Source organism: Pararge aegeria, chromosome 8 (assembly GCF_905163445.1).
Source record: "Pararge aegeria chromosome 8, ilParAegt1.1, whole genome shotgun sequence".
Lineage (NCBI taxonomy): Eukaryota > Metazoa > Arthropoda > Insecta > Lepidoptera > Nymphalidae > Pararge > Pararge aegeria.
Genome location: NC_053187.1, coordinates 13,560,573 through 14,674,957, shown reverse-complemented (window position 1 = coordinate 14,674,957; position 1,114,385 = coordinate 13,560,573). Strand labels below are relative to the sequence as shown.

At 34.8% G+C, this 1,114,385-nt stretch overlaps 24 protein-coding genes across 47 annotated transcripts; 9 read left to right on the top strand and 15 right to left on the bottom strand.

Moving 5' to 3' along the window:
• The first annotated feature begins 176,637 nt into the window (after positions 1-176,637).
• On the top strand, positions 176,638-182,238 carry LOC120625891 (deoxyribose-phosphate aldolase). The gene is made up of 6 exons (XM_039893151.1): positions 176,638-176,842; positions 176,924-177,117; positions 177,760-177,898; positions 178,623-178,852; positions 179,895-180,041; positions 180,965-182,238. Exons 1-6 carry the CDS (start codon positions 176,815-176,817, stop codon positions 181,151-181,153), a joined length of 927 nt encoding a protein of 308 aa, XP_039749085.1. The 5' UTR covers positions 176,638-176,814; the 3' UTR covers positions 181,154-182,238.
• An 869-nt stretch (positions 182,239-183,107) lies between these two features.
• Positions 183,108-194,708, bottom strand: LOC120626020. The gene is made up of 5 exons (XM_039893299.1): positions 194,540-194,708; positions 185,511-186,398; positions 185,220-185,304; positions 184,373-184,514; positions 183,108-183,768 (listed from the first exon to the last, which is right to left on the bottom strand). Exons 1-5 carry the CDS (start codon positions 194,558-194,560, stop codon positions 183,612-183,614), a joined length of 1,293 nt encoding a protein of 430 aa, XP_039749233.1. The 5' UTR covers positions 194,561-194,708; the 3' UTR covers positions 183,108-183,611.
• Positions 194,709-198,742: 4,034 nt separating this feature from the next.
• LOC120625599 lies at positions 198,743-228,406 on the bottom strand. Of its 2 annotated transcripts, none has more exons than XM_039892663.1 (22): positions 227,274-228,406; positions 225,505-225,660; positions 224,733-224,842; positions 224,376-224,517; positions 223,686-223,818; positions 221,734-221,864; positions 219,421-219,624; positions 218,249-218,392; positions 217,098-217,283; positions 216,545-216,680; positions 215,778-215,912; positions 215,143-215,350; positions 214,307-214,472; positions 213,692-213,853; positions 211,415-213,212; positions 210,904-211,102; positions 209,447-209,630; positions 208,557-208,735; positions 207,790-207,983; positions 206,885-207,079; positions 205,460-206,794; positions 198,743-204,327 (listed from the first exon to the last, which is right to left on the bottom strand). In XM_039892663.1, the coding sequence occupies exons 1-22, from the start codon at positions 228,072-228,074 to the stop codon at positions 204,170-204,172; spliced, it is 7,056 nt and encodes a 2,351-aa protein (XP_039748597.1). In that variant the 5' UTR covers positions 228,075-228,406; the 3' UTR covers positions 198,743-204,169. The 2 variants fall into 2 exon arrangements, with proteins under 2 accessions (XP_039748597.1, XP_039748598.1); XM_039892664.1 differs by having other exon boundaries at positions 205,460-206,788.
• A 3,367-nt stretch (positions 228,407-231,773) lies between these two features.
• On the bottom strand, positions 231,774-233,690 carry LOC120625884 (NADH dehydrogenase [ubiquinone] 1 beta subcomplex subunit 7). Its single transcript, XM_039893140.1, has 3 exons — positions 233,443-233,690; positions 233,122-233,290; positions 231,774-231,928 (listed from the first exon to the last, which is right to left on the bottom strand). Exons 1-3 carry the CDS (start codon positions 233,549-233,551, stop codon positions 231,850-231,852), a joined length of 357 nt encoding a protein of 118 aa, XP_039749074.1. The 5' UTR covers positions 233,552-233,690; the 3' UTR covers positions 231,774-231,849.
• A 190-nt stretch (positions 233,691-233,880) lies between these two features.
• LOC120625883 (serine/threonine-protein kinase Nek8-like) lies at positions 233,881-237,166 on the top strand. 4 transcript variants are annotated; one of them, XM_039893135.1, is made up of 6 exons: positions 233,881-234,084; positions 234,139-234,241; positions 234,462-234,632; positions 234,920-235,080; positions 235,967-236,117; positions 236,870-237,166. In XM_039893135.1, the coding sequence occupies exons 1-6, from the start codon at positions 234,014-234,016 to the stop codon at positions 237,104-237,106; spliced, it is 894 nt and encodes a 297-aa protein (XP_039749069.1). In that variant the 5' UTR covers positions 233,881-234,013; the 3' UTR covers positions 237,107-237,166. The 4 variants fall into 4 exon arrangements, with proteins under 4 accessions (XP_039749069.1, XP_039749072.1, XP_039749070.1 ...); XM_039893136.1 differs by having other exon boundaries at positions 233,883-234,084; positions 234,154-234,241; XM_039893138.1 differs by lacking the exon at positions 234,462-234,632.
• Positions 237,167-238,660: 1,494 nt separating this feature from the next.
• Positions 238,661-244,245, bottom strand: LOC120625852 (U2 small nuclear ribonucleoprotein A'). The gene is made up of 6 exons (XM_039893093.1): positions 244,056-244,245; positions 242,863-243,010; positions 242,204-242,368; positions 241,102-241,286; positions 240,193-240,342; positions 238,661-239,778 (listed from the first exon to the last, which is right to left on the bottom strand). Exons 1-6 carry the CDS (start codon positions 244,135-244,137, stop codon positions 239,732-239,734), a joined length of 777 nt encoding a protein of 258 aa, XP_039749027.1. The 5' UTR covers positions 244,138-244,245; the 3' UTR covers positions 238,661-239,731.
• Positions 244,246-247,362: 3,117 nt separating this feature from the next.
• On the bottom strand, positions 247,363-751,667 carry LOC120625896 (cAMP-specific 3',5'-cyclic phosphodiesterase). Of its 8 annotated transcripts, none has more exons than XM_039893163.1 (11): positions 751,528-751,667; positions 724,508-724,934; positions 376,667-376,864; positions 370,890-370,925; positions 325,658-325,759; positions 317,376-317,440; positions 294,034-294,146; positions 256,214-256,307; positions 251,930-252,039; positions 250,669-251,796; positions 247,363-250,387 (listed from the first exon to the last, which is right to left on the bottom strand). In XM_039893163.1, exons 2-11 carry the CDS (start codon positions 724,594-724,596, stop codon positions 250,325-250,327), a joined length of 1,998 nt encoding a protein of 665 aa, XP_039749097.1. In that variant the 5' UTR covers positions 724,597-724,934; positions 751,528-751,667; the 3' UTR covers positions 247,363-250,324. The 8 variants fall into 8 exon arrangements, with proteins under 8 accessions (XP_039749097.1, XP_039749095.1, XP_039749094.1 ...); XM_039893161.1 differs by lacking the exons at positions 724,508-724,934; positions 751,528-751,667 and adding exons at positions 578,865-579,105; positions 625,187-625,687; XM_039893160.1 differs by lacking the exons at positions 724,508-724,934; positions 751,528-751,667 and adding exons at positions 578,865-579,105; positions 625,520-625,687.
• Positions 465,084-467,150, bottom strand: LOC120625898. The gene is made up of 3 exons (XM_039893165.1): positions 467,002-467,150; positions 465,689-466,065; positions 465,084-465,238 (listed from the first exon to the last, which is right to left on the bottom strand). The coding sequence occupies exon 2, from the start codon at positions 466,046-466,048 to the stop codon at positions 465,698-465,700; it is 351 nt and encodes a 116-aa protein (XP_039749099.1). The 5' UTR covers positions 466,049-466,065; positions 467,002-467,150; the 3' UTR covers positions 465,084-465,238; positions 465,689-465,697.
• Positions 740,463-742,127, bottom strand: LOC120625897. Its single transcript, XM_039893164.1, has 2 exons — positions 741,941-742,127; positions 740,463-741,834 (listed from the first exon to the last, which is right to left on the bottom strand). Exons 1-2 carry the CDS (start codon positions 741,977-741,979, stop codon positions 740,497-740,499), a joined length of 1,377 nt encoding a protein of 458 aa, XP_039749098.1. The 5' UTR covers positions 741,980-742,127; the 3' UTR covers positions 740,463-740,496.
• An 87,587-nt stretch (positions 751,668-839,254) lies between the features above and the next one.
• LOC120626026 lies at positions 839,255-851,824 on the bottom strand. The gene is made up of 4 exons (XM_039893306.1): positions 851,616-851,824; positions 850,606-850,617; positions 844,895-845,054; positions 839,255-839,264 (listed from the first exon to the last, which is right to left on the bottom strand). Exons 1-4 carry the CDS (start codon positions 851,776-851,778, stop codon positions 839,255-839,257), a joined length of 345 nt encoding a protein of 114 aa, XP_039749240.1. The 5' UTR covers positions 851,779-851,824.
• Positions 851,825-932,083: 80,259 nt separating this feature from the next.
• LOC120625847 lies at positions 932,084-934,456 on the top strand. The gene is made up of 2 exons (XM_039893086.1): positions 932,084-932,487; positions 933,738-934,456. The coding sequence occupies exons 1-2, from the start codon at positions 932,316-932,318 to the stop codon at positions 934,430-934,432; spliced, it is 867 nt and encodes a 288-aa protein (XP_039749020.1). The 5' UTR covers positions 932,084-932,315; the 3' UTR covers positions 934,433-934,456.
• Positions 934,457-948,691: 14,235 nt separating this feature from the next.
• Positions 948,692-956,829, top strand: LOC120625662 (methionine aminopeptidase 2). Its single transcript, XM_039892778.1, has 8 exons — positions 948,692-948,887; positions 949,033-949,215; positions 949,921-950,081; positions 950,612-950,786; positions 951,954-952,162; positions 953,672-953,762; positions 954,596-954,770; positions 955,454-956,829. The coding sequence occupies exons 1-8, from the start codon at positions 948,746-948,748 to the stop codon at positions 955,704-955,706; spliced, it is 1,389 nt and encodes a 462-aa protein (XP_039748712.1). The 5' UTR covers positions 948,692-948,745; the 3' UTR covers positions 955,707-956,829.
• Positions 956,830-961,297: 4,468 nt separating this feature from the next.
• On the bottom strand, positions 961,298-966,033 carry LOC120625660 (uncharacterized protein YJR142W). Of its 2 annotated transcripts, XM_039892775.1 has the most exons (8): positions 965,847-966,033; positions 965,653-965,750; positions 965,324-965,464; positions 964,746-964,923; positions 963,733-963,868; positions 963,312-963,541; positions 962,561-962,689; positions 961,298-962,386 (listed from the first exon to the last, which is right to left on the bottom strand). In XM_039892775.1, the coding sequence occupies exons 1-7, from the start codon at positions 965,929-965,931 to the stop codon at positions 962,583-962,585; spliced, it is 975 nt and encodes a 324-aa protein (XP_039748709.1). In that variant the 5' UTR covers positions 965,932-966,033; the 3' UTR covers positions 961,298-962,386; positions 962,561-962,582. The 2 variants fall into 2 exon arrangements, with proteins under 2 accessions (XP_039748709.1, XP_039748708.1); XM_039892774.1 differs by having other exon boundaries at positions 961,298-962,689.
• Positions 966,034-966,451: 418 nt separating this feature from the next.
• Positions 966,452-970,823, top strand: LOC120625659 (BRISC and BRCA1-A complex member 2-like). 2 transcript variants are annotated; one of them, XM_039892773.1, is made up of 7 exons: positions 966,452-966,751; positions 967,302-967,453; positions 967,775-967,950; positions 968,484-968,606; positions 968,690-968,753; positions 968,836-968,989; positions 970,487-970,823. In XM_039892773.1, the coding sequence occupies exons 1-7, from the start codon at positions 966,664-966,666 to the stop codon at positions 970,678-970,680; spliced, it is 951 nt and encodes a 316-aa protein (XP_039748707.1). In that variant the 5' UTR covers positions 966,452-966,663; the 3' UTR covers positions 970,681-970,823. The 2 variants fall into 2 exon arrangements, with proteins under 2 accessions (XP_039748707.1, XP_039748706.1); XM_039892772.1 differs by having other exon boundaries at positions 967,155-967,453.
• Positions 970,824-971,467: 644 nt separating this feature from the next.
• LOC120625661 (holocytochrome c-type synthase) lies at positions 971,468-974,277 on the bottom strand. Its single transcript, XM_039892776.1, has 4 exons — positions 973,992-974,277; positions 973,572-973,808; positions 972,378-972,502; positions 971,468-972,106 (listed from the first exon to the last, which is right to left on the bottom strand). Exons 1-4 carry the CDS (start codon positions 974,163-974,165, stop codon positions 971,869-971,871), a joined length of 774 nt encoding a protein of 257 aa, XP_039748710.1. The 5' UTR covers positions 974,166-974,277; the 3' UTR covers positions 971,468-971,868.
• Positions 974,278-975,257: 980 nt separating this feature from the next.
• LOC120625784 (39S ribosomal protein L55, mitochondrial) lies at positions 975,258-976,099 on the bottom strand. The gene is made up of 2 exons (XM_039892991.1): positions 975,831-976,099; positions 975,258-975,475 (listed from the first exon to the last, which is right to left on the bottom strand). Exons 1-2 carry the CDS (start codon positions 976,023-976,025, stop codon positions 975,332-975,334), a joined length of 339 nt encoding a protein of 112 aa, XP_039748925.1. The 5' UTR covers positions 976,026-976,099; the 3' UTR covers positions 975,258-975,331.
• A 328-nt stretch (positions 976,100-976,427) lies between these two features.
• Positions 976,428-993,546, top strand: LOC120625647 (choline transporter-like 1). 3 transcript variants are annotated; one of them, XR_005658823.1, is made up of 12 exons: positions 976,428-976,843; positions 976,928-977,462; positions 977,805-977,977; positions 978,111-978,170; positions 978,885-979,052; positions 979,236-979,371; positions 979,918-980,053; positions 982,023-982,163; positions 983,867-984,029; positions 987,938-988,159; positions 990,152-990,353; positions 991,540-993,546. XR_005658823.1 is itself a non-coding variant. In XM_039892744.1 (12 exons), the coding sequence occupies exons 1-12, from the start codon at positions 976,739-976,741 to the stop codon at positions 991,541-991,543; spliced, it is 1,995 nt and encodes a 664-aa protein (XP_039748678.1). In that variant the 5' UTR covers positions 976,428-976,738; the 3' UTR covers positions 991,544-993,545. The 3 variants fall into 3 exon arrangements, 1 of the variants encoding a protein (XP_039748678.1); XR_005658822.1 differs by having other exon boundaries at positions 979,906-980,053; positions 991,540-993,545; XM_039892744.1 differs by having other exon boundaries at positions 979,906-980,053; positions 990,152-990,291; positions 991,540-993,545.
• Positions 993,547-993,581: 35 nt separating this feature from the next.
• Positions 993,582-997,043, bottom strand: LOC120625648 (ribosome biogenesis protein BRX1 homolog). Its single transcript, XM_039892746.1, has 5 exons — positions 996,824-997,043; positions 996,395-996,671; positions 995,393-995,676; positions 994,953-995,190; positions 993,582-993,963 (listed from the first exon to the last, which is right to left on the bottom strand). The coding sequence occupies exons 1-5, from the start codon at positions 996,944-996,946 to the stop codon at positions 993,776-993,778; spliced, it is 1,110 nt and encodes a 369-aa protein (XP_039748680.1). The 5' UTR covers positions 996,947-997,043; the 3' UTR covers positions 993,582-993,775.
• A 1,500-nt stretch (positions 997,044-998,543) lies between these two features.
• LOC120626075 (D-2-hydroxyglutarate dehydrogenase, mitochondrial) lies at positions 998,544-1,005,654 on the top strand. The gene is made up of 9 exons (XM_039893361.1): positions 998,544-998,736; positions 999,822-999,969; positions 1,000,499-1,000,696; positions 1,001,091-1,001,284; positions 1,001,526-1,001,694; positions 1,002,369-1,002,498; positions 1,003,266-1,003,422; positions 1,004,011-1,004,176; positions 1,005,199-1,005,654. Exons 1-9 carry the CDS (start codon positions 998,638-998,640, stop codon positions 1,005,462-1,005,464), a joined length of 1,527 nt encoding a protein of 508 aa, XP_039749295.1. The 5' UTR covers positions 998,544-998,637; the 3' UTR covers positions 1,005,465-1,005,654.
• On the bottom strand, positions 1,005,649-1,014,439 carry LOC120626076 (polyadenylate-binding protein-interacting protein 1). The gene is made up of 8 exons (XM_039893363.1): positions 1,014,131-1,014,439; positions 1,013,594-1,013,802; positions 1,013,355-1,013,507; positions 1,012,365-1,012,583; positions 1,011,707-1,011,811; positions 1,010,902-1,011,097; positions 1,010,073-1,010,202; positions 1,005,649-1,009,313 (listed from the first exon to the last, which is right to left on the bottom strand). The coding sequence occupies exons 1-8, from the start codon at positions 1,014,240-1,014,242 to the stop codon at positions 1,009,214-1,009,216; spliced, it is 1,224 nt and encodes a 407-aa protein (XP_039749297.1). The 5' UTR covers positions 1,014,243-1,014,439; the 3' UTR covers positions 1,005,649-1,009,213.
• Positions 1,014,440-1,016,441: 2,002 nt separating this feature from the next.
• Positions 1,016,442-1,017,485, bottom strand: LOC120625738 (iron-sulfur cluster assembly 1 homolog, mitochondrial). 2 transcript variants are annotated; one of them, XM_039892912.1, is made up of 3 exons: positions 1,017,370-1,017,485; positions 1,016,921-1,017,212; positions 1,016,442-1,016,843 (listed from the first exon to the last, which is right to left on the bottom strand). In XM_039892912.1, exons 2-3 carry the CDS (start codon positions 1,017,210-1,017,212, stop codon positions 1,016,740-1,016,742), a joined length of 396 nt encoding a protein of 131 aa, XP_039748846.1. In that variant the 5' UTR covers positions 1,017,370-1,017,485; the 3' UTR covers positions 1,016,442-1,016,739. The 2 variants fall into 2 exon arrangements, with proteins under 2 accessions (XP_039748846.1, XP_039748845.1); XM_039892911.1 differs by having other exon boundaries at positions 1,016,443-1,016,843; positions 1,017,364-1,017,467.
• Positions 1,017,486-1,018,169: 684 nt separating this feature from the next.
• Positions 1,018,170-1,034,006, top strand: LOC120625828 (translocation protein SEC63 homolog). Its single transcript, XM_039893064.1, has 12 exons — positions 1,018,170-1,018,397; positions 1,018,627-1,018,958; positions 1,019,734-1,019,904; positions 1,020,749-1,020,955; positions 1,021,929-1,022,157; positions 1,023,130-1,023,423; positions 1,024,557-1,024,680; positions 1,025,852-1,026,099; positions 1,026,840-1,027,042; positions 1,028,231-1,028,396; positions 1,031,731-1,031,852; positions 1,033,847-1,034,006. Exons 1-12 carry the CDS (start codon positions 1,018,274-1,018,276, stop codon positions 1,033,895-1,033,897), a joined length of 2,271 nt encoding a protein of 756 aa, XP_039748998.1. The 5' UTR covers positions 1,018,170-1,018,273; the 3' UTR covers positions 1,033,898-1,034,006.
• Positions 1,034,007-1,036,039: 2,033 nt separating this feature from the next.
• On the top strand, positions 1,036,040-1,096,705 carry LOC120625744 (PDZ and LIM domain protein Zasp). Of its 7 annotated transcripts, none has more exons than XM_039892919.1 (16): positions 1,036,041-1,036,241; positions 1,056,098-1,056,202; positions 1,076,319-1,076,470; positions 1,078,777-1,078,951; positions 1,079,362-1,079,492; positions 1,079,674-1,079,765; positions 1,080,768-1,081,017; positions 1,083,051-1,083,239; positions 1,084,199-1,084,289; positions 1,085,160-1,085,343; positions 1,088,022-1,088,045; positions 1,088,391-1,090,995; positions 1,092,871-1,093,057; positions 1,093,140-1,093,260; positions 1,094,353-1,094,468; positions 1,096,481-1,096,705. In XM_039892919.1, exons 2-16 carry the CDS (start codon positions 1,056,098-1,056,100, stop codon positions 1,096,556-1,096,558), a joined length of 4,500 nt encoding a protein of 1,499 aa, XP_039748853.1. In that variant the 5' UTR covers positions 1,036,041-1,036,241; the 3' UTR covers positions 1,096,559-1,096,705. The 7 variants fall into 7 exon arrangements, with proteins under 7 accessions (XP_039748856.1, XP_039748853.1, XP_039748857.1 ...); XM_039892923.1 differs by having other exon boundaries at positions 1,080,753-1,081,017; positions 1,090,857-1,090,995; XM_039892918.1 differs by having other exon boundaries at positions 1,080,753-1,081,017.
• Positions 1,096,706-1,105,317: 8,612 nt separating this feature from the next.
• Positions 1,105,318-1,113,234, bottom strand: LOC120625701 (nucleolar protein dao-5). Of its 2 annotated transcripts, none has more exons than XM_039892841.1 (7): positions 1,113,036-1,113,234; positions 1,111,179-1,111,279; positions 1,110,497-1,110,635; positions 1,108,793-1,109,908; positions 1,108,591-1,108,686; positions 1,107,675-1,107,806; positions 1,105,318-1,106,076 (listed from the first exon to the last, which is right to left on the bottom strand). In XM_039892841.1, the coding sequence occupies exons 1-7, from the start codon at positions 1,113,141-1,113,143 to the stop codon at positions 1,105,921-1,105,923; spliced, it is 1,848 nt and encodes a 615-aa protein (XP_039748775.1). In that variant the 5' UTR covers positions 1,113,144-1,113,234; the 3' UTR covers positions 1,105,318-1,105,920. The 2 variants fall into 2 exon arrangements, with proteins under 2 accessions (XP_039748775.1, XP_039748774.1); XM_039892840.1 differs by lacking the exon at positions 1,107,675-1,107,806 and adding an exon at positions 1,107,040-1,107,503 and having other exon boundaries at positions 1,105,949-1,106,076.
• Positions 1,113,235-1,114,385: the final 1,151 nt, after the last annotated feature.

The window sequence follows — 1,114,385 nt, the reverse complement described above, 5'->3', positions numbered from 1 at the left end:
TGGTTGGCCAAACTAATGATATGAGAATTATTAAAGAGTAAATGAAAAATTATTTAATATTAAAATATAAAAAAAAAACTAGTAGGAAATGTGTGATGTATAAAGTATGCGTGGATTACCTTTTTATTACTTACGAAATATAAAATAACTTAATAAAATAATAGAATATATATTATATTATTAAAAATATATTATCCTGATCTAAAATTATCTTCCTTCATTATTTGAGCGAGAGCTATTATATAGGTTACCTATTTTAGAAATGTAACCTTATCAAAGACTGATTACTTATTTATATATTTAAAAAATGTTTGACAAATCTTTTATTTATCCTTTTAGTATGTATGTGTTTAGTGTAAATTATAGTATAATAATTGTTTCGATAGAAAATAATAGTACCTAAATATATGATAAATCAAAATATTTACTTATATGATGCCCTTCATTACACTTATGAGTTAAATAGCAAAGGAGAGTATTGACATAGTCCTTGTTTCGCGAACACCGTTTAGACTCGGCTAAAATTGTGCATTAGTACCGTGTCTTTGGTTTATCCTGCCGATATGGAAATAATACCTTCTAAAATCCTGAGGTTACGCATATTTAAACGTGCATTCATGAAAAAAACTTCAGCTTTTGTTGTACATAACGTTCGTGAGGTAGAGCAATTGTACAATTTCTCGTAATTAAAGTCATAAAAAATACTTGTTCTTTTTTAAAATTGTAGCAAAACTGCCAATATTATTTATATGTGATTTTCATAAATAAATTTCATAGCTGCTATATTCAAAAACAGTCATTTTTTCAACCAAAATAATAAATTCATCTAAAGAAACTTTTTTTATACATAGATCACATAGAGTGTTATTTGTAGGTATCATTACCAAATATTGTTCTCTTCATATAATTTCTGGTATTTACATGGGTGATCAACATTATCGTCCGCAGCCTATTTATGTCCGACCGCTGGGTACAGGCCCCATCTTTCATAGGAAGGATTTAGAGCATAGACCACCTCGCTGCTCTTATTATTGGTAGGCTAATTCACATATTATAAAAACTCACAAATTTATGCAAACTCAAAGTTTTTCTTTTTATTTCACTACAAGCTAGCCCTTAACTACAATCTCACCTGGTGGTAAAAGATGATGCAGTCTAAGATGGTAGCGTGCTAACCTGTTTGGATGTAAGGTAGTCATACCCCTTATCGGATTCTACGCGCCCTAGCCACGACCAAAACCTCCCACCAGACCAGAGCAGAGAAAATTCAGAAATTGTCAATTGAGGGAATTAAATCAGGGACTTCCTACGCGCTACCGTAGCGCCAGGCAGGGAGGGCGTCAAAATGCAATCCAATTTTTTAAAGAAAAGTATTCCGATACGTAGAATTTATACAGCGATTAAGTTTGAATAATACGCATTTTATATTTTTATACGCTCCCGCTTGACCCCTATCACACGTAATATAAAGTCACGATGTAGCTAAAGGTGGAACGCGCATGCTGCAAATTGCCTATTCACTCTTTTATTAAAAGACGTGAGAACATTTTTCAGCTAAACAAGCTAAACTAAGGTGTTTTTCCCGCAATTCGGTAGCGGTCGGAGGTACGTAATCGATGTGCCTTCGATGGTGTTTAGGGATGTTATTGTGGTCTTAGAGGAGGGTCTGGCTCGGCTTGGTTGACCAGATGACGAGTTGCAACACCGTAGAGTGTTCGCACCACAAGAAAAATAAAAGTATTTTTCCCGGAAGCTACGCTTTTTTATATTATACAAGTTAATTATATTTCCTATTTTGCACCAGTAGAGCAATCCTTGACATAATCTATTGTATATCCATCTCCAAGATGCAAGCTGTATATTTTCCAAAAATTAAGGCTGTTGCGGTGGTTGGGCTGAATGTAGGCAACAAACAATTTTAAGCATTTATAATTTATAACATTAGTATTGATTAAATTTCAACGCAAAAATTTAATAGTAGAGTAGCACAAAAAACATAAATGGGTTAATTGAATGATACAAAATGCTATAGTAATACAGCGATCTCGACGGCAGCAAGTCTTTTTAAATTTAAATAAGGAACATTGAAAAGAAGCGGTGATAGCCCAGTGGGTAGGACTTCGACTTCACTTTCGGAGGGGCGAGTTCGAATCCCAGCACGCACCTCTAACTTTTCTAAGTTATGTTAGTTTTAAGCAATGAAAATATCACTTGCTTCAACAGTGAAGGAAAAAATTGTGAAAAAATAGGACTACCTGAGAGTTCTCCATAATTTTCTCAAAAGCGTGTGAAGTCCAACCATCCACAATGGATCAGCCAGGTGGACTAAAACCTTAACCCATTTCCACTGTGCGAGGAGATCCGTGCCCTGTAGTGGGCCGGTAGTGAGTTGATATGATGATGATGATGATGAAGGAACATTTGTCGCATCTTGATAGCATTTCGTTGATCTGCGTTAACAAAACCTAGTCCTCTTTTGTATCAAATTTATAAAAAGCAATGAGCTAAAGAAACACCTCGTAAGATAAGATAAAATTAGTTTCATAAAATGTTTTCAAGAAACGAAGATGGAATTTCATAAAGAAACTTTATTGAATGCACTGTGCCAAGAAAGACTGATAAAGTTCGTTTTTTAAAATACATATTTTGTGTGTACCAAACCAAAGATCCTATGATTGAACTTTGGTTTACTGACACCCTCATTATTCTACCATCTTTCAACCTTTTTCTTTCCTCGTTTCTAATCGCTGCAATAATCTGGAAAGCCCTTCCGGCTTCAGTATTCCCAGTTACCTGTGATATGTGTTTTTGAACGTTTTTTTGACGACCTCCCTGGCGCAGCGTTGAGCGCTGTCGCTTGAAGCTTAAGGAGGTTCCGGGTTCAATTCCCGGCACGGACATTTTGGGAATTTATAATTTCTGAAAAAATCAAACTAAAATCAACTGGACATGGATTTGTCTGGTCATATTGGCACTTCGTAGTTGCAATTAGTGGAAGTGCCGAGGTAACAAACAATGGTGTAATGTGTAGTTATTTATTTAAAAAGAAATTTCGTTCCTTGTTTCTAATACTTCAACTTCAACTTGCAAAAATTCTGATGTCCTTTATTATGAAATATAACACAAGACTTTCTTTTAAGATCGTCATATAATACGAAAAGGAGATAGGTATATCTTCGATCTCTTTCATACGCGCTATATCCCATATTTCCCAAAAGCGGGGTTGACGTCTATAAAGGAAAATGTAGGCTAAACATTGTCTAAACACGTCACGTAGGGCGGTAGCAGTTTGTTCAAACTTTAAGCATTTCTTTCAACTTCTTGTGCACTACGTTCGTAACTAAGTACCTACTTGCAGTTTTGAAAGCATTACGTGCTGAAGTGACTCAATGTATTGTTCTGAATTTGAAATTGGATGCATTACGTTTCGAATAAGTTACGTAAAGAACCATCCAAACAGCGTTAGATAACAGTCGTTATCATCCGATTACCGGCCTACCAGAGGGCCCAGGACTGCAATGACACTGAAAAGGCTTAAGGCAGTGGCTCAAATTAAAATATCAGTATTTCTTAAATATAGTTTAACGGGTACATACCACGATAATATTTTGGATTTGTCGATATTTCGACCCAGTTGCATGGATCGTGGTGGACGGGACTCCCGTCGTGACCCAGTTGCAAGTCGGGAGTCCCGTCCACCACGATCCATGCAACTGGGTCGAGATATCGACAAATCCAAAATATTATCGTGGTATGTACCCGAAGAACTTTATTTAAGAAATGTTGATTAACCACGAAAATGTTAGTTTAAAATCTTTAAAATATCAGTCGCTAACAAGAATGTACGCGATTGTAATTAAAGAATAAACACACCTGCCGAATACTGTATAAATTTCGACCTTTGAAAATGACTCCATAATTGGGTATTATCGTGGTTTCATGTGGAATTATTTCCATATAATAATATGCAGCGTCGTTTAATAATGTTAAAATTCTAAAACGAACGAAACGAAATTTCTTCAGGCGTTTAGAAATTATGGTGGAGTTAACAAACTCACATACATACATACCTACATGAAGTATGACGACATTACACGCTTTTTTGGGTAGTCTTATAATTGTTCTTAATTAAGAAGTTTTGTCTGGTGGGAGGCTTTGGCCGTGGCTAGTTACCACCCTGTTACTGACAAAGACATGCCGCTAAATGATTTAGTGTTCCGGTGCGATGTTGCGTAGAAACCGGTTAGGGGTTAACTACCATACTCCCTAACAGGTTAGCCCGCTACTATCTTAGAATGCATTACTTACCACCAGGTGAGATTGCAGCCAAGAGCTAACTAGTAGTGATAAAAAAAAAATAACACTTTTTTAATTTAAGAAAATTTTATGTTACTTGCTTTAACGGTGAAGGTAAACATCGTGAGGAAACTTGCATGCCTGAGAGTTCTCCATAATGTTCTTAACGGCGTGTTAGACTAAACAAAACCCTTCTCATTCTAAAAGGGGATCCTTGCCCAGTAGTGGGCTGATAAAATGGGTTGATGATGATACCTTTTATCATATTTTGTCATACTAATTTTCAATATGTGATAAGTGAACCTAGTAACAGCTTTACTATAATATAAAATTCTCGCTAGTTTCTACAGGATACTATCCTATCCATTGTAAGGATGCAAACTAAAAATGTGCCAAATTTTGGTAACACCGGTTCAGCGATAACATACAAATCAATAGTATATATATATACATAATTTTCAGCACATCAAAAGCGTGTTTTCAAGAAAACATTAAGTAGATACATCAAAACATTAAATACATTGCCTTAAAAAGCTTATTCCCTGAGATAATCTGAAGCTTAAATGAACGTAATAATATAATATTGAATTTATGTTTTACAAAACTTCTAGAACCATATTGGTTCGGTGAAAGATCAGCAGATTCATTTGTACTTTCTCACTAAGTACATGGTTAATCGAAGACTATCGAAAATTTAATTTGCTTATATTCTTAGTAGGTACCTCGGAAAAACATAACATAAATCACGCAGACATTATATTCTTCTTCTTCTTTTTCGTTTATTGGTTCTGCGCGCTAAGCGATTAAACCATTGTCTAGTGCTTATTCTGTGGTCAAGTGTTATCCTTATTTATACATTTTTTTTAAACGAGGAAACTTTTTACGTCGAAAAAAGAACTAAGTTTTCCTTAAAAAAGCAGACTTTATATTATGTAGTGAAATTGTGTAGTAATGACCATTTTATATCCATAGAATTAAGAACATACAGAAATCGTGTACACGACTAATATTGAAGGATCAAAAACCACTCCACTTTATAAGGGTTTATCGATCAGATGGTTAGTTACTGCATTCCATTTACCAGTTGACAGTAATAATCATTTTACCTCTGTTCGTTTAACGTTTACCATGAAATGTTAAAATCAATAAAAAGTTATGAGGGGCGTTTTCAATGTTTTTGGGCACATATTCTTCATGCAATAATGGCTGTATGAGGGTTCTGTATGATTTTAATTCTATGATTTTATCATATTTCGTTCATAAAAAAAATTATAGCAATACGATATTTAATTTATGTGCCATTTAATTAATAATTAACATTTCTGTTGGTTTGTTATTTTAATGCTGTATGTTTATATATTTAAGTTCCTTGTTCCATTGAGTATTATAACGATATTATGTATGATGTAATATAAGTTTAAGGAACGATTTATAATTGAAATCATATTTCATTGTAAAAAAAAACACTGTATAGAATGCAGAGAAACGTATCGAAGTTACTAAAAATAGAATAAAAGTGTTGAGATAATTTGGCATTTTTATTTTCGAAACACTTTAATCAACTGCGTATACGAAAGCCGTAAAGAGGTTATTGTATTACTGTTGCCAAATTCTAAAGTCGACGTTTACGTCATACTTGACTTGGCGTGCACTAATTTATTTACCAGGGTATGCATACAGCAAGAAGATTGCATCAAATGGCAAAATTCCTCCTATACGAGTTATATATAAATTTTAGGGAAGGCAGTGCTTTTGTGTATGTACGAAGTGCACGCCACTGCTAGTGCGCAATCTAGGTACGAATAACCTGCGTGGCAATATTTTTAAATTTTAAGGCTTTTGTAAAATTCTATTACCTATATTAAGTTGGCTGTTGACTGCAAACTCACCTGGTGGTAAGTGATGATTAGTCCAAAATGGTACCGGGCTAACCTGCTAGGGGTAAGTTAGTTATATTAAGCCGATACCCCTAATCGATTCCTAAGCATCTTCTCATCTCTCGTCATCTTACTGGAACGTTTAATCACTTGGCGGCATGTCTTTGTTGGTGGGATGGTATCTAGCGACTATCGAAACCTCCCACCAAACGATATAATATAAATTCAGAAAATATTAATTCCCAAATTGTCCCTGCTGGGAATCGAACCCGGGACCTCCAACATATAAGACCACAGCGTCCACTACTACGCCAGAGTCGTTATGTAAAAAAAAAGGAATAAACAATTATTACTTTTTTCCAGATCAGACCAAGCAGATGGGTAAAATAAAATTAAAAATTTAAAGAACTAGTCAAGGCCTTTCATTTTATACCTATACAGCACGGCTAGCATTGGCAGGAGACAATTATATCCCCGGGGAAAGAATATAAATTTATCTTCTCCCACAGCTTTATCGACTCAGAGTGCTGGCGCACAAGTGGAAATAATATCCAAATAATATATGTGTATTAATTAACGGGGGTAAACTTCTCCTATTCCATGTTCCAGTGATTTAGCAGGTGGGTACGTTAGTTATATACCTTGTCAGGGGATATAATCGGGGGATATAATTTTTATCTCCCGCCCGTGCTAGCCCAGCTGTGTAGTTGTGGAAAAAAATGTAAGCCGCCATTTTGAGGCGGCGGCCATCTTGGACCGATTTTTATCAAACATAGCTAAGAATATTGCCAACATATTCACCTTTCAAAAAAAACACGATTTATCCGTTCGGGCAATACGATACAGGACACGTACAGACACGTCAAACTTAGAACATCCTGCCGCCTTGCGTCGGGGTTATAGATGGGTAGTGAAAAATCATCGCCTAAGTATAAACAGAGCAAAACTTCGCCGGTCATGTAAGGAGAAGGGGTTAAGGCCGTAGTCCACCACGCTGGCTCAGTGTAAATTGGTGGACTCCACACAACTTTAAGAACATTATGTAAAACTCTCAGGCATATAGGTTTCCTCACTATATTTTCCTTCACCGTTGAAGCAAGTTATATTTTAATTACTTAAAACGCACATAAATCTAAAAGTTTGAGGTGCGTGCTGGGAATCAAACTCGGCCCCCTGACAGCAAAGACGAGCTGCTACCCACTGGGCTATCACCGATTTTTTATAATAACTAAAATTAATAACCTAGATTTTAAATATACGTCTCATGTGCCTGTAATAACACTGGCAAACATAAACATGACGTTGGAGTTTCTCCGGATCACCTCTGTCACAAAAAGCTTTAAAACAGAGCAGTCTTTGAGTATACCAATATGAACAATATCTTTGTAATGAAGTACGATATTATACGATTATATTCCTTAACAAATGCTATAAAAATATTCCTTAATAACATCGTAATTTTGTGTTGGAGAAGTTCTACGAAAGCCGCAATCAATCATAGCCGGAGGTCGGGGCTACAATAAACAGCGAAATACAGCTTTACTTATATAAGGTTTACTGAGTACTTATTGTATAAACATGAAAGACGTGCTCAATTGTAATAATACTTATAGGGGGCCAAAGAATAGTTTGTATATGGACCTTACTATAATGAAAATGACACTATGACTATCATATATTTTGTACTAGCTGTTGCCCGCGACTTCGTCTGTGTTTGTTTTTGTTTTTCGAAAGACATGTGGCATTCAATTTAGGTGTAATTCTACTAAATTTTTTAAGTTGTGTATCCTTATATAAAAAAAAGTAAGTAAGTAATTATTTAAATCGGTTATCATTTGACGCCGTTATGTCGTCCCCTCTCCCACAAGAGCTGAGCTTAATTTCGGGATAAAAAGCATTCTATATTACTTCTAATACTTTCAGGAATATGTGTACATAGTTTCATGATAATCGGTTCAGTAGTTTTTGCGTGAAAGCGTAACAAACAAACTAACATTCACATTTATAATATTAGTAGGGATAGGCATTATGTTCTCGGGCAAAAACACAAAAAAAGCTATTAACTATATTTAAACTTAAAATACATAAAGGCTTCGTATATCATTATTAAAATAATCTATACTGTCTGATTTACATTTTGGGCCAGTGTTACCGATACAGCCTTTAATAGTTAAAGTTAAAATGTGTGCGTGCTTTATTGCATAAAATGTGTGCGTGAGATCATGGCGATAAACATATTCGTTAACATAAAACTAAAGTTACGAGGGTTCCAAACGCGCCCCGGTCTAAAAAGAAGCCCACAGTAAACTTAGCCGTTTGTTATTTTTGTTATCACCATTTTTTTTAATACCACTACAGGTTAGACCCTTACTTCAATCAAATGATTGTAAGTGATGTCCGGTCGTGATGGTAGATGAAGTCTAAGATGGTACCGGGCTAACCTGTTAGAGGTATGACATTAAACCCGTACCTCTACGGTATCTCCGCTGCATCATACAGGAAGGAGAAATCACTTAGTAGCACGTCTTTTTATGGAAGGGCTGTAGGTAACTAGCGACGGCCAAAGCCTCCAACCATACTAGAATAGGAAAAAATCAGAAATTATAAATCCTCAAACTGCTCCTGCCGGGAATCTAACCCGGGACATTCCACTTTTAAGACCAACAGCGCTAACCACTACGCCAGGAGGGTTAAAGCTTAATGAGTTGCGAAGCTACTGAAATAAACAATTTTCAGATGCGATTAGGCAAGTCACGCCGCTGAACAAACGCTACAAAAACAGAGTGTGAAAATGACTACAGAAGAATTATTTATAGCAGTAGAATTCATCGACTGAAAATTCAATGAAACTTTGTGAACTAAAAAACAGGAAATAAATATTTTCTACAACATTTTTAAGTCAGTTCCAAGTAAATTTTTTTACTAACCATATTCAATAATCGAACAGCAACCCAAGTAATTCTTATTATTGAATAGTTCTGGTGGCCATCCGTGGACTTCATCATCAGTTTACCTTGGCCACTTGGCCATGTAGCTTTTCGAAATAAATTCACAAGATTGACGACCGATTGGAGCAGTGAGCAAGGCTCTGAGTCATTCTGACTCAGGCTGTGGGTTTGATTACCATCACTGGAAAATATTTGTGTGATGAACATGAATGTTTTTCAAAGTCTGGATGTTTATCGGCACATAAGTATTTATGTATATTATTTAACCCTCATCTTAGTACCAATAACACAAGCTACGCTTACATTGGGGTTAGATACCGATATGTGTATTGTCGTAGTATATTTATTTGTCATCTATAATTTCTATCAGTTATTATTTTTCTTTTTTTTTTTAATTATTAACAATGCTTAAGAATAAATTGAAAAACACTATTAGAAATTTATAAAAAAAAAAACTTCCACCCTCCGCTTGCGGGGCTTTTGAATGCCCAAGCAACCGGTGGTCAGGGCTCCAGAGTGAGAAACCTCCTCACAATACGCGCCGTTTCAAGGACTACTGCCTTCTGTATCCGACCCTTGATCCAACAACCAAGCGAAAGCTTCTTGAGATGTTGGTCGAAGCTTTTCGCGAGAAGACCATTGACTGAATCGACGATCGGAACAACAACGGTCGACTCAACATTCATCATTATTATTATAAGTTAATTAAAAAATACTTAAATCGCAATAGGCGTGTCTATAATATTTGCACAGTTCCCTCGATTTCTTCGGGATCCCTCCAATAAGTCTTTCCAAAATTATATGGGTCCACTTCTGAGATATAATGTACCAAACAGTCGAATTGAGAACCTTTATTTAAGTCAGTTAATTATATTCATCGTCTTCAGTAGTTTTGGTTTTCAATCCGTTATTATCTCCATTATATTAGTTTACATTGTAATCTTAGTTAATACTTACACATCCCAATCAGTTTTCCTGACTGATTTCGGCCATGTTTGTCAATCTCCAGAGTGATTTTCCAACTACGCGGGAGATATTAGTGCATATGTGTGTGTGTGCAAACATAGGTGCACTCTATATTCTTAGGAGAACTCTCAGGCATGCAGGTTTCCTCACGATGTTTTCCTTCACCGTTAAAGCAAGTGAAAGTAATTTAGAAAAGTTAGGTGCGTCCTGGGATTCGAACTTGCCGCCCCAAAAGTGAAGTCGAAGTGCTACCCACTGGGCCATCACCGCTTCATATAATATTAATTGGTCCCGGGAATCGAAACCGGCACCTCTTTATCTGCAGTCAAACATACTAACCATTTGACCATCGAGGCAGTTGAAAGATAACGCTACATAATTACGTTGTACCGAGGAACACGTACGCGCCTCGCATTCCTAACAAGGTAGAATTGTATAGGCACTGAGACATAGGCATTCCAGCGATAATTTATAGCTGTACGAAATGGTGGAGTCATAGCGACAGAACATGAATAATCACTTCAATCTGAAGCGCTCCTGTGGTTGCGAATGGATTAAATAGAAAGCCCTACTCTCTTTCGCGATTTATTCGTGGAAAGGTCTACAAAGTTATTTTAAAAACCCGACTTCAAAATCCGGTACTTAAAAAAAATATACTACTATAATACACTCATCGCTATCTAGCCCCAAAGCCGTAGCTTGTGTTATGGGTACTAGGTTTATTTTATGAATATAATACACATACATACTTATAATATACAGATAAACACCCAGACACTGAAAAACACTGGGAATCGAATCCAAGGCCTCGGACGCAGAAAGCAGGGTTGCTGCCCACTGCGCCAACCGGCTGTCGAATGAACGATATGTTTGTTGAACATGTAATTTAAGTTTATATCAGAAACCTGCGTGCCTTAGAGTTATCCATAATGTTGTCAAAGGTGTGTGGAGTCCACCAATCCACACTTTGCCAGCGTGGTGGACCACGTCTTTAACCTCTTTTCATCGTGGGGAGAGACCTGCTCTGTAGTGGGCCGGTAACGGGATGATATTATTTTCTTTAAGTTGGGAATCATATACTCAGTTAAAGTTCAAGTTCATCATACTATGAATGCTCCAGGCCCTAATGCACTGTAGGTACTGTCTTCAATAATTATCATCCTATAACAACGACCTCTCTTAACGGAAAGGTTTGCCAATAATCACCACGCCGGGAGAAGGGATAGTGATCGCAGTAGATGCTAGAGCACAGAGGACGCTGCGGCCCCTTCTCCGTTATATTCCCTAAGTCGTCTCGTACGACAACCCACTGAAGAAGAGGGGTGGTTTAACGCAGAAATTTCTTACACTTTCAAGAGTAGTCTTTTAGCGACATAAAAATTTAATTAAGAACAGAATCCTAATTAAGCCATTATTGTATGCAGTGCATTATGTCCAAAATCTGTGAAAACGCGCCGCGCACGTCTCACTTTACACCCGCGGATTTTTGCTTGATCACAATTTTTTCCCATTTTCCTATTTTATGGTGGACTCTTAATTACTGTCAACTGCTAAATGGTAAGAAGCGAATAACAGTTTGTTCGAGCAACCAAACTAAAGTGGAGTGGTTTTGGATGCGTCAATATTAGTCTTGTACACGGCTTCGTTATGCTCTTAATTCTGTGGACATAAGCATGCAGGCCGTTACTTGAGACGGATTGCAAATACCTTTTGCTCCACGCAGCTTGAATATGGGTTGCCGGGTTTGTGACGATTTTTATCACAAGTAGTGACAATAGACGGAACCGAAGCGCGGTGGCTAAACGTGCTATCAAAGGTAAGGTGAAACGCCGAGATCGATAATAAACATGCACTAGTCTTACCCCGCACTTTTATTTACGCAGTATTTAGCTGTTTTCCCACCATCCTGCTAATTCCTGTTACGTTAATCTGTTAAAGGTACTTTGGTAAAGGTCATGCGGTAAAGGTGAGTACGGGTAGCTGGCAGGCAGCTACACAGTAGTTTCTAACTTTCCGAGTCGCTTATTTTTTAAATTAAAGTTATAAAACTATTTAACTCTCATGCAATAAATCACTAGCAAATTCGTTGTTGCAATTTCAAAACAATTTCAAAACAATTGCAAATGATTTTATAAATGTTCATCATATCAACCAATTACCGACCTCGAATACAGGGCTCGGGTCTCCTTCCACAATGAGAAGGGGTTAAGGCCGTAGTCCACCACGCTGGCCCAGTGTGAATTGGTGGACTCCACACACCTTTAAGAACATTATGTAAAACTCTCAGGCATGCAGGTTTCCTTCAAAAGCAAGTGATATTTTAATTAATTAAAACGCACATAACTTTTAAAAGTTCGAGGTGCGTGCTGGGAATCAAACTCGGCCCCCTGATAGCGAAGTCGAGCTCCTTCCCACTGGGCTATCAACGCTTCTTTATAATAACTAAAATTAATAACCTAGATTTTAAATACACCTACCATGGCGTACTAAAGTCTCTAATTCAAATTCTAAAACTAAGAGAAGCAGTGTCATATAAAATTATGCAGTGTAATTAAAAAATAAAATTTAATTAAGCGTGTCCCAAATACAAAAGTGATCTAGCAAGCCAGCATGCACGGCACATTTTTTACTGAATATATTTCTGAAATTTTTCCCCCTTCACTATATTCTTCCATGTAGTAACTGCATATTCATAGTAGGCACCGCCTGGCATTCGTTAGGTGACTTTTCCATTAGCCTTTCATTAGTTAATTAAGCTTCGTTTTCGTTCGATAAAATCATTGGCATGCACGTTTTTCATAAACATTCCAAATAGTATTTATTAATAAAGCTAGCTGTCGCCCGCGTTCTTCGTCAGCGTTTATCACGGTCTTACAAATTCCGGGAGAACCTTTAGTACCTATTACTGGGATAAAAAGTAGCTTGTGTCCTAAGGACAAACAAACAAACACACAACCGTATTTATAATAAAAGTTAGGATTGTTCCAAAGGTTGACCTAAAGCGTAGTACTCAAAACTAGAAACATGAAAAAAAACAGAGTACCTCATCTCCTACACTTTCAAATTAAAAAAAAAACAAAATTCATAATTCATTTATTTCAAGTAGGCCTACTTTATAAGCACTATTGAAACGTCAAGTATGTATGTTCGTAGTGACTCTACCACCGGTTCGGAAAGAAGATTCTACCGAGAAGAGCCGGCAAGAAACTCAGTAGTTGCTCTTTTCCAACATCAACATTTACAATCATTTTTCTATCTTGTGGGAGATGAGAGCGAGGCTGGATTCTTCCAATCTACCTTATCGTTAAGGAATTCATCAAATGTATAGTAACCTCGCTGTAATAGATGTGTGTTTAACCTTTCTTGTTAGAAATGTTCACTTAAATCTGCGAGCTAATAATGACTGCATGTTACAAGTTCCTGCTAGTCGTTCATTGAGGGAAATGAGACAGTCTAAATTATTAAACATCTTTAAATCGCGGTTAAAGGACTATTTCCTGTCTAGTATGTTGTAAAATATCTACGTTATTTTGTGTGTATGTTCAAATGGTATAATGTTTTTAAGTTTATCTTAATATATATAAATCTCCTGTCACGATGTTTGTCCGCGATGGACTCCTAAACTACTGAACCGATTTTAAATTAAATTGGCACACCGTGAGCAGTCTGGTCCAACTTAAGAGATAGGATAGCTTAGATCTTTAAGTAAAGTCACAATTTTATTTTATTGCATATTATTTGTCTATAATTAATTAACAGTCACATGTTATATGTATATACAACTATACTCATTTAAGGCTTAGCGATACTGAATACTTTAAAAACAAAATCAAACGCAGACGAAGTCGCGGGCAACAGCTAGTATATTTATATGTTTTAACTATATATGTAGTATTAGTATGTATAGTAATGTATATAAATTGCAAATTTGGGCATGTATCCCGTTTCATGTAACATGTAATATGATTCTTTAAACAAAGGTGAATCAAATCAAAGGAGAGCGCTTCAAGCGATAAGGCCGCGTTCGCGCATTTCGTATTTTCTTTATTTTTTGTTAACCTAACTTTCTATTAGTATGTGCAATAAAGACTTATTCTTCTTCTTCTCGCGAGAAATCGCGGGCAGCAGCTAGTACACAAATATTTAAAAATTTAATTAATACTTTTTTTTTTATCACACTCATCACTGAAATCTTTCTCCTAGATTATTTAGTATTTTATGAAAGGGTTATTAGGAATCCTTAAATCATATTAAACGTCTCAATTTAACGCTCCGATAATTTTAGTTATTAATAATTATTAATAGTTATAAATAATTTTAGTGGCAAATTAAATTCAAAAACTGTACTACTTTATCTGACAACTTGTTATTTTTCATTACGTTTCGCAATATGTAATTACATCTAGAGGAGACACGAAATTTTTATGTCAAAATGGTTTGCAAAACTGGAATTCACAATTAACACTAGTTAAAAGTCGGTAAACGTTAAGCTATACACTAGCTGTTACTTTACTGACGTTATCTATAGAGGCTTTGGCAAATAATTTTTTAGGCTATATGGAATATTCGTGCATGAAGTTGCGGGCTTCAGCTAGTCTGTTAATGTTTCTAAGGATCACCGTTTCATCACCATCCGCCACAATCAGTTTTCATTAATCTATTTCAACAGTCTCTGTGAGTTAGAGTGACGACTCTTAGTGTAACTACATCTCATTGCTTTCAATTATTACATTACTCAACGAAATAAATTTGAATTAATAGATCTTTGACTTTTAATACGCTTTGAGATTCGTTAATATCGCAAATTACCTCTTAATAAATAACATTAATGTAAAGTAAAATAACTTAATGAGAAAAAAGCTTTTCTGAAATAAGATAGATACTTAAAAGAAGAAATAATTTTGTACATCTCTTCGGGCAGAGCGTTGTTGTCTTATAAATTGGAGGTCTCGGGTTTGGCCCCAGGTAGGGCTAATGAGGTAATTCATTCTGAGTTTTTGTCGTCTATATTTACCAGTCGGTCGTGTGACAAAGACGTGTCGCCGAGCGATTTAGCGTTCCAGTACTATACCATCTTAAAACTGATTAGGGCTATAAAATAACTGCTAAATTCCTTTAAGGTTAGCGCGCTACCATCCCTTGCCATCATTTGAGATCAAGGGGTTTACTTGTCATGGCCTCGGAGGGCATTGAATGACCTCTGGCCTCCATGAATTGCAGGCCTGCCGGTGGCGAAAGGGCAAGTTTGTCACCGAACTAATGGCAGGTTGAGAAAGCGGCGTGCCGTGTAACGCGGGTTTCCCCGGAGGAGTCAACAACGAGGCCATAGACGATGGGACATGCCATGCATTTGCACTTTGGGGGTTCAAAACGTTGGCGAGAATGCGATGAATACGTATAATATGTTTATTTACATTTAGTGTGTGTGAGTCCCACATAACGTTACATACATCTAACATACCACTCCGTTTCCCTCAACGTTGTGGTATGTGCCAGGCATTTTCTCAGTATAAAAAGGGCTTACTTGTCATTAAAAAAACCAAAATCTAATTTATGAAAGCTTAGTTTTGAGCAACTTACATCCATCATCATAATCATCATCTTTGGTTGCCTGGAAGAGATCGCTATTTAGCGATAAGGCCGCCAAATTGTACGTTCTACCTTATTGTGCTGTTGTATTTGTATCTCTGTAAATTTTCTTTGTGGTGTACAATAAAAGTGTATTCATTCATTCATCAAAATCATAATATCAACCCATTTCCGTCCCACTACAGAACATTAATCTCCTTCGACAGGGAGAAGGCCGAGAAGGGATTAAGGCCGTAGTCCACCACGCTGGCAAAGTGCGGATTGGTGGATTCCACACACCGTTGAGAACATTATGGGGAACTCTCAGGCATGCACGTTTCCTCACGATGTTTTCATTCACCGTTGAAGCAAGTGATATTTTAATTGTTTAAATCGCATATGACTTCGGAAATTGCTGGCTGGGTTAACACCGTTTTTTAACTTACACTTATAAGTTATAATCCAGTGGGAGACAAATCTACTTATGTTATGTTCTAAGATCCTACTCGTATATACCTTATTTCCGAAGTAGGTAGTAAAGCTGTATGTGACAGTCGTCCGGTTAAGTAATACCACCATGCTTATTTCTGCTACTAAACAGCATTGCCGCAATCCTGTGTTTCAGTCTGAAAGGAATAGTTGCCGTTGTAATTACACATAAGGCTACAATATTTCTTATTTTCATCTACTTATTCAAATTAGGTTTGCTACTACATATTGCATTTAATATTATGTATATAAAAGGGCATTAGTGAGTTTGCCCCGCAACGCAACTGCGGAAGTCAGCTTGGAAACAATAGTTTCCACAAAACTTCGAATGCAGGGTAAGCTTTAAAAGCAAAGTCCAAAATTTATAATGGAAATGCTTTTGTGCAAAATGACCCCGCGTCAAAGCCATGTGTTTTCTTTGAATAGGTTGTTAGATTGTTTCATTTGGATTTAAAAAAAAATATTTTGATCATAAAATCTCTACTGTGTTAGATAAAAAATGTCAAAAGAGTAATAATTAACTGCTACACTTTTATTAAAAGCATAGACAGATTTTCTTTATACTGGTCCGTGGTAGTGGACATACACGTCATCATGTTCATCACTATTATTACATCAACCGATGGACGCCCACTGCTGGACATAGGTCGATTTGGTATTGTAAGGCGATCAAATATCCACGATCCTGGGCCGCTGGTTTTCAGCGGCTCCCGGCACGACTCTTTTGATTTCGTCTATCCACCTAGTTGGGGGTCGAACAACGCTGCGTTTAGCTGTGGGGTCGCCATTCAAACACCTTGGAACGACGTCTATCGGTTCTCCGAGTGTCGAAGCGCTACTAGCGTATAGAGTACATTGCGGAAAATCAATATAAATTCCTAAATTGCCTCTGCGTCTCACCTACAATCACATCCTGCGCTTACTAGTGGACAATTTCTGTGCATTTAATACTAAGGATACTTAGTGTGCTGAAAAAGCACAGGTACAATTTTCATCAAGTAAAAAAAAACTGTTACCATGAACTGATACAGTTTTATTACAAGTATAGACAGAATTATTTTACTAGACCATGATAGTGGGCATACACATAACTATCACCATTATTAAGTACATCAACTAATTACGTCCACTGCTGGACACACGGGCACATAGGGCGTTCAAAAATCCACGATCCTGGACGCTTCTTTCCAGCGGCTCTCGGCAAATATTTTAATGTTATCCACCTAGTTGGGGGTCGAACAACGCTGCTTTTAGTTGTGGGGTCGCCATTCAAACACCTTGGGACACGACGTCCGGTGGACGTGTTCTGCGAGTGTCCGAGTGTTACTAGCGTAGGGAGTACACTGTGGAAGATCTGTTTGGTGTGTAGAGTAAAAAAAAAAAAAAAATCGCGGCTGATACCAAATTAAACTAGCATAATTTGAGTTATTTCTAGAATAATTCTTACGTTTTAACACTCACATGCAAATTATGGGGCCAGTATCATTTTTGCTATAAAACTTTGTGGTGTGTTTTACGGCATTCTCTAGTATGCCAATAAGTACAAGGTTGCATCCAAGTTAATGCAGAGAGTAAATAAAGAGACACATTTTTGCATTTTTTAATTTTTGTTACATTACTTTTACTTTTTTACATTTTAGGCTTAACCTAAATAATCAATAATCTCATTTTAAAAACAAAGAAAATTAAAACTAATAATGATCATATCTCAATAAATACTAAGTTGTTTTTATAAACTCGCCCAGTTTACAGTAGTTTTTCAGCAACCGTGTTGAATTGACCGCATTTATAATATTACTCAGTCCTTCTTATGTAGCGGCACCTCTATCATAATTTGATTACTTTAGGAGCAATCTCGACCCAGAATTTAAATTTTATAACGAGTAACAAGAACGAAGTCACAGGCGACTGTCTAATAAACAAAACAGCATTAAACTTTGTAGAATATTGCTTAAGAAAACAATAGAGTGAGTAAAACTCGTTAAACTTTTATACTCGGTCTTCAGCAACACGAACTGTTGATCTTATCTCGCTCTACCAAGTGAATTACCAGTTATTAGGTTAATAGGTCTATTTCAACAAGCCAATTAAGTTCATACTAGGAATGGTCTTTTAAAAAAAAAAAACTTTAGCAATGAAAAATAAAAAAGTCCGGTAAAAGTATCTACATTTTGGAAGGACGCGTATGATGTTATTGTATTAATGTTTATGCGATGGAACTAAAAATAAATAGATTATTATTTTTGTTTTAGATAGGATTACTTATATTATTACTTTTCTTAATACAAATCTCACAACGGAACAAATTATCATTAATAATTAAAGATTTTAAACTAAGATTTTCCTGGTTAATCAACATTTCTTAAATATAGTTCAACGGGTAGTATAGTTCCCGTGACATCCAACTTGACATCTCGTACTTACGCAGTCCCGTCGTGACCACGATCCATGCAACTGGGTCGAAATATCGACAAATACAAAAATATTATCGTGGTATGTACCCGTTGAACTATATTTAAGAAATGATCATTAATATATTACAACCAACTGCTGGACAAAAGGCCTCTCCCAATGGTAGAGTGTGCCCATAATCGCCACGGGTTGGTGATCACAGTAGACCGTAGTAGTAGTACAGAGGACGCTGCTGGCCATTTTCCGTTATATTCCTTTATTCGCCTTATACGGTTTGCGGGTAGGTTTGGTGACAACTGTATTCTGATTGGAACTCCACATGGCAAATACACTAAACTATACCAGCAGTAAAAAAACATTTGAATTTATTATTCAACAGAAGACAACTGTTGACTTAACAATTATTCATTCTAAAGTCAACATATCCTGAGGATGCTCCGGTTTTAGAGCGAAACGTGCGTAGGAGATACATTGTCGAAGATTTGTTTGGTGTGGAGTATAAGGATTGAAGAAATTATAAATTACACCATACCGTTTTGACGACCGATTGACGCAGTTTGCAGCGACCCTGTTTTCTGAGTCTTTGACTCCGTGGGTTCGATTCCCACTACTGGAAAAATGTTTGTGTGATGAGCGTGAATGTTTTTCAGTGTCCTGGTGTTTATATGTATATTGCTATTTATTTATGTATATTATTCATATAAATATTCATCAGTCATCTTAGTACCTATAACACAAGCTACGCTTACTTTGGGGCTAGGTGGCGATGTGTGTATTTTTGTAGTATATTTAATTATTTATTTAATTATTTTTACCGTTTCTCCTACTTTTCGCGAAGTTTAGTAAATTAAGTTTAATTTTAAATTTCGCAAAGTAACGCCTGCTTCTATCCAGAGGTAAGCAAAGGTTCCATTGTTATAAACCCTTGAGGGCACTTCTTTAAGTATATGGATAGAACATTGCCTCTTTTTGCAGTAAATGAAAAGTAACCAAAAGTAAATATTAAACAATTTTCCAAAGTGAATCCACAAACGCCAACGTTTGGCGGGTGGCGTCGAGAGCGGGTTAATTAGCTAAAATATTTTTCAACATTTGCATAAATTGAAGGATTAAGTTTTATTCCCTACGCCTTCATGAAATTTTAAAATATTCTTTAGCAATGAAAATTTTATATTTTAATGAGAGTCCCAAAAGACTCATTGGAATTGCGCCAAATAAAAAATCTACGTGGAAATAAACTTTTATTCTACAAATTTGTTCTTCTTTCAGAACTCTTAACCGTGTTATTGCTTATTTAGTATGTTTTACTTAACGTTATTTCGAGAAAACTAGCCATTATAAATATTCCTGCTCATTTTGAGAAATCACGTAAGCCGGTAATTATTGACGCTGGTTCTCTTGGAATATGGACGGGCGCTTTTGTGGGACGCAACATGCGATGACATATTAGCCTCATCCTTTATTAGGGATATAGCATCCAGACTGCCGCAGCTGAGATGTTAGAAGCCCTAAAAGGTGTTAGTATGTCTCTCTAATCGAGAGTTACTCGTATGTATTTGTTCTGATGGAGGTTAGTACAAAAAAGGTTTTGCGAGACATTAAACAGCGGTTGATAGCTTCATCCGGTGATAGAAGGGATGGTTCATTTATTGCGCAAAGGATCTGCCTGGATGTTCATCGCAGAAATGCAGCTAGATTTATTGGCACCATTCCTCTCGGCCATGACTTTTCATAATAAATCCAAAAATAATCTTAATAATTATATCTTAAATAGTTTGTGTTGAAAGTATATAAGTATTCGTAATAATATTGTAACAAAGAACCGCGGAACGTGGTAAGTAAGTTCATAATCGAGTGAGAAAGTAACGTGTAGGTATTTAACGTGTTTGTACCTACCTAAAATAGTAATGTTTTTTAACGTTTCTAGATCATTCCTTGTTTACAATTTCCCAGTTAAGGTTCTTGGCCTCCAAAGTAGTAAAATAACAAGTATAAAAGCGGTTGCACGACGTGACTAAGTCAGTCTGATCTAAGAGCTAAGTAAAATCCAAGACACTTTCGTAAAACAAGTAATTAGTTCGGAACCTAGTAACTTTAGCTACTATTCTGGATTACGTTTGACTTACGATTGTATGTGTGACTCGTACTTTTTAGACTGACTGTACGTTGAAGAGAAGATTAAAGTCTTATAAGAGTCATTAGATGTCATTCAAAATAAACGAAACCTAACACGTAACAATATTATAAATATGAAAATGTGTCTATTTGTTCGTTTATATTTTATCTATGATAAAGTTTTTAACTACGCCGATCTTGATAAAATTCGGCATATATATAGCTTAGCTTTCATCCTGTAAATTAATAAACTTTTAAACCTTAAAAGTTCCCGGATAATGTTTTGTCGTATTTAAAAAAAATCTTTGTAAAATATTTTATTTGCATGCTTTAAAGCTCTTTTTGATCTTAGCATTATTTTGTTTCAATGTAAAACCATAGAATAATTTAATCCCGGAAAAACCGAAAAGCATACGAATAAAGTCGCGGACAAAGCTACTTTACTAATATCCTAAGCATGCACGTCTATCGGTCGGGTGGTTACTAGCCAGGGCCGAAACCCGAACAGGCCAGAGTATATTCAGAAATTATAAATTTTTGCTCTGTCATGTTTCGAACCCGGCTCACCACTGCACCAGGGAGGTCATTGATCCGAACGGACTTTTTACCGAACGAACTGCGGAAAGTAAGTAAGGAAATATTAAGTTAATATTGGTAAATACATTATTTGATTTCACATTTCCTTTTATACGATTAAAGTGCAGAAACTTTTCATTACAGCTAAAAGCCGCAGCGCAAACGGTTTTGGATTCACCGAAAATTGTAACTCAATATATTTTATGGAAATAGGCTTTACAAGCTCTTTTGAGGCTTACAAACTCTGATAATCGATTGGTATCGATTCTACCGTGTTATTAATAATATTTTGAACGTTATACAATTTCTGCAGCAGCGTCTTTTGTACTACTACTAATATCTACATCGTTTCACTAACCTGTTTACCCAGCTTGGTGGTTATGAGCAAGCGCTTTAGTTGGGAGAGGCCTCCAGGAGAAGGAGTCCAGCAGTGGAAAGTTACAGGCTATAGATGATCATGAAAAGCTCTGTATTAAGATACCAGAGTCCTATTTATGCAACGTGTAACTGAATTACGAAATACTGTTGAAGGGTGCATACGTATATTTCATAAGGAATCACACTACATAAATATTAAATCATAATAAGCATATTTATTTTTCCATACAAACTAATTCAAAATATTTTAAGTGTCTACTTATGACAACCCTATTGAAGATAAAAGACTGACACGTAAATAGGTACGTTTGCTAAACTAATATATAAAGTAAGTTCTATACTAATATTATAAAGAGGAAAGAATTGATTGTTTGTTTGTTTGCATCGAATAGGCTTCAAAACTATGTCACTGATTTGAAAAATTATTTCACTGTTGGAATAAAGTGACAGTAGTCACTTGATTTTAATTTTGCATATGATGTTAGGGTTGTATCTAATTTATTTCAGTAAAAACTATGGCATAAATAAAATTAAAAAACAGATTCGGTTTCACAGATAAGTCACAGAGACAGTAACTAATGCATCTCTAAAGCCTGCAAAGTAATATTTCGGTTTTCATTTACACGTTGTATAAGCATTTAAATCAATTCTCAATTTGTTTTATCACATTTTATTAATATCGTACACCAAAACATAATAAAAAGTTTAAAAATAATATAATTACTAATATCAGGCAGTTAAATACGTGGCCTTATCGTTAACAAGCGATCAAAACGAGAATAATGATTTGACGTCCATTCATATCACATTAGTCAAAGCATAAATCTGTTCAATTGCTTCAATGAAATACGGAGGCTCTATAAAAGTTAATCCTGACTTTCTTGAATTATTATTACATTATAAGATAGCAACAGATTTCACGAGTTTTTCACCTGCTTTCAAAATGAATAAACTTATTTCTCGTATGTAAAATCGTTATAAATTGTATGTCGTTTTGTTACATAATATTAGAAAGATTAATACGAAATGAAAATAAAAATTTAACTCAATTTTTTTTAGGTAATTATTAATTTGATACAATATGTAGAAATACCCAAAAACGAGTGAAAGCATCGGGGCATCTTGGTATCTAAACGAAATAATTTAAATTAATATAATGGGTACGTCTAAGTTAATTTTGGAATCACAAACAATTTATTTAGATGTATTTGGAAATGCAGATATCTGCGTTGATGAATGCGATACTAGGCCACATAGCATTATCTGATGATAAAATGGCTTGCTCGTTTATTGAGCTTGGCTGACCAGCATAAAATAAAGTCAGCATTTCTTGGACTTACACAGGCACTTTTATAATTTTATTATATTTCATAGATTTATTATAATTTTTAGCAAACAAGTGAAGGACTACAAGATCCGTAGCGAGTAATAACGATTGTTATTACTCGCTACGGATCTTGTAGTCCTGATACGGATACGGATCTTGTAGTCCTGTTACAGTAGAACTGTAATATGAATTCATATTGGATCATTTAAATATTACCCTATTTTAATTAGCTGTCGCCTGCGCTCTTCGTCCGCGTTTTTAAAGGTAATTTACAGATCCCATTTGAAACGTTTGTTTTTCCTTATAAAAAGGGATAAAAACAACCCTATGCCAAAAATAAAGTGGATTGGTGGCTTAGTGAAAGAAGGACCATTAAATAAACAGACACGCTTTCGCATTTATAAAATTAGTAGATATAGAACTAAAATGTTTTTTTTTTGGTTCACATATAACAATACATATAAGGCGGTGACCTTCTGTTAGGTTTAACAGCTGTGCCAGAAAATCTCGCTCTACCCTTACTTAATACATTGAAAAATCAAATAAGAAATCTCGTAGCTGTACTTTAAATTTACGAATTTGGTTATCGCCATCATCTCAGTACTACATAGGTACATATTTTTCATACCATGTACGCACGAAAGTGCGTATATATATCTTTGGATATTTTTACTTTGACTTTTCATTTAGATTTTAAACTAAGATTTTCGTGGTTAATCAGCAATTCTTAAATAAAGTTCATCGGGTACATACCACGATAATATTTTGGATTTGTCGATATTTCGACCCTGTTGCATGGATCGCGGTCACGACGGGACTACGATCCATGCAACTGGGTGCATAGATGGCACTTTGGTATGCACCTACCCGTTAAACTATATTTAAAAAATACATTTAGAATTTACTTTTGTTTGGAAAAATAAAAGAAGTCAGTAAGTAGTCTTTTGAAAAATTACATGTTAAAATGATATGTTTGACATCTCATTATATTATTATTACCGTTTCGTAATGTAACGAAACTCATTAGGCTCGATTTTGCGCTTTGGAAAGCGTCATAATTCATTCGTCGAACGTAATAAGCTAATCATGAAAGCAATTCCGATATCGGCTTCCCTATGATTTCGCTTTCAGGTTAATCTACTATAATTTGGTTTGAATTATCTTCATACTTAAATGATGATAATAATGGTAAGGAAGACCTATAAAATATTTTATCGTTATTCCTTTCATTACGTTAATTGAAAATTTATGTCCGTAAGCAGGATTATAAAGAGCAAAAGATTGAAGCCGTCGGCAGATTGCTTTAATCACGTTACAGTAATCTTTGCGACTACTTCGTTGCTTCTACCTACCTCGTTGTTACGGTAGTTAGCATAACCGATTCTCAAAACTATTCCTAAATCTGGGAAAAAGTCGTTGTCTATTCGGTTTTATATCGAGATCTTAGCACGAGCAAAGGTGTCAAACTACTGTATTTTTTATATATAGTGGTGGAAGTTAGTTTAAACGTAATTTATGAGGAGCGTACCGTTTAAAACATAACTTTTCGGTAAAAAGTAATTTTTTTCACATAGTGATGATGCAGAGCAAAAGAAAATGTTCTGATTCAGAGTAAAATGGTAGCGGGCTAACCTGTTAGGTTAGGGTAGCAGTCATTTAAAACCCATATCACTGATCGGTTTCTACGAGAAATCGCACAGGAACGCTACGTCGCTTCGCGGCATGGCTTTGTCAGTAGGGTGGTTACTAGCCACGCTCAAAGCCTCCCACCAGAGAAAATTCTGAAAGTATAATACCCAAATTGCCCTGCCGGGAATCGAACCCGGAACCTCCTACTCCTACGTTAAAACTTTCAGTGAATTAAAGTTAAATAATAAAAATCTCAAACCTGGCACCTAATGTAACCTTTTTGTTGCCTAAGGGAAAATTGTTATGAGCGGCATAATTTATTTATTAAGATATTTATTCTTTTCATTTTTTCTAAAAGAATACGTATATTATTACTTAGATGTTGGCCACCGCTATACCCATCAACATCATCGTTTGGTACCATTCTGTACGTTAGGCTTTTTACATTAAATTAAAATTAAAACACAATTTGTATAAAAGCTCGATTCGGGGTAGATGTCTTATGAAATTGCGAGCTCATGAATTGTTCGCATGTCTGGAGTTTGTATTCAAACAACGCACTCTATTTAACGACCATTTTGATTAGGCAAGTAATGACTGCGTAGTAAAATTATAATTGCCCACGCGTTTGAAATGGAAGGTAATCTACACCAACTGAAACGCTTTAGCATCCAGCTTACACTTAGATATTAACGCAACGAATTTTTTTATAATGAAAATATTATCGATGTCAACAAAATCCAAAATCTTTATTTTGGGAATAGTTAACAAATCTTGCTTGTCCCCATCCATACAAAGAATTATAAGCCCGATAATGACCATGCGGAGCAGGCGGGTTGGTCGCAGGGCTAGACTAACTGCACCGCCGCACCGTCGTCGCCCGACTCCGGTCTTTGCCATTTGTTCAGTTTAACCAATTGGAAGAGATTGTACAGCCACTTGTCGGTCGTCACAGCCTCGTTGGTTTGACGGCAGGTTGCACTACAGGCAGGTGAGGTTGGCAGTTTGGGAGGCTGACTGGATTACACCCTACCGTGGATTTTGCAACTCCTTATAAAATACCTATGTTCAGCTGTGTAAGTCTATCGGTTAAAGTGATAATTATGACAACAACGAATCTACCAAACTATTAACTTACTGTTCAATATTAATTATTACTTGCCAGTGTTCTAGCTATATCTATTTAGACACCAGTAGTACCTAATCTAGGCAGACATTACGACCACTTTAAAGACAAGAGTGGTAATGGCAGAATAGGTTTGTGCACTACGATGATTTCAGAGAAATTGCTGATATAATCAATAAACCGATCACTTTTACAAATTTTTTGGAGTTAGCTAATTACAGCTTATTTCTTAGTCCGTACATCTACACGTATCTATATGTCTGATTTAATTTTCAGAATGCCTTGGTCTGGAATATTTGCTTAGGTGTTATGGTGGGTACATTTACACATTTATAAAACGATACAAAACGGTAACCAACACCGCGGACGGAGTTAATGATAACTTCTATATTGTCCAACGTGAGCAAAAATTAAATAAATTAAAAACTATTATTACTTCTTTATAATTATGCTTAGTCGCGTGATGGAGCTGATGGCATTGCTTAGTCGGAAGGGTATTGCTTAGTCGGTACCACCAGACCGGTTCAGAGAAAATTCTGAAGTGAAAAGTGGCCATTTGCCTACCACTTATAAGAACACAGAGCCCACTACTGCGCCGCGGGATATTGACAAGAAATAATAGAGGCTGCAGGTAGAAACCACGCATAATTGAATAATATTCTATGTGGACCTCACTATTTCAACCCTCAAAATGCTCCGCATAACAGTGCATCGTGTAGTAATTTCAGAAATCGTAGAGATGTACTTATAACGAAAATTGTGTTTCTCCTAAAACGTACAAAAAACATTAAGAGTTTTTGAAGATTAATCTAGTTCATCGTTGTTCTAACTCCAAGTTAAGTCGGCAATTGCCTTTTTCTGTAAGGCTGTTAATGAGTTGCCCTAATTTACTCGATTAATGAACTGTTTATACCAAACCATTACTGATCACAATTGCCTCGTTGGTTTAGTGGTTAGCGTGTTCAACTGTTCTTGTTCAATACCCGGGACGGGCCAATAAATAGTATTGCGTTTTTCTATGAATAAATTCTCGCTGCCAGACCGGTGTTAGGAAATTGGCGGTGGCGCACACCCGTGCCTCGGAGAGCACGTACAGCTGTCGGTCCTGCGACTGATCTCTTTTCGATAGTGTCGGAGCTGCCTTCCCATCATACTTTAAAACTGAGGGGCATTACAATATCTGACTGACCACCGCGGCCGATAACGGTCAAGGAAACTGTGTGTTCTACAGAACCATTAATTAAGAAGGACGAGGCATGTTAGAGATCTAAAACATAGTTTAGAACAAATTAGCTTTTCACGGGCTCATACTCTCAAGTCCGAAGTCATGTCAAAGCAAGTATCAAGTGCTATTTACACGAACGCTTCGAGCAATTTCACCTTTACCTCAGTAGGTAGGTGATTTTGGTGCTCCACGTAAAGGTTTTATTAAGTTTGATATAATAATATCGTTGCAGATTCAATGGATCCGAAGTTTCTTAAATTCGGATCTTGAAAAATCCTGTCTCAATATCATCATGCCCTTATATCGACCTCTTTAGCGCACGTCTTAACTGTGAGGTGAAAATGTTAGTAGGTTAAACGTATTGTATATTGGATAGAAATATAATTTGGAATGACACTTAACTGCTTACATTGCTGATTGAACCAAATATTTTGAACTGCGACTCAATGTAATTTAGTTAACATTATGTAAAGTCGAGCCTGCACGGACAAGGGTCACCGTTTTAAACGTGTTAATTTATTGATATTTATTAAACGTAAGTTTTTAGTAAAGTCCTATTATCTAGACTATACTACAAAAAGCTTGGGTGTGAATTATTGCTAAGCCAGGCAGTGGCGTGCACAGGGTCTTCGGCCAGGGTATGCATAAAGCAGATATATAGCGTAAAATAGAAATATTCCCCTCCAATACGAGCTATATAAAATAATTTGGGTATGCAGTGCTTTTTTGTATGAAATGCACGCCACTGAAGCCAGGTTGCTCTTCTAATAATTTTAAATGACAACGTGAGATGGTGATAACAAAAAAGAGCTCTCGGCTTAGTGTGCTGTGGGTCTCTTAGTCCAGGGCGCATTTGGAACTCTTGTAGCTTTGTTTTTAAGTTAAGAATATGATTATCGCCATCATCTCACTACCATGTAGATATTTTCTCATGTAATTTTGAATTGATTTTCACTTTGATAGTGCAATAGTATTTGAAAGAGATCATTGCATATTAAAATCCTATTATAAGTTTTGTAAATGGAATTAAAACTGCAAAACTTACTCGATCTGGAAAACTTCGCGAAGATTTTAAAACGGTTGAATATTATAAATAAAATAAAATAAAAATAAAAATAAAAAAAATAAAAAATAAAAATAAAATAAAAATAAAAAATAAAAATAAAAATAAAAATAAAAAAAATAAAAAATAAAAAAGCCTTTTAATTCTTGCTTACAACATACTGATAACATCAACAATACAAAAATAAACAGAAAAAAATAAATAAAATAACAAGTGATGCAATTAATAAGTGTTATCTGGTGTTATATAACTTCTAGCAGCAACCCCTCTCATGCGAGGGTAAAGGCCTCCTCCAGAGATGACCACCGGTTGAATATTAGCCGCCCATATTGACTATCGTGGGAGACGAAGATCGATGCTATTATATTATATAACTCCCCTTAGATACTGCTTTAAAGTTTGAAGTTACTGCATGATAGATTAGTTTCGTGAACTTCGTAAGCGTAGTGTGCTTGTAACGAACAGCCCTATACAAGTTTTGTCGACAATGGTCTGTGATGATTAATAACCGTACATATTTCGAGGCAGCTAATCTGGGCCGGTGCAGTATTGCGCGCTCCATTTTTTGGGTTCCGTTATCAAACTAGCAACCCTACTTCTATTTTGACGGCCGATTGGCGCAGTGGGCAGCGACCCTGCTTTCTGAGTCCAAGGCCGTTTTTTCGATTCCCACGACTGGACGATGTTTAAGTGATGGACATGAGTGTTTTTCAGTGTCTGGGTGTTTATCTATATATTATAAGTATTTATGTAAGTATATTAGTCATAAAATTATTTATCAGTTATCGTACCCGTAACACGAGCTACGCTTACTTTGGGATTATATGGCGATGTGAGTATTGTCGTAGTACATTTATTTTTATTATTTATATATAGACACTTTATTTATTTATATATACTACACAAACATATTAAAAACAACACATATACAGCGAAATAATTTTAACACAAACATTGGTATTAATAAATAATAAAATAATAAATAAAAATACTACGACAATACACACATCGCCATCTAGCCCCAAAGTAAGCGTAGCTTGTGTTATGGTAGCTTTTGAATATTTCTATGAATATAATACATAAATACTTATAATATACGTATAAACACCCAGACACTGAAAAACATTCATGCTCATCACACAAACATTTTCCCGTTTTGGGAATCGAACCCACGGCCTTGGAAAGGCCTCAGAAAGCAGTGTCGCTGCAAACTGCGCCAATCGGCGGTCAAAAATGATATAAGTTAATGATATAAGTTTATGGTAAGATTCCTTTTTTGAATACGGAACCCTGTTTTATTTGTGAGCCGTTGCGTACTTGACCGTTGTATTATTTTCCTCGGTTGATTAAATTTGTTACGAGCCTAAAAAATAAAGGCACTCCAGGGGGCTACCTGAATGTGATTGTACAAGGTTGATTAAACGCTAACAGTGGTTCTGTTGGGAAATGTAGCAATAAAAGTCAATTCAATTACAAACTCATATTATATATTATATGATAAAAAAAATATTTTCAAAAATGGGACTTCGAAAATAAAAACTCACTGAAAATATAAATTTAAGGAACTTAGAACAAATGAACCTCAGAGAAATAAAAATATAACTTTGCAGTGGCTGTAAAAACAATTATAGAAAACAACTTTCAAAAGCAATTATGAAGTGTGAAGTGTGATATAAAAATTAAATCAACTGGTAGATAAATCAGTTAGGCGTACATAAAAAAAGTTGAGTTTTTCTTTTAGATTGTGTAGTCAAGTGTGGGTCGGCATTTAAATAATTATTGTTTATTATAATAGCGAAAGAATTTATTAAATCTTTGGTAATTCATCACATAAAAATTCAACATGGATTCACTCACCCACATCAAGTTCTGTAACTGCAAGCATTTCAGTAAATTGAGTTGGAATATTAAATCATCAAAATATTAAGTGAAGTATAAGCGAAATCTTCGTGAAAATATTTCAAATATTCAAAAAGATGTCGATACGTAGAATGTGTAATAGAACAATAGCACCATAATTCTCAGTTCTTGACACCACCCGTTGCATACCAGTGCCATTAATCACAAAGCAGTTGCCAGTTTGTGCAATCTAAATATTCAATCTATCTTGAAATACAACTGTAGTATTTATCTTGTGAATAATTTAGTTTGAACTTTAGATTTGCATTAGGATTGACCAGTAGTTATGTGATGAAAAATAGGTTTTCTACCATACCAGATAATACCATTCTTGAGGTAAGATCGTGTCATGGCCAGATTTGATTATTATGAAAATTAAGCTTAATTTGCTATACTCCGCGAATAGCAGGAGAATCTATATGGTGTAATTTATATTTTCATCAATCATTATAATCCATACCAAACAGATCTTCGGCAATTTACCCTCTACGCACGTTTCGCTCCGAAACCGGAGCATCCTCAGGAGATGTTGATTTACAATGAATAATTGTTAATTTAATTTCAGTACTCAACTTTACAATTTGCAATATATAATTTTATTAGTGGTTTGACATCATCATCAAATCATTACTGGCTTACTCAGGGCATGGGTCTTATCTCAGAATGAGAATGATTTCGCCGTAGCCAACACGGTGACCAAGTGCGGGTTGGTAGACTTCACACGCCCTCGGGAATATTTTGGAAAACTCTCAGTCATACAGGTTTGCTCACAATGTATTACTTCACCCTTGAAGTTAGTAATATTGAACTGCTTAAAATCCATAAAACTTCGAAAAGCCAGAGGTGCTAAGGATCCAACTCGATCTCCCAGAAAGGAAAGCCGAAGCCTTACCTACAAAACTATTACTACTAACCGATTGCGTTTTTACATACATTTTAACACTATCTAAAATTATATTGCACTTTTAATTCCTATTATAATGTTAAGCATCACTTAAACGACAAAAAAGCTTGGGTGTTAATTGCTCTAACTTCATAGCTTAATATTTATTTACTGTGAGATGGTGATAACAAAAACAAATACCCAGCTAAGATTGTTGTGAGCTCTTTTTTGACCAGAGCGCTTTTGGAACCCTAACAGCTTTCGTTTGAAGTTGGCGAACGAGGTTATCAACAACCCCTTACAATTATATAAACATACCTATATGTATGAACGCTTTATACGTTATTTCTTTATTCATGTATAAAGAAATTTCGTTTTTTTTAATTGAATGTAAAATCAATAACGCATTTTACTTTTTACCGATACCATAGGTGGATGGCTCTCCAGTGGAGTGTAATAAACTTTGATGCAGTGTGTGATTTTCGAGTGCGGTTTATTTTGAGACAATCGAGCTGACCGTTTTTTGGAGCAAAATCAAGAGAGTGAGTAATATACATCATTCGTTACGAGTAAGTTTTGTTTTATTTCACTACCACCATCACAAATAATAAGTCACTAACACATAAGATTAGAAAGTCCAACACATGAGAACTCTGATCATCTCTAGGATAAGTCTGATATAGTGTATTCTTGAACGGAGTGTCAGTATAAATATTAAGCAAATAGGCCCGCTTACTCTCACTTAGATGTAGCATTATCTAGAGAGTATTCCTTACGAGAGAGTATTCTTTTGCCCAGCATTGGGACATAAACGAGGCTGATGAAGGTGATGATGATGATTCAATTCCTAACATGGATCAGATTTTATTAAGTTAGACACTTGTACGTAATTTCACATTTTTGAACCCGAGGGGTGCGAAAATATTGACAGCTTTGTTTGCCTGTATTTTAGTGTGTGTCATGCCTGTGACATAATTACTTATAGCATATTTCAGTCTTAAAATACCAAAATGTAGAACACTCAGAGTTTTTATTATTATGTTTTTATTATTATGTTATTATTAATCACAAGGAAACCCTGAGAACATTAGCTTTTAGCGAACTAAATTACCATTATATCTTCCTAGGTGTGCTAAATGTTATTTATTTTACAAACATTTGATAAAATAATTATTAAACATTACAATTACGTATCGCTTATTAAAGAAAGCTGAAAAACATAGCTTGATTACCTTTGATGTAAATGTTAACCTTTAAAAACGACATTTGTTCAAGTGTCTCAGCATAATACGCTCTTAAGCCTAGTTTAGAACCAATTCAGGGTACCAATATTTTATAAGCTTGACCGCGCAACGCGTCACATAGAATCGACTCTTAAGTATTCGCTACTGAGTAATTTATAAACACGAAATAGCCATTAAGGAATTAAATGGGAAAATAATTTATATTAAACCTGTTTTTAAAACTCGATTTAAAATGAGTTCAGAAAAGTTCCCGTAAAGAGCCACATTTCTCACGATAATCCTTGCACTTCCTTGGTTAAAATTCTGTATGCATTCTATGAATTTAAAATGCCGTTCATACAAGGTGACTAGTTCTTATCTAAAACACAATATGCTGATGCATGTTTGGTTGGGAGCGTGAACACACTGAATGTGAACCAAACGCGCCGGGAGGTATATCGCTGAACGACACAAAGAGCAATAGAACACTTTTCACTTCGCTCTAGGTTCATGTGTGCCCTCTATGACATTTTATAAATAGACGAAATATACTACTGCTGCCTGATTTCGTTTAATGGCATTAATGGTAACATATTTTCTGTATAATCGCTTCATAAGTTACTTTGACAGGTATACATGAACAAAACATTTTTGAATTTGCATCTGAATTATAGCCTTCTAATCACAGAAGTACACAGCAACATGTCTGTACCCATTGTAATTTTTTTGTGAAAGGCGGCAGTCATCACTTCTTGGCTACTTGCAGATAAGTTACAGAATAAGGGGCTGAATGGAATAGTACAACAGCGGAAACTAAGTAACATTGCGCAGTTAAAGATTCTTGATATAAAATTATTAGGCGTAATCCGCACTACTTGCCAGCTTGTATTATTGAACTTTAAATAGCACGCACTCGCTTAAATAGATATCATTTATTTCTATGTCAATTTTACATAACGTGGAAAAACTAACACACACATACTTATATGAGCCCTATGTCTGTGTTAGCAACGCTGCTATCACTTGAGAAATATCAGCGACTAACAAGCCAAATTAACTTTTCGATATGGTGTCAGTTGAAGGGTAAGTTGAGTTTATTGTAATATACACATCTCGCAATTGCAGATCGTAAGTAATTACGATGACCGATTTTTTTAAATATAGCACTACTTTTTAATAGTACCTAATCAAATAACGTATGCTTGATAGCAGTATGATTCATTTGTTTAGAAAAACGGGAATGCATTTGTACCACAAAGTATTCTCAGTGAAATCATTTAAAGCCACGTGCGACTAAATGACTGTCGGGCCATTACCTTAATTTAATATCGCCGATGTTTAACGCGGTCAACGCGTCTATAAACATACACATCTAAGTCGTGCCCCATATTTTCTAACAAGGTGATATGTGAAAGCGAAATATGATTTTCACTATATTTACGTATTGCGTATTGCAACTGTGTTATTTAAATTTGTATTTATTTTTACCCACGATGAAACTAATACTGTGTAACAAAAAGTTTGAAAAAGGTTCTATGTAAAACTACGCAGTCGAATTTGTTGTGTTTTATCGCCTTACGCAAATATCATTTTACCGCGTCTAAGTTCTTTTTTGCGCCCTGTATGACGGGCGACCAATAACGGGCGCCGGTGTATGAACGTGCAGTTATTGTGATTGGTCGATTTTTGATCGCCAGCACGGAGGCAGGTTGGACAGGGTTGTTTGGTCTTGAGTCGAGGGCCTTATTATAGACGATTTTTTTTTTACTTAAATAAAATAACGTACAAAACTAATTAAAGATTTTGAATTTTTAACGATGCAATTAGTTTAGTCGTTCAGCAGCTTCCTACCAGACTTTTTTCATTGTACTAATTCACGGCACAAGAAGATGGCCCACAAGATAAGTAGAAAACTATCCCTAACAATTTCCACCCTATTTCGCAGGGCATGCGAAAACACGTCCTGTAACGATCCACCCTGTGCCCATCAACTTGAGGCGACGGTATTTAGCCTCATATGCCTATACACAGACAACCACGTCCTCGACACGACCGGAGCATAGCATTGTAAAAATGCTGCTTCCCGGGACGAGCTCCAACACAAAAAGTTCTACTACTAAATTGAACTACTTTTACGTAACGTTACGTTTACGTTACGTTTGTTGGCTTATTTGTTTACTTGAACTCGATGATCTTGGAACTACTGGTCCGATTTGAAAAATTCATTTAGTGTTGGATAGCCCATTTATATCCCAGGCTATAGTAGCATAGCACCAATGAAGAATATTTCGGGGTTTTTATTTCCTTTTGAAAACTGCTGCTGCATGCGCTGCCTAAACGGTTTTGTTTTAAAAGTTCTAAAAATAGTCCGCGCATATGTCTATCTTTTAAGCTTGACTTATACGCGGACGAAGTCGCCAGGGACCGCTAGTACTATTATTATTTTACTAAGTTGCTCTTACCCACAAATAAGTATGGCCGAGTGGAATTTGGGTCAAGCTGTATATCGGGTTTTAGTTAACCAATTTCGATCAAAGTTGAAGCGCTATTCAAGTCAGACTTAAAACTTTCAAACTGCTTTTGTCAATCTTACTCAAGCTAGAGAAGGTTAAAGTTCTAGTTCAGTTAGTGTTAATGAAGTGTTGTTGATATCAAAATAATAATAATAATAATATAATAAATATACTACGACAATACACACACCGCCATCTATTCCCAAAGTAAGCGTAGCTTGTGTTATGGGTACTAAGATAACTGATGAATATTTTTATGAGTTTAATACCCATAAATACTTATAATACGCAGATAAACACCCGGACACTGAAAAACATTCATGTTCATCACACAAACATTAAAAGTATTTATAGTGTATTAAACTCATAAAAATATTCATCAGCTATCTTAGTACCTATAACACAAGCTACGCTTATACTTTGGGGCTAGATGGCGATGTGTGTATTGTCGTAGTATATTTATTTATTTACTTATTTAAAGGTAGATATCAAAGATTTTTTTAAATCCTAAGGGAGGATGATCATGCGGTTTACATCTGCTATTTAAATATAAAACTAATATCTATCTTTATCGAGCAAGAAAAATTATACACGTACAATACACGTACCAAATTTCATCAGAATCGGTAAAGTGTTTGAACGGAACATAGGTAACCAACTTACAATCATGGACTTAAATGCAAATATGAATACAAAGAAATCAATAAACACTTTTGAATTTATATAATAAACTAGCTGTTGCCCGCGACTTCGTCTGCGTTTGATTTTGTTTTTAAAGTATTCAGTATCGCTAAGCTTTAAATGAGTATAGTAGTATATATATATATAACATGTGACTGCCAATTAATTATAGACAAATAATTTGAAATAAAATAAAATTGCGACTATAATTAAAGATCTAAGCTATCCTATCTCTTAAGTTGGACCAGACTGCTCACGGTGTACCAATTTAATTTTAAATCGGTTAAGTAGTTTAGGAGTCCATCGCGGACAAACATCGTGACAGGAGATTTATATATATTAAGATATTAATATACGAAAGGAAAAGAGAAATAAGGCTTTCCCCAGTATAAACTTTCAATGTGGTAAGCAAGCATTTGACGGTTAACCTGTCCTCCAAGGAAGACGGAGAAAAAAGTAAATGGGGAGTTTTAATCAATGTTGAACACTCATCCAAGTACCGATTTAGTTAAGCATTTCATATTTAGGTAGTTTATTTATTTGCGTAGCCACGAATATGGTTCTGGCCACGGGACATTACAAATTATACTTAATACATATATAGCCTCGTAACCGGCACGTAAGCCATACTAAACAATCAACATTGATGGTCAATCAAGAAATCACCATAGTCAAATAAATATATTTATTTAGATTTACAATGCTCCCCCTTTCTCCGTCTCTCCACATTATATCTTTCCTCTCTCTCCCTTGAAAACTCTCGTCCTAAGAAAATATAAAAATGGCACCTAAAAGTTTCACTCTAAAAATCAGTGAGAATAATTATTACTGACATAGGATTAAATGATACAATATGCATCTTTCAATTTCTAATAGAATAGTTTCTTCGGATCTAATAGAGTTTCCAATCTATTGTTAACTCGTCGTACGGTTTAAGATGAGTTGAACTGAAGTTTTGAAACGATATCGTAGGGAGCAATTTCAAATACATTAGAAGTTAGACTTCCTGAGCAAGTTTCTGATGCGCAGATCATCCATCAAATTCGCTAATCGGCCAGTAATCGTTGATCATTTCAATACTGCTTTGCTTGATAAGTGGAATAAATTCATTCTCTTATTAATTTGAGTTGTGTTTAAGTGATGTTTCTAATGGGAAATATAAACAAATACCGGGATGTGTTTGAGCAAAATTTCATTTATTTTCATTCATTCTTAATTTACTAATATTATATAGTATCTGAATGCGTCGGTATTTTTTTTTCACAGAACAGAAAACAGCAGTTCGGCAGTGTGCAGCGACCCCGCTTTCTGAGTCAGTGCTGTGGGCTCGATTCAAACAAATAAAAATATGGATGAATATCGGCTACGGCTAGTAGAAGCATAAAATAGCGCTGATTATGATGATTCATTGTATTTTGACGGCAGATTGGCGCAGTGGGCAGCGACCCTGCTTTCTGTGTCCAGGGCCGTGGGTTCGATTCCCACAACTGGAAAATGTTTGAGTGATGAACATGAATGTTTTTCAATGTGTTGGTGTTTATTTGTTTATTATAAGTATTTATGTATAACCTAAAAGTTAGTGTAGCTTGCGTAATAATAATTCATCAGTCATCTTAGTACCCATAACGCAAACTTTACTTACTTTTAGGCTAGATGGCGATGTGTATATTGTCGTAGTATATTTATTTATTTACTAATGCAACCTCAGTTTCCTGTGATTGTAATCTTCAAGCAATATAAGGTGGCTACGTTTGCGGAGCGCCTATGCGTCTTCAAATCGAATTAGAAAAGCACGTCTAAATAAGCTAATAAATCTTTGGTACCAAATAAAAATAGGTACTTATTATTATTTCAGTCTAACGTTAGGTACAAGATTAAACTCTTATCTACTGTGGTGGGAATCATCATCTACGAAACTAAGACCTAAATAATAACTAGTACGCCAGGCAAAAGAATTGTGTTTCAAACCGCCCCGTTTTGAGTTAATGCCATAAATATGTAACATCCATTTCATAAGGTAGTCGCTTTTTCTTTATAAGTGATGAATTGGTAAAATCTTAGTTATAAAAAGCCACCCTTCTCAATATGATAGTCTTATATGATACTAGCGTACCCAGCCTGCTTCGCCGGGCTAGATTTTGCTTTATTTTATTTAAACAATAAACTTACATCATTAAATTTTTAATTTAAGTCTCATAATATATTAAATCATTTATTTTTCTCCATATTCATTCTCTTCTATTCTATTCTCGAGCGGGTGGAGATCCTACACCCATTTACACCCAACAATAGAATATCATCATAGTAAATAAAAGCTGTATTTGACAGTTTGACAGTTCAAAAATAGGATTACTCCGATTGTCACCAAACTTTACAGGATTACTTGCCAGGTCAATCCGGAGATTCTCTGAAAGTTTCATTGAAATCGGTCCAGCCATTTCGGATCCTATACGGAACATACCCACACATTTTCTCTTTTTTATATATAGATTTCTGACCGATTATTGCAATAGCAACTGTCAGAATTAGTTATAATTGTGCCTCGCTGGGTTAACATAAAACGCACTCTACATTTCACTACCATGTGTATAAAAAGTCCAATTTCCGTTGGCAAAACCCGCTAAGACAAAAGGAAAAACCTTGCCCTTGCGCTAAGTAGATATGATTGAAAAAACCCGACTTAAATCAAAGGCATCAATATACAGGCCTGTGCTGATATGATAAGGGATGGGAAAGGCCGCTTCATTTAATTCGAACGGAGGACAAAGCTTAGTCATTGAGTTAAGGGTCCTTCTTTGATACGAATATGAGTAGGATCGTTTTAATCACTTTCGCGTCAATCAGAATCGTCAATAAAGAAATATACTGTGAGCACTAACTCTAGCTTAAAACTATCTATCTATATATATAAAAGGGAAAGTGGGTATGTTCCGTATAGGCTCCGAAACGGCTGGACCGATTTCAATGAAACTTTCAGGGAATCTCCGGATTGATTTGGCGAGTAATCCTGTAAAGTTTGGTGACGATCGGAGCACTCCTATTTTTGAACTGTCAAACTATCGAATACAGCTTTTATTTCCTATGATGATATTCTATTGTTGGGTATACATGGGTGTAGATAATGATCTTAACCCGCTCGAGAAGAGAATAGAAAAGAATGAATACGAAGAGAAATAAATGATTTAATATATTATGAGACTTAAATAAAAAATTTAATGATGTGAGTTTATTGTTTAAATAAAATAAAGCAAAATCTAGCCCGGCGAAGCGGGCTGTGTACGCTTGTAGTTTATAAAAAGAACTATATTTTCGATAAATTAAACTGTAAATCGAAATAAACTATATTTCGATTTATAGTTAACACCAAGGCAAGGTTAGGAAAGGCAGTGCCCTAAATTATAAAATATAGTGATTATTTAAACATTACTTAAGTAATGCGCTAGACCTTAGAGTATGTTTTCAGGCAAGAATAGAATTGCTCTCTCTGCTCATAAAAATATGAAATTGTTTCATTATTGTTTTATATTTTCTAAACTACCACCAATCGGTTTCCCTTGGTTTTCCTAATCCTAAGGTTGCCTGGAAGGGATCGCTACTAAGCGATAAGGCCGCCCTTTGTATCCTACTTTTAAGTTTATTTTTGTTGTGTCCATTGTTCTTTTTTACTATTTGTGGTGTACAAATAAAGTGTATAAATAAACTACTATTATACTGTGAGTCCTATACGTCAGGTTGGGCGGGCCCTTAATTTAGAAGTTACTGGTGGCAGCTCAAGCGAGTGATATTTTATTCCATTAATAGAAAAACCGTTTGAAACTTTACCTTTTTTTGTATCTGGCAATATGACTGAACCATTTTGTAAAATGGCCTCGCCTCGCTTATTTTAATATAAATAAATAACCTCTACAGTCTATCTATGCAAAAGCTCCTGTGATATTGATATAAATTAACAATTTTTTTTGTAATGAATTATGCTCATACTCGTAAATCAGTTATCCTTTGAATTTGAATAAAAACTATCACATTTTTAATTTACTCCTATTAGTATTATTACAGCATTTTACACTTCTAGTTAATACATGGTTATCCTCGAAATGCCGTGGTGACGGCAGATCAGAATATAATCAGCCCTCTTCGCCTCGCGGGAGTGTCGTACGAGGCGACTAAGGGAATATAATGGACAACGGGCAGCAGCGTCCTCGGTGCTATTACTACCATCTACTGCGATCACCAATCCGTTTAACCAGCGTGGGGATTTTGGGCAAGCCCTCTTGTTGGGAGAAATTGATAAATCTTCGCAAGTGCCGAACCGATTTTGACAAACCTTTTATTTTACTAGAAGGTAGAGGGGTATAAAAATACTGTTATTGACTATATTTTATCGTTTGTATTTAGTTTAGCAAAGATAGTGTGCAATTAAATTATTTTCATCAGTTCAAAGGATTCTATTCACAATTAATTACTAAAGCAGATAACCTACAACAATGTACTGTTACTTAACAATAATCCCGAATACAGTCAATCGTCGGAACACAATTGTTCCGCTTAATCCATCGTAATTACATGCTTAATTGGATAGTCATAATTAATTAGCAATTACAGAATTACCAGTCTGAAAAAAGTGGTAAACTGAAATAAGTAGATCTGTATTTTAAATTGTTTAAATAAGTGAGATTCATAAATAAGCATGTAGAAACATTAAAGTAAGTATAGTTTAACGGGTACATACCTCGATAATATTTTTAACTATATTTAAGAAATGTTGATTAACCACGAAAATCTTGGTTTAAAATCTTTAATCAATAAAGTAAGGCTAATTAAGAACAATTGTTTAAAACTTAATTATTGTAAAGTATACATAAATTCACTTGTTTATGTTTGTTGTACGTAAAAAAATAACTAAACATCAAATAAAATAACAACAAATATTACAAAGCGGCCTAATCGCTAAAGTTGATAACTTCTCTTACTTAGCCCGTATTTTTGCGTTAGGGGTTAAATATTAAGTTCTTTCGCGGAACATTATTAGAGTCGACAACGCTACTTTATATTCAAGAAATAAAGCCACAATTAAAGGAAGGAGTCGCTTTAAATATTAATTACCACTCTCCTTTGTTTCTCAAACCATCTCTTAAAGTTTCAATCAAAATGTTACGAAACTCCACCAATGATTAAAGCCTCTGAATTTACATAGCATAACTACGTAAACAATTGCTAATGAATATGAAAATGATTCCATTAGAGAATGATTACAGATTTGGGTATCTTTAATTACTTTTGCAACGCAATTTGACGGCAATATTCTTTACTAGCGACTTCGGTCTGGTCATCAAGTATATATCGGTTTTTTAACTGACGAGGTGCTTCTCCGAGGAGGCTGTATTAGTCGGTATATTTTCTTATGAACGCTAAGCTAGAACTCGGTCATCATCATCCGCAGGCTATTAATGTATTACTGCTGAGAACAGGCCTCCGCTCTTATTGGACAGACGGTTTTAGCGCCGCTCCAATGTGGGTTGGTGGCCTTATGTTCGAAAGCGATTTATTCCAAAAAACTCATCATCAGAACTGTATGATTTTTTTTAAATGGTGTCCATAACCATTTAAATCTCATAAATTTCTGGTGATGAGTTTCGGAGACGGACAACGGAACTGTTCTAAAAATTACAGCATCACAATCGCGAAAGCCCAACGCGTTCACCAATGCACCAGGGAGGTCGTCAAAAATGCCCATGCGCAGCAGTGGGACACCGTGGACTTATGCTGATAATATACATGGCCATATTTACTAAGTCAGTCTATAAAAGAGACACACGTTTTATAAATAGTATTTAAACCGCACGCTGTGTTCTACGGTAGGAGGATCGAGGATGTTCTCTTCGGTCATATTTTTTATATACCTCCTTTGGTCTGGTTTGTGCCCTGCAGTAAAAGTTAACAAGCTAAAATAATGATGCATTGTAAATGAGGGAGGTTGGGCTATACAGGCAACATAATTAATTATTATTGATATTATAATCCCCTATAGACCTTGGACTGCACGCAATGTATGTCAACACGTCATCCATAATGCTAATTGATTTATAATACGTGGTCATAAGTCAATAGCCGTGGGTTAACGTTTAATGTATATCCAGACTAGCTGTCTCCTGAGAATTCGACCGCGTACAACATCTGATAAGAATCTCCCTGTTGTTTCATTCTAGATCCACCGCATTGTATCGCCCGCTTGTAACGTCGTCGTGCTCGTCTTAGAGTCACGGTAAGTCATGGTGCAGTCTACGGTGGTAGTGGGCTTACTTATAAGGGGTAATTATATTAAAGAAAACCGACTATTAGTTCCAGAGATTACCGCTCTCCTATTTCTGGTTCTCCATAATGATAGCTTTATGCTAATGTGGATGTGACGACGGTTTATACAAAAACTTACTTTAAGGAAACTGTTTCCTTTTTTACTTGGTGCTATTGTTATAAAGAGCTGAAATTTCTCCCAAGGGACAAACAAACCAACTCACTCTCGCTATTATATCATTAGCAAAAAAGGCATGAAATTTTGTTAATACCAAATTTCATCATAACCTGTTCAACCATTTAGTTATTCTTTTTCTTCTATTGGATAGAAGCAAGCCGTACTCTGCGGATTTCTATGATCCATGATATATTAAGCTTAATTTTCATAATTCAATTAGGTTTGAAAATTTAAAAATTCAATTCAATCAATGCGCCATAGATTTGTCCACTGCCCTTGTTTATTAACAATGGTCTGGCTGTACTCATTTATACAAATGATAGCGTAAATTGTGTCTCCATTCAAAGCACCACATGTTACAAACTGGTATATGGAAATGTCATGTACATTGTGGGTTTTAGAAATTCTAATTTTAGTTTCGTATAGTTAGAACAGATCTTGGCATAAATTTTGAGGAAATTAGATTGCGTCGACGGAAACGGACATAGGCCGCTCGGCTCTCATCTCTCACAAGATTTTAAAGATTTCAAAGCTTGTTAAACTGAAAAAATATAACGTTGAAAAAGAGCAATCTGCTGAGTTGAATCAGATTAGTAGAATCTGTCTTCCGAAACGGTGGCGTAGGGTCACTACAAAGAGACTGACTTGACATTTAAAAATTGCTTATAAACTTGAAATGAATTAATTTTGAAATTTTTCGTAGAAAACCAAACAGGTCCCGAAGGATTTTTAAAACAACCATAACCGTGGATGAAGTCTGAGTCAAAAGCTCGTGTATAATATAACGGTCAACCAATAAAGAGGTTTATATCAGCATTATTAAAACATAACCTTACATATTTGATAGTGCTGTTGTTAAACAACAAGAAATTGGTGTAATAAAAAACATCGCTACATTAGCATCGCTTGTAAAACGAAAATGTAACTGAACGAAATGAAAGGCAATAAAATAGTTTTTGAAATAGCTCTAAATGTGTAGTAAAATTGGGCTTTGCATAACATTTGCATGCCTTAGGTTAATATCCAGCCAACGGTTACATTTTTTGACAATGACTGTAATGGCTATTCTGATGTATAAAGGAACTAGCTGTTGCCCACGACTTCGTCTGCGTTTGACTTTGTTTTTAGATGTGGCATTCAATTTAGTTGTAGTTCTAAAAAAATTTAAAGTATTCAGTATCTCTCTATCTCCAACCAAATTCATCAGATCTTCACAAACTTTGGGCAAAATTAAACACATATTATAACCTCTATAGTACAAAAATAATTATTTAAATCGGTTATAATTTGTCGGAGTTATGGTGTAAAATCGTCAAAAACTTTTATCCCCTCTCCCAAAGGAACCGAGCTTAATGTCGGGATGAAAAGTATCTTATATTATATGTATCTAACACTTCCAAGAATATGTTTACAAAGTTTCATGAGCATCGGTTTAGTAGTTTTTGCGTGAAAGCGTAACAAACAAACTTACGTTGACAATTTATAATATTAGTAGGGATAGGGATAGGGATAGGGATGTCGTGGCAGTTACTGTCATTGAAATACTTATTATGATAGACCCAAATATAGATTACTAGTTATTGCCCGCGATATTAATCTGCGTTTAATTTGGTTTTGTTTTCCTGGTATAAAAATAACCCTTCGTTAATCTCCATACTTCGATTAACTCGATGTCAAAAATCAAGTTGATTGATTGCTTGGTAAGGGCGTAAAGAAAGGACAAACGAACAAGCTCACTTTTGCAATTATAATATTAGTAAGAATTTTTGTCTGGTGGGAAGCTTTGATGTGGCTTATTAAAACTCTACCGATAACTTTTTTTTTTTCTAATGCTTGTTTTTTTTTATTTGGTATACAATAAAGTGTATTTCATTCATTCATTCATTCATTCATTCAAGATGTGGCGCAGATTGATTGAGAGTTCCGGTATGAGGCCGCGTAGAAACCTTTGCCCCGGTTCAATTTAACTGCGCACATTATGAGACTACATAATCACTTACCCCGGGGGAGATTGCATCTAACAGCTACTAAACTTATAGTGGTAATAAATAAAAGGTCAAAATTAAAAAAAAAAACAATTAAAATTTAAATTCTTTTTCAGTTGAAAAATACTTTGTCCTTTAAGACTTTAAGACAAAAACGCTATGTATTAGTATAAATTATTATTTGCGCAAAATACCTGTGTTTCTTTCATGAAGCTACGGACCAACGTGATTATTTTCGTATAGACTTAATAAAAGAGTCAGAGAGTATTCAGATGTATATATAGAATGGTAAGCACGTACGTAGCACAAGTAAATAAAATACTGATACTGGTAAATAAAACGTTTCTCAGAAACACAAAGCGTTCTTAGCAGCTTAACACCAGGGGAAGCAGATATGGATTTGCGATCGGCATGTAATATTTAAATTATTTCACTAATGTAAGCAACCGAATAAACGATTTACAGCCAATTCACATAAACACTAGTTTCCTGAGCTTAGTCCACGCTTAGCCCCTTTGTCATTGTATACGCGCACAATGCTCACTCGAAAACTAATCGAACAATATATAGCACGAAATTTGCATTCCAAATAACATTGGCTGAATGTTCGCAGCAGGAGTTGGATGGAGTTTCTCTTTGTTGCGACCAAGTTCTATGTAGGTACAGACGATCTGGATTTGCATAAGAACGTTCAATTCAAAAATATCAATTGTGTCTCCTCGTACAGTGCAATATTTCTAACTGCACACGAACGGCCACCTTAAAATCCGATAACAACCATAAGGTCTGTTCAAGAATAGAATAGTAGTAATTTTTAGTAGCAGAGCTTTTGGTGACGAATTTGGTCTGGGGAAGTACTATCGCCATGCCTATTTCTGCCGCTAAGCAGCATTGTTGCAATGCTGTGTTCTGGTCTGAAGGTCTTGGTAGCCTTTGTAATTTTTTTTTTTTAATATATACTAAATATAATATATACTACGACAATACACACATCGCCATCCAGTCCCAAAGTAAGCGTAACTTGTGTTATGGGTACTAAGATAGCTGTTAAATATTTTTATGAATATAATACATAAATACTTTTAATATATATATATAATTATAATATAAACAGCCAGACGCTGAAAAATATTCATGCTCATCACACAAACATTTTCCAGTTGTGGGAATCGAACCCACGGCCTTGGACTCAGAAAGCAGGGTCGCTGCAAACTGCGCCAATCGGCCATCAAATACAGGCAGATGAGGCTAAAGACGTGCGTCTCACATTGATGGTCACAGAGCGGCATGATGCATGCATGCTCATTGCATGCGCTGAGAAGTGTTGCTCTGTTTAAAGGCGACGATTTTCCGTTTACCATCAGGTGGGTCATCTGCTTGGCCTGTCAATTATTACTATAACAAATCTATATATTACAGACGGATTGCGTTTAAATATCAATAACAAACAATCTGTGTACTGGCATTAGCTGGCGTGCATAGATTACAAAGAATTCATTGCAATCAACACATAAAATATATGCAATTTGAAAACAAATGCAAATAGTATTAATTATAATGAAAGCTAAAAAATAAATTAATTAATTATGCCGGAAATATTGGGTTGAATGTTCATGTAAAATTTCCAGATAAAATACAAATGTCAAAATCGTTTTTTGTCATATTGTTAGATACCCTACAAAGCGTTCCTGTGAATATATTCAGGAAACTGTAGGATTTCCAAAAAAAAATCTTTAGAATCGAATTTATAATCCAACTAAAATTTAAATAGTAGACGTGTGCAAATAGTTTTCCTATCTTGGGGCAGTGTGCTCTCGAATGCATTATTATCTGTAAACTATCGTTAAAACAATACATTCTGAGCTTACTTAAATAATGAGCTTATGTATGTACAAACAACTTTAGTTTATTACGGTCATCGGGAAATAGAAGAACAATAAATAAGAAAGATAGGTTATCGGTGTTTCTCGTTGTAGCTCTGTTCAGAGGATTATTTTATTTTAAAAATGCCACCTAGATTATTTACGTCGTTTGTTAAAATTTATTTATTACATACATGACAATGTTAACTAACTAATGCAAAAATTACTGGGTGTGTATGTGCGTTGCGTGTGTACGCCTGTTTGTGTGGGTATGTTTGTTTCAGTAAGTATGTGTGTGTGTGTGTGTGTATGTATGTGTATGTGTGCGTGTGAGTGTGTGTGTATGTGCATCAAATGATACGGGTATCAAATGTATGGAACCTATCCTACTATGCAAAATTTGAAATCCAAGATGGTCAACACCACAAAATGGCTAATTACATTTGTTTTTATTCTCCTTCAAAAATCAACACAATATTGAGAGTCGGAGGGTTTTCTTTTGATAATCAATTAGAAATGACCATTTTTAAAAGTTATTCTCCATCCCTCTGGAATAGTTGTGGATAAAAGACACTATATATCCTTTTCTGTACCGCTGACTACGTTTATGCTTAATTTCATGAAAATCTTTTCAGTTGTTCAGGCATGTAAGCGTAACAAAAAAAAATTCACATTTACATTTATAGTATTACTTAGGATAATTAGGATTTTCCCCTATTAAGATTGATGACAAAAACATGAACGTATTGTATTTTTGTCGGCCGACTGGCGCAGTGGGCAGCGACCCTGCTTTCTGAGTCCTAGGCCGTGGGTTCGATTCCCACAACTGGAAAATGTTTGTGTGATGACCATGATTGTTTTTCAGTGTCTGGGTATTTATCTGTATATTATAAGTATTTATATGTATTATATTCATAAAAATATTCAACAGCTATCTTAGTACCCATAACACAAGCTACGCTTACTTTGGGGCTAGATGGTTATGTGTGTATTGTCGTAGTATATTTATTTTTTATATATGATTATTGTAATAAACCATAAAACCACCAAAGTTGATAAACGAGTAAAGACTATTCTTGAGAATATTATGAAGGGCTGCTCAATTCTCAATATTAGATTAGTTCAGCACTCGGGCACACAAGTTTCATTTCCTTTTGACAAATGAAAAATTAGTTCGTGCATGAGATTTATGTGCAAATGTAGAAACTCCAACATATTCTACAAGCAAATGAAAAATGAATTTTGGTTTGAAATTTTATGCAGAAGTGTTTAATAGTAGCATAATTATTATTAAATATTAGTTTAGATTTAATCTTTTATCTCTTAAAATAAAGAATTGGTCTATATTTATATACTAATATTAAAAAGGGGAAAAAAAACGTTTGTATCGTTGTTTGTTCCGTATAGACTCCAAAATTAATACCGGTTGGAACCATTTCGACACCTACAGAAAGCTAAACTGTCGCGAAGTAATTTACAAGTTATTTAAAAAAAAAATTGGAAATCCTTGAGAAAATTTTATGAGAATTATGCCTATAAAATTCATTACATGACGTGCATTATTATACGATATTATAAAAATTAATGATACATAAAAGTTATGTATTACATGATTAAACAACTAATTGTTTTATACAAAAAAGTCCGCAAGGGAATATATCTAACTATCATAATTGAGTCGCAATAGCAGATTTTGTATTCTAAATTTTATTAAATCACCGCGAGAAACAAAAGTGGGTTACATTAGTATCGCAGTATGAATTCTCGTTCCAAGAAATAGTTTTATCATTAAGGGTTTTATAGCAGTAAAATACTTTTTAATTTATTCCAATCGGACATTTTATTTAGATGTTATCGTGATATTAAAAAAATTATAAAAAAAAACTAAACACTTAGCTATCACCGCTTTCTACGAACAGAGGGTTACTATTATGTAATATCGGCTTAATTTATATATTTAAGATGCCGAGCACAGAGCGGCAATAGGAATGTAAACTGACGTGCCGAACATAGGATTGTTCGGCATTAGCCCCAGCTATTTCGCTATCCAATAAAAGCTACTGCCGGCTGCCAATATAAATCCACGAACAAAAGCCAAGAATCACATCCCTATATTTATATTAAACTAATGCACTATTATTTTACTAGCCCCGACGTAAAAACGACGGAGTGTCATTAAATGTGTACGTTTGTGTGTGTGTGTGTGTGTGTGTGCGTGTGTGACTAGTCTGTGTGTGTGTGCGTGTGTGACTAGTCTGTGTTTGTGTGTATCTGCTGTGGCATAATATAACCCAAACAAATTTCCCAAACGAATAAAAATATGTTATTTTGTTTGAAAGGTTAATTAGTTAGGAGTGTTCTAAGGTAGGCTTCCTAAAAATCGTTTAAGATGACCGCTGCCACAAAATAGCAGATTACATATTTTTTTTAAATTTCCTCAACATGTGTATTTTATGATTACTAGTGAGATAATGCACATCATATTGAAAGTCAGGCGTTTATGATTTTTTTACCTATAGGTTTTTTTCTGAATTGGTTGAGCTACATGAAATCCAGATGCGTCTGAAGCTAGTTCTGAACGCTTTTATGTATTTTCAAAGGTGGTACGTTTGTAACCATGATAATATAATGAATTACTAAACTTCATGAAATTTGAAACAGTGGACGGTTTCAGCAGAATGCGGAAATTGAAACCGTGTATCTACACGGTGTGCTTCAGGAATAGTGAGTGCCCGGAAAACGAAGCAAATAGAAACTTGAGTTTTAAGTTCAATTAAGTTCGGCTAGGAACAAATATATAACGATAACTAGGCGGGTGGAATTCGTCAGGTGGAAATAATTCTCTGCTGTTTAGATTTGCACTTTGATTTAGATAAAGATAGACAGATTACTGACGTCGAAATAGCTAGGCTTGTTTATTTTGCGTAATTTCATAGAATTATGTCCTACAGAAACAGAAAAACAGAAAAGAGCCATGCGATCAATATAAACTTAATTCACGCGAATCCCACCGTGAGAATTTAAAGTAGTATCTAGTAGTAATAGCTTCACAATGTTTATATAATAATACAGTATTTGTAAGACGAAAGATTTATCTTTAGAAACAAAAATTGATATAAACAATCGACTTACAATGAATAGTCAAAAAATAGTGTCATCTGCATATCGTCTGCAAAAAGTAGGTACAGAAGTCATTTGTGGGATTAAATATACGATTTATAATATTATTCCTAAGGTAATTTTGGACCTATATGTTAAAACACATTTATTACAGGGAAAACATATTTGGTACTATAAATTGATGAATTTCTTAATGAAAAGGTTGCGTGGAAGCATCCGGCTCCGCTTTTATCCCTAACAAGATGGAGAAATAAATGGTAAAACGTCAATTGTTGATGTAGGAAAGGAGCAACTGCTTAGTTTCTTGCCGGCTTCTTATCGAAAGCCTATAATATTAGACCTACCTGCTTCAAATAAATGAATTTTGATTTAAGCAAATATTTCGCTTTAATTCGGCGTTGGACCTATTTACGACCAACGCATGCGTTAATAACCATTTCCCGCTCAATATTGCACTCTCCAAGAATTATAGGGCTTTGTTTTGTTTTATTTCTGAATGATCGAAACGTAAGAAAACTTCCGTTCGCGATTGCGAAATTATTGACACGTAATTCCCGCATGCGGAAATTCCGCTTGATTTGTAATGAACAACAATGAATAGTTTCTTCTTCATCATACATTAAATCGTTATTTAATCAGTAGCTTATTATTCTGAATCAAGACGTGGTGTTAGTACCTACAATATTTGTATAGTATATTTTACCCTTAATGACATCATAATTCTCTGTTGGAGAAGTTCCACGTAGGCCGCAATCAATCATAGACGGAGGTCGGGGCTACAATAAACAGAGGGAAACACTGCTCTATCCTTATGGGAAATACCGTTTATTAAGCACTTGTGGTACAAATGAGATTATTCAATGACGGGTAATGCGTCATAAAAGGTTTGGCAGCAATCTCTATGAACCAGCACATTGGCAAGTATATTGGTAAGTATATTTTTTTTTATTCAACTACAAGCTAGACCTTGGCCGCAATTTCTCTGTTCTCATCGGGTGGGTGGCTTCGGCCATGGCTAACTACGAAGGGTGGTAACTAGCCATAAAGATAGCCGAAGCCACCCACCAGATGAGTACAGAGAAATTGCAGGTAGGGACCAAAGACAATTTAAAAGAAAAAATGAAAGAATTTAGGGTTTCGGTACGATATCGCGTAGAGTTAGGGGTAATGATTTCTAATATAACTAAACTAATTCTAATATAACCCCTAACACGTTAGCCCGTTTCCATCTTAGACTGCATGATCACTGACCATCAGGTGAGATTACAAATAAGCCATACTTCTAATAAAACCCCTAACACGTTAGCCCGTTACCATCTTAGACTACATAATCACTGACTGGTGAGATTGCAGACAATGGCTAATTTGTAGAGTGCTGAATAAATAAAAATAATTTTTTTGTCACTCACTCACAACACATTAAATTTGAGCAAAATAGTAATAATTTATATACTTACTGCTTCGTGATTTCGGACATAAAAAATACACAAACAATGACTCGGTCGATTTAAAACAATATGTATAATAAGACTGTTCCCTTTATGTCCCCACTAAGCCGGAAACCTAATGTTTGGAGAGGCTACTTCAATGGATTGACTTCCGACCTTTCGATTTTCAATCCAACCCTTTACGACATAGCTGTTAAGACTGAAAAATTTAGTTACATATATAGTATATAGTGCTTTATATCGAATACTGATAGTAAAAAAAATTGGCAAAAAAGGACCGACTTTGTTATAAATTTTTTACAACATTTTAAGTCGGTGCCGAGAAAAATAAGCTAACAAATCAAAAAAAAAATACAACCGAATTGAGAACGTTTTGTTGTAAGTCGGTTAACAAAGTGGACGCCAAAACGGTATTCTCAACGATTTTTCTTAGAAAACTTCGGCGTGCTGGGATTCGAACGGGGGCCGAGTTCGAATCCCAGCACGCACTAAGTTTTCTAAGTTATAAGCGTTTTAAGTAATTAAAATATCACTAGCTTCAACGGTAAAAGAAAACATCGATGGGAAACCTGCATGCCTGAGAGTTCTCCATAATGTTTTTAAAGGCCTGTGAAGTCCACCAATCCGCACCGGACCAGCGTGGTGGACTACGGGTCGTTTTCAATTAAACCCAATAATAATCTAAACACATAATTAAAAATGATGTGTATTTATATCAGCATATATAACGTGTGAATGAAAACGGAAATATTACTTCACAGGCCTGAACAATGCACCTCTAGGTGCATTGTTTACTGTTCTAAGACTTAACTGTTAAACCAAAAAGTTTTTAGTTTTTGAGTAAACCACTACAATAGCTTTTACATAAATAAATCAGATACAGCCCTGACATCATCATGAATTGTTCTGAAAAACAATTTCAATGTTTCACATCTGCCAGGCGTCCCGTGACGGCTTACACATTTTTTTGTTTTAAAATTTTGTCCCTCAATAATAAGGACATTTAATTTTAGTTAATTGAATTTCATTATTATTTAGATGCTTATGATTATTGATGAGACTGTTGTATTGACATCTGATAAGTGTATACTACGGTGTTTTTACCCCAAGGGAAATAACATAAGAAATATGTTATATAATGGCTAAAATCTGCAGAAGCTACAATTTGTTAACGGAAGATTAAGATCCTCAGGTAGCTTATATGTACTTAAAAATAACGGATCCAATCTCTTCTACCTCAAGACTTTGACCTTGAGTGGGCTTTGAAGTTCGAAGTGCTCATTTTACAGGAATCGAAGCAAAAGTAATAACACTCCAGCATTTCTCTCGTCAAGCAATTTAACTGTCAAAATGAAATTTATTCACGTAATAAGCTGAATGAAGCAAGAAAATTAATTCAAAGGTAAAGCTTTACAACATTAATTCGTCATAATCCCAAAATTAGCGGCGCGATGTATTTAAATATTATTGTTCTATTTTTTTTAATTGATTCTCCTTCCCAGTATCTGTCGAAATGAAACTGTTAATGAGAAATAGATTAAAATTTGTTTTAAAATATGTTGTGTTATTGTCTCGATGTTAAAATGGATTCCCTTGAAAAATAAACTGGAGGCGGGACGAAAAAATAAGCTAAATCTCTGAGTATTAGCATCAATTTAGATTTCATTTGACTGTTTAATTATGTGCATATACTTTATTATAAATATATACATATATATATATATATATATATTTATACATCTATTATGTGTCACGTGGTTACAGCAGATCAGAACACCTTGTCACCACCCTTCCCGTGGATGTCGTACGAGGCGACTAAAGGAATGTAACGGAGAGCGGGAAGCAACGTCCTCTGAGCTACTACTACCATATACTGTGATCAACAACCTGTCTAGTGTGTTGATTAAGGTCAAATTCTTCCATTGGACGAGGCCTTTAATCCAGCAGTGGACTGTTGTAGGCTATAGATATTATATGTTTACTAATACTATTGGACGGCCGATTGGCGCAGTTTGCAGCGACCCTGCTTTCTGAGTCAAAGGCCGTGGGTTCGATTCCCACAGCTGGAAAATGTTTGTGCGATGAGCATGAATGTTTTTCAGTGTCTGGGTGTTTATATGTATTATAAGTATTTATGTATATTATTATATAATCTCAGTACCCATAACACAAGCTACGCTTACTTTGGGGCTAGATTACGATGTGTGCGTTGTCGTAGTATATGAATATGAATTAATACACATCAGTTAAAGCGGGCGAAGTCGCGGGCTTAGCTACTAGACAATAATGCAAAGTGTATCAACGTCAAACGTCTGATTTACATTTTATTGTGTTATAAAAACACCACTGCAATAATGAAGATACTTTGACTTTTATTAACGTTGCTTTGAAAATTTAATTCGAGGTTTTTTTCTTTCTGTGGAGGTAACTTCTTTGTAAGATAAATTGCATCTGAACTTTTCTTCTTAAGCATTTAACGTTTTATAGAGCATTGAGATAAGTATTCAAATGACTTTTGTTGATTTTCTCCAATTTGAAATTTTCTATTTTAATTTAACACCAAAACTAGTAGATAGAAAACTTTAAAAAAGAAAGAAAACCAATGGAGGCGAACTTCTTGTTCTGAATATTGCACAATATCTACTATGGCGACTTGCTACTTACTCTTTCCGCTCTTATTTCTCACCCACTCTCTGATAGAAGGAATAACTACCTCTCTACGATGCTTCAATATAAAATAGTCAGGTTTAACGATTCAGTCGAGTTGCTTGCGGGCTTCTTCTTGTTAGAATCTGCCTTTCGAACAGGTGGTAGAGTCACTACAAATAGACTTCACGTTTCAAAAATGCTTATATAAGGCCTACTTGAAATAAATAATTTTACATTTAGAATTTTGAAAATTTTAATAACCGTGTTAAATTGGGTGAAATTCTATATTTTTGTTTTCTGTCCGTCTGTTGTACTGTTCGTCATTGGTTGTCAGAGATCTATAACATCTGAATAAAAAACTTAGTCCTAACTCACAAAATAAAGCCCCGAAATCGAGGTCGAAAATCAAAACATAAGTAACATAAGTAACATAATTAGAAGTTTGAAAATTATTTGAATGATAAGTACATAGCATTTTGGGTTATGGCTGCAGTTAACTCTTTAAATATAGCAGCACATGATTATTTTAACTATATCACGATAACTCACTCTTTTGGAGGCTATCAAAATACCTGTTTTTGAGGTATCTAACGGCAAAGGGCATTTTCGAGCAAAAACGCAGCAGGGCCGTACCATCCTTTTATCGAAGTAGTTCAGGCTTTTTATGATCTCCTATAATATTATTTATCTCCTATATATTTATGATCTTCGTTGTGGATAAAACTAAAAACCTTATTTTTTAGTAACCAAACAGGCATTGTATAGACATAGTAGGTATATTTGAATTTTCATTCAATTTGAAGCATTAGTTTAAGAATAACTATTGAAAAGTTCTTAATTTTGTCACTCACACACTGACTGTCTGACTGACAGACGGACTGACTGATCGATCATCAAAACTCTAAGGCACTTGACTTGAAACAATCTAATTGATTAATATAATGTATATATTACTTGTGTGATACACAAGTAATACATATTATATCTGATCTTTTGTTGATCGCAGAAAGTGATTAACAATAGATCTGAAGAATTCCATTTATTCAACAAAAAAGATTATATATTCAAAAACAATCTCTGCAGTAGTAGAAACTCTTTTGTTGTAATAAAATTTGTACTTATGCTTTGCGAAATCGGTCAAGGCGAGCGTGGTGTGGAATATTGCACTTCGTCTAAGCAACTTTGCAAACACTACAAAAGAGTTCTAAACACATAAGGCTTTATAATAAAATATTTAAAGACCGATTTCTCTCTTTCTATCATAAACGATTTAACATTAGAAAGAAGGTGACAAGACAATACAATAAGCATAGTAACAAGGTTTTTACTAAAGAACTTACAGACAGCTGCAACTTTGTCGTCGACAGCTATAACTGTTGACATAGCCGTAAAGACGTTTGGCGCAGTTGCTTTGACCACTGTTATTAATACGTTTAAGAGTGCGGTAGATGACCTACGAGTACCTTGGACATCTTCAATGTGCCAGTCTAAGTTATTTAGCAGTCGTGAACACCGCGACATATAGAAATCAAAATTTTGCTAAGTTACTAAGAATACAGAATTGGTTCTTCTTTTAAAATATAAAAAAAAAGACTTCAACATACGCTCAGGAACTAAGAGATAAAAATAATTGTTACTTTGGGTTACATTATTGGTGGATTTATGGACCACCTGGAAAGTATGCCCTTTTAAACAAAAAAATAATTTTTCAAACCGGTTTAGGCGTTTTCAAGTAATCTAAGTTACATACATATAAAAAAAGATTTCGACGAATTGAGAATATCCTCCTTTTTGAAGTCGGTTGAAATACCTGCCAGCTATAATTCAAATACAATGTTTAAATATTTCTGATTTTCTTAACGCGATATCTTCGTCCCTATAAAATTTTAATCTAGAATAGTGATTAACTTGTCATTTCTATCAATATGTCGGTGCTACCATCACTGGAAAAATCACATAACATTCGGTATGCCGATGATCTGCCGGTCTATGGTCAGCCTGGACGCATTGGATTCGACAACTCAACTACCGGAATTAACACCACGACAGCCTAGTTATTCTACTGTCAATAACGCAGAAGAACCACTATCAGGCTGGTATAGCACCGGCATAACCTCAGCCCCAGATAAATGGCCTGATAACAAAGTCTAGGTTGTAGAGACTGCCTGTGAGGAAAAGCCCAGGCAGTGAGGTGCTTCAAGGCCTGTAACCCCGCTTTGTCTACGACTCAAATGTGTAACCCAGTGACCCGCTGGTCTGTAGACAGCTTCGAAGGTAATAACTGAAATATTTTAATGTCGAATTAAATATATAACCGAAAAGTAATTTGGAATAGCGATAAAGCGATAATTTTTTTGTACCTAAGTTTAAGTCCTCACATAGATTTCATTTCAGTTCAGTTTCACAAAGTTTTTCTAGAACGGTTTGATACAGAAATCAACTAGTTAGTTTCATAACAACTTTGACTTTCTACTACCGTTTTATCGAAGCGTATCGCAAACATTCAGCTGACAACTATAAAGCAGCCATATTTTTTTATTACTGTCAGTTGATGTTCATAACCATAACTGCATTCTATAACTTAAAACTAAAGCTGCGAGGAATTTAAAATCACCCCAGTAAGTTATTTAAAATTTATTAGCTGAGAGCAATTCATACCAAAGTTTTTAAATGATATCAAGACACAAAATATTTTCGAGAAGCTTACATTTTTAAAAGTTTTTGGAATTCCTTAGTTCAGTACAAAGTATCTACCTGAAATATTAATCCGGGTTTGTATTTAATTAGAATCACCAATATAGCGAATCTGACACTATTATTATGTATCTCACAACACTTAATTATTTATTTGTTTAATCTCTTTATTTTTACACGATTCCACAAAAACCGGAGTAGAATACAAAAGACGGCCTTATCGCTTAGAAGAAATCTCTTAGTAAAATAATCTTAAATAATTCTTAATTTATTAAAATCTATCTTTAGAAGGCTGTTTTTATTTTATTTGTTTAAATTATTTTCATTTAAAAAGATGCACAAATATTACATAAAAGAAAATAGAACCAACCCCATATCTTAATCCTTATTAATAAAAATTTTACACAATAATAGAAAAGAAAAACAAAAATTTAAATAAAATAGGTTAAAACAGATGCTTATTAAAGAATGAAAAAATTAGAAAGAGTCCCTACGAAGGTCTAAAGACTAGGAGATATATCCAGTAAACACACTCATATTATAAATGGGAATGTTCGTCACATAATATGTTCAGGAGCTTGCATCGTGAAGACAGAATAATTTATATCGAAAAGCTGCTGTTAAGGTTACCAGCAGTATTTTAAAAAATACCATTCGTTACCTATACAGGGCTTTACCGCCTAGCACATCATGGTAACGTTTTGCATCGATATAGTTTGTATTCTGGACACTGCGACATTGATACATTTTATCCCTGGAAATTAAAGTTGTCCTGCGGGCTTTGTAAAACCAAAATAAACGCTGGTGAAGTCTTGGGCAAATACTAACAAACAATACACAAATATGCATACTTAAAATACACCAAAATCATACAAAATTACACTCTTTCTACTGCGGTTAGATAATTAAAGTAGATAGATAGCCAGTGATTTTCTAAATGAAGTCAGAAAGGTACAAATAATATATTGTAGAGTCTAAGGAATCTTCTCCGAGCTAAAATATATTTTGCTTCGTTCATTTTATTCCTATTCTTTTATCTTCAGTTACAAATGGTTTCGCGATGCGATAACATTGTATAACAAAAGACTGCTATCGTTGGTTTAAATTGTTTAGAAGAATACGGAAATCGAATTGTAAATGCTATGCAACTGTCGTTATATTAATACAAAGAACTTATTATTGAGGTGAGCCGAAGCGGATGCCATTAAAGTGGAGTAGAGTTTGGTGGAGTGAAGCGGTATACTCCATCCCGCTTTACTCCACCAAACTGTTATGGAGTAAGGACATACCCACCACCTGGGTAGTTTGTTTCTAACGGGATTTTTAAATACCGCCCGGAAACTGCTAGATATCTATAAACAAACACTTGTGTAGAATGAGGTGCTCACAAGAAAATACATCTCCGCAAACGTGTCTTTTCTTTATTCTTATAAGGAGCCAAGTCGACTCTTAAAGAAGCCGATCGGAAAAGGATTGAGGCATTTGTAATGTGGCATTTGTAATCATCATCATCATCATATCAACCCATTACCGGCTCACTACAGGGCACGGGTCTCCTCCCACAATGAGAAGGGGCCCAGGTCTAAACACAAGACCAATGTCTCGATGCTGAATGAACTTAAAATAAAAATGCAGCTATAGCCCAAGACGCTGGTCCGATCGCATAAGAGAGGCAGCCAACGCACCCATCGATAGCGCTAAGCACGACCAAAAATAGAAATGGTGAGAAATAGTGAAGTGTTATCTCATAGGAGCCACGATCCTCAAATTTGAGGCAGCGATGCGAGAAGAGAACAATGGGGTACTACGGAGTATTACTGTGCAGAGTAAGATAATACGGCGTTGAGCGGTGCGATGTGGACAGTGGAGTGGGGCTAAGTAACGCGGACTGCTCAGTTAAAACGCCCTATAGATAATCCAAATATAAGCTTAACGAACGTTCGGCGAGTTTAATTTCATAAATAAATATACAATGACACTACACACAGCGCCATCTAGCCTTTACGTAAGCTTAGCTTACTAAGATGTCGGATGAATATTATATACTTAAGTAGATAAGTACTTATTATATACAGATAAACACCCAGACAATTAACAATATCACATAAACATTATTATTATTATAAGGGTGCATTGCGAAGCAGGGACAAGTTGGAGATAGGCTAAGATTCTTTCTTCTTTTTAGTCATGCACTCTTGACAGAGTGGTCGAGGCTGTCGAGATGAATTACATGTCGTTAGTCTTCATTGGATCGCATGGCTTCGCGCGCGAGGCGTCTCCACTTTTGGCGGTTGGTAACGTTATGGAAGCGTTTTACCAGAGTTGTCTGGATGAGATAGGTCAGAGTTTTTTTGAGACACTCGATCGATGCCGTCTAATTTATGAACCAAAACTGACAGCACTTCTAACTAAGAATGGCAAGGAAACCAGAGCAAACCCCTTTACATTTATAACCATAACACAGACAAATGACGCCTCGCATTAGTCTTATAATGTGATTTCAAAATTTCAAAATTGGTTGGTTTACTTTATAAGCACTTTTTTGCAAATTTCAGGTCTCTACTTTTAGTGACTCTAAAACATGTTCAAAGGGCAGATTTTTGCGAAAAGTAGCTGGCATGAAACTAAACTGTTAAGGTTGTCCAACGTGCCATTGGTTTAAAGCTTCCAGTAGCCCGAAAAATGGTAAAGATTTCCGGGTTCCAAAACCCATAAACGACTGAAAGTCAAACCAAATAACGGGTTTGTAAGTTTAATGATTTACGATTGTAATTATATAGCGTTCATGGAATCATCAATTATGTCCATCAAATAATAATCATTATCATGACCTACATTTCAATTTGCATATCGCAATGCGGCGAACAACTAAGCATTTAACGCTTGCTTTAACTCGCTTATAATTTACTAGCAACTTGCCAGCATCCACAGTAATGGAAATTCTGACAAGCCATTTTTCATTTGAATTTATACAGATTTTGCTATTTAACCTGGGACGGCTCGGTCCTTCTCCAAACATTCAACCTCTGCACATTTTACTCAATAATTTAAAATAGGGTAGAGTTACAGTTTAGTGGCGTGCACACTGCACATTACATGTACGGGGCACGTAGTACTGAGGAGCGATGAACGTTGGGATTCCCGGGGGGGAAACGAGCATAGGTGGACGGGTATAATAAAGTGAATTGCTGACAGTTGCTAAACACAAGCGGCACAAAAATTTGGAATTTGGACATCAGTCCAGCAGTGCACGACCATTTAATGATATGATCATGATAATATAGGCTGGATTCACAGGTGTTTAATAAGAGTTTCCGTAGCGGAGCCAGATGTGAGATGCTAGAACATCCTTTGCCAGGGAAATGGATTCTTCGATACACGTACGTACGAATTAACCTAAACACTAAGTTTCGGAATAAGAAAAAATCCTTTTCTCATGACGGCTCGTAACAAAAATTTACGATAAGCATATTTAAATTGCTTGCCACGGTTTAGATAAAAGCCTCTAGCCACTTGACAGACTATCACCATTAGGGTATCTTAAAATTCAAAAATTAAACTCAGCTTTTCGTTAGTCCCACTAAGATTCGAAGACGGCTGGACCGATTTGGCTAATACAGGTCTTAAAAGTTTCGTGGGAGTCTAGGAAAGTTTTAAACGGTGAAAAAATATGGAGACGTTTTAAGGGAAATACGAAAAAATTGAGAAAGTAACATATTAAATTCCCAGATAAGTTGATGGCTGATGCAAAGTTCACAAGTCAAGAAACAAAAACAAAAAGCTTCATACAAGCTTGCGGTGACATCAAACAAAGTGAAGCCGCTTATGTTAACACTCTGTTAACAAGTGACACGTTACGCGTTGCAGTTTCTCTCAGCATCTACATGTTTTTGTTTTTACCCATGAATAAAAAAATGCGACACAGCCATTTAGTACTTAAATAGCCAAGCATTTTGTGTGTGCGTGTGTATTTATCTATTGGCTATATGGTTTATTTCCTAAAAACGATCTATGTTACAGGACTAAGCGCTGCTTTATTCTTTTTATTGTTTGACTATTCGCCGTACGCTAGGCGTAAGCAACTATGCACACAAGCGTGTAGGTGAAGGTTTGAACAATAAAATGAGTGATAATAGCCAAGACTGTCAGCTTACCATACTCTGCGAGGCACGGAGGTGAAAACCGCGAATTAATTAACTGTAATAATCACAAGAGAACCCAGGCAGTCACTAAACAGTCACAAGGCAGTCGCCGAACTACTTGGTCGATTTCAAAACAGATATTTGATGTGTAATCTGGCGCACCTTGGCAGTATATCTGACCCATGTGTCGTCACGGCAAACGGTATGACGTTATCTTATGCTGTCATGCCATTAAACAATTATTACTATTAGTTATGTTACTCCATAAGTTGTTATAATTATTATTATAATTTTTATTAATTAATATTTACTATACTCATGTAATTATGTTGTAACCGGTTTACTGTTCATTATTCACGGTCAAAGAAACTTCAGTATCTTTATGATCACTCCAATAGCATTAAGCACCGGTAGTGTAGTAATTTCCTTAACTTAATCCTTAATATATCATATCGAGAGCATGGTAATGAGAATTTCTTAAAATAAAAAAAATGTGTAACAATGCAAGTACGCCCAGCTTGTGTTATGGGTACTGAAATGACTGTTGAATATTTTTATGACTAATATACATAAATTCTTATAAAATATGGATAAACACTCAGACACTGAAAAACTTACATGTTCATCACACAAACATTTTCCAGTCGTGGGAATCGAACACATGGCCTTGGACTCGAGAAAGCAGGGTCGCTGCCCACTGCGCCACTCGGCCGTCAAAAGACAGTGAATCCGAATAATTTTGGGTCCGACTGGGAACACGGAACACGAGATCCGTAAACAAGCAAGCTTACTACTTCACCAACGCAACATTTATTTACCTAACTATTTGCTTAATCCAAAATCTTCTATTGACCTTTTCTAACTGCGGCAAACAGGAAAATCATTTTCACTTTTACAATAGAAGGCATAACTATAGCATATACTACGTGAAATTTTAAAAAACACTTTCCGTTCGAAAACTACGTTATGGAGTTTTTATTTTTTAATTTTTTATCATCAAAGCAGCAGTTCTAGCGTGATTTTGTTTGAAAGAGAATTTTTATTCAACCGTTAGCATAAATCTATAATAGAAACGAAATCATTCAGAAAACTGGATTTTTAATAGCATTTTGTTTTGTAGCATAATTTAATGCTTAATAACGTGTTTTAAGTTACTTTTATCGTTTTCAGAGTTAATGAAGTAAAAAACGGTAATGAATTTAAATATGATTTATTAAGTTATACAAAATGTTTAACTGCCTTGTTAGTCACTGGAGGGTTCAACTGCGGATCGCGGGTTACAGGGTTTGGTTCCCGGCTTGGGTCACAAATGTTGGGATTGGGATTTCCGGTTCTGGAACCCCGGATTAGGAAATGAACTTTCCGCTCTCGTGCTAGGGAGAGCACTTAAAGCAAAATAGTAAAATGAAGTAAGATTAAGGAATTAGAAACAAACAAAAGAAATATTAAACTCAGATTCAAAGAACAAAATAAATAAAATAAAACCCGTATATAATTACAATTGCAATTCAAATAACTAAATATTTATTTCCAATAAAATCACTTTCACATTTGTTTTATACATATACCCTAAAATAAACTAAAGAAAATCTACAACTTCTTCGAAACCACCGCAGCGAGGCACAGTTCCTAAGATGCTAGCAGCACTGCCCCGTTGGATGGCCAAACTAATTCTTTGGCCAAGGCCTATGGCCAATTCAAATTAAATTTCTTTCATACTAGCTATTGTCCGCAATTATTAAGGTTGTTTAAAATCCCGTGGGAACCGCTTATTTTCCTGGGATAAAAGTAGCTACATGCCAAAAATCAAGTAGATTGGTTGCTAAGGTAGTGCGTTAAGGCAGGTCAAACAAACAAACCATCAAAGAAATAAACACATTTTCGCATTTATGATATTGGGGAAGGATGTTTTACGTTCGGAATCTGATGCATTTTTGCCAATGTTTAAAAGTACGTTGTCAGCTGAGTGATGATTCAAAAAAACTTAATATTAAAATTTTGAAAGGTTTCCCAATAACCCGTAACTATCAAAAAACACCCAGCTTTAGCTTCTAATGGGTAACATTTCCATAATTTTTCCCAGACATATCACCAGCTAGTCTATATTTGCTAGTCATAACCCACCATCATATTATGTTCCCACTGCTGAAGACAGGCCTTGTCTCTCATAGAAGAGATGCCGGTTGGCGGCATTAAAAAGACAATATCACCTGTTAGTGATAACAGTCATCTTAAAAAGCTTTCAAAAGGTTGCCTCAAAACAAGACAAAACCACTTTTTTATTCAATAAATTTCATATTTAGTGGAATCTACGAGAAAAATTATAACTTGCCTTAAAAAATGATAGTATATTAACTTTCGAATGTAATGAATTCAGCCTAGACAGCAAAGGGTTTACATATTTGAAATGCCTGGCAAAACGGACATGGGTTGACTTATCCTTGGCATTATTTGCATAAAACATTCAAGCAATGTTTTTAAGAGGGAACAATATTAAGTACCTACCAACATAATTGGAATTGTGGCCACTTTTTAGGTATTAGTATGGATATACAGAACTTGTGAGTGAGTATAAACCAATATTTCTTACAAGAAGAGCGCTGGTTCATCTCTTCATTGGACAGCATTTATATTCTTCTACGAGTTACCCCTTGACTTCAATCTCAATCTCACTTCACATCATCAGAATATCATCAGATGAGTGTAAGGCCGTAGAGGGCTAACCTGTCAAGGGCATTTATATCAATCCCTAACCCCGGTCGGATCGGTTTCTACGCAAAACTTTTGACTAATTCATCTTTCAAACAAAAAAAAGGTACATAGGTGTGTATGTGTGTGTGTCAATAAATATATGAGTAGTAGCGTCGCGCGATGCGAATATCCTGTGGCCAGCTGGGAAGAGATAAGACCATCATCATATCAAATCATTACCGGGCCACTTTAGAGCACGGGTCTGCACGCTGGCCCGCTGGCCCAGTGCGGATTTGTGGTCTTCACACGCCTTTGAGAACATTATGTAGAACTCTCAGTGATATTTGAATTGCTTAGAACGGACATAACTTAGAAAATTTAGAGGTGCGTGCTGGGATTCGAACTCGTTCCTCGCGAAAGTGAAGTCGAGCTCCTACCCACTGCGAAGCGAAGTGAAGCGGTGATAGCACCGCTTCACTTCGCTTCGAAAAAGGACGCATGGCTCATATTGTCAAAATTATTTCAAAATAAAATACTAGGTTTTTTGATTGTGTTTTTATTTAACATTACATTACGACGCATAGTTAATAGGGGTGGAACATTGAGGAGCAGGTAGAAAGGTATATAGCTGCAAAGTTACGCCTAGTGCGTTTTAATTGCACTGTCCTCTGTGTCAGTTATGTTATGCCTCGAGGCACGTACCTCGGACCTAATAGCCGCCCGGAGAAAACCCACACTCACCCTTCGTTTTATGTTACTAGGATATTTCATAGTAGTACTTCTTGGAACTTCATTCCACTTTAATAACGCATTCTATTGAAAAGAAATCCAAATTTATAAATACTAAATATTGTTAAACTATAAAATGATGTTGGAAAAGAGGAACATGCTGAGTTTCTTGCCGGCTCTTTTTAGTGGAATCTGCCTTCAGAACCGGTGGTAGAGTCACTATAAACAGCCTGACTTGACGTTTCCAAAGTGCTTGTAAACTAGGCCGACTTGAAATAAATGAATTTTGAATTTGCATTTGAAAAATTAGAAATAGCATACAAAAAAAAAATTCTAAAAATCTTTTACGCTAAACGCTATTTTTCTATCATTTATTCTTTTTCATATTTTTTTCAATTTCTTAACAATGCTTAAAAAAAAAATAAAAAACACTATTAAAAATTAAAAAAAAAAAAAAAACACATCCACCCTCCGCTTGCGGGGCTTTTGAAAGCCCAAGCAACCGGCAGTCAGGGCTCCAGAGTGAGGAACCTCCTCACAATACGCGCCGTTTCAAGGACTACTGCCTTCTGTATCCGAGCCTTGATCCAACAACCAAGCGAAAGCTTCTTAAGATGTTGGTCGAAGCTTTTCGCGAGAAGACCATTGACTGAATCGACGATCGGAGCAATAACGGTCGACTGAACATTCCACATGGCGGTAATCTCGTGAGCAAGGTCCAAGCATTTAGATACTTTTCCCTTTTCAGCTTTCACCAGATTATCGTCATTAATAGTTTAAGTCGATGTTGTGTTTTTTGTGACACACCTCGTGCGGGAAAGTAGCACAGCCAAGCTTAATTCTGCCACCAAGCAGCATGGCTGTGTTCCAGGCTTGTGTTCTGAAGGTCGTGGATGCTGGTGTAATTACAGGCACATGAGATTTGACATCTGAGCCTCAGCTTTATAGACACAAGGCAGCTGATTGTTTGGCTGTTCCCTGTGAAGAATTGCTCTGTTTATAGGTATTTGTCTGGTGGAAGGCTTTGGCCGTGGCTAGTTACCACCCTAGACGTGCCGTGCCACAAAGACGTGCCGCTAAGCGCTTTAGTGTTCCGGTGCGATGTCGCATAGAAACCGATAAGGGGTATGACTACCATACTCCCTAACAGGTTAGCCCGCTTAGACTGCATTATCACTTACCACCAGGTGAGATTGCTGGGCTTACTTGTAGTGGAATAAAAAAAACGTGTGAGCCGTCTTTGGACACCTGGCAGATGTGAAACATCGAAATTGTTTTCTGTAATTTATTGCATTATGAAAAGATAAAGCTTTACAAATTTGTTCCACAAATATAAAAAAAATACAACCAAATGGATAACCACTCCTTTTTGTAAGGCGGTTAATAATGACTGTTTAATATTCATTTTTATTGTTAAAAACGAAATACAAAAATTCAATCATATAGCGTGGCGATGCGTCGCCACGGCCTGTGTCGCCACGCCAAAAATCAGGTTTACCCTCGCCTATAGATGTTTCACATCAAAAGTTATGGTTTTTAACTTACCACCTGGTTGGCCGTTTGCTTGGTCCGTCAATTATTCCTATGAAAAAGAATTTTCTATAGATTATCATGGACATATTGATCTCCGTCTTGAATAACCTAATTGCGAAAAATCACTTTGTCCATTGCTCCATTACGCATGAAATATATAACTGAAAATATAACTTTGAAATTTAATAATATCAATAAATAGGGAAGTAGCGATTCTACGTTCATGAAAAGAAAACTCAGAAGTATAAAGCAATGTTTTTACGTCTGCTCTCAAACGAAAGCCGAGTTAACATTGCAATTAACGAAAAATCGCTTAAAACGTTCCAGTAGGTATTTTCTTCCAGGCTTTTTAATATTGAAGATTCTTTGAACCCTTAAGTATTAGAAAGTATTATTACTTTGTGTTTTACTGCGGCTTTTAGAAAAAAGCAAAAAATTCTGTTCCCTTTTCATTCGATAAGAATCTCTACATTTTTGTAATAAATCCCTTTATGAATATTTTCAAAGGATGTTAGATTTTTGTCTATATTGAAAGAGATCGGTTGGATCGTTCTGATCGACTGAGTCAATTAAAAAAAGACATGAAATCAAAGTAGTAGTAGTATAATAGTCCACAGCTCGACTGAAAGCCTCTCTCACTGACTTGAAGTTTCAAAAGTGCTTAAACTACTTGAAATAAATGAATGTATTTTGATTTCTTGATAAATGTCTCGTGAACAGTGGTAAATTTTATGTTTTGGAGGTGGGCGTGATCACTGTTACGCAGTTTCATACTTTTACAGTGATCATCGTTTCATTCATTAGTGGTTAAGTTATGTTATTATTCTCAAATAAATAAATAATAATAAATAAATAAATAAAATAAAATTTCGCATAAGGAAGGTCTGCCAAAAATCACCAAGCTGGGCAAACAAGTTAACTGAGAGCGGACAGCAGCGTCTCTCGCAGTAGTAGCCTAAAAGACGCTGTTGTCCGCTCTCAGTTATATTCCTCGGTCGCCTAGTACGATACCTACGGGAAGAGGTGGGTGGTGACTACTGTACTCTGATCTGCCGTTACCACACGGCATAGTAGTAATGACATAAAAACAGAGTCCCAGTAAATTGGTTTTGGAACTACCTTTCGCAATATAAAATAAAAAAAATGGTAGGTTTGATGGTTGAGAAAGTTAACTCTCAGTAGCTATCTCGCCTGCCTTAGAAAGGGTGGCCTTAAGTGCTTAGTAAAACTTACATTATCTAACAGCAGTTGCGTGCACTTCATACATGAACAAAAGCACTGCATACCCTAAAATTGAAATATAGCCCGTATAAGAGGAAGATTTTTACCAGTTCGGAAGAGAGATTCTACCGAGAAAAAGCGGACAATAAACTCAGAATTTGCTCTTTTCCAACATCAACATTTATTTCCAGTCATGAAATTTACAGAGATTATTGTAAGGTTATACATTTGTGGACCTCTAACAGAATCGGCAACACTTTTAGTAAAATTTCATTACCAAAGATTTACTTAAAAATATTAAGAACACAGATGTCTAACACACAAAACGAGTCGCCAGGGAAATATTGCCTTCTGCCCTACTTTTACACAATACGTAAGAGCACACTCAGTTGTTATATTTTACAACTGCGGCTTAGCAAATATAAGAGCCCTTCCACACAAACGGTTTTTAGGGGACCAATCGCTGCGGCATCACTCAAAATGTCAATGCCACGTTTGGAACAGTAGGGATTAATAGCAAGGTCGTGACATTCTGAAATCGATAAATATGTCGAGCGTAGTAAATCTTTTACTTTATATTGGTTCTAGCTTCTTTATTTTTATCAAATTGTCAGACGTACATACTGAATATAAAGACTTCCAATACTAGTTATAGGTACAGTATAAATATAGTAAAGAGTAAGAGACATATATAGGTTATTCTTAACCAAGTAAAACAAAAACATTCTCGCAATCAAGATATATTGTAGAACCAACAGCTTAAGAAAATATCTAATATTATTAATTCATATTCTACTTCTACAATTCTGATCAAGTTCTTACTCTTTCAAAATCTTACTTACTCGATCTTTTTAAACATAGAAAGTCGTTTCCTTAAACATAACTTAACCGAAAATGATTTCATGTCAACAGAATACCATTGAAAATATAAATGTGTAAATGAGAGCCAAGTTCAATGTTAACATTTATCTGTTGTTGACTTAAGTCTTGTAATTTTTATGGCGGCAAGTAATATTATGACTGATTTTATGGCGTAAGCATCTCAATAGCCGATTAAGATATATTTTTACAATTTTGGGTTCTAGTTGATCAAAAGGATTTAAATAAACACACCAAATTCCACATGTTTCTGTTTAATACTTGGTGCTATGTTACAGGCGGCGGCTGCGTCGCTAGCTCATTTTCTTCGCGTTTGTGGCTTGATTCTAAACTTTCTTACAACAGCGAAAATATTGCTAATTCATGGTACAAAAATCTTTGAACTTAACTAATTTAACAGTTTCAGAAGTAATGCTATCCTTTTCTGAATATTCCCTGTAAAAAGGGACAGCACTATTTGTTTATAACCCATCAATATAGTTTCATTACGACTTTTGTGTATAACAGAATTGGAAGCTTTGCGTGTGTTAAATATATCTAGAGTCCTTATGGGAGTCAATTGACAACGGACGAGTGGGTCGTGAGATATTTTGCGAAATTCCGCTAGTACGTGATCCGTAATCGCTTTACTTAAAACAAGACGCACGTACTGCCAATGAAGAAATGTTTATGTACCCCACAACAAATGTTCGAACTCCCAGAGGATTTACTATGTCTGACTGACGGATTGTTTTCGGTCGCAAAGAACATTTTGTATTTTAATAAAGTATTTTATTAGCCTGCTTAAAACACTAATTCTGTTTGATTGTTTGTTTTATTTAGTCTAGCTAACATACTTTTTCTTTTATAGTTTTTGAAGTTAGACCATTAAAATCTTCATCAATAAGTTAAATATTTCTAAAAGCGTTTGTTAAGTAATTTAGATCACTCCAATTTTTCAGTTGTTCCTTTGAGGTTTCCTAATTTCCTTTTTCTTTAAAACAGGAATATTAAACCAAAATAATGTAATAAAATTACGTAATGAAATAATCTTTAATATAATAATTTTGCAAAATATACGTTTTAAAGCTGTTGCATATTAGAAAATAACAATATTTGAATAGTAAAATTTAAATCATCAATGTCAAAAGTAATTGGCCAAATGTAACAAATGTCATGAATGTTTATTTTTGACAATCACCTTTGTGGATCTTCCAAGTATACGTGACATTAGCGAAATACAACGTGCCGATTTGGTACACCTAAAAGCGAAAAAAAGCAAAAGAAGAAAAGTCATTCACAGTATACTTATCTTGTAACCACTTTTTGAGTTTAGGAATATATTGTATTATCGGAAGTACTTTTTACATTAGTAGGTAATTTATTAAAAAATTTAATGAACAAGGCGTGGTAGTTTGTCTGAAATAAGACTGTATTTGAGAGTCTATGACTAAATTATGTATATGACATATCGTATCATATTTCATTCTTCTGCGGTAATCATTTTCATAGATGAATGAAAAAATAAACATTGTAAATGATTCCCGTCCATTGTACAAATTGTTTTTATGTTTTGTTTGTAGACTGCATCGCTCGAACGAGGTACGGATCCTAACTATTCCTCATACATCCAGATCTGTCAGGTATTTAGAAGTTGTGGGATTCTATAGAATCACACATACATGGGTATACATATATGAACTCTTAAAACATTACATTTCATTTCTTGGTTGAGATACATTTTTTTTTATATCGGACCGATTTTCGAATTTTCGCAATATATACATATATAACACAAAAAATAGATGCTTACATACGAACCTGTTGGCACATCTGTCTGATGCATACAATAGGCCAACGTTATATGTCTACGAGTTACTACATGTTCTACAGTTGGACGCTACGTAGCTACTAGAGTAAAAACTATATTATAATATGGTTAACCAGGGTTATTTTGGAATGGAACCTGATTTATTTGGTTGTGAAGATCGTTCGGTGCCGATGATGCGTGTTCCATGATTTTTGTTCACCCAAAAAGTACTCAACGCGCCTAAAGAATATTTCACTTTAAAAATAGCTAAGAACGAAACCCGGTTCACTTAACTACAAAAGAAAAACCTGTTGGTTAATACTGCTACTTTCAAGACTTCTGGTTCCCTTATTTTTTATACTTTGATCTTGGGAAAATTTATAAGCTATTTAACATCAGACAATTAGAATCTCGACTTCTTTGTACAGATTCTAATTGTGTGATGTTAAATGGCTCATAAAGAATGCTAAGTGAAATTAAGTAAATACACAGGTGGGCGAAGCGACGCGGTAGGTCGGAGATGTAAATAACGGTAAATAAACATTCTATCGCCCGTCTCTTCCAAGCCTTCATATTTGGGTTAGGAAATCCAAATACCTTTATGTACATAGCTGTATTAAGATTTATAAATTCCACAACTGGCATATCCATAAAATTACACGACATTGCACTGACATCAAAAGGTACGCGTATTCAAAGGTAATGAGGGTAACCAACCAACTAGGAAACTAGTAAAGCGTAGAAGATAACTATTTAAAGGATAAAATTTAATAATATTCCACTATTTTCATAAAAGCATCGTTAAACCGCTACAAAAACAAATAAGCAAAGGTTTTACGGTAATTTCCAAGGAAGCGAGGTAAATCTTGCGAAGTAATATTATATTTTAACTCGGGAAATAAGACGTTTCTTGCTTTTTATAACACTAAGCACTTACTTAAGCAGAGGTACAAAGACTGTAAAATCTGTATTAGCGGAGAGTTTTAAAATAAAGATATTCTTTCACAACAGTTTTCTAAAGTCCACATTCAGTCTATGAATAATTTTCTCCTTTATCTTAAAAGTTTTCCACTAATAGCTTTTAAGTTTAAGTCATTTTTATTTTCCTTTAAGGATTAATGTTAAAATCTTCTCTTCTTTTCAATCAAAATCTTTTTATAAAAATCGGTGTACAGGTTTTATCAATCCATAGCCTATTAGACTCCGACTACTTAGCACAGCCTTTGGTCTCGTGGGAAAGTGAAGTATGGTCTTAACTTTTTTGATGCGGGTTGGTGGGTTTTAATTAATTTTAGCACATGTTTCAGATATCTTAATAAATAGATTTTTACGAATTCAACAATAATTCTTATTTAATTCATAGTTCACAGGAGATTTTTATAATACAATCGGTGATAGCTTAGTGGGTAAGGCTTTGGCGTCCCTTTTGGGGAACCTAGTTAGATCTACGGCACGCACCTCTAACTTTTGGGAGCTATGTGCATTTTTTTTTTATTTTAGCTTTTGAATATAACTCGCTCTAACAGGAAGTTAAACATCGTGAGGAAAACTGAATGCCTGAGAGGGTGGAGAGCTCATCACTGTGTTCTTAAAGGCGTGTGTTTTTACTTGGCCAGCGTAGGGGACTACAGCGTAAACTCTTCTCATTCTGAGGGAAGACTGGTTTGATGATGATGACGACGAATTATAATACTGTCTGACACACAACCTAATATAACAGTGTGATTATATACAAAATTCATTCTTTCCCTAAAATAACTAGTAACCAATAAATAAATACCTTTGGAATTTCGGTTGCATTTTGATAAGTGGAGCCATAGCAATCGCTTCCAATCAAATAAATAATGCCTTTAGGTCATCTTAGAATAAATACAGTTAATAATTAATGACCGTTGTTATAACAGATCCCCGCCAGCTTGAATATTAGTAACGAATTGCAATTCGTTCTGTTATTTACCTCAGTCTAGATTTAACAATGAATTTGCATTTTCTTGCCGCGAGTACAATTTAAGTTGAGTTTGATTAAATGATATTAAGATTAAATAATTCATTATAATGGTAATAAAGTTAAATTATAATATTAACATCTCCTGCATCTGATTCATTTGTGTGTATCTTTTAAACAAGACGTTAATAATAATAAAAATTAAATAAGAAATAAAAATCCTTTATTTTGTTTCTTACGTAATAAATCTTATATATGGTGGGAACCTCCTAGTAAGAACTAATAAAAGCTTTCACTGTTTGGATACCGTGATCTCCGAATACTTTCGCACTTAGTCGGTTGGTTAGTTACTTAAAATAATACATTGGATTGGCAGATCCGATTTAAATAATATGGATACTATGTAGTGTTTCATATTGCAGCCTAGTATGGAACACTCCGTGTGCACGTCCAACCTTGCCCTTACCCTTTTTTATATATTCATGGCAAACTATACTTTAGTAGTAAATATTTACCTGAATTGTGCGGTGACGTCTAACAAAAGGAAATCGCTTGTACGTGAATACTCAGCGATCTGCAGTCGGCACCGATTCCTGTTTTACATTTTAAATTCCAACAACTGTGCCTTTTCAACAATAAAACGGCACAGTTTTGTAGGAAATTGTATCTACCTTTAGCAGTTACATTTTCATAAATCGTAGACGACTTAATTTCGAATCTTCTTTTATTTCCTGAAATTCGATCCAAAAATTCTGTTACATGAATGAAATTGGTTATAAATATATAACAATCGTATTTATAATATATAATAATAATAACAATGTCAGCCGCCATTCGTGTTTTGGTTAACGAATTCGACTACGATTTAATGGGTTCGATTTCTCGGAGCAGGGTGGAGTCTCCAATATTGCATTCTGTAAGTCGGAATTTGGCTGTTCTTATCAGTGTTTCTCCTTTAATAATCTGTATTCTAGCCACCCAAATTTGTTATAAGGAATTTTTAAATATAATATTTTTCATTTCTATGCTCTTGTCTTGATTGAGGTTGCCAGTACCCATCAGTAATTGGACATTAATGTGGTATCGGTTGTTAGGATACGAATATTATTGAATATTAACGAAATCACGGTTAAAATGTAATTATATTTATTTTCGTCATCGGTCATATCAATCAATCGGTCAATTTGCCACGACACAAATCCATACCTACGTTCCCACGCATACAGAAATTACTAAATATTTTTCGTTTACCATTTGGGATTCTTCTATAATCCCTATGTTTACAACCTCTTTTAGAAGATATTTACTTGCTGTTAAGTACAAAGGTGCAATAAAATTACCGTTGTTACATCTGCTGTTTTATAACTTTCCTCCGAACACAATACCCAGGGCAATAAAATGACAAAATAGAAAAACTTAAGCCTAAAATCACCATTCCACATTAATAAGCTTAATAATTATGTAAGTACAGCCATGTATTATCTTAATATTTTATTGTAGTAGTGTATTATTATATGAGAAGAAGAAGAAAAAGTCTTTATTGCACATATAAATATAAAACCAGGTAAACAAAAAAAAAACGATAATATACATATCGCTTGAAGCGATCTCCTCCAGACAACCTTTGGTTGAAGAAACATATTAGAGAAAACGGGATAGTGCAATACCTAAATTGTGCTAATTATAAACATTACATAAACAATACATACCAATACTACACATATATAGTAAAAACATGTATTTATATATATGTACATAAATAAATATGAAATAAATGAGCTTGATTATAAGAGGTTTAGTATTGACACGCAATACGGGTGCGGCCGATATATCAGATTTAGTAAAGCTTCTGTATTGTGTCGTATCGACGAACATGACACCATGATATCGCTATAAGTATTTTAACCTTCGCATAACACAAAAGATAGAAAGCTCACACAAACAAAATTCAAGGTCACCGCATCTCCGTGGCTCCTCGTCTTTGAGCTTTAAGGATAAGGCAGGGCTTTATTTAACCTCATAATGGCTTCCTTTTATTAATAAATAATACTGCACAAAATATTATAACAACATTCAAGTTATATAAGGTTAATTTTCGTGCAAATAACTATTTATATTGTTGTCGTGTTTTAAGGATTCGTGTAAAAGTCAAAGTCATAAATATATTTATTCAAGTAGGGCATAGGTGGCACTTTTGATGCGTACATTACATGAGAATTACACGGTAGAGAGGTGATGGCGAAACCATATTCGTTAACTTAAAACTAAAGCTACGAGGGTTCCTAACGCGTCCTGATCTAAGAAGAAGCCCACAACAAACTTAGCCGGGTGTTTTTATTTATATTTTATATAGATGTATGTATTATATAAGAGTATGATATAAGAGTTTCTTTAAATTCTTAAATGCCTGAACAGACCATCCCGAATTACACCGGCTTTATACCTTTTTTTAATATGGTAGGGAGGCCGTTACCATGACCAGCCGTTGCCGTACGTTGCCATTTTCAAATAAAAAAAAATTGCCATCTTTGAGAATCTAAGACCGAAACTTTGTATGGCACATTAAGTTTTTTTTGTTCTACTACACGTTAGCCCTTGACTGCTTGAATAAGATAAATCTAACAAGCTATCCTGCTATATTAAACCCATACCGCTAATCGCTTTCCAAGCGACATCGTACCGGAACGCTCAATAGCTTGCCTTGGCAGCACGTCTTTGTCAGTAGAGCCAATGCCAGCCACGGCCAAAGCCTCCCACTAGACCAAAGCAGAGAAAATTTAAACATTTTAAGTTTCTTCTGCTGGGGATCAAATCCGGGACCTCCCGCTTAAAACCACAGCACTCTGCGCTGCGCCAGAGAGTTCGCAAAAATAACATGTAAAAGTAGAAAGCAAACTGAAAACTAAATCCCTACCTCAGAAATATCTCTGCCAATGATATATATGTAATAAAAATGGATGTCGAACCGACTCTAGTATGATATAAAATGGCATCAATGGAGCCTTCGAGCTTTCGCAAAATGCTACTTGCGATGACAACATCCACTTACCGCATAATTTATCTAACTCGTGAAAGGTATGAGGTTGGATGCTTCCATTTTGTTTGTAAAATATAACCATAATATTTCAAACAAACTTCAAATAATATTACATAAAAGTCAGCGCAAAAATCCATCTAGCGCGGCTATTTTTGCGCTAAATGAAAATGTATATTTTGCGAGCCTACGACTTTTGGTTTTTATCAAGTTTTAACAACTTTACCAAACTATGTGCGATTTATGAGAAATAAGTTCAGTTCCCGTTATAAAGTTGGCGTCATTTCATTGATTTTGGGTTAATATATTGTTTTTACATCTATAACGGTCCGGGTGGCTGTTAAAAACTCACCTGATCATGTAACAAATTATTGATATTACTAATTCCTTAAATTTAAAATTTCAACAGTAGGCTATTTAGAGGTTTCAGGTTTTAATCAATATGATCTGTATGTCTAAAGAAAAAATTTCAATTTTCCTAGTTAGAAAGTAAGTCAACCCCACCAGGCTTGTACCTGAGTAGCCTTAAATTCAAACACAAGCTGAGTGCCCCACTTATTTATGGAGCATTACAAAAACTAAAGTCGATAATGCATTTATTAATAACATTATACAGTTTATACAATGTGGCCGTCAATAAAATATGCGAATGTCACCTCCCGAGAGTAGCAATTCTAGAATCCTGAGTGTTGCGATAGGTTTAAGGGTGCCGGCACGATGACAGCATTACCCCTGCGTTGAATACAGTATTTTTCATATTTGACGATTAATTTGAACAACACCACAATATTAACACGGATATACGAGTAATTCAAAGTAGAGTTCTAGTAGAAGTTCGAGTATTTCAAATAAATTGCGAAAAAGGATTTCAGACCTCTTAAATTCTTATGAATATAATAACTGAGTTTACCTTTAGATAACAAATCTCTTGAAATAAGGCAATGTTGAAAGTGTGTAAAAACAATATTTATTTAATTTCTTTTCCATACAATAATGTTCCCCTGGTTTTTTTTTATATTCAAATAAATGTATCCAGTATTAGGTCAATTGAAAAAAATTGTGCCCGTACCTACTCGTATAACAAAGTTAATTCGATCCAAGCTTTTTCTCATCAAAAGTTTTCTTGTAAAAGTTTGTTGGTTGGCTTTTACCGTAGTACCATTTTCATTTATTGGTTTGAGGTCATGTTGAGGCTGTATTGTTTTTATATTCTGTGCCGGTTATTTCTTTGTTTGATTGGCCACAAAAAATATCCATTTGATTTGATAAAGTTTCTTGCATAAAAACTAGGGTCGTTTAAATGTAAATTGATTTATCATCTAAATAATCAAGAAGGTCTTCTCATCGAATTATAGTCGCATAGTGACTATGGACCTCCTGTCCATAGAGATGAAATGAAATGAAATATTTGTTTGCTATATATGGGTTAGGTATTGGTGTTTAGGATATAAAGTTCCAGCATATCAACATGCAAAAATAAAACATTAAATAATATTAATAATAATATATTTAAATATAAAAAAAAATTGTAAATGTGTTATATTAAATCATTGTATTAGTTATTATTTCACAATTTTAAGTTGTAATGTCAGATAAATACAATTAAAATCAAAATTTAATTAAGATGTCAGAAAGTTGAGGTCATGCACACATGCAAAATGAAGCAGTTATGACAGATATTGTATGATACCCATAGCCGCTAAGGTATTCTGCGATGGTATAAAACGATTTGTCACACGACCATAGATAGAGTTTCCTTATAAGGGTTTGCAAGGGTAGTTTTTTTTTTATATTTATGTCAAGTTTATTATATATTTGGCAGCTCATTCCGTAAGGCGATTTTAAAGTATGTTCAAGTCGGTATTTTTGTATTACTAATTTATTTGGATATCGCGTGATACTATTTGGGTTTAAATCAGTCTATTTTTCAAAATAGTCGATATTTCTTTGTACGAATACACATACCTCATATATGTATAAGGAAGGTAAAGTTAGTATTTTATGTTTTTTAAACACAGTTCTGCATGATTCAGTACGATTCATTAGGAGAATAATTCTGATACATTGTTCTGCTCTATAAAAAGTTTATTTAAATGAATGGATGATCCCCATACAACTAACTATACCGTAGCGTAAATTTGACATAATGTAACCATGGTATGCAGCAAACGCCGCTTCTACAGAGACAATCTGTCTTAATCGTCGAAGTGGGTATATAAATTAATATGATATGTCCAGTCACAGTGTTAATCTAATTTAGTACCTAAAAATTTTACTTTTTTTTTATAGTGAGAATTTTTTGAAAATCATAAATTACTATGTAGCCTCAATAACCGAATAAAGGCCCAATGCAAAAAGTACAATCGGGGTTTGTACGTTTATAACCAAAAAATTTTCGTTACCTTTAACACCTTGTTCAACGACCTACCTTGTTTTATTGATTAAGCAAAATTGAAGTGGAAATATCTGGTTTGAACCCCAGCTGTTATTTTAATACTTATTTATGTCACTTTAATAAAAATAATATAATAAAAACCTAAATACAAATACAAGCTGTGATCCGCAGTCGTACAAACATCGCTAGTTAGTGAGTCAAGTCATATAAAAACACATGTGACCTATAAAAAATGCCTGCAAATAAAAAATAGATGACAACTTTTACACAGGACAAATCTTATTCTAAACCATTCAGAAAACCCATTTAAACCATAATCCTACTTTTACTACGTCATCAGTAAAAAATATCGCTCTATTTTTATGCCTCTTGTAGCGCTGCGGTTTTATAAAAATAGGTCTATAGCAATTTGAAACTAGGCGAGCATCGTTTATGCAGCAATGGCAAAGCACTTCCGCTTTGTTTACTGTAACAGGCAAAGTGAAGTTAAACTTCAACCATTTACTATATTACTTGCCTGCATACCTTGTTAAATATTAATTACTACGCCAATTTACACTGTGTTAATGCCTAGTTATCATGGATTTAGCGCGGCGCTTCACAAGACGTTTTAATATTTCAATTCAGGCTTTTGAATAGTGCAATTATATTACTTGTTGTTAAGATTAAATTACTTTGAAGGGATGTAATATCGTCATGCTTATTTCTCCCGATAAGCAGTATTGTTGTGTAGCGGTCTCCACATTACAGAACTAGGTGTCGCTACAAAAATCCTGCATCGCGCTAGCGAAGTGTTCACAAACTCACTGTAACGGTCTCCACATTACAGAACTAGATGGCGCTAGAGTTGCAATGCTGTGTTCCCGTCTGAAGGGCATAGTTGCTGGTGTAATTACAGACACATGAGGCTCAAATTGGTGGACACAGGGCGGCATATTTTAGGATAGCCCTTGCAAGCCCTGTGCAGTTTTGCTCTGTTTATTGGCGACGATTTTCCACTTACCATCAGGTAGGCCCCATGTTTCAATCCGGTCCGTCAATTATTACTATAAAAAAATGTAGGTTAGGAGCAACGGTCATGCTGTCTAACTCTGTGCGGTTACTAACAGTGTCGAGGTTTACGGGGCTAGTATCTGATAAATGTTTGTATGCAGCTGCCCAATTTAATGGCAATTCCAAAATGTTGCTTGTCGGTCGTCGTCACAGTTCACTCTTTGCAAATTTTATATGGGGTTAATATGTCGATATTTTTGTTAGCGACTCGTAAAAAAATTACTAAATAAGGTAAGCTTAGATAGGAGGTAGAAGTAAGCTGGGCCTACTGCTGTTAAGAAAAAAAATTACCACAACGACGTTTATTGCTGGATTTTCTTATCTAAATCAGGTGCCCAATTTAATGACATTTCCAATAAGTTGCCTATCGGTCGTCGAAAACGATTGTAGTTCACTCTTCGCGCATTTTATATGGGGTTGATATGTCGATATTTTTGTTAGCGACTCGCATAAAAATTACTAAATAAGGTAAGGTTAGGTAGGTAGGAAGAAGTAAACTGGGCTTACTGCTCTTAAGAAAAAAAATTACCGCAACGACGTTTATTGCTCGTAACGTTCAATTACCACGTAAAGACTTTGGAGATGTATTAGTTTTTTAAACTGCCAAACCCATTTGTTACGAATGTACGACATCAATTTGTAAACAGGATTCTTTTACTGTATTATTTGACGTTCAAGTAGATGGCCTACAAGATGGTAATTGGAAAACCATCGCCTATAAACCGAACCAACTTTGCTGGGCATGCAAGAAACACGTCCTGATAAGTGCCTTTCTATGGTCATCAACCCAAAGCGTTAGACCTTATGTGCCCGTAACTACACTGGCAACCTCGCCCTTCAGACAATAAATGCTACTTGGTGGCAGATATAAGCAAGGCGGTAGTAACCCAGACGAGCTCTTTACAAAAAACTCTATTTCTAAATATTAATTGCTCTCAAGTTCAGTGCATAAAAACCTGTTCTTAACTCGATATCGGTTTATTAAAACGGGTCTTAGACTGCTTTTTTACTCACTTTTGGGTGGTATCGCACACTACGTTTAACGCACAAATAGAGCGGAGCATGAGCATTAGATAAATCTTCGTTTTGCTCATCTTTGCTCATATTCTATTCAGCAAATCTGTTGAGATAATCATGCTGATGATGTGTCTTCTAAAGTACCTATTATCGAATAATAATCCACAAAATTAAGATTTTATTTGTCTGGCTTGTGCAAAGTGCACCAAATTAAAATTAAAAGTCTGATATCTTGATATCTTGAAAGGCTCTTGGATTCTCGGTTGTATTTTTATTTTATTGTTAAATATCGGTTTCAACAGAGTTGTTTACTTGGTCTTTTTTCTTTGTTCGGTGTTACCTGTGTCACGGACTGTACATACCACGCTCCCCTACTGCTTTGGACACGCGCTTGATCTCACTCTAGCTAAAGTTAATGTCATCAAAAACATAAATGTGAAAATGGAAGCTGAGTTGAATATTAACATTATGTGTTGATGAAGCAAGAAAAAAACTAAGATCTAATTGGCGAATTCTTTACGTTAATTTCTCAATAAACCGTTTGAGGTGTGTTTATAAAATTTTGGGTTCCAGTTAATGTATCTTTAGAATACCAATAACCAAACAGATTTTGGCTATTCTAAATAGATTTTGAAGTATTAAGAGGACAAAAATCTGCTCCAAACAGTTCCTGTAACATAAACCCGTGGCTACTGATTGAGTTAGTTCTTTTTATGGACTTGGCTTTATACACTATCGCGTGTCTAGATCGCCGCCTGGTTTGTTTAGACTTTCTCCATTTTTGTCTCCCCCATGGGCATGGTGAAAGTGACCTTGATTACAACAAAAGATAAAATTACGTAAAGTACTTTATTAATAACTTGAATCATGATAAATTGGAAACCTATTTCATTTATAGGCAATAAAAACTTCATTCCCCCTATTAATAACAAATTAATCTGCCCACTCATAAAATCAGTATAATTAATCAGTAATTGCCACCAACACCACTTATGATAATGAAATATTCGTATTCGTTGAACGTTTATTTGATGTACGTGATCTGCGTATTAAAATAGTAACAAAGTATATTTGATTTCGCTTATATAGAATTTCGTTAGGCATTGTAGGGGATTCGTTGAAACGTTTTCCATTAATGGGGAACGGTTGGGTGCCGCATACATTTGCATAAATGTGACTTGATGAAATGCATTAAAATGAATGCGACCTGTTCAAAATTTACGCAACGCGTCGGCACGGGTAATATACAAAATGCCACAGCCCAAAACACAGAACACAGATAGCCTTGGTAAGGCCTATTTCAGTTTCAAATTTAGGTATGATACGGGTACATTGGCGCTACGGGTGTAGCGCCAACATTGGGGGTAATTTAGTGAATTTGTGATTACTCACACTGTAGATTTTTTGGTTTTAACGGTTTGACTACTAAATAAATATTTATTCCGAAAAAGTGGTGTTAGCAAAGTTTTAAGTTTATATGTTGTAAACGAGGCTGCGGAAATCAGTCAGCCGTATATGTGTTAAATCTGTCTAGTTTAGTGTTTATTTATAGTTTCGTCTTTACCTTGCAAACACAAAACTAGATATTTTTGATAAAACTATTACGATGCCGCGAACTTTGTTACATCATTACTACATCTTTTCTTATATTATCTATTTATATGAAAGCAAAAAGTCATTAGGCTGTCATCAAATTTAGCAAGTGATTAGTGTATGCCAGCTAAGAAAAAATATTTGCTAAATACAACAAAAAAGTTCAAATTTGTAATAAAATCCTAAATAAAGACACGAAAATCTATCTTAAAACTAAAATTAGTTACCTATGTACGGCTTAGCCGTTATACCATTATCGTCGGTAATTTGCATCCTGGTTATAAACATGGGATACTTTTTTACGTTACTCCCGAGAACTGTTCTCCAAACAAAATGCTCGCGTGGAGTTTAAAAAACAATCGAAACAAACGCGGCTCAAGTTGTGTGGCTAATATTATATAAAAAGCGTACGATGACGTGTCTGGCAGAAAATCGAAAATGGTTGACCTGATTTGAATTATTTCTTTTTACTTCAGTCCAAAGGTGATTAAAAAAGAGAATATGTCCTAAAAATCTAAGCTGGGAATCTTGTATGAAGTTGGTGGTTTCCCGTAAAACTAAGATAATATTATAATATTGAAGATATATTTATTAATCCGATCTTTAAAGTCATTTACGGGCGGTTTTATTATGCCATACGTACTCATCTTTGTACTGAGTATCCATACTGATCCATACCTATATTATAAATGCAGTCTGTGTGATTGTGTATTTATTTGCTTGTTACCAATGTTTGGGTAAACTGGTAAATTTGATCACACCTACCTAGGAATGGACTATGAATGAATGGTTGATGAAAAAACAAATGGCTGATGCCAATGAATGGATAAACCCGTGTAGGTTTTTGTACCGTAATAGACAATAACAAAATTTAAAAAGAAAGTGAATTCTCCTCCCTTTAGTTTTAAGTTAACGAATTCAGTAATCACCATCACTAACATTAGTGTAATCTATTCAATGTATGAACGCTTCATAAGTGGCTGTGATAGACCTGCTACATGAACCAGAAAAAGCAAAAGAAGAAGAAGGGAAGGTCTACATGAATAAAACAATTTTTTGAATTTGAATTATCATGTAATTTTATTTTAGTTTATATTGTAATTATTATTTTAGTGTTATTTATAGTGTATATTTTTATTTAAACCAAAAAATAACAAATTTATCCCGGAAAATCTACTGGTTAGTTAGAGCGAGCTAAAAAAATATCTTTTGTTACCCTGCATGGCCTGACTGCTTAACTAAGCCCATATATTATATCCCGCGTAAATAAAAGGATCCGGTGCTATTTTTATAAAACTCAAAATAAACGCGGACAAAAACAGCTAGGCTATCAGAATATAAATCTGAAATTCTCATTAAAACAATAATATTTTCGTTGAATCTGCTTAATCTTATTCCACTCCCTTAGGTATTCCTGCATTAAAAGGTATGTGACTCCCAGTATACCTCCCTATCTTGTCGATTTCGCTACAATAAAATAAAAATAAAATTTATTGTTATCTTATGAATCTAAGTGTCGAAAACTATGATATAAAGTGGCTATCGACATCGAGAAGCGTCTGGCGAGTTTTGAAAAATGCTATTTGTGACGACGCCGAGCATTAACCGCAGAATTTATCGACGTCTAACGAATCGCCGTCTCACGAATCGCCGTTCAGATTTATCTAGTACAATTGCCCACTCCATGGGTAATAAAATCAAAAGGAGAAAAATATCAGCCATTGCTAGAAATGAAACTGAATTTTTGAAAAAAAAAGGACAATCTATATCCTTCCTAGTAGGTTTAAAGACGTTTACTCTCAAAAGAAACTTTCACTTTCACTTCATAAGAAATTAAAATTAACATAAAGAAGTGGTAATATTTTATCTAGTTAGCGGGATAAAAAAACTGGCAGCTTAATAACAGCTTTTAGTAGTAAAATAAAATCAAACAATTATAAACAATTTAAACAATGCTTTTTTAGCTTATTTTAATGATTTAAAAGATTTATCACAAAACACCTCTTTAGGTTCTCTATTGTATAGTAGTGCTCCCTCAGCGTGTATAGTTTTATTGCCATACTTAGTTCTAGTCTTGGGTAATCTTAATTTATTCCTATTTCCTTTAGTTGGATGTGATTAAGTTTTAAAAGTAATTTGTGTATGAATTACTTCGGTAAGTATTTTATTATTACTGGACACTTTCGCATGAATAATATTATTAATATTAGTAATGCGAAAGTGTCTTTGTTTCTTTGTCAATCAAGCCGATTGGTGAAGGAAGATTGGTATGGTTTTAGTTGAGAGTAACACTCTTTATGCCTAGAAAATAAACGGTTTCAGAGGGATTTGTAAAAAATCGTTTTAAACGCGGTAGAAGAAAGTATCTAGTGGAATAAATAAGTATATAAGTAGTGGCCTCCAAGAGAATCCAATGGAGACCATTTACCTACTTGAAGCTGGGATCTCACCAGGACTACGTCTACAGGAATGAAAAAACGACTAGTAAGAGAGAGAAAGAGAGTAGTACTTAATCAAAAATGTCTTATATCAAGAATTCACTTTAAAAGTTAGTCACAATTTTATTTTTAGGCATTCAAAAAAATAGGGCGTGAATTAAAAAAATACCACATCAAATACAAGAAATTAAAATAAATAACACTACAATAATAAAATAAATATTGATCTCTATTAAAATTCAGTTTTACCTACCTGATTTTCCTAACGCATTAAAACACATCAGGATCGGTTAAAAAAAACTGCAGGAAAACTATTAGCATTTTTTTCATTCCGCTTCAAATTGGCTCATGAATGCAATTGCACCTGGTGCTATATAATGGTGCATCGGGTAGTCCCTGAGATAGTTGCGGGCTTCTTAGGAGTATACCAGTTATATTAAACCCATACATCTAATCGTTTTCTACGTGGCATCGTATCGGATCGCTTTATTGCTTAGCATAGGCGGTAATTAGCCTTGCGATGCCTCGCACCGGACCTGACTAGAAAATAATATTGAATTCCATATTCCAAATTGATTAAATTGGCAGAGATTTTTTCGATTTTTTTTCTGTACTCTTTTGAATGTTCTTCAAATCACCTTCTGGCTGAATAAACAAAAAAAGCACTTCAATCACACTGACACAAACCCGAAAAAAAACTGTATCACAAATTTCACTTTTACGACCACACCGCGCACCCTGTACTAAATTGAGTCATCATGATCAACCCGTTAACGGCCAACGGCCCACTACAGGGCACGGGTCTCCTAGGAGAATGTGGAGGGTTTAGGCCATAGTCCACCACGCTCCACCGAAAAGTTAGAAATGCATCCCAGGGATGGAACTCGGTCACCCCGAAAGGGACGCCGAAGCTGTAAACATTAGACTATCACCACTTTTTTTGACTGATTGGAGTACTTCCCATCAAAAATCGATTATAATTGATACATTCTTGGTATCGGTTCTGCCTATTTTGGATATAATAAATTCAAACCACACAAAAAAGACCTATTCATCCGTCGTGCCTATATTAGCACAGACATGGGTCGACGTACCCTTTTTTATACATCATATTTTGCATAAAACTTTCTATTAAATAATAAAAAGGACACGTTGGTTAATTCCAAGGGTATGCGACACAAATAATACAAAATTAGAATAAACTTTTGTGAATGTTGACTTTAGTATTAACCTAACGTAGTCATCATTACCAACACATTACTTGCCTACTATTCTCTTAGAATCACAAGGGTCGACTGCGATTGTTAGACTTCATACGCCTTTAACAATTTAATGGAGAACTCTATGATCTTCTTCACCGTTAAAGCAAGTAGCAATATGCTTAATTGCGGGATAAGTATCGAACTCGACGTCTCCTATCACAGTTTCATGTAGATTAATATATATTAAACTGTTATATTGTGATAGAAATAGTCCATTATATTATTAGTTATATTGAGTAATACGGGTCCACTGACTATGCTATTTTTACGTGAGATCTATTGTTATCATAATTTCTTGTTCAAAAGCTCACTGGCCCATAACGTTAGAATGTTTTTGAGGTAACTTTCATTTTAACGAGCTCTTCTCTTGCTCTAACAGGGATAACCTAATTTATTTGAGTTTCCGCTAAATGTCTCCCCTATTACCTACTGTGATTATAACATCGCTTAGCTACTTTGCAAAAAATAGGTATTTATAACAATTAGATTTTTCTGCCTTTCTCAATTAAGTCAAGCTTTTATTTCATTATAATTATTTATTTTATCTTTGCGAAAATTTTATTAGCTTGCTTTTTTTTGTTACTTAGTGTTACTAATTGCTTTAGCTTGCATACTACTGATCCATACTTAAATTACAAATGCGAAAGTGTGTATGTTTGTTTGTTACTTATGCTTAGCTTAAACGAGAGTCATTGAGAGATAAATTTAAAGATTTTAAAATAATGACAGTGTATAGTCAGTACATATTTGAAAATTTAATGTACGTTCATAAAAACATTTCACTGCAATAATGTAAACATTAGAAGTAAGAATAAACTTACAGTGTAATATACTAGGTTACATAAAATTCCTAATTCGTTTAAAGGAAATTGCATACAATTCTACAATAAACTACCAATTGACATCTTGGAGATGTCTCTTAAAAAGTTCAAAGTTTGTATTAAACGTAAGCTTATAGAAAAGTCCTATTATAGTATAAAGGACTACGTAAACGATAAAAAAGCTTGGGTGTAAATTATTGCTCTAAACAGGTTGCTCTTCTAATAATTTAAAATGACATTGTGAGATGACGATAACAAAAAAAAAAAAAAAAAAAAACACCCGGCTAAGTTTGTTGTGGGCTTCTTCTTAGACCGGGACGCGTTTGGAACCCTCGTAGCTTTAGTTTTAAGTTTACGAATGTGGTTATCGCCATCATCTCACTACCGTGTAATTCTTATGTACGCATCAAAAGTGCCACCTGTGGGCCCACTTGAATAAAGATATTTTTGACTTTGACTTTGACTTTGATCTTAATGAAATTCTGAACACATGTATAGCATTCTGGAAACAAACATAGGATGATATTTATCCCGATAGATATCCCGAAAAAGCAGCTGGTAGAAATTAACCGATATCATTTGTTACCTTAACATGGCTTGATCGCTTAGCTTATCATGCTGAAATTTGGCATATAAATAGCTATCCTGGAAACATTGAACACAATTTATCCCGGATAATAAAAGGGAAGGACTTACCAGCACCTAATTAACAAATTAATCCCGGATGTAATCGCAAGCCGGCTACTATTATTGTCAGTGTACCTATATGTTCGTTTGTTAGCTTTATTTGGCTTATAACAGAACAGACCTTAGTGTAACTGGGCGCATAGATAGCTTGCATCATGCAGATCAACATAGGATACTTTTAATCCCAGAATACCTTTAGAATAACGTTTAATCCTAAAAAAAAATTGTTACATTTGATAAATTAGTAAACTCAGAATACCTTATGAATAACGTTTAATCCTAAAATAACCATTGTTACATTAGTTGAGGACTGTTTAAAAACAACGTAGTCAGGAGATGCCTGAGCGATGATTCTAATGAGCCCGTAATTCTTTTACAAAAAAAAGGATACTGTGTATTGCCTTAGAATGTCATTGTCAAACCCTTGCTGGCGTATTCAGAGTAAGAACACGCTGGCTGCAGATTGGTAGCCTTAATACCCCTTTGAGCACATTATTAAGAATTCTTAGGCATGCAGGTTACTGCAAGGGGTATTAAGCTCCAAAAATTCTCCAATCTAACTCCATGAAAAGAAGTCTTGTCTAAAACTCGTTTTTTCCCCCTTCTGGATACTTCCTTAATCTTACTGGAAACCAGAAATTCTAGGCGCACCAAGTGAAATGCAACCGCTTCGAAACTCTAAGGGTCCGCTCTCAACATCTATTTAAAAAAATATTTTATGAGATTATTTTAAAAGAAAACGTCCTTTTTACCAAACGGAGCTGAAAAAAAAAATACATGTAGGTACATGCATAAAGGAACTCTAACAATGGAATACTTAGGGTCGTCTGTGAGGGGATGCCGAGTCCTATTTCAGACTATTGGCTGTCTGTTCATCAGGACTGGAACAAAAAATAAATAAATAAAAAATAAGAACCTATGACATCTGAAATAAGTTTAACTATTTCAGTTAGATGTAAGTTTTAATGTATACATTTAATTATATAGTTCTTTGTATATAAAAGCTGATATATGGGTTTATATGCCTTTAAATAAAAACTTTATTATTATTATTATATTAAAGCTGGTGTTTAACCCATTCTGAAAGAGAAATGAATGTTTGTTCAATGTCAACAATGACTTAACGGTGGCATTCGCGAATAGCATTTATTTTAATGAATACAGGCCTCGGTTTAATGGCATGCCTTTAATTATGTAAAGTTTTTGCATAAGTTTCTCTTTGACGATGTTTTATTTCACAAAACGCGGTCTAGGCATTGCTCAGATTTCAGTTGGGGAGGCTCTACATCATCTCATTCACTTGTACACTTTTTAGAGTAGGTACCCGACCCACTGTCAACTTTTAATGAACAAAATTCAATGCCAAAGCAAATCAACTTTAGTACACAAGGTGAAGTGTTTTTTCATACTATTACGAGCTAATATTCAGGGATTGGAAAGGTAACACGAATGCTTTTTCTTTTAATAAAGTACCACGTAACGCGCGTAATACTTTATTAAAATCACAATGTAGTCTTCAGAATAATTAGTTACTTTATTTTAACATATCTACACTTCATTCATAATACATGCTTGAGGCACATATCCTTTATGTTACTAAACCTGTGCACAAATACGTTTATATGTAAATCATAGGTAAATTTGAAATTACATGCTTGAAGAAATCGTTTCACGCATATAATTGCATCGCTATCCTTGATGGGCATCACTGAAACACATCTATAATTTTTTATTTAAACCTCATTTAATTTTTGCACAGGTATCCGGCCTAATACTTTGCTATGTGTCTCTTTCTATCACAAAGAAACCGTTCTTCCTGTCCTTTCTCTGACATCCGCCAACGCCATCTAGCAATCGAATTTTCTATAAAGTAAACACCAAACTTATTTTCGTCATTACGACAGTAACTAGTCATAGGACCAGATAATAGCATATATGGATTGTATAGCTGTGAAAATTCACTATACATAGTTAAAATTCTAAGGACCTGTCAAAGTTGCTGAAAGTAAATTATTCTAAATGATATTTTAGTAAATGGAGAACTTAAGTAAATAAATTTGTATCTGAGAATGCATAGAGTTTCTCTATTATGTTTTAGGAAAATAATTAAGCGTGAACAATGAACCTGCGAGGTTTATTATTACAACTTACGTAGAATAGAAAGTTTTATAGAATGTACAATGTTCGTTATTACAAATAACTACACGATCTCTAAAATACTACCCATTATAAAAGGAATAATACCTTTTTACCTAACAAAAGGATTCGACGAAATATTGTCGCAGGGTACCCGTGCGAAGGTCATCAATATTCTTCCACGTTTGAATCTGATGCACCAATCTGCAACCATGGATTACGGTGTCGGCACCCATGCGAGTCACTCTGGTGTAGTTTGGATATTATCGCCATGCACTAGCCACTATGCTGTTTTACCTCATTTTGTTAGTTTAAAATGTAACTATTTTCCCAACAGAACTTTCCCGGAGTTCCCCAACCGCAACTGATTTTTTTTCATTTTCGACAACATTGTCTACATAAAACAAACATTAATAGGTTTTGGTCATGTTTTACCGCCACAGTAATTGTAACTTTAGTATTTACTTAAATAATTTTGAAAGGGTTTTTCACTCTCACTTTTAACCAAACGCTAGTCATAAATAAGTTAATTTATTAAAACATAAATATCAATAGCGCGCTTCGCATTAGCTTACTTTTTTTTTGAATAAATATTTCATTGCATGCACTTCATGATTTATGATTTCAATATTTTTTTGGTTTTTCGTAGATATTTTTAGTAATTCACATAAAAAAATATCGCTTAGGCCAATGTTGTTAAAGCTCCTAAGGCGGAGTTAGGGTGAAATCACGTTTGTCAGCATTCGTTCGCATTTAGCTGGGTATTTACTATCTCACTGGCACGCAACTTGAGTCAATACCTGCGATAGTTGGTTTGTTAAACTTCTCACTATTCCAAGTATTTTTTATTAGCACTCGAAGCTGAATAGTTGCTATGAACTGAGATGATAAACTATCGAACAAGTTAAGTTTTATAAGGAGTGCACTGTCGCCTATAACACAGGTTTATACCTAGCTTAGGGACAGTTGATTTTGTATATCCATGTTAATTATAACATTAATATAAGTTATACCTATTGTGTAGATGTAATGTAAATTGTACCTATGTTTTATTGAACAAAAAACAAATATTATTATAAGTGTTCAATGGCTTCTTATCTCAGCTCATCATATTCTTTTTTATAGTAATAATTCACGGACCAAGCTGGTGGCACACCTGATGGCAAGTGAAAACCATCGCTTGTAAACGGAGCAACTCTGTAGGGCAAGCAAAAAACACGTCCTACAAAGTGCCGCCCTATATACATCAACCTGAGACGTAAGTGCTAAGGCACATGACGCTTAAGCTAATGCTTGTTAGTGTTATCTGTAATAACACATCATACAGCATACCCTTCATACCATACCACAGCAACGCTGCTCAGTAGCAGAAATAAACATGGCTGTAGTATTTCCCCTGACGAGGTCTGTCACAGAATCTTCTACTACTAGTAAAAAATATTTACTTACAAAATGACGTTTTCAAGCATCTTACACATATTGAAATATAAAAAAAATTAAAGCTTAATCCAAGCGTAAAGGATGAATACGTCTGCATCTTCATCCAAAATATAAACAAAAGGTAAAATGCGTTTCAATGCTGACAAATCTGGTTACACCCCTAACTTTATTTTTGTAAATTAGACGCTTCGTGTTATGTTGTTTTATCCTTTGGAAATTATCTTACACGGAACACAATTTAAAACTTTGTTTTCAGTTCATATGGTAAAGGCTTCTAACAATATTATGAAGTTGAAATTATAAACAGATTGCTAAGTACAAACAAACAACTGCCCCGATAGTCTAGTGGTGAGCATGTCTAACTACGGGTCGCATTTAGTTCTAATCCCGGATCGGACCCAAAATGTAAATGAATTTTCAATACCAGCCCAGCGTAGTCGACCACGCAGACCCAGTGTTAGGTGGACTCCACATGCCTTTGAGAACATTATGGAGAACTCTCAGGCATGCAGGTTTACTCACGATGTTTTCCTTTGCCGATGAAACAAGTGATATTTTTATTGCTTAAAACGCACATGTGCTGGGATTCAAACTTGGCCCTCGAAAGTAAAACCGAAGTCTTAACACGCTACCGACGAAGACGTGCCGCCAAACGAATTAGCGGTCTTGTACGATGCCGTGTAGAAACAGAAGTATGGATTCAATTCAACTGTCATAGCATTAGCCCACTACCATCTTAGACTGCATCATCACGTACTATTAGGTCAGATCGCGTTGCGGTCAACGTGTGGTGATTAAAAAATATATACTGAAGCTGTTTTAACATTTCTAGAGACAATAACATCTCATTTGGCCGATTTTCATCTCGGCCGATTGGCGCAGTGAGCAGCGACCCTGCTTTCTGAGTCCTAGGCCGTGGGTTCGATTCCCACAACTGGAAAATGTTTGTGTGATGAGCATGAATGTTTTTCAGTGTCTGGGTGTTTATATGTATATTCTAAGTATATATGTATGTTATTCATAAAATTATTCATCAGTCATCTTAGTACCTATAACACAAGCTACGCTTACTTTGGGGCTAGATGGCGGTGTGTGTATTGTCGTAATATATTTATTTATATTTATATATTTATTATTTAAACGACCGAACTTGAGATGATGAGTCAAATAGATGTGGGTCGACATTTAGAGGACAACATACAATGTACATCCACAATAAGCTTAAAGACCGCTCGTGCCCACGTAACATCGGTCCTGTTAACTAATTAAGATAATTCGAATAGCCTGAAAAGGTCCACGTAAACCGACGTGCATTGTTACCTAATTACCATTTTATTTATACGGTATATTACGATAATCGTACATGACATCAACTGTGTAATCCCGAACGCACATTACAGCGGGCTGAGCCGACGATACTACAAATTCTATAGGTACTGATGTATAAACGTACTGGCTTATTTATAATACAGGTGTATTATGAATAAACCACTAAAATTTTTTTATACTTTTTTTGTTATTAATGTTCTTTACCTACACTTAAAGAAAATATCAATAATAACTATCATAGAAATTTTTAAATAGAGCAATGCGTCAACTCTTGTTTCAAAAAGTCTCATAGATCGGCAGGGTGATTACGTATCTCGCGACAGGTTTGCGACAGGCGTAAATCTTGCAATCACTGCTGTCAAACGTCACTTTTCCATACAATAAATAAAAAAAAGTAGTATTGTAAAATAGTAAAATTGGTAAAAAAATCTTTTGAGCAAAGTTATATGAATAAGTAAATTCGGTGTTAAATTTCAGTTCATTTTCAGTATTAAGTTATTAGTGTTAAAAGGAAACATCGATTAATATAATTAAATAAAACTAAATCCGCTATCATCACGCGACATCAAGCTAATCGTTGGGAGCCGCTGGAAACAAGAGGCCCAGGACCGTGGATTTTGGAACTCCCTACAAAATACCTATGTCCAGCAGTGGACGTGATGAAATCCGTTATACAACTAAACATTCTCACAACCAAATATTTACTTATATGCAAAACATTGACTTAATTTGTATGTAAAGCACCATGTAATACTGAACGTATTATTTCATAACTAATTCATCGTCATAAGATGCTAATGATCATAACGGGGTCAGGTGGTTTAACTTGGTGTCAGTGACAAGGCGAGTCGGCGTATTAGGGTCAACGTAGCGTTTCCAACACGACCGTTTGACATTGTACACTGTCACAATTAGGTCATACTCCATTAATCCAGAGATGAGACGCTGCAGTGCCAAACTCCTTAGTAAGGGTTGTCAAGTAAAAACACTTCTAGTATTATTAGTAGGTACAAGCCCTCTTCGAAAGCCGAACTCCGCTCGTAGAATTACCAAATGAAATGGTCCTACTACGGATCACGAGGTCACGCGCTCGATTTCCAGTGTGGCGTGTGCAGTGGGATATTTCGCGTGAAAGTTAACTAAGATGTATTAGGAATCAAAGAGTACCATTTGTTACTGGGAAACAGTCACAAGATGGCGTTTTTCCAATCCATACAAACTGTAGTTGAATTTCACGTGATCAAATGATTAGTAAAACTTACATTAATAAACTATGGATTATAAGGTTTTAAAAAAAATCTCAGTACCAGTAGCAAGGAAAAAAATGTAAGGTCCACGACTTTTCGGTGAATCGTGGTTAATCTCACTAACATTTTGTATTTAAAAAATATATTAAAATCTTGAAAAGAAAAAATAATAATTAAAAAGCCTAGGTTTACATGCCACAGAAATATTACACAAACCGAGATCGTTTTATTATACATCTGTTTGGTGTGGAGTATAAGGATTGAAGAAATTATAATTTACACCATACAGATTCTACTAGTTTTCGCGGAGTAAAGCAAATTAAGCTTAACTTTCATAATATATCATGGAATACCGCAAAGTAACGCCTGCTTCTATCTAATATAATAGATCCGCTTTAATTTCTTCTCTATTTTCCCAGACTATAATTTATATTACTAAATTTAACATTAATTATTGTATTTCAAATAAATAATGCAACTGACGCACTGGTTACAGGAATTCATAATTCTAATAAAGATACCGGTGTACTGTAGTAATAAAATAAATAGTGTTTGCCGACGAGCCAAGCGTGGCCCTGCGTGCTTTTGAAAAATGGTACTACCGATATCAAAGTGAATTTATTGAAGAAAATAACGATGTCTATATTGCATGGTACCTATCATTAATATTATTTCTACGGAAGCTGTATTCCTAGAACGTCATTTTTCATCCCTAAGATCTATTGCGCACTGTCGACCACATGCTAGCAACCCAAAATGCAGAGAAATCGCCGCCGACGGTCTCTCGTGTTTAAATACCTTACAATATATTTGATATTTATACACATACATGAATAATAAATGTTAATAAAGCTTTAATTGATATTGTATATCTTCGTGATGTATATAAAATAATACTTGGGAAGATAGTTATAAACTGAAATGTTTTAAATGTTGCTTAAACTTTTTATATTTCTTTAATTAAATCTCATCTTTATATTTATTAAATCTGCTTCGATGCTAAATAAATAAATAATAAATAAAGGTCAATTTCACATTAAGAACAAGTGACTCGCACTCATTTTATTTTCTCGTAGTCTTCATACATTAATAACAATTTAAAAAATACATGTGTCTCATCAATGTTAATAATGTTAAGGTTATTTACTGCTTAGTTGGTTATTTACTGCTTAGTTGGTTATTTAGTGGTTAGTATGTTCAACTACTAAATATACTACGACAATACACACATCGCCATCTAGCCCCAAGTAAGCGTAGCTTGTGTTATGGGTACTAGGATAGCTGATGAATATTTCTATAAATAAAATACACATAAATACTTATAATACACAGAATAATACCCAGACACTGAAAAACATTCATGTTCATCACACACACATTTTTCCAGTTGTGGGAATCAAACCCACAGACTTGGACGCAGAAAGCAGGGTCGCTGCCCACTGCACCAACCGGCTGTCTGTTAAAGAATGTTCAATATAAGCCAGGAGTTGGCAGTTGGAATTGGCCATGTGAAAACCCGTGCCTCAGAGAGCACGTTAAGCCCGTTTATTAGCACTAACTTGTGACAATAGTCTTTAAAGCACACCAATCCGCAATGGAGCAGCTTGGTGGATCTACCTCTCTACAGCAGTCTCTCCTATGTGAGAGGAGGCCTGTGCTGAGAGTTTATAAGCCAAAAGAGTTTGTAATACAAAATACGGTTTTAGAGAATAGTCCTTCCACGTTACTACAACAACAACTGACATTGTATTGATACATTATTTGCATGAAAATGATATCCGAGGAAGCTATTTGATCTGCTCATAATATGAATAGATTGAAAATCGCCCGAGGCAATAAATCACCGGGCTTAGCAAGTATGGTAAATTGTTGGAAGTTTACCTCCACAAAGCGGTACCGCTCCACCTTTTATATTATTAATGCTGGCGGGGTGACAGCTGCAGTCAGCATTGTATCATCAACTTTATAGTTTTATATTTATCAGACCAACAAGAAGCGCATTCTGCAGTTTTATTTTACTGTCTTTGTTTCTGTTCAGTTGCAATTTTATTTCCTTTTAAGGCTAATTAAATTTTCAATCGTGAAATGACCGATCTGAAACCGGAATAATTTCTTGTCTTCATTTCAATCTTAATATATATGATTCCAATGTGCGTATGTTCCTAATTTTTATTTTCCTCCTAAATACAGCCACTACTGATTACGATGGTTTAATTGTATTTATGGGGATTTGGTACTTAGGGAGTGTTTGGTTATTTAAAGCCGAGAGGTGGCGCTGATGTGTGACATTTATATTTTGTCTTAGATAGAAGAAAATTTGACTACCGGTTGGTTTTTAAGTTATCTTTAAGACCATAAAAGAGATTAAAACATGGAAAATACCATGTTCAGAAATTTTCAATGTGTTTATTAAAAACGGGAATTTTTAATAAACCCATTAAATACTTTTGTTTCAGCAAAATATTCTAGAACTGCGGTTAAACTTGCGTCTCAATAAGTAATACTCATCCAAATGTTTCTCTTATCATATTACTTTAATACTTACAATCCATGTATTGAAACTTGTATGGCCTGGCTCCGAGGAACCGAGGAATTAGAAAATCCACTGCATAAAAACTTGTATGTGTTGATGCTTTTCTAATGAAATCCAAGTTTTAATTTCTTTGTGTAAACTAATCCTCTTACTTCTTTACCCACAGCTTTCTGTGGTACTTTTCTGATTAGATAAAGCGTTAAACCAGACTAACCAAAGACTGGTACATTTTTAAAGCTTATGCACTAAAGGGAGGGTTTCAGTTTTTCAACTTTGTCTTGTTTAGCATAATGTATTGGCCGTGAAGAGTGTTAGGTGCCCCGAGCGACTTTGGTGCCAAAGTGTTTTGGCATCGCAACTGCTGCATACTGTTCCACAAACTAGTATTAAGAAACTTTTTAAATTTATTTGACAAAACGATTTCAATCTTTTGTTACTTTAAACGTAGAAGAGTGGTGTTATAAGTTTCACTACATTGACTGCCCATTCGTGTATCGTTTAAGTTCCGCGCTTCTGTACCTATGTGAGAATGTATAATGAATAAAAATAGTTTATTTATTGCATGAACCGTTGATTGGGTGAAGGCCTCCTCGAACGAGGTGTTTTTTTCAATGACCTTTGCCATTTGGGCCAAGTTTGGGCCGGCAATTTTTTTGATTTCGTGCTCAAAAGGACAGGCAGATTTGAATGGTCCCGAGCTTAAACACTTTCCACTGATTGGACCAACAAATAAATCAGCGCCATCTCAAATCGCATTTTTCTAACGAAGTTATACGGCATAACCTTGTTAGAGTACCTATTTAACAAAATGTATTTTTTTTTTTTTGGATAATTACCGTACGCTTGTTTGGAATCACTCCTGTCCCACAAAACAAGCATAACTAAGAAACATTCCTTAGAAAAGAACCTTTATAATTCCTTCCATTTTTGTGTACATCAATGTCCATCTTGGGAATTGTCTACTCTTTCTTGAGATATATTTTGCTAGCTCCTTCTAAGTTAAACATGGGATGGGCTATACCATCCCATGTTTAACTTAGAAGGAGCTTTATCATATAAATAAAAATAGCTGAATCATTTTTTTAATTACTTTTGAAACGTCAAGTCTGATTGTTGTCAGTGATCTGCAAAAATGTGTCAGCTGTTAGGATACGCCCGCCACAATGTAAAAACTCGCAATTTACACAAACAAGCACCTTCCAATCCAAGTAATGGTCCATAAGATAAAAATCGCATTAAGGTAAAAGTTATTTTATTTCTAAAGTAGTAATAAAGATTATCATGGACGATATCTTAAGGTTACTACCAGAAGAACAGTATAAGAAAATTTTATACCAAATCAGATAATAACGGAGGGGCATAAAATAAAGAGCTAGAAATTCTTGATGAATTTAAGTTTAATGGTTAGGACTTTGCCGATAGGTTTTATTTCATAGATAACTTCAGTCTTGTTTAGACTAAGTCATAAACATGCCTATAATTGGTCACGGTCACAATTACATGTAATATTGTTGTTGATTAATTCCCAGTCTTTGAATAAAAATGCATTTTCTGATTATTTTATTCCATTTTACTACTAACGGTTCCTCGGGACATCTTGTGTTGAGTAAATTTTCGGAATAAAAACTGTCATCCGCTATTTTAGATAATGAGCACCTACCCTCAGCGTGACATCGCACGTTATTATTATTTTTTCTGGCTAATGAATGCAAAAAAAAGTATCCAAATCGAATTCTTAGTCAGAGATAAGTGCTTTCAAACAAATTATAAACAAAAATAACTCTTTATCTTTGTTATAAATTGAAGAATAATTAACCTGTAGAATGTAATTTTTAAAAAATAATTTAAGCGTAGCTTGTGTTATGGGTACTAAGATAACTGATGAATAATATACATAAATACTTATAATTTATAGATAAACACCCAGACACTGAAAAACATTTATGTTCATCATACAAATATTATCCAGTTGTGTTAATAAAAATTTCAAAAATTCAAATTCAGATTCATTTATTTCAAGTAGGCCTACTTTATAAGCACTTTTGAAACGTCAAGTATGTATGTTTGTAGTTACTCTACTACCGGTTCGGAAAGCAGATTCTACCGAGAAGAGCCGGCAAGAAACTCAGTAGTTGCTCTTTTCCAACATCAACATTTACAATCATTTTGCTATCTTGCGGGAGATGAGAGCGAGGCTGGCTGCTTCCAATCTACCTTGTCATTGAACCTTCCTTGAAAACCTTCCTTCCTACCTTGAAATCGAACCCACGGCCTTGGACTCAGAAAGCAGGGTCGCTGCCCACTGCGCCAATCGGCCGTCAAACTCTGACTGGTACTTAGAATTTATTTGCAGGAAAACCCAAGCCCCTAACAATTTCTACATCTATACGCAAGCCAGCTCGTTACTATTAGCCCCAAATGGGCTTAAAACTAGTCGGGCAATATCCGACGAAAATTCACGTGAGTTCAGCCATCTCAGCCAGCCATACTATAGTACTAAAATATAATGAATTCAAAAGTTGGTTTGTATGTTTATTTCCTTGTTGGATACTTGTTTGGTTCAACCAATGCCCTCATCTTGATGAAGCACATAACATACAGCTGGAATATTGTTGCGCGGTTTCATCGATAATCTGATTTTAGCAATATTTAGCACCGAGATAACTTGCATGTTAGTGATGGACAGGATATTTTTTATTCCGGGAAAACTAAAAGTTCGACAGACTTTTAAAAAACCGAAAAAACAAGGACCTAGCCGTGACTAGGTCCTTGTTTTTTGTTGCAACATCAAGGTTTTCATAAACTTAGGTAAGAACTTAAATAGGTACGTTTTAGATTAAGCTATTATTAATTACAAACATACCTACTTATATTATTTTATTATTACAGTTCTCATTAAACACACATTTTCTAAAAAAATTTAATTTATAAAAGTTATGAATGAAACGGAAAAGTATGTATTAAAAGCAGTTAATTTCAAAAGCACATACCTTTCAAAACAAGAGATGTTTTTTGCGAACATCTTCGTAATAGAAAAACTTGGAATTCATTGTATTTTTTAAGGTTTTCTCCAGCTGTAAAGTACTTAAGGTACTAAAGCATTCATAAATATTTTAAAAGAATCTCTTCGAATTACCATTGAAAGCACATTTTGATCTTATATAACCTTCTTAATATGGAAATTTATATTCCGCTTTTTTATGTTCCTCAATCTATATTACCAAATTCGTTCGCGTTGAATATACATCAGCACTACCTACAGAAGATATGTTAGATATTGTAAGTAATTATTTATAATTGAATTTAATTATTCTAACTAATTATATTTAACAGCATTTCATATATTGTTTATTTCATTCATTTTTTTTTTAATCTTTCATGTTTATTCTTTAAAATGATTGTTTTATAAATATAACCTAAAATAAACTATTTAAAACTAAATAAAATCTAAAACGTCCTCGAAACCACCGCAGCGAGGCACAGAAAGATGCTCGCAGCATTGCCCCTTTAGATGGCCAAACTAATTTCATTCATTTATATTGTTAATATTATTAGCTGACGAACTGGCTATCCTATCCTAGCTTTATTTTATGAGTTAATATATGAAATATGAAATATATATATATATATATATATATATGAAATATATTTCTGGATTCTAAACAGTTAAGTTTTATTTTTAATTTTTCTGTTCTGTCTGCATACTGTTGATGAAAAAAGAATGCCTACAGGCATCGAGTTCGCTTATGTACAATGTTCTTCCGGTTTATTCAATAAAATAATCGCAAATAAACTACAAACTTTTTCAGAACTGAAAACGCAAATGACTACAGTAAAAATTCATACGTATCTTTTCGAACCACTCGATAAGGTCGACATATTCAGTTCTATGACATAAGTCTGCAATCAACTTAGTCTGCTGACATCATTATATAACATGAAATCCTTAGATTAATGATTGGTCGTCGCTTCGCTTCAACTAGAACGCAATAAAGCTGAAATAATATAGCTTTTTGACTTAATAAAATGTATCAACAGGGAGGGAGTTAGGGGAAAACTGTGCTAAACATCTATTGTCTACCTGACCACGGCACGTGCAGTGCCTCACGGCGACGGTAGTCAATCGGCTGCCGTTGTACTCCGTGCTGGACAACGGACGAGGCTCTCATGATGGCAGTATATCCATACACCCAGCTAGGCAACTTGCAAGAAAATGCAGCAGTGGTCTAGGGTGCAATAAACCCTAATACAACTGGCGAAGAAGGCCACGGGAAACCACTGCAACTATTGTCCCATGAGAGTTGCAAAGATGAATTTACAACTTGTTTCTAACGCCATGCAATTCATCTCAGCAGCCACGACCGCTCTGGCAAGAGTACACGACTAGAACAATGTATCAACTGTTTTTTTTTATAGTTGTAATTATTGACGGACCAAGCAGGTGGTCAACCTCAGTATAAGTGAAAAATAGAGCAATGCTTCGCAGTTTAAGCCAGAAACACGTCCTGAAACGTGTTGCTTTGTATCCGTGAACTATTATTATTATTTTACTTTTTATTTGTACACCACTATGAAGTTAGGGAAACAAAAGAACAATAGAAATACAAAGACAGAAGTAGAATACAAAAGGCGGCCTTATCGCTTAGTAGCGATCTCTGCCAGGCTACCTTTGGATTAGGACAAGATGAGCGAAGCCGGACAGGTTGTGTAAAATTATTATATTCAAATATCTAAATACAAATACTATATTATATTTTTCTTATTAATGCAATACTAACAAAATTGCATTAATAAGAAAAATATAATAAATAAATATGAAATAATAAACTAATATATACTCAATCATACATAAATACTTAAGAACATATTAATAGATTATAAAAATAAACATAAACAAGGTACTGAAAGTCGTTATTAATGAGCAAGATAATATGCTATAACTATCTTTATATATATATTTCTTTTGTGCGTGTGTATATCACTGAACTTCTCCTAAACGGTTGGACCGATTTGAATGAATTTTTTGGTATGCGTTTGGGTGGCATCCTGGATGGTTTAGATTCACAAATCAGCCCGACAGATGGCGCTGGGGTCCGCTAGCATATATATATATAGTTCACGGATACGTCTATGTGCAATTACACGGGCAACCATGCCTTTCGGACCGAAACAAGCGGCAGAAATAAGCATGGCGGTATTACTACCCCGGACGAACTCTGTCACAAACAGTTCTACTACATATAAATATTTCTACGATATTCAAATAAACTTAAAAGTCGTTGATCCGATCAACATAAAATAAGTATTTAATTACATAATTTTCTTTATTCAAATAAGTAACCTAGAAGGCACTTTCGATTCCTACATACATATTATCCACTATAATAAGGTGAACTGTCAAAATAAAATTTATGCTACTAAAATTAGTTTTGTTGTTTCGCCACTCGCATTTTGATTTATTTTCTAGTACTTTCAGTCGAGTAGTTAAAGTTTGTATTATAAATGTTGCATAGAAAATCCATTTGAATATGAAATAACTACTTGACTTTAATAGGTGTACAACTTCGGCGTAGTGTTTGTCTGGTGGGAGGCTTTGGCAGTGGCTAGTTACCACCCTAACGACAAAGACGTGCCACTAAGAGATTTAGTTTTTAGCTAAGAGAGTTCCGTTGCGACGTAACATTACAATATCAGATAAGGTACCTGTTAGGTAAAAAAATTGTGCTAGGACATGTAGCTTTTCCCTTACATAATATGCATTTTTAGTAAAATTTAGTTATATAATTATTATTAATTCTCTTTCGATATGCACATTAAACAAGCAGTGTATATGTATGTAACTATAAGTGCGTGTATGTGTAATCGTGGGTGTATGATCATATATAAACCTATATATGTCAATAAGCAAACGAGATCACTTTCAAACCGTCCTTCATTCTACGTCATAAAACCAAGCTACGATCCAAGTTACATGTTTCTAGCCTCTGAGCCCCGCCACCTTGGCACGACTCCAGTATTTGTCGTAAACTTATCCCAGCCGAACAAAGACGCGGCAAGTAACATGTTGTAAATTATATAAAGTTGTAAGTAAAGGTTTCAATATTGAAAAATGTTATGCCCCACTTCTCAACACCCACAAGCCTTTGAAAACTTCGAAACTTGAAACTGAAGCTGTGTTTCTATAGTGTAGATATTTTCGTTACTTATATATAAAGTTTAAGCTCTGTGATTTTGTAAAGACAAGAACTGCCTCATAACCAGTGGCGTGCATAGAGGGTATGAACAGGGTATGCAGATGATATAAAATGAAGAAAATCTCCAGTACGAGTTATAAATTCTCAGGGTAGGCTTTTTATAACTCTTACAATGCCTATCCTTAAGTTTGGTTGGCATTGTTAGGCATTGCATCAATGTTGCTTGGCTGCAGAAAACTTGGCGGTAAACATGGCGGTAGTACTTTCCCGGACGAGCTCTGGCACAAAAAGTTCCACAGATTTTTTTTTGTAGGCAGTGGCTAAATTCGTGTATGAAGTGCAAGCAACTTGTTACCACCATCAATCAATAAAACAAAGCGTAAGAATCCTCCCGATCCGTTATGTATTGACTGAGAAAGGGAATTATTTTTCAGTTCGCATTCCGTATACTTCCAGATAAAACGCCAAAACAATGTTATGAGATTACTGGAGATTTTCTTCATTTTACATCATCTGCATACCCTGTGCATACCCTCTATGCACGCCACTGCCCATAACTGGACTGGGCATCTTCGTAGCCTCTAACAGTATACTGCTGGACTAAAGGTCTCTCTCAACGGAAGGGTTTGCCCAAAACCACCATGCTGTGTAATTGGTTTGGTTATCGCAGTAGATGGTAGTAGCACATAAAACGTTGCTGCCCGTTTCTTTAGTCGCCTCTAAAGATAATGATTTACTGATCTACCGCCACCTCGTGGTCTATAAGTAATAGTTATAATAATAGTTTTTAAGCGTTGCTCTGTGAGTGCCTACCGTCCAAACGTCACGTCTGGCTTCACGGAAGATCAGCGCTGTGTCGTTAACAGGCACTGCAAACATGCTGAGTGAAGACCATTTTGGAATCACACCGTTCTTATAATTGTTGTATTTACTAAGTTGTATTTAAATTCTAGTATGTGTATATCCAAATAAAGTTTCTTTCTTTCTTATAAAAAAATCTATATTAATTTGTAGAATGGTAGACGGTAGAGCCTACAAAAAGATACTAAATCTCTACAATTTCTCTAAACTACAACGGATTATAAGCTGACTGGCTTTTGGCACGCGGTTTGTTGGATTTTCATACAAATTTCTAACACCAATTTCACCGAAACCTATTTTCCAAAATCTTTTCTTAGAAGACCTCGATGCCATATATATGCTATCGTTAACCAAACTTAGTTCACTCCGTCCATTAGACTGAGGTGTGTAATTATAGAGTAGCCATTCGGTCATCTTTTCCTTTGATATACGTTGATTTTTTTGTCGTCGTACAACAGTTGGTCAGTTAACCTAATACCTACTATTCATTGGTAGAAATTATAAACAAAAACCTAAAAACTTTTCTACGTTACGTGCCCTGTAGTGGACCGGTAATGGGTTGATATGATGATGATGATAAAGAAAAAACAAATAAACAGAAAATTAAATTCAAAGTTTGGTGAATAAAAACATCCTATATCGAGTGTAAGCGGTGCGGTGATGCGGCGTTATCAATTAATTCGATCGCAATTGTTTTTTTGCGGTAGAAGAAATATTCGAATAGGTAGGTAATTTGATCAGCTCATTCCAAATTTCTGAATTTATTTTTCAAATTTTTGATCAGTAGTTTAGTATACTTCAATTATTTTGAATATTGCTTAGAGTTACTGTAGGTCATATAGAATAAAGGGGAAGACGATGTTTGACTTTAAAAAATCACTATGAAATTAGGACAGAATACTTTAGGATAAGTGGGTACATAATGGTTTTAGAGGCTACAAAATTAAAGCAACATTCCCATGAGCCCTAACTTGAACATTAAGTTTAGATTTCGGGCTGTAATCCGTTCTTACTAACTCCGGAATAACTAACAGTAAGCGAATAGACCACCATAATATATTAAGTGGAGGTATACTCTCGGGAAATTTAACTTTCTCTTCCACCAGTTGCAGCTATCAGAAATGTAGGGAAACAAAATAAATCGTGCTCTAAATTTTGATTGCACAGATTTTTTTATTTTGTGCTTTATATCCAACGTTATCATCATCATTGGAACCAGTGGAAAGAAAGAGTGCCACCACACCTGGTCTCTTAGCCTTCCTCATCGATTCACCATCCATCACTCTGTTTGTCTTCGGGGCGTCCTACACTACGCTCGATTGTTCGCATTCTCCACTTTATGTGTCATCTACCTTCTCTGGACTCCAACGCCTATCACACCTAAAATTAGTATGGCCTACCTATTGCTGTTTCAACTAGCTGGTTTGATATCATTCCTAATTTTATTTTTAGGGGACTAACATAACCTTAACCATAGCTCGTTGGACGACTTTCTTCTGAATCAGTCCGTTCGTAAGCACCTACGTTTTGCGCCATTTGTGATAGTTGTTGCTAATACAAGCTTCTATTTGTCATTTTTAGCCTGATAAGAATCATCGTCATCATCATCAGACTGTTAACATTACTCTTTTCTGATGGGGGAGAGCTTTGAGGATAGGGCCGCAATACTGCTCCAGTTTGGGTTGGTGGGTTTTAACAAATATTTAAGATATAGTAAAGGGGACCAATGGCTAGACGTGCTCTCCGGGGTAAAGAGGTGAACACCACTAACTCCCTAACTCAGGAGTTTAAAACTTCATAATTTCGGGCACGACCCAGAACCCAGAACCCAGTGCTTAGTGACTCCGTTTCGAAAGCCAGGCTCCGAGACGTACCGGTAAGAAACTCAGCTATTGCTCTTTTCCAACATCAACATTCTATTATCATTTAATTGGCAGGTTACGTTCTTACGTCGTTAGTCTCGTTGGTCTAGTAGAATAATGTTCAACTGCAGATCATGGGGTTCTAGGTACGATTTACGGGCCGAACCTAATAGAATCAGTACAAGCCTGGGGTTAGAAAATTGACAGTTCCAATACCGTGCTTCGGAGAGCACGTAAAGCCTTCTTTCCTTGGTTTTGCTTCTACAAACAATGACGCAACAGTTGCCTTTGCTATAGTCTAGCCGAATATACACTAATTACGGTTTGAATAAAGTAAAGCTTTTAAGCGACCCTTTCCACAATAGAAATTATCTTAATTAACGAACAGAGGTACGCAAGCACAAGTCACGCCGAAACTCTTTATATGGGGATAATGTCCGGGATACGTCAACCCATGTCCATTAGGGACCTCTCTTGAGTTTGCGAATCCTTTGCCCCCGGGCTTGTTTTCATTTATCAAGTAAATTCGACGAGATGAGGAGAAATTGAGAAGGTATAGTCGGAACAAATCTAATATCCTTTTTATTACTTGGTGTTTTTTAGTTGATTTGTTTTTATTAGTTAAATAACTTTTAGGTATTAAGTAACTTAATAAAATGAAATTAAATACAATAACATTTTCATTATGTACTCTTCAACATATTTATACGTTATACGTATTTTAAATGTAGTGAGTTTTTTCCCCAAACAAAAGTATCTATCTTGATAGTTAGAATGTTTATATTCCCATTTATATATTTTCTTCTAGCGTATGACACAGACCAACGAAAAAGGAACAGAGAGGCCTCGAAAGCAGTTCTTATGTTGTTTGTACCTAAATATAGATGAAGTAAGTTGTACCTAATGCAAATATATGTTAGAGTTACTTGATCCAGCTTGAATTAATTATATTACAATACTTGAGAAAATATTCTTAATTTTATAGCTCATTCACGATCTACAATAAACTTCGAGAGAGTGATAACGAAATACAAAAGTTGACACCAAAAATATAATGAAGAATGAAATTACAAGATTACAATTAATCTTAACTCATACTCTATGTCTTAACATTATAAATGTAAATATGTATTTGTTCGCTCGTATGGTACACTTTGACGCTTTAACTATTCAATCGATCATATCCTGCTATATTATCTCTCACAAGTTAGCTCGTGAACATCTCGGTTTGCCTTATCACTTATCAGGTGAGATTTCAGTCAAGGGCTAACTCTTACAAGTTCGTTAACCTCTCGGTCTGCCTCATCACTTATCAGGTGAGATTTTAGTCAAGGGCTAACTCTTACAAGTTCGTTAACATCTCGGTGTGCCTTATCACTTATCAGGTGAGATTTCAGTCAAGGGCTAACTCTTACAAGTTCGTTAACATCTCGGTATGCCTTATCACTTATCAGGTGAGATTTCAGTCAAGGGCTAACTCATACAAGTTCGTTAACATCTCGGTCTGCCTTATCACTTATCAGGTGAGATTTCAGTCAAGGGCTAACTCTTACAAGTTCGTTAACATCTCGGTCTGCCTTATCACTTATCAGGTGAGATTTCAGTCAAGGGCTAACTTATCAAGGCCTCTTTTGTAATAAAGCTTTTTGTTTTTCCAGAGTTCGTCCGAAATACTGCCGTCATGCTTATTTGTGCCACTAAGCATTTTTATTTATAATAATAACGGACCAAGCAGACGGACTACCTGATCAGGGCAAGGAGAACTTCCTGTATACACCATATATATGCCGCTCTGTGTTCTTCATCAATGGGTAGATGTTGAGCCTCATGGGCCTGTAACTACACCAGCAACCGCGGCCTTCAGCCCGGAACACAGCATCTTTTTTTTTTTTAATAATAATATAAATTAATAAATATACTACGACAAAACACACATCGCCATCTAGCCCCAAAGTAGGCGTAGCTTGTGTTTTGGGTACTAAGATGCCTGATGAATATTTTTATGAATTATATACATAAATACTTAGAATGTACATATAAACACTGAAAAACATTCATGCTCATCACACAAACAAGTCACTGGCGATATTTAAAAAAACCGTTATCCTTTATTATTTGTCCAACTGAAGGCGATGTTTAATAGTATTTATTTACTTTTATCTAAGTATTTATAATATGGTTTATAGTTTATTATTAGTTTTTTTTTTTTATATTTATTATATACTAGATGTATTTGTGTATATTAGTTTATGTATTAGTATTTAGATATTCGTATGTATTTATTTTATATTTTGTACCACATGCGGTTACTTCTCTTCTTTGTTTTTTTTTTTCCTAATTCCAAGGTTGCCTGGCAGAGATCGCTACTAAGCGATAACGCCGCCTTTTGTATTCCGCTTCTATTTTAATGTTCTTTTTTTCTTGTATACTTCTTAATGTGGTATACAAGTAAAGAGTTATATTAATAATAATAATAAACATTTTCCAGTAGTGGAAACTATCGAAACTACTTGCTCAGAAAGCAAGGTCGCTGCAAACTGCGCCAACTGGCCGTCAAATGCATTAATGCTGCTTAGCGGCAGAAGTAAGCATGGCGAACTTCCCCGGACGAGCTCTGTCACAAAAAGATCTACTATTGCTAAAAAGCATCTATAGGGCCGTATAAGATGCCGTGGCAATGACCTATGCTTCAGATTGATGGACACATTGTAAGACGAGTTCCTTGCGTGCTCTAAGAACTGTTGCCCCGGTTATAGGCGATGGTTTTCAACGTACCATCAGGTCGTTTCGTTCGTTAATTATTACAAAAAAAAACTTATTTATAAAAAACTTTATTACTACAAAAAAAAACTTGTAGTTCAATGAAAAAATATATAAAAAAATATTCAATTCACAGATTTCACCCAGCCACAGTTACATTAAATAGCTAGGCTATAGGTAGTAGATATAGGTGCCGAAGGAAATGATCTGCACCGATTTTTTCTAAACGAAATATTAGATTCGCTCGGAGATACTAAATTGTAATCTTGAAATTTCATCTTCTATTATATTTTTGGTGTCAACTTTTATATTACGTTATCACTCTCTCGGAGGTTATTATATAAAAAAATGGTTAAGCGTGACCTGCTGGTTTATTGAAAGGGTTCTGCAACATTAAAGGAATTAAATTTAAAATTCTTAGTAAAATGAAATTTAAATTCATCATTTAAAGTATTATATTAATTATAAAGACAAAAGTAGAACTTCATTACGTACTTACGTACTTTCTTTAAGTATTATATTAATTATATTCGACATATCTTCATCACCATCCACTCATTACTGGCTCGCTGCAGGGCACGGGTTTCCTATCATAGGTATTTCATAACATTGGCCTGGATATTTAACCGCTTTAATTAAAAAAAACCATACATATTTTAAGGTTCTAAAGATAAGACTTATTGTTGGGAAGGAAAATGTCAACAATATTAATATACTACTGCTTTAAGCAATGGCAGTAGTATATTAATATTGTTGACATTTTCAACTTTAGAAGCACAAGAATCGGTGGAACGATGAGATGAGAAAATGATGGAAATCAAGAATGTTCAGTCCAACTTCGAAATATTACAAACAAGAAAACTTATTAATTTAAATTGTAGACTTAGTATTGGACGGAACATTTAGCTTAATTTTGCTATAATCAGCGACACGTATAAATTACGGCTTAATTTCGATTTATTTTATTTTTATACGCTTTAATTTACACACAGATCTTCCAAAACGTACTTACTTGACTGCAATCTCACCTGTAAGTGATGATGCAGTCTAAGATGGAAACGGGCTAAGCTGTTAGGAGTAAAGAAGTTCTATTAAATCTATACCCCTTATTGGTTTGTACGCGCCATCGTACCGGAATGCTCAGTCGCTTAGCGGCACGTCTTTGTCGGTGTATCCACGGCCGAAGCTCATCAGACCAGATACTTGAAACCACAGAGTTCAGCTACGCCAGAGACATCGTTAAAAAAATAAGTTGTATTTAAAACGTGTCTTCTATTTTGTATATACTAAACCTCTAATGATACGGTAATGATATTAAGTATACAACTGATATAGTCTTACTAGTTGGTACATAAGATTACAAGTGTTCCTATATTGGCATTCTGCCACGGAACCATAAAATATTTTGCGGTGAAAGGTGACACAATGGGTAACAAGTCAGTAAATTGGATTCCCACAAGCTACACGTAGACATATCGCGTGTTATTTTTTAGGCAGTATTTTATCACGGCCTTAAACACTGGACATTTATAATATACTAGCGGTGCCCTGCGATTACGAACATTATGTAAAACATCATAAAATGATATTGATACTACTTATTATAGGTTACACTCCACTATAGGTTAGCCCTTGGCTGCAATCTCATCTGATGTTAGGAATACAGCAATCTAAGATGGTAATGGGCTAATCTGTTTCAATCGGACAACTGCTGAGTTTCTTGCAACTGCTTAGTTTCTTGCCGGCTTCTTCTCGGTAGAATCTGCCTTCCGAACCGGTGGTAGAGTCACTACAAACGGACAGACTTGATGTTACATGTGCTTATATTGGGCCTACTTGAAATAAATGAATTTTGAATTTTGAAACCAGAACGCTAATAACCCTGCCAGAAAAAAAAAATGGCACCCCTGGAAATCAACGCCAGGACTCCGCACTTATCAGATCACATACTATTACAATACATGACCTAAAGAGGCACCTGTCTTAAAGATGTAATGCAAAGTGGAGATAGGGGGGAGGTTTTTTAGTCCATAGGCTGTTGGGAAACATTCCCAATAGAGTCGGGCATGCACAAAGCATCTATGAAGACACACATAGATAACGTTTCAAGCGCGGGTTCATTCTAGGACGTCTTCCACCTCCACTTCCCCCACTCGGAGGACAGGTGACATCAAGCAACTAACAACAAGCCCTGAACACAAGAGATACAAGACCTTGGTCAGTTGAGTGTAGGAATAATAGTAGAGTTAGGATTACCAGTATATATAATCAAGACGATTATAAGCTATTATTTATTTTTTTAGCAGCATTGCTAAAGTAAAAATGAAAAATATTGTAGCTTCTTCCATGAAGCTACAATATTAGTTAAAATATTTTTATCAAACATTTTTTTTTTAATTCTATCATACAAGAAACATAGTGTCACCTGATGGTAAGGTAATGATGCAGTCTAAGAGGGTAGCGGGCTAACCAGACGTGCGTTTTCCACATGGCGTCGTACCAGAACGCTAAAAGCGCTTGGCAACAAGTCTTTGTTGGTTTGGTGGTAACTAGCAACAGCTGAAGTCTCTCGCCGTACTAATCCATAAGAAACAGTGGCTGGCATAGTATACAAATGGTATAATTCGAAAATCCTATCCGATATGAATTTCGCGGGTATATGAAGTTCATATATATATACATATATATATATATATACCACTAGTCGAGACGATGCCAATTTTCAATTCTATTAACAAAAGAAAATATAAGCTATTGTTTGCTAGAAGTATTGCCAAAGTAAAAATAAATTCTTTAGTAGGTTCACGGTAGTTTCCGAAATAAATTTTTCCAACAATGGACTTTAAATTAAAGGTTTTCCACCAACTACAACGAAATTTGAACATAGTTGGAATCGAGAGAAAAGAAAGAAAACACTGTATGCGCTGTATATTGGTTTTTCTTGTATTGTGACCAAATCCGTCAAAAGACCGTTCAGAATGGGCACTGAGAGCAACTATTATTAATCCAGTGGAGAAATCAGAGAGTAAAAGCAGAATTTTCCGCTATACACTGTTACAGGGAAGTTCAAACATTTTCAATAGTACAATGTAACGTGCGACAAATACCGACTAAGTATAGATTGGGAGACAAAGGGCATATTGTGAAGTTACGAAAGTTTCTTAGTTGACGTGACCATTGTTTAAATGATTTTTTGCGTTTGGCCACTCTTTGCAAGGAATTTATTTTTCTAATTCCATCACAAGTTAGCCTCGGACTGCAATATGCTGTTAGTATATTTAAATGTGGATATAGGCTTCATAAGAAGGCTCAGAGTCACTCAGTGGGCGATGGAGAGAGCTATGCTAAGAGTATCAATGCTAGTGGCTAACGCGTCCTGGTCTAAAAAGAAGCCTTCAAAAAACTAAGCCGGGTGTTTTTTTTTGTTATCACCATCTCACACATTGTCATTTAAATTATAAGAAGAGCAACCTGGTTAGGGCAATAATTCACAACCATGCATATTTTATACTATAATAGAACTTTTCTATAAACTTACGTTTAATACAAACTTTGAACTTTTTAAGAGACATCTCCAAGTTGACAATGGGTAAAACCACTCAAAAGCTACCCACCAGATCAAATAAAAATTCAGAAAATAAAATTCCCAAATAAACCCTGCTAGGGATCGAATCCGAGACTTTCCACCGCACCAGCTAGGTCAATGAAAAACCAACAAGTCAATTAAATTACATGAAAAACTCACCGTGTGTAAGATAGCAATTCAAATAAAGATTTTTGCGGATACAATACATCGGCACATATTTGTAGTATTAGAAACTAATATTACATGTTACTGCAACAAGAATTAGAGCAACATGAGTTTTTTGTTGGAACACAAAAGCGGAGACCTTGCGGAAAGCATAGACCTTGCCCCACATTGGCACAGAGACAAAAGTCAGTGAAAGATGCTGATTATAATGACGATACATACCTACTTCTTACCACTTGTAAATTATGGAAAGCTATTGCACAAAAACAATCTTAAGGTACTGTGTCTTTAGGTAGATACAAAACAATGTCCTGGAATGTATATAAACCTAAGCCTTAATCCTTCTGAGTGTAATTTTTAGCCTCCTCTTTTGTGGGCCAGAAACTGTTAGGTATCATATTTTGTGTCAATGAAGTCTCAGTACTAGCCCTTAAGAAGACATAAATGGGAGATCGCGGTTTCGATACCCGGAGGGACAAATTTGGGCATTTCTTATTCCTGAACTTTGTCTGGTCTGGTCTGCTGTGCCGCAGACAGATTTACGTTCCGCAAAGATGCCGCATAGAAACCGGTCACTCGCGTACTAACAGGTTAGCCAGTTCCATCTTAGTTCCATTTAAAGTCATGGGCTAGATTTAAGAGAAAATGGAAAAAAAACCATCACTATCATTTGGAAAGCATAACCCTTCGATTCTGTTTTTTATTTAATGCTGCAATTGCCAATACAGTCTTGTCTTATAAAGTTTTACAGTTACTAAAAATTTGGTTAGGCTGAATCATAAAATGTACAAGAAATAAATCCTCTAACCCTGTCATGATGACTAAACAAAATTATTCCGATTATTGTCTTATTGACCTATGACAATAATCAAAAGCGTGTTACTCTAACCTTTAAATTTCTTCTCTTTTAATATAAACTACTTTGAAAATATTTAACTATCTACTTAAATGAAATACTGAGTATCACTATAGTACCTACACTATATTAATATCATGTCTTGTATAATGGTTAATATCATCTTTCATTAATTTGTCTTATCCATAAATTATGTAGTTCTATCTAGTTAGTGTTAGTGGCCCTGCCGTACTAACAAGATGTAAAATAAATAAAGAAAAAAAATACGAGATTAAAATTATACTCAACTTGATTATTAAATACTATTGATTAAAAATAAATAAACTAAAATATATTTACTAAATTATAGAAACGTATTCAATCGCATCTACTTGCATAAATTTTCCATAAGTTGACTATCAGCCCTCCTTTACGTGAAACGTGAAAGTTGTTTCTACGAAAAGACTTAGCATTAAATAGTTTTACTAAGAGTAAAAAATAGTTAGGTACTCCTAAATTAATTTAAAAAATTAGTTTTAACGACGGTAAAGTAATTTAGGACATAAATCACTTGAATCTGGGGTATCACTGTACCCAGGCCACAAAGTAAAATGGAACTTAAGAGCACTTTTCCTAATTAAATAACGTTCACTAAACTGAAACTCATAATATTTTACATAAAATAAAATGTTCTGATTTTTTGTGTATACAATTGTGTATGTTCTAATTATAACAATTGTTTATATGAAATAAGAGATTTTAGTAATTAAAACATTCCATCATCATTATCATATATACATTGTATCCTGGAACGAAAAAATATAGCAAAACTAAATTCAATCTGTGATCTGAAAGTTATTCATTACATTTATTATTCATTGCGAGCGTTAGAATATATTTTGGGAAAATAAGCGGTTTTTTCCCAAACATATAATATGAAAAACCAACCCAGCACGGCTAGCATAGGCAGGAGACAATTATCTCCCCGAGAAAAGGAAAAAAATTATCTTGTCCCAGAACTTTATCAACTCTCCGAGCACTGCGGAATGCGGCTGCACAAGCGGAAATAGTATCCAAATAATATATGTGTAATAATAAACGGGGTAAACTTCTCCTATTCCATATTCCCGTGCTTTAGCGTTACTACGTTAGGGGGATATAATCGGGGGAGCCTGCCTGAGCTAGCAGACTGAGCCACGACTATTAGTCTAAAACAAAAATAAAATTATACCTTATGGTTCTTGACCGAACACTGATACTTTCCGTTGTGCTTTATCAAAAGAACTACACATTCCACAATAAGATACCGTAGGGTTTTATTATAGGGAAGAAAATTTCAAAATGGAAAACAGGAAGTACTGTCAACTGCAGCGCGCAGTTTATTCACGGATAAGCGGTTCCACTTTGTTGGACGTCGCCGCAAGATGCAGGTAAACTACCAGTAAACTACAGTCATTTGTTATGTCACAAGTTGCTAAAATATGACGCTTAACTCATATGGAATATTCTATAAGCTAAGGCGTTGCGCAAACGTAGAAACTTTTGCTATCTTGTAACTTTGCATATATTGTAGATTATTTTGTGACAGATCTTGTCCGGGGAAGGAAACCTTGCTTAATTCTCCCGCCAAACAGGATTGTTGCAATGCTGTGTTCCAGGCTGAAGGGCCCGGTTTACGGCGTTACATTTAAATTCAATATTCATTTATTTCAAGTAGGCCTTTATAAGCACTTTTGAAACGTGAAGTCCGTCTGTTTGTAATGACTCCACCACCGGTCCGAAAGGCAGATTCCACTGCGAAGAGCATGCAAGAATTTCAGCAGATTGCTCTTTTCCAACATAATTTTATAGTTAAACAATCTTTAGAATTTTTCTGGTTAGTGAGAGATGAGAGCGGAGTGGCCTGCTTCCAAGCAGCCTTTTTGTTCTTGTAGTCTCAATCGTGTAGTATCCAATCGTGTATGTTTGTAGTGACTCTACCACCGGTTTGGAAAGCAGATTCTACCGAGCCGGCATGAAACTCAGAAGTTATAACAGGCTCATGAGGCTTAAAGCAAACATCTAGAGAGCGGTTTTCCACTTACCATAAAGTAGGCCGTTGCTCGGTCCACTAGTTATAACTATAAAGAACACAGCTCTCAAAAGATCTCTCTTTTGAGAGCTTAGTAGTTAGGTAGAGCGTTTTAGTTTAGTAGTACTTAGATTAATAACCCACCACGCTGCTAAAATAAGGGTCGGTGAGCTTTAACTATTATTATCACGTTTTAGTAATTATAACCGATCAATTGCTCTACCTGGTGTTCGAACCCAGAACCTCATTATCAGTGGCGTGCATATCTGCATACCCTGTGCATACCCTCTATGCACGCCACTACTCATTATTCATCGAATATGTTAAGCACTAGATCATCAAGGTTATACAGCTGTAGATAACATTGTTTCCAGTTGCTGTAACAAGGCAATGCAATGTTTTTTAGTATCTAGATGTTGATCTGTATATAATAAGTATTCATTTATCATTTTCATAAAAAAAATCATCAGTCACCCCAGTACCTATAACACAAGCTACGTTTAGTTTAGTTGTAGTATATTTATTTATTTATGTCACCACAGTTTCCTGTAATTGTAATCTTTTAGCAATATAAGGTGGCTACGTTTGCGGAGCGCCTATGCTTCTTCAAATTGAGTTAGAAAAGCACGTCTAGATAAGCCAACAAATGTTTTGCCTAAGAATAGGTACTTTAGTATCGTGTTTTTCGTTGTGTCATTAGATAGCACTATTTAACACAATATCTTAATGCCCTGTTCTTTTTTCCAGCGTAATGGCCGGCTCTTTCGAGATATTCCTTTCCTGACTAAGGAAACAATCTTTCCAAATTGACTCTAATCCCCTTCTAATTCAGTTTTAATTGATGCCGCCTCCATACCTTTCCATGAGATCGGTATTTGATTAAATTTTTCTTTCGATAGTTTTGCTACCATCAACCTAAAAGCATAAATTATTTGAAAACTATACATTTATAAAAATTATATATAAGTCTTAGACGGAACATATCTTCGCATAACCCTTATAAGCTAGGTAATAACAACACCCCTTGTGGCCAATAACGGGCATTACCGGTACTCGTTTGTAAGATAACAGTTAGATCTCCTAGCATTAACGTGCACGGTTCCATTGGGAAAATACTCTTACGACTCCACGAGATTATGGCATATGCATTCTGACTGACTCATTGGGTATTATTGGATAGAAGCTGGCCACACTTTGCGGAATTCCATGATAAATATTGAAAATTTAAGCTCAATTTGCTTAAATTTTCATAATATATCCTTGAGTATTGTCAGTGAGTATTATTTGAGTCGGAAAGTTCTCGAGTTACCTTGAGATCTTACCTGGTTTAGAAACTAACAAACAAGTGGCTCGGCTACCCTATAAAGGATCACGCGAACCTGAATGTCAATCTTCAAATAGAATTCTTAAATACTATCTGAAGCTTGACTTTGCTGTAATGTATGAGACATTCAAATAATATAAGCGCATTCAAAACATTCCATCCTTAATGAGTTTCACAAAGAATAACATAAGGAGCTGAATCTTTCACTATGTTAAAGATAAAACTATGTTAAATGGGTATGTGAATTTATTTATTTGTAACAAGTAAGTGATGATAACTGGAACTGAGGGCTAAACGTGCTCTCCAAATTTCAAATCCAAACTTAAATGCAAATTCAAAATTTCTTTATTCATGTAGGCCTATCACAGGCACTTTTAAAGCGTACATACATATATGTTTACACAATTGTAAGGGGATGATGATAACTTCGTCCGCCAACTTAAACCTAAAGCTACGGGTTCCAAACGCGCCCTGATCTAAGAAGAGCCTGCAACAAACTTAGCCGGGATTTTTTTTTTATCGTTATCACTATCTCACAGTAAATTAATATTAAGCTATGAAGTTAGAGTAATTCACCCAAGCTTTTTTATCGTTTAAGTAATCCTTAACATTATAAAATGATTTTTTTGTAAGTCTACGTTTAATAAAAACATTGAATTTATTGAGAGATTTCATTCGGTAATTTGTTATAAATTAATATACAATTGTCCTTCAATGATTTAGCAATTTTATGTAGCCTAGTAAACTGCACGACGAGTTTGTCTTTGCTTTCAATATTGATATGGACATAAATTACATTTTGAAATATATACTGAATAAGTACTAAGCCAATCGGAGATTGACACCGCTAATTTCCTACCTCCAAATAAAATACTGAAAATTCCAAACACAGTACCTATAACAATTTTTGACCTGACCCTAGATTCGAACCCGTCTGTAATTGAACTTCCTAACTACTAGACCAACAAGTCAGTCAGTTTGAACCCTCGCTTAGTATATAATATTAAGAAAAAGCACTTAAGATAGTCCGTATTATTAGTATATATTTGTTACACGTTTAAAACAATTTTATACATTATCCGGATTAAGATGGCTTTAGAATGCAACATTCAACAGAACAGCGTTAAAGCCGGCTTAAGCTTAAACAAAGTCTTAGTTCATTAAAGTTTTATGTTGATTGCTTGGCTGCACTTTCCAAGCTCTTATAGACCTAGTGCAGGATTTTAGAACGTCTGTATTAAATTTTCAAGTACTTACTTAAGGTACGTCTACTGCAAAATTGCGTTAATTTAAATGGACGTCATTAATCAGAAAGGATTCAAACTACAATTTCATTAGCTCTATACAAGATTCCGATACAGATTCACAAAACCGGAGAAGTAATGGTTTAGATATTGAAAATCTTAATATATATAAATCTCCTGTCACGATGTTTGTCCGCGATGGACTCCTAAACTACTGAACCGATTTTAAATTAAATTGGCACACCGTGAGCAGTCTGGTCCAACTTAAGAGATAGGATAGCTTAGATCTTTAAGTAAAGTCACAATTTTATTTTATTGCAAATTATTTGTCTATAATTAATTGACAGTCACATGTTATATGTATATACAACTATACTCATTTAAGGCTTAGCGATACTGAATACTTTAAAAACAAAATCAAACGCAGACGAAGTCGCGGGCAACAGCTAGTCATTTATATATTTTTGACTATAAATAAAAAGTGGATCGGTTGGTAAGTTATGGTGTAAACGACAAACAAATCTACAAACACACTTCCGCATTCATAATATTAGTAAGAATGGTACAACTCCGATTTTAATTCTACTGTCGATGGGCAATCTATTTTACAAGAATTAGTAGACATAGTACTGAAATGGATATCCAATTAAAAAATGCATTTATCTAAAAAATATGCATTTATTTCAATTGATTTCTCGTCAAATATAAGATAACTTGAAAGAAAACCACATAATATTTTGCAGGTATTTTCTGTTCATTAGATAAAGTTACTTAAATGTAACTACATCCAAATATCGGTGAAAAAAAATCACAATCTACATACACCACGCTTCATATACAAGTACCATGTCATCTATAAACACTAAAAATAATAATTATTACTGACAGTATAATCTCTGCTTAAGTCCCGAGTACCATTTAGAAGCACTATTGTGTCTACAAAAAAATAATAATCACCATTTCAACAATCGTGCACAAGCACCATTGGAAGCTTGTGGCAGTAGGTTCCACACGCTTATTTTGTAACTAAAGTTCCCATCTTGAACGTACCTTTGGAAGCATAATTTCAAAAACTTGTTAAAATATTCCAACAACTCTTCCACTTCTTAAGACTCGTTGCCCTTATCGCACGCTAAGTGGGGTACAACATTTCTTCTCCTTCCACAAACTTCAATTTAACATCATCTCACTCTCTTCTTTAGTCTTCCAAGAAGTAAATTCCTTACATTTAACATTCTTCTTGTAATATGCTTTACAGGTACATTTTTGTGACAGCTACGGTATGTATGTATCTTGTGATTATTCCGGAGATGACGCAGGCAGCAATGACGCAACAAAATAATAGAAACTAGGTGACCTAAATGATTTTTTAAATGTTAGTTTTAGAATTTGATTTTAAAACGAAAACGTTAACTTTATTTTATTCTTACTAACACAAATAGTCTTTGTTATCTGAAATAAAATATTGAAATAAATTAAAGTAACCACAATTTTTTTTTATTATTAAGGAGTCAAACCATATCTTGTTTATAACGGTTTGTTTCTACAGCACGTTAAAAAAGCACATGATCTTAAGTTAATTAATTTATTTAAAAAAAAAATTGGAGTGAGAAATAATCTTCAAATGGCTTATCTTCAATTAATTTGATACAGTTTTAAGAAAGCTATTGTGTTCCGATGAAAAACATTTGACACATGTTATATATGACATGTTATATCTGATAACATAAAGAGATGGTGAGATATAATGACGTCACTTATGTTGCAGTTCATAATTCTGTTGGTAGGTAATAGTTGTCCGAAAATGGAGCTATGCTTTTATAGTTAATAATTAGTGAAAGAACTATCAATAATATGACTAAAATCCATATACCAGTTAAAAAAATAGCTTATCAACGACGAACAGTTCTAAACAAACCTTATAACACAAAACATTCGTCAGAACCAAAAGCTGCGTTCTTAGCAAACATTCAGTCGAGCACTTACGAAAATACAACTATATACTGTATGCACAGTACCAAAAAAGCAGTCAAACTTTTCCAACACTTCATCCTCTCAGCATCGGAAGTCGAAAAAAATTAGCGTAACGTTTTGATGTCTACATAAAATATGATATTTTAATAGAAGGAAGGTCTATTGTATTGAGTATTCAATATATTATTTAGGTGTATAAAATTTTACGAATTCAAAAGAAAATTATGAAAAAATATGTAAAAGAGTCCAAACACTTTCCCTAGCTGATGATAGGAACGTGATTTGACATAAAATGTTGTTTGGCGCGCTTGATCTTAAAAACATCGTCAGAAAAACTGGGCGCGAAGTTTATAAATTATGATGATAGTTCAAAACGGAGGCCTTTGTTCAAATTGTATGTAATAATACAAGGGGAAATGGCGTTCGCTGAATTAATTTTAAAGTTAACATAACATAGTTTATAGAGGAGCTTATGGTTTTGTCTGTTTGGATTTTGTGTATTTTTTTTAATCCACTACAAGTAAGTCCTAAAATGCAATCTCGCGTGATGGTAAATGGTGATGCAGTCTAAGATGGTACCGGGCTAACCTGTTAGGAAGTGCGGTAGTTATACCCCTAATAGGTTTCTACGTCAATATGACGTCTAGGCAAGACTTTGTCAATAGTGTAGTAACTAGCCGAACCCGGAACCTCCTACTTAAATTAACAGCGTTCACCGTTGCTCCAGGAAGATCGTATTTTTACATTAGACTAAAATTTTTTAACTGTGTATTTTATTTACTGCCTATTATTATAATTTAAGACGGGAAAGTTGTTGTATTAGATCGATGGGATAGAATATAGAAATACAAAATAATTGTTCGAATTATTTATTTTTTCTGTATCTACTCCTATATTCTAGCACTGTTCAATGTCCACCCACGTGCCTTGCCGAAAAAGGTAAAGTATGCGCGTCGATCCCAGTTATTAAGCTTGCCAACCCTAATTAGTACCTACTGCATAGACGGTACAAGCTTTTAATCTCCTACAAGAGAGGAGTTCAGAGTTGAGAGTCAGTTCCCAGCAGTTTTACATTAATAGGCTGATATAACAATGATCTGCTGGAAAACATCCTACTAAAGTCCCAACATAATACTCTAACGAAGGTGCGAGAAGAAAACCATTTTCACAATATAAATTGTTCAATGATCTGCTGGAAAACATCCTACTAAAGTCCCAACATAATACTCTAACGAAGGTGCGAGAAGAAAACCATTTTCACAATATAAATTGTTCTGCGAGAACGAAGTAGATCTTGCGTTACAAGAAACTAGAAACAAATAGATGCAATTCCTTTAAAGCTTCCTTAAAAGCTAAATACATTTTCTTAGCTCGAAGGCTTGACCACTTTAATGGGACGCCGAAATTTATAGCACCGTGCCACGTCCTGTGGGAAACAATTCTACGGATTTAGACAAATCTTATTGAAAAGAAAAGATTGAGGTACCAGCTTTTCTACTTTTCTTTTAAATTGAAAGAAGAAATCCTACTTTATTGTTAGACACGATTTAGGTAGGTATTCGAATTTAAAAAAGCGCAACCATTTTCAATATATTATAGATTTACTTCATGTAGTGCGTACAGTTGAAAGTATTCCTACTGCATTTTAGCTATTGCACTAATTCAAAATCATCAAGTGGGCCCATAGATGGCACTTATGATGCGTACATTACATGAGAAATGTGAACACGGTAGTGACGTGATGGCGATAACAATATTCGCAGACTTAAAACTAACGCTACAAGGGTTCCAAACGCGTCCTGGTCTAAGAAGAAGCCCACAGTTATGTAATTGCAATAATCATCGTCACGATTACCGGCCCACCACAGGACTCGGGTCTCTCGGAATGAGAAGAGTTTAGTCCGTAGTCCACCACGCTGAACCGGATTAGTAGACTTGACACACCGTTGAGAGCATTATGGAGAACTTTCAGGCATGCAGGTTTCCTCACGATATTTTTCTTCACCGTTTAAAGCAAGTGATATTCAAACGGTTTTTAATTAAAACCCACATAACTCCGAAAGTCAGTGGTGTGTGCCAGCGCTCGAACTCTGACTCCACGAAAGGAAAGCCATCCAATAGGCTATCACCGCTTACTGCTGCGCTTAACTGCAATATAACCTGGCGGTAAGTGAAGTGAAAATGCAGTCCAAGAAATTATATAGCGACCTGTAAGAAATGTGATAGTTACATTAAACCGCGTAAAAATAGGGTGTCCTGATAGGTTAGGAACGGTAAATCGGTTGGTTGCACGATTTTGTTTGCAGGTTGGTAACTAGCCACGAAGACTCTCTTCAGTGACAAGACCAGACAAGACCAGAGCAAAATTCAGAAATTTCAGAAATTATTGAAATATCAATATTGGCCCTTTTTCCGTGGAGAAAACCTCATGGATATCTCCGCACTATGGGGTGGCGCAAAGGTTCAACTCTTATTGACTAACCAAGTGGATTATTTACCCCCTAGCGGTTATTAGGAGAACCGTGGGAACTCACCGCTTGGAGGCAAAGCCACGGGGACACTTTGTTAACCGTTGTTTTCAGGGTGCACAAGATGAACAAAAGGGACCTATAATATCCAGAAACATGTAGAGGTTACCCGAACTGGCACCGATCAATATTCGCCCTGCCGTAGATTTATAACCGGAGCCCACCAACCGCGCTCAACACTGCACCTCGTCAAATGCTATTTTTCCATGACTTTCTATACCTATCCTGGGCTAACTATTACTAAGCTATATAGTTCCTTAGATTATGTGCACTACAATGAAAAACATGCTTAATTTGTGCAGTGCAGTGCTGAATTGAGTTTCTTGAGTGAAATCCTATTGGAATAGTGTAAACTCGTTATTACTAATCAAAAGACCACTCCGACAAAGTTAGGTCTTTAAATAAATACAAACACTAACACACATAAACGTTCAAAAGGTCCTTGGCGTCTTTTACCTTCGTAATAGCCGCACTAAACTTTATGTTAGTGTCGCAACAAATGACCAAACAAACTGAGAGAAGTAATTCCTTTAAAAGTTTGCAAGCCAGGGTGCGTTTCCACAACTCAGCGAAGATTTATCATCTGTCCATGGAACTGTCGGATAGGATCGCATTATTTTATAAACTAGCCAGTTTAAGATTTGGGTGAATGCTTCGCTGTTTAATTACTATACACAGTGACTTTTTAGACTTAAAGAAGTAATTTAATGTTTTCAATGGTAAGTAATCGTGGGTAAATAACTGTTTCCTATGATTATCATCATCTATATAAAGCCACTACCGTACCACTACAGGGTACGGGTATCCTCTTTGCATGAGAAGGATTTAGGACGTAGTCTACCACGCTCGCTAAATGCAGAACTCACATGCACAATTCACACACAAAATTAAAGTGAACTCTCAGGCATGCGGGTTTACTTCCTCGATTTTTTCAGCCTTAGTTTTATTTACCCATTTTAGCTACAAATGTCGATATCTTAGTCGCTATAACGTCTACGGTAAAACGCTATAGTGTTGCTAAATACCGTTTCAGTACACTTTTGCTTTTAAATTAAAATAACCAATAACGTTTAATTTAAACGACTTACTTCTTTTACTTAGATCTTCTTTAATTATTTTTTGGGACTTCAAATCTACTATATTTATGTGGAAAATTCACAAAGTTGGAAAGCTTAGCTTCGCAACTTCGCACCACAAAGTTCTAGTGGATCAGCTACTTAAAACTAGAAACATTTTCTTTGTTGGACCACTTTAATGGCGTGTTGAAATGTTTATGGCGGCCGTTCCGCGTCCAGCGAAAAACAAATCTCCGATCTCGGTAAATCTTATTTGGAACAAAGATTTATTTATGGATTAGCGTCACTATATCGCGAATAAAATGAAATAAGAGGAGACAGTTGGTGTAAACCAAACAAATATATTTTATTATTACAGGCAAACTAAAGTTATGTTATCTACTTTGTGTAATGAGCGAATATTTATTTATTATTCATTCATTACGCAAAGCAGAAAACATAAGTACAACCAGAAATAAAGTAAAACTAGACAATCCCTATCGCTACTTCCCTAATCCCTAACATATTAAAAAAGTGAATGTAAGTTTGTTTGTTACGCTTTCGCGCAAAAACTACTAAACCGATCATCGTGAAACATTGTACACATGTTTTTGAAGGTATTAGGATTAATATAGGTTTTTATCCCGAAATTAAGATCAGTTCTTTTGGGAGAGGAGACGAAAGTGTTTGACGATTTTACACCATAACGCCATCAAATGATAACCGATTTAAATAATTACTTTTGTACTTTAGAGGTTATGTGTGTTTAATTTTGCCCAAATTTCGTGAGATCTGATGAATGTGATTGGAGATAGAGGACACAACTCCTCAGTGAACGGAAACCAACCCGTAATTTAGCTATTCAAAATACATAAAGTGCGTAGAATTACACCTAAATCGAATGCCACATGTCTTTCGAAAAACAAAAACAAACGCAGACGCAGTAATAAATATTTAAACATTTTGTAAACGCATGTGGTGGACACATTCTTTTACAAAATGGGACAATTTTTTTTTTACGCTCTTTTATCACTTAATATATACATATAGTTACAAATAAAAAAATACAATATAAGGTAACATAACAATACGGCAAAGCAAAAACAGCATTATGATGTACATTAGCATGCCCCCGCGATGATCATTTATCATTAAGAATTTAAGAAAATGCGTATTAATTGTAGCCGCATAACTCTTTATTGGCATTGAAAAATGAATATTTATTGCCCGGTTAAATTAGGTAGGTAATATTTTCGATTATTATCGATTTTTAATTCAAATTACTTCAATTTGTTCTTAAGGCTAGTGTAAGCTATTACGAATCACGTACGTAAATACGGTGTCTTGAAAACAACGTAGAAATCAGCTGTAGAGAGCTACGGTACCGTAGAGGGGTCTACGAAACAATACACATTTGGGCTATTATACGCTATAAATGAATAATCTTTCAGCTAAGAACTTAATTTCTATTATAGCTTTGTTTATAATAAAGATATGTTTTTTTACTCCACTACAAATCCGCCCTTGACTGCAATCTCACCTGCTGGTACGTGAAGATGCAGGAAAAGTTGGCAGTTTTATTAAACCCATATCTCTAATTTGTTAATGGTAAACGCGAAATCGTACTGGAACGCTGATTGGCTAGACGGCTCGTCTTTGTCAGTATGTTGGTAACTAGCCATGACCAAAACCTATCAGACCAGACAAGAAAAATTGCCCTCGCCGGGTATCCAACCCAGGACCTACCATTTAAAACCACAGCGCTCACAACTGCGCCAGAGATGCCGTTGAAATATTTTTTATTTATAATTGCCTACTGAATAAAACCATTTTCTTTATGTCAGTGTTTGCGAACATTTTTGTTCTGAACCATACAGCATTGTAAGTATTCCTGAGGGACTTCCAACAAGACTAATTGAGCGTCAGCAACAGAACATTTTTGATTAAAATACTTTTTATAACAAAAAAAGGGGTTATTAGATTATTAAAAAGAAGACGAAATCCATTAGTCGAATGATTACAGCCTCCAGCTTACCAATTTAACTGTGGCGACGTTTTCAACGGAGACTATTCTTCGGGAAATTATAAGACTTTTATACTTATTAATGGAATACGAATTTCCATTTTGTTTGCTAATTAATTATATTTAAATATTTATTTGAGAGGTTTTTCATTTATTAGAGAGAGACAAAAAATGGTTGGATACTGTGAATCGGTTTATGCAGGTATAAAATTTATTTTGACACAAAACGACTTGTATCTATCGCAAAATAAGATGTTGTGTATATTTTTTTGTTTTACTTTAGGTAAAAGCACACTTACCTTGATTTATCGCTAGCAAACTAATACAAATAGGTTCAAATCTTGGGTGAGATCTTATTTTTATTTAAGAGTATATCTCACTGCAGGGCACTCAGGTAGCAGATGAGGTCAACTGACCGCATATCTAGTATAATAATGATCAGGTACTTTGTCTGTTTGAGTTACGGTGGACCAACATGTCTTGGCTATTTTTAACGAACCTATTTAGGATTTTTAGGTATACCAGTTCTTTTCTTAGCGGGCGTAAAGATTTTAATCACATTATAGAATTTTTAAACTCCAATTTGGTCCTCATCCTCAGTTTATTTATGGCCTGCTGCTGGACACAAGCTCCCACTTTTAAAGTAGAGCTACCCGAATTGGAACAACGTCTTTAAATCTTTAAGATTATTATCACATGGTAGTGATAATCAGAATGACTGAGGGCCTAAACTTCTTTGTAAGGCTCAGGTATTCAAAGTTTTTAGTTACAATTATTAATTACAATACTCAATTAACACTTGTACATTTACAACTGAGGGTGAAAGCTGAACATTTTTGCAACTTTGTATGAGAATTGTATGTATAAGTACTGCATACGAACGCGGCGCCATGTAAGCATTCTTAAACTCTTCAACGATGAAACGGCTGGAAATAAAGTTTATGGCCTTGCACGTTCAAAGTAGTGCTTGTAAAATCTTGACGACTGTTCAAATGACTATTGCACTTTTTTTTTACTTACTTTTACATAAATGTGGAGTCTCCTCCCACAATGAGAAAGGTGCAAATCGGTGGACTCCACACACCTTTGAGAACATTATGGAGAGCTCTCAGATATGCAGGTCCTCACGATTTTTTCCTTCATCGTTGAAGCAAGTGATATTTATGTTTTATAAATATAACCTATAATAAACTAAATCAAATCTAAAACGTTTTCAAAAACAACCGCAGTGAGGCACAGTTAATAAGATGCTGGCAACATTGCCCCTTTGGATGGCCAAACTATATTCTTTGGCCAACTTCCCGGTCTAGGATCACCGGTAGACTCGATAACCCTTTTTCATAATTCCATAGTGATATTTTGAAGAAAAGTTATAGGTGCATGCTGGGATATTGAACTGGGAACCCCCAAACTGAAGTCGAAGTCAAACTCACTGGGATATCACGCAGAAACTGATTATGAAGGATTCCAATAGGGTTCCAGTGGAAATACTGTTGGGATAAGAATGCACGACGAGAAGGAGAGTGCTTTGAAAGGGAGATAGATGGTAGGGTCGAAAGCTGTATTCCAATTAAAGTTTATTTAGTTATATGAAATGAGTCTACGTACCCTTTGTACAGGCCCCGTATGTACTTTTTATCAAGATTGGAGGTTGAGTCTGTTCCTTTTTTTTACATATAAAGGTTATACATATATATACCAAAGAAAGACAAACAGGAACTCTTGCTTTTAAAGAATTAGTACGGTTTGTTCATGTATTTTTTTTCACATAAATTTTTAGGGTTCACAGTAATCTATAGGGACTTTTTATTGTCTGGTCTTTCCGTTCGTGGAAGCTCCGCTCTCATCTGCCACAATATAGGAAAAAATTAAAGATTGTAAATTTTAAAATGATGTAGAAAAAGAGCAAATAATCTGCTGAGTTTGTCGTCAGCTTCTTCTCTGTAGAATGTGCCATCCGAACTGGTTGTAGAGTCACTATAAATAGAAACTTATAAACTTTGACTATAAGATTTTTTTAATTTTATAGTTAATCTACAACTATCCAATGATGTAAAAGGTAGATTTTAAGCAGAACAAGCAGCAAAAAATTCAGCAATTATTGAAGTTGGTAGCGCCGTTTTGAAAATGGTGCGATGAGAACAATTTCGAAGATTAAAGATTGATCGCTATCCGAGAATCAACACCACGCAATAATCTGCTCGAATTCAGAAAGTTAAACTTACCTTTACCTCACAGAATATATATCTTTGTAAGTAAATTAACAAAAGAGATTCGCAGTATAATGTAGCTAAAGCAAATATCCATCTCAGTGGATCGTCGCAAAATTACAATTCCAGACTCCACTTAATTTTCCTTGTAACTTTAATACAGTTCAAATTCTTCAAAAGAGCAAAGAACTTCTTCATAAGTAAATTTAATACAACATAAAGTTCTGCATAAAACTCTATTCAAAGTTACGAGAAGAAATGAGAGAATGTGACTTAAACATATGTCAGTAAAACATCATTGTCATCATTCCATGTCTTAAAACTGGAAGTTTCTGGGTCCGAGTTACATTTTTTTTTTCTAAGCATACATACATTTTTTATTTATTTAACCGATTTACAACCAAGGGTTTAGAAAATTTATTTTTATACATGTAAGATTTGACTCCTAACGATACTCGTACCTGTGTGTGTGTGTGATATCATAATAAATCTACCACAAACATTGGGTTCACAAGTACTTATAGTTATATAGTTTATAGGTATTTTTTCTTGTAGCTAACCCTGACATTTAGTTATGTCTAAGCAAATGCGAGCATTAATTACCTATGTTGCACATAACATAATAAACAAACCTATTATTAAAAACACCAACAAGAAATTTAAAATAATTAATGACACTGGAAAACACTGTATTGTAGTATTACAACCAAACGCTCCGGAATTAGTCCAATAGATTCCTATTCGAAAAATTATTTGCTTTTTTATAAATATAAGTGTAATTTTTCTTCTTCTTTATATGAGGAAATGAAAATTGTTTGTGTTTATGTAGGAATAATATCCTAAATATATTAGTTAAGACAATTAAATATCACTTGCTTCAAGGGCGAAACAAAACATCGTAGGGAAGCCTGAATTCCTGAGAGTTCTCGATAAAGTTCTCAAAGACGTGTGAAGTCTTGCAGTTGTGGACCTGGCCTTAACCGTCCTTACGTACTACCATACTTACTTACTCCTTACTTACTACCATGTAGCGGGCCAGAAATGCGTTGCTAATGATAATAATAATAAATTCACACATTAATAAAAAACCTAGTCTAAGACTAGATTACTATGGTTATCCATTTCTATGGTTAACCATTCCTATGGTTAGCCATAGGAACGCAATAATAAATACACATACATCTCCAGATAATATTTAGCACTAGCTGTTGCCCGCGTTCTTCTCCGTTTTAATTACGGTCTTTCACAAAACCCGCGAACTGTTTTTTTTCCAGGGATTAAAAGTAGGCACTCTGCTTATCACTCTCCGGGCCATAAACTATCTCTATGCAAAGATTGACATCAATCCGTGGATCTGTTGCTTTATTGATGGACAAACAAACACACTTTCGCATTTATAATATTAGTATGGATTCATATGTACATAATTCAGATAGTAAAATTTATCATAAATATTATTCACAAACAAAATACGTATATTAAAGACCCAGAAGACATAGGTATTGTCATTATGATTACCATCTTTGGATGCTTTTGTCTCACTTTCAAAGTAGGGCAAGGCCGTTTTCCAAAACATTCGCGACGCTCTATTTTAGATGTTTTTTACGTCAAGGTGCTGCGAGTTTAAAAATATGTAAAACTCTTATAACTCCCCATAATATTAATTGTGTAAAGTAAAAACATTTTTCCGGTTGGACATAATAATATTAACTGTGTAACGTAAAAACGTTTGTCCAGTGGGTGGCTTTAGCTGTGGCTAAAAAAACCACCGTACTGGCTGAGACACCGCCACGCGATTTATTGTTTCGATTACGACACCGCATAGAAACTGATCAGAAGTTTTCTATAACTGCTACAATCCTCAAGGATTAGCCTGCTACTACTACTGCAAGTGAAATTTAAAAAAAATATCCTTACTGCCTCGTTGGTGCAGTGGTCGATTGATATTCAACCATGGATCGCGATTTATTGTGTTCAGTTCATTCTACTATTGTTAGGTAGGTCTTTCTGTTACATTATTCTCAGTACCTAGCCTAGACTTGGAGTATTCGCAACTTGTGTCTGTGCGTCAGACTGCATGCGAAGACATTCCGGTTTCTGACATGCGATAATACTCGTTAATGCCCACAAACCCATGTTAGAGCAGCATGGTGGGTGTACGCTCTAAAAGCCTCTCTACTATGAGTTACAAGGCCGATCCCTGGCAGTAGGAAGATGACGATTCCAATACTTTAATGTACTTTTCTATACACGCAGTAAAAGTAAGGGCCACATAACATGTGCCCCCAAAGTCATTTTCATAATCATCATCACATCAACCTATTATCGGCCCACTATAGAGCAAGGGTCTCCTCCTATATTGAGAAGGGGTTAGGGCCGTAATCCACCAGGCTGGTGGACTCCACGCACCTTTGAGAACATTATGTAGAACTTCTCAGGCATGCTGGTTACCTCACGATGTTTTTCTTAACAGTTGAAGCAAGTGATATTTTGATTGTTTAAAACGCACATCACTTAGAAAAGGTAGAAGTGCGAATTGGGATTCGAACTCGCTACCTCGATAGTCGAGCTTCCACCCAATGCGCTATCACCGCTTCCAAGTTATTTTGCAACTAGGAAATCCTCATGGATACCACCACGCCACGGAGAGGCACGGACTCAACTCCTGGTACCTGAAGAACCCTGGTACCTGCTCGTCTGGAACAACCAGATACCTACCACTCCTCTTCATATTGACGGCCGATTGGCCAGCGACCCTGCTTTCTGAGTCCAAGGCTGTGGGTTCGATTCCCACAACTGGGAAATTTTTGCGTGATGAACATGAATGTTTTTCAGTGTCTGGGTGTTTATATGTATTTTATAAGTATCGTTATCTTAGTACCCATAACACAAGCTACGCTTACTTTGGGACTAGATGGCGGTGTGTGTATTGTCGTAGTGTATTTATTTATTGTTATTTATTATTATTTATTATTATTTATTATTATTTATTATTATTTATTATTATTTAACAGCTAGCCAGATACTTTAAAAACAAAACCGCCGACGTATTTCTGTTTTCATTTTGGACACCGTTAGGCTATAAATTTCCCATCCAAGTTCCTGTGGAGCTGAAAACTTTTCTACAATAGCAGCAATCTGACCGTCGTCGCGTGGGGAAGTTAGACAGGGTTTAAGTATTTTGCTTCGGTATACATAAAATTTATATTTACAAAATAAATCATTACTATTTATAGTATACATTATTCGGTACATAAGAGAGTAAATTCAGGGGTTAGAGCTTTGGCATCACTTTCGGAGGAACGGAGTTCGATGTTCGGCACGCACCTCCAATTTTCCCGAGTAATTTGAATTTTTAATTTAATCACTATAGCGGTGCTAGCCCAGTATGTAGGACTTCACTTTCGGGGGTCGAGGTCGAAACCCAGCTCTAAATTTTTTAACTTGCGTCAACGGTGATGGAAAACATCTTGATTTCAAAGGCGTGTTGAGTCCACCAATCGCATTGTGAGAAAAGACCCATGCCCTGTAGTGGGCCGGTACCCATTACCGGCCCACTACAGGGCATAGGCACCTTAAGAATTTTAAAATACCGTGCATTAACTGCGAAGGAAAACATCTCGAGGACACGTGCCCTGAGAGTTGTCCAAAAGGTTCCCAAAGGTGAGTGTAGCCTATCAATCCTGAAGCCATCGCATTCCTGAGAGAGGACCCGTGCCCTGCAGTGGGCCAAAAATGGCAAATACCACATTGAGGGCTATTGCGATTTGGCTTGATTGTATTTATTTTCAATACTCCTGGGGTAGACATGTAGCAGTGCCTATGCTGGGCGTTACGAAGACTATGTAATGTATTTTAATTTTAGTTTAAATCTCAAAAAATATCAAAAAAGCTCCCTAGTAAATAGATTTTTGAAAAAAAATATCAGTTCTTGTAACTTTACATAGTATAAGGTATTTCTTTTCAGTAGTAGAATATCGTACACTCTTGGTAGTTATTTCGGTATCCCTAGCATAGTTTTAGCGCTGTGGTGTTATGAAGAAAGTCCGGTGCTCATACTCATATATTCTTTATTCATGTAGACCTATCACAGATACTTATAAAGCATTCATACATATATGTTTACATAATTGTTATATGATGGTGATAACTACGTGCGCCAAATTAAACCTAAAGCTACGACGGTTCCAAACGCGCCCTGGTCTAAGAAGATTCCACAACGAACTTAGCCGGATAATTTTTTTTTGTTATGATGTTAAAGCAATTCACAGCTTTTTATGGTAAATCTTTAATGTTATAATAGGATTCTTCTGTAAGCTTGCGTTTTATATAAGCTTTAAACTTTTTGAGACATATCTCAAAGATTTCATTTGGTAAGTTCGATTCCTGGTAGAGGCAGTTTCGCTTGGTTTGGGAAAAACGTTAGTAAGCGATGAAGACAAGGCCATTTTCCAAAACCTTAGCGACTCTCGCCCTCACGGGTTAACCTGCTACCATTTTAGGCTGTATCATTACTTACTTCCAGATGAGATTGCAGCGACCGGCTAATTTGCAATGTAAAAACAAAATCGTTAACTTAATTTCGTTAAAAACCGAATCCAAGAATGTATAGGAGCAAATCAATATATTTTCAATCACAAAAAGGGATTAGTTCTTAATTCAGGCAGCTTTACTAATTCAATCTCACACACGGGTATAACTCGCGTAAGCATCGAATATATTTGCGAGACTTCGAACCTATGGAGTTACTCTCGAACTTAATAAATATCAAATGGAATTTTCATTTCGTACGTGAAAGTTCATCAAAGTAATCGTTAAACAAGGAGCAAACATTTTCATTCGTCCTAAAGTTTTGCCTTCAAAATGATGTTAGATATTTATACATATTCAAGTAGAAATTTTCAAGGACCTAATTAATGTCATACGCTAGCAATTATCGCTCGGTTTTTAACTATATTACGAGTACTAAAACACGACCGTTAGGTCGTGTTTTCTACGCGCCGACTACAGTTCGACAGAACCTCAAAGTTACAGGTTTTATTATACTCGAAAAACAAAGAAATACGCTTAACAAATCATTTAAGAACTAATTACTATATGGCGATGTCGATGTACGACAACGGTAGACGATAAAATGACCCCTAAGGAAGAGTGAGAGTGGTATTTTATAGGAAAATGCAACTGCATTTATACAAAGGAATAAGTTTAATAAACACTGTAAATTTAAACTAATCTTACTATAAACACTAACCAAATCAATATTACAAATGCTTAAGTGTGTTGTTTGTTTATTTACTACCTATGTTTGACTCATCACTGCACGGATTTTGAGGAATTTTAGCACATTTATTTCTCGATTATTAGCGTTTGCATTTTCGGAACCAAAAAATATCTTATATCCATACATAAGATATTTAAATGCACCTGGAATACATTTGCATTGGTTGTACAAAACTTTATCCCTAATCCGCGGCCGACCGTCACGCGACATGCAACACAGAGTCGAAAAAGTCTGAGACGATATAATAAAAGTGTCACTTTAAAACAGATACACCGGGTGACGTGTATTTTTCCTCGTCATGTCGGGTGTGTTTCACAAAAACCACAAATGTTTGATTTCTTTAGAGTTGATAATATTACACATCTCATGTCCAACATGACATCTCGCTACGCCGCAGGCCCGTAATGACGACGCTTCAAAAATTCATATCAGAACTTACTATCGTGGTATACTCAAATACCTGTGTTACATTATAAAAATACAAATTCAGTTACAATCTGTGTAACAAGCCTTCTATTTTTAAAAAACATTATTACTAACTATCAGATGCGATTGTAGTCAAGGGTAGGTAATAATACAAAAAAACCAATAACTATGCAATTTCTTTAAATACAAGTTCATTCAAAACTTAGTTGAAAGTGTGTCAAAAAATTTTTTTTTTTTGGTAACGCGGTAGATATTTTAAATGTACGCGATGTATACTATCTACGATGAAATGTATTTCTAAATGTGACCGTATAGCTTCTTATCTCAATTCTTCTATAATGGAAAATTGCGCAAATAAATTCCAAAGTCATATAACTTAAAAGCGCCCGAGAAAATACTTAGCGAAATCCCTTAAGTGCAATTTACGAATGTTATTCAGAGGAGCAAGGTGATTACGATCGCTGGAAGTTACTGGTGTACACTTGGTTCAATTAGTCCAGAAAATGTATTTTCTAAAAATACATTACAACGTTAGGTAAAACAGCCAATAACTCGTGTTTATAATAAAGTAACGGCGTCTGCTCAAGTAAAAGTAAGCAACGAATTTTCACCAATAGTCAAGTAATTGCGTTAAGTAAGCAATTTCAAAAGTTAGTTAGAACTCTTATCCAAGTAAAATACTTACGTTTTTGTTACTTATTTACAGGTGATTTTAAGGACGAAGGGTCTTTTTTCTGTGATTCTTTTTTTTCATTATACATGCTAGGCTTGCAAAAAAAATATCAAAGCAGTGCGATGGCTTTATTTGCGTCATTTCTCTTGATCATCATCAAGTAAACGTGGACGTATTTTGTACTAGGTCGAGACATGGATTTAATCTTAAATTATACGTACACAAACCAACATAACATTATTATGTATAAAGATTTTATATTATATTAATAAGAATCTATAGGAAAAGATAAATTATAATTTTATGTTTATCGATTTATAACAATTTCTTCCGAATCAATGAGGCTTTGAAAACTAAAAGTAAGGACTAAAAGTGACGTAACTAATAGCGCAAAAAAAGTTTTGAAATTTTCCATCGGCACGGGACCGACTTGGTTGTAATAGACTTTTACTTTACCTATGGCGCCGCTTTTAATTGATAATACCTATTAGGATTTCCCAAAGTTTTATTGCATTTTATATTAAACTAGCTGACCCGCGCAACTTCGTCTGCACCTAGAAATAAACCTAGAAACTAATTGCAGCGCTACCTACCAGGTGGACCTGTTTTATTTCCAAACTATGTTATTCGCGGCCGTACGTGTTATTCTATACCCGTCGCAACTTTCAAGCGATAGGTTCAATTTGAATATTTTAAAACTGAAATTGCAGGTATATAATCAAACTTAATATTTATATTACTTTATTTCTTTCGCATTTATAATATAAGTATTTAGTAGGATGATACGCATGCATTCGATCGTTGTCCCATGTCCTATGTCCTTTATCTCCGACAATATTTATCAGATCTTCATTAAAATTAGACAGATTTGCTTGATAGTATACACTTTCAAATAAAAAAATAATTTTAAAAATTGGTCGATATATAACGGAGCTATGAAGTAAAATTTATAAAAAAAATTATACCATTTCCCGGAGGAAACTGGATTATCGGGATAAAAAGTATCCTATATGTTGACCCGGTATATCAGCTACCACTATTACAAATTTTATTTAAATCCGTTCAGTAGTTTTCACGTAATGCCCGCAGACAGACAGACAGACAGACAAAAAATAGATAAAAATCTGTTTTGGACTCAGTGTCGATTATGAAGCATCCCCCGGTCAAAATTTTCAAAATATATTAAACGTACAGAAATCTTCCAGTTACAGTTTTAGTATAAGTATAGATAGTTTCGCAGACAAAACATGTAAATGAAGTCGTAGTTCTAAAGTAACATAGAGTATCAAAATAAATATATTAATGATATTTGTTTCACATTATTTATTGCTATTATTGCAATGCATTGTTAACGCTTGTATATTTCTACGATGAAAAGTCACATCGCACTTATGTGTTTACATTTTAACTGCTGATATATTTTTATTAAATGAGCCTTACATTTAGGAATTTCAATTTTCACTGCTCAAATAATGAAATTACAAAATACCTATCTTTACGAATAAATTAAGTGAATAATATATTTTGTTAAACTTTTCTTTATCGAAAAAAAATTTTTCCTTTGTTAACAATATGAAAATATAAAAGGGATTCTTTTAGATTCGCAATCTTAAGGGATTCCTGGGTAATTAATTATTTAAGGGACTTTAAGCCCTCACACAGTCGCTGTCGAATTATGTGATATAATTAAGACCAACGAAGCCTTATTAAACACATTTTAAGACCACCCATTAAGCATATTTAGGGTGTATAGTGTATACTCTTACGGTGTATTTGTGATGTAGGACAGCATTACTCACTCTTGTTCGAGTCATGCCAATGGACTTAGAAGCTAAGAAACCCTGAATTCCGTTTATAGTTTTATTCATAAACCTTATCTACACCGTATACTTGGCACGCTGGTCATTTGGTTAGCATGTCTACTACAGATCACTAAGTTCTGTTTTTGATTTACGTGTCGGGTCAAAAATTGTGAAGTATTTAGAAGTAATTGTGAAGTATTTCTCTTCTTAGTCGTGCACTTTTGTCAAAATGGTCCTGGCTGCTGAGATGAATTGCATGGCGTTAGGTATCACTGGATCGCACGGCTTCCAATATTTAATTGAATTGAATTATATTTTATTTAGTTTTGTATGAGTTGTGTTTCTTACAATTCACGATTTGTTATAGAAGCTCCTTCTTTGTGCGATTTTTTTCATTGAGGAAACGGAAAGGAAAAGTAAGAAGCTTTTATTAACTTAAAAAAATTTAATCCCGAGAACTAGGTAGATATATATCAAATTTACGTGAAAAGGTAGCCAAGAAATTACTAAAAATTACCAAAGCATCACTGTATTTAGTAACAAGAATAATTGGGTTCTACCAATTCTACCAATTCTCTGCGTTGAGCTATTTTCACACACGTACAGTAGCTTTCTCACGGAAACACATGCATGGGTGCATGCATTATAGCTAAGCACCTTTCAAAGTATTGTAAATGTTAATGATATTTTTGGCTTTATAACTTAAGTCTCAGCATATTCAACGTCGCGAAAACTTTATATTATTTCCATATTGGATAAACCATCATCCCAACCTTAAGTAACTGTGCGTAAAGGAAAACGGCCTTAGGATTTTATTTGATCTTGACAAGTACACTTGTACTCACTTGTTCGTTACCCCAGCACTGCACTTTTCACTTGCCTTCAAGGATGATTTACGAAAGAATTTGTTGTAGATTATGTCAGCACCTTATTTCTCTTGTAGTGCCGTCTCCTATCGAAGGTTGACGCCATCTATACTTTGGACGCAAATGCAATGAAAACGATCGGGTACTTTATCCAAATCATTGGAGTAAATGTTTCTGATTCTGAAATTGGTCTTATGGTATTTTGCCAGCTATTATCCCCTGAATGATAAGCTAATAATTCTATTGGGGATTTATATACCTTTGTTTAGCCACTTAAATACCGTCGTGTTCCTCATTCTGTAACCTTGAAATTCCTGTTCCTTGGTTCCTGCTAGTGTCTTAGTTCCTACGTCATATAGGAGAAACGAGAAGACATCAGTACCGTGTTACCAAATGGTATTTTAAGAGATAAAATTTGCTCAAACAGTTGCTTGCGCAGTCTGGACCCTGCTAGAGTTTAACTCTTGTGTGCTCGTACCTATCATGTCAAAAACATTCGTGGCTTGTTTACTGCGACCTTTTGACAAATGAAGCTTGTGTTAGGCCAGGGACTAATCTAACGGAAATACAGCGAAATAAATTTAGGTCCAACTAAAAAGCGACAAAATATATAGCACGTCAATTCCGTTGACATTCACAACGTTGATCAAGAGGTCAACATCTAGTAGAGGTATTTATACTCAGCAGTTGAGTGGTGCTAATTTTCGAAATGGCACTGAGAATTTCTTGACCGACTAGCTAAATTGTTTTAGCTGGAACTATGTCCTCTTGTTCTTTAGTTAAACTTGTGTTGTCTATTGACCCAGGTGTGATTTTATTAACCATTGGGTAGCCAAAGCTCTAGGGCTCGATGAAGAGCGCTTAGGAAATCTTTGCTTATGTAACGATTGAAATGGCGTAGGGGTTCAGACAATTAGTGTACGGGACACTTCCAAGGTGTGGTGGGAGCCAACGTCCAGATGTCTTTAGAATACATGAACTCCGGCTTCGCCAAAGGTGACGGTGTGTCTGTGTGTCACAGAAGAGGTTGTAGTTGTGATAACCGCTATCTTGATAGTTGGAAATTTGATCATCTATGTCGTGTTGGATGTGCTAAACGCGCCTCCTTGAAAGAAAAACAATAAAGTTGGGTGTAAAAGTTCGTTGTTGAAGTTCTCGTTTGAAACGTGAGCTAAAACGAAAAGGAAGTTTATTCATTTATTATTACGTATTATAAAAATAAAATTTCGGTTCATTATTTTAGTATACAAAACTACACTTGCTTTCTGACTTTATCTTTCTATGTTCATACAAAGAAAAATATAATAGATAAACCCATCATCAATAACAAACATTTAAAGTTATTCTTGAGAGATAAAAATCTTCAACAAAAACACTGTGGGTACACTTAAAATTTATTTACTAAATAATCTGGTAGATAATGTTTAAGTAGAGATGATGCGTGGGATAATAATTTCCCGTAACTTGAGTAAATTGGCTCCTTACAAAGAGATAAAACTTGTTTATGGCATTGTGAAAGTTCGCGCAGATTTGCGCTACTTGTTAAAAACAACGATTTGTCACAAAGTTAATATTTTTTATTATGCCTTGGTTGTCGTAATGGAATATGTATTATTGAGTTAGCTTAGCCGATTGAATGTAGGATTCGTGAGTTAAATTTCCAGATTTTATCAGTAATAAAATCGAGACCAGATTCCAGAGGAGAGTTAGGAAATTTGCGGTGCCAACGTGCCTCGAAGAGCGTTATAAGGCCTATGTGCAACAGCGGCTTTAATGGACAATAGACACGATAATATACTATTTAAATTAAATGTTAAAAATGACAGTTTTTGTCAAGGTTTGTTGGTCGTGGCAAAAAAGTTAAAAAATGTTTTTTTAAAATTTTTAACTGAATTTTCAAACGCTTTCATGGAGTCATGAATCCTAACCAAGCCCAAGGTCTTAACGCCACTGCTAAACAAGAAAATGACACTTCTTTTGGGTGTACTTGTTTGTGTTGTGTTAATAGGTATTCTACTTTTTTCCTAAGGGATACTTTAACTTTTTAATAGACCTTCTTTTTACCTTTGACATAGTCATCTCTCCTAAGTTTTATAGCCAATTTGTAATTTTATACGACTAACAAATTTTACAGATTGGCGCTACTTGTTTAAATCGGCAATGTGTCACAAAAATAATATTTTTTATTTTGCCTTATTTGTCGTCATGGAGCCTCTTCGAGTAAGTGTATTCGATTACAGCTTACGTTAAGTTCGATTTTCAGATTCCAGCTTATGTTATCGCTGTACGCATATATTTTATATCATAAGTTTGTACAGTTATATCTCTAAAAGTATTTATCTCAGGAAAATTTATTGAAAAAAAGTTTTCTTTGGAACTCTACAACACATATCGGCTTAGTGCCCCTTTCTCATTAGCGTGAGAAAGGGGTACTAGCGTGAGCGTACGGTTTATAGTGTCGTAGTTTAAACCCAACTAGCTGCCAGCCATCAAAACTCGCCCTGTACATGTTTAATTACATTCTTGTTTCCACGGAACCTCATTGCAACTTTAATTTTACCGCAAGTTTTAAATTTAAATTATATAACGACTTCTTTTTAGGTCGAGCCTGCGTAGGTACGTCATTACGTTACTCGTAATCAGACAAGAGTTGTTATTTTATTAGAAAAAATTATATATATTGGAGGAAAGTGGAAAAGTTCGCTGAAACGAGAACTTTTTTTTTCTTTTTTCTGTCAAAGTTCTCTACTAGCTATTTATGCAACAGTTTTATAACAAGGGTCAAATTAATTGGAGTGTTTTTTCTTTAAATAGTTTATATGACTAATTATTTCATAATACTTGACAAGATACATTCAGTCATACAACACAATAATTATAAAAAAAAAAGATAAAAATATATTAGGAAAAAAATCAATAATGTGATATATTTTATATCTGTTTTTTAATATTAGTAGAAAGTAGGATAGTAGCAGTGAGCTACTGCGTTTTTAGTATAAATGGCCACTAAGGCTTCAACCTTTGAAAATTCTTCCATTTCGAAATTGTTGTCAAATTCATAATTGGAACATTTCTTTACCGATGTATGTAATATTTTAGAGTAGTGATGAAGTCTAATAGACACTGATTAGGGACATGGATTTAATAAACAGACACAAAACTTATTTTCCTTTTGATTTAGCCTCTAGTTTGTTTGGTATTGGGATTTTCTCTGAAATCCTCAGTACTAACATAGCATAACAAAGGTTACAATACGAAGACCACTGTGATTTTGTAGCCATCATTGTCTAAACAGCGTCTCGTAGGTAAATAGATGTAATATAGGTCTCTTGCTACTGAGGTTCCTTCCCTTACCTCGCGTTTACCGCACGATTTAGCAGCCTAGACTTCGTCTTTTTAATTTTTTTATTCCACTACAAGTTAGCCCTTGACTGCAATCTCACCTGGTGGTAAGTGATAATCCAGTCTAAGATGGTAGTGTGCTAACCTATGGGAGTATGGTACGATACCCCCTAATCGTTTTCTACTCGAAATCGCACCAGACACACACTTAATCGCTTAGCGGCACGTCTTTTTCGGTAGGGTGGTAACTAGCCACGGCCAAAGCCTCGCACCAGACCAGACCAGAGAAAATTCAGAAATTATAAATTCCCAAATTGCCCTTGCCAGAAATCGAACCCGGTACCTCCTACTTTAATTCACGCTTCGCCGTTGCGCCAGGGTCGTCTTCAGATCTATGAATTTATTTTAAATTGAATAAAGCTAAGCTATGTTACTGGTATGCTCTGCCATTACCATTCTTAAATGCTAAAGGTAAGAAAATCTGGTTTAGAAATGTCCATGAGTAACAAAATGAAACCTTTGGAAAACCTCACAGTATAAATTCATCCAATATACCACATACTTTATTATCGGATTTATGTAAGGTAACTCGAGAGCTGAGCCGGTTTAGAGAGGCCTAGATAAAAGGAATGAAAATTTCCTATCCTGTTAAATCATCCATTTATCAATACCTAGAAGCCTACATTAGAAGCGGAATAGCTTTATAAATTGTGAAGTTAAGAAGGAGACGGCAATAACGTGGTTTTGCGTGTCGTGTGCAAAAGCCAAATTATATATTTTGATAATTTATCAAATGTATGCTATGAACTACCTACTACTTACCTACCGTAGTGTTCCTTGTTTAAAATTAGAAAGATTTGTGCCAAAAACAAAAATCACTATTTGTAGGTATTATACCTATATATGAGTATACCTATAACCATTCTCATTTTTGGAGGCCCGTGCTTTGTAATGGGCCGGTAATGGGCTGATATGATGATGATGAATATATATACAACGAGTAAATGAAAATCGAAATAATACTTTAAAGGCATACTGTAAAACTACATTATTTACAGTCTCTGAGGCTTATCTGTGAAATCGAAACGCTAATAGTTTTTACTAAAAGAAACCAGATACATTCCTAACGCCAAAAGCCAAAGAAAAATCAAGTGACTTCTGTCACTTTATAAGGCACGCGTCTCGTTCTGGGTTTGGGGTTATCATAAGTTTTGAATTCGTTTATATGGAAAAAAAATATTTAATCAAAAAAAATCTTTTGATATAAAAATTTTCCAGGGTGATTTCCTCATGAAATATACTTATGCATCCTTTACCAGTATTTCATAATTCCGTTACACGCTGTATACATAGGAAATAAACTAAACTTCTGTCAAAACAGTCTAGTAACTATTGTTAAAACAAAAGTCAATATTTCTTTTTTTATTTATATCGTGAGTTAATTGATTTGATTGATATTTTTATATTTTCCTTGAGGCAAATTTCTGCCTTATTTTTAAACACAACAGTGATCCTCACTCCACTAGCTTAAACAGTTTAAGTCTTCGGATTAAAAGCTTTGAAGTCTTATGAATTACATGTTCTAGAAGCCTTTTCCGCCTATTTCATTTTTATAATTCCATTCACGTACTCAATTTTCAGATGACCTGTAGAACCAAATACTGTGTAATATATTTAACTACGAATTTTATTTCAGAAAACCGTGGCAACATATTATGCAGACTAATAGAAATACAACCCAAGCATAATTTTGTTAGCAGATGATCTATAGGTAAATGCGAGTGCAATAACAATGTGGAACCTTTGTATATTACCATAACAATATGTAGACTCTAGGAAAAATACCTTAAGAATTCCAAACGGGTCATAGTATTTTTCTGAATATATGTGAAATGAAAAGAAAAGAAGAAAACTGAGAGAATATTGTTGACAAGTGAGACGCCATACGCCATATTATATTATGATGTGAAGTCACTACAAGTTTCATTGATATTTGATTGCTCTTATAATAATCATTTGCTTTTTATACTTTGTTATTTTCATTCAAATAAAATTAATTACTTTAATCTTTGAACAATAACCGAAAACTATTATCTTAAATATTTTAAGATATTAGTTTTATCATTTGATGCTTCTTTTGATGTCTACATTACAAAAGTAGAAACATTGCATTGCGACGTTAATTTCGTAACAACAAGTCTTTAAAGGTTTCATTCGAATAATTATGTTTCAGAAAAAGATAAAGTAGTAGTAGAGTTTTTTTGTGCTATAGATCATCCAGGAAAGAACTACCCCCATGTTTATTTCTACCATCATGAAGTGTTTCTGTTCCTGTCTGCATGCCGTGATAACTGGTGGTGGTTATTCAAGTTTATACCCATGTTCTCGAATTGCAAAGATGAAAACATGAAAATTATTTTAGGGTTACTTTTTAACTCAGGACGCTACTAAGCTATGAGATATGCTATGGGTTTTATGGCTATACTGGCCTCTCGGCAAGGAAATCCCCAAAAAAGCAAAAAATTACTTCGCTATTTGCGAGAGAGTTGCGTTAATGCTTTTCCCAGTATTAAAATAAAAGAATTAATGTGTGCTGTAAAAAAAAGAAATAACCATTCAGAGTAACTGCTTATACATATGACGGAACCGTAAGTACTCTTTTATCGCGACGAGTCAACCTTTGACTGCAATCTCACCTGGCGGTAAATGATGATGCAGTTGTGGATAAACAAGCAGGCTAACCTGTTACGGGTGTTACAGTTATATTAAATACACACCCCTAATTGGTTACTATGCGGCATCGTACTAGGATGCTAAATAACTTTGCGGCACAGCTTTTCCGGAAGAGTATTTACTAGCCACGGCCAAAGCCTCGTACAATACTAGACCAGAAAAAATTCTGAATTGTAAATTTTCAATTTGCTGGTTATTGAATCCGGGACCTTATAAGTATAAGATCGCAGCCCTCGCAACTGCGCCAGAGAGAGTTTATAGAACAACCAGATAAAATTGTAAGATAAAGATTGGCATATTTTTTTACCACCCCATATCCCAATAATCCGAATCTTTTTTACTTTTTATGTAACGTTTATCCCTGCACGTCTCCGCTAAGCTCATAAGTCTCAAGAGTTATTTGAAAATATAGATAACCTTAGGCGTTTTTACACCTTTGACACATATCATATTTACATATATTTTTAGCGTGTAACAACAGCCTTTAAAAGTCCACTGCTGGCTAAACGCCTCTCCCAACGAGAGTGTCCATTATCACGACGCTGAGCAGCCGGATGGTTGTTTCAAGATTCTCGGTCGTATTGCCTAAGTCACCTAGTTCGACACCATTGGAGATACTCTGATCATTTTTCTAAGATATAACCAGAGTTATAAGTATTAATCAGAGTTTTTAGTGATGACTTACGGGTCTGAAACGAGGTTGCTTGCTTTGGGCCTTATAAGGAGGCTCAGAATTACTAAGCGGGCAATGGAGATGGCGATTGGACTACGATACGTGATCAAATCAGAAATTTGGAGATCTGTAGAACTAAAGTTACACAGCTTGGCGAGTCGCGGAGCTACAACGGCATATAGCTCGGGGACTCGAGACGTTGGGGTCCTAAGTTGCTGTAATGGCGACCCCGCGCCGCTGGAAACAAGCGGCCCAGGACTGTGGATTTTGAACCTCCTTCTTGACTATGAAAACTGAGCCTCCTTTATCGAAATACACAACACTACTTAAGCAAACTGTACTGTGATAATTATTTAACAAAAATCTAGAGTCGCGCTATATAAATTCACATAAAATACTATGAATGTAAAAAAATATTTATTAAATCTTTAGAATCATAATATATGTTATGCTTTGGTGGTTGTTATAAAACATAATATCTGTGCAGCTTCTATGCGCCTGAGGCCTCGTTATGCAAAATAAAATATGCTCTACAGTTGGTTGCAGAGCATACCTAATTCATTTGGGGTTTAATTCAAAAGATTTCAGCGCAAGGCGTCGGCTTTCAAGTATTCGCTAATAGAAATATAAATTTCAGACGCGCTCGGTGCGGCGCACAATTTATTGTACGAACCTAACCACCTTTTTATAAGTCACGTTTTCAACATGAAAAATATTCGCTTTTGCACTCCCGGAAAATATATGGATGTATATATAACCGCTCTAAATATACGTCTAAAGGTGCTGTGACACGCGACTCGGGTTTTTCTCGGCTGACCCAGGACTACATGCTCCATCTTTTCCTCACTTTTCCGCCTTTATAGCGTTGGCCTTGTGCAGATATATATTCCGTATCCAGCGATGGTTGCACTGGGATCTAATACTGACTATAAACGCAGAAGTTTGCGAAGTAGAGGTTATGGAGTGAGATTTGGGGGTACAAGCCTCGCAAGTCGGGTTGCCTTGCGTGTCCTGTTCAGGAGCAGTATTTTGTAATTGCGATATGATATTATAAATTAGAACCGCCTCAATTTATTGAAAAGAAGGCATTAAAATCTGCAGTTGAATGAATGGTTTCGATACCTTATTTTTTTTACAACCTATAAATAGGTTTGAACCAATCCAAATATTTTTAAGGTTTTAATAACTCTTATGACTTAGGAGTGGCCTAAGCTCAGTAGCTAATTATTTTTAATTAAGAACAAAGCCACAGTTATTTTAGGAGCAAAAAGATTATCTTCATTTGTATACAATTACACTTGCCAATATAATCCCAAACCCTATCTATAAATATCAAAACAACCAACCGAATTGAGGCTACCGCAGATACAGAGTAAATAAACAGACAATTCAGTTACCAGGGCCCTAAGGCGTCTTTCCTTTGAGTTCTGATAATGTTATTCGGACGTGAAATAAGCAAGAAAATGATAACTATAGTTTCATAGTACGGACGGCCGATTGGCGCAGTTTGCAGCTTGTTTTCTGAGCCGAAGGCCGTGGGTTCGATTCCCACAACTGGAAAATGTTTGTGTGATGAGCATGAATGTTTGCCAGTGTCTGGGTGTTTATATGTATATTCTAATTATTTATGTATATTATTCATAAATATATTCATCAGTCATCTTAGTACCCATACCACAACCTACGCTTACTTTGGGGCTTGGTGGCGATGTGTGTATTGTCGTAGTATATTTATATTTATTTATTTATTAAAAAAAAAAAAAATAGTATCAATACAACGTGTAAATGAAAACAGAAATATTACTTCACCGGCTATAGAGATCTCTGATATTTATCTGTGAAACCGACAACCTAATAGATATGATGTATATAGTGGCTATAGCCTCCAGTAGTAGCTTCACAAATGCTCCACAATTATTATGCATTTAACTTCCAATTTACGCCCGCCCTAGGTACTGGATAGTTGACGCATGGGCATTAAGGGAAAAACTGACCTGATAAGGGCTGACCTAGAATATAATAAATATACTAACAGTTTTGTTTTTTTTTATATGGACATGGTCTGTAATAAATAAATATTATTATAATTAGACAACAAAGAGTTGCACGTATTTTCGAGAAGATGGGATAACTTTCCTTATGTTAACATAAGGAAAGTTATCCCATCTTCTTGAAAAACTCTTAAATAAGCTATTTTGTTTAAATTACAGCTCATTTACTATGAATCCTTGTTTTCAGTATATTAGCTTAAATATATTATAACATACACTCGTAAAAAAAAAGTTTTTAAGATTAAAAAGTCCAAAGAATATTTTTGTAGTCTCGGTACTCAAGGCACCTCAAGGTTTTATAAAAGGACTTTACTTAACATACAAAAGAATATAGACTCCTTTTGCATTTGATATTAGATAAACATTTTAATTGAATCTCTAATTCCGGATACTAGTCAGCCTTCTTTGCTGAATATCGAAATTTCCGCCTTGTAATTGATTTCGTCCGCGAGCTAGATATTTGTGGCATACAAACAGAGAGTCAGACAGCAGAGTGACATTAAAATGGGTCGGTTTTGCCCTTTGGGTATGACTTTAAAAAACGCTTTCAAAATCAATCAGGCTGATTTGGCTTCTGCTTCTTGTACTCTGGGTTTCCGCATTTTCTAATTAACTCTGTCGTTTATAATATTTAAAGTAAAGCTACTTCTAACGTTCGGGATGTTTGGAGTGACTAAACTTACAAAGGAATTATTTTTTATTTGTGCGCCACAAATGATATAGAGAGAGTAGAAATAGGAAAAGGAGGGAACAGCGAGTTTGATACGCACGTACGTATACACATACACACTCGCATTTACATTATACATACATACACACAAACACACATTGCGAAGTTCATTATTTTATCATTAAAAAGCGATTGTTTCCGGTTGGTGATAATAGATCCACGTAGCTGTCGCACGTTGCCTTCTCAGCCTAACTTAGCCATGAGTTTGGAGTAACTTCACACCAAACTACGCATTTTTGAGGCTTAAACTAAATCATTGTATCGATCACGAAACTCTTCCTATACACATTTGATTCTCATAAAAAATACATGTCACTGCCTGCTATTGATTTCACATCTCGGTGCAATTAAATCCGTAGCGCACATAGATATAAATGTACAGGTATGGTCCCGCATAAAGGCATTTATTACTAACAAATAAATCAGCGCCATCTCTTAGAATAGTCACGAACTACCACGTTCAAGGATTTAATAACAGTGTATTTTGTGCCACTGAGTTAAAGGAGTTAGAAGCCTCTTAAAAAAACTAAAACTCTAACTATCGTGCGAGATGACTAATGAATTTTCGTCGGCTTCTGAAAAAGCTTTTAGTAATAGGAGAGCTTTTTGTGCCAGTGCTCGTTAGGGCAAGTTTTACCACCATGCTTATTTATGCCGCAAAGCAGCATTGTTGCAATGCTGTGTTCCGGTCTGAAGGGCGTGGTTGCCGGTGTAGTTTCAGGAACATTCGGCTAAGCACCTACGCCTCATGTTGATGAACGAGTGGCACTTTGTAAAACGTGTTTCCACCATGCTCTGCGAAGACAATGGTTTTCTACCAGTAGAGCCTCTGCTTTGTTAGTCAATTATTTATAAGACAAAAAAGCTTTTCCTCTGTAAAGTATTTCACGACAACGAATAACAAAGGCATCATTAAGGTTCAAAAACTTTAAAGTAATTCATGTAATTTAAAGTAATGCATGTCATTTGTGCCTCCAATACGATTGTGTGTTACCGGTGACGTCATTCGTATTTTCAGTACAGGAAAAGGCTCTTGCGACAGCGTGCGATTAACTTAAAGGAGAACTTTTTATGTGCTTTTTATACGTTACCCATAATACTTCGTCTCTTACAACTCTGTAGAATATCATTCACAGATCACAATGCCTCCGTCTTTTATTAAGGCGCGGCATTTTTATAGGCTTGGAAATATCGTATTAAATATGCGCATCGTGTACAGGGAGCCATGCAGCCTAAGATTACCCGTCTGAATTGCGTCTTATGACGTCATAAAAACCCCCACAGCTACAAAGTATTTTAATGCTGTCATGACTCGTGAGCGGTGTCTCGAGCGTTCGCATACTATACGATTTGAACTACACGCACTTCCGTTTTCAACTATCAAAAGCCCTAAAATTTCAAAGTAAAATGAAGCCTATTTTACACTTGTTTAAGGCTGAAATCGGTCCGCAACCAATTAATTTCAGAAACTGTTGGCCTTGACGCCATTTTTTTTAATTCCGGATATTTCTTCCTGTTATGTGATAACTTTAGTTGTTTTGCAATGGACTCCAAGTAAAGCTTCTGCATAAAGAACGTACTGTTTATATCCTCACCAATAATTATATACAGCAGTGATATCCTGGTGGTTAGGAACTCTGCTCCACTTTCGGGCACACACCTCTAACTTAAACTAAACTTAACTTAAATTTATGTGCGTCTTAAGTATTTAAAATATCACTTGCTTCAACGACAGAAAACGTGCTTGCCTGAGAATTCTCCATAATTTTCTCAAAGGCGTGTAAAGTCCAATTCGCACTGGGCGACCCTTGACCGTTTCATTGTAGGAGACCTCATAGTGGGCCGGTAAAGGAATGATGCGATGGATAGCTTTAAATAAAGTAAACCTCTCAACCTTCGATATGCTACGTCATAATAATAGTTCTCAAAATATAATAATAATAATAAACTCGCGTCTGGATGCTGGAAGTACCCCCCCACCGCGCCTCCTACCGTGCGACTCAGTCATGTCTGAGGTCCATATACACCAGCACGAGGTCTTAAAAACACTTCGCAACCTTGACGTGAGTAAAGCCAGTGGCCCAGATGGTATATCTGCAGTTGTCCTGCGGAACTGTGCTCCTGAGTTGTCTCCTGTGCTGACACGCTTGTTTCGACTCTCTCTAAATTCTGCTCAAGTCCCAAAATCTTGGAAGATTGCGAATGTGCAGCCAGTACCCAAGACAGGTAGTCGTGCGGACCCGGCCAATTACAGACCTATTGCCATCACGTCCATACTCTGTAAAACTATGGAACGTGTACTCAATAACAAGCTCCTCACATACCTAGAAGGGAACGGTCTTTTCGAGTGGTTGTTGATGGCCACTCTTCTGACCTCATGGCTGTCAATGCCGGTGTTCCTCAGGGATCTGTCCTCTCCGCTACTCTCTTTCTGCTGCACATCAACGATCTTTTGAATCCCAATCTTTTTGGGTACGCTGATGACAGCACCGTTACGGAGAGGTACTTGTCCAGCCCTAGGGCCAGTGCTAATGATATCCTTGAGCATAGAGAGTCCTTGGTGGAGCGTATTAACTTGATTCTAAAAGAGGTGTCTGATTGGGGTGACGCCAATTTGGTTAAGTTCAATGCTGCCAAGACGCAGTCGTGTTTATTTTCCGCAAAAAAGAGCCCTTTCACCTTGGCTCCCACTTTCCGGGGTGTATCCGTTCCAATTAGCGACCATATTGAGCTCTTGGGTGTCAACATCTCATCCAATCTCAATTTTGGCAAATGCATCGAGTCCAAAGCCAAAGTGGCAGCTAAAAAACTTGGTATCCTCAATAAGGTTAGGCGGTACTTCACGCCAGGTCAACGCCTCGCACTGTACCAGGCTCAAGTGCGAACCTGCATGGAGTACTGTAGTCACCTGTGGGGTGGCTCTGCCAAGCACCAACTTGAAGCTTTGGATTCGGTGGATCGTCGCGCCAGGAGAATTATAGGTGACAATTCGTTAACGCAGGCGAAACTACATAGTCTCCAGCACCGACGCAATGTTGCCTGTTTATCGGTTTTTTACCGGATATACTTCGGTGAGTGTGCTCAGGAACTTCACAATCTTGTTCCCCCTTCCCCGTTTTACCACAGAACAGCGAGACACCGAGAGCGGTGGCATCCTTATGTGGTTGATATCCCATCAACACGCACGAAACGTTTTTTATCCACGTTTCTGATACGTGCCGCTAAGATGTGGAACGCCCTCCCGGTAACTGTGTTTCCTGCCACGTATAATTTAAGTACCTTCAAGGCTAGAGTGAATAGGCTTTTTCTAGGCAAGCGTGCTCCAACCTAGACCTCATCATTGCTTTCTAACGGGCATGATTGTCGTCAAACGCTGGCCTATCGTTAGTAAAAAAAAAAAAAAAAAAAAAAAGAATCATTTATTCACACGATTATTAAATAATGACAATGAGTTTGGTTAAATCACTGACGCCTAAACTTAGTATAAACTCGTACTATAGATATCAGTGCTCTCCCCAGTATAATTATTTTATATACAAAAACGTAAGACTACGACAAGTATATTTTTATTTTGGATAAACAAAAGGGTTAGATGCTAAATACCTAAATCTATGAGCATGACAGCCAGTATCGTACCAAAACAAGTTTCAAGCGTGTGTTATGAAGTAGCTAAATATATGTCATCCTACTTACAACTCTATGCCATAAGAATAAGTTTGATATTTAAGTGTATGGATTGGCATAACGCTTTTTCATTACGTATAACCCGTATACAGGCAGATAGTAGCTTTACCAAAAATCTAAAAAATCTTTTTCTCGCCTCATTGCTTGAAATCAACATCGACATTCAACACAGCCAGAATTTAGTTGGCCTACGCAGCTACGTAGTTACTACGATTAGTAAGAGGTCGGATTAAATAAATTACTTTAGTTTTAGCAAAGTTTTTGATGAGGGTGTGGTAGAATGGTAGAGTAAGAGAGACTCTGGATTAATTAAATTCGTCAAAGCGTACAATTGGGAGCTTATACAAAAACATCCATTAGGTGTGTCCACACTAGTGCGCTTTCATGCGTTTGGATAATCAGAACTTACCTACCCCTTTGTAAATACGTTGCATGCCGTCGTAAAAGAATTGAGCATTAGAAGCAGAAATAAACTTGCAATGCAATATACTAGACTACAAAAATAAGTAATTCATTTAAAGTATATACAATTTTACAATAAACTACCAGTTGATATCTTGGAGATGTCTCTGAAAAAGTTCAAATTTTGTATTAAACGTAAGCTTATAGAAAAGTCCTATTATAGTATTAAGGACTACGTCAACGATAAAAGTGCTTGGGTGTGAATTATTGCTCTAACCAGGTTGCTTCGTTATTACTTTTAAATGACTATGTAATAACAAAAAAAAATTGCTATGTTTGTTGTGGGCTTCTTTTTAGGCCAGACCGCGTTTAGAACCCTCGTAGCTTTAGGTTTTAAGTTGACGAATTCAGTTATCGCCATCAACTCACTTCTATGTCATATTTCACGTGTAATGTACGCATCAAAAGTGCCAGCTACGTGCTTATTTGAATAAAGAATTATTTGACTTTGACTTTTACTATAGTCTTTGTCACAATTGACACTGCATAAGTCGTAACAGCTTGTTTGACGTTATGATACATTATTAATAAGGTATTTAATGTTCTTATCATCGTAATCCCAACTTACTTATGTCCCACTGCTAGACACAGACGTTCTTGCTCAGAGGAGTGGGTATTTCCGGGTAAAAGATGCTATGGTACCATACTGTTCTCTAAATATTACCAACAATTACCACGTTATAATTAAAATCAACTCGTTTTCAAACAATCAATCAAAAATAATTTTTGCACACAAAACAGAAAATAAAAAATAAAAGTACAAATAAAGACAATTCAAAAACCTTTTTATTTCTGTCAAAGTTCATAAGGTCATTAATACTTTTAATAAATCCATTTAAAATCCGAAATATACGAAGGAACTAATTAAATATGAATAATTCTGTATAAATCTGTCAAATATTTTTACCTTACACTAAACTTTACCCATAAAATATTGCTGAGAATCAAATAACCTACTGACAGAATCAAAGAATCTATTAAAAACTTATTTTTAAAAATATGTTTATTAATAAAGTTATATATTCTGTGGCGTTTTCCAATTTTCACACTTTTACCTGGGTAAGGGCCCAGAGGAGTTAGCTCGTTTATAGAACAATGTCATCGCATTGCAGGTGTTCATCATTTATAACAGAGCACTCTACAAAGAATACAGCGGGTCATATCTCAGGAGAAAACAATCCTAACTTCAAGTTTAAATCAACCTGCTTCAATATAGCTTCAGCTTCATTTTTAAATTAACTAAGTTACTCGTTATTTTTTAACACTAAAAAAAGAGAGGTTCTAAAGTCGACGTTATTTTAAAAGTAAATGCATGTGTGACGTAAAAATGTTGTAGTTAATATTAATATTCATCCCATAAAAAACATATTTATGTAAAGGTAAGGGCTAACATCCACACGAAGAATATGGGTGATTGTCTACATCACCAACAAAAGAATTGAGATGTAAGCGGGTGCAAAGTTCTGTAGATAATCCTGAAATTCTTTTATAAGAACATAGCACCTTCAAAAATTGAATCTAAATATAAATAATAAGAATTTAGAAATATAACTTCTTCAACTTGAACAGATCAATTATATAACCCAATCAGGATAGTAATCGGAATCATAATCGGTCGGGTTCCGCATTACACACTGCTGGCGTACATAAGTATCCCTGTCTTATTGGCAGTTCTAAACTAATATGATAAATAGGATTTCTATTATTTGTACCGCTGCTGACAAAGACGTACCACCAAAACTACAACCGAAATTAAAAACCTAGTAGGGGTATGGGTTTGATAGAACTACCATACCCCTAACAGTTTAGCCCAATTCCATTCTCATATACTACCAAGTTAGATTGCAGTCAAGAACAAACTATCAGGGAATATAAATACAAGAAACTTCTGGCTAGTATTGAGAATTTCCTAACAGAAAGCGTAAACCAAACAATGAAATGCTTGACCTAGGAATCAAACGCAGGACCTCCTTAACCATACCAAACAAGCAAAAAAGAGGAAATATTTTATATGCTTTATGCAATACGAAGGTTGTGTAAACATAATATAAAAAACAAACACGTCGCTGATACAGGAATACGTTGAGAATCAATTTCTTTTAAGAAAAACCTTTTTCCATTAGAGATTCCATAAGGTTTGCCTCTGGATAAGTAATAGACACATAATTCTTTCAGGCAATAAAGCTAACATTATGTAGTCAATAAAGAAAAAGTAGTTCACTTTAAGAGTCTTATTCAAAATCGTCCCCAATAATGGTTTTCTGATAGCACTATCGTTGCGGCAATAATTTTGAGAAAGTGTAAGTCACTCCCATTTTGTCCTTTGAGAAGATTGACCCTATAAATTTACTTCTCAGGCGGTACTATTCAGCCGCTATGTTACCCATTGGAATAATATGTTACCTATACATCGTAAATTAAGTTGTTACCGTTTTTTGGCTTACTTGCAGTCCCAAACCTGCTGACCGTCTAGGTTCAAAATACACGACTCCAAGGCCTGTTGAAGATACTGCTATTGTATTATGAAAATTGAGCTTAATTTGTTATACTCCGCGAACAGCAGGAGAATCTGTATGGTGTAATTTATAATTACTTCAATCCGTATACTCCACACAAAACAGATCCACGGCAGTGTACCTTCTACGCACATTTCGCTCCAGAACCGGAGCATCCTCAGGAGATGTTGACTTTACAATGAACTCACAGTGAGTTCATTGTACACTCACAGTGAGTTTTGAACAACAAAAATCTAATCTAAGATGCTAATTATTTTTTTAATTAAATTAAAAAAAAATTAGGTCCAGGATTCCAAAATTACCTTCTTTTGCGATGAGAATTTAATTAGAAGAAAATACAATTAAAAGCGCTTGGCAATTTTACTGCTGATTAAGTAATTTTAAACAACTCGCGCATCTCTTGATTGATGATATTTTAAAATTAATTTAAGCCTTATTAATATTTTCAATTCATCACTTGCTTTAGGGCGACGAAATAATTGTAGCTTGGGACTAATTATGGGATAACAACATTAAAGAATCGGTTATTTAACCGATCATACCACGTATGTAGGTACTGGACACGAAGTGTTTTACTTTACACTCCTCATTAACTTTATTGCGTACACGGTTTAGTAGTAATAGAGATTTTTGTGACAAAATTTGGCCATGGAAGTACTACCAACATACATATTTCTCCCGCCAATCCGCATTGTTGTATTTTGGTCTCAAGTGCGTGGTTGCCGGTGCAATTATAGGCACATAAGACCTAACATGATGCCTACACCTCAGGTTAATAGCCCAAGTAGGCACTTTTTTAGGTCGTGTCCTAGCATGCCTGGCAACTGTAGCTCTGTTTATATTAAATGGTTTTATATTTATCATCAATTGGGCCATCTGCAGGGTTCGTCAATCATTAATATTTAAAAAAATATGTATTGAACAAATGAATAAATTAACTATGACAATACACACATCGCCATCTAGATCTAAAGTAAGCGTAGCTTGTGTTATGGGTACTAAGATGACTGTTGAATATTTTTATGAATATGTATTACAAAGAAACAGCCAGACATTACAGAAACATTCATGTTCATTGTTGGAATCGAACCTACAGCTTTGGACTCAGAAAGTAGGGGTAGCGACCCTGCTTTCTGAGTCCAAAGCTGTGGGTTGCGCCAATCGGCTTGCAAAATGATATATATATATATATAGGATAGGATAGGATAGATATATTTATATATATGATAGGTGTAATTTTGACCACACAAAGATTACTAGTGATGATAATATGTAGGGTAAGTCTAAAAATTAAATTCGTTTAAAAGGTGCTGTTGAGTTATTAAAAGGAAAATTAATTCCATAAAGCGGAGTAAATTGCAGCCAAGGCCAGTAATTGAGCTGTTAAGACGTCTCAACTCTCAACTCTTAACTAAAGCCTTTCTTTGTGCGACTTACATTTTAACGCCTGAAAAACTTATAAAATTACAAGTGAATTTATTTTTAATTCTTTTTATGCCCTGTACTGTGTATACAACGTGCAACTGAAAACCGAAAATATACTTTATAGGCTTTAGAGGTTCATTATATACTGTCTCACCTGTGAAACCGAAAACCTAATACTAGTACTTCACCGGACGAGTTCTGTCACAAAAAGAATAGAATAGAAACACTTTGTTGCAAAACAACACAATAGGAAAAATACAAGGAAAACAGTAATAGTACTTAGTGCTAGGGTGCAAAGGCGGCCTTATCACTGAAAGTGATCTTTTAAAGGCAACCTGAGCGTATGAAGCCGATAAAGAAGTGGAAAGTGGATGGTGCATAAAGTATGTTACAAAAAAAAAACTTACATGAACATACATACTACATTTACATATTAACTACAAAAATACCGATATAGATTTATATATACTATAATAGATGATATAATAGATCTAACTATTGAATTTTATCGCCGTTTAAGGGTGATGTTTCCGAAATTTATTTTTATCAATGGCCTTCTTTTAAGTTATCCAAATTTCACGTCTATTCATACAGTTACCAAACCCAATTCCTTAACCTTAGAGTAGGATATTCGTAATTTTTTTTTTCAACATGAAGCCCTTAAAGTATCTTACTTTCCAAAGTTAATGTTTGTAAGTTTTATAGTTAATGAAATGTCGCAGATAATCATTACAAAACTTGGTCAATTAGTATGTACTTTAATGGACACTAAAATAAAACCACCTTATAAATCCCTTCTTAATCAAAAATTCCTCACTCGCCTGAAACGTGATTTAACATAAAATGTTGTTTACGCCTGTTTACTAGCAAAAAAATGACAAGGTTTATAACCCATTTCCACTCTTTAAGAGAGACATTACGTAGCGTATGGTATTCGTATTTTAACCGGATCGTAAACAAAGTATTGTTACGAGCTAGGATTCTGGAATTTAAATAATAACATGCAAATCAGTGTCTTTATATACACGTGAGGAATGTACTGCCTCGGTGCTTTAGTGTTCAACTACGAATAACGAATTAGAATTAGAATACCAACAAGCATGAAGAAAGAATAAGAATCTCTGCCAGGCAAACTTAGAATTAGGAAAACAAAAGGAGAACAAGAGGAGAACAGACTATAGGTCGTACAATATAGATGCGAATAACTATAAACATACTAATACATAAAATTATTTACACAAATACATCATAATTCATACAGTATATGATTAATATTTATAAAGATATACTAATATAGGTATATATAAATATTTTTACATACAAAACATAATTAAACAGAAGCACTATTAAAAGTCGTCGTCAATGTGAATATAGTGAGCCTTAACTTCTTTTTTAAATATCGCAAGAGATTTTGATTGCCATATGCTCATTGGAAGCGCATTCCACAATTCCACAGCTTGTACTGTAAACGAACGCTTGTAAAATTCGAACTGTGCGAAAAGGCATACTGAACGTCAACGTCAGACACCATCTTAGATCAGATTGCCCACAGAAAAGTGAACTTATCTTACAAATAAGAGGGAGTTTTTAAAGAAAATAACACTCAGTACAGAAGCAAAAGTACATACAGATCCCGGCGACGACGAATAGGAAGCCACTTAAGTTTATGTCAAATCCCGGCTCGGACCAAAATTATATAAGGTATTGTGCTTTTTTCTGAGGAAGCATTTTCAGTGCCAGCCCGGAGTTAGGAAGTTGGCGGTGTCAACCCCTGTCCATCGAATTGCAAGTTATGCCGTCGGTTTGTACCGGTTATTATCACCTACTTGTGGTAATATTCATTAAAGCCCACCAGCCCGTATTGTCAGCGTGGTGGGTCTATGGTCTAAAACCATCTCTCCTATGAGAGACAAGGCTTGTGCCAGGGTAGTGGGACTTTAATAGGGATGATGAAGAAACTCTACACTGTCAGAATTCTGCGGTAGTTACCTGCTTAATGTTGTCGCGAAATCCTGTGATCCTACTATTAATTTAAAATAATTAATAAACAAAATCTTCTTTTCTTCTAGTTCACTTTTACTTTTATATAGAACAACTGAAGTCGTCTCGATCTTTCGAAACCAAATCCTCTTAGCGTCGTAACTTTGAGATACTTAATCTGGGGTGTCAGAAACATCTGGCCGACCTGGACTGCAATCTCATCTGGAAGTAAGTGATGATGCAGTTTAAGATGGTACTCCAGCCAACCGAGCTCACTCCAAAAGCTTAGTAAGCCGTGCCTAGCCTGCGTGTCGTCGAGTGCCTCATTGAATGTTGCTGAGGAGCCAAGGTGTGCTGCGCATTGTAGCTAGAGGTCTGACAGGGCCTTCTCCGTGTGTTTGCAATCTTTTATCTATTAACACAACTCCGAGTGTGTTGGGCAGTGAGTTATTCTCCTCAACCATTGTCTTCATGTAGCCCCAGGAATGGGGAAACTATTATATCGGACCATATTCCGTGAATAAATTAAGTAAAATTAAAAACGAAAGCATCAACCATCTGCAATCTCTTCGAAGAAATTTACTAAATTCAACGATCTTTAGTCGTAGTCAAACTTTCTCTACACAAGTAGGCCTGTTTCCGCAGACTTTTCAAACTTTCATAAATATTTCTTCCATTGTTCTGAGGTGATGGTAATAATTATACCTACTCATTAACTTAAAACTTCGACGGTTTAAAAAGAATTCTTAAGCCTCAGTGTCAGTTTTCACATTATGAATACCACATCCAATAGTATTTTTTTATTCCACTACAAGTCAGTCCTTGACTACAATCTCTCCTGGTAAGTGATAAACCATTCACCTGTTTAAACATCGCTAAAAAATTATTACTTCTATGTAATTGAGTATTATGTAAGTTTATAATAGCATAAATATATATCATATATATCTATTATAGTATATATAAATTTATATCGGTATTTGTGTAGTTAATATGTAAATGTAGTATGTATGTTCATGTAAGTTTTTTTTTTTTGTAGCATACCTTATGCACCATCCACTTTCCACTTTTTTATCGGCTTCGTACGCTCAGGTTGCCTTTAAAAGATCACTTATAGGCCGATGATAAGGCCGCCTTTGCACCCTAGCACTAAGTACTTTATATTACTGTTTTCTTTGTATTTTTCCTATTGTGTTGTGATGCAATAAAGTTTTTTTATTCTATTCTATTCTATTCTAAGATGGCAGCGGGCTAACCTGTTAGGGATATGGCGTCTTATTAAACCCATACTAGAGGTATGGGTTTCCACGCAACATCGTACCGGAACGATGAATCGCTTAGAGGCACGTCTCTCATGATAACTAGCTACACTCAAAGCCTCCTACCAGACAGAAGTCACACTTAGTAAGATATGAAACCAGTGATCACATCAGCCTGTTCGATAAATAATTATATATTGGTTGTACCGTGACATAACAAAAAATTTATACTATAAAAGAAAAATTCATGCGACAGATTAAATCATTTAACACCTCTTAGTTAAACTGCGGTATGAACACATTTCATTTTTATTGTACACAAAAAACGTAATACAAAGTAATTTAACTAGAATAAGATACCAATATTAGGCACGTACAATAGGCGGCCTTATCGCTAACAAGCGATCTCTACCAGGCAACCTTTCACGGAACAAAAGAAAATTTATAGTTTAGGGATGAAGAAAAAAAAAGTAAGGAAAAGAAATACGAAAAATAAACATAAAAAACACTAGATTTAACCTATAACTAATATCTATTAATACATGTATAATAAAACACATTTAAAAATTGTTATTATATATTAAGTACGTTAAATAATATATTTCAACATAAGTAGGTAAGATACATTATAATAATAAGCCAAGAACATATAGGAAAATGACAGATAGCCACTATAAATAAATACATACACATAATAAAACAAAAGTTAATTCATTTGCCTCGTTATTAAGTTAGGTAAACTAAAAAAACCCTTAGCTAAAATATCTTAACGCAACAAGGTTATATACAAGTATGTTTGCTCTAAGTTCGAAACTTGTATGCAGTGAAAAGTTAGCTTTTATGCTAATAAACCCAATAAAACGATAGAACCACTTAGAAGAATAAGAAAAGATCAACATCACACAAATGCAACCCAGCACTGAGCATAAAACTTTAACGAGTTTTCTCCTCCTTGTTATCTTAAGCCAAAGTTCTGCAAAGTTACAGTTGTTCTGTTTATTAAACATTACTGTTTCCCTTAAACTCAATATAAAATGAGTTTACAGTTCGATTTGGTTTCAATCTTTTGATAACTGAGATGAGTTCATTTATTTTTGTATCAAATTAATTTTAAGGCTCTGTTCAAACAGAGTGGGTTCGATGGTTCGAATAAAGTGGGTTGCGGCCAAACCAACCAATGTGCTGGCCGCGGGACAAATCGCGTCGCGCGCATTGTGCCGTTGTGAACAAATGTATAGTTCATGGCGCCTTATTCTTACATCTTACATTGTCACTAAAGTTAAATAGGTAAGCCAAATGTAAGCACCATTGGATGCTAGCACGCGCAGAATTATCAAGGGGGATTTACCGAGGAAACCCTATTACGCCAAAAATATTATTGCAGCGTATTTTGTAAATTATGTTGAAAAGAACAAGTAATTAAAAACTATGATGAAAAAAAAAGATGGCAATTACATAACTAATTTCACATTACAGATGATTTCGAACCGTAGTTTTTATCACCTTTGTTTACCATGAATTCATTTGCCATTCAAATGAGCCAATAAAATAACAACTTCAAAATAGAATATATTGATTCTAGGTAACGTGGAAAATGAATATTTTTTTAACCGCAACTACGAAACTTTATTCCACTATGTATCGAATATCGATCAACCCTCGCAGTGGTCCCTTTGTCATAAAGGAATTCCCTGTCCAAATTTCAGTTGGCAATTTCGACTTCACTATTTACGGTTCGGCGGTGACGAATCAGTTAACCAATTAGTCGTAGCGTGTGCAATGTAGTCCTCTTTGGGAATACACCACCACCTGGGATTGAGAATTTACCTCAATGTAAACTAGCAATCCGGGCGTTTATTCCTTATGTCATTGACATCTCAACTAAGCTGCGTGGGAATAGATTTCTTGACGTAATATTTTGATTTTCGTAAAACATGCCACTTTGTTTCACCGATACAATTACGTGCGTGCGAGTGCGTGCGTGCGTGCGTGCGTGCGTGCGTTCATGCGTGCAAGCGTGCGTACACGTGTTTTCGTGTGTCAGGCCGTACGTGTGTGTGCGTCTGTCCGTGGCAACGATGCCACGGACAGACGCACACATTATACGTATTTCCCGAACGAATGAACCGATTTAGATTGTTTTTTTTTTGTTTCAAACGTGAATTAGTCGGGATGTTACTTGCTATGTTTAATGAAAATCGGTCCAAGATCCCACCACAAAATGGCTTATTACTTTTTTCCGAAGATTTTAATATTCGTAGTTGAAAATGTCGATCATTAAATCACTGCAGCATTAATAAAAAAATAATAATATATCTTCCAATAGTATGATTTGTACTGAATTTCGACTGACTAAAAATGTAAAAAGGCATGAGTATAACCATAGTTAGAATCGAATTTTAATTTGTAGAAAAAAAAATCCTCTAACCATAAACTAAACATAACGCCACGTAGGGCTGCCTGGACGCAGAAATTCTAATTTGCAACTTTTTGTATATTGCATATTAATATTTCATGTAGGTTTTTTTTTAATTTAGTTTAGGTTAATTATTCTGTTATGTAATAGTGTAGATGAATCATAGTTGCCAAAGAAGAATAAATAAATAAACCTGAAAAAGCTAACTTATAGCTATTAAACTACTTAGCGACGTGTAAAGTACAAAAGATTATTCTCGATGGTCTATATCGTTTAGAACAATACGGACTGACAAAAGCTTTCAGATAACACGGATGCAGCACGTATAAGCGATCCCCGAGGAAATTAGATTACTTTCTAATGTTCATGTAAATATGAATGTGGAATTAAATGGTAAGATTACTTAGCTGTAATAAACTTGTAGCTTTCTTGGTTGTAAATGTAATTGGAATTTTTAATACAATAACCAAACATTATAAGATAATCTAAACATTTTCAAGGCACATTCTAATATGGAATCACAAAATTGAATGCGCCTTAAAATACTTAAAGTAAGTACAACCTAAAAAGTAGATAGGTAGGTTAAATGCAAGGCGTAAACCTCCCTTTGCATGGGCTAGATGGAAGACAAGGTATTCGGCAAATAACTTTTTATCTCGTGCGTGCAATGCTTTTAACAACAAATATTGTGAGACGGACATTTTTCATGTCAAAATTGGCACTTCTAGGAAAATATTATGACAAAATAAGTACTATAGCTTTAAAGTTTTTGTTTTTCATTTTTGTTTTCATTTTTGTTTTAATTAAATTATTATTTTCTCTTTTTTTGTATTATAATTGCTTGCTAGGTACTTATTCCTAAGCAATTGTGGTTAATGTTATCGTATTATATGTATAACCAAGTTGTGGAAACTTCATTGGTTTATGTGATACAAAAATACGGCATTACTTTTAAGTGTAATAATACTGTTTGTTTCCCTTGAAAAGCTAATAAATAAATAAATAAATAAAAAATGTAAGCACTTTTAACAATCTGTAACTGCGGTGGTCTAGTGGTTTGCATATTTAATTTCGGAACACTTGGTCCTTGGTTTGAATCCCGGGTAGTGCCAAGAATTGTTATGTGTACTTGGTGTCCACCTTCGTGCCTCAAAGTAACTTTTCACCATCACTTTATGGTAGCCCTAGTTAACTTACTGAGGAAGTATAAGCCTATATAAAATCTCACTCATCTCGTCAGTAAATTGCCGAGTTTCTAGCTGAAATAACAGTTGTAATAATAAGCAAAACATGATCATTATCATCATATCAACCCATTTCCGACCTACTACAGTGCACGGGTCTCCTCCCACAATGAGAAGGGATAAGTCCACCACGCTGGCACAGTGCGGATTGGTGGAATAAGCAAATGCCATCAATTAATTTCAAAAGTTAAGAACAGTTTCTGAGAAGATCTTACTGTTATAATTTATTAACGATAGCTTTTTTTTACTTACCACTCAAAAAAACCAATCATGTATACAAAAGTAAATTCAAACAACACAGTATTACAAACTCGTAATCATGAAAGTATACATACCTACTTCTTAACAACATTAGTCTCAAAGCGAAGTACGCAAACTCATTAGAAAGTTAAACAACAATGTCGCAACTCACAACTCACCAGAGTGTGAGCAACGGCGGCCAAAATATTTCAACTTGGAAAATGGTGTATAGTAATATTATATGAGTATCGATGAGATGGTTAAGTTATTCAACTCATCACTGCTTAAGAAAACCACTTCATGCTTAACTTAACTCTTAAACTATCTGTTTCCCACGACTTATTTAAAAAAAATCTCGCAAGAGCATTTTGCTCTAGCCCGAAATTGTCCAGCTCCAGTTGGGCTAAGGCGAGATACTGTTGTCCACCCTTTTTCTCGTTATATGCCAAGCGAATGAGAAAATGGAAGATATAATTGACTCGTGGCGCGTATGTTAGCGATACAGGATACAAGTGAACTCTATACAAAATTTTGATTATCGGTTTAGTTGTGCCATGCAGCATAGGCTGTGTTATCAAATATGAGTGCTTTCTGGGATTTAAAGTATGCTATTATGGAAGAGCAGAACATTGACAACGGTCTATGTACTGCTCAACCATATAAAAAAACTGAACCACTTTCACTTTTATAATATTAGTTTTCGCTACTCCTCCACGCCACAATATACTTTAGAAAGTAAATAGATTAGATATTACCTGAATTAAAACAAGTTTCTTAATCTAGTAAAATTATAAAGTTCCCGCAGGAATAACTACTAGTATATTCTGTGTACCTAGTAGCTACACCTATACTACCATAACTAAAACTTTTATTCTAAGTTTTTTTTACGTCTCTCTGGGCCCAGTTCTGAATCGCGGGAAAAATACTAATCTTTATTTATTATTTATAAAATTGTAGTTTGCACGGTCGACTTCCTCGTTCGTCTAGTGGTTAGTATAGCCACTACAGATTACAAGGTCCTAAGTTCGATACCCATTGCGTATCTTGTTTAACAGAATGCTAACCAATCGTCCTCTTACAAAATGCTTCGTTCATCACCACTGGCTAGTGACTAATGGAGAAATTAAACAAAATTGAGAGAGGTCTTAACTAAAAGTGACAATGAGCTAGCAACGCAACTATGGAAAATTCAATTATTAAGATACTTATTTTAAACCGTCTAAGAACTTCTGAGTTTGAACGTTAACCACGCGACTCTGTGAACATAAAACTTGGCTGCTGCATTTTACATTCAGTTTTGTTAAGCGGGAGTTTTATTAATAAAGTTCTAACCAGAATTCGCTAACAGCCACTTTTGGACATTGGAAAAAAAATCAACTTTACTAAATTTTATTTGTTGGGACTTGAGGGTGAATTAAAAATTGCGGGTTATTAAATGTATAAGATGTTTTTTTTGGAGTGAAACTTGTGATATGAAAATTAAGCTTAATTTGCTATACTCCGCGAAAAGCAGGACAATCTATATCATGCATTTCATTCATCAGCATCCTGCGGAGAAGTTGACTTTTACTTACACCATACAGATTCTCCTGCTTTTCGCGGAGTATTGAAAATTAAGCTTAATTTTCATAATATATCATGGATTTAAGCAAAGTAACGCCTGCTTCTATCCAATATTTGCAACTTGTGAAATTTAAGGTCACGATTAGGCATATTTTGTTACAATAAGAGAGAGGAAAAGGAAAACTTAAAGAGATTGATAAAGATATCTGCCAGATAAACATTCTCGGCATGTGAAATACAAACATGAAGTACGTAGTATTTTAATACATAAAGTACCTTTAATTTATACGCAATCGATAAATTTACTGTACCAGCTGTTCCCACCATTTCCCTTGCTGCGTGTGAACCATATGCAATCAACAATTTTAAACATGGAAAAGAGAATACTACTCCTTTAATCACTGAGCGAATCATCAATAGCTTTTCAAAATCATAACTGGTTTAAATATCTATCAAACAAATAAAATAAAATTTTCTTTTGAGAAATGCAACCATTCCATTAGTATTTTCTTAGGACGTTGTCACGTTCAACTATCGTCCGTAAACCGACTTTACAGACAAACGATTTTTTTGTCTGTGTCCAATATGCAAGCTATATTTGCGGTGCGTCGGTGCAGTGGTATTAACCAAACAAAGGAGCAGCTTACTTATATTAGTATATATGAAATTTAATGTCAAGGAACGTGTGACCAAAAATTTAAATCACAAAAACGAACAGATGAAGAGTATTAACAAAACTAAGCCTACTAAACACGCCGTCCTAATAATAGGTGCAATTAAGGCCAAAGAAGGCCTCGGCTTACGAAGCGACCTAAAGCCTGCTTATTAAGCCTCCTTAAAGCGACTAAAAGTCAAATTCTCTTTAATGTCCGATTTTAAGGAGCACTCAGAAGTCAAGCCATTGTGTTAAGCGTAGAGGGTGCCGAATAAAGAAGTGCCTCTTATCCAAAAGTATCAAAAGTCACTTTCTTAGAATTTACTTGGGGAAAAATGTACACGTCGTCCGATTATCCGTCTGTCAAAGCTCTATGATTTCTGACTTAGGAACATAACCCAGTCGGGTTTGTAAAATAGAGGCTTTCAATTGCATTTATTTTTCTCCACAGGAGTTTTATTGCTCTAACCGTTTGGAAGAATTACTGGACAACATTGTATAATAACAAGTGATTCGTTTCGTATTTAAATTGCGTGCTACTAGAAAAGCTGTAACTTACTATATTAAAATTGAATACAATAAAGTATATGGTTTTATACGAAGCAGAGTTGGAAGGTCACTGTTTCATCCACAACGGTGGCCACCGAATACGCCTTTTTTCTAAGCACTTATGTAAAGCTTGTATGTAGCTCAGGTTTAGATTTCTCCAAAATTAAATATATTGAAGAAATCTAAACCCGTATATTAAATTTCTCCATTACTAAGTTTTGGTCTCCTATTTTTGTTATCGTGTTAATTGGCATGCGAATAGATAATGTTAATTAAATAACGAATATAGAATCCCTCTACGAATTTAGCAACTGACTTCACATATTTATGGCAACAGATTAATTTATGCTTCAGCACAAGCAGATGCTAAAATATGCTTATTAAAATCATCAGGGTCGGCAGTGTAGTCGGGGGTTGTACTAGCACCCTGTATTTGCACGTATTTATTCTAAGAAACTTATAATAATATAATCGGTTAGTATTTTAACGAGCCAATAATGTATCGTAAATACTAGAATACTAAACAAGATAATGTTTTATGGCATTTACAAATTAGTAGAAGTAGAGCAGGTGGCGTGCACTTCATACATCCACAAAAGCACTGCATACCCTAAAATTGATATATATAACCCGTATAGGAGGAGAATTTTAGCCGATATATTCAATTTTCCTGTAGTATGCATACCCTGGTAAGGAACCCAATGCACGCCACTGAGTAGAGCTCCTTGTGACAAAGCTCGTCTACTACTACGTTCTTAGATATGCCTATTTTATTTTTATAGAAAGGAGAAAAGAAGAATTTTTTTTTTTTTTACAAGTAGGCCTTCTTTATAAGCACTTGAAACGTCAAGTATGTATGTTTGTAGTGACTCAACCACCGGTTCGGAAAGCAGATTCTACCGAGAAGAGCCGGCAAGAAACTCAGTAGTTGCTCTTTTCCAACATCAATATTTACAATCATTTTTCTATCTTGCGGGAGATGAGAGCGAAGCTGGCAGCTTCCAATCTACCTTGTCATTGAGGAATTCTTCAAATGTATAATAACCTGGCTGTACTATTATAAAACAAACAACAACTAGACGTTTAAGGCTGTAGGACACCAGTGATTACTATGAAAGATTGATCTTGTAATGGGATTTTTATAATTTTTAATGTGGATATTAAAAATACAACGGTAATAAGATTCCATCAACATTGCAAGTGTACCACGATATACAGCATAGACCATTCTACGAGCTGGATTTACAGCCGGGTGACATGATATCGTTAGAGTCACTCCAATTTCAGTTTATCAAACTTGTATCGCTGACGTCACAATTTCATTTTCGACGGCTCGTGGCAGTTTATCCCCTTTCCAGGTCCACTTAAATGTGAAATAAACTGTCTAACAGCAAATCTTGAGTGGCAGAAATAGGAGAAATGTTTGCCTCAAAATAAAGGATACGAGCCCTTTACTTTTCATTTCTTCCGACTAAGAGAAGGTAATGTGTTTAACAGACTATGCATGTATGTACAGATGTTACAATTTTGTGAAGCCTCCATTAGGCTGATTTTAAATTTTAATAATAAGATAGCCGTTGGCTACCACGTTGTGCCACAAGTTCCACTAAACTCAACGACGTTAGTAGTTTTACAGTCACAGTAATTATTACTTGGAAATGTTGGGAAGTCTCCATATAATTCACTACGTCTACGCCCTTTTGTTAAATATACAATCCATGTCATGAAATCATCGTTTCAAACTTTTTTCAGGTTGAGCTTTCACCTATCATAATATAAGCCGAGTTTTAGATTTCCATAAAAAAATGCCCCGAAGCAGGGCTGAACTTTTATATTAAGAATAACCTGTTGATATAATATATATACAAAAGACTCAAAAAAGATTAATACAAAACGCTAATTAGTCAGGTTTGTTGCTTCTCAGTATAAAAAAGGTTCAAAATAACAAAGGTTAACTGAACCTATGGACTTCGTCCGAAATTAAGAAATCTTCAAAAACTAATTAAATAATATCATTCATAAATTACTCCTATATAGAATTATGTCGTACTCTACTTGCGATGTTACTTTCCTCTATTTTTTGAAGACAATTAAATAGAGTTCATTTCGCCCATATTAGGAAAATAAACGAGTTTCCACCAAATAAACGAGTTTTGGCATAGTTCCAAATCTTCATTATACTGGTAGGTAACACTCGTGTATGCGATTGAAGAAATGTAGATATCTATAGATATACAAACATTTTGCTGAGTCGAACAGTTCGAAAGAAATATCCTACATATTATTGGGTTTTCTGTTGAAATGAATTTCTTATTAGATACCAGCCAGCTGCCTGGAGTTAGAAAATTGGCGTTGGCAAGTTAAGACTGAGGTGCCGGTTAAAGCCATTACATCTGTTACTAATAATAATTTTTAGAGCCCGCGAAGTCGTATTGAAGCAGCGTGCCGAGTCTATGGTTCTATCTTTTTTCCTTCAAGAAATTAGGCCAGTTAAAAGCAGTAAGCTATCAATAAACTATTTTTGGCTCGAGCTATCGGTGCATGCTACTAGCACGAGCTACTGGCACAAGCTATATGCACATGCTATTTGAGCAAGTTACGGTAAGGTACTGCCGCAAGCTACTCGCACATGCCGTTCGCAATCCTGGATAGAAAGTCTGGACTCTATGCAACCGCTCTTGCTCCGACTTGGTTTTGCTGCCCTGGGCGATAGCCCGGCTTGCCCCCTTTAGATCGGGCTCTGGTTTCGTGCTTTAAAACACTCATGACTCCACAAGGACATGAGGTTTAATCACTCTCTTTGAAACGGGAAACATGAGTGATGACATTTATATTAATTCCTCACAAACGCGTGTTTTAATTTACGAATGTATTTTGTTTTACAGCTTGGTTAAATTATATAAACACCTTGTCGCGGTGTCTTCATTGTATTATTACCTACTTCGCTCATTCAACTTATTTTCCTAATCTGTATAAAGCCAAGTTAAAGCTAATAACAGAAAGTTTCCAGCCCAGTTTATTATAAATCGAGCGAATAACAAAATATATGGCTACCGCAAATGGAATACTGTGTTATAAGTAACACAGTTAAGACCTTGCGCATGGATGAATAGAAATACTGAATGGGCGATTATAAAATCCGAAGCAATATTGGATAGAAGCAGGCGTTACTTTGCGGAAATCCATGATATATTATCAAAATTAAGCTTAATTTGCTATACTCCGCGAAAAGCAGGAGAATCATTTATTTACATATTCAGAAGCACTAATGAGGTGGGAGGTTAGATAGATAAGGTGGGGGGTCAGAAAGGTATAAAAGGCGACACATTTGGCGAATTTTTCACCTGGGAGTAACGTTCGATCATAGAATGAGCTTCACCGCACACATTCGCAAGGCCCGAAACAAGGCTGCGTATGTGATGGGTCGTCTCTATCCGATGATTTGCCGCAAAAGCAAATTATCCCTCCGTCACAAGGTAACCTTGTATAAAACGTGCATACGTCCCATTATGACATACGCCAGCGTCGTATTCGCCCATCGCCCTCACAGCTCCTACAGGAGCTTTCAAGTCCTGCAGAACAAGTTTATGCGTATGACCACGGACAGTCCGTGGTTCATGCGCAACGTAGATCTTCACCGAGACCTCGATCTTCCCACCATAGCTCAGTACATGAAATCATTATCAAAGACCTACTTTGAAAATGCAGTCCGACACCCCAACCCCCTAGTGGTCAAGGCGTCCACTTACACCCCCGTCCCCGACGTCGAGCTTAAGCGGCGACGTCCGAAGCATGTCCTTGACGACCCTGACGATAAAATAACAACCGACAACGTGTCCCAACAACACACACACACGCAACATACACAGCGTCTTCGCCGGCGAAGACGAGGGCCCCGATTTCTGACGTCATCCGGACGTGGATCCTTACCACGGTCACGGGGGCGTTCGGACTAAACAATGATTAGTCCAAAAGTCCACCAACAGTCAGATTAACGTCGAACCGAGCCGAGGTCCGAGTCCTCGCAGGAGGGACCCTCGGGTCGACGTCTCCCACACTCCCCCCGATGTCGTCGAGCCCTGGGGCTCTTCTCATGGCGAGCTTTCGCGCTCGCCCCACTCCCCCGGTGACGCCGTAGCAACCCCTTAGGTGGTTATCGGCAAGTGTCCTTCCGAAAAAGCAAAGCAAAAGCGAATTTTTCACTTAACAATTATTCATTGTGAAGTCAACATCTCCTGAGGATGCTCCGGTTTCGGAGCGAAACGTGCGTAGAAGGTATATTGCCGAAGATCTGTTTGGTGTGGAGTATAAGGATTGAAGAAATTATAAATTACACCACACAGATTCTCCTGCTTTTCGCGGAGTATACCAAATGAAGCTTAATTTTGATAAAATCCGAAACGATAAATAACGTGCTTCAAATTTTCGTAATTTTGCGTAAAGTTTTGAGTAACCTTAGTTATGGCTGGGTAAGAGTTTCAATTATCACGTGCACTCGAGGTCGAAGTAAGTTCCCATTACAATTTCCGCTGAAAAATTTGTTTTCTTTTTTATTCTGCAATTACGTTTACTGATAGTTCTGAAAATATATCATGTCTTGCTTAACAGCTCTTTAGATGTTGTGTTATTAAAAAGTTCTTTACAAACATAATTTATTTACAACACCCTTTCTTCGAATTTAAACCAAACCCTAATTTGTGGCATGCTTAATTTAAGTCTAAAAATATTTCCAGCCCAATGAAAAGGTTGACAAAAAGAAAAGAAAGAAAATATTGGAATTAAAACCTGCGATATCTTTTATTTACAGAATAACATACTAACTAGTAGTTATACACTAATGATGCAGTCATCTCGCGATGCTGTTATAGAACTAAAGTTTCTATAGAAATTTTCAAGCATCCTGTTTGTTTCTGTATATGATTTATAAATCATCCACACAAAATTGCATTTTCTTCGCAATGGCTGCCTTGAAGAGATCGCTATATATATATATATATATATACAGCGATAAGGCCGCAAAATTGTTAATCTAAACGGTTTATTCTTTTTGTGTTCTTCTGGAATTATCTCTGTGATATTTTTTTTCTCTGTGCATTCATTCAATTGCGCGCACTCTCTAGCCCTAACATTTATCTGAAGTAATTACTTCAGATGTCTACTAACGGAATTAATTAAGCGCTTTATTGTTTGTGAGAGTACACACACTATAGCTATTCAAATTAATTCGCACAAGCACACCTGGCTAGAGCCAATGCTTTTCGAGTGCCAAATCACTATAACGAAAATGGATATGATAGAGATTGACTATAAGATGATTTCATATAACTAATGAAAAAATCAGTAACAAATAGGTATGGGTTATTGTCTTCGGTATAAACTTTTTTTTAAATAGTTTGATATTCTCTGCTAGACGCTTATAGCAACTAGCACTGCTAACGTCTTTCTTTGATTAACACGGTTAAATATAGACTTCCTTCGGGCAGCAACCAAGTATTTCGTTCCCTACCCTCGGCATTCTTTACCATATTATCGGCAAGTTAAAACTATCGCTGTTATTTACTGACTTTTACAAACTTGCGACTTAAAAAAGTAGAAGGAGTCGCAAACGCGGCATGGGACCGTAAAATTCATGAAACCAAGTCAAACCAGCCATGTAGTAATAATATCCATCGTTGTATACAAATATGATTATTTTAAAGAGATCCATCAGTCTGTGCATCTGCTATTACAGAACAAAAATAGTTGAACCGATTTTAACGAGTTTTCTGCTTCAAGAACGTATAACTACTTGTAAGGTCCTTGAATATGGTTGGCATTAATAGGTCACTAAGGGCCACCGAGACTTTATTTTTACTCTTTTATTGTGAGTACACTTTCCTGAAAAACAACTTTTTGCATCACACAAGGAGTAGAAGCTAAATACCGTAAATTAAGCTTCTAACTCTGAGGATGCGAAGTGGTTCATTAGTCGATGAGCACCGACGCTTTCGAGCTGTATTAATTCGTACTAAGGGCACTGCATGTTGGTGAACACCGCGTCAAAGCTTCAAAGGGTGTAACGAAGCCGCAAACGGCTAGTCTAATTTACATATTACGATGTTCGCGATAGTTACTGTACTTGAATTGACGAACTGTATTGTCGTCTTCTGCTATTGTCATTATGTTATCTGTCATAGATTAGCCTGCGGTCACCTGCAGAATATGATCATCATATTATTATTAGTTATGAGGTAACGAATCCATTAACATAATAATCCATATCTAGTTTAGGTAGGTTGAAAAACTCAGACTGCGGTCTTCTGTAAAAAAAGTCTCATCCGTTCATAGAAAGCAATATAACAGTCAGTCATCATATCTAGACAACATGATTAACTAAATTTAGCCTTGTAGAGTTCACATTTTAAACTAGATTCGTGAACTAACAAGAAAAAGGATTAGGTGAAGATTCTAGATCGGATAATAAGTTAGCAGAAATAACGACTGAAGATATTATTTAGTTGGAGAATATTATCTTGTAAGTTGAAATTTAAACGTTAGGTAGGTACGTGACTTTAAGAGAATGGAACTTTGGTGCATTTTGAATAAACTTTGGGCTAATGCGAGTTTTATTAAGAAAGTTTCTTCCGTGAATTAGATAAACTGTAGCACTGTAGAAGCTTCGATGTAACGAGCAAAATTTCTTCTTGCGGAAAAAGTGTACTTTCATATTTTGTTTTGCGTCATTAAGAAACGTAGCTAAAAGACGTTGTAGAAAAGTAAGCGAAAACTGGTGCGCTTTCATCGTCTGCTGCTCTTTACCTTTCCATAAATATTGATAACTTGAACTTGGTACATGAGTCGTGCATGAAGACGGAACATAAGGCTTACGTATTAACCAAACCATGCGCTGAGCAAAGAATAACGTACGTAATTTAGCGAAGAATGAACACAAAAACTTTTTCAAGTAAAAAGTAAGAATGCATTCATACAGTTATACTGTACTGTACTGTACACTCGTAGCGAGCGTAGACGAAGAGCTCGATTTCTTAAGTTACCGGACTTTGTTTCTATCACGAAGTGTTATTAATCTCATTCCACCATTACTCCCAACGTCACCCTAAATCAAGGCCTGTGCCTCACAAGAGTCGCCTCGCCAGCGTCGAGTGCACGAAAAGTATATAAAAAATTATCGACCCATTACCAGCCCATTACAAGTCTCCTCCCAGAATAAGAAGGATTTTCGTAGCTTGTACAGCGCCATTTTGAAACTTAAAAAATCGTAAAAATTTCGTCAGCCATGTTTTTATTTTAGAAATTGATTTAGTTTTTGTATGGTACTGGTACTGCTACTTGCAAAACAACTATGCGTTTGCGAACGTACATTCTCATACTGAAGATACAAGGCCCTGGTGTGGACAAAGGAGTGCATAGGGATCCAGTTTCACAGACACGAGCTAAAATACTTCGTTAGTGCAATAATATTCAACTTAGCATGTATCATAGATGTCGCTAAATAGCACTTTAGTTTTCAACGCAACGGTAACGGTGGCCTCGAAACTGTGTGCAACCTCATTTAAACTGCAATTTTATTACTTCAACAAAAATAAATTTGCTTTTGCTCTGACTTTTTTTTCCTCTCTGCTTTTTTTAGCTGTCACGGAAATCCAGCCATCATAGCAGTAGAATCTACTTGTTAGAATGTTGTTTATTCTATCCATCAACACATTTTCTAGCTGCTGTTAAATCATCATCAATCAAATATGTGTTGATAAGCTACTTAGCAAAGTTGTTATTAGTTAAAAATTGTATGAATATCTTTGGGTAATAACAACGTTGCTAAGTAATAAATCTATCGATTACGGATTGATTGAATATTGAAAATGGACGTGAATCAATACAACTTTGCGTATACCAAACATAATATTAAAAATTTCTGTCTATTTCAGAGATCATAAGACGTTGACATGTACTGTGGACTGCTTCTAACAATGACGAAAAGACGAAATAAGAGCATACAGTATAAACTGTCGAAAACATACGAAACAGTTACTGAGGAAAAAAGGGATATGTCCCTAACATATTCAATTTTCTCCTAGGTAACTGTTTTCATACTTAGACTTTTTTGGATATTTTAATTAGTAACGTTTAGTAGGATGCATTTTTGGGAATATTTCGAGGTTCCTCACAATAATTATGCAGGCTGTTTTCCTGTGTTTTACACTTGTAAATCGTTATAGATCCAGATCGCTTTTATCAATGTTTTCTATCTTCCGTTCTCGTCTTTCTAGGCCGCAATCTGATTACTAGGAATGAGCTGATACTCTGTACCACCTAGCCAATACAAGTAAAAGCTTTTCTGTAATTGAACGTAACTTAAATCACAATCCTGCTTTACTTTGAACAAGACGCGCGTCTCGCTGTTTTAATCCTTCACAAATATGTTTCTAAACCTAGCAGATGTGTTCTGTTTAGATCTTACGGGATTACTTTTGTCAAGGCGACGTGACGTGGTTGCTTTAAAATGGCAACGCTTAGGAATTCTCCCCTAAATCCTTTGGCAGTGATATGTATTTTTATGACATTAACTGATCTTATCATAGCTGTAACTATTCAAAATTAAAAGTAATAAAATACTAGCATTATAGTAAATCGAGGGGAAGAGATGCTTCTATAACATGACACCGAAGGTAATATAAGAATTAAGATCTACTATTTCCTTACTTTAAACAATGTATTAAAACATGTTTAATCAAACTACACGATCGATAATTTTCTTAACGACAAGGCTGCTTGGAAGCAGGCCGCTCCGCTATCATCTCTTACAAGGTAGAACCATTCTAAATATTCACAATCATTTTCAACATCATTTTCGATTTTTTTTAATTTTTGACGACATGGAGGTCCCGGAGTCCCGGGGAAATTTTAAATTCGATTCCCGGCTGGAACAATTGAGGATTTTTTTAATTTCCGAATTAAAAATAAATCTGCTGAGTTTCTTGCCTACACTTCTCGTTAGAATCCGCCTTCCGAACCGGTAGTAAAGTCACTGTGGACAGACTTGAAACATTTTAAAATGGCTTATAAACCTAAGGCCTACTAAAAATAATAAAAATAAATTTGGAACTTAATATTTTGAATCGTTGCTTCAAATTTTCCAATTACAAAAGTGAACTTTACACCGATTTTCGATTTTACAATAGTAGCTGCTAGCCAAGCTAATTCAATATTCAGCGAAATCCGTTTAAATAAAATCGAAAAAAAAGAGATTTTATGGTAATTGAATGTATTTGTATTCGCTCTACGTTCTTTAGGGTGTACGTGAGCTGTTAGTTAATGTTGTTGCAAAGTAATTTTGATTTTCGCTTATGAGACTAAGCTACACATTGTGAGGCATAAATTGTGAGATTTCATTACCCAAGTAATTGTATATGGTAGGTTTATCTGATGACTGTATATCATTTATCTGTATATATTTAATAATTGTACATGTTTTATCCCATAGTAATAACAACACACTAAACTCAGAGGGCCTTATTAATAAACGTGTCATAAAGATAGACTAGCCGCGCAGTATTTTGTCACACTTCGACTGACGTCACCTATCAAATGCGGTGTAATTAAACGTGTTTGTATGTAGTGGAAGAGCTTTTTGTGACATAGCTTGTCCGGGGAAGTTCTACCGCCATACATGCTTATTTCTGCGATGCTTGTCGTTGCGCATTAAGGATTACATGAATGATAAGAAAGGTTCAGTATGAATTGCTCTCACTTTAAAGCTGTATATGAGTGAACCCGAATGAGTTTTGTATCGGCTCTTCTTAGATCAGGGCGCATTTGGAACGCACCAACGTGTGCGGCGTCACCACTTTTTTATAAGTAGAAGAGTTTTGACAGAACTCGTGTTTAGGAAGTAAATCAGCATCAGCAATGTGGCAACCGCGCTCTTCAGACCCAAACACAGCATTATGTTCCGGTCTGGAGGCTTAGTCCGTCAGTTATTACTATGTAAAAAAATACACGGTTTCACTTCAGTTATAACTAAGGGAGAAAATAAACATGTTGGCCTTTCCTTTGGGAAACAAAAATGCTGAATCTGAGACGAAAATACACGGCTTCACTTCAGTTATAACTAAGGGAGAAAAAAAACATGTTAGAATTTCCTGTGAGAAACAAAAATGCTGAAGCTGAGACAACATCTAATTATCACACCAATACCACTTCTAATTACTAAAGAAAACTCAAGGAAACCTAATTCTTACTTAACGTATACAAAGTAAAATAAGTTAAGGAGGAACATTACCAAAGCGGCATACAATAACAAAACTAGTTTTTCTTTCTCTCTTATAGCGGTTCAAATGAACAAGTAAATTGTTAAAGTACCTACTTACGCGGATATGTACGGCGGGCGCTTTTGTAATTTCCCATCTGCCTTTTATCTCACCATCAGGGATCGGTATTGTTGCAACTTTGCCGTACTTTTTTAACCGTAAATGTCTGGACTCTCTTTAAATGGGCTCCTATTTTTTTCTTTTACGTAGACGTGTTTTAAGTGAACTCGATCGATATAATTCGACAGACAATGCTACAGTTTTAAATACTGGTGAACGACGAAATCCAGTTCTATTGCTGAGAGCTAACTATAATTATTAGGGTGTTAAAAGAGGCAAGTAAATCTTTTAAAAACCCTTCCTATTCTGCCTCAACTGGAAAGGTTTATTAGGGAGCAAGATAAACAGGACACTTTGTCTCTTGGACGTGACCAAAAGTATTTTATGAAAATCACGTTTTTTTCATCAACTTTAAGGGAAAATATTTTGTCTACTGTGACGTTATTCTTTCATTTTCCTCGGATGTTTCTTATTTTGCCTTGTATTATGAGAAATATAAGTCACATTAAAAGATTGTCTGATTGTCTGTAAACGTCACGTAAATACTGTTTTCCGGTGTGAAGGGCTGAAGGTTGCTGGTGTAATCTGCCATCTACGCCTCAGGTTGATTGACACAGGACATACGTGTTCATTGCATGCCCTGCTAAGTTTTGCACTATAAATAGGCGTTGGTTTTCCATCGGTCCGTCAATTAAATTAGTACAATAAAAATAAACGCTAAGTATGAGATTTGCATCCTCGCATCGTGAAATTGCTTTCAAATAACGTCAAAGTAAAATGAACGTAACATACTCGTTTTAAAATCCTAAATTCTGTTTATTATTTTGATAAGAGCGCTTGCTGTAGACTGGGCGTTACAAAGTATTATAGTCGAAACCGACCTTTGATTAGGAGCACTCAGTTCTGACACTGAGCGTATACGTATGCACTATGCTCTGTCTATATGCTGATTTGGTACCGATAATGTTTTATCTTGATTTTTACCAATTTTTTTTATAATAACACGGTAAGAAAATTACCCTTATTTCAATTCATAAATTTTGCTTGAGTCTTAGCGATATCTACAATTTTTCATAAAAGAAATATATTTTTGTTACCTAAAGCAAAATTTACCAGGAATCGTAGTGTTCTCATGTAAATAAATTCGACGTACAGACTTGGGACAAAACTGTTTACAAGGGTGCGCAGAGTAACACATAGAGGTCTTTTATGTTAGATTTATAGGCTCATTACGTTTATTTATGCGACCGCAAAAGAATCGTAGCTCAGCCAGGCCTCGCTTGTTTTTAGTGAATTTTCAATAAGTGTCAGAAGTTCTCTTTATTAATATCTACAAAGGCTTTCTACCCTTTTTCATTAAAAATTATAGTGTATTCTATAAATACAAATTAAGCAGTATATGTATGTATTTTAAATACATTTCTCATATTAACATGCCGAACGCCAAACTTATCTTTACTATCTATGCTTTTTACGGCAGTAGCAGATATCGGATTTAATATTTTTTAAATTTTCTCTAGTGGAATTTCTTTCGCATTCTCCTGTGGGAGTTGGTATTTACGCGGAGGTGACATATTTTTTTAAATTTTTTTATTTCATTTTGTGAGCTTACTGGTAACAATTTAAATCAATGGTTTAAGTATTCATTGCAAAGTAATATCAGTGTGCTGAGTACAAGATTTTTCATCTATTCGATCGCGTAAAGTTAACTATGTATTTGTATGGCGTCGAAAGAGTGCCATCTCTGGTCCCTAGATGGCTCTTTTTCGTGCTCGAATAGATGAAAAATCTCGCAATCACAATAATTAATGAATTTTAGTGACAAGAAATCGAATTTACACGTGTGTGCATGTGCGAAATTTATTCGTTTTTCAAGTTTCAAAATAATTTTACCACAAATGTGAACACAGCTGACTTTATGGTTGTCACTGCGTACTTTTATGTCAATTATGTAAATTCTAAAATACTACCCCCTGGTATACTGTAGCTCGAGTGTATATATGTGGTAGCCATTATTTAGATTCCGTTGTAGCGTGTCACGAACATTTGGGCAGACACTGGAGCACTCGATAACTCAGCTTTTAGGATACGTTTAGGCAATAGACAAGCCTGCTAACATATTGTTATGCTGGCACCAAATTGGAATTTAGTGCATTTACATTACCCACGCCGATGTACCGGATACCTGTTTCGGTTAATTCACGTGTTTAACGCATTACGCGTATCCTGTATGGGCTTGAGGTCGTAGCCTGCAGTGGCGCGCACTTCGTTCATGCATAAAAGCACTACCTGCCCTAAAGTTCTTTTATTACTCGTACAGCACGGCTAGCATGGGCAGGAGACAATTGTAACCCCGGGGAAAGGATATAAATTTTTCTTCTCCCACAGCTTTATCAACTCGCAGAGCACTGGCGCACAAGTGGAAATAACTACTCTTATTCCATGTTCTCTTGCTTTGGAAGGTGGACATTTCAATTATATCCCCTGACAGGGAACATAATCGGGGGATATAATTTTTGTCTCCCTGCCCGTGCTAGCCCTGCAGGAGCGGAATTTTCCATTTTATGCCATTTTCCTGCAGTACATCTTGCATGCATTTACTGGTAGAAAACCTTGTGCACGCCACTGGTAGCCTGCATATGGTACAAGTGGGGAAAAGGTAAAATAAATAAAAGGTAGGTTTTTACCTGTGTCGCAACCACTACTATAAATGCGAATGAAAGCTTATTAGTGAGTTTATTTATTACGCTTTTCACTTAACCGATGATCATGAACGTTCTCAAGGGAAGGTCCCTACCTAACATCCACCAAAAAATAACTATTATATAAGTGAAGTAGCATGCGACAGCTTAGAATTTTATCATACTCATGTCCCGGGCTGTCTTTAATAGGAAGTAGCTATTAAAAAGACGTTTCACGTTGCTCTTATGTGGAGTCGAAGGCAGTTTTAACGACTCCTATCGTTTGTCAGTACATTACATAACCGACCGTTTACCATAGTCAAAAATACCTAACAATTATTGCCCGGGGAATCGAACCCAGTACCTCCTGGAACGAAGCCTAACATGCGAACAACCAGGCCAACGAGCTAGTGCCTTCCCAAAACCCTGATAGTAAACAAATAAACAACACAAAATACGTTTGTTCGCGTTTTTCCCCTTTATTCCAGGTGAAATAACATTTAGATCCCAAAACAAAGGGAATACGCCTACAGGCCATAACTAAATTGTTTGTTTACTTTGCTTCTGTGGTAGCCTTCACGTCCAGTGTTGTGTATCACAATGTTGTGTATGAAATAGATCTACCTGCGTCGTCTATTTACACATTATTTTTTATAGGTTTTTGTATGACATAGATGTACCTACGTAGTCTATTTAGACATAACTATATATATGTTTTGTATGAAATAGACCTACCCATGTAGTCTATTTTTTTAAAATGACATTGTGAGATGGCGATAACAAAAAAAAAAAAAAACACCCGGCTAAGTTTGTTGTGGGCTTCTTCTTAGACCGGGACGCGTTTGGAACCCTCGTAGCTTTAGTTTTAAGTTTACGAATGTGGTTATCGCCATCATCTCACTACCGTGTAATTCTTATGTACGCATCAAAAGTGCCACCTGTGGGCCTACTTGAATAAAGATATTTTTGACTTTGACTTTATTAAAACACCACTATTTATAGGTTTTTGTACGAAATAGACATACCTACGAAGTCTATTTAGACATCACTATTTATACGTTTTTGTAGTGCGATCTTATTCTGAATACTTTTCGTACATAATACAGATGTCAGATTTTTAACTGATTTACTAAAATTTTTTTGTTAAAATAAAAATAGTTTTATAAATGCAATTTCATTGTACACTATTCGATAACTAATAAAAAAGTTATCGAAGTGTACACCACAAAAAAATACAGTTAAATTGAAACTACTTCACTTTTTAACTTATATAGTCTTTTAATATATATGAGTTCAAAATAGTTTTTTTAAATAAGTTTGTTTTTGTTTAGCAATCCCAATCAGCTTGCAACCCATTTTAGGATGTATGTTTTTATGTTGGGCAATTCCACCAATCTGCACGGGGCCAGCGTGGTGGACTACGGCCTTCACCACTTCTCACAGCTCACTGTGGGAGAAGTCAATTTACACGATATATTTTTCAAGTAGCCTATTCTGATATATAAGCAACATACTTCTATTCCACTCCAAGTTCGCCCTTAACTGCAATCTCACTTGATGGTAAGTGATGATGCAGGCTAAGATGATAGCGGACTAAACTTTTTTATTTTTTATTTTAATAGCGGGCAAACGAGCAAGTGGGTCACTCTGCAGCAGCAGAGGGGTCACCGATGCGATGCCGGCTTTTAAGGAATTTGTATTTCCGCCCCTTAAATAACCCTAGATTGTATTTTTGAGAAAACACAACAAGCTGCTAGGTGTATTGCATTACAAGCTATACCCCTAATCGATTTCTACGCGACATCGTAACGGAACGCTAAATCGCATGGCGGTACGTCCGTGTCGCTAGGGTGGTAACTAGCTTACTAGGTATTTTACTGTAAAGCTTTATAAAAAAACCGTTCAGTGTTCACGTCTTTGCGTGAAATATTAACGAACAACCAGATAGATATCCATCGTAGGATTTCCTTATTATAATTGACGTTGAAAAGAAAGTTATGCAAAAATATGTAAAAAGGGCCCAAACAGTTTTCTAGGTCGATGATAGGGACGTGGTTTGACATAATTATTCTTCTGCTCTTCAACTGGCTTGGTAACACATACATCCTTAGCCTTATAATAACTAGTGCCTCCTATCTAATATGATGAGGAGATGTATCTTAAAAAGTTCAAAGTTTGTATTAAACGTAAGCTTATTAGAAAGTCCTATTATAGTTTAAACGACTACGTAATTGAGAAAAAAGCTTGGGTGTGATTTATTGCTCTAACCAGGATCTTCTAATAATTTTAAATGACAATGTGAGATGGTGATAACAAAAAAAAACACCCAGCTAAGTTTGTTGTGGGCTACTTCTTAGACCAGGACACGTTGGAACCCTCGTAGCTTTAGTTTTAAGTTTATGAATATGGTTATATCGCCATCATCTCACTACCGTGTAATTCTCATGTAATGTACGCATCAAAAGTGGCACCTATGGGCCTACTTGAATAAAGATATTTTTGACTTTGACTTTAATAAAAAATATATGTCACAAGCTTCGTCTTTTATAGAAGAAAAAGATTAAACTTTAAACCTTCCATGAATGGAATGCGAATAGGGGATAGGTAGGTAGGTATATAATATCCTACAAAAAGCCTTAGGTGATAATTTCTAAGGTAATTTTATCAGGTCATAAGTGTTCCTTATTAAACGCCCCGACGCTGCTTGGAAGTGCTGAGGCTGCTTGGAAGCAGGCCGCTCCGCTTTCATCTGTTACCAGATAGATAAATGAATCCGTACACTAAATGTGCGATTGTGAAGGTAGCTTGCGCACCAAGCGATTAAAGACTATTATCATCTTTGTATTGTATATCTAGTGTTAAGGGTCTGTGGTGTCCTGTCATGTATCTACTCTCTGGTGTCTCTGCGTCAAGTCAAATGTCAGGCCTTAAAGGACTTGAATCCATGGCCGTAAAATAAATTAAAAAAAAAAGCCAAATGTCACTTGTGATTTTAAATTTAAAATAAATTTAGGAATGTTCTTTTGATCGTAGTTTACTCTGTTAACAGATAAGACAAAAGTGGAGAGACTGATAAACATTTTCATTATCGAAACAAAACAGCAAAGAAAACTGTTCATATATTGCTTAATAGAAAAATAACATAGTGAATTAATTTTACAGTACAAAGATGGTTCGAGTTATAGCCAAAAGTTTAGGTATGTTGTTTTACCATAGATTGTTTTGTTTTTGAATTCGAGTTGTAATTAAATTCTTATCTAAACAACTTTACTTCGCAGATACGTCGATTTTGGACAATGTTCACGTGGACAAATACAGTGTTGAGGCTCAAATAGAAAAAATATTATTAAAATATCCAGTACACGAGTCTAAAAATTATGTGCAATGGCTTATCAAAGCTGTATCTCTGATTGATCTGACTACGCTCTCTGGAGATGATACTAGGTCTAATGTCACTAGACTGTGTGCTAAGGTTAAGGTTTTTTTTTTAATATCATTTCACTTGCGCCCATTTATTCCCTAATTCTCATTGTAACACGATTTCTGTTGTGCATAATGCATACTGGATTCCATTGAAATAAAGGCAAAAGAACAGCCGATTGGCGCAGTGGGCAGCAACCCTGCTCTTTGAATCAAGGGCTGTTTGTTTGATGACAACAACTTGAACGTGTTTGTGTGAACATGAATGTTTTTCAGTGTCTGGTTGTTTATATGAATATTATAAAACTATTTATATATATTATTTATAAAAACATTCATCAGTCATCTTAGTACCCTTAACACAAGCTAAGCTTACTTTGGGACTAGATGGCATTACAATATTGTCGTAGTATATTTAATTCCTTTAAAGTACAGACTCACCACAGTATCCCAATGTGGGTGGCAGGTTTTATTGCTTTTTGTAATAAATTACTGTTAATAACTGGAATTGTCTGTTTAATTTGCTTTACTAGGGGCAGAGGTGGAAAACACTAATTTCCTAACTCCAAGCTGGTATACATTTCCTAGTTGAAAAACTGGTTATATAGCAGTGACTGGCCCAATCCTGGAATCTGGCTATGACCTTGATAAATATCTAATTAAGTATCTTAATATTGCACTCTACATTTTCCAGGCTGCTAATCCACTTCCATTTTTAGAAGAAAAAGTAAAAACCAGAACAGCAGCTGTGTGTGTGTATCCAAACAGAGTAGGCAATGCTCATGATGTTATTAACAGGATGAAACTAACCAAAGAAATACAAGTGGCTTCAGGTTAATATATTTATTTATTATTCATACAGCTAATTAATTTTAATATTATTAATAATCACTCATTTTGTTGTAAGAAATGGATGGCAGGTATAAAAAGAATAAAAAAAGCATTTCTAGAGGCAACCGATGAATTTCAGTGCTCTGGATTTGAATAAATTTAAACAAAGTCTAATGTTGCTTCACTGCTGATTTTCGAATGTTTCGAACTCTATTAACATACTTGTGGTAAACAACTATTAAGTTTCATTTTTAATGCCCTATTTAAGTGGACGCTTGAATCACCAAACCCTGTTGCGTACCGGTTTGATGTGTGTAGTTGGAGTTGTAATTATAGCTACATGAAGCTTATCACCTACAATTTTAATGGACACAGGGCAGCATTTTGTAGGATTTCTTCCTTGCAGTGATGCCACACAAGTGGACCTCTGAACCTATATATTAATGAATAAAAAACATATATCTGCCACTTGCCATGCAGTGGCGTGCATACAGGGTATGCAGATGACATAGAATAGAGAAAATCTCTAGTACGAGTCATAAACACTTAAGGGTAGGCTTTTTATAACTCTTACTATGCTTACCCTTAAAGTTTATTATAAAATAAAAAGTACTCATTGTGTTAAATGGTGGATCAGTGAGTGAGCCAAAATTTTCAAAGCCCTTAGAAAATTAAAGAATACTTGAAATGACAAAAATTTATTCTTAAGCATTTCAACCTTTTCAGTTGCAACTGGCTTCCCGTCTGGGTTATATCCTCTACATACAAGACTACAAGAGATCAAATATGCTGTATCAATGGGTGCAACTGAAATAGATGTTGTTCTTGACCGCAGTCTTGTACTTATGGGAAAGTGGGAAACTTTGTACCAGGAAGTGCTACAGATGAAGCAGGAGTGTAGTACAGCCCATTTGAAGGTCATACTCGGTGTTGGTGAACTTGGCACTTATGAGAATGTATGTATAAATTACTTTCAATTATTATTGTATCATTGTGTCATCATTGTGTGTGCACTATTTATGCTAGTGATAAAGCTACCTACGTATCCTAAAATTTTGTTTAGTAAATTAGTTGATTAATTGAGTTGAATTATGTATTTATAAAAAATTATCATCTTTAGGCAACCTCCCTGTAATTGTGATGCACCATGCTCATATTGCACGCACCATGCTCTGTTGGAACTTTCTACTTATAAAAGTAGAAAGTTCAAACAATACCAAGATAGCTTTCCAGTCAACGCTGCACTTTGAACTTTTACTCTACTCTACTCTTCTTTTTAAGGGTAATTGTATATCAGTTATAAGTTCAAAGTTTATATAAAACGTAAGCTTATAGAAAAATCCTATTATAATATTAAGGATTACATGTATGATAAAAAAGCTTGGGTATGAACTGCTGTAGCATCATAGGTAAACATTAACTCAACTGTGAGATGGTGACAACAAAAAAAAACCTGGCTAAGTTTGTTGGGAGCTTTTCTTAGACCAGGGCACATTTGGAACCCCCCGTAGCTGGTAGCTTTAATTTTAAGTTAACAATGCATTTGTTATCACCATCACCTAACATTAGTTTAACACGCCGAATGGGCGCACCAAGCTACTGAAGGAGGCGCCACTGACGCGCGCACTCCGTACCTCAATGTGATAGCCGAGAAGACGGATTTATTTTGTTGCACTCTGAGTGAACTCACAAATATAGCGATTTGGATTTTATAATACATACTATAGTTATATATATTATTAAAATTTACATAACATGCTGCATTGTCGTATTAGGATAACTTTTTCCTGTAATGACAAAAATGTAAGATGTGAATAAATAAATAAATAAATGTTAAATGTCTGTTTTCACAGACTTTTTACATGTTAACCTTGTCAAATTCATTTGAATCGATTTGGGGTATTAATAAGTGCGATATCCCTAAAAGGTAGTAGTTTGAGTCATGCTAAAGGGTTGGTTTGGATTAGATTTAGGTAAAATAATAAAATTTTATTTTAGGTCTATAATGCATCAATGGTGTCCATGTTGGCTGGAGCTGATTTTATTAAAACGTCAACAGGAAAAGAAGCTGTGAACGCAACCTTGCCTGTAGGACTTGTTATGTGCAGAGCAATACGTAATTTCTATCAACAGACTGGTTTCAAGGTAAATTATTTAACTGTTAATAGCCCTTGCACACTTATCCGAGTATCGTGTTCCAACACCTATTTGCTATTATGTGAAATCACGAGTTATATGACTAAAAACGTGCAGGAGTGTACAAGATTTTATCTACAACCAATAAATAAATTAATATAACAGTTAAATCAATTTAGTACATTACTGCAGCGGCCAGCGTAACATTCAACGGTGCACGAACGTGTAAATGCGGGCCGAGACACAGGTCAATCAATGCCTAGGTGTGGTCAAGTCTTATATAGTATGAATGAATGAATGAATACACTTTTATTGTACACCAAAGAAACAAAAATTAGTTACAAAGATATAAATACAAATAAAAGGAGTACAATTTGGTAGCCTTATCGCTACATAGCGATTTCTTCCAAGCAACCAATGGCGTAAAAGGAAGAAATATAGAAAAGAGTATATAGTATATAAGAGTATATAATAGTACTTTACTGAAACTTTTCTTCTCTTGAACTCATTTTGTCAAATACAATTACTTCGAATCAATCAAAATACAATTAATTCAAAAAACAAATGACCAACAACAAACAATAAAAAAAAACTCACTTTAATGTGTTAAGTAATATTTTTTTTTTTCAATAAACAGCTTTCTATTTGCAATCCACAAAAACCTTCGATCAGTTCGCTCTTTGGTTTCCATGTTTCGAAGTAAAATATTAGGCCTTAAAGGACTTGAATCCGAAAATAAGTAAAATATTGTTCCATTTTTAAATGGAAAAACTAAGCCCCAACAGTTCGTTATTTTCATACAGCTTTTGCTGGCTGCTGCTCGTATTTAGTTGATCATACAACAATTTCGATTAATCTTGAAGAAATTAGGATTGAATTGTATGGGAAGAAATGTAAGGGGTATTGTAATGTTTTATTCATTCTATCAACAGGTAGGGTTGAAACCAGCCGGGGGTATAAAGACATCTCGGGATGCAGTCAACTGGCTTGTATTGGTGCATACTGAACTGGGACCCGAATGGCTGACCCCACAACTATTCCGTATAGGAGCCTCTAGTCTCCTCGACGTTTTAGCAAAAGATATAAAACTGACTTGTAACGGAATATGGCCATTTTTTTAACTAAGGCAACGAATAAAATTATTAGTAAGTTACTAATTGCATTTGATAGTTACATTTTTAAGTAAAGTTTCTGTATTTTTTTCAACTTTGAATTGACCAATCGAGAGTTCTACTAGACTCGAACCACCAATAAGATGTTTTCGGTGAATTTTAACAGCCCAACCCCGTTAGACTGCATTATCATTCACCATCAGGTGAGATTGCAGTCAAGGGCTAATGTGTATTAAAATAAAAACAAAAAATTGTCTATAATACAGACTTACCTATCACCTACTGTTTAAGCACTGTGTCATTGAACAGTCAAAATGGCACGGAATGTTTGGTGCTAAACATTAAAAGAGCACCAGACGGGCGCTCGAGATAGCTTTGTATTGCCAACTTGATCCCTGACTTGATACTGACAGTATGGATTTTAGATCCTTTATATAAAATTTATTAACAAATTAGAAAATACGAAGTAATTGTAATTTTTTCGTTCTCCGGTTCACATTCATTTTTCATAACTCGATTGGTGGATTCTACTGATACACGCAGTTCACGCTCGGAAGAGGCGCCTCGTGACGCCGAAGTTTGCTATGAGGTTCAAGGAATTTTAACGATTAGAGACATAATGACTACCCGCGTTATACGATTCAGTAAAATTATCTCGTCTCTTACGAAAATTTGAATAACGTTTTTCTTGTTATTTATTAATAATAAAAAATACATAACAGTATATAGATATATGTAGACATTACTGAGTATTTTAAATAGCAGTCTTGTTGTACACAAAGGTACGACACAAGCGTGTGGAAGTGCCCGTTCTTGCCTCTCGCCACATAACCTATAAACGAGTGAGTCAGTGGCGGATTCCGACAAAAATACTTCGCGTAACCTTAAAATGCGTATTTGGTGCGTTCGGATAATTTGTATGCACTGTGTTTCGAGATATATTTGAATCTATTCAAAGAGAAGACAAACAGTATATGTGTTATTATAGGTTTTGGTCATGTGCCTTTATAATTATTAATACCACAGTTTAATATCCGGTGTTTTATAAATAATAATACAATTACAAATTTTATGATCAAAAATGATATTATAATTAAGACCAAATATTTTTTATATCTCTAAATATTGACTTTATACAAATAAAATCATATAGTTATACACTGGCAGTTTGATTTAATTGTAAATACTTTCCCGCTACACAATATTTTTTGAACAAGTAATCTTTCATGGAAATACAAAATAAAACACAAAAATTTATTTATTAAAGAAATTTTATTTAACTTAGATTGTAAGGACATTAAAAATTAATATAAATAATTAATTTTATATTTACGTAAATTTTATTATAATTCAAGGGTAATACTTAATTATTATAGTACGTCGCAAATGTTGGTTATTATGGCACGGACATACTTTTTTCATGAAAGTTATGCTTTCATTTTTTTTTATTCTCACAAAAAGCTTTCCTAAAAGTTTAAGAAGAATCTTTTAGAACTTTACAAAGGCGAAGTCTCTAAAAATATTATTTGGTGAATAATGAAATGTAAATTTACTATCAAAAATAACCTTATACTTAAGCTATGATAATTATACCGATTTAATTTAAACCTTAATTAATACATAAAAACCAAATACCAAGATATTTGTGAAGCGTCTGATATTCAAAGTAGACTCCGTGATGTTTGTCGTTTTCTGAACTATAGTTTCAATACCTTCTACTAAAGAGTAAAGTCATATCGTAAGATGTCACTTACTAGAAAAGTGTCTATATAAACGTAATTGGTAAACTGGTGGTAAAGTCTCTACAAACAGATTGACTTGACGTTTCAAAAGTGCTTTTAATATAACCTACTCCAGTTCAAAATATTGGGTCAGGTATACTGTTATCTAAACCACCAATGTAGTTTGGATAAAATTATACCTATTCATATTAATCAATTTTATGAATTATGATAAACGCATTTTAGTTAGGTAGGTACTATACCAGAAAATATAATGCTAAAAAAATATTAAGAATCGTTCTGTGATAACGATAAGCGATTGAAACCAAACCAACACACCAAACGGATCTATTGTATTGTTAGACCTATCGCAGACTTGTATGTCATCCAAATCCCAACGATCTATGTTAGGAGTTTCCAGAAACAAAGAGATCTGCGGGAGAACCAAAGTCACTGACACGGCCAAAGCCATGAGCATGTTGAAATGGCAATGGGTCAGCCATGCTTGTTTAAGGACCACTAATAGTGGAGACTTTAAACAAGCAAGCGTAGTGTAGGACGCACGTTGGACCGACGAAATAAAAGTGAATGGCGAAAGCTGGGTGGATGAAGAAAACTGACGACCGGGTATGATGGCGCATTTCGAAAGGCCTATGTGAAGCTGTAGACGTCTGCAGGCTGAAATAAAATTCGATCAGAAAATAAATAATTATGATTTAAGGTGCGATGTGTAGAATACTTTTGTTTCATTCTTTCACCACAGGTGCTTCAGCCCGGAACCCATGTTCAGGGTCCGCATCATAGTTGACCACACGCAGTTTTCCGAACTTGTCCACGTATCCATAATGTCCCCTTACATGACCGTCGTTGTCTCTTTCTTCGTACCGGAACTGACGATTTTTACTAAAAATAAAATCACATTGTTGAGGTGCATTACACAAAATAAAGTCAAATATTTCTTTATTTTAAACAAAGTGTTATTTGACTCTATGGTTATATAGATGGTTAGGATCATGGTGGTGAGATCTTGGCAATAATATATCCGCATATATTAGAATTTAGCGAAATATTATAGAGCATTCCTCTTCAGAAAGCAGGGTAAACTGAATTTACGAGGATTACAAATTAATAAAAGGTGCATCAATAAATAATCTATTAGATTTTCGCAGCGAAAAAAGATATGTTATTCCGACCAAATGATTATCCGCTTTACACGATTCAGTTAAACTAGATAGAAAACAAATACAAGGTTACCGCTAACGAAAAGAAGAACCTATGCTTTTCTTAGTTATTTATTTAAACATTAGGTTAAATAAAGTTATAATTTCTCAATTTTCTCTAGTCTGCCCGTTACCACTCTACCGACAAACGCATGCTTTAAAACTAGAGTTAATGAGAATGTTCTAGTTGGACTCAGAAAGCAGGGTCGCTGCCCACTGCGCCAATCGGCTGTCACAACTACTACTACACGACTAAAACTTAAGTTGAAAAAAATATTTGTATTTACCCTTTTCCAGTATCGTAGCCGAACTGATAACTGTTGGGACCTTTCATTCCATGCATCCGAAACTCTGTACGCTCTCCTTTAGATTTGTGTTCAGGCTTATACTTAAAAGATTCTTTTCTTGAGGGGTTAGAATGTATTTGATCTGTAAAGTTGCAAAAATGTATTGAGGAATTAATTCGCATGTACAGCGTCACGTAGAATTAAGCATTAAGCTTATATAATAATGTGGAAGAATAATCTTCCCACATTATGTAACAGGGAAAACTTTTCACAAAAATCAGGATAGTCGTTTTAAGAAATAATGCCCACTACAGGGCACGGGTCTCACAATGAGAAGGGTTTAGGCCGTAGTCCACCACGCTGGCCCAGTGCGGGTTTGTGGATTTCACACGCCTTTGAGAAAATCATTGAGCACTCTCAGGCATGCAGGTTTCCTCACGATGTTTCCCTTCACCGTTGAAGCAAGTGATATTTTAATTGCTTAAAACGCACATAACTTAGAAAAGTAAGAGGTGCGTGCTGGGATTCGAACTTGAGCCCCAACATGTGAAGCCAAAGTCCTAACTAAAGTAAATGAATAGGTAGGACCGATATCTAAACGTGCTCTTAGAAGTACGGGTATGAATCATCGCCAATTTCAAAACTCCAGGCTGGTACTCAGAATTCTTTAATAGAAAAACCGAATATTATTCATTGGCCCGACCCGATGATCGAATCTAGGATCTCGTGATCTGCATTAGAAAGCTAGATACTAGAACAACGTGAAGACAAAAAAATAAGTAGAGAATCATCTTTTTGCACCCAAAAGATCAATGACTTGAATAAGGAAAACTTAGGTATTTCTTACTTCCAGGGTGTCGGTGGATGGATTCAGAAGTATCTTGTTCTGCAGGACTCACTTCGTCATAGGTGGCACCGTTTGCAGCTAGCGGCTGAAATAATATCATGATAATATAATCCTTAAATATGCCGAAGAATTCAAAAAACGCTATCAGATTAATTTGCTCCATCTTTGGCTGCAATATAAGTTATAAAAGTCTTATTAAGGTCGTATTCATGCATGAGCGCACACTACATAATTTATTCAGATTTGAAATCTCCGCTCTGCTCATAAACTAACGCTAGACCTAATTCTTACCTTCGCAGTATTTTCTTGTGGCTTACGCTTCCTCTGGGATTTTTCGTACAAATTCTTCTTTCCTTTCAAATGCGTCGAAGATTCCGATTGAAGAGGCGTGTCCTGTGGTTCAGTTTTAGCAGTTGGTAAATCATTTTCAGAATCCTCTACATACTGAGACACCGGTATAGGTATTGGCTTGAATTCATTGACGTACTTTTTCGGGTACAACCTCGTCGGAAACTTGAATTCTTGGGGTACATTTCCTGGTGGCTTAATATATGGAACAGGAGATTGTGGATTCACTCTAAAATGTACCGGATATGGTTTCTCTGATGGAAGTCTAAGAATAGGGAGTTCTATATTAGCGTTTTGGTTCAAAGTGTGATCTATTTCTTCTGATGGCAATTCTAATTCAGCTGAAGGAGACAAGACCACAAAATCATTGTGAGCATTTTCCATTGGGGGTAACAGATTTCTTGATGGTACCGTAATAACTTGACCCCTACGTAGTACTTTTCCTGTTCTCAAATTACTGTTCGCGTCACTTGGATCTAATCGTACCTCTTGCTGAATTATCTCCTGTTGAATTGCCGGGGATTCAGCTATGGGATACCATTCGGTTTGCTCTCCAGGTTCTGTAGGTTTTACAAAATACTCGTTTTGTTTGTCCGGTGACGGTGGCAGTAAATATGTAGCAGGAGTAGGAACTATTCCCCGGATAACTTCCTCGGGTGTATGAGGTTCTTGCGGAACCAGGTAACTCTCGCCACTGGTCTCATCTGATTCATAGTAAATCGGTAGAGACTGCTCAGGGAATGTTGGTAATGTCTTCGTTATTGTATGTGCATTTTGTAATGTTTGTAATGGAATATTTATTGCCGCTATGGAAATGGCGCTTATCGAAACCTGAAACGATAAAAAAATACTATTTGATTGCGGTGTAAAAATACTACATTCACTGGCCACCAACCACTTACCTACTTAGAATGATATAATAAGTAGTTTATAAGAATATAAATAAATAACAGCAAATTTATATAGTCTACTAATTCAACCAGCAGCGGCCAAATAGAATAAAGAGTTTTCTATTACATCACATTATGTAATCTGATTGGAAAAAGTGTGCCACGAAAAAAGAAAAAAAAGTGTTCTCATAAAAACGAATAGCAAATACTCGCCGCTGTCTACTGGCGACCGATACAAATAAAATGCTAAGAAGGTGTTGTGGTCCCAACATTCAGTTCTGATTTTTAGATATGTAAGTAAGAACCTACTTAGATTCCTAGCTAGTGCTTAAAAACATGGCATGTTAATTTACCACGGAGCAAGACAAAGACTTAGCAGACACGTAATCCCGGTTCTAAACAAGCTTTTCCCTGTTTGCAAAGCTATTGAAAGTCGATAAATTAACATATAATCAAATAAATATTTTACTATAAGTATAAGGAGTTCATGTAAATTAGATTAAATACTATTAATATAGATACAAGCCATCGAACAACCAGTTGGAGTTGCCAGTGACGACTTGTGGCTCCGAACTATGGAGGGTAGAGGTAAGGAGGATCATCTGTGTATATGAAAAAGTGTCCTTCAAAATGTATTAAATTAGGATGGCGCCACATTTGCATCAAGGTAACTCTTAAAAGAAGCGCCAAATATTGTTAGAGTAGGCTTGAAAAATAAACAAGGAAGTAAGGTTTTCCACAGTATTTTGTACAACGTAAGTTGTTGAAATTCTCAATTATTAACTACTTTAGTCGATAATGACATTAAATTTTTTAACTCTGCATACTTCAATTCATCTACGATTGCTACATTCATACCATACTCTGTGCATCCACCAGCGCCATTGAGGAGGATTTTTGAACTGTTATTTAGCGCATACAACTGGACACTTTTTCAACTTTTCTCCCATATAAGATGACTCTCCTTACCTCTACCCTCCATACTCCGAACCCTGGTCGCTAACTATGGGCTTCATAAGAAGGCTCAGAAACTCTATGCTGTATCTGTACATGTGCAATGAAAAATAAGTAAGAGTAAAGTGGCTCAAATGGCAAGCTCGGAGAACCGATGGAAGATTTTTGTAAGTATATAATATTGTATGTTTCTAAAAAGTGTTTAGAAATAAATTAGAAAATTATTTGTAGATTGTTCTAAATATCGACTCAAGGACAATTCACAGCAGGGTGGAATGGATCAAAAAACAGTTGAAAACTTATTTTGAAATCGAAAGTAAGTTTCACTGTTTATTCAGATTTCATTCAAAGTGAAAATAAGTCCAAACCGTGAAATTGCAGTTCGTTCGACATGACTCGCTCAATGTCAAAGACAAGGTTATTAATTTGGTCAATCATAAAGAATCTTCGGGTTCTTCAGAAAGAAGTCTTGAGTCGTCTTTATAAGAGCTATTATATGTAACGGCTAAGTAGTTGAGAGTTCGTAAATTGTGGAGGCCATTATATAATATTACATTATCTAAGTGTATCACACTGGGAACCTATTCAGAACTACCATTTGTGTCGTAATAATTATCAGTCGGAAAAGGTGGCAAAATCTATGTCACAAAGGCCTAACGCATTGAAGTCGGAAAAGGTGGCAAAATCTATGTCACAAAGGCCTAACGCATTGAAGATTTTAATACTTGTATAATAATTGTAAATGACAAAGTCCTGTCGCTAAACAATTTTGCGGTCCGGATGTCGCATAGGAGATAAGAGAGATACCAATCCTAACAGGTTAGCCCGCTTCCATCTAAGACTCCATCATTAGGGACTTAGCACCAGGTGAGATGGCAGTCAAAGCCAACTTGTAGTGGAGTAAAAAAAACCCACCTACTTGTTGGACAGTAAGTGCGAACTTCATTTTGTTTACTTACTTTGTTGTTGTATTATTTTAAATTCCTTTAATGTGAAGGTTATCTTTGAACAATTAACAAAAAAAGGGTTGAGTTTGAATGACAAAGAGCATTGCGAAGCATTTTCATAATAAGCAATTTGACTTCTCTCTTTAGAAAAAATTTAAATTATTGTGAAATAAAAGCTACGAATAAAAAAAATCGAATCCAATCCAATTATGCGATTTGTGCCTACCTACCTACTATTTCAACAGTGAAATTAAAGAAATATCAGTCTGACTAATAGGAGCTGTAATATTCGGCGGTTTTAAATCTGTACCTTGTAGGTATATATAATATTTATGCTATATATTGTAGGTAGGTACAAGGTCTTCTTCTTCTTAGTCGTTTCAGTCTTGACAGACTGGTCGTGGTCGTCATCTGGGTGTTGTGGCTCGCTTGACAATACTTCGCCACTCTTCTCTAACGGTTACCTTTCTTGCGCATTCATGTAGAGGAACCTCGATTGTAGCCTTCACTTGGTCCGTCCATCTCATCGGTGATCTTCCGCGTGCTCTGGTACCTTCTACTTTACCTTGAACCACAAGTCGCTCAATGGACACGTCATTACGCCTGGACACGTGACCGAAGAAACTAAGAATTCGCACTTGAACTGCAGAAGAAAGGCGCTGTTTGATGCTTAAAACTGTATTATTTTATATGAGGCTCTTATTTCAGAATTAAGTATAAAATCCCTATTTTAGGGGTGAAAGTTTTCATAACAGCTCGTAATTTTTTCCGTTACCTATATCGATGTAAATAAAGTAGACAAAATATAAAATAGCAAAGTATACATGTTTTTGATTTAAAGTTGAAATGGATTGAAGTTTCATTATCAGAACGCGCTAAGCTCTGGAGATATTAGTCAAATGGCCTAAAAAAGACCGCCATGCGATTTAGCGTTCCGGTACGATGTTTCATAGTAACCGTAATATGAGTTAATTAATCAATCTTGAGTTATTTTCCATATTAAACTGCATTATTTTATTATGGGTTCAAAAAGCAATTTTGCATACTGAACTTCAATTCTTTCATTTGGATCATCATTATTAATCGGTTTCCCTTGGTTTTCCTAATCCTAAGGTTGCCTGGAAGAGATCGCTACTAAGCGATAAGGCCGCCCTTTGTATCCTACTTTTTAAGTTTATTTTTGTTGTGTCCATTGTTTTTATTCCTATTTGTGGTGTACAAATAAAGTGAAAATTAACACATGACCAGACCACTACAAGGCACGAGTCGCCTCACCCAATGAGATGGGTAAAGGCCCACCACGCTGGCCCAGTGCGGATTGGTGGACTTCACATACCTTTGAAAACAATAAATAAATAAATATACTACGACAATACACACATCACGATCTAGTCACAAAGAAAGCGCAGCTTGTGTTATGGGTACTAAGATAACTGATATATAATTTTTATGAATAATATACATTAATACTTATAATATATAGATAAACACCCAGACACTGAATAACATTCATATTAATGACACAAATATTGTCCAGTTGTGGGAATCGAACCCACGGCCTTGCACTCAGAAAGCAGGGTCGCTGCCCACTGCGCCAATCGGACGTCATTATGGAGAACTCTTAGGTATGCAGGTTTGCTCACGATGTTATCATTCACCGTTAAAGCAAGTGATATTTTAATTCCTTAAAACGCACATAACATAGAAAATTTACAGGTGCGTGCTGGGATTCGAACTCGGTCTCCGAAAGTGAATTCGAAGTCCTACCCACTGGGCGATTAACGCTTGTGCTATACGTAAACATTAAGATTTCTTAGATTAGCTTAGTTTACCGATTGTTACGATAGCGTGGATATCCACCACTTTGTGGTCAGGGTTAATGGTGCGAATATGTTTACGAGTACTTTCTAGAACTGCCCTAGAAAGTCACAGCTTTCAAAGGCAATAGCCCGCGACACTTCTGCGGTGTCAATGTGTTCAATAAATCGGCTTTCATATCGATTTCGACCAAGTAGGCCCTATATAGGTCAACGGTTATTTGTAATTCAAGACTTAAGGTGCGATTTTTCGGTCGTGGCAAGTTACGGCTCTGAAGGCAAATAGGTACCGAAAAACAATTCAGCGTATCTGCCACTCATTGTCAGACTCTCTGACCAACAACCTAAACGATACCCCCCCTGCGCGGCTAGCTTAATTATAGCCCCGGGGAAAGGATAAAAATGTATCTACTCGCAGAGTTTTATCAACTCTCAGAGCATTGGCGCAACAGTGGAAATAATATCCAAATAATATATCTGTAATTATATCGTTATATACTTATAATTATATATAGATATCCCCGATTATATCCCTTGTAATAATAAATATAATCGGGGATATCATTTTTGTCTCCTGCCCTGCAGGGGTGTGTTTGGCAGAAAGGATTTACTAATGAATCCTACAATGTTCGCCATATTATTTATTAAGTACCAATAATTAAAAATTAACATAAAAAGGACACGACGTGCACAAGGCCAAGTTCTAAAGAGATTTCTTCCAGAAGCCCTCGAATGTGACAAACAATGAAAAGTAAAGCTGAGTACACACCTACAGAAATGACTGATACTATATAAGTAGTAAGTACAATACATAGACATGCACAGATAATAGGTATAGTATAAATATATATAGATCATACCTACGGTAATATATAAAATGCAGAAAGAAAGATATATACTAATAAACTAATTATTACATAGAGAAGCCAGATAGTGCTGCTTCAGCCTTGAATTGAACACAATCTGAGATGGGTTATCACGTAGAATATTGTGTGGAAGAGAATTCCAAAGTCACGCGGCCAGGAATGCAAATGAAGAATAAGTGGTCGCATTTATATTAAATTTTGGTCGACCTCCCTGGCGCTGTGAATTGACTTTGGTCTGCTCTAGTCCGATGCTTCGGACGTGGCTGGCTACTATCCTACCGCCAAGTGATTTTTCGTTTGGCTGCGCTGCCGCATAGTAACTGCATGTACCTACCATGTATACATGGTTTATTTCATCTTACTTGTCTTGTTAAAAAAAATTCATTCAAAAAACAATCTTATCATATAAATAATATTTTTTATTCAGAGAAGAGGCTGTTATTGCCTCGCCATACTGAAGTGGCTTAGCACATTTGATTAAATTTGTTTATTAAGGTAAGGTAGGCAAAAACTTGTTTTTTTTTCTACAAATATGCTTATGTTACAATCAGAACAATGCAGTTTGACCGAAATTAGGTTAAGTAAAAACTTTCATATTATACCTCCTGATTGCCTATTGTGTAAAGACCCTTTTGTTATAATGATAAAGCAAAAATGGCATACACAAATTAGTTTTCTTAGTTGTTCATTTAATATCATTTTAGATGGGTCTTTCAGGTTATATTTGATTGCAGACATGATAAGATTACCCAGTGAGCTTAAAATAGTAACATAATATGTTACTATCAAAGGCTTTACCTTCCTTAACTGTCATAGAAAAGCGTATAACATTGTTGACATAGGTAGGTTCTACGAGCGACCAAACACAGGACTGCTCAAAAGAGCGCATCTTTAGGATTAGTCGCGAGACGAAGGTAACCTTTTGTATGTCAACTAGATTTTACAAAATTCTAGTTTTTATCTGTTCGTGTTTGCGCGATATTGATAATGGCAACAGGTTATAAATATCGAGCAACATACGTTTGAAATACTCACAGAATATTTAGTTCTCCGTTCATTTTAAAAATAAATAATTGTATTCACAAATGAACAATTATTTTATTTATTATCTGCATACAACAGACATGATTTTTTGTACTGTACCAGACAGACGTTTTGCGTTATAAAGAATTAGGGTCCTGTTCCATGGATGGGCTCGCCTCTTTGACTGGGCTAGAAGTACGAATGTAATATCATTTCCATTTCCACTTCTAAGAAAACTAATGGGCTAACTTTTAAGCAATTTTTATTATCGTTGTGTTGGAAATCTCTTTAGTTCTATACCTACTTATCGTTAATCATTTACCGAAAAAGACGATAAGTAGATGTTTTGTTTTCTAATAGGTAAAGTTCTCAATGAGAGTATTTCCGAGCAAACGGGATCAAATATTACTAACAATCTTCTTCGCATCGCTATTAAAATACACATAATCTATTTTAAAGGTCATTATAATTTTAATGAACCATCTCGGCTACCGAGAGAGTTAATAAAATGAAAGTGCAACTAATAAGCCGCGAGTCTCGCCTAGACGAAGCCTTCCCAAGAAAAGCATCATGTTGGAAGCGGAAAAGGCTGCTTTGAAACTCATTACTAGTTGCGTGATACTAAGTTATGTTGCTACGTATCTATGCCTTTTTATAAACAAGTCAACAAGTGTTATTTAATCGGTCGCCGGCGTTTCTCTGGTTGCTATATAATTAATAGATCGATTTCCCGGTAATCATAAAGATACTACCTGGGTATTTATTTAAAGCAAGTATACGGATTGAGTAATCAATAGATACGATTTCAAATAAAAAGTAGTGTACCTAATCATGGAAGTACTGTTTTGTTCATCCATTGAATAGTTACCGAAATATAAAGCTATAGGTATTAAATAATATAATCATAACTACTGAGGAGAATTCTAAAATGATAAAAAAGGAATATCTAGACAACACAACACAAGAACTTTCAATAAACTGGTTTCTATTTCATCGTACACGCTGTTTTTAATATTGAGACCACAAGGATGGATTGATTACCTTATAAGAATGAAAGTTTATTACCTATGAATTTAATTAGATCACCAAAAATCTACTAGTAATACCTACCTACTAAATATTGCGTTGTCTATTATGTTATATATATACCCGCTTCCATTGCATCTAATTTATTCTTGGTACATGGAAGTTAACAAAATATATTACATGTAGGTATTTTACTCTAGCGCACATAATATTAAACATTCGGCTTCACAATACGCTGAGAGCGTTTTAGGGGATTGGAATCCCTTATGCATTCCTACGTATCTCCCCCAAGGTGGGTATGAGATGAGATTTGCCCCGTTAGCAAAAAAAAAGGGTTAGAATTAATTTTTTGAATGGGACAGTAAGGGTCTTAACCGTTTTAGCCGAACGAAAACGTTTTTAGGAATCTGTCCTTAACATTTTGAGACATTACCCTCCATTTACAGATGTCGGAAAACATTTTAAAGTTACCAAGAAAATATGCAGTTGACCAAGTTTTTTTACTGCCAAACAATCTTGCTTCTTATACTTAAGTAAATTTTAATTGAAAGTAAAACTTACTAACTTATAATAGAGCGTTCTCTTACACTCCCAATCACTAGGCCGCTCTCCTCAGGAAATACCCAAAACACGTCCTTTACGACCCGGACGATGAAATAACGGTGGACATCTCAACTTTAAAGTAAGATACAGATAGGTACAACCTCTGCACACTGTCTTCGTTGCAGTGGTTTGCATAGGTAGAGGGTATATAAAATGAAGAAAAACTCGACTAAAATTTAAGCCTAGGCTTATTATAATTCTTACAAAGCCTATCCCTAAGTTTTTTATAACTGTTACTGGAGATTTTTCATTTTAGATTATCTGCATACCATAGTCGCGTGCATACCCTCTATGCACGCCACTGTTCGCTGGCGAAGACCAGTTCCCCGGTTTGAAAATCATATGGGCAAGAGTTTAATACACAGTAAAGTTACTTTACTAGTTGGTCAAAATATCCAATGGGTATAAGTATAGGAAGCTGGTAGATATATAGGTAAGAAAGAATAGGCTACAAAATAAATATAGGTACTAAATCAATTAAATTGAAGTCTATTTGTTATTACGAAATAGATGCCGTCATAAAATAATTGGGAGACTTGAGTTTTGCAAAAAAGACAGCCAGATCTGTTTGTCAGGAGAACTAATCTTTAGAACGGCAGCATTTCACAGGCAGAGTTTAGGGAAACGAATATAGGTAAGCTCGGCTTTTTTTTACTATTTACCGCGGAAAATACGGAATTAGGAGTTTTTGCATAGTCACGGGTAATTGTTAATATGGAAATAAAACTTATAGTGTATGGCCTAAATAGGTTGTAGCTGCGCTGATTTTGATGATTTTCAAAAGTTGCATGTAATACATGCAACTTTTGAATAGATATAAATAATCAGTAAAATTTAATAACTTACTAGTAAATATTGCACCCACATTATCGCAAGAAAAACTAACACGTGGATTACGTCACTGATCTACTTCTTTCACTGTTTTCTTTTTAAATTATAGATCGTCAAAACACTCCGTCGGAGCTTTGCGGTTATTTGATATGCGCTCGCGCAGCCTCTCTCATAGCTATAATGAAGGCGGACGACGGTCACGCTAGCGTTTTATAGATCACCGACTCCGTTTCACAGTAGGTATAGGAAATTAACTTTTGTTTTGTTTGATAATACTTAGTTGGATAAGGTGTTTGCTTGCCTGCTCGTGCATAACTTTCAGAACAGCCTTAGCCCTTAAAATTATGTATATGATTAAGGTTGCTCTATTCGTCCTGCTAGAATTTTTGAAATGTTTGGTTGAGTTTCTTCGCGGTATATATATATATATACTAACAAAAGCAAGTTAAAGACAAATATCCTCCAGATCGTTTCAGTGAGTTTTACGTTCAGAAGTGCCAGAACCACACACTTTTATGAAACACATTTACCATATTAGAGTGGATTTTTCCGATGATTCGAGAAACTCTTTATACTTAGGATATATTTTATAACACTTGTTTCAGGCGATTATCCCACTATATAGGGCACGGAGCTTCTCTCAGAATAAGAAATGTTGAGCCCGAAAAGCATCACTGCATCGTGTGAAATCTACCAATCTGCACTTGGCCAGCGCCAAGTGCAGATTGGTAGATTTCACACGCCTAAGGCACGGCCTAAGCGTTAACAAATGATTTTTTAATTGCTTGAAATGCACTTAACTCAGAAAAGTTAGAGGCAAACCTACTACGACAACACACACACGCCGTCTAGCCCTAAAGTTAGCGTAACTTGTGTTATGGGTAGTAAGATGACCGATCAATATTTTTATGAAAAATGTACATAAACCCTTATAATATATAGATATATAGACACCCGGACACTGAAAATCATTTATATACAACACACAAACATTTTCTAGTTGTGAGAATCGAACTCACAGCCGTGGACTCAGAAAGCAGGGTCGCTGCCCTCTGCGCCAGTCGGCTAGATGTGGGAGGTGCTGTAGGTACCACAAAGGTATCACAATTAGTTAGTGTATTATTATCTATAACCTACTTATAATGTAACAGCTATCAGCAATGAGGTGGCCAAATTTTTCAATTTTTCTTTTGATTTAAAAATTCTGCATTTTCTTTGGGCTGGTCTGGCAGCAAACGATATAGCGTTCTGATACGATGGATACCGTACCTATATAATATTAAAACTGCCATACTCATAACAGGTTAGCCCGTTACGATCTAAGACTATACCAGCATTTACCACCAACTGGGACTGTGTCGAGGGCTAGGTAGTTAAAAAAAAAATACTAGTGACAGTCTTGCCCCTTAAATACACGATGTTACTAGGCTATCACCGGATAGTATATAATATCCTATCAAGCTACAAAATAATAATTCACACACCCTTGTTTTTTTTTTTAAATTTTATTAGGTATGCTGCGCTTCTTGAAGGTTGGTGGACTTAGATTTAAATCAAGACTCATGTCACGATAATGATCAGGTTCTTTGATCATGCTTTTGGAGACATAGGCTTAATGTTGGCTTACTATTTAGGTACCTATTTAACTAATAACTATACTTACATAAAAGTTCATTGGTCAACGTCCTTTCTACTTTACGAACAATGAAATCAAGCAAAAAGTTTTTAACATAATTTATCTTCGCGAGAGCTTTGTTGTCCGTGAATAGACAATTATAGCTACCTCTGTATAATACAGGTACCTTTATTTCACATACATACTATCTGCATAGCTAAGTAGGCCTGCAATAGATACAGAATGTCAATCATTGCAAAAATTCTAATTTAAAATTTACTTACGGAACGCTATTATAAAACACCTAACGTTAGGTAGGTATATAAATATAAAGGGGTAAATTTCGAACGATGGCAATATTTTAAAATTACGATCTAGTGATAAGAAATAAAAAAAAACATTATTAAAGTGTCATAACTAATATTTCGGGGTTATTTAATAATTCGGGTCGTTTAAATAATTAAAACTTGATTTAACGGTGAAGGAAAACATCGCGAGGAAACCTTGCATGCCAGAGTTCTCCTTAACGTTCTTAAAGGCGTGTGAAGTACCTACCTACCCATATAGATTCTATTTACAATTTTGAAACATCTCTGAGAAATGGTCATAGTTCGGAAATTTACCCTGTATATTTACCCCTGTAGAAGCGGCAATATGAAATAAGCATATACTAATATGTAATTTAATATAAAAAATACATATAAATGGGTGTGTATAAATGGAAAAAGAGAGATAGATAGATAATATGCCGACAGAGACGTGCCGCTAAGCGATTAAGCGGTCCTGTACGATGTCGCGTAGAAACCGATTAGCGGTTTATGTGTTTAATATTACTGCCATACCCCCTAGCTCGCTACCTAGACCAAAATTGTATCCCCCGATTATATCTTCTGACAAGGGATATAATAAACGTGCACCTGCTAAATAAAGGGAACATGGAATAGGAGAAGTTAACACCCGTTTTTTAAAACCCATATATTATTTGGATATTATTTTCACTTGTGCGCCAGTGCTCTGAGTAGCCGAGCTGGTGTGATTTTAATCACTGCATAAAAACAATTTCATCGCTTAAAACTGTATTATTATACATGACGCTCTTTACTGGCCCAGTGCGGATTGGTGGACTCCACACACCGTTGAGAACATTATGGAGAACTCTCAGATATGCAGGTTTCCTTCACCGTTGAAGCAAGTGATATTTTAATTGCTTAGAACGCACTTAGAAAAGTAAGAGGTGCGCGTTGAGATTCGAACTCGCTCTCCCCGAAAGTGAAGTCGAAGTCCTACCCACTGGGCTATCACCGCTTCAAAAATATAATATCTATAAACAAATGTATGTAATTAAAATACTTGATTAACATGTAGTATCGACTCTATAATCATATAAGTGTATCATTATAGTAACCTACCTGCTTATTACTGGTGATTAAAAAGAAACACGTGCTGATCGCATCTTTTTAAAATTATCTCAATATATTCTAGAATGTAATAACCCTATTTTAGACTCATCTGATAAAGAAATCTGACAAATAGAAAATTTAAATTTAGTTTTCATTGTTCCTCATTTGTGATATGTATCCAAACAACTCTCCAAACTTGTATTTAAATATAAAACCCTTTACAAGGCATAACTTTTATTTTTATTTGTTAGATCTGAATATCTAAAATATATATTTTTAAATATATACTTCCATAGAAAAGCAGTCGTTTCACAGGAAACTTTATTGTATTATATATAAAAATACACGCTACCAATTTAAGAGCAAATAAATGAAAATGAAAACTCTTTACAGTTTAAGTATCCAGCAAATGAGCAAGCCGGTCACAATTACCGCCGCCGATGAACGTCTGCAGGACCAGAGGAACCAACGTTGGCTTTTACCGTATAAGCATTAGACTAACTTAGTGACAGTTCTACAAGAGAGGGCACTTTTAGGACTGTCAATTTAGTTAAGCTCAGTAGAGATTCGTGGTACAACACTTTTGCCAACAATTTAGAAATAGCCATTTTAAACTAACTTAGTGACAGTTCTACAAGGGAGGGCACTTTTAGAACTCTATTTAGTTAAGCTCAGTAGAGATTCGTGGTACTACACGAATATATAAATATACTCTATTAATATACACTATTGCCAACAATTTAGAAATATCCATAGATACAAATAAGCTCATTTAAAAAATGTAATAAAGACCATTATCGTCACCATCCGCAGTCTATTAACGTCCCACAGCTGGGCACAGGCCCCGTCTCTCACAGGAGATACGGTTGTAGAGCATAGACCCACCACACTGCTCCACTGCAGGTTGGTGGGCTATAATGATGATTATCACAAGTTAGTGTTAATGACCGGCTGGATGATTACGTATCTTGCGACAGGCGTAAATCTTGCAATCACTGCTGTCAAACGTCACTCTTGTTCATTTATTGTATGGAAAACTATAGTAGTACCCATGCCGGACCTACGGCTCAAAGTACCTAATCTCCGAGGTACGGGGGATGACACTACCGATTTTCTAAATCCGGCGGTACTGAAAATTCTTTAACAGAAAAACACAATACCTAACAATTTTTAATAAAGGTCACTTGAATAAAAAACAGCCTATTTACACTTTGTTAGTTTCTTTATTTGATACCGTCAGTACAGTAACTATTTGACCATTTTAAAATGCAAGGTTTATTATAATAATAAATGTATGACTTCGAACATTTGTACACAGGACATCATACAGAATCCAATATTATATAATTACCACAAGTATAAATCATACATACTTTCTACTTCTCCTCTGGCGTGTTTTTAAAATAAATTAATAATATGAAATCAATACAAAATATCTACAAAAATAATTTCTTAAACAGGATAATTTAAAAATATAATTATATCAAAAAAAAACTGGTCTTATAATGAATTTAAGATTAGGATAATGATGCTAGGTTCTGTTAAAAACAGAGCTCTATATTTAACCAAATTGATATTTATCCTATAAATTTTAGATTTGTTTATAATAGTTCAGTTAATTTTTATATAACGGAATAAGCGCCATTATAATCTATACATTTAAGTTTTTCAAAACCGGAATCTTCAAAATAGCGACAAACGGCATTCACTAAGCTTTCAAATGCAAAAACAAAATTAACTATAATAAACTATACTTATGCCCAATTCGACATGGAATGTTTACCAACAAAACGTTGCTTAGCAACCAATGACACGCAGATGTTATGAACCTATTGAAAAATTTTACATTATTTTTAAGAATCCGTGAAACTCGAAATAAATAAATCAATGTTAGAAATATTCTCATAATATTAACTATAATTTTAAAAGTTCAACTAATTTATCGCAGATATCTGGGCTCGCTCTTTTGTATTGCCAAGAAAATGTAAATCAGGATTACTCATCGTAACCAAGTTCGTTAATCAACAAAAAATGACATCATTTCATACTTTCTGAAGCCAATTTGACGATTAATCAAAAAAAAAAATCAAATGTTACTAACCCGCGAAATATGTAGTAAAAAATTAAAAAAAAAAATTGTTGCAATTTTTCTTACGTATTACTTCTACTGGTCGTTATGTTTCAGAATGCGCTGTTAAGCTAAAATTTTAATGTTTAACTTGGAAATTATGATAAAATTATAGTTTTTAACCCTATACATCGTGATTTTTGGTTTGTTTTTATAACTTCCACATCGAGTTTGGCTATAGTATAGAAGGTGTACACTCAGTCAAGGACAGCGACATCTCTTGTCTACAAAATATACCTTACAAGACCACAAGAATACACTTAAGTGTTAAGGTTGGTTGTTCAAATCCACTGAACAGGAATAAAGGGTTTTATTTACAGGCGTAAATAGTATTGAATTTTTTTTTGCTTCTTATTCGATTACACACAGTATACATAAGTAAACTAAATTGACAGGTCAAGAAATACTGCCCTTTCACACTTCCTCAAACACTACATTTTCTTTCTCTCTTGTGAAATTCCCTTGTGAAAAAAGCAAAGCGTTATTTCAAGACCAATAAATTTAATTAACTTATTTAAGTACAACCGAATTTAAGGCTCAGTTCAAAATAAAGATTTTTAAATGAATAAATTGGCTTTAACATTTCATTTCAATTAGGGAAGAATTAAATTGTTATTAATTGTCAAAATCATAAATTATAGACATTTGTACACAACAAGTTTTACATTAGGAAAAGCAAATAAGTTATAAACATAAGTACCTACAACATTAAAAAAAATGTTATTTTACGTTTATTAACGTGAATTTCATTCGAGATTCAGAATTAAAGACAGTCTAAAGAACACACCAAAGAAAAAATACGTTGATGTTTTTTCTCCTATAGTTATAGGTATTATTAAATGAGCACATCAATATGCCCTCAGATAATTTTATGAGATAAATATATGTTTAACTGCTATGCATAATATAGTCAATGCGCCGATAATAGTATGTGTGAGATTTTTTTTGTTTTAATAATATTGAGCTTACTGGCGCGCCACACCCCGGTTACGCACGACAATAAATTTGAAAAAAGAGAGAAGTAACTGCCATTTAAAAGGCTGTAACTTACTGCTCGGCGGTTGCAAGTGTTTTCTTAACTTACAACCAAATATTAATATGATAGTAAGCGGAAAACCATCGTATAAACAGAGCAACACTTCCCAGGGAATCGAAGTCACACGTCATGCACGCCCTGTGTCCGTTAACCTGAAGCGTAATCTGAGGTTTTAAGCATCTTGTGACTGTTATAACATCAGCAACCACGTTCTTCCGACCAAACACATGCACAGCATTGTGGTAGCTTGCTCCGACAGGCTTTCACAGAAAGCTTTACTACTACAAAATTTTCACTATGTATATTATTCTCTTTTAGGTATTATATATTTTTATTTTTAATAACAACGTGGTTTTTCGATCAAATTTTGTAACTTATAATATAAGTAATAAATAAAATTTAGATACATGATATGATCGACGCAGAGACAATATTAATAAACATACATACTACCCATGTTCAAACATCACTGGATTTTAGGCTTCTATTTAGAGATTATAAATTTCTCTAAATGTTTACCTTAGCCCCCTGTGTTACAAAACAAAATCGATACATTACGATCGACGTAATCACCAGATTCGATATATATCAATGCAATTTATTCCAGTTAAAATAGTTAATTCCCTGTTAATTCAGTGAGTAAAGATGAAAAGTTGCTTTAAAAACAAATACACATCAACAAGGCAAAACCGGTGGAATTTGAAAACGCATTTATCTGAGCGCAGCCAGAGAGTAGCATCCACCCGCAGTTGCTAAAACTTCGATTTGCATGTTTAAGTATATATGTAGTAGAAAACATTTTTTTCACCTAAAATAATGTTTATATTTCAACAATACTCTTAAAGAATATATGAATTCTTTATCATAATTATCCACAGCCATCCCACTGCTGGGCTCAGGCCTCCTAATTGATATAAGATAGGATTTTAATCAAATGCAGGTTGGTGAACTTTAATGACTATTTTCACAGGTGAGTAGTAATAATCCGGAACGACCCTTAACGTCCTCTTCGAGGCACGAGGGGTCAACACCGTCAATTTCCTAACTCCGAGCTGGTACTTGGAAAATTCTTCAAACCGAAAAAAAAATGCCTTATATTTTTAGCCTGCTTCAGATTCGAAGTCGAACACGATAGACCAAGAAGGTATTTGATTTATAATCTGTATTTTTTGATTCATTAAAATATACTTTGATCAAAAGTTTCGTAATACAGGGGGTACAATTATTCAAACGACAACCAAAATTTCTAAGAAAACCTAAATTATATATGCCTATCTAAGCTAGTTAAACGATAAATACACCTTACACGCTATACTCGACTTATATGCTAGATTAGCAACATATTATCACATCTACCGACCGAGACATAGCCGCACAAATGGAAATACAGCATTGCAATCACCATTTGCTCTAATGGAGTATACAATTGGAAATATTGAGATTTATTTTTAACATATTACATTTAATTTATTAATTGTAAATATTGTAATTGCTTTTTTTAATTTAATTTTATTCACACATAAAAAAAGACAACAATGAAAACTTTGTTCAAATACAGTCATCGCGTAAACAATTAATAAGTACTGATACATAAAAATATATTTTAAATTCCAAATGTCTTCAAGGTCAAAAGATAATGTACAAAAACAAAGGTTTAATCATTAAATCCCTCTTCCGAACAGATGTAGAGCTCAATACCAAAATTTAATCGCACTGCAATCCCTGTGTTACAATTTTTGTTTATGTGCTTTACTTTTTTGTTATCGGATATATAACATTGATGGGATCCAAAATAAAAAATGAAAATTTTGATGGTAGGATCAAACTGAGATTTAAACACGCGACTAAAATTTTACAATAAGTCGACGAGATGAGCCGATGTAATTCTACCATAGCGTTGCGCAACAGCTTGCTCTGCAATGTCGTATATAGGACGTAGTAATTTATAATTTAAAGGACCACAAAAACACCCGGCTGGTCTCAAAACCTATTAATTATTAAATAAGATCGGGATCTCGCATCTGTTCGATAGAGTTACACTTCATATCATTCATATTATAAATCATTCAAAAACGCAAAACTATATCAATACGCTCACAGATTTCCAAAAATCGATAGAGACGGCGACGCCCGAATTCTGTTCTAATTAATTTATTAAAAAACATCACTATAGTAACTATAAATGGCATAATATTACATAGAGCCTAAGACTTCGGCACACTTAAAACCCAACCTGCACATAAAATCCTAGTATTTATTGACTGGAATCACGTAACTGACATCCCCAACGTTGTGGTAGTTGTTAAAGGTGGTTACTCACCGGGAGAATTCACTTCGCAAACTTCGTGTTACGTTCATGCGTTTGTAACGCAAGAATATTCATTCGCAAATCAAACATCCTCGCAAGCACAACTTTAGGAATTCGTTTTTACATTCTCCGTTTGCGATAAAACAAAAGCTAGGGCATCTTTCGCAAACCTAACATTCTTTCGTGAGCACAACTTTGGAAAATCGTTTATACGTACTCACCAAACTGTAAAGTGTGAGATTATTTATTCGACCGCGTAAAGTTACCCGCGATTTGTATCGTATCGAAGAGCGCCATCTCTGTACTGACTGTAAGGTTTCTTAATATTTTCACTAGATGGCGCTTCTTCGATACCACATAAATCGTAGATACCTTTCAAGAGATCGAATAAGTAAACTTAGGTAGAAAGTCTCAAACTTGGCACTTTGTTTGCAAGCAAATTTTCTAGAGTACCGAACGCTGCGTACAAAAGTTTGCGTAGATAATGCTCGCTGTGAATACCGTCTAGTAGTGTGTAATGGCGTCGGGTCGCGTGACATGTTTTAAGTGTGTCCAGCCTTAGGATTAATAGCTAGTTGGAGACGATCGAATTAGATAACCTAATCGCGTATCACTTAAACACTCACTCGAAATGTAACGTAAGAGATGGCGACAAGATTTCATAAATACCTAGTACATGAAATATTCTGGTGTGAAAGTTTCATGCTCGAAAGAGCAAACTTCTTCACTTAATGTTGCACGTGCGTAAAATTTAAGTGATCTTGCTTTGGAGTTAAACTTTAGTGGTATAACAGCATTACTTATTTAATATTCTCATAGGAAATTACAGAGAAAAGCAAACAAAGTAAAATTTGTTCTGTAATGTCCTGAGCTGAGCTGAATTGTAATATATGTGTCAAGACACTGCGCGGGGCGCCACCTTACTTGATTGACTTGAAGTTGGCTCTAGGAGTAATTTTGCGCATGTACGATGTACAATGTCACTATATAACTCTTTAAACTAGCCAATTAGATCGCGCTTACTATGACCAAGGAACATTTTAATGTATTGATATATATGAATTCTTACGGCCATCTCTAAGATTATTACTTTACAGCGCTTTATGCAAAAAAGACTTAACTGTCCACGAAATGTTTGGAATAATGTCTCTTATAAGTTTACCACTGGGGGTTTGGCGGGGGATAGGGCTCCGCGGGGGCGTGCGGGGTCCCCGCAAACGGGGCGGCGGGACCTGCGCCGTACGGCGGGTAATATCCGCTGCCGTATCCGCCGTAATAAGCTGCGTTCGGATAGGCACCGTAACCCATCCCGTAACCTAAAAGAAACAATAAATACAAATTGCTAAGTTTGTATAGTAGCCATTGTGCTTAAGCCACGAAGATCGGACAAATCTGTAGCTATAACTTTTTTTATATAAGCTACACCACAAAAGTCTTCCAAAATACGCACAGTTTTAAAGTCAACATCCCCTGTCGATCCGTCATCTGAGAGAACAGGTACACAGATTTTTTCGCTTTACACGAATGTGTGAGAAAAAGGAGGATTTTTCTTTTTTTTTTCTTTCAAATTAAGCTGAATGTCCATTGCTTATCATAACTTTTGCAACGTAACGCCTGTTTCTATCCAATAAACAAAAGAAATTTCACGATTAAACCATAACATCAGGACGTTAATTTCAGGACAACAATACGGTTTCTAGATTTAAATAAATTCGTGCTGAAATACCGTCTCGCAAAAATCCAACCGTTATTCGCGCCACGCATAAATTTACCAACAATTTGTCATGCGAGACCATAGTGTGAGATTTTCCACCTATGTTCATTTATTTTGATCATGAACTACGATTTATATGGTTCGAAGGATCTAGTTACAATACAGTAAAACTCACTGTCACTAGACGGCGCTTCTTCGATACAATATACATCGTAGGAAACCTTCACACGAGTCAATAAGAGTCAATAATAGATAGATTAGATTATACATAGGTAGAAAATCTCACACTTGGCACTATGGTCTCGCATGGCAAAGCTTGGTAACGGACATTGGACGGGACGGGACGGGTCTTTGGACACTATGCTATTCAGAGCCACGCTTGACCATTTTATCTCGGCAAAGGCCATCTCTCTCAAAAAAGTAATAAAAGATTAAATTCGTAAAACACAATTTGTGACGTGTCTAAAAGCCCTTAAATGAAGCGGTGTCATAATTTACGACGTAAAATGCAAAATTATTGTCAGAATTTCGTGTACATGTCATATAAAATCAGGCCTTGGACAAATGTATTCTTCTGAAACACAAATTATTTCTATTGATAGTTAATTTGCGTTCAGAAATGAGAATCAGTCACTAGTAAAGTTGGGATGTATTATTCTCTAAAGCGGCAATACTTTCGTATGTTTAATTTGCAAAAATGTATATGTCGCGACTTTAAAAAAATTATGACAAACCTGGATATTGTCCATAAGCTCCGTCGGGTGGCGGATTCCCGGCGTACGGTTGCCCAGGAACAGGAATTGGGTTAGGAGACATTACAGTTGGCGGATGCGGACCACTAATGGCTGAGTTCCCAATACTTTCTCCTTCATTGCCCACCGGCACTGGCGGAACACCAGGAATCATCCCACTATGTCCAACACTTGGCAAAGGCTGGGGCTTAGCCATATTATAAGGTAGAGAATGAGGATCTTGGGCCATAGGCGGCAAACTTCCCGGATTTGGAATCCTACTTTGGGGTACGGAATTTGGCATCACATGTTCCATTCTCGGTTTTTGCGTGTTGCTCAATAGACTAGATACGCTGTGAGACATCGAATTTGCCTGCTTCTCGTTTTGGGAATCGGCAACATCGACTTTATTAGGCGATTTCTTTTTCCTTGAACTGCTCCTTTCCTCAGATCCTGGGGAATATGATTGCGTGATATCGTCTAGATTTTTGCGAAAATCCGGAAGTCCCTCTTTGTTGAGCGTAATGGCAGTTCTTTCAAGCTGACTCAGGCTCGATTCATTCGGTGGCCGACTCACAGGTCGTTGGTGTCTATAGTTCTTTAAGAGGTTGATCTTACTGGACGTTCGGCTAACAAGATTCATTGGTTCATTTGATAAGCTAGCTTGTGAACTCGGAGGAGTTTCTACAATTTTACTTGTACTTTCTAATGGCTTAATCTCTAGAGCTTCTTCCGAAGGGAATTTTTCATCCGTCGTCAAAACCATCGACTTTGTGTCCTCGATATTTGATACTACTGTTTCAGGTGTCTTAATGTTATCTGTTGCATTTTTAGGTTCTTCAGTAACTTTCTCCTCTGCGTCTTTATCAATTAGGTCTTTGTTTTCTGTAAAAGCGTTCTCCTCCTCACCTTTGACATATTCTTTCGTTCTATCAGCTATTTTGTTCCTAGTTTCTTTGGAAGAATCAATTTCTTCGTCACTATCTAAAATTTCAGTTTCTTCATTAACGGTCACAGGTGGGCCATTAACTATATTGTCAGGTCTCTTGATATCTCTAGGTATTTTTGTTATGCTTAGTGAACCAGGTAAATTCGGTCTAAGCATGCGTCCTTGCATTGGAAGTTTGGGACGCATAGCATATGAGCGCATATCTCCTAAGCGATTCCTTATATCGGCAATTCTTTGCCCGGGGAGCATTGGCCTGGATATTTTATTCATTCCTGGTCTTATAACTCGACTGTATGCTGGTCTCGGCCCGGCTTTTGATGTTATTGTAATAGCAGAATTATTTTTCAAAGAACCAGGAATATTCGCAGGTGTTGGACGAGTACCTAAAACTATCGAAAAACACATTTATAACTCACTTTCATCGATAAATTGAACAGTCAATTTTCACTTTCATTAATAATTATAACAAAACCTTTTACCTTTCTTGCCTATTGGACTATCCTTATTTTCCACTCCTTTTTGACCTAAACCCTTGAAAGAAGTTTTGATTGCTATAATCTTGCCAGATTCCAACTGCATGTATATTCCTTTGGGTGATTTCAACACCATGACACGTTGACCAGCTTTTAGCACGATATTGGTCTTCTCGGGTGAATTTGTAGGTATAACAACATCTGCAAGATTATACACAACAAGGTTAACTTGTATTCACAAACCAAAAATATCACCCCATCTGTGAATGTTACGGATCTAGTTATTGACTTAAACAACAAATAAGTATATTTCTTAAGAAAGCACCCTGTTAAAAATGTTAAATCAAAATAAATATTCTAACTTTAAATGTACTTATGACAACCCTTTTGAAGATAAAAGATCGACACATGCATAGGTACCTACGCTATGCGACGCGTACCCAATAAAGTGACAGGAGTCACTAGATTTTACTATTGCATGTGATGTTAGGGCTGTATCCGATTTATTAGAGTAAAAACAAAGAAGAAGAATTCAAAAGGCGCCCTTATCGCTTACTAGCGATCTCTGCCAGGCAACCTTTGAATTGGGAAAAAAAGAAGAGAATAGACTGCTGGTGGTAAACCAAAAAATTACATACATGCGAATAACTACATACTAATAGATAAACTAGTGTACACAAATAGATCAAAAGTACATAATATAATTAATAAATAAATATAAAAATAAAATGGCAATGGTTTACTCAAAAATATTAGCGTTTCGGTTTCACAGGTTAGTCTCAGAGACAGTAAATAATGTACCTACCTCTAAAGACCCTGAAGTATTATTTCGGTTTTCATTTACACGTTGAAGACTAAGTTAAAGACTACGCCACTCCCCGCCCCGATATAGCTCGCAAAGTGTACTTTACCTAGCGGTAACGTCATTTCTTGCGCGGTCATTCCTTGCCGTCGCCATACATCAGCAGGGATCCATCTCGCGCCGTGCTGCATAGGTCGAACTGAGGCCACCGGTCGCTGAACAAGGCTCCCGTCTGCAGTACGCACTGTCCTATACGCTGTAGTCGGTTTCGGAGCTAACGCTGCTTTCTTCTCTAATTCGTACCTAGTAAATTAAACATCCACAATGAAATAAACTATGGTCGTATATTGTTATGACCGGAGAACTTCCCTCCGACATAATCATAACGTCAGTTGCGTTTTTACTGCGAGCACAGGTTTCAAAAGGTGATAATAGTAAATGTGCAAATGCTTTAAACAATTAATGAATACACTATTTGGACATCAAAGGGGAATTATCAAAAATGTAATATAGACCAAATAAGGCTAGAATAATACACCGGAAAGATTCAATCCGGTGGCCTTATCGCCAGTTATAATCTCTTCCGGGCATTCAAAGGCGTAAAAGGAAAATGCTATATATAGCAAGACCCTGGCGGTACAGTGGTACCGCATACAAGACAATTTAAAGAATACATACGTTTACTCAAATTGACCCGCAAACTTTTACTCCTGACTCCAACAAACCTTATAACGCCTCAAGGCATAATCCGCTACAGATGTCTATAGACTAAAATCGCAATCTATTTCAAAACAAGGTTATAGAACTAAATTTTGTTTCAAACTCAAAAAAGAAATACTATGCGTGAGTAAAACAGTGGCGTTGGTATTAACTTACCCTCTTTGCGCAAGCCTCTTTTCGGCACTGGATAATTTCTTCTCCTTTCTGTCAACGAGGAGCGATTCATGCTGGAATGGCTCTTTACACAACAGCTTACTGTGTAGCGTTATGACTCCTTGCATTAAAACATCTATGTATTTATCTTTGTATTCTAACAGGTCTTTTATCTCTGGCACCTAAAATTATTCAGAACTTTGTAATTTATCTACATCCTGCTAGAAAGGATACCTTCCTTATGATCGATGCCTTCTTCATAGACAAGAGAAGTTAAAAGACTTGATGACAATATTTTGTCTTCAAGTCTGCCAAGGAAAGTATATATAATTTATTAAGATAATTATAAAGTAAATTATCTCACAGTATCACAATATTAAAAAAGGTAAAAAATAATAAATTATAATAAACAAACTTATATCAATCTTAAGTATAGACAAATTCTAGAATAAGCTGATAGAATACAAAAAAATAAATAAAATATCTCTATTTTCAAAAAGATTACAAAAATCAATTGCTAGTGGTCTCCACACTAGGTAGCCTGTATCGTGGAGAAAATCCGAATAGTGATAGGTGTTATGTAGATAAATGCTATGTAATTGAGTATCATGTAAGTTTATAATAGCATAAATATCTATTATAGTATATATAAATTTATATCGGTATTTTTGTAGTTAATATGTAAATGAAGTATTTATATTCATGTAAGTTTTTTTTTTAACATCCTTTATGTACCACCCACTTTCCACATTTTTATCGGCTTCGTACGCTCAGGTTGCCTTCAAAAGATCACTATTAGCACTAAGTACTATTACTGTTTTCCTTGTGTTTTTCCTATTGTGTTGTTTTGCAATAAAGTTTTTCTATTCTATTCTATTCTATAAATGGGTTACCTTCTCGTCATTGTCGTAGCACAAATTGGTGATTTCCTTCATTGACAGCACAGCATCCGGGTTACACTCGTCGACAACCCGATCCGCCATACCCTGCTTATTGATTTGTCTATCATATATCTTCCTCTCGAGGCAACAGTCCATTACGAAACGATAGACGAAACACGGTTTCCTTTGGCCATATCTGCAAAAACAGAACGTCACATTCCAGTCAAGCCCGAAAACTGACTATAGTCGTAAAAATGTAATAAGCCCGTTTTGACATTTGTCATCGCGACTTAACTAGTTATGGAACCATAAGACTCTGTACTCTATACTCACGATAAATCAATTCAAATTTGTATCAGTACTTGATTGATATTATTATGTATTGTAAAGTGTTCGTTCGTTCAAAGTATTCCTTTAACTTCACAACCAATACGCGTGACTGATTATACGTCCACTTTTCAACATGTTGAAACAGAGTTAGTACTATATAACAACAAACACAAAAATCGAGTCAAATCACTATGTTTAAATTAATGTCCAAAATAGAAGAGCCATAGTTAACGTAATAGTAAACAATATATCAAACGTAAACGAGCGCACAGTCAACTTTACAAGATGAGGAACGAAAAACTGCGCAGTGCGCGCGGGGACGCTTCAGTCATGTGCCGCTTGGTCAGATACATCATCTCAGACTCATTATTTAGAACCCATTTTGAGAACCAAGCTCATTCTTTGCAGAAAAGATAACTACACAATATTTAATTTCGATATTCAGTAAAAAAATGGTTACAGCTCTAGTATAAAAAAAAAAGACTGAGAACGTAACTGTTTTCGGAACGTTTCGCAACAATTATAAATTGCATGCAACTATGAAGTAAGCGCAAAAAGAATACTCGCGATATATTCTTTCATATTATTTAAGTTCCCAATAAAATTTACGTATTTTTTAAAACACTATGTAATTGATTTTTATTTTTTTGTTTCTTTCAGTTTCGTTCCAAGTTACATTCTATGGTCTTGCACAAATGTCAAAACGGGCCTATTACATTATTCCGACTATAACATTCATATACAAATACATTTATGTTTGGTAAGCCTACTCTTACACTTTTAAAATGTCAAGTCTGTCTGTTTGTACTATATCCGAAAAGAAGTGGACAAGAATATCGTACATAGGTATTACCATGATAGAATTATGGGTCGCTGCTCGCCATTTGAAAGTAATTTCAAAACCTCATATCATATTTTTTTTTAAAAATTATGTTTGTAGTGGATTTCACAAAGTGGGCATGTGCAGGATACGAAGAATTAACATTGTGAATTTTCAATTTTGGTCTTATTCAGAAATAAGGCGTCATATTTTATCAAACTCATAAAACCTTATGATAAACAGAAGTAAAATTACTGGAGACACTTTGCAGAAATCGTATAGCAAAAGGACGAAAATAAGGTCGGGCTTAAACACATACCTATAAACCCTACAAACAGCTTGAGTGTCATGACAAGGATTCCAACTCGCGTCGAACACGATGACGCGATTCGCGCCCACGAGATTTATTCCGAGAGATCCAGCCCGGGTCGACACCAGGAATAAATGAACGTTGGGATTCGCGTTAAACTCATTTATGAGCTTTTCACGTTCCAACGCGTGTGTCGAACCGTCTAAACCTTAAACAAAAAAAATAATTTAGTAAAATTATCCTTATAAGTACTTAGTATGATTTCCATGATCAATGTACGGAAGAAACTAATAAGTTATTAAAAATTTTAACCTTTATTATATATTTTTGGCTTTAAGAGTTAGAACAGAGAATTTTTTTATCAAGTTAAAACGTTTAGTGAAATTAAAATGACGCCATTTTGTAAATTTAACAAGATGGCATTATAGAGTTTAATTGTATTATTTTGTCAAATACTTAATAATTATTATAATCAAAATAAAATTTTCTCTTAGTTTCTTATATTCTATTATTAACTTACGGTAGTAGGACGTATTTCTCTCCCAGAGTTGATTGGTTCCAGGTATGTAGTTTCTTTCCAAGTAATCTTCAATTAGATTCAAAGTAAACAAGCTTTGGCTAAACAGTAGAAGTCTATCGCCGAGTTTTATACTTTCGTTAAGTATGTAAAAGAAGAGCTCCATTTTTGCCGAGTTTTCGATAAGTCCGGGTACATAATCTTTTAGTAACTCCGTTGCCCAGTCATATGTCATTTCCTCTAGTTGCTTCGAAAGAGCCATTTTTTCTTCCTTACTCAATTTTTCTTCCTTTTCACTCTCCTCTGATTCTGAGTCTTCATTCGTTTTTTCTTTGGAAGTTTTGCGATCTTTACGTCCTTTAGCCTTCGGCCGACCTCTGGGTTTCGGTTTATCCGAATCTTTCTTTTCTTTCGCCTTACCTCGTGGCCTACCCCTTTTCACAACTTCTTGTTCTGGCGCCATATCAATTTTTACATTACTCGCTTTAGGAAACATATCATTCTTCTGTGGAAGTTCGTTTGGAACTCTTAGAGGCAACATATTTGGTATTGGTATATTATTATGTTCCTTTTTGATCTCATCCTTTACTATCTTTTTCGTGTCCAAGTCTTCGATTTTAACCTCTCCGTCCGATTCGGATTTAATTTCCAGTTTATCTTCGGCTTTAATACGGTCCAACTCAGTTTTCAGAGTCTCCGTTAGAGGCCAAGAAGTTACAGGACTACCAGAGCCAGCGCTACATAAGGGTGGTTTAGTCTCGAGCGGTGATGTATAATCAGGATATGGGTTATAATTACTGTTTGCATTTTCTGGATATTGCGGATTCTGTTGTTGATAATTATATGGAGCGCCATATGGAACGACCGCGGAATTTGGAGGTACATTTGGTTCTGTTTTAATATCAGAATGTCGATAATTGGCATCCAGGGGACATTCCGGTTTAACTTGGGGCTGATCAGTGATTATGCTGCCTATTTGAGGCTGACTAGATATATTTGCTTGTGGATTAGCATTTGGGTAATTTGGATAATTCTGATGCGGCTCATTCCCATAATTATTGTAAGGAGTAGTAGAGTTTGCATCATATGCGCTACTCGCAGGATATGGGGTAGGATAAGGTTGGTTTGGATAACCTTGTGGCCTTGGAGGTTGATTACCCTGGTATGATCCTTGAGGTGGATTTTGCGCATTATAGTCTGAATATCCCGGTGTATTAGGAAATGGAGCCCGATATTCAGGCCTAGTTTGACTATCATATCCCTCTTGATTGTTCGGGAAGGGAGGAATTGCATTAACTGGTTCTGGATACTGTTGATCGTTCGGAGGTGCGGTATAGTTCGGCGGGTACTGTTGAGTGTTGTTATAAGCCGGAGGTGGATTTGCATTAAATTCTGGTGGGGCTTGATTCGGTCCGTACTGTTGATTACCGTAGTACCCTTGGTTGCCGTAATAATTACTGTTTTGCCAGTAACTCTGGTCATATCCCTGTTCTGGGTTAGCTGGGGGATATTGGTTGGGGTAATTATTGGTGTAAGGCGCTTGTTGGGGATAATAATTGTTTCCGTACTGCTGGTTGTAGTTTTGATTTGGCGGATAGTACCCGGGACCGGAATTCTGGTAAGGTGGGTATTGTGAGTAGGCAGCTCGATCGCCGTCAGGTCGATCTGGATGTGGCTGGTTTTGATAGGTGCCGCCAGGTCCGTAGGGTCCATTTGGAGGGTATAATCCATCACCCTGATTGGCGGGTAAGACCGTTGCCGTAGTATTTGGAGGTATAGTAGCTGCGGGTTTCTTGGACCCCTGTTGTACAACCAAAATTACTTTTTAGTATTTTACATTAAAGCTTAAATGTGATTAAAGCTATTAAGATGAATTGGCTAGAATAACAATTCGGATAAATAGATTTTAAAAATAGATTTTATAAATTTTATATTTATTTACTAAGTTCATAATTTAAAATTAACAAACGAAACGAATACTAAAATAATTAGAAAAAAACGTACGTTAATGTTTATCGCAAGGTCTTTTGGGCTATTTAAGCGCCAGTTCATCGGCCACCAGAAGTTTGGGCCAGTATAGTATACATATTGCTAATTGCTGATTTTTCGCGTCTGATGCTATGGGCTCAAAGTAGCAATCCTTATCTTTATCTTTTCTTTAAAATTGCTATTTTTTTTTGTCAACATAATAACTTTTACTACTGTTATGAGACCTATTATATTACATGCATATTATAAGCCTATTTTCAATTGTTTCAAAAATACAATAACATGACTTACCCTAGGCTTAGCCGCTCGCTTAGGCGTAGCTTTGCTATTCTTAGCGCGACCCGCTTTAGTCACTCCGCCGATTTCTTCCAAATCTAAATCCTCCTCAACAGCACAGTTTATTTCATTGCGTTTCTTCAGGAAGTTGTATAGTACATCTGGGTGATTCCATATCTAAAATGAAACGACCAACCAACTTTGAAGTTTTGAATAAAACATCGCAGGACAGAGTTTTTTGGATAAGTGCTGTCGCTGAAATGACATAACGAAAAGGATGCCACTACTGTAACAACTGACCATTTAGTTTAAATTGGTATGTTGGATGCCTTTTCCTTAGTTATTTATAGAGATGTCACAGTACACGTTTAGCCGAGTGACCGAATACCGAGTTTTACCCGGTCACCAATATAGTACTCGGCCGAGTTATTCGGCAAGTTTCCACATCTTAGAAAAACGAAAACCGGTTCATACAGCCAGGCAGAAAATATTTGTCCTTTATGCAAGTTTAGTACGTCTCGTGTAAAGGAAGCAAATGTCTTTTATGCAAGTTTAGTACGTGTCGTATATATGAAGCAAGTGTCGTTTATGCAAAATAAAACACTTCAATAATTTAGGTTTATTACATACCTTGCAGCAGATAGCGAACGCCTTCAAGGGATTGGGGACGGTGGCAGACCTCACGACTTCGTTCATAAACTGTACGTACAGTTTTCGCTGCAACGGCGTCATGCGAATGAGTAAAACGTACTCTTCTTTCTGAGGCAACGTAGATTGTAGCACTGCGTGAGATCGCCTTTAAAGAAAAGCAAAGAAACTAATGACTACTGTATTTATTTCTACAGAGAATTGTTATAGGTTTTACCTGTTTCTATGCGCCAGTTATTAAGAAACTTATTTGCTCTTAGATATGTTTAGCCAATATATTTCACGAAAAGACGCTTTAATCGTTTCGTTAGTAATTTACTTTTTTTCTGAAAACTAGTTTGACGGGATTTATAAGCATTATGCTGGTAATTTTTGGGATTAAAACAACTATTAAGAATATAAACAAATATATGAGAGGAAGAATGCGGCAATATCAAATATGTTGTACTGTCGAGTATTTATACAAAAATTGCGAGTTCAGTTAAATTTAAGTTGGGCGTTCCAATCAAGAACATATTTAGTATGGATGTCGTAAGTGTTTACTTATGAAAACTCTATTAGACCGACACGTGCATAGTACCTACGCAGTTCTACAGATACGTCTCAAAGACTAAATAAACCTCTTAAGCCTTTGAAGTATTATTTCGGTTTAAATTTACATGTAATATAGACAACTCCCAATGCTCAATGGTTGGACCTCAGTCTCCGAACACGAACACCCGCTCAGAAGATGATCTTGCTATTGTTACCGTCAAGCACAGTACAAACTCCAAAAGCACTCAACTCTTTCCATCTTAATAAAACTCAGTAACATTTACCTTTGAACAAAACCAACGAGTAGGGAATGTAGCACGTGCGCTCTGTATCTCATGAGCCTTATATCTTGCGGCGTGGAGTCTATGCACTGGCCGTTCTGTATCGGCCTCTCGAACATATTGCAGAACTCAGTTTTGCTGCCCAAATAATTCGGACGCACGAAGTCCACCATACACCAGTACTCTAATAGGTTGTTCTGTAGAGGATACCCTATAAAAAACATAAAACATTAAACCTAACCTGCTGCGAAAAAAAATCAGCGCCATTTTTTTCGCGTTTCGGTTGCAAACGACACTTGCAATCAATAATTCAGCAGCTAGAAGATCCATGCCTTGTAGTTGGCCGGTAATGGGTTGATATAATGACGATGCAGTCGGCCTAGTTTATAACCACTTTTGAAACGTCAAGTCGAGAAACATGTCTAGAATTATCCACACTTGCAATTTTAAAATTTCATGCAATACGTTGCGTATGAAATGCGGGCGAGTTTTGTGCGTTTTGAGTTTTACAAAACCCATGGAAACCGTTAGTTTTTCTTGGATATAAAGCAGCCTGTTACTCTCCGCCCGCTTAAATATAGGACAAAAACCGACTTTCGCATTTTATAATATTAATAATTATGACAAATTGAACATACCTGTAAGCACGATACGCCGTTTAGTCCGCATCTGTTTCAAAGCGTACGATATATTTGAGTGTGAGTTCTTGATTCGGTGACCTTCGTCGCAAATCACAAGGTCTGGGCCGGGCCGTACCAACGCTTCGTACATTTCTGAAACAATATAAGGGGGAAAGTTAACATTAAAAAAAAAACATTTAACTAATGTTTTTTTTTTTGTTTATGCTGGATTAAGTATACATATATCTCAATGGGTACGATTTCGACTTCACTTTCGGAGTACCAAATTCGAAGCCTACCACGCACCTCTTACTTTTCTATGTTATTTGCGTTTTTTGAGCAATTTAAATATCGCTTGGTTTATTTAATTTATTTACGGACACAACAAAAATAAACTTAAAAAGTAGGATACAAAGGGCGGCCTTATCGCTTACTAGCGATCTCTTCCAGGCAACCTTAGGATTAGGAAAACCAAGGGAAACCGATTGGTGGGGTGTATTATTAACGGTAAATTGGTTCAACGGAGAATAATAGCAATGCCTGTCCACCAATCCGCACTCGACCAGCGAGGTGGACTACAGCCTTAACCCCTTCTCATTGTGGGAGGAGACCCGTGCCCTGCAGTGGGCCGGTAATGGGTCGATATGATAAACTATATAGGTTCTCCTGGATGGAAGATATTCCTACTCAAAATTGCCTCAAGATCGATGAATCTATTTAGATAATCCGATAGCAAAGAAGAGAGAAGAATAAAGATAAATTGAGAAGAACACAAAGCTACGTACCATCTAAAAGCTTTTTCTCTTCATCATTAGGTGTGTCTTCTTTTTTCTCGTCTTTAGCGTCGGGGTTGAGTAATGAATCGCCATCTTCTTTTTCAGGTCTATTATCTTCTGGTTTGGACTGGTTTGAGTCTACACCCTAAAAGAAATACAGAAAACAAGATTTATTTCACAAGATTACTTTACTATCACTTATCAGCTTTAACTTCTATATTATTTATCTTCTTATACCGAGTAAATAAATGGCGAATTTATATACTCGCTTAAAAATCAAAAGGTTATATTATAAAATAAAGAAATTATACCTCATAAAGATCAACTTATTTTATAGCTTTTTCATTGAGGAATTTGGGTGTTTATTAGGGTTAATTATTTAGGGCCCTATTATAACACATATTATACGTTATATATGCGTGCGAAAGGATTTTTCCGTTCAAATTTAAAATAATTACGACATAAAGCCACCTTTATTGACATTAATAAGGCCCCTAATGTCTTAAAAAAAAGAAAGTGGAGTCGCGGCATTTGGGATGATTTTGATTTGGGATTATCGCACCTGTGAATCTTCGATGCCAGGTTTCCACCCATCAGGTTTTTCGTTCTTCTTCTCATCTTTCTCCTTCTCTTTCTCGTCTTGCTTATCTGCTTTCTTTTTCTTACGAGGTTTTTTGTCCTTTTTCATACAAAGGAGTCTGTATAATTCGTATCCTATCATGAGTACACCGCCTGTAGTTGACCAGTCCTAGAAGTAATAAAACAATAAGAAAGGTTTTCCATATTATCACAGCCAGGAAATTTTAATTTTTATTGAAGGACTGTAAGAAGACAGAGAAATATGTAGTTATAATATAGTTGCAAATGTACTCAATATGTGGTTCATTGAAACTTCGTATAATGCGAAGCGAATCTTATAGAATGATTTGGTTGCAGATTTGGGCAGAAAGCTAGCAATCGTGGCGTCATTTTCGAGTATCGAAACACGGTAACGCCAAAGCAAGATACACCTTATACAACGTGTGAATGAAAACCGAAATAATACCTCACAGGCTATAGAGGTACATTATGTACTGTCTCTGAGACTTATCTGTGATACCGAAAACCAAATAGGTTCGAGTTAACCATAGTTCTTACTGAAAGAAATCAGATACAGCCCTAACATCACATACAAAAAAAATCATGTGACACCCATTAAGTGGCAGGTACAGTGACAGGTATTAGGTACGCATCGCATACTGTATACTATGCGCGCGTCGGTCTTTTATCTTCAATAGGGTTGAAATAAGTAAACACTTGGAATGTTTTGAATTGGTTGGTACGGAATAATAAGAATGCTTCTTTTGATTTAATATTTTTACAGGGTGATTCCTTATGTAATATACTTATGCAGCCTTTAACATTATTTCGTAATTCGGTTACAATTACGAAACTATAACTCGTTCAAGATTCGATAATTGTTCAGTAATCCTGGTTCATATTTTGCCAAATGAATTTGCTGTAGAAGTATATACGAATTTGAGCTTTACAACAAAGAAAGAAAGTTTGATTTTACTCTTGCGTTACACAGTGTCGATAGTCGAAGCCTTCGATTAGGATTATTACAATCAATTCTTATACTAAGGCTTATCCTTAGTAATTCGAACTATTCGATTTCGAACCCGTTGGATTCCTAGAACACATGTAAAATTACAAGAAAAGTCGAAATGTTACCTTGACAACTTTGGCTCGCATCTGCAACGTCTTATGGCTGTCGTTCAGTACGTAGATGGGGAAGTTCCTTGGCCGAACTTCACCGTGCGCCGCTAGGGGGCTATTGGTTGTATCTAGAGGTAGCCACATGTTGAATTCCGCCACCTACAACATCCAAGTATATTATACTAATTCTGACCCTTTACCAACTGTGATGAATTAATATGACAATTTTTGCTTGATTGACGTTTAAGTTTCCACTACAAGATAGTCTTTGTCTGTATTATCACCTGCTGGTAAGTGATAATTAAGTTAAGTTGGTAACGGGCTAAACTGTTAGGGGTATGGCATTTATATTAAACCCATACCCCTAATCGGTTTCTACGCGACATCGTACCGGAACGCTGAATCGCTTAGCAGCACGTCTTTGTCGGTAGTGTTGTAACTAGCCACGGCAGAAGCCCCCCACCAGACAAACAAAGTACAATAACCAATGGCAAGTATCCAATGGTTGCTAGGGCATCTGCACTGAACAGTGGCGTGCATAGAGGGTATGCACAGGCTATGCAGATGATATATAATGAAGAAAATCTCCAGTAAGAGTTATAAAACATTAGGATATGCATTGTAAGAGGTATAAAAAGCCTACCCTTATGTATCTATAACTCGTATTGGAGATTTTCTTAATTTTATATCATCTTCTTACTTGTGCATACCCTCTATGCACGCCACTGGCCCTGAATCAATTTGGCATCTGAAAATCAAAATGTTTAAACTCAATCATTCTCTAGCAATATTGTTTTAAAGACAGTATCAATAGTGACTGTGTAAGACATTTCGTCGATTGTTAATATATAGAATTGTTCATGTACGAATATAAGCCAATTAGTTTTATAAAAATAAAACAATGCCCCGTTTTGAGTCAATTATTTTTACCAACAAATTAACTATCAAAATTATTATCTACGTAGCTTAAAACGTATTTAGCTCCTAATCAGATTTCGCAAAGTATCTATAAAGCCCAAACAATTTGCTGAAAGAAAATGCCTGAGAGTTCTCCATAATGTTCTTAAAGACCCGTTGAGTTTACCAATACGCACTTGGCCAGTGTGCTATACCACAGCCTAAAAACTTCTCATACCGAGAGGAAACCCATTCCCTTCAGTAGGCGGATAATGATGTTACATACGTACCCAATTTTGTAGTGTATTTATAGGCATGATGCACAAGACCGTCTTGGAGTTTGTATGCCGCAGGAATATGTCACAGAAGCAAACTATTTGCAGTGTCTTCCCCAGGCCCATCGAATGCGCCAAAATACACCCGAAACCGGTGGAAGTGGAGAATCGCTGGACGGATTCTATGATGTTATCAAATAAGAATCTCACTCCGCCAATCTGAGGAATAACAATATATCATATATAGTTGATCGAATCAGCAAAGTTTCCTACTAGATGACGTTACAGTCGCTATAAGACTGATGTAAAAGGCATATACTAATTTTCGGCATCGACGGTAGGAGAGCCGTTAATTGGAAAAAGGCTAAGGCCGCGATGGCCCATCCTGTCGGTTCCGAAAAATTTTATATGCTTTTTAAATTTATAAAATTTATAATTCCTTCAAGTGTAGGTAAAAACACTAATAAAAATAATAAAATTATAATAATATATATAACAAACAACTACTTTCGCATTTTTTAAATCGGGGATGATGCGTTCCCCATAGAGAACCTATTTATTTATTTATATAAATAAATAAATATACTAAATAAATATACTACGACAATACACACATCGCAATCTAGCCCCAAAGTAAGCGTAGCTTGTGTTATGGGTACTAAGATAACTGATGAATATTTTTATAAATAATATACATAAAATACTTATAATATACAGATAAACACCCAGACACTGAAAAACTTTCATGTTCATCACACAAACACTTTCCAGTCGTGGAAATCGAACCCACGGCCTTTGACTCAGAAAGCAGGGTCGCTGCAAACTGCGCCAATGGGCCGTCAAAACATCATCCTGTTAGTAAGGCAGGGCCACCTACACTAACAAGATAGAACTACGTAATTTATGGATAACTATAAGACAAATGAATGAAAGATGACAAAAAACATATACTGAAACAGAAATAGTGTACTATAGTGATACGCTGCGAATATTGAAGTTAAAGGTCATTCAGTATTCTCAGTGTATCTCAACAATTCGCGGAACAATGCTGTCCACCCGTCATGGAATAGATCCCATTGAGCATTGCTGTCCAAGAGCGCATCGAATGACGACAATGAACGCGGTATAGTATAGGTGCCATGCCTCAATAAAATTCAAAAATTCAAAATTCATTAACATCGTGGACGAAGGTTTTTTTTCTTTTGGGGCACGTATACAACACCGTCGGCTATAAAGAACAGGGCCTATACATATGATTCAATATACAAAGAATGCTCGTGATAAACGGTCAAAGGTTATCTGGAGGTAATCGCTTCAAGCGATAAGGCCGCCTTTGCGCATATTTTTTTTATTATCGTTTGCTTTGTTAACCTAGCTTTCTATTTATATGTGCAAAAAAGACTTCTTCTTCTTCTTCAAAATTACCTGGTGTTAGTAACAAACAATCATCCATCAATCCAAACGTGCCTATTTGTAACACGCAATGCTCTGAAATCGAATATTTGTTTTAAGCAACATTTCGAGTTATAGCATATTACATATCGCCCAAAATGTTGCCTAAAACTATTTTCTTGCATAGCTAGGATATTATAAAAAGTTAAAAAGCAGAAAGGGAAGTGGTGATATCCAGTGGCGTGCACTTCATACACGCACAAAAGCACTGCCTACCCTAAAATTGATATATAGTGCGCATCGGAGGAGGATTTTATACAATAATCCTGTTGTATGCATACCCTGGTAAGAAACCAAGTGCACGCCACTGGTGATAGCCCAGTGGGTGAGACTTCGACATCACTATCGTGGGGTCGACTTTGAATCCTAGCACGCACTTCTAACTTTTCTGAGTTATGTGCGTTTTAAGGAAAGAAAATATTACATGTTTCAACGGTGAAGGAAAACATCGTGAGGTAACCGACGACGGCCGACAGGCGCAATGGGCAGCGAACCTGCTTTCTGAGTCGTGGCCGTGGGTTCGCTTCCCACAACATGAATGTTTTTCAGTGTCTGGGTGTTTATCTGTATATTATATTTATAACAATATTCATCAGCTGTCTTAGTAGCCATAACACAAGCTACGCTTACTTTGGGGCTAGGTGCCGATGTGTGTACTGTCGTAATATATTTATTTATTTATTTTATTTATGCCTGACAGTTCTCCATAGCGCTCTCAAAGGCGTGTTAAGTCCACCAATCCGCACTGGGCCAGCGTGGTGGACTACGGCCTTTACTCCTTTTCATTGTGTCTCCTACAATGAGAAGGGGTTAAGTCCGTCGTGTCCTGTTCTTAGCCTGTAATGGGTTGATATGATGAAGCAGAAGGAATAATACCTGATGTGGTTTGATAACCCTGGCGATTTGTGGCGCCAAGAATATTCCCTCTTCGTTTTCGGCGTGACCAATGTTTATCAGCACCCTTCCTTGCTCGTCCGGAATATTATACGCATCATTCACGTGCATACCTGAAATATTGGAAAATGCTATCAGCATCATTCTCAGCCTGTTAAATTCCCACAGACAAGCCTTATGCGGCCGGCACTTAATACATGCACAAAAGCACTGACTTGTCTAATATCTTTATAAAACTTATTAGATATAGGAGGATTTTTCAACTATATACCAGTTTCTTTATGCCTATCCTGGTAAAATAAACTTGTGTACGCCACTGCTAATAGGATAATGGGTATTTTAGGTATAGCCGAAATTCCTCCGCGCAGAGCATGCATGGAGGTCGATTAAACACCGACATACGTAGTGCTCCAATGCAACGTAGTAAGCAGAACAACGCGCAGTATGTTCCTAAGCATCACTCCAGAAGTATTTGGCGGCCTGAGCGGCCTTCTAGGCTTCTGGGATGAACACGGCTGGCTGGAGTGACACAGCTGGGACTCTTACCAGTGGCATTACGTACAACGGAACGTTCCGGCATACTAAGTACGGAGACAAAGAAGAAGTTGAGAAGAAGATGGAGACAAGATTTTTTTATATCTCCAAAAGTGACCTCAATCTCCGTTTTTAAATTATGTCGCAGCAAGATGGTTGCAAGCTAACTATTAAACCCACACCCCTAATGGAGTTCTAAGCGGGATCGTAGCGGAACGCTAAATCGCTTGCCGGCAAGTCTTAGTTGGTAGAATGATAACTCGCCACGGCCGAAGCCTTCCAGAAAAGCTTAGAACCTCCACCATATATAATTTACTAGCATTTGCTTGCAATTTCATCCCCTTTTGTTTCGAGTTTAAAAAGTCTCATATTTTCAGAAAATATTTTTTTTTCTGGGATCAAAAATAGATATATGTATATATAAAATCAATCTCAAATCAATTAAGAAAATCAAGCCACATCTTATTCTTCTTAAAAATTTTATATTTCATAAAATGTTGCTAGCAGTAAATATCACCAAGCGCTATTTTGGAAAATGCATGCTATCTCTGTAAAATTTTTCCTATATCTCTTGTTATATTTTAATCCAATTTCAAGCTTAAAATTATTGTATGTAAATCTCCAGGGTGCAAACGTCAAAGTCAAAGTCAAATATTTCTTTATTCAAATAGGCACATAGATGGCACTTTTGATGCGTTTTTACATTACATGTAAAATATGACATAGGAGTGATTTGATGGCGATAACTAAATTCGTCAACTTAAAACTAAAGCTACGAGGGTTCCAAACGCGCCCTGGTCTAAGAAGAAGCCCGCAACAAACTTAGCCGGTTGTTATTTTTTTTTGTTATCACCATCTCACATTGTCTTTTAAAACTTTTAAAGCAACCTGGTGAGAGCAATAATTTACACCCCAGCATTTTTATCGTTGACGTAGTCATTAATACTATAATAGGACTTCTCTATAAGCTTACGTTTAATACAAACTGAACTATTTCAGAGACATCTCCAAGATATCAACTGTTAGTTTATTGTAAAATTGTATACAATTACCTTTAAATGAATTACTTATTTTATAGTGCACTGCAAGTTTATTTTTGCTCCTAATGTTCAAATTATAGCAGTCATCATTATCTCAACTCAGGATGTCCAACGCTGATCATGCCAATGCTCTTGTGTAGTGAATTCCACATGCCCATGAAACCGCATTGGACCAGTTAGGTGACTTAGAGTCTAATCCCCACTCTACTATGAAAAAGTAGGTCTGTGCCTAATGGTGGGTTCATAATAGATGTGTTGATGATGCACAAATGTAAACTAAGCCAACAAAGATGTAACATGCGAAGAAAAGATATAAAATGAAAAGCATGAATCATATCTATATAGAAGTGTTAATCATACCAGAATTGCTCGGATCTTCCTCTGCCCCAGGGCTGGGTGGTAACTCTGAGTCTGACAGCATTATACAATCATCAGAATCAGATGAAGATGATGATGATTCTTCACCACTACTGCTATCCATTATTTCTACAACCTGGGAGGTTTAATGAGTATTATTATTAGAAAGAAATTTAATTAAACTTTGAAATACAAAATTTGGAAAATTTTAATTTAAAAAATTTATATATTTTCCTTGTCCATTCTTATTTTATTCTTTAAGGCACAAGAACTGAAAACTAAGTACTTCAATTTCTTTTTTATAAATACCATGCCTTTTCCAGCCATAATCAGATTATTTTTATTCTTTTATTTAATTTTGTAGGGTATTCTAGCAAATATCCTCTATTTCTGTTGGTCTATTTCCATTACTTGTGCCAAAAAAAATTTTTTTTTTTATTCCATTACAAGTTAGCCCTTGACTGCAATCTCACCTGGTAAGTGACGATGCATTCTAAGTTGTTAGTCAGGAGTATGGTATTCATACGCTAAATCGTTTAGCGGGCACGTCTTTGTCGGTAGGGTGGTAACAAGCCACAGTGAAAGCCTCCCACCAGACCAGACCAGAGAAAGTTCAGAAATTATAAATTTCCAAATTGCCCCTACCAAAAAACGAAAATAAATTAGTTTTTTTATAATATAAATTGACCTTACCTCTTTTTTGTCTGGTTTCTTCTGTAATAAAGATGCACCAGAAGTTGTAGGTTTGACCACCTTTGATACTTCTAGATGCTCCTTGGTAACTGTCCTTTTAACTTCGCCAGATGGTAGTTTTACTAATACTGTATTTGGTAAACTGAAAAATAAGGGCATTTGTTAATGCAAAAGTGCCCAAAAAACTAGCCAAAATCCTTGATCTATTTCAATGCAGAATACAGATCAGCTGGCAGAGAGAACTTTTGGGGTGAAATATTGTAAAAAAAAATTTCTTCTTCAAGTTTATATATTTATAAAAAAAAAACTAATACTGAAAATATTCTTTAATGCTAAAAATATACTAATTATACATACTTAAGTTTCTGCCCTCCTCCCTTCTTTAATAATGAAGAACCACCCTGAAGCAACGATAGTGTCTTTTGATGGATTTTGTTTTGTCGGTTGATAGCTATTTGCCTTTGCACCTAAATAAAGAAAATGTTTTTTGTAAGTATTAATTTACTAAAGAGCTGTTAACTTTAGTGTATTTTTAATTGTATATTTTCAGTAACTAAACACTAAAATCTATCATGATTATTATAATAAAAATAAATAAATATGTTACAACAATATACACATCACCATCTAGCCCCAAAGTAAGAATACCATGTGTTATGGGTACTAAGATAACTGATAAATAGTCTATCTCTGTGTATTACAAGTTTAATATATAAATAATATACATTCATACTTGTAATGGAAAACATACATGACATGGAAAAATATTCATTTTTGAAGTTTATAAAACTATTCATGTTCATCACTCAAACATTTTCCAGTTGCGGGAATTGAACCCACAGCCTTGGACTCGGAAAGCAGACTGGACTGCCCCATTGACTGTCCTAGATTGTCATAATATGATCTATATACACAAAAAAATGCCAACATAACTAAACAACATAACATACTATAGTATTATTAAGACTGTTAATGGAAATTCCCAATTATCGAACTTTAAAAGAAATAAATACATTGTGAAATAAATAAAAGCCATACTCCAGTAAGGCAACATCAAGTTTATTTTCCTTTCATTATGATTTCATTCTTGTTCTCGCTTTATTAAACTCCTACGTAAAACCAAAAGTACCTCTCTTATTATCCTTTGCTGTTCCTGGACTCGTGCCAATCTCTCGGACTCCTGCCTCTGCGCGGCCAATGTTGACGCGTCTAAGTTCTTCTCATCCATGACTTCTCTGATGTTGCGTCGGACGTTCAATGTATTCGGGTTTAATAGCTTTTTTTGCTAAAATTTACCAAAGATAGAGAATTAATATCACTACCGCTTTTGCAGAGTGATTTTATTGAAACCTTACGCAGAAGTAAAATATTGAATCTTAAATAATAGAGAAGACAAAAGTCTCTAAAGAAAATACTTAAATTATATACTTTTATAATATCAATTAAATAGTAAATGGCAGATGTCTGCCATCTTATTCCATAACCTTAATACCCAGTCCACAAAACCCAACCAAACAGTCTAATTAAAAACCTAACCATTCCTTGCTAGAGTACTTCTCCAAAAAGGAAAATATTATCTGGTTGTCGCATTCAGATCAATTCCACAAGGTCCATTTTCCCACATGAGCTTTAAGGGTTATACATTTTTGGCCTGAGAGTGTACAAAATATAAATAAAACTGAACATATTAGTAAATTTATTAACATTGTTATTAGTAGATACCAAGATAATTGTCCATATGAAATATTCATTAATTAGAATTATATAATCCACATAATCTGTAAATATTATAAAATACAATTGTGTCTGTTGGGTAATAGTAACTCAATATACAATTATATACTCAAACTACCTCTCAAATCCTGATAACAGGATAAGAAACCTGCTAGTTGTTGCCTTCAAATTGTCTCACGTTCCTGTTTTTTTTAACTCTAGTATTCCCCAGATTAAAGGTATCCTATGTCTATCTCCAAGATGCAAACTACATATATTTCATTCAGACAAATTTCACCAAGATTGGTGGTGCGGTTAATCCAAAGATATAAAACAAACAAACATACAAACTTTTGCATTTATAATATTAATATGTATTGCTTAAGTTTTGTTAATTTGTCAAACAGGAATGTGTACTATTTCCTGTAGTATACTAAATATAGAATGGTGATAAAAATATGATATATTATATTCATATCTTAAATTTATTTTAAGAGATATATATTTATACATAATATATATATATATACATCTGAAAAAAAATTGCTGAACCTATTGTGAGCATCTTCTATTGGTACAAGAATAGAATGAGTAGCTAAGGTGGAGAACCGAGTGTGCATAAATAACATAAAGCCTACTTAAAACTTATCAAGTTGAGTTGATACTCATGTAACAATATTTGATTATTAAAATCTTTACTTTTATAAATTAATAGCAATTAAATTAAAGTGGATACGAAAATTATTTCTTAATAATATTATATATACAAGGCTAACTTGAAATTATAAAAATCATATTCAAGTAAAGTATTCACAGTTAGGAATTTAGAAGAAGATAAAAGCTTTGTACCACCAGACAAAATCCCAAACCTGGCCCTATGAAGCTTTTATCGAAACAAGGAGAAATGGGTCCAATGTACAGACTTTGCCAAGTCTTTCTACAAATCCAATAAATCTAAACTGACGGATTAAACAACCAGATCATATACTTTGCTTAATATCTTGATGTGCTTGGGTTAAGGTAAAATTTTATAGTTTGTAAATGGCAATAATATATGGAACAGCTATCCAGCTTATTTCTTAATAACATCCAGCTGAAACTGGGGTCAAGCAATTTAGCATATCAACCCATGAATCTTAGTCGTCTTAGTCGAATATTGTCAATGTTTAAGAAGAGCATACATACCTCTTCTTCCGCATCATTTTTGTCATCCGTCTCCTCCTTTCCTCCTTCCACTTCTGCGTCCATAGACTTCCCACTAATTTCATCCATTTCTGTTAGCTTGTCAGCAATATCATAGTCCTGGCTACCTTCGTCCTGTTTGGACATATTTAGTAAATCTTCAGCAGTCTTTCCAGGACACAGTTCACTCTCCTCCACCTCAGATATTTCTACATTTTTCGTTAAATCTAAATCTCCTTCATTAATTATATCACTTATAGTAAGTGTCTTTGGTTCCTCCACACTCGGGACCATAGACTCGGAATCAGGAGATGGTAGGGTTTTCACCTCACTTGGTGCTTCACTCAGCTTACTTTGTACAAAGTCACCAGTCTCAGGGTCAATGTAGCTCTCGTTCTCCTCCTCTAACTCCTGCACTGCACTTGGGTTCACTTCAAAATCTGCGTCAGATAAACCATCACTATCTGTTCTATTGTCTTCACTAGAACAGTCACTTAAATCTAATATATCGTTGCCGATTATACTACGTATCGCTATGCCAGTGTCTTTTTTTAGTTTCTTCGTGAAATTGTGAAAGCTTTTTACTGCTTCCATTTTTCTTTTGCGGCTCATGGGCCGGGGGCGCGAGGTGGACTTCCTCCGAGGGTTCATAGCTGCAGCCTGAGCGAAATGTGCTCGTTGGATACGCGCGATCGTCTCGTCTTCATCCTCGCTGTCGCAGACTTCCTCGTCGGAATCTTCATCATCCTCCACCTTCTTTTTCATTTTGCCTCGCACGGACATCGTCCCACCAGCATCATCCATGTCAATAAACACTCCTTCACAAGTCTTACATTTGTAAATGCATAATGAGTGCTCCACCAGTCATCACATGTTAGTTATCATTTTCGCCAAGTGTATGTTAGTAAGGTTTTAGTCAAAACCGGCAAAGGTTTTGAATCTTCTTCATAAAAGTTTCATTTTCGCGATTTCTTTGTAGCTTTTAACAGACGCGGTATGTGTCTAAAACGATCAGAAATAAGCCGGATGACACAAAAAATTACTGGAAGCACTGCATTTCCTTTAACTTTTCGATGTAGTTTTCGTTCCTGTTTATGAACTTGTCTTATAAATTGAATATCAGCAATTAAATTTTAGGAAGCCATTACTTCCGCAATAAATAGCATTTGCCTATTATACATATAATTTGTGTATTCCACAAGCGTGTTTACAAAAATTATTGTTAGACGATTTGCGAAGCTACAACTTGACTATTCTAATATCATTTAATCTTAAGGTATAAAATTCCATGGCAATAAATAATAACATAAAAGCATTCGGCTATCATTAATTGAATCCCCTCAAACAAAATACATCCCTTCTGCGTTGTGTCATTATGGTAAAAAATACTCGAGCACACATTTTAGAAATGGCAACATTTTTGGTCTTAATCCAAGGGTTGTCACTTGTCATTTTCTTTAGTCTATTGGTAAAGGGATGGGACGTTCAATATCCATGGCATTTAGGAAAGCTAAATGATATATAGATAGATAGATAGATAAATTCTTTATTGCACACTATTAAGGGATAAAGATAATAAATATTGGAAACAGAAATACAAGACAAATAATAATGCGCAAAGGCGGTCTTATCGCTTTAAGCGATCTCCTCCAGACAACCCTTAACGAAAGAAGATAAAAGTTTTTTGAAACGGGATAGTGCAATATTTTAAAAATATGTCATAAACTACATCAGCTTCATAAAACAATAATACATAAATACCTACTACAGATACAAATAATATAGAAATAAATACATATATATACAATTACAAACAAAACACATATAACTTTATGACTCAGTAGATAAATAATATTCTTAACGACTTTTGAAGATGCTTAATGATTTAGCCTGTCTAATGTCCCTTGGCAATGCTTAATTCCAGAGTATTATATAACCACCTTGACTGGGAATGAATTTCTATACTTATGCGAGTGACTGGCAAGAACATAAAACCTGTTGTCATCCTTAGCCCTCAAATAGCACTGAACATTGCTACCAAGAAAGTTGAATCGCTCTTTTAAATTTGGTGGCGTCTGAGGATAAAATAAAATAGAATATAAAAGACAAAGAGCGTGCAAGTTCCTACGGGATCGAATTGGTAACCCCTTTTAACCGAGAACGATACTGGGACTCATGATCAAACTTACGTATACCAAAAATAAACCGTATACATACGTTTTGCAGCCTCTCCATTTTATCGAGCATGTTATCATATAAATCCAAGTAGCAAATATCAGCATAATCTAAAATAGGTTTTAGTTTATAATTTTAGTTTTTAACAGCAGAAAATTCTTCCACCGTCTCAAGTATCCAACAGCGACAAAAATTTTGCGACTCCATTCAGAGACAAGAGGTCCCAAGTCATTATAAAAGGCAAAATAAGTCCCAATAAGGTCTCCGACTGCACTGTCCCAAGGTATAACAGTAGCTTCAAATATAACAGGTGGTAAACTTTTATAAGATAGAGAGGAAAGGAAATAAGTGCTGCCTATTATAGTTACTTGGATTTACCTTGAGACCAAAAGACCAACACCAAGCCGCAATTTTATTTAATTCAGTATTAATAGTTTCAATGGCAACAGCAAGATTATCAACAGCCGCCTATACATAGAACTGAAAATCATCAGTGTAAAAATGATAAGACGAAGATAAAACAAATGACACTGAGTTTATAATTTTTTTTAAATAGAAACGGAGAGAGCACCACCCTGGGGTACTCCGGAAATAAGTGAAAGAAAGGAAGATAGTTTACTGTCCAAACGAAAACATTGCTGACGATTACATAATTAATCCCGGAACCAGTGACAACGTGAGGTGACATGCAAACTGTCTTTAGAACAGCCAAAAGGAATTTCAAAGTCTAAGTTGTTAGACGAATTACTGAAATCTAAGAGAACTAATACAGTAAGGAGGACTAATAGTTATTATCGACAGCGAAACGAATATCATCGCAGACCTTGATCAAGGCAGTTGTTGTACTTAGTTAGGACGACAAAAACCGGACTGGAGCCGGAGGGGGCTTAAAATAACATATCTGGTAAGATAGAGGCTAAGTTGCTGATGCACAATACGTGCAAGAACTTTAGATAGAAACGGAAGAATGGAGATAGGCCGACGGTTTAAAGGATTTATAGAGATATGAACTTAAGGAATAGAAACCACATATGCTTTACACCACACAGTGAAAATGTAGCTGAAGTAATGTGTTCAGTATGTAAGAAAATACTGGTACAACACAGTCAAGTGCAGCAATTATCATTATTCTACGTATCCAATCAACCCCATTCCCATCAGATTTAAAAGCCAAGATATGCTTTTTCAGCGGGGGTATCACTGAACTGTAATTCAGGTCTTTCATGTGCAGGCAATGAGCCAAGATAATAAAGCGTCCCTTGTTTAAAAGCGCATTGAATGAACATGTGGCTATAAAGTGTTTGCTAAAGCTCTCGAAGTCGATGGTTTGCGAAACTGGTTGACGCTGACGACCGATACCCAGTGAAGCCAGAAATTACCTTGCTGGACCCAAAATTCCTATTTAGCGCATATGAAAAAAAAATGTTTGTCAATGAGGATACAAACATTACGTTCAAATATTATCGAGACTAAATATAGAGACATGCAATTCGTATAATTTTCTCCAAAGGCCAACATAATAGGACTGCACCCTGATGGAGTGCCGTCCCATTATGTTGGCCTTTGTACATCCTCTTCACAAATAATAATAAGATAGTTTAAACCTGATCGGTTTCTACGCGACATCGTACCGCAAAGCTTAATCGCTTAGCAGCGTCTTTGTCGGCAGGGTGGTAACTAGCCACGGTCCATAACTTCCACTTGACTAGACATAAGAAAATTCAGAAATTAAAAATTTCTCCTGCCAGTGGTCGAACTGGAACCTTCCACTTAAAACCACAGAGATCACCACTGCGCCAAAAGGTCGTTAAAAATTTCAACTCCATTTGTTTTGTACCACTGCTTTGACCTCTGTAAGACATTACTTAGACCTGTCAATTTAGTTTTAATTTAGCCTAGAGGTTTAAGTTTATGTAATAAATAACAATATTCATTTTAAATTTGGAATTAATGTTTTGACAAGGATTTGGATTGTGATGTAAATTAAGCTCTTTAAGTACGTACATAATACTTATACTGTGATTGTTTCACTTAGTTCTTTATATTGAAGTTTTTAAATAACAATTCCAGATAACAATGTTTTTCTTATTTCTTACATTTTAACATATTATTATTGAGTGTTACTCATTAACTTCAAAGCTCAACCTGTCCCTTACCAACACCTTCTCAAACATTTCAAGTAGCAAGTTCATACAAATTGCAATAATAATAATCATCATCATCATCATCATCATCATCAACTGATAAGCCTCTGAGCCATTTTTCATATAAATAAAAACAATGCAAAAAAATTGATTCAGTGACATTAGTTTAAAAAGAACAATTGAACATTATAAAAGCAGTATTATTGTGGTAATCTATTTATTTCTGTATTTACAGTATGATTTTTCGAATTGATGACAGTTTATGCAACTCTAACAAGATGATTTTCTCGTAGCCGCAAACGACGCTCACGTTCGAATTCTTTCATGCGTAGGACATAACTGGAAGCAAGAAAAAAAAAATTACATTGTGTACCTACAGTTATTTTTTTAACACATCAAATATAAAAATAAAGTAAAATTGATATGTTTTTCCTTTTAGCTTTGCTCAATAGCATTGTAAGGTAAAGGGTATTATTGTAGTCAACTTTTACTTACAATTTACAAATGCATTATTAATGTCTCATATTTGTATTGCTATTAAACTTTAAAAGGCCTCTTCTCACCAAATTCCATTTTTGCTCTTTTCATACACAACCAATTTCAATTGCTATTAAATTGGTAATATACTGTGCACGCGAAAAAAAAACTTGTAATTATTACAAAAAATATAAACAAAGTATTTAATTAAGACTTGAAAGTTTTGGCCTGGCATGCATAAAAGGAAAAATAAACCATATGACAGTCATGACAATGGTGTGACTTAATTAAGTTCTCAGCTTCTGCTTTTTGATTTGGAGGAGAAATTACAAAATAATAAAAATAAATATACTATGACAATACACACATCACCATCTAGCCCCACAGTAAGCGTAGCTTGTGTTATGGGTACTAAGATGACTGATGAATACTTTTATGAATAATATACATAAATACTTATAATATACAGATACAGTAACACCCAGACACTGAAAAACTTGTTCATCACACAAACATTTTCCAGTAGTGGGAATTGAACACACTGCCTTGGACTCAGAAAGCAGGGACGCTGCCCACTGCGCCAGTCGGCCGTCTTATATAGTATTACTATTATTTAAATAAATAAACTGTGCAAATTATATTTCAAAAAAATTGCCTTGGTAAGTGCTAGACACTTTTTGCCTTGATAACTTGTTTTGATGATTTCCTAAGGTAAACATTCCTCTTGTATATGTGCCTATTCCCAAGTGGGCTAGAATCTGTTATTTACAGTTTCAAACAGTGAAATATTATAACTTTGAAACATATGAAATTATATTTTATTGCCTTAATAAGTTTTAGAAATATTTGTTTTGGTTTGCTTCAGGTTTTTATTTTCAGTTAAGAAAGTTTACTTTATTGCTTACCCACATTCCTAAAAATAAGAAATGTGACGCTATCAATCTGAGTAATTATTGTAAACATCTAATAGTCATTTTTAAAAGCTAAATTCAAGCAACATGGAGGGTCTTAGTTCTTTTAAATAAAGAGTCTTTATTCTTAATCCTCTAACTTACTCTTCATGTTCACAATTTAAGTAGTTGTGCTTCTCATGAGCACACTTGTACAACATTGGCATGTTCTTGTAACGGCACACTTGGTAATCAAGGAGATGGTGAGCACAATAGTCTCTATATTTTGGGGGAATACGCGCCGATATCAGGTCCTCTTCCTTGGCTATCATTTCTGAAATCATAGTTTTTATGGGTGAATCTGACATATCTATTATGTAATCCATATTTGTAAAAACAAACTAACTTTTACTCCTACTGTTCTCTACAAATGAAGCAGTAAATACTTAAACAAATAAATTGTTATGTTATACTTAACGTAAATACCTCGTTGTTTTCGTTCATAATTAAATCCTTGTTGGTGTTCAAATGTTGGTTTATCGTCCATGTTGAGATCTACATTTCTAGCCCCGTATGATCCCATAATCTGACCCATTTTGCTGTTTTTTATTTAATTTTGAAAAGATAATATAAAGTTATTATCCCCACTTATGGGACCAAAGTTACCAAATAATAGTTTGCACTTATAAAATATTTTAGGCGATCAATGTTTGTGACAGATTTTGACACTTGACAGGATATGTACCTTGTTGTATAGTTTTTACAGCTGTGGGTTCTAGTCCTTTTGACCCTATTTGGTGGTACTTAGAAGTATTCTAAGGTAATAGGGAAAGAATATACAAATCTTTTGATAAAATATGCGAACAAATTATTTGCATGAAACTATACTACATAAATCATCGGTATGAATATGAATCGTTTCTCATCTTAATTTTAAGCAACCCGCGATTGAAAGTAATGGAGGTATTTTAAAAATTTGCGATTTTATATTGATCATGTAACATTAAGAAACTATCAAGAAGTATTGGTAACTCGTATGGCTGTAAAATAAAAAAAGATGGAACTTTTAAAAAGATTCCAAAACCACAATCTTAAAGTATTGAAGACTATTGGAAAAGGCACCTATGGGTATGTTTAACTTGTATGTAAGATTTTTATACGGTCATCTATTACATATTAAAGGCCATTTTATTACAGAAATGTGTATTTGTGTGAAAACCAAGAAGACACGCATACGATAGTAAAAGACATTGAATTAAACATCAAGTTACAAGATCATAAACAGGTAATTTATTCTTTGACATTCTTCATTTCATCATTTCATCACCTTGAGCGATCGATCAATCGATCGATCGGTGCTGCCACGAAGGAGTCAATCATTTAGGACACTTAAAATGAAGTTGATTTTTTTTTCACTTCAATATTTAAAACAATATTTTAGTTTATTTCTGGGAGCACTATCCAATAAAGTGTAGGTACTTATACGAATGATTTTTTCTTTTTAGGACATAGCAAATGAAATAAAAATACTCTCGAAACTAAATCACCCTAATATAATAAAATTTTACAACTGTTACTATATTGATAATCATGTCATGATATCTATGGAATATGCCACTAGCGGGAATCTAGCTGAATATATGTATCGGCGATGTCCCAAGCTAATAGATCAGAAGGTTTGTAGCAGTAAAAATAGTTATTATAACATTATTTTCATTACATAAAATGATTTCATTATTATAGCATAAAGTATTGTAATCTGCGAAGCTTCAACAATATAAGTAGTAGATATACAAACCCATACCAAGCCGATAGAGACGTGAGAGTTGTACTTGCACATGAAGGGTCCCGTATCTCAGTGCCATATGAAATATCTTTAAATTAACATACCGTAGTAGTACCTACTTTAATGATCGTAATCGTCTTTATATCATGCTTGACTTTATTTTTAATTTGCGAACAGGAAATACTGTTTTTCTTTTGTCAAGTGTTGCTTGGAGTTAATTATATACACAAATTGGACATTATACATAGAGATTTGAAAGCAGAAAACATACTTTTAACTGGAAAAAATGGCGTCCTTGTGAAAATTGGCGACTTTGGTGTATCTAAAATGCTGGCTAGGTGAGTATTTTGCTTCTATTTACATTCACCGTGAAAAAAATCAAGTCTCAACCCTTTTGTGCAAGTATGTTATATTTCGTATGAATGATTACTGGGTTCGGTGCTCCTTCCACCACCGGACACCATACGGATTTTCTGCTTTTCGCAAAGCAAATTAAGCTTAAATAATATTTCCCATTCTGCCTCACATACCTACTGCTGTCCTCCGATCTCGGCACGATAACAGTCTGGTACTCCCATTTTGAAAAACCAGCTGTCTGCTGACATCCGTAAAAGTCAAATTAAGTGTCGTCTTAAAGACTACTATCTGTCTTTGAGTATATATATATTTATTTTATATTTATGTTTATGTATGTCTATTTATTTTCGAATATAAATGTTTATATAACTGCACTATCCCACTCTCTTGCAGCGCTTCCTTCTGACAGATGTTGCCTGTACGAGATTGCTTGCAGCAATAAGGCCACCGTTGCATGCCTACAAATTATTTCATGTATATTTTGATGTTCGTGTGCAATAAAATATTTCTTCTTAATTTTCATATTACTTCCATGTTTTATACAGCTATGTATGTAAAGTAATAGCAATTTTAATTTTAAAAGAAATTCACTTTTCGTGGGCAAGTAACTTAATAAAATAACTAAATAATTACGATAAAACTTGTTTAACAAACTTTAACCGATTTACCTATAGTATGATTATGGCAATGATAACTTGATGTCTCGATCACAACTCGGATCGCCTATTTACTCGATACGACAGAAAAAAAAATCCATCACACTTGTTTCTTGATAAAAAAAATCGTAAACCTGCCAGTTGTTTTAGAAATTAGTAACTAACGAATTTGTTTGTTCCAATAATTAAAGGCGTTGAATTTTAATTCTAGCGCAAAGAAAACTTCGACGGTTATCGGTACACCTTATTATTTAGCACCAGAGTTGTGCGAAGGAAATCCATATGATACAAAAAGCGATGTCTGGGCCTTGGGATGTTTATTATATGAAATGTGCACGCATAAAAGAGCTTTTGAGTCAGAGGTAAGTTTTTCTAATGGTCGCATTTGTGCTTAAGTAAATTAGGTTAATTTAACAACTGCGTTTGAGTCACATGATGATGTTTACAACTGATCATCATTAATATTTAAAGAGATTTGTATACAACAGATCGGCACCAATATGTAGAGAATGACAAATCCATTTTTATAAATTTAAAATGCATATTAATTTACGGAACCGACAGGATTTAAACCTGCGACTCTCTGGCAATCGCGTCCTGAGCGCTTTCTCCAATTAAGCTACGGCTCTCCTACCGTGGATGCCGAAATTAGTAGGTATATGCCTTTTACATCAGTCTTATAGGGACTGTAGCGTCATCTAGTAGGAAACGTTGCAGTTTCAATCTACTTTTTCAAAGCTCCATATTACAATGAGACACGTTTGAAACAAGAGATGAGACAATGCTTGTTTTATAATTTTTATTACTGTTTTTACCTACACTTGGAGGAATTATCAATTTTATAAATTTAAAATGCATATTAAAAACTGCAACGTTTCCTACTAGATGACGCTACAGTCGCTATAAGACTGATGCAAAAGACATATACTAATTTCGACAGCGACGGTAGGTGAGCCGTAGCTTAATTGGAGAAATCGCTCAGGCAGCGATTGCCAGAGTCGCAGGTTCAAATCCTGTCGGTTCCAAAAATTTTTTATATGCATTTTAAATTTATGAAATTGATAAAAACACTAATAAAAATAATAAAAAATTACAATTCCTTTGTTTGTTCCAGACATTGGTAGGACTGGTGAGGGCAATAACAAGTGGTAACGTGCATCCAATTGACTCTACGGTTTATGATCGAGGCATACAGGACCTCGTGGATTCGATGTTATCAGTTCTGCCCGATAAAAGACCTTCTATCGAAAAGTTAATGGGGAAATCGATACTTTTACCAATGATTTATAATGTATTTTTGGATGCCGGTGATGATGAAATGTTAAATTTAAAATATAAGAATCTATTTTAAGAATGTAATAAAATTAGTCTAAAATGGAATTCGGAATAAATTGGGAATCTCTGTGTGTAATTTGTGTTATTTCGATTGTTCGTTAAATCTGTGGTGTGTTGTCACAGCTGATAGTTTCTAAGAACAGCTCCTATATTTGTGCTAATAACAATGATACCTACAGAATCGTAGACAGAAGAGACTTAAGAGAAGTAAATTCTGTCTAAGTACAAAAAAGATAAACTTCCGCGGGGGGGTAACATACTAGGGCGAAAGGGGGTACTTTACTAACCGCTGTCGCCATATTTAATTTTTTTATTTTATTTATTTATTTGGTATCTATGACCCATCACTACGCACTAAACTATAACATAAATAGAATAATTAAAAACTAAACTAAATGCGTCGGGCATGTTTGCCGATGCCGGAGTCCCCGACTTCTACGCTGTGCTCCGTAAGAGAATTGCGAGTTTCTGGGAAGTCGTTGTAAATTCCAACAATAAGCTCCTTAGAGTCGTCGCTCAGGCATCCCCTGACAGCGTATTTATTAAACATTGGCGAAAAGTGCACCAGATTCCAAACACGAAATGATATAAAATAGTTGGATATTAATTTGAATTGAAATTTAATTTATTTTTTAATTGAAATTTAATTTATTGTAATTTTTAATTGTAGATTTTAATTAATTATTGTTTTTTTTTTCTCTTTATTTATTTATTTATAAATCGGTCTTATATTTATTTTGTGTTTATTTTTAAAATCTGTCTTATATGTATATTTATTTTGTGTTAAATTTTGTATATGGGTCCCCGACCTGAAATAAAATGATTTTATTTTTATTTATTTTTTATTTTTTTAAATAAAAAAACTTACATTTAATATTAATATGCAATATAAAAAAAAAAAAGAGTGAACCCATAAATTTAAAAACCGCTGATGTTATCATTGCGTTAATTAAAAACTAAACTAAATAAAAAAACTTACATTAAATATTAATATGCAATATAAAAAAAAAAAAGAGTGAACTGAATGAGTTAATGTGTAATAAGTGAACCCATAAATGTAAAAACCGCTGATGTTATCATTGCGTTTTTTTTTAAACATTGTAGTTAATTCTCTAAAAGTATCTGCAATATCCCATCGGTTTCATAAAACTAGCATTTATGATTAGCACAAGAATGCTTACTGTAGTAGGTAGTGTGGACTAATTAGAGCAATTTTCATTTTACTCTGATGTTGAAAAACAGTCAAAAGCAACCTTCCATTAATAGTGTACATATCAACTGACAACTCCAAATAGTATAGCGGTATAGTCTATAGGGTATATAATAATAATCATTGCCATGTCAATTCATTACCGGCCGAAGGGAGAAGGGGTTAAGGCCATAGTCCACCACGCTGTCCTAGTGCGGATTGGTGTACTAAATTGATATAGGGTATGAAGGTAACGATAATTTCCATCTCATTGCATGTTTCACTTCAGATCACGAGAGGTCTAAAAAATAGCCAATTTGATTTTGTCAAGAAATATTTGGTCGGCCAACAAGGCCAGGGATTGGGAAAATAAAAAAGAAATTTGATAAAAGTTATTTTTATTTTAAAGAAAAGAAATGCTCTTCTCGACCCATTACCTAATCAGCGGTTTTATCCTGTAAGAGTTTAAGACATTTAAGCTGTTCTTATTCTTGCGCTACGTCGGTCTTGTACCTACCTACCCATTAGGTAGGTACTCCAGTTTCCTATTGCCTTTTATAATTATGTAATGAAAAAGAACATACATAAAAATATCTTTTTATTTTATTTGTTATTATTCAATAGATCACGCTTATTTTCGTAACGTCAACTTAGAAAAAATTTAGTGTATTAGCATGTGGTTTGCGAGTAGTACTTGAGTGTAGAACCAATATAACATCGCAGTAAAATGGACCTAAGGTACAATGTACTTAAGTCCCACATCCTGTGTATTAATTTCTTTTATTTTCTATTTTGCTAAAGTTCCCCCATGGAACCTAGATTTTTCTCTGACGAACTACAAAAAATATATAAAAAGGTGGTGATTTCCTGTCAATATGACAGTTTTGTATGAAATAACAGATAGCGCTGCTACTATTAGCTAAATATCAAAAAGATACCTACAGGATAACCTCGCCGGACATAGTGTAGTAAAGTAACACAATAATAAATTATTATTATCATGCTTTTCAACATAAATATCTGATGTTTCTTTCGGCTTCTGTAGTTATGTAGTATCTGTCTTTCTAGCAAAATATTCATGTAGTTCCATTCTTATCAGCTTAAAACTAGAACACTATTTTGTTGTTTTCGAAAGCCAAACAGCGATATATTTCTGCGCGAGTTTCAATTATGCGTAGGTTATGGACTTGCCCATGTTTACATGATCTTCATGATTTCACTTAGATAGTTACAATAAAATATCTAATAGGTTTTTAGGTGCTGACGTATTGCTTAGTATGTATTTATTATAAAGTTTGCATCTCACATACTATAAACATAAAAACACTTGTATGTGTTGCTATGTAATAATATAAAATTTCGTAGAATCGCGACAAAAATATTCACATTTGCTGGCTTTTTCTGAGTGTAGTTCTGTTCTTACAGCTAAAAACCTGCAAACCTGACTTGCGGCTATTGACCATTCGTTTCTTCAGTCTCCATCTCCTCATATTCAGCTTCTGTGAACATAGGATCGTAAAATAAATTTTTAATATCAGTTATATCTTAATTTAGTCAGACTGCACTGTGGTACTCAGCTTGGTCTATGGAAAAAAGAACATTATAATTAATTTTTAATTGGTTAGGGAGGTGACAGGTTTGAATAAACTCCTGGCTTCCTGTCAGACATAATTTTTGGAAAGTGGCCATGTATTAAACCTTAATCATTAGTCGACATTAAAATTTAATATAAGCTATGATTTAAACCAAAATCTTCAGGTTTCTTAGATAGAAGTACCAAATTTTAGAAATAGCAGTATTTATAATCCAAATAATAACTAGGTATCTATATCCTTGCATTGTTAGGTTTGTTATTTAAACCAACAAGGCCTGAGTAGAAATGTTAATTTTAAAAATAAGAAAAATAGTCTTACGTTGTCCATTTGTCTGAGATTGAGGTTGTAATGGTTTTTGTCCAGGGATTTGACCTGACTGCAACATCCTCGTCAGACGTTCCACCTCTTGTAGTGAAGAGGCATTTTTAATGGCCTCCCTAATTTTGTGGATCTCTTGAGGAGTAAGATCTATAAGTAATAATGATTAATGTAAGATTGATGTTTTCTTGTTGCTTTAATGGTAAACGAAAACATTGTGAGGAAACCTGTATGCCCAATAGTTTTCCATGTTCCCAAAGGTGCTTGAAGTTTACCAAAGTTCACATGGTCAGCACAGTGGCTATAGCCTAAATCCTTCTCAATCTTAGTCTAGTATTTCAACAATTTATGAAAAAATATAAAGCTATCTATTACATGACTTTGTCATGCATCAATGTTATTGTGTGCTCTCCTCATAATGTCAGATAAATGGATGTGTCTGTTGTTGTTGGGAGTTTGAATTTTTTTGTTGACTTTTTAATGATTAATTTCTATTTTTTTCCTTAATTTTCTTAATCGAAACCGCTGGATGTGTGGCATAAATCAACAAGCATGCTATTATTAAAGTGAAAAAGATTTTTAAAATGTTATCAATAATATAGTAAATCTATGCTTAGAACATAAGTCCACAAAACTCTGTACTCTACTATGGCTAAGTTAAGCATTAGCTTAGTATTGGGTTGACTTTCAATAAAAGCAGATGTTAAAGTACTCTTTTTACGGTAATGTAATGCTTACAACAAATGCTAAGCTTGCCTTAAGCCATTGCTTCACAACAGCTTTTTTTTCAGGCTTTATGCCTGTTTTCACTAACAATTAACAAGGCAATGCCTATGCGGCCATTACAGTTAAGCTTAGAATAATCTAATGCCCACTCATCTATCATAACCAGTAAATTGAAAAGCTTACTTGTAACTTTTGGATCAGGCATACTTCCTCCAGGCACAAATGTCTTTGCTTTCCTTGAAATTTCCTTCTGCATTTCCTTGCCCTTCTTGCTTTTGAATAAAGTGTTAGCTTCATCTCTTTCTTTCTGCTTTATCTTTCTAAAATCTAACAATCTTAGCTCTGGCAGTTTATATGCAACATATGCTCTGGAATAAAAATAGTGACTATGACTCTCAGACTCTCAAACATTTATAGATTTTAGAAGGTTACACACTAACACCACTGTACACAGCTATAGACTTTGAGGATTTCCCCAGACTCATATAATTGTAATATATAATTTTAGATCTCATAATAATTGCTCCTAATACTCTTCTCCTCTGCATTGTTCCATGAATTGTTGAGGTAGGTGAGGTACTCTGAGAATATTGAATGTCCTTTATTTCAATATTCACAGAGTACCTAGTGGTACTCTGTGAATATTGAAGTACACTGTATTTATGTCATGTCTTGTATAATGTTTAATGTTATCTTTCACTCGATTGTGTGTTATAGTTATCCGTAAATGTAGTTCCACTTAGTTAGTGTAAGTGGCCCTAACAAAAAGTAATAAATAAAATAATATCCTGACTTTGTGACAATCGGATTTGAGTATAACTTCTAAATAATAGAAGAATATTTAAAATTGGGCTGAATAGAATGCTTATTTATTGTAATGAAAAAAAAACAAATGTTATTATCAATGCAATTTTATGTGTTGCATTTGTTAAGTTAAGTGTACACTGCGAAGTTTAAATATGTGTATGTTCTATTAAATCAGTGTGCACAATTACACAGTTTGCACTAAACACTGCTTGCATTTGTTTTCCTTGAATAAATTATAGTCTATGTTACTTTCTGTCCTTTTAACTTTGGGTGTGAAGGTAGAACAAACTAGCAAACACACATTCACATTACCATATTAGTAAGGATATGTGACAATACTTACTTAATATTGTGACTAATTGCGAACAGCTTGTATGTAAAAAAGAATAAAATTCTAGAATATTGTTATTCATGTGCTTAAAATTAAAGAGATTGAAGATCTTGATAAAAACACAAAAAATAAAGATGAATAAATTACCTATAGTGTTGTTTATTGGCCACAGGGTTATGCAACAATGAAAGAGTTTTTAGCTTTGGTAGAGACACTAGTGGATCCAAATCACCAAGTTCCGTTATATTATTGTTAGTTAATATTAAGACCTCCAAATTGGGTATGTACTGTTCCAAATCCTCAGTAAGGCGCCTGGAAAGATAAAAAAAGTGTATTTTGTCATATTTAGTGTCAAATCAATCAAAACAGTGATGGTGCAGTGGGTAGGAGATTGACTTTACTTTGGGGAGCCGAGTTCGAATCCCAGCATGCATCACTAACTTTTCTAAGATATGTGTTTTTTAAGTAATTGAAAATATCACTTGCTTCAATAGTGAAGGAAAACATTGTGAGGAAACCTATGCAGGAAACCTATGCAGGCATGCGCCTGAGAGTTCTGTATAATGTTCTCACAGGTATGTGGAGTCCACCAATCTGCACTGGGCCAGCATTGTGGACTACTGCCTTAACACCTTCTCATTTAGGGAGGATGCCCTGTAGTGGGCCAGTAATGGTTTGATATGATGAATGCCAAATCAATTTAAACAAATCAAAAATAAGGATATAATATCTCAGAATTGAAGGTGATTAGGAATCCCAAAAGCATGAGTTTCTAGATGCAAGCTACAAATAATATTAATACTTACACAATTCTATTGTTGTTAAAGAACAAGCACTTCAACCTTTTCAATAAAGGAAATCCGTCCAACTTTCTGATATCATTGTCAGAGAAGTCTATTGTGTCAAATTGATCTAAAGTAGCACCTAAATTTTCTATTTGAGGTATTTTGTACCCTGTAAACAAAACTTTGCTTAAGTGTTGATAAAAAGCAGTTTATATTAATCAAAATTCAAAATTCATTTATTTCAAGTAGGCCTAATACAAGCACTTTTGAAACGTCAAGTCTGTCCGTGTGTAGTGACTCTACCACCGGTTCGGAAGGCAGATTCTACCGAGAAGAAGCCGGCAAGAAACTCAGCAGTTGCTCTTTTTCAACATCAAAAATTTACATTTTACATTTTAACATTCATTTTTCTATCTTGTGAGAGATGAAAGCGGAGCCGGATGCTTTCAAGCAACCTTGTCATTAAGAAACTCAGATCTGTGATACACAATTTTATTTGCAATCTTTGTAACTATAAACTATGCAATAAGACACATATTATTAAGGGGCAAGGGTTAAAATAACTGCTGTACCCCTAACAGGTTAGCCCGCTACCATTTTAGACTGTATCATCACGTACCAGCTGGGCTACTTGTAATGAAATAAAAATAATAAAAAGATTCCTAAGAGGCAAAAAAGTTGTCATGCTTAGCATGCATTAAACAAAACGATTTAACTTTCTCACTTATTCCTCACACTTGGACATGTGATAGGTGGTTGATGAATGACAAAACACTGTATAAAGTGTCTAAATATGTCAACTCGAATTGAGCTAAATCCAGTTGGATGGAAAAGATTGAATGAGGGTACTGATTTTATTTTATTTTTTCGATACTACCATAGACTGACTTTTATACATACGAATATCTACATAGTAATACAATAGCAATGCAAAAGCTAAAATTACAAAAAACTGCAATCTGCAAACTGCATCATGCGCGGTTGTACCTCACTTTAGAAGGGCAAAATTACCTGATGCGAACCGAAAAAATTCTAGTTTTCAAGGTTTACTTCCTACTTTAGTTCTGGTTAGTTTTACTTCCACGCGGTTTAAACCGCTGGCAATAGTAAATCGGATTGAATTATAAACAATTATTAATAAATAAGTAATTAGCCGCACAATAAAATAAATCAGGGTAAGGTTGATTATTATTTAAACATTTTTTAATTCTAACCTCTAAGATCCAATTCCCGGTCTCTGCATGGGTTGATATACTGCATCGAGTTTTGTATTAACTCATTAGTAAGTTTAACCATTTTGATTGCATTAAACTTACAATGTTGTTCCGAATTATCTCACCAAATTAGCGAAAAGGGTTTATTAGAACTGTTGGAAGACTCAAAACCCATACTCAAAACACCAAACACTAATCAAAGACAAAGCGAATATTATTACCACAGATCATCATTACGTTGTAAAATGATGACCACAAAGGTACAGACCGTAATATTATATTTCATAAAAATAGATGTAACTATTGTTGGTTCATCATAACCTGACGCGTGAACTCACTGGCAATGCTGGAAAATTCAGTGTTGCATGTTTAGACGAAATGCGCGTGCTAAAAAATATAGATATGGAAGGCCAGGTATTCAGATATTCACTATAATACCCACAATGTTCAGGATGGCACTTAAATCTTTCATTAATTAACAGTATTATTGAAGCTAAATACCTAGTTTCTTAGCAGTAATCATTTATTCTCATGACTATTATTCTTCCTTCCTATTAAAGTATTCATTTTATAAAAGAAATCTTTAAAGCCCACCAACCTGCTTTAGAGCAGTGTTGTGGGTCTGTACTCTATAAACCTGACTTCCCAAGGAGTGAAATGAAACAACTGGACTGACTCTAATACTGAAGCTTCTCTATAATTCATATTACTTGTTACCTTCAAATGACTCTACTACCAGTTCGGAATGCTGTCTTCGGCAGAGAAGACCACTGGCAAGAAACTCTACCGTTGCTCTTTTATTCAATCAATTAAAACAAGACTTATAAACACAATTACAACATTATCATATGTTATAACGCTAGGCCCTTTGATACAAGACATATAAGACAGGTCAAACATAATTACTATGATCACTTATAACATCAGGACTTTTGAAACAAATTGTTTGTATAGAGCAACCTCTGCTACATAAGCTTTATGTATGAAACTATGCTAGGGCTCCATATATGATACCTGAATAACCCAAAGGATATAAGAGATATACTTATCTGATGCTACATCAGGTACAACCATAGTACCAACAACTTTTAACAACTTATCTCAACTCCATCACCAGTATATACGACTCTTGTTTTGCCACAACAATATTTCGTTAAGTATGTCGTTTCCATTATAAATCATCTATTCCGAATTTGTAACGTTCTATCCACAATACTTTACTTAATCCTCTATTCTCAATTCATTAATTTTAAATCCGTCCTCACTTTTCTTTGCCGCCAATCTTGTCAAACTCGCGTCTCCCGCCATAGATCCTATACTTTTATTTGACAGTCTACTAAAGTCCATTATTCTATTTTCAATACATTATCAATGAGTATACAAACTATGATTTGTTGATATATTTAATATAATCATCGGGTTTATCATAGATAAAGTGCTGTAATTCCCTATTTCCTAACACGCGCACCAAAATTTTTATCAAAAATTTGTTTCGACTCATTTTTGTTAAACAAAAAATAAAAATAGGCTTTTTAGTTTAATATATTGTTAAAGAATGCAAAAACTTGTAGAATAGTATCTCTTTGGCCCTTTCAGCAATTTAACTAGTAGAAAAAATAAAAAGAGTAAGGAATAGCGACCGAAAAAACTAAAAACATGATGGAAATTTGATTAGTTTAAAAGTTGTATGGCGGCCCGAGAAGGGCTACTTGAAAAGTAAGATACAGTGCTACTAATCACCCACGCGTCTAGTTAAGTTGAATGGACTATAGGCATGATTGGCGTGCCATGTTTTGGGAGACAAATTAACTGACCTCTATTAATCAAAAATTCTCAGATACAAACTTGACTGGTCTTTCATATAAAAATGACAGCTGGAATCTGGTCGGCATTTGAAGCGCCACACTTGATTTACGGAGTACTAATAAAATAGTATCTAAGAATTGATATATAAGGGCATCGAACACGATTTTAATTTTACGTATATTCAAAAGTTTTACCTCCAAGTCTAGGTAAAACTAATAAAGGATACAAAAACTAATTATACTAATAGTAGTAGGTATTATATTACTCAGTTGTGTTTTTATAAAATTAAATTTAAGTTCCTTGAATGCTCGTATTACAGCTTTACAACGTACATCGCCGATATAATCATCATCATCGACCCACTACAGGGCACGAGTTTTCTCTCAGGATGAGAAGAGTAGGCCATAAACCACGCAGGCCAAGTGCAGATGGGTAGACTTCACACGCCTTTGAGAACATTAGGGAATACTCTCAAGTATGCAGGTTTCCTTCATCGTTTAAAGCAAGTGATACTTAAATTGTTGAAATATCTTGAAATTCCTATCTTGTTATATTGGTTTTTACCTGACCTGACGTAAATGAGAAAAAAAAAACAAAATATACCCTCATTCCCTCCCTCGGACCGAACGCTGGACGCACAAGTCCTCGGCGTATCCGAACTCTTGGCACAACATGGCTCTAGCGAACCAGCCCAGAGATCTCCCAAAGCAGCCGTGCCCATAAAGCATAAGGAAACAAGACGCCGTTTTATGCTTCCGTCCAGTCCGAGATTTAAGTTCTAACCTAATCCTAGATATGAGTAATCACACAGGGACAACGAGACTACACTTTTATTCGTTTCAGATTTTTTAGTCGCTCACTTGGTATAAGAGTAGATTCAGATTAATTATTTCACACCATTAGCCACATTAGCAGATCATTTTATATTTTATTTACTGAACTATTATTGTCACTAGTTTAGTAAATTTTTCGCAAACAGAACTTATAATACTGCTTGGTTAAGTATTACAGTACCTATCCGATTAATATGATTTTTTCGCTTGATTTCTAACACTTGGGATATTATTAGTCTTTGTAGTTCAAAAAACGCAGAAAGAATGTGCTTGCGTTTGCGAACCTATCCACTAGCTTCTATGAACGAACGTGCCACATAGCCCCAATTTTTTAATAGTCATGGTACAAAATGTCGAATCTAATTTTGATGTATCATAGTAAAATTGGTATTATTTTTCAAATTATTCCATTTCAAGAGCATTCCAATAATTACTTGATATGTAGCCTGCGGTAGGTTTTATCTTTGGAACAATATTTGAGAAAAAGAAGTGTAAATGGAAAATATTTAATCCGACTTATTCACTAAGAGGAGAAAAAAAGTAAACAAACACGGTTTTCTTCAATTATTTTTTACTCTAAATACATTAATATTCTTTAATTCAACTCAAATATTCATTTTAAACTATTACAAGCTATTTTATTAAACATAAATAATAAGTAATGCACATGACCAGCACTGCACACTTTTATTTCGGTATTTTATAAATTAACTAGGTATTAACCAATCTTAAGTGTTAGTTCTCCATACTGACAAACATATAACACTGAAACCGCACTGCGACATTAACTTACAGGTAAATCTAAACAAGTAATTCGAAAAAGTGACATGCCAGATGCACATAGTATTAATACAATGAAAATAACATTCTTCTTTGGTAGTTAGCTAAAAAGTAACTGTGATAGTCAAAGGCTCAAAAGGGCTAGAAACAGAAGCCATAAGCCGGTAAGAAAAAAAAACCGTGACAAACAAATCAAATGTTTTATAAAAGGCGCGAAAAGTGACGCATTCTGAATATGCATAGTATGATCAAAATTTATTTAACGTACCCATTGCATTATCTATAAAGTTAGGTACATCCAATTATATAGAAATTAATAATAAACAACGAGCATAATATTTATCAACTAGTTACACATTTGATTAGGTTTAAAGTTTTAGTTATTATCGGTAGGTAGTGTTTTGCAGCCGTAGGGTCGGCCTAATTGCGGGCTTATGCTGCAATTTTTCTAGACAGTAAGCTATAATTGCAGTTACCGATTCTTACACAAACGTCATACTGACAGGCAATCTTTGCCGTCATCTAGGCAGTTTAGTATTCATGATGTCAGGGTATTAAACCCGAATTTTGATGGTTCAGTGTAATCTGATTAGCTGACACTCGAAATATATCCGTAACACACATAGGCTAGAGACACTATCGAAAATCCAGCTCATACAATTCTAGATGATTGAAAATTGGATAATCAGATAATCATAAGTTCGGCGTTAGGCCCTTAGGTTGAGTTTGAGTTATTCTCTTGCGCAAGAATAACTCAACGGATGAATTTTCATTTGTCGATAACTCGGTTTATATACAGAATTCGGAAATTATCCGCAGGTATGCTAACGACTAATGGAATTAGCCAGTCGATACACAGCACTCGAGTTAAAGACCAATAAAAATTCACCGCCAATATTATTGGCGTGCGTTTTAGAAACCTGTTGATGAAAACTTTCCCTCATATGAGGAATTTATGTATGCTTTTTAGAAATCTTTCGCATCCCGAATAATTTTCCTGTTGACCAACGTAAATCCCCTGATGCCAAATATTCTTCCAGCATAAGCCCGTTGTTCACTTGTGAACTAGAAAAGGTTGTGCGCACACGTATATATCGCGCGTACATCACACAGATCTAATAGTACAAACATTATTCAAGATAATTTACATATATATTATTATGTATAATAATAACACAAATGTTTCTAAGCGTAATGTTTCTATTACACACAATTGTAGTTATATAAGCGCTTTTATATACTTATTTTTTGTCTTTGTACGACATCATACTCTAATCTATGATCTTTCAATCAGACAATTTAAAGACGTGGCGACATAGCATTCGTACTTATTTTCGCCGAATGAAATCTTAATTTAACTACAAAAACAATGTACATTGGACCTTCATTCTTGATACAGATGAATGATGGAGCGACGACATTTACAATACTTTGTGAAATAATACTTTCGCCAGAGGTACAATGTCTGATGTACAAAAACAAAAAGAAAACATCTAATCAGGTAAACAAATATCTTTTGAGTACATGAAAGTAACTATAGAGACCAGCTCACGATTATTTATAACCATACACTAACATCGATCGATACGTGAAATGCAAACATAATACAGGTAGTTTAGTATTACATTATTATTTTAAAGATAACCATTTATAATCTACAAGTTGCCATTTTAAAGTTAATGATATTAGGATCTGTACCAGACTAGACATCGCGTGGGATCAGATCAGCGATGTCTTTATATTACTCGTGAAATGATCGCAAATTATAATAAGCTTTTCCAAATGAATGATTGTTGTGCGCAAGGTACGGAACCCACTTATAATATGATAGGTACTATTGCAAGACCCGGCCCGCGTGCCATATTAGTTCGCACCTAATTTATTTCACCAAACACTTAAACTCTCAAAGAAAACTTAGTAGCAAACCACGCCAGTGTTAGTACTTATAAAGACGTGTAGTTAGTTGCATACATAAACATTTATTCTAGAAATGACTTGTATTTTTGGGTAATGAACTAGAGTACAGGATGTAATTTATAAAAATAATACATTATTCTAATAAGAAAGAAAGGGGATCGCCAGCGATCCATTATACGAAATGAGGTGCTATAAGGTTACCAAATCAAGTAAAGCTATCTAACACGATAAATACGGTACAAGTCTTATTTATATTCAAGAGACTGACCGAATTTTTTAATATTCAGAAAAAGACATGACAAGAACTCCGAAAGGCATTTTCAAAAAATTACCTTAATATAGTTTTATATATAGGAATACCTATAATGTTAGTATATTTTGGTGAATAACATCATTATCGCAAACCCGTATTAAATGAGAGACGTGGATGATATGACAATATAAATTACCCTTTCATACCAATTAATAAGCGTTTTCAATGTCCTTACTTAGTCAACCCAGTATATACGAGGTCGACGTCTAAAATCTACTTATACGACTTTTAACTTTACGAATCGAAGACGAACTACTCACAGGGATCCAACGAACGTAATGAAGTTGATCTTTGCATCTTTGGTTAGACAAAACAAAACAATAGTCACTAGAAAATCGAATGTTAAATACAATCGTTCGCGTTGGAGGGACACTTTAGTCATTAGGTAAGTCTAAACAACATTGCATAGTAATCACATAGTACAAATAATCATTAGTTCGAAATGTTACGGGGATCGTTCCACTTCGAGGGTAAGCGTCAACAAGTATTATAATACAACAAGAGATACGCCCGGCGTGGTGTGCACTTCGAAAGCGCGCTTTGCGTCCGCCCCACTACCAGAGCTTCCACCACACCTGCATCTTCTCAGACAGTTTCTTACAGATTCCCAATAGTTTCCGTCACATCCCACCATCACCCTCCCCTTCACAGTCTTCGGAACCCTCACCTTCTTCGAGCGTAACCTGTTGAAGACGAAAAAAGGATTATAGACATACGTTGCCGGAATCTATAGTATTTCTTCAGATAATGAAAAGCAATCTTATGTTATCGAATTTGGCTGAAATTAAACTGAAATGTATGTTTAATGTACATGTGATTCTGCCTTTTAAGTATTGTATTTTTTTTTATTAAAATTAGATCGCTTCTTGTTTGAATCGCATGATCAGTATAAAAACATAAGTGATATCTATTGAATTTCTCTGTAAATACAAAAGGAAATTGCTTATATGAAAACTCAACTCACTTGAAATCTTATTTGTTCGGGACGCTCGTCATCGGCTCCTGAATGTGATTGAATGGGTGCTGGCGGTGGTGACGGAGGAATCATGCTTTGGTAGTAATCGCGGTTTTCTTCTAAAGTATCCAGAATGTCTTGGGCATCTGGGTGTACCAGGTCCGCCCACGTCTCCCAAAGTGGATGCACAATGTAGTCAATAAAACCTACTTGAGATTTCTCAATTGTAGCGTTATGTCTGTCGCACATAGGGCTTATATCCATGCCCTGTTCTCGTTCACGGTCTCCTTGCTGGAAGAACTCTTCCATGAGTAACGCCACCCATCGCTTGTATAGCGGTAATGGTTTCGTAGGGTTGCTTAAATCAGCACAGTGTACGAGATTTTCTAGAACCTGTATTCGATCAGTGTAGTTATCCAGTAACAATACTCCACTACCAGCAACCTTTTTAGTCTCTACCATAGTTTTGAGATCTGCCAGTAGGCTCATATGTTTGGACATGTCAGTGGAAAGTACCATATCAATAACCATTTTGCGCAACGTTTGCCTTTGTTTCTTGTGGAGGTTAACGAATATATCGCAGCCATCATTCTGCAGAAGTTTGAAGGCGACAGCGAGATGGTGGTTTTCTAGTACAGATTCATCGTTATACATTAAAGCCAACTCAGAGCTTGAGTTAACGAGAAATTGGTTTGTTAGACCGGGATGGTCAACGTCATGAACACATGCAGCGAATAAAGCTGCACACACTTCAATTGGTGTAAACACAGCATCAAGAGCGGGCGTGTTAAGGAGTACGTTTGTTGATTGTGTGACGTCCGCAGCATGCAGAGAGTTGTGAAATGGATTATCGCGAATGTAGTGCTCCTCGAGGGTCACAGCGAATGCAAGGAAAGTGCGCGATGGTATCTGCAATGTAGTTAACAGCTCTCTGGAGGTGAAGGCAGCGTATGCAACGGCGGTCAGAGGACGGCCGCAAGAAAGATCACCAATCCGGAAAATATCAACGCCCCAGCGATCAATTTCTCCTAAAAGTTGGCCCAACTCTTCTTCGTGTGGAGTTTCAACTCCGTATCTTGGCACACGTTCACCAGTGAAACTGTTTGTGTGAGTAAGTGCCCTTTTAACACCAGATATCTGCAAACGAAGAAACAGATTTGTTATTAAATTTGGTAAAGGTACGTCACCGTTATAAAATTTCACAATTGAATCCACTTATTTCTTCAGTAGTCTATAAGTCCCCTAAAATTTAAATAATCTTTAAACTCACTTGTGACATTGTAGTACCAGGTCCGGCATGGCGTGGCTTCTCCTTCTTCTTGATACGTTCACACGCTTCATCAACTTGCAGTGATGGTATGTCGAGCTCCTGTTGTTTATCTGAAGCAAAACAAAAATTCTTCAATAATGCTTGTTTAAACTCGTGACTGTTAGATAATGTATGTACATATAAAAAAAAGCTCCCATTTTCGTTCAACAGAATAAGGCAAACAATTAAATTGTAATAATAACGCTATGTTAGCTAAGAAAAGGCCTCCAACCGTCATGGCGAAGGATAAGAAGTAGAAAAATTCATAAATATGAACGTATCAACAACGTTGCTTTTTGTATTCACGAAAAAAAACTTAAAAACTGTTAAGTTACGAGATAACGAGTTACGTATCAAAATATGTAGAGATGATAAATTGGCAAACTTGTAAATAAAGTAGATAATAAAAGCCGACGTGCGGTCTAGTTATTTTTATGATGACCTGAAATGGCGGTATAAATAAAAAGGCCGAATTTGCTAAGCATAAGCCTGTTGGACTTATTATCTCCGTCAAAATCGTGTCATTGGGTATCAATGCCGAAAGAAAGTAGGCGAACATGTGAAGTGCTTAATACGTGTTTGATTTATACGCGTTTCTGGGTCACAGTCAGTATTATATAACAAGTAATTTACTACTTCTACCATTTTGACATAGATACAACTTTGCGTCATCTCAGGGACTTATATCACTATACGATTTCGAAGATTTTTTGCAGTTTATTTTTAGAGGGACGTTCCTACTTGAAATTTATCAAATCGCATACGAAGAGATTATAGAAAGTGTGATGAACTAATCCTGGTACGAATACACAACAGATTATGAGGCTCGAGTTATCGCAATTTAAACGATAGCGGGTGACTACTACGCGTCCATTTTACCTATAATATCTAATCATAAAAGCACTGTGCGTTCCGATATAAATTATAATGCAGAAGAAATATAAAAATAGACTGACGAATTTAAAAATAGACATTTTCTCTTGATAAGCATGATAAGAATAAATAATATTACAAATTAAAATCATCAAAAAGAGATTTAAAGTTTGTTTTTATTTCACCATTGCAAAGCAAAGGTTTTCTCTATATTTTTTTTATTATGGGCGGGTACATAGGTCGTAGATCGTAGATGAGCGGTTCGGACAAGTGGGGGTCGTCACTCTAGTACCTTGGGACTCCTAGGCCTAGTGCAGCGGAGTGAGGCCCCCACTGGAAAGCGCAGTGTACAGACCGAGTGAGGTAGACATAATATTTTGCGATGAAAGCGTGTGAATCCAAATCATCTATACCTACCGTCAAAATCATAGCTAGTAGTCCAAACAGAGTAAACAAGTTGATGTTTATATAGAGATAAGTTCTAATCTATGAAATATATTTATGTGCTCTGATCTTCGCTCCGCTTAGTAGGTGCGGCGTACCAGCCCCAATTACCATTAAATAAATTACAGGCCCACTAGATCATGCATGCTATCTTGATGTACTCAATAATATTATGTCAATGAACCAATCTAAATTTCACATTCAAGTTTATTAATAGTCAGTGCAAAGTAACAATAACAATCCCATTTATCGTAAGCAAGATTATTTATTGGCATTCGAAACAGTTGGTGTAATAATTGCTTACTCTAGACATCTTTACATATTTACAATACAGTTCTTAGAAGAATTTAATTTGCGGAATAGACAGTATTTTGGTGCGATTTCAATAATATTATTGTTTGGCCTAAACAACATGAAACTTGATTATTTATTACAAAGTGTTACAGAAGAAATACTTTATAATTCATAAACCATTATTGATTATAGCCCATAGTCTATTATTTACATATTTTATTTTTTATTTCACTACAAGTTAGCCCTTGACAGCAATCTCACCTGGTCGTAAGTGTTAAAGATGGTAGCTGGCTAACCTGTTATGGAGAATGGTAGTCTTTTCCCTTTTGGATTTCCACGCGACAGCGCACCGGAATACTAAATCGCTTAGTGGCACGTCGCGCGTCGCGTCGGTGGGGTTGTAACTAGCCACGGCCAAAGCCTCCCACCAGTCCAGGGAAAATTCAGAAATTATAAATTCCCAAATTGCCCCTACCCGAGAATTGAACCCTACTTAAATTCACCTACTTAATTTACAAAACAAGCCAATTACAAAGTCAACATTCAGTCAGTATGTCAGAAACATTGTAAAAATCAATAGGTACAATTTAACCTTCTAGAAATTACTTAAGGTATAATCCAAAATAGTACCTGTATAGGTACTATTTTTAACTCTTTGATTTGTAATTCAAACAGAGGTTCGGAGGCTATTGTACAAAAATCTCTAAATGAAAGTAAATTGACTTATCGATTTTAAGATGAGAATGAAACTGAGAGAAATTAAGAAGAGAGATGTAAGATTATCTATGTATTAGTGAGCTATTTACATGCAAAGGTTGGTATACAACTCTTTCCTTGACTCTAATAATAGACTGCATTTTATTTATACTGAAATCAATACTGTGAAAGTCTTCTGTCCTCAGTTAATAAATTATAGAAAATTGTGAAACGAGGTTACTAGAGGGGGGAAACGTTACACACCTACTTTTCCCCCTACATAGCATTTGATGACGCACAAAGACTACAGTTCGGGAACTTTAGTTATAGGTATATAGACATAACTGTATTTATTAAACCTTAACTTTTATACTTGCGGAAATAGTTGTATTAAAAATACCAAGTTATTATAAAATGCTATACATTTTTTTGTACGTATAGGTATATAATTCTGCTAAGTTATTTATGGTGGATTTACAAAAGGCTCTTTGGTTCTTCAGATTATAATCTACAATCATTATTGTAATAAATATTGCAATGTGATTTGATATAGGTAGGTAAGTATACTGGAAATAACGAGGAAAAGGGCGCAGTTATGTACCTTATATATTGTGTGTTTATTTCCATTGTATACAAGACAAAAATTTCATAGTTTTTATAGACAAAGTAAACCTTATATTATGTTTTTATATCAAGGATATCAGTTGATACAATGATATTTTATGTACAAGGAGCATATACCTACTACGTATAGATTACGAGCAAAGCCTTTTTAAGTTACGCAGTTGTTCAACACTAAATTAAGGGACTTAGGGTTAAGCCTACTTAGAAAGTCAGTTCAAAAGTTATTCAACCTCACAATACCGTTCCGCTTTCGCAATTTATTTACATAGTTTCTTGACTTATACAATTCACATTAAATTACCTACAAGAAGTGTACAAATTCATGTAAAGTTTCCATAAGGTCCTTTATATTTACTGTTAATACCCAATCCACGATTTTGAACTCACGATTTTATTGAACTAAACCAATAATTCATCAATCATCATTCAATGTATATTATGTTAAATGTTTATTACTTATATTAAATATGCTAAGTGTGGTCGCACTTATGTTATCATCGAACCAATGTTTTGACACTATGCTTTATATAATTCTTCCTCAATGTTTATTAAATACTTAACATAATTTACATTTATTATTTTATAGGTGTGTATATACGCAAAAAAAAAGCCGATAAAAAATATTTGGCAGAAATAAACACCTGACTTGGAGAGTAGTCAACTATTTTGTTATTGTTAAAAGTGATAAATAAGATTTTAAAACAATATATACCTATCTACGTACCTTGTGAACAGACATTTAATTAGTATTTTTATTGCTTATTAGGGGCCATTGCGTTAATGGGGAGGGAGGGTATCACCGAAGTGTGACATCGTGTGACAAGGGGCATGGGGGGTCAAACTTTTGTGACGTCACATGTTAAAATTTAAAATACTATTTAATAAAAATAAGTAAAAAATGAAAATAGCTGTTTTCTCTCGATTATTTTTAAATACATACATAAATTTAAAAAATGTGTGACGTCACTTAAGGGGGGGGGGGGTGGTTATAAAAATATGACAACCTGTGACCAGGACGGGGGGAGGGGTTCAAAAGGCCTAAAATTCGTGTGACGTACTTTATGGATGGCCCCTTAGGTAGGTACCTACATAATATGATTTGTTTCGTAAGGACAAATTCAACCCCAATAATAGCGCTTGTGTAAATTTGGATGCTAATTCTGCCATACACAACATTTCCAAACACACAAACCAGGTATACAAGAAATGCTGATTGAAAAGTAGATCACTATTTTCAGAGATTTCTGTATAACATAATTAGCACAGATTATGAAACTTAAAAATGTAGTAGGTATTAAGTTAATCGATACATACCCAAGAAAGTGGAGCAGATGTATTCCGAGATCTGGTTGCCGGACTTGCTGGACTCCGAGAAATGGCTCAGCTCCTTGTTCAGCATCCGTTTGAACTGGAAATGCAACATCTCGATTGAGTGCGCCACTCGAGAAGCACGCCTCTTAAGCCAGCGGGCCGGCGCACACCGTACACACTGTCTCTCGGCGCACACGCGCATTTCACAACACATGTAGTTTATAAAAAAAAATTAAAACAAAAAAAACAAACTCCGATAAATCAAACGTAATTTAACGCGTAGATAAATTCAAGTCACGGTTACAATACGTCTGCTAGTCGCGAGCGCTATCGGTGTACTGAAGCGCCGTGGATGCGGCGCCTCGAGTTAAGCGTAGCACGATCAGTCATAGCTGCCTACGTACAGAAATATTGCCTTCTTGGTAATTAATGAGTTGCTTGGCTTTCTAGTAATCTTAGTTCAGAGTTTTCTCAGTCCTATGGATGAAGTTTAAACAAAGCAGCCTGTGAATCTTTGTTACTCTACGTCATAAGACCGTTCAGTGCATGGGGTTTTCAGATTAGAGCATCGTTGTCAGCCTGAAAACCCACTTAAAAGCTTGAGATGACCGGATTTGATTTCAACTAAAGCGCGACCTAAAATTCTACGTGCCCTTTTCCAAATTTATTTCTTATAGTTTCCTAAATTACATCGCACGTAAAGATAATAATCAGGTAAGTAGGTAATCGTCGCATAAAGTGTTTTATTATTTTTATCACTAAATTTAGGTACTGCTGGTTAGTAACTGCCTTAGAGGTAGCTTTAACTTTATGTAGAGAATCTTTTACTTAATCGTGTAGCGTGCATGTCCATTTGGTTTTTTTCGCGTCATAAAACTTCTTAAATTTCATAGATACTCGTAGCATCTTAAATGTGTGTTTAGCTTCAGCTAACGACGGATCTGATCAATTTCATCTAGAATTGATTAACAGTACAATTGAAATTGAAAAGTCGCGTACGCAATTGTTTTTAATGAAGGTTTACAGCCAGTTTAACGTTATTGGTTTTAAATTGTTTACATTTCAAATAAAAGCTGGGGTCGCCACTGCATCAGTCTGATTAATAAAATATCTCGAGTAGAAATTGTTGTAGCACTAAGTTAAAATATCTCTTAGAAAACTGTTTGGTAGACAGTTTTCGACAGCGAGTGTGTAACAGAGTAAAAAAAATCAAAGTAAAGTCAGGCGGGGGTAAGGAATGAGGTGACCTCTGACTTGAAAATAACTACATAAACTGAATTTCATTTCTATTTCGCAACAATCATGACAATTTCGTAACACCCATTAATAAAGTGAGTAAAAAATATAATTTAACAAAGTAATCAGGGGATTAAATAAAAGAATGACGGTCTGGTCAGAAATAAGCGTGGAAATTGTAATAGCTACGTATTAAAAAAAACTGCATCGAATTACATTTTTAAAATATACGTCTACATTAAAATAATTTAGAAATAACATTAAAAAAAACTAAATATAATGGGATTTTTCCAGCAGCAGTGCCATCACAACAAAATTAATAACGGAACTCCTATACTGAATTGCGGTTTGCTCATGAACGAGTATGTTAACCGCAATTACTTTTATCGAAGGAGGAAAAGGGGAACACTGTTTTTAATTAAATCTCTGTATACGATGCAGGCTTCATATTAGTATGAAATTGACAAAGCTTCGACTTAAACAACGTGCGTAGACAATTTTCATATTAGACTACTAAAGTAGTTATAATAATGAAAAACTTCTTGATACCTCCTGCACAAAAGCAAGATATAATATAATATAATGTTCGAACATATTGATAAATTGCGGTCTCTTGTATAAGCTTGATATAAGCTGCCTTATGATAGTTATTACAAATAAACGTACTTTATGTTCAAATAGAGCTAATTTAGAATTTCGGAATTTAACAATACTGTTTATAAAATTGTAATGAAATAAAATAAACTAACGCTGGGGAATTTCTCCGTGTAGAAATAATTTAATAAAAACCATTAATAAAATAAATAGGATTTTCCAAACTTTTCCAAGCCCTATTTTAGATAATATCATAGTTGTAGAGGCATTTTTTTATATACATTTTATTCTTCCGATATACACTTATAAAGATTTTAGACCTTTAACAACGTCTGATAAATGGCTTCTGAAAATTTTACACAATCGAAGAATTTTTAAATTAGTTAAATATTAGGTACATATAACATTACTATCTGATAAAGTAAAACATATGTACCAGATAATGTAACGTCGTAGATAACTATTGTAGTACAAATGTTTCTACGCCCAACACACATTATATGCCCATATTATATGCCCATTTGAATCATAATCCTTAGGTTAGCCAGAGGGTTTTATTAAATACTAGCTGTTGCCCGCGAATTCGTCTGCGTTTGTTTTGTTTTTTGATGGGGCGTTAAATATAGTTGTAGTTCTAAAAAAAATTAAAGTACTCAGTATCGCTAAACCTTAAATGAGGGGTTTGCTGCTGTCCGCTGAGGAGTTCTGTCCTCAATCTCCAAGCACAGTTTGGGCATAATTAAACACATATTATAACCTCTATAGTACAAAAATAATTATTTAAATCGGTTATAATATGTCGGAGTTATGGTGTAAAATTGTCGAACACTCATCCCCTCTCCCAAAAGAACCGAGCTTATTGTTGGGATAAAAAGTATCCTATATTACTTCTAACACTTCCAAGAATATGTTTACATAGTTTCATGAGGATCGGTTCAGTAGTTTTCGCGTGAAAGCCTAACAAACAAACTTACATTCACATTTATAATATTAGTAGGGATAGTAGGGATAGGGATAAGTGAGGGGATAGAACAATGGAGAATCAATGCCATCAAAGAAATTTTGACGCTTTGATAAACACCTCATTTTGTAAGGCTGAAAAGGAGGTGGCTTATTAAAAATTGATCCGCTAAAGCGATAAGCAAGTAGCCCTGATGACCGTAGCTTATTGGTAAGTGCAAACAGCGAGTGCGTCACACATTAAATTGCTGGATAACTACGCGACGTTCAAGTTTTGTAAATTTAGACATGCTCTTGACACAGTTTCTTATCACCTCGCCCGTTATCCCTGATGACAGCGGGATAGGAAGTGGAGACGGCCAAGGTCTCCGCCAACTCCGACAAATTGCGATACGTATCTTGCGTGTATAGATAATCGATTGTTGGATGCTAATTTATGCTCGTTGCCTTTTATTGTGATACGGGTGTTTATGCCATCTACCACAGTAAAAAAGTACAGGATGTTTGCATTTTAATGGAACAATTTGAATAATCCTTAACTTTGAAAGAGGATACAGAAATAACGTCTGACGTCTCAGGAGTCAGGAGACATATGCAGATAATCGATTCGTCGATATCTTCTTCAGCCTTTATTCGTTGAGCACCGGCCTCTTCTTATGGAGGCGGGGTTTGGTTATCGATAATTTATCGTTTGTTTCCAACAACAAACGGAACCTATGGCATAACGTGTTCTCCGAGGAAAGGAGGAGGAGAACACCCATCCCCGCATAGATGGGTGTTTATCCACAGACCGAACATTAATTAAACAGTTTTTTTGTACTATTTCCATCGATTATCTACTTAAATAAACGTTTTAATTTAAAGCCTTTAAAAATACTTGGGAAGAAATAGAACTTCCGTTCGATAAATAATATAATACTCACACCGAAAATATAAAAATACATCAAAACGAAAATGAACAAAAAAATCCGATCGCGTCATCACTTTTTTTTGCATACACCACAGCTGAGATGTAGGTATGTGAATTTCAAATGCTACATTCGTATTTACTATTATCTTCTATCAAGTATACTTACACCATAATTATCTTCTATCTTAGTGTAGTTTCTAGCTTCGGCTAGATGTTACTAAGGCCTAGATAAATTAGAAACCTTTTCACTTTAATTCAGTGGCATGCTTGTTGATTTAGGTCACGTCGGAGCGTCGAATATTTGCGGTTGAGGAATTTAAGAAAAAAACAAAATTAATGTTAAAAAATAAACAATAAAAATCCAAACATAGTGTTATAATTAAAACACTATGTTTGGATTCAATTCAATAATATTCATTAAATATTAAAATTAAAAAACCAACAAATTTATTAATTTTACTTCATTTAGATTGCTTAACAATTTTTAGTATGTGAATGCATCCGAAAAATTTAAGGAAAGTTGTACTTTGGCTTGAGCTATGGCTATGTTCGTGGTAAGCAAAGCATTGCCAATAGACCCGTTTATAAGTCGGTATGAGAAACCGTGCTTAGATAAGTCATAGAAGCTCTCTGCGGGGTTATGCTTTCGACTAACGCTAAGCGATGACTATTTATCTGGGTCTAATTATTGTCAAACGTAATGGATGACGAATATCTTTTGGCAGAGAACAAGTTGCGTCCATATTTTTTCTACGAATCATTTTTTCGCAGAATTTCTTATTTATATACCTTGATTATTTTGTTGTACTTAAGCTCTCATAACATACGAGATGAACCCGGATCTTAAAAGCTTCTGAAGGGTCGAAGGACCATTTCGTAGAAGCTTTGTGTGTGATTTGATCTAAATTACTGTGACATAGATAGATATAACAACCGAATTGTATCCTTCATTGAGGGTTAGAGATCATCTTGTAATATCTGTAAACTTATTTTATTGTCGTTTGTCTTTATTGATTAAAAACAGGCCATCCTGTTTTTAGAATTTGGTTTTGACCTGTCACAATTATTTATATATATTTTGTATTGCGTATATCATGATCATAATAAGTGTATCTGTGTATGAGAATTCGTTTGCTTGCTCATAAAACTTATAGAAAAATCAATAGATTTGAGAACATTTTGGACTTATTCCAAATAAAGAACTGCGGACTACCGCATTGTTTGTGCTTTCGCATCTCTATAATAGAGTGAGTCAACAGAATGGATGCCAAATTATATTCATATTTAAAAAAAAAGTTCATCCTGTCTTTTTGATAACGTAAAATATCTTCAACTTGTAGTTTGAATTCTTTTTATTTTGGATTTTGGATCATCAACAGTGTGCCTACCTATGAATAACCTAAAATAAATGAATTAAAATCTTAACTCCGAATTAATTTAGTACTCAAAACTTCTTAAAATAAAATTATCTCTCTCAAAAAAAGACTATATTTCTGTGGTTGTGCAACCGGATAAATTATCGTTTGTCATTCACCATTTTTTCGAGACTACCGTAAAACGGTTCCTTAGCATTAGGTGAATCGATATTCGAAGAAATGCCTTTTACAAAGTTGATACGAGTACGAAAACGAAATAAGATCCTGCTTTTTTTTTATTTGGTGCGAAGTCAACGTTCCGCGAGATCTCAGAGATGGGTAAAGTACTGGATCTCAATTGGTTTTCACCAACTCATAGCCTGATTCTGCGAAGTTAAAGTCTTTAATTTATTAAAGTTAAAAGTAGCTCTGAAATAATGTATGCAGCGTTCGCCAGTAAAGCTATTAGATAGCTGGATTTTTCGCAACTTAATTGACAGTAATTATTATCATAGTAATTATATATTATCATCATACCCATCATTATAAACCCAGTACCAGTCCATGACAGGGCATGGGTCTCCGCTCGGAGTGAAAAGGGGTTATAGCCCATAGACCCTGGGCTAAACCCTGGCTAAGTAAGTGCGTAGGTATTAGACGACTTCACATATCTTTGGGCACATTATGGAGAACTGTCAAGCACTCTGGGCTCCTCATTATATTATCCTTCATCGTAAGTGATGTATTAATTGCTTAAATTAAAAACGCACATAACGCCGAAATCGTAGTAATTACCAATTTAAACAAAGCTTCTTTACATTTATAAAACGTAATTATCACGCAGGATAAAGTTCTCCAGTGATATCTGATATAATTCCGAAAGACAGTCGAGTAGTAATTTCACTGTTGAATCCAAACGCGATCGAGTACGATTAGCTCAGTTTACACGTTCAATTGGATTCAGGGCTGCAATTTGAACATTTAAACGTGCAGCAAATCGTGGTTTAACTAAATTTTGTTTCTAAAGCTAACCCATAAGACGGCGAACATTTTGCTGTCCTTCTCGTCTCGTCAGAGTTATATAAAAACACTGTTTCGTGGAATTGGGCTCCGCAAATATGTAGTTCGAGGCAAATTTCTCAACTGTTCCTCTTGTAAGATTCTGAAAAATATTTGCCAACCAGAAATCAATTCTTTGGCATGGTTTACTGTGCTTCCCCTGCGAAGTCTCAGCCGGTTTCTAGTAGTTACGTAAAATGAAGTAGTAAAATTCAGTTTTACTGCTGAAAAGAGTTAGGAAGAGCTTGCATAACAAGTTAGAAAAGAGCACCTACTGCATACACTTTGGAAAATATCCAAAACACTTATATTAGAAGTGAATGTGGAACAAAAGTATCTAACCCGGTCGTAAGAGTACGTACGCTTTTACCCAGACATTTGAGAAATAAAGTATAACGTAACCTACATTTGTAACTGAGTCAGACTGAGTTCACAGAAGCCTGTAAAAGTATCACGCAAATCAATATTGAAGGGAAATCGAGAACAAACGTTCGCGTATTTACATATCAATATTCGAACCTTTTCTGCTTGTGAAGGATCGAATATTGAAATGTAAACAAAACCTTAAAAACTCGTGTACGTCAGCAAATCCACGTACGCTTTGACGTTATACCGCTCGTTGGAGTTCCGCTTAAAACGATATCCTGTTACATTAAGACTGAATCTACATCTGGCTAAACAATTTGTGAGGCAACTGGGAGAGTGGAATCGTAAAAGTGGCTATTATCTAGCATCGGAGCAGCATGGATGGTCAAAGTTCTATACACTTATTTCCTGGAAGAAGATCTGTGTTCAGTAGCTATTAGTGGCTGATGCGGGTTGCATATTTATCACTCGGTTAGCAAAAGAAACGAAGCCGCGCGTGTATATATTTGAAAACATACGTTTTATTTCTTATAAAGGTTATTTCCGTGTTTAATATTCTATGTCTAATAATGACGATTGAAAATTTCGTTATTTTTTTAGACATAAAACGCGTTAATGGACCAGGGAACTCAATAAGGAGGATCATGTTAAGGGCTACTTATTTGAAACTAAATATATTTTCTATATTCAGCGTATAGGTAAAGATAGTTCTTCTGTTAATAAAAAGTTTTTTAAATAGCCGTGAAAGCGAGCCTATACAATAATTGAAAAATTTACTTGACGTTGTAGATAGCTTTAGAACGCTTATTGCTGATATTTATGTGTTCAAAGCTTCTTTTGAAAAATAAATATTTGTTGGTTACGCTAATTCGGCGGTAAAGGCTCAATATAATCCAACATTGACTATGATATTGGTATAAGGCGTTGCGATGAACATGCATATTATATTTAGGAAAAGGTTGTTTGATTTTTTGCCTCACAAGTCACAAGACATGTCACATCGCGGGTTAATATTTCTCAGCCTTCAAATATTAAAATCAAACATATCAAGGAACAATTTTATTATTTTTAGTTTTAGTTTAAGGCTTACGTGGTATGAAGATTATTTCATAAATTAGATATGTCAAATTTTGCAATATGTTTTGGTAAAAATATGCAATTTAGTTAGTTTTGTATTTACTTCCTTCAAGTTCTTTATTAAAGGTCAAAACCAGAAAGTCAACATTTTGGACTCCCCGACATAAACTTAATGTCGAATGTAACCACAGAACTGGTAGGTAATTGTATATTATTATAACAGATAATTTTGGTTTTGTGGACATGTGGTGCAAAGTGTAAGTTTAAGTCAATGTAAGACATAAACATTTTGCAACTTTCCAAATATATTTCTATAACTTAAACCATCTAAACTGAACTGAAACCTCTTAGAATTTGTAAAACTTTGAATGTTACTTCAAGACAAAGTTCCGGGACTTGTGTCGGTATTATACGGAGCGCTTCTGCGGCTGAACTGTATTACCTTATGTTTTATGTTTGAAGTTTTGATGGATTTGGTCCATTAAGAGTAGGTATATTTAACCTCGTTTTTTATAATTAGCTAGAGCATAATATAATGACCTACTTTAAGATTTTTGTGTCAGACTAACAATGCATATTTTTCAAATCTGGCATAATGATTTATAAGAGCAATTTCCTATACTGATAGAAGAAGTGTTTCTGGGAAATCGTGAAGGGAGGGGACGTTGTTTATGCAAAACAAATACCATTTTGTGAGAATAGAAAAAGTTCCGTATTTTTTCTTGTCTTGCGAATACACGCATCTGACAAAACAATGACCAAATAACGAAAATAATAATAATATTTTTTTCTCGTTCTCGACACTGGCTTATAATACGACCTCTCAGTTTAGCGTTAAGCTTGCACTTAGACGTTCGGTCTTCTTCTTTAACTTATAGAACCCACGTTGCTGTAGTTTTAAGTTTGCGAATATAGTTATCACCATAATCTCATTACCATGCCATACTCTAGGTATTTAAAAACGCATTCACTTTGTTTGTGCCTGCAGTTTTTTCAGACAATTTCAGTCCACCTAACCAATCTTAAACCATAGAGCTAAATGTTGCTGATTTGGAAGGTTTTAAATCCTTTTTCGATAGGTCTTCAACATAATGCAGCATCTCTTTTCCAATATTTTGTTAACAATAGATAGAATATGTGGCCATACTTGTCACTTGGTCACAAGTAAAATTGTGTTAAACTAAAAACTAGCCTCACTGAGCAAATTGTAAGGATATATCACAACAAGGAAAACTTAAGAATATTTTCCAATCGATATATCACGATAAATTGGCGGTAGAATATCTGGGTCAATGATTACGAAAAGAAGAGTCGCAAAATGTAGTATCTCTTTGTATGTGAGGACTTTAGCGTGTCCCATTTACCCATATTTCCATTATTCTTTTAAATTAATAATAAAAGTTAGCTTGTTGGCTATTCTTTTTTTTAATTGATTCATAGGTGGGTTAAGTCATCTGATGCTCAAAATAACTTAATCTATATTATACTATTACAAATAAATGTCTTTTAAATAGATGTCTGTCAGCCGTTTAGAATCTTGTGCCTCTTATGCTAATGATCATCGAAAAAAATTTGACGAGACTTGCAGAGAGGTAGATAATTATTATAAAGAAAGTCCGAAGTGATAAGCTACTTTTTACCGCAGATAGATAATTTGTATTTTTTTTATAATACTATGACAACGCACACATCGCCATCTAGCCCCAAAGTAAGCGTAGCTTGTGTTATGGGTACTGAGATGACTGATGAATATTTTTATGAATAATATGACATATAAACACCCAGACACTGAAAAAAATTCATGCTCATCACACAAACATTTTCCAGTTGTGGGAATCGAACCTACGGCCTTGGACTCAGAAAGCAGGATCGCTGCGCCAATCGGCCGTCCAATGAACAGTTTTAAATAAATATTCCGCGTTGAGTGTATTTAAAAAAAGTATTACCTTATATATACACAACCAATTTTTGTCAAATAATGTTAATAATCAGAAATTGTACGCGGACGAAGTCACAGGCAACCGATAGTTATATATGAAATATTGAAACATAATTATAGTCGGTAGGTATTACGAAAAGCAATTAAGTCTGGGAAATTGAAACGGGTTGAACATTTCTGCATCAGGTACGTTATAAAGGTATACAGTGTGTCACGTAAAAAGAACTGCGAGTTTTCATCCACTCACATAAAGAAGGTATTATGTTTATTAAACAAAATAAACATGAATAGGGTTACAAATATAATCCAGCTCATTCGCGTGCAAATGTAGAATTTTTTTCTTTCCATTGATCGATCGTAGTAGGTATTTTTTCATGAAACAACATATACAAGTGTAATAGACTTTTATCAATAAATTTTTAATTTCATCAGCTTATTTCAGACTCATAGTAGTGATGACATATCATGACACGTTGTCTCTTAAGAATTGAGATCTAAGTAAAACATTATATCATAGCACTCATTCAGTTGCAATTGTAGAAAAATTCAATTGCAATGGTCGATCGTACTCGTATAAGGTTTTTACGTGAAGCGACTCGACCTATATTTACACGCATGAAAAGATTTTTATCAATTAGTTATTGTTTAACGCTCAATCGCATGCAATTAAAAAAAATGTCTAATGCGCTGGTGGAGAGAAGGTACAATTTATACGTGGCACGACCTATCCATGTACCTATGATATAATTTTATCGATAAATTATTATTTTCATCAGCTTATTTATGACTAATAGCAGTCGTGACATATGACGCGTAGTCTCTCACGAGATCTGAGAAAAATGTGAACGTTATGCAAACATTTTATAGTTACGTTCCTTATTTATAAGTTCAGCTTATACGGTCACGTTGGACGTGCCTCCAGCCACGTTGATATCCCTGTTACGTTTGTTTACAATATTAATCGTGTTATCAGATTTATGAAAGCGCATAGTTAAATAGTGTTCCGAGTTTAGCTTTTAATCTAGTGACAACGATGTTTTAAATGAAACAAATAAATACATCTACATTTACATCGATATATATATACATTTTTTTTTTTAATTTAATGGAACAACTATTATATAAAATTGTTCGGGGCCACATATTATTACATGTGCGCAACTACGTAACATTTATTAATTTGTTACAAGGCTAATAAAAAGTTAAACAACGTACTGTTTATTTTCATTATATTTGTATATCTACTTTTGTCCCGATATTACATTATGAATGGTGACCTCTTTGTTGCAGCTGTGTGAATGAATAAGACATACAGAGACAAAGTACTAGGCCAAACTGAATACAATATTATAATATGATGCATATTGTGTCAGAACCTAGTCTTTGGTCGTGGCGGGTTACCACCCTACCGTCATAGTGGTGCCGCCGTGCCGATTCGGTACGATGTCGTGTAGAAACCTATCAGGGATTTCGGTATAATATATCTTCCTAACAGTTTAGCCCGCTATCATCTTAGATCGCGAAAAAGAGATCACTCTATAATATGGCACAAGATATCAACTGTCTCATTCGGCTCATATTTAGAGAGTTCGATCAAGATTAACAGGTGTCGATTAAACTAATGGTATGTGATACTTATAGCAAGCTATAGCAGTTTAAGATGGTAGCGGACAAACCAATAAGGGAGAGGTTGTATTAAATCGTACCGGAATACTATTTGTAGGAATATCGCTTTAATTCATAACATATTTCTGTCGTCTGGTCTCATAGACTAAAAGACAACCGGAAAATCGATGCCCTAGAGATGTGGTGCTGGAGACACCTTTTAAATATCCCATGGACTGCATTCCGCACCAAAAATTCCATTTTCAAAGAACTGAATATAAGGGAATGATTTTCGTCGTTGGTGTTGTTACGAATATTTAAGTTTTTTGGCCACATCTCAAGGAATAAGGGGTCCATTGAACGATTGGTGGTGCAAGGACAGGTTGAAGAAAAAAGGGCAAGAGGGCGGTCTCCTACTCGTTTGACAGATGCGGTGAAATCGTTGACCCAGACAACTGTGGTGGAATGCTTCCGACATGCTACCAACCGCCAAAATGGAAGAAGACTTACGCGGGAAGCCGTGCGATCCAATAATGCCTAATGCCATGGAATTCATCTCAGCAGCCACGACCACACTGCTAAGAGTGCACGACTAAGAAGAAGAAGAAGAATTCTGTCGTGAAACACTTACGTCGTATAGTCCCTTCATTAGCTCTGAGTGCATGTGATCCGAAAGCTGCGCGTTGTACCGACCATTTCTTTAATGATTGGATATAGCTTAGTGCCGGGGCCCTAACTAAACTTCTAACTACTGCCAAACAACCGTTCCATCGTCTATAGACCTCAGAATGACTGCAGAACCCTAAAAAGAGATGATTATTAATATACTCAATTGAGTGTTTTACGGTACAGGTACACTACGATTAATTAATTACTTTTCGATAAGCTAATAAGCTTATCGATGAGACAATGCTAACTCGTGTTGCTAATTTATCTATTCGAATCGAATTTTGAAGTCGCGTGTGAGGAGAACATTATATATCTCCATACTCCTGTCCGACCCAAAGTTGCCATAGGACTATATCGTGTCACAGATGTGTGCGAAAGCATTCCCTTGGCCCAGCCACCAGGCGAGTGGTTGGAACACCGTGGGGTTTTAGTCGGTACGCCTCCCAGTGACGTAGTGTCCATCAGGATTTCCCCCCGAGAAAATAAAAGACTATAACCGTGAAAAATATCTAAGAACTTGTCGATAAGTGGTAAAAGGCCACATCAATTTGTGCGGGCGCTTTGATGACACAGACGTAAAAACAAAGTGGTAAAATTCATAAAACATCTAATTTTCGTCGCGGCAACAAGATAATCGTTTTAGAAGCGCCCGTTCCGCTTTGTTCTGCGAAGCATTGTTTACCAAAGTTTGGCAGCCGTTTCCTTTTCTTTTGCGCACCAATCTATGAGTATGTATTGATTTTATCAAGGATAAAAACTTTGGACGAGCGTAGATAAATAAATTTTCTTACTACGTCTTCCTAGTATATCCGTAATTCTTGGGAACGATGTATCCCGAATTCATCCAGATGTTTCTTGTTCTTTTAAGTTCATATATTTATTGTTGATTATATCGTTGTTTCATACACATTCATTTGTAATTCTAAGTATGTTGCATAGGAACTTTCAATAGATCGACTTCCGTCAGTAGTCCCAAGAAATGTACTTTGTGTGCGGCGATGGCTTGAAGTATGGAAAATGTATATATAAGTATATATTACGAAACGATAACTATAAAGCGAGATGTTTACTGTAATAAGGCGAGACACGTTGTCGTCACTATCAGTTATGTAATATTAACACCTTTACTAACTACTGATTAATATATTCAATAAAATAATTGGTTCAATAAATGGATTTGTTAACGTAGGAGTTCATAAATTACCTACCCGTTGTAAAGACACCCAGGATACAAGCTATATTTGTGCTAAATTTCGTTATAATCGTAGCTGCAAAAAGGCGGTAACATACAAATAAATACACTTTTGAATTTTAAATATTAGTACGGGTAGAATAGAAACAATTCATGAAATGTTAAATAAAACATTTAGTCATGGGTTAATTATGGAATACCGGTAGAAAATAATTATCAATTACAAAATCTAATTAAACTTTATTACAAGTAAATAGACGGGATTATTGCTCCACTGTCCGATGGTAACCTTTGTAAGCTCCGTAAAATTTTATTCGGTATTCAGTTAGAATTAAGATTCATTAATTATAATACTTTGGTTTTATGTTAAAATTATCACGTATAGTTAAGTTGGTGTGTTTTGCATCCATTCCGGCATCATCTTACTCAAACTGGTAGATTTAAAATTCCAGTAAAGGACATAAACTTAATGTAATAGTTGAAATGGCAAAGCATTGACCTTATGACAATGACATTACTATAGGTAGGTAATCTAACAATAGTAAATTATTTGTAAGTATTAATTGTTAGTGGTATAAAGTTAAAGTTTTCAAGAAACTTTAATAATTGGTAGGTTATACATCTATTTCATATGTGGGAAAACTTAATCTCACACTCTGAGACAATGTGTAGAAAATCCGATATAACAACGGAAAATAACCGAAGAGAAAAATAGTCCCAGTTAAGAATTAAAAGCGATTATATCTAAGCCGTTTAATAAACCTTAAGCATACGGTTTAATTTTCTAATTGCATGTCTATAAAGACAAATGTGTTACTACTAAAATGTACGTTCATATCACGTTAAGTTTGATTTTATGCTGACTGTATTATATTGTCATAGATAAGACCTTTCCACATATCGATGTAGATCGGTTGCTATGGGGCATCTTTATCGTTGAATTTTAATAAAAGTAGAGGGTACACACTTCAGACTTACTTATATGGTTAGAACGTTGCCTAAGATATATCCAGAGAAAGTATGAAGGGTGAGTATTAAACTATTCCATTCTCTTTCTACTACCGATGATAAGAGTTCGTTTATCTTGATTCTTGATTCGAATCAAGAATGCCTTAAAGTTTCCCGAGTAGGTGCAAGCTGAGTGGTCCAACATTTTTGTTTTTTTTTTTTATATTACTACAATACACACATCGCAATCTAGACCCAAAGTAAACGTAGCTTGTGTTATGGGTACTAAGATGGCTGATGAATATTTTTATGAATAACATACATAAAAACATAGAATATACATATTAACACCCAGACACTGAAAAACATCAACATGCTCATCACACAGACATTTTCCAGTAGAGGGAATCGAACCCACGGCCTTGGGCTTAGAAAACAGGGTCGCTGCAAACTGCACCGATCGGCCGTCAAAGTTAGTAGTGTTACACGGCAGTGAAAAACTACAATAATTCCTTCGGGCCTTTTTTACATTATTAAACATGGCACAACGCCGGAACAGTTATGCAGTTTTTGTCACACTCCAACTGAGAGCACCTTTAAAATGCCAGAGAGTGACCAAACACTGAATGATTATTCGTACGTTTACCATGTTTATTCGTAAGGCGCGTGGTGCCGTAATAACAAACGTGGCATGAAGTCGGAATAATTAGACAGTGTTTTGTCGCACTTCTGTTTCAAGTTTCAGAGCGTGAAAAAACACTGCATAATCTTCCGACGGTAAGAAACGTTTATTTGTACCTTAGGCTCTTAGAATGTGAAATTATAAGTTGTGTTTTGAGCAACGTTACCTTGTGGTTAAGAATTTTCCTTTGTGTATTTCAAATAAGCATAACATGTTGCTTACTAGGGCAACTTAAGCAATATTTGCATTTGACAATAAAAAGCAGCGCGTGTGCCAACACTCCAAGTCTTGTTTTCAAATAAATATCGCGATAATGATAAGATATAGCTAGTGTCTAAGATAATTTTATGAAACCATGTGCTGTTTACGGCCGTAATCAACCGGCAGTCGGCCCTGACCTAGATTATAGTGCGTAAAACTAAACCACACTATTTACTTCTATATAAATATAGCATTCGGTGGTGTATCACCGTCATCAAACAGTTATGTGTATCGTAGGAAGTGTTTATGACATAATGTAAGAGTACATCAGCTACTACGTGGGTGAGTGGCCTAATTTAAATTTGGCCATTGGAGCTTGTTAAATATTATCTCGTTCTAACTGCCAATTTCAAGTACCTAGTGTATCGAATTTCCACTACATTTATAAAAGGAGGTTCTTTATTCGAATGTTTAATACCTTTTTGAGTCTATGCTACCTGATATTTCCGCCAATTATAAACCGGGTTTAATGATAACTAATTAAGGTATTAATTAGAAAAATTAACTGAGCAAATTTTTTGGACAAACTTTTTTTTTTGAATAGAATAGAATTATCGAAATCGGTTTAGATTTAACGACCATATATATGGTGAATTGTAACCTCGTATAAAAAGAAAACACGTTAAACTGATAACGGACCCAAAAGAACGGAGGAACTTGCGAAAAAGAAGCAGCCCTCAACTTTATGAACGGTTTAAAAAGCTTTTAATTAGTGTTCATTTTAAAACCTCAATACTTAAATCCTAGACGTTGGCTCTACCGCATTGCGGTATTAAATAATAAAATAAACTAATTATGTTCATACATTTTCAACAAAAACCTTTCGTAATTTATTTAATGTACCTGTGGAGAAATTAGAGCGTAAGTATAGCGAAGAAAAGGTTGAAACAAATGTTGGAATGTTGGCAACATTGACATATTTTCTTATACAAGGCTTCGTCCTTTAAAATATATTATGTCCAAAACATTGCTGCAACATGCTGACAACTCACAATTTGGAGTATCCGAAAGTAAATTCCTTCATGATTTATTTTATGAAAAATTTCGTATTCGAATTGTGAATATTCAATATTAGAATAATTTAGCTTAAAGTGATGTTCGAAAAAGTCATCGATCATGATTGAGAAGAAGTTACAGTATTTTTTATTTCATTAGTCGAATAAAGATAACCTATTCTATAAGAAGCTAATTTTCTTGCCGATTGTGGAGCGGTAGAATTATTATGCATTTTGGTATTTTACATATACCTGAAACGATTTTTAGAATTCATTTATTCTCAACAATCTTTCTAAAAGATTAATTAAACCTTTGCTCACTCAAATAAATACACCTAATTTTAATTCTTAGTTGTATAATTGAATAAATCAAGAAAGATGGTAAAAGAAACATTATATTTACCATATTAGCGAACGGTATTTAATTAAGTGCAAATTGTAAGGCAATAATAAAATATATCAGTATCTACTACCTACGTATGCAACTCTAAATGTGACGTCGTATTACGTCACATACAACATCGGTTGTACATTTCCTGAATAAAAATCCTTGATACACAAAGAAGATAATAAAAGACGCGAATTTTATCCATCTTATTTACGCATACTACTTAAACAATTTACGTAATCATGACGTTTTTTAATTTAGTATTTTTAGGCACGTGAAATTTTGTGGTGTTAAGTAGATGTTCCGCAATTTTAATCCCGCGTTTTTGGAATAACGGTAAAATTTCTGCGGGTCTAAAATATTTATAAAAATCATCATCAGCCAAATTGCATCCACTGCTGGATATAGGTTTCTTTAGGCATCGCATCTCTTTCATCCTCATCCTTAATTCAAAATTCAAAATTCAAAACTAGCTGTGCTGGAGTGGATATTCAGACCAGACAGGAATAGTGTGTTCTTGCTGCTTCCAAAAGTAGACAAAGGATTCAAAAATGACAAAAACAGGGTCTTATTATCTCATTATTAAATGTAGCACAACGTACAAATAGTAACGCAGTGTTTTATCACGCTCTTACATTTGAAAGGTGCTGTAAGTTAAATTGCAGCAAAATACTGCATAACGCCCACGTTAAATAATAATTGCCTCAGAACTTTTGGAAATTGTAAAAGTAATTGCGCGTGAAATGAATTCTGTGACGCCAAATTCCATGCCGCTTCTATAAAAACAGTTTTACGTCAAATTATACATTTAGAAGTGATTATGATTGGATGGCTAAGTCAAGAAATAAATTAGTTTACTTTTGCAGAAGTGCTACAAGTATAATGTTCTTTTGACGGTCTATAATGATTCCAAAATACAAATTTGTTTACTATTTGTTTACTATGTTAAAGAAAATCTCGGAAATAACATTAAGTTTTGGGCTAAAAGATACAACACAAACTAGATCCTTATTACCTCTAAACTGGAACCTTAGAAAACAACCACAATTTGTGACGTTGAAATTGTGGATCCTTGTACGAAGTGATGTCAAAATTAACGTCACAAAACGCATTCCGTGCGCTGTATAGAATTCAATGCCGGAGAGAATCAGAGCACAGACTCCACTGGGTTGTGCAATAAAATTGCTCGGACAAACAACATAAGTATAATAACATTCTATTATGAGTTGAAACTCATTCCGACCTTCGTGTGACGATGGCGTACGGTATTACGGCACTGAGGTCGCTAAATACGTCACTCTAACCTGGCCATTCAAGTTGACTGTACGTAGGGTAGGCATACCTATTACCGTCCACCCTTTATTGAAATCTCCGCTAGTTATTAATTTATTATTACTACTACAAAATAATAAAACTAACATCATAAAAATGTTAATACGCCAATAACTGAGCAAATGGGCCTTATTTAATATATATATATAATATTATATATTATTCACGTATGAATAATACCTTAGAGGTAACACTCCGTAGTACTATCTACTACTATTATCTTCTGCTAAAGCATTTAATATTACTAGCAACTCTTAATAGTATTCTAATGTAACATAAATAGTTTTTGAAATGGTATGATGCGTGGGTAACAGGTTGCCCAGTTATTACTCCTTGTATACTACGGGCACAAAAATATAATAACGTTTTTCTTTTTGTGTGAAGCCTTTACCCTATATTAATGTTCCACTACTGGCTACTCAGTTGTGTCAGCTGGCACGATCACATGAGTATCTTATTATAGTATTAAATCACGCGAGGTCATGATTAAAGAGCGATGTTGTTCACGTTTTGAATGTCGCTGCTATAAATCAGTGCGTGTCAGAAATATTGGTGATTTTAAATCTTTATTCAACGGAATGTGCGTAATGTAGAGACAAACAATAAAAAAAAAAACAGAGCACACACAGGGGCATAAAACACACATAAACACATAAACTAACGTAGACAATATATACGATAGATGCAAATAATTTTACATAAAAATGTACTAACTGATCGAAACACCTGATAATCAATAAATACATTACATTTAAGCTCAATATTTAATAGTCCTAAGTTCTTGAAGAAAATTTTACATATTTGGGATTTTCAATTCAGATAAGGATATCAGCTTTATTGTCCTTTTAATTAATGGATTTTTTGAAGTACTGAAATATACATACGATGTAAAAAATATAAGTTACATCAGAGATTACCTTAATAGATAAATATTAAAGATCTATTTTTAAATCATTAATCTATTTGAAGAATACATTCAACAGATCTTTTGGTAATTCGAAAAAACGGCTCTAAGAAGTTTTATAGTGTAATTGCTAAACTTAAAAACCGCTGTATATACAGAAATACGCGGGTCAAGAGACCGGGGTCTACAAACCCATTCACGAAGGTTTCGTTTGGGGGATAATTAATTTTGATCCCGTGCGTTTGAGAGCGTGTACCGAGCTCAGTCAAGTAGACAGTATTCTGTTTACGTAAATTAACATATGTACACATAGTGTTTCAACGTATAACGCTGGAGTTTGACTGTGAAAATTGTTTCACCAAATCTTATTATGCAAATACCACACCGTTTGTTGCCAGCTTTTAACGGCGCTTTAAATCGCAACAACGTATCGTAAATGTCATGCTTTCTTAACATGCGTGCTGAAAAAACTTTCCGTTCCGGCCTCAACGTATTTGGGTGCTGTTAAATTTTTAAATACACTAAATCACACCTGTTGGAATCTTTCGAGTCGTATTTTGTGCTACGTACTACGCTGTTGTGCTATGCTTTGTGGTGTACGGTTGTCTCTGAGAGTCTTAAGCTTGCTGTATTAAGACACACTACCCACCTGACCATAAGCTCACGTAGATTAAAGCCCGAAATTAATAGCACTCAAACTAATACAAAATTTTCAGATCAAAGTGTTCAATTAGCTGACCTTTATTTACTCGTAATATTAGAACGAGATATCATTGATTAATCAGGTATTAATTTCAGGCCCTAGGTAGTCTGTGTTCTAACCTCTTGCGAAAAAGAGAATCAAATTAAAAGGTAATGAGAAATCAACGAAGCAGAGTAGCAGCAAAGAGGAAACAGTGAAAATGAGTGATTAGAAACTAAATAAATAAAATATAAACATAGTGTAACAATTTTTTTGTTTATTTTACTAAAACACAGTTTATAGTTCTTATACCAGCCTAGAATACTGTATTTCCAATTTTTATTAGATTCCCTTCTTACGTATAATATTAATTCAAAGGGGCATTAGATTGTACAATATAACTCTTCTTGATTTTAGAAATGTAAGAGAGATAGATCTAAATAAAGAGACTTCACGAAAATTCCGATTAAAACAATTTGGTAATCGTACAACTATTTGAACTTTGAAGAGTTTTAAACTTTGAAGGGTTTCAAACTATCTTGTTACCTACAAGAGACGATATTCTAATTTAAGTTTGTATAGGCACGCGCCACAAAGTTAAGGAGAATTAATGAGCACGTCAATCTAACGTACTTATTACTTGCCACTTGGATACGGTATGCTAGAGATGTGACAGATATGGATTAAGGCATCTGAAATTAAAGTCGTTATGGAATTTGATTTTAAATTTCGAACGAGCGTAGGAAGGGTAATGAAGTTAGAATTGCAGAGAATATTTAAAACATAAAATCTTATAAGTTGATAGCCGGGTCATGAAATTTAATTTTAATACCTGAATTAATGGCACCAGATGTGTAATTAACAGAACTGCAGACGGAGATGTAAAATTGTGAAAAGTTATCACTTCAGTTAAGCTTTATGAAATACTCGCTAGATTTTCCGTAGTTCAATATCTTAAATTATAAATGATAATTAATTAATTATAATTATTTTCATATAATGACATCATAATTAACCTGCAGTTGAAATCGGAGACAGAACTCAGAAGTGAATTCTCCGAAGAGCTATTGACCCAAACATGGACAATCGTATGGAAGGTCGCTACATCCCTAACTTATCCTATAACAGCAGCTCTCCAATCTTCTCTCTCAAACGTACGGAATTAGGGTCGCCGCGTTATTACTTTAAGTTAAACCATATAAACTTCAAAAGCGTAGAATATATACGTATACAAGCACGAACAAAACCGTCATTACGTATCAAATTATACGGAATACAATATAACTTAATTAACGTAAAGAAAATATGATGTTACATTATGTTATGTTGTTGTATGCATATATCTGGTAGTCGACCGGCCATCCGACAGCTGACCTTCTCCTAGTTACTTGACAATAGTGCCAATTCAGTTGTGCACAGATCTCTACACTAATCTAACTTGACAAATCTAAAAATAGTGCTATCCGTTTCAATTTTGGACATTATGAAAAGGATAGCAATACATTTAAACGTGACCATTTAGTTAGATTTATATACAACAGAATTATTGACATAACTGGCAAACTATGAGAAGCCATAAAGTAGAACAACAAGAAGACAGCAGCTGTCATACAGTTAATAGAACTTTAACTAGAGTCCCACAAACTTATCTCGCCGGGTGTCATGCAAAATGCACATGCAAAATATCAACAAGCTGCAGTACAATTGTCATTCCGAAACAGTATCATTGGTTCAAACTAACGGTTATAAGTTTATAATCCAAATAGGTTTTTGTTCTGCCAAGTTTTACATCTATGCTAGCATATTAGAAGCTAGAAGCCGAGGCTATTCACACTCATATAATAAAAGTCAAAGTATGTCTGTTTGTTTGTTTTTTATCCATGTTCGGCTCAAACATTCAACCATTCTTGGCACACATGAAGCTTGCATCCTGAACATAAGTGATAGTACAATATTTATTTCGGAAAAGCTGCTGATAAAAAAATAGCACTGGTTACCATGACTTGACTGCTCAAATTATCTCGCTGAAACTTTGTATAGAAATAAACTTTGTCCCGTAAAATAAAGGGTTCCGGAATATTAGAAACCTAATATAACCGCGGACGAAGTAGTGGGCAACAGCTCGTTATATTAATTTTTTTTGTATGTTTTTCAATTCCGATTAGTTATATATTTTTTCATGAGATCTGAGAAGGTTTCTAGGATAAATATCATTAATACTCTATCCATAGTTAATGTAGGTGAAATAGTGGCGCTTAGCTAGAATTTAGACGTAGTGATCAGTTTTGTTGCTGTTAACCGTTTGAACGAAATTGTTCGAAAAATATGTTCCTAATGATTTACTCATAAACACCGCGGTAAGTATACTTGCTCCGTATTACCTCTTGTCCGCTCACTTCCATTGGAGAGCACGTTAAGCTGTTTGTTCTGCACTTCGTCTCTTTTCGTATCAGTAGAAGATAAGAAGTAGTAGAAAAGTATTTAAGCACAAAGGGTTTTTGTATATCTGAGTACTGAGTGGAAATATTTTCATATAACAAGATAAGCACATTTATAATTTATAATGCTTGGTTTGTATTATCTCACAAAGTATGCATTACACATAACCAGTAACCACGGTATTTACCTAATTAGATTAATAATGGAAAATGAGTCATTAATTGGAAGCTTTACATTAAATTACTCATTGTACTAATTATTAGGAATGGAAACATTACCTTTTTACAATAATAACATAACGTATTTAATTTTTTGTCTGTTTTGCCGGTTTATAACAGTTAGTTATATGATTATGTAAATTGGAAGCGAATGATAAAATGTTCTTTACAACAAAGTAACAAAAATAAAAGATTTAATTTCGAAATATTTATGCAATAAAATTGAAATTTAAGATATAATATCTTGAAAATTCGAACAGGTATGTAACATAATGTGTCAAAATCTATAAAAATATATTATGTTCATCGGTTTAATGAAAAAAAAAAAATTGTTGTCAGTTATCGATTAAGAACGCTATCTACGTTAACGTACCTTAATGTGGAACTAAGTAGTTAAATCACATTACTAAGCACACTGAAAAATATATACCATAGGTATCATGATTGGGGTTTTCTTTGTTTTAAAGATTTATAGGGCTTGCGTATACTTTCACCTTGGCTGTGTAATAATACGAAACTGCGAGCGTATGTAAATTAATTTGCATTTAAACTGTTACCTACTACTACCGTTTTACGACGAAAAGGTAATTTATGAGCGTTTAAGATAGAATGCGTCTGGTATTCATGCAATTGTAATGCCAGATAATTCAATAAATCAAGGTTGCATGGAGTGAAGGTTATATATGAACCTTTATTTTTATAAAATCGTCACTAAATACTAACTTTGTAAATATAACACTCAAATAATTTACAATAAATAAAAAAATATTTTTGATTACATTTGATGTATTCGTAATTGTATTAAATTAGCGTTTTAAGATTAATTTATTTTCCAAGTTGAAACTTTTCTAGTTGTCTAATATCTCTTTGCAAAACGTCACATCGGCTTCGTCTCTGCGTGATTTAACTTTCGTTAAACTTTCGCTATTAATAATACTGGCACGATTTGGCCAATCCACCTTTAAATACTTTTCCATTGTAACTAGGTCCATCTTTATTCTAAAAATTACAAACTCTTTCAACTCCATAAATACAAAAATCCGTGGCAAAAATGGAATATGAAATATTTAAATTTTAAATAAACAACTCTTCCATAAATATTGAATAAGTAGAGGTCAGTGAGTTGAGGCATTGATTCTGAGAGTTTTACTGCTTTAAAATTATCAATCAACCTCGGATTTTATTAGTGAGACGTCATGTTTGAACATACGCGAGCTTCGTTGGGTATTCTACGGAATTATGTTTCACGAAGAAGTCAGGTGAACCTTGAAGGATTCTGTGAATCTTGTATTATCGTGGCGTATATTGTTTACATGATTACTTCATCTCACAATAATCATAACGGGGGGAATTTTCTCTTGCATTCGTACAGTTTATTCTAAGAAAACACATTTTCCGGAATATTTAAGCAACTGTTTTGTTTGTCTATCTTTTCGACACGCTGTAACAGATCATCGATAGACATGATTTTTTGCTAGGTAACTTATTAGAGGCTACTTGTTTCTTATAGCGTTGATGAAAAATGCCTTTATATATCATAATAATTAAGTACCTATTACCCCTTCGTAATAAAATGATGCGGCCTATGTTTGTATAATAAACTTTATATACTATAAAACCTTCTAATATTGTGTGGAAGTAAATATGTTTGTGTCTTTATCCACGTAGCAGCTTTCGATGAGAAGCAGGGATATAGTACTAACACGCAAAACGCTGACGTCATAAGGTACGCTACATAATGCATATAATAATTGTCATGTTCATAAATCAAAGTCGGGCACAGAACTACTGCCATTCAAGATAAGTTTCTATTTCTGTAGTCTTTATTATTACATAAAGAAGCCACAAAAATCCAGCCATAAGACCTGATAGTTGTTGGACAACACCGAAACCAAGTGTCGTAGAGCTTGAGCATGTTACTGTAATTTAATTACAAACAATATTTTTGGTATATACAAATTTTTTTTATACTTCGACTTTATAAGGTAGAGTGCCTTATAAAGTCGCACTAGTTAAGCAGCGTCTTGTCACACCTCAACTCAAAGCACATTTTAAATGCAAGAATATGACAAAATACTGCATATCTATTCCGACGTTGTGTTACGTTTATTAACAAAAGCCACAAAGTTTATAAGAAAACAGGAAAACTTATTGTGCCACTTTCATGGCGGGTGCAGCGGAATGTAGAAGAATTGCTATTATTTGCTTTACAAAAATAGATATTTTAATTCTATATGAATTAGCCATTTCAAAGACTTAGACGTAGCTTGAATATGGTGTGATACGGCAGATTGTCCATCGTTTCATAAGTAATAAAACCATCGCCTATAATCGGCCAATTCTTGACGAACTCAGCATCAAACAGCGCCTTTCTTCTGCAGTTCAAGTGCAAATTCTTAGTTTCTTTGGTCACGTGTCACACTTGTGGTTCAAGGGAAAGTAGAAGGTTCCAGAGAAGAGATGGATGGACCAAGTGAAGGCCACAATCAAGGCTCCTCTACATTAACGCGCAAGAAAGGCAACCGTTAGAGAAGAGTGGCGAAGTATTGTCAAGCGAGCCACAACACCCAAATGACGACCACGACCAGTCTGTCAAGACTGAAACGACTAAGAAGAAGATAGTCGGGCCAACATTTTGCAGGGCATGTAAGGAACACGCCATGCAACGTGCCACCCGGTGTCAATTAACCTGAGGCGAAGGTGACGAGCCTGGTGTGCCTGTAATTAATTCGGCACCCACACCCTTCAGACCGGATCACAGCGTTGCAAGAATGCTGCTTCGCGGCAGAAATAAACATGGCGCGCGGTAGTACTTTCCCGGAAAAGCTGTATCAAAAAAAGCTCTATATACTACTAAAAGTGTGCGTTTACAAATATAATAGTCTTCATTAAGCGGTCTTTGTAGCAAATTGTTATATAGTAACGTACGGGCCTACGTGACCGGCGTAGCGCACTCTGTCGCGGGCGGCCGTGGACCTTACACCGCCCGTCCACACTTGCTCCATTAAACTAATCTTACCGACGATCGGCCGGTGGGGTTCCTTGTGTGTGTATGAGTGCGTATGTTATCACTTGCATGAAGCACTGGGTAAATTTTTAATACTATCCGCATTTTAATACTTTAAACTTCTTTCATATCTATCACAGAATTAAGAATATACAGAAACCGTGTACATGACTAATATTGAACATAAATCAATCAATCAATCACTCTACTTTAGTAGTGTATCTCGAACAGGCTCATTCACTTCATTCCATTAAGCAGTTGACAGGAATTATTTAACCACTATAGTCGTAAAAATGTAATAGGCCCGTTTTGACATTTGTCATCGCGACGTAACTAGTTATGGACCATAAGACTCGGGACTCGATACTCACGATAAATCAATTCAAGTTTTTATCAGTACTTGATTGATATTATTATGTATTGTAAAGTGTTCGTTCGTTCAAAGTATTCCTTTAACTTCACAACCAATACGCGTGACTGGCTGTTGATTATACGTCCACTTTTCAACATTTTGAAACAGAGTTAGTACTATATAACAACAAACACAAAAATCGAGTCAAATCACTATGTTTAAATTAATGTCCAAAATAGAAGAGCCATAGTTAACGTAATAGTAAACAATATATATCAAACTTAAACGAGCGCACAGTCAACTTTACAAGATGAGGAACGAAAAACTGCGCAGTGCGCGCGGGGACGCTTCAGTCATGTGCCGTTTGGTCAGATACATCAACCCAGACTCATTATTTAGAACCCATTTTGAGAACCAAGCTCATTCTTTGCAGTTAAGATTACTACACAATATTTAATTTCGATATTCAGTAAAAAAATGGTTACAGCTCTAGTATAAAAAAAAAAAAGACTAAGAACGTAACTGTTTTCGGAACGTTTCGCAACAATTATAAATTGCATGCTACGATAAATTAAGCGCAAAAAGAATACTCGCGATATATTCTTTCATATTATTTAACGTCGCAAAAAAATTTACGTATTTTTTAAAACACTGTATGTAATTGATTTTTATTTTATTGTTTCTTTCAGTTTCATTCCAAGTTACATTCTATGGTCTTGCACAAATGTCAAAACGGGCCTATTATATTTTTACGACTATAATATTCTAAACGTTTACCATAAAATGGCGAATATTGGAAAAGTTTGGAAGCTAGCTACTTTCCATGGATGTAAAGTCAGACTAGCGCGGAGCGTGACCACTGTTTATAATTGAATGAGGGTTCTGTATGTTTTTAATTCTATGTTATCTATACTAATGTTAGCAATTCGTGAACCTGCACGCCTGAGAGTTCTCCATAATATACTCAAAGGCGTAGTCTACCTTTACGTACTTGTAGGTAGTCCACCATCCTGGCTTTGGTGGACTACGGCTCAAACCCTTCTCATTCTGAGTGGCCCATGCTCTGCGGTGGCCCGGTAAGAGGTAATAATAATGGATTCTATTAAAATGGATTACCTATGTAGGCCTTTTGATGCTTTACGACCCAACGTGACACTCCTTAAACCCTTCTCAATTATTCTGAGCCTCCATTGATAGATTATATTATATGGCAATATTCTTGACAGTGTTGTAACATTTTAGAGTTTATATCCAAGTAGTGCTGTGTAGAAATTGCTAGAAAATATAACGAATTAGAAAGGTGTGTAAAACATCCAATAGCAAAAAGTAAAGGACCCGGGTATCATAAAAAATCATATTAAATAACATCCCACTATTTTTATCTCTTTATTCTATATGTAAATTGGACCGTTTTATTTTACTATGTAAACTACCTCGGACGGCTTATAGAATCTGAATAACTTTGAGAATAGATCTGTTAAACAGTGCAAGGTCGCAGATCGGCATTGAAATTAACCGGTTAAGATTATTGTCTACCGTTTGCTTTTTGATGATGAGAGTTCTGTTTAACACAATAACAATAACATTATTGTAAGTACTACGGAAACGGCTGAGAAATGTCTATATACAAATGGCATATAGGTTTTTTACAACATAAACACTTATACGTACTTAAATAAGCCATACGCGACTGAAAAATGCTATGCTTAATGTTATCAAATATACCAAACCAATGAGCAAAATTGTGAAGGTTTCTTAAAGTCTAGCTACGCTCGCGGATTTGCCTTTTAGTTCCCTGTTTTATTATACCACTATAATAAATAATTTCTAAGAAATAAATCGAAATGAAATCTTTACTTACAATTCTGTTAGCATTTTATATTAGCATTTGCTGTTAGCGTTTTCCAGCATAAAGTCTATGTAACTCCACAAAATTTCTTATCAAAGTAAGTAAGAAGCTAGAGTGAGTGATTGAAAGTGTAAATAAGCAGTGAAAGTGAAAACATCGCAGTTGATTTAAACTAGAATGAATTACATCAAGTGAATATCTCGAAATAATCGAGATAAGTCGATATATGTTGCGATTGATAATAAAAAAAACCGGGTTATACTTTATTATTTGTTATATTTCTTTCTGCGCATTAGAAGTAGCGCACGTAGCGTATATCTTCACTGTTCAACTTATGAAATGGCGAAATAATGTAATGTTGCGTTAAGCAAATGAGTCTTACAAGCTTTCTGCATATTTGCTTTGTCCGTATGTCATACTGGATTAAAATTTGTATCCCTAGTACCAATATTTTTGCTGGTTTCCGATTATTTATTGAAGCTTGTGGAGAAAGAAAAAAAAACCTAGCTCTTGTCCGCGACTGTACACATTTGTTTTGGTATTTCTATAATCCCACAGGAACAGTAATTGTCCGTCTCAAGGCTGCAAGCTATTTTTAAGGTAAAGTTTTGCTCGGACTATTTAAAAAAAGCGTGAAAACTCGTGCATAGGTTAACAAAGCGTTTTTTTATCCAACAGCATGATACCTGGGACTTATCCGTCAAAAAAATAGAAACACTTTTGCATATATAATATACTACCTGACCGCTGACCCGCCCAACTTCGTCTGCATTAAATTGGTTATTATCGGATTTAATATCTTTTAGCATTTTTATACCCGTAGTAACGTCTAAACGATAGGCCCAATTTGAATAATTTAAAGAGAAATTATTATTTATTTGGATCTTATTGGTCACCATCTTAAGATTGTACCCGTGTTTTGATTGACAAATTATAACAAAAAGTGGTTATTGTGTCCTAACAATTAGGCATTTAGCCTCCCAGACTTTTTTGTAGGTAATAATGATTACTTTAAACATGTCAATCCATCCATCCATACATACATACATCCATCCATCCATACATCCTTACTCACAAACTTTCGCATTTATAATATAAGTAGGATGGTACGCATGCATTCGATCGCTGTCCCATATGCTTTGCGACTCGCTGTTATCTGTGAATTATGTCCTGTATCTCCGACAATATTTATCCGATCTTCATTAAAATGACACAATACACGCTTGATAGTATACACTTTTAAATAAAAAAAGAGTTATTAAAATCAGTACAAATTTAACGGAGATATGAAGTAATATTGATAAAAAATTTCATCTCATTTCCCGGAAGAAGCTTATTGTTTATCGCGGTAAAAAGTAGCCTATATATTGACCCGGAATATCAGCTATCACTATACCAAATTTTATTTAAATCCGTTCAGTAGTTTTCACGTTATGCCCGGACAGACAGACAGACAGACATACATACAGATAGACAAAAATTAAATAAAAATCTGTTCTGGACTCAGTATCGATTATAAAGCATCCCCCGGTCAAAATTTTCTAAATATATTCAATGTACAGAAATCTTCCAGTTACAGTTTTATTATAAGTATAGATAGATGTATGAAATAGCTGAACTTAATCACGTTTAGCTCATTTGGATGTTCGAAACTACATAGAAATACTCTCATATAGAAATGAACGGTTTGTAGAAATTTCAAATCTATAAAATTTGAGTTATGCAAACACTAACATACGGAAGCTGAATTTTTATATATATTTATATAGATGTACATTTTCACACTGTATTGACGTCACTGCCAGATGGTAGAGCTGTCGTGCCCTTCAATAATGACTGTGGCATGTCACGCGCGCCTATCGTTAGAGTATCAATAATAAAGTAATCCCTTCCGTTTTTCGGAGGTCATCCTTACAATTATTTGTTTACTTTTAACTGACTGTCAAAAAAGGCGGAGTTTCAAAATTTTATGCCATCCTTATTTATACTATTATACCTGCCAGATTCAAGCTAGTTTTCATTTCATTTTCCGTTCAATTGAATCTCATCAACGATGGTTTTAAGTATTTTTATGATGATGTGTTATTCTAGTTGTTCCCAAGTAATTATTGCATATATGAAGATTTGGACTATTTCAAACGTAAAAACTAATGACACAATAAGTCAATTTGTTTTTTAATTAAATATAGAGAAATCGATTAATAATATTAATGCTCGATTGACAGTTTTCATGGCTTTCCTAAACGCTTATGCCCGCGACTTTGTTCGCATTTGTTGAGGGTTATAAAAAAATCGTAGGTTATCATAATTTTAAGCCCGGGTACATTAACTGTAAAATATATAAATATAAAATTATGCAATGTCAATGAATGCAAGCCATATCTATGCCAAATTTTAGAAAGATCGGTTTTGCTGTTAAGCCGTTTGAAAATAACACTTTTTTAATCATAAAGCAACTTTAGCTATATTGAAACCCATATAAACCGATCGAACCGTCAGTTATTCAACACTGTTGTTATATGCCAAATTTTAGAGAGTTCGGTTTTGCTGTTAAAACGTTTAAAAATAACACTTTTTTTCCCATACAGAAACTGTAATGATATTTATACCGATATTCAACACCATTGTTATATGCCAAATTTTAGAAAGTTTTTCTATGAAACCGTTTAAAAATAACAGAAACTGTAGCCTGTGGTATTAACACCGATATTCAACAGTATTGTTTTAACCATCGATGTTTATTCCTGAAGGTAATCCTACAACGTTTCGAGGGTCACGTAGTCAGAGCTTGGTTGACCAATTAATCAACCATAATCGTTTCTTAAATTTACTTGATCTAGTAATTAGAACAAGAATAAAAATTGTGCTAAACTACAATCACATAATAGGTATTATTGGCAAATGGCAGTTTCACAACATTTGTTTGGTTTTAATTATTGTTACCACCAACTGGTCTCGATAATATAATTGTAATCAAAATAAAAATTAAAATATTCTCATGTAACGTTTACCAGGTCCAAAATTTTATTTCGCTGTCTGAATTAAATAAAATTTTATCTTATTTTACATTATCTTTAGTATAAAGGAAAATCAGATGCCGCGATTATAATAGAAACCGTTTTTTTCCCTTACACAATATAGAAAATATCAATCGGCTAAAACGAAAATAGATTTTCTATTAAAATTACGGTTTATTTAGACATCAAAGGGGTTTCATCGTTAATCTCAGCGTATCCATGACAACCGGTTCGGTAAATCTTACCTGATTAAGTAGATACCTAATTGTTTTACCCCAAAATCGATTTCAACCATTCATTATATCAAAGTAGGTTATTGTTCGTAATGTCTTAGCCGTGTTTAGCAATCATGTGATGTCATTAAATTGGTATATCTTAGTTGTTATATATTGGAATTCAATTAATTAGTTAATTATACATGAACTATATAGCACTAGTTACAAATGATATAAATACTGAATGCTACTATTACTGTTACTTTATAATAATATTAGGTTAGTCCACTACTATCTTAAATTGCATCATAAAGTGAGATTGCAAACAAAAGGTAAATTGCAATAGAATTAAAAAAAAAACAGAAAATATGCAGAAATTCTAAAATTACATTTTTATATTTTTTTTGACAACCCTACCTATGTACGCCTCACCTGTTTGACAAAGTTTCTGTCGCTCTGTCTTTTGTACAGACAATGTATCTAATTAAGTGCAAACTTTTTAGTCAAACATGGAAACAAAACGTAGACCAGATTGCCTTCCTGCAATGTACGGGAAAACCGGTTTCTGTATTATGATCAACGGCCTAATTAGCTCGCATTGTTTCGTGTAAACTTGCTCACTTATGGGAGAGAAGGAGAATACAGGGCTTTGACTTACCACGCTGCGCAAAGTGGTTTGGCAGGCTTAGGTAACATATTGAAATACTTACTTAACAATATTGTTACCAGGTATCAGGTAACGATTGAATAATAAACGTTGTAAAATGTTTTCTAGTGTTTTCTGTAGTATAGTTAGGGCCAGGGTACGTCGAAGAGCGCGCAAACTTTTTATCTTTACTCAATGTAAATTCATACGCAACTAGAGGTAACTAATACGGATTAGCAGATTTCTCACGTCTAAGTACGTCTTGGAGAAATCTCAGACGCGCAGGTTTCCTACACCGCTAAAGCAAGTGATTTTCTAATTGCTTAACTTAAAATGATAATAACTTCCAAAAGTTATAGGAGCGTGCCAAAGAACAAACTCGCTCCCATCCAATTCAAATCGAATTTTTTAATGTCAAGATTGCATGGAAGCAAAATATCTCTCGCAAGACGGATTTTTTGTTGTAAAAATGATGTTGAAAAAAAGCTCCGAGTTTCTTGCCGGCTTCTTCTCGGTAAATTCTGCTTTTCAAAACGGTGGTAGAGTCATTACAGTGTCAGACTTGACGTCTCAAAAGTGCTTATATTTTTAAACATTATAAGTATTTATGGAAATTATTAATAAAACTATTTCATCAGACATTTTAGTACCCATAACACAAGCTACGTTTACTTTGGGGCTAGATAGATACATATTAGGTTGTAGCGATGTTGCATATATAGATACATATTAGGTTTACACACTTACACTTGAAATAAATGAATTTAGAATTTAGAATTTAGAATTCGACCACCAAACTATCACCGCAATTGAATTAGTTAAAAGAGTTAATATACCGTAATTTGCACAACAGCCTATGTAATCAACAGTAAAGTAGGAGAACACAATTTTCATTTGCCTTTTCTTGCTTGTAAACGAAAATATTGTAAACTAAACTAGATTTCATTTCAGTTCTTACACGTAGATAATGGAATTCTCCTTTGTGGCATTGTGCGTCGGCGTCAGGCGGGAACCGAAAAGCCCGATTGACGTGCGGTTTCGCTCCAAATGGCTGTCACGGGAATTTGCGTGGAATTACTTTCTAAATTCAAGGTTACGAATTGTAAAGACAATTTCGTTCTCTAGGTTCATCTTCACATTTAAAAGTTTGAAACTTTAATCGAAAATCACTTTCTGTTTTTTGTGTACCCTATAATATACCTATTAGGACAACCAAACTGGTGACGTGGTGGGCGTGACGTGGTCTAATGAGTGAAGGTCTCAGATTCGAAATTTGGGATTAAATTATAATTTCTTAATTCTCTGTGTTGTAGTGTAGTTCCAGGCTTCGGCCATTGAAAGTAACAACACTTCGATGGTCGATACTATATGTCTAACAGGTTAGTCTGTTACCATCTTACACTGCATCATCACTTACCACCAGGTGAGATTGCAGTCAAGGGCTCATTTGTAGTGGAATGAAAAAAATACGTCTCTCTCACGTCGATATTATAACGAAGCTATTTTATACTGCTGACCAAATATTGGTGTATATATTTTTTTTTTAAATCTTAAGTATAATATAGCCGTCTGCTGCTTAGCAGCAAGTGCCTATAAAGCTGTAGGTTGGGTATTTAATGGCTTAATTTAATAATATAATCGTAGCGGTGACAGCCCAGTGGATAAGACTTCTACTTCACTTTCGGGGGGCCAAGTTCGAATCCCAGCACGAAACTTTTCTAAGTTATATGCGTTTTTTAAGAAATGAAAATATCATTTGGTTCAACGGTGAAAGAAAACCTGCAAAGCATGCCTGAGAGTTCTCCATAAAGTTCTCAAAGGTGTGTGGAGTCCACTAATCTGCACTGGGCCAGCGTGGCGGACCAATAACCCCTTAACCCTTTCTCATTGTGAGAGGGGACCCGTGCCCTGTAGTGGGCCGATAAAGGGTTGATATGTTGATGATAATGAATTTAATACTTGCTCTTTGATACACCACATTTCATTTCCATCAATATAAAACGCAAGAAAATCTGCATACATTTGATAGGTAAAAAAAAAGTAATAAAGAAATGAGAAAAATCTTCGTTTCGAAGTAGTTACTAGTTATTTATAAATATAGACGTATCTGTATCACCAAATCATTAAAAGTTTTCTGTCTCAAAGCTACGCGTTCGGCATTTACCAAATAAAACCAACAGTCGACACTCAGTATAAAACGAACAGTACCCTTAGTATAAGATTTTCACGCTCGCGAACGTGGAGTCGCTTTCGTGCATCAAAACAATATACCGTCATAGAAAAATTACCCTAGGTATAAAACTCCTTAGGTCACTCGAAACAGAGTCACAAATTCTGTGCAACACATTTTTATTTTAAAAATTCTCTGCCAAAAACCGTGGAATTTTAGACAAAGAATATCCATTCCATCCACTTAGTTCGAAATCTGAAAGGACAACCAAAATAAAATTTGCGATTTATTTTGTTAGACCTTGTCCGCCTTAATATATATTTTTTAGGCACCAAAGCTGTAAGACTATTTAATCCTGGTTTTTTTTTGTGGTCTAAAATCTGTTTTTAAAATGTTTTTAGTGAAAAAAACAGAAATACAGACGTTTATCTATTATATTCTTGAATATGCATATATCAAACATTTCCTTACAAGTTGCAGGTTTCTAAGGAAAAGTGGAGTAAAAAATTATGTTATAATCATCTTCGTTAGTTACTAGTTGTAACAAAATACAGCATTTTTTCTTTCACGGCACTCACACTTTGTACCGAAAATGTATTAGTAGTGGATGATATCCTTTAAGCTTTAAAACAATAATGATGAGTTCTATTGAACTCCGACGGTTAAACTCTTTTTCTTCTGTACGATTGCGAGCTTCGTTTCCTTATTCGTACTAAGGGTAGATAGGTACATACTAGTTCCCGTATTATGTTTTCGAAATTAGAAAAGTAGAACGGTGATTTACGACGCGAATCCCTGTAAACTTTGACATTTACGAAAGTAATTTACTTCAACCTGGTGTATTATGTACACAACAGGATGATTAAAGATTGACCTATTTTCTTTTCAACATAGATTATTATTTATGACTAGCTGTTGCCCGCATTCTTCGCTCGCGTTTATAATGAATGTCGTTTTGCAAATCATGTTTTCCAAAAGAAGCCTAAATGTTACTATACGTTTTTTCAACTAACTCTACAAGTTGATTGTTTGCTTAGTTAGGTCGGGAAGGAAGGACAAACAAACAAACGCACTGTCGCATTTATAACATTAGTAAGAATTAGCACTAGTTAGTATTTAAATGTAATATTCATTTTAGTTATAACTGGTTTGAAACAAGGTTGTACTAGTTTAAAATCTTTTACAAATTAGAAAAACAAAATGCTTATTTACGACGCTAAACCCCGTGAACTTTGACATTTTGAAAAGAAAATTTACTTCAACTTGGAGTATTATGTTGCTTAATGAACGGGATGATTAAAGATTATATTATGTTTTCGGCGTAGATTACGATTTATAGGTAATTTTAAATATTATATTCGCTCGTAAAGCGCCTCTTATTTCACTGCTGTCAGAACGTTAAATTAGGCTTATTACAGTAGAATGAGTAAATATATATCAGGCATTAACCTTTTTTTTTTACTGAAACTGCTTAAATTACAGGTTTAAAACGTAGGAGACGTGAAAACAGAAATTCTTAGCTGTCGACATCCTTTGATTAGTTAGTAGTGAAATTAATAACTTTTGATCACTCTAGTCTAATGCCACTTTGCTGGGCACAGGGGCTAAACCTTAAGAAGATTATACAGCGCAACTTTAATATAACGTCCCTCAATATAAAGACTTCCTTGATTTAAAATCTTCTTAATTTGAATTTTGCATAAGATTCAATGTAAAATATACCTTTACATTGCGAACAACCTCTACATATCGAATTTTAAACAATCTAAACAAGTGTAAATACTTTTAATAAACGAATTTAGTTAACCCAAAACCTTGTCAATATCAAAAACAATGTTACATAGGTGCAATAATTTAACAATTTTTTTTTACCTCTTTATAAAAAATTTTAGACGAAACTTAGCTCAAAATAACAAACCTCGATATAACAAATATTAACTTGATCCCTTCCGATTTGTCATATCGAAGTTGCACTGTGATTAATTATCTTTAAATTGTCATTTTATTAGTTTATCCGCTAGTTGTACCTTCTTAGGCTTAACATGGTGAATTGGGTGAATAAAATAATCACACTAAGGGACTAAGCCGTCATTACTCATTCCACTCTCCCGTGGATATGACGTTCCGAGTACCTCAATCTATTTAATCCTTCTACTAAGATTCCCCTACGCAAGTCTCTCGTAAAATGATTACGGTTTAACTACCTACCTATTACTTACAACAGGGTACGGTCCTTTTGAAATTTAATGTAACAGTAAAACTAATAAAGTAGGTACAAGGGTAATGTATTTCGATTCTCTGCTGGGCACAGTACTTCTCTCTCATGGAAAAGAAGGTTTAAGAGGAAAGACCCACTAATGTTACCTAAGCCTTCCAACCCGCATTAGAACGTGCGTGGCGGGTTTAGCTCTTAGTCCATCACATTCTGAGGATCGTAAAGGTCTTACAAGACTTTTATCTGGTTCGCAACGACAAAATTCACAATACAATATTACGAGCGATTCGGAATAGGGCATGGGGGTCCTAAGGTCATCCTAGTAAACTGGACTCAAATCATATTTTAAGGTAAATATATACATAATAGATGGGGAGCTGACTACGAAATTTACATGTTCTGTAAGGTACATAACAATAAACAAAGCAGCATATTACGTGACTTAAGAAAAATAAAAATGTCCTCCGGGCATTCCTTACGTATAACCCTACTTTCGCATTGAAATATTATTTTTTTATTATCTATAAATATATCACAAATTAAATAGCGCGCGGCAATAATTATACGGCATAGCGGCTGGTAAAAGAATATTAAGAATTCCGATGGAGACTTCGATCAATAATGAGGACGGACTACGGGGGGGATGAAATTTGCTTTTGCGTCGCGGCGTTACGTATGGTATGGATACCGAAAAGGTAGCACACACGGCACACACACACACACACACACACACACGTTTTACATTAGCGACTTTGCTTCTGCATCGAGCATCGATGTAGCGGCAATGTCGCTAATGCGACTGAGTGCCTTTATACGATTTTGTTGCGCACGATATTGTAATCGCTGGTTATAGCATGAATTGCTACAATGTGTCACAGCATTTCGGTTTGATTAAAACGCTGTGCTACAGTAGCACGCGAACGCCTCTGTATCCTATGTTGCGTCTGTATGGCGTCTGTAGTGGGTTTTAGTGCATTGCAATGCATTTCCTAGCGTTTAGAAAAAGGGTTAAGATGCTGCATTTTCTTCTATAAAGCAGGCTGGTTTATTGCAACCGAACTTTGTTAGAGTGCGGATTGGAGCGTCCCGTAATCAAAATTAATTGCCGCTTGCCTATGCGAAAAGGTTTGTGTGTGTTATGACCCTAATCCAAACAACTCTTGATTATAAAGTTCGTAAAGCACACAAAAGTAAGACTCTTGGCGTTCTCGGAACTCGTTAATACTCATGTCAAATTACCAGTTCTGATCAAAAAAATGAACGCTAAGCCAAAGAGCATTCCACTTTCACTTTACTTCCGATAGTTTCCGCAGTGCCATTACTTTTTTGCGGCGTACACTGAGGTTGTAAATAAACTCCCCACAAAGCCCCCTGGTATCTTTAATCTTAAAACATCTCATTATCTAATCTAAAACCGTTTTAGTAGTGCAATAAATAAATCCGCATCAAAATCGCAACAGAAGTTTTTTACCAAAACCGATAACACATTGGGCATATGCACATTGAAGACTCTTTATGAAAAAAAAAAAAATAATAACGTAAATAACACACTGTACTTGCCCCATCAGATTGAACGTTACTAAGAAGCTGAAATTTTCGCACTGCAGATGAAAACGTATCTGTGACTGAAGTCTCCGAACAAATCAATATACAGCTTTTATTAAAAATAATATAAGAAGTTAACTAATCAATATACGATAAAATTTCTCAAGAAATCAATATAAGGATAATAATAGGTTAAGTGTTATAAGACAAAGAGTTTGGCTCTTCTATTAAAATCTTATGCAATTAAAGCCGAGAGACAATACGCATGGGGGCGGTAAGTGACTCAGTGATTGCAAAAACCCTGACCTTAAGTCAAAACTTATTGCCAAGCCTGAGTCACGTTCTCATAATATTTGAAACGATCATTTTATCGTCATATAATCTCACATTCATTGTTTACGAATAGCAATCGATATCTGTAAACATCGATCATGTTGTTACTATCCAGGAAATCGCATTTTTCTAGGTACAACTACGATCGATCATCTTGACTGGAGCGTGTAACGTCGAGTTTCGCAAGCTATAAGATTATAAAATAAAGAAATACTTGTATAATAGCTTAAAAGATACGACGATCTAGACATTTGACGCTGTGTGACGTAATAATAGGTACTTAATTGGTTGAAGATATGTCATTTGTATACGAGGCGTAGAAAAAAAATATTCTAATTAATAATAAGTTCAGTAGAAATAGAATTCCCATGGATAATCAAATACTGTCCACATTAAATAGAAATAGTAAGTAAAAGTATTTAAAACTACACGATTATAACAGAGAAAGGTGATGGACTGAATGGGACGAGCATAGCTTAAAGTGTTATTATTTAAAATAACAGTTTAATTAACAGGCTAAGCAAAACGTTAACTATATTAAATTAATACTAGTTTAAGCGAAAGTAAGGGGGCTAATGTCAAACTAAAAAATGTCTAGAACCAATATTTTTATGATGTCGTCATATCTTGCAAACTATTAGTACATGTATTAAGTATAAATACCTTGAGCGAAGCCATATCAGAGACGGAGCGGTGGGTCTGAATGGTCTCGAGCTGGTCCAAGCACCAGTCCAGCTCTTCAACGGTCTCCAGTGCCAGCTTCATGTATGCTTCGTCTGGAACAAATAAAGAAATTATTGGTACATATAAACCTGGATTTACTGTTACTTTTAGTACTCAGCAAAGTACCTTGTCGCCGATTACCCCGACGCGAACCGTAATACACATTTTGTTATAGGTACGTATAGAAGTTCAGAAGTGGTTACTTGATAAATCAGAGCTACACTTCATGCGATGGACAACGGTGACAGTAATTGTCGTCCTTTAAATAAGTAAATGACCGGCAGTTCTAGACTAACTAAAATTGCAATTTAACGACGCATTGAAAATTGTCATACAATACAACGAGGCAATAGCGCCAGCGTCTTGAGCACCATTTCTATGATTTACCATTCAAGGTGTAGGTATATTGTTTTGTTAAAATGTGGGATGAATTGTTGTTGTGTATATCGTTTTGTAAATATTTTATTAGTTAACTGTTAAATTGTGGGATAAATTGTTAATTGCTATTTTGTAAATTAAAACGAATATATTATGTATATGGTAAAAATTCCAAATTACCGTTAGCCTATAAGGTAGAAAACTTTTAATATCAACGAGTCTGACGCGAAGAGGAGCCTCTCCGAAAGGGTGCGGGCCCGAAAGGGGGACTGACTTTGCGATTGAAATGGAATTACAACCTTAACCCTGTGAACAAAAAGCTGGCGGTTGTTCGTACAACATAAACATTGCTAAGGGGGGTTTCATCAGGAAGGCGGTCAGTCGTAAAATATATGCCGAAACAAAAACAACAAATCAAAATTATTTAAGATAAAAAATAATGAAATCCTTTTTGAATACTTAGTAAGTCTTTTGGCCTAAATTAAAGAGTATAAACCATTATAACTAGTTCCTAAAATAAAGATATATAAATCGTTATTGGTCAACCGAGATATTGCAAATAACAAAAATCTTTCAAGACTGGCCATCTTCCAATGCGTATAACGTTAATTACAAACTATAATGTTTATTACGTTCGTAAATTATGGTTACTTTATCGTATATTGTTATAATTATATTACATAATTTATGGAGGGAGTAATGTCCTGTAGTAAAGACAGCCACACACACACATAATTCTGATATGTTTACATCACATCGTAAAACCTGAATACTCGTATGATAAAGAGACACATAAACAGACGTCTATTAATACTATCCCCAGTGCCACCCATAAATCTTTTGGATTATGAAGACGAATATGCGATGTCGGCTTAACTATCGCAGTTCAAACCACGTATGTGCTTGAGATCATTTTCTACACAAAAAATACAAGATAAAAACAGTATTGAAATCGTTGAAATCCGCTCTCGAAACAAAAGTGTTCTTGAATTATAGTATTTTAAAAACGAGGAAGCTGTAATAGCTTTTAGTGGTTAAGACTTTTCTATTTATTAATAATAATAAATAAATAAATTATTACAATAATACACACATCGCCATCTAGCCCGCATGTAAGCGTAGCTTGTGTTATGACTGATGAATATTTGAATGAATAATATACATATAAAAACCCATACACTGAAAAACAGTCATGTTTATTACAAACATTTTCAGTTGTTGCAGTCGAACCCACGGCCTTGGACTCAGAAAGCAGGGTTGCTGCCCACTGCGCCAATCGACCTTCAACTTTGGTCTCACTTTCGGGGGTTGGTCCCCCGCAAGCTCGATTACAACATGCACCTCTGAATAATCGCAGTTAAGAGTGCTTTAAATATCACTTGCTTTAACTGTTTAGGAAAATATCCGGAGTACCTATCCTACACAAGATTAAAAATAAATTAATATACCATTTCTGAACGCTAACTTGACATGGAATAAAGAAAGCTCTATATGTAATACATAGTGTAACAAAATAATGAAATACTGTTAAAGGATGATAAGCATGTTTCATAACAAAGCACCCTGCAAATATATTTTTTATCGGCTTCGTTCGCTCAGGTTGGCTTTAAAAAGATCACTTTTAGTGATAAGGCCGCCTTTGCACCCTAGCACTAAGTACTATTACAGTTTTCCTATTGTGTTGCAATAAAGTTTTTCTATTCTATTCTTTCAGTAAATACTAAGGCAGTGGTTTCCTCATAATATACTTCTAAACCCTGTCAATTATTATTTCGGTTTTCATTTACACGTTGTACACAGTTGACCCATATGAAATACAACTTATTAACACTAACCAGTCATACCTGAACAAAAGTTTTACGAGGAAAGATGAACTTGTACATTTCGCAAATTACGAGCCCTCGAAGCTTGGTTAGTTAATCAATATAACCACACATTCAATACCGATGTTACATATTCAGAATTCCGATGCGGCGAGAAACACAATACTATAGCCTACCTATAATAACGAAGGTATCGGAATTTCAAGACCAATTATTTTACAAAATACAGACGAATGTAGTTCGATAAATTCAGTGATAAAATGAATAATACTCAAACAGGTTTTTGATGTTGAACTAAATTTTAGCTATATTGTATTAAAATCCTTACTAATATTATAAATGCGAAAGATTTGTAGTATTTGATTGTGTGTTTGCCCTTCCTTTATGCTCTAGCTACCAAAAACCAATCAACTAGTTTCTTGGCATACCGTTAGTTGAAAGGTCGGAGAGCAACAAATTCTACTTTTAATCCCAGCAAAACAAACGGTTTCCAGGATAACATGCGGGCAGTAAGCAGAAAGTCTTAAACTTTTAATTTTTTAATATATCGCTAAATTAATGCAGAACCTAAAACAAGGCCTGGTTAACAATCGAGAACATGCTAAAACGGATAAAAGATTTACTAGACGACCAGCGCTGAGCGCTGTAAAAATAAGAGGTCCCCGGTACGATCTCCGGCAGAGGATTAATATTACTGCCCTAACTTTAACAGATTAGCCCGCTACCATATTAGACTGCATCATTACTTTCCACCGAGTGAAATTGCAATTAAGTATTCCACTGCAAGTAAATTCAAGTCATATATTATTTATATTTATTATTTATGTATTTTTTTAGTGTGTAAATCTATGTAATTCTATGTATAGAATTGTGACATCCTCACGCAGTCTCTCGTCACTCATTGCCTTATTCCATTAGTTAAGGTAGCCTGGAAGAGATCACTTTTAGTGATAAGGATTGAGGTGAGGAAGGATTTTGCACATAATTATGTTCTAGTAAGTGCTCCTGTTTGTGTTTCCTATATTATGCAATAAAGTTGTTTAAATAACTTAATATTTTTGACAAGTCAAGTTGGCTTGGTTCACTTGACAAAAATATAAAATAACTACCTTCTACACAAGACTTCTTGTGCGTGGACTTCAGAATGGGTTAGACCCCATTCTGAAGTCCACTTCAGAATGGGGTCTTCTTCAACTTCGCCCGTTAACAATTTTTGATCTTACCACGGGAACTGTTTGAGACATCGCTATAGAAAGTACATGCCTTTACATAGCATAGGTGACATGACAGCATACCAAATTTCAAAGCTGTCTGCCGCGGCTTAGCTCGTCAAAAATAATTCCTCGGAACTACTTAAGGAATCGGGATAAAAGGTAACCTATGTTTTTTTCCGTGTCAAAGGCTACATGAATGCAAAATTTCATCCAAATCAATCCACACTATCACATTTATAATATTTTATTTTAAAATTTTATATTATATCAGTAGGATTAGTAGGATGACTTTGTTAACGGCTCAGACGTACCAGTAATCGTATAATAATAAACAAAACAGGTCCATTCACGATAAACCCAACGTTGGAGAAGAAGAGATAACTATCACAAATAAATAAATAAATAAATAAATAAATAAATATACTAAGACAATACACACATCGCCACCTAGCCCCAAAGTAAGCGTAGCTTGTGTTATGGGTACTAAGATGACTGATGAATATTTTTAGGAATTATATGTAAATAAATACTTAGAAAATACATATAAACACCCAGACACTGAAAAACACTTATGCTCATCACACAAACATTTTCCAGTTGTGGGAATCGAACCCACGGCCTTGGACTCAGAAAGCAGGGTCGCTGCCCACTGCGCCAGTCGGCCGTCAAGTGTCTCATTAACAACTTATCTTCGAATGGTGGAAAACAAACCATATATGTTAATCTTTATGCATCCGAACTTACCTACGGTCACTTATCAGGCATATCATTGTTTAATATAATTAAATTGGTTGTGTACCTATGCATGTAATAATAAAAAAAAAAACAAGTAACCCGGCTTTGTCAGTATCGATGAAGAACTGGAAAGATATAAACATGATTTTAATTTTATTTTGAATAATCTTAGTTGACAGTGTTCATAAACGCTGTTGGAGGCATAAAGAAAGAAAGAAAGAAAATACATTTATTCATGTTAAGTGTTACAAACAGTACATCTTATAATAATATATTAACAACATTTTAACAATGTCCGTGTGTAACACCAGTCAGAAAGGGTGTACAGCTCAGCATTTGCCATGCATTTTAGGTACATGCATGCCGATGATTTTCTGCTCAATTTTCGCTCTATTATTATACTTTGGTTGATTATATAGGTAGAGCAACAAAATCTCGGAGTGAGCAGATGCCTCCTTCTTTCGCAGTTGGGTAATTAAAAAAAAACCTGCATTTAGACATTTGGTAAATAAATTTTGGTAATTTGGCTAATTTCTAAATTAAGTATCTATAAGAACATCTTTTTCTGCGGCACAAAACCACCGCAAATTAATGAATTCCCACTGCCGCCGCACCGCGCTGCTGTCACTTGTTATAGGATCCTTCCTTTTTAAATATATTTTTCGGATGAATATCAGCCTCATGGTCAATTTCGTGTCGACTACTAACTACGCTTTTATTGGGTAATTTATACCTGTTTAATATTTATACATATGATGCCTGGATAATGGCGGACTCTCTTAGTTTTCTATTATTTGCACCTTTGCGAAGGTTATTGCTAAATAAATAATAGTTTAAAAAAAAAACTAAAAAACATTAGCTTAATAAAAAGCATTAAGCTTTTTATAGAAAACCGAACTAAAAAATAGAAAATAAATTTTAATAAATTTAAATTAAGAATAGTGTTAAAAATTTCAATAAATATAAATTAATAATAGTGTAAATAAAAAAATATTTTATTGTAAAAAAAGCGTGGGGTGCCTGGTGTTAATAGTTATAAATATTTTATTGACAGATATGAGTAGAGTGATTATTATTTTGATAATATCTTAAAAAGCACCGCTCTGTTAAAGCCACTAATTATATTTAGCTTACCGCTACATTGTATAAATCAATTAATTTTTTTGGTTATTTGGATGATATGTTTCCTAAAACCTAAAATATTTATACCGCCAATAGATTCTATCACAAAAAAAAATCCAGTTACGGATATCGAACCCACAGCCTTGGACTCAGAAAGCAGGGCCACTGCCAACAGCTCCAATCGGCCGTCAATATTGACCTGCCACATATATATCAGCTTATAAATAAATAATATTAAATAGGTACGCACAATTACTGACGATTGTTAATTCTTATTATTGGGCGTAAAACAAGCTCTAATTTTAAACTATAATTTTCATACCTTGTTATCCAAATAATCTGAAATTTCATTAGCCTGAGCTTGGCATTCATTTTACGCGAGAGTTCACGTAGAATACGAGGGCGTAGGCTCGGTGGAGGCTCAACATAAGCATATTATACAGACATATCGACGTGTATAGAGTTACCCAATTTTGTGGTAGTCAACGTAGCCAATTTGTGAATGGAAATATATAAAAAACACCTTTTATGTACCTACAATACCTACTACATTGCTTAGTACTCTCATATTATTCCTTAGTACTCTTATATTACCTAATTACTTATTCTACTGTTCTGCTCAATGCGCGTATTTTTTTAAAAATTAAATTATCTTTTTCGGCAATGTTCCGTCTGACAAATTCAATTCATTTATTTCAGGTAGGCCTAGTTTATAAGCACCTTTGAAACGTCACGGTAGTCTGTTTATAGTAACTCTACCATCGGTTCGGAAAGCAGATTCCACTTAGAAGAGCCGGCAAGAAACTCAGCAGATTACTCTTTTCCAACATAACAATACAACAATACAATAAGATTATAATTAAATGTATTAAATAACTTCCATATAATGATTTTTTTGCCACATTGTTCGTCCACTATTGGATACGCAAAATATTACTGGTCACCCGTGATAAATAGACCTCACACAGATTCATTCTAGAATAATGAAGATCGCACTGCTGTTATACCACCCTGTTATCTTTACTTGTAACAGAGGGTGGTGTTAATGTCACGAGAAACAATAATAATAACACCCACGTATATTTAGGTAGGTACTTCAGAGTACTATTAAGTCATATCAGTTAATTTAATTACCTTCTCTACTGTCCCAATAAAAAAAAAAGAATGAAAGATTCACAAAGCTTAAATTGGACATTTTATAGGATTAGTGATCCAAATTATTGTAAAGCATTAATGAACCGAAAACATAACTTGGATTGACGCATTTGTTGACAAATGAAACTACACGCTAACTGACAAATTGATACGATTTATCTTAAACAATCGCACTCGTGGGGGCTTAACTACTATCTCTTTGAAATCAGTGTTATTTTAGGATTATTTACGTTTTGTTTTAGAAGTATAATCTTTATTTTAATGATGTCAAGATCTGTCATATAATTTATTCTAAAATAATACTGCTATAAGCATTTAGCAGGGTTGGGTTTAGTTGGGTTTGTTGATCAACAAATTACGCCGAATCGGAAATACGTGTTATTAAACACATAGCCACAGTTAGAGTAGTAATATGTTATCTTTAACTCAAATGTAGTAAAATACCTTATCAGTTCATAAACAGCCGCAGCCAGTAGGCGTCGGTTAGTCTATCAATCGATTACATCTAACCTTCAGAAATGACGTAAATGGTAGACTAGTTTATTTGACGATTTTTTTACTGAATTATTATAAAAAAATCGCGATACATTACGACTTGAAACCGTCTATAGCAATCACTGCATGCAAATTATTTACTCTTGGGATAGAGACAAAACATCTCTAAACTTTTTTTTTTATTTTATTTTTCTTGATTGAAAATTTTATTAGATGGTGGCTTAAATTTCAGCCTTCCTTTCAGGAGGGCCCAGTCGGATTCACAGGACGCACCTCTAACCAATTACGGATCGGTAGACTTCACACGCTTTTTTAAGAACGTTGTGGAGAACTCTCAAGATAGCAGCAGACTTCCTCACGATGTTTTCCTTCTCCGTTAGAGCCGCTATATTTTAATTGAATTACAAAAGTTCCAGGGATCGGATTTGTTCCCCTCGAAAGGAGACCAAATACCCGCTAGGCTATCACCGTTTCCAAATTCAAAACTACTTTATGTTAATGTAAAACCTTTACCTTGTACCTTAAAGTTGTACCATCAAATTGTGTCTCCGAATATAAAATCCGCTAGTCTTCAAAATATAGTGTACCGCACTGTCATAATTCCGAGAAAGTCTTTGTAGGACAAGAGGAAGCGGTTAAAAAATGACCAGCAAAATCAAATGTTCATGTGAACATGTGTAGGAAAATATTTATTAAAAACATATGAACTGTAAAACATTTTTATTCTGTATCTATAACTTTACAAATTGAAATAACTTCGCGATTTACGTCACTTATCAGTGACCTCAGGTTGCGGTTCCGGTATGAAAGCAATATCTTTTTCCTCGTAAGCATCGATAGTGTCTGCCTGTCAAAGATGCACACATAGGTCCCGATAACAGGTGACCTTCTGCGATTACCCACTGTGTTGACAACAGGCACACTTTTGGAACGTGATATGTGACGTCACAGTTCACACAGATAACTTGTGACTTTAACCTCACAGGAGTAAACACTGTCTGTTACTTCTAGTCGCAGAGCAGATCGTAAAGCTTGCTGTGTTGTTATATATTTGACTATTTGGTCTTGATGCGTTTACTCAAAGAATAAACCTTTTCTTAAGAAGTCTTTTATAGTGACAGCTGTTTTGGAGATCGTAAACTCTTTTTTAACTTTATCAATATTTGTAGAGATACAATAATTTATGCTTATTTATATTTATGCTTCTTCCAGTAAAAGTTATTGCAAAAATATGCTTAACTTGATAGTCTGCAGATATTTCAACTCCTCTACAACTTTCAAACAATATTTAAATTCCTTTCTTGTTATCGATAACAATGTTGAAATTTGGGATATTATACAGTTGTATCCAAATCATAAACTAAACCAAACTGATGGATCAAAAAGCAGTCCGATCCTTTGCTCAATGTTCCCTGTTAAAAAAGGCTTCAATAGTTTAAGAGCGTATAACTGAATAAGTACCAGTGTCTCACAGACTATACAGTTATTGGCTGCATAACAGATTGGCATTACGAATGACGTGTGACTTATATCTAGATAAGATTTGGACTTGGGACTTATAATATTATTGGTCATGTATTACAGAGAATTATTACATAGTATACATACTGTAGCTATACAGTTAGATTAGGCTGTTTTCCCGAGTCACCTGGGGGCGTCATCGCTTGAAGAAGTATGATTTATTATTCTCTTCTTCTACAATTATACGCCCTATTTTAAGGACTATCTCATCTTTAGGAAATACTTAAAGGTCCTTATTTTATCATTTTGAAAAATAATGTTGTAAGCGATGGTAGTACAAGTTTTCATCGCCATTTATTTTAATATTTTAATATCATGCTGCTTGAACTCGCTAATCTTGAATAGTGCATATTGAACATATTGTACTAACTTTCAGAAAATATTAGTTTTCCATATAATGATGAGTTGTAAAAATTTGATTTCAGCCTGAAATAATGGTATTCCTAAACAAAGCCGGAAGGAAAACCGCTTATACCTACTTGGTAGCATTACTTAGAAAGATATATAAAAAACTGTTTATAATGTATGTAATAGTGGTAAGCAAAGAAAATATTATAAATAGTCGACGCTAGTGAATTAGAAAACTTACAATGCTGTCAATGTCAGTCAGTGGCGTGCACTTCATACATGCACAAAAGCACTGCCTACCTTAAAATTGATATATAACTCGTACAGAAGGAGAATTTTTGCCTTTTTTATGCAATTGACCTGCTGAATGCATACCCTGGTATAGAACCCGGTGCACGCCACTGATGTCGGTAGATGTTTTGATGCTGGTTTTGATAGTTTGATGACGAGTGCATTATCGCTGCACTTCAGTGTTGTATTGAGACTCAAACGACGCAAAGATCTCCTCCTGGTGGCTAAGTTGTTAGTGCATAATTCTATTTTTACCTCATTACAATCTGAATCGCAAATTTTACAATTAGTAAATTTAATAAATATTATCTTGTACATATCAAGGATGACCAGACGTGACAGGCATTAAATAATAATAAATAAATATACTACGACAAAAGATTATAACAAAAGTCAATGCCCTTGCCTTCGTGAATCACTTTAATGACGTGAACCTAAGTACACTGCTTAGTATTTATTCCAAACACTAGACTTTAACAGCGTGGAATTGCAATTCATAAATTTTGTCGATATCTACGAGTCTTCCAGTACAGTATCAATTTAATTTTAGACTCTCGTTAACTATTCTTACCTACTATTGGAGGAAATATTTTTTATTTAAAAAAAGTAACAATACACATGAAATTTAATAAGTATCTTAGGGAAACGTTATTTAACGATTCCGTCAGAAATATGGTGAAAAATAACATCGTTTGTTTTTCGTTGTGAACAACGTAGATTTTTAATAGTTTAAGTTCTGTCAAACACATTAAGCAGCTCTCAGCTCCTTAATGTATCCCTGGAAATGACTAGTCTGCGTAGTTACGCGTATGGAATTATATATAATTAAGCACGTACAGAAACCGTGTACACAATAAATATTCAAGCAACAAAAATCACTCTACTTTGGTATTGTTTCTCGAACAAGCCGTAAGTCACTACATACCGTTTAGCAGCTGACCTCTGATGTTCTAAACGTTTATCTTTTTGTAAATGTTTAGAACTTGAGAGGGGAATCTAGGCTTCCATTAGACTAAGATTCTAATGGTTCTATTCTAACAATACTACTAATTCTTACATTGTAATTCGTGACAAGATCGTGAAGGTAAACCCAGACCTCAGGCGAAGAAAAATGATTTCAGTTAATCAGAATGATTGCGATCACATATAAAGGGGTTGGCAAAACATGAATGCGTAAGGTACGTAATTTTAAACCAAATATTTTGTATCATCCTAACCCAGATTTATCGTCTGACCTCCAAGAAGTGCTAATAAATACGCAGTAAACCCATTTGTTATGCCCTCGATACGTAATGCATAAATATTTGGGGTGAAACATAAAGCTCGCATCTATTACTCTGGGTAACTTTCAACGAGCAATAATAAATGTAGGCAATCTTTCGTACCGATTTCCTATGCACGAACTTCTAATGGAGTTTTGTATTGTACTAACATAAAAGTGGTATCTAAAACTAACGTTATGTTCAAAAGTCTAATTTAAAAAAAACAAATTAATACACTTAACGAAGTTTTAAATTGTTTAAATGTTACTAAAGTTTGCACTGCCAATGTTTATTTTCAATTTAAGGATACGTAGGCAATTTTACAAAACGTCACAGGAAATTTAATATTCACCGCTCAAAGTTCACAGCCTAATCGAGAATAGCGATCATAATATGTCATGCGTGCCCCTAATGGAACGTGGCGAAATATTTTCGGCACGCAACAAGATATATTGGACGTGCCTTGTACAGTTGGTATTATTAAGCGATTCTGACGTAAAATTCATATTTCGAGAATGTAGCCACAATACTATTATAAACCACATTTCAATTAATATTATTTTTATTAAAAAGGAGGGTAATTTGTTTATTTCATGAAAGATCAGGTCCAAGTTTCGTTTGCATAAAAATGTCTTTTTACTCTTACCTAGGAAAGACTCAAGTTTTAAGAAACACAACGTCTGTGAAACTAAACAACAAACTGAATTTAAATATCTGTAAGATAAGCATGATCCCATCATAGCATCAGCACGTGACTGTCATTCAGTCAGTTCATTCAAGTGTGCATCGTGAACGTCAATTGACGTATTATTTGTTCTAATCGTAATTAATTTTCTTAGAGATAATTTCATATCAAATGAGGATTTCTACTAAACTAAAAGATGAGACTAAAAGATAAAAAAATGTTTTTGAACTTATCCATGAGCATAATTTCTTAAGTCGTAAGCTCCAACACAAAACTTTCGCCCCTGAAATGTCACCACCTTTATGATTGACTTCATTATTGTTTTTGCTTTGTGAGTTTTATGGAAATATGGCTTTACCAATAAAGATATTATTAGAACGGTTGTATTTTTATCGCAGGTTTTTATCTTCATATCTACAAGTACAGCTTATAGTACGAGCACTTTTATAAATGTTGACCGTATCAAGTCATAAACATGAATATGTCAAAGGTATGTTATTAAGGAGAGGAAACGATCTATCGGGTTTAGCCAAATATAATATAAGGCAAGATAAAACCGAAATAGTAAGGATATTTTGTAAGCTTTGAACACCAACCTAATTACGTCTACCCAGCAGTCCTTTGGTGGAAGTATTATAAAAAATTGGTAAATAAAAAACGTTACGTGTAATTAAAATACGTTCCGAACAATCAATAAATATTCCATTAATAATTCTTAAATATTAAAACAGAAAACTTGCCTAATCCTTCTCATGTACATTTAAATTTATTTATTTTTCTGTTTCTTTATTTTTGTTTCCGTAATTTTTATATGCGGCCTATAAACCGAGTTCATACGCAAAAGCTTAATAGTAACCACGAAATGTTTCACTTGTACGTTACGCTAGCATAAACTCTTTGATGTACGGTTAAAACAAAATAATATTTACATGAACTGGCGCCAATCTGTAATATCGGCATCTTTTAAAAATGTCTAGAACGTAAAAACTTATAAGTATGGATGATATCTCGTAAATTCACTTTTCCAATAAATGATAACAGTTGATTTTATTTTTTATTTATACTCTTTATTTCTACTCCACAATTAGGATAATAAAAGAAAAAATACTCTCTTATCAATCTTTAAGGAAAAAACAGAGATTGGGTTGTGACTTGTGAGTAGCATTCTAGACTAGCATTCTATCACCCAATGTCAATGATCAATCTTATGTAATATTAAAAATAAACTCGGCGTGCAGTTTACTAAGCTACATAAAATTGCTCATTCATTCAAGGACATTGTATATTATTTTATAGGAAATTACCGAATGAAATCTTTAAGATTTCTCTCAAAAAGTTTAAAGTTTATATAAAACGTACTTAAGCATACAGAAAAATCCTATCATAATGTTAAGGATTACTTAAACGATAAAAAAGCTTGGGTTTGAATTTCTCTCACTTTATAGCTTAATATTAATTTACTTAGATGATGATAACAAAAAATATTTCCAGCTTAGTTTTTTGTGATAGACCAGGATGCGTTAAAGCTGACCTGAACCTGAAGCTACAAGGGTTCCCTTGTAGCTTCAGGTTTAAGTTGGCGAACGAAGTAATCACCATCCCCTTACGATTTTGTAAACATATGTATGAACGCTTCATAAGTGCCTGTGATAGATAGGCCTGTATAAAGAAACAATTTTTGAATTTGAATGTTTTTTTAATTTATTAGTAGAGTCATCTATATCGACAGGGCAGAGTAGGAATATAATGGCACTACTAAATTCAATTCCTGATCTGAAAGTTTTGTGTTAGACTGATTATAAATTTTAAGCGTGTATGAGAGATACGCGTATTGTTATACGAGAAGTTTTAATGAATTCTATACTTTCTGTTTTCTTTTGCACACAGCAACGTCACACTTTCTTTTACAGGCAGGAACGTCACAAATTAGAATAAGGGTTTAGCAAGAAACGATTGCAATGCTTAACCAACATTATCTATATTGAATTATGCAATGTATAATAATGTAAAGATAATGACAACGCTGGATTACTGCGTCATCGATAAGTATCATAGACGGGTGTGTAACTATATGAGTAGGTATACGCACTAAAGAAATTGTTTGCGAAATTTGAACCATTAAAAATGGCTACAGTAGCAATTCATTATAATATTGGCAAGTGAGACATTGGTTTTGGCACTAAGATAGAATAGTCTGTGAAAAAAACAAACAAGATAATATCACCATCATATAACCTCGACACAAATTATCTAGAGCGTCGAAATAATATATTTAAATTAATCCACGACATTTAATCTCTGTCTTATATATTTATACCTGCTGGCAAACAGACTATTACTTATGATTACTGAGATAAAAGTAATTTTGGAGTTACAAAAACAAAATACAAACATTCCAAGCTTTTTATTGACTCAGTTAACTCGTAAAAACTTTGTTGTTTGTGTAAATTTTTTGCTTGAAAACAAATAATAAAATAGACAAGAGAAATAGGATTAGGGCTTTGCTTATAAATTCAATCAAAGTATCAGAAGGCTTCAAAGAATGTAGTGAACGATCCGGTACTAAATTGGGTTATGGAACAAAAAAGTTATTTTATATTGTGGGAAACTAAATAGAAATAAAGATGGGCCGTAATCTTTGGAAATGGGATAGAAGGGTATTTAAGAACCACTAAACAATTCCATTGAAGTTCAACATTTAAGGCTCTTATCAAAAAGGTTCTACTATTATATCTGTTGTTCAACAGTAAACTATATGTTTTTTTCTTGCGAGAAAACAAAATATATTTTCCTGAAAAATGAAAAACATTGAACTCTTCAATTTAATAAACATTTAGTAGCTGAAAACGATGAGCCACTTTTATCTTGTTTAGATTCTGATTTATCACTATTTCAACCTATTACCAGGCCACTATGGGGCACGGGCCCCTCCCACAATGAGAAGAGTTTGGTTCAGTGCTGATTGGTGAACTTCACACGCCTTTGGGAACATCATGGAGAACACTCAGGCATGCAGGTTTCCTCACGATAATTTAATGATTTCTTGAAGACTTGCTTCAACGGTGAAGGAAAACAACGTGATATTTTAATTGCTTGTAACGCGCGTAACTTAGAAAAGTTAGAAGGCGGGATCCCCCGAAAGTGAAGCCGATGTCCTATCCATTGGGCGACTTATAAATGTTACTATAACTACTAAACTTATATACTTAATGTGTAAGAGCCATTTAAACGCGTAGACGGAATAAAGCTAAGTAAATGAGGCTCTTTGACTATTTACTAGTAAATATAAAACAGTATTGTTTTTGCGCGATATCAATTTATTGGTGTGAAATGTTATTACCAACATCTGCTCAACCTTTGAGGAAAATTTCCCAGGTTATGCATAGGAAGATTCCAGAAAGTGGTTATCTAAATTCATTTTAAAAGCGAGGAGTTTCCTGCTTCTCATTTTATTTCCTAAAGACCTTTGTACTGCGGTTTGGTCCAAACTATTAACGTGTAAACGCCAACGAAAAACGTCGTCCTCACTTTCAATTTTTTTTTATAGAGATGACGTCCCTTTATACTAGTTACTACCACGAAAAATTACATATGCTGTAGTTTTTCGATAGGCCATCCAGAGTAAATTCAGTATCGATGATGAATTTCTTGAGATCAAGCTTAAGTTCTGTGTAACGCGTACTAATTGCGTGCAAATCGTGAAGTTTTGCAATGGCCTACATATTAAATTCTTGGAAATAACGAGTGACAGTGAGTGTCCTGAATTGAGAGCGCTCAGAGACGGCTCATTAGTACCTGTCACGCTTCAGATTATCTCGCTTTTTTGTTCCAAAGAACTTCATTTGAGAGTTTGAAATAGGTAGAAGTGTAAAAAAATGTTTAGTAGGTATCTATTTCAAAAGGGATCTTGCTGTCAAAGTATTATATAACAATGCTATATAAATATGAGAGTATTATTTTCTCTTTATTATGCAACTAGCTATGCCCTGCGGTTTCAACGCCACATTGTAAAGTTGTATATTTGATCCACAACCTTATAAACGATGGATAAACTTTGGTGTTCGAAGAAGAATTTAACATACAAGTCTCAGCTCGTTACACTTTTTCTAACAACGAATAGTAGGTATGATCATTAAAGTAAACGTGAAAATCTTATTTTTACAAGCAGCAGAAGAAATTAAAATAATGCTTGTATTATCTCTAAGTAAGAAGTTGTCGGTTGTCTGCTCACGACTTCTGTCTCTTCTTCTGGACGTCGGATAATCAACATCACAATCAACATGTATTATTTCATTTAAAAACTTTTTTTTATAAGAAGTGAAATTCGCTTTTCTGGGAGTGTAATCCGATTTAAGATCAGATCGCGCGCTGACTCTGAGTGTGCCTTTTCATAGAACGAAGTTCTACGAGCACTCGTTTACAGTGCAAAGCCATTGAGCTGTGGAATGCGCTCCCAATCGACATTAGGCAGTCTAAATCACTTGTTATATTGATATGTTAAAATATATATTAGTTTATTATTATTTTTATTTATTTTTATTTTTTTTTATTATTTATTATTTTATTTATGTAATCTAGTTCAAGTATTAGTATGTAGTTATTAATACATAGTATATTTTTTAATTATGCACAACCTGCAGTCTGTTATCCTTTTGTTTTCCTTATCCTAAGGTTGCCTGGCAGAGATCGCTACTAAGCGATAAGGACGCCTTTTGTACACTGCTTCTGTCTGTGTTTTTTTTTATTATTCTTCTGTATTTTTTGTGTGCAAATAAAGAGCATAAATAGAAAATAAATAAACATCCATGTTAATATTCTGATTCCAACTCACTTTTTTTTGTATGAATTAAATTTCTGTTCATACCCGTCCTTAATTTTGTGTGTTCTTTTTTCGAATGTGATATAAATATTTCACCGCATTTTTGAGAAAAATTAATTGAAGATCTAAATCATAAAATATTATTGTCAGTTGATTAACAAGGAGCATCGACGTCATATGTAGTGATAAAAGAAACAGCGTGAGCAAATAGTGTTCGATGTTTCAAAATTCAGTTTGCTTTACCTTGTAACTTCAAGGCACTTGTCTTTTTCACTTGAAACTCCAAATCGAGAACCGTTCAAACACAATATACTCCCAGGATCTTCGATCACAGTTTCCACATTTGATTTAGTGTATTTGCTAAAAAATAGAATAAATATATGATATTCACTATATAATCACTATAAAATCGTCATTTGTCGCTTAATCACTGGTTGAAATAGGATAGTCACTGGGTTTTACTGATATTGAGACCTAGAAAAGAGCTCATTTCATATTATACCCGTGTCTTTAGTGTTTGAAAGTGAATATAGAACTGATGTGCGGTACGTAAGTCTAAAACAACTTTTCGTAAGCAGATGTCTAATAATTGAAGGTGACAATGATTTCATCACGACTTATGAAAGATTTCCAGATGTGGCATTTCAACAAAGACTTTTCTCAAGATATATAAATTACATGAGATTTCACAAGATATGATAATAAATGAAGAGGCTTCGAGGAAGAAAATCAAACTATCGTTTTTTTTTTCCAAAACATAACATTTCATTGTGTTTTTAGTATCATATAATATCACATTAATATTATAAAGAAGAAAGTTTGTATGTAAGTATGTATGTTTGTTGCTCCTTCACGCCGCAACTACTGAACCAATTTGACTATATTTTGTAATGGAGATATCCTATTGTTATATGGGAATCTTCATGGATACCATAGCATCAACCATACCATAGCAAGGGTAGGTGCAGTGGTTATGTCGGACTCTTACTGACTATAACCCCACGGTGTTCCAACTCGTCGTCTGATGTCTGGGTCACGGGAACGCTTCCGTCACAACCACAACCCAGCCAGCGGAGAGATTACACTATTTATTAACATATGACTATTTTTTAACCCGGAAAAGTGTATGGTTCAGGCGCGGTTCAGGTACAACAGAAATTTATGTCAATGCACTTTATCTAAAGTTAAATTTAGCCATAACAATCTTCCTCGAAGTAAAATATTAAGTACTAAAGTAAAGAATAAGTCTGTACACGTAATTGTAATTTAAATAAAAATGTGGACGAGCACTTTATCACAGTGGGTGAATTGCAGCGCGGGGCGCGGCTGGCATGGTTATATAAGTATAACTCCTTTGTCGGTCTACTGGTCAGGTTAACATTTAACCGTTCGAATAATCTCAGAACCTGCCCGGAGTAAGGAAGCAGAGCACGTGTGTAGCCCTCGGTTCCGGTTAAAGCGTCTCACATATGATTTGGTGATAATATAATCATAAGAACCTTCATCGAAGCAACATACAGAAATTTGTTACAACTAGCGCCATCTAGCGTCGTAAGGTCACACTAAAGGAGAGAATTTCTGGTATGGTCGTTCGATTTTTACAAAAAACCTGAAGGTCCCTAGCTAAGTCCACAGCACGTATGGTCGTTCTATCCAAGAGCATCTAAGAACATCTTTTCAAGTAAGGGATGATGCGTTGTGAAGGGATCTCCTGATCGGTTACTATATGCGGCATCGTTCCGTAATGCAATTTCTGTTGGCAGGCCTTTTTTCGCTACAGCAGTAACTAACCACGGCCGAAGCCTCCCAGCAGACCGTACCCCATTTTTTTTATTACAGCGATAAAACCAAAAACCGCGCTTTCTGTTAAAAGTTATACTACTCAATGCGTAAAAGATAGCAAATGCCAAATACCCATGTAATAGTGAAAGCAGGAAAAAAATGTTTCAACATTCAGCGTCAAAACATTATCTGCAATAATAAAATCTTTTTCGATAAAATGCGATACACGTGAAATGAATTCCCGGTACAATTGCATTATTCAGGCGTAGGTCGTACTTATGCTTTACCGAGAAATTTATCAGATAGTATAAACAATAACAGTTGTATCGGCAGGAAAACGCAAATATTTTTTCCCAAATGCATATCTACACACCTCATGGGCAAAAGAAGCCAGAGTAACTCAGTATGCGATAGACAGAGCTATGTTAGGAGCAGATCTACGTGATCAGAAATGAGGAGATCCGTTAAAGAACAAAAGCTGAAGTGGAAATGGGCGCGTCACGTACCTCGGAGAACCATATTGGAGCAAAATTTGTAGGTTTTAAACCTTTAAGGCCCCTTCTCTCATAGGAGATAGGGTTTTACCAATCTCCTATGACAGAAGAGGCGTGTTCCCAGGACTGAAACTATAATATATAATGGTGATTAACATTGTTTGGTTCACTCAAGATTTAGATAAGATGTCTTTATGTTTTTAGTTTCATATCCGTGAGTGTAAGTTCCAATCTCTGTGGAGCTCGTTACTTAGGCAAACCCACGGGATAGCAGTGGCGTGCGCAGGGTTTTTGACTAGGGTATGCATAAAGAAGGAAAATGGTGTAAAATCCGGCCACTTTATGAGTTATTCAAAAATTTTAGGGTATGCAGTGCTGTTGTGCTTGTATGAAGTGCACGCCACTGCGGGATAGCCATAGTATGCCTGCTAACCAAGAAGCGGCCGGATCGCATCATTTTCAAGTTACGTCGGCTCTGCAAATTCCGGAGGCTAGCTTTGAATTGTGATGCGAAACCTTTTTTACCACGTTTCCTGTGGGAATTAATTGTAGAACCTAGGCTAGGTAGCTCGTGCAACGAATCGGCCGAGCATAGTTAATAATTTTTTTTTTAATATTATAATAATTAATAATGTAATTCTTAGACTAATAAATTTATATTAGTCTTAACATCTTTTTATTCTGTACCCTGCTGCGATCCTAAATATAAGTTTATTTTACCATTTATTTTCTTTGTAAAAATGAATGTTTTATATACTCAGGCAACCTGATTTAGTGTAAAAATTGCTTCGTCGGTTGAGAATTTCCAAAAATAAACAAGGAAATATATATCTATTAATATTCCCTAAAGGCTGCTGCAAAATAGGATGTAATTCCTGTACATTAAAAATCCATCAAGGCGGAAATAAGATCAAGGTGTCATGGCGTTTGACTTTGATATCTGTTTTATGTCTAACATTTCTTTGGTCTGTAAAGAGGTTGTCATAAAACCTCTATTGTAAAAATAGGGCAAAGGGAGCTGGTAAAATCGTCTGACAATGAAGTGACAGACAGCGCAGTCAGTTAACCTTAAGCTATAATCACTCTTTTCTTCAAAACATAAGTGGTCTAAATAAGTGAGAAGCTTCATTGAAAATATTAAACAATTTTTGAGTAATAACTTTTTTGTATTTAAGATTCCTTATAGGATCACTTGCCCATCTGGTCGTGTGTGACCACCGTTTTTCTAACATACAGATTGAGTTACATCAAATATCGTTAAGTTGAAACAAATATCGCTAACGTGTGTGGTCGGGGGACTCCCGTTAGGATCGAAATTCATTGAAAAACAATTCAATTCCAAGTAGGTTTCCGAGGGACCGCATAACGCTTTTTCCTTACGTAACCTGAACTTAGTTCCAATCAATTAAAATAGTTACTGCCGTACTAGTTGAATCCAGTATAAAGAGCCCTTAATAGCCTATTTTCGTACTTATAGAACGATTGATTATTTTATGAAAACCTTAAGGGTAGGTACTTCTCGGTAACGTCTTGAATTGAGGCACACAAACCGGTCTAAAGAAATGATGATTTCGATTCCAGTTTAATAAAAAACAAAGTCAATAAGTCTTACATACTGTCATTATAATTGGAATTAGTTAACTCTTAACATCTTAATTGCTTGATGCTATTTATACCACTACAAGTTAGACATGCGAATGACTTCAATCATATCTGATGGTAAGTGATGATGCAGTCTAAGATAGTAACGAGCTAACCTGTTCGGGGTATGGCAGTTAAGATAAGCCACAACCTATTCCTCGGTGTCTACGCGACATCGTACCGGAACGCTAAATAAATAAATATACTACGACAATACACACATCGCCATCCAGCCCCAAAGTAAGCGTAGCTTGTGTTATGGGTACTAAGATGCCTGATGAAATTTTTTATGAATAATATACATAAATACTTAGAAAATACACATAAACACCCAGACACTGAAAAACATTCATGCTTATCACACAAACACTTATCGGCACCTCTTTGTAGGTAGGTTGGTAACTATGTCTGAAGCCTTTCACCAGACCAGACCAGAGAAAATTCAGAAAATATATATTTCCAAATTGCCTCTGCCGAGGATTCAACTCGGAACCCCCCACTTGAAACCACAGCAAGCACAGCTGCGCCAGCGAGGTCGTCAAAATGCGTAGATATTTACGCAGTTTCAGAACCGTATCTCTGTACCGCGTTATGTCGGAAACAGGACGTTGATAGTGACTCATCTTTCTCAGGTTCAAAGGAATCCTTTATGCGGTTATCGTCATACTTCTGTGTATTTGACCAATTAACCATTTAGTTAACTCGAATAATATTTAACACACTGCCTCTTTAATCTAGTGTCTTACATGCTCAACTACGTTTAATTGGAACTTACTTACTACTTTTTTTCCGAACCGGGATTGGAAAGGACCTTGTCCTTTCCAATCCCGGTTCGGGAAAAAAGTCTTATTGGTTTCTCTAAAGAGAAATATTGCTGCTGCTGCAGAGTACACATATATTGACAGACTCTGGACAAGCGGAAGTAGCTATGGGGAAGCGAGCGATTTCCAATGAAAATAACACATCAAAAGCGAATGGTTACAGTATTTTTATAAAGTGGATAAATAATTAAACTTTGGATAAGTATAATTTTATTTTATGCCAGGTATTTGTATTTAAAGTGAATAGCATTTTAATAAACGTGCCGATAATTGTTATTTAATTAATATATAGTTTTCAAGAGATAATTACAATTGTATTAGATTCACAGCCAATGTTCATGACTCTGTACCGCTGGGTTTTTTTTTATATAAATACTTTCCGATTTCTGGCGTCACCCGGACATGCATCCTTACCACAGTCACGGATACACCTTACCACAGTCGGACTAAGCCACTCTTGTCCAAAAGTCCACAAACACTAGTCCGATGAACGTAAAACCGAGCCGAGGTCCGAGCCCTCAATGGGAGGCACACTCGGGTCGACGTCACCCCTCCCCCTGAAGTCGTCGAGCCCCGGGGCTCTACACATGGCGAGCTATCGAGCTCGCACCCTCTCCCCCGGTGACGCCGTAGTAACCCCTCAGGTGGTTATCGGCAACTGTCCTTTCGAAAATCCGATACACTCAGATACGATTATAAGATTTATCTCATATTCAAACTTATTTTGTTTTGTATTATTTATTATTATTTATTAGGGAATTTTTGTAAATCGGCCTTGTAGACTGATCATCATTATCATCATCAAATCAACCCATTACCGGCCCACTACAGAGCACGGGTCTCTTCTCACAATGAGAAGGGGCTAAGGCCGTACCACCACGCTGCCCCAGTACGGATTGGTGGACATACACTTAACTTTGAAAAGTTAGAGGTGCGTGCTGGGATTCGAACTCGGCCCCCCAAAGGTTAAGTCAAGCTCCTACCCACTGGCCTACCACCGCTTCAGTGTAGACTGATACAATTTAATAAATAGTTTAAACTCGTCGTAGATATATGTTAGTCACGAAACAATGGCGTCTTGAAATTCCCAAACTTATGAAGCTTTTTTGACCTATAAGGAATAAAATATTATTGCCGGTCGTATCAAATATTTTGTAATTCGATCAGGCAAATCAGTACATCGGAAGACCTTTCGTTAAGTACGTCTCTCTAATCAGCCTCAAAATAGCGGAGGGCCCTGTTGAATCGATATTGAGGTTAAAGGCCATTCATTTCTTTCGCTTTGGTATCGGTACCTACATTTGATCTAATCATCCAATACACGAACGAACGAAGTATAATAAGACTCTTGACTGCCTCGTTTTGTCGAGTGGTTACTACGGTCAACTGCGGATCTCGGGGGTTTCCTGCTAACAATTCCCAGTACAGTCCGAAGTTAGGAAGTTGGTGGACAGAGTGATCAGAGATGTCAACGTTACAATCTATATATATGTTAAATACCTACCATATTTTTTTCAAATGAAGAATTTGTTTTATACCGAGTGATGTTAAAAATACGGAACAAGCCGCAAGATGTGGGATTAGTCGACAGTTACTAAGTAGGAGAATGAAATATCGCAATGCCCGGCAGATATAATGTTATAAATCAGAGCAATCGGTCCACGTCAAAATAGCACAAATGAGAGACTATCTGTTCTGCAGCCATAAATGGTTACTCATTAATCACACGCTCAAAGATCATGTAGCTCGTAGCTTTAGTTTTAAGTTTACGAATGTTGACGCCATTATCTCCTTACCATGTATACGATTTTTAAGATCGAATCGAAAAAATACGTTGCAATGTGCCTAGACATTTTGTTTATCTTAAATCACTGGTTACAAATATGAATTGTTTCTTTTTCATGAATGTAAATTTTAGATATTAATATTTAAGACATGGGGCTGACATTCTTATTGTTAAGAAAAGTCCCGAATAAATAAAGAATAAAAAAAAAAAAAAAAAAAAAAAAAAATATTTAAGACTGTATAAAATGTATCTCCAATAAAAGTTCCTTAGCGCTATACAAAGCACGTTGCTTAAGCGTTTTAACCATATGTTGGGAAGTCAACATGTACCAGTTATCAGAATGAAACGAAAGAGACAGTATAGTATAGTAATTTGTAAAATATGTATGGCATAAAGGTTAAAGAAACTATAAATTTAATTTTAAATTATAGTTACGCTGCGCTTTAAGCTTTATCCACACCTAAAAGCTTGTTTAGGAACATTGTCGATTTAATCATACAACGTGTGCCGTTAATCTGACCCCTGACTCTTAAACGCACGCAGGCGCGATTTGCATCAGATTATCTCCCTTATCTTCTCAAAAGTATATCTCTTCTCTCTTATGCAAAGAAGTAAACCGTCGACGCATCCTTATTATTTTATTCTCAATTCTTTTTCAAATAAATATCATAATCCGAAGTAGTTATCTCTAAAAAAGTGTTATCTCTAAAAAAAAAACTCAAATATCCCTTTTTAATAAACATAGCGTAATGTCGACGAACGATTACGCAGTGTTACGTCACACTTCGACTGACAGCACCTCTCAAATGTCAGAACGTGGCAAACCATTGCGTCGCAATTCCAACGTTATAGCAGGTCTATTATAAATAAGGGAGTTAACGTTACTAATCGACATAATAAATTCACTCACCTCCTGGGTTTAGGTTTTTCGGCTGTGGTGTAACAGCAGTCGCCGCACCCGAAGATCTGCGCGATCTGGAATGATTAAAAAGAATACTTAGTATCAAATCGTAAATCATCATCATCATCATCATCATCATCATCATCATCATTACCAACCCATTACCATCCCACCACAGGGCACAAGACTCCTAAAAGAAATGAGAAGGGGTTAGACCGTCGACGAAGCTTGGTCACTGCGGATTGGTAGATTTCACATGCCTTTGAGAACGAGAACTCTCTGGCATACAGGTTTCCTCGCGATGTTTTCCTTCACCGTTAAAGTATCTATTATTTTAGTTGCTTAAATTAAAAAACGTATATAAATCTGCCGCACTCTGACCCCCCTAAGAGGAGCCGAAGCATCAACAAGGCTATCATCGCTTAAATCCTTAATAACACTAAAAATCCCAAAGTGTGTTTGAGAAGGGCTATGGCCTTTGCCCTTCTCACCACCACGCTGCCCAGTGTGGATTGGTGATATGCGGATAGTTGTAAACGAATCAACTAAAATAATTATTGCCTTTATCATTGTTAAAATCAACATAAATGCATCCAAGGTGGATGACAAGGAATCAATATATAATGAATGGACGCTTCTTACGGTCCTGCGTTCCTGCCATTTAAATACAAAATATTTGTAATAATTGCGATTTCGCGTGACTGTGATTGTACATGTTAACCTCGTTTAATGTTAGATCCCTGTTAAAATTGTACATTTTATGATGGGGTTTTAAAATTTCTATATGCATAGTATTTATTTGAATTGCCTAGTCTCGACTGCATACTGCGAAATTTGAATAGCCAAAGACAGAACTTCACATATTATGTATTCGTACCTTTGTGACGTCAAAACTAGAGAGCACGTTAGCTAGTCGTCGGTGTCAGTTATTAGCACTTATTGTTTAAGCCCGCCTTCTCGCGACGGAGCTGCGTGGAGGGATTAGTAAATTCAATATGACTTTCTCATATTAAAAGAATGACGCCTTTACAGATCTACCTAGTGCAGAAGTGAGCTGTGTGGTCTTATAAATTTTGGAGGCCCCGGGTTAAACCATAGCGGGGGCAATTTGGAAATTTATTATTCACGAATATTTTCTACTGGGAGGCTTCGGCCGTGGCTAGTCACCACTTTACAGGCAATTAAGTGCCGTCATGTGGTTAGGCCGGCCGAAAAAAACCAAATAAAGTAAAATCCGAATAGAGATGGGTTCAATATAGCTGCCATACCCCTGACAGGTTAACCCTCAGCCATCTGAGACTGCATCATCTCTTCCCACCAGGTGATATTGTAGTCAAATACTTATTTGAAGTGAAAAAAATGTAAATAATTTGAACGAAGATTTATATATTGGCAGATTCCGTGATAAAATTATCACGATGGTATACTGAGTAATTTGATTGCTGATTTTAAGCGTGGCTTAAAGTCTGAACTGTTTGTTTCTTAGTTTCTTTGTGTCATTAGTGCACGATTTTGCTCGTTTCAGCTTCAGTAGAAAATCACAATAAAGCTAGAGTCGTATATCAAATAAAGGTATGAATTGAAGCTCTGCTAGAATTCCGGGGTGGATTAACTTCACTATAGCTACTCGTGATAAATGCTTTTCGCTCTTGGTTTATATTATTATGGCGATAAGGCAACCCTTAACAGAAATGTGCATTCACTTTATCGATTTGCTAAAAGCTTTGCTCCATTAGGACCATATCGGCGTAGCTGATGCTATTTTCACATTTATATCTAAGACTAATCTGGACTAGCTGAACACAAAGGTTTTACCCGTATTTAGTGTAAAAAAATACATAGCGTATGAAGTCCCCAATAAGTGAAATTATTAATTTTCTATTTTGTAGCGCTTTCAAACGTTCATACAAATTCTTATGCTTTATTATAAACTTACTTGACTCCACTAATACAAATAAATTAGCCTTCAACTTTCATAAATAAAATAAATGATTCATTGCTGTTTGGCAGAGTATAGGATTTTTTTATTCGTGTAAATTACAAGCTTTCGTACACTAAACGTACAAAGGTGATCATGTAAATATACGATAATATTTGATAAATATTTATAAAAATAAAAAGCGGCTATACAGATTAAAGGTTAAAGAGTATCCCCCATCCCTAATAAAAGATTGCTCCGGTAAAAAAGTCCCTTTCTTTAAGAATATATTTCGTACTCATTTAAATATTTTTTTCGTGAAACCAATGGAATAAAAGCTTATTTTCATATTCGTGTATTGAATGACATATTCAATAATACAAAGGTTATAGGTGGAAGTTTGGGTCCATAACGGCTTTGGCTCACGTATCAATCAGGACACTGGACAATATCCAATACTTGCTAGTCCGCGACTTTATCTGGGGTTGTCACGGTTTAAACGGTTTTAAATGCCCCGAAAATTATTTGTTTTTCTTGTGAAAATATCAATGTTAAAATCTTTTGCATACATAAAAAAAAATTGCCAAAATCCGTTATGTGCCGGCTTTGGGACCAATGCGTCTCGCGAGTATTTATTTGATCTCAAACGTGAATAAATAGTTTTTTTTAAAGACACTTGAAAGGATCATCACCACCATCATGAGCTAATAACTTCTCTGTGCCGGGAAAAGCTTCCACTCTCATAGGAGTCTAATGGTTAAGACTTCTGCCTTCTTTTTCACCTTGGCTTGTTTCATCCCTGGCGCCTTAAACTGTTTGCAGTTAAGTTCGTTGGTAAGCAGTCAATTAAAAAGTCACTTGCTTTAACAGTGAAAAGAACATTCTAAGGAAATTCCTTAAAGTATTCTCTATAATAATCTCAAAGGCGTGCAAAGTCTAACAATCCGCACTTGACCATCGTAGTGGTCTACGGCCTTCTTTAATTTTGTTATGACCAGGTAAATGGGTTGATAATGAGATATGTTTTAATATTGAGAGTTCACTAAGGAAAGCTGCGAAAACTCTATGCGAAAAATCACGTCAATACGTTGATCCTTCCTTACGTAATTGACGGACCAACAAACGCACTAACGCATTTATAATATTAGTAAGGATTATGTTAGAGACTATTTAATTTAAAGGGCGAACCCTTTAACAGCTCGAGGGTACGTATTTCACTCTTATATCGTGACGTCCACGTCGTTCCTGAACAAATATTTACGCATCCTAAAATGTCTCACGAAGCTCGGCCTAAAAACATTTTTCATTAACGTACATTACTTAATCCTTTACTTTTGTTTGCTTTTTATAGTATGGCATAAAATCAGAAAAGCGTTGAATCTAAAATAATGGAATAAATTACGCAAACAACAACCTACAATAGCAAACAAATCTGAGACTAACTTATTTAAAGTTATACCTACTAAAACTTCTCTAAATAATCTGATAAATTGTATCACACATACGCGTTCATCCCACTTTTCTACCTCATAACTATGGATTTTCGAAGAACTTTGTGTGTGTTTTTGTGGCGCTATCTTGATTTTAACAAAGAAATTAGAAGCTATGGGTAAACGTCGACTTAAAGCTTACCAAATACAGAAAATATTAAAAAACCTTACTTGAGATAAACGATAACCTCTTTCTCAAATAAATTAAAAAGTCTAAGCTTTTGGACGAATTAAGTACTTGAAAAGATTCCGCGAAAGGAACGTATGATTTAATTAAAGTAAATTGAAAATACACTGTCGAGTTTTTCTCCTTGTAGATTTAGTCTCAAGCTTTCACTTTCTTCAAAGACGTATACGTGAAAGAAATTCTGCTTATTGAAAAGCATATTTCACTTTACATTACGAAATACAAGTGCTTGTAAGTCAATAGCAAACCTTGACCTCTTGAGTACCTCGATCCTAAACAGAATGCTCTTGCGTAAACAATACGCTTTCTAGAGTTTGCTTTTATGAGATTCCAGTTTATTCTCTAGAACTTATAAAGTGGTTCGGTTGAGGCGTTGTTCATTTTAACATATGGTAAATAAAACAGATCTCTACTTAGGGGCACTCACTTGAAAAATGAACAAGGATGTAGGGATGAACTAAGAAAGGATTTTTAGAAAATAGAAACTACATTTTATATGTGACCGATGTAGTCTGCTTTCCGATGGGAATGTTATATTATATCCATGGAAAAACAGAAATAATTCTCACGCGAGAATAAGCTAATAAAATATGTTTATTTTATCGAGATAAACGAATGAACTTTGAACATGGGGCGATGGCCTCTTTCCTACGAGTATTTTATAGAACATAAACATTAATTCCAATTTAAAAGTTAATGAGTTCCGCTCTGATATCCCTACTATCGAACTGCGAATATTATATCCTACGATATACCGGTACGCGTATTTAATCGTAACAGTGGACGTCCATCGTATTTAGGTATTGTCAACAAAGTTGGGGTGTAAAGTTTATTTAAGCCGTTAGCACATACATTCACCAATTAATGACTTGTTGGAGAGTCGTTAATATCGAGGTTCCCAACCAAGCGATTAAATGACTACGTTCAACTTTACGATACAATGCCCTTTCACATCGACATTATTAAAAAGTTTCTAACAACGAGACACTATTTAAGTATCGCTTTATGTAGTGCTATTTTCGTGTGTAAAAGCTTTTTAGTTAGTTAGTTATCTGATCTATCAACCAATTAACCACGATACTACGTTAAACAAAAATATTCCGGTGTGGTGCCCGTAGATCAGAATACCGTTGTCACCACCCCTCCTTTTCCCGCGGGTGTCTTACGAGGTGAATCAGGGAATACAAAGGAGTACGGCCAGCAACGGCTGCTGTGATCACGAACCCGTCTGCCCAGTGTGGTGATTATGGGCAAACCTTCCTGTTGGGAGAAGCCCTTAGTAAAACAGTGTACTGTTATAAACTACTGATGATACATGAAATATATACCTCCCACTCAGACTTCTTTGGCAGCTCAGACATAATTATCAGATATTCACTACATAAACAAAGCAATGCGTCATTATTGGAAGCATATAAAGTCACAGTAAATTTATGACATGTCTGCTGATAATATAGGCGGAGCTCGAGTACATTCCCGACGTGTTTTCTCTGACGTATGATGACGTAGGCATTACGGATGCTGGCAAGTGTCTTGTAATGAACTCGTAAGTCGTAAGTATTTTTATGACTCAGTAATCAGCAAGCAAAAATGACTTGCAACTGGCTGTTGCCCGCGACTTCGTCCGCGTTTGTTTCGATCACTTAAAACCCGTAGAAACTATTTGTTTTCCAGTATATAAAGTATCCCATGTCTTCAAGAAGGAAGCTATATCTGTACCCTTTTTGCAATGATCGGTGCACCGGTTGAGCCTAGCATGGGTACATACAAACAACTAATTATCAGGCTATCTTAACTATCAGGCAACAGCGTCCCTCCCATTGCTGGGTACATGCCTCTTCCCTCAAAGGAGAAGGGATTAGGTGCATTGACCTACCACGCCGCTTTGATACGGGTTGATGGGGTTTAACGATGATTTATTAGTCAATAACTGGGACCGTCATAGCGCGCCACCTATGTGTTATTTTTAAGACAAATCCGATGTCCTAACTCATTTTATTGAATCTTTGTTAGTACCTAAAATGCGTGGAAATCCGTGTCTATTTCTATTTTGAAAGACTGTATAATAAAGTTATAATTTTAACAGATCAGATGTTATCCGACATTTTTGGATAGTTAAACGTTCGAATACTTATTAATTTTTTAAAGAATCGTAAAAGAAAAATATAAATAGGTGAATTAAATTAACGGAAACAAAGAAATGATTTTTTTTTGTAAGAAAATATCCAAGAACGTATATCCGTCCCATCTACACATTTATACACGCATGTGGTGGAGAATGTCTAGTTTTATTTTTATAGGTTGTTTTTCTTATGTTAATGTTGTCATGATCTGTGTCTGTGTCATGTTTTGCGTGTTAAATAAATAATAAATAAAAAAAAACATTACACTTGGTGCACAAAGATCCCGTAGATCTAAAACCAATCTTAAAATTGATTCTACGTATGTTTGTTGTGTCTTGGTTAAAAATAAACGTTATCTATCTCAGTTTGTTGATCGGCCGTGGACGGATAAATATTTCTTTGGCCAAATACCAATATTGCTTTGGTTGTAGGCGTAGACCATTAGATTTAGATGGTGTGATGAGATAAAAAAAAGATATACCTACATATTCCTAGCAGGAAAATTCACCAATTTATTTTTACTTCTTTCAAATAAGTAGGTATTAAGAGACATATTTTATTGAATCTCTTCTTTATTTATGTCATTTAATACATGTACATTAGTTTGGCTATTCTGTTCCACAAATGCTAACTTACGTTCGCAGGACTTCATGTAATATTGCTCATAAACCTTAAGCACCTTTAAACCTTTGAAGTAATTAAAGGAAATAATCCGATAACTATGGATTTTAGTTACATCAGCAAAAATTGTAATCCCTATAATTACAGTTAGGGTTGAACTTTTTGCATACACTAAAGTATGTACGGAATGTATTATCATTAAAAAGTTGCGACCAGAATTCCAGCTGTAGAAATGAGCTTCAAAATCAGCCAACAATGTCGACTGTGGTCGAAATAAACTCGAAAATTACACCACGATTGTAAGCGTATAAAGAACAAAACTTATACGAACGGCACGTCTGTATGCATTCAACAAATACAAAATTCATATATATATTTTAAATTTATATTTTAAAATATATCCAAGATGTCATCGTTCCTCTACAGAATTCTATTCTAGACTCTTATTTACACTACACAACGTCATTTAACTAGACAGTCATACAACCTTCTGATAAAATTGTCATTGCTTTTATTTATTTAACTTTATTTACCTTGTCAACTAGAAATGCTCCAAAAATAACCTTTTCGAACGGTTCAGACGATGCAATGCTCTTTAACAGATTTTATGAACTTAAATGTTTTGAATGTTTTATTTGTACTGAAATTTTTGGCAAGTGTAGGTACATTGACTGAGACCAAAGTTGTGGTATCTAACGCCAAATGTTAATTATCAATCAGATCCAAATTCTTCGAATGTCAAATTGAATGTGTTAAATGTGGCGGCTTCGCGAAAGCACTAAATACGGATTTTATCTATTTCTTTTTTTGTATTTATATGCGTGTCACGTAGGAGCAATACTTACAATAACTTCAAGTGCAATGCTTCCCAACAAGCACCCTATATAATAGTTTTTATGTCCAAATTGTTGAATTTTATATTTGTATTTATTATTTTTGACACCCGACGCAAAAACGACGTGGTTTTATGTGTCCGTATGTGTTCATAGCGTTGTTTGATGGAAATCGGTCCAAAATGGTAAATGAAAGGGTTTTACTTGTAGAATAATGTACTTTAGTGTATGCAAAAAGTTCAACCCTAACCGTAATTATAGGGATTTCAATTTTTGCTGATATATATATATATATATATATATATATATATATATATATATATATATATATATATATATATATATAATTTTTAGATAATATTTTCTGTGATTAAATAAAAATTACCTAATCAATTCAATATACAGAATATGTATGTTAGAGGTAGCTATGTACCGAGATGAGCATCAAATTATGTACTCTATGCTACGATCATTCATTCATTCATTTTCTTATCCGCTTAGAGCAGCACTACATTAACTATTATATTCTAAACAAATTTGGTTCCATATCGACAGCAGCGCTACATACCGGCTCCAAATAAGGTATTTTTTAAGACAAATAAAAAACAATTTGGTTCTGGATAGGTGCACCCCACTCACTTAATGATATAAATTTGTACTACCTTTTATCATATATAGAAAAAAAACAAGGTTTCGCAGGAGAACAAACGCCGTGACACGAGATTTTTATATATACTGCTTCGCACGGGCCAATGCAGATACTTGTTTTTGGGGTGATATGATAAGTCTATAGATAATTCCGGGATACATTAATTTATTTATTTAACAAAAGGTCTATCTTGGAAGGTTTTGGAAACACTTGCGATATAAGCGCACAAAAGTATTTCTATATATATTTATTTATTTAATATACTTTTATGTCATATATAAAGCATGTTACAATATATAAACCTTCCTCTTTAAATATTCTATCTAATGCTGAAAACTGCATTTAAATCAGTGGCGTAGTGTTCAAAACCCAAGAGTACAAACAGCAGGAATTTTGTTTCATACTATGTAAAGATAATATATTCCCTGTGGTATACAACACTCATTAATTCATTCATTCGGTATACTCACTTAGATGCCGGCACATTCGTGAGGCACAGGAAGTTGGTGCGGACGCTGCGCAGACTCGCCAGCACCTGCGCGAACGGAGTCACGATCAAGTCTTCTCCATGGCTGTGAACAACAAAGTATTTACGTTACTATTAACGCATTTTATCGATAATCTATACTTACAATAATGTTACAATAAATCCTAAAACTGATTTGATTACTATAGAGCTAATGCCCGCCAGGAATGGTGCCAAGAATGCTGGCTGCATTTCTGAGCTGAACAGTCAGGTAGCCTTTGCGCAAAAAAAATGCCAGCCATTCCCACCAGATGAAGCAATCAACCATAGTGGATAAAGTCTCGCAAGATTATTTTGCACTCAGCAGCATGCTCTCAGGGTGAATATAGTAAAGTGAAATAGCTAAATACTAAAATTTTTAAATAAAATACTATTGCTGTTTGAATGATAACTCCAATGACTTTCACTGATGCAAACAAAATGCAGATTCTAAATATTACATGCACATTTATATTAGTCATATCGCCCGAAATTACACTTGAAATAAATTTCCTTTTGTCCCTATAGGCTATATTAATAAAAAAGATGGCGTAAGATTCTAAATATTTCTTTTATTTTGCTTTACTTTAAGCTACTTACTTATCTTTTGTTAAGTTTTCACCTTGTTCATTGGTTCATTATAAATAACACAAAGGCGAGATAATTTCTAAAAGTTATTTCAGGCAACAATAATTTATTTCAAACCAATTTAAATGTTACTGCGAAAATGCTTCTTGATGAAAAAGCAAGTATATGAATATGGAGAAAAAATTAATTTATGAAAACGCTCATGCTAATAAACGATGCGAAATGTTTGAAGGAAAATGAAATGGCAAAGTGAAAACATATTATGTACTGAACAACTTTTATTAAAAGCGTTTGAATGGTTTCATACGAATCTCTAGAGATTGTTCAACAATTTCTAACTAATATAACTATGATAAGCTTGCGACTGTAAAGTTTTCTTCCAAGTTTAATGTGTACCTTGAAGACCCGCCTCAAAGTATAAGGTAACTACGTTACATAGAAGAAAAATATGCATGCAGTTAATTATCTTTGTGTAAATTAAAATAAATGTTACATTTTCATTATTACTATATAGATACTTAGTTAACAGAGATTATGATAAACTAATCATTATCAATGTTACATAGAGTGAGTCATAGAATAGAGCTCTAATCAAAGATAAAGTAATATAACCTTTAGGCGGTTATTTGGTTCAGGAAGTTTTTCGGTGTTCCTAATAAAGCTTACTTACCTTTGGTTTCTTTTTACGTTTTATGGGTTTGCGTTTGCAGGGTGCTAACGGCAAAGCGACTAGCCACTAAAAAAAATGTAAGGAAATAAACCTCTCACTAATGAGTATGATGTAGTTTAAATATCCAAGCATGTCACAGGGTAGCAGTGGCATATTGTGTATATTACCATACATTTCAGTCGCCAGACGCTTTGGCGTTCGCAACGCGCGAATGTTCTTGCGATGCAAACATCGATCGATAACGTCTTAATCGCACTTCCCGAATTCCGTAGCAGAAAGGCTTGGGAGTGGGAGTGAGTTGTTCGCTAGATATATTGCATTATTTTTTTGTGAACTCTTCAAAAAATATATTTGATAATATTTGAGGTTATGTTAACATTTTTATCCGATATCCGATAGAACCAATGTACCCATAAGTATTCTTGTACTAATCTTACCTTACCTATGCTACAACCTTTAGTACTTTCCGTGCTCTCAAAAAGTTACTTTTTACAAACTTAGGTTTGTATAAAAGAAGTAAGAAGAAGAACGCAAGAGAAACGGAATGAATAACGCTAGAATAATGACTTTCATCCAAATTTATATACGTTATTTCTTAAGATTATATTTCAATCAAAGATTTTTAATTATAAACTTATTTTTAAAAAACTTAATAGTTTCGCAGTATTTTAAGTAGTTGATTGAGTAAACCTTTCAAAAATTGCAATTTTTAATTTTCTCAAAAATGGCTTTTCAAAAGCCGTTTGTTCGGAAAAGTGCCTACCCTCTATCGAATGCACTTCACAATATAATAAAATTCAGGACTGACGATATAAAAACCCACCGCTAAAATCCCATGGCCAAGACGTTCAAACTTTAGCTCATTGAACTCGGGATCTGTAACTTGCGGTACGAGTAAGCTTTAAAGTCACACCGTAAATAACACAGTTTCGCATCGAAACAAAACGAAAAGTTGAAAACTTTACCATCTTTAGTTGAAATATGATCGTAATAAATCGTGTTTTTTACATAATCGTTGATAGGTATTCACGTAATGGATTACTGCGTTAACGCGATTCATTCAGATATGACGTGCAGATATAGCGATAAACGTAATATGTATCGAAGTTTTGTGATGTGTTCCTGCTCTATATCTTTATAATTCATACCACAAGAACGAAATATCAATAAAACAAAGCCAGTTCGGTTTTGAAATAAATACGTACACTGATGGCCAGGAATAGGTTATTTTCCTGGGTCGTGTTCAAATTTACCAAGGTTCAAAAAACTTGAACCATTATTTCTCTCTTGTCTTCGTTTAAGTTTTTCATAGTGAAAGAAAGTGGTAAAAAAGTGGTTAGGAGCTTCACTTTCGGGGGACCGAGTTCGAATCCCAATTAAAATATGACTTGCGATGAAGGAAAACATCGTGAGGAAACCTGCATGCCTGAGAGTTCTCGATAATATTATCAACGGTGTGTGGAGTCCACCAATCCGCACTGGGCCAGCGTGGTGGACTACAGCCTTAACCCCTTCTCATTGTGGGAGGAGACCCGTACCCTGTAGTGGGCCTAATAATAATGATGATGATTATAAACGCAAATTTTTCTCTAGTTTTTTACTTAATTATGCAATAAAATATAAAATACTTAACATGTAAGGAAAATAATCAGTATATTTTCCCAAATTACACTGCGACAGGATATCGTCAGAAAACTCTTTAAAATTTTTATATTCTTTTTGTTTATCCAAGTAATTGTGGTACAGTGCTACCAGTAGTAGACAAACGTGCACTTGCTATCTACAAACGACTATGTCGCCATTTTTTATCTCAGCAATCATGACCACTCTGCTAAGACCCATGTACGATTAAGAAGAATACATTTTCGAGTGCATTGATTTGCAGCAGACAGAGGTAGTAACTGACTTTTTAATAACGACGTTACTACCTAGCGAAGCGTATACAAAAGTATGAATTTCAAGTTCCGACATTTCTCGTGACTGTGCAAAGGTATATTCCATATTCAACCGGTCACAAAGAACAGATTATTTTTAAGCTTCTTGGGAGGGCAAGAAATATTTCTATTTGCTTTTATTTCCAAACAAGAAACTCGACTGTCTTGAGTGAGACTTAAGTTGGTTTTACTCTTAACTTCAAGGTAAAAAAAATAATGCTTATAATATAGGTACCTCTTATTTAGTTTCGCTCTTAGACGACACGTCAAGAATAAAATACACTTATTATTTGTAAAGAATATACTTAATCGGTGTATGGTTGATAGTAAACACAGCATAATGGTTTTAGTCTAGAAGTATTTTTAGTGTTTTAGCGTTAATTATTTATGCATGTCATGCATGTTAACATAAATTTTTAAGAACTAAACTTTAGTACTTTGTACAGTCCCGAGCATGACAGTCATATTCATTCATACTCATCGGCCAGAATGTACCTACTAGTACAATAATTGTACCCTATATTATAAGTTTTTATAATTCCCTGTATAATGTAAGTATGTATAATGTTAACTTATGAAAACGCGCTGCCCCTTTTTGTCAACAGGGGTTTTTCAACTCAACTAAAAGTTAGACCTAAACTTTTATGGTAGTTATACTAAACCCTTATCGGTTTCGGCATTATTCCGGAATGCTAGATCGCTTGACGACTCGTCTTTGACGATAACTAGCCACTCTCCTGATGAGATACCTGGGAGACTTCTAGCACTTTAAGTCCCTTCTATGGGCACTCTTAAACTTGTCTTAGATCTCTTTTGAATACATACTGAAGCCGCGCTAATCTACTAGCAAAGCAGTCTTACTTTGAGATATCACTTATGACAGGTTGCTAGCAGCGTTTTGCTATTTTTTAAGTGTTACTTTTTTCTAACGAACTATTCGTTCGATTTCGATGTCAAATTTAGCATACAACACCTTAAAACAGGCTTGGATATTATATTAGTTGAACGGACCACCAGGGGACATTGCAAAAACGTATTTTTTTTATAACATTAGCGACTGTAACCTTGTACTAAATCCCCATATCCCTTAAATACCCAGAAGGCTAATTACAGTTCTGATATAAGGCGGGCAATAATTTTCAAGTCGACTGTAACCGTAACGTTTTCATTTCGAGCATTTGGTAGTTTAGAGCCGTTTTAATGGTCGTTTTTATTGCCGTCGAGTTGTGGTGGATTGTAATCACCCATAAAGAGTGGTTCAGCAGCGCGTAAATTAACACCATCATCTACTTTTCACGTTTAGATATTGTGTTAAAGTAACATAACCGTTTCAAAGTGAAGTTTTCTTGGATCCCTTTATTTGGTATCTTACATACGTACGATATCGTACGTTATCTTAGAGTTATCTTAGAGTGGTTTTGTAGAATTTCTGAATTCTCTTACCTATAGGGTAACGGTGAAGGAAAACATCGTGAGGAAGCCTGCATACCGGGAAGTTCAAGATAGGAAATATACCGAAAGTATCATTGTTCGAAGATATACCGTTTTAGAATCTTGAAAAATATCTTGATAAATGAAGACTTTCATACGAATTACTACGTTAAGCTATTTGGACTATACAAAATATCAGTTAGTCAGGATAAAGCCTTTAATAGTAATAAAAGATAAGTAACGCCCTTTTAGATATTTCATTCAGATGTTGCGTTCTCATTTGATCTGCTGAATTTACACCGCCCTTTTCTTTAATGTTGTAATGATAAAGAAGCAACACATCTAATTTCTTCTTAAATCTTTCATAGCTACGTTCTCTATTTAATGATCTAAGATTAGCACCGCCAATTCTAGGTAACTTAGATCTTACTAATAAACTAATAAATTACAACGCCCACACTTTTCATTATAAGATAAGTATAACAACGTAAAAGTTTGAAGTAACGTCTTCTTAGATCTCAAGAAGATCACAGATTAACACCCAGACACTGAATAACATTCATGTTCATCACACAAACATTTTCCAGTTGGGAAACGAACCCATAGCCACGGAGTCAGAAAGCAGGGTAACTGCTCACTGCGCCTATCGGCCAAATTTATGTTAAAAAGCTTTGCCCCGCTGTTTATGTCAACTTAGAGTTTGATACTCTAAGTTGACATAAACAGCGGGGCATGCTATATAATCCTAAACCTTCCCCAAATGAATGGGCTAGTTAACGCGACCGCTTAAGAGTTTTTCTAAGAGCGAGTTAATCTTGATTGTATGGAGACCATCACAACTGGATCTCACCCGTACATCACCGGATCTCACCGGATCTCTCATAATAATGGAACGGATAATCTCCAACGAATGCAGGACTGCTGGAACATTAACAAAACCTGATATGATGGGAAGCTATAAAAGATCCCAAAATCAGCCAATTCATTTTATCTATCGAGTTCTAGCATATTGTTTCATTGGTTAGGCAGTTAGCGTGTTTGACTCCGGACCAAGATTTCGATTCAATGGTTGTCCATCGGATTGGACCAAAATGATTGAGTCAATGGGTTGCCTAAAGTAAATACATTCTCAATATAAGCCCGGGGTTAGTGAACCACTGAAAGTGTTCCTCTTTATGCAATATCTAGAGTTTGTACTATGGTGTGGATTTTACCACTTTCGTGTGCAAGTGTTTATATAAATACAAAAATTCTAAACGGCTGCAGGCGGAAATTAATATAATGTATTTAAAAAAAAAATCCACTTGCTTTAATGGCGAAGGAAAAGTGAGAAAACTGATGATGATGATGATAATGATCTAAGTTCCCAGGAGAATCGAAAATTATTTCTCAAGGCTGCTAAGAGTAATATCTGTGTCATGCGTAAAATATTAGATATTTATTCATAGACCAAAATATGTTGGAAGAGATACTTGTCGGGAACATTATTCAAATTACACGGGAGACCGGAGCTTTGTTCGGCAAGCTGCCTTATACTGGGAACTTTATTAAGACCATTCAGGTTTGGCCTCCTAGTTTTTATCATATTATATACTAAGGTAAAGCGGTGATAGGCTGGTCGTTTGGACTTCAGCTTCACTTTTAGGAAAACTGAGTTCGAACCGCGTCACGCACTTGATAGATTTTCGAAGTTATGGGCGTTTGAAACTATTAAATGTAACTTGGTTTAACGTTAAAGGAAAACATCGTGCGGATGCCTGCATGCCTGAGAGTAATCCATTTTTTCCTAGTGTTAAAATTAAGTTAAGAAATAGTCAATTTTTATTTTTTTACTTATTTTTTTTTAATTATTATTTTATATTATTTGTTTACAGCACCTGTGGGTTCTAATAGAATTTGCATGCAATGTTAATAACTAAATTAAGGGGATATGACCCAGGACCTAACACATAAAATACCACAGCTTTCACCACTGCGTCAGAGGGAGGTCGTTAATGATGGAGGTCGATGAAAATATAGATGCACTATTTTTATACTCAAACAAAAACCACGCGTATGTTTCACCGATGAAACAATAAATGTTAAAGTTGTGAGTGATAGTTATCACATGATAGGAATCATGCGGATGTAGGCAACTTGGCGCATGGCACTGGAGTGTTGCCCAGTTTGGAACGGGTCACCGGGGAAACGATGAAAACATAATGTGTTTTTAAAACAAATTGGATTTCATAACAATTTACAGAATACCAGACGTGACTGTGAACATTCTAATACTACTAATGCAATAGTGTGTTTGTTGAGTTGTTTTTTTTTTTAACGCAAAAACGGATTGTTTTTGTTTATATACATAGTTTATAGGACGTACTTCTTTTTATGGCAGAAATATGCACTGTTCCCCCGGGATAGACACACAACGAAATGCTGTTATTAGTTATGAACGGATTTCGATTTGATGTCAAGGTAGTTATAAACATATATGTCTCAAGATTTGAAATACCAAAAAAATTGTTTTATATAATAAAAATACTAGCATAGTATGTAGTAACAAGCCCTTCGTTACTACATACTATGCTAGTATTTTTTAGTTTAATGTGAAGAGGTATTTTTAAGGACTGGTCGTTTTCACGTGACAGCGCTCACGCAGGAATGTTGAAACGTCACGACTCACGAGTCTGGAAGTGTGCCCAGTTTCTTACGGCCTGGAGGAGCGATTGAAAGAATACCGTAAAATTTATAGTTGTAACGTCATTCCGAATAGTTGTGACGTTGTTACTTTTTTAACGAAACGTTTACGTGCGAGAAACTGAAACCTTTAAATGTTGCAGTTTATATATTTAGTACTACTAGATATATAAAGGTACCATAAGTATGGACGTACTGGATTTATGTAAGCATACATGCGTTAGGTATATGGTGTAGATATAAGGTTTGGTTTTCAGGTAATGGTTAACCGTTAAGGTTCTCTAAGATATAGTTTTACTAATTATAATATTTGTTTTTATTAATAAGCCTTATTCTGCCTCAAGATTTCTGATTTCAATGCCATGGAAACCGAACAAATTATCACATATGTATGATAAGTTATATGTTCGTTCATCGGTTAAGCCATGCTCCCATATATGGCATGGGTGAATAAATTAATAGAAATTGTATCCAAGTATATTTACTTTTCCAGCGTGAAGGGGCATTGGCCGCTTATATGTATGAACAAACAAAAATAAACACAAGATGAGCTAAGATAAGCTAAAATAGGTACTTTATAAATTATCATAAATCTATTACTATTCCTTTTACTTCATAAAGAGTTAAAAACTCGAAATAACTGTTGTTTTGAGCAATAACAATTCCACCCTAAATTCAAAATGGCGACTTATGCATGGGCAAAATTTGGTATATTAAAAATTAAGACTAACCTATTTTCCTAAAGGTTAAAGCTTTCATATCCCTGTTAGCAATTAATTATTGCAATTTAAAGATTTTATTGGGGCTATGTTTGGATATGACAGAAACTAATATTCTGATTTGAACATTGTTGGCGTCGGTAAAGTTCAAACATTTTTGAAGAACAACTGGTACACAGAACGACTTAATAGATATGTGGATGCTATGTCCACGTCTGCATTCAAATAGACGGCGCCAAATATAAATAAACATTTTACCAAAAGTATTTTGTCAGCCAGTTGACGCAGTGGGCATTAACCCTGAATTCTGAGTCCAAAGCCGATTCTCATTACTGAGAAATGTTTGTGTGATTGAACATAAATGTTTTATGTGTTTTTCAATGTCTGGGTGTTTATCTGTATATTATAAGTATTTATGTATATTAGGCATATTCATAAAAGTATTCATCAGCAACCGTAGTACCAATAACACGAGCTAGGCTTACTTTGGGGCTAGATTGCTATGTGTGTGTTGTCGTAGTAAATATATATATATAGTATATTAAAAGTGATGTTATAATAACAAAAATGTATATAATAAGAAAACATGTTTACGAAAAACAAAGAAGCTAAGCCAGTTAGTAAATGGTAAATTAACTCAGAGAAAAGTAGGTCAATAGCTCCAATTTCATGAATGCAATACATTATCTTTATGTCTGACAAAACGCGTAGGGAATAATAAGAAGATAATAATCCGTTATCCGCTTAGTTAAAGTAACAAAGTAGGATACTGTACTCCTGAATATCCCATGAGATAAATTCGTTGCGAGGTTCATTTGTGTTATTGAATAAGAATTAAATATTGGACACAAAATAAAAAATACAATCGTAAATTTAAAAATAATTAGAACTATAACTTTTATATTTCAAAATAAATTTGAATATTAAACGCATTCAAAATGGTCTTATAATTGACAAAATTACTAAACGAATTCACTAACGGCTAGTTACTAAAAGTGCTGTTACATCAATTTATTATCATATTGTGTTCTATAAGCAGTTGTTGCCTTTTGCTGTTTACTGCATTCGTTTGTCAAAGGTGAAGATGCAAACGAACGCATTGTTAATATTAGACTACTTTATAGATGGCGTCTCTACAGCTACAGTGGTAGGTCATTAACTGGCTGTTATTCAACATAAAAATAATAATAATCTTCTTGCGGTTTTCCTGTGGTAATGGAGTTTATTTATTTTTTCCTTAAAGAAGGTCATTCCATGTAATTAATACGTTAATGTTTTTAACTCAGTACATTTTTATTTCTATTTCGATTCAACACTGGCAGAAATAAAGAAAATGTATCTTGTATTGTTTCATTTGTGCAGTAAAGTCCTCTAAATAAATAAACAAAATAAACAACAATTTTTGGAAAGGTTTAATAAAATGATTAGCATCGTGTGATTTTAATATGCTTTTGCCTTAATATCACAATCCATCGGTGAAATGCGTGACTTCACCTGCTTATCGTTACACTAATATGCGCTTTGGGCCGTTCCAACTGAATACCAACTCGACTCAAATTATAGCATTTAAATGTGGTATAATCATATATCATAAAGTGTTGTTTGCTCCAATGCAGCTTAGATTGAACCATGGGTTTATCCGGAGTAAAAAGTAGCCTATGTATTAATTCAGTCTATTATCTATCTCTATAACAAATTACATTTAAATTGGTGTAGTAGATGCGGCGAGAAGGAGTTACAAACATAGACACCTAAATACAAACTTCGCCTTTATAATATTAGTGTGAGAAGAGAGATATTTGTAAAGCATTAGAGAAATATCAATTTTTTACTTTATAACAAGGATGTTAAAATATGAGTGTAGACACAAAATTAAAGTGGACGACATAAAGTTCTAGTTAGCTATGAGTGAGCCTGGGCAGAATAAAGCTACAACCTAGGCGGTACTTATATAGGTCGTACTCGTAATTCAGCTGATGCGACGCCATTTTGCGCCACTTACCTTGAGTTCAAAGTCTACCTCTACCTATTCGAAATTCGTTCCATCATTATTTTTAATAGCATTTGAGACAATTATAAAACATTATTATTGGTTTGATAATTAGCATGTTCTACCCCGGGCAGCACGAGGTCCTGATGTCAGAGCCACAGAATAATAGCGATTCTTTTTTTATTTAGAAACCGACACAGGTTAACAATTAAGCCCTAATACTCTCTTATGATATCTCATAACTTGATGAACGATTGTGAAGATGATAATTATCGACCAGAGAGACCTATCTCACCTAAAGAGTGCAATAATAACTATTAACTATATAATATTTCAGCTGAAGAAAAAAATTATGCAATATATTTAGCTACTAATATTGAATGTAGAAATAAAATATATTTTTGTGAAACTTAATATAGCAAGAAACTGAGATATTAACTTTCTCTACGAGCTGTGAGTATTTTCCTCTTATTTGCTTTATGTGTAAGTTATACAAGTACTTAAAAGTTCTTATCGTCAAAAAGGAAAATATACAACAAGTCATAGAAGTAGTATTTGCGTGGCTTTAACATGTTTATTCAGATTATTGCGCCGTTTCTTTGTACAAGATAAAAAATCTTGTTGACACAAAATTTTCCGATTGGAAACTGAGCCGTAGAGCAAAAAACATTAAATACGTTTTCTTTTAACATAGAAAATAAGTAATCAATAGTAATAATATTAGGTTGATAGGTAGGTACTTCATATAGTTAATCTCAGGAAATGATGTGGTTATTTGGTCTGATTTGAAAAATTGTGGCATTATTTTCATTCAGGGCAGAGTAAAGGTATTAAGTTATAATATATATTTTTTTAATTTAACGCTAGTAAATACATAGTTAGTGTACAACGTGTAAATGAAAACAGAAATAATACTACACAGGCTTTAGAGGTGCTTTATGTATTGTATCTGAGCCTTATCTGTGAAACCGAAAATCTAATAGTTTTTCAGTAAACCACGGCCATAGCTGAAATAAATCAGATACAGCCCTAACATCACACAGAAAATTAAAATCATGTAGGAGTCACTTTATTAAGTACGTGTCGCGTAGTGTAGGTACTATGCGTGTGTCGGCCTTTTATCTTCAATAGGGGTTTTATAAGTTTACACTAAGAATGCCTTGAATTCGTTTGTATAGACAAATAAATATGCATATTTTGATCTAATATCTTTAAAGGGCGAATCCTTATAAACGAACACCGTTGATCACGGAACATTGATCCTATTATAAAGAATGTTTAAAATGCTACTCTAGGGAATTTAAGAAACTAATTAAGCCTTAGATAGCTTTTTTATTTAAATACAAAAGTCAAAGGAAAGTCTTTAACTCATTTATCTATATACTTATAATAAAACTGTAACTAACGACAATAAACCCAATATTTTGTCATATTATCTTTGTCATTTGAGATCTATTGAAGTCTTTGTTGTTTATTATTTCGCAATTAAGTCATCTGACTCTGATGATATTGACGGATAATTCCTGTTAATTAACAAGATCGTCTCAACATACATCAAATGTCGCATTTAATGGACCTTAATTTGTCTCAACGAACATGTTTGTATCTATAAAAAGTTAATTAACACATGTTTATTTTTAGACGTTTAAAATGGTTGATCAAGTTAACGCAACAATACCTCCAAAGCTAGCTTTTATTAATTATCTAGCAGTCGTCCGCTACTCTGTCAGTGTGCAACTTCTGATAAGTTTTCCCATACAAACTTTCTTTTGTTATCCTAAACAATATACCCCTCCCCACATCATCGTCTTCCCCCTCTGCTTTTCTCAAAAACTGAGCTGTTTGATGGTAAAGTTTATTTTAATGAGACTGATATCTCCAAGTTAACGCATTGTGCAAGAAAAAATATTTAACACCGTGACAGCCAGCCAGTAAAAAATAGCATGTATTTCCACCAGTTTGAAAATTATCAATATCACTTTTAAACGAAAATATTGGCCTAACATTGTTTTATGGACCATACCATAAACCGTAATATTCTATATATGTGCTACACATGGTGCGCATTCTGTGTTATCTTTGCTTTTCTTCACTCTCAGCACAAAATTTATTCGGACGAGTCGTTACGGGTCGTTTAAGGAGTCGTTTAAGAAAAGTCTCTTATTTAATGTCTCTCTAAAAAATAGTTGAATTCGAAGTGTTGCGACTGTTAAAATTGGCCGAAACTAGCTCAGTATATCATGTACACCAAAGAGACAGTATTTCTTTTCAGCCAGGTCGTAGGTATTTCAAGGTTCATATTCTTCACGAATTTCACAGTAATCCATTTCACCATTTTTTTCTCGATAAATACGTCCGATAAAATCCCCAATAAAAAGGATGAATTCCGCACGAAGGACGCCGGCGAGCGTGCAGAGCGTTAAATTGAATTAAACGTAATTTCGAAGTTACGACTATGATTATTGAATTGCGCTCAATCCGTCGGGTAAACAGTTTTATCGATGCACCGATTTGAACGTTGAAGGCTGATAGTTTTCATTAAAATGGCTGTACAGTCCGCGACTAATAAAGCTACTAGGGGTGGCTAGGGATACTAGATTCTAGGAGTTACAATAGTGTTATGAAATATCATGAAATTGGCAGCTGACTTTAACTTGTTAAAGTTTTTGTTAAACTCATACTATAGAGTGAATTTTTAAATTTAAAACGCATAATGTTTACATTGGTTGGCCTCCCCTGGGCATGCAATTGGGGGTTGGTAGCGACTTAAATCTGTCCATTTACCCCCCTCCGCCGTCTTGACCACATCGCCGCGGTCACGTGTCGTAGTGCTGATGTAATGCTGTTAATCGCATTTGACGATAGAACTAAGGTCGAATCATCTGAATCGAATAAGATTCAATCAATTTACAATTATTTACATGGATTTGTGCACAACATGCACGGTAAACAGTTTTATTGATTAAACATGAAGGCTGCTAGTTTCAGTAAGACGTTTGTACATTCAGCATCAAATAAATATGAACTTTCAAACAGAGTACTAATAAAGATACTACAAATATAAAGTTTCATGACTCTGCAGACATGAAGCTATCATTCTATTTGTAAGTAAAATTACAGAATATAAATAAGCCACTATAAAACATTTACAAAAAAATGTACGCCATCCAAATGGTCACCAAGGTGGCCAAGATAGTGGCACTATTTCTTTTTGGACTGAAAATCTCATCCTTCGGGCTAAATAAGCTATATCGCCAGCTCTTGGGACACCACATGCCTCAATTACGTTTTGTGACTTTGAAAAAAAAAACTCTTAAGAAAGAAATGTTTTTCTTTGTCAGTAGGTCCACATAGTGAACATACGAAGTAGTACGAATCGTGGGGAATCGCTGGCCACTAGCGGCTCAAGACGGTGGTTCTAGGAAATTCCCACAAACAACCTAACCTAATCCAGGCCAGATTCTAGATGAAAAATTTATGGGCCCCCGTTATAGGTGGATAATTTGCGTTACACGTGTATTATTGAAGCCGACTGTATCTTTAGTACTCTATCGACCTTATATGCAAAGTGCCAACTACGCTTCTTTTATGAGTGTACGCTTGTAAATAACTTTGTTATGTTAATGTGTTGTTTGTCACAACCGTTGTTGTTGTAATGGTAAAACGCTAAATAATTGAAGAGTTTAGAATAAAAAGGATTTAAGCGACATAATATAGCATTGTGCGGCACAAATTCTTTTTTAGTACAACCTTGAACTCGACATGTTTACTTATTGCAAATAATAGAGCGTGAAGATAATCTTATCTCGATGTGTTGCGATACGAACCTCACGTTATATGAATTTTAACAATTAGACACTTAAAATCCCCGACACAACCTACGTCTCCTGGTTCTATGTATTAAACCAAGATGTACGTCATAAGGTAGACATACATCTTAGTTAGGTAGGTCCTGGGCTATTTAACGGCCTCCTTGGCGCAGCGGTAAACTCTGTGGATTTAAGTAGGTGGTCTCGGGTTCGAAATTTGGGAATTTATAATTTCAGAATCTTCTCTGGTCTGGTCTACTGGGAGGCTTCTGCCGTGGCAAGTTACCTCTCTACCGAGAGAGATCGTTCCCGTACGATGTCGCGTATAAACCGATTAGGGTATGGGCTTAACATAACTGCCAGACAAGAGACCATGAATTGTATCGTTATTAATTTAGGTTTTAGTTTGTATTTTAAGTGACTTATGTTTCCTACTGTAACTTAATTTCAAGTTGACAACGATTGCCGAATAGTGAAGCTTAGTAATTCCGCCTATAACGTGACGTAAGGGTCGAACTACTTTCCTAAAAAACTCTCCCTAAGTTATTCATGGGTCACATATAACCTGAGACCTGCCCCTATGCAGGATGCCCCTGTCCATCCCACATTAATTTCCAGATTCAATCAATACTTGACAGGAAGGAAGGAATACAGGAACAGCGATCCTAGGTAACAGAAGTCGGAGCAGACTAGAAGGGACACCACTTAAAAGAATTGGAAAAATATAAAAGGAGAAGTGGAAGTCGGTAGCCTTCGCTAAGGTTAAAATAAATATTTCATTTCCACGGAAAAAAGTATTAGAAACTAACAAAGGTTACTAGTTTACTGTTAGAAACTACCTGAATCAAAATCTGTATATATTGGAATTAAAGAGAGTGTTTTTTCCCATTTTCATAGTATTTTTAGAACACGACTGTGTGCCTAGATAACGTGGCGCAATAAAAAGTATGTTTTTTTATGAAACTCTACGTGACAGTTTTGTTTTTACGTGCCAGTCGGCGGCGATGGGATTGGAAAATATCCTCGTTTAATTTTACGAAAGGCCAACCGTCGTCAGCTGGAGTAAATATTCAACCCAATTTTTAAAAATAGAAAATGCAGCGACTATTGACACCCGGATGGCGCAGTGGGCGATTTCTGGGTTCGATTCCCACAACTGGAAAATATTTGTGTGATAAACGTGAATATTTGTACCTATGTGTATTCATAAAAATATTCATCAGCTAACTTAGTACCCATAACACAAGCTACGCCTACCTTGGGGCTAGATGGCGATATGTGTATCGTCGTAGTGTATTTATTTATATATTTGCTAACGCGCAGAGAAATGTATTTTAAAGTTAATTTGTTTGATTGTAAAAACTGCATGTTTCAATTGCTGTTGCCTTCGAGTTGCCCGCGTTTGTTTCGGTTGTTTAAAAACTCCGTGGGCAACTGTTTTCTTCTTAATTTTAAAATTATCCCAGAGATCTTAATGCAAATTTTTCTCAACATTAGTTTTTACATAGGTTAGTTTAATAAAGCGCGCAGGAAGGTTTCTGTGTGATTTTCAGGGATAAAAAGTATCTAATGCAGCATGCGAGTTATCTTTGTACCAAATTTTACCGAGATCGATGTAGCGGTAGACTGAATACAGGTAACAACTAAACAAATACTACACTTCCGCATTAATAACACAAGCATTGTAGCTTTCAAGTATTTAGATTTTTAACAAGTCAATAAAGGGGTGTCAAACAGGCAACGAAATGTTTTTTTCGTCAAATGATTCGTCTTTATTACAAGAGGTCGGAAGTCATGACAATCAAAATATGCGCCATAAAGTATGACATTTAATGACAGACAAAAAAAACAAAAAAAAATTGTGAACACTGATCCTTATGCATTGTTCCTAAACGGATAGAATTAAAATTTTGTAAACAACTTAAACAGCAGGAATAATCACGAATTTTATAAACAATTTATTTTTATTTCACATTACCTTAATTCCATATGACCCACTTCGGATTCAAACTCCTGATCACCGAAATCTAACATCTTCAATTATATAATTAGGCACATCCCACTGAAGACCTTTACTGGGATAAATCGAAAAGCTATTTCACAGTAAAATTACTATGCACGAGACTTTGAATTATTATAGTTTTGACATTTAATTTTTCTTCTGCAATTGGGCTATTAATATAATGAAATAAGGTTCCATGTATTTGACAAGCAAAGAGCATACAATATTTTTTCATAGGAAAAAAATTATGTTTGGATATGTTCCTTTTCATGTATGAAGCAAACTCAAAAAAAAAACCTTATCTGCCTCTACTTACTAGTCCGAAATTCATAACTTCGTTTGAATGTTCATAACTTACCTGACCAACTTAGTTAAGTTAGGGGCAGCTTCTCCGCTAAAAGGAAGGACTATCGTAAGATAGCTTCAAGCCCGTAGATTGTCTTCATTGCGCCAAAAGTATAATATTCCTATTTCAAAAAATCTGTCAGCCAGAACATTTTAATTTAGCTTGTGGCATGTTTTTTTACGGTATTTACAATTTAATGAACGAGTTTAATTTCTTTTCATTTACTTTTTTAAATTGCGTCAAGTGAGAAAGGGAGAAGCAAAGCGATTCTACGTGTTGACGGTATTTCAACAACGTGACGGTGCAGATTCTTTCGGTGCCTTGCAGTTAGATGGTAGAAAGGAGATGGTTTAACCAAGTCGAACCATAGCGCTTGAGCACACTCTCCGAAATGTAACTTGTAGAATACCGCTAGACAGGCAATCTTGCGACGGTGTTCAATACTTTGATGTCTACTGACTATAGCGTCGTTACCATTAAGTCCACTAGCAAGACGATCCACCGAATCCAAATTGTTTTATGTAAGTTCATGTCCCGTAATACAATATAGACATAGCAAATAATCTGTGTAATATTTCATCATATAAAATGTGCAGCCCATTCTGAAAAATGGGTTTAAATGTCCTCAGCCACAAGATGAAGAAGGTAAAAGGATAGATAAAAGGTGGAATAGGGTTTGACTTGTAAAAGATTTTGAAGCCTTTGTATTTGGTTCCCTGCTTTGTTTTTATAAGACGCGTCGGTGAATGCTTCGAGCTTTCATGTTTTGTAGTTGACATGAAGTGGAAATTTCACGATGAAACGAAATTACTGAAACGCGTCAAAAATGTCTAGAGAAATGACTAGACACAGTTGAAAAATAAAGGTTTTCGTGAAAGTGGGTTTATGTAAGATAGGTATACCTGTAATAACTAATAATATATATTTTTTTGTCGTGTGAAATTTTTAAGAAAAAGTTCTAGCTAACCCCAGCACTCCTGTTTCGAACACGTCTGGGGTTCTTAGTCACAGCTCGTTTGCGTAAAGTAGCACGAAATAATCTAAGGCTGGAATGGGCACCTTAGGATCTTCGAATGTCACTCCAGTGTTACTAATATCGAAAGGGGAAATGGTGATATGAAAATTTGTAAGTTGAGAAATGTTTCATAGAAAAAAAATATTCCAAAATTTTTCAGGCTATTTGACAGGTTTGTTAATAATTAAAATTATTTTATCTAGTAACTATTATAGATAGTTTACTGTTATTAAAATAAATTGGATAGAATGCTATCGTTCTAAAAATACCTTAAATACCGACAAGCCGACTAGAACGCAGTATTATATTCCCACGTTGCCTCGGGACGCCTACGAGGTAAAGTAAATAAAATAAATGAAAAGGGATTTATATATTGCACGTTTCCAACACAAAATGTTATATTTACTTTGCAGATTTTATCAGAAGTAACATTTGACGATCTCTTTGTTACAGGGTTGCGGTTGTAACCATTTCCAAAAGAAGAGGTCCCATGGTAAATTAAATTATCCTTGTTTGATTTCCAGATTATTGCCAATGGTTCTATGGAACCATTTATACTGGATATTTTTGCTTGTAAGAGCTTTACGTAGAAGTTAAAGGGTATTATTTCCTTTTACATACATACGTAGATAAAAGTAGCTGATAGATTTTTAGACACCCCGTCTACTTCAAGAAGTGCCTATGCAGAGGCATTGTTACGACCATTGCCAACCTACTCTGGTCACTATTTTTACATGCACTGCAAAAGTAAAGGAAATAAAGGAAAACTAGAAATAAAGGAGTAGAATATACTAGGCGGCCTAATATAGGGCTTAGTACCGAGTTTCACATAACCCTAAGATAAGGACAAAATCAGCTTCAGTGTAAATTTATATTACAGATATTGGATAGAAGCAGACGTTACTTTGCAGAAATCCATGATATATTATGAAAATTAAGCTTAATTTGCTACAGTCCGCGAAAAGCAGGAGAATCTGTATGGTGTAATTTATAATTTCTTCAAACTTTATACTCCACACCAAACAGATCTTCGGCAATGTACCCTCTACGCATGTTTCGCACCGAAACCGGAGCATCCTCAAGAGATGTTGACTTAACAATGAATAATTGTTATATTACAGACCAGACAGTTGTTTGCCGCCAGAAACAGTAGCAGTTTCTTGAGTAGCAATTGTTTTTTTTTACATAATATCGAAATCGGCATATCACCGGACTTAGTTTGAACGTAACTTGTCCGATATATTAGCTTATATAAAGGATAAGGTTTCATTTTAGCGCGTCGTGTAAAAGCCAAGCGGGCTGAATACACCATAAGTGCCCGTGCTGGTTTATTTTTAAGACACAGCGTTTCCTCAGCGGGAGTATACGTAAACCTCTGCATAAATGTAACCTTAATGCGAAACCACTGTATTGTTATACGAAGTAAAATCATACAGTCAACACCCTACTGGGTAGGAGTGAAATACGTTGTGAACGTATTTATAACGATTTGTGCGACTTGTATTCTATAATAGGCCGTGGAGAATTGACTTTGTTATATTACAAATTTCGTTATAAACAGCATTATTAGTTTATGTAGCAATGTTGCGAAAAATAATATACTTCAGTGGGTACTTGAGATTGCTACTTTAAAACCAGTGCTTTCATTAGGACGATTGTGTAGGATTTTACATGGATCGTTAATATTTGGTCATGGGTCTTTTCACTACAAATTACAACAAATAATACAAATTTGTTACGTGAAAATGTTCATTGAATGAGCACCTTAAAGTGATCGAGGAAACACCAAATGCATTTCTACATAAAATTCTTAGAAAAGTGAAATAAGTGTAACTCCTCACTTTTACAAACTCAAGATAACGATCTTTATACTAAGGTATTTATAGCATCCTAAGCGTTGATAGCCCTGTGGGTAACTTCACTTCTTCGGCTTCACTTTTGGAGGGTTGAGTTCGAATCCCAGCACGTACCTCTAAACTTATCTAAGTTATGTGTGTTTTACCAATTAAATATCACTTGTTTCAAACGAGAAGGAAAACATCGTGAGGAAACCTGCATGCCTGAGAGTTCTCTATAATGTTCTGAAAGACGTGTGGAGTCCACCAATCCACACTGGGCCAGCGAGGTGGACTAAGACCTAAATCCCTTACGTGCACTTTAGTAGACCGGTGATGAGTTGATATGATGATAGCATTCTATGAAATCCAAACACAATGGCGAATTAGCTGTTTGCAAAATACAACCATACGTCACACGCAACCGCATCGCAGTTTGATTTCAAGACGAATAATGCCGTTTAGCTACGCAATAGTTAAAATGGTACACAACTTTTAATACAGGCAAATAAGGTAAAGCTTATTGGGTTCGACGCAACTTGTATCGATTTTTTCATTTACGATACGCTCCTTTGATACACAAGTTAATCACCGAGATCGTAAACCGTTTCTTGTGTATGCGTTTGAAAAATTGGTTCCTCCAGTCAACATTTACGGCTTTGATTTCGGTATATGTTATTGACAGCTAAATGCTGAGGAATGACTGCCTCGCTACTCTAGTGGTTAGAAATTTCAACTCTTCTCAGTACCCGCCTGGGGTTTTGAAGTTGGCGATGTTCACACCTCGATCACGTTACTATGAGTTTTGGCTGACTTATATTGGTAACATCCTAGGTTACATTAAAATTTCCTTATTCAGGTAGTGAAGTACTACCTAATGCTACTTTAGAAATATCCGATGCTCCAAGGGGGCTCCCAATAGGGCTATAATCTATACTTCTAAAGCTGTAACTAGAAGATTTCTGTACATTTGATACATTTTGAATATTTTGACCGGGGGATGCTTTATAATCGATACTGAGTTCAAAACAGATTTTTATTTAATTTTTGTCTGTCTGTCTGTCCGGGCATCCCGTGAAAACTACTGAATGGATTTACATTTACTGAGTAAAATTTGGTATAGTAGCTGTATATTCATTGGGTGTATTTTCATATGGTTAAATTTGAACTAATTTAAATATTCTTTTTTATTTGAAAGTGTACTTTCAAACACGTTTTGTCTAATTTTAATGAAGATCTGATAAATATTGTCGGAGTTAAAGGACATAACTCTTCGCAAATAAAAGACGCAAGGAATATGGAAACACGATCGAATGCATGCGTACCATCCTTCTAATATTATAAATGCGAAAGTTTGTGAGGATGAATTAATGGAGGGATGTATGTATGGATGTATCCACTAAAATAATGACATCTTAGTAACTCAGTATACCACGTAAAATAATAGTAGGTGCATAGCGAGCCACGATGATTATGATGTTAGCATTAGATCTATTCTAGTTGCTCGATTGACTCACACGCAGACGAAGTCGCGAGGCTCCGCTAGTACCACAAAATAACCACTACGCAAAAAATATCAAGAAGCAAAAAACATACTGCTCCGTGGTTCGAGATTTTCGGAGATAAAATCTAATAACCTACGGCAATATATCGTTTAGTTATTTTATTCGAGTTGTCAAATGTGCGATAAAATCATTTAGTCACAATGTTCAATTAGCTGCAATGTTGTTTTATCAAAAACAAGCTTGCATTTGAATAAAGTGGCTGTAAAATTTGTAATGATAACATTTGATCAAATTAATTCATGCTCAACTAAGGTGATTCAATCACGCTTTCATTTAATCGCAATTTGTATCGTTTTCATGAATCGCATATAATTTGACACTGATTGATACATTTGCCGCACGCTGACATATTGTCGCTGCGTTATAAACTAGATATCGGCGTGGAATACGATCGGTATACACGTAACACTAGATACAAACCTTTCGATAAATCATTTTAAATTGCCGCTATTTATGTAGAAAATCCATATCTGGATACGTGGCATTAATATCTATTTTTAAAACGTCAGCTATGCAGTAAAGAGTTTGTTATTGACCCCCTACGTGTGTAAAGTAATTTTCTTGCTTTTCATAGTTGTACACATGTTTTTCACAAGTAAATCGATAGAAGTTTTTCTTTTGTAGTACATAACTGTAATGAGAACAAAAAAAGAAAGGTGGCTGTTACTCGCTACGGTGCGCTTGCTACCTGGTTACCTTTTGGGCTGTCTATGAACAATGCGTTTTCCAGGGATGCCATTTCAGCACCTTCCGGAATTCAGTTCATTCTTCAATCTATGGACCTCACCAAATTTTACTATAGCTTAGCAACTCGTTAAGCTATGTCAGTAACTCTGATTCTTCTATTATACTTAGCTCCATACTTCTGATTTATGTACACAGAAACTGAAAAAAAATCTACGTAAATAAATCCTCATATCATGAAAATGAAAAGTTGAACGTTCACAAAAAAAATAAAAGGAAATTGAAACTATTATTGGTCTCGCATGTTATAAGTGAAAAGAGCACTTACAAAGAGCGAGAAAAGTCGGAACTTCTTATATTGAACAATAGCGACATAAATATAGAAACCTTTCCTTTACGTTAAAAGAGATAATTAAGTTTGAAAAAACCTTTGTGCATACAGAAGCACAAAATGGATTCACGGTATGTTATTTTTATAAATGTACGTTAAAGCTTTGAGCGCTTTTAAGCACGTAATATTTGTGATGCGTACAATCAGTACGCTTATTTCATTATCGTTATTGTGTATTCATAATCACAATTTCGCTCCACATTTGCATTGTTTGATTAACATTTTAATTGATTTCAATTTTAGGTCGTAGTACCACTACCAAGCGTATTAATTAATTATTTCACCACTGTTCAAGTCCAATATTTTGTTTGTCTAGTCGTGTAGGATATTTGACAACAGATCACGAGGTTCTGAGTGCGATGCCCACGTTGAGAGAGAAATTATTTAGGTATAAGTTTTTTATGTTACGTATTTTTTTGAACCAGTCCATTTTTAAACCTCTCGCTATACATGAAAATAAAACTGAGAGCCCTTCCTTATAAGGACGTATTGCTTATCACTGCGCCACAGGTAAATCGTAGCAATATTGAATTTATATTGAGGAACGAGTGATGTCTAAATTTAGTCCACATTTGCGTAGCAAACATAACTGGAGCGGGTCCCATTTAAATAAAGCTGGAAGACCAACATCAAATTTCCGTTTCGGAACACACAGCGCTCATGAGAAAACCAATAAAGAAAGGCGAAAGATTACTAACTTTTTAACCGACTTACAAATAGGTTTTCTACACAACTACACCAATTTCTTCGAGATTTTCGGACTGCTTTTTGTTTTTGTGCTGCAATATTATAAATGCGAAAGTTCGTATGGATATATTATAAATGCGAAAGTTTGTATGGATGGACGGATGGATATTTGTTGTATCTTTCACGAAAAAACTCCTGAACCAATTTGATTGAATTTTGTAATGGAGATAGATTTTAACCTGGATTAAAACAAAGGCTGCTTTTTATCCCTTAAAAATGTACGGTCTGAAGTCTTGGAATGCGGATGATACTTTGCTACTTTTACACCCCTATTTCATTTCCATTCATTGATATCAGGGTAAGAAATGTCCTCAAGACACCCGGCTACTTCTGTGATATCACGGGTTATGAGGTATTCTTACCCACTAAAACTCTCGGTGGCGACCCTCCGCAAACGGGAGGCTTCTGTCCTTCTCCTAAGAACACACTAGTGCTTTCCTTGTAATATGCCCATGGGGCTCGCTCGGGCGAATCGGTTCACACCCTTCGCTAAGGTTACTTGTGCCAACATAAGTTGAATAAGGTTGGAGAAATAAGGTTTGAAAAAGAGAGTAAGCAGCAAGCGCCTCTTAATGTCGACACTTGTCTTTCCAAAAAATAACTGCGATAGCCAGTTTGTTGGTTCAATATTAATCATTCCCGCAGCAACACTACGAATGTTGCATATTCTTAAAGATTTTAAATATATTATGAAAGAAAATTTAAATGAACATAAACATTCATTATGCATAGAAACGACATATACCTATAACAAGGCACGTACATAACGTGAGGTAGTTTAAAGTCTAGTTTCCCTTTTTAATTGCGAGCCTCTTTGGTGGAAGAGAATAAAATGGCATTGCAGGCATTCTTTGCTACAAAACTTAATTTACCCGCTCGTAGTGCTTTAATGTATCCTACATTGAGAACAGGCTGAAACAAAAGCTAGTTAAGAATGATACTGTAATTTAATAGATAATACTGTTTTATACTAAGAGAAACTTATAACTAGAAGAAGCCTAAAAGTTATTTATAGGTGAATTTAAAATAGCTTACGTCCTAGAGATGGAAATAGTATTAGTGTTTAGGACGCAATTTATATGTATGCAAATTTTCGTTAAGATCGGTCGAAATAGCTGTTATAAGTGACAAATGTTAATTTTAAAGTCCCCGGAACGGTTTTTACGGTTCCTAGATAGAGAATATCCTATGATCTTCACAGCTATCTCTACGTTTGGTGCAGTGGTTGAGCTGAACATAGGCAAAACACAAACAAGTTAACATACAGAATCACTTTCACATTTATAATATGAGTATACCTACTTAGATAGATTATGAAAAATTTTAAAGTATAACTCGACAGATTTAATAGATAGAATTGGTATTTATTAATGGAATTAATTATGTTTTATAAATATTCACAATAAGCCCTTTTTATTTGAGACTAAAGTCTCAATTTATTTACTTTTCTCTGCGTTTTTTTTTATATTCTTCGTTGAGCGTCATTTTGTAAGTCAAATTAAACATTTTCTGATCCCTATAAAATACCTATATCCAGCTGTGTCCATCTATCGTTTGAAATTTTGATTTATCCAAATATTGGTAATGATTTTAAAGTTAACGTGTTTTTCTAAGGATAAAGTTATAAGCAGATATAATAGGTATTTTTTACAAACTCGCTTAGCGACATATCTGACGTCATATTTGTGATACCAAATTACTATAGATCAAAAGGGTGGGTAAAAAGTCAATTAACAATCAGTCATTAAGCAGATTGATTGATTTAAGTACTGTTTATTTGGACGGTGTGGATGGCGCAACAGTTAATGATTCCGATAATGCGAAAACCAGATAATGGTGATAATTTTGTGAGGCACAAATTTTGTAACTAAATAACTAAACTGACAGGTCTAACTGCGGTGTACTGTTAACTGTCAATAGGTTAACCCACTGTTTCTGCCACTTTACCTAATCATTTATGAATTCTATTATATAACCGAATTCGCTTATGATTGGTGTATATTATGTTCGGTGTATTTTACTAAGAAAGGCGTTTAGACCAAAGTAGTTTTATTATAATAATGTTAAGCCTAGCAGTCTTTAACAGTTTTTATTTTTAGTCGAACTCTAAAACTTTTTCAGATCAGAGCTGTTCTTTTTTAAAGGATATAATCATAGGTGTTGCGTGATGCGTCGAGGGCCTGATGAAGGTACTCGTTTTTAGCCGTATACTACAGATAATAACCAATGATTGTTGTGACGTTCAGAAAATGTTTTCATAAACATTAGGTGTACTTTACACCCATTATAAAACATTGTTTTTTTATTCCTTTTTAATAAATACTAGGCTCTGTAGATTAACAGTGATCTGTAGTGTACTTTTTTAGAACCGAAGCAATAAAATAACCATATCTCAACGGGAAGTAGTTACTTATCTTATGAATTAAGAACCCTAGGATTGTCTGAGTAACTACATCAGAGAGATACATACAGTATACGGGTACCGACTTCAATCATTGTTCTTATTTATAGCATTCGTTTGATAAAGAAATTGTTGCTGCTTTGTGTATCAAACTGTTATGCTCCATCACTTCCCATCGCAGTGTTCATTAATATCACTAATAATAATGGATAAACCATTGTAACATAAAATACACCGAGGAAAGTATTAACGGGCCTCAAGGGAAATTTGTATTAGATCTATCCTTGCAATTCATCAGTTATACAAATGTAGAGCGAAGGTTTTGAAGGTCTCTCTTATTTCCCTAGGCATGGAAACGAGTTGCACTTGTTAAATAGGTTTTATAACAATACTTTAGAACCCTGTTAGAGTTCAGAGTAGCATTTTAATTTGCTATCAAGTTAGAAAAGTTAGCGTGATACGAGAAGATACAGCCTAAAGAGCTATTTGGAAGTATTTTACTTCTAATAAGCTTATTTGGAAGGGGAAAAGCTGATAGATTTTAACGTGGCAACCGTGCCGGTTACCAGAGACCGGAACCGGTTGTAATTTGCTGGTAAATTTTGGTAAGTTAAAACGATGTTCGTTGTTAACCCATTTTATTAATTGATCGCTTTGTAAGAAATCTAAGTAATACCGGTATTTAACCGGTATATACCTCATATACAATATAACATGATTCGCCTTATGTTTAAGTAATAACTGGCACCATCAGAGCCTTCCACTGCTTTTATCTATTGTTTGATATTTAGCGGTAATTTCACTTTTCTTCTGCAAACTAGTTAGCGCGTAATATTACACTAACAACTGAATTAAAAGTTTGATAAACCAGTTCATTTATGTAAATTTATCAGTCAGACAGCTAAATTAATTTAAGCGCAACCTTAAACGTAATGATTGTGTTACCTTCCAGGTCTAATGACAATAACCGATTTAAAATTTTTTCCGGTTTCCAAGCCTTCTGCTTGCTACCCTCGATCCTATCTTAATGTAACCAAATCTATCGATTGTAATTTTTTAAATTTTGAAAATGCGTATATAATTTTCGGAACCGACAGATTTTGAACCTCTTCGGCAATCGCGGCCTGAGTGCTTTTCCACTAATCTGTCTAAGTGATACTCATAGTAGTAGCACTAGTAGTTTCCATGCACCGGATTTTAAGAAAAAATAGCTGTAGTTAATATTTGCTAACTGCTAGCAAACTAGTATATTGAAGCTGCAACTGTTGGTACAAAGCTTTCAATTTAATTGAACCCTTCTTATCTAGATTATATTTATTGCACTTAAGTACGTTTACTGTAGCAGATAAGTACCTATGTCAGGGATAGCAAAACTTTTTAGAAGTACGAGCAATATTTGATTAGCCAACTTGGCCATTGTGATTTACTATTTCAAGTAATCCTGAATTTATTTATAAACTTAAATCACATTTATCGTGCTTTGTATATTCAACACCTGAAAAGAATGCTCCGGTATTGGAGCGAAACATTTGTAAATAGCATACTTTTTGAGGATATTTATGTGTAATATTAGGGACGACAAATATATTAAAAGAATTAAAAAAGATAACGACTGTGATAATAAATGTAAAAAGTACCAACTATGTGATGTAAATAAATGATTATTTTATATAATATTTTATTTTAACTTTTTTATGTAGGTGCGATGTAAAATGTTGAATAAATAGGTACATTTATTGCAGCTCTATATTGGCTAACACTATGAACAAAGTACGAGTATATAGTTAAATTTATTATGAAGCTTTGCAGGGACGTAAAGTAAGTGAGTCTTAACAAATATTCATTGTAAAGTCAACAAAAAAAGACGGAGCGAAACCTGCGTAGAGCGTTCATTGCAGAAGATCTGTTTGGCGTGGAGTATAAAGATTGATGAGATTATAAATTATACCATACATATTCTTCTGCTTTTCGCGGGGTATAGCAAATAAAGCTTAATTTCCATAATAAGTCATAAGTGTTTGTACCTACTAGAAGCATAACTTGCAATACTAAAAGTTCATCGTCTTCACAAAGAGTTTGCATAAATTATACAGCTGAGTACATTTAAAAGATAACTTACTATCTGGTCTATTTTAATTAAAATGTTAAACTAAACACCGCAGATAATCGGAAATCATGTATTTGTAATGTAAACGAATTCCTGCACTCATTTGGCGAACGTAGGTAAACAGAGAAGCGCCAGTAACGGAAGCAGTAAAGCTAAACTAGTTTATGGTACAATATTATACCTATAAATAATATTGCTATTTAAAACTGATGTAACAGGTAGGCTGAGAACGACAAGACAAAAAAACCTTGACCCCTGTTTCATGATTAGTGTTCGAACATGCTAAACAATAGTCAAACACCATTCTAGAAAGCAGCCCATCACATGCAAAAAAAAATGAAGTGACCTGTCACTTTATTAGGTACGCGTCGCGTCGTACCTAGGTACTGTGCACTATAGTCGGAAAAATTTAATAGGCCCGTTTTGACATTTGTGCAAGACCATAGAATGTAACTTGGAACAAAACTGAAAGAAACAAAAAAATTCAAATCAATTACATACAGTGTTTTAAAAAATACGTAAATTTTTTTGGGACGTTAACTAATATGAAAGAATATATCGCGTGTATTCTTTTTGCGCTTACTTCATAGTATCATGCAATTTATAATTGTTGCGAAACGTTCCAAAAACAGTTACGTTCTCAGTCTTTTTTTTTTATACTAGAGCTGTAACCATTTTTTTACTGAATATCGAAATTAAATATTGTGTAGTTATCTTTACTGCAAAGAATGAGCTTGGTTCTCAAAATGGGTTCTAAATAATGAGTCTGAGATGATGTATCTGACCAAGCGGCACATGACTGAAGCGTCCCCGCGCGCACTGCGCAGTTTTTCGTTCCTCATCTTGTAAAGTTGACTGTGCGCTCGTTTAAGTTTGATATATATTGTTTACTATTACGTTAACTATGGCTCTTCTATTTTGGACATTAATTTAAACATAGTGATTTGACTCGATTTTTGTGTTTGTTGTTATATAGTACTAACTCTGTTTCAACATATTGAAAAGTGGACGTATAATCAACAGCCAGTCACGCGTATTGGTTGTGAAGTTAAAGGAATACTTTGAACGAACGAACACTTTACAATACATAATAATATCAATCAAGTACTGATACAGACTTGAATTGATTTATCGTGAGTATCGAGTACAGAGTCTTATGGTTCCATAACTAGTTACGTCGCGATGACAAGTGTCAAAACGGGCCTATTACATTTTTACGACTAAAGTCAGTATTTTATCTTTAATAGGGTTGTCATACGTAAAAACTTATAATGTTTTGAATTAGTTTTTATAGAATAATAAAAATGCTTCCTTCGATTTGATTCGATGGTGATTCCTTATGTAAATATACTAATGCATCCTTTAACAGGATTTCATAATTCAGTTACGCGTTGTATTTGGAGTATTCGAAAGTGCAGCAACGGAGTAATTGTTAATGCAATCATTGGCATGGATGTTGTTAGAGAAATATAATTTACTTTTTATCTCGAAAGGCGGACTAAACATTTGCTCTTGCTGAAAGGTCAGCTTTCATCTAAAACATAGGGGACTGACTAAGTGAAATTCTTGAAATTCAATTCCCGATGGGATAGAAACGGGTGGGAAACTTTGTACGGAAAACTATTTAATAGACCCCCGAACCGAATAGAGTAATTAGAGAGATATTTTACTCTAGTCTTAAATAAATTAACGGTTTTAAGCACAATGCGTTAATTTTTTTTGCAGACGTAGTATAAATTGATACTTTATTAAAGCTCGATAAATATCTTACAATAAAACATACTGAGTGTTACTTTAAGTGCGGTTATTCTGACGATAACTTAAACTATTAGAGGATTTGTTATAAACTTAAAGTAGTTTATGAAGCCGTTACGTAATGAGAGTAATTTAAACGTGATACGAGGCTTGCCGTTATAATAATTTCTTATTTTGTGTATAATTTACATTTTATTTCACGTAATTGCAAATGCTGATCATTTCAAGAAACTGTTTTTGAACTACAGTTTGACGAAGTGTTTGTGATGTATCCAACTGTAATAATAATAAATTACTATATCAAATTGCAATCGCAAATTTAAAGAAAGACCTCAGTAAATGTGCTGATAATTGTTTGACAAGCAAACTAACTTTATCAGCATATCTGCTATTGCTCACGAGACCCATTTATTTGAATCATTTATTTATAGAAAGGTGGGCCCTGTCTGCAATACACGTGTTTTCACTTTACCCACGCAGTTATCGAGCGGATGGTAACAGAATAGCTGGGAAGCCGGTGGCTTTTTTGCATATGAATAGTTCATTAAGAGTTAGTTAATAGAGCATGAAAGGCTTGCCTTGTAGGAATCAATGGTCATCAGCTGCGCAGGTTTTTTAACATAATTATATAGACCAGCGCTAGTACCATAAAATCAAGCTAAAATCAACATAAAAATTACAGGACGTGCACAAGAACTACTAATCTCTAAAGAGATTTCTTCCAGAGACCCTCGAATGTAAGAAAAATTGAATGGGTAAATGCTGAGAAGTACTTACAGAAATAACTGATGCTTATAATAATATTTAATGGTAAGTGATGATGAAGCACGTTTAAATACTAAAAAACGCTTGATTTGAAGTTCACGGTTCACGTAGCTGGAAAGGTGTTTCTGATATTTGTGGAATTAGAAATGAGGATGCCCAATTCTTTCTGAGCCGTCTCTGGGATGGATTCTTAGTGCAGATCCTTATATGTATGAAGTAGAAAGAAAATGATTATAGTTACCACTCGATCAGCAAAGCCATATTGTATTCAATTTCGCTTAGAAATCTTTTATTTATGCGAGTTAAACAAACGTCCACGCCCTGCAGATTAGCGCGCTTCCATCTCTATAGCTTCGCTAACTTGTCATCGATTGAAAAAAGGTCGCAAAAAGCTCGTTACAGAGAGTAAACGAGTTAGCGTTAGCAAGGTCAGGTGTCACAGATCTTTCGGTAAAAAAATCATTGAAAAATGCTTTCCTAAACTATTCTGCGACAATGCCACACTTCAATGCAGTTGACTATTTATATTAACATTCAATATTATAAACTTCTGCTAAACGAATGAATGATTCGAATGTTCTAACACCGACTCCTAAGCTTAAACGTAATATTGTTAAAGCGGCGCACTGAAAGCTTTCTACAGGAACTTCTCGGACGCCCTAACTGGATTACTTGAATCAAATTAGTGTTTATCAGCATAGACAATGGACGAAGTTATCTCGTGATTCCTAATATCCTTATAAAGAAACGTTTAGGTGCTTGTCTATGGTACGTGATATTGCATAACGTATAAATAATAATATTCCGCTTATCAAGGTGCGTAATTTCAGATGTAGTTTTTGGTGACTACCGAATATTGTGCGGTACATTGATCTGATCTGGTGATTGATCTTTGTGTTGACCTATCTGCAATACATGTACACAATATCCCGCATAATGTACAGTACATTTATGCCAAGCAGTTGCCTAACTAAACTTAATATTGTGATAGCTGCAAGCTAGTTGATTTATGAAGGAACTTCCCGGACGCTATGAGATTACTTGTATCAAATTAATGTTGGTCAGTGTATACAATGGATGATGTTGGAAATAAGCATTTGCTATGTTTTTGCCGGCTTCTTTTCGGTAGAATCTGCCTTCCAAACCGGTGGTAGAGATATTACAAAGAGACACTGCTTAAGTACTTGACGTTCCAACAGTGCTCATGTTAGGCCTACTTAAATACAAGAATTTTGAATTTTGATCCTCACATTTTTTGAAATAAGCTAAAGGTGGTTTCTTATGGTGCGTATTTTCGGATGTGGAATTCATGTCCCAGATTTTTATTTAAGATAGACTGTGCGTTCGAACTCTTCTTTTTTTGTCCTCCTATTTCTATAAGTCCAGTTGTGGGATGCTATAATGGCAAAGGTCAAAGAATTAAGAACATAAAGAAACAGTGTACACGAATAATATTGAAGCATCAAAAACCACTACACGTTAGTAGTTTTTCTTGAACAGGCACTTCATACCATTTAGTAAATGACAGTAATCAGTAAACCTCTAAGGTTCTAAACGTTTACCAGAAAATGGGGAAAAAAGGAAAATAGTTGCTAGCAACATTCCACATGTTAAATGAGACTTGTGCGGGGCGTTTTCACAATTTTTGGACACAATCACTGCATGCATCATGCAATAATGGCTGAATATGGGTTCCGTCTATTCTCATCATTCATTCATTTATTATATCACAGTGATAGTATCACCAAAGCCTAAGAAGCTATGGGCGTTTTAGATATTTATTTAACTTATGATGAATTGTAAGTCATAACCGAAAAGTGTTGAGACAATAGATTTTATATTCAATTATAACATATCGTGTCTTTGATCTAAATTCTCTGTAAATTAGAAACCATTAACGCTTCTAAAAATCTTCTTTTCATTATATATATGAAAAGGTTTTGTGATATCTCGTTACATCAGAACAATTTTTGCACTTTTCTTAATATCTTAAAATAAGTAATGTTTTTCAGTAATATACACATTCTTGTGGGATGATGGTGATAACAACGTTCGCCAACTTTAACCTAAAGCTACGAGGTTTCCAAACGCGACCTGGTCTAAATAGAGCCTACAACAAACTTAGCCGGGTTCAAACATTCCATATGAGAACAATGGTCATAATGTCTGTGTATCGTAAAATATTGCGTTACAAAGCTCACCGTGGGATGCTGTTCTAAGTTTTATAACGATCATTTCTTTAAGGAATATATTTGTTGTTGCTATCCTTTTATTATTGTATTTCATTATAACATGACGTCTGCAATACGCGTGTTTCTACTTAAACCTACGCCAGATCCAAGTGGGCGGTAATTGGAAATAATATCTTGAAAGAAATTAATAAATAACGAGCTTTACGTTTTGCAGGGTATTCTCAGTTGCTAAGCACCTAAGAGGTTTATTTTTAAACTTGAAAGCTTGGAAAACAGTAAGATAATAAATCTTGGCAATTTCTACTGATGCTGAATTTGCGCTGAAGTGCTATTTCATCTGATTTTTGGTCAAAAAAAATATTCTTAGGAAGCAAGTTTACTTGAAATGTTCATATAAAAAGGTTTTTGTTATTAACATCATCTTCATTAGCTTATTTATATGCCTCGAAGCTGAGCACAGACCACCTCTCTTATAGGAGATACATATTTATAACTTGTTTCTTCTGATGCGTTATTATTTACAAACTGGCATCATCGGTGATTTCCACGACAAAGTTTTTAAGAGACCAATACAGCTTTTTAACTTCAACCTGCTTTCGAAATCGTGAGGGAGAACAATACTGAAATAATTAAAAAAAAAAACAAAAAAACTTGACAAAAGCAAAGCAGTTTATATATAGCAGTTTATTAAATTAATGAATATTAAAGAATCATAAAATCAGCAACGTACAAACGTACCACATCCCCACGGAATTTGGTACGGTATATTGACAGGGTGACAACTAGCCGTAGTCGCACCTTCCATCATATTATGACAACTGATCATATTTAGATAGCCAATTATATATAATATTTTTTACATCACGATATCTTTATAAAATACAATACGTAAAACTCATCTTACTCCGGATTAAAGTACCTCTCTATAGGTCACATAAACAGTTTTACGATTAGGTATAGACAACAGGACGTGCGCTGTCAGTTATGTTTTGTTACTAATGAACGGCTAGCTAATTGTTTTGATTGTAAATAAAAAAAAAAAAATTTTAAAATAAAATGAAAGTCGACCCATCGGTTCTCAAATTATAGGTGTAACTAACACGACTTTGTTTTAAATGTACAGTGACGTGCACTGGTTTTCTTACCACGTTATGCATACACCAGGAAAATTTCCTAAAGCGGCACATGTTCTCCTCCTATATGAGTTAAATATCAATGTTAGGGTATGCAGTGCTTTTGTGCATGTTTGGAGTGCACGCCACTATTAGATAAATATATAAATATATATATAATAAACAATAATTGTTATCTTAAAGTAATAATAAAAAGAATTGGCATTGAGAAACCCAGTTGAAGGCAATAATGGTAGGTAATATTATTATAGAAGAGCTTCACGAGCAGCGAGCTTATGAGTTGCAGGAATTCCTGACTATACGCCATAAGAGGATTAGTCGAATCAAATTATAGCTTGTCGGCGTAGTCAAAGAACAACGTTATAATGTTAGGTAAAGTTAATTTGTACAAGTTTCTACCATCTTTCTGCTTGGTTTTACTTATATAGGTCACCATCATCATCATCGTCAACCGATTGAAGTCCACTGGACATAGCTGCTATGTAGGGAGTTCCAAAATCCACGGCCCTGGGGTCCTGTTGTATGTCCATCTCGTTAGGGGCCGACTTATGCTCTGTTTAACGTCGTGGGATCACCATTCCATTACCTTAGAAACGACAACGAGTATTTGCCCCGCACATTTGCATAGGTACATAGGTATATTATTTGGTTGCCTAATATGTCTGATCCCTTTAGTTATTTGACTTTCGTCTCTTTTTATAATAACCTGATGGTAAGTGAAAAACCATCGCCTATAAACAGAGCAACATTTCGCAGGGCATGCACAGAAAACGTCCTGCAACGTGCGTCCCTGTGTCTATCAACCCTACACGTTGTTAAACCTTATGTACCTGTAATTACACCTGTAACCACATTATAACGATGCTGCTTAGCGGCAGAAATAAGCATAGTGGTAGTACTTCCCCCGACAAGCTTGGTTACAAAGACCTCTACTACTACACCTGCTGCAGTTTATATATATTATTATTTTCTGTTCACCGGGCACGCGTATCGCGCATCTTTGTATCCCTTATCTTAAATCTGTGTTGTAATTATAACACAGAACACCTACAAAGGTATTCTATATATATTCCTGAGATGCTAAGCTCTGTTACTAGCTGTCAAAAACCGAGTGCGGACTTTATAATTGCATTATTTGAGGATGGCAAGAATTGATGCTGTCATGCAAGAATTAATAATGGAAATTATGCTTTTTGTCAAAGTCCACAAAGCATATATCTTAGCTCTAATTACTGGATCTTACTTGTAAAACAAATATTGGCCAATATCAGTTGGTAAATGTAGTTTTGGTATTGAGACAATTATTTATTTAAAGCATGAGCTTGCCATGTACGAACTAGGCGATTAGTAAACGTTGTTTCTGGACTAAAATTCCTTACTTTGCTGTGCTTTTACCAAAAATATATTTGAAAAAAAATAAGCAATTTGTTTTACGATTTATATGTTGTTTGTCTAAAACTGTTGTAAGCCGGTATAAAAATTTTTTTAAAGCTATTATTTCAATGGTTACATAAATATTAATGTACGGGATTTATTTAAGAATAACGCAGCGCATATTTACTTAAGCTTTAGGAGCTCAAGTGTTCTTGTACAAAGGTTTTCTTTGAGTAGTGTGTATACACATTTTATCGCCCCTTTAATCTATTCGATCTGTAGTATCTCTAGGCAATATTTATAATGTGTTTATTTTATTATACCAGTAATTAGAAGATAATAAACTAAAACTTAATGTTTGCGAATAGCTAATCAAATTTGAGTGTATGACGAATATTATTTTTGGTAGAGTGAATTATCTGAACAGTGATAAATAGAGCCGCATACATTCGTTATAGGATATTTTCATATTTATATTTTCTACTATTTTACTAATTTATATTAATGGACAATGTTCAACTGTTTCGCATTGTTAAAAGATACCATATATAGTCATATAATACTATTTATCAATATCGACTTTTTTAAACAAATTTATTTTTAACGCAACACGTAACTTACCTTGGATTATTAAAGGCTGTAACGTTATTTATTCCGTGACGTGGGTCATTTTTTGTCTACCGTTGAAGGGGATTTCCATTTTCATGGGGAGGGATTGGGTTATGTCGGATTTTCACCCACTGAAAGCGTCTTGGTGGCCACCCTCATCCCGCTCCCTATTTATCTTAAGAGGCTCCGATGCCTTCTTAATGCGAGATGCCCGTGACTTGGTCTACCTTTGTGGCAAAGATAACCCTTATTGGGGATTGAGTCATGTCTATGAACTTCAAATTCTTTACTATGTTGCGACCACAGAATTCAGATGGGTGGCATTATGTAGTTAAAACCAAATTGCAACAAGAATTGTAAGATTGAAAGGGTAAATGTACTGAGTTTTTTATTAGTGATTAATTAATTATTCTAATAATTAAGGTAATTGGATAGGTAATTTAGGAAGATAATTTTAGTATTCCTTTTTGGACTGTTTCAGGATGTAAATTTGCTAGTCCTTAAAAGATTGTTGTGTCAATTTATAGTCTGCATACCAAAGTAGCCCTTGGACTGTTTTGTTTTACACAGATAAAGTTTCAAGCTAGTATTGTCAAGCTGGACACTGAATGAAAACTATTTTGAAAAAGAGACTAGAAATGTTTTAAAAGCAAACAGCGAGTCCGATCATCTCTCCGATTAAGGAGCTACCGGTGAGATGAAAAGATACATATCCATAATAACATTCATAGGACTGTGCGTAATTATATCTCTATCTCTGTATCTTTGCGTATATTTAAGCGTGTCTTATCAGAACGCACCGGCTCAATGCGCAAATATCTAGAAGCAACCTAATTAGACTGCACTTTAGAAATAGTTATGTGATTTTTTCAACAGAATATTTTTTTCTCATTTTGTTCACTAGTTCTTAAGCATATTTTCCGTTTTTTACAATGTCCAGTCCATTTCGAAGCATCAAATAACTAACAAGGGCTGAGTTTTGTAATGATAAACGAGTTTAAACAACTCCATGATTCTTAAGGTCTGCAATCTATCTAATCTGCAAATCTGCTATTATTTCTATATACTTATTTTTTAATTCAATTTAGTATTTTAATTCGAATAAAACGCAGTGTACATTTCATGATTCAAAATCCTACTAATATTACTAATGCGAACGTGAGTTATTTGTTTGTCCATATACTTTCTAGGTATAACATGAGTAGTGATGCAGTTCACAAAGGTGGGGCTGCGGACATGTCTAGGTCTTTAGCATGCAAAAAGAATGAGACATAAGTGTATTAAAAGGGTATATTCTTTTAAATTGTGTCTTTAAAAATCACATGCATAAAAGCACTTTTGTGGAATTGTGCTTATGCTGCGTAATTTGCGGAGCTTCGTTAAATTTCTAGGAGTGAGCTACAAATTCTAGTTAACATTTAAAATCTAAAAGAATTGGTTTTTCTCGCGTCGCAAGCACTCTCCAGTAAAAAAACTTATTCTGCATTTATGCCTGTCTCAAGCTATGTTTGTTTAAAAAGGCCCTGCAGCATTGTTGATTTCATCCGTCAATTTTCTATGTAGTGGACTGTGATGTTCTCTGTCATGTTTTTCGGTATTGTTTTATTCGTATTCACTCATTGGATTTACTCTATTTTTTCAAAATTATCATTTCAGCGTGCATTGTTTTTGTTACAATCTTCGTTTAGCTGGAGTACATAGTATAGTTACAAATAAGAGAGTGATAATTGGCAATCCAACGTAAGATGTTTTATAAGCAAAAATCTTTTGTTTGTATTGGCGTTATATAACCAGGTAATTGCCTGCCATACAAAACACGCGCATCGTCCTGTGGTGCAGCTATATTTCACTATTGAGCATTGATTATGAATAAAATTTATCAAATTCTATATCGTTTTATAAAAATTCAGTTCAGTCATAAAAACGTGTATTTATAGTTGTATCACATTTTAAAGCAAAGGAGTCAATTAAAAGAAGCGCCCGTTTCAGCATGATTCCCGCAAAAAGTAAACGTGTACGCCGCTAAAGATGCAGGCACATAACAAATAATAGTACTGCCACGCAGGTTGGACCTGGAGCAATGGCCACCACCTTTGCTTAAAATATAAATATAAATCTTATATGCCCGTTAAGGAAAACATCATAAATACAAAATAGGAAATTAGGATTAAGAAAATTATATTTGACCCTTAACCCTTAACCCTTTGAAAACTGCAAGCAATAATATTATCCACGCTATGTGGGGTCTGCACTTCATGTCTTCTTCTACTATTCACTTCTATCATCTGATATCTTACTATCCTTTTACACGCATATCCTCTTTCACCCAATCCAACCGTCTCTTTTTTCGTCTGCCTCTACTCCTTTGCTCTTCCACATACATAATATTTATTATTCTTCTGTTAACATGATTTTCTTCTCCCTCAGCTAGCCAAACTCATAATTTTTACTGTCACTGTCGCCTCCTTTTAAACTTCCTCTTATATACTTATTTTTTATCTTATCGCACCGCACAGTTTATAGTCGTAAGGCACACCTTTATGTAAAACATTTTTAGAATCCTACAAAGCATTTAAAAATGTCACATGTATTTTTTAGGGAAGAGGTAAATATAATCTCCGGAAAATGAATCTTACATAAAGGGAATTTGTGTTTACTTTGATTTTTATCATGTCAAGTAGATTTTCCTTTGCACACTTTACATCTTTCAATATTGAGTTACATTTTCTTGTCAATAGTCTCATTTTTACATCTACCTGACATCTAAAATAACTGGAAAAAGCTTATTATTAATTGTATTTGCGAATGTTAAGGAATCAGTTATTTCTGCTTTATAATATAAAGTAGGTAGGTATTACTGAGTAAAGTGATACGAATAAATAATCGGTGTCGATTTTCTAGTAATTTAAATAGTTTTTAACTATAACAGTACATGTAAATATACGTATTCAGTACAGTCGATTTAGTTTCTTTTTCATGTATGTATCATTTTATTTGACCAGTCGTGTCCTGTGAAATAAATATTGTTGTTTGCCTTAGACTATTAACAATCAGTATTAAATATCTTCGAACATTTAATAATAATAATAATATTATTTTACTTTCAAACAAGGTATAACATTGTGTTAATATGACCTTGCCGAGTTCTCTAGCGCAGCGGTGTTCCGGAGACAAAACACACAGCGCCAATATAAGTTGAGCAAGCCCAAATGACGCAGTAAGAATATTGTCGGTATCATCTAAATTGGTTAGAAGTCACTTAGCTAATCGTATAAATAATTAGGTTGTATCTAATTAATGTAAAATAGTGTCGTTATATAGAAATGAATAACAGTTTTAAGAATTAACAAGTTAAATAATTTCAGAGTAACAATTACCGATGACGAGAATGTAAAACAAGTGATTAAAAGAATATTACAATGGTAGTTAACAACGAAGAATAAATTTAATTTTTGTCACTGTTGCAAGAAATGTATCCTTTGTTTTTTTAATTTCATTAGAGGACCTTAATTACTTTAAAATGTAAAAAAAAACAAAGGACAAATTTCTTGCAACAGTGACATAAAATCACGTTTGTTTTTCATTGTTAACTACCATTGTAATATACTTTTAATCACTTGTTTTACATTCTCGTCATCGGTAATTGTTACACTAAGATACACGATTCTGTTTTCTGAGTTGTCGCTATTAAAATATATACATTATTGTTGGCTTCAATTCCAGAAATATTAATTTAACAAGTTGGACATAGTTATCTGTCTGTCTGTTGTAGGAAAATAAGTATCAATATACCTCACGATATTATCGAATTAATGAAGATTTGTTTAATTAAGTTTGTGTGAAAATAAGCAATAGAACCAGATCAACTGATATATAATGTCGAAAGGTTGCAAAACTGAAGTGGCAATCGAAGAAGCGCATAGCTAAGTGGATCGATGGATATGGGTGACATTAGATATTGAAATCTTGGTAAAAATATCCAGGATTGTTTACAATAGGTATCTTTTGAATAATCCACATTTATCTTTTAACGTGGGAGTATACAAATCTTAATCTCTAGTTATTTATTTTATTGAAAACATTTATATAATGTTATTTTGAGAAGGCATTTGAAAGAAACTGAGGAATTAAGGACCTAAACCTAATAAGTACTAGTCTAGACAGACTGCCCACACCGATTTATATCATGTTTTGTTATAGTTATATTATTTATTTAGGTATTTTCTGGTACAATAAACATATACAGAAGGTACGATCCTTAGCGTACAATATTTATTATCGCTTCGTGATTAAGGCCAACTTGCGTATACACATTACACAGGGGAAAGTTAAGATTGGGGAACGATTATGTCAAGTCACGCAATAGTATTGTTAGGCTACTATTTCTGGTATCTGCGTTTTGGATGTAAAGAAGTCAAAGGAAAGATTAGAGTCTAATCAAGATTTTTATTACAAAGGGACTGATATACTTTAGCTCCAAAGTTCTTTATTATTTAGCAGGTAACAATAATGATTATGATCTTTTGATATCAACTTCAGAAAATTCATGAAAATGATAACAATTCTAACGTTCATAAAGTGGTTCAATTTGATTTCCAATCGTTATTTTATTTAGTTCAAAGGAATTAATTCCCTCAATTAAGGATATCGAAAGAGATGTGGGCGGTAGTAATTTGAACACACCAAAATTGTTGTTACCAACAGAGATGATTATGCTAAATAGTCTTGCCAGTTGTCTATAAATTAATGACACTTTACTTTTTTGAGCATCCCTGCTGTTAGTGTATAGTAATAAATTACTATTCTGTACCATTTCAGCAATACTTGCAACGTAGTATAATTTTCTGGTAATGCATCGCTAATTAGACTATTACAAGTCAAAACAAAAAGATGTGCTTGGATTTCATACATTGGAATATTTACTTACCGTCTTCTTTTCGTAACATATGACTACGATTCAAACAGGTGGTAAATTACTTACAAACGAAAAATTTCACACGATTCAAAAGAGCTTGTTAAGATACACGTCCTGAATAAAGCTTAATTTGAATTTCAAAGTAAGTAAGTACATGTAATATAAACTGTGTTATGAAAGCTACTCACGCATCACGCCTATTGCGCTCATCCCAGAATTTATCCCAGAAAGTAGATCTGTTTTTGATACGCAACACGCTCGTGCTCAATGTTCGGGGCAGGCTTCCACCGCTGCTGGTGGCCGTCACCCCGGTTGCCATGCTGTGCTCCGAAGCCGAACTCTTAGCGATGAATGTGGGCCCTCCACTGGCACCTAGTCCATCGGATTGAGATCCCGAACGATGCATTTTGATCGCCCGCTTATATTCAAGTCTACGTGACACAATAGGCCATAGTCAGTGCCAATTGACCTATCTAATCCTCTCACAGCGCTTCGAGATTACCCCTGACATCTACGCCATTTAAGATATTTTACGTTCGCCACAATTCACACTTAGCGCGTTAAATTGCTTTCAAGGACTTTCGCTTAATTGCGCGAGGGTCTCTCCGTCACCAAAATGCCAATCTAAATGTCAGACACAACAATTAATGTTCGCAAGCACGCTATCATATCAATATGACGAATGTGCCGGATAATACTTTTTTTTTGTACATTATCTCACTCGTGTGCTCTTATCGAAACAACTCGACTAGTGTTTTTATAACTCGCGAACTTTGGTAAACATCACAACAACGTAATCAATAAAACAATGCGCTACTGTGTATTGTCAAGGTCCACTGATAAGGCCTGCGTTTTCATTCAACATAGGACACTTCTTTGCCAACTCGAAGAATGTGTCTAGTACGACTGAATAGTAAACGGGGCGGACCTGTCGAACCAGTGAATGACCTCGGATCTGTTCAACCGCGGGCTTCATGCACTCATCCAGTACTCTACAATAAGCACGTTTTTTTTGAAAATAAAGATATCCCATTCGCATTAGTTAACGATCACTTGACGTCTCTATATCGGCCCGAGGAGCGTCGTTTGGTGAAGGTAGATGGGAAAGTCACATTTTATTCGGGTTTTGCGTTGTGTGGGGGCTTTGATCACAGCGGAGTCGCAGAAGCGTGTGGCATGGGAGCAACGTGCCGCCGGCGCGCCGCGCGGACTGTCAATGGAGCCAACTGCCGAGGCGGAGGCGGGCTGCCGAGCTCGGCGCAGCGGCCGCGGAGCGTCCCACTCACTCGCCCGGCCAGCGCCGATGGTACGCGACTTTGCCCGAAGATAAATTTGGCGCTAATGAAAACTGGCGGCGGTGGGCGCCGGTAATCAATGTTCGACGAGGAAATCGAGGGCCAGGCCAGGAAGAATATTATCAACCTCAAGGAGGGTTCAGGTGCGCGGAGCTCAGCCGGCGCTTTATTATTATTACGCCGCAGCTAGTAAACGCTCCCGGATAAATTATTATTGTTGTGTACAATTTATACCTTCCTACTTGGGGAAAGCCTCCGGCTATCATCACCATTTGAATTTCATTAACATTCCAATGCACAATATGCTTTTTGTTTTTTCCGTTACTTTATTGAGGGTATGTTCAATTCTGAACTTGGCGTCTTTATCAGAGCTACATAAAACTATAGAATAACTTTTACGGAAGTTGAAACATAGGTAGATAGGTACCTTGTACGTACTTATCATCATCCGCAGTCTATTATCGTTCCACTGCTGGATGCAGGTCTATTATTGTTCCACTGCTGGTTGGAATTGATTATTTATTTCAAAAGGAGCTCAATGAGCATATATAAGAGATTACTGCGTTAACCGCCCTATAATTATTAACTAGCTGACCCGTGCAACTTTGTTGCACCAAATCGGTAATTACCGGAAAACACAAATAAAATGTCATTTTCTAAAAATGAATCCTAGCTAGATCGATTTATCGCACCCGAAACCCCTGTATACAAAATTACATCAAAATCGTTGGAGCCGATTCCGAGAATTGCTCGTTTATAGATATAAGATTAGTCCATCGTGTCATCGAGACATATAATTACAAAAAAGTCAATGCCGTTTCTGCTATTTTTTATAAGCATCACGGACTAGACTAAATAGAAAAGATAGCAGGCAGGTATACGTATGGACTAAACAAGTTACCCGAAAAACACAGAGTAGTGTGGGCTTACTTTACATTATCTTGTTTTCACGAAGATTAAGCGAAGTAATAAACAATATTTTAGCGAGGTTTTTTACTAACTTAGTTAAGGCGTAGAGTACAGAGTTTCACCTATTTATTTTTGTTATATATATAGTTACGAAGTCAAATTTGGCACTTATATTATAATTTTTAAGGGAAAGCAGGCTTAAGTTTTCCAACTTGTCATAAGAATTCCTCTCATTATTGTCAATGAGAAAGCAGCGATCTGGATGAAATTTAACATAGAGATAACTTGAAGTAAAGACTTTAGACTACTAGAATACTTATTATCTCGTAAAAGTGCCCGGGAAACAAATCAAATTTGTTACCTATGCACGGCTTAAAAACCAATATCGAATTTTAACAGCGTTTTGCATGGAGTAAGCTTGCGACTTAGAGACAGACATAATACTATGTAACCAGGAGCCCTAAATTCCCGGGGGATTAAAAACAGCCTTGGGCAGCTTAAGTTATCACTATGATGGAACCAAATAATAATAAAAACAAAAAAAAAATATTACTTATCAATCCTTGTAATTAATATTAATTATTTAGTTTTTCCTAACATCAAAGGTTGTCTGGAAGAGATCGCTTTAGTGATAAGACCGCCTTTGCGCTCTACTTTATCTTCTAAGTTTCTTCTGTATTTGTGTTTAATTTGTTTAAAATGTGTGTGTGCAATAAATATTTCAAACAAACAAACAATCAGTTATAACAGCTTAATTCACATTTAAATTATTATGTTTAATAGTTTTTAGTTCAATGCTTATTTAATTTTTTTTAAATGTTACCGGATATAACAACAATAATTCTATATACACCTATAATTGATTATTTTAATGGCACTATACAGAATTTGTAATTCTACGCATAATTTAATTTTTTTGTAAATGAATAAAAAAACCATAATGAAATATAGTTGGTCAGTTCAGTAGGCCAAACAGAATATTTGAAATTTTTTTTTAATGCATATAAAAACTTCGGAACTAAAGGAATGATTATTTTGTATATAATTATTTTGTATATATAGCTGCTAATGGATCTAAAAAATCTATGTTGTTATATACTCAATGTAACTTCAGAATATATTTATAGTAATACAGTATATATTTGTATTTGTCCGTGAATGGACTAATATCGTAAGCGTGGAAACATTGTTTCGCTTGGCGCTGAACCGCTTGGCCGCGAGAAGTTCGCGCCAAACTCCAGTAATGGAGTGCCTCTCCAGGAGAGGCACAAAAAGAGAGAGAGTTAGAGAGAGTATTTGTAGGACAAAAAATTTGTCTTTATAAGCATAACTCAACTATACAGTTGATGAATTTATTAATTATAAGATTGCTTAGAAGCATGCGGCTGCGTTTTTAGCTCCAAAATGATAGAAAAACTAATGTTCAAATGTAAAATGTAAATTGTTGATATTTTAGAAGTTGATATTGGAAAATATGAGTTTCTTGCCAGCTTCTTATCGGTGGAATCTGCTTTCCCAACCGGTGGTAGTCACTACAAAGAGATGGACTTGACTTTTGAAAAGAGTAAGACAACTTGAAATAAAATAATTTGAAATGTTGATTTACATCATGCTTAAATACACTTTATTCCTAATTTTAATTGTAATAGATTTATTTCCGATACCTATAGACGTGCTGTAAGTATAGCAATTATTTGCTAAAATATCTTATAAATATTGTGTGGTTGATGTCAGTTTAGCGCACTTATAATTTTAGATAATTTATGAACTTTACCCATCCTTGGAGGCGTAGGGTTTACGGTAAAACTCATATTATGAGTTTATGTTTACACCTTATTATTTGTTACATTTCTTTACTGTTTTGAGTAATTTTAAATAAATAAAAATAATATTGTGCTAGCTGAGAACGCACTGAGTTAGATGTATGAAAACTAGACAACCTCACGATAACAGATATTCTTTACATTTAAAAGGATCGAATCCTTCACCAATTCGATTATTTTTGTCTCTGGATTTCGCAACAAAGTTTCGATCACTGTTACTACTACTTGTGGTGTTAGAGTTGTCAAGTCTCTCATCACTGAAGATCACGTAAGCATTTATCGCGTAGTTTCAATATTTATAATAACTTAAAATCGTAACGACGCGAAGTTCGCGTTAGCGTAAAACTGTAATTTTATTTGGATGTCATAGGGCCGATTTCGTATAGAGTTATAAAATCAAACAATCATCAAGCACGATTTTATAACTTGAAAAAAAAGGAAGATTTAAAGTTGCTGTCAGGTTTGCTAAATTGTAACTTTAACGACAAATTTACGTTACTATATGGGGTAAAGTTACGTAAATCTGGAAAATTGATATCATCATCATCATCATTATGAACAACACATTACCGGCCCAAGAGAGATCTCCTCTCAGAATAAGAGTGTCAGAAATTGATAGACGCCCTTCAGAGCATTATGGCGAACTCTCAGGCAGCAGGTTACCTAACATATTTGATTGCTTAAAACGCACTTAAAGAGGTCCATGCCAGGCATCATAATTGGTCAACTTGAACCCTTAATCACTTTGCTATCACCGCTAAAAATTATTAAATGTGTTATGGTGTCAAATCCGGAGATAAGATGGGCCAACCGAAATACTTACGTTAACGCCGATGTGACATTATTAACTTTAAAAATTACATAAAACCTGACATCATTCAATGCATCCCACGCAACAAGACGCTATTTAAAATAATATTTATTGTATAAATTATAGCTCATACGGGTAGATAAACACAACTACAATTGCAAGGACAAATAAAGAACAAGACAGTAGTAACAAATACTGCAACACAACATCAATCAAAACGGGTAGGTTACTTAAATACACAGTGAGATCTTGGTAGCGACCAGTGGAGCCAAAGTAATGCACAAATAATCTAGGCTTTGATTCTACGCCATAAGATAATTTATATTAGGTACATGTATTGAGGTGTTTTAACAAATTTCTAAGCTAAATTAAATTGATCTGTCTAAATACAGATCTATACTTTTTCACGGATAACGTCGTAAAAAAGATAGTATTAGATTTCGGCATGCCAATTTAGTTTAGTTTAAATATACATGGTTAACACATGATGTAAATTGCAATTCTTTATAATCGACGATATGCGATATACCATGAAGTCGTTTTATGTTAACAGTAGTTTTTTACTCACTGACCACTTTCATAATCTCACCGTATACTAAAAGTAGTACAAGCTAAAGTAGATCATGCTATATAAGTCAACAGAAACCAGTGTTTACAAAGCGGACATGCTATATGTAAGTGCACCGATAAAAATACATACGCTCTGTCGAGCTGGGCCGCCTCGACCTCCTTGAATCTGTAAGCAATTAAAAAATATGGAAAAGAAGGTAGATTGCAGATTTGAGACACCTAAGCAAAGTTAGGTCGCGCGTACGATAATGCGGGACATAGCGTCACACCAAGACTGTAGTCTGTGCTTCGTGTAGTGGCAGGCTTGTTGTGGTGGTAATAGCATGGCATCGGGTCGTATCGAGTGTTGGTTTCTTCCAGTCCTAGCGCAAAGGATTTTTTTTATACGCGGCAGTACGTTATGCATGTGCGTCGTGCCGTTAATTCAACCTAAACGTGATGTATGACAGCGTGGTGACGCGTGTCAAGGAGGCGTTGACGCTGCGTGCAGCGTCAGACTCGTAAACGCAAACCTATGATGACATATGGTCTCATTCGCAAAGACGACGCGACGAGTGACGCTTACGATGCTGTTATTGACGCGAATCGGTGGTAGAGATCTCACAAAAAATGTATAAGTGAAGCAACTTTTTGTCTATACTTATAAAGATTTTATTGTATCCAAAAGATATGAGAAGTTATTTTGTTTTTTTTTTTGGTTATTTCAGGCGGACCAAGCCGATGGGCTACCAAATGGATAGCCATCACCTATATACACAGTAACACTTCGTAGGGCATGCAAGGAACACGTCCTACAAAGAGTCACCCTATGTTCATTAATTTGAGGCGTAGATGTTAAGCCTGTAACTACACCGGCAATCTCGCCCTCTCAGACTGGAGCACATCATTGCTTCTTTGCAGCAGAAATAAGTATGGACGTACTTTCTCGGACGAGCTCCGTCACAAAAGCTCTACTACTATTATATTATTATAAGATGTACTGTTTGTAACACTTAACATGAATAAATGTATTTACTTTCTTTCTTTTTTTACTGTTGAAATACTATATCTTTATAATTACATAGAATAACAGAAAGAAGACACACGTCGTAGTCGTAGATTTAAAATTACTAGTTTTCGACAAGAAACCATTTTATGGGTACAGACAAAAAGTTGCTTTAGTTGCACAGTTTTTTTTAGATATTTTCAGTCGGCGCCTTTAAGGCATCTAGGGGTCAATATATGTGACGCAGGTGTTCTTGCAGGGCAAGGTGACCTGCATCGAAAACACTGCCGTTCGGCAAATGTTTTGTTTCCTCGTCTGACGCTGTTGGCAACAACATAGACTTCGTGTCACGTATACCATGAGCTGTCTCTATATACACGGAGTGTTACCGTATATCTAAACACATCTCTCGCGTTTTAAAACACATAGTTTTTAAGCAATGTTCACACCAATGCATCCAACGTGACGCACATTGGTGTTAAAATTTGTGTTCTGAATTGGGATTCCGAATCACTGCTCTCTCTGCAATTATGCTCAAAAAGATGTGTCTTTGGATCGGTCTTACGCCGGACGCAATCCTGCGCGCCGTCGTGGATGCAGGTGGCAGGATTACTAATATAATAATACTCTAAATACGCTAATAACTAATCGATTGCTGATATATCCAGCCGAATAGTAAAGCGATGTTGGATATATCGGATACATGATAATTAGCGGATATCCGTTTCGTCTCTAGAAATTATCGAATTGACTAATTGAATAAGTTAAACCATAGCAAAGTTAATAAACATTTTACAAGACTAAGTGACTGCTTATATTTATCAGCTTAATAACATTGAATTACTCAACAGTAATACCGCGAAGTTTAGAATAGGATTTACTATAGAATAGGTACAATATCCAAGTTTACTACGCAGATAATAGTAGAATTTAAGTTAGATGCTTCGCTTTGGTTGTAAGAAACATGCAATAAATAAATAATAGATAACACGATTTTATTGTTTCGGCTCGATACGACCTGAAAAGTTCTTACTATAAGACGGCACAGGGGTCATTCATACACAGAACTATATCGCATGCTATTACCAGCTGATTTGTATGCTGTGAGTAAGCTCTACTTAAGTTAATCAATCGTTACGCTGGCGCACTTTTAGACTGATCGTGTTAATAGCCTTAGTAAAAGAACTGTCCGCTCGAAATCGAGGAGTTGGTTTCGCACATCAAACTCTGTATCTGTATCTTTAAAGTAAAATTAACCTTATGTCATTCTTTTTAGTGTCGCAAATCCTGTACTTCTAGTTTACAAACGTTCCGTCAATAGCCCGAGCATGTATTTTAGGCAATTTGAGTTTTAAATTAATATAAATAAGATTCATTTTACTCTGATGTTCGAGTATTTTGATACTCGAAAACGACTCTACGATTGCAAGAATCACAAGGGTACAGATCTCATCCTAGCTTTGGAATGCTAGTTTTCTCAACTAGCCTAAAAGTGCGATAGCTATTAGTCGTACACAACATCAATATTACGGCATCGAATTGTAAAAGAGCTTACTTTTTTAACCATTAAAATCACGATATTATATCATATCCTGATTTTATTTTAATTGTGTAGCAAAAGTGGTGGGCACACAGTGTCGTCAAAAGCACGTGGGTTTGTGATATGTGTTCCACCATCAGTTATAAATTTATTAGGGTTTTACTTAATGAGCCGAACCACGGGCCACCCTGCACGTTGCTGGTAATTTGTTTACACTGGTTTGTGTTGAGGCAACATGTAGAGAGGCCATGAAAATAAACGACATCCTTATTTTGGTTAGATATATACTATTTTCATGTAGATCTGGCCGAGATTTATATTATTTACTTACTTTTACCTTTTTTGTGTTTCATGTTGAGGTAATATCTAGAGAAGCCTTAAATATAAAATAAAGTTCTTATTTCGGTTAAATTTTACTATTTTAATGTTAGTATAGTTGAGAGGTTTTGGGCACCAATGTGGTGTTTTATAATTTTTTTGCTATTTTATGTTGAAGTTTTATGTAGAGAGGTCTTAAAATGTATGTATTCACAGAAGTATGTTATGTAGTTATCGATAGGGTTTTCCTAAATTGTATTGTATTATTATGTAGAATCCTTCTAAAAATAAACGGCGTCCTTATTTAGGTATAGTTTTCCATTTTAATGTATATGTAGCCGAGAGGTATATATATGTCTATAAGGTGAATCATAATTCATTTTTAATTCATATTAAACAGTGAATATGAAATAAAAGGACAAAAGCAAAGAAAATTAAATTAAATTTTGATGTTATCTTATGTAAGACGTAGTAAGGCAAGCAAAAATAAAAAAATGATTGATTGAAGAATACAAAAAAAATCAACAGAATTCAGTTCGTCCATTAACTTAAATAGCTTTTTGTTTTCTCTTAAACAATAATATTCTTCGCTTTCTTACAAAAGCCATTCTTAAATATTATAATATTAACTTTCTAACTGTTCTTTAATCAATTTTGACTAGCGAAAGGATTCGTTCTTTGATGATTTTTTCTTAATTTTATGGTAAACAAATCTTTTTGTACCATTAGTGACCAAAGAAATTAGCAAAGGAGGAAGGTCGATACAGTCATTTTTCGCCCATTGACTGCTTGATGTGATATTACGTTCATTTAATAATATGCAATATCTAATCAAACATATATATTTTTTTTTAATTTGTTTAGTTATAAATTGAGAACACGACAAAAGCGAAACACTCTCTTTTTGCTTTGACTTACTCAATTATTTACCATGTAAACCTATAATAAAATGTATACCTAATTTGAAAAATGCTTATGCATTTTAAAATGTTCAGAAACCAAATAATCTTGTTTTCTATATGGGACGGGCCAAAAATGCTTTTTATCCTACTCCTTTTAACCTACATTTAATAATTAATTCTGATTTCAATAAAATTTATTAATTTCTTATAGTTAATTATTTTATTAGCAGAAGGGTTTTCCAAAAATCATTTCCTTGCCAGCAAATATTCAGTAATTTGGATACCGTATTGAGAACTTAATTAATTAGGGTAGCCAGAGAATCTATCAAGTGTATGCTAGCTGCTCTAAATTTTGCTACAATATTAGAATATTGCCGGCCTATAGGTATTATCTCTACGTATTATTTCTCAAAGGTGTTTCATCGTGGGTTTCAAATATTACTACCATTTACTGAATTAATATCAAAATTAATGGATGATACAATATTCAGAAGAATATTTTTTCTAATAACAACATTTCCATTAAAATACTACATCCAGAGGGAACACAAGGCATTACTTATACCAGTCACGAACTTTACCTTTTAAATAATACCTCTAGAGCACAATCTAACTTGCCGAATTAAATTTGGTTTCGTTCCTAAATGTTCAATACAATCGTGACCACACATTTCACATGTCAGAACTTCTGTTCTAGCGTTGTGTGAAACATTATATGATTCAAGACTCGAAGATAAAATCAGCGGCGAGCTACGTGTTTTTTAATGCAAATAGAAATATAAAAGTTAGATTGCTTTGTCGGTATTTCTGTATTTCTGAGTCACGCAGAATAACCGTATACAGAATAACTGACCGAAATAGGGTTTATAATATTTGTTTGGGTTTACAGATTAAACATAGTTATAATTTTTTCAATTGTTCATAAATTTTGCAAACGGATACAAAATTTGTATCCGTTTTCTTTTCGCAGTTTCAGTTAACACGGGTACCATCTTCGAGTGGGTTTTTTTTATTGACCAATAAACCGTGCGAAAACAAATTTATTTTACTATTTTAGCATACACCTGTAACTGAAAAAAAAATTAAGTTATTTTTATGTATAAGGTATAAGTGTAACAGGCAAATGAAGTGAAACTTGTTTGGTTTATGTTTGTTAGTATGCCTAAACTTATACACGTATTAGGAACTCAAGGTTGAGTAAGTCTTGTCGATTTAGTTGAAGCTTGTCTCCAGGTCAAATGGAACTGGTGTCATGGCTGCCACATTAAGAGTTTCACCTCAAAATTACTTTACCACTTCTCACTTCTTCTCACTTTGCTGCAGCTTTTTACGATAACCCTTTGTTCGATTCCCTATTTTATTAAGAAACTGACGTGCAGTTTCTTCATAAAATAGTGTTTAAATCTATGTTTCCAAATTCAAACCCAATTGATTTACCAGCAATATAGTTTGTTTAATAACAGAGGTGAACGCTCGCTCTCGCGGAGCTATGTGTTTATGTAAGATATATTCAGTTGATATACGGTAACTTTGCCCTATTTACATTAAGGATGTAGTCTCCAAGAAATTTGCCTCTATTGATTTCTCTATTTGCTGTTTACCTTTGTGTACAGTGTACATTGATTTCGTGTGAAGGTTTTGGTTAGGATGTACTGTTTCTGTACCTTAAACATAATACTTATTAAATATTGGTAATTTAGAAGAGTGTAGAGCACAGTTTTAAGCATATTGGAATAATAACGCATTAAAATAGAGAGCCTTTCTTAAAAATACTAAACAAAAGTGTTGTTTGGTAACCGTTTTTCCATTGAAAAACTTTTTCAGAACAAGCCGTTAGTACTTGTATATTAGTATAAAATTAACACGTTCACAATCGAGTATCAATATAGCGTCACAGTTAATAAAACCCTGTTGTTTGTTTTAACGTCGTACCTGTAACTGATTTTTAACTTACAATAGCTCTGCTAGGAGCGCTGTTATGTGGATAAAATACTGTTTTAAAATACCGAAAATAATAATACGTTTTACAGGGTTTAGAATTTGACTCAACGATTATGTGCGTGCGAATCTGTAAACTGAGTGTACAGGGTGTACCGTATTCTTGCATCTCAGCATGATGTGTATTGGCTTCTAGGCGTTATTATAACTAAGTTAAGACTCACCTTTCACTGGCAATGGAGCTGTTTCTCGACATGGACTTGGGTGACATTTCGAAGTCGGAATCGGATCGGTAGAGGAAGGACTCGCGGCGCTGCGGCATGGACTGGAGCACCAGCGCGGCGGAGGGCGAACCTCCCTCGAGGGGGGAGCGCGCTCCACCCGCGCCACCGCCGGCACCCGCGCCATTCTCCACATCGAAGCTGGAACAAAGGACAAAGGATTAACAACACGAATATACCACGATAGCTGTCACCCATAGGGTGAGAATCATTGTTAAGGGTAAGTATCTATCCAGGTTAACTTGAGCAGTTTCAACAAGCTAGAAGTTTCATAAGGTATAAATACAAAAGGCTTATATTTAAAATTAAAATCCTTATTAGACTCTAGTACTTACATAGAACACTTAGTCTGGGAAATTATGGTATGGAAAGTTCAAATTACTATAGATGTTGTGTACAAAAAAGTCATCTAACACATTTCAAAACATACGGAAAAAGATTTCGATACTCAGTTAGGTATTAAATTATTCTATACTTTTATAAAATACGTTTATTGTATTTTTAATTATTTTAGCGAAGAACTTAGTAAAAATTTGATCTTGAGACGTTGGTGCTAAACTTCCAAATGTTTTCATCAAATTATTAAATTTGCCAATGGACACCAGTACACAGTGATTTTTTTAAATATAGTGATAGTGTCATTGATTTTACGGCTTATAAATTGTGACGTAGAATAATACCTTATTAAGATATAAATTGAATTTGCCACAAAGAGATTATTTAATGATGCCATATCGATTAGGATTACGCAAATGATAATTATTATTAATTTTGCAATGATCCACAGAGCTTGAGGCCAGCTTAGAAAGTTACGATAAAGTCTGACTTGCTGCCTATAGTGCATAATAGTAATGGCGACATCTACTTCTGTGTAATACAAATAAACTGAATAATAAACCAAAGAAATACCAGAAAAATGATTACACGTTTAACTGGCTGGTTTTATTATAAAAATTGTCTATTGAAAAATAAATTTTAGACACGTTCTTTATTTGCAATATAATATAGTAATAGTATCAAAGCTATCAGCGAATATCTTTATCCCTCGGAATGAGGAGTTCCGCGAAAATTATGTATTCTTGTGACGTTATTTTGTATCTAAGAACAAAAGTAATCATACCTATTATCTATTACTTAAAATTTTTAACAAATTTTAATCATTAGATATTTCGTTTTACTTATATCTACACTTATATTATAAGTGCAAAAGGGTGTTTGTTTGTAACCTATTTCCGACTCAACCGTTTGAAATTTAAAAAAAATTTATGAAATTTGGTATACATGTAGCTTGCATCCTGGATATGAGCAAAAAATAAAACCTATTTATCTGAAAAAACTGCTCGTATAAGAAACTGCACGATTAAAAGAAAATGCATTTGTTACCTGTGTGCATGGCTGACAAATTAACTTATCGAGTTGAACTTTTGCATTGAAATAAATTGCCACCATCCATAGTCACATAAAATATATTAGTTCTGGGACAATAAAAGGTTCCTGGAGGGCTAGCAAAGGTAGGAGACAAAAATTTTATCCCGTGATTATGTCCGCTGACAGGGGATAAAATTAACGTGTCCACCTGCTGAAGACGGGAACATGGAATAGGAGAAGTTTACCCCCGTTTATTACATATTTTATTTGGATATTATTTCCACTTGTGCGCCAGTGCTCTGAGAGTTGATAAAGCTGTCGGGATAATTTTAAAACCCCAAAATAAAAATTCGAAGAGCAGACGTAGTCGCATCCAACAAAGTTGTACAAAACTATTACTTTGGTATGTTTGAATTTATTTGTTGGAGATACTGGAGTTACTTTTTACTTAAAACCAAGTTCATTAAAAACGAAATGTGTTTATGATTTCAAGCATACAATTTTCCATACAATACATGTATAAACCACAAGCTTTCATTCTGCATTCCCTACATCCGAGCGTCCACGCGTTTTTTTTGTTTTTTTAAACCTCTGGTGAGAAACTTTCCTCGAGTTAATAAGTAGGTATTCTATGTTTTGCATCTTCTAAGCTATGCATGGTTCGAATTTCATCAAGATCGGTGCAGTTGATAAGGTGAACTTAGGTTAAAAAGACAAGAAAACAAACAGTCCCATTTGTAATGTTAGTATGGATTTATAAAATAAGTACCTATAAAAAAACATTATGATTTTACGTAATTTAAGAAATTGCTGTTAAGTATTGTGGGCGTTAAAAGAAGCTCGTATTTTTATCTCAGCCACCGTAGGCGGGGATTTTCTTTAAAAATAGAAAGGATTGTCTAATGAATATTTCAGATAAAGTAACTGAAAATAGCTATTCGAGTGAAAATATTTTTAGTAATTATTACATTTTCTTGACATAAAATTCTTTCGAACTTTCATACTAAGAATAAATTAAATTTGAAAATACCATTTGTAACATTTTATGTCTCCATCGTAATTTGTTATTATGAGTATTGCAGAGACATCTGTACCAATTTTCACGAACGAATGAACACTGAAGTCGTACTCTTTCAGATTCGTAGTTCGGTGAGTTGCCACTAGAGGTAGTTCTCCTACGACTGGCTTTGGTATACACACACTAAATTCCAATATCCAAGTATCGATTATATTGTCTTAGCAATTTATACGCTTAGGTGTATAATTAATGTATTCCAAAATCGTCAGTTCGAATTATTAATTTAGTTGTGCTATTCTTTTATCTCCGTACCGTACTGATAAGGATTGCTTTACTAACTTTGTTCTTCGATCAGAAGTTGCGGATAAGATTGATTATTTCAGGCTATAGTCAATAGTATCTGGTCCCACTAGCAAGCCTCATCATCATCTCATAAGTACTATCATCGTGAGTACTATTAGTGGAATCTCGTATCAGACAATTAAAATGCCATCAGAATGGCATTTTTGAGAATACATTATTGAGTGTTTGTGCGATTGATGATTAAGGCATTTAATCACAACTATTGAGTTCTGAGCGTAGAACGGCATTGAGTTAACAACGGAGTATACTAACAATTGACGTGATTTATTTAGCTACACGAACAACTTATATACACTGTTTATCAAATAATCTTATTAGACATGTACTGTATGTTTGTCAATACGAGACCAATACAGATATTCATTAGCTTGTAATTTATACAGATAGAAACGTAAGCGGAAAAACAACAAAAATGAGGATTAACAACTTACATGTATACCTACTTACATCCGCTTTTAATACTCAATGCATGCGCTATCCGATGACAAGCTACCTAGCAAAGTTGCTATTTGTTAAAGATTAAGTATATCTTCTGACAATTACGACGATAAAGAATACAACAATACATTCGTAGGGGTTGGCAGTAACATACTCGTTGACTCCAGTTTTCTTGGAGGTTTTATTATGTAAACAATCTTTTGTTAACATTTTAGTTTAAAGATCGTTTTGAAATATGTATGATAATAGATAATTATCAAATCATAAAAAAATAAATGAAATATTTTTTAAATTTTAACACATTTGTCTTTCTTCCATTTTGAAAATTAAAAATTGACAAAACCAAATGAAGATCGGTAAATAAATAATCAGATCCCATACTGGAACCTCCCGTGTTTTTTTTACTAAAATGAAAATTGTAAGTAAACCAGCGAATAAGAATCTATTTTTCTTCTTATTATTTTAAAATAACTTCATTTCCGCACCGTGATTTAATGTATAAAAGGAATCACGTAAAATTTTATATTATGTACATCACAACCATTCGAAGCTCGGGCTGCGGGCAAATTATTACTCGAAAATCTCTACATTTCACGGCAATAATAATATTATGTTAAAAGCTTCGACCAACATCTTAAGAAGCTTTCGCTTGGTTGTTGGATCAAGGGTCGGATACAGAAGGCAGTAGTCCTTGAAACGACTCGTATTGTGAGGTTCCTCACTCTGGAGCCCTGACCGCCGGTTGCTTGGGCATTCAAAAGCCCCGCAGTAGGGTGGATGTTTTTTTTTTATAAATTTTTAATAGTGTTTTTTATTTTTTTTAAGCATGGTTAAGAATTAAAAAAATCATGAAAAAGAATAAATGATAGAATTTATAAATAATTATGTTAAAAAATTTCCTCAAGTAGTAGTCAAAACACATTCTCAGTAGAAATATCTACATAAGGATCAAAACAAAAGTATCGCTAACGAAGGTATCAAGAGGGAAGTGGGTAGGTTGAGGCGGGGGAGGGCTGTTTGATATCTCGGCAAGCAAATAAGATCTATTCTATGAAAAATAACGTATATTTTAATATTGGTGATTTAATTTCCTTTGAAAATTAATATGTTCATGAAATAAAATAAGATAAAAGTAAATGGAGTGTAGTATCGTATTAAGATAAGTCTAAACACGATATATTTGTTTATCTCATTGTATTCTAAGAATAAAAAATAATGCAAAACAGTTCTGTTAACATTAGTCTCAGCCGTCATAATATATTTACGTTGTTATGAATAAAATTAAAGTCTATTATATATAGTATATTATTATTATACATTTTGTGAACAAAATTAATAATAGCGGTTTGGTTCCTAAATAAGTCGTTATTTGAGAATGGTATCAGGAAACGATTCCGTTCCAATAGGACCTAGAAAATTATCCTCATTAGTAGTAACCTTGTGTGGATGTTGACTGGGTTGATTTACCGCTAGTTTTGTGATTTAGAACTTTGAAAATTCAGCTAAAGAGTAGCGCGATATATTATATTAAAATCAATTATCAATATGCCTTGTGGTAACGGCAGACTAGAATACATTTCTCACCATCTCGCGGGTGCCGTACAAGGGAGTCTGAGATCAAACAGCAGCGTCAGCGCTAAATCTGACGGCCTATTGGCGCAGTGGGCAGCGACCCTGCTTTATGAGTTCAAGGCCGTGGTTTCGATTCCCACTACTGGTAAATGTTTGTGTGATGAGCATAATTTTTTTTCAGTGCATGGGTGTTTATATGTATATTCTAAGTATTTATGCATATTATTCATAAAAATATTCATCTGTCATCCTAGTACCCATAACACAAGCTACGCTTAATTTGGGGCTAGATGGCGATGTGTTTAGTGTCGTAGTATATTTATTTATAAATAAAAAAAAATACTACCATCTATTGCAGTTTGCCCAGTGTGTTGATTGTGGGCAAACTCTTCCGCTAAGAGCGGTCTTTAGTCCATCAGTTGTTAGCTACTGATTAAAATACCTAAAAAAAATTCAAAACCCTGTTGAATAGCAATGCACACGTTCAATACCTGCCGGTAGTACGTCTCCTTGCAGATACCGGCGCGCGTCTCAAGGGTCTCCTCGACGCTCCTCTAGCACTCCACCGGCGAGGGGCTTCACTCCACCTAATATCCCCGGTCAAGTTCAGTATACCAGCTACGACCACCGTTATCATTTAAATCAAATACAACTAAAAATAACTCAAAAGTATGAACCTTAAGTTTTTCAGCTTTTTTATTTCCTTTTGAAAGATAAGCGTGATTCTATTTTTTATTCCACCACATTTTAACTTCGAAGTCAAAGTCAAAGTCAAATATTTCTTTATTCAAATAGGCACATAGATGGCACTTTTGATGCGTTGAATATATACAAAATGTGCAGTGAGGCGTGATGACGATAACTACAATCGTTAACTTAAAACAAAAGCTACGAGGGTTCCAAACGCGCCCTGGTCTAAGAAATAGCCTCCAACAAACTTAGCCGGGTGTTCTTTTTGTTATCACCATCTCACATTGTCAATAGAAAATATTAAAGAAGCAACCTGCTTAGAGCAATTGTTCACATCCAAGCTTTTTTATCGTTTACATAATCCTTTATACTATAATAGGCCTTTTCTATAAGCTTTCGCTTTATACAAACTTTGAACTTTTTTAGTTACATCCCCAAGATATCAACCGGTAATTTATTGTAAAATTGTATACGATGGTTAGAATGTCTGTTTTTTTTAAATTCCACTACGAGTTAGCCCTTGACTCCAATGTCACTTGGTGTCAGTGACGATACAGCCTAAGATAGTGGCGGGCTAACCTGTTAGGGAGTATGGCGGTTATATTGAACCCATCGTGCCGGAACGGTAAATCGCTTAGCGGCACGTCTTCATCGGAAGTGTGGTAACCAGCCACGGTCAAACAAATAGTATTCTTTATTACCTTTCAACCACACAGTGACCAGTAGAGTCTACGACTTATTAAATTTGAGAACGATGCATAACGATCTAATTTAATTCTATAATCCTATTGATTTTATAGTTAAACCACGTGTTTTGTACATAACTTATGTCCGTTTTCACTAACGCCTAACAAGGCAATGCCTAAATAAGTAACGCGTAATCTAAGGATATTCTAAAGAACACACAAACCTTTGACCAAGAGTTATCCCCTAAGATTTGGTGAAATGTTTCTATTCTATGGATAATGCTAAAAACATAAGGCATTCGAGCAAGGCGATTGCTTGGTTTAGTGAAAATTGGTATAAGTACCTAACCTATTATTGATGTGCAGAAATAAAAAAAAAACCATTAAACCATTGGATATATTTTATTGTTAGCGTTATACATTACATTATAATTTATTTCCGGTTTTGTCGGAACTGCCGACTATGAGAGCCTAACTCTCATAATCTGATGAGATGGCAATTACTAGAGAGTGCACCTGCGTTTTCCCATACACTTGTGTACTTTGTACTTGACCACTATGGCCGAGATTAGTCAAGGAAAACTGTTACTGTTATATTTTCATTGGATGCTTTCACTGGATGGAGGAATAAGCTCCTTATGACAAAGCAAGAGATCTTTCCTCTGCTCCGTCGCTGCGTGATAGAAGGACAACCCAAAAACGCGCTGGCAGTATTTTTTTTCTCGTAATTTAAAAAGCAACTGGGAGTAATCTTTGATATGTGACTGTCACGTTTATCTTATCGTAAATATTTTTTTACGCATACGAGTAGTTTACACGGAATTTACATTTCCACGGTATGTAGATTATAGATTGTTACGTCATTTGAAGCCGGATTGTATACTAATCTATCAATACACGTTTACATATTGTAACCGATTGTATCTACGGAATAACTGATAGTAGACAACTGACTTAGTTTTGTTATCTAAAGTGGTTACTACACGGTTAGTTTATGCTTGACTAGCTCTGCCCGCGGCTTTACTCACATTTACAACTGCTGAGTTTTTTAGCCGGTTTTTCCTCGGTACGATTTGCCTTCCGAACGTTGGATAGGTACTTCAAAAAGATCGACTTGACGTTCAAAACTGCTTATATTAGGCCTACTACAAATAAATGAATTATGAATTTGAATTTGTACTTTTTCCATGATACTATCATGGAAAAAGTACAAATTGAATGGAATATTTATCAAATAAGAAAGCACTGCCTACCCTAAAATTTCTATATAACTTGTTCAAAGGATAATTTTATTTACCTTTACATATAGTGTCGGCGGTAGAGTCACTACAAATAGATCGACGTATCAAAGGTGGTTATAGAGATTTGACGTTTCTAAAGTTCCTATATGTAAGCATAGTAGGTCAGAAGTTGTAATTTTTTTAAATTGCCCTCGCTGGGGATCGAATCCAGGCCCTTCTACTTATAAACCACAGCGTCCAGCACTGCACCAAAGAGGTCGTGAATAATTTTCAAAGTATACGGTGTGTTATTCCAAGAAATAAGTTACCATACTAAGTAATTAAATAAATTCTTTAAGTGATTTAAGCACGAAAAGGTATTAACAGAATTGCACTCTAGATCTATCCCCCGGGACAATAGAAATCTCAAAAACTATGTCTATGCAATAAATAAAGTCAAGGGTTGTTCCGTTGCTGCGTTAAAGAAGGAAAAATCAACCAATACACGTTCACATTAATACTATTAGCTGAAGAGTGTATAGGCACTCTATATTCAACTGTTCCCATCTTAGTGTGTTGGTGATCTGAATATTTATCTTTTGTATTTACTGTATTAAGATTAGTTTTATTAGTACTAATTTTATAAGTATTAATTAGTACCTAGTTTATAAGGTAACGTAAATAATAAAACATAAAGAAACCTCTTACTTTCTAGAAATAAAAGGTATATCTCCTCTCCAGAATCAAAGCTGCCTCTGTCCCAATAATCAACAGAATTTAGCGGCTGAGTGGAACATGGGTAACAAATAAACGAACAGACACTGTCTTATTTATAATATCGGAAATATTATAAATGCGTAATTTGACTTACGAACTCTCATTCAAAGCAGGGGTGAAGCAGCTTGTAAAGCATAAGTACTTCATGATTGTTCAAAAGATAAAAGGGATAACCGTTCTTTTGTCATTTTAACTTTTCATTATTGAACTTGAAAAAGATAAATATCTCTCGACAATCTGGTAAGTCAATCGCGAGAACATAGTAGAGCGGAAGGTCTCCCCTTGCTGTAAATTTAAATCTTACGTAAACATTGTTTTCTAACTTTGAAAGGTAAAATGACGTACAAACAACGTTATTGAAATTTGAAGTATGCTCTTTATTATGAAGCTTTGTGCCTACGTAGAGTAACTGAATTATTGCCGGGAGCTCGCCTATGTCTCAGGTTTTGTTATACCTTTGAAATAAATTGTACGTAGTTCCCTACTCCCACATAATCATACACATATAATGCATATAACTCATACTCATAAGTATATATGTATTTATACAATAAACATATAGTTGAAAACAGAACGTAAGCCTAAGGTTTTACAGTATTTATAATACAAAAAATCTTGTCCTACAAATTAACTGAATAAAGTTGCCATACGCAGTGACAACCAAAGATCAGCTGTGCTTACATTCAAGCTCCAATGGGGTCACTGATTACAATGGCAACACATTCAAGTTTATGCTTCTAGATAATATTCCAGTTTGCACAATACAATACACCACCCCTCTTATTTTCGTGGCGCGGGTGTCGCACAAGGCGACTGAGGGGATATACTGGGGAGGAGATATATATACTGAGGGGGACTGAGAACAGGCAGCAGCGCCCTCTGTCCTACTTATACCATCTACTAGAATCACCAACCGTATATTACAGTATTCATAATACTGAAAATCTATTCCTACAAATCAATGCCTACTGAGAATTAACTGGATAAAGTTGCCATACGCAGTGACAAAAAAACATCAGCTGTGCTTACATTCAAGGTATAATGGGGTCACTGATTACAAGGCAACATATTCAAGTTTAAGCTTCTAGATAATATTCCAGTTGACACAATACAATACACCACCCCTCTTATTTTCGTGGCGCGGGTGTCGCACAAGGCGACTGAGGGTATATAACGGAGAACGCGCAGCAGCGTCCTCTATCCTACTTATACCATGTACTAGCATCACCAACCGTGTGGTGATTATGGCTAAACACTCTCGTTATGAGAGGCCTTGAGTACAGCACTCGACTGTTATAGATTATTTGCAGATGATTATTCTTTTTTTTAATAAGACTTAAAATGAGATTCCTGTTATTTTATTACTTTTTGCGTTGTTTGTATATTCACAAATTGAGGAAAGTGCTGCAACCAGTCAATGCTAATTGATTTTTTTTTGTATGAATTAGAGACATATTGAGAGAATTATTGCCCGATTGAGGCCGTCCAAAAACGTGACCAGTACGTAATATCAAATGACGTCTTCATTCCTAACATATTTCTAAGTATTGTAATCTTAACGTTGATTTATATCTTATCACAATGATCACAAAAAGCTATCAATACTATATTTCAAGTCCATAAATCACATTTTAAAATGAGGCAAACATATCTTGTAATATTTTTACATGTTGTTTTCTATAAATAGTAAAGTGTTCACCGCAAAATTAACAGCGAATATCATTAATTCTGTTTTTGTAGAATTTCTTTATTTCATGATCTTACGCTGTGTCGCATTACGTAAACGCCTCCTACATTGTTACGTATGGCCAATACACCTTTACGGATGCGAATCCTGGACCGTCAAAGAGGATCACAATAAACCTCTAAAAGCATTCGAGATGTGGGCCTATCGGCCTAAAATCAGCTGGACTCAAAAGGTTACCAATGAGGAAATCTTTCGACGAGTTGGTTACCAGTGCGAACTTTGGAAGACCGTCAAAAAGACAAAAGTTGCTTATCTAGGGCCACATGCCTTAGGCATGATAGATACAGTATAGTGCAACTGATAATGATGGGCAAGGTTGCTGGAAAGAGGCGCATCGGTCGCAAGAGGAATTCTTGCTTTTGCAACATCAGAAAGTGGACTGGGATCGCGAGTGTCGCCCAGCTGTTTAGCCTCGCAAGAGAAAAGATGAAGTATCAAAAACTGACAGACAACCTTTACTAGTAGTTGAGGCACCTAAAGAAGAAGTTCTACCTAGTACATCAGGAATGCCATTTCTGCTCCTGCGCTTATTAACTTTGATTATTTTATGGATCAATTTTGTTATGATCATGTAAATACTTTGGCGATGGCTTCTTAGGTCGCCTGATGGGTCAGTTTTAATCGGTCGGTTGGGGACTCATCAGTCAACATTTTCGAAACGTACTGAGTGCTTAGCGTATGATTTCTACCCACTCCACCTTAGGCACCCTGTGCGAAGACTGGTCTTCAGCCATTATGAGTTTCAATAACACTTAAACATCAAAATACAATGAAGTTGACTGTTATAGGCTATGAGGATGATTATGGTCTGCAAGGACAATATTAATTATACTGTCCTCAAGCGAAATGTGTAGAAACAGCAGTAAAACAATCAGTAGATAATTAATTTTCAAGGAGCCGTTAAATCGAAGAAGAGTCTGAATTTTATTAACTTTATAACAATGCTTTTTCCTATGAAAAGATGTCACAAATAATAGGAACTAATATGGCACTAAATACTGTCACGTTTCTTGAATTCAGGCCGAATCTTTGTTCCTACGAACGGTTGATTAACTGAATTATTGCCTCACTGCGTCCTGTAATTGAATCTACCAATAGATGTCTTTATTGCCCTTTATATAGCAGTAGATCTATCTATGTTGATACGTTTTTAAACTAATCCGTCAAACTTAAAACGGTGATTGAAACCAAATACCAATTTTAAAAAATATATTGAATCCGGATTGCAGATTTTTCTACAAATAATGGTGAAAATGTTGAATTCGCGCGAATTCGACCAGAATATGAAACGGGTATTAAGGCACGGATATAAATGAAGTAAATATTCAGCTTACAAAATGCTCGGCGCATACTTACGTGATCAAATCAGAAATGAAGAAATTCGTAGTAGACGAACCAGAGCTCAACGTGTCGCAAGGAAAATAATAGCCCAAAAACGGGTGCATTATATCTCGGTCTCTTAGAAACGCTTATATGATGCAAAGAAGTAACAATACCAAAATTTCTTATAATGAAGCATCATCTAAAAAGCTAAGTATAGCTTTTACTCCTAATGGTGCAGTTTTAGACCATAGACCCACAACGCTGCTACAGTGCAGGTTGGTGGGCCATTAATGAATAAATTATTATCTAGTAAGTGATGATAACCGGGATCGACGGCTAACAATCTCGCCAAGTGTTGGCGTCACCCGTGAATTAATCCCAGAATCTCATGATCTGTTGTCTAACATGTTTAATGCTAGATAAATGAGGCTTAGAATTTAAATAAATAAATCATTCTTGGTTCTAAAGTTAAAAAAAAAACTTGCTTTTTAAAATTAAGCAAGTAGCTCATCTGAAAATATGAAAATAAAAATTGTGAAGTTATGACACCAAACTTAACCCAAGTGTTTTTACGTGCTATCACGTGCCAAACCTTAAGTTATATCTCTCAATGGTAGATTAGGGACACCGTTATTACTGATTCCACAATTTTTAAAATCTATTTGTTCAGTTGTAAACAGTAATATTCGCGGTTAGAAATCAAAAAGTGATAATCTAAATCTTGAAATGAATTTAATTAGTGCTCTTAACGATAGGTACTGGCGTAAAAAAATCCAAAATGAGTTTTCTGATTTCCCAAGGAAAAGTAATTTCAATAAAATTGAATAGGGCCCACAGCTAGGGTGCGAGAAATTGGAAATCATGTCGAAATATCTTGCAAAAACGTTAACCCAACTTAGCTCACAGTACCTTTAGTAAATAGCTATCTTTTTGAGATTTTAACTTTATTTATTAATTTTATTTACGTTGATAATTCAGCTTTAAATATATCTAAATCATCATTACCATATTATTATTACCACTGCACCTAACCACTAAACGGCAAGGGTCTCGTTCAAAAATGAGATGGTTTAAGCCGTCTTCACAAGCTTTTGGGAACATAGGAATAGTCTAAATGCAGGTTTCCTTCACCGTTAAAGGCATTTGATGCAATAAATTTAAATATCAGTTTTTATTTAATTGCATAAAACGCATGTATCCCCGTAAAGTGCATGCCGGGTATTGAACCCGGTAACCCCAAATGCGGAACATTTGTCTAAGCAAGACGTGAAATTCTGCGTGTGATCTGGTGTAAGATTGAAGAAATTATAAATTGCAACGTGCAGATTTACCTGTTTTTCACGGATTGTATCAAAATAAGCTTAATGGTTATTGTATACCATGAAACACCGTAAACTAAAACTTGCTTCTATCATATAAGTTTTGTATTTAAATAACTGATGACAGAATCAGTAATAAAGAAGAAAATAAAGTATTATGTAAAATTACAAAGGCAGTAAAACATTTATTAGTAAGTAACACTGTACTTAATAACATCATAAAGATAATGATATTCCCTCATTCACTAAACGAAAGCATTTCAAATCCAATATGAAAAATTCTTTGCACTGGTTTCAGTCGAATATTAACTAGCTGGGCATTTCGATAAAAATACGAGTGCTTTAGCGATACACTTCAGCTTGTATTGAGATTGAGACGACGCAAAGATATTTCCTAGTATCTTAGCCGTTAGCAAAGTATTCTCTCAAGCAAGGGCCAAATCCGCAATGGAGTACAAATTTACGTCCTGCGTGCGATAAATCACGACATTCTCGCACGAACGGACGCTTTTTGTGATTATTCCCTTGTGACGCAGTGTGAAGCCTTGGTCAGACTATCGTTTCATAATCTTTTGTAGGTTCGAGAGATTTGGTAGTGGTTATTTACTACAATAGCGAGAAAGACGTGCTGCCAAGCGATTCAGCGTTTCAGTAAGACGATAAGAGGTATGGGTTTATTGTAACTGCCACACACTAACGCAGGTGAATCCACTACCAACGAAGACTGCATCAACACTTATTGCAATATCACCTGGTGGCAGTGAGATCGAGGCTTGTAGAAGAGTATAAAATATCCAGTCGGTAGCCATTAATAACGCAGTTAATGTTTATCGTTAACTAAATTATAATAGAGAAAATGTGATCGTTGTTGTATCGTATCAACAGAACAACTTACGCGTATTTTTGCACCGATTATTTTCATCTCGAGAAAGTAAATAAAAAGCTAAAAAATGTGTACCTTTACCAAAAATGAATAGTTAAACTTCACACGCGTTTGAGAACTCTCAGACGTGCAGATTGCCTCACGGTTTTCTTCACCGTTAAAGCAACTGATACCAATCGTAAATTAAAAGCGCACATCATTCTGAAATTTTAGAGGTGCATGCTGGATATCGGACTCTGTTCCACAGAAATTCGAAGCCCTAATCATTGAGCTATCACTGCTTTCACAAGCAAACATTCCCAGCCGAATAGTGCTGGATGCTGGACTCCTCTCCTCATCATCACTCGCTTAAATACTCAGCGACCTGGATGGCCTGACCTGGATGGCCTGTTAAACTTGAGTAAGTTGGAATGAGCTCGGCTGGCTGAAGTGACCAAGCGAGAAGCCGTATCAGCGGAACTACGTACAATGGACGGTTCCGGCCAAAGGCATAGGTATAGAAAAAGGAGAATGGCTCTTACATAGAAGAAAGGGTTTTGAGAGGGTAGACCCACCATGCTACTTGAATGCGTTTTTGCGGGCTTTAACGAATATATAATATTCGTATCAAAAAGGTCATGTTAAGGTGATAACTGGTTTTACGGGCTCTCCGACTTAAGTGCGGGATAAAGTAAATTTCCTATAGGCTGTAACTTATAATCGTATCAGGAAAATCCAATTTTGTCAATTTATTGCCCGATGCAGGAAACTCGTGATCCGTGGTGAACATGATAAACGGTTGATCAAGTAGGCGTTTTTTAAGGTCTAGGAGTCGTTTGTTAACCCGGGCTTATGCAATGTCTATCTCCAGGAGGCAAGCTATATTTATGCCATACCCTCAAACCATTGGGGTGGTTTTGCAAAAACTGTTAAAAATATATTCCTTTATTAAGAGCTTACCAAGTTTCATGGATATTACTTGAAAAATGACAGTCTTTCATACAAAATTTAAGCCCCTATTTAGCACAATTAAATTTGCTGCGTTTCCAAAAATTTCTTTTTTAGTGTGCGTTTACATCATAAAAGGAACCAACTGACACAATTTCAAGTCTGTGAGTCTGCGATTTAGGCGATATCTCAAAATAAAATAAAAATATATTCCTTTATTCAGGTCTTTGAATTTTGATAGATAGCCTCGTTGGTCTAATGGTTATCATCTACAACTACGAATTTCGAGGTCCTGGGTTCAAATCCCGGGTATGGCCAAGAATTTTTAGGTATTTATTTTTCTGTTAAATAGTTTTCAGTACTAGCCCGCAGTAGTTAGGAAATTGGCAGGGTCAACCCGCGTACCATCGGTACCGGTTATTATCACTTACTTCTGATGATAGTTGTTAAAGCCTACCAAACCGGATTGGAGCAGCGTCGTGGGTCTGTGCTCTATAATAGTCTCTCCTTTAAGAGACGAGGCCTGTGCCCTGCATTGCGAGGTTGATATACTACGGATTATGATGATATAGATTTTAGATGTGAGAGTTTGTTTGTCCTGCTACAAAGCGACAAATTAACGTGGTTTTTTCATAGAGTCGGAGATTGGCAGGTTTCTTTTTTTGCGCGGATAATAATTATTTAAACATGTAGAATTATGTGCAATAAAACCCTTTAATTATATAATTGAATTGCATCATGCACCTAAATATATCCAATAATAGAAGTTATTATCGCGTCTTGGACATTTGTAATGATGTTGGCTATTGGCGGACGGCCTTCTACGACAATCAACGTCACTTGATTGTAGCTCATTGCAGATAATAAATAATAATTGACGTACTTAGGCACTCCAGTCATATTTTAATGTGCCTTGGGATAACTAATATTTACAATGCAAAGCATAAGGAATAGTAGTTTTGTTTGTATTATTAGAAGTTGAATGACCTTGACGGCGCTCGCGGTTTAAAATACCTCATCATATTTTAAACTCGTAATAAACAAGATCAAATGCTTTTTTATAACTCTGGAAATCTATATGATACCGTAATTGTTGTAGTAGATTGAAGCTTCTATATATAAGAATCATCATCATCATTATCACATCAACCCATCCCTGGGCCACTACAGAGCACGGGTCTCCTCCCACAATGAAAAGGGTTTAAGGCCGTATGCAATGCGCTTCTATGTATAACATAAGGGTAATTTAACGTTTTCCAAAACGGAACATTTTAACATAACATTTTAACTAGTTTTTAGTAAAATTAAATTCTGTAAGAAATATAAAGGACCAATTGATTATGAAGTTAGCTACAAATATTTTTTTTATCTCTAATAGATACCTTAGCTAGTTAGCTTAAGTTATTTTTATTAAATTCAATGTTTATAAACTGAAACACCTAACTCATTTGTATTCAAGGTTCAATTGGCTTAGTAGCTAGAGTCTGTAAAGAAGAGATAACTGTGTTAGGTTTGGTCTTAGATGTTGTAAACTCCGAAGTTGGTTTTATTAGAATCATTTTTGTTTAGGCATACCGTAAACATCATACCGTCATCATCAACAGTGCTTCATTTTGGATCTTTAATTGAACGTCAAAGAAGTTAAAATTAGTCCCATTATTGAAACTGTAAAAAAACTAGTAGGCAATTTTTCCCCCTTACCAAATAAAAAAGAATCACGCAAATCGGTCTACAAACCTAGGAATCGGTGTGCATACAAAAATAAACATTTACTGGAAATGTTAAGGTTAATAAGGGTTCAGTGTTTAATGATAACGATGCGTAGACCTCTTAGGATAGTCTCCGCTACTAGTCTGGCTAGAGCTGGTAGTGGTGGTGCTGAGCGTGGACAGGTCGCTGGAGGCGCGTGCCGAGCGCAGGCGAGGCAGCAAAGGCGCCTCATCCGCCTCGGGGGACGAGGCCGCCTCGCACGCCAGGCCCAGCGCGCGCGCGGCCGACCACACCGCAAACACCAGTGTGATCATGGCGCCTATCGCGCTATCCGACGGACGCGTCTCCGACCCGACCACCACGAATAATTTCCTGCCATATGCATCAGTGTCAGTCCACTGATCCGTCTAGTCACACTCCGCTACTCGGCGCGCCCGGTACGAGTAACGTTCCGGCTGCATGAAGCGCACGTGCTCTACGACGACGATCGGTACACGCGCGGTCGCGACTACGACTGGACTTGCCGATGCGAAGCTACACGCTCTGTGGGATTCGCTTGTTTTGTTGTCATATCAATAGTCAATAAATAAAACATTTCACTTATCGATTCGATTTGAACAGATTATGAAATCTGACTGTTAACTGTTCGCGATACGTATCGATGACGATGATTTCACTGATTAGCCCGTAACAGGGAGCCGCTAGTGGGTACGCGTGCGTGTTGATATTATTTATGTGAAGCGGCCTGCGTGACGCGGCACTGTTGACGTTTCGCGGCGCGGGGAACGTGGGCCGCGGCCACTCGCTTGGCTCACCCGCGCCGCTAACCGAAAGGGCACGTTCTATATTTGTAAGCGGTCCACAATCACATCACTGCTACAGATCAGCACTAGTGCGTCGATTATCGCAACTTTCTGCGCGCTATCACTTGTTGCACGCATGCACGCGCGGTTCGCCCGAGACGCGACGTATCGGAGCAAGCAATAAATCGATGGGACGGCCAGTTTCTATGCGGATGTGCGTGTCAAAATGTACAGGCGGCTGAGAATTCGTGTCAGCGTTGTTTCGAACGAGAGCAGCGTCACGGAGCATCCTGCGGCTGCCCGGCGGCCATGTTGGCATCGCCATTTTGCCGGGGGTCGAAGGGGCGCGCCGCATGCGTACCGCGTACGCCGGCACGCAACCTCCGCGTGAAAAACGTCACAACTCACTGCACCACTTAATGAAAGTCGAACTCTCGTACACCGGAAGAAGGTTCACTTCAGATTGATGTGAAATGTGTGTTCTTTGTAGGTCATGAAACGGGCCTGAAGCTGGTTATGAGTCAGGGGAACTGATTTCAATCAAATATTTTTAAAATACAATACTTTTTTAATATAAAACCCATAGACAAGACTTATATATTGTTAATTGGCTTATTAATAAAGACATAGGCATCATATTAATTAAAAAGGGTAACTAGGTGTTATTTTTGGCTGGAATATTGATAACCGTAATAAATTCAATATTTTTAGTGACCTGTTCATTAATGCAGATTGATACAAACAATTATTATTTACTAACATAGAAAGTGACAGGTATGTAGCAAAATGCAATAATGTGCCAAAACTATAAATAACACAGCTGCTACTCTAATTAGTTATATCAAGAGCTGTTCAATAATAATATTAGTGCCATTCGATTGGGTACAAAGCAGTGGCAAATAAATAGTTATAATATAAACAGGTAAATGAATTTTACATCTAAGACTTACAAAAAAGATCAAATCAGTTATTTGTGCTATCAACTCTACTTGAACATTTAGCTTTTGCTATATTCCGTGATCGAGAAAATCTGACCTGTATGATATATAAATTCTACAAAGATTAGGTATAACTAGCTGACAAATGCAACTTCGTAGCACCAAATCGGTTATTACCGGAAAATATGACTAAAATTACATTTTCTAAAAATGAATCCTCGATCGATTTATCGCCCCCGAATCCCCCTGTATACTAAATTTCATGAAAATCGTTGGAGCCGATTCCGAGATTCCAATTATATATATACAAAAATTGCTCGTTTAAAGATATAAGATAAACAGATCTTCCTAAAAGGACTCTACGCATCTTCAGGAGATGTCGACTTTACAATGAATAGTTGCTAAATGCTTAATGTTCATTGTATATTATGAAATTATGCAAGATAATGCTTCTATCTTCCTCTATTTGAGTATATTTCAAAAGGGAGATTTAGTCAAGTTGGCCTACTTTTGAAACTTCATGTAAGTCTGTTTGCAATGACTCTACCACTGGTTTGGAAGACAGATTCTATCGAGAAGAATCGAGAAGCGGCCATCAAACCAGCCTTGTCGTTAAGAAATTCGTCAATTGCTACCAGTTTAGTATTATTACTAAATCGTTGTTACTACACGGTAATGTTTATACTTAAGCAAATAGTCATAGCACACACCTTTGAAAAGATTATAGAGAACTCTCAGGCACGCAGGTTTCATCACTATGTTTTCCTTTACTGTTGAAGCAAGTGATATTTATCTGCTTAAAACGCACATAGCCTAGAGAGGTTAGCGAAGCCGAAGTCCTAACCACTGCGCTAACACCGCTTGAACTTATTAAAGTAATTATAATACCTATAGTAACGACTTTTATTGGTGGATGATTAATTGATTATATAAATAGAAACTTTAAAGGAAGGCAACTTTTATTTTCAGAAACCTGTGAATGTCTAACCTGGACTTGAATATTTTAAGAACATCCGTAAGGGGTTTTTGAAGTTAAAATATTTTTTTGAAAACAACTCATATGGGAATATCTTAGTAAAGACGGTGAGAGTCAGCATGGGAATATTTTCTTGCTCAGAAATAGCATCGGAACGAAGTAAGACAATCATTAGTTCTAAATAGAAGGTTAAATACACTGGTATTTATTATAAGTATGGCCTAGTTGCGTATTATCTAACCTCGTTAGCCCGCATTGGAGCAAAATGGTGGGTACTTGCTGACGAGAACAAATCAATTGAGATGCAATATGCACTGTTATTTCATGGCAACTAGTTAAAGTATCTATATAGAATAAGCTAGCAGATTGTATGAACAACTTAAACTACGGAAGCAACTCCATAGTTTTATGCCTTCTTAGTTGGCAGTCATTAGGTTAAACGGAACTTTTACCCTATGACTTTAAACCTAATTACTTGATTGATTTAGATTTTTTTCTTGGGTAATTTGCCATTGCCTAGGGCTTCTCTATCCCATTATATACTTCTACTCTAATAATAAAACTGAAGTGTTTGTTTTTTGAGTTGTTTGAATGCGCTTATCTCTTGAACTACCCTGCTATGAAAGTTGCGGATGCCTAATTGCGGATGAAAGTTTATATTGAAAAATTTACTTATCAATAAGTTTTTATCATTTTGGCGCGGGCGATGTTAAAATAAAATAAATAAATATACTACGACAATACACACATCGCCATCTAGCCCCAAAGAAAGCATAATTTGTGTTATGGGTACTCAGATGACTGAAGAAGAATAATATGAATAATATACATAAATACTTATAATATATAGATAAACACCCAGACACTGAAAAACATTCATGTTCATTAAAAAAACATTGTCCAGTTTTGGGAATCGAACCCACGGCCTTGGCTCAGAAAGCAGGGTCGCTGCCCACTGCGCCAATCGGCCGTCAAAGTTGCAAGAATAGACTGGCATTAACATGTAAAATTTCATTTCACAGGAAATCAGATATTATACGCAAAAGACGTCACGGGTTAGGAATAGTTTGAAATAATCTTTTTATATAGGTACTTTTTAATAGTCGGTTTCAATTGTAATAGCTGCTCTTGCCTTAACGTTTAGTTGCGGCTCAAGACAATTACTGTTGGATTGCACGTACATGCAATTATAGTATAACTAAGGTCGCGATTACCCCGAACATAGATAGAACAGAGAGGCTGAATCTAGAGTCGATTTTTTGTTCTGAAGTCTATATCTATTGAAAATGACTCGGTATCGGAGTGAAGTAAGTTATGAGTGTTAGATACAGCAAACTATTAATATCCCAGTGCTGGACAAAGGCTCCTTCTAAGCTTATTGTAGAGACGTATAAAGAGGTTATACCCACCACGCTGCTAGAATGCGGTTTGGTGGAGTATAACCATTATTACCACGTTATCATCATCATCATATAAACCCATTACCGGCCTTTTCAGGGCACGGGTCTCCTCCCAGAATGAAAAAGGGTTAAGGCAGTAGTCCACCACGCTGGCCCAGTGCGGAGTGGTGGACTTCACACACCTTTAAGAACAATATTGAGAACTCTCAGGTATGAAGGTTTCCTCACGATGTTTTTATTCACTGTTGAAGCAAGTGATATTTTAATTGTTTAAAACGCACATAACTTTGAAAAATTAGAGGTGCGATGGATTGGTGTTGGGATTCAAACCCCCGAAAAGTGAAGTCAAAGTCCTACCCACTGGGTTATCATCGCTTATTACCACGTGAATGATGATAATAGTAATGCAGTCACATTCGAGGTATGGGGTTAGAAAACGCCAATTCCTTAGTGCTAAATATATTAAATACTAAATATATTTTTAAAATAGAACAGTAACATAAAAAAATCACGAACATCCAATTAAATAAACCCTTTAAAACATTTTTGGAAATGGAAATGAGCTATCCTCGAACTGGTGTGACTCATAATATTCAAATTAGGTTTATATTCATGCTACATGCTTTGACAACATGTTAAATCTTAAATCGGACAGGATCAGAATGTGAAGATAATCCCAAATATTATTCTTTTTACGAATTGCGTAATAACTAAAGATTGTATGCTAATGCAACAACGTCAACTTCACGTGTAAAATGAAGTTTGCAACGACTGTAACTGAATCTACAAAATCATTTTTCTTCTTTCGACATTTTCAAGTATATTTCGACTTGTTTATTGCTTTATCAGTTTGTAAGTCGCAAGCGCGCGATAATTGCTAAATTTAAAAGCTAGCAAACAGACACGAATGAAAAAAAAACAGTTTTGGGTTCAGTATCGATTGAGTAGAGTGCTACAAAAATAATTAAAAAAATATCTTCATTGTACAGAATTCATAACCTCATTTGACTCAAAGTATAAATAAATTTAATGTTAGGGTTATCGACGCGTTTTTTTGTGGAAAACTTAGTACATTTGGTTCACTAAACTTTTCTAGGAAAACTAAACAAGAACGAAAAAAAATTCATGAATACAAAAACAACTTATGGACGTAAATCCCTTTTACCAACCTTACCAACTAACTTTTCGATGTAAGTAAGTAAAACGTACGTAATGCAAACAACATTTTAGGAAAATTGTAGTAAACAAACACACCTACTCACCAAACTTCTGACCGGGAACGATTCAACGTTTTACAACCGAACCTTAAAATAGGTTTGCATGTAAATGCAATTTCGCACAAGTCTGCAAGTGAAAATACAGTTCAAATTTATTTCCGTTATTCAGATGCTATTATAAATTAATTTTGTGTTCATGTTTTGAATGTACAGCTATATTTATTTGCCGAGGTTCATTATTGCAGAATTGCATGCAGACGCAATTACGGGCCCGTCTTCAGGTAAAATAGGTAAACATTTACAAAGGCAGCTATTAACAACATATAATGAATTCCATGTTGCTTTGAAATTCATTTATTATTCTCTATGCTCGATGGATCTTTATGTTCTAATTAGGGCGCATTTCCACCAGTTGATAGGAAACGTGTTCGGAGTGCGGGAGATTTCTAAAGAGCATGCCATAAGGAAACTGGTTGCCATTCGGGTAACCGCATTTTGCTTTGAAATTATTGTGTTCCGATACTCTGAATTAAGCGCATTGATTGTAAATTATGTTTTCACTCTGATTGCGAGACCACAAATTAAGTAGTAACATTAAAAGTATGAAAATAAAAGTACCTATTGCTAGAAATACTAAGGGTTTTATGGCAATACTTTTCCGACCTGCCAGTTTCGACATTCGAAAAACGCTGAGAAATGTGCGAGCGACGCGGTGTGGTATTTATTACTGTAACAACCATTTATTGTAATGAAAATAATATTTTAATGGATAATTATGATCAAATAGTATATATTTTTTTTTTAATTATACTCTCTTTGTTTTTATTTTCCCAATGTAACGTTAAAAAGAGTAGAAAATAAAAGTGAGGCGATGAAAATTCTTTGTTTCAGAAGAACTTCATCTGACTTTGGAATTCTAACTCTTGTGTTTATTGATACATTGTTTAATATGTTGTAGGTATGTGTACACGATATGTATAGATGGAGTTTTGCGGCTAGAGGTTCGTTACGGCAGAATTGCATGTAGATGCAATTAGGTGCACGTTTGCTGGTGAAATGACCGTGTATAATGAACATTATCTACCTATCTGGGATCTAGAGAACATGATTGTTTGTGAAATATACTCATTATCTAGGGATGACGCTGTGATAGATTATAGCAGGCCTGTTACGTTCCATACTTCAGTTACAAATGTATACCTGCAGGTGGAAAAAACATTGGTGCTTATTACTAACGTGCCTATTACGCGCAGTGATGCGCGTTCCTACAAACATATTATTAGTTTGTTTTATCAATTACTAGCTATTGCCCGCTTTTCTTCCTCAGCATTTATCAGGGTTTTTACCCGTGAGATCCTGTAAGAAAGAAGCCTATGCTAGTGTCCCTCCTTTAAACTAACTCTACGCTAAAAACAAGTTGATTGGTCGCTTGGTTAGAGCGTAAAGGAAGGACAAACAAACAAACAAACACACTTTCGCATATTTTCGCAAGGATTTGTATTTAAATTTAGTTTAAATTAATTGTTATTAACCAAAATCCCTCAGTGCCTGAAGACTAATGGCTTCGAATAGTGCGTTATGTCAGTGATGACTTACGGATCCGAAACGTGGTCGCTTTCGTGGTTGAGCCTCAGAGTCACTCAGCGGGCAATGGAGAGAGCTATGCTTGGAGTATGTCAACGTGATCAAATCAGAAATAAGGAGATCCGCAGAAGAACTAGAGTTACCGACATAGCTCAGCGAGTCTCAAAGCTGCAGTGGCAATGGGCAGGGCACATAGCTCGATGAAATGATTGACGTTGTGGTCCTAAGGTGCTGGAATGTCGGTAAACGCAGCGGAGGTCGGTCCTCAACGAGGGGGACAGATGAGACGCTGGGAGCGGCTGGAGGCAAGCGGTCCAGGACCGTGGGAGTTCCACAACTACCTACAGAATTCCTATATCCAGCAGTGGACGTCAATTGGTTGAAATTATGTTGATGATGAAAGCACCAATTAATTAATTACATGTATGCCTGATTGGTGGGCAACAGCCCATAGATAGTGAGCTAACCCTAACATTTTTTTGAGCGTTGGAGGTAAGTTTGGGGATTCATACTTCTAATAAGCTATTAAGTTAGCTCGAGATGGAACATTCGTTTTCGCATATCGAAACGAGGCAGTGTAATATGAACTTATCATAAAATGGAAATTATTTTTATTTAAATTTCCAAAATTCTACAGCTTGTCTTTTGGTAAAACGTTTGTAAAATAAATATCCAAAATACAATATTTGCGACTCAAAAACGAATGGATTAAGGATTATTTTGCCGTGAAAGTATAATGTTTCGTAACGTGTAAGGGACTCCACGTTTGCAAGCGAGCATATCTCATACTATGATACCCTGGATAGTGTATTGTGCAAAGTTGGTTTGCGGTGTTTAGGTTGATTACTGGGTATAATGTACACGTTGTGCAAATTCAAATTTCTTTTATTTCAAGTAGGCTTAATATAAGCACTTTTGAAACGTCAAGTTTGTCTGTTTATAGTGACTCTACCACCGGTTCGGAAAGCAGATTCTATCGAGAAGAAGCCGGAAAAAAACTCAGCAGTTGCTTTTTTCCATTATCAACAATTAACATTTTACATTTTAACATTCATTTTTCTATCTTGTAAGAGATAAAAGCGGAGCCGGATGCTTTCAAGCAACCTTGTCATTAAGAAATTCATCAATTGTATAGTAACCTAGCTGTATTTAATGTGTTTTAACATATTCTTTAAACTTATGCATTGGTAGATCCAAAATCATCTTAGGAGTCATATTATAAAACATAATATTATTACTTCAATGAAACAATTACATATTTAATTAATTATTTGATATTACTGCTACAGGTACTCTATTGTATAGATTGTCCTCTATTATAAGAATAATATGTAGCACGGAAATACAAAAACATAAATGAAGGTATACATGGAAATAAACATAGCAATATTCTACTGTGTTTTGTAACAATATTACGGCGTTTACATATTATGCAAATGAAGTGGAGAGATCCTTATTTAGTATACGTGTAGTTACGTATTGCATCAAGATACTATTCTAGGCACTATTATCCTCACGTTCCACTTAGTCAATGTCAGACTGTTGTTACGGTATTATGCTGGTATTATACTCCGGAGTTTGTGTGTATTGTGGAAAATTGTTTTAAAATATATTATAGAATTGAAGAGGAAACAGAAGTTTGTAGGTATAAACTGCTGTAGGGTTGCTACATTTTTTAAACAGATAAAAATATATTAAACTAACTGATATCCGCGACTTAGTTCGCGTGGTTTAAGTTTTTTTTTTCCCGCGGGAACTCTCTTATTTCCCGGGATAAAAGGTTGCCTATGTTCTTTGCCATGTCAAATGCTACATACATGCCAACTTTCATCCAAATCCGTTCAGCCGTTATTGCGTGATTGAGTAACAAACATCCACACTTTCACATTTATAATATTAGTAGGATTATTTGCTCTGAAGTGTAGGAGACACTCTAATTCTCTAAACTCTCCTATTAGAGAGGAAGCCAATTCAAACATTTTAAGACTGATGTTGATTATTCGATGTGCAATTCTTATCTTTGTTTATTTTTTGATACGATTAGAACGAAGGTTCACATATAGGTTGTGGGATGTACTAAAGCTGGAATGGCATTTTAGAATTATATAATACATAGCGCTTTGGACGTGTCAATACCCTTACATGAGTTTATAAGCATAAATATAAGCTTCTTCAATTCAATTTTGAAAATGGCACCATACAGTCGACGTATAAATTTTTTCTTGATATAATAGCCTCTATTATATCAAGAAAAAATAGCCTATAGCCTCTAGATTATAGCCTTGATATAATCACTCAGGTTGTTTTAAGGATTCTAACGACCGATACATCTGAATGTTTTGAGTCATTTGGAAGTAAAAATGGAATAAAGGAACTTATATACATATTACAGAATCAAAGATTTACATAAATGAAGCCTAAAAACTTTATTTCCCTTTTTTAGATGAAAAAGTCGTAAAATACTAAACTATTTTCCTTTTTTTATTTCATTTCCTGTCCGTATATTCTCATAAGCAATATATCAACAGTTACGTTGAACGATGATAAAGGATACGCTGCTAACGTGCGCCCGGTGGCAGGGTAAGTGGATAATTGCATCGTAAAAGCCACCGACGGCCATCAAAGTCTTCAATGCGATTATCTGAGGGGCCATCGTAGTAGATACACGAAATGATAATAGGGGATGCTCCTGAATATTACCGTTTTCTAACAGTGCATAAATAAGTTAAGAGAAAGGGTAACGGAGAAAGATAGCTCGGAGTATGAGTAGAAATAAGGAGATCCATAGAAGAAGCAGTGTTACGGACTTTACTATAAAGTAACTCAATGGAGTCGCAAAACTAAAGTAACAATTAGCACAGAGTTGGAAGACCAAAGAGCTGGATCAGTGTCTGATAAATGTCAGCATTGGTGAAAGCCTCATCAAACGATGTCAAGCGTGTCGGGTGTAGTGTGACGTGGACAGATTGAGAAGATGGGGTTGGTGACACTATTCAAAATAACGTAATCAAAAATCTGTATTCACTCTTAGATGATACTACTATGATAATACTATAGATGTCTAAGCAATAACACAATATAATATCAAAAAAATAGGAAGTGGTTACAATTTTATGATTACATTTTTTGTTTTGTTTTTTTTTTTTTTTGTAACTTACTTTATGCACCATCCATTTTCCACTCTTTTATCGGCTTCGTACGCTCAGGTTGCCTTTAAAAGATCACTTTAAGTGATAAGGCCGCCTTTGCACCCTAGCACTAAGTACTATTACTGTTTTCCTTGTATTTTCCTTTTTTTTGTTGTGTTGCAATAAAGTCTTTCTATTCTATTCTATTCTATTCTATTCTAGTCTAGAACACTCCGTGCAAGGAAAGTCTAAAATAATACTGCGCTAAAAAAGCGCTGCGCTTCTCATAGGTATGTAAATCATATATGCAAAACGTAAAAAAATCTTATTTTATATATATAATATAAAGAAGAGGCCCGACACATACGGATAGTTATAATATGCAAAGTGAATATGTTTTCCAGCGTAACTGTGTCAAAGCACAAGATACACGTTACACGTTAGAATATCATTATTCCGGCGTTACGTACGATGATAGAGCAGGAAATCTAATTTCCGCCGTGGGCATGAACATGTATGTGTATGTTTTGATGACATATTATACGTTAACAAAGAATTATGTTAACCTAGCTGCTTCTAGTAGTTTAGATGCCTGACTACGGATCTTGTTATCTTAGGTTCGATTTCCAGCACGGCCATGATACGAGCTTCGAGATAATAATGTATTGGGTATATCTCGTTTTATCGCACAGACGTAGGACGAGAAATTTGTAGACATAAATATGTCGTAAAGTACCTCTCAGCCCTTCAGGTAGGCCTATTGTTTGGTATTATGTTTTTTGAAAAAAATTCTCAGTAATAGACTAGTTAAGTAATGGTCGTTGTCTACCCTCGTGTATCGAGTCGTACTATAACCTGATGATCATCGTTGAAACCTGCTAACCAGCATATGAAAAGCGTACAATTAAATTTTTATCTCTTCTATGAGAGAGAAGAACATTGAGCAGTTAGAATTTAGATTTATGTCAAGCTATTTCGCTCTCAACACAAATGTGTAGAATAATCCTAAATCAAATCTCTTATTCCTTTCTATAAGTCTATAACCCATTTTTTCTGAGTTGTTAGATGGATCTATTGAAATTATTGTAAAGAGAGTGGCCTGAACAAATAAAAAAAATGGTCATTGTTTGAGTAATTTAATAATTTTTAAATTAGCTCAGGTCAGTACGTTACTTAAGATTCAATTTGAAGTATCGATACCAGTGAACTTAAAGTAAGATATGGAAACAATGATTGATCCGGTAACGTTAAATTTACACGGACTCATTACATTACACACATACATTACCCTTCAAATTTAAATTTTAGAAACGTTACGATGCCTGTAATAAGAGAGTTAGTAAGTAAACTCAAGTTTTAAAACATTGTATACAGGGATTCGATATTTGAAAATGACTCTGCACGCTCACAATGAACGTCTATTTCATTTCATGTCAAGGAAGTGTAACGATCAGTACGTTTTTGAGTATCGAAACATCGTAGCGTCACAGTAAATGGACCTAAATCACCTTAGAGCTACTTATCGATCGCTGAAGCACTTAGTTGCTTAGGCAACTATCCCAGCGGCTTACTGCGATTCGCCTGATGTTGTCTCTCTACCTAGGGGGGGGTGTCTATCACTGCGTTTTCCGGTGCGGGCTCGCCATTCAAGCACCTTGAGATCCGAATCTATTTTCCGAGCAATGTTCCGAGCCCCGCCCATCACTACTTTAGCTTCGCAACTCGTTGAGTATTCCTCAATACACACATAAGATAAATAAGATTATAAGATTATATATTTTGTCAGGATTAATATATTATAACTAAAATAACGATTGAACTAAAAATTTATATCGATAAAGTTTGTACAAATTTATCTAAATAAACTTTCTTGTTGCCTTCTTTGAGTAGATCAGGAACGCTTTTCTTCTGGTTTAGAATTATTCACAGATATCAAATTAAATACATAAAACAATCTTTCCTATTTATAACATTAGTATAATAAAAGATAGTAAACCACGACGATTGGTTTTAACATAAGCCGCGCAAGGTTTTAATAAATGTGTTTCCAGCATTGTTGTCAATCTACTGCGGAGGAAGAAACGTAGGCAGTGTGAATATACATAAACTATAAATGGACTATTAAATTTGGAACCAATTCGTCATTTAACTTTGAACGTACATTCGACGGGCTGCGGGTCGTGATGGTATATCTAGACGTATGGTGACATTTTAGATCGAAACCCAAAAAATAAATAAGAGATGTTGAAAGAAAAACTTTCCCAATTACTCGGCCTTAATTCTGATTACATCCTTGCTCAGGTATTGGTAATTTGTGTTCCAAACTTTCCCGTAACTTCTATTTGTAAATATTTTCTTACGTTCTATATATCAGAGTTAGCTATAACCCGTGACTAAGTCGGCGTTGGATTTATTTTCATGGTATAAAAAGTAGTCGATATCATTTTCCGATTCTCTGTCTCTATAAAAAAGAGTTGTTAGTTTGCTGGATAAAAAAAAAGTTAAACAAGCACTTACGCATTTGTAATATATTGACAGGCTTGCGTTAGGCGTAATTCTTGCAATCTTTGTTGTTAAATGTAATTTTTGTATTTGGTTTGTACGCAAAAGTTACGTATGACAGCAATGATCTCGAAATTTACGCCTGTCGCAAACCTTTTTATTATAATACACAATCCCTGTGGGAATGCTATAACCATTCATCCCCGGTTCCACTTCCCGGAGCTGAAACTTTGAAACCTATGTATAAGAGGTTTTAGCCTAATGGTTGTCCTTTTTAAAGAAGACTAGAAAGAATTAACTTGAGCTTATGTCTTCGAATATTTAGGCAATGTTATAACAAGCTTTTTATTAAAAGAACCCAGAAGAATTATCAACCCATTACCGACCCATTGTGGGTACGGGTCTCCTCTTAGAATGAAAACGATTTAGGTCGTAGGTAGACCATGCGGACCAAATTTGGCACCGCCGAAAGGAAAGTCAAAGCTTTGTCCCTACTAGGCTATCACCACTTCGTCTCTACGATTCATTTTTTTTATTCCACTAGGTACTTGACTGCAACCTCACCTGGTGGTAAGTTATGATGCAGATGGTAGCGGGCTAACCTGTTAGGGAGTATGGTAGTCATACCCCTAATCGGTTTCCACGCGACATCGCACCAGAACACTATGTCATTTAGCGGCAGGCATAACAAGCCACGGCCAAAGCCTCCCACCAGATCAGACGAGAGAAAATTTTGAAATTATAAATTCCCGAATTGCCCCTGCAGTGAATCGAACCCGGGACCTCCTACTTTATATTCACAGCGCTCAAAGTTACGATACGAGGTATTGTCTTTTTCTGTATCCCTCACAATGAGTATACAAAACTTCATAATGATCGGTTGAGTAGCTAGCAGCTTAGCAAACAGACTGACATTCGCATTTATAATATTATTAATCATTAGAATTAGGAAATTAGGATAGTTAGATACGAGTAGGCGGTAAGATTCATTATCATCATCATATCAACCGATAGACGTCCACTGCTGGACATAGGTCTTTTGTAGGGAGTTCCAATTTCCACAGTTTTGTGCCGCTTGGATCCAGCGGCTACCTGCGACGCGCTTAATGTCGTCTGTTCATCCCGTTGATCACACCGCAGCGTTGGTCCCGTCGACCAACGCTGCGGTGTGGTGCTGCCATTCCAGCACCTTGGGACACCACCATGCCTCGCCCATTGCCACTTCAGCTTCGCGGTCAGATTCACGAGTAACATAATAAGTGAAAATATTGCAATATATTTATAAGGTATATTTACCTTATGTATTATTTGCATATATCAACTGACAAAGGGATGAGCTTCATCATCTCAGCACTTATGAGTATAGCAGGCATGTGACAGGCTTAAAGCCTCCTCAGAGATTATCAAACAACTCGACGTGACGCTGTAATTTTACGTGATATATTACACCACCTTAAGTATCTACATAAAATGAACTGAAGATGGTGTAATGTATATTTTTAAGATACTAATTAATATTAAAGCGATATCAAATATTTCCAAGAAAATGTTATGTGCTTCTGTACATTTATTTTCATTAATAATTAAGATTGGTTCGTTCACAGTTTTCTATAATTCAATATGCGAAATATGTCTTCCATTATTAATGCGGATAATCAATATTTATTCCATGATTTATTGTCATCCGCAAGTCTTCTCTCATACAAGGGGAAGTTTGGTCGAATATCCCGTACATTTGACCAAATTTTTGCAACAAAAGAGCGGGCAAGTAAAGAGTAGGTACTGTTTAGAAATGTTATAATATGATTATTTGTACGATTTTTTTTAGGGTAGCTTGTTCGACAATGAATCACGAGGTTCAGATATTGATTTCTGATCCGGACAGTAATAAATAAATAAATAAATAAATATACTACGACAATACACACATCGCCACCTAGCCCCAAAGTAAGCGTAGTTTATGTTATGGGTACTAAAGATGACTGATGAATATTTTAATGAATTATATATACATAAATACTTAGAAAATACATATAGACACCCAGACACTGAAAAACACTTATGCTCATCACACAAACATTTTCCAGTTGTGGGAATCGAACCCACGGCCTTGGACTCAGAAAGCAGAGTCGCTGCCCACTGCGCCAGTCGGCCGTCAAACAATACCTAACAATAAATTGTTAGGTATTGGGTATTTCCTTTGAGAACTTTACAGTTCAACCACAGCCTCAGAGAGCACGTTAAAAGTCCGGTTATTAAGTTAGTAATATGAAACATTAAAACCCCCCTACCAAGATTGGACGAGTGCGGTAGGTCTAATCTCTATAAAAGAGCCCGTGCCCAGAAAATTAGACACTAATTGGCTGAAAACAATTTATGTTAATCTACACTTATCCATACTAAATAAAAATGTTTTTATGTTTGTTTGTTACCTATGTTCGGCTTAACCAGTACATTGAGCTTGATGAAATTTTTCACAAATATAGAATCTTCTTCTAATTATGAAAATTAAGCTTAATTTGCTAAACTCCGCTAACAGCAAGAGAATCTGTATGGTGTAATTTATAATTTCTTCAATCCGTATACTCCACACCAAACAGATACCCTCTACGCACGTTTTGCTCCGAAACCGGAGCATCCTCAGGATATGTTGACTTTACAATGAATAATTGGACAAATTAATAATTTAGTCATAAAAGTCTAGCTTCCTTTCTTAAATAATTATCAGATCTAGCCATGTGTACCTGAGTAATATATGTAAGTTGTTTGTATATTTACCGGGTGTGATGCGGTTGGGTATCTTCCTGACTACTGCTACGCTTCCTCTTGCGGCGGAAGCACCAGTCCTGGCCCATCGCATCACAGCCGGCGTGCCGCGACCCGCCCCCGCCCAGCGCGCCTCTCACACTCTCACCATGCCTTCACACTACCACCGTTTAATACACTTTCAATAAACCATATTTTTCGTCCTCTCCTTTGCAAACGTAATGAAATACCTTTCGATACTGATCGTTCACTTTTGAAGCACAAGTTCAACAATATAGGTTTCCAATTGAAATATTTTTCGTCTACCTCAGCTTTTGATACCAATTGTTCACTTTTGAAGCACAAGGTCAATAATATGGTTTTGCGATTCAACTATTTATCGTTTAGCACACTTGAAGAAATAATTAGCAGCTAGTGCTTTTGATAATAATCGTTCACTTTTGAAGCACAAGGTCAGGAATATAGTTTTGCAATTCAACTATTTATCGTTTTGTACACTTGAAAAAATATTTAGCAGCTACTGCTTTTGATATTGATCATTCACTTTTGAAGCACAAGTTCAATAAGACTTTAACAGTATGTTGGTTTTTCGTATCGGAGAAAACTTTTCGTCTTCTTACTTTGAAGATAAGAGATATAAGTGAGGACTCTTGAGAGAACGTAAACAATTTTTTGGTGTGGATGTTTTATTGGGATATTTTCTTTTTTCGTTGCACGTGTTTCTTGTTTTATAATTATAAGTTTTTGGCACTATTACAATTTTTTATATTTTTATGTTATGTTCTGTTTCATTTCGATCCAGTTCGGTGACACTCTTTAAACACTGGTTAGCACTAATTTATTGAATTCATCAATTACTGTCCACTTGATTAAAAACGAGCTTCCGTTTTAATTCAATGTTTGATGATACACAAAGCAACCGACGATTGAGAGATATTTTACCTTTTGCAATATATCGTTGATAGAGGGTTTTTTTTATATCAAATGAAGCGTCTCCTTTCATAAAGCTTTACGTACTGTGAAGTAGGTTTTATTTATTAAAAGTGCTTTTGGGTTTTTTTAAAATATTAAAATATATAAAACATGCTATGATAATAATAAAGTATTTATAAAAGGGAAAACATCCAGTATATAAACAATTCACAAAATATGTAAATTATAATAAAATTAGATTAAATTAATAATAATAAAACTTGAGTACTGTGTAACTTAAAATAACTCTTCCCAGGCGTCGAGGCTATATATTTATTTGTTATTTCTACTCTGGTGTACAGATAGCCAATATGTAACAATATGACTAGGCATTACGTCACAAACGATTTTAAGGATACTGTTTTGTGTTGACCTGATCCTCTCCCAAAAGGAAGCCACACGTGTTCTTATAACAGCATAAAAGTCAGGCACTCATGCCATACGATTCAGCAAACATGCCATAGGCACTGCAGGAAGGAAAACCCATCTACATGTGAAAAGCATCATTGAGTTTCATTAACTAAAATGATAACACGTACTGAATGACTGGGCGATGCGTCGTCCACACTTCTTCCACTATTTCAGTTTTCATCATAAGTTACTTTATGCCCAAAGACATAAAGCTCACTTTTTAATTAGGTAAATTTGGTGTCCATTCGATGTTGTATGTTAAGGACCTCTAACTTCACAATGCATACATTAGTGAAGTGATATAATAAATGGCATGAAACTTATTTGTGTCACTAATTTTGTAATGTAAATCCGATTGGTTGAAAGTTTACTATTTACTGAACTAATGCATTCAATTCAATTCGCTGCTGATCAGATTTTTAACCAATTTGAATTGGCTTTTGTCATTATCTAACCATTTCCACTGAAAAAGGTATCTTCATCTCACTGGTAGGTATCAAATCGGTGAAGATGAAGTAGGAACAACAAAAACATGATTGATTGATTGCATTAAAAAAAAGACTTTCTTTTTATTAATGAGTCCAGATTACAACTTTTTCGTACGAAGGGGTAAAAAACTGGCATCTGTAACTTAACTTTGCTTCTTAAAGAATGTACCTACACAACTCGAGCAAAACAAGTTTTATCACCCGCTAATAACATAGCGGAGTAATCACCTAACTTCCCTCATTAGCAACACGGGCCACAGCATCGTATGATGTATTGCTGGGCTCTTCACTACAATAACACCCAAGTTTACCACAACAGAATACAAAGTGCTTTATTTATCTGGGACAGCTTAGCTCTTTCTTTGAACAATATTGTTACAGATAAAGTTTTGGTCAAGCATGTTCCATCATCATCAGCCTAATTATTAATTAATGTCCCACTGATTAATGCTTTTTTGTTTATAGGGTGTGACATATAGATTACACACACTACTAAAATGAGTGAGTGGGCACTGTTCTAATAATTTTAATGAACTCTTTTTTTATTACGTAAAATTATGCTATAGCACGTAACAAGGTCATTTTTAAACCCGACGGAAAAAGAGGCTGTTGATAGTTTAACTTGTATGTTTATATCTGTCTTTGATAAGATGAGTCCCAAAAATTTATCGATTTTGATGCGGTTTTTTTGTTTTAAAGCTGACGTGAACAAGATAGATTATATAGCTAAGAAGTTTTCTAGGTCGAGATTTTTGGTGTATCAACTATTACTTTGTTAGTACTTTCAAGAAATCCTACCCAACCTTGAACGATGTTGCAGTATCAAGTAATCTTTGGGATATCCAGTCCGTAAGCAACTTAGAGCAGATATAGCGAGTTCGGGCTCATAAGAATGGTCTAAACTTTTAGATGTTAAGTTAATGATGCCGGAAGCCTCTTGGTGGAAGAATCTTGTAAAACCAGATCTTCAGTACATGTCGGGGTTCAATAAAATGATTTATTGTATTTTATTAGACACAAAGACATAAGATAATATCTGGTCATGTCTCGTTATATGTATTTTTACATTTTACTTAAAAAGATTCTCATATATACTGTGAGATGGTGATAACAACATAATTACCCGGTTGAGTTAAGTTTGTTGTGGGCTTTTCTGATTCCAGGGCGCGTTTGGAACCCTTGTAGCTTTAGGCTTAAGTTGGTGAACGACGTTATCCCATTACAATTATGTAAACATATATGTATGAATGTTTCATAAGTGCCTGTGATACATGAATAAAGAATTTTTGAATAGGTATTTAAATATAAATGTCACCTTTAGTAGAAAAATTATGGCAGTTATTCTGTTGTTAGTTTAAAATATGGGTAGTTTAATAATTATAAAATTTGTAAATGATAAGCAAACATTGTAATAAATTCAATTTAGTTTCAGTTTAATTATTTCTACATGACAATGTGCTATTACTGTATGCGCCTACAAAAAGCTCAGAATGAAAGGCATTTCCGAGTATTCATACATGCATATGCATAAAAAGGATGATTGTTGTATCACTATGTGTCTCTTTTTAAAAGGCTTCTTAGAAAAGGCTTTCAAAAGACTCGGACACCTGAGATTGCATCGTGGATTCAAAACGTGCAAGTAGGCACCGTCCTGTTTTTAATGCGAACAAAGCGCAAGATTTACGTTTATATTGTTGAACAAAGAAAATAACTTTACAGATATGAGTTTTTTCAGAATTGTAAAACGAAACTTTTTGAAAGTTTTGTTGAAAAAATCATAAAATCATAGAAATAGAAAATAGGCAAATAAAGTAGGTACTTTTATTTGTATAATGCAAAGATTTTGAATTTATAACAAACTAATATCTCAATTTCTTATATCTTTCATTTATATAGAGTATAAATGACCCTATATTGTGCCCTAATTTTAATTCAAACACATCTCAACAAATAAAACAAACATCTTGCTTAGTTTAAGATATAGAAAAATATATAAATTATCATATTATCACATTATACTTTCTTCATAACATAAAAAATGCTGTTAAGATTTTCACAACTCTGAGAAGGTTGTATTCCTTGGCCAAATGAAAACTTTCTAATTCGATTAAAATATTTGATGTATGATAGAGATTTGAAATCAAAGCTGTAGATTTTGGGTTACATTTAAATAGGATCAGACAAACACCTATATAGGTGTAAAAGGAATGATTGATTATATTGTAAGCCTAAAAGAAGTAGTGGAAATAAAGATAGGAAGATGAAAAACGATCGAATGAGACGAACGAACGACAAGTCGGTTTGTGACTGTGGGTATCGTGTCTGCAGTTGTAGGATGTTGTGTAAACCAGCTAATAATATGATGGATTGGCTTCCGGTACCGATATTGGATAAATTAAGGGAATGAAAATACGTATGTACCTTTTTTTTTATATTTATAGACGAGCGCTTGACTGCAATCACACCTGATGGTAAGCGATGATGCAGCCTAATGTGGAGCGCGCTAAGATGCCTATTCACTCTTGATTTGAAGGTACTCACATCGTAGGTTCTGGGGGAAATAGAAGCTGGAAGGGCATTCCAGATCCTAGCGATGCGGATCAGAAATGACGTATTCGAAATTGGAAAAAATGTTAAATAAGTTCCATAAGATTTTCCTTCTTTTAGTTTTTTATATGACCGTTCCTCTGATGGAAATTCGCGAGTGAAGGATGGATTTAGACCCTGTTAGCCGAAGGCACTACTACTTACGATCCCTCAAGCATATAAACGTACTTAAATATTATATGCAGAGGGAGACAATTGGATGGAGCGATGAAATGCATGGCTCATAGAGTATCTCCTTATTTTATTAGCATTAAAGGCTAGCTTATTTTGTAACTTTATGATACCTTTATGGCAAGGTGCGTCTAAAAATATTTACATTAAGATAAAAAAAAAACTGTGTATCTAATTATGTACACGCGTTAGAAGTTATAGGTACTTCTTTGGCGTATCAAGATAAAAATCTTTCAAAAATTTTATCTTTCGCCTTATTCTACGTTAGTAGAAAAAACGACGATAGAAAAAAGGTATTTAATACATACAAAGTTTTATTATAACGCATTATCTAGTTATTTCGAAATCGGACAACGAAGATTCACTCAACATTTCAATTTAAGCATTTTTGTACGATTAAATCACCGGAATGACCCCTCAGTCTTTGACAATTCAAAGTGTACACTGTCAAACCTTTTATTGAAAAACTAAAATGTTGGCTGTAGTTTACTTCAGGGTGTCGGTTTTTTGTGATGGTGTGCGCGCGTATCGTAAAAATTTACTCTCATCGTTTTCCCCAAACGCGCCAAAAGAAGTATAACTTAAACAAAATTATATAAAAAAATGGTTTATACAAAGAGACTATTATTAGGTCATTGTTCTATTTGGTTTTATAAGGTATATTATGTGCTAATGTAATGATATAATGTTTTTGTTAATATATTGTTGTGCTAACGCATTTGAACATGTTAATTACAATAAGTGCATTTTTAAATATGGCGTTAGTACACTTGCTAATTAAATATACAGGATAGCTTGAAAAATATTTTAGTTAAAAACAAAACGGTCGTATTTTAGGTACGGTGTTTAAGTTAAATTTTTCGTGTTAGGTTGTTCAAAAAACTGACACGGTATTCGATTATTTTCATTGCATAATGCTAATGCAGTATGGAACTATCAATAATACTAATATTATCCTTAGATATCATCCAATTTTTGTCTATCGTTGCCATAGTTAAAGTTAATTGCACACTGACGGAAGAACCACAAGAGAACAGATGGTACACGCAAACCAATTTCTACTAGGTACTGTAATCTGAATGACGTCAGCTTCTGCGAACTTGGAAATTCTAGAGACTCTTTTGAGTTCTGCGGCAGTTTGCCTAAATGGAAACGGGCTTACCTTTTAGATGTACGGCAGTGATTATACCAGTACAAATCGGTACTTTATACGCAGTATATAAGTAGCTGGAAACTGAATCACTTCGCGGGACGTCTTTGAAGTTAGGACGTATAACTAGCCACTACTGAAGCCTCGCACCGGACCAAAGCAAAGAAAATTAAGAAATTATTAATACACAAATCTACCCTACCGGGGTTCGAACGCGAAACCTCCCACTTGAAACCCCAAAGCTCACCGCTGCGCCAGGGAGTTCACCGAATGCCAGTGAGTGTTGGTAGCCTGTTAAAATCAGTACCCTACGGTTTCGATTCCATCCAAGTTCAGGATAAAACGTCCCAAGAGAGCGCGCGTATTCAGCGTATATGGAAAACGACACGTTTTGTCCTGACTCTTCCGTCGACGCCGGGGCTTAGTACGTGTCGACCTAGTTTGCACCTTTATATTTTTCTATACAAAATGCGCTTTAACAATTTTTTATCCCGCAACATCTCTAATGTGTCCGCACGCTTATAATGTGAGATACTTTATGAAAAAATTTTGCTAGGCAAAAATAATAACACATTTACCTATCTCTCCGAATTTCAATCAAATAAAAAAAATCTTTCAGCAACTCTCACCTCCATGTTTTTCAAGAAGCAATATTTGTACTTAACTCAATTGCTACTGTTGCCTACGCAAATAACTACTACGGTATATAATTCAATGTAAGAAAAAATATTTTAATTTAATTAATCTAATAATTTAAAGACTCCGTTAATAATTAAATTAAAAAATTAAATTGAAAAAAATTTAATTGATTTCCTATTCCAATGTTTAGTTTAGGTTTAACATTATACACCAAATTTCCAAATCTAGCTCTTTTTTGGAATTGAATAAATATATTAGGACAATACACACATCGCCATCTAGCCCCAAAGTAAGCGTAGCTTGTGTTATGGGTACTAGGATAATTACTGATGAATATTTTAACAACCAAAAATATTACAAAAATAACTAGTATATTACCTCCGTGTGGTAGCTTTACTGTCGAAGTAGATACCAAAACCGTTTCAGCTGATATAATGATATTCCAGGCTTATCTTTAAGAACTTTGAGGTTATAAATACAAAATGAATATAAATTCGGAAATTTCCCGCTGTTTGAAATATTCACTCGAAAAGAGAAAAAATTATGTTTTAATGCTGTATTAAATTTATAGGACATAGTTAAGTATCATAATCGAAGCGTATGTTTATGTACCGTGCCATTCCTGGCACAATATAAATACTATTTTCGCATTTAATTTGTAAATTGAAAGTAAAAAAAGTAAAATTAATAAATCACATAAGATCAAGCTTATTTAAATAATAAATTGTGATCTTATTAAAAATTAAAAACTGTAGAAATCGCATGCGTGGAAACAACCAAGGTCATAACCCGAAATGTTTACGTACTTAATACATTGAATCTAGCGTTAAAATGGTTATTGTTATTAATAAAAAAAGATCAAAACACTATTATCATAATATAGTAACACACAGCTATGTGAACCGAATCCTTTGAATACTTAGGATTTGTGGTTAGCACCGTTTTCACACAAATGATCAGCGTAACATTTTGTGTTGATATTTCATCAAAGTAGTGCTTTTTATGGGTTTTTTGTTATTGTTGAATTATCGGAAGCTCGTGTTTACAGGGGCGGTAGCGCGTGGCTGGTCGCGCGGTCGCGGGCACTAAGAGCGGCCGGGGTTCTGACGTCAGAGGGCCTGCTACGCGCATGCGCCCAAGCCCCCGTACTCAAAACGTGGAGGGCTCTACACCTCGAGACCTCAACGCTCTGGGACCAAATCGATTTTTGAACTGCAGTTTCGCTATATTAAAATCATCTGATTTTAACCATATGCCGAAGGCCTTATCGATTAGATTGCGAACGCAGCCTTGAATATTGCGTACGTGCTAACATTTTAAGGAATTTAAGGTGGCGCTCGCTATAAAAACCTAACCCCCGCAGAAACCGGCAGGGCCACACCTTAGCACGCTCTGTGTCAAAATTATTTTGAGAAATACAGTTTTGCGATCTCAAGTTTACCCTATTGTTAATATGTATTTATTTTCCAGTTAGCTGCGTTATTGATCTAGTTGCGACCGCAATTCTATGTGTTATACAGAAGCGAAAGGTCACTGAACCATTAAACACGAAATCTCAATAACTACTCGACGTATGAAGCTTATATTTTGCAAGTATAAGGTAGTTTATAGGTAGGAGGTATCGGTAGTTGCCCTTATAGAGACACTGTCGATAAACGACTTGTTTAATTTGCTTACTTCGATAGTATAATATCCTACTGGATCGTATTATGTTGTAAAACCTCTAATAAACTATATTTATATTACAAATCAGCTGTACGATCGATATACAAAGTACACATGAATCCCTACGTGATAATTAAAAGAAATTGGTGTAATTACAGTTAAAGGAATCTCGATAAAGAAAAAGTAGATTTATAAATAAATTGACTAACTAGAAACGGTCATAAACTGATGACATCTGCATATTGACTGTATGTGTGTATTCAGAGGAGCTAGTTCGAATCCCAGCATGCACCTCTAACTTTTCTAAGTAATGTGCGTTTTAAGCAATTAAAATATAACTTGCTTCAGCGGTGAAGGAAAACTGCATAAATGAGAGTTCACCATAATGTTCTCAAAAGTGTGTAAAGTCCACCAATCCGCACTGGGCCAGCGTAGTGGACTACGGCCTTAACCCCTTCACATTGTGGGAGGAACTCCGTGCTCTGTAGTGGATCAGTAATAGGTTGTTATGATGATGATGATGATAATGCTGATATACTAAACCAAGTAATTTTAAACTACCAATACGTAATTTAAACGTTTTTAATCAAATTTATTGTATAAAGTTTATTATATTGATGAATTTGTTACTGACAAGTTTGCTTGAAAGCACGCCGTTCCGCTTTCATCTTTCACAAGATAGAATAATGATTGTGAAATGGCAAAATGTTCCTGATGCAAAAGGAAACTGGTGAGTTTTGTGCCGGCTTCTACTTGTATCTTCCTTTCAAACTGGTGATCACCACAAACAGACAGACTTGACTTGTTTCAAAAATGCTTATATTTGACCCATTTGAGTTGATTGTATTTTTTGAAGAAATCTTAGAAATTGTAATGCAAAAAAAAACAGTGCCTAAGTTGTTAACAGGTACCTGGAAGGTTGTATTAAAATTGGCATTTAGGATTATAATTATAACAAAGATATTCTCTTTGAAATGGTTTGATTAAGCTTGCATTGTTTGTATTTGTTAAACTCATTTCTGTTGATCGTATGATCTGTAATTGTTTACTACAACATAATATATATTTACATGTATAGCCGCCACCCCTAAATGGTAGATTGCATATTTACTTTCAACTTCCTCAATATGTATATTAAATGAAAGGATATAGTTACAAAGACATACTACAACAATAAAATTTTAATTTGTGTAGTTATATAATATGACAATTCGAAAAAAAAAAAATTGTACTGAAAAACTAAACTTATTCATCACCAGTCCATTGCCCAACTCCTAAGGGTCATAGCATAATATTAAATAGCCGGTATTCTTTCTCAAGAATTGGGTTACCATATAACGAGTATATCTATTGCATAAAAGGTATTTCAGAGATTAACGAGCTATAACATATACCTACCTAACTCTTTTAGGGATTGAAATTTTTGTAATTCTTGAAACATGTACATGTGTTTTGATTGTCAATCTAAATGCCAAACTTTAATAATATTACTTGAAAAAATCACTTGATTTTGTGACCTTAGGGGTGAAATTTTAGATACTTTTATAACTCCATAAATTAGGCTATCAGATGCAAGAAAGATATGTATTTCAAATTCGATTATTAGTTCTAGAGATTGGCGCGTTCAATTTAACAAACTAAAGAAAAATAAACTATTCAGATTTATTATGAGCATAGGTAGATATAGTAATACCACTTTTATTTAAATTTACACTAAGGCTAATAACTGAATGTGGCGGTATAAAAGTGTTCAACTAGGATAACGAGTAGAGCATATGCTCTACTTATCCTACTTAATAGGAAATATGTTTCCCAATACGACCTCAAAATTTTTTAAGGATAGGCAGTGATTGTATGCCTCTATTATAAACGCACGCCCAAGTTATTTAACACCACTTAGATTAAATTGTTCTTGCAGTCTCTAGATGTTGGAAAGTCTCACTGGTTTTATCATGTGTATAATATTATCATACAAAGTTATTTCCTAATAACTCCTGGCATATGGAACAAATATGGTAATGTTTATGGGAAAATTTCATATATTTCCTAGCTGTTGACGCTGCGTATATAGTCTAAGACTACTTTAGTGTGTTCGTTCGTGAGTGAAAATTTAACTAAAACGACTTTGCCGTCACGTACGTGAAACTTAGGGTCCTGATACAAAACGAAGTTTGTAGTGTTCTGTTTGTTATTCTATCTTCATCTTAGCAGTAGGTATAATATGTAATACTGATAAAACAAGGCAAACTAATTCTTATTACTTTTACCTTATTGATAAAACCAGTGGTGGCCTACTGGTCGATATTTGACCCTAATTATATACTTTTTCGTTATAATTATAAGTTTGGCTATTAGTAAGGTTCAAAGACTATACTTCTTTAATCACAGATTTCGCCAAGGCTACGTATTTTTTTCAAGAAAGATGCCGGGTTCGATATATCTGCTAAACCACCATAAAATTATATAACCATCTTAGTCTTCACCATCTCTCACCACTAGTGCAATAAAGAATAGTGCATACAAGCATTTTAATCTTATACAAGCTTTCTGAATTATAGAAGAATAATCTTCTACTTTGAACACTTATATTACTTATAGGCAGCTGATTGGGGCAGTGGGCAGCGACTTTGTGTGATGAACATGAATGTTTTTCTGTAGCTGGGTGTTTATCTGTAATTATAAGTAGTTATGTATATTATTCATTAAAATATTCAACAGTCATATTAGTACCAATAACGCAAGCTACGTTTACTTTGGGGCTAGATGGCGATGTGTGTATTGTCGTAGTATATTTATTAATTTATATGTTCGAATATTAATCTGACCCAATGCAGTTTGACACCACTTATACCCATTATTCCTCAACTTTGTACAGTGTCTGTTTTAGTACCACGAAACTTGATTGTTTATCGATGCAAATAGCGTTGAGTAAGCGAGTGTCAATAGTTTAATGGAGCCTACGAACTACCCCGGCAGTTCATCGGGTGATGCTTGACGTAATTTATCGCACGAACAGACATGAAACTTTAAGTTTTGTTCTTTTATGCAATGACAGAACCCTGACTGGGAACTCATCTTACTGTGCCATAAGATGAGAAAAAAATAAAAAATATGTGTTTATTTGCTAAAAATTCTAATGTGTTTTTGTTTGTTTGTTTGTCCTTACTTAACGTCTTAACAAAGCAACGAATTAACTTGTTTTTTGGATGGTAACAGGGGCTACTTTTTATCCCAGGAAAACAAAAGGTTTAAAAAAACCGTAATAAACGGAAAAAAACGCAGGCAAAAAGTAAAAAAGAAATAAAATATACAAAACACGTGTGTGCGTGTGTATTTTAGGATTTACTTCGCCTGCAAAGACGCGGAGGTATATATTATTATTTCCTAGTTAATAAAAAAATGTTGAGCTAATGTTAGCACAGGGAGATACTGAAATAGTCTACAAAACAGCTGTTAGACCAGTGCTTCTGTACGATAGCGAAGCAAGGTTGCACAAATAGCCGATTACACCAAATAGTCCAGAGTGTGATAATACGGTTATTGGTACAAACAAAAATCGTGTAAAAGCCTATCCATAGCTACCAAGAAGAGAAATATCTCAAACAGAATGGATGTCGAAGATCCAAGAGGACGTGAGGGAGATAAGGCTTGGAGAATGACGAACAGGACTTAAATAAATGGCATCGCATGAGGACGGGAAAGCCAATCGTTGCGTTACGTGATAAGGCAAGGCTCAGGAAGTGAGAAATTTATATACCTGTTTAAGAAGACTTCGCCGGAAAAAAATGATTGCAATTTTTTTTTTATATATTTTTTTGTTTATTCCTTTATATTAAAACTATGTTGGTTAAACTACTTACCAAATTAGAGTTGGTTATTAGTTTAACGAACTTTTTTATTAAAAGTAAAAGTTTAAACAACTTTTAAAGTACACTATAAAATTAGCATCACATTTAAGGTTAATTGGGGATTGGGGTATTTAGATGTTTTTTTTCAATCCCGCTGAAACTTTTGCCTGTCGCTTTTACAAGTTTAAAAGTATCACATATCTGCGTTCATATCGCAAGCTATATTTTGTATGTCAAGATTAGTTTTGTGATTGAATCTAAGATAGGTTACAAAAACTTTTGCATTTATAATAAAAATAAAAATGAATGGATTATTCTGTACATTACATAATGTGACCTAACTATTACGCCTAGCGATGCAAATGGCGTTGGGTCAAGCTGTGTTAATGGAGCCTACGGATAAACTGTAGTAGTTTAACGGGCGATACATGACGTAATTTAGCTACAAAGAGCTACGGCGGCTACGCAAAGCTACGCACGTAGTCTGCAAATTTGATAGATTCCAACACGAAAGCAAACGTTACGCAGAGATTTCATTCCTCCAGGCTTTACCTACCCTTCTTTTATATTGCTTAAAGTTCGACTAAAAGCTATTTGTGAGTAAAACCATCAAATTTGTAAGTTACCCAAACATGGATCCACAGTTCAATATTTCATCAAACCCCACTTATATTTGTAACATTTCGATAATATTAAAATTACTAGCGATCTGCTCCGGCTTCGCACGCGGCCATGTACTCGTAGATACTATGTAGAGAGTAATTCATTTTAATATTTTACTATTTACGTAGCTAATGTATTTAATTGGATGAGGAATAATAATGTATTGTTTAAAATGGTAAATAACGCATATTTGTTTGTAAAATGTAAAAGATAAAAATGATTACTGTTGGTTATTTTTTGGAGATAACCATATACAATCGCGGACTTGTTATTGATCTTTTTATTATATGAAATTTCTGGTACATTGATTTAATCAATCACGTAAGGTTTAGCCAGTGTTTCCATCCAAGGACACAAAAATAGGTTTGTTAATTCATATATATTACATATAACATTTAAATTCTTGGCTTTTCTCTACTATAATATGCATGTATGCTGCATATAAACGTTCCTCTTGAGCCACTCTAGCTGTTGCTGAAAAATGTATTGTTAAACTTTACCTGTTAAACTAAACCTGTTGCATAATGTAAAAGATCTAAGTGTACCAGAGGCGGGGACGACTTTGTTTTATACAATGTAAAAATAAATATGACAAATTAAGTAACGAAAGTCTAATAATCGAGTCGGTGTGACGCAGTATTTTTTTACGTTGTACATGTTCCGTAGATAACTGAAAACGGTGCCCCCGTTTCCAGTATACGAAGCAGGTAGTTACATATGGGCATTGGATGACTGTGTCATTCCGAGATTGCTGTATAAGGCCGTTATTAGGGCCTTATTACACTGACGATTTATTAGCATGTTCACGGTGCTATCACACTAATTTTTTAAAAGCAAAGGTTTCTATGTTTGTTACTTCTTTACGCTACAACTACTGAACCAATTTGAGTGAAATTTGGTAAAGAGATAGATTATACACTGAATTGACACTAAGATAAACTTTTATCCTGGAAAAATTCATGGTTCTTGTGTGATATGAAAGAAACTAAACTTTATGTCGATGAGCTTTTAAGGGGTAATAAAGTTTGAAACCAAAATTTCGAAATAAGATTTATAATGGCTGCGCCACAAGGCCATTATGTCGTGTACACGTAATTGCAATAAAAAAACAAACGTTTACTTTAGACTTTATACTTATTCACCACATTTGTCCCTGAGCTATTTACAAAAGTCTGCACACATTGTAATTCATATCTGTCAACCTTCCTGGAGCAGTGCTGAGCACTCCGGTCTTATTAGTGGGAGACCCCAAGTTCGATTTGGGAATTTGAAATTTCAGGGTATTCTGGTCCGTTCAGGTGGGAGGGAGGCTTTGCAAGTGGCTAGTTAAAAATAAACCGATAAAAAGTCCTTCTAAGCGGTTTAACGTTGAAGTACGGTGCCGCGTAGAATCAGAGTAATATCTGATTCTACGCTATATAGACTACATCGTGACGAGATGAGATTACAGTGAAGGACTATATTGTACAAGAATTTTAAATAAAATACACATATATTTTAAGCAGTGGTTGCTTGTGCGCGGGTATGATTGAGTGACTGATATCAAGATACGCTACAATTGTATCGTTAAAAACCTTCTTACAAATCGCAAATGCAAAAAGGCCTTGAAGTCAGCTGCTTAAGTTGTATCTATTTTGACAATTAGCATTCCTCAAATAGGCCACCATGTCGACCAATTGAAACCAACTCGACTCAATAAAAAACAATAAATAGTCAGCTTTATGTTATTTGCCATAAAACATACATTTCTGTATTTTGAGACGGAAAAGTAGAAGACGCGTTGGGTTCCTAGCTAGTGCCATCTTCAATTTTGGAAAATAGTCTTGTCACTAGATGATACCTTTTCGGATTCCATACAAATCCTAACTAACTTTCACGCGATCGAATAGGTAGAAAATCTCACACTAGTCAATCTGGTCAGACTCGCTGTTCATTTCAAACAGCGCTTTATGTTATAAGCATACAACTTTTCTTTGATTGCTTCAATTTGATTTTAGTTGGTGTCAAGTCGATATTTTTAAGAAGACTATTGTCTGACTATGAGATGGTGATAGCAAAAAAAAAACCAGCTAAGTTTGTTGTGGGTTTCTTCTTAGACCTGGGCGCGTTTGGAACCCTACTAGCAAAACAGAGCAAAACTTCACAGGGCATACCGAGGACACATCCTACATCGTGTCGCCTTATCCAACCGCACTCCAACCCATAATGTAAAGTCTCAAGCGTCTGTTATGACACCATCAACGCCCTTCAGGCCGGATTTCTCAGAAATACTGCTGGGTAGCTGAAATGAGCATCGTGGTAATACTTCCCCGGATTACTTCTTTCACAAAATGCTCTACAACTAGGTAAACTATCCCCTTTTTGTTTTTCTTCTGCTTGCGACTCAGGTTCGCCTGGTCCTGGTCGTCGACCGGCTAAGGTCTAGATCTCCCAGCAAGCATTGGTCGCCGCCAGGAATAGCAGCACTTTCCTTGCTGGAAGAAGTTTAGAATCCTCTGGTTGTATTTTATACTTTCCCAAAAGAGTGCTGCGTTTATGCATCAGCACGGGGCAGGAACAGATTAAGTGCAGCGGCGTCTCCGCAGCCTCTTTACAGAGTCTACATAGATCTGTGTCCTGCAGCTGAACCTGAACTACCCCCTACGGAACCCTAAAACCAGCATGTAAACTAATATTCTGCTAGGCGTCAAATAATAAAGTTCACACTATACCATAATACTTAGCCGACTAATAGCTTTCTGTGTAATTTTCTATTTAAAAATCCATTTTAGATCATTTTAATTTGAAATTTGATTGAAGTTGTTAACGAATCTACTTTTACGTCATGATAAAGGCTGAATACGTACAGAAAATCTGTACTTTGAAATGTAGCTCACGGCTATGAAATACCGGTTAGGAGGATGGCGAGGTCTCTGACGTCACTCGAGTGACGTCAACGCAGAGGGCGGGGCACGGCCGACGACCGATACAAAGAGCGCATCAGCTATACAAAATTTGTTCTAATATCAGCTATGATAATGTTGCTTTGCTACCAGTGAGAAATATGCGTATTATATAATATTAAATTTAATTCCGAGCCTTCTTAACATCTATTACAATTTTAAATGTTATTATTTGAAATTTTAATTAAAAATCATTGTATCATTATTTTACACTCATGATTTTCAGTCCTCTAAATTCTATTTATTTATCTTAGTTTGCTAGACATGAATGACTATATGGTAAAGTTTAAAACTATAGTAACATGTTAAATCAATGTTTCAAACTATATTCTGCCACATTTAAAGACATCTGTTTTCCTATACTCTGCGGCATAATCTTCCTACCTTTGTAAATGAATTAATAAATAAAAGAAGAAAAAAAAGGCTTTAAATTTTGAACACCTTTTTATACTAAAGAACAATCGTGCAAAAAAAGCAAAAGCATTCTAATTTTATCATGTTCTGCAGTTTTATTTTAGCGCCATCTCCTGAAAATCGAGCGAACTACGTTACTAACGTGTGAGAACACGGGTTGCTATTGAGGTTTCAGCCCAGCTGAAAACACAGTGCAATGGTTCGTACCGAAAATAAAGTTGACTCCTTACTCGTGGCATAGATGGCGCTGTAAAGAATTCTATACGTTTAAAATTTCGTCCATTATAGTCAACATCATAAAACTGGAAAAAGACCTGAAGTTAATAACATAAAAAATAGTTCGTATTATTTCTTTTCAGAATAATTCTAAAAAAGTATTTTTTTGCATCGGAAATTAACGATTCTTGAATATGGACTAGAAATAGTTTATCGTGACTTTGGCCTAAAGTTTGAATGCAATTGAGCAACAATATGTTTGTTTATACCAGTGAAATACATACTATGTCAGAAAAAAATAGGAAGTTATATAAATAAATAAACCACAGAACCACATCACACATGGTTAAAGTAAAGTAATGAAAAATTTGTGTCAAGAAGATTTAGTAAAATATTTTCTCTTTATAAATACTAAAAATTTTGAGAAGGGAACAGAGACAGTATTTGGACATTTGTTTATTACCTTTTTTATAGAAAACGCCGTCAGAAATTAACAAATGTTTTGGTATTGCGTCTGTATCGCACCTGGTTGAGTTCATAAATATTTGATATGGCTAGAGCCTACGAGCAAGCGCTGGAATCATGTTTTTAATTATATATAACTAGCTTCTGCCCGCGAATTCGTCTGCATGTACTTCAGAATTGGGTCTAAAGCTTCGCTCGATAACAATTTTAAATTTTTACACGGGAACTATTTTAGGAATAAGGATAAAAGGTATACTTTGTTCTTTTCAATGTCAAAGGCTACATTCATGCCAAATTTTATCCAAATCCGTTCAGCCATTTTTGTGTGATTGAGTAACAAACATCCACACTTTCACATTTATAGGATTAGTAGAAAGTAGGATTATGTTGCTGTTCTCCTAAATCTGCGCGGATTTTTCACACTTCTAGGCTTATTTTCGGATATTTTTTGCACCTAGAGGCTATGAGGGTACAGCTAATCTGTAGATCTATCGTTCCATTCCGTGTTTCGCTATTTACCATTTAGTGATATCTTGGTCAAACTCATTGGCAAGTATAAATAAAAATAATTGATTCCAATTCCATAGAAAATAAATTAATTTCATATTATCTAATATGAATCTTCATCAATATATATATATATAAAATGTTTTGTTCTCCACGACTGACTGACTGATCAATGCACAACCTAATCCAATAATCTTAGAGACGCGTTCTGATGCCTGCGATGAAACTTGGAATGTGTATTTTTTGCATGACGTAGGCATCCGATAAGTATGTACTGTCTAAAATTCTACCTTTATGGGTTATGAAAGTCTGTTATTTTTTAAGTCATGCCTATCCATAAACTTTGGTACTTTGTGTTGTCTGCTGGTTAAATATAAAGTTATTTGTTTACACAATCGGTGCATATTACATGCTAACAATAAAGCAATAACAGTTTCTATACAATGGCCGAATGATGTACCCCAATAGCAATAATATATTTTTTTATCTAACATAAATATCTTTGATCGTTCCCGGAAATAATTTTCGCAAAAGAACCTTGTTAGACAGACTTTTGGAACATTTTTCGCCAAAATTCGGGTCAGATTTATGAACGGATGTTGCGCAAAACGAAAAATCCTGATGGAATTTTGCAGTTGATTGAAGAAGCGATTAAAATTAAGGTTGAATTATAACAAGTTATCACGAGAGCGGAGTGTTATGTACAATGTATTAGTAAGTCGTTTAAGAGAAACAGTATACAATTTTACAATAAACTAACTTTTGTCATCTTGGAGAGGTCTTTTGAAAAGTTGTTTTTTTTTTCAAACGCCAGCGTCTAGTAAAGTTTTATTGTAGTATAAAGGGTACGTCCATGATAAAAAGCTTGGGTGTGAATAGACCTTAGACTTATAGCTCTAAAACGTGGTTGCTTACTATAGGCCTCAGATGGAGAGAGCTATAGTGGGAGTATATCCACATGAAATGAGGAGATCCTTGGAAGACCTGGAGTTACTGTCATACCTCAAAGAGCCACGATGAGCCAATTTGTGGGGCACATAGCTTGGACAACTGCTGGAAGTTGGGAATGGCGTGTCTGCACCGGTAAATCCAGCGTTGATAGACTCTCAACGAGATGAACTGACGACATCAAGCGAGTCGCTAGGAGCCGCTGGGAACAAGCGACCCAGGACCGTTTTTGGAACTCCCTACAAAGTACCTATTTTGAACATTGCATGTCAATCGGTTGAAGTGATGATGAAGATGAAGAGATGGTGGTAAGACCCTAAATGACCTATTAGTTGATATACTAATGATAATCACTATCAAATACGTTCATTCATAATATCAAAACTGCTTATTTAAACAACAACGTGCTTATGTCGTGCTGAACTTGAAAGGTTAGGCAAAATGTTTCTAATATTATGAAGTTTGCAAAGAGGTTCGCAAAAGCAAGTTCAAGTTTGTAACTTATTTGAGAGGAGTTCTGACTTTTAAGGTAGCATTTTATATTCAAAAGCCTGCAGGAAAGTTTAGCAATACGGGAAGAAAAACTTTTGTTATTTTATTGACAACTGATTTTTCAATTTGTATAATACGTTGCACCGGATTTTAAGGGAGGGGTTTATATAAAGACAGTGAAATTGATAGGATATTGATAGGTGTTTTATAGTGCTATCTTTTTTTAATCCAAAGCACCAGTATATGAAATACCTACATAGTACATACCAACTCTAATAAAAATTATTTTTAATTGCATGTTAAAAATTACTTTACTATCACCAAAAACCTTTTTCCAGCTTTTTCCATCTACGGACTGTATCAAAATGCGTTGTGCCCAGTTGTAAAGAATAAACGGAATTACCATAGACTAGACTATTTGTTATTGGTTTATTATTTTACTATCCTCATATGTTATTTGGAATTGGAATCGTATGCAGATAAAAGTATTTACCTGCACTCTACGGTAATTAATTGAATCAGCTATTATTGAAAATGATCAAACAAAAACTATTCAATTAAATAACTACGAATTTTAATCAAAATACTAAAATTGCAATTCAATTTTATACATTTTAGGCTGCTGACATTGGAAAGTTTCAGTTTCTGTATATAATTCAGCAAGTGTTTACTATTTTTACCACAGTATGATTACCCTCGGGTGATCACTTTTTGTAAAAGTCGATAAGACCCTTGTCGGGTTAAATGTGGGAGATTCACTTGAAAACTTCTGCAAGTCACATGTATCGTCCGATATTCCTTCATGTAGATACGCGTTTAAATTTTTTTTTTTTTCAAAATTCAAAATTCATTTATTTCAAGTAGGCCTAATACAAGCACTTTTGAAACGTCAAGTCTGTCCGTGTGTAGTGACTCTACCAGCGGTTCGGAAGGCAGATTCTACCGAGAAGAAGCCGGCAAGAAACTCAGCAGTTGCTCTTTTCCAACATCAAAAATTTACATTTTATATTTTAACATTCATTTTTCTATCTTGTGAGAGATGAAAGCGGAGCCGGATGCTTCCAAGCAACCATGTCATTAAGAAACTCATCAATTGTATAATAACCTCGCTGTAATAAATGTGTTTTAACACATTCTTTAAACTTATGGATTGGTAGGTCCAAAATTACCTTAGGAATCATATTATAAAAGCGTATACTCAATCCCCCAAATGACTTCTGCACCTTTCGCAGACGATATGCAGATGTCACTAATTTATGACCATTTCTTGTAAGTCGACTGTTTATATCCACTTTTTGTTTATAAAGACTAATATGTTGTCTTACAAATACTATATTGTTATAAATGTATTGTGAGGCTACCGTAAGTATACCAATTTCTTTAAATTTTTCACGGAGGGATTCACGTGATTTAAGTTTATATATTGACCGTACAGCTCTTTTCTGCAATATGAATATAGTTTCAATATCAGCAGCTTTGCCCCATAATAAGATCCCGTAAGACATCACACTATGAAAGTACGCGAAGTAAACAAGTCTTGCTGTTTCTACGTCAGTAATCTGACAATAAACATCCTCCTTTTTCTTCATAGAACCTAAATTCGCTATCTTAAATGTGGATCTACAAGCAAAGCTGATACCAGAGGGCGCCACAGGAGGTTCGGCTACGTCAAATTGAAAACAAAGTTGTTTAATTTTTTTATAAATCGAATCATTAATAAAGGCGTATGAATGAAATTCGTAGACCGCGGAGTTTATGCTCTAAGGTATAACCGGTTCACTTATGCATCATCTGTCACGATAAATTTGCAGTGTGGACTCTAGTTGGACCACCATCGCAGATTTTTCTAACAGAGTGGCAAAAATTTGGGCTGGCAAAATGGACGAAGCATCTTAAAATCTGTAGGTTATTTTAACCTGAATAAATTTCCAGTATTTTTAAAGATTGGCATTAATACAGATTTTAAGATGCTTCGTCCATTTTGCCAGCCCAAATTTTTGCCGATCGCGATTTTCATCTGGAAAAATGGCAATTAAAGCTATAAGTCCTTATTTTAAAGGGATTAAAGAGCAAATATATGAATTGACAAAGTGAAATTCGGAATGATTGGTAATTCTGGGATATAAGAACCCTTTTTGACTTGGACCTAATGAACAGTTGGATGGACTGATGTAAATTCTATCCCGACCAATTTAATTATTTATTGTCTCCTTGTACCTCCAACAAATTGAGTTAAATGAAAATGGAGAAAGAAACTCACAATTATCACTTCAACCGACTCATTAAATATTAACTGTTATGGTTTTGACATATTATCCATATTTTTGAAAACACTAACACCCTATCAAAATAACTACACTTAAGAATAAAACAGTATTTCAATATTCAGTTACTTACATTTCACTAAAGACCGTTGCCTATCACCATAACCTTTAAAAAAAGCATAGGCCTATACCTATCTGAATTAAGAAGTTTTAATATAAATATTATATTAAAACAAGTATCGCGTATCATGATCGCAATTATTATCAGCCCATTGAAGTTAAACTGCTAGGCACTATAGTAATTTAGAGCTTCCCGCCCCGAATTAAAGTAGCGTGTTATACTTCGCCGCAACAATGCCGGGTAGATCATCATATCAACCCGTTACCGGCCCACTACAGGGCACGGGTCTCCTCCCACAATGTGAAGGGGTACAGGCCATAATCCATCACACTGGCCTAGTGAGGACTGGTGGACTCCACACACCTTTGAGTACATTATGGAGAACTCTAGGCATGCAGGTTTTCTAACGAGGTTTTTCTTCACCGTTGAAGCAAGTTATATTTTAATTGCTTAAAACACACATAAATTAGAAAAGTTACTAGGCTGGGCGGGGAAGATAAAATTATTATTTTTATTTGATTGTCAATTTAAACAATAAGCCTATATCTCACCTGACCTTAAAATAAGCCAGCACCCATTACACACGATTGCAATCTGACCTTTACTCGACTGAAGGCGAATAGCAGCACATTAGCTAGATTGATCGTCTACCCCAGGTGTAACCGATTACCCTCTATTATCGCCACGATATTGCAACACACGCGCGTCAAGTTTTGAACTTGAAATGACTTCCTGCTATTCGGCTGGTTATTTCGGGACTAGATACGTTTGGCAATATCGATCAGCAAGTACTTCGTTGCGATTTAAAAAAAAAAAAATTGTAGAGCTTTTATTTCAGAGCTGGTCCGGGGAAGTACTACAAAGCAGCTTCGCGGCCATCCGTTCTGTAGGGCGTCGTTGCCGGTGTCATTTAAGGCACCTAATGTTTAACACATACTCCTCAGGTTGATGGACACTGATCGGCAGTTTAAAGGACTTCTTCCTGGCATGCCCTTCGTAGTATAAGATAGTACTATAGGCCTCAGAGTCGCATAGCCGGTGATGGACAGAGCTATAGTGAGAATACTCCCAAGTTTCTCCTCATTTCACGTGTATGTATATCCTTGGAAGACAGACATACCTTGGAGTTACAGACACCTCAAAGAGCCACGATGAGGCAATTTATGGGGCTCATAGCTTAGTAGTATTCAGGAGAGTCATCCTGGTAAAAAAGGTACAAAATCATTAATTCTCAGTTAGTGTATAATGTATGTGAATTTGTACTTATAAGTGAGTCATAAGAAGACTCTGATGTTTATGAAAGTGATGATTGATGATGAAAAAACGTCGTCATCTGATGGATAATATCCCTCATCATTCCAGCCTGCATCCATAACTTTTGCGGAACAGTGCAGGCGCTAAATAATTATACATATTACTGCATCTACCTACCTTTAATTGGTCATAATAACTTATTCTGCACCACTTTTTTGGCATAATATTTCATTGGTATATATCTACTTTATTGTTAATAAAACTTAAATTCTTTCTTAGAATACTTTGGCTTCGATTTACATCCAGGCGTATCGATCTCCAAAATTTGTATACGAATTTCAATTCATTAATGACTATACGAATTTTTGTTTTTTACATAGTTACATAGATTAATGTAAAATGAAAAAAATATAAAAATGGGAAAATGAAAAGAATTCGAATAAGTGTTATTGAACATTCAAAAAGAGACCCCATGCTATTACAAACTTGTGATAGCATGGGGTCTCTTATTAATGGTAATATCATCGAATAATATATAATAAACCACACTAACATAAATACAGCGTAAGTGTAGGTAAAGTGTAAAATTGATCCTGAATTGTTAATTCTATCGATGGGAACTAATATTTTGTTGTTTATTTTTAATCTTATAAATAACAAGTCAAAAAATTAAATATAATTAGTGTATGCGTATAGTGTATTCCTTCATCAAAATAGTCAACATGGTGGTATTCGTTTTAACATATGTTTACTGAATAGTACATTACAATAGATTATTTAGTTTCACACTTACTTGAAGTACTAGCTTGTAGTGGAATAAAAATAAAATAACCCAATTTGACTTTGTATGTGTTTTACGCATGCGTATATACCGCATATAATTATAGGCGTCCTTGAATAGTATATACGTGTTATACCGAGTAGATATTATTTCCAAAATCAGTTTGATTCAACTTTCCATATAAGTTGTAGTAAGTTCTTCTTTAAATAACCATATTAATACTATATAGTTATAAATACGATGAACGTAGTATTTTCTAATGACAAGCTGATTGAACCCTTGCCTTGTTATTACTTGCTCTAGACAGCTTGCTAAGGTAATGAGAGATCTTATTTTTCGTAAACTAACCTTAACAAGCTCTGTTAGTTGAATCACAAAATTGTGTTTTAAATTTCACAAAGACAATGGTTTTACAACATTTTTATACAGTAACCAAATAAATATAACGGTACTAAAATATGCCTATGTTAATAATGTAATATGGATGAGCTGATAATAAATTCAATTCAGATTCGCTGGCACTTAGTAGAATAAACTACCAATAAATTACATATTCAAATCCTATTTATGAATACCGCGCTACTCATTCACGGCACTTTAATATTCAATTGTACTAATCAAATGGTTAATTTCAATCAAAATGTTGCCAAAACAATATAATTATTCATGTTCAACCTTGACCAAATTCTATGTAATCATAAAGAGAACTAGAACTAGTTTAAAGTTCAGCTCCTAGGGGGGAAACTACTAAGGCCCTACCCAGGTATCGAACTCAGGACTTCGAGGCCCTATTAGCGTTGATAGCGCTTATAGTAGCTAGTGTATTAAACTAGGGGTCGGAGGAGCTCGAATCCCAGCACGCATCTGTAACTTTTCTAAGCTAATAAGGTCACTTGCTTAAACGGTAAAAGAAAACATCGTGAGGAAACCTGCATGCATGAGAGTACGACATAATGGTGTCAAAGGTGTATGGAGTCCACCAATCTCCACTAGGCCAGCGTGGTGGACAACGGCCTGAATCCCTTCTCATTGTGGGGGTCTGTAGTGGGCCTGTAATGGGTTTATGTGATAATGTGATGATAATAGATCAACGAGACCGTAGGCAAAAGTATCTAACATAAATTTCTATTGTAGTATTATGTAACAAATAAGGTAAAATAACATGTAATCATGTAATCGTACACTTTTCAATCTATTTCATAAAGGTGTAATAGAAGAAGTGAAATATTTAAAAAGGAAAAATTTAAAAATTTAGTAAACTGAGTTGGAAATGATACATAAGCACCGTGAGGGGAAAAACAAACATCAGAAGCATTCTAGGGACCTTTGTTATTTACTGTTTAACTCAAGGTTTTACGAAATGGAGAGTTATTTATTTTTGACGTTACGGTTGGTGCCATTGAAGAATTCAGGTATGAGTTATAACCACTTGTTCAAATAACGCTCGTTACATAAAAGTACGTGGTATGAATGAATCGCTAGATAGTCTATATTTATAAAATTTACATAACAACTTTGCTTTAAACGTAGTCCAAAATGTATCTATCTAATGTTGATTTGTTTTTAATATCAAAAACGCTTCTCGAAACTTTTTACTTGTTTTAAAATAATATTTAAAAAAATCAACCTGTTCATCGTATTTTTAATTAAGATTTTTGTGAAGTAATGAGCAATGTTTAATATTAATTTTATAAAAGAAGATAATACAATTATGATTAACCTTTTAATAAAATTTTCTCTTTATTGCAATATGAACTATGAATGTGTGATTTCAACAATTTTCCTTGTATTTTCCACTGGGTTTGATGTGTGTCTCATTTATTACAGACACACAGCGGCCTGACAGGCTTATTTATTGTTGTGTGGGCGAGATTTAAACGGCAGAAATATTTATGCTTATTCAAGTATAAAAGATAGCTTTGTGTTTATTTTATATCATAAACAATGTTGATTAACTTATATTTTTGTATTATATTTATTTTCCTTAAAGTAATTCATTCATAGAAGGAATTTAGCTAACGGCAATTTATTCGAACTTAATTTACTCTGTATTACTATTATTTGTGTAATTACTATTTATTACAATTTTTTTATTTTTAAAACTAACTTCTTGCAGTGTTTTTATCTTGATTTCAGTAAAAGTGAGCTTGTTTCACACTCGTGCGGATTCATTGTTGATTTTGCGCTCTTGCTTGAAAAACCGTGATCGACAGGCATAGTATATTATTGCCACATCAAAAAACAAAATCAAACGCAGACGAAGTCGCGGGCAACAGCTAGTATATAATAAATATAGGCTTAGAAATTAGATTGTTGCACTTCTTATACACAAAAGAACGAAAAAGAGAGCAGAAGAGGACCGACGGAAAATATCGTACTCCGCTATGCTTAGAACGCCCTATTTCTTAATTTCGCTCAATATGAAGGAGGATTTCAATTTTATGTTTTAACCTGGTTAAAATCCCTATGCATGCCACAGCTATGTAGTATGTACCGGTCTTTTCGCTGCCTATATATCTCTGCATAAAGGGTTGTCTGGAGGACATCGCTTAAAGATATTAGACTGACTTTGCGCATTTTTAATTTAGATTTTTGTAATTCTATTTTTTTTTTGTATTTTAATTGTTTGAAATAAATAATTTATCTATCTGTCTATCTATCTATCTCTGAGATCTAAATTACTTAACCAGTTTCACTAGTAAGTAGTTTTCGTAATATAAATGCACTATAAGCCCCGTGTTTTATCCATGGGAGTCGGTCCTTTCTACTTCATAACCGCGTTACGTGTAATTCGACCTTAAACGACGTAGGTCAACTTTCAGCACTCATTAAAGCAATTTTGCAATTTGCGGTTGATGTACGTCAAATTATAAAGTTGCTTTAACCTCGAAATTCTTATTCTAGGTATCTTTTACGTGTCAAACTCATACATTTCATGATGTAAAATTTGATATCATTTTAATATGTAAGTACCTGAGTACAAAAAAGTGAAACGTGAAAATATAAACCTTTTTAAAGAATAGGGATCAATCACACTGTGAAAGGCAAAACCAGAAGAAAAGAGAATCAATCATATTATGCAGTGGGGCGCAAAAAATCGTTAAACATTTCAGCCTCTGACGTTGCCTAGAGCACAGAATAATTTTATTTACCGTGCCCAAAGTCTCTGTTTACGGACGTCATTGCATAGTATTCCGTTTAAACATGTTATTGCTGAACTTCCCTTCCTATAATTATTCGAGCCGTCCATTTGTCAGCCATTTTCAAATTAAGTAACTTAATTACATGAAATTTATAATAACATAGCCTAAAGGTGAACCTGTAATTAAAAGTTTATATAAGTGGACGCTTATTTAAGCAATACAGGATTAAACAACTTTCCACCCTAAACAGGCACGTGGATTTGTAGGAAATACATTTTTTATCACAGGATATAAGATGTTTGCAAATAACTAACAACATTGCAAATTTACGAGGTTTATAGCAGTTTCTCTTTGAACTCAATGTAATATACAAGAAACTCTTCGGTTGAAAACATGTTGAATGACAACAAATAAGGCTTGTAGAAAAATGCAATTTCTAGAAAGGACCCTGCATTCTTCCATAGATAATACGATAAAGGCACCAACTTACGTATTATTCCAAGCGTGCAAGTTCAGTGGCTTGATACGAAATTGTCAAGGATGGGTCCCAAGATATGTGTTAGATGCTTTCACTTTAGGACTTACTAAAGTATTCCGCCCACTAGAATCTTCGGTATCAAGATGCCAAAAGGATTTATGATTTTGCGGTGTACGTTTTTGTTTAAAAGTAACTTAAATAATCGGAAGATTATAATTTATTTATTTATGTTATTATAGATAGGTATATAGATGGTATCTACATATGATTACATTTTTATCTGCTTTCACAGAAATTTTAATAATTTCATTTTACCGAGGCTCACTTTTTCGACGTTATACTAAAACAGTTAAAATAAAACATGAAAATAACAAATGCCATATAAAAGAAACAAAAAGTTGGTACATAAATAAGCTGCTTAGATTTTTCATTATAAAGTACCTTGTAATGCGATAAAAAGAAAAAAACAAGGAATATAATGTACATTTTAGAAAATCCATGCTCTTATCAATCTTCCTCAGTGCCTCCAGACTAAAATTCGGTAGGAAAGTCTTAATAGGGTCGTATTCAATTGCAAGCTTGAAAAGAAAAATTTAATTTGTCAAACAACAAATTTTGAGGTTCATGGATACTTAACGGTTTGAATCATTAATGATGATAACTGATATGAGAATTTCCTTACCAGGCGCGAGACTTATAAAACATATTTACGATGCCTCGCACATTCCACGCCGAACGTTCGCAGAATGCCACTTGTATTTTCTGTGATCTGTCCAAAGCACTTGTATTTTCTGATTGACTTGAACACAAAACATTGTTATTAAAACTAAGCCACTATGGCATAAAAAACGTTGCACTCAATTTAATTGCCCCTTATCTGAGTGATAGAATTCAAAGGGTATGTATAAAAGACACAAAGTCTAATCATCTACCTTAATGAGTGTCCCACAAGGCTCAATTTTGGGTCCCTTTTTATTTTTTGTGTAAATGAATGACACCATGTCAGAGGCACTTGTGACATTGTACCGTTTGCAAATGATACATCTCTGATTTTCAAGACTCATAGAAATAAAGATCATTTTGACTATGTAAACCGTGCTTTGTCACATGTGTCAAACTGGTTTACTGTTAATAACTTACTTTTAAATGCTAAAAAAACCAAGTGTTTAGAATTTGTTTTACCTAACGTAAAAGAAAAATGATAAAAACATCATAATAAATGGAGAAACACTTAAAATAGAAAACTCCACTGTTTTTCTAGGAGTGACCTTAGATTGTAAGCAAAATTAATAAATGTAAAGAAAATTAATAAAAATATAATGATTAATGGTGAATCACCAAAAATGGAGACCTAAATTTACCTAAATTTAGACCTAAGTTTTTTTGGGCGTGACCTTGGATAATAAGCTTCAGTGGAACCCATATAGAAACCTAGCAAGTAAATTCAGCTCAGCTGCCTATGCAATCAGGAAAATGGGACAGCTTACCTATGATGAAACAGCTAGGCTTGTTTATTTCGCATACTTTCACAGTATTATGTCTTATGGGATCTTGTTGTGTGGAATAGCTTCAGATATTCAAAGTATATTTATACGACAGAAAAGAGCTATACGATCAATATATAAACTGGGATTACGCGAATCGTTTCGTGGAAAATTTAAACAAATAGGTATAGTTACAGTAGCTTCGCAATATATTGATAATCATATAGTCTTTGTGAGATAAAATATTACTATTTATAAACAAAAAGCTGATATTAACAATTGACTCACCTGAAACGGGCATAAATTAGCTATGTCTGCATATCGTCTGCGAAAAGTGCAGAACTCCTTTGTGGGGTTGAGTATACGGTTTTATACCATGATTTCTTAGGTAATTCTGGACCTACCGTTGCATAAATTTAAAAAATGTGTAAAAACACATCTAAAACAGCGAGGTTACTATACGTTTGATGATTTTTTTATGGACAAGCTAGATTAGAAGCCAGCTTCGCTCTCATCTTCCGCAAGATAGAAGAATGATTGTAGATGTTAGAAAAGAGCAACTACTGAATTTCTTGCTGTCTTTTTTCGGTAGAATCTGCTTTCCGAACCGGTGGTAGAGTCACTACAAACAGACATACTTGACGTTTTAAAAGTGCTTATAAAGTAAGCCTACTTGAAATAAATGATTTTGAATTTATACATTTTTCAAAGTGTTGGTAAAAACACTAATAAAAATTATATATTCATAGACACATTCGAATTTTAATGTTAGTTTTTAGAACACTCCTCTTTTTGAATAGAGGGTTAATAAAACTGTTAAATCACGAAGCAAATATAAAAATAAACACAAAGTATTTCAGTAAAGCTTCTTTCATTTTTCAGTACAAAGTACCTTCTAATGCGATGGAAAAGAAAAAAATAAGAGAACGGAGCGCTCTTGTGAAAAATTCCATTCAAGAAATGATTCAAGATAATACACACTGTGTCCGAGAGGTGAGAGGATTTTTCCTTTATGGTTTATTTGAAAATAACATCTTTGTATTATTCAGGTGCTCTGTGGTTACAGCAGATTAGGATACAGTTGTTACCACCCCTCCTCTTTCTAAGGGTGACTTACGAGGTGAGTAAGGGAATATAATGGAGCACGAGCATGAGGATCCTCTGTGCTATCTGTCTGCCCCAGCATCGTGATTTTGGAGAAACCCTCCCGCGGGAAATGTAGTCTACCACAGTGGACTGTTATACGTTATTGAAGATTATTTAGGTAATACAGAATTAAAGTTTTGACCTACAAATTATAGCATAGTGGTGAGTACTTCGGCTCCCCTTTGCATGAATATAGTTATTAAGTACATTAAGTCACATCATAAGTGATATATTATAACACTGTTAACATTAGACTCGCTTACATTATTGCAGGAATTCCTTACATATTAAATGCCAGATAACTAAAAAAGACTTTATAACTCAATAACCAGATATGATAATGTTTTCTCGTTAAAGTACACGACCCCTTTCGAAGAACAACATATTTAATGTAATTTCAAACCCGTGCCGTGTTTACAGCTTTAGAGATATTTCGGCGTCTATAGGGCGAATTTTGAGCAAAGTTTGCATTAACTAAGTGAATATCATACCGTTTCAGGTTCAGGACGCTTGACGACGTTCTGCAACTTACCTGTGAATAGAGAAAACAAATTTAACATACAATAATTATTAAAGTTACAATAACACTTATAGCTAAACGTAACTAAACAAGGCATGCCCACGTAGAATGATGCCAAGACTGCTGGGTGCGTTTCCACGATGAGCAGCCAGGCTGATTCTTTGCGCAAAAAAGTAACCAACCTTTAAGTTAAAACGCAATTTACTATAAAATATCACAATCAAAAGGAAGGTCTTCCAACTGCCAACACAAATGCCATTGCACTGCAAAAAAATAGGCTTGTCTTTATTAGTTATTTACTCTTTAAGACTATAAAGTAGGGTAGTTTATTTATTTTGTCGAATCACTTTTTATTGTGAAGTAAAATGAGACTGTACTATTAATTCAGACAGTAAATTTGTTAATACTTAAAATATTGTGTTAAAAGGTAGAGACTAAATTTTAAACTCGTAATTCGATCTCTTATCTATTTATGGACGTTGTTCCACTTGGCTTAGCCAGCAAAAAATACTTTTGCGATAATAATTAAATTACACCAACAATTTTGTAATAATATATATAATATATATTGTAATAATTTTGTAATAATAATTAAATTACACCTACAATTTTACTACGTGTATAAAGCTGTATCTTATCTTTTCTAGTTAGTTTGAATTACACAAAAGAAGGTGACAGCCTAGCAGTATGGGCTTAGGCTTACGTTTCAGAGGCACCGAGTTCGATCCCTTGTACGTACCTCTTACTTTTCGGAGCTATGTGCGTTTTTGTAATATGAGCAATTAAAATATCACTTTCTTAAACGATGAAAGAAACTATCGTTAGGAATCCTGCATACCCGAGATTTCCCCAAAACGTCAAAGGCGTGTGGATTCTAAAAATCGGGTTGACTATACGGTCCTATAAGCCTATCTAATTTTGAGAAGAGACTCATGCCATTTAGTGGGCCTATAATCGTCTGATAATAATAATAATAATGATTTTGTTACCCTATTATTCATTATCAGGCTGTCTATGTCCCACTGCTGTTCACAGGTTTCTTCTCTCATCGGAGAGAGGCAGTTAGAGCATTTACCCATAAAGCTCTTTCAGTGTGGGTTTGCGGGCTTTAATTACGTCCTCATGTTAGTGACAATAACCGAGATTGACCGCTTCACGCACCTTCTAGGCACGTCGATAGACCGCTACCTTCGAGCCCAATCAAGGAACTCGAAGGATTCGAACATGCTAACGACTGGCCAACGGGGTAGTTATTAATTCACCAACGGTTCTCGAAAGCTTCAGAGCTTTAATTTTATTCGATGATAATAAAAACGCTTAACGTAAAAACAACATCGTACATTGTAACTCATTTATTTTACTGCATTTCCTACAATTCCGAACAAAATGTATGTATGCAATATAAATGTATTTAACTATGTGCCATTCAGGTTAATCGTATGTAAAATGTGTAATTTGGCAACTTCACGCGCGTGCCCGATTAAATAAATGACTCGTAATAGTTCGAGTTAAATTGTCTAAACTAACTTAAACATATTTTATCCAAGCGTGATTATATTCGGCATAAGTAACGTATGCTTTGGTTGGTGTTAGTCTTAAATCTTCTCGAGGCCTTACATTGCTTCGCGATGTGTTACGCGAACGAACTCATTAATATGCTGACTTTTAACAGACTTTTAGCGATCACAAGGTACATTATTAATTTACTATGAACCAGTTTTGCCTTCGACTACTATTCGCGTATACAGTGTATTAACATATCAGCTCTACTGATATGGTATAGTAAAATACCATAAAAAAGTTATACAAACGAACTAAAATTTTCAATAATAATATTAGTAGGGTGTTCGGTATAATAGTATTCGGTACGTATTGTATAACACGTTCTAAAATTACCTATCAAATATCTGTACAAATATCATCAAAATCCGTTCCGCCATTTTAGCATATAATCAACAGGTTACAACAAAAGAACCATGGCGAACTCCCATGCGTCATATAATTTCAAATAAAATCGTTACGGCTTTAGGTAAAAATATTGTATTTAACTCAACGACAGATCACGACTTTGTTTGAGAAATAAATGGAGTTGAAAAGGGGCTCAGGATAACAGATTAATCTCGCACTTTTGTTCGTTATTTCTTTTTGTCCAGCTAATAACTAAAGCGAGGGTTCCAAACGCGCTGTGGTCTACGAATTATACTATTTTCTAAATACCGAAAGACATTTTAGGGATTCCTCTTGATAAGCTCAAAGTTTTTATACAACATAAGTTCATAGAAAATCATTTTAGAATAAAGAATTACATGCTCTACCACGATATTTAGTTTCTAGTTTATCCGTCAGATGGTGATTTAACAAGAGTGAACGGCTAATGTCCATTTCAATATTCAATCAATCCGTAATCTATAAGATCTATTACTTAGCAATGTTGTTATAATCATTTAATATCCATACAATTAAAAAAAAATAACAACTTTGCGAAGCAACTTATCAAAAGATAACAGATGGATTGAATGTAGAAAACAGACGTAAGTTAGTTCCTATCTACCAGCAAGGCTAGAATAGACAAGAGACAAATTTTTTATCCTCCAATTTTATCCACTGACAAGGGACACAATTTACTTGGCCACGCAAGGCAACAGGGAAAAGATAACTTTATCACGTTATACATATTTAATACCACGTATCATCATCATCATCATCATATCAACCCATTGACGGTCAACTACAGGGCACGGGACTCCTCCCACAATGCCGTAGTACACCACGCTGGCCCATTGCGGATTGGTTACACTTACATGAATCTCCATTACCACCTCCGAAAGTCCCTGTGATAGGTTCATTCAAATAAAGAAGGTTTAATTTGTTTTGAATACAAAAAAACAGATTGAAACAGGTTATCTATAATTATCAAGGTGGGTGTAACCTTTAAGTGCGGCTTGTCAAAAATCTAATTAAGACCGTTATCGTGTGTTCTTATCACTCGGCCTCTACATAGGAGATAAAAACTTTGGCACATACGACCTTAAAAATAATAGATACGTGATCAAGTGCGTGTCAGAATACGCTTAAGGTTCTATGGTCTAGTCAATAAGGAAAACGGTACGTTATTATAATCAGTAAGCAAAACTATAGTTATGTAACTATAATCAAAAGGAAAACTAGAATTTTTAGTAGTAGAAGAGCTTTTTGTGACAGAGCTCGTCCGCGGAACTACTACCGCCTACCGATGGACACAGGGCGGCATTTGGCATTCCCTACGAAGTTTTCTATTAAGCATCAAGTGGTCATCAAAAAAACAAAGGTTTGTTGGTCTATATTTTAATATTCGAAAATACTCATTAAAGGAAAAACCTCTTATATTAAGCTAAGACAGTTTTATCACAGGTTTACACAAATGCATGAAGTTTATAGCACTGCTAAATATTTTTCACGAAATTATCATCAACGGATAGGCAGACTGATCCAAAGACATATATATATATATATATATAATACACACACAATATATATAATGTACATAATTAAACCATATTGGTTATTTGTCTAGATATAGACTCTTATAAAATAAAGCATAACATAAATAGCAAATTAGAATAAGGTGAATATTAAATAACTTTTTTATATACACACCTAATGGGCCAAGCTAATAAAGGCAGCATTTTCTATTAAATTAAGGCTATTTATAGAAACTTTTATACTTCGCTTGTTTCGGGGGACCCACGACATCGCATTTTTTTATCATTATTCTTATTTTAAAATCTACATTGCTTAAGCAGTATTACTTTTAAATGCTGGTTAATATGCTTTACACTAAAATTGCGATTTGAATACTACTTTGAGTTATAGTTGGAAGCCTCTGTACATGTTAATTGACAATATATTAAATACTCTATATCTTATTTATTAAAACAGCTAAATAAACTTAAATTCTATCAGCAAAAAGCAGGTTGGATGACCTAATTTACTTGCCGCGAAATAATCAGAGGCCAGTATGAAAGGGGTACAGAGTAAATTTTGCCTGAATACAATATTTCGAAAGTGAAACTTTGGGCGTACATTACTTAGCTTTACAATACTTTAGAAATTCTAGGCTTACTATTTCATTTCAATGTTTGGCCCTTGTGGATTATGAGGCTTTATAAAAAAATAAGTGTTCAACATGGTTCGTAAGTTAAGTTAGTTACCTAAGCAAATAGGTTAATATTTTGACTTTCCTTTATTTTGGCATTCCAGTACTACTGAAAATATGTTTCTTTAAGTAATTACAAAACGCAAGTTATTAAACCGAAGTTTTCCTATATTACTTTGGATTGATTCCTTTTCAAAAGGGATGCTGATAAATAATTATATATATAATAATAATTATAATGTATAAATTAGTTAAGTAATATTTATTAAGGGACCTTGAGCTTAATATTGGACAGTAATATTAGCTCTCTTTGAACATCTGGACTACTAAACAAGCATAGCTAATCCCCGCATGATTCATTGAACATATTTTAGATGAATAATAAAATGGGAAATTTTGTTGATAATTTTTTATCTGGTTGGAGGCTACGGCCTACGGTGTCGCGTAGAAAACGTTTAGGTTTATTATAACCGCTATACCCCCAAATAGGTTCGCTCGTTACCATCTTAGACTGCAGACTGCTTAGTGTAATGTCCTACGGGATCTTGTTACGGGGTAAAGTTGCTGATATCGAAACTATATTTATATGGCAGAAGAGATCAATATATTAACTTAAATCACGCGAATACCTCCGTGAGAAGTTTAAATAAATAGCTATACTTTCTGTAGTTTCGCAATATATTTATAATAGTCTAGTACTTGTAAGACAAACTATTAATCTATATGAACAAAAAGTGGATATAAGCAGTGGACTTACAAGAAATGGTCATAAATTAGTGTCACCTGCATATCGTCTGCGAAAGGTGCAGAAGCCATTTGTGGGATTGAGTATACGCTTTTATTATATAAAGGTAAGGTAAGTACATACTAATGCACAAGTTTAAGGAATATTTTACTATATCTACAATTGATTAATTACTTAAGCCCGCCTTTCATCAGATAGAAAAATTAATGTTAAAATGTTAAATGTAAATACATGGAAAAGAGCAACTGCTGGGTTTCTTGCCGGCTTTTTGTTGGTCGAATTTGCCTTCCGAACCGGTGGTAGAGTCACTACAAACAAACAGACTTCACTTTTCAAAAGAACTTATACTATGTGTCTACTAGAAATAAATGAATTTTGAATTACCAGTATTATCTTGAAGTGGAAGCTTATGTTCCTTAAATAGGATTTGTATATTTCACATAAAACTGTTATTGCATTGCCTTTCACGACAATGTACCTACTAGTAGGATAAAGGGATATTTTCCTCTCGAAAAGACATAGTGAGATGCCACAATTACGTAATTTTCTACGAGACATGTTAGAAAGTCGTGAAGCCATTTTAAAGAAATTTCGCATCCCATTTACCCATTTTACGATAAGATCATGCGAAATGAAGATGGATATTATTTTGCTTCGAGATTGAATTCAGATTGACACCAAAACTGAGCGGAGGGTTTCCTTCTCATTTGAATTTTTATGTTTGTATATAACTTTATATCAAAGATTTAACATAACTTTGATTGATTTGCAATCGTGTATCTAGAATTGCGGCATGGGTTGCGCTTTACTTATAGGTTGAACTTTATAGTTATAATAAAGCTGAAAACAGTATTATACTGATTAAAATTGGTATTCAGGGTCTTAATAAAAACGTGCGTAGAGAGTACCTGGCCGAAGATCTGTTTGGTGTAAATTATTAGTTACACCATACAGATTCTCTTGCTATTCACCGAGTATAGCAAATTAAGCTTAAAGAGCAACTGCTGAGTTTCTTGCCGGCTTCTTCTCGGTAGAATCTGCCTTCCGAACCGGTGGTCACTACACACGGACAGACTTGACGTTTCAAAAGTGCTTGTATTAGGCCTACTTGAAATAAATGAATTTTGAATTTTGAATTTTGAATTTAACATTCATAGTCTAAAATCAAAAACTTGTAAAAGTGATAGTAAAAGTCGAGCGGATCCTTGTATACTATAAAAATGAGATTAAGAATGTGGTTCCAGGTTCAGTTCACAAGCTTTCGTTGACATGACGACGATGACTAGTTTGATAAGCTATTCATGTTCAAAATTACAAAAAACAGAAATTCCATATTGATATCCCTTGACAAAATTAACTTAACTTTTGTCGTACGTGACTATAACCAGTCTGTAGATGCAAGTAGAAATTTTCAATTTCTTGACATATTATCGGGAGAAAAATGTCGCGTTCTTGAACTAAAATTTCTTATTTGAAGTGAAAAGTTAAATCTTATTTGAAGTGAATCGGACGAATTCTCTGAATGATTTCTCTTTGAGTAGAAAAATACTAAAAGAAGTGGGATTTGTCTTTGTGCCTGAGGAATTGAAGCGCTCAAACGGAGGGTTCGGTATAAACATGTTTTTTTGTTCGGAAAAAGGTTTAAAAGCGATTGCAATTTCTTTGCATTTGCAGAGTTACAGGAACAGTCACCTAGATATTAAAGGACTTTTATTTAGGTACTATTTAGTTGAAAGTAGGCCTAAAATATCTAGGTCGCCTTATAAAACATTAAATGTGCTATCCCAAAGTTACCGTTTTCTAGATATTTCACTTAAAAAAAAACATTTTTCTGCTATAATTTTTACGAAAGAAAATTAAAATTAACAGCTTTTTGCCTTTTTTTTTGTTTACAAAGAGGGCACAACAGTTAAAAGGCCGAATAAAAAGAAGTTTATTTATATCCTGTGTAATTCCTTACCTGTTTGTGTAAGTTATGTTTAAAGCGGTACAGTTGTTTCATAGACTAGGCGAGACAAACAAAAAGGCAGGCAAAAAATTCAAAACAGTTTATTTTTAATCAATCTTTCATATGCATTTTGTGAAAAGTTGTTATTTCAAGATAACAGACAATTCAAATTTATTTAATTGTGTAAATGATTTATCTCTGCAGAGTATTGGTGAATGCATCTTTGCCTCCCAACTAGATGGTGAAGCGGCCCAATATAGTATATTTGAAACTCCTTACAGAAGACTTAGTTCAGCAGACTACGTTTATCGATCGATACGATGATGTTGACAGAGACTGATGCTTTGTAGTGTCCATGAATGAAAGCATGAAGTAAAGTCGGCAACTTTCCAGCCAACCAATTTACGTCAACGTTCCTTAACCGATGCTTATGAAATTATTGTGTTGACACAACTAGGTCAAACAACCACCTATAATTATTTAGGACCTAGGCATATATTTTAATATGTATTATTCAAATCGATGTTGCTGAATATATTTGAGTCTATTACACCAATTTTCCTTTTTCATGTTATCGTTAATAATTCATACATGTTTAATTAATTCAAAATGTTCTGCTGGTTTATGCAAAAGTTAGTTTGTTTTCGTGATAGCTTAGTTCTAAAACGTGTTGGTGGTTTGTAAAGTGACATGAGATCGAGTCCAAACTGCCAAGTGCGGGATTTGCTACATACGTTTACGTATTTGATCGCGTTTATGTTACAATCGTACTAATTAAGAATGCAAACGCAGTAACGAGTCAAAGGATCAAGGTGATTATAATTTAGGGCATTGGAAGTATCTGGTCGTATTTATTTTTAAATTAGTAAAATATAGTTAAATTTGCCACGTTTTCATATAGTAATAATAACATCGAAAGAGACATACATATCTGTAGATAGCATAAGGCTTGTATAAATATTTTACTTGTAGCGACCTAACACCTACGCCTCAGGTTGATGGACACAGGGCGGCACTTTGTACTACGAGTTCTTTGCATGCCCTGTGAAGTGGTGCTTACTCTGTTTACATGTTTTTCCACTTGCCATCAGTTGGGTCATCAAAGTCAAAGTCAAAGTCAAAAATATCTTTATTCAAGTAGGCCCATAGTTCTATTCAACAAAGAAACACTGTATCGCATTTATAATATTACTATGCATCCAATTATACGTCTACATTTACATAGAAACAAAATAAATATAGTTTTAATTAATGAAATGTAACTTTGAATGTTTTTAATTTCGGATTCTAGTTTGATATTTTCAATGTGACCTTTTTTTAATGAAAAACAAGTTTGGATACATGCTTTAATTTTAAATTAGACTTTTAAAAAGCTGCTTTATAATGCGTGTATACGTGTTTTTTTATATGTACTTGCATGTATCCAGATGGCATTTATAGATGTAAAAGATAATAGAATCAAAGCCTTGCTAGCTTAACGCACATGCTTATTGAAAAGGTTAAGAAGCATTCCTTCTGTAAAATGCCTTGTATTATTTTAATACAAAGAGACTTAAACTAAGGTAAATAACACGGTCGAAAGTGTGTAAACCATTCACAGTGAGAATGGTTTACACACCTTTAGAACAATATGGAAAACTCACAAGCAAGCTTTCCTTGCAATGCGTTTCCTCACCTTTAACGCAAGTCGTATTGTAATTGTTTAAATTAAAAACGCACATAGTATAGGTCCATCCGAAAGGGAGGGCGAAGCTCTAACCAATAGGCTATCGTTGCTTCATATTATCTCTTGCTTAACACGGAGTAAAGAAAATTAAGCCTAATTTTCATAATACAGTAGAACTACAACAATCAGTTCTACGTACCCCGCACACTGCTACTTTAGCTTCGCAACTCGGTACGATAATGACTGTTCTTTTACGGATCTTCATATTTCTGATTAAACGTTGATACTTTGAGAAAATCTCTCTCTCATAGTTATTTTCGAAGCTATTGCTTTAATATTATATACGTCGGTTTGCCTTCCTTCGGTATAAGGACAAACCAACGTAATATATACGCCACTTTATATATATAACGTGATTTGTGGCTTCTTTTACGTAAGTAAAAGCATGCGAATAAAGTCACGGGTGCACAAATGCTAAATAAAATAAATTGGTAAGCTCGAATTTATTAATAACGCATAACTCTAAATAATCGGTAAACAAATCTGATTGCTGGTTCGAATTATTTATGCTGACGCGAATATTTCATGATATAGATAATAATATATCCTGTGTAATTATAGGATCATTTATCACTCATGATGATATTTCCCGCAGCTGCTGCACCGCGTCAAATTAAACCTAACCGCTCAATATACTAAAATAATCAAAGTGTTTCCGGACATGTTATAGCCGCCAACTGAAATAGATGCACTATGTTTTTGTTAGTTGCAGAGTGCGTTTATAAAATAATCATTGTAACGTTAGCTCCTAAGATGCTAACGCTATTGTAAGTTTTTAAATTAACAAACATAACGTGAGTATAAAGTGAATCTTTCAAATTGGTATGGTATTATGAAATCAATGCTCAGTATACCGTGTAATATTTACGCTTGAAGTTTGCATTACTTGAAAATTTTATCTCTATCACTCTTAATAATACCTAATGTATTCTTTATTGAGGCAATTAGTACCGCATTTCAGTGTCTACACTATTGTTAAACGAAATGAAATATTATATACTAAGTCCACTAATGCGCAATAATCTAGTGTGGTGGACTACAACCTAAACCCTTCTCATTGTGGGAGGAGACCCGTGCTTTGTAATGGGCTGATAATGGGTTGATTACGATGATTATAAAGAATTATACTAGATACTAATATTAAATATACTAGATATGTATGATAAATTAGGTTACAAATCGAGGTTTTTAACTCCAGGTAACCCTACGTGCAGTTTAATATAGTGCTTGTAGTCTGAAGTGCTAATAGGTGCGCTGATGTAGTTTTTTTTCTACATTTTGCAATAAATTACTATTATTATCCTCAGCCTATTAATATCCCACTGCTGGGCTAAGGCCTCCTCTCTCACAGCTTAGCGATTCAAAGCTTTGACCCACCGATTATAATCAAATGTAAATGTTAATAACAGCAACATAATTGCGGCGTTGTTAACGTCCGTGCCTATGCGAGCCCAGATTTCCCAACTCCAAGCTTTTTTCTTGAGAGAAAATTTCGAAAGATGTGTAAAAATATTTGACCCGACCCGTAGATCGAATACTGTGCGAACAATATTTCGGTGATAAGCATTAAACCAGTGAGGAAGCTACGTATACACGGTTACCTTATAAAATCAGGAAAGTCAATTAGTAAATTGGTTGTCTCTATCAAGTTATTACGTTGTTTTTTTGTCCGTTATTTCAGCGGCCCGTATTGTAGTTTTTTATATATCTCGGCTTTTGTTTTCCTGTGATAAAAATAGCTTTTGTAACCGTTCTACTCCTCAGCTATATCTTTACAAAATTAAACATCGATTCGACGTTCCATTGTCTTCCTAAATGATTATACGCTGTACACGATTAAGAGTTATTTATTTATTTATATTAATAACTATAAATATAGCGATTTATCTCATTAATCAAGTAAATATTGCAAAAAAATTGTGCCGAGCAGGCCAAGAGGCGTAAGTATGAAAACCTGGATAGCAGCTTCTTTTTTGTGCCTTTTGGAGTAGAGACTTTGGGACCGTGGGGTCCGGAGGCACGAGCTCTTTTTAAAGAATTACCTTTTATTAATTAGAGCGGGCAGTTACCTTGGCCAACGAATTAGTTTGGCCATCCAAAGGGGCAATGCTGCCAGCATCTTAGGAACTGTACCTCGCTGCGGTGGTTTCGAAGACGTTTTAGATTTTATTTAGTTTTAAATAGTTTATTTTAGGTTATATATATAATATTCTGAAATCGAATCAGGTTGTCATGCTCTTAAGATGATTGTCGGTAGAAGGCGCCGAGATCAGCTCGTAAACAAATTCAATTCTTTAATGTCATATTAAGTAATTCAATGCATACGAGAACGAGTGTCTTTTATAACAAGTTAAACCAGGATTAAGCTCAATATATTTTATCGGCATTTTGAGTCCATGGTACGTAGGTATAATCCACAATTCGTTCCAGTCTCAGTTACATGCGTATAACACACCACGAAAAATGATATGAGATAGAATAAAACGTACCTTTTGACATTATTAGTAACATGAAACCACCTTTTCGCAAAAATATGAAGATATTTTGTTACGATTGCTATACTATTCATCGATAGAGAAAGCCCTTCGGATTTCTTTTACAAAAAAATCATTGATCGATTCGTTCTTTTACATACAGCTTCATTGCATCAAACATCTGACGATAAATTATCATTAATGTGGAGGGCGGGTTGTTACTATATGACCAAGGATGTGAATTTACTTCTTTACGTTCACTAAACCGAAATGATTTTTAATTCAAATAAACTAACAAGTGAGAATAAGAAAATACGGATAAGAAAATACGCATAGTTAAGTTTTACAAGGATTTATTTATCTCTATTTTCTGGCTTGTCTGGTTTCGCTTCGACAATTATGAAATGTAAAAGCTAAATAATTAATTCCTTTAAAAAATTTTTTTGAGTTGTGCAATGTCAAACAATATAACAATAAACTAAATGAGCTCACTACTTTCAAATATTATTAAATTCATCTGTTCAATCATCCATGAATATTTAACAGTTGGTGTCATCATTGAGGTTTGAATTATAACGACAGCAGACAAGCATTGGATGATAACGATAGCAGACAAGCTCGCCTTCAGTCTTTTGTCCTACAGCTGGACAAAGACAACGTCAAAAATATCTTTATTCAAGTAGGCCACATAGATGGCATTTATGATGCGTACATTACATGAAAATCGTTTAAATGGTAGGTGATAACCATATTTCATAACTTAAAGTAGAACAAAGTTACTAAGGTTCCAAACCAGCCTTGGTCTGAGGAAAAGCCCTCAAAAAACTAAGCCAGGTGTTCCTTTAGTGTCAGAAAGAGATTAAACCCTGAACCCTTAATGCGCGCAATTTCCAAACACGTTAGCGATAATAACCGAGACTGAGCACAAAAGATCCTGGAGGGTCCAATTGCATCAGCTGAAGCGGGCCTCAATACAAGATAGATAACTTAACCAAGCTTAACGTAGTACGCTTGACACGTTAGCGAAAAAACCATTTCTAACTCAGAGCTAGTAGAAAAAAATCTATACAGAAACCTACATTTATTTGACTCAACTGGAGAATCTAACTGAGGACATTTTGATCTTTACTACAACTTGCGAGCGGTTAGCTCGACCAACGGGGTAATATTTTTTTAGGCTTCAGCTTAATCTTTATATATATATTTCTCATGTGCGTTGTTTGTCACTAAACTCCTCCTAAACGGCTGGACAGATTTGAATGAATTTTTTGGTATGCGTTTGGGTGGCACCCTGGATTGTTTAGATTCACAAATCAGCCCAACAGTTGGCGCTGGGGTCCGCTAGTACCTATATGAAATAAGAGTCAGTTATGGTTCGTTAAATATATAATTTTTCCATTAGCACTACTGTATATAGGTATATCATCAAAATGTATGTTATCTTTCACAAATTGTTAACTTAAGTTACAATGATGCTCTTAGTTAAGTGTATGATTTTATTATTTGGAACTTTCCTATTAATAACTAGCTGAATATTATACACGGTTGTGTTGTTTCACCTTCGAAAATAGGGACAAAGGGATATTTGAACCATGAAGGGAACAGGTTTTTATGTGTGTTCTCGATATTTTGTTTTAGCTCGCATCTTTGTCCGCATGGAGTTCCTTTTTCCCCACGGGATCAAAGCATTTTCACAGAATAAAAATTGTATGTGCTAAACCAGAATGTGATCTATCTGTGTGCCAAATTTCATTTAAGCCAGCCATTTTGTGATTGAGTAAACAAAGATCAATATCCTATCGGTATCTTTACACAAACCCACTAATTATAATCGGTTAACTTTATTTAAGTCATGGTTTACTAAGTACGAGTCACCAACACCAATACCGACAAGCAGTAAATTAGCATTTATAAATAAGGATTATATTAATGTTATTATTTAAAGCCGCTGACATAGTTCGCAATATTATAATATTTTTAGTTTTGCAGCGCTCTTAAAAACTTAACCATAATTGTGAGAAAATTTCTTATAATAAATACAGCTCTCGTAAAACAAGTCATTATTAGGAGATATTTTGAGTTTAATAGAACAGAAATACATTGATCCGACAAAATTTTTTTCTGACATCAAACAGTAACGCTCTTTGAATAGAATAATGAAATAACATAGAGTATAATTATTATAAAGCAAAACCCGAGGTGGAGTGTTAATAATAAATTTGTATTTCATTACACTTGGATTGCTACTTGCCTCTTTGTTCAGACATTTAATCTAAGGATAATACCTCTCCCCAGGCTCATATCCTTGGGAAGAAGCTATTAAATAATTCAGTCTTGAGGTGGTGTTATTTTTTAGGGTGCGTTTACAAATTACAATTTATTCTCGTCAAATCTTCAGAGAATTCAACAATAACTTCCGTCACCATAAGACACCCTAGGCGTTGAGAAAACTAAGATTATTTTTTTACAAAACTCTACTTCTCATGTAAATTTTACTTACTATGACCTTATTCAATTCGATAGAAGATATATTACTAACACCTAAAATGAAATATACTTGGACGTTGGTAATGTGTTTTTAGAGACACAAAAGTGATTTGGCTAAAAGAGCGTATCGTTATGTGGCATAGAGCAGAGCTAGGAAGGCGTTAGTACACGATATTATATTATTGAAGACACCAGGTTGATTCGTGCTAAGTTATATAGTGCGCGATAAATAATATAAATAAAACTATTACGACGTATTGCCAACACCCGATGTGATGGGTTGTTGAGTATTGTAAACACATTGTCACTCTATTTCGTTACGAAGAAAATACGTCAATTTGATTCGACAAAACACGATGTAGTGCCACGTGGAGCTAGTATTTATGGTAAAGAATAATTACTATCATCCGACATGAAGTGTGGTTTTGTTTGACAAAATATGTGTTAGCAACACAAAATATTCTATTTGACTTAGTACGCTACTCCTGGCAAAACCTGGTGTATAGACGTCATTGCGACTGACTCCTATAAATTACAGTTTTCTTGGCTAGTTAAGTGTTGAGCAATCGTTAAATATGAAATTATTAAATTTAAATAAATTACTCAAAAGTTTTTAACTATGTTTTTCGTAATTATTTACGTTAAAAACGTACGATTATGTATGGAAGAAAGTTTATAAATGTAATTTGAAAAGAAATTTGCGTTCTGAAGCATCTGAAAGAACTTGAACATCTAGCGAGATGAAATGAATAAATAAACTCCACGCTATGTAGTTAATATATAATTTGCCACGTGTAACAACTCAAGTAGGTTATTTTTTATTAATAAAAGAAGTAACATTGTTTAATAACTGTGCTCTTGCTCGTACACCGAGATAAAGTTACGTCATTTAATTTTATAAACAGTTATTTACGTACACAACCCTATTAGGAAAAGGTAAAAGGTGAATTTTATAAAACGTTATCGCTAAGCTTAGGTACCCTATAACGAAGTGCTTACGTATCTTCTAAGAGCAATACCACTACCGTTAGGTGAATTTATAAAAGTATATTTAAAATGTAATAAATACGTTATTTATTGTTAAAAAAATTGTATGTTAAAGGTTCCGTCCAACGGAAATCTATTCAGCCTCCGCTGCCCGTCTGTCCGTCCGTAAGTATGTCAACATAGAGACACGTGTACAGAAAGGCGATCCGAAGGCAGGTTCACGAGATACGGCTTGCTAATCGGTCTACCTCAGGAATCCTAATAGGTACACACTGTACCTAGTGTATACATTTGCTACTAATATAAAACCAAATAACAAAGTTGACCCCACATGCGGTACAATACCAAAAAAGTTGCAAATAAATGGCGCAGATTTGAATTTGGAACTATTTTTGAAGTTATACTTCTTTCGGCGCGTTAGGGAAAATAATGAGAGTATTTTTTAACGATGCGCGTGCACACCTTCACGAAATATCAGTCAAGTCAACAATTTTGTTTTTCAATAAAAGGTTTTACACTGTACACTTTGAATTGGCAAAGTCTGAGGGCTCATTCCGGTGATTTAATTGATTCAATTGTACAAACAAAAATCTCAAATTTTGATAATGAAACTTGGTTTTCTGATAATGAGATAACTAGATAAAGCGTTATAATAAATCTTTCAATGTATTAAATACCTTTTTCTATTGTTAGAGTACGCAAACGCAGAATAAGGCGAAAGATAAAAATTTTGATTTTTTTTTTTATCCTGTTACGCTAAAGAAGTATAACGTCTATCGCAAGTACATAAGTACACGCACGTTTTTTAATATGCTTTTTAATTTAAATCACTGTTCCATAAAGAGTTCTCGTATAATAATAATTCAACCTAAGACTGGGAGGTAACAAGCGCCTACATTTTCCTTACATAGGAAAGTGGAATTTCCGCGAATCGAATTCAGTTTCCCTCGCAAAATATTGCTTTTCCTACACCATTCCCATGCTCAGTGACCTTATTCTAAATCAATAACAATATTACTTTTCCATTGAAAACCATTTCCCTGATGTGTATTGGAAATGCTCTTTGTTTTTAAAACTTTACTCCTTAACTAACTTTACTCTTTGTTTATCATTACTGAGTTTATGAAAAACTTATATGAATGCAAACCACTTTTTTACGTCACCTAAGGGCAGTTTTAGTTTTTGTGACCAGTAAAATAACAACGAGCAGAAGGATATGGACCAAGCTGGCATGGTGATCTACGGTCTTAAACTCTCCTCATTCTGAGAGGAGAACCATGCGTGAGGAGACGCGTGGTAATGGGTTGATATGATGATGATGATGATGATTATGACGATGGTGATGATGAGATGGATGTAATCGACGCTATTATTTTTTAATAATTACCCGGAGATCACTCGAATCGAATAACTACTCGAAGTAAGAAGAAATATATCTGGCCATGTTTAAATTCTCTTTATAATCTCTACTTTTTATTAAATTACAAAATGATCATTGGTCATTAATTTAATAAAAATATTTAACAAAAAGATTTAATAAGAACAAAATAAAGTTTTTTTTTTAATTAACTCAACCAGATCCCCCTTGTGATACACAGCTCTATAATATATCTTTCTATCTATCGATTAATAATAATAATAATAATAATAATAAGGGGGGTAAGGGAGTGCACTTCTATCTTTGCACTCCAATAGCCAACCTCACCTGCACGTGGTGTCCCCTGCTAAGTAACGAACGAGGCTCTGGCGACCGACTGGAGGAGGTATATCCACCAACCTAAGCTGTCTCAGGCTCGAAGACATGGGTGTTCTAAAGAGGCTGAGTCAGAATAGCTTGCATCAGTGTAGGATGTTGGCTCAGGGCGGCGGCGAAAGAGTATCTAGTATACCAACGGCGGCGCTCATAGAGCTTAACTTGCTAGTTAAGTTCACTACGCACCCACGTGGTTTGGACGAACATGATGGGTTTTACAAGTCCACTTCAAAATTATGAAAATGCAAGCAACAGAACATCCCCAAGTGCCCGGTGACCCTGAGAGGAACTTCAATGATGGTAGGAAGATGCCTCGAAGGGTTAGGGGAGAGAAGAATCTCCGGGTGGCGGTCTTTAACCATCAAACAACTCAAGGCGTACCAATGGACTCCGATAATAATCAAACAGAAAGGAAAAACGAAAAGAAAATGATGAGAACAGGCACTACAAGACAAAACACTACAAAATACTATTTAAGATCAAAGAAAACAGCCACAGGTTCAACAGAACACTACCAGGAACAACATTCATCACCATCATCTACTCAAAGTTTATTTGACTCTCCATTATCATCACCACACCAATTTGAAGTACAGGATAGTCTAAGCTCCTCATCATCTAACTCATCTAGGCCAGAGATTGTTGTGCAGGTGGCAACCGCTACAAATTCTGCACCCACCTCTGGCCACAACCGTGCGCGAAAGAAGTGGACTATTGAAATGAATAAATTCATTTGGCGCACATATCTGATAGTTAGTGAATTAGAATCAAAACCTCATTACCTGGACTTATTACATAAAAAATTTACAGACAAATTCAAGGATTTTAAGGTTTCAAAGCAAAGAATAGGTGATCAAAGAAGGGCCATACTAAGGAATAAACTTTTACCTCAAGAAACTATAGATGTAATAAGAAAAGATGTAAATGAAGAACTTCACAACAAGAAAACTCAATCTCAACTTAATACAGCTGGATCCTCCTCAAGAATAAGATGGACTGATGACATCAATGAAGCTATTATAAGAGAATACTATAAAATTACTCAATGTGAGTCAAATAAAACAGCTTATAGGGGACCTTTACACACGGCCATTACTTCACAATTTACACAAATATCACACGTATCGGAGCAAAGAATTGCGGACCAAAGAAGATTTATAGTAAAGAATAATCGTCTTGCAGCAGAAAAAATATTAGAAATTAGAAATGAAGTAGAACACACACTGATAATACCGACCATTACAGTCAATAATAAAAAAGACAGCGAAAACCCGACATCAAGCCAATTGTTATCAACCGAAGATAATTACTCTGCCGCGTTTACAAACAGCAATATCAGTATCTCTAATTATAACAGCGAAACTCAACAGTATATACATGCCACGGTAGATTTCGACAGTAAAATACAAATAACATTTGAAAATACATACGACTTATACAGAAATAGTAATCCAACACAAAGAGCATTTATCCCTAAACAGAACACATCAAGAAAATTATCCCATATTGTAGGTTACATCGATAAAAATATCTTGCCTAAGTACTTATCCATCGATCATGATTTCACCACAACCCAAACCATAATTTACTGTGCGGCATATACTGCGGCTACTTGTAATGGCGCCAAAATTAAAGACATAGAAAGCTATAACACGTTAACACATCATAACAAAACATATACACCACACTGGCAGAACCGCCTTCAGCAGAAAAAAGAATCTCTTAGAAAGGATATCGGTAGAATGACACAATACATTAGAGGAAATAGAAATAATAGGCTTATATCAAAGATAGAAACTATCAAAGAAAAATATAAAGTACACTCACGTTATGAAGAATCCAATATTACTAATGAGCAATACCTAGACAGCTTAAAACAGAGGCTTTCCGCTACTAGTAGCCGACTTAGACGATACGAGAGTTGTACGCTAAGAAAAAAACAAAATACACAATTTGCAGTCAACGAAAAACTATTTTATAGGAAATTAAATCAAAGTACTAACAATACACACCATGCGACAGACACTACTATATCAAAACCGTCGCCATCCCTTGAAGAGGTTAAAGAATATTGGTCAGGTATTTGGGATAACCCAGTACAACATAATAAAAAAGTCGAGTGGCTTCAAATTGAATCACAGAACGAAATAAATACACCACAAATGATATTTGAGAATATTCCGTTAGAAATCTTTTTAAATGTGTTAAAAAAGTCACACAATTGGAAAACACCCGGCCCAGACCACATCCATAACTACTGGTATAAAAAATTTACTACGACACACCCCTTATTACACAATCAGCTAAATCTGTTCATTGGAAACCCAAGCTTAATGCCAACACACATAACACAAGGTACAACTTTTATGATTCCAAAAGATAATAATGATACACAAAACCCAGCAAAATACCGACCAATAACCTGCTTACAATCCATATACAAAATTCTTACAGGATGTATAACACAACTCATAGACAAACATATCACTAGCAAGAATATTTTGGCTCAAGAACAAAAAGGATGTCGTAAGCGTAGCCAAGGCTGTAAGGAACAGCTTATAATAGACTCTGTATACATGAAAAAATTATACGCACAAAAACAGGATACATGCACAATGTATATCGATTATCGTAAGGCCTTTGATTCGGTACCGCATAGCTGGTTAGTTCAAGTTTTGCACCTCTACAAGATACACCCTACACTTATAACTTTCCTTTCACACACAATGCAATCCTGGAGAACTAACCTTAAAATAGGAACTGGAACGGACACTATACAAACTGGTGAAATACCAATGAGGCGAGGAATATTTCAAGGAGATTCACTTAGTCCTCTTTGGTTTTGTCTTGCGTTGAATCCTCTGTCACATCTCTTAAACAGATTTAACTCTTCAAGAGATGAATCATCACCCACTATTTCACTCTCTCATCTCCTATATATGGATGACATAAAATTGTACAGTAGCACTGTAATATCCCTACACCAGCTAGCAGACATAACCCAACAATTTTCAAAAGACATTTGTATGGAATTCGGCATAGACAAATGCAAAACTTTTACACTAAAAAAAGGCAAATTACAACTAAATGATTACACCCTAAGTACAGGAGAAAAAATGAACGCATTAGATCTGAGCGACTCATACAAATATCTAGGTTTCCAACAAGACCGACAAATCCGCCAAACAGATACCAAAATAGAACTTACCCGCAAGTTCTCACATAGAATTAACTCCGTTCTAAAAACTCAATTAAACTCTCGTAACACCATAAAAGCCATAAACTCATACGCTATTCCGGTCCTCACATACTCTTTTGGAATAATAAAGTGGTCACAAACTGATCTCAAAAAACTCCAACGTGTTATTAATACCTCTATGACCAAACAACGCAAACATCACCCACGATCATGCACGGAAAGATTAACACTCCCAAGAGACGAGGGAGGTAGGGGCATAATAGATATAACTAACTTACACAACAGACAAATAACCGCACTTAGAAATTATTTTCATGATCGGGCACATAGTTCTGAACTACATAAATCAATAGTAAGCGCTGATAAAAGCCTAACACCCCTTAATTTATTTGACGGAAACATTCAAATAAATCAGAATCTCACGGATCACCAGGACAAAATAAAAGCGTGGTCTCAGAAATCTCTGCACGGAAGACACCGCTACGACTTACAGCAACAACATGTCGACATGGTAGCGTCGAACGCGTGGCTGAAACGAGGTGATCTATTTCCAGAAACTGAGGGTTTCATGCTTGCCATACAGGATCAAGTAATCGATACAAAGAACTACCAGAAATATATAATACGTAGACCCAACATCAGCGATACATGCAGGCATTGCCATAGCAGTCCCGAGACTATACAGCATATAACCGGCGCATGCAAATCCATAGCACAAACAGACTACAAGCACCGCCATGATCAAGTGGCTGCAATAATTCATCAGAATTTAGCTTTTCAATATAAATTAATATCAGAGAAAGTACCTTATTATAAATACCAACCACAATCAGTCTTAGAAAATAATAGTTACAGGGTTTACTGGGATAGAACTATAGTAACAGATAAAACTATACACAACAACAGACCAGACATAACAATTCTAGATAAAGAAAATAGATCAGTTTATTTGATAGACATTGCAATCTGTAACACCCATAATTTAACCACCACCTACACCGATAAAATCTCAAAATACACAGATCTAGCCATAGAAATAAAAACACAGTGGAAAATCAATAGCCCCAAAACTATCCCTATAATTATTTAATCCACAGGAGTAATACCTCACACTCTCCACGTAGGGCTTAAAACGCTAAATATACATAAGTCTGCATATACACTCCTACAAAAAGCCGTTATATTAAACACATGTCGCTTGGTGCGAAGGTTTTTGACATGATTCCCCTGATTTTGCACTTGGCTCCGGCCCGTGCTCTGTTAATTATACCTTCGTAAAGAAGAGATTTGAATTTAATACAAAAAATATAATAATAATAATAATAAATATACTACGACAATACACACATCGCCATCTAGCCCCGAAGTAAGCGTAGCTTGTGTTATGGGTACTAAGATGCCTGATGAATATTTTTATGAATTATATACATAAATACTTAGAATAATACATATAATGTAAATTTCTGAAATTTCTCTGGTCTCGTAGCAACTTACAACCCTAAGTCGTTCTGCCAAGTGATTTAGAGTTTCAGACCAATGATACTTAAAAACCAATAGGGTGTATAGTTAATATAGCTGCGATAACTATAACAAGTTAGCTCTTAGACTGCATTATCACTCACCACCAAGTGAGATAAGGCTATAGAGGAATAACTTACTAACTATATGCTAACTGGTAGAGGAATTACATTACAACCCAATTTCTATCAGCTAAGTATTTTAATAAAAAAGCTGCAGGAAAGATTCACAGTTTTTTCCGTTCTACCAGACATAGAAAAAAGGTCGTATAAATAAAACTTCTACATCCTAGATATACATAAAATATACATGTAGTTACTATTTATGATAACGGTTACGTCTGTTCTACTTTACGGAACCACCTGTGCAAACAATAACCTAACATTATTTACATAAATTACGTAAAATATATCCAATGGTAGTAATTTTTCAGTAGGTTAAATAAGGATCAGAATTACCTTGATTCCATTCCCGGGACTTGCCAAGCAAGACAAGCCTTCGGTCCCGGTTAATATTACAAATGTGTGACAATAATCGCTAAAATGGCGAACCCCTAATTTTTACAATTCAGTAATAGCTATCGCTTTGTATGAGGCGGCACCCCTATTATTTTATGTTAACTATTCTAGTTTTATGTTTATATTGTGTCATAATCTGTTTTGTGGGTTAAATAAATAAAAACAACAAAAAACAGACGTCTTCTACGTCGACCAACCCATATTGTAGTAGCGTTAACGCACTATGTTCTGGCCTTTGCCCAGCGGTGGGAACATTAGTAGGCTAATAATAAAGTTAATACTTCTCTTCTTAAGTGTAGGTTGCTGTATTACACTGTAAGTTCTAGGATAGTGCGCCAGAAATAATTCATTAATCAAACACAAATGTTGACATGCAATGAGAATAACAAATGAGTTATTTTGGGCGTAAAGATACTGCCAGCCTGGTACTCTAACAGATACCGAAATAGTTTATTTTTCATGATTCACTGCACACACACTTAAAAATTTATAAGTTTAAATTTCTTGAAAGACAATTGCTAAGGTATAGTGTTCGTTGTTTCGTTCGATTATAAATATATTTTTATGTATTATTTTCTTATAATAAACCATCTCAGCTCTTAAATAGTTGATAAACGACTAAGACACCGGGAGGTATCTTTGCATCGTTCGAGTCCATGTAGGACTGAGGTGCATCGATACTGCAGTCGTATTTATATCAAAATACCCACCAACTCAATGTCATGAATATTGGTTGATAATCAAGTATAATTTTTATTGTTTCTTGAAAAATACTAATAACTTAATAAAATATCTGGCAAATATGAATTTATAGTTATCAAAAGTTTAAATATTTACCCACTTTATAAAGTTACTGTAACATAGTAAAAGGTTAATAATAAATAATTATTAAGGAGAAGTTAATATTAAGCTTTAATGCTCTAGATTAATAAAATACTAGCTCATGGCCACGTGTCCGCTAGCTTTGGTGTTCGTTATATTCTATTCCTAAACCAACTTATAACATCTTCAGCAGCTTTCATCAGACCAAAGCATTTTAAGTAAAATGTATGATTATAGATTTTTTTAAATGACCACATCAAAATTAAGTAGTCGTACATCGTGCAGCTGATATGAAACGAAAATATTCATGAAAACATTTTTAAAAAAAATATATAAAAAAAAATATAAAAAAAAAGAATGTTTGATTTTACGTTTAATTTATATGACTACGCCAACAGCTGGTCTGATGGATTAGATGATTCAAATCAACTATTTATTTCACCAATATATTCATTAGAATATAAAAGTTGTAAATGAACCTAAATAAATTAGAGCGCCAATATTTTCGCTCTACCAAAACTAACTTTCTCGTCACGAACTAAAATTTAATGAGCAGTTGTTTAGTTAAAGTTTAAAGGTATATATGTGAAACAAAATAATATCTCATGCGGACCTTGATAATTCATGATAAATAAGAGTAAATACACACTCAGCGATAAACTAAGAGAGCAACCTCGAGCCTTTTCTCACGGATATACTTGTCGATTCATAATTATTTGCAAAAATATTATAGGCATAAAGTAATTCAAGCGTAGGCATACTAATCCCAGGTTTAGGGACAAAAAATATCTCCTTAGTAATGTACAAAAGTATATCACTCGCATCGTTTTAATACTTTAACTTTTAGAATAGCAAATATAATTTCATTTGGGAGTGTGAAAGCTTTGACCTATATTATTAGTTTAACACAAATCATAGCCGAATTGAATGAGCACATTAAACATTAATGTCGAATAGAGTGTTCCTTCTATAGTAGTGTTTAAAATAGCTTAGAAGGATTTTTTTTAAGATTGTCTTTGAGTGAATACCGAAGAATCTATAAAAATAATAGGATATATGGAAAGAGCTATGCTTGGTATTTCTTTGAGGCATAAGATCCATAACGAAGTGATTCGCCAAAGAACGAAAGTAACTGACATAGCCTTTCGTGTGTGTTTCGTGTGAGCATGTGGCAGTAGGCTGGTCACGTTTGTCTGAGGTCCGATGGACGTTGGAGTCGAAAGATCCTCGAGTGGAGACCGCGTGCCGGTAAAAGGAGTGTCGGACAACTGTGCCTCCAACTAGATCGAGCGACGACCTCTGAAAAGTGGCAGGCATCGACTGGATGATGAAGGCCGTTAATAGGGAAAGTTTGCGCTGCTTGAAAGGGCCAGCGGTGGACGCACAATGGCTAATGATGATGATGATGAATAGGATATATAAAACTACTATTACACAGTAATACAATGATGTTTGATGATTGCAAATAGTCTCCGCTCACAATGAGTAGGGCTCAGGCCGTATTCCACCAAGCCAGCACGGTGCGAATTGGTGCATAATGTCCACATGACTCCACATGCCTTTGTGGACATGATGGAGCACTCTCGGGCATGCTGGTTTCTTCCACCGTTTAAGAAAGTGATATTTAATTGATTACATGTGTATGTGAAGCTATAGCCTATATGCCAGCCAATTGGCGTAGTGGGCAGTGACCCTGCTGTCTCAGGTTAGGCTGTGGGTTTATTTCACACAACTGGTAAATATTTGTGTGCTGAACACGAATGTTTTTCAGGGTATGGGTGTTTATCTAGATACTTTAAGTATTATGTATATTATGCATATTTATCAGTTATCTTAGTACCCATAAAACAAGTAACGCTTGCTTTGGGGCTAGATGGTGATGGGTGTATTGTCGTAATATATTTATTGATATTAATACTACCTACTAGATAAACATGTAAAGATGAGAAAGAACATTTCAGTTAAAAAGGTGTAACTGATTATAAGGTACTCATGTTTCGATAAACAGCGGTATTACAACTAAATAGAAGACCACTTTAACATTATCAGCGAAAATGATAAATCGGATGCGAAAATGATAAGATCATAACCACCAATAAAGTACAATAAAATTATCAAACTGTGTTTACTATATTTATATCAGACGAACAACTATCGATTCCAAACACACGAGTAAGTGATAGTTTATCTTTAATATCTGACATACTTTCACTGTGCAATAAATAGTATTTAAAAAAAAACTTATCTGTAAATTAAACACTAAAACGCGTACGTATGGCCAAAAACCATCGAAAATGGGATAGCACATTATTATATATAATTCCGAACCCCACAGGGGTGTATATGTTTTGTATGTTTCAATACAAAATGTAACTATATAAAAGATCACATCCCTGCTCTCGCCCCGGTTAGGGCAGTTGTTAATTTGTCATGATTCCCCCTAACGGTTTGAGCAATAAAATTCCGATCATTTATTGGCAGTTAATACAATTTAGATTTACTAACCTGACAATATTAGTCACTAACATAAACCCGTGCAGTGTCAACTGCTGGAATTCGGAAATTGCGTAAATCATTGATTAGGCTTGCAGAGTGAAAGTGGAGATATTCTAATATAACGACATAGCTGAGAGAACGGATCTGTTTGTTGTACTCTGACTGAACTCACAAAGGTTGCTTTGTGGTGCATTTGCTACTCTGATAAAGTTTAGTGTGTAGGTAGGCATCAGTATCTACGCTAGTGCATGAGGAAATTCCTGTAAACTAGTCGTAAGTTGGAAATAAATAAATAAAATAAATAAATAAATTCTTCCTATTATTTGAAGGCATATTTTGGCAAATCTACATCATTATCGATATCGTCAAGTCATTTAAAGGGAGTTCCAAATACCATAAGTCCTGTGCCGATTCGTTTGATGTCGTGGGTAGATTACCCACCACGTAGTATCTTAAAGTAATAAATACTAGTCGTTTAGATAATAACTCAAGTATATTTACTATGTAGCGCTAATATAAAAATACAGTAATACTGTTGGTGTAAAAATAGTATTGAAATAAGCAAAGAAGCGACCAGCTTTATCAGTGAAACATAAGTGATTTAAAATACTCATTTACAACACTTATTTGTTCTTCTAGCAATAATAAATATAAGATGCGAAGATTAAACCAAAAGTATCTACAAAAAATAAAATATTTGTAACTCTACTTAGTTAAGAAATCTAAGATTCGCGCAAACAAGATGCCTGTTACCCGTAGTAATAAATTGTATACCAAAGTCTGTCTAAAGTTGCTTCATTAAGAGATCTTATTCAATTTGGATATGAAAAGGTTAATTATATTTAACGGGATGTCATAAAACACGGCGCGTTTTGCGTTTTATTTTACAATAAGAATAAAAGAGAAGATATTTTTATCACAATAGAAACGCATTTCGTTTGAGTGATCGGTATGAATTATGTTCTAGGAATAATGTAAACTTGAACATGTTCCAAATTGTTAGCAGTCATTTGTTAGGCATGCAGGGTTAACGATATATTATTTTTTGCAAAGGTGTCTCTCTTAGCCAAGTAGCTCAGTCGGTTGATAGGATTATACCTATTTTACGATATTCTATGGTTAAAACCGTAAGTTACTTGTTTTTCGAACATCTCAATAAACGAAATACTCTTGTCTCGCAATATGAGATATACTTGAATTGATTAGATGATAAGTGATAAAGTTCTCGATTGATTTATCTATCGGCATCTACGAAGTCATAGTTAACAATTTTATAGACAGATATTTAGAAAAGCCTGTACTTGTAAATAATATAAGATTTACATTTAATATATGCAGAAATTGCAAGAATGGATTGCAAACGTTTAAGATAAAATTTTGTAAATATGAACAGAATTCGTCAGCAATATAAGAGAACCGATCGTAATTTTGCAAAAGAAAGATGTGAAAATAATTCAGCGCTCGTTTGATGTAATGTCTAATTCAATGCATACATTTTGCGTAAGTAAAACTGTTTTCTTTAACATAAACACCGTTCTGAGTGACGCACACTTAGTAGCGTGTTTTTCTTGGAAGATTGTTTTAAGGGCAAAAATTATAACCTGAAATATTCAAAGCTTAGTAAAAGTAATTAAATAATAAGCACCTTTCAAAAAATACCTCCGAGCCGTCGGAGTCGCTGCGAGGCAGAATCAATTTCGGGAGAACCATTCCCTTCTTACGCCGACCTCGGATGCCAGAAGGAATAGGCCATTGAAGTTCATTACACGCCATTGGACTGTGTGGACTTAAGATTGTCAATCGACGTTCTGGTGGTGGTAAGCTTAGCTGTTGTAACGCACGCCGCTCCGTTGCAAACAAGCCTCGCCTTTTCTCCGCTGAATTTCCCATGTCTTCACCTGATAAAGCTCTCCGTGCTGGCGCGCCCCGCGTCTCCCTAACATCGCGTTCACTAGCCGTTAAAAACGAACTACGATGGACGCGTATGGATGTGCATGAGCTCGCAGGGCGCGCGGGCGAAGTGTCCTTACAGGGTCTAAGGCTCTCCATCGATCGGGCCGTTTCTACCCTAGCTGCTGCTAAGTATTGGCCGCTTGTAACAGTAGTTTGAGCTACCTCACATTCTTCTTGACTAGAACTGGATGTGCCACTGCGAGAAAATGTGCTCGTTTTTGACACCAAACTCCTATCACTATATTGAGCTGTTGAGATGCTCGAACAGGTGGTGTTTACATCGTTAGACTCAGAGGAGGCTTGTTGCCGAATGTAGCCTTCTTCTAAGGAGGCATGGACGACCCGGGCGTTAAGAGAACTAAAGGCTGCCAGGTTGGGCCGGCGGACCTTTCGTTCGTCGTCTTCCTCCTCCATTTTTAAATTTAACAAGTTACGTTACGTAGGGTAACACCTCACACAAGCACAAAATACTTTAATAGATCATCTTTCATTTCAATATATTTATTTCGTGTATTACAAATTTAAACTTAAATATAACATAAACAATAAGGAACACTGGACACAGTCTTTATCACTTTTCGAGACCACCTCGCGCACTTTCAAACGACACCTGAAACAAATTCATTATATTAGTAATCTAAAATCGAGTTTTAATTGAGGCTTCCGATAAATTGTTCATTCTATTTCAGCGAATAAAGGGGTGAACAGGAAATGAAGGATCAAGTAGAAAATTGGTAAAGGTGTAACTCGAACAACAATTTGCGACCCGTATTGATTGTAACGAAACATTTTGTCAGGTGGCAAACGGATACAGACTTTTATTTATTTCAGTAAAGTTTTTTTTATACTGTGAAATGTGTTTTGTAAAAACCATTAGTGAGTTATACATTCACTACTAATGCTGACTTCCTGCCCTAGTTAGAGGTTGATAAAGGACCTAGATATTAAAGAATGTTTTCTAAATTATTGATGCTATCAGGAATCAACGCGGTGGTTTGTATCTAACGGACAATGTTCACGTTGCAGAGCTTAACAGATTTAAAAATAAACGTTTAATTACATTTTACAATTAGTTGGCAGGCTTTGAATCGAGCGCCAGCTGGCCCGCCTGGTTCGCGCAGTCTGTAAGGGCTTTCATCTGTTCGGCGTTCAATCCACTGGCCTTGACCCTAACATCCGCGCTTCTAGAATGTTCTTTGCTTTCACTGCTAGTTTCAAGTCTCTTTGTGGTTTCATTTCCGTGTTCATCAATAAAGGTTTCTTCCTCCATTTCCTCTTCGTAACTCTCTTGGTACTGTTCGCGGAACTCTTGTCTAGCCTGAATTGATATGTTTTGCTTAACTTCTCTGGTTTGGATCATCTCATCCATAGTCTTCTTAACCAGCAGCTGGCCAGCTTGGAGAGTATTGTTTTCAGACATTTTGGACTGTAGATTTTCTAAAATTATTCAAACAAAAATCAATGTTAATTTTTGGTGACGAAAATATAGCTTTTGAAACGGTTCACATGGGACTATTTTTAAAAACAGAATTATAATTTTCATAAATCCAAAGTATATTGTAGTATTTTGGATATAATGGTTGCTTATATTTGTTTAAGAAATTAATATCTATGCTTTGAATTATAACTCATCGCACTACATCTAGAATATGAGAAATCCTAGTTTGATAGAAATTGATAGCGATTGTTGGCGCAGGGCCAAGTACACAGTGTTTGGACGGCATTTAAATTCGCTTTGTTAGAATTCGGTGAGTCGCTCGTTCTGGTATTTAGCACATATTCTTATTTGTGACTACAAACTTTGTAGGAAGGAACTAATTTTGAAATAAATATATATCTAAGTTAAACCACTGAGTACTGAGCAATGATCTTTAAATTTCTTCGATCGTTCATAAACAATAATATTTTTGAAATACACTATTATTGGTAATTAAATTTGTAAAAATCTTATATGCACACCTAATTCATTCATAAGGTTAGTTTAATTCATCTAGAAGTTTCATAAATAAATCCGTATAAATATAAAGTAATTCAGAAAAGAATTCCATTGTAAACGAGCATTCCTGTTGAGATTACTCGACCTGAATAATGACTTTAGATATCCCTAAAGAGCCTGCTTCAATATTTTTATGGACCTCTCACAGGAAACATTATATTTAGTAGAAAACAAAAAACGCGATAGCTATTGTATGGAAAAATATAAAAAGACGTATAAGTTTTAAGAACGTTCAAAACTAATGAACCACTAATAAAGACCGCTTAAAAATATAATTCGGAAAATTATGTATTGGTGTACAATAAAGTGTATTAAATAACTAAATAAATAAAATAAAACAACTAGCGTCCGATTATTAAATAAAGTGCAGAAATTACCTGGTTAACTTCAAGGTTTCACAACACAAATGGTAAATTCCAGAAAGAATTTCGTTCAATTTGAAAATAGAATATTGTCTGAGAAGTTGCTATAGTGGAGACTGAAAGTATACTGACGGACGGGCGGGCGGTGTCGTTTTGTTTCGTCCGGCAGCTTTGCGTGGGCGCCTATAGGTATGCCATACGTCTGCGCCGGCAAATCGCGACGTGGCCAAAATACTTCACACATACCGTTACCCTTAGTACAAAATTGCACAACTCGCAGATGGTATCTATTTATCGAAACTCTCTACATTTTTGGAAAAATTAGAGCTTTTTCATATTATGATACGCCTGTATGCGGCTTGTACGAGTTGGTTGAACATAGGAGTATTCATAATAAACGAAGTGTACTTAGCAGATTAATTTCGCTCAAATAACTGCCTTCGTCAAATTGGCTACAACTCCATATAAGTACTAACTAAATATATAATTCCCTAGTAGTAAAAACTGGACGTGGAATCTTGAGTTAGGAAAAATTCCAAATGCCACTTCCATCCTTCTACTGTACTAAGGTTTTACAAAATTTGACGTTGACAAAGCCGAACCGGTTTTTGTTTTTACCGTAACAAATACGTTTAAAGCCAGCGTATCCAGGGGAAATATTCTAAAATAAAAATCATGCATGACTTAAAATAGAAGGCACAATGGGTCCATTTTATACTAATGTTTTAGTGTGTCGATTAAGGAAAACTATTTAAGAATGCGAGGGCTGCAATATCGTACTAAGGGGTACTCTTACTGACAAAGATAATTAATCCTGATTTTGACAAGTATTGCATTAATTAATGCACTAGTGTAATTTAAAGGGTGTTTCACGGAAACGAGGCAGATTATTGGCTATTTTATATATTCACACGATAGACGATGTCATATTAACTTAAGTGCAATATAATGAGACGTATAAAGATGTTGTAAGCCTGATATCAATTTATCTATTTGGCCAACGAGCTACAACCTTTTATAAAGCTTAGGTGTAAAATTATCTGGTAATAAAACAATTATCTGAAAAAAAAACATTGCAAATAGATAATTAATCAAAAGAATTAAAGTTGTGCACAAAATTTTTAGCAGTGTAATCAAAAATCCTAAATTATTCAAACAAATTTCCTAAACGACAGTAAAATATTCTTAAATATTTCTCCTAATACAAAGAACTGAAATAAATGCCCCTATCAACATCTCATACTGAAATACTTTCAATCTGTCATCGGACTAAATTTATGGTATTGCAAATAAACAAAACGCAAGAATGCAGTCCGTAAATAAATTTCCAAGAAAGACCTTTCAAACAGATTAATTTAAACTGAAGAATGCCACCAGGGTTGCCAATCTTATTGTTCACATTATTTACTCTACAAAAATGTTATGATATTATATTAAAAACTAATTGAAATTTGAATACACAGTTATAATAATTTCTTCCTTATCTGTGCTTTACGCTCTTGGTAATTGTATGCATTGTGTAAAATAAAAGTGTATCCATTCATTCATAATTAAAAACAAAACTTTTAATAAAACTAAAATCATAATACAACTTTTAAATTCGAGGGAATGTGAAAGGAATTTAAAAGTTTAACATGGGTAGGTACTATAAGCAAAATATATACACATCCCGAAATAAAACCTATGGTTATATATATTATGTAGGTTTATTACGGGTATTTTGAAGAAGTAATTAGGCGTTCTTTGAAGAAGTCTATGGCAACAAAAAAGCTTGCGTGGCGTTGGCGGGTATTAATTAAGAGCAAATTATAAAAAAACTGGATAAAAGTTGCGAATGATTCGACAACAATAAATACGCTATGTAAATATTTTAGGTTCCTTATGATTACGTTTGTAAAAATATATTGAATTTGAAAGTGGATTTGCTTGTTTGTTACCTGTGTTTGGTACATTTGGCTTAAACACTGGACCGATGTTGACAACATTTGGCACAACAGTTATTAGTTTGGCATCTATGAGATGGACATGGGATAAAACATTTTATCTCTTAGGATTTAATGTTATTTGACTGAGAAAAACCGATTACAAAAATTATTCAAAACCACAGCCCAACAGAAAATTGAGCTTGCCTCAATTTTGTAGATAGCCCGGTTCCTGGATACAGACGGGATACTTAATTAGGAAAATAATTGATATCAAAAAGCCAGTACTATGAATTTGAAATTATAAATACGGGACAAAAAAAATCTAAAGTATAATGTGTTTTCGTACTTGTGGTTTCTAATAATAGCATTGAAATTTAAAGTTTGTTTTGCCCGTAATTTCGGGGAAAACCTCTCAGCTGGTCACACCGCTGAAGCTGAAAATAACTGGCACACGTCAGGAGACGGAGAAACACGACTGCATGAGCCATGACTCTTTCTGATAGAGGGGGCGATAAACATGAGTAATGCGTGCCAAAGCTGTGAAATGAGTCAGACTGCCAACGCCAACGATCATCTTGATTTCCTGCAATATGGATTATCATCGTGACGTCTGTTTGTTTATCAAACTTTGAACAAACTTATTTTTAGATATTTTATATTGTGACGTCACATGTGTTACAGTTTAAAAGCGAAATCTATTGTAAGTTCAGTTTAACTAACAGTGCATACAAAAGTATTCACCCATTAAGAAATTGTTCATATTTACTTCTATATTAACATTTCAGAAGATTTTTATATATATTTTCTAAGTAAATGCGCAAATGTGAATAAATGAGGTACAGCTGTTGAAATTTGCACTATTTTTGTGCTGCAAAAGAGGGATGTTCGTGCTATCGATAAAAAAGTCTAAGAGAGTTTTTGACAAATAAATTTATAGATGCTAAAATAACTATATAGAGAAAAAAATGTGACTGCAATAATTTGAACATTAGCGAGAATATACTTGCAGTGCAATATACTAGGGTAGGTAAAATTAGTAATTCGTTAAAAGGAAATTATAGTAATATTATGGAAATCGTAGAAATGCTTTCTATAAAGTTCAAAGTTTGTATCTAACATTATTTTTAAAGCAAAGACTTATTGTAGTCTAAAAGACGACGTAAACGATTAAAAATTGGTCAATGAATTATGGCTCTTACTACTTTGCCTATTAAATTATTCGAAATTGTAATATGAGACGGTGACAACAAAAAGAACACCCAATTACGTTTATTGCGGGTTTCTTCTTCAAAAAAACTTTTATATTTCATTGAAAGGTGTGTTTTTTATTCAGGATCACTAGTTAGCGCTTGACTGCAATTTCACTAAGTATTGTCTCACATTTTCAAACCGAAGCGTGTTAACGTGTAATATAAGAAATACATTTTACATCAAACATAAAATCATTGCCAAAAAGTCGATAAAGCAACATGTGGTGCAAATAATTGCACATTTAAACTTGGCAATTGGAAAACATTCTTGGAAGCTGCCATCTCGGTTGACTCAAAATAGGTCCTGTATGATTCACATATTACAAATTAAATTCTATGTTTCTTATCAACCATTAAATCTTATATCCTTAAACGAGCAATTCTTGTATATATATAATTGGAATCTCGGAATCGGCTCCAACGATTTTCATGAAATTTAGTATCCAGGGGGTTTCTGGGGCGATAAATCGATCTAGCTAGGATTCATTTATATTGGACATACGACTATTTTTTTAAGTCGACTCATTCGCGGACGAAGTCGCGCGGCTTTGCTAGTATAATATTAACTCTTATATCAACACTATTTATGTTTTAATATTACTCATTAAAACATAAACAATGTTGGTTGGGTAGTGGAAGAGATTTAATGAGAAAAGATATAGATAGATATCCTGTAGAAACGTTTAAAAATCCGCTAAGATTTAATGTGGCCATTACTTTAGGAAATAATTTTAAAATAACTATTAAACAATAGAAAAAACTCGCGTTATTTCTCAAGGTGTGTAGGGTCCTACTTAAATTTAAATGTTAACATTCAGGTGGTAAGGACCTTAAAATGAACGAAATACACCATATTTTATTATAATAGATATAGAGTGAAGTAGCTAAGTCAGTCAGGCACGTATTAATCATTAAAGGTAATGAGAAATATACACGAGGAGAGAAACTTGGCTTTTTCAATTATTTCGTGTGCGATATGACGAGAGAGTTATTGACTTTAGTCACAAAACCAAGTTAACCAACGAAGTGAAGTTTATGTTTCTGTGAAATATTAAGCTAATTTCACAAAGCGAGACTTCTACGTATACTTGCTCCTGCTAATTTTTCATATGTTAATATTTTAAAGTGAATTGGAATAAATAAATAAAATACTTTACTCATCCTAGTCCCTTAGCCATTTAACACTAGAAAACTTTAATATCAGCCTTAGCCGCCTTAGCGGTACATAATGATCTCAAGTAATGTATTTTTAGAAAACAAGCTTTCGCTCCTTTCATTCACACCCTCGAGTAAGGATTCTAAAAAGCTTGACCCACCGTTTTAAAAAGTAACTCGTTAGCCAATAAGTTTGCGTGAGAGTTTTATGTAAAGTCAAAGTCATATATGTCTTTGTTCAAGTAGGTACATAGCTGGCACTTTTGATGCGTACATTGCATGTAAAATATGACATAGAAGTGAGTTGATGGCGATATGAGGGTTCCAAAGGCACCCTGGTCTAAGAAAAAGCCCACAACAAACTTAGCCGGTTGTCTATTTTTTGTTACCACCATCTCACATTGTCATTTAAAACTATTTATGTAGAATTCATTATTTGAAAAAGTATAGGTAACTTTAGGTTTTAGTAGTAGTAGAGCTTTTTGTGACAGAGCTCGTCCGGAGAAGTACTATGGCCTTGCTTATTCCTGCCGCTAAGCAGCATTGATGTAATGTTGCGTTCTGGTCTGTAGGGTGCGGTTGCCGGTGTAAATACGGACCCATGAGGCCTAATAGAGCCTAGAGAGAGGCCTATAGAAGTACTATGGCCCACCTACATTTCTTTTGATTTGACGGCCGATTGGCGCAGTTTTCAGCGACCCTGCTTTCTGAGCCCAAGGCCGTGGGCCGTGGGTGTGGGTGGGGAAAATGTTTGTGTGATGAGCTTGAATGTTGTCAGTGTCTGGGTGTTTATATGTATATTATAATTATTTATGTATGTTATTCATAAAAATATTCATCAGTCATCTTTTTACCCATTACACAAGCTACGCTTACTTTGGGGCTAGATGGCGATGTGTGTATTGTCGTAGTATATTTATTTTTATTTATTAATTGATGGACACAGAGCGGCATGTTGCAGGACGTGCTCCTTGTATACACTGTAAATTTTAGCTCTGTTTTAAGACGATGGTGGGCGTTTTAAGGAATGGGCGATCTGATTTTTCCATCAAATATTACTGTAAAAAATAGGTAATATTCAAAAAGTCCCATATAAGTTTAGTTGCCGTAACAAACGAGTGCGTAATTTTAATGTACTTCTTACAATATTCTAACTCCCTATCTAATTTTATAAATGTGAATGTGAGTTTAAGTATTAAAATCAGACTACTTACTCGTCTTAAATTTACATACACTATTGTTTTGTCAGGTGTGCAAGAAAGTCACAGTGCTTTTTAACCGGCAAAAATAAGACGATTTGTTTATCGTCGTAGTATATTTATTAATTTAAATTTATTTAATACTAGATGTGCCCTGAAGCTTCGCCCGCGTAAATTTCGGGACGCAGCGTAATGCTACATAGTCTACACCTATAGTCATATATGAGAATTTTGACAAACATTTTTTCATCGTAAAAAAATATATTTTTTTTTTGATAAAAAGTATCCTTTGTTACTTCTGATACCTCGAAGAATACGTGTATAAAGTATCGTGATGATCGGTTAAGTAGTTTTCGCGCGAAAGCGTAACAAACAAACTTACATTCACATTTATAAAATTAGGAATTAGAAAATTTACGTCAATGGATATAAATTGTGCAATGGATATATTCACCTGATCGAATTCTTGTAAACTTTATTAGTACGTCTTAACATTTTTTTTTTTAATTAAAAAATAACCTTCCATGTTCATATTATCATCCTCAGCATATTTGTGTTTACAGACGCGCACAGGCTATCGTAGGTCCATTTTCATAGGGCAGAGGAAATCAAAGCAATTACCCACCACGCTGCTCCAATGAGGGTTTTCAGCCTATAATTATTACAATCTCAAATAAGTGCTAATAGACGGAACCGACGGCTTAACTTGCTGTCTCTGACGCGGGAATGGGCAACGCCAATCCACATATTCTACAATTACTGGTACTGACAATTTCTAGACAGAAAACTCAATGGAATGATTACAATCTAATGTGATAAAGATATGGAATAACATGGCTAAAAACGTGAATTTATTGTATACATAACTTTTAGTAGTGATGCTTGATGTTTACATGGCGTGATGTTCAGAGATAGCTGAAAAAATATAAGGATTTACTCTTAATAATTTTTTGGCAATGTTTTCTTTGAGCATAGTTACAAGAAAGAAGGTAATGTTAGATAGATGTGTGAGAAGTGTATGATGAAGTGTAGTTTTTTCATAAAGGGCGGGTTGGTAAGACTAAATAGTCGTACTAATATAGTCGTTAAAGCCCACTAACTTCCAATACAGCAGAGAGGTGGAATTCATTAGATATTATTAATGAAATACGTACAAAGTGTAAATAATAATAATATAATAAATAAATTAACGAAAAAAGATTTTTTGTTTGATATCGATAAACTTTAAAACTGCTGAACTGATTATGATAATTCTGTCACCATTAGAAATGTATTTTATGTATGTGTGACATGATACTAGTTAATGGTACACGAAGATCTTCACGTATCTGTTTCTCTTGCCGATAACCACCTGAGGGGTTGCTACGGCGCCACCGGGGGAGTGGAGCGAGCGCGAGAGCTCGCCATGAGAAGAGAGAGCCATGAGAGGGCTCGACGACATCGGGGGGGGAAGGTGGGAGACGTCGACTCAAGGTTGCCTCTTGCAAGGACTCGGTCCTGTGTTCGGTTCGACGTTAATCGGACTTTTGGTGGACTTTTGGACAAATCATTGTTTAGTCTTAACGCTCCCGTGACCGTGCTAAGGGTACACGTCCGGATGACGTCATAAATCGGGGCCATCAGAAATCGGGGCCCTTAGTCTCGACTGAAGCGCGCACCGTCATTTATGACTCGTTTGACCGTCTCCCGACTATTCCTCCAACATTATAACAACAATATAAAATTTCTACAGATCTCCTAAAGCAGGGTGGAAAAGCTAGTTTTAAATATTTACGTAAGCAGTAGCTTATTTTTCTTTGGTAAACTCGTAAACGCTAGTGCGTGACCTTTTGTAAATAAGTTATTTTACCTCGGGGCAAACGCAATTGAACTTACAAATAAGTAAGTTTCTTTGTTTGTACTCGGGACTTAATTTGAAATCATGTAGACTGTATTAAATCTATATCAAAGATAACCAACGTAAGAAATTTAACTCTTAATGATTAATTATTTATTATATGCCAGTATGTGAAACCCTAGAAATAGTTAAAATATTACCTATATATAATATTTATTTTAGCCATTATAACATTAAGAGCCTGATAATCCAAGTCGGTTAAAAGACTACGGTCTGCCCATATCTGATATGCCCGCTTGGTCTTGTGGTTTGCATACTAAATAACAGATCACAATGTTTTGGGTTTAATTCCCGGGGTGTTCTAATATTGTTAGTATAATCACAAAAACAACTCTATATTAAAGAAGCTAATATTATATCTTGTTAGGTTTTCGTATTGTTTATATTTATGTATATATATTAGTATTTTGTTCGAACATTTATACAAATGAGTATATTAGTAGTCTAGATATGTATTTATAGAGTTTTTTTTATAAAATTATCTTTTAGTTTTGTTAATCATTGTATGTATATTTTATATGGGATTTGATGCCAGAATAAACTTAAAAAAAAAGAGTGGAGGCTTATGCCCAGCAGTCAGACATTAATAGGATATCGATGACGACGATAAAAAGATGTTTATCGTTTAACACGGGATAGAGCTGACGTAGATCAACATTCTTTAGGCAATATTGCCCTTTGCAAGGATTATGGGAGCTTTTGGGCACATAAACGTAATGACGGGCCGTTTATGAAAGTCGGATTATCTGCTATATTTTTGTGATCCAATGAGTTAATGTCTCCATTAATTATATTTATTCCTCGAAGGAACGAAGAAGGCAGATGTGCAGAGCTCTTACCTGTGGTTACGTTAATAACTTACTTAATATTTATTATACTATCTTGTTGGCATGAGATGGAAGTGGAACTGAATGCTTCCTAGCAACCTTGTTATTACGAGTAAGAAATCTATGTATAATCAAAAATCAGTTTGTCATAATCGGATTTAATAGTTTTTAAATGACAATGTCAGATGGTGATGACGAAAAAAAAATAACAACCGGCTAAGTTTGTTGTGGGCTTCATCTTAGACCAGGGCGCGTTTGGAACCCTCGTAGCTTTAGTGCAATTGACGCTACATCCGTCACCATAAAAGTGGAATTTATGACCCACTCCTTTTTTAAACTTCAGTTACTAAGTAATTTAATTAAATACCGAATACTAAAAATAGCTCACTGTGTACACTTCGTGTATTACGTAAACAAACGTGAAATAAACTTATTTCCCGGTTGTTTTTGTAATTACCATAATAACAAGTGATGTGTCAAAAGCTCTGTGTCGCGTGCTTTTAACCTGTTATTAGCATTTAAAAATAGAAACAAAACATTTAAAGCCGATGTTGCATGCATATTAGATTTATAGCGCCTACACCAGTAGATTAAAAAATACGTTTCTTTGTTTTTGTGTTGAAAGGTTTTGAATATTTAAAAATACAATGCCTTCGAGCGTATTGATTTACCACAGGATACTCAATGTTTAAAAAATATTTAAAGAATAGTTTACTGTTCTATTTTTAAGTATTATAAAATAAAGAACTCAAGCTAAATGGAAACCGGAGTTGTTCTCTTTACAAATAGAGTAAAACAAACTACGATGCTCTTTATTATCTGGCTAACAGGAGATGTATTTTAAGCTGACCAATAATATTGGTTTATTTTTTTTTGCTAAGTTAAGGGTGACAAGGGTGGAAGGGATTTAACTAATCTGAGTTTTTTATATTGTCGTTAATGCCCGGGCTGAACGATGTCCTCGCTTTACCAAAACACAATTCAGAGTTATATTTAGATCCTCTTCCGGTTACCGCAATCCGATTAAGGAACGCCCTACTTCAAAACGTGCGACAGGTACTGTTCCTAAACTGATTTAAGTCAAGTGTACACAGACACTACTTAAGATTCGAACAAGTTTATATTTAGATATGTAGTTATTATCTTCATATCTAGCATTAGCCTTCTTCTGTGTTTCTTTCATTTTATTTTACGCTCTTGGAACAAGACACACTTTCGATTTTATAATATTAGTATAAGGAATAGGTAGGTTAGGTTTTGGCAAAATATCCTTGGGATATGCAGTCGAGATGTGCGTTCGGTTGGTATCATTCGACGACCTTGGCGACCTAGTTATAGTAACCAAATGTAAACCACATTAGCCACTACGCACAATGGAGAGATTCGGTAAACTAAGTAGGGAAACCGAACCAGCATCAGAAGAATAAGAAGGCTCATCATCAGTCTCTGGGTCAAGCGTCTGCCAAACTTTTTTGTTAAACTGCATAGCTTAGCTGCCTGACTCAGGTATTTCGCCCATCTTATTGCCTCCGTTACATCGTTAAGAATAGATAATACGGTCATGCAGTATATAGCTTAGCTACGCATTCTCAGACCATAAGTAGATAGATTCTATTGGATAGCCAGTGTTAGCCTTCGTTCGCAGTGAATACTTTACTATCATAAAGTTAATTAAAGTTAAAAGTGTCAATAAAAGTATACTTCCTACCCTATTACAACATAAATGATAAAAAGCGTAGGTATTAATTGCTAATTATATTTAAGGTAAACTGTGCGATGGTGATACCATTTACAGTGGGATTATTTTACAACGGCGCACTTTTAAACCCTTGTTCATAGTTTATGCGTTAAGTTAACAAATGTAGTAATCACCATTATCTTAATACAATTGTAAAGTAAGAATGCATAAAAAGTTCCTTCTACAAAAAACCCGAATTTAATAAAGAAAGTTTTGAGTTTTAATTTACGATTAATCTGAAATCAACTGAAATCTGAAATCAACCGTTTCATACGCTGACGCCGTCACAATGTATTTAAGTTGCTTTCATTCGACACTTTGTCCGTCGTTGGATCAATAAATTTTTGGTGTAAGCAACCAAGTATGTTCACCGCTGTTTCTTTCAATTGAGAACTGATTTTGAAGTTATAACTAAATAATATTTGAAAGGATTGCTCTCGTGGTGGTACCATTGTCATCAAGTCGTGGGAACATAGTGAGATATCGTGTGAAAGTATGATTGTTGAATGAGTCAGAAGATCGTTGAAAAATAAAAATTTATACCTATGAATATGGTTGGTCCAGTGGTCGGCTGTTTTGCTGGAAATTACAACGTTCGAAGTTTAACCAAACTTCGGAGATCTGTTAAAAGATTGACAGATTTGAGTTTTATAATCTGTAAAAATAAACACAGTAAAGACACGGTCGCAGACTACGTCAACTAAGATGATCTCCCAGCCAAGAACATGGTCCCCTTTTTTACAGACCCTGCCCTGGAGGATCTAGAGATGAAGAGACCCTCTACTCTCAATCTCTATTCCCTATGAAAAAAGGAGATCTGTGTCCAGCAGTGGGACATCAATTGACTGAGGATGATGGTATTTAATATTATATTGATAGCATAACTGAACTCAGTTATTAAAAACCTGCTTAATTCCTCTGCATAGCAGTAAATTTTTTATTGTTTAATTTTAAATTTTACGCTGAATATTAAATACTTGTCTTGTTTGAAAACGGGTTTTAATAAACCTCTGGTCTTACGCACACTTGTTGGATGAATAAAATTGAATGGAAAATTCATTAAACAAATTGTTTTTATCGTTTTTGAAAGAGCTGTAACGTTATTAACCTTTTAATACTACTCGTAACAACTAAAAGTAAGGGATAAAATGGTTTAGCGTGAAAATAACAGGGAAATATTTGAAAATTTAGAGGTAATAGCTTTCCAAAAGACAATGCATAAGGGTATACAACTTTAAATGAAATACAGCACGTTAAGATAATATTGTAGTAAATTGATGCCGCAATATATTATTCGTTTAACAATCATTCTGAGGTAACGTGCAGGTAACGTTTCGATATGCAAATGATAATATAAAGACTTCGTGGAGAAATTGCTTTCGAGTATCATTACCCGCAGCAGGTGGACTTTATTGAATATTTGTGCCAGTTCTAGCCAGGAATAAGAACTAAATCAGATAAAGGTTCACCTTCACCAGGTAAAGGTTCATTATAAAAATGTCCGATTCCACCACACCACTCCAGTAGGCCATACTTACTACACTGGATTTATCAATATCAATTTATGCATGTCCCTGTTTGTAATTTACCTAGCTTGCAACTGACAACTGATAGGCAGGAGTTCAATTATCAATGCTTATTGCTAACTTTATGAAGCTACGTATAGATTAATTTACATACAACAATGTTTTTGTATAAAATTACGCAGTATCACACAATGGGAGTATATATCTATACTTATTATGATACTGAATGCAGTCATTTGGTATAGGTAATTTAAAGTATTTTAAATCAGACAAAACGGGAGTCTATCCTCAGGACGGGCACTTGCGATTAGCAATTTTGACGTGGTTAGAGGTTTAAAATAGTGGGTGATTAAATCTCCAAGAGCAAGAACAGATACATTGCACACACGTCAGTCGTTTTTTTTTATAGGTTGAAATACTATCCATTATTAGTCTAATCTATGATAATTTGTATATTTTGCACTTCCAGTCGGATTGAAAAAACTTTACGTTTAGTATCTGATTTATTAAGGTTGGTGTAGACTATATTGTAGTACGCTGCAATATAGCCGCGGCGAGGGCACTTCTACTTACTAATAATTATGGAGTTGTTAGAATTATAGATATAGCAAATATAAAAAAATACTTTTTGCCACAGTATTACAACTTGCCGTTTATTTTTATGATAATGGCTCGTGTTCTTAGGTTATTTTTATGATTAAATTTTAGAAATGGTTATTGACTATCTTTCATTTTGATATATAATAATAATAATTCAGACATATTATTGGGTCATATCTTTTAAAATGTTTACATTATTTTTCCTTAAATTTACTCGTGTTACGAGAAATAATCATTATTTAACTTTGGAATTCGGATCCGCAGAAAAGGTTTGCCAAACGACGTACCTGACTGGAGTCCTCCGGCCGCACACGTTTTATTTTAACCAGGACAATACCGAATCGCTTGTAGAAACATAAATTCCGCGCGGATTTAATTGATCTAGAACGTCGAAAAACTAAATAGATTAATACTTCCTTTTTTCGTGTTCTGATTATTCCTTGGTATTATTGTAAGGCCAACAATTTTCCGCAAAAATTACTAGTTGCAACATGTTTATTTCGAGAACGCTACCATTAACGCGGGTGGAAGGGATATGCCTTGAGTAAATTGGCACAACTTTTTCCGTGAGCCACGTTGTTATCGATTCAACTCAGTTCGCCAATATGCACCCTGAAATTGATTACTAGCAAATGTTATCAGTAGAGCTGCTTATTCTAGTTCTAAGAATTCTCAAAAGCTCATTTTTATAAGCTTTTATATCAATATGTAAACCCTACATCGGAGCAGCGTAGAAGGTCTAAACACTAAATATCTCTCTACTGTGAAACACTTGTGCCCAACTGTGGATAGTGAAAATAGACTGGCAAAACGTCAACTATCGTTCTTTTGTAACCATGGTGATCTGCCAGCAGACAACAAAGATAATGAGAGAGAAAAAGTTTGTAATCAATCTGTGGCACTCGATCGCACAGTTTCCGGTGCGTGTCATTTGGATCGAGTTGCAAGTTTACGTCTATGAGTACGCAGTTGGCAAACTATATTCAAATTAGCGTTTGCTCGTATTTTTCGCTTTTAATTATAATTATTATTAATAACTTTTATATAATCGCATAATTTAAATAAAATCTTATGTTATCTCTATTTATCTTAAGTTACTCGCCATCTTTTCAGAAGAAAATGGACAAATAAACACATCTTCACGTTTGTAATATTATTTTAGTTTTATAACAAGGTTGAAAATACGGTGATAGGTATATCTTTTACTATTATAACTTTCATTTCGGCAACGACTCTTCACTTGCAAGAAATCCTTAGAATTGAATCCGCATTGGATTGCAGTAGATAAGGTAAATATACTCGTAACTATCAGGTGTTTGTTAATGACTTGGATCGAGGGCTTAACGTGCTCTCAGAAACATAAAGGAGTGGCGTTAAGTCCAATTGCATCAAAAGCCGGGCTTGGGCTATACATTTTTAATTAAAGTGCGCCCGTCATTACTGCAGCCGAATGATTGTGCACATCTTCATGTAACTTATATGAGGCCAGGTGAATAATGCACAAAAACCATTTGTACACGACATCACGTAAAGATAATTAATGTAACAACTTATAGATAAATGTAACTTTAGTGTATGTTTTCATGTAATCCAATGTCACAACCACGTTGTAATTTATATTATATGGAGTATATACATGGTGTTCTATGACTGTAACACACCTTTGACTTTTCAGAAATATATCCAATGATCGGGGACCCCTGGCGAAGTGGTGAGCGCTTTGGATTTAAGTCGCAGGTTCCGGGTTAGATTCCCCGGCAGGGGCTATTTGGAAATATATGATTTCAGAATTTTCTCTGGTCTGGTCTGGTTAAAGGCTTCAGCAGGGCTAGCACAGGCAGGAGTCAAAAACTATATCCCCATCCTAGCAACATAGAACAGGAAAAGTTTACCTCCGTTTGGGCCTTTTATTATTACACATAATATTACTTCAATATTACTTCCACTTGTGCGCCAGTACCCTGAGAGTTGATAAAGCTGTAGGAGAAGATACATTTTTATCCTTTCCCCGGGGAGATAATTGTCTCCTGCCCATGCTGCCGTGTTGCAGGTACCACCCTATCGACAAAAACGTGCCGCTAAGCGATTAAGCGTTCCGGTACGATGTCGCGTAAAATCCGATCAGGGTTATGGGTTTAATATAAATGCCATAGCCCCAACAGGTGAGCCCGTTACCATCTTAGCCTGCATCATCCCTTAACAGAAAGTGAGATTGGAGTCAAGGGCTAACTTGTAATGAAATAAATAAAATGACGGCCGATTGGAGCAGTGGGCAGCGCACCCTGCTTTCTGAGCCAAGGCCGTGGGTTCGATTCCCATAACTGGACAATGTTTGTGTGATGAACATGAATGTTTTTCAGTTTCTAGGTGTTTATCTATATATTATAAGTCTTTATGTATATTATTAATATTATAATTATTCATCAGTCATCTTAGTTCCTATAACGCAAGCTATGGTTACTTTGGGGCTAGATGGCGATGTGTGTATTGTCGTTGTATATTTATTTTATTTATTTATAAAATATCACATTAATGGTAAAGTAAAACATTTTGAGGGAATATGCATCCCTGAAGATGTGCATAATATTTTCATAAAAGTGTACATCTTAACCAAGCCGTGAACGAGTATTAGAGCAAAGTACTGGGTCTAGTCTTTTTTCAATGCGAAAGGAGTCCTATGGCCAGCAGTGGACATTTAGAGGCTGAGACTCATAATTAAGTTATCTTATTTGTCTAATCAGCCCGTACTGTGAAAAGGAAATACATAAAAGCAGTTCGTAAACTGTTACACTGATATTGATACGAATAAATAAATGACCGGATCGGTTGGGGTTGTCCTTAATAAAAGTTTTACGAGTCCACATATTGTACCTCGGTTTTCAGCCCGACATATATCGCCAAAATAAAACATTGACGGACTAAGTAATACGGTTGTTTAAATTGGATCGTGTTTGGTTGCTCGGGTAGGGAGCTTCGGATTGTTTTCACGGTAGCGGCAAAGTGAAACCGCAACGCGAATTAGCATTCCAATACTGTGCTTTGTAGACTATGTTGTGGTGGGATTACCTATGCGATTAATTGAGTTTAACCAAACCAAGTTAATCGAAGTTATAAAAAGGGATTTGAATCTTTATTTGCCGAATCTGTCGTGTAATAAGATACAAAAAAAAAACCAAACGGAAGAACTGGAAATTTCGGATAAACTAAAAGAAAGGAAAGCTACAGTTAGCGAGTCACTATCATCATTATCAACCCTTTACCGGTATACTACAGGACACAAGTCTCTTTTCAGAATAAGAGAAGTTCAGGCCTTAATCCATCATGCCGGCCAAGTGCGCATTCGTATATGGATTTCACACGTTTGTGAGTACTTAATGGAGAACTCTCAGGTATGTAAGTTTCCTCATGATATTTTCCAACACCGTTAGAGCAAACGGTGTTTAATTGCTAACGTAGCTTCGAAAAGTAAGAGGTGCGTGCCGAAATCAAACTCGGTTCTCCCGAAAGGGAGTTTGGAATCCTGACCACTAGACTATCACATCTGTTTGTTCCGATCGTTATAATATATATCATAAAAATTAAGCTTAATTTGCTATACCCCGCGAAAAGCAGGAAAATCTGTATGGCGAAATTCTTAAATTTTTTATACTCCACACCAAACAGGTCTCGGTAATGTTCAAATCACCACGCACATGTCGCTCCAACACCATAGAATCCTCGGGAGATGTTGACTTTACAATGAATAATTTATTATTCGTTTAGTTATGCTATAATTTATGTAGGTATTTATATTTTCAGTGTATAAATGATATATGTTTTTTATTTTAATGTATGTTATCAGAATAGCATCTCTAGTGTTAGTTATAGTTTACTTCAACATATTATTCATTACACAGCACAATAACGACACTCTTTATAGCCTGACCTCGTGACCTAAGTAGATATTCATCAGCAAAGACGGAAGCCGCTACCTTCGCGTGCATTTTGTGCAGCATAATGTACATTGTTACAACCAGGCCAAAGGTCTAAGATACAAAAAGGTCATCCTGCCCACGTAATTCAGTACTGTTTAAATTACCGGATACCTACCGGTACTATATTATTCTTTTGTAATCTACCTAATGGTATACGGATCGGTTGACTTCGAACAAATAGACTTGGCTGTGTCCTTCTAAGGGCCTTCACATATACCCCAAGTCAAGAAACGGTTATAAGCAAACTTTAATACAATGAAGGCGTATAAAAACAAATATTTATCCATGTACACCTTGCGTGTGCTTTATCTCTATTTTCTGTGTTAAAACATACATAAAGGTATTTTATAACAAAAATAGACGTGCAACGGTGAGCGCTGTGAATTTGAGTGGGAGGTCCCGGGTTCGTTTCCCAGCATGGACAATTTGGGAATTAATAATTTCTGAATTTTCTTTTAGAGGCAATTTTTGTCTGGTGGGAGGCTTTGACAAAGACGTGCCGGTAAGCGATTTAGTGCTCTGGTGCGATGTCGCGTCGAAACCGATTAGGGGCATGACTACCATACTTCCTAACAGGTTAGCCCACTACCATTTTAGACTGCATCATTTGTAGTTGAAAAAATAAAAGCATATAATATGAAACTATGAATACAAATATGATCTCCAGGATGCAAGCTGGAATCTCTACGCAAGATTCAGACGCTTTTCTGAGATAGTAGAATAAAAAGTAAATTTTATCAAGATCGGTAGGTACCTACAGTGGTTGAGCTTACACAATCATATAAACAGACTATCAGACACACTTTAGCATTCGCCTTTTTAAGCTATAGCATTTTCATAATATTAGTATTTTGTTTCGATAAAATATAGGAAATAGCTCAAAGAGCAAGTAGGTTCTCTTTTGTAAAGTCAAGCTTGTCTTATTTTAGTACACCAAAATTTCCTCTCGGAATGCACATTTTACTGAGCTTACAACTCGGCACAAGTTCTCTTAATACGTTTTTTTTTTGTTATTTGAGCAAGTGATAACTGGACAACTTGCATGTGACTTTGTCATTAGGTAATTCATCAATTTTATAGTTAACTTGACTAAATAAAATATGCTTTTTAACCCATTGTTTAACCCTATGCACTATAGCTACATTTCAAGTCAAGGTATGAATAAAAAACCACAAGTTAACACACGTGCATTTTTTTAACTAGTTAGTTTGAATGTATATTTTACGTAATGATAAGTGATACCGCAGCACAAGTTAGCCTTGAACTACCATCTTACCCGGTGGTAAGTGTTAATGCAGTATTAGTTGGTAGCGGGCTAATTAGTTACGGGTATAGTTATATTAAACCCCCGTCTAGAAACGATAAAAAAAATTAAAATATGAATGACTAAGCTCACAAACCTCCAATTTTAAGGCAAATACCGTTACATCAAAGGTTATATTCTGTGGATTATAATGAGTTTGAGCTCTGTGTATATAATGCAGGTTGAGTTTTCAATAAAACCTTGTGAAAACGAAGGCTTGTGATATTTATGGTTCATCACGTAGCCCAAGACTGAGAAATACATCGTTGAAACGAGTGCGTGTAATTCGAAAGATTTTGCATTATGTAAAACCGCAATTACAACTACTGGAGACAAAAATAAAACATTTCTAATAACCTCCTTAGTTTTTTCCTTCTACGAAAATGATAGGAAAGTTTGAAAGTATCTCAGAAGTCAAAAGGTTCTAGGAATTTAGATAGATCTGTTTTATTATTTTATGAAATTATTGTAATGTTTGCGTAGACAGGTGTAGGACAGCAGTGACATCGGATAGAACCTTTAAGGGATAGACATGGCATCAAGTGAGTCACAGGGAATCGCTAAACACAAGTAGCACCGATACTAACTCTTGACGTCCAATAAATCCTTTAAAGCCTCTTTCATCTGTCCTCTATACCTTATTCTCCGAGTTCTCTGGATGGATTCCCATGATCCTTTTTTTTTTTCGAAAAAGAAGTGCACTATCCGAGTGTATATATTTATTAGCATTAAGTAATTAGTTTAGTAGGTTTTAAACTTAGTCATGTGAGGATGATTTTTGTAAAACAGTCAAGTTTTTGCTCACTTTTGGTAGACTCACAACTAGGTGCGTCCTATCAAGCGTGTCACCATCATCATTGGATCACTGGTTTCGCACGCCTTTCATAGAATGAGTTTAGTGCTTATCACAAGTTTGAAGTACTTAAGTAAGTATTATTATAACTTGCTACGGCTTATCGGCTGTGCTTTGCAAAGCACAGTCGACAAATTTGAGTACCAATCTTGAGTATCAGCGTACTGAAAATTATATAAACGGTCAGGTCTACAAACACTGCGTTTACTAGAGCGAGTTCGTCGTTCCAGCACCTTGGGGCCAAAACGTCAATTGGTTCTATAAGTCATAAACAATTATTGATCTGACCGAAGATTTAAATCCAGACCCTCATTATGAAAATTGAACATGCTAATCACTAGACTATTGAGGCAGTTGGGGGTGAATACATAAGATATTATATAAACTGGGAAAATTATTAACACGCGCTATAACAGAAATGCCAAAATTAAATTACTAATAACATTAGCCAGATATTTAAAGCTACTAGCTAGGGTTTAAACGGAAATTGAAGATATATACGAATATGAAGTACTCATAGGTGAACTTCGTCAACTGCGGTAATCCACACGAGACAGCAAATCACTGAACTTGGCTCTACGGGTTTAGTTTCTGAAACAAGCCTTTGGTTCAACTTTATTCAGTTGTCTAACTTTAGCGTCAAACGGTTCGAAGTTAATGATAAACTTGTAATTAGAATACCTACTAAAATTCAATGATTCTATTGCATATTATTTTATTTCCACTCCGAGTAATCCATTGATTGCAATCCCACCTGGTTAGTGATGATACAGCAACGATTGGTATTATAAATGCTAGAGTTACTTTGTGGTTTGGTCTTCCGTTGCGCTACATATTTTACATTTAAAAATAAGTAATTAAATAAACAATTGTAAATGCACACGATACCGTGGCAACTACTGGTAATAGATGATAATTTTTATTTCCTTTTGTATCTTTATCAGTCCTAAACAGCTATTATGGTTTAAACTCTATTGTGGCTTAACTTAAAAATGAAACTTATATCACGGTGCATATCAAATCAATCGGTTATGTGATGCACCATGAAAAACAACAATGTATACAGTCCTTGATGACAACAAAGAGCAGTTTTCATTGTTGTCCAACATCAACATCTAACTCATCGTTGATTCGTTAAAATAGCACGGTTCGTATCAGGAAGGTAGAGTAAGTTTTAGATATTTAATAATAGGTACACATAGATTTGAGCCCACAGAACTTGAATACATGAAATCGGGTCTGAAAAAGTTGCGTTGTATGTTCGATAGACGTTCATTCCTAGACATTAATCTTATGTAAGGACTTCCGCAGGTCTTGTGTCCATCTGGTGTCTATCTAGTGGCTACCAAAACTGCGCAAGAAGAATATTTACACGGCTTGGATAACAACTTATTATACTAGCCCTTAGTAGGTGTAAGTTCATAGTGTTTCACTAAGATAATCTAAACGTAAGTTTTGTCACTGTCTTACTTTATGTAAAGTGACAAAGACAAAACTTGTGAATAAGCTATCCGATATTTATCAAAGGTATTAAAACATGCTCTAAACACAGAATTAAGAACATACAGAATCCTCATTTAGCCATTATTGCTTGCAGTGCGTTGCGTCCAAGTCTTACTTCACACCCGCGGAATGTTGCTAGCCCACAAACTTTTCTCTTTTAATGTTAAACGTTGAGGTAAAAGAATTACTGTCAACTGCTAAATGGAGCCTGTTTGAGAAATACTAAAGTGGAGTGGTTTTTGATGCTTCAAAAAAAGCCTTACACAGTTACTGTATGTATTTAATTCGGTGGCTAATACTTGAAAGGATGCTTTCCAACACTTTTCTATCACTTTTCACTTTTATATCTATAACAACACGATATATATATCAAAAAAAGAATAATCACGAACATCGGTCCAGAGAACTCGAGAGTAATTGGTGTAGCAAAACAAAATAGGCTTTAGTAATGGATTAATTGGACGTCAAGAGTCAGTATCGGAGTAGCTCAATATAGCCATGTCGATTGGTTAACTCTGCCTTTGACGCTTACCGCTGTTTCGAATTGACGGTTTCTCACGGACTAAATTACAATAACACCCACTTTGCAATTCAAAGAGTTAATTAAGGATACATAAAATATTTAACGCAGTTTAATACAGATGACTGTCCCCAGCACCAGATAATTCACAAGTGTCAATGATTGACATGTTTTTATGTTTTAAAGCGCCTCAAAAGCTTCCTGTCCAATTTGCATTTTTTGTACTATCCCCTTTATCTCAAAGCTTATATTTTAAGATATTATTACGGCTAATAGATAAGAAGCGTGGTGCACAATTTTCAGTGTGCTTGTATTAAGTCTCCTAAAACTATACTTGCAATCTTTAATAATGTAAGTATTCGCCAAAGATAGATAGAATATAGATCATGCTATTTAGGAAGGCAGTAACAAAACACGTACATTGAATTATTAGTGTTTAATTTAACACAATATATTTGGCATATAATAGTATTGCTTCACTGAAGGTTAAAATATTGCGTGCCAGCGATAAAAGTTTCAATGTTATGATGGATACCATAAAATTATTTGCTCTGTAATTTTGGTGACCCTAATCTTGATGATAAGCACGCACGTCTATTGCATTGTTTAATTGTTAGCACATTTGACTACGGATCTGAAGTAAAGAAATTCTTAGTACTAAGATAAGTATTTGCGTAGTCCAGCAAATACGTATCTTAGTACTTAGAATATACCACGTGTCTTGGGAGGATTATTGAACTAGTTAAAGCCCAAAAACCCACAAACCACAAATTGGAAGTCCCTTTTGCCTTTAAGGCAGGAGGTCTATAACCAACATTGGTACAACAGTGTTGCATTTATAAGCTGAGAATATTTGTATTTCTCTGACCTCTGCAGCCTATTGAAATTCTATAGAAAAAAATCATTGATCCAGCAGAAGTTCCCGGTAAATTAAAACAACAAAATTATTTATTAGTGGAAGCTGTTTTGCAAAGTGGCATCGTGCTGTTATAACAAGAAACTTCCTTGTGTTAGAATTCCCTTGAATAACCTTGTGCTGTTATCTTGAACAATAATTTCATAGCTTTGTATGATTGTTAAAATAATAACGGACATAAATTAGTGATATCTGCATAGGGTGTGTGAAAGTTGCAGAGCTCCTTTGTGGGGTTAAGTATACGCTTTTACAACATGAATCCTAAGATAATTCTTGACCTGCTAATACATACATTTAAAAAATTTGTAAAACACATCTAATACAGCGAGGTTACTATACATTTGATGAATTCCTTAATATATTGGAATATAGGTATATTGGAAGAAGCCAGCCTCGCTTTCATTGTAAATGTTGATGTTGGAAAAGAGTAACTACTGAGTTTCTTGCCGGCTCTTCTCGTTAGAATCTGCTTTCCGAACCGATGGTAGAGACACTATAAACATACATACTTGACGTTCCAAAAGTGCTTATAAAGTAGGCCTACTTTAAATAAATGAATTTTGAATTCACTTTTATGCCAAGCTTCAGTTAGTAAAAACCAGTGATAAACTAAATTTGTATAACCGGAAACCCATACCTAGTGTTTGAGCAACGAAAGGTGTACAACAAACACACAATGAAAACGCGTGGGTAACGTTCTCGGGAGATTAAAAAATCCTTTGTCACCTAAGCATGGCAACACAGCTATTTTTTTTTATTCTACTACATGTAAGCCATTATCTGCAATCTCACCGAGATGATACTGTCTAAGGTGGTTGTGGACTAACCTGTAAAGGATACGACAGTTTCATTGAACCCCGAAACAGCTTTTACGTTCTGTTAATTGTACTGTTCTAAGCCGATCTTGGAGAGGCACATAGAAAACAAGAAGCACGAGAAATTTATCCGGATGAATTAACGGTTATCGAGAGATTTTAAAAATAATAAAAACAAAACGTGGTGAAAGCCGCGGGCAACAGCTAAATAAATAATTAATATAATACCACTAAAATTTTGTAAATCAAAATGAATGAAAGAATGCTATTTTTATCATATACCTTTTACGATTCGCACCGCACTGTCACTTCTGTAATAAGCTAGAAATATAAAAGCCGTTAAATTTTAGTTTTATCACAATCTGTTAAAGCTACTCATAAACTAACATTTCATATGTTGAAATTATTATAAAATTAAGACCGAGAATACTGCGGCTTCACAGCGGTTTATAAACCGACCATAAAAGCCCAACCGAAGCATCTGAGATTCTAACGTTTTGATAAGTTTTATTATTCAAATAATGTACTCGCCTTTAGATACTATAGTATAAGTGATTTAAAGTGCTTTAGTTTCTTTTAGTTTAATACTTAGAAGTATGCCAGCTATTTGCATTTCAAATAGAGGAAGTAATCCTACAGGCGAGATATTTGAGTGGTTAGCAAGACTATTGCAGAAATAAAAAAAATGGAACCTAGATTTTAATAATGCAGCTTCGATTTAATAGAAACGTTCGCTTTTAAGAAAACTGGATCCAAGAGTTGATAAACGTAGTTAACGAGGTATAAAAGTTTCAAGAGTTCAATTTTTAGATGTATAATACGAATTATTGCTTCTTCCTGACTTCACTTATATAAATCTCTTTATTAAACAGCTCATGCATATTAACTCAAACCCAGTAATACACTAAGTGATTTCCTGCTTTGGATTAGAATCAGAAATATATTTACATTATTTCAGCAATAATCCTTTACTTGATTTGAACGCTGGAGGAGAAATGCTATCGGAATAGTGATAAAAAATATAATTTGTCTTGTCCTACTTTGCTGATATTACTTTGCTTGATGCTTCTTTTTCTTGCTTTTCCAAACCTAAGTGCACGAAATTATTTCTACTTACACTCACTTGTATTATCAGACGTCTAAGTATCCACTCTTTAAACACGCATATCATCTTTTATACAATCAATCCATCTATTTTATTGTCTTTCTTAACATTTAACATTCTGCTAACAAAAATGTCTTCCCTTTGCATCATATGACTTTTTTTCTGTCTGTCACTGATGCTACTTTTAAACGTGTTGTTGAAACGTCATCCAAGCTAATGAAAGGAAATGTACGTCTTTCCCAACTCGCCCCTTTAGCTGTTGAGTTATTGTGACTTTCGTCCTTCAATCAGTCTCATTGACCTAGATTGCAGCAATAGCCATTTTTCAAAGCCCACAAACTTTGGCTACAACCTTTGCTTGGTAGATTAATCAAACTGCCAGGTGTCGTTATCGCTAGTGACCTTTTATTTTAACCTTTCATTTTCACATAAACTTTGTATCTTACCCGATGAATATTCTATAAGCTTTTAACGAAAATAAGCAGTCGTCACGTGTGCAGGAGCGCTTCTTGACATATTTCGACAGTTTCTCAAATTTTTTTTTATTATGTGCTGCTTTTGCTCTGATTTGTTGTTCTTATGGTGAGCATTTTTTACTATAGTTTACGAGATCCTGAGTAATGAGTTTTTAAGTCAATATTTTTTTTGTACCAAACCAGAGTTAGAGAATTGGTCTACGGCAACACCGAGCAAGTAATTCCCTACTAACTGTCATGACTCGTAAAGCACCTTAAGAGTATTACATGCCCATTATTGAAATTAAACATAGATAAATAAAGTCAGTGAAACCAAAATTTTAATAAATAGTCAAGAATACCTTACTGCGAATTTGCATTAAAAGTAACTTTGCCATTTTTGTCGAGAAAATTTTACTTAAATAAGATATGAACATGGTCAAGCAAAACATGATATTTTTTACGCTATTAAGAACTTCTTAGATTTAATAATAGTGTAATATATTGTTTGAATCTCATATTGAATACATCTTAAGATATTATTCACGGTTAATACCACTATAAGAGAAGTGACCTGATATGTTATGTTAATACTAAGCAATGAGACATTAATAGCTAATGATATTTGCTTAGTAGTAGGTATAAAAATATACTATAATATGATTTTTGGAAACTCACTTTCAACTTATTTTTTGCTGTTTACTTATAGTGAGTTTTATTTAATATAATAAATAATTAGTATTTCAATAAGAATTATAATTTTACCAGGTGCTAAAGAGGTCCAAGGTTATTTTCGTAATATAACCATGAATTCGTTATGTTTGAAAGACGGAGTCTTCAATTTGCTTAAGTGGCCGCCCGCCTAAATCTAAATGCAATTTACAGAAATTATAGAGAAAAATAAGCAGTTTTCTTAATAAGGATGATCTTCTTTAAGAATACGGCTATACAAGGTATAGGCACGTGAAATATTTTCAAAAACTCTATATTTTTAAACTAATCCGAATCGAAAAAAAAAATTTAAGCAAAAGTATCTTTTAGAAATAATACAGCATAAAACAACATAACATCATTGTTTATGAGTACAATGCAAAAGTACTCGGAGTTTCTGACCAATTTGCAGCGTTCTATATTCAAAAATTTTTTATCACGAAACAAGCAAAATTGACTTTTGCTCACAAGGTGCACTTGAACTAATAAAAACAAGAGGTTGTAGTTTGTTAAGCCCACATTGGAGCAGAGTGAAAGGTCACTTCCTCATGAAAGTTAAGTCTGATGCGCACATTATTAGGGTGAGGATGAGTTAAAGCTTGTCAATCTTTGATAATCCTTATTCCATTGTAACAATTTACGAAATTATTTTATTTTAGTGGATTGACATTCAATTCATTCAAGGGAACGAATGGAATGAAGAGAGAGAGATTACATGTTCAAGAGACGGTTATATAACGCTTTGTATTGTTACGTGGGATTAAAGCACATAGATGTACTCAACACCATAAAATAAGCAACACACCTACATCTATGCACGTTAGGGAAGCATCACCGGCAAACATAAAGTGATTAATAACGTGGTTTGTAGTTTATATTTTACTAGCTTTTACCCGCGTTCGTATCTAGAACATATAGGTAATTTTCTTAATCCCGCGGTAATATCTTTTGGGTGCTTTTTCGGGATAATAATATTCCATCTTACAGGTTTAGCTGTAGGTATATGTACCAAATAGCAAGGTAAAAAAAAATACATTTGTACTTTTAGTCTGGATTCGTTTTGCAAGTTACGCAATGAAAGGAAAGAAATAAGCCATCAATATCATCACTTGCATTACATATTTAATGAATATTAATTAAATAAAATGTCTACTACGACTCAGTTTACTGCGTAGCACGAACACAAAAAGAGAATAGGCATGACGGAGTAACTTTTTATTTACACTCATCCATACAAGATCGAACATCATATATCGAAGATGAGATTTTATACATAATCTGGATTAAACCTAATATGCTTATCTCGAGGGCCTTTTTGATTATCGGTATGAGATTGCGTTTCTAGTAAATGGATGAAGAAGCAAAGGTCAGCATAAAATCTCAACAAATCAGCTCTTAATAGTGCCTGTGAGGTTACTTGCCATAAAGAAAACTGCCCACAAAACACATCAACTGTGACTAAACATACTGCACCAAAGGGGATAAGAGTTCAAATTAATCTAATGCTCTTGTATAGCCACTATAACAGTTTAGGCTTTGAGGTACTTCATGTTAGCATTCCAATCCGGCCAGGCCCAGCACTCTTTTCTGTTTATTTAAAGATTTTGCCAGACAATAACCAAGACAAAAAGGCAGTCAAGAAGACAAGGTATATTTTGAAGTCTGAAGAAAATAGATGGAATCTAGAATCCTTGAAACAGGCAACTTGATCCATTACCAGCAATAATTATAACAAAGGTAAATTCATTTCTTGCATGTCATGACTTCATAAAACGTTTGCTGTTATCAGAAACCAAAGCTACAGAGCTATAACAGAGTTTTAACGATTTGCGCGAACTACATTCGCACGCTTTATTCGACGTAACGAGGTTTTATCCGATTGAGGCGTATTTAATTGTCTAGTTCGATGTTAATATTGTAGGATAGGATAGGAAATTAAATTCTCAATTAAATATTCCATCTCGAATTCTATGCAACATTTTTTCAACATGGCAACCAAGCTGGCGGTGTCAATACAAAACAAGTACCAAAAAATGAGATGGCAATACACATCATGGCAGTTTGAATGAAACATGTCGTAGACAAAAAAGATATGATCACTTTGTTATATTGTGAAGGGAGTTAAACCAGGGTACCTTACACATAATATAATAATAATAATATATTTAATAGATAATAATTTTACTATCATAATAATATAAATCACTTTGTGAAGGGGAGACCTATAAATATCTTGGAATGTCAGAAGCACTTGGTATTGAGGTAGGGCACATGAAACAGGTAGTGCAGGAACGCTTCTTTAGCCGCCTGAAAAAAGTACTAAAGAGTCTTTTATCAGATGGTAATAAGGTACGTGCCTTTAATAGCTGGGTCATGCCCTTACTCATATACACTTTTGGCATTCTAAAGTGGACTCAAACTGAACTGGACACCCTGGACTGTAAAGTTCGCAAACTGTTGACGGCTTACCGTATGCATCACCCACGTTCCTCTGTAATGAGGTTGTACATCCCAGGCAAGTGTGGAGGACGTGGTCTTCTGAATGCCAAGAACCTTCATAATCGTGAGGTGTGCAATCTTAGAGATCATTTTCTTAGAATGAATATGGGTATATGTAAGGATGTCGTTGCAGTAGATAAGGGTCTTACTCCACTATTCCTTGGCAAAGAGAACTGGCGCAAGCCAAAAGTACTTAGCAACTCAGATCGTGTGGCGGTATGGAAGAGTAAGGTGTTGCATGGCAGATTCTACAAGGCCCTGTGGGGACCAGATGTAGATCAAATCGCATCTGTATCCTGGTTACAGTTCGGTGACCTATTTGGGGAAACCGAGGGTTTTGTCTGTGCAATTATGGACGAAGTCATCAAGACGAGAAACTACCGGAAACACATTATGAAAGATGGCACTCTAGACATATGTCGAGCGTGTCATCGTCCTGGGGAGTCCCTCAGGCATATAGTTTCCGGGTGTTCTCATCTTGCTAACGGCGAATACTTGCACAGACATAATCAAGTAGCCAGGATAGTTCATCAACAATTTGCTCTTCGGTTTGGCCTTATCGATTTTGAGATGCCTTACTATAGGTACGACCCGGCGTCAGTTCTTGAAAATAGCAGTGCATTGCTCTACTGGGATCGTACGATTATCACTGACAGGTATATTACAGCTAATAGACCTGATATAGTGCTAGTCGATCGATCAGTGCGCCGTGCAATAATTGTTGACATAACTATTCCACATGACGATAATCTGATGAAAGCTGAAAAGGAAAAAGTATCTAAATACTTGGACCTTGCTCACGAGATTACCGCCATGTGGAATGTTGAGTCGACCGTTGTTGTTCCGATAGTCGTTTCAGTCAATGGTCTTCTCGCGAAAAGCTTCGACCAACATCTCAAGAAGCTTTCGCTTGGTTGTTAGATCAAGGGTCGGATACAGAAGGCAGTAGTCCTTGAAACGGCGCGTATTGTGAGGAGGTTTCTCACTCTGGAGCCCTGACCACCGGTTGCTTGGACATTCAAAAAAGGGGGGAAGTTTTTTTTTTTTTTATAAATTTTTAATAGTGTTTTTTAATTTATTCTTAAGCATTGTTAATAATTTAAAAAAAAAAAGAAAAATAATAAATGATAGAAAGTTAATTACTATCCTTACAATTATAATCTCTAGATACTAATAGATCAAATCCATTTAAACATTGATATGAATCTACAAATTACTAAAACTAGTTTTCCTGATAACGGAATTATACGTTTAATTTAATTCAGTAAACAATAATATGATAGCGGAAAAAGGAATTTTATATTCATTCTGGCCGTTAATGTTTCCTCACATTTCTGCACATTAATAATTCAATGCTAAGTAAATGCCTCCTCTGCAGCTGAGGGAAGTTTTCACGTGAATCCGTAACGCTGCTTTACTGGGTTTTATAATAAATTCATTATCTCAAAATTTGAACATGCAAGCTTTTCTGTAAAATATTGATTTTCACGTTACGACCGTTATACTTTATTTAGAAACAGACCCAGATACGACATTTAATCTCTAGCACTATTTTAGAATTAATTCATGGTTATTTTATTTGATTTCCCAGCCACGAGACGTGAAACAGCTATAGAAACCACAAGGGATCCATTTCGTTTTATCAATAAATTCTGCTTGGGAAATTTGTAAAGTGACAACCCCGTGCCAAAAAACTTAGGATGACCGCCCACAAGATGGAAAGATCACATGAAACGAGTCGAGAAGCGTTGGACATCCTTCGGTTGGAATCGTGATAGTTCCTAGCAAGAGCAACGAAAGCTGCACGCTGCCGAAAATGCAAATGAGGTCAGCAGATCAGCAACCAACATTTCCATAACTTATCATATATTATAACAGTCATAATCAATATCGTCACTATACTGAGAATATTCCAAATAGAATTGAAACTTATTAAATATTTTGACGTTGCTTAATTAACGCAATGGGTTCATTTCAGCAGTACGAATAAGATCAAGCTTTTGGCTCTCCAGTCCAGAGACAGTCATGGCTCTCCAGCTTTCTGATACAAAAATTTCAATAGTGAATTTCTTTATCAGCCTAAGTAAATATACCTACTACTTATGATGTAATTTTACCTTATAAATAGATTCTACTCTTACGTAGATTACCTGTCCTAGCTCTTTATATCATAAGATTATTCTTTAATTAAGCGCCGTAATTACGTGCTGGTTATAGCTTTAATGTAATCGGCGCCTACTGGTGTAATGTACTTACTATCGATTTATCAACAGCTACGCCCATCTTCGAGCAATTCAGTCGATTGCACTTGATTAATGTCATAAACGTAACGACAGAACGATTTTATGGGATACCGGTTATATGACTAAATGATATAATATTTAACTCTATTGCCATTTCACGGCCTCAGTTGGTTATTAAAATTACATAGTAACTTAACAGTTTAACGGAGGTATTTCTCACGTATGCTTATAAGTTGGATGTGACGCCGATATTGTTAAATATTTATCATTCGAAATAATTAGCAATGTTTTAGTATACGAAATGCTAGGATATTTTTTTTATTCTGACATGTATTTATATCTAAAATTCTCCGTCAGGTGTGTAAAAATATCGAAGGACTGAGCAGGAAGGAGTCAGACAATAGTGCAAAAGGCCATTCAGCACGGAGGCTAACCGATACGCATGTTCACGTAACAGTGTATCACCTCTGATTAGATTTAGGCTAATGGTTTCGGCCACAGCTAGTTACGAATATCTTTGCAAGAGACATACTCGTAGAGCCAAGCGATCTAGCGTTTTACGATGCCACTATAAAGCCATGACTATGTTATTAATAAACTGTCCCTTTCCGGGTTATCAAGCTCACATCTGCACTGCATCATCAAATATGTGAAATAATAGGAATAGTGTTAACTGGTCTTCGAATTACAAAAAATTACAGTCATACCAATTCAGCATTTCAACTATGCTACTGTAAGCTCGTATTTGTCCTGTCGGCACCCACAACGACACAAGCTTGCTGTTACAGTATTGATGTTGTATGTAAGTGTAACGATATATCGATATGATGATACAAAATATTTAGAATCGACAACAACTTTTGTAAATTTTAATTGGAACCTGTGACTTATTCTGCGACAATCGCGTTCTGAGATTGCCTAAGAGTCGCAGGTTCACATCCTGTCAGTTCCTAAATTTTGATATACATCTCATATTTTACAATTTATAAAATTCTGAATTCTTTAGCAGTTTAGCAGGTAGAGTATAAAACTCTACTTATTAGACTTTAACATAAATATTTATTATCATTCATGACCATACACTATAGTCCGGTAAATTTAGACCAAAAAGTGTATGGAAAAAAACACTAACAAACTTTTTACTCCAACTCCCTTTATCCCATTGGGGGAGTGGTGGGGTTTTTATAAATCCTGAGATATTTATTTTATATATATATGACTGATTTTCAGCTTGTTGGGACTTTATGTAACTTCGAATGTCTCAATTGACCGGACTACTATCCCATACAATTTTAATCTTATCTGCCACTAACGCTTCTTTATTTTAAAAAACTATAGATACGGTTTTAATAAAGTAATACGATATTCAATAACGATACTTTTTAGCAATGCCAACATCCCTAAGAGGCTTAAGTGAACGCCTTTGGAACATGCTACCTATCTAATTGTTGCACTCGGACAGTGCTTTGACAATGTACCATGCAATATATAGTGGCACAGAAAGTAGCACTCTTGCTTAGTTACCGTATACTTTGACGTACATTATTTTCCGCGAAAGGATTTTCCGCGAATGGAAATCTTCCGTGTTGATCTTTTACTTTCAGGTTTTATTCTTCTCTCTTCTACTCGATAATTTATATAAAAAAAAATTACGCTAAACTTGAATGTTGTACTTTTGATTGCGAATTCCATTTTAAGAAACCAGTCCCGATTATATTAATCTCTAACAGATCGTTAAAACTACGGATTCCAGTGCCAAAAATCTGAATTCTTCTCTCCTATGTAGAATGAGGCATGAGCCCAACAGTGGGATGATAAAAGAATGACGACGATTCTAAAGGAAGATATATAAAAAATCAATCATAGTGGTTATCCGGCCAAAAAGCATACTACGTATATCACCAACATATTTATATCCATAAATATATTATCAAACATAAACATCACTAACATTATAAATAACCTGCGAGTATATTTACAAAGGTCGAGAACCTTATCTTTTTAAAAATCGAACTAAAATCATTTTTATCCTTGAACACACCTTTCATTTGATAATAAACTCGACACGTTTGCTTAAACTTTATTTGCGTATTTTTTCTGACATATTTGATATTATATACGATATCGGTTTATAAGGTTGTGAGTTTGACAGTTTAATTTATGATTTAATGAGGTTTCATCACACTTGACGTTATTCTAATTAAATTAATAATGTTTTATGTAAAGAATTATATATTACTCTAGAGCTTTCGGTCACACAGAAAATAGCCTAAGGAGACAAGATTCTTAACCGACCTCAAGAGGAGGTTCTCAATTCGGTTGGTATTTTCTTATTAGATTATTTTTTAGTATAATGTGGAATAGTTGACATACGGCCCCATAGAAATTTAACATAGTTTGGTTAATTCGGTGGTGGTTTTTTAAAAAGTGATAATTCTACCGGTAACTAATAATATGCGAGGATCGCATAGGTATTTGTATATTACGTAGCAGGTAGTTTGTCGTGGGCTTCTTCCTTTAACCGAGGAATATTTGTGCCCGTATTCACTAACGACGAAAAAGACTATGTCTATATAAGTAACGCCTAATCTAGGAAGATATATTAGGTATACATAGTTATTCACCAATAGTTATCACCTAAGAGTTGGTAAAAAGTTTTATTATATAGACATCGCCTCAATAATTAGGCATTCGATTAAGGCGATGTCTAGGTTTAGTGACAACGGGCATTGGCCTCGTAGCTGTATTTTTAATTTAACAAATTCGTATCATTACGTCCGTGATCTACAACGGGATGAATTGTTTGTACACATCAATAGTGCCTTATTTATAGATAACTTTTTTTAAATATAAGGTAATTATACAATAATACACCCTTGTCTTTGCACGATATGAAAAACCGTAGACCAGTTTTTTTTTTCTACTATCTGGTTAACACCAATCATAATATGTACCAGGTACCCATAGTTAATACGGGAAACGCATGGCATAAGCTACGAGTACTTACAACCCTGGCTCACGTCTCTCCACTTCAGCGACCATATAAAACACAGTTTCGTAGAACCTTTTTTACCAGTGCTAATCTCAGCTAAGCTATGCAAATGAATTGGTAAACACACATATACTGCGGCTACTGATTCTAGCAACTTAGGTTGTTACTTCTTAAATAATATCAAAGTTTTTACGAAACGTAAGCTTTTTAAAAATCCAATTATAGATATGTGTTATAGATTAAGATTTTTAAAATAGTTTAGCTTAGTTTAGTACTAAGTTAACTATGTTGATACAAGTAAGCTTTAAGATTTTTATTATTTATTAATCTCTTATATGTTTTAAAATCTAACTTAGTTTTATAGTTGACGGCCGACAGTGGGCTTTCTGAGAAACTGAACATGAAAATGTTTGTTTGATAAACATAAATGTTTTTAGTGTCTGGGGTTTATCTGTATCTTATAAGTAATTATGTATATTATTCATAAAAATATTCATCAGTCATCTTAGTACCCATAGCACAAGCTCCGCTTACTTTGGGGCTAGATGGCGATGTGTGTATTGTAATAGTATATTTAGTATATAGTGATAATGAAAAATGGTGATAAATCAATAAAATCCTGGCTAGGATTGTGGTGGGCTTATTCTCAAAACCAGAGTGCGAACCCTCGTATTTTTGGTTAGTGTAGTTATCACAATCGCTTCACAAGATTATAAAATATTCAAAAATTATGTATGACAAGAAACTACCACCATAACTTTTCTGTACTGGAAAATAAGTAAGTGCGCATCTGAAGTGCATATTTCAGAAACAAAAGATTGACTATTTGAATAAAGAACTACCCCACAAAATTCATATCTCTCTACGAGTAGCCAACAAAGTTTATTGTTCTATAAAAATCCAAAAGAAACCTGCTAAATTAAATGAAGATTGCATAAAAGATAAAAAAGTAAAAGAGTAATACCTGCCCTTAGCTACAAATTAGAAGTAAAAGCTTTCAAGCTTTCATATAAAAATAAATGAAAAGGTGTTGGAAAATTGAACTCGATAGATACGGTTAGTTTTAGCTATAAGTAACGTCACGTAAAAAGAGGTCCTCTGTGAATCGACCTATGAAATAGACATTTTATTCATCATTTGCGTGCGAATGAGTGCGACTTTAATATATGTTCATTTATGTATTGATTTATTAATTAATTTTCGTAGCCAAAGAAGTGACATCTTCGCTGGTGTGGCGAGTGCGTAGAGCACTAACTGCATGCTACGGCGGCTCGATTGTGCTTAAATTAACCGCTCCTTTGAATTGTACTTTGCTAACTTAGAAATAAAGATGTGGATAAGAAAATTCCCTCTAGAAGAGATATCTTCGTGTAACTTTAGGGAGTTATAGAGGGAAAGAGAGTAGATAGTAAATCAGCAATAAAAAAGAAAATAAAATAAAGAAAGAAATTAAATGCAATAATTTTCGTTATTTATTTATACTCTTTATTTGCTCACACAACTACAATTCGAAGAAACAAACGAAGAACAGAAAGAGAAGAGCAGAATTGAAAAGGCAGCCTTATCGATCGCTTAGTAGCGATCTCTGCCAGGCAACCTTAGGATTAGGAAAACATAAAATTTTCAGTGTACCATACTCGTACATTTAAATTCCGTAATACTACAACAAAATATGCTTAACTTTATCAATTCTTATGCAATTTGTTTGAGTCCCCCTCTGTGCAGTTTAGATCCAGAGCTCTTTTTACGTGGCATGGCATTTACGGTTATTTAATACGGACTTGGTCACAGACTGGAGATCTCATTCATTAAAGTCTAGAGAACTAGAGAAACGTCCGAGCGACAAAAGGAATAGTACACATGCATTAACTATCCTATTCATACTGTGACGCTAGATTATCATACCAAACAATAGTGCAAAATGATGGGACATTTACAAGGGAAATCAAAGGATGAAAATTTCTGAATATTATGAAGTATGAACATTTAAAACTTGTTATTACGTTAAGTAGAAGGTATAATTACTTAATATCTGTGCTTTTTTTATATTTATAAATTCCGATGGAACCGTATGTATTCCAGGCTAAAAATTACTTAGATATCATCTTTTTTTATCGATGAGAGCGAGCAAGCAGTCAGGCGATTGACAGGAAGTGGCGCTGTGTGCCAGTTTTGATATAAACGACCCCCTTTTTAATTTTATATTGAAACTAAATGGAGCTAGAACAGCACGAATGCACTTGTCCCCTATATGCCATGTAACCATACTCGTATGTCCACGTCGCGGATGCAAGCTATCTCATTGTCAAATTTAGTCAAGATCGGTTCAGCGATTAAAGTCCTGCAAAGTTTATTTCTTAAATCCTGGGAAATCATTCTCATAGGATTCTCCGGGATAAAAGTTGGTATTTAAAAAAAGATGTTGGTAGGTATTTTAGATTTTTGCGTATGTGTGCAAGTTACCCAAAACAATAACGTTTTAATAAAGTAAGCGTTTGTATACCCATAATCATTTGTCTTATTATTTTTTACATTATAAAGCTCGTGGCAAAAATCAACAAAAATAGCGCGGTAATTGGGATTCCAAAAATATATTCATCTACCTGCATCAAGATTATAAGGTAGGTAAGTGTATAAATTTTTTATGTATACTTCTCACTATGTTATGTTTACTCTATAAACATAGGTAGATAGTTGTAAAAAGTATAAATAAGAGTTAATTTAATCAAAACAGTTTTCAATGTGTTTTATTGATTTATACCAATACACCTTTCCCGGAGAGTAGACGGCAAATGTCTACTAGATATTATATTATATTGGTATGTTAAAAGCCACGAAGATAAGCTCCTTATGGCAATTTATTTTGTCTTATAGCTTATGTTTTAACATACCTACAAATGAGAATAGTAAAGATTTTTTGTTCATATTATTTTGGCAATTAAAAAGCTCAGAGTCACCAAGCGCTGAAGAGAGCTACGCTTGATGCATCTCCACGTGATCAAACTGACTGATAAACGTTGGGGGACAAAAGTGCTCGGGTGTATACGTCACATCGGAAAACCAAGCATTGACAGACACTCGCTGGAATGGCTATAGACCACTAGGTAAGTATCTATCAAAATCAAATTCAAGAATGTTTTTTTTCATGTAGGCCTTATCACAGGGACTTATGAAGAGTTCATACATATATAAACTTTGGACTTAACGATAGCCGATACTACCACCACAAAAAAAATCCAATTCGAAACAACAGTTCCTAAGTACAAAGAATAATTAAAATCGGTTCAAATTTACTATAATAATTTTGTTTTACCCGATATTTAGGTCAACATAAACATTTAAATCCGTTCAGTACACGTGATGCCCGGACAGACAGACAGCCAGCCAGACAGACAGACAGACAGAGAGACAAAAACTAAATAAAAATCTGTTTTGGACTCTGTATCGATTATAAAGCATCCCGCGGTCAAAATTTTCAAAATATATTAAATGTACTGAAATCTTCCAGTTACAGTTTTAGTATCAGAATAGTTATATAGATATATCCTTCCTAATATTATAAATGTGAGTGTAAGTCTGTTTCTTAAGTCGCAGGGCATATCTAGTAGATTATATATGTGAAAGCGTGGATGTTTGTTACTTAATCGGGCAAAAACGGCTAAACGGATTGGGATGAAATTTGGCATACATGTAGCCTTTAACATGAAAAAGAACATAGGCTACCTTTTATCCCGATTCCTTAAGAACTTCGAACCTTGAAAATTACGAGCTAGGCCGCGGGCAGGCAGCTTTGAAATTTGGTATGCATGTCACATATCATATGGACAAGGATATGTACTTTCTATATAGATCTCTCACATAGTTCCCGTGGTAAGATTAAATAAACAATAATTCATTATCTTGTTATAAAGGTAGCAGGTACTTAACGCAACTACCTAGTTTAGAATACGATATGAACATATGTTATATTAAAATGTTATCGAGTTATCTGAGTATCTGAGTAATAAACACTGAAATAATATGCAAGCGCTATCTTGTGAAAATAAAGTTAAGTTACAATTATTTTTACTACGCGAATTTCTTATTCCTTTTGATTTTTTAATAACTTTAACTTTTAACTTCCTTTTTTTGACTACTTTGATATTTTCCTTCTATTCACTAAAGTAAACTTGTAATAGGAAAGTAGGTGTCAAAATTTATCCATAATAACCTTAATATTTAGTATGAAAATTATAATACCATAAGATCAATTTTTACTATGATACAAATCTAAATATACTTATATGCCAAATCAAAGAGGCATATCGGTGAACAGAATCCCCTAGCCCAATTCTCATGGGTTCTCCGCGAACTTACCTTTCATAAACTCTCAAAAAAAAAAGAAAAACTACTAAAATGTAGATATTATTATTTTTTTTTAATTCTGGCGTAGTAATTATAATTCATAAACCTTCCAGGCAACGTTCTAAATTATATTAGTCGTCTAAACTATAAGTGATTCTTATTTAGAACTTGCGTGAAATAACATTAGGCACGTATCAATCTAGCGCGAATATCTCTCAATACATAAATACGTTAGGCATGCAGAGATAGACAGAAATTTACAGTAATATGAAATAATAATTACAAGTTCAACCAACTGTCGAGTGATATCTCCTGTTATGACCTCCACTATGGTATACAAATAAATATATATATGTATAAAATAATATATGATGTACCTACATCATTTTAAGTGTCAATGAACGATGGTGATAAACGAAATATAACACCCAGCTAAGTTTGTTGAGGCTTTCTTAAGCAAAGGCACTATAACCTTCGTGGCTTTTGTTTTATCTAATCTTATCTTATTTTATTAAATAAAGCTGAAGAGTTTATTTGTACGCGATGATCTCAGGAACTAGTCCGATTCTGAAAAAATATTTGAGTGTTTGATAGCCCCATTCATTGAGAAACGCTATGGGGTTCAAGTTTCGATAAACAATTTATGACAAAGTTGTCACTCATTAGAAGTTCTAAAACAATATCCGCGACAGCATATGTCCATCTTTTGAGGTTGTGATACGCGGACGAACGACCGCTAGTGTTAAAATAATATTGAAATCACCATAACCTCTCCACAAATATTAAAATGGTATATTTAAATAACGAAAATTTTTACTAAGACTCGTTATATCATACTAAAGTTATATCATACTATTACCCTCTGGGACCTAATATTTGTTGAGTATTACATTCTATTCGCGACACACCCTCGACCAAAATTTAATGCCTTTATGCATTTAAAGGTAAAATATAAATTAACGTACAAACAACGATGCCGTCGTCTTACAGGTATCCGATGATTGGATCCTAAACCATACGTTTGGATACGCTTTGAATTCATAGTTATGTATATGTAAACAGGTGTAAAATATTTGATACACCAATATGTTATATACCCAAAGCTAGCTCGTGGTCGAAGAGATACAGAATCAATTCACTGCAATATAGCAATGCAATAACATGTTTGAATTAATTCTAAGAGTTATATTTATGAACACGACCTAGTCATGCCATTAAAGCGCATCAATAAATATATTTCATGTAAATCCTTTGAGTATTATTGATAGAGAAGACGCCACCCATCTATCTGTGTTCCACCTAGTTGTAGTGCATTTAGGTACTTTACATCTGCGATCGCGAGAAAACTTGTGATTGTTTAAAAGTAAATACGATTAAATTCATATCTTACTTTACTTCAAGTTACCTCTTGATTGCAACTTCCGCTGGTCTTATGAATGTACTGCAACATTAAGATGGTAGCGGGCTACTCAGAATGGCAATTATTTTAATCGCGTAACTCTAATCGGTTTCTGCGTGGCATCACACAGTTTCACATCATACCAAATCCATAGCACTTATCACTTTGTCGTTTATTTATATATATTTGATATATATTTATTTATTTTATTTATTATGTACTCTAGTGATTGAAATTTTCGTAACAAGGGCAGCATAGAGACGTTCATATAATAACCCGTATTGTATTAAGGTATTCTACTAATTTAACTCGCAGACAAAGCGCGGAGGCCGACACTTCGAATAGCGCTTCCATTAAAACAATTCAATGTGCAAATAACGCTTTCGGCAATTCATACAACCTTGTTATAAATTTGTTGCAACGTGTAAAGACTGAAGACTGAATAGTAACTAGTTTCATGTTTTGTGATAAGCCGTACCTAAACTTTACAGTCTCTAGCTCACTCGGAACTGTAATATTGTTTAAGATTGAAGCGGCCTACAAAATACCTATTTGTAGCATTCAACGGCCAACCGTTGGTATATTGATCATAATGGTGGACATTACTTTAAAAACTAATGATTTAATACTTTATTAACATATTTTGCAGTTGAGTAACTGACATACTGGCATATAGCTTGGAGAACCGATAGACATTGGAGGTTATATGTAAATCATTAGTTACGGCAAGAAAAAAATACTGAAGAAAACAAACCAATACAATCCGTTTTCCGTGAACACTCAAAGTTACTCAACTCGACTGTATGCAATACCAACTTTTTATTATGTGTCGTATCTCATCAGCTTTGATAGAAAATTCGAGCCAAGAAAGGTTACATAATATAGTGCTACCAAGTAAGTCTATTTTTAACCCCTGATGCGAAAACGGCGGTGTGTTATAAGTGTGTTTGTTTGTGTGTATTTGTCTGTCTGTGGCATCGCAAACGGAACGGAATTTCCGATGTTGATTTAGATTTTATTTGTTTGAAAGATGAAGAATTCGAGTGTTCTCTGTTTAATTAAATCGGTCCAAGATGGCTGCCGCCACAAAATGGCGGATTACATATTCTGTCACAACTGTCTGAATATGGGTGTTTCAAATAAAAGGGCTTGACTTACTTGGGAGTAGAATAATGTACACGTTATACATATACATGTTACATTGAAATCGGGAGTTATTTTTAATTTGTGTTGAAATAAAAAAGTAACTTTAAATGATCAGTTTTCAATAAATATTGTGATTTTTACTGTTAATTAATTTGAGTTAAGCAGACCTCCGTTAGCAAAATTTTATTAAAACATGTTTAAAAATTCCAAAATATTCGAATTTAAGCTCGAGGAAGTATTTGCAGGGTAAATAAAAAACAGATACTTCGTTTATATACAGATTTCCATACCACACTAGGGAAATAACCGAGTTGGCATATGAAGTGGATTTAAAATGGTTAACGCATTTCATTATTTCGAGTGGGTGCTCTTTTATGAAATCCGCAAATTGCCGTGAAGCGCTTCACCTAATTTAAGAGCTTATATTTAGTTTAATTAATTGTTATTAATTAGATCATTACTATAATATATACTATAACTTTTTGGTGTAGGTACCTAATGCTATGATAGAGTTGAGTAGCTTTATAACTACGACAGTTACAAAGAATATATTTTTTGTAACTGTCATAGTAATACGTAATAACAAATTATTTAACCACTAGCTGTTGGCCACGTTCTTCGTCCGCGTTGATTACGGTTTTTAACAAAGCCTTGTTTGTTTTCCTGGGATAAAAAGTAGCCTATGTTACACTGCGTCCTTTTAAATAACTTTCAATGCCAAAAACAAATTAATCGGTTGCTTGGTTAGTGCGAGAAGGAAGGACAAACAAACAAGCAAACACACTTGTAATTTACATTTATATTTATTTATATAGGATTTCTGTAAGAAAATATTGTGCGCTTCAACTGGTGAATGTTCTTTACTGGACGCATATTGAATTTTTTTTTTTTATATACTACGACAATACACACATCGCCATCCGCCATACGCCAAAGTAAGCGTATCTTGTGTTATGGGTACTAAGATAGCTGATGAATATTTTTTATGAATAATATACATAAATATTTATAATATATAGATAAACACCCAGACACTGAATAACATTCATGTTCATCACACAAATATTGTCCAGTTGTGGAAATCGAACCCACGGCCTTGGACTCAGAAAGCAGGGTCGCTGCCCACTGCGCCAATCGGCCGTCAAATTATTTGTCGCTGGAATTTCCACAGTCCAGTTGCTTCCCGTGTCGAGCTTTATATCGTTAGTCTGGCTAGTGGAGGTTCTAGTAACGCTTTAATTGACAGTGCAGTATTCCAGAAGCTTGGTACCCTCATCCCCCATGTGTAGCGGTCCCCCTTCCTATATGCCCTACCAAGTGCCCCCTCAGCGTTGAGATTGGCTGAACTATGCATATCTCGCACAATAATTGGACTGCTCGAGAATATTGCAAAGGAGTGGACAATTCGAAACTAAGAAAGATTTTTGCATTCCTTTCTTAAGTTTTTTACTGAAACCTAGTTAGGTTAGGTTCTAGATTATTTGTTAAAGTTCAATGTCCGATGTGTTCAATATCCTGCGAACTTTTATAACATCACGTACAGTCGTTAATTAATGAATTACTAAAGACACCAACTTTATTTTACACCGATGTAAGTATCTCGAGAAATCGGAGACTAATAAGAGACATAAAAAAAATATTTTTAATATCGTGACATCTTTCTCCTCCTTTGACTTCGACCTTAAAAGTCACACTATGCTTGTCCTAAGATTAAAGCCTAATATTATGCACTGACGTGCTCGCGGTGCCGTCAAGCCCGACTCCAGGTGACTCTGTTAATCACCGTTTTTTGGTTGCAAGCTTCTTCAGCTTCACTTCATGTGAAACAGTAACTAGGCCATAAAATCTTCAGCAATTTCTAGTAGGTATTGTCTTGTCGAAATTGCTTTTTGTTTCATTAAGCCGGCTAAAAGGTTTTATTTAGTTACTTAGCAATTTCATAGCAAGTGGAAGAAAATGATATTATTCTCTTTAAAGCAGTTTATACTTTTGCAACAATTATAATGTTGTAATGAAGAAGCGGCAAACGTTGAAAAGTACTGTTCAAACACGTACATTACTTTCTTCGCTTTGTCTTCGTCGTATTTCTCAACGGGAGCTAAACTTTACAACAATAAAATACAAACGGAGCAGAAAATGCTCGTTTTTACTTTGTTGTGGAAATGAGACATCCTATGATTGTACTGAACACGAAGAACTTCAACATTATAAAACTTGTTCTTTTTCCAACTTAATTGGTATGAGAAGGATCTGTCGAAATCTTATCTGTGTGGACGGGTCTTATCCCTAAACTAGCTGACCCGTGCAACTTCGTCTGCACCAAATCGGTTATTACCGGAAAACACGAATAAAATGTCAGCTAGCTAGATCGATTTATCGCCCTCGAAACCTCCTGTATACAAAATTTCATGAAAATCGCTGGAGCCAATTCCGAGATTCCAATTATATAGTCGTATATACAAGAATTTCTCGTTTAAAGATATAAGATATACGATGGTAACATATTAAACCAATGCCTATATTATTCTTATTTTAACTTTATTACACAGAAATAAGTTCGACTGCTTTGTCTGTTAGTATGTCTGTTTGGTTGTACCAGTGTGTCTGTGTCATCTTAGCAGTCAAACGGATTAACGAATTGAATGCTATTCATTCACTACATACGACATACTTCTAGCCTGGTTATGATGTATATTTCAGCGAGCATAAAACGTAATTTAAAAGGATATATTTCGTAAATCTTACAAACGCTTCTATTTCATTCAAATTACAAATTCAAATTCAAAAATGTTTTATTCATGTATATTGTATACCTTATCACAGGCACTTATGAAGCGTTTATACATTTAAGATGTTACACTAATGTAAGTGATGGTGATAACTGCATTCGTTAACCTAAAACTAAAGCTAGAAGGATTTTTTAAGTTTTCTATAGGTAAGTATTCAGTTTTATCTCCAAAGCTTCTATGGAGTATATTTAGAAAAACATAAATTTGCCAATAATGTTTTTGGAATGTCACAATTGGATTTTAATTCATCAAATTTTCGTTAAGATGTCCGCTTAAATGAGATCCGAAAACGTTTGGATAGTTTTTATAACCTCGCTGGCGCAGCGCTGTGTCTTATAAGTGGGAGATCTTGGGTTCAATACCTGACGGAGGCAATTCGGGAATTTATACTGGTTACTTGGTTCCCTCGGTACCGAGAAAGACGTGTCGCTAAGTGATTGAGCGTTTCGCTATGGTGTCGCGTAGATACCTGTTAAATCTTTTAGGGGTATAGTAGTTAAGTGTTTTAAACACTTAATTGCTATACCCCCAAAAATATTAGAACGCTACCTTATTGCATCGATACTTATCACCAGGTGAGATGACAGTCAAGGGCTAACTTATAGAGAATGAAAAAAGATGTAACTCATATAACACTGACGTTTTGTTTCTCTCAGAAAATACTCAATTTTACTAGTAATTAATGCAATACGTTAAGATGTGTTGAAGGCCGTTTTAATAATGTTCACGAAACACGTCTTGTACTAACTCGAAATTATTATGTTAGAAAGCAGATAGAAATACCGTAAGATCAATAGCAACTAAAATACAAAGTAGGTCAGCTTTCCAAATTCAGGTAGCCCTATTACTAAACCGATCCCTAGAACTGTAAGAGTTAACATTTTCACAGAATATCTATTTCTATTGAATTAGTAATACAAAATACAAAAAAAAACCGAATTTCTAATTTCACGAGGGCCGCCATGCCAATTAAAAAAAACGATTGTTCTGTCTTGGTGAGCGGGTTCAATCAGAAAATTAAAAAAAAATACCAAGGTGGTGAATTTCTTTTAAGAATGTCATAATATTCCTTTGGGCAAATGTGTCAGTTAGTTCACCAACTTTTCAAAATTGTTCTAGTTTGCTGTTGTTTATACGTACGTTATTTTATTTTTCACTATGTTTTTTTCCCTACAAGCCCTTGACTGCAATCTCACCTGGTCTCAGACCGGAACGCTTAATCGCTTTGCCGGTAGGGTGCAGCACGTCGTTGTCGGTAGGGTGGCAACTAGCCACGGCCGGACTCCCTCCCACCAGACCAGAACAGAAAAAAAATCAGAAGTTATCCCCCAGGTTATGATGTTATGATTTTTAACCCGAGACCTCCACTTATAAGACTACAGTACTCACCACTGCGCCAGGAATGTTTAAAGGGAGGTCGCCGACTCGCCCTTAACCAGATTTCAAAAATAGAGCTTCTGACTTCGTTATAAACTGCAACGTCGGTAACATGACATATCGTTCATGCTGTCAACTCGCGCAATTTCCTGCTTATAATGAGTCAGTGCCGCCATCTCTGGAAAAATCAAAAGTCATACCACTGTCGATATAACTTTTAAACCTTCGTAACGGTTATGTTATACCAAGTTGTTTCAAAAACCTTGGCTTGCGGTGTTATGTCAGACAGCGTAGGTGTAATGTGTTTATTTGCATTGAATTGCGGTTTAGTGCAATTTAACCCCATAGCTATAGAGCTTAGGGGTTAAATTGTGTTTGCTAAGGCCATATTATTACACGATATAAGACAGCAAACGACGGAAATAAATTGCAGCAGTATATTTTTTTTACTAAGTCATCTGGTATGCGGCTTTTAAGGTGGATTTTTGTTATCCTGATATTTTATTTTATAACAATTGTAACTCTCGGTATCTATTATTGAAGACAGGTAAAAAATACAATGGGAGTTAACGAAACTTTAATGTAATAATAAAAGCACGCGGGTCGACCAAGAGAAAGAAAAGTAATCGGTGTTATGAAATATTAACCACATCATAGAATTCTTCTTTTTTTAAAGAAGGTTAATTAAAAAAAAGACTACATTCCAGTACAAAGTTATATTTAAAGTCTAGTTTCCTAAAATTTCAATTCTGGAATAATTGTTTTTCATTGTGCAGTTTCGATAATAGTATGGTTTGCTTTGGCCAGTGTGCTTAATAGTAACATAAAATCATTGGCAGTGGCATTAATATATTAATTTGCCAGCCATTAGTATATTATTTTGCTTGTTTAATGAGTAATGAATAATTTTGTTGTATGTGTACATACATTATGAAGCTTGCATGAAGCATTGTCTTATTGAAACAACAGCTGGCATGCTTCAATGAATGAGAACTATTGGATTTTGTTATACCTACCTAGTTGTATAGGTTATACAGTAAGCGGAAGCACAAGGTGAATTTAAGAGTTAATTTCTAGCTAGCTTTTCGAAGTTTTCATTAACATTGACAATGGCAAATAACCAGCCTGGGGACCTTTAACTACAGTTTAACCTGAACCTATATTTTTCAAAAGATGTGTGGCCCAGTAGCAGCACCAAACTTGACAGTTCAAAGAATAAATTAAAAATGTTTAAGAACAAAAAGAAAGTTAGGGTATATTGTATAGCTCAGATCTTACTCTCAGCTCTTAATGCAAAGTCAACTCATCGACTACTTATACATTCTAATTTAATGACACTTAGTTTAAGATCGTGTACATAGGTTGACAATAATAATAGAAGTACCTACAGTACAATAATTTATAATTTTTAATACAGATAAAAGTAGAAATACTTGTAAGGGAAGTCACTTGACAAGAAAATTATGGAAAATATTAGGAAAAATCGAAATAAAAACAGCAGAAGGCTAAAATTTAAACTAAAACTAAACTTTTGATAAATTTCAATCTCAACATCGCTTAATGGATTAAAGTTATGTTTTCACTGGTGAGTTTCAAGAGTAAGATAAGGTAAATTTAATTTAAAGTAACAAACAGCTGAGAACTTCGGCAACTGCCGGTAGTTAATAGGAATTACATGGCAGGTACAACACACCTTACAAAGTATGGGTGTGTTTATTCACCTATGCGCCAGGGGATTTAGAGCGTTCCAAAGTTACGTAATCCGATATTCTTTTCACGTAAAATTTTGAGAAATATTTGATATAGTCAGTCCTTCCTAATCCTAATAATATTATAAATGTGAAAGTGTTTGTTACTCAATCACGCAAAAACGGCTAAACGGATTTGGATGAAAATTGGCATGCATGTAGCCATGGAAAAGAACAAAGGCTACCTTTTATCCCGGTAAAAAGGAGAGTTCCCGCGGGAAAAAACCTTAATCCAGCGAACGTAGTGGCGGGTATCAGCTAGTATGTATTATAAATATGAATATCTGACTGTTTCTTGCTTTGTTACCTGTGTTTGGTTTGACAATACTGATCTTTACGACATTTGATACTGTGATACCTTGATTTGAAGAGGCGATATGACTTTTGATTTACGTTTTATAAGATTTTACTGAACTACGTGATAGAAAGTTCTTAACAAATATTATAAACTTCAACTCAGTCTTCATTCCTTCCTTTTGCAAAAAAGGACCCTTCTTGTTTCATCAGGATACATGCTATCTCTATAAAAAAATCCACTACGATAAATATCGAAATAGAAGCCAAGGACCATTTCTGCGGGTTTTTTAAATTGACCTTTGTAGCCTCTACTTAGCTACAATATGGTACCTAAATTGATTTTGTTGATATTATTCGTAGCTCGCAACCGAAAGACGGGCAATTGTACCCATCGCGGACGAAGAAACGCGCAATAGGTAGTTTCATATTACATTCTTTGAAACAACACAATATAATCAGCTATGATAATTTGGTATATTTTGAATTTTGGTTGGAAGTATTTGGTTATCCAAGAAGTGCTTATATAAGGTCGAATGCCCAATAATAAGCAAGCCTATCTATGAAAGCTTGTTGTTTATGAATGTAAAATGACTTGCAGTATATTATAAAGACTAAAAGGGTACTAAGCCATGGGTGACTTGCGAATGCAGAAGGGTCTAAACAATTGTCGTTTTAACACAAAGTAGCCACAGTTTTATTATTACTATTATCATATTATTATCACAACACGTTTTAGTTTCAAGGTAAATGTTTTTGAAATTCTTTTGAGAAACAAAGATCTTAAACCATATGATGAAAACTAAATATGTAACTAGGTTGCATCCCGAGGATAGGTAGGCAATACTTTTAATCCAGGAAAAGCAACCGGATTTCGTTTCACAGGAATTTATTATTATCTTCAGATGGCTCGTATGTGGCAAGTGACGTTACTGATAGATAGACCGAGGAAACCAACAGTGGGGTGTGTAAATAACCGAAATAAACACGGATTTAGATGAAGGCTTGGATCAATATCGTAAGTCAAGGAAAAATCTACTCGTAAAATAAAAATTCACTCGCGAATTAGGACCTTATTTTTGTTAGTTAGTGTGTGAAAATAGGTCAGCGGTGTTACCTGCCAAGTACAACCTAAATGCCTTCAAGGCAAGATCGAATAGGCATTTTCTAGGCAAGCGAGCATCAACTTACACCTCATAATTTCTGTCCATCAGGCATGATAGTCGTCCAGCGCAAATCTATAAATTATTAAAAATAGTTACTGAGAAAACTCATGTTTAATTTCCCTAAAAGTATCTTATTTTAAGTACTTTCATAGAAATTCTAAATTATATTTCATATTTTAAAACATTTAACAGATAAACATCAGTTAAAACATGAACCGGACACCTAATCTTTTAGATTTGGAAAAGGACACCATATCCAGAATAATATTTTTGATCGAAGGTGGCTAACAACACAATGAAGTTACAATACAATAAATACATATAGTGTGTTGTAACCAATATACCTATGTAAGTGTATGAAAAAAGAACAAGTACGTTGTGTAAGAGAAAGATAGACATGTACCTCGATACACTAATCAAAGTTGATATTACTAGGTATCTACTCCCGTATTGGTAATAAAATATATTGTACATTCGAGCATTTTATCGCGATCATATTACTATTATCGAGTGATCAATCAGGTACCTAACACGTACGATGCTCTGAAACTGTGTCATTACGGACTGTCGATTTGAATTAAGCATTAAGGTTTTGGATTATAACATGGTATAATATGCAAATATTAGAATCTCTTTATATATTAGTTAAGATTTTATGTATACCTATAAGATTGGGCAAAAAACTCGGGCGTCTTAATGATATTTGTTACCAAAGCAGTTAAGCAGCAAAAACAGTTGAAGGTCAACGCACAAATTATTATCATCATAAGAATTCAGTCGGATCACCTCAATATGAACATTGTACATTATTTACGTAATGGCACTTACTAAATATAATTAATCTCTAATCACTCCCAGTGCCTGAAAGCCTTATCCAATCAACGGCCAACTGGAATAAATGACCAGCGATCAATTAAGAGTGGGTAGCAGAAGTCCCAAAGTAAGCGTAGCTTGTGTTATGGGTACTAAGATAACTGATGAATAATTTTTGTGAATAATATACATAAATACTTATAATATAAAGATAAACACCCAGACGCTGAAAACATTCATGTTCATCACACAAATATTGTCCAGTTGTGGGAATCGAACCCACGGCCTTGGACTCAGAAAACAGGGTCGCTGCCCACTGCGCCAATCGGCCGTCAATGATACATTTATTCATCTCGCCGTAGTAAGTATCATACGAATTAACTCGAAACACGGTAACATAACAATATTATCATTCGTCGAGTAGAAATGCGTCGCTTCGAGTATGAATAATAAAAAAGTTCGCAGACAAAGGTTTTTCACACCAGGTAGCAGGTGTAAATAAATATTAGGTTGACATGATTATAAGAATTATTAGGGGTGGTGATGGCAGATCAGAAGACATTTGCCACCACCCCTCTCTTTCCGTGGGTCTCATACGAGGCGACTAATGGAAAATGAAAGAGAACAGGCAGCAGCGTCATTTGTGCTACTACTGCAATCATCAGCGTGGTGATTACGGGTATCCCTACCGTTGGAAGAGGCCTTTAGTCCAGCAGTGGACTTTATCGTCTATTGTGGAATAATAGTTTGGTATTCTGTTACATTAACCTGTTTCTAATTGAAGAACTATAAGCACAGGGGCAAATCTAAAGTTGATGTAAAACTTAGTGGAACGACTAATAACACTATTCGGCATCTATGCACATTTTGCAACTACATTGAATCATTGATCATGCATTGATCTTTAATGTCTATTTAAGCATACTCCCGATATAAAGCATTTTGCATAGTAAAGTTATCAAAAAGTTTTTTTTGTTCAAATCAGCCCTTGTCTCCAATCTCGCCTGTTTGGGTGATAACCAGCTACGGCCGAAGCCTCCCAGACAAAAGAATAGAATAAAAGAAGTTTTATTATTTACTTTAACTTAATAAAAAAAATCGTAACTATAGCAGGTTAAATAAAATAGTCCTATAGAAAGTTATTCTCAGTGTTTCAGTAAAAATAACTTTAACCGCAAAATGAAGCTTCACTTTATACAAAATTTAAATTTTTTAATGAATTTCAATATTTCAGCCATCATTTACGTTGAATTTGGTATGCAAAGAGTGTTTTAATTGAATTTTTGGCATGAGTTACTCAATATAATATATTGCCATTAAACACAGTTTATTTGCACTTCATAAAAGCGCTATTATTCTATTGAATGGCAAGTAGGTCGATGATGGTATATTCAAAGCTATTGCTCTGTAGTAACAGCCAATTAAAATATTTTGTACTTTTAACGAAATATAGCAATGAGACTATTAGATTTGAATGAATGGACTCAAATGGACATAAATGTATATCAATTCTAGAAATAATGCATTTTCCTTGGTACTCCGATCAAAGAACACATGATGCCTTCGATTCCGATCAGTAGAACATTGTATTGGGCAACCCGCCAACCTTCACTGGAGTAGCGTGGTGGTCTGTGCTGTGGGACTTTAGTTTGCACTGATCATTATCACCATTATCAACCCATTATAGGCCCACTATAAGGCAAAGGTCTCCTCTCAGAATGAGAAGGATAAGAATAGACAAGTTAGTGTTATTAATGCATTTATTAGATTTGCTCTTCATCACTTCATCTTTAGGAAACCTGCATCATCATCCATGATCACCTTCAGAAGGGTTTAGGCCCTAGTCCACCGCGTTGGCCGAGTGCAGTAGATTTCGCACGCCTTTGAGAACGTTATAGAGCACTCTCAGATAAAGACGTTCCGCCTATCAATCAAATTTAGTGTTCTGGTATGATGCCGCGGGGAAACCCCTATCCAACCTAGCATGTTTGCCAGCTGCCAGCCCAGATTGCATCATGATTACCACGAGGTGAAATCGCAGTCAAGGGCTAACTTATAGCAGAATTATAAAACTTCTAAACATCAGCTCACGCTTTTATCCATCGTATGTACGTACATGGCATTCAATGGCCATAATCTACCGCATTAATGTCTGAACTGTGACAAAAACAAAAACTAAATAGATCAGTCAACTTTCACTTTAAATAAGTACAAAAAAATCTTTATCTCGTAGTAGAAGGTTAACAACGTGAACGAGTTCTTACAAAAACACCAATCATTAATAACAATCACAATGTTCGTTATATAAGTTTTTGTTACTTTACCGGTTAAGAGTTCAATGACAATTTATCTCACTGAGGTTAAATTCTTAGTTAATAGGACGAAAGATTTTCAGCATAACCCCACCACGCTGCTCGAATCTGGATTGGTGGATTTTTAGTCCTATAATCACATTTGAAATAGCGAGAACGAAGGCAGAACGAGTTCTCCAGGTCACAGGGGTAAAAAAATTCAAATTTCCTAACTATGAGCTGGTTTTATCATTAAAAATTAAATCTATAAATATTTATATGTTGCATACCTTAATCGTAATATAAATACCTCAGTTAGTGTTATTTGGCCCCATATTGAAATTATTGTGTCCAATGAACTCCAATTATTTTTCTTCTCCTTAGAAAAGAAGTTAAAGGAAGGCTTACTGCCTTCGGAGAATTCGAATTTTTACTATGACAGTAAAATATATCGAGAAGAAATCAAACGACTTCATTCTTCAATATCTAGTCCTTCAACATAAACAGATACGGACATAAGTTAGAGAACCCAACATATTGTCTACGATGAGTAGACAAATCATATGGAATTGGGAATATAAGCTTTTATCCCAAAGGAAATTTTGGAGCTGCCTCTCTAGGTACTTTTAAATAATAATATGTTAAAGTATATTTTTTACGTCAATATTACTATACAATAGGTGCATTCAAAGGTCCTTGTAGGTATTGGCTTTTAATTGCTGGTAGCTAAAAGAGCTCATAAGGGACTCTATTATATTTAAAAGATTTTTCCAACAAATTATAGCCTAATAGCTAAAATACGGTTAAATGCTTAGACGAGGTCTCATAGTTCAATCTAATACGGCTGCAGGTCTCATTCTACCCCTCCCTCATCAAAAAACAAACAGTAAGTAACTTATACCAATCAAAATGATGTACCAAATAATGGCAAGTAAATCAAAACACGTTCCTACGTTAAACAATGACATTACTAAGAAGACAGCTTTAATCCTGATAGACATAATATTAATAATTCATTACGAATATACCTAATTTACATGAAATAATTAAGATAATATTTACGCACTTGATTATTAAGTCATGATAATCAACATTTTCAACCACTACAAAGGATAGGTCTTATCCCAGAATAAGTCCACCATGTAGGGCTATTGGTAAATTTTACAATTTCACATGAATTTGAGAACATTAAATAGAACTAAGCGGCAGCAGCTGCCGAATCTGCTCAAATGCTTAAGCGCCGTAAATACTCCGTTAATTGTAATGACTACGTTTTTGCGCTTGCGTTTGAGACTCTGGGGCTATGGTCTTCGGACACGAAAAATTTTATTAAGATAGTGTCACAAAAATTGGTTCTTACGTCTGGTGACCCAAGAGCTGGCGCTTATTTAGCCCAACGGCTAAGTCCAGCTATTCAAAGGGGCAATAGCGCCAGCATTTTGGGTACCATGCCCATAAATGTTAGACGGTTTATAGTTATTGTAAAAATTAATTTTAGTTTGTAATTATTATTTCCCTAGAAAAATATATTTTTCGTTGGTTTGTTTCAAAATATATAAATTTCATGTAATAAGTAGTGGAACTCTGAGGCATACATTTTTCCTCACGATCTTTTCCGTCTCCGTCAAAGCAAGTTATATTAAATTCCTTAAAACGCGCATAATTCCGAAAAGTAGACCGCTTCTAAAAAACCAAATATTTATTAAATGCGTAAAAAGAAAGGGCAGTTGATGTGTGAAAGAAGGATGAATACATGAACATTGTATTTTTGGGATAAATAGTATCCTATAGGTATATTATTCTAAGTTTCCGAATACATATTTGGCCAGTGTGGTGGACTGCGGCCTTAAACCCTTTTCATTCTGAGGGGTTACCTGTGACCTGTAGATGGCTGGTAATGGCTAGTAATGGCTAGATAATGGTAATGTATATTCAATTCTCTATAATCTGCTCGCTTTTTGAACCAACATTTTAAATGAGGATATCAACAAATAATATTACTCTGATTTTAATCGTGGTTTCTGATAATTTTATTTCGACCCAATTGCGTTGATCGCGGTTGCCAATGGGATTAGTTTGGTATGAACTCGTATTTTTTCATCTTGAACTACTAAATTATGATAAAGTTATAATATATAGTAGCTGTAGCCCGCGAATTGTTTAGGCAGGATTGCAGGTTTTTTTTTTAAAAAGTCCATCTTACATCCGTTTTCAAACTCTGTGAGCAAAATATCGTTACGATCAGATTCCTTGCTAAGGAACGTGAGTTATCTTTTGAAATAATTTCAGAAAAGTACAGAAAACCTTTGTGGGGTTGAGTAAATGCTACCGACGGTAAAATTAGGTTTTCGTTGGCATAAGCTTTACATATTTTATATGTATTAAACCACATTTAATACCTCAAAGTTACTATAAAATTAATGACAAGGTTGCCTGAAACAGACCGATCAGCTTTCATCTAACACAAGATTGAAGAATTATTGTAAAATAGATAAAAATGTTAAAAAAGGACAACTGCTTAGTTTCTTCGCTTAGTAGAATCTTTCTTTCGAACCGGTGCGTGGTAGAGTCACTAATAACCGATATACTTGGCGTTACAAAAGTGCTTGCGTGAAATAAATTAATTTTGAATTTGAAAACCCATATAAAAGCGCAGATTGCTTTTCTTATCGTATGTCTAGGATGTAAACTAAAAAGCCGAACTTAAGTAAGAAAGAAGCAAGTAAAAAAAATAAGGTACACACTTTCGCATTTATATTATTATAATATAAGATATATTATATGACAAAGTATATAGTAGCTATAAATGTCTCTGATATATATCTAAGGTTAGGTACGCAAATAACAAAAAAAAGTGGGGACTTTTTATATGGAATAATATGCGTTATTCTTTTATCATGCTAAATAATTATAATGGACGTCACATAAAAGAGAGAAGGTGATATTTTTTTTAATAAACATTTTATTATGACGACATCATAATGAAATATCGCGAAACCTTGAAATTTAATATCACTTTGGTTAAGTAGTTAAAATTTTTTATGAATACGTAGGTAAATTTTATATACATTTACCTACGTATTCATAAAAATTTCCCTCTCTTGGGAAAGATACCCAGTGCAGATAATTTAACACTATTTATGATTTGTTATTTGGTACAGGTCTAGCTTGCCGGATGGTTTCGGCCGCGGCTAGTTATCTACCTACCGACAAAGTCATACCTACCATATATAATATAGCTTGAGATTGAATAATAATAATATATTCCGTCCTTTATTTAACGGAACATAAATCATAATACATTACCTCAAGTCATACTTAAGTAGGAATTTAATGAATATAAAGTACAAACGTATGAAAAAGCAAGACTATGTATGTAAAATTGTATAGCCCTGAAGATGATTGTTTATTGAAATAATTTAACCCACTAACTCTATGAATACGTCGAACTAAACAATATCGCGTAATAGTAAATATTTGTATTTTATCAACTGCTTCTTAATTTAGAATGAAAGGTAGTGTTGTGCAATTTGAAATAAAAAGATTCTTAACTTCAAAATATTATATCTTCTTTTCTTTTAAGAGCGGTGAGTGAAAACACATTTTAGCACATGACGCCATTCAATAACTTACTCGCACAATACGACGCCAGTGATAAACTCCAGATCAGCCGGAGACACTTCAGAAACTCGATAAGATATTTAAATTGCCTCGATAACGCCGATATCCAAAGTTAGTTCGCAATGCCAAAAACTTTTGCCTTCCTCCATGTAGGTGACAAATTCTTGTTTAGTAATGTTTTCTCGATTTCAGTTCGGTCCCAATGGAACGCTCTTATAAGATCATTTTAATGATGCTGATAACATGACATCAATCTTGATAAGTAGATTAAACTGTGGTTAATCTCAAGGTTGATTTGGATAAGCAGGCCGATATAGTTGTTGAAAACTCCTTTAATAATGGTCCATAATTACATGTAGTACCAGTTTGTAGTTGAACTTTGTACGTTTCCTTTACTCGCTCAGTTTTCAGGGTATTTTCATCAATTAAAAACAGTTCTTGTATAAATCAGTATACAGTTGCACATAATACTTTAAAACTACTGAAATCCGTAATGCTATAATTTAGGCTGGTCCGTAGTTTAATCTTTTATGGGCTAATCAATAACAAAATTGATTTTGATTCTCCCATAATAAATAATCATTTTGATTTACGTCCATTACTGTTTATAGTATGTATATTGAAGTCGCATCGCTATTACCTCATTATCACAGGTAATTTATTCGTAAACAAAAGACACTTGTTCATAGCTGTTACGTTTCAAAAACATATGACAATATACGTCGTTAGTGACAGAATGTCTGTCCGCGATACAAAAATACGCGAAATAATCATCGAAAACGAAGATCACGAATTTTGATCGTTATCCAAATTCACTTGGACACAATACATTATGTAAACAATTATAGATTTTCGTGATTATATTTTAGTTAGTGTTTTTAATTAGTTTTAATGTTGCTTTTCCTTTACGTGTTGTTCGAGCACACGCTTGGAGGGTGGGATTCGGGATGATACACAGTGTGGGGTGTACGGAGCGTGTTTACCTGAGGGTTATACGGCAGAAGCGAGCGCGGAAACAGCGGCGGATTGCGGGCGGCTGCGGGCCGCGATACGCGTGTGGCCGCACTTGCCAACGGAATATAACTGCCGCTGCCGCCGCCGCGCGTTCGGCGCGCTTTGCTCGCCCTGCGCTTATCGGCCGAGCTGCCACTATGCACTACTGTGATAACGATTCAATACTATTTAATTTACCTTTGGCAGTATTGAAAATGTACCAGTTAAGGTAGAACTATCAGGAGGAAGGAAGGCGCTCTACACCCAATGCAGCCGGCATACGCTGCATGGAGGAATATTACGCTTGTTTCACAAAGTGTTATGACAGCGCTTACCTGTCATTATGACAGTTCCGTATATGATGGCAAAGCAGGGCCAAGTAGCAACTAAATCTCCTTTGTTTCTCTTACGTAGTGTTTTGGATGTTTGGATGTTTTAGTGGGTAACCAATGGTCTCCGCAATACAGGCCATCTAGTGTGGGGACCAACGGCAAAGCAATAAAGGCTTCAACTTTCTTTCCATCAAAAGTTTTTATTAATATTTATTTTATTACTATTTTACACGTAGCACGTGATATAAGAAAGTGCTTCACAATTTTTTATATTCAAATGATGAAAGCCACTGATTCCTAATTTAAATAGCTATTCCGTAGGGGATCGGGATAACAAAAGTAATCAAAATTGGTAGAAACAGTTATGAAGATGGCTGGATGTTCTCTGGATGATGGATTAATCTTGAACTTGGCGTTTCAAACCACATTTGCAACGCCAAGTTAGCGTAAGTAAACGTACATAAAAATAAAAATTCTAAAAAACATTGTTTATTAATTTTTTATTCCACTTCAAGTTAGTTCTTTCCTGCAAGCTCACCTGGTGGGGAATGATAATTAGTCTAAGATGTGTCTAGTCCAAGAGCTAACCTATTCGGGATATGTTATATTATATGTTATATTAATACCATATTCCTAAAAGGTTTCTATGCGGCATGGTCGCAAAACGCTAAATGACTTGGAGGGACGTCTTTGTCGGTAGGCTAACTAGCTACAGCCGAAGCCTGTCACATCACCGGACCAGAGGAAAATTTGAATTTCAAAATTCCGAAATCGTCCCTGTCGTCAACAAGACCACAGCGCTAACTAACAGGGTGGTGGTCAAAAAATGGCACATAACATACTCAAGAATTTATAAGAACAAGTAACACGAGTAGGTCAGCACTGCTAGCTGCTTACTTGAATATTGTATAAACGAATTATAAATATGTATTTTATTCCACTTGGGTAAACAACACTGTCATGTTCATAACAAAGTTGAGTATTAAAACGAGAAGGAATTACGTATACTCACTAGTGCCACTATCGGGCACTCTTGTGTACGCAGGGTATTATGAGTTAAATAGTTGAGGTAACTTAAATAATAACAGGATAAAAATCTTTTTTAAAAATTTGATTTTTCGCCTTATTCTACGTTTGTAGAAAAAACGACACTAACAATAGAAAAAAGGTATTGTATGAATTATTAAAAGTCAACTGTCAAACCTTTTTTAGAAAATATACATTTTGACTAAGTATAGCTAACTTCATGGTGTCGGTTTTTTGTGACGGTGCGCGCGCATCGTAAAGCTGTACTCTCACAATTTTTCCCTAGCGCGCCAAAAGATAACTTCAAAAAAACCTTTTCTCTTTTATTCAATATATATCACACCGCTATTTATTTATTTCTTGAACTTCTTGTTAGCACGGCAGGACCACTTACACTAACTAGATAGAACTACATAATTTATGGATAACTATCAGACAAATTAATGAAAGAAGACATTAAACATTATACAAGAGACATGATATTAATATAGCGTACTATAGTGATACTCTGCGAATATTGATGTAAATGTCATTCAATATGTATTCTCAGAGTATCTCAATGATAAAACATATAACTATATTGATATGAATTAACATAGATATGTAGGTACGTTTATATATGTTTATTTTGTATGTTAATTCTTGTAATCATAATATTATTAGGTAACTGAGAACGTTGTAAGTGCTTATTAGATAATCAGGTCGGGCGAAGTTTTTTTTTTAATTTTCCTGTATGTTAACCTCTGATTGCAATCTCAGCTGGTAATACTTTATGTTGGCTGTTGGTTTAAAATGGTAGCTGGCTAAGTGTTTTGGGTGTGGCGGATAAATTTATCCTATACCCCCAAATTATATTATTGATACTTATATCTTAATAACAAAGCATGATGTAATACGTAACTACGAGAAATCCCAATAGGTTCCCAATTAGACTAAGCATAACTCCATCCACTCGTCTGTCTGGTGGGAGGCTTCGGCTGTGGCTAGTTACCACCATACTGGCAACCATAGGGACAACTAAGTCTGGAATTTAAAAAAAACCACACTACTCCTACAAGGATTGGCTGACTTTAAGGATTATGGCTGAATTTATTATCGTAAAGTGCATTTGCTACAATCTAATATTTGAATCCAAAATTAATAGGTTCATCGCCTTCTTTCATCTTATACTTGGAACAAAAGTTTATTAGGTCTATTTTAGTCTATGCTAGTGTTTAAATACTCAAGCTATTGAGATGTGCTATGTTGCAATAGGGCTACATATGTTATAAGCGTATTTGGCAGGTCAGTGAACAGGGCGAATGTTCACCTGTGTGAATGCACCCGCACCGCACTCTACAATAAAATAAACAAATAAACATTTCTTGAAGCAATTGAAGAGTTGTTAATGTACAGAAGGGTAAAACTTTTTATTATTTTAGAGTTAGCTATAGTCTGTAGGAGTTTTTACCTGCTAATAGGTTTGAATATATAAAGTAATGGCTTTTTGTGAGTCTGTAGAGTGGGAGGGCTCTATACCACAAGAATGATATACCGTTTGATGCAAAAATCTTAAGACTTACAATTTTCGTTATCATTTTTCTATAAAAGGTTCGAAATTCTTAAGACGGTTCAAACTCACGTCAATAATCAGTGAGCTTTAAACCCGTCCGGCTCTCTAGTAGTTAGTTTACTTCAAGCCGCGTCATGCGAAAGAGCTTTTGACTATTGACTAAGGACTTCGGAAGGGTTCCAAACTAATTGGGTTTCTATATTATGTGTATAAACATTTGTACCTACACGAACATATTTATAAGCAAAAAGAAATAGTATAAGAACTTTATTCCTTCTCTGAAGTAGATTCTCTTCTTTGAAGTAGATTCTTGTATCCAAAAACTTGTTTGGGGCATGCCATCCGACATTAGCACAATTCTGGCCCGTAATTATAAAGGTAAGGTTTGAGAAAATATATAAGTAAATATAATTCATTAGTTGGTTGCTCTGTTTTTGGCGGTTTTTTTAATTACCGCAGATGTGCCATATTTTTGGCCCGTCAGTTATTACTATAAAAAGGTAACCTTTTTCTCTCAAATCTCAATCCTTCTCTCGCGAAACATATCTTAAAACAAATAGAAATTATTTACTTTTTTTTTACTCTTTTCGAAGCACAACATTATTACTTATATCACTAAGACCAACTTTTACGTTTATTTTCATTAGGATATTAATTTTACTTCAATTATAAATTCAAACCTAATTTATATGAATGCCAATTCAATTTAGGTAGCGGGTTAATGAATTCAATATTAAAATAAGTTAGATAAATTATTATAATAACATAAAGCTTTTGTATCTGATTTTGAATATTCGCAAACTTGAACATTGGTAGCGGTTTACCTAAAATTGTCGTAACGGATAATTAGAACTTATTTTTTAAATATAATATCCCGAATATTCTCACACGAGTTTCTAATAATATTTAATACTATTTGTACGTATGTAGTAATCAACATAATGAGCCAAATGTCAATAGGGAAAAGATAACGAGTGTACTGAAATTCACACTCATAACACTGCTTAACTCTTTTACATTTTGTATGAATTAAAAACACTGAGACCACAAATAGGTAAGTATAATTTTGTTAACCTCTTTGTGTTCGTATATATGTCATACACCTGACTTTGTTTGCACCTTTAGGAAACCCTTCTAATTTTGAAATAGATTTCTTATTCTTATTTTGAATAGACTTGACTTTACAATGAACAATAATTGCTATGTGATTGTGAAGAGCGCCATCGTAATTATGAGCTTATAAACGGTTTTTCATCATTTCATTTGAATGAATATAAAACAAAAGTTAATTTTGGATTTTTCTAAAAGAAAACGAAGCCTTTATTCCTAATTTATGTCAAGCGGCATCTTGTGACGTACCTAAGCGATTACCTGAAGGTACTTGAACTTGAATGAGAGGTACGACAGGAATCTCAAGCAGTATAGGCCCCACAGGATGTTTCGGAACAATGCGCTCTATTTTGGTTAGGACAAACCTATATGGACCGTATGGACAAATCACTTTATCTATCAAATATTGGTTAAAAGCAGGCGTTACTTTGCGGAAATCTATATTATATTGTGAAAATTAAGCTTAATTTGTTACACTCCGCTAAAAACAGGAGAATAGAAGATTAAGCTTAATTTACCCTCCTTGAGGGTACATTGCCGAAGATGGGTTTGGTGTGGAGTGTAAGGATTGAAGAAATTATAAATAACAACATACAGATTCTCCTGCTGTTCGCGGAGGAAATTAAGCTGAATTTTCATAATATGCTTTATCTATCTATATTCTTTACTGATACTAAAAGAGTTTTTTTTTTTCAAAACGTGCGATCTCTGGAATGACCAGTTGAGTAAGCGAAGTAATACCGTGTAACGGGCGATGCAAAGCGGGTCGGGGTATATTGTGAAATTAGCGAGTGAGAGTTTTTAGACATCGCGGCGTACTGCTTACATGTTTTATATATTATCATCATCTTTATTTTTTCAGAAATCTATTTATTGTTCACAACTATTGCTATTTTAGAGAAATAAATAATTGATAGAGATTGAGTTACTGTTAGATCTGTAGCCGCGTGAGAGTTTCATAGAGTGGAAGACGTTATAAAAACAATATGTCGAAAACAACAGCTTTGTTTAAAATCAAACTCATAAATCTGATTTGTAAAAGCGACGTTATAACGGAATACCTATGCATACATTATACCAAACATAGACTGATAAATGCATTACCCTTGCTTTGCAACGCCATAGTTGGGTTAATTTGCACTGGAGGCAATATAAACACTAACGAAGTTCAATGCTAACAAAGATGTAATGCTAGATGGTATGTACATGAAGCTAACATTTGCATGAACCGAGCAGGATACAGATTGAAAACTATTAACGGGGAAAGTTCAGATTATGTATCGATACCGTGGTTAGAAATTTTAGGGGATTTCCAGCAAATATTACATTTATCCATTATCTGTGCAAGGTATGGAACGTAGCGCGATTTTTCAAGAATTGGGCAGTTATAAAAAATTCAGTGATGGACTAGTATTTCCTAAGCTTAGTGTGAAATAAAATTTCATCCATTATTCAACACCTTAGGGATGAACCTTTTCTCTTAAGCTTTTGATATATAGATATAATCAATTTCCTTCCATACTACAAATGCCCTTAAATAATCGTGAAACGTGTGGCCAAGTAGCGTTATCGAGCGTGTAAGCCGGTAGGTATAAACTTAGCACAGATGACTACATCTGTGCTAAGTTTATACATACCGACTTAAAATGTTTGAAAGATAATTGAGGTTAGATAGAGAAGTCTTGCAGACTTAGTGAGAGTGTTTGGACTCCTAACCCTGACTTATAACATTAATAATTTAACCAGGGGAGTGAAATACCATTTATCTACTAAATTTGTCGTAATCATTTTTTATAATTAGATCACTAAAGTTTAATTGCCAATTAATTTAAGGTTTTGAAAACGGAGATGCTTTCAAATGTCTTCCAATCTTGTCTGACCGCAATGCAAAAAACACGCCCTACTTTTTAAAGCACACACAGTAATTTGTTAGTTTAATGAACAATTACAATGAATGGTATAAATAAATGGCTCGTCGGTCGACTAATTAGCAGGTATGACTAAGGTTTACCAGGTCTTACCTCTGAATTTCCGGGTTGAGATTTGTAACATCGATGTTTGTAGTAAAATTTAAGATTAAAAATAAATAATGAACAAAATAAAGCAGAAAAATAAGATACATCAGTATGGTGCCAACACTGTTTTCGAATCTCTAAAGTAAACAAAATAGGTCTAAAAGGGATCTAGAAGCTATCCTATTTAATTATAAAATTAAAAAATATGCAGTGGCATAGAGGGAGGATGGCAGCATAAAGATCGTCATGCCGTTTATTGTGACGGCATATCAGTCGATATTAGTGCCAAGGCACGGCAGTAGATGTTTCACTTCCAAAAATATTGTCGTATATTAAATCCCTCTCTTAAGGTCTGTACATAAGTGCAATAGTCGGCTTTTCATTGTCTGAGATAGATGATAATGATTAAAGGTAATAAAAGGTTACAGCACTCAGTAGATCATTAATAGGACAATATATTAAATGTTACAAGTCTTTAAAAAGATGTTTTTTCGGATGGTTGATTTTTCGCTACAAAGCACAATATTTATTAAACTAACGCTGTTTTCATACATAACATCCATGCCAGTTAAAGTGATTTGCATGAACAAACACAAATAATTATATTTTAAACAAAAATGTTTGGACAGTCATAAAGTTAACTGCATAGCTAAACATGTTTTATTCATATAAATTACCTGTATAACACCTTAGATTTTTGGTTAGTTCTTAACCTGTTAATACTATGTTAAATATACTAGGAATTCAAATAAAATATGTTCTATAAATGATTAATCTTGATTTATTTTTAATAAGATAATATATAATTGTATTTTAGGTTATAATAAGATAATAGATAAATTAAAATATAATCTGAAATTTCAATATATTGTTTTTTTTTAAATACTGTAGTTATTGATGCAGATTTTATTGATTATTAATTTTGCATATTGCTATAATTCTTTTTTTCGTGTGTAACAAAATAGGAAAAAAAATGACGAGTTTTTTTCATGAAGGTAAATAAATATAGCTTCTGTATTTTTTTAAATATAATACGCTCACGTGAACGTCGTTCAGAATTGTAATCTCTTTTGTATACATTAAGGTAAAACTATGCAATATGAAATTACGTTGTTCAGATTTTGCTTCGAAGCCCCTTAAACAAATTGAGCCAAATCACCTACATATTCTCTCGTCCTTACTAGCACGATACGCGCCATCCGTAGAACAGGTAATTTCATCCTTTGTACGTGACTCTCTAACCTTAAAAGGGATCGCTTATTTTGCACTTTCCTCGATTTAGCTTTCCCAACTATGTAATCTTGCATATATCATGTAGTAAGCGTTGATCTATTTTATTTTTATTATTCAATAAATAAATAATAATAAATATAGGTATTATGACAATACACAAATCGCCATCTAGCCCCAAAGTAGCGTTATGGGTAACTGATAAAAAGACTGATTTATATTTTTATGAATAATATGCATGAATACCTATAATATTTATATAAACACCGAAACACTGAAAAAAATTCATGTTAATCACACCGAACATTTTCCAGTTGTGGGAAACCCACGGCCTTGAACTCAGAAAACAGGGTTGCTGCCCACAGCGCTAATCGCCAATCGGCCGATGGTATGAGAGGAATCTAAGAATCTATGAATGAAACGGGCATCCACTAAAAAATTCTTGTAATAGGTTTTCTATAAAAAAAATCTCAGTACTAGACCAGATTTAACCGGGATATATGTGTATATAATACCTTCTTGAAACCACTATATGTGTGCAATTAAATCCCCGATTTCGGACAGCTAGTCGCTATTAACGCAAATGAATATAATATTTCAAAGTTTAACAAGAGCGGTAAATATTATGAAAACAACGAAAAGTTATAAAAGTAACAGAAACTCGATCTGCTAAAATTTTGAAGGCACGAATAATTTTATTAATTTATGAATGATAATAGAGAATAATTTAATTTTCCTCCATACCGGACTATATCCACAAATTATGCAAATGACTTATAGAGATTTCCATTTTTGACTATAATTCTATTTGGTATCTACGACATATCTAGAAAGTATCCAAGCCAGGTAATGTTTAAATTGAAAGGTACATTTTAACTTATCCAAGTACTAAATAACCATAATAATTTATAATTGTAGTAAAATTCTTACCAATCAAGAAACTATCAATTAAACTTTAGTACCATTTTACACTTTTGAGATCTTACTAACTAAGATTCTACTCTAAACGACGTACGAGTACCTAGGTGAGCAAGAATTCCAACCTACATAACACATAATTTGTGGAAACTCACAAAATAGTTCAGTTCTCTGAACGAGACTAGCATCAAGTACACTAATACACACCCAGACAAACATCCTCTTATCTCAAACGCACAAGCTGTAATCGTTTTTTAGAGGGTAAAATTGAAACTCGCAAAAATAGTTTAGTAGTCTAAACGAAAATGGCATCAAGTATACTACTTCGCACACAGACAAACATCCTCTTATCTCAAACGCACAAGCTGTTATCGTTTTGTAGAGGGTAAAATTGAAACTCGCTAAAATAGTTCAGTAGTCTAAACGAGAATGTCATCAAGTATACCACTACACACACATACAAACATCCTCTTATCTAGAACGCACAAGCTGTTATCGTTTTTTAGAGGGTAAAATTGAAACTCGCAAAAATATTTCAGTAATCTAAACGAGAATGGCATCAAGTATACTACTTCGCACATAGACAAACATCCTCTTATCTCAAACGCACAAGCTGTTATCGTTTTTTAGAGGGTAAAATTGAAACTCGCTAAAATAGTTCAGTAGTCTAAACGAGAATGGCATCAAGTATACCACTACACACACATACAAACATCCTCTTATCTCAAACGCACAAGCTGTTATCGTTTTTTAGAGGGTAAAATTGAAACTCGCAAAAATATTTCAGTTGTCTAAACGAGAATGGCATCTACTTCGCACACAGACAAACATCCTCTATATCGTTTTAAGTGGGTAAAATTGATCATAATTGTTAAAAAAGTAAAAATACATTATTAATTAATCAAAAATATTTAATTAAAGTTTTCAACCCAACCCTCTGTAAAGTTGCTGTTTTACCGTACAGATGAAAGTTATTTTTTAAGCTTTCATAAAATCCACTGGGAAGGAGCGGATTAAAGTCTGACATTTTCCATAGTAGTATTATTATTCAACTCTTGGCGTGCTTACGTGAAAAAGCTTTTCTGCAGATGAGTACGAAATTAAGTTTTTTTTTTTAATTTTTTACACACAGCGAAATTGATTAAGGCTTGCTAAATATAATAAGTTAATCATAAAGCGTTAATCCAAAAATCTGCGATATAACTTGCAACAAAATACCTAAATATATTGATTTCTTGCTTCGTGAAAGTGTTTCTACTATATTTGTTTCCATTATTATTTATTTTTATATGGTGAGCGTGGTTGTGTTTAGCTTGCAAGTTTAAAAGTCCCATTGGACTCAATAAGTATATTAAAACCACTTAACACTCTATATGGTATTTAACTATAACCTTCACGCGTGACCAAGCTAAAAATCTAGTCGTCAGACGGTATATAATAGTTTCGAACCATAGCTGGAGCTTCGAAATAAGGAACCTCCCACACGCTCTATAATTTATAGTGGCTTTTAAAAGCTACGTGAGCCTACGGCTGTTCTCAGATTTTCTTATTTTCCAGTGTTTAGTGTAGAGTAATAAATTTTCATCGATAACTTATGGTTCCTAAACTTGGACGCTAACTATGGAATCCATAAAAAGGTTTAGAGCCACTCAGCTGACCATGGCTCTCCCTTATCATTTTTTCATATAAAAAATACTTCTTAATTAATTCGTGTACAGCTTATAACCGTACGTAGTCATATTGTAAAGAATAAAATTTCTTTTTTTTTTCTGTACTTCATAGATTTTATAGTATTTATGTTGTTTGAACCTTATTTTCAATACTCAGCATCTAAATCAAAAATTTAAATCGAACTGTATAATGCCACAAAATGTTAAGAATTATACAATTAAAAGGAAACGTGCCTCCTTAATCACATCACGATAGCAAGATTCCATAAACAATATTAAGGCTTCAACTTTCTTATTATAAGAAAGTTTGTATTGTGGTTTTAACAAGCTAAGTTACTTGTTAACTTTCAATTTTATTTGAATACCTCCTACTTTTGTTACCTTTTTCTGGGGTTCAGACATAAGTTGTAATAAATATGAATAATGCGAGAGCTGGCAACGAATGTGCAATATAATTTACACCAAGCAAGCTTACCTACCTGAAGCAATAGGTACTGCATAATTTTGCAACCTTAGCGAAACAACGTCTCGCAAGTCAGATGAACATAATTTTCAAAAGACGTAAAATCTCTCACTTAATATTTCATACCGAAATTGCATCATGAATTCCTCTCATCATCATATCAACCCATTACCGGCCGACTACAGGGCACAGATCTCCTCCCACAATGAGAGTGGTTTAGGCCGTAGTCCACCAAGCTGGCCCAGTACGGATTTGACTGCATACGCCTTTGAGGACATAATGGAGAACTCTCAGGCATGCCGGTTCCCTCACGATGTTTTCCCTTCACCGTTGAAACAAGTGATATTTTAATTACACACGAAACTTAGAAAAGTTAGACGTGCGAGCTGGGATTCGAAGTCGGCCCCGATGAAGTGAAGCCGAAGCCCTAACTACTGGACTTTCACCGCTTCAATCCCTCTATAATGTTGAAAACAAAAATTTCTTTTTAATATTGATTGCTTTGTTATTTTGAATTAATCCATTAATAAATAATACGAATGTGAAAACTTTACTTATTCGACATGTGCGGTGTTGTTAGGTAGCTAAGAATTATTTTTGTGTGCGGTAACTTAAGAGTCTTTGAGCTTAAGAGGGAACACTTACATCAGTCCCACTACTGGGTGGACCCAGACCCAGGCTCCCTGTCTTATAAGATAGAGAGAAATAGAGATACCCGTCTCGAGTTTTTACGATTATTGTTTTATGTTAGTGGGTTTAAGACTTAAGACCTCTTGATCCGAAGTCAAAAATGCTAATTTCATTAACTTTTAACATCGAATTATCAAATTTTAATTCAGTAACTAACTAGTGGAATTTCAAACCGCTGCAATTACAAATTATTAAAGTATATAATTTCATACTAAAATTACGTAAAGCAATTATATCTCCAGTGCCGGTTTCTCTTCATTTTATTTGTAGACTCCGTTTAAGCATAATATTGCTGAGAATCGTGTCCTTTCAAAGCAAGCCGGATTAGTGCAGAGAGCACCAACCACAGTACCCACACAAGTACCTATACAACCAGTGGCAGCTATAAGCTTCGCCCGGGCCTATATTGAACGGTCGACCCGCGCATGTCGATTTGCCTTGCACCCGGCTATTACTGTAAGTGTATAATGGCTTATTTTTTAACCTATATTATTTAAATGTCTTTTTATATCAGCTCTACGTGCTGCTGACGACTGCACTGTTACTTTGAATGATATCGTAGTCAAGCTGCATCCTATTACTATGAATGACTAGTTCTGTCTGCGGCTTCATCCGGGTGTATTAAGTCTCTATGAATGTTACCTTGGTAGGTAGGTTACCTAATTAGGTGATAGCCAAGTGGGTAAACATTAGAAGTGCGTAAAATAGGCTACGAGTATATTTGATTGCAGTAATAATAAGATTTCAGCCTGAAATCAGTACACTTTTAAAGCAATCGAGGTATTGTATGCGACTGACGTAATAAAAAAAATTGAGGATTCTACATTTACTACAACATTGGTCTTTACTACTAAGTTAACGCGGATGAAAAGGCGGGAAGCCCAGACAACTACTTTTAAGAACTCACAATTGTATATAAAAAATATTGGTGAAAACTTTAATATTATGTAATATATTTTTAATAGCAAACCAACGAATGTTGGTTTCCAGTTCGTGCGTGAATTCTGATATTCGCGTATATCTTTTGACGACTGAGGGTACATCTATTATATTATTGGTCAAGATTGTAAGTTGTGTAACGTTTCGGCTATTCAGTAATCAAGAGACAGTGCCAAGGTATAAAATATAATAATTTTCCTACTCTTCGATTTTAAAAAGATATCGTAGCCACTACTTTTAAATATATTGTAATTTTGTATAAAAGAAGGCGTTAATTTAAAAGTTCATGACATTTCCTTTATTTTGAATTGCGCGTCGTAAAGTCCACATCCGTACGGCTATGAAGGATCACTATCGGAACGAAACGTGCGTAGAGAGCGTATTTTGGAGGATCGATGTGGCGTTAAAAATATACATTACAAAGTACAGATTTGTCTGGTGTTTGCGGATTATAGTAATTTAAACTTAATGTTTATAGCGCTAGATGCTATTTTAAATTGCGATTTGAACACAATCAATTTGTATGGCTTGCTACATGTTTAAATGACGGAGGGTGGTTACGCTTCGTACTGCATGCACTGCACTGTATGGATTTTTCTTTTTGAGTCAGAACTTAGAGCTCAATTTGAATTTATCGATTCCATTCCGAGTATTCTCATTCTTGTATTCATGAACAATGACCGCGTTCAGAATAGGATTGGTTTACGTTTAATTTCGTGCCGTGGATCAAATAATATTATATTTGCAATAGCATACGATTGATTTATTGTTATTATATTAATTTAGGAATATTGATTGGCTTATGGAAACTTGTATTATATCTAGATGGTGTTATTTAATGTTCAGAAGCGTTGATAGCCTAGTGGTTAGGACTGCCTCCGGTTTTCAATACTATATTGAAAACCACGCACATTATCACACACACACACGTACACTCTCACACACACACGGTCTTTTCAATTTACGGTTCATTAGTGCTATTATACATCGTTAGGTTTGATACATTAGCTTGTTTACTACAACGGATACGTTACGTTCGTTGGAAACTAAAACAACTCATCCGACGAATTGATAACTTCACGCAACTTCATTCTCTCTTGTTCACTTTTCGATATCCACATACAGTTCTATTGACAGTTATTGTTTTGATTTTGTAAACTGAGTGTTGGAAATTTTACATAAAGATGCTCCGTCATAGTAGTGAAACTCAGAGTTCGGGTGCATTTAAGACGATCGTGTGGTGTTGCTTAAAAAAATTGTATATTTCCACTGAACAAAATTATGATTATCAAAGGCAACTTTATGTTTATTTGAGTTGTTTTGAAACTTATATGCCTGTATGAATAAACAGTTAGGTACTTAAATAGAATAATTAAACCACTACCACCACTGGAAAAACTTGCGAACATTATTTATATAAACTTTGAAATCACATACAGTAATAAACTATACCTTGAGCTATGGTCGCGTTTACACATACGAGTACATCACCCCAATTTTATATTTGGTTACTAAGTTACCCGATAAATTTGATACCTTTCAACGATCGTGGTAACCAAAGAAACTTTGAATATCTTAATTATTACATACAACTTTATAATTATTAGTGAATATTCATTAGTACTAAATAAATAACAAAGATTGACTATGAAATTTAAGAATCAACTCAAGTCGCGTATTCATGTTTATTTAAGCTATATTTTTAGTTGCATCCAGGTACTGAATAAATATAAATATTCGATACCTACCTCTGTTTAGCGGTCTGTAGGTTTGGATATTGTGATATTAATATTATTTCGGTATTCTGAGTCATTCCTACTTCGCTGGTACGAGGAAGCTGTACTGTTATCTATTACCAAGTGACGTATAAATGTATGGAAATTTTAAGTTAAGTTTAATACGGGGACTAAATTAACTTAACGCATTGTTTTAACATTTTTTGTCAATCTATGAACTTCCAGTGTGAATAGTGACCGGTATATAGAATATTAACGTGCTTCTCGAGGAGAAAATGCTTAAACACGAGAAGATATTACGTCATATTACTTAATGAAATGGTATCATACGAGTAATCCTAAGTATACTTTTATATCGCAATTATTTCGGTATATTTCGGTATATTATATTTTTGGTCATAGTCTATACGAATATAATAATAAGGCAAATGATGATACTTATATTTTTAAATTAAAAAAAAGGCTGCGCCCAAACTGGGTGTAGTTCATACGTTACATTATGTAATTAGATGTACTTTAAATATTGTAGTTTAAATGTAACATTATGTATTTTGCTGAATAAATTGAAATTGATGATGAATGTGAACATGAATAGAATTTTTGTCTTCATTTCTACGGCTCTTTAGTTTAGTTTTCTTCTTTAGTAAACCTCGCTTGGATCAGTTGATACATTTTCCAAGTTAATACAAATTCAAGACGCTATCTTCGGTAACTAGCAAAGCTCGACGGAGGCGGAAACAGGTCATCCGCTTAATTAATAACTCGAGGTAACTTTATTCATAACTCTATTGAATATTATGCTTATCAATGAAAATTTTATTATGGATGCTTTGAATTTATTTCGGTCGAATTCATATCCTGACTAAATAACAATCTTAATCAATCAAATTCAAAAAAGGGGTTTTTTAAATTCTTCTCCTCATGGAGTAAAACAGGCGAACAAAATATTTATGTATTTGTCAACTAATTTAAAAAGAAACGTGGTATTAAGTATTTTGGTTATAAATACAATAAACGTATTTCACCGTTTTTAAAATACAATTCCAAATGCGTGAAATAGGAAACGAAATTTGTATTAATCATTCAAGATATTGCTCAAATTGTATGTACGAAAAATACTTTTTGGTTTTTAGTAACAAAAAAATAAACACGTACAAAGTTCTAAAAACTCCACACCAAGGGTTAAATGGGAGATAAAGTATTTAAATTTTAAGTTGTATGTCACTTTTGATAATTTGACCTTTTTTTCTATTTAACTTTGATAGCAGCTTGCAAACTTACAGGAACCGTGAATACCGATACCAGAAATTTAACGCGTATGAAGTTGTAACACCAAGTGTGTACGAGTACGACTGCGGATGTCTTAATTTAGCCATTACCTTATCTACTTGGCTTGGAGAGCACGTTAATCCATCGATTCCGCTTCTTCTTCTTCTTCCTGGGCTTGTCTCCATACTTGGTCGGCCGGAACCTTCCGTTGTACGTTGTGCATCAGTCCCGCTTATTAACTTAAACACTAAAATAAGCCAATCCCGCCATTCTGCATTAGTTCCCACCAGTTAGCAGTATGGTTGGGTTGAGTTCCCTTTCTATGACATTAAAAACTGAGGATGGATGGCATTTAAATAAGGGAAATTAGCAACAATTTATAAGTTTTATGTCTTTTTATAAAACAATACCACTTATAAATTGTAGCAAATTTCCCTGAACAAATTAAGAAAAAAATTAATTATGAGAAAATACTTTGTGTACAAGCACCTTCAGTGAGTTATATTATGCAAAAAGTTGAATAAAGAATAAAAAAAGTTGTATGCAAATTTGAGGGAATATATTTATTAAGCAAAGTGTCGCTAATAATAGGGTGCAGTTAATATTCGACCAAGTAATGGTACGCCGCGCCATTTTAAATTAAATTCGAGATTGCTTTTTTAAGTCCTTCTGGCAAACAGCCAGAACGATATGAAAATTGGACTCGAATATAAGTGTGTAGAAGTTTAAAGTGAAGTATATAAGGACGAAAGAAGATTTTATACGACTACAAATATGAAAATTGAACTGATACTCTTCTATATATAGTGTTCCTTAAAGGTCTTAAGGTGACGTTTAAGTTTGTCTAAATTGTTATAACATAAGCAACTATAATAATATATGGTCATGTCAAAGCTTGTATAGTTTCACCAATACAATAGAATGGGATTTTAATGGTGAAGCTCACAGCACTGAGCGTGACTTTGTTAATTTTAATGTTAAACGTAAGCACAACTTATTTATAGATCTCGTGCGGCATACCCATAAACAAATAACTGCCTCGATAAATTAGATTCTTAAATTTATAGTTGTTCTGTATAGATAAGGTAAATTAACGAATCCTAAATGCTTTTAAACTTCTTTGTACTTAACTGGGCTGTGATTAAGTGGATAACGTGGATAAGTGGAGTTTAAAAAAATTGAGCAAAACAGTTATTATTAGGTATTTAATTCTATATTTTACGTAAATTAAAAAAAATCTTCTTAAAACCTACACAATTTTTTTACGAGAATATATCTTAAGAATTTCAGTATTAGATACTTTACCTAAGTTGTATGTCACACGTCTCTCAAATAAACTATTTCTACGGGATGCTTTAAAAACAAAAACAAATCCGGACCAAGTCTCGGTCAATGGCTACTGCCTACTATATAAACGCGAAGAAGATTGTGAGGAAACCTGTATGCCTGATTGTTCTTCATAATATTCAAAGGCGTGTGAAGTCCACCAATCTGCACTCGGTCAGCGTGGTGGACTACGGTCAAAAACTTTTATCATTGTGGGAGGAGACCGACAGGTTGATGTGATGCTACTATAAAATATACTAGAGGCTATAATTTACTGTAGCTAAAGGTTTCCTAAATGTCAATTATTTTAAAACATAGTTAAACGTTTTTCCTAAAGATGAGTTCCTCTGCCATAGAAGAAAGAAAAGGTAGAATAAATTTGAAAATAATTTTCTGACCTTACAACGATCTCTTATGTTACACTGTGTGCTTACTAACTTAAGAGTAACATTACTGATAAACGATATCCCTAACTATTAAGTCTTGAGTAATAATATACTACGTACTTGAGACAACGTCTCAAAGCAAGTTGCTGCTCTATATGTATTGTGGTCCGTGATTGCGGTCAACTTGAGCTGTTGACAAGAGTATCAAGACTCCCTGACGATTGCTGTGTCAAGATATGACACCTATAATACTCAAACATTGTTCAAATTCATCAAGTAATTAATATTCTATTATTACTACCGCATAGATCAATTTCCCATCGTAATATAATCTGAAAACTACGATATTTAAGGTAAACGATGGATATTATGCAGAATAGTATAATATTCATCGTTTATTTTCAAGTAACCGTACCATCCCTACACGCTGCTCCAGTTTGGGTTTGTGGGCTTAAACAATAATTCTCATAATATTTTAATTATTCTGATAATATTTAAGTGACAGTAACCGGGACCGATACCGGACCGAACCGGTAGGACAATTTTTAAACTCCAAGCTGGTATTGACATAATATAATCCAGTACCCAATTTACGGTCTGATCTTGGAATCGAACTCGGGTTCTAGTGATAAACACTTAGGCGTCTGAAAATAAAAAGATGCTGTTTTTGATAACGGCTAGAGCCATCAGAATATTGGACCAAAACCTAAATTCATACGGCTTTGTAGGTATGTTATCGGACTGGGACTCCCTACAACTGACGACTCTAAATCCTAAATTGAAAAGGATGGAAAGATACAGGTCACAAAACCTCTTATCCTTTCTACGTATTACTTTATTTAGAATATATTACATACATTTAGGTAAGATAAAGAATGTTCTTACGACCAGACCTTTCTTATGAACTTTCATTAATTTTAAGAAGACTGAACGTGAACTAAACTTGACGTTCTTGGGCTATGAACTTTCTTGTTTATATATTTTCCCAAGACAAATATTAGGTACGCTTTCCAAGGTGTAGACTAGGTATATTTTGACCCGAGCCTGTGCTATCAACCTCCGAGTAATCTATAGCCTAGCTTGATTTATACAAACAATCTTCGTGTTTAAGCGTTCTATTTTGGAAGGCGACTTGTCCTCGGGTTTAACGAAGGGTTATTGTAAGAAAATGCTTAGAGATTGTCAGATTAAAGACGTCCTTAATTTTACAGACTCAATATTCACATTGCTATAATAAATAGAGATCATCTTTCTCTCCATCAATTATATAAAATCCAATAAAAAAAAGTGTGAAATTTAAATGCGTCTTGAGTAATTTACTTTATTACGATGTTTAAATACTTTTTTGAAGTTATGCTTCTTATGTTCATGTTTAAATATGTTGAAAGAAGTTGCATCGCTGCCTCTTATATCTTTACTTAATATCATAGGTTATTATATTTGGCACCATCAATAATCCTGCAAAGTGTTACCATGTGTAAACCTTTGGCGTAGATGTGAAGTCTCATGTGCCTGTAACCACACCCTTCATACCGGAACACAGCATTGTGACAATGCTGTTTAGCGGCAGAAATAAACATGGTGGTAGTACTTCACCGGACGAGCTCTGTCACAAAAAGTGAACTCTGTTACTACAGCTAAAAATTACATTTGTATTTGATTTATTTAGGAAGGTTGACTACGTAGCAGTACGCGGCGTCCCAGATGCAATTTGCACGGGCGAAGCCACAGGGCACAATTTGTGAATAAATAAAACATAATATTTGTCTTGCCTCACAGTTATGGAAAATATTGAAGATAACATTGTATGGCTACTAGCTTGAGTTATTACAACCCCAAATTGATTGGACCCCAGGAAGTTTCCGCAGGATTAAAAACAATAAACATTGTAACCTTTGAACTGTTTATTAACATAATCGATAATGACAACATTTGACATAGCATCCTGGAGCAAGGCAGAATACGCTTTAGACCGGAAGAATAAACAGTTCTCGCGGGATTCTTTAAAAACCAAAATATACTTAGACGCAATTGCAAGCAACAGCTACTGTATTATATACAGCAAAGGTTTGCAAATAGCCGATTCTTCTCAACAGTACGATCGCAGAACATTTACAAATCGCCACCATAAAACACACGCAAAAAGCAATCGTTCTACCCTAAAAATAAAGCGTGTAAGCTCAAAGAATTTATGTGTGGTTTATAGAGATAAGAGAAGAGACGAGTGGCGGAGTTATGGTTTGGAAAAAAATAAATTTATATCCTCCATTGCATGTTTGTTATATCAAAGATAAGGGTAGGCATCACCACGATGTCTTTGACAAAGATACCCGTGTAACAAGATGTGTACAAATAACTTAATAGGGTACACTGATTTTTTTTTTATTGTAGTAAGAATGTTTTTTTTTATAGGTGTAGATGGACCAAGAAGATATCTCACCTGATGGTGAGTGGAAAACCATCGCCTAAAAACAGGGCAACATTAAGTAGGGCATGCAAGGAACACGTCCTGTCACGTGCCGTCCTGTGTCCTTCAACCTGAAGCGTAGATGTTAAGCCCCATGAGCCTGCAATTACACCCGCAACCACGCCCTTCAGAACAAAACACAATATTGAGGGAGGTCAATGGATCATCACAACCCCATTTCATCATTGACCGATGATGGACCAATAGAATTTTTAGTACCCGGAAATGGAAATGATTACATTGATTTATCTCACACCCTACTGCACATAAAAGCCAAAGTGCAGATGACCGATTCAAGTAACATTTCGAGTGCTTCTAATGTTGCTCCGGTTAACAATCGGTTTGACTTACTATTGAGTCAGGTTTACATATGTTTAAATCAAAAGCTCGTAACACCTCCAAACAACACTTATGGGTATCGAGTTTATATAGAGACTTTGCCTAATTATGGTACAAATGGATTCATGTGATGCTACAAACCAGAGATCCGCAAATAGAGAAGAATTAGCAAAGGAAACAATCCTGTGTTCGTCCACGGACGACTTATGTAACATAAAGCTCTGCTACTTCTACTAATATTTGAGTAATGTTACTACTACTATTTTAGCAATGCTACTACTACTGTTTTAGCACTTAAAGATTGTTAATAAGGTTACCGCAACACGTTCCCTCGATTGTTTATTTCCGTGATTTAGCTTGACAATTATAAAATCCTTACAAAAGAACTATTTCCTACATTGGTCAAATATCGCTTGTTAAGATTTTATTGATTACGACGAAAGAAGCATCAAAAGTCTATGAAGAATATCTATCTATCTAAGAACATTTGCCACTTCTATAATATAATCATCCTGATGATTATACACATATTATCGCCCAACTACAAGGCACAAGTCTCCTCCCAGTGAGTCCACCACTCTGGCCAAGTGCGGATAGGTATACTTACACGCCTTTGAGAACATTACGGAAAACCTTCAGGTTTCTTCACGATGTTTTCCTTCACCTTTAAAGTGATATATTAAAAAAAAAAATGCCCGTAATTCCGAAAAGTTAAAGGTATGTACCGAAGACCGAACTGAAAGGATGGAAGTTCGAAGCTCAAAGCACTAGGCTATCCTTAAAACAAACGACGACGACTGAGAAAGTAGACGACTAGAAATAAGATATTTTTTAATCGGTAACTTTATGTATAGTTTTTAGATGGCATAGATTTGAGAACATGCCCCTAACAAGCGTTACTTTGTATTTAATCCAATGAGATGTCTCTTACATATTTACGAAAGAGTCTCATTTCAATCAGCTAGTAATTGAACGTTTTGTAAATATGTACAAGACTTCTTTGGTCGCGGTGACCTTTAACTTAATGAAAAGGAAGAGATACATAATGGAAAAGGAATTTGCAAGTACCAATGGACTCCTGATTCTTGTTATTTATTCAAACATCAAGCACTTTTTAAACTTATTTAAATATAAATGCTAGGTACTTTACGTGTAGCAAAATACAGGAACAATATCAAGTCAATTTCTAAGTCCGCGGGTTCGATTACCACAACTGAAAAATTTTTGCGTGACTATCATAAAAGTTTTTCAGTGTCTGGGTGTTCATTATAAGTATTTATGTATATTATAAATATGCATCAATTATCTTAGTACCCACACAATCTACGCTTACTTACGGGCTAGATGGCGATTTGTACTGTCGTGATATATTCATTTATTAAAAAAAAATCAACTAGGCAATCTATTAAGTTTTTAAATATTAAATATTTTATTTTATAGTATTATGCCGTAAACCTAATAGTACAAGTACGTATTATATTTATACTGCGGGCTATTTTAATACCCCAACGCAAAAAGACAGGGTTTATAATTTTAACGTGTGAAGCTGTATGTCTGTGGCATCGTAGCTCTCAAACGAACGTACCGATTTTGATGCGGGAAAACAAAGGACGGTAAAAATACTGCTTCAAATCAGTGTGTGTGCTCAAGAACTGTTTGATCTAGTTCCCCCATCACCTTTTTACCATTGAACCGCGAGAAGTAAGGATCTGTATCCCTACGTGGTTGATACATCCCGCGGACGCGTACCATCTTCGTTTCTGATTCGCACCGCAAGGATCTGGAATGCCCTTCCTGCTTCCAGTACCTACAATATGAGTACCTTCAAATCAAGAATGAATATGCATCATCTAGGCAAGCACGCTCCACCTTAGGCTGCATCATCACTTACTGTGTGATTGCAGTCAAGCGCTCGTCTATAATCATTAAAAAAACTAGGTAACATGTGTATGTGTAGGTTATTATCTACTATCCAATTCAGTACGTAATTGAGATTACAAGCGGGCGAAGCTCAGCTCGTAATAGATAAATAATTGGGTTTTGGCATTGTAATATGACTTTGAATAGGGAACATCGTGATATGAATTGAAATTTTTAACTCGTAAATGAATTAATCAACAATAAAAAGCTAAAAATGACTTATTTATTTCAAGTAGATGAGAACTTAACTGAACTGCACGTTGCGAGTGGTTTAATTAGTATGTAAATATTGGATAATCTTTCCCATAATAAAGTACACGCGATAAATCACGCGCCAAGTAGCCTACGTTAACTATCCGTCATATTACTGTACGAAATGTTGTTGTTAGCTAATTAATTTCACTAAACCTCAGCTTCTAAAGCACTGATCGTTCATGTAATCAGTAAGTCATTCCATTAATTGTTAATCATTTCCAAAGTGGGATGCCAAAACAGTTTGTTAGCAACAACTTGAGATTCAATATAGTATTTATTATCATGTTACTGAAATTCAGATCTGTTGATACCCTGTAATCCAGTGGTTATTCTTAGATGTTTGATTATTACTGTTCAATCATATGTTTCGTATAAATACAATTTTTTTATCGAAGACCTACTGTTCAATTGTAAAAAATTGATCAATAAAGTATCAATAACGTGAATTCTGCCTGCTAGGACGTTGCGTGTTAAACCTTCAGCTAGACTCAATAACTATTATTATTAACCAACCAATCTGTTATTACGAATTCAATCAATCACTGTACCCCATCAATCTTTCCGAATAGGTACTATGTATTTTGCCAGTAGGTATGACAATAAATCTTGCATGACGTACGATGTAAAGTTCACATCACAAATGCCTATCACAGTCTAATATAATATGAAGGTACAGATAAACTGCAATCTTGTGTTATTTTTGTATTTCTCATATAGCACCTTTACCACACCACCTCGAAGGAGCTACGCAGAATAATCACACGTGGCGTGATGATGTTTAAGTAAAGGTATCGTGTATCAACTAACTTATTGCTGTTAATGCAGTAGAGCGCATTTCGATAAAGACAAGTCAACTATCATTTAATTTAAGCATTGTCTTATACATCGTCTTATTCCATCTCCTGTCACTCAATCTACATATCTCCTCTTTCGTCTTTCTCTACTCTTTTGTTATTTTACATAATTTTTAAACGCACTACACAGAGCACTGCTTCAGTATATTTGATGTAAACATAGACGTGATTCTCTTCGTAACCACGGTTGAACTACCGTAATATAAAGCATAACGTGAGCAGCATTTTTAGCCCTGGCTAGATAAAACACTTACCAAACCTTCTGTCCGAGGAGAGATCGGATCTTTATTTTTACTCCATATTTAATTTACGACTATCTGTGTTCCCGTGCATCTGAGTTCGAAACAGATATTTTACTTATTAATTAATCAACGGCGCAATTTAAAATGTATCAATACAAATATTGCAGCACAGTTGGTAATATTTCGAATGCACTGTATCTCTATAAAGACTGAGGATATATTTTTTTCTTTAACACGGTATTGTGGAGTAGCATATAATTTACTTCTGTTCAAATCAAAACGGGTCCTCAAATAGGCGTGACCTAACCATTGTAGTTTCATTTTCATCTTTGTAAACACGACTGACACTTTTGATTTTTGACTTGTCTGAGATCCGTGGTTTGGAAGTAATTGGAAACTGCTACTGTTTCCTACAAAGTGCAGTGAAACGGTCGCTTAGAATGCAATCAAATTAGAAAGTGCAATTTCAGAATTGGCGGGTTTAGGGACCGTGGCTGTGGCACTTCGACAACCAGAAAGATGCAAGTTCAAATTCCGTGAAGTTTTACTATTTTAATTTTATAATAAAAACATTTATTTACTATTTCTAAGTTGCCTAATCTTGTCTTATACCTTATGTTCGTGTAACACGTTTTTTATGAGTACGTGAGAGACGCAATGTTGCAATGTCCCCGTCTATATCCGTAAGGGCATGGTGCCAAGGAGCCCGGGAAGCGTCACCTGAACCGCATTCCGCTGACGCATCCACATTCTTCTTCATGTTCAATTCACTAAAGTGGTATTTATTAACAGGGATATTATAGATATGAAATTTCGGTACTTTATTTACGAATATGTGAATAATAATATACCGTTTCTAAGTTGCGGACACGAAGTAAATAAGTTATTTAAAACTATTGGATACATAATATTTAGTTACCTTAGCAATTATGCATTGTAAAATCAACATTTCCTAAGGAAGCTCCGCGAAACATGCATAGAGAGTTTTGGAAGTTATTTATTTGGACATTTTAAATAATCCATTTCTTTCTTTTTCCTGTTGATATCCTTAACAATAAAATGAAAAGCATAAATTTAACAATTTGGGACAAAACTAGACTTTGTTAAACAAATAAAAGGCAAGAAATAAATATATTCTACAACATTTATAAGTCCTAGTAAAATGTAGAAAATGACTAGGTACATTCCTTGCTAGGTACTATAAAAAAGGAAACCGTATACAAAGTATATCTATACTAAGTAATTTTAGACTTTACTTGGCACCGACTTAAAAGAGTTGTAGAGATTATATCTTGCTCAGTTTTGTTTTTTAATATTTTTCCACTTTTTTAATGGATACTTTTGTCTTATTATCTATACTAGTCAAATGGCAACTGCTGTTTTTGAGTTGAATTGTTAAACAAATTCGTTTTTTTAGGCAAAAATTTTTTTCACTTCAAACTTATAGTACTGATTTTGAATTGCGTAAATTGAACACTATTCGGTTCAGCTTGCTAATTCTCATATTGCTAAATAAACAATAGATCTGCGAAAAGGAACTACAGAATTGAAAAAGACAATCATGGTCTGATTTTATAGGTTTTTCTCGGCTTGGAACTTTGTACATATTGCAGCACATTCCGAAATTGAGCGAACGAATAAGGATAAAAGGGAGAGTTAAGGCATTTCGATCCAATTTTCACACAACTGTCTTCTCTTATTTTACAAATAAAACTGGAACGTGCCTCTATCAGGTGTACCTAAAGGTGCATTTAAGCTAGATGTCATTTCAGCTAACTATTGGGTGTGATTTTGTGGGTTTTTCCTTTCACGCAGCAAAGGTCCACAGATTGACGTTTTTTATATGCAGAAGATCGGTAATTGGTCAAAGAGTGCGGTAGGCCATCATTTCACAAAAATGGAATGCAATGGAAAACCCAACTGATATTACCTCTTCATGCTCTAAAATGGCTTAACACTGACGAAATGGATTTTGATAAATATAAGTAATTATTAAATTATGTATAATTATGTTTAGACGGCCGACTGGTGCAGTGGGCAGCGACCCTACTTTCTGAATCCAAGGCCATGGGTTCGATTCCCACAACTGGAAAAATGTTTGTGTGATGACCATGAATGTTTTTCAGTGTCTGGGTGTTTATCTGTATATTATAAGTATTAATGTATATTATTCACAAGGAAGCAAGTTCGAAAGCTTTAATCTCAAAGAATTCTGGAGTAAAGATGCTGTAGTTAGACCGTATCACTTGAAAAAGATCTCTTTACTAGCTCCCAAGTAAAAAATAAATATGTAGGTATTTAAAAAGCCATAATATGAGTATAGACATATGGGTAATTGTGCAAGTGACATGACAGTTTTGGAGAGGCTTTTAATAAATTCCAAGTCCCTCGAGATGAAGGCGAATATCGTAAATTGGTTGCGAATGTCTTTACTATAATGCTAAGTGTATTTGTTGACTTGTTTGGTCTTATTGGCATTTCTTCCATTATTGTATTGATTTAAAAAGATAGCTATGGTAAACTAATAGAATTTGCAATTTAATTTGGTCTGTTAACTATGACCTGGCTGGCAGGAGATTGCCACAATCCCTTAAGCAACTACGTAGTAAAATTCCATTCTGTATTGTGTAAGAACACGAATTTATATTTGCTTTTAAAAAGTAGAGCAGTACAAAAAGTAGGGTAGGTGCTAGGGCAAGTTTTTAGTTTTTTAGCCATCTAGTGAGCTAACTAAAATCAATCGTACATACATGTAGTACTAACGATTGATTTAAGTTAGCAAAATGTTTTGGTTTTTTTAAATATTTATACTTATATTATAAATACTTATGTTGGCCTTAACTACTGCACCAATTGTCACTAAATTTAGCGCCAAGATAACTTTGCATAGGTAACACTGTTCGGCTCAACGGTAAACCGTGAACGGATCTTGATGATATCTGGCCCTCATGAAGGAGAGGAGTACTTGAATTCTGGAGATGGACATAGGGCACTCTTGTTGCTCGTAAGCTCCAGAGTAAAGTTCGCAGGGGGCTTCAAGAAATCATTTGATACATATAATGTACAGCTTCAAATTATACCGATCTTTGCGAAATCTTCGCTTCCTGGAATAGACGACTTTTTTTTACAAACGGTTTCCGAGGATTTTTTGAAAACTTGGACGAAGTCACAGGCAACTGCTTGCTTTTAAAATAAAGAATTGCCGCAAATATAATTTTCCATATAATTAAAATCAGGAGATAAAATATTGTTATTTAAATGTATTTGAAAGAAACAAAGTTCTGTAAAGAATTCGAACAATAAACGACCTCGAGAGGGCGCCCTCGGGATACAATGTCGGCCTTAGTTCCCCAATGGTAACTAATTAAAATCGTTTAATAATATGTTTTCTGTAAAACGTGCCTCAGTTTTCAGTTGAACAGTTACGTAGGTAGCTGAATTATCAAAACCAGAGGTTTTATAATTTAAGGCATTAGATTTTAAATTTTAATATAATAAAACCAAGTAATCTAATTTAACATTATATATTATACATTCGTAGATAATTGCTTTGCTGCTGATTGAGAGTTTTATTTTTAATTACACATCACAGATAAACCACGGGTCAGTAAGTATTGCTCGAGGTTCACTCTTACCTAGTCTTTTTAGACTGTTTATTGGCGCAGTAGGCAGCGACCCTGCTTTCTGAGTCAAAGACTGTGGGTTTGTTTCCCACAACTGTAAAATGTTTGTGTGATGACTGTTTTTCAGTGGGTGTTTAGGTGGATATTATATGTATTATTCATTAAATAATAAGAGCTGGCAACGAATGTGCAATATAATTTACACCAAGCAAGCTTACCTACCTGAAGCAATAGGTACTGCATAATTTTGCAACCTTAGCGAAACAACGTCTCGCAAGTCAGATGAACATAATTTTCAAAAGACGTAAAATCTCTCACTTAATATTTCATACCGAAATTGCATCATGAATTCCTCTCATCATCATATCAACCCATTACCGGCCGACTACAGGGCACAGATCTCCTCCCACAATGAGAGTGGTTTAGGCCGTAGTCCACCAAGCTGGCCCAGTACGGATTTGACTGCATACGCCTTTGAGGACATAATGGAGAACTCTCAGGCATGCCGGTTCCCTCACGATGTTTTCCCTTCACCGTTGAAACAAGTGATATTTTAATTACACACGAAACTTAGAAAAGTTAGACGTGCGAGCTGGGATTCGAAGTCGGCCCCGATGAAGTGAAGCCGAAGCCCTAACTACTGGACTTTCACCGCTTCAATCCCTCTATAATGTTGAAAACAAAAATTTCTTTTTAATATTGATTGCTTTGTTATTTTGAATTAATCCATTAATAAATAATACGAATGTGAAAACTTTACTTATTCGACATGTGCGGTGTTGTTAGGTAGCTAAGAATTATTTTTGTGTGCGGTAACTTAAGAGTCTTTGAGCTTAAGAGGGAACACTTACATCAGTCCCACTACTGGGTGGACCCAGACCCAGGCTCCCTGTCTTATAAGATAGAGAGAAATAGAGATACCCGTCTCGAGTTTTTACGATTATTGTTTTATGTTAGTGGGTTTAAGACTTAAGACCTCTTGATCCGAAGTCAAAAATGCTAATTTCATTAACTTTTAACATCGAATTATCAAATTTTAATTCAGTAACTAACTAGTGGAATTTCAAACCGCTGCAATTACAAATTATTAAAGTATATAATTTCATACTAAAATTACGTAAAGCAATTATATCTCCAGTGCCGGTTTCTCTTCATTTTATTTGTAGACTCCGTTTAAGCATAATATTGCTGAGAATCGTGTCCTTTCAAAGCAAGCCGGATTAGTGCAGAGAGCACCAACCACAGTACCCACACAAGTACCTATACAACCAGTGGCAGCTATAAGCTTCGCCCGGGCCTATATTGAACGGTCGACCCGCGCATGTCGATTTGCCTTGCACCCGGCTATTACTGTAAGTGTATAATGGCTTATTTTTTAACCTATATTATTTAAATGTCTTTTTATATCAGCTCTACGTGCTGCTGACGACTGCACTGTTACTTTGAATGATATCGTAGTCAAGCTGCATCCTATTACTATGAATGACTAGTTCTGTCTGCGGCTTCATCCGGGTGTATTAAGTCTCTATGAATGTTACCTTGGTAGGTAGGTTACCTAATTAGGTGATAGCCAAGTGGGTAAACATTAGAAGTGCGTAAAATAGGCTACGAGTATATTTGATTGCAGTAATAATAAGATTTCAGCCTGAAATCAGTACACTTTTAAAGCAATCGAGGTATTGTATGCGACTGACGTAATAAAAAAAATTGAGGATTCTACATTTACTACAACATTGGTCTTTACTACTAAGTTAACGCGGATGAAAAGGCGGGAAGCCCAGACAACTACTTTTAAGAACTCACAATTGTATATAAAAAATATTGGTGAAAACTTTAATATTATGTAATATATTTTTAATAGCAAACCAACGAATGTTGGTTTCCAGTTCGTGCGTGAATTCTGATATTCGCGTATATCTTTTGACGACTGAGGGTACATCTATTATATTATTGGTCAAGATTGTAAGTTGTGTAACGTTTCGGCTATTCAGTAATCAAGAGACAGTGCCAAGGTATAAAATATAATAATTTTCCTACTCTTCGATTTTAAAAAGATATCGTAGCCACTACTTTTAAATATATTGTAATTTTGTATAAAAGAAGGCGTTAATTTAAAAGTTCATGACATTTCCTTTATTTTGAATTGCGCGTCGTAAAGTCCACATCCGTACGGCTATGAAGGATCACTATCGGAACGAAACGTGCGTAGAGAGCGTATTTTGGAGGATCGATGTGGCGTTAAAAATATACATTACAAAGTACAGATTTGTCTGGTGTTTGCGGATTATAGTAATTTAAACTTAATGTTTATAGCGCTAGATGCTATTTTAAATTGCGATTTGAACACAATCAATTTGTATGGCTTGCTACATGTTTAAATGACGGAGGGTGGTTACGCTTCGTACTGCATGCACTGCACTGTATGGATTTTTCTTTTTGAGTCAGAACTTAGAGCTCAATTTGAATTTATCGATTCCATTCCGAGTATTCTCATTCTTGTATTCATGAACAATGACCGCGTTCAGAATAGGATTGGTTTACGTTTAATTTCGTGCCGTGGATCAAATAATATTATATTTGCAATAGCATACGATTGATTTATTGTTATTATATTAATTTAGGAATATTGATTGGCTTATGGAAACTTGTATTATATCTAGATGGTGTTATTTAATGTTCAGAAGCGTTGATAGCCTAGTGGTTAGGACTGCCTCCGGTTTTCAATACTATATTGAAAACCACGCACATTATCACACACACACACGTACACTCTCACACACACACGGTCTTTTCAATTTACGGTTCATTAGTGCTATTATACATCGTTAGGTTTGATACATTAGCTTGTTTACTACAACGGATACGTTACGTTCGTTGGAAACTAAAACAACTCATCCGACGAATTGATAACTTCACGCAACTTCATTCTCTCTTGTTCACTTTTCGATATCCACATACAGTTCTATTGACAGTTATTGTTTTGATTTTGTAAACTGAGTGTTGGAAATTTTACATAAAGATGCTCCGTCATAGTAGTGAAACTCAGAGTTCGGGTGCATTTAAGACGATCGTGTGGTGTTGCTTAAAAAAATTGTATATTTCCACTGAACAAAATTATGATTATCAAAGGCAACTTTATGTTTATTTGAGTTGTTTTGAAACTTATATGCCTGTATGAATAAACAGTTAGGTACTTAAATAGAATAATTAAACCACTACCACCACTGGAAAAACTTGCGAACATTATTTATATAAACTTTGAAATCACATACAGTAATAAACTATACCTTGAGCTATGGTCGCGTTTACACATACGAGTACATCACCCCAATTTTATATTTGGTTACTAAGTTACCCGATAAATTTGATACCTTTCAACGATCGTGGTAACCAAAGAAACTTTGAATATCTTAATTATTACATACAACTTTATAATTATTAGTGAATATTCATTAGTACTAAATAAATAACAAAGATTGACTATGAAATTTAAGAATCAACTCAAGTCGCGTATTCATGTTTATTTAAGCTATATTTTTAGTTGCATCCAGGTACTGAATAAATATAAATATTCGATACCTACCTCTGTTTAGCGGTCTGTAGGTTTGGATATTGTGATATTAATATTATTTCGGTATTCTGAGTCATTCCTACTTCGCTGGTACGAGGAAGCTGTACTGTTATCTATTACCAAGTGACGTATAAATGTATGGAAATTTTAAGTTAAGTTTAATACGGGGACTAAATTAACTTAACGCATTGTTTTAACATTTTTTGTCAATCTATGAACTTCCAGTGTGAATAGTGACCGGTATATAGAATATTAACGTGCTTCTCGAGGAGAAAATGCTTAAACACGAGAAGATATTACGTCATATTACTTAATGAAATGGTATCATACGAGTAATCCTAAGTATACTTTTATATCGCAATTATTTCGGTATATTTCGGTATATTATATTTTTGGTCATAGTCTATACGAATATAATAATAAGGCAAATGATGATACTTATATTTTTAAATTAAAAAAAAGGCTGCGCCCAAACTGGGTGTAGTTCATACGTTACATTATGTAATTAGATGTACTTTAAATATTGTAGTTTAAATGTAACATTATGTATTTTGCTGAATAAATTGAAATTGATGATGAATGTGAACATGAATAGAATTTTTGTCTTCATTTCTACGGCTCTTTAGTTTAGTTTTCTTCTTTAGTAAACCTCGCTTGGATCAGTTGATACATTTTCCAAGTTAATACAAATTCAAGACGCTATCTTCGGTAACTAGCAAAGCTCGACGGAGGCGGAAACAGGTCATCCGCTTAATTAATAACTCGAGGTAACTTTATTCATAACTCTATTGAATATTATGCTTATCAATGAAAATTTTATTATGGATGCTTTGAATTTATTTCGGTCGAATTCATATCCTGACTAAATAACAATCTTAATCAATCAAATTCAAAAAAGGGGTTTTTTAAATTCTTCTCCTCATGGAGTAAAACAGGCGAACAAAATATTTATGTATTTGTCAACTAATTTAAAAAGAAACGTGGTATTAAGTATTTTGGTTATAAATACAATAAACGTATTTCACCGTTTTTAAAATACAATTCCAAATGCGTGAAATAGGAAACGAAATTTGTATTAATCATTCAAGATATTGCTCAAATTGTATGTACGAAAAATACTTTTTGGTTTTTAGTAACAAAAAAATAAACACGTACAAAGTTCTAAAAACTCCACACCAAGGGTTAAATGGGAGATAAAGTATTTAAATTTTAAGTTGTATGTCACTTTTGATAATTTGACCTTTTTTTCTATTTAACTTTGATAGCAGCTTGCAAACTTACAGGAACCGTGAATACCGATACCAGAAATTTAACGCGTATGAAGTTGTAACACCAAGTGTGTACGAGTACGACTGCGGATGTCTTAATTTAGCCATTACCTTATCTACTTGGCTTGGAGAGCACGTTAATCCATCGATTCCGCTTCTTCTTCTTCTTCCTGGGCTTGTCTCCATACTTGGTCGGCCGGAACCTTCCGTTGTACGTTGTGCATCAGTCCCGCTTATTAACTTAAACACTAAAATAAGCCAATCCCGCCATTCTGCATTAGTTCCCACCAGTTAGCAGTATGGTTGGGTTGAGTTCCCTTTCTATGACATTAAAAACTGAGGATGGATGGCATTTAAATAAGGGAAATTAGCAACAATTTATAAGTTTTATGTCTTTTTATAAAACAATACCACTTATAAATTGTAGCAAATTTCCCTGAACAAATTAAGAAAAAAATTAATTATGAGAAAATACTTTGTGTACAAGCACCTTCAGTGAGTTATATTATGCAAAAAGTTGAATAAAGAATAAAAAAAGTTGTATGCAAATTTGAGGGAATATATTTATTAAGCAAAGTGTCGCTAATAATAGGGTGCAGTTAATATTCGACCAAGTAATGGTACGCCGCGCCATTTTAAATTAAATTCGAGATTGCTTTTTTAAGTCCTTCTGGCAAACAGCCAGAACGATATGAAAATTGGACTCGAATATAAGTGTGTAGAAGTTTAAAGTGAAGTATATAAGGACGAAAGAAGATTTTATACGACTACAAATATGAAAATTGAACTGATACTCTTCTATATATAGTGTTCCTTAAAGGTCTTAAGGTGACGTTTAAGTTTGTCTAAATTGTTATAACATAAGCAACTATAATAATATATGGTCATGTCAAAGCTTGTATAGTTTCACCAATACAATAGAATGGGATTTTAATGGTGAAGCTCACAGCACTGAGCGTGACTTTGTTAATTTTAATGTTAAACGTAAGCACAACTTATTTATAGATCTCGTGCGGCATACCCATAAACAAATAACTGCCTCGATAAATTAGATTCTTAAATTTATAGTTGTTCTGTATAGATAAGGTAAATTAACGAATCCTAAATGCTTTTAAACTTCTTTGTACTTAACTGGGCTGTGATTAAGTGGATAACGTGGATAAGTGGAGTTTAAAAAAATTGAGCAAAACAGTTATTATTAGGTATTTAATTCTATATTTTACGTAAATTAAAAAAAATCTTCTTAAAACCTACACAATTTTTTTACGAGAATATATCTTAAGAATTTCAGTATTAGATACTTTACCTAAGTTGTATGTCACACGTCTCTCAAATAAACTATTTCTACGGGATGCTTTAAAAACAAAAACAAATCCGGACCAAGTCTCGGTCAATGGCTACTGCCTACTATATAAACGCGAAGAAGATTGTGAGGAAACCTGTATGCCTGATTGTTCTTCATAATATTCAAAGGCGTGTGAAGTCCACCAATCTGCACTCGGTCAGCGTGGTGGACTACGGTCAAAAACTTTTATCATTGTGGGAGGAGACCGACAGGTTGATGTGATGCTACTATAAAATATACTAGAGGCTATAATTTACTGTAGCTAAAGGTTTCCTAAATGTCAATTATTTTAAAACATAGTTAAACGTTTTTCCTAAAGATGAGTTCCTCTGCCATAGAAGAAAGAAAAGGTAGAATAAATTTGAAAATAATTTTCTGACCTTACAACGATCTCTTATGTTACACTGTGTGCTTACTAACTTAAGAGTAACATTACTGATAAACGATATCCCTAACTATTAAGTCTTGAGTAATAATATACTACGTACTTGAGACAACGTCTCAAAGCAAGTTGCTGCTCTATATGTATTGTGGTCCGTGATTGCGGTCAACTTGAGCTGTTGACAAGAGTATCAAGACTCCCTGACGATTGCTGTGTCAAGATATGACACCTATAATACTCAAACATTGTTCAAATTCATCAAGTAATTAATATTCTATTATTACTACCGCATAGATCAATTTCCCATCGTAATATAATCTGAAAACTACGATATTTAAGGTAAACGATGGATATTATGCAGAATAGTATAATATTCATCGTTTATTTTCAAGTAACCGTACCATCCCTACACGCTGCTCCAGTTTGGGTTTGTGGGCTTAAACAATAATTCTCATAATATTTTAATTATTCTGATAATATTTAAGTGACAGTAACCGGGACCGATACCGGACCGAACCGGTAGGACAATTTTTAAACTCCAAGCTGGTATTGACATAATATAATCCAGTACCCAATTTACGGTCTGATCTTGGAATCGAACTCGGGTTCTAGTGATAAACACTTAGGCGTCTGAAAATAAAAAGATGCTGTTTTTGATAACGGCTAGAGCCATCAGAATATTGGACCAAAACCTAAATTCATACGGCTTTGTAGGTATGTTATCGGACTGGGACTCCCTACAACTGACGACTCTAAATCCTAAATTGAAAAGGATGGAAAGATACAGGTCACAAAACCTCTTATCCTTTCTACGTATTACTTTATTTAGAATATATTACATACATTTAGGTAAGATAAAGAATGTTCTTACGACCAGACCTTTCTTATGAACTTTCATTAATTTTAAGAAGACTGAACGTGAACTAAACTTGACGTTCTTGGGCTATGAACTTTCTTGTTTATATATTTTCCCAAGACAAATATTAGGTACGCTTTCCAAGGTGTAGACTAGGTATATTTTGACCCGAGCCTGTGCTATCAACCTCCGAGTAATCTATAGCCTAGCTTGATTTATACAAACAATCTTCGTGTTTAAGCGTTCTATTTTGGAAGGCGACTTGTCCTCGGGTTTAACGAAGGGTTATTGTAAGAAAATGCTTAGAGATTGTCAGATTAAAGACGTCCTTAATTTTACAGACTCAATATTCACATTGCTATAATAAATAGAGATCATCTTTCTCTCCATCAATTATATAAAATCCAATAAAAAAAAGTGTGAAATTTAAATGCGTCTTGAGTAATTTACTTTATTACGATGTTTAAATACTTTTTTGAAGTTATGCTTCTTATGTTCATGTTTAAATATGTTGAAAGAAGTTGCATCGCTGCCTCTTATATCTTTACTTAATATCATAGGTTATTATATTTGGCACCATCAATAATCCTGCAAAGTGTTACCATGTGTAAACCTTTGGCGTAGATGTGAAGTCTCATGTGCCTGTAACCACACCCTTCATACCGGAACACAGCATTGTGACAATGCTGTTTAGCGGCAGAAATAAACATGGTGGTAGTACTTCACCGGACGAGCTCTGTCACAAAAAGTGAACTCTGTTACTACAGCTAAAAATTACATTTGTATTTGATTTATTTAGGAAGGTTGACTACGTAGCAGTACGCGGCGTCCCAGATGCAATTTGCACGGGCGAAGCCACAGGGCACAATTTGTGAATAAATAAAACATAATATTTGTCTTGCCTCACAGTTATGGAAAATATTGAAGATAACATTGTATGGCTACTAGCTTGAGTTATTACAACCCCAAATTGATTGGACCCCAGGAAGTTTCCGCAGGATTAAAAACAATAAACATTGTAACCTTTGAACTGTTTATTAACATAATCGATAATGACAACATTTGACATAGCATCCTGGAGCAAGGCAGAATACGCTTTAGACCGGAAGAATAAACAGTTCTCGCGGGATTCTTTAAAAACCAAAATATACTTAGACGCAATTGCAAGCAACAGCTACTGTATTATATACAGCAAAGGTTTGCAAATAGCCGATTCTTGTCAACAGTACGATCGCAGAACATTTACAAATCGCCACCATAAAACACACGCAAAAAGCAATCGTTCTACCCTAAAAATAAAGCGTGTAAGCTCAAAGAATTTATGTGTGGTTTATAGAGATAAGAGAAGAGACGAGTGGCGGAGTTATGGTTTGGAAAAAAATAAATTTATATCCTCCATTGCATGTTTGTTATATCAAAGATAAGGGTAGGCATCACCACGATGTCTTTGACAAAGATACCCGTGTAACAAGATGTGTACAAATAACTTAATAGGGTACACTGATTTTTTTTTTATTGTAGTAAGAATGTTTTTTTTTATAGGTGTAGATGGACCAAGAAGATATCTCACCTGATGGTGAGTGGAAAACCATCGCCTAAAAACAGGGCAACATTAAGTAGGGCATGCAAGGAACACGTCCTGTCACGTGCCGTCCTGTGTCCTTCAACCTGAAGCGTAGATGTTAAGCCCCATGAGCCTGCAATTACACCCGCAACCACGCCCTTCAGAACAAAACACAATATTGAGGGAGGTCAATGGATCATCACAACCCCATTTCATCATTGACCGATGATGGACCAATAGAATTTTTAGTACCCGGAAATGGAAATGATTACATTGATTTATCTCACACCCTACTGCACATAAAAGCCAAAGTGCAGATGACCGATTCAAGTAACATTTCGAGTGCTTCTAATGTTGCTCCGGTTAACAATCGGTTTGACTTACTATTGAGTCAGGTTTACATATGTTTAAATCAAAAGCTCGTAACACCTCCAAACAACACTTATGGGTATCGAGTTTATATAGAGACTTTGCCTAATTATGGTACAAATGGATTCATGTGATGCTACAAACCAGAGATCCGCAAATAGAGAAGAATTAGCAAAGGAAACAATCCTGTGTTCGTCCACGGACGACTTATGTAACATAAAGCTCTGCTACTTCTACTAATATTTGAGTAATGTTACTACTACTATTTTAGCAATGCTACTACTACTGTTTTAGCACTTAAAGATTGTTAATAAGGTTACCGCAACACGTTCCCTCGATTGTTTATTTCCGTGATTTAGCTTGACAATTATAAAATCCTTACAAAAGAACTATTTCCTACATTGGTCAAATATCGCTTGTTAAGATTTTATTGATTACGACGAAAGAAGCATCAAAAGTCTATGAAGAATATCTATCTATCTAAGAACATTTGCCACTTCTATAATATAATCATCCTGATGATTATACACATATTATCGCCCAACTACAAGGCACAAGTCTCCTCCCAGTGAGTCCACCACTCTGGCCAAGTGCGGATAGGTATACTTACACGCCTTTGAGAACATTACGGAAAACCTTCAGGTTTCTTCACGATGTTTTCCTTCACCTTTAAAGTGATATATTAAAAAAAAAATGCCCGTAATTCCGAAAAGTTAAAGGTATGTACCGAAGACCGAACTGAAAGGATGGAAGTTCGAAGCTCAAAGCACTAGGCTATCCTTAAAACAAACGACGACGACTGAGAAAGTAGACGACTAGAAATAAGATATTTTTTAATCGGTAACTTTATGTATAGTTTTTAGATGGCATAGATTTGAGAACATGCCCCTAACAAGCGTTACTTTGTATTTAATCCAATGAGATGTCTCTTACATATTTACGAAAGAGTCTCATTTCAATCAGCTAGTAATTGAACGTTTTGTAAATATGTACAAGACTTCTTTGGTCGCGGTGACCTTTAACTTAATGAAAAGGAAGAGATACATAATGGAAAAGGAATTTGCAAGTACCAATGGACTCCTGATTCTTGTTATTTATTCAAACATCAAGCACTTTTTAAACTTATTTAAATATAAATGCTAGGTACTTTACGTGTAGCAAAATACAGGAACAATATCAAGTCAATTTCTAAGTCCGCGGGTTCGATTACCACAACTGAAAAATTTTTGCGTGACTATCATAAAAGTTTTTCAGTGTCTGGGTGTTCATTATAAGTATTTATGTATATTATAAATATGCATCAATTATCTTAGTACCCACACAATCTACGCTTACTTACGGGCTAGATGGCGATTTGTACTGTCGTGATATATTCATTTATTAAAAAAAAATCAACTAGGCAATCTATTAAGTTTTTAAATATTAAATATTTTATTTTATAGTATTATGCCGTAAACCTAATAGTACAAGTACGTATTATATTTATACTGCGGGCTATTTTAATACCCCAACGCAAAAAGACAGGGTTTATAATTTTAACGTGTGAAGCTGTATGTCTGTGGCATCGTAGCTCTCAAACGAACGTACCGATTTTGATGCGGGAAAACAAAGGACGGTAAAAATACTGCTTCAAATCAGTGTGTGTGCTCAAGAACTGTTTGATCTAGTTCCCCCATCACCTTTTTACCATTGAACCGCGAGAAGTAAGGATCTGTATCCCTACGTGGTTGATACATCCCGCGGACGCGTACCATCTTCGTTTCTGATTCGCACCGCAAGGATCTGGAATGCCCTTCCTGCTTCCAGTACCTACAATATGAGTACCTTCAAATCAAGAATGAATATGCATCATCTAGGCAAGCACGCTCCACCTTAGGCTGCATCATCACTTACTGTGTGATTGCAGTCAAGCGCTCGTCTATAATCATTAAAAAAACTAGGTAACATGTGTATGTGTAGGTTATTATCTACTATCCAATTCAGTACGTAATTGAGATTACAAGCGGGCGAAGCTCAGCTCGTAATAGATAAATAATTGGGTTTTGGCATTGTAATATGACTTTGAATAGGGAACATCGTGATATGAATTGAAATTTTTAACTCGTAAATGAATTAATCAACAATAAAAAGCTAAAAATGACTTATTTATTTCAAGTAGATGAGAACTTAACTGAACTGCACGTTGCGAGTGGTTTAATTAGTATGTAAATATTGGATAATCTTTCCCATAATAAAGTACACGCGATAAATCACGCGCCAAGTAGCCTACGTTAACTATCCGTCATATTACTGTACGAAATGTTGTTGTTAGCTAATTAATTTCACTAAACCTCAGCTTCTAAAGCACTGATCGTTCATGTAATCAGTAAGTCATTCCATTAATTGTTAATCATTTCCAAAGTGGGATGCCAAAACAGTTTGTTAGCAACAACTTGAGATTCAATATAGTATTTATTATCATGTTACTGAAATTCAGATCTGTTGATACCCTGTAATCCAGTGGTTATTCTTAGATGTTTGATTATTACTGTTCAATCATATGTTTCGTATAAATACAATTTTTTTATCGAAGACCTACTGTTCAATTGTAAAAAATTGATCAATAAAGTATCAATAACGTGAATTCTGCCTGCTAGGACGTTGCGTGTTAAACCTTCAGCTAGACTCAATAACTATTATTATTAACCAACCAATCTGTTATTACGAATTCAATCAATCACTGTACCCCATCAATCTTTCCGAATAGGTACTATGTATTTTGCCAGTAGGTATGACAATAAATCTTGCATGACGTACGATGTAAAGTTCACATCACAAATGCCTATCACAGTCTAATATAATAATATGAAGGTACAGATAAACTGCAATCTTGTGTTATTTTTGTATTTCTCATATAGCACCTTTACCACACCACCTCGAAGGAGCTACGCAGAATAATCACACGTGGCGTGATGATGTTTAAGTAAAGGTATCGTGTATCAACTAACTTATTGCTGTTAATGCAGTAGAGCGCATTTCGATAAAGACAAGTCAACTATCATTTAATTTAAGCATTGTCTTATACATCGTCTTATTCCATCTCCTGTCACTCAATCTACATATCTCCTCTTTCGTCTTTCTCTACTCTTTTGTTATTTTACATAATTTTTAAACGCACTACACAGAGCACTGCTTCAGTATATTTGATGTAAACATAGACGTGATTCTCTTCGTAACCACGGTTGAACTACCGTAATATAAAGCATAACGTGAGCAGCATTTTTAGCCCTGGCTAGATAAAACACTTACCAAACCTTCTGTCCGAGGAGAGATCGGATCTTTATTTTTACTCCATATTTAATTTACGACTATCTGTGTTCCCGTGCATCTGAGTTCGAAACAGATATTTTACTTATTAATTAATCAACGGCGCAATTTAAAATGTATCAATACAAATATTGCAGCACAGTTGGTAATATTTCGAATGCACTGTATCTCTATAAAGACTGAGGATATATTTTTTTCTTTAACACGGTATTGTGGAGTAGCATATAATTTACTTCTGTTCAAATCAAAACGGGTCCTCAAATAGGCGTGACCTAACCATTGTAGTTTCATTTTCATCTTTGTAAACACGACTGACACTTTTGATTTTTGACTTGTCTGAGATCCGTGGTTTGGAAGTAATTGGAAACTGCTACTGTTTCCTACAAAGTGCAGTGAAACGGTCGCTTAGAATGCAATCAAATTAGAAAGTGCAATTTCAGAATTGGCGGGTTTAGGGACCGTGGCTGTGGCACTTCGACAACCAGAAAGATGCAAGTTCAAATTCCGTGAAGTTTTACTATTTTAATTTTATAATAAAAACATTTATTTACTATTTCTAAGTTGCCTAATCTTGTCTTATACCTTATGTTCGTGTAACACGTTTTTTATGAGTACGTGAGAGACGCAATGTTGCAATGTCCCCGTCTATATCCGTAAGGGCATGGTGCCAAGGAGCCCGGGAAGCGTCACCTGAACCGCATTCCGCTGACGCATCCACATTCTTCTTCATGTTCAATTCACTAAAGTGGTATTTATTAACAGGGATATTATAGATATGAAATTTCGGTACTTTATTTACGAATATGTGAATAATAATATACCGTTTCTAAGTTGCGGACACGAAGTAAATAAGTTATTTAAAACTATTGGATACATAATATTTAGTTACCTTAGCAATTATGCATTGTAAAATCAACATTTCCTAAGGAAGCTCCGCGAAACATGCATAGAGAGTTTTGGAAGTTATTTATTTGGACATTTTAAATAATCCATTTCTTTCTTTTTCCTGTTGATATCCTTAACAATAAAATGAAAAGCATAAATTTAACAATTTGGGACAAAACTAGACTTTGTTAAACAAATAAAAGGCAAGAAATAAATATATTCTACAACATTTATAAGTCCTAGTAAAATGTAGAAAATGACTAGGTACATTCCTTGCTAGGTACTATAAAAAAGGAAACCGTATACAAAGTATATCTATACTAAGTAATTTTAGACTTTACTTGGCACCGACTTAAAAGAGTTGTAGAGATTATATCTTGCTCAGTTTTGTTTTTTAATATTTTTCCACTTTTTTAATGGATACTTTTGTCTTATTATCTATACTAGTCAAATGGCAACTGCTGTTTTTGAGTTGAATTGTTAAACAAATTCGTTTTTTTAGGCAAAAATTTTTTTCACTTCAAACTTATAGTACTGATTTTGAATTGCGTAAATTGAACACTATTCGGTTCAGCTTGCTAATTCTCATATTGCTAAATAAACAATAGATCTGCGAAAAGGAACTACAGAATTGAAAAAGACAATCATGGTCTGATTTTATAGGTTTTTCTCGGCTTGGAACTTTGTACATATTGCAGCACATTCCGAAATTGAGCGAACGAATAAGGATAAAAGGGAGAGTTAAGGCATTTCGATCCAATTTTCACACAACTGTCTTCTCTTATTTTACAAATAAAACTGGAACGTGCCTCTATCAGGTGTACCTAAAGGTGCATTTAAGCTAGATGTCATTTCAGCTAACTATTGGGTGTGATTTTGTGGGTTTTTCCTTTCACGCAGCAAAGGTCCACAGATTGACGTTTTTTATATGCAGAAGATCGGTAATTGGTCAAAGAGTGCGGTAGGCCATCATTTCACAAAAATGGAATGCAATGGAAAACCCAACTGATATTACCTCTTCATGCTCTAAAATGGCTTAACACTGACGAAATGGATTTTGATAAATATAAGTAATTATTAAATTATGTATAATTATGTTTAGACGGCCGACTGGTGCAGTGGGCAGCGACCCTACTTTCTGAATCCAAGGCCATGGGTTCGATTCCCACAACTGGAAAAATGTTTGTGTGATGACCATGAATGTTTTTCAGTGTCTGGGTGTTTATCTGTATATTATAAGTATTAATGTATATTATTCACAAGGAAGCAAGTTCGAAAGCTTTAATCTCAAAGAATTCTGGAGTAAAGATGCTGTAGTTAGACCGTATCACTTGAAAAAGATCTCTTTACTAGCTCCCAAGTAAAAAATAAATATGTAGGTATTTAAAAAGCCATAATATGAGTATAGACATATGGGTAATTGTGCAAGTGACATGACAGTTTTGGAGAGGCTTTTAATAAATTCCAAGTCCCTCGAGATGAAGGCGAATATCGTAAATTGGTTGCGAATGTCTTTACTATAATGCTAAGTGTATTTGTTGACTTGTTTGGTCTTATTGGCATTTCTTCCATTATTGTATTGATTTAAAAAGATAGCTATGGTAAACTAATAGAATTTGCAATTTAATTTGGTCTGTTAACTATGACCTGGCTGGCAGGAGATTGCCACAATCCCTTAAGCAACTACGTAGTAAAATTCCATTCTGTATTGTGTAAGAACACGAATTTATATTTGCTTTTAAAAAGTAGAGCAGTACAAAAAGTAGGGTAGGTGCTAGGGCAAGTTTTTAGTTTTTTAGCCATCTAGTGAGCTAACTAAAATCAATCGTACATACATGTAGTACTAACGATTGATTTAAGTTAGCAAAATGTTTTGGTTTTTTTAAATATTTATACTTATATTATAAATACTTATGTTGGCCTTAACTACTGCACCAATTGTCACTAAATTTAGCGCCAAGATAACTTTGCATAGGTAACACTGTTCGGCTCAACGGTAAACCGTGAACGGATCTTGATGATATCTGGCCCTCATGAAGGAGAGGAGTACTTGAATTCTGGAGATGGACATAGGGCACTCTTGTTGCTCGTAAGCTCCAGAGTAAAGTTCGCAGGGGGCTTCAAGAAATCATTTGATACATATAATGTACAGCTTCAAATTATACCGATCTTTGCGAAATCTTCGCTTCCTGGAATAGACGACTTTTTTTTACAAACGGTTTCCGAGGATTTTTTGAAAACTTGGACGAAGTCACAGGCAACTGCTTGCTTTTAAAATAAAGAATTGCCGCAAATATAATTTTCCATATAATTAAAATCAGGAGATAAAATATTGTTATTTAAATGTATTTGAAAGAAACAAAGTTCTGTAAAGAATTCGAACAATAAACGACCTCGAGAGGGCGCCCTCGGGATACAATGTCGGCCTTAGTTCCCCAATGGTAACTAATTAAAATCGTTTAATAATATGTTTTCTGTAAAACGTGCCTCAGTTTTCAGTTGAACAGTTACGTAGGTAGCTGAATTATCAAAACCAGAGGTTTTATAATTTAAGGCATTAGATTTTAAATTTTAATATAATAAAACCAAGTAATCTAATTTAACATTATATATTATACATTCGTAGATAATTGCTTTGCTGCTGATTGAGAGTTTTATTTTTAATTACACATCACAGATAAACCACGGGTCAGTAAGTATTGCTCGAGGTTCACTCTTACCTAGTCTTTTTAGACTGTTTATTGGCGCAGTAGGCAGCGACCCTGCTTTCTGAGTCAAAGACTGTGGGTTTGTTTCCCACAACTGTAAAATGTTTGTGTGATGACTGTTTTTCAGTGGGTGTTTAGGTGGATATTATATGTATTATTCATTAAATAATATTCATCAATCATCACAGTACCCATAACACAAGCTACGCTTACTTTGGGGCTAGATGGCGATGTGTGAATCGTCGAAGTATATTTATTTATTGTTATTTAGATATTTCTTTAATTATTTATATTTAAGGATCATTATTATCAACCATTTACCAACCCACTCAAGGGCACCTTTAGTGGGCAGGTAATGGGTTTTTCTCAGAATAAGAAGGGCCGTGACCACCACGCTGGCAAAGTGCAGATTGTTAGACTTCTTCACGTCTTTGAGTCCATAGGGGAGGCAGCAGACTAGTCCAGTTTATAAATGTAACATTTTACCAATTTTTTTATATATTCCCTAGAAATAGCTCTAACGAAATAGACAGGTAGGATAAAAACTAACAAAATGTTTCATCTACCTGGAAGATTCTGTTTTTCGTACTCGCTCAAATTGAAGTTTTGAATAAGTAATAAACTTTGACGTGCCCTATCTCGTCTGCGTCCGTAAAAATCTTGTTTTCCATGAATACGAGCGCAAAATCAATTAAAATGACAAAGAACCGCTTACTGAGAGTTTATTTTTATAATAATGATGTTAAGTATATCTTTGCGATTGTATCTAGTAAACGTAAACAAGTAGAGGTATTCTAGTTTATCAAGTATACACTTAGTACTGTATACCTCAGTCCAGTTTCATTTTCATTTGCACCATTTTCCCTTAAAAAATATCCGATAACTGTCTCTAGGATATAGACATTTGTGATTATCTGTTATTTTTTCTTTTTTAAGTATCTACGTGTTAGCCCAAGACCGCAATCTCATCAAATGGTAAGTGATTTTACAGTCTAAAATGGTAGTGGGCCAACCCGTTAGTGGCATTTATGAGACATATTTACGTGACATCATACCTGTCTGAGAGCCTCCCACCAAACCAGACCAGAGAAAATTCCAAACATTACGAAATCCCATTTTACACTAACTCGGTCTAACGGGAACTATCGGAACTAACGGGACTAACAGAAACTCTCCACATAAATGCAGCGCTTAACACAGCGCTCGCTGGGATGTCGTCAAAAATCGGTGTTACTTAGCCTTTAGTCAAAAAAATTACTTTATACAAGTAGGCCCATAGGTGGCACTTTTGATGCGTACATTACAGGAGAAGTACACAGTAGTGAGATGGCGATAACCATATTCGTAAACTTGAACTAAATCTACGAGGGTTCCAAACGCGCCCTGGTCTAATTAGAAGCCCACAACAAACTAAGCCGGGTGTTTTTTTTGTTATAACCATAAAATTATTAGAAGACAATGGTTAGAGCAATAATTCACACCCAAGCTTTTTTATCGATTACGTAGTCCTCTAGCCTTGTTAGCCTGACTTGTGTAACAAAGCATATTTTTTTTACGGTCGGTTGCATAAATGGACTTTTACCCAAAGAACATTGATACACAAGAACAACCAAGTCCATTAAATGGTAAATAATAAATTGACAGGGGCTCTGTCGCTGGCCGATCCGTTCTTTTGCTCGGGCCTAATCCTAATTATTTATGTATGTTATTGTTTATACCTACGGACCTTAAAGAGGTAAAGTTCAAAAACATCCAGTAAAACAAAACTAAGTTACAGCATGAAAAATATATAGATATTTGGAAACTATACCTACAAAGAAGACCCTCTGCATCATTTTGTCTATGATATATTCATCTTATTCAATTTATCATAACGAAATACACATTATGTATTTATTCCAAGAATAGCAATAAAACGAAGCGTATAAAAACCTTGTTTATTGAAGTCGAGGCTGTTATTGTTATTTCAAAGCAATAGCTTCTAAATACTAAACACAAGAACCTCAACGTCTGTCTACTAAAACTAAATCGTGATGAAAAATAAAACTTGAGACCCGAAATTGAAGCAAACATTACAATTTGTATCACATAAATATTAAAAATGTTTAACTCAGGAACAGCGACATCTCTGAGCAAAGCACTAAAACAGGTCTTACCTCGTTTCAGAACCAACAACAGTCCAACCCCGCCTTCGTCGCACGGCGCGAACTTCAGCTGAAACCACGCGGTCTCGAGTTTTCCGGTGCCGATTCGCGTTGGCCATTAGCAGTGCAGTGGCGCCCTCCTCTAGTTCAGCTATAGGCAACATGGTTCAAGTACCAACCAAATGTTCAAAACACCGTTCAGATGTCACCACTGAGCACAATTCTCGGTCACATTTCAGAAGTCTTTCGTTTTGTTTATTTTCGTGATTAAATTTCTTAGACTGTAATACAAAGTAGCAATTAAAACTGATTCCCAAATTTTATGTTAGCCGTATTACCTTGGTTTATAGCTTGTTCCAATTTGTTTTACTTCCAAAATGGTTTATTCAGTTTATTCACTTGCGCTTTATCACAATATCGAAGCGCGTATAAATCTATAAGCAACATAATTACGAGGTTTGAAAGTTGGGCTTTTTTTCTGTGTAGAATATTCCTTATGTGAAAGGATATTTTTTACTTATGGAACTATAAGAGATAGCGTAGTACATAGTGTGCTTCAGTAGTCTATTTTAAAGGAAGTCCGGAAGTCTAGGTTGGTGAAATTTTCCAGTCTATTTATTACGTCCAAAGGCACAATTTTATTATGGTAATTTAGGGTCTTTAGGCTGAATAAAACTTAGCTTAAATTATATTTGAAAGTCTGATTATGTTTAAATGAACATATTTGGGTTGATTTAAATTGGTCGAGCTTAGGTATTAAATCCTTGAATACAATTATACTTTATATCCCGGTGTATTTTTAAATATGCCTTTTGGTGGTACAAAATGTAAAGAAGGCTGAGATTACATTGCGGCTGTCCTTATTTCTTTGTATACAAACAAAATGAAAAATGATGCCCCAGTTTTGACTCTATATAAAGTTTGAGTCGTAAAAACGTTATTTTTGCCGACAATAATTTGTGTGAAAAATGGTGGTTTAAGATATTGTGTACACCAAAAGGAACTTTTACATAGCATAGCAAGAAAGTAAAAAAACATTAAGATTCATTTTATCGCCGTCCAGGGACAAAGTACCGCTCTGTATCCGCCAATTTGAGGGTATACAGGCTTTACCAATTATTATCGTACTATTACTTAGTAATTTAGTAATAATAATCGTGACGCAAAGTACAGTAGTAGTAATAAGTAAAAAGAGTATCTTCACGACACGAGGGTGAATTTATTCTTATTTAAAATTTCTTGACAGAATAACCAAATTACGAATGATGTCATGACAATCAACTGCCTCGGCGGTCTAGATAGTTAAAGTTATTTGAATTACGGCTAGTTCTCAATTAATCTTTAACTAAGATATAAAGACAGTATGGCAGGTTCAATGGCGCAATTTGAGAAAGCTATCCCTGACATAAATTATCTAACGATTGAAAAGCTTGCCCTCAAGGGAATAGTTTTCTTTATTAAACCTAAACTACAAATATAGTAGACAAGCGATTGACAATTTATTAGGTTTTAGAATCAAGCAAAAATGAAAATGAAAATCATGACCCAGTTTTCAACCTATTTAAACTTTTTGAGCACACAAAGCTTTCCTTTGTCCGGAGTTCCGGACAATTAATGATGGACATAAACATGTCAAAGATGCTTATTGCATGAAGGTAATAAATCTGACTTTCGTTCAATTGTGCATAGCGTTAAGAATAAATTACATTCTATTATTCATGGAATGTATATATGTCGTAATTAATTAATTCACATGTGACATGAACAAGACGTCACTGTATTATAATCTGTAGATTTTTTTTATAATATGGGAAGACCATCAACCTTTAAAATAGCAATGGTAATAAATTATCTAAAATTGGCACCAAATAACTTTGATCTTGAAGCAATCCAAGAATAACTCAACTATCAAGCAGTTAGCACAGAAAACTCTTTTTATTAATAGATGGATACTATTTATATAAGCTCTAAACCATCAAGTCAAATTATAATTGACTTGATGGTCTATAAAGTGATATAATTTCACCACACTATTTCTAATTACGTACTATAATTTTTAGTAGCTATGCGCTAAGCAATAAATGTCTTCATATCTTTGAATCTTTTGAATATAAGTAATTTAGTTTTGTAAATTTTTGACCTTTTCTCACTTATTATTAAGTAAATCAAGGTATTCGTAGGTTTTAATGTGTTTAAGTTTATGTCACTCTTTATTAATTTGCATAAAATACGCAAAGCATCTGATGAAAGTGACCAACGAACAAATTGCTTTTATATCTATTCCTAGCCCTACATTAACAGTACCTGACATGAACAGCTGATACTGCAGCTGGTGACATATTGGTAATTAAAGGAATGCATCGTACAATGATGTATATCTAAACGATTTCTTCTCATACATATTTTATTAATAATATGGTGGATAATTGTTACAAATTATAAAGAAATTACGAAAGGTGCCAACAGGTCTTTAGTATTAAGCCTCCGCTGTCCGTCTGTCCGGCCGTTTGATTGTCAGTAAGCTGTATCTCATGAACCGTATATCCATATACCCGTATAACAAGAAATAATAATAATGTCAAAAATGCAAAATTAAAGGGGCTCTACCAGAAATATATTTCTTTGGTGTTTTTTGCTTGACCTTAATAATTTTAAACGGTACCATTTAGTGTTTTATAGTGAACTTTGTTACGAAATCATTTGTTTGTACGTCCAACTCTTTTTGAATAATTTATAATGGCTGTGTCATACAAAATACAGACAAATGATTGGTACCAAGTACTATTATAAGCGTTAAAGTAGCGTAATAACTATAAACGTTTCTTTTATTCCGTAGTCAACTACGGAACGCTAAAAAAGAGGTTGTACATAAAAAATAATTAACAGCGACTTTTGTAACACATACCCTTGTAAAAGTAATTTCCTCAAAAAGATCACCAGGCAGTGAGACAAGTGTGTTTTATTTCAAAAGAAAAAAAACATTTTCAGTTTTTAATATTCAGAACGCGGTACATGTAAAATATTACTGACATAATCCATATTCTTCTTATTCAGCGAGAGTTTGCTACAACCCGAGGGCAAGCTATTCCCAAATCACATCATGGAGTTTTTCGTGACACCAGGCCTTTTTCTCATTGTGATGTTAAAATATATATTTTAGCGATAAAATAACAATTGGTATCGCTGGCCCTTGTATTTCTTTTTTTACTGGCGAAATTTGTATAAATGAATAAAGGGATGACAAATACCTATAGAATATTAAATTTAATTTTAAATAAACTCACTTTCAGTTAGTTTTGTAAACATGACTATTTCCTTTACATTTTTATTACTGGTGTTATTTTTTTTTATTCCGCTATATTGTTTTTTTTATATTACATATAACAATTTTATTTTAATTTTAGAATTACATTAAGAGTGTATCTTCAAACCTAATGCATTAGTTTATATTTCGATTCACGTTCTCAGATTTAATTGCTACTTTACGAAAACTAACATCCAATTCACTGCATCGCAAGATCACTATCACACAGAAATTTAGCACCAATGACGAATCAAATTAATGCACTTAACACACTTGTCTCAATTAGCCCATGAATACGAGCATACTTTATCAGTATATTTCAGTTTTGAAGTTATGTTGACCAGCGCGTCGTATAGACTGCGCGGGCGCCTTGGCACGTGTACTGCAAGCTCTAGCGCCGAGAAAGCGAAGGCGTCGACGCAAACACTCCGCAGTAATTTCCGTCAAAATCGGAAAAATTGACGGTAATATATCAACGTCTGACAATTACTCTAGCGGCGCAAAAAAAAACTGAAGCATCCAAAAAAACTGTTCGTATCACATATACAAACTTTTTTCACCCTCAAACCTGTAGGCGATAGGTTTGTGCTTTTTTCAGAAAATGGCTTCATTAATTACTATATGATTAATGTATATATTTTTATTGTTAATGAAAAATTTCCTAAACTTCATTTTTTGTTATTCAATGTAGTGTAGTATTTAACACTGCTCGCGTTAGTTCTAAAAAGTAAGGTTTTTGGTGTTTCTGCCAATTAATAGTACACTGACCAGAGCGAAGAAATAGCGCCTCAGGAAGCATCTACAAGCCTGCCATTTCACTTTGGAGTAGCATTGTGGAATTGAATAAATCTATCTTATACAGTATATGCAGGGTAATCTTTTCGCGGAACGACACGATAGGAAGGAAATGTTTTAGGAAATCGATTGCTAAAGGGTTGACGGATGCGTAATAAATTCGAATTCCAATGCGACGAATGTTCATGAGTCTCACGCGACCAAATGGCTTTGCCAGTTTTCGAAAATTTATCTATTTGAACCGCAGATCCATTTAGTTTATCTTTAATATAAATCAAATGTATACCAATTAATTATACTAGTTATTCTATGAATCATCTGATACATCTATTACTGCTGTGAGCTACATCTGTACCCGTGGCTTCTCCCTTTTTGTGTAGATAAAAGCATGAATTGGTACAAAATCTATCTAGGATACAGTAATAGACTTTTTTTATGTCAAGTTGTTCAGTGGGTGAGCCATGCATTGGTTACAAAAATGAGCAAACAGCTTCCACATAATATGGATTTCATTTAAGTCTTTATCAATAGCGTAGCTTCATCAATATATACTATATATAATACTTTGTTTAGATTTTCGGACTTCATAATGGAAAAACAGAACCCATATAGGATCTCTTTGTTATATGCTGTATGTACGTCCTTACCACGTCAAGGCCCTTTTTTATTTGAAGTATTATCTGCGTAAACAATATCTATTGGAAAAATTTTATCCGATTTATTGAAGCACATGCAACTTCCCTTTGCCTTGCAGGCACTATTTAAACTCCGATCGAGAATAAATTGAGGATGAAAATGCTCATGTTGGAAAGCGATTTTTCGGTAGGTTGCTTCCCTATGAAACAGCTGTAGGCACTCAAGGTTTATACCGTAGGTCTTCTGGGATATATTAAACTGGAATATATTATCTACTATCTAAAAGATGGTCGGGTGGACTTGGTACCACCTTTTCCCATCCAAAACTACCTTCGTAATTTATTGATTGTTTCCGATTTTCAGCTGTTCCTTTGAGTTTCTCCTTTTATTTTTTTAAATTTATTTTAAGCCACCCTAACATTAAGGCAAAAAAAAATACATTCGGTTATGCAGTTTCTGAGTGAATTCCACTTAGACCAAGAATTCAATTTTTTTTTATATATATTTTTTACATTCACATTAAGTACATCGTAAACATAAAATTGACTCGTTGTTGGTGGTTTGAATATTGGACTAAAGATTACGAAAACCTAGATTTTATTTCGGCCTCGAATGAAATTGTTTAATTATCCTATAGGAACAGTTTATTTGAGAGATAGATATGTGATCACGAATAAAAATTAATAGAGACAATTGCCTATTACTTAATTTAACTATTCTGTAAAATTATTCTGTAAATTTTTAAGTAAGTGTGTACAAAAATCAGATGTAAGTTATTTATAAAAATAACTTTTTCAATAGCTACACTTAGTAGCTCTTAAATATCTGTTTTGTTTAGATTTAGTCCTTAAACTCGCTATAACTTCTAAATGAAATGTTTGATTAAAATGAATTAAAAAGTAAATACCCTTAATGATGAAACTATTTATTTGGATGAGAAATAATACTGGGATACAAATGATACCCACTATTGCTTCTACCGGCAATCCAATTAAATTTTAGAACACCAAAGCTGTTATTGAGACTTAACTATATACTATATACTACATAAGTGATGTATTCAATAATGAATACATTAATTATGTAGTACATATATTTTATGTATAAACAATAGTTTTTTGGTGCACGCAAACTAATGAATTTTATAGGCAAAATTTGCTACTTTGCGTTAAATTATTGCAATTTACTCAAGGATCTCAAATATTATAGCCTTTTTTACTTCCTGAAAACTTAGCTTTATTTAAGAAAAAAAGTTGTTAAAATCGGCCCTGTTGTTTCGGAGTCAAACAAACAAACAAAAATCTTTCCTCTTTATGATATTAGTATAGATATGAAATAACCATTTTTGTAAATGAAAAATAAGACCACTACTAGTGTTATTTTTTTAGTACCTACTGCTTTTATGACGGCTAGTAAAAAATATTTACAAACGGAAAAAATAGCAGCGTATATTTTCGCGCTTCGGATATCTATAGACGCATATAAAGAGATTGATCCCACAAATGTACGGTTTTATGAATATTGGATATGAAGATGGTACTATTCATATAATCGTCTACGTGCGGCGTGTTTACGCGCAGCGAGACTCGGGAGACGAAAATAGACGGTGGCAGAGTTTCAAATATGTCGCACTGTCCTAAACTTCAACTCATCAATTTCCCGTAATGTCATAATAGCAGTAAAATATTTCATATTTGAAGTGTTCTTAAAAAAAAATTGCGAGTAAGTGTGCCCACGTGAAAGAAGTGAAAATTCTTACGCTTATTTTCATTCGCTCACTTAGCCACTGAGTTGTGTATACTTCATTATTATCACATTACCAGCCCACTACAGAGCATAGGTCTCCCCTTAGAATGAGAAAGGTGTAGTAGCCCCTAGAGCACTTTCAGGCACGCAGGTTAAGATTAGGACCTATGTCGCAGCGGCAGGCGGCCACTAATCACTTCACATCATTTTATATGTATTAATGAAGTTCGCAAGTTCTTAACCATAAAGAAGTTTTAATAGCATCAATCATCAAGAAACAACTAAGAAATGGATATACATAATAAAAAGATGCATCGAATTGAAAATAAAAAAATAAAAAAATATAATCATTATCATCATTATCATCACCCTATCAATGACAACGTCAGGTTAGGTTTGGTTTTAGGTTTTTACCACCATTTCATTCTTATGCTTAAATGATTACTATAACATTTCAGTGATAATATCCGTGACCAACTGCTTAACGAAAATACTAACCACAACTCCAACGAGGCAGTTAAAATATAATCGTCTTCATTCATTCAAGCAATCTAAACATATTACGTACGACTAATAACAACGCTAATGTATTTTTCTTTCATTCTTTAAAAATGCTTTGAATTTCTTTCTCGAATAAAAAAATAGTTTGAAAGTTTTTACAATGCATTATTTGCCAAGAATTCGCTACGCTTTTTAGAGATCTTTTGATGAGAAATCAGCGGCATCATAAAGCGACAAGAGCATTTTGACAAATGAGTTCTAGACGCAAAGCTTTTTATTTAAAACTTTTTTGAAGATACTGAAAAAATTATTTCACAATATTTATTATCTAGGAATGGAAAAAAGAGCGGTATAGCCTACTGGTTAACTGAGTGATTTGCGTTTGTAATTGCAAACATTAAATATCATTTTCAACACCGGTAAAGAAAAACATAGTGAAAAACTTGCATGCCTGAGAATTCTCCATAATGTTCTCATAGGCGTGTGAAGTCTACCTAGTGAAGTCTATCTAGTCTAGTGGACTACGGCCTTATCCCCTTCTTGTTGTGGGAGGTGACCCTTGCCCTTTATTAGGCCGACAATGAGTTGATATGATGATATTGATACAGAATATGCGAATGAGTACATAATGTATATATGTCTATAAACCAGGGCTTAACCGTTCATATGAACGGTGAAGCCACAGGGCGCTCATAGTTAGGAGGACAAACAATAATGATAGAGAATTTTGTTATTAATTTAGAACTGCAAAAATACTCCTACTTTTGTAATTTAATTTACCCAATACTTTCCGTTGGTTTGGCAACACTGCTCGACAACGCCACCTAACTTAACTTTTTTTAATTATAAGTAACATATTGAATCTGTTTATATTTTTGTTTTATGTTGACATGGACGTTGTAACAGTCCTTCGCCTATAATAGCGCCATGAATTCTCAGTCAATTCCTGCTATAAAATTAGTGGTTGAGACAAAGATAGGTTTTCATTATGTAAGAATGTAGGAAGTCTCCATTTTCTAGACATAAAAAGGATCTTTTGTCCGTCCCCAGAACGCGAGACCGGATCTCAGTGCCGAAGTTTGTCTAAGATTTGTGCGGCGGCTATGCCTAATATTGGTAACAAACTAACAGACTCAGTTTGCCATTTATAATATTAGTATTGATAATATAAAGCTATCCACCCATGTGTACCGGATTTAAAGCAATTTAATGATTCAATTATCTTTATACATCTATCATGAAAAGGTGACTTTATACTACCCACGTTAAAGTATAACGAACTAAATGAATTTAAACTCGCTCTCGACGTAGCAGGTAAGTAAATCGAATCATGCAGCTGCCATCGATGTTTAACCCATACGCCAATTTATACCGTATCGCTTTAAAGGGGTTTGTATAAGCTTACGTAACTTAATAAAGAAACACATTTTCAGTTGGCCTACAAAACTTGTTACAACTTTGAAACGAATTGGCAAATAGTTTTTCGATAGATTTTTTGCATTTAGATCGCAAAACTGGTATTCTAACATCATTTTCATAGAAGTAGTGTATTACAATAGATAAAGGCTTGCTATATAATGCAATAAGCTGCAACGCTGTGGAATGCACTCCCTGACGATATATCTATATATCTTATTTTATTTATCTCTTTTAATAATTTATTATATTAGTTATTAGTAGTAAGTGTGTAAATTTATGTATTGTTGATTATAATTGCGATTTCCCGTCTCTCATGTATTATTGTGTATTATCGTTAAGGTTACCTGGCAGAGATCACTTTTAGTGATAAGGTCGCTTTTTGTTTTTTATTTGTTTTTTAAGTATATTTGTAATTTCTCCTTTACTACGCAATAAAGATGTTTAAATAAAATAAATAAATGATGTAGAATGTTTATACGTGTAGTTAAACCTACACGTATAAACACATCAACCTATTGGATTTCTTTGTTTGGAGAAACCATCAAACCTCTGGCTTCATGTAAAATAAGCTATTAAGTTTTTAGATTAATGAACTGTTAACATGAGCAGACTATATTATGTCAATAACACTAATTACGTTGATTAAACGCAATGCATCAAATTAAGGTGTCGTAATGCAGTGGCTTTTTGCGAATGTAAAATTTAAGTTAACTTTCCCAGATCAATCTAGTATAATGTACCTCTCTCGTATGATGGTAAAATGTCAAAATCGATTATTAATACGTATGCTGTCTGTTTTATGAGGATTTGTAGGAATAGTATTAGTTATTTTCATTGTTAATCCGTAGTGTTAAGTAAACTGGTTGGGCCTTAATAAATAAAAGTAAAATAAAATGATGAGTGTAACAAATAATAAATCTGAGTTGCTAGAAACAATATGTATATTCGCATTAAGTTGAATCTTGAATAGTTATAACTATTTACTCGCATCGTAGTATCTTAAAAACAAAGCTACTATCTTGAATTTTAATTGCATTGTTAATATGACATATTACCATTTTATGGAAATATCTTAATGCTGCTATCTGATATAAAATCACAAGAGATAGCAATGTCTATTACTAAATGCCAAAGAATCTTGAAAATTGAAGTCAATCAGTATTATTCGCGCTATACGAGTAGCATTCCGCGATGGGACGCGAAAACAGTGATTGGAATCAAACTGCTATTTCCTTCTTCCCAGATTGACTCATTTCCCACTAATCTTGTCAGTATGAATTGTTCCATACAAAGTTTGATAAACAATGTGCTAGGGTTGCTAGTCACATAAAAAAACTGGCAGAAAAATTGACTAGCTTTTGTAAATCCTTAAAGTTTTCTGTTGAAACGCGAAATAAATATGCAGTGTGTTTTCACGTTCTCACATTTAAACTGCGTAAAAACAGTGCACAGCTTTTGAAACATCAAACCACATCTATGCTTATAATAATGTATTAATAAGACCAATGATGTTTTGTAGAGCTGGTCCGCTGAGGCTCTTTATTTTAGCAAATCAAAAACAAAACTGTATTTATAAATAAGTCGGAGTTTATGAATAGTCGTAAATGAGTCGAAGAAAGAATATTGTCAAGAATCTGCTTGTAAACGCAATATTGCTAAGATTGCGGCAGGATACAATCATTCAGGTCTTGTCGTCAATGTTAGACGATTCAAACATTGTTTTGGAGGCATTATTCTGTAACTGTATAGATCAATACTACCAATACAAGAAAAAAGACGACCACTGACGCAGTCGCGACACTTATCTGTCCCTTAGCTCTCCTCAGTGCAAGAACATCAAGCCATCATCAGGAGAGATGTCATGAATCCACAACCTTTGAAAATTTTAAATTAAAGAAATACAAGTCCAAATCTTTAAAATCTAATTTTAAAAATACTCCACATCTTTTCAGGTGAAACTACCAAATGACTGGACTAAAGTTAGGCATGTCTCAGTAAGACAAATACATGACAAAAAACAGTTGAAGACATCGCTCTCAATACAATAGCCGAGGTTAAGATGACGCTCACATAGCTTGCCGTCTTTTGTTTTACTAATGTTCACGACAGGCGACTAGAGTATCTCATGAATATCTGATATTATTAATTGTTTTACAGACGGACAGTTGAAAACACCAGCACAATACCAGCACGACATATTCTTGAGTCATGTTGCAGCAATAATAACATACATATTCAAACCATTACTAACTCATTATCATTTTCCCAATGTCGTGGGGAAATTACAAAACACTTCTATCTATTATTAATATCTATTTTCATTCCATATATTTTGGAGGCTGCAAAACTTATGAAGTGAGTTTGAATAAAACAATAAACTCATAAAGGAACATAAGTATATCCACCTATATCTTTATTTCAAGGAAAATCTGATTTTTTGACTTTCAGTGCCAAACACCTGAATCATTGTTCAAGACACATTCAGGCTTATAAAATTTGAGGACTTCCTCCGATTTCCATGGAATCACCTTATCCATTTCTGACTTGATAACAACGGGATTACCTCGAAATGTTCCCAATAAAAGAATTTACAAAATTAAACGCATGAAAAGATGAAAAATTAAACATCAATACAGAACCACGTCATGTCCGTTAGTAAGGAAGTTTATTTCTTGAAAAATCGTTTTCCTCCAAAAATAAGGATTTCAGTACTACTTTTTAAGACTTAAATATTCATAGATAAATGTTATTTTATAAGTTTTGTGCAGTCTTAAATTAGCATTTTCAATCTCGGCGTATTGTAGTGTTTGCGACACTATCATAGAAACTGTCGAACTGTGCCCTTCTTAATTGAGTGCCCCTTCCCACATAGAATGGGTACGGACTTAGATTTACGCAGTTTAGGAACTCTGATCAATGATGAGGACGCCAGACTGCTTTGCTGGGCTATGTTCTGGAACATTAGGAGGGCAGTTAGAGCTAATGGGTCCATTATATAGTCCCTAGAGCATTCTTGGATCCATTTGCCAGTTGTCATCTACAAGTTGTTTCCAAAAAATCAGAGTAAACATTTACAAAGATAATATAAAAAATACCTAGGCAAGTTAGCTAAAACTGTTCACATGTGTTGTGTAACTCAAAAACTTTTATCTGCCACATTTCACTACAATGTCAAGTTAGCGTGACGTTAGAAAATTATGTAAATATGTTCTCTACTTTTTATCATCCCTAATGATTTTTATGCGTGATTTTAACCTATCTATCTTTTTGAGCGCACATCCTTATTATTCACAATAAAAAATCCTGTTTATTTAGTTAATGTGTAGCGAAATTTAGAACAGACCTTAATAGAATTCTAAAATAAAAGAACATAACTTTTAAACCTAGTAGTTAAATATTGGATTAAAGCAGCAAGCAAACCAGAATTTGTGACTGATTTTTCGCAGGCAACCCGTTCAAACCCGGCAAAATATACCACCGTGTTCATAGTTAAATAATCTTTATTTTCATTTAATTTTAATTCAATAATCAGACCGGTGCAAAATGCTAGTATCGATTTACCTGATTATACCTGGCTACCCGAGAGTTGTGACCGGAAAAGAATAGGCAACCTAACGTTTGCATATTCTATGGGCTTCATACTTTCGATTGGTATAGAATTTGTCTAATAATTAATCAAACTGGTGAAATGTTCAAAAACATTTTTTTTTTTAAATCATTAATTAATCATATCCTGGACTGAAATTTGTTAGACCACCCATATGCAATATAATTAAATATAAAATACGTTTCATCAAATAACCATCTCGGTGAAGGTCGCTTTATATCGGGATCCTATACTAACATAACATAGTGATAAGGCCGCTTTGTACCCTAGCACTAAGTACTATTACTGTTTTCTTTGTATTTTTCCTATTTTTTTGTGTTGCAATAAAGTTTTTCTATTCTATTCTATAACACTACTAATGTGCCTGTCCCCTTGTAAGTTTTAACTGTTAAACATATGAAATAAACCAGCCTAAATGTTCATCAGAATGATTTTCAAAACACACTATACGATACACTAAAACGTAATTAACACATAAGCACAATCTCCACAGTTTTCAGAAAATAAATCTCGAGTCAAATAATTGAACATTATTAGTTGTACCAAACAAAAATACAAGCACTATCGTTAAGTGAAGCATGTGATACAAATAAAGAAAATAACACTACAACTTTATGTATGTAAATGTCATTACATATTTTTCACATACGACCGGGATCATTGGACTCATCGCCGCCGGCATTTCTAACCAAATAGCCTGAAATAAGCCTCTTACGCACTGCAAGAATACAGATTTGTTTTAAGTCGACCTTCGGGCGTATTTGCCTCTTTTCTGTATAGATAATGAAATTGGTTGCTGGCATCCCAAAAACAACGCGAGTAACGTAAAAAACGAGTAACAAGACTTTTATTTAGAATAAACACAAATAACAAAAAGTGCTTGTTCTCTACAATTCTTCGAGTTGAATAAAACCTATAACAAAAAGGTACAATTATTGGTAGGCTAGTAATTAAGCAAGAAGCAAAAGGCTGTATGCCTTTTCCGCAAAATATCGATTCAATCCAATCAAAACATAAATGGCACCAGCTCTGCTCATACTATTTCTCAATACGGAATATTTAGTTGTACTGAACGTTTTGAGAGTACATCAATCTGAAAGTCTTTACTTAATCAAGAACTTACCCACATATCCACGAATGCCTTCGTCTAGGTATCGAAGCGAGCGTGAGTGCGAATGGTGGTAAAGCGGATGGCGGGTTGTCCGGCTCCTCCTGCTCAGGCGCACCGCTCACCCGCAACTCCGGCACTCGCAACTGGTGGCGACTCATCACAACGCTTTTTTTACAACATTTTTGCCACTTTGTAACCACTAGTCTTATTGCAACCAAACACTAATTATATCACTTGGGAAACTCCACAATCACTATAAGAAAAAAACATCGTATTAATATTCCTTACCGTTGTGTGCACATGTCTACGAAATATACAGTTTTTTTAATTTCTGATTAGATTCTTGCATGCATTAATGGAGTGTGTCTTCTTTATAAATATAATGATTTTTCTATTTAATTTTGTCATAATATGTTGCTACGCAGCTTCGTAGAGTACAGTTAATGCTCTTGGCGATGCCCTAGCTTTCACTAATTATATTATTATTGAAATAAATCCTTTCGTAGAGCTATCAGCAACGCTGTAAATAACTAAACTAAAAGGTTTCTTTACGCTTATATATAAGAGCGTTATACTTGTAATATATTTAACAAATTCACTTTTGAAAAGGTATATAAAGATAAGGGATTACTGGGGATGGGTAAAATATTTCGTCCTTTCAGCCTTTAATGCCTAGGCCTACGAGGTAATTACGAAATTTGGTTGGCTTTTTACTTTTAGGTGTATTGGAAAACGTACTATAATACACGCGTGCATTAATTAAGTCTTTGGCGCTATTAAAGTTCTCGCCAACGACCCACCTGGCTTGGAATTTATCGTCGGCTGCAAATTCAATTTTCGTAGACACAGGCCAGAACTCTCGTTTAAGTTAAGGGTACGGTGGAAGACAACACAGATGGTAATTTATTGTTTCTTAGATATAAGTAGGAGATCGTTATCTAGTCACGCTAGCCTTTATCACAGCAGCCTCGTGAATCTGTGTCTATATCTTTTTCTCGAGGAAAATGACAAGCTGTGGAATAATTATAATGATGCTGATATTATTGTGCTAAAATGTAGCTAAAGATGTTGTACGTAATTATAAAGGTGCAACTAAACAAATTGGGGTTAAGTATATGTTTTATAACTTTTATTACCAGATTCATTTTGGGCCTACAAATCTATACTATTAAACAATTGTGATAAAACACATTTATTATAAGGTTATGATGATGAATAATGATGACAAAGCTGCTTGGAAGCACACCGCTCCGCTTTCATCTCTCGAAAGTCAAAATAATTATTGTAAAAATGATAATGTATAAAATAGCTAAGTTTCTTGCCAGCTTCGTCACGGTAGAATCTGCCTACCAAACCAATGGTAGAGTCACTAAAAACAGCCACACTTGACGTTTCAAAAGTGCTTATATATTTATTAAATTAATTTTGAATTTGGAATCTTTGAATTTTACGCACAATGGTCACCGCTATCATACCGGGCACACTTTGTCTTTTGCTGGGCACACGTTTGGTAAAGAAGGGAAGGACTAAGAACCCACAAGCTAAAGTCCGCCAACTCGCATTGGAGCTGCCAAGGCCAGGGCTGCGAAGATTTTACCATTTAGTATAAAAGTGTGACTGACAATTATTATTGACGAAAAAGCCGATAACTATCGACTTTTCGACCGGGAGTCAGTCAGTCAGTATATAAGTACAGTATTCAAGATAAAATAACTGTTGCTGAATGTACGAGTACATAAATTATAATATTTCTACGAACATTGTCGCATCTGTTGGCTTTATGCCGACTCCGAAGCGCCGCGACCCTGCCTTCAGGGCTACCAATATTTCACGTCAGATCTTAAAAGCAAATAGACGTAATTAAAGATACAGGTGGGCGTCTACCTAACGATTGCGTTACGCTGTAGAAATGGGATGTTGCCTTTCCTATAATTTAAGTTGATTTTGGTTTTGGTTAACTTTTTTAATCGTTCTCAATTCTATGTTTAGAATGGCATGGTTGGCTCTCGTTAGTAGCTGTAACAAAGCTGACAATAATTGATAGCGTGTTCAAAGTAGGGATCATTAACTAGGCTGTTTTATTGTCTTAAACTAATACTGCCCACTAAGTTTATATTTACGCCTACTAGAAATTAATTAAATTTGAATTTGAATTTATAAAGTGATGGTACGAAGACTATCATTTGAGAGAGGAAACCTGTGCCTTAGTTTTTATTCTTAAATTAGGCTTAATTTACTTTTCCTTAACTAAAGTATAAAGAATACTGTATACTACGCGTGGGACACATCTCACGCAGTAGATAAGAAGTCTTGGTGAAGTGCGTCTAGATTATTCATATAAATAAAATCTATTAAGTATATCTCAGAGCATACTGCGATTTTTATATTGGCATCTTTTAGAAACTAAGTCATACTTCCAGATTAAGTCTACCACAATGCAATTAATAACACAAATTAATTTGTCAAACCATTAAATAAGACTTTACGATCTGTCTATGAGTAAATACATTTTGAATAAACAGTCAAACATCAAGCTATGAAGCTCTGTGCAAATAACTACATCTCGGTCGTATTAATTGATACGCGTTTCTCTACTCATAGAAATAGGTCACTTGTAAGAATTTCACACATCAATGTCGTGTTCTGATTGTGCCTAGTGGCTTAATTAAAATCGTATGACAATTTTGTGGCATCTACCAACGACTTGTTTTCCATTGCGTGGTTGCCATTCCAGTACCTTGGAATTGAGGTTAATAATAGTAATCTGCCATATCATTATATTACCGATCCACAACGGGGCAAAGTTTCCTTCTCAGAATAAGAAGGTATAAGCCATAGTCTATCCACCACGCTGGCCAATTATGGATTGATGGACTTCACATGTCTTCCAGAATAATATGGAAATTTCTTTGGCATGCAAGTTTGCTCACGATGTTTTCCTTCACTGTTAAACATAGTTTAATTGCTTGAAATGCACAGTATAACTTAAAAATTCGGTAACTCAGATCGAATTTGGTCCCGCGAAAGGGAGGCTTGAAGTCTTACCCACTAGGCTATCACCGCATCATTATAACTATAACTCCAAATGAATGCCTCATAACTTCTTTATTTGAGTTGTAAGATCAGTTAGTTTTATTAACAACTTTGCGGTTTCTATTTTAATTGGCTTATTTGTTTCTCATATTGTGTTTATAAAAATACCTGATCTTTATTTTGTCAGTTTGCACAAATATACCAGTAATACACGTACCTAAATACCCTTGGTTCTAGGTAAAACATATTATTATTTTGGGTTGCCATATTTTACGCCGCAACAGAGAAATGGATTGCAGTAATAATAGTTTATATTCCGGAAAGGGCTACAGGCGTCTTTGCATCCCGGAAAAATTTACGGTTCGTATGGGATAAATAGAAAGCGTGAAGCTGTTTTCAACTATTTTTGCTAAAGTGACTCATCGTTTTTTAATGATATTATTTTTAGGAAAGTATCTTCAGTCTTGGAATAACACAAAAGATCCTTTCTGCAAAGTGAATTTGTTTTTTTGCCCACTACAACTTATAGCACTTGATATTTTTTTTATTTTCCTTAACTTTTTGCATAGGAAAATAAACAACCATAAGAAAAACGGACAAAGAGCGAGGGCAGCTGGTCGAACATGAATGTGTGATATTTAATACAAGATAATATCTAAATGAATGATTCTACAGGGAAAATAGTTACCTGTAAAATTGGCTGCTAAATTCGACGTCGATTAAAAACAATCCCATTTATCGCTTATCTTTAATCAAAATCTATCGCACTGTGGGAATTGGGATAGGATAGGTAGGCAACCACGGATATCAATGTTTAATAAACAAGGGTGGAGCCGGTGAACGTATTTGCATTTAAAGCTGGAAGGTTTTAGGTGGGCATTAACAGATTAAAAATAAACTACTGGTACTAGTTACGTCCGATATTGCCTTTGCGAATAAGAGCCGTATATCGTTTTAAACATTAATGTAACGAGAATTTCAGCAAATGCCATACTACAAAACAAACGAAAGTGTATTTTCACGATAAGATTTGTGTAATAATTTAAGATAGCAACACATAGCCGTAATAAATGGTAATTTATTAATATGGCTACAAAGATTAATTGGGGTAATATAAGATATCTTTATACCGAAAAATCTAGTCATCATATCAACCCATTACCGGCCCACTACAGGGCAAGGCTATTCTCCCACAATGGGAAGGGCTTAGGCCGCAGTCCATAACGCTGGCTCATTGGACTCCACACGCCTTTAAGAACATTATGGAGAAGTCGCACGCATGCAGGTTTTCTCACGATCTTTTCCTTCACCGCTGAAGCAAGTGATTTTATAATTACTTTAAAATAAAGTTATTAATCTAAAATTGGGCCTCGTGGGTGGTACCTTCGTCTACGAAACATTTTAGGAATTGATAACATTACATGCGGATAGTAGGTAAACATAATATTTAAGTTTTGTTGTAAATTTTATAGGTAAATGTGTGTTAGTTTGGCCTTTCTTCACGCTCTAAATAAGCAATCGATCTTCTTGATTTTGGCAAAGAGTTAGTTAAGAGGACGGAAAGTAAATCTAGGATACTTTTTACGCCTGGAAAAAGAAGTGGTTCCCACGGGATTACTAAAAAACTGCACTAAACGCGGGCGAAGAACGCGGACAATAGATAGTGAAACATAAACCCGAGTCCGAAAATATAAGCAACTGAATACATCCTATTTTTTATCCTAAGAGTTTACAGGTGAAACTGTAGCGAACTTGGCCGTAATATAATCGATGATCCTCCGATGACCTTAACATTGTCAGTCAAAGCGCCTGTCGCGGATATCGGAGCAATAAGTCGAGTAGGGCGCAGTGTTGAGTAATCGGGGAGCGACCTTTGCGTGCGCGCCTTACGGACAGTTGCACGCACGCTGTAGCTACTTGCGATTTTAAGTCGACAGGCGCTTCCTTTTACACGCTTTTCACACGTCAATGTGAAATCTGTTTGCTTACTACCAATGCTTAAAGGAGTATTATGTTCAAATTACAGTTTATTTAACAACCATTAACTATTGAAATTAAGAGTTATAATAGGTAATTATAAATGATTCTGAGATTATGAATAAATAAATAAATATACTACGACAATACACACATCGCCATCTAGCACTAGCAAAGTAAGCGTAGCTTGTCATTGTGTGTTTATGAATAATATTTTTATGAATAATATACATAAACACTTAGAATATACATATACACACCCATAAAACTGAAAAACATTCATGCTCATCACACAAACATTTTCCAGTAGTGGGAATCGAACCCACGTCCTTGGACTCAAAATGCAGGGTCGCTGCAAACTGCGCCAATTGGCCGTCAATTACAATTCTTTTATTAATACTATACTTAATAATCTGTAAGCATCGGTAGTAAGAAGGCTGAACCTTTTAATATTATTGAGCTGGAATCTAATTTCCTTATTGTTAGTCAATAGGTTGAGTTTGTAACACGAAAATTAGACACAATATGTGCGGTAAGAAGTTACAGTAATTTTATAAAGATGTGTCAATTATATAAATATTTTTTTTTTTTTTATATAGTATCCTGTTAAATGGCAAAATAAAAAATATCGTAACTGGCAGGGTTTGAACTCTCATCTCTCCGGCAATCGCAGCCTAAATGCATTGCCAACTAAGCTAATAATGTGGTGTGTGATGTGTCAACATTGACATCGCAAAATACGTCTGCTCGTAGTTAACATTTTTCTGTCATAGATAACCGACACGTTTAACGCGCGATTACTACCAGTCGTATATGAAAACAAGCATAAATATTTTTTATGTTTTATATATTATTATTTACTATAAATGAAATGTAATGTTCTTAAAACCATAAACGTCATCGATACGAATCAAACAAGACAAAACTCGATGGGGCTGTTTCTACGTTTAGCTCCATCATGTCTGCAGATCAGCTATGTGTTGTTATAGTACTGAATTTCGATGCGATTTTACCATCAACCCTTTACCGGCCCGCTACAGGAGTCGGGTCTCCTCGCAGAATGAGAAGGGCTTAGGCGGTGATGGACAGCACGCTGGCCAAGAGCGGATTGTATACTTCACATACCGTTAAGAAGATTATGGAGAACTCTAAGGCATGCAACTTTCCTCACGTTGTTTTTATTCATCGATTAAAGCGAGTGATATTTAAATTGCTTAAGTTAAAAATGCACATAACTCCGAAAGTCAGTGGTGCGTGCCGGGTCTCGACTCCATGAAAGGAAAGCCTAAGCCGTAGCCACTACTACCGTAGCCGCTTCTCATCCAATTTACTATGCATGTAATGAGGGTCTTTAACTTGCAAGATTTGAGTTCGACAGACTCCGGGACAGGTGAGGCAAAGTAAATAAAAGCTTTTAAAATACTGTTGCGTTGAATAGACAGTTTAGAGAGAAATTTATGTGTATATTTATTGAAACCTATGAGTACCTAAAGAGTTCCTTTATTCATTGCTCTCCCAAAATACTACCTACTACGTATTGGCTAATCCAGCAACACTAGACAAGCTACATAAGCTTGTTGGTTTGTACAATGCAAAAAGAGTAGAAACGCCGATTGTAATGAGTGAGACAGTTCTCTTTTCACCTCACTAGCTCAGTAAACACGCCTTTGTTGCTTTTAAACCCAATGAGCAAAGTCACTGTTGCTCGCTCAGTGAAAAAGTGTTCTGAAGTTTAGAATGGTGTAAATCCGATATTCCTACTTTCATTGGTTTACAGATCTTACAGTTCATACTATGCTTTTAAGACGACCAGTTTTGGAAATAATTCATCCCAAAGTGTTGTTTCTTACAACTTGCATTTCTTACCTAGTGTGGTAAAAAATATAATTAGGTATGTGTTATAAAAGAGGATTGCGATTGATTTCTTATCCATTTGAGTCCACACTTTCCTTTATGGATTCTGACTAACGCTATGTTCATGATGCAATTAGAGAAATGCAAAAAATAAAAAATAAATGGAATATAGAAAATCTAATTGTACCTTGCGTTTAATAAAATATCTTCTTATTACCTACAGAAAAACTTAACCTTTGTTATCTAATTCCACTTTATTAATAACAACGTTTTGTATAGATTCATTAAACATTAACTAATTATTTATATTATAATTTCAACTTATAAAATAATACTGTAAATAGGTAGAATACAGTCGACTAGTAAATATGGAACTACTATCTATAATGAACAGTCTAGAATCAATATTTTGTACGTGATGGCCGGTCCGTCACACAACTTTCGGACAGATATTAAATCGCAGTTATTATTCAAAACACTATTCGCAAATCATTGACACGATTAAGACCACCGCGATCAAAGCCATGCCTAATTCGGGCATCGCAAACCGAATGACACCCTTTGTAAACAAAGGGTGTCAGTTCCGAATGTCGTTAGCAAATTAGAAAACCGCTCACAGAATTTTCAATGCGCAACTATGACATTATTATTTAGCCGTAAAACATATAATGGCAAAGTGTTTTTATATTGGCGAATAAATAAATGCAACAAAATAATGAGAAACAATACTGAAACACAGTTTATACTAGTTCAGTAGTCAATGAACAATTGAATGGTTTTACAATTACTCATAGGTATATTGCGATGTAAATGTACCTACCTAATAACGATAACCTATAAATATTATACATCTAAATAACTTGTGAAGTTTTACAAATTTATATTTTGTAGTTGCTATGTGTACAATATATAATTAATTTAATTAATTAATAAATAAAATAAACTTGAAATAATAGTTAACCATGCTTAAATAAAAAATATTTATCGTGTCATTAAGGATAAGATAATATTATGAGAAATAATTGCATTTATTCAATTTCACTTTCAATTGGGTAAAAACTAAATTGAAAAGCAATTTGTAATGCATTAATATTATATCTTGTATAATGCTTATATAATATGATCAATAAATTACATTCCAATTCTCTAGATAAAATGTCCTCAATTACATAAGATAAGATTAATATCTACTAGCTACCTACGTAAAATTCATTTGTCGCCACCTAGACGTTACTGCTACTTGAATTGAGTGATTTAATTAAAACACTCAATAATATTCTATTTTTACTAAACTTCGAATATAGAAATAAAAAATATGCCTTAGTACATAATTCTTTAGTCAGTGTAATGTAAATAACGTATTTTGGCGTTAAATATAATAAACTTAATAAAACGAAAAGTATAAATATAGGTGCCAGTCACATCATGAAAACATGATAAAAATAATCTCGTCGAACAGCGGCGGTTAAACGATTTATTTATTTACTGCGGGTAATAGTGCAAAATTAAATCTTCAAACAAATCTAGTTTTAAAATTCATAGAGACGAAGGGTTCATAAATAGAGACTATTCTAGCTTTCTCTCTCTTTTCAAGACGCTGTTGGCATTTAACGAGCCGCGATGGCTGTTGCTCTGCAGTCATGCAGCTTAGACAAAATATTTATTTTTTACACTATAGCTGGGAACGCTAATGAAATGAATGCTCTACTTACAGAGTGGATAGCTTACCTGTCAGTAATCGACTCGCACCCGAATTTAATTGTTGATTGAATTTAGTTATACTTTCTATTTGCTACTCTTCCTTAATAAAGATTCAATCTGCCATGATTTTGGATTAGATTCGTGCATTAATTTGTTCTGGTGTCTAGCTTTAATGCTATAGGTTTGAAGGTTTGATACCTTTAGTTTCATGTTTGATTAAACCGAGATATTATATTGAAAGCAATTAAGTTTATACACGTGTATAAGTTTATTAATTTCGTTTAAAGAGAACTGACTAGCAGGATAAGTTAAACCAAAGCTTATAGAGCGAATGACATTTGAAACAATTAATTCGTCACTTAATACAGACATGTATTTAATTTAATTAACTTACTCGAAAATGCCTTCGGGATATGTTTAATATAATATCAACTTGCTATATTAACGTTACAAATTGATTCATAATAATTGTAACAGAAAATACAGTGTGATTAATATTGGTTGAATGAACATGATGAATGTAATAATTGGTTATTTCTTATTCAACTTGTAATGTATGAATGCCTACCGTTAATGATGGAGAACTTTGTAAAATGATTCAAGTGTAATTATTGTCTTCCTAACGGATATAAGCAATAGACCTTTTATCATCATCAATATAATGAGTGTTTATCTATTTGTTTGTGGTGTGAATATTTTTAATTATCTTTTCTCGGTTAAGTCAAAAATCTGAAGATCGTATATAGTCTACTACTATTTACGGTTTTTTTTAATTATCTTTTTACGGTTAAGTCAAATATCTGAAAATCGATATAGTCTACAACTGCGGGAAGATGTGTTAGGTCCAAAACGTACATTCTAAGTAAACAAAGAAAACTGCCAGCTGGTATCTGGTTATTATTAGTAATAACCAGATACCAGCTGGCAGTTTTCTGGTTATTATTAGTAATAACCAGACACAATTTAAACATCTTGTTGGCCTTTTTCTTTTTAGCATAGTCGGCATCATCATCATCATCAGTAGGCTATAAATATTCCACTTCTGGGCATAGGCTTCCTGTTGTATAGGGGCAAGGGATTTAGAGCTTCTAACTACAATGCTGTTCTAGAGCAAGTTCTAGAGCAATCTATTCCCATACTCTTTTCTACTTCTATTCTTATTTTTTTTTTTTATTTTTTTTTTAGTTCTGTTTATTAATTTTGATTTTGTTGATTTAATTTAATTTAATTTTTAATGTATTTTTTTTGACATATATCTTTCTTAATTTATATAAATTTATTTTGGTGACCATCTAACCCATGACTTAGTATTGTTAACGGCTTTAATTAATACCATTAAAAATATACCGTTGAACTTAATACCCTTTTCACTATCCAGTTAATTTTGTAGGCAACGTACTCGTAAAGAAAGTTTATGTAGGAGATGGATATTGCTCGAATTCTAAGTCGTACCAGTCACCCGCATATCGGAATACTCTAAGGTACTTGAACCTTTAGATATTGGTACGAGTGCTTCACTGGGTACGTACTTATCTTATAGAGTAGAAATTGAGAGTACCTTCGTATCATTTAGAATATTAATTTAAAACACTACTTGGCTCTGATATAATGATATAATCTGATATAATCTTTTTTTCTCACCTATCTGATAATGTTTACGTGTGTGTTTGTGTGTACATTGTGTCACATTGTTTGTATCTAAATGTCTTTTGTTTTGTTTATTTTATCAATTGTATTTTTTTTTGTATCTTTAAAACATATCTACTTCACACTAAAAAGGTATTGTTTTTTTTTTTACATTATATGACAAATAAAAAATATAATGGAGTGTACCTAAATTAACAGTAATGTTAATAAAAGAGTAATAATCTGATATAATCTACTTAAATAACATCTAGAGTATCTTCATAACCTCCCACCAGACCAGGTAAGAAAATAATCAGAAATTAATAATTCCCCAATTTCCCCTGCCGGGGATCGAACTCGGGGCTCCTTGAAACCACAGCGGTTACCACTTTGCCAAGGAGGTGATCAAAAACATGATGTATATAACCTATATAATATGGTATATATACATCATGTTGTGTAACAGCATATTCAATGAATGTAATGCTACAAAACTAGGTTTAAAACAAAATAAAGATCAAAATACTCGCAAAGAAAAAATGGAAAGGTTTTAACTAATTTATATAACTTATTCTCGGAATTTTCTCAATGAGACCTTTCATTTAATAACAAACTCGAAACAGTGTTTCTACTGTTCATTTGTTTCTTGCGTATTTTACTCTTTATATTAGCCATAGGAGACCTTTTTTATACGTTCAATGAGGTAATTTCTTTATTCAAAATTTATTAGTAGTTAAGAGTTATGATGATACAGATGTACTTAATGCTACACAGAGGCAAATAAACAGGTGTTATCGCCCTATTAAATTTAAAAAAAAAATATCCTACTCAAGTAAAGTTACTACTGATTAAAAAAAATAATAGTATTTAGTCATGGGTATTAATGGAATGTAATAATCTACCCATCTCCACATTTTTTTACTTGATACTAACCAGATTAAATTCAAAAAGTTATAATGGCCGAACTGAGGTAAAGTATAATAAATACCTACTCGAATTAAAAAACTTTTTCGTCGGAGTAATTTGCATTCATCACTCCTTTTTATCTTCTACAGAGTTTCTGCATATAAAACTGAGACATTAAGTTGCTAGGCATTGTACGGTACCTACATATATAAAATTCGCTTGTTAACTTGACAAACTTATCAAAAAAAAGTTCTGTTCATTACCAAGACCTGGAGGTACGAGCGAGATTTCTACGTATTTTAGATCAGCCGTTAAAGCAGCTTATGGTGTAAGGTTTACATCTTATGTTTAAAAAGCTAATTGAAATTTCAAAACCAGCAGGATGTGTATCCGCATCTCATCAGCTTTCTTTTTTTATATACTTACGATTGACGGACTAACGAGGTAGCCTATAACGAGGTATCATCAATGACTATCTCTGCCACAAAAAATAAGGTAATATTAAAAAAAGTAACCAAGTCGTTAAATATTATATTTCTTTCTCGACCTTGACCAAAGATACCTAGAAAGAATTTAGATATTTAAAAAATGTTTCATAATGAAATCTTGTTCTTCACAGCCAATAAATAAAGAATTGAATAAACTGCCGACTCAGACGTAAAGACCGTATTTATTTAACCTGAGAAGTACTATTAATTATTCTGTTTTTCAAGGTAACGTTAAGTTTTTCAGCCGTCGACTGAATCAAGCTCTAAAGAGGGAGAAAATAATTTAAATATATTTTAACAAGTTTTCTTTATTGGGATACGATACGATTGCTTACGCGTGGTCTAATATTCACTCGATCAAATCATCATTACCATCGTATGAGTATAGTATAACTCAGTGGCGTGCATAGAGGGTATGCACAGGGTATGCTGATGATATAAAATGAAGAAAATGTCTAGTACGAGTTAAAAATACTTAAGGGTAGGCTTTTCATAACTCTAACAATGCCTATCTTTAGGATTTTTATAAACTTTTACTGCAGATTATCTTCATTTTATTTCATCTGCATACCCTGTGCATACCCTCTATGCACGCCACTGGTATAACTGTATAAGTTGTACGATATAACTGCTGTATAATCATCATCATACGGCGCACATCACAACATCATTACCGGTCCCACTCCTCAGCCCCTCTCTCCTATCCAAATAACGTATGCAAAGCTTCTATCCCGTACGCTACTAAAGTGTGTGCTATGCTCTAACGATTAATTATTATCACATGTAAGTGATACCGGAGACCCACGCTTCGTACTCTCCGAATCATAAGGGTCAATTTTCGTCAATTTTCTTACTCTAATAGCAAATAATTATGTGCCTAACCCGGAAATCGAACTTTAAGTAATTACAATTACAAAAAGAAATGCATCCCTAGTAGCAAACGTGACCCTAAAACTGAAATTTCTTATGTGCAGTACCAGTGGTGAAATATTCATTTCAATAGGAAAAAGTAATTAACTGAATCAACATAAATAAAGCGAAGTTGAGGTATAACGTAGCTTTCTTAGTAATAAGAAAGTGTGTGTGTTTATTTATTTGTTTATCCTTCTTTTACTTCCGAACTAAGTAACCAATCAACTTGATTTTTGGCATGGAGTTAGTTGAAAGGATCGAGAGTAATATTTTATCCCAGAAAAAACGGTTCTCACAGGATTTGTAAAAAACTGTAATAAACGAACCCGCTAGGTTCGTATATGCAGTATCGGTGGTAAAGTCATAAATTGGAAACTGTGTCTGACTGAATCTGTGTAAATAAACCAAAGCCTAGGTATAACGTAGCTTCCTAATAGCATGTCGAGATGAGATCAAACACGGCACTGTTACACAGAAATGCAATCACAGTCCCACTTCTGCTTTCCCAATCGAATTTAACCCGACAACACTGTTTCTGTAACTGAATTTCTCACGTTAATAACTTAATCACAATATGAACTCTACTTCAATTTATATATCGAATAATTTACATTAAATTGTATATCTATGAAAGTTTGTTAGTTAATTTATGAAATCCTCTAAAGCCCTCTGTTTTTCGAGACAGGAGACCAGATGGTGGTGATGATGATAATGAATAACTCTTTAAACTATACTTAATATTTTGAAGATTGTAGATATGTATTTCTATTAATTTTAATGATAATAAAATAAATAAAAAGATAGATTTCCCGTTATGCAAAACTAAAAACAACCAAAAATTACAAACGTGAAACCTTGTCTTTTAACTTATTTTTGTAGTATAAAAAATATAAACATGATATAAAATCCAAGAAATTAAACGATTTTATAACTTTACCAGCGCACAAAGAATATAAAAACTATTTGAAATTTACAAAAAAAAACAAATAATCCGTTAGCCACATTTCATCTAGAAACGCAAACATACAGAAACTAGTTGTATATATTACTACATTACTGCGTTATATACACATAAAGCCATCATATGTAATATATCAATAAACAGCTGTTTTATTAAAACAATTTAATAAAACAGCTGTTATTGCAAAAAATTGCGCATCAAACACACAATCAAGATATAATTATCTAAGCAAGTGCACATTACATCACAATGACACAGAAAGTCACAAGTGTACGTTACGTCACAATGGTTACCATTAAAATAATTGATGGCTGTGTTCTAAACAATACAATAAAACTATGGCATAGTTAAATTAAACACACTGCATGAAATCATTAAGTATATATTTATTTTATTCATAGAAAAATATAGAAAAAAACCAATGAAATAAGAACAGTTAGATAATAAAAATCAAATTAAATAACCTCGCGAGAACCAAAACATAAAAATATATGTATGTTATACATTCACAGTATGTAATAGAAAAAATATTGACAAATTATTTTTAGGTAAAAATCTAACGGTAAACGGTTCTATATAAGTATATTGATGGTTCATATAATATAAAGGCGGAAATAAATACGATAATAATGTAGAAATATTAACTATTTTATAAATTGAAATAAATAGCTCAGTTTCTGGACATTTATGTGCGATATTTTAAACAAATTAACACAGCACAAACATTTGCCGACGTACCTAACAACAGTCTTCATTCTCGAGAAAACTGTGTCTGATTGAAACATATTGTAAATATTTGTTTAGTATAACAGCAAGTCAGTTTGGTTCACAAACAATCCTCCCTTCTCTTGCTTATGTGATCGTTTATTCCCGATATAGCTAGGATTTATGGGAATCTTCAAACACCACATGATTTTGACACACATTAGACTTTGTTTGTAACCCCAGACGCAAAAACGATGGGGTGTTATGAGTGCGTGCGAGCGTGCGTCCGTGCGCCTGTGCGTATGTGTGTGTCTGTGAGTGTGTGTCTGCGAGTGTGTGTCTCTGTGTGTGAGGCTATGTTTGTGTGTGTGTGTGTGTGTGTATTTTGATTTTTTTGAGGGTGAATAAGGGAGCGTTCTTACCTAAGTTTGATAAAATATAGGAACAATTGCCACAAAATGATGGATTTAATATTTTTGCACAACTCTTCCTCCTCCTCAATATGGGTATCAAATGAAAGGGCTTGACTAGTAGAATAATGTACACTATAATAAAAGACGGGAATTTTTAATACTTTGAATTTATTTATTATATTTTTAAGGCTGTTGTAAATATGAAAGAAACAATTTTAATTTCTGTTGAAGGTAATCTGGAGAGGATCGATTTAAACAATTCGGCCCCCGTTGCGCATGGTTTTTTTTATTTTCTGTTTCCGTATCACAGTTTCGCTAAGAACAATAAATACTTTTATCTATTTATCTTTCTATCTGTACAAAACGTTAACGTTAGTTCAGTGCTTGCGCCGATTATAGATAACGAAGAGACACATATACGCATTCTAAATTCGAAGTATGGATTGACTAAACGCGTCTTAAGAACTTCTTATTAAAATTTTTTTATTCAATCTTTCACCCGATATTCTACACCATGAACATTATCACCGCGTTAAATCGCACGCCTCGCTATTAGGTTTTCGCTTTCTTATTTTTCTCTTTGCTCGGCTTCTGAGGATCGTAGTAAGATTTTAAATAGCCTGTTCTATTTTAAATAACCTTTCACAATAACAAGACTATCAAAAAGAGAAATGCAAAGATTGAGATTTCAAATCCGACTGGTTGTGCAAGAGATTAGAGCGTTCAAACAAAACACAATCTCTACAGCTTTTATATATTAAGTATACAAAATATACTCTATGTATAAAGCAGTTGTCTCTTTATCTTGTATATCGCTTGCTTATGCATATCAGCGTAAATACAATTGTAACTGCAAATTTTATTAACAACTTTAAGCGTATGAACCAGACTATTTTATTTTAATTTTACTGCTGACCAGGCGTACGTGCCATTACAAAGATTCAAGCGGTTTGCAAACTAAACACCTACATAGATATTTATATACACCAGACCATCCATTTTAATTTGCATACACAAAATATTTTTGCACATTGAAATGTTTAAATTATCATACATAATATAACTAAGTACGCTTGGCTTAAAATAATAAAACAGTTAAAAGTAATTTTCACATACTAACACTTAAAACTATTTAAAAAAATGCAACTTCACATTACCTAAGTTACATCATCTGTTGATTAAAAAGTTTAATTTCCCATACTAATTTAGCGTACAAACGAGTAGATGTTATGGCAAAATTTATTTTTAATATTATTAGCCTTATTATTTATTTGTTTTTATTATTTTTATTAACTTGAAAAAAAATAAACAATACAATATCTGATGTCATTTAAGAGATCCCTCGTATTCCTTATATTTTTTATGCATTAACTTATAAAAACATTACTATGAAATAAAGTATACCAAAGCTTCTTATGAATTTCACGAACAAGGTGGTGTTCAGTTTAAGTTTTAATGACAATTTGCGATAGTGATAGTAATAATAATACTGGACTAAATTGTTTTAAGGTTCTACTTAGACCAGGGCAAGTTTGGAAGTCTCGTAAGCCCCTATGGTGATAGATAAACATAACCTGAAATTTATATCAATTGACATATTTTGTGAAAATAAAAAATAATCATCTTCTAATATGATGTACGTACGGATTTCTCTTTATTTGATTTAAAAATCTGAACTAATATTAACAACTGGTGTATTTATATGAAGACGTCATCTTCAGTATTGCCAAGATCATTAATTATAATTTCTAAGCGATATACATTAAACATCTAAGGTTCTGGACGTCATTCACGTGTTTTAGCAGAAATAGTTTAACGATATTGGAACTTGTCAGAATAAGTTTCCAACCTGCCAAATATGTAATCCGCTAAATCTTTACTTCAAACTAATAGGACTTAGATTTAAATCGGCTTGAACTATTCATATTAAAAGGATACCTGAAATTTAATCTCTTTTTTTCAATCCACGGAAACAATCAGACTCGGATAACTATCTCTATGTCAACATCTCTCCAGAACGATTCCAAACGTTATATATTTGCTATATATGGTCAAGAATTGAAATATTCCGCAGACTCTTGGATTTGCGAGGTTGCATCATTAGGTGCGATATAAATTGCATTATGATATTAAAATATGTCAGTAAGACACATGAAGTTAGTATAACCACTTATACTAAGAGTTTTGGACGACCAATTTGGAGCGCGCATAACAAAACATTTCCCGGCTATGAAACTTCTATTAGGTTTTCTAAAGTTCACCTACCTAGTTTGTGTATGAACAATGTTAACGGATCAACAGTTTACACTCTGGTACGTTCGTACCTACTTAATCTTTATTATCTGAACCGGAGAAAGAAAGACAGAAAACACATTTTTTTTAATTCGGCAACATACAAAAGAGATGGGTAAAATAAAAACAAAAGAAAAAACATTAATTAATACATTTGTTTCTGCGATATGTGTTCATGGGCATAAAGAAATAAAATAATCGCGACTCAGCATATTGCTGCAGGTTTTTTTAATGAAACCTGAGCGCTGCCATCGATCTGAACAGGTATTTCCGAATTCCTCTGTCTTGCGCCACCGGTGTTCAGTGGCTACACGTTTAATGTCATCCGTCCAACTAATGGGATACCCATCAACACATTTTTCAGCGTACCACCCGCATTCCAACACCTTCGGTCGAACGTCTATATCGGTTTTCTAAGCTATGCGCTCCTTACATTCTTACTTTAATTTTGCAATTCCTTGTTCTAAAACTTTGTTTTTGGGGCACTGACTTGACTTTGAGTGAATAACATGGACTAAACTCTATCGATCTTAGTTGAACCAATTGTTCGTGGTCGTACATACGAACCCTTCTACTAAAGCTGTATAATATATACCTACAATATACCGTGGTAGAGTGGCTATTTTTACGATAATAAATAATACTTTCATATCTTGTTTAGCATTTCACAGCCAAATCAGGTTTTTGTCTATTGGAAACAAAATATCATGCAATAGCTGTGGGTACCCATTCACAAAGTACCCTGCCACAGAGGCTAAGCACAAAGAGGGTAATATTATATTATGAAGGGTAAAATAGGGCACTTTTTTATTAAGCGACATAAGGGCGCTGCGCAAGGGAATTGTGGAGTTCCGTGACGGTCCTCGTTCAATAAGTCAGATTATTGCCAGTAGGGTTCGAAATTTAGAAAAATAACACAAGTACGTCGTTTGTACGGTAAATTAGTATGGGAAATGCACCTTCAGATTAGTATTAACAGATGGCGTTAATTAGGTGATATGAAGTTACATTTTTTTAAAATCGTGTTAGTGTGTCAAAATTACTTTTAACTAATTGATTAATTTAAGCCACAGAACTGTTTCATAGTAGGTACCTAACCACTTATTTCGTACTTAGTGATATTTTGATTATGTAAACATTTCAATGTGCAAAAATATTTTGCAATTTTAACCAACGTCCCTGACCGTTGAGATTTTGTAGTACTAGAATAATAATAGGAAGATTTCAAGAAGTAATTAATTGTTAGCGGGCATTTGATAATGCACAGTAACCCAAGTGGTTTTTTTTTTATAAAAAAAATACGTAGGGATATCATGACCACCGAGTGAACGGGATCAAAATAGCCACAGAGTGGAATTTGGAACTCCCTACAAACGACCTATGTCCAGCAGAGGAAGCTCATTTGTTGACATGTTAGTGATAATGATAAAGTTCAAAGAATTACAATTCCACTTCACGATATGACCTTGCGTATCATCGCGCCATTTTGAAAACGGCTACATGCTTGAACTATAATGTCGGTAACATGACATCTCGATATTTTCGTTAAAGCGCCGAAGTGTCGATATCATTGTATAGCATCAAGTTATCGACACGAAGGTTGGTCATAAGGCAAAGCGCAATCACTTTTTTATTAACCAAAAAACATGCACCGCTTGACACAGGTGTTTTGTAGAATGTTTAACTACACAGTGTTGTGACGTATTTTGTACGCCAGCGGGAAGTCGTCAATCCAGCAACTTCGGTTGCCGGGAGGAACAACAGTAGGCAAATGAAAGCCGGTTTTGACAGCCGGTTGGCGCAGTAGGCAGCGACTTGCTTTCTGCGTCTAAGGCAGTGCGTTCGATTCCCACAACTAAAAAATGATTTTGCGATGAACATGAATGTTTTTCAGTGTCTGGGTGTTTATATGTATCTCATATTATGAGTATTTATGTGTATTATATTCATAAAAAAATATTCATCAGTTATCTTAGTACCCATAACACAAGCTACTCTTACTATGGTGCTAGATGGCGATGTGTGTGTCATCGTAGTATATTTATTATTTATTTATTATTTTATCCTCATAACTGAATTTATTTCTTCGTGTCTGTGGCCTTGGTGGTAATCATGTGTCATTACAGCAATCGGACACTGCTTCCGCCTTTTATTGTGTCGTTACAGTAAAACGTAGTATCTGCATTCGCAGAAAGCCTTAGGGTTCATTCGGTTAGCTCCTTTTAAAAAGTAAACTAAAACGATATTTTCTTTAGGTACATTTTTATTCACTTGCTTTTAGCTTCATTCGCGAGAAATACTCGAAATGTAATATGCAAAAAATCTGGAATATTTCTGTTTAGGCAGCTAAAGAAATTTTCTCACAAATTGAATTTCCTATCGGCAGTGGATACCATTGCTGCTAATATAATGGCATTCAGATTCGAAGGCCACCTAAAAGAATTTATGGCGCATGTCAGATAAGACAAATGGCAAAATTATGTTATCATAGTAGCTACGCTAGGCTCAGAACCGGCAAGTAAAATGTTGCTAAAGATTTAAATAATTAGATATGACATACGCCCTGACCTTAATTTAATATTGCACAATCACGTCCACTGTAAAAAAATGCACTGCACCTCTTGTGTATCATATTCTTAAATTAAAAAACCTGTCCTTAAATGGAATTCGATGCAAAAATCCAAATAGAAATCGTTCCTGTATTTTACGAGAAAATGGTAACATTGAAAAATAAAAAATTTAAAAATTCACTCCACACATTTCAAAAATCCTTATTAAAAATGAATTTAATATTTTTTTGTATACTAATAGTTATAATTAGATAACATTGACTCAGACAGCCATTTTCGATAGGACATAAACCGATGTCAAAAGGAGTGGTACTGATATTTATGGCACACACATATATCAAAAACTTTAAGCCAAAATATTCTTTAATATGTATTGTTTTTAGTAAAAAATTTAATGTGTTTAAAAAATATCAATTTGCTAATGCAATTCTATGGATTATTCTTGCTATAATAATAAAGCTTTAGTATTCTTTACAACGGTTTAACCTCTTTTGGGGTGGAATTCATAAAAGTCCTGAAATATTTTAATTGTAAGCCTAGATACTCATGTTCATCGATATAGCTTAGAAATTGCGGGCTTTTATACAAACTTTCCTCCCCAATTAAACCCCCTGAGAGGAAATATAAAAACGCATTAGAATGCAACGAATTAGGCAACCAAGTGAAAAAAAGGTTTTTAGAATAAGACTGGCAGCTCAGGATAGTGGCGCGTTAAGTCGAATGAACAAACAAAAGGTGTTGTATAAGTACATAGATTTATTGTTCTGTGGCGGGTTTAAATCTCAATAAGATACCTAATATTAATTTATAGTATTCTATACGATCTTGCAAGCAGGTAAAACAATTAATTCTCATACGTGTTACTGTAACAAAGACATTGAGGATTTTCTTATAATGATAATTCGGGTAATGAAAACAAGATTTCGGCCTGTGGCTGGAAAAAAATATTTTGGGGTCAAAGAATTAAACGAATGTCGCAAGCTCTTGTGAAAATCACGGAACAAAGAATTTAGTGGCTAACCTATAACCGCTTTAACTTATGCACATTTCGTAAACTCTACACGAGTATGTGTGCCACAACAACAACTTAGGTGAGTACATTGGTTAACTATATATTTTATGATCTCAATCGATTCCAGTGAGCTTACATATACTAGTAACAAATTAAATCAATGGTTGATTTTCTAACAACTTTATTAATTTGAAATTTCATACGCATAAAAACCTGGCTATCACCAAAACATATACCAGAAAATATAGTTACACGTTGCTATGTGACATAAATAACGCACTGCAATTTAAAAGGTTATCGATGTTGATTGAAAAAAAGAAACATTTCAAATAAAATAACTGAAAAACTGGATTCGGCTGTAAAAATATACACTGAAATACTTTCCATTCATGTCAGCGCTTTACCATCAAGTTTGATCTTTCTACCCTTACGAGACGTGATCTACGTACGTGAGGTGGATTAAACTTTTATCTTTCGATACATCGCTATACGTAAGTATATACGTAATATAACTTACGTATAGCGACGTATATATGCAAATAAATCAAACGGAAATAGTTTCAAAAAATCAACCAAAAGCCAATTTACAATGTATAAAAAGAAATTATGTATTAAACTAGACGGAATTAATGAGACGGCCGACTTTAAAATATCTATGCACTTATCTATGTGACTTTTATTGCGGTTTTTAGAGAAAAAAAATTATTTTAGAATTTTTAGTAATCCACCGATTCTGAGAAACAACTAACTATTTAGCAATAAATAATACAGTAACATTTGTCAGAGGTGTAAAAAGACGAAGAAGAAGTAAGCATAGTCAGTACCGAGGTACTGAGAATTTCTTGACGGAGAAACCTAATACCACACATGAATATTGGAAGATACCTTTGTTTTCGAAATAAACGAGTTGGTGGTTTAAGTATACTTATAAGTTTATCTACAAAACCACAGTGCTCTGCAGTCTTCTATTTTAACTTTACCAAAAATAAAGCGAAGTGATTGATTGATGAGTAAATTGAAAAGTCTATGTAGGCAAATCACACAAGTTCGTAAAAGTCAAACAAAGAAAGTCAAGTTCATACTTATGTTCAGAAAGAAAGCAAAATTTTTGTGTCGTAGAACTTAGGGCCACCTTTTTCATACTGTACCGCCCTTGATTAGCCCGTGTTATAATCCCTTGATGGGTTAATCTTAGTTTAGGTTACAGTTTAAATAAATATCACTATACGAGCTGTTGCCCACGACTTCGTCTGCGTTTGATTTTGTTTTTTGATGAGGCATTAAATTTAGTTGTAGATCTAAAAAACTTTAAAGTATTCAGTATCGCTAGGCCTTAAATGAGGGGTTTTCTGCTGTCCGCTGAGGAGTTCTGTCCTATATTTCCAACCACAGTTTGGGCAAAATTAAACACATATTATAAACTCTATAGTACAAAAATAAATAAAAATCGGTTAAAATTTGTCTGAGTTATGGTGTAAAATCGTCAAACACTCATCCCCTCTCCCAAAGGAACCGAGCTTAATGTCGGGATAAAAAGTATCCTATACACTTCCAAGAATATGTGTACAAAGTTTCATGAGGATCGGTTTAGTAGTTTTTGCGTGAAAGCGTAACAAAAAAACTTACATTGACATTTATAATAATAGTAGGGATTATGTAAGTAGTGATAGAATTAAATGATATCTTTACAAAGTGTAAGAACGTTACTAGATATTACTGCGTATATGGTTCAAAGGATATCGTGTAGTCTTTTATATTGATCCCGCGGATTCCGTAACACTGGAAACTATCACTTGCGGATAAACCTCAAGAATTTCGTGTCCGACATATCATATCATAATATGTACCGACTCGTATGATATGATTAATTTTTTGAGCCTCATAGTATTTTTTTAAAGTGAAACTTTTTTTACATCGTCTCGGACTTTTTCGACTGTGGGTTGCATGTAGTTCGCATCAGCTGACCGTGTAGTAAATATAAATAATAATAATAATAAATATACTACAACATTACTGCGAAACTCATGATAAAGATGGAATTGATAATAGAATGATTGAATTGAATATGTGTGTATCTTCAAAATTTCAAAGTATTATGTATTGCCTACTTTAAAATACAGAGTTCAATAAAAATATTAGTTGGAGACCTAGTCTACTTTTATCATTTCCCATTGTCATTCCCAATTTCTAAGTATAAAATTAAATACTGGATTCCTCACGATATTTTCGTTCACCGTCGTAGCAAGTGATATTTTTAATTACTTAAACACACAAAACTTAGAAAAGTTACAGGTGCGTGCTGGAGTTCGAACTCGCCCCCCCGAAAGCAAAGTCGAGCACATACCCACTGCGCTATCACAGTTTAAAAGCGATACTAAATTACAATATGTAACTAAATTTTTATTTACCCGATTGAATGTGAGTTTTACCAAATACCTGTTAAACATTATGCCAAGTATTTTATTTGTAACTAACCTAAACAAAAACACAGGGAGGTTTAATTGTATATCGCAGGACGGATTTTTATATTCAAGGGGCTTTGAAGCAAGGGTTATACGACCTCCGAAATACGGACGCCTTTACTACGGGCCCTGTGAACTACGTGACTGGTACATTTTATGGCGATCTTAACTTTAAAGCACACTTTTACCTCGGAAAATGGTCTTCGTACCTGATTGTGGCCTGAGCAATTGGTTTTATAAAGAAAATTGTTATTTTGTGGGCACCCGTTTTACATCTAAAGTTTTTTTTTTTATTCCACTACAAGTTAGCCCATGACTTCAATCTTAGGTTTTTTAGGTACGCGACATCGCAACGGAGTGCTAAACCGCTTAGCGTCACGTATATGTCGGTAACAAGAGGTGAGTGCAGAGAAAAATCAGAACTTATAAATTCTCGAATTTGCCATGCTGGTAATCGTGCTCAGGACCTCCCATTAAAACGACAGGGCGCTCCGCAGCACCAGGAAGTCAAACATAAAAAATATATAAATATCGTGAATTAAAGAAATATCGCAAAAATATATATTATAATATATAATATATATTAGGATTTTATATTTAATATATATTAGGATATCTTTAAGAATACCCGTTAATAGGCTGACAAAAAGGTTAATTAACAAGGTCATAGATAAAGGATAATCTCTTGATCGATTCCAGCTAAGATCAATTGACCAATCAATATTTTCTTAATCAGTTCGGGTCAGATGTCATCACGTAGGTAGCCAATTGGATGTCTAGATGACATTGTAATAAACAAACGTATAATCGGGCAATGGTAAAACGTAGATAAATAGTTGATGGTAGCGGGCTAACCTTTTTGACGTGGTGGTTATATAAAACCAATATCCCTAATCGGTTTCCACGTGGCCTCGTACCGGAACCGTAAATAACTTGATGGCACTAGGTGGTAACTAGCCAAAGCCGAAGCCTTTCACCAGACATTATGTAAATGAAGCTTATTATCCAGCTAAAAAAACGTAGTTATAATATGCTAAACTACAGTTCTATGAGAAATATACATATAAAAAAAGCTAAAATGTTTGTGTGTGTTTATTCCAACGCCCTGATCTCTGAAACTACGTGTAAGATATCAAGCTTTTTTTGTATTTAATTGCCTAATTATTGAGGCTGCACGCTAAACATCATGCTTCGTTGTTTTTCTGATCAAATTTACACAGAAGTTATAAACGCATTACTTCTGCCATTACTTCATATTAATGTCAATTCAGTACCCGATAATCTATTAATAGCATGCTGCTTAAAACGACGATAATTATTGATCAACCAATACAGTGTTTTCTTAAATTAATACAGATCAGAAGTCATGGTCTTGGCAACCAACTGACATAAGAACATTCTGGAGTCACGCAATAGTAAAGAGTAGATCATTACAATAGATGACTGGGTAAGGTCTAAAAGAATGTTATAAAGTCATAATGTGTCCAGCTTTACATTCGGAGCATGACTCGTTAATCTGGTTACAGATCTTAGCAAATACATGCTCCTTGCAGCAAGTTGTAGCTGCTATGCTATGTTTCAAAACTTAGCGGTACGTATCAGAAATTTCGATGAAAAGCGCTTTGTACGTCTTGAATGTCAACCACATAAGGATGCCACCGTTCACGGCATCTCGCTATTCTGTGGTAGAATGGTAAACTTGAATAAATTTGGTAAATTTTTATTTCTCATTAATGTTAATTGTAATAATTATTATTTCTCTGAAAATTCTGTTTTTACTGCTTTTTTTTTTACTTGGCTGTTATACTCTTAAACTTAGGTGAACGACGAACTCTCTACAAATTCCAATTTTTTCGTAGATACATCTCCGTTAGAGGTAAAAATCGTGGATCGAAAAGAAAGTTGTATTGGAAACTCAACGATCACTTCAAAAGCGTTCCAGTGCAGATTATAGACATCGTACGTATATGATATAGCCTCGCCCGAGGTGATTATTCAGTTCTGCCACTTGCCCGCCCTACCCCTTGTTTGAGTAGTCATTGAGCCCCAAGGGATATGTCAATCAATTCGACGTTCAAGACGCGTCGGCGAAAAGATTGGTGTATTCATACCAGACGTTGTTATAAGGTTATAAGGTTATATTGAAACATTATATTGTTATTTGTTATTGCTATTATATCAACCTCGTTATGGAATAATTGTGATGGGGTGAAGACCGACCCACTCGACTCACGACTTAGCTCAACTGCAACTCTTGTGGATGTACGACTATATTACTGAAATTGTTTTTTTGTCGTTAAGTTCGAACGCGCTTATCTCTGAAACTACCAGTCGGATATAAAAAAAACATTGTTACTAATACCTGCATTCTTGAATGAGGTTGAAAACTATTTAATATCACGCTACGACTCTTTAGAGATGGGAAATGGGCGGGCGATGTGGCGCGGTGGGACGTAAAATTAAAGTTTGTTCCCGACAAATTTACTTACCGGAACTTTCCGTACAAGACGTGGGAAACTGTAACTGTGAGTTCAATAATGAGTTATTATTTGAGTTTTTAACTAATTACTGCTGGTTGTTTTCGCCATGACTAGTTAGACTAGTTTTCGCCGTGTCTAACGGATACGTTAATAGGGAATTACAGAATAACTGCGCTTTATATTTATATCCGCTGGAAGCAAGCGGCCCAGGATCGTGGATTTTGGCTTTTACAAAAGACCTATGTCCAGCAGTGGACTTCAATCGGTTGAAGTGATGATGATAATGATATTTATCTCTATGAAATCGTGAATCTGTAGGGGACATTAAGTAGCCTATTTGACAATAAAGTCCATCAAACAAATCACACTACGAGTAAGTATGTCTATAAACACATTTTTGCTTTTTAATATGCATTGAGTTGGAAGTCATTTGTATAAATAACATTAAAAAAATGAGGCAAATAAACTTTTAAATTACTAAGAGAACTATATTTTATTTTGATAACAATATTAATTAATTTAAAAAAGCTTTGTTAAGAGATTTATGGAATATGTTACATAACCCGGTGAACTTCGTACCATCTTAAATTGATTTGACTGTAACAGATTTGTAAGCCATTATTTTATCAACCCGAACGCTATCTTCGAAACGTAATGCGAAGTGGTAATTGTCATATACCAAATTTCATACCTTTTTCGTGTTATTCACTATTTTCTTTTTTCAAAAATCACCCCAGTAATTAATACGATCAAATAAAGTTATTTGCGAGTTTTTGCGATATACATGCATGGCGCATTGATTTTAATGACTAAAACAGATAAATAATCAAAATAAAACTAAGAAATCCTGATAAATAAAAATAGATCATTGAGAGTAAATCTCATTAAAATTAACTTTATTGATAGTTTATGCACTAGAACAGATAGCCTTTATTAATGCATTCAATGTTTCTAACCTACCAGAGGAACAGTTTAAAAACTAGTTACGAGTAGGCCTATCTACTACTGCACCGGCATTTGTTCAGCACTTTTAGTTCCAAAATATTTTCTAGTTTAAATACTCCGGGGGTTTTAACAGGAACAGCTGGTGTCTGACCTCAATTTATTATTTGCAGAGCGTTTAGTAGCTGTTTTGTTTTGAAGCAGTCTAAAGAGAGGCATACAATGGCCACGATTATTACGGGCCAGCTTAAAGCATTCAATATTGAAAACGGACTCGCAGGTATAAAGACAATTGATCTATATCCACACTAACATTTTAAAGAGGAAATATTAGATTTTCATACGTTAATCTATACTCATATTATAAAGACGAAAGATATTTTTGTTTGTTTGTTTGTACCCAATAGACTCTGAACGAACTGGACCGATTAATAACATTACTTCGCCTTAAATATTGCAATAATATAGCTCAAAGTGGAAAAATGTTGCCTATAAAATTCATTACTTACATTCATTAATACGACAGGCAAAATCGCTTGATATGTTTAAAAATGCAGTTAAAGCTTATTATCTTGCGCAATAAGACGACTGGTTTTTATTTTTATATCACTATTAATTAATATAGCTTTTCAGAATATATATTAGTTTATTATTTTTAAATTTATTTATAAATATTTTATTTTATGTTTTTATTTGTGTATATTTTGTTTATGTATTCGTATGTAGTTATTGGTATGTAGGTTTATAATAATTTTACACCACCTATTTGTTCTCGCTCTTGTTGTCTCCTAATCTTAAGGTTGCCTGGCAGAGATCGCTTTTTAGCGATAAGGCCGCCTTTTGTATTCTACTCCAGTTTTTTTTTTTTTTTTTGTTTGTGTTTCTCTCTATTCGTCCTTTATTTTCCTAACTGTGTAGTGGTGTACAAATAAAGAGTTTAAATAAATAAATAATACTTTTTTTAAGAGATAAGTGAGTTTTAAAAACTACACTTTATAATTTTTCACAAGAATACACATCTTAAAATATGCTTTAAAAACAAAAACAAAAGCTAACGAAGTCGCGGGCAACAGCAAGTTAATTAGTATGTAGTGGATAAACCCAAAAATACTGTCACACACTTCCTGAGAGCTGCAAAATCAACAAGTAATATGGGCTATATTTTATTTTAGTAAAAATTAGATTTCAGTTCGTAATAATAGTTAGTAGCTGCTTAATCTGCGTGTGCTGACTAAATGGCCAAAAGAAATAAATTTTAGTTGATTGCCAGATGTGACCTTTAGATCTACTAAAAACCACAGACCAAAACAAATCTTCATCATAATCCTCACCCATTACCGGCCCACTACAGAGCAGGGGGCTCCTCCCACAATGAGAAGGTTAGGGAACAAGCATTAAAATCTAGGGAAAATCCTAATTATGTTACACATTATTGATGAAGCGAACTTCTGCATGTAGTCAAGCAAACTCATCAAAATATCTGCGTATGGTTTATCATCAGATGATGATGGCTGATAAATCCAAAAAAAAAAGAAGAAAACTCACGACAAACCTACGTTAATTACTGTGGCAATGTTGCAGTGCATTTATTTCGCGTGTAAAATACGCAGTGGTTTTTTATCCGCGGATAACGATTCCGCAAATGTCGGTTTCGCGAACAACGAATGCAAACTGATATACTTATTTGAGATGCAAGCGACGTGAGCACGGTTGGAATCGTCGCGATGATCAGCATATTTTATTTTCCATATGAAAACAACAGGATTATTTATGTTGTATTATATAGGGAGCAAAGATATAAAAGCAGATTGACTGTCTATTATTATTGTACGTTAATTTATAACAGTGGTAAAAGCAGGCGTTACTTTGCTAAATTCCATGATATATTATGAAATTTAAGCTTAATTTGCTATATTCCGCGAAAAGCGTCAGAATATGTATGGTGTAATTTATAATTTCTTCAATCCTTATACTCCACACAGATCTTCAGCAATGTACCCTCTACGCACATTTCGCTCCGAAACTGGAGTATCCTCAGGAGATGTTAACTTTACAATGAATGAAGTGTTTAATTTTCATAAGAATTGACTTGTTATGTTCCATTAAAGTATTACTACTTATTTCCTGAATTTACTAAGCAGTATTTTTTTTTAATTCAAATACTAGTTAGCGCTTAGCTGCAACAGTTCAAATACGTAGCAATGTGATCTTGTAAAGCAAATTCCTTTATATTCATATGAATTGCTGAAAAGTGTAAACAGGGCAACGAAACGAAATAGCTCCTCGGTTTCAATGTCGAGTAATAAATCTAATCTAATGTTTTCCATAAATTTGTAGGTGTTGCAAGAGACAAAACACGTGCAATAAGGACAGGTGGATTTATCTTATTCCAGAACATAGAATTATTCAAATGTAAATGCCGCGTAAACGACGTTTTATATGAGATGTGATGTAATCTGACAACAAAATGAGATAGCATTGTTGTAAGATAATTTTTTTATAATAAAATACCTACGTACTTTCCTTTTTTATGCTTTTTAATTACTGGATCATTTTTGTCTGATAACATATAAATATTACAAAAAACATTGAAGGCTATTTGGTTTTTGGGCCTCTTTTTCCAATACGGTTAAAGTGTCTGTCACTGGACTCAATCAAGTTATCTACGCCATTTTTTCTGAATTGTAATATTAATGTGCCAAAAACTAAGCTTTTCTTTGATAAACATAAGAAAATAATTACTCAGCCTGAAAAGCAGTGTCCGTCTGAGACTGAGTTTGATTTTATTTAATTACAATTGAAAAACAACTTAGAGCTACTTTTTTAAAAGAGCTAGAATTGTGAGACCCACTACAATATAAAACATATCAACTGAACGCATTTATAAATGAAATGGAACAGTAAAGTTTTTATCGATGTCAGTTTTACGCTTGAATAAGATCATACCTGTTGAGAAGTAACGGTATACACCTACATGATGGAACGCGATAGAGTTACAATACATGATAGATTTACAACACATGAATCAGTTGTAGATTCCTAAATCCATTTGTTACCTTACCAAAAATAGTTAAGTGATATTTCTGAATAAATTTAAAGATAACATATCGAGTCAGTCTTGCAAATTGAACCTTTTTTACAATCTGCATGAATATCCAGCGAGGGCTTGTCTTTTTTCTTCGTGGTTGTCTCACCTAAAGGATGCTCTTTGCTAGATGTAGGTAGGGAATTCCACGTTTCATAACACGCTTGATATGATTCACTTATGGAAATACTTTTTCCTAATCCCCGATGTAATAAAAAGGGGGTAATAAATGGCATCCTATTTTGCGACGGGTTAAGTTTGATCGCTCTGTCTGTGCCTTCGTAACTTTCAAACTGATAGACATACTATATTGTGGTAACATAATTATTTAAAGAGGTTGATCAAAATGTTTTGAGCTGATGTTTGATAATTATTTGTTTAGACGTTTGTAGGTCATTAGCTCTATACTTAACTGGTATAGAACTTTGGTGGTATCAGTTGTATAACTTGGGATTATCAAAAAATTAGTTGTCTGTAAAGTCGGCTCACTGACTATAGTTGAACGTGACAACGTCGTAAGAAAATACTGATGGAATGGTTGCAGTTTTCAAAAGAAAATTTTAATTTTATTTGTTTGATAGATATTATCGTTGCTATAAACAATTGACACCACATTCACTTTTCACTGCACTTCATCCTTGCCGAAAACATGTAAATGTATTATTGTAAAGAAGCTGTCGAGGCGGACGCATCGCTCACTCAAGTAGGAGAGAGACAGATGTCGAACGCGGAGGCCGACTGTGCCTCTTTGTCGTTCGTTCCGCTTTCTCTCTTGCACTTCAATCCTTGAATGAAACGCCTCAGAGCGAGGTAACGCCGCATAAGTCATGTTTTTTCGTGCGTGCAGCCGGCTTCATCGAATTATAAGACGTTGTCACGTCAAAATGAAATATGCCGCACTAAGTTACCTAAATGTCACTGCTGAAACCAATACATATAAGACTATTCAACTCCTTGCAAATGTGTCTTGTTACGATTCATTGTTAATTGGCCTCGTTACAAGTCAATTACAGGCGATAGTTATATGCTAACAGAGGGCTTTTTATTTTAATGTATCACTTTTCTGTGGTCAACTATGGAGTTTCCGAAATTATTTTTATGTAGGTACTAAATTTACCTACATAATTTATTATATTTAAACAAGTATTTAGTAAACATATTTGTGTGGTTTAAATATTAAAATAATACCTAATACAAAATATGACAGGTAATTGATATAAAATATTCTGTCGTAGTAACACGATAGTGCGTCAGCCAAGGTCCAGCCAAGAATACAAAACTGCCGACGCAGCTACCGTGTGTAATATTACACGAACCATTTAGAGCCGCTTTTGTATTCTTAATAACTCAAAATCTATTTTACATAAACACAATTGCGTTTGATGGTTAAGAATTGTTTTGGTTTCCACCCAAGAATTGTAATAATTAACCCTAATTGGTATATTTAAATATACATTTTAATATTATTCAAAAATAAATCCAAGATCTACCAAAGTAAGTAAATTGTGATAAAATCTTCTTGTCCGTTCGACAAAGGCGGATAATTAACTCTTTCCTTTATCACTATCATTAGCAGCCCTCTTAAGCAGCAAGTTTACACGCTGTAGCAATACCGTCCGACTTTTTGTGCTTCAAATTAATGGCCCGCTCCAAGATTAAAGCGTTAATTACAATTTACTTGAGAATTTACCTGCTTACTGTAAAAGATTTAGGTAACTTTATCTGCGTTTTCTAGTCTTCATTGTATGAAGTAGTTTTCTTTACTTTGTATATTAAATGTAAATATTATAGTATTCCTTAACAAATCTATATTTTCCCATATCAAATACTTCAGACAGAAAAAGATGATAATTTAATGAAAAAGACAGGCTTAATTCGTTTTCATAGATCCTGAAACTAAGACAAACACTCAAATAGTAATATCAGTCAAATATCAAATATTAATAAATGTTATACGCCCCAAAGGTTACATAACAACTTTTTCGTTAGAACGCAAGGTCTTCGGTACAATTTGTTTTGTTGTTTACCACTGTTTACAAGTGCTAATGACCGCATCAAGTTGAAAGGCCGACAGCAATTGCGGACGATATCAGAAAAACCATTATACCTATGTTCTAACTAGTGATGTGACAAATGTAATTTTGTATGTTTTGGCGAATTCGAATGCTCACCGTCCTTTCATCTAACTCTATAGAAACCGTCAAGTTGATTGGTAGGTCACTTAGGGCAACTAGCAACTAAACATCAACAAATTCACATTCGCATTTAGAAAGTTAGCAAGGGCAAATTAGTTCTTGACTACAATCCATTTTGGTGGTGAGAAAATAATAACAAGTTAACCTAGTTAGCGCTATGTTATAGTTAAACCCCATACCGTAATTGTATGCATTGCATTTTTCCCAAATACTTAATCACTTGGCAGGACTTCTATGTTGGTTTAATCAAAACTAGTCACAGCTGAAGCCTCCCACAGAACTGGGCCAAATTTTTCCTGCCGAGGATGGAAATATACAGTTATGTTTGTAAATTTTATTGAAAAAAATAAAAGCACGACTTTTGTGACAGCTGATGCTAATTTAAAAGAAACATGCGAATATTCATTACAACACTAATTCCCACATACGGTTACAGAACATAAAGCCGTTACGGTCTGCAGCTTATCTGTGTCGTGTTTGACACCATCAAAGTGCCCGACGGGTTTACGAGTGTGCCACGCTGGTCGAATTTGCCAATATTTTGCAAATACGACCGATTCCAGTCGGTGAAGGAAACGAATATATTTGATGTTTTACGATTTCACGGACAGACGATCAGGGGGTATTTTTACAGACTCAGGGAAAACCCTCGCTCGAAAAAAATTTGCATGCTCGCAGGCTTGGTGTCGTTTTAGAGTAGGAATCGCAACTGTAACGTCAATGCAAAATGGACATAATGTTTATCTTTTTAAAGACTCAAATTCATATCCTGTTTTTTATGTTGCTAATAGCGCTTGATATAGAAGTGTGGTCGAATTTGTGCTTTAAAATAAGTGATATAAATTCCATTTTCGCCCCCACTTGATCGAACCATTGCACTTTATTATAATAGTACAAATAGTATACTTAAGGGTGTAGCCTTAGAACGAATTACTTGTGGAATCTACACACGCTAGTTTCTTATTTACATTTAATGTAACAAACATAACTGCCCAGGCTATGTAAGTGTGACACCACTAGAATTGCCATGTTGTGTCCTTTATTAACCTTTATGTGTATCGAGTTCGACTCGATCAAAACAACCGCCAGGTTCCTTGCCTATCAATTTGTGCCTCGCCGTTCAAATTTGCCAATATATCTTATTTTACCAAAGGAAGAAATGATTTTGATTTTAACACGGACAACGGTCAGAAACCAGACTCAATGAATCCTCATTAGTGCTCGGGACAAAATACTTATGAAATTAACGCCCGTCAGTCATCATCATCATCATCACCATATACAACCCGCTACACCCAGTCTTCCTCAAATCAAACATAGAGATTACTGATTTTCTTAAATTTTGATAATAAAAAAAATAGAACGGCCAGGGCCAGTAATTATATATCCTAAATATCAATTAACTTTTTCAGCTTTTTATCTATTGGTAAGCCAGATGTCCCAACCTACATAAGGTTGTCGGCTTCACTTTAAGGGGGACCATTTCATCCCAGCACGCGCTTTTAACTTTTTTCAATTTTATGTGCGTTTTAAATAATTGAAATGTGAGGAAACCTGCATGTCAGAGAGTTCTCCATAATATTCTCAAAGGCATGTGAAGTCCAACAAACAACACTGGGCTAGCTTTGTGGACTACGGCCCAAACTCTTCTCAGTGTGGGAGGAGACCCATGCCCTGTATTGGGCCAGTAATTGGTTGATTGGTTGAATGTGAAAATAGGGTTATTGTATACATGATAAGGATCTTAAAGCAAAGCAATAAATGATCCCGACGAAACTGGTTTCATTTTCTGGTGTCGTATTTCACCAAGAATGAGTAAAAGAACTAGGTTAATGTGGAAATGTACCAAAGTAACTAGCCGTGGTTATCTAATTAAAGCTTTTGAGAGCTCGACGCCCACTTCAAACGTGAAAGTAAGATAATTATGCAGAAAATAAACACTTGTGTGTTAAACGAATACCTTTCCCGAGACGCAAAATAAATCTTTGAACATTTTTGCCTGCCTAATGTGTTCTTACGGCTAGACACTGCTCCATATAGCATTAATTTATAGCATTTTTTTTTCTTTTATTAAAGGGTTTGTTCAACACTGAACATGTCACTCTCATAGGTTTACACTTTGTTGTATTTACACTTACTTCTAACTACTCTCTACGCCTCATTGTTATATAAATCATTTTGTATAGCTTTCTAGCCTCTCGTGAAAACGGAGCATTTTTGTTGATATTCGAATCGAAACTCGAGATATTAAGCACTATCATATCTTTGTGTTATGGTTATGTAACATGGTATTAGATTATGATCTGGTTAAATCGCGTATTTCATAGATGATGCGTTTACAAATATTGTTATACGGGACCTATCATTTATAAAAACGCTTAGACATTGACAAATTAGTCGATTGAATAGAATTAGTCAACGAATTATTTCATGTTTGGTTTGGAAAAGTTATTTTTGTTCAGTTACCCCATATAATAATATGCACTTCTGCATAAAATTTAACGTTATAATTGACTTTTTGGTCTGGGTTGTAGTATAGTTGGCATACCTAAACTTTAAGTTTTTTTTTTATGCAAAGGGTCTATGTTATTTGGTATAATGTTTTGTTATGTTTTTAAAAAAAATTGGCGCATAATGAGTTATTTTAACTTTTTTAGAAATAATTTAGTTTATTATTTATAATTAATTTAGAATATTATATGAAAACAGTGCTAAATTCTTGTTTAAAACCCATTTTATCGTTCAATTAAACATCAACTTTGTATCTGACCCGGATATGCTTGTGCCGGAGTGCTCATGTAGCACAATCTACTATTTTCACATCAGGCCTTAAACTTTTTGTTTATTGTTAATATGTGCCTGAAAACAATAATGTCATATGTTACTATCGTTCTGAAAACATCACAATGATATTTCATTATCCAACTGCTCCCTGCTTCCGCTTGCTTATTACATAAAACTTGGAACGACCAAATGGATGATACTTGTACTTTCGCACTTTGCTTCCTTAAATAACCACCGGCTCTATAAATGTGAATGGCAACCACGGTGTATAACTGGTTAAACTTTTGACTCATTGAGCGTTTACTCACAGCTCTATACTTACTGCAAGTACCTACTTTTTTCCTTTTGCTTATAGATTAGGTTAGGTTTGTCTAGTGGGAGGTTTCGGCGGCGGCTAGTTACCACCGTACTGAAAAAGACGTGCCGCTAAGCGATTAGTGTTCCAGTACGATGTCGCGTAGAAACCGCAAAGAGGAATGGGCTTAATATAACTACCATACTCCTTAACAGGTTAGCCCGCTAACATCTTAGATGGCTTCATCATTTTCTATCAGGTGAGAGTGCAGTGCAGGGTTTAGTTGTAGTGAAAAAGGTTAGCCTAACTTTTTTATTTTAGGTTTGGTGTTTTTTTTTTATGATAAGTTGATACTTAAAGCAAATCCTATTAGTATAATAAATACTAATATAGTTTTTCTATTTATTATAGCTTGATACGGCAGAAGCAGTTTGATTCCATGCAATATTTCAAAGGATATCGCGGTTTGACTACTGCATTCCGATCCTAATGCCCACTGATGCTGAAATTTGGTATGCCTCGTTAACATTCTAAGCGACTGTAGTGCAGTGCTTACAAAAATTATATATTACAGTTTGAATGCACTAAAGGTCTTAACCTCATTCTAATTGATATTTCCTTTTCTACGTGGCGTAGTAATAATATCAATTATGCAATATACTAGGTTACATAAAATTCATAATTCGTTTAAAGGAAATTGCAAACAATTCTACAATAAACTACCCATTGACATTTTGGAGATGTCTCTAAAAAAGTTCTTAGTTTGTATTAAACGTAAGCTTATAAAAAAAGTCCTATTATAGTATAAAGAACTACGTAATCGATAAAAAAGCTTGGGTGTGCATGATTGCTCTAACCAGGTTGCTCTTCTAATAATTTTAAATGACAATGTGAGATGGAAACGAACACCCGGCAAAGTGTGTTGTGGGCTTCTTAGACCAGGACGCGTTTGGTACCCTCGTAGCTTTAACCCCTCGTTTTAAGTTTACGAATATGGTTATACTCATGTAAAGTACGCATCAAAAGTGCCACCTATGGGCCTACTTGAATAAATATATTTTTGACTTTGACTTTGACTTTATCAATTAATACATTCAATTATTCCTTTGACGTAAAAATATATAACAAATTTCTTTAATTAGCAGCGTTAAAACTCTAAACAAGAAAATAAAGATTAACCTTCTATTAAGCATTCTACTATTAGGAGGGCTTTTTGTTTAAGCCTAAAAAGGGATGGAAACTGAATTTTCAAATTATGCTAACTGATGAGAAAATAAGCTTTTACGTAAAAGGGTATTCGAGTATGTTGTTTGTAGACGCTGTTGATATGTTCTTCTTTTGCTAGACAGGTTTTTATATTAAACAGTACCTATATATCGCCTATACCTACCTACCTACTGGTGCGTTTAAAATTTATAGGCCGCAAGAGAGCACCACATTCGTGGCTTATCAAATATTGCTCCAAAGTTCTTTTAGTTATTTCTTAAAAAGATACATTGAAAAATTCAATTCTATCGACCTGTATATTATCATAGACGGTTAGTTATTGAAAGTTGTTGGAGATCTTGTTATTTCTAAGCTCACTTGAACATAATATTATTTTACTAGTCGAAGCCACAGATCAGTCAACTGTGGTTGAAACTAATATCCTATCGAACTTATTATGATATCGAAAATTTCCGATTATGATTACGCGTGCGAGTGTAAATACCAAATGATGTCGAATAAATTAAATTACAAAAGTACCCACTAACTTTTGCAGGCGACTGCGTCCGCGAGTCCTGTGAATTTCCCGGCGTAAAAGTAGCATATGCCTCTTTTCAATCACCGCCTTGCCAACAAGTAAGTTAAGTTTTAGCGCACTAATATCTGTAATTCCCACTCAGATATCAAAGAACTTTTCATCGTTTCGTATCGATGCTACGATACTTGGTATTGGTTCGAAATAGGCATACAATAATATTCATCCCGGGAAAAAAGCGGTTCGCGCGAACTATTGAAAAATCTTACAAAATCTTATTCGCGGGCACTAGCAAGTTTTTTACAATCTTACTATAAAATGCACGTAACGTCTCATACAAAGTATTGCCTCAATGTTGGCGAAAAACTTGTTCAAAAACAACAAAAAAAATGCCGCTTAGAACTAAAATAACCTTAATGGTACATAATAATGTATGTGGGTAATGGGTAATACGTAATATATCATCTCTTGTAATTTGCAACTTCAAGTATTTATTAATTTGTTAAACTTTGTTTTTGTCCTTGGTTTGCAATAAAAAGTTATTGTTATCTTCAGGTTGTTAGATCATTAAACTATCAAACTCCGAACGAAAAGGTACCACTAGCCTAATCGTTGCCTACCGACCTTTGCAGCACAAGGGGAGCTACAAGTGTATTGCCGTCTTTTAAGGAGTTCATAAAACCTACCTTCCTGCATCAGAGATTATAAATATTGTAACAATGTCTTGTCTATTCCAATATTGATTTGCAAAGCCATTTTCCGAGTGCATAGCAAACTTTTAAACCGTCTTCACTAGGGATGTGAAATGCACCATTTGATAATAATAAAATGTATCGACTCTTTATAATATTTATATCTAAATTATTACTTAAAACAAATATTATTGGCTTTGTAAACAATAATTCTTATACATAACCAATACTCATTATACATATCATATATATAAAATTGCCGTGACACAGTCTCAACTAGTTCGGAGAACAGGTACACTTTTTATCTGTGCAAAATAAAACAAAATTTGTATATATTTTATGTGTTATGTTTAAGTACTTTTGATCCTGTTTTGTTTTTCTTTATGACAATAAAGCATTTTTTTATTTATTTATTTTAGTTGTATGCGTGTAGAACTCCTAAAGTGTTGCCTTAGAAGGCACCGTTGGCAGAGTTGCGATGTACCAGTCACCAGTCGACGAGTTGGAACACCGTCTGTTTTAGTCATCGGAAATCCGACATGTTTCACTCAATAAAAAAAATTAACTCGATCCGAAGTAAAATGCTTGCTCCTTATAAATTGATATTTATTTGAACTGATATCTCATACAATCTACGTTTCACATTGGTAAGGTTTAGTACAATAAATCTGTAAAGGGGCATTGTCAACCGTGATTTAAAGATAGTTCACAAAGATATATATTTGGGACAGGTTAATTTACGTTTGGGCGTAACCGATTGCCTCAAACAGCAATTGTACTGTGGCAAGAGAATAGACAAATAAGAGTATAGTAAACTCATCGGTTATCGGTTAGTCCTTTTGCCTGAACCCAGAAGTTTGACAGTGATGAGCTGCAATACTGCTAATCAGCAATATAACAATGCTTAAAACTTTGTTATTACAATGTTTAACTGCTCAATATCAGTTTTTTTTTTCTTTAGTTTCTCCTTGTGGGAGGAGATCCGTGCCTTGTAGTGGGTCGGTCGGCCCGCCGGTGGGTTTATATGATGATGATGATGATGATGATGATAATGCACTAATTTATTGTAGGACATTATCCCATTTTCAATTTAGTTATAATAAATATGCTGTCATCTTCACACCAGTAGCGGTATTTATCGTATATTTTGACATATTCGATACGAGTTTTTTAATCCACAACACTAGTCGACATGGCACGGTGAACTCCTCCCGCCTTTAATGTGAATTTAACTACGAGTTCTAAACTCTGAACTCATGCTTGCCCCTTTCAAACGTAGCCTAATTTATACGTTTTGAGGGCCTTGACGGGTAATACAGGGGTAGCCTTGGTGTTATAACAAGTTAGCCTTTGACATTCCCAATCTAAGTATTTTGGAGCTGATATTATCGATATGGCATTACTAAAACGCAAATTGGAACGTAATTAAGTTTTTTGTTCATAGAAATAACTCAGCTTTAATCGAATTTTCGCGTGAACTTACCCAAGCTTTACTACAAAATTAAAATAATAGGTGACAAAACGGTTCGGCAACAGTTTTTTTTGATATTGGGAAAAGGAAGCCAATAAAATAAAAGGTAACCTAACCTACTGTTTGTTTGGTTTTGTTTCTCCAAGCAATTTTGCTGGGAGTTTGTTGGAGTAATAAATTACCGAAATTCAATCTACGATCGTTTTATTTAACTATCTATAAATATATATTATTTCTATCTTTAATTATCTTTTACCCTTTGTCTAACAATTGAAAAACAATTGAGGAGAATCATTCTAATGTTAGTTTTTCAATAATTTTAATTTCTGAAAATATCAAAAGGGAACCCTATGGTTCTTTCAGAAACAGAATTTTTTTATTAATAGGTAACCTGATCCAGGCAAAAGGTAATCGCAATTTAATGCTAAGTGAATAATTATGATAGCTTTAGTTTAAATTGATAATTTACTGAAATAAGATTAGGTTTAGTAGCGATAACTCCGTAACCGATCACTAAATTTTAAAAGCTTTTAACGAAATCAAGCTATCCATTAGTGCTAGCTAAATGAAAACCCGGCTATGGTTTTGCTAATCTTACAAGTAAGATTAGCATGCACAGCTAGTGAAACTTGGTGAAAGAACTGTTTTATAATATTATGCAGTTTAAGGTAATGGATTAGCCTAAGCTCATCTAAGAGTACTTTGAGGAGCCCTGCAGGAGTTTTATATATAGCTTCTGAAGTATTTTACACATTATAATTTACATTTGGGACAGGTAAAATGTTGTGTGAGAGTTCAAAAACTTCCGTTGGTCAGAGTTTACTTAAATTCTCGTCGAATCGATTTATTTTCGAGCCAATCAATTTTTAAATGCTTACTTGTTTTGAAGAATGCTGTAATATCACATCATAAATATTAAAAGGGTGAAGCTAGTTAGAAATACTCCTCATTAAAACCTTCGTAAACTAATTTCACGTAAACGAAGCGAACCCCATATACCAAAACATTGATACCCAGATACCTACATCAATTTTACGTGTTTGAACAGTGACCTTATAAATCATATTCATGTGCAAGTATTATCAGCAAATGTCACGGCAGCGATATTGTTTGGAACTGCGATCATCCGCAAAATTTGTAATATGTTACATAAATGCCTCCACACATAACATAACTCCAGCGAAACTCACAATAAATACCATGGAAATTCTAACTCTTTGATAGATCCATATAACGATAGCTCAAGCAAAATAAAACGTTTAGTTTAGTAGCTTCGTTGTATACTCGTACGTATGTTGTATTGAGTTGCAATATTACCTTAAAATTATATTGAACTGAATATCAAAATTTGTTATGATTGCGTATAAAAATGTTTATGTTATAGCCTTTGTTTCATGTCCAAGTTCTTCATAACTAAAACAAACGGTTCGAGAAATCCCCATTAAAACCGACAGTCCAATTTCCACGTTATTTTCACAATTCAGTCATATTCCAAACAATAGTAAAAGTTGTATTTGACAGCTAAGAAAATATTTATGTTAACTGAAATAAAAAAAGAAATGGATTACAATCTGCTAAATAGTTCTAGACATACCTCTTGGCAGTAAACAGCGTGTACTTTTAAACTACTATCAAAACTGAAGTTTTTAATTTAAGATTTTGCATTGAATATATTAAAACACATCTAGTCTTTAATGAAGTTTTATATCCAGCCGTGTCCAGCGCAGACTGACATAATGACGATTTTTTTTGCTTTCATTTTCAATTTAGGCCACGACAAAATCTGTTAAATTAGCTTCTTCAGAAATAATTTTAGGGCTAATAAAAATACTTTTAAAATAGAGGAAATTAAAATACATTTTTTTCTGTCTTACTTTTTTAGGTGACTCCTGTTACTGTGCTGACCAATTAATTTTATGATTTGTTTTTATACACATAAAACAGTGAGGTAAAATAATAAATATTTTAATTTATTTAAATTGCCTCTAAAATAATAAAATACATTGGACATTGTGAATAGAGAATAATGAGTTGGACACTGTTACGTTCAATTTGGAAGTTACTGCGTACCCCTCTTGAGATAAACTATTATAGATGTGTATAGCTCCAAGAATTTAAAATATCACTACTTCACGGTTAAAACATCGTAAGCAAATCTGCATGCCAAAGAGTTCTCCATAATCTTCTCACCACCACGCGCTGGTTCAGCCTGGTAGACCACGGTCTCATTGAGGGAGGAGGCCTGTGCCCTGTAATAGACCGATATGATGATGATGATGATGATTACTCCAAGTCCTAAAATACCTTGATACCACATTTCATTAAATCCTTTGCCCATTTTAATGTGAAGACTTAATAATAGAATAAAGAATTATCATTAAAACCGTGCATTTTTCTATGAGATCTCATATCATTCTCCGGCTTGTGAAATAATTATATTTAACACATTTCCATCTGTTGCCCCTTCTGCTTGAAAAAAGAGTTATCAACAAAAACATTTTCGGATTTATAATATTTGTAGAATTTTAGCATTCGCACACGAGTTGGCAATCGGCTTTCGAAGTGAAAACATAAACAAGTCTCCTTGGTAAAGTCGTGATGGGCCTTCTAAGTTCTCAGACATTTCACTGCCAAGTTTGCCATGCGAAGGAATTCTCCATTTAAAGCGAAATTCGTGCTGTGAAATACTTTTAAAGTTCCATACTTATTACAGTGAGATATAAGTGTCTCTAGTCTAGTCCAGTCTGATATGCAAAACTGATTTAACTTTGACTGATATCTACTTTCAGTGCTGTTGAATAACTAGAAATCGCGAGGATACTGGCTAGCCGAATATAGCTTTATTTACTAACCGAATATAGCATTTATCTCTAATTTAGTTAAGCTACTCGTAGCTTAACTTTTAAAAAGGTGGAGGTCCTCGATTAGGTCGTTTGTTTTATTTGTTATGTAAAATGATGAGTTGAATATGTTAAATACTTAAGTAAACGTAATATCATATTATAATAGTACATTGAATAACTAATGGAGTGGCATACTACCACAATAACATTAACAAACATCTTGTAAGATTTTGTTACATGTTTTCATTGATGCCACCCATAATTTGGACTGCGGTGTAGCAGCACCTTTACTAAGAAGTTGGTTTGATTTTACTTTCACTATCCTATTATTTATCAATTTCCGTAGCTTAACTCAACTCTAACGACACGAAAGAACGTAATGTGAAAATGATGCAGGTAAATATTATGAGACTTCTGTTAGTTCAAGCTCATGCGATCGCTAGGCTGATCCGCTTTTTAAAATTTGATGTACAGAACTAACATATCGGGCTAATAACATCTCAGTGGCTTAAGGTAATTTTATTTTTAGTTAACAAATAAGAGGCATGTCTTCTCGGTACTTAAGGCAAAAAGGGTTGCTTCTACAAAGACTAATATAGCGTAAAATCAAAGAAATTTATAAAACACATGTGATGTATTTCGTGTATGTTTTTGGTAACAAATGAAAAGTTTTGTTTACATTATATTGTTTGTATTTGACTTTCGGGGAATCCCTAACTCATAAACCCTTTTTAAATAGATTCCACACAAGGTATTAAAAGTTACAAAAATACATTTAATTTAACGCTGCTAAATATTTACATATTTACTAAAATAAAGAAATAAAAAATAACTAACAAGGAATTATTTCATCATCAGTCTAATTAAAAATCCAACACTGGGCCCCTTCACTCATAGAAAAGAAGGATATAAAGCTCATTCCCACCACGCTGCCCCAATGCGAATTTAATAAAAATTTAATAAAATAATGGTAATTAAATCTTGATACATATTATTACAAAAATACTCACAACATATTCTTGCAGTTTCATTTTTCAGCCGTCAAGTTATATTTATAAAAACGTGATTTAATACGTAGTACTAACAAAATATTTTAGATTGCATTTAGTTTAGTGTTGTGCACAATGCATAGTTGTACATATTCATTGATTATATACCGCGAGCTTCTGCTTAAACTTGAAGCGAATTTGCTTAAAATTAGTACTATTTGTATGGGCTACACCATAAATAAATTGCATTAACAGATTTATTTATTTAGCAAAAACACACCCCGTGAAGACTTACAGTTGCCCAATTCGTCTCCCCTGGGATATACGTATATAGACCCACGTCTATTCTCTGAAACTATCTCCTGCGTTCCATTGCTGGGGACACGCTGCAAGCAGTATTATAAAAAAATTGCTTATTTACTTGCAAAGAAGATATTCTATATGGTTGGGTGAACTAAAAATAAAACAAGTGGGTACATCCACCCAATTTCAAGGACGCGTTCCTTCAAACGCGGTACTTGCACGATGACACTTAAAAACCGGACCTATTGTTTCCTAGTCACTCAAGTAAAGTCACCAAGCCATTTAACCAACGCCGTAGTGGAATTTAAATTTGCGTCCTGCTTGCATCCAAACACAAAATTACTCTTTAAAGAGAGCCACTCCGCGTTGTAGAATCTTTGTCCTTAGCGGCGTTTAAATTTACGTTCTGCAAATCACAGAACTTGCTCAAACGGGCACGCCTTGTGATTGGACCCCGCTTGGAACGCAGTTTGTATACCGCGGTTTAGTCTTGCCTTTAGTTATTCAAACGGGCTTATATTGTCATTGGACGTTTGTTTAGTAAAAACCAAACCTTGGTTTTTTCTTAAAATACATACACAAATACTGCCAACTTGACCGACAGCACATTGCGATATTCGCAGTTATTGTTGTTGTTTGGCTTAAACTTTCTAAAACTATGCATATATAAACTATGCCATCATCATTCGCAGCCTGTTAACGTCCTATGGCTGGGCGCAGGTCTCCTCTCTCTAGGAGAGACTGTTTTAGAGCATAGACCAACCACGCTGCTCTAATGTAGGTTGGTAGGCTGTAACTAAGTCTAGAGGACAAGAGTAAGCCAGATCGGGAAGCAATACTTTCACAATTTTAGATTCAATGTATACTTCTGCGGCAACTTTTATATCTAAACTAATTCTTTGAGCAAAACCTAAAATCTGTGCAACCGATTATTGTTTATTGTAGGTACATAAGTAAATTTTTCTTGCTAAACTCAGATTGGTCTACTTTCTTTCTCAATTTCCTTTCTCAATTTCTCTCTTCTGTATTAAGGTTTACTTTGACACAATATAATATCTTGGAAACTATAAATCGTTTAAAACTTATATGCAGTACGCAGTGTTACAGTAATTTTATAAAGTGGGTAAATAATTAAACATTTGATTTATACTCAATGTACATGACATTTTGATATAAATACGACTGCATTATCGATGCACCGTAGGCCTACATGGACTCGAACGATGCAAAGATAACTCCCGGTGACTCAATCGTTAATCAGTTGTTTAATAATTTAAAATTTAAATTAATTATATAAATTTAATTTGTAATGTAGGCAAACATTTAAAGGGAGAAAAGAAAGAAATAACGAGGGTGGGGAAGGATTCACTCATTAATTACCCTACGTTATTTCTTATACACAATATAATTCCAAACAATTAAGAGTTTCACGTTTTGTAGACATAGAAAACTCGAATGAATAACCTACTACTTGGATAAATAGGAGGTTACTCTTACGGAAACCAAGAAAGTCAAAAGAGAGTATAAAGCAGTCTTTTTTAAAAGGTACTGAAAGGTCCGCCATTTAAATTTGAGTTGAGTTGCATACAACATGGATATTTAGAAGCATGAATAACACCAATTTGCGACTCTTAGGCGCGGCACAAAACTAGAAATTTTAGTGTATTGTTTGAGATACTAAATTGGCAATCAGAAGTCAATATTTTATGTTCTGTATAATCAACTATTTCTAATTCTAACGCCGACTCAGTCAGTGGTGACCTGGTTCGGTATTGTTAAGTCATTTTACATTTTTTTATATGAATTGTCGAATATATTGTCCACCAACTGGGTCATCGTGATGGACTACGGCCTTAACCCCTTCTCATTGTGGGTTCGGGACCCGTGCTCTGTAGTGGTCAGGTGATGGGTTGATGTGATGATGATGATGGTTGTACACCTAAACAAATGAAGTGATTCTTTATTGCAAGTCTTCCTGATATTCGAAAAATAAACAAGGAATTGTTAACAGTCATAGTAACCACGATTTTCTTTGGTGGTGTACTATGTTGATTACAAAATGTGTCTAAGTTTGTACATCACCTAAAAGCCCTCGGCGAAATTTATGCGCACGCCCTCCCTCGAAACGTCTGGCAAGGTCAATGGATTCAATAGCATTTTAAAACTTATATCGGAATATATATATCGGACGCGCCTCACTTGCAGTGATTGAATAATTATAATGTGTAAAGGCATAGATAAAACAATACATAAATGAATACAAGATCGTGAAACAATGCATTACACACTCGTATCTGAATAAAACAATGTAAGTCGTTATATTGTGGGCCCACCGAGATTGCGGTGTTAGTAATAAAATAAATAACAGGCGAACAAACGGTTGCCTGCTACATTTAATAAGGATAATTACATCGTATCGAGAATTTAGACTGTTGTAGTAGGTTCTTTGCAAAATCCATTTGCGTTTTTACGAATTTGATCTTATTTAGTATTTATTTTATTAAATGGTTCAGGAAAATAATTATAATAATATTTGCGAGTTCGGCGAAAGTTTATTTCACGTGATGTTTGTGGGTATTTTTGTATAAATATATCGGTGCGATATAATAACTTCGGACAGTGAATAACCTCTGCCTAATTAATTAAATAACATCCAGAATACCTTCCGCTTAATGATATTGTTTGACAATTGTAAGGAGGTGGTATAGTCCATTATAAACCGATTACCTTATGCTTCAAATTTACGTTGATCGTGTAGTGTCTACAATTCATACTTATAGATACTAAAAATTTCTACGATTTAAGTAGAATCGACTACAAGTTCGATATTTCATCGACATAGTCTTGCTATATTTATAAACTTTCCCTGAGAGTAAAACATTTTCCTACGTATTCATCTAGAATATGATCTATCTCTATTCTCTATGCTAATTTTCCAGACGTAACTATAAGCGTGATTGAATAAAACCACTTTGACGTATTTTACAGTAGGTATATTGAGAGTACACCGAAATTAAGTATTTGTCCTTGTCGATACGATCCCACAAAGCCCTTTGTACTAAGGACACGTTTGTTACGCTACGCTGCACCCTAGAGAGGTCTACATTTTTGAACTTTCTCGCATTGTTTTTTAATTTGAATATGATCAAGTATTATAGTGTTTATAACATGAAATATAAATCGTTTAGAATCATTTTCTTAATCTTGATCATCAATATTAATAACTTAACCCAGCCTGGTTTCTCTCTTGTAGTAGAGAAGATTAAAGCTTAGCACCTTCCGTGCCATTCTAATATAGATCGGCGATTCTCTTTTTACTATTTCGCAGAATTAAAAAAATATACAATTAAAGAAAAAACATTTAATGTTACTCAGAATTTAAGATCTGTTTCTGCTCGTTCTTTCATTACCTACAATATAATATGCTTAACGATTTTATTTATAAACCCTAAGATATGCCTTTATAGGCTTGATTTAATAGGTATTATGTTATGAAACGGTCTGAAACCCGATTAACGCTAACGTGTAATTACGTGAGTGCCTATTTAAGTTTTTTTTATTCATTTATTATGCTTTTTATGTTGCTTTGTTTGTATTCTTACCGTCAAGGTCACTATTGGCAGCGGATCATAAAAACCGGATCGAGGAACTCACTATCAAATTTATCATATCCAACATCGTCACATGAGCTATTCTTTACGTAAACGCGTTAATTTTAACAATAACAACAATTTCCTGCTTCAGTTACTTTAGTTACTGAGTGCGTCAAACGAAAACACAACACACACGCGGTTATGTTAATTACGAGCGACGCGATCAACGAATAGAAGGCGCACAAAAAATAGCATAATATAATAGTTCCAAGGTTTTGAATTTAAACAACACATTCCATTAATGCAAGAGACACTCATTCGGATATATTTTTCTCAGGATACATTTTAATACTGGAGAGACTCCGGACAATAGCGGCACCCGGCGTGCTCTTAAGCGGTACTAATCGCTAATCGGACGTTATCGGGAAATGTATGTAGGTAGGTGACATTTCGTAGGCATGTGCCTCTTGCGATGTGCGGAGGGCGCGCCGCGGGAGGCAGCGCGCTCACTCGCGGTTAAGAGAGGACTGGGTGCGTTCCGCTAAGTGGAGCGGGCCACGAGTGGAGCGCGCAGCGGGCGCCGGAGCGGACCGGAGCAGCTTGACCACTGGAGCGGAGCGGAAGAGAGCGTGTTAACGCTCACTAGTACCAGGGCACACGCGATACTTTTATAATTTGCGGTCAGCGATTTCGCAGCAGCGCCGCCTGCTTCGCTTTTTGACGTGTTTATTTACTGACCTTTAGCGTCAGAGAACGCCGAATAAGTTTATTTTCGATAAAGTTAACCTCACTTACGCCGTACAACTCATTCACCACTGCCGCGAAAATGAAGTGGTTTTATAAGTTTGTCTGTGTGTATCTGTGTTTCTATCTGTGGCATTTCCTTTTTGATTTTTTTTTTTTTCTTTTGAAAAGTATTCTTAGCTATGTTTGACGAAAATCAGTCCAAGATAGACGCTGCGACAAAAAAATATAATAGGGAGCAAATGAAAGGGCTCGACTAGTCAAAAGTCGGGGGTTTTTTAATTTTATAATTTGAAATATTATTTTCTTTATTATAGCAAAATTCTTATAAGTAGGTATGTGAAAAGCGAGCTCCAACTAAGGCTGCATCAGTTCACATCAGCTGTTATTACAGTAATTAAACGCTGGTCTACATATATAAAAGGGATTACTTCGATACTTCATTCGCTATGGCGACTAGCCACGTTCTACCGTGGTGTCTTAAAATCGCGCATTTTAACGATTCTTCAGGAAGTGTTGATGTTTCAAAAGTGCTTATATAAGGCCTACTTTAAATAAAGGCATTTTGGATATAAATTTAGAATACATCATCATCATATTCCGAATGTTTGAGGACGTAGTTGTTTGACGCTGTACCGATCGAACAAAAATGGTATGTTTTGTTATAGCACTGAATAGAGCTTTCGATTCAATTTCGATTTTAATACAGTGATCGAAGCCAGAAAGTCATCAAAACGCGAAGCAGCGATGCAACCGCAAAATAGCTGATCACCAATGCTAATGTGCTATGAAACGCAGCCACTCTGCCTGAGCGACGAGAAAACGCACCGACCTGAATCAGCCCCCGATCGTAAATAACCTAAATCGCTCGCCCGAATGTCATCTCCACTCGTTTGCTTGTTCATTCGCCGCTCTAACGACACGACCTATGATATCGTAACCTTTACCTTTATCAGGAAAATATCAGGCAGCCCTTTAGTAATAAATATAATTTCAGCTTAGTACGTAATGTATTGTAAGCCGGCGGCTTTTTATTTATCGTTGTTGCTAAACAGAATATACGAAATATATTATTATAACAACTTCATACCAAGTTATAACTTTGTAAAAAGTTTTGTTACTTTGAATGGACTTTCTCTGGGAACATTGTTCGTCTGAGCTTGCTTTTACCTTATAATAATTGAGGTTACTTTTACTAAGAAAATCTTACCAAAGTCGGAGTTGATACATTTTTTTTCCACACTTAAATATTATTTCCGTTGCTAATTATAAGTAAGTAAATAAATATACTACGACGATACACACATCGCCATCTAGCCTCAAAGTAAGCGTAGATTGCGTTATGGATGGTGGTGTATGGTTATGGTCACACAAACACTTTCCAGTTGTGGGAATCGAACCCACGACCTTGGACTCAGAAAGCAGGGTCGCTGCCCACTGCGCCACACGGCCGTCAAATTAAGTAAGGGAATTCAGTCGTAAAAAAATAATAATAATGCGATATATAACCAAAAAAGTAGAAAACATTATCGAGTAATCTTAAAAATTGATATCACAGGCTTTTTATATAAATTATATAATTTCGGAAAATACGCCATAATAATATCTATTTTAATAGGTGCATAAAAATCAAAAAGCAGCACTGTACACGTATACACTAAGTTTATCTTTAACGAGTATAAACAAATAAATATTCTTCAAGACATAACCCTTCATTTTCTTCGCTGCAGTAGGTTTATGAAACAGTACCTTCACGTGAAACCTAATAAGTGCAAATTAAACGTACGACGGAAGCCGTACCCCACAAATCGATGTTTCGATAACGTGTTAGAAGTGTGTGTGTTTACTTTGAATAAGGCGTCGATAACGATGGAGTGCCGCAAAAAGTGTACTTGTTAAACATTATTGTGTTATTGTCTCGTTTATACTGATTAGAAGAATAGGTAGTTATTTATAAATACCTTGTGTACACGTGACGTCACAGTACATGCGTGGGGTATTTCTAGGGTTAAGGATACTATGGTCGTCGCAATCGAATCTTTTTGAATCTATAAATAAGGAGGAGGTTCTCAATTCAGTTACATTATTTATATGTTTGTTAGCTCAAAAGTCATTTATAAAGCATTTTTGGTTTGAGACGGTAAAGTTTCCATGTGGTCTAATTTGCATCATGTCAAGATCTGTTTGGTCTGAAGGGAACTGGGGAAATTATGGGAATATTATATAGACACCTATAGCGATTTGAGTATTTTTGTATTTTTAAAAGAAACTTGAACTCTTTGCCCCTCCAGGTACTGGCTTGGGGACCGCAGGGCTGATTTGGTTATTTATTATTTCTAAATTGCCTCCCGTCTGGTCTAGGGGTAAATTCCGACCGCGACTTTTACCACATCTATGTCAAAGGTGATAGAATCCTATTATGAGTGTTTTCAATAAACAACCGCTATCTATTCTACACAGCAGCGTATCGTCCGCTTACGCCTTTGAATGATAAAACATTTTTTTTAATCTGCTACTTTTAATTGCCCAAGAAATTATGTCAGTTCCAAGTGATATAAACATTCTACTTCGCAGAAGTAGAAGCATCAGCTATCTACTTTACCATAAGTAGATAGAATCTTTATTTCAAAGTTTATTAAAATAAAAACGTCGTTAGTAGTAAAATCGCATTGTAATCTTCGCAGACTAGGTGATACAATTAAGGATAATCAAGTTAACTGCGTATCGGAGCGTACATTCAATTTTATATCATACGCTGTTTAACTTAAAGTTCAAAACGAACAAGCACACGTCGGTCCTAAGTCTATTATAGATATTGTAGTTAAGTACTTAGTTCACGTACTTATAACTGTTTATAGTTATTAGAACAATGAGCAATTTATAAATTGGATACCTACTTAGTATTGTGACGTGGTTGGCTGTTATATTTTATTATTATTTTTGGAAGTATATTAGAGTGGTGATGGTGTCTTTGGCTAGTTAAGCAAAGTTGATTTCCAGTCAGTTCAGAGTTCTCAGTTTGGCCTTCATTGTTCTGTTATTTAATTAATTTACTTAAGTTGGTAGCACTCAGTAATCAAACCAAGGCCATTGAGATCTGTAACCAAAAATGTTAACAACTAGACCAATGAGGCAGTAATATTCATCGTTTTATGCGCCTTATTGAATGTACTAACAGTTTTAATAACCTTGTGTAAAAAGTTATTGCAATTCTAAACGTGGTTTTATAAAAGATGTTGGACATTATCTACGCTTCGTAACTCTGGCGTAAAATCGCAAATCTCATTTCGACTCATCCATTAGAGAAACACCGAGATGTATTTATACCTACTGTATTGCACTATTATATTAGGTACATGCTTTCGCCTGCATCTGCCTTCCAATAAATCAGATAAGACTCATATTATTTGCATATCTATACTAGGTAATACCCTCGCCCCCGTTTATTACGGTTTCTTTACTAATCTCTTCAGAATCGTTTGTTTCTCTGGGATAAAAAGTATTGTATGCTAATCTCCGCCCTTCAAACTAACTCTACGCCAAAAACAAAGTACGCAAGGACAAACAAAAAAAACACATTCACTTTTTTAATATTAGTTAGAATTATAAAGCTGAATCAATCACATACGCGCTCCCACACGCACGTGCTCATTCGCACACGCGCATACTCATACACATTCACACATTTATTGTATGAGACGGGCAAACAAAAACAGTTCTTAAAATGTGAATAAGTTTTTGACAGGGCTTTATTATTATCAAACAAGTTTATGTAAAGCTTCAAAAGGTTCAAACAACAAAGAAAATTAGGTACATAATCCAAGAGAAAATCTTCAAATCGCATAACTTATTTCCACTCGAGTGAACAGCATTGATTAATATCCAAACAAAAGCATTCCACCAGTGACGCAGATAAATTGTTAGATAATATATACGAACCATAATCAGCGATTTAGGCACATCAATAACAGTAAAAAAATGAATACTTTGTAATGGAGGTACAATTTGACATGCACAATGTTGTAATTACGTAATATTGCGTACTCATTTCGCATTTTAATACTGAAATTAAATTTTACTGCAAGTCGTGCCTGTCTGTTATAAACCGGTATGCGTGGTTGGATTCGGGACATCGTCTATAACAGTCAGTGGCATACATAGATGGTATGCACAGGGTATGCAAATGATATAAAATAAACAAAATCTCGATCACAAGTTATAAAAACTTTAGGGTAGGCATTTTATAACGCTTACAATGCCTTTTTTTACGTTTTTTATAACCCTTACTGGAGATTTTTTTAATTTTATATAATCTGCCGGCTTAGTGCATACCCTGTGCATACCTTGTATGCACGCCGCTGATAACAGTTTACTGTTGAACTTTGCCCATTATCACCACGCTGCGCAGAAATCGGTGTAGATCTTTCAGAGATTCTGGACTAGGGAGTACCTCTTTAAACCTTACCTTACCTTACCTTTTGTGCCAAATTTAATTTTATATATGCTAATTTGATGCCCTTGCGAGTGTCAAAATATGTCGATTCAATGGGCGTCTGATAGCTTCATAGTAGTTAATTTTGTTACAGCTCCAAGAGATTGCAGATCTGCGTATTTGATATTTATTCCAACTTTTTCAACAACGCGAACTTGAGAAAATGAGGTTTTTATAGACAAACAGACAGATAGACAACGAAGTGATCGGGTTCGTTTTCATTTTGTGGTAAAAATCTTAATGTGCCAATATTAATCGTGGTTTAATTTATAGTTGTACTTTGCAAGACTATTATTTACAGTAAAAGAAACGGGGCCGTGCTTGAGACCTTTCATAGCCTGACTGGCTCGCTCGATTTATTTTGCCCATCTTGTGTTGTTCTAAAAATATGAATATCTTACTGGACACAAACTAGACTCCTACTATAAGTAATGTTTAATGCGTTTTAGGGGGCTTAGATAATGAACGATAACTCTAACGTAACAATCCATATACCATATCAACCAATACCATCCTTTGCACTTTAAATGAGGACCTTAAAGATCCGTTTGTCCGGCACCGGTGCGAGAACAATAATTTTAGGTTTTAAGTTTTTTTTTTTTTTTTTACATCTGCATTAGCTTCATTATTATTGTTATTATTGTACGTTAAAACAAATCTTTTCAATGGGACTATTGCCTGAAAATAAAGAATTATTATTATTATTAATATCAGATGTTAATGACAATGATGACAAAATTAAAGGCTTAATTCAGACCTCTAAAGATGGTCAACCATCCAGTTACAGCAACATGGTCTGATTTCCGTTTTCAAAACTGGGACACACCGCCTTTAAAAACACTTAAACTTATAAAACGTGAGTAAAACTACGTAACCGGGATATCCTAGATATACCTTCTGAATAGATGTATAGTACAACTTTCCGTACAGTTTTCGTCAGTTTATCTGCTTTTTTATGTTTTTCCGGGCAATACTTGTGACCAAAATAACTTAGACACACGGCAATTCTTACATATCCTAGTTCTGCCTGTTTAAGTACACAAAATGTTATTAACAATAACATTACAAAACATGTTTAACATTACTAACATTTTGCATTTAGTATAGCAACATTTTCCTCAATTTAATAAAAAAAATATCTATGATTCTGAGTACACACATAAAACATATTGGGGATTATAAAAATATGAAACTACTTTCTAAACATTTTTAACTGACCCAATATTATTATCCTATCATGATTATTGTTTTAATTCCCTTTATTGACCAAAATACAAACAAAATTAAATAACTAATATGCTTTAAATTTTGTCTATGATCGCTACAAAATTCAGTACATTATCTACATTTTGACTTGATGCTGGACATTTTTAAATTTCAAAGCTTATCTGATCGTAGGTCGTCACACTTCCGCCGTTTCTACTGGTGGTACTGCAACGCTGGAAATATGTCTCTATTTCGGTTTCTAGCACTAGACTAAGTTTAGCGCTGCTTGTTTACGGAACATTTAATGGAAATGCTTCCCCGTTGTAAGAAACATTCCATTTCTGATCTCTGGAACCGCAAAATCATCGTTTCTCCGAGCTAAGTATGTGCCCCAACTATTTGGCACTTCAGATTCGTAACCTATTAAGCTACTCGCATAAAGGGCATACTTACATCGTGTTTGAATCTTCTCTTTTCTTATTTGATCTCTGGAAATTTCTCTGAGCATAGCCCTTAGCTCATGGCATTAACTTCTGTGCTGGTCACGGGACATTATTTTATATAATATAGTAGTGATTATGGTGATACAGTGGTGCTACCAGTTCATTGCGTCCCGTAACCAGTACTTTAGGCTTTCCGAACCCATGTCAATATTATTGACAATACTCTGCATATTGTCAATAGAATAGAACCTTAGAGGTCCATTTTAGAAATCATCGTTGCAGTATTTTCTGAATACAGAAACACAGAGCTGAGCAGGTGACCCTTTGATCAGAATATTGCGTCATGAAATTAAAATAAATAAACTAAGACAATAATACACACAACGCCATCTAGCCCCAAAGCAAGCGTAGCTTGTGTTATGGGTACTAAGATGACTGAATAATTTTATGAATTTTATACATAAATACTTTTAAAATACAGATAAACACTCAGACATTGAAATACATTAATGTTCATCACAGAAACATTTTCCAGTCTTGGGAATCGAACCCACGGCCTTGGTCTCAGAAAACAGGGTCGCTGCCCACTGCACCAATCGGCCTTCAAATAGTTTAGATATATCAATAGATTTTATTCTTTGCTTTATTTTTGTGTATTATTTTCAATGAGTGTGATCAAAAGATGCTTTATTTATTTATAAGTAACATAGCCAAATCTTAACGTTTTATGCTTGTCTGGCAGGCAATACGCACGCGTTCTCCATTAACCGTCTCAAAGTACCCACTTACCTACAGAATAACGACGGAAGTAAAACTTTTACACCCACACTTACCTGAAAATAATAAAAAAATCAATTACAATTATGTATAAGTCATGAAATAAGATTTATATTATTTCTTAAACAATATATGAATCTCTAGTTGCACATTCGTTATATTTTACAATAATTTTTGTGTCGTTAGGTGGGGATTTGGTTTACATAAATATCTGTGCGTGAGAATTCTGTGTTCTTTCCAAAGAGCCTTGGAACAGCTATGGCCAAAAGAAAGATTTATAATTAATGTCAACAGACTTGGTTACAGAGAGTGAAAAGGAGAGTTAGTTGGAATCTGTATTCTTTTCTATCGCAAGTAAATAACTCAAACTTCTTGAACTCAAACTTCGAAGTAATCCCTTATTTTTAATGTTCAATTTATCATTAATACAAAAAAAAACTGCCGTCTTTTAACATAGTGTATACAATTCCGAGTTAAGCCATTTTATTTGATTCCCATGTTGAGAAAGTACTAAAAAAAAAAAATTATCCGCCATTTTGAGGCGGCGGCCATCTTGGACCGATTTTCATAAAAAATAGCAAAGAACAACCCCACTTATTCACCTTTTTAATAAAAAAGAACAAAATCAAAATCATTTTATCCGTTCAGAAAATACGATACCACAGTCAAACACAAACAAACACGTCAATCTTATAACACCCCGTGGTTCTTGCGTCGTGGGTTAAAAATTACTTTGACTATGACGATGGCATACGATTTCGTTTACACAACGCTTTGAAACGAATCCAATTCCTGATTTTACAGCCCGCATTGCCTTGTTCACTCGTTTGTGTTCTTTAACGTTCAGAACGGTTGTTCAGAACAATGAAAAGCGTGTAACAAACTCACTGTTGACATTTTATACACCCACAAATTATTTCCAATGGTTTTTTTAGAGTGATACAGCCGTTTGATTATTTGAGGTTACTTTTTCGTTTATTGTTCAAACAAAAATAAATACAAACTGTACTATATACCTATTGTAAATGTTAATTGCCTAAGATTGGATTGGACTTAGTTAATTAGTTGAATATTTAACACAAGGGCTACATTTTTTCTCGGAAAATTCAAAAGTTCTCGCAGGATTAACTAACAGATTGGGAAAAAGTTTCTGCGCATTTTGAACGAAAAATCAAGACCATTTTTTTCGAAGTTTATTGATATATTTAGTTACAGTATAAATTATGTGCCATTCTGAGCAAAAACGCGACAATAGTTTTGGCAGTCCTCTCTTGATGTTAACCTGACACTGCTTACAGCATTCTGTAAAGACCGAAAACGATGGATCTGAAGATTCAATCAGAGATGCAAGGTCAGGGCTGTATGGCGGATGCATTAAGACCTCCCAGTCAAACTCTTTTAATATTTACTAAGTGGCTAAAGATGAATGGGGTCTGGCGTTGTCGTAAAGAAAAACCACCCCTTTTCTTTTGATAAATTTCGGTCACTTTCTCTCAACGTCTTGCTTTAATCTTATAAGTTGTTGGCAGTAGAAATCCGAATCGATGGTTCTGCTTAGCGGTCAAATCGCATAACGATAGAAAATTGTAGCTATAAGTATCTGTTAAATTATAATGCAGCATAATAATCTTTAACTCAATAATTTTTATTTTTATAGACCAAACTCGCAAGTCCACGCAGACACCTAAAACAACATAGGGGTGATGTGCGTAGATATGTAACGTAAATATGTAATAAGAAGTTGCAATCATAAAGTTGCAATGTTGCAAGCAACATTTGTCTGATAAATCGCTGGAATACTTCGCTGAAATTGCATGCTATTTTTATTATACCCTCACACTGTTTAATAACCAGGGATTCCACGCGACATCATGCGCAAACAACTTCACATAAGTAATATTTTCCTATAACGTCAATATACCTCGATCCATCGCTTCGCATCGCCCACCCGCTCAATTTATTTGCTCACATAAGGGTCGGAGACGGATGCTTAATCTTCACGCAGAATTATTCCATTAAAATTATTCAATTCTAGTAGTTCCAGAGATTACTGGGTCTAAACAACTGGTGTGAGACCTCTCCTCCGATCTTTGTTGTGAGCCTGAGCTTTCCATACTTCTAGCGTATTTCTTTAATACGTAACTAAAGAACCCAACTTTCAGTTTAAACAACAAATATGTCATATTGGTCAAAGATTTCATGTATTGTTGTATGTATATAATCCCTATCCCTATCTAATATTATAAATGTCAATGTAAGTTTGTTTGTTACGCTTTCACGCAAAACTACTTAACCGATCCTCATAAAAAATTGTACACATATTCTTGGAAGTGTTAGAAGTAATATAGGATACTTTTTATCCCGACACTAAGCTCGGTTCCTTTAGCCGAGGGGATGAAAGTGTTTGACGATTTAACACCATAACTCCGACAAATTATAACCGATTCAAATAATTATTTTTGTACGATAGAGGTGAGATATGTGTTTAATTTTGCCCGAACTTTGTGTTAATCTAATGAATGTGGTTGGCGATAGAGGACAGAACTCCGCAGCAGACAGCAGCAAACCGCTCATTTAAGGCTTAACGATACTGAATACTTAATTTTTTTTTATAACTACAACTAAATTGAATGCCACATCAAAAAACAAAATCATACGGAGACGAAGTCGCGGGCAACAGCTAGTATAGTTATACATAATACATTGTAGTTTTCATTTGGTATTTATACTTTATCGGTGCATGTCTATGTATTGTGTATCTGTATTCTTATGAGTATCAGTTATTTCTTTAAGTCAGTTATTTTTTTCTTTAGTACCTATTCAGTATTTACCCTTTTAACTTTGCTCACATTCGAGGGATTCTGGAAGATTTCTCGTTGGAGATTAGTTGTCCTTGTAGACGTCTTGTCTTCTTTCATTTTAATTTTAATCTTTGGTATTAATAAATAAATAAGATGGCATTTTTTTAAGTCGTTTTAAATGCAATAAAATATTATTTTGATTGAAGTTAAATATTGAAAGAAAATATTGTTTTAATTTAGAAAGTCAGTGCATGTTCTATTTATAATAAATCATGTGTTTATTGCTAACGGTAGGAAATTACAATAAAACCATTCTCATTATATAATTATTATTCTTAGAGGTTTGAAATTTAATTCTCTTTCTTCTTCTTAGTCGTGCACTCTTGACAGAGAGGTCGTGGTCCCGCGCGAGTCTTCTCCACTTTTGGTAATTGGTAGCGTGTCGGAAGCATTCGACCACAATTGTCTGGGTCAACGATTTCCCCGTATCTGTCCATCGAGTAGGTGAATAAGTGAATGAAATGAAAATAAATTAAAATATATGAAAAACGTTAACTAAGGAACGCTAAGGTATCTCATAATTAATGCACTCCCACATATATACGACTAATTCAAAATACTACCCACATACGTATATAAGATCTTTATTTTCATTAAAGTCTACCAGTACAATTCAAGGGGGTAATTTCCTAATGGTTCCGCAATCCATATAGCTATAACCTCTTAGTTGAAGACAAACCAAGCAGTATTCCGGGAACTTCTCTTGATACGTTCAAAGTTTATACAAACGTTATGGTTCTATTCTACTTCAAAATAAAATATGAACCTCTTATTGTAGATTCCATACAATTTATAGCTGGAAGCCATTATAGATTATCATATTAAGTGAATATGATACCTACTTATAATATTATCGATATTTATTTATTTACTATTTACTCAATTTTTATGTAGTCGTTTAAAAGTTTTTGTGAGACGCTCACTACCTACGAGTATATTAGCCGCTATCCGCTACTTCGTCCATGTATGATTTGGAGAGACAGAACAATTTGCTTCTCCCCGAATAAATATAATCCCCGAGTATCCTACGTCGAGGATGCAAGCCATCACTATGCAAAATTTCTTTGAAGTTCGGTTTCAGCTAAACTAATTTATCAACAAACAAAACATTTTTTTTAATCCTGCGGGTACAGAAAAAAAAATTGAATGTGTCAATATGCCCATCTGCAGGATGATATGTAAAACATAAACAAACAGTCACACATTTTATACAATATGGATAATAGATAGAACAATGAACAGATTATTTCAAGTCCACCACCGCCTTCAACTGTCTTCAAGATAACGTTAATCCATAAGCGTTCCTTAAGACTTTGATGCTATCCTTGAAAGGATAAAGCCCAGTAGGTACTTATACTTAATACACGTAAGATTGTAAGGTGTTTCATCGCTTGAACCGGCTTTTCATTGCTAGCGAACTTGACTACATACTAACTTCGTTTGACATGCTAGCGTAGAATGCTTACCTCCAGCAACTGCAAACCGGAGTGGAATTAACTGTAGGAACTGAAAATAGTGCGTTCTATAAGTTTTTCTCTCACATTAAATCTTAAACATACTTGAATTAATATATTTTTACTTAACAGGGAAGAAAGAAGGGTAATATTTTCTTGTATTTTAACCATAAATTTATTACCCACCTACAAATTAGAAAGCTGACGATGTCATTATTTTATTGCATGCATTTGACAGTCCAATACCTGAGGAAGGATATATAAGTTATCACCGTCCTTAAATTCATCGGAAAATTTTTATTGATTAGTTTTCTTGGTTTCAATTTATGAAATAGCAACTATTTTCCAGCAACTTTAACACAGAATTCGCAATTTAGTCATAATCATTACAAATAATCGCTAATCTTACAAATGTCTTTGTCAGAATCCCTCGCTTTTACGCCAGGATTTTTAATGACAGTAAAACAAAGTATGCAAAACAAAGTAAAAAAAAAGTTAAAAAGTTAGTTTTGTTCGCTTTTATAGCGCCGCGGGCTGCGCCGTCCTATCGACCGGCTGTGACGTAACGTGCGACCACCCAGACCTTCTCATCAAAGCTCTCTCTCTTCAGCTATTACTTCCGAAGATTAAAATCGTTAGTATGCTATGACATTATGATATCTTCTGTTTAAATGTTTTATTATTGGATAGAAGCCGGCGTTACTTTGCATAATTCCATAATATACAATGGATACTTAGCTTAATTTAGTGGCGGATAATCATCACGCCATACCACCAGGTAAGACGGTTAGCCCGCTCATCTTAGACCGCATCATCAATTAATACAAGGCGAGATTGCAGTCAAGGACTAACTTGATGCGAAATAAAAAAAACACTCCATCCAGCTGCTCCAGGGCTAATTGAAAACCATTAACGATTAAATTATTGTAAGTAGGTATCATAACCATGACCACGTTAGCATGCTCTACGAGGCACGAGGATAGATCATCATCATCAACCTTTTACCGGCCCACTACTGGGCACCGGTCTCCTCTAAGAATGAGAAGGGTTTAGGCTTTGTCTTCTACGCTGGCTAAGTGCGGATTGGTAGACTTCATTTGTTGTTAAGAACAATAAGAAGAACTCCCAGGCATGCAGGTTTACTCACGATGTTTTCCTTCACAGTTTTATAATATTGAAATTGCTTAAATTAAAAACGCACATAACTCCAAAAATGAGTGGTGTGTGCAAGGGTAGGTAGATATTACCAATTACCCAACTCCTGGCTTATACTGAAAACTTAATCATATCCCAATACTGATAATCTGAGGCCTGACCCGTGGACCCATGTCGGTTTATATAAAATACCTCGCCGTCCTAAAAATATAAATTGTAATAATTTATAGAACTAAACATCGTTAATATTAAAATAATAGTGCTTTAATCTATAATAGAAAGCTCCCAGGAACTCGTGGTCCGTAACCGTACATGCTCATCACTAAATAACTAGAGCACTGTGCCCAGTAGTTGTACACACACATTTGTAAAAAAAAAAAAAAATATTTTATGAAAGATTTCACATTAATGATAATGATGCCAAATGAGTGGCTTTAATTCTTTCACGGTACGGCACGAATCTAAGCCGATTATTTTTATTATTTCCGAATCAAAAGCTTTATAGAGGATCTTCCTGGCGTCTACAAAATTTTATAATTTATTATAAAATGTTAATTTCCGCTCTATTGTGTTGCCGTTAATCCATTTTCGAGCATTATGAAACTTTTTGCCCTTGTTCAAATTTAACAAGCAAAATTTGAAACGACTTCGGCTAAGAAAATTACATTTAACATTACACAGACAAACCATATTGTACTTTCTAATTTTAAGTTGCAGTTAAAATTAGAAAGTACGATATTGTTTGTCTGCTATTTTTAACCAAGATCAAATTAAAGTTTTAATCCATAGAGGAATATTTTACGATGGTCCAAAATAAATTTTGTTTCATAATATTCCGTAGATCTGATAATTGATATTATAGATTTTTTTTAGCTTTAATAGGCTTTTGGCATGGATATTTTATAAGTATCAAACTTTACTTAATAAGAATAAACTAGACATAATTTAACGGCCAATAATTTTAGAGCCCATTACACTGAATGTTCAGATAGTATATAGAGTGCCAACATCTGTTTTATACCTACCAAAATTATACTAATGATTCAACAGAAATTATTTCCGATTACCAGAATACTATAGCACTGTTTTCATGTTTGGTATTAGATTTGCTAATTATCTGTGTTCGGTTACGTACCTTAATCAAATATGGTTACCTTTGTAGTCCCCAAATAGTATGACTGGAATAGTGATCGTGTCTATCACTACGCCACTACGCACTTACTGGAGGGTGTTTCTAATGCACCAAATATTTAATTATTAACTTCTTTAATATTAGATACAGTGTGAAATATTTTACACTTAATTTATTTTATTACCAATCTACACTAAACTTTGGACATTTTACCTAGATCTTCATTGTGAAACATGAAAAAGACATAATTTAAATCGATCGCACGCACGTATAATAAGGGGGAATCACTCATTACTTGAAATTAAAGCGATTGTATATTCTTAATTTCAATTTATTATACAGAAATACAATCTTCGCTGTGGTTTGTGGCCGACGACATCTGAAGGACTGGTAAATTAATATTTCCGCGGCTATTATCTGTATATAATTCGTACCTTTTATATTATATCAAACATCTTCACATCTTACTCTCTCGTTTATTATTTATGCGATATTTTATGTAATAGTTAAAACAAAAAAAAACTTTGCACAAGTTTCACAATAACTAGCTGACTTGTGCTAGCATCACTACTTTAAAGCCATAATATAATACATTATTTTTGTCTAACGTGTCTTATAATGAAAACTATCTTTTCATAACTTTTAACTATAAGGTATGTTTTAAATGGATACATAAAAAAATTAGTGTGTTCTTCTTCCGAAGCTTCTCGTTCCCTCAATTTTGCCCATCATGATAGTCTGAAGGACACAGTACTGCATGTCTGAGAGCATGCAACACAAAACTAACTTTTCTGCATTCGATGATCAAAATGAGGTCTCTATTTTTACCGATGAGTCATAGGACTTATTTTTGACTCCAACTTTTCAACTCCAACGCAGTATTCTTCAGTAGCACCACATTACAAAGGCCTCTAGTTTTTTTGGAGTAGTGTTTGTAATTAAATTACAATTTATAGTAAACTTTACACTAAAAAGTTACGAAAAGATGGTTTACATTACTACATTATAAGACAGGTTAAAAATATTGACTTTAGTTAGAACGACTATAAAATAAGTCTTCACACATTATTATTCGGGCAAATGAAAATATAATTTAAAGTAATAAACGAGTTTTCAATAATGGTAAAACTATAAAAGGAGTGTCTAAATGAAAATTGTTTTTCCAGACAACGATTATCCTATGTCACACGGTTGTAAAACGGTATACCATTTAGTATTGTTTAAAACTACTTGTTTAGAAATATTATTTAAATATATGCTAATTATAATAATGGGCATGCTGTGCTCTTAGCATCTTCTATTTTAGGTAGATACAGTAAAATCTATCGATGGAAAGATTTAATGGAAGTTGAAGCTGCCTAGAACTATATATTTTTGCCCCATCCAGGATTTGACTCAGGGTGGGGCAAAGAAATCTTAGGTAAACTTTTTATCAAGAATTTTGTAGTACTTGGATTTGGGCTAATGTAAAAAGCACATCACGCAAGATCACTTTCTGAAATCCTTAAACCCCACTAACCTGCATGGGAACAAGAAAACTTACTATGCCCAGCAGAGGGAATGGGATTCAGCTGAAAATGACGTATGAATGTAATATTATAACGAATTGCTATGTCGGTCGGAAAATGTGATCCTGTATTAACAGGCTCACATTTTTGAACCGCAATTAATCCTCTCGAATTTTAAGAGTCAAACATCTGACCTGAATGTCTGGCTCAACAACCTGACAAGATCCAGCTTAAAGCGCTGCCACCGTAGCCCAAATCGGTTGTGAGGATTATTTAAAATGTAAAAGTCAATAAAAAACCCCGACGTGCTTATAACAACACGGATTGCGAATCTCTACTAATACTATGAATGCAGTGTGATTTTTGGTTTATTCTTCCTTCATGCAGCAATAGAGCAATGGGCTTACTAGCATTTTTAGCTTAACATAGTTTAACATCTGAAAACATTATCCAATGCACAATTCTGGTATTACCTCATCATGCTATAATGGCTAAACGGATTACCAAGAACCAAGTACCAAGTTATGGTACCAAATTTCTTCATAATTTTAGATAAGATATTGGATAGGCGTTACTTTGGGGAGATCCATGATATATTATGAAAATTAAGCTTAATTTGCTATACTCCGCGAAAAGCAGGAGAATCTGTATAATTTAAAATTTCTTCAATCCTTATACTCCACACCCAACAGATCTTCGGTATTGTACCCTCGCATGTTTCGCTCCGAAACCGGGGCATCCCCAGGAGATGTTGACTTTACAAAGAATAATTGTTAAGTGAAAAATTTGCCAAATGTGTAGCCTTTTATACCTTTCTTAGAAGATCTCTTTCTATAAATTACACCATACAGATTCTCCTGCTTTTCAAGCTGCAAATTAAGCTTAATTTTTAAAATAATTTTATATCATAAAAATCTACTAATTTAATAAAATTACTTATATTATTTTAAGTTTCATGTGCCCGTTATTATTCCCACCCGCAACAACGCCTTCCAGACCGAATCACAACAATACTGCTTGGCCGCAGATATAATCATGGTTGTAGTACGCCCCGGACAAACACTCGCACAAAAAGCTCATGATGATAATGATAAATGGTCCAGTGTCATAAAATAAAGCTGTTCTCCAGGGTAAGTTCAAACTACTCTAACAGTTAACTATCGTAAAGTTCCTGCAACTAACTTCCGGGTACATCGCCGGACTAACATGCTAATATCACAAAATTGTATTATCGTGTCACCGTACATTGTGTGTTGGTGAAACTTCCATTTTAATCTGCGCACTTGACTGTAAATTAAGTTATTCTATTAGCTGGATTTCATTTTTCAAAAACAGTGTATGACTGAGTTTAAAACTTTTTTTACAGTTTGAAGATTTTTCATATTTTGTGGCCTAAGCCTCCAATAAGAAAATCGTGCCGGCAAGCGATTTAGCGTTCGCTCAAAAACTGATTAGGGTAGGTAAAGCTTTAGTAAAGCTGCTGTTTAATGTGGTGTCGCCTTAAGTAGTTTTGAAAATTAATAATCTGAATGCCGATTGTCAACTTTAAAACATTAGAACTTCCATAGAATCTTCCAACTCCTATTTTATCTCCTTTAGAATATTTTTTCATAAAATCCTTTCAAAGCCAACGCCACAATTAAAATTTTTGATGAATAAGATATATTATTAATTATATTATAATGTTATAATATTTGTACTTAAAGTGCCCTGCGGCTTCGCCCGCGTAAATTAAATTACGTTAAGATTTTTCAATGGAAGTTTTATAAATTTAAAATGCACATATAAAAATTTTCGGACCCGACACGATTTGATCCTTCGACGAACTACAACAATTAAGCAACGGCTCTCTTATTGTCGATGCCGAAATTAGAATATGCCTTTTGCATCAGTCTTATAGCGACTGTAGCGCCATCTAGTAGAAAACATTGCAGTTTCGATCTACTTTTTCATATTACAATGAGACACGTTTGAAACAAGAGATGACACATTGCTATTTTATAATTTTATAATTCTTATGTTTTTACCTACACTTGGAGGAATTATCAATTTTATAAATTTAAAATGCAAATAAAAATTTTCGGAACCGACTGGATTTTAACCAGTGACTCTCTGCGTACTGGAAGTGCCAAATATGCAAAACCATGGTATTAGGTACATATAGTATTTAAATGTTTTTACCAAACAACTGAGGTGTGGGCAATTAATACAGTTAGTTATCTGTCTCGCTCTTGGAGCTTTAATCACCCACTATATGCAGCCTTCAATAACGTTACCATTGTCAATCGCAAACGCCCGAGCCGACAACCTACTCCCGTTTGCCCTTATTATAAACACTTTGAATTCTCTATAACAAATGACTGCATTGATTATGTGTGGCTTAACAGCAGAACTACATATTAGTCGATAGCGCTGAGTAAAGTGAAAGAATAGTAATAATTGAAAGAAGAATCAAAATCACATTGTTGGTTGCTTCGTATGCTTAGATTTAACCAAGAAAATTACTAAGATTTTTTATTTAGTCCAAGTACTGAAGTCCTCATAAATGTGGCAACTCATGTCAATGTATATATTATTTCAAATTCCTTAATTTAGAGATTATTTTCTATTTGGGACCATGGCCTGAAATAATATGTTGATATTTTTATTAATAGTTTTATTATTGTTTTTTTTAACAGTTAAGTTTAATAGTAACACTCACTGATGGACTTATCATAATTCGCTTAAAATATAACCTTTTATATACCGTAGTACTTTGAGTTAATCGCAAAGTCGGTAAAATATAAAAAATTTAAATGTAAACTGTAAAAACGAGCACATGTAATCTAAGACGAGAAATGAGCAATTTGGTGGGAACTCTTGGTTCGAGTGTGGTGCTGGCGAGAGACCGTCGCGTGCGGCTTCACGATTTAATTGCTTTGGCGCTCTTCCATATCCACCACGGACTTACGACCCTCTAGAAGACCCTTTTTTATCGAATTTCAAAATAAAATTTGAATAAAATATCTATTTCTGTTTGTAAGCAGTGATAGATTGGCTGGGCTTCAGCCTCTCTTTAGAGGAGGGGCGAGTTCGATCCCCAGCATACATCTCTTAACTTATGTAATACCATATTACATAAGTTAAAAAATATATCAGCTCTACATTTGCTTTAAAAGCGGAAAAAAACACCATGAGGAAAATTGCACACCTGAGAGTTCAAAAAGTTAAGTTTGCTTTTGATTGTTAAGTGACCAAGACCAGCGGCAGTTTAATATGTTCTGTCAGATACTGAGTGATAGCAAAGCCTATTTTCCGACATTAAAGTCAAATGAATTTGTACTGTATCGACTAGTCCACACCGCCTACCCATGACTAAAAGTTAACTGGATTAATGATTTTAAACTAAGATTTTCGTGGTTAATCAACATTTCTTAAAAATAGTTCAATGGGTACATACCACGATAATATTCTTGGACCACGATATATCGTGGTATGTACCCGTTGAACTATATTTAAGAAATGATAATTGGTTTGTGTGGATTAAATATATAAAAAACTTTGATTCAAAGCCATATCTAGAAAATATTTTTCAGTGCGTTATCGCTCACCATACGCCCCAACCTACCTACCAACAGATGTTATTCCCATAATCACATACAAGTTTGCACGTTTGCATTTTAAAACTGAGTGTCATCCATGATGTCATCGACTTTAAATTATTTTAGATTTTTAACTGCGTACCGTTTTAATTTATGCATAAAATGGTACATTCCTCGCTAAAGATTTGGAGCTACTGCAAATATAAATTGAAGTAAAATACGATTACTGATAAAATAAATAGAAATAGAAACAAACCTTACAATAAAGGCTTATTTTTCTGGTGCTCCACAGAAAAAGTCATTTTGTTTTTTATAACTACTGGTTTTAATACTGCCATTTGGAAGAATTAAGATTTCACGACTCATATCTAAATACTCTTGTTTTTATTTTCCTTATCCCACGCTGGATTAGGTTGGCACAACTTGTCGTCTTCTTCCACACACAATTCTACTAGCGGTCAATGCACTATATACTCATTTTAGACGTATAACTTCTTTTACATGATCCATCGATCTCCTCTTTTGTCCTTCCACATAAATATTTAATTTCTGGTTACATGTTCCTTTCCCTCCGTAATAAAGACATATCATTGCAGTCTATTACCTACTCCTCTTCTTTTCTGTCAATATCATTTATATTTTCATAAAAAATGTAAATATTTGTTAAACAGATTGTAGTGTAGTCCATACGTCTGTCGATTTGAGCTTTATGCACGTACCTACTATAGAATGGTAAATGTGAATAACGTAAACTGGAAATGTATCATATATATAATATTGCCTCCGAAATGCTTTATCAGCAATAATTAATTAGATTTGCTCTTCACCTCTTACATACCTTTATAGTTTTAAAATAGGCTTTAAATATAACACTATATTTTATTATTCTTATAATGATAACTCACTTAATTTGCTAAACTGTATATTTTAATAGTTCAGCACTCTTATTAATACTTCATTAATAATTCGGTGTATTAAGAAATACTCGATACGCGAGTGGCAGTATCCATAACTGTACAGTGAGCAGTTCATTCAATAAACTGCATATTTAAATTATTGCTCTATAAGACTGGCTTTTACACTAGAATTACATCTATTTCTTATTATTTATTAGTGTTATACATTTGATGACCTATGAATACTATGTTTTGATTGTTATCTTGAGATATTTTTTACCGGATACATGAAAAGTGACAATGGCAGTAAATAAAAGGAAACTTTGATTAAATCATCTATGAAACATCGCATGTTTTAGCTGACAGCAATATTTTCACATTCCATTCCTAAGCATCATAATATTTATTACACTCGTCAACCGTCGATGGTTTTGAGTGCAATTTAGTTTAAATTAAAAATGGTAATAATTAATATTGGTTATACTTACCTATGTATTTTTGTTTTTAGGAAATACATTTCTTGGTATGTCTAGAAGCAGTTGTGATAATTACTCTGTCGCTGATTTATTACGCCAAATAAAGCCATTACCAAACATTTCGAAAAACTAGCACCCATTTATTTTTGACTTGGATCAATGTTACTTACCCACTGTTATCGCCAAATAAATAGTGGCAAACAATAATATTGTAGTCATTTGATAAAGGCATTTCAAAGTGTTTTAAATAAGGCAAAACGAGAATAGGTTCGAAGGCCGTTCTTTGGTATTTGGCAATATTTACGTGATTGAAGATTTCAAATAGTGTTTGATTAAAGCTCCAAGAACAAGAGCAACTATATTATTCGCCCACTCTCAGTCGTTTGTAAAAATGTTGAAATACTTAAAAAAATAAAATTAAAGTTAGTACTTAATATCTAAGTTTGTATAGCTGTAACAACCAACACGAATGAAAAAACTGTACGTTTAGTATTTAATTTATATATTATGTTTGTTATATATATATATATATATATATATATAACAAACATAATATATAAATCAATATAATGTTTATTTTATATTTATTTATTACGTATATCTATTTAAATTATCCATGTATTTTTATCTTTACATTTTGGTATTTATCTATATCTATCAACACTCTTGGCACTATTCCGTTCTCTTGCTTTAAGTCCTATCTACAAAGTTTGCCTGTAAGAGATTGCTTGCAGCAATAAGGCCGCCTTTGCATGTCTACATTGTGTACTGTATGCTCCTTACTGTTTCTTTTCCTGTATGTTATACGTGCAATAAAGTGTTTCTTCTTCTTCTTCTTCTTGATTTATTGAGGTAGGTTTAGTCTGTTCATTCTATGTAATAGTAAGGTCTTATTTGACAGAGCTAGCCCGGGGGAGTATTGCGCTACTATGCTTATTTCTACCGCAAAGCAACATCGTTGCAATGCTGTGTCATGGTCTGAAGGAAGATGCCGGTGTAACGGTGTAGGCTGTGATGGTCTCATGGCAGCACGTTGCAGGACGTGTTTCTTTAATGCTCTGTGAAGTGTTGCTCTATTTATAAGTGATGGTTTCCCACATCATATGGGCTATCTGCATAAGCTGGTACCAATTACTACTTAAAAATAACGTCAACCTGGTACTTTTGAGTAGGTCTATACATACGTTTATTAGTGAAGTTCGCAGCGCTGTTGGTTCTAATGTATCGACAATTGCAAAGAAATTCTGCAGTCAAAGGTTAAAGATTTTGTCCGTTCCGATTACAATCTGCCCTTATACTTTGAACGATTTACACTTAGAGAGGCTACCTTCGAAACGAAGTAAAAAATAATTGCTTTATTAACTGCTTATCGAGAATTAAAAATTTCACGACAAGTCGTGGCCCTGGCCGCGATTAGTCCTATAGTTTTTCAATTATGCCTCAAACACGTAAATTATTTAAATCTTTGTTGGTCTAGGGATTAGAATATTTAACTACGGATTGCAGCTTCCTGGATTCGATATTCGGGTCTGGCCAAAAATTATTAGATTATGAGCTTAGAATTCAGGAAATTGTTGTTTGCTGCCCTCTTCGGTTCGAGCAGCGTGCTAGGGGAAAAAAACCTAGGGATTCTGAAAATGAGTGGATAACATCGAAATTAACGCCCGTTTTCACTAACGACCAACCAGACAATGCATAAATAAGTAACGCCTAATGTAATGATATATCTAGACAAACATTAACATTTGTGCAATAGTTATCACCTAAGAGTTGATGAAACGTTTTTTTTTTCTAAAGACAGTGCCTGAATAATTAAGCTAGATTAAGTTTAAGAATCGAGCATAAGACAGTTTTTCGCAATCCTAATTCATCCGTACTAAAGCATTAATTACACAATGTGACCCAAGTGCCCGGCGTAACCCAACCTGATTTTAGTTTTAGTAAAAAACATATAAAGCTATTTGAATTATCCCTTCCGTTGCAATCGTCTTAGGTTTTTTGCAGTCTCGAATTTCCAGTAATTGCGATGTATACGTGTAACCGAATTACCAAATACTGTTGAACGGTGCATAAGTAGGTTCACAAAGAATTACCCCGTAAACATATTAAATCGAAAGAAGCATATTTATTTTTCCATCCAAACTCATTCAAAGCATTCTCAGTTTCTACTTATGACAACCCTATTGAAGATAAAATACTGACACGCGCATAGTACCTACGCAACGCGTCACGTACTTAATAAAGTGACAGGAGATGATTTTAATTTTTATTTTGCATGTGGCGCTAGGGCTGTATCTGATTACTTTCAATAAAAACAATGGCAGTGACTCAAAAACTATTACAGTTCGGTTTAACAGATAAATCTCAGAGGCAGTAAATAATATACCCCTAAAGCATGTGGAGTAATATTTCGGCTTACATTTACATGTTGTATATAATGTGAAAATTAAAAGTGCATTTCTTCATAATAAAGACGATGATGTAAAGAGTTCGATAATGATACCATTAATATAGCGGTGTGGCTCGAATTCTACTAGATATTACATTCATCGTAAAATTGCAAGGCGAAAGTAATAGAGGGAGGGTCTGGGTCCCACCCCGATTCGTGCAACAATTACGTAAACGCGGTCGATACTGTACTACTCGGCTCATGGCAATGAGGGACCTTTATTGGTACGTGATATTGTCACTACGAGTAATTCCTATTCAATACGTATTAAGCTTTGTTTTCTATAATCCGCGACAACTGAATTGACCGGACTGGGTTAGTTAATAATTATGAAACGGAGGATACGTTTGTAATTCAAGGACTTGTTTGACAAAGTTATTTATTTATTGTCATTTTTAATTTTATTATATTTGTTTGTAGCGTTTTATTTTAATTTAGCTTGACATTTAATTAAGATTATTTTTTAATATCCATGGAGCAAATTTGCACACTATTAATTCAGTAGAATGTCTAAACTGACTGTATTATTTACTAACACCTTGATATTGTACAAAAATTCTTGCAAAATAAATGATATATTGTTATTATTATTGTTAAAAAGGAGCGTCGCGAGGCTGTTTTATCATGATTATTTTAATTTCATCATTAACCTGCGTGAAATAACTGAATTTGATTTCAGTGTATGTATGTGTTTGTTTTGGATTGTTTTTTTAATTTGCAATTTTTACAAATTTCTAAGATTCGCCGAGTTCAATCCAAATTAAACTTTATACAACATCTGTATGAATTAGAAACACAAAAAATAAATTTAAATAATCGAAATACTCAAATTATTATAATAAATTCAAATTTTCGATAGAGACATGATTTTTCTATCAAACAATTTTACGGAGTACTTTAAAGTTAATAACTGTTTATAACCATGTAGTTTAGATTATTCTTAGTTTGAGTTCTCTCAACCTCATTGGCCCACCGCTGGACATAAGTCTCATCTCTCTTGGGAGAGAGGATAGGACGTGAGACCAACAAATAGGTCAAAACTCGGATCTCCGCAGGTTTATGCTATTGATATGTACTATTTAGGTCAGTAGAAGAAGAAAAATACTTATTTGTACGCAAAAATTAAAGGAATACAGATCATACATAGGTAGATACAATTTTTGATACATGCAAAGACGGCAAATTACTCCAGGCAATCTTTCTACAACCTGCAACTTTTTCAGCATCGCAATCCATCATTGAAGATTTTCACTTTCAAAGAGATTTTCCTAGTCTAGATCTCCAATAAGTACTTCGTCTACTTGCGACCCATATTTGGAAACTTCTCTACTTTATATCAGTTCTTCGAATTCAACCCGTTGAACTTTAGAGCCTTCAGTTTCGATACTTAATTGGCGAATTGGTTTATTTTCAAATTTTATTTTGCTCTTAGCTTCGCTAGTTTGAAATTTGGGTCAAACTGAGAATGTCGCATCTCGCTTGCTCTGATATATGATGATACAGTCTATATTGAAGCATACTTATGTTTGTTGTTTTTAAAAATAATTGAAATTAATTTTGTATCGTGTACCTATTGGCATGATTTTATTAAGGAGAAGAAAGACTTTAATCGGCCTCTAAGTTAATTTTTGCGGTCACTGAAAAGTGTAAACTCTAGCATTATAATATATTCAGCCACATAATTAACCGTAAAAGCGTCAATATTTGGATACGCTTCAACGAGCTTCTTTAAGGTGAATTCACGTTACACCACGCACGGGAACCGTGAGACTACAGGTAAAATTTATACCATATTAGTTAAATGGTCTCTTGATTGTTCATTACTATGAACCATATTTTTTACAGTCCTCCCGGTAAACGCATAAGGATAGAAATTATTAATATTTCTCTTGCTCCCACTGCTGGGGTAAATATCTCCTCTCTTCCTACTTTGTCCAATGCACTCCACTGTGGGAGGGTTATATTATAATTGTCACATGTTAGTTATAACTGGGCCTAACGGCTTAACGTGCTCACCGAAGCATAGGGGTCGACAAAGCCAATTATCTAACCTACTTTACATAATAGTTTTATAGTATTTTTTTTACTTTATCCCACAAATTCAATAAATAACTTAGACAGCCTTACAACTTTGAAATCTTTTCGGTCAAATAAATTTTGCCCAAATTAGGGTCAAAATAACATATATCTTTCGAAGAACCTAATAGATTTTTTGATTGTAGATGTATATTGTTTGAACCTCGATTAGAAATATTCAAAATATTAAATGGTCTAACGTGAACCCACCATTACTATGAGCCGGCACCAAATAAGCTGATATTTTTCGAGCACTCTTGCGGACTAACTTAACTGAGGCACATAAGGGAAATTGTGCTTTCAGCCTTGCAAATTAACCTCAACGAAGATTGTCTGCAAATTTTTTTACGTCTCTTTTGCACTCAGTATTTTTTGTCTGAAATTTCGTCGATTAAGAATGTGTTTATAATATCATAGTGGTAGCTCGGAGGGTAGGACTTCGACTTCACTTTTGAGGTGCCGTATTCGAATCTCAGCACAGACCTCTAACTTTTCTAAGTTTAACTTTTCTAAGTTATGTACGTTTTAATTACTAAAATATCACTTCCTTTAACGTTAAAAAAATATTTTTTACGACTTTGGTATATAATTGATCGAAGCCATAATTTTATAATTTAAATTCTTCTTATATTCATTTTACTGAAAAAATTACCAGAAAACAATATTTTTTAACTTTTGTCTGTCTGTTGTTTTTCGGGCTAATCTTTGGAACGTTGTGTCGCTTGGCGGCATGTTTTTTTATGTAGGGTGGTAACTAGCCACGCTCGAAATCTCCCACCAGAAAATTCGGAAATTACAAATTCCCAAATAGAGAGGTAAACCTCCCAATAGCCGGAGATCGACACTGCACTCTCATTCATAAGACCAAAGCGCTCACCACTATGCCAGGGAGTTTTTCAAATAATCTAAGTAAGTTATTATAATAACCGTTAAATCCCCCGACCTGAATTTTAACAGCAGACTCGCTAAATGTGATAATACCTTTTGATTGTTATGAAAATTAAGCTTAATATGCTATACTCCGCGAAAAGCAGGAGAATCTGTATGGTATGGTATAATTTATAATTTATTCAATCCTTATACTCCACACCAAACAGATCTTCGGCAATGTACCCTCTACGCACGTTTCGCTCCGAAACCGGAGCATCCTCAGGAGATGTTGACTTTACAATGAATATTTTTTAAGATTTTTCCGAAGAGTTTTAACGCTACTCCAGTGTTATAAAACAGAAAAAGTGCTTTGGTAGTCCGATAAGAGCCACAAAAATACATTAAAATAAGTAATTTTTCGAGTGATTAGCTTCAATGAATGTATATTAAATTAATGAATGTATGAACGATGAATGGATATACTTTTATTCCGGCTACATCACAGAGACTAATAAATGATATGCAAGTAGTAGAAAAATGCGGTTTAGTATCGAGTATATAGCAGTAAACTTAAGAAATACATAAACCATGTACACGACTAATATTGAAACATCAAAAACCACGCCATTTTAGTATTGTTTCTCAAACAGGCGGTTAGTCACTACATTCAGCCATGGAGAAAATGGAAAAGTTTGTGAGCTACCAACATTCCGCGGGTGTGAAGTGAGATGTGCGTGAGGCGTTTATACTGTTGGATACAATGCACTGCATGCAATAATAGCTGAATGATTGAACTGAACCTAACCTAACCAGAATAGAATTAGGTATAATATAACATAGTTTGAAGTGTTGTTTTGCGCATGTATTTGAATGCAACTCTAGAGTCAAAACTCAAAAATAATACAGTCTTGTTCGTAGTTGTAAATCCTGCGATAAACTTTACACTTGCCATAAATATACGAGACAATTGTTAATAAAAATCTAAAATTAATAGTCCACAGTCTACGCAAACAGAACATAAACAGCGTTTATAACATGGGATAGCGAAATGGTTATTTGAATTTGGTTAAAAACTCCATTAAACCTCCCCCGGTCGTTAACTCAGCTACAACCGTCCGTCGGAGATAACAGAATGTTTTTGACGCATCCCGTAAAAATAATACATTCTAATAAAAACATTGACTATGAAAAATAAAACTATTTTTGTGATAGGTCCTTGGGCAAAATATTTTTTTCTTTGGTCTTGATAACCCCCAAACTCGTACTAGTTTTTTCCATTTTCCATTTTTCCTAAACTAAAAAAAAATGTATACAATAATATTATATTGTCGGGCTGTTTTAAAATTTTGCGAGCTACGCAAGCAATTCTAGATAACGGAAGTCGAGAGAGTCTACTATATATATTTTAATTAATTGAAATACAATATCTGAATGACATTATCTTCATTATAAATCATTAGAAGTCAGTAACATTAATAATGTCTTACCAAGGTTTTCATTGAATATTTAAATCACTTTAGAATCGATAAAACTGCAATGAATTTGATTGAATTTCGCATGAACCGTTTAAAGGAGTAATTTCGCATAAACGTTTACTTTCGTTGAAATCGTAGTACAACAAAGAAGCAGTTAATAATTTATATTATAACTGGTTTCTAGTAACCATTATAATAGATTTCAAGTACCTAACTAGTACATACAAGGAATCTTTGATACTAATAAAAATAATATAAATGTCTATGACTTTTGAAATAATTACCTTTTATGAAAGTTTTTTATTTAGGTTTCTGGGAGCTTATTTTTGTATTTTGCTGGGATTTGCAAGTAAATGAAAAATATATACCTCCTTTTTATTACTTTGAAAAAGGGGCCTTGCATGGCATGTACGAAGGCTTTCATTTATTATCCCTGACCTGTGAATGCAATTATTAATACCGTGTAAACCAGTCATACATGATAGAAAGCCCGTATCCGGGACACATCCCTAATCATGGTAAAATTATTTAAAATTATCCTTAATTTTATCATCACTAATAAAATATGTGTGTAATCTTATATGTATGTATCATCTGTATTGTTAAATTGGTAGGTATGTTAAGTAATTAGTTAACTTATTTTAGTATCTCCAACAAAAACTTGTCAGGAGAAAATCTCTATAGGCGATAAGACCGCGTAGAGAATTGTTTTAAAATACTTCTTGTAATTTACTTTTAACATTTGTTCTTAATTTTGTGCAACCAATAATTGATCTTTATATCCTTTCTATCATTAAATTGATATTAAAATAATCAGAAAAAAAATTCTCTATTAAGGAGAGATATTAGTATTCAAAGATACTTGTAACGAACTGAGAACATTCGTATTCAATTACTTTTCCTTCAAGGAATTTCCGTGCTGGTAATATTGATTTTAATTTTCCGAAGAAATGCAGTAAGTAATAGAATATGAAAGTACTTAGAAAGCTTATAGCAAATGAATAAACTCGACCATACTAAAACTTAAATATTCAAGTAGAGAACAATATAATAGTAGGTAACGCTGGATTCATATGTACAAACTAAAGTTTAATATATTATCAGAATAAATATTCAATTCCATAAAAATAGATATAGAAAAAAATATAGATAATAAAATACACAAAGAGTTAATTTTCTCAATCCATGTAAATTCTTTTAAGCATGAATCTCGGATGGTGATTTAACTTTGATTCACAGAGCTACCAAATGAAATCATAAATGCAATGCATATATATTGCATGTAACTAGATTTTAATATAAAATTCAAAGGTATAATACCTAGTTAACAACTTCCTTCGAATATTTAAACCTACCATGCTTTGAATATGTGAAAGCACGTCTTTGTTGAAATACAATTCTATGCTGATAAAGTTTAGTTGATAGATCCCAGTGCAAATCGAATATAAATTAATACAATTGTAATTCTGACGCCCATCACTTTTTAAAAGTATTGACAATATAATATCAGAAAGTTTGTTCCATCAACTTGTTAAAGTTTTACGTGATTGGTATAACTTACGCTATGCGTTCGGATGCTCTAAGTTACGCTTATCAATAAAAATGTATTTGAATCCCCACAGAACAATTAAAATCGATCCTAAAGACGATATTTAAGACGACACGTTAAAAGATATGGAAATTAGCTAATAATTTGCAGTAAAACTTAAATATCTATAAGTAATTTTTTTTTGTTTATGTGTCTAAGAAATTTCCTTAAGCAAGAAAAAGATGTCAGCCACATCATTGAAAATAATAGTTACTCTTACTATTATTTAACTCTAAATTATGAGTTACTTTTCTTTTGCATTAGGCCTGGTTACGTTTTTAGCTATCCTGTTTCTTTCAGTGCTTTGTTACAAATTAATTTTATAACAAAGTATCTGATTTGTATCTTGAAAACTGCTACTACCACAATTTGTTGAAGAGGAGTGTCAAGTGTGCGGTTTCAACCGCACTTACGTAATATTAGCTTCCGAAATTCTGTGGGTGCGATAGTCCCTTTTTAATCAATAGCCCGGTGCAAACCTATCGCGCAGCCTTGCGTGGCAAATGGTTTGCACGGCAGCTCGACTAGTGTGAATGCGCCTTTCCCGAGGCAATTTCACGACCGGGAGCTTCTTTTGCATGCCAGTCGAGCGTTCGAAATTATAGCATGCATATTATAAAACATTGTTTAGATTTTCAGTCGCGCAAATGATTTGTGACTTTTCAGATTGCACACCGTATCGCTCAGCGTGACGAGAAAAGGATAATGGACATGTGCTTTGAGGACTGATTAGCAATGGCAGCCATCTTTATAATGTAACTAGCTGTGTACGGTTTTTAAACAAATCCCATGGAATAAAAATCACCCTATGTTACTCCCCGTCCTTTCAAGTAACTCTATGTCAAAGACCAAGTTGATTAGCTTAGGGCGTAAAAGAAGGACAAACAAAAAATAGATAAACAAACTTTCCCATTTATAATATCAGGATATTATGAATGCACGAATGTAAGAAAGAACTAGACCGTTGTAGCCACTGATGCAGTGGTTGTATCGCTTTTAACTTTTTTCATTGAATTTAGGAAGGCTCAGGTTAACAATATATATTGTGTCAAAATATTTACAGTTAAAACAAATTGTCATAACTATTTTTTTACACTCGTAATTTTAATGGAGCTTTATAGGGAGTATAATTACGCAAAATCGGACCATAAAAATACAAAAGTGCAACTGCTTAGTTTCTGGCTGGCTTTTTCTCGCCAGTGTCTGTTACAAACAGACAGACTTGACATTTTAAAAGTGCTTAAAGATTAAGCCTACATGACATAATGTACTCCGTCTCAATATCTCTAACATGTGTTATAAAACAACTAACAAGGTTGGAAAAGAAGGTTAATTAAGATACCCTAATATTTATTATTTAACGATAAGAATTTGAGATGGTCGCTAAAAGTCTTTCATATTAGCATTTATAATGAAATATAAAGTTACGCTGTAATATAAATCAATGAAAATTAAATTGATTGTAAAAATATTCGTCCGTTATAATCACCATCAAAAGGGCCGCCTATGTGCCTATTTGAATAAAGAAATATTTGACTTTGATTTTGACTATGACTTTGACAATATTATTGGGAATCCTGAAGTTAGTTTAAAAATACAACCTGTATCTCAGAGTCCTCTCCACAATCAATACCTATCTATCTCAACAATAAAAACAAAATACCTATATTTTAGAACAAATATGTTTTTGCCCGAAAAGTGGTAAAGCAATGGTTACGCCCCAGCAAGTTTTGATTCATTAAGACTTTTCTTCGCAGTTAGTCCCGTGGCACTCTTTTAAGATAATTTATTTACTTTTTTAATCTTGTAAACTAACTCTTTATCTTTTTTAACTTTTACTTTAGACTGAGGTTGGTAGTATTTTTTTCGATCTTTTGATACTTTTATTTAAACATTCGAATCACATTGTTACATAGTACGAAAGCCCTTCATGATCCGAATAATAGATAACGCAAAGCTTAAACAAGTTTAGTCTAACTTCATGACATTTTGTAGTTGCTTCGAATAAAGTTATATGCAGTTATATGCAATACCTCAAAATATCAGTTTTTTACTTAATGTTCATTATGAAAGAATATACAGTACCTACTTACTCGTATATGAAAAAAAAAAACAATTTTAAAATTCTGTCTGTTTGCCTTGGTTGCCTTCCCGTGTGTCTGTCTGTCAGCTGAAATGGCGGACTCTTTTTTAAAAGGTAACTTTAACTAACAGTTAGATAGGATATGGAAGAATGTATCATTGTCCTATGTTTTGGTAGTTAGGGCATTAAAATCTAAAAATAATAATTTAAACAAAATGTGTGCGGAAGACGAGATAGCAAACCGTATCTTGTAAACCTGTAGCAGTTCAATCAAAAAGTTTTTGAACTTGACTATCTTGATTGCCTTTAATTATATTGACAAATAATTTATCTGTGGATCTAATAAGTCACCATCATGATACTGTCGTCAAGTTGGCCCTCATTTATTATATTAATATCACTTTTTAATGTACAATGAGTCCTATAATAAAAAGCTTGTTGTATATATGAAATACATATTTTTTTAATTTTAATTATCTTAATTTCGTTCAAACTTTTGGTTAATTACCGTGTCTTACTGTAATACCAATTATTTTATTATCTTAAACGTTGTTTTTTTTTTGTCGAAAGGCGGAAAACAAATTTTAAGATAAATTTAACTCAACGACAACACTTTCTTTCTCTTTTTTTAAATTGGTTTTTTTGACGTAGCACACTGGTGAAGAAAGCTGTGTTCTTATAAGTGAAAGGTCCAGGTTTTTATGTTCCCCACGGGCAATTTGGGAATTTATGATTTTAAATTTTAAATTAATGTACCGTGGGCTCTGGGCTAGTTGCAATCAAACCGATGCAAATATGCCACCAAGCTATGAAAAGTGTACGATGCCGTGTAAGACCGATTTGGGGTAGGTATGGCTTTAACATAATTGCCAAACTAATCGGTCAAATTAATTTGTATTTGGAAACATATGATACAGATACAGATACAGATCTTAATAATAATCGAGTTGCGACGACCCAGCGTCAGTTCTTGAAAATAGCAGTGCATTGCTCTACTGGGATCGAACGATTATCACTGACAGGTATATATGACAGCTAATAGAACTGATATAGTGCTAGTCGATCGATCAGTGCGCCGTGCAATAATTGTAGACATTCCACATGACGATAATCTGGTGAACGCTGAAAAGGAAAAAGTATCTAAATACTTGGACCTTGCTCACGAGATTACCGCCATGTGGAATGTTGAGTCGACAGTTATTGTTCCGATCGTCGTTTCATTCAATGGTCTTCTCGGGAAAAGCTTCGACCAACATCTTAAGAAGCTTTCGCTTGGTTGTTGGATCAAGGGTCGGATACAGAAAACAGTAGTCTTTGAAACGGCGCGTATTGTGAGGAGGTTCCTCACTCTGGAGCCCTGACCGCCGGTTGCTTGGGCATTCAAAAGCCCCGCAAGCGGAGGGTAATTTTTTTTTTCTTATAAATTTTTAATAGTGTTTTTTGTTTTTGTAAGCATTGTTAAGAATTTAAAAAACCAATGAAAATCAATAGATGATAGAATAAAAAATATATATCGAGTTACATACATATTTTGTCTTCACCGACGTTCTACTATTTAAAAAAAACCTCAACCACTAATACACACAGTTATTACAGGCTAGTTATTTCAAATGAATCAACACTTACGAACACTTACGACCAGGTGATACTGCAGTTAATTAAGGGCTAACTTGAAGAGGAATATTGAAAAAAAAAATACCCAGAAATAAATCTGAAAATTGCAATGCATCGTGAAATACTGTCTCCTTGCAATTTATTCGAAGGCAGTGAAATAAATACTGAATACCAATGTAAGCTAGACGGGTGCTAGCTCAGACGGGGAATGAGCAAATCCAAAATCGATAGGTACTCTACTCAAGCGGGATATAGACGTAGCACTAGCGAAGTTTATGACATATGACCACAGAACTCTTATTTTAAATATCTTACCTATAAAACCTCATCTGCCTGTCTTATGTATTTATTATATATATTCTTGTCTTACACTCAAAAAAATTAATGATCAGTTTTATACAAAAACTTAAGATGACAGATTAAATTTAGTAGTACCTTAGCCAGCTCCCTCAATATGGGTATCAAATGAAAGGGCTCGACTAGTGGAACAATGCACTCAATATTGAAAGTTGGGGGGTTTAATTTTAAATTTTAAATATTTCAACCTTGGAAATTTTGGTTACAGACATTTCAACTACTCTTTGCGGTAGGAAAACCTGTGTTGCAGATGTTAGTTCCTTCAAGAGATCTGTTTTGGATTACATTATTTTTTTAACATCAGGAGTTAATAAAGAACCGTTACTAATAAGAAATTATCGGCATTTTTTTATTTATAGAATTATTTTTATAAAGTGCATATGTAATTAATTAAGTTGAGAAATTAAAAAAAAAACCTTTTTTTATAAGACATAAGACTGATTTAAAAATGCAAAGGTATACACCTAATATACGCATTTCGGCATCGACGCTGTGGAAGCCGAAGCGGAGTAGAAAAGCCCTCAGGCCGCAATTGCCGCGAAACTTTATAAGCATTAAAAAAAAAAAAATTATTTGATTGATATTTGCGAAGCCGTCGCATTGGTCTCGATTGTTTCAACCCATCACCAGCCTACTAAAGGGCACGGGTCTCTTCCCACAATGAGAAGTGGTAAAGGCCGTAGTGAACCGCGCTGGCCCAGTGCGGTTTAGTAGACTCCACACACCAGAACATTATGGAAACTCTCAGGTATGCGGATTTATCAAGATGTTTTACTTCACCGTTGAAGCAATATCACTTGCTTCAACTTTTAACGGTTTAATAACTAAAGAGAGATTTTAGAGGAATGTGCAGCGTCCAAATAAACTCATGTGAGTTTCAGGTTGCGAAGAATAATAATTTTAGTAGTTTGTGTAATAAAAAATAAATAATTAAAAAAATAAAATAAATAAAACGCACAGACCATAACTACAATAAATTAGAGGTGCGTCTTAATTTCGAACTCGATGGAACTAAGACGGTAACGAGCTAACCTGTTAGTTTGTTTGTTTTTTTTATAGGTTTAAAATGTTGGGTCAGAGAGGTCGCCAAACTTAGTTATAATTTGAAAAAAACATCAAATCAAACCATGTAAAAAGAGTACACAAATTTTGTTACTTACTGCCAAAAAAAAGACAAAATGTGATTTAGTTGTTTAATTCTTAAAAATATAGCAGTAAGTACCATTTTTGCTTTTCTCAATTCTCTAAACTTATAAGAATAAATCCCTTTCACGATGACCTATATGCATGAAGATAGCACTGTTTTTAGAACTTGTCCATCAGGTTTTGTGTTTCATAATCCAAATTAACCATATGTTCGCAAAACATGTGAAATTATAGATGTTACAAAAAGCTCATACAGAACAATGTTATCGATCATTTAAATTCATGCTTTTAATGTTCATTTTTTCAACCCTATTGGCATTATAATATTTTTTTTAAAGTAAATGAAATAATGCGCGAAACCTTAGAGCAAAAGTTAATGGTTTCAAGTTCGATCCAAAGCATTGAATGACCGATACTTGAGAACCCACTCTACTGCTCAGCTGGATTTAGGTTTACAAAGAAAATTAAGCGTTTTTTATCTGCTATACTCCGCGAAAAGCAAGAAAATCTATACGGTGCTATTTATAATTTCTTCACACTTTTGTTGTTGATGTTGACTTTGCAAGGAATAATTGTTGAGAAAACAAGTAGTCATTGTTAAGATGTCTTAACAGTTGAGTCTTCAAGAGCATCTTCATCTTCCGGTATCGGAGCGAATCTTGCATATAGAATACATTGCCGAAAATTTGTTCGGTGTGTAATATAAAGATTGAAGACATTATTAATTACACCGTGCAGAATCTCCTGCTTTTCGCGGTGTATGGCAAATTAACCTTAATTTTCACTGTAAATCATAGAATTCCGCACAGTAACGCCTGCTTCTATCCAAGATGTAGATTTGTTTATGCGGGCTTAGTACAGTGATGCAAGAGACCAAACTAGGTAGCCAATCAATCCGCACGCAAGTTTTTCGTGGATAATTTAGCATGATCAGTCAATTCATTATCATCCTAATAAATTTATGTTTCACAGCTGAGCAAATTGCATACTGACTTTTCTTGTCATCAGAGAGTGAATGATATAGATTTTGCACAAACAACGTTGCACTTATGTGTGTGTAAATGTCATACTTCAATTAAATTATTGCCTATCAGAAGTTATTGAAAATGGGTGGGACTGATAAAGGCTTCACCATCCAACCAGTCACCAACTTTTAACGTTTTAACGTTGTATAATTACCTATATGTAAGATTGAGTTTGCTCTAGCATGCTTGCGTCTGGCGTTGGCTGTTTATCAAAATCTACCTATATACTAGTATCATACTATCTACTACAATAACAACATATAACTTGGATATGGAGGATGTTTGAATTCGTGTTTTGTAAGAAATATCGGTTGTAAAAGTGCTCGAGCATGCGAGAATAGCGTTTCGCTTGGTCTGCACTGACATGCGTGATAATTTTACTATTCACTTTATAAGTAACTCTTTACTCCCGATGTAAGAGTATAACAGGTGCTTTCAGCTATATGAGTAAACTATAAACTCTAAGTAGAAACAAAATCAATCCGCACCTCATCCTTGTGGAATTGCTAAAGGTCGTTGTGTAACATCGTTTAATTTTAATAGGTTTTTTTTTAGGAACTGCAAAGTGTCATCTATTGAAAGACTGCTAAATTACTTTCCAACCAGTAGCCTTTCAGCTGAAACTACAGTTTTCACGAACTTTCACGACGTAGTACCGGTACTTTCGCATAGATGGCGCTGTAAGTAATCGTGAAAGATTCCCTGTTATTAAATCACTATACATGAAATATACTTTTATATTATTAAAAAATATTATCACAAATGAAGCGATAAATAATATATATGAGATGGCAATAACTTTGCATAAGGTCAGTTTCCCTTATTTTAAACATTATCGATCGAACTTGCGCAAGGTTATTGTTAGACAAGCAATCTGAACTTCCATCGACCGTAAACCATCTTAAATTAAAAGAATGCTCTTTATACTGTTTATCATCACCTTATTAATATCCCATTGCTGGGTAAAGCTATTTGCTGTACCCAGATACGGGACGTTAATAGACTGATGATAATAATAATGGCGATAGCTTAGTAAAATAAAACTAATAAACCTATTTTCTTAGTGTTCGCAGCTGTTCAGTGTAAATAATCTACCAAATCAATGATGCTAGTTTATTTATGTGACTACTGACCTGTTATAAAACTGTAACGGGCTATTAAGATAACCACAAAATACTAAGCGATGCTTATTCTCTATTAGTGTGTTTGTTATATGATTGTTATAACGTTAACATGAACATTTCTTTTCAAAAATAAGAATAGTTATAAATATCCGAATTTATTCTTTACTGGGAGTAAATTTAGCCATCTGTCTCAGTGTCACGCAGAAAATCATCTACCTACTACTAACATCCCACAGCTGGCGATAGACCCACCACGTCATGCTAACACGGGCTGGCGGGCTTATCTTTTTTTTACGTATTTGTCCTGTGCCATAGAACATCCCACTGATGGCAAAAGGCCTCTTTCATAAGAGGGAGGGAAACAAAGACCCAACACGCTGTTTATTGGGTTGACGGGTTAACGGGCAGATTTACTGTACTATACTCTAATTTTTCTATTCTCTTGTGATAACACAAATACCGGTTAAGGCAATCGTTTCCACGACGGAAGGCTATGTATATAGGAATATGTATTCAGTAGAGCTGGTACTGCGAAATCATTAACAGAATAACCTGTTAATTTTTGACCCGACTTAGGATTCGTACCCAGGACCTGACGTGATCCGTAGTTGTACTTGCTAACTACTACACTAACTAGGCTTTACATCTAACGCCTGATAATAGTAGGCACCTAAAAGTCATTACTCGTACCAAATAACCTTGGCACAGAGTATCAATATATTCTACTCTCCCATGGAAAATTGTCCTTTCGCATGAATATATAACATTATTCTGTAAAAATTACCTCCTTGCCTCCGCATTACACGCGTCTATTAATTTTCACCTTTTCTGTCACTGGCACACCTCTCCCAAAATATAAAACTACGAGTGGTGTGAACGCAAGTAGTTCTAAAGCTTGTTCTATGTTTTATAGTATCTCTAGGCTGATTTAAGAAACAGATAAAACGAGAAAAAATAATTATGTGGCTGACACTGACCTAAATCTGTCTCGTTTTTGGCCAATGACTTGGGAAATTAGAGGACCTGTTTCAACTACGAAAGTTTAAGTGTGTAGTGTGCTAGTGCTTCCTGGAGTTTGTTGGAAATTGCTTTTATATAATAAACTTGATAAAAAAAAAAATAACAATCTTGCTCAGCAATGAAATACAATCATTTTAACCGGTGAAAACATTTATTTAGTTAGAAAATAATATTAAAAATTAAAGATTGATCGTGGTCACGATGGGACTTAAGTCCCGTGCAACTGGGTCGAAATATCGACAAATCCAAAAATATTATCGTGGTATGTAACCGTTAAACTATATTTAGTAATATAAGAAACTGTGTAAATTAGATACAATAAACTACTTCCTAATTCCCTAAATTATAAAAATATTGTATTTATTGGAATTTCAATACAAGATATAATATTCAAACACATGTTCTATTTTAAAATATTATAAATTTATTTTAATGGTTATTTAAAAGTGATATTTAATTGGTGAAATTTATATAATCTTTTATAAATATTATTTAAACAATAACAAACAACATACTTTGATGATTTGTAACGAAGTTGTTGACACCTGTCAATAATCTTCATCATTCAACGATATAAAAAGGCGAGCTCGAATGTAAGGGGATTATAGTATTTTGAATTTTGAAGTGAAATAAACGTCTATTGTGAGCGTCTTTATTCTCTTGTTTTCCTGACCATCTAAAAGTAAGGACACTTTAATGGCGAATGGGGTCAAGGTGTATGACTATAGTATCTAGGGCCGTTCCTGAATATTCCTTATAAATTGGTTTTATTGCTAACTTTGACTGACCATAGTCTTAGTACATCTAGAGATCTTAGCCTTAATTAATAAAGATGAGAAGCCCACAACAAACTTCTACTAACTAGCCGGCTATCCTTTCTTAATTAATTAATTTATACAGGCAGTAGCGCCAAAGCACTCTAAGTAGGAAAATGTTACTTGAACTCTATTTTTTCCTACAAGATGTTAACAGTACAAAGTTAATTTTATCAATGGCCTATAACAGTCCGCTGATGAGCGAAAGCCTCTTCCAACGGCATAATCAACACGCTGCCACGGGGTAGACGGGTCTGTCATCGCAGTATATAGGTACCTAGTAAATATCACGGAGCATGCTGCTGTCTTTCCTCCGTAATGTTTCTTCAGTCATCTCATAGGATACCCGCGGGAAGAGAAGGTATAACTTTTCTTCCCGCGAGAAAACTGTATTCTGGTCCGCCCTTAACACACGGCAAAATTCTTTAATTTAGACTTATATCGCTCTAGAAAACAAACGTTAGTATTATCTACATAAACATACAATAAATATATTTAAAATCCGTAATATTACGTCTTGACGTAAAAAATAAAGCACGGGTACAGGTACGTAAGCGGCATAACGCCACGCTAAATTGCCTCTTGCCTTGCCAGGTTTTGCCTCTACGACGCGGCGTCAAGAGGGTTGGCTTTCTTTACATCTTATTACCTACCTAACAGTGTTATATCTGTATACGTTAATATTACTAACTAGCTCACTCGCAATATTTAGAAGGTACGCCTATAGGAATCTTAATCGAGGGACAATAAGTCTCAAACTGAGGCAAAGAGCTATAGGTTTCTCCAATAAAATGGAGTTTGAATTCGGAATTACTTGTAAGCGGTAGCCGTGGTGTCTCAGATAACTCGTTAAGCCGGCAGTCCCGTTATATTGTCCAGCACACATTGAAACAGCGTTGTGGGTCTAGCACTCTCTCTCCTATGAGAGAGGAGGATTTGTCCCAGCACTGGGCCGTTATAGCGCGAGGATGACCTCATAATATGGGCAACCAGTGGCGTACCTTCACGGTACTTGCCACGCCACAGGTGGTGCCAAAACGAATAGAAACAAGCATATCTGCGTCATTCGACGTCAGAGCGATTATCGCATAAAATTTATAAGAAACGATCCGATGCCAAAAAAAAATGATATTTTAGTAATCTTTATGACTTGCACGTGAGATTTAATTTTAGCGTCGAATTTCTTTATATTAATAACCTTAGTGACAGTAAAATATAGATTGTTTAATTTCTTGTGAAAGGAATCTCATATTACCCATTGGATATTATCAATCACAAAGAATGTGGGAACAAAGAACCCCAAACACCAAGAACGACCAGATATATATCACTAGGAAGCTAATTTAATATAAATTAATTGTTACTACGTGGATAATCTTAAATCAATGTGAAATTATTATAGAAAAAGTTAACTTTGTACAAAAAGCTCATTGCTGATACAGATAAGATTCATTTTCCTCTGTAGTTTCCTCAGAAGTTCTTTCTGCACTAAATAATCCAAGTGTGAAGGAAAAAGAACCTTATATACATATTTGCAAGGTCCTTTCATTATGATCCTTTTTTATTATAACGATTAAGTATTAGCGCCTATAACAATTAATTAACATAAGGACCTCATTTCAATTGAATTTTGAAATCATCGTCTATTATACCCCCACGTCTATCGTCTACGTCATCGTCTATTGAGGGACGTTATTGCAAAAACCCTGGAACACGTTGATTCTTTATTTATTTCCAAACGTCTTAATAGAAATTTTCATATCTTATGAATTCCCGAAACAAAGTTCTATTCCATATTTTACTCACTCTCAAGCTTTTTAGAAAAAATATTAAAAAAGAACAAACTAGTTTTTGTTCCAGGCATAAAAACGAGTCACTTATAATATAGACGTTTATTTTCAAAATCAGATTGGTTTTGGTCTCATCCTACAATATTTTTTATGCGAGATTTACTTAACACTCAAACAAGTGAACGCGTTTTTTTTCTGCAAATATGTAATTATATCGTGCAAGCTGGAAATTTTGAATTGGATTCTGAAAGCCACATAGAAGCCCAGGGACAAAAGAGTAGGTAAATAGGCGATAATTATAAGAAAGTCTTGCTGCGAAATAATCTCAGGGTTTTAAAAATTCGACAGCAGTTTGTCAAGGTTGGTTGAGCAGGAAAACCGTGTAAGGTTGTTTATTAAAATTCCTTGAGAGTGCAGTGCTATTAATATCTGATGGTTCTGAAATTGACTATTAATTAGTCAATCTCCAACTTTCTGTCAAGATTGGTACAGTGGTTCAATCAATCATAGGTAACAAATAAACCGATAAATAGTGTATCTATTAATAGTCGTAAAGCATTTTGAGATAGAGCTTGTCCGGGGAAGTACCACCATGCTTATTACTCGTTCAGCAGCATTGTTACAAAGCTGAGTTTCAGTTTGAACACCGATGTAATTACAACACCTACGCCTCAGGTTGATGAACACAGGGCAACACGTAGCAGGACGTATTCCTAGCATGCCCTGCGAAATATTGCTCTGGTGGTGTACCAATTACCATCATAATCAGGTGAATAACATCAGGTGATACAATACCATGAAAAAAAAACCATTTCAAATTGAGACCCAAAGCTGTAGAGGATCGCGTACTCACGCTTTTCCTTTCGCAGCGAATGTTTTCTTGGTTGGATCAGGATTATATCAATTCACTTAATGATGGAGTTGAAAATGGAAGAATGCGATGTATACTCTCGCCTGAAAAGCCTGAGACCAACCGAGTATATTACAGAAGGCTTGTAAAATCTCTCTCGATGTCCTCTTTCTCATTCTCTCTTGGTCGCGGGTTGATATTTTGTACCAGAGTCTAAAATATTATTGTAATAATACAAGTTGTAAACAGTGGTCTTACTACCTGGAATTTACATTTTATATGCTATGCTACCCAATAACCCCAAAGTATTCAACAGAAGTAGCAGCGGTAGACTCCAACATTAAATGTAAACAAGGTAGTATGATCCGAGAACCGTCTCGTCGGCGGAGTACAACAGAGAGGCGCTCGACGAGTGTGTAAAGACGGCTTAAAGTGACTCTTATATTCTCCACTAGTGCATTACAGTAAAATTGACTACGCATTAAAATATTATGTTATTATCTGAAGTCCTGTATCTATTTGTAAAACGTTCGTTCTTTATATTGGGCTTTGTTACAAACATAAAACGAAAAGACTCTTAAGACGTCAACATCTTTTTGATGTGAAATATCTAGTACAGCGGGCTATACAAGATTGTGACGCGCAGTGCGGATAAAATTTAGCTTAAGAAAAAATTTCTAATTAAATTTACAAATTACCAATATTGTTTTCTTCTTCAAATAACAATTTTATTTTTCTTAAACCATACTTGGTTTGTTATATTATATTTATTTCCGATATATAAACCAACCTATCATCCGTAATTCTTACACGAAGTAGTTTCTTCTCTTCTCTAGGCGTTTTTTTAATTACTAAAGTACTTATATAGCACTGCTGGTAGTGCTCCTCATATCTGTTGGACATGAATTGGCCAGTCGATGATGATGGATAAATTGATCTTAAGCCTCTGTCATCTTTTTTAAAGATTCTATAAAACAATATTTTTCTTCTGAAAGAAGGTTAAATGTATTTTATGATGAAATTTATTTGTGCCGACAAGAAATAGAAACAAAATAGTAAAGAGAATCTGTGAACCTTACGTTTCTGCATTTATTTACAGTACACAAACTTCTCAAGAGTTCTAGTAGATTTCTGTGTCACTGACTTTTCAAGAGAGCTTTCTTGTATCAAACAAATTGACGTTCCACGAACAAACAGTGGAAGGTTTCCACAAATAGTATATCCACTTACGAAAAAGGGGCGTTTTGTTGCTTTCAAAGGCTCTCTGTCATCTATCCTTTCCTATTTGCTTTAGTAAAACTATACTATTTTTTATTGAAAAAGATTCTTGAAACTACCGAAAATAAACCGTGAAATATTTAACAATAATTCAGTTTTAATAATAATTTTATTAATAATATTTATATAATAAGGTATAATTGTTAAACAGCCTTTCATCAAACATTATTTTTAAATAAATTTCTCTGATAAAAGAGGTTATATATACGTTAAGTTTTTTTTAAAACGGTTTACTGATATACCGAGATTTCTAGACGTGATTTTTACATAAAAAGTTGTAGAACGATTTCACCTCCTGGCCTACTACAACTGATACGAGTATGGTATCTTTGTACCGTGCAGCAAAAATTATGTTAGTGTTTTTCACATGCACTTTTTCAACACTGATAGTAGAACTGACAACTTTACCAATACCTAAAAAAAATGTTTCTACAAAATTAAAGGCTTTCATATACACAGACTGTATATATACACGCATGTCTTTGCTTATGAAATAAGATACTTATTTCATAAGCAAAGACATGCTTCAGAGGAAAAGAGTGTGAACCTAGCCTAGTGGCTGGTATACAAGTATTTTTTTGTCTGAGTGTCATTATATATATGTGTGTGTGGGTACATGGTTATAAACACCGTAGCCCTTCCAGAATTTAGCTTATTGACGAGCATCGCGAAGATGAGCAAGAAAAATCGTAGATCATATCTTTTACTCTCGAAAACTACTTGTCGACATTAAACAAGAGTACCGAGGTACTTCATTACATCCGAGGTTTATTAAAAGTATTAAGTGCTTCTCTAAGTTATTCGGTTAGCCAGAACTTTTTCAAGAGAAACATTATTTAGATAACTAGCTGTAATCCGTGACTGCGCCCGCATTTGTTGAGGTTGTTCTTTAAGTTGTTGTAAAGCAAATAGACAAACCAATAAACAGTTTTTTATTTGTGTAAAGAAACCGAACGCTTTCCTTAAGTTTGTCTAATCGACGAACTTCCACCGATGTAAATAACATTAAAAAAAAATGTGAGTTGGTTTTGCGTAAAAAAAAAAATATGTTCACTATCATGTACACTAATATACGTCCACAGCAGGATATAGGTCTTCGGGAGAGAGTTCCAAATACCACGGTATTATGCCGCTTGGGCCCAGCAACTCCCTGCCACTCGTTTGACGTCATATGCCCACCTTGTCGGGGGTCTACCAACGGGTATATATACTATTTCTCATCTTTCTTATAATTCCTTTTAAGTAAAATTAGCAATAGAAGAATATAATTATCTTTCAACAAAGTAACATTTAACTTTTATTAGTTACAAAAAAATACCTTTTCAGAGTCTCAGAAGAGAAGAAGAATATCGTTTATATATTTAAACATGTCAATGAACTTTAATGATGGCTAGATCAATCAGCTGTGAAATTGTCTTTGTTTAACAAAACAATATGAGTGTGAGTACGGTCTTAAACAAGTAACGTGCGGCAGCTAACTTTTAATCTATTTCCTTGCTGGGTGTTTATTTATTGAAGACAAATTGGAAAGAGAAACTCCTTTTCATCTTGTCTTGCATTAAAGCTGAATAATTAAAAACTAGCTTACTAAACTAGAAACGCTAGTTTTCCTGGGGCAAAAAGTTTTCTATTTACGTCTTCACGGTAATAAAATCAAATCTAAATCTCATTTAAATTTTTCTATCATCATGAAAATCTGTGAAGTCAAATACAACATCTATAGGTAACAAAGATTACGTTTAAAAACCCTCTGGAAACGGTAACTGGTTGATTTTTGGGGGTAAAAAAATCCCATAGCAATAAGAAATGAGATATCAGAGAATTAAAACTCTGAGAATATGCGAGATCAGATTTGTGCAACTTTACCAAAAAGTAAAATGTAACTTTCCACTTTCGTGTGATCATCTAAACCCTCTATTTTCGTTTCATTTTCCGACTTTATTAATAGCGGCTTGCTCTTTTGAATCCCATTTACAGTCCTGCTACTAAGGCCTCTGGGCTTTGAGGACGGAATTCAAATCGAATATTTCCAACGCCAACGACTCAATTATACTTGTAGAGGATTGAATAACTTTATTCAATATTGAGAATTTATTTACAAAACCAAATTGCCCTTGGATGGAAGAAATTAATGAGTTTTAATCTTTGCTAATAATAAGGCTGAAAAGGTTTTGTTTTTGTTTGTTTGCTTTCTATTTTTAATTTTTATTCGAGTGTAGCCCTCTACTGCAATAGAATTCAAAGTCACCTTCATTATCACTTCACAATAATACTATTTATTACATAATTGTGAGGTGGTGGTGGTCTAAAACTCTGAGGGTTCCAAACGTGGTGTGGTCTAAGCAGTAAATTATTTTTTTGTTATCACCATCTCACAGTCAATTAATATTAAGTTATGAAGTTAGAGGAATTCATCCCAAGCTTTTTTACCGTTTAAGTAATCCTTAATGTTATAATAGGATTTTCCTATAAGCTACCTTTTTAAATAAACAAAAACTTATAAGAGACATCTCAAAGAGCTCACTTGGTAATTTGGAATTTTTTAACAATTTCCTTTGAATTAATTAACATTTTTATGTAGCATAGTCATCAACAAGATTATTTTTACTTTTAATATTCACATTGTTACAGTCCATTTCCTTTTTCTTATATTTATAATTTAATGGGCATAAATTAAATTTTGATATATGTATCTTACCTGGTTGTAAGTTATAACGCAGTCTAGGACGGTATGGTTCCCGTTAAGAGTATGGAATTTATATTAAGCCCATAAATCCTGCTCCTAATCAGTTTCTACACAGCATTTACTAGCCATGGAAAATTCTGAACTAATAAATTCCCTAAATGCCCCTCCCGGAATAGAAAACTGCATTCATAAGACCACAGCGCTCCAGTCATTAATCCAAAGTTAATTCATTAGCAAAGATAAATAAGTTTAAGTTTAACTTATAAGTAACAAACCTTTGTGATGCTACCAATGTACATGAGTTATGAGTTTTACTTTGTGAATTTAACACGGCTAAGCCGCGCGGCATTGCTGGTTTTATTATAAATTTGCAACATAAACAAAATTGAACTTCCGACTAAACAGAATAGCAGTCGACGCAGCTTAATTACAGCGGTTGGCCTCTATAAAATCTAATATCCTTTTATTATTTAACGGCGTCCATCAGCCGTAATGAGGGGTAAATTCATTTAGTTAGTGACGACGTCGCAATTTAATAGAACCAGCTTATGCTGTCAAAAATTTAATCCACTCTCCTATAAGCCGTACGGGCAGCTATTAGGTTTTATTGATGGATCGTAACTTCACCGGTAAAATGTAGCTGGCTTAAGGGGCTAAGCATACCTCGTATAAAACGATCATGGATTATAAATTACGACATTACGATGTGAGTAAAGAGTTATGAGGGTGGCATGGCATTATTCAAACAGCGAATATTATTAAACGATCGAACTATATAATGGTAGCAAAGGTGACCTATTTTTTTTAATATTATTTCTGTACAGTGTTATATTTTATTACTACATGCATAGTTTTTGAATATTATAAGAATTAGTATGATTATTATTAAATTCTTTATTGCAATAACAAAAACAAAATCCATAAAGAAACACAATAGATAAAACAAAAAAAAAACTAGTTTGTAGTTAGCAAAGTATTAATGTATAATATTATTCAAAAAAATGTTCATCAGTCATCTTAGTACCCATAACACAAGCTACGCTTACTTTTGAGGCTAGGTGACGTTCTATGTAGTTTCATAGTATATTTTTTTATTATTATCAATTCCGCAAAATTTTGTTCGTTTTCTCATTTCCCACGGGAATTACTATCCTAGATAAGACTGTTTTTCTAACTTTTAGCGGCAGATACTGCGCGTGAACGTCTCGTCCAAATTGGGTCAGCCGTTCGAAATAAATCTAGACTGAAGGACAGACAAAACCAAAATCCAGATAAAATAAAATAAGAAGAAGTCTCTGCGTGATGCTATTGTTGAACTAATCATAAAGAGACAGAATCATCATCATCACCCTATAAGTCCATTATCTTCGCAGTTTGGACAAGCCTTATCTCCTTTAGGAGATATTGTTTGCGAGCACAGACCCAGCATGGTGCTCCAATACAGGTTTGTGGGCTTAGAGATAATTCCCAGGACGTCTTATAAAGCCTTGTCAGGCAAGAGAGTAGACATAGCACATTTCCTAACTCTGCAATTACTGCGATTTTTAACAGTAAACCCAAATACTTTAACTACGATTAAACCGACGCAGGAATCGAACCTGGGACGTCGCGATCTGTAGTGGAACATGCTGATCACTTTCTACAACAAGGCAATGCCATGAATACAATAATATTGCCCACGTAGACTAAACTTTTTTTTAGACGGCCGACTGGCGCAGTGGGCAGCGACCCTGCTTTCTGAGTCCAAGGCCGTGGGTTCGATTCCCACAACTGGAAAATGTTTGTGTGATGAGCATTAAGTGTTTTTCAGTGTCTGGGTGTTTATATGTATTTTCTAAGTATTTATGTATATATAATTCATAAAAATATTCATCAGTCATCTTAGTACCCATAACACAAGCTACGCTTACTTTGGGGCTAGGTGGCGATGTGTGTATTGTCGTAGTATATTTATTTATTTATATTTATAACTTTACATAGGTATGATAAACGACTAAGCCATCGGAAGTCATCTTTGCATCGTTCGAGTCCATGTAGGACTGAATTGTATCGAAAATGCACCCGTATTTATATCAAAGTACCCACAAACTCAATGAACATTGGTTGTCAATCAAATATAATTTTATTTATTAATTGAATAATAATAAGCGTTTTTGTAAAAATCCTCTTCAATTTAATAAATTGGCCAACATGAATGTATGGTTATCAAAAGTTTATAAAATTACTGTAACAAGCTAAAGTATACCATAATCAGGTAGGTATATTTATACGAGATTAGCGTGGCTCATTCCTATCCCTCTTACATCTCAGCTGCTTTAAGTTGCTTAATCCTGTTATAAGCACTCAAGGCTCTGTAAACTACATTGAAATAGTTAAAGCAAGCTTGAGACTGTTTCATCCTTTTAAAGTGCAAGTAATAAAGACTTTCATCTCAGTAGATATAAAACATTGTTTCGCTTGGCGCAAGACCTCCAGAAGTTCGCTGAGCTGACGGCCAACCTCCAGTAGTGGAGAGGCACAAAAAGAGAAGAGAGGGAAGATGTGAAACAAGAATACTTATCGTGTAAAATATTTTTAGATGTTAGATAATGAGGAATTATTAACATTTTTGAAGACCTTTACCGAACGACCGAACAGCTTCGTTTTAATTTTTATAATAGTTAATGCAATTACTATTTTTAGATGAACTCTTAAAAACTTAAAATTTAGATTAACGAGAACACCTAATATATCGCCTATTTTTAAAGCAGACCGCGTCGGTGCCCCCTCAATTTCGATTGGCCTTCCCACCTGAAGGTCGTAAGCGCCCTCAACGGGGTGTTCTCACCCACTTTGTTTAGAGGGATCATTTGAAGGGTAAAGGAGCAAAACAAGGAATGTCAAACAAAATAATTGTCAATTAGTGCAAAACTCCAAATAATTTTATTTTGCATCGAGTTGAAAGCATAGTAAAAACAAAGTCCGCTGTTTTATTCAAATTCAAATTCTAAAATGTTTTATTCATGTAGACCTTATTACAGGCACTTATGAAGCGTTCATACATTTAACATGTTACACTAATGTTAGTGATGGTGATAACTGCATTCGTTAACTTAAAACTACAGCGTTAAAATACAGCGTACTTATTAAACAGTGCACCAGATTCCAAACACGAAATGATATAAAATAGTTGGATTTTAATTTTAATTGAAATTTAATTTATTTTTTAATTGAAATTTAATTTATTGTAATTTTTAATTGTAGATTTTAATTAATTATTGTTTTTTTTTTCTCTTTATTTATTTATTTTTAAAATCGGTCTTATATTTATTTTGTGTTTATTTTTAAAATCTGTCTTATATGTATATTTATTTTGTGTTAAATTTTGTATATGGGTCCCCGACCTGAAATAAAATGATTTTATTTTATTTTATTGATTTATTATTATTTAAACTAAAGCTATGAGGTTTCCAAACGCGCCCTGGTCTAAGAAGAGCCCACAACAAACTTAGCCAGGTTATTTTTTTTGTTATCACCGTCTCACAGTCTAGTTAATGTTGAGCTATGAAGTTAGAGCAATTCATACCCAAGCTTTTTTTATCATAAATAACATCCTTTATATAATAATGGGATTTTTCTATAAGCTTACGTTTAATATAAGGTTCGAGCTTATTGAAAGACATCTCAAAGATTTCATCTGGTGATTTGTTAAAATAATATACAATTACCCTTGAATGAATTACATATTATCCCTATCCCTATCCCTCCTAATATTATTAATGTCAATGTAAGTTTGTTTGTTACGCTTTCACGCAAAAACTACTTAACTGATCCTCATTAAACTTTGTACACGTATTCTTGGAAGTGTTAGAAGGAATAAAGGATACTTTTTATCCCGACATTAAGCTCGGTTCCTTTGGGAGAGGCGATGAAAGTGTTTGACGATTTTACACTATAACTCCGACAAATGAAAACCGATTTAAATAATTATTTTTATACTATAGAGGTTATAATATGTGTTTAATTTTTCCCAAACTTTGTGTAATTCTGAATGTGGTTGGAGATAGAGGACAGAACTCCTCAGCGGACAGCAGCAAACCCCTCATTTAAGGCTTGGATACTTTAATTTTTTTTAGAACTACAACTAAATTGAATGCAACATCAAAAACAAAATCAAATAACGCAGACGAAGTCGCGGGCAACTGGTAGTTTATTATATATTAAATATTTTATTTGATTATGTAGTAAAGGTACTTTGCTTACCATTACAACACAGATAAGTACTATTACCCTATGAAACTCATAGTTATATAATAGCAAGTCGAAAATCTTCGTAGGGCATACAAGGAACACATCCTGCAAAATGGAGCCCAGTTTCCATCAACCTGAGCCGTAGGCGTTAAGCCTCATGTGCCCGTAATTACACCGGTAACCACGCCCATCAGAACGCAATGTAAAATTGGAGTAAAAATAAGCATAGTGTTAACTTCCACTGTTGCAAAAAGCTCTAATACAAAACTGGACTTGTAACGAACAAATAGAACGCAAAAGTTTGTTTTGTTGCTATTCCAACTTTAAAACGTTAATAGATACATATTTATTATTATTATACTGAATAGTATTTAAACTCGTAGCAGGTGGTTGCGAGAATCTAGACAGTTCTGGCGCAATAGATCAAAAACAATTTATGTTGATTAGAAAGAGCAGTGTTTTTAATTGGATAGAATATATTTTAAGACAAGTTTTCCCTCGTAATGCGAACCAAAATGCGTCATGCATCGTGTGCATTCGTCTGATCGCCAATTACTGAATTACCATTTGTTAATACTTAGTTCAAAGGGAATAGATTAAAATATCACCAGTCTATAAGTATAACATACTTTTTCTCTTAGTCGTTGCATTCCCAATAGTAAGAATATATTTCCATGTTAATTTAGTTGCTATATATCATATACGGAAATCGTTTAGGATATAGTGTACGCTTATATTTATAACATAATTTCAAAGGTAATTTTCAACCTAAGAGTGCTTTAAAGAATTCACAAAAACACATTGATTACATTAAGGTTTTTATAAAGTTGACAAATAAGTATTGAAGCATTGACGGCTTGCAAGTTTTGACATTGTTACAGATAAGTTCTGAAGCATTCCAGTGTAATATATACTTAAATTAATCTAAATATGAATGTTGGAGAGTGCGAGAGAGATACCCACTTTAATAACGCTGTTAGTAGTGGTAGGAAGAAAAACTCTATGGGCATAAAGATATTGTGCTATCTTATATCTTTAAACGAGCAATTCTTGTATATACATAATTGGAATCTCGGAATCGGCTCCAACGATTTTCTAGAAATTTAGTATACTGGGGGTTTCGGGGGCGATCTCGGTCACTCCAAACATCAGATCGGCCTCCTAACCTAACCTAACCACTAGGATTTCACTGCTCACCAGCTATGTACAAGTTATACAAGAGCGATATAGGCTTCTTTAAACTCTTCTTTGCAAATAGGAAGAAAAAACTAGGTAACTATTTAAATCCACTGCTTTGAACTTCGACCAAGGTCTGCATGTTAGCGATTAAAAAGTTACTAGTTTCCGCCACGTGGAAATTCTGTTATCAAATCAAATCAAATTCACTTTATTGCAAAACCAAATACAATGCAATTAAAAAAAATACACAATTAAAATAAAGAAGAAATGGTACAATAGGCGACCATATCGCTAAAGACTTTATCCATATCATGGGACTAAATTTTTTTCTGGCATTAAAATATACAAAAACATTAAAATATCTAAATATCTACTTCCAAAATACTTTCAAATTTTCACACTCACACATGTTTAGATTCTTTATTTATGCACGCAATAATTACCCGCAGACCGCAACAAATTAGTTTGTAAAATTCATAAAACCAAAGCATAACATTAAAGGCAAAAAAGAAGTTCATTTCCATGAAAAAAACTTTCCAACATCACTCGTGGCTGTTCATTTGCATGACAAAAATAATATTCTCCTACCTTTTAATTTTTGTGCCTACTGCGAAATTAATGGGTCCTCTAATTTGTTAGGAAAAAGCCAAATTTGTATGAATAATTTATAAGGTATGATTTTAATATGTAGTATACTCATAAAGGAACAGACGTACAGGGTAATGAAAGGGCAACGAAGGTATATAACTATTTAGAAAAGGATGCAAATAATTTTACTTAAATTTGTATTGTTTTGATTTAGTAACTCTACTCTACTTTAGTTACAATAGATCATGACCAGTCAAAATGACACCACGATGATCCTCTACGGCATAAATAAAAGGATTATTTAGAGTCTTACAAAAAAAAAATTATAAATATTTATACTTGTTTTAATAGTCTACCTTGGAGTTTTCACATATTAAAAATAGAATGTTTAACATTCGTTTAATAACCTACTTCTTCTCACAGCCCTTTTCTTTTATAGGTAAGAGGGAAGTCATGAGTGAAGAACCTCCACGATGCTTAGAAGCTGGAAGGCAATGTGATGTAAGTTGATATCAAATTCATCAGTATCGTTTTATTTCTCATAATAACAAAATGATTAGCTTCAAACCAAAAAATTTCTTTACCTTGATGAGATTTGTTAAAATCTTCAGCTATTTTCACTTTTCTATCAATTTAAAACATAATGAAGTATTGCCTAGCAATAATACTATATGTAATGCAAGTAAGCGACAGAAAGCGACCCATGCAGGATCCCTATTTCCGAAACTTAGCAGATCCATACCCCTTCTATTCTTGCCGATTTATCAACAGTCTAAGATAGAAGTAAGTAAACTTGAAAGAGATATGGCAATTCATTTAACCGTTACACCTATTTGGCTTCTATACACGCCATTTATGTAGTAAGCGGTAGAGCTTATTATTACAAAGCTCGTCCGGGGAAGTGCCTACTACAACCAGGCTGATAAATGTCGTCAAGTCTTACCATTAGGTAGTCATCTGCTTGGTATGTCGAATATTACTATACAGAAAAAAAAAACTACTTTGTGGTACGTGTCACATGTACATTTGTCACTAGTGACTAGCTACAGCTGCAAGCTCTTCGCCAATTAGAAATTACGGCTGCCTACTAGTCGAAATTGTACCATAACTAATTTAAATTATGCATCATTTACTTAGACGGCCCATTGGCGCCGTGGGCAGCGACCCTGCTTTCTGAGTCCAAGGCCGTGGGTTCGATTCCCACAACTGGAAAATGTTTTTGTGATGAACCTGAATGTTTTTCAGTGTCTGGACGTTTATATGTATATTATAAGTATTTATGTATATTGTTCATAAAAAAATATTCATCAGTCAACTTAGAACCCATAACACAAGCTACGCTTACTTTGGGGTTAGATGGCGCTGTGTGTATTGTCGTAGTATATTTATTTATTATTATTTATTTATTTAAAAAAAATAGTTTAAGTGTGGAAAATTTCAAACTCCTCCGTATGCGCAATTATCGTAAAAAGGGTACACGGACGTGTTCATACAAACGTAAATATCGGTACCTTAGCTCACCAAAGTCGGCAATCGACTGTCGCGCTCTTGTCTGTCTTTTCTTGAAAATCATAATGTTTACGATTTTTTACCACTCAACCTAAATTTTACAACAACTACTTCCTAGATTAATCTATGCAGAAAAACCAGTTACCGGTGTCTGGATATAACAGGTCTATTATGATACGACATTTTATCAATAGATTCTCTGAGAATTTTCTTTCTGCTTTTGAACGACTGCAACGGTACTCGGCTATTGTTATGCAAAATTCTCACTTATGTATTACTTCCAACTCTTTTGCACTTTTGCACCCTGAACCTTTATAGAAGTATATTCAGTTCACACAATAAACGTCCAGGAATAGTTACTGGACGTTTATTGTTAGGATATTTAAGGAAATATCCCCCTTAATATTCTAGTAGTAAATAAATTTACAATATTGCGTCGTTTAAATATTAAACGTGCTTTGTTTACATTTATTTAACAAAATATGTTTTCCTAAACCGAAGGTTGCCAACACGGTACGCATACTCGTAAATACTTATGGCAACAATGTTAATCTTATGTAGCTAGCAATTATCCAAGTAAATTTAGCCACGTGTGCGTCACCTTGAGATTTACACTAGTAAACAATATCGAATCGATGAAGCGAATTGATAAAGTTTATTCATGAACTGTGCCACTGACTGATTTTGATTGAATTTTTTGAGTTTATAAATTTCGTCGTTACGGCATCATCATTAGGCATTTTCCTAACTTTTATAGAAGAGGTACTATATTAGTAGTTTCTTCTTAAAAATAAATATAAAATAACTTTTTTTAATCGTACTAACATTATAAATATGAAGGTGTAGGTGTTTGTTACTCAATCACGCAAAAACGTCAGCACGGATTTGGATGGAATTTTGCACGCATGTAGCCTTTGACATGGAAAATAATATAGCTTACCTTTTATCCTGATTCCTGAAGAAGTTCCCAAGGAAAAATTTAAAATTGTTAACGAGCTAGGTCCCGGCAGTCAGCTTTGAAATTTGGTATGCATGTCACCTATGCTATGGAAAAGAACATGTACTTTCTATACTGATCTCTTAAATAGTTCCCGTGGTGAAATAAACAATTGTTTACGAACGAAGCTTTAGACCCAGTCCTGAAGTCCACGCAGACGAAGTCGCAAGCAGAAGCTAGTTTTATAATGTATATTTGCACGTTTAAATAGAATTTATGTGGTGGCTATTTGAAAAAAATCGAGATTTTACTATTGTTTTACTATTTTTATTCTTATTTCAGAAGAATACAGACACTTCGTGTGTAGTGACGAGTATGATTGCAATTTCATTTAGCGTCAGCAACATGTTAAAATACGATGTACAACTAATTTAGTATATTGATATAAAGTTATCTCTCTTTGTCACATTATAAAGAGGATATAGGCGCAGCCAACGCTCTTCCCGCACGTGACAGTGAAAATGTCGTGAGCTATTATTAGTTCCTTGTATTACAAGCTGTATTGGCTTCCGATTCAATTGCATAAAGTGCTCTGGTAGAGGCTAACTATAGACCACCTAACTATAGACTAGAAAAGAGCTATAAATCACTTAGCAGGCGATAGATTTACTTTTTTTTTTTGGATGAGTACTGAATGACTTATCTTTGGGTGCTCGAATGGCAACCCTTAAACGCTAACGTAGTATTTGCGAACCTCTGGCTATTTCCATTGGCATTAAAAGCATTTCCTGTGTCACAAATAACAATATTGAAACAACAGTCAGTAAAACAGTAACTAACTGTCAGTTATTGGAATCCTCTGATTCGCAACGTACAGTACGTACCAAGTCTTTGAAGTAACCCACGCGATGCCTGCCTTTCGATAAAAGCCCGCAGGTTCTCTTACAGTGCTCAAACTATTTGAGGCAACGAACACATTTAGTACACATGTCGATAAGGATCTGACTCCATTACCTCGTCATTTCCTTTTAGTGGGCCCAATTTAAGGGTACGTAATTGATATCGCTGATACTAACCTCGACATGGAAGGGCAGTGTCTTTGATTATATTTGTCTTATCATCATTTCGGTTAATGGCTTCTATAGGTTCTCATTATCGTTAAATATAATATCATTTGGAGAAACAATAGTTGTAGCTAGCTTTAACGCAAATCTTATAACACCAACCAGATGGGAATTTGCAACGTACATTGGCGGCGATAATGCCGCTTTGTCTTTTCATTCACGAGGGGATTCTGGATCCTGGCACAAAATGGTACATAATACAAAATGAAAACTCTTGTTTTGTCTTTGGCCAAATATATTTCAACCTATAAGTATTATTACCAGAAAATATTCCGTTACATGCCGATGTCTGTGATATACGTGGAAGATTAAGCTTACTTAGCTACCTATAGCTAAGCAAAAACCACACAATTCTGTGAGATGAAGTACTTACGTGTACGCAATTCTCTAAAATACGCTCTTTAGGAGCATTTTACTTCGATAGTTGAGCATCCTCCACGGAAAGTACTTGAACAATGAGCGAAACGTGCATTGAGAGCATATTTCAAAAGATCAGTTTTGTTCTGCGTATAAAAATTATGAAATACACGAAAGTCACACTCAGAACTTTAAAGTTAATATCAAAGAGAAAAAAAACAACAACATAATGAAAAAAGCCTGTCTACAAGTTTTTTAAGTCACTATTAGTTATATAAAATAAAAATATTATATTTGCACTTTAAAGAGCACTTATCTGTAGAAATGGAAAACTAAAGGGATTAATTAAGCAGCTTCTCTAGGCTTTAAAGAACAAAAAATAATACAAAATGAGAGAGAGAAATTATTTATATAAAATCAGATTTTCAATCATTTCGTCTGGAAGAAATGCCTACTAAATACTACATGTGCTAAAGTGTTCTTTTGAGTTGTCTTTTAATCACATAGCAACATAGCAAAGCGATATTACATAATGCTTTGCATGGCTATAGTGTTTAGAGTGAAATCGACTTCTTTTTTAAACCCCTTGTATTGAAGCATACAAAGAAATATATAAATTATAATTAGGTCCAGCCATTTTACAGTATTTGCGTTTTATAATATATAAATATAAATATATATTTGTGTATATATATATATGTGTGTGTATTGCAATAAAAGAATCTTTGCATAGAGATAGTTTAGGGCCGGAGGATGGTTTGAGAGGGCGGGAGAGTGACATAAGCTATCGGGAAAAAGCAAAGTTCCTATGGGAAGATAAACTTCCGCTTACGCTCACGCTTGCGCTCGCGCTTACCCGCACAAGCGTCCTGAAATAGTACACTGTTCTGTATTCATTGTCGTATTCCTCCTGGCAGTTTTTCAAATTACCACGCGAGCGAAGCCGCGGGTAAAAGCTAGTATATAATAGTTTGAAAAATTGGCACTAAGTCTGTAAAAAATTGTTGTAAATACACTAAGCAGAATAAGTTAATTAAACAATTAAACACTCCAAAGTACTGATTAGACTTGACGTATAATTTCGTGGTTGATTACACCGCAACAAAGTGAAATAATTTAGATTTAGGATTTCATTTCAGAGCATTAAGTCCGCTAACAAAGCCTGGTAATAAATGGCTTTTATTTAATTGATGTTTCAATAAATTCACAGTATTGTGCGGGAATTGTTTTTAACTGAATAAAACTGAACACAACCACTTCAAAGTATTCTATTATTCAGATTAATTAGAGTGGCGTTATGCAATGGCTGTTAGTAAAAATGAAAATGGAAAGCTCACACAGAAGCAGAGTGTTGTTGAAATACAGTTACCGCAGTATATAGACAAAGAACATTACAGTTTCATAAAATAATAAATAATACTGCGTGATTGTGAGTTTTTAGTTAGTCCTTCTTTCACGCAGCAACAATATGTGGTTATTTTTGTTTTCTTACCGTTAAGTTGGCATAGGCCATATAGTTAAACCTCTGAATTCCACAATAACTCAACATATCAAATCTATTATTGTTTGTCGGTTTGTTTCATGCAGCAATGGAGTAACGGAAAAACGGGATTAGTTAAATAGTAAAAGGTGGCAAAGTCTTCGTTTTTTCCTGGGACAATAAATGCACGCGACCGGTTACGCAAGCAAAAGCTCTTTCTATTATAAAGGTAAGCTTCCAGCTTCTATTATGGTAATACACACAGGAAGTTCGAATTACCTCGAGTATTCCCTGGCAAAAGTATGCTAATGCACAGACAGAAATATAATTTTTAAGAAATGGCTGTCGCACTTTATGATCATACTAGCTATTGCCCGCGTTCTTTGCCCGCGTCTATTACGGTTAGTTACTATTTTTTTATTTACAAATTCCTTAAGAACCGTTTTTCCTGGGATAAAAAGAAGCATATGTTACTCGTCATCGTTACAACTCTACGAAACAGTTACGGGATAATCTCATATGCCCTGTATGCAACGCAACTTACGCGGCTAAAACTCTAGAGACGGTTCCCGATAAATTTATAAACTCTATGTCAAAAATTAAGTTGATTATTTGATATTTTAATAGTTAAGCTATTTAAACGCACATAACTTAGAATAGTTAGTGATGTGCATTCGATGCGGGGATTCGAACTCGGCCCCACGAAAGTGAAGCCGAAGTCTTTATATATATTATAAGTCTATACTTTAAATGTTCGGTTTAATAATAGTTTGAATCTCACACCGTAAGACTGCTTTGCACGTAAGCAAGTTTAAAGTCTATATTGTATCATACACACACAAACTTGGTAAACTTTCTTAATGTATGAATACACAATACTACATTGTAAAGCTAACTTTGCCCCTGAGGGTTGACTACATAAGTTTGTATTGAAATTTGACCTCTTCTATTACCTACCGTTAAACGCTTTTAACCGAACGGTCTCATAAATAATAATAGTTTTAATTTAATAATATCATCTTTGCCTCTGTTACAGCCGCGTTGGCTTCAACAAGGTAAAACGTGGTACACTAAAAATTCCAAACGTAAGATTTTCTAGAAAATTGAGCTTTTTATAATAAAAGTGCGAGCCAGACTCGCGCACAAAGGGTTCTGTACTATTATATATTAAAACCGCAAAAAAATCATCTGCAGCAGACGGACGGACAGCTGAGTCTTAGTAATATGGTCTCGTTTTATTGTTTGGTTACTCTCAGTAAAAAATCTCAATCCAATCCTGGATAAATAAAGTATAGAAATTGCAGCGTTGTTTTGAAATATGTTCGTCACATTCATTTTCTCATTACTGAATTAGGTCACCTGTGTTCCACTCAACAAACGAAATTGTTTGATTGACACAAATGCAAATTAACCAATCCAGCCACCGTTCATTTACATACGTAAATAATATATTATTTTATGGGCTCTGACGGCATCCAAAATTATATTTGTATTACTATAAACAACAAGCTAAATTTTAATCAGTTTTGAATAACTGTGTTTTAGCTATCGTCGCCGAGCTCGACCGGGGAAGTACTACTGCCATGCTTACTTCCGCCGCCTTTCTGTGTTCAGTTCAGCAGCATTTCTGCGTTCCGGTCTGAATAGTGAGGTTGAATTGCACGTACATGAAGCTTAACAGCGGCTTTATCCATCCATACAAAGATTTGCCCGGCAATGACCACGCTGGGCAGGCGGGTTGGTCGTCGCAGGGCTAGACTGATCGCACCGGCGTCGCTGCTGCCCGACGCCGGTCTGTGCCATTTATTCAGTCTAGCCAATTTGAAGTGGTTATATCGCCACTTGTCGGTCGCCAGAGCCTCGTCGGTTAGACGGCAGGGTGCACCACGTGCAGGTGTGGTTGTGATTTTGGGAGGATGACTGGTACTAGACTCCCAATTACACCCTACTAGACTCCAACTAAAACCCGTGGAGGCAAGCGGCCCAGGACCGTGTATTGTGGAACTCCCTACGAAAGACCTATGTCCAGCAGTGAACGTCAATTGGTTGAGGTGATGATGATAAAGCTTAACATCTACGCCTCAGGTTGTTCGACGCAGGGTGGCACTTTGTAAGACTTGGTCCTTGCACGCCCTGCAAAGTGTTGCTCTGTTGAGACAATTGGTTTTCCATTTACTACGAGGCGGGCTTAATCCGTCAATTACTACTTAAAACAATAAAGTTAAACAAACTGAAAAAGTTAATTATCTTACAAATATTGTAAAAAGAGTATTTGTTTTACTTTTCTTTTCTTTATGCAATAATTAAGCAACCAGTTAACCTTGTTTTTTGGCATAGAGTTAGTTGAAAGCACGGAGAGTAGCATAGGTTACTTTTGCACGCCTCATAAGCGAAGCGTTGAGGTGGGTATTACTGTCAGTTTACGCACACCTAGTGATTCTCCAACTTAAAATATCACTTTTTTTATTCTTTATTACTTTTATAAGTAGACAAATGTTGAGATAAAACACTATTTTTAACACTCATGATATTTTTAAATCTCTTTTTATTATTTAAACTAATTAAAAAATTGTTTAAAAAATTTCTTTCTTGGACGTCCGTGGACGTCCGTTTGTCTGTATGTTCGGATCCCGTATCTTGAGGTCACGGTAACGAGCGAAATACTTCACTTATCAAGTGTTTTTTTATAGTCTTCAGTATTTTGAGGAATAGAAGCCGTATTGGCTTCTATTTTAACGGAATAATTAGATGAAGTTTAATTATTATTTACAAATAATCTCATTTTTATTGTATTGAATGAGATTATGAGGCGTGCACTTTTGGAGTTTCCAACTATTTATACCTCAAACGGCTTACACGGGATTCGTAAAAAAGTGTTATGAACGCAGACCAAGAACGCGGGTAACAGCTTCTTTTTACTTTTCCTGAATCGGTGACAGCCCAGTGGGTAGGAGCTCGACTTCACTTTCGGGGAAGCCGAGTTCCAATCCCAGCACGCACCTCTAACATATCTCTCTAAATTATGTGCGTTTTAAGTTATTAAAATATCACTTGCATCAACGGTCAAGGAAAACATTGTGAGGAAACCTGCATGCCTGAGAGTTCTATAAAATGGTCTCAAAGGTGAGTGGAGTCCATCAATCCGAACTGGGCCAGCGTGGTGGACTACAGCCTCAACCCCTACTCATTGTGGGAGGAGACCCGTGCCCTGTATTGGGCCGTTAGGGGTAATATGATGAATTCTAAGGCACAGAATTAAGAACATACAGAAACCGTGTACAAGACTAATATTGAAGCATCAAAAATAACTACACTTTAGAATGGTTTCTCGAACAAACGGTTGATCATTTTACACCATTTAGCAGTTGACTGTAATCATTTTACCTCTAATGTTCTATATGTTCACCATAAAATGGGAAAATGGGAAAAAGTTTGTGAGCTCGTAACATTCCGCGGGTGTAAAGTGAGACGTGTGCGGGGCGTTTTTACTGTTTTTGGACACAATACACTGCATACAATGACACACTGCACACAATACAAATGGCTGAAAGGAGATTCTGCATGTTCTTAACTCAATGTCCTAAGACATACCTGCCTGGCAGAGATTATGCTTTGTATTTGATGTTCATAACTTGATTATGTTAAAAAATAAACAGTTAGTATATGCCTTTTACATCAGTCTTATAGCGACTGTAGCGTCATCTAGTAGGAAACGTTGCAGTTTCGATTTACTTTTTCAATGGTCCATATTACAATGAGACACGTTTGAAACAAGAGATGACACATTGCTTTTTTTAATATAAGACTGATGTGAAAGGCATATACTAATTTCGGCGTCGACGGTAGGAGAGCCGTAGCTTAATTGGGAATAAACAGTTTCAATAAATAATAAATAAATAATTTATAATCCTTATAACCTCAATATTTAGATGAACTTTTGTGCAAACATATTGAGAACTAGCAGAGTGAACTTACGTGAAACTAATATAACTTTACCTCTTTACACGTATGTTCAAGTTATTATTACTCTAGCTATTGGAAATAGATAACTAGGATAAACTAAGCTTCAACGAATTTATATACGCGGCGACACTTATCTCCTTACATTTCAGCTTTGAATCTATTGGATCGATAACATCTCTTGGAAATCCTTATTGATACTACAAAGGGGGGAAAGGGATTATTTTTATACCTCTGTCGGTTAGTAAATATATAATAAATATAACTAAGTATATACTACGAAAATATGCACATCGCCGCCTAGGCGCAAAGTAATATTTTTGTGAATAATATACATAAATACGTATAAAATACAGATAAACACCAAGATACTGAATAACATTCAAATTTAGATGTTTGGGGTGCAGCAGTTATATTAAACTAATACCCCTATTTTGTCTCTATGCTGCATTGTTCTGAAAAGCTTAATTGGTTTGGTATTTTAGAATTTTCTCTAGTCTAGTTTGGCATGGGGGCCAAATATAAAAGACAAGAGAAAATTTAAAAAAAATAATCCAACGAATTGCCGCCGTTGAGGATTGAATCCGGGACCTCCCACATATATATTATATCATAGGCGTCATTACCACGCCAGAGAAATAGTCAAACTTCCTAACGTTTAAAAGCAGTATATTTTTATCTGAAAAATTATTTGACATACAATATATATCACCATTTGAAACAAAACGCGGACAGTGTTAAAATAATACTAACTTATACGATGGTAGTTGTTCGGATAATTCAAGGACCAGGATAGTTCCAGTTCGGTCGTAAACGTAGATTGACCGATTCTGGAGACCCTGTTCTTAGTTCGATGTCGGTTTTACGGGCCTTAATATCAAAACATATTCTCCTATGTGATAACTGAATGAGTTATACTTTGTAGTCACATAACTACTGGTAAAAAAATACGACAAGCCGAAGGTATACACTTCAATACAAGCATCACCTAGATACTTGGCTTGCTTCCACTTCCCTGTTTTTGTTAGTAGCTGCAACAGTGTACGTGCAAAATCTAGATTCAACTTCCGCCTGCGAAATAAAATCTCTTACCAGAAAATAAACTTTTACACATTTCTGTTTGACATTTTATTTATAGAAAGTAGAGCAACTAGTGATAATTCAAACTGGTATATTTAATAAATCTAAACTAATATTATACAGTTTAAGAGTTAGTTTGGTTGAACGCGCTAATCTCAGGAAATTCAGGTTCAAATTGGATGAATCTTTTGTGTTGAAAAGTCAATTTATTAGGAAAGTCTGTAAGGGCTATAGGCTATATAACAACACGGCATAATTAAAAGCTACGCTTCATAAATGAAAATTGTTGCAAAAATTGAGAAATATATTCCATTTGAGAGCATCCGAAAACGTTAGAGGTGCATGCCGGGGATTAAACTCGGTCCCCCGAATGGGAAACAGAAGCTTTAACCACCAGGCTATCACTTCTCTACATATGTGCTCTATCCATATATGTATAGTAAATAGACTTGTTATGTATAAAATTATTCAATCTAATTTTTTGACTCATGCAAGTCTACTTCCTAATTAGAAAAATTGTCTACACTGAAAAAAAAATTGCATTTTTTTCCGATAACCGGTTCCAGCTTAACGTTTTCGTATCCGGAGGTTATAACGCAATCTGACAAAATATTTCGCTAACATCTATAAACGCTAACCTAAAATAACATGTTTTTATTACTTAGGATGCTCAAAAGTTTTGTAATGGAAAAGTTTGATTTCTGTCAAACGATTTATTTAAATATTATAAGACCGTTTTAAATTATTATTGAGATAGAGGCAACTTCACTGGAAATAGAAATATAAATAGCGTTATTGTAGCGCATACCTGGGTGTTTACTTCTGACAACCACATGAAAGTTATTTTTAATACTGTATGGTAGATAGCGCATCTATTTTTACCCCTATTTTGTACTGAACATTATTTTTTAAATGCGGAACGAATAAGTTGTATGTGTTTGTGTATGTGTATGTATCATTTTTTCGGTTTTAACTTAGTGTCAATATAAGCGTATCATCTTATATGATCGTTTATGACTTTCCAGTTCCATGTGTTCCATGTTCCAATGGCCCTTATCCCGTATCATAATACAAGAGCAGCGTATCGAAACCTCGTAAACATCATCATAAAATATTATATGTACTTTGTATGTTATTGTATATATACATTTTGTTTTTTACATTATTTATATTTGTATAAGCTATTTATGTATTATTGTTATGCATAGTTGACTGTTGATGTAGTTTATGTTATGACATATTGGCTTCTTTTATTAAGAATTGTCTTTAGGAGATTGTTTAAAGCGATAAGATCGCCTTTGCGCATTTTTATTTTTGTTATTTTACTATATCTATTTTTTTTTTTTGTGTGCAATACAGGATGTATCTATCAATCTATCTATCCATATTATGCAATTACGATACGCATCAAAAGTTCAGTAGCTATCTCCAAAGCACAGGGGTTGACACTGCTAATTTTGTGCGTGTGTGTGTGTATGTTTCTGTGTGTGTATATAGTTAGAAAATTAGCGGTGTCAACCCCCGTGCTTTGGAGAAGACGTTAAGCCGTTGATCCTGATTATTATCACTAGAATAAGATAATACTCATCTCCCACCATCCCGCATTAGAGCAGCATTGTGGTCTTTGCTCTAAACATTATCTCGTAAGAGATGCCAGGCCTATAGAAAGCAGTGGGACGGTAATAGGATGCGGATGATGACACTTATAGGTTATAAAGATACGGGTATCAGATCGAACGACGAGAGACACGGATTCTTTTACAACGCACAATGGTAGTAACTTTTTCGATAGTTTATGACCGGCGGAAACCAGCTATTTCCATACAAATACATACAATTTCTCTGTCCAAATATTTTATGTTTTCTTACAACAAGACCGGTTGGCAACCAGATAAAAATTACTGAATAGCAGCAGTTCACGAAATTAATTTCCCAAAAGAGACGTTGCCGCAGACGCGTTTGATTTGACGTCATGCAGTGCGGCAACGGCATCTGTCTGTTTTCATCTGGGCCAGTAGGTAACCTGTGGCATGCGGCAAAATAATGTCAGCACTTTGTCAACACTGATTAGGAAACTTTGTCAAGCCAATACGTTCTGCGTATTACAAAAATTGATTCAATTTGAACGTGACGTAAATTTTTCGCGATCGGAGGCGCTATAACAAAATTCAATCACAACTTTTTCGGCAAAGATTAACATCCTTACTCCTTTATAGGTTTATTTTGTTATCTTATGTTCCATACCAGATTCTGTTAGTTCAAATTACGTGCAATATACTTGTATTTTCTATTTTTTGACTTATTTTTAACCTCCGCCTCAAAAAACTACGTGGTGTTATAAGTTTGACGGGTCTGTGTTGTGTGTGTGTGTATGTGTGTGTAACCTAAGTAACATAACGTAACCTAAGTGGTTAGCGGAACTCACTTTTACTATATGTAGTACACCTTATTACGACGTAGTCTTACATGTAATAAAATCAGTATACAAAATTTTATGATAGTTTTAAACGTTAAGCCCAGTTCATATTCAAGAGGGATTATTACTTTATGCCGCTTATCCCGTTAAGGCAAACATAATAAAATCACCATGTTTAACGGTTGCGACTATACAATTTTACGATACAGATCTGTATATATGTTATAAGGATACCTTTATTTGACCTATACCACAATTAAATCATCTTACTCACATCCTAAATCATCTTACTCACATCCTGGGGTAGCTGGAAGAGATCTCTTATAGAGATAAGCTTTCCTTTGTACACTTCATGTATCTTATGTTCACAATCACAATTTATGGTACATAAATAATAAATAAATAAAAATAAATAAAGGATTTTTTGACTTGCACTTGAAAGATGATGTTTGATCGAAGTGTCAAAAATCAATCCATGAATTAAAATTGCGGTTATAAGGCGATAAACATCAATCTTTACTCGTAATATAAATCTTAGATTGCAGATACTTTATCAATATACGTTCTGCAATGGGATATGATGATTTGTAGTGCGCTGTAGCGCTGTTGTAATTAAAGCAAGCGTATGATTTTCATTCTTGAAATACTAGTTTTAAGCATCAGCGATTTATCTTCGTAACTAGTGGCATTTTTTTTATAAAACATCACGCGATTTTTATTCATTTCATTAACAAGATAGAAAATTGTTTGTTATCGGCGTAAATTATTCAATTATTTTTTTCTTATTAAAGAAACAGTCAACAAACCCTATAAAATGGGTAAGTAAAATAAAGTAAACAAACACTAAAAAACTAGAGAATAATTAGCAGAAAACGATAAAAAGTTATTCAAAATGGCTGCATAGCGATCTGTTCAAGACAAGCAGTTAATTAAAAGTAGAAGACAGCTATAAATTTATAGTAGGTAGTGGATAAATTGCGTTTTTTTGCACATTGTTGACGGGGCAATTATTATCGTGCTGTTGCTATTATTAAACAGGGTATTATTTTGAAAGCAATCACTGGGGCAAAAACTGAAACTATTAAGGATTGAAACGGCGATAGTGGTAAGGTTAGGTTATGCTTCCGCTTCATTTTCGGGTGGGCCGAGTTTCAACCCTAAATTTTCTAAGTTATGTACCCAGTTCAATATAACTTGCTTTAACTGTTAAAGCATGTTTTAAAATAAATAAATACTTTTTTAATTATCTTTCTCATTTTTTAAATCAAACGCAATTTTAGAGTTATTCGATTATTATCATAAACTGTATCTTAATAACGTCCCAATAGCTCTTTCTCTTTCATACCAGAGACGATTTTAAGCATAGACCCACCACTTTGCTACAGTGTGGGTTCGTGGGATTTAACGTCCATTCTCACAAGTAAGTGATAGTAACCGAGTCCGACGGCTTAGCGTGCTTTTCCAGGCAACAGCAGCAACAAGGCTTAGAGGTTGAGAACGCCAATTTCCTGACTCCGGACTTGTACCTACTAAAAATTATTTATCAGTTAAAAACAATTTATAATTTTTGACCCAACCCGGGATCTGGTGATCCGTAGTTAAAGATGCTAACTACTAGGCCAACGAGAAAAAGTTATTCACAAGATTAAGAAATAAAATTAAATAATGGTGTAATAAAGTAGAGTAGTATAAATATACTGAGAAGAGGGTTAAATATTAAACTTAGTCCCATCAAAAACGAAACGATTTTTACCATGTTTTGTTTTAAATAACAGTATTATTCGAGTTACTAGAAAAAGGTATAAGCCAAAATATACATGCCTCCATAGGCGGCCACCAATTAAATTACCGACTAACGTTGCTTAACCAGCGCAATGACATAGTTAAGGCACACATTTAGAGCCTTACAAGTAAATATTGAACAACGTCAGAATAGTTATTCCAAGTTTATATTCGCACATAATTGATTTAAAATTACGTAACTCAGAGTTTTGTAACTTCCGGTTAAATAATTAAATTTACATTCTATATTGTATTGCGCCAATGAAAAGAAGCACTAAGATAGTTAACCCGGGATCTCTTTATTTTTGCTGGTATATCAGTCCTATAATATAATTCGACCAAATATGAATCAGTGAGACACCTTCATACGTTCTTTTGCCCTACAACGCTTTAATGTGTATTATTGTCTTATGCCTTTTGTGTTTTGAACACTTTCTTAAAGATGTTTCGTTTTTGAATGTTTTGTTTGTTTGATTACTGTACTTCAATAGAAATTTTGAATTTTGAATTTTGAATTTCCAATATCGGTGGCTTAAATGTTTTTTAATGTAACCCAAGGTTAGCCCCTAACACGTTGTTGCGCAAGGCATGTTCTTATACCCTTAATGGGTATAACAGCAGCTAACTCTGAGGTTAAGAAAATAACCCTGGTTCGCGCAAGCGGGCTTTAAGGTTAAATGCAAATATCGTGCCTTAAAATTACAATGCAAAATGTAAATGGAGGCCACACATGTCTCGAACGACGTAGTTCACTCAACGTCCGAAAATAAATGTATCTAAGTTTTAATGTTCCAAAACAATTATAATTTACATTTTGTACCTCGCTATTAAATACCAGAGTAGGAGTGTCATAAACAGTGTCTGTGCCCTACGTATTGTCCATCAAAGAACCTTTTGCCGGAGGGTCTATTTCCCCAAAGGGTCTGTCTTGTTACAATCATTCTTACGAAATGGGACAGTCTGTCCTGAACTCGACATATTATAAGGAGTAATGATTACGTTTAACTGCCATTTCATCTCAAGGTGTACTTTAGATGATTAAACCAACATGTAGGTACAATTTAATCCTATTGAAATTAAACTTTCGTGATATCTTATCCTATATAGACATATAACTAAAATTAAAAATGCGAATGTTCGCATATTACCGCCTTTACTGCTGAATCTGGAAATGATTATCATTAAAATGGAGACCAAAAAAAGACATCGCGTATATATTTTCTAGATTAGATCTAGAAAAAAAGTTCTGCTTCCGAGTGACAGAAAAATAACTTTTATGGATGAAAAAGAACAACTTGAAACGCTTTACAATATCTTAATTAGCGAGAGCGAAGCCGTTTGCAAAAAATAGCAAGATTTTAATATAATATTGAATTTTTTAGAAAGTGTCAGGAAAGGGACATGCCGTGTGGTTTTTAGTTCGGGTAAACGAGTCCCACATAACCTCTGTCCTGCCCAAAAGGACAGAGGTAGCCATAAAGCTTTTCCACCACGACAAAAAAAAAAAAAAAAAAAGGTTAACATAACGAATGGCCTGCCAAAACTACTACTACGGTTTTTTGATCAGAAGCCCCAAAATATCTATAGCAATGTCCCTACCTACAAGATGGCAAAAAGAATCGAACAAAATGGTACCTACATACTCTAGTTAAATGTAAATAAACTATATGAAAAAATGTTTTGAATTTTCTTAAAAAATGCGAAGAAAATTTTTCTAAATTTAGTTGGATTTCTTTTGGACTCAACAGGTTTTTTCCCAGTCGCTCTCCTGAAAGAAAGTATGTAGAGCTACGATTCACCAAGTAATTCTGATGTTAACTGGCGAGCTTAATAAAACGACTGCAAGAGAACGATAGCATATTCTGTTAGTAAAAGTTATCGGTACCGAACGACGGCTGACGGCTTAACGTGCTTTCCGAGTCATAACTACTAGTAATTTTACATGATGATAGCTTCTGAAAACACACAAACGATATTTTACCCCGGGAAAAAAGGGAAGACGATGGCAAAGTCGTAAACAAACAGTTAGTAAACAAAATTGTTATTGCTTACATTTAAAAAGTAGGCATAAGTATACTCTCAGTATCCTGCTCCTTTTATTTTTAAAAACGAGCACGTTTTCAATTTGTAAAAGAAAAAGGAACGGTATTTAAAGAAATATTTTTGCCCAAACTTTTCCTTAACGAGTATTTATTAGAGTTCAAAATAGTACTTAAATGAGTAGTTCTTTGTTAACTCTATATTTGGAGTTCTTCATTTATTAGTAGGTTACTAGTGCAGATAGCTTTCTGAAAAGTTGCGGGTTGGTGGGCTTTCGCGAATCCGGACCGACGATGACTTTATGTGTTCACTAAGGCAGTTGGAACGGAGACCAATTTCATTATAGAAAAATACAATATATACTAAAATAGCCATGACTGTTTTGGATTTTTCAAATCGCGTGATACTCGTTGCTTTGAATACACAGCGTTTGGAAAACGGTATCAAACGGAATGCATCAAAATATTTACTTGCGCCTGATACCGGCCAAACCAATTCAGTATAATAATATCGTGTGATTCCAAAAGTTTAAGTGCACAAAATAGAAAACTTCAGTAAGTAGTTTATGGGATAAGTGGTATCGCTAAAAGCACGCTTACTGCACTCTCTAAAAGCCAGTTCATACTATGAGTCAACAAATGTTATAAAATAAATTAAAAATAAGTAATTATAGGAGAAGGACAGGCAGGCCAAGATTTGTTTGGTTTAATATTTTTTCCGATAAAAATTCACAATTCCAGCCCGGAGTCTGGCGTCTCTACTTTCAAGTTTGGGAGGCCATATTTAGTCATTAGTCCCGATAGTTTTCACTAACATCTGATATTAGTAATCGTTAAAACCCACCAACCCGCATGCGCAGTAGCGTGGTGGGGCCTATGCTCTAAAACCCTCTCTCCTATGCGAGACAAAAATTATATCCCCCGATTATATCCCCTGACAAGGGATATAATGAACGTGTCCACTTGCTAAAGCAAGGGAACATGGAGGGATAAGAGAAGTTAAATCCCCGTTTATTATTGCACATATATTATTTGGATATTATTTCCACTTGTGCTCTGAGAGTTTGTAAAGCTGTGCGAGAAGATACATTTTTATCCTATCCTCGGGGATTTAATTGTCTCCTTCCCATGCTGTGATGATGGTTAGTGGAAAACTTCGAAGGGTCTCTTGCAACATGCTGCTATAATGATGCTTTGCGTCAGAAATAACCATGGCGGTAGTGCTTCCTCGGACGAGCTCTGTCACAAAAAGCTCTACTACTACTAAAAATATTCATAAAAAGATTTAATAATGCAGAATATATTAATAATTTATTATAGATTTAATAATTTATTTGTTATAAAAAACAACTTATAAAAATGCAGAAGATATGTTCTTATGTTAATAAAAGGTTTTATTGTATAAGTTACATTTTATTAATATTTGAAACAATACAACTTTTCCGTGCGATTCGTGCGATCGCGATCCGCTGTACCAAACAAACAGTACCAAAGTTGCTACAACACTAACAAAGCCTATTCTCATGTTGACATTTTGCAAAGTTTTACAAAAAGTTAAACAATGTGAACTAAATCTAAAAATTCTAAATTTAGTTATTTCACTTTAGTTTAGTTTTTAAGACGGCAAGTCAGTCTGAAAGCAGATTCCACCGAGAAGCAACCTGCTAAGTTTCTTGCCTGCTATAAGAAACTTAGCAGGTTGTTCTTTTTCAACATCATTTTACAACGTAACAATCTTTGGAATTTTTCTATCTTGTGAGAGTTGAAATAGAAACGGTCTGCTTCCAAGCAGGCTTGTCTTTAAGAAATTCTTCAATCGTGTAGTAACCACGATTAATTAAATGGGTTTTAATTGATTGTTTAAACTTATTTAAAGGTAGATCTAATATAACATTCGATATAATGTTATAAATTCATATACCCATCCCCACAAAGGATTTCTACACTTTTCTCAGACGATATGCAAATATCACTAATTTATGTACTATTTTATTTTGTATATGCAATCAAGTCCTTACTAGAAAAGGACATTTTGTTTATAATGACAAATGTTTTGTTTTATAATGATTATATTAGTTTTAATATAATTGCCAAACTAATACTTATCTCTTTAAATTTGGCACGAAGGGATTCGTGTAATATAAGTTTGATACCATGTTGCGTAATTAAGACTCATCTTAATGCCTACTGTAATAAATCCAATGTCAATAGTAATACACTATAGCTCTCAAAACAGGAAGCAGATCTATTCACGGCACTCCAAATTTAAATACTGATATGGTCAAAATTTACATAAATTGATATTTACAAATTCCATTTCATGGTTCAACTTTTGCTTTATTACTTTAATTTTGTCTTTTCATATATTAAATGTATATTGTGAATCAATGGCGCAGTTTACAAATAGCTCTGCCATTCTTTTTTCTACTCAGGTGAAGAGGTAAAGCCTTAGCTTTAATGATGATTTATTTAATTAAAACTAAAGCCTGATGGTACCGTAATAATGACTAATATAATGTATACGTTTTTCTGATAAAATAAAGATATTATTATTATTAAAGCTTCCATATAAAACAGTTATCCTGCGATGTTTAAAGCTACTAGAAGCTACAAAATGTTTTGGAGAAGACACGAGCAACATAAATTATTATGTACACAAACGAAGTTAAGACACACCACAAGCGTTACGAGGACACTGGTTTTGTGGTGACTTGTAATAGCAGTTGGTGTTTGAGTCCGATTGACTTCATTGGGTATTGCAATCACTGTTTCCTGCTATGACAAAATGTGTCTAGGTTTATGCAGCGCCTCCCAATGTGTTGGGCCGATATCAAAATATTATAATTGAATTAAAGTTCGATTGGAATCTGTCAAATAAAATCCATTATTGACTAGCGTCAATCAAATCAATACAGATAAGTCGTTAGACCAGTGTTCCAGTAATATAATAAAGTGGGTAAATAAATCATTTAACTTCAGTGCTAGATATTTCAGCGAGCGTCGCTTTATTGACAAGGTAGAGCCCCTTTTTTAGAAGTTGTTTAAAAATGTACCTTACCCTCAAAACGAAGGTCGATCCAGGTATAGAAAAGGTTAAGGCTATAAACCCAGTAATAGTTACTTAAACTTGTGTCTCAATTAGCCAACATTTTCCGAAGGGACCGGTCTTTACGAGCACCCCCCACTGGTCATTACTGTTGTTCCAACCGCATTAAGTATTACGTCTTTTGTCACCCTCGAAAGAGAAATTTAAGGAGCATAGCCTCTAAAGAAAAATGCCTTACTCAGCAATATTACTGTGGTTATTTATGCCAACTCAGTTTCGTTGTAATTGATGACCCCTCAATTTTTCTTGCTAAGAGGTTCAGCTGCGTCGTTGGTCTAGTAGTTGGGGTTGTTTACTTCGCGTCACGAGGTCCTAGGTTCGATGCTCTGTTTATCTTTACAGTTTACAGTTTCTGACTTGGAGAATACGTTAAGGCCGGTTATTATCTGTAATATGTAATTTAATCGATCCAATATGCTAATGCGTTTTGTTGTCGTATAATGCTCTAATGAGCAGCATAGTTGTTCCCAGCAGTGGGTCATAGCCTGAGGACAATAAGGAGGCATCGGCCGCATCTTATACCATATGTAATGGCTGCAAATAATATGTTTATACTAATATCAATTTTACTATGAACATAAGAGTAATGTTCATTATATATTAACCCATTACCGGCTGTGTGGATTGGTGGACTCCACACGCCTTCGAGAACATTATGGAGAACTCTCAGACATGCAGGTTTCATCACGAAGTTTTCCTTCACAGTTGGAAAATTGCTTAGAACGCACATATCTTAGAAAAGTTAGAGGTACGTACTGGGGTTCGAACAAGGCACCCTGAAAGTGAAGCAGAAGTCCTCACCGCTGCGCTATCTACGCCTCATGTTCATGTAATTCAATCATTTGAAATAATTGCTTCTAAATAAGTTTAGGTATATCGAAATTGTAGGGTGGTTTGCTAGAAACCCGTCAGAATCGAATTTGATGGATTTTAGTAACCCATCGCACAGTGTAGTTTAATAAACGTACTAATTTATTAGCATAAAAACGTAAAATTACAAATGGACTTATCAAGTGTGTCTATGACAGAGTCTTATTACAAAAAAAAAGTATTTAGTTAAAAAATAAGCACAGCATAAATAAACTACGTTTTCATCTTTAAATACTCTATAGGTATCATCATTCAAAAGTAAACAAAGCTTTAACTCAATTCACGCTAGTATCTTTCGAATACAAATCGATGCTGAACGATTTGGCCGCTATCGTCGAATCATGTATGTCAGTACACATAACAGACTTCAATTTCCACGTTTTCAATTGACGGATAAATATGATGACTGTAGTCCGTTCTCGCTCGATTTGGTTCACTCCGATAAATGTATTCCGCTGAATATGTATAAGTAACTATTATTTATTGGTATTATACATTTTGTATTGGGTAACATTAATTCTCTGACATTTATTGCACTCTAGCAGATTCGGAATGACAAAACGATGTAATAAATCTTGGTATTTGCTACGAACGACTGCATGAAGGTTCTGGTCCATTGATACGCTGTTCGGACACGCACAGTTTTTTTTAGAGTTTCGTGCATCCAATTGTCAGACGCATCTCTTTCTTTATTAGTAATAATTGACAAACCAAGCAGATTGTCCACCTATATTAAGAGAAACAAGTCGCAGGGCATGCAAGAACACGTCCTACAAAGTGCATTTTTTATTTTTAACTACTCCCATGCTCGAAATTCCAAAACAGTTAACTTATTGCAAAAAATAAAACACCCAATGTCTTAATAACTATAATATCATACTGAACTTCATAATAACACTCCTTTGTTTTTTTTTTTCGATTCCTTTCTGCGCAAAAAGATTTATTTTAAAGACAGCCACATTCTAACTGCTTGATGCGTGGTATCAGTATGTGTTTACTGCAATCGCCAACCTGTCCGCCTAGCTTGGTGATAATTACGACGCGGAGAGTGCTTAGGACCAGCAGTCGACTATTGTAGGCTCTCGATTATACTTAACCGGGGTATTGCTTACCTCTAACTTAAGTGCGCTGCCTTTACCTACGTGGAAAATATATCCAAGCAGGCTATGTATATTCATGTGTAGATTGTTAGTTGGTTACAGTGGGATATCTCACCTACGTCTTAAATTGAAGAAATGGAGGTTGACATACCACGTGCAAATTCACATACTTAACATGCCACGTGCAAAGAAAGTCCGTGCGCAGCAGTGGATCAACTCCTTTATATACATGTAACATAATATGTGTAGACAAGACATTTATACCTGAATTAAGTAATTAATTATGATTATTAGATCTCTAATATAACCCGATTACAGCTTGAATCGCATATGAATAATGGTTATTGTTATAATAATCTTAGATATAGGTATGACATGGTATTGTAATCAAGGCAGAGATGAAGTAAACAGTATAAATCTGAATTATGCTGCACTGGTGAACATGTGTTTACCTTCCCAGCCAACAGTTCGACGAGCGGAATGGACATAAACCCAAATTTATTCAAAACAATCTCTATTTCTAAAAATATCACGCGTTTTGTAACGTCAATCGGTTTCTGTGGGAGTGTATACTTACTGACGCCTGAGTGCATTTATATTATGAGTGACAGATAAGTATTGTGTGATTGTAGAGCGAGTTTTGAAAGAAGTATATCCACTTATGTTAAAATTGGGATATTTATTGGATTTTCCTTCGTCCGTCCAACAATTTAGGATAAGAAGACTCCTAATTGTAGATCATTTTCGACTATCGATATTCTTTAACGTCAGAGTTAAATTATATTGATGAACCTCGTTTTAAGCTCATATTTGTTCACCCTTTTACAGCTGGCATTTTTTATTTCACGTAGAAAATTTTACATTTAAAAAATTACTCATATTGCGTAGTATAATGCAAAACCAATGTCCATCAACCCACACTGGGCCAGCGTGGTGGACTATGGCCTACACCCTTCTCAATGTGGTAGGAGACCCGTGCCTTGTAGTGTGTTGGTAACGGATTGACATGATGTACAATGGAAAGTACTTATATTATTTATTTTTATTATTTATTTATTTAACTCTTTATTTGTACACCACTATGAAGTTAGGAAAAAAAAAACGATAGAAATACAAAGACAGAAGTAGAATACAAAAGGCGGCCTTATCGCTTAGTAGCGACCTCTGCCAGGCAACCTTTGAATTAGGACAAGATGAGCGAGAGCGGACAGGTGGTGTAAAATTATTAAAAAACCTACATTCAAATAGCTAAATACAAATACATAAACAAAATTGCACAAATAACAAAAATATGCAAGTAATTATTACATGCAAGCCAAATTGCTATCGAAATAGAAATCCTTATGATTAAGTTTTATTTTGTATTGTTCGATTAGTTATTTTTTTAATTTGGATACTGCCACAGAGCAGCATTTCTGCCGCCAAGCAGTATTGACGTGTTCCGGTCTGAAAGGTGTGTTTTTTGGTGTGATTGAGTCGCACATGAGGCTTAACGACTAAGCCTCATATTGTGGGACACACGTTAGCACACACTTTGCAGCACGTGTCTTTAGTATAACCTGCAAAGTGTTGCTCTGTTTATGGATAATGAGTTTCTACCTACCATCAGGCCACTTGCTTGGTCCGACAATTATCACTATAAAAAAAAACAAAAAATGTACCTGCAATGTGATATCTTTCTTAAAAGTCACCCTCAATGCCTAGTGTGTGCGCGCGCATAAAAGTAGCGTCTGCATTCTGCTCTTACATAAATGATATACACAAACGCTACAAAATTAATGTATAACAAAAAGGCCTAAGCACTTTTGGAACTATCTAGGTTTACCTGTTTGTAGTTGACTCCACTCTCTCTAAACATGGTAAAAAAAGTTGATTTAAGTTAAGATAAAACCGTTTCAATCCTCTCTAACTTATTCAGTTACAACCGAATTTGTTGCCTATTATAGTATGAAAATCTTTGCACTTGAAATTAATTTAAATAAATTAGTTTAATTTAAACTTAAAATATAATATTTTATAAAAGTAGGTATTTTATTTTATATTAAATTCAGCCTGCGTGAAGAGGCCCACTTTAGTACCTACGCTCAATCTCATTGGCACGAGCAAATGCCTGAAATTAACGTTCTTAATTTTCACATACTACTCCCACATACTTTCCCGGTTGCCCGGGACTTCTCATAGATTCCCTAAAAACTTTATTATTATTAATATACCCTGAGCTACTGCGTCGCGTTGCCACCTGCGCCATTTGCTTGTGCTAGTAAATTGTGGTATAAATTCCAAAACGGATTTACAAAATCGGAATGGTATTTCCGTAGTTTTGCGTGTCATAACAAATTAGATTCAATCCCCTTTTCATAAATTAATAGGAGTTTTATAAATCCTGACGCTCAAGTTTTACCATTTTAATTTTCAACCTAAATACCGATTGTGGAAGTCCTTTTTTCCAATTCAAAGTTTTCATCTCCTATTTAGTAAATAGCCAGCTTTCTGTAGCAGGTAGTAGCCTCGAACCCCATATTTTAAATAATAAATCTCAATTAATAAATTCATTTGACAGTTGAAAATTTCATTTGTCTCTTGTTTGACTAAATATAAGAAGGTTTTCGCTATATAACCTATTAATCATTTTAAACGTGCTGTTATTTTCCCGACGCTTTACATTTGAGGTAGTTACGCGCGATCAAGAGATTTGCTTTACATATTTTTTACGACATAGCCCATCATAAAACGATGAGCTAGTAAAAAGTCATTCCGCAATCACTTCTTATTACAGCCGATAATAATATTCCGACCAGAAAATAAGCGGTTAATCTATAAGTAACGGTCAAAATAACCCGTATTCTCTTCACATAACACAGACGATTCAATAATTGCATAGTTTAATATCGAAGACAGGAGTAGAAACGACACGAAAGTAAGAAAAAAAAAACTGCCATCGTAGCAGAACTGCAGAACCCTCCTTTCGTGTAAGGAAAAAATAAATCTTGCATGTAGTCAACTAATTCAAAGTAAAACAAACCCCGTACATTTTCATAACAGAATTCATCAACATGCATCGTCATAATCCATGTCCCACTGCTTGGCAAAAGCCCCCCTCTCTTATATGTAGAAAGTGGAATCAAAGCTTAAAACGCTATCCGCTTTTGCAAAAAAAGTTGCGATCCTCTAAAGTATATTATCCACATGTAAGTTATAAAAACTGAGATCTTATTAAAGGGAGTGAAAACCACAAATTTTCTAATTTCAGGCTGGTACTGGTAATTAACTTGATAGAAACTCCAATATAGTAATGAAGGGAACGTAACCGTAACGTAACCATAGCGAACCAATTTCTAGCCTGACCTAAAGACAACAATTCTACCATAAGTCTATTACTAGAATAAACTATTGTTGCCCACCGAGTTTACAAATGATTGGCGTTCAATATAAAATATGATCCGCACCTTACACCTATCAATACGTTGATACTCCGGAATCAATCACGATCGGTAAACATCGATTAATCATCGTACGCTGTGAATGGATAACACACGCATTTGTGCGGACCCTCGGGCTCGCCTGGATAACGCCTCACATAATGAGATACGAAGTAGTACAATAAAGCTGTACCTGGTAATGTGTGCGATGTGAAAAGGTATAGCGGCGGTATTATGTCATATCTTATATCATTTTTTATAATAAGTAGTTAATTAGTTATTTTCATAACAGGTCACTTTTGTAGAGATTAACTACACACACTACCATTTATTTACAAATACACGCATTTTATATAATCTTTTTAATAATATTTGCATTATAACTTGTTTGAAAAATAACTGGCAAATTAACATTGCAGACTTGGCGAAAACTGTGATTAAAGAAGAAATAGTCTTTGACAATATAACCTTAGCAATGTTCAAACTTATAGTATAAATGAACTATGGTCGGATTTCGAGCAGTGGACAACCACGAATTTATAGAATTCTAATTACGTTGTTGGTAACTACAGTGTTGGTTTAGTGGTCAGCATGTTTAACTACGGATCAAGAGGTCGTAGCTTCAAATCCCAAGTCGGGTCATTGGGTTATTGACAGGTTAGGATGGTATTGGGTTTTGGTACCATGAACGCATGAACGCTTAGCACGGTGAAATGGCCAGATAGAATAGTCATCACTTATACACATAATAAATTGAATGTTGATAATGTAAACTTCTAAATATGTATTCTCCCTGTTTTTTCTCTAATCTCGATGCACATATGGGAAGACACTGACCCCCAAGACACGGGATATCCTATCGTTTAGGGGTCCAGGGTAATTTTAGAAAAAACATTGTACTCTTAAGCAAATAAAAACTATTATTATCATTATTATTGCTTAGTCAGTCGGAAGTATTACTCCGCAAAGTACCATTTTGACATAGCCAAGCACTGTCACTCATACCGTTTTAAATAAACGGGTCTTGCATTGCTTTGCTTAGCGCAGGCATAGTCATAGTTCAAGCCAAAGTACAACTTTCTCTTAATTTTTCAGATGCATTCATAACATACTAAGTTGTTAAACAACCAAAATAAACAGAAGGATTTTTAATGAATATTATTGTTGTGGCTCATGTAAAAATTGATCACATTTGATAACACTGATTTAGAAAATAGTTTAGTGTAGAGTTTTTACTAAATATTTAAGTTGAACGAGCATGATTTTGTCTTCACATGCGTAGATGTGTGCCCTGTGCATAGGTGTTTGGATTTTGGTTTCATCGTTCAGTTTAGTTCATTTCGGATGTAGCATTTTGTAAACCTCGGTATATTGGGAAATGGAATAATTTGAGGATCAATATACTTATTTAAAATAGTGTCATGTGTATTTGTGTGTAGTGTGTGTCAGAATCCATTGTTAGGAATGAGAAAAAATTATTCTTAGAACTTTCTAAGTCCACAAAATTCTGTACTATGACTGGTCGGTCTTAGGTTGACTTTCAACGGCAGTAAATGTTACATATATGTTTATAATATTTATTGTATGTTAAAGTATTTAAATGTGTATGTATTTTTATATTTATTAATTATATTATGTACTTTTAATCTATTTGTGAACACTAGTTTATGTATTAGTATGTAGTTATTCGCATGTATGTATTTAAAAATAATTGTACCACCAGCACTCTTTTGTAATTATTTTTCCAAATTCAAAGGTTGCCTTGCAGAGATCGCTATTGAGCGATAAGGCCACCTTTTGTATTCTACTTCTTCCTTTATGTTCCTGTTTTTTATTATATTTCTGTATATGTTAATGTTGTGGTATACAATAAAGAATTAAATAAATAAATAATAATAAATGCTAAAGTACCGTCTATTTATGTTACTGTAATGCTCAGAGCAGATCCTAAACACTTACTTGGCATAAGCCATCGCTTAGCAACAACTATTTATCTGGGCCTATATATCTGAATTTTCTCTAGCCGGGTCAGGTAGGAGACTTCAGCCGTGGCTTTTTGCCACCTTACCGACAAAGACATGCCGCCAAGTGATTTGCAACGTAAAACCAATAAGGGTTTATGGGTTTCATATATACAACTGCTATACTGGTTTTAGACTACCATTTTAGCCTATTGTACATTTTCTCCTTTATTTTAATTGTGTTTTTTTAACGCTTGTTTATTTAATTTGGTGTACAATAAAGTGTATTTGATTGATTTATACTGCATCAATACTTACAACCAGGTGCGATTGCAGTAGGGCTAAATTGAAGTAGAATAAAAAAAACAGCAATACGAACTTTTGTAAAGGCTATCATCTATGACTACCTTTTTAATTCTGATCATATATGTGCGGAGTTCCACTTATAAAATATTCTAATAGACTACCATTGTCTATTCTTAATGGGACTTAATGTTTCAGGTAAGCTTTGTATGATGATCATTAGTGCAACATTACCAATAGTCGTATTTTAAATAGAACGAGCTCAAGCGGAATGCGAGGTCACGTTTCTAGTTAAAGTGAAAACAAACATTGAGAAAAATAGCCTTCAAGCATAAATTACGGTACATTAACGTAAAAGTTTGTATGCAACACGTAATTCGTTTAGTTTAACAGTCATATATAATAGAGTTAGTCGTATGGAATAATTTTAAGGCAGAATACGTTAAGATAGTGCAGTTGTAGTTTAGTGCAGCTTTCGCGTTCCCTGTTATATATACTAGAAATTTGAAAGGAGCATGCGTAATTTTGCGGTAGTCTGTGTTCTTTAATCCACGTCTTTCTTTAATCTTCATACCACACATCAACATCAAAATCAATAGCTAAAGGTTATCCACTGCTGGGTTAAAGGCCTCTCCCTAGGGGGTTTGTATTCTGATCTGCCGTTACCGCACACCACACAGATCTTACAAAATACATTCTTGACAAATTTTGCTAAGTCCACAAAATTAAGCATTGGCTTTGTCTTAGGTTTCCTTTCACCGAAAGTAAATGCAAAAGTACCGTCTATTTATGTGCATGTAATGCTGAGAACCAATGCTAAGCACTTACTTGGCATAAGCCATCGCTTAGCAACAACTATTTATCTGGGCCTATCTATGTACCTATCTGAATTTATTATGACAAATTGTGCGTTGTGCAGGCACGGATTCCTGAAGTTGCTACGGTGCCAGAGCGAAAAATGCGTAGAGACTGTGTCTTAGTAGATATGTTTTGTGCGTTATATAAAAATTTATTTAATTATACGTAAAACTTTGAAATTGTTCAAACTCATAACAATCGGGCATTGTAATGAAAAGAGGATACTAAAACATTTGGATTGTCTATGACAGCGATGTTTCTGCATTTAAAATAGTAACTTACTTTTGGAATTATTGAATAATTACTGAGTTGTCATTTATCACTGTAAATTCTCATTGTGAACAAATTTATACAGGAACAAAGTTATTATATTCAATAAGTATTATTAATATATCATTAAATAACTTAACAGTTACAAATGTTCACGAAAGTACATTTTGACAATAGAAATAAATGATAAAAATAAGATGTAGGTCAATCAATCAACAAAGAATACACAAACGAAATTTTCACTTCTTATTTGATAAACATCAACAAACAATAATAGAAATTGCCTAAAATATAATTACGTTTCCGTATAAATTTAAATGGAGCGTGGATACTTTATGAATTGCTTTCATTTGATATTAACACAAAGCAGGTGTGCCAAGTCGATGCAAACAACTTGACATTATTAATTTGTACATTGAGCAATCCAGAAAATAGGTTCGTTATGTTTTATTGTTATTCCGAAATGAAAGCACTCTAAAGACGTACAAAGTATCACAAAGCTTTATGTAATATTAAGTACAAGACTTTCTTTAAATTGTAGAAACAAAAATAAGCTTCTGAAAGTTGAGGGAAAATTAGCTTTGGTGTACTATAAGTAAGTTACTTTACCTACATCTTTAGTCCTATCATGTAGGATATATAATAATAAAATAAAAAACGATTGGCGTCCGAAGGACCGGCCGTTGGAACGGCGACCCCACACCATTTAGTGCAGCGTTGGTAGAGCGTCAAAGAAGTTTACGACATCAAAGATTTAGCAGAAAGCAGCTCGCTGCAGAAGGCCGTGGAATTTCGAAAAGACCTATTCAGTCCAGTAATGGACGCTCTTGAATAAGATGACGATGATGATAACAGTAGTTCAAACAGTTAATTTTGATATAACCACACTGTAGCACCACCTTAATAAAACTTAACTGACAATGCAAGTGTACGTGTTGGCCACGAGGCATTCGCACTGTACGAAGTTTGATGTTGAACGATGTTGAACGCTTTAGCAGCTGAATTGATTTGAACGGAATATGTACTATATTCCACTCAATCAGATAGAAGTTGTCCTGATTTAATGAGAAGGAGAACCTGGAAAATTATACAGTTTTTTGGGAAATTAATAAGTCGAAATTACATAAAAAGTATGTTAAGTATTGTAGGAACAATATATTTAAAGAGTAACTGCATTTAATTATTCATCGAGACACATCTAATAAGCCTCATTTTAAGTGAACCTAGTTAAGACCCCATGACAAACTTCCGGTTTTATCATCCGACCAGTTCCATATGAGCTCTTAGTATGCGAGCGAGTGTTTGCAAAACGGATAACAAATTTCAAACCGGAGCAATACAAGCAAATAAAGTTAAATAAAAATAAATTTAGTAAGCGCTATAACGATAACGATAAAATCGTTCATTTAATCATTCAGTTACCAATGTAGACGGTTAACATGGAGATAATTCAGAAATCCTCATTTTATTAACTCATTAACATAATGAGCCCTGAATCTATTCGCAGCAATAAAATGTTTATAAAGCCTTTTCCGCTATACAGTGGTTGAGTTTTATATTTCTACAAACCCGTTCATTAAAATAAATTATGGAGTAGGCATACAGTTATAATCATCTTTAAAATACTCTCTCTCACTAGATCTCTACCTGAGTCCTAGAAGCCAAAATAATATTTTGAATTCGAAAGTGTGTGTTTCTCGCTCTTTTTGGTTCAAAACTATACATATCTTACAAAATTTTGCACAAATCTTAGGAACGGAGAGACATTTTTAATAACCGAAACAAATCCGGATGTAATCTGGACATTAACTTGTGTAGAATAAACTCAACTTAGAAATGCGGACTATTTTTCTTATATACGACAGGGTTAGGTGATTTCGATGACATGTCTTCATGAAGAGTGTGAGTGAGAGAGTATCACGATGAATGTCAGAGGTTTTTTTATCCATCTTATTTTTTAACGATTTGTAGATATTTCTAATATGTAGTTCTACTGAAATGAACGTGCAAAGTTCCAAAGTAATTGAATAAAATCACATGCGATAAAGCTAGTCGGTAATAAATTATTGCGACTTTCTCAAAAACTTGGTAAAAGCCTAAGATAATTAGTTTACCAAACCGTCTGGGCACTTGAGTGATTTTTTTGTACTTGTAAACGTTAGCAGGACCTTTTAAGGCAGGGTTCGCATTGGTTTAATATTGTTGCAGCGTATTTTTATCTCTTGACGTGTTATTGTAAGTAAGGACAAATAATAACAACTAATTCTGTTAGGCGTATTATGTTATCAACTTATTATACAAGGATATGTAGGCCAGGCTAAGGGGCATTTTGGTACAGCGTAGCATTATATGCTACGCCTTTCGCTACGCATGTACTTAATTTTGCATTATCCTCATTGATTCTATTCAAGAATAAAAATATAAGTCGCGTTACGTAAAAAGACCACTAACTGCACAATGTACACTATATACAATGAGGCACTTACGAATGTGAGCTTTATCTCTTTAACCGCACATATTGTTAACAACTATATTAGATGGGGTCATTTGCATTTTATAATATCGTAAACTGTTATATTCATTGGATGTTATCATTCGAACAAGAAACAACCTACTTTTGATCTAATGAACCCTAAAGATTTTCAAACGCTCTTCATCAAGATATAAGTTTAAAAAAAAAATCTAAAATCGATAAAACTTACAGAAAACGTATTTCACAGGAAAATATATTTATTTACATATTTCAAGATGTAATGCGAGTTAACTACACACAGCTACGTCTTCTTTTGTTCAGGTTAACACTCATTGTTCTTTTTACTTAACGCAACGTACCTACACCGTACATTAGTGTCGTTATAGTTCATGAAAAATGCACGAAACAAATTACAGCTGTAACTGGTTCATTGCACCTATGCGCAAGCTATTTTATAGAACAGTCTACAAATGAGTAAGGAACTAGTGGCACAAATGATTAAATTGTTAGTTCGTATGGCACATGTTAAAAAAGGCAAACCTATTTTACGTAGAAGTGGCAAAAGATATATGTAGAAATAAAGCTTTTCTTTCAAAACTCAGGGTGGTGAAGTTAATTTCTCGTACAAGTTAGGGTAAAATCATTGAGAATATAATAAATAGTACTGGTTTGAAATAAATGCAAATGTACTGTTAATGGGATAGATGCAGGCGTTACTTTGCGGAATTCCATGATATATTATAAAAATTTTACAATGAATAATAAATAAATATACTACGACAATACACACATCGCCACCTAGCCCCAAAGTAAGCGTAGCTTGTGTTATCGGTACTAAGATGACTGATGAATATTTTTATGAATTATATATACATAAATACTTAGAAAATACATATAAACACCCACCCGTCTAAATATGAATAATTGTTAAGTCTTAACAATTAATTAAACAAGTCAACATCTCCTGAGGATGTTCGGATTTATGAGCGAAACGTGTTGGGAGGGCACCTAAATTGCCGAAATTCTATTTGGTGTGGAGTATAAAGATTGAAGAAATTATAAATTATACCATACAAATTCTCCTGCTTTTCGCGGAGTATAGCAAAATTAAGCTTAATTTTAATTTAACTGTTTTAAATTTTTTTGTCCTTACTGTACGCCTTTAGTAAGTAACCAATCGATTTAATTTTTGGCATAGAGTTCGTAAAAAGGATGGCGTTACTGAAGCTAAGCCAAGGAAAACAAAAGGTTTCCACTGGATTTGTACAATAACGCGGACGAAGAATGCGGCCCGCAACTAGTCAGTTCACAATTATCTGAGAATAGCATTAGGGATCCCAACCCATAAGATTCTTTACAAGAGTGTTGACTGGGTTGATTGTTCGTTCGTTTTCGGCAAGCCTTGTGCGGAGCGCGTAGTTGTGCGCTCTTTTAATGCTTCCTGGACATCATGCTTACATGAATGGTGCTGGTTAAAGAGCAATTTCAAACCGATGAATTATTTTTTAAACAGTTGGTTCTACAATTTTCTACGTATAAATTGTTGTAAGACCCTGAGAATTGCTCGTGACCTTCATTCATAATCTTAGGTACTCCTCATTAACGTTATATGTTAATGTAAGTGTTTAAATGTCTCATCGATAAATCTCTTTCTGTCATTAGTTATTTGTTATTATAAACAACAATTTTTAACGCGCTGAAACTATACAACCACTTTACAAAAAAATACTGGTCAGAGGCATTGGTATCATTATATACAAATGTTACTTTTAACGAGTAACAATTCACCAGCTCTGTGTTAACTGACCATGATAAACAAATATGTATTTTTAAACGTTGTACATCGATTGGATGCAAATTGACTGCACATTGGCGGATCCTTCTCAATTTATAAAACGCAAACTGAAATACGTTGTGCCGAATATTATTATACGAGTATGTACTACTAGTTTTACCTGAATTTTCATTAAAATGTAACTGTTCAATTTAAATTAGCACCGACATGGAACTCAAAATGACCTTGATAAATGAGTGAAAATTGATATATACAAAAACCTTTGAATGACAATATTTCTGATGCGATAAGAAAAGTTCCTTATCTGCCAAATAATATTTATATTTATATTTATCTTCTTGACTGCAGTTCCACCTGGTGGTACGCAAAAATGCAGTCTAAGATGTTAGTGGGCTAACCTGTTATGAGCGCAGTTATACTAAACCCATACCGCTTATCAGATAAGGTAACTAGCCCAGACCAGACCAGAGAATATATATTAAATTCAGAAATAGATCCTGCCCCTGCCGGAAAACCGGGACCTCCTCTTATAAGACCACTGCCTTTTCTCTTGTGCCAGTGAGGTCGATCATTCATTCTACATTCACCACGCGGCATGAGGTCACTAGGAGGATCTAGTCCTCCCCAATGATATTAGGAGGCTAGGGGTTTGTGAACATTGAAATAAGCTAAACAGTATTACTTAAATAAAACACTTATATAACTACAGTTACACAATGTTTAACGACGCGGAAGAATTCACAATCCGTTTTGAAATAGGCCATAGAAAGTAACAATTTACATAATTATTTTAAAGGAGAACCTCTCTTGTTTCTAGTTTTTCCTCTTTCATAGAGACAATACTTTGACAAATTCAAAGAGCTAGTCCAAAGCTTGGATTAATCTAATTTGCGTTTGATATCAAAGCAAATAAAAATGTTGTTGAACTGCAATTTGAAATGTTTTATTTGTGTAACAGTATTTGGCAGACATAACCTATGTATAGCGTAATTGCCATAGCCACAAAATCGATATTCAAAATGTTTAACCATCAGTATTCAGTCGATTGGCATATTTTTTGGATAAAAGATCGTTAGCTCTCTCTCCCATGAAAGTAAAACCACGTACGGAGTCATCACCATAATCATCCCGCCTGCCTATTTCATGGCACGGGTTCCCTCTCAGAAAAAGCAGGCAATAGAAGTAGACAACACAAGAAGAAGTACACAAGTTTGTGGCAGAGTTCGTCCGGGGAAATACTACCACCATGCATTTCTGCCGCTAAGCAGCATTATCGCAATTGCTGTGTTACAGTTGGAAAGGCGTGGTTGCCGGTGTAATTATGCGCACATGAGATCTTACAGCTACGTCTCAGGTTGATGGACACAGGGCAACACTTCGCAGGTTATGTTTTTTCATGCGCCGCGAAGTGTCCCATTAGGTGAGCACTGGTACATCAATTATTAATTATAATAAAAGGCTTTTGGCCGAAGTCCATCTAGCTGAACAAGTGCGAGTTGGTAGACTTTACAAGACTTTGACATCGTTATGGGCTCTTAAGCTTGCAAGTTTCCTCAAGATGATTTTCTCAACCTTTGAAACCAGTGATGTTTTAAATGTAATATAACTTCAAAAAAATGTAGGTGCAGTCTGCGAATCTAACTCTGTCCATCTCAAAGGGAGACCGAAACCCTAACTACTGGACTATCGCCGCAGGTACGTACTTAGTACCGGAACATTAGTTAGGCTTATGATTTGGATTATTAGTTAAGTAGGTAGTGAATGAATGAATTAAAATCACTAAACATAATTTGTCTATCGAAGCATGGAAGGTATTATATATTTTTTTCAATGTGTGCATTTACACGGTGTTAACATCATATTAAACAATGCTTTTACAAGAAAATGAACATGTCTTCAAAAAATCAGAACGGAAGTAAGCAGTAATCTACCTAACGTAAGCGACACGAAGGGTTGCAAGCTGTAGTGACTCGGGTTTGACGTAGGTTCTTAATGTTGTCAGAGTTGAAAAGCCATGAATGTCGATGGAGACCACATTTTAACTTACATGTTTTTTTATTCGATGACAAGTTAGAGACGACTCTTGTCGTTTTATTCCATGCGAAGTTAGCGCTAGTCTACAATCTCTGCCATTCCCCTGTTATGGCAGTTTTAAGACTCAAATGACGAAGTTTCTTCAAAACTAGTGAAGTTCTAGTTCTAGTATGTCTCACACTGCATCACTGTCGAAAATAGACGCTATTTGTAGTGAAATTAAATAAATATCCAAGATATTATACGTGTTTGAAAAATAAACATTATTATTGTTGGGGTCTGAGTGCATAATACCTTTATTTTATTAGCCAGTTATCAGAGTCTAATTTGTTCATAAGATTATTGAATAATGATTTAATTTTGCTCAATAAGCATAGTTAAGTTTTTAAGTATTGAGAGAATATCCTACCGGTTGCAATAATATAAACCCAAATCCGCCTTCAAACGACAGTGGAATCGTGTGCAATATCTGAAACGAAAACTCAATCGAAATTCTTCCCCTTTTTATAAAATCAGTTAAAAATATCCAGACGCAAACACTTTTCGATCTAACGGTCCTTTCAAATCAAACCGCCCACCGATTAATCATCGCAGATACGTTGTGAATGCATTACGTACACATATTTGTACAATCTTCGCTGAATGCCGCCCGATTTAGATAAGTGCTACATAAATCACTGACAAACCATTTGTACCAACTACAATATTAAAGGCTCTTGTTAGGATATTCACTTAAAAGAGTCATCACAGTTTTGATGTGACCAGTTATCTCATAGCTGTTTAAAATTATCAGTTACCCACTTATCACTTTTTGCTCGAGACTTATTATCTGAGTGAATCTTTTAAAAAGGGATACTTGGTTGACGATTTCACTTTTCGATTACTTTTAGATATTCTCTCTCGCGCTCTTTCTCTCTCTCTCTTTGGTAGTTCCTTTGTTCCTTGATTACTGAAGATCGTTGTCTTGTTAAGATCTCAGTTTCGAATTGGTAAATTGTCTCGTGTCTAGGCCATTTTGGCAATCTTATAAAATCGGCAAGAGTTGGATTCTTTCAACTGATTAACCCGCCTCATTAGTGACTGGCCTCTAGGTATTTCTCTTTTGCTATTTGGTCCGTGTTGCTTGTAGCTATAATTTTTTCCAGCTATAATTGTTCCCTCAGACACATGTATGTGCTTAGTTGTGCAGAGTATACACAAAATTCGCGTCCAGCAACACATCTCGAACGGGTCCTATTATTTTTCTCTTTCTTGATGCTTCAAATTATTTTAGACATTAGGTAGGTATAATTATTCTTCAAATCGAATATGGGTGATACTTAACTAGTATACCCTTTCCAAAACGCATTTCATAAGTTGGCAATTATTTATTTTATCCCATTGCTCATACAAAATTAAAGTGAAAGCGAAAATAAAGCCAAACCGTGTGTTTGTTTGAGTTTGTTTGAGTTCGACGAACGACTGAACATAAATCCGATTTTATTTACAACAATTCCTATTTTCAAAGCTGCCATTCGTTTTCAAACATCGATCTGTTGCGGTTTGGATACACTTGTATCCGTGCTGAAAATACAGGAGTACACTGCGAACTAGCATTTTCAATTTATTGCATGCTGGACGGACATAGTACTATCGCGTTTTATGATAGTAATTAATACCTCAAAATTGGTTCCTATTGCATATGTACATAACTTCTGGCCGGCCGCCTTTTGTATCCAACAATTTTTTTGAAGTGTTTGTTCTTTTTTTTTGTTTTTCTGAATGATGTGGTGTACTAATAAAGAGAATAAATAAAAAAATATCATCACTTCAACCAATTGACGGCTACTGATGGACATAGATTTTTGTACCGATTTCAAAATCCATGGTCCCGGGCCGCTTGTTTCCAGCGGCTCCCAGCGACTCGTATGATGTTTGTTCACCTCATTGGGTGCCGACCAAGGCTGCGTTTAGGCTACAGTCACCACTCCAGCACCTTGGGGTCCAAACATCTAACGGGTCTCCGAGCTATTGCCCTGCCCATTGCCACTTCAGCTGCAGGACTCGCTGAGCTTGGGCAGTAACTTTAGTGCGCCTGCGAATCTTTTAATTTCTGATTTGATCACGTAGATAATTCTATTTTAATATTCATATTATAAACCTGAAAGTTTTTGAAGATGGATAGAGGCATGGATGCATAGATGTATGGATAAATCTTTCTCTTTAATCCAAAAACTACAGAACAGATTTGACTGAAATTTGAAATGGAGATTGAAATGACACATTGGCTTATTTACCGCGGGTAACACTGTAAGGCGCAGCTAGTCTATACTAATATTATAAATGCGAGAGTTTCTATGATAATTCATTTTGCTTTCTGCGTTTTCTCTTTTGTGTTTTTTTCTTTATCTTATTTTTTGAACTACCCTTATTTTCCGATGATTTTTTAAGTATTTTTGCATATGTTTTTTACCTTGCATAGAAAATGATCTTGTCTCTTTATCTGTGTATTCTTCATCAACATCTACTTTACTTGGTTATTCAGTGTAATTGCAATGATTTAGAGATTCTGGTGGTACATATTATATAATTGGCGCTCCTTTATATGAACAGTTGAACTCTGCCATTAACTCACGAATTCTTTTCTCTTACATATACACAGGACAGATACGAGCTAATGCCATGTGTTTCCCATTACAGTTATTGCATTTGAAAGTTGTGGTATTACAATTAGCATGGTAATCACTACATTTAGGGCAAATTATATTGCTAGATGGGCATACCCTAACTGAATGCCCCTTATCTCCAATATCGTGCACACTGTGTAATGGGATATAGGTAAGGAGTTACTGTACTTACTGTATCAAAGATATACACTTTTTTTGGCAATGATGATCCACTGTAACATATTGTACAACCTCTGAGGGTTTCCATTGTGCATTAATGTTTCTTCTTCGTTTGAGTCTTTTAACTGCTTTTATGTCTACATTACATCTTAAACTTTCCTGATTTCTTCCTCCGTTGAATCCAAATCTATATTTTTAATAACTCCATAGGTCTCATTGATATCAAAAGTTCTTTGGCAGTTAAAGCCTTTTTCTTTGAAATATTTTGACTCCATTAATTTACCTGCACTGTCATCGTTGTTGAATTGTATTGTAACTTTGTATGCGTTAACGTATTTTACTCTTGTGATATCTTGTATACCTATACCTATGCTTTTAATATTTTAGCAAAATTTTAATTGCTTCGGTATTTTCTCTGTAGCTGTACTGGTGATATTAACTTCTATCTTACCTTGTGGGATCCTGACAGACTCAACGCTATCGTGCGTTCGAGCAATTCGTTTTCCCCGTCTTATGACAGCTGTCCACACATCCTCTACTGGTCTATTTCTCTTTGGTGGTCTTAGGCCAATATTTTCCTCATCCATGTTCTCATCTATAATTTAAACATTCTCACCCTGACATGTCATCGCCCCATTTTCTATCCTCTCATAATACTCGTTCACACATACTAGATATAAGGCATTGTGTACAACAATGGCTTCCCATTAAATATATAAATAAGACTCAAAATTGACGCAATTTTGTTTCGGAGTTCGAATTTGGCAATTTAGTTTACCTCTGTGCTTCAGATAGCACTTTGAGCAATTGGTCCCACTTTATATAACTGTCATGTGTAAATAATTGTTTAACCCCGCTGAGCCGCATTGAAGCGGTATGGTGGACCTCAGACAATACTCCTGGACTTAGTATGCCTGCAGTAAAAAAAATAATAGACAAGGATGATATGGATACCTAAAAACAATACTAAAGACGATAATATTTTAAGTTTTCAATGTTAAGAGCTCATATATTTTTTGGAATTAATATTAATCATAGAATAAAATTTCAAAAAACAAATAATGAACATAATTTTGACGTTCACTATTTCATGATATAGTCTAATTCTAAACGCGCAGACATTTCTAGGTCCATTAAGGAATTTCATTAAAATACTCTCTTACATAGGAATATCTTCAAAGAAGAGAATTTTTAGGTGCTAACCCCTTTCAGGTTTTCTTTATTACTAACTAGCCGTTTCCAGCCCGCTTCGCTGGGCGAATTGAAAAAGGAAATAAATTACATTTTATGTTTCATTTTTATTTATTTTTTTCATATTTTTATTATTCTCCTTTCTTTTTATTTTTGTATGAACATAAATAGGCCCCGCGGATAGAACTGTAAGCATCGATATTGTTTAGACTTACTCAAATTCCAAATTCCATCGATTTAGCCTGTATCTTTCATCCAGGTGATTTTTCTCACTAATATTCATTGTAACTTTCAATGTGCAATCATTATAACATTTCCGTGCCTTTCTTCCAAAAATTAATAATAATTGACATGAAGAAAAAAATTTGAAATGAGCATTGAAAGTTTAAGTTAAAGTCATTGCAAGTCTCATATGTGAAGTTGAAATCTGTCTAGGTTCAAGTGCGACGAATTTTCTGTTAACTAAAATTTTCTCCGTGACATCAATTTTTTATAGAAAATTAATTGTGCATGTTTTTTATGAATTCTATTGGAATAAGTAACTAAATTTCTTTTCCACATGTCATGTGCTTGGAAAATGCATTCATTTTAATCTATTACATTTCCGCGATCCCGCAATAAAAGAATTCGTCGGTTATGTAGTCTGCAAAAGTAAAATGAATGTAAAATTCTTAGTCCGTTGATTGGATAGCTACATGTAAAGTTAAGTTTTTGAAACCTCTCAATGACTTTTTCTCCGCTGCCAAGAAGACGATTGTTGTAAGGAAATACACGAATATCCCTACATACACGAAGATCCCCACCAAATTTGGAGTCTGTAGAAGTTACAGGTTAGAAATAAAAATTTTAGATTTTAACACCCACCCCCGCAATTCCTGTCGGAAGTAGACTTTATTGAAATCCATTTTGAGATGTTCTTTATGTGAATAATAAAAGATTCCTACCATATTTAGAATTTTTAGAAGCTATATTCCAAATTGAAAATTTTTATTGTTAACACCCACCCCCGCGAACCTTATTGGAGGTGATTCATTGTAAAATCCGTTCGAAGATCATTTTTATATTACATATAGAACACTCTCACTAAATTTGGAGTCTTTAGGAGCTATAGCTTGGAAATTGAAAATTTTCATTGTTAACGCCCCCGCAATCTTCTTTGGGGTGGGATATCGTAAAATTTGTTCATAAATCATTTTTACATCACTTATAGAAAATTCCTACAAAATTTGGAGCTTGTAGGAGCTTTAGCTGGAAAATTAAAAATATTAATTGTTAATACCCACCCCCGCAACCCCCTGTGGGGTGAGCTATCGTAAAATTCGTTCATAGCCTATTTCTACACCTCTTACAGAAGATTCCTACCAAATTTGAAGTCTATAGGAGCTATAGTTTAAAAACGGGAATTGTTCATTGTTAACGCCCCCGCAATCCCCTTTGGGGAATGAATTTCTTAAAATCTATTCATAGCTGACCTCTACATAGCAAAAGTAATATTCCTACCAAGTTTCACGTTTCTAAGTCTTATGGTTCCCGAGATTTCGTGGTGAGTGACTATATAGATGGGAATTCTTCGATTATCATCGAAATTTTTAACTTTTTATCGGGCTTTTTTAAAATTTTCTTACATACAAAACTTTCTCCTGACAATTCTGAAGATAAAAAAAAAGCCCAATTGGTCCAGCCGTTCTCCACTACCGTGAGTAGATTCTTAGCTGAATGTAAAAGAACATTATCCGTTCAGTAAACTCCGTTGAAATCCATGAAAACAAAAGAATCAAGAGAAAACGTTTTTATTAGCGGGATAAATGTTCATAAAAGTAAAACAGCAATAAAAAAATGAAGGAACGTTAGAATTCGAAAAATAAATAGCCATAAACCATCTAGGAAAAATTTCGCATCGAATGGTGGTAGTTTCATGTCGATACGATCAGTGGTTTAAGCGTGATTGAGCCTCAAAGGAACACCATTTTCATTATATATATATAGATAGATAGATAACTACCTACTGTTCAACTTAAATGAAGACCACCGAGAAAATAATGTTTGAAATTATTTTCTAAAAGTTATTTTATAGCTAAGTCTAGACAGACTTAAATACACGTCATCGTTCTGTAGGTAACCACTATCAGGGACCTCGCGCACTACGCCGATACACGTCTTAGCAATATATCACAATCCAATACATATTACGCATATATACTACAAGTCTCCCGCTGCCGATTTTATTTAAATGAGAAAAATTACTTAATTTATAGCTTGATATCGTTTTCGTAACTACGCTACGAAGTCACAAATAATATCTAGTTATAAATATTTAAAAATAATTTATATACATTTTTGTCGTTTACAGCTGAAAACCTAAATACCGATTTCTACGCATCTAACTTCAAAAACAAAGGACTTCAAAAAGGAAGGAAGGTTTAAAGGGTTATTAAAATTCCCCTTTAAACCCCTATTTCACCCCTTTAGGAAACCGTTTCTTAGGTGACACCAACATCCTATACCTTTTAAATTTCAGGTTTAAGTACGTAGATCAAAATTTACTAACGCTTTATATAGTTGCGGCTGGTTGAGTCGTTATGGCTCACAACCTAGGAACAGTTTATGAGCTTATATAGTACAATACGAATAAAGCAGCAATTGCCTTTTTTTGCACAACCCAGTTAAAATAAAACACATTGGTTTGTTCTATTTTAAAAGCGGGATTTCAATAATGAATGTTTAATGAAAATTTTTATAATAATATTTGTCAATGTAAAGAAGTTTTATTTAATATGTTTCAAGATCTTCCTGACGGGCGCCACTTACTGATTGGCCGCACCAGCAACCGCTGCTGCAGATGATATGCATAGACATTCTATTGGTACGCGGTTTGCGACCTATGATTCCAAACTCAATTCAAGAGTTTATTGTCCGCATGCGGCTAACTGGGATGAAGCCGTCAACACAACAGTGCGCGTTCGGCCTAAATGGACATCTGCATCTCTGGGGAAACGCCGATACATTTGAAAGATTGTTATTTGAGTCAATCGCCATTTCTTTTCGAATTTAGTTCTGCTGAAGCTTAAAATTACAAGATGCTGATTTTCAGTTTCTGTAGGGTTCTGGCATCATTTGACAATTTTATAACATTTATATTTGACTACAAATTAGCCCTCGACTGCAGTCTCATGTGCTGATAAGTGAAATACAGTTTAATATTGTAGCGGGCTAGTCTTTTAGAAGTGCGGCAGTTATATTAAGGTCCGTAACAGTTTCTACGCGGCATCGTATCAGAATGCTAAGGTTGCACGCCATCACCAGTAGAGTGGTAAATAGCCCAAGCCGGAGTCTCCAACAAGAAATAAATATGATTAAAAATGATAACTGTGAAATAATCTCATTGCCACTGCATATCTCAGGTTTAATTCCAGGTCGCCACTAGTTAGATAGACAACATCAAACAAGTCACAAGGATAGCTGGCTAATAAACGGCACAAGATGAAGAAGAAATCTTTAGAAATATCATCAAACATTAAAATCCCTGGCAGTTTATTAACATTATACCGAAAGGTAACATAGTTTTTAAATCGTTTGAATTTAACCATGATTTAGAATTTCTAAAAGACAAAGTCGCTCCGCTTTCATCTCTCACATCTCACGAGATAGAAAAATGATTGCTAAACTGTAAAATTATGCTAGAAAAGGGCAACTGCTGAGTTTCTTGCCGATGTTCTCGTTAGATCTTCCTTCGGAAATGATCTTGGGAGAGACGCAACAAACATACCGACTAGACCTTTCAAAAGTGCTTAAAAAGTTAGCCAACTTGGAATAAATTAATTTAAAATTTAATTCGATGAAGTTATGATACCAGTCACGTGTAAATTAACATAACATTATTTTTCTTATTTGTGTCATTGTACACAAACATTGTGACGGTCGTTTGACGATCTTTGAAGCAGTCAAAAATAAAGGTAATAATATTATTATGTTGACACCACAGAAAATATGACAAGTGGGTTGAACAAAATACATTAGGTATAACATTTACCTAGTGTTTGTTTAATTTCAATTATCTACGGCATGGATGGCATTTATTAAATCTAGCTCGGTTCTATGCTGAAAGTTAAGACGCTCTTCATGTGAAGATTTTGGTTCTACATACATGTGAAGTAAATAATCTTCAGACGACAGATTGACAATGGATAGTACTATTAATAGATCTGCCATCTGAAGCTTTTGTATTAGATAATTACATTTATTTTCAAGTATTAGTGCGGCATAGGCATATATCACCATGCGGCATAATATAGAGCCCTCCTCCATTTTCTAAAAGGGCTATTGATATATTTTTTTAAATCGTAAGTAGATTCAGACATACAAGCTGCTACAAGATTATTACAGCAAAGTACTGAGGTTGCACGAATGCACGAATTATATAAAATAGCTATTGCCCGCGTTTTGATAACGGTTTTTTACAAATTTCCGTCCTTTCAACTAACTCTATGCCAAAAATCAAGTTGATTGGTTGCCAAGGGCGTAAAGGAAGGACAAACAAACAAACACACTTTCGCATTTATAATATTAATACTGTTTAAACTATGTATCCAATACATAGTTTAAACTCGTGCGTCCGCACTATGTATTATTAACTATGTATTGCAATCGCCCGTAATTTGTACCCTTCAATCGCGTAAACATTGTAGATTGAGAATAATCTTTCCTTTGAATAACCTGTAGGTACTTCTACTGTTTTACCTCACCTTATTTTCTTTCGTACCATTATTTTAACTCACGCCATCCCATTCACATAGATTTGAATTTAATCACCCGACATACGCTGTTTTTACTAAAATCATATCACTCTCAGTGGAGTGTATAAAAAAATAAGTATAAATATCGGTAAGTAGGTAGAAACTCATCAAAAATTATGTTTCCGTCTATTAAGAAATCCTCAGGCAATTTATTTTTCATTTAATGATGCGTGCGTATGTTTTATAAATAGAAAGTAAAATATAAACATCATATCTTAAGAAACATTTTATTCGGGGCCGGTAAAAAAAATGTTAAAGCGCGTATTACATTATTTTATCACGCTGTGTGTAGTGGTTATAAATAGCATTTGATAATGTCGGATTGTCTCAATATGTATCCTATAACTAACAGAAAAGTTAACAATGATTTTCTGAAGTTGGTCTTAAAATGAGCTTTGTGTTTCAAAAAATAAACCACTTTCACAGAACATAAAAGAAGCCAGACAAGAAAATAAAACCACTCGTGTGATAATGTGGTAGCGATGTTAATTCCGAAACTATGTATATTTTATAAGCATAAATAACTATTGTTTACTTATCCGAAGTCTGAATCAAGTTTTACAGGCTTCGCTCCTGTTAAATAGAGTTTACTTTATCTTAGCAATTCAGTTACCTTTTCTGAATTGCTTTTATCTGAAGTCTTCAGTGAATTCCAAAGAAGGTTCTTATCAAATCGATACAAACGACTTTGCATTATTTATTCTTAGTCTAGGTAACCGTCGCTGAAAATAACCTTACCTATCTTTAGGTACAGAAGTACTAACGCAAAGCAAAAGTATCATGCGATAAAATTGTGCATTCCAGTGAATGTTCTGATTGCTATGGTCAAAGATTCTTCTTTATATCATTAGAGTTTATAAGATTTTTAAGCGTGTATGCAAGGTGCTAAGTCTTAGATCAGAACCACCAACGAATATAAAATGGAAACAATATGGTAACAAAAACAACCTAACCAAGTAACGAATGTCCAAAAGCTCGTGGTAACTGGTGTAATTTCATTCACATGAGACTTAACATCTACGCCTCAGGATGATGGTCACAGAGTGGCTTGTTGCTGGATGTGTTTCTGGCATCCCCTGGAAAATTTTGCTTTTTTTATAAGCGATGGTTTCAACCTACCATCAGGTGAGCCATCTGCTTGGTCCGTCAAATATCTTTACTAATATTATTAATACGAAAGTGTACTTCTTTGTCCTTCTTTCAGGCCCCGATTAAGCAACCAATCAACATAATTTTCAGTTAAGTAAACGCAGAGTAACATAAGCTTCTTTATGTCTCAGAAAAACAAGTTCCTCGTGATTTGCAAAAAAAAGCCTTAATAAACGTGGACGAAGATTGTGAGCAAAAGCTAGTTACTATATAAAAAAATATGACAACAAGCATTATCATATTATTGACCATACAGCTTGTCTAATTATTTTAAGGCAAAACTCCACAAATGCCATGTTATGTTCAGTTATCAGGCGTCTATCAGTCTACTGAAGACTTGTTGTCATCTTTTTGTTCTGTGTTTAAACGCTTGTGTAAAATTAATTCAACAACATTCTCCTTAATTACAACCATAGTACTTTAGGTAAATACTCATTTTACGATGTGTGAGAGGTTTTTCTAACCGACAAATTGCTACCGCAACGCGCAACATTGCAGTTTGTTTTTTTTTCTCATCTCCCGTGATTAAACGTAAGAACGTCTATTCGATTGGATTAAAATAACTCGCCGACTTCAATGTGGTATGAACACATGTACAATGAACGATTTAAAGTACTGTTTATAAATCTTGCACTAATTGTCATTTATCTGCACTAAGTATCATCTTTTCGTTACGATGGAGTGTGCTCAATCTCCGAAGATGTCAGATGCAATCTCAATTTAAATTATAACCCATTTAAAGAATCTACTGTTACTGAAAAAGTTGTAGCAAAATCAGTTTAGAATTTATGGAAACGTGAACTTGAATGACCAAAGAATAAATAAATAGAAACGAACATCGAATTGAAACTTTCCACATTGGAACTCAAATTTAATTAAACAGTTTCAAAATAGTGATATCTTAAACTAGTCTTTTAGCTTATTTTTTAGGAAAACATTCACAAAATAACTATACATATCCATAAAACTCCGTCATCATAATTAAAACATTCTTCCTCTAATACTCATTAAATTAATGAGCTTTGAGTGTACCTGGAGCGATAAAATTCGTTTTAAAATGCTTTCGTCTCTCCTCTACGCTCCATGGCTACGTTTTATGTGTCTACAACACTACTGTGTTGAAGAACTGGTAGAGATAGTTAAGACTGTTTCATTTCTTTGTAAACTTCACAGTCAATGTATTTGATACGTATATAGAATAAGTATCACAATGCTCTAGCGTGTCAGTGAATTGCTCTAGCTTCATAGCTTAATTTAAATTTACTGGAAGATGGTGATAACAAAAAAATAAATTTACCCGGCTAAGTTTGTTGTGGGTCTTCTTAGACCAGGGCGCGTTTGGAACCCTCGTAGCTTTAGATTTAAGTTGGCGAACGAAGTAATCACCATCCCGTTACAATTATTTAAACAATTATGTATGAACGCTTCATAAGTGCCTGTGATAGGCCTACATGAATAAAGAAATTTTGAATTTGAATTTGAATATATAAGTTGCGATATAAATAGCACTATTTATGTCGAGACGAGACGAATATTAGTAATACATAGGGATGTTGTAAAATTACAGAAACAATCTCTCTGATTGCCACTATACTGCTATTGGCTGAAATACGCAATTCGACTACTATACTATCATTATTATCATATCGAAGTAGGTCTTTTGTAGAGAGTTTAATATTTCTGCAGTCGCTGTTTTCCTTCTAGAAACTCGTTTTATATCATTTAATAATCTTTATAGTGTTATATTATAATATCACCATTATAAATTTAAAATGCATATAAAAATTTTCGGAAATGACAGGATTCGGATTTAACATGCGGCTCTCTGGCAATTGCGAACTGAACATTAAACTACGGCTCTCCAGCTGCCGGTGCCGAAATTAGGATATGCATTTATATCAGTCTTATAGCGACTGTAGCGCCATTCCTACTAGGAAAAAATTGTAGTTCCGATGGTTCAGAAAAAGTTTAATATGCATTTTAAATTTATAAAATTCGTTTAATATCGTTTGAGAGCCTAGTTACCAACGCTGCGTTTACCTGTGTGAGGCATTCTGGCATTTCGGAACCCCAGTGTCCATCGTTTCTACGAGCTATGTGCCCCGCTTATTGCGACTTTAGCTAAAGCCACTCGTTGAACTATGTCGGTAACTCTGGGTATTCTCGGATCTATTTATTGCTGATTTTCTAAATCTCGAATAATATACCCCAAGAACAGCTCTTCGACGTCTGCTGACTGCATTTGAGCTTTCTAAGTGGTATCATAATTTCAGCCAATACCAACAACTGCATACATCAAAAACTGGCGAGTAGGTTGTCATTGTTTTAGTTGTCAATAATTTATCTTGGATAAAAACGTTATGGCGGCGAACGTGGATGAGAAAATAAGAATAAATATGGTTTCTCTCGGTAATTAACAGAATTCCATGTTGTAATTTATTAATCTTGGCTTCAAAGAGTCTTTGACAGTGTCTACACTTATATATGTCGTCAGTGACATGGTGACGAGTCGGTGACGAATTTAAGGTTTCTGGGATTATTTGCAGCCCGCAGCGTAAAACTTAAAATGAAGCTTCTACGGGGACATTATAAAAAGGTACTTGACGCCCGTAAATATTGATTAATGTAAAAAATTATATACCGAATAAACCTTGATGCCAGTTTGTGCTAGCGTGCACTTCGATAAACACCTCAATATTATAGTTAACAGCCATGTTACACTTAGAACAAATTACCCATCTGCAAACGATCATAAATGCTATCGTAAAATATGATGTTTTGATGATGAATGATGTGGGAACGGTCATAAATAAACAACGTAGAACAACTCCAATTGTATCAAGTTGTTATCAACTACTTGCTAATACTTGATTGAAATTGAATGTCGGGTGATTTACTTAAAAACAATGAATAAAACACAAATTTCATTAACAGATAGACGAAAGTGGCGGGATGTCATGTTACCAACCTTGCACACTGTAATTGTAATGAATTGCAATTTGGCAGGTCTGTTTTCAAAATGGCGAAATGAGATGCGAGAGAACGTTGACAATCAAATATAATCACCATTCGAGTTTCATCTTTACGCCAATCAACATGAATCTAGAAACTCACCGTGATTTTTTTATAAATAATACGAACATTTATCCTCCTTTAATCCATCTGCAGTAAATCTAAGCTTAAAATAATTAAACTTTAATAAATGCCTCCGGATCGCGTTACTGAAACTGAATGTAGGATGCTTCTCACACACCAAAGTATTACTTTTATTTAAAAATATGGTTATGTTTGTAAAATCGTATCTTTTTATTTATTTTAATAAACGTTTACGCCATTGGTTGCTTCGGAGATATCGCTAAAGCGCTAAAGCCGCTTCTTGATTATATGCACGGTGTTAATTAAAAATAAATATTCTGTATTTTGCTGTGGTGCACAATAAAGGTGTTCTCATTCATTAACTCATTCATAAGTACAAATAGTTGACGAGTAAGTGCCTACGGGCCGTTTTTAAGTCTTAAAATAATCACTCACCGGACATTAGCGAGCGTGTGTCGGCGACTCTTGAGATACCTTCCGTGGTACTTCTGCAGTTCACCGATGCTACCCTGCTCAGCCTGCATTTTGCCGTGTGTCAACGCGGGCGCCTCGTCCGGCCCAGAAGGCGATGATCCGACGACGCCGGCGCCACGCTTACGTGCTTGATTAGACTTCCTAGCCGCTGCTGATATACATATCTTCACTGAAGAAGGACTACCGAAGCTACGTTTCTTTCCTGAACTCCTGGACGAGGTGTACGCTGTGTCTGTACTGCTTCTTGTGCTTTTGTATGAAGGGGTGAGGGTAGCGTCTGTGTTATCTTCTAGATGCCAGTCGGAATCGTCCTCCTCCTCGATCCCTGGCAGTGGTGATTGTTGGCCGATTGGACGCGGAGAGTTTACTACTAGTTGCTCGGGGGCGACTGAAATTAATCAATACAAAGGTTTTCAGTTATTTTTTTTATTTGCATTGGCATACCCCTTTTCTTCCCCGCTAAAACAAAGAAAACTTAAACTAGACAGTACGTAAAGGGAACTTAGTTTATATATAACAATAATATATAAGAATAGTTCAACGGGTTAAACAACAACAAAAGCCTTTCGGTTTTTATTTACTGTAACCCCGTTAATCTAATGAGGTTTCAGGTTAAAGGAAATACATCTTCATAACCCACGAATGATTTGGTTGGTGTAATGTTGACTATACTTACTCCGTAGGTAATTTTTAAATCTGATATCTACCTGATTACTTTCGGACTCGATATCAGCAACCAAAACACACCCGTGAATTTCTTAAATATAACTAAAACTCACTAGAATTACATTTCAAAGCTTATTTACATGCATTGCTAAACGACTTTTATATCCGACTTTATTTGACTTAGATTTAAAATCAAAGTGAAAGTCAAATATTTCTTTATTCAAATAGGCCGTTGATACCACTTTTGATGGGTACGTTACAAAAAGATGTGTACATGGCAGTACATCAGTATGGAGATGTTGGCGACAACTACATTCGTAAACTTAAAACAAAAGCTACGAGGGTTCCAAACGCGCCCTTTATGAAACAGAATTACACTTTGGGAACATTTAATTATACATTTCTTATATTTCCCTAGAGATTCCAAAACATCTCGGCGCACGATAAATCGCTTGGAATTAATTAATTGTGTAGAGATTATATATTCAGTCCCCGTTGTTTTTGGGTCCTGTGCAGGGATACAGCTTTAACGGTCGATTTCCACCTTCCTAAAATAATGTCTGTGTTCAGAATTCGAAACGAGGAACGATCCAATTTTGCAATACCACTGCGGTCATTAATTATTCATTATGAATTCAAGATAGGTACCTCATAGGTACCTATCTCAGTAGCTATACACCTATAGGTGGTAATAGGTGTATATACCTATACAGTAAATATACACCTATTTTGCGCGACATGCGGCAAATAATGGCTCCTATTAAAGCAAATAACTAGGCGGTGTTCTATTTTATATACTAAAGTAACAGGCGAACGTTTAAGTCTCTACCCTTTATGACATATAACGATCTGTTAATTATCTTATCTCATTAAACCTTCGCGTTAAGACAATCTGATAATCATCACGAGCAGTAATGGTTATGCTATTTAACTTAAACATAAAACAGTAAGCGAAAAGGCCGCTTTTTGTTTCCTTTATATTATAAGAGAGAAGCTTTGCCAAGCTCATATTCTTAACTAGTAATGATGTTGAAATGAAGAAATTTGTAATAAAATACTCGTATAATGCAAAGGTTTACTGCACCAAATAAGACGGTAACGTTCTCATTGTTGATATAAAATGTATTAACATTACTTTCGGTGCTAGTCATAAAAAACTATAGTAACACGCTGAGTTTTCTCTTTTCGTCTTAGGTAGTAGTAGTATTTGAAATTTGAAAAATAAAACAGCATTTTTTACCAATACACCAGCTATTCAACGTTTATTAGTAAGTGGATGAGTGTAGTTTTAACATAAAAGTAGAAATTTTACAAGATAATCCGTTAAATTAAGTACCACCTAAAATGGATTTCATTGTTACTATTCATAGGTGGGTATACCAATCTAAACTTACTGATTGAAAGTAATCCGAAGTAGCAATACACATACAAAATTGCCAATTTAGATTTAATAACTTCAAAAAAGGAGAAGGTTCTCAATTCGGTTGTATTTTTACGATTAAACAAGTTACGATCTAATCGTGAGAAATCTTCAAATACTGTAGGCACACCTGTATCTATTGGTATCTTTATCGTATCTTTTCAACCGACTTAAAAAAGGAGGAGGTTCTCAAGTCGACTCTATATTTATATTTTTTATTTTTGTTTCGCAGTTACTCCACCATTATAAATCGATTTAGATGTTTTTTTTTTATTTGGTATGTCATAAGCTCAAAGGTCCCATTTTAATTTGGTGAAGATCTATTAGAGGGATTCTGGAAAAACCGAGAAAAATATTTTCAAATATTATAGGCACACCAATTAGCTAGCGATTATAAAACTATCGATTGGAGCATTTTCAATGTAACTTTAGCATTTTCTTTCGATAAACACCATTTGGTCAAGTAAAACTGATGATGAATTGCCATGGATGGCCACCGGAACTATACAATAAAAAGTATTACAAAGGTTGCGCTTCCTTTGTGCTAAAAGTAAGTAAATTATGCTCGTCACAAAAAAGAGCCGATTATTTAAATGCAGGGTGAACTTCTCAATCATTGACGTTGAGCTTTGGGAACAGCAATATTTCGTAAAAGATTATGAGTAGTTGACATTTGGCTATTATAACTTAGATATAATTGCAAACCAACGCACTAAAACATGTGTAAAAATAATTCGAAGTTGACATTTGGCTATTACAATTAAGTTAATTTAAAAACACCCTTCTAAAAAATCCATATGGTTGAGCAACTTTAGAGTTTTTTGATTGCAATTCTTCAGGGCAATTTTCTAACAGAGTTTTTTAAATAAAGATATATAAACGACAGATGGATAGTTAAAAATGGGATCACATACTGAACAAAGTATATTGTGATTAGTTCACAAAGCATCTGCAACGTTAGTAGAATCTATTCAGAGAACCTAATTGCTCGAGAAATGAGAATGGACAACGGATTGCCCAGTAACAATGAATACTCTAACAAAGATGACCGAAGCGTGCAGTATGTATAGCTTAGAACACAGTGCCATATCTGATGGGCAACTCACATTTGACTACCTCGTTTGTATAATGCCTTGCCTTTTCGCCTACGAATCACGGAGTCGTTTGGGTGCACTATGCAAACTTAAAGACCTTGCTGGATTTATTCATGTTATAATTCGACACCCTTTACTCTATATTATTTGGTAAGCATGTATAATTTACATGGATAAATAAATAAGTTTGTGTTTAAGCTTGTGCTTTATGCTTTATGCTTTATGCTTTATGTATCTTTATAATATTACTAGCGGTTGCCCGCGACTTTGCCAGTGTTTGTTTTTGTTTTTAAAGCATATTTTTGAGTTGTGTATTTTTTTTAGTAACTTTTTGAATTAAGTGTTTTTAAGGTTTTAGAAACTCACGATAACTTCTTCATTTAATGTCCGATTGGAATAAACTAAGAAGTATTTTAGTGCCCTTGATGATAAAGGTCTTTATTCGAGTTAGACTGCGATAACTCATTTTTGTTTCCACCGGCGATCTTATAAAATTTTAGAACACAAAAGTTGCTATTGTGATTTGCCTCATTGATTTAATCGTAATCTCTCTGACCTATGATAGTTAGATATGTATCCTATAACTATATACAGATGAGAACGGGTTTTATAAAATATAGCTAAAAGTTATATAAAGTAAAAGAACTGCCCAGTTCGATGTTCGATTTTCGTGCGCGCTTTCCCAAGGCGCGGTCCACGAAGGAGATCTCAAAAGGACTCGTTGAAAAAAATGATGATGAATGATGCAAGTCCTGAGGAGCTAGTATATAATGTTTAAATTATTATAATACGGTTTAAGTAACCCCACCGATCTTGATTTTTGGCACAGAAATAACTTGCATCCTGGAGACGTTTATAAGTTACTTTTATTCCAGGAAAGAGATATAATTTTGGTGAAATATAATAGATATACCTTGCAACATAAACATTGTTTAATTTAAGCCCAGGCAAATAAACTGTACCCACGGTATTTTTTAAAGAACAAAACAAACACGGACCTAGTCGTGTGTAACAGCTAGTATGAAATAAATTCCCGAACACAGTATCAGGGTTGGCTACGACGTAATAAGACGTGGTTTTTTTTTATTCCACTACAAGTTAGCCCTTAATTGCAATCTCAGTCTAAGATGATAGCTTGTTGTTACGTCAGTTATATTAAACTCATACCGAAGCTCTTCTATTCGACATCATACCGGAGTACTGAATCGTTAGGTACGTCTACGTCTTTGTCGGGCGTGGGATAACTAGCCACGACCAATGCCTCCCACCCGTTCAGAGAAAATTCATAAACTATTAATTAATACCCAGTTAAAACTACAGCGTTCACCGCTACGCCAGGGTGATCGGCATAATGATGTCGGTTTACGGTTAACTTGAGAGTTAGCGTTGCAAACCACATAGCAAGAATCGAAGTAAGGCACCAACAATGGCAAATGGCACATCGATTTCGAATAACAGTCGAACTATGTTGAAGTTTATGAGCTTGACCTTATTTTCAACCAACGATGGAATGGCAATGGTATACATGCGTTTAGGATAAGGGATTACCTGTGTATTTACACAGGTAGTACTTAACTTTTGCTCGCTTGTGCGTTTAACAGTTAAACAGCATTTCACCCAACTCTACTATTAAAGAATAGGATATAGATACATTAAATAGATATCCCACAGCGGATTACCAAAAATGTAAATCGCAGCGGTGTGTACAGGATTTTTAGCATTGTAATCATAAAGCATTTTGACTAGGGTTAGTTTATGACATAAAATGGAAAAATCCTCCTCATGCAAGAGTTATATAAAAAATTTGGGTAGCAAATGCTTTTGTGCATGTATGAAGTGCACGCCACTGGCGCCCCAATGGTAATATTATTTTGAAACAATCACTTGTTTCGTATTCCACATGCTCTTGACCCGTGATCACTTGTTATAAAACCACGGAGGCATATAGAGGGCGATGAACGAGTTATGTGAGTGAAATAAGAACCGATGGAGAGTGGGGTGCCAGAGTGCTAAAATTTATACTCCTCGCTGGAAGATTGGCTTTTCATTGGTAGACTGCTAGTATATGGAGAGGCATCAAGCAATTCGCAGAGTGCCGTTGAAAATCCACGGAAAGATCATGGAGTGTGATAATCAGGACACGACACATATCATAAATTTGATGATATGTAACTAGGACTTTGTCCGCCTTTATTAAAGGTTTTGTACCCACCGGAACCCTTAATTCAACCGGGATAAAATATATCTTATGGTATGGTGGTGGCATACTTACTATTTCTATGCAAAATTATACCGAGATAAATTTTATACGTCAAGCTGGATACTTAAATGCATTATTATAAGCATCATTATATTATTCTTATGGGCTTTTCCCGGCCTCATATCGATAGCAAATTTAGCTCCTCACTTCTAGTTTGCACTAGAGGTCAACGCGTTAAGATGGCGACGACCAACCAAATCTTAATCAAAACAACGCTGCCAATATTCCACAAACACGATTTGTCCTAAATAGCAACGCAATCACGGCAAGATTCATTACTTAATCCCTGCAGTAAAGCATCCTAAACACACTTCCATCTGTTTGTACAATGATACGTTTATGTACAATACGAGCATCATATAAAGATCCTATAATAACATGAAAAACCTTCGACGTATCACGGCCTGATTATATTTTCATACGAATTATAATACAATTATCTACCCGCATGGAGATTTACTCAATACCAGCGCATTAGAATTAGCAGACACGCTAAACAATTACTAGAATGTTGATATTATAGGTAGGCTGGTTATTATTTGTCAACCATTATTTTAAATATCTTTAAAATTCAACGAGATCCACAGGTGAACCAAATTCACCGACATAGCCCATACCATCACTAGTTGAAGTGACAATGGGCGGGCAATACTTTTCGTAGGTGCCGTTGGATCAGGAAAGTCCTAGAGTGGTGGCGGCGAACAGCAAGCGTAGTGTGGGACTCCCTCTAGCACCGATGACGACGATGACGATGAAAATAATGATGAGGTGGATGAGGATAGCGGAGGACTGGGTGTGGTGGCGCTTCTTAGGGAAAGCCTATGTTCAGCAGTGGACGTCCGCAGGCTGAAGTGATAAAAGCGCTTAGCAGCAATATTACCTAATGGTAATTTAAGAGTGAGTAAACATAGTATCGGTGAAGAGGAAATGAAGGCACTTATACACACTCCTACGTGGTGTAGAAAATGAGACCCGAAAGGACATTCCAGATCTTTGCAGTTCCCATGTGGCATCAACTACGTACCAGTGCAGATCCCATCTGAATTGATATTAGACTTTCATCAATAGCCCACACCAGTCCACTGATGGACTAAGGGCAGGGAGGGATCACTACGCTCCAAAATAACTACGCTGAGCAGATGGATAGGTTATCGCAATAGATGGTCGTAGTTGCACAGAGAACGCTGCTGCCTATTTTACGTCATATACCCTTACTTGCCTTGTATAACAGAACAAGGAGACGTTGTGATAACTGTATACTAATCTGCTATCACCTCACGGCACGGACAGTCGACTTTAATGGTTTTTTTTCACAACTTTACTTTTCCTAGCAGGAATACCACACGGGGATTTTTACATAGGAACCCACATGGTGCAACCCGAATGACCCCCCCTTTATACTTAATGAAAATGGTCTATAGATCGACAAACTTTATAAAGTACTTGAACTTTTTGATACGACGCTTGAATACTTTTCACTAAACGAAGCACTTCCGCAATCTCCGCAAAGTTTTCCCTTAATTTCTCTCGGCTACAGCTTTCTAATGTCGCAGTTTAATAAACATTTTATCCTCCACCCCGTAATGTAGTTTACGACCGTCACTAACGCTGAGAAAATCGCTACCATCTGCCAGTTCATTGCAATATTTTTCCGAGGACCGCTTTGGTTGGTCGTAACTAACGCTGCGGGTGTACTTAAGAATATTTTGAATTTGGGGTACTGAAGTTGAATTTTAATTAATCTGGCTGGCGAGGAATTAAAAGGAAAGGAGTGAAACACTATAATGAGGCGTAGTAATCACATTAAGGTTGAATTCATGTTGTCTAGTGTATTTTTTACATAAGTATTTCTTATCAGAGAATACTTAAGTTAATGTTATACTCATCAATCGGTTAAAATGATGATGACGATGTGGATTATACTCGTCGTGATACTACTCTTATATCATAACCCATCCCCATCAGCGTATTCTAAAATAAGGAACGAATTGACGACGATTGTTAAAAACGAACAATTCTTCTTTATTACAACAATTTTTACTGAAGATTTTTTTTTACGACTATGTTGACCCGATTGGCTCAAAATACGTCTGTAACATCGGTCGTTTGTATAAACCTTGTTTACGTTGACATACGAACGCGGTTTTTTCATAGTCTACAAAATATTTAAAATATAAATAAAACTCGCGGACAAGCTCGCAATTGTAATGCCCCAGGTGCTAATTAAAATAATAAAGTTCTTCTATAGTACATAAATAATGTGATTTTTATAATATATTCGTTGTGTAGGTTGATACCGGTAGGGAATTGTTGGTTACACAGAGTAACAAAGTGGTACTTAACGGATTAAGGTCATAATGTAAGATTTTTAAATCTAGTTTCTATTAGTACTCTACACGTTCTTTACATAGGTATAATGTTAGATCTTTGAATTTGCCCAGCGTACTAATGATGTTACCGGAACTCGACATAAACGTGGGTATTTTTTATTGTTTTTTGATATTTAAATGGCGTTAAGGTAAATCAGCCAGTGTAATAAAAAATCGCTATAGACTGACGCAATCGCTACAGCGCTCGCTCTCGCTTATACGTAAACAAGCGCAGAAACGTCAAACGGGTTGAACTTATCAAGACCTTGTCCTTATCCTTGACCGACTTTCCAAGCACAATTTTGCAGAGCGATGAAATGAGGCTCGAAAAAAAAACAATTTCAGATTAATATTTATCCACAAGAAAACTGGTTTGGACAATTGGCTCGATAATATTTTGATTAGAATTTTAAGTTGAAGCTACTGCTACTTTAAAAGTAGTTTGTCTTAGGAAAAACAAGCAATGTCACGTAAAATATCCTGGCTTAAAAACAAAATGAAACAAGCCGACTAAGCCTTTGTCCATTAGCTTTCTAATCTCTCTTTCCCGAAGTGACACCGGTAACGGTTGCTACTTACACTTTCCCATTAATCAGCGTACTTGGATTAATAAAAGAAAACTAAAATAGTTTGGAAATTGTTTCTATGAAATGTATGTTTTGAAGTAAACATCTCTCGAGGATGCTCTGTTACCCGAGTGAAACGAATGCAGAGTGTATTTCGGAGTATTTGCCGTGGTGATGTAATATTGTTTGTAATGATTTTCTTGTATTTATGTGGAAGAGCGGACGGCGCAATAGCGCATGTTATAGCACAAAAATGAAGCTCAATGTGCATTTAACATTTTTATCATCCAAAGTTTGTTTTCCTATTTTATGTTTAATAATTCATAATTCTATATAAACCTCATCTCCTAACCTTGTATCTAACGATGACCCTCGCTCTAATATATGACATTGTTTTTGTTTTCATATTATTGGATTGGAATTCTTCTAAATGAGATATTATACAAAAAATATTTTAGTTTTTAATTACTCTACAAGTTTTATATTAAACCCTCACCCCTGATCGTTTTCTTCGCGGCATCGTACCGGAACGCAAAATCACTTGGTGGTTTTCATTCAACAAAGTACATTTAAACACACTATCTCATTTATAATATCAGTATGGATAGTAATAAAGAATTAACTTAAACAATTCGTTTGGAGAACTCAACTCAATATTAAAGCTACGACATATATTAATTTCGTAAATAAGCATAGTAAGGCTATGAATGCAATTGTTTATATTGTTTTCAGAACAAACTGCTTTTTGGAGTGGATGCAGTACGTTCTTAATGTAATATGCACCACAAGACTAATTGCGAGCTCTCCTGAATATAAACTTATCCATGAGATATGAGTGTACCGTACATATACGTACTACATATTACAGGTGACCCTTAACACTTAACCACAGATGTGTTAAATATGCTATTCTTTAATTTTACTATTAGCTTAAAATATTGCATTTAAAGAAATCTATTATTTTCAGCACCGCAAAAACCACTCGCGTTTAATTGTATGCCCAAACCTCATATTAAGACGCAGAATGGAAATATGATTTATGTTTTCCCTTAATACTCGTATTTTAAACCGAACCACTGGGTTTGAGGTTATTTCTCTTGTATCGAATTATACGTGGGAACATCGTCAATATAAATTTGAAACAGAGAGTTGATTTCTATAGTCTGATTAGTTTAACTGAACTTGTACCTACCTGATAAATTTGTCGATGCAATCTTCGTATAGAGCATAATGACTTACTATTCAGTATTCACCATTCATATACCACCTATTTCAAGTATCTTTAATATTTATGGAGATTTTGGATTAACTTTATTATGATGAGTGGTTTTCTTTCTTTTATCTACATACACTTAAGCACAAATAAACAAAAAAGGTTAGAACATAGGGGTCGATATAAAATTTTAACGAGCATAAGAATGCTTTTTTAATATCTAGAGTCAGAGAGGTTTTACCCAACTTGCAGCCAATAAATATGTTCATGCAATTAATGGTATTTATAAACATAAATATGTTTTAAATTCCACTACAAGTTAGCCCTTGACTGCAATCCCAACTGGTGGTAAGTGATGATACAGTCTAAGATGGTAGCGGGCTAACCTATTCGGGGAGTATGGTAGTCATACCCGTAATCGGTTTCCACGCGCCATTACACCGAAACCCGGGGCATCCTACTTAAATTCTCACCATTGCTTTTTTTGACGACAAAAAAATAAGTAGTATAGAACATAATAACGCATTTGATCCTTACTCGGTACGATAGAACGAATATTATTTAATTCTTATGAAGTGTCAGTGTCACACCAGACTTCCGTCGCAGACAGCCCGGAGCCAGAAAAGTCCTGACCCTGATATGTCTAAACAGACGCTGAAAATGTTTGCTTTGTGAGACGCAACCATATCTAACCGTTTAATAAAATAACTGACCGTTTATGAAAATCGTATGAGTACAAACGATATAAAACTGAGATATGAATTTTTAGAAGCTAAGGAGTTTAAGTACCACTGAGAGTGGTATCAAATAGACTATCCAGAGAGCGCTTTCTGGGCTCCTTTTTGGACCTAGGCACATTTGAAAAGCTATTATTTTAAGTTACAGACGAAATAAAGATATAGTTTTAGTTATACTTATAGTTTTAAAGGTCATCTCAATTGATTGAAATTGGTATATACGCATCACAAGTGTATCACCTTAAATACTTCTTTTAAAGGTATTTTTGAATTAAGTCCTATCGTCTCAAATCCTTGGCGTTTTGGGAGTATTCATTTAAATTGCTATATCTATCAATATAAGGGACATTAAAACGAATAAGATCCTTTGCCTTACTTAAATAATTTTTGGCTAACGTAATTGATCAGAAATGTGATAAAACCATCTAGCTACGCGTATGGTGTCTCTGAATGCAGGCTGCATCAGAATGACGTAATGGGTTCCAAAAGGTAGCGACCCTCGAACTTAAGGGGCAAAAATGCGGATTGTAGGTACTGCAAAATTTCAGTTGTCATCTGAATGCGATAAGTGCGACTATGATAGGCAATGACACGGTATGAGCGAGGAAACCTCTGACAGCAAGTGTCCTCCATTTGCACTCGATAACGATAACCGTCAACATGTCCGTGATACTTGAATGTACTACTCAATATCCCTCATCTCTTATTGTTTTAAAAGCTAATTCAAGAATAAAGTTTGCCGAAAGCTTTAGGTTATATTTTGAGATGGATGGCTTTATATGAATTTATCAAGAAAGATATGGATATAAGATTAAGGTAATCATACTTATAAACCGTTGTTTCCATCCTGTTATGCCTACTATTTGTTTAATCGCTCTAACAACCCGGAAAACACATTCTGGTCCGTTATACCTAGACTTACAGACAGGAGGAGATTTCGTTCCAGAATGTTCGCAGAGATTATTTTTATGTGATGTTCATTACATTATATCGATACGGATATTGGTACTCCTAAAGCAACAACTAAGCCACAATAACACAATTTAACATGTTTTAAAAACAGTTTTTGATCGCATCTTTGCGTTTTATACTAATAAAAACAAGGTAAAACTCCGCCAGCGAGGAGTGACCTTTTTTTATAAATTTTATAACAATGTTTTGTCTTTATTTATATATTTTAACATTGTATTTTTTATGTTTGTTTATTTGCAGGCACTCATATTGCAGGAACTGGGGAAAATGGAAGTTGGAAGGGCATGCCAGATCCTTGCAGTGCGAATCAGAAAAGAAGATGCGCAAAGCGCTTAGTAAAATATTCGTATAAATAAATTATAGAGAAAAACATGATAAGTTTTTAGAATTCATTAATATATTAAAAGATATTTCAAACACTTTCTCTTTAGTTTTGATTTATGAATGAACAAAAGTTGCATTAATACTTCATCTGCAACCTTCACAGATATTGTTACGTCTTAATAGAGGGACTTCGAAGCATTATTTTGTTAGCATAAGTCTACACATATTCGCTAGAAATAATGCAATAATGTTAAACATAAAATTGTTTACAAACGAATACTACTTTACTAGTAACATATTGTTAAAACCCGGACATAAACAATATATCAAAGAAAATTAGCATACTAATTTATAACAAACAGAACACGCTGCACGCTGTTTCTCGCTCCAACGAAGAATTACACAAAGTCAATATTTGATTGAACTCCACAAAAACGTAAATAAATGCCCTTTTCATGAGAGCAGGGATATAACATTAGAGTAACTTAAACTGGTTCTATGAAATAAGACTCAGTAAAATCGTTTTGTTATATTTTTATAAATAAAATTAATGTCTGATGATGCTCATAGGTATATAATGATATTATAGTTCAATGTTACATTTCAATGAATCTATAAAAAACGATAAAAGCGCAGTAAGACACTGACGTTGTAATTAACTAAGTGTCTAAAACTATAATATCTGTTCGATGGTTTTTACTACCTTTAAATATTTAAGGAATCACCGAAGCTTAGAGCTATTTTATTTTCAAGCGCGCAGCAGAAAATACTAGTATAGCCAGTTATAGGAGATATAAGGGTCAAGAACTTATGCTTAGACGCAAAGAACCTAAGAAGCTAGTTATGCTGCTAAGCTACCTGTGCTCTTAAGAAGCAAGTTTAGTTTACCTTTTCAAGTAATCCCGGGATTAGACTTTCCGCATTCACATAGCAAAGGATGCTGTTATGTAGCTACATGCAACTGCCAAACTGCCAAACAAGAACTAACTTCGATGCTTGCATATATATTTTAAAATTATTTAGGAAGCTGGAAATCCAATAACACAGTTTCTTGGTAAACCCTAAGATGGTCCTCTTGTCTTATTGTTCTCTTGTATTTGCATTTTTTATTTTTGTTTTTCTATATAGTGTGCAATAAAAGTATATTCATCAATAGATGAATATACTTTTGTGACTGAATACAGTCATTCACGATTATTTCAGTAAGAGCGTAAGTTCATTCGAAATCATCCAGGCTAATGACCTCTCTCTTACTATATATTGCCTCACAGTGCATTAGTTGGTTGAATAAAAAGAGGTATCCAACTGATTGACCATGGCGTTTCCATACTGGTCATCACTAATAATAAGATGGTTCCTATACCATAGAGACAAAGGCATTTGAATTGAAAGGAATATACGTATATTATGTAACTGTTGTTTAATATAAACAAAATATGACCGCTACATATCTATCAACGAGGATCGATTTGAGTCAATATTTGACAGTGGTCGGCCGCACCCACCGATGTATCAGTTTTACAGTCACTATGCTAGGTCATATTGCAAAAACTGTTTACAGTTTATGTAGCCATGCCTAATTGAACACATATTGATGCTTGTTGATACAATTTTTGGATTTCTCGTATTTTTTTACACTTTTTTACGCTTAAAGATTTTCTCATCGTGCGACATGATCAAGGTACGACAGGTACATCGATCTCCGGTTTATTGTAGCAACACCTACAATAAACCGGAGAACGATGTACCTACTACGGGTTTCATAGTTTTTATTATTTATTATTGTTACATTATAAAGTACAATATTTACATTTTGCATTACAAATGCAAGCCAAAACAGAAAACAGTGACCATTTTTCATATGATGCCATACATTTAATTATATCCTCTCAAAATAGTTTCGTAAATCTTTGAAACGATATTACGGTTCTACGAAAAGAATCATTTTTTTATCGATAAAACTTCACTTTACCTTTACAGAAGAAACGTTTTTAACAATTAAGCAAGGAATATTTCAAAGTTATTTGATGAACGCTGAGAACATTTTAGTGAAGGATTAAGGGTACCCAATTTCGAACAAAGACTTTCAGTTGGAACTTAATTGGTGCAAACTTTACCAATAAACATCAAACTTGCCAATAATATGATCGCGCCTGCTACGAAATTTGTTTGACATATTTTGGATTTCCTGAGAACCCGATTTGAGGAGTGATGGTAACGCTAACATCATGATTTCCGTTAGGTTATTTGTAATTTAAAGTTAAAGATTTTCCCTTAATACAGGTCCACTTTAGTGTTCCACATTGAGGAATATCAAAGGTTTAAGCGAAAATTACTTGTTTTTAGAAGGCAAGTTGGCACACGCTGATAATAACAACAAAAATCGAGTTGTATCAAAAATATAACTTACGTTTATCTTACTTTTAATACAATTAGCATTCGTCATACTATTTTTCTCATTATCGTGGTTATAATAATTATCGTGTCATAACATAGTAATTTCTATGCTATTTTCTACAATGACGTTATTCAAAGTATCTCCCAATGCATTCCTCAAGCATGAACAATGACAAACAATGCAAAAAAAAACAATTAATCTTTTTCGTAAAATTTAGTAAGTTATCTACCCCTCAAATTAAAAATATTTGAAACGATTAACATTCTAAATATTATGGAGTAGTTATTAAATATATAAATAGATCGAGTTAGAGTTTAGATAGAGTTTTCGTCATCATATTTTTAATATTTCTTTCTATCGATATAAAATAATAAAAATCGTTCATAAAAGTGGCCTATTGGCGCAGTTGGCAGCGACCCGGCTTTCTGAGTCCAAGGCCGTGGGTTCGATTCCCATAACTGGCAAATGTTTGTGTGATGAACATGGATGTTTTTCAGTGTCTGGGTATTTATATGTATATTATATATATAAAATTATTCATAAAAAATATTCATCAGTCATCTTAGTTACCACAACACAAGCTACGCTTACTTTGGGACTAGGTGGCGATGTGTGTATTGTCGTAGTATAATTATTTATTGATTTATTTATATGTATAAATATTATTTTCTTCATGTTAATAGATACAATGACCACACCTTGTGGCAGTGATGGAGTGTGCTGGTGGAAAGCTATAAGAGATTACGTAGCAAAGTAATAATTGTCTTTTTAAGCATTCATGCCACATCTTAATGTTTAATCACTCCTAAATAATCGGTAATTAATACTTTATGTTATAAAGACTCTTAAAGTTATGCTTGCTCATAAATTGCAGTCGGCGCCATTAGCTTTACAGCGGTACCCACTAAATCTATTTGCATAAAAGTATTTAGACCTCGTCTAATGAAAGTATAGCGTTATGAATTGCCATTTCGGTGTTAAGGTTGCCAAAAAATAATTTTTTTCCTATATGTGAATAGCAGGCAGGTTATCAAATCTAAATTCCTACGTTTTTGGCATCCCATTGACACACACAAAGGGCTATGCTACCTCGTTTCTAATACGCTACACCTATAATAATGAGTAATTTTAAATCGAGAGAGTACAGGTATCTTATAGGCAAGTGCGCTCCACTGCACAAAGGCTGCTTCATTACTTACAATCAGATGTGATTGCAGCCAAGATATTTTTTTTCAATTCCTTAATTACTCTACAAGCTCTATCGGTAGGGTGGTACCAGCCACGGCCGAAGCTTCCCACCAGACAGTAGGGAAATTACGAATAATGTGTTCGAATCAACCTTTCGAAAAAATCGAAAAAAAATATTATTTTTAAAATGTAATAATAATTTCAAATAACACGGTGTACTTTTAGAATTTTTAGAATTTAACAAAGCTCTAAGCTTTGATAAATTCAAATTTCATTTATTTCAAATAGGTATAAGCATTTAAGGTAGGTATTTTGACTCTACCACAGGTTCGGAACGCAGATTCTAGCGAGAAGAAGCCAGCAAGAAACTCAGCAGTTGCAGTTAGATATTGGTATTTTACCTTTTAATTTTTATATTGGTTACTATTAACACCTAATGATAATCGTTAAAGCCTGCCAAACCGCATTGATGCAGTGCGATTGATCCAATCTCTAAAGGCCATTATACCACCGTATGTAGGACCATAGCTGAGATATATTTTCCTACAATATATTATAGATACATCAACTCAGTTGTGCGCGCGGCCCTATGTGTGGGTAAACCTTGTACATATACAGTGACTTTGTGTGCGTGACAAGAGGTACAGTCGGGTACAAATACAAATACAGTTATTTACGGGTTATATACGGGTTTTTTTTTAAAAAAACAGTTATTTGGTAATTTAATGTTTATTTATTGAACATTATTCTGAATCGCTACTTGAAAAATCAAATGATGAATTTTCGGATTCGCTGCTCTCATCAAGGTTAATTATGAATTCTGACTCCATGTCAAAATGTCTATAGTATTCTTCTTCTTTCTTTTGTACATGTCGACAAGTATTACCCCACATCCCTTCATCAATTTGACTTAAACATTCATTTATGAGTTTCATTATTTCCGTCACATTTTGGTCGACATTACGCGAAGCAATATAATTTTTTAAAATTCCCCACACATTTTCTATGGGGTTTAGTTCAGGATGATATGGTGGCAATCGAAGAACTTTTATGCCATATCGCTGAAGTATGTCATCAATCTTGTAACAGATATAGTTTTCTTTATTTTTTTTAATCAAATCATACAGTTCAATTTTTTTCATATCTTGATTAAAAGCTATATTTTTTTCTGTCAGCCATCTCTGCATTTCTATTTTTTTGGAATTCGAATTTGGGGCTCTGTCATTTTGAACGTTATGGTATGAGGCATTATCAAGCACAACCACAGAGTTAGGTGGAAGATTCGGTACTAGACGTTCTTTTAGCCACTTTTCATAGTTTTCCGCGTTCATGTTAGAATGGTAATCACCAGAAACACTATTTGCTTTGTATGTCAATAGTGCGTTAGGTACGAAACCTTGTTCTGAACCAGCATGCACAATGATAATTCTTTGTCCTTTCGACAGGTTTCTCTTTAAAGGTGGTCCATCTTTATTACCCCATCCTTTGTTTTGAACATGATTAGTTAAGATATAGCTCTCATCTGTATATACGATACACCGATTTTCTTGACGGTATCTGAGTAAATTTTTTAGGTAGGAAAATCGTAGTTTTTGGATGTCATGCCGCTCTATAATAACACGTCTGTTATCCACAGTTTTTCGCCATTTGTATCCCAACTTTAACAAAGCTGTACGCAGAGTCGAAATACTTCCATCATAGTTAAGTTTATCTTGAAATATTCCTTTCAACTTTAGCAAGGTAGGTAACTCACGATGTTCTAAATGGTAATTTTGAATAGTGGAACGTATAACATCAACGTTAAAGTTGTCTAATTCTAACTTCTTTAAACGTTTTTTACGGTCTTTATGCGGAGATTTAAACTTAGAGTCAGATTCTTTTCCTTCAGCCAATATATTAGTAACTGTTCTCTCTGATACCCCCACTGCCATTGCTGTTCTTTTCCGTACGCTATTTAAATGTTCACTTAGTTTCGATATTAAAATTGGACTTGCACTGCAAACTGGATCACTTACTAGTTCCAATATATCTCTCGCATCTATTTTCAGAAATTCGTATACCTTAGCAATGGTTTCTCGAGTCTAAAACAATAATACGTAAACGTCAACAAGGATATATTTTTTCGTATATAGAATCATAATAAATACCTATTCATTACATCTAAATTTAAAAATAAAAAATATTTACCTGACTCCTTAAACATTTTTTCCGTGAAGAACTAGACATTTTCGTAAACGACTGTACCCGTAAGAAAAAGCGATAGGAACACGTCTTGCTCGAACGACGACTGCCGCGTCACTGCCACACGAATGAAAGTTGTATATTTACAAGCGCACGCACACATAGGGCCGCGCGCACAACTGAGTTGAAGTATCTATACATCTGTATCTAATTTATCACACAGGTGCCGTATGTAGACGGCAGATCAGAATACAGCTGTCACCACCCCTTCCTTTTCCCGTGATTGCCGTACGAGACATCTAAGGGGAAAGTGCAGCAGCGTCCTGTGCTACTACTACCATGTTCTGCCACCACCAACTTGTCTGCCCAGCGTGGGGATTATATGCAAACCATCCCGTTGGGAGAGGCGTTTAGTTCAGCATAATCTGTTGATGATGATATCACACCTATAATATATTCCCCGTCTTTGACAACCCTATTATATAAATTTAAAGCTCGCGCTGGAATAGAGAGTATTTTGCGGCTTACAGTGCCTTTTAGTCGCGGAACTTTTAAAACTTACTGAAGCGTAGACTCACGGGTCATTGCTTACTTGGCAAATTACTGTTATTTCGCAAATAGAAAGATAAGTAATAGTATATGTAGCATAAAAAATCTTTTCAAACATACTTTTTGATCGTACTAAACTACTTCCTGTTTATTCAGACGTTTCCTATTCACTCCTATACATTATACCTATTAGAAAAATTTGAAGAAGTGCCAGCTTTTACTTACTAATTTGCAAATGTGTAAGATTAGGTTTGTTAGTTTGTTCATCTTTCCTAAGATTACACCTATAAAATAAGCAACCTATTAACTTCATTTTTACAACGGAAAGTAAAATTGGCAACTTCCTATCCCAGGAAAACAAACAGTTCGAACCGTATTTTTACAAAATCGTTAAAAACGCGGAAAAAAACGCGACAGTTAAATATAAGTTGAATATTACGTTCCTTGAGTCTATCAATTCTTAAGAAAAAAGAGATAGGTAATTTTCTACAAATAGTAAAACAGCAAACAACTTTAAGCTTTAACAACTGTTAGGAAAATAGCTAAGTGCTTTTGCTTAGATTCTTATTCAAACGATATAGGTACTCAGTGCCGTTTAATGCCTATATTTAGAGTCGTGAAAGTAGCCTTTTAATCGACGATAACGATATAATGGGCAGTTAAGTGAGTTTCGATCCTTGCTAAATCTCAAATCATATAAAGCTGAGCTTAAACAAGTAAGTATACAGAATGTTTAAAGAAACTTCCCTTAGTCACTTCATTAAAAAATATATATTTATAGTAATTAAATATGAGGATACTCATGTATATTAGTTAAGAAGTAGATGTAACTAAAAGCTATCTCTTAGTAATATTTAGGTAGCGAAATGAGCTTAACCTAAAATCCCTTCGACGCGAAGGAGATCACTGTGGAGATAAGCTTTTAAATTACTTTTATTCGAATCCCAGACAAAATTATTTAATATACGAACATTATTTACTACTCTACTCTACTAACATGCTTTACTAAAAACGAAATAAATATGTGGTTTGGATTTTTTTGGGTTTATTTATTTATTTAGGAAAACCAACAGCTAATACATTTTTTCTTTTCCCAGGTTTGTTGAATTTCAACGAATTCACAACTTTTACAAATAATTTCAAAATGTTATAGTTTACTTTCGTTTGAGTTCTTTTACCTACATACATTAATACAACTGCGTTATAAAATATATTTCTAAAAATATTTTAGAAACTAAGGTTATAATGTTAAAAAATAAATAAATGAAATTGAAATTAAATTAAAATTAAATAAAACATAAAATTTTAAACATCAAAGCCCAAGTTTGGTTTAGCTTATTAATAATATATTATTGTATAAAATTGTATTTATTTTTAAATGTCAAATAGTACAATTAAAAGTGAAAATAATGTTGCGCCTAAAAGCAGTGTATTTAGTATGAAATAAGTCTTTTTCGATTTCATATCAGTTCAATTCTTGTTAATTATTTATTAAACCGTAAAGAATCTCAAAAGTTATTTCCCTTGTTATTTCATTTTCATTTCTTAATTATACTAAACTGCCTCTTTGATTTAGTAGTTGTGAAGTAAACGATGCCCTGGTTTCTCTTTGCAGGTCGGAACTGATTGGGATTTACTGTCAAGATTTTCTCAGTACCAATCTGGAATTTAAAATATGGGTGTTTTTTTAGCATGCTTCGACGAACACGGTCGACAGTCGCAGACATGTAAGAACATGGAACAATGTGGCAACTCGGAACTCTTCTTCGTTCTTCCATGAGAGATTCGAACTGTGCCTAACAGTTGGACTGAACCGACGTAGAGCTCAAACTTCTCCAAGACTAGATTAGAATTAGGAGTTCTTAACTTTATGAGAACCTTCACAAATTATACATCGGTTTATTAAAACTGGCTATAATTACCATATATTTCAACTTGTGTATACTATAGGCTCTCCCTCTTAAAATCGTGAAACTGGTTAATAAGCCAAAATTAAGTACCTAATTTGGTTATAATTTAATAAAAGCGATATAAGATGAAAAGGGATATTGAGTAACCTTTTCCTTGAGCATTTTGAACTCGTAAGAAATAATAAATAACGCGTTCAGGCTAAAATTTTATACTCGTGGTAATTGTGCTGGTACCGAATGATTTTTTTTATTTTACTATAAGTTAGCTCTTGACCTGATGGTTTGTGATGATGTAGTCCTAAGATGGTAGCGGGCTAACCTGTTATGGGGTATGGTAGTCATATACCCAATCTGTTTCTACGCGACGTCGCACCGGAACACTAAATCGCTTAGCGGCACGTCTTTGTCGGTAGGGTGGTAAATAGCCACGGCCAAAGTCTCCCACCGGAAAGAAAATTCAGAATAGATTTCCAAATTGTCCGCTCGGGATTTAACCCGTGACCTCCTGCTTAACTTCACAGCTCTCACCATTGTGCAAGGTATATCGTGACATTATATTTCTCGCAAATATTTAATATTAATATTTCTATCGACTTAATCAATATTTTATCATCTTTTATCTACCACCTTCAGTATCAGATCCTGATACACAATAATTCTTATTGAGACCATACGAATATATGCAGCATGACAAATCTGCTGTGAGTTAGCAATGAGTTAAGTAGTTCGTACTCTGCAGAATGTCTTCAGAAGTTCCCGCGGTTGATAGTAGGAGTTGATCATCGCGTAAGGAAAAAGCGTTATGCTCCTAAAATACGTGTCGCATAACTGTTTGTAACATTTAGCATCATGTGCTAGTTAAATGTTCAGAGTAAAGTACTGAACTTCTAGGTTTCTTACCGGAATCCTGCAACCGCACACTGTTTATTATATAAGCTGTATCCCTATTAGAAGCAATGTATATAATATATATACTTTATAATATCACTTTCATTGTATAAAAAGTCGTTTAGCAATCTATTTAACGTGTAAACCTAATATACGAGTATATCTCATAATATAAAACAATGCCTATAATTACCAAGAAAACATTCTAAAGTGGACTGGTTTTTGATGCTTCAATAATAGTTGTGTGCACGGTTTCTGTATGTCCTTAATTCTGTGCCTACTATGTATCTTATAATATAAAAAGTGCCTAAAATTATTTATCAACAAGATTATGTCCGGTACCTCTATTAAATCGACATAATATATAGCTCCGCGGTAAATATCGACTTACATGCGGTCACTATAAAATATATGATATGTTAATAATATGTAATTCAACAAGACATTATTTACTATAGAAACCGCTAACATAAAGGAACCGGGCAATCTCGGAAAAGTAAGTTAATGCTGTAAAAGGAAAAGGATTTACATATACTAAACATACACGTAGGTTATCTTTATTACTCCATATTCACAATGTGCTGTTTGCATAAGAACTCAAAACAATAAACGAGAGAATCATGCGAATGTATTTCATATTACTATAATTGGATTGTTTCAGAAAAAAACAACTTTTTTTTATTTTATTTAACTTGCAGATTAATATCATGTAAGTGCTGTTTAACATTCATTCAAACCATTCTTAATTATATCTATCTTCTTCTTCTATCGATCTATATATATAAAAGAGAAAGTGTGTGGGTATGTTCCGTATAGGCTCCGAAACGGCTGGACCGATTTCAATGAAACTTTCAGGGAATCTCCGGATTGACCTGGCGAGTAATTCTGTGACGTTTTGGTGACGATCGGAGCACTCCTATTTTTGAACTGTCAAACTGTCAAATACAGCCTATATTTACTATGATGATATTCTATTGGGTGAGTTGGGTGTACATGGGTGTAGATAATGATCTTCAACTGCTCGAGAAGAGAATAGAAGAGAATGAATACGGAGAGAAATAAATGATTTAATATATTATGAGACTTAAATTAAAAATTTAATGAAGTTTATTGTTATAATAAAATAAAGCAAAATCTAGCCTGGCGAAACGGGCTGGGTACTCTAGTATTATATACATACACATACAGAAGCGCACATTAGGGTTAATCTACACACTCTCAGAGACATTCTTACTTATATTATAAATGCAAAAATGTGTTTGTTTGTTTGTCCTTCCTTCACGCCCTTAGTACGCAATCAATCAACTTGATTTTTGGCATGGAGTTTGTTGAAAAGATGGAGAGTAACATAGTTCTATTTAACGCAAAAGAGAGGAATGGTAGTAAAAGGTATTTCGTAAGAATCGACTTTTAAATCAAAAAGAAAGTGAAAAACATGTTTTATCTAGGATGGAACCAGTTGCTGTTAAGTTTTTGTTTTTCACTACAAATTAGCCCTTGACTGCAATCTCACCTGATTGTACGTGATGATGGTGCAGTCTAATATGGTAGCTGGATAAACTGTTAGGTAGTATACCAGTTAAATTTAAACCATACCCCTAATTGGTTTCTACACGACATCGTATCGGAACGCAAAATAACTTAGCGGCACGTCTTTGTCGGTAGGATAGTAACGAGTGACAGCCGAAGCGTCCCACCAGACCAGACCAGAAAAAAAAAAAAATGTATCATTCCAAATACCCCTGCCGGGAATCGAACCCGGAACTTCCAGCTTAGAACCACAGCGCACACCGCTGCGCCAGAAAGATCGTTGAAATGGTGGTTAAGTATAAAGGTTCTATTGTTTACTACGTATTCAAACTGGTAATCATGTCATCGTATTTATTTATCAGTATTGCTATACCTATATTCTGTTTCATAATTCGTGTAAACAATTAGTTAAAACAAATATGCACTCGTATGTTAGTTTATCTTGTTGTAGAGGTAAATATTAATTAATTTTATCGCTTATCTTTACAAATAAATGCTTTTATATACATTTATTTCTAACACGCCATCATAAAATTAATAGTTTATGCCGTACCTAAACATAAACGTCAATAAGTACGCGACGTTACATCTTAAAATAGTCCAATAAGTTCGCCTAGATTTTAGCTAATACAGTTGTAAAATAACAGTTTCCAAATATTTTAAGAATTCTTTACAAGCTACCACAGCTTAGAGTTTAATTCAAACTTTACTAAATGAAGAAGTTTAAACAGTACAGTATCGTATTCCAATACCCACTGTACTAAAAAGTTCAGAGGCATAGAATGAAAGAAAATACTATTTTAATGGCGATCAATTCTTTATACTAAATAAGAGATACTGAAGCACTATTAATTTGAAATTGTTTTTGTTACTGCACTAAAAGTTCAGGTCTTCGAATGTAAAAAAAATATTTTACAACTCTATATATACCAAATAAAAAGATGCTACAGACATGTTAAGTTGGATTGTACTTTAATCGCGGTCAAAACACTAGTCTATTTTAAGCTTCAAGTTAATATATATACCTTTAAGTTATTATAACGGAATATACAACTACTGTACTTAAAATGCTATTAAGAGGCTTAGAATAGAAGAAAATTACTTTAATGACAATCGCAATTGCTATCAACTAGGTCATAGCAGTCTCGAATGACATATAGTACTCGTATATCAAAATCTGCAACATATTCTATTAGCTTTTAGTGTGTGCCGCTTCTGTCTTCGAGCGTGTAATAGGAAGTGCTCGAGGCCATCTAAACAACAGACTTCGCGCCTTCGGCTTAAAGGCAGCCATCTATCAAACGGAGACGGGGCCGATAGCTTTACGCTACTAGACAAAGGCCCAAGATTTATCGTTCCATTATACCCACAACGATCACCCATCAATGTGCAACATACATTAATTTACTTACTTATTATTTACACCCATGAACAAATGGAGAGGTTATTGTTTCCTATTATCGTACAAGTGCTGGATCGCGCCGGCTTAGATAAAGACGATTCCACGGAAATCCTTACATCTTCCGGGCTAAAAAGTCTCCTATGGGTTCATTCAGAACACACATAACATACCCGCTACACTGTAACGCACACACATAAACATAAACTTGCATTAGCGTTAATCCACACACACACAGAGACAGGCAAATCTACACACACACTCACAAAAACACACATAAATTTAGTGTATAGAACCGTACTAGTGACAGAAGTGACACGACTTGAATAAATTCTAATTAAAATCATTGTTACAATACAATTCTACATATTATGATACTGACAAAATATCAACAAACGCTTTATATTATACACTTTGTACAATATATATAATGCATATCACGTATAAAGCAATTAACTCTCTTTCTTCTTCTTTCTACATGCGAGAAATAAAATAAACCATCTTATTTTTCGCAAGTCTCACATTCTCATCCATAAAAAAGCGAACATAGTTATCAACATCATCTTTCATACGTTATGTCAACAAAAACCTATCTATGGACGCCTCATAAGTGCGTATGATAGACCCACATATAAAGAATTTTTAAAATTGAATTTGAATTTAAGACAATCTGTAATTTGGTAATACTAAAATTAAAATATTTATCTTATGTGTGTTGTTGTGCCTTAAATCAACGAAAGCCATTTAATAGAGCTAATTTACTCAAGTAATCCGGTACTTAAACCAGAATCAAGTACCAATCCAACTAGGTCTAATCAATCCGAACCAATAGTGGTTGAATGAGGATTTGCTAAAGCGTATTGTTTAATCTGTCTATTCGCTTTAATTTGTAAAGACACACCTCGATCAACTAGGTACGTATACCTTCTATCTTTATATACCTAGGTACATATACTTTATTAGCAGGGCTAGCACAGGCAGGTGACAAAAATTATATCCCCCGATTATACCCCCTGACAAGGGATATAATTAACGTGTCCACTTGCTAAAGTACGGGAACATGGAATAGGAGAAGTTTACCGCTGTTTATAATTACACATAGTTATTTTTATATTATTTGTACTTGTGCGCCGGTGCTCTGAGAGTTGATAAAACTGTGGGAGAATATGAATGTTTATCCTTTCTTCAGGGAGATAATTGTCTCCTGCCCATGCCATGCAGGATATACTCATCTAAATATATAAAAGAGAAACCCACTAACTTACTGAATAATCACGACATCTGAGGGATATACTTCCTTACTCAGAGGCTTTATACTTATAAAGCCTCTGGGTAAGGAAGTATAAGTTGAAATTTGAAAGGAAGGTTCCTTTTAGGCCGTAGATATCAGCTAAGAAACGGTTTTGAAAAATTCCTAAAGGAGTGAGATAGGGGTTGGAAGTTTGTATGGAAGTTCTGTTTTTGATTAGGTCTATTAGATCTACAAACCTGAAGTTTAGAAATTTGGTTTCTTTTAAGTATAGACATCAGTTAACATAATATATTATCCAAATCTCACTCTTAAGGCGTACAACAGTAGTTGGAATTTAGTATAAAAGTCCTATGTTTTTTTAAAGTTAGATACACTAATTGAGGATGTGGTTAATAATTACGTATGTACACACTCAGTACAAATACTAGTCAATCCTTAATCGCATCGCTATATGCTTGCAGGACGGATCACACGACAGATGGTCCACGTACGCCCTGCATTGATGTGTGCAACCCTAGAGGAAAATCAGGAAATCCCCAAATTACCCCTATCCAAGATAGAACAGGATGATCGTCATCGTCACGGAATTCGATGATTTCCGGGGACCATTTGGACAATGACGTACTATTATTTCTGACATCAGCTTCAATGTTGACAGCGATCACTCTCTAAAGAAATTGGAAATTGATAAATGTCGAAGTGGAATCGCAATAAAGGCTCAGTCCAGTATCCCTTACGTACTTACTATGTATTTTGTAATTTAAACCCTTTGTCAAGCCAGCTGTCTGGCAGGGATTTCTCATTTAGCGATAAGACAGCCGCGCCGATTGTACTTTGTCTAGCTAATTTCTCAATAAGTATACGTGATGATGATACCATGATATGATACCATGAAGCAATAAATCATCAATTTGATTTGAATGATACATTTCCCGACAGTGCGAAAGTGTGGTGTTTGTTTGCAAACAATGGACATAGGATTATTTTCTTTTTACGAGGCATACCTTTAACACCTAAGTTCATTTAATGATTCTTTACTAGCTTCTGCCCGTGACTTCATCTGCGGGGACTTCAGAATTGGGTCTAAAGCTTCGCTCATTAACAATTTTTATTGTAACCAGGGGAACTATTTGAAAGTTTGGTGTAGAAAATACATGTCTGACATGCATACCAAATTTAAAACTGGTCTGCCCGCGGCTTAGCTCGTAAACAATTTAAAATTTTCCCTCGGGAACTACTGAAGGAATCGGGATAATAGGTAGGCTATGTTCTTTCTGATGTCAAAGGCTACATGCACGTCAAATTTCATCCAAATCCGTTCAGCCGTTTTTGAGTGATTGAGTAACAAACATTTACACTTTCACATTTATAATATTAGTAGGATTTATTTACTATATTATCGTCTCCTAAATCTCTAATATTATCAACTAGCTATCCTTTTTGAATCCTAATCCTCATTACCACCTGGCCTAAATTACCACCTCATTATCTACAACGATTATAATATACGTAACATCTCTAAGGCTCCAAATATGTTAATTACAGTTATAAGAAAATTTTAATGCTTAAATTTAAATCTTATATATATATATTTCCTATCCAATGACAATATTGAAACATTCTGTATTATAACATAAGTCAGTCAGTAAATGAATTAATATATCTTTTTTATTAACATAAGTTCATACATAGAATAACAGCACATTGTGAATTGGGGCATATATTCGTTCTTAATCCCATAAAACGTAACCAACTTTGTTGCATCCCGTAAAACTCTACTATACTTAATTTTGATAACCAGAAAGCTCCTTTTCCTTTCAAATAAAAATCAAGCTACTATCGAATGTACCTAGGAATGTTAAAAACTGTTCTGCTTCTGTCAACTTCAAAGTTGTTATTCCAGTTAGTTTGTTTACAAAATCACTAACTTAATTTCAAAGAGTTCTGTATCAATATCGATTCAAATTTAACAAAGTCAGTTAAGCGTTTTGGGACTCAAGAAATATAAACTTTGGACTTAAAACATAAAGATCGTTACAAAGTTTAGAAGGAAAAGTTCTCTTACCGTATTCTTCGTGAGAGAGTTGAGGGCTGCCTTCCCTCAGGGCATAGTCGGCGTCGTCGGGCGCCGCCGCGCGCGCCCCGCACCAGGGCACGCAGCAACGGAACAACCCCCCACCCACCACCTTGGTGCCGTGCGCGCCCTGCGACCCACCACACTCACACTACACGGGCACTCCACCACACAGACACTGCACTTAGTAAACACCATTCGTGTTCTCCATCACTGGCTTACCTACAGTAAATTACTAGTTCTACTTTGGCACGTTGTAAAGCGTAAGAAGTTTCGAAAGAAGTCTGGCTCAGTCTTGGAAGTAGCGAAGATAATTATACTGATATGTCAGTCTGATCATACTATTGAGATTTTTGTTGATATTTGTAATTAAGAGATGTGATTATTCAGTCTGTTATTATTAAACTTAGTTAACAAACTAATCAAAAGTCAACACACAATAACATTTTTCACTGCTAATAAAGCTTTATTATACTCGGCATTTCTATAGCCTTATGACAAACGATATACTCGTGCTATCGATTCACTCGCTTTATAAGTATATTTTATATATTAACAACATTAATATAATTACGAGATTCGATTTACGAAATAATAACACCTGTGCCCGATAAGTACGTTACGTTACGTAGGTATTATAAGTTACGTGACCATGAAATAAAAGGAGAAAACGCTGAAAATTTATAATAATTATAGCTGCCGCAGCAGGCTCTAAAACCCGTCAGAAGTAGAAACATAAATCGACCTTTATAACTCTTTATAATTTATTGGCTGTTATAAAAAAAATATTGAGCCAACTTTAGTCGGTCGCCAAGCTTTGAGCACTTTTGTTATAGAATATACGTATCACCTACAAGGTTTTTATATACAAAAAAAAAGTATTAGAATCAAATAAGTAATCTATAACCTACTCTTTAAAATTGTGTGTGCTTGTCGGTTTGTCCTTCGGTCACGGAACAACAATACAACGAAATGATGTGAAATTATTCTTAGATACAGTTCATGTAACGGAGAAATGCACATATCCCGTGATATAGATCTAAAACGCAAAATTGATTTTGTGATATTAAGTTATCTTTGGTCTTGGAATAATAGACATGATTAATTTTATTTCAAATAATATGACTATATGTTTAAAATCCATACTGTTACCACCTGTATTATATCTTTTTACTACGCGTGTTTTTGTGTGCCGCCATATTGGATTTTGTATGACGTCATACAGCTTTAGTTACGAGCCAACACAGCCTCATTTATCAAAAATTAGGGAAACCTGAGGGAACAAAAACAAACATAGACTGCAACATCACTCTTCCGTATTAAGGTAAAAATACACCTATCGTTCTACCTCACGACATAGATCAAAGTGCATTATACTAGCAGTTGTGATGAAAAGATGATCTACAAGTATTTGTTGGCAGACTCCCAATTAGACCTATAGATATTTCCCACTGAATTTATTAATGTCAAAAATAAGTGCTTGCTTCAGTGTCATCGGATCATTATTATGAGGAATTTATATAAAACCGCTATCTATTACTGCACTAATTTCGTGTGAACATCTAATTTATTTAAGCGAGCAATTCTTGTTGACTATAACAATTTTTAATTTGGCTACTACATTTATGTTTTTCTGTTTAAGTTCATTTTCTAAAACGAATTGTTATAATTTTACTCTAAAAAAACATTTTAACAACGCCATCTCGTAAATCTCTGAGCTACTTGTATTGTTGGTATTGAGTAGTTCATTTAGGTTTATAACAATATACGAATATGATTGTGATTGGAATGAATATTTTAATTTAGCTAACGTTTTTCTTTTATGTTTATCTTAATAAGTTCTTCTCCGTAAAGCAAGATCTAGCTGCCTTTTAAGCATTTTAGCTAAAACATTAAAAGCGAAAACTAATGTCGAAAATAATTTGAATAGTTTGTACATTTTTATTTACTTTACAGTTTTAATTTCACTTTACACTGTAATGAGATACAATTAACTAACTTTTCTAACACTTTTGTAACTAGCTAATAATATTCTCCATTTTTGTGCAAGTTTAGTCCTGTACTCAAAATTAAACCCAATAAAAGCTTCAATTATTCACCAACACTTGTTTTGCTATGACAATTGTGTTGAGTAAGAATTGCTGCTTTTTAAATTCAGAATGGCTATCATTAAAAAACGTAATTTGGACCACCATTGTCTTGGAAACGCTATATTCTTTGAGTAGTAAAGACATATGTTTAAACCTGACTGGATTAGTTCTGATATTAATAATTAACGCTCGTGACAACTGCAAACACCTTGAAATTCATTTTTATGAAAATTATCAGATTATATTATAATATTATGATTATTTACGCTATATTAATATCTAAGTTATAATTACGTTAAAATCTTAATGGGCCTTAAACATTTAATGAACTCTGTATGTAATAAGGCCTTTAATTCGTCAGATATAATATCAAATAAGGGTATAGAGAAACAGAAATAATACTTTATGCTCACATTTTGATTGTCTAATACCTATATAATTAACTGATCAGTATTGTTCACAAAATTTATAATACTATACTAATTATGGCATAGAATATGTATACATACCTATATATAAAAAACAGAGTCAGTTATATTATAATATGTGATCAAAATTCTCAATATCATTAGAAATATAAAAGCTATCTCAATCCACGTTCCAGAGTCTCCAGAAATAAATGTCAGTCGGGCCTATGACGCAGATAGCGTTTTAATAAATGGACAACTTTTGGACGACTGAGGGTTAATCGAAAATAGTTTTGGGACAGTACTTCAACTTTATTTGTCAATTTAACAAAGTTATATTTGTTAGCGAAATAGTATTGTTAAAAGTATTTATATTAATATCTAATTTTACTTATTACAAAGCCTTCATTTTACGTAAAAATGGGTAAATAATGGTTGTAAACAAACTCAAATTACACTTCTAACAGTTTCGTATAAGAATTAAATTGAATTATAAAAAACTTATCGTATCAAATATTTTTTTGAAACAGAAGCTTCATAGCTGAATATCCTGTCTTCTATGTAATTTAAGGCAGAAAACTGGGCCGCAACATTAGATAATTCACCAAAGGGATGACCGCATTCAAAGTCTGAATATTCATAGACACGAAATGTTGAGTTCCAATAATTGCGCTTATCCACGAAAAGCTGTGCGATATGATTACAGACATCGATAAAAAAATGATTTCGTTTTTAAAATTCGTTATGGTATCACCGCAAACAATAAAATAGAAACGGACGCCTCATGTAATGGGGTCTCGAATGAAATTATAGGTTCATTATATTTTAATTACATGACGATTCGATTGTTTGTTGTAACGTATGAAGGTATTTCTTATAATAGCGTATGTGAACGTGCAGCCGACGGTTCACATGAAAGAGCGTGATGAATGATAATCGTTCTTTTTCAACGTCTATAATTTTACAGCACGAAAACACCTGCTGATGCGCTGCTAATCTCTAAACAAAATAAATGATGTATATGTCATTGTATAGTTAAAACCGTAAGGCATTTTTCCCCTTTTTTACTCACGATGCGGATGGAATAAAGATAACGATTTTAAATTATTAGGTTTTAGAAGTTATTAATGTATAAAATATTTTATAGATAAAGTAAGTATAGCTTTTCGATAGGTTCTTAAAATACTATACCGGCTGTAAGTCATAAGATATATTAGTATTATTATTATATTTTAATTTACCTAAAAACTATTTGGTCGACTTTGCACGTTGGATAAAATCGGGGCGTTACACAAGTCAGTGATCGTCGTGCGTTTTTATTTTATTTTTATTTCCCCATTTTATTTAAATGATTCAGGGATAAACCTCAATCACGCAACTACTATAAATGTCAAATACAATTTGTACGTTAATCTATCTACCAGGGCAATGGCTCTAACTGATAGTCAAGATAAAATCCTACGACTGCGCAGATATGTCTTTGGGATTAGGGTAGTCTTTTCTGTGTCGAGATAAGAATAACATGTTTGATACTAATCGGCATTAAAATAAGGCATCTTTATGCTATCACCCATCAGACGTTACGAAGAGAGAGTGAGTCGTGACGCGTTTAGAATAGTTCAGAGTAATATGAGTAGTTTAGTTCAGAGTAGCTCATTGTTGTAGTTGGAGTACTAAACTACGTAAACTACGTAAACCAATCTGGACTGAGATTATTCCAAAAACTTAAAGTTACCCTCTTTGCTCAATAATTTAAAATAATAAAGGTGTAAAAGACGCGAGAAAGAAATCAAACAAGTCGCACAAACATAAGCGGGAAAAACAATGGACTGTCGATTACTCTACCATAGACCAGAGTTAAGCAAAAAGTGTTCATCTTTTGTAATGATTTTGTTATCTTTTACTGGCTCATTTCCATTAATTCTAAGTAGTAATCTGCCAATGGCGAAAAGTCATGGAAAGTTTCTAAAAGTACATGATTATGACGACGACATAAAAACTATATCAGAGACAGACTAAAAAAATTATAAAGTTCTTTTCATTATAATGTACGTCATGAAAACATTATTTTTATATATCTGTTTACTCGTTTCTTTTTATTTGCTTGTATCTCGTAAAGTTGCTACAGTAATATTACCATTTCTTCTTATGTAAAAATTTCAAGGTCGATGAGCGTTAATTCAATAAAATTTATTTCAATAAAATTATGGTGAATATTAGGACACAAAACATGAAAACATTTTACGGTCTTGACGAGACAATTATAAATAATTATTTTTGAAATTATGTTCTCGTAATTACCCAACAACGTTTGCTTTATATTATTGGTCACGCAATGTTCCAAGTTTAAGATATTAGCATCAATAGTATTATAAATGAATGGAAATTAGCTGACAATTCTGAACAAATATTTCTCAAATAAAACAAAGAATTAAACACTTCGTCGCATAAAAAAAGCATTAAAAGATGGCCTTAAATTATCTAAAAAAAGGCCAGAGAACCCATATACCTATAATTTTATGAAAAAGCCAACATAAGGCATTTTATATCGCAAGTAAATAATTTAAAAAATAAGAGGAACTTTTTAGCCTTAGAAAATAATTCCTTAAGAAAAAAGTAGTTTCACTAGCAAGATTCACTACGATACTACAAGATGTTTGAATTTACAGTTTACAATGTATTTTCAACTGTACGAAACATAAATAGAAAAAGAAATTAGCAATGTTCATTATTTGTGACATGTTTGTAGCATTGGTTGCAAAAGGTCAATTTAATAATGGTTCGTTACCCACTCGCTAAGGTACATGGTGCTTACTATAAAATATAGACGTAGTTTTTGTGTGAAATTGTTCCAATTTGCTGTTCACAAACGATTTATTTAATCTAAATCGTTTTTATTGCCTCCATTTTATAAAACTTTCTTATTTGCATGGAGTTATTTTTAAAATAATATATTGTTATTGTATTTCCAATTTAAATAAACATTTTTAAATGTACTCAAACCATTTATACCATAAGTACAAAGAAGAAAAATTGAAAAAAAAACTTGTACCATAGGTAATATTGACAGTATTGTGCTACTTGTATACGTTAAGTTTAGTGATAACTAAATAAACATCAATTAACACTATTAAACTCCTAGTTCAATAAATCAATTGATTAAACGATAAATTAAATTATTATCTCCAGGGGTTTGATTAATTATATAAGAGAACATAATACAACTATCACATTTACACATTACACTGCGGTATCGTTTACGTCGCTTTTAAACCTGCATCACAACGATCTAAATTTCTAAAGTTCAGGATATATTGAGGACTGTCGTCGTCATCAATACCAACATCTAAACTTTTATCGTCCACTTATGGCAATGTAGGTCTTTTGTAGAGATTTTCATACACCGTGGTCTTGTGCCGCTTGTGTTCAGCTGCAACGGGTTCGATTTTGTTTATGAACCTTTGCCGCGTTTTCCGGTAAAACTTCTCGAGATGTCCAACATCCATGGGTTCTATGAGGTATGTTGCCCGATTACCGCTTCAAATTTAAACTTCTTGGTCTATGTTGGTTGGTAGCAGCTCTACGGAAAACTAACGATCTACCTTCCACGGATCTCGTCATATGTAGTTACAAATTAATTAGATAAAATCACAATAAATTCCGACTTCCTCATTACAAATGCGTACTCCTTGTCGCCACAGATTCTAAATGTTACGAATAATATATCACCTAGCCATACATTATTAGCCGAACCGTTGTGATCGAAAAAGCGTTGACATTATCAAAGTCGACCTTCATGTCATGTACACAATAGGTGATAGAAATATACAATAATGCTATTTTATTTGCGAGGGACATGTTTGGAGTGATGATCGAGGCATACAATCAATTACTTCTCATTGAGCGCTCGGTAGTTCAATTGGCAGTCATTTTTGTGGCCATCATCGCTAACTGCCTCATGGTAAAGACGTGCTCTCAATAAGACTTATGAACTGCTGACGTCAGATGTTTCTACGACAGTGCAATTTGCAATTTGCGTATGTATGCAATTGAATAAGGACTAATACGCATTATGAGCTCGTTTACTATGAATTAATAAATATGTTGGTATGCACTTTAGTTATATTTGTATGTAAGATTTTACCGTTCTTCAAATTCTATACAAGTCATCCTGAAATGTAGGTTCATTAAATTCCGGTTTGCATGTTCTACAAAAACTAATACCTTATTTGACCTTACCTACCTACCTTTCCCGAAAAAGATACGATTTTACCTAATCAAAACTCGGTCACCTTGGTAGGTACTAATTTTTCAAATAATTATTCGTTCATGAAATTCATTTTATGTATATGTACGAATGATAGTAGATAATTTTAACTTCTCTGGGGTTAATTATCAATCAAGTATGTACATATTTTTGTTTGATAAAGTCAGTGCAGTATAACTCTAGAATAGTCGCCTGAGTAAACGATAGAAAGATTCGAAATCAGGGTAAGTAAAGCAAAAAATACACTGTAGGAATTACGCTCTGAACAAGACAAAAAACATTATCGTAGTTTGGAGCCTTGAATACAATATGAGATTTTATTTATATTTTCAGGAGATATTGTATTTTCATTTTGTAAAATAAAACCAGCCAAGTATCAGTCAATTTCTTTAATGAGTTTTTTTGTCATTCGAAGTTCACATTACAAAAGAAATAAAGAAAAATATAATCACAAAATAGAATTTTGTTATTGAGTTTTCTTATAATACGAAAGAATTGTTTTATAATATTATGATCCGGATAACTTTCATTATTTTTGGGGATCTAATGGATCCAATTTAATCTGTAAGAAATAACTAAATTAATAGTATGGCCAGCATGTTATAGACCTTTTTCTCAGAACCGATTCGTGACAATTCCAAATTATTATTGAATTCAAGCATATTAAAACATAACGCATTACCAACGGCCTTTTCAAGTTAGTTTTCATACTCAAACTTCCATTTACAGCCAAGTCATTAAAACTAAAAGGCTGGTTCAGCATAATGATCTTTAAATTGGTCATTCTTATGACAGATAATCGAAAAATCATTAAATGAAATACTGCGTGGTAAAGGAGGAATATCATAAAGCACAAATGAAGGGATAAATCGGGAATCATTAATTTTAAATCTCGCGTGGTATAATTACGAGGAATTAATTAACTTAGTAGGTATTTCATCCCCTGTATCATATCAAGAATTTTGATCATATGTTATTTTAATATTAATTCTTAACACGTTTGACATTCTAGCATTAACTTATATTATTTCTTACGTCTAAGTATTATGGATTTGATTCGTGAAAAAATGTAAAATAACTTGACAATATTTTCAATTCAATTGCTTGTGCATTCTCAAAAGCTGATTCCCAGAATTATATTGCTGTTATCATATTATCTGTAATTGGTTCAACATCTATGTATGCACCTAATCTACAATAAAGTGCGAAATGGACATGGTTTTACGTGTAGCCAAAAACGTCAGTAGTGTTGAGTTGCCTTGTTATTACCTAACATAAATTATACCTATCTTCCTCTTCTATCTAATTCGTGAATAGATGTTATTTGTTCATCATCATCGCATAAACCCATTACTGGCTCACTAAAAGGTACAAGGGTAGAAGGGTGGGTACTCCGCCCACAATGAGAAGGGCTTAGACCGTAGTACGACCACCACGCTAGTCAAAAGCAGATTGGTGGACTTCACACGCCTCCTAGAAAATAATGGAGAGCTCTCAGGCATGCAAGTTTCCCTGCAAGTGATATTTAATAGCTTAAAACGCACATAACTTAGAAAAATTAGAGTTGCGGTCCAGGGCTCATTCAGCTTAATGAAAGTAAAGCCAAACTCCTAACCACTGTGCTATTACGACTTAGAAACGAATTGTTACTCTCAATTAATTCATTCAAATCATTTATTCAATAATTTCGGTAATAACAGGGTAACTTTTTCAGCATCGCAATCTTCATCATCAACCCACTACCGGCCCACTGGTCTCCTCCCACAATGAGAAGGGGTTAAGGCCGTAGTCCACCACGCTGGCCTAGTACGGATTGGTGGACAGCATCGCAATATTATTTAAGAAAATTAAGTTTTTCCATTGCTGAAAAACAGAACTTAGAAACTCTAGTACCTAGCCTATGTCAAACATTAGAAATATTTTATGAATACTCGTTTTATTCGTATGTTATTCTTTTTTATAATAATTTCCATACTAAAAAGATATGTCCTACATACGTACATAATTAAGATTATTTTTAGAATTTTTACAAATTCATTTTTAGCACATTCATTTAACAACAATTTCGCTTAGTGATTATTCATTGGTAAGTCAACATCTCCTGAGGATGCTCCGGTTTCAGAACGAAACGTGCGTAGAGGGTTCGTTTCCGAAGATCTCTTCGGTGTGGAGAAAATGGATTGAATAAATTTTAAATTACACCTGCTTTTCGTGACTACGCGGCTACAGATTCTCCTGCTTTTGCGGAGTATAGCAAATTAAGCTTAATTTTCATATTATATCATGGAATTCCGCAAAGTAAGGCCTGCTTCTATCCAACGCTTCCTGTGGCAAACTCGAGGCACAATCAATATTGTTTATGCTGACAATATTGTTTATCTAGATTCAGTATAAATCTAATGTTAATTATAGTATGTTACCATTTCAATATTGTCCGCTTACCGCGATTATAAACCTATCAGTGAGTTTGTACCATTAATTCAGGATATACCTAATGGATAGATATATTTTATGCTTTGGAAATTCAGAAATAATAGACTAAAATTATGTATGGTCTTTCCAGTAATAATCATGGACTAGCATAAATTGGTAATAGGTATGCGCCACGTTAAAAGTACAAATTTTCTTTTTACGCATCCAGGATAAAATAAGGGTGAAATGTATTTGCGCCAAGAAAACATGTAAATTGAAATGTTTACAAACAATCAACAAGTTATCCACATAGGTCTATGGGTATATAAATGTAGGTACATTCAAAATAAATTTGCAATAAATTATGTGCGGGCATACAAACTTTGTTTTGTTAACAAAATGTCACATAATATTAGCCGTTATGCACCGTAGCTCTATGCAGCAAAAAGAGTTGCTAGAAACGTGTTCAATAAAACCTTGACATATTTTAAACGTACATTATTATATAGGTACTACATATTTTATACACTCATCACACCTAAACCTCGCTCTGAGTGTGGTACTAATGAATGTTTTTACCGCGTGATTATCAGATTAAGCCGTTATCTTGTATGTCGTAGCTATGATCGCGTCGTGCGAAATAATTCATAATGCCTCCATAAACCTAAACAAACTTAGCCCATTAGTGAACCGATAGCACGTTTACGATACGATCACTCACAAATATGGTATGAACGTATCCGTCACAAGACGAGATGTACTCTGAAAATATTATATCACAGAGTTCTTCAAACATGAAACAATGCTCCGATGGCACACTGCACTATATAGTTGGAGAGGGGCGCGACAGAGCGAAAAAAGGGAGCGTGACCGGGCACAGAGTCCTATGTGGTTCGGCTGAGGCCGAGCGCACGGTGACGCAGGGTACCGGCAGTCAGTGGTGCATTTCAGCGTTCACGTCCACATGATACGAGCGAGCGGTCCGGCATCGACAGCGGCGCAGCGGAGCGGCCCCGAGCGTCGCGACGGCCGGCTAACCGCGACTGGAGCCATGGAGCGACGTCGCAGCCTAGGGCCCGAGCGAGCAGGACAACACACCGCTCTACGCCGCGCGCCGCCCACGATTCTAGCCCTTGAACCCTCTGTCTTGATTCCGAATTACCTTGCCCGCGCCGAGTCTCTTACGGTGTAATGCGCCGGCTAAAGGGTTTTCACCCCGCGACCGTTCCCGTGAGCGGAGTTACGTAGACGCAAGAGATAGAGATGCTGTGCCTGTGTGGCTTTTCCTATAGGCCGTTTCGGTGTTATATCACTATTGAGCGTGCCTTTGACTTGTTGTTTTGGCCGTGAACGAGTCTTAACTGTGCAATAATTTTGACGATTATGCAGTTTTGCTCTTTACCTGCATGCAACTAGTTAGAAGGTCGGTACGTCACAATTAAATGTTTCCATTTTCGCGGCAATTTAAGTATTCTATGAATCACAGATGCACTTTTCTTCCTCTTTTTCTACCGTACAGATATATTAGGACTTCCCTAAGTGCATTAACTTTTCGGATTATATTGCAATCACGCGCCAGAAATATTTTAATTAAAAAAAATACTTTAATGCTTTTATAATTTTGTTATTGACTATTGAATTTTTTTCTATGTTTCTTACTCTTGAGGTATATTAACATGGTCACTTTATATGTACACCTATTTTTATTTATAAAACGCTTTAACCGAAACATACTAAAAGGCAGCACACAGTCAATATGGTTTAACGAAGAATTAGTTTTTGATTTTAGATTATGAGACGGTATTCTTTGAGCAATCTCGTAGATGCATACTTATTTAGAAAAAAAAATGTTAATTCAATCTCTAAATCAGTTAAACAAGGAATGAAAGTGTGATTTTTCTAATTATATCAATGAAACTTGGTTTATGGACCATGGTCAAAAGAAGCACTTGTTTACCGTTTGGATTGGTGGAAAAATTAGCATGGTGCTAGTACAGTATGTCCCCGGATGAGCTCAATCTCGCCTGTAGCTTTCTTTCTGAGGATGGCTATAGACACCGCGAGAAAATTTCTTAATATCACGGGATCTAGAAAAATCCTCGAAGAGTCTTTTTTATTGTACTACAGGTTAGCCCTTGACTGCAATCTTACCTGCTAGTAAGTGATGATGCAGTCTAAGATGGTAACGGGCTAACCTATTAGGGGTATGGGAGTTATATTAAACCCATCCCTAATCGGTTTTTCGCGACATCGTATCTTAGCGGCACGTCTTTATCGGTTGGGCGGGAACTAGCCTCGGTGGACGCCTTCCATCAGACCAGACCAGAGAATATTCAGAAATTATAAATTCCCAAACTTCACTCTATCGAACCCGGGTCCTCCAACTTAAACCCACAGCGCTCACCGTTGCGCCACAGAGGCTTTCTTTAAGATTAATAATAAAAAAAAGAATTTTGAGAGAGAGAAGAAAAAGAATTGTGAGGAAGAATCCTAATTTATTTCCTACATTAAATGAAATTTATCCAAACAGGAGGGGCAGACCATATCCTAAATATTAAAAACATTGGGTACCAGCAAAAAGGTTGGCTGTCTTCTCAAACAATTCGTTTTGTATGGCTATTACTTTGTACAATAAACTTCCGGACGGTCACAAAAATCTACCACTAGTAAAATTCAAGCGAGCAATTTTTGATACTCTCAACAAAAAAAAACTATTATAGTGTAAAAGAATACCTTAGGGACAGCAAAATACCTACTTAGTTAACTTTTATAACTGTATAACAACATTTGTAATTGTATTATTTGCCTAATTAACTTTAAAATGATATTATTACTTATTTCTGATTATTGTATTTTTATTCTTTAAATTGTAATGTAATTTATATTTTTTATTTTTTTATTTTTTATAAACATTTGCACACTGTCTGTGACAGTCGATTGTGAAGGGTCTGTTTAATGAAATGTGTTCTTATTATGTACCCGCAATTTGGTAAATAAATAACTATTATTATTATTAAAGAAATATGAAGGAATTTCTTATTAGGTATTAACGATAAATGACATGAAAAATGTTAGTACTATTTTCATTCAAGGCAATAAGATCTAAAAATATGTTTTGTTTACTTATCATAGTGATGTAAAACATGACATCGTACCGCAAGGCGTTGATTAACATCTAAAAAGTGAATAACGTACAAGATGGCTGCCAAAAGAAGCGAAGGTTATTCACAATTTGCCTAACATGTTACCTTTATAGGCGTAACTGCTGAGTCAAGCCCAGTTGTCGAGAGCGGCTATATTATAGAGCCTAATAAGCAGTTTTCATCTCTGAATAAAATTACATTATTGTTATACCTAGGTACTACAGTTACATAAAGGGATGCGGTCGTGCGTACGTTTTGTTAAATATTTTTGTGGCTGGCTTGTGTCATGGTTATAATCCCACTAAGACATAAGATTATACGGCTAGCCCTTGACTGCAATTTCACCTGGTGTAAGTCATAAATGGTTGAGGAGTGTGGCATGTAATCCGTTTCTAGCGACATCGTACCAGAACGTTAAGTCGCTTATCAGTACGTCTTTGTCGGTACGTCTTGGTTGGTAACTGGCCACGGCCGAAGTTTCCCACCTGACCAGACCAGAGAAAATTCGGAAATAATAAATTCCCAAATTGCCCCTTTCGGGAATCGAACTCGGGGAACATCGAAGATTAAGACCTCATTCGCACAGCGCTCATCGCTGCCCGAATGAGGTCGTCAAAACATTATATGAAAATGTGCACTTGGTAGTGAGATGATGGCAATAAAAGACGCGCAGCCAAGCGATTTAGAGTTCCGGTACGATGCTGTGTAGAAACCAATAAGGGTTATTAACTGCCATACCTCTAACATTTTGGACTGCTATCTCACTTGGTGGTAAGTAACGATGCAGATTTCAGCGGGCTAAATTTTAGGCAGTTAAATATTCAAACTACACCTAATTAGTTTCCACGCGGCATCGTACCGGAACACTACATAGTTTGGCACCACCTCGGTGGGGTAAGACCTAGCCACTGCCGAAGCCTCACACCAGACCAAAAAAAGTTAAAAGCTAACGAGTGTAATTATGAAAGTCACGTACGAAAATAGCAAAAAAAAAATAAGGAAAGTTTTTAAGTAGTGCTAGTATCTAGATTCTGCGTTTTAGTTTAGGTTTAGTAATTTTGGTTAGATGCTAAAAATAGAAAGATTGAATTAAAAACCCATTACATGAACTATAATAATAATCACTAAAGAATAAAAAATATATCTTCAAGAGTTTCAGTGGAAACAAGATTCAATTTCGCTCTGATGTTCACACTAATAGGACAAAAAGTTAAGCCTTCAGTTCAGCACACAAGCACACTTTACTCAGTCTTTACCTCATTAGGAGAGTTATTTCATTAGGATCAGAAGATCGTTTTCTAAGTTTATTTTCCTCAAACCTTCACGTCAATAGAGTAATAATGTATGTAGCAAAACAATATTCTATAAATACGACGACGGCCGATTGGCGCAGTGGGCAGCGACCCTGCTTTCTGAGTCCAAGGCCGTGGGTTCGATTCCCACAACTGGACAATATTTGTGTGATGAACATGAATGTTTTTTAGTGTCTGGGTGTTTATCTATATATTATAAGTATTTATGTATATTATTCATAAAAATTATTCATCAGTTATCTTAGTACCCATAACACAAGCTACGCTTACTTTGGGACTAGATGGCGATGTGTGTATTGTCATAGTATATTTATTTATTTATTTATTTACGTACCTCGTTGAGTGGGTTTTGAATAGATTTTGTGGGTTTTTTTTGTTTAACTACTTTTTGTTCCACTAAAAGAGCAGAGCTGTCGTAGTTGGCATTGAATAAAAATTAAAGTAGAAAATATTTCCATTATTGAAACTGCGTAAAATATAGTAGGTTAAGAAAGTTTTATCCTACAGAGCCTCACAAGCAAAGTAAGGGTACAGGCAGGCGATGCGACGCAGTGGATCGGGGTCATCATGATCATATCAACCTATTCGTCCCACTGAAGGGCTTAACTCTTCTGCCACAAAGAGAAGGGGTTAAGACGTTGGCACAGTGCGATTAATCCAGGTATATTGTGTGAAATAGCGGCTGAAAATTAGTATGGAAAAAAATACTTAAAAGTAGGTGGCAAATGAAATTACGGAGAATCGCTTGTAGAAATATTTGTTATACGACAGATTCAACGTATATTATTACCAAGGAACGAATTATTGCCCATCTTCACTAAAACTAAGCGTCGCCTACTTCTCTTCTTCTTTTTCTCTACTGGAGGTTGGCCGTCAGCTGAGCGAACTTGCCGCGGTCTTGCGAGAAAAAAAATTTCCACGCTAACGATATTTGTACTTTCGCGGATGTTGCGCAACCAGGACTTCTCCCTTTTTCCAACGCGTCGTTTGCACTTTACTTTGCCCTTCATTATGAGCTGGATCAGATGGTATCATGTTTCAGGACGTGGCCCAGATATTCGACTTTTCTCTATTTAATGATTTGCGGCAACACCCGGCTTCTGGCGGAAGTACTCTCACTTTAAAAACTTTCTGAGTCCAGCTAATGCGGATCATTCTACGGCAGTACCACATCTCAAAGGCTTCGAGACGTTTCGAGAGTATCAGCTTTTAGATTCCAAGCTCGCCTACATCGAATGCTTAATGATTTCGGCGATGTCTGTAGAGAAAAACGTTTTTCCAACTTTTAGGTGATAACTAAGACGATAAATCTCCTGATATTAGACGCTTTTTATTTAGGCATTGCCTTGTACATCGTTAGTGAAAACGGGCATGTATCTGTGTTCCACGAAACACGTATTCATTTAATTCAATGAGACTGTCTAGCTGTATAATTGAAGCTAGGAGCTAACAATGGCACGCTTAAGTTACCGGATCTGAATTATTACCAAAGTCTGCCTTCATCCGCGGTTGTTATAATTTACAGATATAAATCCGCCATGCTGAAATACATCTTATAATATTAAACCGCAGGAAAATTTGTTGCCTACCTACTACCTACAAGCTTTTAGCAATTCTACCAAGATTTTGTTACATAAATACATAGTAACAGCATCTTTGGTTACGTGGTCTGCAGGTCGATCGTAGGCTCGATCAAGTGAGACTGATAAACTGTTAAAAAAATTTATATCTAAATAATTCTTAGCGCCAGTAGTAAGGAAACTTTCGATATCCACTCTGGTGTCTTAATAAGCCAGAAATTTTTATTCACATTTGATAGTTTATTTTTATATTTATTTATTAATTATACTATGTACTTCTGATCTATTTCTGTACACTAGTTTATCTATTAGTGCGTAGTTATTCGTATGTATGTATTTTAAAATTTGTACCAACAGCAGTCTATTCTCCTCTTCTTTTTTTCCTAATTCAAAGGTTGCCTGGCAGAGATCGCTATTAAGCGATAAGGCCGCCTTTTGTATTCTACTTCTTTCTATATGTTTCTGCGTTTATTATATTTTGTATATGATAATATTGCGGTATACAAATAAAGAGTTGAATAATAAAATCGTTAAAGCCAGCCAACCGAGATTTGAGCAAGCTAGTGGGTAATGCTCTTTTCTTTTTTTTTACTTGGTATAATTAACGGACCAAGCCGATGGACCATCTGGTAACTGGAAAACCATCGCCTGTAAACAGAGCGACACTTCGCAGAGCATACAAGGAACACGTCCAGTAATGCGCCACCCTGTGTCCATCAACATGACAACATGAAGCGTAGGCAGTGGCATCCATAGAGGGTATGCAGATGATATAAAATGTCGAGTTCCTCGTAGTTAGAAAAAACTTAAAGATTGCCTCGTAGTTATAAAGAACTGAAGAGCCATTGTAAGAGTTATAAAAAGCCTACCCTTACGTATAACTCGTACTCGAAATTTACTTCATTTTATAACATCTGCATACCCTGTGCATACCCTCTATGCACGCTACTGGGCGTAGGAATTAAGCTCCTGTGGCTCTAACAACAACCACAACCACGCCCTTAAGGCTTCAGCGGCAGAAATAAGCGTGGCGGTCTCCGGAGAAGCTCGGTCTTAAAAAGCTCTGCTACTACCGAGTCTATCTACTCTTCTTTGAGTGAGAAAGCCTACACGAGAATATTCAAAAGCTGAAAGGTTAATATAATGATTTTACTTTGTATTTATTAGTTGCGTCGTGTAATTATTTTCTGAAATCACATTTAATATAAAATTTGCAAGCTTAAAAAGATTATAATCTCTGAGGTGGAAAACATAAATATCCAAAGAACGATAACCAAACTTTACTGTTGTAAAATTTATAATATTCATGTGCCAATATTTAATTATTTTGTAAGATAATATGAAGAGAAAATTACATGTATGAATTCATATAGGTCTTTCATAAAGGTTAATAGGCTTAAAAATTAATACATGAGCATAACTTTATACAAGACAAGTCTTATATAAAGTTTTTTTTTTTATATATAAGGTGGTTTAATTCATTTATGTACGAACAACTTGTTAAGTAACGGTAAAGAAACAATGGGTTATTATTATTTATTGTCATTTACTTGAATAAATGTATTTATTATTGAATTTAAAGTGTTTGAAACTTTTTTGTGTAGTAAAAGTAATATCACGGATGATATTAACGTTACATTTTTAGGCCGGTACATAACATGTGAATTATAAGAATTGTGACGCTTTACACGATCCCTCGGAAAGTATAAGAGCAACCGTAGTAGGTCCCCATTGTTAATGTTTACTGCAAAAGTGTATCTGTCTGTTTGTTTGTTATCATAGATGTTGGCTTGCATACTAGAGAAGAATATAGGATTCTTTGTATCCAGAAAAACAAAGGGATACATTTTCATCAAGTAAAACAAAATTGTTGCCCTTCATAGTTTGATAATTCAAGTCCCACCAAAAATAAACTATTTCTTTGAGACTTTTTAAAATCGTAAACAATCGCGGACTTGTTAATCGTTATATATACATTTGTCACATTTATTTATTTTATTTTTTAATTCTGGTTTTATCATCATAATATAACAACTACCGAAGATAATAATATAACATGTACGAGTATGTTAAAATTAAGAAAACGCGTACGATTTTATTTTTTGTCTAGTAGAATGAGTAACCCATAAAAATCTTAAGAAGATAGGCATCTGTTTCTTAACTATCCGCAAAACTACTTTTAAGTGTAATAAATTTATTTTACACCTTCACTTCGCAAATCACGACAGATCTACGATAGTGTCACAAATAGAGTATCAAAAGCAGTCGATTCGCAAGCCAAGTCGATCCCTATTTATATCACAGATCGTGCAAGCATCTGTTTTTACAGAACATTTAACAGTCACATAAGACGGTTATAAAAATGAAACTAAAATAGTCCAATACTCAAAAGAACCGCCGTAGTACTGCTAATTTATTCGATTTAAAGTTTTATAGGAATATTGGTTGATTTGTTCATAATTTTATTTTATTGATTTGGAATATGAACGTCATTAAAGTCACAATAATTATGCATGAACACAAAGTATTTATTTTATTATAAAGGTGCGTCGGAACGCACAGTGTCGGTCCGTTTCAACAGTTAATTGAGAGAAGAAAATAGCCAGAAAATAGAAACTAGAACGATCTATAATATGAATTAGTACAGTGCCTGTCAAAAAACAGAACCCCTTAAATTATGGCCTAGAGGATGGAAATTTTGACAACGTAGTACATAACAGTTTAAATGTTTAGTTACACGATAAATAAGTATGTAAAATCCTATGTATAAATAAATAAATGTATCACGACAACTAATGAACACTTTATGAATAATATACATAAATACTTATAATATACCTACTGGTAATATTTTTTTACGAATTTAACATTTTTGAGAATTTAGTAATAAATGTATATAAATAACTAAATGTTTCAAGGGTCCTAAGGTGGTAAAACAGTAAATGGAAGTTTATAAAATGGTTCTGTATACTTTTTTTATCCTCACGCGGACCAAACGGTTACTACGTAAAGGTAAAAACAACAACTATAAATTTCAAAATACTACTAAGTAAATATAAAAATATTTCCATAATAGTATCTATTTTATATTTAGACAACGTTAAACATATAACGTAGGTATATTGTAATTTTTGATACCAATGATGTTTGGTATTAAAGGTTACAATTTTTTTTTCTATAAACAGCGGGCAATCGAGCATGTAGGTCACCTGATGTTTAGTGATCACCGCCGCCCATAAACATCTGCACCAAAGGAGCCACCGACGCAATTGTTTATCCGCCCGTTGAATAACCCTAGATTGTATTTTGAAGGAAACACATCAGATGGGTGCGTTCCACAATTTGCAAGTGCGCGGTAGAAATGATCTGGTATTGCGAATAGTAGAAGAATACCAGGCATCCAAATAATGAGGATGAAATTTATTTCTATGGCGTGAGGTGCGGTCAGAGAACAGGGAAGGAGGTATCAATGCAAACCACTCTTCAGAACACTCTCCATTATAGAGTCGATAGAACACATCTCTCCGACTAATAAATCGACTGCAGATTCATTTTAAGTAAAGCATTTAAAAATAAAAATAAATTTTGAAAATGACATTTATTATAACAATTGACATCAATATTTAAATTATTAATTTTTTGTTTGACTTAAAATATTACTTATGCTTTAATACGATTTTATTTTTAATTTTTTAATACGTAACTATGTAAAAGTTAACTACTTAAATAATTTTGCACGCCTGAAATGGCAAACTGTGAGCCCCAAACTTTTAGCCCATAAGATAAATATATGTACAGTTTATGCAATAAATGAATAATTATTTAATGTTTTCCAAAATCACCTCATAAAATATGATAACCGGGGATTTCACTTTGTATGAGTAAAGTGTACTAAATAAAGACGGTTTCTTTAGATCGCAGAAATATCTCAGTTGCAAGGGCATCAACTAATCTTTCGCTCACCGGATTAGTGAAACCAGCTCTATGCGATCAAACGAGTTCATCTGAACATCACCTCACAGCGGAGAGACTATATTATTCAATTTTTTTATTCCACTAATAGAAGCGGCGATAGCGCATTGGATAGGAGCTCGACTTCACTTTCTGGGGGCCGAGTTCGAATCCCAGAACGCACGTATAACTTTTCTAAGTTGCGTGCGTTTGAAGTAATTAAATATTACTCGCTTCAACAGTGAAGGAAAACATCGTGACCACTACTGAGAGTTTTACATAATGTTCTAAAAGGTGTGTGTCCACCAATCCGCACTGGGTCAGCGTGGTAGACTGCGGCTTTTACCCCTTCTCATCGTGGGAAGAGACCCATGCTCTGTAGTGGATCGGTAATGGGTCAATGTGATGATTCCACTAATTACAACAAGTTAGCCCTTGACTGTAATTTCTCCTGATGGTAAGGAATGGTACAGCCAAAGGTGGAAGCGGACTGACTTGTTTGAGCATGTAGCACTTATAAACCATACTCCTAATAGGTTTCCTTGTGACATACGGTACGCGTTACGCCAAATATGGCTTTTTTGTAATAGAGTGGTGACTAGCCACAGCCTAAGAAGCTCCCACCAGACCAGAGAAATTTAAGAAATTATATATTTCTAAATTTTAATATTTCCAAATTGTCCATGCCTCTGCAATTTTAAGCCCGACTAGCTATCACCACTGAGTACAGGAAGTCATCAAATAAGGTTTGCGATGCATAAAACCTTTCGAGCAGGTTGACGTGGTGTAGCTAGGTTACGTAGCTCTTTACAGCTATTTATTTAAAGAACTTTTTTTTTATTTGTGAATAACGTTCGGGAACTCACAAAAAATTAAAAGTGGGAGCGAGCGGGAGTCTTATTACGTCTTATTTTCTGAGTAGCGCATTAATGAGGTGTGTAACCTTATTAACTAAGCAGCATAATGCTATGGCAATGATGAAGACGGGAAACAGCATAAACTAATTTAAACTTTCATAAACCTTTCACAATACTACAACTATAATAATGATTTATAAGCTAAACTTAAGGCAAGGTTAAAAGCTTTGTCAAACACCACCTAGGCTCTAAATAATAAAGATGGCAGGCTTTATACAGGCTTTAACTGATAGTGATATGACCAGATTTGATTTAAACCAATCTTCTTTTATTTGCAATTTGTATGTACTATAGGATTCGTCAAGTTCGTCTTAAATTAAATTGTATATTTTTATCAAAGCTTTTTTTCACATCATCATCATCATATCAACTTATTATTGGCCCACAACAGGGCACGGGGCCCCTCCCACAATGAGAAGAGGTTAAGGCCGTAGTCCACGAAACTGGCCCAGTGCAGATTGGTGGACTCAACATACGTTTGAAAACATTATCGAGAACTATCAGGCATGCAGGTTTCCTTATGTTTTCCTTCACCTTTGATGCAAGTGAAATTTTAACTGCTTTGTACACATACTCAGAGGAAATATCAGTTCAAATCAATAATAAAAAAACTTAAACTTTTTTGTGACGTTATCACTGTACTATTTAATTTTGATCTATCTCGTATAGGGTTCAGCCAGCGTTTACTCACGAAATCCCATTAGAAACCTTTAAAATTATCAGTGTTTCTGCACTATTTTATGCTTGTATAACGTATTGAAACTATATTCATATTGCAGAAAAGAGCTGTACGGTCAATATATAAACTTAAATCACGTGAATCCCTCCGTGAAAAATTTAAAGAAATTGGTATACTTACGGTAGCCTCACAATACATTTATAACAATATAGTATTTGTAAGACAACATATTAGTCTTTATAAACAAAAAGTGGATATAAACAGTCGACTTATAAGAAATGGTCATAAATTAGTGACATCTGCATATCGTCTGCGAAAGGTGCAGAAGTCATTTGTGGGATTGAGTATACGCTTTTATAATATGATTCCTAAGGTAATTTTGGACCTACCAATGCATAAGTTTAAAGAATGTGTTAAAACACATTTATTACAGCGAGGTTATTATACAATTGATGGGTTTCTTAATGACAAGGTTGCTTGGAAGCATCCGGCTCCGCTTTCATCTCTCACAAGATAGAAAAATGAATGTTAAAATATAAAATGTAAATTTTTGATGTTGGAAAAGAGCAACTGCTGAGTTTCTTGCCAGCTTCTTCTCGGTAGAATCTGCCTTCCGAACCGGTGGTAGAGTCACTACACACGGACAGACTTGACGTTTCAAAAGTGCTTGTATTAGGCCTACTTGAAATAAATGAATTTTGAATTTGAATTTTGTATTGAATTATGAACATCTCTCTTAAATCACTCTATATATTAAAAAAACCGAATCAAAATCCGTTGCGTAATTGTAAAGATAATTGGGACAGACAGCTGGAGGCGACTTTTTTATACTATGTAGCTGTACACAAACAGTGTAACAAAGCGGTAAATCTAAGTAACTTCGTGAAGTTTAATAAATAAAGGAATGCTAGCTTCCTGCACAGGATCATAAGGTACATATTAATAGTATAGAGTTCAACCAAAGTCCGATTTCAAAGGTGCATTCACAGCATAGACTGAGGATTCAAACTCAAAGCCATTGTGTGAAGCCATTCTATTACGTTCTTAGCTTTTGAGAGGGGTATGAGAAATGTCCCGATTGTTAAAATATTAAAGTCATGCTGTTGCCCGCGACTTCTTCCGCTTTTGTTTCGGTGTTTATAATTGTTTTTTTCCTAATCCCTCATAATGGGTTTAGATGTGATCTTATAAATGGGATATCCCAGGTTCGATCTTAAATTGATTACGGTAAAAAGTTATCAATTCTGATGATTTTTATTGTAATGACATCAATCCAGCGCCACGCTCGGCTTTAATCTCTTGCAAGACAGAATAGTCATTATTTTCATTGCCGGCTTCTTCTCTGAGAATGTGACTTTTGAAACGGTGGTAGAATCTCGACACTCAGGTTTGACGTTACAAAAGTGTTCAAATAACGGTTCCCTACTTGAAATTAATTAATTTTTAAATTTGTTCCTCGGCAGGGTAAATAAGGGAATTTATAATTTAAAAATCTTTGCTGTCTGGTCTGGTAGAAGGCTTCAGCCGATGCTAGTTACAGCCTTACCTGCTAATCAACTCGTTCCGACAAGTACGATGCTGCGTGAAAGTCAATTAAGACTATGATTTTAATACAACTGCCTCACTCTAAACAGGTTATCCTGATATTATCTAAGATGTGTATGTTCAATTACCACCTAGATTAAGTAAGATGTAGGCAAGGGTATCATAGGTTCTTTTTGAATCCCGTAGGAAGGCAACAAGGGTGTTTTTCCGGACTGATATATTCATCTCCGGGAGAGTAGATACTTCTTCGCCACAAGATTGGTGTGTTCAGCCAAAATTTGGTAACAAACAAATGAGCAAACAAAAAAACAGTCGCACTTTCGCATTTATAGAATAAGAGCGCTAATGTTACATCAATACTCAACCCGAATATCTAATTAAATCAAAGCCCACCGAAAATCCATCTTAAGATTGACAGGTTACAAACTCCAACACAAACAACTATTTACTCGGCAAATTAATTATTCAAAGCAATATCCGTTCAATCACTTCAAGTATATTCAACAATTACTGTGTTAAGGCTTAGTGTTTCTAATCAAACAATAATTTGGATGACTGAATGAAGACATGAATAGAGGGAATTAACTTACTAACTTTGAAATTCATATCATATTCAATTCATTCTTTATTAGAAAGTAATGAAATAAATAAATTATAAATAAATAAATATATACTACGACAATGCACATAACGTCATCTAGCTCCAAAGTAAGCGTAGCTTGTGTTATGGGTATGACTGTTGAATATTTTTTTTAGGAATAATATACATAAATACTTATAATATACAGATAAACACCAAGACACTGAAAAACATTCATGTTCATCACACAAACGTTTTCCAGTTGTGGGAATCTATCCCACGGCCTTGGACTCAGAAAGCAGGGTCTCCGCCCACTACGCCACTCGGCCGTCTGATTATTGAATTGAATTGATGAATTGTTAATTTTTTTAGATTTATACAATTTTGAACTCCTGAATCTCTCGGTACATCATCATTATCAAACTCCAAAATGACGCCGGCGAAGTGGTGATTGTTAGACTTTACACTACTACTACTACATACTTTGATCACTTTATGGGGAACTCTCAGGCATGCAGGTTCCCTCACGATATTTTCCCTTACCGTTTAAGCTAGTGATATTTTAAATTCCATAAATTAAAAACACATAACTCTGAAAGTAATGGGTTCGTGATGAGGATCGAAATTGTTCTCCCGAAAGGGAGGCCGAAGCTCTGAACACTAGGTTATCACCATTTCATATTTCTGGTACCAGAAACAGGTAGGTAATTTATTAATTAATTTAACTCTATTATGCAAGGAAGGACAATTAGTAGCACAGTTTTAAGTTTTAGAGCTCGTCCGGGGAAGTACTACGGCCATGCTCACTTCTTCCGCCAAACCGCATTGCTGTGTTTCATCCTGAAGAGCTGCAGCTAAAGTGAATTCTTGTGTTCCGGCCTGAAGCGCGCTGTTGCCGGCCTTATTACAAGTGCATAAGGCTTATAACCTGCACTGCTACGTTGGATGGACACAGAGCGGTTCTTTGTAGCTCGTATTCCTTGCGTGCCCTACGAAATGCTGCTCCGTTTTTAGGTCATACTTTTCTACTTTCTATCAGGTATCGACAACCAGCTACATTTTGATACCACACCTCAAACAGTTTTTATAGTGGGTAACTTAGAATTCTATTTTTAATCCGTTTGAATAACTCCCATCCGCTCGCCGGAGTTAACAAAGTATTTTGGATGCGTTTCAGTAGCACGATAGGTTTTTTTAGAATTTCCTTTCGACTGTATCAACTGAAACGTGGAGCGACGTATCTCTCGAATTCATCATTGAAAGATGCTTTGCCTAAAGAAGCTACGGATTTTGTTAAATTTTAGATATAATAAGACGTGCCTTTTTTTTGCCTCTTTGGTGTAGAGATTAGCTTATTCGAAAACCGATGCCCAGGTCGGGTTATAACCCAATGCTCAACGGCATTGGGTTTTCCAACAAAAATTCTACAGTGCTAGCCAGAAGATAAGATGTTGACGGTGTCCAACACCTACGCCCAGAGTTTCCTTAAAAATTAGCAAAGTACTCAAATATCCTTTCAGAAAATATCTTATAATTTCCGTGATACTAAATCATATTATATAGCTTAGATGTTTAGGATGAATGCGTATGAAGTTTATAAGGATTATACTATTAAATACCTCTCATTAAACTACTCACCAAATCTGACTAGAATACTAGAATACTACACAGACGTCTATTTATATTGTAGTACAATCCTTTTAATAGGATAATAACAAGTTGCAACTTGCGTCTGAGTCTTCCACTAGACTAACTCCGTGTAAACCAATGCATTCAACATACATACATTTTGCATACTGGTAAAGAAACGTAAATCCAAGATGGATATTAAAAAAAAACCTATTCAAAGTTCATTTATTTCAAGTAGGCCTATTACAAGAACTTTTGAAACGTCAAGTATGTGTGTTTGTAGTGACTTATACGACCAGGAACTCACTAAGCCTATTCTCAATCACCATTTTACAATAAAACAAATTACCACGCCCAATTATATTTTTTAACTAACAAATAAATAATTTTTTTTTTAATAGGAATAATGAATGTTTTTTAATTACTAAAATAACATAAAATTGGAAATATTTCAATGGCAAGTTATTTTAGTTGGTTTAAGATAGAACTTCGAGGGACACAAATCTGCCAACATAAATGTCGAAGGATATATTGGAACCTTTCCCAAATATCCTTCGAAACCGATCCCTTGTACAATAGTTCAACAGGTGCGGTGCTCTTAACCATGGTATTATTTTCGGATATCTACCAACCCTTTTATTTTTAACCTCAAAAAGACGCTGCTTCTATTTCTAACCGTCGACTGGTTAAACGGGTTTAACAAACTGTAACTCAATATTACAATTTTGACGGTTTAACATTTTGCAATCTGTGAACAGTTTATTGCTTGCGTACATAATATGATGAGTACTTCACTTACTAGAGTATTAGTTTCTCAATTCTAAATAATAATATAAATGAGACCTTGAGTTTGTTTGTTAGGTTTTCACGCCTTTAATACTCAACCGATTTTCTTGTGTATACACAAAAAAGATCTTTCATCCGAACAGAAATACTGTTCCTAAAAATATAGCCTAAATTAATTGACACGAGCGAAACAACTGGCCGAGCTTCACCTGTAATTCTTCATTCTAATAGATCAATTGCAGACTGCAATGGAACTTTCAATGTATACCTTTTTGCATTGTTGTGAGGGGACGGTGGTACCAAACCCTTCTCATTCTGAGAGGAGACTCGTGCCCTGTTGTGGACTGGCAATGAGTTAGTTAGTTATTATGATGATATTTTTTTATTCCACTACCAGTTAGCCCTTGACTGGAATCTCACCCTAGGATAATTAATAATGCAGTCTAAAAAATGGTAGCGGGCTAACCTGTTAAGAGGTATGGTATGATATGGTATTAGACAGATTACTGACGTAAAAACAGAAAGACGTACTTTGCCTACTGTCATAGTGTGATGTCCTACGGGATATTATTATGGGGCAAAGCGCTGATATTGAAACTATATTCATAGTGCAGAAAAGCTGTTTTAACTCAGTGAAAAAATGATGCATATTTTTTCTTGTAAACTGTAAAATGATGTTGAACAAGAGCAATCTGCTGAGTTTCTTGCCTGCTCTTCTCGGGGGAATCTGCATTCCAAACCGATGGTAGAGTCACTACAAATAGACGGACCAATTCAAAAGTGCTTATAAACTGAGCCTTCTTGAAATAAATGAATTTTGAATTTTTTGAATGACAATTGTATTAAACCCATACCTCTATGGTTTCTACAAGGCATCGTAACGGAACACTCGCTTAGCTGCACTTCTTCATCCGTAGGGTGCGGAAGGGATAAAAATAGAAACTACGGTTCAGCGGAGTGCCGAAGATCGGCAACTGCCAAATCTAGACTTCCGAGTTCAGACGCCCATTCAGTTACCGACTTTGGTCAACATCGGTGTACTAGCGCAAAATGGTGTGCACTGTCCCCATTAAGCTATACCACCTGCATTGTATATCTTTTGCATAGGTGCCTAGTCTATAAAGCAAGCTTTATTCTTGCAGCAAAAAAGACTGTTAAATACATTCTGTAGTTGGGTGACGAAAACACCAAATAGCGAAGCCTCATCCTCATGACAACGAAATTAAAGCTGTCACTAAGTATATGTTGTTTGATACGATGTACCCTTGACGTCACATTCGTCTTGCTTAGGCAGATGTCACGAACAATTTCCAAGCTTATTATTAAAACAATTTTGTGAAATACAATTCGTAGGAATATTGCCTATGAATTTATGAATCGGATGAATTTATTTTATGAATATTTTATTTCACAAATATTGAACCTTCGGGTTAGAGAAGTAAATGTGTCCTAGATAGTCCTAGTCGCTATGTTAAGCGGGTTATGTTGGGTTTCTCCAAACGACAACTTCCATAAATAGGAATACCAGAGAAGAACTGATTTCGGATAACCTAAAATGATCATATGCTGCAGTGTTAGTGAGCGGATGATATGGTTTGAGTGTACATGTTCTGGAGTAGAGTGCAGTTCAGGAATCATATACTGGTTAGCGCGTAGCATGTATGCACCGCATATAGTATACTCGTTAACCCCATAACTTTAAAAAGGTGGCAAGATGTAGCTGGATAGGGAAGGTGGAGAATCTCACACGATGGCTTGATCACGCCTTTGCCTTTTTTTACCCAAACAACCTTTTGATTATTTGACTAGTTTCAAAAACAAATATTTATGAAAGCGTACCTAAATATGAGTCGAAAAATAATTTCACCAAGATTATTAGATGGCCGACTGGCACAGTGGGCAGCGACCCAGTTATCTAAGTCCTAGGCCGTGGGTTCGATTTCCACAACTGGAAAATGTTTCTGTGATAAACATGAATATTTTTCAGTGTCTGAGTGTTTAAATGTATATTATAAGTATTTCACCAGTTAGTACGCATAACACACGCTACGTTTACTTTGGGGCTATATTGCGATGGGAATTAAAGAATTTATTTATTTATTTATTATTATTTATTTCTTAGATGCCGATTTATTACTACGAATATATATATTCCTACGAATTGTATTTCACTAAATTGTTTTTAATAATAAGCTTGGAAATTGTTCGTGACATCTGCCTAAGCAAGACGAATGTGACGTCAAGGGTACATCGTATCAAACAACATATTACAGTGATATTTATTCGAATCAGAAACCGAACTGAAGAGAATTTGAAGTTAGCGCTTTGAAATGCTTTACCACATAATATATCAGCAGACAGATAATATTTATAGGTTACCCGTCACAAATAAATCACAGTAAATAGGATGATAATTATTATTTAAATTGAGCTGCCCGCGTAGTAAACGCGAAATTTCATGCTCACTAAAAGTGATTTAAACATTGTTTACTCTGGCGTTCCCTGGGAGCTGAGTAACTGTCACACCTGTGCATCCTGACAAAGCGAACATAAATAATATTTGGGTAAATATAAGCTCGTGTAAAATATCGTACCTACTACTTGAAATAGTAAAATACTACCGCTGCATACTTATTAAGAAATCTTTTTTTTTTATTCCACTACAAGTTAACCCTTGACTGCAATCTCACCTGTTAATAAGTGATGATGCAGTCTAAGATTGAAACGGCCTGTCCTGTTAGGGGTTTCAACGAGATTTCTACGCGACTTCGTATCGGAACGCTAAATCGCTTAACAGCACGTCTTTGTCGGTACGATGTTAACTAGTCACGGCCGTAGCCTCCCACTTAACTTGATCAGAGGAAATTATAAACTCCCAATTTTCGCCAGCCGGAAATTGACCCCGGGTCTTCCAACTTGAAACCACAGTGCTTACTGCTTCGCCAGGGAGGTCGCCAAGCTAATAGGCCGGCAAGATATAAATAAGAAATTGCTTGTTGGTTCATTTATTGTCCTTCTTTCACACAGGAACAGAGCTTTCCATTATGTTGACGGGCTTAGGAAGGTCAGCTTGCCTAAAGTCTGTGCCTGGTCGTGAAGAAAATAGACGGTTTGAATTGGATCCACACAGCTCAATGTCGACAGAAGTAGAAAATGTTGAAGGAGGCCTACACAAATGTGGTTGAAAAGAGCTGAAGAAGATGAAGAAGTTTGGGGCTACTTTCTACTACGATTTGCAAGGTTTCAATTATTTTTTTATAGTTCTAAGTAAGGGACCTCGTAGATGGCAAGGAGCACGTCTGATAAAATACCTCCCTATTTCTAGGATTTTTTTCTAAGAAGTCTTTTCTTCCCACAGCAACTTCTACATTTTTAACATTCATTAGGCAAGCTGGGAAACGTAACGACTGTTTCCCTATTTGCATTCTTGCGGGCAAGCACAGTTTATCTTTAAAGATTCATAACGATCATTTAATTTAAAATGCCCTTAATATGTCCCTTCTGCAAAATTGAGTAATAATTTATTTTCCGGTTGTAACAACAGTTGTTCATGTAATTTTTATTTGACTACATTACAAAAAAGGAAATATGATAATCTTATAACGATAAGAGCCCGGATTTAATATTCTTATTTAGGAAAAAGCGAAGTATTAATCTTATTCGTAGCTGGTTCGTCGATATTAACTCTGGTGAAAAGGTACTTTCGGAAGTTCCTAATTAGATGCCTGCCATAGCATGTCAACATCCATATTATTTAAGAGGCGATTATTTTTTTGGATGAGAATTGAGAATCACATATCTAGGTTTCCTTATTCACATTTCACTATACGAGAGGAAAGACCGATGTAAAAGAGAAAGAAGTAGAAAGAGAGCTTTATATTGTAGATCTACAGCGAAGACCTCACAGCCGCATCCAACCTGCGTCCTTTACAGTGTTCAAGATTGCGACCTGGATGCGGCCAATCGAGACTCTTGATTGAATGTACGCGTCATCTGATAGGTCGCACGCTGAACGCAATGTGGAACGCTACTAATTACGCAGTTGCTTATAAAGGGTAGAGGCAAAGAGAACCATCTGCGTATGAAAAAGTGTACGCCAAATTTTAAAGATATCGCCACTTAGAAAACTTTTCACTTTCCACAAACTTTAACCGTTATTGTTCAACTATTACGGAATATTATATTAAAAAAAAATTTAAACACTCTCTACATTATCTCAAAGCAGCTTAACAGGTTTTATTATGCTGAATTATTTTGTAGTAGGTGCGTAAATAGTTTAATTTTATAAATAGCAATTTTAGCAACTACGCAGGCCAAAAAAAAAACATAACAAAGGACATTAAATTTTCAAACTCAACACACTTTACTGTGTTAGAAACTGCTTAATTTATATCATTTTTGAAGTGATTGAATTAAAATTATAATATTTAAAAAAATATTATATTTTAAAATCGTATTAACATTTTCCGCAAAAGTCAAACGAGTCTCTGTTCCGTTTTAACAACCGGCATAAAAAGCGTGGCTAAGTAGGTATATTTCGTTGAAATGAAATGTGAAAGTAAAATGAAATTTTTACCTTGACCTACACTCCGCTTGCCTGATTATTTATAACTATTAATAATGGAATCTTTTAATCTCCTAGTGTGCATTTGCATATTGAACCGAAACACGCAAATTAAACAGGACTCAATAAAAACTGAATGAAAAACGAGAGCTATTTACAATTTGAAACCACAGAATCCCCACGAATAAAATTGAAAGAAATTGGTTTACTTTTTCAAGCTTTGCTACTTAATTGAAAATTTTAGGCTATTTTTGCCAATGTAAGATGACCTAGGTAAAAAATAAATTAGACATTACTTTTACAATTGCTGTCATGATCTCCACCATGTTTGGATTTTGAGAAATCGTCCATTGCATTGCATTGCAGTGCATTTAATTTTTGATGTCAATGATAAATCTTTACTCAAGCATTAAAGTGCCTATTTGATGCTTACATAAAGAAAATCCTGACATGACAGTGATTAGGATCTTCGTTAAGTAGAACTAAGAACTAAAAATACAATAATTTTGGTTTCCTTTATTAATAATGTATAAGAAATATGTTCGAGTGATGAATTAAAATTTTAAGCTATTCTCATATAGGTAGGTTAAAGAATCGATCACTCGCAGCAAGCGTCATTAGGAAACCTTTATTATTTAGAGCTCTGAACATGGTAAATCCATTTTAATTATTCATGTCAGCGATATCGATTCCGCGTGTTAGCTGATATCTTCGAGTTCGAGTCGCTAACCTCATACAACTTTACTCATCCGGGATATTTGTTTAATGAGAGGCAACACTTTGTTCATACTTTCTTGAGTCTCACTTTTCTCTTCGAAAATGCACGTTGGTAAACATATCTGAGTAGGAAAACCAGGTCGTGTGTTCGACTCCCAACATTCTCAGTAAATACACATGCCCAGAGTTAGTTACCACTGACTTGTGGTAATATCTTGTGCATACGACAAAATATAAACGAATTCAAAAATAATTGAATAAAAGAAAGAAAGCACATCAAGCAAGAGGTACATATGTACCTCTAAAGCCTGTCTCTGAGGCTTATCTGTGAAATTGAAAACCTATTAGTTTTTGAGTAAGCAATTGAACATAGTTTTTACTTTAAGAAATCAGACACAGCTCTAACATCACATGCAAAATTAAAATCATATGACCCCTGTCACTTTACTATGCTGTGTCGATCTTTTATCTTCAATAGGGTTGTCATCAGTAAACACTTAGAATAGAAAAATAAATATGCTTCTTTTTTTATATTTTTACAGGGCGACTCTGTATGAAGTATATATACTTATGCATCCTAATTTTTCCTCTCTCTCTGCTGAGGATGTTTCGGTTTCGGAGCGAAACGTGCGTAGTGGGTGCATTGCCGAAAATCTATTTGGTGTGGAGTACAAAGATTGTTACCCATACAGATTCTCCTGCTTTTCGCGGAGTACAGCAAATTAAGCTTAATTTTAATAAATTATGCATCCTTCAATATTATTTCGTAATTCTGATACACGTTTTTTATGCAATATAGTTATTGAATGAGATAACAAATTTGTATGACGATGGCTTTCAGAAAGTCCAAAGTTAGGTACCTACTTTGAAATAAAAGATTTAATTTTATTTGTTTACGACAAGCAGCACCGTAAAATATGTTCATGGTTATTTTGTGTATTTTTTGAAACATGCTTTCCGGCTTAACACTGTTATTATAATATATACAGTAAACTTTGTCCTGTTAAGCGCAACGTATAAGCGGATATATAATGTAGAAGAAAATCATTATAAAGATACGCAACCCGCATTCCCAGTCATGCAGACGAGGGTAGAGATAGGACAAAGGAGAATAAGAACAAATTAACAACCTATACAGCATACAGCTACTGTTCAGTTTTCACAGACATGCAATTTATTCGTACAGCTGGCATTGGTAAAACAAGAGACTGCCGGTAGTTTGTTCCTTGTTTATACTTAATACATTAAATATGTCATACCTTTTACAGCCCTTTTCTTATTCAGCTGATACATAATAATTCTCAAATAAAATTTTCGGACTTTGCGTGATGCCAGTGATCAAATGCGTAACACAGAGTGGTTGATCAATATAGGCACATAGGCACTAAATGGCAAACAAGGAATAATCCTCCTACTTTACGTCAACAGTCTATAACAGTCCACTGCTGGGCATAAGATCTCCCCTAACGGGAGGGTCTGCACCCAGAACGCTGAAAGAGGTGAAGTGGTGCCAACTATATTCTGAACTGCAGTCTCCACATGGCAATACTCCTATTCAAGTTATATATCGTTTTAAAGGTGAGTGCTTTAGTGTGCAGTGTGTATAAAGTAACCCTAGTGGTTAGGACTTCGGCTCCAATTTCAGGGGGCCGAATCCGAATCCCAGCACGCACCTCTACTCCACTTTTCTCGTTGTGCGTTTTTAGCAATTAAAATAGCTAAAAAAAAAGCAGAAGACGAAGAAGAATTAAGATACTTGTTTCAACGTGAAAGGAAGCGGTTAAGGAATACATGACAAAACCTGCTTGCTTGAGAATTCTCCGAAATTTTTTCAAACGCGTGAAGAGTTCGCCAATCCGCACTGGGCCAACGTGGTGGACTACGGCCTTAACCCTTCTGGAAGTAGACCCGTGCCCTGTAGCGGGTCGGTAATGAGGTAATATGATGTCAGTGATGGTAACGGACTAACCTGTTGGTGGGTATGGCAGTTATATTAAACCCATATCCCGAAACTGTTTCTACGCGTCATCGTACCAGAATGCTAAGTAGCTTAGGGGCACGTCTTTGTCGGTAGGGTTGTAATTGGCCTCGCCATTAGCCTCCCACCAGACCAAAACGATTCCGACGCTACACTGAGTTTATTAATAAGGCCCAAGGTTTCAATTTTCCTCGCTCGCGTTTCGTCTCGTATCTGTTTTTTACGCCCGAGTCCAAGAGTCTCGCGTAAGTTGCGACTAAACTAGGCTAAAGTGTAAATGGCCGCACTCGCACAAAAGCCTCGCCCGAGACTTCGTGAGAGTACTCGGACCGGAGTGTCCAACGCCACCGTGAAATTTGTACGTACCTTTAGCTAAATGCATAATATTTTTTTTCATTTTATGTAATTTTACTTTAAATACTTACAAGTAATACTAAAGTAGGTATACTAAAGAACAAAATCCCCTTAGGCGTTTTCCATTACTTCGCACAATTCGTTGTTTATTAGCAACACTAAGATATATAGGTATAACAATTGTTATCTTACTTTTCAAAATACTTTGTTTTACATTATTTATTCATCGCTTACAGGAACGAATTAACAGAGTTTGTTATGAAGACGTGATAAATTGAAATTAATGCTACTCACTCACAACAACGTGATTTATAACGCCAGTATATCATCCAATATCTTTCATTAAGTACGCTGAAATAATTTAACAATCTGCTAAGATCTAAGGGATAATAATTATTATATTATAAGTATAACTTATATAATACAACATATTCTTGCTACATAAGTATGTATTATTATTATTAAAATATTACACAATAAACATCTTAGAAAATGTAGTAAAAGGTTATAAGATATTTTTGCTACTGGGTATGTAAAATATTCATTCCTTCCACAAGGTTAGAAAAGACAAAAGAAAGGAACCAATTCTTTTGAAATATCAGTAAGTGCTAAAGATCAGTAGTTTAATAAAGGAATATTAATATTACATAAAGGAATCTTATGGGTCATAGATACCAAATAAATAAATAAATATGTAATAAATTATAAATTAAAATAATATTAATATAATAATAGCAATAATTAGTATTGCAAAATCGTTCTTTATGCGATCCTATAATTTATACCTATGTATTCTCTTGTACGAAATAGACGTTCTAATCTGAGATACAATGTCAGGTATTCTGTCGTATTATCCACGTATATCCCATCCCAAGATAATACACGAAGCTACTCAATCATCAATGATGTGATGTTTGTGTAGTACGTATAGGCCAAAAGAGTGCGTGCTGAATTCTGTATCAATTTATTAATATAACAATTCAATTAAAATCTAAAATTAAATCCTAACTAATATAATTAAAAGCGGCGATAGCGCAGTGGGTAGGAGCTCGACTTCACTTTCGGGGAGCGAGTTCGAATCCCAGCACGCACCTCTAACTTTAGTAAGTAAGTAATTAAAATTTCACTTGCTTCAACGGTCAAGGAATACATCGTGAGGAAACCTGCATGCCTGAGAGCATACAATACTATATGCATATGATACTGTTCTCAAAGGTATGTGAGGTATAGGTATACTTCTTTTTATTGTGGGAGGAGACCCATGCCCTGTAGTGGACCGGTAATACGAGAGTGTGTTTGTTTGTTCGCCTTCTTTCCTTTACGTCCTTACTAAGCAACAATCTACTTGATTTTTGGTATAGAGTTAGTTACGGACGTTAACGGGACGGGATATAAACATAGGCTATTTTTTATCTCAGGAAAACTAACGGCTGTCACGGGACTTGTAAGATCCTAACGCAACAATAGATGATACTTCCGGCAGCTCGAATCAACTTTGTGGAGTATATTGTAATAACTGTTCTATTGGCTAGTACACATAACACGAAACGTTTTTTATCCACGTTTCTGAAACGTGCCGCTAAGACGTGGAACGCCCTCCCGGCAACTGTGTTTCCTGCCACGTATAATTTGAGTACCTTCAAGGCTAGCGTGAATAGGTTTTTTCTAGGCAAGCGTGCTCCAACCTAGACCTCATCATTGCTTTCTAAAGGGCATGATTGTCGTCAAGCGCTGGCCTATCGTTAATATATACTTGACCTCCAGTTTTTATTATGTGTTTCATCAGAGGGAGTTAAAATGTTGCTCATAACTAACATAATCACGTACAGCTGGTTATGGAGGTATGCCGTATCACGCAGTGCGAGCCCGGGAACTTCCTGAATGGTGAAGAAAGAGAAAGGAAGCAAGCTGCTAACCAGGGATGTTAAAAATGCAAGTCATCCCAGTCTTACGCAAAAGAACGAAAAATTATGGGATAGGGCTAAGGCAAATAAGAGATATATTATGATCTTATCTTAATGTCTTAATTTTTTTTTTACGAGAGTTATTATGTATACAGAGCTTAACAGATTATACTCTGGTCTCTTAAACTATAAGTTATGAAATTATTATCTACTATGGTCGACCTATTCCTACGTGCAATAGTGCTATTATTGCGTTCATAATTATTTGATAACAGAATACGGTGAAATCCTTATAAATCCGTATGCGTATCCGTAACACTATAATAGAATTTTCAAGAAAAAGTTTTTTCATATAGGTACATCTTTTTAACATATAATGGTGATTTTAGATATTGTTTTTAATACTAAGTATTTATAAGCGCACTAACTCCGGGGGTTTTTATTGGGAGAGCGTGCTTTCTTTTTAAATGGATATTGTGGTAGTATGTTCTGATTTTATGGAGTTGTGGTAACGCCAAGATTGGATAGAGTTTCAGTGAACTGGGACACCTGAATAATATATAAGTTTAAGGTCAGATCTGGTGAAATGTAGATGTTTTTGTATTGGTAATCATTCGTGATTTTTCAATTAACATATTAATTTCCTTTTAAAATAACGCCATTAAATTATAATGAAGTAGTAAGTTCAACTCCCAGGTTGGGCCGAGAATTATTAATTGGGTTTTACTGATAAAAATTCTCAGTACCAGTTTGGAGTTAGAAAACTGGCGCTGTCCATCTCCGCGCCTCGGGAAGCAAGTTTACTTGTCATTCCCGGTTGTCATTGTCTAGGATATAGTCATCCCGGAGCATTGTGGAAGGTCTACGTGCTAAAGTTTCTCTTCTATATCAGAGGAAGCCTGTGCTCTGCAATGGAAAAGGCTGGCGACTATGTCTGATTTTTCTTCCCTGGTGAGATCGTCCCCTTCTTTCTTCACTTCGCTGTCCACCTCTTACCTGAAACAAAATTATAAATTTCAGACACGGCTACTATTTTAAAAAAATATTGGAAGTCTTGAAGCGTCGTTGTTTCTAGTATTTGATGTTGACTACACATTCAAGTTTTCTTTAATACTATGAATAATGAAAAGTCGCAGAATGAGAGGTGTTTGGTGTAAGTGGGAGGTCCCTGGTTCGATCCCCTGGCAGTGGCACTTTGGGAATTTATAATTTCCGAATTTCTCTGGCCTCTGCCATGGCTAGTTAGTACCCTACCGATAAAGACATGTCACCTCGCAATTAAGCGTTCCTGTACGATTTTATTTAAAACCGATTGGAATATGGATTTAATAAACCCTTTTTTTCTCTCGTGGAAAAATCCTTGTGGATACAACTACAGGGGGAGGTACAGTGGTTATGCCGGACTATTACCGGCTAAAACCCCACGGTGTTCCAACTCATCGCCTGGTGACAGGGTCATGGAAACGCTTTAGCACACAACCACAACCAAGCCAGCGGCGCCTACCGAGGCAGGCTACCCTCGGTGAAAACATCGATATCCTCTTAAAATATCTAAGGCAAACCAGCAACACGGGGTGTGCCTTTCAACCCGAGGACTTATCTCCGACGGGCGACAAAATATGGATTGCATATACCTGCCATAACCCATCTTAGACTGCATCTTTACTTACCAGCAGGTGAGAAAAAATAAAATAAACTAAATGTGAACGGAAATAAGAACTATTCATTACTTCCGTAAACGTTTATAAACATCATTATCATCGTCATCGTCTGCGTATGTTATGTTCCACTGCCACCCTGCTGCGATCATGCAGGTTAGTGGGACACAAAAGAAAAAATTACAAGCGGCTCTTAGATTATTAAAAAAAAACAGTAATTAAACATTTCGCTTAGTAAAACTTTGTTGAACACCAAGATTAAATTAATTAAGGAAAAACGAGACTGACTAGCGGCTGCATCAAAGGCTTGCGGGTGCTAATTTGACCCGAGCGAGATTTCGAAATTTATATCATAACCCAGTTTGCTTGCTATTTACGTAGCAAGCACTTGTAACATCATGTATAAGGGATACAGATGATACATAGCAAGCAAAGCTGTAGGTAACGACACCGGCACAAGTCCACCAAAGGTAATTTTTTTTTTGTAAATTTTCGCTTGGGGTTGTATGTGGCGGGTTCACCAGGGTTCGGCCATTGCGATGAGCGTTTCCGATTATCGTACAGTATCCACTTTTCTTTACAGGTAATGATTCGATTTAAAACACGAGGACGCACGTTTGTCGGTTTGCTGCACACAATTCATGAGGTACCAACCTTTCAAGCTTTTTCAACTTTCCAATTTCCTTTAATTTGATTAATTTTTAACAGAATTTGAGAATTAACAGTTTTATTACTAACACCGCAGCTTTCAGCTAGCTCGGACGTGGTTTGCGATGGATCCGCTTTCACAATGGCCTTTAATTCTTCATTATCAACTTTGTCCGACACCAAGTGTTGATATTATGTTTAGAAAAATAAAGCACACATACTTGTTCCAAAAAGGTCATCGATGTCACTATTTTTTTGTTATTTGGAACAAAAAGGGTAACTTAAATAACATGAAAATTATTTATTCCACTGTGTTGTACACGCTCTAAGTTAACTTGTTAAACATAACGCGGGTAATATAAAAAGTGGATCATTGAGCTTAATTATTCATGACACAGTTATTGATCCCGCGCCGAGCCAGGCCAATCCGACATAATATGCGAGCCGCGCATACTTTTGCAAACTCTTTCTTGACCGGCGTATCTGTACAATATAACAGCATGTACCACGTGTGTACTCTTACTTAGAGTATTATTATAATCAACCCATTCGCTGCCCAAAATAGCGCACGGGTCTCCTTTAACAATGAGAAGGATTAAGGCCGTAGTTCACGACGCTGAGCAAGTGCTGATTGGTAGACTTCACATGCCTTTGTGAACAATATGGAGAGTTTGAGAACTCATCATGATGTATGTTTTCCTTTACCCAGTGGCGTGCATAGAGGGTACGCACAGGGCATACAGATGATATAAAATGAAGAAAATCTCCAATACGAGTTACAAAAAACTAAAGGATAGGCATATTAAGAGTTATTAAAATTCTACCCGTAAGTAATTTATAACTCGTACCGGAGATTTTCTTCATTTTATATCATCTGCATACCCTGAGCTTACCCTCTATGCACGCCACTGCCTTAACCGTTACAATATACTGAATTCTATAAAGCAAGTTATATCGAATTGCTTAAAACACACATTATTTCGGAAAGTGTGATAACATTTCGACTGTCTGTCTCTCTGTCTGTCTGTCATATACCAATGGATTATGGAACCCCTTAAAATAACCAAATACTAGTTTTAGTTCTGGGCACCAAGACCTCGTATTTTCGGCAAATTATAACTTCTACCTTTTACCTTCATGTAACCTTCGTTGTCTATCGAATTACTTGTTGCATCGTAAGTTTCCAAAAAGAAGAAAATTTTAAGGTGGGACTGAAGCATGATGAATGAATGAATGAATGAATACACTTTTATTGTACACCACATAAACATAACAAATTATAAGTAAAAATTTAACAAAAAGTATACAATTTGGCGGCCTTATCGCTACATAGCGATCTCTTCCAGGCAACCAAAGGCGTTAAAAACAGCTCAAGAAGAGAGGTAGGTGGTGCATTTAAAAAACATGCATAAACCTATATTTACAAATATAATATATACATATAACAAACTTACAATAAAATATATAGATAGTGATAATAATTAATATATACCTATATAATTAATATCAATAATAAAAAAAATAATACAATATTGTCAAACCACAAATAAAACAGAAGGGAATAGGCATGATTTTATATTTCTATTCATATTACTGTTTTTTCTATACTTATTACGTATTATTTTTGACTTTTGTTATAGGAAAGTTACTTTCACACTTCAAAGGCGTTTTTATAAATACCCTGGGACATCGCATCACTTGCTTCCAAAGAAAACAACGCTCCGGGCTGATACTGAGAATTTGGTTAATAAACCTCAATACCTACCAACCCTTGGCTCGACCCGGAAACCAAACCCAGGACCCAGTGATCCGTGGTCGAACATACCGAACATCCAACAAACAAAGCAGTAGGTATGTTCTTCATACAAATATATATAGTAAGTTTGTTTCTTCATTAGCTACCACAGTTCTATTGTATACCCGTGGTTAAGTATTTATGTTTGGAAAAAAACTGCAATTTGTGTTTAACTAAGTAGCTAAGAAACAATAAACTTGACGTTTCGCTAATGAAAACCGGTAGACCTACCAACTAAAATAGCGCTATTAGGTTTCGTTAACAAATACCACTTATTGTTCCATTAGTGACTGAATTTCATGAACAGCAAACAACGCCTACTGGAATAGCTAACAAATTACTTCGAGAACAAATATTATCAAACAATGATAAATTATTACCCAACAATAAAGGTGGGTTTACGAACCTATTTCCATACAAAGACTAACTCATTGTAAGAAAATATTCCATGGAATTTTAACTAGTGATTTTTGCAGATTCATTTGGGGGGTAGCAATGAGGCATTGACAAAAATGCTAAGATGTCAAGATGCTAAACGTGACAGTCTCTCCGTAACGGAGAACGGAAAGCAGCATCCTCTGTACTACTACTACTACTACTACTACAATCTACTCCGATCACCAAACCGTATGCGCAGCCTGATGATTATGGGCAAATCCTCCCGTTGGGAAAGCTTTTAGTCCAGCAATACTCTTATAGGGTGTTGATAATGTGGTAGTTTCATCATTAAAGTTGACAGCTGATACAGTTGATATTTTGGTAACATTTTTTCAGAAAGTTAGACCTAGCTACCTCATCGTCAACTGATATGTGTTACATTACTTATTTCTTATGTATTATTTAAATATACCAAAGTATAAGTAGTTACAAGTCCCGCCGCATTTGTTCGACTGCTTAAGCGAAAGTGTTCGCATCACTATTAAGTAAACACAACCAAAACTGCTGTAGCCCTTACCCGATGGCCAAGAGCACTATGCCAAGATTACATTACCTACAATCCCAAGAAATGCAAACATGTTATTTATTATATGGCAATAGTGAAAAAAATATCTTAATTAATGATCGCTTTTTAATAAAATTATACACTTTCCTTTCTAACCTACAAATCAGGAAGTTCTCAATTTTTCCTAAACGCGTAGTTGCTTTTCTATATTTTACATGTATTTTCTATCAATAAAATAAATTTGATCGACATTCCGGTGTTTTAAACGATATTCAGTTTTTTTACATTATCTTTAATAACATTTGAGTACGCATTCTGTCAACTCTATGTCATATGTCATAATGTTACATTAAAAAAGTTAATATGGTCCAAAGCGCTAAGGTTAGATTACAAATAATATTATATGGTTGTTAAGTATTCTTAAATTTTCTAATTTTCCGCGCAAATATTGATTTTTTTTCTTTCATAAGAACCTTCTCCTGACAATAACAAAACATCAAAAAAACACTGAAATCGGTCCAGCCGTCCACGCGTGATAGGAGATACGGCTTTCTCTCTCGAAAAGGTTACACCGAATTTTTTACTGTACATTTTCATAACTTAATGCGGTTATAAAATTACACATTTATTTTGAAAATAAAAGTTCTGCCGTTCTTTCTTCAAAATCACCGACTTCAATAGTCACAAATATGTAAGAATTAAAAAAAACTGTATTTCTAGTCGGGGCAACAGATTTCATAATTCGTAAAAACATCTTCTTTATGAATTTTGAAGTCAAAAACAAAAATAAATTAAATGGTATTCCTACATTGCTACAATTTATATGAATGTACCAATTTCAAAGAGTTAAAAGCGTGGGGAATAGTGACGGTAATACGGCTAAACAGCTCTCACAACTAAATCTGAAATTTAATTTTAGATAAGCAGTTTCTCAAAGCTTTACAGAAACTCATGTTTCGCAAAATTTGTTATGGGAATTATATCGTTATAACTCAACTATCTAGGTGGAGTAAACTAAAATTTTGTTTCGTATTAGACAAATTTATGCCAACCAAATTGACTCCAATGTTGCTAACTGGTACGTGATATGACCTGGATATTCCCTTCGGCACCCACAACTGTAATTATATGGAAACTCAATAAAACTTACACTGCTAAAGTAATAAAGCTTTAGATTTTTTTGAATACCTCGATAGTACAATTTAGCTTTTTTACAGCTGTAGATTTTCATTTAAATATTATTCAGACAGCCGAGTGGCGCAGTGGGTAGTGACCCTGCTTAGTGAGTCCAAGGCTGTGGGTTCGATCACCACAGCTGGAAAATGTTTGTGTGATGAACATTAAAGTATTTCAGTGTTTGGGTGTGTATATGTTTATGCGAAGTATATATGAATTAAATATATATATATATCAGCTATCCCAGACCCATAACACAAGCTCCGCTTACTTTGGGGCTAGATAGCAATCAGTGGCGTGCGTTGAGGGTATTCCTACTCACAGGGTATGCAGATGATATAAAATGAAAAAAAGCTCCAGTGGAAGTTATAAAAAACTAAAACATAGGCATTGTAAGAGTTCTAAAGGGCCTACACTTAAGTATATATAACTCGTACAGGATATTTTCTTCATTTTATATCATCTGTATACCATGTGCATACCATCTATGCACGTCACTAAAAGCAATGTGTGTAATGTTTATTAATTTATTTGGTATAATTCTGAACTGGAACTCAGATAATACCTTAATGACAACTATGGTATAGGTGAGGTATTATGGCAATTGGAATATAATAATTAATTATTGAGAAAACTTACTTATATGCCGATTATGTTCCAAAAAAATTATCTAATAAACTATCCCCACTTGAATCTAATCCGTAAAAGCAACGGCCAACAGGAAGCAGATCTCATTAAAATATCTCGTCATTATACATATAAAAGTCCACTGCTTAACTAAAGCCTCTACCAACGCAGTAGAACGCAACGCAGAACGGGCAGCAGTACCGAGGTCGCTGCTACCCGTTCTAAGTTACTAAATATACTATAACTTTTTAAATATACTAGTAACACAAAAAAAGCAATAAATAAAACATACAATCGAAAAAAAAAACAGAAAAGAAAACATACAATTGAAGATCATCCATAACTCAACCACAGTCTGTAGTAACGTACCGATGACAGGTGTGAAACAACGCAAGCCGTAACATAGAATGGTAAAGCGACAGCTCTAACAAATCGACTTTTTCAATTTCAGTACCCGGCGGCGCTACAATGAACCTATCGATAAATTGTTTCAAAGCACTTAAGTTTTTGGTTTATTATTTTTATACTAGCAGATGCCAGCAACTTCGTCTGCGTAGAGTTTCTGATTTCTCGAAATTTTTCCGCGTCGCTTATACCCGTCTCCAGAAAGCAAGCTACAGGCAAAGATATAATACTACAAGAAAAATGAAAAGGTTCCATTTACATTCCAGTTAAGTTTGAAAGATTCTGAGATAGAGAGAGATAAATATACCACGTATTTCATTATGCTTTTTAAATGATGAACGGCGTACTTTCAGATTATATAGAAGAAAGATTTGACTACTGGAACTGAATCAGCCTCGTGGTTGTAGAACTTTTTTTTTTTAAAACACTATCGTCCAATGCTACATGACACATCGTCTTAGGAGACACATCTTGCTAACCAGCTGCCCTATCAAGTTACTATCTTAAAATCAAGTTACACACTTAATTTTACTTAATTGTAGGTAACACTCATCGCAAATTCTTTGTATTGTATTAGAAGCTGGAAAAACTGATATAAAGGCATATATACTCAGCTTGGCATTGGTGGTATGAGAACCGTTGCGTAATTCATTAAGCACTCAGGCAGCTATTACCGGATAGTCGCAGGTTCAAATCCTACCCGATCCGAAATTTTTATATCCATTCAAATTGGATATTTCTTCCAAGGATTGGTAAAACACTTAATTATAATTATAGAAGTATTAAAATGCCACCACAAGCCATCACCAGCTGTCAGAAAAAATATAAGGAAATATTCTGGTGTTTACGACTAAGAGCTGAAGTAAGTAAAAATGTATGTTAGAAATACACTTTTGTATTCTTAGATTTGTTAAGTACCAAGAGAGGGTTGCATATTTCAATTCGACGTAGGGTCGAATTACCCCCGAAAACGGACAGTCTCTGAAGGGAATACGTTATTATTCATAAAAATATTATGTCGGTGGAAGGACGTAGGTACCTAAATTTCGAAAGGTCGAGATAACCACATATATAATGTAAAAGAATAAAGCAACACAGACGAATCTAAACTTAGAACTCATTTTCTGAGTAAAAATAACTTTTCTATCGTTTTACTCTTAGTTGCTTGGAACTTAGAATGAATTTCATTTCACAATGTTATTTCAAGTTGACGACACTTAAGGACGATACGGTTGTAATTAGAGAACTTTTAGCTGCTCTACTTTGGAACTATATAATTTAAACGATTTAGTAGATACTCGTACATTTAAATTGCCAAAATTATCCTTAGCTTATTGACCCATGCTACCTTTACTTTGAAGGTGGTTTGGCTTACTGAGTAAGCAGCTTATGATACTGAAAGGTAGCAATTTCCAGGTTCAATCCCCGGCAGGGTTTAATTTGGGAATTATTATTTTCAGAATTTTCTATGGTCTGATCTGCTGGGAGCCTTTGGCAGTGGCATGATGGTCACCCTACCGATCAAAACGTTCCGTCATGCGATTTAGCGTTCCAGTACAACGCCACGTAAATACTGATAAGCCGACAGGACAGTCCGCTACCATCTAAGACTGCATCATCATTTATCACCAGTAAAATGCTAATTTGTAGAGGAAAAAACCCTTTTCCTAGTAACTCTGCGACCTTCACTTTATCTCGTTGCCTTTAAAAACACAGCGTAAGCTGAGGAAAATTATGCAGAGTTATGCACTGAATAATTTTTCTCAGACAATGAATGTGTTTAATATGCTATATGACCTATGTCGAGTAATGGACATCCATGATTTGATAAGAATGAATCCAGATAAAAAAGTGCCAAAAATAAAACGCCATATCTTTTTTCTATTACCGAAAAAGATTGGTGACTCCCTTGATAAAGGCAAAACTTTGTTAATTTAAATTCCCCTGCCTTTTAAGATTTTGTAAGCTTAAACGAAATCGTTCTCTACTTTCTCTACCTGTAGCACGCTATGCCTACCGTTTTATTATCAAACTTTTAAAAGCACTTATTTTAATAGCACATTCTCTGATTAATATAGGTAATTTTGTTAATTGCTATCAATTTCCTGCGACAACGGCCACGCAGGTTTGTTTTCTCGCTATCTTAAATATATCTCTTTGCAAAAACCAAGTCATACCGTTGCTCCATTGCTGCGTGGAAGAAGGATAAACTAACAAAGGTTCTTTCACATTCAGAATATTAGTAAAGTTTAATTCATTACGATTCATTCTTATGATTTAATAGAAAGTCTAACACGATGAAAGATGAAAACATCCGATAAAAATTCACTGCTGGACTAAAGGCTTTTCCCAACAGGAGGGTTGGCCCTTCATTACCACGCTAGGCAGACGGGGCGGTGATTGCAGTGATGGCTGTAGTAGCACGAAGCTTCCCGTTCTCTGTTATATTCCCTTAGTCACTTCGTACTACACCCACGAGGAAGGGTGGAGATACTGTTTTCTGATCTACCGTCACCACAAGGCAAACATACATTTCTTCATCATTATCATCACCTCAACCAATTGACGTCCACTGCTGGTCATAGGTCTGTGTGTGGGAGTTCCAAAATACACGGTCCTGGGCCGCTTGCCTCCAGCGGCTCCCAGCTACTCGCCTGATGTCATCTGTCCACCTCGTTGGGGGCCGACCTACGCTGCGTTTACCAGTGCAGATTCGCCATTCCAGCACCTTAAGACCCCAACGTCCATCGGTTCTCCGAGCTATGTGTCCCGCCCATTGCCACTTCAGCTTCGCGACTCGCTGAGCTATGTCGGTAACTCTAGTTCTTCTACGGATCTCCTCATTTCTGATTTGATCACGTAGAGATACTCCTTACATAGCTATCTCCATCGCCCGCTGAGTGCCTCTGAGCCGTCTAATACATACATTGCTTATTCTTCTCGTACACTGCTTACTTTATTTTAATCGTTAAATATATATTATTGTACCCTCAGGTCAATAAATAACTAGACCCAAATACAAGATAATCATTAGTCCGTTATAGTATAATTCCAATCTCAATAAGCCACTTAGTAACAATTCGTGTGATAATATAGGATAGAAGCAGGCCTTTCTTTGCGAAAATCCATGATATATTATGAAAATTAAGCTTAATTTGCTATACTGCGCGAAAAGCAGGAGAAACTGTATGGTGTAATTTATAATTTCTTCAATCCTTATACTCCACACCAAACAAATAGTGACTTTACAATGAATAATTGAGAATCAACCTCTCCTAAAGAGATTCGGAGCGAAACGTGCGTAGAGGGTACATTGCCAAAGATCTATTTGGTGTGGAGTATAAGGATTGAAGAAAATATAAATACACCATACATATTCTCCTGCTTTTCGCGGAGTATAGCAAATTAAGCTTAATTTTCGTGTGATAATAACTAAAACTTAAAACGGTAATTCAAATACCTTTTATTATTAGAATACTGTTTATAGATAGAATTTTTCGTAACTAGTAAACGGAGTTAACAATAATGTGTATTGAAGTTGTATAGTGGACATGGTGCGCACGGAAAAAAATACACTACAGTTAAAACTATCATTAGCGTCCGTATCTACACGGAAGAGTGGGAAAAGGATGGAACTACAAAATGTAATGTACTATCAGAAAATTTTAGATTGCATTGATGGCTTAGCAGCGTTACAGACAGCAGGCCTACCTACTTGAAATAAATGATAATTTTAATTTGAGACCACGTGCAATATTCATTAATTTATTGATGATGTTGCAAAAACTGAAGGTGTGTAAATAATTATATAAGTAATGAAACGCCCCTTTTAATTATAATACCTATCAACATCGTGCGTAATAAGGCTATCGAGCATCATTCGGATATTCGAATAATGTTAGGTATTTCAAATGTGAGGCAGGCAGGTACTCCCTCGCGACTTCCATGCTCATCGCATTATCGAATTTTCGCCGACATTGCTAATTCCGCTGTTACGTGAAAGCAAACAGCGTGTACCTGTTTGAATGAAAATGCCATTTAATTGTTCCAACAAAATGTACTTTGACCAGTGTCGACCTTAATTAGTTGGTATGAATAAATTATGGGTATGGCGATCGAAGTGCTGATGTAATACACCAAGGTAACTAGTATATATTCCTTTGTTTAGATAAGATATGTAAACATAAATAACTGTCTATTATTGATAATTATCATGATATCAAAACCCAAAGATTTAGAATGGTAAGTTGGTTTTCTAACATTTACAATTAACCAAGAGATTAAAAATCACCAAAATGTAGAAAGAGAAAACCACAAGTCAAAGTTACTAGCGTAGGTTATACTGTATCCCAGCATGTCAGTAAGCAGTGATAGCCTAGTGCGTAGGAGCTCTACTTCATTTTCCGGGTGCCGAGTTCGAATACCAGTACGCACCTGTTACTTTTCTAAGTTATGTGCATATTTTTTTTTAATAATTAAAATGTCCCAAGCTTCAACGCATTCCATAAACTGTCTCAGCAATAAATTACTTTAGATACGTTTAAATTCGTACTTTTGTTTCTACGTGATTTAAATGTTAACAAAGAAACATAGTTTTGCACTTGTAGTATTAGTAAGAATCTCCTATTTTTCATCTGGCCCCTCTCTCACGTTATCTGTGGCTGGCACGACATGGGTTCTTCAAACATATTTTTTTTTTCTTAATTAAATGATATACAATGAGCATTTGCTATAATCCGCGAAAATCAGGCTATTTTCTCCCCATTTTCACATATTTGCATTAAGAGTTTATTTGGATTTGTATCGTTTAGGGCATTTGGCAATCTATTATAATAAAGGCACCTACATGGTTACCCTTGCCTAATTCCTTGTTTTACAAATACATCAAATGTTTTGTGATCTCCGAACCATTATAATTCATTAGGTACGCATATTTATATCTTAAAAAGGAAAACAAATATTGGTTGCTTTTCGATTTAAAGGTTTATAATTTGGAGGGCAAAATTATCCCCAAGCCATTTATTATGGCGGTTATAAATGAGTGAAATATATTATATAAATTTCCTTTTCAAATCGCAAAAATAAAACATATTTTGGTGTCAAAGTGTTTTAAAAACTCATTCATCATCCTTACTTTGGCTCCACACCTTCTATACATAAATACTTATAACATACAGATAAACACCCAGACTCTGAAAAAAATTCATGTTCATCATACGACAACATTTTCCAGTTGTGGGATTCGAACCCACGGCCTTGACTCAGAAAGCAGGGTCGCTGCCTACGGCTCGGATGGGCTGGATTATGTACTCCATTGTATGATCTTCCTCACCACAGCCACATGTAGCGGATGGTTCCTAACCCCACGCATCCAAAAGAGTGCAATAATAATCAATATCCGTACAATATTAACTATTGGCCTCATTAGAAAGCTCGGTATCACTGCATTTTGCTCGTGTATCAAAGTAACTATTTACGTAACTGAATTATATAAGAGGTTATGCCATATCGTATCGGAACGCTAAATCGCTTAGTACCATGTTGTATTCGGCAGAAAAGACTTAAATAAAGGTATCTTCAACAAAAAGATCGAGTTAACTGGCATACCTCAAGACATGCGAAGATAAGTAGCAGAAAGCGGGACACCACGTACAAGATTGACATAAGGGTCCTAAGGTGTTGATGCAGGATGACTCCATGCAAAAAATTATACTAAATTCCCTCGAAAAACTGGTACATTAGACTAGTCAAATGTAGCCGCTTAACATAAGCGGCTCTGGATCGTAGCGTGTCATATCGATACAATACGAGTCCAGAACTGGATGTCTATCTGTTCAAATGTTGATCATTGACGTAAACATTTAAACAGATAGACATGTAAAACGCACTTAACAACAATGTTTGTGGGCAACAACAATCTGTAATACCATATTTTATTTTTTTTACATTTAAACCTTTTATAATTTTAATTATATTTTATGACAGCTCCGATAGTTTATTGTTTGGGACCTCAGCCTCCCTTCCTCCCTGCCTTCGTGGCCACCGATCTCTAACTTTTCAGTTGTGTCTTAACTTGTCAGAGTGTTCCGCGTGCTTAAACGTTAGAGCTGAGAAGACCTAATACCTGAAAGTTCTCCCTAATGTCTTCAAAGGCGTGTGAAGTCTATTAATCTGCATTTGGTCAGCGTTGTGGATTATTGTCAAAGCCCTTCTTATTCCAAGAAACCCGTGTCTTGTCGTGGACCGGTAATGAGATAATAATAGTGATGACGATGAATATTACGTGTCTGATGAGTACAAAACATTTTCAAAGTAGATTTATGAATATCTGACAATTTGATGACCCATACGGACTTATAAGTAGAAAGTTGCAAAATTGTTTCCCATCGAGTTACGATATGGCGGTGAACAAAAGACTTTTAAAAAAATTATAAATTTAATTATCAAAAATTAATTGAAAATTACAGAAATTATTTAAATGAATAAAATAACAATTAATAGTTAACGCGTGTGTTAGGTTAGGTGACTTCAGACTGACGTTCTTATCCATTGTTCCCTGCGCGGTTCAACTTACAAGCTGGCATTCCTCTCTGGCCTATTGTTCGTGAGGCTTGCTGCATCAGCGGGATGTCGTGGTTACGCCATGGTAACTATCGGGCCACGTCATTTTCAAATTACAACAAAAAATAACGGTGATTCCATTAAACCCGCAACCGCCATGTAACTTGAATAATGCAATGACACATTAAAGCCTTATTACTTACTTAATAATATATTAAGAAATCTACGTCACTTGCTTACTAACTGAGATAAACAACACCGACGACAGCTTGTGCATCTTAGTTATTCATGAAATAGATATTGATTTCATGCCATCCTACGAGAATAGTGGACTTTACGAGACTACGTGATTTTGTTTTTAAACTTTTACGGCTCTAACAAAGTTTGTCTCATGAAAAACTAACATTTCAAGTAGACACACATCGAAACTTAATTTTAAATATATGAACGCGAAAGTGTTTTAACAAAACAACTGTCACCTTTGTGCGGCTATAACACTGTACGGGCAAAATTCAACAGAGAGTTACAATCCTATTTACTGCCACCTCACCTATATGCAGATTTGTTTAAATACTTCATTTTTGAAATAAAAGTGAATAAAAATTCAAAAAATTCATAAATACAGAATTCAAAATTTATTAATTTATTTTTGAAGCGTTGAGTATGTATCCTTGAAGTGACTACCACCGGTTCAGATAGCAAATTCTACCGAGAAGAAGCCGGAAAAAAACTCAGCAGTTGGTATGTTCTACCATCAACCTTACAATTATTTTTCTACCTCACGGGAGATAAGAGCAGATCTGAGTGCTTCCAAGCTGCCTTATAATTATAAAACCATCAATTTTATAGTAACCTCGCTGAAATGTATGTGTTTTAATACATTGTGATTACCGCCGCTTTACATATGCAGCACCACAGGCGTCACCAATGTCTTTCCGGCTGTTGCCCGTCGCTCGGACAATCCAAACCCTATAAATAAAATATATACTACGACAATACACACATCGCCATCTAGCCCCAAAGTAAGTGTAGCTGTTGTCATGGTTACTGAGATAACAGATGAACATTTTTATGAATAATATACATAAATACTTATCATATATATATATATAAACACCCAGACACTGAAAAACATTCATGTTCATCACACAAACATTTTGCAGTTGTGGGAATCGAACCCACGGCCTGGGACTCAGAAAGCAGGGTCGCTGCCCACTGCGCCAATTAGCCGTCCAACCCTATGTACCTATATGTTATCTTTAGAAAACCACGTAAATAGATGCTGGCTAAACTCATTGCGATTTACTTAGTTTAAATATTTGGGCTTTATAAATAAAGCTAAGCAGTTGCCCGCGTTATTCGTCCGCGTTATATTATTGTTTTTTACAAATCCCGTGAAAACTGTTCGTTTTCCTGAGATAAATAAGTAGCTTATATTACTCTCCATCCTTTCAACTTACTCTTTATTGGTTGCTTAGTTAAGTCGCGAAGGAAAAACAAACAAACGCACTTTCGAATTTATAATAAATTGGTAAAGAAGTAAGGATTAAAACTCAGCACTGTATTTTAAACCTGATAATTCGTAAAAGTTACGTAATACAATTTTCTGCGAGACAAAGGGGCGTTCACGGCAAGTCTACCGAAATGGTGACATTTCATCAGCCTCAACCTTATAACGAAACGCTGGACTCACGCATCATTTCTCGACAGAGAAAGTTATTTTGAGCTTAAACCCACTACGTTGCATAAATGAGGATTGGAGGGCTACAACTATATATACTATCCCGAAACGGGTATTAGTTGTATTGGGATTATCTTTTTTTATATGGCCATGAAATAGTTTCATTTCTATTCTATATTATTAAAATATCATTTAATTCAACGATGAAGGAAAACATCGTGAGGAAACGTGCATGTATGCTACTTTGAAAACATGTCCTCCATAATATTTTCAAAGGAGTGTGAAGTCCACCAATCCGCACTGGGGCAGCCTGGTGGACTACGACCTAAACCCTTCTCATTATGGGAGGAAACCCGTGCCCTGTAGAGTGCCGGTAATGGGTTGATATTATGATGATGATTAGATTTTGAAATCGGCTTAGTAACTGCTGTTGTTCTTATTTATATCTGAGAACGTAGGCCGAGTCGTGAATAACGACGTTGTCAGTAAGTCCTTTCTATCTACAGTGGTCAGCTATACTCGTTTAATAAATAATAGTAACATATACAATATAACATTAAGCTTCAATATCCTCACACGCACCTGAAAGTTTATTATCAACCACTTTTGGTTAACAAATTATTATTTGCGCGATCCGGTATTCGAATTTATTTTAATATTTATTACAATTTGAAGTTTCTATGCTTATTTTTGCAGTACTTAAAGTACTTAATCCAACTGACCAAATGCAAATTAAACCAAGTAAGAACTCGTACGTAGGTTCGATCAGACAAGTAGCACATGTTAGACTAAAGTACCTCAAAGTAAATACTCTTCAAAAAGGATTACTTAATGGACATTCGAAACGGGAAGCAAGTTCATTTTTCTAAACGAATTTTTATTTGACTACGACAAAATGCGACGAGGGAGTGTGCCGGAAACGCAAAGGGAACAAAATTTTCGTCCCACTCGATTTCGTCAGTCTCTACCATAAACTTAATATACTTTATCCGATAAAAGAATGTAAATATTTGACGGTATGACATTTTGGGACACTTCGCATTTCTGATGCGTAATGTGATTTCTTTATCTAAAATGTACACGCCAGGCTAAAATTACAAATGTGAAATACTACTACTACGTAATTTGGAAGGTGCTGGTCAGTTTTAGTGAGTGTAAAATAACTAAGCTTTACTACACGACGTTATGCCTCGTTTATTAGTGAGATTACATATTGAAACTGCGTGGACTGTGGATGTTCGATGTGTGAATGCTCCTTAATAATACTTAGCATAGAATTAATACACATTTTTTTGGGAATATCCTCATGGGCGCCGCCGCGCCAAAAAGAGGCACGATGGTTATGTTGGACTCGTACCTACTAAAACCTCAAGGTGTTCCAACCTGTCGCCTCGAGGCTGGGCCACGGGCACGCTTTCGCACATATCCGCGAGCGAGCTAGCGGCGCCAGCCATGGCAGACCCTCCTCTGGGACATACTACTATGACCCTAATACACATACGTCATACACCTGTATTAACGCATAGAATACCTTTTACCAAAGGTAAATATTATATTTATGCGCAATAAGAAAAAATCCACGAAAATAAAGACGAGAACAATTTTGGTTGAGACTTATTTTATAAATTAACCCTTATTTATAATTTAATATTTTTACTAACGGGTACGCGGACTAAGTCACTGAGGAATAACTGCTGAATCTCACGAATAAATAAATATAAATATACTACGACAATACGCACATCGCCATTTAGCCCCAAAGTAAGCGTAACTTGTGTTATGGGTACTAAGATGACTGATGAATATTTTTTTTTATGAATAATATACATAATTACTTATAAAATACATACAAACACCCAGACACTGAAAAACAATCCTGTTTATCACTGCGCCAATCGGTCGTCAGATATAATAAAATATTCAAATGATTTTTTTTTAAGTTAAGCGCGTTCGGACTAAAACATTTTAATCCCTTATCTAACTCCTTTCCAAAATTGTATTTAATCTTTACAAATCTTGTCTGTCCACTGCTGGACATAGACCTCTCCGAGAACGAGCCACTACAATCCTTCTACGGCCTTCCTCAGCCAGCCACTTCCCGCCGCTTCGAGGTCATCGGTCTATGAAGCTCAAGGTATGATTCAAATTGTCCACGATGGATGATTTCAATACAAATACAATAAAAATAATACACTCAATAACGTGAGCCGCTAGTATAGAAGAACTGTTTTGTAATCACACGTTACTTCTTACATTTTGCTCGAGAATGCAATTTAATCTTGTACGAATATCTTTGGAACGAAGGCAAGAGGTTCAGTATTGCAGCTTAGAAAGCGGGCTGGTAAGTGCCGATCTTGTATGTACTAAAACAAGTAGATAAGGTTTCGAGAGATTGTGTAGCCCGACTTTTACTAAAAGTTCGTTCAGTGCAAAGTTACATTTTATAGTAATAGAGAAAAAATTGAACTAATATTTAAATAGATGTATATAAAATACAAACCCCATGGCATTCGTTTGTCAAATATCTAATCTGGGATAAAAAGGAGATTGTGTTACCCATCTTCTTAACTAACTCTAGGCCAAAATTCAAGTATATTTAAAATTCAAGTTTATTTGCTTAGTTAGGGCGTAAAGTAAGGACAAAGAAAGAAACACACTTTCGCATTCATAATATTAGTATTGGTTTTTATTTTAAACATAAAATTAGTGTTATTTTAGTTTTATGACATCACTAGCTGACTCGCGCAACTTCGTCTGCATCAAATCGAAATTTATCAACGCGCCTGCCTAGCGGGATGAATATGGGCAAACCCTCCCGTCGTTGGGAGAGGCCTTTAGTCCAACAGTGGACAGTCTGTCCACTGTTGGACTAAAGGCCTCTCCTGATAAATTGATCGATTTCTATACTCACTCATTCCGGGCGGAATATATACTTTATATACACTGTATTCTAGTGATAGCAAATGTTAATTACTTTACAGAATTAACGAAATATTTAATAAAAATAATGTAACCATTTTATTATTTTCGTTTCTCTACATAAAGACCGAGGCACGTATGTCAGATACCATTTATTTTGCTCTGTAGCTTTTACGTGATGTTATTACACGTACTAGATCAAATTAGAGAATGTTGATTATTTGCTCTATATCTACCAAATAGTGAGCTAATCTCTTCTTCTTCGCTGAGCCGGTTCCTTACTTACGCTTATATGGTAGACAGTACCTATCTATCGCACCGCACTTTAGTATGAGTGACAAAAGAAGAAAAGTTATACCACGCCTGGTGAAAATATCTTACGGCTGATTACGCACTACTTTTTCCACTAATTCATTTATTTAAATAATGTATGATATATTTATTTTAACATTGAAGTTACGTGGTGAACTAATATACTTTTGTTTGGAATCAGCTTTGATTTTATTACATAAAAGATAGAATAATGATTACTTGATTGTAAAATTTTGATACAGGCCTCTTCTCGGTATAATCTGCTTCTGAATAGGTGGTAGAGTCGCTACAAATGGACAGATTTGATGTTTCAAAAGTGCTTGTAAAGTAGGTAAAAATAAGAAATTTATATCCCTCTTAATTCATCCAGTTTCGGTCCACGCCATTTCGATTTGACCTAATAAATGTTTCCAACCACTATCCAACTTTCCACTTTGCTATATTTATTTTTGTCGGTTACAGCTTTAAATATTGTATCAAAAATTAACCTAATACTAAATGTGTTGTACCTACAGGGTTACTTATAGACTTAACAATTCTCACGAATTCACACATTTGAACAGATTTAGCTATATTTACTAGTTGACCCGCGCAACTTCGTCTCTACCGTTCGTTTCAATATCTTAAATAAACCTAGAAACGAATGGCAGCGCTACCTACCAGGTCCGAGCGGCTCGCTTCATTTTTCTTGCTTTTTGCGTTTCTATACCCGTAGCAACCTCTAAGCGATAGGTTCAATTTGAATAAATTAAAAAGGAATTTGCAGGTATATAATTAAAATTAATATTTATAAATCTATTAATTTGTATAAGGATTAATAATTAATATCATGATAGGAATGTCAACATCTTACGATTATACCGTAATTTGAAAGATCAATTATAAAAAAATCAGTTTTTGTGACTCCGTGAAGAATCCGTGAGGCTATATGTCTAACTGTTATGGTTATAACAGTTAGACATATAGCCTCACGGATTCTTTTGTAGATGATAACGATTACTTTAAACATGTAGTACATTATTTTTATGTATCATCAATCATTTTCGAGGCGTACGCCAGTAAAACTCTAAATCGGTATTAGCTTTAGAAAACATCGTTATATTTAAGCCAATTGACAAAAAACCATAGTAAAATATGCACTAAAACCATCCATCCATACTTACATCCATCCATCCCTACATCCATTCTCACAAACTTTCGCATTTATAATATCAGTAGAATGGTACGCATGCATTCGGTCGTTGTACCATATGCCTTGCGACTTGAGTGAAGAGTTATGTAATCTCCGACAATATTTATCAGATCTCCATTAAAATTAAACGATCCATGCTTGTTAGTATACACTTTCAAATAAAAATATAATTATTAAAATCGGTTCAAATTTAACGGAGTTATGAAGTAAAATTGATAAAAAATTTCACCCCGTTTCCCGGATGAAACTTATTGTTTATCGGGATAAAAAGTATCCTATATGTTGACCCGGAATATCAGACAGACAGAAAGAGAGACAAAAATTGAATAAAATCTGTTTTGGACTCAGCATCGATTATAAAGCATGCCCCGGTCAAAATTTTTAAAATATATTAAATGTACAGACATCTTCCAGTTACAGTTTTATTATAAGTATAGATAGATATAGATTAAAGAAGCTATTTCACTGCGTTAAGTCAAGATGCATATTCCATGCATTTTTGCATCAAACTTGTTTGTTAGTAATAATTTTTTATACACGTCTGGTTTCCCAATTCTACCTTACACAAATTTTCTAAGGAAAGCCACAAACAGTACACAGTCTACACAATCTAACGGCAAATTTGAACTCTAAAAACTATTATAATCTATACTTATTGTATAACTGTAACTGAATGATTTATGAGCTTCTCGATCTACTCATATGCGGATGAAGTCGCGAGGGTTCGCTAGAATATTATATATTTGCGAGACCCTGTCTGGTACAATAGACAAAAACAAACAAGTTGATGCATGATGATTAAATTAAATTAAAAAAAAATTAAAAATATTTATTTCGTTTCGTACAGCAAAATAATACATTGAAATTGGGGTCATCCTAGTAAGTTACTAGTATTACTACTAGCACTTGTGGCAGGCGGCCCCGCTCTTCCATAACATCATATACAAATTGAAATAAATAAGTAGATCAAAGTTATATAAATCAAAATTAAGTATAATTCAAAGTTATAAAGGTAAACCAAAGATAATTACAACATGTGTGTCTACTTGAGGTGCGTTAGTGTGTGTGTGTGTGTGTGTGTGTGTGTGTGTGAGTATGTGTGGTCGTGTGCGTGTGTTTGTGTGCGTATGTGTGTAAGTGAGTGTATGTGTAAACGAATGGATGTATAAGTTATAAACGTGTGCTTGTGTGTCTTTTCATGACAATGTATGGGATGCAAAATTCATACGTACATTTGTTGCATCAAATCCTCCGTTTCATAATAGTTCAATTTAAGCAACCACTCAGTAAGCACTTTTTTGCAATTATGAAGTGCTAATGGATAAATATTTAACTTACTGTTAATTATGTTGTAGAGATAAGTCGATTTCCTGGTAAATTGTTGGGAAGCAAATTTAGTCTTACTTGGAATTGAATGTAAAACCATATTTCTTCTCCTCGTTTTAAGTTTGCCAGTATTGTAAGGTAAATTTTTATGTACTCTTAGTAATGATGAAAGTAAATATAATTTTCTAACCGTTAGTAACTCACAATGGTTATATAGGTCTACAGTTGAAAATCTGTATGGTTTGAAAAACATAACTTTTAGTAAAGACCTTTGACCTCTTTCAACTTCTAGAAACTTTGTTTTTGAAGCAGCACCCCATGTTGAAATGCAATATCCCAAAATGGATTGACCCAATGTTACGTAAATCTGAGTCAATAATTTTTTTGTTGTTACGTGTCTCAGCGTTTTAAAAATCCAGACAAGCTTCCTTATTCTTCCATTCACAAATTCGACATGAGGGTGCCATGAGAGTCGCCAATCTAACATTACACCTAGATATTTGTTTGTTGTTACTTTGTTAATTACAGGACAATTACAATTACTAGAATTTAGATTACTACATTCATGAATTTTAACAAGGAAATTATTGTGAGGTTGTGTTTTTGAATTGATTGTAAAGCAAATATAGTTTGATTTTTCAGTATTTAGCGTTAAAAGATTAGACTTTAGCCAAAGAGAGATTTTTGATAGGCCTGATTCAGCCATCAATTTAACAGAGTTCCATGATGTGCTTGAAAAAACTAAAGCAGTGTCATCAGCATACGAGAACACATGGCCTCCGTCAAGTTTTAAATTGCATAAATCATTAATGTATATTAGAAATAAAGTTGGTCCCAATACACTTCCTTGAGGCACACCAAATGTTAGTTTAGAGTCCTCACTAATGTAATCTCCAATTTTGACACGCTGAGTTCTATCGTGTAGATAATCTTTGAGTAACAGCAGTGCTGTGCCTCTAATTCCAATTCTTTCAAGTTTTTGTATAAGCAGAGGTACGGAGACGGTATCAAACGCCTTTTTAATGTCTAAAAAGACAGTTAAACCTTTTTTTCCTTTGTCTAACTGTTCTGAAATTAGTGACGTTAACGCTAATACGGCATCCTCTGTGGATTTTCCGTGTCTAAAACCGTATTGTGAGTTAGAGAGAATTTTAAATTTATTAAGGTAACTAACCAATCTAGAATTTATTAATTTTTCCAATACTTTCGCAATGGAAGGTAAAACAGAAATCGGTCTGTAGTTATTAATATCTTCACTATTTCCACTTTTGAACACAGGTGTAACGATAGACTGTTTCAGTATAAAAGGAAAAACTCCTACTTTGAAACAGAGATTAGCTAGATGACAAATTATTGGTGCGACTATGTGTATGGCTAATTTAAGAAATTTGGTTGGAATATTGTCCCAGCCTGGCGCACTGTCAGATTTAAGATTCAAAATAACATTTTCAGTTTCATATAGATCAGTATCCAGGAGAACAAATGAAGATAATTGACTATCAACAAATAGTAAGGGATCTTCAGTTTTGGGCGCATTCAACATAATATCCTCTGCTAGTTTCCTTCCAACACTAGCAAAGTAGCCACTTACATAATTAACAGAGTAAACTGGAGAGGGATTTATATTTAAAAGATTCAAACTTTGAGTTCTAGTTTTATTTAAATTAGCTATAGATTTAATTTTACTCCAAAGTACTTTGCTATTATTTACAGAAAGAGCTAATTGTTGTCTATCATAATTCCGTTTTATCTTTTTAATCAGGCTGTTACAGTAGTTACGATACCGCTTAAAGCTGATTTTTAATATTTCATTATCAGGATCGGCCCTTAGCCTTTTTTGCATATTATTCCTGTTTCTTATACATCGTAGGAGGCCAGATGTCATCCAAGGTTTGATATTGCGTTTATTTTTAGGGAGGTACATAACAGTCGAGCTCTCTTTCAGTGAGTCAGTCAATTTCTTTACAAGTTCTTTAACTACCAACTTAGGATCTTCAGAGTAAAGCAATGTATCCAAATGTTGTTCCATAAGTATTCTTATAGCTTTGTCATAGTCTACGAAGAGCTTGGTTTTTGGGCACTTGTGGTTACTATGCAATTTAGATATGCATAAAAATATCATGTAGTGATCGGTAATCGAAGTGTTGAGAACTGATATGAAAGGAGATACGTTCTTTTTCTCTAATTTTAATATGAAATGATCAAGGCAGTTACTACCTCGAGTTGGAAGGGAATGACCTGGGAGTAGGCCATACATAGAGAGCATGTTTAGGTAGTTGACCCTATTATTGGATTCATTATTAGATTCGTTATCTTTAGGTATAAGGTTTATATTTATATCTCCCGTAATTATAATATTTTTATGTGATTTGATAGAATCAAGATATCCACTAAGCGAGTTTATATAGTTATTTGCATTGGTATTTGATGGAGACCGGTAGATTCCTAAAATAATATAATCGTTAATTTCTAATTGCAAACACGAAGCATGTTCTAATATTACCTCCTTAGCACTAGCCAAAAGAGTATTTCTAACATAGATAACTACACCATCGTTTTGATTAAGGTGGTGTGTAGTGTTGAATGAATTGTAATTATTGAGGGATGGAATGATTTTTAGAGGATTTAGTCGACATTCTGTCAGGACTAAAACATCTATATGAAACTTTAGTTGAGATAATGAAATTTGAAGATCATCCAGATTTGAATAAATACTGCGTATATTCTGTGAAACTACTTTTAGATCATTTTTTTTAATAGTCTTTATTTGGTTAAGCTCCTCGATATCACATTGCTGTGATAATGGAGCCATAGACTGGTCTATTTCGTTTAAAGTGACAAGAGAATTAAAATTCATACTGAGGCCTGACTTATAAATACAAGGTGGTAAATTAAGTTGATACCTGAGGGTATATCGATAAATAACCAGTAAGATTTAATGATAGACACAGTGCAACATTTATAAGTTATTTGTATGCCTGACTTATATATGGGAGGAGTGATAACATTATTTAATGAGTATGAGTATTTGTGTAGTATGTATATTGTGCCACGTATTGTGTGTGTAGATTTTTGTGTGAGCTCAAGCGAAATGAATAATGAATCGCTTACAGGTAGACTAAACAGTAAAATACAAGTATAATAACAATAAACAAAACTGTTTGCAAAGACTAAATAAATATTATAGAAGTCAGCATGCAATGACAAAGTGAGATTAAAGAGTATGGCCATTTTAGAGAATAGTCATTTTTCTTGCAATAGCTTGTGGATTTGGGGTTCATTCGTGATTAGGATAATGTGGGAACCCTCATCTTTTCTTAAATATACCTTGCCATAGGCCGTCCAGCAGAATTTGTAAGCTTTTGATTTAACAAGATCGCGTGCCAGAAAATATAAACGGGCCGCTTTAGACGTAAGCTGTTCCGAAATGAAAATAGGTGTGTCTTCACAGGTACGGAACCCCAGATGCTTGGCACATAACTTTGATTTGTGTTTGATATTATAAGACTTACTCATCTTAAGAATCTCAGTTTTTAATATAGTAGAAGACGTTTCTACAATAATTGGTGTATTTTGGACACCCTCTTTTTTTGAACGAATTCTGTATATATCTCTTATATCAGATTTATTGATTTTACAGTCAATGTTGTTAGACAGGCTTAATATCATATCCATTAAGTCCTCTTTAGTTTCATTGTTTTTCTTAGGTACGTTTTTCATCTCAAAGTTTGTTTTGCGGGTATCTCTCTGCACTTCTTCTATTTTATCCTCTAGAATAGTAATATACTTCTTGTCCTCCTTTATTTGTCCTTCTAAGCTTTCTATCTTTTTCCTATACTCTTCGTTCTGTGCAGAAAGAAATGCCACCGAGTTCTCAATGTTAGTATTAGTTCGTAAAATTTCTTTGAGGGTAGTTGCATTTTTCTTTCACTTTCTTGATTTGACATTAAAGTTGAAATCATTTTCCTCACTTCCTCCTTAAAATTGTTAAACTCTTGGGAGATATCTTCTTCTCTTTTTCGTTTATTTCGCATAGATATGAAATTGGGTGGTGTAATGGCGGATTGTGTACCCGATATGTGAATATCAGAGTCCGAAATGGATCTATCTAATGTGGTATCCATTTCTCATGTACCAGGGAAGCATAAATCAAAAGGCTGGTTGAAGTCACAGCCTGATAGGGGGTGTGGCCTGTTGTTTGATAATCATATAGTCAGAGGCGTAGCCCACAAGTTAGTGGGTGTGACCTATTGCATGAAGAAGGTCCAATCTCGTTATAAGAGGAGAGGCCAACAAACTTGCGCACGCGCTGATAGGTGAGGGAATAGTAATGGCGACTTACTTATGGTCCGCCCTTGTTCTGTATTGTAGATTAACAATCACTCTTTGATTTTATGCACTCCTGGTATAATTTTACTTTATTATTCGAATTTTAATTTAATTTTAGTTTATAACGAAGCAAATTAAATTCATATACACGTCCACTACTTTCAAAAATCCAGGGGAAGAGGGGATGGATGGATTTTAGTAAAGCTTTTGATACGGTCTCCCATATTATATTGCTTTATAAATTAGCTGTGTATGGTACTCGTATATCTGGTCCGCTATTGAAATGGTTTCAATCGTATTTAGCTAATCGTAGTTTTTTTTGTAGTTGTGGGTGGGTATAAATCTGATACGAAATCAATACAATCTGGTGTTCCACAGGGCTCACACTTAGGCCCAACCCTATTTAATATATTTATTAATGACGTCAAAAACTGCTTCTTGAACTCAACCCCTTTTATGTACGCTGATGACTTAAAAATAATCAGAATAATAAATAACGCTGAGGACTGTAAACTTATGCAGAATGATATTAATAGAATACTCCAGTGGTGCTCTGATAAAAACCTTGATCTTAATGTAAAAAAGTGTACACATATTAAATTTACACGGAAACTAAACGTTATACCTTCGACATATAATATTGGTAACAATTCCCTCGGTGAAGTACACATGGTTAGGGATTTAGGAGTAATTTTTGATCGAAAATTAACTTTCGTACCCCACATTGACAGTGTGATAAATAAGGCATCAAAAATGTTAGGGTTTGTGATACGTAATAATAATATAATAATAATAATAAATAAACTACGACAATACACACATCGCCACCTAGCCCCAAAGTAAGCGTAGCTTGTGTTATGGGTACTAAGATGACTGATGAATATTTTAATGAATTATATATACATAAAAACTTAGAAAATATATATAAACACCCAGACACTGAAAAACACTTAATGCTCATCACACAAACATTTTCCAGTTGTGGGAATCGAACCCACGGCCTTGGACTTGAAAGCAGGGTCGCTGCCCACTGCGCCAGTCGGCCGTCAAATGCCGACCGGCCGTAATGGTAAGGAATTTACGCAATCACTAGTACTTAGTATCTAGGAGTATTGCAGTACCTTTTGGCGGCCACATTATTCGACACATATGCTTAGGATTGAGCGGGTTCAAAAGCGCTTTCTTTGGCATCTTACTTTTGGGACTGGCAAGGCCCGAAGACTGAAAAGTTACAAAGATCGTCTAAAGTTTTTTAATATGGAATCATTGGATTTACGTAGAAGTAAAATAGATCTCGTTTTTTTATTCAAGATTCTTAATAATAAAATTAATTGTTCTTCTCTATTACAGAGTTTTAGTTACAAAGTTCCCATGAGATATCGGAGGTACCATATTAAAACCCTCTTAACCTTCCCTCGCCGTTCAACAGTTATGGGTGCCAACTCGCCAGTCCCTAGGTTATGTCAACTTTATAACAAGTTTAATATTGTAGATATACATTGTGGTTCTCTGGCCGAATTCCGGAGATCAATGGAATTAGCTTTAAGCAAAGTATAATAATTTACTTTTTTTTTTGCTTCCTACACTGTATACACTTTCATCTTGTTTGTGTAGTTGTAAGCTAGTTTAACGCTATTTATTGCATGCGGTGTATACCTGTAAGTAGAATAACATTTTGTCTTCATACAGTATAAGCTAGTTTAAATTGTTTTTTTGAAATGTAAAGCTGTTGGTAAACCAAATAAAGAAAAAAAAAATATATATATATATATATAATTGAGGTAGGATTTTTATACAAATTTTTAACATAACTTTTAGGGATAAGGCCCTTGCAATCTTGCACTATGTAGGTAAAGGCTTACCCTTTGGCTACTGTAGTAAAAATAACGGGTACAGATAATGTAAATACAGAAAACCGTGTTCCTATTATTGTTTTCACCAACAGAGTACATACAAACAAAGCAAACAAACCGGTCAATCTCTACTACTAATGGTTTAAAAAAATCAACTTTCTAGTATTATAAAGGCATATTTAATCCTATACTGATATAAAACAAAACAAAAAAGGAAGCTGTTGGACACAGTCGGCACAAAACTGTGGAATTTGGTTGATCCTTCAAAATATGTATGCCCTACTACGCAACGCTAAGAACTCGAATGCCATTTCACCTTCCAGTGTACAACCACTTACAATATAAGAAACTCGAAGTCAAGAGTAAACAGGTTTCTTCGGGGCAAAGGCATTCCAACTTACGCTGCGACATTAAATACATAAAGAACGATTAGGTACAGCTAAGCGATAGTGTATAAAATTTAAAAAAAAAAGTTAAACCGCGAACATCCATTGATTAAGATGATGATGATGATGAATACTTATTATAGTAAGCTAATGTATCAAATATCGACATTACATACATGCTCCTATTTTGAGCACGTGAAAAGTAAAGGGGGCGGGCGAAGGTCTTGGGGTGACATTAGGGTTTCCAGTTACAGCCTTATCATTTCGTGGACATTTCTAGGGTATCGTAAGTACTTTGAAAATCACAGCAGTTTATTTTTCTTTCCCTGCCGCCTACTAAAATATGAGATCAGAATCATAACTAAATATTTCTAACTTAAACGCCACCTCTTGTGAATCTTGCAGAAAATAGAACTGGCTTACCAATAAATTAGGGCAAATAGAAATCAGAGTAAAATACACACGCAATAAAACATATAATACCTACTTAAACAAGGGAGCGCGAACGGAACTTTTTCATAGATTTCATTTCACAGGATTGGTACAGTGCTCTGTAAGAAAAAAAACATACTAGCTTTATTGTTTACCTGCAATCACTTAAACTTACTCAAGTGAAACTTATTTTACATTTCGATAAACTAGTTGTCAAACAGAGCCATTGATAAGTTCTCTTCGATAAAACAATAGCTTCTTTTTCAGATCATTGCTCTTACTATTACGTAATAATCCCTATAACTTTTGTGAATCAAGATCACCATCATTATCATCATCACTTCAACCGATTGAAGCCCACTGCTGGACATAGATCTTTTGTAGGGAGTTCCAAAATCCACGGTCCTGGGCCGCTTGTTTCCAGCGGCTCCCAGCGACTCGTTTGATGTCGTCTGTCAACACTGCGTTTACCTGAGCGGGGTTGCCATCCCAACACCTTGGACCAACCAAGGTCCATCCCAACGTCCATCGGTTCTCCGAGCTATGTGCCCCGCCTATTTCCACTTCAGCTTTGCAACTCGCTGAGCTATGTCGGTAACTCTGGTTCTGTGCCATTATGACTACATCGTCGACAAACAGAAGTTGAGTGATGTACTCGCCATTAATGTTAATGCCAAGCCGGTCCCATCCCAGAAGCTTAAAGACGTCCTCCGACGCAGCGGCAAACAGCTTCGGGGAGATAACATCTCCCTGTCGCACTCCTCGATGCAATTGGATCGGCCTCGTAGTCTGATCCTGAATACGGACTGACATGGTGGCGTTTTCATACAAACACTTCAACACTTGGATGTACCGGTAGTCAATTCGGCATCTCTGCAGTTACATTAACACAGCCCAGGTTTCCACCAAATCAAAGGCTTTCTCATAGTCCAAAAACGCTAAGCAAAGTGGCCGGTTATACTCTTTGGTCTTCTGTATAATCTGCCGCAGCATATGTATGTGGTCTATGGTACTAAAGCCCTTTCGGAAACCGGCTTGTTCGGGAGGCTGGAAAATATCAAACCTAGGTTTGAATCAAGATACTTAGTTTCAAATTCAATTAATTACACACGACGATTATTTAACTTTCAATGTACAACTGCACCTCATCGAATCCATAACTTTATCCAAAGAATTAAGATCCAGGAAGGTTACATATAATTACTGGGACGGGACCGGGCATAAGTTCCTGGAACTTTCCGACATTTTCCAGTCAACTGGCAACCCTAGGTGGCATGGAGTGGGGTGTTGTCGGCATTCAACAGGCGGCGGTCGATACGGGCGGCGTCGCGGCGCAGCATCTCTCTATCCAGCCATACCTACAACTTACAACGCCGTTCTATTATTGCCGCGACGCTTTCCTACCGTGTATCCCATACGTCGGTGGCTTTTAGTATCTCATTATGTACTGAATAGAAGCAGGCGTTACTTTGCGGAAGTCCATGATACGGTCCATGCTTGGTCCATTAATTTCAGTCAGGCCCGTGATTTGGTCATGGCAATCATAACGAGATACGATGAACATCGATTAATCCATACTAATATGAAAATATTGCAAAAATTAAGTTATATCCCGTCATATCAAGGTCAGGGCTTTCCGAATTCCGGGCAATCGCAACCTTGAAACTTGTCATGGACGTGGCATCAGTTATCTATACTTATAATAAAACTGCAACTGGAAGATTTCTGTACATTTAACATATTTTGAAAATTTTGACCGGGGAATGCTTCATAATCGATACTGAGTCCAAAACAGATTTTTATTTAATTTTTGTCTGTCTATCTGTCTGTCCGAGCATCACGTGAAAACTACTGAACTGATTCAAATAAAACTTGGTATAGTGGTAGTTGATATTCCGGGTCATCATATAGGATTTTCTTTTCATCTTGACATCTACTTTTTATCCCGATAAACAATAAGTTTCCTCCGGAAAATGGGATGAATTTTTTTATCAATTTTAGTTTATATCTCCGTTAAATTTGAACCGATTCTTATAATTCTTTTTTTTATTTGAAAGTGTATACTATCAAGCATATATGGTCTTATTTTAATAAGGATCGGATAAATACTGTCGGAGATACAGAACATAACTCTTCACAAATAACTGTTAGTCGCAAGCCATATAGGAAAACGATCGAATGCATGCGTACCATCCTACTAATATTATAAATGCGAAAGTTTTTGAGGATGGATGTATGGATGGATCTATGTTTGTATCAACTAAAATACCACGACAAATAATAGTAGGTACATAGATACCCACGATGATTATGATATTAGCATCAGATATATTCTAGCTTCTCGATTGACTCATACGCGGACGAAGTCGCGGGGGTCCGCTAGTGTTCACATAAATCATGATTGTTGGCATTAGTTGTATTGAGTTTTTGGTTTCGAGATTAGTTAGTTACATAGAGTTAGAAAGAGTTTTTAAACAAGGCCCTGTGTACTATTAAAGGGTCTCGAGCCATACATACCTAGGTGCTCTTTTCTCTGGCTACTGTGTGCTCTGGGAGAGCCCGTTAAGCTGTGCGTCCCACTAACATATAAAAATAGTCTTTGAGCCTGCCAAACTGCACTGGAGCAGCGTTGTGCAATAACAATCGCAGAATACATCGCATGTGATACGGGCAAGTCAAATTTGTATATAAGTTTTTTAGATCTCTGTCCCTGACTCACGACTGCTGGAGCCCTGACCCTGATATATGTGAAAAGCCCATATAATGACAGCGGACGCAACGTTCTCTTTTTTAGAAAGCAATTATTCTGCCTTATTTATGTATAAGCTCTCATTACTCACGGCCTTGCTGTTAAGTGTTAGTTAATCTAGCGTAAAACAAAAGACAGGAGAATGTTATCACTATGAATTGTTTTTAATCCCCAAAGAATTAAATGTTGTGTTATAATTTAGGTAGTTTGTTTATCTGTGTCATTGTAGGTCACAAACTGATGGCTCAACTTTAATAGGTGATTTTGCATAATATTTTAGAAATGTTTTAAGACTATAGTAGGCAGTGGCCATAGCCAACTGGCGGTGCAGGTTGTAGTGGCGGGTAAAATAATTAAAAGTAAGGGCAAACCATTTTGTATTAATTAAAAGGTCAGGTTTAGCGTGTCAACTTGGTCTTATTAATTTACCTTTGTTATATAAAATCTGACTGAGGTAAATAAAATCCATAAATATATAAAAATCAAAAAAGTTAAATAACTACAACTTCAATCGTGTTTTTTTTTAAATTTAATTCTTATTTATTAACTTCTCGTTCTACACTTTTGACATTGTATGCAATTACTGACATTGACATTTTTAAATCATAAATTGTGGGGAGCATGTAAATATAAGAAATTAATAGAATACAAGCATTGATTTGATATGTCACTATCAAGGCTCTGTTTGACAACTAATCGTAATTTAACCCGGGTGTTCTAAACACGAAGATATCGCATGCATAATTCATTGCAATACTTTTTTTCCTTTACACTTATTTATTTATTTTGCCATTAGTTATAAATACCGTTATCAAACACAGTAAAATAATTAAGTTCACAAATCTTTTAATTGCTCATTATACTTATCGTAGAATTATTCTTTTGAATTACAGAGTTTAGATTTTCAGTCACGTGTATAACATAATTAGGAAAGTTTTTGGTTCCATTTTAGGTTGTGTTACAGTAATTTTATAAAGTGGGTAAATAATTAAACTTTTGATGTTATAGTATGGGTATTTTTATATAAATACGACCCACATGTACTCGAGCGAAGAAAATATACCTCCCGGTGTCTTAATCGTTTATCAGTTGTTAATATTCGAACGATAACTTATTAAAAAACATTCGAGAAAAACTTTTAAGACATATTTTGCGTAAAATTAAACAAGGTGGGTTCAAATATTTCTGACATATTTAACAACAGTCTATTAAATATTTTTTAATGACAAACAAGCAACATATCATAAAAAAGAAAAATAATAATGAATATATTAGCAAGGAAAAAAAGATTTATTGAAGAAAAACAATCAACCGCATTATAATAGGAACGAAAAATCCCAATGATTTGTGAGATTCAAAATCCAAAACTCAACGTTCATTTATTTCAAGCAGGCCTAGTTTACAAGCACTTTTGAAACGCCAAGTCAGTTTGTTTGTAGTGACTCTTCTTATATATTGTGATGCTACCGTAAGTGATTTTAGTTTATATATTGACCGTATCTACAGTTCTTTTCTGAATATCAATATAGTTTCAATATCAGCAGCTTTGCCACATAGTAAGATCCCCTAAGATATTATTACGCTATGAATGTACGCAAAGTAAACAAGCCTAGCTGTTTCAACGTCAGTAATCTGTCTAATTTATCTGACTGGGTAGGCAGCCGAGCTGAGTTTACCCGCTAGTGTATCTATATGGGTAACCCACTGGAAATTACAATTCCAAGGTTATGCCCAGAAAAAACTGTAAAATCCTACATTTTTAGTAATTCACCATTTAAACATATTATTTTTATCCATATTCTTTACATTTGTTAAAGTAAATTCCTCACACATAGCTTAAGTGAGAGATAAAATATTTATATGCTAAACTGCCAGTAAAAAACTAGGCATAGCGAAGTAGTATATATAATATAAAATAATTGCAGCTGTTTGACCATTCCGAACCCCATTTGTCAAGATCCATGACGTTTTCCCACCCCCGTCCGTTATCATTGTTTTATTAAATAACGAGCTTTCAGTTTCATCGCCATAGGCTAGTTCGGTCCATATGGACTGTCGAGTTCAGTTTGGGGGCTAATGCATCATTGTAAACGATTGTAATGACTGACGTGTCTCCGCTCCGAAAGTCGAACCACTTTACACATTCCTGTGAATTCTTAACGATGTATTATCAAAATCATACTTAGCGCTCATGCACGTTAGATGAAGATAATCGTGGCTAGACTGTACTGTCATTACCTATGGCATTGCTGTGATAGGCACGTTTTAATACCAATGCCGTTAAGACAGTATTGAGGGATTTCTTCTTTATATTTTAATTTTAATTTGGTTTATTGGATTTGATTTAATTTAGTTTCTAATAAATTTAATTTTGACATGTATTTATTTTAATTGCATTTGATTTAATATTGTAAATCTTTAGGGATAAAGCCTGAAATAAATGATTGTTATTATTATAGAAAAACTTTGTATTGAGTATAGTGCTGTGTGTTGACGGCAGATAAAAAAACAGGTGTCACCACTCCTATTCTTCTGCGTGTTAAGCGTGCATACTTTAGGTAACATAACGGAAAACGGGCAGCTGCGAATCTATGCTACTACTACAGCTACTGCGATTGTTGGCAAACCCTCCTGTTGTGAGAGGAATTTAGTCCAGCAGAGGACTGTTGGAGGCTATTGATGATGTAGATAGAGCTTTATTATTTTTATCAATAAAAGGTATTAAGTATATGGAATTATTTATCTTAAATATGAATTTTGCTTCCATTTCCACAAACAACTACATATCCTAAACGTACCAAAACCTAGAGAGAAATTATTATTTTAATTTAAACATACACATTGTATATAGGAGTCAACCGATAAAGGTCAGTCTGCACGATGGGATGCAATCCTAAAGCACTTATCTTGTGAAGCTACAGAAATTGAAATTTGAAATTTAGATTGAAATAGTTATTTACTACGTGCTTATGACGTAACCTGTTCATATATTATGCAAAATGAGGAAACTGAACTGAAAATAGATGCTGAAGTTACAAGATATTATTCGTAATGGTATACCTATAAAATAATGACGCTTGACAGTTTTGTGCTCACTCTTATAAAATGCGCTTCTATAAACGAGATACTTGGCGGAGCCTTGACGTTTACGCAACATGGGGACGGAAAAAAATTTTCTTGGCACAAACTTACGTATTCATCATTTACAGACTTGGCTTAGCGTTACTTACCAATTGCAATCGACTGATATTTAGCGATGCTAATAGGCAATAAGTCTTTCAATTTATTTTTGCGGTAATTACTGCAAGAAAAGATGAATATGTTACAGTAGCGTGCACTGGGTTTCTTACCAGGGTATGCATATAGTGGAAAATTTGCCAAAAATGCCAAAAATCCTCCTACTATACGAGTTATCTATCAATTTTAGGGTAGACAGTGCTTTTGTGTACGAAGTGCACGCCACTGGTAAGTTATTATTTACCGGAAGTTTTTCTTAAAAAATGGGTTTTGGCGGTATATTGCTATTGTCAAAGATTACGTTTTGCTGCAATATTTCAATAAATTAGCATGCGTATATTTACTATCAAGGCACAAAGCATGAGATGGGCTCATCAAATTACAGAGTGATTGGACCCAACAGGCAATAGTGAATACAGAGAAAGGAATGGGTCGACGACATGATAAAGATGGAAAAATTGAATGAGCGTGACCAGCGACAGACAAAAATAGGAAAACTTTTCCCTATTTTTTAGCCATGTTTAAAGAGCCTTTTCCCCGCAATAATTATAAATTAACGTAACATGAAGTAAATTTATAACATAAATTAACTTATTTGTAAATGAAGCTGTGATAGCCTAGTGGTTAAGACTTCGGCTTCACTTTTGGGGGGCCGAGTTCGAATCCTAGCACGCACCTCTCACTTTTCTAAGTTATGTGCGTTTTAAGCAATAAAAATATCACTTATGGTATAACGGTGAAGGAAAAATATCATGGGGAAATTGGCATGCCTGAGAGTTCTCCATAATGATAACAAAGAAGTTTGAAGCCCACCAATCCGCACTGCGCCAGCGTGGTGGACTACAGCCTAAACCCTTCTCATTGAGGGAGACCTATCGTTGTAGTGGGCCAGTTATGAGTTGTTAAAATCAAATGATAAGATTCGATTTTAAATGTCATAGCGTTAAATAACTCGTTTAGAGGGATGAGATTTGAACGCTGTTAAAATTGCACTGGATCTTATAATTAACGCGGGTGTAATCGTAGAGTGCAGCTAGACAACTACAGTAAACAGACTCTGTGAAATATATTCCCAGACTAACTAAAACCAAAGCAGAGAGGTATTGCTCTATTTTATCTTTAATTTAGGTAATAAATTTCATTTACTTTACTCCGTAAGCTCCACAAAACTCAATCTTAATACCTACGACTATTAATTCACGGGTCATGAGTTCATCTTCATCCAGACAGTCGTTTGTAAATGAAATTGTTATTTAGCATAATCATCATAATTCACACATTTTATCTAAAGATTAACAGATGTCTTAACTTAAAATAAAAATACATTTTTAGGAACACAAAATGGAATTTAAATACTAAGCTTACTTAGTTAAGATCCTTATCAATTCTTATAAGTTGTATTTATTTACAATTTGAATATAAAATGTGAATTATATCTTAGATATTAAGTCCCAAAAAGTTTTCATTAAACGTAAGCTTATAGAAAAAACATAAAAGAACATAAAGATTATGAAAAACTGAACCGAACTACATAATTTTAAGTGACGATAAACCCAACTAAGTTTCCTGAGGGCTCCTTCTAAGATCAAGCTCGCTTGGAACTTATTTTGTGAGCTTTTTTAACTTTAATTTACTAGTTTGGAAATTGGAATGTTATCACTGTATATTTTAAAAGTAATAAAGTTTTTTTTTCTAGTAATAACTGATTGCCCAAGCAGATGTGCGACCAAGGTAAGTGGAGAACAATCGCCTTTGAACAGAGCAACACTTCGCATGACCTGTAACGAACACGTTCTGAAAAGTGCCACACTGTGTCCATCACACCATACTTCGGTGAGTGTGCTCAGGAACTTCACAATCTTGTTCCCCCTTCCCCGTTTTACCACAGAACAGCGAGACACCGAGAGCGGTGGCATCCTTATGTGGTTGATATCCCATCAACACGCACGAAACGTTTTTTATCCACGTTTCTGATACGTGCCGCTAAGATGTGGAACGCCCTCCCGGTAACTGTGTTTCCTGCCACGTATAATTTAGGTACCTTCAAGGCTAGAGTGAATAGGCTTTTTCTAGGCAAGCGTGCTCCAACCTAGACCTCATCATTGCTTTCTAACGGGCATGATTGTCGTCAAACGCTGGCCTATCGTTAATAAAAAAAAAAAAAAAAAAAAACACCGGCAACAACACCATTTAGACAGAAACACAGCATTGCAATATTACTGCTTTTCGGCAGAAATAAATATGGCGGTAGTAATTCCATGGACAAGCTATATCACAAAAAGCTACGTCTACTTAAACACAACTTAAAATATATTTTTTTAGTAAATATAATATTTACTGCTCCATCTTATATCTATTTATATATTTTCTTGGTACGCCTTTGGATGCCTAAAAGAAATCGGTATTTTTTTGCGGTATTGAATACTGCCGTATTCATTCAAATAATAAAAAAAGAAAGTGTTAAACAAAATTGCATTTTAAAGATAAATTAGAATGGGAACGTTGACTTAGACTTTATTTTAGTGCAAAGCCACATGAAAGTTGTGCAAAACGTACGTAAAATTAATGGCTGAAGGTAAGGCGAGGAAATGAAGTCACATTATCCCATACAAACGAGAGTAATCCTGGTTTAAAGCAGTTGACTCCGCCGCCTGTCGAGTATATCTTGCAGATAACGAGTTTAAGAACTGAAAATTCTGTATAACTTTTAAAGCTGTGATAAGTTCATTAATGTTGCGCGTAATTACGCGGTAAGGTTAAGGTAAGCTCCATTCCACTGAGTATTCTAGCTTTCTTCAACTTTTATAATGTCATTAATTGCAAGAAAATTCTAAAAATTTTAAAGGATATCGGCTTAAATCAGTTTGTAAGAAATTTTATTTATTACTGCTATATTTTTGCGTAACAATGCCTAAACTGTGACGTGAATATTATAAGAGTTCTTGTTGCTTTACAAGTTACAACTAAAAATGCCGTTTATTAAGGCTTCAAAAAAAACATGACACAATTGTTCAAACATTTCATTTTCGATTTTCGTAGCAAATTCAATAACTTTTTACAGCCCGCTAACTCTCATTTCCAACTGTGTTGTGGGTTAATGCTCTAAATCTCTCTCTCCTACGAAAGCGGAGCCTCGCGTTCAGCAGTCAGCCTACAAACAAACTTAATAGCTATCGAATTCAAAACAAAAGGATATTTATTATATTTAACTATTTTATTTTAATCGAATATTAATCAAACTCTTCCTTCAAAAGTACGGAACCGCTTAGGACGCAAAACTTTTCCTTACATGGCTGGTAACTGTAATTTATAAAGATTAACAAACTAGGTAACTTCTTTAAATTTAAAACCGGATATGTTTTCTTATTGATGTTTCAACATCAACTCAAAGTAATCGGTCGTCGCGTTTATTCTTTAGTATAGTTTAATCTAAAATAAACATAATATAATTTGCTTTGTAATAAGGTCATGCTATAAACAGTAATTTAAAGTTCATGTGAAGTTATATAACGCCATCTACAATTCCACAAGAAAATTAATTCAAACCCCTGAAACTGAAAATCTGGTTCAGCTAGTGAACGTGTCATCCTTAGAAGGTGCTGCCATCTATTGTCGTTTTCCCATAACAGATTAATCTAAAGACACAGCTAAACTCGGTCATGTTCAAGCAAACCAGATCGCGTGTTTAGGTTTTTGCTTAAGCGCTAGATGGCGACACCTATCCAGTGTACCGCCACTGTACCGCCACTCATTAATTATTTCACTTATTACAATACTCGTTTGTTGGTAGTTTATAAACTTCTATCCATCTTCTATAACAGTAGAAGACCTTGTCTGGACTGACTGACAGACATCCCACAGCCTAAATGGTTAAACGTAGAATTTGATATGAGAGAATATTCTTTGAGCACCATAGAATTGAATTCGACCTTTAAATGGGGAAAAATTGTTTGTAAGGAAGTGTGTCAATTTAAATCTAAGAAACTTGGTATTTGGTCTTCTAGTTAAAAAAGACATTTGTTTTTCTCCGTTTTCGTGAAAAACGGAGAAACCCAAATGTCTAAACTGTTAAAATGGGGAATGAAAGTCCTTCTTTTTTCAAGTTTGTATTCTCGAAAATTAGTATTTTGGCTTTCGGTTAAAATATATTTGTAGAAAAGTAGTAAATCTTTCAATCTATATCTAATTAAATTTATTTTGACTTTTATTATCCTTAAGCTTGCTTTCTGTAGTTGGGCAAAGTCACTCTGAGAAAGTCTACGCAGACGAAGTAGCGGATATCCACTATATCTTAAATGTAAAGTGGAATTATTTAATCTCAAAATCGAATAATACCTACTAAGCTAAATAAAAAAACGTTCTATATTTTGTTGATATATCCCCATTCCTGTCGACATATTGATCTGTTATTTATTATAAATCATTATTTCTGACGACAATACGCTTTAATATGTTCAGTACCATTGTTCATCCAAGATGGCCGCGCTACAATATGGCGAATTATAGTTTTTTTTTCTATCTGTGTATTAAATGAAAATGCGTGACTAATACAGTAGGTACATTTCCTCGTGCCCCACGGATTTCTTAGATCCGATCAGTGCCCTATAGGCTATACTGACTAGAAAAGTAAATGCCAAAGCCATCGGTAGTCAAATAAAAGTGTTAAAAAATTCTGGACTCTTTTTTTGTTGCAGGGCTGCATATTACCGTGATTTTTACATCATCGTCATAATTCGCAGCCTATTAACTTTCCATTGCTGGACATCTGGACTCTTTCATAGGAGAGATTAATTTACCGCATAGACCCACCACAGCGCTTGATCACGGATTGGTGGGCTTAAACGACTGTTATCACAAGAAAGTAATAACTGGGCGATGGTGCTTATTCCGAAGTTCTGAGGTTACCGCCAATTACGTAACTCCGGCCTAGTAGGTACGGAGAATTGTTTAACAGAAAATATCCAATGAGTACCAAACAAGTTTTGGCCTGACCCGGGATTCGGACCCTGGACCTCGTGATCCGTCGTTGAATAGTTCTAACAAGCATCTATTATTATTGTTAATAGCAGATTTTTAAATAAACATAGTTAAATGCAAAAAAAATGCACTGACCATATGAAACAGATCCACTTCTCATGCCGGATTTTTATCCCGAAAAACCTACTAATACTATAAATGCAAAAGTGAATTTACTTACAACTTTCGCATATTATGTATACCTTCAATGAACACACGCACTAGTACACGCGCGCCAGGCAGGCAGGTTCTAATTCTCATTTTGAACGTAATAAAAGTTTTTAAATTAACATATCTGCAGTCATAGAAACTTTTATTCGCTTACAGGAGGTATAATTAAAGTAGTGTAATTACCTTGAGTATAACTTTGAAATGGGTATATTTTGAAAGTTGAGTGAACAATAGGTACGGTGTAACTTGTTTTTTTTGAAGTAAGAATTCTTTAGGCGCGACTAGGGAGTAACTCAGATTATTTTACGCTTACGTCAGACGCCTTTGTCGTTTCCGCTATTTAAAAATACTAATTTAGATTGGTCGTAAGTATGTATCATACTCCACGCTTCTTGACTTATACGCCAGCTTGTGGCAAATATCATAATCAATAAGGATTATTTAATTCCAATATTTTGAAACGGATCAATTGTGAATAGAAAAGTGAATAAAAATTCAACAGTTTAAAAAAAAACATTTTAAATTGCAAAGTATTTTGAAAATCTCTAAATAAACGTGTTTATCCATTACTTTTATAATAAATAAATAATTAATAAATTTTCTGACGTTTGCGAAATTCCATAATATTCAATGACAAGGTTATCAGTGGCGTGCATAGATTGTATGCACAGGGTATGCAAATGATATAAAATGAAGAAAATATCCAGTACTAGTTTTAAAGATAGACATTGTAAGAATAATTAAAAGCCTACCTTTAAGTATTTATAACTCGTACTGAAGAATTTCTACATTTTATATCATCTGCACGCCACTGAATATACTCGTAATATTGACATGTGCTGATCTACCCTTCAATTTACTACTCTCAATTATTCTATTTGACAAATGAAAATATTTATAAAATATGAAAGTGATATTAATGAATTTTAAATCCATTTCCCTACTAATATTATAAATGTCAATGTAAGTTTGTTTGTTACGCTTTCACGCAAAAACTACTTAACCGATCCTCATGAAACTTTGCACACATATTCTTGAAAGTGTTAAAAGTAATATAGGATACTTTTTATCCCGATATTAAGCTCGTTAGTTTAGTAACGCTTCTTAGTTTAGTAACGGCTGCTGCAATATTTGGAAGACCAGTGATCTTAACAACTTTATTTAAGATTTAACAGTAATCTTCTTATTGCGTTGTATTTGAATATTTGACTCAGTCTAAATACCTCTAATCAGGCTTTGTCAAATCCACAGCTACAAGAGAAACTAATCGCGAACTTTACCGCAATCCTTCAGGCCCAGCTTGCCGTTTGAAACCATTCAAATAAATAGAATTTCAATATTAATCAATACCTAGAACTTTTTAGCCTCACATTTTGTACATAGCTTTTGAACGACACCCGTTGCAAAGTTAGATGGTTGTATTACTTATTTCAAACTCTTATAGGACTATTCAAATATATCAGTGTCAGGACTCGAAACGCGTCAGGGTTCTGCCATTTGTTATCTCTATTCACTCACACTAGAAAAATTGGCATCGTTGTTTTCGCAGGTACACAATCGTCGTCAGGGTCGTCGTCAGCACTGATAGAGATTTCCGCCCCAAAGGCGTTCTCTAAAATCACTGAAATAAATATTTTGTACTTTCTGCAAAGAGTGTAAAGACCAACTAAGCTTATTTTAGGTCAAAAAAATGACATTCCATTGTAAATACAGAAAGGTCATTCAGCCATTCAGCACATTAACTCCACCAATTTTGATAAAATTGCGCATAACACATAGTAAACATTCCAGACATGCACAAAGGATATTTTGATCCCGGAGCAGCACCAGATTAACGTTCCTGAGAAAATTTTAAAGTTTTGTTATTTTTGCACGGTTGAAATGGTCTTGGTGAAATTGGGCATAAAGAAAGCTGTTCTGGAGACGGGAGCATACTCTTGATACCAGGAAAACTTTCCGTTCCCGCGAGATTTTTGAAAAACAACAAAGTCGCGGGAAACAGCTAGTTACAGCCATAGGACTGTGACAAATGCATATTTGGGTCCGGGTTGATAATAATAATATTTTAATAGTGTTATTTTTATTTATATAATTTAACATTGTTAATTAAAAAATTGGGTGGCACGGAACCGTGAAAAGCGCGGTATCATTCCTTTTCCGTCTACCCCCTTTCAGTTTTGTTAACATATAATTTGTTTGCAAAACCCTTTTCATATTGTATGTGAAAACATTGATCTTTTGAATGGAATATTACCAAAAGATATCTCATACTTTTCCTCTGTACCTATTTACTTTACAGTAAATCATAAACTTAACTTGTCTGCGGATTGAAAAAATTCATTAAAACATCCGCATCAGTAAAACAATAACAAAAATAATTCATTTCAAGCTTCTTTGCTGTCGCTTGGTTTGTGCACAAACCACATATTAAGTGCTGAGTCAGTGCGGTTGACTTTTATTTATACCATACTATCTATTTTTACGTTATATTGCGAATTCATTGAGAAAAGATGTTACGTTACGAGTGAGTCAAACCGCGGAGAACAGCTAGTTAAAAATAAAAATTAATTTCTCGGCCCTGATTACTACATTTTTAATGAACGAAAATATAAAAAGCACACAAGTTGGTGTATGAAGGTAGGGAAAAATATTGAAGCATCAATTTAATAATAAAGCGGTTTTAAACGCTCTCATCATTTTGTAAAGTTTCCATTTTCATTAAATTTCGCAAACAATCCAGGACCATCGATCACAGAATGACTGCGAAAATAAACCAACAGACCGCGAATAATGAGTCTGTATTTTAGTTCCGCGTAAAATATTATCTTGCACAGGTGTTATTTGTCCGAAATGCTTATACAATCTTTACGCGTTGGAACATTTAACAACTTTTCTTTTTCCGCTCGAAATTTACGCTGCGTTTGGAATGAGTACTGTAAATAAGTACGATTGCGGAAGGTTGTTATCAGATAGCTTCCGGCGAATTCATATTATGTTAAACTAAAAGTTTGCTCTGCTCCTATTCTTTTAGATTTAGTAGATTTAGTTTAAGCTAAGGAATGTAATAAATATAACCTCACAATTTTATAATAATAAACGTTTAATGGGAGCCTTTTAAAAATAAAAATGCTGCGACACGATAAACGAATCTATGGCCGTAAATTTAATAATCTTCGTCTTTAAAGTTAAAAGACATTTCCTGTAATAAGAAACCAACATAAAGCGCCGCGTCTTGCGGACAATATGCCTTTTGTTTTTAATATTATAACTATAAGAGCTGACTTTTATTATTTTTAACACGGGATTCTTATATAATTTTTATAAACGCATCTGAAGAAACCATCTAGCATCTTATTTTGCAATCGAGAATATAATTCGTCAAACCCAAACACAAGACAACACAAAATAATGATAAATTAGCGGGTATGCGGTCGAATGAGTATTTTCTTACACAAAAACAACTCAGATTTGGCTACTTTACTTAGAATGTCACATCAAAGAATCTAATGGTTTGAGGACCAATGATTACCACCCTTGAGGACGAAGGAAAACGTTCTGAGGTTGATTTATTTAATGTAAATTGTTAACGCAACAAGTTTTAAAGATTCCCTGATAAGCCAATATTGCGAAAATGTGCTTCGCGCATCGCGTTGTTACCGCCGGATCTAAATACCCGTGCTGTAAGTATATTTCGTTACCCCAAGATTTTACATGTAGGATGCCTATGTTCTTCAATCGACCTACTCACAAACGGGAAGGAGTTATTTTTTAATGAATTAATTAATGGAATAAATAAATACACTATTGACTATATCTGAGGCTATTTAAAGTGTTAAAACAAAAAGCGTTAAAGTTTAGCTGAGAAGCCAATTTTTAGGCCCACGAACCAAAAAATAATATCGCGAAAATGTGCTTCGCACATCGCGTTGTTACCACCGGATCTAATTACCCCTAATTTTTTACCTGTAGGATGCCTATGTTCTTAAATTGACTAACTCACAAACGGGAAGGAGTTATTTTTTAATCAATTTATTAATTAACTAAATTAAAAAAATACACTATTTACTTTATCTGGGGTTACCTCGCTGGTTTGCATTTTTTCTTATTATGAATATAAGAATGTTTGCAAACAAAACTAAACATTTTAGAGGAATATTTTCGTGGCTAATCAACATTTCTTAAATATAGTTCAACGGGTACAAACCACGATAAGTCGATATTTAATGTTATCGTATTAATATAACAAATTTGAAGAAACAAATGTATTATAATATTTGTACAATAATGCCTAATAGTATTAAAATATTAAAAAAAACATCTATCAATGTTTAATGACAAAAACAAAATAAACATTTTTAAATCGGCCCGGCGTAATATAATACCACGGAAAACGCGAAATAACATGGTAGATTTAAATTAAATATTCAATGCTGACATATTTACGTAGTTAAATAATTGAAACTTAAATCTGACAGCGAAATGTAGGGCACGAAACACCTTAGTAATTATGTGTTTCATGTATTTCTCATGGGGTTGTTTTACGTATTTCCCATGAGGTTCAATATAAATTAACACAAACAGGTATTCCCGTGTTATATCTAAACATTTGAAACCGTTGAAGTAATAGCTGCATCTGAAATGGTTGTGAGTTTAAATATTTTTTAGGACATTAATTTCAATTTAATTTGTATGTGATTTTACAAACATAGAATATACTTATACGTTTAATTACATTGATTTAAAGTATAAAAAGTGTCTGTAAGTAGTCCTTACTTATGAATTCTGAATTGGCTGAAATTTCCGTCTATATTAACGGAACATGTATGTTCTGTAGTGAATGATATTGTGTACCTAAACATTTTTTTTTACAATATTTAAGTACGAGGTTTTCTTCATGCTTTAGATGTTCCCGCTGTTTCACCCGGTTTAACCATTTATATTTAAACCGGGTTTATTTATTTTAGATGTAAACCCCCCCTGGTATACGTATTTTCATTTTAATACTACATTTTCTCCTAAAATAAACGTCCAAATCTTATAACGTAAACGGCAAGGGTTATATGGTAAGGATTATCCGTATTAAAACATGCCTCGTATTTTTCATTATTTTGTGCCTACTACTGACAGCTGTAAATCACCTTGAAGTTTTATAATTATTTTCGAAATGCGTTTTTTTAAGATGTACTAAAGACTAATATTTTTATAGAAAGTATATATATACGACTTACTTTATGGTCAGCGCATACGTTTTTTAAGTCTTAGTCTTTTTATTACTGAAATAAAATATAGCTTATGTTAGTTTAGGATAAAATAGCATTCTAATGGTTAAAGAGTTTTCAAAATTGATTATATTGTTTTAGAGTTTGTCGATTACAAACAAGAAACAAATTTTTCATATTTTAAATATTTATTTCGACCATAATCCAAATTCCAAGGTGACATAAACAAAGAGCCGGAAAAATGTGCGCACATTTTTCACGCCCTGTTATCATATTGGGACGACATATTTTTGCATTATTGATGGAAAGAGCTATTTATGTTCCTACGCTAGGTAAATATTAATAAACAAACACCAATATTTCCTTATAACAATTTTTCTTTCAACACATAAAATGTAAATATTGTTTTGAATAAAGATGAAAAGAAAACTTTTTTGGCCAGCCGCGTGTGTTCGACGATCTATTTCGTTTCCGCAAATAATATGTGCGTTTTGTTTTTATTTGCATAATAAAGGAGAGTAATGTATGCAACGAATTCACTTTCGCTCCTAACCGCACAGTACAACATAACGTCGTCGTTTTATTGTCCGACTGATGGGGACACGTTCTCTCTCCGTTAAATAGTGCTTATACCCACGGTTACTGTAAGTTGTAGTTGCGGAGTAGGGAGCTTCTATAAGAACTCTTAGGTGACAATTATATCCCTATCCCTACTAATATTATAAATGTGAATGTAAGTTTGTTTGTCACACTTTCACGCGAAAACTACTAAACCGATCTTCATGAAACTTTTTATACATATTCTTGAAGGTAATAGAAATAATATAGTATACTTTGTCTTCATTGAAAAAAAATTACGTAAGATAAAAATGTTTGTAAAAAATCTCAATATCTCATATACTATATAGGTGTAGACTATGTAGCAGTATGCTGCCTCCCAAAATTACGCGGGCGAAGCGCACGGCACATCTAGTCTTTAATGAATCCTCTACCTAGCTTTAACGTAAACTTTTCTTACTGATAGGTTTTCACAGACACTATTTTAGATAATAAAAGATAGCGTTGCAACGTGAGACCTATTGAATCGTCCGAAAAATAGGGTATGATATGTAAATTTAATAGAATTTACATAAAATGATCTGCATCGTAACTATAACTAATACCTAAGTAGGTACTCAGAAAATAAATATACGTTATAATTTTTATGTTCCAAAATGATAAAAATACTTTAATTGTGTAATGATCAATTATTCTATGCTCGGAAAATATTTTAAAAAATCATTGTTTCAATGTCCAAAAACTGCTTTGTATAATATATCCGTTTTACATCTTCACCTTCATAGGATTCACCATTAATTAGTAAAATACAAATTGTACGGGATTACTCAAATCTCGTGGAACATTTATGGAATACATCACGAACAAATCAGGCAACAACTGGCAGTCGTTTTTACGACAATGGGTGCGCAATCCTCGCTGCGCTAGTTTGACTCGCAATTACGCCATATTGTATATAAATGAAGGCTATAATATTTTTTTATCTTTGAGCAGATAATTTTAATCCTAAAAACTGATGATCTTATATAGCATTATAAAACATTAGCCTTTCACGGGCAGTTTCAAATTCAAAATGAAAATTCAATTTGTATTTGTAGCTTATTTTTAATAAATTAAGTAAGAAAGGCAACCGTTAGAGAAGAGTGGCGAAGTATTGTCAAGCGAGCCACAACACCCAGATGACACCACGACCAGTCTGTCAAGACTGAAACGACTAAGAAGAAGAAGAAGTATACAGTTTTGAAGACTAGTTTTAAAACATAAAAAGACCATTTTTTTTCTAGAACATAGTATCTGAATGAAGTGAATGCGATTAAAACAGATCAAAACATTATTTTCTCTGGCTCAGTTTAGCTACCATTATTTCAGGCTGAAATGTTAGTGTCGCTGAAATTTAATAACATAAGCGGTGATAGCCTAGTGATTAGAACTTCATCTTCACTTTCAGGAGACCGAGTTCAAATTCCAGCACCTCTTACTTTTCTAAGTTATGTGCGTTTTAAGCTATTCAAATATCACTCGCTTCAACGGTGAAGGAAAACATCGTGAGGAAACTTGCATGCCTGAGAGTTCTTCATAATCTTGACAAAAGCGTGAGGACTGGGTCGATCCCCACTGGACCAGCATAGTAAACTAAGAATTATTAAAGTCAGTTCATAGTTTTAAAGTTTATAGCTCAGAAATAAACAATGAAACGAAAGACAAAACTTTACTTGTTATAAAATAAATAATATCTGTAAGTATAATTTTTACATAACCAAATGTGAAATTTATACCAGTTTATGAAAGATTGGTCAAAAAGGCTGTCAGTAACCACCAATCAACATTGATCGGCCAATAGGAATATCTAAATCTATACTAATAGAGCCTATAACTAAAACGTGCGGCAGAAATAAGCATGCCAGCAGCACTTCCCTGGACGAATTCAGTTACAAAAACTCCACTGCAACTCCAAATTTTCTGCGTTGAACACGGTGATCCACTAATTTGATCTATGCTTGTTTGATAAAACATCGACCACCAACTTATTTAAGTCCGGTTGTTTGACCATACAACTACATATACTCCCGAAATTTTCTAATTATGGCACTGGAAACTCGTTACAATAAGCCTCAAAATGAAAAGGTGGATTACGGAATGTTAATTAATTTTCTAATTATCTTGGTTGTTTTGCTATAATAGCGACCTTTTTGAAATGAGCACCTAAATGCTAGGTTAACCAGTTTCACACATCATTAAATTTTAACAGAGCAATGGCTCTCACAACATGCAGTGGAACAAAATCGCCATTTTAGGTGGTACGAAGTTCACCAGTTTATCCACTAAAATCATAAAAAATACATTTTTGAATGGTCTCATGTTTATTTTATTCGGTCGCAATTAAACCATCGGGAAGTACAACAGCATCACGTGTTTTCTTGTAACCCACCGAAGTCTTGCAAATAGAAAGCAACCCTACACGTATTACTAAACATCTGCTGACTTCATCACAAGCACAGCATTGATGTATGTATATACGAGAATGTATTATATGTATGAGTGAATGTGCCTATTATGGATTAACAACAATGGATACCGTAATAGGCACCACTTCAAAAATTGATTCAATGGATAAAACAACAATCCAATCCAATGCTTGATAAATAGTACAGCCGATTGGGATCCTATTATGTTCCTGCGAAAGCACTTTAATGTCGAGATTTAAAATGGAACAGTCAGGTAGTCACGCCATCTAGTGGCGTCTTCTTACATCGGAAAGCGAATGATACGGCTGCTCGCGTATTGAGTATCAGGGCTCTAAACATAGTCACAGGGCAGTTAACGCGATAATAAGGCTAAGTTTGCGGCCATTTGCCATATTGTTAATATTAATTGATAATCTTTTAGTTAATAATCTTGCATTAACAATAGTGTATGGCAATAAAGGATTTTTATTATTATTATTATTATTATTATAATGAGGAAACATCAGACAAAGCCATCAAGTTGTTCCCAGGTATTTGGCACAAATTACATACATGGCCTAACATTTGGGACCTGTTGTTCCATAAGCTGACTAGGATTTCATAATAGTAAATTTGACTGCCGATTGGCGCAGTGGGTAGCGACCTTACTTTCTGACTCCAAAGCTGTTGGTTCGATTCCCACAACTGAAAGAAAAATGTGTGATAAACATAAATGTTTTCCTTGTCTGGGTGTTTATATGTGTATTATAAGTATTTATGTTTATTACTATTCATAAAAATATTCATCAGTCGTCTTAGTACCCATAACACAAACTACGCTTATTTTGGGGCTGTGTATATATTGTCAACTGAATAAGGCCGCAATTAGAGATAAACTGCTAGCTTATTCTCTTATATTAAAAGGTTTTGATATTAATAAAACATTTTTGAAAATCTCAAGAGAAATAAACCAGTCAAATCGATAGACACTCGAGGTCCCAGCAATATTAAGTGTTAAAAGCCTGATTCATTTGAGTATTTCATTACTGGCAATAAAAAGTAAAATTTGAACAGTTCTTTTTTGAATGGGAATATGAAATATTTTGAAGTAAAATTGTTTTAAGTATTTGCAAACGCTAATTTTATTTTTCGTTATAGAGTTAAAAAAGAAATTTTTATGTTACAATTTTATTGCTGCACATGTAGAAAACATTTTTGACTAACGATGTCAAAATGAAGTATTATTACTTCATGCTAAGAAAAATGTGTTGCCAAAAGAATAAAATAATCCAATTTCACGTATATGCATAATATATTCAGTTACACTTACCCCCGAATACTAAATACAACATATTGTATTCATAGTTGAATACTTGAGGAAGTTAGGATTTTTTTAATTTCTATATTTTCTTTGTACTCTCTTGTCGCATCCTTCGGCCGCGACTTGTTATAACCCCAATAAACACGTACTATCAAGCGATTTAGCGCAGAATGCTGGTTGAAAACCTATTTGTGGAATTTGGTATTAAACACCCCTAAAAGGTTAACCTGCTGCCATTTTAGACTGCATCGTCTTACTACCAGCTGAGATTGCAGTAAAAGACATAGTGGAATAAAAAATAGTCCATATTAGGACTGTCAAGAATGCAAGCTTGTCTGTGCATACTTTCGTCAATAGCAGTGCAATGATTATGCAGAACGTAGTGTATGTAAAAGAGAAAAAGAATGAAAACTTTGTTAGCATGAATTAATATATTCATTGCTACAGCAGAACACAATGAAGTACCAAGAAAACAATAAAACCTGTATTCTCTATTAGGCAATAGATAATGTAAACATAATTAAAGCTATCCTACTTGACGGTAACTTAATATTTCAGGAAGTCTTTAGCAAATATTGACGTTTCAGTTCGCGGCCATCAGTAGAAAGTTCAGTAAATTATTTTAATATGAGAGAGTGGCGCAATATTGAATAAAAATATTGTATGAAATCGTTCAATTCAAAGAGTCAGAGCGTAAAATGCAATGATTAAAAGCTGGGAAAAATCTGATTGAACTCAAAAAAATACTTCTGTATTCGTCAAATAACAAAATACACTTTATGGTTCCATACGTTATAATCGAAAAACTCTTGCTCTTGCACGAAAATCCGAATCTCTACGTTATCAAATTCCGAGCATTCAGCTGAGTGAATCTGAGGCTCATAGCCTGCGACCAAAAGATAATAATATTCTTATGAAATACGGAACCCTCAGTTAGCAAGACTGACTCCTTGACTTGGTAGGTTGTTTTACTTAATGTATCTCTTGCTTGCGAAAAGATAAATGAAAAATAAAGTCTGCAAATCGTCTGAAACGTTTCATTGGATGAGAAAAAAACGCGTGATGAGACTGTCATCGCAAGCTGTCTAGTAAATTGAAATAAGTCGTTCTTGGTAACAATTTGGGCATTAATTTTTAACGGTTTCTTTAACTAAGTTGACATCTGTAAAATTGTAATTATATATGCAGATAAAAAAATTTTATACCTTGTTTATTTTACAGTCCTTATTGTTGAACAATATTTTGCATATCACAGTCCTATCGTATCCAGTAAACGAAACAAACCTTTTTGTTGGCTCATCGTTCCATATTCATTAATATTCTATGCAACAAATTGTTAATTCGCCACTTACTTTATAAATACTTGTGTATTTACAGATCTTTACGCTCTACTGATTATATGCCTACAAACCTATCTATTCTTATCACTGTTAAAATTTAAAAAATAAAGGATTTAAGCTAAAACGGAATTCGGTTTAGTTAAAATACTTTTAACAAAGCCGATGTAACGTTTTTTACTTCATTACAAAGAGCAAAAATAATGAAATCATTTCATACATAACAAAAGCGTAATTTTTTGTTTTTATTGATCTGAAAAGCACATAGGCAGAAGGAAAACACAAGGCAAGTAAAACTGCTGTTTTATTGGGCGAATACATTAACTTTTTTAACTCTACGTAAATATATAACTTTACTTAGGTATAAAATAATTATAGTGACTATAAAGAAAGAGATGGTAAAGTGCAGTAAGGTCACGAAAGCGGTGAGACGCTCAGTCTTCTTTATTACGAACTAATCCTCTACTGTTCACGTTATAAAATAAATTAAACAAGTTTATTGCTATAAAGGTCTGGAATACATAAAGAAGAAAATTTTCTTGTATATTACTTCTTCAGTACTACAATATTTTATATACAACTAGCTGTGCCCTGCCACGCTTCGCTGTGGAACATTGTGATTGAATGGTTGAGAAAAATAGATAAAAACAATCCTTGACGCGTTTTATATATCATGCTAAAATTTCAGCTTGGTCTGTGCAGAACTTTTTGAGTTTTTAAAGCGTACACAAACCAACATAACACTTTTATATATATTTCATTTTCATTTATTCAGAATATTGGTAATGGTACAGAATTGACACAATAAACATGTTGCCACGATAACTGTTGCAGTAGTATAAACTGTGTCGCAACAATTAACGCCCACCTCCAACAATAAATGTATAGCACCAATAAGACAAAAGTAGAACACAGTAAATGCCAATAAAAAAAAAAGAGAATAAGAGTCAATTAAAATAATAAAAACATGCAGCGACTTATTTAGTGCGGGTGTGTGTGTGTGTGTGCAATTGTGTGTGAGTGTGTGTGTGTTGAATAGATCTTGTGAGGCAACTTAAAATTACTCTTCGTAAAAGCTTGAAACTAATATACGCATTGCACATGAAATAAATATGGCAAACATCATCATTATCATCATAACATTAATGCTTCTTTACTGGGCTCTCCTAGGAGGGTTTCACAGACCCACCACGCTTCTTCAATGCGGGTGGTCAGGCTTTAACAATTATTAGTAACTGGAACCGGTTCAGCGCTCTTGAAGGGGCAGGGGTGGACAACAAGAATATCCAACTAAGATTTTATTTATTCCTAAATAAATAAATAAAATCTCAGTCGTAATTTTTTTACATAAAACTCTATTATATAAAACTCAATAGAAATTTTCTGCCCATTAAATTGAACTTAAAACCATGATCCATTGTCTAACTACTTGTTATTAGAAAGAGAAATTTGAGGCAGAAATTTGACCCAATTACATCGAAGTACAATAAATATCACTGTCAGTAGTTGAAGCTCAATTGTGACGACGGTTCACTGTATACGTTACATGCTAATTAGATTTACTCGTCTGATAAGCGTTATACCTCGTCAAGTAATACAATATTGACAGTCCTCAGAGACAGATAAATTTATTCAATAATTTGCATTTCAACGACACGTTAGCCCTAGACTGCATTACATATCACGATAGTTAGTGATGATGCGGCCTAGATGATAGCTGGCTCAACTGTTAGGAGTATGCCAGTTCCATTTTTTGTTTGTTTTTTATATTAATAGTGGGCAAGTGAGCAAGTGTGTGACCTGATTTTAAGTGATCATCGCCGTCCATGAACATCTGCAGCAACAGAGAAGCCACCGATGCATTAAAAGCTTTTAAGGGATAGGTTTACCCGCCCATTAAATAAACCTTAATTGTAGTTTTCAGGGAACATCAAATGGAAGATTGTTCCACAATTTGCAAGTGCGCGCGCATTGCTTTAAAGCTATACTCCTAATCGGTTTTACGCGACATTTTACCAGAACGCTACATCGCTTCGCAGCATATCTTTGTCGGTGGAATGGTAACTAGGTACGCCCGATGCTGCCCTAATTGAGAGCAGTAATTTTAAAATATTTCCATCTCAAAATAAACGCCTCTCCTCAGTTTTATCTTGCATTCGATTACGACCTAAGTATCAGGACGGAAACGTAAACTACTCTTTAGTTTTCTGTCATAATTTCATTTAACTTTAATTCATTTGAAACTTTATAACAAGCTACATTAAATAAAAATGTATTCTGCCGTAGTAGTGTTTCAATAATTTTGTTCACGAGCAATTAATGTTTTATTAAAGGACTTCGCTCACAATTTCTACTGAACACCGACTCGCCTCAGATAATAGGATTGAAATGTGAGCTTGCGCTGTATGAAGTTTCGGACGTGTGGACCACTCGACGTATATAAAAATATTAACAAGTTTGCTATATGTTACATAAAGCTCCAATGCCAAAGCCTAAATTTCATTTTCCAAAAGTTGAGTTGGCAAGATGTATGAAGGCCTGGGTATCTCATTTATGAAAATAGTAATCAATCAACCGAATTAACATTTAAATTACTGAAAGGGAATTTTACGCTGCCCTAAAACACAAAGGAAATTTTAATTAATTAATACATCGATACTGGAAGAATCAATTAAGATAAGGTAGAAGGGAAAGTTTCACAGGGTTAGCTATAATTAATTAGAAATTTTATAGCTTTTAATATTATAAATGGTTTCTATAACAATATTTATTACATTCAAAAGAATCGTTTCTCATAAAACTACACCAACCTACTCAAAATTGTGTCATTTTAAGATTTGAGGCTTACTATAAAAAATTAAGCTTTATTTTACTATACTCCGCGAAAATCAGGAGAATCTGTATGGTATAAATGAATCTTGAGAGGTAGGTAGACTTATCAATTATTAATTTTTAAGCAACCATCTCCTGAGGAGGCTTCGGTTTCGGAGCGAAACGTGCGTAGAGGCTAAATTGCCGAAGATCTGTTTGGTGTTAAGTATAATGATTGAAGAAATTATAAACTCATACAGATTCTCCCGCGTTTCGCGGAGTATAACCAAATTAATCTTAATTTTCATAATATAACATGGAATTCCGCAAAGTAACGCCAGGGTCTATCCAATATTGCTGGCTTACAACAAAGAATGGTTCGATTTTCCGTTTTGCAAAAATTTCTCAGCTTTTGTATTTTTCTATTACGAAACCCTCAATACAGGCCCGGAGTTAGAAAGTTTGTTTTATCCACCCGGCCCGGCCTGAAGCTAAGAAAACAGATTAGGGGTATCCATCTAATATGAACATCACTTACTACTAGACGATATTGCATTTTTGATTTAAAGAACATTTTTTTATTTATAAACGAATATTAAAATTAAATAACGAATTTAGCACTTGTAACTTTTGTTTTTCTCGTTCAACTACTTTTGAATGATATAAACTTTAGTAAATGAGTTATAAACGTTGTTTCATACGATAAACATGAACTATCTCTAGTTCTGCTTCTAATGAAGGGTAATATTGTTAGAGACTGGAGCTTTCTAATTGAGTGTCCGGGCCTGCAAACTGTGATATATGTCACGAAGCCCGCCGCTTAGGTACTAAATTAGAGCGCCTGACGTTTCCGATGCTAGACATTGTGAAATTTGAAATCATGCGAGATATGAATGAATAAATGAATGAGTTGTAAAATGCTCAGCTATCTCAAGTTTATGTCTTACACGATATGATAATAATAAAGTAGATCAGATTAAAATGGTCACTACCCCTCCTCTTCCCGTTTTAAGTTTGGAACATCGTCGCAAAGTTGTCTGCCTTTCGGTATTCTATAGGATATATTTCGGACAGAGTGCTCAATAACTATTTGATCTAGTTCCCCCCTCGCCTTTTTACCATCGAACCGCGAGGCACCGTAAGGATCTGCATCCCTACGTGGTCGATATACCGCGGACGCTTACGAAGCGCTTCGCATCTTCGTTTCTGATCCGCACCGCTAAGATCTGGAATGCCCTTCCAGCTGCCATTTTCTCCAGTGCCTACAATATGAGTACCTTCAAATCAAGAGTGAATAGGCATCTTCTAGACAAGCGCGCTCCACCTTAGGCTGCATCATCGCTTACCATTAGGTGTGATTGCAGTCAAGCGCTCGTCTATAAACATAAAAAAAGATGAGAACGGGATTCAGCGTCCTCTGTGTTACTACTACAATCAACTGCGATCACCGACCCGTCTACCCACAGTGACGATTAAGGCCAAAACCTCCCGTTAGGAGACGTTTTTAGTCGATCAGTAGACTGTCATAGGCAATAATGGCAATAGCGATGGCAAAGGCAAAGATTTTACACATCACGAACATTTTATATGAAGCGCCAAGTTTTGATTCAGGCGCCAGGTACGGCCGAACCTTGAAAGAAATATGATTAAGGATGATTTATGGTAGACCATGCCGAGAACGAGTCGTGCCCCGTACGAGATATTGACGAGACACGGATCTTACACATCACGAACATTTTATATGAAGTGCCAAGTTTTGATTTAGGCGCCAGGTACTGCCGAACCTTGTATTAAACAAGTTCCCTAAAGCTTACAGCGAGACCGTGGCGGGAACTAGAATCTAGCTAGACGAATCTAAATTGCTTTCCGAATCCTTAATCACGTACAGTAAATCTGTTAAATTGGTTTGGAGTTCCCGAATTTTAACGATTTGTCCATCTTTCATTTACTTTTAAGTGAACGTGACGTTATTTAACAAAAAAACTAACTCTTATTAACACATACGAACCACAGTAGTAGGCCGATAAAAGAATTGATAAACAAATGCAAGTTCTAAAAAATTCTTTAAATTACGACAAATATATATATGTATAAAATTTTCGATTGGTAAATATTTATTAAAATTACATTAGCTATCTTGACTGAAGCTCAAAAATTCACTCAGCCAATTGTTAACTTTGGCCAATTGACAATATTGATGAAAAAACTTAAAGATGGATAAAATTGTTTGTATCTTTAAAATTTGCTTTCGCATACATTGATTTAATATGTTACTGCCGTTTCGCATATTTATGATAGAGTTGATAAAATCATGAAAAAATATTGTGCTCGACATAAGTGCTTTACGTTATCAAAGCTGAGTAATAAATTACAGGTTATTTCAATAGGTAATCGAGATTACAATTTTTTTTTTTTAATTTGAAAAATCAGTACTGAAATAAAGTATATTTATTTTTATGAAATTACCTGTATACACACAAATACAAAATATGAGATTTTTTTTAGATTTGTATTGGATGGATAACCAAATTGAAGATCAAATAATCAAACATGTAATAAAAAATATAACGGATGTTACGAGTATAACAACATCAACAATCTTAATTTCACCTTTAATATGGAAACTGCTAAAAAATAAATACAAAATGTGGTGATAAAAAACACATAATCTACAATACGTTACTTGTTACTGCGGTTCTTTATATACTAGCGATTTGTCCCGGTTTCGCACGTGTGCAAATACTAAAACTACATGTGGAGCAGTTTGTCAAAGTCAAATATTTATATATATTTATATATATATATATATATAATAGACACATAGATGGCACTTTTGATACCATAGCATAGTGTACATACGAGTAGCAGTGAGTAGTAATGGCGATAACTACATTCGTAAACTTAAAACTAAAACTGCAAGGGTTTCAAACGCGCCCTGGACTAAGAAGAAGCCCACAACAAACTTAGCTGGGCGTCCTTTTTTTATCACCATCTTACATTGTAATTCAAAAATATTTAAGAAGCAACCTGGATAGAGCAATTTTTCCCACCCAAGCTTTTTTTATCGTTTAAGTAATCCTTTATACTGTTACGATGAAATTAAACCAGCTCACGAACAAAGTAGTTACTTTATTATTTCATTATTATCTATTACTAGATTACTTTAAACACTTATATATATCGGACAACCTTCCTCCGCCAAACCACTCTCAGAATGCCCTATCTTTTTCTTTCCCCCCCGACTCTACCAGCAATCCCACCGCCGCGCCAACTCACGTTGACCAATCGAAAGAGAACTAGGAATTGGCGGTTAACTAACTGACTTGACTAAAATTATACAAAAATACTAAAATTATTTCCGTTTTAAGTCAATATACCATATTAATATTTACAAAATAATTACGAAATTAAAGAAATCATTACACTATAATAGACTCGTCTATAATCTTTCGCTTAATACAAACTTTGAAAATTTTTAGAGACATCTCCAAGATATCAACCGCTAATTTATTGTAAAGTTGTATATAATTTCCTTTACATGAATTGCTCATTTTATATAGTCTAGTGTATTGCACTGATTATGATTAGACGAGTGCTTTTCTTAGGCACACCCTGCGCTCGCCAACCACTGCCAACCGGGACGGACGTAACGTGCAGCCCACTGGCCGCTCTGCCTGGTTAATTTATGATATGAAAAAGTTTTAAAATAAAAAGTTTTATTTGAACACCAACATTACAACTTATTTGTTACATATATTACGTAAAAATATTGTTATATGTCACAAAAGAACATATCGCTGGCGAGCACACTAAGCTGAGCTTGTTATTGTGCGCGCTAGCATGTCTCGATTTGTCAGTACTTTTTACCAAAAAAAACTAAAATTTATAATGATGATAGTGTAACATTATATTATTATCACTTAGTCTAGGCGAAGTGTGTGTGTGTGTGTTTGTGTATGTGTGTGACTGAGAGTATATGTTAGCAAGTTATCGTGTCTGTAATTTATTTTTGTAATTTAATTTATAATACATTTTATAGCGATTTTGATCTAAATAAAATTCACAACGTATCTAATGTTAAATACATTAAATACGTTGTGCATTTTATTATGAGCAATAATACTGTATTGTTTAAAGCGGCTTGGTAAATAGCTTATATTTTTTTTTGTAATAAGTAAAAGATATAAATGGTAACCGTTGGTTATCCAGAAAAGGCTTTTTGTCGATCTTTTTAAAATAAACATAAATTTTCTCTACTATTATAAGTATGCATGTGTATTACATATGAAACATCCTATCGCTGAAAACTCCATCGAAGTTTTTCGCGTAGTTTAAAAGATTTAAGCGTACAAGCAGAGAGAGCGACATTGTTTATTAATACCAAATAAGTAAGTAAGTATTGATAAATTTAGTTGCAATCCAGTAAAATAAAGTTAATTTCACGAGGTTTATACGTTTAAATTATGAGTACTTAAAAGTTTTTATAATTTTTTTATGTTTTCTGTTTATTACTGAGGTTTTGACCAAAGGTCCACTCTTTTTTCTCGCACATCCGTAGCTTATATTGTAGGAAATATTTAAGCATATTATACTATAATACTTAAGCCGGAGTGTGCCATGAAAATAAAAAAAAACATACATTAAACAATAAGAACATCACACATTATGCGTATTGCAGTGGCACTTAGCACGCGTATTTCCAAGTGTTTTATGTACACTTGGACGCAATTTAAAAATTTATATTTAGCAAAGCAGAGTCTGTCACGTAAGAGCGTATCGCTTATTAATACGACCTAACCAACATTAGTTATAGCGAGATGTTTAGATTAGGCCACAGACAGTATGAGAGCATTCTGTAGTCACACGCAATATCCAGTTAGGTTAGAGTAGCTTGCTAGCTTTAGGTAGTCATAATATACAACCTCCACTTTCTCACATCAACGCAAAGGTGAGTTAGGTTAAAGTATCTTATATTCATAAACTTGGTAATAAATTGGTGCCAATTCTGTTGTACACAAATCTCTAAGCTACACTAAATTGACAGGTCTGAAAGTTATGCTATCCTTTTGACAAAGTTCTCTGTGAAAGAAGACAGCACTATTTTAGGCCTGTTATTTTCATCTAGTTCATAGATTTGTACCATGTTGTTGTGTCTGTCGCTAGTAGCTATAACTCGATATGCATGCTCGCAATTGTAGGGTCGTTTTCGAAAGCAAAATAAGCCTAATGTCGTAAAGTTCAAAGTCTCTAATTCTGTAATGATGTTTTATACTTTTCATGCTGTAGTAATGAACACGAGTTTAAGCTTTGAATTAAGCGTGATAAGTTACATTTTACTCTGTCACAGAGTACTGTTACAGAGTAGGTTACATAGTATCGATAGGCCAAACTGATCTACGAATGGGAACGTGCAAATCTTATATTAAGGGTAAATACCTGCGATACGACTGCGGTGCAACCGGCCAGCTACGTCGAGACCGAAGCACAAGGGCTATTCGAGGCATGGAACCTTGTGTGTTGCCCATCTGTGGAGCTGAGGTGCGCTTGCGACTCCAACCGCGCCGCCCGCCGTTGGCGCCCCAGAGGTGAGACGTGCCTGGTTCTGCACAATACATAAAATCATTATAACTTTATTTAATACTGGATCATTCAATAATCGGCCATTAAATGCGAACATATCCCATTTAACGACAAAAAAAACGTGTGTGTACTTATGTACACGCGTTATAAGTTATATTTCTTTGGCGTAACAAGATAAAAATCTTTTCAAAGATTTATTTTACGCCTTATTTTACGTTTGTAGCGAAAACGACACTAACAATGGGAAAAAGGTATTAATTAATACATTGAAAGTTTTATTATAACGCATTATCTATTTATCTCATTGGCGAACCACAAAGTTTCACTGAACATAAAAATTTGAGATTTTTGTACAATTGAATCAATGAAATCACCGGAATGAGCCCGCAGACTGCGACAATTGAAACTGGCTGGTTGTACACTGTCAAACCTCTTTTTGAGAAACTAAAATGTTGACTTTAACCAACTTCCGGGTGTCGGTTTTTTAAAACGGTGTGCGCTCGCATCGTAAAGAGTGAGCTGACTGTATTTTGTATGTATGGTTGCATTCCCCTCTTATTCGGTTTCGCAACTACCTTCGTCCTGTTCAAATCGTGTATTTCGTTACATCCTATAATTCCACTGCCATGTTTTTTTTTCCTAACGCCGCTAAAGAAGTATAACTTCAATAATTTAAGGTACCTTCTTATCATATTTCTTTAAATAAATAATGTAAAACTTATTGAACCAATAGTACTCTACTCGGCGAATACCTACGCTATTAGAAGAGAGTACATATCAAGTTTCTTGTCGAGCCAGCGGTACATTATCAACAGAATGTCCCTTGAGTCAATGTTATATTTTGAGTTTAAATATTAGAAGATGATAATGCGCTGCTTGAAGTATGTCTGTGTCTTGACATCATTTATCTCTCTCACATCCATAAAAATCGGATGTATTAAATTCTCTGTAATTCAAAAGACCGATCTATTCCTACTTAGAATTCCGAGCGCTTAACGATGAATACCGGTGTACGGATAAAACCGACTGGATTTTTGTTACGCCGTAACAGATATTATTATGTTAACATAAAAAATGTATATTTTTTATTAAATAAATAAAAATAATCTGCCTTTTCTTGACCATTATTTCAACCTTACCTTAAAAGCTTGCGTGATCTTATGCTTTGACTATTAAAAAAAGCCTTATTAAAATTTATTGAAACGATAGTCATGTTGTAACAAAAACCCTAAATCTAACCCAACAACTTCTCGCGCGTGTCCCCATCATCAACCCATTACCAGCCCACTACAGGGTACGGGTAGGAGACCCGCACACAATGAGAAGGGTTTAGGCCGTAGTCTCTCATATTGGCCATGTGCGGATGGGTATACTTCATGTGCCCTTGAGAACGTTATGGAGAACTCTCAGGCATGCAGCTTTTCTTCTCCGTTTAAAGCTAGTGATACTTAAATAGCAAACAAGAACGCACATAACTCCGAAATGTTAGTGGTACGTGCCAGAGCTCGGACTTTGTATCCGCGGAATCACCGCTTTCCCCTAGGATATCACCGCTTCAGGCTTTTTTAATAATATATATTTACAACGAATTATAGCTTCAAAACGGTAATCAAATAATGATAAACAGCTTAATATTCAAAAATAAGTAAACAATAAATGCTCACTGTATTGTTCCGGTGTAATGTTGCGTGAATTTTGGACGAGAGCAAATCGCGAGCTTTTAGTGAACGGATAGGTTGGACAGTGTTAAAATGGATTCAGAGTTAAGAATTCAAATGTATTTTATAGTTTTGATGCATGAAACTTACTAAAATATGAACGCTTTAAGTATTCTAGCTCATATTTAAACAAGGCTAAAGATACTTTCAGACTTACAGTTCTGCAGACTTTGTTAGTTGATAGATTACGGATCCGAAGATTCCAAATTGCCAACCTGAGATTATTAGGTTTTCTGTCATAATTGGGTTTTTTTTTATGGATAACCGAAGTCAAGAAATACCTTCAACTCTCAAATAGCCATTTTATGACCAGTAATATGTCATGTATGTAACGGACGCAGGCGCTAAACTTATAAAACATGTTTATGATGCCTGGGAATGTTCACAGAACGCCATGGGTGTTTTTTGTGATCTATCTAAAGCTTTCGATTGTGTTGATCATAAAACCTTGCTTCTTAAGCTAAGCCACTATGGTATCCAAAACGTTGCACTAAATTTGGTTGCCTCTTATCTCAGCAATAGAACCCAAAGAGTTTGCATAAATGATGCAAAGTCTCAGGGTTCAAATACCTCAATGGGTGTCCCACAAGGCTCGATTTTGGGTCCTTTTCTATTTTTAGTGTATATAAATGATCTACCGTACCATGTCAGTGGAACATGCGACATTGTATTGTTTGCAGATGATACATCTCTAATTTTTAAGACTGATAGGAGTAAAGATAACTCTGACGAAGTAAACCGTATTATGTCGCATGTGTCGCACTGGTTTACAGTTAACAACTTACTATTAAATGCAAAAAAAACAAAGTTTGACATATTATAGCCACGCAGAAATTTAATATACGTACTTAAATTCATATATACTAATATTCATATACATTTAAAAATGTAGGTATACCTCACACACAGATTGATAAATACAATCTTTACGAACTTATAAATAAGTTTCCCTCATACGAGAAGCTATAAATTTTAGTACGGTATATATATGAATACCAACACACCAGATATATGATTTGTCATGCATATTATTATAGCCATATATCGCTAGCCTCAACAATACCGGTCTTTTCTATTCCCAGCCATAATATATCTACCAGTACGAGTATTTTACGTCCCTCGTCAAATTCAATGTGTCGCTAAAGCTACCGTCCATTTCACCGAATCCGTTAAATCTTTCTACACAATAACAATTTTATAGCGACACGGAATATTTTTATCCAAGTTTTGTCTTAAAATTTATCAAAATAAAGGATAACTAGTGGTTATTCCCTAACTAAAACCTCTTGTTTTAGGTAAACCATTTTTGCGTCTAAAATATTGCTGTTATTTACTCTGTCAATAAAGCTTTGTATTACCTAGGGACAAATATGTCACTAGCAGTCGCGGCAAGTTTTACGCGCGATATTTGCCACACACCAAGTTTCGGTCGAGATGTCACCCAGAGTCTTGGTGTTTCCGGCTACAATAATTAGAAAAGACAAATCAGTACAGTACAGTAGTCACACAATTGCTGTCCGGCTTATGTTGCTAATGTTGTACACAAATATCTAAACTATGTTGACAGGTCTTAAAGTAATGCTATCCTTTTTAAAATGGTCCCAAGTGAAAGGAATAGGTGCAGTGTCGTAAGAACAGCGTGTGGTGTTCTGTGGTGAACAGGCAGATCGGTCGGAATTTTCGTACGAGGCAGAGATCAACGTGATCTATGCTAATACTTCCATATACTGGGATCCAACACATCAGTTGCCCAGCGTGGTGATAATGGGCAAACCCTCCCGTAGGAAGAGGTTTTTAGTCCAGCAGTGGATTATTATAGGCTTATGATGGGAAACAATAGCACGTTTTTAATACCTGATACTACAATGACATTTCGAGTGATCACACACATCTCGCTCGCAATTTGAAAGGAATTAATAATTTCTGAATTTTCTCTGGTCTGGTACGGTGGGAGGCTTTGGCCGTGGCTAGTTACCACCCTACAAGGACGTGCCGATAAGCGATTTAGTGTTCCGGTGCAATGTCGCATAGAAACCAATTGGGGATATGACTACCATACTCCCTAACAGGTTATCCCGCCACCATCTTAGACTGCATCTTTACTTACCACCAGGTGAGATTTGATAAACGACTAAGACACCGGGAGGTATCTTCGCATCATTCGAGTCTATGTAGGACTGCGGTGCATCGATAATGCAGCCGTATTTATATCAAAATACCCACCATGAACATAAATATCTGGCAAATATGAACTTATAGTTATCAAAATTTTAATTATTTACCCACTTTATAAATTAACTGTAACAGATTGCAGTCAAGGGCTAACTTGAAGTGGAATAAAAAAAAACATTTGTTATTTTTATAAATCGGAGGAGGTAATCTGATTGTGTGACGCATTTTCAGGAATAATCACTGAGGTATAATGCATAAATTCGTGTCGCTGAGTTTCTATAAAGTGACTTAAACGTATTGTGGCAACCTTTCATCGCCTTACTGCATGCAAATTGCCTTAACTCGTAAAGACTTTGTTATAGACGGTGTCGCAATTTCCTACACAATATCAGACAGGTAACAATAAACCACGTCTACGTGAAACGCAAAAATATTTTAACCTATTAAAAGTATATGGGAAATATATGTGAATAGTGACATTGTGACAGCACTAATAAGTTGTTTTTTTAACTACAACTAGCCACGGCCTAAGCCTTCCACAAGACTAGCAGAATTATTGATTCCCAAATTGCCCCTGCTGGGTATCGAACCCGGGCCCAAAAATACTCACCACGTTCCTTATTACACCAAAGATTGTCTGTGAGAGATCGCTTTAGCGATACGAACGCCTTTGCACACCTAAACTAGTTTTTATTTTGTTTTATTTTATCTATTACGTTTATTTTTGTATTTTGTATAAAAATAATTGAAGCTCTATGTCACACTTTTATAATTTATTTATTTAATTGAAAAGTTAAGTTCTGAAGGTAATTGATGAGTGCATGTTAGGCCACGTCTACATTTTCCATCCGGTGAGATTTTGATCAAGTGCAAACCTCGAATAAAAAAACGTAAGTAAAAAGCCTTAGGCTTCTAAAAGTCTCCTCCATTTTACAAAACAGTCACTTGGCGATTACTGTACAAACATTTTTACTTCGTATTCTTAAGTGGCTAAAAAGCACCTGTCTGTCAAATTGCCCCTTCTACTATAAGTCGATTTAGGAAACCGGCTCAGAATTTTGTGATTCAAAACTTTGAACGTAATTGTACGCAAAGTAGAAGTAAATTGCTGCGAAGAGAAAATCCGCGCACTCAACTGTCAGATTCAGCGTTTATAAAATTATTCTAGGTATTTCAATCTGAAAAAATCTATAAAAGTATATTTCTTTGGCTGCTACTTTGGTACAGCGTTGTGCTTACGGCCTTCAAGTCTTCGATCAATATTAGATTATTGATTGAAGCAGAAGTGTTTGATTCCCATCGAAGGCGAACTGAGTACCTACTATATAATGTCTTAATTGCTCAGGTGTGGATTATGTGATTAGTTACCACCCTGCCGCAATAGCCGTAAAGCGAGAGAGTGCTGGCTAAAACCGATTTGGGGGCAAGCGTAAAATAAAGTACCGTGCCTCTTCAAGTTTGATCTGCTATATTTTATATGTATTATTGTTAACCAGCGAATAAAAAAATTGTGAACGAATACAGTCTTTAAAAGTCTTAAACTAGAAAGTTCTTTAAACATTTTGGCTTGCTGGCATAGTAATAAGCGCTTCGCGTCTTTTAAGTTGGAAGTACTAAGTTGAGTTGATCCTAGGCAGGGTCAATTTGATAATTTTTAATTTCTGAGTTGTGTCTGACCATGTCTGGTGGCTTCGGCCATGGCTTGTTACCACTGACAACGACGTTCTGGGGTACCTACTCACTTAAATCATCCCTTTTTAAACGCTCATTAACTTCATAGTTATAAGAAAACTAATAAACAACAAGGAAATGCTAATTAATAATGAATTCGCATTGTCATAACTGGCGTACTCTACAAACCCTTTGTTATTCGGATTTCTTTAAAGAAATAAATAACACCTGCCTTCCCGTTTTCCCGGTGGAATCTCCTTTGGTTTTATGTACTAATAGCTACTTTGTTCTGTTATTAAATGTTTAAAAATATATTTTTTACATTTTCACGCAGGCCGCTTTATGTTACTGATGATGTAGCTCATAATAACACAAGGGTCGTAACAGCAATACCGCGGGTAGGGGCTAGCCCAAAGCTGGCCAGGAGTTGAACCCCGGGGCTCCACAATTGCGCAGAGAAAGGGAGACTTCAACTAAAGGCCGCGTGTTGTGAGGCTTGGATCTCGACTTAGCGTGAAGTTAAGTAGTTTGGGTTTGTAAGATCAGATTATCCGTCGATGAAACCCACGTCTGGATGACGTCAGAATTCGAGAAAGCTCTAGATTTCTATACTCCACCATGGTATTGTGTTCCTTCTGTCCAGTAACGCCCTGATACTCTTGCGATGTCATTCTTAGTAGATTATTGCCTAGTAGATTTATGTTTACCTTCTATGGTGTAAGCTTATATTATATAATAGTTATTAATGTTTTCTTTACTAAGCGAATTATTGTAATTCTTTTGAGAAATGTATGTATTAACCATAGTGTGAGATCTATTGGCCTATAACGATAATAAATGTATAAGGACTTGGTCTGAAGATAATATGAAATATAAAATCGATCTTATAGATGAAAAGTTATAAAAGACATGGAAAGTAATAAAAAAACCGCACAAACTACTCCAACGCATACACATTTTCACCAACGTTGGAACATTACGTGGGTGAAAATGTGAAATAATATATGCACACTTACGGAAATAATGTGACTGGTGAGGACCCTGCTCTGAGCACGCCCGACGGCCGCGGGCACTCAACAGTACCTCCCGGCGAGGCCTCTCCACCACTTCGTCCTCACTGGAGTCAACCCCGCAACCACCGCCCTCATCTCGACCCTCCTCAAGCACACACGTTGACATCACTGTATTACTTCTTTTAACACTGTCACAGGTCACTTATTATTACACTGTCACTTCTCTGTAATACACCTTTACTAAGTTATTGCAAAAACATTTTGCAACCCATTAATCAATAGTCAAAACATAAAATCCTATGTACTCAAATTTATCGCAAATTATTAAATATCACTACTTCACACTGAAACCGAAGTGAAGCGTAAATTAAATATCTAACACGAACTGATACAATATTCTACTGCATTTAAACGTCACTTTAGCAAACTGAGGTCTTATCGGTTACTGGTCCCGACGTTTACTCGAACACTCGCGAATCTGAAAATAAAAAGATAATAAAAGCGTTGCATAAATTATTGCACAAAATAGCTACTTAATTTGTTACTTGTGTAAGAATGTTACTTGGTGTTGATACTATGTTACTTGAAAGTAAATTTTTGAAGGTTAAATGGTATTTAAACCTGATGCACGCTAAATACTTAAAGACATGTCAGGTATAATTTCAAATACTACGCTAGTTGAACTTCAATATCAAAGAGAATTTCTAGGAAAATCCTTCAATTTGAATTTCTAGAAAAAATTTTATTTTATTGCCTGACCCAATAATCAGAGAATATTGGGCATTTGAAATATGGACCTAACTGTAATTTTTAAATGAGGTACCCGAAGTTCGACTCTGATTAATTTGGAAATTAATAATTTTTAAATCGGAGAAATTGTGGGAGTTGTTGACCGAACCTTACAAACACCAAACCGTTATGATCGCGTCCGTTGCTGGGCATAGGTCTTCTTTATTAGGGATTTCCACATGCTACGGCTTTTTACCGCCTGTATCTGAATACAGGCGGAAAAAAGCCGTAGCATGTGGAATATACGACATGTGGAGCATGTAGACAGCGACATATAGCGAGTCTCAGAAAGTCGCGTTTATGTCGTCTGTCCGTCTGATTTTCCATCAGGTTCCTGGCCAGTTGTAACATGATATTTATTCAAAAGAACGATTCGTATATAAATTATCAGATCTTGAAAACGTTTTAAAACTATAAGTGGGTTGAAATTTAAATGTAACTCAAAAGTACAAATAGATTTAGGTAATATATTATCTATATATCTTTATCTTTTTTCGTTGTTTCGTTTCGAAACGCAATGGATAAAAATAGATATACTTTTATAATAAAAATACCATATATTACGATATTTACTGTCAATTTCTTCATCCTTAGTCTTAGCTCTACATCCCATTCTTTGTAACGGAAAAAGGATTTTTCCGAGGTTGCACATAAGTTGCTTTTTATACGAAGAAAATTAAAATAAATACGAAAGTTTTTATTCCCCCCAAGAGTACTTGCCTGTTGACTTGACCCGAACTAGTAAATATTTTTACACCTTCCCTGGGCGATATTGATCGGTATAACAACGTTATCCAAAACTCCATTACTTTGATAAAATTATCCCGTGAGGCGCAGGGCCCGGCATTAAATATGTCACAAGACATAAATTCTGCAAGTTATTATATAAGGCGTTTGTTTGTTTTTTTTTTCATTTACCCAATATTGACAGTTTTACATAATATTATTCACTACCTCCATCTACTGCGATCACCAACCCGCCTTCCCAGCGTGGTGATTATGGCCAGATCCTCCCTTTGGGAGAGGCTGGATGTTGAAAAGATGATTAAGAGATGTGAGTCCGTAATTGAGGTATTATACACTGGTACATCAATCTTAACATTACAAGTTTATCGTCAGAGCAAAGTTTAACTTTTTTTCGATCAAATTTGTCCGCAGAGTGTTTGTTAAGAAAAAAATATTGATGTGGTACCTAGAGAATTAGCAGCTCTGAAACGATCAATATTTGGTCTATTTTCCCCTGACGTTGTAGTACTCTGATACTCAAAAACCACTCTGCTATTGCGAGAACATCTAATACTAAGGTTACTGAGCTTTATAGATAGCTTTATAGCTTTAAAACTATGTACATTAGGTGTATTTATATTGTGATAGGTATATTTTAATAATAACGTCTTCGACCCGAACGTTTTTCCTAACTACACTGTCCCAATCCGAGTGGACACAGATCGGAATTCCCTGAAGATTGGGGCGACTTTATCTGAAGAGATTTATCTCTATTTCAATCATGACACGTGACAAAAATAGGATAATAGATAATCAATATATTATTATTTCTCAAAGATTTCTTATCGTCGGTATAAAATATGTTTAATTTCCATTCATATTTTCATTATTAAATTTGGTTTTGTTTAGGATTACCTAGTCTTCGTAAAGTGTTTTTGTCCGTGAAATATTTCTACCCACAGAATTAAGCACATACAGAAACCGTATACATGACTAATATTGAAGCATCAAAAACTACTCCACTTTAATAATAATAATATATTTTTTTAATAGTGTCTTTTATTTTTCTTTTTAATAATTCACTTTAACATTAATACAATATTGAATATGCATGCGAACCTATCGTTTATACGTGCTAAGTTTAGACTATGGAAAAAAAAATTTAATTTTTTTTCTATTAAATACGTATATTTATTATTAAGAGCTCATAAGACGGAAAAGTGAAAGCCGCAGAATGAAAACTACAAATTGATATGTTTTCAGGAACTATGCCAAAACGTGATATGAATAAGATTGTATTTATGAATAAGATCGAAGTTCGTTATTTTTTTTTCGTTTATATATATTATACTAAATTATTGTAGTAACCCCTTGGTCCATCAATCATCCCAATTTTAAAAAAAAAACCAACAATAACGTTGTGATCCTACTTGTTAGAATGCTGTCAAATAAAATCCTATAGCTAACATAATAGAAAATATTAACTTATCATGTCGCTATTTTATGAACATACTTGTTTCATAAACCTAGATATCATAGTAGGTATGTATGATCCCTATAAGTGATAGTTTAATAGACGCCTTGGGACAAGAGGTCACTGATATTGTATGTAATCCCATAATTGCTCCTAAATTGTATAGACTGGCTGGTACGCCTCGGTCGCTCTTCGTAGTATGTATCCGGGAGCTCAAAGTAAAGGAACGCGAAAACTTTAGCGCACACTCTGTTTATTTCCCCTGACTTAAAAGTTACCCATGCCTGTCTCCAGCTATTTCTATGCAAAATGGCATATTATCGGTTTTGCTGTGCCGGTCTTACTTATGTTGTTACCTACGTACTTACTCGTAATATGAAGGATCCATTTCGTTTTGGACCTGTTCCTGACCAAAAATGGTTTGATAGAGACATGCGCCATATCACTAATAAAGAAGATCCTAACTAGTTTTAACTCTGAGTGTAGAGTATATTGTTACTCCAGATTGTACGCGAAAGACATAGATAATGCAAGATTTAAACATATACAAAGAATGGAACATATTATTAGACACGCTTTCTTTCTGGTCTTTCTTTGTCTACAGCGATAAATATAAAAAAAGAAAAAGTTTATTTTTCTAAATAACGCAATAGCAGCCTCCGGATAGTTTTTGGGATAAAAAATATCCTTTGCCCATCGCTAGGTAGGTATTAGTTACGGATATTATATCCTATCTCAGTGGCAATTATCGCACAAATTAGTATTTCGGTGCAGCGGTTGTGACAAACATAGGTAAAGAACAAACAACTCACTCGTAATTACAGTATTACTAGTTGTTGGCTGTGACTACGTTCATATTTGTATTTTAATAAAAATCCCGCGTGAACAGATGGTTTCGAGGATTAAAAAGTGTCCTCCGTCTCCAGAATCTATCTGTATGCAAAATTTGGTGAAGATCTATTAAACTTTGAAGTCGTGCTTATATAACAACGGCTAGATTTCCAAAAACCGTAGTGCTTTTCTCTTAGTTCCGGGTTGAAAGAGTATCAAACAATCAAACAAACAAACTAAATGTCTCAAACTAGTGTATTTTTAATACATAGAATACTAGTTTCTGCCAGTCGCTTCGTTCGCGTTAATGTACATTTTGTCATTCATATCCCTCGTACTTTTCTCATCCCCTGGGAACTGATTTTTTTTCTAGGTCACGAAAAAGAGCATATGGTACCTATATCCCCTTTTCCGTACCCTGACAACATTTATGCAAAATTTCATGATGATCAATTGAGTAGTGTAGGCGTTAAGGCGTAAGAAACAAACAATCAAACACATTCGCATCTAGAAAAATTGTTAGTATATAATATATGCGTGCGTTACGACTCCAATCGACGCATACCTTAAAGGTAACTAAGAGGAATGTCAAATATGAATGTTAAATATGCGGAGCCCATTATATTATGAAGTTTAGATGGGGATTAAAAGCAGATTTTTGTTACGTATGCTGTAACACAAAGCTAATAAAGTGAGTGATTTAAGGTTTCCCTAGCGTACATATTATGTGGTTAGATATATCTTTGTCGTTGATTCCAATCTTATTTTTTCACTAAGGAAGCAGAATATCTTCAATCTGGCACCATGCCAAATTCGTTATGGTCCAGTTTAGAGTCCAGTGCAAAAGCTATGTAAATTTTACGTTAGAAATTAAAAACCTCAAATATACATTGCGTTTTACCTTTTTAATTTTTCTTGGCCAATTATTCTAGACAATAAAGGTATTATTTGCTAATATCATAAGTTCAAAAGCGACCATTTGTGTTGGTATCCTCTTTGACACCAAGGATTATGAGACAGTCCGACATCAGAGGATTATAAGTGTTTGTATCGATAATGGATTATAATATCAAATACCAGTAACCACCTTAAGAGTGTAGGTACATAGATAAAATTGTAGGTTTTATTTAGCTTCTTATAAAGATGTCTCGTGGTAATACTGCGTTTCAGGCAAAACTAGTAAGATGGCCAGGGGCAAAAGCACCGCAACAAAATTTCGTTTTTTTCTCAGGGGATATCATAACTTCACACGGCTTCCTAGTCTCTATATGGAACCTTATTTCTAAGGATACAGTAATATATCATTAAACAATTATATTCCAGACTACAATGTATATTTCTGCTTTTCAGAACTTCAATAACTCAATTCTTTAACGTATCAAATTGGTATGCACTATGCGGATATACATAAGCGCGAATATAATATAAATGCTACTTCGCCCTTGTTTCTGACATTGTAGAGGTATAGTCAATAAATATAAATGACTTACTGACCGTTGGTTCAGTGAGTAATTTCATTATTGATCGATATCGGTTTGCTAACGTTAGGTTATTTATTCAGGTTGCATGATATGTATTTTTAGTATCGCTGTTTTCTTTCGGTATAAGAACATTATTATAAAACTAAAATTAAAATTTTATAGTATTCCTAGTCATTAGTAACTCTACCATCATTCAGACCTACTAAAGACGAAACTTTTGAAACAGCGAGTGCTGCTAGCTCACTAATAAGTGATATATGAAACATATTAAATCATTATTTGAAAATAGAACCCTAAAAGAAACAAACCGGGCCAACTCCCCATTAGTGTAAAAACGAATTATTGTCCAAACATCTTCCAATGTCTTTATTATTTTTGACCCTAGATAAAAATAACTTAAAATTAAATGAAGGCATTTTTCTGCAGAACTAATAAGTTATAATATGAAATTCTTAATATTGTATAGAAGCAGGTTTTATTTGTTACTTTGCGAAAATCGATGATATATTATTAAAATTAAGCTTAATTTGCTATACTCCGCGAAAAGCAGGAGAATCTGTATGGTGCTATTTAGAATTTCTTCAATTCTTATACTCCACACCAAACAGATCTTCGGCATTGTAGTATAGCAATTAAGCTTTATTTTCATGAAATTCTTAAACAAGAACTCGCCATGTTTCATCCACGTGTGTTATTTAACATCATCATATCAACCCATTACCGGCCCACTACAGAGCATGGGTCTCCTGCTGCGATGAGAAGGGTAGTCCATACGTTGGCAAAGTGCAGATTGGTGGACTTCACATGCTTGGACACATTGTCTCAAGAATATAGACTTCCTCATGATGTATTCCTACACCGTTAAATTAAGTGATATTTTATTTGTTTATATGCATGAAAAGTTAGAGGTGCGTGCCGGAATTCGTACTCGGCCCCCTGAGACTGAAGCGGAAGGCTCAACGCTTCGTGTGCAAGAATCATTAAATGTTAACTCGTCGGTCTACGACTGTACGAGTAGATCACGTGGTATGGGTTCGCTTATCGGGCGGAAAACGGTTCGGTATTAGGTTTATCAGAGTTAAAAAATTTGCGGGACCGTGGTGCTTCGAAGAGAACTGACTCTCTTTCGTGAAACACTAGTCAAGTGGAGTGGTTTTTGATGCTTAAATATTAGTCATGAACACGTTTAATGTGTGTTCTTATTTATGTAATTGTTACCTACTATGCTATACATTCTAAAGTGCAACCTCTACAACGGAATGCAAAAATACAGAAGACATTTATTTGTTGAGGTAAGATATCAACTGAATACAAAAGCGAGACGTTATGGCTTGAAACTTGGCCACTTTCATTCTAATACCTATACTTGTATGAATGTTGTATACAGATATTGTAAAAGCGGAAGTGATTTCTGTTCGTTTATTTTTCATTTTGTATTTTCTTACGTTTGGCTTAAACTACTGAAGGGATTTTCGTGTAATTTAGCACAAAAATAGCATTCGTCTGAAGACATAGTATATTTTTTAACCCGGAATAAAAAATTTACTTAATTTTTTTTAAACAAAATTAAACAAAAAATACCTTTGTCTCTTATTGACGATATTATATTAAATGCATGCATGCTATATAGCCAATCACATATGATACTTTTTATTATAGGAAAAAAAACAGTACCCTCTAAATTAAAAAAAAAATCTAACACACGCGAACTAAATCGCGCGCAACAAATTGTGTAATACGCAGCATAAGAATGAAGATTCCGCTGTCGTAACTAGGCCACACCACCCCGGGATCAACTTGATGGCACATTATTAATATAAAGCCCACCTAGGGATAGCTTAGATACCTATTTTTATACTGTCATTGTATGACTATGGGTCTACAGCAAAGATCTACAGAGCTTTGACTTTGCTCAGACTTAAGAAATTAAAACATGACAATGCTTGTATGTCATATATTTGTCTCGTTTTAACGCTCGCTTTATATATCTCAGCCTTTGTCCGTTGTTTTAGAACACAAGAGGACAACGCGTAAATAGACGGTACAGGAAGTAGCTCAAACACAGCGTGAAAAAGTAAAAAAAAAAACTGACATTTTTATTAACTGTCCAACCAATGGGTAAATGGATGAGACAAATCAGGTTCTATTAACAGTTACATATTTCATACAGATAGCATAAGTTGTACGTGTAACATATTCAGTTCTCATACGTAACATCCCTTCTGACTGTATAGCGAAAAATAAATGTGATTATGAACAAGTGTACAGAAGGGGCAAGTGGAACAGGCCTTATTACCCCACGCAAGTAAACTTGAACCAAGTAAAACAAGAAAAAAGTTACAAAAATAAGAAAAAACAATCACAACACAGCGTATACAATTTTACACCCGTATCGCGCTAAACAGCGATCTCTTGCAGTAATGTAGCTGTTACCATTGGCATATCAACAATAGCATAACAGAAATAGGTAATTGGTGCATGACAATTGGAACAGGCCTCATTACCCCCCGCAAGTAAACTTGAACGATTGAATACACAGAAAAAGTACGGAAATACGAGAAAAAAAATCAATCATAATGCAGCGTATACAATTTGGCAACCAATGGCGTAAAAACGCATCTTCAAAAAAGAGGTAGCTGATACTATATTCATATTTATATATGTCAGCCAAATGTTAGTTATAATGAGATGATGGCGTTTGGCACAAGGGCCGCTGACAATAAAGCATGTAAGCTAAATTGTCGACAGGTTTGTCAGCTGGTTTTGTTTATACCTAGACACCTTTCTTAAACGAAATATGGTATATTCACAGGTAAGAGAGACTTCATTGTGCATACAATCACAATACTATGGTTGATTATTTATAGTGCAAATGTAAAAGCACACTCAAAGCGTTATTCACTGAACAATGTTATTTGCTGAAATAATCAACGCTGTAAAATGTAAACAGATCGTAAACCGAAATGTAAAATATTTTATGTCAAACTTTTCGCAAATACTTTTGATTCAATAAATAGAGCTATTTGATCCAATTTATTTATGCGCAGTACACAATGTACTTTTACAAAACCATTCGTGTCATTAAGCTTAATGGAAGTCTCAAAACCGGGTACTGGTCTCCTATCTCATAGCCTATAGGATAGAGTTATATAGAGCTGCCGTCTAGGTACTCTACCGCCCCGAAGCGGGTTAGCAGAGGTAACGAACTCCGACCCGTAGGTGAGAAGAGAAGAAGAAATACTTTATTGCACACAAACATCAAAATGTACATAAAATATAGAATAAACAAAAGAACAGGAATTGTAGGCATGCAAAGGCAGCCTTATTGCTGCAAGCAATCTCTTACAGGCAACCTCTGGCAGAAGGAAAAGCTGCAAGAGAGCGGGATAGTGCAATTGTATATACATAAATATTCGAAAATTAATAAACATACAAACACATAGATATAAAATAAATATATATCTAAATACATATATATATATGTATAAATAAATATAATATAAATACATATATAATAAATATATATATAAATACATATATAATTATATAATGAAAAACGAAAAATAAAAATAATACACATTAGTTACGACTACTCTACTACTCTCAGAGCTTTTTGTGACAGAGCTCTTCCGAGGAAGTAGTACCGCTATGCTTATTTCTGCTGCTAAGCTACAGCATTGCCGTATTCCAGTCTGAAGAGTGTGGTTACCAGTGTAATTATAGGCACATCAGCAGCACATTGTAAGACGTGTCTTTTGCATCGTTTGCCATGTGTTGATCTGTTTAAAGGCAATGGTTTTCCACTTACCATCAAATAGGTTATCTGCATGCAAGTTATTATTATTATAAATATAAATAATAAATGAATAAATATACTATGACAATGCCCACATCGCCATCCAGCCCAAAAGTGAGCGTAGCTTGTGTTATGGGTACTAAGATGACTGTTGAATATGTTTATGAATAATATACATAAATACATATAAATAATAATATACAGGACACCCAGATACTGAAAACCAGTCATGTTCATCACACAAACATTTTCCAGTTGTGGGAATCGAACCCACGGCCTTGGATTCAGAAAGAAGGGTAGCTGCCCACTGCGCCACTCGGCCGTATTTATTATTATATATATTTATAATAATAATACGGCCTATATATATATATATATATATATATATATTAACAGTAACAGTGATAGTAGCCGCATCCCAAGGAATCTCAGTGGAAATGTAAATTGCCAATCCCAACTAAACCGCATGCTAGATTGAAAACCCTTATGAGATAGGTATATAGACTACATAAAACTAAATTATTATAGCATTCAATAATCAAATATTTGCGTCGTGATGTTACTTCTTTTTGGTGTGATTAGCATCATCGTTCACGAAGTACAAGGTTCTGTTTAAAAAGTAAAGTCTTTTTCGTGTTAAAAACCTCATATAATGATAGAAAAAATACCACAAAGAAGTTATCTTGCGGTCATTATCATTACTAACTCATTACCCGCCCACTGCAGGGCTACTCTTAGAATATGAAGAGTTTAGGTCATAGACCACAGTCCATAGGCGGCAACTCAGACCCAGTGCAAATCTATAGACTCCAAATGCCCTTGAGAATATTATCATGAACTCTCAGGCACGCAGGTATCCTCACGATGTTTTCCTTCACCGAAAACTTAACTAAACTATGGTATTGAATTACTTACAATGCACATAACTCCGAAAAGCTTAGGTGTACCGGTGATCAAACTTGATCCCCTGAAAGCTCAAAGCAAGGGCTCAAGTCCAAACCACTATTTTATCACCTCTATCAGCTTGAAATACTTATGCCCTTTTTCACTAACGACAAACAAAGCAATGCCTAAGTAGGTAACGCCTAATCCAAGGCTAACTTCTAGGCTTAAATTTGCCTTCCACCAATCAATTTTCATTAGACAACTCATATAACCTAACTTGTATATGACTCTTGCTACAAGGTGTTGTATTTTTTGTTTGTTTTCTCATATTTTCGTATCGATTTAAGTTCATTTAAAAAAAAAAACTTAACTGTAAATGTCAAAAATAACCATATTCATAAATTTCAGTTTACAAGTTCCTTAAACATAACGCACCGGCGAATCGGCTTCGTAACTTTATGTTTCAACTTACGTCGTTAGTGATTATCTAAGAGTTGGTGATACGTAAATCATGAGGCGCCCGGTTTAAGCGTTTTCTAGATTTATCGAAAACGGACATTAGATATATAAAACTATACTTGATTCCTAAAATTTACTCTGCATTCCTTTGTTAGTTTCTATACTTATTTAAAGTAGATCTTTGATTCCAAGTTGTCTCAAACAAACGCGTCGTCGAGCCTAGATACGTATAAATGATAACCCTGCGGCTGCCCGACCCGCAATGCCTTTACCTTTTCTCCAAACCGAATGTCATGAAAACGTAGCCTTTAACTTATAGACTGCCACGATCAATTCAACTGAATACTGACTTACGCGCAACTTTTGAAACGTATCACTGTAAACGTTAAACGCTGTTATAGGGTTCCGTCATTTAACTGGTAAAACGAACCCATGAGATTTCGTTTTTACCAGTTGTAATCATTTGTCTAGTGGTTAGCATGTTCAACTGCGGATCACGAGGTCCTGATTTGAAATCCCGAGTTGGGCTAAATTAGATACGGTGTTCTTTATTTTCTATTAAATAATCTTTGGCACCAGCCCGGAGTTTGGAAGATGATGGTATTAGTTTTCCTAATTTTTGTTTCGTAACTTTCTCTGTGGGGCCAGTACGAACGTTTGTTTACCTTTGTTATTCTGGAAATTATTAGCCATCTTTATACCACTTATGTAAGTTATGTACTAAAACTTTCGTAAGTGAGATAGGTTAATAAAAAATATTATTTAACTACTTGAGCATGAGAAAATTGACTAAAGTATTTCAGCAAGCAATATTTTAACCAATATTATTAATATTTTAATCTATGTTTTCTTTTTCTTTGGTTTTGTTTCAGGATTTTATTAATTTTAATTTTAATTTTGATTTTATTTTTATTTAAACACTTTCAAGTAACCCTTTCTCATTGTGGGAGGAGACCCGTGCTCTGTGATAAGGTAAGGGACATGGACCGGAAAAGAAGAAACTTAAAATGTAGGCCTTATCGCTTAGTAGCGATCTGTTCAAGGCAACCTTAGGATTAGGCAAAATAAATTTTTTTGTACCTTTTGGTGGAAATTCCGTTGCACATACATCTCTTAACTAAATGACGGATATAGAAGTATATGTACAATATATTGAAAATCGAGGGTTTTCAAGTTTTTAAATTTATATTTATGCATCTACTGTTGTCACTTCAGTGTATATAAAACATAATAAATGCAAGAATATAAGGCACAAGTAGTATTTAAATAAATAGAAAATTCTGAGGAAATATGAGTAATAAATATAAAAGCCACATTCTCAGTCTCTCTCAAATCATTGTACTCAACTAAATGAGCTCTTATAAAACAACAACGCCTCACAACTTGCCTAACCTAAATAATAAATATTTTTAATATCAGCCATTAATCATTTGTCTGAATAGATAGATTTTTGTAGTTGTGTGTTTTTGTAATTCTTGGCAATCGGGTTGAAAGGCAGAGTTTGTATCATGGTCAAAAAACTTATTTTGTCCGTGACTTTAATAGTAATATGATAAACGCCAAAAAAATGTTTCTTTTATCCATATTATCTCCTTTTTTACGGCTTGACTTAAAATACGATTAAAAAAAAGTTTTGATTATATAATAAGGTTCATACCCCATTTTCTGTTTGACATTCTCGTGGTAATTGACTATAAGGACCTATGTATAAAATATACAGAAGATGTAAATTAAAAAAAATGTTATAAAAATGTAATGTAAATAAAAAACAAAGAAAAAGTAAAGATTGAAACTAAAAGTTTATTATTCACCATAGAGGTCGTATAAAATCTAGAGTTGATCTGATTGCGGGAAACTTCGCTGAACTTTGCACATTCCTATCAGGCAATAATAGAAAAGTTCTACAATTACAAGTTTCTATTTACCGTTGTTAGAAACACAATAGAATGGGGGAGGGGGCGATGATTTTTATTCGTACACATAAGGTTAAGTAATTTGATAGGTCACGCTGACTTGGTGATGATCTGATGATGATATGAAATATATATAATCATTATTTTTGTTTTATTATTATTTTACTCGTCAGCCTTATCGACTTTCCAGGGTAAAACAATAATGATAAAATAATAATTCAATGATAGAAGTACCTGCTGATTTCTACCAGTGACTAGTTGACAAGGGATGAATCACTTGATGATTGTTGTACTACAACAGTGCTAGGAACAAGCCTCTTACGGTAGAGATGGTTTAAGTGCATAGACCCACCACGCTGCTCCATTGCGGAATGGTGGGCTTTAACAACTATAACCACAATTAAATTAAAATAATGGGCATCCATGGCTATGCTTGCTATCCGAGGGACAGGGGCTAATACCATCATCTTCCGAACTCCGGGCTGGTGCCAAAGATTATTTAATAGAAAATAAAGTACACCGTATATAATTTAGCCCAACTCGGGATTTGAACCCAGGACCCTGATCCGCAGTTGAACGAGCTAACCACTAGACAAATGAGACCAACTGGTAAAAACGAAATCTTATGGGCTCGTTAGGCACAACATTTTCTGTTTGCCTAATCCTAAGGTTGCCTGGAACAGATCGCTACTAAGCGATAAGGCCTACATTTTAAGTTTCTTCTTTTCCGGTCCATGTCCTTTACCTTATCACAGAGCACGGGTCTCCTCCCACAATGAGAAGGGGTTACTTGAAAGTGTTTAAATAAAAATAAAATCAAAATTAAAATAATTAAAATCCTGAAAGAAACCAAAGAAAAAGAAAACATAGCTCAACATATTAATTATATTGTTAGAATTTTGCTTGCTGAAATACTTTAGTCAATTTTCTCATGCTCAAGTAGTTAAATAATATTTTTTATTAACCTATCTCACTTACGAAAGTTTTAGTACATGACTTACATAAGTGTTAGTATAAAGATGGCTAATAATTTCCAGAATAACAAAGGTAAACAAACGTTCGTACTGGCCCCACAGAGAAAGTTACGAAACAAAAATTACGAAAACAACAAACCTTGTCGCGTGTCGTGGTATATACATACCAGTAAGGTAATATTCCAGAAGCGTCGAACAGAAATCACAGTTAAATCTCTCTTAGATTTAGAAACACGCTGAGTTTCTCTTAATGTTTTTTCTAAACCAATAAAAGACTTTCTTGTAAGAATGTCCTCGTAAGGTATCGGTAACGTTCTATAGGGGAAGCTAATCTTTTATTTCTATTAAGATATACTCGTATCACTGTTCGTACCTAAATCGCAGCTATAAGGTTTCCTTTTTACCGATGCGTTTTAAAAGTATCACTCATATCACGAATACTTATTTTTACAAGTATAGTAAAAATACATTCAGCTTTCCAAATAAAAGTCTGTGATTTTAGTTAAAGTTTATGCTTTAGTAGTCTTTGGTTGCGAAAGAAATTGTTTTTCGATACAGGCAGTTTAGTGGCCGGAGAATCAGAATATTTTTCCAGAAAATTAAGATGGGTTGTATATACTTCTTTATGCTAAAATGGCTTAATAATCATACATACTAGCTATAAACACTATCCCACCAAAAACATTCTTTCACCAAAAACTAGTCAAGTCTGGATGGAGCTGCTCGTTTATCTCTAAAAAGTAATGAAATCTATACAAAGTCGTGCCAAGTCTAAGGTTCCTTACTGCGATTTTTTATAATAATAGTTAATGTCGTGTGACTTGACCTACTCTATGACTTAGACTCTATGACACCATTGTACCAATCTGTCGCCAGAAAACGTTGATTCCATAACCAGTCAATTGTAGGCTTGATAAAGCTGCGTATTTCAATAATTCTTATGTATGGCGAGCCTTAAAGAAACCGTCACCAGATACTCTAGATTTTCGATTATCCTAGTTTTTATAGTTTTCCCTTTATGTGGTCATTAAACCCTTACTCTGTACAAAATTTCAGATCTCTCAGTTTATTGGAAGTACTAGTTCTATTTCGATGATCATGAGTGAGTGAGTGAGTGTCATAAATGCGAAACTTTGCATTCGCTTAGCTTCGGAATTAAATGACCTAGAGACTTGAAATTTTGGATTTTAAGTATGTAATTATAGCTTACTAGATAATAAAAATTTCTGCGTTCTGGTCTCACCTAGAGGTTCTCAAATAGGGGCCTCTAAATGCGGCAATATGGTTCCACTAAAGGATCGTACGGCAGTGTTTGCTTCGCGCTCGTCTTGGCGGGGGCACTACCGTGCCCCCTGATAAGTTAAACTCTACTTATATTATAAATGTAAAAATGATGCAATCTTTTCTAATAGGAACCCTTAAAGACTAAAATAAATACATATATCTGTTTTTAAATTAGCGAGAAGGAGCACTCCAGAAACAACAGCCAAAAAAGCGCATGCATTTGTAAAAATAAACATGTCAAGTGATTTTTTGGTTATTGGCATTTATAGTGAAGGCAATGACGAATGCAGTAAACTTGAATAGTAAAAGCGGGTAATGCCGTAGACAAAATAGTGGTAAAATATAGAATAGTAATAATCAGGAAGTCGAAATAGTAACAGTAAAGTGCAGGTTTCCGGGGGCACCGACCGTCGCGACACGCGCCTCGCTCGATATCCCGACCCACTTTCCCGAATTACAGTCGTGCCTTCGTTTATTGTTTTCTAACCCGCCCAGCTACAATTACACGGTGTACCCTCTTCAAGATGAAGGGCAACGCTAAATAGTTTCGACAGTCTCGATTTCATATTTTATTCAACAACAAAAGTCAATAAACAACTTACTGACGGATATTTCCCTGTAAAAATTATTGTTCAGGTTTTGGTTATATTACAAGTAGTTTCATACTTTGAACAAGAGATACACCCAGTACATGTTTCGCCAAGTAACCAAAAAAGTTGAAATCGAGTACCTAAAACTCAGTACAGTTACTTACGGTACTCGATTTCAACTTTATTCAAGTTTTGTACGTTTAGTAAACAGGGCGTAAGTTTTGCTTATGCAAGTTTAGTACGTTTCGTTTACAGGAAGCAAGTGTTATCTATGCCAGTTTAGTGCGTATCGTATCCAGGAAGCCAGTATCGTTTATGCAAGTGCCTTTTATACAAGTTTAATACGTCTCGTATACATAAACAAGTGTCTTTATGCAAGTCTCGTAAATAGGAAGCAAACTTTACTTTTGCAAGTTTAGAACGTATACGTTTGTAAGTTACGTTTTGTAAGTTTAAAACGTCTTCAATCCAGGAATCAAGTGTCGTTTATGCAAGTGTAGAACGTCTCGTATACAGGACGCAAGTGTCTTGCATGCTAGGTTGGCTGTATCTGATTTCTTTCATTAAAAACTATATCAGATACAGCCATTTGACTCCTATCACTTTATTAGGTACGCGTCGTGTAGAGTAGGTATAGTTCCAACGCTACGCGTGTCGATCTTTTAACTTCAATACGGTTGTCATAAGTAAACACTTAGAATGTTTTGATTTCGGTTGTATGACAAAATAAATATGCTTCTTTTGATTGAATATCCTTACAGGGTGATTCCTAATGAAATATACTTATGCACCTTTCTATATTATTTCGTAATTCTGTTACACGTTGTACATCGTATGGAACTAATTTAGGAATTAATGTTTTACATCTCTAAGCTGCTCCAATGCGTTTTTACAGGTTTTTTCGATTATCATCAAAATTAAGTGATAATGACCGGGACTGGTTACCGTGCTTTGATGCAAGGGCTTAGATAACGCCAAGTTCCGAAGACAATTTTAGTCCCAACCTGGGAACCGAACTATGGACGTCGTGATCAGTAGACAAACTTCTAACCACTAGAAAAACGAGCTGTCTATTTAAACAAAGCAGCATTTAGCATAGTTACAGATACAAATTGTTTTTGTTTTTTCTGACAGTGGCATTAAAAAACTAAAGAAGGAAATTGCAATGGAGAATTATAATTAATTCGGTACATTAATATGCGAGTGCGATCAACGCAACGCTGGTCGTAGCGCTGCTAGTTGCGGTATCTGCGGTGATATAAACACTGCCCTATCATTCATTAACTTTTATAATAAATGATGTATAAAAAGATTCGCTGATAGTCTAGTTAGAATTCAGGCTTTACTTTCCGGGAGCCGAGTTTGAATCCCAGCACGCACTTCTAACTTTTCCGTTTTAAACCATTACAATATCACGTCTATCTTTAAAGGTGAAGGGAAACATCGTGAGGAAACCTGCATGAATGAGAGTTTCCCGAAACGTTCTCAAAGCGTACACCAATCTGCACTGGGCTAGTGTGGTGGACTACGGCCTAAACCCATCTTATTGTGAAATAATTCTCGTGCCCTGTAGTGGGCTTTTTTTTAAATTAATTACGAGGCATGTCAGTGAAAAACTTACAGGATTTACTCACGTGTAAACTGTTCAATAAACCAGTGGGAATGAAACAGTTTTTGGCGTCAGGGTAAACGATTTCTATCTTTTAATAAGTACTATTTTTATCATTCTGAGTAGTATGATAAAGAAATGTTAAAACTTGTACACTTTTAACATCACCTTGCTTCGTCCGATCACAAATTGCACTGACACTAATTCCTGACCGCACCTGACTGGAATGAACGTCATTATGCGAGTCACGCTAACAATGCCATGATAAGATGGTTCGCTCGTTAAGTTGGGGATAATTTCCTCGTTAACTGGAAATGCACGGCCAATAGGAAAACTACTGGTTCAATGGGGCTTTGCGCCGCGGGGAGTCCATAATTAGGTATCTATACGTAACTTTCCTCTCAGTAAACGAGAAAATGTAATCGCTTTCAAGCAGATATTGATTGTTCTATATATAATACATAACATTTTACTTTAAATCGTCAATGTATTTTTTTATTCCACTACAAGTTAGCCCATAACTGCAATCTCACCTTATAGCAAGAATTAAAATTGAGAATTGAGAATTTTTGTCAGTGCCAAGTAAAATGTAGAAAGTTCCTACGTATAGTTTATATACTACTAGCTGTTGCCCGAGAATTCGTCTGCGTTTGATTTTGTTTTTCGATGTGGCATTCCATTTAGTTGTAGTTCTAAAAAAAATTTAAGTAAAAAATAAATGAGGGGTTTGCTGCTGTCGGCTGAGGAGTTCTGCCCTCTTTCTCCAACCACATTAATCAGATCTACACAAAGTTTGGGCAAAATCAAACACATATTAAAAACCTCTATAGTACAAAAATAATTATTTAAATCGGTTATAATTTGTCGGAGTTATGATGTAAAATTGTCAAACACTTTCATCCCCTCTGCCAAAGGATTCGAGCTTAATGTGGGATAAAAAGTATCCTATATTACTTCTAACACTTTCAAAAATATGAGTACAAAGTTTCATGAGGATCGGATGAGCAGTTTTTGCGTGAAAGCGTAACAAACAAACTTACATTGAAGTTTATAATATTAGTAGGGAATAGGGATAGGGATAGTAGTAGTTTTCAACATTGTACTTGGTACCGACTTAAAAATGTCGTAGAAAATATTTATTTCTTGCTTTGTAGTTTTATGGCAAAATTTATTTTCACGCTTTTTACTGGGTAGGTTTGCAAGCATATCTTAATAATAAAAGCTGAATGTTAACTGCTCATAACCTTCTACAACATATTGCTTATCCCGAAGCCGATGTTCTAATGCTTGAAGAGTTCTGACACTTTACCATCAGCTCCTTTATTGTGGCGAGCATAAATTGCTTACCAACTATATACCATAATCGAAGCGCAACCAGTGTAATACTTATTATTGTGTAGTTAGGGTGGTTCACTTGACTAAATGGTGCATTTAGAGATTGCTCAATTTACTTTGAAAATACTCAAATCACTATAGGTATCCCTATAATATTTGAAGAGTTCCCTATATTTCTCCAAGATCCCTTCAACAGAACTGGACCTGATGCAAATGGTACCACACGGGACATCAGAATAAAAAATATTTTAGATCAGTATATAAATTACAGAGTTCTAAGCTAACAAACATGAAAGAAATAAATAAATAATAAAAAAAATACACCTAATTGAGAATCTCATCCATTTTTGCAAGTCGTTTTAAAATAATACTTCTCTAAGCGCAAGAAAGGCATACGATATTTAATTTTTTAACATAAATGCGCATTTCTTTTCAGACGTGTACCTAATAATAGAACAAGAATGCGCGCGTTTAAATTGCCGAGACTGAAAATTAGTTTTCAAGAGTTTATTGTTTCCTCTTAAATAAGAGAGAAAGCTTAAGATACAGGTCTCCTTAACACCCTCATGTAGCTAAAAAGCAAGCGCCTGTGTCTTTTAAAAAAAATATTTCATAGCAAGCGATTGCTTTATTTCAATCCTGACAAGTAGGTAATTTTCTTTTATTCCTTGTCTTGGGGAGAGCTACGCCAACGATCCCGGTCTTTTTACAGTAAGAGTTGACAGACAAAGCAGATAGCCTACCTGATAGTCAGTAGAAAACTATCGCCTATAAACAGAGTAACACTTCGTAGGGCATGCAAAGAACATGACTACAAAGGGCCGCCCTAGGTCCTTCAACCTGAGCCGATTTTAAGCCTCATGCACCTATTGTTACGCTGGCAACCATGCCACTCAGACTAGAACACAGCAATGATATTTGGTGGCAGAAGTAAGCATAGCGGTCGAGCTAATATCCCGAGCGTGTTACAAAAACAGTACAGTAGCTCAAAAATTGCCACTAAAGTAGATAATTAAAGTAAAGGATTGAAAAAGTCCACACCGTTAAAGACCAAATTCTATATCCCTCTCTCAATAAGCATGAATGCATCTAAAAGCTACGAGGGATTAATAATAGCATGCTTATATCTAATCTTGGAATAGATTTCGTATAGGTCAAATATCTAAATTAACTCTTAGGGTCAAACTTCCTAAATTTATCACCGTGTACTTCTATTTATAAAATAACAAGAAATGGTGCGAAAATATATAGATTTTCGCACATATTTAATCTACTATAAGGCGAACAAAGGTTGGAAACAAATCGTTATCAGGACTTTCCAGAAAATCCTGTTTCAACCTTTATGTCCTGGTAATAGTTTACCTCCTGGGCTTTTAAGACAATTGCAACATTCATTGACAATAACATATTATGGTCTTACCTTCTTGAAGCTTTCTTACAAGATGGCAATCCAAATAACTACAGAGTACCTAATACAAAAAGGTACTAAATATATCTACGTATACATATGAATATTTATATGTATATAATTTATATGTATCTTGCTCTTAGCTCAGTGGTTACCATTATGGATTGAAACCCGTTTAATTTTTCGTATCAATTAAGTGGGTAAATTTTGTAACGTGTAAAACAACAGTGGTTTCATCAGTCAAAAAACTTAACATTAACTGATATTAATATTGGGAACATTTGACTCCAGTTTATACTCCTAGCTAAAAATTAAACTAAAATATATTAAAATTAATGTAGACATAACTACCTACTACAATAAATACAGTGTAGATTCTCTGAAAGGTTTTGACCATAGTGATAATAAAATAAAAAGGGAATTAGCTTAAAATATCCATTAATCTGTTCATGAACGATTTTCAATAAGTGAGCATTGGCTCGTTGATTGAACGCTCATGTACAGTCGCACTTGGCAGTGCAGAAGGGAACGGCTTGGGCTTGCAAGCCTGTGTTTTTACTTAATTTATTTGGACTTATACGGGCAAGGAACTGTTCAAATTTTCTGAATACATATCAAATTTCTAAACTGGTTTCAGGCCCTAATCACAATCACAAACCTCAATTATTATCGTCGTAAGGCAACATCAGCACCAATGCCAAGTGTAGCTTTTTTTTTTTGAGCACTATCACTTCCTTTAACGATGAAGGAAAACATCGCGAGGAAACCTGCATAACTGAGAGTTCTCTATAATATTCTGAAGAGTGTGTGAGGTCGGCTGAACCGATGGCATGTAAGACCCGGTCATTGAAGGCTTTTGGCAGGATAAGAGTCCAACACATATCTTATATCTTTAGACAAGTTTTTCTCATCGGTGAATTTAGTAATTATAATTACTGAGCGGTTGTTTACAAAGAATTAGACACTATCATTTTTTATTTATTATTGGGTCACGTAAAACCTTATAACAATTGACATTGGCGAAGTGTAAAGTGCTTATTTGTCACGCTCAAAAGCCTGAAAAGAAAAGAAGAAGATAAAAATTATCTACTTTAGTATTTATGCAATCAGATTTCACGTTTTGACACATTGCTATAGCTTTCTTAATGCAATAAAGTGTATAAAATTCAGCTTCTCATATTAGCTCTTAAATAAGCCCCCCCGTATACGTTAACTAAGCGTGTAAAAGCGTTTTCAGTTTTAATTTCAGCTAATTTTATAAAAAATCCAACTAGAGTACAGTTATCAAAACTAGGGCGTAAGAGTTTGGTTTAAATTGAATATTTAAATTCCATTCAATATTCGAGACTGACATCAAATAATTTCAATAGTCCAGTGAAATTCCAAGTATTCGGTTCCTCTAATAGTACCTAGAAAACTTTTCGAATCCCAGGAAGTCCTTAAATATATTTAAAAAATAATTAACTAAACCTTAACAGCGAGAACGGATTTCTTCCAGGAACTTTTAACCTTTTTATTGAATCATTGTCTTTTGAATATATGCTACTACAACATTGTAATAATGTAAAAGCTTCGATTATAATATTGCTTACCAATATACCTAAAAACTTTTTGCCACTGATCGTCTTTAGATTGATGATGATCGATTTGTATTTATCTTCTGACTGCGTAGGCAACACAGACAAAATAGCTAATTTGTGCTCAATAAATTATATCAAAGAACATTGACTTACGATTAACAACTAGATTTGCAATCTGATCAGTGATGCAGTTTAAGATGCTTGCGGTTTAACTTTTTAAAGCGGTTATTTAAAACTCATAGACCTAATCCGTTTTTACGTATCGTATATGTCAATCGCCTGACGGGACCACGGTAGGATGGTTACGGCCTAAACCTCTCTCTGCGAAAGTATACAAAACACAGACCTCAGAAGCATACTTATTCCGAGCATACTTCTTTCTAGCACGTCTGAAATACACATGCTCATTATTTGGAATGTATTTTATGAAACAACTGTGTTTGTAAACTGAATCATCGCTTCCAGAACATTTAGAATCTTTCGCTTTTGAAAGTTCAGTCTGATAAATGCATAATAAATGGATCTATTTCGGTTTTAACACTTTTTTCAATTTTTTTGAACTTTAATTGTCGAAGCCTATACTAACACTTTATGATTTCATAAGGAGTTCATGAGTAGTGTAAAAAAAAGTCTAATTTAACGTAAAACGAACGCTATGATGTACCTTGTCGTAGTAAATCATAACATAATTTATACGCTAATGCTCGGGTCATAAAACTTCGAAGGCCGCATTGCAACAGTGGGGTTGAATGGGGTGAAGTACGTAGCAGGTCTTTGACCTGTGATGCTACGATATCCCGTGCCTAATAGTTATATATATTCTTCTAATAATAAGTAAATAGAAAACTGCCTTTTTGGCGCTGATATGAACGATTAATTATCCAATATTATAATACGATTTTTCTGTAAGCTTACGTTTTATATAAACATTTTGAGAGACATCTTAAGGATTTCATCTGGTAATTTGTTATAAAGTGATACCCTTAAATGAATTACTAATTTTATGCAGGCTTGTTATCTGGTTATTTTTACTCCTTATATTAAGATTAATACAGTCCACTTTCTTTTTAAATTTTGTTATATTTATATGTATAATAATGTTTATAATACTCCCTTCAATGGGTAGTTGAATTAAAGATGAAATTGCGATTCTGTGAAAATACTAGGGTCTTAGGTCTCCCTTACTTCAGGTCTTTAAAATCAAATAATTTATTCTTAAAATAAACTCTTAAATATCTTTTTTAAATGTCACTTATCACTGTAAAAAACATTGGTGACTTTAATAAAAGGTTCGATATATGAACACGAGAAAAGAGTTCTTTACATATGTACATAAATTAAATTTTCAAATATGTATTGATTATGCACCGTCATAATTTTAGCTTCTTTAAATTTATATCTTGGGCTCATACCAACAACATACATATATAAATAACATAATATGACGGCCGACTGGCGCAGTGGGCATCGGCCCTGTTTTCTGACTTCGATTCCCACAGCTGGATAATGGTTGTGTGATTAACATGAATGGTTTCCAGTATCTGGGTATTTATCTATATATTATAAGTATGTATTTTTGTATATTATTCATAAAAATATTTTTCAGTCATCTTAATACCCATATCACAAGCCTCGCTTACTTTGGGGCTAGATGGCGATGTGTGTTTTGTCGAAGTATATTTATATATTATTTATTATAACGATGCGAATCATAGCTGCATCTGGTCAGAACACAGAATAGGTAGTTATATGAATAAAAGTTTTAGCTTGGTTATATTTTAATAATAATTTTAGGTTGTCAGTTTTGTCTATTGTTTAATCTATCGAGGCAATAACGTCGTTGATGAGTTTCATGTACGTGCTTAAGAGACAGTTTTACCTTATTGTTATCCAGCATGAGTTTAGCTCTGCGCGATAACAAAGGTTCTACACCCACTCTATCATATAATACGTAACCCTTTAACCCTTTTCGGCTCTGATTTTGATCTGGTGTCGACGAGTACTTTGTTATAAATTTTGATTTATCACATTTTTTTTTACATATACAGATTGACGGCCGATTGGCGCAGTTTGCAGCTTGTTTTCTGAGCCGAAGGCCGTGGGCTCGATTCCCACAACTGGAAAATGTTTGTGTGATGAGCATGAATGTTTGCCAGTGTCTGGGTGTTTATATGTATATTCTAATTATTTATGTATATTATTCATAAATATATTCATCAGTCATCTTAGTACCCATACCACAAGCTACGCTTACTTTGGAGCTTGGTGGCGATGTGTGTATTATCGTAGTATGTTTATATTTATTTATTTATTTTATTTCAAGGTCCTAAGTTCGATCACCGCGTACATAAAATCGAGAAATTACTAAATTTTTACGTAAATAATGCGCTGTCTGACGGTAGTAGTGTTTTTTACGTGGATGGGGTGAAAGATTATGTTGGACTTCTACCGAGTAAACTATAATGATTTCTTTTTCTAGAGTAATAATTGACCGACCAAGCTAATTTAACCTAACCACATCCAAATCCAGAGCAACACTTCGCAAAGATTACAAGTAACATAACCGACATAGGGGCGTCCTGTCCATCAACCTGAGAGGTATACGTTAGGCCTCATGGGCCCGTCAATACCACGCCCTTCAGACGGGAACAGAAATGCTGCTTGGCGGCACAAATAGGCATGGCGGTAGCTACTTCCCTGGACTACTACTACTATAAAACTACTACTACTACTATAATATTTTATATTACAAATATAATTTATGTTTTTTTATTCCACTACAAGTTAGCCCTTGACTGCAATCTCACCTGGTAGTAGGTAAGTGATGATGCAGTCTAAGATAGTAGCGGGCTTACCTGTTAGGAAGTATGGTAAATAAAAAAAAAAATAAAAAAAATATACTACGACAATACACATATCGCCACCTAGCCCCAAAGTAAGCGCAGCTTGTATTATGGGTACTAAGATGACTGATGAATATTGTTATGAATTATATATACATAAATACTTAGAAAATACGTATAAACACCCAGACACTGAAAAAAACTTAATGCTCATCACACAAACATTTTCCAGTTGTGGGAATCGAAACCACGGCCTTGGACTCAGAAAGCAGGGTCGCTGCGCACTGCGCCAGTCGGCCGTCAATGGTAGTCCCTAATTGGTTTCTATGCGACATCACCGGAACACTAAATCGCTTAGCGGCACGTCTTTATAGGGTGGTAACTAGCCACGGCCAAAGCGTCCAACCAGAGCAGACCAGAAAAAAATTCAGAAATTATAAATTCCCAAAGTGACCGTGAATAGCACCCGAGACCTCCTATTTAAATTTACAGCGCTCACGGTTGCACCAGGGAGGTCGTCAGAAATACATGATAAACTTAATTATAGTCCGTCCGTAGTCCGAAGTCCTTGTAACTGACGGGTGATATATCATTAATTATCCAAAAAAGGAAATGCTTCGAACTTAGATTTATACTGCGATGTATTACATCGCATAAAACATAAGTATTTTCTTTCATACCCACCGTGTATTTCATTTTAAACCACTTTTCTTATTTAACGTCAGTACATTAGCTTGCAAGACATCATTTTCTTATTCACTCAAAAATGTTGGTATATTTTTATACCTCTGACCTTATATAAGGGTAAGATCGACGAAATATGAAATGTGAAAAAACATACATACTACATTATAGATTAGCGACTTTATAAGATACGATATTCTGTTTTATCCTATCCGCCTTGATATTGATCTTCGATGCCAGTTCACTGAATAAGTTTTCGGGTAAATTAATTAAATTAATCGAGAGGTCGTGTTGTTTGAGCGGATTGTATATTAAACCAGGAATGATAAAAGCTTCAACACAAACAAACTATAACCTTTACCTACAAACTTCAAATCAATCAAATATTATTTATTCAAACAGGCCAATCATAGGAAATTATGAAGCTTGAAGTGATGAGGATAAACACGTGCTACGACGTTAATAAATTGGTTAATATAAAAACGTATCATCCATCGTTCATGTTATTATAACCTGACATTTTATGTGGACCCAAAATCTTAACTCCATATATATGTGTCAAAATTACGTAACTTAGCTATTTACATAAATGCAAAGTGTGTTAACTTGATAAGTAAGTAAATTTTACCTTCATAATTCGTAGACTAAACTACATTGACGTGTCTGAAAATAAAGCTATCTCCCTCCAGGAGCTACATTATGAAAAGGACAGCACTACTTCTAGACCCGTCAATTTTGTTTAAATTAGAAACTTGTGTACAAAAAAAGCCAGCACCATTATGTTCTTTTTCATCTCACAGACTACCAATGGTATTAAAGTAGCTTGAATATAAATAGAAAGAAAGATAAAATAATACGTGTTTTTTCCAAAGCGCCTTGTACGTTGATATTGATCTTCGACGCCAGCCATAAGTCAACGAGCCTTAATAAGTTTCTGGGGAAATTAATTACATTGATCGATTGATCGTATTGGTTGTGACCGAATCATAATATATTAAGCTGGGAATTGAAAAAGCCTCAATATAAGTAATTATTTTTATTTGTTTTGATTAGCTACGCGACTTATTTAATGATAGGTACAGCACATTAATCAACAGATTCAACGTTGATTGTCGCCTTTAACTTTTAACTTTTGATGCGAAAGCAAAAACAAATTTTCCTTTTCCAATCTAATTGAAAAACTTCAGTCCAAATCGGTTAGGTTTGAAAAAAAACCTTAATTGCTAATCTACCTGCCTATGAAAATCTTATTACCAATTTTCTCAATTTGTGGGCAAAATTTAGTGCAGAGTTCTATTCAATTTACATGGAATATGCATGACTCTATCTACAATTTGTAAAGCAAGGGTGACATAGTGATTGCGAGCAAAAAGTAAGTAAGGTATGTAATATATTAATTTAAAAAACCCTTTGTTGCTCTATTTTATCCTCATCCAATTTTGTTTGAAAGGTATGCGTCTCAAACGTATCTCACAATGTTTTTAAGAAGCTTCGGTTCAAAAACGGTTACTCTTTAAATATTTATACTATTATATTTTAATGCCATAGATTGCTTATAGATCTGTGAAACAATTCAAGCAGCAACAGAACAACGTTTTGAGGTGATTTAGGGATTATAGTTCGTAGGCAGTATGTCAATCTCCAGCCAGTTCTTATGGAATATATCTAAAGTACAATTTTATTAGAAGGAACTTCTTCATGATAAACCTTTCGAATAACAAGAAAGTTGGCACAATAAAGCCGAGGGCAATCTATATATATGGTGAAAAGTTATAACTGTATTCTGTCCGTTATCGGAAAACAGTATTTATGGTACTACTACGAACGCCATCGTATTGTACACGTTTATAATGCACAGTGTGTGCTGAACGGTACCCATTCTGACTTGTGTTACAGACAGACATAATGCTTTAAAACTACGATTAGAAGTACTGTTTATAACACTAAGTAAGAATAAATGGAACTTCTTTGTTTTGTTATTGCCCAATTACGCCATGGTCTTTTTATTAACGATATCATTCTGTTGTTAAAAAGGTGGTGGTAGCCTTCTACCTCCCTTTCAGAGGGACCGAGTTCAAACCCTGACACAAGGACCTCTAACTTCCATATATATGTATAACTATGGTGATTTGGGAGCTTTTTTTTTTAATTTAAGCTATTAAAGTATCACTTGCTTTTACGATTAAGGAAAACATCGTGATGAAACCTTCATGCCTGAGAGATCTCCTTGATGCTCTGGTGTGAAATCTTCCAATCTGCACTTGACCAGCGTCGAAAACTAAAGACCGAACCCGTCTCATTCTGAGATGAGACCGGTTCCCTGTAGCGGAGCCGGTACTGGGTCGATTAGACTGATAATGAATATAACTCCATTGTGGTTTTATTTTATTTTTATATTTCGTCTTAAAATTATTGTTATTTTATCAATATCTACACAAATAACTTATTAAAAAACACATTTAAATCTAATGAATTTCCAAGCTGTCATCTTAGCTACTTTTTACCTTGTTAAAGACATAGGTTAATGCGAGTACGATACAAATGATAGTATGCATTTGTTTTGTAAAAATAAAATTGTCTCACATACCCGATTTATGGGTTTATTTTATGAAACAGTTATATGGTGCAGTAAAAAGTTGCGTGTCTCTGAACAATTATTTAAACAGGGTGCATGTTTTACTTCCATACGTGGTTTAAATTGGCTTCTAAATGCAGCAATATGATTGAACTACCCGCCTGGCGACCACAACATCTGATATCGCATATTACTCATAGGAATTTCTTTTATATATCCATATATTAGACGGCCGATTGGCGCAGTGGGCAGCGACCCTGTTTTCTGAGTCCGAGGCCGTGGGTTCGATTCCCACAACTGCAAAATGTTCGTGTGATGAACATGAATGTTTTTCAGTCTCTGGGTGTTTCTATGTATATTATAAGTATTTATTTATACTATTCATAAAAATATTCATCAGTTTTCTTAGTACCTATAACACAAGCTACGCTTACTTTGGGACTAGATGGCGGTGTGTGTATTGTCGTAGTATAATTAATTTATTTATTTATATAACAATTTGCTGTAACTTTTGCAAGTGGCAACAGATCAGAATACAGTTATCACCATCCCTCCTCTTCGAGTGGGAAGAGGCTTCCCGATATGGAGGCTTGACGTCAGGAAGGTGGAATATTATTCATGCCGCTAAGCTGCATTTCTGTATTACACTAGGTAGGTAAGCACGCCTTTTAGTGCTTTTTTTAAAATCTTTTTCTCGCATTCAAAATTCCAAATTAATTTATTTCAAGTAGGCCTAATATAAGCACTTTTGTAACGTAAAGACTATCACCGGTTTGGAAGGCAGATTCTACCCAGAAGAAACCGACAAGAAATACAGCAGTTGCTCTTTTCCGACATAAAAAATTTACATTTTACATTTTAAAATTCAATTTTGTGAAAAATGAAAGCGGAGCCGAACGCTTCTTAATCACCTTGTCATTAAGGAATTCATCAATTTTATATTATAGTAACCTCGCTGTCATAAAAGTGTTTTAACACTTATTTAAACGAACGAATCATATTATAAGTAGTATTGCTCTGTTTATATGCGACGGTTTATTATAAATATTATTTACTAGCGTACCCAGTCCGCTTTGCCGGGCTAGATTTTGCTTTATTAAATAATTGATTTCTCTCCGTTTTCATTCTCTTCTTTTCTCTTCTCGAGCGGGTCATTATCTACACCCACGTACACCCAACAATAGAATATCATCATAGTAAATAAAAGCTTTATTTGACAGTTTGCCAGTTCAAAAATAGGAGTGCTCCGATCGTCACCAAACTTTACAGGATTACTCGCCAGGTCAATCCGGAGATTCCCTGAAAGTTTCATTGAAATCGGTCCAGCCGTTTCGGAGCCTATCCGGAACATACCCACACACTTTCTCTTTTTTATATATATAGAAGAATATTACTATACAAAAAGGTTAACAGCCACTAAAGTAGTAATGCAATAACGTTAGTTTATCTAAGTTACTTACCTCACTAGTTTGTACAGTGAAACCACACTTGGTAATCAATATCACCACACCCTTTCGTTGTTATAATTATTATTGCTCAATCGAGCGTTTTGAGTATAAATTAATTTCATGACATGCAAGAAGTAAATTACTGAACGTTAATTAGCATTGCAATGCAGTGAGCTAATATTTTAGATTTAACGTTAGAGAGAGCTTAATTAATAGGCAAAAATTTAAATGAGAAATGCATAATTTTTCATCAGCATATGTATATGGCGTGTTTTTATTTAAGCTTACACCAAACAAATCGTATTCTCAACTGTAAAAGGACTGCTCTCTGAAATTCGCAGAATTTTAATTTTTCCACTACTCGCAGTATTGCCCAAAAAACTAGGTACTTGCAATCTTATTGCATCATAACTAATAGAGGTCCATCGAAATCTGTTTCGTCTTTTCCCGGCTAAAAGTAGTCTAGATTTCATCTTGTAAAGACCTTTGCGGTGATAGCCTAGTGGTTAGGACTGCAACTTCACTTTCGAGGGAGCTGAGTTCATCACCCCACCATCCACCTCTAACTTTTCTAAGTTATGTGCATTTCAAGCAAATAAATGTCAATTGCTGAACGGAGAAGATAATCATCCTGCGGAAACCTGCGGGCCTGAGATTTCTCCGTAATGTTGTGAAAGGCGTGTGAAGTCCATTAATCTAAGTGTGCTATGGCCTATACTCTTCTCATTCTGGGAGGAGTCCTTTTGCCTGTAGTCCTGTTAATAATGACGATAATTAAAGTTTTCTATCTGTCTTCGCGAATCTCTTTAAAATCAATTCAACTGCAGAACAACGAAACACAGGGGGGCACGGCAGATAGAGGGAGACCAATATTCTAACAATCTAATCTGTGGTTTGGATACGCTTCAGCGAACATAATGTCCTTCCCACACCATATCGACTCGAGAAAAACTTAAAGCCAATTAAAGTTTTGAATTGAGAGCTTTATGTCATCACTATCTATAATAGTTATTTCTGTCGATTGTTTTTTTTTTGTTAGAACGCGATAATCTTGGGAAACTCTAGTCTTTTAAGTTATACCGATTATATGAGTAAAATATTAGTGACAGCTGAGTCAGTATTGAGTCAATATGATGTGCGAAGACAACAAGGTGTCCAAACCTTACTTGGCTTATTTTACGAACAAACACAACACGCGCTTATTATGTTTAAGTCCCGATTATTATTATTAACACGTTATTACAATATTCATCACCCGCCAACCCACATTGGATCAGCGTTTTAGGTATTTAGGTAGGCTGTAAACGTTTCTCTCATAATATTATAGGAGACCTTTGCCCAGCAATAAAACGTTAATCGCCTAATGATATACTATATCTTGGTTGTTTCGCTACCTTGTCAATTCTGTGCCTCTACTGCGCGGAAATTTTACGATCGCAGACGAAGTAGTACGTAATATAAATCGACGATTTATGAAAGTATTAGGTAGTCGTAATTATGTGGTGACTCCATAACACTGACTGAAATGTCTAGAAGCTTTTAAAAAAACACCAAATGGAGTTAGGTAAAATTAGAATGTACCTAAACCAACATCGCGTGATCACTGAAAGAAAATTGCCAATCGCTATGTAATCAGTGGATTTATGTCGAACTGTTCCTTTACACAAACATTTGATATGTTGTTAACATTATTCATATGAAATGTAAAAATAAATTTACTTAAACTCCGTTTTCAGGGTACGGATCCTAACGTGGTCGTTGTGTTTTCACTTCTTAGAAACAACTTATAATCATTAATGTAATGCTATCGAACTGAAAAATAGTATTTGAAAATGAATTGAAGTCTCCGAAAAGGGGCATTAACATAAAAAAAAACGTTTTATTTTATTAATATATTTCTATGTTATTAACTCTTATACGTTTTTATTAATTAAAAATACTTAATTATTTTTATATTTAATCCGAGACCGTACTATTTCAAAATGTTGTTTATGTAATCTCTGTGGCCTAAGTGAAACTATTTATAAATATATTTTTATTGTATCGCTGTTGATTACGAATAAATAAACAAATAAATAGCTGTTTTGTATATGCACGATTTAAAATACTTTTATTTCTTATTTCTTTTTAAGCCGATAAGAGTGCCAAATTGCATATATCTCTGTTTTGTCTACATTTGCGTTGTGTAAAATAAAACTATTTTCATGTTAGCTCGCTCCCATCTTAGAATGCATTATCACTTAGGTCTCACACTCACTCACATCAGGTGAGACTGCAGGCAAGGATATCTATCTTCTAGGTAAAAAAAATCCTAAAATCTAGTTAAGCACTAAACTCTTTTTCTGAGATTTTACTTAGCACTCTAGCCGAACGTTTAGGTTAAATGCCTTGTAGAAATCCCTAAGTATGTTCAAACCGATTAAATATATGACTCTTAACTGCCGTATTTAAAGTGCTTTTAACGCGTTCACCTAGTCTGCGGCATAAACTAACCATTAGGTGAGATCGCATTGAAGCGCAAACCATTATACTAAAGAAAAAGCTTTGATGACAATAAATTTATCATCATAATTTGGTTGCCTAGAAGTGATTGCTGTGTTGCGATAATGCTGCCAAATTGTACTCTCTATCTGTTTTTTTTATAGTAATAATTCTTTTTTTGTCGCACAGTCTGGACGAAGAGTTAAAATTTTTATCTTTGACACATGGGTTTGCTTCTGAGGTGTCGGACACATTAGGAGCTTCGTTATTTAATGATGTGGCTCACGACTGGTAAGAGTTCTGTTATAAGTTAGTCTTATTGAAGGCTCTATGAAAATATTTCTGAACAGGTCGAAATCTGAAAGGAACCTTAATATTTTGTACATAGTTAGTATATAATGTAAGGCTTGACAGCAAAACATTATATTCATGCAAAACATGATAACACAACATTTCATTCATTTACACAGTATGTACCTATATTATGAGTATTTATTCATAAAAATATTCATCAGCCCATCCGTCTTAGTACACATAATACAAGATACGCCACTTTAGGGCTAGATGGCGATGTGTGTATTGTCGTAGTATATTTATTTATTATTATTATTTCGCATGGAAATAGCTGGAGACAGGCATGGGATAAAATCAACCAGTCCATATAATAATATGAGAGCAATTATCAATTACATCTCTCTCTCTCTCCGACCCCTTGTCTTTAAGGCCTCTATTATACTATCATATATTATAGGGATCATACAAAACTACTATAGGATATAAGTTTATGAAACCCGTGTATCATAAAATATCTACATGATAAACCGTGAAAGCTTAGTGGTTAGGACTTCTGTTTCAATTTCGGAGGACCGAGTTCTAGCATGCATCTCTAAAAATTAAAATATCTCTTGCTTTAACGGTAAAGGAAAACATCGTGAGGAAATGCATGCCTAAGAGTTCTCCATAATGTTCTCAAAGGCGCTCAAAGTCCACCAATCCGCACTTGGTTAGCGCGGTGGACGAAGGCCTAATCCTTTCTTATTATGGCAGGAGACCCGTGCCCTGTAGTGGGCCGATAATGGGTTGATATGGTGAAGTTAATATTTTCTTAAATGGTAGTTATAGGATCCTATTCGACAGCATGCTTACAAGTGGGATCAGAAAGCATTTTGATTTTTTGATTAATTGTTAGACCAAGCAGATGGCCCTTTTGATCTTAAATGGAAAACGGTCGCCTATAAACAAACCAACGCTTTGCAGGGCATGCAATAAGAACATCTACAAATTGCCGCCTTTAGTCCAATAAACCTGAGGCGCAATTGCTAAGCCTCATGTGCAATTACATCGGCCACTTCCCTTATGACCTGAACAGCAATGCTGCTTAACAGCATATTAGCATAATAACCTGTTCTTTAATAACAATAAAAGTGTATGCCGTTATTAGGTCACTCATTCCTCATAATCCCACTACCGAGCACAAAGTCGCACTCTTACGGAATTTAGGGATGTAAAGCAGTAATTTTTTTTATATTTGGGCCACGTACTCAAATTAGTTCACGTTTATCTTTTATTTTTTTTATTTTTTTTTTCTATTTATTCACTTCAATCGATTGGACTGGAAGGTGTCCGACAGCCATTCAGTCATGACAAAGTCTTTTTTATCATTGATGTAAACTACGATCTAAATTCCAACCAAAAGGGAATTTTATCACAAAATATAAAAAAAACTCCCACATCGTGATTGCCACAATAGACTCGTTCGGCTGATTGCGCAATCCAATTCCTCGTACGGTGTCATCCTATATCAAGCGTCAATAGCATCCGCATTCAGATCTATTCAAATCAGGAAACACATTTTGTTACATGATTTTAATATTGAATATTACGGTAATATTATTTTGTTCCGAGAGTCAGCAAGCAGTTTTAAGGGGTGCTTGAAACAAGCTGAATGTTTGTAAGATGGTTCTTCTCGGTTATTCGAATGTGGCCACCTAAAAATGTTGTAAAGTCTACATTTCCTGCGGATGCTGCGGTGTCAAGAGTATATTGCCGTACAGATCCTCTTGCTTTTGGCAAATTAAACTTGACTTACGATTTTTAGGTAGAACTGCCAGAAGCTTTGTGTCAGTTTGCAAAGTGTAAAACGTTTGCTGCAGGTAAAGGTGTTCATCTTTACTAAAAAAGTCGCAATCACCGTAAGACCTTAATGTCCCACTTCGGGCTAAAGGACTTAACTCTATCTTCTGCTAAGCTTTCTGTCTGCTAAGCTAAGCTAAGCTAACTAAGCTGTCAAATCCGTTCTTGAAAGATCACTAACCTGTCAGTTCCGGTTTAACGTGCCCTTCTAGGCACAGGGTCGGATAGAACCAATTTCCACTTGATACTACGAATTTCTCTATCGAAAATATCAATACACAATATAAATTATTAACCGTACCTATCCAGGAATTTCTAGCCGAAGATACTAATTGTATATACGAACGAGGCAGTTAAGTAATTGAAAAAAAATATACATCAATCAAAAATAAATATCTAACTTTAGCTACCATCGGCAAGGTTTACTCAAATAAAACTAAGAACTGCCTTATCAAATTTAGTTTTTTATGAAGCACCCCCTTGGATTGTCTACGCCATCTTGGGCTATTTGTCATAATGTTCAAAAGAAGATGGAATAATTTGATACTCTAATTCCTTCAAAGGGTGCGCAAACAGTTTTGTTTAGTGAGTAAATGGGTGAATGGTTATTTTACAGACAGCAACAAACAAAATGAAGGAATTTTCGATGTAGCTGTACATAAGATAATGAAACAATTAGTTTGTATTCACAGCTTCCCCGGTTTGTATAAAATAACACGGGTGATGTGTTATTTTCGTTTTTATTTATCACCTCCTCTTAAAAAAGCAATTAATTTTGGTGTTTGGGTATTACGTTGTGTTGTGTTCTGTTTTTGCAATATTTTCAATTAAAATTTTCTGCGATGAGATTGGTTCTGCTCCATAAAAATAAAATTGCAAAAGGGTCACCATCGCGAGTTCCATAGATTGCAGTAGAGTATAGTTGTCGTTGTTTATTGTCAAAGTCAAAGTCAAATATTTCTTTATTTAAATAGGCGCCTATATGGCACTTTCACATGACAAACACATGTAAAGTGCCATCTATGAGATGAAAAGATGAGTACATGTAAAATATGTACATAGAAGTGAGATGATGGAGATACCTTATTTCGTAAATTTAAAAGTAAAGCCACGAGGGTGAAGCGCCTAACAAACTTAGACGGATGTTTTTTTGTCATCACCATATCACATTGTCATTCACAGAAATTCTGTCCCAGTCGACGGAAAAATAAACGCACAGCCTGCAAATAATGACAGGCTGAGAAGTAGACGTGCCGCGTCTCCCTGGTGCATTCGGCAGCGACCAGGCATTCGACGCGGGCAAATGCTAGTATAAACAACGAGTAAATAAAAACCGACGGTATATTTCACAGACAGGTACATTATGTACTGTCCTAAAACCTCATAGTTTTTGAGTAAACCATTGCCATAGTTTTTACTGAAAGAAATCAGATACAGCTCTAACATGACATGCACACTAAAATCATGTGACTCCTTTCGCTTTATTAGATACACGTCGCGTAGGTAGGAACTATGCACGTCTTTTATCTTCTATACCCTATTGTCATAAGTAAACACTTAGAATGTATTGGATTTCTTTATAGGGAAAAATAAATATGATTTTTTTGATTTAATATATTTACGATTTAGTATATTTACAAGGTGATTCTTTATTAAAAATACTGACATATCCTTCAATATTATTTCGACACGTTGTATATAGAATACCCGAATAAATAGATTGAAATCTACACAAGTGCGTGAACTTTTTCTTTTCGTTTAAATAGTACTTGAAATACTAGTAGTAATTTGTTTAAGTTACGAAGAGTCCGAATGCAGCATGCCAGAAATTTAATTTCAAGTTTCCGAGGTACCTAATATGCGTTTCGGAGATGCAAACTGAATTAAGCGACGGGGTGTAGTTTGTAACGTCTCAGGTGGTTGGTGGCATCACCGCAAAGGTGAACAATGCCTATTAGCATTTATATTAACCCTTAAGAAAACAGGAATCAAGGTAAATTAGATTAAAGCGCCATTGTGCCCATAAATATTCCTCACTCTAATAAACTCGCAAGGAGAATAAATCTTTCGTTTATACACTGGACTTAAAGGAAATTTCCGCTTTCAATTATAACACTAATCATTTGAATAAATGAGGTAGGTGAAACAGCGTAATCAATAGATTGCGTTCGTAAACCAAATAAGGGTTTTCATTTTCCTTTTATAAATGCGAATCTTGATCATTATTGCTAGTATCATTATCATCATAAGTTTAGTAACGACGGATTGCTGGGTACAGACCTCGGTTCTCACATGAGAAATGGTTTTAGAACAAAGACCTACGACGCAACTCGCAACGCGAGTTAGATGGTTGATTTTAACAATTATTATTATATATTGGAGCAGCTTAGCATGCTAACCGAAGTACTTGGATGGACACCGCCAATTTTGTGGGCATGCCTGACACCTGACATTTAAAAAAAAAATCGAATAAACGATCAGGGAATTAATTTATTTATTCAATTACAAGTCCATTACAATGTCATATAGATTGCATAATTATTATATTTTTCAAAAAAGAATGTCAATCTAATGTTTACATTTGAAATGGAACCCTATGAGGGCGCTGTAACCAGATTGAGAGGCGGTTATTGTCAATATTAAATATTCTCATGTAGGAAGTCGTTTATTTTATAATAAGCCTACGGACGGGAGTTCGTAATCTGTAGTTGAAGTTAAGAGTTACCTGCCTGCTTATCAGCATTGGAACAGTGTGGTGGGTCAATGCTTTAATTCCCACAGCCTGTGTCTAGCAGGGGGCATTAATAGACTGAGGATGGAGTTACAGTACGAAAACTAAGTCGTAACCTGCAGTGAAGCGACGTGGAACTGGCACTGTGTGACACTGTGTCTCTCTTTAATAAGATACAGATAAGATTGTCTTGGAGGAGGCTATGGGCTTCATTAGTTACCCTAACGACAAATATGTGCTGCCAAGTACGATGCCAAGTAGAAACCGATTAGGGGTATCGGTTTAATACAACTGCCATATCCATAACAGTTAAGCCCGCTACAATTTTAGAATACATCGTCATTTACCACTGAAATTGCAGTCAAAGGCTAACTCGAGAGAATAGAATTGTGTAGCCCTGTAAATGCCGAGCATCATTCTAAGTTGCCGATAACACACACACACACACACACACACACACACACACACACACACACACACACACACACACACATACTCACACTCACACTGAATGTTTTATTTGCATTTAAAATAAATATATATTATTTAAATAAATTGAAATAAAAATGTGTTTTGTAACGGAAGAGCGAGATCTTCTGTCCCAGGTTTTTGCTATTGTTATATGTGAACAAATAAATTTTCATTTCATTCTCTATACTTATGTCATTGCACATAAAACGTTGTAAGAAGGCAATTAAGCATAGTGATATTACTGCTCCGTTCTTAAACTTCATCATGACTTACCACCAGCTGAGACTCATGCCAAGAGCTAGCATTTGCCAAGATGTATGCCAAGCGGCCGATAAAATACTTCCTAAGAGTTTTAATAACTTACACACGGAATCACTGAGTTGTTTCTTTCCAAAACGTATCCACTCCTTGTCACCTGAGAAGGCAATTAAGCTAAGTGTTATCTTTCAGGAACGCTTATTTACCCATTTCGTATTCTTCTTGTCTTTGGATTTCAAATAATGAAACGCAAATGGTGCACGTTCGCACACTGTATCGACTCAAATTATAGGATTGTGGGCTATCCTCCACCCTAATAATAATGTTTGTTTGCTGAACAGTTCGTGTTTCTAGTTTGCTGCAATGCGTTAATATCTTGGAGCACAAGATGGATTTCAAAATTTAAATTTGACGAAACCTTATTACGTTAGTGTTAGACAATTTTAAATTTCATCTCAAATGAGCACTGATGTAATATGAAATGGATTTCGGGTCAGCGCTAAAAACGTCCGTACTAAAAGGGTATGACAATGCAAAAACGGTATGAATTTCGCGTCAGCATATATTTGTTCGACTAACAGATTACACGTACAAAATGGGATACTGCATGGTAAAAACATGCAAAGATGATCGCGTATTTTCTTCCAGGAAGTAAACAATTTATCATTTTAAACTATTGTTTTGCTTAGAAACAGAGTATTTTATTTAAATATGCATAAAATCTGAATAAAGATCACGAAACAAATAAGCAAAAAATTATACATCTGTCCTTTTCGTACGCGTTGCGCTGCATAAACAAAACGACGAACAAAGAGGATTTTGATGAGCAATCGAACGATTTGAAAAAAAGTAAAGTCGATTCGATTATTATATATAAAAATTGTTGTGATTTTCTTAGTTCCTTTATTTTGTTTTCTATTTTTATGGCCAGGCATGTTTAATTTAATAGACCCTCCGTCCGTTTCATATAACGTCAATGCAAATGACGTTAAATATGAGCTGAAAGTCTTCAAAGTTCATAATTTTTCTATTTATTAAAATCAAATTGGTATTTAGGTTGTCACTTAAAATAGAAAATAAAATGTTTCTGGATTTATAGAGAGAGATTTATGGAGAATAGCAGAACACAGTTTGTACTAGAAAAATATTAGAAGTTATACGCGGTCGCGGTAAAGTTGCGGGGTACCGCTTATCATATACAGAAACGCCGTAATAAACGTAGCGTAATACCGGAATAGTTACGCAAGTTTTGTCACACTTAAACTGATAGAACCTTGCTAATGCCAGAACTTAACAAATACCGCGTATCTACATCAACGCTTACGGTTTAAGTATTGACTGAAGTGTACGACGCGAGCTCTAATCGTCGTATACTACTGGTTTAGAAAGCTTGCTATATGACACAACATTTCAGTAGAGTCGGAGTTGAGTCAATATGCGAAGGGCATTAAAATGATAGCATGGAAGTAGGGCCAGCTACGTCTTACCTATGAATGTTAAAAAAATCGATAAAACGTTGAACCGAGTATTTATAGTTTTCCAGTAAAAATACCATGGAATTTCACGTTTAGCAGCACGGAATACCTAGTTTTCCATGCAACTAAACGTTTAGAATACACGGTAACATGTTTTCATTAAAGCAACGCGTATTTTTTTATCCTAAAATAGAAGAAGGTCGCGTTAGTTTTACAATAGTTATACACAGTTAAAGGTTAAAAAAAATTCGAAGGTGATAAACTTTTCCACTGATAGTCTTTAACTTGATAGCGTATTCAAAAACCTGATCTTATAAAATACCAGTGCAATTCAAATAACTGCACCAGAATCGACTCAGTTCAATCAAACTATCATTAGTTAAGGTAATCATAAACGTATTAAATAAATATAAACACTGGTTAAACTTACCGTATATCAACCTTGTTGCCTAAAGGCGTAAAACATATTATTTCAAGCTTGCCTGAAAATTATGCCTACGAAACGCAAATAATTGCATTCAAATCGGTTATCCGTTTTTACACACACAGGCAGACTCATAAAACTTTCTAATATCATACATCAAGTCATAGTAAAACATTTTTAATCAGTTGTTAAAAGAACAAGACTACTACTAGGTATTATTCGCTTGAAATATGACTGTTTACAACGTCTAACCGAATTACGAAATACTGTTGAAGGCTGCATAAGTATATTGCATAAAGAATCACCCTGTAAAAATATTAAATCAAAAGAAGCATATTTATTTTTAAATACAAAGTAATTCAAAACATTTTAAATTTTGACCTATGACAACCCTATTGAAGATAAATGACCGACACGTGCATAATACCTTCGCTACGCGAGTCATACCTAATAAAGTGTCCACGAGTCACTTGATTTTATTTCAGCATGTGATGTTAAACTGTATCTAATTTATTTCGGTAATAATTATGGCAATGGTTTTCTCAAAACTAGTAGCGTTTCGGATTCACACACACACACGGATAAGTCTCAGAGACAGTAAATAATGTACGTAAAGCCTCTGAAGTATTATTTCGGTTTTCATTTAGGTACACGTTGTATAGTAAATGAAATGTACCTACTCTTGAAATGTACTCATACGGTACAAGACATATTACGTATTACATAGACGTCGGCAACAAACAATTATACCATTCAAAAGTGAAATGAAGCGAAATATAACAGGATATTAAATCACTTTGTATTTGATTGTGTAACTTTCATATGATGGGCAGGTTGATAATAATTCCATTAAATTCATACTTCGGCGGAATCAAATCAGGGTAAAAATTTGCTCGGTGATTTTCTGTGAAAATATAATCCATATAATCTCATCAAGAATGCTTGAGTACCCGACTCAACATTCTATTGTAACGTAACATATAAATATGGTTAATCTGGAGGAAATTTTACTAGCTCTTTTACTATGATTTCCATTTGGCATTTTTATATTGGTAGAGGGCAATACAGATTTTCTGCGATTAATTATTTACGGCATTAAATATCAAATTCAATGCCGTAAATTGAATATATCTGTGGTAGGTACATATCCTAAGGGTCAACAATGCCAATGGTCAATATTCATTGGCTGAACCAGATACTTTTATTTCAACAGCTTTGTTCGGAACTCACTTACCAGGGCTAAAAATATCCTTACATGTCCCAAGGATACCTTATCCGCTAGCTCTATCTCTGCAAAACTTTGGTGACATTAGTTTTTCTGTTTTCAGGCTACACCAAAAAAAAATCCCGCGGAAATGGACCCCGGGAGATTTAAAAGGAATGTCCGCCTCCAAGCGGCATGCTACGTCTGTACCAAACTGTATCAAAATATTATGTTCTGCGGTTTAGCCGAACGTAAGTTAAAATAAGTTAATAAGTTGGGGAGTAAGGGGAAGAGTGACGATAACACTTAGTCAACCCCAAATGTCAACCTCACCTGCTCGTGGTGCTCCCTGCTAGACAACAGACGAGGCTCTGGCGACCGATCAGTGGCGGGATATCCATACTCCCGTCCGGGAAACTGGATGGAAGAGGCTGCAGTGGCCTTGGAGCTATAAATAACTCCTAAAATATCTGGTGCAGAAGGCAACGGGAAACCACTGCACTATGTTCCCAAGAGAGAAATGGTAGATCGAGACTCAATGGTGATTTTGTCGGACGATCCGGCTAACGCCCGGCGCCACCTACCCGGGATAGGTGGTGTGAAATATGCTACCGGCCACGTAGGTGTGACTCACCAGGCACCACATGGAAATTATGCACCTGGTGCAGATAGCTCTGATAAGATCCTAGCCAGACACCCACAACGCATTGGAACATGGAATGTCCGGGGTCTTAATCAAGATGGAAAGCTACAAATCATAGAAAGAGAAATGAAGAGGAAGGGAATACATCTGCTTGGCTTAAGCGAGACTAAATGGAAAAAATCTGGCCATTTCGTATCCGATCTGGGAAACAAAATATACTTCTCGGGGCCTGAAAAATAAACAAATAAACAAAACAAAAATACACTAAATAACACTTCATACACATCATCATAGCCGTGCCGCATATTACAATCTTTTATTTAAAAGCTGTCTGTAATTATTTATAGAGCATTTTGTGACATGGTCCATCAATTATTAATAGGTATAAAACAACCTAATCTAAATAATGCTCTGGAAATATTGCAAGCATATATTATGTAAGACTTAAATGAGATGACAATGCGAAATTGTTATGTCAAAGAGCTTCTATGGAATTACATGTAATATTTCTACTTTTTTGATTGTTAATTTTGTGACAGGTATTGTAACAGAAATTTTTAAGATGTGGAACCAAAAGTTTTTGTTTATATTCAAGTCGACTGAGCAAATCCTATTACGCCAGTAGAGACGAGAACACAACTTTTCCAAATAGAACATTTTTCGAAACACAAATTTTCCATAACAATGTGCTTTGAAAAGTTTTCGGTTAATGAAATTACCTTTGTAACTTTTATAAAAAATAATATAAATGTTCCAGACTCTGTTTTAGACAGTATCCGTGAGATTAGGCACGTTGCCTGCACAAATGGAACATTGTGTTAAGTGAAAAAGGAATATTGAAAAGGCATTCCATTTTATGGATGGCTAAACTAAATGCGTTTCCTTTTTCAACATAGAACTATCGTGCAATGCAATTTTGTGAATTGACTAATGAATCTCTGTCAATTATCAGTAGGTACCTACCCGTTATAGGTCACCTGCTGATTGCTATGTGCTAGCTATGCCCATTTCATCGAGCAGTGTAAAGAAAGAGGCGTTATTTTTTACCTACTAAAATCTAAGATGGCAGCGAACTAACTTGTTGGTGTAAGGGGTATGGCAGATATATTAAACCCATATCTCGTACCGCTTTTTACGCGCCATCCAAAAAATTAAAAACACAGAATCCTCATTCAGCCACTATGGCATGCATTGTGGCCAAAAAGTGAGAAAACACCCGTGATGTTTTCTCTTACATCACAGTAGTATTCCAATTTTGTTTGTTTGCTAGCTCACTAACTTTTCCCATTTTCCTCATTTAATGCGAAACGTTTAGAATATTAGAGTTTTTAACTCTCTAATTACTGTCAACTGCTAAATGAATTAAGTGAATAACCGCCTGTTCGGGAAACGCTACTAAAGTGGAGTGGTTTTGATTCTTCAATATTACTCGTGAACGCGGATTCTTTATGTTCTTAATTCTGTGGCGGCATTATACCGGAATCTTTGCTGGTTAGGAACTAACCACGGCCAAAGCCTCCCCAAACCAAGAAAATTCAGGTTTTATAAATTCCCAAATTGCCCCTGTTAAAATGCAGACGAAATTGTCGGCAAAAAACATAAACAGAATAAATATCATGTAGGGCTTACCTTTTTGTACTCATCGGCTTTACCTTATTAACTCACGTAAGCCAATACACATAACATGATTGAGGCGAGCAATTAAGTAATAACACTTCATTGTTCAAAGGGATTCATTAGTAGCTGACAAAGTACTAGCTAAATTAAACGTAATCGCTGTGCCTCTGTAACTAATGTAGGAAGTTCAACAATGCTATAATAGCGTATAAATATTCAATTAATTTCTTAAATAAAGGAAATTAACTACTAAAATACAAGTTGACTAAAAAGTAAATAGCTGATATCAAAGAATAAACATTTTCTACAACTTTTCACGTCTGTGCCAAGTAAAACATTATTTTCTTGCTACTAATTATCAACTAAATAAAAGTATTTTAACGTTTTAATTAACTTGAAACAAAATCATATTGAAGTAGTTTTATTTTTTCTATCAAAAGAAATATTATTTTTAGTAAATCTAAACAGCAGATTCTAAATTTAGTTATGAAACGGAAAATGATAACCTTTAGAAAACCGAGAACTTTTATTATGAAAATTAAACTTAATTTGTGGAAACTCCGCGAAAAAGAGTATAGCAAATTAAGTTTCATTTTCATAATATATCATGGATTTCCGCAAAGTAACGCCTGCTTCTATCCAATATTTGAGAACTTTTATAGACCTAGAGAATGAAGAAATATATCGAAGAAGTCGAAATCGATGTCTTACTTCATTCTCTATATAACAATGGTGTCAATTGTGTTGGACATAAACCTTTTAAACTAAACTGATTTGATAAATCCAATAGTGCTATCCTTTTCTACAAAGAACACAGTGAATAGAGAAGATATGAGATTTTTTTTAAACACGTTTTAAAATTGTTTACCAAAATAGTGAAAGAAGCTTTTCTAATTTTCTGCTCTTAATTATCGGTCGAAAACGTTACTCTGTTGGTGGTTAAGGCGTGCGTAAGTTTTTTCTGTCAATAATTTATTGCTTACCATATTGATTGGTGGGCATGACCGTGTGGCTAATATTAACCGCAGACCAGTCTACAAGTATATCAAAAATTCATAAATTAACACACGATATAATTACTATGGCGTTCAGTAATAAACCCGAATCATATAATTATTTTCCTGTTCTTTTCCAAACTGAAGAGCCTTTATAATGAGCTCTTCGATTTGACGACCTCTTTGGCATTTCCCTTAACTGCTTAAGATTATTTTAGAATTTAATTCCATGGTTAAATCAGAAAAATTAAACGAGTTATTAAACAACTTCAGTATTTGATTCATGTAACTTCACTGTGTAGGTGCGTATAAAGGTAATGTTTATAGATATACATAAAAACAATATAAAAATTATTCTAATCATTCGAATGCAAGATCTGAAAATGACAGATTATCATTATCATTAATTATGCATTTATTCTAATGGTTACTGATACGGTATCTATTTACTTATTTTAACCCTTTTTGTACCTCTGGTGATTATCAAATTATCACCAGAGCCCAGTGGCGTGCATAGAGGGTATGCACAGGGTATGCAGATGATATAAAATGAAGAAAATCTCCAGTATGAGTTATAAAAAACTTAAGGATAGACATAACTCTGACAAAGTTATAAAAAGCCTACCCTTAAGTATTTTGAACTCGTACTGGAGATTTCCTTCCTTTTATATCGTCTGCATACCCTGTGCATACCCTCTATGCACGCCATTTACCAGAGGTACAAAAATCTTTTACTCAAAAGTATTGTTCTGTTGTCGGACACGTACCTACATAGCTCTGCGAGAGTTGCGAAGAGTGACCCTTAGCAAGGTGGACCTTTAGACTTTAGGGTCTCTAATTGCTAGAATAAGGACCCTGGAAACGGCAGTAAGCATCGGTACCGTCACTAGTTGGACAGATGACATAATACCACACTAGGCACAAGCAGCACATAACAGAAAGTCGAATTTAACATATACATTTCCAGTAGCGGACGTCCTTTCATGCCTTTTCTCATAGTAGTTACACGTGCAATAATAAACTGTCACGTTATACTAACGACAGCTGGAGTAGTAAAATGGGAAGTTCTTTTTACCCGGTTTACTGCTAGTAGTAACACCGAGAATAGGTAAAAAAAATTCGTTATACTAATGTGTTGGAGGAGTTTAAGTAATGAGGATATAAACAGTCGACTTACAAGAAATGGTCATAAATTAGTGACATCTGCATATCGTCTGCGAAAGACAGAAGTCATTTTTGGGATTGAGTATACGCTTTATATAAATGATTCCTAAGGTAATTTTGGACCTACCAATGCATAGGTTTAAAGAATGCGTTAAAACACATTTATTACAGCGAGTTTATTATACAATTGATGAATTTCTTAATGACAAGGTTGCTTTGAAGCATCCGGCTCCGCTTTCATCTCTCACAAGATGTAAAAATGAATGTTAAAATGTAAATTGTTGATATTGGAAAAGAGCAACTACTGAGTTTCTTGCCGGATGCTTCTCGGTAGAATCTGCCTTCCAAACCGGTGGTAGAGTCACTACACACAGACAGGCTTGACGTTTCAAAAGTGCTTATATTAGGCCTACTTGAAATAAATGAATTATATAATAAATGATTTTTTTGAATAATGGTGAAATACACTTTTCTTAGCTTTAAACTGCACTTTAATTTTCACTTAGAGTAATGCTTTAGATAGTTAAATATCCTATTAATACTTTACGAAGTAGGTCTTACCTACATTACGAGAACCTCTAAGTGCCGTTTAATACTTTTGAAATTACTTTCCAAGTTCTTTACCTATCAAAAAACTTATTTCCAAACGACCTTATTTTTATATTCTGTGGTAAAATATTCTGATCAAATAAGATAACGTAATGTTAAATGAAATAAAATGAAAATGACGTAATTCGTAATAACGTAATGAGATAAAATGAAATGATGTATCACTATGATGAATATGACAGATGAATATGAATATATAACTACATAGTACAAACCAAAGTCGCTTCCCACTGTCTGTCTGTCGCTATATATGCTTAGATCTTTAAAACTCATGCATAATATATTAGAGAAACATTGATAATTACAGAGGTTTCTAATGAGATATCGTAAATAAACACATTTTTTGCGCTTAAATTGCAAACGCTTGCTTGAACCCTACGAGATAGATCAAAATAATGTTATCCGGTATTGTACAAATAAAAAAGTTCTACAAAAATGTCCGCGGTGGTATATACTTAGCACCGAAGTATAATCCACAGTAACCATTTTTGTCTTTTGCATTTTACTAAAAAAAATATAAATTTTTTACAGAACTATTTTAACAATACAGTATTATTCCTCATCCTTTTAAACAGGCTAGATACGTTGTGCATTTTGTGTGGATCAAAATTGTCCTTCACAGCATATCATTAAAATGAATATCTTAGAGGATATTCAAAATTATATTAAAAAGCAGGGAGAGAGCTGGTAGCTGGAGCGACATTCAAGCTTCCGAAAAACAAATTTAAATTGCATACACACTTACATACATAGCACCCGGTTGAAGCCGGTGCGAGTCACTAATACAATATAATCGTAGACTACAGTAATTTAGTTATTAATTATTGTTAACGTCCTAACTTAAAAAAAAATAAAGTTCATTAAAGTTAATATATGTATACAACCATTTCGATATCTAACTAATTCGGTTTTCTATTTCGACTGGGAAATCAGCAATAGGTGCATATTTTACGATCACAGTTAGCGGTTTGCAGTTTCCGATGCGTCCGCAAAGTAATTTTACTTCAAGTTTACATCTGCAATGTTACTTGGTGGTAAATGATGATGCAGGTCAGGATATAAATAAATATACTACGACAATACACACATCGCCATCTAGCCCCAAAGTAAGCGTAGCTTGTGATATGAGTAGTAAGGTAGGTGATGAATATTTTTTTATTGATATAATACAAATAAATACTGATAATAAACAGATAAACACCCAGACACTGAAAAACATTTATGTTCATCACACAAACATTTCCAGTTGTGGGAATCGAACCCACAACCTTGGACTCCGAAAGCAGGGTCGCTGTCCACTGCTTCACTCGGCCGTCAAAGAGATGATAGCAGGCTAACCTGTTTGGGTTATGCCAGTTATATTAAACCCCTAATCAACTTCTAAGCGGCATCCTATCCTCATCACCATTACATTGCAGTACTGGACTAAAGGCCTTTCTCAAATGGAAATTTGCGCATAATCGCAACGCTGGGCAGGCGGTTTGGTGATCTCAGTAGATGGTAGTAGTAGCACAGAGGACGGTGCTGCCCGCTCTCCGTTATATTCCTTTAGCCACCTCGTACGAATTTGGTTATTATTAAGATATATTAAATATACTTAGTAGTTATCATGAAGTATATTGTACCTTTATTATAATAATAATAATAAATAAATATACTACGACAATACTCACATTGCCATCTAGCCTCAAAGTAAGCGAAGCTTGTGTTATGGGTACAACGATGACTGATGTATATTTTTATGAATAATATACATAAAATACTTATAATATACAGATAAACACCCAGACACTGAAAAACATTCATGTTCATCACACAAACAATTTCCAGTCGTGGGAATCGAACCCACGGCCTTTGGCTGTGAAAGCAGGGTCGCTGCAAACTGCGCCAATGGACCGTCAAAATTTGTTATTTGACCTATACCACATTTAATTCATCTTACTCACATCCCGGGGTAGCTGGAAGAGATCTCTTATAGAGATGAGCTTTCCTTTGTACACGTCATGTATCTTATGTTCGCAATCACAATTTATGGTACATAAATAATAAATAAATAAAATAAATAAGGGTCACGCCACACTGCATCCTATGGAGACGTTAAATAGCTTGGCAGTGCGGCTTTTCCGGAAAGGAACTATTCACAGTCATAGCTGAACCAATCCGGACCAATAATAAATCCTAATCGGGACCTCCAAGTTATAAGACTCAGCCACTGCGTCACAGAGGTCGAAAAGTGATTATTGAATCAAATAACTATTTACCTAGTATTTTTACGCTTCATTTGTAAGTTTTTAAAAGGACCCAGCACTTGCCAAAAATCTGTCAAGTTTAACACAATCTTGTTTGTAGCTGTTTGTCATCATCATCATCGTCAAGCCAATACCGGCCCACTTCGGGGCACGGGTCACAATGAGAAGAGTTTAAGGCGTCGCGTCGGTCGTTGGACTTTACACGCCTTCGAAAACATTATGCAGGTTTCCCCACGATATTTTCCTTCACCGTTAAATCAAGCCATATTGAATTGCCTAAAATGCACATAACTTGGAAAAGTTAGAGGTGCGCGCCGGGGTTCGAATTCAGCTTCCACGAAAGTGAAGACCTTAACACTAGGCTATCACCGCTGCAACTTTTATAACTGTGCATATACTGATTCATTTAAATTTACAGGTAACGCAACTTTCTTACGGCACTTAAAAAAATTAATTAGTTCCCTTTTATAATAAATTCAGCTGAGAAGAATGCAATTTGCTTTAAAATTCAAAGTCCTGTGCTAACGAGTGGTAAAATACTTTACTCTGTGCGGTAAAAACTGTTACAGGATGTTTTTTGGTTTTATGACGTAACAGTAACTCCATAATCGCTTAAGGGTTATTTGAAAACTTTATGTAATAGGTTTATTGTCGTGTAAATACCGTCTCTAAGGTCTACTAAGCTTGCAATAAAAATTATCACTGAGAGGGTAATAATAATTTTATTTTAGTTCCTCTTTTAACTTACTTCTGTTTCATTTTTTTGCTATATAATCATCATCAAGAGCTAATAACAGTCCCCTACTGTACCAAGGGCCTCTCCCAAAGAAAGGCTTTTCCCATAATCATCACGTTGGGCAGTCGGCTTGGTGAACGTAGTAGATTGTATTAGTTTCGGTACATAAGACGCATTTAGGTTAATAATTACAAGTAAATGGGCCAATAAGACAGGGATGCGTACTGACGAGAAGTGTGAAATGAGGAAACCGGACCCGGAGAAGAATATGTATATATTACTGTCTGATTGTGACCTGATAACCTTAAAATCATGGAACTGATTTTCAGGTACGGAGATATGCGCTTCCGGTATTTCTTTTAATTTTAGGGCATATTAAAAATGTATCGCGAAGTCCCGAGCAACAGCTAGTTTAACATAAAACAAAGTTTTCAAAGCTCCGCATTATGCACTGCAAACAATTATTTATTTCACACGATACAAAGCTCATATTTCGATGTTATAATTTGAGTCAAGTCGGTCTTGAGCTGATAGGTTTTCGAGACCAATTGCTGGCGCTTTGTATTTGATTATCTGTTAGTAAGAAGGCCACAGTAAATTATTTTAAAAGATTTTGTTAATTTCTTTGTGTAAGAATATTTTAACGAGCTCAATTCAGCGCAACGTAATAAAATGACTTTCTTCTTAAGATAAAAGGCTCTCATTAGCGTTATTGAAGCTTTATTATATAACACTTAAAATTAAAAAAGGGAAATATTGCAGTTTATAAATGAGGTGTGTAAAAAGAACGCCTGCTTTTTACTCTACTGGGATTTGAGCGATTGCAAGCAAATGCTGTTCGAAAAGTTTAATTTTTTCTCGTATGCTCGTTGGTTACATTACACCCGCAAGTTTTTTGCAATCTTATACTAAGAAGAATGTGTACGACATCACCATCTTCATCATAATAATCACTATAACTACCCATTCAAAGCCCATAGTGCACAATACGATCGTACAAAATAGCTAAATTCATTTCTGCTATAGCTGTTCTTTTCTCTAGGTCATACCAAAGATGAGTGTCACTACTAGCTGTAAAACGTTCAACGAAGCAGGTATTCGATACAGCGCGCGGTACACTCCTATCTATTGATACCTATAATCTATACTTATAATAAAACTGTAACTGGAAGATTTCTTTACATTTAATATATTTTGAAAATTTTGACCGGAGGATGCTTTATAATCGATACTGAGTCCAAAACAGATTTTTATTGATTTTTGTCTGTCTTTCTGTATGTCTGACTATCTGTCCGGGCATCACGTGAAAACTACTGAACGGATTCAAATAAAATTTGGTATAGTGGTAGCTGATATTCCGGGTCAACATTTAGGCTACTTTTTATCCCGATAAACAATAAGCTTCTCCAGGGAAATCAGATGAAAATTTTTATCAATTTTACTTCATAGCTCCGTTAAATTTGAACCGATTTTAATAATTATTTTTTTAAGTGTAGGTATACTATCAAGCATGTATTGTGTCATTTTAATGAAGATCTGATAACTTTTGTCGGAAATAAAGGACATACCTCTTCACAGATAACAAGACAGAGCAAGTCGCAAGGCATGTGGGACAGCGATCGAATGCATGCGTATCATCCTATAATATTTTAGATGCGAAAGTTTGTGAGGATAGATATATGGATGAATATAGTTTGGAAATAAAACTGGACCTGGTAGATGGCCGTGCAATTAGTATCTAGGTTTTTTAAACATATTAAAACCTGTAATAACCTATTTGGTGCAGACGAAGTTGCGCGGGTCAGCTAGTACTACTTATGATAGGCTTATCCACTAATGATTACGGCTTGGGGATCAAGCAGGCGTTATTCTGCATCCTAAATGCGTTGTAATTCAAATTTAAAAATCTTATGCGTTTCGTTTATTTTAAAATTTTGGATTTATGAATTCAGTGAACATAAAACGTTGAGATTCTAGACAGTTAACTTGGCTAAACCTTCTTATCTTCGTCTACATTTATCATGGCTTCATATTTCTGCGATTTAATTTATTTAATTTATTTAATTTAGTGCTCTTTCGTGCTAAGAACGTCCCAGAGATATTCGTCTAAAGAAGCATAAACTATGAAAGGGAAAAAAAGCATAGTTAAATTACGTTGCTAAAGAATTTGTTTGGATTTTTACACTATTGTCTTTTATAACTACAAGCGGCACAAAGAAGTGGCTCCCAAGACGTACATTGTAGACATTATTTACTTAATTAAATTCGCTTGTATTCTATTTTATTAACAGAACTTAATATTCTTCTGTTTATTTATTAATAGTTACTCTTACAATTTTCATCAGCTGTCTGAATGTTTTATACTCATCATCATCATCATCCCATTCCCAAATTCCACTACAAGGCCCACTACTAACTAATCTGATATATGTGTGTTTTATGCAAATACAATATCACTTGCTTCAACCGTGAAAGGAAACGTCGTAAGAAAACCTGGATGCCTAAGAGTTCTCTATTATGTCCTCAGAGGCGTGTGGAGCCCACCAAACCACACTGGGCCAGCTCGGTGGAGTACGCCCTAAGCCCTTTGCATGTGTAGAAGACTCGTGCCCTGCAGTGGGCCATAAATAGGATGATGATGGTGCTACCTTACATCCTGGAAAAGGAAAGGATACGTTTTATCCTAGAAAAACTGCCGATTCCCATTAGATTTAACAAAAAAAAATATTTAACTAAGCTATGTTTCATATAGCTACGTAGCCCACGTTATGTAGCTATATAAAACAGGTAGTAACAGGAAGTTAGCTAGCGTGCAATGAACAATTTATATAAAGCAAATGCAAGGCGCGGTGTCGTGTCGCTCGGGGCAAATTGTCTAGGAACTGCACGTTTGGTCGAACTTTACGCTTATTGAAGCCAATAAACGTCTAGAAAAACTTTAATCCTTTATCTATGTGTAGATATATTCTTACCTGTAGGGCAAAGATTACATTAATTGGTTTGTTTAAATATCTTCTTCTTGCCCTCATACCTAATAACAATGAAAACACACCTTATTAAACGGTTTTATTTAGCTCACCCCGTTTGTTTTATTTATTATTCTTGGGTCAAATTTAGTAATTCAATTTTCACCCCCTACCTGTCAACCGATTAATCTGAAATTTTGTATACACTTTGGATTTTGGTGACAATACAATTATGTTTATTCATCTATCATTATAAATTCAAGATGGCGGCCGCTACAAAATGGCGGATAACGTAGGTTTTATCAATCCCATCAATATGGGTATCAAATGAAAGGGCTCAACAAGCAGAATACAATATACTATAAAAAATTTAAATACAAGATGGCGGCCGCTACAAAATGGCGGATAACGTAGGTTTTATCGATCCCATCTATATGGGTATCAAATGAAAGTGCTCAACCAGTATAATACAATGTACTATATAAAATTAAAATCCAAGATGGCGGCGTCTACAAAATGGCTGATAACTTAGGTTTTATCAATCCCATCAACATGGGTATCAAATGAAAAGTCTCAACAAGTAGAATACAATTTACAATGCAAAATTGAAATCTAAGATGGCCGCCGCTACCAAATGGCACTGGCTACAATACATAAAATGCAGGGCAGCACTGTGGATCACGCAGTCGTATACTTAGGTGTGTAACTGTTTGAAGAAGGTCAAGCCTACGTGGCTCTTAGTAGAGTAAGATCTTTGCAGGGACTACGTATAGAGGAGTTGGACTACCATAAACTAACGGGCAAGAAACCTTGCAATAATGAAGCACTAAATGAATTAAACAGAATGCGAAATAAAAACTAAAAACTAGAAAATAAAAATAGGTAAAAAAACTTTTTAAGTTAAACGGTTTTATGTTAAACATACATTGCAATGTTTAAGATAAATGTACTAAAAACCAAAAAATAATAAAATAGATACAGTCGTGGGAATTATAAACATATGCATAGACTAGACTAAAATAAAACCGTGGGGCACGTCAATTGTCTACAATCGTTGATTAAAATGTTTGTTTCGTAATGTTACATAATAATTAGGCAGTTGTTCAACCTGACAACGATGGACGTGTGATAAGTAGGGCTAGAATGTGGAAACAAGCTAGCAAGCTCGATTATAAGCGAGTTTTAGGGTTTCATAGTGGTGAGCTAGTAGTACTTCTTTATCATATATTTTGCCGATTAAAGACAAACTACGAGCAGTGAAACGATTCCTCGCCAGCCAGCAGTGTGAATGTCCAACGATAAACTAGTTGAAACATCTCTTTTATTTACATGGACTGTATAACTATTGGAATTTCCATGAGCAAGAAAATAGTAAGTAATTTCCTCACCGTCTGCGGGCCAACTGCCTATTTTAACGACGAATTAAACGATTCTTCTAACGCACATCAAGTCGATAATTTGTAGACAATTGACGTGCCCCACGGTTTTATTTTAGTCTAGTCTATGCATATGTTTATAATTCCCACGACTGTATCTATTTTATTATTTTTCGGTTTTTAGTACATTTATCTTAAACATTGCAATGTATGTTTAACATAAAACCGTTTAACTTAAAAAGTTTTTTTACCTATTTTTATTTCATCCATCCATTTGCATTATATCCCTGATATGTTTGAATATCCTAAATTTTAGTCTACATTTTGCAATTATGTAGTACTTAAAGACTGTTTTGCAGCTACTAACTACATACGAAACGTACGTAAACGTACGAGTCCTAATCACACAATAACGCTCTGAACATTGACGTCTTTGCTCAGGGTCACGAAGCAAGCAATAAATGGCATTAAATATCTATGCTCGAAGTATTTCGTGATAAAATAGGATCTGTAGATAAAGCTACGTTGTCAAGCGAGTCTTGATGCTGAAATCGCAATGAGCGATGCTGAAAAGGTCGGAAAAAGTTGGAAGTCCCAAGTTGCTATAGTGGTGAAACTGTACAATTAAACGCAACAGGGTTCAACAAAAACCCTTGCTGCTTTTCCTAAGAATCGGGGATGAGCTAGCGGGTTTACGCCGCGTCTGACCGTCACTCCATACCCCACACTATCAAAGTACTGGTGTCGACGGTAAAGTTTGCTTGCCGATAATGTCATCATTGATCGTGCGCAGGCCCACCACGCTGCTCCAATGCGGTTTGGTGGGCTTTAGCGACTATTGCCACAAGTCAGTGATAATAACCGGGACCGACGTCGTAAAATTCTCTCCGAAGCTAGGACTAGTATACTGAAAATTCTTTAATTGACCTAACTATTTTTGGGATAATTTTGACTTAATCAAAATTGTTACGACAACATTCCTTAAGATTCCCCGGGGGTGGCGCGTGGAATTTAGGTGGACAAATGACATAAAGCAAGGTCACTGGAAACAAGAGCTCAGAATAGAATATCCACAAGTTCGTAGCCGCAGTCTACGAACTTGTCCTTGTAGCGAACGGCTGTGTTGAACGATGAAATGATTGAGAGAAAGTGACGTCCCTTACGCAGCGTTGAGGACAGTTGTTTTAATTGGGATGTCCTGTTGGGTTCGATTCCTGGCAGGGGGATTTGGGAATTTACAATTTCTGAATTTTCTCTACCTGCTGGGAGCCTTTAGTAGTGCCACCCTACCCACAAAAGCGTTCTACTATATCGGTGTGTTGGCTTGCCTTGGCGAGCGAAAACCCGCCTCGACATTTTCCGTAATTTAAAATTTTGTTAATGTGTTCGCTTTGTGGTTGATTATTAATAATGTGAAATGTCCAGTTAAACTTGAAAAGCAGAGCAATATTGTAAATTTCACTCCGTGATTAATAACCTGTTGCTACCAAAATCTAGAGAGCAGCTAAATAAACTTTCATAGAATAGAAAAACAGAAAAAATGGTCAGTTATTTTCCGAGACCGTATTTAAAAATTTTGCCTATTTGTTTTTTCCTCGCAAGTGTGATGAAAATCGTAGTACGAAACGCTCATGGTACGTACATTGCTTATTAGGTACACTCTCGGCTTCCTTACCTTCTCAACTGTAAAATCCAAGATACCATGCTCGATGCATAATGTACTATTATTTATATTCGCATAGTTACCTACATATATTACACGGCAAGGTGTCACGTGTAATAAACGAACTTAAGAACTCAAGTTGTATTTAATGAATAGTGAAATTAAAATAATAGTAATTTAACTCGGTTAACTAAAGTTCCTTTCATTTATTTTCTTCAGATTTATTACCCAGATTTTGTTAGAATCGTGTCGCACATATTATTGTTTATTAATATCACCATCATCTCGAGGACATCCACTTCTGGGCATATGTTTTTTGGAGGGATTTCTATATGCAATTTTGTTGATTTTGTGCCACTTTTATCAAATGGGTCTCTGTGACTCGTGTCGCCGTACACATCATTACCCTTAGTTAAATAGTTATAATAAGACAACAGCATATAAAACATAAAAATGAAATATTGTCAGTCACTACGAACAAAGAAATATATAAAGTAACGTAAGGTTAAGTAACACAACAAACCTAAACGAGTCACTGAACTCCTCAACTGTTCTTACGTATTTGAATAGTTACTAATGTCACATAATAGTTGCTTCGGCAGTTCATATGTTAGGATTTAAATTTAAATAGCATTATAATTTCCACTTCTTTGTTATTTTTTTAATTTAATCTTATTTTTGAACGAGACGATCGGTTGTCATTCTCCGATTGGTTAACGCCGGTAGACGCATAACGGCGGGAACCAATCAAATTGCTTGGATTCTACCTGGACGCTAGGAGTTTTGGCGGGAAATTGGATTTTGTCTTGGCGGGTTGGATCGTTCTTTGAGAGAGTTATGAAGTGAATTGCGAGGTTGTAAAACGATAAGTTCATATTGTCATAGTTTATAAAGTAAATTAATAAAGTGATATTTGTATGGTATGTTTATTTGCATCTTTTCGTGGCCTCATCGCTATCCTACTAAAGTTTATAATAATTCAGAAGTGACAAGACAGCGTTACCTTTTCAACGCGTAAGTACACGCCCAATTATATAATTTTATTAGCTGTTTAATTAATTTATAATAATATTTAGCTACGCGAAATGTTACTAACAATCATTATGGTTATGTCATAATAACATGTACGATTAATATTTATGTTGTTAACCTAATTGAGTGTGCACGGACTCAGTGCCTATTTTGCAATATTTTTTCAGTGAGTTTTAATTTCATTTGTAACAGTATATTTACATACTCATATTGTAGGTTATATAAAAATAAGATCCCATAAATTACCGAGCTCTGGATCTGATATTATTTTTCCGATAGACATTATTTTCAAATGTACCAAACGTAGGTTTAACTTATTATGGCATTCAGGCTATCGCAAATATGATAAAAATTTAATATTAACAGTCACTTTCTACGTAACGGTGATTTGAGAATTTGTGACATGTTTCTAAATCTTACAAAAAAAAAACAAAAACAATGGAATCGAATTCTTTATTTTTCATTTGTATTTATTTGTTACGCGCAGATGTCTACACCCCTTGTTAAGTTTATTTAAAAAAAAAAAAATTCAAACTTAAACTTTGTTTTCTTGTATCTGACCCTACCCGTGGAATATCGAAGCCGGAGCCGACTGAGGGAGCGGAGCCGTAGCTGGCTATGTGCACGCAGATCTTCTCGGGTCCTGAGTCGGGAGCTAGAGCCAAGCCGTGAGCGGGTGAAGATTTAGGAGAGGCTGTTACTGCAACTGCGAGAGCAACAATAGAAGTCGCAGCCGCTACACCGCGCCAGCTATGACTTCGCACCGGGCTACTCCGCGGCAACATTCAAGTCGCAGTCAACGCAGCGACCACGTGTCCTGAGATCAGCGGGCGGCGCGGCGGGCAGAGACGGCGCAGTGCATCCTGCTGGGCGGCGCGGCGGGCAGAGGCTGGGGCCGGCGCAGTGCATCCTGCCGGGCGGCGCGTCGTGGCGTCGCGAGATATGATAAAAGGTCACGTCGTCTTTCCGATTCTAAGAAATGTTTTGAAATGTCTTAAGGACAGTTTGACGTCTCAACCGTGTAGGTACTGAAGTTCTTTCCAAACAGTTGAACCCAAATATAGTTTCAATTTCGACTCCCTCCACCAAACCAAAGGATAGATGTTTGGCTAAAAAGAAAACAATGATTTTGCTTATGTATACGGTTGGAAAAAAATAAATAAAACTGTCACTCATTTTGCTATAAAGAAACTCCAAGGCCTTGACAAAATATGGTAGGAAGACCTAAATTCAGTTTTGTTACCGGGCCGAAATGGCAAGAGAAATTAGTAAATGTTTTTCCTTGCGAGCAAAATTAGGGCCAGGCTTTAAGGGATATACTTAAAAGGAAGAGCAGGTATAATACCTATAGAAATTTAATTTTATGAAAAGCGATATAGTTGATAGGCGTGCAGTTATTCATGATATCAGTGAAAGGAGTTTAAAATCCGGTGCTCTAGTATTTCGTTCCTGATTAGTTATTGCAATTTTTGATAAGCAGCAAGAACTCGTACCAAAACTATTTGTCTCAGGAAAAGAATTCCCTCTCTCTTTTTATTTGAAAAATTAATGAAAAATGGGCAAATAAACGGCACGTCACGTCAAACATTTGTCGTTTTCGGCAGTGAGATTAGGCTGGTGAAGGAATCCTTAGTTAAGGAGTTAGGTGTGGCTCATGACTACGAGTATATACCGTCTTTATTACGGGGATTCGGCAATGTAAAATGATTATAGAATTAGTGTTAATGGAGTATACGCTCGTGTTCTATGTAAAGTTATATTTGGCAATTTGCTAAAAGATCTATATCTATCCTCAAAGATCAGCCATACCCGAAACAGCCCCATATTATCGTTTCTAAAGTTGCAACTAAGCTCCAGTTCATGGATATCGGCAGGAAGATGTCACTTTTGATACAAGAATCTTTGATTGGAATTAGTACGGCATGAGTGGTAGAGATCCATGGCGCAGTATCGGTAAGGCAAGACTTGAACATAATTTTAAGGGAAACGGCATCGTAAGAAAAAGTCTTGAGGGTAAGCCGACCATGCAATATTTCATTTGTGGTGGTCTCTATCGCTCTGAAAGTTGACATGTCAGTATAACAGTTCCCTTGTTGCGAACCTTGCTGGATTTCAGGTAGTTAATTTTTGTGCAGGGCAAAACGAGTAGACGTTGAAGTAAAAACATCAAACCACTTATGATTATGGTTATTTAAGATAATTTTGATTTAAAATAGAAGCCTGTCAGTTATAAATACCAGAAATAGATAAGCAGAGAATGTAAGAGTTGCTCGATCGTTACAAACATTCTTTTGCGTCTTCAATTAAAGAAAGAAAGAAGAAAAATGTTACATAAATTTGTTAAAGAACAAAAAAAAAAAAAAAAGTGTGACAAAGGAGCTGGCTCAGTATAACTGCATACTAAAAAGCGCAGCACTGGTTTTCAGCCAGCCCCGTTGTCTTCGTCGTCACTGAATCCTCACGACTAAACAATAACAAAATAATCAAAAAAAAAAAGGACAATAACATAGAATATAATATATAAACAAACGAAAGATATTTTTACATTAACATAAGCTTTATTAACCCCTGAAGGACATCATGAAATACAAAATCATCTAAGAGGTAAATCATAAACAAAATCAAAAAGTATGACACTAATAAACATGAAAAACTAAAATCTATAATCAAATGTAAAGTCAAATGTAATGTGAGTGTCTTTAGTGTGCATAAAGGAAAAAATTATATAAAAGTAGGTAGGTAAAAGGCGCTTCACACCTTTTAGTAATAATTTGTTATTTATTTATTAATTTTTTTATTTACTAGTGGTCATTGAGATTTTTGTACAATAATTTGAAGTATTTTTTTTTAACTTTATTTGTAGACGTAAAGATCTAGGTTGTACTAACGCGACCACGATGGATATAGAGTTGATATTGAGTTAAACAGCCAATGTACTCTCTTCTATCGACCTTAAAGGTTTATTTATCTAGGAACAATAGAAATACAAAGACGGAAGTAGAATACAATAGTTGGAAAATCCAAAAGTCCACGCCTCATAATCTTATTCATTACAATAAAATTGAGATTATTTGAAAATAATAATTAAACTACATCTAATTATACCGTAAACAGTAATAGGCTTTTATTCCTCAAATACTAAAGCCTATGAAAAAAAAAAACCAACTCGATAAGTGAAGTATTTCGCTAGTTATCGTGACCACAAGATACGGGATCCGCACATACAGACACACGGACGTCCAAGACAGAACTTTTTTTTTTTTAATAATGTTTTAATTAGTTTAAAAAAAAAAAACAAAAAGAGATTTTAAAATATTACGAGTGTTATTTAAAAATATTAATATCTTTTCGGCTTGTATGGTAGTACCGCCACTGGTTCTGGCGGCTTCCTTTCCAAGTTTCGTAGACTTAATAGTTTCTTTGATTCCGTGATTACTTAGCCAATAGTATTTTGTTTTTTAATAAAGAGAGACTTCAACGACACTACACAAGATATAAGCTATTTTAACCAACTTTTGAAATAAATATTATACCAAAATAAATTTTTGTATAAATCGAGTTTGACTAAGTGCAACAAAAAGCTTCCAACAAACATAAAACTAACTTTATAGTTGAAAATGTAGGCAAACCTCGATATATCTACTGAATACATCTGCGTCACCTTTTCGATTTTAGAAAATTTTCTTTTTCTCAATATTTGTCTGTTTATATTCACTTATAAAAGCAATAAAGAAAAAAAAAAAATCTGGTGGTGGTGTAAAGTTATTATAAACCTACATTCAATTAGCTAAATACAAATACATAAACAAAATTGCACAAGTAAGAATGATATAATAAAAAAATATATATATATTAAACTAATATCTACTCAATCGTACATAACTAAGAACTATAACTAACAAACTAAGAATACTTAAGAACATGTAAATAAGATAGGTTGTCACACCGTGAGAGAGAAGAAGTACGTGTCAAGGTAAAATAAATGTTTTAATGCTGGAATAGCTTGTAGAGTATTCTAGTATGATTGAGTCTACGTTAAAAGGATAGCTTATTGAGAATGTGCGTCGAATACCACTATGATTATATTGCTAAAATTAATTAGAGTTAAAGGGAACTATTCTATGCCCATCCTAGACGATGTGATAGCTCGACTCATAGGCTAAGCTTGTTTGTTTTCACTCGATTTGACTTCAGGGTCTACTACCAAGTCCCTACTTCAGTGCTTAGTATACACCTAACTTCGTTTGTCTTTCATATGGTCAATACAATCATGATACCATTTGACTAGCACCGGCTGTCTTTCAGTGAATGATAAATATAATCTTAGGGTCAGATTGTTTCGGTTAGGTTAATTAATAGTGAGGATTGGCTGCATACACTGCAGCTTTGTACAGACTACAGAGCTTTGTAGGACCTTAACAGGGCTTAAAAGATAACTTATTAATAAAAGATAATAAGTTGTTTCGTTACCTTAAGTCAGATAAAAGAAATAAGCATGTGTTAAAAGCGTTCAAAGCGTTATGAAGGTCTTCCCTACCCTATTGCTAAAGCAGATATGCCATTTCTTACCATTCATGTACCCTTCGTAAAGTCAATTAGCACATGCTCGTTTTTGTAGAGGGTTGCACAAAGTTTTGTTTTACTAAGCCCGATAGCAATACCAACCTCTTAAATGGGATAAGAGCTCTAAGGCAGTATTATGAGTGACGAAGGTAACCATTTCACTTCTCACACATTAACTCTATTTTGCTTGAATAGGGGCACAAAGCATACCCTTATCGCAGTAGGAAGTTCTAGGTTGAATGGCAAAGTAGGTACAGGGGTACAATCTTACCATTCTCGACTCCTTAGAGGCAATGACGGCGAAATATGGTGGAAAGAATTGGCAAATTATTAGGATTAACATTCTGGAAATATTCAGTGGGGACTGAATAACACCATCCAGATAACGACCGCCCGCGCCGGCCGGTAGGACACCATCAGAGGTACTGTCTCAATGCTGTTTCCAAAGGCGCTGATGAAATGATGATGAAAGAACAAACGACTTTATGCAAAAGGGTTAACTTATTAAGATAACTCAATCGTGTATAATGCTATGGATACATATTGCTTATGCCTTGAGGTGAATGGATCGGTTACCAGTAGTAACTTATAATGAGGATTGATTAAAATATAGCAAAAAAAAAAAAAAAAAAAAAATTTGATAAAAGTTGGTTCTATTTGGTTTTAGTTTACAATGTTTTATGTTCAAGTTTTGTTTTGTGTGTTTTATAAGCGCTTGATGCATAAAACTACAGACAACCATTTTTCTATTGTTGCAGATTAGACACGAGAATCGATCGGATCGTGTCTTGATGTAGCTGGAATCAGGGACGAGAATCGATCGGATCGTGCCCTGATACAGCAAAAACACTAGAGCCAGGCACGAGAATCGATCGGATCGTGTCCTGGAACTTAAATAGAGAGAGAGAGTATGATGCCCACTGACTGCCACAAGTAAATCGATCGTCTTGTTGGCATGTCTGTAGGGTTTCCCCTGATAAATCGATCGTTCAGGGGATGAGTCGTAATGGGTTATTCGATTAATTGATCGTTCGGATCCCAAATATAATGAATACATTTATGATGAAAAACATTTATCGATCGTTGTTTTTCTTATCAAGTCGATTTATATAATGTTTATGAAGTAGTATGAATAATATTATATTTATATAATTATAAAGGTATAATAGGTCTAGAAAATAATCTTTACCTATATTATTTACTAAAATATTGATGGTTGTGGTTGTTTTGTTAGTTATATTAAACTCCAATGTATATGTAAATATATAGTAAGATGATAATGGATGTTTATAACATATTTTGGTACTCAATTGTTAAAATTATGTCAAGATTGAAACAACTGGCCAAGTTCCGATTGTTAGGATGCCTCCTGGCGACATGTGCGAGGGCGCACACGTTGTCAGGACGGTCGATTGTTAGGATTTAAATTTAAATAGCATTATAATTTCCACTTCTTTGTTATTTTTTTAATTTAATCTTATTTTTGAACGAGACGATCGGTTGTCATTCTCCGATTGGTTAACGCCGGTAGACGCATAACGGCGGGAACCAATCAAATTGCTTGGATTCTACCTGGACGCTAGGAGTTTTGGCGGGAAATTGGATTTTGTCTTGGCGGGTTGGATCGTTCTTTGAGAGAGTTATGAAGTGAATTGCGAGGTTGTAAAACGATAAGTTCATATTGTCATAGTTTATAAAGTAAATTAATAAAGTGATATTTGTATGGTATGTTTATTTGCATCTTTTCGTGGCCTCATCGCTATCCTACTAAAGTTTATAATACATATAACTCGGCTCAATCGCGTGTCTGCTAGCAATTTATATGAACGTAATGCAGGAGCCACGTCTAGACGCCGTGCACTGGTAAAGATTAAAGATTTCTTACAAAGCAAAAAAACACTCCAAATTGTATATTGTTTCTTTGGAAGATTAAAATATTTATGATCTATCTTAATTTGATATGAATTTTGAGTAACTGAAGAAATCTTACAGTTTAATGAATAATTTATTTATAAACACGCTCAAGTTTAACGCCAAGCATCATCATCAGCCGATTCACATCCGTCCATCCATTACTAAACACAGGACGTGTTTAGCAATGGGATCCTCTCTAATATAACCTTAACGTTATTAATTACAATACTATTGCTACGATTCCAATTTTCCAATTCATTTGTAGATAAGTAAACTGAAATGCCTATGATCATATTAATAACTAGCGGACCCCCGCGACTTCGTCAGCGTATGAGTCAATCGAGAAGCTAGAATATATCTAATGCTAACATCATAATCATCGTGGGTAGCTATGTACCTACTGTTATTTTACGTGGTATTTTAGTTGATACTTACATACATACATCCATCCATACATCCATCCTCACAATCTTTCGCATTTATAATATTAGTAGGATGGTACGCATGCATTCGATCGCTGTCCCATACGCGTTGCGACTAACAGTTATTTGTGCAGTGTTATGTTCTTTATCTCCGACAATATTTATCAGATCCTTATTAAAATAAGACCATACATGCTTGATAGTATACACTTTCAAATAAAAATAGAATGATTAAAATCGGTGCAAATTTAACAGAGATATTAGATAAAATTGATGAGTTTTCATCCAATTTCCCGGAGGAAACTTATTGTTTATCGGGATAAAAGTAGCCTACGAGTATATGACCCGGAATACCAACTACCATTATACCAAGTTTTATTTGAATCCGTTCAGTAGTTTTCACGTGATGCCCGGACAGACAGACAGAAAGACAGACAGACAAACAGACAGACAGACAAAAATTAATTAAAAATCTGTTTTGGACTCAGTATCGGTTATAAAGCTTCCCCCGGTCAAAATTTTCAAAATATATTAAATGTACAGAAATCTTTCAGTTACAGTTTTATTAAAAGTATAGATAAGTACATCTACACTCCTTCAAAAAGTCTTCAAAGGAAAATGTCAATGAATTCAAATAGATTTCTGTAAATTTTCATTTCAAATCCAAATACAAAAGGCTCATGCTAGAAATTATCTCGTGTCACAAAATATAAAGGTCCGAAAGCTTCTATTAACCTAGAAACCTCTGCGAGGCTCGCTCACTACAGTAGTGTGCCGTAAATGGATTTGATAGTAACTAGATCGAGAGACATTAGCGTGACATTAAGGCTTATGCCTACGGTATCTACTTACATAATCGTACACTGCATCTTGCATAAATACTACATAGCTTACATACTTGTGTGTATTTCAACCTCTCATACTACAAAAATCCACAATCCAAATGATTCGAAGCAAATATTGCCTTATTTATTTATTTAAAAAAAATCTAGCTTTCGAAGTTGGTTTACGCTACATCACACTGACGGACGTATGACTAATAACCCCGTATATGTTTTTTTTTTTATAAAAAATAATTGATGGACCAAGGTTACCTCACTTACTGACTGCTTACCTGATAGCTTACCTGATAGCACCCTGCAAAGTGGTGCACTGTTTATAACCATCGCTTATAAACAGTGCACCACTTTGCAGGGTATGCAAAGAACACATCCTGAAAAGTGTTGCCCTGTGTCACCCTCATGTGCCTGTTATTACACCGCCAAGCTCTCCCTTCAGACCGGAACACAGCATTGCAACAATGCTGCTTAGCGGCAGATATAAGCATGGCCGTAGTACTTTTACGGACGAGCTCTGCCGCAAAAAGATCTACTAATACCTAACAAATAGCTTTAATACTACAACAACCTATTTATTAGTGGTATGACTACTATACTCCCTAACATGTTAGCCCGCTACCATCTTAGACTGCATCATCACTTACTACAAGGTGAGATTTCATTCAAGGGCTAACTTGCAGTGGAATTTACAAAAAGCTCTACAGTGTGACACTAGCAAGGAATAAACTAACTATAACGCGCTTTAAAAAGTTAATTCAGCTAGTTTACTTAGTTGTAAAGATAAAGATTTGAAAACTTTCCTTAAAAATATACTTTCTTAACACCAATAAATTATAGATAGGAAGAAACAAGATCATGGCGCTGAACTGAAATGAAACTGATCGAGCAAAAAATACCAAATAAATATAACTTTTGTTGTTCAACTTACTACACATCACGATTTAAGAGATGAAGCCCGCTGACAGACAGACAGACGGACGGACAGCCAGACAGCGGAGGCTTATAGTAATAAGGTATCGTTTGCACCCTTCAGGTACAAATCGATATATCCGTCTCATGGCTACTTTGAGCGACGTGCAGACAAGCAAATTTACCAATTGCGTCGAGAATTAAAATAAAATAAAAATCGCAGATATGAACAATCAAAAAAGGTTCACTGTTTTATTTATGACCCTTTACGATGAGTAAAAGTCCTTGTCCCTCGCTCCATACATTTTTGTACGGTCTCCATTATTGGCTAACAACAAGTCTTATTCATTGCATCGTACCTATAGAAATCCCAAAATTGGGAATGTCACAATGGGCTCGTTTCGTTGATTGCGCCAGGCGCGACCCGATTTCATTGTACTCCGTCATTCCTTACTTACATAGACTCCTACAATTCAGACTATCAATTTCTACAGAACTCATGTCATGATGGATGACAAGTGGATTTCGTAAAATGTCGTTTACCATTCTTCGTCCATTTTTACGTTCTTTGTAAGTATTTCAATAGTTCTCTAACGCCCTTTGCCTACCTGCTCGTCTTTCATGTCATTATCTTTAAATAATGTAGGTAATAAGATAATAAATTGATTTTCCTAAAATTCTAGCTCAACAATATCTAACTAATATTTCAAATAATACTAGTGGTCCCTCGCGACTTCATCCGCGTATAAGTCAACCTTAAAAGATAGACATGTGCTGTCCCGGGTTTTTAGAACTTTGTCATACATGATTTTATCGATACTTTAACTCTCATACTCTTCAGCTTTATATTTTAGTAAAAGGTTAAAAGTCCTGATATTATAAGCCTTTCCATTTGTTGGGCAGACAAATAGACTAACACAGACAGACACTAATCTGTAATATACGACCCGCAATGTGCATTTTCACGTAAATTTACGCCTACATTCTTCTTGTTCTTCGAATGCCATTTCATTCTTTGACTGAACGAGTCAGTTCAGAGATCAGTTCTTTAAACTTCTCCTAGTCCATGTCTAAACGGAATAGTACTCAAACAGTCTTGATTCCAATCAATTCCTATATATTTTGTGGCCAGGTCTTATTTTGCCACCCAACCCCTCTTTTCCTGCCATCTTCCCCACCATTATCGTTTGTAGCAGGCGGTACCTATCGTGTCGTGGTGTAGGTACGAGATTATGTACGGATCTAAAAGGTTAAAAGATTTCAGTGTTTCTCAGTGAGGTAAAAATCTTGGCAACGTGTATAAACTACTACAGTTACATGCGCTTACGCTCAATGATCAAAATTTTGACTGGTGGGAAGCTTGGGCCTTGCTATTTGCCAACCTAGCGCTAAAGACTTGCCGCCAAGCGATTTAGGTTGCGGTATGATTCTACGAGACCTTTATATCTTACACTGCATCATCACTTAGAAACAGGTGAGATTGCAGTCAAGGACAAACTTATAGAGGAAGGGTAAAAATGCTTGATGCAAAGCAATGATGAGGTCTAGAATAACACTAACTTGTTTAGAGGAACCATCTATTCTTGCAATGAAGACATGCCACGCACCACATGTACGTAGACGCCACATGTGTTAAAACATCAGGCATCTTAACAAATTGTATAATACTGTAGACGAAAACAGTATCTGTAGACTATAGTATATTTGCTACCAGAAAAAAGATCTACGTGGCGATAAGGCACTCGCTACTTGTAAACGTGCATGTTTTCATATTCTTTTGTGCGGTATACAGTAAAACTTAATTCATTCATAAACTAAATAAAAACTTATAACAGCTTAAACTATTTGGTTGAATACCTTCATAATAGCCTCAAAAATAGAATTTTAGTTCCATAGCAATTTTGTAGTGCATTTTTAAATAACAATCCGGAAATCATGAACGAAACCTTGTTAAAAAAGCGAACTGTTATTTTTCTCTAACAAAGTTTCAGTTATCATAGTTGAATTGCGTACACTTATTTCACTATGGCCTACTTCCTGAACGCATTGTTGAATATATTTTCTCTTTCTCGTTATCTCGTTGCTATTCATTCATTGTTTTCTGTGTTCATTAACAAATCTTTTTCGTAAAAAATTCAAGTATCCCATAAGAGATATACTTTACTACAAATTTCTTTCTCATATTTAACTAATTGATGTTTAGGGATAGTATGGCAGACTTTCATAGGAACTTTATACCCCCGTGTGTTAAGGTTAGAATTTTAAAACTACTTTTCTAGTAGTAACACCTTAGGGTGCTCAATGAATATTCTCCCATAGTTTCAAATTTCTATCTTCAGCTGTCAGGGCTTTAAGTTGCCAGTTAGTCAGTGGAACAAAGCCTGTAGGTATAAAAAACATAGGCACAGCATCAAAATTGGCCTAAGCTCTATAATTATTTCGCTTCAATGAGTAAGGAATACTTCGTAAGTAATTATGGTGTCCCAGAAGTAAATCATGTTACTATTAAGTGATCTTGGTCGAGCATATACACTATACGGCGGCTCAGTAAAATGTCATGTCTAAGTAGTGGAAATAATTTCAATGGATAGTTATGAAGATAAAGATTGTTTATTCGGTGCCAAGAAACATTCTCCGTTAGTGTAAATCACTGTTGCGGTCAGTCACACAAGCAAAAGTATAATTCTGAATATTAAATACATAACCTAGCTCATTGCTAATCCCGACAAAGTGGACAGACATCAAATAAGTCGCAGGGAGCCGCTGAACCCAAGCAGCCCAAGACCGTCGTATTTAGAACTCCCTACAAAAGGCTTCTGTCCAGCAGTAGACGTCAATCGGTTGATATGATGATGACAATGAATCTAGCTCGGCTGCCTATGTTAAAAAAAACTTATATTATCTATACTTATAATAAAACTGTAACTGGAAGATTTCTGTACATTTAATATATTTTGTAAATTTTGACTGGGGAATACTTTGTAATCGATACTGAGTACCTACAAACAGATTTTTATTTAATTTATGTCCGTCTGTCTGTCTGTCTGTCTGTCCAGAAATCACGTGAAAACTACAGAACGGATTTAAATAAAATCAAGTTTAGTGGTAGCTGATTTCCCGGGTCAATATATAGGATACTTTCTATCCCGATAAACAATAAGTTTTCTCCGGGATATGGGTTTAATTTTTTATCAATTTTACTTCATATCTCAATTAAATTTGTACCGATTTTGATCATTCTTTTTTTATTTGACAGTGTGTACTACCTAAGCATGTTTTGTCTAATTTTAATGAAGATCTGATGAATATTGTTGGAGATGAAGGCCATAATTCTTCACAGATAACAGCAAGTCGCAAGGTATATGGGACAACGATCGAATGCATGCATACCATCCTACTAATATTATAAATGCGAAAGTTTGTTAGAATAGATGTTTGGATGGATGGGTGTATGTACGGATGGATGTTTGTTACGCTTTAACACCACAACGAATGAACAGATTTGGCTAAAGTTTGTCAAATATACCTACAATATAGTCTGGAATAGCTCATAGGCTTCGTTTTATCCCGTAAGAGCAAACAGCTTCTATAGGATAGCATCGCTAATTTTTCCCCATCTGTGTTTCAAAATCCGCGCAACGGAGTTTTAGATTGACGTGGTTTTTTGGATAGGCACAATTGACGTATTTTATTTAAGCCGACTTATTCGCGGACGAAGTCGCGCGGGTCGACTAGTCTAGAATATATATAAGAAACATTCTACATAGATCACTTAAAACCTGCGTGTATGCTTAAACTAATATAGTATCACGGACAGATTTATTGACAAAAATACTTTGGGGCAATTTCCGAAATTACTCGGTTAATCTGTGAGCTAATATAACAAACTCCTGAAACGTGTATATGCAATTTAGCATAGGTAAATAATTGCAACATTTTTAAATCTCGTAGACTACGCATCCATTGGAGGCCGTCAGTTAATTATTATCTTAAACATTCTTGAGCATATCATTTGAATATGGTTGTTTTTATGACAACTTTTATTGGGAGCCAAAGTTGTTGTTGATATCGAAAAGTTTTTGGTACTAGCTGTTACTTGCGACATAACGTCGATGTGTTCCGGGTTTTTGAAATCCCGCAGTTTATTTACCTGTAATAAAGAGTATGCTATGTCCTTACCTCGTTTTCTTAATTCCTTACACAATCTATCTTGTTGCTAAATTTGATTTATATCTGTTCAGTGTTTTAGGCGTAAAAAGGTAACAGACAAACAGAATTATTTTCGAATTTATAATTGCGCTATGGATAGTTTGGATAACAAATAAGCTGTTTTAAAACTAAGATCATGAGAGTCCCTTTGTGAAAAAAAATTTTACTTTTTCATTACCGTCTATATTGCCTTACGCATCGGATGTTCTCTATCAAAAAAACATGAAACTCCAAGAACATTTTATAATTAACAAAGACCTTTAGGCACATTACTATCTATTTTTATTGCATTATCTATCCGCAAACCACAGATAAAGCAAACAATATCATTTATCTAATCTACGTATCTATACAACGAGAAATTAGGCAACGTATCACAGTTAAGTTACTAAATAGCCCGCAGATTTAAATTGCTGGAAATAGCCTCGTACAGTTGAAAACTCGCAATTTCATATGATATTGTAATATTTCACTGACGAGAGCCGCGCCGGCTAAATCAGAGGTTTAATTGAGCAGCGTTTGCTCAATTAACTCTGATTTAGCCGATTAAAGCCGATTACGCTTTTATAATATGATTCCTAAGGTGATATTGGACCTGCCAATGCACAAGTTTAAAGAATTTGTTAAAACCCATTTATTACAGCGAGGTTACTATACAATTGATGAATTTTTTGGATGCTTACAAGGTTGCTTGGAAGCATCCGGCTCCGCTTTCAGCTCTCACAAGATAGAAAAATGAATGTTAAAATGCAAAATGTAAATTGTTGATGTTGGAAAAGAGCAACTGCTGAGTTTCTTGCCGGCTTCTTCTCGGTAGAATCTGCCTTCCGAACCGGTGGTAGAATCACTACAAACAGACAGACTTGACGTTTCAAAAGTGCTTATATTAGGCCTACTTGAAATAAATGAATTTTGAATTTTGAATTTTGAATTTTTAAAATTGTTTCTCTGATCCAGTATTGTGTAAAACTGCCTGCTGTTGCTTGTGTGCATGTTTGACTACAGATAACGAGGTCCTGTGTTCAATTGTCGGGTCAGCTGGACATTGAAAAATACCATGGAATTTGAAACGTCTATTAGATTTTAAGATAACGATGATGACAGCCAAACGTAAATTTAAAAAAAAATGTCTTGGCGAAATAAGGACATGGCTACAAAATATATGGGAGTAGATCGGAAATAAGACTATCGGAGTACTATCCCGTTTGGCTATGGACTAGGAGAAGTTTAAAGGACTGACTGCTGTTATGGAATGGAAAATATGCAGTTTTAGAGTTTGTTTTTTTACTTAAACGCAATAATCTCAGAAACTAAAGCTCCGATTTGAAAAGTTCTTTCAGCGTTTGATAGCCTATTTATCGAGATGGCTATAGGCTATATATCATCATGCTAAGACGAATAGTAGCATAGCACCATGATAAATGTTTCAAAATCGGGGGTTTTGTTGTACGTAAATGTCTTATACTATATACCTTCATGATATTGTTTGAAATTTAGAAAATCCCTCATTAGGAATAAATACCAAAGGATGGTAGAATTTTAAATAACGAAAGAAAAGTAATGAAGCCCAATATTTTATCTAGCTTTAACGATTTGCGTTTAAGGGTCAGAAGTAACATAGGATGCTTTTTATCCCGAAATTAAGCTCAGTTCTTTTGGGAGAGGGGACGAAAGTGTTTGACGATTTTACACCATAACGCCGTCAAACGATAACCGATTTAAAAAATTACTTTTGTACTTTAGAGGTTTAATTTCGCCCAAATTTCGTGTAGATCTGATGAATGTGATTGGAAATAGAGGACAGAACTCTTAAGCGGACGGCAGCTAACCCGTCATTTAAGGCTTAGCTATCCTAAATACATAAAGTGCTGCCACATTTATGAGGCCCTCGGTGCTAGGACAAAATAAAAGTTGTCAGAATTGTTCTTCGTTACCTTTATCATATGAATCAACTAATAGTGCGATTTTGATTCTTCCTTTAACGATAACTATTATTTTCAATTGTATGTTAAAATGTACTTATATATATTATGCTTGTTATATATTTATATATATTATGTATATTTTATATTTATATATTACGTATATTTATTTAAATTATATATGTATTTGTATCATTACATTTTGGTATTTATGTCTATCTATCAACACTCTTGGCACTAGTTTGCCTGTAAGAGATTGCTTGCAGCAGTAAGGCCGCCTTTGCATGACTACATTGACTGTACTGATTGTACTTTATACTCCTTACTGTTTCTTTTCCTGTATATTATACGTGCAATAAAGTGTTTCTTCTACTTCTTTTTTTTCTTCTTCTTTGTAAGTAATATAAGGAGCTGAGACTTATTAGACAGTTCTTTTAAGATATTGTTTATTATGTGAATTAATTGAATACCACAGGTCTTTCGAAAAACAAAATCAAACGCAGACGAAGTCGCGGGTAACAGCTAGTTTTTAAATAATTATAAACGTTGCGAGCCTATAAGGAAATCACCCTTTATAGGCTCACACCGTCATCTTAGTGGTTGGGGCCATTTCCGGCTGGCCGTGTTTGATCCTAGTCACTAACATTCTACTACTAACATTTAGTAGCTAAATTAATTTAATCAATAAAAATATCACTTGCTTTAACAGTGTAGGAAGGAAATTTTAGAGTTTTTATAACGTTCTCAGTGAAGGTGCTTACGGTGTGAAGTCTAGCAATCCGCACTTAGCCAGCGTTGTGAACTAAGCTTTTCTTGTTCTGAGAGGAGACCGATGCCCTATAGTGAGCTAGTAATGGATTGATGATGATGATGATTATGAAGATGATGATTTTATACTAAATATTCGTAAAAGCAGCATCATGGTGGGTCAATTCTGTAATTCTCTTCTCCTATGTTAAAAGACGCCTGTGCCCTGTGCCCAGTATGTCATTAAAAGGTTAAAGGTTGATATGAAGTTTTTGGATTAATAAATAAAATAAAATAAATAAAATCATTTTATTTCAGGTCGGCCCATATACAAAATTCAACACAAAATTAATATAAAAGACATTTAAAAAAAACAGTAATTATATAAATCTAGAATAAAAAATTAGAATAAATTAAATTTCAATTAAAAATAAATTAAATAACAATTAAAATTAAAATCCAACTATTTTATGTTATTTTGGATTACCCCCGTTAGATTAATTATAAAGCATTTTCACAAGAATGTCTTCTTTTCACGTCGGTAATCTCCATGGCGCGTTAAATTCATTTAACTGGACCTGCTTCGTGTTTGCTCGTTTTAAATAAAAGGAGGATTATATTTTTGAAATAGCTTTTGCCTGTAATATAGTCATGAAAGGCGAATCTGAAAAATCCTTTTTATGATTTTCCCATCCGTAGTTTAAACGTTATTTATGCTGTTATACACGGTCGCTCTACAATAAAATATTTTATCCGGTAAATATGTTTTATTCCCACGGGGAAACAGGAAGTCTTCAGCTGTCCTAAATGGTACGTCCGTCCGTCGATTTCATTCCAGACTTAGGTCAATGAGATGTATAGTTTCTTAATTGATTAAAACCTACTTCTGCGAGTTGGATTCTTCGGCCGACGCCCGTTAATATCGTATTAGGATATGAAGTCAAACTCAAAAGCTCTTGTATGAACAAATCATCATTCCATCAAAATATGCAATTTCTTATATCAATTTCGTATAGTTAGAAGTAAATTTTACAATAAGTGAATGAAAATTCAGGTACGCCCCGTGGAAACCGATTAGGAGTATTGACTCAAACCACGTATAAAAGAGGTCAGTGACTCAAACTCGATAGTTCTTTATTCAAATATGTTACGTCAGTGATTCAAACATTGTTTTTAAAGTTATACCTTTTTATTCGTTTCTTACCAGTGACGTAACCACACAAAAAACCAGGTACACCAAATTAAAGAACATATTTTTGCAATATATTAGTTAATATGGTGTAGCTGTGGATGTGGTGCTAAGAAAACTGCATTCGTACTTAAAGCGAAATGTGGTTTTCAAACGCACTATGTTTTACCAAAAAACTCTTTACTTTAGATTTCATCTGCCTTCACCTGATAAAATTAAGTAACTCGGTTACACTAGTGTAATAAAACAAAATTTACAAAAAATTTTTTATGGATACAGCCAAATCAAGGTGAGACTGAGTACCACATGAAAAAACTATAACTAACACATACATACCTACTTAAACTGTATCGTAGTATGTTCATAACTAAATGGTTAGTTTGGTGGATGTTCGTATGCATTACAAGGTTCTATTGTGATCAACACGGGAGTGTTGATCACAATTAAATTGTAAGGAATGCGTTTTGCTCTCAAAAAATTATCAGTAATCTATAATTATAATAAAACTAAATCGGGTATATACATTGAATTAAAAAAAAATTATTTTAGGTTACTCTTGCCAAAACTGTTTTTTTTTTCAATTTTTGTCTGTCTGTCTGTCTGTCATGGCATCACGCTGAAATTACTGAATGAATTCAAACAAAACTTTGCAATTTTTGGGTTTTACTACGAAGTATGACATAGAAGGCGATGTGGGTACCCTTACGTCCCATTCTCTTTGATAGCTTGTGCCCTGTTAAGAGAAAATAAATAGTCTGAGAAGGAAATCATAAACATTATATTGATAATAATCTTCAGTACACAATCGCAATGCCACAATACATCATAAGATAGCGTAGCTTAATCGAATCACCATTGTTGAATGAGAATAGACGATATCTAATTATAATACGTTAATAACAAAAGCATACCATACGTAACCGTATTAGTTTCCTGTTACATTGTCTCTGTGGAGAACGTCAAGGCTTCTTAATAAACGTTCTCGGTTTTAAGTGGTCTTTAGGATGCTTGTTATTTAAATTAACGACTTCTTGAAGCAATACGCGGTGGTGTTTCCTAGTTGCGATAGCGCTACTAATCGGTTGCGCTGTTTAAGCAACGTAAATATACCTAATTTACTAAATATAGTATTTATATGCGGTATGTGCGCTTTTATTTTAAGCAACCAAAATATTATCCGTTAATGTAAATAAATCCAGAATAAGATACCACAAAATAACGCATATAAAAATATCACAATAATATATAAATTTAAAATTAAAAAACCCGGACTTTTAATAGTGTACATTATTCTTCTAGTCTTGAAAATCAAAATAGGTTTATCACACACACACATTCACAATCTCACATATTCACCCACACTCAGATACACAAACACACACATACACATAGACATAGACGACGTCAAACTTATAATACGGGGGGTATAGAAGTGTTAAAAGTATTTGGGTATAAGTAAAGGTCTCGAAGTTTTCAATCTTACATTATGTCGACGAACTGGAAAATTCTGCGAACATTCCGGAAAACCGCGACCCTATTCGTTTTGTAATGGGCACCGAGGGAGTAGCCAAGAGTTTCAGTTTTTTTAAAACCTCATTTGACGCGAACGTTATTACTGCCACGTAAAATAAAGCTCCAAATAAATCTTGAAAGGTTCGGTATATACACATAACTAGTTGTTTCCTGCGGTTTCACACACGTCAACTCAATCATATGAATAGTATTATTATGTACTTCGTTGACATAAACTTACCTCACTACTTTGGTATCGCCTATTATATAGTGACCGCCGCGCTGCAGGTTTTACCTATACGGAAAGATTTAATCCCTAAATATTTTCAATTTTAAAAACTTTTGATTCGCATAACACACTGTAAAGAGCATGCTTTATCTCCGTAAGATTGCCTTGATATTGAAATTTGCACCCTAGCACTAAGTACCTACTATGACTGTTTTCCTTGTATTTTTCCTATTGTGTTGTTTTGCAAAAGAAATTTTCTATTCTATTCTATTCTTTTTTTTGTTGTAATTAATATTCTATGCCTAAATATTGAAAATCACTTTTGACCTAAATATGCGTTATTGTTGCTTATTTATAGATTATTCTTATAATGTTTTACCACGGACGGACCAACAAACGCATATTTTTTATTATTAGTATATTAGCGGAAATTTAACACTTTTAGAATCGATTTAAAAGGTTACAAGGCAGATAAAATCCTGTGGAATTTGCATATAATTAGGCATTTCTTTGCCGAAATCCATATCAGCTTAATTTGCTTAAGTCCGGAATAACAGGAAAAACCTGTACGTTGTTATTTATTCTTCTATATACGTTGTTATTCAAATGAGCGATCTACGCATTAATGCTCCCATACTGGAACATCTTCAGGAGATATATAGAGAGATATTTCGTTTGATACAACGAAAATTTGAAAATACTTTTGCAGATATTTTTCCAATTATACGCAAATTAGCTTAGTGTTTACAGTAGCGGCGTCACCTTCTAGCACGATTCTCCCAGCTATGAGCCCAGCCGATTCCCACTTCATTTTTCATTTTTCAGTAAATGAGACGACTAGATGACTCTAAATGAGTGGCTGGTAGCCACTGGAAACAAGAAGCCGAAGACCGTAGATTTTAGAACTCTCTACAATCCACTGTAGACATATTTCCAGCAGTAAACTTCAGTCGGTTGAAATGATGTCAATTGTGTACATTTCTTCCTTCGTTTATAGTGGGTTTTAAACGAAGGAGACATGAGATGCAGATTAAATAATGTTATAGATGTAAATAGATACAGTTTAATCACGTTACAATGTAATACGAGCGGAAATTCTTTTAATTTCTAAAGACCGACAAGTGTCAATAGATTGCGAGCTCGTTGTTCTCTTAGAAAATTGAATTTCACGAACAAAGACGTCAACGGAAATCGTTTCTTCGGAGATAATAGCAGATACATTATAGTACTCAGCGGCAACTGTAGGTATCGAATACCGCGGAACGAAGAAACCTATAAAAGGTAAAGTACAAATCGAATTCAATTCAGTACCTTTTAGCTCATTACTCAGTGTGTAACTTTTAATGACAAAGACCTCGGACCTCGTTTTTTTGCATTGTGTTACAGTCAAATTTAATTATACCACCAGGAGCTCAGACAGAAATGAACCTTTTCCAGTCAGAAAAGCAGGCTCAAAACAAAAATTAAAAGACGAGGCGTAATCTTTTTTTTTCAATAATAATTGACGAACCAAGCAATGGTACGTTGAAAACCATTACCTATGATCATTGCAACACTTCGCAAAGTCACGTCCTGCAACGTGCCGCCCTGTGTCCATCAACCTAAGGCGTAGGTGCATAGGCATCGTGTTCCTGTAATTACAACAGCAACCAAGACCCAGCTGGTGACGGCAAGACAATGCTGCTTGACGGCAGAAATGAGCATGGCGATAGTACTTCCCCGGATGAGCTATGTCACGTAAAGCTCATATCTCTCTTCAATTGTTAACGGCTGATTGGCGCAGTGGGCAGCGACTCTACTTTCTGAGACCAAAGCCGTGGGTTTGAATCCCACAACTGGAAAATGTTTCTGTGAGGAACATGAATATTTTCAGTCCTGGGAGTTTACCTGTATTTTATAAGTATTTGAGTATATTATTCATAAACTTATTCATCAGTCATCTTAGTACCTATAACACAAGCTACGCTTACTTCGGGGCTAGATGGCGATGTGTGTATTGTCGTAGAAGAAAAAATATATACATACAACCCTGAAGCTTAGTTGATGATTGTGATGACGGGGGTCAGATGGCACTTAGTCATGCGCCTTTGAGGCCTTGGAATGAGTCAAAACCCAGATCAATCAAATACACGGTGCTACGGTTGTAGATGTTTTAATACCTATGTCTTGAAAGGTAAACATTTTGAGGTTAATTTTATCGTTGTAACTAAGTTGTGGAAAATTTATTGATTCGTGTGTTAAAAAGTCACACATTACACATTTTACATTTGTAAATTTGTAAAATTACCTACTTTTTGTTTCTTGGGGAAAACTAAGAAATAAATAAATGATTCATTTATCAGCCTCTTCTATGAATCTAAATTAGAAATCTTATAATAACTAGACTGGTTACGTAAAAGTGTGCCAACAAAATTTCATATTGTTACGTAAGTATTTTATCCAATCTCTGAACCCCAGCTCTTAACAATATCATATCGAACGTGCTATGTAATTAGTCAGGAACTTTAACAGAAGTTTCTAACTAAAAACGTGACAGATACCATCTACTAGAGATTATAATTAAGAGAAAATTGCAAAAATCGTAGCCGTAGACATTATTGATATCTAGGTTGAAAATTTTACAAACAAGTAAAACTCTCTTAGAAAATACTTTTATATTAACATAAAAAGTTGTTAGATTATTATTAACGATTATAGAAATTTAAAAAGTTATTTAATTTTCACCCCGAATGGTGTAGATTCTCGGTGCTCGAAGTCTCAAAATTACAAATTTTAACATTCAGCCGCTGTAGGTTGTCTGTTAGTCAGTCAGGACAAAGCCGTTTACAGTCATAGATGATCATGAATACATACATATTTATAGAATATAGGTAATAGGTATGTAGGTCGCCTATTAAACTGATGAAAGTTTCATAATACTTACTACCAGGTATCAGCTACGAATAGCGCGCCAACTACTAAAATTATGTGTGCAAACGTTGAACGGAATTAATGAGCGTCCTCAAGTTTACGTGTAAGAATATGCTATGCTACATCATGGATGCAATATAGATAAAGTTCACTCCAACGATGATATATAATATACGTATGTACCCGGCCGAGTTTGCTGTGGGCTTCATAGCCCAGGACCCCGTATTCAGTTACTCTTGAAAGTTACCAGTCAAGTTCACACAAAATGCCATACTTGGCAGCGCCAATACTCTTCCAATATGTTGTTTGGATATGAGAGATTGACACAGATAAGCTTCTGGTAGAATAGTAACTGAACTGACCCGCACTGCTGTCAAACGTCACTTTTGTTTATTTATTTTTTTGGAAAGGTGACGTTTGATAGCAGTTATTGCATGATTTACGTTAGTCGCAAGCCTGTCGCGAGATACGTAATCACTTTACACACTACGAGTTTGGTTACGTGACTTTATTTTTATGTTATGTCCATCTATTTTAATAAATGAAGCTTTGACTTTTTAAGTAACTATAAGAATGTCCATGATTACTATTATCTATTCTGTGTCCTTATGGTGAAGTAACCTGATTGTAGGTAAGTTACGGTGCTGTTGAAGTACAAGTAATGGCCGAAGGGTCCTACAAGACCTGGACACTTTTTCTGGACCTGGTTAGTCTTTTTATTCAACTACAAGTTAGTTGTGATGATGAGACAGTGATGATGCAGTCTAGGATGGTAGCGGACTTACATGTTAGGTATATGGCAGTTATATTAAACCCATAACGCCTAAACGGTTGGTACGCGGTATCATACAAGAACGCAAATACGCTTGGCTTGGCTTGGTCTTTGTTTGGGGCTAGATGGCGATGTGTGTATTTTCGCAACATATTTATTTTATTTTGTCGGTGGGGTGGTAATTACCCACGGCTGAATTCTCAAAAAAAAAACCCAAATTGTAGAGCAGCCGAGTGTTGAACCCAGTACCTTAAAGATCACATCCCTGTACCAGAGAGGTCTTTAAAACAACTTATATGTAGCACAGCATAGCATTTAGCACGAGCGGAAGTTTGAGAAGCCGGGAAATTAAGCGTTCGATGTCAGGCGACAGAAAGGTTTTTCAGCATACTCTTAATTCAAGAATGATAACTATAAAAGTAGGTTAGTTTAAAGTATAAATTAACAATATTTTAAAATAAATATGTATATTAGTAAAACCTACTTTTTATAAATCCATAGCTGATCCCCGCGGTTTTGCTCGCTTTAACTAAACATCGTAACGAAATTGAATACACCGATGCAGTGATTGAGCCGAACAAAGAAACATTCACATTATTCTTAGGTCGGTTTTCCGCTACCGCTGTGAGATATAGCTGCGCGATGAGGATATAGATTTTGTAGATATATAGAGTGTCTGTTTGTCCCTCAGGCCATCCATCTACCCGGCCTATCAAATCTGAATGAAAGGATATGAACTAATAACTTCACAAATACCGCGATCGGCGAAAATATGTAAAACACCCAAGCCAAAAATGTGTCTTACCTCAAAGATTGTCGTAACTTTTGCAAACAGGGCTGTTTAAATAGTTTCTTTTAAAAGTATGTGTTGCCAGGCTCTTCGAACTGCTCTCAAAGGCATAACGTTGTGTATGTAGATTTTTTATCGATAATTATAATTGTAAACGAAAAATTCTAAATAGTAGTTAACTTTGTAATAGCGTTTAACGAAATATTTTATTTACTTATAAAATTATTTTGTCAATCTTGACTCAGCAACTCTAATGAAATGCTCGCTTAATAATGCCGGCCTTAAAATTTTGTTTAATTTAGCATGAAGTTTTCGTCCCACTAATCTCAAATTGTTCTAAGAAACTTTTTACAAGTCATTTTAACTGGTCAAAAGAGAAAAGTTTTATCACGTTTTAAACATGGCTCATTTTAAACAAAACAATCTAAGCGTGCAAAGATTAATAAGAAGACATTTTCAATCTTCTATTATCATCACAGGTCTAAAAACAAACTAAAATGTGTTTTTAGAACTTAACAAAAATGTTAAACAAACATTGCATTTCCTTATAAAAAATGTTTGTATATACGTTTATCCGTTTGAAAGCGATATCGAACATCCGGGTACTTTAGAAATAGATTAGGTATGAAGACTATCTACCTATGAAAATTAGTTGGTAGGTCAGTAATTATATATCGATATTGGCAAATAAAACAAGGTAGTGACGGACGTCCAACAATCAGACTGACAAACAAGAATAGAAAAAAAAATAGAAAAGTAAAATATATTAGCGGGATTTTATATCCCTTACCTGTATTGTGGTGTGGACTAGTTAAACTCGGCTAACCGCTATAATATAGATTAGTACCACACTTTTAGGTGAAATTTTCCAACACCCTCTGTCAGACCTGTATCAAAGGAATGACCAAGCAACATTATATATTTATATGCTAACTATTCGGGGTAAATTTGTAAAGGATCTTTTGTTCCGTGTAAATAACTATGGTTGCGTTATTTTCACAAATATCAAAAGTTTGTCGACCTCACCCTAGCGCAATGGTCAGCTCTGTGTCTAGTAAAAATTAGATTCTGGAAAGATCCATAGATTGAATTTTGGGAATTTATAATGACTGAATTTTCTCTTGATTAGCTCCGTGGGCTGCTTCTAGCGTGGCTAGTTACCACCCGACTGACAAAGACGCACAGCCTTGCGATTGAGCGTTCCGGTACAATGTCGTGTAGAAACCGATTAGGAGAATGGGTTTGTGGCGGTCTGCACATAACCAAACTAGATGGCGCCACAAAGATCCTGCATCGCGCTAAAGAAGTGTTCACGAAATTTGACCATATAAACAACTTCAAAAGGTGAATGGTCGGACCACGGCCCGGAGGAAGATCAGCCTCTCCACAGCTCCCGTACAGGTTTAATATAACTCCAATACCCTTAAAAACCGATTATCATCTTAGACTGGCTCATCATCGCATGCGGGGACTAACTTGTAAGAATATAAAAAAAATGGTGTTTATTGGTGGTATTTTCCCTATCTTCTTCTTACCTAACTGATTTCATTAAGTCATATGCATCAAAAGGTCTTACCGTGTTTTACTCCGGGAATCGAGGCCGGTACCTCCGAAACACAAGGCTACATCACTGTGCTAAAACGGTTCATTATCATCATATCAACCCATTACCCACTACAGCGCACTTCTCCCACAATGAGAAGGGGTTAAGGCCGTAGTCCAGTGCGGATTGGTGGACTTCACACACCTTTGAGAACATTATAGGCATGCAGGTTTCCTCACGTAGTTTTCCTTCGCCGTTGAAGCAAGTGATATTTAAATTGCTATAAACGCACATAACCTAGAAAAGTTAGAGGTTACAATAGATATGCACTACGCATAGTTGACTACGAATTACTGCGAACATCATCGAGGCACATACCATAACCCCATTTTATCAATACCAAGTGCTCAGATATATAGCATGTCATATACTATATCCAATACAGTTAGCAATCGGTTTGAAGACCCAAAAACCCGTGACTATCGAGAAAGTTCTTTGAATCGTTTCTGAGAACATAAGTTAAGTTTTCCGGGATATATAGCCAAAAGAGGTTTTAATTTTCGGCAGCTTATAAACATAATTTGTGTTTGCAGGTATATAGCAGATATAAAACACCTTACTGTTTCGTTGCATGTTCTACTTTGGAACAAGAGGTCCCGGTTTATATTCGCAGGTCAAACATTACAAGAAGTTAGGACATTGGAGTTATAGATAACGCAACTGCACAGCACGTTAAGCCGTTGGTCTCGGTGAAAGTGTCTGTTTGTGTGTTACGTATGTGTAGCTCAACCATTAACCGATCTAAAACCACAAGTAGGTAGGTTATATAAATAAAAATATTGTTAATATATTGCGTTGCACTTAATATTACTTAATAAACTTTTGACGAAATTGTTGTGACGAAATCGTGAGCATCTGCCAGTTTATTAAATGTTCATAAAACATGCCGAGCGATGTATTTAGTAAACAAATCATGTTTCGTTGTCAGGCCTTTGAAGTTTTTTTTTTACAAACATTGGTTGGTTATATCTCAGATCGCAATTTCAGTGTGTTTACTTCGAATATTCATGAGTCATCGTACGAACTTAGAGCTAGTTCAGACATGGCGGATTCCGCGCGGATGCAAATCGCGCGGTTGAACCGCGCGGATCCTAATTACATTAGCGCCTTACAAATCGTTCATACCTGTCCGCACGGATTGACAATCCGCGCGGCTCAACCGAGAAAATGAATTCGCGCGGTCGCCGCTCGGTTTTATTTACTTGACGTACCTAGAGGGCGTTCAGTTGCTCCGCGGAAGCCGCGCGTATCGGACGGTGACAATGGATCGCTTCGACACCGAGCTATTCATCGATGAGGTGGAAAAAAGACCTGCTTTGTGGAACATCCAATGTGCAGAATATTCTAACAAAACGATTAAAAACGGAGCTTGGCAGGAGCTGGTGGAGATTTTTGGAGAAAATGAGGATTCTTTGGAAAAGAAGGTTCTTTTTGGTCAGTAGACATTTAATTATACATTTTACCAGGGTAGTTTACATGTTTTGTAATAGACAGTCCACCCCAAATAACTGAAATGTGTATAACGTTGTTTGGCGGTACGTAACGAGCGCGGGAAAACTATCACGTTACCACAGTAACGTATAGCTATTAACTGTAATATGTACAACCCACCAACGCGACGCGCCATCTTGAGTTTAGTTATTTGGCGCGAACTGTAACAATTTTAATTTCATATTTTCGTGTCTTGCCATTCTACACGACCCTCATTCACAAAGTAATTAGCATATTTGTCTCTAATGTTTAATGATGATGGTGTACCCCTTCCTGCATGTAATGTAATAAGATTACTCATTGGCGCAGTATGTAAAGTATCTTCATACTGTATACCATCTCTAGTTCTAACAAAATTGTGTAGCACGCAACAGGCCTTTATTATGTCTTCGGCAAAGTCTATATTCACGTTTATAGGCCTATGAAAAATGCGCCACTTGTTTGCCAGAATTCCGAAAGTGCATTCAATAAAACGTCGAGCTCTTGATAACCTGTAATTAAATATTTTTTTTTCATATGATAGCCCTTTACCTGCATAGGGTCGCATTACATTTTCGGATAAACCAAACGCTTCATCGCCAACTATGACGTATGGCAATGGTTTAGGATCTGTTTCAGATATTGGTTTAGGTTTTGGTATGTGTAATGACTTTTCTATTAACCTTTTATAAAATGCTGAATTTTTAAAAATTGCAGAATCACTACTTTTTCCGTAAGATCCGATATCTATGAAAGTAAAACAATATTTACTATCACAAAGTGCCAACAGTACTATGGAAAAAAAAGTTTTGTAATTATAATACAAAGAACCCGAATCTTTGGGTTTTGTAATCCTTATATGCTTGCCATCTATGGCGCCTATGCAATTGGGAAAATTTGCATATTTTTCAAAATCTTTAGCTATTTTCTTCCATATATCTTCGCTGGGTTCAGGCATGACGTTTTTTGTGACTTTTTCCCACAGAGTTTCACATACTTCACGGACAATTCCTGTGATTGTAGATTTGCCAAGACGAAAGTTGTAATGTAGTTCTCCAAAGGAACAACCAGTACCCAGATATCTGAAAAATAAAATATTAATCTGTATCGTTTTGAAAGTCTGCCGGGTCCGCTAGTTAAAGCATAATGAGTGTCTTGAATTACCTAACCGCTACTGTATTTATATTTGTTAAAGATAGTGATTTCTGTTCCAGGTGTATCATTACAAAAAAAATGGAAGAACATCCGTGATGCTTATAATAAGGAATTCAAGAAAGGCAAATCAATTCCTTCTGGTTCTGGTGCATGTAAAGGTTCAAAATACATGTATTTCGACCGGCTTTCTTTTCTTCAGAAGACGATAGAAAACAAAGAAACTATCACAAACATAGATGAAGCCAAAAATGAAGAAATTCGGAACATTGACCAAAAGCTAGATAATTTTGTAAATGCACGTGAAATACAACCGGTACCCAATAAAAGGAAGAAAACTAAAATTACTTCAGAAGAGCGATTGGCTAACATATTAGAAAATAGTATTGAATCAAGAGATAAAATACAAAGACAAATACAAGAAAGTATGTCAAAGCAAGATGATGATGATAAACTTTTTTGCATGTCATTGTATAAAGAGTTAAAGAAAGTTCCAGAAAATAAACGATTGGCTACTAAAATTGAATTGCTCCAGGTAATACAGAAAGGGCAGAAATTACCATCGCCTATTCATATCACGAGCCAGCAAAACACGCCTAATGCAGTATTTTGGCAAAACCAACAATATTCAAACCCACAAGGATATTTCACTGGATATTCTACAATAGTACCAGGAGAGTCTCCATCGCCTTTATCATGCAATAGCACTGACGATTCACAGTCTTCTATAGTACAAAATATATATTCTGACGTATAAAATAAATATCTTACCTTAATGTGATCACGAGTTTTTCTTCTGGGGACACGCTTGACCTCATATGGGTATCATTAGATTCAATTTGTTTACTCATCATTTCTAATAATTCATCAAATGAATTTATCGACATTCTCAAATAATTGAAGAATTTTGGTTCAAAACTTCTTAATTTTGGATATAAAGTCTGAAACTGACCATGAGTAAACCGATCGCGTAATATTGGATGCACCCAATACTGCCGTTTCTTCTTTCTTTCTTTTTTACGGAGCAACAAGTACACACATATTGCTTCTTCGACTTCCATGATTGGACTGTCACCCTATGCGAATAACGGCACTCCGCATGTACATCCGCGCCTGTCTGAACACTTGCGTTTAGAACCGCGCGATTTGCATCCGCGCGGAATCCGCCATGTCTGAACTAGCTCTTAAGCCGTCAATTGGATCCTGCAGGTACCATTACTCAACCGCCATGTAATCCCTACATCATAACACGTTTATTTTTTTAAAAGCTGAAAGATATATGACTGTTTTTGTTATGACGTAATAACCTAGTACGTAATAGCATCATTCGAATATTCCAAATTCAAAATTAATTTATTTCAAGGCAGCCGTAAAACTTTATAAGCAGTTTGTAAACGTTAAGTTGTGGCAGCTCTACCAACGGTTGTTAGTGACAATAAACCGCAAACGACGACTTGACGTACTCTTCAAAGCACGACATCATCGTTATGAACCCATTGCCGGCCCACTACAGAGCACGGGTCTCCTCTCTGTATTAGGCTTGAGGCTGTAATCCACCATGCTGGCCCAGTGTGACTTGGTAGTCTTCAAAACCCTTGTGAACTTTATGAATAACTAAACTCGCTGGCACACAGGTTTACTCACACAAGTATAGAGGGTTATCGAACTTGGACCTCCAAAAAGGAGATCCTAACCACAAGACTATCACCGCTTTTTACGTGCTCCAAAGCACTACGGTAGATAACGTCAATAAAATCCAAATTCCGCGCTGGTACTGAGAATTTCTTGCCAGAAAACCCAATACCTAACTATTATGTAAATCATAACAATTTTCAAACGTGTAATTTAAAACTCGAGTTTTCTAATAGGTTTGCCATAAAATACGGGACGGTAAATTGGCTTACGGCAATATAATAGCACTGTACAAAGATTCAAGGATAAAGCGCTACTAAAGATTGCGTATTTATCTAGTAATGCGGTTTTGTAAACAAGCTTTCTTAATAGCCGGCATGGAATTTGTTTTGTCTGTTTTATAACAGTCTGTAAATTTTGTAAAATTATTTAATGGCGGAAAATTATTCGTGGTAATTGAGACATTTATTATGTTCTCATATGTTTCAGGAGCACACTTATTGTTAAGAAAGTTGAAAAATAATATTATTCACAGTAGGTAGATATTAAGATGAACGTCTCAACAAAATCCAACAGACAGGCTGTAGCAGCATTGAGATGTATACTTCCAGAGTTTGGTCACAACACAACGGAGCTACAAAAGGATTACAAAGTTGAATTACTCTTGTATAATCTTAATCATCATCAACAGAATATTAGTGTCCATTACTGAACATGGGGCTATCAGAGACCACATCATCAATTCGTCATTATCGGCCCTCAGCCTCTCTTAACTGACCGTTTTCCAACGACCATGCTTATTTCTGGCGTAAAGCAGCACTGCTGCATTTAATATAGTCAGTGGCGTGCATAGAGGGTATGCAGACGGTATAAAAAGAAGAAAACCTCCAGTACGAGTTATAAAAAACTTAAAGATATGTATTTTAAGAGTTATAAAATGCCTACCGTGAAGTATTTATAACTCATACTGGGAGATTTTCTTCATTTTGTATCATCTGCATAGCCTCTATGCACGCAGCTGGTTCTAGTCTAAAGGGCGAATTGACAATGGACGCAGGCCGTTCCTTGAATGCACTGCGAATGGTTCCTTTATTTATAGGCGATGGTTCTACAATTACTCTCAGATGAGCCAGATGACTAAGCAGATGCGTAGCTTGCTCAATATCGCATAGGGTAACTTAGACTTCTAATATAGACTTCAGCCTCACTTCAACGGCTACTCACCAACCTACTGACGAAGACGTACCGCTAAAAAATTGAGAAGAAGAAGAAGAGGAAACACTTTATTTCACGTATAACATGCAGGAAAAGAAACAGTAAGGAGTATACACAATGTAGACATGCAAAGGTGGCCTTTTTGCTGTAAGCAATATCCTACAGGCAACCTTTGTAGATAGGACTTACAGCAAGAGAACGGGATAGTGCGATGAGTGTTGATAGATATACATAAATACCAAGATGTAAAGATACGAATACATAGATTATTTAAATAAACATACGTAATATATAAATATAAAATATACATAATATATATAAATATATAACAAACATAATATATATAAGTAGATTTTATATTATAATTGAGCCTACCAGTAAGATATCAATTAGAAACCGATTATTGCTATTGGCCTGCCTTACCCTCTAACAGGTTAGGCCGCTACGATCATAGACTTCATCATCAGTTACCATCGGGTCAGATTACAGTAAAGTCTTACTTGTGGGGAATAAAAGAATCTGTTCATGATCGATTTTTACTAGACCGACAATTACTGTCCAAAGGTGTGAGGTAAATGTATCCTAGATAACTTTACCTTACTTATTAACGCATTGCCTTATTTGTCTTCAGTGAAAACAGGCTTAGGTCATGACAGTGGAGACTCTAGGTAATTAAAATCTTACTGTTGCCAGCCGCGCATTTCGTAATATTAACCCTTCTTCGTATTTGACTTTCGCATCAAGTCTAATGGATACCTTTTCTTTTGTTCGTTAATGAAAAACACGCGTCTTGGTATATCGAGTCAAATACATTAGGAACTCAATTTGCTAAGCAATATTTTACTTAACCTCATATCGATAACTATTAAATATTACATATCATAAATTCTTCTTTAGTATAAAAGTTGCAAGTACTAGAACAGAGTTAGGGAATTGGCGGTTTCACATTACTCAGAAGGCATGTAACATGTTAGACAGTCTTTCCCTGTTATTATTAAGATAATAAGCCCAAAGTAGCGGTGATAGCCTAGTGGTTATGAATTCAACCTCCCTTTTAATTTAGAGTTCAATCCCTCGGAGCACCTATAAATTTACGAGTATATTCGTTTTAAAATATCCTCCTCCTTGATGTTCTCAAAGGCACGTGAAGTCTAACAAGCTGCAACTCGTGGACTACGGTTCTTCTCATTCGAAGAAGAGATTTGTGCCCTGTAGTGCATCAATAGGCTTATGAATATTATGATAAACCTGACAAAAGTTAAAAACACCACAAGAAGTTTAGTATTTAATCGCATTGCTATTATAATATAGCATTTATATTTAAAGCGAACTCTGAAATGACCTTGTGACTGTAGCGAAGACAAACTAATCATAAACAGAAGTGTACCTAACTTCACGGGCCAATGCTAATTAGTTAGCATAAATGTTATGGCTAACTAATATAACATGAAAATACATAGACATAATATTACTAATGAAATAACATCTTGAGGTTGATCTCTAGATGTTTCTCTCGAAATTTAATAATGGCTCCTTGACCTTGTTTATCGATGTTAATGCAAAACATTTCCCATTACACCTTCCTAAAGTATTGGGATTCTTGGAATACGATAATTTGGAATGTAAAGCATCATCGTTATCAACCCTTTACTACTCTCGCACTCGTCTCCTCTTAGAACGTGAAGGGCCGTAGGCCGTAGTCCACCACGCCGGCCAGGCATTGATTGGTAGACCATGTAAGGAGTAACATTAAATTTTAATTAAACTTTTGAATACTAATAATTGATAGTTGCTAGATATTATACTTAATGGTTTGCAATTTACGAAAAGGGTTTTATTTTTATCATCATGTCATATCGAACCATTACCGGCCCACAACAGGGCACGGGTCTCCTCCCACAATGAGAAGGGGTTAAGGCCTTAGTCCACCACGCTGGCCCAGTGCGGATTGGCGGACTCCACATACTTTTGAGAACATTATGTAGAGATAAGGTATGCAGGTTTCCTGACGATGTTTCCTTCACCCAGTGGCGTGCATAACGGGTATGCAGATAGTATAAAATGAAGAAAATCTCCAGTACGTATCTAGTAAGTAAGTAAGTATCTGCATACCCTGTGCATACCCTCTATGCACGCCACTGCCTTCACCAATGTTCATGACATTGTTTGGATATTTTTATATAAATACGGGTGCATTTTTAATAAACTTTAGTCTAGTCCAAGACTTAGACGATTAATTAAAATTCTAGGGGAGCTTAACAAAGCTAACGAGATCTTTGCGCCTTACCACATGACAAATTAAATGAAAGTGTGAAAGATTAAGTACCTACTGTTCATACCTTTTAGCGGTGAACTACTCTCATTTGATCAGACTTAATATGAGACTGTGCGTCTTGTTGACAATCCTAAACTAACCAGCAAGTTGAAAACTTTACACTCACATCGTTTTGTGAGTTCTAGCATGTTTATTATTGGGATTGTTCTAAAGCTTCGTTGAAACTAATACGATCTTCTCTATTATACGACCATGCGCAACTGTAACTTTTGTCCATACCACCTGAATGGCTAGTGTTTCTCGATCAAACTCTACAACAGATAATTAACTCCACACGCATACAAATTGTAGAACTACAAAATGTGCTAATTTCCTAAATTGGAATTTGGAAAATTTATAATTTCAGAATATTTTCTGGTTGGCTCTCTGGGAGGCTTTGGCAATAGCTACGGACATACCGCCTAGTAGAAGCAATTTAACGATCTGGTACGATGTCGCGTAGAAACCGTTTAGAAATATGAATTTAAACTATCCACACCTTTTACAGGTTAGCCCTTTAGCGTCATTACCACCAGGTGAAATTGCAGTCAAGGACTAAGTTGTAGCAAAACAAAAAAAAAGCCTATCGATCACTATGCATTCTCGTCTAGATTTTAATATGAAGGTGATCCTAATAACCAAAATGATATAAAAGTAGGATCCACTTAAAGTGGTTCACTCTAGTCTAAAGCATGTGCTCTTGATTCAGGCAAGTAAGAGTACGAAAGTTAAATAAAGAAAAATGATTATTACGTTAGAAAAAAAAGACAAAAGGGTCAAACACAAAATAGATGCGTATTTACGACGACGACGACGACTCTGGAAAGGTGACCTGAGTGCTACATCAAGATTGTTATGGAGAAGAAAAACATTTGATGTATCATAAAACCCGGGATATATATCTAATACGTAGATTATTACATAATTAGTGCCAACAACTTCATCTGCATAGAATTTCCGATCACATTTAACATTTTCGGTGAGGATTTTTTTAAACTGTGTAATATTAATTTAATGAAAAAATACTAATTTTAGTGGATTTAACTTAAAAAACTTGGGGCACTATTTTCAGAAACTGTGAAACACGAGATTTGGCCTTTTTTTACAAAAAAACAAGTTCAATTTCAGTTATAACTTAAAAAATGTCAGACTTTCATACCAACTTTTTCCCCTGCTTAATACTGGCAGAAGTAGAAATACTTCTGAATTATAGGGTGCTTGAAGAATATTGTCACAAAATTTCCAATTTCTATGTACATTGTACAGTTGTTTTGGCTTTAGAAAATAAAGAAATAAATGTGGCTAAATATAATATTTAAAAAAAACTGATGCCGGAAGGGTTTTACAGACCCATTCTTAGCAACGCGTATGAATGATTAAAATGAGAAAGCAAAGCGCTTGGAATATGTCAGTGGAATACCAAGTACGTAGTAAAGCCAACCCCAAAGGTACGTGTCGACAGACCGGATCGGAGCTGCAGAAATAGGTTATTGAAAGATGACATGATGAATTGGTCTATTCCATCTATGTTTCACTTTTTTATTCGAACACTTCAGTTGACACACACTTTTAACACACCTAACACCCTTAATTATACTAATAACTTAAGAGGTTTAATGTAAAGTTATAAAAGTTGTTAATATTTTACAGACTATAAAAAATAATCTTCACATATCATTAATAAGTGAAATGTGTATTTAAAGTTTATCAGCTGTTTCCCGCGTTCTTCGTCTGCGTATTACTACAGCTTTTTAGCAAATCCCGTGAGAACATTTAGTTTCCCTGGGATAAATATGTTATAACCTATGTTACTCTCCACCCTTTCAACGGACACTATGCCAAAAATCAAGATGATTGTGTGCTCATTTATGGCGTACACAAACTACAGACAAACAAACATTCTTTCGCATTTACAATATTAGTAGGCAGTTAGTAGTTTATAATATTTAGCAAGTAGAGTCTATCAATCTACAATAATTATTTAGAGTACCGTATGTCGTCCGAGTTTTATTGCTGCACAGCTTAGCATGTGCAATTTATATTTATAGAGTTTAAGTATGCTCCATCTGAGATTTATGGCTGCTGAACTTAACATTTGCAATCTTTAGTTATAGCGTAAAGGAATGTCATATGAAACTTATTCTTAACTTTATGGCTACAGAACCTGGTATTTGCAATCTATATCTTTATAATTATAGTTTCGCTAGTGTCATCTAAACTTCATAACTGCAGAACTTAGCATGTGCAGTCTAACTTTTTGCTGAGCTTTATCGCTACAATGCTCACCATTTCTTAATCTTACCACGTACAGCTTTAAATCAATAACTGCTGTATAAGATTTAGCATATGCAGCATGAAATGAACAACTGTTGTATAAGTATTCCACAAAACACGCAAGAAGCTTGGACCCTACTACAGTGAATATATGTGTAGAACATATACTACAAGACAACTATAATACAAGATGATAGAGGTAGGTTTTTCCGTAGATTAGTAAAAAACTCGAAGAAAACATAATCTTAATACAAAATTTCATCCAAATCGTTTGAGCGGTATCCGAAAGAAAATATTATGTTCGCTTAAAGAACTAAGAAATCCACTTCAGCTTTACTGACCACATCAAAAACATTCAGATTATATTAAGCACCTTCTTTGAATAAATAACCATTATACCCTCTTAAACCATCATACCCACGTGTTAAGTCACTAAGCCGTAATGCCTTCATACAATAACAAACACATATTTTCTTATAGACTGCAATTCTAAACTTTACCTACATTATAAAAACTTACCGGACGTAAGTAATTACAGCTTGCTTTTTATTTACAAACGCGTCCAAAACACTCTACGTTGCTTTCAACACATTTGTCACATAATCTTTGCATTTAATTACTCGGTTTATTCAACTTTTAATAAACAAATGATACATATATTAGAACAAATAAAAAAACAGTATCTAGTTCACCAATATTTGGTACATTGTATGTGTTTGCGATCACTTTTGTTTCGAGTAGTAGCGAACCATAGTCTTGGCAATATTTACTATCGTATGATAACTTTGTGGACTGAACAAGCTACAGCGTCGTAGCTCGTAGCATGGGGAGACGGGCGGGGCGTATTAGCAGTCGGGCACGCGGCGAGCGACTGGCATGGAAAATCGCCTGAAAACACCTAGATACCGTAGACGTTATTACGACTATACATGTACGGTATATTATGGTTTTCCCGGATCTACCTAGAGCCCGTGCCTTTGTAAACATGACCGCTGCGCGGCGTAGCGTGGTCGCTTATCACACGATCTTCGGTGGTTTTGATCGTTATCTTCAAACTAACACACTCGTATTTCACATGAGCGATGCGTAATTATGTGCTGTAATAAAATATGAAAAATGCAACCATTATGTGAGACCGAAAAATTACAACCAATAAATAAAAGTTAGCCCTAAAAACTTTGATCCAACATTTCCTACCTTAATTTTTGTTTAGTTAAAAAAAAAATATACGTGTGTACGTATTTTCAACTGATTTAAAAAAAGGAGGATGTATGTTTTTTTGTATATTTGTTACTCGATTGCTTCGCGAATTATTAACTGATTTTGTTATCATCATCATATGCAACCATTACCAGCCAACTACAGAGCACGGGTCTCCTTCCACAATGAAAAAGGGTTAAGGCCGTAGTCCACCACGCGGCCCAGTGCGGATTAGTGGACTCCACACGCCTTTGAGAACACTATGCATGCAGGTTTCCTCACGATGTTTTCCCTCACCGTTGAAGCAAGAGATATTTTAATTACTGAGTGCTGGGATTTGAACTCGGGCCCCCGAAAGTGATGTTGAACTCCTACCCTATGCACCACCGCTTCATTTTTAATGTAAAACGTAAAATATTACTAGGTACTTTCCTTGTTAGGTAGGTGCTTTAGCTTATAGTAATTTGACATTTTACTCGACACCAACTTAATAATGTTGTGGAAAATATTTATTATTAGCTTTTTAGGTTTTTAACAATGTCGGTTATTTTTTGAAAAAAATATTTACATTTAAATATGGGCATTATTTATGCCGCCATATCTTCTTATATATATAAGATAAGTTTAAAACCGTAATAACATTACACTCATTTTAGAAAAATGAGACATTGTACTCAGTGGCGTGCATAGAGGGTATGCAAATGATATAAAATAAAGAAAATCTCCAGTACGTGTTATAAAAAACTTAAGGATAGGCTTTGTAAGAGTTATAAAAAAACCTACCCTTAAGTATATATAACACGTAATGGAGATTTTCTTCGTTTTATATCATATGCATACCCTCTATGCACGCCACTGATTGTACTTCCATGACCATGCTTCCTATTTTATAATATCTTTCCAGAAACCGTAATATGAATTTCATAGGAGGCAGTTATCATAGAAAGACACTTTTAACAAAATGTATTTTAGCTCATTTTTATAAAATGAAGTGTCGATTGATAACAAATTCCTGAGTATAATAGCGGCAACTACTTAATTTTATTCCAACTACTTAATTTTATTCCAACTACTTAATTTTATTCCAACTATTACTGTAAGGAACAAAATATTCCTAGCCCCATTTTACCCCTTTAGGGGATACCAATAAGACCATTTTCATTTTTTTTTTATCTAGTCATGGATTGCCATAAAACAAAATTTCAAAGGCAGTAAGGGCGTTTTATTTCAGTTTTAAGTTTATTAATTAGTTTAATTACATACCATCAGTAGGTACGTAATTAAATTAGTTACGTGCAATACGTGAAGTTCTCCGCACTGCAAAGAAACTGATCCCTAAGGTGCCTTCTTCTTTCTTCCACAAGTCCTTCACTATTCAGGCTTTGGAATGCCTTGCCTTTTTGGCTACAAGAGAGGCAAAATCAAACAAAATCTTTAAAAACTTGTGAAAGATCATTTTTTGGTCTCAATCATCTGATGACCCGTGATAGTTCAATGCTCTCTTCTTCCTCTTTTTTTTTATTTTATTTATTTTGTTTCATATTTAATTTATTATATTATTGATAGTAAATATATTTTTTATATTTTATTGTTTTATATATATTTATTTAAGTAATGATATACTTATTTTATGGGTATTTGTATATGTGCACCACCAACCCATTTTCTGTAATTGTTTTCTTCGCCATTGGTTGCCTGGAAGAAATCGCTATGAAGCGATAAGGCCGCCAGATTGTATACGTTGTTTTGTTATACTTTTCTTTTTTTTATGCACTTTTTGTGGTGTGCAATAAAAGTATATTCATTCATTCATTCATACGTGCAAAACCTTTAATTTGAAACTTTTCTTTTCTTTTATTTGTGTATGTATCTAGCAGCAATGGTAATAGATATAAACTATGAGAAATTTCGACTTTCTTACCGATTAGATACGATTCATAAGATACAGCCAGCTAACAGAATACGGAAGGACGAACGGACGGACTGACAGTTGAGGATCAGTAATAGATCCCGTTGATACCCTTCGGGTAGGTACAGAATAAAAAAAAATTACTGAGACCACTGAACTAAGGAAAGATGGCCTTTGCGTAAAGCTTGCTTTGCGGAATAAGTATCGGCTGCCGCAGAAAATTCCTTAATCTCACGGGAAATCAGAAATTCTAAGCGGACAAAGTTGATACACCGTTGACTTCTGGGTTTGCTTATTTTTCATTAGGGTATTAATAAAAATAACACCAAACTTAATTAGCTAATAAATCATAATTTTTATCATAAATAATAAATGTTAAGGTGTAAAATATCCTTATAGAGATAATAATCCTTGAACTTGAACTGAACACGAAACCGGGCAGTCAGATTCTGCCCGTGACATCCAACTTGACATCTCGTACTCTCTTTATTTATATAAGGTATACTTATTAACCGTATGTAAATAAAGGATGTTAATTTTCCAGTGGAGACGAAGAGAAAAAAATTCAAAGGTATCAATCGAATAAACCATATGTTTTTTTTGCGATTAGGCATAGATTTCTTATTAATATTATAAATATTAATAAGAAATCTTAGCATAGATTTCTTATTAATATTATAAATATTAATAAGAAATCTATGCCTAAGATTTTTTTGTATGTAATCGACTAACTCTGAAACTTCTTAACCTATGTTAATAATCATAACTAATATTACAAATGCAAATATTTGTTTGCATGTCCTTCCTTCAAGCCCTTATATAGCAAACAATCAATAGGTTTAGTTGAAAGGAAGCAGATTAACATAGGCTACTTTTTATTCCAGGATAACAAACGGCCCTACGGGTTTTTCAAAAGGACGCTGGCGACATTTTCTTTTTCATAAATCTACTTTATCCAGGAGTAGCATAAATAGCCAAATTGGCATGCGATTACATTGACACATGTTATGTAGTAAAAATATCACCCTCCTTTTGGAAGGCAAGAAATAATACATAGCACTCAGTATTAACAAGCTACATTCATTTCATCACGAGTAGGTAAAAATGTTTAACGCCCAATAAAGTGGGCACGAGTCTGCTATTTTAATATAAAGCCTTAGAGTCGGTTTGGATGAACGCGCTAATAAAAAAAAAGTCGGCGATAACATATGACTATCTTTTAAGGTTGACTTGTACGCGGACCGAAGTCGTGAAGGACCGCTAGTTAATCAACATAGCAATCTGCGTATTAAACACATAAAACATTCATTAGCGTAATTATTGGTTAGTACATGTACCTCTAGTCCATAAGACCAATAAACTATAACAGCTTTATGGGTGTACTGACCTAACTTAATTCTTGACATGAAACTTCTTAGCGTCGTAAAGTGAACAGGTGACAGTAATAGTACATTATAGTACTTGTGTGCTATATTGATGATTAGACACGAGGCTGTATTAGGTGATAAGAGAACGATGAGAACTGAGAGGGATTTAAGTTTCATCACTTTTATACCACTTATCTGAGACCTAGAACCTTCTTGATTCAGAAATGAAAAGGAATGATCCAGAAACGATTTCACAGACAACTATATTTGGAATTACGAGTACTTTGTCGTTATGTAGGTATGAAAGGTAATGTAAGGTGTGAAGCGTTACGTTGTCACGCTATAATTAACTTTAATGTCCTAGTAATAAGTTTATTTGGAACAGTATTAAAAACCATTAAGGTCACAGGTCCGCTAGCTCAGACTTTCTTTAATAAAGTAGGTAGGTAATAATATCCTAGATGTTCTGCATGAGTATACCTTTCGTTTAGGTTGTGTAGGTACCTACTTAATATTGAGTTTTTCTTGCCGCTGGCTTCTTTTACTTTTATGACTGGATGAAGTAACTAGTAAAACACCTACCTCCTCTTTTGTCGACCTCCCTGGCGCAGAGGGGAGCGCTGTGGTTTGGTTTAAAATTTGAGGTCGCGGGTTCTATTCCCGCCAAGGGAGATTTAGGAATTTATTATTTTCGAATTTTCTCTAGTCTGGTCTGGTGGGAGGCTCTGGCCGTGGCTAGTTACCACCCTTCCGACAGAGACATGCCTCTAAGCGGTTAAACGTTCCGGTATGATGTCGTGCCGGTTTGAGGTATGGGTATAATAGCCCGCTACCATCTTAGACTGCATCATCACTTGCAACCAGTTCAGATTGCAGTCAGGGGCTAACTTGTAATGAAATAAAAAAAATTCAAACCTATACTACGGCTTGTGGATGCTGTCTATAGTTTCATACAAAAAGCGAGCGCCTAATAAGTTTTATTAGACAGATTAAATTATTATGCAAGAAAAGTAAAAAAAAAGATAAACAACCTAAAACGCTATAGGATAGTATAGGATTTAGTATAGTATTTTAGTATAGTATTTTTACGTACACGGGGAGGAAATATCAAATTTATAAATTTAAGTTCCTAAATCTCCCGTCGGTTCCAAAATTTTATATGCATTTTAAATTTATAAAGGGTAGTAGTAGTAGGCTGGTAGGTACCTATAGGATCTAAATTGTGATATAAGCGGACCTACCTAATTATTATAAAAATCACCTATTCTTCACAAAGGCAAAAATTTGTTATTTATGTTACTAATTCATGTCGCAACTAAAAAAAGCGGACCAATTTGTCTGAAATTTTAAATGGAGATAGATTATACCTTGGATCAACTACGGATATCCGAATCAACCCTATCTCCGATTTCGAAAGCATTAAGTAGGGTACAAGATTAGTCGGCTACTATTCTTGTACGTAATGTCGTTGAAATCGGAATCTCATCGGTGAACGTAATGCAAATTTAATCAGCCTTCCTCTAAAGTAGCCTGCCTGCGAACCACGATAATAGATGGCTAATGGCTGGCTGGCTAGCTGAAGTTGGTACCTCCAAAATAGTATATGAATTCAGATCCTCAAACACCCCATTTAGCACTTCCTTAATTTTAGGGAAAATATTTAAATGTAATCTAGCAATACTGATCGATTCTCATCGATGCTTGGTTTTTCTGTTCTGTTCTGTTCTGTTCCGTTCCGTTCTGTTCGACCTTTTATGATTTAATAATACATTTAATTAATGTGATATTATTAGATTTTTGATACTAAGTCTTAGACTGTTTTGTTAATGTTCATATTACGAGTACAAAATATTGTATTATTGTATTAATGGGGTTAATACAATTATTGTAACCTCACAATTACCTTATTGAACTATTGAGTTATTTATAAAATAACAATTACAAATGTTTACGTTTGTAACGTTTATTTTTATTTAATAAAAAAAATACCCTTTGACAGTTCTGTTATTGAGATAGTAGTATATTTTGGTTTGTTTTAGAAAGTAGACTTTTATTGTTTTTTTTTAAATATTTCATTGTATTTTTAAGTTTTTTTGAATGTCCTTTCGAACATAAAAGGTTTGAAAATAATTAAAGTATTACTACCGTCAGTTTTACTAAAAAAAAAGACTACCTACTTTCGGACTGTAATAGCTCCTTCAATAGTTGTAGTTAACTTTTATTGGAAAAACTCAAATGTTTATAAACAATTCCTAAATTAAACGTCGGTACGGTTGACTTATCTGCAATAAGCCACATTTTAGTTTAGCAATAGGTACTCCCCAAAAAATACTACTGTAACAAATGATTTCTTTTTTTCTAGACTACAATGTGTTTAATGACAAGAGCCGCATTTAGGTGTAATGTAGTTTAGAATTTTAAGGATCACCTTTACAGTCGTTAAAGTCTTTAGAGTAATCTTAGTTTAGATTTTTAAATTATTTTTAATGTTTCGTAAAAAGCTAAAATAATTAAATGCATCCAAGCCAAAAACGTCTTAAAGGGTAACCTAACGATATTTAAGTTATGTACATACAAGCCGTTATCAGAAAAAATACAAGACTAAGCCAAAAATCTCCTGCTTTAATTATAACCCTAGAATTATTTACTCTAGGAACTTCCAAATACAGTTGTTCGAAAGTTCTCTGTCAGCAGTGGCGTGCACTTCATACATGCACAAAAGCACTGCGTACCCTAAAATTGAAATATAGTCAGTATAAGAGGAGGATTTTTTCCATTTTATGCATATTTCCTGTTGTTGTTTCCTGGTAAGAAACCCAGTGCACGCCACTGTCTGTTAGATCTATATTTTTTCATTGCTCCAAGTTTTGTATATGTTTAAAAGTTATAAAATATCTTCGCTTTTTCGATCATATCTCGAAACTTGGTTTTTGTAGTTAACGACACTTTAGCTTTAGGACGGCAGAGTAGTTTTCATATTATACTAGTTGTGCTAGACATCCAATGAAAATTCGAACGTCCAAAATAAGGCGCCATTTAATAGTTGTCGTTGTCTTTTGACCATCGACAAGATAGATTATATAAATATGTATTTGTAGTCTGTAATGCAGACATTCGCATGCAAGTAGCAATTTATTTTTGTAAAATTTAAAATACGCTATGGCTGATAATATAAAGAATGAAGAGGTAATTAAAGATATAGAAAACGAAGAGGAAGAAGAGGAGATTGACGGAGCAGAGGAAATAGAGACCAAAGACCCTGCTAAAAAGAAGAAGAAAAAAAAGAAAAAGAAGAAGACAGGTTAGGTTACTATTTAATTTTATTTTTGAAACTTACGCAGGTATTACTATTGAATTAATCGTCTTTGTGTTAAATAAATGCATCTTAGTGGTTAGTAGTTTAAAATAAGTCATTTAAAAGTACTAGTATTAAACTTCAATTTTAGCGGGAACTGAAATTGAGAATGGAAGTGAGGTGCCAGAAAAAACTGAAAACCTTCCATTAGAAGAGAATAATGAGGAGGCAGAGAAAAAAAAGAAAAAGAAGAATAAAAATAAAAGTAATAAAATTACGGGCAAGATCCAAACTGATCCTCCTACAATTCCAATTGGAGAACTTTTCCCTGATGGTAAGAATATATCTTAGTGCTTACTTACTTAGATATTAAATATTAGCTTAATAATAATATAAAAATTAAAATTACTTCTTTTCAAATTGTACTACTTTATGTGCACATTTGACACATCAGGTCTTGTATGTTTGTTTCTATAATCCATAAAAACTAGACAAATCTTGAGTTGTATAACTAGGGCATGTTATTGTTTTCCGTCCCCTTTGCTACAAGCAACAATATAAATACCACGGCAGGTCACCTCTCAAATCATGTTTTTCTTCAATATCAGAATATCCTGAGATGTTTGGACTTCACAATTATTAAAAGGTAATTCTAACCGAATTTGCGGCATTGTGTAAAATATGCATTAATGGTGTATTATATAATTAATTTATGGTGTTGCATGAAAATGGTAAGTTACGCTTGCTCATCTTCTATGTACTAAGTAGTACAATAGTAAATGTTGCATGTTTTACCACACAGATTTATGTTTTTTGTTTTCTGTACTTCTAAATAAAATCCAGAAAAGGAAACAGCTTATTAATTTGAAAGGATTTTATTGTATTATTTAGGTATTTATAGTACTTTATATTTCCCTCTGCAATATTGATAGCTGTCTAAAATCGGAGTCAATTGAAATGTCTTATTGCAATAAACTATTTTTGTGTTTGCAGTTATTATAACTAGGCTGTAATATATAAGAAATTTTCTGTATTTTAGGCAATTTCCCGGAAGGTCAAATAATGGACCATGGCCCGGCAGAGGGCATTGATGACAGAACTGCTAAAGAGCGCTTTGCTAGTGAAGAGAAGAGAGCTTTAGATAGAATGCATAATTATGTCTATCAAGAGATAAGGCAGGCTGCAGAGGCCCACAGGCAGGTTAGTTACAACAGCCATTCCGCACTGTGCTAAGTGCTAGCCTAACTTTTAATTTCTGAATTCGTAAATTCCATTCTTAATAATTGCTTATATTAATTTATAAATCCATCTTGTGGGAAGCTTTGATTATGGCTTCAAACCACCATACAATTAAAGCTGCATTGAAAAGTCTGATACTGAATGGAGAATGATTGAGTATCTATAATGAATGATTGATTGAGTATAAGTTGTAGAACTGCTGTATTGCTACCAAGTTAGGTAGGCAGTTTAATTTCAAGAATGCATTGTTTACATCCCTGATCCTACACCAACAGGGACGCATACTGTTAAGCTACTATCATTACATGGAATAATAGAAAGTTGGTATCAATCCCATTCCTAAAATTAAAAGTCATACCTTTCCTCTTCACACTCTTCATGAAATTGCCCTGTTAATGAAAATGATTACAATACTTTAACAGCTTTTGTTTTTCTACCTTTTTTTTTAACGGTTAACAGTTCTCAATTTAAATTTATTAAATTAATTTTAGACTCGCAAATATATACGCGATTGGATAAAGCCTGGTATGACCATGATTCAAATCTGTGAAGAGCTGGAATCCACAGCAAGACGTCTCATTGGTGAGGATGGTTTGAAAGCGGGACTGGCTTTCCCTACTGGTTGCAGCCGTAATCACTGTGCTGCCCATTATACACCAAATACAGGTAATACTTGACATGCCCATCAAGACCAAATAATACATTCTCTATTATCAGCCAATAATTTTAACTCTTCTTTGCAAAAGGCCTTATTTACCAGACACAACAACCCATCTATCCAGTGTAGTGATTACAAGCAAGCAGCTCCTTGAGAGTGACTTCTAGTCCATTATTGATGATTATGAACTTAGATAATCCGTTCTGCCGTTAATCTGTTTGGCTTTTTTATTATACCATGTTAGGAATAAAACCCAGACCCATTGGAGTTACATGCTTTTATAGGCAAGGGTTGTGACAACCAGTATACCAATTGGTAAAAGTATAGATATCCGGTACTTGCGTACGAGGGTGGGAGTGGGAGGGGGGAGGTAGGGGAAGCCCCCCCCCCCCCCACCTTTCCCCTTTGTCGGAAAAGTAGACAAAGCTCCTAAGCAAAAAACATATATAAAATCAAGTACCGGATATCTATACCCAACCCTACCAATTTCCTTACTGAGCTAGAACTGAGAATTCCTTGTTGGAAAAACACATTCTTAACCATATTTGTTTGTTGAATAATATACAAATATATGTGTAGACATGACCTTTAACCCAATGATATCATATAGATCTATGTATAGATATTAGAGGGAGTAATTTATAAACAATGAAATTTATAAACAATGAAATTGGTAGTGCAATTTGGTAACATTTCATGATGTGATCTTATTAATACACTGTACAATAAATGCGAAAGTTGTTCTGTCTGTCTGTCTATTACGATTTCAAACCTAAACCACAGATTTTGCTGTTATTTGGCAGAGAGATAGACTTGACCTTGAGGAAGGCTACTTTTCATTGCGACAAAAAGCTACTTATCGTCTTTGTCGAAGACAAAACAATCAAACTTTTCAAAGCACTTGAGAACAAATAAACAGACATTTGTTCCATGTTTTAAAAATTTTTTTTTGTCTGTAATTGTTCATCTGGAAATCCAGACAAGGTCACGCTTTCATGCCTTAAATTAGAACCGATTTTGTTGAAATTTGGTACAAAATATACTAGACGTTACATAAATTAAGTAAACTAGAATAAATTAGTAGGTCCAAATTCAGTGCATCCTTTTCACATTTATTGTGGACGGAAATAGCTATTTTTAGATTTGTCATAATAATAATATTTTTTAATTTCTAGGTGACAACACAGTCCTTGAATATGATGATGTGGTGAAAATAGATTTTGGTACACACATCAATGGGCGTATCATTGACTGCGCGTTCACTTTGCACTTCAACCCGCGCTATGACCCGCTCGTGAAGGGTGTTCAAGAGGCCACTGAGGCGGGTATCAAGGCCTCTGGTGTCGATGTCAGGCTCTGCGATGTTGGTGCAGCTGTTCAAGAGGTTATATATCATTTTTTAACAACTGTTCTTCTATTATCTATAAACCCCACTTCATAATCATTTTTTTGCCTAAAAATTCAAATTTAAATTTCAAAATTTGTTTATTTCAAGTAGGCCTTGTAATATAAGCGCTTTTGAAACGTCAATTATGTCTGTTTGTAGTGACTACCATTGGTTCGGAAGGCAGATTCTACCGAGAAGAAGCCTGTAAGATACTTAGCAGTTGCTCTTTTCCAACATCATTTTACAATTTACAATCATTGTTCTATCTTGTGTGAGATGAAAGCGGAGCGGCTTGCTTCCAGACAACCTTGTCATTAGGAAATTCATCAATAGTGTAGTAACCTTGATGTATTAAATGTGTTTTTATATATTCTTTAAACTTATGTAATTTTAAATCTAATATTCACGTTGTAAAAGCATATACTCAGCCCCACAAAGGTATTATAATGTTAACTATCTTTTCATTACTTTCTAGTGTTAACAATGTTTAAAAAAAAAATTATGGAGAAAACCTCTTTCTATTTTATTTATTTTCACGCACTTGTTTTTACTTCACTTTTAAAATATACTTTACCCTAAAAAGTAATGAAAAGATTGCTTATGTTATGAGTCAAGTAAGAAAAAAAATAGTTTGAGTGAGATTCAGCTCTCCTAATTTTCTAGCGCCAGGACAATGATTAGTACTTGTCGGTTCGAGAAGTTCCTTCACCATTATTAGTTCCTTGTAAGAGATCACTTTTTAGATTTATGGCCGCCTATTGTACCAGCTTATTATAATATGTTATTGTTGTTATAATTACGTTGTTTGGTGTACAATGAACTGTTTTACATTATTTCCGTCATGCTACTTAATCTCGTAACTGAGGTCGTCCTCTATTATTAATTTATTAACAACTGTTTACTGTTATATAGTGTGACTGAGTATATTCTATATTTTAATTACTTGGAACGCACATAACTTAGAATAGTTAGAGGTGCGCGCTGAGATTCGAACACGGCCCCCCGAAAGTCGAAGTCGGCACGGCTTTGTCCGTTGGTTTCGGGCACCAAAGCCTTTTACCAGACCCTGCTCTGATCATAATGAAATCACGCATGAAAATTCAAAATTCATTTATTTCAAGTAGTGGGCCTACTAGTTTATAAGCACTTTTAAAACTTCAAGTCAGCCTGTTTGTAGTGACCAGTTCAGAAGGCAGATTCCACCAAGAAGAGCCTGCTAGAAACTCAGCAGATTACTCTTTTGCAACACCATTTTACAGTTTACAATGAAAAATATAATAAGTTATACATAAGTTTTAACATGTGTACAATTTTGTATACATTAGTTATATATTTTGTTTCCTTGTTGCCATGGTGCAAATCAAAAATTTTCCTTGGTTAATTAAAATGTTACTCACTTAATTAGTAATATCCTGTACATGTTTAGTGTCTCCTATAATTTTTTGTCTTCTTATAAATCATAAATATAGCATAATCAGTTAAATCAGTATTATAAATGTCCCGTAGGTAATGGAATCACATGAAGTTGAACTAGACGGTAAAGTGTATCAGGTGAAACCGATTCGCAATCTCAATGGCCACTCCATTGGTCCTTATCGTAAGTATGATATTATTGTTATTATATTTTATTTTCGAAATGATTTGAATAAACATTGATGTTATCTTAATAACACAGACATTTTCCAGTGACAAACATCTGGTACTAAATTTTATTTTTCATTCTACTGTAAGTTAATCAAGCAATCTAACCTGATTCTAAATGATTATACAGTCTTAAGATTGTAAGGGCATACCCAATCTAGACTAGACTGACTAGACTAGACTAGACTGACCGTATAGTAAATTTATAATCTAAGTATTAACCAACCTTGCCCTGCCCATCATATAATGTAGGCATCACAATACAAATCTTAGGATTTCATTACTATTCTCAACTATAATAGGCATGTTTCTTCTTCTGAATCACTCTGTTGCATAGTTCAAAAGATCTGCACGGCTAGCATGGGCAGGAGACAATTATATCCCCGGGGAAAGAATATAAATTTATCTTCTCCCACAGCTTTATCGACTCTCAGAGTACTGGAGCACAAGTGGAAATAATATCCAAATAATATATGCGTATTAATAAACGGAGGTAAACTTCTCCTATTCTATGTTCCAGTGATTTAGCAGGCAGGTGGGCACGTTAAATAATATATAATCACTTTTCAGGGGATATAATTTTTATCTCCCGCCCGTTCTAGCCCTGCTGACCGTACGATTTTGGGAGCGATTTTGTTTTTAACCGACTTCAAAATAGAGGGGGTTTTCAATTCGGTTGGTATTTCTTTTTTGTAACTAAAGTGTTTAGTAACAAAGTTAAGGCTGGTGGTAAATTTTGTTACAATGCAACTAACATCTAAATAATAAAAAAAAAATTAAACTTTCCAGGAATTCATGCTGGCAAAACTGTACCAATCGTGAAAGGTGGTGAGACAACACGCATGGAGGAAAATGAATTCTATGCAATCGAGACATTCGGCTCCACCGGCCGCGGCCAAGTTCACGATGATATGGATTGCTCTCACTACATGAAGAACTTCGAGCAACAATTTGTGCCTTTAAGGTAAATACTACTAAAATATAACAATGCTGTTGCCCACGGTGTCACAACACCAACGCGTTAACTGTGTAACAACACATCACATATTATAAACAACCATAAACTATGTTTATCTACATAAGGTTGTATATATAAAAAATATTTTTTTTGTAAGGATTGGATAATAACAAAGGATTAATAACAATTGAAAATCACTTATTTTTTACGCCATTAAATGCTTTATTGTGGCCTGATAGATAAGATATATGGCTCGGCGGACTTTTTTTTTATATTGGAGTAAACACCAAATTATTTGAGTAAATTTGTCATTGTTTTTTTATAGTCAGGGAATTTTTTTAAGTTGCTTCCGGCGGCGGATTATATTTTCTTTCTTAAGTCCCAGTCAAGTTGTACTAAGGGTATCAAATGAAATATCTTGTTGTATATATTATAACAATATGTATTTAATTTAATTTTATGTATAATGCGTTTGAAAAGTGTATGTTATTTATTTTATCATCTGTATTAACCGGTTGCACTATCCCATTTTCCCTAACTTAATTCTCTACCAAGCGAAAGGGCTGCCTTTCACTTATTATTATTATAATTATTTTTTTGGTTGATCAATGCCCTATGAAAGTAAAGTAAAGACCTACGACCAGTCGGGGTTTTTTTTTTAAATTTAATTTAATGTCAATTGTTTGCAGACTGCAGTCGTCAAAACAGCTACTCAACGTTATAAACAAGAACTTCAGTACGCTCGCGTTCTGCAAGCGCTGGCTGGAACGCGCCGGCGCGTCCCGCTACGCCATGGCCTTAAAGGACCTCTGCGACAAAGGGGTGGTGGACGCATACCCTCCCCTGTGCGACTCCAAGGGCTGCTACACTGCGCAGTTCGAGCACACCATACTACTGAGACCTACTTGCAAAGAAGTGGTCTCCCGTGGGGATGATTACTAAAGCAATCCGCGCACTATGCGGTGAATTGAGTGCGTTTTAAAATCAGCATCAGGAAAAAATCGACGCTAGTTTCAACACCTTTTGATAAGTGTTGGATAGCTTATTAACATATTTTGTCTTTTTGGAGTGTCATGAAGTAAGAAAGTGACAAAACTTACGTTAATGCTATCAGATACTTGCAAGAAGATGGCGAAACAGGCCCTTAGCGTTAAGTTAAAAATTAGGTACGAAAATTTACCGCAGTGCGCGCTTGCTCTTATTTAATCGCAATAAACACAGACTAAAGGAAAAAAGTAGACGGACATGACATTCGGTAAACGAGTTCTAGTATTTATGTTGCCCATAAAAAGTAAATAGCATTTTAAATAAAGAAAATTTAAGTAAAATTCTTCCAGCGGCCGTATGACTAAAAGTTCAAAGTGAAAATAATAGCTGGGAGAACCACACATGTTTGCCTTTCCAGACTGTGTTACACTTTTTGTTTTAGAGCGTAAGAGGCAGTTTAGTTTTATTTCCAATAAAGTCGCCAACTGTAACTAGTGTCTTGCTTTTTAAATTGAGGCTTGCTGAGGGCCACATTTGCTTACTTAAACTAGGGGTTCTGGGAGTGCGTGCTGCGAAGTCATATTTTCAAAACTAGTATGAAATTTTTTACTTTGCATAAATCCAACCCTCCAGAACATAAATCATGAGTGGATAACAATGAACTCAAACGGTTTTGAATATTCGATGTCGATTAAAACCATGACGCATAACGTTTTTGACAATACTTTCGGTCAAATTCTTATTGCAATAAAGAAAAGGTCTGCGTTATTGCCTACCCTTACCCTATTTCAACGTCTATATTTTTTTAACCAGTCCTAAGTCGCACGATAAATGGATAGACTGCGATTCAATATTATCTGTACAAAGATAATATTGAACAGCAGTCTTAATTTAAACCTTTTTTGTATACTTTTTACTGGTCACAAAATCTTGCAATAGGCATGCAAAACTATCATGAGAGCAAATAAATTCTTAAAAAAAACAATGTTGTACGCTGTGCGTATTATCCGCAGATAGTCCTTCAAAGTAAATCGACTAAAATTTCGAGGATACAAATCTTATACAAAGGGTACAAGCATCATTATACACGTCATGTGATTTGCAGTAAGGTAATTCATATTTGTGATGTGAATAGAATGAGTCAACTTAGCAGTCCGAGAGTGTAGCGAATGTGTGCGGTTTGGCAGGCCGGCTTGGCTTGTCTTGCACGCCTGTACTGATAATGAGTATACAAAGTGGACTCACTATGTACCCGTTACATGTATGGTAATAGTACATTATGATACTAGTGTGCGAACCGTAGGCAAGCGCTATAAGAGAGCCGAGAGTGTAATTATCAATGCACGCGTGATACATAATGTACTATGCAGTCTTCAATAGGGTTTGTTGAATGGCGAAAAGTGTGATGGGTGACAATGGTGGTACAATTCTCAAGGTGCATGTTGTTTATTTTCATTGATTAAATAAAGTAGATAAGAATTTACGTTGACAAACTTTTTTTTATACACTGTATAACCTAACGTCTGTTATTGTTTTATCATAATATGTTATAATAATAATATAGCGGAAATATTTCCCATTTGCTTCTAACAATGACTTAGTCAGCTTTGTTTTGTTGAGTTGTTTATATGATATACATCGATAATAACAAACATTACTCAGTTACTGTTGCTAAGAAATATTTTTATTCACCTTGTGTTCGAATTCCAACTTATAAGTTTGCTACCTATTTTATTCAGACACGAGAAATACTCAAGAATTTACGTTGACAAACTTTTTTTTATACACTGTATAACCTAACGTCTGTTATTGTTTTATCATAATATGTTATAATAATAATATAGCGGAAATATTTCCCATTTGCTTCTAACAATGACTTAGTCAGCTTTGTTTTGTTGAGTTGTTTATATGATATACATCGATAATAACAAACATTACTCAGTTACTGTTGCTAAGAAATATTTTTATTCACCTTGTGTTCGAATTCCAACTTATAAGTTTGCTACCTATTTTATTCAGACACGAGAAATACTCTTGTAAAACCTTTCATAAAAAGCCAATAATCTTCAATACTTATCGAAAACATTATTTTTTTACAGTAACGTTTTAAATATTACGTAGTACATACATAAGAAAATATCTTAGCATAATGTTTTGTTACAATTATTTTTTCTATTCTTGAAACATAATTATCATAATATAGCATATTGCAATTTTTATTTTCTTATTTAAAAAGGTAAAAAGAAACAAAGTATATTTCACGCCATTGAAAGAGAGAGTTTCTACTAAAAATAGTGCAGAAATACCGTCAACCACAGTTACTATTCCAATTCTCAGAATAGATTAAATATATTTTTTTTTCTCAAATATTACATATATTATTTCATAGAAGCCATACATTTCTAGATAATTCTAAATCTAGAGACCCTGGGGAAATATATTATATAAATATGCCGTATACGTCAGAGATCATTGACCTCAAATTCTTCTTCTATGTGATAACTAACTACCGCAGTTTCCGGAACACAACAAATATATTATTTAGTGGTTTTATTATCTCGCATGTTAATTACCTAATATTTCTTAACAACAGTTTAAGTTATTTTACTGGATAAGATTTTAAAGTAAAGAGAGTTAAAATGGTACTCAGAACATCGATATAAGTAATCAGGTGAACTATTTGAATAAACTTCTTATACATTATTAAAGAGACTTTTATTTCTATTTTTGCTACAAGAGAGTAGGCTCTGTTAAAATCTATTGAACTCCGATCCCCTCCTGAAATTCATTAACCTACTCCGATTTGATATAGATACTAAGTTATTTTAGTTACTGATGATTGGAAATGACATTTTTTCTACAAGTATTAGAAAAATGAAATTACTTACCACGTTGAAACTGATTAGGGGTTAAGTTTGTAACTGCCGAATCCTAACAAGATAGCCCGCTACCATCTTAAGACTGGATATTAAATTACCATCGTGTGATATTGCAATCATAGTGTGGTAGTGGAGAGAAAGACTTAGGAATAAATAAAACAATTTGTCATTTATTTAATTTATTTGTTTTGCTCGTTTAGGAAAGCGCTATCTTCCTAAATGCAGTAAATATAAACGATTACATTAATATTATTCAAGTAAATTATCTATGTAGTACAATAATATCGGTAAAAAGTTAATCGCCAATAACATTATTCCATAGAAACGTATAAAACCGTTGACATAACTAGACACACACTATATCTATATAACTTTGTATTAGGCGAGTCGACATGATCAACACACAGGTCCAAAACTAAACGTTTGGGCCTCTTTCAAATCAAACTTTGTCGTTTCTATAACAAATAATACGAAACTTTTACTAAAGTAAGTTATTAAAATTAAACATCGACGTTAAACTACCGTATAATCCAGCCGCTGGAAGAATCCGTTCTTGACTTCTGTCAGTTTTCCATATAGAACAATAAAAACGTTTGCATACCTTGCAACAGCTCAGTATGAATTTAAAAAAAAACTCAATTATTGAAAATGAAAGTAATAAAATTTAGTACGAAATTATGAACGAAATCTAAGTTAAAGTTATGAAGTACGTAGTGTAGTACGTAGTGTACGTAATTCAGTAAGGCAAACAAACAATTTTAATATTTTCATGTAAAATAACGCAACTCTCGTGAACTAATTCTTTAAACGGCCGAATTCGTGAATGGACGTTAACTAGGTCAATGTCTTAATTCATTTATCCTCAGGCCATTAATTTCACACTGCTGGGCGTTGGCCTCCCTTATCGGAAATCATAGACCACGTTTCTTCAATATGAGTTTTAACGGTTAATATCACATAATCATAACAGGGATCGACCACTCAGTGTGCTGTCCGAAGCACCGGGGTGGAAACCAACACTGGGCTGACAGAGACTGTATCTTTTACCCCAATCCGGGAATCGAACCTAGGAACTCAGGATCTGTAGTGAAACATGCTATCAACTGAATCGAAAGAGTCAGTTAGACCCATGTAATTAATAGCTCCATTTATTTAACTTAAATATGTAACCCTTTATAAATATTGGATAGAAGCTTTTCTGATAGAATAATAAAAAAGATTGGGAAGACCTAGGAACATCGATGGTAGTTTAACGTAAATTGATACATAAATGATGATAACTAATGAATGATGATGATGTACGTGATGACGGTTGATGAATTATGATTAATTATTATTTTAATGAATTGGCTTTTGACGTGATTTGCTATCGGTCCTGATGACAGGTCGTTATAGGTCACTTAGGTATTCAAACCAACTTCACCATAAACGAAATAGCTCCATCGTTATACTAGAATATTGAGAGGAATAGCTTCACCGATACAAGAACACTAAATCGATTGTTTATGATCCATGACCAAACTGACAGAAATCGACGAGCATTCCAACATTTGGTCGATTGTCAATATTACAATTAGTTTCTGATTGGCCACCACTGTTGGCTAAAAAGCTATAAACTCAGCAAATAAAATTGCGATTGACCTTCTAAGTCAAAAAGTCATTGAACACTGTAACATTAAATTAACCCTTTGTTTCTTGGTTTACATGTTGAATGTTTGATACGTTAGGAGTATACATTTAAAATATTATACGTATAAATGAAACGACACTAAATTGTAGTCAGCGAGAACACTCTTCCAATCGACCTCGTAGTTCGTACATTGTAAGTTTAGCGAAGTAAAGGATCTGTATACAACCGATGTAGCGCCAAGATTTACGTTTATTTCAATAATTAAAATATCAGGTTTACACAAACTTGTGAGTTTACATCAAGGCTGTAGTATTTCACATGAATGCACCAGCAAGGTTATATTTTAGTTGTATAATATGACTAGACATGGATTCATCTGATGAGAGCGAACAACAAAAAAAAAAACACATGATCGAACTGATTAACCGGTAATCCTTTTCATGACCTTGATTGTTTAAAAAAAAACAATAAATACGATTCGCAAAAGGCAGTAAAGAGGTAATCAAACCAACTAAAGTAACATACAAATACCTTATACCCAACTGGTAAAGTATCACAGAAATTAAACATCCCTAGCTAAACTATCGTGGCGTCTAATAATTCCCAATACAAGCTCGCACACTGCGCGACTCACCGCAACGCATCGCTTTTATTGAAAGTATATAAATTCTAAAATTTGCCTTAAAATTTAAACAATATTTTCATTACCATTTAGAGTAAAGGTATGTTTTTAAAATATGAGGAGCTTTACAAATTAAGTGACATAACGTCGGAATAGTTGAGCTGTATTTGTTTGGTTTTTTTTTCCAATACAAGTTAGCCCCGGACTGCAGTCTCACCTGATGATAAGTGATGATGCAGTCTAAGATAGTAACGGACTAACCTGTTAGGGACAGTTATTTTGAACCCATACCCCTAATAGGTTTCTACGCGACATCGTACCGGAACGTTAAATCGCTTTAGTCTTTGTCGGTATGGTGTTAACTAGCCACGCCGAAGCCTCCCACCAACCCATATCAGAAATAAATTAAAAATTCCCGAAGGGTTCTTTTCGGGGATCGAACCCGGGACCTCCTACCTAAACAACTCACCGCTGCGCCAGGGAGGTCGTCCAAATGTATTTTTATCACACTTAGAAATATGACTATGTTCACCAATCATTCTTTTCACGCCTTCTCCACCTACAAGGCAAAGAACCTTGCGCCCAGTTGGCAGATAAAAGCCATACAAAGGATCGAAGAACTATTCCGTCGTTGTGCCATCTTTATTGTGAATGCTCTAAATAGTAATAAAAATATATATACGTACCATAAACAAAAAGTCTTTTTATTTTTATTTACTTAACACTTGCTTTTTCTCTATTTTAAAAACATAATTAACAGAAAAAAGCAGTGAAAATATTATTTACAGCACAACAGGATCGATAAAAAACTAGATTATCACAAGTAGGTATACAAATATCATAATATCGATAATAACTAAATTGTTTTAGTGTTTTTTCACACATTATTATATATTAGATTATATTCAAGAACTTCAATATCGATTTATCTAATTGTTATTTTTGACACCGAATATCTAATTGTGTATATGATGTTTTTACGAATTATTCGATCTGTGGTTGTATGTAAAAAAAATTATCCATTAGAAATCCCATTCCTACGATATTCATTTCCTACTAGCTAAGACCTACCGACGCTTCATCGTGCAGGTGACAAATCCAATCGTTAGATATAAACTATTGTCAGTTGATGATGTTATAGCATGCTCTTCGGACTTCGAGGAACATATGAGAGGTAAATAAGTCCCATTCATTTACCAATACTGTTCAACAAAGTTTATCCAGACTGGTTTAAGTTGTCACAATTTAGGTATTGTTGTCCATTCACTACAGTACACTATAACAAAACATGACAACTAATGTGTCAAAAGGTACATATTATGTAGGTGTAAAAAATGATTTACCACAGATTTATCATAACTAAAGCGTTGCGGTGCGACTCGCTGTAATATGCGCTTAGCTTTAAACTACACAATTACAAGGACTTGGTCAATATACACCTTAAACAAGAAATTAAAACCAATCTCAATACTTAGGCAATACTTACAGTCTACCCAAGTTAAATCTGAAATTAAGATTTTATAAATTAGGCCATAAATAATACGAATTAATGTACCCACACTGATCGTCTAAGACGAGGCACAGATAAAAATTACCAATATAAATTTATTCTAATTAATTTTAATTTAATTAAAAATTAATACAATAATAGTAATACAATGAAACTAATTGAACATACTCATCGTGCCCAGATTGTGTCATCACTGTAGATTCTGTAGGTCGCCGTTGGAAGTGATGTCTAAGGAACACTTGTAGATGGTCTGCAGTGGGACGTGGAGTAACTCCACTAAGTGTCGGTAGTTCGGCTCTGGAAATTACCAATAAAACAAATCCTCATCATTTACCATTCCCCATCATCATTGATGGCGTCCCTCCTCTTTGGTTGTTTAAAACGCCAATTTCTAATCTAATCAACATCATCATCATCATCAACAACCCATTAACAACCCATTAACTGCCCACTATGGGCATGGATCTCCTCTGACGTGAAAACAGATTAAGGCTAAAGTTAACCATGCTGGCCAAGGGCAGGGAATTCGTATGCCTTTGAGCGCACTATGGCGAAAATCCAAGTGAGTTTCCTCACTTTGTTTTTCTTCACCTGTAAAGCAAGTGACATTTAATAGCATAAACCGCAACACTGGTGGTAATTCAATATCTAACAATAATCAACCCAACCAGGGAAACATATCATTTGGTACATGACAGATACATAATATCATAAAAAAGAAAAATATATTTATATGCACCACCTTCCTCTCTTCTGAAGCTGTCTTTTACACTATCGTGGATCTGTACTCAGGGGTACAGAAAAGAACATAGTATGAAACCTTTCATCCAAAACAAAGTACCATTTTGAAGGGATTTAAGATACATTTTTCTACAAATCAGAAATATTTATATATTTACAACTCAATATTATACTTTACCATTCTCAGGGTTTATATATCCTCTTCTGATCAGAAAGTCCAACAAGACCGGAGCACTTGTGGTCTTGAACTGAGGAGAAAGGGCTCTTTGCACACACTCCTCCGCAGTCAACAGCTCAAAAGTTTCAACTTCTCCATCTGCATTCTTTGGCATAAAATCTAATGGAAGCTCGAGGTCATATACATACTCTGTATTTGGAAACAAACCTCTTTCACTTTCAAAGTAGAAGCTATAAAAAGAAAAAAAAAAATTTTTTTACGCTGCGACTTTGCACTACATATTGTAGCATTGAATAGACCACAACAACAAAGACCTACAGAGACATGTAGCAAACTCTATCAATTTAAGATTGGTAGTTGCATATTTTTATTATACTAAGCATAATAATTTATATTCCTGTTTTAAATTTACTTTACAAACCTCACACAACCAGCAGGTACAAGTTTCTTTACCAACTCCCCCATAACAGATGCTTCCTCGGCTACCTCCTTTATAGTAGTCTCAAGTATTCCATAGCCAACCGCCAGGCCACCACTAACAAAGCAATCCCATTTACCTACAGAATAATGTTAATCATAAATCTTACTAAACCTACATCAGCCTTTTAGTTATCCAATACTATGCACAGGCCTACGCCACAGTAAATATATTCAGTATGGAAACTACAGACAAATGTTTGAAACAGCAGAACAGATGCACGCACCAACAACAGCCTGAATTCAAATTCCAAATAATAGTTTTGGGGCCTCATTAGTATGTGGATCTATGTAAGTGTGCTATCTTGAACATTTTTTCGTAGTTACCATACTGCTTTAATATATTTAATGTGCCTCAGACCCACCATGCTGCTCCCATAAGGGCTTATAAGCACAATCAATTATTAATCTTTAAAGCCTACAAACCAGCATTAGAGCAGTTTGATGGGTTTATGCTCTGAAACCCAAAATTCTATGAGGTCTTTCTCTAGCAATGCGATGTTAGTAGGCTTCTGATGATGATAAATTTAAGTAAGGACTGATAGCTTAGCAGGTGCTAAAGACATAGATTACTTCCAAATTTGTCAACGATGGTTAGGTACTTGAAATCTTGAAAGAATACCCATTATTGATCTAACTTGGGGCCAAGAGTTCCACAAATATGCATTTCAGTATATTATGTTTAATCAAATTGTATTGCAAAACTATTTCATACTATTCATTTATGTTCATTTGCTAAGTTTCAGTCAGCAATGAAAACATATATATTTGTCATTAAAAAAAATTGTGAATGTAGTATATACTCCATGTCAAGTTCATAAACCAAAAAACTAGCCTAGCCTACTACTACTAGCCCTGCTGGGCTGGATAGCCTAGTATTTTTGGCCTAGTATTTTGAAGTTGACCAACTTCAGAGAGCAGGACATGTCTGTCTTTATAATATTCATACTATATTACCTGGCCATGTCTGTTTAGTAAAGCTCCTCTGTTGTAACCAGATACAAAGGCCTTTAGATGGGTGGAACAGGTAGCCGTTCACACTAATGCCATAATTTCTTATTCCAAAGAGACACACAGCACTCCTGTCCATCTCAAGAAGACTCTCATGATGGAATGGTGTACTGACTTCAAAGCACTAAAACATGAGTAATAAAAAATACATTATGCAAATAATTTAAATTCTTTGAAGCCTTGTTCTTGACTAATAGCTGCTGTAAAGATTTTGAGTTCTAGATTTGAGGGGTTGCTTGTCTAGAGCAGCATCTCATCTAGTTTTTATAATTTCTCTCATCTCATCAAAAAGTGTAAGGCTCTTGTCTTTGAATGCCAGTTCACTGAGCCCAGCTCACCCACAACCACTTTTAATTGAACTCTCTATAACTCTAAGACTACTTTTACAGTCACAAATTTGGATTAATTGAGCCAAGCTCCCTATAGAGTGATTGAGCTTTTTAATCAGGTCCACAGTAACCCATAACAATTCAGACCCTGAAATCGTCACTTGTGCTATATGATATACTAAAAATTTACTGTACCTCATCTCGCCAGCCCTTAAGGGCACATATTTCGTTTTCTTTTCTCAAACTTCCTAAAACTTCAGCTACTTTCGATGTTCTTTCCTGATAGTCTCTAAATGCAGGGTTAAGTTCAACATACTTTCCTGTGACTCTGAATACCTTTAAAAATAAAATTATTTGGAAATGATTACACACCGATATGGCATATCCTAGTACAACTTTTATCTCTTCCAAGAAATAGTAAAAAAAAGATAAACAAAACTCTTTACTTGAAATCTCATTCGTAAGTGGAATTCGTACTCATTTGATATTATTGTTAGGTGTCATGATGAATAATAAACAAATACCTCCGGGAACCTCTGCAAGTATTTGAGTACATCAGGCCGAATAAGTCCCACCTGGTGTCCAGCAACCATAAACGGCTTACATATCCCTTGATGCAAACCTTTAACAAAAAAAACATTAGTGATTATAATGTTTGAAAGAACATTGCATTGAAACATTTATCACAAACTGGAAGTTTAAGACTTATGCCACATACCTGATAAATAAAAGCAATTGAATTTCCTCGCTAAATTTATTAATTCCGAAATGTTATTTTTAATTGTGGAATTCATGTCTTTCATATTTATTTCACACAATTCTATAAAAAAAATTAGCGGGCACACAGAATAGAACCACAGATTACGATATCAGAGAATAAAACTATCGACTAAGTATGGAATCTTGACAGAAAAGTAGGTATATTCGAATTTGGTCACATTTATGTTCAGAGTTACCTTGCCACAAATATCTACTCTACAGCCTGAACCTATTACGATACGTATTAATCGATGCTCTCTAGGTTTAAGATTGCGTCTTTTGAAGGTTGCTGCACGAGTGATAGTAAACGGACGGCGCTTGGAGTCTACCATTTATATTATACTCTCAATTTAATGAATAGTGTGCTTCATAATCGCTTTCCGTCTTTTTAACTGTACATAAAACTAACACCAAACGGAAAGTGGGAAAGTGAGGCGAAGTAAGTCGACCACACTCTCGCAAGCGTCGTCTCGTTTTTCCCCATAGAGAATGTAGATAATCATTACAGTGAAGACCGATAAGACCACAGAATATTATTATTTATTACTCAAACCGAATCGCGAAAATCTTTAATCTTTGACAAAGTGAACGACAAAATATTTTTGGATTTTGGTTTACAATTACAATCAGTCAATACAATCCGTATCTGTATGAAATTATTAATGTAATGTGAATGAAGTTCGTCTAGTAACCACATTAATTTTATTAGAACCTGTTCTTTCCTGGCCTTAGAGTGCCCTAATTATAGGTAGGCAGGTGGAGTGTACACCTAAAACATGACGACGGAAAACTACACTCTTTTAAACGATATATCTCCAATGTTCAGACCGTATGTTCATAATATTTACCAGGACTTAAAACTAGGTTAGTAAATTCATCTAAATAGTTCTATTCCATAGAATAGCCTGAGCCTATAATACTTTTTAGGCGACTGAACTGCAAGTGAGAAGAGCATGAGTGCGACTCTGTGGTGTTTAATCAAAACTCATTAACTAGACTAAAAAACACAGAATAACCTGACTGTGAAATTCAGCCCAAGAACATAAAGATTTTGTTTCATTACCTCTTGTAAATAACTGCCTAGTGGTGGCAGTTACAGTGTTCAGTAATAAAATGGCTATAAATTTTCTGAAAATATGATGTTCCTGGAAATTGCTATAAAATTTAGTTCCTATCACCAACAGTGATTAATTGATTATTATGCTAACATAAAAATTTACCTAATTAATCTAAGCTTGTTTATTTACCAAACTTCTAATTTCAACAGGTTTATGTAAAACTAAAGTAGATCTGGAACGAATTGGCGGATCAGCAAACAGTGCAGAAAGTCAATTTCGTTTAGTGCTTCCTTATTGCTCTAAGAAATTAAAGTGGGACATCATTTTCGATGCTTCAACACCATGGTTTGCTCCAGATTTCCGATTTGATGATGAAAGCTTTTTAAGCAATGCAGATGAAGAGTTTTTGGTTACGGGTGTTCCTAGTCTTGCTAAATGGAATTCTAATAATCCACAATCTCTTGGTGAAGTAATTTCTGAATTGGTGGCCATGTATAAAATTCACCAGGTAATTTTTTTTTTTGTAGCATGGCTATGAATGCTAAATGGAACCCCACACAATCACAAAGACTGAGTCAAGTCAAACTTTAGTATTATCGGAGTATCTCCACCCATTGCTTCAAAAATGAAATACTTTGTTTCATAAAATCTGTTGGATGCAACACTAAATATTGCCCCTCCTAGGTACACAGACTGACTGATGATATGCTGATAGGAAAAATTAATTATAGGATCTTTGTGAATACCATCAATTCAATTATTATTTATTTAAAAATAGAATTAATCATAAATGAATAACTGTTAACTTTAGTACCTGTCATTTCTTTAGGTAAAAAAGTTGAATGAAGATGAAAATTCCAGAGCCTCATTTGAATATGGTGCACTACTGGGTAATGAACTCATAACAGAACAGGATGTAGAAGTTTGGGTTGGAACACATGTTGTAGAGTTCCTAATTAAACTCAAAGTAGACACTTCAAGACTTCCCGAACTATACAATGAAGGGTAGGTCAATGATACCTAAAATTTTACTTCTCATCAAGTTGTGCCTAACTTTATAAAAATGTGTGCATAAAAATAAAAATAATCCTTTTAATCTGATAACATAATTGTTTAATAAATATAACCTAAAATAAACTATTTAAAACTAAATAAAATCTAAAACATCCTCGAAACCACCGCAGCGAGGCACAGTTCCTAAGATGCTGGCAGCATTGCCCCTTTGGCTGGCCAAACTAATTCAATGGCCAAGGTAACTGCCCACTCTAGGATCACCGGTAGACTCAATAACCCTTAAAAATAAAAAATGAAAAAATACCATAAAAATTGTTTTTTGATAACCATAAAAATACTTATACCACACATTTTTTATTATATTTTATGGATGTATAATGAAATCTTTATCTGTAATTTAAAAATTCTAAACTTAATTACTTACATAAATAATACAAATTAAATTCAAACGCTTAATCATGTGCAGGATTTTAAAAAATATTGCATTATTTTCATGAACTTTATTTGAAATTTTTTTTTTTCAGAACTGTATATAATCCAGGAATTGACACAGCTTTACTTCTCGTAAGATACCCTAACCCTACTAATGCAGAATTAATTTTATCACCATTTCTTACTAAAGTTTTGGGAAACATATCTTTACCTATGTAAGTACCTATTCAGATTTTATGCCTGATGCATCTTGTGATCAATTTAAAATTCATCTAATTAATTTTTTCTTTGATAATAGGATGCACCAATCTGGGGTTCTTATGGATTATGTTCCAATGGTTACAAATATGTTGAATAACAAGGTAAATAACTAAAAATAAAATGGAATGATTTAATGATTGCATGTTTATCACTGATTAAAATGAGAATATTTTTATTCTACAGATACAAGATCTACTGAATAATGATAGATTAAAACGTGAATTGTTAGCTCAGCTTATTGTGAAATATGAAGGAGCTATATTAGAACATGATGCAAACAGTGCTGCTTTCTTATTCGAGATGAATGATTTTTATTGGATCCTACAGATTGATATTTGTAAGCAAACAAATTTTTTGCAAAAAAAGAACAGACTTTGTTATACAACTAAAAAGCAAGAAATAAATATTTTCTACAACATTTTTAAGTCTGCGTTAAGTAAATTGTAAAAAGATAGTAACTTAGTAGAGATCAGTTGCTTCTACCTTGTAATGAGGCCCGCTTCAGCGGATGCACTTCGACCCTCCAGGATCTTTTGTGCTCGACTCAGTTGCTTAGTATTCCTTTTGATACAATCGAATTACGAAATACTGTTGAAGGGAGCATAAGTATATTTCATCAGGAATCACCTTGTAAATATATTATATAAAAAAAAGCATATTTCTTTTTCCATAAAAGCATTTTAAAACATTTTGTTCATTTTAAAACATTTTGTTACTTATTTCAATCCTATTATGCACAATGTGTACCTTTATAATAGACTAAATAATTAATAGCAGTCACTTAACTTAAATTTTTCATGTGATGCTATGGCTGTATCTAAGTTTTTTCAATAAATGGCAGTGGTTTTCTCCGAATCTATTAGCTTTACGGTTTCACAGGTAAGACTTATGTGCCTGTGAAGTATAATTTCGGTTTTCATTTACCCATTGTATAGTAACAAGGAAAATACCAGTAATTTTCTACATTTTACTTGCCTCCAACCTTTTTAGTGATTTATACAATCACTAAAAAGTCTGTCCTTATTGGTAAAAAAAAAAAATTCCACCCTTTTTAGTGGGTAGATTTGTAATCATATCTAAGTTATAATAGCCCCATGTCAAATGCTTATAACCTTCTAAAAATTATATAATGCTGTATAGTTCTCCCATCAGCTCCTTTATTGTGACGAGCATAAATCTCTTGCCTACTCTATACCATAATCGAAGCGCAACCAGTGTAATACTCGTTATTGTGTAGTTCCGGTGGCCATTAGTGGTCTTGATCATCAGTGTTTCACTTGACCAAATAGTGCTTTTAAAGAGCAAATGCTCAAGTTACTTTAAAGAATACTTAAATCGCTATAGGCGTCCCTATATTACTTGAAGAGTTTCCTCAACATCTCCAAGATCCCTTCAACAGATCCTGACCATGGGCACATGGAAGTATACCGTCTCAAACAAAAAAAATATATGAAATTGGTTTATGAATGACCAAGTTCTGAGATATCAAACATTTAAAATAAACAGCCTAATTGAGAACCTCATTTTTTGTAAGTCGGTTAAAAAAGATTGTTGATGTTTTCGGCAATTTTGATAGTTCCAAATCTCTAAAGTAAACTTAATTGATAAGTCTTAATATAGTGCTATCCTTTTCTAGAGGTAGAAATGGTATGGTATGACAATGGAACTTCTAAACCTGTAAAATTACTTTAAGAGATTCGTGTTCAACAGAAACTCCACCATTAATAGTCTGAGCATGTGTATATTAATTAATCATCAATGATACGTAAAATACTTTGATATTAAAGCTGAGCTGTTGAGCAGTGCAACTTAACTTTTTTTTTTTTTTTTCCAGCCATTCAATTTCCAGAAAAGCCTCCAGTGTTGACACTGCGCTCTGTTTACCATTGTTATAAAGGGAAGCCCAAGTTCAAAGTTTTACCAGGATGTTCATATAATAATTTTGAACTTTACATTGAGCAACAAGTTGAAATTTTCAAAAATGATTGCACCGAATCTCCATATATTTTTGATAGTGTTGACCCATGACCCTTTATCAAATATTAGAAATGAATGAGGTGTTAGTGTTGAATACCCTATTAAGTTATGAAAAATGTGAGTTTTGTGATAATATATCTACTAAGATTAAACACAAAAATAATATTTTATGAAATAAAACGAATGTTTGAGAAGTTCTATGTAATTATTCCACTAGAACAGTGTGTTGTATGATGATATACAGCTCTGAAGCCTGTTTGCTTACTGTTGGCCTCATAAGGAGTCATTCAGTGTGCAATGGACTAACTGATGCTCAGAGTGACTCTATGTGATCATATCAGAAATGAGATCTGTATGAGAATGGAGTTACTGAAATAGTTCAGCAATTTGCAAATCTAAAGTGGCAATGCATGGGGCACATCGTCAAAGGACCTATGGACATTGGGATCCCAAGATGTTGGAATTGTGACCCCACACTGGCAAGCATTGCATGCCCAGCTGTGAACATCAATAGATTTATAGGATGATAATTATTCTACCATTTTAAGCCGTAATATATGTATAAATAATATCCTTGTAACCTAAGTAGAGGTTCCAATATCTGGTTAAATCTGTTTACCTCCTTGAAACATCTTTACACTTAATTACTCAAAGATGTTAAATGAAACCATAATTTTTTTTTTAATTTTGGCATTTTATTAAGAAACAGGATTGCTATGTTATGAATGTGATTTTTAATTGTAACTACAGTCTATATGTATCTATATAAATAAAAATTCAGTTTCTGAATGTCAGAACTTCCTAAAGTAGTTGACATAGCATGGCTTGTAGTATAATAACAATAAAATATATTATTCACTAGGAAAAATAGATTGCATTGTTCAATTGCCATTTTAATATTCAATTTCAATTACTTATTTGACAAGATATACTAAATGGTTAGTATGAGGTATATATACTACTAAATGTACAATAACAAAACTAAAATAATACTAAGATTGTGTTATGCTAAAACATTTTAGAAAAATAAATATTCCAAATCACAAAGAGTGACTGCCGTGACATTAATTGTCGACAGAACCACCCCACCTGATAAAATAATATTGTGTTTGTTAGAATAATAACTTCCCCAAGTTGAATAAAAGGAAACAAATTCTTAACTTTTATAGATTAGCTAAAATGTAAGTTTTGTACTAAAATCTAAAACTACATACAGTTAACAACACAGATTATGGTTCCCTAATTAGCCAATTTGTTATCCTTTTTGTCGCCTATTATTTCATATCTGTATCTCATATAAAACACTTTCATTCTGTCCCAGACATTGTCAAATGAGTCCATTGCTGGTCTGACATCCAGTAGAGCAAATTGGAATTTGTTGTCAACTTCACCACCATCATAATAATCAATTATATAGCGGACATCGTGACCACACCTATCCACAATCCAGTCATGACGATCAAAGGGTAGCTCATATCTGTAAAACATAATCTTATGAACATCTGATACATTATTGACCCAAGCATATAGAGAAAAATATTTATGAAATGCACATTATGGGATTAGACATATAAATTCTTCATAATTTTTACCAGTTAAATTTAGGTTATGCCTAGAATCTTCTGCATTCAATGATAGTACTCTATGGAAATGATTTTACTTATTATGGTTAACAGATGATGAATATATACCATCTGCATTTACTAAATAGGTGAAAAAGTATTTATAGAAATAATTTTACATCATACCCCAACCAAGAGCGCATCATTGCTCTGGGACTGTACTGTGTGGCTTTCCCTCCAAAACTCTTCAACCTGGGGTGACCACACTCTTTGGCATGTAGTGCTTCCCATTTTAAAACTTCTTGCCATGCCTGTTAATTAACAAAACATTGTATAATATCTTCAGTGTTTGTCCCACTGCAGAGCATAGGCTTCTCATAGGAAAGGGAGCTTAGACTTACTGCTATGTTCTATCCTATGTTATGTTAACAAAATATAGGATAGAACATAGCAGTAAGTAGAACATAGTATAAAATTGCATACTCAAGATTACCATGACATGAGGGAGTCAAAAGTATGTCTCTGGTTTTTCATCCCACTTAAGATGTCCAAAGCCAATTGGATTGTGGTACCAACTTGGAACAGAATAGTAACAGGCATGTTGAATAGAAAATATTATCTTGGTCCTTATCTGCAAGGACTGACAAAGGAAAAACTGTTTGTTTAGATAAGTCAAGAATCTTTCAGTATGATGTAAGTGTTCTATGAAGAAATTTGTAAATAGATTTTATTTCCACAATCATTTTCCTTTATTTGGATAAACTTAGCTTAGGAAATTTACATGGACCCATAGTATATAATTTAAGTCCACTATAGTTTTATAGGAAAGTAGTATGATAAAGGTGTATTTTTAACCAGTAAGACTGCCATTATAGATTGTTATAAATGCTAGTACAAGTAAAACATTTAACCAATCATGGTTACTACACATATTCTTAGAAGACAAGGCTGCTTGGAAGCACTACACTCTCATCTCTCACAAAACAGAAAAATACTAAATATTGTTTTATGATAAAATTATGTTGGAAAAGAGCAATCTGTTTTTTGCTGGCTCTTAGTGAAATCTGCCTTCCAGACCGGAACCAAACTGGTGCTATGTGCCACTAGTGCATGTGTGCTGGAACTATGTGCCTACTTGAAATATATGTTTTTTTTTTTTTACTTATTGGTGAAAATAATAAACAAATAACTACCACAATCTTGGATTACTGACACGTAACACAACTTTTTCTAGAAACTAAGGTACATGTCTAGAATTGAAGTCTTGGTAAGTGACCAATAAGCACCAAGAATGTAACAAATTAGAAACCAATATTTTTTAGATATTATGTTTCACACAAAGTCACAGACTATATTTTTATTAAATATAGTATCACTTACTTGTTCATTATTGGCATTGTGTATTCTAATTATATCCTCCATATCTTTCTGTTTTATGTCCTCATCCTTCCATCTCCAGCCTTTGCGTAACATTGCATTCCAGAACATTTGCTGACTGGGATACACCCAGAACTCTGTGGAACCGTCTGGCATGGCTCTAGGAATAGATGATACTTGACGATTTGTTGGAAGAGTGAATGGTTGGTCTGGAGCAGGTTGTTGATTAGCTGGTGGCATCTACAAAAGTGCAACATTTCATTGAAACATGGTCAAATCGAGCAATCTAAAAACATCGACAATGATCAAACTGTTTATAAAATAAACATTATTTTATCGAAAGCAGGAAATTTTAATTTTTCTTCAGAGTGGATGTTGGAAAAAATTATCCAGCTATAGGCAAAGAATAAAACACAATCTTACCATATTGTATGGATTGATATTATTATCATGCTGAACAGGGCATTCCGAAGGTGTTGCTTTGCTATCATTTTTTGCAGGACCATCTTTGTTGTGCATAGGGCATTCCGGAGGAGGGTTTCCTTTGACTTCATGTATTTTGGGAGGAACTGCTTCAGCGAAGACTTGGTTCCCCATTTTTTAGTTAACTATATTTAATTTTCTTACGTAAGGATTTCACAAATAGGTTAACACGAGAATAACTTCAAACTCGATTCAATGCCTATCAATGACATTGTCTTATTTTGACAGAGTACAGATAGTATGACCATAGTGTTGCAATTGGCGTTTAGCAGTGACAGCACTTATAAAATACTTTAGCCCAAAGAGGACACAATCTAACTACAAACCTTGTATTTGTTTTTCATAAACATCTTGGTTTGGTGAGTTCCTAACTAATAAAAAATCTAATTGCACATTGACGAGGATTGCTTAAATAAAAGTTAAGGTTAGAATAAAAAAACTCAGTTCCTAGAAAAAAGATTTAACACCTTGATGAATTTGTTTTCATGAAATTGAAGTTTTAACAACTATACAATGTGTCCCAGGGCTAAGTGATCGCCCGGCTTTCATTGAATATTTGGATCAATTATTAACAAATAACCTTATGCTAGAGGTGTAATCCAAATACATGGTTTTTTTAGTGGGTTTTTGATTTTTTTTTTTGTAGAAATAGAAATTTGTCAAATAACTTGACTAATTTACCTACCATCACCACCCATACAAATAAATAAGTGTGACACATTGAGTCACACCTATTACTTGTTTCAACTTTCTTTTTCAGTATGCTTCACAAACAAGGGGCAGTCAGAAATCCCAACTTGTCACATTGTGACATGTCTGGATGTGACTCGTTGGGAACTCACTTCAGTTTACCTGGCTTCACAGATTCCATAGCTGCTCCATGCTGAAGCCTACAATAGTATACTGGGTTAAAAGTCTACATCTCTGAAACTTAGCCGTAACTGTATTATATGGTAATATAGTTTATAATCAACATAACCCAAATTTTTCTTACAAATAATAAAATAACTATTAGCTTTTTTATTAATTTTTTTGATGGTGACAGTATATATACACACAATAACTTGGAATTTACACAACTTGAATTTAAGCAAATAAAGCTATAATAGAACGTGAAGGATGACTGTTTTGTAATATGCATCCAATAATAAATTTGTGTGCAGCTGGCATGGCTGGCAAAAATAATTGTTCCAAAAATAAAAAGGGTAAAGATTAAGTTTAATTTATTCTAAGTATTTCCTACAATGTATTCAGCATTAATCATAACTCTTATTTTTGTATCATTTCTTTATATATTTTAAGTACTTTTTTGCATTGAAGTTGTCTTCAACAATTTCAGTTATTTTGATCTTCCTTTTTGGTTTCCTTTTTTCAAGTCTTGCTTTTCTTTCATCTTCTGATAATGTAGTCATATCTAAAGGTAACTGAAAAGATGAAATTGTCATACAAATGTCAACAAGCTATGATTTATTATTCAATTTCAGACTATAAAAGAAAGACACAAGAATTTAATTATATCCCCTATTACTACTACAAGAAGAGTAAGCCTCCAGCACCATGAAGGGTTTAAGAATAAATATTTTTCTTAGGAGAGAAGGCATGTGTGCAGTAGTTCATAAAATATGGGTGAAGAAGATGGATACATACATCATATCAAAAAATATAAGGTTACAGGCTAAACTGTCATAAACCTTGGAGGCTGAAGAATACTTTGCTTGTGGAGCTGGCCAGCTAAAATGGTCAATAGTGATAATAGAACACACGGAAGTCATAGCTTACTTTTATTATTTTCCTCGGTTCGTGGTATCTGATATTAATTGAAGCTCCATTTGCCAAAACAACTTTAGTGGGATACATTCTTGTAAATACTTCTCTGTGAATTCTGGTTATACTAGCCACATTGTTATTTAAATTGCGTTTAAAATAATGATTACATATAAAAGACGTGATTTTAAAGCCTGTTTTATTATTCATGTTGAATAAAATAAAACCGTACCTAATAGTTTGCAAATTGCAATGCCAGAATCATTCATATAACTGTCAAGTACACTCACGCTGTCAAACCTCAGAAGTCAAAGTGTACTTTTTTTTTTTTCGCAATCTTTCCCGTAGGGAAAAGGCTGAGGTATATCACCATGTAGCCAAATACGTAAAAAAGGTTTGTGTACTCGCCTTCCTCCATATCGAACATATCCAAACCCCGCATTACTTACGTGGTACACCAGTGGTACTTATGTTGTACATGTTCACTCATTATAATTAGATTATTCTGTGAAGAAAAGTGTGAAGGGTTTATTACATGTCTGTGTTCCAAAACGTATGTAATAATTATCTGTATCTTAGCTTGAAAACAACAGAAATACTGTTATATAGAACTTAGAAGCCGCAGAATGATAGTTGGTCGTTTTTGTTAATGTTTATCTTATTAACGGAACTGTAATTTAAAGTGGTTCTACTCCGTGAGATTGGCATAATAAATCGTAATATTTTACTTTTTAAAATGAACTTAATAATTATATTCTGTTAAAGTGCTAGCTTGAAGCGTTGGTGCACGTAAAACGTTTCCGTCGAGTGTGTGAAACTAGCTACTACATTCTTTCTACTCTTCATCTTCCAAACAAATACGCCCATGATATAATGTAAATCGCTGACCAAATCAAATAGTAAATACAAAGTGTTTAATTAAAATGGGTTGCGCTCAAAGTGAGATATCTCCACAAAATGAAACTCCTCGTAAAGGCTGCACTGATGTCTTGTGGCTTGTTATTTATGTTATTTTTTGGATTTTGATGGTATGTTTTTGAATAAGTGTTACTTTGGGAATTAGTGTCGATATTTGTTTATTAAAACTGCTTACCTATTATGCATTTTTTCAGATAATAATCGCCGCTATATCTTTCGTGTACGGCAATCCACAACGACTAATAAACGGCTATGATTCATTTGGTAATACATGTGGTGTTAAAAGTAACAAGAAATTAATTAACTTACCACTAGCCGGAATAAGCACAGCAGACAAAAGCTACTTATTTTTTATGGATATCAAAGAGTTGAGACGATCACTAAAGATATGTGTGAAACAATGTCCTAATAAGAAAATGGAGTCCTTTTCTGATATCCAAAACTTTTACAAGGCAACAGGATCTAATCTTTGCACATATGACTTTAATGTAACAACTTTAACACATACAAACAACTTGCATAATTTTATTGGACCTTGCCCTACTTTGCCAGTCTACGATTCCTTCCCTCTACTCAATAGGTGCTTCCCTAAATCCGCAACAGATTTGGCTCAGAAAGTCTTCACAGATTTTTATGCTTTGCTAAACAGTTGGGATACAATTGAACAGAGCTTGTCAGATCTTTACTCTTCTTGGAAAGAAATGATTATATGTGTTATAATTGCATTTAGTAAGTATATTATTAATTTTTCACTATCTTCCAAGCTATAAGACCAAAATTTTCTTGATTGTCTTTAAAACAAATTAATTATTTTCTTTTTGTAGGGATTTATATGTTATGCCTATTAATTATCATTGAAAATCTATTTTTTTATTGCTTTATAGTGTATTTTTATAAATAGGTATACTAGTGTCTTAAAGACTTTTAATCTGGTTATGTAAAATATAATATTGAATTATTGTTAGTTTGGGTTGTTAACAAACATTTGGTCTATCTGTGTTATTTAATTTAAGATTTGATTAGAACTGAACAGTCAATGTTGTTATCTTAAATGTATCTGTATTGTTCTAGTATGCTCACTGATCATGGTTTCTATTTTACATTTGTTGGCGAGTCTTGTGTCATGGATATTTATGATTATTGTATCAATAGCCAGTGTGGCGGGAACTGCTCTATTGTGGTACACATACCATGAGCTTCAAACTAAGCAAAAGGATTTCTCAGACACAACTTTGTTTCTTGCCGTGAGTTCATACTTACTAACATAGCTTAATGTACCTGGGCATTATTTCAAGTACTCTTAATATTTAATAAATGGTATTTATAAACATAAATGTGTAAAGGATATTATTTATTATACTTCTGTTTTTTTTTTAGGAGTCACTTAAAAACGAGAAGGCATTTTTGTGGTATTCTATTATTGCAACTATAATCACAGTAAGTAAATGAACTTGTTACTATTATTTTGAATTTAAGTTATTAGGGACTGAGATTTCAATTTACAGATAATATGCTTTATGTTTTTTGATAGATTTCAAATGCAATCATATTTGTCATATTCATAATTAAAAATAAATTAATCAAACCACTTCTTAGCCATAAACAATGGGAAAATTGTATATTATTTTAAGTACTATCCTACCTAACTAAGCCTGCATATCCAACCATCTGTTCTACTTATTGTGTGTGTTTTTTTTAATGTAAATGTTAAGAATTCTATGAAGTAGAATATTTTCATAGAAGATGCCTATGCACTTTCGATAGGTTTAGTCCAATTTTACACTAACTTTGCTTGCGGCTGCACCAGCTTATGAAACAGTATGAAGCTATACTGTTAGATATATTTTTTAAATATATAATGTTAAATACATAATAGGGTATTACCCACAATATCCTTTTCATGATAAAATTGTGTAAAAAGAACTGTAGTGTTCTTATAACTATGTCCAGCTACTTTAATTAAATTTAATGCTATTTTATCTATCCAAAATGTGTATGGAGATTGCTTAAATCAAAATAGGTAAGCTGTGCTAATCTACGAAAATACAGTAGTTGTTCACACACATCAAGAAAGCCTAAGTTGTGAGCATTAATATTGTAGTGGCATTGTTGTAATATCGATTTCTATAATTATTATTGTTGTTGTTTCAGCTAATTTTGCTTCTGTTGGTTTGGGTGATGCGTTCACGTGTGTCATTCCTGGCAGCTTTATTTAAAGAAACTGCACACTGTCTGGGATCTATTCCAGCACTCTTCTTGCAACCAATAATAACCTTTTTCTTCCTTGTGCTGTTCTTCACATTTTGGTCATTTGTTGTGGTAAGATTATTTATCTCTTTAGCATTTTCTTTTTAGTTATTTTTTTTCTATCCCAATTGCAATATCCAGATCTAAAGAATATTATTGTATGCTGATTTTGTGTGACAGTTTTAACTTTACTGTATACTGTACTGTGTTGCGTTACTGTAAAAAAATATAAACAAAATAATGTTTTAATTGTAGGTGTGTTTAGCAACAGCAAATTACCCTGGCATACCATATAAAACGAATTTCTTTTACAATGGTACAACTTTACCCGACCTTGTGGACAATGCTGCAATAGAAGCACAAAATATTAATAAGAGTGCTAGCCTTAAGAGTAAGTAAGAAGACTTTATCCTTTCATTAATTATTCAGTTACTAATTTATATAGTTGGTCCTTATCATAACCTTCGTAATCTATTTTGACCCACAGATTAAATTGATTACTTAATTTGTAGCATGCAATCCGTCTTTCATTTGTAGGTAATATTCTTCGTAAAATCCATTTCTTATGTGTACGTAATTTTTTGTACTCTTTGTAAATTTTACATATAAAAAGTATCCTATGTCTGAAAACTACATAGAAATGGATCAAGGTGGTTACAATGGTTTTCTGAATATTTTGTTGCTACGTTATGTATGTCTAGATAATATTATAGTTTGCATGCAGTGTTGCTATATTAATGTATACATTTCAAGTTATTTAACTATATTCTGTCTAAGAGTGTCATCAGAATTAATGAATAGCTATTGTAATTTTTATTTTTAATTTAAGCTATAATATATATCAGATGGTTTCATTTTTCAGAATCTTAGTTGAGTGAACTTTGGATGTTATGTTAATATATTATAATGTAGTGTTATTTCCTAGGTTATATTCTAGATCCGATAGAGTTTGATCCAATGTGGGTCAAGAGCATGTGGTGGATGTGCCTAATCTGCCTGGTGTGGGGCAGCGAGTTCATACTAGGCTGCCAGCAGATGACCATTGCGGGCGCCGTGTCACACTGGTACTTTAGGTAAGTACGTGTTATGTGGATGTACCTTATCTGCCAGGTGTGGGCCAGCGAGTTTGCGTACTAGGCTGCCAGCAGACTACCATCGCGGGCGCCGTGTCACACTGGTACTTTAGGTACGTACGTGTTATGTGGATGTGCCTTATCTGCCAGGTTTGGGCCAGAGATTTTATACTAGGCTGCCAGCAGATGACCATTGCGGGCGCCGTGTCACACTGGTACTTTAGGTTAGTCCATGTTATGTGGATGTGCCTTATCTGCCAGGTGTGGACCAGCGAGTTTATACTAGGCTGCCAGCGGATAACAAACGTGTGTGCCTAGTCACGTGTGGTACATTAGCTAAGTACATGTTATGTGGATTAAGTAAATAAATAAATATACTACGACAATACACTCATCGCCATCTAGCCCAAAGTAAGCTCTATATCTTTATGAATAATATACATAAATTCTTATAAAATGCATAAAAAATCCAGAAAATGAAAAACAATCATGTTCATCACACAAACATTTTCCAGTTGTGGGAATCGAACCCACAGCCTTGGACTAAGAAAGCAGGGTCGCTGCCCACTGCCAAAGCCAATCAGCCGTTGGATCTAATTATTACTTATATGCCTGATGTGGGGCAGCGAATTCATTCTAAGCTGCCAGCTAATGACAATCGCGGGTGCCGTGTCACACTTAGGCAAGTTTTACCGGTACTTTAGGCAAGTACATGTTCTACAGATGTTGCCTTAACTGCGTGCTATGGGGCAGCGTGTACATACTGAACTGCCAGCATATGTCTATTTCTGGGTACTTATTACAGTGATGCTTTAGACAAGTACGTGTTCCTATGTTTGTGTCTATTCTAACTGGTATGGGGCAGCTAATTACCTAATACTGGGTTGCCAGTAGATGGTAATCGTGCGTGACTCCTGTGCATCCAAGAACAACAATAATAATAATAAATTTTATTCATATCTTAATTATTACGCTGGGATCTCCTTTTAAGCACATAATATACATATATATAACAATATATATATTTTTTACAAAAAGTAGTAAGTAATGTAAAGATTTACTGATCATCAATCATCTCCCCCCTATCTATCTAAAGAATAACAACTTTAGTATATTAGCATAATGCTTTATATTGTGAATTACAGCAACAAGAATGCCATAGTTGTAAAGGTCATATTATGGTTATGGAAACACAGTTGGAGTAGGCAAATGGGCGATGCGTCATTCTTTAATATTATGGGATATTTTATATAACTATGACTAGAATATTGTAGTCACGTCATGTAGGTACCTACGAGTATGTCTGCCGGTTAACACGTAGCAATTTTAATAGCATTGAAGTGTATGTAGGTTACTTTATCAAATGTCGGTCACACAACAATTTGTAAATTAGTTTTGGGACCATTCCGGTCGTTAAGAATAGAAGTACCTGTTTAATGTTTGTTGCTTCAAGAGGTTTTGTAAATGACAATTATTCATTAAACAAAGTGAGTAAATTGGTAGAAATAATGATTTTTAAAATTCGATTTTTTCGGCTAAACGAACTCAATAAAATGCACGCTGGGACGTAAATACTTGCGATTCCATGACATCAAAGGATTTTTTACCGTACGAAACCGCTACTACATGTTTCATAATTTCGATCTCAAAATACTGGTGAGAAAATGTATCGATTTACAGCCCTGGCGAAATCATGGTTATGATTTTTTTAGACATTCTTAGATCAAAAGTTACTTTTGGAACTGCTATTTAAAGTGTGTCGTACCCGTCGTACCTATATACCTATATACCTTTCGCAGAAGATTTGCATAAATAATTTATTTATTTCGTTTCTAATATGTCGATGGGTGTTCGTTTCTAATGTATGAAATTCGGTGCTACTGACGTTTTCGAGGCGCCTCAATGTGTGATAAGCTTGCCGCTTACTCCATTTATCTGAATCCCCAAATAAAACTTAATTTATTTTCAGGGGACCAAACGCAAATCCTTCGCCCGTGCTGTATTCCATCGGAAAGCTTCTGAAATATCATTTGGGATCCGTCGCAAAAGGATCGTTTTTGATCACACTGTTCAAGGTTCCAAGACTGATTCTTACGTATTTACACGCTAAGTGAGTAGATCTACGAATACTTAGTTTCATTACGTATAGTTGCTAATTAGCATAAATTTTACTCCCAACAATTCGATTATAAGTGAGTTGTAAACGCCTCGTGGATGTTAGCGTAGCGTAAAAAGCTCTGGTTCGATTCCCGGATGTAGTCAACAAGACAGAAATTCTCGACAATTTGCTGGAGTGGTTTGTAATGTATTATGGGATGATATAATGCAAAATCGGTGATTACCGAAAGTGATGCCTTACTTTAAGGGGACTGATTCGATCCCTTTTTTTTTGGCGTGGTGGAAAAGCTTTATTGCTTCCTCCGACCCTTGGGCAGGACGGAGGTTATGACTCCCCTCACTACCTCCCGGACGTCTACCAACCACCTCAGCCGATTGTTGGGGCTCCCGCGCTAGCGAGGACGGGACAGCTTGGAAACCCACCTCAGATCCTAGAGAGACTTGTGTAATGACTGGAAGCTAGCCCAATAGCGACTGATTCGATCCCTAGCTACCCCTCTAACACGAGTGATGTGCGTCTTTAAAATTATCACTTAAACGATGAAAGAAAACACCGTTAGGAAACCTGCACGCACTGGGCCAGCGTGGTGGACTACAGCCTAAACCTCTTCTCATTGTAAGATGGAGAATGTCTTACCTTACCTAACCATCATTGCAGTATAAACTATAGATGCTTTAATTTCTGGAAAATAACTTACGTGCGTATACAGTAAGTCAAGAAGCTTCTTCTTAATAGTATTAACATTACAAGTGATTTTAATAGTCTGCGCATTTCTTTTTTGTCCGTTATTTTGGTTTTATTGTGTCCGTGATATACAATGAGTTTAGTTTGCTACAATCCAAGACAACCGGACGATTCTGTACGGTGTAATTTTTTAATTGCTATATTCTTTACTAGCTGTTGCCCGCTATTCAGTATCGCTAAGCCTTTAATAAGCTGAGGAGTTCTGTCCTCTATCTCCAACCACATTCATCAGATCTACACAAAGTTTGGTCAAAATTAAACACATATTATAACATCTATAGTACAACAATAATTATTTAAATCGGTTTTAATTTGTCGTAATTATGGTGTAAAATCGTCAAACACTTTCATCCCCTCTCCCAAAGGAACCGAGCTTAATGTCGAGTTATAATACTTCTAAAACTTCCAAGAATATGTGTACAAAGTTTCATGAAAATCGGTTAAGTTGTTTTTGCGTGAAAGCGTTACAAACAAACTTACATTGACATTTATAATATTAGTAGGGATACAGCAAAAAATTATCCAGCATACGCTTACTTCGCTAGTATTGCTCAAATACCGGAACGTCCCGGGGGTTCTTCACACCTTTTAGATTATTATTTTTTAACGGCAAATAAAGTTTACTGTCTATTATGTATGTATGTGTATATATATATATATATGAAAGAATTGTAATTACGTTCATCATTATTATCATCATCATATCAACCCTAAGGGGTTAAGGCCGTAATCCACCACGCTGGCACAGTGCGGATTGGTGGACAACTTCATAATACACTTGTTCACTTTCCTTTCTACACTTCATCTATCTCATGTTCACAATCACAATTTATGGTACATAAATAATAAATAAATTTAAAAAATAAGAATAATAATCATAGGGCCAAACGTTTAGTGCTTAAAACCTCCAAAGTTCTCCAATGTTGTATGATGATGACTTTCGTTTCTAGAATGTCAGCAAGAGCCGAGAAGGGCTCGGATTGCGCCAAATGCGGTCTGAAGTGTTGCATCTGCTGTTTCTACTGCTTCGAGAAGTTCATACGTTACTTGAACCACAACGCATATACAATCATAACAATCGAAAGGTGCCACTTTTGCAAAGCTGCGGCGAAGGTAAACATTTGTTGAATTCCAAAACGTTGTTATACTTAAGTTGACTAATTCTTTATTTATCGGTCTATAGGATATCAATATGTGCCAACAATACGTAACACATATAAGGCGGCGACTAATACGTGATTCATAAAATTCAAAATTCATTTATTTCAGGTAGGCCTAATTACTAAGCACTTTTGAAACGTCAAGTCAGTCTGTTTGTAGTGACTCTACCACCGGTTCGGAAGGCAGATTCTACTGAGAAGAGCCGACAAGAAACTCAGCAGATTGCTCTTTTCCAACATCATTTTAAAGTTTAACAATCTTTAGAATTTTTCTGCTTTGTGAGAGATGAGAGCGGTGTGGCCTGCTTCCAAGCAGCCTTGTCATTAAGGAATTCATCAATCGTGTAGTAACCAAGATTTGTTGAATGTGTTTTAATATATTGTTTAAACTTAGGTAAAGGTAGATCCAATATTACCTTCGGTATCATGTTATAAAAGCATATACCCATCCCCACAAAGGATTTATCATATTCTAACAACGCGGCAATTAATTGAACGCTGGCCACAGGCAGCGCAGGCTAGGTTATACCTAACCTTCATTTTGATAGTGCATGAAAAATTAAACCTAAACATCATCTTTCATTAATTTAAGGGCAAGCTCGCGCAAGACGTTGCTTGCACCATTTGAAGAACTGTTGATTGCCAGTCGGCAAGCAAAGACTAAATATTCTGATAGGAGATCCGTGCCCTGTAGCAAGGGCCTGTTATGGGTTGTTAATAATGGCAGATTTGAGATTTAAGCGTTTTATCCTGGTACGGGTTTATTGGAGCTATACAGCTAGTCGTCCTTAGAGTACCTAGGTATCGTATTTTTAAAACGTTGCCGGTATATGACTGCCATATTATATAATTTTCACTTCCCCTTCATTATCTAAACCTAATTCATAATCATCATCATATCAACCGATAGACAACCACTGCTGGACATAAGTCTTTTGAAGGGAGTTCCAAATTCCACGGTTATGTACCGCTTGTGTCCAGCGACTCCCCGCGACGCAATTTATGTCGTCTGTCCACCTCGTTGGCGGTCGCCATGGGCCGCCATTTTAGCACCTTGGGACCCCAACGGCCATCCATCCGTTCTCCGAGCTATGTGCTCCGCCCATTGCCACTTCAGCTTTGCGAGTTGTTGAGCTATGTCGGTAACTCTGGTTCTTCTACGAATCTCCTCATTTCTGATTTGATCACGCAGAGGTACTCCGAGCATAGCTCTCTCCATCGCCCGCTGAGTGACTCTGAGCCTTCTTATAGGGCCCATAGTCAGCGACCGTGTTTCATTATTGGGCATAACTTTGATGGACAGTACAGCCACAGCCCCTAGTTTTAAACCTTATTACTCGTAAATATTTATATGAACCATCAAAATGACTTCAATTATGCAATATTGTTCAATATTGCAATCTACGCTTGTCGGGGTAAACGTTCGCAATGTTTCATGATAATCCGCTTCATGAGCTTATTAGCGTAAAGACGCTACGTAATCATGCATGAAGTCATTTCTTTGAATAGGACAGTCGGCGTAGATGTGGGACGTTTATACGAGTATATACACCGCTGGGTTAATCGGCAATAAAACTCCAAAAGACGAGTGTATTGAAAAAGTCTTTTTAATATATGGTTTATTTAAAAACTTCAATTCTTACAAAAATAACAATTGTTTAATTTTAAAAATACGTTATACGTAATCGACAGCTACGTCGAACGATTAAAAATGAAATATTTATGTGTATTTACTTATAACGGATAGGTACCTACCTATATCTGGTAGCGTAAAAGCGTCGGACAGCGGGTTTTTCAACATATTTGAAAGGTGATAGGATAATACCTGAACGTTAAAGTAGAGTACTAACTGGATTGATTTGTTTAAAAGTAGCGCATTCGGAACAGGGCTACTATGACCTCATTGTAGTGGGTACAAGTAAAAAAGCTACGTATCATAATGAAAAAACATCACGCGATTGCCACCCACGCTCTAGATATATATGGTTTATTTAAAAACTCTCCTTTTTTATTATAACAAATGTTTATGTTTTAATATTCGAATTACGTCATCGACAGGCGCAGCTTTAGAAATTACTGAATTAATTATTAGTTCTATGACATCTGCGTGTTGATAATTTAAATCTGACCGTAGGCTGAACCCGTCGGATAAAAAGTTTCAAAATGAGTTTTCAGCATATTTGAATGATGATAGGACATGATCTTAACGCTCAAAGTAGAGTCCCTCAATGGATAGACTTGTTTAAAAGTATGGCATTCGTTACGAGGCTACCATGACCTCATTTGTAATTACAAGGAACAAAGTAAGGAAATATATCGAGGAAACGCGATTACGCGATTGTTACATCATAATGTGGAATTATGCCTACTGATATAACAAAACCGAAGAGTTTGTTTGACGTGCGTCAACCTAACCTCAGAAACTGCCAGTACCACTTATAAATTATTCTTGTGTTTGATAGCCCGTTTAGCCCGAAGACCTCAAATGATAGGATAAGGCTTAGAACGAACTTAGCACAGAAATTGAGGTTATGTCGGCTATACATTTTTTAATTATGACTTTAAAGCGAGTAAAACGCAGCTAGCAACTTATAAAGTATTCTTGCGTTTGATAGCCCGTTTAGCCCGAAGACCTCAAATGATAGGATAAGGCTTACAACGAACTTAGCACAGAAATTGAGGTTATGTCGGCTTTACATTTTTTAATTATGACTTTAAAGCGAGTACAACGCAGCTAGCAACTTATAAAGTATTCTTGCGTTTGATAGCCCGTTTAGCCCGAAGACCTCAGATGATAGGATAAGGCTTACAACGAACTTAGCACAGAAATTGAGGTTATGTCGGCTATACATTTTTTTAATTATGACTTTAAAGCGAGTAAAACGCAGCTAGCAACAGCGATACAATTTTTCCATAAGCGAACGTTTAAATGAAATGTTATGAACTTCTGGAACATGAAAATACTTACTGTTAATGTTTTAAATACGAAATTTTATTTGTTTGTTTATCCTTCTTTCACGCCTAACAAAGCAACCAATCATTTTGGGCATAGAGGATGTTGAAAGGACGGAGAGTAACATTGGCCGCTGTTTATTACAGGAAAACAATCTGATATAAATGCGGATGAGATACAGCTTGTTTGATAAAATGAAGTGAAATTGGTTATCAAGTTTCCCTTAAATTTATCTAATTTTGGATAGCCTTTACTTCTAATATTCAGTTTGTTATTTTATACAATAAATTTTATTTGTTATTTTCTTAATATTGTATAGAAGCAGGCGCTACATTGCGTTTCCATGATATACAATGAACAATTTGCATTAATTGCTATGCTCCGCGAAAAGAAAATTTTGAAATATTCTTACGGACATTAATGTAGGGACGCTTACGTTTCGCGGCCGGATCGGTGTTTGCAATACAGCCGACCCCGATGCGTGGTCGTGGTCTTATACGTCGTGTTTTATTTATTGGTAGGAATATGTGATCATAAGTTCTTAAAAAAATAAAAGTTGCATCATATCTAGTCAGGCAGCCCCGACATACAAAATTTTGGTCAATTTACGTAACATAAGGGTAATAATCTAGTTCTGAGGCTTAAATTGCAGAAATTCATCAATTGAATATAAAACATTGCTCACAACAGGTTTGCGAAATGCGTAAATAACGAGATCTTTGCTGTCAAACGTCAATTTTGCATAGAATAAAAATACTAAAGTGACGTTTGACAGCAAAGATCGAAAGATTTACGCCTGTCGCAAAATACATTATCACCCTGCCATTCTTAGTCGCCTTCGCATCACCAACGAAGACGTCCAAGTACGTGAAATAAGGAAGTTTCTGCTAAAAAGATGATTCTTACAGGCATTCAGCACCATAGTGAACAACGCGTTGCAAGTGGCCACCATCAACAGCGTCGGCGATTTCATCCTGTTCTTGGGCAAATGTATCGTCACCGCAGTGACCGGCATCGTGGGTTTACTACTTCTCAAACGCAACTCCGACCTGCATTTCTTTGCCGTGCCCACGCTCGTCATCTGCATCTTTTCCTTCTTCATCGCACATTGTATACTTTCGTTGTACGAGGTATGTAATTGTTTTATTACTAGCGCGACTTTAGAGGTTCACTCATGCGCATTTTTGTCATAGTAATAAACTGAGTTACAGTAGTCCTGGCCTTTGATCTCGTGGTGAATGCCGACATCGCCGGCTATACAACAACCTTTTCGAGTTTTAATTGATGATCCAAGTAGATGGCCTATCAATCATAATGGCTCATAATGGTGAAGTGGTAAACCATAAACAGAGCAACACTTAGCAGGGCATGCAAGGAACACGTCCTCAACGTATCCATCAACTTGAGGGGTAGGTATTAAGCATCATATGCCGACATTCACATCCTTAAGACCGAAAGAAAGCATTGCAAGTAAGCTGCTTGAAGTAGTATTGCACCAATAGTTTCCCGGATGAGTTCTATCACATAAAACTCTTCTAATACTAAAAAATTAAGTTCAAGGTCATTAGTCTTATATTCAAACTTTGTTAAATATATTTGGGATTTACTCAAAACTTTAGTTTACAAATAATGTTATGAGTGCAGTATGTACGTCCCTAACTACTGAAGCAAATAAGTGCCCTTTCGTCGCCCAGCACTATTGTTCTCTCTCTAAACGGTTTCGTCGTAACGGAACCGCTTGTTAACTGTAAAAAATAGTTAATTTATTAAACTAAATAGTCACATCAATTCTATTTATTAAAAAATTTGGAAAATCCAAAAGTGCACGCCTCATAATCTCATTTATTTCCACAATAAAATTGAATTTTTTTTAACTGAAACTTTCAATGCTCATTACAAATTTTTTTTTTCATATTAATTATTATTCAATTTTTGTAAACAAGACACGGGAATGTCATAACGATTGCACATTGAAAGTTACAATTAATATTAGCTAGAATAATTACATGAAAATTTAACGACAGCGAATTGAACGCTCATATTAACTAAGAAATTATGTCGTGTGTTAGATAATTAAAAAAAAATTATTCCGATACGATCATTTTTTCGACCAATTTTGATGCCACATACACCCGTCCATACACGGACGTCCAGAAAAGATTATGTTTAATGTTATTATTTACTATGTTAAACAAAAAAATTGTTATCTAAATGTATTTTATGTGGCTGACAAATTATTTGACTTGATATTAGTACTCAAATTAACCTGTAAGTGCAATATAAATAACAAAAAATCGATTTCAGTTTCGAGAAAACTGCTTTTTTTCAAATGTCGAGAGTAGAGCACAACCTCAACGCTTCGCTTATGAGGCGTGCAAAATCAAAAACTCTTTATTCGTGTAGATCTATTTCAGGTACTTATGAAGCTTTCATAAATACAAAGTGTAACGGAATTACGAAATAGCTACTGTTGAAGGGTGCATAAGTATATTTAACGGTCGATTGGCGCAGTGGGCAGCGACCCTGCTTTCTGGGTCTAAGGCCGTGGGTTCGGTTCCCACAACTGGAAAAATGTTTGTGTGATGAACAAGAATGTATTTCAGTGTCTGGGTGTATTACGAGTATTTATGTATATTATTCATTAACATATTGATCAGTCATAACATACAGATCTTAGTACCCATAGCACAAGCTACGCTTACTTTGGTGCTAGATGGCGATGTGTGTATTGTCGTAGTATATTTATTTATTTATTTCATGAGGAATGGACCCTGTAAAAATACAAAATCAAAAGAAAAATATTTATTTTCCCATAAAAACTACAAATTGACGCGCATTGTACCTACGCTACGCGACGCGTACCTAATAAAGTGACAGGTGTCATTTTTTTAACTTTTGCATATTATGTTAGGGCAGTATATGATTTCTTTCAGTAAATACTTAAAAACTCTTAGCGTTTCGGTTTCACAGATAAGTCTCAGCGACAGTAAATAATGTACCTCTAAAGTACTACTTCGGTTTTCATTTACACGTTGTATACAATGGTACACTTATTGGGAGGTTATGTTGATGACTACATTCGTTAACTTGAAACTAAATGAATGACTGTATTTTTTTCATAGATGGTTGTCGACTCGCTATTCCTATGCGTTTGCGAGGACCGCAATATGAACAGTGGGGACGGGCAGTGGAAGAATTCGCGGCTCGCAGAGTTGGGCGGACACCGTGCGGACCGCGTTGAGCTGGAAGAACTGCAAGAGAAGTACTGAGCGCTATACTGATTGTGCATGTTGTTCGATGTGCGGGCTTTGGTGGTTGTGCGAGGTAGGATTGTGTGCTTTAACGACGCTGGGCGTTTACAGTATAATAATTCGAATTACAGCATGCTGGAGAAATCGGCGTCGGCTTCCGGTCGCGGAATAGTAGAGCTTATCCTCCTCTTTAACATCACATTGCTGGGCAAAGTCCTCTGCAATATTTTTATAGAGTGTAATGAGTTGACACCCCACATTTGACGGCCGACTGGCGCAGTGGGCAGCGACCCTGCTATCTGAGTCCTAGGCCGTGGGTACGATTCTCACAACTGGAAAATGTTTGTGTCATGAACATGATTGTTTTTCAGTGTCTGGGTGTTTATCTGTATATTATAAGTATTGTGTGTATTATATTCATAATAATAGCTATCTTAGTACCCATAACACAAGCTATGATTACTTCGGAAGGATAGTAACATATTAATCAATGCTAAAATTTAAAAAAAATGTCCTATTATGTAAACATCATAAGGCATTTTTTTTAATTAGTCGCCATGCCTAGTGTATTAGTAACGGTGCCTTGAATATTAGTAACGGATAGCAATTCATTTTCGAGTTTAAAATCAGCTTTTATTTAACAATTAGTTATCACTTTGTTTGTGCGATAACATTTGCAACCTCAAACCGGAATTCGTAGCGGAACCCGCTGCCACTCCCAGGGTCGTCCCCAGGGGTAGGAACTGGTAATTGCCTTTCAAATTAGAGGCTGTAGTAGCTAGACTGGTACAATTTTAATACGGCGAAAGGAGAAACTATCGCTACTAAGCGATAAGGCCGCCTTTCGTATACTGCTTCTGTCTTTGTCTTCTAAAAGACTTAGGTTACATTAGCATAAATATATTAGAACTAAAATAACTTTTCTACAGCTGCAGATTTGTTTTTTTTCTTTTCAATGTTAATAGAATGTCGGTTAGAACTGCTATCCTAAATTGCAATGTTGTTTTTAACTTCTTCATTAAACAGTTCATTGTCTATCTATTCAAATAGTTTAGGTTCACTTAAAAAAATAATTAATGCGTGATGTAATACTATAGGTGTAATGCGAGTCACCATAGGTAGTATCGCTGCCCGTACGCTTCTACTGTGCTGAATGTTGGGTAAATTTTTTCAAATAATTCATATGTGAAAAGGTAAAAACTAATAACATTGCAATGGCTAACGTCATAAAAGTTTAAATTTATTTATTTTTGTTTCAGATAAATCTCTTTTATCAAGACTACAGAGTATCGACTAAGGGACACAGATGTTCTTATTTTTTTTTAATTGTGTCTTTTTTACAATTTTATCACGCTACTCTAACGTTACTTGCAGCTTAACATTGTTTACAATTTACATTTTTATACTTTTATTTTACTATGTCGTTTAAGTTATTAAGTAGATGATAAGAAAATCCATTGTATAAGCCCAGTTATACATTTTTTTAATTTTTAACGTTAGTTAGGTAAATACATGTTCCCCATCAAATTATGATAGGGAAATCTTAAATGCTCGAAAAGTTTTATTTTATATTAGCATAGTTCGGAGGCATAATATCATGTAATACAAAATAAGATTTTAAAATGTTTATCGACTGTTTTAAATCAAAAAATGTAATTCAATTCAAAATTCATTTATTTCAAGTAGGCCTAATTAATAAGCACTTTTGAAACGTCAAGTCAGTCTGTTTGTAGTGACTCTACCACCGGTTCGGAACGTATTCGCGATTCGCGAAGGCGTTCGGGATTGTAAACAATTTCATAACGTAACTGTGGTTAAAGGACGATATCACTTATTGACCTTTTAATATAACTTAGCTTTGTGTAGACACATTCGAACATTTCTTTTCCAGGTTCCAGATAGAAAACTCTGCTTTAATTTATGATAGGTACCAGTTACTCAATTAGTTTTCTTCGATAATTTCAATATCCCGGCTTCTACTTGGTAGATTTAAAGTAACAGACTATATCCTGTTGCTTGCGACTTTATCCGCGTTTATTCGGTTTTTTGAACATTTTGTTTACCGCAGGAAGCTGTTTTCATAGACTGAAAATTATTCTACCTCTGGATGCAATCTATTCGAATTTTTTTTGGATTTATTCGATCAGTTTGGATGTTATGCCTTTTATATGGAATAATGGCTTTCATTAAAAATCCAACTAAACTGTTCCAGCTGCCAGTTTCGAGATAAAAAGCTACATATATTTTTTATCATTATTCGTATAAAACAAAGTTGAGGGTCCAATGTGTCTACTTTATCGCGAAATTAAACGTTTATTAGCCCTTTGACAGTTTTAATTTATTTATACAAGTACAACTTATTGTAAGTAAAATCTCAACTATTTTAAGGAATATTTAGGAGTGAAGTTTGTCAACCATTCCATTGTATGTCAATGTAGAAAATGTAATAAATCAAAATAAATATTAAACACCTGATAGGTACGATTTTACGTGCACATCACTGAGGTGCTATTAGTAACATAGAGGCTTATGATTTTTGATAAATAAGACTATTTATATGAATCTTTACAAATGTATAACCCATCTTCCGATATATGTACTTGGTTCTAGAATATCTGACAACATTGCATTTGTGTTTTAATAAATTACAACACAATCAAATCAAATTACCCATTTTCTTGATAAAATAGCCTTTATTGCAGAAAACAGATCACAGAATGTTCCTGGTTTTGGTGTGCCTTTTGGCAAAGGCCTCATCCATTTTACGGATCTGTCCATTGGACTGTGTCGCGACTTTTTTTTCCATAAAACTCAAAATGTTTAAAGGATATCTATTTGTTAGTGCTTCGTAATTCATGAAAATGCATAAAATACCTTATTTAGGAACATATCGTATAATTTGAATGAATTTTTTGCATAATGAATACAAATAAATAATATGTAGAATTATAAAAAAAAACAAATATTTGTCACAAATTTATTTTTATATAATAAAATGAATTGAATGCAATTCCGTCCTCTTGACTGTATTCTGCCTCATATTTTACACTTTTCTGTAGAGAATCATTGTTTAATTCAACATATATTGTAGATCTTTTTTTAGTTTGCAGAATATTAAAAATGAAACTTCTTTGAAAATCATATGATTCAAAGAATTCAAACAAAATACTTGCAACAAGTTTTTTCATAATGCTATAAGCTTGATTCTCATTTACATTATTCATTTACATAAATGCATTTACAAGTTTATATAAAGTTAACGTTAATTTTTAGTTCTTTTTTAATATTTACTAATATAAAGTTTTGCATAAGAATTTTTTTACATTAAAAGTATTATATGAGCAAGTGTTGCAATGGAAATCTATTGGAAAATAATTTAATTTTTCTACCTCAAATTGTATCCTTCCATTATCACTATAATTGTTAAATCACTATAGTTGTTATCTAATTCGATCTCTCAATAAAACAATGAGTGTGGATATATTTTTTTATTACTTATTTCACTGGTTTTTTCCTCTTAAATTGTTTTCTTTTCTTTATTTGATCTGAAATAGCCTTGCTCTTGGCTTTAAGTTGTTTACGCCTGATGGCCATGTCAGGTTTGCTTTTAGATTTTCTCATGCTGAAAACTGGTTCAGGTACACCATTATTCTCATTTTCTTCAGGCTCTTCCTTAATTTGTTCTGAAACAATAAGCCATTATTATATTGATTGTTACAAAATTGTGATAGCTGATATCTATACTTCTCAACCAAACTTATTACCACCTAGGAAAAACAGTATTTGGTTCAGCGTTATAATAAAATTAGGCCTTATGGTATTCAACAACCTTTTGGGCTAAATTTTTTTATTTGTATCACCAAACACCACAACATACAATTGAGCTTAAATATTTATTGTAAGGAATCATATGCAACAGTGCTAGTGGACTGGCTTATCGTGGAGAGTAAACTCTTGCAAGTCTCATTAAATTGAGACTGGCAATTTAGACCAGCTTGGATCTAAGCAACTGGGGGTCCACCAATCTACATTGGGCTAGAGTGGTACACTACAGCCAGTGACGTGCATAGAGGGAATGCACAGGGTATGCAAATGATATAAAATGAGTTATATTAATCCAGTAAGAGTTGTTAAACTTAAGCGTAGGTTTTTCATAACTCTTACAATGCCTACCCATAAGTTTTATATAACTCGTACTGGAGATTTTTATAATTTTATGGAATCTGCATACCCTATGCATACCCTCTATGCACGCAGCTGACTACAGGTTTTTAACCCCTTCTCATTGTAGGGTGGGAAGTCTGCCCTGTAGTGGGCTGGTAATAGGTTATGATGATGATGATGATGATGATGATTATTCATTGTTCAGCTCTTTAAAATGAACACATAAAGCCTTTATTGCTGATACACAATAAATACAATTAAAATCTTGCATTTTAGCTTTTTGTAATTAATGCTTATCCTGACACAGGCCTCTTCTAGGTGTCCAGGTTCAGAGCTTTCAATGACGACTATAGTATCCCAGCAATCTGTTTGATATCATCATCACAACAATTTCCAATTTCCTACTCTCATAATAAAGAGGCATTTTATTTTTAATGCTCTATTTCATTCACACAAAATTTTGTTTTACATTTGGGGCTACAAATATATAAACACAAATTTTTCTTACCTTCCATTAACACATCTTCAGCTTTTTTCAAGGGATCTCCCTTAAAGAACTCTGCTCCCTCTATATCTGGGTAACCAGTTTCTGGTTTTGTGGCTTCATTCATTACTTTCTTTTCAATCCTCCTCTCATATTTGTTTGCAGCTTTCTTAGAGTATGCCTGTCTGAGTTTTGCTGGGGTCACATATTTTGGGTTTTCCCATAGTGTAGATCCACCAAATGATCCGGAAAATATTTTCACCTAATATAAGATGAGAATTCTTGTTAAATAAATATAGACAATTAATTTAAGATTTCAATTTACAGTAGGCCAGGAATGTTCTATAGTATACAGACCAGAAAAAGTGTTGGGAAATCAACTCTCTTTGTTTAGTATTCTTCTTATTGACTAAAAAAGAAAACAATCTGCATATTTGTATAGGGTAGATAAAATTAAAACTTACTGGATTCAGAACAAATCTAGGGCCTATTTCTGCAAGAGCCCCATCCTCAGATAATATTTGGTAGTTTCTAAACCAAATCCTGTTGTCCAAAATCATAAATGTGTAAACATGGTCAAAGAACGGTTGGCTTTTAGGATGGTGTTTTGGAACTCCAAATATCTGTACGAGAAGTTCTTTTAAAAGACTATAGTGAGCATCTTTTGTGAACTGAGGGTCGAATGATAAAAGTGGTCTGGACCCTTTGAGACAGTTACCAGTCATCTTAAGTTCACCCATTGTGTAAACTGAAATAGAAATAAACTTCAATAGTAATACTAAATAAATCTTAACTTAAATGCTATTGATCAATTTAGAGCTGGCTCTAAAAGAAACCAAAGAAATAAATGAAAAAAATTACCACTGAAAACAAGCATATATCTAGGTTGCCTAAATACAATTGCATAATATTATCAGGCACTGCCCTGCTTTGATACAAAACATAGAATCAACTTAGGGTGATTCTATGGTAATTGAAAAGGAGTCTCAGCAACTCCCAGTCCTGCTTTTCTGGTGACAACCAGTAAAAACCAGTTTTTTACAAACTTAGTGGCACAGTGGTGTTATATGTGGGTGTTGCCAATATTTATTGGAACCTTTAGTTAGCAGTGAGAACAATAAATTAGTATTGAACCTGGATCTAGACTTAATCCACACCAATTAAACATTTCTTGGTATCTACTTCTTGTGCTTATCTATAGGCCATACTTGTGTCATATTGACTATGGTTGATTTAACTGTTGATATGATGATGAACCTAACTAATACAAGCTTTTGTCTGGAGCTTTATTAGCTTAAGCTTGTAGATTTTGACAATTTAGGCTGTCTTTGAAAGATAAAAATTATAGGCTTTTTTTTTGGAAAATAGGTATCCAACATCCTGTCCCGTGCCCTCAATGTGTATGCAACATTCCATGACGGCTGGTTGAATAGTATTAATATTATTTGTAAGAATTAGCAACTTACTATTCTCAACTAAAAATTTAGCACTAGGACCATTTGGGATATTTGCAAGCCATAGATACAAATCTCTCATTTTCCTGCCCTCAAACAAAATGCATTTATTGCAGTTCTTCATTTCACTTATTTCATTAACCACATACAAGTTTTTGCTTCGCTCCATTTTAGATTCACTTTTGTGGTGAGGCATTAAATTCTTAAGATCTTCCATTAAATGCCGATGACGGTGGTTGATACCTCGTGCAGCGAACACCAACACTCGCTGCCTATTTATCCATTTAACCTAAAAAAAATGTGAAATGTGTTAGTACTATGTACCAAATTAAAACTCGCAACAAGAACACATATTAACGTTTATAGGAAAGGACTTTGCACTAGTAACTTAATAATTCAATTATTATTTCATGAAACCGTGAAATATCATAAATAACGAACCTGCTTTGGTGTAGGGTCGCTAGACATTCGCACAGGCGGTAGTACGAGTACATTCTCTTCCTTGGGTGCTTCCTTTACTTGGTTAACTTGCTTTTTGCTCTTCTTTACTTTTATTTTAGCCATATTTAGCCAATATTATTTTTAACAACACGTGGTCGCACACAACTCTTGTTACCTACTCGTAAACAAAAAGATATAACTGCAAAATAGTACATACGAGATCTGCCAAAGTGACAGTGACGTTTAACCATAGATGCTGCTATTATTTGTGTGGTAGAGATATGGAGGGTAGAGGGAAGGAGAGTCATCTTATATGGGAGAAAAGTGTCCAGTTGTTGCGCTAAACAGTTAAAAAATCCTCCACAATGGCGCTGGTGGATGCACACGGTATGGTATGAATGTAGCAATCGTAGATGAATTGAAGTATGCCGAGTTAAAAAATTTAATGTCATTATCGACTAAAGTAGTTAATTATTGAGAATTTCAACAACTTACGTTGTACAAAATATTGTGGTAAATATAACCTTACTTCCTTGTATCTCCATACTTCCTTGTTTATTTTTCAAGCCTACTCTAACAATATTTATATTTGGCGCTTCTTTTAAGAGTTACCCTGATGCAAATGTGGCGCCATCCTAATTTAATACATTTTGACGACACTTTTTCATATACACAGATGACTCTCCTTACCTCTACCCTCCATAGGTAGAGATTATAAAATGGTGGTAGCGATCTGTACCATAGGGAAATATAGATCATTGTTTATAATGAAGGCTATCCGCTATAACAGTTATAGGATAAAAGCGTGATTTCTCATTTCTCTTAGCAAAATTACAAGTCCTTAAATGACCTCAATGATGCCAATGACTAATTTGAAATCGAAGTATTCATTGTTTAGCCTATCTAACAGGAGATTAGGTACTGTCTCATGGTAAATTATGTAGAGTTATGGTTTTGCGCGGTTGCCGTAATGATGTCAAGCTTTAAGTTGACATTAGTACGTATCTAATGGTATTTCGACATCCTCTTATTCTCTGCTGTAAAATAAAAAACCTAGAAACGGATAATGTGGAATGTGGAGCGTGGGCAGAAGTAATTGTATGTTCCTATCACCTGGTCCGTTCTGGCTACGACATATTTTTTATAGAATAATAGCTTAAGTTTTAACCCTTAACAATTTTTCATCCATCTTTCAAAGGTATAATTTAGAAGTTAAATACCAAAATTGTTAGCGAATATATTATGGTTCATCATCATTTGGATCCCGCTAGAACTGTGTTATCGAGACTGTAAAACATCTCACTCTTAAATGATTCCAATATTGGCTCAAAGCATAATCAAAGCAAATTAAAAATGAAAGCTTCACAATATCGTGCGTAAAACTTTATAAATAGTAAAATCTAACTCGTTAACCTTTGGCTTGTTGGGTTGCGGTCAATTTATATAAGGTACACGTGGCACAGTACATATTATTACATTACTAGAAATGGATAGCGTCAAGAAATGATAGAACCTCACCACGTTTACATTCAACATAACAATTTAATTAGTTAAAAGCAGCAAACCTGTGAAAGGGTACCATAATGTGGATTTTTTTAAAAGAATAATTGTATAAATAAGCGAACCTAAATAAAATATGAGGCAAAGTTTTGTAATGCAGAAATCCGCATTTATAATACAGATAGCAACGCTGCGCTATCTATAAGTTATAAACTGGATGCTTACGTAATATTCTCGCGTCAATTGTAAACAACAGCTGCTCTCTAAATTAGTTTACATGCAGATTCCTCGTATACGCCTGTGTTGTTCTCAAAATGATAAAACCTCTATCATTATTTATTTTTAATTTAAGTAAATCTAATATTGCAGCACAATTTAAATTTGCGAGCTCAGCGTTACCCCAATTTTCATCCGTGAGTACTTTAGCTGTTAGTTCTTACTTCTGAATAATACTTTTTGATCTGACCATATAACTTTGAATATTTTAATGCAATACAGATAAAATAGTAACTTTGATTGTTTATCTTTATATAGTGTACCTAAACATTGAGATAATAGTAAAGTACGCACTTCAATTATTGACGTTGAGCTCTATTTTTTATAATAACAAAAATGGGTTTAGTCACTTCTTGACCCGTATTGTTTTGTGTTGCGTTTTCCCAAATGTTGTTTGTATGTGTAAGATTGGTAGTTTTTAATAAGTACTTAAGGTGACTACCAGAATATATTCAATTGCTAAAGTAAATCAGGTGAATTGCTGTTTTATATTATGTTTCTGTTCTTGCTTCGTAAAAGGTCTCTAAATACGAAGATCTCTCTGAAAGAAATATGTAAACGAATGTAGGATACTAAAAGTTATCGTTCTTTCTATCATATTTCGTTCATAATCACTTTAAATGTAGTACCTACTTTAATCGAAAAGAATACCTAATGTCGTTTATCTACCTACTTCAATGTTTAAAAATAGTCGTTTAAATAAGTACCTAATTACTTAACAATAAAAATCGAATTACGTACATAGTGTTAGTGTTTAGTTGAAATTCCTACATACTGATTTATCTTAGACTAGCGGTCCTTCCGCGACTTCTGATAAGTTTCCTAATAGAAACTTTCTACCGCCATCCTACAAATATACTCTGACCCACCGCGTTGACTAATCCGCTTTACTTAAGAATTGGGCTATCAAAGTCAAAAACATTTTTTTATTACTGAATGAGAGCTTTGTGGGTAGACTTTTGTAAATCCTGAAACATGTGTTTTACTATACTTATCTAAATACCAATTTCCATCCATAACTAAAACTTGAAAGCGATAGCCGAGCCGGCTAAAATCAGCACAGATACACACGCTGAACTTATAAGCCCGTCTGCGTCGGGGTAGAAAAGAATCGGTTGAATTGTTTGACGTGAACATCGAAAATATATTCATCTCTAATGGGTTCAATAGAAAAACATTCCTTGTTGAGTCGATTTAAAAGGAATAATGTATCGTTTTCCAGGAAAAGTATGGCGTTAAGCGAAAAAGTTTTGGAGTTATACAACCTTCGGATATCGACTACTTTAAAACTATTTTGAGCGAAGAACGGGTAGTGACCGATGAGAGCGATGTTCTTCCGTTTAATATCGACTGGATTAAAAATTGCAGAGGTAAATAATAAAACAAGGTAGATAATATATCACAGCCATAGAGATAGGACCGGGTAAATTTATAGGTTTCCAAAACTATATTCTATGTCTTAACACAATGTGTATAAATAACAAGAGATTTAGCTGCTTGTGAAGATAATGTGTTGGGAAGCGAGTATCGTAACCAGTTAAATACACTGCAGCAACGAACGTCGAACTCATAAATCTGCTAATGTCTTGAACATGAAAAGGCCCATGCTTAAAAAGTGGTACCACAAAAGTGTTCTTCCCCGCGCTTCTCACCTTGGTTCTGGACTTGTCCATGTCAGTTAGTAGTAAAGAAGTAGTAGTAGACTGACTTCAAACTTTCAAACCGAGAGCCCATTTTACTTCGACATTATTCCTACTTTCAGATGATTAATAAAAGAAAATAACCAAATTTTACGTGATAAAACTAAACGTATCGTATTACGGTCATTTTATAAATGAAAATTTCTTAGAACTATGTGAAAATATATCTACTGGCGATAACACTACTGTTTTTACTCAGGACAATCTAAAGTTGTTTTAAAACCGAAGACAACTGAGGAAGTATCTAAAATCCTGTCGTATTGTAACAGCAAACGGCTAGCCGTGTGTCCCCAAGGAGGCAACACTGGCTTGGTCGGAGGGTCGGTCCCGGTATTCGACGAAATCGTGCTCAACTTTAACTTGATGAACAATATCATCAGCTTGGACGAAATATCAGGTAGGTTAATTTAACTAGCCAAAATCGCTCTTTACCACATGCCATTTGACTACAGACAGCGCCGTTAGGTTCATTAGGTTTTTAGAGGAAAAACTTACAGCCAAATATCGCATGGCTAGCCAAAGCTAAGCTGAAAAGTCTTTACTTAAAAGTAATGACTTTCCTTACGATATAAAACGTTATTGTAAACATACGTAAATAAAGCGCCATATGATATTCATTACAAGCAAAACTTAATGATTCACATTCTTGTTTTGAGATATGTAATCCAAAATACCTGAGCTATATAGTTTAAAATATCATCATAGATAATAAATCCTTATTTAAACCATAATTTTGGGCATAAGCTTCTTCTTTCATATAACTAAGGTAACTTTTACTTATTTTATAACAGGTGCCCTAGTTTGTGAATCAGGATGTGTATTGGAGAACCTTGACAATTACGTCCGCGACCATAACCTCATCATGCCCTTGGATCTCGGGGCAAAGGGATCTTGCCATATCGGTGGTAACATCAGCACAAATGCGGGAGGGCTCAGGCTTCTTCGCTATGGAAACTTACACGGATCTGTGTTAGGATTGGAAGCTGTAAGTTTTATAAAGTCGCAAGAAAAAGATGTACCTTCTTATACGTATGAACTAAAAGTAACAGTCAAATAAGCCTAACTTAGGCTGCCGTTAGATGAGCGCTTTTACTATAACCATCACCAAATATATATTAATGATACTTACGTAAAAACTACCAATGTTTTCTAGATGTGCTACCACGTACTAAGGGCGCAGAAAAAGGGTCGATAATTTGGACTAATAAAATTCGAGCTGATTGCAGGTTAAAGCAGACGGGACAATTTTAGACTGTCTTCGAACATTAAAGAAAGACAACACTGGATACCACCTGAAGCATTTATTTATAGGTTCCGAAGGAACATTGGGTGTAGTTACTAAAGTTGCCATACACTGTCCAGCCTTACCGAAAGCTGTGTCTCTTGGATTCTTTGGTAAGTTTCATAAATTCGTGTGGACAGTGGTGAGCAAGAACTGTCATGTCCCGGTGCTAAGACAACATTTGCCGCCCGATTGTTGTCATGGGACTGTACATAAGTACAAAAAGACACGCTAATTACTATGTTCCAAATGTTTGAATCAGACGTACGGAACGAAGCCGAGTTCCAAGCAGAACTCGCGCCGTGCGGCCTGCAACCTTGATTCTATATTCTGAATTTAATTTCATCATCGTCAACCCATTACCAAAAACTCGAACCCTTCTGATTCTTAGAGGAGACACCGTATCCTCTAAGAACGAGAAGGGTTCCATGCAGGTTTCCTCACGATGATTTATTACACTGTTAAAGCAAGTGTTGCTTAATTTAAAAACGCACATAATTCCGAAAAAGTCAGCGGTGCGTGCCGGGGATGGAACTCTGTCTCGAGGGAAGGAAAGTCGAAGCCTTACCCACTAGCTATCACCGATTATTATTTCATTTCCTATAGTAAAATAATAATTTGGACTTTATGTAGGTACCTATTAAGAGTTATTTTGGAGGGTAAATTTTTGTATCTCTTAATTTCCGTCTCAGATTATCTGTATAACCATCTATCCCACTGAGATTACAGTAAATTTCTAATGCATCATATATAATGTATCTTACTAAATAGAGTTTCGTTATTTCAGGAGTTAAAAATTTTGAAAATATTCTCGAGCTGTATAAAAGAGCAAAGTCATCTTTGGGCGAAATACTATCAGCATTTGAAATGGCAGACAACGAGTCAATTTCCTCAACTGTGAAAAACCTTAAGCTTTCGTAAGCTATATTTTATAAGTTAACGAAGTTTTAAAAGGATTGTAGGCTTATTTCAATGAGAAGGGGTTAAGGCTCTACGCTGGCCCCGTGCGGATTTGTGGACTCAACATAACATCCTTCTCCACATCCATCTCCACTATGTAGAATGCTCAGGCATGCCGGTTTCCTCACCATGATTTTCTCACCCTTGTAGCTAGTGATATTTTTAATTACTTTGAAAAGTTAGAGCAAAAACCCGCTTTAACTTTTCAAAGTTAAAGCGGCCCCCCTGAAGTGAAGTTGAGCTCCTACACACTGCGCTATTATCTCAAGAAATATGAATATTAATATAATATTTCCGTTACAATATGTTCAGGGATAAACAATGTCCTCTGTCCTATGTAAGGATGCAAGTAATATATGCAGTGACGAATAACAAACAAACAAACCGACACACTTTCGCATGGAATTTTTTGCTGTCCAAAAGATCTAGTTAATGTTTCAACTCATTTATGATTATCAACATGCATGGGTATCCTTTCGGAATGAGAAGGATTTAGGCCGAAGTCCACCACGCTGGCCAAGTGCGAAATGCTTAAGGTAAAAACGCACTTAACTCCGAAAGGTTAGACGGACGACGACTTATAAGTGTATAGGCTACCATTTAAAATCGTACGAAAACCTTAAAAAACTAGCTTGTTGTTTTACTATGAAGAATCCTTCTTCTTCAAGGACCTAATACTGAACTTGGTATAGAGTTTTACGTTTAAATGATATGTCTGTAACAGGAATCCTATATCTGACTATCCGTTCTACGTGCTGGTGGAGACGCACGGCAGCGATGAAGTGCATGATAGTGAGAAACTGTCGCGATTCTTATCCGAAGGCATGGACAGCGGACTCATATTAGACGGGACCGTCACTTCGGAACCAGCCAAGATGAAAGTAAATTTTCCAGTGACTCTGTAAATATATTTGCGCTAAACACTTTTGTAATAGAACTCGTACTTGATCCTTATTTCTGCCGCTAAGCAGCATTGTTGCAATGCTGTATTCCGGTCCGAAGGGCGTGGTCGCGCCTCACATTGACGAACACATGACGGCAAGTTGCAGTACGTATTCCTTGTATGGAAAGTGTCCATCTGCTTCTTTCATCAATTATTACTATTAAAATAAAATTGTTTGCACCATTACTTACATGAGCGCAAAAAATTGTTTGCGCTCATGTAAGAGATGTTTAAATTTCTTTAATTTTTAGTTGTTCTTTATATAAAGGATGCGCTATATAAAATGATGACCTCAAAGTTAAAACTTAAATAACGCGTCCTTACCTCGCTTGTGTCGGTTTCGAAAGTTTGCATAATTCTTGCGACCAATCACAACTCTTGCTCGAAAACAAGCTTCTTGTGATTGGACGGTTGCAGGACGCAAAGAAACGCCCCGTAGGAGGTAGACACAAATCGATCCGAATTCGGCTAAAATTGGGATTCCTTCAGCTTCTTGTTGGTTATTGAAAAATGCTTGTTCTTTTAGAATATTTGGAACATCAGGGAAAGCATAGCCGGCGCAGGATTGCTAGAGGGCTACACTTTTAAGTACGACGTGTCGATACCGCTTCGTAACTACTACGAATTAGTGGAACTGTTACGCAAAAGACTGCGGGATCATACCGCTAAGGTTTATGGATATGGACATGTTGGTAAGTTAACCGTCCCCCTATCAGGACACCTCAATAAACTCTGCACAGCGTCCACGCCGACAAACAAATATGTCCCCGATTTCTGACGTCATCCGTACGTGGGCTCAGATCACTTTGTCGGAGGAATCTTAAAACTCCGTCACTGTAATAGTCGCCTGAGCCGTTGGTCGACGATCCCTTCGCTTCTATGAGATCCCTAGGGCTAAAACTCATTTATGACAGATCCTCATCCCTGGATGCCACGGGCTGCTTACAGCCCGCGTTACGCTGTTGAAAGCTTTAAAGTTCACCAATGATATTTTCACAATACAAAAAAAAAAGTTAACCGAGAATGTCCCAAACATGAGTTTGACACTGTAATCGTACTTAGGTACTCAGTTCCCAAGCTATGCTTCACCGAAGTTGAAATATAGGGCGGTTACCAGAACCAGAACCAGAACACCAACGACAACTGGAAAATGTTGGTGTGATGAGCATGAATTTTTTTCAATAGGTATTTATATGTATAATATTCATCAATGATCTTACCCATAACACAAGCTACGCTTACTTTGGGGTTAGATGGCAATGTGTGCACTGTCGTAGTATATTTATTTATTGAGTTACCTACTTTGCTTTACATAACTTAAGCAGTAGGAAAATGCTATTCACTACTTTTTTGACATCTTAAGTTGTAACTACCTTAAAATAATGTCATCAAACTTGAGTATTTCACGTACCCCGTCGCAGGAGGCATATCTCGAAGTAGCCTACTATGGAACTTTCACTAGTTTCCATAGTAGGCTACTTTAAATAAAATGTGGGTCGAAAATACCTTGGTTTAAGTATTAAATCCTACATCAATAGCAAATGTTTATCACAAGATTCGTATTCGACCCACAGGAACATTTTACTCTGAAAAATAGCGGAAAATCTTAATTTCATGTGTCAGCTATAGACAGCGCATCATTGCGATTTATTAGTTGAGTAGGTACCTATACAACTGTACATAAAACCCATTTTATTGGTACTTATATCCACAGGTGATGGCAACATTCACATAAACGTTATCGTGCCGGAATACACGAAACAATTATACTCAATATTAGAACCATATATCTTTGAAGAAGTCGCGAAGTTCAGGGGTTCCATCAGCGCAGAACATGGCGTGGGTTTCAGAAAACCTCAGTTCATACATTACAGCAAAGATGAGTCAGCTTTACAGCTTATGAGAGATATGAAGAAATCTATGGACCCGAATGGAATTCTTAATCCCTATAAAGTGTTGCCAGATGTACCTAATATTTAGTATCAATATGTTTAAGCTTAATCATAGATAATGTGGTTAAAAACCGCATAAAGATTTGTTATATTTTTTGTAAAAACTTAGAAATAACCACTCAACTGGAACCTGTGGAGTGAGTTACTTCTAAGTATTAGGGTCTTGTTATATAGCTACTACGTGCAACTGGTATGTTAAAATAAAACCATAATATATTTAAATGACTTTTATTAAAATATCCATTTATTCTTATAACATTCATAATATCACTGCAACAAAAATACAATGAAATATTATAAACATTCGCCTAATTGCTTCATCAAATAAATAAATCCCATATTGCATAAAACATCAAAAATTTATTTATTATGTCTTCAAAGATTGCTTATTAATTAAAAACTCCATCAAGGTTACTTAAAAAAAGTTGGCATTTGGCACCGCGTTATCGAGACGGAGGGAACACAGTTGTGATGTTTAACTTAACGATAAACTAACCTCCTTGCCAATCACTAATGTTTTGAAGTATTAATAACAGGTTAAAAGATTAACAATAGGCTAGTGGAACTGTCCAAAGTCACCGAAACTTTAAGACCTCCTCAAAGCTGTTTCAGACCCACCGTAAGTAAGAATTCAAAAGTTCTTTAAGACCCACTATAAGAAAAGCCTTTTAAGCCTATGTTTATTTATTTTGAGATATTTAATCCGCTTTTTGATGGTAATAAGATATTTAACGCTTAGTTACCCGCTGCTCAGTGATAACAACATGTTAAACTTGCAATATCTGGATGCATAGAAATTGATTGCGTAACTTTTTTATCAAAGGCCACAAACAATTCATTTAATAATAGCTAATATGTAACGTAAACTGAAAGCAAGCAAGTACCAGCGACTCTCCGTCCCTTTGCGTTATGATGCCTTTGCCTTTACAATAACTCTATATAACTACTTTTAGCAATTAGGACCTACTGCGTACAGAGCACAAACACGCTTTTCCAACCATATCAAACAAGCATTATTATGCAAGGACAACATATAAAATGTAACAATTCGGCTTAAAAAAAAAAAAACTCCACACCGAAAATATTGTCGAAACGGCAATCGAACATTTGAATGATCCGCAATCTAAATTAATTACGTCTTTTACCTAGTTCTTGGGGCTGGAGAAAATATGTGGAAAAAGAAGGTGGCTTTTAAAAGTTACTTACCGCATTTGCTTTTTTTTTGAAATAGAACACAGTATTCTATTTAAATACAATAATAATTCACAAATCTAAATAATAATGTTATGGCATTATATTTTAAATACTAGAAATAATAAAAATGCAAGTGTGTGTCTACATGTGAGCGCTTTTATTTTGGTTTCGCGTCATTATCTTCTGCGCCTTACAGATTTTAAAATTTTTTGAACGCAAGATGAAACAAGCGCAATAATTTGCAGACATCTCGACACGTTAATCGGAATGTTCTACCTTTAAGGATTAAACATTAGGAAATTAGAGATTTTAAGAGGATATCCTTAAGAAAATGTTTTGTGCTTTTACTTATGCATTCATTGTGTGATATGTTAGGAATCGTGCTTATCAAAATTAGGCATCGAAACAAATTGAAGATTACGATAGTATTTCATTTATTGTCATGAATCAGACAAAATAAATGGAGACGTAATGAGATCACTAAATTTTTTTTTTTTTATATACGAGACGAAATGTAAACAAGAACAAAATGGCTTACACAATAAACAAAAGTGTACCCAGTGTCTAGCAGGGGTATGCTGTATCCTTTAGTTTTCAATGTTGCTGCTTTGGTTGCGACCTGCAGCCGTAATGTGTAACTTTTCTGACACCAGTCCAACCGGACAACCGTTTGTCTCTATACATAATTTGTTTTTTGACAGTGGTGGTTGTACACGCATTTTTTTAATGGAAAAGACAGACAGTCTATTTTTATAGGAACAGAGGCTTTTTTAATTCCATTACATGTTAGTCCTTGACTGCAATCAAAGCAGATGGTAAATGATGATGCAGTCTATGATAGTAAACGGCCAACCTGTTAGGGCTGTGCTGTATCTTTTTGACATTTAGCATCTCGATCGCAACCTTTTATCTCATACAAAACAGCAATGTTAAAAGGCAATCGCCGCTGAGATTAGATTCTAGATTGAGAATTACTTTATTGCCAAAAACACTGCCAACTTAAGCCTGGGGGCTTACTATCATCACTAAAAAAGTATTATTGTTTTAATGTGGTTGATGCTTGCTTCAGATTTCCCTACCATCTTCTTCAAGGTATAACATAGTTTATACTGTATATTAAAATAATACTGCTACAAGCGATGGAAGTAAGCCCACAGCACAGAGATGAGACATAATGTTTGAAAGATTGCAAGAAGATAAAAGACCACAATAAGCAGTCTCGATTGAACACTATCACTGCATATCTATTACTGATAAAATTTTAATATAAAACATTTCAAATTATTATCATTATTATACTGGACAAAATCACAGAAAACTATGATGTTTAAATATATGAATATTTAAATCTAGTTTATATTACTATGAATACGTTACTTGTATTAAATTTGTTTACCAAAAATATGTAGCAAGGCATTACAGTTTTGTTTTGTGTTTTCTTTGACAACAGCACCACCGCTATAAGGTTCTATAGCATATGAGAAATACCAGGTTTGTATCTCACTACAGATAACTATATTAACTGGGTTTAATGTACTAAGGGAAAACTTTGCTATATATGTATATTATATCAATATAAAATAAGTAATTGCTAGATTTTCATTGGAAGTTCTGAGTGCTCACTTGTTTACATTAAGTCCATTAACTTTTGTTGCATTTGCATTGTTCATAGCTCATAATAAAAATAATAATATTAATTATAAAAGGCTTATTTTATACTATAGTTATACACAATTCAATAGTCAGATATGGAGCGTAAATCATATCACCAGGATCAAGTAGTGTTATATTGCGATTTTGAAAATCCATAAAAAATATATAAACACAATAAATACATACTGGGAAGTAACCTATTCGAGCTATAAAGAATGAATGATCAATCTTTAATATTAAATTCAATATCTAAATATACGCCTATTCAAAACCAGCTTAGTATTGCAGTGAAACGGGATACAGGTTGTAAAACTTACTTTACTTAGTTTTTATATTATTGCTTATGTTAGGATTCGGTACATTACGTTTATTTTTTATAATTAGATTGTTTTTAGTGCTGCGCGGACTTTTATGGAAGAAACATCCCACATACACCACGGAACGCGACGCCACGCATTTTGAGTTAATTTAATTCGTAGTATTTTGTATACCTAGTAACACATTATGAACACCCCAAGTGAAGCGACGTCTCCAAACGCCACCCGATACAATCAGTTGCGGATTGTTGGATGTTGTACACGCACTAGTAGAAACTTAATGGATTGTACAGCACCCGACGCCACGAGTATTATTCATTGAACACTGGCATGACGAAGCTAGCGTGAGGTTGGCAGTGTGCACAGTACAAGTGGGGTGTGAACACGCCGCCCCACGGGTGTCGCTGGGCTCTAACCACTATGTATTTTCTGTAGAATACGTCATAATCATGCATTTATTTATCATTAATCTAGAGTATTACGAAGCCTTCACAGACGAATCTTTTTTATAGTTTTATAAAATTTTATAATTTTTTTATAGTTTTTCACCATTGTCCTAGTGTAGAGACGCAATCTGTTCCGTTTCGGGCGTTTCGTGTGTGAAGAGAAACGGCTATCGTTTGATCTGGTTGGAGATCTTGAGGAACTCCAGGTAGCCGGCCTGCATTTCGGCGTCCATGCCCGTATCCCACGCCTCATTCTCAAGCTCCTCCCTAAACAACAACAAACACAAACATTTTACTTTCTTGCTCTTTGAAGTCGAAGTCAAAAATATTTCTATTCAAGTAGGGCCATAGATGGCACTATTGATATGTACATGATCCGTGAATTGCTGAGGCACTCTGGAAATATTTATTAAATTTTTGTGTGATGAACATGAATATTTTTCAGTGTCTGGGCGTTTATCTGTATATTGTAAGTAATTATGTGTATTTTATTCATAAAAAAAAATATTCATCAGCTATCTTAGTACCCACAACACAAGCTACGCTTACTTTGGGGCTAGATGGCGATGTGTGTATTATCGTAATATATTTATTTATTTATTTATAAATAATGTAGTTCTCTAATGGTAGGTTGAAAACTATCGCCTACAAACAAAGCAATAGTTCGCAGGACATTTGTGCCACCATTTGTCCATCGACCTAAAGCATGGTTATGATAAGTCACTTCTTTTAGTCATAAGCAAAATAAATTTTTATTTATTTATTTATAACACACCAGCAAATTAATTGTAACTATTAAAAATAAAATAGTAATAACTATAACAATTCAATGGGTTAGAATTACAAATTCTGTCTCGTGCCATTACAATAATCATTTAAAGGGGTATCATTATCGTTGTTATCTCCGGTCACAATTTAAAGAAAAATTAAAAAAAACTTAAATAAGTATTTAACTAAAGATTATTAAAAAAAATAATGTAAATATGAATTTTAATGAGGTTTTAAAATGTAGCACAAAGAACTCACAGTATGTCTATGTCCAGCGCGGCGGGTTTGGCGGGCAGGTTACTCTGCAGGAAGTCACGTTCCTCCATGGTCAGTGACTGCCCATCCGCGAGGTAGCCGCCCATGGTTCCCTCCGGCTCAGAGTTCGTAGCTATAACAATTAATGAAGCATTACTTCCACTGACTGGAAGTGGTGATAGCCGAATGGATAGCACTTCGACTTCACTTTCGGGAGAGGGCACAGTTCGAATCCACGCACGCACACCTCTAATTTTTCTAAGTTATGTGCCTTTAAAATATCACTTGATGCAACAGTGAAGGAAAACATCGTGAGGAAACCTGCATGCCTTAGAGTTCACTATAATGTTCTCAATCCGCACTAGGCCAGCGTGGAGGGCAGTGCGCCTGCGCAACCGATCAGTGTTCGTATACTCACGATTCGGGCGGCGTGTCTTACGCTGCGGCAGAGTTGGAAGCACTCGTGGGTCGGACTAAGGGGTATTGGTGCCACAGACAAAAAGTGTGACGAGAAGTGCGCCTACGCAGCCCACGCTATGAGTGTTCGTATACTCACGATTCGGGCGACGTGTCTTACGCTGCGGCAGAGTTGGAAGCACTCGTGGGTCGGACTAAGGGGTATTGGTGCCACAGACAAAAAGTGTGGCGAGAAGTGCGCTTACGCAGCCCACGCTATCAGTGATCGTATACTCACGATTCGGGCGGCGTGTCTTACGCTGCGGCAGAGTTGGAAGCACTCGTGGGTCGGACTAAGGGGTATTGGCGCCACAAATAAAAAGTGTGGCGAGAAGTGCGCCTACGCAGCCTACGCTATCAGTGTTCGTATACTCACGATTCGGGCGGCGTGTGTTCGGCTGCGGCAGGGCCGGAGCCGCGTGCGGATCGGGCTCGGGGTCCGCGGTGCCCCAGCGAGCGGCCCGTAATGCAATAACGCGGCGCACGCACGGCATTTCCGCCCGGTACTTTAGGCGTTCGAAGGCCGCTCGCATGCCCTCCGGGCAGTCAGCGTCCAGCGCTATGCCCGACAACTGTAACGTTGAATAAACAATGAGCTAGTTACAGCCTTTAAATTAAATTAAAGCAGCAAAGACCCTTTACTTAGCATTAAGGCTGGTTTGAGATAAATATTTCTAAGTAAAACCTGTAAATTGTAATTAATTGAAACTTTAATGAAATCAGCAAAAGACCCATGATATTACAAATATATATTTAAGTTGTATATAAATATACAACTTTTATAATAAATCGATAAATTAATGCATTAGAAGAAATTTTGGGTATTTCGAAAGATAAAAAAAATCTGTTACAATAAAATTATATTTAAACCCACTGGTAACACTTTATTGGCACATTGAGAGTAACAAAAAAATATGTGTTTAGAAATGTCTACTTTTCTAAAAGTGTCAGTCATAAATCCATTTAATACACAAGTCACCACATTGAAGAATGGCAGATTTTAGAGTAGGTCAGTTTAGCATTGGATTTGCTATGTTTACATGAGACTGGGTTATTTACTTTCATTTTTCAAAAACTGGAACAGTATTGAGTTCAGATTTGGACCATGAGAAATAAAAGCTATGCAAAATGTAAAATGAATAATGATACACAAAGCTTGGTTAAATAACATCAAAGCTTACCTTGAGCAATTGACAAACTGATTTTATGTTTGTTTCCTTGTTAGTATCTAGAAGATGTAGTAGAACTTTACAGAGGCTTTCCCCTAAGGTTCTTATCCTTCCACCCTAAAAATAAATAATCTTTAACATACAAATTCAAACATAATAATGACAATAAAAATCTATTAATAATCTTTCACAAGCACATTTGAAATGCATTTCAACTATAGATGTTAACTCTGGGCAAATTCAACAAGAGCCTGCAATACGTTATCTCTTAATATTTATTAAATTGGACACAAGTCAATATGTGGCTAAACATTTTATTTCCTCTTTTATTTTAATCATTGCAGCAAAATTTGCTGATGATACACAATGATACTACCCAAGCAGTTGAAAACCTGCATGGGATCCATGGGGTATTAATGGGGGCCCATGTGGTAATTTCCTTTAAGCCTTTTCCTAAACAGCATAGTTTGAAGTGACACATTGTTTATTGGTAAATTTGCAAGTTTTCTATTTAGTTGAGGTATACCCATAACTGTAGATACCAAATTAAGCTAGCCACTGTGGAGATGATCAAACAACCTGTTAAAAAGTAGTTTGCACTGAAACCTAAGCAAGACAAAAATGTTAGAGGACCTCTGCCTAAGCAGGTGCAGATAACAGTTATACATACCTGGCTGTTTTCAAGTTGAGTATATATTTCAGCCAGGAACATGGCAAAGCCGCGCATATTTTCCTCTGAGGACTCCACGCCACTTATAATCTTGTGCTCCTCATCAGTACAACGCTCAAGTAGACATGCTCGGAATGTCGATTCTTCCGGTGATGCAACAGAGTCAAATATTGAACAAAGTCTGGCACCATTGTAGCGGAAGTTCGCCTCGCCAATCGACTGTGTGAGCAAGTTAATGAATTAATAATTTGTTGAAATAAACAAAAATTTGTTCTTAATTATATTATGTATAAAAGTTGCCTAACCTGTTTGGTTACTCCTAACATATAAAACTCTAAACAATCTTGAAGAAACAAACTTCAAGATTGCCACAATGTTGATATATAAGAAGGTAGCATTTTCCTGTACTTTACTGCGGGGAAATGTCCTTGTCTCAATATCTTTGAATAAATTCATGTGGTCATAGACTACTTGTTCATTTATTAAGTTTAAATAGTATACATTTATTTTAGAGCTTGCAGGATTTGCATTAAACCTTTGTACACTTTTGGTCTTGAGAAATCAACAAATCAATAATTTGTAGATTTCTCAAAAAATGTGTACTGTGACTAGGAATTTTTAGTAGCTGCTAAATTTGTTGTCTCCCATTATTCACAGTGCCTATGCTTCTTCTGAGTGCACATAAGAATTGTTTTAATGCAATAGGCATGTGAGACAATAGAATGCCTGTTTATAGAGTTGTTGCTAGATGTTTTAAGAATCTTACTGAATGAAATGTAATATGTGAGTGTAATGTAACAACTTGGAGCACCAAAAGTTATTTTATTATTTAAGAGGCTGAAGTAACACACTATTTTTACCTAATACATTACACATACTTGTGCTTTGTGTCATAATTCTTTTAATTGTCATTAGAACAAAGTTAGTTATTTATAGGTTAAAAAAATATTTTATACTAATTTTTATATATAAAATGATAATAGAACTCACCTGGTTGACAATAGCTTCAACGAGGGGTCTTGTCTGGCTGGCATCATTCAAAGTCAAAACAAAAGAATCAACCAATGGGCCACACAATGTGTCAAATTTGCCGGGATCAAATGTTATCTCACACATTACTGTAATCAGGTTTGCTATGTTCTCCTGTTCAGACAATATAAATTATTATAATAATGCTTATGCAAAACAAAAACGCAGAAAAATCATTTACATATTCATAAACTACTAACTCTCAGATCCATATTTTCAGACTCCTCCAATGAAAATGACATGTCATCAAAGTTATAAGGATTCTGATCTTGTGCCTGCCGAATTCTGTCCTGAACAGAATAACGAGGCACTCTAATGGGTTCAGTGTTGTATATCACAGGTGACTGTGGTACATAATTTGGTGGATACCATTCCTTAGCTTCTGCAGACAGATTTGATACTGGAGCAACTGCCAAAAAAGTTATATAATTATAGAAATACATAAAATACAATTTCCAGCATGGGTATATTTTTAAAACTTCCGTGTTTATAAAAATGGTTAAGTCGAAGATCTTATTTAATGTTTCGTTACATACTGTTTAACATTATGAGACACCTCGCTGCCAGTTGCTTTCTGTCAAACTACGGCGACGTCATCACAAATGAAAATTTTAAAAACTTTCACTTCACATGAACATTGGATAGGCGATTTTGGCGATCGCGACGCATATCCAATGAGGTTTTTATAATATATAAAATTTTGAGAATCCTAGAAAATTAGAGTCAATAAAACCTACCTTTTGTGTCATCCGCCACGGATTTGGGCCGGCGCAACTCACGAGGTTTATTATCGGGATTATGCCAACCACGGCCTCTACCTCTAGATCCTCCAACATCCCCGTTATTCATTTCAATCGGTCAACACTATATTGAGTGTTTACTAAAAATATTAAGCCACTGCAAACTCGAAGAAATTCCATAAACCGCAGTAAGACACTTCGCGTTGAATTTCAATGGATTCGAACGATGATTTCGACACGTAAACAAAGACAAACACTTCGACGTCTCCAACGACGTCTTTTACGGGAGCTCGGCCATGTTTTTTGAGTGAGTGAGATCACCAACCACCAGAGACAAAATTTTAAGGAAGAGTGAGATAGAGATATATTTTTTTGGTCTATGGTTTATGTTTGCAAAAAGTTCCTTTCACGTTCCATAATATGTATAATTTATTGTTACTTTATAGTTACTTTTAAAAATTTTACATTAACTTAAATTAATGGGTAGGGAAAACCGTTACCGTAAGTTATTTATAGAGAAGTTGGAATTCAGAATTGGTAGGTACTTCCATATGTACGTGACGTATGAATATTTAAAAAACAGCTGAAGCTCAGCTTCTTAAAAAAACCTAAACAAAAGAAAGCTAAATATGTATGATCATCATCATCATATCAACTGATTGATGTCCACAGCTGGATATATTAGGTATTTTTATCAAGTTTCAAAGTCTACGGTCTTGAGCTGCTTTTCCGGGGGCTCGGCAGGCGACATGTTTATTATCGTCTGTCCATCTCTGTAAGGGTCGACCAACGCTGCTAGTAACCGTAGTATAATTTTAATCTATATGTATTATCACAGAGAGAGAGACAGAGTACCTACTATAATATTGTTGATTATTCATCAAGCGGACGTTCAAAAATACACTATGTTTACTTTGCTTTTGTTTTCGTGGCTTTTCCTTCCGGTACTGTTATTCCTGGCCTTTGACCCGGCCCAATCAGGGTAATTCGGTAATTTATTGTAAGATGTTGAGTTTTTGTCTGGTTTATTTTGTACCGGCGCGGCGGGGAGTTCGAAATTGGCGAAGAACATGTTTACCCGCCAACAAACATTGGAGCAGCGTGGTGGGGCAATACTCTATTGACCTATGAACCTATGAACCTATGGAGGACTGTTTCAATTAATAAGGTGGGCGTTACTCTATTCTATATGGATCTTTGTAGACTTTATGTAGTAAGTTTGTTTTATAATGAATCCGCGCCCCTGCCGGAACGGAAATTTCGAAGTGATTGTGATTTTGTCGATTATGGCGCAGCGGTAACCGCTGTGGTTTTAAATGGGTTTGATATCTGTCAGGGGCAATTTCAGAATTAATAATTTCTGATTTTTTTCCGATCTGGTCCGGAAGGCCGTGACCGATTACCACCCTACAACGACGACAAACGCGGGACGGTTTGCGATGTATCCGTTTGTTCCGTTACAATGTTGCGTAGGCACTGATTAGGGTAGGTTTTTTATAACTGCCATACACAAATAGTTTAGCCTGTTAGACTGCATCATCACTTACTAGCAGGTGAAAAGCTAACTTGTAGTGGAAGAATAAACAAAGGTATCTGCAGAGGCAGACCAGACTCAAGCAATAAGTGCCCAGTTACGTAAGTCAAAGGTAAGTAGTAAGTAAACTCGACGGGCCTTCTACCCCCTGGGTCCATCCACTGCGCCGATCGGAGGAACACGATTACCCACCAATGTTTTCAGGGTGTTAGAGACCAGATAATGGTCTTCCCGCTAGACCCTCAGCACTCAGGAACACATAGATAAAACATCATATGCACACCAATAACTAAGCATAATATTTCGAAGACCTCCATCGCTCAGTGCTGGGCTGTGGTTTTTATTTTGCAAAGGCCCCGGTTACGAAACCCCGGGGCTTCATTTCTGATTTTTTTCCCGCCTGGTTGGTGGGAAGCTTCAACTGTGGTTAGTTACCATGCAGCCAAGCAATTTAGAGTTCCAATATGATCTTGCGTACTAAACAGCTAATCTGTTTGGTTTGTTAGTTCTGGTAAGGGTTTAATATAATGGCTATACCCCTAACAGGTTCGCTTGCTACCACCTTAAGCCACCTTGTTCGACTCGATTGCATCATCAAATATCATCAGGAGTTGTTATTGTTTTGGCAAATTATTGATTCTTCAAATTTTTTTGTCATATTACAATTCAAAGTAACTTCTTTTTTAGTATATAAAACATTGTTCCATGTTAAATGAAAATTTACAACAACATAACACAAGATGAAAAACAAATGCAAAACACAAGTTTAGAATAAAATATTTTATTATTTAAACCAAATAATTATTGTTTAAGACAAAATAATAACAAATGGCTCATCACTAGATTCTTTTTTATCACTACCTTTACAGCGAAGTTCTACTAAGTAAACATAAAACAGAAAAGGAACACATCTATATTAATAATATATACACAAGCCCTCTCACATTGTAACAAATTAATGAATTAACTTTTGACCAAGTACTCTCAGACAAGACTCAGAAATATATTCAATAAAATGAAAATATGAGTGGGCAATAACAATCCTAATTTAACTATAATTACATATTACAAATCATATACTGAAAGATTCTCCACAGCCGCAGGTGCCTTTGATATTTGGATTATTAAAAACAAATTCAGCTGAGAGCTTATCTTTGACAAAGTCCATTTCAGTTCCTGTAAAAAGCAATGGTCACTAATTTACAGCAGCAGCAGCTAATAAAAAACATTACACAATATTTAGCCATACATACCCAGTAATGTTAATTGTGCTTTTTTATCAATAATTATAGTAACACCATCTTGTTTTACTTCCTCATCAAGTTTTCCCTTAGTAGAGGCATAATCGAGAGTGTAAGACAGACCATTACAACCTCTTTGCCGCACGCCAACCTTCAATCCAATAAATCCTTTAGCCTCTTCTTTAGACATAATCTCTTTAACTTTCTGAACAGCCGAAGGGGTTAATATGAGTGCTGCTCTGGATGGCAATATTCGTTTTTTCACTGCCCTTACTGTCGCACTTGCTATTGATTTCGTAGCCATCTATAACCATAACAGTTTTATATTTACATTTTTCCACACAACGCAACAAAAAATTAAGTGGAACATGTCATCTAAACTCAAGTGAAGGTTTAAATTATTAGATAATATAAGATTCGAAACTGTATACTAATTCTGAATAGCTATATTTTACCTTAACCTTTTGCTTATTATTTTTATATCTTAACACGTCATTTTTTTACGCAAAATAAAAATGATTTCTTTTCATTTTCATTTGAAACTTGAAAGATAGAAACGTCAATACTCAATATTTATTTTGACATTGTCAAGAAATATCAACTTGATATTTCCTTCGACAACCCAAACCTCAGATGATACTCCCAACCAAAGAGGATACAACTACCAGGAATATGCTTTTTATATAATGTAATCAGGAACAGTAAGCTTGTTTTTATTTTCATTGTATATCATGGAATTCCACAAAGTAACGCCTGATTCTATAAATATAGCCTGCCTTGTTATGCTACGCACCGCGCCACCGTACCCGGCACGTTTCAGCGACAGATGATCCTAAATAACTTTCAAACTAGGTGCATGTCCTTATGTAAAAGATGTGTAAAAGACAAAGTTTATGGTGTAACGGTAACCCTACCTACTTAAATTTAAAATAATTTCGATTTATTTTAAACACTTGTAATAAAAAATAACAGAAGTAGTGTTTATTTTCCTTATTTCAGATATTTGAAAATTATGATGTTAATAATACTGAGTTAAACTTTTTTTTATTTTACAAAATTTTCGTCAAGAAAAGATCTTTATACTCTCAAAATAAGGACATTGCTGGCAGCACCAAACATCCGAATGAGAACGACTATAGCTACCCACGCGAATGTCACTTAGTTTATATCCTCTTTGCTTTGTAGGCTTAAAAGTAAAAAAAAATATCTTTGTAAAATACAAAGATAATCGTTCGGGATGGCAATGACATTGACATCCCGAACGACACGTCAGGTAGGGACTTGGTCTGTTGGGATTTGAGAAGTCTATGCTAGAGCGGTAGTAGATATTTTAATTCATAAATGGAATAATGTAATATATTTACAATGGGTGGACAAAAATTTGAATACGATGAAAGTGGATCAACATTCTTTTACTTTGTTTTATCATTCCTCGCTCTTATATTGGTGCCGGCGACATTTTATTATTGGCCGAGAAAACGTAAAGAAGGTAAATGTATACATTTATGCTACTAGAACCCTGTAAATTATGAATTAATGTACAAATATTTGACAAAAACATTAGGAAAAAGCTTGAGATTACGAGTTACTGTTATGCGAATACCACTAAAAATTTGATGTCACGTTACGGTACATTATAACACGTTGATAAAACCTAATGAAATTGTTGCTACATACGTAATTTTTTTTTTTTAATATATGTTACTACTTATTTTCAGATCCGGCAAAACAAGCAGAACTATGTCAATGTCCAAATTGCATACAGAAACAAATTATCATAGAACAGTCAGAACCATACAAGAAAGTAAAAAACTTTTTTATTATGTTGGCAATAATCTCAGGGTGGGTGCTGCTTGGTTTCTTAGCAGCTAAAGTGTCCCAGTTTGATTATGAGATGTCTAATTTTGACCCATATGAAATATTGGGCTTACCTCCAGGTGCTACGCAGGGAGAAATTAAAAGATCCTATCGTAAACAGTCTTTGATACTTCACCCAGATAAGGAGACGGGAGATGAAAAGGCTTTTATGAAATTGACAAAAGCGTATCAGGTATAGTTAGTTTTTTCTTAAGAAAGAAGAATGTTTAGTTCTTGAAGGTGTCATTGGTTGCTTGCAGTAAGGAATTCTCATGAAAGATATCCATACATCCAACACTTTGTTAATAAGTGTATAAATAAAGTTTAAAAGTGTAGGTGTCAAGTTATAAGTGAAATTGGCATGAAGACACTGGCTAAGTTATCACTTGTCCTCTGTACCGTTAATAAAGTGTAAATAAGGATTAAACTCTAACCATTTTCAACATTATAAGCTATCATAAAGTTATAACCATGACTATTGTGTGTAACGTTATGGTCGCTGCTCCCACTGTTGTATTGGTAGAAGCTTTTGTTATTTCTATTGCTAGTCTATTCTTTTAATCCACTTTTTTTTGCTTGCTCTTGCTTGTTTTTATTGTTTAGGCCATAAGTACAGTTCTTATTATTATAATTACTCTTATAAAAACAATGATCTTTAATTAATAATTGAAAGCAAAACAACTTGTGAAAGCAATCTCACCTGATGGTAAAAGATAATGCAGTGAGCAGTCTATGATATAGCAGTTACATTAAACCCATACTATGAATGGGTTTCTCTGCAGCATTGTAACAGAAGGCTAAATTGCTTGGTTACACATTTTTGATTAAAATAGGATACCTATATATACTACATATTATAGGAACTACCAAATGTATATTAATTTTATTACAATTGAAAGAAAATTAAAAGGTTCTCATCCAAGCTATATGCAATATTTAATAAGTATGTATATGGATTTACATTTTAGGCCCTAACAGATGATGAAGCCAGAAGAAATTGGGAAAAATATGGGAACCCAGATGGTCCAGGAGCTATGAGCTTTGGTATAGCATTACCAAGTTGGATTGTAGAGAAAGAGAATAGTGTGTGGGTCCTGGGGCTGTATGCTCTTGTGTTTATGGTGGCATTGCCAACTGCTGTAAGTTTTTTAATTTTATTTTTTAAATATTTTATAAGCATCTTCAAACAGTGTTCTTGATCAGAAAAATATTAATTTCTAATATACAATGTGAAAATGAATCCGAAATATACCTTCACAGGCTTGACTTACATTATTTACTGTCTCTGAAACAGAAAAGCTAATAGTTTTTGAGTAAACCACTGCCATAGTTTTTTCTGAAAGAAATCATGATTGGCTGTAAACAGCATATGCAAAATTTAAATCTAATGACTCCCTTCACTTTTTAAGCATGTGTTGCATTGCTTAGGTACTACGCGCGTGTCAGTTTTTTTTTTCAATAGAGTTGTGATAAGTCAACACTTAGATTATTTTAAATTAGTTTTTATATAAAAATCAATGTTTCTTTAGATTTTGTATTTATACAGGGTTATTCCTTATGAAATATACTTATGCACCCTAGTATTCGTAATTTGGTTACAAATTGTGTTTTTTCAATTGTTATATATTTATTTTTGTTTTAGCTATTTTTGGCTTAACTGCTTCACCATTGTTAAATAAAAATTTTCAATTTTGCATAATTTTTATGCTGCAAAATAATATTCATATGGGATTTAAATACATGCTTGCGTGGAATGTTTGGTTTTCTGTCAAAACATGTAGGAATAATTTAAATAAATGAAATAATAATGTAAAATATCTTCTGCAGAACCTATGAAGTAAAATTCTGCTATGGAGCTAGTAATTGAAATACACAAACCTAGCAGTCTTATGTATCTGTCATATGAAATAATTTTTAACCGTACAATCAGCAAAACAAAGTTTATTTAAAAATAGTTAATGTTACTAAAATATATTGTTATAGGTTGGCACCTGGTGGTATCGCTCAATTCGGTTTTCCGGAGAACAAGTTTTGTTAGATACAACACAAATGTATTTTTACTTCTGTCATAAAACACCGTCCATGCCTCTGAAGAGAGCACTAATGATTCTAGCCGCTTCATGTGAGTTTGACAGAAGGCATAATTCAGAGATTATAGAAAGAATAACTGACAATGAAGAGGTTCCAATGGTAAGTAAATATTTTGTACACTATGTTTTAGTCATAAAATTTTCAGATAGCATATTTTTTTATATGGTTCAACTTTAATAACCTCCATAACTCTGAATGTACCACTAGCATGGGCAGTATACCTTTTCTCTATGGGAAACGGACAAAATGTATATCCTACTGTTAACTACTCACCGAGCATTATTTACTTATAATGTTATAAGGATATAAAATTCTCCTTTCACCCGTTGCTGAGCTATTAAAGGTGTACAAGAGTTTCGAGTCATTATAATCCAGGGATAACATTTTTGCTTCCTTATGAAAATTAAGCTTAAATTTGCTATACTATTTTTGCTTCCTGTCTGTACTAGCTGTGCTGATATGTTACTAAGTATTTAGGCAGCCGAAAATTATTTTATTAGTAATATAGAGAGAGATATTTAGTTTAGAGCTTGTCCGGGAAAGTACTATCGCTATTTTTATTTCTGCCGCTAAGCAGCAATGCTGTGTTCCGGTCTGATGGGCGTTGTTGCCGGTGTAATTACAGGCACATGAGGTTTAATATCTATGCCTCAAATTAATGGACACAGATTGTTTGATGGACGTGTTGCTTTGTTATAGGTGACTTAATATCAAGAAGGCCATCTGCTTGGTCCGTCAATTAAATAAAAAAAAAAGAAAATTGTTTAAACTCAAACTATTTTTGAGATGAATAATTAGGATGTTGCCCTGAGCTTCACTGCCAAACATTGTCATGTGACCCTGTACCGATACACCTTTTAACATGTCGAGATAATAGCATTGTACGGCGTTAGGTGCTGTCCGTGGTTACGGGACTTCCCCTAATCAACAATTTTATTTAAACAAGAGAAATGCTGATCTTATACTCTACATTAATAATTAATTTTGTTTGATTACAAAAACGTTATGAGGGGTAACAGTCCAAATAATAATTTATCAATACTTGTAATAATGCCCACCTTTTATTTACCAGCTTCTACGTGAGCTTCCAAACTTAGGGGAAAAAAACAAGGAGCAACCGTTATGTCGTCCATATAGTATAAAGGCTCGGGCGTTGTTGCACGCACATCTGATGCGTATGCGTCTACCGGAAGAAACCTTGGAAGTCGACCGTCGGTACATCGTGTCACGATGCCCTAATCTTATTGTAGAAATGGTCAACTGTGTGAACCAACTCATTGCACTTGCTTATGCCAGAAGAAGTAAGTAATAAAATTGTTTTCGCTGCAGTATGCCACGAAACATTCGCTTTAGATTTGTCTTCAAAGGCCTTTACTTACACCAGCCATGTCATCATCCAGTGGTACTTCTATCTTCTAAGTAAGTGTTTACTTGTTAAGTAATAACAGTTTATGACATATAGTTATTAAATATGGGGGGTAGGACCTAGGGCTCGGCTCGGGACTGGTCTCTTTCGGGGGATTCCCAGCACGCGCATCTTCATTTTTGTAATTAAGTTCTTTTAAAGCCATTTATCTATAGCTTGGTTCAACTGTGAAGGAAATTATGAGGAATCCTGAATGCCTGAGAGTTCTCTATAGTGTTTATTAAACGAATATAAGCAACCCACTTGTTTAGTATCCGGCGCGATATCGAGTGCAAACCGATTTGGCGTATGTCTACCATACTCCCTAACAGGTTAGCTTGCTACCAACTTAGCATCATCACTTACTACCAGGTGAGATTTCAGTCAAAGGCTAACTACTAGTGGAATAAAAAAAAAAAAACCCACTCAAGGCCAGTGTTTTTAACTATGGCCTAATCCCCTCTAATTCTGAAAGGATACCTGCTCTATGTAGTGTTATAATAGTGTATACAACTACTTAGGTTAATATTGTTGATAAAAAACTAAATTAATATATTATGAAAATTAAGCTTAATAGTCCGCGTAAAGCAGGAGAATCTGTATGGTGTAATTTATATATCCTCTACGCACGTTTCGCTCCGAAACCGGAGCATCCTCAGGAGATGTTGACTTTACAATGAATAACAATTTATTCACTGTAAAGTTTTTCATAATATATCATGGATTTCCGCAAAGTAACGCCTGCTTCTATCCAATATATTAATGCATTAAAATGTATTTAATTATGTGAATAATACCGTGCCGATTCGCCAAGAAGGAGAATAATTTCAAAACTAAATAATGTATTATTTTACCATTTTTTTTGTAGTACCTCGGCTGCCCACGATAGGTACTATCGAAAATTGTATGAAGCTATCGCCAATGATTGTTCAGGGGCTCTGGGATTACAAATCCGCACTGCTACAACTGCCGTATATTACGGAAGACCATTTGAAGTATTTCACGAATCGCAAGAAGCACATCAAGTCTTTATTACAATTGGCTCAGCTGTCCGGCGAGGAAAGGAGACAAGTGCTCCGATTCTTGAATGACAAACAGTATGATGACGTCATGAAAGTGCTAAGCAATATGCCGTACATACACTTCCAAGTCAACACTGAAGGTATGTTGATTACAATTTGGTTAGTATTCAGTCGACTGCGTTACTGTGGAATAATAGAGTAACGCGCGTATTCAATCTATCTGTAATCTGTTGATAATTAGGAAGGAATCCCAGCACGCACCTCAAAACTTTTCTAAGTTATGTGCGTTTTAGCAATTAAAATTTCATATTATTTAGTAATCTACTGATATTATATCTGCGAAAGTGTGTATGTTTGTTACTCAATCAAGCAAAAATGGTTAAACGGATTTGGATGAAATTTAGCATGTATGCAACCTCTGACATGGAAAAGAACATAGGCTACCTTTTATCCCGATTCCTTTAGTAGTTCCCGAGGGAAAATTAAAAATGGTTTTCGAGCTAAGTCGCGGGCAGACAGCTTTGAAATTTGGTACGCATGTCGCCTGTACTATGGAAAAGGTCATGTACTTTCTATACCGATCTCTCAAATAGTTGCCTTGGTGAGATTCAAAATTGTCAACGAGCGAAGCTTTAGACCCAATTCTGAAGTCTACGCAGACGAAGTCGCGGGCTGAAGCTAGTAAAACAACAGATTACGGCTAAATTGAATGTAGAAAATGGCCACTATATTTTTCCGGAAGTTAGACGATAGTGGCCTCTCAGATAGATTCACCTTATATGATATTCATGATGTAGTTTAGCTCAGAAAATTTTGATCGCACAGCTCTATACACAGAATGATACAAAGTATGAAATAGAAGCTTTTGGAAATCCCTATAAAATACCTAATAAGGTTGGGGAGATGATATAAATAGGATATTTTTATAAATCTTTGATAAATAAATGAATGAATGAATGAATACACTTTTATTGTACACCACAGAGAAAATTTACAGAGATACAAAGACAACAGCACAATAAGGTAGAACGTTCAATTTGGCGGCCTTATCGCTAAATAGCGATCTCTTCCAGGCAACCAAAGGCATACAAGAAAATGCTATCAGAATTTAGTAGGTGGTACAACAAACATCAGTGAAATATTAGGATTTTAAACTAAATTTACATAAAATAAACTTTAAACATAGTACATATTAAATATAACATATTATAAGATATGTACAAAAAAAATTATATATAATTCATACATATATAGATTGTTCGTTTGTTTACAGTAATTGACGATGAGAACTCGACAGTGGTAACAGCCGGAGCTATAGTGACTGTGACGGTGCTCTTACGAAGGACTAACATGAAAGAGCTCTTCGGTGATACTACAGTTAAAGAAAAAGCATTGAAGTAAGTGTTCAGTTACATGTATCTGCATTTCTTTAGTAGTAATTTTTTTTTTTTTTTGCGACAGCTCGTCCGGATAAGTAAAGAAAATGTTTTATTCATGTAGATCATATTACAGGCACTTATGAAGCGTTCATACATTTAACATGTTACACTAATGTTAGTGATGGTGATAACTGTATTCGTTAACTTAAAACTGAAGCTAGGAGAAATCCAAACGCGCATTTGGGGCAACAGCGAGAAAGATGGATAAAAGCTATTTATGACCAGTCGACTCAGATGATTCGACTGGTCATAAACAGACTCATGCTAAATTTGCAACACGCCCCGCCCCGCATATAAGTACGCACAGGTTTGGGGCAGAACTCTCTGGTGGGACAGAGAATGAGAGAGAGAATCTTGTGGGTTTATCCGTCTAGTATGCTAGGGTCCTTGGATGACTAGTTTCCTAAGACGATAATTCAAATGGCCCTTGTGGGAAGGAATGGGGTGCTAAAACTCGTCCTCGCGGTCAAACCCTGGTGGGTCCAGTTTTTTAGTTTTTATTCTTCTGGCAAGATTAGCACAGATTAGCAAATGTCAGGTGTATATATGTTTAATAATAAGGTAGGGAAACTAAAACTATAAAATATCAGGAAAAATGACTGACGAAAATGGCGGGAAACTTCGCACATGGCGGACGGCCCCCAAACATTTCACCAAATCAACCGCAAACTCGCCCCAAGGACTTTTTGCTCTCCACAATAGCTAGCCGCCTATAGGCAAGTTCTTCAAAATATTATATTGTAAACTTAAAACTTTTATAATATTTTAAAAGTACTCACCCATACAAACAACCAACAAGTGGCGTGCACTGAGTTTCTTACCAGGGTATGCATACAGCAGAAAAATTGCATAAATGGCAATAATCCTCCTACTATAAGATTTATATATACATTTTAGGGTAAGCAGTGCTTTTGTGAATATACGAAGTGCACGCCACTGCAACCAACCACTATGAGAACGACACCTCCTCAAAACGAGCCCACAATAAATTTTAAGAAAAATCTGAAAAAACCGCGTCCGCCATGCACGGAGCCTCCCGCACTTTTTCAATTATCTGCCGGGTCCATAGATAATAACGGCGATACTACTGCCTATTTATGTTTCCATCGTAATTTTTTATCTGTTACAGAGAAGACGAAGAAGGTGGCGGAGATATTGCAGAAAAAGGTGAAAACGATAAGAATAATAAAACTGATAAAAATGACAAGAAGGACGTGTACAAACGGCCCGTGTGGATGAAGCAGAAGAAAGGCACCGCTAAGAAGGTTAAAAAGCCCGCAGCTAAACAGCAGGTTAAGCCTGCCGCAACGCCGGCAGTTGTGCCAAACAATGATAAACCTAAAGAAAATAAAGAACCAAAGAAAAAGGATGAGGAAGGTATGCAAAAATTCAATTTTCATGAAGTTACGCTTATTTCAATCAAGGTCAAGACATTCGTTATTCAGAGAGATGGTTATATAATTTTCGCAACTAGCTGGTTCAGAGAAACATCAAAGTAAGAGCATTGGTTCTAAACCCGTTTGCTTCCGTGAGCAAGTTAAATCGTAGGTCCCGGTTATTATTACCAACATTTATTTTTTATTTATTTATTAATTCATTTATTTATTAAAATGAACAACTCCACTTACACTTACTTATTAACAATTACATTATTATTCTTAATATACATATGAACTACACTAACAATATGAATTTATTTAAAATTAGGTTACAAAAAATAGATAAGACAAAAAATAAAAAGAGAGTCATACTAAATTTATTCCAGTCATCTGCAAATATATCACAGTAAGGAGATTTTATCAATTAACTTTAGCAGCCCCTCAGGAAAGATAATCGATTGCTAGCGCTTGCTTTAACGGACTGATGGTGTAAACTAGTCTCCCAACTCGTTTACACCAACAGTCCGTTAAAGCACTTAACAGGCCGCTAAAGTAACAAACATTGATTGGTGAAATCCTTAGGATGATACCTAAGGATGATAATGATGAAATAGCATTAAGATTTATTCTACGGTTAAGCTGTTAAAAGGTATCACCGATTAATACGCAGATCGACCAACACTTTCGAAGTACAATATTTTGGTAAATTTTAGTATATAAAAAAATATAATGTACCAGGAGGCGAGGAGTCTGAAGATGGTAGTTCGGATGAGTCGGGCAGCCATAGCGACGGGTCCGGCGAGGAGTCGCGCGACAAGTCGTCAGCGCCTGACGATGACGACGACCAGTGGGACAAGTTCCAGAAACGCCTTCAGAAGCGTGAGAGGCTCGAGGGACGCTCCAAGAGCTCGCATCCAGTGCACTGCCCATACTTCCCCTTGGTAACTATCTATTTTATTTTATTTATTTGCAAAGTTTATGTCTGTTCGTTTTCGACTGAATTTAAGAGTGGTCCGGTTAATTTTATTAGTGTATTTCTTTGAGTTGCTCTTCATCACTTCATCCTTAGGAAACCTACATCATCATCATCATTATAACTAACATGACCGGCCCACTACAGGGTACAGGGTACAGGTCTCCTTCAGAAGGGTTTAGGCTTGAGGACAATGTAAAGAACTCTCATGGCATGCAGGTTTTCTCGCGATTTTTTCACCGTTAAAGCACTCAGTTGCTCCCAAAGTAAGGTGAAGTCCTAACCTATCTATCACAGATTAAATATATATATATATATTTTTTTTGTTATTATTTCATTACAAGCCCTTCACTGCAATCTTAACTCATGGTATGTGATGATGCAGTCTAAAGTGGTAGCGGGCCAACATGTAAGCAGTATTTGGCGCATTGGCGAGTGCTGTGAATTTAAGTTTGAGGTCTCGGGTTCGATTCCCAGCAGGGGCAATTTGGGAATTTATAATTTCTGAATTTACTCTCGTCTGGTCTGGTAATAAAAAAAAAAGTATGGCACTTATAAGCCCTGTTTGTACGCGACATTGTACCGAAACGCTAAATCGCTTAGGTTGTGGCAGAGATAATTCAGTAGTCATGAATTCCCAAACTGCGCCACCCGGCTCGAACCACGGGTTTCTTCAAATACAATTTATCGATAAGCTGAAATTTCGTAGCACCATTTACGTATCACGCTTTCTTGTAAATGATACTCATTTTTCGGATTATTTTCAAGACAATCTTGCACAAGATATTTCAACTAAAAGCTACACACTTTTGTAGTGTACAAACTTGTGTACACACTTGTACACAATTTAGTACACTACAACAGTACACAAGTACAGTACAAGTAGTTTCACAGTTTTCTTGTACCTATCTCATTCCTAACGATGGTTAAACGGAAAAACAGTTAACCTAGTACAACAGTACCTAAAGGTAACATTCTTGATATTTCGTGACTCGTAAATATAAACTCGTAATTATAAAAACTAACACAATTTTTTGTTTCACTCACACTATAGTGATATATAAAAATAAATAGTGGCAATTATATATATATATAGATATGACAAACAATCGAAGGAAGTAATGAAATCAAGCAGGTGTATTACTGATTTTAATAGGAGAAGCAGGAGTACTGGTGGTGCTACATCTGCGACCGGAAGTCCAACACGCTACTGACTGCGCCCGCGCACGTCACAGCACTAGTGGACTCGCACGAGCTACAGTTACGCTTCACAGCGCCGCGGTGGCCCGGCCTATACACCTTCGCCTGCTGTCTGCGATCTGGTATGTTTTTCATTAAATATTATCTCCAAATTAACGATGAACAAAAGAAACTACAAGCAAAAACTCAAAACTAAACTAGAACTATTTGAAGCAACCTGTTTAGTACCAATACCATGCAATAACTATGACCAAAATACTTTTCGCTAGCAGCCATTTTACAATGTACGAATGATGAGCTGCGATTTATTTGCCTACCCACAAGTATAATATGTTATATGTCTCTTTTTTCTTTTGATATTGTGTTCTAAACTTATCTTAGTTTTTAAATTTTATAAGAAAGCATAGTGCAAAGTTAAACCACATGTGGTTAATATAAATCATCATCATCATCATCATGATATAAACCCATTACCGGCCCACTACAGAGTACGGGCACCCACAATGAGAAGGGTTTAGGGCCATAGTCCACCACGCTGGCCCAGTGTGGATTGGTGGACCCCACACACCTTTGAGAACATTATGTAGATCTCTCAGGCATGCAGGTTTCTTCACGATGTTTTCCTTCACCGTTGAAGCAAGTGATATTTCAATTACTTAAAACGCACATAACTTAGAAAAGTTTGAGGTGCATGCTGAGATTCGAACTCGGCCCCCCGAAAATGAAGTCGAGCTCTATCACCGTTAAATATTAATATATTATTAAATTAAGCGGTATATCTTAATATAAATAATATATTAATAATTAATATTATTGTATATTAAATATATTAATTTATTGTATATCTTTGCGAAGTGTCTCGTTTCCACCGCCGTGGCGATCATACATTTTCATCGCTTTAGCCCACTACTGGGCACGGGTGTTGTTTTCAAAATAAGAAAGGTTTAGACTGTAGTCCACAACCCAGAATGCCCAGGCAGAACCCAGGCATGCAGGTGTTCTCAAAATGTTTTCCTCCACGTTCACAGAAAGTGATATTTAATAAATAATAGCCTACTTAAAACGCACATAACTTTGAAAAGTTACAAATGCATGCCCCTCGGTCTCCGTTTCCCCACAAGGCTATCACCGCTGTTACTTATAACGCGTTTCTCGAACCGCATTATTCGACAACTTGCAAACCAAAAAAGAATAGATAAAATAGAAAACTCACTTGGAAACTTTTGTTGAAAATTCACACAGGCAACTCCTTATTATTTCTATCGCTCTGTTTTGTTTGCATTGTAAATGGTAACGTGGGTATTAATATTGACTAGTAAAAAGGGGATAAATGTCTTGCCGAAATGCGACATCTTGGAGATGTCTCTTAAAAAGTTCAAAGTTTCTATTAAACGTAAGCTTATAGAAAAGTCCTATTACAGAATAAAGGACTACGTAATTTCTCTTCTAATAATTTTAAATGACAATGTGAGATGGTGATAACAATAAAAAAAAACCCCTGGCTAAGTTTGTTATGGGCTTCTTCTTAGACCAGGACACGTTGGGAACCCTCGCAGCTTTAGTTTTAAGTTTACAAATATGGTTATCTCCATCATCTCACTACCGTGTAATACTCATGTAATGTACGCATCAAAAGTGCTACCTTTGTACCTATTTGAATATAGATATTTTTGACTTTGACTTTGACGCCCGTCTCACTTCCACGTTAACCTTTTACATGTTACATTGAACATGTAAATTGACCATGCTATAGTCCGTGTTTTATCTTATTTCATTACTAGCTATTGCCCCCCTTTTTAGTCCACGTTCAACGAGGTTTTCTTTATCCCGTGAGAACCGCTCGTTTATCTGGGATGAAAAGTATCCTACATTACTCTCAGTGCATTGGTCTTTTGACTAGGGCGTAAAGGAAGAACAGACAAACACTTCCGCATTGGCATTTTAAACTATTTATTTATATGGGATTTAAGAATTGGAGTGTTGGCCGTGAAAATAATGCAATGGGCAAGGTTTTCAGACGCTTCACATATAATGCACTGTTTACGACTTACTAGTTCGAATTGATCTAAGTATTCATTGAGTAGTTAACATTTCTCGCTAACTTGTTAATTATGCAAGCAATTCTCTATCAAGTTCTAGGTTATTGTGATACTTATTCAACGATGTTACATACCTATGTGACATCATTACATAAAATTTTCTTTACTTATGCATATGAAGCGGTGTAGCCTAGCGGTTGGGACTTCGGTTTCATTTCCAGCTCGAATCCAAGCACACATCTCTATCTTTTATAGTTACGTGCGTTTTAAGCAATTTGATTATCACATCGTGAGGACACCTGCATCCCTGAGAATTCTCTATAATGTTCTCATAGGCGTGTGTATCCTACAAATCCGCACTGAGCCAGCGAGTTGGACTTACCGTCTAAATCCTTCTCACTCTGCGAGTAGACCCGTGCCCTGTACTGGGCCCGTAATGGTGCATTAGTAAATGAAAATAAATAAACAATTGATGTTTTTTTTGACGTAACTAATACATGGTAAATCCGGCGATGTATATAATTATTTAAACGTGTGTCTGTTCATTGTTTACACAGTAGGTGATTATTAGTAACACTTTTTTTTTATAATATTTTCTTGTTCATATCTACAGTAGCTTAGCCTGAAAATGTGGACATATCATTTTTTTTCCAGTTACAAATTAGGTTTTTTTTTTATTAAAGAGTAATTGCGTTTGTGCGTTTGTAGATAATATATAAGATAACTGGGTCCCTACGGCTTAACATACTTTTTAAGGTACGGGGGACTACGCCACTAGTTTTTTAATTTCGGACTGATACGCTGCAGTGCTTTCACTGTACTGGAAAAGACGACTTTTGTCAATTTGCTAAAACTGTGTTTCAGAATTGTCCTTTGTTTTAGCAAAATGTCAAGTCTCCTTTTTTAGTACGTACCTACGTTTTTAAGTACTGAACATTACTAAAGGGAAAACTTCAACAATTATGTGCGCCCGACCGTAACAATAGGAAGATCTACCGAGCTGGTGTTGTGATCGAGCTCCGAAGTACAACCGTTCATTTTTGGGTTCATGGGCCTCATGTGTTTAAACGGCGATAGCGCGATGTGAGATCTTGTGGCGCCATCTAGTTGGGTAACGTTGCCGTGAGTTCGATTCCCACAACCGGTAAAAGCTTGTGTGATGAACACGAATATTTTTCAGTGTCTGGATGTTTATATGTATATGATAAGTATTTATGTATATTACTCATAAAGATATTCACCAGTCATCTAAGTACCTATAACACAAGCTATGCTTACTTTGCGGCTAGATGGCGGTGTGAACTGTCGTAGTATATTTATTTGTTTATTTACATTCCCGATCCAAACTCGCGACCTATATATCCGTAGTCTAACGATCGGCCATTACACTTGGTATGATTGAAACAATTTGGTGCAGATTCCTATATCGGGATGGATCAACAGCAGGATATGAAGATGGACGTGAAAGAGGCGGCGGCTGTACCAGCGGAGCATCCGCAATGGGACCTAAGTGATTCAGACTCCGAAAATAATGAAGAGGTTAGTTTATTATTTAACTATTTTATTGCTTAACACTCATCATCTCTTTAGTAGACTTTTTTGTGACAGAGCCCGTCCGAGGATTTATTTATTTATTTATTTATACTCTTTATAAGTATACCACTCAGAATAACGAAAATAAAAAGAACAAACACGTGAAGAATGAAGCAGGATACAAAAGGCGGCCTTATCGCTAAGTAGCGATCTCTGTCAGGCAACCTCAGGATTAGGAAAACTAAAAAGAAAAACGAATAGGAATTACTATCGCATTGCTTATTTCTGCCGCTAAGCAGTATTGTTGCAATGTTGTGTTCTGGTCTGAAGGGTAACTGCAGGCTTAGCACCTACGCCTCAAATTGATGGACACAGGGCTTATGGAGCAGGCAGCTAGGACGTGCTCCTTGCATGCCCTGTGAAGTGCTGCTCTGTTTATAGGCGATGGTTTTCCACTTACCATCAGATGGGCTATCTGCTTGGTCTGTCAATTATAACTTAAAAAAAAATACACCATGAAACCTTCTGACATACAAAGTATAGGTACCGGGATAAAAGTATAGGTCTGGTGGGAGGCTTTGGCCGAGGCCTGTTAAAACCCTATTTAAAAAGTGTAGCCAAGCGATTTAGCGTTCCGGTACGCTGTTGCGTAGAAACCGATTAGCGGCAATTGTTTTAATAAAACGGCCATAAATGGTTCAATTGTAGTAGAATAAAAAGTTTATTTTACTGTTCTGCCGTGAGAGTACAATTATATTTGTACCTTTGTATTTGGTAGATGGAGTATTTTTATATAGCCATGAAATAAAAAGGGCAAATGAATAGAAAACAAAACTAAAATATATGTCGGATTTAACATGTGTTTCACGTTATCAAAGCCGAGTTAAATCTGGGTCTTATTATTTAAGGACTTTTTGCCATTTCTCATAAACAAACTATAGATTTAAAATCAATAAAATATTCATAACTCAACCAAAAAAAAAACCTTATAAATGGGCAAAAAAAATGTTTTTTATATAAGGTTGTAAAAATATTCGATATGCAAAGTGAAATGAAACATATTTAATTATTCCTTCAACAGGCAACGTTTGTTATTAACTTATTGACCTTTGATCTATTGTTAATCTTATCTGACGTTATTGAAATTTTTGTGTTAATTGAAAAATATGCATGTTAATATTGATTCATTAATGTGGAAAGGTACTTCATTAATTAATTATTGCTTATTATATATCTTCACTGATAATTACAACCTTAACTTAACATTTGTAATATTATGTTTGTCTGCTCACAGTAGCTCCCAAAAAGATGAACAGATTTTAATGTTGGTTTTACGATTCTAACGCATTCGTTTTAGTTCATAGCTATTAAGAGTTAAAAGGCTACGAGTAGTAAAGAGTATATTTGAATTACTTCTTCTTTTTGGTTTATTGGTTCTGCGCGTTGAGCGATTGAATTGTCAAGTTAATTGAATTAATTACAGTAAAAAACCATGACCAGAATGTAATTATGGGCAAACCCTCCCGTCGGGAGAGGCCCTTGGTCCAAGTGGACTGTTATAGGCTGTTAATAATAACGACGAGATAGATAAAAAAAGTGGCTGTAGAATTTAGAAGAAAAAAAATCTCATATATATTGGCTTAGTAAATTAAAGAATACGGTAACAATGAGTGCAGAAAGTTTATAATTGGTCGAGTCTATTACCACTGACGGTTCTTATCTTTTTTTTTTATTTCAAATAGGTATAAGTTAGCCCTTAACTGTAATCTCACCTGTAAGTGATGATGCGATCTAAGATGGTAGTGGGCTAATAGTATGTGAGATATTTACTGGGTCAGATCGTTTGTATCAGTGTTTTTTTTTTCATTTTTGTCTGTCTGTCGGTCTATCTGTATCTTGGCGGCCATACATTTTTAAGAGAGTTTATTCATTCTTCATTTTGCCGTGTATAGAGTTAAAAGGGTTTTTGCTTATTTATTTATATTTTATTTCTGTTCCAGGGTGGCAATGAGAGTGAATTCACAACAGACGACGAGGTTGAAGAAGAGTAATATGAAAATTAAGTTATTTTTATAGAGTTTTTAATGAGATGTATCTACGCGGAATATTGTTGTTGTATGAATATTGAGAGCGGATGAATATAGTAACTTTTATATTCAATTTGATTGTTTTATTTATTTTAACCTTAATAACTTTGGTAAACGCACATAATTGAGTACATATTTATAAGTAAGATAACATTTTACATGATTTATTTAAATGTGTGAGCTGTATTACAAAAAAGCATTAGTCGAGTCTAGTCTCTTTAAAGCGAACTATATTAGATTATGTAAGAATTTCTATTAATACTTTAAAACTATGAAATAGTAGGTTAATGTAGGTTTTCAAAATTATAATTTAATTCGTTAATTAATGTTCCTAATTTTTTTTAAATGTCATAAATAAGTCAAGGATCTTATTTTTGTTTTAAATGCTGAATGTTAATACTATCCTAACAATAATGGAAAAACTATAATCATATTTTGTTAGTTTGTGTGTTCAGAAAATATAGGAAAAAGCAACGTAATGGAAAATTCAATCAGCTGGTACGGCAACTCCTTAAAGGTGAGTTTGTAAATCTATCTTTTTCATATTTGACAATTTAGAATAGTTTTACAGTAAATTGAGTTAATAATAACATTCTGAGACCAGGGTGACCAGGGTGCGATTGGACCTCTCGATGCTTTATTTTTAAGTTAAACAATGTTAGGTTATTTCAATACATAGGAAAGGTTCTATGTGGCCTTTCTGAACAAATAAAGTCTTAACTTTGATTATTTATTTTATCACTAAATATTTTTATGAGTTATTTATGATAAATCGATATGAGTTATCATGCTTAGGTTTTCTAAATTAAAAATTAATTAGCACATAAATTTGGCTTACTTTGTTTTAATGGTACTATATTTTTCGCTTGATCTATATTTTTTGTTATCCGTGTGTGTGTGTGACCAGTAGGGCTGGCATGCGCACTACGAGAAAATGATATCTACCCATCTCGTATATCGCCTTAGAAATGGTACGAGTATCATGTAATGATAATTATCTCGTGGAACGCATGCTATTCTTACGGGGCGTGTTTATTTTGTAATAACTCTCTTATACCAGGGTGACAAGGGTGCGTTTAGATCACCCTAGCTTTAATTTTAAGCTTACGAAGGTTGTTATCTGTGACCCTGTGATGGGCCTACATGATTTTAGGAACATTTTGAATTTTAATTTGCAACTAGATGTTACCTCAATCGACATATTTGAAGGTACGGTGTAAATAATTTTAAAGGTAACTTCAAGAGGTTTGACGGCCTTCTTGGTGCAATGGTGAGCGGAACAGGTTAGCCTGCTACCAGTTTTAATCTCCATCATCACCCACTAGATGAGATTTCAGACTAAAGGGCTAAAAAAATGTTATAGCACGTTAAATTAGGTAGTATTCGATATTTTTGTGACAGAGCTGGTCCGCGGAAAAAGCATGGCTGTGTTTCGGTATAAAGTTCTGGTGTCAATCCAAGCACTTGCACGGCCTTACACCTACGCTTCACGTTGATGTATATAGGGGCGCATTTTGTTGGACGTGTTCCTTGCATGTCCTGCAAAGAGTTGCACTGTTTATATATGATGGTTTTCAACTCATCATCAGGTGGGCCTTCTGCTTGGTACGCCAATTTTTTTTTTTCTATAAGTTAGCCCTTGACTGCAATTTCACTTGCTGGTAGGTTATGATGCAGTCTTAGTACACCATACCGTCAAACACGTGCCGCTAAGAGATTTAGCGGTCCGGTACGACGTCGCGTCGAAAACAATTAGGGGTAGGTACGTGATTAATATAACTGCCATACTCCGTTAGCCCGTTACCATCTTAGACTGCATCATAACTTACCAGCAGGTGTAGGTAGCTAGCAACGGCCGAAGCCCACCAGACCAGAACAGGGTTTATTCCGAAATTATAAATACCCAAATTGCCCGTCGGGGATCGTCAGGAAGGTCGTGAATTATTATTATTAAAAAAATATATCGTGCAACGTGCAGTGTGTCGAAGCACACAAAGGGATGTTAGCGAGGCTCTGGCCGAGGGCAGCGTCCTGTGGAGGCTGCTGGCTGGGCTGTGCGGGCGGGACGGGCGGGGGCTGCGGGGTGCGGGGCCGGCGGCGCGACGGTTCGCGCGGCACTCGCGCGCCGGAGCCCGTCACAGACTCACGATCGAACGACCGACGCCTGCACCGGGTGTCGTATTACCGCCTCTAAATATACCTCGCGAGCGCGATCGCCTATTTGGAAACGGACGCGGGCCGTGTTTTGAACCAGTGATTGACAGTGTCGAGTGAAGAATCTCCCCGATCGACGAGATCGACCGTCGACGTGAGTATTCTTGCGAATTCTCCGGGGTGGGATGCTGCCCGCGAATATTATGTTACCGCACCGCGGTTTTAAAATAAACAGCTGTTTCTCGGAATCTATAGCGCTGTGAACGTGCTAAATTGGGATCTTGTTTCGGGTAAATGTTAAGGAAATCCGAGATGCGTGACATAAATTGTATTAATTATTATGTAAATGTATTGTTATTGTATATGGTAGTGTGAAAGACGACAATAGTCATACAAATATGAAAGAACTTTGAGCAAAATAACTTTCTGCTAATTATTTGTAAACTAGGAATTATAAGGAAATGCTAGATTAATATTTGTTTAGAGTATTAAGAAAATAAAAGTTCGACATGCAGGGCTAAAAGTATAAGATGCTGATGATGGATTTTCTCACCATCTGGAGTACCTAATTAAATCATGAGCTACATAATAAGTTTCTGATTTGGATATGTATGTATTTATGTATGATTATTAACAAATACTAATTTTAATATTTATTCCAAAACAAAATCCAACAGGCTTCAAAATGTTAAACAAATAAATGCTAAAATTATTCTAATATTCTTATAACTTAAATGATATCTGTTCCATTTTAAGTATAGAATATACAAATAAATATTCAAGTATTCTTTACAACAGAAAATTGAGCTACTAACAGAAACAATTCTACGAGCATAACAATAGGCAATCTAAATATTCTTATTAGGTGAACTAAAGCTGGTTTCGGATCTGGACCATTGCATAAGCGGCTGTTTTGCTCCTAGATACCCACATAGTGGGCAGCGAGTCAATTGTGTAGTTTACTGATTCATGATAAAATTTTGACTTGGCAGCGACATGCTATTGCTAATTGGCAATTATGTAGCTGACTGGGGAATATTGTGTACAGAAAAATACACGTAACACTGTGCCTGTACTCAAATGTCACAAATCATTAAAAACCTACGACCGATTAGATAGATTTATTTAGGGTAAAATCAATGACCATTAGCAGCATTTAATTTGTTTTCGATAGCAACAGATAAGGTAATTACCAAATACACAATACAATTTGGGTACAGCTAATAAATAACATTCATTATGAATAACTACTTAATTCAGAGATACGTACACCTCAATGTTTATACAAAATTTCTTATCTTATAGGTAAATATCATGAACATCGAATAATGAAAATTGTAATGCTTGTCCTTTAGAAATCTATAGATTTGAATGTGCGAGATGATAGTTTAGCAGATACCTATCTATATTTTATTATTTTTGATTGGATTTTGGATAAAAGCCGCTACTTTGCCAAAGTCCATGAAATATAGCGCTAATTGTGAGCTTTGCCATTGTTAGGATAATATCGACATTGATTATCAATTATCATCTCACTACCGTGTACTTCTCAAGTAATGTGGTGTAACGCATCAAAAGTGCCCCAAAGGGCCTACTTGAATAAAGATATTTTTGACTTTGACTTTGACTCTGAGACGATTCTCAGGATCGATTGTATCCTCACAGTGGACGGAGCGAAAAATGCGTGCAGGGTGATTTAGAGGATCTATTTCTATATGCCGCTGCATTTAAAAATAATTAAAACATTACATAATAAATGGTAAAAAAAATGTTGGAAATATTAACCTTATGTTCATTATCTAAAACCTGACTTTATTTAACTTACAGTTAGTTTCCCCTCGATAAATATTTCGTATCCAGGATGTCAATTTAGCCAAGATTGGTTTAGCTACGAATCCGTGCATAGGTAACAAAAACTTTTCATTTCTAAATCCTTTAGAAAACTGGTGCTTTTCCGGGGTAGAAAACATTCCATTTCTGTCTACAAGACAGGTGCAATGGTAAGGCCGAACAAAGGTAACAAATAAACAAAAAGAAACACTTTAAAAAAATTCTAAATTCATTTATTTCAATACATAATTTTCTAAGCACATTTGCAACGTCAAGTCAGTCGGTTTGTAGCGACTCTACCACCGGTTCGGAACGTAGTTTCTACCGAGAAGAAGCCGTCAAGAAACTCCGCAGGTTGCAATTATTTATTATAATATAAGTATGAATTAGAGTTAGTTACGATCAAGTATGTCCAGACTCCAGAGTCCCTAACCAGTGTCCTGCAGCTTGCTTTTACATAGCATCTTATCTAGGTTTATGGTCTTCAGTGTAGTTGCGAGTTTCATGGCATTGGGTTTGAATATGGCCTGCAGTTACGATTTCTGATATCCCGGCATTGGCCACGGGCAAGCGCGATGAATCGAACCGCGGACTGATAGTGGGCCGGTTAGACGAGTCCCGAGCCAGAGTGCAACGGCCCAAACTAAAGGGAATTTTAAAACGTTCATACTTGCAAACCTTTTGATCTTGTAATACTTACATATCTCGCGTGGATAGCTTTTATTCTGCTATATTTTGATTAATATTTTCATAGTTTGGTATGTGTGTTAAGTTGTCTCGTTGTCCTTTGTATTTTCGATGTTTTACTATTTATGTTTAACTATTCTGAACACCTATGTATCTTTTCTTTTTGTTTTTTTTCCGCTACAATTCAGCACTTGACTGCAATCTCACCTGGTGGTTCCAACATTTCTTTTTTTTTATGTTTTAAATCTACATTAAAGTACTTATATATTTATATATATTATGTATATTTTCTATTTATATATCAGGTAGGTATATTTTATATATTACGTATATTTATTTAAATTATATATGTATTTGTATCTTTACATTTTGGTATTTATGTATATCTATCAACACTCTTGGCACTATCCCGTTCTCTTGCTGTAAGTCCTATCTACAAAGGTTGCCTGTAAGAGATTGCTTGCAGCAATAAGGCCGCCTTTGCATGTCTACATTGTGTACTGTATACTCCTTACTGTTTCTTTTCCTGTATGTTATACGTGCAATAAAGTGTTTCTTCTTCTTCTTCTTCTTCTACTTATTATTTGTACGTTGAAAGATCTAAGGAGATTTAAAATCTGCTTTATTTACATTAATATTTACATGGTTTAGTTTGTTGATTAAATTAGTAGATATTTGTTTTCGAATTTAGTTAAAACATTTTGGACAACAAATTTTTCGCCTCGTCCGTTAGATGCGTAGGTACAGTTTACTTACTAAACCTAATAAAAAATAGAAATGAAAAGAAAAGTAAATTCAGAAGAGGCAAATTGGTTTTGTTGGTACACGTACAATCAATTTTAACAGATCGACGTACCAACTCTACATATAGGTACGTTGTCCGGTAGGCTTGAGAAACTGTAAAAAGCGAGCTATTTAATAGGCCGTTCGTTTTGCTCTGTTATCGGATCGTTTGTTTTGCTCTGTTATTTGATTAAATTGTAACTCAAAATAAAATTCGGTGTTCGTTGAATGGGACCTAATCAATTGCTTTCGTTACTAAATTAAAAAATAATCATGCAAATCGTTCAAGTAAACACATTTCTCTGAGATCTAATCAGTAAGCAGTAGCAGTACATAGCAGTACATTGAATTAAACCTACTCCTTATTTTGGTGTCGACAAATAATTTAGTACTCATCGATGGGAGTTTTCTTCTTTGTTAATCACAAAGGGTGATGAGGAAATAGGAAATGCAAATCTAAAGAGATGCACCATGTTTATAAATACTGACCATGGAAACTACAACAGGCATTACATACATATGCTTTCATAAATAGGTATACTAAAGTATAGCTAACTATCATATAATATATTCCACGGGAAACTTTCCTGTTCTGAAATATGTCACTGGTTAGTAAATATACTTACTACACATATTTTTTACCACCTCAGTTATAGGATTGTTCTTAGTAGATAATTATCTAATTTGTTATATTTTCCTTACTTAAAATCGAATCGTATGTTCACTTTTACATATGTAATGAATTAATTTTAAGTAGTGCCCTAAAATTATAGTATTCTCCTGACTGAAAATACTTGAAATTTATATAAATTTCCATTAAGTAGATACGTATTACAATTATAAGAAAGAAACTTGTGAGAATCGGCCTTTTTTAATAGTGTTGTTTTTAACAAATCGCGTAAAATGAAATTATCTTTACTTAGGACAGCCTTCAATAAGAAAATAAGGACTATTGTTAACATATCAACTTGTATGTTAGCTGCTAGTAGTAGCCCTTAATATAGTAGGTTCGCCATAAAATTACAGATACCGATATGGCAAACCTAGTGGCGACTTATATGTATATCATCTTTATGTAAATTAATTGATAGACTTACTCCTTACTGCGTAGTTACATTTGTTATCGCTATAGCAAATATCGTTTTATGTGTTTTGAGATTGAACATTCCCGTATATCACCAGTTCTGTTTATTTATTCTAAAATATTTCCCTGTATCAATGGCAATTTTATTAAAGAGGTCAGTTAAGGACAGTCCATGTGCACTGAAAGGTTTCTGTAGTATTAAGGTATAATACAGTTACAAGTTTAAATAACGAAATCTTGTTTTCGGAATCTTTGTACCTAAGGCTAAATAAATAAGATTCGGAAGGATTAAGAGCCTCCCCATTTTTTGCGGTCGGTTAAAAATGAATTGCATAAATAAGTTTGCTTTTAACATTAGTTCAAACTATATTTATAAAAAAGTTTTAAAATTTCACCTTTATTTTTAATATAAGATTGGATATAAGATTTTTCTGTGTATTTTTAATATAAACGTCATCAGGCAATTTATTAAAAGGAATATGTAATTATTTTATTAATTCCTTCTTAAGAGGAATAAAAATAATCTGTCTGCCATTAAATAAAATGTAATATGATAATGTTAGATGATTTACGAATAGACGGGCAAATAATTATAGCCTGGGTAATTGTTAATGTTGCGGTTTTATTGGTTTTTCTCTATGTTGAGCGAATATACAATACATTCGCTTATCGATGATTGCACTGGCTACATCTTATAATATTAACATTGACTGGGTATCAATAGATAACTACTATAAAGTTATTTTAATTTGAGTTTATATACCAATAATATAAAAATAAATTATAGACTTTTTGTACCAATTAATTTACACGAAATCACAGAAAAAGTACAAAGTACATTAGGAACTACGGATAGATATCTAAATTGGATGAGGCGGTCTTTCAAGGTCCGATTTTGGTCTTTATCTTTGCCTGATAATAAAATAAATCGGCGTGTTCGGTCTCAGCTCCATAATCTCCACTCCAGTGACCAACGAACCCTATGTCAGGTTAAAGACTCTAGCTATATGTTTACACGAAATCATATGTCAAGCAATGGGACAAATGAGATTATAATAACGATAAAACCGGAAGGTTATTTTGTATATACATAATATATATGTATTTCCAAGGTCCTACCTTAATATTTATTAAGTTATTAATTTCCTTATCAAAATAAAATAGCAAGCTTAAGCTTAAAATAAAAACATTAAATGCAAATTTCTGATTATATAATTCAGCCTGCACCTTAATATCAGTTTTATGCTAATATTTTATTAGCCAATGAAAGATGCTCGTATTTATAACAACTGTCTAAACATGTTCTAGAATAAAGTTTTTAGAATTCGTTAGTTTTTGCCTACTTTTATGAATCGGGGACATTCCCAAACCCAAAAATGGGCAGGTAATTGAGATTGTAATAGGCTTTACTATTGTAATTATTTGTTTCACAAAGAGTACATTATACGCTACTAGCAAGGATATTATTAAACTATGTTGGTACCTACGTCTTGGCTTTACTAATTACCTTTATGGTAGTCCCAGTGGCCTTGTGGATGCAGGTACCTACGCGTAATATATATAAATAGATATTCAGTATTAGAATAGCATAGAATAGAAAAACTTTATTTCAACACAACGCAATTGGAAAAACACAAGAAAAATAGTAATAGTATTTAATGCTAGGGTGCAGAGGTGGCCTAGCCTTATAATTAAAAATATTCCACAAGGATAAAACGCTGGGTGGTACTTCAGCTAATAATTTTGTTTGATGTAAAATTTCCTGAAGAATTAGTGTATCACCTGCAAAACTAATGGACATCAAAGATGGCAACTTGAACTTTTTCCGATCGTCGTTTGAGCTATTAACCTAGTTTCAAAACGGATATATTGTAAATACATTTTGTTGCACATGTTGAGTAACCTTGAGTTTTCCTTTTATATACGTAAACAAGTTACGTTATGTGCAATTTAATTACCTATATGACATGTGCAAGGAATTTATAATTATGTTGTCAAGAGAAGTTGTGGTAGGTAGTTTAAAACCTTTCTATTAAAAGATTTTATTTTTATAAAGTTATTAAAAATATTTACTTTTACTGTTTTGGTACTTTATTTAGCATAATCCATACGGCAATATGACCTTTTAAAATTTAATATTTTAATATTCTGAGATTTTTAAATGTTATTTAAAAAGGTAGGAACTTAAATACTCTTATTGCAAGGTAGAGTAATTGAATTAATTAATATTTTCACCTACTAGGTCGGTTTTCGGACCTACTATCGGATGTACTGAATCATAACTAGTAGAGTCCGTAATATTTTAGTTTCCAAAAAGTTTGCTAAACCGGTAACCAGTATCCAAGACCTGTACGGCATTGCATGCGCGCCGCGAGAAAATAATCTCCCCGTAATAGGTAGACATAATTTTCTCTCGGTGTGTGTGCTAGCCCTACTGGTCAGAGAAGTTATCTCCACAACAGTGTTGACTGTTGATGAAAAGAACAATCTATATCTTTAAGTTTGAATAACTACCTGAGTTATTTACTACGTAAGTAGGTACGTATGAGTCATTTACATTGGCCGATTATTTTATTTGTGTTTAGGTAGGTATAGTTTGTGTATCTCGTAAACGTGTTTTCTGTTTGAGGAAGCGACGCATGTTCAATCATTTCTTAGTACTCGGACCTTGTAGCATAGAAATACAAAAATATAGTTTATTTAAAGAAGGAAGAACACACCTGTTGATATTAGGTATCCAATACGTGCTAGTGTCTACCTACAAAACTTACTTTGACCTATATAACCAAAGACCTTATCGGTGGTGCCCTGCAACATTAAATTTGGTTAGGTTATTTTATGTTTAACTTCATTGATACTAAACCTGCTTTCCTATCAAGTTAAAAAACCGTCCGAGTGGGACTTACGCACGAAGCGAAATGTGCGGAACATTAAGTATATAAAAAAAGCAAAAAAAATCATGGCCGTTGTTTGGGCCATGCCCCCTTAAATACTTGTTTTTAGTAAGTATTTGTTGTTATAGTTGCAACAAAAATATATCATCTGTGAAAATGTCAACTGTCTAACTTTAACGATTCATGAGATAAAGCCTGGTGACAAGGGCCCGGGTTCAATCCGCAGCGGGGGCAAATGGTCTGGTATGGAGGGAGGCATCGACCTTGACTAGTTTCCACCATAGACGTCCCGTAAAGCGATTTAGCGTTCGGTTCCGTAAACCGATTAGGGGTACGTATTTAATATAACTTCCATACTTACTTCCTAACAGGTTAGCCCGTTACCGTCTTAGACTGCATCATCAATGGGTCATCATCAATGCAATAAATTAACGGGTATCACCCGTTAAAATTGCAGTCAAGGGCTAACTTGTAGTGAAAAAAAAACAGAGAACACATAAGAACAGAAGATCGAACGAGAGTTTATTGTTGCAATTGTGATTGCGAGCAATCACTTGCAGGTAAACTTTGTTTAAAAATATACGTGCAATTTTTTTTAAAACTTTTTATTGACTTTTTAAAGAATTTTGTTATGTTAACTAATGAGTAATTGCACTTGGAGGTTTCCTTAAACAAAGAAATAGGACTAAAATACCTACCCGACCTACCTTTATTTAAAAGGTTACATTTTTCCTTTATATTGCCTCAAGTTCCTGCACACTTTTTAGCAGACAGATGTGCCGAATGCCGTGAGGTTTTTTAATATTTTTTGTTACCATAATCATCGGTTGGTGAGTCAGAGGCTCAGAGGTCGTCTCGGCTGGCCAGGGCCAGGGTTTAGATTACTCATAACTGTATCATAGCCCATGCAACGCGTGGGTAGCCTTCCCTTTGTTATGAGTCCAATTATATTTTTGTAATACGTAAGTAGGTTGGCTAAGGAATCAGCTCGAAGTTAGGTTAGTTATGTTCACACCCGTGCCTTGAAACCCGTGCCGTGCGATTATTTGCGTAAACCGTACGGGTTTTAAAAAAAAATTTAAAATTCAAAGTTCATTTCTTTCAAGTAGGCCTAATATAAGCACTTATGAAACGTCAAGTCTGTCTGTTTGTAGTGACTCTACCACCTTATAGTGTTTATTTTACAAACATGAGATGATCAATAAATAATTAAACCTTAAAGTAGCGTGGTCTTTGACCACCTTCCTGGCCCAGTGATGAGCGCTGTGGACTGACAAGGGAGTTCCCGGGTTCGAGCTCCGCCGGGGAAAAACTTTATAATTTCTGAATTTCGTCTGGTCTGGTCTGGTAGGAGTCTTTAGCCGTGCCTAGTTATTGTTTCATTACAAAATAGCCTTTGACTACAATCTTACCTGGTGGTAAGGACTATGCAGTCAAAGATGGTAGCGGGCTAAACAGTTCGGGGTATGGCAGGTATACGAAATCCATACCTCTAATTGGTTGTTACGCAGCATTGTCATCGCTTCGTGGAACGGCATTGTTGTTCTGGTGATAACTAGCCACGATCACGCCTCCCAAGGTCAAGAGAAAATTTTCTGCCAGGCCGCAACCCTGGATGTCCAACTAATTAGACCACAACGCTCACCACTGCGCCAGATAGGTCGCCAAAAAGTTATTGTAACGAATATAGTAATTTATAAAAATGGTTAACCGCGAACCTAAAAAGGATTTTATTACGCTGGTCAGCATTACGCCACTCAATTTTACATCACTCGTTTCGTTATTGTTCAAACTCCTTTTACAATTTCTGCCATAAAAGTGCATTAAGTCTGAGGCGAGAGAGCCAACGAGTAAATTGAATAGAGTGCATTCAGTTGCGAATGAGCGTGCCATTCATAAACATGCCAATATGGCACCGGGATCAATCGTGCACATCCGTTTTGCTCATTCTTAGGTCGTAAGCCAAGTCCTCGTCTGGAACAATACTTAGTTTATTTTATAACTTGTAGCTATAGCTACGTGTATGTCATGGTATTGTGTGCAACAACCGTGTTGGCATCCACATATTTTAATGATTGGTAACATCGTTTAATTTTTCCTTATAGAATTCAGGGCTTGACCCATTTATAGAATAGTAGTATATAAACCCCGTTTGTTTACCTGGAATAAATAAGTAACCTTTGTTGCTCACCATCCTTTCAACTAACTCTATGCCAAATATCAAGTCGATTCGTTTCTTAGTTAGGGCGTGAAGTCAGGACAAAAAGACTGTGTTTCGCCTTAAACATAATCGTTTTTTTTTGAGACGAACAAAACACAAAGGGGTGTTATAAGAGACGCCTGTTGTACGCCTTGTTATCTGTAGGGCTGGAAATCATGCGGGCAAACCTAAACATATATGTATTGTAACGTCGTGTTAAAATTTATGTACCAACGAGGGCGAAAACCCAGTGGGTTGCAGTTCCACTAAACTTTCGGGGGGCCGAGTTGGAATCCCAGCAAGCAACTCTAGGTTTTCTAAGTTATGTGCGTTTTGAGCAATCCAAACTATCACTTGCTACAAAGGTGAAGGAAACCTGCTTGCCTGAGAGTTCCCCATAATGCTCTCAAAGGTGTGTGCAGTTTGGAGTACACCAATCCGCACTAGCGTTTAAGACTACGTCCGGAACTTCTTCTCATTTTTGGGAGGAGACTCCTGCCCTGTAGTTAATGGATATGAAGGTACATTTTTACCCTCAGTAACAAACAATTTAACCCTAGTTTTATACCTAACTGCGGCGTTTCGTATATATCATAAACTCGATCTCAAACAACGAATACTAGAAATAACTACAGTTCAAACACAAATACTATTATTACATTTACTTTTTTAATTAAAAAAAATTGGGATTAATCATAAAGTTACTATATTTAGGAAACTATAACTATACACTGCAAAAAAAGGGGAAAGGGGCAGGTTCACGTACATTTTAGGTCGCGTTTTAGTTTGCAACGTTCTGAAATCGAATCCGGTCAATTGAAAAGATACATAATATATTTGAATAGCGAACATTACCTCCAGATGTAACGTTATCTATGGGGTAGATAGCGATTTCAAAGAAGTGTTATCAACGAGGCGTCCAGCCGTGGAGCATCAGTATCGTCGTATGGCTTCCCGCCAACTGTTTCGCAACCGCTCTATAAATTGCCCACCAAGGTTTTTTACATTGCATTTTGGGGGTTATTGACATTAACACAAGATTATACAATTTGTTATCCAATTTGAAAGCTGTAATGTGTGTAATTCAGGAGAGATTTCACGGAGATTCGCGCCTGCGTCGGACTCGGAGTGACGTGTGCGAAGTGCCAAGTTTACGTTACCGCCTACGGTTACAGAAATAATACGAGGTCACGATAATGTCGACTGAGGAAACTCAAAATACCCAGAAAGAATTTTTACCCTCCTTTCGAAACTCGAGGATATGTAGTTAACTACATTAACCGTATTTATTACAGTTTCCTATAAACCTGTAAATATAATTACGATTCAGATGCATTTCCAATGGTTGATAAGTCGATTATACACAACATGGTAGGATTTTCCTTAGTGGTTCGATCATGTTAATATACAGAATGCACGGTAAAGACCAATGAATTTTATAATTTTATTAGTGTTTTTACCTACACTTGGAGGAATTATATTTTTTTTTTAATTACAGTCGCTATAAGACTGATGAATGAATGAATTTATATGTTTATGTGGTGTACAATACAAGTGTATTCATTCATTCAATGGATTTGCACTTATCATCATATGGACTATTTACTTAAGCCAAATCTTACGCAGAGTATGTAGTTAAACAATAAATCTATTTAACTACATACTCTGTACTCTGTGTCTGTTGTCTGTCTATTGGCACTATCCCGTTCTCTTGCTGTAAGTCCTATCTACAAAGGTTGTAACTTTGTAAGAGATTGCTTGCAGCAATAAGGCCGCCTTTAGATGTCTACATTGTGTACTGTATACTCCTTACTGTTTCTTTTCCTGTATGTTATACGTGCAATAAAGTGTTTCTTCTTCTTGTTCTGTACTCTGAAAGAGTAGTCACTCTTTCTTAAAACTGGACACTTAGCAGGCCGTCTAAATCGCATAATGCTGGCTAAAAGCATGCTTTTGTCCGCACTGCAATTGCGTTTCCTATCAACCAATGAAAAAGTGCCAATAGCCTTAACTAATATTTACAAAGGCTCTCGGTAAAGTAAACATGATAAGGCTGGGTAAAAAAAGTTGGTTAATTAGTTTGCAGATGATATTTACGAAGCTGCATGAATGCAGTTCTTTAATGGCTTGCCTGACTCACTATTTAAAGGGGGACCGGTCAAAGTGGTCCTGAAACAAATAATGTACGGAAACATATTTTGCGGTGTTAAGAAAGATTATATCTATGGTAGGGTGGTGTTACATTTAACCTTCGTGTGATTGAGTTATGGCTATTAAAAAAATGGAAAGTGCATTTTCATTTGGAGCATTTCAAGTGGATTTGATGCATGCACATTCCAAGTTTGATAAGCTTAACAAATCAAATACGTTACAATCGATAGCAACCATCGATAGCTACATAGACATACCAATAAAAAAATATTTGCGTTAATAACCAAACACAGCGTTTTCTTGCCTGAAATGTTATGAAGGAACAAAATAAATGGATTTTTTTAACACGAATGCATTTTCATAAATATTGTGGCATTGAGGCAATTCCCTTTAATATTTCGAGGTCCCGGCAAGATAAAAATAGCGTAATTTCGATGGCGCCACGTCTCAGTTACCTTTGAATGCTGTTACGTGCCTTAGTACGAAATTTACACACCCACAATCGTATCGATTTCGAGTATCAAAACTCTAACGGCAGAGTAAAATGTAACCAAACTCCTAGCGAATAGTTAGTTAGTTAAAAATCTGTGGTTTTAACGGAATTTACAACTCAACAGCGTTGTTCATAAACGATAAGGACATCAGACATATCGGATGAACCTGGCGGTCCATGCGTTTGCCTAAACGTTTCTTAATGCAACTGTCGAAAGCTGACAATCCATAAACCGGCCACGGATATTTTAGCTATATTTGTTATATCAGGCTGATTACTTGGTACTCTTTTATTGAAGCTATTTGGTCGCAAGTCATAATAGAAACTCCGTCAGAATGGTCGTCTGTTATCCGTTAAATAGGCAAACCTGTACCTAGGGCAGTAGGGCTAACACCGCTTCCCACTGGGCTATCAGCGCTTTTCGCAGAAACAGACGGTATAGCGCTTCGATATTCGAAAACGAAAACGATTGTGAACGTGGTAATTTTATGAAGAGTAGGTATACTAGAGTGCAACTGACGCCAATGATTGCGCCATCTGAACTGGACTCTGGCTACATGCAATATGCGTTTGTCTCGTACGCAATCAAAGGTAACAATCTCCGATCGGAGTTATCAGTGAAAGCCTGAATGCTTTGTATTGGTAAGATTAAAAGTCTGTTGTCATCGGAGCCGCCCGCGACCTCTGAAGGCCGCAGCTGGGCAAACTCACTCGGCACACGTACGTGAATCGTAATTATAATAGTAGCAATGACATCAGCGCCGCGTGCCAACTTTTTAAACTGAAAACAAATTAGAAAAAAATATTGAGTAAAAAAAAAACTAACGGAATTCCATTCCAGTCTTGTCTGCCTAGGAAGGTACTTTTAACGATTGATTATAAGTTTACGTGATTACCTAGTAAATTATTCCACTATGGATTTGTTCCTATTCATTGAAGAGTTCAGACCTAGATATACCTAAAAGCACCGGTAGCCTCCTTAGAGGCAGGTGACAAAGATATCCTCCCAATTTATTCACTGAAAAGGCATAAAATTCATTTGTCCACCTGCCAAAACACGACATCAGGGAAAACTCGTATCTATATTATTCCACCCGGGCCGTGCGCAAAGGCTCGGAGATTGGAGGACCGCGAGGGAGATGATAAACATTTTGTTCTTTCCCCGTGGACAAAATGTCTTTAGCCGCTAGCCGTGCTTAAGGTCTAAAATGAATCCAACAAGACGGCAAGTCATTTTAAATTTGAAAAAAATAAACTAAGTATCAAAATTGGTTCAGATTTATAAATTCATGGAGCCAGCAGCATAAAAATAAAATAAAAATTGTATTCTTTATATAACCTTCTCTGTTAGAAGCCGGATGATAATCTGTTGTAAAAATAAGGCAAACAGAGAAAGGGTTTATTCACGTGTCAATTGGGGCACTGAGCCTAACGGCAAGTTTGTTTATTTTGTGGTTAAGGAACCACTCCCACGCAACCCTCGAGTTCATGCGTGCCCACAATGCTGAGGTGTGAATATTTAGTTTAACACCAAGTCGTTAAAATATAAATTACTTTAGCTAAATTGGTAACTGCCTACTTGGTCACCGCTTGCCAAAAAACCTATTTTAGGACGAGCAGTCTCGACATTAACTTTGAGATGTTTTGCCAATGCCACAATATGTACCGTAAAATGTTTATTTTATGTCTAAAGCAGAAAATAAAAATACTTTACCCCTGATTAAAGTTTTGTCTTCAGTGGGAAATGCTTTTGACAACCTACCTGGCGCAGCGGTGAGCGTTGTGTTTTAAGTGAGAGGTCCCGAGTTCGATCCCTGGCAGGACAATTTGTCAATTTTTTATTTTTTATTTTCTCCTGTTGTGGCTAGTTGCCACCTTGTCGTTAGCGTTCCGATAGAAAACGATTATAGATACATGGGTTTATATAACTGCTGTACCTAACAGTTAAGTACGTTAACATCTTAAAACTACATCATCACTTACCAGCAAGTGAGATAGCAGTCAGGGGTTAACTTTTACAGGAATAAAAATTCTTATTTTATTGCGTTATTTATGGCTCATGTCATTTCAAAAACTATCTTCGATAATTAGATTCGATTCTATTTTCGTTAGTGTTTAAGCAGTTTTCCACAGGAATTAGTTGGACGAAAACGGCACAAAACCGTTGAATTTGGAACTTCCCTACAAGAGACCTATGTCCAACAGTAGACGTCTATCGGTTGATTTTATTATGATGATGAAATATTTAAACGGTTCACACCTATGAGAGTCTCTATACAGTACATTAAATACAGTACGTAAACTATGTACTCTCTGTATATGCGTAAAACAAAACTGCAGTAGATAGATAAATATAAAAAGGAATGAAAGCAATAATTTTCATTATTGCTTACCAAAACGTACGCTTAACTGGGCTTCATTTTACTTTATCACCTTTTAAAATATTTCGTGTGACCTCTTTTTTACGACCAACAAAGAAATGTCCATCTCACCAAATGCTGAGGTAATCTCGCGCGACACCCGACCGCGGTGTTTCGTGGTTACTCATACGCGTGACGTCATCGATTAATGCATGAATAACAATCCGGTATAATCAAATGCGTACGTCAATAGAGCCGTCGATGTAGACATCGCTATTTCTAAGAATGTTACGTGAAATATAAAAGAAATCGCACAAGTCATCGTTTCGGAAGATTTCAGTTGCGACACAAACCTATTGCTGTTTTAGCGTATGATACCGAACGCAACAGGAATCGATTGACTCATATAAATGTTTACTGAATACGTTTGGCTCTGGTCTGGCATTCAACAACGAGGCCACTATGATAGTGGATTCAAATTAGGCAACCAATTGTCAAGAACAATTAACGAACGACTATCAGTAAGTCTTATTAGGTCGAACTTCGTCCTCTCTGGAGGAAAACATAACACGTGTTGTTAAGTTATACATCAAACCTTAATACAGGATGCATATACTTTGGTAATTTTAACCGTCTATCTTTAATTAAAATAACGCATACAATGGTACTAGAATACGAAAAAAATATTTAGGCTACGTGAATTAGCTAACTATTTAGTGGAGAAATTTTTGACAATCCAATCTAACAATTTTTCGCCCGACCGGGGAAACTAATCCAGGTCATAGTAGTATTAATCGAACATTCTAACAATTGAATTAACAATGCGGTATTAACGAATAATATGATGTGTCTAATGAAAGCATAAGAATGACTAAAGAAATTAGATTGCATTCTTGAGATAAGGCATTCGCACTTATCTACAGAGACGCTGCGTTCAATCACAACCGACCGCGAGAAATGACATTGGCACTAGTTATTTGTAGCGTCCACATCGAAATAAATAAGTAAGAATTATTAATTTGAGTGATTCTTACCTTTTATTTATGTGAATGTATGTGATTAATTTTTTTAAAGCTTCTTTTCTTTACCATTTTGAGTTACTTTAATATTAGAGATCGATATAATAAAGAAATAAGGGTGTAATTTTATCACTTGCAATAAGTAAGTACCTAGTAGTAAAAATTCTGATTTTGAAAAAGGTTTCTTGCCGGCTTCCTTTTGGTAGAATTTACCTTCCCAACCGTTACAGTTGAAGAGTCAAACAGAAAAACTTTTCAAAAGTGCTTGTATTAGGCCTAGAGAACACGAACAATATAATAAAACAATATAGTGTTGTTTGGAATAAATTGGAAAACATTTTACAAAGTTGTCGCTAAAATTCCCAAAATACACGAACTTTCTAACCTATTTTGTTACTATGTTGCAGGAAAAGTTTAACTTAAATAAGTTTTATCAGAACTTTTCTTTCTTTTCTAAAATGTGAAACAAATGTACTATTCTTTCACTTTTTAGCTTTCTTGTTATCAGTATTTAGTATTTACAATGTTAGTATTTACAATTTTTTAGACTCTATCATATCGTTTTTCATCAACTTATTATTGGATTAGCTTAAAAAATTGAGTGAAAGCTGTGAGCAATGTCATATTTTATAGGTGTATGCTTGTTTTAGGTGTAAGCACAGAACGTACAGTTGGTATAGGAATGTGCGTGTAGTATTCGACTTCTTAGTGTCGAATATAATATCTATTCATTCCTTTCATTCAAAGATCTTGAAAAACCTTTTGATTGATGAGATGTTCGAATTCGAGTTCGTTATAATAATTATTGCGAGCTTATAGTATTAGTAATGGTACCTTTACTTACTATAGGCACTTCTTTTTGAAGAAATCACTTATGAAACATCGACAATACCAACTTTCAAGTGGTCGAATGAATCGCGTATCATTAACAATAACCGACCAGTTTAATTTGGTATTTATGGCTTTATATTATTTATAAATTGACATGAATTGATGGAGATGCAAGAGTGTTAGTTGAACAGCGTCTCGACCTTTTGATTGGTGGATATTAATTCCGCAAGGTTGGAGAATGTCTTTCAGAATCTCGTCGCATTAAATGCAGTGAAAATAAAAAAAAGATCATGCATTTCATGCTCGTCTTGCGCAACCAGTTTTAGGCGTGCTGTTTGTTTTTCGTGTGTGTCTATTATTAATTCTGTACTCCAAGGCGCCAGCACCACGCGAGAGTTTATCGCGACTAATCCGCCCCCGATTTTACGGTGCGAAAACTCTGTCAGCGTAAAGTTGCGTTATAGTACCTAACCGATTACCATGTCCCCTTTAGTCACCTAAACAAAATTCAAAAGAACAAGTACCGGATTCCATAAGCCTGAACATACTTTAGAAACGACGTTTTAAATTTTGATACCCAGAACCATGTAATAGTTTGCAGCCTTTCGTATGTTTAAACTGGTCGTCCACTACATCAGTAGATCCTCCGTCTCGGCTGAGACAGAATAACACCTATCCCTTTACCTTTGTAAAAAGAAAAGTAACATGAAATAAATGTATAAGTATCGCTTTCTAAATATTAAGTCCCGGGTAAGCAGACAGAGCCTCCTATGTACCCCAATAAGCCCAATAACCGGTTGGACTTGACCCATATTCAAGTGTGTATAGCAGTATGTAAACTTGTATCGGACAGTACCAGCGCCACATTTTGCTGAAAAATCTTGAGCTCGTATCACTATGGTGATATATTTAATTGTCGTGTGAAGACTCGCGTTGGCACGGTGAGGCTATCGCTACTTACATCTTGCTGTGATTCGCGGCGAGATCATGCAACGGTTACCCGTCAAAGCCACTGGTATCAGGAGATTGACTCGTTTGGATATCCGAATTTGACGCCGATGCGATGGCTATCAACGCGATACCACTCAGTCGTAAAGGTGTCGCCGAAGTCAGTGATTCGGATCGACTTGCAGAAAGTTTGATTGAATAGTATTCTAGATCTCCTTTGATTGAAGAAAATCCCGTAGAAGAATAATATTCTGAATTAAAAGCCAAGAGAGAATCAGAGAATAATAATAAGATCAGAATTAGCCACCAATAAACTTAAAAATCATATACCTGAATTTTCTTTGGCTATATAATATGATATGATATTTAGCTTCATATAGGAATTATCGATATGTTTGCATATGGTACCTATACCGTAGGTAAACATATCGATAAAGTCGTGGATTCGCTATCTTTTAAATATCTTGATTCCGATAGGTTTGGAGCTTTTACCTTTTTAAGTATATTTTATTATCAGTGCTGGTTGTTTATTGCCATAATATCAACTAGACCAGGTACGGAGCCGTTACAGTTCCATATAGTATTATAAATATTCAGGACCATTAGTTATCGCCTTCTAACAGGGAATATCAAAAGCATATGATTGCTTTTACAGGTAGAACTCGATTTAAATGGCTCAGTTGTGTGGATCGTTATCCTCCTTACTAGGATATTGAATTACCGAAGATAAGGATAAGATCTCGAAAGGTTATACAGATAAGCGGGCTCGTCCACTTTTCTTTAATGCCTATTATTATTTGAATTGATATTTCCTATTTGTGCATGGGGACTGCAACAATTGAATTTCAATCCTTTGCTTCATAAGTTTTCTTCTTTTCTTATCCTTTATGTTCTCGGGTTTGAAGTTGTTCGTTTTGATCATAATATTATTCGAATTCGTTAACAGAAGTCCTGTCTTTTATCATGGTTAACTTGGAATCGGCTATTTATCCTTATATGTAAGACAAGCTTGCTTGGAATAAGCAAACTTATTTAACGTAGAAAGCCTACTTTTAAAAATTCGATATTATGTATGGTATCAAAGCATAATAATTGTTTTCAGCATTACTTCGTAATTTGTTATAAGCGTAACATTAAAAAATACCGTATTGCACTTGACCGTATTTTAATAGGTGTCATGCGTCATGTTATTTAATCAAGATGCGGTTATGAGTTATTCATTTGAACCTTTTGAATGTATTATAAACGCATCATTAACAAACTGCTATGTCATTTAATCAAGATGTGCTCAGAGTTCTTCATTAGATATCGTTATCGCTGCAATACAAAGTATAGGCTAAAGATATTTCGACGATTATATCAATAGTTTTTAAATCGCTAATGATAATTTATTGAAATTTTCCTCAATAGATATCTATCGCCGAAAGTAATTCGTTATTTATTACCGTTTATTACTATTATTTATAACGTTGATTATTACCAAAAAATGGCCATATATGGGTACAGCACTTTATTTGGTTCCACCTAGGCTCGCCGATTTTATAACTTGACATAACATAACAAACAAAAAATAAAAAAAATTATATTACAAGCTTACCTAGACATTACTTTGTTGTGACCTCGATAGACTTATTTGGGATTCAAAACTACAATCCATGGGTTAGATTGGTAAATTCTCAAAGCATTCTATGAACACTTAAAACAGTAAGCGCAATCAAGATTCTATCGCCAGATTCCTAATGGAATTTGGGATGCCGCAGAGAGAAATCTATCTGTGAAAACTGATAAATGATTAGTTATTGTTTATTCCTTGTACCAATAAACGAAAGTTTTGCTCTCAGCCTCCTTTCACTAATGTCTTTTGGTTCTCACTTAGATCTTCGGTGAGATTAAATGGATCGCGATGTCCGAATAGTTATCGAATCTGCGGTCAGTGAAGCTTTGAGTGAAAATAAATCTTCAATTAGGTCGATCAAATGCCAGGCCCGGCATAAGCTGCATTGCGATACTAATTGTTGTAGTCAGTTATTTTAAAAATAGGTGAATTACAGAATGATAAACACAGGAACTGCAGAAATATTTCTTCGCCTTAGTAGTGGGCACGTAATACCTGCTGTAGAACGATTGATATTTTTAGCTGTTTCGGGTTTAGGCGTTTTATGATCTTTTTTGTAATTGGAATTAGGTTTTTAAAAACGACTGTCAATTTTATTCACAAAGATATAGCACTAGGGTTCTAGGCGGCCTTATCACTAAAAGTAATCTTTTAGAACTTGTCTTAAAATAATTAAAAAAAAACAAACGTAACTACAAAGTTAAGTTGACAACGGTATAGAAACGAAACATATGCGGGATGAGAATGAAGAGAACGTTTTTCGAGCACGTTGGGTAAAAACACAGAAATCTTTCATTATATGGTACTTACCATAAAACTATGTAATCCAAAGGAGGTCATGCGTTCCCACCGAGGTATGAATCGTTAAATTCATTATTATATACAGATCTAATCATCCTAGTTGTATCAGGCATTTATAGCTAATTTTTATGACATATTTACTTAAGTAAAAAAAATGAAATATTAAATATAAACTATATTTTGCAGCCCTGATTAGTACTTTCAAGTTAAGGATATAGATATAGGACATTAATTGAATAATTTTTCGAAACTCAAATAAGTAGGTTTGTATGAGGTGTATAATAAATTATTAACGTATGCGAATGCAATTACAGATGGCACAGTTAATAACTGTGCGGCTGAACAAGTCAGACCAGCAGCCGCTGGGCTTCCGGCTGCAAGGCGGTAAAGACTTCGGTACGCCTCTCGTCGTACAAAAGGTAAGCCTAGATAGTAAAATAATGAATCTCTGTAAACCTATATCTAAACAACTTATTTATCGATTTATTTATATGCTATATATATTCAGGTAGCCAAAGCGTAAATGTTTTTCAAATAAGTAGCAAGTAATTCAGAAACTTATATAACTAAGCTTATATTAAATATATGTTTTTGTTGGTGCTGAGCTATCTTTATATATAGATCATAAAGCAGCGAGAGTGCAGGATATGTTGGAGGTTGGTGGTTTTTCGAACACAATGCGTACGTGAAAAAAGTAAGATAGGAGAAGAGTAAAGAAAGAAGATTACCATCTTCTCTCGCACCGCTAACGGGTATTTCGCATAGTGTTATAAACAAAGTCACAAGGTGATCTTATGACTAGACAAGATCGCTTTCAGGCAACCCCTTTAGTTTTAAAGGAGAACAAATATTGCATAGGAAGCGTAAACGTTCGTAACATCGTATCTAACATTTTTATCTTACAAACTCCTTTTTTATATATCGTATCAGGTTTGAAGGAATCTGTTACCGAGTTTACATGTCCCATATACACAACAATATGTTTAACATGTCCGAGGCTGCGAAATATACTTAAATGTAAAATGTTTATGATGACTTAGGCAGGCTTCGTTAGGTATACCTAGTTGAAGGCGTTTTGTAGAACTACTTAGACAAGAGCCACTTAATGCCCCTTCGCTCTATAAAAGCTCTCTTTTGGGTGATAAATGATATTGCTATAATGTGCTACCAATCAATTAACAGCCAGCAGCTGAAAGCCGTAACAGTAGTAGTAACCAACGAAGGCATAATTCAAGAACCTTTTTTTTAACAGAAAATAGTACATTATTTTAAATTTAAGTTATTGCGACTGACGAAATATTACGGAGCACGTGGAATAGCGTCTTCTGTCGTACTACTACCATCTTCCTGCAATCGCCAAACCATCTTCCCATGCAGCATGGGGATAATGGGCAACCGTACCTTTTGGTCTACCTTTAGTCCAGCCGTGGACTGGTATAGGCTATTGATTGTTCATAAAAAAAATATAATCACTTTAAAACCCTGAATTGCTGAAGTTTGGTAATCTATATAGCAGACGAGTGCATGGAGCTAGGAACACGTCCTCCAAATTGCCGCTCTGTGTCCATCAAACTGAAGCGTGCTAGCCAATATACGGGCATAGTTCCCCGGACGAGCTGCTTCAGAAGCTTCCATTTACAGTGTGCAAAAAAATTACTTGATAGCGATTTTTTCACCTGCTGCGTTTGTCACGGAAGTGCGCGATTCTAAACACACTTCTGAAAACACAGTAATTCTTCTGAAATGATCATGTTGGTAAATACTTCCCCTGTAGAGCTCTACTACTAATAAAACACTGGCTGGCTAACTTTTATATAAATTCAAAATTCAAAATTAATTTATTTCAAGTAGGCCTAATATAAACAATTTTGAAACGTCAAGTCTGTCTGTGTGTAGTGACTCTACACTTGAAGAAGCCGGCAAGAAACTCAGCAGCTATATCTAGACCATTGGGCAAATTCGATAGTTTTTTTTGTTTGTTTGAAAAATTTGTTGATAGCGATTCTTGCATCTACTTCGTCTGTTAGGAAGTGTGCGATCAGTTATCTACATGCAGCAAGAATGACCGTCTGGCCAACGTCAATGATACCACAGACCACTGTGTTCTAATTTTTTATCACTTCTCGCGCGTATGTCTGATTTGTGTAGGCGAGTTGCGACAGTGCATAATTAAACGGTCAATATTGGATAAACATCATTCGTCCGCTGGATAACCGGATGGGTGACCTAATCATGGTCTTAATAAATTAGGTCGATATTTTTTTCCGTCTTCTACGTTACGCTCAAATAAATTCTTGTTTGTATATTTTAAGCACGTGCATTCTAAAAAAAGTCAGTTTTAAACCAGCTGCTTCGCTCGCGTATGTTTCTGTTTTATAAAAATCCTCCGAAAATAGCTTATTATTCCTTACCTAAAAATCATCATAGGTTTTCCTTAAGGTTGCAAGAGAAATATCGTCTAGATCGGTGTCTCAGTAAGCCATGCAAAGGTTACGTTGGTTGCAGTTTTCTTATGCTATTCTGGGCTAAAATTATCCTATGGTCATCTTAAGGATATCAGCTATCTCTGTGCCAAACTTAACAGATCTGTAAAAAAATAAGTAAACAAAGGCTTTTCAAATTATGTTATTAGTATAGAAATAGATGGCAATGGCGGAGAACAGGTGGAGTGAGACGCTCGCTTTTAGTAGTTAAGCAGGCATCAAAATTGACACGGAGGAAGGAATAATTCGCCGTCAATTAAATCAAATCAAAGACACTTTATAGTACACCAAAAACAAAGCAATAAAAAAAACAGTTCCATCATGCCATCGCTCTCGATTTCCTTGTGCAATACAAGTATTAATTTTTTTATATCTTGAATAAATTTATTCTGTAATTATTGTTATCATTAAAGTGATAACATATTGTTATTGATTTTATGAACGATACTATTTATTTTTGTTATTCCATTTTTAAATTAAATTTTTCACATCTATCAGGAATCCCGTGACAATCAACGTTTTTCTCATTGTGTTAATATTTAAAGATAATAAACAAAAATAAAACTACTTTCTAACCTATGTACCTATGTATGAATCTACATTGTAAGGACAATTGACATATACCTCTTAACTCACAATACCGTTAGGTGTTTCGTGGAAATATGAATTAAGGATGAGTATCTTCTGTATGCTCAGTAAAAGTAATAAATATAATGTGCATGTAGTGGAGCCACCCACACCCACACCCGGCCGTCGACCGATCGATGCGACGAGACACGACAACAACAACCAAGAACTGGATACCACCCTCACATATTTTTCACCTTTGCTCGCTTCCTAATCGTATTAAACTAAACAACCAGTTCTTAAGCAGTTTAAGTTTCTACTTTGAATGAAATTATAAAGCCATCCAAGTATTGTGTGTTATATCAAATAATTATGTTAAGTATCGAAAAATGTTTGTGTGAAACTTCGGAAATGTATACAATACCTTGAAAATATATACAACGACGCGCCAAGAAAGGAATAAAAATAAAATTGTTAATCAAATACACATCCTATAGGAACACACAAGTTTCGTAGGTTTTCTAATATCCCCTGAGATCAAGAAATTTGTCACATAGGCTACCCATCGCGTCATAAAAAGCAAGCTACAGGCAAAACTAAAAGCAAGTAAAAGTCAAAATACCAAGTTTATGAATTGAAGTTTAAAAATCAAACACTTTTCTTCAGACTTTTATCCCCTGTTTAACCTACCAGGTGTGGAATTCTTAAAAACTTCGCAGTAGTAAGTAAATGAAGAAGTAATTCTTCATTTTTGACCGAAAGCCAAAACACCAATGAAAATGATGGACTGCATTAATTCCCTTTTGTAGTGCTTGGTAATTAAATGGTAGAAAAACTATTTCCTCGAATTGGGGATTCATATTTAACTAGCGGGTCGACAGACGTCCTGCCCTGTAAATAAAAAATCCTGAAATGTAATCGCAACGCCACCTATCCGGCCCGAAATGAATTGAAACCATCCAGTGAAGTCAAAGACACGGAAAAAAATCTCATTAAAATCGAGCTGTTTAGGTTGAATACAGTGCATAGGTACCTACACAGATTTATAGGAATCGAGATCCATTGGTGAAATGATGATTACATAGAAATATATTTGAAGAAACCAATATTTAGAAGAAAAACCATAGCAAAATTATTAATAAGTACGTGTATTTACAAAGACGAAAAAAGTTTCGCAAGAATAACTGTATAGCTTATACCAACAGGCTACATGATACGCCCATGTTTATCTGTTACCTACATATTTTTTGTCTGTCAAGCGCACTTCGACGTGTATTTTAGCATTTGTCACGTATTATCAATTTCCGAGTGCTCAAGTGGGTGATTAGTTATCCGAAGGAGCTTTTACCTCTCATTAACTGTTAGATGGCCTCGTTTAAGTAGTTTCGACACTCGTTCATCAGTTTTAAGGTTTCCACAACGAGGTCGGTTTATTTTCAAAACGTCACCTTCATTATACCAACCGATGAATTTCCAAATTCCATCGTCTTGTGACGTCTGTGTCTAGCGGATTTATTTCACTGTCTTGTTACATCTGTGGCCACCGGCTACCTTCATCTGGTTAGGGCCTCCCCATCCTAGGCTTTTGCCGCAGTAAATCGCCTTACCACCGCCTTCGCCAGTATCTTGCGAAACCAGCGTCCGCCACGTCAGCTTATTACGTAAGCGGATCTGTGAAATGGAAATACATGTGAGTTTCAGGTATGTGGTCCTGGACGCACTGTTTTGGCTTTGCCTTCAGTTTAGAGAAAGTATAGGACCATCCATACTGTGCTATGTCGTCACAGCAGTGGTTATATAGAACTTAAAATCAAATTAAACTTCATATTACGTCCTTGCTATGGAGAGCACGCTAAGCCGTTTCTCATAGTAATTTTCACTAACACCTGATAAATAATTATTCTTCTTTAACTTAAGAGCTAAGCTCTTTATGTAGATCTTTCTAACCTTTTCCATCCATGAACTTATTTTTTCTCTTTGTAAGTGCCCACCCCAACATTTCGTTTTATTTGTCCCACAAAATCCAGTCTCGGTAATCCTTTCCCACTTTTCCCTCAATTATATTCGTGATAAATACATCGTGTCTTCCTAATTAATAAGAACATAATTTACTCCTTATATTATAAGAGAGAAGACCTGTGCAGCACTGTGATGTGAAAAGCTGAGTTTGCGTTGAAATCTATTCATCACAATCAGTTTTTTTTCTAACCCGTTCTTGATTAGTTACCAGTCGCTACCAGTTTTTAAACGATGCGAATGACATTTGACCCCGCAACTGGTTAAGTATTATACCGGTAGCAGTTAGCACAACCACCTATTATGATTTAGATTATTGACTTTATTCTCTTGTAACGATATGACATTTCTCATTGCGTTATTATAAAACATGGACTATAAAATATGGAGGTTGTTAATTCCAAATTAGCGAATGCTAGAAAACAAACTAAAAATAGTAAGGCAGGTAAACAGATTTCATGCATTTTAAGGCTAATACAAAACTCAGTTTGCTTTATTATCTTAGGAACAGCCGAAATGATTTCGAAGAGACACGCTATGGTAGAGGCTATTTATTTTATAGGAAATCCACTCATAAAGATCGAATCGAAGGTCTGAAAGTCCTTCTCTTTCTTTAAATTTTAAACTTTCCATATAAAATATAGAAGGTAGCTAGGATGTGTGGTAGAATTTGGCACTGTGGCAAAAGTTTTTCTAACATACCCCGTAGATAAAAATTGAATGAAGGTGGATCCCCAGCCGCCAGTCTATTATTAAATAAATGATATGATATTCATGATAAATACATCGCCTGAACAAATAGCCTGCATGCTATCGAAAATTTACTCGCGGATGGAGTCACTGGCAACCGCTAGTAGTTTCATGAAGCAGATTTTACGCATGCAATCTAAAAATAGACTGAATGTTTTGATGATCAAGGTATGTCTGAAGGTCAAGAGCATTCGTAAGTCATAATACCTACTCACCTACTTCCAAAGCTTTCTGAACCACTTTATAATGTATATATATATAAGTAATAAGTAGGACGGATAGGATACCTGGGATTTCTGCATTATATCTCAATTGATTTAGTCAGCAAATTTTATATATCAGCGTATATTTTTTGGTAGTATCTAGGTATCGTACAAATACGTCGGTGCAATTTACAACTGCTTAAAGAACTGTACCTAATACGCTTCTTTTGGGTTTCATGATTTGAATGGAAATGATTAGTTTCTATACTAATATGATATTAATAGGTAAACAATGCTCTATTATAATAATATTATTATTAACATACCCGTCTCGTATTAGAGAGAAGGTCTTCACTTAGTAGTATATATAACATTGATTGGAGTTTATTGATGACGATTAATAAACTGAGGAACTAAAGTTCGATAACTAGTAATAATAGTAATAATATTCAATAATTTGTTATTGTTATCAAGATTAAGTAAATATTTATATTGATAATAATAAGAATTACCTATTCATGGCACCTATTTGATCATGGCACCAAACATTACACAGGCCCAGTAATTTTGGCCAATAAATAAAGTGTCTGACCTTACAACCTGAATTCACGTGACATCGAATAATAAAATTACCTATTTATTATTACAATTAATCTTTAATGATTAATAATAAATATATTATCTATTTATTCGTTACAATGTGATCACACGCAGAAAAGGTTACATTTATTATATTATTATACCTACTACGCTTGTGATTGCAACGTTTCCGGAAATTTCCTTAACCGTGTGATAACTGATTATTACCTTTATTTTATTTGTAAACAACATCTCCCTGAGTAAATATTCTTGTAGATACTTATCCACTTAGTGTTGCGGAAGTGTGGACCACGACCTTTATGGTTCCGACCTGGCCTTTCAAGGCGGAGTATTGTTATTTAAATTGGGTAATTCTCAAGCTCTTATACGCTACAATACATAAACAAATTGCATTGCATTAGTTAGGAGTGCATGAAGGGTAAGATTTCGGTCAATGTTACTATGACGAAAATTCGTGGTATTTAATTTATTTCATGAAAACATCATTAGCCATCAGTCAGGACGTAGCTAAAACATTTTATTGGACCCTTTTTAATATACCATTTCAATCGGATTCAGTCTTAGTATTATAATTTAATAATCAATTATCTCTATCTTTAATTCATTTACCTATTTCGTTTTACACTTTTTTATATTAACTTTACGCAACATATGTTGCTACATCAAATTTTCCAAATCCTATTTTAACCCTTAGGTAGATTTAAGAAATAAAATAAAATCTAAATCACTAAGCATAAAACTCTTGCTAGAATATAGAGATAAATTCGATAGAATGGTTTGTTAAGATAAGAATATGCAATCGTTAAAGCAATTATTAGTAAGCTAGAAAATAGGCGATTATTTTGAAATCAAAGACAAGCATTAAAATTTTATTTATTTTAGTAGATTCGAATATAAATAGATCAACATTCAACATCGATGACTAAACCACGATAATAAGTTTGAATCACGAAATAATGACACCCTATCATCTGTACAAGGCAACGACACTCGTACCTCATCTTTCTTATTACGAATAGATTTAGCTTCGACCTAATTGGCTCGCCTGGACTGATAGTGATTGGCCTTGCATTAATAACCAGGTGTATCTAGCGAATGAACGGTACTTTAACATAAACATGTCCAGGGAGTCGGCTACAAAGAACGCGAGAATCTACACAAGTTTATAAAGTAAGACTCGGGATCATGGTTAGGTCAACAAGTAGGCAATAAGGAACAGTAATATTACATAGTTATCAATATAGGCTGAAATATTTGATCATGGCACCATACATTACACAGGCCCAGTAATTTTGGCCAATAAATAAAGTGTCTGACCTTACAACCTGAATTCACGTGACATCGATCGTTTGAGTAGGTAGGTAGTATCTGTACCCGTATTTAAACCGTAATGATAATTTACTAAATCATCTGAACTTTCGCTTCACTGGTTTTCGACGTACATACCTACCTACTTTGCAAATATCGAACTACACTCGCAACATTTTGTCGAAAATAAATATTTAAAAAAATTGTCTAATGTATCTAAATATTTTAAAAGATCTTCTAGGTATCAAGTTGAACTAAGATTTTATCATTATGTCGTACCTAATACCATAAACCCGCAGTGGATGTACCTAAATTGAACAAAATGATAAAATAATATAATATGATACAGTAAAGCCTGTTTGTCAATTAGACCGTACTATTTAAAGATTTTAAAGAAATAGCCAAAACGTCAGAACTGATGTCAGCACCGCAGTCAGCACTTGGATAACTAAGGTTTTTTATTGCAAGTTGGAATGTTTCCTTACTCTATAACGACTTCGCTATTGCGAGCGTGAAAGTTCTATATTAAGGATATTTATCAGCCTATCAAGTTCTTGGATATGTTGTAAAGTTATGACCACCAGGGGCCCCAGAAGTTTGTATTCATCTTTTTCTTTCCAATTCATCATTATTACCAACTCCACCGATGGACGTCCACTGCTGCTGCTGCTAGGTCTTTTGCAGCTTGTCCATTAACTATGGAGTTGCTGAACACAAAAGGCAAATGAATTTCTTGATATTGTCTGTCCACTTAGTTTAGGGTCTCAGTATTCTGTAGGTATAACATTGTAACTATCTCAGATATTCGTTGTTAAAATTGTAATAATTGAGTGCATAGTAGGTAACTTCTGTCTACCAACAATATTATAGTGGCGGTCAGTTCACTGAACTCTTAATTCCCGGATCTAAATGATGTGCCTAATCATAGCGAAATGCTTTGTTTATAAAACGTTATTAGAGGGTTTAGCCACTCTACGGCTAGAACTGTTAACAAATTACGAATGACGTGCAAAATAGATACATGTGGGTGTTTGCGAACCGCATGCTACATGACATGTACTTCCAGTGTATCTCAGACATGTACAGATGTCAGTTTAAGATTTTAATCTGCCCGTAAAAATGAGCTTTGAATTTTTATTTGTTCTTCTTACACTCTTTTTAGTACCGCTGTCTCCGCACGTCAGACTTCGCTGACTGTGAACTATTAACAATGAGAAGTGTAAAAAATTGCCTATAAGAAATGAGAAAGATAGAAGAGATTTTAATTTTATTGAATACTAGCTGTTGCCCGCGACTTCGTCTGCGTTTGATTTTGTTTTTTGATGTGGCATTAAATTTAGTTGTAGATCTAAAAAAAGTTAAAGTATGTAGTATCGCTAAGCCTTAAATGAGGGGTTTGCTGCTGTCCGCTGAGGAGTTCTGTCCTCTATCTCCAACCACAGTTTGGGCAAAATTAAACACATTATAACCTCTATAGTACAAAAATAATTATTAAAATCGGTTATAATTTGTCGGAGTTATGGTGTAAAATCGTCAAACACTCATCCTTTCTACCAAAGGAACCGAGCTTAATGTCCAACCACTTTCCTGTCTGGAAGACTGGCTAACGAACCATTAAATTATACGTTTAGGTACCTCATACAAGGCTCAAGTATCAAGTTACCGCATGTTTTTAACCGCTCGATGGGTAGTTTTTAACCGACTACGGGGGGGTAATGTGTTCAACAGTTTGTAGAGTTGTTCCATTTTTGTGAAGCCCCTGGGCCAATTTTTATAATTTGAGTGTCCTTGGCTTCCTCTTAGCGATCTTATTCTTCGAGGCTATGTTATGTCGCAATAAGTCTAATATAAATAATATATAATAGTTTAATATAGTCTAATAATGGATGTTACATACCAAAATATGCAAAGAAAAAATATGTATTGAGAGAAATGTTCTGAACAACAGATAGGCGTAATCGGTGCCCACAAATTCCTCAAACTCCAACGATGGTTTTGGTACAATCATCACAACTACGGTGGCGAACGACTACGCCCATCTCTCAAATATATTTTGATCTTTATCATTACAAATAATAATAATAATTATTATTATTATTACTTTTTTAAGGTACATGTTTTCAACATTGATTTAGATTCCTATAAAAAATTTATTTCTATGTAGTTGGGTTTTAATTATTGAACCTTAGATACTTAAGTAAAAATAAAAGAAAATCGCTTCATTATTCAAAGGAAAGTATCAAACACGTCTGCAATTTCCAACAACACAATAATAGAAAATGCTTGACAGTTGACAGGTAGGTAACCCACCCATTTTTAATAACTTACGAGGCGAAACCAAAAAATTCCATCTCCTTATGTCATTATCGTTTGTAATAACTGGCCAAAAATTTTAAACGGTATAGTAATTTGTAAAGATAAAAAATGTTTTTTTTTGTGTTTAACTGCGTAATATTATTATCTTCTTTGGTTTAGTAAGGGAGAAAAGTTGAAAAAGTGTCCAGTGTATGCGCTAAATAACAGTTCAAAAATCCTCCACAATGGCGCTGGTGGATGCACAGGGTATTGTATGAATGTAGCAATCGTAGATGAATTGAAGTATGCCGAGTTAAAAAATTTAATGTCATTATCGACTAAAGTAGTTAATTATTGAGAATTTCAACAACTTACGTTGTACAAAATATTGTGGTAAATATAACCTTACTTCCTTGTATCTCCATACTTCCTTGTTTATTTTTCAAGCCTACTCTAACAATATTTATATTTGGCGCTTCTTTTAAGAGTTACCCTGATGCAAATGTGGCGCCATCCTAATTTAATACATTTTGACGACACTTTTTCATATACACAGATGACTCTCCTTACCTCTACCCTCCATATTATTGGGCACAGGTCTCTTCTCTCATAGGAGAGAGGGTTTTAGAGTATCGACCTACCACGCCGCCGCATCGCCGACCGACGGCTTAATGTTCTCTCCGAGGCATGGGGTGGACACCGCAGAATCCTTAACTCCGAGCTGGTAATCAAAATTTCAATAGAAAAATCGAACACCTATACCTAACAAATCTCGTGGAATCGAACTCAATATCCGTAGTTGAACATGCCAAACACTGGACCAACGAGGTAGTTGGTATAACCAATGTACTTGGTTATACCAACTACCTCGTTGGTATTACAAGTAATAGACCATTATATACGGGTCGGTATAGACAAGTAGATACCTAGGTATAAAATACTATAGCGGTCCGTTTATGGCACCCGTAATAATATGGCTGACGCAAGAAGACTGCCTATTTAGGAGCTTTGTCTGTGGCGCATGGAATTTGGATATGTAACACGATATGCCAAGTAGCAGACATTCACTCACGTATGTTGTAAAAAGATAGCAATTTGTAGAGATAAAAAAAAAACATGCGGGGTAGTCTTTGGTCACCGCCGATGGAAGTGAAACCTAAACGTATGTACATATATACACAGTATATAGAGACGGGCAGCGTACGGTGACGATGACGCGAGTCTCACGCTTTTTGTTCACCAAAAGAGTACACATATATGCACGGTATACATCAGTTGCGTTCCTAGGGTCTTGAATTTGAGCAAGCCAAGGTACTTAAAGGACTAATTTGATTGATTGTGACCTGTCAAACGTAGCTACTACGATTAGGCTTTACACGAGAGAGAATCAAACATGTCTTATTTTGAATTATTTTATAAATTCAATTTTGGAGTATTCGAGCACAGATATTTATTGTAAGGCAATCCCGGCTTTTCTGTGGCAGTATCGTATATATATAGAAAGAGTCGGTAAATTACACGTTTATATAAGATAGTATATGTATATATACGTATAGTTTATAGAAAGAGTTCGGTGACGATGACGCGAGTTCCATGATTTTTGTTCACCTAAAAATTACTCAACGCGCCTGCAGAAGTTAAATTTCAAAAATATCGTATTTCTAGAGTAGTATATATGAAACAAGGTGACAAATGTCAACGGGACTAAGCCTCCGCTGTCTGTTCGTCTGTCAGCGTGTGTAGTGCTTTTGCCACATAAGCAACAAAATTTAAAGAACGAATATGGTAATTTTCAAAATAGGTGCCTTGGATATTTAAGGAATATTTCGTGGGCGAATCCGACTCGCAGTTCCTAATTCCTAAATACCACCGCCATGTTTTAAAGATCTGCCTGCGCCTGCCTAAAATAGAATACCTAATAGGTATTTATACTCTAGACTGGATCGATTAGGCACTTGTAGAGTTATGGCTGTGAAATCTTTATGAAGGTAAGTACTTTAAAAATAAATAAAATTAAGTCCATGTCTAATGTCAAAATGTCAAAATAATAGTGTTTTACATAAATACATATTGAAGTTCAAGTTAAACTTGCGGTACTTAAAACCAAAAACCCGTGCTTTGCTCTATTCCAGGAGAAAAAGTGTAAAATGAAAACGATAGAATGTATCTTTTTAATTGTAAATAGGTTAGGTATGTATTAGATAGATAACTAATTAACTAAAAATAGACGTTTCAAAGTTTGGGACACCGAAATTTTGAAGGTAAATTATTTTTAGAAACTCTTTGTTAGCGAATACTAACAAGTATTCGCTAACAAAGAGTTTCTAAATTGAATAAAGAATTTCTAAATAATCGAAGTGGTTGGAAATTTGTAAGTCCTATTATTCTGAAATTAAGGCATGAAAGTCTGCATAGTTTTATGTATATATCTGCCTCTAAAAGAGTTTTTTTTAAACACGAATTTATCGAATAACTTTATAAGATCTAAATAACATCCGACGCAATAGGGGTAAGGTTTACCGTTTTGCATGAGTAATCGAACCGCTAAATGAATGTATTGATATGAGTGTGGTTTTTTGCATTACGTACTACGCGTTACGCACTTTTGGGCATGTTTGATATTATTTACTGTGTACATTTTCCTGAAAAGTTAACTTTTTTTTTAGGCACAAAGAAGTGTGGCAATGGTTTAAACTATTGTAGCCCTAGTTATTACTACTACTAGATTTCCTTACTTCTTAGTAGCTTCTTACGCTCAGGTTGCTTTTTTAAGAAGACTAGCTTTTGCCCGCGACTTCGTCCGCGTTAATTCCTGTATTTGACAAATCACGCGGGAATCATCAGTTTTCCCGGTAACAAAAACCGTAATTGTTTCTTAACTATAAAAGTTAGACATATTATAGCCTCGCGAACTTTTATGATTCTTCCTTCGACTTTCCTCATTAATCACTCTGTCCATTAGTAGAAACCGTATGAAAATCCGTTCGGAAGTTTTCGAGTTTTTTGCGCCCAGACAGACAGACAGCCGGTGAGGGGGCCTTGGTTGTATAATATGTAACGATTCTTAGTGATAAGTCGGCCTTTGCACCCTCATACTATGGACTGCTTCGTTTTCTTTAATGTTGTTTGGCGTTCCGTTGCATAAAAAATATTCTATTTAACTAATTCTATCGAAAATAATGATTAATAATTAAAGAGGAAGTCTTATTAAACTGCACCAAATGATATTGGGTGAAAGTTGACATGCCTAATACTGGGTCAATTCATACCTTATAATTTGATGCAGTTTTACGAACAGGTACCGATTACCCCAAAGCAGGTTCTTATAATTTAGTATATTATGTTCTAAGGTAATGGGCCACCAGCCTAGCGATGCGAAAGTTAGTTTTTATATTGGGTTTATAAAATTAAAATTTTATTACCTCTTTTAACAAAGTATTGACCAGATTCACTCTTATTAACCGGACTGGATTGGCTGGACAGCCAATGGCGGTTGCATAACTGGTCGGGTTTTGTCGTTTCGAACCTCGAACACAATCTGAGTCACGTACTGGCAGGGATTTGTTTTGAAATTAGAACGCCGAGCGGCGACAACGTTCTGTGGATTATCGTCATTGGTATTTTCTAATTACCTCGCGAGGTAGCAGTGGTACCAACCATAACTTTTCATATTTAACTACAATACTAAATAGTAAAGTGCCGTTTATACCGTAATTGCAAAATAGGTTTGACATAGGTTTTAGACGAAGCATAAAAAAATATCTGTGATCACAGTAGATTTTTTTACAATGCTTATCAATTTTAGTTAAATACATAAAACTTACGCAGGTACGCTAATAAATTAATAGGTTTAAACTGTAATTCTTATATTGTGTACCTACCATACACAAATTGCTATAAAAATAAAAATCGTCCATTGCGCAGCAAAACCCATAGATTAACACCACTAAGGGATATGGAAAGACCTTCGGAAGTAGTTTTACGTGACGTAACCAATACCTATCCGTTTTTTTGTAACAAGATTTGAATCAGACTTCTTGGAAGAATATCAGATTAGGTGGGATTACGAAAACCCCTCAGTACCCGGTTTCGGCAGGCTCCGGGATTTTCTAAGAACACGCATCCCTCGCATGACCACGTTAAGCTGTTCCGGTAAATATCCCTACTTTTTTATAATACCTAATCGTCAGATTGCTTTAGATAGTTAGATTTTAACAGCGTGGAGGGTCTAAGATCTAAATCCCCTCTCAGATCGAAAACCTCTCTTATGGAAAATGTGGTCTTGTCAGTGGCGTGCACAGAAATGTGGACCAGGGTAAGCATGAAGAAGTAAAATGGAAAAAGAATGGCAAAATCTTCCTCTGTTGCCAGTTACGGGATGGATGGACAGACAACGGATGACGAAAAAAAAACAAAAAAAAAAAACTAGATGGGTCTTGTAAACTTTAGGTAATGTCTAATAGCTACATTTCAATAGTTTCATGATCTATACACACTTATCATTTTATATTTTACCTTTGTGTCGCACAGTCTGTTAAAAACTAAAAACTAACTACGATGGCAATAGTAATAGTCTTCATTGAATAGTAAAATATATAATCGCTACAGCATAAAAATCTGCTTACAGAAAACCTATTATGTGTTAATCGTGGGTGCTGTGCCAATTATTCCGATATTATTGCTGTGGTAGAGTTAATTGCGCATTTTCCTTGTAGAATCACATCATTTTTCATGATTATTAGTTATTTCCACAACTATCTAGGTTATTTTTAAATTAGGATTTAGAAACCAGTGTAAAGGTATGTTATTATTAATATTAGATAGGTACGTCAAATAAGTTTTTTTGAACAATGCATTGATTATAAAATTTATATTTATTATTATATTTAATTAGAAACACTCGCTCAATAATTCACAATACGTATACGATTATTGAGTATAAGTAAAAATAGTATAAGTAAACTAAATTATTGTAAAATATATCTACTAATATTTTACAATAATAAAGCGGTTATAGCTTAGAAGTTGAGCCTATTTACAGGGGGGCGGAGATCGGGCCCCGGGCCTCTCTTTTCCTTTATCTTTTCAGTTTTATGAATGAATGATTGAATACAGCGGCGGCCTTATCGCCACTTGGTCATCGATTCCAGGCAACCAATGGCGTAAAACACAACTCAATAAGAGAGTTTTATAATATCACTTGCTTTTTTCTGAGGTGCGTCTTCTAAGGTGCAAGCAGGATGAATAACACTACCGCAACAATAAACCCTTCCGCCAGTGCGTTACATTTAAATTTAAAATTCATTTATTTAAAGTAGGCTCAAATAAAAGGCACTGTTGAAACGTCAAGTATGTCTATTTGTAGTGCCAGACCGGTTCGGAAAGTGATTTGCTTGATAGATTAGCCCTAATAAAAAAAAATAAAAAATTAAAGATTACGCGATATGTAATACTTTATTTATAATGTGCGAACGTGATGTAGGATGATTTTTGTTATGCGATGCAGTGCATCGCCCGCCCTAATGTGCGCAAAACCTTCCTCCATTAAATACTTTTTGTTCCTCTGTAACCAGCCATTATGTTCGCGATGCGCTTGGTTCTTATGGAAGTCGACAATAAAGAAAATATAATATGGCATGACCTCGCATGGCGGGCGGGACCGCATTAATCTCTCGTTCTTGAATTTCTGCTGCCGTATATGGCCTGCGCGCGCGCCGACACGCTATGGGCATTGCCATACAGTGTTACAGAAATCATGTGTTTAAAATTGTACGCTTAATGAAGTATATATAGTAAGATTATACGTACATAAATGTGTCTGTTTGTTTATTTGTTACCTATGTTCGGCTCAATTACTGCATCGATCTTGATGAAACGCAAATTATACATATAGCTTGCATCCTGCAGACAGACATAGCATACCTCCTATACTGTACGGCTTCAAAGTCGAAGCGAATATAGTAAAAAATTGCATAGAGCTTCTGATAACATCATCTTTATCCTGGTAATTTTTCAAAATAAAAACTATTTTTGCGGAAAAAAACCTAAAATATATGGACGAAGTCACGGGTAACATATAATACCCCGGTATAACTAGACATGTATCCAACAATAATGTTTAGTGAGTAGGTATGTGAGAACAAGATGTGATATTTTTTTCATTTATTAAAACGTACGAGGTTTATTAACAGCGTCGCCTAGAGAAAAAGCTATATAAATAGGAATTTACAAATAAAATTAAGCCTCATTCGCATTTCATAATCTACAACCTTATTACTGTTCTTTAGAAATTCCATTCCGTTTGTGTCCTTGGGATAAAAAGCCTATGCTACTCTCTATCCTCTCAACTTAACTCTGTGCCAAAAGTTCAGTTGATTTGCTTTTTGCTTTGCTTAGCTAGGGCTTGGTGTAAAGGAAGGTCACAACAAACACACTTTTGCATTTATAATATTAGTAAGGATGTTAAAACGATCATTTTAGGAACTACCAGTCCAATTTGAGTCAAAGTCAAATATTTCTTTATTCAAATAGGCACATAGATGGCACTTTTAATGCGTTGATTACATACAAAATGTGTACATAGCAGTGATTAGTGATGGCGATCACTACATTCGATAACTTAAAACTAAATCTATGAGGGTTCCAAATGCGCCCTGGTCGAAGAACAAGCCCGCAACAAACTTAGCCGGGTGAGCTAAATATTTCTAACGGTATATATGTACATATATCGTCCGTATATGGAATCCTGGATACCTACACGGTACGGACGCAAATTGACTAAACACTACCACAGTATTCCAATTCGTCGCCTGGTGACTGGGCCACGGGAACGCTTTAGCATAACTTTAGCATCCTACATAAATCCTACTTTATTGTTAATTAATGACTTTGGTTAATTTAACATAATAGAAACACGCTACGCGCCTTAGTTCGTATACAAGAGGGTAAAAAAAAAACTTGAACTACTGGGTCAATGCTAACAACTGCGCGAGCAACGGAAGTTTAATAACGGCGGGACGCCAATTTCCTGATAGATGACCGATACTTAGTTTTAAATTAAAACAAGTTAGTAAATAATTACACGTCTGACTGCGTCGCAGGTCTAGTAGTTAGCATGTTTAACTACAAAGCTCGTGGTCCTGGGATCGAATACAAGGTTGAGCCAAAACTTGTTGGACAGGTATTTTGGTTTTTATGTTTTCTCAGTACCCGCGCACCGGGCGGGTTTGCATCCCTATGTTGTTAATATCCCAAAAACTCGCACGAAGCGATTTGCATCTTCGTTTCTTATACGCATCTCTGGGGTTTGGAACGCCCTTCTGAGTTCTGTGTCTCCTAATCCTTACAACCTATCTTCTTCTTCGCATCGTAGGCGACATATACACTTTCGACCAGGTGAGATTGTGGTCAAGCGCTAGTCTATTATAGTTTTAAAAAAAAGCCCGAAGTTACGAAAACTGCGGTGACAAAACCCCGTGTCTCAGTCCCAGTTGTTGAAACTAACTTGTGATCATATACCTACTTACTTAACAGTCCTTGACTAAAGGCTCCTCGGAACAGAAGGGGTTGCCCATAATCGCTACGGGGTTCGTGATCCCATTAGATGGTAGCGCAGCTACCTACCCGCAGAAAGAGAAGTGGTGACAAATATTTTCCTGACCCGAGGATTGATGCTAGGACCTCGTGACCCGTTGTTGAACGCGCTACCCACCAGATCATAAACATATCTTTAGTCATTGACCTGAATTAAAAGCATTTTATTATTTTATTATTATTTATTGTTATTAATGTTAATACTGAGTAAGTAGTGTTTCATACCTTGGTACGGAACACTTTGTGTGCATGTCCATCTCGCACTTAGTCGATTTTCATTTACTGTGGTAATAATATGGCATTAACCCATATAGTCACCTAATAAGAAGGCTTACATCCGATCCGATCCGATCCGATTTTAGTTTTCATATTGACTAGACTTGAAGATGCGGTCACATTATAGATAACTAGGAGGTAGGTTTTTTGTGTTCCAATACAAGTTAGTCCTTGACTGCTCACCTGGTGATGAGTGATGATGCAGTGTATGATGTACATTTACGTAACATCCAAGTTAGCGTTCACCTGTCATTTTACATGGCGGACTAAATGAAAAGATTTCGCAACTCCAAGCAAGTTTTTCATTGTATTTCTCAAGAAAAAAAAGGCGGGCAGTAAGTTAGCCAAGCTCCATATATCCCACATATTAAATCCCTTTGTATTAGTAACAGTTGGAAAAAAATAGAATACGTGCGCTAGGTTTTCTAAATAGCCTAAATTTACCTTAAAAAACCAGTTCTAAATCTATCAAAAACTAAGAACGACTATTATAATGCTACGTAGGTAGCTAATGTTCTAAACGTAGATAAAAATCTCGCAAGTTCACACTTTTTTGTCTTTACTTATAGTGCTAAACTGTCTTGTCAAACCCATTAACATATTCTTACGGCCTCTCCTAGTTGCCGCTATTTTGGAAATAAAAATGGCGGACTAGTATCTAAGCCAAACATTTAAACACCTTTGAGACGATAGGTAGATGCCAAGTATAAGTGGAGAAGCACTGTCATGAACAATTTGACAACTTATAATTCATAATTTTTTTCTGGTTTGGTCTGATAGGAGGCTTGAGCTGAGTCGTTACGACAAAGAAGTGCCGCCAAGTGATTTAACGATTCCACGTACAAACCGATTAGGGTTTAATGATTTCCATACTCTTAACAGGTTAACCCGCTACCGTCTTAAACAGCATCGCCGTTTTGGTGAGATTTCAGTCGAGGGCTGAGCTTCCAATGTCATTTTATAAAAGATACTAATTACAGTGAAACAAACGCAGCGTTTTTTTACTGTACAATACCGAGTAAGGATAGAGTGTTCCGCATAAGGAAATTTCAGCGATGTTCGTAATTTTCCGAGTAGTAAGACGAAAATAAAATATGATGTCACTGTTTAGAACAATAATTGTGGTTATTTAGTTACATTCCTACCTAAAGCCTACGGTTATGTTGTCTCGTATTATTAAAATATTAGTTATACTTCGATTAAATGCCCAACGCACCTGAGACTAAAATACAAGTTCAAACTAAAACCTGACTAGGGAGGAATTTAAGTTTTATAGAAATCAAAAACTGCGCTACGCAAAAGGTGAAAAAAACTAGGTACCTACTCGTACCTAGCTCTAAAAAGTTTTAAATCCTGATTTAATACCAAAGATCTAATGTTAAAAAAAGGCGTAATCGAAGGTCACCTTAGTAGTGTTGATTATACGGAGGCTTTTCAACACTGCACTGTAAATTATCGACAGTGTTGGAAAGCCACAATTATTGTGACCGTGTAAAACCACCAACTTTGTTTGAAGTTTTTAGAAAATGTAGTCACCAACAACGTCTATGTGTTAAATATATTTATCACTTATCAAGTGCATTAACATTGCAATCAAGCGCTAATCTGTGGTTTATTTACAAAAAATTAAAATCATCGGAGATGGGTAAAACTAAGTACCTTTAATCACACAACAAAGTAGGTATAATCTATAATTTATTCCGTTTAAAAAATCCTATTATAGTTAAGTAGACTACAGTAGCTTGTTGGCGCCACAAGCCTTAGTTTACATAACGTTGGTTAACGTTAATGTGAATTTAATATTTCCCACAAGCTTCCATTGTTCTTGGTCTCCCCTCGGTCTATAAGAAATAAAAATTCCCTTTATTTTGAACTTACTGAATTGTAAGGTGGATGTGAGTTTGAAAGTGGAGAAGGTATTCAAAGAGCCACGATCATTCTTGTTCCAAACCGCGTTAAACTGAGTTTTATTCGAATTGGTATAACATTGGTATGGCACAAATTAAAACTGAATATTTCAGGTACTTTGTTCACAAAATAACTTAAGCTAAGTCTAAAGCAAGATGAACATCCTGCGTCTGCGTTGGCGTGCAAACGTACGACCAATAACAAAACACGCCAGACTGAACAAGTCTTCTGATTGGTTACAAGTGCGACGCAAAGTTGCTTACTGCAGCTTGCACTTTAGGCGGTATTGCTTAAAAATCAAAGCTGGACAGGTTTTTCTGTGGAAAAATCTCAGAAAATTGCCTTTGTCCACCCGGGTGCCGTCGGGGGCGTTGGTCTTAGTCATCCTTAAAGCACACCAATCTATTCTGGTTCTATTCCGAGCCCAGCAGTAAAACTTTAATCGTAAATGGAAGCCTGCCACGAGACCAATTCCCTTGGAGATATTATAAGTAAGACCCTTCAGATGTTAAAGTTTTTAATCGTTGTTGTTCCAGGTAAACGGCGGTGGGGCGGCAGAACGCGCGGGCCTGCAGGCGGGCGACGCGCTCATCCGCGTCAACACCACGGACGTGTACACGCTGCGTCACCAGGAGGCCCAGGACACCATCCGAGCGGCCGGGCCCGCTCTCGAGCTTACGGTGCAGAGGTATATATACAATTCTTTATTAAAAATCCCATGAAAGGGTAGATTAATTACGAACACTAAACGTCGCCACGGGATTTTTATTTGTTTTTCGTACTGTGAAGATGAGTGAATCTAATAAAGAAATTCGATACAGTTTTAAATTTGACTACCAAAATTCTCATAAAAAATGCGAAGAAACTTTTTCCCCAACCTTCATAAGTGCCGGTGATTGAATTGATTGAATATATACGTTTCATGTATAAAAACACACCCAATTTAGCAGATGCCTTACGGGCCCGATTAGAGCCTGAATGCTGGCTGGACAAATTTCAAAAACTCCGGAATCAATATGTAATGTTATACCATAACTCCATCCAGTTAAGGGATTTTTAGGCGCTTGTTTTTAAAAATAAAAAATGTTCGCCCAACGTTTTCCCACTAACAGAAATGATGAAGGTTACATTTTGGAAGAATGCTCACCTCTCGACTGTGAATTCCAGTATAAGACGTGAAGTTAAATCTGACTGAGCAAACAAATGAGACCAGACGCGACACATGTATCGCTGTATGTTACGAGAGTGAGATGCTTAGTTTGCAGACTGTATTGGTTTCAGCATCAGGTTAAGGTCACCTTATTATTGCACTATTATTAGGATTAGGTACCTCGCTTCGTTCGGTCAACTAATTCATTTAAGACATTACCTTGACTTATTTAGATCGGCGTGAACCCCTTTCAACTTTAGAAAAAACACACCTCAAAACCTTTTTCGTCAAGTTATTGTATTAAGACACATGGATTAAGACTCCAAAAATAATCCCTCAGTATTTTTGACAATAAACTTAAACTGGTTAAAGGCCGGTTATAGCCGCGTGCTCGTTGGATTGCGGAGAAAAAATTACATGATCGAACTAACCGACGAGTTTAACTTTTTGCGATGAGATGATTAACAACATCGGAATGCTTAAAAAAGTAATTAAAAGCTCTCTTTAAGCATTCAGCACTTGCGGCGCCTAGTTTCCGGTCTCGTGTTAAATAACTATATTGACATTCAAGATGCATGTAAGTTAATTACGTCACTTGAATGTCGCTTATATGGAATGGAAGCCAGGTGGTAATTCTCATTATACAAACCATTTGCGTAATGGAAGCCTCACAAAAACAGATAGCTACGAGTGTCTGGTTTTGTTGACCATTTTTTCTTAAACTGCTCCGGAAATTCGTTTATAAATGCCTTTTTGACACGTGACCTATTTCTATTAATATACCTACGCTATAGGTCTATTGTTTTTGTTTATCGGTTGAATGCGATCTCAGCTGATTTCTTACGTGCTAATGCAGCATCACATTACGCTTCTATTGTAAAGATGGCAGTCTTGCTATTCCCTTTGCGGACTACTAGGTACTTGATGTGTCCGAATCATCTTAGATTACTTTTAAAAATGCAACCAAACAACCGATATTACAACGCATCCTGGATTCTTTAGAGAAAGATTTCTACGAAGGATATGAATTTGATGTTTGATTACCTAGGCGAGGCTAATGGCCAGTACGGAGAGCAGGTTACTTATTAAACTAAGTAATCTTCGGACGGTTCTTTGCAAAATGGTATAGTATCTACCGGAATTAGCCGCAGACTGCTACTTTTTACTTGTTCAGATTAAAGGCAAGTCCTACTCACAATTATCTTAAGGCTAAAAATCTGGATCATTTGTCTGACAGCAAACCTTAAAATCGACATACTTAATCCAAGGTAGAAACATAGGTACTCGTAAGCGGATCACCTTGACTTGGGCAGGTACAGAAGTTAGAATTTCAATTATTTCTAATCATCTTTAATTGCCGAAGTTATTAGTTGGATAATGTTATTGTTCATATCTAATCTTTTGTGCTTTTCGTAATATTGTTTTCCCCCGCGTGGAACTTATAAAACTTATATTTCTTTTGCCTAATAGCTGTTTTACGTAAATGACTGACATCTTCACTTTCGCACTTAAAAGTTGTAATGAGGCTTTTCTTTGACTATTTACAAATAGCAGCATAAATCTATTTTCGATCTCAAGATAAATTCTTGAAGGAAACAGACTAAAGAAGCTAGATGATAATCGTCATCGACAGCGTCATAATTAACTTTTCAGAGTTGCCGACCTGTCTTCTGCTTATGAAAATATAGCCAGACTGGAAAAAGGAGTTGGCAGACGAATATCGAGGCTGGGCTCTAAGTATTGAAAGTACTTTCTAAGGATTTTATCCTTATTTGCCTTTTCACTGACTATTTATAATAAAGTTGAGGATTTATCTTTTGTATAAAAACTTTTAATTATTTCAGAGGTGGCGGTACTTGGCGGCCGGCGGTAACTCCCACAGGCAGCCTGCCTAGGCCGGGATCCAAGCCCCTTGGCTCGAGTCCTGTTAATGTCACCAACACCTCCCTTAAGGCGACGCCACAGCCCACACGCGCTTTCGGCTCCGGGCACAACAACGTTGCTAAACCTTTTGGTTACGTAAGTACCTACCTATCTCTATCTCTCTATTGTTTTTGAATCTCCTGCTTTTTCTGAACTGCCAATATCTTAAACTAAATCAACACGACAAAGTTAAACTACCTACGCAAGAACGTGGTCTGGTTTTTTAGTAGAAACGTTGTTTGTGAGATATATTATAGCAATAATATATCTCCAAGCAAGACTCAAGACTAAATTTTCGCTGTGATGTCTTATCCACAGATTTGGTTACAGTTTTTTCTCTTTAAAATCATTGCACTCATGATATACGAATCTTAAAGACAAAGGCTTGTCATTGGTGCCAATGGTGTTCCATCTGCAAATATACGCACAATTTTCTTATTGGAGACCGTTGCTAGTTTAGATATCAGGTACTTACATGCTTGTACTCAAGCCTGTATTGTTTCCAGATGAATGGAAGCGACAACGTAAAGAGTATCGTCAACAAGCAGTACAACACGCCAGTCAACATGTACAGCGACAAAACGATCGCCGAGACGTTGTCCGCACAAACTGAGGTCTTGGCCGGAGGCGTTCTTGGGTATGCATAAACATATATTTCCTTACTAGAAATTTAACTGCGATTTTGAGTAAGTTACAAAAAATTTGTCATATCAACTGAGTACTGATATATGAAGCAAGCAACATAATGAAACTCATCCCAAAGAATTTTGAATTTTTTAATAAATATAAAGATTGTTTTATTTTTTATCGATTTTCAGGGTGAACTTTAAGAAAAATGAGAAGACTTATGACTCAGAGAAGAGTGCCGTCTTCAAGGTGCTACAAGAGGCAGAAAATGACCCAGAGCCAGGTATAAGAATTTTACGACCCTTTAGTATAATTCGTTCTATCGTACGTTGACATTTTCCTTCCCTGTGAGAAAGTTCATAGTATAGTAATGATGATAACATATAGTCAATCTAGATAAGGTATATTCTTATTGCAAAAAATAAAAGCAGAATGTGGTGACCCAAGAACTGGCGATTATTCCAAATGTATAGTGTTGCCTTGCAATGTAAACTCGAAATAGCGCCAACGTCTTGGGCGTTGGATGACCATTTTGGCATAATTTTTATTTCTATATATTTTGGTATATATTTATTATTTTATTTGCAAAATTCTGTTTTTATATAAATAAGCTAGCATTATCCTGAAAAAAAATTGTACGTGCCTGAGATAGTTAACCTGATGATATTGGGTAGTGTCGGAAGTGTCGACGGGCACGACGACGCCGGTTAGCGGCTTGCGGCACGTGACCGCGCCCGTCACCCGGCCCGACGCGCCCATCAACAACACCGGCGGCCTGCCGCCCGGACAGAACATTTGCGAGGAGTGCGAACGACTCATTACGTAAGTCGGACGATCGACGCACATCGCCCGACGCGGTCGCAAACTTTTTCTTACGTTTCACCACTCGAGATAGGGTTGTCGCTTGCTAGCGTTGTTTCGGCATTTCGTTTTCGAATTCCCGCCAGATGCTTCGTTGATTTTTCGGTAATTTCTTCGTGTCAACTTCAGATTCTTGTCTTGTTTGTCTAGTGGGAGGCATTGATCGTGGCAAGTTACCAGCCAGTACTTGCCGCCAAACAAACCCTTCCGGTATAATCGCTTAGAAATGGATATAGGTTAAATTTAACTGTAAGACCCCTAACAGGTTAGCCCGTTACCATAACTGTATCATCACTTGTTTAAAGGGTAAAAAGAATACTAACAATGACTTCACAAAATTTTTCAACGGAGTGAATAAGACAGCATCCTGAATGGTGTTCGTTATAATCGTTTCTATGTGAAATAATAGTATTGGGGTCGGCAGAACCGTCCCACTTTTTATCGCGGGAGAGAGTGGTGCGCCCCGGAGCGGCGTGCGTGCGTGCGTGCGTGCCCGCCGCCCCGGCCCGCTTGTCGCCCGGCGCGCCGCACCGCCCCAGTATCCCCGTGGGCAGCCACCGCGTGCTGGCGGACGGGCGCGTGACGCTCGGCGCGCCCGCACCCGCACCGCCCCCGCTCGCCATACCGCCGCTCGCCGACACGCCCTATTGCTGCCAGTGTAACCGCTACATCGAGTAAGAGGCGTCTCTGAATGCCTGACGTGTTTGCGACCGTGTCGATATGTGCACTAGTTATATCGTAGTAGACGTGTAGTTATGTTCTGTGTCTCCGTCGCGGTCCGTTCGTGCGCCGTGTATATATCGACCGAATGGACCCGCGACGTAACAATCTCGGCGCAGACATTGGGTTTCGCATCCCGATATCTGCGCTGCGCTATAATTTATCATCACTTAACATTGCTCATCACTTTGATACATTCACGAGTTTCATTACCGCATAATATTAGCGCGACGTATTGCACTCAGCATGTCCTCACTTCATCACCGCACTGTTAGAGGAAGCGCACTTTTATTTCGCAGAATGGTGCACGAGCACATTTTTGGTAAGCATGAATGTTACTGTAGCTATACAGAAGATACTTACGTGAAACTTAATTACGTCGTAGTTTTAGAAAATATAACCTCATATTATTATTATGTAATCTGATCTCATAACGAGACTAATTCTTATGTATACCAATATCCTAACTTAACTAAATAGATAGGTCTAAAAGGAACCTATCTTAGCGAATCCTTAGCACAATGTTCTCTGTGAAAAAGGGCTGCACTACTTTTAGACCTGCCAATTAAGTTTAGTCTAGAACCAAGGTAATTGTGTACATTACAATTAGTAGGTAAATACCACGGGCTACTTTTCTTCAGCTTGAGCTGCTTTATAAACGCTTAAAACAAGTAGACGATTTTATATCGACCGGGTTTAGATTATGTAACTTACCTACTCGCTGTTATATGCGTAAGACATCCACATTTATTTCGGATTTTGGCACATCTTGTGAAAACCGTTTGTTTTCTTGGATTTAAAAGTAGCCCATGTTACTTTTATCACACTTTTTTATTCATAATGTTAGTAAGGATAATAAAAAAATATTTTTGTAGGTATAAGTATATAAAACGTCTAAATTAACGATCTCTTTCGGCGACTTTGCAAAATTTTGTTCAAGGTGCGGTACTTAACCAATTTCTACGAAATTATAATGGGGTGTAATTGAATAAAAACACATGAAAATCGGCCAAGAAACGGCTGTATAATTGGTGTAACTACCCATATAAAAAATATACACCGAATGAACCCTTTGATTCTTTCGGAACTCGATTAATTGTAGCTCGAACTTCTGAAAAGTGTGCTATGCGAAATCAGTTAGTCAAGACATATAGTAAAATCAAGCTTTAAACATGGGTAGGTAATCATTTTTAAAACATTTGTATATAATACACCTACAACAATTTGTACATATACAAAATCTGTACATATACTTACAATAATCTGTACATACACAACAACAAAAACCAATTGTTACTTACAAGAAGCAATCTTATTTGGCAAGTCTGAAGTAAGCCACAAGTCATTAAGGGTCGCGCAGGTTAAGCTTATATTATGTCATATTAGTGACATAGTAGTGAAGCTATATAATAAGTTTTGAAGTGGTGATAGCCTAGTGAGTAAAGTGTCGGCTTCCCTATCGGGGACCATATTCGCAGCCTGGCACACAACTCGTAACTTTTTGGAGTTAGTGCGTTTTTAAATTATTAAATATCACATGTTTTAACGGTAAAGGAAAACATCGCACGAGGAATCCTGCTTGAGAGTTCTCCACAATGTTTTCAAGGCGTGTAGTCTACCACCACCACTTGACCAGCGTGGTGGTCTAGGGACCTGAACCCTCATCTCATTCTCAGAGGAGACCCCAGTAATGGCTTGATGATATACGTGAACGTCCGTGAGCTAACTTCAGGCTGGCCAACTAATATCGTGCTTTAGGTACTTATATATTTACAACACTCAGCCTGTATGATAATTCTAATGAATAAGTAACGTCTAATCTAAGAAGATTCCTAGGCATACATCGACTTTCACCAATAGTTAGTTATCACTTAAGAGTTGGTGGAACGTTTTTTTTTTTGACACCGCCTAAATCATTAGGCGTTCGATTTAGGCGATGCCTATGTTTAGTGAAAACGGGCATAAAGCGCGTTAATTGTACGTACAGCGGCGTGTTCGTGCGCATCAAGGACAAGAATCTGCACGTAGAGTGCTTCAAGTGCGCGACGTGCGGTTCTTCACTCAAGAACCAGGGTTATTACAACCTCAACGGGAAGCTGTACTGCGACATCCACGCCAAGCTTGTCGCTCGTCAGAACCCGCCTGCGGCCAACCTCGAACCCGTCACAGTGTCACCGTAAGTAAATAAATAAAGAAATATACTACGACTACACACACATCGCCATCTAGCCCTAAAGCGTAGCTTGCGTTATGGGTATGAACTAAATTCAAATTCAAAATTCATTTATTTAAAGAAGGCCTAATATAAACACCAACATTCATTCTTAGCTCACTATATATATAACAAGATCAATAAAAAATTAAATTTCTATCCTATGACTAAATACCTAGCTAAAACGAAAATTACTACATGGCTACTGCAAATGAGCTATGATCAAACGGACGTTCATTCTATCAAATATATGACATCCCTAGCCATCCTGCAGTACGTATCTATAATATAAACACACACACACGGTACATGCAGCACAGTTTTAACGATTGCAGTGCCACCCTTGCTAGTATTTTAAGTGCCATTGTAACTGTTTCAAATAAAGATTTATTATTATTATTATTACTTTTGAAACGTCAAGTCTGTCTGTTTGTAGTGACTCTACCACCGGTTTGGAAGGCAGATTCTACCAAGAAGCCGGCAAGAAACTCAGCAGTTGCTCTTTTCCAACATCAACAATTTAAATCCAAGATGATTGATGAATATTTTCCATTAATAATATAATATACTTATAATTTACAAATAAATCAGAGTCCGAAAATCATTCATGTTTATCACACAAACATTTTCCAGTTGTGGGAATCGAACACACAGCCTTGCACTTAGAAAGCTGAACTTTTTAGTGACTTCCCTGGCGCAGTGGGGAGCTGTCTTCTGAGTGGAGGTGCGGGATTCAATGAAAGGAGGGGGAATTAATTAGTGTTTTTACCTACACTTGGCATCGACGGTAGGAGAGCCGTAGCTTAATTGGAGAAAGCGCTCAGGCCGCGATAACCAGAGAGTCGCAGGTTCATCCTGTCGGTTCCGAAATTTTTTATATGCATTTTAAATTTATAAAATTAATTTATCCTTTTGTATTTTAGCGGTGGTCGTATACCCACAAACACATACTCGACTCCTCTGCCACCGCTCTCTACCAACAACTACACCAACGGTTCCTCCTCAATGTTTAGCGTAAGTAATTTTGAGAAAATACTATTACAAGATGTATAATTCTAGAATGACCTATTGCGAAACAAGTGAGCTTTGTAATTAAAATTAGTGTGCCGAGCAATTAGCGGAATCTAAACGAGCAAGCATGCGGTACCTAAATAGAATCCGTCCGTGACCTCAAACTTGACTTCGGTCACCTTCGTTGTTCCGTCGTGGACATTTGTTGCTTTTATATTTCTATATGTTATATAACATATTACGACAATACACTCATGGCTGCCTATCGCAAAGTAAGCGTAGCTTGTGTTACGGATATCTCTTATGATAACTGATGAATATTTTCATGAATAATATTCATAAAAACATGTAAATTCTATATGTAAACACCCAGTTACTGAAAAACATTCATGTTTATCTCACAAACCTTTTCCAGTTTAGCGAATTGAACCCACAGGTCCTATGGTTCTATGGCTTTTTTTTCAGTGGTTTACCGTCAAAGTGTATTTTTCCATTCAAAAGTGGATACAAAATAATTAGGAATACAAATTGGTAGAGAAATCCCTGAATGAAAATTTGCATTATCACCATCATCATATCAACAAATTACCGGGCCACGGTACGGGCACGGGTCTCCTCCCACAATGAGAAGGGGTTAAGGCCGTAATCCACCACGCTGGCCCAGTGCGGATTGGTGGACTCCACACAACTTTGAGAAGATTATCAAGGACTATCGGGCATGTAGGTCTCCTTACGATGTTTCCTTCACCTATGAGGAACATCGTAAGTTAGAAGTGCGTGCATCGTAAGTTAAAAGTTAGAGGTCTGGGCTGGGATTCGAACTCGACCCCCGAAAAATTTGCATAAATTTGTATAATTGTATTTTATACGTAGCCATCAAGCAACCTTTCCGGGCCCAAGCCGTTTGGCTCCTCAATCGGGTCTGCGTACTCGCCTGCATCGCTATCTCCACGCTCGGCGCCGATGTCGCCCGCGCGTCCACTCGTGGCACAAGCGCCCGCGCCCGCACCCGCTGCGCTCTCGCCCGCAATCCCGGCGTCTACCCCCTTTGCACCGAGTAAGCGAGTTACTTTTGCCATATAAATAACACAAACACTATCTATAGTTAATCTTCCCATATCGCGTAAATAACATTGTCAAATACCGCGTAGTTACGGTACACTGTTTAATATATACTCCGTAGCTACACATAAGTAATCACTTGTGTGCATTCAAAGTTTTTTGCAGAAGGATCAAAAACTGATCAACTTAATAAGATAATAACAGCCGTTACAAACAAGAATGATAAGCTATTTTTTTTACTTTCGGAAAAATTAACTTTGCATTTGAATAAGGAGACGAAAATGATTCTAAACAGCAGTTCGTGTTACGACTGCTTGGTTTTTTTTTGTTAAATAGAATGAACAAAAGTACGCCTTTTTTTAATAATGTTAGTAGTGCTTTATAAAAAAAGAAGTTTATTATGACCATGACTATTTTACATTGGAAGTTTACACACCGATACGGGTATCAACATGATACGCCTAACACTAAAAGGTACCAGACAATGTTGCCAATTCTACACAAATCTCTTCAAAAAGAATGTGCTAGCCTTTTTCAAGGCATACATTTTGAAAGCGACAGCCCTACCTTTAGACACGTCAGTTGTGTTTAATTTAGAAACATAATTACGCAACAGAATTGGCAGTGTACCTACTGTTAAAAATGCAAACTAAAATGTATTGTGTCAGGATGTTGCATTAAATACTTTAAAAGTTTCTCCGCTTTTAAGCACCATCCACGCTCTGTTTTACCCACAAAAAATACTGTGAACATATTAAGTGTGCACCTACTACTATAGTTACTATAGTTCCGTATTTCTTGACAGTAAGCATATATTAGCTTAAGGTGTATTTTTCTCATATGTTGTTGTAATTGGAAACATTTACATAAATAATGATGTACGAAACGCACTGAGAGTTTTAGCCGCAAAGGACATCAAACAATACACTGATGTATAGCCGATTAATGTTAAGCCCTGCAACAATTTAAAACCTCTTGAAATATCATGAAGTTGTGGCCGGAGTTATGTGTATTCTGATACTGCTGGCATTCACATTTAACATAGCATCAATCTTCTCACCTCTTTCAATAAACAACCACGAAACCGATTCTTCAGTTTTCGGTGTTGGTGATATCGCTGACATAGGTATTCAGATATCATTCGATAATAAAACTGTTGCATTTGGGCGCTTCATAAACACAAGACTTTTACAATAATCTGCTGATGAGACTTTACATGTATAATTTTGTGAATACGGGTAAATCAGTCAAGTACAAAAGTAATAAATTGATAACATAACGTACGCAGCTAACGAAAATTAACAATTTATACTATTTCCCTAAATTAATCAATTGTTTTAAGAAGGTAACTATTTGAAATTCTTTGAAATTGACGACCGCGTGTGTTCTCCAGGAATCCGGCCTTTTGCTACCGTATTGAAATGAGCCAAGAAATGAAAATTTGAAGATTTGCCAATTCAAACTTAGTCGTTTTTTCAATAGTTTTTAAAATTTGAATAAAATAATAAGTTGGTATTCCTGCAATTAAAACGTCGAAAATATCATAAAACAAAAATTACATTGAAATTATTTTATCTACCGATGACATATTCCATCCTGCCGTTTACATGATGTTATATTGTTACTTTAAATGTTTTCAAATAGGGGTTAGATTCCTGCGTACCTTTGATATTTATTATTCTTGTCTCACTTATAGAATACAAACATACACTGTATAAATATATTTTATGATATGAAATGTAGTTTAATTAAATATCTAAGTTCAACTTTATATATGTCATGACTATAGGTAACTTTGCTTTTCAATGTAACCCGACCACATCTGGATGTTATTTTGTTCTGGAATGCATAAACGAAAAATCATATTACAAAATAATTCTTTACAATTCAACACATTTACCACACAGCAAAATCTGTCCTTGCGTTGACTGGGTATTTTATATTTAAAATCATAGTTACCTATATTTATGGCCCATTAATTATGCATATAGTGTGTATATTGTTTCATTATATATACTCGTTTTTTTTTTTCAATGTCAAACACACACCCTACATCTCTCCATACTACCTACCAATAGTAGAGCTAGTATATATGTTTATTTTCCCATTATCTCATCAAAGGTCTAGTCTCTGGGGTGATATAAATAAATATTGTAGACAGTTTTTTGGCTCTCACTTGTTGACATTGTGACCTAAATATAATTTTCGGTTGGCAAATGATCAATCACTTCAAAAATGCATGCTATACTTTTAATAGGTTCAGGTGGCTTAGCCAAATTTACAGTCAGTCTGTTTAAAGCAGCGTTCGATTAAAGTCTTCGACAAGGTAAAAGTTTGAATATATTTAATATTTTTAATTTATTAATCAAATGCATTCGGATCTTTTATTTTTTGAAGATTTTACTTGTTAATTTGTATATTCAATTGATACTTTATGCTCGTACTTGATCGTTAATTTTAGTAGTTTAATGCAGTATGCACAACCGTCAGTACTTACTTATTAATATTAATTATTTACATATAAGTTAGGTACTTAATATATACAATAATATAAATAATATATGTAGTAATAATAAAGATATTAAATAATCTAAGTCGAATTAGTTTGACTGTACTAATATTTCACGGAATAATTTTTCAAACTTATGTAGTACAACTGTTTATTTTTGACAGAGGCCCCAGTTTCCATTTTTAAAGGTAATCTATGAATAAGCGACAAATAAAATCATTATAATTGCTAAGCTTTCAATTGCTACTGTCTTGTAAATATCGAGTAAGGTTATGCGCTAAATAGACAGCAAAAAGTCACAACATTTATTTAACGTTTATCTGGGCACTATTAATTAATAATTATTGGCTAGGTTATTCATTTGCTTTTGTATTTTGAGATTCTAAGATTGACTTCGCCCTTGCTATAAAAGTATCAAAATTTTCTATAGCTTTTTTGTATGATCATATATATTTTCAAGTTGCTAATATAATCTTTCATTTACTTTTCTCTCCCATCTTTCACACCTTCTCTAATAATCTTAATGCTAACAGACAAAAATAAAAAAAGCATTGTGTGGCCCCCACCGTTTCCTCCAGAAGATGAACCTCTGAATGAGATAAATTCTAATAATATACAAACACTACCCTGCAGCGAAATTCAAGATTCACTAATAGTGACACCTAAGTGTAATTTAAATTCTCAAATTAAATCTTCAGAACAGGATATTCAAAATTCTCGGCAAAATTCAGAATACTCTTCAAATACTACGTATGAAACGGCTATTACTTCAGCAACATCATCTAAATCAGAATCTTTAGTACAAAGTCAGCAATCACAATCAATAAAAGATTTGTCTACTTGTACTGTTCAATCGTTTTCTCAAGCAGCGTCATCGCATGAAAGCCAAAGTTTTTCCATATATCAAACACATGAAGCCTCTGAACTAGATAATAATACGCTTGTATGCGAAAATCAACCTTTTGAAAATTTCATAAAGCCTGAGATAGCAGAAAATCAATTTATAGCTTCTGATGAAAATATAACTAAGACCAGTGTTAAAGAAATTAATTCAGAAATAAAAGAAAACTTCAAAGAAATATTTCACACCGAGTCCAAATATAAAGAAAATACAGTAGAATCTAATCTAGATAGCAATACTTTTTCGCAGCAGAAATATATAGTCAGCCTAAGCGAAGAAGATAGATCTCAGAAACATCATGAAATTTCGGGGTTAACGGAAACAAATGTAAAATCATTTATAAATTCTCACAGCGATAAACAACTCCCTATATCAATTCAAATAGATACACAAAGTGATATGGCGTTGAAACAACCACATTTGTTCAAGCATGAACCGAAACCGGTTCCTTTACCCTTTGGTAACCGTAACATTAATCAGGCTTCGCCATCAAAAAAAATTCAAACGAAACCATTTAAGCCACAAGATTTGAAGGTTAGTGCGAAATCGGCTTCCAAAGAAAAACCTTCTACATCGGACCAATTTAAAAATACTGATATTGTAAGGGGATCATTAGCGGAGGCCCTAACAATAGCTCCTGATCGACCTTATAGCCCATTCGCTTTCAATATTCCAAATCAGAATCTTTCATCGACTGCAACAAGCCAAATCCAACCAATTTCAACTGATAGTGTACCTCCGCCTACAATATCGAATAATAGTAATATTTCTATGAGCCAATATAGTCCCAAATCTGGTGAGCTTTCAAATTTACAAAAAGCTGGGCTGCTGCAGTCATCTTCTGAACTATCAGCATTTAAGCCAGTTAGCAAACAAACATTTCCACCGCCACCACCATCAGAGTTTTCTGCTTTATCTGATGGCTCCCAATTTAATAGTGAATTTAATCAATTTTCCCACATCCAAGAGGAATCTTTATCTACACAGTCTAATTTTTCCCAAAATTTAGCTGTTTCTTCCAATAGTGCAACCGCCATGCAAGGGTTTTCAACAATAAAAACCGAAGATAGCTATTCACAAAAATCGAACAAACAAGAATCGACATTCGCCATGGTGAAATCTGGATTTCAAAAGCCTGAAATGATTCCTCCACTTCAACAGAATATTGAACAACAATTGCAATTCTGTGGCGGACTTTCTGCTATGCATCAACCACCTGTTGCTCCCATACCCGTGAATCCTCAAAAACGTCAGAATATCCCTGAGCAAAATAAATATAAAAATAAAATGCCTCCCAGCTCAATGACCTTTCAGCCTGTCATGGATGAAACTATGCAGAGAAATTCACCTGTGTGTAGCCGTCCTACAACTCCAAGTTTAATTAATAAACCTGCTCCCATTATTCCCCCATATCAGATGAATTTAGTTACTATGGAACACTTAGCTCCTCAAAGTCGTACGTACTCACCAGTAAGAGAAGATCCTGCACCTGCTCAATCAAGAGGAACATGTCGTTCGCCATCTAATCTAACGAAAGTGCAAGCTCCTCGAATAAAAGAGCCAGTTCAATATTCTAATGTGAATCAAGACTACTTTAATAAAAATGAAATTCAAAATCAGCCCCCAATTTTACGAGAACAAAGAGAATCAAATGTAGCATATCAAAGTGAGTCTTACAATAAAGGCGATATGAAAATTAAAGAAGACACAATGTTTAACCAAAACTACGGTCAGAGGCAATCAGAATCTCAGAATTTCTCTGAATATGGCGATACAACAGTACAAACTACAAGAAAAACTTACGAAGAATTTGAGCGAGCACAATCCGCTAAAGTAATTGAGATACAAAAAGGTGGTCCGCTATCTTCTGGTTCATACCACCAAGTTCAATCTAATATCCAACCCTCGTCTAATATTTCCACCAAACAAGTGTATCCTCCTACTGTTTCAAATATGATACCATCCCAACAAAATTTGTCTTTTAACAATACTAATGAAAATGTTGTCACCGCTAGTAAACAAGCTGAATTTTATCAACCGATTCCTCTGATATCTGGTGCTAACCAAGGTCCAGTGTGTGATCCTACCCCATCAACAGGTTCCAGTGTAGGAGCTGCCTCTCGCGGCAAAGCCTTTGGTGTTTCATCAGCCCCTAAACGTGGAAGGGGAGTCTTAAACAAAGCTGCTTTGCCAGGATCACGAGTTCCTCTTTGCGGCTCTTGCAATGGCAATATTAGGTGACACTTTTAAGTAGGAATATATTTGTTGTGTTGCGTGATGCATGTAATTAAGTAGGTAGGTGATGAAATCTCTAATTAGATTTTGTTACTTTGTTACTATGTTTTAAAGTGTTTGCATATTTATTAACAAAATTGTTGAGATTGCACTAAAACTTAAACAAAATTTCTAACATGTTTGTAATTTTTTGGTTTTGTCTTTCTAACAGTTAACGAAACACAATCCGTGAGCAGCCCTCATAAGACAGAATTCAAAAGTCCTGCGGAAGAACGACTTATTAGAAAGATGGCGAAAATGGCTCTAAATGGCTACGAAATAGGAATTCAGAGAAAAATTAAACCAGCAGATCACATTCAATCTATGGCAGATAAAATTCAAGACACCGTGGTGACCAAGCATCCTCTAAATTCCGATAGTCTACCCTCTGGCGAAAATAGTCGCGAGAGTACCTTAAAGCGACCTTTAAATAAAAATTTCGATAAAGGTTTTAAATCTTTGGACAACAGTTTGTTGAATACGTCCAGTAGAAATCATCACACGGGCAATGATTTTGTCACTATCGGTAACTCACATACGCCAATACCGCCACCTCTACCTACTACTCCTGTGCCAACCTTCCAAGCACATAGCACTCCTATAACCAATATTTTAAATAATATTCCAATAAAGCGTCACAGTCCGGACTTGAATCTAAAATCTACTAACACGATAAACAAGAACGAAACACAATTTTATCAGTCAAACAATGAAAAATCTAATAACGGGGGATATTCCAGTAGTGAAGATTCCAGTAAAGACAAGCCAGAGTATACTTTCAATACTTTAAAGAAGAATGGTCCTGAAAACGTAACTCTTTTTAATGAAAACAATATTTCATTACAAGACGTAAACAAATCGGAATTAAAATCCGAAATTAACTTTTCTAACACTTTAAGTAAAAGAAAATTGTTCGAAAGAAATGACGCAATGAACGAGTCTAACTTTTCGGAAAATAATTTTAAAATGTTTGATAAAATCAATAATAGCGCTTCAGAAAAAAATTATGCATCGAAGAATAATAGCTTTGAAAATTCTATAGAAGATATCAAAAGCTCATTGTATCAAGAAGAACACACAAAAAAGCTACCTAATACTTTATGTGATAATACATTATACACCTACAAATCTGGTAAATGCAATGAAATCGATGGAAGTAATACAAATAATAAAAATGAAAATATTATAACAGATCACATCGAAAATAATTATACTGGCAATTCAAATTACGACATAAAAAAAAATACAGATGAAATTGTAGTAAGAAGAAGAGAAAAGAAAAACATTAGGAATGATGACGGCAGAAGAGATTCTCACATTATTGCGAGGCCTCTTAGTACAATGACTTCGGTTGATGTAGCTGATGGGCAGTATCCTGTATGTCATGTATGTGACAAGGCTATAACCAGGTACAATACAATCAGTATCTTCCTTACAACATTCAATTTACAAGAGTAAGATAAGTTATGCATGATACGCATGCCGTGTTGCTTTGTTTTAAAACAATAACGCTTTCGTTTATTAATATTAAACCATTGAGTAATCATTTACTGTTTACTAGAGCAGTTATGCCCTACGGATACGCCGATGATTCAGTTGACAAAAATATAGATTATTGCATATAACAGGATTTCTACGATTTCTTCAGTGATTCGTTCAGACTTTTAGTAAAGTAATATTACCCTAGTCGAGTACTCAGCTACGTATCTTGATAAACAAACGCAACAACCTTGTCCGCACTACGTAGTATATTATTACTCTTGAGTTATTAAGAATTTTATAAGAGATATCAGATTGTTTTCATACAATAAGATGCTAAAAGAAATAATTTACTTTAGGGGGCCGTTTATTACTGCGTTGGGGCGAATTTGGTGCCCCGAGCATTTCATCTGCGTGAACGCCACTTGCAGACGCCAACTGCAAGACATTGGATTTGTTGAGGAAAATGGACAGCTGTATTGCGAGTATTGCTTTGAGCAATACATCGCTCCGGCGTGTGACAAGTGCCATGCTAAGATTAAAGGAGTAAGTGAAAGTCGCCACTTGCAGTTGTACTGCGATATAAAAATATATGTGGAAAAATTCTAAATACTTGTATCAATTTCAGGATTGCTTAAACGCAATAGGCAAACACTTCCATCCAGAATGTTTCAGCTGTGTTTACTGTGGGAAGTTATTTGGGAACAATCCGTTCTTCTTAGAGGATGGATTGCCATATTGTGAAGCAGGTAACTCATATCTTGACAATATACTAGGCAAATGTTTATATGAAAATCGCAGATATCTATAAAATATATAAAAACAAAAGACTTAGTGAAAGCATAGATTTATATGGAAAGTTAGTATCCGTAAAAAACATTAAATATGTCAGTATAGTAGTGTAGTGTGTATTATAAATGCGAAAGTTTCGATGGATGCTTGTGACTCGGTCACGTCAGAACGGATCTGGATGAAATTTAGCACCGAGATAGATTATAGTCTGGAAAAGCGCTCAATGTGATATTCTAGACTATAATTACTTTTACTCCCAGAAAAATGTACGGTTTCCGTCGGATAGATTTCATCTTGTTTTGCACAGCGCAAGAGATTGACATGTTTTTTGCATAGTAGTAGTTGGTGGGGTCAGAGAATAAGGCATACAGATCTAAATTTCCTTGCGAACCTTTTTTTCACGACCTTCCTGGCGCAGCGGTTAGCGCTATGGTTTAAAGTTGGAGGACCTGGGTTCAATTCCCGACGTGGACAACTTGGGAATTTAAAACTTTTCTGAATTTTCTCTGGTCTAGTCTGCTTCAGACAGAGGAATAGATGGAAAAGGATGGAGGACTATGCCCAAAAATGGGCATTCCAATTGACGTTAAATACCTAGTATTGACATACAACCATTTTATAAATGACAAGGTAAAATAACAAAAGTAATGAACTTAGTAAATGATTGTACAATTTTGACATACGCACATTGATTGAAATTACAATGAATCAATTTAGTAATTACTTATACTTACGTACGACTGAAAAATTTAAAATGTTTTATAGTTGGAAATAAAGGCTGTATAATTATTATTATTATTAGTCTGCTGTCGCCGTAGCTAGTTACCATCCTACCGACAAAAACGTGCTGCTAAGCGATTTAGCGTTCCGGTACGATGTCGTGTAGAAACCGATAATAGGTAACGCACCCTAAAAGGTCAGCCCGCTACCATCTAGACTGCATCATCACTTGCTACCAGCTGATATTGCAGTCAAAGGTTAACTTGAAGTAGAGTAAAAAAGTAACTAGTACGTAAATATATCAGAAATGACTTAGAAGCATTTTTCAGACTGGAACGAGCTATTCACAACAAAATGTTTCGCATGCGGGTTCCCCGTGGAGGCGGGCGACAGGTGGGTCGAGGCGCTCAACAATAACTACCACAGTCAGTGCTTCAACTGCACGGTGCGTATGATGCGACTTGCGAGCCTTAATTCAATACATACCAAAGTACACCCTTGGACTAGGTTCAGATTGTCACGCGTATAGAGATTCAGAATACTAAAAAATAGTTGAGCAAGACCATTTGGAAAGGGGAACTACGACACCATTTAAAAAAACTATCGCTCTACTGTAACTTATTTCTTATTTCATAAAAAATAAAAATAAAGTAAATTAACATAAGATTGTCAACCCTACTGGATGTAGTTAGGTCATTTGTAAAGGGGGTCTAAGACAGACTGCTTATAAATAGTATCACTAACACAAGATTCGAAATAATTATGATTTCAAGTAGAATATTTTGTATTTAAAAAAAAACTCGTTATAAAAAACATAACTAATGCTGTATTTGAAATAGTTATAATTTCAGGTAGCGTATTTCGTTTAAAAAAAAAATGACAACCTTATTGGATGTAGGAAAGGTTATCTGTAATGGGGGTCTCAGACTCCTTATGCAAAGTATCACTAATACTCGGTGCTGAGAAATTATTATACAATTTTTTTCTTAATTTGTAACCTAACAATAAAATTGGATGTAGCTATGCTTGCTATGAGAAGAACTCATTATTAGCTGTATAAAATGAAGTTATTTTGTAACTTTACAACGCATTTCCCTACAGGTTTTAGTGTGCGTGTTAACGGTGTGTAACTATAAACTATGTTAGGGTTGTCTCCGCGTATTGTTTTATGAAAGCTTTGTCAGTTAATTTTTTTTAAAGTTTATCTTATCATAAATACTTTATGCAATTATAACCCCATCGTCGGCATTTACATACAACCTTTCCAACTAGTCTTGTATCTGGTGATTGCATGAGATCCGGCGACGGCTAGCAATTTAATAGAGTGCCTAGTTATTCGAACGCGCGAAAGTTAACTACGATTTCTTTAGAATCGAAACACTACCATCTAGTTAATTTACCGGCAAACAGTAGTCTCTAAATGGCGCTCCAATATGCCAAGAAAACGTAGATATTAAATCTCACACAAGGCTAGCACTGGGCACTCTGTTGCATTGACAATATGAATCTCTATACTCGTAGTAAATGAACGCTGCACGACTTTCTATACCTAGCCTTGGTCAATCACACATAATAAATAATTAAATTGTTACAGATGAACATTAATAAGATAATCTTAACTTAAAAATCAACATAAAATAGTCAAAACGGAGAAAACAATGATTTTATTGCAACAATTTTATAATAATTAAACAAGTATCGATAAATCCACTTCCCGTGTCTCTAACGTCCGAATGAACATAATTTTCATTCCATTACAAAAGGATTTTATAATACTTTCAGTTACACAGTTTCACTGTTCAAAAGCCAAATAGTTCATACGCACCCAACATCCCACAAGCCGCGAATCTTGTAATTTACATCGTAAATTCTATAAGCCAGCAATCGCAGTCAAAGCTCGTCATACGCCGCCACATTGTGTTTCCCAAATTAACATGTGTGTTTTCCAATATACTTACTTAATTAATCATAATTGTACAAATTGTATATCGTTTTCAACACCCACCTCCCAGAAACTTCGGGAAGGCAAAATTTTTAGTAGATGTAGTTGAAGCAATATAAGTAGAATTAGAGATGCTTGTTTTTTGTTAAAATTATGACAAACCACTTTTTTTAGAATTTATTGTTTTGGCTATTTTATGTATTGTGTACCATTAATAAGTGTATAATATTAATTTAGAACTATAAATATTAAATTGCTAGTCATTTGACCTTGCACTCAAATAATTTTATAATAGGTAAACCTTTACATAAGTTACTACAACTTTTCCTACAAATGACTAACAAAAAAAGCCTGTAATATTACTTTTATGACGTTATCATACCGTACGAAACATATCACAATATTTATGTACTTTGATATGAATAGTTTTTAATATTTTAGTTCATTTATTCTAGTAAGATTTCTTTGAAACTTTCGCAGAAAGTATGATACCAATTTAATGTTGACTGTTATAGGTGTGCAAAAAGAATCTCGAAGGACAGAGTTTCTTCGCCAAGGGAGGACGACCTTTCTGCAAGATACACGCCCGCTAGAACTCCTCAGCCATTAATTTATAATTCTGACACTGTTTACTCGACGACTACTTTCCGTCCCGTCTCTATCTCTCCGTACTCGATTCCAGCGACTGATACTCCAACACCACAGCGTACGAGGAAATTAGAAACGCCACTCCACTTCGATGGAGGGCTGTTTTCTGATATACGGAGTACAGACGGCAAGTTACTTAGCAAGGTAACCGTAGACCGCGTACACAGCTCGACGCGTCACGAAATCACCGATGACCCGCACGTTTCAGAAACCATCGACACTCACGGCAACAAGGACTACATCGACGACATTATAAAAACTGAGACTATAACAAACGAAGATGTCATCAAAGTCAAGTTTACACCAGTGCCCTTCGAATTTGACTCTGTATTGCAAAGGCCAATACCATTCTCTCCAGTCAAATATCTCAAAGATGATTTCGAAGACTTGCAGAGTTACAAAATTGTTAACTCTTTGTTCAAAGATAAGTTCTTGAGTCCGAATGATTTGGGCTATACAGATAAGTGTACTGAAAGTGCAAAACACAGTCCGGTGATGAGAGGGCATAGTCCTCTGGCAAACTTAATAATTTCAGAGCATTTAACTAAGATAGATGGTTACTTGCAAGAAAGTCTAAACTTGTGTTCAGAATCTCAAGAGAATAAAACTATATCAACATTAATAACATCAGAGGTTGAGACGCCAAAGGCAACCCAGGAAATAAATAAGACCAAATATGATGATATTGGCATGAGTAACCAACAAAATTATGATAATAGTTTCGATAGTTACCATAAAAATGAGGATGGACACTATGATGAAACTCGAGAGAGGGACGGGAAGTCAGAAACCAAATCAAACTTATACAGTGTCCAAACCAAACATCCGGGAGTATTAAGCGCTATTTATAATATGCCGATGCATTATCATGCAGCAGTACTATGTTTTTTATTAATTGTATATAATTTTGTCTATCAATATATTAAGCAAAATTGCCATGGTAAAAATCAAAGTATAAGCTAAATAGAATGAGAATACGAAAACATTTTGTCTAAAGATTGTATTTTATAAACTAGTCAAGAAATCTTGGGTTTCAAATGATTGTTGAATCGTATTTTATTTTCCTAAACACACGTGCTAAAAAGGAAGATGTAAATAATTAAAGGTAACAAAGCCATTTTGTGTTTCTTTAATTAAGTTTATTCTAATAATTTGGTGCTTCTCATTACTATAAAAACGCTCGCAAGGATGTGATAATTCACTTCTCTAATTTTTTTATACTTTTAAGGCTTTGTACACAGCTTCCGGAATGTTTCAGTAAACTGTCACTAACATTAACATTTAACAGTAGTCATTTATTACTCCAACTAATTTAAATTTTATGGTTGGAAGTGTTTATTGGTGCACCAACTTTTATTGTATTTTGTCATAAGATTACCATCTCTTTAGGTATAAATAGATAATACTATTTTATAATATGTCAAAAAACATTTAAGTACGTCATTATTGTTGATTTATATTTTCTTTACCAATATAGGTAAATGCCTAGTGTAAAAGATACATATTTAAAGAAAAATATAATCATGTTGAAAGATTATAATCCTTATTTTCAAATAATACTATTTATTTAGAATTTAAACAATGCAATCAGTAACTATTCATAAGAACAATAAAATTATGTGAGCTTAATAAAGTATTTTATCTAAAGGACTTGTTTTATTAAATCCAGTTATTTAGTACTATAGGTCTCATTACATGTATATAAAATTAGTTATAATTTCCAAAAACCTACCTTACTATTATTGCTATTTTGATAAAGTATTTCTGTTTGTCGGATTTAAAACCAAAATTTTCAAAATTCAAAATTAATTTATTTCAAGTAGGCCTAATATAAGCACTTTTGAAACGTCAAGTCTATCTGTTTGTAGTGATTCTACCACCGGTTCGAAAGGCAGATTCTACCGAGAAGAAGCCGGCAAGAAACTTAGCAGTTGCTCTTTTCCAACATCAACAATTTACATTTTGCATTTTAACATTCATTTTTCTATCTTGCGAGAGCTGAAAGCGGAGCCGGATGCTTCCAAGCAACCTTGACATTAAAAAATTCATCAATTGTATAGTAACCTCGCTGTAATAAATGTGTATTAACAAATTCTTTAAACTTGTGCATTGGCAGGTCCAAAATCACCTTAGGAATCATATTATAAAAGCGTATACTCAATCCCACATATGATCCCTGTACCTTACGCAGACGATATGCAGATGACACTAATTTATGACCATTTCTTGTCAGTCGACTGTTTATGTCCACTTTTTGTTTATAAAGACTAATATGTTGTCTTACAAATACTATATTGTTATAAATATATTGACTGAGTCAAGCCAAGAAACTCCTTAATACTTACCTATTAGCTCTTTTTAAAGTCAAGATTTCACAATATTATCATTGAATGCTGTGCTGATGAAAGCAGATCCAATTGCTGACATTCTTCATTGTCCATAAGAAATTCGTCTTTTATTATAAAGAAGCTCCTAGATAATGAATGTGTTTTTAAGTATCCCAACCCAATCTTGTGCTGGCTTTGCATGGTTCTTATAATTTTAGATCGCAAATGTCTGCCCTTGACCAATCATAGCTTCCAAATCACCTAGCGTAGCTAAATGATTGAAGTTGTAAAAGTCAGTAGAGTAATATAATGCAATCAATCATTGAAATTATCGACACGGGCCAGGTAATTATAGCTTTTAACTATTTACGATTAGATATTTATTTACATTGAACCGTTTTAACAAAATGATGGATGGAAATGTCAACGGTTTTTGCTGTGGTGTTGTCAATGGTGTTAACGAGATCAAAGACAGAACACCCACTCCCACACTTCTCGTCTCCCTGTTACGCTACTTTATTTGCGAGATTGAACCAGAGTAAACAATCAATCCAGGCCTCGCTCATACAAGGAAACCAGTTAATAGCTTTCGATTCTTGATATTGTTTTCAAATATGGAAAGGTAACCGCAGATTTTTTAAATTTGTAACCCAAAAAAGATGTATTCCAAACCGTACTTATTAGTTGTCTTTTCCAATATTACCTAGTATATTATATAGTATAGTTTAGAAATCTGAGCAAAAAGTTTTAAGACCTATAGATGAAAGAGTCTTAAGAGAAAGAGAGCGAGAAAGGAAAATATTTATTTTAGTCAAGCAACTAGGCCACTTATGAACATTTGCAGCACCAGAAGTGCCCTTGCTGGCTTTTAAAATATAGTTTTATATTACGTACTTTGAATAAGACCATATTGTAAGTGAAGTAAAAAACACAGATGAAAGCAGGTTCCACAATTTGCGTATAGGTACACAGAGACAATGGTTGAGAAAAGTCTACCCGCCATCCAGGGGATTGGTGGTTTTTGTTTCAGCAACACATGGTACATTCAGAGACACATTGGGAACTTTTAGGTGCTGCATTAAACAATTCAATTTCCAAATTATATCTGCCTTATTGGTTTAGTTGTTAGGATGTCAAACTATGACCACAAGGTCCTGGGTCCGATTGAGCCATTATTAATCATTTTTTTCGAATAGTGTCTAAGCAGATAAGTTATTTTTTGTATTGATGCAAGCTATTTTTTACTGTAGGTGTTTTGGAAAAAAATATGGTAGATAGTAAGCCAGGCTCCACAATAAAATATTCAAATACCTCCTATTTCCTGTATTGGGTTTTTCTGTATCACACAGAGGTTAGGAAATATGTGGTGTTCTCTGCCCCGCTGGCCTTAGAGAGCAAGTTAAGCTGTTTTAGGTCACAGTAAATACTTTAATGTATTGCTAATAATAATCTTTGCCACTAATTTTCACATTGGAACAATATGGTCCTATGAGAGAGGAAGCCTATGTCCAGCAGTCAGAGTTTAATAATCAAGTTATGATCACTCTACATCCCTTTCAATTCTTTGAGGGAGCAGGCCTGTCTATTAATTAGATTGAAATTAGTAGATACAGAAATGAATAAAACCCATTTTTAACTAGTTATCAATAAATAATCAAACATTTATTGTAATATAGGTACATCCTTAGCTAACAAATTAATTTAAATCTTACTCTAAAGGTGATGATATTATACTGTTTGTTTCATCACCATCGTCACCACCTAGTAAGTATTTTGATATTCTGAAAAAGAAAATTACACTAAGTTATAATATCACAATGATTGATTACCTACATAAAGAAAATAAAATTTCATAAAAATTCATCTGTTTTAAAGCAGTGATTACCCTAGCAGTTAGGTGTTTGGCTTCACTTTATGGAGCCAAGTTCAAAGCCCAGCATGCAAATGCCCTCTAAACCCTTCTCACTGGAGGAGACTCGTGCAATCCCGTGACCCAGTAGATCATCATCATCATATCAACCCAACAATCGGACAACAAATCTGTTGTAAACAATCTCTAAACTAAACTACCTTGACAAGCCTACAAATAGTGCTATCCTATTCCACAGTGAACACAATGAAAGAGATGGTACTGCTTCTAGACATATTAATTTAATTTGTTAAGAGATTTCTGTACAATTGGTACCATTATATGGCCTAAAAGTCTGTTTGTGCCTATATTTTTAAGAAGGACACAACCTATAAATTTTTATTGAATATTGGAGACTGCCTTATTGCTTGGCCTGCCTAGATTGTTTGCCAGAATATATTTTTCTAACCTAGGATAAAAGCATTTTCAACTCCTGTGCCTTAGTACTGTACATTAGTCTATTGTCTGTTGTTCCTGGTTATATAAGTGATAACAATTTTTAAAAACCTATATACACCAAAACATACAAAGTAATAATCATTAACTGATAATCTTTACCCAAGAATTTTACTTTGCACCTAACCCACATTGGAGTATCATGGTATAATTATTGATGGATCATGCAGATGGTCCACCTGAGGGTGAGTGGAAAGCCATTGCCTAACAGAGCAGCACTTCACAGGGCATGTAAAGAGCTCATCCTGCAACATGCCGCCCTGTGTCCATAAATTGGAGGCGTAGTGGTGTAATCACACCTACAATTGATGTGCCTGTAATCATACCAGCAGCCAAACCCTTCAGACCAGAACACAGCATTTCAACAATAAGCTTAGCGGCAGAAATAAGCATGGCGATAGTACTTCCTCAGACAAGCTCTACTACTAAGAACATAATATAGATGAAATACAAATAAAATCTGTTTAATAATAAAGGGCTGTACTTTGGTAAGTGGAGACATTCATTTTATCCCTTGTCGGGGGATATCATTGTGGGATATAATTTGGTCTCTTACCCATGCTAGCTGTGCTGATGACTGTGCCCATGCACAAACTGAATAACAAAGCGTCTATTTTCTAATTTTACAATTTCATCTCAGTAAGCATTAATTTAAAACATTAATATTGTTATTTTATGTTGGAAAGCTGGTTCCAACATTGAATACTAAGACTTTGAAAAATTAACTAATTATGGACAAACTTTTCAGTAAAAATAATTTATCAAAAGTTTCATACCTCTTCCATTCAATACCCATGCCAATGAAAGTAAAAGTTAAAAATCCGTGCCATAAAACAGTAAATGTAGATTCTGGTTGCCTCTTGTGGCCGAAATTCTTGAAACCTCTAGAACTAAATGGCACTAAACACCGGGTCGCATTGAAATTCAGCATTTTTTAGAAAGTAAGAAGCAAAATAAACAGTAATAATTACATGATTACAACTGTCATGTCAATTGATTGTCACTTGACAACACCAACCCTTCTTCTTTGGCAGGTTGACAGATTCTAATGAAAGGTGCCAAAGCAAAGGTGGATAAATAGATTAGCCACTGTTGTTAGTTGAGCTGTGTAATTAAGTATTCTAACACATCCCTAAGTACTTTGAAGATAAGTTATTGTAAATTTTGAAATCAGCTATGTTCATTAGATTAAAATCTTATTATACGATTGGAGACAGAGAATAATATTCCTTGGCAGGCAGAAAAAAAAAACGCAGACTGCCACATATTATATGAAGTCTTTTGTACCTTGGCTGAGCATAACATCGAAACTAGCGTTGCTGAATATCTATACTTATAATAAAACTGCAATGGGTCAATTAATTTTTTTTTTTTAAATATCTCCAGTGTAGGTACAGAACAATGGATATATTATAAAAATTTATTTTAGAGGGTACTCTTTAACCGATACTGAACCCAAATCTGTATTTTTTTTTCTGTCGTGTCTGTCTGTCTGCATCACGCTGAAACTGCTGAATGGATTGCCCTGTACAACAGGGCGTTCTATAGAATTGCATTGCAGTGTCCGAACAATTTCAATATGCGTCTGGTCGCTAATGTTGAAAGACGTTGCTTGATGTCGAGTTCTATGATAATGGAAATATTGGTGCGAAACATAATGAACATAATTGGAGATAGGGGACCGAACCACTCAGCGGACAGCAGCGAGCCCCTCACCAAAAGCTTAACAATACTGAATACGTAAAAAGTTTCGACAGTTATGAGGACTTCAGTGCTAGGACTAAATAAAAAATATTGGAAATTTGTTTGGTTAACCTTAAGCAACGAGCAAGCTTTACGCTTGCTTTACAACCAACAATGCGATTTAATTCTTCCTTTAACGATTACTATTTACTTTATTTATTACTTTGTTAGTAATACGAGCTAAGACTGATGGATACCAAATTGTTTTTCAAAATTTCAAAGAAGGCAGACAATCCATTTATTGACTTGGATCGACGGTGCTTACCCAGCACTATCGACTAATATGTAGTGCTTCTGTTAAGCCACATAATGCAGCCATTTGTTATCCAAAATTTAAAGTATTGTAAATGAGGCGAAACTGTATGTTCTGCGGATGGGTAATATTTGAGCAACAAACGTAAACGAGGTAGGTGTAGTCAATGTAGCAGAACGCTACGTCCCGGACTTTACGCCGGCGAAGCCGCAGGGTACATCTAGTTATTAATAATATCGAGAAGCCGCATCTAAGCCTGGTTGCCACAATAAATTGTGCTAAATACTAATGGAGCTATCGAAAGTCTATCGATACTATTGGCCACAATTATAGATGAGGAATTAAATGAATTCAAACAAAACATGCATGATATGAGTCTACGAGGTAGTTCCAGTTCATTCGTAATAAACTTGGAGCGGCTCCAAAATCAAATCATAAGATTTATCTTTGCTTTGCAAATTACCCATTATTGTCAACTCAAGTGGGTAACTGTTAGTGATAAATGAAAAATTCATATTCTTACTCTACTTTATTCTCTTATCTATAGTCCTATCATGTCTTCATGTCAAAGTTTTTATTCAATAAGAAGTCCTATCTCTTCGCTTTACCTTAAAGAGAGTTTTTCCTTGTCATTCTCCTATCGGCGAATGACAACAAGCTTGACATACCCTTATCTCTCTCTCTCATCGCTATAACGAGTCACTCACTGTTTAAACTGTAACACTGTGGAACTAGCTCCCATGGGAAATTCGTCATTCCAAATTTCCATTCACCTGTTTAAACATCGCTTAAAAAAATATTACTGATCTATTCTTGAGTATTAAGTTTATAACAGCACAAAATATATATCATAAAATCTATTATAGTATATATAAATTTATATCGGTATTGTTGTAGTTATTATGTATATGTAGTATGTATGTTAATGTTAGTTTATTTTATTTTTTGTAACATACTTTATGCACCATCCATCCACTTTCAACTTCTTTTTTGGCTTCGCACGCTCAGGTTGCCTTAAAAGATCACTTTTAGTTATAAGGCCACCTTTGCACCCTAGCACTAAGTACTATTACTGTTATTATGTAGTACTGCAATTAAGTGTTTCTATTCTATTCATTACTTTGTGGAGTGGGTGAAATTATTGACCATTCTTTAGAACTATATTTATATGCCTTAATAAATTGTTGTATGATTTTATTGATTCGCTTAATTTTTTTTACATACCTAAGTGTAATAACAGTGGTAAGTGTTGATGCGGTCTAAAATAGTAGCGGGTTGACCTTTTTAGGGTGTTATTTCAGACCCATAAACCCTGATCGGTTTCTACGCTACATCGTACCGGGACACTAAATCGCTTAGACACTGCCGGAATCTCCCACCCAGACCAAAACAGAAAATAACCAGAAATTCCCAAATTGCCCCTGCCGGGAATCGAACACGGGACCTCCAATTTAAATCCACAACGCTCACCGCTGCGCACTGCGCCAAGGCGGTAGTCAATATGAAAATACGTCACGACAGTGTGGAAGGAGTGCCGCTCTGCAGGCTGATTACGTATCGTGCACAAAACACGCAATATGCTAAATCGTATTATGTATCAGCGATTACAAAGCCATAGTCAGTTTGATTTTTTCCAAAAACCGCCTAGAGGCGAGAGCTTTATACATTGATTTTAATTAAAACGTAGAGATGGCTCCAACTCTACCTTCTCTACTATTATCCCGACGAAAGAACCCTAATAAGTATATCAATTTCCGTTCTGTAGTTTGAGTCATGCGCGAATACTGACGGACCAAAATAAAAAAATTAAGGCGCTTCTTCCAATTAAAAATGTTTGTAATGTACCGGAATCTTAGTTTTATAATAATACAAGTTGCGGGCAGCTGTAGTGTTCTTTCCGATATTGCAAGAAAATTTAACCAATACAATTTGGGATAGGTACATTGAAATACTTAAATGTTTTCAGAGAACAAGAAAACTGAGCTGCAGATATTATGTTAAGTATCAAACAAATTGTGTATTTCAAATGAATTTAATTAAAATACATATTTTATAGTTTAGAGGCGGTCTTACTTTACCTTATTTCTAGGTTGTTTCTTAAATATCTATCATTCTTATGTATTACAAAAACAGCTTATGTACAAAATAATATAACATACTCTTATGTTAAATGCAAACTATTATTTACATTCTACTTTGAAGTAATAGTTACACAATGGTCAATTGAAATGGTATTAAATGCAATTAAAATAAAACTTTATTATTTTTAAAAGTTATAAAGTCCAGTACTATTTTTTTTATAGATTCTAAATTGTATTTAACCTTTCCTGTATTGATGTCAAAGTTTTTATTTCATAAGGTAAACTTTTAGAATTATTTCAATCAAAAATTAACATCTATTGCAATAAATTTCACTAAATTAGTTTTTAACAGAGCAGCTGACAATCACCAAGCCACGAAGTCAATTATTTAATAAAAAAAAAGTATATATCTACGATACATATTAGCGTAGCAATTTATAAATCTTTTATGTACCTATTTCGGTAGAATACAAGATAACATTTCTCCGAAATTAATAATAATGACAGGACAAAAATTAATGACACTAAACTGAAACTGTTAATCTTCAAACTTGATGGAATGGACACTTGTGTCGATGGCACCGCCGCGATAAGATCCTCGTTTTTTCTTAGTTTTCTCGTGTTTGAACGACTTTCCACGCGTACGTTTCAAGTCTAAGTTGGCGCGCTCACCCCACGATCCGCGTGCTCCACCCTATGGAAAAGACAGAAACCACGTCATGCAAATTTCCATCTTCTACTAATATAAAGATAGAAAAGTATGTTGTTTGTTTATTTGTTGTGCTCGAGACACTTTTTTCACACAAATTTGTCACGGAGCTTAGAGGATACCTTTCTAGCGGGAAGAAAAACAAATCTTTGTTATGAATGCATGGCTTAACAGATAAATTAATCTCGGCGAAGTTTTCATATAAATAGATATCCAGCAAATTTTGCTTCCCGCAAAGTTAACGGGGGATTTTTAAAAAGCCGAAATCCCGTGCAATATTAACACTGACCTCGTTTAGTGATTATTTAAGTTTTTTTTAATAATTTGAAACCCAATCAACTTAGCTATCAGCTTCAAATTAGTTATTTTAAGTCAATTGACATTTGTTAGTGTTTAGAGAGACTGCTTTCTTGAAAGATTTGCATCTTCAAATCTACTATCTAAAGATCTATGCTAGACTGGTGGATGCGAGCAGGTCCACCCACTTCGGAAGCCTCCCAACAGACCAGATCGGAGAAAATTCAGATATTATATTATATATTCCCAAAATGCCCTCGCCCGGAGATCGATTGTAGTCTCACTTAAAACCACGGCGGTCACTGCTGCATCATGGAGGTCCTCATATAGTTTTTTGCGTGGACGAGACACGAGTTCAAAACTTCATGAACATTTTGTATGAAATAGTTAATACAAAATATTGTGGAATCTACGCTACGGACAAGGCTTAGTCGGGCCTAGCACTTACAATTTCGCGTTTCATATAAACATTAGTACGCCTAACCAACTCGCGTCCGCCAGTTTAGAATTGTTAATCATCCCAAATAGAGCTTATCATGCAGATTTTTGCCTCAATTTATAAGTAACTGAATTGATGTCAAAGGCTAAATTAAAAGTGGACCTTGCAATATAAGTTTGGCATATTATTTCACTTAAACCTACTTTCCTCACCTTTAATCAAACACAATTTTTTTGTTTTGAGAATTGTCTCCTGCGTCAAAGCTTTTCCTATCATTAAATCCTCCCTTGTTGAATCCTCCCCTGTCACCACCCCACGAGTGTCGGTCGCCGCGTCCACCCCTATCGCCTCCTCGCCCACGGCCTCCTCTGTCTCCCCCTCGTCCTCCTCTGTCTCCCCCTCGTCCTCCCCTATCGAACCCGCCCCTGCCCCCACGCCCTCCTCTGTCGTTAAAGCCACCTCGTCCTCCTCTGTCATTATAGCCACCACGTCCTCCTCTGTCGTTAAATCCACCACGACCTCTAAAGCCTCCACCGCGCCCTCCTCTATCGTTAAAGCCCCCGCGTCCGCGATTGAATCCCCCGCGATTAAAGCCCCCACGTCCCCTGTCTTGCCATCCGCCGGAACTGTTGCCCTGATTGCCTTCATCATCTTCACCCTCTTCGTTTTCACCCTCCTGATAGAGAGAGATAATTAAAATCACCAAGACAACCCAGTGTATCAACCGTGCGACGAAAAAGTAAATGCCCGAAAGTGTAAGCCGAGACGCATCCCAAACATAGAAAATCGCGTCGTCGTTTGGCGATTACATGGAGTTGTCTTGGCTTTTGAATTTTAGGGCATTTACCTTAGCTTCAAATGAATTGTCCTTAAGTCTAGGGTCCACTTCTATCTTTTCACTAAGAACTCGCCGGAAGGGAGTCGGTTTACTGTTCTCTTCAACAGTTTTTTCATTTGGTGTAGAAACTACATTGGTACCCTAGAAGCATGTGAATATCATACAAAATGAGTATGTTTAGTGATGTATTATCACCAGTTATTTATACTTGACTACTTCATTACTACTACTACTACTAGTTGGTTAGATCCAACTAATGATAGTACTAAAATTGTATACACTATAAGATGTAAAATAAGCTAAAAGGGTCAAACTCTTAAGAAAAAATTTAAGATAATAATCTCCTAATAATACAGTACAAAATTAACTAACAGGAAATAAAATTAGATAAGAAGATGGTGTAACAAAAAAGGAGATGGTGTACATTCCCAAGAATTAGTTGGTAGACCCTCCTATACAAAAGATATTTATTGAAGTTATACTTCTTTTAGTGTGTTAGGTGACAGTGAGTAAATTTATACGATGCACACACAGTCACAAAAAACCTGAAGAAATCTATCTCAAGGTGAAAGTAAGGACATCTACGTATGTTTGTGTGAGAACAGCAACTGTATTTACAATATATATTTATAAGTAACATTTAAATAAACTTTATTAAACTAGATAATGCGTTATGATAAAACTTTTAATGTATTAAATACCTTTTTCTATTGTTAGTGTCGTTTTATCTACAAACGTAGAATAAGGCGAAAAATTTTTTTTTTTTTTTTTAAGATTTTTATCTTGTTAAAAGAATACTTCTTTGCAAAAGAAGTAAACCTTCTATCTTGTGTAAGTAAGTACACATTTTATATTATATATAGACCTGGGTGTTAAGTTAAGAATAACAGACAAATATTTAATTTAATTAAAATAGTTTAAATACCTTGACAAAGTTACTGTATGGCTTTTTGGATGGTGGTGGGCCATCTTCATCAGATGCTTTCCGCTTCTTGCCACTTTGGAAGCCATTTTGCATTGGCTGCGAAAGAAGTAAAATATGAGTGAATTTATGCTTGAAGAAAGATTACTTTTAAATAGTGAATCTCATATAGTGAATTTTGAATTATGTAAAATAGCAATTTTACCTGATCAGCTTCTTTCTTTGTCACTTTAGTTGGAGGTGATTCATCACTATCATCTTCATCACTACTGTCAGACTTCTTTTGTATTTTTACCTTTTTGCCTGTTTTAACTTCAGGCTTGACTTGAGGTTTTTTTGGTTCATCATCTGAACTGCTGTCACTGTCATCTGAGGACTCTTTTTTGGCAGCTGGCTTAGTAAGCTGCTTCATTGTTGGTTTCTTCTTGTCATCATCACTGCTATCATCACTATCCTCCGATGATGTTACTGGTTTTTTATTTACTTTGCCAACAGGTTTTACTGCAGGAGCTTGAAGTTTGGGTATAACTTTAGGTTTTTCTTCATCACTGCTATCCTCATCAGAAGAAGACTCCTGTTTTTTTCCAATGGGAACCTTAGTGGTTTTAGCAGGTGCCTCAGGCTTTGTTGCAAGCTTTTGAGCAGCTTTTGGCTGTTCATCTTCTGAGTCATCACTGTCATCGGAGGAATCTTTAGCTGGAGCCTTAGCAACTGTTTTAGTATTAGGCACTTGTTTTGGTGGTAGTTTCTGGGCAGTTTTTGAAGGTTCATCACTACTATCGCTGTCTGAGGATGATTCTTGTTTCTTGGACTTCTGTGTAGGTTTAGCTGCTGCTGTTACTTTAGGAGTGTTTGGTTTGACTTGAGGAGTGTTGGGTTTGACTTGAGGAGTATTTGATTTTACTTTAGTTTTCTCATCATCACTGTCACTATCATCTGATGAGGATTCTTTTTTCTTGGCAGGTGTTACAGGTTGTTTGATTGCAACTGCAGGTTTCTTGGGTTTCTCATCATCACTGCTATCTTCACTGTCTGATGAAGAATCAGCTTTTTTGACTGCAGGTTTTTGTTGAGGAATTTTTGCTACAGGTACATTTTTTCCTTTAATAATATTATTTTGAGGTTTAGGCTTGTTGGCATCTTCACTGCTATCTGAATCATCAGAGGAATCTTTCTTCTTGATAGTTTTTGGTACAGAGTTAATTGGCTGAGATTTGACTGGCTGCTTTGTAGGTTTTGCTGTGGCATCTTCTTCACTGTCACTATCATCTGAAGACTCTGTTTTCTTAGCTGAAGCTTTTTTATTTACCACATTATTGACCTAAAAATTAAACTTTTACTTAGCTTATAAGCAAATAATTGTTGAAATGCCTTAATATTATTTTTTAATCAGAGGTAGTGACGAAACATATAATGCTATCATTGATAATCAATCAAAATATATCATCATTTTTAATAAAGCCAAATAATACTTAAGCCAAATTAGAAAAGGAATGATGGATAACATGGCCTCCACAATGAAGGTAGTAAGGCATGTTTAAAGTAACATTTTCTGTTATACAAAATAAAACAGCCTTATTTTAGAACTTAAAAAAAATTATCACATTTAGGATATAAAATATATTTTACATCCTAAATTTATAAAATGTAACTTTATTGACATGTGGGTCATTATAGATACATCATATAAAAGTATGAGTTGTCTATTTAAATATTGGTACTTTATTGAATTCTGGTAAATATTAAATTAATATTATCAAAAATGTGGAGCCAAGCCTAATGTAATAATAGTTAAATGATGTAGGAAGACCGCTTTTTGGAACCTGGCTTCAGTATAGCTAGGTGTATTTTTTTTAAAACAATTTAAGTTATATTTACTATTCATTTTTAAGTTTTTATAATTATATACCTTTGAAGGGGTTTTTGGTTTTTCATCTTCAGAACTATCAGAATCTGAAGAGTCCTTTTTCTTGGCTGCAGGAACACTTTTGGAGTTATTCAAAGGTGTTGGTTTTTTTTGCTCTACTTCACTGTCTGAATCATCTGAACTAAAATAAATAAATAATTTATTATTTTAAATATTTAATTTCAATTAATTTATTCTTAAATAAATTACTATGACAGCTAGCAGATTTCTTTTGGTAAGAGAAACAACCTTGCTTGATCAGATTTTGAAAAACTAGGCCAGTAGCAGTTTGATGACATCCACATATAACTTCTGAAGGTAATTTTTTTCTATGAAAAGAAGAGAAACGCTGACCTAGATTTTGTTGGCCGTTTCGAAAAGATAATACTAAAGGTAGTAGGTAGTTTCAATTAATTGCTGATTTATTATAAAACCACCAGTGAATATTCCAGAGATATAAATTAAAGTGCAAGTTATCAGCAATTTAGTAATAATGGGGTTATGCAACTACCTTACCATACAAACAGTTGGAATTCACTACAATTGGACTATTATTAATCCTTAAAACTTTAGTGGCTATGCTAGTCCATAGCTTAGCCACTCAAGACTAACTTCTGTCTGGCCAATTTACTTGCTGGTACTGATTAAACACGCAAGTACAACTAGACTAATATGGTATACATACCTTTCTGCAGGCTTTTTAGCATTTTGTGGTGGCTTATTATTAATTTTCTTAACTTGTGAAATTATATCAACCAACGATGGCAAATTCTTTTGTCTAGGTTTCTGAAATAAATGTATTCATTAATTATCAAGTTCAAAAATTATTTATTCATGTAGGCTAACAAAGGCACTTGTGAAGTGAACATACAGATATTATGTTAACATAATTGCAAGGTGAACTATGTTCTCTAATTTAAACCTAAAGCTTCCAAATGTACCCAGCTCACTACAAACTTAGACAGATAAGTAAATTTTTGTTATGGTACCACCATGGTAACAAATATTTAATACTTATGTTAAGTGATAGTCAGTTATCCTCAATATTATAAAAGTATTTTTCTAGAAGCTTACATTTTATATAAACTTTAAACTTATTAAGAGATATTTACATTAGGTAATTTGTTATAAAACAATATAAAGGTTCAAGGGAACCTTGCCATCGTTGAATAATGAATTACAAATTTTATGTAGCCAAGTAAACTGCACAACAAATTATATTTTTTATGTCCAATATTCAAATTGTTACAGTTGTCCATTATCTTTTTAAAATTTGTTATATTTGGACATATACTGACGATGGACCATCAATATTTTAACTTTTTAAAATTTATCCTTAATGACTCTTACTTGAACAGCCCTTCTGTTGCAGTAGTAAAATAGAAACAATATCAACCACATTACCCCATATTAAAATGCCATAGAACTTAATGCTGTGAAATTAAATTATATACACAAGCCTAGCAGTTTTATATCTGTCTTAATCTTTTAAACTCTGTATGCTGTAGAGCTAAATCTGTTTGATAAATTATTATTAATGGCCTTCTCACACCTATTAAAATCAACACAGATTGTATTGAAATTATGGCATTGGATTGAATTTGAGCTTTGTATTGTAATATAAGACTAACTTTACAATATTCAAGTGCTAGTAGTATACAGCAATCAACTTCTTCCCAAGCAAAACAAACTCCAAATAATACTGTATTTCACATGAAATATGTCTCACATTTTAATGGCTTAATTTGAGTCAAATTAACATTAGGTGATTTGGTAAGCCCATGGAGCATTTAGTTTCACCCCTGCACCACATGTTGCTGCCTTAGATAATGTTATTTGTTAGCTTAGTTAGGTAGAGCTAATTTAAAGATTCTGTAAATGGGGTTACGTTAAGTGCTTCTACAGAGAGTTTTAAACATTATTTCTTATTAAGAAATAAATTCAAATGATTTCTATAAATCAAGTGTAAAAATGTGTACTTTTGAGATTAACCTGTTTTGTATGTATACTCTGATTTTACACACTCATGTTCTTATTCCTCTCTCTTTCCTTGGATGCAATCCAAGAGGATGATGTTCAAGGATAGAATAAAATATTGCACTAGCGTGGTGTATTTTTCTTTCCTAATAAGGCTATTTGAAAGGTTTGGTGTTTGTTGGCAACTAATATTTGTAAATTCGGGAGGCGCTATTTGTGATAATAATTTAAATTCGGGAGAAATTATTTTGGGATAAGTCCTCTAATAATTTGTTTCCGACAATGCAAGGCTTCTTTTAGTACTAAAAGTATTTATTGAATACACTTTAATTATCATACTTTGCAAAGCACGTTTAAAAAAGGAAACAAAGTTCACATTTCTCCACGAGACTTGATTAGAGCTAAAAATTCATCCACAGGCTTATCTAATTAAATGAAAGAAAGCATTGGGACTCTTGTATTATTTGTAAACTTAATTAATAGAAGTAGGTAGGACTTTAAAATAAATGAACACGTGCGACGGCCACCACTGACACACGTGGTCACTCTTTTGGTTAGTACTCACCGCTTTTGTTTTTGTTAAAAACTTGTCTGCAAGTGATTTATCTATATTTAACAGATACTGGTGGATCAATGAATTAGCCTCAGCTTGTAATTCTGGAGAAACACTCATTTTATCAGCTTTTGTCACGAAACTTGGCCGGCGAGGAAATACCACAACCGCACAGCCTCTTGCCAATAGACAAAAGAAATCTGACTAAAAATAAATGTATATTCAATGCTAAATGGTAAATGTGTTATTTCGACTGGTAACACTGTTGGTCAATAAGTTCGGTTACCAGTTTAATTAAAGTGGATAAGATTATTTATTTACTGGTCTGTTGAGAATGTAAACCGATATAAATACCACATCGGCTTATTGTATAAAATATCTCAGAAGAAATAAATACCTAATTTAAAAAGTATACTATGGATTGACTGGACCTGTTTAATTAATACATCACTCTGGTGAGAACCAGGCCATACCAGAGGAAATTCAAAAACTATAAATTCCCAAATGAATTATTCGAGTATGTTAAACCTCCCACTTATAGGCAATGGTCCCAGGTGGTGCCAGGATAGTCGACAAAAGCATCTTTAAAGCAACAAATTTCACAACTTATCATTTTCTAATTACTAAGTATAGTTAAGAAATTAAATACCTATGCAATTAGCACTTAATATCTACACTTCCCAAATCATAAACTCTTCGCCTCCCCAATGGGCGAGAGCCCACAAAAGTTTCCGTCTGCTAGGAGTTTTATCATATTTGAGGAATGATGCCACGCTATAAGGTTTCCGCAATCCATATGGGGCAAATTAGCCTGCTAAAATAAAGGCGGGGTTTTGGTGCTTAATTAATAAATTACGTTGTTACTCCATCTGAAAATGTTCATCCAAACGAGTAAGATGGAGCCACGTAATCCTATGTGTGTTCCCCACACATATTTAACCGAGTGAAATCCACAACTGGGTTTTTGTAGGGCGTTCCTTGGCTACTTTGCGGCGGCTCCAGCGGTTTGATATTGTCTGTCCACCTCGTTAGAATTATATATTATTTCTATTTTCCTTAGCCATTTGATTAAATACTCTCTTTGACCAAAATATCAGAAACTTAAGAATTTTTTGTAGAAATTCCTACCTTTATAGGTGATGAATGTGTGTTATGGTGTCCATTAATATAACCCTTATCAGGCTATAATACCTCATCAGGTTTGCTTGCTACCATATTATAATATACTAGATGTGCCCTGCGGCTTTGCCCGCGTAATTTTGGGAGGCAGCGTACTGCTACATAGTCTACACCTATAGTCATATATGAGATTTTTAGTTTTTTTCACAAACATTTTTTTATCTTACGTAATTTTTTTTTCAA

Coding starts and splice junctions, on each gene's coding strand:
- LOC120625891 (XM_039893151.1), top strand. CDS start 176,815: ATGGTTCGAGTTATAGCCAAAAGTTTAG. Junction 176,843..176,923: donor AGTTATAGCCAAAAGTTTAG/GTATGTTGTTTT, acceptor TTTACTTCGCAG/ATACGTCGATTTTGGACAAT. Junction 177,899..178,622: donor AGAAATACAAGTGGCTTCAG/GTTAATATATTT, acceptor CAACCTTTTCAG/TTGCAACTGGCTTCCCGTCT.
- LOC120626020 (XM_039893299.1), bottom strand. CDS start 194,560: ATGTGGGTGCAATATTTACTA. Junction 185,305..185,510: donor CACAAGAAAATACTGCGAAG/GTAAGAATTAGG, acceptor ATATTATTTCAG/CCGCTAGCTGCAAACGGTGC. Junction 183,769..184,372: donor GGCTACGATACTGGAAAAGG/GTAAATACAAAT, acceptor TTTTATTTTTAG/TAAAAATCGTCAGTTCCGGT.
- LOC120625599 (XM_039892663.1), bottom strand. CDS start 228,074: ATGGATGATGCTGGTGGGACGATGTCCGTGCGAGGCAAAATGAAAAAG. Junction 219,625..221,733: donor GGGTTATCAAACCACATCAG/GTATTATTCCTT, acceptor GTTATTCCTCAG/ATTGGCGGAGTGAGATTCTT. Junction 204,328..205,459: donor AGCTTATGGACAATATCCAG/GTTTGTCATAAT, acceptor TGTTTCTTTTAG/GTTACGGGATGGGTTACGGT.
- LOC120625884 (XM_039893140.1), bottom strand. CDS start 233,551: ATGGGTCAGATTATGGGATCATACGGGGCTAGAAATGTAGATCTCAAC. Junction 233,291..233,442: donor TTATGAACGAAAACAACGAG/GTATTTACGTTA, acceptor CTATGATTTCAG/AAATGATAGCCAAGGAAGAG. Junction 231,929..233,121: donor TTAAATTGTGAACATGAAGA/GTAAGTTAGAGG, acceptor TCTTGCTTCCAG/TTATGTCCTACGCATGAAAG.
- LOC120625883 (XM_039893135.1), top strand. CDS start 234,014: ATGGAACTTTTAAAAAGATTCCAAAACCACAATCTTAAAGTATTGAAG. Junction 234,085..234,138: donor ATTGGAAAAGGCACCTATGG/GTATGTTTAACT, acceptor TACATATTAAAG/GCCATTTTATTACAGAAATG. Junction 234,633..234,919: donor CCAAGCTAATAGATCAGAAG/GTTTGTAGCAGT, acceptor ATTTGCGAACAG/GAAATACTGTTTTTCTTTTG.
- LOC120625852 (XM_039893093.1), bottom strand. CDS start 244,137: ATGGTTAAACTTACTAATGAGTTAATACAAAACTCGATGCAGTATATC. Junction 240,343..241,101: donor GCCTGATCCAAAAGTTACAA/GTAAGCTTTTCA, acceptor TATTACTTATAG/ATCTTACTCCTCAAGAGATC. Junction 239,779..240,192: donor ATCTCAGACAAATGGACAAC/GTAAGACTATTT, acceptor CTATGTTCACAG/AAGCTGAATATGAGGAGATG.
- LOC120625896 (XM_039893155.1), bottom strand. CDS start 465,042: ATGGAGGAGGAAGACGACGAACGAAAGGTCCGCCGGCCCAACCTGGCA. Junction 376,865..464,320: donor TCGGAGGTATTTTTTGAAAG/GTGCTTATTATT, acceptor CCTTTGTTCCAG/CTTCGATGTGGAGAATGGCG. Junction 294,147..317,375: donor GAAAAACCTAAACCCAGGAG/GTGAGTGAATTT, acceptor TATTTGTTCCAG/ACGAAGCATACATGAAGCTG.
- LOC120625898 (XM_039893165.1), bottom strand. CDS start 466,048: ATGTCTGAAAACAATACTCTCCAAGCTGGCCAGCTGCTGGTTAAGAAG.
- LOC120625897 (XM_039893164.1), bottom strand. CDS start 741,979: ATGTCTAGTTCTTCACGGAAAAAATGTTTAAGGAGTCAG. Junction 741,835..741,940: donor AAAAATGTTTAAGGAGTCAG/GTAAATATTTTT, acceptor TTATTGTTTTAG/ACTCGAGAAACCATTGCTAA.
- LOC120626026 (XM_039893306.1), bottom strand. CDS start 851,778: ATGTCAACGTGTGTGCTTGAGGAGGGTCGAGATGAGGGCGGTGGTTGC.
- LOC120625847 (XM_039893086.1), top strand. CDS start 932,316: ATGGATCGCTTCGACACCGAGCTATTCATCGATGAGGTGGAAAAAAGA. Junction 932,488..933,737: donor GGAAAAGAAGGTTCTTTTTG/GTCAGTAGACAT, acceptor TTTCTGTTCCAG/GTGTATCATTACAAAAAAAA.
- LOC120625662 (XM_039892778.1), top strand. CDS start 948,746: ATGGCTGATAATATAAAGAATGAAGAGGTAATTAAAGATATAGAAAAC. Junction 949,216..949,920: donor TGGAGAACTTTTCCCTGATG/GTAAGAATATAT, acceptor TCTGTATTTTAG/GCAATTTCCCGGAAGGTCAA. Junction 953,763..954,595: donor CCACTCCATTGGTCCTTATC/GTAAGTATGATA, acceptor TAAACTTTCCAG/GAATTCATGCTGGCAAAACT.
- LOC120625660 (XM_039892774.1), bottom strand. CDS start 965,931: ATGAAAGACATGAATTCCACAATTAAAAATAACATTTCGGAATTAATA. Junction 965,465..965,652: donor ACTTGCAGAGGTTCCCGGAG/GTATTTGTTTAT, acceptor TTATTTTTAAAG/GTATTCAGAGTCACAGGAAA. Junction 962,690..963,311: donor ATATATAAACCCTGAGAATG/GTAAAGTATAAT, acceptor GGTAATTTCCAG/AGCCGAACTACCGACACTTA.
- LOC120625659 (XM_039892772.1), top strand. CDS start 966,664: ATGACGACGGAAAACTACACTCTTTTAAACGATATATCTCCAATGTTC. Junction 966,752..967,154: donor TTACCAGGACTTAAAACTAG/GTTAGTAAATTC, acceptor TAATTTCAACAG/GTTTATGTAAAACTAAAGTA. Junction 968,607..968,689: donor GGAAACATATCTTTACCTAT/GTAAGTACCTAT, acceptor CTTTGATAATAG/GATGCACCAATCTGGGGTTC.
- LOC120625661 (XM_039892776.1), bottom strand. CDS start 974,165: ATGGGGAACCAAGTCTTCGCTGAAGCAGTTCCTCCCAAAATACATGAA. Junction 973,809..973,991: donor ATATCAATCCATACAATATG/GTAAGATTGTGT, acceptor GCACTTTTGTAG/ATGCCACCAGCTAATCAACA. Junction 972,107..972,377: donor ATGATGCGCTCTTGGTTGGG/GTATGATGTAAA, acceptor TATGTTTTACAG/ATATGAGCTACCCTTTGATC.
- LOC120625784 (XM_039892991.1), bottom strand. CDS start 976,025: ATGAATAATAAAACAGGCTTTAAAATCACGTCTTTTATATGTAATCAT. Junction 975,476..975,830: donor AACCGAGGAAAATAATAAAA/GTAAGCTATGAC, acceptor TCATCTTTTCAG/TTACCTTTAGATATGACTAC.
- LOC120625647 (XM_039892744.1), top strand. CDS start 976,739: ATGGGTTGCGCTCAAAGTGAGATATCTCCACAAAATGAAACTCCTCGT. Junction 979,053..979,235: donor CATTTTGGTCATTTGTTGTG/GTAAGATTATTT, acceptor TTTTAATTGTAG/GTGTGTTTAGCAACAGCAAA. Junction 980,054..982,022: donor GTGTCACACTGGTACTTTAG/GTAAGTACGTGT, acceptor ATTTATTTTCAG/GGGACCAAACGCAAATCCTT.
- LOC120625648 (XM_039892746.1), bottom strand. CDS start 996,946: ATGGCTAAAATAAAAGTAAAGAAGAGCAAAAAGCAAGTTAACCAAGTA. Junction 995,677..996,394: donor TAAATTTTTAGTTGAGAATA/GTAAGTTGCTAA, acceptor TTTCTATTTCAG/TTTACACAATGGGTGAACTT. Junction 993,964..994,952: donor TGAAGATGTGTTAATGGAAG/GTAAGAAAAATT, acceptor TTATTGTTTCAG/AACAAATTAAGGAAGAGCCT.
- LOC120626075 (XM_039893361.1), top strand. CDS start 998,638: ATGATAAAACCTCTATCATTATTTATTTTTAATTTAAGTAAATCTAAT. Junction 1,001,285..1,001,525: donor CTGTGTTAGGATTGGAAGCT/GTAAGTTTTATA, acceptor AGCTGATTGCAG/GTTAAAGCAGACGGGACAAT. Junction 1,003,423..1,004,010: donor CGGAACCAGCCAAGATGAAA/GTAAATTTTCCA, acceptor TTGTTCTTTTAG/AATATTTGGAACATCAGGGA.
- LOC120626076 (XM_039893363.1), bottom strand. CDS start 1,014,242: ATGAATAACGGGGATGTTGGAGGATCTAGAGGTAGAGGCCGTGGTTGG. Junction 1,012,584..1,013,354: donor TTGAAGCTATTGTCAACCAG/GTGAGTTCTATT, acceptor TTGCTCACACAG/TCGATTGGCGAGGCGAACTT. Junction 1,009,314..1,010,072: donor GCGCTGGACATAGACATACT/GTGAGTTCTTTG, acceptor GTTGTTGTTTAG/GGAGGAGCTTGAGAATGAGG.
- LOC120625738 (XM_039892912.1), bottom strand. CDS start 1,017,212: ATGGCTACGAAATCAATAGCAAGTGCGACAGTAAGGGCAGTGAAAAAA. Junction 1,016,844..1,016,920: donor AGCACAATTAACATTACTGG/GTATGTATGGCT, acceptor TGCTTTTTACAG/GAACTGAAATGGACTTTGTC.
- LOC120625828 (XM_039893064.1), top strand. CDS start 1,018,274: ATGGGTGGACAAAAATTTGAATACGATGAAAGTGGATCAACATTCTTT. Junction 1,019,905..1,020,748: donor TGGTGGCATTGCCAACTGCT/GTAAGTTTTTTA, acceptor ATATTGTTATAG/GTTGGCACCTGGTGGTATCG. Junction 1,027,043..1,028,230: donor ACTGCCCATACTTCCCCTTG/GTAACTATCTAT, acceptor TGATTTTAATAG/GAGAAGCAGGAGTACTGGTG.
- LOC120625744 (XM_039892918.1), top strand. CDS start 1,056,098: ATGGCACAGTTAATAACTGTGCGGCTGAACAAGTCAGACCAGCAGCCG. Junction 1,081,018..1,083,050: donor CAGTGTAACCGCTACATCGA/GTAAGAGGCGTC, acceptor TTGTACGTACAG/CGGCGTGTTCGTGCGCATCA. Junction 1,090,996..1,092,870: donor TCTTGCAATGGCAATATTAG/GTGACACTTTTA, acceptor AATTTACTTTAG/GGGGCCGTTTATTACTGCGT.
- LOC120625701 (XM_039892840.1), bottom strand. CDS start 1,113,143: ATGAGTGTTTCTCCAGAATTACAAGCTGAGGCTAATTCATTGATCCAC. Junction 1,111,280..1,113,035: donor TTTTAACAAAAACAAAAGCG/GTGAGTACTAAC, acceptor CATTTATTTCAG/AAACCTAGACAAAAGAATTT. Junction 1,109,909..1,110,496: donor AACCAAAAACCCCTTCAAAG/GTATATAATTAT, acceptor TTTAATTTTTAG/GTCAATAATGTGGTAAATAA.